Source organism: Trachurus japonicus, chromosome 15 (assembly GCF_045865225.1).
Source record: "Trachurus japonicus isolate A0001 chromosome 15, Traja_1.0".
NCBI lineage: Eukaryota > Metazoa > Chordata > Actinopteri > Carangiformes > Carangidae > Trachurus > Trachurus japonicus.
The window spans coordinates 31626116-32772179 of record NC_140921.1 but is presented as its reverse complement, the minus strand read 5'-3'; the positions used below and the strand labels follow the sequence as shown (position 1 = coordinate 32772179).

At 42.9% G+C, this 1146064-nt stretch overlaps 9 protein-coding genes, 1 long non-coding RNA gene and 3 pseudogenes across 33 annotated transcripts; 8 read left to right on the top strand and 5 right to left on the bottom strand.

The window, feature by feature from the left end:
- Nucleotides 1-95204: 95204 nt before the first annotated feature.
- On the bottom strand, nt 95205-164747 carry LOC146973961 (protein mono-ADP-ribosyltransferase PARP4-like; annotated as a pseudogene). The gene is made up of 23 exons (XR_015037716.1): nt 164734-164747; nt 161506-161689; nt 161043-161184; nt 160496-160641; nt 160276-160393; nt 159352-159356; nt 159012-159098; nt 158742-158906; nt 157410-157547; nt 157118-157307; nt 156297-156367; nt 117448-117645; nt 116248-116347; nt 115829-116003; nt 110428-110516; nt 110223-110318; nt 109898-110065; nt 109745-109810; nt 109521-109622; nt 103937-104039; nt 102780-103446; nt 95453-95616; nt 95205-95227 (listed from the first exon to the last, which is right to left on the bottom strand). The product of XR_015037716.1 is annotated as a protein mono-ADP-ribosyltransferase PARP4-like (transcript).
- A 6485-nt stretch (nt 164748-171232) lies between these two features.
- On the top strand, nt 171233-238296 carry sertad2b (SERTA domain containing 2b). 2 transcript variants are annotated; one of them, XM_085800994.1, is made up of 2 exons: nt 171233-171436; nt 234290-238296. In XM_085800994.1, the coding sequence occupies exon 2, from the start codon at nt 234294-234296 to the stop codon at nt 235563-235565; it is 1272 nt and encodes a 423-aa protein (XP_085657120.1). In that variant the 5' UTR covers nt 171233-171436; nt 234290-234293; the 3' UTR covers nt 235566-238296. The 2 variants fall into 2 exon arrangements, with proteins under 2 accessions (XP_085657120.1, XP_085657119.1); XM_085800993.1 differs by lacking the exon at nt 171233-171436 and adding an exon at nt 216487-216709 and having other exon boundaries at nt 234290-238295.
- Nucleotides 238297-245333: 7037 nt separating this feature from the next.
- On the top strand, nt 245334-270980 carry slc1a4 (solute carrier family 1 member 4). Its single transcript, XM_085800992.1, has 8 exons — nt 245334-246012; nt 255063-255105; nt 258145-258210; nt 267030-267196; nt 267296-267529; nt 268210-268404; nt 268496-268630; nt 270123-270980. Exons 1-8 carry the CDS (start codon nt 245498-245500, stop codon nt 270358-270360), a joined length of 1593 nt encoding a protein of 530 aa, XP_085657118.1. The 5' UTR covers nt 245334-245497; the 3' UTR covers nt 270361-270980.
- Nucleotides 270981-274204: 3224 nt separating this feature from the next.
- On the top strand, nt 274205-595387 carry smap1 (small ArfGAP 1). Of its 6 annotated transcripts, none has more exons than XM_085800988.1 (11): nt 274205-274516; nt 318427-318560; nt 322113-322198; nt 335573-335648; nt 365345-365410; nt 369312-369371; nt 476615-476675; nt 513668-513789; nt 583809-584001; nt 590303-590541; nt 595083-595387. In XM_085800988.1, exons 1-11 carry the CDS (start codon nt 274399-274401, stop codon nt 595227-595229), a joined length of 1302 nt encoding a protein of 433 aa, XP_085657114.1. In that variant the 5' UTR covers nt 274205-274398; the 3' UTR covers nt 595230-595387. The 6 variants fall into 6 exon arrangements, with proteins under 6 accessions (XP_085657114.1, XP_085657111.1, XP_085657112.1 ...); XM_085800985.1 differs by having other exon boundaries at nt 365342-365410; nt 476612-476675; nt 590306-590541; XM_085800986.1 differs by having other exon boundaries at nt 274206-274516; nt 476612-476675.
- On the top strand, nt 489233-491954 carry LOC146973958 (uncharacterized; annotated as a pseudogene). Its single transcript, XR_015037798.1, has 8 exons — nt 489233-489517; nt 489631-489767; nt 489898-489991; nt 490197-490534; nt 490776-490834; nt 491112-491246; nt 491395-491522; nt 491633-491954. The product of XR_015037798.1 is annotated as an uncharacterized LOC146973958 (transcript).
- LOC146973957 (uncharacterized) lies at nt 580261-580887 on the bottom strand. Its single transcript, XR_015037799.1, has 3 exons — nt 580764-580887; nt 580417-580654; nt 580261-580307 (listed from the first exon to the last, which is right to left on the bottom strand). It is a non-coding gene; the product is annotated as an uncharacterized LOC146973957 (long non-coding RNA).
- Nucleotides 595388-601175: 5788 nt separating the features above from the next.
- Nucleotides 601176-710088, bottom strand: b3gat2 (beta-1,3-glucuronyltransferase 2 (glucuronosyltransferase S)). The gene is made up of 4 exons (XM_085800991.1): nt 709097-710088; nt 650108-650252; nt 624015-624163; nt 601176-601604 (listed from the first exon to the last, which is right to left on the bottom strand). Exons 1-4 carry the CDS (start codon nt 709628-709630, stop codon nt 601518-601520), a joined length of 915 nt encoding a protein of 304 aa, XP_085657117.1. The 5' UTR covers nt 709631-710088; the 3' UTR covers nt 601176-601517.
- Nucleotides 607462-608667, top strand: LOC146973955 (uncharacterized; annotated as a pseudogene).
- Nucleotides 652867-665734, bottom strand: LOC146973954 (uncharacterized). Its single transcript, XM_085799098.1, has 10 exons — nt 665458-665734; nt 664930-665172; nt 664475-664806; nt 664257-664341; nt 664036-664170; nt 663777-663934; nt 663559-663667; nt 663068-663311; nt 662706-662862; nt 652867-652947 (listed from the first exon to the last, which is right to left on the bottom strand). The coding sequence occupies exons 1-10, from the start codon at nt 665732-665734 to the stop codon at nt 652867-652869; spliced, it is 1821 nt and encodes a 606-aa protein (XP_085655224.1).
- An 80086-nt stretch (nt 710089-790174) lies between the features above and the next one.
- Nucleotides 790175-803567, top strand: ogfrl1 (opioid growth factor receptor-like 1). The gene is made up of 7 exons (XM_085800983.1): nt 790175-790510; nt 791894-791980; nt 792154-792232; nt 792501-792579; nt 793515-793581; nt 794798-794943; nt 801535-803567. The coding sequence occupies exons 1-7, from the start codon at nt 790325-790327 to the stop codon at nt 802088-802090; spliced, it is 1200 nt and encodes a 399-aa protein (XP_085657109.1). The 5' UTR covers nt 790175-790324; the 3' UTR covers nt 802091-803567.
- A 47290-nt stretch (nt 803568-850857) lies between these two features.
- On the bottom strand, nt 850858-869945 carry asrgl1 (asparaginase and isoaspartyl peptidase 1). 2 transcript variants are annotated; one of them, XM_085800982.1, is made up of 7 exons: nt 869723-869945; nt 867354-867560; nt 865592-865734; nt 862690-862844; nt 854289-854410; nt 852715-852825; nt 850858-852112 (listed from the first exon to the last, which is right to left on the bottom strand). In XM_085800982.1, exons 2-7 carry the CDS (start codon nt 867538-867540, stop codon nt 851898-851900), a joined length of 933 nt encoding a protein of 310 aa, XP_085657108.1. In that variant the 5' UTR covers nt 867541-867560; nt 869723-869945; the 3' UTR covers nt 850858-851897. The 2 variants fall into 2 exon arrangements, with proteins under 2 accessions (XP_085657108.1, XP_085657107.1); XM_085800981.1 differs by having other exon boundaries at nt 867354-867549; nt 869723-869908.
- Nucleotides 869946-872585: 2640 nt separating this feature from the next.
- rims1a (regulating synaptic membrane exocytosis 1a) lies at nt 872586-1037719 on the top strand. 14 transcript variants are annotated; one of them, XM_085800977.1, is made up of 36 exons: nt 872693-873065; nt 877383-877457; nt 925326-925536; nt 929200-929211; nt 961174-961445; nt 969028-969677; nt 981662-981702; nt 982797-982910; nt 983039-983138; nt 984260-984383; nt 985678-985695; nt 987549-987595; nt 991388-991503; nt 991604-991734; nt 1002636-1002807; nt 1004010-1004157; nt 1004515-1004571; nt 1005873-1006035; nt 1006811-1006915; nt 1007366-1007425; nt 1013315-1013392; nt 1014884-1015000; nt 1015341-1015418; nt 1017567-1017650; nt 1019963-1020019; nt 1020316-1020381; nt 1022843-1022952; nt 1024367-1024485; nt 1025317-1025477; nt 1026141-1026355; nt 1027509-1027541; nt 1031769-1031931; nt 1033225-1033337; nt 1033495-1033596; nt 1033792-1033931; nt 1035183-1037719. In XM_085800977.1, the coding sequence occupies exons 1-36, from the start codon at nt 872905-872907 to the stop codon at nt 1035399-1035401; spliced, it is 4632 nt and encodes a 1543-aa protein (XP_085657103.1). In that variant the 5' UTR covers nt 872693-872904; the 3' UTR covers nt 1035402-1037719. The 14 variants fall into 14 exon arrangements, with proteins under 14 accessions (XP_085657096.1, XP_085657103.1, XP_085657104.1 ...); XM_085800978.1 differs by lacking the exon at nt 1004515-1004571 and having other exon boundaries at nt 1005870-1006035; XM_085800979.1 differs by lacking the exon at nt 1019963-1020019 and having other exon boundaries at nt 1005870-1006035.
- Nucleotides 1037720-1051800: 14081 nt separating this feature from the next.
- Nucleotides 1051801-1102202, top strand: bcl11aa (BCL11 transcription factor A a). 2 transcript variants are annotated; one of them, XM_085800965.1, is made up of 3 exons: nt 1051801-1052089; nt 1056103-1056564; nt 1098312-1102202. In XM_085800965.1, the coding sequence occupies exons 1-3, from the start codon at nt 1052035-1052037 to the stop codon at nt 1100570-1100572; spliced, it is 2778 nt and encodes a 925-aa protein (XP_085657091.1). In that variant the 5' UTR covers nt 1051801-1052034; the 3' UTR covers nt 1100573-1102202. The 2 variants fall into 2 exon arrangements, with proteins under 2 accessions (XP_085657091.1, XP_085657090.1); XM_085800964.1 differs by having other exon boundaries at nt 1056100-1056564.
- Nucleotides 1102203-1146064: the final 43862 nt, after the last annotated feature.

The window sequence follows — 1146064 nt, the reverse complement described above, 5'->3', positions numbered from 1 at the left end:
GCTGGCCCTTTGAGGAGTATCTCGGGAAGGCAAGGTCGTAGAGAGATGAGACACACATCAGCGTGTTCAGCGTGGTCCAAATAGGGCAGATGGATCACGCTTCTAGGTCTGCAGGACTCCCGCTGCGCAGCTACAAACCAAATGCCTATCCCAGTCAGAGTCTATGCGATCGGTGAAAAGTGAAAATTTGACTAAGTGCTTTTGGCAAAAGCGTCCCCCAGAACATGTTTAGGAGCACATTTCAGGCCATTTGGAGTCGATTGGTACCCATATTGAAGCACCTTATTTTTTGTCCCATATGTACAATTGGCACTTTGACATTTTCAGCAACATGCTGAGCTGGCCCTTTGAGGAGTATCTCGGGAAGGCAAGGTCGTAGAGAGATGAGACACACATCAGCGTGTTCAGCGTGGTCCAAATAGGGCAGATGGATCACGCTTCTAGGTCTGCAGGACTCCCGCTGCGCAGCTACAAACCAAATGCCTATCCCAGTCAGAGTCTATGCGATCGGTGAAAAGTGAAAATTTGACTAAGTGCTTTTGGCAAAAGCGTCCCCCAGAACATGTTTAGGAGCACATTTCAGGCCATTTGGAGTCGATTGGTACCCATATTGAAGCACCTTATTTTTTGTCCCATATGTACAAGTGGAGTTGGCACTTTGACATTTTCAGCAACATGCTGAGCTGGCCCTTTGAGGAGTATCTCGGGAAGGCAAGGTCGTAGAGAGATGAGACACACATCAGCGTGTTCAGCGTGGTCCAAATAGGGCAGATGGATCACGCTTCTAGGTCTGCAGGACTCCCGCTGCGCAGCTACAAACCAAATGCCTATCCCAGTCAGAGTCTATGCGATCGGTGAAAAGTGAAAATTTGACTAAGTGCTTTTGGCAAAAGCGTCCCCCAGAACATGTTTAGGAGCACATTTCAGGCCATTTGGAGTCGATTGGTACCCATATTGAAGCACCTTATTTTTTGTCCCATATGTACAAGTGGAGTTGGCACTTTGACATTTTCAGCAACATGCTGAGCTGGCCCTTTGAGGAGTATCTCGGGAAGGCAAGGTCGTAGAGAGATGAGACACACATCAGCGTGTTCAGCGTGGTCCAAATAGGGCAGATGGATCACGCTTCTAGGTCTGCAGGACTCCCGCTGCGCAGCTACAAACCAAATGCCTATCCCAGTCAGAGTCTATGCGATCGGTGAAAAGTGAAAATTTGACTAAGTGCTTTTGGCAAAAGCGTCCCCAGAACATGATTAGGAGCACATTTCAGGCCATTTGGAGTCGATTGGTACCCATATTGAAGCACCTTATTTTTTGTCCCATATGTACAAGTGGAGTTGGCACTTTGACATTTTCAGCAACATGCTGAGCTGGCCCTTTGAGGAGTATCTCGGGAAGGCAAGGTCGTAGAGAGATGAGACACACATCAGCGTGTTCAGCGTGGTCCAAATAGGGCAGATGGATCACGCTTCTAGGTCTGCAGGACTCCCGCTGCGCAGCTACAAACCAAATGCCTATCCCAGTCAGAGTCTATGCGATCGGTGAAAAGTGAAAATTTGACTAAGTGCTTTTGGCAAAAGCGTCCCCCAGAACATGTTTAGGAGCACATTTCAGGCCATTTGGAGTCGATTGGTACCCATATTGAAGCACCTTATTTTTTGTCCCATATGTACAAGTGGAGTTGGCACTTTGACATTTTCAGCAACATGCTGAGCTGGCCCTTTGAGGAGTATCTCGGGAAGGCAAGGTCGTAGAGAGATGAGACACACATCAGCGTGTTCAGCGTGGTCCAAATAGGGCAGATGGATCACGCTTCTAGGTCTGCAGGACTCCCGCTGCGCAGCTACAAACCAAATGCCTATCCCAGTCAGAGTCTATGCGATCGGTGAAAAGTGAAAATTTGACTAAGTGCTTTTGGCAAAAGCGTCCCCCAGAACATGTTTAGGAGCACATTTCAGGCCATTTGGAGTCGATTGGTACCCATATTGAAGCACCTTATTTTTTGTCCCATATGTACAAGTGGCACTTTGACATTTTCAGCAACATGCTGAGCTGGCCCTTTGAGGAGTATCTCGGGAAGGCAAGGTCGTAGAGAGATGAGACACACATCAGCGTGTTCAGCGTGGTCCAAATAGGGCAGATGGATCACGCTTCTAGGTCTGCAGGACTCCCGCTGCGCAGCTACAAACCAAATGCCTATCCCAGTCAGAGTCTATGCGATCGGTGAAAAGTGAAAATTTGACTAAGTGCTTTTGGCAAAAGCGTCCCCCAGAACATGTTTAGGAGCACATTTCAGGCCATTTGGAGTCGATTGGTACCCATATTGAAGCACCTTATTTTTTGTCCCATATGTACAAGTGGAGTGGCACTTTGACATTTTCAGCAACATGCTGAGCTGGCCCTTTGAGGAGTATCTCGGGAAGGCAAGGTCGTAGAGAGATGAGACACACATCAGCGTGTTCAGCGTGGTCCAAATAGGGCAGATGGATCACGCTTCTAGGTCTGCAGGACTCCCGCTGCGCAGCTACAAACCAAATGCCTATCCCAGTCAGAGTCTATGCGATCGGTGAAAAGTGAAAATTTGACTAAGTGCTTTTGGCAAAAGCGTCCCCCAGAACATGTTTAGGAGCACATTTCAGGCCATTTGGAGTCGATTGGTACCCATATTGAAGCACCTTATTTTTTGTCCCATATGTACAAGTGGAGTTGGCACTTTGACATTTTCAGCAACATGCTGAGCTGGCCCTTTGAGGAGTATCTCGGGAAGGCAAGGTCGTAGAGAGATGAGACACACATCAGCGTGTTCAGCGTGGTCCAAATAGGGCAGATGGATCACGCTTCTAGGTCTGCAGGACTCCCGCTGCGCAGCTACAAACCAAATGCCTATCCCAGTCAGAGTCTATGCGATCGGTGAAAAGTGAAAATTTGACTAAGTGCTTTTGGCAAAAGCGTCCCCCAGAACATGTTTAGGAGCACATTTCAGGCCATTTGGAGTCGATTGGTACCCATATTGAAGCACCTTATTTTTTGTCCCATATGTACAAGTGGAGTTGGCACTTTGACATTTTCAGCAACATGCTGAGCTGGCCCTTTGAGGAGTATCTCGGGAAGGCAAGGTCGTAGAGAGATGAGACACACATCAGCGTGTTCAGCGTGGTCCAAATAGGGCAGATGGATCACGCTTCTAGGTCTGCAGGACTCCCGCTGCGCAGCTACAAACCAAATGCCTATCCCAGTCAGAGTCTATGCGATCGGTGAAAAGTGAAAATTTGACTAAGTGCTTTTGGCAAAAGCGTCCCCCAGAACATGTTTAGGAGCACATTTCAGGCCATTTGGAGTCGATTGGTACCCATATTGAAGCACCTTATTTTTTGTCCCATATGTACAAGTGAGTTGGCACTTTGACATTTTCAGCAACATGCTGAGCTGGCCCTTTGAGGAGTATCTCGGGAAGGCAAGGTCGTAGAGAGATGAGACACACATCAGCGTGTTCAGCGTGGTCCAAATAGGGCAGATGGATCACGCTTCTAGGTCTGCAGGACTCCCGCTGCGCAGCTACAAACCAAATGCCTATCCCAGTCAGAGTCTATGCGATCGGTGAAAAGTGAAAATTTGACTAAGTGCTTTTGGCAAAAGCGTCCCCCAGAACATGTTTAGGAGCACATTTCAGGCCATTTGGAGTCGATTGGTACCCATATTGAAGCACCTTATTTTTTGTCCCATATGTACAAGTGGAGTTGGCACTTTGACATTTTCAGCAACATGCTGAGCTGGCCCTTTGAGGAGTATCTCGGGAAGGCAAGGTCGTAGAGAGATGAGACACACATCAGCGTGTTCAGCGTGGTCCAAATAGGGCAGATGGATCACGCTTCTAGGTCTGCAGGACTCCCGCTGCGCAGCTACAAACCAAATGCCTATCCCAGTCAGAGTCTATGCGATCGGTGAAAAGTGAAAATTTGACTAAGTGCTTTTGGCAAAAGCGTCCCCCAGAACATGTTTAGGAGCACATTTCAGGCCATTTGGAGTCGATTGGTACCCATATTGAAGCACCTTATTTTTTGTCCCATATGTACAAGTGGAGTTGGCACTTTGACATTTTCAGCAACATGCTGAGCTGGCCCTTTGAGGAGTATCTCGGGAAGGCAAGGTCGTAGAGAGATGAGACACACATCAGCGTGTTCAGCGTGGTCCAAATAGGGCAGATGGATCACGCTTCTAGGTCTGCAGGACTCCCGCTGCGCAGCTACAAACCAAATGCCTATCCCAGTCAGAGTCTATGCGATCGGTGAAAAGTGAAAATTTGACTAAGTGCTTTTGGCAAAAGCGTCCCCCAGAACATGTTTAGGAGCACATTTCAGGCCATTTGGAGTCGATTGGTACCCATATTGAAGCACCTTATTTTTTATCCCATATGTACAAGTAGCACTTTGACATTTTCAGCAACATGCTGAGCTGGCCCTTTGAGGAGTATCTCGGGAAGGCAAGGTCGTAGAGAGATGAGACACACATCAGCGTGTTCAGCGTGGTCCAAATAGGGCAGATGGATCACGCTTCTAGGTCTGCAGGACTCCCGCTGCGCAGCTACAAACCAAATGCCTATCCCAGTCAGAGTCTATGCGATCGGTGAAAAGTGAAAATTTGACTAAGTGCTTTTGGCAAAAGCGTCCCCCAGAACATGTTTAGGAGCACATTTCAGGCCATTTGGAGTCGATTGGTACCCATATTGAAGCACCTTATTTTTTGTCCCATATGTACAAGTGGCACTTTGACATTTTCAGCAACATGCTGAGCTGGCCCTTTGAGGAGTATCTCGGGAAGGCAAGGTCGTAGAGAGATGAGACACACATCAGCGTGTTCAGCGTGGTCCAAATAGGGCAGATGGATCACGCTTCTAGGTCTGCAGGACTCCCGCTGCGCAGCTACAAACCAAATGCCTATCCCAGTCAGAGTCTATGCGATCGGTGAAAAGTGAAAATTTGACTAAGTGCTTTTGGCAAAAGCGTCCCCCAGAACATGTTTAGGAGCACATTTCAGGCCATTTGGAGTCGATTGGTACCCATATTGAAGCACCTTATTTTTTGTCCCATATGTACAAGTGGAGTTGGCACTTTGACATTTTCAGCAACATGCTGAGCTGGCCCTTTGAGGAGTATCTCGGGAAGGCAAGGTCGTAGAGAGATGAGACACACATCAGCGTGTTCAGCGTGGTCCAAATAGGGCAGATGGATCACGCTTCTAGGTCTGCAGGACTCCCGCTGCGCAGCTACAAACCAAATGCCTATCCCAGTCAGAGTCTATGCGATCGGTGAAAAGTGAAAATTTGACTAAGTGCTTTTGGCAAAAGCGTCCCCCAGAACATGTTTAGGAGCACATTTCAGGCCATTTGGAGTCGATTGGTACCCATATTGAAGCACCTTATTTTTTGTCCCATATGTACAAGTGGCACTTTGACATTTTCAGCAACATGCTGAGCTGGCCCTTTGAGGAGTATCTCGGGAAGGCAAGGTCGTAGAGAGATGAGACACACATCAGCGTGTTCAGCGTGGTCCAAATAGGGCAGATGGATCACGCTTCTAGGTCTGCAGGACTCCCGCTGCGCAGCTACAAACCAAATGCCTATCCCAGTCAGAGTCTATGCGATCGGTGAAAAGTGAAAATTTGACTAAGTGCTTTTGGCAAAAGCGTCCCCCAGAACATGTTTAGGAGCACATTTCAGGCCATTTGGAGTCGATTGGTACCCATATTGAAGCACCTTATTTTTTGTCCCATATGTACAAGTGGAGTTGGCACTTTGACATTTTCAGCAACATGCTGAGCTGGCCCTTTGAGGAGTATCTCGGGAAGGCAAGGTCGTAGAGAGATGAGACACACATCAGCGTGTTCAGCGTGGTCCAAATAGGGCAGATGGATCACGCTTCTAGGTCTGCAGGACTCCCGCTGCGCAGCTACAAACCAAATGCCTATCCCAGTCAGAGTCTATGCGATCGGTGAAAAGTGAAAATTTGACTAAGTGCTTTTGGCAAAAGCGTCCCCCAGAACATGTTTAGGAGCACATTTCAGGCCATTTGGAGTCGATTGGTACCCATATTGAAGCACCTTATTTTTTGTCCCATATGTACAAGTGGAGTTGGCACTTTGACATTTTCAGCAACATGCTGAGCTGGCCCTTTGAGGAGTATCTCGGGAAGGCAAGGTCGTAGAGAGATGAGACACACATCAGCGTGTTCAGCGTGGTCCAAATAGGGCAGATGGATCACGCTTCTAGGTCTGCAGGACTCCCGCTGCGCAGCTACAAACCAAATGCCTATCCCAGTCAGAGTCTATGCGATCGGTGAAAAGTGAAAATTTGACTAAGTGCTTTTGGCAAAAGCGTCCCCCAGAACATGTTTAGGAGCACATTTCAGGCCATTTGGAGTCGATTGGTACCCATATTGAAGCACCTTATTTTTTGTCCCATATGTACAAGTGGAGTTGGCACTTTGACATTTTCAGCAACATGCTGAGCTGGCCCTTTGAGGAGTATCTCGGGAAGGCAAGGTCGTAGAGAGATGAGACACACATCAGCGTGTTCAGCGTGGTCCAAATAGGGCAGATGGATCACGCTTCTAGGTCTGCAGGACTCCCGCTGCGCAGCTACAAACCAAATGCCTATCCCAGTCAGAGTCTATGCGATCGGTGAAAAGTGAAAATTTGACTAAGTGCTTTTGGCAAAAGCGTCCCCCAGAACATGTTTAGGAGCACATTTCAGGCCATTTGGAGTCGATTGGTACCCATATTGAAGCACCTTATTTTTTGTCCCATATGTACAAGTGGAGTTGGCACTTTGACATTTTCAGCAACATGCTGAGCTGGCCCTTTGAGGAGTATCTCGGGAAGGCAAGGTCGTAGAGAGATGAGACACACATCAGCGTGTTCAGCGTGGTCCAAATAGGGCAGATGGATCACGCTTCTAGGTCTGCAGGACTCCCGCTGCGCAGCTACAAACCAAATGCCTATCCCAGTCAGAGTCTATGCGATCGGTGAAAAGTGAAAATTTGACTAAGTGCTTTTGGCAAAAGCGTCCCCCAGAACATGTTTAGGAGCACATTTCAGGCCATTTGGAGTCGATTGGTACCCATATTGAAGCACCTTATTTTTTGTCCCATATGTACAAGTGGCACTTTGACATTTTCAGCAACATGCTGAGCTGGCCCTTTGAGGAGTATCTCGGGAAGGCAAGGTCGTAGAGAGATGAGACACACATCAGCGTGTTCAGCGTGGTCCAAATAGGGCAGATGGATCACGCTTCTAGGTCTGCAGGACTCCCGCTGCGCAGCTACAAACCAAATGCCTATCCCAGTCAGAGTCTATGCGATCGGTGAAAAGTGAAAATTTGACTAAGTGCTTTTGGCAAAAGCGTCCCCCAGAACATGTTTAGGAGCACATTTCAGGCCATTTGGAGTCGATTGGTACCCATATTGAAGCACCTTATTTTTTGTCCCATATGTACAAGTGGAGTTGGCACTTTGACATTTTCAGCAACATGCTGAGCTGGCCCTTTGAGGAGTATCTCGGGAAGGCAAGGTCGTAGAGAGATGAGACACACATCAGCGTGTTCAGCGTGGTCCAAATAGGGCAGATGGATCACGCTTCTAGGTCTGCAGGACTCCGCTGCGCAGCTACAAACCAAATGCCTATCCCAGTCAGAGTCTATGCGATCGGTGAAAAGTGAAAATTTGACTAAGTGCTTTTGGCAAAAGCGTCCCCCAGAACATGTTTAGGAGCACATTTCAGGCCATTTGGAGTCGATTGGTACCCATATTGAAGCACCTTATTTTTTGTCCCATATGTACTTTGACATTTTCAGCAACATGCTGAGCTGGCCCTTTGAGGAGTATCTCGGGAAGGCAAGGTCGTAGAGAGATGAGACACACATCAGCGTGTTCAGCGTGGTCCAAATAGGGCAGATGGATCACGCTTCTAGGTCTGCAGGACTCCCGCTGCGCAGCTACAAACCAAATGCCTATCCCAGTCAGAGTCTATGCGATCGGTGAAAAGTGAAAATTTGACTAAGTGCTTTTGGCAAAAGCGTCCCCCAGAACATGTTTAGGAGCACATTTCAGGCCATTTGGAGTCGATTGGTACCCATATTGAAGCACCTTATTTTTTGTCCCATATGTACAAGTGGCACTTTGACATTTTCAGCAACATGCTGAGCTGGCCCTTTGAGGAGTATCTCGGGAAGGCAAGGTCGTAGAGAGATGAGACACACATCAGCGTGTTCAGCGTGGTCCAAATAGGGCAGATGGATCACGCTTCTAGGTCTGCAGGACTCCCGCTGCGCAGCTACAAACCAAATGCCTATCCCAGTCAGAGTCTATGCGATCGGTGAAAAGTGAAAATTTGACTAAGTGCTTTTGGCAAAAGCGTCCCCCAGAACATGTTTAGGAGCACATTTCAGGCCATTTGGAGTCGATTGGTACCCATATTGAAGCACCTTATTTTTTGTCCCATATGTACAAGTGGAGTTGGCACTTTGACATTTTCAGCAACATGCTGAGCTGGCCCTTTGAGGAGTATCTCGGGAAGGCAAGGTCGTAGAGAGATGAGACACACATCAGCGTGTTCAGCGTGGTCCAAATAGGGCAGATGGATCACGCTTCTAGGTCTGCAGGACTCCCGCTGCGCAGCTACAAACCAAATGCCTATCCCAGTCAGAGTCTATGCGATCGGTGAAAAGTGAAAATTTGACTAAGTGCTTTTGGCAAAAGCGTCCCCCAGAACATGTTTAGGAGCACATTTCAGGCCATTTGGAGTCGATTGGTACCCATATTGAAGCACCTTATTTTTTGTCCCATATGTACAAGTGGAGTTGGCACTTTGACATTTTCAGCAACATGCTGAGCTGGCCCTTTGAGGAGTATCTCGGGAAGGCAAGGTCGTAGAGAGATGAGACACACATCAGCGTGTTCAGCGTGGTCCAAATAGGGCAGATGGATCACGCTTCTAGGTCTGCAGGACTCCCGCTGCGCAGCTACAAACCAAATGCCTATCCCAGTCAGAGTCTATGCGATCGGTGAAAAGTGAAAATTTGACTAAGTGCTTTTGGCAAAAGCGTCCCCCAGAACATGTTTAGGAGCACATTTCAGGCCATTTGGAGTCGATTGGTACCCATATTGAAGCACCTTATTTTTTGTCCCATATGTACAAGTGGAGTTGGCACTTTGACATTTTCAGCAACATGCTGAGCTGGCCCTTTGAGGAGTATCTCGGGAAGGCAAGGTCGTAGAGAGATGAGACACACATCAGCGTGTTCAGCGTGGTCCAAATAGGGCAGATGGATCACGCTTCTAGGTCTGCAGGACTCCCGCTGCGCAGCTACAAACCAAATGCCTATCCCAGTCAGAGTCTATGCGATCGGTGAAAAGTGAAAATTTGACTAAGTGCTTTTGGCAAAAGCGTCCCCCAGAACATGTTTAGGAGCACATTTCAGGCCATTTGGAGTCGATTGGTACCCATATTGAAGCACCTTATTTTTTGTCCCATATGTACAAGTGGAGTTGGCACTTTGACATTTTCAGCAACATGCTGAGCTGGCCCTTTGAGGAGTATCTCGGGAAGGCAAGGTCGTAGAGAGATGAGACACACATCAGCGTGTTCAGCGTGGTCCAAATAGGGCAGATGGATCACGCTTCTAGGTCTGCAGGACTCCCGCTGCGCAGCTACAAACCAAATGCCTATCCCAGTCAGAGTCTATGCGATCGGTGAAAAGTGAAAATTTGACTAAGTGCTTTTGGCAAAAGCGTCCCCCAGAACATGTTTAGGAGCACATTTCAGGCCATTTGGAGTCGATTGGTACCCATATTGAAGCACCTTATTTTTTGTCCCATATGTACAAGTGGGACTTTGACATTTTCAGCAACATGCTGAGCTGGCCCTTTGAGGAGTATCTCGGGAAGGCAAGGTCGTAGAGAGATGAGACACACATCAGCGTGTTCAGCGTGGTCCAAATAGGTCAGATGGATCACTCGTCTAGGTCTGCAGGACTCCCGCTGCGCAGCTACAAACCAAATGCCTATCCCAGTCAGAGTCTATGCGATCGGTGAAAAGTGAAAATTTGACTAAGTGCTTTTGGCAAAAGCGTCCCCCAGAACATGTTTAGGAGCACATTTCAGGCCATTTGGAGTCGATTGGTACCCATATTGAAGCACCTTATTTTTTGTCCCATATGTACAAGTGGCACTTTGACATTTTCAGCAACATGCTGAGCTGGCCCTTTGAGGAGTATCTCGGGAAGGCAAGGTCGTAGAGAGATGAGACACACATCAGCGTGTTCAGCGTGGTCCAAATAGGGCAGATGGATCACGCTTCTAGGTCTGCAGGACTCCCGCTGCGCAGCTACAAACCAAATGCCTATCCCAGTCAGAGTCTATGCGATCGGTGAAAAGTGAAAATTTGACTAAGTGCTTTTGGCAAAAGCGTCCCCCAGAACATGTTTAGGAGCACATTTCAGGCCATTTGGAGTCGATTGGTACCCATATTGAAGCACCTTATTTTTTGTCCCATATGTACAAGTGGAGTTGGCACTTTGACATTTTCAGCAACATGCTGAGCTGGCCCTTTGAGGAGTATCTCGGGAAGGCAAGGTCGTAGAGAGATGAGACACACATCAGCGTGTTCAGCGTGGTCCAAATAGGGCAGATGGATCACGCTTCTAGGTCTGCAGGACTCCCGCTGCGCAGCTACAAACCAAATGCCTATCCCAGTCAGAGTCTATGCGATCGGTGAAAAGTGAAAATTTGACTAAGTGCTTTTGGCAAAAGCGTCCCCCAGAACATGTTTAGGAGCACATTTCAGGCCATTTGGAGTCGATTGGTACCCATATTGAAGCACCTTATTTTTTGTCCCATATGTACAAGTGGAGTTGGCACTTTGACATTTTCAGCAACATGCTGAGCTGGCCCTTTGAGGAGTATCTCGGGAAGGCAAGGTCGTAGAGAGATGAGACACACATCAGCGTGTTCAGCGTGGTCCAAATAGGGCAGATGGATCACGCTTCTAGGTCTGCAGGACTCCCGCTGCGCAGCTACAAACCAAATGCCTATCCCAGTCAGAGTCTATGCGATCGGTGAAAAGTGAAAATTTGACTAAGTGCTTTTGGCAAAAGCGTCCCCCAGAACATGTTTAGGAGCACATTTCAGGCCATTTGGAGTCGATTGGTACCCATATTGAAGCACCTTATTTTTTGTCCCATATGTACAAGTGGAGTTGGCACTTTGACATTTTCAGCAACATGCTGAGCTGGCCCTTTGAGGAGTATCTCGGGAAGGCAAGGTCGTAGAGAGATGAGACACACATCAGCGTGTTCAGCGTGGTCCAAATAGGGCAGATGGATCACGCGTCTAGGTCTGCAGGACTCCCGCTGCGCAGCTACAAACCAAATGCCTATCCCAGTCAGAGTCTATGCGATCGGTGAAAAGTGAAAATTTGACTAAGTGCTTTTGGCAAAAGCGTCCCCCAGAACATGTTTAGGAGCACATTTCAGGCCATTTGGAGTCGATTGGTACCCATATTGAAGCACCTTATTTTTTGTCCCATATGTACAAGTGGAGTTGGCACTTTGACATTTTCAGCAACATGCTGAGCTGGCCCTTTGAGGAGTATCTCGGGAAGGCAAGGTCGTAGAGAGATGAGACACACATCAGCGTGTTCAGCGTGGTCCAAATAGGGCAGATGGATCACTCGTCTAGGTCTGCAGGACTCCCGGTGCGCAGCTACAAACCAAATGCCTATCCCAGTCAGAGTCTATGCGATCGGTGAAAAGTGAAAATTTGACTAAGTGCTTTTGGCAAAAGCGTCCCCCAGAACATGTTTAGGAGCACATTTCAGGCCATTTGGAGTCGATTGGTACCCATATTGAAGCACCTTATTTTTTGTCCCATATGTACAAGTGGAGTTGGCACTTTGACATTTTCAGCAACATGCTGAGCTGGCCCTTTGAGGAGTATCTCGGGAAGGCAAGGTCGTAGAGAGATGAGACACACATCAGCGTGTTCAGCGTGGTCCAAATAGGGCAGATGGATCACGCTTCTAGGTCTGCAGGACTCCCGCTGCGCAGCTACAAACCAAATGCCTATCCCAGTCAGAGTCTATGCGATCGGTGAAAAGTGAAAATTTGACTAAGTGCTTTTGGCAAAAGCGTCCCCCAGAACATGTTTAGGAGCACATTTCAGGCCATTTGGAGTCGATTGGTACCCATATTGAAGCACCTTATTTTTTGTCCCATATGTACAAGTGGAGTTGGCACTTTGACATTTTCAGCAACATGCTGAGCTGGCCCTTTGAGGAGTATCTCGGGAAGGCAAGGTCGTAGAGAGATGAGACACACATCAGCGTGTTCAGCGTGGTCCAAATAGGGCAGATGGATCACGCTTCTAGGTCTGCAGGACTCCCGCTGCGCAGCTACAAACCAAATGCCTATCCCAGTCAGAGTCTATGCGATCGGTGAAAAGTGAAAATTTGACTAAGTGCTTTTGGCAAAAGCGTCCCCCAGAACATGTTTAGGAGCACATTTCAGGCCATTTGGAGTCGATTGGTACCCATATTGAAGCACCTTATTTTTTGTCCCATATGTACAAGTGGCACTTTGACATTTTCAGCAACATGCTGAGCTGGCCCTTTGAGGAGTATCTCGGGAAGGCAAGGTCGTAGAGAGATGAGACACACATCAGCGTGTTCAGCGTGGTCCAAATAGGGCAGATGGATCACGCTTCTAGGTCTGCAGGACTCCCGCTGCGCAGCTACAAACCAAATGCCTATCCCAGTCAGAGTCTATGCGATCGGTGAAAAGTGAAAATTTGACTAAGTGCTTTTGGCAAAAGCGTCCCCCAGAACATGTTTAGGAGCACATTTCAGGCCATTTGGAGTCGATTGGTACCCATATTGAAGCACCTTATTTTTTGTCCCATATGTACAAGTGGAGTTGGCACTTTGACATTTTCAGCAACATGCTGAGCTGGCCCTTTGAGGAGTATCTCGGGAAGGCAAGGTCGTAGAGAGATGAGACACACATCAGCGTGTTCAGCGTGGTCCAAATAGGTCAGATGGATCACGCTTCTAGGTCTGCAGGACTCCCGCTGCGCAGCTACAGACCAAATGCCTATCCCAGTCAGAGTCTATGCGATCGGTGAAAAGTGAAAATTTGACTAAGTGCTTTTGGCAAAAGCGTCCCCCAGAACATGTTTAGGAGCACATTTCAGGCCATTTGGAGTCGATTGGTACCCATATTGAAGCACCTTATTTTTTGTCCCATATGTACAAGTGGCACTTTGACATTTTCAGCAACATGCTGAGCTGGCCCTTTGAGGAGTATCTCGGGAAGGCAAGGTCGTAGAGAGATGAGACACACATCAGCGTGTTCAGCGTGGTCCAAATAGGGCAGATGGATCACTCTTCTAGGTCTGCAGGACTCCCGTTGCGCAGCTACAGACCAAATGCCTATCCCAGTCAGAGTCTATGCGATCGGTGAAAAGTGAAAATTTGACTAAGTGCTTTTGGCAAAAGCGTCCCCCAGAACATGTTTAGGAGCACATTTCAGGCCATTTGGAGTCGATTGGTACCCATATTGAAGCACCTTATTTTTTGTCCCATATGTACAAGTGGAGTTGGCACTTTGACATTTTCAGCAACATGCTGAGCTGGCCCTTTGAGGAGTATCTCGGGAAGGCAAGGTCGTAGAGAGATGAGACACACATCAGCGTGTTCAGCGTGGTCCAAATAGGTCAGATGGATCACGCTTCTAGGTCTGCAGGACTCCCGCTGCGCAGCTACAGACCAAATGCCTATCCCAGTCAGAGTCTATGCGATCGGTGAAAAGTGAAAATTTGACTAAGTGCTTTTGGCAAAAGCGTCCCCCAGAACATGTTTAGGAGCACATTTCAGGCCATTTGGAGTCGATTGGTACCCATATTGAAGCACCTTATTTTTTGTCCCATATGTACAAGTGGTACTTTGACATTTTCAGCAACATGCTGAGCTGGCCCTTTGAGGAGTATCTCGGGAAGGCAAGGTCGTAGAGAGATGAGACACACATCAGCGTGTTCAGCGTGGTCCAAATAGGGCAGATGGATCACTCGTCTAGGTCTGCAGGACTCCCGCTGCGCAGCTACAGACCAAATGCCTATCCCAGTCAGAGTCTATGCGATCGGTGAAAAGTGAAAATTTGACTAAGTGCTTTTGGCAAAAGCGTCCCCCAGAACATGTTTAGGAGCACATTTCAGGCCATTTGGAGTCGATTGGTACCCATATTGAAGCACCTTATTTTTTGTCCCATATGTACAAGTGGAGTTGGCACTTTGACATTTTCAGCAACATGCTGAGCTGGCCCTTTGAGGAGTATCTCGGGAAGGCAAGGTCGTAGAGAGATGAGACACACATCAGCGTGTTCAGCGTGGTCCAAATAGGTCAGATGGATCACTCTTCTAGGTCTGCAGGACTCCCGCTGCGCAGCTACAGACCAAATGCCTATCCCAGTCAGAGTCTATGCGATCGGTGAAAAGTGAAAATTTGACTAAGTGCTTTTGGCAAAAGCGTCCCCCAGAACATGTTTAGGAGCACATTTCAGGCCATTTGGAGTCGATTGGTACCCATATTGAAGCACCTTATTTTTTGTCCCATATGTACAAGTGGAGTTGGCACTTTGACATTTTCAGCAACATGCTGAGCTGGCCCTTTGAGGAGTATCTCGGGAAGGCAAGGTCGTAGAGAGATGAGACACACATCAGCGTGTTCAGCGTGGTCCAAATAGGGCAGATGGATCACTCTTCTAGGTCTGCAGGACTCCCGCTGCGCAGCTACAAACCAAATGCCTATCCCAGTCAGAGTCTATGCGATCGGTGAAAAGTGAAAATTTGACTAAGTGCTTTTGGCAAAAGCGTCCCCCAGAACATGTTTAGGAGCACATTTCAGGCCATTTGGAGTCGATTGGTACCCATATTGAAGCACCTTATTTTTTGTCCCATATGTACAAGTGGAGTTGGCACTTTGACATTTTCAGCAACATGCTGAGCTGGCCCTTTGAGGAGTATCTCGGGAAGGCAAGGTCGTAGAGAGATGAGACACACATCAGCGTGTTCAGCGTGGTCCAAATAGGTCAGATGGATCACTCGTCTAGGTCTGCAGGACTCCCGTTGCGCAGCTACAGACCAAATGCCTATCCCAGTCAGAGTCTATGCGATCGGTGAAAAGTGAAAATTTGACTAAGTGCTTTTGGCAAAAGCGTCCCCCAGAACATGTTTAGGAGCACATTTCAGGCCATTTGGAGTCGATTGGTACCCATATTGAAGCACCTTATTTTTTGTCCCATATGTACAAGTGGAGTTGGCACTTTGACATTTTCAGCAACATGCTGAGCTGGCCCTTTGAGGAGTATCTCGGGAAGGCAAGGTCGTAGAGAGATGAGACACACATCAGCGTGTTCAGCGTGGTCCAAATAGGTCAGATGGATCACTCGTCTAGGTCTGCAAGACTCCCATTGCGCAGCTACAGACCAAATGCCTATCCCAGTCAGAGTCTATGCGATCGGTGAAAAGTGAAAATTTGACTAAGTGCTTTTGGCAAAAGCGTCCCCCAGAACATGTTTAGGAGCACATTTCAGGCCATTTGGAGTCGATTGGTACCCATATTGAAGCACCTTATTTTTTGTCCCATATGTACAAGTGGCACTTTGACATTTTCAGCAACATGCTGAGCTGGCCCTTTGAGGAGTATCTCGGGAAGGCAAGGTCGTAGAGAGATGAGACACACATCAGCGTGTTCAGCGTGGTCCAAATAGGTCAGATGGATCACTCGTCTAGGTCTGCAGGACTCCCGTTGCGCAGCTACAGACCAAATGCCTATCCCAGTCAGAGTCTATGCGATCGGTGAAAAGTGAAAATTTGACTAAGTGCTTTTGGCAAAAGCGTCCCCCAGAACATGTTTAGGAGCACATTTCAGGCCATTTGGAGTCGATTGGTACCCATATTGAAGCACCTTATTTTTTGTCCCATATGTACAAGTGGAGTTGGCACTTTGACATTTTCAGCAACATGCTGAGCTGGCCCTTTGAGGAGTATCTCGGGAAGGCAAGGTCGTAGAGAGATGAGACACACATCAGCGTGTTCAGCGTGGTCCAAATAGGTCAGATGGATCACTCGTCTAGGTCTGCAAGACTCCCGCTGCGCAGTTACAGACCAAATGCCTATCCCAGTCAGAGTCTTTGCGATCGGTGAAATGTGAAAATTTGACTAAGTGCTTTTGGCAAAAGCGTCCCCCAGAACATGTTTAGGAGCACATTTCAGGCCATTTGGAGTCGATTGGTACCCATATTGAAGCACCTTATTTTTTGTCCCATATGTACAAGTGGAGTTGGCACTTTGACATTTTCAGCAACATGCTGAGCTGGCCCTTTGAGGAGTATCTCGGGAAGGCAAGGTCGTAGAGAGATGAGACACACATCAGCGTGTTCAGCGTGGTCCAAATAGGGCAGATGGATCACGCTTCTAGGTCTGCAGGACTCCCGTTGCGCAGCTACAAACCAAATGCCTATCCCAGTCAGAGTCTATGCGATCGGTGAAAAGTGAAAATTTGACTAAGTGCTTTTGGCAAAAGCGTCCCCCAGAACATGTTTAGGAGCACATTTCAGGCCATTTGGAGTCGATTGGTACCCATATTGAAGCACCTTATTTTTTGTCCCATATGTACAAGTGGAGTTGGCACTTTGACATTTTCAGCAACATGCTGAGCTGGCCCTTTGAGGAGTATCTCGGGAAGGCAAGGTCGTAGAGAGATGAGACACACATCAGCGTGTTCAGCGTGGTCCAAATAGGGCAGATGGATCACGCTTCTAGGTCTGCAGGACTCCTGCTGCGCAGCTACAAACCAAATGCCTATCCCAGTCAGAGTCTATGCGATCGGTGAAAAGTGAAAATTTGACTAAGTGCTTTTGGCAAAAGCGTCCCCCAGAACATGTTTAGGAGCACATTTCAGGCCATTTGGAGTCGATTGGTACCCATATTGAAGCACCTTATTTTTTGTCCCATATGTACAAGTGGCACTTTGACATTTTCAGCAACATGCTGAGCTGGCCCTTTGAGGAGTATCTCGGGAAGGCAAGGTCGTAGAGAGATGAGACACACATCAGCGTGTTCAGCGTGGTCCAAATAGGGCAGATGGATCACGCTTCTAGGTCTGCAGGACTCCCGCTGCGCAGCTACAAACCAAATGCCTATCCCAGTCAGAGTCTATGCGATCGGTGAAAAGTGAAAATTTGACTAAGTGCTTTTGGCAAAAGCGTCCCCCAGAACATGTTTAGGAGCACATTTCAGGCCATTTGGAGTCGATTGGTACCCATATTGAAGCACCTTATTTTTTGTCCCATATGTACAAGTTGGCACTTTGACATTTTCAGCAACATGCTGAGCTGGCCCTTTGAGGAGTATCTCGGGAAGGCAAGGTCGTAGAGAGATGAGACACACATCAGCGTGTTCAGCGTGGTCCAAATAGGTCAGATGGATCACTCGTCTAGGTCTGCAAGACTCCCGTTGCGCAGCTACAGACCAAATGCCTATCCCAGTCAGAGTCTATGCGATCGGTGAAAAGTGAAAATTTGACTAAGTGCTTTTGGCAAAAGCGTCCCCCAGAACATGTTTAGGAGCACATTTCAGGCCATTTGGAGTCGATTGGTACCCATATTGAAGCACCTTATTTTTTGTCCCATATGTACAAGTGGAGTTGGCACTTTGACATTTTCAGCAACATGCTGAGCTGGCCCTTTGAGGAGTATCTCGGGAAGGCAAGGTCGTAGAGAGATGAGACACACATCAGCGTGTTCAGCATGGTCCAAATATGTCAGATGGATCACTCGTCTAGGTCTGCAAGACTCCCGCTGCGCAGCTACAAACCAAATGCCTATCCCAGTCAGAGTCTATGCGATCGGTGAAAAGTGAAAATTTGACTAAGTGCTTTTGGCAAAAGCGTCCCCCAGAACATGTTTAGGAGCACATTTCAGGCCATTTGGAGTCGATTGGTACCCATATTGAAGCACCTTATTTTTTGTCCCATATGTACAAGTGGAGTTGGCACTTTGACATTTTCAGCAACATGCTGAGCTGGCCCTTTGAGGAGTATCTCGGGAAGGCAAGGTCGTAGAGAGATGAGACACACATCAGCGTGTTCAGCGTGGTCCAAATAGGTCAGATGGATCACTCGTCTAGGTCTGCAAGACTCCCATTGCGCAGCTACAGACCAAATGCCTATCCCAGTCAGAGTCTATGCGATCGGTGAAAAGTGAAAATTTGACTAAGTGCTTTTGGCAAAAGCGTCCCCCAGAACATGTTTAGGAGCACATTTCAGGCCATTTGGAGTCGATTGGTACCCATATTGAAGCACCTTATTTTTTGTCCCATATGTACAAGTGGCACTTTGACATTTTCAGCAACATGCTGAGCTGGCCCTTTGAGGAGTATCTCGGGAAGGCAAGGTCGTAGAGAGATGAGACACACATCAGCGTGTTCAGCGTGGTCCAAATAGGTCAGATGGATCACTCGTCTAGGTCTGCAGGACTCCCGCTGCGCAGCTACAAACCAAATGCCTATCCCAGTCAGAGTCTATGCGATCGGTGAAAAGTGAAAATTTGACTAAGTGCTTTTGGCAAAAGCGTCCCCCAGAACATGTTTAGGAGCACATTTCAGGCCATTTGGAGTCGATTGGTACCCATATTGAAGCACCTTATTTTTTGTCCCATATGTACAAGTGGAGTTGGCACTTTGACATTTTCAGCAACATGCTGAGCTGGCCCTTTGAGGAGTATCTCGGGAAGGCAAGGTCGTAGAGAGATGAGACACACATCAGCGTGTTCAGCGTGGTCCAAATAGGTCAGATGGATCACTCGTCTAGGTCTGCAAGACTCCCGTTGCGCAGCTACAGACCAAATGCCTATCCCAGTCAGAGTCTATGCGATCCTATCCCAGTCAGAGTCTATGCGATCGGTGAAAAGTGAAAATTTGACTAAGTGCTTTTGGCAAAAGCGTCCCCCAGAACATGTTTAGGAGCACATTTCAGGCCATTTGGAGTCGATTGGTACCCATATTGAAGCACCTTATTTTTTGTCCCATATGTACAAGTGGAGTTGGCACTTTGACATTTTCAGCAACATGCTGAGCTGGCCCTTTGAGGAGTATCTCGGGAAGGCAAGGTCGTAGAGAGATGAGACACACATCAGCGTGTTCAACGTGGTCCAAATAGGTCAGATGGATCACTCATCTAGGTCTGCAAGACTCCCGTTGCGCAGCTACAGACCAAATGCCTATCCCAGTCAGAGTCTATGCGATCGGTGAAAAGTGAAAATTTGACTAAGTGCTTTTGGCAAAAGCGTCCCCCAGAACATGTTTAGGAGCACATTTCAGGCCATTTGGAGTCGATTGGTACCCATATTGAAGCACCTTATTTTTTGTCCCATATGTACAAGTGGAGTTGGCACTTTGACATTTTCAGCAACATGCTGAGCTGGCCCTTTGAGGAGTATCTCGGGAAGGCAAGGTCGTAGAGAGATGAGACACACATCAGCGTGTTCAGCGTGGTCCAAATAGGGCAGATGGATCACGCTTCTAGGTCTGCAGGACTCCCGCTGCGCAGCTACAAACCAAATGCCTATCCCAGTCAGAGTCTATGCGATCGGTGAAAAGTGAAAATTTGACTAAGTGCTTTTGGCAAAAGCGTCCCCCAGAACATGTTTAGGAGCACATTTCAGGCCATTTGGAGTCGATTGGTACCCATATTGAAGCACCTTATTTTTTGTCCCATATGTACAAGTGGAGTTGGCACTTTGACATTTTCAGCAACATGCTGAGCTGGCCCTTTGAGGAGTATCTCGGGAAGGCAAGGTCGTAGAGAGATGAGACACACATCAGCGTGTTCAGCGTGGTCCAAATAGGTCAGATGGATCACTCGTCTAGGTCTGCAGGACTCCCGTTGCGCAGCTACAGACCAAATGCCTATCCCAGTCAGAGTCTATGCGATCGGTGAAAAGTGAAAATTTGACTAAGTGCTTTTGGCAAAAGCGTCCCCCAGAACATGTTTAGGAGCACATTTCAGGCCATTTGGAGTCGATTGGTACCCATATTGAAGCACCTTATTTTTTGTCCCATATGTACAAGTGGAGTTGGCACTTTGACATTTTCAGCAACATGCTGAGCTGGCCCTTTGAGGAGTATCTCGGGAAGGCAAGGTCGTAGAGAGATGAGACACACATCAGCGTGTTCAGCGTGGTCCAAATAGGTCAGATGGATCACTCGTCTAGGTCTGCAGGACTCCCGCTGCGCAGCTACAAACCAAATGCCTATCCCAGTCAGAGTCTATGCGATCGGTGAAAAGTGAAAATTTGACTAAGTGCTTTTGGCAAAAGCGTCCCCCAGAACATGTTTAGGAGCACATTTCAGGCCATTTGGAGTCGATTGGTACCCATATTGAAGCACCTTATTTTTTGTCCCATATGTACAAGTGGCACTTTGACATTTTCAGCAACATGCTGAGCTGGCCCTTTGAGGAGTATCTCGGGAAGGCAAGGTCGTAGAGAGATGAGACACACATCAGCGTGTTCAGCGTGGTCCAAATAGGTCAGATGGATCACTCGTCTAGGTCTGCAAGACTCCCGTTGCGCAGCTACAGACCAAATGCCTATCCCAGTCAGAGTCTATGCGATCGGTGAAAAGTGAAAATTTGACTAAGTGCTTTTGGCAAAAGCGTCCCCCAGAACATGTTTAGGAGCACATTTCAGGCCATTTGGAGTCGATTGGTACCCATATTGAAGCACCTTATTTTTTGTCCCATATGTACAAGTGGAGTTGGCACTTTGACATTTTCAGCAACATGCTGAGCTGGCCCTTTGAGGAGTATCTCGGGAAGGCAAGGTCGTAGAGAGATGAGACACACATCAGCGTGTTCAGCGTGGTCCAAATAGGGCAGATGGATCACGCTTCTAGGTCTGCAGGACTCCCGCTGCGCAGCTACAAACCAAATGCCTATCCCAGTCAGAGTCTATGCGATCGGTGAAAAGTGAAAATTTGACTAAGTGCTTTTGGCAAAAGCGTCCCCCAGAACATGTTTAGGAGCACATTTCAGGCCATTTGGAGTCGATTGGTACCCATATTGAAGCACCTTATTTTTTGTCCCATATGTACAAGTGGAGTTGGCACTTTGACATTTTCAGCAACATGCTGAGCTGGCCCTTTGAGGAGTATCTCGGGAAGGCAAGGTCGTAGAGAGATGAGACACACATCAGCGTGTTCAGCGTGGTCCAAATAGGGCAGATGGATCACGCTTCTAGGTCTGCAGGACTCCCGCTGCGCAGCTACAAACCAAATGCCTATCCCAGTCAGAGTCTATGCGATCGGTGAAAAGTGAAAATTTGACTAAGTGCTTTTGGCAAAAGCGTCCCCCAGAACATGTTTAGGAGCACATTTCAGGCCATTTGGAGTCGATTGGTACCCATATTGAAGCACCTTATTTTTTGTCCCATATGTACAAGTGGCACTTTGACATTTTCAGCAACATGCTGAGCTGGCCCTTTGAGGAGTATCTCGGGAAGGCAAGGTCGTAGAGAGATGAGACACACATCAGCGTGTTCAGCGTGGTCCAAATAGGTCAGATGGATCACTCGTCTAGGTCTGCAGGACTCCCGTTGCGCAGCTACAGACCAAATGCCTATCCCAGTCAGAGTCTATGCGATCGGTGAAAAGTGAAAATTTGACTAAGTGCTTTTGGCAAAAGCGTCCCCCAGAACATGTTTAGGAGCACATTTCAGGCCATTTGGAGTCGATTGGTACCCATATTGAAGCACCTTATTTTTTGTCCCATATGTACAAGTGGAGTTGGCACTTTGACATTTTCAGCAACATGCTGAGCTGGCCCTTTGAGGAGTATCTCGGGAAGGCAAGGTCGTAGAGAGATGAGACACACATCAGCGTGTTCAGCATGGTCCAAATATGTCAGATGGATCACTCGTCTAGGTCTGCAAGACTCCCGTTGCGCAGCTACAGACCAAATGCCTATCCCAGTCAGAGTCTATGCGATCGGTGAAAAGTGAAAATTTGACTAAGTGCTTTTGGCAAAAGCGTCCCCCAGAACATGTTTAGGAGCACATTTCAGGCCATTTGGAGTCGATTGGTACCCATATTGAAGCACCTTATTTTTTGTCCCATATGTACAAGTGGAGTTGGCACTTTGACATTTTCAGCAACATGCTGAGCTGGCCCTTTGAGGAGTATCTCGGGAAGGCAAGGTCGTAGAGAGATGAGACACACATCAGCGTGTTCAGCGTGGTCCAAATAGGGCAGATGGATCACGCTTCTAGGTCTGCAGGACTCCCGCTGCGCAGCTACAAACCAAATGCCTATCCCAGTCAGAGTCTATGCGATCGGTGAAAAGTGAAAATTTGACTAAGTGCTTTTGGCAAAAGCGTCCCCCAGAACATGTTTAGGAGCACATTTCAGGCCATTTGGAGTCGATTGGTACCCATATTGAAGCACCTTATTTTTTGTCCCATATGTACAAGTGGAGTTGGCACTTTGACATTTTCAGCAACATGCTGAGCTGGCCCTTTGAGGAGTATCTCGGGAAGGCAAGGTCGTAGAGAGATGAGACACACATCAGCGTGTTCAGCGTGGTCCAAATAGGGCAGATGGATCACGCTTCTAGGTCTGCAGGACTCCCGCTGCGCAGCTACAAACCAAATGCCTATCCCAGTCAGAGTCTATGCGATCGGTGAAAAGTGAAAATTTGACTAAGTGCTTTTGGCAAAAGCGTCCCCCAGAACATGTTTAGGAGCACATTTCAGGCCATTTGGAGTCGATTGGTACCCATATTGAAGCACCTTATTTTTTGTCCCATATGTACAAGTGGAGTTGGCACTTTGACATTTTCAGCAACATGCTGAGCTGGCCCTTTGAGGAGTATCTCGGGAAGGCAAGGTCGTAGAGAGATGAGACACACATCAGCGTGTTCAGCGTGGTCCAAATAGGGCAGATGGATCACGCTTCTAGGTCTGCAGGACTCCCGCTGCGCAGCTACAAACCAAATGCCTATCCCAGTCAGAGTCTATGCGATCGGTGAAAAGTGAAAATTTGACTAAGTGCTTTTGGCAAAAGCGTCCCCCAGAACATGATTAGGAGCACATTTCAGGCCATTTGGAGTCGATTGGTACCCATATTGAAGCACCTTATTTTTTGTCCCGTATGTACACTTTGACATTTTCAGCAACATGCTGAGCTGGCCCTTTGAGGAGTATCTCGGGAAGGCAAGGTCGTAGAGAGATGAGACACACATCAGCGTGTTCAGCGTGGTCCAAATAGGGCAGATGGATCACGCTTCTAGGTCTGCAGGACTCCCGCTGCGCAGCTACAAACCAAATGCCTATCCCAGTCAGAGTCTATGCGATCGGTGAAAAGTGAAAATTTGACTAAGTGCTTTTGGCAAAAGCGTCCCCCAGAACATGTTTAGGAGCACATTTCAGGCCATTTGGAGTCGATTGGTACCCATATTGAAGCACCTTATTTTTTGTCCCATATGTACAAGTGGAGTTGGCACTTTGACATTTTCAGCAACATGCTGAGCTGGCCCTTTGAGGAGTATCTCGGGAAGGCAAGGTCGTAGAGAGATGAGACACACATCAGCGTGTTCAGCGTGGTCCAAATAGGTCAGATGGATCACTCGTCTAGGTCTGCAGGACTCCCGTTGCGCAGCTACAGACCAAATGCCTATCCCAGTCAGAGTCTATGCGATCGGTGAAAAGTGAAAATTTGACTAAGTGCTTTTGGCAAAAGCGTCCCCCAGAACATGTTTAGGAGCACATTTCAGGCCATTTGGAGTCGATTGGTACCCATATTGAAGCACCTTATTTTTTGTCCCATATGTACAAGTGGAGTTGGCACTTTGACATTTTCAGCAACATGCTGAGCTGGCCCTTTGAGGAGTATCTCGGGAAGGCAAGGTCGTAGAGAGATGAGACACACATCAGCGTGTTCAGCGTGGTCCAAATAGGTCAGATGGATCACTCGTCTAGGTCTGCAGGACTCCCGCTGCGCAGCTACAGACCAAATGCCTATCCCAGTCAGAGTCTATGCGATCGGTGAAAAGTGAAAATTTGACTAAGTGCTTTTGGCAAAAGCGTCCCCCAGAACATGTTTAGGAGCACATTTCAGGCCATTTGGAGTCGATTGGTACCCATATTGAAGCACCTTATTTTTTGTCCCATATGTACAAGTGGAGTTGGCACTTTGACATTTTCAGCAACATGCTGAGCTGGCCCTTTGAGGAGTATCTCGGGAAGGCAAGGTCGTAGAGAGATGAGACACACATCAGCGTGTTCAGCGTGGTCCAAATAGGTCAGATGGATCACTCGTCTAGGTCTGCAAGACTCCCGTTGCGCAGCTACAGACCAAATGCCTATCCCAGTCAGAGTCTATGCGATCGGTGAAAAGTGAAAATTTGACTAAGTGCTTTTGGCAAAAGCGTCCCCCAGAACATGTTTAGGAGCACATTTCAGGCCATTTGGAGTCGATTGGTACCCATATTGAAGCACCTTATTTTTTGTCCCATATGTACAAGTGGAGTTGGCACTTTGACATTTTCAGCAACATGCTGAGCTGGCCCTTTGAGGAGTATCTCGGGAAGGCAAGGTCGTAGAGAGATGAGACACACATCAGCGTGTTCAGCGTGGTCCAAATAGGTCAGATGGATCACTCGTCTAGGTCTGCAGGACTCCCGTTGCGCAGCTACAGACCAAATGCCTATCCCAGTCAGAGTCTATGCGATCGGTGAAAAGTGAAAATTTGACTAAGTGCTTTTGGCAAAAGCGTCCCCCAGAACATGTTTAGGAGCACATTTCAGGCCATTTGGAGTCGATTGGTACCCATATTGAAGCACCTTATTTTTTGTCCCATATGTACAAGTGGAGTTGGCACTTTGACATTTTCAGCAACATGCTGAGCTGGCCCTTTGAGGAGTATCTCGGGAAGGCAAGGTCGTAGAGAGATGAGACACACATCAGCGTGTTCAGCGTGGTCCAAATAGGTCAGATGGATCACTCGTCTAGGTCTGCAAGACTCCCGTTGCGCAGCTACAGACCAAATGCCTATCCCAGTCAGAGTCTATGCGATCGGTGAAAAGTGAAAATTTGACTAAGTGCTTTTGGCAAAAGCGTCCCCCAGAACATGTTTAGGAGCACATTTCAGGCCATTTGGAGTCGATTGGTACCCATATTGAAGCACCTTATTTTTTGTCCCATATGTACAAGTGGCACTTTGACATTTTCAGCAACATGCTGAGCTGGCCCTTTGAAGAGTATCTCGGGAAGGCAAGGTCGTAGAGAGATGAGACACACATCAGCGTGTTCAGCGTGGTCCAAATAGGTCAGATGGATCACTCGTCTAGGTCTGCAGGACTCCCCTTGCACAGCTACAGACCAAATGCCTATCCCAGTCAGAGTATATGCGATCGGTGAAAAGTGAAAATTTGACTAAGTGCTTTTGGCAAAAGCGTCCCCCAGAACATGTTTAGGAGCACATTTCAGGCCATTTGGAGTCGATTGGTACCCATATTGAAGCACCTTATTTTTTGTCCCATATGTACAAGTGGAGTTGGCACTTTGACATTTTCAGCAACATGCTGAGCTGGCCCTTTGAGGAGTATCTCGGGAAGGCAAGGTCGTAGAGAGATGAGACACACATCAGCGTGTTCAGCGTGGTCCAAATAGGTCAGATGGATCACTCGTCTAGGTCTGCAGGACTCCCATTGCGCAGCTACAGACCAAATGCCTATCCCAGTCAGAGTCTATGCGATCGGTGAAAAGTGAAAATTTGACTACGTGCTTTTGGCAAAACCGTCCCCCAGAACATGTTTAGGAGCACATTTCAGGCCATTTGGAGTCGATTGGTACCCATATTGAAGCACCTTATTTTTTGTCCCGTATGTACACTTTGACATTTTCAGCAACATGCTGAGCTGGCCCTTTGAGGAGTATCTCGGAAGGCAAGGTCGTAGAGAGATGAGACACACATCAGCGTGTTCAGCGTGTTCCAAATAGGTCAGATGGATCACTCGTCTAGGTCTGCAGGACTCCCGTTGCGCAGCTACAGACCAAATGCCTATCCCAGTCAGAGTATATGCGATCGGTGAAAAGTGAAAATTTGACTAAGTGCTTTTGGCAAAAGCGTCCCCCAGAACATGTTTAGGAGCACATTTCAGGCCATTTGGAGTCGATTGGTACCCATATTGAAGCACCTTATTTTTTGTCCCATATGTACAAGTGGAGTTGGCACTTTGACATTTTCAGCAACATGCTGAGCTGGCCCTTTGAGGAGTATCTCGGGAAGGCAACGTCGTAGAGAGATGAGACACACATCAGCGTGTTCAGCGTGGTCCAAATAGGTCAGATGGATCACTCGCCTAGGTCTGCAAGACTCCCACTGCGCAGCTACAGACCAAATGCCTATCCCAGTCAGAGTCTATGCGATCGGTGAAAAGTGACCAAATGCCTATCCCAGTCACAGTCTATGCGATCGGTGAAAAGTGAAAATTTGACTAAGTGCTTTTGGCAAAAGCGTCCCCCAGAACATGTTTAGGAGCACATTTCAGGCCATTTGGAGTCGATTGGTACCCATATTGAAGCACCTTATTTTTTGTCCCATATGTACAAGTGGAGTTGGCACTTTGACATTTTCAGCAACATGCTGAGCTGGCCCTTTGAGGAGTATCTCGGGAAGGCAAGGTCGTAGAGAGATGAGACACACATCAGCGTGTTCAGCGTGGTCCAAATAGGTCAGATGGATCACTCGTTTAGGTCTGCAAGACACCCGTTGCGCAACTACAGACCAAATGCCTATCCCAGTCAGAGTCTATGCGATCGGTGAAAAGTGAAAATTTGACTACGTGCTTTTGGCAAAAGCGTCCCCCAGAACATGTTTAGGAGCACATTTCAGGCCATTTGGAGTCGATTGGTACCCATATTGAAGCACCTTATTTTTTGTCCCATATGTACAAGTGGAGTTGGCACTTTGACATTTTCAGCAACATGCTGAGCTGGCCCTTTGAGGAGTATCTCGGGAAGGCAAGGTCGTAGAGAGATGAGACACACATCAGCGTGTTCAGCGTGGTCCAAATAGGTCAGATGGATCACTCGTCTAGGTCTGCAGGACTCCCGTTGCGCAGCTACAGACCAAATGCCTATCCCAGTCAGAGTCTATGCGATCGGTGAAAAGTGAAAATTTGACTAAGTGCTTTTGGCAAAAGCGTCCCCCAGAACATGTTTAGGAGCACATTTCAGGCCATTTGGAGTCGATTGGTACCCATATTGAAGCACCTTATTTTTTGTCCCATATGTACAAGTGGAGTTGGCACTTTGACATTTTCAGCAACATGCTGAGCTGGCCCTTTGAGGAGTATCTCGGGAAGGCAAGGTCGTAGAGAGATGAGACACACATCAGCGTGTTCAGCGTGGTCCAAATAGGTCAGATGGATCATTCGTCTAGGTCTGCAGGACTCCCATTGCGCAGCTACAGACCAAATGCCTATCCCAGTCAGAGTCTATGCGATCGGTGAAAAGTGAAAATTTGACTACGTGCTTTTGGCAAAACCGTCCCCCAGAACATGTTTAGGAGCACATTTCAGGCCATTTGGAGTCGATTGGTACCCATATTGAAGCACCTTATTTTTTGTCCCATATGTACAAGCACTTTGACATTTTCAGCAACATGCTGAGCTGGCCCTTTGAGGAGTATCTCGGGAAGGCAAGGTCGTAGAGAGATGAGACACACATCAGCGTGTTCAGCGTGTTCCAAATAGGTCAGATGGATCACTCGTCTAGGTCTGCAGGACTCCCGTTGCGCAGCTACAGACCAAATGCCTATCCCAGTCAGAGTATATGCGATCGGTGAAAAGTGAAAATTTGACTAAGTGCTTTTGGCAAAAGCGTCCCCCAGAACATGTTTAGGAGCACATTTCAGGCCATTTGGAGTCGATTGGTACCCATACTGAAGCACCTTATTTTTTGTCCCATATGTACAAGTGGAGTTGGCACTTTGACATTTTCTGCAACATGCTGAGCTGGCCCTTTGAGGAGTATCTCGGGAAGGCAACGTCGTAGAGAGATGAGACACACATCAGCGTGTTCAGCGTGGTCCAAATAGGTCAGATGGATCACTCGCCTAGGTCTGCAAGACTCCCACTGCGCAGCTACAGACCAAATGCCTATCCCAGTCAGAGTCTATGCGATCGGTGAAAAGTGACCAAATGCCTATCCCAGTCAGAGTCTATGCGATCGGTGAAAAGTGAAAATTTGACTAAGTTCTTTTGGCAAAAGCGTCCCCCAGAACATGTTTAGGAGCACATTTCAGGCCATTTGGAGTCGATTGGTACCCATATTGAAGCACCTTATTTTTTGTCCCAAATGTACAAGTGGAGTTGGCACTTTGACATTTTCAGCAACATGCTGAGCTGGCCCTTTGAGGAGTATCTCGGGAAGGCAAGGTCGTAGAGAGATGAGACACACATCAGCGTGTTCAGCGTGGTCCAAATAGGTCAGATGGATCACTCGTTTAGGTCTGCAAGACACCCGTTGCGCAACTACAGACCAAATGCCTATCCCAGTCAGAGTCTATGCGATCGGTGAAAAGTGACCAAATGCCTATCCCAGTCAGAGTCTATGCGATCGGTGAAAAGTGAAAATTTGAGTAAGTGCTTTTGGCAAAAGCGTCCCCCAGAACATGTTTAGGAGCACATTTCAGGCCATTTGGAGTCGATTGGTACCCATATTGAAGCGCCTTATTTTTTGTCCCATATGTACAAGTGGAGTTGGCACTTTGACATTTTCAGCAACATGCTGAGCTGGCCCTTTGAGGAGTATCTCGGGAAGTCAAGGTCGTAGAGAGATGAGACACACATCAGCGTGTTCAGCGTGGTCCAAATAGGTCAGATGGATCACTCGTCTAGGTCTGCAGGACTCCCGTTGCGCAGCTACAGACCAAATGCCTATCCCAGTCAGAGTCTATGCGATCGGTGAAAAGTGAAAATTTGACTAAGTGCTTTTGGCAAAAGCGTCCCCCAGAACATGTTTAGGAGCACATTTCAGGCCATTTGGAGTCGATTGGTACCCATATTGAAGCACCTTATTTTTTGTCCCATATGTACAAGCACTTTGACATTTTCAGCAACATGCTGAGCTGGCCCGTTGAAGAGTATCTCGGGAAGGCAAGGTCGTAGAGAGATGAGACACACATCAGCGTGTTCAGCGTGGTCCAAATAGGTCAGATGGATCACTCGTCTAGGTCTGCAGGACTCCCGTTGCACAGCTACAGACCAAATGCCTATCCCAGTCAGAGTATATGCGATCGGTGAAAAGTGAAAATTTGACTAAGTGCTTTTGGCAAAAGCGTCCCCCAGAACATGTTTAGGAGCACATTTCAGGCCATTTGGAGTCGATTGGTACCCATATTGAAGCACCTTATTTTTTGTCCCATATGTACAAGTGGAGTTGGCACTTTGACATTTTCAGCAACATGCTGAGCTGGCCCTTTGAGGAGTATCTCGGGAAGGCAAGGTCGTAGAGAGATGAGACACACATCAGCGTGTTCAGCGTGGTCCAAATAGGTCAGATGGATCACTCGTCTAGGTCTGCAAGACTCCCGTTGCGCAGCTACAGACCAAATGCCTATCCCAGTCAGAGTCTATGCGATCGGTGAAAAGTGACCAAATGCCTATCCCAGTCAGAGTCTATGCGATCGGTGAAAAGTGAAAATTTGACTAAGTGCTTTTGGCAAAAGCGTCCCCCAGAACATGTTTAGGAGCACATTTCAGGCCATTTGGAGTCGATTGGTACCCATATTGAAGCACCTTATTTTTTGTCCCATATGTACAAGTGGAGTTGGCACTTTGACATTTTCAGCAACATGCTGAGCTGGCCCTTTGAGGAGTATCTCGGGAAGTCAAGGTCGTAGACAGATGAGACACACATCAGCGTGTTCAGCGTGGTCCAAATAGGTCAGGTGGATCACTCGTATAGGTGTGCAGGACTCCCGTTGCGCAGCTACAGACCAAATGCCTATCCCAGTCAGAGTCTATGCGATCGGTGAAAAGTGAAAATTTGACTAAGTGCTTTTGGCAAAAGCGTCCCCCAGAACATGTTTACGAGCACATTTCAGGCCATTTGGAGTCGATTGGTACCCATATTGAAGCACCTTATTTTTTGTCCCATATGTACAAGTGGAGTTGGCACTTTAACATTTTCAGCAACATGCTGAGCTGGCCCTTTGAGGAGTATCTCGGGAAGGCAAGGTCGTAGAGAGATGAGACACACATCAGCGTGTTCAGCGTGGTCCAAATAGGTCAGATGGATCACTCGTCTAGGTCTGCAGGACTCCCGTTGCGCAGCTACAGACCAAATGCCTATCCCAGTCAGAGTCTATGCGATCGGTGAAAAGTGAAAATTTGACTAAGTGCTTTTGGCAAAAGCGTCCCCCAGAACATGTTTAGGAGCACATTTCAGGCCATTTAGAGTCGATTGGTACCCATATTGAAGCACCTTATTTTTTGTCCCATATGTACAAGTGGAGTTGGCACTTTGACATTTTCAGCAACATGCTGAGCTGGCCCTTTGAGGAGTATCTCAGGAAGGCAAGGTCGTAGAGAGATGAGACACACATCAGCGTGTTCAGCGTGGTCCAAATAGGTCAGATGGATCACTCGTCTAGGTCTGCAAGACACCCGTTGCGCAACTACAGACCAAATGCCTATCCCAGTCAGAGTCTATGCGATCGGTGAAAAGTGAAAATTTGACTAAGTGCTTTTGGCAAAAGCGTCCCCCAGAACATGTTTACGAGCACATTTCAGGCCATTTGGAGTCGATTGGTACCCATATTGAAGCACCTTATTTTTTGTCCCATATGTACAAGTGGAGTTGGCACTTTGACATTTTCAGCAACATGCTGAGCTGGCCCTTTGAGGAGTATCTCGGGAAGGCAAGGTCGTAGAGAGATGAGACACACATTAGCATGTTCAGCGTGGTCCAAATAGGTCAGATGGATCACTCGTCTAGGTCTGCAAGACTCCCGTTGTGCAGCTACAGACCAAACCAGACCAGTCAGAGTCTATGCGATCGGTGAAAAGTGAAAATTTGACTAAGTGCTTTTGGCAAAAGTGTCCCCCAGAACATGTTTAGGAGCACATTTCAGGCCATTTGGAGTCGATTGGTACCCATATTGAAGCACCTTATTTTTTGTCCCATATGTACAAGTGGAGTTGGCACTTTGACATTTTCAGCAACATGCTGAGCTGGCCCTTTGAGGAGTATCTCGGGAAGGCAAGGTCGTAGAGAGATGAGACACACATCAGCGTGTTCAGCGTGGTCCAAATAGGTCAGATGGATCACTCGTCTAGGTCTGCAGGACTCCCGTTGCGCAGCTACAGACCAAATGCCTATCCCAGTCAGAGTCTATGCGATCGGTGAAAAGTGAAAATTTGACTAAGTGCTTTTGGCAAAAGCGTCCCCCAGAAAATGTTTAGGAGCACATTTCAGGCCATTTGGAGTCGATTGGTACCCATATTGAAGCACCTTATTTTTTGTCCCATATGTACAAGCACTTTGACATTTTCAGCAACATGCTGAGCTGGCCATTTGAAGAGTATCTCGGGAAGGCAAGGTCGTAGAGAGATGAGACACACATTAGCGTGTTCAGCGTGGTCCAAATAGGTCAGATGGATCACTCGTCTAGGTCTGCAGGACTCCCGCTGCGCAGCTACAAACCAAATGCCTATCCCAGTCAGAGTCTATGCGATCGGTGAAAAGTGAAAATTTGACTAAGTGCTTTTGGCAAAAGCGTCCCCCAGAACATGTTTAGGAGCACATTTCAGGCCATTTGGAGTCGATTGGTACCCATATTGAAGCACCTTATTTTTTGTCCCATATGTACAAGTGGAGTTGGCACTTTGACATTTTCAGCAACATGCTGAGCTGGCCCTTTGAGGAGTATCTCGGGAAGGCAAGGTCGTAGAGAGATGAGACACACATCAGCGTGTTCAGCGTGGTCCAAATAGGTCAGATGGATCACTCGTCTAGGTCTGCAGGACTCCCGTTGTGCAGCTACAGACCAAATGCCTATCCCAGTCAGAGTCTATGCGATCGGTGAAAAGTGAAAATTTGACTACGTGCTTTTGGCAAAAGCGTCCCCCAGAACATGTTTAGGAGCACATTTCAGGCCATTTGGAGTCAATTGGTACCCATATTGAAGCACCTTATTTTTTGTCCCATATGTACAAGTGGAGTTGGCACTTTGACATTTTCAGCAACATGCTGAGCTGGCCCTTTGAGGAGTATCTCGGGAAGGCAAGGTCGTAGAGAGATGAGACACACATCAGCGTGTTCAGTGTGGTCCAAATAGGGCAGATGGATCACGCTTCTAGGTCTGCAGGACTCCCGTTGCTCAGCTACAGACCAAATGCCTATCCCAGTCAGAGTCTATGACATTTTCAGCAACATGCTGAGCTGGCCCTTTGAGGAGTATCTCGGGAAGGCAAGGTCGTAGAGAGATGAGACACACATCAGCGTGTTCAGCGTGGTCCAAATAGGTCAGATGGATCACTCGTCTAGGTCTGCAAGACTCCCGTTGCGCAGCTACAGACCAAATGCCTATCCCAGTCAGAGTCTATGCGATCGGTGAAAAGTGAAAATTTGACTAAGTGCTTTTGGCAAAAGCGTCCCCCAGAACATGTTTAGGAGCACATTTCAGGCCATTTGGAGTCGATTGGTACCCATATTGAAGCACCTTATTTTTTGTCCCATATGTACAAGCACTTTGACATTTTCAGCAACATGCTGAGCTGGCCCTTTGAAGAGTATCTCGGGAAGGCAAGGTCGTAGAGAGATGAGACACACATTAGCATGTTCAGCATGGTCCAAATAGGTCAGATAGATCACTCGTCTAGGTCTGCAAGACTCCCGTTGTGCAGCTACAGACCAAATGCCTATCCCAGTCAGAGTCTATGCGATCGGTGAAAAGTGAAAATTTGACTAAGTGCTTTTGGCAAAAGCGTCCCCCAGAACATGTTTAGGAGCACATTTCAGGCCATTTGGAGTCGATTGGTACCCATATTGAAGCACCTTATTTTTTGTCCCATATGTACAAGTGGAGTTGGTGTAGCGGTTTTGGTACTCATCCTTGCGTTGTGTAGTTTTAACATACGAGTCAGACCTTCACCGTTGGCAACCTCGCCGTTTATTGTGCACACATGGACTGACCTGGCAGAGAAATCCACATTTATAGTCAGTCCAGCTCTTCTTTTCTCACACACACACACATGCAAGGCAGGGAAATAGCATCGTCCGACTGCCTAAACATTCTCAAAACTAACATAAAATAACACAAAGCGTACCTGGCAGAGAAATCCACATTTATAGTCAGTCCAGCTCTTCTTCTCTCACACACACACACATACACGGCTGAAAAATGTAAAACGAAAGGAAAGTGCAGGTTAGCTACCACGTGTAACCCTAGCCATGTTGTAAACAGAAATAAAAGAAAAACACTGTCAACTTTATATGGAAAAGGACGTGCTTGACCGTTTGGAAGCTATATGCTTAAGAAATACAACTTAAACCACCCCTTAGCATTGAAATTAAAGTAATTAACATGAAACAATAGCGGAGCTCGTAGCTTGTGCACCTACCAGGGAAATAGCATCGTCCGACTACGGCTACCCCCCGGGGTGCACGACCCTAATCCGGAGGGGCGATGCATTTAATTACCATAGGAAAAACAAGTTTTTGTGTTGTGTGGTGAGTTTTTATGGCAAGTGGAATCAAATGATCTTTTAACTCCGTTACATTCCCCCCTACTGATCTCCACTTGCCCATATAACCAAACCAAAAGAAAAAAAAATATGAGACTGGACCGCATATTCCCATAAGTACAAACATACCAGGTACAAATAACATCATATCAAGAGGAGGTAATGGATAAAAAAAAATGTTCAAAGTGTAAAGTGCCGCTAATATCACAGATACCAAATACTCCAGTCAAGAGACTATTCTTGAAGAATTAGAATGAGGAAGGGTAGCAAAGCCTTCCGACACCCATAGGAATAACATGCCCATATACATGTTAAATTACTTAGAAATCATGTCAGTAAAGCAGCACACAAATTTACCACCCGAACACACCCATCTAGTAGTCACACACAGGTGTCAAACCATCACAAAAAAATATAAGAACCAAACCCTCCTCAAAATTGAAGGAACTCATAGGCCATATTTTAGCCAATAATCACCTACACATATGTAAGGCCATAACAAGAAATAAAACTAGCGGCCAGCAACAACTTTCTGGTGCATGTTCTGAATAAGTCTGACGACTGGCCTAACAACTCTTCCATATCTTGTTCGCATTCGCTGCAAACTATCACAGGAATGGTTTTGTCCTCAGTGGCGTATCCAGGATATTTTTACTGGGGTGGCCAAGATGGGACACAAAGCTAGTGTGGGGTGGCCATGGCATAACAAAACTATTGTGATATACGCAGCCGACCGCGGTTCAAATCTTGGCTGGAGGTTCTTTACTGCATGTCACATTACCTCTCTCTCGCCCATGATTTCCTGTCTCATAATCTCATTTCTGATTTGTTGATCTGTTACTAATCATTATATACTGTCATTTTAGTCCCAGTGTTGACCTTTGTGGCCCTACTATGGTTGTTTTGTTTTGTTTTGTCCCAATGTAGTTACAATAACTGTGGTTTGTCCTTGTTTGTACTATTGTTTTTGTCTTTTGGTTTGCTTGTTTTGTTTGTTTATTTGTCTGTTTGTTTTTCTATATTGTTGAGAACATGTTTGTCTGTTGAATCTATGTTTGTCTATATGTTTGGACCCCCTCGAAAACGAGATGATACATCTCAAGGGGTTTTATCCAAATAAACAAATTTCAAATGTCAAGAAGAAAGGTTTACTGGTAAAAAAAAAAAAAAAAAAAAAAAAAACTTTTAAAAAACAGTATTTTTTTCACAGTTCTTGGTACTCTCTGGTTGTTTTAACATGTCGGTTTTTAATCAGTAATTGTTCAGGATAGGGTACAGCTTTTCTAAGAGCCTTGTAGTGGATAAAAGTCCTCACCTCTTCACAATTTGTATCAGGGTAGCAAAATTCACCTGCTCTTAACTCATCCTATAGAATAACATTCATCAGTCATTAGCTCATTATCTGTATTACCTGTATTGTTACCTGTGTGTTCTTTACTAATTGAAGCCCTATCTAGTGATTAAATAAACACAGCAATCTAGGCAACAGAAGAAACCCAAAAACTCAAATTAAAGCTTAATATTTAAAGATAGGCCTCATTAAAAAGTGTAGGCCTATCTGTAAGCAAAAGATAAACTATGCTTGTAAGAAAAAACTGAAATTGCTCTTAACATGCTTGGTTTATGTTATTATTTATCTTACATCTAAATTTGTTGGAGATACTGGAATTTGATTTTTTGGTTTGTTTTTTGCCAGCACACGTGTGTTTTTGTTTAATCACAAGATGCTGCCTAAATTAGTAAAGCAAACGTAGGTAACAATACAGGTGACACAGATGGTGGCCAGATGGCTAGGGATGAGCAAGTAGCTACACCATTGTCTCTTCAACCATATAAAAATTATCTGTATGCAGCCTATGGAGTGGGTGGGACTTTAACCTGTAATTGTAAGCCTAAAACTGGAAGAAGTTGCTATTATTATTATTATTAGAAAACTATAGTATTTACAGAAAAGCATCAGCACTGAGCTTCAGATTTTTGATCACAAGTAAACAATTTACAGAACAAGTTTCTTAGAAACACAGAACATGGATATTCTTAAGTGCATCTAGGGCTGAACGATTTTGGGAAAAGATCTAATTGCAATTGTTCGGGCAGATATTACAATTCTGATTTGATTCACGATTTTCTTAAAATCAAGCTTCAGTGCAATATTCATTATGTATAGCTAGTAAATGTACAAACATGACAGAAAATTACAGCATGACATTAAAACATTAAATGCCATGCTCTAATGCAAGAATGAAAACTAAAGTTAAGTAGTGGGGGCCAGAGATGTTCACAAGTCTTTTTTTTTTTTTTCTTTTTTTACCAAATCCAAGTCAAGTCTCAATTCTCTAAAAAATAAAAATCTCCTGTCTCCTCTGGTTGTAATGACGCTTCTATCATCTGCTGCTTTCCGGTCTACTAAGAATAGGTAGGCTACTGCACAGCTATATAGTCTAGTCCTATTTCACAGCAAACATATTAACAGGAGGGCTTAGCCTAGGCTACAGTAGCCTGATGTGTGTCAGTTATGCAGCAGCTCGTCCCCGACCCCGTGACGGAAGGTCTGACCACAAACGGACGTTAACTTGTGCCTCACTGGTGCAGTGTTGCCAACTTGGCGACTTTCCAACCCCTCTTGGTGACTTTTTTTGTCAAAAGCGACTAGCGACAAATCTAGCGACTTTTCCCCGTGATATTACAAACGTTTCTGGACCTGAAATCACGTTATCACAGCTGTTTTCAACGAGCAGCGGCGCTGCCGCGGGCACTCACAGGTATTCAGCCTACACACAGTAGTGTCACGGAGCTGCCTCCGCTGCATTCAGAGACGCACTGCTCCACGCCACAGACATGAAGAGCGCCGCTGGCCGCCCCCCCCCCCCCCCCACTGAGATAATGACGTCATTTAGCGACTTTTAGCGACTTTTACGACAGCCAATAGCGACTTTGCTTACTGAGGAGTTGGCAACACTGCACTGGTGTCGCTGGTTCACAGTCACCTGTCTGTCACTCACCTGCAGCTGACTGCGCAGTCAGAGGATCTGCTGTTCCTCTCTCTTTAGCCTGGTGTTTGACTGCACTCTGTATAAAGTGTGTTCATTTCAACACTGTACAATTAGCGCGATATAGCGCATTTACCGTTTATTAGCGGTCAAGCGCGACCTATGCGCCCGTATGTGTGTGTGTGTGTGTGTGTGTGTGTGTGTGACAGAGAGAGAGGGAGAGGGAGAGAGAGAGAGCGGAGCGAGGCACAGCTACAGTGACTGTGTGTAGAGGAGTGTGTGACAGCGTTCCTCTTGTTTCTTGTGTTGACGAACTTAACCAACAACTACCTATCAAATTTGGGGTGGCCACAGGGGTGGCCAATGAGTTTTCAGGGGTGGCCAGTGCCACCCCAGGCCACCCCCCAGAATCGCCATTGTTTGTCCTGCCTCTGATGCAGTAACAGACCTAGCATCAGGAGGCAGCAAGTCAACTGAGAGAGAGACAGAAGGTTGAGAGTCAGGTAAGTCAACAGAACAGTCAGCATTAACAGCAGAACCACAAGGGTCAGACTGGTTCAGTTTGTCAGAAATGCTCTTGTCTGAACTGTCAAGCCTGTTCTTATTGCAACTGTCAGGGTCAACTTGATCAGGTGCGTCAAATCCGGTCTTGTCATGTCCATCCACATCAGCCATAGAGGTCGACTGATCTCCGGTGGAGGCTGGGAGCTGAGAGATCCAATAGACAGTCCTGTCCTCAGGTCCACATCCAGGAAGAACAGTCGAACCATCATGTTCTACACCCACCACAGACTCATCCTCAGCCTCATCAGTCAGGTCACTGACAAAAGAGCCACCATCTTCCGGATCAGCAGGAACAGGTAAAAAGTTTACAGGCATGATGAGGTTCCTGTGGACCACTTTCTCCTGGTTTGTCGCACAGTTCCTGAGTCTGAAGGTGTGAGTGTTATTCTGTTTCTCCACAACAGAGTACAGATGACTCTCCCAGCGATCAGCCAGCTTCCTCCGACCTCGTTCTCCTTTGTTAGCCAACAAGACTCTGTCCCCGACCTCCACAGGTGCACCCCTGACCTTGCGGTTGTACAGCTCAGTCTGCTTCTCTTGTTGTTTTGTGGTTGAAATCTGAGCAATCCTGATAGCCTCTGCCAAGTCACGGCGGAGACACTGCACATAGACATCATAATCCACCACTCGCTCATCCATGAGCACAGACTGAAACAACATGTCTACCGACAATCTGGGAACTCTGCCGAACATGAGTAGAAAAGGGTCAAAACCTGTGGTTTCATGGACTGTTGCATTGTAGGAGAAGGTGAGTGAACGCAGGAGCTGGGGCCATTTCTGTTTGGCTCTGGGTGGAAGAGCTCTGATCATGTTCCCAAGGGTGCGATTGAACTTTTCGACTGCCCCATTGCCCATGGGATGGTAAGGTGTTGTATGAGACTTCTCAACGCCAGCGACTTGGAGCATCTCTGCAATCAGGCTGCTTTCGAAGTTCGCACCTTGGTCTGAGTGCACTCGTTCTGGGAAGCCATAAACCCAGAAGAAGTTGTTCCAGAGTTGATGAGCGACAGCCTTGGCGGACTGGTTGGGACAGAGATAGGCCTGAGCCAGTTTAGTAAAATGGTCAGTCACAACGAGCACGTCGAGAGATCTGTTGGATGAGTCTTCAGCTGACCAAAAGTCAATGCAGACCAACTCAAGAGGTCTGGATGTCTTAACACTCTCGAGTGGCGCCCTGGCCTCAGGTTCAGGAGACTTACTGACCAAACAACGCCGACAGTGCTGCACATAATCCTTGACATCCTTCTCCATCCCGATCCAGTAAAACCGCTGTCTAGCCAAGTAGAGCGTCCTCTTCTGTCCCTGATGACCAGCCTCATCGTGGATACCTTTCAGGACCTTATCTTTCAGTTGTGTGGGTACGACATACTTGTACGTCTTTCTCTTCGTCACAACATCTTTCAACGTGCGATACAGAACACCTGCCTTGATGGAAAGTTGTTCCCAGTGCCGGAGAAGCCGCAAGGCTTCAGCTGGCTCACGGGGACGTTCTCGTCTCGATGGACGTCTCTGCCGTTTCACAAAGTGGAGAACTCGAACCAAGCATGGATCAGCACGTTGCAACGATGTCAGTTTGTCAATGGGCAAAGGGCGGAAATCAGACAGGTCGGAAGGCAGAAGTGACTGAGTGAGTTGCGGCAAACAGAATGCATGAGGGGGCAAGCAATCATTCTCCAGAGAGTGTTCAAGAACAGCTGACACAGCTTTTGAGGAGATAGGAAGGTGTTGGGGCACTGCCACTGCACTGTTGGAGGCCACAGTCAAGGGACGATGTTGCAGGCGGCTGAGAGGATCACAGGACCAGCGAAAAGCATCCTGCACACAGTCAGGTTCCAAGGCATTTGCTGCCTCCAAAAGTGCACCATAGAGGACTGTAGTGAGGCGATGGAGAACACTGGGGTGCACAAAAGGCTCACGACTGAGGGCGTCCGCCACCACATTCTTAGGACCAGGAATGTATCTGATGTCAAAGTCGTATGGGGCCAGTTTCGACACCCACCTCTGCTCACAGGCGTCCAGCTTTGGTTTACTGAGAATGTAAGTGAGCGGGTTACGGTCCATACAGTGAATTTGTGACCTCTCAGCCAATGGCTGAACTTGTCGCACACAGCCCACTTAAGTGCGAGGAATTCCAGCCTGTGTGCTGGGTAGCGAGACTGGGCATAATTCAGCGACTTGCTGGCAAACGCAATGGGCCTCGCAACATCATCACCATCAGCCAGCTGAGAAAGCACTGCCCCGAGACCATTGGAGGAGGCATCAACCGACAGGAGGAAAGGCTTACTGAAATCGGGGTGAGCGAGAGTGACATTGTTCAACAAAGCCTGCTTTAGCTTACTGAAAGCCTCACTGCATGCAGGAGTCCAATCAGCCGAAGAGAGGGTCCGAGATGTAAGCTGGACCTGCTTACCTCTGGTACGTCGCACCCTCTTTCCACCAGATGTCAGCGCGAACAAGGGCTTGCTAATACCAGAGTACCCCTCAAAAAACTGCTGATAAAACCCAACCATCCCAAGAAAGGATCTTATCTTGGTGGGGGATGGGACGTCAGTGCCCTCCACCATTAAGTCATTCTCCTGCAACTCCACAATAGCTCTGACCTTCTCGGGATCAGTTGAAATGCCTTCCTTCGTCACAATATGCCCCAGAAACTTCACCGAAGGTCTCATGAAGTGAAACTTTTTGGGAGCTAGTTTCTGGTTGTGCGCCTTTAACCTCTCGAACACCATCTCCAACCTCTGTAATGCCAGCTGTTCATTGGGGGCGAACACAAGAATATCATCAAGATAACACAAGAGGCACAAAAAGTTTTGATCACCGAAGATAGCCATCATCATCCTCATGAACGTGGCCGGGCTGTTGCAAAGTCCCTGCGGGAGCCTGTTGTACTCATACAGCCCAAAAGGAGAGGTGAACGCGGTGAACTTCTTATCCTCCTCATGTACTTCCACATTATAATACCCAGAGGTCAGATCCATGGTTGAAAAGAACGCATTCCCCCCCAGGGCAGCCAAGGCATCAGCCTGGTGAGGCAAGGCATGTGCGTCACGGACAGTGCGTGCGTTCAGCCACCGAAAATCAGTGCAGAGACGCAGGTCGCCGTTCTTTTTCCAGACAAGAACAAGAGGTGATGCGTACTTGCTTGCAGACTTCCTTATGATGTCACGCTCCTCCATCTCATTTAAAGCCACCCTCAGCTTCTCATAGTGTGATGGGGACAGTCGGCGATAGGGGAGTCTGAAGGGCTTGCTGTCACTCAGTCGGATGCGGTGAACAAAGTCTTTGGCTTTACCACAGTCCAACCTGTGGCGAGAGAAGATGGACTCATACTTAGCCAGCAGGTCAACAAGCTTCGCTTTCCAGAAGGGGGACAGGTGAGTTGCGTCACTGTCAATGTCCTGCAGTCCAAGGTCAGAGAGCATAGGGTTAAGTGTCGGTCTGGCTGTACAGTCTGAGTCAACAGTCAAGCTCTTCTCACTGGCTGTGTCAGGTTTGTCAGCTGTCTTTGTCACAGTACATTTCACTTCATCCGGCGAGTCAGTTACATAAAAGTAGTCAGTGTCAAAGTCTTCCAGTGCCACACAGGGCGACACGTCAGCAATCTTGCAGTTGCGTCTCAAAGTCACTGGTCTGGGGGAGGGGTTAATGACTCTCACTGGAACACATCCGTCGCCCCACAGTGGTGTCACAACACGGCCCACCATCACTGAACGCGGCACAGTACTTGACACACTTGGCTCCACAACCACCGTGCTGCCAGCTGAGAGACATAGATGGGCAGGTAGGCGACCCCAGACTAAGTGTTCTGTCAAGGGCTCCAGGGTCACTGCATGCTTAAGTTTAACAGTACCAACCTTAGCAGGACACTCATCACCTCTCCATAGGTGCGTTTACATGGACACAAATATTCGGAATAAAGGGCTGATCCGAATAAAAATGTGTCATGTAAACACGTCAATTGGAAGATTCTGATCGGATTCGGCTCAATCCGAAAGAAATTCTGTTCGGATCGAGAGGGGTGGTTTATACCGATCGTTATTCCGAACGAGGTCCATGTAAACACTTATTCCGATCATTACATCCTTTCCCACTAGCGCGACACGGCTGTCTACACAGTTCTACTCGGTTCTTATTTATTTAGCCTATTCATTTTTGCTTTTACACACTCCAGTGTGACGTCCGGCAGGAATCAAACCCGCTAAGTTTAAAAACACTCTGGCAGCAGCGCATACGGATCTACTGAGACTTGTTATTCTGTCACCTGAGGTAACGAGGTGGACGAGTGAGTTTGGAGCTGATGAGAGGAGAGAAAAAAGAGAGCGAGTAGTAGCCTACCGACCCGATATCGCCGTGTATCTCGCTTTCAGAGTAATCCCGCTTCTTTCCCCGCTCTCTCTCCGTTGTCTTCACCGTCTTCCACTGACGTAACTCCCCAAATGTCCAGAGCACATGGCTAATTAATATGCACGTGCTGTTTTGCATCGACCATATGGTTGTGTTTGGGTGTGTAGAGGGCGGGATATGGCGTGTTCACATCCGCACTTTTCATGGGTCCGGTGAGATTTATCAATGGCAGGAACAGTAGTAGTTGCTGAGTCTGCTTAATAACGATATAGGAGTACAGCAACAGCTCTTAAAATCTGGCGCAGGTCCATTTTGAGTAGGCTACTGAATGGGATAAATTGAGCCACTTCCGCGTTTATTGGTTTGTTTACAGTAGGTACAGGAAGTACAACTCTTCTTCTGCTGTTGTTTTAGGGAAAAAGACAGCTCTGCGCATGTCAAAATGCTGCTATTCTGAATAAAGCTCGGTGCATGTGTACGCACGTCATGATCGGATTATTTGATTTTGCGCCCATGTAAACAGTGGATTCGGATTTTCCGATCCCTCAAATTTTTAATCTGATTAAGAAAATTTGCGCATGTAAACACAGCTCATGTCTCCACAGTGGTCAACAGCTGCAGCAGGCTCCCTTCCTCCACAGGGACTTGACCAGAAAGAGACGTTCTCTCCCCGAAGTCTCCAGAGTGCTTCAGCGCTCGAATGAGGTGTTCCATGACATTGCTGCCAAGAATGAGATCATCACTTTGGCCCTCCACGATGAGCGTTGGAACCGAGAAGCAACAGCCAAACACCCTCATCTGCAACTCACACACACCGACAGGGTTTGTTCTCGAACCTCCACATCCAACAAGGACAACTGAAGTGGGAGAGACAGAGTCAGGGGAAACAACATTGTTCTGCTTCAGGAGGGGGAGCACACTAGAGCTCAAGGAACAGGCCATAGAGCCGCTGTCAAGCATAGCTCTAAGTTTTACAGTATCTTGGATCAGCACATCAGTGTGAAACAGGTTATCAGTTGCAGACAGTCTTTGTGTATTTTGAATAATCACAGTGGAGTTATCACCTGCTAAGGAGCAGAACTGTGAGTATACTGACTCAAGATCAACATCATCAAAATCTTGTGGGGACACGTCATTTGGCCCTACACTACTCCCCTGCTCATGTGGGCCAGCTAGTTTCCCTGCTGGTTGGAACCACCAGACTGAGCAGCAGGTAAGTCAGAAGGAGGAGCGCTATGACAGGTCACAGCCTGATGTCCAGTAGCGTAACAGCGAAAACAAAGCCGCTCTCTCCTGCAATGAGACACAGTGTCATGGTCATCACCCCCACAAACAGAACATGGGCCCCGAGACCTGCTGCGGCCACCAGCACCTGACCTTGGTGACCTGGAATGACGGGAAGCCTCTTGCTGCAGTAACCGCTCAAGGAGAGTGATAACATGGTCAAGCGACTGCCCTTCAGACTGTGGCGTTCTGCCGGCTGTGACTAGTTGAGGGGCAGGGGCCCCCCCTGCAGACTGGGCGTGGCACTGCAAAACGTTTGCAGCCTGGTTGGATTGCAGGCTTCCGGTTGGGGTTGAAGACTGACGCTGCTGGAGGCGCCTCTTTCGGTGGTGTTCATCCAGCCTCACCTGAACATCAGTAGCCGTCCACTCTTCCAGCGGCTTGCAGCTGAAGACTAGAGACAGCTCAGTATCTGGACAGTGAGTGATAAACATGACTGTGACTTCACGGGAAGGATTGTCGAGAGTCTTTCCCTGTCTCTTTAGTCCATCTACAGCAGTGTCAATGGCTTTGTTAAGCCGGATCCAATAGTCAACAGCTGTCTCTGTGGGTCGTGGCTTTGTGTCATAAAAGTCAGCAAGGGGCATAAAGGAGGTCACAGAGTCACCAAAGTGCTGCTTAAGGCGGGCTTACACTGTACGATTTTGCCACGATTTTCTCGTCCCAGACGAGTCGCAGCCTAATTTGCATAATCTTAGAGGGATCGCGGGGTCGTGAGCATAATCGGGACGTATGGTTAGTGAGGCTCTGCGTCACGTCCCGACGTCCTAAAGACGAGTCGCCGACCTCCCGATTATTTTCTGACATGCCAGAAAATTTCTCGTCGTGACGGACAATGTATGGGGTCCTACGTCACGATTCTGCACATACGACAAGTTTTTACCATGACAGATTGTTTTAGCACAGAGCACAGAGCCTTTATGAACCTGAATGTGATGCTGAACCTCGTCAGATGGAGTTAGAACGGGCAGACAGAGAGAGGAGGGACAGGGGAGTGACAAGCTGAAGTTGGACCACAGCTGTGACAGACAGGGTGACCGGGTGATGATCAGTAATGCAGCGCAGTCCGTGATGGAAGATCAGCCCGACAAATGTACACACACTATCAATCAGCAATTGAGGACGATTTTTTTTTCTTGCCGTTACAGTATAAAATAGCGAGCCTACACCAGCAGCCATGTCCACTGTGCTCTGGCTCCTGATCAGCTGAATTTTTAAACAAAGTGCAGGCGAGAGAGAGAACTAGCGAGGCTCCTCTGACAGCTGCAGGTGAGCTGCAGGTGAGCTGCACGTCAGCTGGCTGGAGAGCGCCGCTCTCTCTCTCTCTGCAACACCGGGCTTGGAGGTGATGCGCGCTGTCTGGTGATGCGCGCTGTCTGGAGGTGAGGTGATGCGCGCTGTCTGTGTGTGTGTTTGTCGGTCTGATCTTCCACATGGACTCTGCTATATAGGAACCAATATCAGGAACCAATGTCAATTTGAGGTTTACAATCGAGCAATTATAGAGCAGCACAAATCTCAGCGGCATCGCAGGGTAATCGTGGTGGAGCGCAATCGTAGAACGACGTGCAATTAGTGGGGGTCTGAGACTGATCTGAGACATAGGACTGAAGAGGGAAGCTCGTGCAGTTTGAGATGTGAACAGACGAATAGTCGTGCAGTGTAAGCCCGCCTTTAAGTATGTCAAATACTGGTTGAGGGCCTGACTTTAAGTCTAAAGAGGGTTGACTGCGAAGCCCAATGGTCACTACATCACGTGCCCTCCCCCTTAGCTTGCCCAAAACCTCATCCACCTGGTAACATAGCTCAATGCCCCTCCTACTCAGGTAAAGCCTCATAGCTTCCTCCCACTCAGAGACTGACATCCTATCAGTGTTATCACCCCGGAAAGGATGTGGTTCATAACTGTCATGTGTGATTGTCAAGTTAACTTTAGAAAGATCTGCTGTGGTTGACTGAGTCATGTTAGCATCAGTAGCTGGAATGGACTTAAGACATGAAACAATGTTCTCACCTATACTGGTCCCTATCTGTTTCACCAGGTCACTGAGAACGTGGACATCTTGACCAGAAAGTGCAGACTCCCCATCCACCCCAACATCTGCAGTGGCACATGCACTATCCCTCCCAGGGCGACTGTGAGGAGTAGATGTAACATGTCTGCCTTCACTAAACCTATCCAGTGTAGGAAACTGACTGAACCACTGTCTAGAACCCCTACCAACACTTGACACGTTATGTTGAGCCATTGTCTTTGAAAAAATGAAATAAAATCTCTTGCCCTTTTGCGGCTTTAAGTTACTAACTTATTACTCTTCTCTTTTTTTTTCTTTTTCTTTTTTTGTCCTGTTGACAGTTATCTCAAATAGAGAAAAAAATATATACCTTGGGGGATTTATGCATCAAATGGACCACAAATATGATGAAAGAGTAGAAAAAGAAAGAAAGAAAAAATATATCCCCACTAATACACATTAAAACACATGTTCACTACTGGAATCCACAAAAAAAAAACTTCTCTCTCTTTTTTTTTTTGACACAGACAGGCCACTTTTAAACAGAAAAAAAAAAAAAAAACACAGTCCAAACCCGGGTTCTTTGCTGCAACCGGACTCACGATACCCAGGGCATGAATAAAGCACAGGTGAAGCAGTCGCGTGCAGAGCCACAGGTCCCACGTCGAGCTCGCAGCGTCACCATGGAGACGAGCAGACCCCGGCAGCAGTGTAGTTCACGAACGGGTCACGGCACCATTGTAGCGGTTTTGGTACTCATCCTTGCGTTGTGTAGTTTTAACATACGAGTCAGACCTTCACCGTTGGCAACCTCGCCGTTTATTGTGCACACATGGACTGACCTGGCAGAGAAATCCACATTTATAGTCAGTCCAGCTCTTCTTTTCTCATACACACACACACATGCACGGCAGGGAAATAGCATCACCCGACTGCCTAAACATTCTCAAAACTAACATAAAATAACACAAAGCGTACCTGGCAGAGAAATCCACATTTATAGTCAGTCCAGCTCTTCTTCTCTCACACACACACACATACACGGCTGAAAAATGTAAAACGAAAGGAAAGTGCAGGTTAGCTACCACGTGTAACCCTAGCCATGTTGTAAACAGAAATAAAAGAAAAACACTGTCAACTTTATATGGAAAAGGACGTGCTTGACCGTTTGGAAGCTATATGCTTAAGAAATACAACTTAAACCACCCCTTAGCATTGAAATTAAAGTAATTAACATGAAACAATAGCGGAGCTCGTAGCTTGTGCACCTACCAGGGAAATAGCATCGTCCGACTACGGCTACCCCCCGGGGTGCACGACCCTAATCCGGAGGGGCGATGCATTTAATTACCATAGGAAAAACAAGTTTTTGTGTTGCAAGTGGAATCAAATTATCTTTTAACTCCGTTACATTGGCACTTTGACATTTTCAGCAACATGCTGAGCTGGCCCTTTGAGGAGTATCTCGGGAAGGCAAGGTCGTAGAGAGATGAGACACACGTCAGCGTGTTCAGCGTGGTCCAAATAGGTCAGATGGATCACTCGTCTAGGTCTGCAAGACTCCCGTTGCGCAGCTACAAACCAAATGCCTATCCCAGTCATAGTATATGCGATCGGTGAAAAGTGAAGATTTGACTAAGTGCTTTTGGCAAAAGCGTCCCCCAGAACATGTTTAGGAGCACATTTCAGGCCATTTGGAGTCGATTGGTACCCATATTGAAGCACCTTATTTTTTGTCCCATATGTACAAGTGGAGTTGGCACTTTGACATTTTCAGCAACATGCTGAGCTGGCCTTTTGAGGAGTATCTCGGGAAGGCAAGGTCATAGAGAGAGACACCCCAGAACATGTTTAGGAGCACATTTCAGGCCATTTGGAGTCAAATATCAGAAACTGTTGAAGATATCAATAAGCTGAGTCATAGAGGAACAATTAAAAATGTTGTCTACAGCTTAGAATTTGAATGAAGTCTTTAGCAGAAAGTATGGTGTGGTGAAGCTTTAGTGGCTGAAAGAAGTAAGAAGATTTGAAGAGTTTGAAGACTGTTCCAATGCATTCTCTATGGGGAAAAAAAAATCAGAAAAAGTTAAATATTTGAAAAAGTATAAAAAGTATGAAAAATTTGAATACATCCGATAAGTCCAGATAAAGCTGCACGTTTTGATATATGAATTGTTGAAATAGCACAAAGTATGAAGGACTAGAAGAAGACCGTAAAAAGGCGGAAGAAAATGGCCGAACAGAAGAACAATAGTGTGAATGCTTTCAGCACTACTAATCATACCCATTTATATGCAAGGCAAGGCAAGGCATCTTTATTTATATAGCGCATTTCATACCAAGGCAAGTCAATGTGCTTTACATGAAGACAAAACATTAAAAAAATATACATAAGACAGAATAAAAACAAACAAAGCACTAAAAACAGAGTTAAAAGCAAGAGCAAATAAAAGTAAAATAAAAGAAAATAGATAAAGTTTTAAGTTCTCAGCTATAAGCACGTGAAAAGAGAAATGTTTTTAACCTGGATTTAAAAGTGCTTACAGTTGGGGCTGATTTCAGTTCTGCTGGTAGTTTGTTCCACTTGTGTGCAGCATAACAGCTAAATGCTGCTTCACCATGTCTGGTTTGAACTCTGAGCTCCACTATTTGACCTGAGTCAGTAGATCTCAGAGCTCTGCTGGGTTTATACTCTACTAACATGTCATTCATGTATTCTGGACCTAAACCATTCAGTGATTTGTAAACCAGTACCAGAACTTTAAAATCTATTCTGTAGCTGACTGGGAGCCAATGTAAGGTCTTAAGAACTGGGGTGATGTGATCTGATCTCTTTGTTCTGGTTAAAACTCGAGCTGCAGCGTTCTGAATGAGCTGCAGCTGTTTGATACTTTTTTGGGGGAGACCAGTCAGAAGATCGTTACAGTAGTCAAGTCTACTGGAGATAAAAGCATGAATCAGCTTCTCCTGATCAGTTTGGGACATACAGTAAAACCCTTAATTCTGGATATGTTCTTAAATTGATAAAAGGCTGATTTGGTGACTGATTTGATATGGCTGTTGAAGGTCAGATCTGAGTCTATCAGCACGCCAAGGTTTCGGACTTGGTCTTTAGTTTCTAAAGACAGTGACTCAAGGTGTTTACTGACAGCAACCCTCTTCTCTTTATTTCCAAAAACAATGACCTCAGTTGGACTGCAGTCAAGATATATCTGTGTCATCTGCATAACTATGATAGTTGACATTAGAGTTCTGTAGAATTTGACCCAAAGGCAGCATATACAGGTTAAACAGAAGGGGTCCAAGGACTGACCCCTGAGGAACTCCACATGTCATAGCCACTCGATCGGATTGATAAATGGTCACAAAATAACTCCTGTCTAAGTAGGACCTGAACCATTTTAGGACTGTCCCGCTGAGTCCTGCCCAGGTTTCCAAACCTGTCCAGCAGTATACTGTGATCCACAGTGTCAAACGCAGCACTGAGATCCAACAGGACCAGAACTGACACCTTGCCTGAGTCAGTGTTCAACCTTATGTCATTTAACACTCTAATAAGAGCTGTTTCTGTACTGTGGTGAGGTCGGAAGCCTGATTGAAATTTGTCAAAGAGTCCACTGGAGTTCAAGAAGTTGCTGATTTGATTAAAAACCACTTTCTCAACGATCTTGGCTATAAAGGGAAGATTTGAGATGGGTCTGTAATTGGTTAAAATGGTAGTATCCAATGTTCTCTTTTTTAAGAGTGGCTTGATGGCAGCTACTTTCAGGGGTTTAGGAAACGTGCCTGATTGAAGTGAGCAATTTATTATTTGCTGCAGATCTGTTTGGACAGAGCTTATAATAGTTTTTAAAAAGTCAGAAGGCATTGTGTCAAGACAACATGTCGATGTTTTAAGATGCTGAACTGTTTCTTCTAAGGTTTTTTGGTCAACTGTATTAAACTCTGACATTACAGTTGATTTATTCCTAGGTGATTTTTAGGGATTGCATCATTGTATTATTTTGCTGATTTGTGTTGATATTTAGCATTATAGATTTGATTTTTTCATTGAAAAAGTAAGCAAATTCATTGCATTTTTCTGTGTGTGACAGTGGTGGTCCTGTCACTATGCCTCCAATTGATCATGTGCCCTGGCTACTTGGCCAAGGGGATGTCCCTTTGGGTGACTGGCAAGCGCGCGTGACTCTTACCCGGGAGGTGTGGGTTCAATCCCTGCCCGGGCTCTCTTCACCTAGCCACATGTGGAAAGGAGTTCTGAAGCTATCTCTTTTGGGGGGGTTGTAAGCTTATCAACCATAGCAAACAGAGCACGAGTGTTGTTGATGTTCTTATTAATCATTTCAGTAAAGTGTTGCTGTCTAGCCTTGAATAACCCATGATTAAAATTACAAAGACTTTGTTTGTAGAGGTCATGGTGGATTTGAAGTTTCGTTTTTCTCCATTTATGCTCAGCTTTCCTGCATTCTGTTTTCAGAGCCTTTACCATCAAAGTGTTCCTCCATGGTGTTCTCTGTCTGGTCAAGGTCATCTTAGTTTTAATGGGTGCAATGGTGTCAATGGCATTTGAGATTTTGCAATTGAAATTATCCAGGAGTTCATTAACTGTCTCTGCACTTACAGTTGGTGACATGACTATAGTCTCCATAAACTTAACACTGGTATTCTCATTTATGAACCTTTTCCTAACAGATACAGAGGGTAACTGCATGTTCGGAGTTATCTGTAAGTCAAAGAACACACAGAAATGATCAGAAAGAGCCAAGTCCTTGATATCAACAGATGTAATGTCAACACCTCTACAGATAACCAGATCCAGAGTGTGGCCTCGGGTGTGTGTGGGCCCTTTCACATGTTGGGAGAGGCCAAAAGTGTCAAGAAGAGAGCAAAGTTCTTTGGCATTTGTGTCCATGTTATTGTCTATGTGAATGTTAAAATCCCCTGTTATGATAAAAAAGTTGTAGTCAGTGCAGATAACTGACAGCAGTTCGGCAAACTCATCAAAGAATTTTCCTGGGTATCTTGGTGGTCTGTAAATAATTAGGAAGAGAACTTTTGGATCCCCCTTTACTAAAAAACAGAGATATTCAAAAGAGCTAAAATCACCAAATATAGTTTCCTTGCACTGAAATACAGATTTGAAAATGGCAGCAACTCCCCCGCCTTTCTTACCACTTATTCATAAAACTGAAATTTGTTGGTGCAGCCTCATTGAGAACGGTAGCACAGCTACATTCAGTCAGCCATGTTTCACTAAGAGGTAAGAAGTCTAGATTATAGGTCATAATGGTGTCATTTACTAACAAGGATTTGTTGGCTAGTAATCTGATATTAAGTAGAGCTAACCTTGTGGAGATAACAGGAGACACTGGTGAGTTTCGAGGTTGACAAGCTGTGATATCGTCACTATATCAACAATAAGGAAGCTGGTTTCTTCTCTTATACCACTTTTATTATCAGCACAGGCACATACAACTAGTCATGGTGGAGGGCAGCTTCACACAGGCAGTCAGGTACAACAACACCGGGACACACCCAACCTGGCTCTGGGGGGTAGTGATATCTGAAAGCTCACTTTACAACATCCCTCCCTTCTTAAATTTAAACTATTCCTTAGTTCACATTCACAACAATAATCACAAAAATCTGGTTCAAACAAAACCCAAAACAACAGTTGTGAAATTTTCAATCACTCTGATACAACCTTGAACATTCATGTATAAACATACCTGTCTTTTCCACAAAATACACCGCTGTTAATCCTTTCCTCCCCCTTTTTTTTTTTTTTTTTTTTTTTTAATCCACTCACTGAACAAAGTCCTTCATGTACGCTGGTGGTTTCCTGATCCTGTGAGAACGGAACAATTTTTTGGAGTACCAGCAGGCGTACTGCTCACTTGCTCCTGCTCCGTTGTAGGCAAGACTCTGTCTCCTTCTTGCCCAGGACCTGTATCTTGTCCTATCATTTTTTTCAGTGGTGTGGGTGTCCCACACTCCTCCACTGGCACCGGCTCTGGACTCAGAACTGACAGCTCCGACTCCTGTCTGCTGAACAGTTGATCCACGTGTCGTCTGACCAGCTTTCCATCTCCTAGCAACACTGTGTAGGAAACTGGTCCTGTAGTCTCATGTATCAGCCCTGGTACCCATTTTGGTCCATATCCATAGTTCTTTGTGTAGATGGACTAGGGATGGGTATTGATAAGAATTTAGCGATTCCAATTCCATTATCGATATTGCTTATCGATTCAATTCCTTAACGATTCTCTTATCGATTCTCATTGGGTGAGGGAATAAAAGAGAAATGGGTTTGTTTGCATTAATGCAGTGGTTCCCAACCTTTTTTGGCTCATGACCCCTTTTGACATCACAAATTTCTGGTGACCCTCATTCAAGATGAGCAAGCTCAGATATTTGTATATGCTGCATTTTATTTGATCTTGATTTATATTCAAGAAAGTGAATGTATGAAGAATATAGTTGTTTAAGATTGTGAAAAATATATTTTTTTTTTAATCAATTACTAGACATTTAAGGCGATCCCATTTGAATTCCAGGCGACCCCACATGGGGTCCCAACCCCAAGGTTGAAAACACTGCATTAATGGCTCTAACATTAAAAAAGTAGACAGGACCGACCTGCCTGGACAGGTTAACACTAGACCACTGTGGCTGTGGGGCAGCTGTGCTCACATGAGGAATTTAACAATGTTTCCATTACATGGTTTTTATGCATCTGTATTCTTCTCACTAGTTATTGTTTTCATAACGTTAGTTTTTATGCGGAGTGAGCGAGCGAAAGAGAGAGAGCGCGCGAGAGAAAAGACACAGGGCGCACCGTTTCACGTGGCTACGAGCAAAACCTGAAAGGAAGTGGTTAGAATGAAGAGAGAAAAACACAAAGAGTAGACATGTAGCCTGTTCAGGAGACGTTGACCTGTCCTCACGGCGTGAGAGAGGGAGGACCGGAGGGTGTCTCACAGGTTTAGTGATGAGGAAACGTCACTGTCAGCAGCTCCGCTCCACGCAGACATGCCACTAACTTTATTTTGTGAGAACAAACGGTGACATGTGGATATAAACACTAAGCACCCTCATTTATAATGAAGATTGATTTTAACATAACGTCATTAATCAATTAATGCGCGGGTTTCTGAACCAAACGGAATCGATAAGGGAATCGTTAAAGCAGACACGCACACGATTCCAAGAATTGATCCAAGTTGGAACCGGTTCCGAAGAGGAACCGGTTTTTGATTCCCATCCCTAAGATGGACTCTCCTGCCACAAAGTTGCGTTCTCTAGCATGTTTGTCGTGATATGCTTTCTGACTTGTTTGTTTTGCTTCCACCTTTTTTTTTAAGATCTGGGTGTATGAGATCAAGTGTACATCTCAATTTTCTACCCATTAACAACTCAGCGGGTGACAGTCCAGTTGTTGACTGTGGAGTGATACGATAGCTAAACAGTGCCCTATTTAACTTTGTCTCCACTGTATCACCACTACTCTTTTTCATGAGCTCTTTGAAAGTTTGTACCGCTCGTTCAGCTAACCCGTTAGATGATGGGTGATACGGTGCTGATCAGTGGCGGACTGGGACAGAAAATAGGCCCTGGCATTTTTGACAGAGAGAGGCCCCACATTATATATATATATATATATATATAAATAATAACAGCAATATGAATGGAAAGCATAAGGAACATCCAGATCTGGACGTTTCTTATGCTTTCCATTCATGGTATTTAAAAATCAGCTGTCAGAGAGAGAGAGCAGCAGCCTCGTTTGGTGATAAGAAAAACAGGTTCTTTAGTGTAGGAACATGAGGAGAAAAAACCTGCAGGTTTTCTGTACCATTATAAGACTGCGCCATCCCCCCTCCCCCTCTCATCTCCCTCCCCAGGCTGAATGAACAGGCGATTGGGGAAAAAACAATTGCTAGTTGAAGCAGTAAAAGCGTTAAAAGCATTTCGCGTAACGCGTTAACTTTGACAGAGTGATCATAATGATGGGGAAAGAAAATTCATTATCCAAACTCAGAGGGTTATGGAGGGATTCGATCCCACACAGGAGCAAGATCGTTAATTACAAGGCAAGGGGCTCTACTAGTTGAGCTATACGTTTCACTCCAACACTGAGGAGTGAGCTTGCACATCTATGTGCCTGCATGCGCGTTGTTGCCACCTATTGGTCTGGACATGGAACAACAGTAGATGATAAGCAAGAGAAAAAAAACAAAAACTGTGACGGCTGCGCAGCGGCCGGCGGCCGTCCTGCCGCACCGGCCGTTCTGGTATTGTCCGGAACGTCCAGATGGCCAGTCCGCCCCTGGTGCTGATGTGACATGTGTTACTCCATTTCGTGTCATGAACTCTCTGGTTTGTTCACTGACAAAACACTGTGCATTATCTGAGACAATCATCTCTGGAATACCATGTGTGCTAAAACTGTTCCTAAGACAGTTTATTGTGGTTGCTGACGTAGATGAAGTTACTGGGTAGACATCTAACCATTTTGATTGAGCATCCACAATTACTAAGAACATTTTCCCCATGAAAGGCCCCGCATAGTCTATGTGTAGCCTTCTCCATGGCTTTTAAGGCTACACATAGACTATGCGGGGCCTTTCATGGGGAAAATGTTCTTAGTAATTGTGGATGCTCAATCAAAATGGTTAGATGTCTACCCAGTAACTTCATCTACGTCAGCAACCACAATAAACTGTCTTAGGAACAGTTTTAGCACACATGGTATTCCAGAGATGATTGTCTCAGATAATGCACAGTGTTTTGTCAGTGAACAAACCAGAGGACACTTACTTTCTGTGTTCCTGACATGTGTGGCATGTCTTTACCTTTTTCTCAATGTCCATGTCCATATTGGGCCACCACATGTAGCCTCTGGCCAGTCCTTTCATGCGGCTCATGCCTGGGTGTGACTGATGTAATTGCTCCATCAGAGGAGATTGTCCTTTCTCCGGGATCACGATGCGAGCTCCCCACAACACACAGCCATCCTGTACACTGAGCTCATGTTGTCTCTGTCTATAAGGCATATAGTTACTGTCCACATTATCAGGCCATCCTCTGAGAACATACTCACGGACTCTTGAGAGGATAGGATCCTTAGTTGTCCAGTGCCGTAGCTGTTCTGATGTTGTCAGAGGGCTCTGTTCTCGGTCCAGCATCAGTACATGTTCCTCTGGTTCTGTCTCCTTGGGTTTCTCTGGCAGAGGGAGTCGACTGAGAGCATCAGCATACTCATATGCTCTCAACAGCACAGCCCATCGCATTATTCTTTGCGACGCCATCTGTGGGACAGCTTTCATCTCGTTAAATAAACTTATCAATGGCTTATGATCTGTACAAATCACAAACTTTCTACCATACAGATACTTATGAAAATATTGCACTCCAAAAATGACAGCTAATCCCTCTTTATCAATTTGGGAATAGTTCTTCTCAGCAGCGGTGAGTGTGCGTGAGGCAAACCCTATAGGTTTCTCATCACCATCTGTCATACGGTGAGCTAGTACCGCTCCAACTCCATATGGAGAGGCATCACAGGAAAGTATCAGTTCTTTCTTCTCATCATAATGCACTAACACACTGCTTGATTGTAAGAGCTCTTTTGACTCTTTGAAAGCTTTTTCTTGTTCTTGCCCCCATACCCATGTTTCATCTTTTCTGAGTAACTTATGCATAGATGCTAGTACAGTAGACAAGTTAGGCAGAAACTTATTATAAAAGTTCAACAGTCCCAAATAACCTTTAAGCTCAGTCACTGGTGTAGGTGCGAGAGCCTCCTGCACTGCTTTCACCTTGGCTGGCAGTGGGTGCAACCCTGTCTTGTCCACTTTGTGTCCCAAAAATGTCACTTCAGTCTCCATGAACTGACACTTACTCCTTTTTAAGCGTTTTGGAGTCGTTGCAGCACTTGCTCCAATGTCTGCAGATGATCTTTGTCATTCTTTCCGGTCAGAATGATGTCATCAAGGTATACGGCCACATTCTCGATTCCTTGTAGCACACCCTCCATCGTGCGCTGGAATATAGCTGGGCTGGAGCTCACACCAAAGGGTAGTCTTGTGTATGTGAAAAGTCCCTTGTGTGTATTCACTGTGACGTATCTTCTTGAATCTTCATCTAATACTATCTGTTGATACGCATGGCTCATGTCTAACTTGGTGTATTTCTCCCCCCCAGTAAGACAAGCTATCATATCCTCCATTCTAGGAATGGGGTACTGCTCAATTGGTGACACTTTGTTCACTGTTAGCTTATAGTCCCCACAAATCCTGACTCTGGAGTCTGGTTTTAGAACTGGTACTATGGGCGCTGCCCAGTCTAAGAATTTCACTGGTTCAATGATTTTCTCCTCTAAGAGCCTCTCTAGTTCTTGCTCTACTTTCTTTTTCATCGCAAAAGGAACAGACCTTGGCTTGTAGAAGCAGGGCTTCGCATCACTAGCTACATGTATCTTTGCTGCAAAGCCTTTCAACGTCCCTAGCTCATCTTTAAATACTGTGTCATGTCTCAAAAGTACTTCTTGTAATGGTTCTTCTCGGTCTTCTACCTTATGTACAGTTTTCCAATCCATCTTGAGAGCTTTCATCCACCCTCGCCCCAGTAAACTGGTCCCTGAACCTTTGACGACCACTACTGCTAACATCTTAGCACTGCCTTCATGTTCCACTTTGACCTTTGCTGATCCTAACACTGGTACTACATGACCACCATATGTTTTCAGTTTTATCTTGCACTGGAGCAACCTTGGTTTTTTAACACTACGGAATAACCTGTAAAATGCCTTCTCTGACATTATTGTATAGCCACAGCCTGTGTCTACTTCATAGGTTACATCCTGTCCATTTACTTTCAACACTTGTCTTATTGGTTCTTCTCTGGGAATGACTATTTCTTCCTGCATGTTGTGTATGGTAATACTGTTATCTTTTATGTTCTACATAGTGAAAACTTCCTCCTGATCACTATCCTGCCCTTCCTCCTGCATGAAATTAGCTCTTTTGTTAAATTTTCCTGTCACTCCTTGTGCCTGCGTAGTCTTCCCTTTCCCCATGTCCTTCATTCTGCAAGCCCTTTTTATGTGTCCCACTTTCCCGCAGTTATGACACTTTTCTTTGGCAAACCTGCAGTCCATTGCCAAGTGGTTGTCTCCCTTGCATCTGTAGCATGTCCTCACGTCCTGCTGCGTCCTGGCGCGGACATCGTTCACCTTGTGCACCGACCCCGACGCTCGGTTCCATTTTGCCTGCTCTCTGGCTCCCTGCAAATCCACAATGTCTCTGTTCGCCGCCTCCATTGCCTGCGCAAACTTCAATGCCTTGTCAAAGGTTAACTTGTCCTCCGACAGCAGCTTCCGCTGTATGCCGTCATCATTTATGCCGCAAACGAGCCGGTCCCTCAACATCACCGTCAGTGTATCTCCGAAATTACAGTCCTGCGTGAGCTTTCTCAGCTCCGCCACATAGTCACTAACACTTTCCTCTGGCTTCCTGTTCCTTGTATTAAATTTCCACCTCTGCATTATCTCGCTGGTCTTCGGGTGAAAATGATTTTTTAACAACTTTACCAGATCCTCGTAGGAGCGGTCTCCTGGTTTATCCGGGCTTAGCAGGTTCCTCATCAGGGCATAGGCCGCTCAGTAGCACAGCTCTTGGCCGTTCTGCCTCCGTTATATCATTTACGACAAAAAAGTGGTCCAAAACCTCACAGTACTCTTCCCACGTCTGCGAATTGCTGTCAAACGGCGCCACTGCGCCCACCATTGCCTCCATTGTTCCTCACTAGCTCTTCTTAGCTAGCAAAACACGACAGGACCATCAACGACTTTGCTTACTTGCTAGGCAACAGACCGGTGCTTGACTTCTCGGTGCTTTTATCCTTGTCGCCATATGTGATATCGTCACTATATCAACAATAAGGAAGCTGGTTTCTTCTCTTGAACCGATTTTATTATCAGCACAGGCACATACAACTAGTCATGGCGGAGGGCAGCTTCACACAGGCAGTCAGGTACAACAACACCGGGACACACCCTACCACCGCCCCCTACTGGCTCTGGGGGGTAGTGATATCTGAAAGCTCATTTTACAACACAAGCTATACTCACTAGATCGGTAGATTTAATTGAACCCTTTTTATTTCTCACCAGTTTGATCACTTTTCTGTTTCCCGTCACCACAGGGATTTTTATAAAATAAAATCAAGGCATTAGTCATAGGCCTACTAGTCTAGTACGAAGAGGGGGGTATCATGCACCCCCCGGAAATATACTTCTAACCAGTGTTTCTAGATTGGAAAAAATGTGTAGAAAATGATGAGCTATGTTAAAAAGTTGTCAGAATGTCCCACGTATCATTTTTATGCAAATTAGTGCCGCCATTATCGAAAAAACCTAATTTCACTATATCTCAGCCAATACTGCAGATATCTGAACAAATAAGGTGTCTAGACCCATGTTTTGGGGGTCAGAGATCACAATAAAACTATTCATAAAGTGATCACATGTCGGTGGCATGCTAGTAAGCAAACCTAACCCTTTTACCAATTACAAGACGCCAATATTGGAGATACCAAATAAGGTGTCTAGACAGAGGTTGTTGTGTGTTTAACCAAGGTTTATTTGGATCAAACATCATAATAGAACTCTTCTTGATGTGACCACTCTTCTCTTTCCCATGCCAGATAAACAGTCAAGTACATGGTTCTCCACTATGCATCACTCATCATCGTTTTCACTGAAATCTTCAAAGTTAAACTCATCATCTCCTTCCTCTTTCTCCTCCTCTTCCTGTTCATGCTCTCAAGTGTCATGGGGATCAACCAGTGAAGTTGGTAGGATAGGACCAAAGGACCACACCGGTTTCAACACTCCTTCATCAGTCTTCATCCATCCCTGCCCCTCATCATAGGGTTTTGGTTTTTCCAGAATAGGTTCATCAGCTCGCTTGGCGACACGGTAGTTCACACGTCAGGCATGTGGCTTCAGAGCAGAGTGGCATGGAGGAAGGCGAACCAGGTCAACCTTAGACTTGCAAGTGAGTTTCTTGTCCTCCCCCACCATGTTGCGTAGCAACTTGGCACGGACAACATCCACTGAAGACTCACAACTCTGTCCAGACATCAGACAGGTGAATTGCTCCAACTGCCTCAGCATCTCAGGCTTGACACTCTAGCAGTCACTGAGTTGTCTGAATACGTGAAATTGGGGATTATTCTTCAAGGGCCCCACCTTCCTTCTCCCTTTGATGGGACTGGTACAGTCTTCTCCACTGAACACATAGAACCCAAGAAGAGTGGTGCGGTGATCTTCTCCCAGGGATTCTGCAATACTACTACTGCCTGGCTTCCGGTGTATCTGTCCCCACTGATGTTGAGATGGACGTGTTACAGTACGAGCAGAAGCTGTGGGCAAGGCTGCTAAAGCTGACTTCATCAGACCCCTACAGTGTGAAGATCCAGGAAGCTTCTCAACATCTCTGAGCTTGCAGAATCCCTGGGAGAAGACCACCACACCACTCTTCTTGGGTTCTATGTGTTCATATCAGTGGAGAAGACTGTACCACTGCCAAGTATATATTTTTGGCTTTTTCATGCCTTTATTTGACAGTACAGTTGAGAGAGACAGGAAATAGGGAGGCAGAGAGGGGGGGGATGACACGCAGGAAAGGGCCGTCCGATGTGGGATTCAAACCAGGGCCGCCTGCACGAGGACTATAGCCTCAATATATGGGGCGCCTGCTTAACCCACTGCGCCACTCGACGCCCCGGAAGGTGGGGCCCTTGAAGAAGAATCCCCAATTTCACGTATTCAGACAACTCAGTGACTGCTAGAGTGTCAAGCCTGAGATGCTGAGGCAGTTGGAGCAATTCACCTGTCTGATGTCTGGACAGAGTTGTGAGTCTTCAGTGGATGTTGTCCGTGCCAAGTTGCTACGCAACATGGTGGGGGAGGACAAGAAACTCACTTACAAGTCTAAGGTTGACCTGGTTCGCCTTCCTCCATGCCACTCTGTTCTGAAGCCACATGCCTGACGTGTGAACTACCGCGTCGCCTTGTACAAGCCAGCTGATGAACCTATTCTGGAAAAACCAAAACCCTATGATGAGGGGCAGGGATGGATGAAGACTGATGAAGGAGTGTTGAAACCGGTGTGGTCCTTTGGTCCTATCCTACCAACTTCACTGGTTGATCCCCATGACACTTGAGAGCATGAACAGGAAGAGGAGGAGAAAGAGGAAGGAGATGATGAGTTTAACTTTGAAGATTTCAGTGAAAACGATGATGAGTGATGCATAGTGGAGAACCATTTACTTGACTGTTTATCTGGCATGGGAAAGAGAAGAGTGGTCACATCAAGAAGAGTTCTATTGTGATGTTTGATCCAAATAAACCTTGGTTAAACACACAACAACCTCTGTCTAGACACCTTATTTGGTATCTCCAATATTGGCGTCTTGTAATTGGTAAAAGGGTTAGGTTTGCTTACAAGCATGCCACCGACATGTGATCACTTTATGAATAGTTTTATTGTGATCTCTGACCCCCAAAACATGGGTCTAGACACCTTATTTGTTCAGATATCTGCAATATTGGCTGAGATATAGTGAAATTAGGTTTTTTCGATAATGGCGGCACTAATTTGCATAAAAATGATACATGGGACATTCTGACAACTTTTTAACATAGCTCATCATTTTCTACACATTTTTTCCAATCTAGAAACACTGGTTAGAAGTATATTTCCGGGGGGTGCATGATACCCCCCTCTTCGTACTAGACTATACCCCTTTTAATTTCTCTTATCACATGCAGCTAATTTAAAGTGACATTACATTTTCCAGCACAACTCAAACTTGGTCTGTGTTGGAAAAATAAAGAGAGTTAATGAGAAAAAAAAGAAAGAAATTGGGTAACACTTTACAATAACCATAGTTTATAAATGGTAAATAGACCATTTATAAAAGGTAAACAGATAGTTTACTCATGTTTAACCATCATTTATAAACAGCATATAGACCAATTATAAATGGTAAATAGACCATTTATAAAAAATAAACAGATAGTTTATTAATATTTAACCATAATTTATAATTGGCAAACAGATAGTTTATTTATGTAAGTTAATAGTTAATTTACCATTAACAAGCAATTAAATTATGATTAATAATGTTTATTAATTATTAAGGGACTATTTATTAAATGTTTATATAGAGTTTAAATATTGGTTGTAAAACATGTATAAAGATTAAAATGTGTGTCAGTAGCACTTTGTAAATGGTTAATAATTGGTTTATAAACCATCTATAAACATTACTTAGATGGTTATTGTAAAGTTGCAACATATGTTCGTAATACTTTGTAAATGATTAATAATAAATGATTAATAATTGGTTTATAAACCATCTATAAACATTACTTAGATGGTTATTGTAAAGTTGCAACATATGTTCGTAATACTTTGTAAATGATTAATAATTGGTTTATAAACCATCTATAAACATTACTTAGATGGTTATTGTAAAGTTGCAACATATGTTCGTAATACTTTGTAAATGATTAATAATTGGTTTATAAACCACCTATAAACATTACTTAGATGGTTATTGTAAAGTTGCAACTGATGTTTGTAATACTTTATAAATGCTTAATAATTGATTTTTAAACCATCTACAAGCATTAATTAGATGGTTATTGTAAAGTTGCGACTGATGTTTATAATGATTAGTAAGATGTTTGTAAACCATCAAGTAACATTCATTTGTTCACCAAAATTGCAGTTGATTTTTATGATAAACTTTATACACATTTATGAACAAACCTTGAAGTCAATGTTGTTTTGCAGCACTACACTACAAAAAAACTGTGTGGGAGAAAGAGAGAGAAAACAGATTATCAATAAAACCTTTATTACAAAACTGCAGTAGCCACCACATTATTTTAAAAATATTTAGTGGCATGATAAAAGGTACAACACCCGGAGCAAAATGCGGTAATGAACTTTTCATCTAAAACTCTAACTGAGTCATGCATTAAGGCACTCAGTAAGGGCCTATCATTTGCTCCTACTACGTCCACTAATGACTTTCAGACTTTCATAGACTTTCAGAAGTTCTTCCGATCATTAAGACTCAGAGAACTCTTTCACTATCCTCATTCGGCATCTCCGGAGAAAATTGTTGTGAATGAGGCTGAAATTATGAATGAACCGGGGGCTCCTCCCACCACTGCTTCGAACATGGGAAGACCTATCACTCCGTTCAGAAAAAAGTCGACATATATTCCTCCTAGATACAGAAACGCATCCCTGGATACTTATTGTCGATTGGTTGAGCATGATGTACAATCTGCCCTTAAGAATAAGAAAGAGTACAAGGTGTTTAATAACATGTCACGCTCTGAAAGAGAGGCTCTAGTGTCACTTCGCGATGATGCCTCGTTAGTAGTCCGCCCGGCAGATAAAGGCGGTGCGATTATTATTCAGAACCTGACAGATGTTGACATGGAGATTAGGAAACAATTAAGTGATGATACTTTTTATAAAAAACTACATTCTGATCCCACTGGTCAATTTAAAACTCTTGTACAAATTGTGTTTTTGGTTTGATAATGGTGAATTGAGTAAAAACGACTTTGAATTTATGACGAATGACCATCCTGTGACTCCAGTCATATATACTCTGCCTAAGGTGCACAAGTCACAGATCACGCCTCTCCCTGGTAGACCTATAGTCAGCAGTAGAGGATCATTAACTAACAATGTGTCTTGTTTTGTTGATCACCATTTAAAACCATTTGTTTCCTCCCTCAGGTCGTATATCAGAGATACTAATGATTTCATCGGTAAATTGAAATCTATTGATTTACCTGCTACAGATTCTCTCCTTGTCACGCTTGATGTTACAAGTCTCTACACCAACATCCCTCATAAAGGAGGTATTGAGGCTGTCAATTTTTTTCTAAGTCAGCGGGCACCTACCATTAAACCCAGTGCTGCGTGTATCAGTGATCTGACTGAGTTGGTACTAACCACAAATTATTTTTTGTTTAAAAATGAATATTATTTACAGATTAATGGTACAGCGATGGGCAGTAACATGGCCCCTAACTACGCAAATCTATATATGGGTTATTTTGAAAACGAGTTCATTTTGAACTCGGACAATAACCCATATTATTATAATATTTTCATGTACCAACGATATATTGATGACCTGTTCATAATTTGGACAGGCACTTCTGAATCTTTACAACTGTTTCATCAGTATATAAATTCCATTAGCCAGCATCTGAAATTTAGTATTGACTTTGATCCTACACGAATTCATTTTTTGGATGTCCAAATTACAAAAGATGGCAATTTGTTAAACACAGATCTATATCGTAAGCCCACTGATAGGAATACTTTTCTCAGAGGTGATAGCTTCCACCCTACGCACCTTGTTAAAAGCCTACCCATCAGCCAATTCCATCGTGCAAGGAGAATCTGCAGCACTGAAGATGCTTACAAAAATCAAGTCTCTGTCTTGTCTAATAGATTTCTTGAGAGAGGTTACAAGAAAGAGTGGGTGGACACTGCTGTCGAACGTTTTAGCTCAACCACACAAGAAGAATGTCTTGTTTCTAAAACGAAAATTAACAAAGGTGATTCTGTTTTTTGTGTTACCAGATATTCTCCCATGGGGTTTGAATTGAAAAAAATTATTCGAAAGCATTGGCATGTAATTGAGACAGACCCAAAACTTAAGACGGTCTTCAAGGACCCCCCCACTGTGGTTTTCAAGCGCCCACCTATCCTCAGGGATCAACTTGTGAGGTCTTATACACCATTAAGTAAACATACATTCTTAAATGATATCCCTGAAGGAAATTATAAGTGTGGCAAGTGTGCTCAATGTGGGTACACTAATAAATGTAAAACTTATACACATCCCCACACGGGTAAACAAATAAAAATCCGGGGGGTTATAACATGCAACACGCCATTTATTGTTTATTTAATCAAATGTCCCTGCGGGTTATCATATGTGGGGAAATCCAACAGACCCCTACGTACCCGCATTAGTGAGCATAGAAGTAATATCAGATGTGGGGATGAGCGTAACCCAGTGGCAGCTCATTTCAAAAAAGCTGGCCACAATATTAGCTCTCTTCGTTATGTGGGCATCGAACGAGTGGAGAAACCACCCAGAGGTGGCAACCACGAGCGCTTGCTTCTGCAACGAGAGGCTTATCACATCTATATTAAATACTCTGTCGCCTAATGGCTTAAACGAAGAGTTTGACATTAAACCATTCCTTTGAAGGGTTTTGATAGCTATTCTCTGGTAACATTTCGATTGCTGTAACTGTTCTTCTATAATGTCGAAATAGTTTTTTATAAAATATATATTTTTCTATATCTTTCTACATATTTTTTCTATTGATCTTCTCTCTATTAGCGTACATATATTTTATATCTCTTGTTACTGATTGCCTCGTGTTTAGTATCTGATAACATTGTGGTTATGTGTAGACTATATGTGGGTCTCATCTCATTATGTGTTTTGTAATTGCACAGATTTTTGATGTACACAATACATGATATGTCTTTTGATGTTTTAATTGTTTCAGGCCTGATATTTTGAACAGTGACCTGTATGGATTGTCATGTAAACATGTGTTGATGTAACTACTTTGATTATACTGGGAGGGCAACAGGTGATACTAATTACTGGCATCCTCCCCCTATTTATGTGCCCCACCCCCCTACACATCAGATGACCTGATGAAGACCCAAGTGGTCGAAACGTTGTCTTTATAATAAATTCTTGGGAGCTCGATTATAGCAGTTGTGCGGACATCGTTTGTTTTTTCTTCTTGTTAGTTTTTGTCCTGCACCTGCCTGCACTGTCTTGGATGTGCGTGCACTGTCCTTCCATGATAAAAGGTACAACCTGGACTTCAGATGCCGCCGCCCCCCCCCCCGTCAGGTTGGGCTGAGAAAGGATGTTAGCAGTTAGCTGGAGGCTGCGTTTCATCTGCTGTCAGTGAAACAGCTTTGGTCACATTAAAGGGATAGTTCACCCAAAATTGAAATTTCACTCATTATCTACTCACCCTCATGTCGACTAAGGGCTGGGAGAAGTTTCAGAGTCCTCCGTGGCTTCTCTGAGTTACAGGGGGAGTTATAGACCCCCTGTAACTGAGGGGACTGTAGGGGGAGTTACAGACCCCCTGTAACTCAGAGAAGCCACGGAGGACTCTGAAACTTCTCCCAGCCCTTAGTCAACATGAGGGTGAGTAGATAATGAGTGAAATTTCAATTTTGGGTGAACTATCCCTTTAAGTTGAGTGGAATCTTTTCTTCCAGTTTTTTTGCTTTCATTAACACACTCTGTAACTGTAACGTGTCTGCTCTCACACACCAACTATAACTGTTACTGCATACGATGCAGACATGTAAACGCTTCAGCTTCAATGGCCATTTCAATTGCTTTGGTTTCTATTTTTCAACTAGGATAAGTTTACAGCTAAAACAAAACAACAAACAAACAAGCTGTTTACCCAGGCCCACTGAAGCCTGGTGTTTCTCAGTGCAAGTGTTACTCATAAAACAACAGGACTGAAAAAAACAAACAGGAAAAACAGTTTAAAAGACACACTAGAAGTGATTATAACATGTGTAACTTCCAAATCATGGGAGCCAACTGCTCAACCAATTACTTCTTCGCCCTCTTGTTGTATGGTATGAGCTTACCCACTGCTTTATTTTTGGCTATTTTTGCCCTGACTTCTGCGTCATTTTTAATCATGTATTCACATTTGCTGACAAAGTCTGCAATTTTATCTCTTTTACAGAATCCTGCCAGTAGTTTGTCAAACGTATCTGGGCAAGCTATGGCAAGCTCCGGGATTGCTGCTTTACATCTCACTGTCAGCTCCGTTACACCAGCGAATGTACATGCTTCGCCCAATGTTTTTCCACTGTTGTATGCCCTCAACACCCTCTTGTATCTGGCAATGATCTCCGTGGGACGACAGGCTGCAAAAGTAAGATAAGAGTGAATTAATAAGGATTAACTGGTCAATCAACAAATCACAAGGTAGTGCACAAATACTGTCTGGAACATCTCAATTTATGTATTCGTATGCATATCTAGCTGCTATGCTTGCTACAGCAGTAATCTAATTCAGTACTAAAACATATTAGTTCAATACCCCAAGAATTGGAACATCTTGTTCCAAATATCAAAACATGGTTACTCAAGATAATCCACAAACCTCATGAACAGTCTCATTGAAAACTAGTATGACTGTCATCTTTGGTAGATGTAGGGATGCACCGAATATATTCAGCCGAATATTGAAAAAAAAAAAAAAAAGAAGCCACATTTGGCCTTCCGTGGAATGAGTGAAAAGCAAGGGCAAATATTAGCGGCATGTTTTAATGACACAATCAAATAATGTGAAGTGACGCAGTGACCTGGCGGCAAATGTCGGCAGTGTGGCTTCAGGAAACTTTCTTCAGCCCACGACTGAGTTCTGCAAGTTTACGTATGTCCAACTGTATTTCTCGGTCTCTGTGTGCGCCTGTAGGTCAATGCGCTAGGACACAGAAACATGCACAAGGTACTTGTGTGCCTGTGAGCCACTGTCTTTCACACACAAAACTCAAAAGCCGTAGTGGCGCACATTTGATGCACATCTTTTTTCATATACGGCATAGACAGCTCAGGCTCAGTGAACCCTGAGCTAGGGATTTGACTTGAGTTTGTTGAGCCTGCTCCTTGAAACAAACTCCAGAACAGACTTGTCCTGTGATGGTCAGCCTCCTTTCATATTTAAGATGAAAATCACAGGGCATGTCTGATGATACAAGTCAGCATGATATGTATAAGATGATAAACCTTTCATTTTATATCATACAAAACACCAAAGATGTGTATAAATAAAAATGATGTGCTTACAAGTAAAATAAAATATAAACAAATAAATTATAAGACGTGCAACAAATGCGCACTGCTAATTTTAACCGCATTCAGTATTCGGCCAAGTGTTTAATTTTATTCAACTTTGGCCACAAATTTTCATTTCGGTGCATCCCTAGAAAATAGTGACTGTGGATAATCTTCAATTACCAGGGGTCTCATTTATAACCGTTGCGTACGCACAAAATGGGGCTGAAAGTGGCGTACGTGACTTTCCACGCCAAGGTTGTGATCTATAAAAAACAAACTTGACGGGAGAATGTGCGCAGCCCTAAGCAAACTCTGAGCCATGCGTACGCATGGTTTGGAGGAAAAGGGGAATTGGCGACACAGACGGTGTGGTGGTGAACTGAAGTCAGACTCAGGAAATGATGAGTGAGAAGAACGATTATGTTTTCATTATCGGCCGTCACACATTTAATTTCAACCCGTATGCGTTAGATCCATGTTGCCACGGTGATTTAATTCAACAGCGCCCTTATTTTGCATCGGACTGGTGTTTCAGAAACATCTTCTTAGAATCTAACTTAAAATTCAAAATCAAAATTCCTTCTCTATATTTAATCACCACCATCTCTCCGTCATATTGTCCACTCCCAGAGCGCAGGAGGAGGAGAGGACGCCGTGGCTGCATGGGATAAATACATGTAAATAACTCTACTATGTTCCTATAATACTGTGAACATATGATCGAGAGTCAATTAAATCTCAAACCCTGGGAAAAAAATCCAGTAATCGTTTGCACAATTGACCTTTCGCAAAACCCCGCCCCCGAACGGTCATTGTCCAATCAGACATCATAGCAACCGTTACTATGTAAACAAGGTCCGTCAAGCTTCGGACCTCCGACAAGCAAAGTGTATTGTCGGACAGTAGTTACCCGAAGAGTTTGGCTGGGGGAGTCGTGTTCTTTCCCTTCCCAAAGCTGAAAACACAGCAGGAGAGGTGCCTACAATGGGTCAAACCATGTGGAAGCCCCCCCCACCCCGCAGCCGGACCCTTCTCCCCCTCCCAGCTAAATGTCATGAAAATAAACAAGCATACAGCCTACATCTGCTCCAAGGTAAGCTAGCAGGACTAGGGCTGTATCCCAAATCACTCACTACCACAGTGTTTCCTCTAGGATTTTTTTTAGGGGGGGGGGTCGGACCTTACAGCTTTCACTTTCACCAAGCACTGCTGCAGCATGTACGCTTCTCTCTCTCTCTCTCTAGCTCTGTGTGTGTAAATGTCAATAACAAACAGCACTATGAGGAGATGAATGAACGGAAGACATGCAGCGGTGTATTTGCGACAATTTAAAAAAATAGAAGGAGCTGTACGTATGAGGAAACACTGTAGCCTACTATAGTGTACTTCCATAGATTAAATCCTCTCGGTGGGGAGAAAAAAAGAAAAGAAGAAGCTCTGGTCTCGGTCCGCGACACAAACACCACGTCCTGTTACCCGTATTCTCTTGCAGATGCGCCACATGATGCAATTTATGAATCGATAAAAGCCGTATTTTGATCATCATTATGTTTACATTGTGACCACGCAATTTTGTAGTGGTGTCAGAATGTTTAGTGATTATTAATATTCATAAATATAGCGCTCATATGCCTCTGAGACTCTGATGCCTCAAGACGCTCAATATAAAAACACTGTTGACACTCGGGCAGCATCGAGAAGCTTGTCGGGCTAGCAACGGTAACTAAGGGGGGCGGGGCTTTTGCGAAAGGTCAATTGTTACATTCTGTTTTCTTGTTATCAAGAGAAGTGTCATGTTTGATCATTCCTCAGAATGTAACTGATTCCGCTAATGATTCAAAGTTTTATCGATCAGTCTAATTACTGTAAATAATACAGCGGTGAGCCCCGTGCGTAATTCTGAACCACGGCACCGCTGGAGAATAAGGAGGGAGAGGGAGACCATGATGACTGGTTAATAACTCGTTTCAGATTAGAACTGTTGTCATTGTTGTAACTATGTGCCGAACCGGGTCCAGCATGTGAGAGGGCAGCGCACCAAAACAACACCGCGTGCGCTCTGAGCCGCTGACGCCGTTAACAGCTGCAGCAACACGTCACGTCGCCACTTTCACACCTGCAGCTGATTCACAACACCGACAGAACAACAGCACGTCAGGCTCATTGACATGCAGATCACATTCATGTGGTGGTTTGCATTGAGCATCTAGGGTTAAAACAGGGCGTGTGCAGGGCGGAACGTGAAGCGGATTCAGCTGCGCACACTTGTAGGAACTCTCTGATTTATAAAGGGAAGTTTGCTTGCAAGTGTGCGTACACTGGGTTTTATAAGCCTGAATATTTACTGGCGCACGCAAAACTTGGCTTTTGGGCGTACGTACCCTTTTAGTAACGATCCCACGCACAGTTTTATAAATGAGACCCCTGGTCATGATTTCTGTAAGGAAACATTGCCTTCGAGTTTTTCCAATGTATATTTTCACACTTTGAGCACCACAAACCCAATCCCATTCAACTCCAATGTATTGGGGTGATAGTAGACATCTCTACAGCTGATGTCTCTAAGAGACTATCTTGATGGATTAATATCACTCTGGGGAAGAGGAAAATATGTTGCTGTTTTTTTCTTTTGTATTTTTTGTGAACTTCTCCTTTACATGATAGGTCGTGGTAGATGAGTACTGTACAACCACTTTGGTAATGAATTTCAAACCACAACTTACATCCCTAAGCATGAATGTTTCAGATTTCTAAGCTAACATCAATAAAACTTTTTAAAATATGAACCGTCCCTGTGACTCACCTCTTCTGCCAAGTGATGGCTTTCCTTTTGCCACTTTCTTCATCTTCTTCTTCTTCTTCTTCTTCTTCTTCTTCTTCTTTCCCTTTTCGATGTGGCTCTTTTTTTTGTCCCTTTTCTTTTTGTACCGTTTTCTTCTTTTCCTCTCATCCTCTGAAGAGGAGGAGGAGGACGAGGAAGAGGAAGAGGAGTAGCTGGAGTCGGCAGATGAAGAGGAGGAGGTGGCGGATGAGGGGTGTGCAGATGATGATAACTCTGTCACTACATTGCCCTGGGCTAAAAAGAGAAAATTGTGTTGTGTAAATAATAATAATAATAATAATAATAACCAAGGATGCACATGGGTGGTGCACATGTGTGGACAAAATAAACACCAGACAACACGTGAAAAAGCTAATTTGTGTACTCATATTTTTGGGACATAGTTAGTCCACTTTACTGAAATAATGTCATCACTACCGTTTACAAGCTGTCTGTGAACACAGCATTCAGAGCTGTTCCCCTCCAAAGCAGCGTTAGTCAAGCGAGGCAGACAATCAGTTGAAAGAGTGGCCCGTGTTAACAGAATGAAACATTGAAATCAAACTAATAAAATTTTAAATACCCCATTGTTTCACAGGAGTTACTTTCTAAATCACAAATTAACACATGCACACCTCCACACAACCTGCAGGAACACACCACACTGCTGAGTCTGTTAATTCACTTGAAACTGTCCACTGTAGTCTGCCTATTCTGGATGCACGAGCGCCCACACGTGGGTTTGTGTGTGCGTGCGGCTTTGTTTTTCGAGGTAAATGCAAAGCTGGTATCGTGCTGAAAAGAGACTGCTTGCCGAAAAACTGCCCCCGACGGAAATGCACATCAGTGGCTTTGCATGAATTTACCTCGAAAACAACTCTGAACCTCTGAACCTACTGCTATGATGGCAATGGGTGAATTTTCCAAAATGTTTAACTATCTGGGCGGTGTTTAGGTCAGTTGGTAGAGCCCCCGCCCCATGTGTTGAGGCTATAGTGCAGGCGGCCCCGGTTCAAATCCCGCCCCGAGCGGCCTTATCCTGCGTGTCTACTAATTAGGGTTGTTCAGTATACCGGTACTAGAGTGTTACCGGGATACTGACGCATTTAAAACGGTACTATACTGCGCTAAGATGGGACCGGTTCATTTTGCGCCGCCGGCAGCGGTGACGTCGCCACGTGAAGTCGCCGCATTGTAATTTGAGCCGAGACGAGCGAGTGAGTGAGCCACAAACGAAGCAAGGTGCTTTTTTTTTTTATTACCGTTACAGCGCCACCTGTCCATGTGCCTGTGTTTATGTGTGTCTGTGTGTGTGCGCCAGTGCGCGCGAGAGAGACGGCCGCCACAGACTCGTTAATTAATGCAAACACTGCTGGTTGAAAAGTTTCGTTTTTACCGCGGATCACCACTGGCTGCATTCTCTCTCTCTCTCTCTGTGTGAGTGAGTGAACACAGCGAAGCAGCGCAACGCGGAGATGAATTAACGGAACGATATTGCGTTAATGGGGGGGGGGGCAGAATCAATTTGGTCTACGTATGGGAAACAATAGGTGTGTGTTTGAGTAACATGAACGTTTGTGTTTCATTCCATAAACTACTGATAACAATTTCTCCCAAACATTACAACTGGTCAAAATAACAAAAAAAGATGCAGTGTTTTCAGACCTCATCATGCAAAGAAAACAAGTTGATATTCATTTTTAAACAGACCACTAATGTTTTAATTTAGGTAGAGTTCAGATTAATATAGATGGAAATTTAATCCTGCAGCAGCAGTAGCTAACTGTTTAGATTTACTGATTACTGATGCATATGTTATAGTTCTAAGATTTTCTATTAAAATAAAGCCAATAATGACATTTGTGTTCTCTTTTTATGTGGAAAAGTACCGAAAAGTATCGAAAAACATGTTGGTACCGATACCGGTACCAAAATGTTGGTATCGTGACAACACTCCTACTAATCTAGTATCCTTATTTCATTTACCGTAATTTCCGGACTATAAGCCGCTACTTTTTTCATACGCTTTGGACCCTGCGGCCTATAAAACGATGCGGCTAATTTATAGATTTTTACTGGCTAACGGCCTCCGGGGGCGCTCTAGCAGGAAGCGCTAGTGAGACAGACATGTGGGGAAAGATGATGCGCCGAGGAAGACACTAGTTTTGAGTTTGGTGCACTGAGTGTTTTATTTTCTAACCAGGCATGTTACTGCCGTGTTGGTGCCGTACTGCCGAGAACGATGGCTCTCTGTCTTCACCTGGCGTCTCACAGCTGAAAACCAAACTTGCAACATCAGTGTAACTCGGTCGCCTCCCCGGTGTCCCAGCTCTCGTCTCTGCTGCACCGCAACCTACAGTCTATGCCGCGACACAAACACGCTCCGTAATCTCTTGTTCATGACAGTTGACTACACAAACACACACGTCATAACATCGTTATGTAACGTTATCCGCTCCATTTATTGATGAGAGGAGCGTAACCGAAACAGAGGAAAAGCGAGCGGACTTGCATAGTTCCACACATCTTCCGTGTACTGTCTTTTTGTGTAAATATCTCATGTTACAACATGAAAAACCTGCGTCTTATATTCAGGTGCGGTCTATATATGTACAAAATCTTTTCTTTTAAAATTTAGCTGGTGCGGCTTATATTCAGGTGCGCTCAATAGTCCGGAATTTACGGTATGTGCTTCACTGCAGGTGAGGCAGTGTTCATACGTTAGGAAAAACAAAACTGATTCTGATATTTGGATTGGGTATGGAGAGAAAATATTTTTGAGGAGAAAGAAACACACTTACCTGCAAGTTTTTGTCTAAGGGAGGCCATCTCCTTGCTCAATTTCTGTACTTTGAGTCTCAGCAGATGTTCTCTTTTCTTATACTTCTTTATCATGACTGCTGCTGTTGGACTCATGACTGAAAATGAGAGAAATAATGTTGAGTGCATCTAAAATCATGTTAGAAATGTTAAGTACATGCCATAATTAAGTAGAATATTAGAACATAATGGGACATAGTCTGCACATGATTGCGACTAGGGGTAATGATACTGTATAAAATGTAGTTTCTATGACGACGCTTAAGTTAGCTTCTGATTCGCCAGCCTCCGATTTAGCACTTAAGGGTAAAATTAACGTAACGTGCAGTGCGACTGTTGTTTATTTATTTATTTAAAAGGGACAATACACATTAATGAACATTCGTACGTGTGCACAAATGTAAATGCATCAGAGTTAGCAACTTGCTAATTTGCATCCGTAGTCCCTTGGCAGGTAACACACAAACAGACAGAAATGCACAAGAATTATACAGTGGTTCACAATCGTATACACATTCATACCTAGACATAAAGTGCATGTGATCTGTAAAGTGCCTGGTATAAAGTGCCAGTTTCTAAAGTGCAAGTGCAAGTTTAAATAGGTAAAGTGCAAGTCTAAATGGATGGATCCAGAATGTGGTGGCCCGCACCCACGGCCTGGGGTGGACCAAGACATTGGAGACAGTAGTAGGACACAGTAGCAGCAGTTATATAAGTACCATTCACACACATACTTACAGAGATAAATTGCAAAATAGAAAAATAAGACAAATGCAGTGCATGCATACGTACGTATATAGGCATGCACTGCACAACAACAAGAAAACCAGACGAATGACCACACAAAAAAACAAGGCAAGTGCAGTGCATGCATACAGAATAGAACAGATTGACCAAAAGTTGTGCGTCTGAGAGGTACCTCTTGTTGTTGTTGTTGTTGTTGTTGTTGTTGTACACTGATTTGTCTGTTTTTGTGACACTTTTTGATGTAAAAACATTTTAGACATTTTTGGTAAGACATTAACTTTGCCTGACACCCGCTATTGTATTTGTGAAAGGTTTATTTTGTTTGTGAAAATGCTGAAGGGAAGATTTCACCGTTTTTTTTTTTTGTTTGATTATCTACAGACCTCATTAGACCAGGTCCAGATCAAAAACCACTGTACCTAGACTTCTCAAAACACAGTTTCTGATCTGTGAAACCTTTATTCTATTTGTGAAGTCTAGGCATAGTGGTTTTGATCAGGACCTGGTCTAATGTGATCTATATGCTGAGAAAACAGTGAAATGTGCCTTTATTGCATTTTCACAAACAGAATATAGGTTTCACAGATCAGAAACTGTGTTATAATGAATGTTTAGCCTCTTTAGGATAACATAGGCCAGATTTGAGAAGTCTAGGTACAGTGGTTTTTGATCTGGACCGGATCTAATGTGGTCTATATGATGAGAAAACGGTGAAATCTGCATTAGCATTTTCACAAATAGTAATAAACTAATACGGGAAGCAACTGCAACAAATAAACCTTCAGACTCTACCTTTAACAAGGAACAGTGTGAACCGGACTTTGAAACAGAGTATCATTTTTCTCCTTTTTGGACTTTTACAGTGAAACAAATAGCCTACCGCTGCTAACGTTAGCAGCTAATAAGCTAACGTTAGTTAAGCTAAACAGGTCAACATTAGGTCAACATTAGCTAACTTACCGTCAGTCTGAGATTTGTCTCTCTTGTCAGCATCAAGGGTGTCGCTAGAAATATAAAAATCATCCTGGTCATCTTCGATAGCATTACTGCCATCACTACTGCCGACCATGCTGCCGACGTCCGCCATGATGCATTGGTCAGGTGCGGTTGGCGGTGTTTTTTCTGTCGACGGTGGCGACGGTGGCAGTGTCGCCAAATTGTCGTCTTTTAAGACTTTTCTAGACCTTGTGAAAGGTCTTTTGCTCATGCTGAAATAAAACCTTACAGAAAAAAAACAGTCGAGTAAGTTGAATGCACAATGTTGGTCAGGAGGCTGTAACGTTAGTTGGCAAGAGAGGGGTCTGAATCGGCCTGAATCTGCATGAAGAATATGCTGCGTTCAAGTACAACTCGGAGGTCGTAAATTCCGGCTTCCGAGTAGGAAAAATAAAATAACAGCCGGTATGCTTTCTTAACCCCCAGTTTGTCGTATGATGTAATTTTACCATGGCAGCCCACATTGTAAACTGTGAAAAAAATGTAAATTTGATGTGTTTTTATGAATTTTATTGACCTCAACCTCTGACTTTGTTACTCGAATGCACCCAGGTCTAAGATGACGTATTTCCCACGTCCGACCATACTGAACGCAGCACTTTGCCTATGACCTGCGACCCATGGATGTATTGCTGCGACCTCATAACCCGTTACGCAAATACCGCCATTTTTGACATCCCGCAATACATTGTGGGTATGCACCGATGCACTCTGGGATTGAAAGCGTCCAAACAACACCGCAGCACTGTGCTCCGCGGCTCTGACAGACGGGCCATGGCCGCAATGGACACAGAAGTTAACTTTAGTAATATGACGGTTAGTCATAAATGTAAATGGAATCAAAATAAAACTAGTGAAACTAGTAAATCAACTTGGAGCACGAGCGTTTATAAGAACCAGGCGCATATTTGCAACAGGCTACTTATTTTTGCAATGACCAGCACCAGACCATTATGCACAGAACAAGGAGGTCACTGCAGGAACACTGGAATAAAACTACTTCCCCCGACATATCTTTATTGACATCAGACAATAAATACGACAGCTTGTCTGTGTTACCACGACACAGGAGCTGATCAGAGTAGGGGTGTCAACGTTTACAATTTGTTTTGTGTCTAACAAAGGCTTTTTATTTATTATTAATTTCAAACTATTCTTATGCTCAGCACAGAAAATCTATAATATAATCTCTGTTGTTGTTACTGTTCAAAAGAGTCAGAATAGAAGGAAGGGTCGGATCGAGAGCAGCATTCATTTACAAGTTTAATCTGCACCAATAGCCTACACCTTTTCTGAATAAATGTACGGCCACAGCTTCCAGCTCTTCCCTTGGCTCAGTCATCGGACCGGGCACGACCGGACAGGTTCGGATCGAAAACATTTACTACCAGGGTTTTTTCTGAATTATAAATATTGAGGCCTCTGTCTGCGTTTGTACGGAGGGAGAGATCAGCTGATCCGCTGCTGTTTACTTTCTCTCTGAGCGTCTCCGCCTACAGATGTTCAGCTGAGGGAATACGCTGCTCACCTGTTGAGCTGAGCGTCAGCAGCAAGTTGATAACCAGCTTCGTACCGTGTTAACTCGGACCGGGGCTTGAGGTTTTGTTAAGATGGAATATGAACACAAAGCCGAGTCTCCTTCGCAGTACAGGCCGGAGGAGTCGGTGTTGTTGTTGTTTTTTTCCCCCCTCGGCCTTTATTCTGAAGGGACAGCTGGAAAGAGACCGGTAGGCTACGCGCAGATAGAGGGGGGAATTGACACGCAGTTCAGGCAACATTATCACCCCTAAAAATATATATTGGTGAGAAATGATCGAGGAGGAGGGGGGGAAAAGACGTGTAAACGACTATTGATTTTTCTAAACGGTTATGATTTGTTATCCGTGTACCTGTTTACACGTGTAGATGTTGACACTCCTAGATCAGAGCTTCTATTAGTCCAGCACAATCTGTCACGTCTCTGTGTGTCTGTGTCGCAAGCGGGAGGAGCCGCTGTTGACAGGTGAGGACGCTATAACACATAGCCTATTACTATTTGGTCATATACAAGGGATGTGAACTAAAATATGTACACGGGTTCGTCATATTACAGCGGCTACGGCCGTAATTACGAACCACAGGTTACAGCTGTCATGTGTCGGGAGGGGGGGCGGCAACCGTACCGTGTACACGTTTAAAACGGAAAGCATTGCACAGTTTACACCTGTACATATTTTAGTACATGTTCACATCCCTTAATAGAATAATATTGTGTTACAGCGTCCTCACCTGTCAGTCAGCGGCTCCTCCCGACACACACAAAAACGGGAGCGTGACAGGTTGTGCTGGACTAATAAGGACTGTGTCGTGGTAACACAGACAAGCTGTCGTATTTATTGTCTGATGTCAATAAAGATATGTCGGGGTTAAAGTAGTTTTATTCCAGTGTTCCTGCAGTGACCTCCTTGTTCTGTGCATAATGGTCTGGTGCTGGTCATTGCAAAAATAAGTAGCCTGTTGCAAATATGCGCCTGGTTCTTATAAACGCTCGTGCTCCAAGTTGATTTACTAGTTTCACTAGTTTTATTTTGATTCCGTTTACATTTATGACTAACCGTCATATTACTAAAGTTAACTTCTGTGTCCATTGCGGCCATGGCCCGTCTGTCAGAGCCGCGGAGCACGGTGCTGCGGTGTTGTTTGGACGCTTTCAATCCCAGAGTGCATCGGTGCATACCCACAATGCATTGCGGGATGTCCAAGATGGCGGTATTTGCGAAACGGGTTATGGCACACATTTGGCGCAAACAGGAAGTCTGAATAGCTCAAGCCAAAGATACAAGTCTTTGCCATAGACTGTAAAAAATAAGCTTGGATGAAAAAATGCCCGGTTTAGCCACTGAACTAAGGGAGTTAATTGAAGGTTCTAGATCTAAAAGAAAACACATCTTGAAACTTATACAATGGCTACAAAAAAGAAAGCTTCTCAAAAAGAAGATGAAATGCAACATTTGCCAACACAAAATGAAGATGAAGAACTGCAGACGTGGAGATTTCTGTAACTGGTAACGTAAAGTTACCCAATGAATTTGCTTTATCTGCACCAGATTGCATCACAATATTAATTAATTAGTTTATTTATTTATTTATTCTTTATGTATTCACTGCCTTATCTATATTATTAGTACTAATATTTGTTTATCTATTCAACAATTCTATGAATTCAATCTATTTACCCAATCTATGTTGAATTTAAAAAATCTGCACCAGATTGCATAGCAGTATTATTTATTTATTTATTTATTTATTATTCATGCATTCACTGCCATATCTATATTATTATGATGACTACTCTTTGTCTGTCTGTCTGTCTGTCTGTCTGTCTGTCTGTCTGTCTGTCTGTCTGTCTGTCTGTCTGTCTGTCTGTCTGTCTATCTAATCCTTCAAAAATGTTCATTTTTAGATTGGTGTCACATTGAAACAAATATTTGGAAAGGTCTTAAACAGAGATCACAGCAATTATGGTTTATCTTTGAATTTCAATGTATCACTCACAACTAGCTGTGTTCTCCATAGGGTTTGTGAACAGAGGACCAACCACAAAGGCATTGTCACAAAATCAGTCCGGCACAAGTCTATCTTCAGCAAATCCAAGATGAGCCTTTTCAGCTGGATGCGGTTCTTGTATAGGTATGGAAATAATACTAACATTTGGATGTTTTAAACATTGCATAGATAATAATAATCTAATCTAATAATAATCTATATCAATAGAAACAATCACATTGCCTGTTATTTAGATTTCCTATGTGCTATTACACCAAAGCCAGAGGTGGGTCACGGTATATAGTCGCATATGCTATCATCATAAGCAGTCTGTTCAAACTAGAGAACCATCCCAGAGGGTTTTCGTGGAGATCCGCTCTGAGATGTACAGGAAAGATGTGCTTTTACTTTTTGATTTATTTTTCAAGTATTTTATTTTGATCACGTGACAAACACGTCAGCTAGCCTAATCCTCCAGTCAGCGCCCCTGACCAAAGGCACTGGCTCATAATCTGGAGTTGGTCCCCAGGCGCCGCACCGTGGCTGCCCACTGCTCCTCAGGGATGGGTTAAATGCAGAGAAAGAATTTCACTGTACTAGCTGTATATGTGACAAATAAAGTACCTTTACCTTTACCTACATGATAAAAGTATGACATGACAAAACAGAATAAAACAAAAACATACCCAAAAAAAGACACATGGGTGGTATCAGTGTAGTCATCACAAGGCTGGGAGAAAGAGCATCCAGAAGTCTAAGAATCAACAACTGGGTACTTAGGCCATATGCTCAATTAGGAATGGCCTCTACATTTTTTTGGAAATTTGTGTGTGTGACGTCTATTACAACAAATTAGATCCATCTTAACAATGGAGAGCATCTCGTTCAGCCATCTTTTGAAACAGTGAGGTGATGGGGATTTAACAATATAATCTTTTTAGCTACAACCATGCCCACCTTTAACACCTGTTTTTGGTGAGAGGGAAGGGCCCTTGTCTCATCAGAGCAGCCAAATGTCACAAGGCTACAATCAGGCTGAATGCTGCTTCCCAGTTGCCTCGAGAACCATTTAAATATGCTTTCCCAAAAGGTAGTTATAACTGGGCATTGCCAAAATATATGTGACAAAGATCCCTCTGCAGTATTACATATGTCACCCACGGGAGAGATGGAAGTATCAATCAGTTTGATTTTGGAGTAGTGCAACCTATGTAGTAATCAAAGCAGAAGTAAGCGATCCGGTCGTTTCGGCTAATGCTGCGTTCCAGGCAGGCTTTTGAAACCGTAAATTACAGCTTCAAGTCACAGCTTACGACTTTGTGGCGTTCCAGGCAACCCACTCGTGTTTTTCCGACCTGTTTTACCTGTGAAAGTCACTATAACGGCCACTCGTAACTTCCGACCCGTGAACTCGTACCAGATCAAACTGGTACGACTTCACAGGTCGGAAAAACACGAGTATACGGGCTGCCTTGAACGCACCATAACAGTCCTCGTCCCGACGTCACCACATTCACGCGCATCCCTTGGCTGCACACACAGCCCTGCATGCCGTTCTCTCTCCTCATTGGATAAAACTTGTAGGATACGAGAAAGTTTTCTCCTCGGCTCAGAGCAGAGCAGAGTGACTGACAGACCCGTGTTTCGGTCCAAACACTCTATAGAAGTGATTGCTGTCGGAAGATAACTATTTAAGACTTATTAACACAAATATTCCGCTTACTTCTGCTTTAAAATTGTTTCAGTCTATATCTAGAATTAATAGAACACCTCTGAATACCAGATAGACCCTTTTCCACAGCTCTTTAGCCCAAGCATCTCTAAACCGGCCAGTGTACACTGACGCCCCTTCGGCAGAGACAAAGCGAGAAGTGTTTAGAATTTACATTTACATAGATCATGAAACAGGTTTAGTTGTGAAGTCTGGAAGTCTGAGATGTATTCACGTATGAAGTGTCTCATTTGGAGGTAACGGAAAAAATGTGACTCAGGCAGATGAAATTTAGGAAAGATGTGCTTGACACTCATAAGGTCAGACCACCACACCGCAGCCTTTCAGGCCCATGCAACAAAGTGATCACAAAGAGAAGCTTTAATAATATTTTGCACTTCATGCACACCGTGTTCTAAGTCTTGAATATACTGAGTGAACAAAAATTTTAATGCAAATATAAACTGACCGAATCTGACCGCACCAATATGGGTGGGTGCCACCAAACCTGAAAATACACTGGGGGAAACACTGTATTTGTATAGCACCTTTCATATAGGTTACTGCAGTTCAAAGTGCTTCACAGTCATAGATGACTGACAAGTTGATAATAATAGAATTTGAGACCAATGTGAGAAAATAAAATCTGTGAAAATGTAATAAAAAGTTAAATTTAAAAGCTATAACAGCAGTAATAGTAGTAAATTATGTAGGTTTTACGTTTATGTTTTAAGATTTCAACTCTTCCAGTTGTTCCGCAGGCAGACTGTTCCAGTGGCAGAGTAGACCTAAAATGTTGCCTCAGATGTTTTAGTCCTGCACTTTGAAAAAGTTAGCAGACTTCTGCCAGAGGACCGAATGGGCTATAAGCATATTACACACACAATGGCTATAAAAAGTATTCACCCCTATGGATGTTTTAACCTTTATTGATTTTATAAATCAGTCATGGGCAACATAATTTGTTTAGTAATTTTGGTTTGCATTTTCATTTTATGTATTTTTAAGGTTTGCACAAGGCCTGCGATTGAGACAAATCGACATGATGACAGATGACATTGCTGGAAGTTCAAGAACACTGTCAAAGATGGCGAAAAAGCTACGAAATGTCTGTGTTGAGGCAATGGAGAGAAGGAAGAGAAGAAAAGGACAGAGACTGGGAGGGCAGAAAGAGTTTGTGGTTATCGATGAAAGCCATTTCAGACACAAAAGGAAGGTAAGTGGAAAGAGCCATACGCCTAAAATTTCTGTGGGAATTTCTGCCACAAACCCAGGGCCTTTCAGTTCCATTGTATTGGAATGAAGGCAGACATAACAGATATCTCCAAAAAAAAAAAAAAAACGGCAAATCACACCAAAACAATCTGGGTGGAGAGGTAGCACTCCAGGCAAGAGGAAAAATATATTTCACTTTAATTTTGGGTGACACAGATGTACAGTCATTAGTAGTATGAGTAGGGAAAGATGTGTCATGAGAAAATATTTGCACTACGAGGATTTGCTGATACAATGGTGAGGTGAATCCATACTTACAGGGTTATAATAATTTTCTAACCCTCATTTAAGTAAATTAAATTAGTCTTATTTTAGGTTTTAATGGTAAAATTATTACCATATATTAGTATCACATTATCATGTGAATATACCATTTCTAATATGTGTTCTATTTGAATATTTTGACAGTATGGACGTGGAAGAATGGTTGGTGGGTGGACACGGAAAAAATGGGTGTTTGGAATGCTGGGTGTGAAGCACAGAGGACAGAAGACAATGCCTGTTCTCCGCTTGGTGGAAAGACGGACCAGACAAGAGCTGATTCCACTGGTTGTGCACCATGTTCGGAGGGGATCCACAATACTAACTGATGAGTGGCGGGCCTACCGTCGGGCTCTGCCTGAATTTGGATACAAGCATTATACAGTCAACCACAGTGTTGAGTATGTCAATGCTGATACAGGCTGCCACACTCAACACATTGAGAGGGCCTGGAGGAGCTACAAGGAGACCATTGGGAGACTACGGGGGAATCGAACCGAGGATCTACTAAGAGATCACCTGATTATGATTGAGTGGAATGAATGGCTGGGTAAAAAACACTATAATGGTCCACTGGGACGGCTGCTTCATGATATTGCAAAGCAATACAAATAGACAAATAAATGATGCCAAGAGGGTAACACATGACATTCCGATGGTGTTCATGAATATTATATCATCAATTCAAATTTAATCATCAAATTTAAAATTCAGTTGTCATTGTTGTGTTGTAATCCCACCATTTTTACCTACCACCATGCTTATCTGTTGTACAGTGTTTCATGTTATTGACTCTGTTCATAAATGTGTTCAATACGATGATCAGACCCTATTCTTTTGCAAAAAATAATCACTCTGTTATAGATCACCATTAAAAAAAGTCAAATAAATGTCACTTGATGATTTACAGTACAAACAGCGTATTAATCATTGAATTAATTATGAACATAAGTCGCCACTTTACAATAACCATCTAAGTAATGTTTATAGGTGGTTTATGAACCAATTATTAATCATTTACAAAGTATTACAAACATATGTTGCAACTTTACAATAACCATCTAAGTAATGTTTATAGATGGTTTATAAACCAATTATTAACCATTTACAAAGTGCTACTGACACACATTTTAATCTTTATACAATGTTTTACAACCAATATTTAAACTCTATATAAACATTTAATAAATAGTCCCTTAATAATTAATAAACATTATTAATCATAATTTATTTGGTTGTTAATGGTAAATTAACTATTAACTTACATAAATAAACTACCTATTTGCCAATTATAAATGATGGTTAAATATTAATAAATGGTCTATTTACCATTATGATTGGTCTATATGCTGTTTATAAATGATGATTAAACATTAGTAAACTACCTGTTTACCTTTTATAAATGGTCTATTAACCATTTATAAATGGTCTATTTACCATTTATAATTGGTCTATAAGCTGTTTATAAATGATGGTTAAACATTTGTAAACTATCTATTAACCATTTATAAATGGTCTATTTACCATTTATAATTGGTCTATAAGCTGTTTATAAATGATGGTTAAACATTTGTAAACTATCTATTAACCATTTATAAATGGTCTATTAACCATTTATGAATGGTCTATTTACCATTTATAAACTATGGTTATTGTAAAGTGTTACCAGAAATTGTTTAGTTTGACACCTGAGTGATATCCAGAGACTGGTCAAGTGTTCAGCTTAGAAACAGGGGGAGATGCTATAACCTCATTGTATACAACCTGTTGTGTACAAAGGACAAAAATTATTTAAGTATAAAATAATACCAAAATAAAAAGGGAAATTGATGTAAAATACATTAATTTTGGTTAAAAAAAATAATAATAAAAAAAAGCTTTATCTGTGCATTTCAACTATAGAGCTATTTATTCATTTCTACCTTCCTGTTTTCATGTCTTAATTTGTATATTAAGATATCTTTATTTGTCCCACAGTGGGGAAATTTACATTTGTGCAGCAGCAGCAGCAACAAATAGCAACAGGATAAAAGAGAAAAAACTGAATAAAACAAGAGGAATATAAACATCACACAACAATAATTTATAGAAAGAATGAAAAAAAAGTGCAGTAGCCTATGTGCAATAGTCCAAGTTTGGGGGGGGGTTACCGAGAGCGGTGCCTGTTGTGCAGTCTCACAGCTGCAGGGAGGAAGGACCTGTGATACCGCTCCTTCACACACTTGGGGTGAAGGAGTCTATCGCTATGGGAGCTTTCAAGTGCAGTCAAGGTGTCTTTCAGGGGGTGGGAGTCGTTGTTCCTGAGGGAAGACAGCTTGGCCATCATTCTCCTCTCTCCCACCTCCACCGGGTCGAGGGGGCATCCCAAGACAGAGCTGGCCTTCTTAATAAGTTTGTCCAGTCTCTTCCTGTCTGCCACTGAAATGCTGCTGCCCCAGCTGACCACACAGTAAAAAATGACTGAAGCCGCCACAGTATCAAAAAAGGTTTTCAGGAGTGCCCCCTGCACCCCAAAAGACCCCAGTCTCCTAAGCAGATAGAGTCTGCTTTGGCCCTTTTTGTAAAGTGCATTTGTGTTGTTTGTCCAGTCCAGTTTATTGTTCAGGTGAACACCCAGGTACTTTCATATAGTAATTTATATATAATTTCATATAGTACATATGCTAGAGTGAATAAATAACTGTAGATGCACAGAAATGTCAACTTTTTTTAATGATTTATTTTGCATTTATTTAGGGATTTAATAATGTAATTTTTTTGGATTTGGATTTGTGTCATTCTCTCGTCTTTAGTTTTCTTACTTTCACAGTGAAACATCTCTGCAGTTACAGGATGGCAAGAGGCCGGTGTTTAGAGCTGAGTTGAATCTCATGAGGCCACTTTGTGCCAATTAAATCAAAGTAAAATAGAAAGACATCAAATCAGTGAGCGGCACATCGATCCAGCACCGTCCACACAGCTGCAGGAAACAGATGTTTCACATGATGGTAAAGAGAGAGATATAAGGGTGCTTTACAAACATTTAAAGATTTTAATTGTGTTCACAATCTCAAATGCGCACCACACACCAGAGGCGGTCCTGGCTAGTTTTATGCCCTGGGCGAAACCATCCCTTGGTGCCCCCCCCCCCCCCCCCAAAAAAAAAACAAACAAAAACCCACCAACGAACAAACACAAGAATATATTATAATCACTGTTGGGGGGGTTCTTTTAAATGTATTCCCCTACAGATTACTGATTACATGTCCCAAAATCTGCAATATGTAATGCATTTCGATTACTCAAGTAAAGTAATGTATTCTGAATACTTCCGGATTTCTTTTAGCGTATTTCAAAATCACCTGCCTGAGCGCCTTTAACACTGAATTTGATCTCACACATGATCTTATAGGCTACCGTGGTTCCTTTAAATTAAATCATCAATAAATGTGTTTGAATTTGTCAAACCACAGTTTAATTTGTTATTGATCATCCAGCCATATTTAAATGATTTTTTAAAATAACCAATCACATAAAATTATATATTAAAACTGAGCAGCTTGACTACAGCCTCTGAACCTCTAAAAAAAATACACAATAAAATAGGTTTTGTTTGTGAGTGTAGGGCCAGCAACATGATGATATTTTGAATATAAAGTAATGACAGGAACCACTGTTCCATCTGTAGGCTAAACTAAAAACCTACCTAAACTCACTTCTCTGCTGAAGTTGGTGTGGTTTTGGAAACAGCGTGACGTTGCTGTTAAACCAGCTCATTATAAACATCATGACAGGCTATTAAAACCGTGATCCTGTTGCAGTTCATTCATGTTGTTTACCAGAGACCGCACATTGAAGAGGGAGAGGAGGAATACTGCTGGGCATCCCATAGCAATATTACCAAAATGAAGCCAACTTCAGGGCGAGGAGTTTAGCGCTTAACCCTCCTTTCTTTCCCAGCATGACAGCCCTCTGGGCCGGCGGAGCATCTAAGGTGAGACCTCAGCAGTCGCAAGTTGATCCCCCCGCCCCCTTGCCTCTCCTGACACACACACAACCTGTAGTAGCTACATGACTCTCAGCAGCAAGTTGACGTGACATAAGCCGTTTTCCCACTAAAATTAGCGTGTCGACGCGGGTTTTTTAAACGCGAGTCGACCTGCTAACAATCGGCATTTGGCCCCTTTCCCATTGACCAAAATGAGCCGAGTCTGATCCCCTGCTGAGGGATCAGACAGAGCATAAACCAGTCGCCCCGCTCTCATCCGCGGTGCAAGAGACACACACAGTCATGCCACAGCCGCCTGCCGCGGAGTGTGACGTCCGTCCGCCGAGGCAGACGAGGCAGACTGGCTGACCTGCGGAGCACCAGGACCGCGGAGGACAGCGAGTCTGCCGCGGCTGTCATGACGGACGTTCGCAGTGCAACACGTCAGTTAAACAGACTGTCGCTTCTTTTCTATTTTTCAATCGTTTTTGGTCAGTGTTGTTTGATCTTTTGATCCCAGTCTGGAATGAGAGCAGAGCGGAGCAGAGCTTTGTTTTGGTACGTGATATGAGACGCGACTAGCGCGATGACGTGACGTCACGTAACGTTCAGTGTCATCACGTAAATTAGCGGGTTGACGCGGGTCTGGAGTTCCCACTGCAAGCCGAACATGTAAGCCTTTTACATACGTAAATAGACTTACAGAAAAAAAAACATAGTTGCAAGCAAGTACCATGTGAAAGTTTAAGTCAGGTATCACACCTGACATTGGGTCAGGAAGGGTCCCCAAATTCTCTCAAATCTGTTCTGTTCATTGGGTTTGTGCAGGCGCAGTCTTTCCATTTGAATAACCGATAACATCTCGCTGAGCCAGTGAGCGAAGGTGGGAGGAGTGGTAGACTTCCAAGTTAAGAGAATAAGTTTCTTGGCCACCACCATCCCTAGGTGCAGAGCGACCTGAGTGTCATGCAGAAGATCAGAAGTCTCAGCCAAGCATCCAAGGATGGCCAGCTCATGGTTAGGCTGAATGGCTCTAGAGTAGGCTTTTGACAAATGTTCAAATATAGCCGACCAAAAATTGTGCAACTTAGGACAGAACCAGAAAAGATGCGCTAGTGAGCCCTCAGCAATATTACACTTATCACATACAGGGGACACAGATGGAAAAATACGATTTAGCTTTGTTTTGGAATAATGCAACTAAGCACTGATTCTTACAGTCAATCATAAAAACACTGTGTCGCACTCTGCTGATCATTAAAAAACAAACAACACTTTTCAGGCATTTCTCTTACTTTTTTCCCCCCAGATAAGCCAATTCCTTTCTGGGTCCTCACAAGATCATCCACTGTACAGTAGAGGTCTTCGGAAAAAAACGACAACCCGAAAACCCGAGGTTCCGACCCGACCCGGCTCGGGTTTGGGTCCACTCACAAGAAGTGACGCCGGGGCCGGGTCGGAACCGGTGGAGTTTGCCTCGGGTCTCGGGGCTCTTATTGTGAAAGGCCGGGTCCTACAGTACCCGAGAGGACCCGGCGATTGGCTGTCACAGCTGTCAATCACCCCCGCCCTCCCCCGTCCGTCCAATGCGAGGCTGCGAGCTGCCTGTGTGACTTATGTCACGTGATCAAAACAACTACGCGACTCTGATGATGACGTCAAAGGTGACAGTTCAAGCAGAAGTTAGAGCCGAGGTCAGGACTCGGGGCAGTTAAAAAGTTTGTTTATTAACGTAACGTTATGGTTAATGGTTCAAAATAGTTAAACAATCGAGTTGCCGTAGCGTGTTGTTACCACGGTATGCTCCGCAAAGCACATGGAAACTCCAAAATGATAACGTTAATTAAACAAGAGGGACTGGTGGATTGGCATTAGCAATGGCTAAGAAGAAGGATTACAGTACATGACCATCTAAACAAGAAAATGACGACGTGGATTTATTTCTGTTTACATCACGTTATGGCCAGGGGTGGGGGCTGGCAGCGGCCGCAGCCGGGACCCAGGTAGAAGAAGACTACGTTTAGGTAAGAAACAGAAAGTAGTAGGCTAGCTAATAAAAACAAGTCTTATTTAACGCTAGACAACTTGTATTAAATCATAAAGCAACTCGGGCATTTCGGGTCCACGGGTTTTTAAGGGTTCGGCTCGGGTTCATATCATATTTACAATAATAGCTCGGGGCCAGTCGGGTCCGGGTTCAATTTTCACGGGTCCATTTCGGCTCGGAACTCATATTTACAATAATAGCTCGGGGCCAGTCGGCTCCGGGTCCAATTTTCACGGGTCCATTTGGGTTCGGGTCCGTCAAATTGGACCTGTGAAGACCTCTACTGTACAGGCATCAGGATATTATGTTACTGTGATTATGTGTATTTACTTCTAACATGCAGTAAAAGGGAGAAACGCAGCAGTGTCAGTGAGGCAAGTAAAGCTCATTTGTACAGCACTTTTAAAGCAAAAACTGTACCAGTACATACATTCAAAGGTTTCTCATAGAAACCAGGCATCACATTAAAATCAGAGTTCTTAGAGATTTTGACAAACTGCTGTTTTGAATTATGAAATATTCAGCTTTGTATACTGTGGTCACTGTTGTATTATAAAACATTTTCTCTTGAACAATTTGCTCATGAGTGGAAAACAGACTTTTGGCAGCTGATATGATGTATATCTGATTGTAAATCAGGCCTATTTTTTAGGCCTTTTCTCGAAAATTGCATATCCATAATAAAATGAGTATATCTCTGCAACCACAAGGTATATTTGAATACTTTTGGTGTCATAGTAAAGGGAAAAAAATGAGGAATTGCTGAGATGTGTAAATTTCAGTATATCTGTTACTGGTAAAGAGTAAATGAAGATGACACACAGAAAAAAATTAATAAAAATTAATATTCGCCTAAAAAAAAATCATATTTTTGATGAGTGCCCTTTAGAATAATGCTGATGAAGCTCAAACTCTCTATAAAATCATTGTACAACATGTGAACATTGTCTCTGCAGTGGTTGATTCTGATTAATTGAAGCAGGACAAAATTATTGAGATTTTACTACAAAATATCCAGGCGAACTTTCCAAAATGTCCATTTTTGGCACAGCTTGGAACCACCTGCTACTATAAACTATTGTTTAATCTTTATTTTCACACAATTTGGATAAACTAACTGAAAATAAATCTACTGGAACCGATTGGAAATAACTAACATGCTGTATTCATTGTCTCTGCGCCCTGTGCAGCTCAGAGCAGCTTGTTTGGGTGGGTTTGGCTTTCAGCCTCTATCTCTGCAGCGCAGTGGTCGATTCGAGTGAGTGGCGGCTCATTTTAACCAATAGAGAGAGAGGAATGACGCTAGACCCAGGTCGATGTGATTGGCCGCACTGGCAGCCATGTGACAGCCATGAACCAGTCAGATCAGCAGATCCACGTGCAGGCCAACGTGGGGTTGTATACGCGCGCACCAGGCTTCCGTGTAGGGAAGAGCCGTCTGGCTTCGGCCCGGCTGATTCAGATGTAAACACTAGGCAGAGTTCAACTGGAAATATTGTGGATTTACCCATAACACAACCTTTTCACGGCAAAACAGCAAAGGTAAGAGCAAATGTACGACCATGTTTTGGCCACGCAGTGTCTGTTTTTGCTCGACTTTGCTGGTTGTTGTCGGGATCATCCCTATGTTCCCCGGGTCCTATGTTCCCCGGGTCCTATGTTCCCCGCTTTGTATGGAACCGGGGAACATAGGACCCTTCTTTTATAAAAAGGTCCTATGTTCCCCGCTGTTCACCCAAAAGGTCCTATGTTCCCCGCCTTGTATGGAACCGGGGAACATAGGACCCTTTTTTTAAAAAAAGGTCCTATGTTCCCCACTGTTCACCCAAAGACCCGGGAAACATAGGACCCTTTTTTAAATAAAGGGTCCTATGTTCCCCACCGTTGCCGGTTGACGGACGCGGAGAATCTCTCTCTCTCTCTCTCTCTCTCTCTCTCTCTCTCTCTCTCTCTCTCTCTCATACTTTTTACTGGACTCAATCGACCAAGGAAAAGTGGTATAATCTGATATTTTAGATCGGAGTTTTCAAAAAAGCGTCAAATCTTCCAGCCCTCTCCCTCACGTATTTTACGGTTACACCCCGCCTTTCCGAAGCCCCGCCTTTCCGACAATAGACTTCCATTCATCGTAATAGCGGGGTTTTCTATTTTTTCTAAAGACCCCGCTACTCCGAAAAGGCCAGTGGGGGAAACCCCCCCACTCCGAACGGACAGACGGACCTAATCAGAAAGGAACCAGAGGCTGTGCAGTGCGCAGTGCGCAGTGATCCTTTTTTCCTTTTTGGGGTCAAACGGATCATGTGCATAATTAACTGCAAAACAAGCAAATACTTCATACTGTATTAATGACTTATAATGTTCATTATGCTTCTAGCCTGTCTAGCCTCTACCTGGTCTTTTTACTAAACTTAACCAACTCCTTTCTTCATTGCCTAAATCCAACCAAAGCATCTCCCTCAGTCAGCTGTCAGCACGAGCGGTGGCTGCAGCAGCCTCGCGCCCCTGTGAGCTCAAGCCGGCTTCAGCCGCGCTCGAGCGGAGGAGGGGGGGAGAAAAAGAAAAAAAGTGTATTTCTATTACTGTGTGGGAGATCTCCAACAACGGAGTCTGGGAGAAAGCAAGTGGGACAGATCTGCCCAGTCTCTGAGCAGCGCACGTTTCACAGACAAGCCACAAAGCAGAATGTAAACAACGTCACGCGGTTCAGCACCTTGGACAGCTGCAGGGGGGAGGAGGGGGTGTCGGAGTAGCGGTGTTTCGAAGTGGGGGTATTTCGGAACAGCGGGGTGTCGAAGTGGAGGTGTGTCGGAATGGAGAGCTGTCCCCGTATTTTACGCGGGCGGCAATGCACCATTCTCGGGGAGCGCTTTGGGAGGGTCCCCTCTCTGGGTCTCCGGGCCTGGAGCTTCTGGGACTGGTTCTGGTTTTACAGCTTCTGATGATAATATTTCAACTCCAGTCAAGTACCACTGCACTATGACACCCACACGAACCACCCCCCCCCCCCACACACACACACACACGCGCACAAATGCACGCGCATCATCGCAGTGCAAACTTTGGACTAAGAACATGAGGAAAAAAATGGATCAGCTGGTGTGTGTGTGTGTGTGTGTGTGTGTGTGTGGCGTGTGCAGACGAACCTGACAAATATTTAGGCTACAGATGGACAAGCAACAAATAAATTAATCATAATTTAATTTATTTTATTTTGAAAATCGACCGGATTCTCTCGCCTCGGTGCCCGACCTCCTGTCTGGTACGATCTGGTCTATCCAGCTTGACAAACGGCGCTCTCACTCTGTGACTTTTCCTAAAATGATGTTGGGCAGCAAATACAATAAATATAATTCACACACACAAAAAAAATCGTTCATGTTTTATAATTTTTACACATAGGCCTACCATGCACGTTTACACATAGCCTCTATCGTGTAGAAATGCACGTTCATTCATTAGACCACCAGAGAAATCACCGATTTGCGTCGACATAACAGTATGTCCAGTAGGCTACATGATATCTAAAGAAAGACGAAATTCGTTTTATAAAGCCAGTACCTGCATGGTGCAAACTAGTGGGAATATCAAACAAAGAAAACTATGGATGCTTCCGTAAAAAAAAAAAAAAAAAGGTGCTGCGCTCTCCTCCCTACTCACCTGCAGCTCACTGAGAGTTGCCAGGGTGCGCTCTGTTTCTCTCAGTGGGAAAACTAAGAAGATTACATAGGTCTAGGCCTATAAAAAGAGTTCAACATGGAAGATCTAATTAGTCAAAACACTCAACATAAATTATAGGCTGCATATTTATAATTATTTGAAACATTTCTCTCTTTTTTCAATTTACTCAGGCCACTAGGGGTGCTGCATCACTCCCAGCACCCCTACTTCCTGTGGCCATGGTTTATTACCAATGAGTAGATGATGGCTACGTTAATCACTGGAGATCGAGGGGGTAAAGTGTTGGTTTTTGAAAACTTTAGGTACCACAGGCACCGCACCAACCTCGAAAATATCAGATGGAGATGTTGGAGATTAAACTGCAGGGCAGTATTGAGGACGAACATCTTCGATGTGGATGAGGACGATCCTCATATCATTGTGCAGGACGTTGGAGAGCACGTGCATCCCCCTGACCGACAAATGTTGCACAATGCACGTTTCCGGCAAGTGCTTACAGCAGAGGTACAGAGAGAACCCACGGTCCCAATCCGAAGGGTCTACAACGCCCAAAGAGTAGACCTGCAGCGGCGTCAGAGGCGGCAACGTCGACTCCAGGGTGGAGGTGACATCGCACCACCTCAGGGCTTCCTCTCAGTGAGGTCTGTCATGTCCAGAGCCCGTACAGCCGTGATGCCTCCCATCCCAGCTACAATTGAGGAGGTCAGAATTGAAGGGCCATGGGGGGAAACATGGGGCAGGGACCAATTTCTCTGCCACAAAGATGACGACTGGGGCATTGCAGTCTTTGCCACAGACGACAACTTGAAGAAGCTGCGACACTGTAGAACTGTATACATGGACGCGACATTCAAGTCCTGCCCACGCCCCTACAACCAGGTTTTCACGGTACTAGGGGACGTGCATGGCTTTGTCGTCCCTCTGGTACATGTCCTCATGAGCCAGCGCACGATTGGACACTACCGCCAAGTGTTCAACTGTGTTAAGAGAGCAACCAGGAGAATTACGCACCACCACTGGAGACCTCGCAAAGTCATCTGCGACTTTGAACAGGCACTGATAACTGCGCTGGAAACAGAGTTTCCGAGGTCTCGAGTGTGTGGATGCTATTTCCATTTTAACCAGGCCCTGTGGAAGAGGGTACAGGGACTTGGACTGGCTCCTGCATTTCGCGGTAACAATCGTTTGACAGCAGTCATCCGTAAAGTGATGGCACTGGGCCACCTGCCACTGGCCCTGGTCCAAAACAACTTCGATCTGCTGGTTCATCAACGTAACACCAGGCGCGCCCAGCGGGACCACCCAGAGCTGCAGGACTTCTTGCAATATGTCCGCAACACCTACGTCCACCCTGGAGCAGCCTTCCCCCCTGCAATGTGGAATGTGTTTGAGAGAAACATGGAACAAAGGACCAACAACCATGTTGAATGTAAGTGATTAAGACTGATTTTCTGATTAATTGATTTGATTGGATTTATTTAGGCTATTTATTTATTTTAATTTATTCGTATAAAACAGTATGAAAAAAACAACAGGATCGAACGCGGCTCATTCAATCTCAAAGCACTTTTATAATAAACTATATCTAATAATCAGATGAACAGTTTAATTTTTGTGCGTCATCTCGGCCTAAACACCTAAAAAAAAAAAAAAAGCTAGGCCTATGTATTTTCATGTTTATAAAGCCACAATCAGCATAATCAATACCCTTTAACATTTTTTAAACAAGTTGTTTTTTGTTTTTAGCTTATCATCGCACTCTGAACGATGCCGTTCAAGTGCGCCACCCATCGCTATGGATGTTTCTTCGCCACCTGAAAGACCAGCAGCAGCTTGCTGAGGAGAAGCTGGAGATGGCAGACCGGGGTGATGCTCCTCCAACAAGGAGACGCAAGTGGAGGGAGTTGGAGGCCCGTCTCCAGAGGCTCAGAGGGCAGTACATTGCAGGTCACAGAGATCTGGAATCATATTGGAAGGCTGTCAGCCGCAGCATTTTCCATTAGGCAGTTAAGCCACCCTTTTCTTTTTTGGTGATAAACGGACGTTTTCCCATTCTTTTTTTAATCACTTTTTTAAAAAACTTTTTTGAAAAAAAGGAAAAAAACTTGAAGGAGAGTTTTCCGTTTTGGATGCTGATTTTTCCATTAGGCAGCTTTGCCCCTCTTTCATTTTTTTGGTGAGGACGTTTTCCCCCTCTTTTTTCTTTTTTGAAAAAACAAAACAAAAAAACTTTTAAGTGGAGTTTGCAGTTTTTGATGCAGAAAATTTCATTAGGCATTTTAGCCCCTCCTTCATTTTTGGTGAGGACGTTTTTCCCCTCTTTCTTTTTGGAAAAAAAAACTTTTAAGTGGAGTTTCCAGTTTTTGACTCGTATTTTATTGTTATTGTTATAATAAATATTTATGGTCCTTTACAAGTTCACTATTAAATTATTGTTTTTGAAAGAAAGTGTACCAAGTGATTATTCAATAGATGACATGTCCTCAACACTTTTTGTCAAACAATTTTGTCACCAACAAATTAACACTGTTTAAGCCTAAGAGCTACTTTTGAAGTAACCAAGTCAGATCTACAAACATTATGATTTAAGTTTATTTATATTCGACATGGTGTGTTTGTGCGTCTGGCACGCCTGACGCACAGAGGAATTTTGACAACTCCATGCTGTTTATTTTATTTTTTTTTGTTAATTTTCGTTTCTTTTGAATTTTGTGTGTATTATGGAGCTGTTTGTACGGATCCCCAGATATGACATGCAAAAAATAAGAAAAAAGTTGTGGCCACGAAATATTAATTAGTTCCCACAAAATAGTAATTTGTGGCCACGAAATAGGTATAACGTGCGCACGAAATAATAAAGCATAGGCTACTATTCTTGGACAGCTGGACAAGAAAATCGAGTGCACCTTCTCAAACAGGAACAGTCGCTGAACTACGAAGCCTGGCATTGCAGGGACTTATTATCAGTGAGAGGCATTCTCCGTGCTGCGCATCGGCCCCTCAGTCTGTGGGTAGCTCGTGTGTGCGTAGCCTGTGAATGTGTGTATTAATCCCTCTCTGGTCAGCATCTCTGTTAAAATGAATAAACACAAATCGCCGCAGAGCGCGAGCCTGGCACAGAAGTGCGCGCTCTGGCGCAACTGGCACAATCGGCACAGAAATGAAATTGGCTCCGCTCCGCAGTAGCGTCCCAACCGACGTAACTACAACATAACACAAACTTATCTTACAGCTCTCACTTCTTCTGCTCCTCCCCACTCACACACCTACAGGCACACACAGACAGACAGGACTCTGTCTTCCTCACCCTCAACCCAGCCCATTATAAAATGCGTTATATTATTATTTTATTATTATATTTTTCTACTTGTGGAGAAGACAGTGTTGAGTTCTCTTTCTGCCTTATGGACAGTGCCATGGATGTATTTGCCACAGAGTGAACTACTGATATCTTTTGTCTAGTGCTGAACTGTGACCAAGCGCGCTGTCCGCTGTCTCGGTGCTGAAATGAATGACAGCGCGTCACTGAGAGAGAGAGAGAGACGGAGATCGCGGCGGATGCATCTTTATCAACAGGATGCGCTGCGCTCTGACTCTTTCTTTTCTTTCTTCCTACCAGCTCTCCTGTTCGTCTACACATTTGTTTTTCAGTTTATGACTCCTGCCCTCCCTGCAGATTAACAGCTGATTTGAGAACCTAATGCATATGATTTACTATTGCACATTTCCTTTTGCTGCTATAATAAACATTTTCTCAGGATTTATTGTGATACAAATATGATGGAAACTGGTAACAAACGTGCAGTTAAATGACAGAAAGAAGTGGCAGGAAAGAAGTTTTGCTCAAGACAAAGTTTCTTCATCTTAAAGAATGAAAATGTCAATTTGTTAGGCTTTCAAATCACCAAATGACTTGCTTGGAATAATTTCGTTTGTTGTAATGGTTGTGAGCATAGACAACGGACGTCTTGGCTGAGCCAAATGTCATTTTACGTGTAGGTGGAGCTGAACAGGCAGACGCACAGAGGCATGCGTAAAACACATTTTAACTACTTCGTGCTGTTGCTTTTTTTGTTTGTTTGTTTGTTTTTTCTTTACCTTTCGTTTCCTTTGGATCTTTGTGCATATTATAAAGCTGTCCTGGTCCCTGTTTGTAAGCCTTTTTTATCCGGAGGAAATTCCCCAAAGTTGCAACAACTTGTAGTGATCCACTGGGTTTTGCCTATAGTCTGTTGGAGCTATGGGCTCGTTGATTTGCAGCTTTGCTCCCCAGGTTTTTTTCATGATCAATTATCCTTGGCGTTTGCGCACGGGGATGTGCGGACCTGTAATGAATGAATGAATGAATGTTTTGTTTGTTTTTTTGCCGTAAGTTGTGTGCGTAATGCGCACAGGTGCATTAATGGGACCGTGGCAGTCGGCGTTTGGACGGCTGGTGTGGGGGCGATTCCAAAGCATCATCGTGGATTATTTATGGTGTGTTGTTACCCTGTAAAGGCCCGTCTGGACGCAGCACGGCCGGGTCCGTCTGCAGCCAAGCGGGACGAGGGAGAGGATTGGCGGTCACCTCGGCGTCTCTCGTGTGGACAGACCAACAAACTCTCCCTCACTCGCCCTCACCACGCGCCAACACACACACACACACACACACACCTGCACACGGGGGGGAGACTTTGTGTTTATTTATTAAGCTTCCACTGACTGTATCACATCTGTACGCATGTCTTAAAACGTGCGTGTGTGTCAACCGGCAACAGCGGGGAACATATGACCCTTATTTAAAAAGAAGGTCCTATGTTCCCCGCTGTTGCCGGGGAACATAGGACCTTCTTTTTAAATAAGGGTCCTATGTTCCCCGGTTCCATACAAACCGGGGAACATAGGAGCTTTTTTGGAAAAAACGGGGAACATAGGACCTTTTTTAAAACAAAAGGTCCTATGTTCCCCGATCGGGGAACATAGGACCCGGGGAACATAGAACCCGGGGAACATAGGTACGCTCCCTTGTTGTCTTCTCCCTCTGCCGTGCTGCTGCTAGCTGCTGTGTTAGCCGCTGTTGTTCAGGGACGCTCCGATGTGTAGGTTCAGATGAGCGGTCGCTGATGTGTTTTGCATAATGTACAGTTGTATACGAGCCAGAAATGTGGCGACTGGGTCCACACAGAGGTGCTTTATGAAGTTTGATGTCTAGTTGTTTGTTTGAGTAGTGTTTGGGCTGTGTTTGGGTCATATAAACATGGTTTTTACACGTTGTAGCCCAGCTTCTGCTGTTTAATTTGACATATAATATGACCATATTCTTTCATAATCAGTGCACTGGGGGCTCTGTTATTGTTATGCATGTCTTCAAGTCCCCCATATGGGAGACTCTGGATTTAAGATAAGATAAGGTAAGATATGATATGACATGATACAATAATTCTTGTAAACACACAGACAGAGGAAGTTCGAAGCGCTCTGGCTAAGGCACAGAGAAGACACATGCATATCTACGTATAAATGATCTATCTATCCATCCATCCATCCATCCATCCATCCATCCATCCATCCATCCATCCATCCATCTATCCATCTATCTATCTGCAGGTCCAGACCCCTGAGAGGAGAGAAGGGGGGCAGGCTTTCGTAGCCCAGCAGCTGCCGGGTGCCGGACTCCCAGCTGAAACGGAACTCCAGCCGGGTGCAGACACACGGGTACTCCCTGTCAGCCCAGCACACCCACTGCACCGCCTTCTGCACCTGCTCCCACCGCTCAGGCCTGAGACAAAAACCAAAAGATGCAGCTGCTTAGAGCCAGGTGACATGTTGGTAAGATACTTAAAAATATGTTTACAATGTATAATTATAAGTAGGGCTGCAACTAACAGTTATTTTCATTATCGATTAATCTGTCTATTATTTAAACGATTAATTGATTAGTTGTTTGGTCCATTAAGTGTTCAAAAATGTTTAAATTGTCAATCAGTTTTTCTCAAACCACAAGATGACGTCCTCAAATGTCTTGTTTTGCCCACAAACCAAAGACATACTCAGTTTATTGTCATAAAGGAACAAAGAAACCAGAAAGATTCACATTTAAGAAGCTGAATCACAGAATTTGGACTTTTTTCTTCAAAAACTACTCAAACTGATTATTCAATTATCAAAATAGTTGGTGATTAATTTAATAATCGATTATTGTTCAATTCATCGATTAACTGTTGTGGCTCTAATTATAAGTATAATGTACATAAAGGTGAATATTTTAGCATTGTTGTGTCCAGTGTTGGGAGTAATGCGTTACAAAAGTAACGCAATTACAGTAATGTATTACTATTTGCTGTAACGCATTACAAATAAAATTTCGGTAATATTTTACCAGTTACAATCTAAGTAACGCGCATTACAACGCATTTTCATAAAAACGTGTGAAAACTTATCAGTCGCGGCCACGGGGACTGTGTCCGCGTCTGATCAGGAGGTTGTACCTCCTGAAAAGGAGGTGATAATCAGCGCAGCAGTAGCAGAGTACATAGGCTAATAGAAAGTTTCTCACGTTTACAAAAAGAACACATAAAACAAAAGGAAAGCATAATTCATATCTACCAGACAGGTCGACTTTGAGCCGCTAACACGAGTGAGTTAGTTAATGCCGTGGTAAAAGTTCTTTCATCTCTGCTTCTCCTGGCGTCTGGGTCACTCCAGCTGCTGTAGCAGTGTGTTTGAAGCGCCGTTACGCAGCCGTGCAGCGCCCACGGTGCGATCCTAACCTCCCTCTCCAGTACCTGGCTGCTCAGCTCCGGGTCCGGGACCAAGACCTCACCTCTACTTTCACCCCTTCTTTGTTCCCCTCTCGCCCGGGCTTTTAAATCAGAGTGTGGCCCAAGCTCTCCGCCATAGCGCTGTGCCGTGGCGCGCACCTCCGGTCCGATGATTGACAGCTGGTATCGACACATTTACTTTCTCTCAGATATTCTCCCAAGGTTCTTTTTCACCGTGCTTAGATCAACAATATGTTTATTTGCTCCTTTGTATTAATTCATTGGATCAAATTTCATTCTGCGTTTGCGGTCATGCAGCTCTCTGCTCTCCTTCTCTCTCTCTCCACGAAGGACATGATTACAATGCGTAAAACTGTCATTTCAATCCTGCGGTTTGCATGTGCTGTTATTTAGGCAGTTACTCTTAGTAGATTACCCGCAAAACGTAGTTTTCGTAGCTGCAGAGGCCTACACATTATGCTACATCACCCTCCACTGAATGTATTATCAGCTGCAATGAACTAAACTTTACAGCAGTGTTACAATACAGAAATACAAAAGCACAAGGGGGGGATAAACACTACTTCGTCACATAAAGTTGCCATTTTGTCCATCTTAGAGCATACAGCTCTGTTTTGATTCAAGACTGTAGGTCAGTTGTTCCATTGATCGAATTTCTTCTACAGTTACCACGTTTACATGATGTTTTTAAAGCAGAATTAATTAATTCCGAATTAAATAGTTCGGAATTAAAATATTTTCCTTCGAGTTTACATGGACATAATAATTACGAATTAGGGTTTACATGGAAAACACGTTAAATCGCCATTATTTAATTCCGCTCAACGTCTGGAGGTCGCGTTCTGATTGGACAGGGGGTACACGTGTTTACGTATTTACGTCTACCGGAAGAAAACAAACTCCATTCCCAGTGTGTGAAGCTGGTGTGAAGTGAACAGAACTGCAGCTGCGAGCCGCTCCGCTGCTCCTAAACTTAACAACAACTTAGAAGCAGAAAGTTTCTCCTCTTAACTGCCAGGATGGCCTTCCCTGGGTGTGTGAGCCTGGCCGCCCCCGCTGCCGCTACTGCTACGGCGGGGAAGGCGAAGCTCACTGATCGCCTTCCCCGCCTGGCTGCCCCCAGCGGCGGCGGCGCCGGGGCTCACACACCCTCACTGCCCGGATCGCCTTCCCCGGTCGCCTTCCCCGGTGTGTGAGCCACCGGCGGCCGGGCACCGGGGTCTGTGAAGCGGGTTCATGAAGCCTGGTTGTCCCGACATGATTCACTCACAACACTGCGGCTGTAACGTTATGTTGTGTGTGTTGTAGCCTACTTTTCACGGTTAAATTATCACCGCGACACACACATAGAGCGGCGAGTCAGTTAATACGCATGCGCAGAACGACCGGAATTATTTTTAAAAAGAATAAACGTTTACATGATAGAGGAATTAATTAATTCTGCTTTAAAATAGGAATAAACCACCCACTTAATTCGGAATTAAGTTTAATTCCGAATTAAATTTTCACTCGGAATTAAGTGTTTACATTATCTTTTTAATTCGGAATTAAAGCTCTCATGTAAACGGGGCAAGTGTCCAGCCAGTGGCTCAGTCCAGGTGGGTCAGTTCTCAGCCAACTCCTTGTAATGGCTTTCTTAGCTGCGAGTAATAGGATCTTGAACAAGTACTTGTCTTCTTTACCTATTACATCTTCTGGTATCAGTCCTAGATATACATACCGAGGATCATTAGGAATATTATATCCAAATATTTCACCCATGGCTCTTAAAACCCCCTCCCAAAATGACTGTATTTTCAAACATGACCAAAATATATGAGAATGGTTGGCATTCAGTTGCCCACAATTTCTCCAACAATATTGTTGTTGACCTAATTGTTTATTTTTGATTTTTGGTGTAATAAAAAAACGTGTTAAATTTTTCCAACCAAACTCCCTCCATGTTTTAGAGCTTGTAGATGTATGTTGGGTCTTAAACATGGACTGCCAATCATTCTCAGACAACTCAATATTGAATTCCTTTTCCCATTTCACTTTTATATACACTGTATTCCTTCCCTGTTGCTTCAATAAACCTCTGTACAGTTTAGAGACAATTCTTGAGGGAGTTTTCTTAAATGCACCCATCAACACCTCAATCACATCATTCCCTTCCCGTGAGATTTCATTCTTAATTTCTGTCTCATAAAAGTGTCTTAATTGAAGATATCTGTATAAATCTCCATTTTCCAGATCAAACTCATTTTTAAGTTGTCCGAATGATTTGAAATGTTGCTTATCTACCAGTGTACAAGTAGCTGTTATTCCTTTGTCTCTCCACTTTTCAAAGGTCTTGTCTAATATTCCTGGTCTGAACCTGGAGGTGTGAGAAGGCCAAATCAACAGCTCACAGTCTCTTGTTAACTTATACTTTTTTACCACATCATACCATATTTCAAATGTTTCTCTCATGATCGAGTTTTCACCCTTAGGATCCATGTGCTCTTTTCCACTTAACCTTGATTGTGGAGAGGCCTGACCCAGATTCATCTCAATATCCTTCCATCTGGCTTGATAACTCGGAGAGCACCAATATACTATGTATCTTAACTGTGCGGCATAGTAGTATTCTCTAAAGTTTGGCAAAGCCAATCCTCCATTTTCTTTATCTAGCTGAAGGGTCTTGAGTCTTATCCTAGGCCTGGCTCCCGCCCGGACGAACCTGGATATTAGCTTGTCCCATGCTGAGAATTGTGAATCTGGTACTCTAATTGGGAGCGATAAAAACAGATATAACAACCTCGGCAAGAGATTCATCTTGACTACCTCAATTCTTGAGCTGAAGTCCATTACTAAAGTTGTCCACTTTGCCATATCTTTTTGAATTTTATCGTTTATTAGTTTGTAGTTTGTTTCGTAAATTCTGTTGAAATCTTGGGTTATTATCACTCCTAGATATTTTATCGACTTAGCATTCCAATTTAATTTATATCTCTTCCTGATTTCTTTATTTGGCTTGTAGTTAAAGGTTAAAACCTGAGTTTTAGACATATTCAATTTGTAGGCTGACATTAATCCATATTCTTCCATTATTTTTACTAATTTAATAAACGTTGTATCTGACCCATCTTGTGTTCATCACTTGCAATTGTGATTCCTGTCAGCACGTCCTCTTGTCTAATAATTTGAGCTAGTGGCTCTATGAAAATCATGAAGAGGGCAGGGCTAGCACAACAACCTTGTCGCGTCCCTCTGTACAGTTTAAAGGTGTCTGACAGGTGACCATTGATTTTAACTCTGGCTGATGGGTTAGTATACAATGCCTTTATGCATTTAATGAATTTATTGTTGAAACCCATCCTCTCTAGTACTCTATACAAAAAATCCCAGCTGACCCTGTCAAACACTTTTTCAGCGTCTAAGCTGATCGATTACCATGGTCTATAATATGAAGGGTGCGCCTGATGTTATCCTGTGTTTGGCGTCCTTTTACAAAGCCTGTCTGGTCTTCGTGTATCAGGTCAGGCAGAAAATGCTCTAATCGTTTAGTGATAATGGACGTGAACAGTTCTAATCTACATTTAGTATCGAAATTGGGCGATATGACTCGCAGTATTCTTTATTTTTCCCCTCTTTGGGAATAACAGATATCAGCATCCCAGTATCACAGCATCCCTTCAAGATGGTGGGGCTATAGCCTTCTCGAGTGTCCAATTAAATGACTCCAATAGTACCAGGGCAAGGACTTCTTTGAATTTTTTGTACCACTCATTTGGATAACCGTCGCTCCCAGGGCTCTTATTAGTCGCCAGTCTACCTATGGCTTTATCAATTCGTCTTTTGTAATAGGGGAGGTCAAATATTTATTTTGCTCTGAGCCTATAGAAGGGAGGTCCAGTGAAATCAGGAATTGTTTTATTTTCTCTTTGTCAACCATCTCAGGCTGTGAGTATAAAGTCTCATAGTAGTTTTTAAAGATTCTTTGAATTTCTTCTGGATCATATTTTAATGAATTTGATAAAGGGTCCCTGATTTTATGAATTGAATTTGTTATTTGTTGCTTTCAAAGATGCCTCGCTAATATTCATGTTGCCCTTGGGCCCGACTCATAGAAGGTTTGCTTTGTGAATCTCAGTTTATTTTCAATTTCATCATTCATTAAGATTTCTATTTGTTTCCTTATATCTTTAATCTGATTCCCAATTGTATCTTTATTATCATTTTTGGGTCGTTGTTTTTCTAATTTTTCCAATTCCTTCTCTAATTGATCGTATTTTAATCTCCGAATTTTCCTTAAACCAACACTAAGGAACTTTTCAACCTTCATATAATATTTTCAGAACTTTTGTGATGGTACATCGACTTACAACAGGTTGAATGACGCCTCTGTCATGGCCTGAGGGGGTCTGTATCGCCTTCACTGGCACTAAGCAGCTTTGAGGAGCATGGTAGGACACCGGCTCTCACTTAAGTTTCACTTTCACTTTCGCAAGTCATGACGAGGAGGGAGCAGGCAATGCGGCACCTTTCCGTCGGTTTGTGCATGTATGTTTAGTGAGAAATGATCCGTTGGAAACAGAAACTTAGTTTGGACGTCTTCTGTTAACTTCCATGCACCGGGAGATCAGGATGTTTACGGCGCTATGCGCTGGTACTCATAGGAAATGGAGGCTTCCTTCAGGCAAAACACTACCACTTTGGGCCACTGGCAACGCCAAACTCAACCAAAATGAAAGTTCTTTAGTACTGCTTTAAATGGGCTGTTCTTGATATTAGCTTCCCTCTCATAACTGCTTTGACCGTATCCCAAATAATAGTTGGGTCGACCTGGTCATCTCTATTGTCATTTATACATTCACCAATTTCCTTTTTAATTTCTTCCACCATGAGTTTATTGTTTAAAATTCCAATATTCAGCCTCCATAGTGTGTTCCTTGGCCTGCTGTTTAGATGTATATTTAGATAAACAATGCTGTGATCAGATATATCCGCTGTTCCGATTATACACTCATGAACCCTATATCTATCTATAATATTCATCAGAAAAAAGTCCAACCTAGAGTGAACTTTGTGTGTAGCTGAGTAGTGGGTGAATTCCCTGTCCCTTGTATGGGCACTTCTCCACACATCAAATAAGCCTGCTTCTTTTATCAGAATATTTAGGTCTTTTGATTTTAGGGATCCATGTCTGCTCGTGCTTGTTGTGTGAGGGAATACTTGTCTGCTCGGGAGATTGGAATACAATTTTGTATTTTGTATTTTGTAATTTTGTACAATTTTGAACCACCTAGGGTGGTTCAAAATTGTATTCCAATCTCCCGAGCAGACAAGTATTCCCTCACTCTCAGATACAATCAGTTCAAATAATCTTTTGAAAAAAGATCTGTCACTCTCCGGAGGAGCATAGACATTCACAAATGTGACCAGGACATTATCTGTCCTGCCCTTGATTATTATATATCTACCTTCATCATCTCTTTTCTCTTTAATCAAATCAAAGTTTAATGAATTGGATATCATTATCGCAACCCCTCTTTTTCTACTATTTTTACATGAATTATAATAAGTATTGGAATAACCAAACTTTTTTAGTTTCTCATGTTCTGGTTTCGACATGTGTGTCTCTTGTAAATATATTATTTGGGACTTATCTTTCCTCATTTTCACTAGCACCCTACTCCTCTTGACCGGGTTACTCGAGCCGTTGACATTCAGAGAAGCTATTTTCAGATTATGTGACATTGTTACTCAAACACAAAAAAAAGTAAATGGCTTTGTAATAGTGTTTTCCCCCAAATAAGACAGTAAAACAAGAACAAAGATAGAACAAGGTCAACTGAACATAGTAAAGAACTGACCTCCAAACTGGGAGGAGATAACTCCTCACTGAGACCCCGTTGGTGGGTCGAGGGTAGATCCTATGACTAAGATAGGGCCCTATGCATAGGGTGGCTAGGCCATTTAAAAACACTAACCCTGCCATCCCAAAGTCCAACGTAAATGAAAGTTAAATTGTCTCTCCCAGACATTTATTGAAAATGAGCCAAGAGCCTGATATTAGTCCAATTCAATTCTTGTCTTTCAGTCTCGTAGTGGCAGTAATCTTACCAGCCTGTGATGAACTCTGAAGTTTGAACCGCGCTCTCCGGGTGACGTCCTCTGCCTCGCGGTGTCCCGTTACCTTCTGCCACGACCCCAGCAGCTCTCCTCCTCGGCTGGCGTCGCGTCTTCCACCATGATTCCACGTCTCCGCAGCTCCACTCCCGCGTCCTCCGCGCTGTTATAAAGTCGGGCTCCCGTCTCCCAGTGGATGCGCATGTTTACATATGGTGTTTGGAAGCGCACTCCTTTCACTTTCAGAGCCTTTTTGATCCTGTTGTATTCTTTACGTTTCTTGACCACCTCTGCACTGTAGTCATGATCAAAGTAGAGGGTCTTGTTATTCAGCTGGATCCTTTCATTCTTAGTTTTTTTCCATGCCTCTTTTAGAACCCATTCCTTGGTTGAGAACTCCTGGAAATTGATTATGAATGCTCTCGGAGGTTTGTCTGGAGCGGGTCTGTGTGCGCCGGTTCTGTGAGTGCGTTGTATGTTTAACTCCATGGCGCCCGGAATCGGTAGCTTGCTCTGGATGAGCGCCTCGACAAATTCTGGCACTGAGTCTTCTCCCTCCTCTCCTTCTGCTACTCCAAAGATGCGGATGTTATTGCGTCTGGAGCGTGACTCTAGGTCGTTTAATTTGTGTTGCAGGGCTTTTTGCTGCTTCAAACAGGAGCTCAGGGCCTCGATTGTTTCAGCCGCCCATCTCTCGACTGTCTCCACCCTGGACTCCGCTTCTTCCACCCGGTCTGATGGTTGAGGTTCTGAGGTTGCGTACTTCTGCCCCGAGCATATCCAGTTTACTGTTGATTTCTTGTCCAAGATGAGTGATTTCTTGTCGCAGAGTGTTGTTATCGCCTTTCAGATCCGTTTTGAGATCGATAATCGCCTTAATTATGTCTGCGGGCGCCATAGCGGCCTGGTCCACTTTGCCGCCGCCGCCACTGTCTCTGGCTGTCGTCGTGTTTTTCTGTTTTATAGGCTCTCTTTCGTCGGCTTTTTGGCTTCTAAGTGATCTTCCCCAATCCATCTAACTTTTTTATCAACCAAAACTTAGTTTTACGTTAGTTAGGGAGTAAATTGCGGATTGTCTGGAAGAGCGATCTCACCGTCCGTCTGGCTACTCCATGTGCTAACCCGGAAGTCCAACCTTCAATACTTTTAATTACTTTTAAGTGATTGTTGTGAATGATCTGAGGCAGAGATCTGTTATCTGAAACCGGTTCTGACTGTTCTCACCTAGAGAGTTAATGCCCTTGTTGTCCAGATAATAGTTGGCGAAGGCGTGGGTGTAGAAATGAATGGCTTCACCCAGTTCAGTGGTGTACTCCCAGTAGCCATCCTGCAACACAGACAAATAACACACTCTGTCATTTTGCATACAAAGTGGTGAGAAAACGTCACTGAAACAAAAATGGATTAAAGCAGGTACAGATCTAATCTACTGCAGAACCCGAAGAATACGTTCACATGATATATGGGTCAGCGACAAATACGGCTTGGCAAAATGAGCCATTCAGAAATAAATTAAAATAGTGTTTTAAAGTAACTGATCTGCTAAAATGTTGTTTTCTGTTCATGTTGTTTTTATGTCATTTGAACCATTTTTTAACAAAAGAACGATAAATATTAAAGGGATAGTTCACCCAAAATTCAAATTTCACTCATTATCTACTCACCCTCATGTCGACTAAGGGCTGGGAGAATTTTCAGAGTCATCCGTGCCTTCTCGGAGTTACGGGGGGGTCCGCGCAGCAGTATTTGTCCATATAATGGTTTTGATTGGTGCTCACTTTTCTTCGTCCAAAAAGACACACCAAAAAACATCCAAATACCTCCACAGTGCTTGTCTGTAATGTCCCTCTTGTATTGAAGCCCCAACATGAGAAATTGTTCCAAAAAAATTAAATAAGTCTATATTTTAAGCTTGTTTGTAGCAGAAGCTCCCAGTGTCTCAGTTCACTGCTCTTCCTGTGTCAGTGCAAATCTTGTGTGATTTGCACTGACCGGCGGAACAATTTCTCATGTTGGGGGACATTACAGACGAGCAGTATGGAGGTATTTGGATGTTTTTTGGTGTGTCTTTTTGGACGAAGAAAAGTGAGCACCATTCACAACCATTATATGGACAAATACTGCTGCGCGGACCCCCCCGTAACTCAGAGAAGGCACGGAGGACTCTGAAATTTTAATTTTGGGTGAACTATCCCTTTAAATATTTTACCCACCTACAGTGGATCTAAGTGAACTTTCTTCTGAAAATATTAAAGGGACAGCGAGGAGTTTTGGAAAGCGAAGTGTTTTCACACTACATTTCCCATGAGCCTCCGCACGCACGGTGAAATTCTTAGACCGGCGCAAGACGGACAAAAGCGAAAGCATTTGCCAAGAATGTTTTCATTGATCAAGAATGAAAGTCGGATTATAACCAAATACAAACTCCTCATTGTCCCTTTAAGATAATTAAATAAAAATAGATTTTTTTTGCTGTATTTTGAAACATTTTTATAATGTAACAAATTATGTAAAATTTGTCAAGAAACATAGTGTTGCATTGCAAATGTGAATGACATTTATCCCACATTTGAGTCCAGATTCTTTTTCCTGTCTATGAGAAGAAGAAAAAAATGCCGTTTACACCACTTGACACTGGGTTGTGTTAGTCCCGATTCTTTGTATTGGAAGCCCAAGAACAAACCAGAGAAGTCTTTCGTACAAAAGTAGTAACGTTTACTCAGGTGACAGATAAAGTACATCAGCGCTGGACTCGTAGTGACAGAGCTCTCGCAGGATCTCCGCCAGGAGTGAGCCTGACAGAGCTCTCACGAGATCTCCATCAGGAGCGAGCCCTGATTTCAGGAAATGGTTCATATTTATCTTCATGGGCTGGGCCTGCCCTGTACAGAGGTTGGGTCTCACATGACAGAATATAATTGGCCAGTTACCGGTGATGTGGACAGGCCACTGTCCACGCATGTTCTCAGAATGTGATAAGCAACATGTGTGTGTGTTGTTGTTCAGGCATGTATCTAATGCAACAAACCTAACTGACAAACTAAGAGAACTCAGCAGTTACATTATGTCCTTGTTTATCAGGCTAGAGTCACACTATCTGGCTTCATGTTCACACACATCAGGTTATGTGCGTTCAAGTACTAAAATAGAATACATGATATCTCAAAACATACATCACGTCATTCAAGTATAAAAACAGAGTCCATAACGTCCCAGAACATATCCAATTGTAACAGTTGCATCATATCATTGACCCTGACTCACTTTGTGCCAAATCCACAGACCAAGTGTCAATCAGCTGATCTCATTTTTACAGAAATCTAAATTCAAAATTACTGACTTTATCCACTATTCTGTTAGTCTGACTTCAGACTGTGTTGATGTGAAGGGCACAAGGTGTGATTAAAAAAAAAAAATTAAGTAAATAATTCTGCTAAAACTGATGCAAAGTAAATGCAGGAAAAAATACATCACCGAGTCTGGTGTTAGTGTTAAGTAGTGTAGTGGACTAGTGAACTATACAGTACGTATCAACAAATACACAGATCATCAGATCTGATAAATCTTAGTCAAGGTTTCATGTATTCCATGTGTGTGTGAGCGAGGCATCAGAAGACGAGCCGGTAAAACGATTCAATGTCTCACTTGATGCTGCATCTGGAAGATCTTTGTCCATTTGAGTTTCAGTGCTTCTCTGCCGACGGTTGCAACTGCTGGCTTCATCCTGAGACACACACACACACACATACACACACACACACACACACACACACACACACACACACACACAGTGAATACAGACAGCAGTGTGACATCATCCAGAAATCTGACCACACACTAATGCTGAGTCTTCCTTCATATAATTGTATAAACAATAACAGCTTCTAGACTTACGCAAAGAACAATCCAGGCTCTTCAGATTCTTTGTCTGCAGATTTACACCAGGTGCTGTCTGCCCAAAGACCTTGCGTTTGTATCTGCCCAGCACCTTTATATATGGCTCTTCTTTTCCGGATCTGAGGTTGAGGCCAACGATGTTCCCGCAATGAAAGGTAAAGGGCAATAGATTTTCTCGATAATTCTTGATGAACATCATCAGCATCATCAGATGCAAAATAGGCTGAGGTTTTTTCCCGTCTTTCTCCGTAGAGTGATCCGGCCGGAGCTCCGTCGATCATCAATTCCACTGAATCTGAGATACTCTTTTGCATGTCCTCCGTTCTCGCCGGCACAGATGATTCTACTCTTCTGTCACTTCTGTCAGCATCACAAACAATGCTGGATGGAGGACTACTACTAGAAGCTGAAATCACAGAATCTACTATTTCTCTGTATGAGACATCCCTAGTGCGTCGCGTCTCGAAAGTCGTCCAGCAGCACTAGAAAATCCCTCCAGGGTTGGAGGAGGTGCTGCAGGAGAACTGCCCATGAGTCCATGAGAACTATTTTCCTTGTCCTCCATCCTCCATTCAGACACAAATGATTTCACTCTTCTGTCACTCTGTCAGCATCACAAACATCGCTGGATGGAGGACTTTCTACAATGTCTCTGTATGAGACATCCTTAGCGCGTTTGCGTCTCGAAAGTCCTCTATTAGCAGCACCAGACCAAGGAAATCCCTCCAGGGTTGGAGGAGGTGCTGCAGGAGAACTGCCCATGAGTGTAGGTACAGGTGGTAAAGATGAGGGACAAAAGCCCATGAGTGGAAGTTCTTCAGGAGAAAACTTCATGGTTGGAGGTGGAGATGGTGCAGGACACAAGCCCATTTGTGGAAGTGTTGCACTAGACAAGCTCACGATTGGAGCGGCTGCAGGAGAATGACCAACATGTTGCCTGGACAGTTCCGAAAAAAATGATGAAGAAAGTGATGTTCGGCTCTCGGCTGCCATGACATTGGCTTCAAGATCATGGGCTGGGGAGGTCACACATATAAACTTGGTTTTGAGGTAGGGACTGATGATGCTAGAGTAAGACCCCATGGGTGGAGGTGGAGGAGCAGGTTTGCTCAAAGCTTGGCTGTGCGTGGCTATGGAGTCTAGTTGTGGACCCCTGGTCTTGTACCGAGGACGTGGCATGTCATCAAAGTAAGATGAGTCATCTACTGTTCCAGCGGGGTCATCCCTATGTTCCCACAGCCCTATGTTCCCTCAGCCCTATGTTCCCTCATTTCTAACTTTTGTTGTCACTGAAAATTAGGCCCTATTCCCACAGCCCTTTGGCCCCACCATTGGTTGGGTTTAGGCAATGAAGAAAGGAGTTGGTTAAGTTTAGTAAAAAGACCAGGTAGAGGCTAGACAGGCCAGATAGACAGAGTCCAGATAGGTAGAGAGAGTCCAGAGGGAACATAGGGCTGAGGAAACATAGGGCTGAGGGAACATAGGGCTGAGGGAACATAGGCACGCTCCCGTTCCAGCAACTATGATATCTCCGCTGGGTGGAGGTGGAGGTGGAGGTTGAGGGAAGGCAGAGACGAAAAGTTGTGAGGAAGAGCCTGGAGGAGGAGGAGGAGGAGGAGCAGCAGGAGCTGTTGACAAAGGAAAGCTACAAGAAGGTCTCCAAAAGTATGCACCTCGGTGGTATCACACTGAAAACAGAGAAAAATGCAGAGTTAGAAAAGTGACTTTGCTGTTTCTCTGTGAATACGCCACACACTGGCCCTCATTTATCAAACTTGCGTACACCAAAAAAATGGGTGTACACCAAATTCACCGCAAGGATCGCCATTTATCAATCTGAGCGTGAGCGTACACGCCAGCTCTGACCAGGTGTACGCACATTTGAAACCAGCGTAGAACATGCAGGAACGAGTGCTGCTGTGTCAAAATGATTATTAAACCATGGTCTAATAACGCAGCGATGTGGACCACATGTTGTTGTTGTTTATATTGATAAAAAGATAAAAAGTAGCAAAAAAAAAAAAGAAACGATAAAACCAAGTCTGTGTTGAAAATTTAACTCGACTTTTATTTTGAGCAACTGAGATGAATTAAAAACCACGATGTGACAGATGCTCGTTAATCAGCTGTGTAAACAGAAACAGTCAATGACAGACAGACCTGTTATTGTTAGATCACACACACAAACTTCCAACATCTCCTGCACCAGAGCATGACCGGACGGCTCCTCAGTCTCTTTTTCTGCCCGACACCGGAGCCTCGGTTGGGGGGGGGGGGCTCCGCTACCTGTCCAGGTGCAGCTGAGCTCCGCGGTGGAGTTTTTTTTTTTTTTTTCGTCACCGGGACCTGTCAGCGGGAGATCGGGCCGGTGTTTCACATCCCTCCATCAGCCGAACCATGCCAGTGGTGCTGATGGTTATAAAGTCACGTTCGCAAATATGCCTATATGATTTCTCCTCAATCACTTGTGTTTAGTAAACTGCAGGAGCATTTCATGAGATCGCTGGCTTTCCTGACGTGGTCGGTGACACGTGCGTCTGCAGCCTCCATCCGCTTATCAATCACAAAAACTATCAATCTATCAATGTCCAGATATTTAATGTTGCCGCCCTCTCCCTGTTCAACGCGGTAATGTCAGTAAAGTCCCTCTTCTTGGCCGTCTTCCATGTCTCCATGTCGTAAAAGGGGCAGGGCGACGCCTCTAAAGCAGGAATATATCGGGGCGTGACATTTAAATGACGCTCGTTTTCAGCCGCCGGATTTATCAACACCACATTTGTTCTACGCCGAAATCAGCAGCGTACACACTTTTAGTAAATCACACGTGACACTTGGCGTACACTGATATTTACACCAGAATCTACACCAGATCCTGCGCAAGTTTGATAAATGAGGGCCATTGTGTCTGTACCAGCAAAAAATCGTCTTCTGCTGCCTCGTAGGGGACGAAGTCTTCTGTCTTCCCCTTGAGCTTGGAGATGTCTGTGAAACCGTACTCAGATGGTTCCGAGTCCTGAAACAAGGTGGAAACAGTGAATATTATCAATATCTTGTCTGGGGATGACGAGCACAGGGAAGCTCAGAGGTTCAGCAGCAAGTCAGAGCAGTTAGTAGTCACTGCATGAAGGGACTTACCAAACGTTCTGGAGACCCTGAGTGATCATACAGATCGTCTGAGCCATAATCATAATAGTAACCCATCTACAACAGAGAAAAATGCAGAGTTAGAAAATCCCAACAAATTACTTTGCTGTTTCTCTGTGAATACACCACACACTGTGCCTGTACTATCTTAACATCATCGAACATGCTGTCTGATATGTTGTTGTCTTCTTCCTCCGATTCTTCCTCTGATTCTTCCTCCGAGGTCCAGCCCACGTAGGGGAGGAAGTCGACGTCTTCCTCTGCGATCAGCTTGGGGATGTCAGTGAAACCGTCCTCCAGTTGCTCCGAGTCCTGAAAAAAGGTGGAAGGGTTTGGTTCGGTTGGAAGCTGCACAACGTGATGTGATGAAACTTGAGAGTGACAGGGGTGAAGGTGGCCGTGACGGACAGCTGCCAGAGGTGAATACAGGGAGTCGAATGTGGAAAAAAAAGCCGGCGACTTCACAAACCCGTTCCTCGATGGCGACGAAGCTGGTGAACTGAGACAGGATGGAGAACTCTTTGCTCAGGTCGATGATGAAGGACTTCAGCTCCGCCTTCTTCCCCTGGAAAAACCAAAATCCACGTCAGCAGGTGGAGCTCAAACTGGACGACTACACTGAGGTGGGCTGTTTTAAACCTCAGACACACACATACACACACACACACACACACCTCGTGTTCGGCCTCATCGGTATCCAGGTTCCCGTCCTCATAATCCTTGATGAGGGCCCGAGCTGTGAGCTTGTGAAGAAACTGAAAACACACATATTAATCATCACTTCATCATCATCTTTATGGTCACGACAAAACCATCAACAAGTTGTGATGCGACAAAGTTTCACCTCTTTTTTTGGGGGGGGGGTTTGATTGATGGGAAGAAACTGTTGTTCAGTGTTACGTGTCATTTAGAGACGCTTTCTCTGATTACTCTATTAATCTGATTAACTATTAATCTTATTACTTTTTCAAGTAATGGAGGAATTAAACACATTATCATTTCTAAAATGGTAACTAGATCACTTCCCCGTTGCAGTCGCTGCGAACGCCTACATTCTTGCAAGTAATAGTGATATTCAGGCAATGCGGCACCTTCCTGCCGGGTTGTGTACGTGTGTTTACTGTAAATTATTCAACATAACGTTTTATTTATCTGTTTCAAGGAAACAGAAATGTAGTTTGGACCCATCTTTTGTTAATTTCCAATCCAACTGCATGCGACCGGAAGATCAGGGTGTTTACAACTATATGCGCAGGTGCTCATGGGAAATGGGGTCTTCCTTCAGGTAAAACACCACCAGTGTTTCCCCCAGAAAATTTGTTAGTTAAGGTGGTGTCTGACCTGTCGACGGGGGGGGGGGAGGGGTTGCGAGCGGATCTGTCGACGGGGGGGGGGGGGTGGAGCGGATCGATCGTCGGGGGCCATGCCATATTAAGTTTCGCTTTCAACACGCGCTGCTGTTATGCATGCGCGCTTCTCTGTGGTGTGTACGTGTGTGAGAGGATGCGGCCGGGGGGGGGGCGAATATCGCTACTTTTTTTTTTTTTAAAGACGTTAGTTTAGGCGGCAGCTCTTTGTTGTTAAGGCGGCCGCCTTAACAGGAAAGCGCTGCGGGAAACCCTGCACTACCGCTTTGGTCCACAGGCACCGCCAAACTCAACCAAAAATGTAACGCAAGGTAAATATCCTGCATAGTTAGTGTGAATGCTGAAAGCATGTGAAGTGTCAGCATTCACACTATTGTTCTTCTGTTCGGCCATTTTCTTCCGCCTTTTTACGGTCTTCTTCTAGTCCTTCATACTTTGTGCTATTTCAACAATTCATATATCAAAACGTGCAGCTTTTTCTGGACTTTATCGGATGCATTCAAATTTTTCATACTTTTTATACTTTTTCAAATATTTAACTTTTTCTGATTTTTTTTTTCCCCATAGAGAATGCATTGGAACAGTCTTCAAACTCTTCAAATCTTCTTACTTCTTTCAGCCACTAAAGCTTCACCATACTTTCTGCTAGAGACTTCATTCAAATTCTAAGCTGTAGACAAACTTTTTAAGTGTTCCTCTATGACTCAGCTTAATGATATCACCAACAGTTTCTGATATTTGGCAGTTTTAAAATCATTAAGTTTTTTGACAAAATCCAGCTTTATAATGGGTGTGTGTTGCGTCTAACGAGCAGAGCTGAGTGGTGACATTGTCAGCCAGAGTGGAGAGAGGCAAAAAAACATTCAAGAGTTTTTCTGGCTAAACTGTCAGCACGGCCACAAATTAAACTCTAGACACATTATTTTCTCCAGTTTTGTAGCCACACTTGTCTTCTGGCTAAAATTCTGGTCAAAAATGCAAAGAGACTTAGATAATAATTTAAAATATTTTTTAAATGCAGCCAGGGAGCTCTCTGCCCTCATTCAGCCCAATGCATTTTTTTCACAGCAGCAGGAGAAGGAGCTCAACTTTGTAACTTGCTGTTAATTCACCAAAAAATAGTCACAGGTCACAAAAAAGTCCTCTTCTTACTTGGTGTGGCTAATTTCTGCACTTTCCTTACCTTTTTTTTTTAAGCAGAAGCCAGTGATCCTCTTAGTAAGGTTTTCTTTGCCCCTCACGAACTGTCTCTGTCTGTAGCCTAGTGGTTAGCTCGCTGGGCTGAAGACCTGAAGGTTGCTGGTTCAAATCTTGCCTCAACAACAATTATAGTGAATTATTTTCCCAGTCGTCCTCTGTTGACTTCTGATAACTTGCTTCATGTTGAAACTGCTGCTCTCAGCCTGAAATTCACAGAAATTTTAATTCTAAGTCATTCAAGCTTGACTCTCAAGCTTTCTTGGTGTTGACACAGTGTGTTTCCAACAGGTGCAGCTTTGGGATCGTTAACTTCAGAGTGAGACAGAGTGCAGCTCATCAACAGACAACAGTCTTTGTAACTGTGTGTACACTGTGGCCTAGAGGCAAAGTCAAAGTCTACTTACCATGAGATTGTGGGTTCGATTCCTACCTTGGTCAACCATTTGTATGGTGATCACTGCTTGCACTATTTGCTAATTCTGCAACAGCGTTCAGCTGCTTTTAGCATTCACACGCATTTCCATCAGGAAATGCTACTTTATCTAGTTTCTTTTTTCTGTGCTCCTCTGATCAGAGTGCCGTCTCTAGCAACAGTCTGTTATACTTGTCATTATACAGAAATAACAGACTGTAGAACGCAGCAATGGACCAATCAGAGAACAGCATTCAATGGTACCGTGTAATAAATAACGTTATCCACCGCTCCATTTATTGATTTTTTGCAGGCTTTGTTGTAAAGAAATGCACATGGCTGGGAGGAGGCAGGGCCGCCCCTGCCTACACACAGAACATGCACAGTGCGTAGGGCCCCGCGATCTAATAGGGGCCCCGTTTTGCACAAAGGATGCGCATGCACAGCCGCAGGGCACGCTGGGCGCGCTACTAGATCAGCTGTCAGCGCAAGGCAGGAGAAGAGAGAGAAGAAGAGACCTTTTTTATTTTGTAATCTGACACCGCACGCGCCGTCACTGCATTGATTGACAGCAATCGATCTGACCAATCACTGGTCAGATGCGCATGTGCTGCAGGCACTTGTCAAGTAGCTGCAGGTGAAGATGTGATCACGGCTTCAAAAAGAACCTACGAGTCAGGCGCGAGCAAGAGGGGAAAAAAAAAGCAAAACAAGAGGAAACTCGTGCTTCTCTCGAAGGTGGGTATTTGTTGAAGTTAGTGCTGGGCCGTATTAACGGCGCCGTTACCGCCGTTAATGTCCGTTAACGCTGCTAATGGTGTTAACGCACTTGGTTTTATCTAATACTATTGATAATATGTTCTGTATTTTTAGATTAGATTGGACTGGTGTTGAAAATTAGCACTTGTGCTAAACACACTCAAGCAAAGCATCTGGTCTGTCCACTGGAACAGTCTTAATGTATTTGTGATGGCGTTACATAACATAACATAACGCCAGCACTAGTAAAAATGTAAAACTTTGTGGCATAAGCAAGCACTAAACCTCCATGCTCAGCATAGCTGCTGCTGCTACTCAAGAGGTAGGAGGAGAGATGCTAGCCTCCAGTCCATTTAGCTAGAGTGATGTGGACTAAGGTCTGGAGATGAAAGTCATTTTTCAGCGGCCCTTACCAAACAAAGGTGTTAACAAGACATTTAATAAATATGTCTTGTTAACACCTTTGTCTGCATATGCATTCACTTCTGTTAAAAGGCAGTGGTAAATTTATCAGTTGTTGGTCGTATTTTCGGCTAAAGTTTATAATCTATTTTATCACCACACAAGGATTTGGCTAATGTTATTTTAATGGATGTAAAATGTCGGCATCTGTTGGTGAATTTAATCTACGACAGGCAGCTTTGGAGGAGATATTAGAGATAAATAATGATAGAAATGAGTGTATTTGATACTTTGGTTGACAGAAGGAACTACATTTGAATGTAGCTATATTTTGAAATAGGCTATCAGTGTGTTTGGTACTGAATTAGTATGTTTTATTAGGATTGTAGTTATAGCCTATATAATAATAATAATGATGATAATAATAACTAGAAAATTTCCTCTCGGGAAATTTTGAATGGGCCACGGGGCTACTGCCGGTTTTGCCATCTCTGTCAACATGGGAATCAAACCCACGATCTTAAGGTCCAGGCAGAGCTGATCAGACAGACACATGATCATCTTTCTATAAGCACTGATATGGAGGAGCTGTAACCACATTAGGTTAACTGTGTGTGTGTGTGTGTGTGTGTGTGTGTGTATAATCACATGAAGTTACCTGTGTGTGTTAGAGTGTGGGAGAGGAGTGCGCGCTTCCGCGCGCATTTGTATGTTACCTGTGTGTTTTGATGTGTGTGTGTGTCTGTAACTGTAATCACATGAAGCTGGCTCTAGAGTCTGTGTGTGTGTGTGTGTGTGTGTGTGACTATGAGCTGCATCCTGTGTCAGTCTGATTTAGCTGTGTCTGTGTTTATAAACATTTAAACGAGCGCCAGGTGGATTGTTTATGAAGTTAACGAGCTCTGGCCTGAGAATCACAGAGATTACCACGGCGATAGGGGCCCCCGCAGGCTGAGACAGACAGAAACGTGGAGAAAAAGAGCGATTTTCTGCCTCTGCACCGGTCTCACATTTAGGCTTACTGTGACAAAACGGTAACTCCTATCAGAACAAAACACAGATCACGTTGCTCCAAGGACTTCCTGAAAAATTTGGTACGATTTGGTGTTTCTACAGTAAATATTTTGGAGAGGATGGCAATTTTAAAACATCAGTTCTGCTTCTCTCAGAAAATATTTGTATTGGAGTCAATGAGGAGCAGAGACAGACGTGGCCGCACTCAGAGGCTTATTCTGTAAATTCTGTAAGTCTCTCTGATATTTTGAGCACATGACATGAGAGATAACAAGTTTGTCTTACAAATTCTGAAAAAATTATGTGTGTAGAGTGTAAATTGTGGCCGGGCTCAGTGTGGAAAGAGAAAAAATCTGGAGTTTTTCTGGCATCTCTCCCACTCTAACCGATGATGTCACGCACTCTGACACGAACATTCCGTGCAATACACAACCATTATAATCTCATAATTTCTCAAAAAATGATCATGGTCATTGAACAGGGATTGATCAAAAACTATATGACCTATCAAAACGTGGAGTAATACACCAATACACAAGACTTGTGTCTACTGTTTAAAGTTTAAATGGAGTCTCTAGGTGAAAGTATGCCTGAGCAGTAGACGTTTGTTAAACTCCAATGATTGGTCTTTTTCGCTCTTTTTTTCCCGCCCGTCCCATTGACTTCAATGCAAAATTTTGCCCTGCCCGCTCAGGTTTCCCAGGAGGGTGGCCTGTGTGAAACAATCATCACGCATGAAGGAAACACACAAAAATCTGCTGGTTTTTAAACATGATGACTTTGCTGCATGTCATACTTATAATAATTGGCTATAGAAAAAGAACTACAGACATCACACTGAGGTCTGGGAAACTGTAACAGGAAGTTTGAACTTGTTTCTAATATTAGATGTAGAGACAGTCCCGTGTATACAGCGCGTACCTGGCTGGGTGCGGTGCGGCACGAAGCCGTAAACCAGAATGTGACAGTCGTTGAACAGAGCGTGGAGCTGCTTGGGTGCCTGAACCGGAGTGGGTGCTGCTGGGTTGAACTGCTGCCACTTCACCCACACTGAACTGCAGCCAGGAGATGCAATACGCTTCACCTGACATGCCACCTGTGGCCATAACAGATCAATCAACAGTGGTCATTTCATTACGTGTGTGGATAATGGTCACACCTCATGGCTCATTGCATTAGAAATTCATCCAGGTTAGAAAGAAGCCTGTGGGGAAAATCAGTTTTGAGTGGATAATCACACGAGTGAGGACACCGTTTTATTCCTGCTGCTTCACACAGTAATTAAAAGCAAAAACATAAAATCAGATCACACTGTTTGATCATCTGTCATCCCATCTCACCTTCTCTGCCCAGTTGTGTTTGGTTTTTGTGTCGAAGAACTCGTAGGCTCCGCCTCCTGCCTGTGCCAGAGCTCTGAGCATGTGCCGATTGGCTGTCGGGCTGAGAGATAGAAACACAAACGTCAAGACACAACTAGGGATGCCACGATTACTTATTTTCACAATTAATCGTGGTATTAAACACCACAATTAATTAACTGCAGAGATTCCTAAATACCCTCACTTCCTAAAAAAATTATGACGGAATATCAGCAGATGTGCGCCAAAATAAGGGGCTGTGTCCACCAGATGCGTTTTCAGCGCTGACAGAGCTCTCAGCGCTGCTTTCCCAGCGCTTAGCGCTCTCTCTCTCCCTCGTCAGAATGCCGCTGTTGCTAGGTTACAAAACGAGTCCTCTGACACTTCAGTGTTCCTTGTGCCTTGTTTAATGTAAACACTACAACGAGTGTCAGAAATACACAACAGCATTAGCGGCAGCTTTTGACATGGACCCTGAGGTCGGCCTACCTTCAATACAAGTGTGGGTCATGATATAAACCGAGCCACGTCTCCGGTTGTGTTGCTGTCGGTAACGTATGTCCCGCCCCTTCTTGATTCTGATTGGTCAGTGTGGGGAAAAGTGACATTGACGAGCGCAGCGCTGTTCTAAAAGTTGAACAGATTTCAACTCGAAGCGCTCTGAGCGCCGCGACAAAAACAAGCAAGCGCCGAGGGCGTTTTACTGCCGAGGGCACTGAGCGCTGTGAGCGCCCAACTCAATAGGGTTTGAATGGAAAGTAGACGCCCAGAGCGCTAAAAACGCGTCTGGTGGACACAGAATCTAAAAGTAAATGCTCAGATACTGGTCCATTTAACTAACGTAACATTGAATTGGTAGGAATTTAAATGTTAACGTGTCATTTCTATTTTAAAAAAACAACAAAACAAAAAACGACCAAAATGGGGGGCATTAATAATTAGTCATATATTTGAAAGATTTTGTGTAAACAATTAGTAATGTAATTGACTATATTTGATTTCACATTCATATTGTTGTGAAATTAATTAATGCATAATAATCATGTGATCACCGTGATTATTTCTCTGACAATAATTGTACCAAGAAAATGTATAATCGTGACATGCCTAGACACAACTTTCTAAAGCCTGTATCTTTATATCATATCCCCCCCCCCCCATGATCCCTGACACCAGCCAGACCTGAAGCCACAGGTGAAGAGGCGACTGTGCTGAGCGTTGTCTCTGAGCAGCCGTAGGGTGAGCTCAGCGTTCAGGATGTGGCCGTCCGACAGCAGCAGCAGGTTCCTGGTGCCGCAGGACGGAGGCAGGAGGCTGAGGGCCCGCAGGGGCCCGCAGGGGCCGCCACAGCTCAGTGCTGCCTCCTACTGGAGAGGGACGCTGAGAGGAGCAGAGGACAGTCTGACAAACTACATTTCACACTGCCACTATTGCCGACTTACATGTACATTACTAGGAGTTGTGTGTTTGTGTTTAAAGGGATAGCTCAACATTTTGACAAATTGGTCCATTGCCATAACCCCTATAGTTTTAGCAGTAGGTTTGTTACCTTTATTTGTCGGTGCAAGCTGTTTTCGGAACGGTGGAGCAGAGCCGGGAGCTGCTCAGAGCTACGCTACGGAGGCTGATGGGATTTCTTGGTTTCCTCTAAAACAACTCTGTCTGGTAACGTTCTGTTATTATCTCATAGTGTGGTGAATGTGCAGGTCACAACTTGTCCACCAGAGCGTTGTGGAGTTGTTGGATTGTGTATTTGATGAGTTTGATGAGGGAAACCAAGAAATCCCATGAGCCTCGGTAGCGTAGCTCCGAGCAGCTTGCGGCTCTGCTCTGCCATTCTAAAAATAGCTTGCACTGATAATAATAACTAGAGAATGCATTTCCTGAAGGAAATACGGGTGAATGCTGAAAGCTGGAAGCTGAATGAGCTGAATAAATAGTTGAAACTATGTTGAATTAAGAAACTGCTGAAGAAATCTTGAAGAGATGTAACAATATATGAAGAGTATGAAATGGTTTGAAATTACTTGAATTGTTGAAGATCAGTATGAAGAAATTGAAAGTCTGAAGTCTACTCAGATTTACTTAAAACTGACAGTTTGAAAACATTTTTGAACCATTACTAATGTAGATTAAACAATATCTGAAGAGTAAAAGTAGAAGATGAAAGATGGAGGATGTATGAAATGGGTGGTAATTACTTGAATTAGTGAAGAATAGTATGAATGAATTGAAAGGTTAAAGTGCACTCAGATTTATTAAAAACAGTTTGAAATTTTTTTTGAAACATTACTAATATAGATGAAACAATATCTGAAGAGTAAAAGTAGTAGATGAAAGCTGGAGGATTTATGAAATGGGTGGTAATTACTTGAATTGGTAAAAAATAGTGTGAATGAATTGAAAAGCCTTAGTCTACTCAAATAAGTTTAAAACTGACGGCTTGAAAACATTGTTGAACCATTACTAATATAGATGAAACAATATGTGAAGAGTAAAAGTAGCCTATAATAATATAGAAGTTGTTACAATCCTTTAACAAGAGGATAAAATATGAAGAGTATGAAATGGTTGGAAATTACTTGAATTGTTGAATTGTTGAAGATTAGTATGAAGAAATTGAAAGGTTAAAGTGCATTCAGATTTATTCAAAACAGTTTGAAAACATTTTTGAACCATTACTAATATAGATTAAACAATATCTGAAGTGTAAAAATAGAATAATATAGAAGTAGTTACAATCCGTTAAAGGGGGGAATAACTAAAAATAACTACAACATATCTGAAGGGTAAAAGTTAAATGTTAAAAAAAAGTTTGAGGAAAATGTAGAAATCCTGCATATTTACAGTTTAACAGTTGAATGGTTGAAATCTGAAATAGGTAAGAAAATATTAAAAAAGTAAAACTTATAAGAAGGGTGAGCAATTTGTATGAAGTGTTTGGAAAATTGCTTGAATCTTTGAAGATCTTCTCAAATAAATAAATATATTATTAACAGCTTGAAAGCATTTGTTGAACAAATATGTATAAAGATGAAGCAATACCTGAAGTGTATAACTTGTGAGCAGGAGGCTGAATGATATGGAATGGATACAAATGCCAGAAATGTTTAGACAAGTGTAAAAAAAAAAGTGTGAAGATATAATTTATAAATGAAAAATGTGAAAGTCCTTAAATGGTTGAGAAATGGTCTGAATTGTTGGAATTAATGAGAAAAAGTTCAAGTCCTTCAAAGTAAAGGGTTAAAGAGATGGAAAAGCCGAAAGTCGGGACATGAAGAAGCTCCAAATCCTGAAATCTCCATTACGAGAATAAACTGAAATGTATGTAAGAGAAATAAATTATTAGAGATGTTTAAAAATTCCCCTCAAAGATATGAACTCATTTAGAGGCTGATTATGAGCTGTAAGCCAGTGTGTCTGTGTGTGTGTGTGTGTGTGTGTGTGTGTGTGTGTGTGTGTGTGTGTGTGTGTGTGTGTGTGTGTGTGTGTGTGTGTGTGTGTGTGTGTGTGTGTGTGTGTGTGTGTGTGTCTTTCTCTGTGTCTGCACCACACAGAGCAGAGCAGTGAGATTTGAGCTCCGTGCAGCTCCCGAACAACAGCCTCTGAAAAGAGAACCGTACCTCTTATCAGAATGTGGTCATGACTATCGGGGCAAGGAGACCTTCCTGAGCGAGCCAATGTGCATTAAATGTTTGTAGGGCAAAAACTTTTCTCACAGTCGCAGGAAAGATAAGGAGGTCATTTCTGCTTTTCTCAGAAAATCTGCTCCTACTTTTCAATGGGAGTCAATGAGAGGAAGAGAGGGAACTGGCTGCACTTAGAGGCTCAGAGTTTAAATTCTGTTAGTCTCTCTGCGTTTTCGAGCACACTGTGAAACACAGGACAAGTTTGTCTACCAAAGTGGGGGAAAATTATGTGTCTAGAGTGAAATTTGTGGCCGTGGTGACAGGTTAGAGAGCAAAGTGTCAGAGGATTTTTTGAACCTCTGTCACTCTAGCTGATGTCATCACCACTCTAGCTCTGAACATTCCGTGCCATTGACTCCCATGTTAAATTTGAATTTTGTCAAAAAATGATCATGAACAGTTGAAGTGTACTGATCAATAACGGTAGAAGATATGAAAAAGTTGAATATACCGTGAATACTTGAAAGTTTTGTGAACGTTTTAAAAGTGGAATGAAGTCTGTAGGTGAAAGTATGTTGAAGCAGTTGAAGTTCAAAGAAGGAGAAGATTTGATGAGTTTGAAGACCGTTTCAATGTATTCCTATGGGAAAAAAATTTCAATAAATTTTGAATATTTTGAAAAGTATGAATGATATGAAAAAGTTGAATACAAGCCGGAATCTCCTGAAGAAGCCGCACGTTTTGATATATGAATTGTTTGAATAGTAGAAAGTATGAAGAAGTAGTTAAGGGCCAAAAAAGGGAAGATAGAATAATAATAATATTAATAAAGATTTGAATAACAATAGTGTGAATGCTTTCAGCATTCACCCTAATAATAATAAAGATTTGAATAACAATAGTGTGAATGCTTTCAGCATTCACCCTAATAAAGATTTGAATAACAATAGTGTGAATGCTTTCAGCATTCACCCTAATTATAGCTGCTGCGCAGCAATGGGTCGGGTCCGGGCTACTTTTGGGCAAATTTAGGCAATTCTGAGCAACAAACAGGAGTATAGGAAGACAAGACAGTTGACCTTATAATGTTCAATTTGCATCAGTTGAGGATTGAACCCACAACCTCGGGAACCAAAGACCGTTGTCTATCGCACTGAGCTAATTGACAAGTGGCAGATCAACAGTGGCTTCACAAATTGAGTAAGCCATTCACTGTCGTGTAGGCAGATTTGAAACCACAGTAAAAAGAAAAATCAGTTTTTGAGGTAAAATAATGATATGTATTTGTCAAACATCTACTATGAGTCTAAGATGTTAGGAGCCTTCGCACATGGTCCAGTCCAAGCTATTTGGATTTTTAAATTTAGAGATTTGCTGTGATGCCAACATTTTGATCTGTCGTCATCATCATCATTATCATCACCCTTGCTGGGTCTCGAACCCACAGCCTCTGACACCAAGAACCAGCTCCGAATTCGCTGAGCTAATTGGCTGGTAGTGAGACCTGCTGTGTAGCTTCATTTATCCACTCAGGTGAGTCAGTGCCCGGGCAGCTGTTGTCAAGGCAGATTTCAAAAAGTCAGAAATTCTATTATCTAAACAAAAATCTGTTAATACATTAATTGCATTTAGACAGCAAAACAGCTTGAGGACGTCTGACATTTTGATCTGTCATCATCATCATCACCCATGCTGGGTCTCGAACTCACAATCTCTGACACCAAGAACCAGCTCCTAACTGGCTGAGCTAATTGGCTGGTAGCGAGACCTGCTGTGTAGCTTCATTTATCCACTCAGGTGAGTCAGTGCCCGGGCAGCTGTTGTGATGAAATGGTCAAAATTTCAGAAATTCAGTCATCTAAACAAAAATCTGATATTACATAAATTGCATCTTGACAGCATGGAAATGTTGGTGATTTGTTTTTAACCCTCTAGGCGCCAGAGTTTATTTAGGAAAATATTAAGTTTGGATTTCAGGATTTCACAAGGCTGTAGCTTTTAAATGGTCAGGGATAAATCTATGGTGTAAATGAGAAAAATATTCATAATGACCTAAAGTTTGTGATAGGAGTAAATGTACTCATCTAATTTGCATATTGTGACGTCACCGGGTGGCAGCCCCATTGGATTAGTGACTTCCAGTAAAACTGAATTTGGAACATATTTACACAGGAAAAAAAATTATATTGACATCTAATCCTCAAAGTAAAGGAACAGGGGTGTGATTGGAGCACATTTACAGTCCCCCCCCCTCCGCCTCCCTCCCTCCCAGCCCCGCCGAGCCGTGTCGCGGTAGTACCGCGGACGAGCAGCGGCACCGGCGGGACTCCTCAGCCGCTTCGGCCGCCGTATGACAGACTTCCCCCCGGCTGGGGGAGGGAGGGGGGTCTCCCGGTCGTCGGCGGCGCCGGGGCTCCCCACCCTCCTCCCCCCCGGCCGGGAGTCTGTCATACAGCGGCTGAAACGAGCGAGGAGCCCCGCCGGCACCGCCACTCGTCCGCGGTACTACCGCGACACGGCTCGGCGGGGCTGGGAGGGAGGGAGGGAGGCGGAGGGGGGTTGACGAGTGTGTGTGTGTGTGTGTGTGTGTGTGTGTGTGTGTGTGTGTGGTGTGTGGGGGGGCGCACGGTGTTTCTCAAGACCTGAAGATCACTTCCTGGTCGCTCCGAGCTGCGTGAGCTGCGTGAGCTCCGCGAGAAAAAGCAGAGCGCCTGGGCACCAATCAAACTTTTTTTCCTCAGATATTTTGTAGAAAAACACACCCACAAATGACGTCAGGATTGAAGCTGAACGTGTTCGCCATCTAGTGGTACCAAGCAGTAACAATATAGGGCAGTAGATTTAAAGATATGGGCTGTTTTATCCAAGCATGCTGCCTGTCGCAATAATGCGACTTTGGCGCCTAGAGGGTTAATGATAAGTGTTTTGCTTCATAAGAGAAATAGAGAATAAAGAGAATAGAGAATGAATGAAAGAGACAGAGGGGTAGTAAGAAAGAAGGAAAGAAATTGGGGTGGATAAATGAAAGAGAGATATACAGAGACCGGTAGAAAGAAAGAAAGAAAGAAAGAAAGAAAGAAAGAAAGAAATGGGGTAGAAACAAAGAAAGCGAAAAGGAGTTGAAAGAAAGACAGAAAGAAAGAAACAAAGAAGTAAAAAGAAATGGGGTAGAAGAAAGAAAAGAGAGCTCCCTGGCTGCATTTAAAAAATATTTTAAATTATTAGCAAAGTCTCTTTGCATTTTTGACCAGAATTTTAGCCAGAAGACAAGTGTGGCTACAAAACTGGAGAAAATAATTTGTCTAGAGTTTAATTTGTGGCCGTGCTGACAGTTTAGCCAGAAAAACTCTAGAATGTTTTTTTGCCTCTCCCCACTCTGGCACCACTCTAGCTCTGCTCGTTAGACGCAACACACACACATTATAAAGCTGAAAAAAATCTGAAAAAGTTAAATATTTGAAAAAGTATAAATAGTTAAAAAGAGAAAAGTAATGCCGATAAAGTTCAAAAGAAGCTGCACGTTTTGATATATGAATTGTTGAAATAGCACAAAGTATGAAGGACTAGAAGAAGACCGTAAAAAGGCAGAAGAAATTGGCCGAACAGAAGAACAAAGCATTTCCAAGAATGGAAATGGTGTGACTGCTGAAAGCAGCTGAACGCTGTTGCAGAATTAGCAAATAGTGCAAGCAGTGATCACCATACAAATGTTTGACCAAGGTCGGAATCGAACCCACAACCTCATGGTCAGTAGACTTCCACTCTGCCTCTAGGCCACAGTGCACACACAGTTGCAAAGACTGTTGTCTGTTAATGAGCTGCACTCTGTCTCACTCTGAAGTTAACGAACCCAAAGCTGCACCTGTTGGAAACACTGTCAACATCAAGAAAGCTTGAGAGTCAAGCTTGAATGACTTAGAATGAAATTTCTGTGAATTTCAGGCTGAGAGCAGCAGTTTCAACATGAAGCAAGTTATCAGAAGTCAACAGAGGACGACTGGGAAAATAATTCACTATAATTGTTATTGAGGCAAGATTTGAACCAGTAACCTTCAGGTCTCCAGCTCAGCAAGCTAACCACTAGGCTACAGGCAGAGACAGCATGTGAGGGGCAAAGAAAACCTTTAATAAGAGGATCACTGGCTCCTGCTTAAAAAAAAAGGTAAGGAAAGTGCAGAAATTAGCCACACCAAGAAAGAAGAGGACTTTTTTGTGACCTGTGACTATTTTTTGGTGAATTAAAGCAGATATCAGTTGAATGTTTTTGTTAATATAAGTCCTAAATAGTCCTATTTTCCGTCAGCAATCACTTACATGAAGTATTTCAGCCTAAACACGAGTCTCTCCGTCACTCTGCTCTGCTGTAACCCGAGGAGAAAATTTTCCTTGTGGGATACAAGTGTTATCCAATGAGGGGAGAGAACGGCATGAAGGGCTGTGTGTGCAGCCAAGGGATGCGCGTGAATGTGGTGACGTAGCACGAGGACCAATTGATGCCTGACAAGGGCGGGGGCTGCTAACTCATGGTGCGTTCAAGGAAACTCGTACTTTGTGTTTTTCCTTCCTGTGAAGTCATACCAGTTCGATCTGGTACGAGTTCACGGGTCGGAAGTTACGAGTGGCCGTTATAGGGAACTTTCACAGACAACAGGACGGTAAAAACACGAGCTACGGGTTACCTGGAACGCTACCAAGTCGTAGTTGTGACTTGAAGCTGTAACTTACGGTTTCAAAAGCCTGCCTTGAACACAGCATTAGCCGAAACGGCCGTGCCGCTGTTATCTGCTTTAAAATGATTTAAAAAGCACTTAACAGCAAGTTACAAACTGTGGCACTAGCAATTAATGCGTCTCTTAACGACCACCTGTAACCAATTGAGGGTGATGGAGGGGAGCAGAATTCATAACAAGAGTGCTCAACCTGGATTTGAACCGGTGACCTTGGGGTTGGCAAGCAGCCACCCTAACCACTACACTAGAGTTAGGGAGAAGAGAGGTTGAGACTTTGAAGTTATCAGAAGTCAACAGAGGACGACTGGGAAAATAATTCACTATAATTGTTGTTGAGTCAAGATTTGAACCAGCAACCTAACCACTAGGCTACAGACAGAGACAGTATGTGAGGGGCAAAGAAAACCTTTGATAAGAGGATCACTGGCTTCTGCTTAAAAAGAACTTTTTCAAATATTTAACTTTTTCTGATTTTTTTCAGCTTTATAATGTGTGTGTATTGCGTCTAACGAGCAGAGCTAGAGTGTAGAGAGGCAAAAAAACATTCTAGAGTTTTTTCTGGCTAAACTGTCAGCACGGCCACAAATTAAACTCTAGACAAATTATTTTCTCCAGTTTTGTAGCGACACTTGTCTTCTGGCTAAAATTCTGGTCAAAAATGCAAAGAGACTTAGATAATAATTTAAAATATTTTTTAAATGCAGCCAGGGAGCTCTCTGCTCTCATTCAGCTCAATGCATTTTTTTCACATCAGCAGGAGAAGGAGCTCAACTTTGTAACTTGCTGTTAAGTGCTTTTTAATTCATTTTAATTCACCAAAAAATAGTCACAGGTCACAAAAAAGTCCTCTTCTTACTTGGTGTGGCTAATTTATATTAATTTCTTTTTGTTTTAAGCATCATTGAAAAATCTCACATTCATCAAAGTCTCAACCTCTCTTCTTGACAACTCCACTGTAGTGTAGGGGTTAGGGTGGCTGCTTGCCAACCCTAAGGTCACTGGTTCGAATCCAAGGGAAGAACTCTTGTTATGTTATGTTGAATTCTGCTCTCCTCCCCCGCCTTCAATTGGTTACAGGTGTTTGTTATCTCCTTGATTACTCGTACCAGTTTGCAGCACATCATCACATTACAATGAATGACAACAGTCTTGAAAGCAGTGTGCTCTCTGTAGCCGAGTGGCAGAGTAAAGGCTTAGTGATCATATGGTCATGGGTTCGATTCCTGCCTCAGTCATTTCACATCATTGCTTGACTTTTGATTCCAATTATTCAGCTGTCATTGGACAGTCTTTGATTCCTCATAGTATAAAGCTCATTGTAACTCAGGTTCTCTGTGGCCATATGGTTAGTGTGTTAGGTGTTGTGCTATTTCAACAATTCATATATCAAAACGTGCAGCTTTTTTTGAACTTTATCGGCGTTACTTTTCTCTTTTTAACTATTTATACTTTTTAAAATATTAAACTTTTTCTGCAAATTAAACTCTAGACAAATTATTTTCTCCAGTTTTGTAGCCACACTTGTCTTCTGGCTAAAATTCTGGTCAAAAATGCAAAGAGACTTAGATAATAATTTTAAATATTTTTTAAATGCAGCCAGGGAGCTCTCTGCACATCATCACATTACAATGGCAACATGCTTATGTCTGTGCTCTCTGTGGTGAAGTGGCAGAGTAAAGGTTTAGTGATCATGAGGTTGTGGGTTCGATTACTGGTTCAAATCTTGCCTCATCAACAATTATAGTGAATTATTTTCCCAGTCGTCCTCTGTTGACTTCTGATAACTTGCTTCATGTTGAAACTGCTGCTCAGCCCGAAATTCACAGAAATTTTCATTCTAAGTCTTACTTGGTGTGGCTAATTTCAGCACTTTCCTTACCTTTTTTTAAGCAGGAGCCAGTGATCCTCTTATTAAAGGTTTTCTTTGCCACTCACATACTGTCTCTGCCTGTAGCCTAGTGGTTAGCTTGCTGAGCTGGAGACCTGAAGGTTACTGGTTCAAATCTTGCCTCAATAACAATTATTCACAGAAATTTTCATTCTAAGTCATTCAAGCTTGACTCTCAAGCTTTCTTGATGTCAGAGTGAGACAGAGTGCAGCTCATCAACAGACAACAGTCTCTGCAACTGTGTGTACACTGTGGCCTAGAGGCAGAGTGGAAGTCTATTGACCATGAGGTTGTGGGTTCGAGTCCGACCTTGGTCAAACATTTGTATGGTGATCACTGCTTGCACTATTTGCTAATTCTGCAACAGCGTTCAGCTGCTGTCAGCAGTCACACCATTTCCATTCTTGGAAATGCTTTTTCTAGTTAGTGTGACTGCTGAAGCAGTCACACTATTGTTCTTCTGTTTGGCCATTTTCTTCCGCCTTTTTACGGTCTTCTTCTAGTCCTTCATACTTTGTGCTATTTCAACAATTCATATATCAAAACGTGCAGCTTCTTTTGAACTTTATCGGCATTACTTTTCTCTTTTTAACTATTTATACTTTTTCAAATATTTAACTTTTTCTGATTTTTTTCAGCTTTATAATGTGTGTGTATTGCGTCTAACGAGCAGAGCTAGAGTGTAGAGAGGCAAAAAAACATTCTAGAGTTTTTCTGGCTAAACTGTCAGCACGGCCACAAATTAAACTCTAGACAAATTATTTTCTCCAGTTTTGTAGCCACACTTGTCTTCTGGCTAAAATTCTGGTCAAAAATGCAAAGAGACTTAGATAATAATTTAAAATATTTTTTAAATGCAGCCAGGGAGCTCTCTGCTCTCATTCAGCTCAATGCATTTTTTTCACATCAGCAGGAGAAGGAGCTCAACTTTGTAACTTGCTGTTAAGTGCTTTTTAATTCATTTTAATTCACCAAAAAATAGTCACAGGTCACAAAAAAGTCCTCTTCTTACTTGGTGTGGCTAATTTATATTAATTTCTTTTTGTTTTAAGCATCATTGAAAAATCTCACATTCATCAAAGTCTCAACCTCTCTTCTTGACAACTCCACTGTAGTGTAGGGGGTAGGGTAACTGCTTGCCAGCCCTAAGGTCACTGGTTCGAATCCAAGGGAAGAACTCTTGTTATGTTATGTTGAATTCTGCTCTCCTCCCCCGCCTTCAATTGGTTACAGGTGTTTGTTATCTCCTTGATTACTCGTACCAGTTTGCAGCACATCATCACATTACAATGAATGACAACAGTCTTGAAAGCAGTGTGCTCTCTGTAGCCGAGTGGCAGAGTAAAGGCTTAGTGATCATATGGTTACGGGTTCGATTCCTGCCTCAGTCATTTCACATCATTGCTTGACTTTTGATTCCAATTATTCAGCTGTCATTGGACAGTCTTTGATTCCTCATAGTATAAAGCTCATTGTAACTCAGGTTCTCTGTGGCCATATGGTTAGTGTGTTAGGTGTTGTGCTATTTCAACAATTCATATATCAAAACGTGCAGCTTTTTTTGAACTTTATCGGCGTTACTTTTCTCTTTTTAACTACTTATACTTTTTAAAATATTTAACTTTTTCTGCAAATTAAACTCTAGACAAATTATTTTCTCCAGTTTTGTAGCCACACTTGTCTTCTGGCTAAAATTCTGGTCAAAAATGCAAAGAGACTTAGATAATAATTTTAAATATTTTTTAAATGCAGCCAGGGAGCTCTCTGCACATCATCACATTACAATGGCAACATGCTTATGTCTGTGCTCTCTGTGGTGAAGTGTCAGAGTAAAGGTTTAGTGATCATGAGGTTGTGGGTTCGATTACTGGTTCAAATCTTGCCTCAACAACAATTATAGTGAATTATTTTCCCAGTCGTCCTCTTTCCTTACCTTTTTTTAAGCAGGTGCCAGTGATCCTCTTATTAAAGGTTTTCTTTGCCACTCACATACTGTCTCTGCCTGTAGCCTAGTGGTTAGCTTGCTGAGCTGGAGACCTGAAGGTTACTGGTTCAAATCTTGCCTCAATAACAATTATAGTGAATTATTTTCCCAGTCGTCCTCTGTTGACTTCTGATAACTTGCTTCATGTTGAAACTGCTGCTCTCAGCCTGAAATTCACAGAGGCAGAGTGGAAGTCTATTGACCATGAGGTTGTGGGTTCGAGTCCGACCTTGGTCAAACATTTGTATGGTGATCACTGCTTGCACTATTTGCTAATTCTGCAACAGCGTTCAGCTGCTGTCAGCAGTCACACCATTTCCATTCTTGGAAATGCCTTTTCTAGTTAGTGTGAATGCTGGAAGCATTCACACTATTGTTATTCGGTTCGGCCATTTTCTGCCTTTCTTCGTCATGTAACTAGTCCTTCATACTTTGTGCTATTTCAACAATTCAAATATCAAAATGTTCAGCCTTTTCGGGACAGGTGTGCTATGTCTTTTCTCTTTTCAACTATTCATACTTTTTGCAATATTCAACTATTTCTGATTTTTTTTTCCCCATAGAGAATGCATTGGAACAGTCTTGAAACTCTTCAAATCTTCTTACTTCTTTCAGCCTTTAAAGCGTCCACATACTTTCAGCTAGAGACTTCATTCAAATTCTGAGCTGTAGACAAACTTCTAATGTATTCATCCTGTATTTACAACTTTTTCATAGCTTGTACCGTTTTTGAGATAAATTCTTTAAAAGCACATGAGGATTTCTGACAAATTTCACACTTTTCAATGAGTGTGTATGGGGTTGGGTCAGAGTGAGTGACATCATCGTTAGAGTGAGAGGGATCGAAAAAACATTCAGGATTTTTTCTGGATAAATTGCCAGCACGGCCACAAATTAAACTCTAGACACATGATTTCCTCACCGGTTTGTAGCCACACTTGTTGTGTCTCATTTAATGTGCTCAAAACAGCAGACAGACTTACAGAATTGTCTCTATGAGCCTAATTGTGCAGCTAGACCCGCTCCAGTGGCTCATCCACTTCAATATAAAAGTAGGAGCTGATTTTTTTAGAAAAGCAGAAATGCCCCCCTTTTCTACCTTGCGACCCTGAGAAAAGTTTTTGCCCTACAAACATTTAATGCACATCAATGTGCTCAGGAAGGTCTGCTTGCCCAGATGGTCAGGACAGCACATTCTGATAAGAGTTACGGTTCTCTTTTTCTGGGCTGTTTTGGGAAGCTGCACAGAGCTCAAATCTCTCTGCTCTGCTCTGCTCTGTGTGCAGTTGGTCCAGCTGTAGCGGCCAGCTCGTTATCAAAGTCTATTAATAGAACTGTGCAGGTGCAGCCTGGCCGCTCGTTAAGATGTTTTTAAACACAGCCCCACACACACACATGATAAACCAGACTGACAGAGGATGTCCACGCACAAACACAGGCATCACACTCACACAGACAGACACACACAGACACTCACACACAGTCACACACACACACATACACAAACAAACAAACACACAAACACAACACTGTTCCACACAGTAAAATGTAAGCATGGTAGTCGCCATGGTAACTTCTGAGGGCAGGCTGCCACACAGGTGTAATCAATCAGATCATTAGGGAGAGAGGAGTTCTGTGGCGCTTATCAACAGTTTTACTTTCTGCACATGTACACGCAGACAGAGAGACCGTCAGACTCACACATCAGGACACACACACAGGTTTTCAGCTCAAATTCATCAGCCTCTCAATTATTTTATACTTTTGATGTCAACATCTCCAACAATTTATATTTTTCTCATGAATTTAAGTTCAGACGTTTAGTCTTTCCAACTCTATTAATAGTAGTACAATTACAGGTGGAGCCAGGACATAGGATGCAGCTTTTAACATGTGTCCTATCTATCTATCTATCTATCTATCTATCTATCTATCTATCTATCTATCTATCTATCTATCTATCTATCTATCTATCTATCTATCTATCTATCTATCTATCTATCTATCTATCCATCCATCTATCTATCTATCTATCTATCTATCTATCTATCTATCCCCCTCCCTATTTTTAACCCCTCTGTCTCCTTTTTTTCTTTCTTTCTTTCTTCTACTCCTTCATTTGTATTTTACGTAACTTTTTCTATCCTTCCCTCTCTATCCATCCATCCATCCATCCATCTACCTCTTTCTATCTATCAACCCCCTCTCTTTCTTTCTTTCTTTCTTTCTTTCTTTCTTTCTTTCTTTCTTTCTGTCCTTTTCTTTTTTCTCTCTTGTTTCAATCTTTCTTTCTTTCTTTCTTTCTTTCTTTCTTTCTTTCTTTCTTTCTTTCTTTCTTTCTTTCTTTCTTTCTTTCTTTCTTTCTTTCAACAATTTCTTCAGCTCATTCAGCATTGCTGGAAGCATTCACACCATTTCCATTCTTGGAAATGTTTTTTCTAGTTATTTTTCCACTTCCGGCCAACTTTCGATTCGCTACTAGTCCTGCAACTCGAAGAAATTATATATCAAAACGTGCGGCTTGATCGGGATCGGTGTGCTATTACTTTTCTCAACAGTGTACGAATTATTCGCGACGTAAGTCGCGAAATACTGCGCAAAATTTTTGCATGTAAGTCAATGGGACGGGCGGAAAAAAAAGACCGAAAAAGACCAATCATCGGAGTTTAACAAACGTCTACTGCTCAGGCATACTTTCACCTAGAGACTCCATTTAAACTTTAAACAGTAGACACAAGTCTTGTGTATTGTCGTATTACTCCACGTTTTGATAGGTCATATAGTTTTTGATCAATCCCTGATCAATGACCATGATCATTTTTGGAGAAATTATGAGATTATAATGGGTGTGTATTGCATGGAATGTTCGTGTCAGAGCACGTGACATCATCGGTTAGAGTGGGAGAGAGTGAAGAAACATTCTGTATTTTTTCTGGATAAACTGTCAGCATGGCCACAATTTACACTCTACAGACATAATTTTTTCAGAATTTGTAAGACAAACTTGTTATCTCTCATGTCATGTGCTCAAAATATCAGAGAGACTTACAGAACTTACAGAATCAGCCTCTGAGTGCGGCCACGTCTGTCTCTGCTCCTCATTGACTCCAATACAAATATTTTCTGAGAGGAGCAGAACGGCCTGATGTTTTAAAACTGCCAGCGTCGCCAAAATATTTACTGTAGAAACACCAAATCGTACCGAAATTTTCAGTAAGTCCTTAGAGCAACGTTGATCTGTGTTTTGTTCTGATAGGAGTTACCGTTTTGTCATGCTAAGCCTAATTGTGAGGCCGGTTTAGAGGCAGAAAATGGCTGTTTTTCTCCACGTTTCTGTCTGTCTCAGCCTGCGGGGGCCCCTATCGCCGTGGTAACCTCTTTGATCCTCAGGCCAGAGCTCGTTAACTTCATAAACAATCCACCTGGCGCTCGTTTAAATGTTTATAAACACAGACACAGCTAAATCAGACTGACACAGGATGCAGCTACTAACTAACTATGTGTCAAGTCAGTCACACACACACACAGACTCTAGAGCCAGCTTCATGTGATTACAGTCACACACACACACACACACACACACACACACACACACACACACACACACACACACACAGACTCTAGAGCCAGCTTCATGTGATTACAGTCACACACACACACAGACTCTAGAGCCAGCTTCATGTGATTACAGTCACACACACACACACACACACACACCTTCATGTGATTAAAACACAGTTAACGTGCAACAGAATTTAAACTTAAACCATGATTTAATCTGGTTTTAAAGTTAAACCTTGTTGGTGTCACACACACACACACACAAACACACACGCACACACACACACACACACACACACACACACACACACACACACACACACACACACACACACACACACACACACACACACAGGTAACCTAATGTGGTTACAGCTCCTCCATATCAGTGCTTATAGAAAGATGATCATGTGTCTGTCTGATCAGCTCTGTCTTGACCTTAAGATCGTGGGTTTGATTCCCATGTTGACAGAGATGGCACAACCCGCAGTAGCTCCCGTGGCCCATTCAAAATTTCCCGAGAGGAAATTTTCTAGTTATTATTATTATTCTGAGTCTTCTTCCCTTTTTCTGTGTTTAACTACTTCTTCATACTTTGTTTCAACAATTTCAACAATTCATATATCAAAACGTGCAGCTTATTCAGGACATTTATGCTATTATTTTTCTCTTTCATACTATTTATACTTTTTAAAATATTTAACTTTTTGTGCAATTTTTCTCTCATAGGAAATACATTGAAACAGTCTTCAAACTCTTCAAATCTTCTGCTTCATTCAGCCTCTAATAGCTTCAGCATACTTTCAGCTACAGACTTCATTCAACTTTTAAACTGTTCACAAACCTTTCAACTATTCAGCTATATCTCAGCTTATTGATATCTTCAACAGTTTCAGATATATGTATAGTTTTAAAATCATTAAAATTTCTGAAAATTCAGATTTAACATGAAAGTCAATGGGACGGAATGTTCGGACGTTGGCAGTTGGCAGAGTGACAGAGGGTCTAAAAATCCTCTCACATTTTTCTCTCAGTACGGCCACAGATTACACTCTACACACATAATTTCGGCCACGTTTGTAGACAAGCTCATCCTTGATCTCTTCATGTGCTCAAAAAACCAGAGAGACGAACACAATTTAAACTGGGAGCCTCCGAGTGCAGCCAGTTCCCTCTCTCCTCTCATTGACTCCCATTCAAAAGTAGGCGCTGATTTTCTAAACGTCCCAAAGTTTCCAACCTGCGACACAATCAACAATTTTTACTCTAGAAACACCAAAGTGACACGGACGCGTTCAGCAAGGTCTTATGGTTCGGAAAATGTAAACCTTTTGCTCGTACTAAGTACAGATTTGTCGTACATTAGATCTGTTTGAGGGTGTCACAGAGCAGTTAAAGCCTATGGTTAAAGCTGCCACAATGCCTTAAAGCCACCAGCCAACAGTTACATGGTAACCTCAACATGGCAACCTCACCATGGTAACCTCACCATGGCAACGTCACCATGGCAACGCACACACATTCTCTCTGTCTGACTGTCTGTCGGTCATACACACACACACACACAAATGGACACACACTAACTACCACACACACACACACACACACACACATCCAACACACACACACACACACACACACACACACACACACACACCCAACAAACATACAACCACTTACCAAACACATACACAATTTACACAATTACACACAAACAGACACACATGCACACACAACAAACACACACACAAATGGACACACACTAACCATACACAAACAGACACACACGTCCAACACACACACATTTCATACAGTTGTCAGGTCAGAACTTTATGTATATCTTCCTCACTCACACACACACACACACACACACACACACACACACACACACACACACACACACTTTTCCTACAGTTGTCTGACTGTTTTGTGTACCTCTCTATCTTCCTGTTGTAGTTAATGGACTCGTTGCTGTTAATTTTGTTTGTTGTTAAGTCCTTAGAGCAATGTGATCTGTGTTTTGTTCTGATAGGAGTTACCGTTTTCTCACCCTAAGCCTAAATGTGAGACCGGTGCAGAGGCAGAAAATGGCTCTTTTTCTCCACGTTTCTGTCTGTCTCAGCCTGCGGGGGCCCCTATCGCCGTGGTAACCTCTTTGATCTTCAGGCCAGAGCTCGTTAACTTTATAAACAATCCACCTGGCGCTCGTTTAAATGTTTATAAACACAGACACAGCTAAATCAGACTGACACAGGATGCAGCTACTAACTAACTATGTGTCAAGTCAGTCACACACACACACACACAGACTCTAGAGCCAGCTTCATGTGATTACAGTCACATGTTTCGTTGATCCAGCACCCATCCCAATTGGGCCTACGATGTGCGTGTCTTTCTCTCTTTTATTAGCCAGTATTTTTGACACTGCACTCGACTTTTGACTCCCCCCACCGAGGACCATTTGACCACCTTGTCAACTGCTGACTCTCTCTACCCCACCATGACTTCAGGTGGTACACGAACATTTGAATTTTCCGAGGAGGATTATTCACGGATCTTACTCCATGAATCCCTGTTTTCCATCACGGCCCTGCTGAAAAATCCGGTAGAATACCATTAGAAAAAACCATTAGGAACCATTAGGTTCCTAATGGTCTAATGGGAATTGGAACCTCCATTAGGAACCATTAGGAAAACCATTAGGAACCATTAGGATATAAAACCATTAGGAACCATTAGGATATAAAACCATTAGGAAATAAACCATTAGGAACCATTAGGATATAAAACCATTAGAAACCTACTGGTCCCATTAGAATGTAATACCATTAGAAAGCTACTGGTTCCATTAGGAGCTAAAACCATTAGAAAACTGGTCCCATTAGGATCTAAAACTATTAGAAAAATGTTGAGAAACCTACTCCTGCAACAGAAATTATAGCAGAGTCCTAACACTGGGCACCAGAGACATGTCTATACATATGTGTAATTGTGTATGTATTCGGATATTTTCCCCTCCGAATTGGGAACAGGACATATGGGGCGTGACAACTCGTTGCAGTTTGTGATTTTAATTACATCTTTTCAGAACATGAACCATCAAACCATCATGAAGCAAGTAAAAACCTTAAAACATATTGAACATAAACAGACAAACATGGGAGAGAGACAGGGACACGGGAAGTGGGGTGTAGACAGCAGGACCCCCACTAAAAAAACCACCCAGCATCCCTGGAGGGAGATGAAGTCAAGGGTCTGCAGGGATAGCAGTTTACTCCAAGTGCTGAGAGTCTTTTGGTTTTCCCTGGAGAGGAAAAGAAAAAGACAAAAATATTCATATTTTAGTCAAAGTCTGACTTTCAAGAAAAAGGAATTTCAAGAACATTTCAAGACTTAAAGGGATAGTTCACCCAAAATTCAAATTTCACTCATTATCTACTCACCCTCAAGTCAACTAAGAGCTGTGAGAATTTTCAGAGTCCTCCGTTCCTTCTCTGAGTTACGGGGGGTCCGTGCAGCAGTATTTGTCCATATAATGGTTGTCAATGGACACTAACTTTCTTCGTCCAAAAAGACACACCAAAAAACATCCAAATACCTCCATAGTGCTCGTCTGTAATGTCCCTCTTGTACTGAAGCCCCAACATGAGAAATTGTTCCGAAAAAAATTAAATAAGTCTATATTTTAAGCTTGTTCGTAGCGGAAGCTCCCTGTGTCTCGGTTCACTGCTCTTCCTGTGTCAGTGCCAATCTCGCGTGATTTGCACTGGAAAAATTTCTCATGTTGGGGCATCAATACAAGAGGGACATTACATACGAGCAGTATGGAGGTATTTGGATGTTTTTTGGTGTGTCTTTTTGGACAAAGAAAGTTGGTGTCCATTGACAACCATTATATGGACAAATACTGCTGCGCGGACCCCCCCGTAACTCAGAGAAGGAACGGAGGACTCTGAAAATTCTCACAGCTCTTAGTTGACATGAGGGTGAGTAGATAATGAGTGAAATTTGAATTTTGGGTGAACTATCCCTTTAAAGAGGGAGATTTTGCTCCAGTACAAAGCGAGGGACTGCAGGTCCAAATCTTGTTGAATATAATTCAAGCTGCAAAACTGAGTTATGTTGTATTTTTATGTGCCATGACAAATAAACATTCTAGTCTCAGGGGTGCAAACTCATCAGGGGTAAAAAAGGTGAGAAGATACCGACCCCCTGGGGGGGTCCGGGGGTATGCTCCCCCGGGAATAAAAAAACAAAACAAAACAACTTTAAAGGTGAATTTACAGTCAATTTTAGCATGAGACTAGGGTCCAGATTTACTCAGGTTAGCACAGCTTTTGCTCCTGTTAAACCTGCACAATCTGTCTCTCTGTGTTTGGTTTTGAAACATGTGAAGGGGGAAACATTTATTTATTGATGTAATGTGTTTTCTGTACGTAGGCTATGCTCCGAGGCAGCGCTGCTCTTTCTGTCCAATAACACACACAAAGCTTAAAAATGCCATAGGCTACATAAAACATATTAAGCGGCAATATGTATTTAAAAGATGTTCAAGTAAACGGTTTGGTTCACGGTTTTGTGGTCATGGTTTTCGGTTCGGTTTGGTATACTTTGATCGTTGGGAAAATCAATCATGTCTTGTATATTCAGGTTAAAACTGAAAGAATGAGGCAGTCTGACATCTGATACATCATTGTGACAGTCTGAGGTTAAAAGTAAGATTCTGGTGGCACGAGAGGAGACATTGATAGTTCCAACATGTTTTAATTTATTGGGCAAAGAAAGTTATCTAACAAATGCTAAGAACAATTAGATATTCACTGAAATATATAACCTAAATTTATTAATTGTGGTTCTTACAAAAATGATATCTTATAAAATATAAAAGCTAAAAGGTCTCTTAAAGCTCTGCCCTTAGTGCACACAAAATAATATAACTTTAGCCTACTACTTTTACAACCACATTATTTACCAGCAACATGAAGTGAAACAGAGGCAGAGGTGTCCTGCCACAGTCAGTCAACCTCCTCCTCCTGCTGCTGCTGCTCCTGCTGCACAGGTCACGCTGCAGTGCTAATAAATGCTAAACACGCTAATCGCTAATTGGTCGCGATTCTTCTTCTTGTTTACCCATAGCAGCCATGCTACAGGGCAGATTCAATCTTAGCACAGGCATGTTTTGATGTAGCATGTGCGACATATAAGTCGCGTTAGTTTGTATGAAACGTGAAGCTTCAGGTGTATATTGCTGGGCAGAAGAGCAGCGCTGCCACCACTTGTTTTCATCCAGATAAGGTGCACGCGCCTTAAAGAGACAGGGGCATTGCTTCGCCTCGCCGCGAATTTCGCCGAAAGGTGACAAGTTTGCACCCCTGTAGTCTGCATCCCATCTATCACTTTAAGATACGTTTTCACTTACCATAGTTGGTGTCCTTAGTGTCTGGGTGCATCTTCTAGCACTGGCTATGCTGGACCTTCACGTGAGCCTCAATGGAGGATGGGTCCTCGCCACGAACGCTTGATGCCTTATGAGAGTTTTGAGAGAGAGAGGGGGGGTGTGTTTAGAAATACACATCTGACTTGTCTGATGTGCACCACTGACTTTGGACATGTTTCTCTGGCTGGTTCTTGCAGGTTCTAACTTTTGAATTTAAAGCTTCCTTAAAAACATATCAACATAACTCAGGAAAGCTCTGAAAGCATCATACACACGCTCACCTTGATGTGACTGGCTCCTTGAGATTGTTGATGAATTAACTGAATTTGATCTGCTATTTTCAATGATCCTTGAAATGGGCACCATGGTGTCTGGGAGGCCTCACTCAACTGTTACACCATCCACATCATTATCTGAAAAAAGTAAACAGAGGGAAATGAAATAGCTGCACACTTGACAAGGAAAGCAGTCAAGATAAACTCAGATAATTTAACTTAACTAGGGAGATATTTCTAGCTTGTCCCTAACCCAAAGCATGTCTTAGCTGTGATAAATAAGATTCAGTAACATTCAGTGTTTCCTCCATCATATAGATCAACAGTTTGAGAACCTACAGCCCATGTCAAAAATAATAACACAGTTCAACATTGGACGATCTAACTGTTAGACTAACCTCCAGCTGATACAGAGCACACTCATCTGGCGCTGATCAGCCGTTGCAGCGCAGGTGTGTTTTATAACAGCAAAAAAATAAAAATAAATTAAAAAGTCGATGTTTTTACCTCATCGGTTAAGGAGCGTTGGTAATTGGTCATAAAAAAAGGTGCATCTAACTTCACTCTCTCTCTCTCACACACACACACACACTCCACAAAGCTGTCTCGCGCGCTGCTGCTATAACCGTTAACAGATAACGGACTTTTTTTTTTTTTTTTTTTAAATAGAGCCCTTAACGTTAGCCCATTTTACATTAACGTTAGCTGACCATGGCTAGACTTTTAGCACGAATTGACATACTGAGAGCAGGAAAAACTTAAAAAAAGGCGAGCTACATACACTGCCTCACTTTCTAACAAAGTTATATTGGGTAACGTTAATATTAGCAACGTTAGCGAGCAAGCTACAGGCCCGTTTTGTGTTGCCAGGCATGCTAATGTTAATGCTAATGCTAACGCTAACGTTTTGTCAACGGACATGACATTCCGTTTAAATTTAAGTTTAGCACCGGTACCTCTGAATCTCTGGGCTTCCTCTCCGGTCACCACGCCTGTATCACGCATCCTTTTTCATAGTTCTTCCATCAAAAGGACAGGGAGCTGTTGCTCTGGTTCCTTCTCCTCCAGCCGTTGTCGAAGTGCGAAAATCACCGGAGATCGTTGGGTTTTCAACTGCCTAATCCAACAGCCAATCACAGTGACGCTGCATGTTCGATGCACCAATCAAAAGTCGAGCTGGCTGAAGTTCCCCAGCAACAGGCTAGCAACAGGCAGAGAGCAACTCCCCTCCCTCTCCCCTAACTATAAATTCACATTTATCTGCGTTTTGCCTGTCAGGTCGCAGATAGTTGAATTTACTCATATTTGACCATGTGTGTGTTGATTTTAATTTTCGTATAGTCAGTATTGAATCAAAATTACAAAATTGACTGGATAATTGTATCAACTTTGCTTCATATTTGCTCAGAAAAATATTTTATGTAAGTTAAAATCTAACTTGAATAAATAAAGATAGCAGTAAACCTTCAGATTTAAGAGTAAAATAAATCAATAATTTAATTTTATTGTATTGTGTGTATGTTTGTCACCTCCATTAGGTTGTGTTCTTTTCCCTCCTCTTGGATGGATAAGTCATGACATCTGTGTTCCTCCATAACAGAGACCACTACACCCTGTAGTGACCACTAGACCACTGTATAGTGACCATTAGACTGGTATAGAAACACCTGTAGGAACCATTAGACTCCTGTTGGAAACCATTAGACTCCTGTAGGAACCATTAGACTCCTGTAGGAAACCATTAGACTCCGTAGGAACCACTAGTAGGGACCAGTAGGAGATAATAGAATCCCATTAGAAAAACAAACCGAACCATTAGGAAAACATAAGTAACCATTACAAACCATTAGAAACCATCAGGAACCATTAGAAACCCATAGAATATTCCTAATGGTTTCTCAGATTTTTTTCAGCAGGGGGACTCCAACATTGTTGATAGAACATCCACCATCACACTTAAGAAACTGATGGAAAAGGAGACACGTCTCCACCTACATGCGGTAACCCTCAGTGATTATCTTCGGGGCAAAAGAATCCCCAGAGGACTCAGAATGAACAAAGTTCCCATGCTGGGTAAGGACAATGAAAGTTTCTGTGATAAGTGGTGTGATATTCTCAACAAGTGCTCCCTTGATTTAATGGCCCTCACCATTCAAGAGGTATCTGCACAACTATCCACAATACGGGAGGAGATTGCCACACAAAAACGACTTCTTACAGAACAGATCCGTGATAAGAATGATATTTCCCACATGCTGACCGAATGTGAAAATTACCAGAAGGACATTGAAAAAGATGTTACAGCTTTCAAGAAAAGGAAATTCGAGAGGGATTTGGAGGACTACCAGCGGGGCGCTGTTTACCCGTGGCGACTACCCTCCGACCAATCAGAGAACACCTCAGGAGGTAAAAGGTCACACAAACACGGAAATGACAAACGGAGATGGCAGAACAAACATGGACACGCGCCACAGACACGCAGCCATTCTTACTTTGACTCGGACACCAACGCTTCCCAGTCCGACAGCACTTTTAGCACCGACAGTTTTTTAGAAGACGGCTCCCGAAACCGCGCCCGCGGTCACAGCCGCGGCAGAAAAAATGCCGACGAGGGAAGAAGTCGCCCTCCACACGGCGAGCCTTACCGGACACGCTACTGGAGGAGGAACAACATGAGCTGAACGTCATCAACCTCTCCAGTAAGCATATCTCACCTGTTTGCATGTCCGCTCTTAAAAAAGGCTTATCTTTTGTCCCCACTACCCATTGTGATGAATTTAACACGATTATTGACATGAAGAAATTCTTCCGTAGTCTACGGCTCAGAGAGTTTTTTAGAGGCCACACGCCCCCCTCTAATACTGTCCTTGACTCTCAACCCCCATCACAGCAAAATGAGGGACTTGACGACATGGAGCCAACGGAGCACGCGCCCGGACCTGCCACCATCTCTAATGCATCTACTGTTCCACACACTCCCGCCCCCATGACATCTTCCAACACCATGAGGAGAGCAACCACCACCAGATTCAGAGGTAAATCCACCTTCCTCCCTCCAAAACACAGAAATGCCTCTTTGGACACATACTGCCGCTTGGTAGAAAGGGACATTCGCAACATTCTACACAATAAAAAGGAGTATAAAGTGGCTGACAACCTCACTAAGGAACAACGTACAGAACTAAAAAACCTTAAAGATGACAACTCTATTGTCATTCAAAATGCGGACAAAGGAGGAGCTATTGTTATTTTGAACCGTAATGCATATGACAATGAAGCCAGGAGACAACTTTCCAATTCCCTGTTCTACAGAAAATTGGACCAGAATCCTACGCTGATGTTTCAGAACCATATTTCAGAAAAACTTAACACCCTATGCACACAAGGCGATATTACTAAGTCTGAACTGGAGTTTATGGCAGTTAAATTCCCCATTATGCCAGTGTTCTACATCCTACCAAAAATCCACAAACAGTTTGTTGATATACCTCCTGGCAGACCTATCATCTCGGCTATTGGTTCACTCACGGAAAAAATATCTGCCTTTGTGGACTTTCATCTACAACCCCTTGTCACTGCCCTACCCTCATACACTAGGGATTCCATTGACTTTATTAAAACCATTAAAAACCTCAATCACATTGAGGAATCTCACATACTAGTTACTATGGACATTGAATCCCTGTACACAAATGTTCCCTTTGAGGGTGGTCTACAGGCTACTGAATTTTATCTCAACAAAAGAAACGAACACCATCCAAGCACCACATGCATACTTGAACTCATTAAAGAAGTACTTACCTCCAACTCCTTTCTTTTTGGTGATGAATTCTTTCTCCAGATCTCGGGTGTTGCAATGGGCTCCAGGATGTCTCCAAGTTTTGCATCATTATATGTCGGCTACTTTGAACAACACGCCATCTTCAACGAGGACAACCCCTACCTCCAACACATCTCCTTTTGGAAAAGGTATCTTGACGACGTCTTTTTTCTGTGGACAGGCCCAGAGACCCTCCTTCTCGAGTTTCACGAACTGATTAACTCTAAGAACAGTCATCTAAAATTCACCATGTCTTTAGACTATAACGAAATGAACTTCCTTGACATCATGATAAAAAAAGAAAACAACTGTCTTAAGACTGACCTGTATCGTAAACCTACGGACAGAAACTCATTACTACATGGTGAATCCTACCACCCCACACCTTTGAAGAAAAATCTTCCTATTTCTCAGTATAATCGCATCAGAAGAATCTGCAGCTCAGACGAAGACTTCAGGTTCCGCAGCAAAGAGCTAGAACAACGTTTTAAATCTAGGGGTTATAAAGACTCCTGGATCCAGACTGCTGCGGCTCGTTTTTCTAATGTGTCACAGGATGAATGCCTTTCTACCACAAGAGAAAAAGACAATACACCCAGGGTTGTTTGTGCCATCAAGTATTCACCTGTAACCAACAGCATTGAAAAGACTATTAAAAAACATTGGCACATTATTGAGACTGACCCCATTTTAAAAGAGTGTCTCCCCAACCCCCCTCGTGTGGTACACAAAAGACCTCCTAACTTACGAAATAAACTGGTGAGAGCTGACCTCCCTCCCCTTTCAGCCCCCCCACATTTTCTCAGTATCTCTCCAGGTTATTATCCCTGCGGTTGCTGTCAACAATGCAACTTTTCCCAGAAAACCAAACATTTTTACCATCCTCGATCTGGTAAAAAATTTGACATTAAGGGTGTTATCTCGTGTCACACCTCTAATGTTATCTATATGCTTAAGTGCCCATGTGGCCTAGCATATATAGGCAAAACCACCCGACCTCTGAAGACACGAATATCTGAGCATCGGAGCAACATTAGAAATCACGTTGCCACAAACCCAGTTGCTGTTCATTTTGCAGAGGCTAAACACAACATATCCACCTTAAGATATGTGGGTATTGAGACAATCAAAAAACCGCATAGAGGGGGGGATATCAACACTCTTTTACTTAAGCAAGAACTGTATTGGATTCATACTCTGGACACTTTAGCTCCCAGGGGGCTCAACGAAGATTTTGATATTAGACCCTGCCTGTAACTCTCTGGCTGTTATGGTTATCTCTTATTGTCTGACTGACTGTAGGTATCAACATATAGATTATCCTGTTCTCTGTTATTGACTATGGTCATCATTGTGGGTTTTCTTTTACTACCAGTATTTGTAAATGTATTTATAGTATGTAATATTGATATACCTACTCTTTTTCTACTGGTATGTGTGTTGATATATATGTGTATGTATATTTTTCTGATAACCGGTATATCCACCTGTGGTGGTCATTTGTGTGTCTTTCAAATTTATAGACAGAGGCGCCTCTTTATTGTAGTTAGGTTGCTGTGTCCCTACTACGTAATATTTCGACTCTGCCTATCTATTTATTTTCTACAAAATTATGAACCTTTCTGTACTCTATAGATTCATTACAAAAAAATGTTTCTCTTTGTACTTCATGAACATGTATTGTTGCCTATATTATATATATTTTTTTTTTTCTTTTGTTTTGGATAGTCTATAGAGGTCACAAACCCCCCCTCTTTTCTCAAAATGGTTTACCCCAATTGGGTTGATTGTTCACCTGGCGGGGTCGTTTTGTATGTGTGTATATATATAAGCAGTTTCCTGTCTGTACCAGTATACAGCAGTTTGAAAAAGAGCATTGTTTTGCTCGAAACGTCACGCTATTAAATTTTTCTGAAGGGAGCTCATGGTGTGCGGATTTTTTCCTCTTTTTACAGTCACACACACACACACACACACACACACACACACACACACACACACATACACACACACACACACACACACACACACACACACACACACACAGGTAACCTAATGTGGTTACAGCTCCTCCATATCAGTGCTTATAGAAAGATGATCATGTGTCTGTCTGATCAGCTCTGTCTTGACCTTAAGATCGTGGGTTTGATTCCCATGTTGACAGAGATGGCAAAATCGGCAATAGCCCCGCGGCCCATTCAAAATTTCCCGAGAGGAAATTTTCTAGTTTAAATTATTATCTAAGTCTCTTTGCATTTTTGACCAGAATTTTAGCCAGAAGACAAGTGTGGCTACAAAACTGGAGAAAATAATTTGTCTAGAGTTTAATTTGCAGAAAAAGTTAAATATTTTAAAAAGTATAAATAGTTAAAAAGAGAAAAGTAATGCCGATAAAGTTCAAAAAAAGCTTTTGATATATGAATTGTTGAAATAGCACAACACCTAACACACTAACCATATGGCCACAGAGAACCTGAGTTACAATGAGCTTTATACTATGAGGAATCAAAGACTGTCCAATCAAAAGTCAAGCAATGATGTGAAATGACTGAGGCAGGAATCAAACCCATGACCATATGATCACTAAGCCTTTACTCTGCCGCTCGGCTACAGAGAGCACACTGCTTTCAAGACTGTTGTCATTCATTGTAATGTGATGATATGCTGCAAACTGGTACGAGTAATCAAGGAGATAACAAACACCTGTAACCAATTGAAGGCGGGGGAGGAGAGCAGAATTCAACATAACATAACAAGAGATCTTCCCGTGGATTCAAACCAGTGACCTTAGGGTTGGCAAGCAGCCACCCTACCACCTACACTACAGTGGAGTTGTGGAGAAGAGAGGTTGAGACTTTGATGAATGTGAGATTTTTCAATGATGCTTAAAATAAAAAGAAATGAGTATAAATTAGCCACACCAAGTAAGAAGAGGACTTTTTTGTGACCTGTGACTATTTTTTGGTGAATTAAAATGAATTAAAAAGCACTTAACAGCAAGTTACAAAGTTGAGCTCCTTCTCCTGCTGCTATGAAAAAAATGCATTGGGCTGAATGAGAGCAGAGAGCTCCCTGGCTGCATTTAAAAAATATTTTAAATTATTATCTAAGTCTCTTTGCATTTTTGACCAGGATTTTAGCCAGAAGACAAGTGTGGCTACAAAACTGGAGAAAATAATTTGTCTAGAGTTTAATTTGTGGCCGTGCTGACAGTTTAGCCAGAAAAACTCTAGAATGTTTTTTTGCCTCTCTCCACTCTAGCACCACTCTAGCTCTGCTCGTTAGACGCAATACACACACATTATAAAGCTGAAAAAAATCAGAAAAAGTTAAATATTTGAAAAAGTATAAATAGTTAAAAAGAGAAAAGTAATGCCGATAAAGTTCAAAAAAAGCTGCACGTTTTGATATATGAATTATTGAAATAGCACAAAGTATGAAGGACTAGAAGAAGACCGTAAAAAGGCGGAAGAAAATGGCCAAATAGAAGAACACTAATAAAAACTAGAAAAAACATTTCCAAGGATGGAAATGGTGTGAATGCTGAAAGCAATGCTGAATGAGCTGAAGAAAGAAAGAAAGAAAGAAAGAAAGAAAGAAAGAAAGAAAGAAAAAAAGAAAAGGACAGAAGGAAAGAAAGAAAATGGGAAGGGTAGATGGAGAAAGAAAGAAAGAAAGAAAGAAAGAAAGAAAGAAAGAAAGAAAAAGACAGAGAGAAGAGTATATAGAGAAAGAAAAAGGTAAGAAAAACAGAATAATAGAAGATAAAGAGAAAAGAAATTGGGGTGGATAAATGAAAGAGAGAGATATACAGAGAGCTGTACAAAGAAAGAAAGAAAGAAAGAAATGGGGTAGAACAAAGAAAGAGAAAAGGAATAGAAAGAAAGAAAGAAAGAAAGAACAAAAGGACAGAAAGAAAGAAAAAGACACAGAGAGAAGAGTAGATAGAGAAAGAAAAAGGTAAGAAAAAAGAATAATAGAAGATAAAGAGAAATGAAATTGGGGTGGATAAATGAAAGAGAGACATATACAGAGAGCGGTACAAAGAAAGAAAGATAGAAAGAAAGAAAGAAAGAAATGGGGTAGAAACAAAGAAAGAGAAAAGGAGTAGAAAGAAAGACAGAAAGAAAGAAACAAATGAGTAAAAAGAAATGGGGTAAAAGAAAGAAAGAAAGAAAGAAAGAAAGAAAGAAGAAAAAGAGAGAAGGGGATGATAGATAGAAAGAGGTAGATGGATGGATGGATGGATGGATGGATGGATGGATGGATGGATAGAGAGGGAAATATAGAAAGAAGTTATGTAAAATACAAATGAAGGAGTAAAAGAAAGAAAGAAAGAAAAAGAGAAAAAAGAGGGTTTGAAAAAAGAGATAGATAGATAGATAGATAGATAGATAGATAGATAGATAGATAGATAGATAGATAGATAGATAGATAGATAGATAGATAGATAGATAGATAGATAGATAGATAGATAGATAGATAGATAGGACACATGTTAAAAGCTGCATCCTATGTCCAAGGCTCCACCTGTAATTACACTACTATTTATAGAGGTGGAAAGGTTAAATGTCTGAACTGAAATTCATGAGAAAAAAATTAATTGTTGGAGATGTGTGCTCTAACACAAGAAAAATGCCACAGGAACTTATGAAAAGCACGAAAAACATGATTTTCATGGGAGCGGGTCTTTAAAGTTGCTGACACACTAACAAAACTGCTCAGGTGGGATTTGAACCAGTGACCTTGTGGTTGGAGGGCAGGAACCTTATCCACTGGGCTATTCCAACACTAATAGTGAAGTAGAGGTTTGATGAATATGAGATTTTTCAATGATGCTTTAAAAAAAAAGAAATGAGCCACAACAAGTAAGTAGAGGACTTTTTTGTGAAAATAGTGCAAGCAGTGATCACCATACAAATGGTTGACCAAGGCAGGAATCGAACCCACAATCTCATGGTCACTAGACTTTGACTTTGCCTCTAGGCCACAGTGTACACACAGTTGTAAAGACTGTTGTCTTACTCTGCCACTTCGCCGCAGAGAGCACAGACATAAGCATGTTGCCATTGTAATGTGATGATGTGCTGCAAACGGTGGCAGAAGCAATTAATGCGTCTCTTAACGAACACCTGTAACCAATTGAGGGTGGGGGAGGGGAGCAGAATTCAACATCACATAACAAGTTTGCTCAGCCTGGATTCGAACTAGTGACCTTGGGGTTGGCAAGCGGCCACCTTACCAACTGGACTACAGACAGAGTTGTGGAGAAGAGAGGTTGAGACTTTGATGAATGTGAGATTTTTCAATGATGCTTAAAATAAAAAGAAATGAGTATAAATTAGCCACAACAAGTAAGTAGAGGACTTTTTTGTGACCTGTGACTATTTTTTGGTGAATTAAAATGAATTAAAAAGCACTTAACAGCAAGTTACAAAGTTGAGCTCCTTCTCCTGCTGCTGTGGAAAAAAATGCATTGGGCTGAATGAGAGCAGAGAGCTCCCTGGCTGCATTTAAAAAATATTTTAAATTATTATCTAAGTCTCTTTGCATTTTTGACCAGAATTTTAGCCAGAAGACAAGTGTGGCTACAAAACTGGAGAAAATAATTTGTCTAGAGTTTAATTTGTGGTCGTGCTGACAGTTTAGCCAGAAAAACTCTAGAATGTTTTTTTGCCTCTCTCCACTCTAGCACCACTCTAGCTCTGCTCGTTAGACGCAACACACACACATTATAAAGCTGAAAAAAATCAGAAAAAGTTAAATATTTGAAAAAGTATAAATAGTTAAAAAGAGAAAAGTAATGCCGATAAAGTTCAAAAAAAGCTGCACGTTTTGATATATGAATTGTTGAAATAGCACAAAGTATGAAGGACTAGAAGAAGACCGTAAAAAAGCGGAAGAAAATGGCCGAACAGAAGAACAATAGTGTGACTAACTAGAAAAAACATTTCCAAGAATGGAAATGGTGTGAATGCTGAAAGCAGCTGAACGCTGTTGCAGAATTTGCAAATAGTGCAAGCAGTGACTGATCACCATACAAATGTTTGACCGAGGTAGGAATCGAACCCATAACCTCATGGTCAGTAGACTTTCACTGTGCCTCTAGGCCACAGTGTACACACAGTTGCAAAGACTGTTGTCTGTTGATGAGCTGCACTCTGTCTCACTCTGAAGTTAACAAGCCCAAAGCTGTAGTTCCAGTGCAAATCAATCTTAGTGCAGTGGTATAAACAAGAAACATGTTAACACAAACCAAGATTGAAAGAGGGAAAGAGAGTAGGTGGGGGCGCATATGCATTATCAAGTTTGATCATGTGACCAGACCAAGTGGTTTTGGTTAAAGTTCAAAGTGGCTGACACACTAACAGGACTGCTCAGGTGGGATTTGAACCTGTGATGTTGAGGTTGGATGGCAGGAACCTTATCCACTAGGCCATTCCAACACTCCCAATGAACTAGAGGTTGAGACTTTGATGAATGTGAGATTTTTCAATGATGCTTAAAAAAGCATCATAAATGAGCAATTAGAAGTTTGTCTACAAATCAGAATTTGAATGAAGTCTCTAGCAGAAAGTATGACATGAATGAGGCAGGAATCGAACCCATGACCTCATGATCAATAAACCTTCAATCTGCCACTTCACCACAGAGAGCACAGACATAAGCATGTTGCCATTGTAATGTGATGATGTGCTGCAAACGGTGGCAGAAGCAATTAATGCATCTCTTAACGAACACCTGTAACCAATTGAGGGTGGGGGAGGGGAGCAGAATTCAACATCACATAACAAGATTGCTCAGCCTGGATTCGAACTAGTGAACTTGGGGTTGGCAAGCGGCCACCTTACCAACTGGACTACAGACAGAGTTGTGGAAAAGTTACAAAGTTGAGCTCCTTCTCCTGCTACTGTGGAAAAAATGCATTGGGCTGAATGAGAGCAGAGAGCTCCCTGGCTGCATTTAAAAAATATTTTAAATTATTATCTAAGTCTCTTTGCATTTTTTTTTTTTTTAGTATATTTTTCGGCTTTTTGCCTTTTTTTATTTGATAGTGATGACAGTAGAGATAGACAGGAAATGGGGAGGCAGAGAGAGGGGGAATGACACGCAGGAAAGGTCTGCCCGACGCGGGATTCGAACCGGGGACGCCTGCGGCGAGGACTGTAGCCTCTACATGGGGCGGCCGCTCTACCCACTGCGCCACGCACCGCCCCAGTCTCTTTGCATTTTTGACCAGAATTTTAGCCAGAAGACAAGTGTGGCTACAAAACTGGAGAAAATAATTTGTCTAGAGTTTAATTTGCAGAAAAAGTTAAATATTTTAAAAAGTATAAATAGTTAAAAAGAGAAAAGTAATGCCGATAAAGTTCAAAAAAAGCTGCACGTTTTGATATATGAATTGTTGAAATAGCACAACACCTAACACACTAACCATATGGCCACAGAGAACCTGAGTTACAATGAGCTTTATACTATGAGGAATCAAAGACTGTCCAATGACAGCTGAATAATTAGTGTGACTGCTGAAGCAGTCACACTATTGTTCTTCTGTTTGGCCATTTTCTTCCGCCTTTTTACGGTCTTCTTCTAGTCCTTCATACTTTGTGCTATTTCAACAATTCATATATCAAAACGTGCAGCTTTTTTTGAACTTTATCGGCATTACTTTTCTCTTTTTAACTATTTATACTTTTTCAAATATTTAACTTTTTCTGATTTTTTTCAGCTTTATAATGGGTGTGTATTGCGTCTAACGAGCAGAGCTAGAGTGGTGTCAGAGTGGAGAGAGGCAAAAAAACATTCTAGAGTTTTTCTGGCTAAACTGTCAGCACGGCCACAAATTAAACTCTAGACAAATTATTTTCTCCAGTTTTGTAGCCACACTTGTCTTCTGGCTAAAATTCTGGTCAAAAATGCAAAGAGACTTAGATAATAATTTAAAATATTTTTTAAATGCAGCCAGGGAGCTCTCTGCTCTCATTCAGCCGAATGCATTTTTTTCACATCAGCAGGAGAAGGAGCTCAACTTTGTAACTTGCTGTTAAGTGATTTTTAATTCATTTTAATTCACCAAAAAATAGTCACAGGTCACAAAAAGTCCTCTTCTTACTTGGTGTGGCTAATCTATACTAATTTCTCTTTATTTTAAGCATCATTGAAAAATCTCACATTCATCAAAGTCTCAACCTCTCTTCTTCACAACTCCACTGTAGTGTAGGGGTTAGGGTGGCTGCTTGCCAACCCTAAGGTTACTGGTTCGAATCCAAGGGAAGAACTCTTGTTATGTTATGTTGAATTCTGCTCTCCTCCCCCGCCTTCAATTGGTTACAGGTGTTTGTTATCTCCTTGATTACTCATACCAGTTTGCAGCACATCATCACATTACAATGAATGACAACAGTGTTGAAAGCAGTGTGCTCTCTGTAGCCGAGTGGCAGAGTAAAGGTTTAGTGATCATATGGTCATGGGTTCAATTCCTGCCTCAGTCATTTCACATCATTGCTTGACTTTTGATTCCAATTATTCAGCTGTCATTGGACAGTCTTTGATTCCTCATAGTATAAAGCTCATTGTAACTCAGGTTCTCTGTGGCCATATGGTTAGTGTGTTAGGTGTTGTGCTATTTCAACAATTCATATATCAAAACGTGCAGCTTTTTTTGAACTTTATCGGCATTACTTTTCTCTTTTTAACTATTTATACTTTTTAAAATATTTAACTTTTTCTGCAAATTAAACTCTAGACAAATTATTTTCTCCAGTTTTGTAGCCACACTTGTCTTCTGGCTAAAATTCTGGTCAAAAATGCAAAGAGACTTAGATAATAATTTAAAATATTTTTTAAATGCAGCCAGGGAGCTCTTTGCTCTCATTCAGCCCAATGCTGAGAGTTCTCCACAACTCTGTCTGTAGTCCAGTTGGTAAGGTGGCCGCTTGCCAACCCCAAGGTCACTAGTTCGAATCCAGGCTGAGCAATCTTGTTATGTGATGTTGAATTCTGCTCCCCTCCCCCACCCTCAATTGGTTACAGGTGTTCGTTAAGAGACGCATTAATTGCTTCTGCCACCGTTTGCAGCACATCATCACATTACAATGGCAACATGCTTATGTCTGTGCTCTCTGTGGCGAAGTGGCAGAGTAAAGGTTTATTGATCATGAGGTCATGGGTTCGATTCCTTACTTTTTTTTTTAAGCAGAAGCCAGTGATCCTCTTATCAAAGGTTTTCTTTACCCCTCACATACTGTCTCTGTCTGTAGCCTAGTGGTTAGCTTGCTGGTCTGGAGACCTGAAGGTTGCTGGTTCAAATCTTGCCTCAACAACAATTATAGTGAATTATTTTCCCAGTTGTCCTCTGTTGACTTCTGATAACTTGCTTCATGTTGAAACTGCTGCTCTCAGCCTGAAATTCACAGAAATTTTCATTCTAAGTCATTCAAGCTTGACTCTCAAGCTTTCTTGATGTTGACAGTGTGCAGATCATTAACTCATTGAGTGCCGCGCTCCTTTCCAAAGTTTTAGTCAAGTGTACCGGCAAATTAGACCATATTTGACTTTTTATTTTAGAGCCATAGTGTATTCTATATTATTGCCACCAACACATACTGTGGCTCATTTGAAAGGTTTAACTTTATCCTTCAAATGGCCACAAACCGTTTGTTTCTACGTGCCTCCGTTCCTGAGAAAAGTCAAGCTAAACATGGCTGGGTTTCACCAAAATCCCTCCTTTTTTTCTAGAAAAGGAGATAGAGCGTCTTTTATGAAAGCTGCTCTGTTTGTGCCTGTCGCTCTTCTCACACTCGCATTTCTGGATCAAAGGGCTCGTATAAGATAAATATACACAACAATTGTTGTTCTATTCACAAAACCACCATCGGGGGCGGGGGGGGCGCCACTAAACAACAATAACACAGACGCACCGTGCCGTGTCACAGCCTCTCGCCGCGGAACGTGAGGCTCTGCCGGCCACAGCGGCTCGCGAACACCGGTCCCGCCGGTGGTCGCGGTCCGTCTGTGGTACGGGTCGGTGGTGCCGGTCTGCTTTGGTCCAGAGACCATCAGATTTTACCGCGGGAGGACTTTGGGGAGGACACGGTGTTGCTCCAGATGAAGACCGGGCGGGACAGTGGGCTGAGAGCTTCCTGGTTCAGCTCCCAGCTGCTGCAGCCTCGCGGGTGAGAGCAGAGCAGCAGCGGCGCAGCTGCGCTGCATCTGCATGCAGAACTCCGTTTGCAGAAGCTGAGTTATGATAAAAACTTCCAGATCATGAGCTGTCATGTGACTTTGATCGTCATCTATTTCAGTTCTCCTCGTCGTAGAGTCCCCAAATTTACATATAATGTGTATTAAAGTGTCTATTTTCATAATTTAAAAAAAAAGCAAAAAACGAAAAATTTCGTTTTTGGCACTCAACGCATGGGAACGAAAAACGAGAAATTACGTGGTTGGCACTCAATGAGTTAACAGACAACAGTCTCTGCAACTGTGTGTTCACTGTGGCCTAGAGGCAGAGTGGAAGTCTAATGACCATGAGGTTGTGGGTTCGATTCCAACCTTGGTCAAACATTTGTATGGTGATCACTGCTTGCACTATTTGCTAATTCTGCAACAGCGTTCAGTTGCTATCAGCAGTCACACCATTTCCATTCTTGGAAATGCTTTTTCTAGTTGGAATCAAAAGTCAAGCAATGATGTGAAATGTCTGAGGCAGGAATCGAACCCATGACCATATGATCACTAAGCCTTGTACTCTGCCACTCGGCTACAGAGAGCACACTGCTTTCAAGACTGTTGTCATTCATTGTAATGTGATGATGTGCTGCAAACTGGTATGAGTAATCAAGGAGATAACAAACACCTGTAACCAATTGAAGGCGGGGGAGGAGAGCAGAATTCAACTTAACATAACAAGAGTTCTTCCCTTGGATTCAAACCAGTGACCTTAGGGTTGGCAAGCGGCCACCCTACCCCCTACACTACAGTGGAGTTGTGGAGAAGAGAGGTTGAGACTTTGATGAATGTGAGATTTTTCAATGATGCTTAAAAAAAAAAGAAATGAGTATAAATTAGCCACACCAAGTAAGTAGAGGACTTTTTTGTGACCTGTGACTATTTTTTGGTGAATTAAAATGAATTAAAAATCACTTAACAGCAAGTTACAAAGTTGAGCTCCTTCTCCTGCTGCTATGACAAAAATGCATTGGGCTGAATGAGAGCAGAGAGCTCCCTGGCTGCATTTAAAAAATATTTTAAGTTATTATCTAAGTCTCTTTGCATTTTTGACCAGAATTTTAGCCAGAAGACAAGTGTGGCTACAAAACTGGAGAAAATAATTTGTCTAGAGTTTAATTTGTGGCCGTGCTGACAGTTTAGCCAGAAAAACTCCAGAATGTTTTTTTGCCTCTCTCCACTCTGACACCACTCTAGCTCTGCTCGTTAGACGCAATACACACCCATTATAAAGCTGAAAAAAATCAGAAAAAGTTAAATATTTGAAAAAGTATAAATAGTTAAAAAGAGAAAAGTAATGCCGATAAAGTTCAAAAAAAGCTGCACGTTTTGATATATGAATTGTTGAAATAGCACAAAGTATGACTAGAAAACTAACTAGAAAAAGCATTTCCAAGAATGGAAATGGTGTGACTGCTGAAAGCAGCTGAACGCTGTTGCAGAATTAGCAAATAGTGCTAGCAGTGATCACCATACAAATGTTTGACCAAAGTCGGAATCGAACCCACAACCTCATGGTCAGTAGACTTTCACTCTGCCTCTAGGCCACAGTGCACACACAGTTGCAGAGACTGTTGTCTGTTAATGATCTGCACTCTGTCTCACTCTGAAGTTAACGAGCCCAAGGCTGCACCTGTTGGAAACACTGTCAACATCAAGAAAGCTTGAGAGTCAAGCTTGAATGACTTAGAATGAAAATTTCTGTGAATTTCAGGCTGAGAGCAGCAGTTTCAACATGAAGCAAGTTATCAGAAAGTCAACAGAGGACGACTGGGAAAATAATTCACTATAATTGTTGTTGAGGCAAGATTTGAACCTGCAACCTTCAGGTCTCCACACCAGCAAGCTAACCACTAGGCTACAGACAGAGACAGTATGTGAGGGGTAAAGAAAACCTTTGATAAGAGGATCACTGGCTTCTGCTTAAAAAAAAAAGTAAGGAATCGAACCCATGACCTCATGATCAATAAACCTTTACTCTGCCACTTCGCCACAGAGAGCACAGACATAAGCATGTTGCCATTGTAATGTGATGATGTGCTGCAAACGGTGGCAGAAGCAATTAATGCGTCTCTTAACGAACACCTGTAACCAATTGAGGGTGGGGGAGGGGAGCAGAATTCAACATCACATAACAAGATTGCTCAGCCTGGATTCGAACTAGTGACCTTGGGGTTGGCAAGCGGCCACCTTACCAACTGGACTACAGACAGAGTTGTGGAGAACTCTCAGCATTGGGCTGAATGAGAGCAGAGAGCTCCCTGGCTGCATTTAAAAAATATTTTAAATTATTATCTAAGTCTCTTTGCATTTTTGACCAGAATTTTAGCCAGAAGACAAGTGTGGCTACAAAACTGGAGAAAATAATTTGTCTAGAGTTTAATTTGTGGCCGTGCTGACAGTTTAGCCAGAAAAACTCTAGAATGTTTTTTTTGCCTCTCTCCACTCTAGCACCACTCTAGCTCTGCTCGTTAGACGCAATACACACACATTATAAAGCTGAAAAAAATCAGAAAAAGTTAAATATTTTAAAAAGTATAAATAGTTAAAAAGAGAAAAGTAATGCCGATAAAGTCCAGAAAAAGCTGCACGTTTTGATATATGAATTGTTGAAATAGCACAAAGTATGAAGGACTAGAAGAAGACCGCAAAAAGGCGGAAGAAAATGGCCGAACAGAAGAACAATAGTGTGACTGCTTCAGCAGTCACACTAATAAAAATAAAAAAAGAGAATAAAGAAAATGGCCGAACAGAATAACAATAGTGTGAATGCTGGAAGCATTCACACTAATAAAAGAGAATAAAGATTTGAACTAGAAAAAGCATTTCCAAGAATGGAAATGGTGTGACTGCTGACAGCAACTGAACGCTGTTGCAGAATTAGCAAATAGTGCAAGCTGTGATCACCATACAAATGTTTGACCAAGGTCAGAATCGAACCCACATCCTCATGGTCATTAGACTCCCACTCTGCCTCTAGGCCACAGTGCACACACAGTTGCAGAGACTGTTGTCTGTTAATGATCTGCACACTGTCAACATCAAGAAAGCTTGAGAGTCAAGCTTGAATGACTTAGAATGAAAATGTCTGTGAATTTCAGGCTGAGCACTAACCATATGGCCACAGAGAACCTGAGTTACAATGAGCTTTATACTATGAGGAATCAAAGACTGTCCAATGACAGCTGAATAATTGGAATCAAAAGTCAAGCAATGAAGTGAAAAGACTGAGGCAGGAATCGAACCCATGACCATATGATCACTAAACCTTTACTCTGCCACTCGGCTACAGAGAGCACACTGCTTTCAAAACTGTTGTCATTCATTGTAATGTGATGATGTGCTGCAAACTGGTATGAGTAATCAAGGAGATAACAAACACCTGTAACCAATTGAAGGCGGGGGAGGAGAGCAGAATTCAACATAACATAACAAGAGTTCTTCCCTTGGATTCGAACCAGTGACCTTAGGGTTGGCAAGCAGTTACCCTAACCCCTACACTACAGTGGAGTTGTGAAGAAGAGAGGTTGAGACTTTGATGAATGTGAGATTTTTTGTGAAAAAGTTAAATATTTGAAAAAGTATAAATAGTTAAAAAGAGAAAAGTAATGCCGATAAAGTTCAAAAAAAGCTGCACGTTTTGATATATGAATTGTTGAAATAGCACAAAGTATGAAGGACTAGAAGAAGACCGTAAAAAGGCGGAAGAAAATGGCCAAACAGAAGAACAATAGTGTGACTGCTTCAGCAGTCACACTAATAACAATAGTGTGAATGCTTCCAGCATTCACACTAATAAAAGAGAATAATGATTTGAATAACAATAGTGTGAATGCTTCCAGCATTCACACTAATAACTAGGAAAAAATCCACACAATAACAGCTGCAGCTATTTCATAGCTGTTGGGACCAGTGCCCGGTGCGATTGCCCGCGGCCCTAATTCCTAGGAATACAATAGTGTCCTGGCAGCTGCGCTGCCCGGACCCTAATAAAGATTTGAATCACAATAGTGTGAATGCTTTCAGCATTCACCCTAATAATAATAATAAGTTTATTTGAAAACAGGGACAGTGCACATTAATCACATCACTGTAAATGCGCCAGAATTAGCCAAGAAGCTATTTTTCATCTGTAGTCCCCAGACGGATGTTAAAAAGTCACCCTAAAAACAGAATATGAATATGATTAAAATTACAAAGTTAGCCAAGGCAATCTACAAACATGCACAGATAATTAAAGCTAACAAACCTACTGCTATGACTATAGAGGTATATAGGTTCCTAAAGTGAAGTAATAAGTGAATTCCATTGAACGTTTGAAGAAATGTCCTTGAAGAGTTCCATCAGCCATCGGGTTTAAATGAATGTGACGGACATACAGACAAAATAAAAACATAACCCCCTCACGTAAGCGCTCAGAACAGCGCGCAACAGCACCAACCACACGATGAAATAATCTGCTGGTCATTAACTCACCTTGATGAATTTCTCTGCAGCCTGACGAGACTCACTGAGCGGCTGTGCTGTCAGAAAGGCCTCCGTGTGATCTGAGTGGGAAACACAGAGGAAAATGATGGAAAACATGTCAACTTCACACAGCGAACAGTTTTTGTTGCTCCCGCTTAAGAAGAGAGTGTTCAGTTCCTTTATTCACTCACTGTGTCGGGCACTTGTTCTCTGTAAAAGTAATTTAATTTCTCATATCTGTTCATCTTTTTAATTTCATTCGGTCAAATGAATACCATTGACTGTCACCTCCAACGTTAGCTTCCACTTTAATAGAGAGAGCTGTAGTCGTATCTTGTCTTTTGTCTCTTTTAAAGCAGTACTAAAGAACTTTCAGTTTTGGTTGAGTTTGGCGGTGCCTGTGGACCAAAGCGGTAGTGTTTTGCCTGAAGAAAGACTCCATTTCCCATGAACACTAGCGTGAAGCCCTGTAAATATCCTGCATTAAAATTAACAGAAGACATCAAAACTAAGTTTCTGTTTCCAGTGGATCATTTCAAAGTGAAAACACAAACATAATCCATTGCTAAAGTGCCGTTTTGCCTGTTCCCTCCTTGTTGTCACTCGCAAAAGTGAAAGTGAAACTTAAGTGAGAGCAGGGTTCCTACCATGCTCCTCAAAGCTGCTTAGTGCCAGAGAAAGAGATACAGACCCCCTCAGACCACGACAGAGGTGTCATTCAACTTGTTGTAAGTCGATGTATCATCACAAAAGTTATGAAAATATTTTATGAAGGTTGAAAAGTTCCTTAGTGTTGGTTTAAGTTTTATCACAATGTGCATAGGACCGACCTGTGCCAAATGAAACAACGTTGACTTTGAGGCTTTGGCCGAGGGCTCTGAGGACCTGGAGGGCGACTCCCTGGGCCATGTGCAGAGACTCTCCCCTCATGGACTCAGACGTGTCCAGCAAGAGGACGACTTCATCGTCCGCAGAGCCGGAGTTGACGTCAAAGTCTGGGTAGAAAACCAACATGCAGGCCTAGAGGAGAGAGGAGTGGATTCAAATCTAAAAAGAACAAGATGTGACTGTGTGTGATAGAGAGAGGAGGAAGAGGTCTGACAAACCGACAGGCCGACTGACCTGGCTGTCCTTGTCAGGGTGTTTCTCCACCCACATCCTGGGCAGGTGGACGTCAGACAGAGTGATTGACAGCTGGAAACCTTCTGCACCCATGACCTCTCCCTGCAGTACACTCACTACTGCCTTGCAGTCTGTGTTCTATGGGACCACAAACACAGAGGGAGAGAGACTGAGAAAAGAAAAAACAACCTGATCTTACAACACAGAAAAACACATATTATTGAAGAAGGTTGTACAAAGTGTCTTTATATGAAAACGGCAGTATTTCCTTTATTTATTTTGAATGTTAATATTTTCATTTCATTTTTGTTTTATTTCCAAATTGCGAAACAAGAAACCAACCATAGTGAAACTAATATTAAATCTTGTAGACTTTAATGTGAGAGACAGAGGAAATATCTGACATCCATGTAAGAAAGTGCATCATCATCATCATCATCATCATCATCATCATCATCATCATCATCATCATCATCATCATCATCATCATCATCATCACGTTACCTTCATCTTGACTTTGAGTGATGCACTGCAGTTTGGTGATTTTATAGGGCATCTCAATCGACATCATCATTGAACTAGCAGTGTGGAGCCACTCATGTACTATGACATAAAAGCTAACGTCCACATATTTCCTTTATACTACCACATTAAATCAGTGACGCAGGAATCACATCAACCCAAAAATCAGTATATAACTGCTCAAAAACAAAATAGACTGTTGATGCCAAGGAAAGGACCGACCCTATATAGATTGATATCTCAGGTTTTATTTAAGCTTTAAATGCAAATATCAAAATTTTAAATAAATAAATAAACGGCATGTACATCAAAGAAGAATAGCAGCTTATTGCCTAAAAAAAATTACATTCTTAAGTGTGACACTGTGTAAAAAAATAACGAGTACAACAATCTGATGCTTGGAGACAGGCGCTGTGTCTTAATTTGAATACTTCCATGAGCACACTGCCATGTAGTATACTACTTACTTCTGTTGTGCACAAATTTTGATGGTAGTCTAGTCTTGTATCAGATCGAATACTGTTGTTGTGCCCCTACCGGAACTAATGATCGCAACGGTTGCCAATGTTTTCTTTTTTTGTGTACCGCTATTCTCGCTCGTCAACACATCTACAGGCTTCTTCTTTTTTGCTTGTGCACCACCTGTTTAATGCGAGGTAGAGATTACGCCACGGGGTACTTACAGTACACTGCATTTTGATATACTTATCAACTGAGACGCACTCACACTTAAAATACTTGGTTTAAGTATGGAAGTATTCAAATTGAGCCACAGCAAGGGTTCTGTCTGTGGGTCCAGCTTCTCCTCACCTGTGTGGTCTGGTTGAGCGCTGCACTCTCCTGCCACGGGGCCACGCTGCCAGGCAGGGAGAAGAGAATCCCCCCGTCCCTGACCACCAGCTCAGACACGTAGGTCACTTTGATGAGGACGGTGGCGCCGGGCGGCAGGTTGCCCACGCTGATGGTGAACACGTCCTGCAAGCCAGCACGAAAGAAAAAAAAAAAGAATGAAAAATGCATTAAAAGGGCCGTTAATATTTAGAGCTTGAATCAGCATGGTGTTGTGTTCAGGTGACTTACAGGAGCATCCTGGTCCATGAGGTACGTTCCATGACCTTGCTCTATAGCTCGCCTGTACTCCTTATGAGCCGTCTCCTTCTCCTTCACCTGAGAACCACAGAGACACACACATAGAAACACAGACACAGGGTTAAACTGGTTTTCATGATTCCCCTTCATGCTGCTTACATCCTTTGTGATGCAACAGTGGGTGAATTTAATGCATGGTATTATATAGGCCTACAGAATATGAGTGTGATGACACTGTTTGACTTGACTTGTTTTCAGTTTAGTTTATTTCGGTCTTTGGTTTGACACAGCACCTCATTGTGTAATAGAAATTACAACTCCACATAAATACAGCAGCTAGACAAGGCCCGGAGAAGATGACAAAACGAAAATAAGCAAATCAAAAAAAACAAATTGCGATTGCAAGAAAAACAAATAAGCAGATATTTAAGTGAACATATTAACCATGCAGTTCCTGAGTTCTGCTTTAATAGGTACCCTGCAACACTGAATAGAATAGAAAAAAATATTTGAGCATACGTTTACTGAAGAAATTGCGCATGAAAAATCAATCAATTAAACAGAAAGTAAATTTAACCCTCTCTTTCCTTCTCTCCTTAATCATTGCATTTTAGGCGACCTTTTGCGATGTATTCTTGGCACATGTTCATATCACGATGATGATGAAAATACGATTAATCCGTCAGTCATAGTATATTACAATGACGGATTGAAAAAGTACTAATATTCTATAGATGCACACAGAACAAACTTTAAACAACACAGCCTCACTCAGTAAATCTGCTCCACATGCAGCTGAACACACAGACTGACATCATTATTTGTTAGTTGTCAGTCAAACCAGTCATGCTGTCGTGTTTGTTTATGTCGGCGACGTGCGGAGACGTTAGCAGCTTCTCTGATGACGGCAAGGAAATAAACTAGACTTTTCAGACAAAAAGAAAACAAGTTGCCATGGTTACAGAGGGTCCCATGATTTTGTCTGTTTGTTTACATTTTTGGAGAAGTGTACTGAATTATCTATTTTAAGTTCCTGTTTGTTTTGCATCTCTGAGGAACTGTGACTTCTTTTTTCTCTGATTCATCATATTTATGACTCTGATAATTGAGGAAGATCAGTTTAGCCATTGAGATAATACAGATGCAAACTGCACTGAACTTTTTCACGTTCCTTTTTTATCAGCAAATGAATAATGATGAAGACATTAGACAATACAGAAATACCTCAACTGGAGATTTAAAAAAGGTGAGTTACCTTTCCCATTGATGAAAGCCTCAAATCCACACACGGCTGCAGAGTCATCCAGAGGGAAGACACACTTTGCCTCGATGGGCACAGAGCTTGTGTTGGTGTATTTCTGGAAAATGATGACCTGCAGGTTGAAAGAGAAGACAAACTCTGGTTAGGTTTTATATCCATCCCTCAGTTCACAGGGCTGTTATCAAAATGAATGAAGAAATGAAGAAAACCCAACCTGTGAGAGCAGATCCATCAGTTTACACTTCACATGGACGGCCTGCAGGGGGAGCTGCTGGCCTGAGCTGTCCAACAGTCCCGCCGTCACGTCCTCCAGAGGGTTTTTAACCTTTTCATCCCCCTCATCCAAATCCAGGCTGGCTGCTGGGTCACGACAACACGGGACATGAGAAAAAATATCAGACTGCAGTTACATGAACACAATGGCAGTAAATTTAAATACATGTAAAACCAAGTATTTAATGAAATGAATATGGAAATAAAACCAGGGTCTGGTTTACTGAAGTGGTTCTCACTGCCAAAACAAAACATCAGCACTGCAAGACTCAAAACAAGAAGAATTTTGTCTCTATTGCTTCCTCAACACTCTCACAGTTACTAGTTCTGCTCAGTGGATTTAGTATTGCAGTATTTACAGTTAAGCCGAGTACAATGGAGAACTGTATATTCAGTTATTTGGTAAAAAAGGAAAGATTTAATCTCAATCATAAAAACTGTGACATCTTCATGTTTCAGAAAAGCCTCAGGAGCAGTTGGGCACTCACCCAGATCAGAGGGAGGTGGACACGGCTCGGCGGAGGTGTTGATGGTCGGACTGAAATCCCTCAGCTTGTCTCCCTCCATGCTGAACCCAACCACGTACTTCAGTTTGACTTGGTCAGGACTGTACACCACATACTCATCATCCTGGAGCACAGGCAGAACCACACGTCACACACACAAGTCCACACAGTAACAGACAGTATAGATGTGTTCAGGCTGAAGGAGGTTAAGTCAAATGTGACATTCACGGTGCGACCACAATCTGACCATGACCCTTTGCTGCCAGAGGAAATTTACAAACAAGACAATTTTCACAAATATTAGCTTTAATGAACTGGAACTCAGCAAATTAAAAAAGCTTGTCACAGCTAATCTGTGTCTCATATTAGGGACGAAATCAGATTTGGGACAGCTCAGAGGTCTATCCATTAATCTATTTATCACACACACACACACAAACTCTACCTCAAACTCAGAGTGAGTGTTAGGGCGGCGGCCGACTCCGTGCACACTGTGGTGTCCCTCAGGGGCTTCGGTTAGCGTGAAGTCTCTTTGGTGGACGTCCTTGCAGCTTCCCAACGCCACGTCGCACACCAACAGCAGCCGAGAGCCGTCGGTCACGCTGCACCTGGAGTATTTCAGACTGCTGCTGTCGAGGGGGAGGGCATGGAGGATGAGAGAGGGGCTTTTTGTAAAAGATGTTCCATGTTTATTTAGCAAGTTTTGCTCTTACTTTGATCAAGTGGATAAATTAAGAACAAGTTTTTGTTAGGTTCTTATGTCGGTGTAGCATTGTGTTGTCTGCTAAAACAGCACTAACCAAACGCATCGGTGAAGTAGATTCCACTGCCCAGATTACCGATGTCTGTTCTCTCAATCCCATGATGCTCCACTCCAACACGAGGCAACAACAGACCACTGACGTGAGAGTAAAAGTCAGGGTTAGAAAATAAATGTTCAAGAAATATAAGTTTTTAAGGTCCTCTGTCCTCTGTGAGGCTTTGATACTTTCACAGTATTAACCAGAGTCCCCCATTTGGGGGACTTGAAGACATGCATAACAATAACAGAGCCCCCACTGCACTGATTATGAAAGAATATGGTCATATTATATGTCAAATTAAACAGCAGAAGCTGGGCTTACAACGTGTAAAAAACCATGTTTATATGACCCAAACACAGCCCAAACACTACTCAAACAAACAACTAGACATCAAACTTCATGAAGCACCTCTGTGTGGACCCAGTCGCCACATTTCTGGCTCGTATACTACTGTACATTATGCAAAACACATCAGCGACCTCTCATCTGAACGTAAACATTGGGGCGTTCCCCAACAACCGCGGCTAACACAGCAGCTAGCTGCAGCACGGCAGAGGGAGAAGCCAACAACGAGCAAAGTCGAGCAAAACCAGACGCTGCGTGGCCAAAACATGGTCGTACATTTCCTCTTACCTTTGCTGTTTTGCCGTGAAAAGGTTGTGTTATGGGTAAATCCACAATATTTCCAGTTGAACTCTGCCTAGTGTTTACATCTGAATCAGCCTGACCGCAATCCGACGGGCTTTAGGACCCGGCGGGGAAGCCTGCACGGAGCGCACACAACCCCACGTTGGCCTGCACGAGGATCTGCTGATCTGATTGGTTCATGGCTGGCACATGGCTGCCAGTGCGGCCAATCACATCGACGTGGGTCTAGCGTCATTCTATGCTCTCTAATTAGAGTGCCTATCATGGATGTATTATAGTCTAGTAGGAAGGAAGGGGTCCCAATGTCCCCGAGACAAACATTTTTGAAACATGGTTTCTACTTAAGATTTTTGCTTGTTGCCCTGGACAACTAATGTCCCATGGGTGTTTTTTGGCGGCCATTTTGAATTTATGTCCGCACGAATGGCGAAAACGCCAATTTTCATAACTCCTAAACCAGACATCATGCAAAGACAAATGAACACACTTTTTCTGATAATTTTAACACCAGGAATCAAATGAAAAGGTCACCGAGATGATAAAACCACTCCTTATCAGAGAAAAATGAACTCCAAATAGTATTTTTGTATAAATTACTCAAAAAAAGTTCGGAAATGTTTTTTCAGTCCATAATTTCTCCCTTTTAATAACTCTGGTTGGTGTTGTCTTTTAGACCGATAGAAAGCCGGATTAGTCACGTTCCCAACGAGGTACAACTTGTAAGGATTGTGCATTCATGGAAAGCGCAACAAAGCTAAACGTGTGGGAGCGACCAATTTAGAATTCTGAGAATTTCACACCAATAAAACGCCATTTTTCATAACTCCTAAACCAGACATCACACAAAGACGAATGAACACACTATTTCTGAATATTTTGACACCAGAAATCAAATGAAAAGGTCACTGAGACGGTAGAACCACTCTTTATCAGAGAAAAATGAACTCTTGTGTATTATTTTAGTACTCAAAAAAAGTTCGGAAATGGGTTGGGAAATGTTTTTTCAGTCCATAATTTCTCCCTTTTAATAACTCCGGTTGGTGCTGTCTTTTAGACCGATGGAAAGCCTGATTACTCACCTTTCCAACGAGGTACAACTTGTAAGGGTTGTGCATTCATGGAATGGGCGACAAAACTATACGTGTTGGAGCGACCAATGGAATTCTTAGAATTTCAATACGCCAATTTTCATAACTCCTAAACCAGACATGATACAAAGACAAATGAACACACTTTTTCTGATAATATTGACACCAGGAATCAAATGGAAAGGTCACCGAGATGGTAAAACCACTCTTTGTCAGAGAAAAATAAACTCTAAGTAATATTATAGCAAATAATAGCTACTACCTAATTGACAGCTAAAACAGGTTCAGGGTTCCTATACACAAGTATGGAAAGTATGAAAATATATGGAATTTGATTATATACATTCCCAGGTCTGGAAAAGTATGGAAAATGGAAACTATTATATTTATCTTAATACATATCTTGGTCTTATCTAAAGTTGGGTTAATCTGTCAAAAAATACGTCATGAAGAGGAAAAAAAAAACATATATAAGTCGCACCGGTCTATAAGCCGCATTTATTTTTCAAACATTTAATTAACAGTTGGGTCTCATATAACTGCCAGGGCTTTGTGTACACAAACAAATAAAGGCCAGCACCAAATAGCCTACTACAGGCCAGGTCAAAAAAAGAAAGAAAAACAACTCTGTCACCTGGAACAAACTGGTGAGGATATGATCAGAAACTCTTTGTGGACTGTCTGTGAAGATTGACGGGAGTGAAGCCGACCTCTCCTCTGCTTCAGAGAGGGACAGCCTTGCACTGTCGGACCTGGGTCTCTGCTCCGTGTAGGAGCCCGGTCAGGACTGGAGCAGAGACCAAAGACGGACCGCAGAACACGCTGTGAAATACTCTGAATTGACTTGAATGGGAGTGAAGCGCTACAGTGCAACGGAGACAGAGACCCAGGTCCGACAGCGCAGCGAGGATAACAGCACATGAGGAAGATGAAGATGAGCTACTGAATGAGTAAGAATTTAGAAATAAAAGCCTCCCTGCCCTCTTGTGGTCATAGATGACATAGTGTATATTTTTTGATGTATAGGCCTAAGTTGTTTCTAAATATAGGTCGCATGGCCAGCCAAACTACTAAAAAAAGCGCAATTTACAGTCTGGAAAATATGGTAGCTAGCTACTATCTCCTGGAAATTACTTGGTGACATCCATTTTGGCAGGGAGGGAGGCAGGTGAGCAAAGTCCACTCTTGACTTGCAGTAATTGTTCTCCTCATTGCCCAGAAAGAGTTTGAAGTTGGCTTCATCTGGTCTAGTATCTGCAGGCAGATTTCTCCAAATGTGTGAGGTAGAGTTGTGAGAGCATGAAAGAGGGCATTCCCATCTTGGATGAAGATGACATCCTTGGGGTAGGGTACTACTTCATCAGTGTTTTCATGTAAGAGGAAGGCAACATGCTGGCTTTGTTGGTCTTGGCAAAGAACCCTTTTCCAATGACTCCTACCAACAAGACTCCATCAAGGGACAGGAAAGGCTGGTGTATGGCTTCTCGGAGAAGTTTATAGTGCAGGGTACAGCTACAAAGAAGCCCCAGGACTTCGAACTCTTTCTGGGCAATGAGGAGAACAAGAAGCAGCTCTGCCAGTTGATGCTCAAGGTCTGGGGGAGTAAGGGGGCAGCATCTTGGCTGATGAAGTGTGAAACAGCTACTCTCATCATGGAGGGAAGAGCTCATCAGCTAATATCATCAGGAGGAGAAGTAAGTTCATTGGTCCATACCTAGGATAGGTCACCTTTTTCTGCCAAGCTATCGTATCATGTATTTTGTGCTATTTCAGGTTGTGGTCACTGAGATCCATGCTCCCCGCTCTAACCAGGAGGAGCCTGCCAGCCGGGTGGTCCTCTACCCACGTCATGCTATCAAGCTGGGTGTATTGGCCGCTTGATTTCATTTTATTTTCTGAGGTCCTTATGGGAGGAGATAAAGGGGACGGTGGGCACAGCCAGAGAGTGAAGCGCAGGTGATATAGATTGAGTACTGATTTTTGTCTTTGTTCAGAATCAGCAGGAGCGTCACGCCACATCTTTTGATCGTGAGTTAACATTTTTGAGATTTAAGTCTGCAATAGTGAGGACCCCAGACACTGACATCTTTGTCATCCTCCTTCACCACGCTCACACCATCAGCTTCACTGTCTTCATTGACATTGGTACGGACAAGCACCATCAGCTGATCAACGTGACAGAACAATTTACAAGTCACATAGTAAACTATCACAACTATCACAATTAGTCTGGAGCTTTTCAATTAAAGCTGAAGTAAGTGGAATGTTTGTGTTAATATAAGTCTTCAATAGTTATATCTTCCGACGGCAATCACTTATACAGAGTGTTTGGTCCGAAACACGGGTCTGTCAGTCACTCTGCTCTGCTGTAAGCCGAGGAGAAAACTTCTTGTATACTTCCTTGTATCCTACAACCTTTATCCAATGAGGAGAGAGAACGGCATGAAGGGCTGTGTGTGCAGCCAAGGGATGCGCGTGAGTGTGGTGACGTAGGGACGAGGACCAATAGATCCATGACGAGGGCGGGGGCTGCTAACTCCATTGGCTGACAAGAAGTTAGCCAAAACGACCAGATCGCTTACTTCTCCTTTAAGGTAAAAATGTAGCATAGCCATGGGAGAAATCCTGTTTAGCTCCTCTTTAAGGGCAGAGGCAAGGTGGCCCCACTCAAAAAGCTCCAAAAGAACCCCAAATTCCAAAGGGCCTTCAGGTTGGTGGATTATTGTTTTATATTTTTGAATTTGGTATGGTATTTGGTACACTTAAAAAGGGAAAACCTATTATCCCAACAATCTTTTTACAGTCAGCTGGGTGATAAGTCGAAGGTCAAACCAGAAGTGCAGGAGCAGCTGGAGGGCTTCACATGTCTGATGTATGGCCAATCACATCTAACATCTGTGAACCTGGCCAGGACGAAGATCCGAAAGAAAATAGTGGGCAAATTGGACAGATTGATGATGAGATGGACAAAGATAATGGCCATACTTTCCATACTTTTTATTTTTATGTGAGTAATTAGATGTGTATGATGTAAATAAGTTATGCAATTAATCGATTGTTTTCATTATTCTGAATTTGTATACAATTATGTCACCAAATAATTTCCAGGAGATTGTAGAAAGGTACAGTAGCGCCGCATACTAAATAATTAACCCAAATAACTAAGACCAAACCCAGATAAGCATTAAGAGATAAATATATTTCCATATAATAGTTTCCATTTTCCATACTTTTCCAGACCTGGGAATGTATATAATCAAATTCCATATATTTTCATACTTTCCATACTTGTGTATAGGAACCCTGTGTAACGAACAGGCTTGGAGACTCAAGTGCAGAGATCAAACACACACTTTATTACAGGACGAGCAGAGGTCATTCACAAATAGGCAGTCCACGGGGCGAAAGTACAAGCAAGGGCTAGACAAAGGCAGAGTCAAAAACTGTCCAAAAGGTCCAAAAACCACAGGCAAAAGTATCAAACAGGGCAAGGCAAGAGCAGGGTCAAAAATACTGGCAAGAGGTCAAACACGAGTATACATACACTTGAAGAACGTGCGAGAGCTGGGAACCGAGGAACCTTGACAATCTGGCAAGGTAGGTATGGAACACTAGGTGTATAAGTACTGAGTGGATGATTAGTGATGGCAAACAGGTGTGGCTGAAAACTGGCGGGAAACTTGACAGGAAGTGGGAGTGAAACAAGGATGAAACAGAGCTCAACAAAATAAAACAGGAAGTGAATAAAGTCCAGAACACATCTATACTCAGTGAGCATGACACCCTGAACCTGTTTTAGCTGTCAATTAGGTAGTAGCTATTATTTGCTATAATATTACTTAGAGTTTATTTTTCTCTGACAAAGAGTGGTTTTACCATCTCGGTGACCTTTCCATTTGATTCCTGGTGTCAATATTATCAGAAAAAGTGTGTTCATTTGTCTTTGTATCATGTCTGGTTTAGGAGTTATGAAAATTGGCGTATTGAAATTCTAAGAATTCCATTGGTCGCTCCAACACGTATAGTTTTGTCGCCCATTCCATGAATGCACAACCCTTACAAGTTGTACCTCGTTGGAAAGGTGAGTAATCCGGCTTTCTATCGGTCTAAAAGACAGCACCAACCGGAGTTATTAAAAGGGAGAAATTATGGACTGAAAAAACATTTCCCAACCCATTTCCGAACTTTTTTTGAGTACTAAAATAATACACGAGAGTTCATTTTTCTCTGATAAAGAGTGGTTCTACCGTCTCAGTGACCTTTTCATTTGATTTCTGGTGTCAAAATATTCAGAAATAGTGTGTTCATTCGTCTTTGTGTGATGTCTGGTTTAGGAGTTATGAAAAATGGCGTTTTATTGGTGTGAAATTCTCAGAATTCTAAATTGGTCGCTCCCACACGTTTAGCTTTGTTGCGCTTTCCATGAATGCACAATCCTTACAAGTTGTACCTCGTTGGGAACGTGACTAATCCGGCTTTCTATCGGTCTAAAAGACAACACCAACCAGAGTTATTAAAAGGGAGAAATTATGGACTGAAAAAACATTTCCGAACTTTTTTTGAGTAATTTATACAAAAATACTATTTGGAGTTCATTTTTCTCTGATAAAGAGTGGTTTTATCATCTTGGTGACCTTTTCATTTGATTCCTGGTGTTAAAATTATCAGAAAAAGTGTGTTCATTTGTCTTTGCATGATGTCTGGTTTAGGAGTTATGAAAATTGGCGTTTTCGCCATTCGTGCGGACATAAATTCAAAATGGCCGCCAAAAAACACCCATGGGACATTAGTTGTCCCGGGCAACAAGCAAAAATCTTAAGTAGACACCTTGAGGGTCCTAAAAAACCATGTTTCAAAAATGTTTGTCTCGGGGACATTGGGACCCCTGCTTCCTACTAGACTATTATGGTGCCTATCCACCTTATTCCTAGCCCCCATGATGCTTTGCGGGAATTATGGGCGCAGCTTCCAGTGCGAACCGGAAGTAGCGTTTGTTTACGTGCTAACAGTACGCGCTAATCCACTTTCTGCGAGCGTTAGAGACATAAAACACCACCTTTTACAACTCAAACGAGACAATATCATAATACCGCTGCCTACTAATATTGTGAGGTGTGAGGACGACTTAAAAAAGTGGCCAAAGATAAAAAGATAATGTACAGTAGCATATTTAGCTACTTGTTAGCTTGGTTGCTTCAGTTGTTGAGGCAACGAGCTATCTGCTAGCTCTGGAAAGTTGCGTCATATAAGTTGAGTCCACTGCGCAGGGAACTAGAGGGCGATCGGAACGCACCCAGTCTCTCTGATCACTTGCATCGGGGCACCTTGGGCATCAGTGCACAACGCGAAAGGGCCCTGACCAAGCGTCAGTTTATGACGCGTCGGGAGTGTTGCTCCCTGACACTTCAGTCGAGCATAATCGCAGTCTGTGTGTTACAAGATCGTGTTTTATCATATCGCAGTATAATAATATATATACTGTATATAATTGCAAACTATAGGCTACTGCAAAAACATTAATCATTTAGCCCTATGTGCAAGTGACATGTAACTTTGTTTGAATGTTTTCAGTTTTTCTTTTTTTCATGTGCCCCCCCCCCCCCCCCCCCCCCAAACTCTCTGGTGCCCCCCAAGGGAGGCGCACCTCACACTTTGAAAACCCCTGCTGTAAGGTGACCTTGGGTGTCATGAAAGGCAACTCTAAATTAAATGTATTATTATTATTATTATTATTTATTTATTTTTTGGCTTTTTGCCTTTTTTTATTTGATAGACAGTCAGAGATAGACAGGAAAGGGGGAGGCAGAGAGAGGGGGAATGACATGCAGGAAAGGTCTCGAACCGGGGACGCCTGCGTTGAGGACTGTAGCCTCCACATGGGGCGGCCGCTTTAACCACTGCGCCACGCACCGCCCCAATTATTATTTATTTTTTAATTTTTTTAACAATGTTGGATGAATTTTACATTATACCACCTCATCAGGGAAGATAATCATGAAAACAAAACACAGCTGTGCCACACGATCAAACAGTGAATGCTGATGTAAAGTCCTCTGTAAAACGACTGCCGCAGTAGGTCTAGGGCTCATTTGTGAGACAGTTGTGACCCAGCTTCTGACTGTCAGCAGAGACTCCAGTCTGCAAACCTGAGCGTTACACTGAATGCTTTCAGCTTCACTGGTGTCTCACACCTGCTCCTGTGTGCCTTTTCTGTCTCTTTCTGTAAATCATATCATCAAAATGACAATTAAACAGATGTCAGCATCCACCTCCGGTGTGGAGGAGGGTACTGATGGAGGGTCTGCTGGCTCTCACCCATACAGATGATACAGATGTCACTATATCATGTTGAATAGGGTGTTTTTTTATTAATTTATTTAACAGCATTTTTCACGACTAAAATGTATATAATATAACATTTTATTTATTTATTTATACTAATGTATTTTGTTGTCCTTCATATAGTATATATAATACATAATTCCGACTACGTTACCACCAGCAACTGTTCTGCAGTGGCCTAGTGTGAACCATTGACGTTGACATAGACTCAGTCCACATTCTTATGTCCAATGATTCGAATAAGTAGAACAAGTTGAGCATTAAAACGCTGCTCCATAGCACCACCAGTGGTCTTTACCAGACCTGCTGGCCCTCACCAACACCGGTTTCATCTGGACCTGCAGAGGGACAGTGACATGTTGTTGTGTGTCTCTGTGGAAAAACATGTTTGTTTTGTGTTTATTTACATCATGCCATGTTAGATGAGTGAATGGTGTGTGAGGTTTTTGTGAAATGACAAAACAACTAATTTGTTTCCTGTTCTTACTATGTAGGCTATTTACTTATCTTTTCATATACCGTAGTAGTAATATGTTAATTAATGTAGGCCTATATGAAACATGTCTACCAGGTCTAACGTGTCTAGGTCTACCCACGACACACACACACACACACACACACACACACACACACACACACACACACACACACACACACACACACACACACACACACACACACACACACACACACACACAGGTACTGTGGAGGGTTGCGTGACTGCTCGCCGCTGTGCCCGTTTCCGCACGAGCCCCATTGGCCGTCACCGCGGTGTGGGCGGGACACGACGCTGTGACTCAGCTCTGAGTCACCGCACGACATGTCTGTCACACACACAGGCTGCTGCTGCCTTCAGGGACCGTCCGGATTTTATTTGCACTTCTTACAATAAACCCCGTGTCACATTTAACGTTCCTACCAGGAGGGAAATAGGCTAAGTTACAGAGACATCGACGTCATATGCAATGCATAGGGGCTCCATCAAGGGTGACCTGTAGAACCATGTTTACATATTTGTAGCTGTGCGCATAGCTGTTTAAGAAGTGTAAAATAGGCTAAGTGTTTAAATGGCAGCTGAATTGGCTCTAGCTCAAAGCTAGTACAAAGTGCAGCCTCGCTTCTTATCATGTTTAGCATCTAAAATCTGAACTGAATCTGGTTTGCAGGCAGGCTACGCGGTGTTGCCCACCTGTGAGCAGAGCGGCGGGTCTTCATATGCACCATTTAACTCGTGACACGTGAACGCAGCACCAGACAGGCTGATCTTTCAGGACTTCGCATTGGCCGCGATCTGTGACATTGGATACGCTGTGGACCGAGTCTGGACGTGGTCTGTCAGTTGTCGTTTTTTTGGGGGGGTTTTGGTTTTTTTGGTGAAACATTAATTTCACATCCCAACAACTACAGTGAGTTTCCACCACAGCGACACACCGAGAGCTGTTTCCTCCACATCTGTTCTACTTTAGCACCGTGCTGGACGGATCTGCCATAGAGGGTGAGTGTCTTAACTGCGTCTCCAACTCTTGCTGGTGTTGCTTCTGCCGGTAAATTGTGTTTCTCTGTCTGTGCGCGCGCCGTGTATTTCCTCCTCTTGTAAATGCACCTGAAACATTTTCAAAAAAGTATCTCCTGCTGTAATAAACACGGGACATGTACGTGTCCAATGAATGAACGAGTAGTCTCCTGCCTGTCCACATCAGTCAACGCTTTAACCGGAGGGACAACAGCGCGGTGTTGAATTCCCGTTACGCACCGCGCGTGACAGTGTCGCTCCAAACTCCACTGGAAGAATTGATGTTTAAAGGATCTTACTGTTTTATTTAAAACCATTAGCCTACACAACAGAAAAACTTAAGGTAATGTTTTGGGATGAGTTCAAGTTGCTCTTCAAATCGTCACACACATCACTCACGATAGCCTATGATATACTGGGAAATAGGTGGTCTAAATGTGCCCCCCTGCGTTGCCCGCTCTAAAGGGAGTAGGAGAGAGGGAATCAAGTCTAAATGTTGAAATGACAACATGTTGCACTCAACATATTTGAGACAGCCTATCTTTAATTATCCACAGAGAAGAACTGGATCATTGATGTGGAGTCCAGGTTGAGGAGGTCTTGGTCTTAGAGAGACCTGAGCCCTCAGGTGGAGGATGGACTGGCTGTGGTCTTCTCCTCCAGCCACTGTTGTTGTTGTTGTTGTTGTTGTTGTTGTTGTTGTTGTTGTTGTTGTTGCTGTTGCTGTTGCTGTTGCTGCTGCCAGCATTATATAACCAAGTTGTCTTTAAACTGCTCACACACCATCACTGACTGACAGACATATCCTGATCTGCTGCGGTGCTCCGGTGCAGCACAGCACTCCCTGTCTCTCTCCTCTTCTCTCTGGCTCTCTCTCTCTTTCTCTGTGTGGATGTGTGCATACAGTTTCATCAAGTTCAAACTGAAGAGGTTGTGTGATTCTTACTTTGATAAATAGTATATTTTATAGAACTATCATCCCCCTCCATTTGGAGTTCATCAGATTTCCACCCCTGTCTGTTTATTTGTCAGTCAGATCATGCTACGGCACAGATTTGCACTGAGCTCGATATAGGGATGGGGTGAGGGGGGATGAGGGGGACAGATCAGGATCATTTACTATTAATTAGATGTTCCTCTCTGAGGTCTGGTGTATGTTGTTTGACACTGGTCTCAGTGGAGATTCTCTCAGTATTGTTATTGTACAGGTATGTATTGTTATGCTGTTAGAAATTTTCTGTAGGGGGTTTGTCACAAGTGTTAATTAGATATTTTTTTAAATGACTAATTAATCATTATAGACATCCAATGTGTTTGTTGTTCTCAGGCATGGGTTGACAGAAACCAAACACTTTAACACCAGCACTGAGTAATTTTAGATACTTAACCTGAATATTACTTTTTAATTATGATTAAACTACATTTTGGGTGGATATTTTTTATTGTCTCCCCACTCCACACTTATTTGACAGATATTTTACTTAGGCTACAACAGACTAAAACTACAAAAAGATTAAACCAGAGGTTCCCAACCTTTCTATCAAGAGAGTCCGTCTCTCTTGTCTTTTTTCAAATGCGATTGAGTTCTTGGTGATAGATTTAATCTTATTTTCAAAGGACAACCCCAGACAATATGAAATGTCTTAAATTCAAATCATAAACTCATATTTCCCCACCTTTGACCAACTATAGCTTTATAAAGTGTAACGCCATTGTTGTAATTTCATCAACTTTATACAAAATGTATATCAACAACTTGAAGTGACAACAACAAGCGTTTTAATGATAATTTCATTCATCTATCTATCCCTCCATTTTGACTGCTTATCCACTTTAGAATTATTAATTAATTCGGAATCAATGTTATATACTGTAGGGTTGGCCATGGCTGAGGTGGTAGAGCTGGTCATTTGCTGATCTCTGGTCTGATCTCTGGCTCACACTCAACCAGTGGTGATGGGTGCAAAGGGCATCACGACTGGCACAGTGCATCTTGTGTAAAACATCTTCCCCTAACTGAAATAAATAAACGTAAACAATAAAGTAGCCAGAGTGAGCTCCACTATTTTTCTCCACACGTGCTTTTTATAAAGGGGACCTATTATGCTCCTTTTTCCACAAACTAAAATAGTTCCTGGGTGTCTTAAAGACATGTCTGTGACGTGCTATGGTCAAAATACCCCAAAGATCAAACATCACAGCTCTGTTCATCCTCTCAAAAGCAGGGCTGTGCAAAACGGTCTGTTTCAGTGGCCCCTCCCTTTAAATGCAAATGAACCACTCTCTCAGCATTGCGTTACCATGACGATGTCTACTACTAGTACCTATACTGATTTGGCCAAAATGCAGTATCCAAACAAAAGCTAAATCTGCAGTAGGCAAATTGCCAGTATCTCCAGTATGCATCTGACCAGTCTACATTGTGTAATGAAATGCGCCCATGACCTAGTCTCACCCTAACCAAAGATGGTATAGAGTAGTCTTTGCCATGTAGGCTACTGTAACCATGTAACATGTAATATAACTTAATAAAATAAATTAAAAATATATGCAGACTGGTCAGTTCATTGTAAAACAGTTATTTATTGATGTAAATGTGGTGATTTGTGCACATAGACTACAGAGCTCCGCAGCACTGCGCCTCTCCTCCTCCTTCTCACAGCTTCACTTTTCATTCAAACTAATCCAACTGCCACAGTTGTAAGATTTCATCAATGAGACCAACATTTATCTCCTAAATAGAATAACCACACGGTGGTAAACGTCTAAAAAACCTGCGCGTATGTTTATTAGAGACCTTTTTCTCCACCGCGATGAGCACGGACGTCTGCCCGGCCAAGGAGGGCTGCAGACGGGCTCTGCCTGTGTGAGGAGCCGCTGCAGCTCCCGTGCTCCGGCGTTAGGTCGGTCCAGCGTTCCGGCGGTAGGCTACGTCTCTGCTCCTACGGGTAGAGATTCACTTATATGAAACGTCAGCGTAAACTTCTAAATATAACTTAGTAAAGTGACGCTACAGCGCTACAACATGCAGGGAAAAAGCAGGAAGTAGTCCGCTCCGCTCTCCTGTGACCCCAGCCACAACAGAGCAGCATGGGAGGAGGCGGGGCCGGCTGGAGCAGATACCTCGGCATGACCATGTAGGGGAGTCCGGCACGCCATGACGTCAACACAACCTCATGTCAAAAAAAGTCAGTGCATCCAAGTGTAACACGGTGTTAGGCCTGGGACGATAATACATTTTGCTGGACGATATATTGTCCCACAAATTACTGACGATAAACGATATTATTGACACATTTTTTTGAGAACAAATTAACCACTAATATAATAATAATATTTAATAATAATGCAAGTAGACCCTTTTAAATGCGATAAACTTTTATTTCTCATGAGTATTTTTTTTAACCATTGTAATTGGAACGGCAAGAACTTATATAGCTACTATCCTAAATAAATAAAATAAACAAAAAATAATAAACAGTGCAGTGCAGCTCTTCTGTCCAATAACGTTATACAACTGAAGCTCCACTTTTCATTCAAACAAACTAATGTGACTTCCACAGATGTAAGATTTCATCAATGAGACCAGCATTTATCTCCTAAAAAGTATTAAACCAGCCGGCGGTAAACCTCTAAAAACCTGCTGATAAGTTTTCTTAGTCGTTTTCTCCCCCAATGACGGAGGTTGACCGGCTCGTGAGCTGCTGCAGACGGCTGCAGACTGTGGGAAGCCCCGCTCCTCCTGCTCGCTGCTACCACATTAGCTCCAAAAACGTCGGAGAAAATCTCCCAACAGGCGATATGTGGATGAACTGACCACAGACTGGGGATCTAAACTGTGACTTTCTCGCATGAAAAAATATTAAAACTTTAAAAAGTGACGTGTTAACAGCGCGGCAGCAAGAATTACGGTAAAATAGCTTTTAGCTGCTTAGCTTTACAGCTAGCGCTGCCGGTTGCTGTGAAGTGCATTCTGGGAAACAAAGATCTAGGGATGTCCCGATCCGATATTGATATCGGATTTATGTCCGATATCAGCCAAAAAAACGAATATCGGATTATATCGGACTGCATCTAAAATCTCCGATATAAACGCTCCGATAAAAGCAGTCCATTATTCCGCTCCAGCACTTCTGTCCCATATGAATAGGTGACTCTCGTTCACACTCCAACACAGTAGGTGGCGCCGTGGCGCTAATGCACCTTAAAGTCCCACTCCCGCGACCCTTTTCGGCCATTTTAAAACCAGCTCATTAGCCATGCACATTAGCAATGTACCTCTGGGGGGTGGGCGGAGACTGCGCTGCTCTGCACCCGCCCAGCCACCTCCTCGCACCCCACCCCCCCGCTTGCTGACAGCTGGACATTGTACAATTACAGATTCAGCGCGTGTAGCGTAAAACTCCACACTGGGATTCGATCCCAGACTGGAACATAGTCCTTGCTCATGGTGCAAGCTGCTCTACCAGGTGAGCTATACCTATTATACCTAGACAGCTACACCGAGCTGTGAAGGCTTTCACCTCTGAGCCAGATGCAGAGCGGGGCGGGAGCTTGTAGCACTAGTGCCCTCCCCTGGAGCTGTGACACCCTCAACTCCAGTCTTCCTGAAACTGCCAGTTCGCGTCTGCCATTGGTTCACAGCAGTTTGAAGGCAGAAAAACTCTGAAATGCAATTTTGCACTTCCTTCTCTGCTGATAAGTGCTCTAACACAAGAAAAATGCCACAGGAACATGTGAAAAGCTCAGAAAACACGATTTTCACGGGAGTGGGTCTTTAAAGTTGGTGCGCCGCCCGCCAGAGAAGAAGAGCGGCCGGCTCCAGCATGCAGAGATCACATGATCACAACAACAACAGCGTGTGTGCGACACACACACACACACACACACAGACACGGGTGCATGGACAGGTCGCGCTTGCCCGCTAATAAACGGTAAATGCGCTATATTGCTCTAAATGTACAGTTCACATTAACCACCGACGGGGTCGGTGGTCAGATTCTTCTGGAGGAAGACCAGCTGGTCTACATGTTGTGCCGTGTTAACAGCGCTAAAGCCAGAATTAAATTAACGATGCTAATTTCTGTTAGCCCGTCTATGGCGTTTTACATTATACGTTAGCATTAAGCTAGCGGGCTTTATGCTTAGTTGTGACACTGGCTGTGTGTTTTGAACGTTGTTTCAAACTATGTGGGTTTGATTAAACATCTTTGATGCTTAAATATTGCTGCTTAATATATTGCTTTACTCCTCTTTTTATTTTATGTATGCCATTTTTACTGTAGGGCAGGCTAATCTTCAATTTGGAGTGACAAATAAAACCTTGAAGCAAGAAGATTTTGCCTTTTGTTTGACATTGATATACATACAGTAATTCAATAACAGTTGTAAATAAGGTTTATTTTTTAATATTTTACAGTTCAAAAGTAATCTCACTACTGTCTGTCCCATAGAAGAACATGACAGCGGCAGCCTGTCAGTCAGCAACAGGAGGACTCTCCTTTGTATTAGAATTTGAAAAATATAAATAATCGTTTTTTTTCACCACCCCTATATCGGATCAATATCGGTATCGGGCCGATATTGAAGGCTGCAATATCGGTATCGTATCGGAAGTGAAAAAGTGGTATCGGGACATCCCTACAAAGATCCTGGATGACTGAAAAGAGGGTTCACTCCTTTCATTCTGCAAAACAAACGGCCCAGGTGCTGAGACCGATACACAGAGTGAAGCCTCTTGTCATCCAGTGTTGTTTTCGTTAACGATGACGATGACGAAATATTTTCGTTGACGCCCCTTTTTTTCATGACGATAACGAGACGGTGACGAGATAAACATGGCTCTCTGATGACGAAAACATGACGAGACGTGTGTGAGTTTTCGTTGACGAGACGAGAACGGACGTAAATGTTGTGGATTGTCATTACTGTCTCTAAGCTTCACATGATTTAGCAACGGCTCCGTCAAAAGTAGAACAACGCTGCTGAAACGAGCCGCGGTGCGCCGCCGCCCGGTGCTTGTGATCAGAGCAGCAGGTAGTGATCAGCTGCTCCGGTGACCGCGGTGCAGCCGCTCTGCGGCGCTGACGGGTGGATGGTCAGACGTTTACAATGCACGACATTTCTGCTTATTGTGCGTATAACCTGTCAATTAAAAATCAACAAGTATCTGCAACACTGCTGCATCTCATCCTTGTGTGGTCACACCACCACCTGACATGCAGCGCACATTCTGCTCAACACACCTGCCGTCACTCGACCAGAAGATATATGGACGTATTTTAAATATAATCCAGCAGAAAAAAAACTGAATGCACCAGGCTACTGTTACCACTTTATCTGTGTGTAGGCTAATGTATAATCCTTAGACCATAAACCATTGGGTGGAAACATTATGTGTAAAACCATTCCTTATTGAATTAATTTGTTAAAAGACTTTTAAAAAAATTTTTTTTTTTTTTACTAAAACTGACTAAAACTAGACGAAAACCTTGTTGAGTTTTCGTCGACTAAAACTAGACTAAAACTATCACATATAGAAATGACTAAAATTGACTAAAACTACTAAGTATTTTCGTCAAAAAGACTAAGACTAAATCTAAAATGCCTGCCAAAAACAACACTGTTGTCATCCAGCCTGGTTGGAGGGGGAGACCAGGAAAACAAATACGTGCGCATGCACATGGCGATTTATCGAGGCCGGAAAAACTATCGAGTTGATTTTCATTTATTGTGCGATTAATTGATTTATTGATTATCGTCCCAGGCCTACACGGTGTGCAGAGAAATCCCAATCATCTAGCAGGGTTTACCTCCAAATGCATTAACCTCATGATATGGCATTTCCACGGCCTCTAGAACCATTATCCAACATTTTAAACATATATAAAAGTCTGAAAAGTTGGAAAAGCATAATAGGTTCCCTTTAACACATCAACTTGAGTAGCCGTTTGAATGTGTTTACTTGTATAAGACTATGTTGACACCTTTACTCAAGTGTGTCTGAATACTTCCTCATAACAGCTGTAGTGATAGGCCGACAGTAGGATTTTCACTCTTAATGTGAATATTTTCACAGCATCTGTATAACATCTGTGTGTATTTTCTGTATGAGTGCTGCATCGCTCAGTCACTCTGTCTGGTGCATGTCGTCCTGGCCCAGCTCGGCCTGGCCTGGCCTGCATGAATTGGCTGCCATCAAATGGCCATGGGGGCTGCCGGAACTTTGTCAACTGGATTACACAAGCACCCAGGCTTCTAATTTAGCAGCTAATCCAGATTAAGGTGCCATGGTTCGTCTGTGTTCCCAGCCCGGGGCTCAGACGCTGCGGCCCGTCTGGCAGACAGAATCAGCAGCTGTATGGCGGCATCCACTGTCTCATATGAACACTGAGGTGGTTAGTCAGGACCCGAAAATAAGGTCAGGTTCCTTACGATGCGTCTGAAATCTAGATAAAAAAAACTCTTGCTGTGAAGACAGTCAAAGTGATCAGAAGAAACTATTACCTGCCTTTCATCCTCCATAGAATGCTATTCAGAACACGGACATATTGATACTTTATGTCTTTATAAACATCACATTTGAAAATTTTTGCACATGGGAAATTTTGCACATGGAATCTTGTTATTTGCACATCGGAAACATGTGGTTTTGGCCCAATTTTATGTGTTACCATGTAGAGTAAAACATGTTACCACATGTGGAAAATGGATTCACATGTGATTCACATAAAATTGGGCCAAGACCACATGTTTCCCATGTGCAAATAACATGCTTCCCATGTGCAACATTTTTCACATGTGAAAAATCACATGTGAAGTTCATGTGGTTTTTCTGTAAGGGATTATTCACTATATTCACTATTATGGACGTCAGCCATGATGATACGAGCTCAATGATCAAACGTAAACTCTCTTTGGTCTGCAACTGGCTATCTGAAAGAGAGCCACACAGATAATCCAAGAGGCGAAGCAGGTGGTGCTTAAAGTCAAGTGGGTAAGTTTGTTCTGACACGACCAAGCGGGCTGAACTCCAGATACTTCACGTCTAAAAAAAAAACACTCCACAAATGATTGCAGGTCAAAATCTGAATGATACACCTTAAAAAAAATATATCCGAGCCTGAGTGTGAAGGTTTGTGTATATGTATCATCCACCAAAATGTCAGGCTCTGCTGCAGCTGCATGTTTGCTTACTCATTCATTTTATCTTGTATCCACTGTATTGTTGAAACAGATGAAATGTTATGTCATCCTCTGCGGTGGAAATCTCTGTATGATACAGGTGGAGGTTACCAGTCCTACAGTAGCACCCTGCGTACTGTATTTCTCCCTAACTGGTTGGTGGCTCATTTTTTTTTCTGACCTTCTTCTTTTTTTTTTTTTTAAAGTATATTTTTTGGCCTTTTTGTCTTTTTCATTGGATAGCACACAGTGAGATAGACAGGAGAGGGGGAGGCAGAGAGAGGGGGAATGACATGCAGGAAAGGTCTGCCCAACGCGGGATTCGAACCGGGGACGCCCCAACGTTCTTCTTTTAATGCAGTTGGCATTCAGTATGGAGAATGTGACAGAGAGACTGAAAGAGAGGGAGAGAGAAAGAGACAGAGAGAGAGAGAGAGAGAGAGAGCATTCTGTGAACTATAAATAGACAGTGGAAGAGTGGTTGTGATGATAACATCACCACACAATAATCCCTCAGCAGGACTGGCACCACTCCACTGCTCTACACCAACCCTAACAGTGAACAGGTAGCCCCCCCCCCCCCCCCACACACACACACACACACATAATCAGGGTTATCTGTGGAACCCGAGCCTCTGACCCTCTGCTCGGTGTCTCTGTGTGTCGATGCTGCATTAAGCTTGTTAATGTGGACCTGTGGGCACGGGGGCACACGTCTCACTCTGGCCCCCGACGGTCGATGTTCAGAGTAATCCTTTTCATTTTTAGCAGTGTGCACGGCCTAACTGGTCGGTCAGACAGCAGGCGTAGGTGCCGCCATGATCCTGCGGCAGTGTGGGCTCTGGCTGCCATTTGTTGAATGTCATGCCGGACCCCTCACTGTGGCTCCCATCAGCCATTACTCAACAACCAAACAGATGCTGCTAGGAGTTCCGAGTGCAATCGAACTCAGCATAAATACAATCACCAGAAGTAAAAACCTAATTTCTGCAATTACCACAGACTCATGGCGTCCGCACCCACCACCGTTAAACTTTCAGCTTGTAACCTAGTTTTAATTGAGCTCTGATCTTCTTTACAAAGGCCTTTCGTCTTACGGAGTACAAAGTAGATAAGAAGTTCAAAGTTTGTGCGAACACAACAAGGTTGTAAAGGTGGACTGGTTTTTGTGTTTGCTGTGATGTGATGGTTGCCCCTGACAACCTCTGTGGTGTTGTTTAGCCATTTGTTAGCAACCACGTTGTCTTAGATAAACCTTGAGCTAATGTTAACACCGATCTGATCTCAGTCACATAACAAAAAATCTGCTGTAATCGCACTGCCGCCGGCGCAAATCGCGCAAGATTTGGACGGACCAGGAAGAGGAGCTTCCGCTACAAACAAGCTTGAAATATAGACTTATTTAATTTTTTTCGGAACAATTTCTCATGTTGGGGCTTCAATACAAGGCGGACATTACAGACGAGCTGTGTGGAGGTATTTGGATGGTTTTTGGTGTGTCTTTTTGGACGAAGAAAAGTTGTGTCCGTTCGCAACCGTCATATGGACATGCAGTGCTGCACGGAGCCCCGCTGTAACTCAGAGAAGGCACGGAGGACTCTGAAACTTCTCCCAGCCCTTAGTCGACATGAGGGTGAGTAGATAATGAGTGAAATTTGAATTTTGGGTGAACTATGCCTTCAAGTTATGATGCTGCTTTGTCTTGGAAGTACAAACCAGTTAGTTTCACTAACATTCAGCTGCACCTTACATTACAGTGTAAGGATATACATACACAATACACCTAAATTGAAAATAGATAAATAAATGTGTTGTTCAGTCAGAACACAGGAATCCTTGTTGGAGCAGCTGCTTTGCTTCCATAAGTAGATTTCTTTTGCCATTAGTGATTAATGAAGTCATAAATCAGCATCGGACATGAGAGGTTTTTTATGACACTAAATATACAGTTCATGTTGTTTAGATTTACAGGAGCATTTGTGTCTCATCAGCAATGTTTAAAAGGAGTGGAAGTGAGAAGAGGAAACGTGCTGATTTAGTGTTTCTCATCAATCCACCATCACAGTAATGTTATGAGTGTGTGTGTGTGTGTGTGTGTGTGTGTGTGTGTGTGGTACCAAAATGTTTTTCGATACTTTTCGATACTTTTGGTATACCGAACAACCCTAGTGGCAGCTCTATATTCTCAGTGCCTTTACTTTGAGCAGAGTGTTCACCGTGGCTCCACCCCTTCAGGCGCTGACCTCCTTTTCATTATTCACACAAGCACCACCTTTTCTTGCTTCTATCTTTCTTAGTCTCTCTCACATTATGATTTTTGTTTTTGCAAGACATTGTCACACTCAAGGCTGATGTGTGCTTTAAATCTGTAGAATATGAATATGTAAAACCGTTATGTCGGTTATAAGTGCTTTTACAACATGAGATCTTGTAACTAGCTGCAGTTAATGATAATTAGTGGTTAGGAATCATAATAATGGAGGAACTGAAGTAAATATAAAGAAATTATGTTGCACTTTGGCACAATTCCTTAATTCAAGTTCATACCTGACCTTGAAAATAGTCCTTTAACAAAGAACTTTCAACTAGTTTTACTGGTAGGCTATGTTCAAACAAATATAAGTTTTTTTTGGTTATAATACACTTTGAAAATGTGGTTTACAAAACACACGCTTGTTAGTTTAAATTCTTTAGATGTTTTGTGTGTCTTCTTCATAATTTAAATGATTTTTAGGTCGGTTTGTTAAGCAAAAAGCAACTGTGTTTCAATTGGTGCTTTAAAGATGAAAATATTGTCAAACTGCATCCAAAGCAACATTACAGCTTTCAGGAAAGGCCTGATTATATGAATCATTACAAGATTACACTGTTTATTTCCATACCTACACTATCTGCATCACAGTGCACTTAGTATCCAATGATGAAAGAGGATTTATTGTGCAGTATTCACACATCCTGACGAGACAACACTAAACAAGCATAGACACATACATGTAGAACACGCACGCACGCACGCACACACACACACACACACACACACACACACACACACACACACACACACACACACATACATATTGACAATGTATATCGGATGTCAGAGGAGCAGCGTTTGCAAAGCAGGACCAGCCAGTATTAATAATGGATAAAGCTGCTCTCAAAGAGGGGATAGACAGACTGATATACAGACTGATATACAGACTGATATACAGACTGATAGATAGATAGATAGATAGATAGATAGATAGATAGATAGATAGATAGATAGATAGATAGATAGATAGATAGATAGATAGATAGATAGATAGATGTTAAAAGCTGCGTCGACAGACTTTCCTCTGTGTCTTCCTCAGTGCTGCCATGTCATACTTCCTAATAGAGCTTTCTCCATGGCAACTGAGCAAACTTCATCTGCCCTAGAAGATGATGAAATGCAGCTGAAAGGTCTGGAAAAAGCCAATTGACCGTGAGTTTTTGTCAAACTGCTGTTTCCAATGTCAGCGCTGAGCTTTCACGCTCAATCACATTTAAATTAAAGTATCAGTCAAACCAAGTGTTAATGGTTCTGCCTCATTCAGGCCAATCTATGAATCTCTGAAGAAGAGTTCCATGTGTCGATTATCTCAAATTTGAACACTAAATGAGCTGTTAAGTTGGGAAATTTCGCAGTTCCTGTTGGGAAGATGACATACCCTTACTCTACACTAAAAGGGATAGTTCAACATTTTGGCAAATTGGCCCATTGTCATAATCCCAATAGTCTTAGGAGCAGGTTCGTTACCTTTAATTGTCAGTGCAAGCTATTTTTAGAACGGCGGAGCAGAGCCGCAAGCTGCTCAGAGCTACGCTACAGAGACTAATGGGATTTATTTGTTTCCCTTATCAAACTCATCAGATACACAATCCAACAACTCCAAAACGCTCTCATGGACAAGTTGTGACCTGCACATTCACCACGCTATGAGATAACGGAATGTTACGAGACAGAGTTGTTTTCAAGGTAAATTCATGCAAAACCGCTGATGCGCGTTCCCGTTGGGGGCAGTTTTTTGGCAAGCAGTCTCTGCATTTACCTTGAAACCAAGAAATTATATTAGCCTTCGTAGCGTAGCTCTGAGCAGCTCACAGCTCTGCTCCGCCGTTCTAAAAATAGCTTGCACGACAATTAAAGGTAACGAACCTACTCCTAAGACTGGGATCATGGCAATGGGCCAATATGCCGAAATGTTGAACTATCCCTTTAAACTAACACACACATGCCCACACACTTCCTCTCTCTCTCTCTCTCTCTCTCTCTCTCTCTCTCTCTGAGAACAGTTATTCCCTTGCCCCTAATCCTCCTAACTAAAAGCCTAACTCTGAGCTTAACCATGAAGCAAAGTCTTAACCAAGTCAAAACTCAAAGGCAGCTGAAATAAAAGGACTGGCCAACATTTCCGCTCTCTGTAAGGTAACTGGTCCTCATGAAGATGAAGGTACAGGTACACACACATGATGCATTCCCTTTCCCCTATACCCCAACATTATACCCTCCACCCTATAACCATGTCTTAACCTCTAAAAAGGCCAACTGCTACTGTGAGCCCATAATGTCCCCACCACCATAGCAACACACACACACACAGATGTTGAGTCTCTGCAATCTTATCATGTTACCTCCCTCGGCTCAGTGACTCATTGCTCCACTACCTGTACAGTAGTCCATGTTACATCATGTACTCTGTTGGAATACCCCCTCTCACGCACTTTTCTCTCCCACTCTGCAAGTGTGACACTGAGAATATGCTGCTCAGAGCCCAACATTATAGTGCAGCCATGCAGACCGAGAGAGCAGTTAAACATTAAAACATTTTTCTCTTCTATTCAGCTCAAGTTTTATTTGTATTGCACCAAATCTTTGCATAGATTATCTCAAGGCGCCGTACAGCACGAATTCAACACCTCTCAGTGTTAAAGAGAAACCCAACGGCTCCCACAAGCAAGGAGGATTAAAACTCCCTTTTAACAGAAAGACCTGCCTTAAACAGAAACACACAATTTCACTCTGTGTATAAACACCAGGGTGTTTCCTGCACTCCGATCAACATGTCACATGTTGCATGTTATTAAAGTAAAGGGGGGAAAAATGGCTGAAACGAGGTTCTTGCCTGAGGTGTCAGGTGTTATGTCGGAGCTCTGTGTTTGGCAGTTGGCTCCTGAAATCTGACTTTAGCATGTTGAAGCAGTGACTTTTGATCTCATCTCTTGAACGCACCTTACCTAGTCAAAGGAAGCTGAGTGTGAAGAAATCAATAAGTAATTATCATAAAAAGCTGTGTCAGGTTTCAACCATCCATCTGATCACTTGTCTGACTTCGAGGAACAAAATTTAAGCTGTTCAACAGAGCAGCTGCACCGGAGCCTGTGGGATCATCTCTTCTCGGACGCATGAGGGGAGTGTGTCTGAGCTACATGCTTCTGTCACTGTGCTGACCGTGTTACTCTGTTTGTATGTTAGAGTTAAAGCTTTGACCTGATGATGATGCTAAATGAAATCAGATGACCCCCCCCCTCCTGTTTGATGTGTCACTTTACTGTCATGTTGCCTTTAAAAAATCCCCTCAACAGAAACTCTGTCTGTCTGTCTCCCATATGATGGATGGGTGGACATTAATCTGAGTCCTCTTCAGCTTCGACCGTACGCCCACAATAATCAGCAGTTTTGCGTCCTCCATGGTCTTTCTGGCGGCGAACGAGTATCACTACATTTTAATTTTTTTAAGACGTTAGTTTAGTTTAGGCGGCAGCTCTTTGTTGTTAAGGCGGCCGCCTTAACAGGAAAGTGCTGCGGGAAACCCTGAGGTTTGCGCATACGCATTATGGACCATCCTGGGATTTCTAACGGGGGACTGCCTGTAGCTGGTTACCATAGCGACAGACGAGCGCGCTCAGGCAAGTTGCGGTCGGCTCTAGCTTTCACCGTTCTCAGGTCAGTTCAGATTACGTGCTTTACTGCACATGCGCAGACATGTGGAAACTGTGCTTGCGTTGTTTACCTACTTCAACAACTGTATTTTACGGTTAGCAGTTAGCAGCGTGTTAGCTCAGTGAACGAAGGCAAAGCTAAAACAGGTAAACAACAAATGAAACATTTCTCATGTAGACTGGCACAGTAGTCAACATGGTGAACTGTGGAGCAGCTATTAAAGGCCTCCTCTGGGTCAGGGTTTGAGTTAGAGATATACAGGCTGAAGATGAGCAGCACAGTGTGTTTGAGTGTGTGTGTGTGTGTGTGTTGCAGAGGGGGTGGTTCACATGGGAGTAGGCGTGTGTGTGTGCGGAAGTGTGTGTGTGTAAAGGTGTGCACTCACCGGTGACACAGGTGAGAGAGAGAGAGTCAGGGTTGGGAGTAGCCGTAATTTTTGTTGACCGCTACTCACTCATTCATTCATCACCCTTTTTATCTGTTTAATCCGCTAGTCTCATTTTGCCATTCATCCATCTTTGCTGCGCTGTGATAGCTCTGTGCTGTTTGTTTACAATAAATGCACCAAAAGCATATTTGGATCTCAGCCTATCTGTTATCATAACCTCCTATAGCGCGTCACAAATCTGCAAACCTGAGGACCCAACCTTATACTCTGAGCGGCTAAAAGGTTAGTGTTGGAAGCCGCAACAAGTTAGCTCTCATAAACCCTGATCCGTCTCACTGCTCTTACAAGTTCTGATTTTAGCCTGGTCTGTTAAGACTTAAGAATTATATTTAATGGTTAACTGTAAATATGTAAAGTGAATTAATTAAACATTTTGGTGCAGTTTTTCACAGTTACCATATGAGTGTTTTCAATGCAGTAAAGCTGAAGATGTCCAGGCTGAGGGCAGCAAGATGCATATGGAGTTATTTTTGTCTCATTAATATCTGTAAACGCACAGAAGGTGATCTACAAATGTTCCTTGGTTTGCACACGTGTTTTGCTATCCACAAAGGGTGATCTACAAATGTTCCTTGGTTTGCACATGTGTTTTGCTCTCCACAAATACAAATTTCTAATTTGTAACTTGTATTTTGGTTTTTACAAATAAATGTGTATTTGTAAATATATTGTATATTTGTAAATGTATAATTTTCCATTTGTAAAAACAAAAAAGCCATTTGTAAAACCGAAAATTCTGTTTGTGAAGTGTGACTCTGCATTTGTGGATCACCAATCACACACACGCATCTCTCTCCGCAATGACGTATTTCTGAGACAATCCTGCCGAGATCCACACAGATCCACAAACTCACAGCTGCTGATTCACAAGGGCCGCTCTCCTCACCAGGAGGGGCAGTGTTGGCGAGTAGCTGAATGAAAACTAACGAAGAAGACTGCTATTGGTTTATCTCGAGAAATTATTTTAATTCCCACTGTTAATGCGTCACTTTATTAAGTTTTAATGTTTTTTCATGCGATAAAGTAACTGTTTAGACCCCCAATATGCGGTTAGTTTATCCAAATGACGCCTCTTTGGAAGTTTGCTCCGCCGTTCGCGGAGCAGTGAAGCTCCACCTGTGGAGCAGCTAAGCTAACTAGGCTACCACCGGACGAGCGGTCTATCACAGAGGCTTTCCCCCGAGAAGATGCCGCAGCTTAGCCGGCCAAACACCACAGCAGTCCGGCTATAGCCTCTGTGATAGACCGCTCGCCCGGTGGTAGCAGCTAACTAGGCTAACGGCGGAGCAAACTTCCAAACAGGCGTCATTTGTATAAAAATAACCACATATTGGGGATCTAAACAGTCTAACATCTAAACATCTAATCAGATCTAAACAGCAGCCGGGCTGCTGCGGTGGGCTGGCTAACCAGCTTCATCATTCCGGGGGAAAAAACCAGCCGGGGGAGACCTGGATGACAGCGGAGGTTAGCCGGCCGACCACCACAGCAGCCCGGCGGTAGCCTCTGTGATAGACCCAGCCCCCCTGTAATCCTCTCAGCAGGCACGCCGATTTTTCCCAGTGGCCACCCGTGGTACTGCAACAAAAAATCCCATGCGGCCCAGAAAGGATTTTTCCCATAGACCGCAATAGTAAAAGAGAAGCCTGTAAAACTGTTCACAGGACACCTCCAGCTGTAACCTCCGTTAATTACTAATCTTTGTATTCTATATTTTTAAGTCATGGACTTTTTATCCGTCAAAATGTTTTCTAACGGCCAGAAAAGCCACAGAAAAGTCTCATTTCTGGCCGTGACGTCACGGCTGTGTCCGTGCACCAGCAGTGCGCGGTCGTGTGTGTCTCGGGACCGAGGATGCCTGAAACTAATGAGACTCTGTCCGGTGCTAAAATCACTCAGAAAAGTGGAAAACGCGGCTCAAAGGTGAGTTTTTGTTTGGTCACATCGAGTTAATTTAACTTTATGATAGTTAATGTGGTTACACCCCGCCTTTCCGAAGCCCCGCCTTTCCGACAATAGACTTCCATTCATCGTAATAGCGGGGTTTTCTATTTTTTCTAAAGACCCCGCTACTCCGAAAAGGCTATTGGGGGAAACCCCCAGCGCGCAGTGCGCATTGATCCTTTTTTCCTTTTTGGGGTCAAACGGATCATGTGCATAATTAACTGCAAAACAAGCAAATACTTCATATTAATGACATATAACGTTCATTATGCTTCTAGCCTGTCTAGCCTCTACCTGGTCTTTTTTACTAAACTTAACCAACTCCTTTCTTCATTGCCTAAGCCCAACCAAAGCATCTCCCTCAGTCAGCTGTCAGTGCGAGCGGCGGCTGCAGCAGCCTCGCGCCCGTGTGAGCTCAAGCCGGCTTCAGCCGTGCTCGAGCGGAGCAGGGGGGGAGAAAAAGAAAAAAAGTGTATTTCTATTACTGTGTGGGAGATCTCCAACAACGGAGTCGGGGAGAAAGCAAGTGGGACAGATCTGCCCAGTCCCTGAGCAGCGCACGTTTCACAGACAAGCCACAAAGCAGAATGTAAACAACGTCACGCGGTTCAGCACCTTGGACAGCTGTGGGGGGGAGGAGGGGGTGTCGGAGTAGCGGTGTTTCGAAGTGGGGCTATTTCGGAACAGCGGGGTGTCGAAGTGGAGGGGTGTCGGAATGGAGAGCTGTCCCCAGTTAATGTCTGTTATTAGTCTCTCAACTCGTATTCTTAAACGTAACGTTTTAATTGATGAGATCGCCTCGTAATGACTGCTTTTACTGACGTGAAACCCGGACTGTTTTACATTACTGCTCCTGTAAAACTCATATTTTTCAGTCATTTTAGCTTGATAAGTCATTTATGCTGTATGTGTGTGTGTGTGTGTGTCAACAGTGTCTCATCGCGGCTGATGTTCAACACCTGTTGCTTCGTTCACAACGTCAACGTTAATTTATTTTACGGCTTAATTAATGCCACGGTGGTAAAATGTAAACCGAGACTTGTCCAGACTCCTCCATCAGTGTGTGTCGTGGTGTCCTGACGGTGCAGCGGCTCCCCGTCTTCACCGGGGCCGGAGGAAGAACCATGGACGTCCTCCTCCTCCTCCTCCTCCTCCTCCTCCTCACCGTCAGTGTGTGTTTGTTCAGTGTCAGTATGCTAAATGATCACTTAAACTCATCATATTATTAAATTGTTCGGAAAAAAACAAACATGCTTGTGACTTTTTTCTTCTTCTACCAAATCCAACATCTGCAACTGTGTCTGAGGCATTCGTGTTTAATTCAAATGTCTGGTTCTGTAACAGCTGTATTTAGTGGACACTGATATTCTGTGTGTTGTGGAAATATTGTAAGGTTAAACTGTTGAATTACAAAGAGTCTCATCCACCTGAAGGCTTAATGATGATGATGATGAAACTATGAACACAGCCAGTACAGACAATTATTAAAAGGAAGATGCATTTGCCAAAGAGCTCTAATTTTCTTTAATCACAGCTGTGGTTGATAAAAACAAAACACGTGTGACTAAGCTTATACCTCCACCAACGTCCTGTACAACTGGTAAACTGTGCAGCAAGTTAAATATACTATTCAATATAAAAAAGGTAAGAGTAAAGCCTCATTACATTATTTGAGGTGTTCTGTGGTCATCTCTGTCATGTTTAACAAAAATACAGTTAATTATGATTTATTTTCCATTGTGATTTAAGCTTACAGGTTCGGACTATAACTCGTTTTCAGTGTAACATGTATATTAATTAACTGTCAAAACGATTTAACGATCATATAAACGACCGTAGTAAACCTACGATCGGTCGTCTTACTTTTTAAATCATTATCTTTGTTTTAAAGTCCGTGTGAGTCCTGTGAAAGTCTTATTACTCATTCCTTAAATCCACAATAACACATACATGAACGCGCAGCGCCAAAACTAGAACGGCGGTTGCTCGTTCTCATTGCCCCAGGGCATGATGGGAGACCGCAAAGCATTATGGGGGGTGACTCAACTGCGCATGCTCTATGGGCCGCATAACGCGGAAGTAAACCCGGAAGTCAGAAACTTTTTCGGCGTATGCGCCAGGCGAGCAACTTCCATTGAAATGAACGGCGGCCATTTTCCGGTCCGGTATCCAGTTAATATAATACATCCATGGATAGACCGCTCGTCCGGTGGTAGCCTAGTTAGCTTAGCTGCTCCACAGATGGAGCTTCACTGCTCCGCGAACGGCGGAGCAAACTTCCAAAGAGGCGTCATTTGGATAAACTAACCGCATATTGGGGGTCTTAACAGTTACTTTATCGCATGAAAAAACATTAAAACTTAATAAAGTGACGCATTAACAGTGGGAATTAAAATAATTTCTCGAGATAAACCAATAGCAGTCTTCTTCGTTAGTTTTCATTCAGCTACTCGCCAACACTGCCCCTCCTGGTGAGGAGAGCAGCCCTTTGTGAATCAGCAGCTGTGAGTTTGTGGATTCTGTGTGGATCTCGGCAGGATTGTCTCAGAAATACGTCATTGCGGAAAGAGATGCGTGTGTGTGATTGGTGATCCACAAATGCAGAGTCACACTTCACAGACAGAATTTTCGGTTTTACAAATGGCTTTTTTGTTTTTACAAATGGAAAATTATACATTTACAAATATACAATATATTTACAAATACACATTTATTTGTAAAAACCAAAATACAAGTTACAAATTAGAAATTTGTATTTGTGGATAGCAAAACACGTGTGCAAACCAAGGAACATTTGTAGATCACCCTTTGTGGATAGCAAAACACGTGTGCAAACCAAGGAACATTTGTAGATCACCTTCTGTGCGTTTACAGATATTAATGAGACAAAAATAACTCCACAGATGCAGGAGAGAGACTCTGAGCTTAGGAGGAAAGACAGGCAGCACACAATCATGAAATTCTGTCTTTTAGTGTGGATACTAGTTTATTTTATTATTATTATTATTATTAAACAACTTAATCACACATTGAATTAGTGATTTCTGGTTGTGTGGTGGCGGTCTTCGGCTCTGCTTGCCTATCTGTGAAAGTCACCGCACGCCACTGAGTTTTACAGATTTTGAAAATAACAGAGTGATGGACTCCATAATTTGTATTGAGTTTAAGTGAAGAAAAGTTTCAGCAGTATATTAAATTTAAACGCTTATTGTGCCCCCCCCCCCCCCACACACAGGAGGGAGGGGCACATATCCTTGGAGTTGAGTAAATCTGGCATGGGGTTGCAACATTTCTGTGAAGTTTTTTTCACTGATTATGCATGGGAAGTAGGGCTGCCACAAACGATTATTTTGATAGTCGACTAGTCACCGACTATTTTTTTCGATTAGTCGACTAATTGGATCATACGTAAATTGAATGTAAAACATACAGCTTATCGCACCAGCATACAGCTGCTCTTATATACCATCATTAGCTTTCAGCTTTTAGTGTTTCAGGTATGCTAACTGAAAATAAAGACAATTAAGATGATAGTTCATTAAACTACACCGGTGCCGCTTGATGACGGACAAGAGAGGTAGAGAGAGAAAAGAGAGAGGACACCTGTACTAACTCACCTTGAGTGAGTGAGTGCACGTGTGTGTGTGGTGGGCGGCTGCGGCGGCGGGTGCGTGTGTGGAAGGTGCCGCAGCAGTTTTGAGAGAAAAACAAAGTAAAAAAAACAAACAAAAAAACTCGACGTTGTTTAAATTAGTTGTCGACGATTTTAATAGTCGACGTAGTCGTGACTAATCGACTAATCGTGGCAGCCCTAATGGGAAGTAGGACTTCCTAGGAAGAAGAAAGAAGAAAGAAGAACACTGGGAAAAACAATAGGGTCCTGGCAGCTAATGCTGCCCGGCAGTCTGTTGTTTTTTTTCTGTATTACCTGTATTATGGAAAACATGATATCTGACAGATTTAAACTTTATTGCCTCCCTCTAGTCCTGTAATCTGGGCCCTTGATGGCTACACACAACCAGGTGTCAAAACAAAATCAAAATGAAAAGTTTTTAATCTTTTCTATAGACATGTATTGTAATTACTGTAACTGTACAGTATCTATGGTGCTATTGTATTGAGTCAGTAACTGAACTGCTCATATCCACTGGGTTAGGGCGTACATTCATCTAGCACTTCCCATCACTTCTTGCTCATGTCTTCTTTTTATGTTGCTCATTCAGTCACAATTTACACAGGTGTAGGTTACAGTAATATGTGTGTACTGAAAGTGTTGAGATATTGAAAGTGTGTTGCAGGCCTAACTAGCAGATGCTGAAAGTGTATATTAGTATAGGGTGTACACACACTGTACATAAAGGTCTGCGCTCAGGACAGTGTGTATGATCACCAGCCTGTGCAGCACTAAGCACAGCGCAGTGTGCTGTCACTCGTACAGAATTGCATTAGGGGCTGACATTGAAAAATCCAGCCATGGCAAACGCCGAATGAGTGACTGGGACTGTTAATGGGCCAGCCCCGATATTGGGATATTTGGCTTCAGTCAGTGTATGATTATGGCCTAATGATTTTATACTTTGTTGTACAGTGCTGTGTCAGCTTGGCGGCCTTTCAAGTGGCTGATATCTGTGTCTGTGGTGCAGAGTAGCATTTGAGGAGATTACTGTTTTGGTCTGTGACTGAACGATGATGATGTGTAGCACCATAATTTGGGCTTGGTGTGGAAGTATGTGCCCGGGGTGGCCAGCTCACAATGCTGGTCACATATAGTGCACACTACAGCTGGAACAGGTGGATTTCTGCATGTGGCTTGACTGTGCTGCATGTGTTGCATTGCTCCCTCATGAGCGCGCAAGCGGATCGATCGTCCGTGGGGGGGGGTTCGGCGCGCCGTATTAAGTTCTGCTTTCACCACGCGCGCTGCTGTTATGCATGCACGCTTCTCTGTGGTGTGTATGTGTGTGAGATGATGCGGAGATGAATGAAGGTGTTCGTCCGACGGCGGGGTGGGGAGTGGGGGGGGGGGGGGGGGGCGAATATCGCTACTTTTTTATTTTTTACGTTAGTTTAGGCGGCAGCTCTTTGTTGTTAAGGCGGCCGCCTTAACAGGAAAGCGCTGCGGGAAACCCTGGAACTCGCAGATTTGGCTCTGGACACTGCTCTAAAAGACATATAAACAGTATATGATAAAATGTGTGTGTGTGTGTGTGTGTGTGTGTGTGTGTGTGTCTGGATAGCTGAGGCCAACTCTCATGGCTCTTGGCTGGCTCACTGTATGGCAGATTTATCTGTTCAATAATTAACCAGAATTACTGCCTTGTGGTTGTCTGCCTGCGCCAACCAGTCAAGTTACACTTTACATCCATGTCCGCACAGAATAAAAGCAGTGAGGACTTAGTGTATTTTTTTCATAATTAGCATATAAGTTCTTTGATTAAAATAAAAATGTGTTGCGTAAAGTCACTGTGACCTTGACCTTTGCCGTTTGGCTAGCAAAATCGAATCAGTTCATCCTTGGTCATCTAGTTGAGCTTTGAACTGAGCCAAGCTAGACCACTGTGTACTATCCTGAGCTCAGGTGGACTGGACTGGTCCTGACCGGTCCAGGAAGACCCATGCTTAGTAGTTTGTTTGGAGTGGATGGGACCTGATGAATCTGGACCGGATTCAGTCCGGATCATTCATTCCCCCAATTTTCCATCCTATTTGCTGTTATGTTCCCAAAAGCCTGCAGCGACTGCTCTCATTCTCAGGTTTTCCACATTGTGTTGTTTCCAGAAAAATCTCACTCCATTTCACTTCATATTTGTTTGTTCGACTGGTTTGGGAAAGTTTGAAAAAGCTTGGAAGCAAAGCGTTTTTCTTACAGGTTTGGTTTGGCTCTCAATCACCGTGCCGAAGGAGAAAGTTAAACTAAATATTTAGTAGTCTGCTTTGTTTTTTCCCCTGCAGTTACTGCCCTGCTTTCCCTCTGATTTTATAAAGAGGAATTTTATTTTGTTGCACAATGGCTGCTCTATTTCACTCTATGCTGAAGCTCAGCAGTAAAATCACACTGACAAACTAGAAAAAGAAGCATTTCCAGCAGGAAATGCGTGTGAATGCTGAAAGCAGCTTAACGCTATTGCTGAATGAGCTGAAGAAATTGTTGAAACATTGCTGAGTTAGCTGAAGAAACTGCTGAGGAAATGTTGAAAAAGGCTAAAGCTAAAACATAAAACTTGAAGGCTGAGAGATGAATGTCTTTCTATGGGTGGAAGAAAGAGGCAAGAAAGAAAGAACAAAGTAAAAAGAGAAAAGGGGTAGGAAAAAGAAAGAAAGAAGATAAAGAGAGAAAAAGAGGCAGAGAGAGAGGTATGATAGATAGAAAGAGGTAGATAGAAAGAGATAGAGAGGGGTAGACAGAAAGCAAAGAATGAAAGAAAGAAGTAGAAAGACAGATAAAGGGGGTAGAAAGAAAGAAAGAGGGGTAGGAAGAAAGAAAGAAGACAGAGAAAGGGGGTAGAAGAAAGAAAGAAGAAAAAGAGACAGAGGGAGAGGGGGTGACAGATAGAAAGAGGTAGATAGATAGAGATAGAGTGGGGCAGAAAAAAAGAAAGTAAAAGTAAAAAGACAAAGAAACAGGGTAGATAGAAAGAAAGAAAGAAAGAAAGAAAGAAAGGCAGACAGAGGGGGATGGCGGATAGAAAGAGATGATAGATAGATAGATAGATAGATAGATAGATAGATAGATAGATAGATAGATAGATAGATAGATAGATAGATAGATAGATAGATAGATAGATAGATAGATAGATAGATAGATAGATAGATAGATAGATAGATAGACTTGACACATGTTAAACACATGTCATTCCGATATGTCCAGCATTCACACTAAAAATGGCGGAACAGAAGAACAAATGGCGGAGAGGAAGAACAATAGTTTTTCATTATTTTTTCATTAGTGTGAATGCTTAAAACAGGACCTAAAAACAACTGAATATGAATCAATGAGTATTGATCCATGTATAATAAAACTATCTCATTATGCTTTTGTTCACATGTGAGTATTGCAGAAATATACGGTACTTATGTTACATTTCTTGGCTGACAGTTGCTGTCTTGTTGTTTGTGATTACAGAGGAGTGATGATGGTGAGTGGTCATTGAGATAAGAGTTTTTCTGTCAAACTGCTGGTTGTGCTCATTTAAAAACAGCTTTCTGAGCTCTCAGCCACATCTCACACTCCTCATTCAGCAGTCAGAATTGAATGGCCTTGATCTTTGTCCCGCCCGTCCACTGACTCCTCCTGGTTGGTGACCTTTGACCCCCCCCCCGCCCCCCTCCTCCCAGCTGAGGCTGTGGCAGGTTTTTGGTCTGGTGTTCACAGACAGCTGATGCTGCCTGTTTCCATTCATTCGGTCTCTTGTCCAGGGTCCTTGCTGTTTCACAGATGTGGTGTTCCCCCCTCACAGCTGTCGCATCTGATGTTGCACACCTCTCAGACGAGGGGGGGTGGGGGGTGGGACGTGTGTGTCGGGTGAAGATGAGGAAATGTCATTATGTTGACTGGTTTGCGGTCAGTGCTGCCTACGACTGATGTGACGACTTGAACTAGATGTTCAGACAGTAGAGCCTCATTAAGTCCCACTGAGATACTCAGACTGTGGCTGCTGTTCTGTTAGTTAGCAGTGACTATCATCTCATTGTTATTGACCAAATTTGGATCCTGGTCACACACACACACAGCCCTGAGAGGTTGAGACGGAATTTCCATAATGCACATGCACATAAAATTTTGCATACTCTCAATTTATAATGAGACTAGGCTTGGGCGGTATTACGGTAATACCGTATACTGCAGGTGTTTAAAAAATAGCAACGGTATCAGTTTCAATACCGTCATGAAAAAATGCAATGCACTTATATAAGAGATAAGGATTAAATATTAAATAAAAGTCTTTTTTTTTTTTTTTTAAAGGGACAACGAGGAGTTTTGGAAAAGCGAAGCATTTTCACACTACATTTATGAGCCTCCGCGCGCACCGTGAAATTCTTTAACCGGCGCAAGACAGACTCATGTTTTCATTCATCAAGAATTAAAGTCAGAGGTTCAAAGAGGTTCAGATACCGTCGTAGTTCCGACCATAAACGGCGATTCGGCGGCGTTATTCTCATGACTCGCCACGAAACCGAAAGTAAAGAAACGCTGGTCGGCTCGACCAGCATTTCCACCACCACTAATAATAACAAAATAACGATAGAGACAAAACGATATATTTATCGAAAATGGGCCCATTAACAAGTGGTAACGTAGATTCATCCACATTAATATGAGACTTTTTTATAACCAAATAGAAACTCCTCGTTGTCCCTTTAAGTATATTTTTTGGCTTTTTTGCCTTTGATAGTACTAGTGAGATGGACAGGAAAGGGGGAAGCAGAGAGAGGGGGAATGACATGCAGGAAATGTCTGCCCGACGCGGGATTCGAACTGGGGACGCCTGCGTTGAGTAATATAGCCTCTACATGGGGCGGCCGCTTTAACCACCGCGCCACGCACCGCCCCAAATAAAAGTCATTTAATGTCTAAAATTGATTATTATGTCCAGTAGCACTTATGTGTGGTTGTATTTTCAGTTAGTTTTATATATTTTAGCCTAATTTTAGCCTACGTTTGTTAGGTTTGTGACATATGAACAGTGTTGGGCGTGTTACTTTTGAAAAGTAATTCGTTATAGTTACTGTACTGGTTACTTTCCCCAAAAAGGGAAACCAGGAAAAGTATACAACTATTGCATAACTTTTTTTTTGAAATATAAAAATGGACTCCCCCCACCCCCAACCATGACCCTAACCTACTGTTTATCTGGAACCTACCAACTCACTCAGTATTCCTCCACACAGGCAGGCTCCACCATGCAGCGTCCCGAGTAACGGACATTTTATTGTCAGTAGAATGGGGCAAACAGTAACTTTTTTGAGTAGCGCCATTAGTAACGTCGTTATTCCCATATGATACGAAACACTAGCTAAATCTATTTTTACTAAATTGCTGCTGGCTTACTGCAGTTTTTGACGTTGACTGATTATTTTGCTCGTGGTTTGTTTTGTATCATATAAAACACACAAAAAACTTGTGACATAAAGAGCATTGTGAGTTCAGCCTCTATTGGTTGATCTACATTGTGCGATTGGCTCAGCCCCCAGATCCACAGGGGGGCTGAAGGCTCTGGATTCACCAAGTAGCAATTAGTGTTTGATAAGTTAATTAACAGCACATTTGTTTGTTAATACTTCATGCATCACTAAAGCACATTATAAACTTAAATGAAAGAGCTTGAAGGCAACATTCTACAGAGTGGCCTTGACTTAAAATCCAGTTTAAGGCCTGTTATTATTTCAGCTTGGATGTGCTTAAGTTGTACATGTTAGGAAATAAATCTGTGCTTACGCAGAATGGAGGAAGGGAAGGGTGGGGGTTAGGATTGGAGGGGATACATCAACTTTTAGTGTTCATCCAGTCCAGCTCATTTAACAATTATGTGTGACTGTGATTTCTGCTCATTTTGTCTGAGGTGCTTTACTGCAGCACGATTCAAACCAGAGGAAGCAGATAGAGGGACAGTAAACAGCCACAGTAGTCAGAGGACTTCATCACAAAATAACTCCAGGAATGCACCAGCTATCACACACACACACACACACACACACTGATGATATATAAGAGGGGGATCTCAGGAGGGGCGGGGAGTGCAGTTTAAATGCACATTCGACCATGTAGGTTTCTTGAGCTGTGATTTTCTGCCGGCCTCTTAAACTTAAGATAACAATCGAGTTGTGTTTCATTTTTTATGCATGTATGTGAATGAGTGTTTATGAGCAGCACAGAACAAACGCTGCCTTTACTCTGCGCTTTGTGTCCACTTCCCTGTTTTGGACCAACACATGTTTTTCTGTTTTCCCCCCTAAATATGTTTTTTTGTGTGTGTGTGTGTGTGTGGAGAGCAGAGGGTGTGAACAAAGGACTGGGTGTCTACAGTGGGTGCTGGGGAGGGGATGATGGGTGATGGGTGGGGGACTGGAGGAAGGGATGATGGGTGGGAGTCTGCAGGGGACTGCTGGCTGGCTGGCTGGCTGTGTTTATGAATGTGAGGTTGGGGAGGGTACGGGTGTGTGCCTCTGTGTGTGTGTGTGTGTGTGTGTGTGTGTGCGTGTGCGTGTGCGTGCCTGTGTGTGTGTGGGTATTCATCTGCATATGGGTATGCATGTGTATAAAAACATGCATGTAATCTGCTGGTGAACCTGACTGTATGTGTGTGTGCGCGTGCGCTGCCTGCCTGTTTGTAGGCTTGTGTGTGTGTGTGTGTGTTCTTTTGTTTTGCTCTGGGTTGCTGGGTGATGGGACCAGCTGGGAGGGCTGAAGCCATTCACTTCCCTTCTGCTACCCTGAAGGCAGCCAGCAGGGAGGGAGGAAGGGAGAGAGCGAAAGAATGAAAAAAAAGAGAGAAGAGGAGAAAAGCGAGGAGTGTGTGTGGAGGGGGTGGTTTTTATCTCTTGTGGCAAAGAGATAGAGTCGGAGTGATCGCAATCAGGCAAAACAGACAGAAACTGACAGTGCAAGCAGAGAGGTGAGGAAGTTTTGAACGCAGCTCCGAGTGAATGAAGGGATTCATGAAGGAAAATGAAGGGGGGAGGCTGGGGGAGGGAAAGTGTGTCAGGCTGAATCGTGATAGAGCAGCGGCGCTGACTCAGCCGGTCTGGTCTGGCGTAGGAGGGCAGCAGCAGGGGACGGAGTAATAGATTACCATGCATGAACTATAATCAGATTACTGTTCTCAATTTGCATATAAATGACTAATAGCAGTGAATGGGTAGAAACTGATAAACACGTTCTCTTGAAAACACAAAACAGGATTAGACTGAACAGGCTGCGGCTGAAGGATGCTGAGTAAAGCATGGATATGTCCCCACAGTGACACAGTGAGCGCAACAACGCAGGTGGAGAAACCGTTCCTGCTTTTAGATGGAACCTAACTGTGCAATTAACGTGAGACCCTGTAAGCCCCCCACCCCCTCTTCCCCAACACCTGACTCACAGGGGGGAAGTTGCACCTTCAGTCCACCTTGTTGTTCTCTATGAAAGACTGTATATGAAGCAGGGGTGGGTAGGGGTGGGTGGTCTGCGTAAAAGGTAGAGCCAACATGGCGGAACAGAAGCAGGGCGCTGTAGTTTCACACGTCACATCTCCGACATGCTAACAGCATTCATGAGTGGAAAAAGAATGGACGTAGCGTCCGTGACGTCACCCATTGGTTTTGGGGAGTCGTTTTTGTGACTCAAATATGGCGGCCTGAACAGCGCCATGTTGGATTGGCCGGCCGAGAACCCGCCCTCAACGTTTCCGCGCCCTAATTGGCCAGAGTTTTAACCTAATAACAGTAAAACGGTAGAGTTAAAAAAAAATTCACCCCCCTCAGAGTGTGTGCGGGGGTAGAAACTATCGATTGAGACGAAAAAACGTTCTGACACCAGGCTTTTAACATGTTTATTGAGGATGTAAAGTCGGCGATTTTAACATGGGGGTCTATGGAGAATGCTCCCTTCTGACACCAGCCCCCAGAGGAATCCGAGGGGATTGCAGTTTTTTGAACGCGGAAGTGAGCTTCACTTCTCAGACCGACAACTGCCCCCTTGACTGTCACGTGACAACGTAGCCGTCACGTGACGACGTAAAGATGGCGGACACGGTAGATTTAGGTGATTTAGATGATAGAGAGAGTATGAATGAATGTATTACTATTGAATATTTATTGAATGGACAATTATTTGAACTTTAGTAAACGTTCCGGTACATTTTGACGACGTAACTTGCCATCGTATTTCTTCGGGGGTTTTTTTTTTCGTAGGATAGGTCCGGGAAAGTCCCGCCTTTCCCCCCTTCTGATTGGCTAGTAAACTACAATACGAACAAACTGAACGGCGAAGCGGTTTGCATTTTTGCCTGTGGTGTGGTGAATCCAAGTTCGATCCCCGCTGGTTTCACATTCCGAAAAAATTTTGTTTTTAAATTTATATTCCAGGTTTCCTACTTATCTGGCCTGTCTACACTCTACCTGATCTTTTTACTAAACTTAACCAACTCCTTTCTTCATTGCCTAAACCTAACCAATGGCACAATTACACTTCTCAATCAAACTCAAAATGTAAACTTGGAATATAAATTAAAAAAAATAATTTTTCGGAATGTGAAGCCAGCGGGGATCGAACTTTGAGTTTGTGGGTGTGGCAAGTGGAGGGATAAGGTCACGTGACAGCACCTGGCCGTCTGGCCCTCTGGCCGTGTCCTACAGGCTGCAGCCAGAGCGATAGATATAACAGAGTGGCGACAGCTTTTGATGTCGCCGCCAGCGCGGTCACGTGGTTCATGTAGCTCCCAATAGTTCCAAACGAGGCTGCCGCTGTCATGTTCTTCTATGGGACAGACAGCACTGAGCTTGCTGTTGGACGGTAAATATTAAAAAATAAACCGTACAAAGGTATATTTACAACTGTTACTGAATTACTGTATGTACATCAATGTCAGTTTTCAAACAAAAGACAAAATCTTCTTGCTTCAAGGTTTTATTTGTCACTCCAAATTGAAGATTAGCCTGCCCTACAGTAAAAATGGCATAAGAAGAGCAGTGAAGCAATATATTAAGCGGGAATATATATATTTAAAGCAGAAGTAAGTGATATATTTGTGTTAATATAAGTCTTAAATAGTTATATCTTCCGACAGCAATCACTTACATAGAGTGTTTGGACCGAAACACGGGTCTCCCGGTCCCTCTGCTCTGCTCTGAGCCGAGGAGAAAACATTAATCGTATCCTACAGTTTTTATCCAATGAGGAGAGAGAACGGCATGCAGGGCTGTGTGTGCAGCCAAGGGACGCTGTGAATGTGGCGACGTAGGGACGAGGACTGTTATGGTGCGTTCAAGGAAACTCGTATTTTTCCGACCGTGAAGTCGTACCAGTTCGATCTGGTACGAGTTCACCGGTCGGAAGTTACGAGTGGCCGTTATAGTGACTTTCACCGGTAAAACAGGTCGGAAAAACACGAGTGGGTTGCCTGGAACGCTACAAAGTCGTAAGTTGTGACTTGAAGCTGTAATTTACGATTTCAAAAGCCTGCCTGGAACGCAGCATTAGCGAAAACGACCGGACCACTTACTTCTGCTTTAAGCATCAAAGATGTTCAATCAAACCCACACAGTTTGAAACAACGTTCAAAACACACACAGCCAGTATCACAACTAAACATAAAGCCTGCTAGCTTAATGCTAACGTATAATGCAAAACCTCATAGACGGGCAGTAAAGCTGCCAAAACCTGGCTTTAACGCTGTCAACACGTCACAGTTTTAATATTTTTTTCATACAAGAAAGTCACCGTTGTTAGGAACTTGCACCGATGTTTGTTCTGGGAGAAGTGCAGAGTCTGTGTGAGCCCCGACCGGGGACCAGGGGCAGCGGCTGTCACAGCAGCAGCAGCCCGGTCTGCTGAGCTGATCTGCCGGGACAGACCGTCCGTCCTCCCGTCGGAGAAAACGAGCCAAGTAACGTATCCGCATGCTTTTAGAGGTTTACTGCTGGCTGGTTAAATTATTTTTAGGAGATTAATGTTGGTCTCATTGATGAAATTTAACAACTGTGGCAGTGGCATTAGTTTGTTTGAATGAAAAGTGAACAGGGCTGCTTCTGGGCTACGGACTGAAATCACCACAGATACGTAAATAAATAAATGTTTTTCAATGAACCGATCAGTCTTATAATTTTTATTTTAAGTCAACATGGTTACTGTACTTGGGAAAGATTATTACCACTTTATGACTTAAAATTGGTCGGTATTTCATCAACGTAGCTCAGTAGTTTCTTGCTGTGCAGCCATAGAAACAGACGTGGTCCAGCGCCACGGGAGGAATGTTTGGAACTATTGAGGGCTCCATAACCCGGAAGTCGGCCCGCCATTTTTTACAACAGAGTCCTGTGGGAGTGTCGCCACTCTGTTATATCTATCGCTCTGGCTGCAGCGAGACATTATAGTTCACACCCGCGAAATCACACAAAGGAGAAAAAAAAGTGATAAACACACATCGACACTTCTGCTAGCGCTAACGAGCTACTAACAAGCGACTCTAACAGCACTAGTAGCTTGGACACTACTAGGAGAGGACGCCAGAGCCGTCACTCTACAGATATAATACATCCATGATCTACAGCCGATCCGCCGGCTCGTTAGCTCGTTAACGGCTCGTTAGCGCCGGCCGCACTACGATTCCCATTCAGGCAGCTGTTAGCAGCTGTTAGCCGCAGCAGAGCAGCTAGAGTGCCTAGCAACTGTTAGCGGCAGGCAGCAGCTGGTGCTGATTGGTCGGGGAGCTGGTGGACGGTGACGAAAGCTGCCTCCAAACCATCATCTGCCTCCATCTTAGCCAATAGAAAAATTCGATTGTAATAGCCGTGTTTCAACCCATAGAGGGCAGTCACTCTACATTTTTACTACAAAATACACCAAATTGAAACATTTTGACTAAAATGTCAAAAGTTGGACCAGAATCAACCGACAACACTATTTCATACCCAAATATATTTGCTCAGCGAACACAATAGAGGTGAATGGTCAGTCACCCTCATCAATCTCATCAAATACACAATCCAACAACTCCAAAATGCTCTCGTGGAGAAGTTGTGACCTGCACATTCACCACGATATGAAATAATAATATAACATTACAAGACAGAGTTGTTTTTGAGGCAAATGCATAGCCGGAACAACATTCCAGACACAGCTGCTGGGCGGAGTGTTTTCAAAAACAAAAGTAGTTCTGAGTATTTGCTTCATGTGTTGCAATGTTACATAATTATACATGATCATTTCATAATGTGGTGAATGTGCAAGTCACAACTTCTCCACGAGTGTTTTGGAGTTGTTGGATTGTGTATTTGATGAGTTTGATGAAGGACAGGGGACCTGTACCATTCATCTCCATTGTGTTCACTGAGCAGCTCGCATCTCTGCCCTGTGGATCTAAAAACAACATGCACTGATAATTAAAGGTATAACCTACTCCTATGACTACAGGGATTATGGCAGTAGGTAAATTTGCCAAAATGTTGAACTATCCCTTTAAGTGCATTTTCAGTGTGAACATTCAAACACAGTGACGTCTTTGTTTAGTGGACATGGACGATGGTGTGGACGGCTGCTGAACCTCTATCTATCCGACTATTTTCTTGTCCCTCATTTTCTTCTTTTTCTGCTTCGTGAAATGAAGCTGCTAGAGTCCAGAGGAGAAAAAAATGGAGAGAAGAAAGATGGATAACCAGCTAAACCATTGTTGCTGGCTGCTAGTCTCTAAAGCCGCTTCCTTGTGCCATGACTTGTGAGTTGGGCCGGTTTCTCTGGAAGATTAATGACCTTCCTGTTTTCAGCTACAGTGTCTCTGCACAGTTTTCACTGCAGCTCAGTTCAAGTTGAAGTGCACTTTAAGAAACACTGCAGAATCCAGAATCCATTGTCTTTCCTTTCCTTTCTTTTAAGCACTGGTATTACTCTGTTTACTGCTTTGACTGGCACCAACCAGCACATTACATTAGTATTACTTCCCCTACCTACAACTACAGCTCTCATTCACACTTAATGTAACCTGTGCAAAACGAAAGCATCAAATTGTAGGAGGTGAATTCTCTGTCTACAGTCTGTGTGTGTGTGTGTGTGTGTGTGTGTGTGTGTGTGTGTGTGTGTGTGTGTGTGTGTGTGTGTGTGTGTGTGTGTGTGTGTGTGTGTGTGTGTGTGTGTTGACACTCAGTGGACACACATCTGTATTCCCTCCACTGCTATTGGCTCACTATTGGTGAGTTGTCCCAGTGGAATGTGTCACACTCACCAGTTTGCCATGGATGGGCACACACACACACACATTAAAGGGTTACAGTAAACCTTTTCACATAGCCCTGAGCTGAAAGCCATTAAAACTCACAACAGAGGCCTGTGCTGTATCTGAGATGGTTATTACAGTGTATGGTTATGTCTTCACTGTCTCAACTGATTTACACAACATCCCATACTCAACTTTCAAACTTTTAATTTACTTCAAATCAAATAATTTGCCATCTAATGTGATTTAGATTGCTTGTTTTCCTCATTGTGTAGTTGGATCAGCGGCGTGCCGGCAGAGTTGGTGAACAACATTCAAAGAACAACTCATTTCAGAAGTTATGACACAGGGGAAAATAGAGAAAAGGACACAAATGAAAGAGACAGAGAGAAAGAGAGAGAGGGAGAGAACAACAACTTCTTTCCTGTAAGTCACCTGACACTGGAGGCGTCACACAGCCATGAGTAAACACACCTCCCTCCCTCCCTCCCGCTCTCTCTCTGTGTTTCTGTCTGGGTCGCTCGCCCATGTTCTTAGTCAAGGCCCTCTTCTTGCAAGATGAAAAGTTTAGTTTGGAACGGCCCTAACTATTTTCTATTTTTAGACCTATCTCCTTCAATTCTTCAGTGTGTGCACAGAGTCTGGGGAAATAAAGACTCCCTCAGAGTTTTTACATAATTGTTTTTTTTTCACAGATAAGGCAGGTGTTATTTTTCATATTTCATCAAATCCAAGCAGTGGCGAACCGTGGACCCAAACCCTGGGCCTTCAATAGGACCATGTAGCAATAAAAAATTAAACATAGCAATAGAAATAATAGCCAGAGCCTTGTCACATGGATGGTCAGCATATTACATGTTTCTTTGCCCTAACTGGCTTCACATCACACATGGTGATTCTGGAAAAACAGTCATTCAAAGCTGGCTATCATGAATCACTTATTTAAAAAAAAAAAAAAAAATGAAACAAGCAAATCACACATTCACTTATTTGTTTAGCTGGAATGAAAGTAAAATGTCAATCATGAGCTGTTCAACAACTAAATATATATTTTTGATAATGTTTTTTGTTTGTTTTGTTTGTTTGAGCTTAGACACAGTTGAATTTCACTGTAGATTTAATATTTCTGCCAAAAGTGGCTATAAAACAAACACCTCCTGAGGTGAAATGGGAAAAAGGCAGAAGCTCTTTGTAAATGCTCAGCCATTTTTCACTGGCCTTAATGGCTATCAAACTACCGTATGCAAATTGTAGGTTTACAGTACAAATTCAGTTCTCTGCTGCTGCTGCTGCTGCTGCTGCTGCTGCTGCTGCTGCTGTGGCGCTGGGTCTGTGGGGCTTCAGGGCTTCATCAGCCAAACTGACCCAGCTTAAAGTCAGGCGTTTAATCAGCACCATTTAAACTTTTAAAGGGATAGTTCACCCTAGAATGATATTTCGCTCATTATCTACTCACCCTCATGTTGACTAAGGGCTGGAAGAAGTTTCAGATTCCTCCGTGGCTTCTCTGAGTTACAGGGGGTCTCGGCATAGCAGTGCATGTCCATATAACGGTTGCAAAGGGACACCGGAGCTCTTCGTAAAAAAACACACACAAAAAAACATCCAAATACCTCCATGATGCTCGTATGTAATGTCCGTCTTGTGCTGAAGCCCCAAATTGCGTAATTGTCCCGAAAAAAATTAAATAAGTCTATATTTTAAGCTTGTTTGTAGCGGAAGCTTCTCGAAGCTCCTCTTCCTGGTCCGTCCAAATCTCGCGTGATTTGCGCCGGCGTCAGCATGCGTCTTGTGCGGTTACTGCGAATCACGCGAGATTTGGACGGACCAGGAAGAGGAGCTTCGAGAAGCTTCCGCTACAAACAAGCTTAAAATATAGACTTATTTAATTTTTTTCGGGACAATTACGCAATTTGGGGCTTCAGCACAAGACGGACATTACATACGAGCATCATGGAGGTATTTGGATGTTTTTTTGTGTGTGTTTTTTTACGAAGAGCTCCGGTGTCCCTTTGCAACCGTTATATGGACATGCACTGCTATGCCGAGACCCCCTGTAACTCAGAGAAGCCACGGAGGAATCTGAAACTTCTTCCAGCCCTTAGTCAACATGAGGGTGAGTAGATAATGAGCGAAATATCATTCTAGGGTGAACTATCCCTTTAATATATAAATGTGCGCTCCGCGGCCACAGACTGTAGGCTCCGCTCTTTCCTTCGGTCAGTCGGAGTTCTCAACGGGCTGGAGCGAACAACATGACCGGGTGTGGCTGCAGTCAGGCCGAGTGGCGGTGCTCGTACCGCGGCGAGTCGGAGCTTCACCACCGCTCAGTCAGTCAGTCTCAGTCAGGGGTCCGTTTCACAAAGCAGGTTTAGTGAGTTTCAGGTTTAGACTCAGAGTTTGTTGAACCTGCTTTGTGAAACGGATGAAGCAGTTAAACTGGAAACTGCTCAAACGGGCGATCGTGGGCTATGAGGTAGGAATAAAAGATAGGAGTAAAAATAGACCCACCTTCTAACGGAGACTGGCTTTTATTTGAGAATTCACGGTAACTATTCTCTTGATCAGTGTAGTGAAAGCCATTCTCAGGATGTCGGTGGGGGGGGGGGGGGACTCCATTGTTGTTGTTGTTGTTGTTGTCACCGTGGCAAAGTGTTGTGTGTTTACGGGGGAAGGGAGGGGCGGGGGGAACGGGGGTGACACATCCAGCAGGAGGACAAACTATCCTGCGTTTAAATAACATGTCGAAAATATCTGCTTGACAACTCATGGAGCTGGAAGCAGCCCTAAATAAGCAACTACACTTTAACAACAAGCCCAAAAACCCGCAACCCACGACCACCAATATTTATAAGCGACTTCACAGAAAAACAAGCCCCAAGTCACGTATGTAAGCGGACTTGGCAACTCGCTCCCTCAGTATTTTGGCGGCTATGTTGTTCTGCTGGGTATTCGCGAATACCCGGAAGCTGTCGTGATATGGTCCCGCCCACAACACAGTGGAATATGATTGGCTAAGACACCTGTCAATCTCAAATTCATGCCCACATTGACTTGCATTACACGGGCCTTCGGTCACAGCCACCGAAGGTCCTGCAGGGGGAGTCGATGATTTACTGCCCAGATACCGTTGGAAGAAAAATTGTGATTGGTCCATTTCCCGTTTCATTATATTACAGTACAGTAACCCATTGTTTCCCAAGAAATATTAGTCCAACTTTATAACAATGATCTAGAAAATATTACTTGTGTGTTACTCACTGAATACAATTATTGGGAAAATAAATAAATAAATATATAGTAGTACAAAAATTCTTTCAATATTTTTTTCTTAGGCCTTCACTGAATACCTTGAAGGCCCAGAGGGTTCCCCTCTGAATCCAAGGATGTGTTTGCTCGCTTCTCTGTAGTTTCTTCCATATTCAATTCAGTGGCACAAATCTACTGGTTATAATAAGGTGTGATACAATAATGGCAGACTTCTATCTTTTTAATTAGACTTATTTGAATTTGGAGTGCTGCTTTGTTTATTCTCTTAAAATATCTCTCTCCAGCTGCCATAGTGAGCCTGGAACCAGTTGAGCATCGCATCGTGGAGAACATCTCTAAAAACACTGCGTCCAAGTATCTGATGGGGGGAAAACAAATAGTGCATAAATCAAACTGCTGCTGATGTGAGCAGGTGTCTACATTCACAGCAACTGCAGCAACTAGTCATGAATGTATATCATGCTGCATCATGGGGAAACCATCCTCTGTGTGTGTGTGTGTGTGTGTGTGTGTGTGTGTGTGTGTGTGTGTGTGTGTGTGTGTGTGTGTGTGTGTGTGTGTGTGTGTGGCTGAGGCAGGAGGCCGAGAAGGGGAAGGATGATAAAGAGACAAAGAGAGAAAAGGAGGAGGTAGAGACAAAGAGAGAGGGAGAGAGAATGGGAAAGAAAGCAGATGGGTGTTTTTGGTGAAGAGCTTTCCCCTCCCTCCCTCCCTCCCTCACTCCCTCCCTCACTCCCTCACTCTTTCTCTCCATGTTAGGCTGGCGTGCCACACCCATGTCTAATAGTATTATTAATATTCTCTGGTCCTCTTCACACACCCTTCCCAAATCTACCAGTTTCTCTCTCCTCTTTCAGCCAAATTTGTTTTGATTTAGTTTTTATGTCCACACTGCATTAAATGGTTGATATGTGTTAGATATATTAGAAAGGTAAAAGCTCCATGCCAACTACTACTCTCTACTTATTTAAAGGTTTATGTTTCCAAATACTTCAAAACTTAAAACTAATCCAGATTCATGTTGTCAGTCTCTGAACTGTGATCATAAAACTGAGTTGAATCAACAGCGACCTGACAAAGAACATTTATAAGTTTAGCCATTGTACTGATTGTCACATCTTCATAATTTTTCATTGTACTGTCATCAGCGTTTTCTTGTGTTATGGCAAAGAGCCCATCATTTTGTTATGACTGTTCATCATGGATTTGGGTACTTGGTTGATTTAGTGTTGGAAGTTCAGTTTCGGAGACCAATTTAAAAAAAACAGTCCAATTTGAATGAGAAAGGGCCAACATATCCTGACTTTTTTTCTTTTCTTTTCTTTTTTAAAGCATTTTTCCATTTTTCCTTCTTTTTACACTTCATGTTGTCGTGCCAAGTTCCTAGTACTTGCCCACAAATGTTGATCCGTAGAAACCCTAAAAAGTGGTATATAATACCATGCAGTGAAAAAGAGCCACAAGACTCCAGTAGTGTCAAACTAAAACAAACAAGTAATCCATCCATCCATCCATTGTCCGCCGCATTATCCGAGTCCGGGTCGCGGGGGCAGCAGTCGGAGCAGGGAACCCCAGACTTCCCTCTCCCCTGACACTTCCTCCAGCTCTTCCGGGGGGACCCCAAGGCGTTCCCAGGCCAGCCGAGTGACGTAGTCACTCCAGCGTGTCCTGGGTCTTCCTCGGGGCCTCCTCCCGGTGGGACATGCCCGGAACACCTCACGAGGGAGGCGTCCAGGGGGCATCCTATACAGTTGCCCGAGCCACCTCAGCTGGCTCCTCTCGATGTGGAGGAGCAGCGGCTCTACTCCGAGCTCCTCCCGGGTGACAGAGCTCCTCACCCTATCTCTAAGGGAGCGCCCCGCCACCCTGCGGAGGAAACTCATTTCGGCCGCTTGTATCCGGGATCCAGTTCTTTCGGTCATGACCCAGAGTTCATGACCATAGGTGAGGGTGGGAACGTAGATCGACCGGTAAATCGAGAGCTTTGCCTTTCGGCTCAGCTCCTTTTTCACCACGACGGACCGATACAATGACCGCATTACTGCGGCCGCCGCACCGATCCGCCTGTCGATCTCGCGCTCCGTTCTCCCCTCACTCGTGAACAAGACCCCAAGATACTTAAACTCCTCCACCTGAGGCAGGAACTCTCCCCCGACCTGGAGGGTGCAAGCCACCTTTTTCTGGTCGAGAACCATGGCCTCGGACTTAGAGGTGCTGATTCTCATCCCAGCTGCTTCACACTCGGCTGCAAACCGCCCCAGTGCATGCTGAAGGTCCTGGCTCGAGGGAGCCAACAAGACCACATCATCCGCAAAAAGCAGAGATGAAATCAAGTGGCTCCCGAACCGTACCCCCTCCGGCACTTGGCTGCGCCTAGAAATTCTGTCCATAAAAATAATGAACAGAACCGGTGACAAAGGGCAGCCCTGCCGGAGTCCAACACGCACCGGGAACAGGTCTGACTTACTGCCGGCAATGCGAACCAAGCTCCTGCTCCGGTCATACAGGGACCGTACAGCCCTCAGCAGAGGGCCACCGACCCCATACTCTCGGAGCACCTCCCACAGGATGCCACGTGGGACACGGTCGAAAGCCTTCTCCAAGTCCACAAAACACATGTGGACTGGTTGGGCAAACTCCCATGCGCCCTCGAGCACCCTGCGGAGGGTGTAGAGCTGGTCCAGCGTTCCACGGCCAGGGCGAAAACCGCATTGTTCCTCCTGAATCCGAGGTTCGACTATCGGCCGAATTCTCCTCGGCCGATAGTCGACAAACACCGATCCGCCTGACTAAGGATAATAGAGAATTGGTTCTGTTTGTGTTGCCTCAGCTGTTTGATATTGAACATGAGGAGTTGGTGTTTTTGTGGAGTAACTGGGCTCACTTCTACTGGAGAGTTTGCTCGTAGGAAGGTCACAACAAGGCTACTGCTCAGTCCACTCTATTTGTAATATTTTCATTTTAAAGGGATAGTTCAACATTTTGGCAAACTGGCCCATTGCCATAATCCCTGTAGCAGGGTTTCCCAACCTTTTCCAACTCAGGGCCCACTTGAAAATCTAAAAAATGTTCGCGGCCCACCTTCATCGCAATAAACAATACATAGACCAAATGATGTGTTTTCAGAGCACTTTTTTAAAATTTATTTAATGATAAAGATTGAGGACTGAAGTGAAAGCAGGGGGCATGTAGGAAGCTCCACAGTCACTACGGTAACACAGTTGATGCTGCCAGGTGGAGGAGCATCCTGACTAAATCCTGAATAACAGAGGAGGCTTCAGTTTGGGAGGATGACATGAGTTCACTTTCATGTTCACTGAGAGTGAGACAGTTCACAAGTCCACAGTTTGGTTTGATTTACATTGTTGTAGTTTTCCCTATTTTAACTCTTCAGAAATACCATTCTGTTCATTTAAAGAATATTCATATTTTATTTTTATTTTATTCGTATATTTTTATTTTATTTTTTCATTATAAAGATGTTAATACCTCTGTTGAATGTTAGACTGCATTAGTTAGGACTACCTGCAGTGAGAGGAATAGGCAACTGTACATCTACTACATCTGTTATTTTGGTAAAATAGGATCTCCTTCTATGGATCTTGATGAATATTTGGCTTTTTTTCTTAAGTTGTATTGCTCTCACTTACTGTACAGTTCACGACACATCAGCTCAGGTGATCTGCAGGTTATTGTTTCACTTCACTGCTCCCACGCTCATGTGTGTGTGTGTGTGTGTGTGTCTGTGTACAGCGCTGACACACACAGACACACACACACACTGTAGGCCTATACAGGAGCCTTAGCGCATGTTCTTCACGCCGTCGAGCAGTCAACATATGAGACGTGTTACCGCAGAATAAACAACACGAGCAGCTCCGTGTTTTCTCCTCTTTCTTAGCGGAGTGACATCACGTTGCTCTGGCTCCACTCTGCTCCTCACAGCAGCAGACATGAAGCTGCTGGAGCCTCCTCTGTCTCCTCACTGACCTGCTGCTGTACTGGACACTCAACCCTCCGCCTCCAACACTAATCAAAGTACTTGCTGGGTCGGTATGACGCTTCAAACACATGATGACCCGACACAGGCGAACGGACCCGGCCGGACTCGTCTCATGAACCGCTTCACACGTCACTTCAGCTGCCACTTCTGGATGCTCCACTTCTACTCATTTCCTCCCTCTTTTCCAACTTTCACTGTTTCCTTCTTCTCTTTAGCTTTAGCTGCTGCAGCTCAAACAAACTCTAGGTTGCTACACACTCGCGACAGGCGGCGGTGTGTCAGACGGCAGACTGACAGGCAGCTGTCGCGTTAATTTCTGCCGTGTGATATCAAGGAAACACGTCCATAGCTGATAGCCTAATCATAATCGGAGGAGAATTGGAGGTTGTTTTATCGCCCAGGCCTATTTATAATATATTTAACATCTTTTAAAAAGATTTCCACAAAAATCATACTATTTTGAAAATGATTTGACGGCCCACTTGCAATACTGTCGCGGCCCACAGGTTGGGGATGACTGCCCTATAGTTTTAGGAGTAGGTATTGTCAGTGCAAGCTACATGTATGCCATGAGCTGCGAACTGCTCAGAGCTACGCTACGGAGGCTCATGGGATTTCTTGGTTTCCCTCATCAAACTCATCAAATACGCAATCCAACAACTCCAAAACGCTCTCGTGGACAAGTTTGACCTGCACATTCACCACGCTATGAGATAATAACAGAACGTTACCAGACTGAGTTGTTTTCGAGGCAAATGCAGAGACTGCTTGCTGAAAAACTGCCCCTGACGGGAATGCACATCAGTGCTTTTGCATGAATTTACCTCAAAAACAACTCTGTCTTGTAACGTTCCGTTATTATCTCATAGCGTGGTGAATGCATCAGATAGGAGATAAATGATCTCAATGACTGTTGTTGTTATTGTTGTGTAATGATGTCACATTGTATTGCATGTGTATCTGTTTATGTAGATGCCACTGCAATGTTAACACAACCTGGGGACTGCTGCTGTTTAGACAGCTGATTAAACAGCACAGTTGTAGGATGTAGTTGGTGATACAGCATCGATAACAGTGTAACGGAGGGTTCTGGTGCACTCACTCACCCATAAAGGACAAGCAAAACCTGATTGTTAAGTGGTCATTGACCTCTTGGCACAACGGTTTGCATCGTCACCCACCGTGCGGGAGACCAGGGTTCGAACCCCACCTGGGGCAGAAGGCCAGATGACATCGGCTACAACAGCAGCTGATACTCTACAAGTTCGAGTAGTGATGTCATAGTATTTTGGGTTGTGGTCAGTACTGCAGTAGACTGATAGGAATGACTTCATTCAAACTACAACTACAAGATGTGTGTTACTTCATTTATCAAGTAAGTCATAGAATCAATAACTTGCTATTACTAGTGTGTGGTGATTCCTTAATTACAGAGGCAGACTACGGAGGCTTGATAGAGGATAATGAACACACTGTTCACATAAACACAACTACAAAACTGATGAGCAACGCACAGACACATGCATATGACTCACACCAGTTGTGTGTGTGTCACATTTTTTGTGCTCATGTGACTGGTGAATTTATAGAACCACAATGATATGAAAATGTACCGTGTGTTGTCACGGGGAGTATAAATGGAACATGACGGTCGGCAAACTAATTCTGGTGACAATCCTAAACCTGCGACTTACACCCAGAGGTGCAACACAGTGACGGATGGGTGGGTGGGTGGGCGGGTGGATGGGTGAGTGGGGGCATGTAGCTTCATGTACTGGGCGATGAGTTGGACCATGAACTCACCATGAGTCAGGTTTACACTGGGAGTTACACACATGCACAATTTGTGTGATACATGCACAGAGAAATGTAGAGAGAGAGGACGTAACGGCAACAGAATGAAGCTTTTTTGCTTTAGTAGTGTTATGTGTTGTGTTTAGGTGCAGTCACATGTTATTGAACATGGCGGGAAAGAGCCATTTCTCTCGTCATTATGATTTAAATGCACAAACATTCAACCTTTTGCATTGTGGTTTTGCAGATCTGTCGCACAGATGGCAATCCAGCCGCAGAAATTAAATAAAAAAACAGTGAAAAATTAAAGTAGATGGACAGAATGAAAGAAAAGATAGAGAGAAAGAGTGAAAATGGAGATAAAGCAAAGGCAAAAGGAAAGAGAGATGAAGAACAGACAGACTTTACACACAGAGAAATAAAAGAAGCGCGAGGGAGAAATAAATAAAGATAGATGGAGGGAGGGAGGGAGGGAGGGAGGGATGTTGTGGGTGCAGCTCTCCAGTTGGTGTTGCTATGGCCCTGCCCTCCCTGCTCACTGAGCCATTTCCTGTTTTTGACCTGAAATCTTTATTTAGAGCCATCCCTCCTCGCTGCTCGGCATTCATGAGTCAACTCAAAGTCCAGAGAGATGAACGCAGGACTAAAATCAGACCTCCATTCAACTACAGAGGCTACGTATACACGCACCGAGCTAACCCGCCTGCTAGCCGTCGTCCAGCTGAGCTCTCATCCCTGACCAAGTTGTTTGCATGATACTGATATATTGAAAACCTGTGTACCCGTCTGCTATTGTTTGACCAGCAGTTCCCACAAGCTCCACAGCTCCACCGGCTGACTCATGCATGTCTACCGTCCAGTAATGGGAGATGTGTCTAAACCCTCAGCCAGCGATGACTGAAGTCCAGGTCACACCTGTGTTTTAAATGGCAAAATGAACGGAATCACTGTAAAATAAACGTCCGAGCATCACATTTCTCTGTGTTTGGACAGGGCTGTCACAGTGGAGAGCTCCAGTGCACTGTGACGGCCTAAATGCAGATTCCCTCCCTGACAAAAGGAGGAAGCGAACGTCTCTGTGCTGCTCTGTAAACACTGGACTCCAATAGAGGGAAATATTTGTGACAACAGGTTGATCAAAGCCCGTCTGGGAAAAGCAGGGACACTTGCATTGTGTCTGTGAGTGTATCAGTGCACAAGTGGGTGAGTGTGCAGCACATACCTGTCAAGTTTTGGATTTGAAAATAAGGGAAATTTTCCGGCACCTGCCGCGAATAGTGCTGCCACCCCAACCAAGCTCCAGTATCCCTTACATTTAAGACAAGAAAGCTAAAATCACTGGCTTTATGCACAGCTGCACTACTTCCTGATCTTCAGCCAGCTCCTTTGTTTCCTGTCTGCCATTATTGGACAAACTGATTAATCCAGGTGTGCCTGACCTCAATAGTCACAACAACAATAATGTGTTGTTGTTGTTGTTTTTTTATTTCTAACACATAAATGAGGCATTCTGGTGTACTCTGAGGAGAAACAGTTTTAGCAGATTCAGTACTGACTGAAGTTCCTATCATTGTAACTGCAAGAATGGTTGAAGTGTATGAAACTGAACTCAGAACTGGTTTAGTGTGGAGCTGTGGCTGGAGAGCAAAAACAAAACTCATTTTCTTTTGGCCCGGACCGGCCGGTGACAATCCTGTCCTCTGCTTCACCATGAAGCTATTTCAGGCCACACTGTCTTCTTCCACAACTTCTGCCCTATTCTCATCTGTATTTTGATAGCTGGAGCTACTGTCAGATATCTACAGAAGGCCCACACATGCTTTAGCTTCATACTGCTGAATAATTGGAGCAGACATGTCCTGAGATTTTCAGCCTTATATGATTATAGAATTACCCTGTCTTTTACAGCAGGTACACAGACACAGTCAGAGACACACCTGTTACTCTGCTGTCCCTCTCTGTTGCTCTCTGGACTGGGTTCTTTTGGGTTAAGTGAGCATGGACGACACAACTCGACCGGTGTGGACCATAGACTGTAAAAAGAAAGAAGGTGTGGACGCGCTGGTTCGAGCCGCGCGTGTTCGCGCGGAAAATATGAGTCTTTTTTGTTTTGTTTTTTTTCAACAACCGCGGGTCGACCCGTTACAGGCTTGATGAGCAGGACCTCAGTCAGTGCCGCGGTGATGTAGGCTTTGGGCTGTGTGCTCGCACATAATGACGACGAGCACGCTCATCGTCGCTAACCAAGATAGGATTAATAAAGAGTTGGCCACTCCGAGGTAAAAACCAAAACCCAAATGAAATAGCAGCTTACACTCCGGGGTGCCGCTGGGGACTGGCCCGGGGTATTATTATTTTTTAATAACGCGGGTTAAAATACGGGAGATTTACGGGAAAATACTAATACGGGAGGACGGCGGGAAAGAGGGGTAAAATACGGGACTTTCCCGGCCAAAACGGGATACTTGACAGGTATGGTGCAGCATGGGGCACGGGGGGCACAAACGGTCCAAGATGCCCATTTTCTTGCCCCAGGATGCTCCGCTGGGGTTTTTGTCTGCATGTAGCAGACTCTGCTGGGTTTTGTTTGAGTTTACCGGACATCACCCTGCTATCTGCTGCTGGGCAGGATCACTAACCAGCCAAACGGCACCATCAGCCCACCACTGTGTCCACTCACTACTGTGGTGACTATGGGTGATTTCAGTTCTCTTTCACCAATCAAAAACAAACAGAAAAAGGAATTATTACAAAAGTGCACTGAGGGACATGTATCCTATCTAAGGCTCCACAGAGTGTGAACGTGGCTTCAACAGCTATTACAGTGTTTGTTAACGTGTAATTAACTAATCTTAGGGTCCTACAGAGAGAGAGAGAGAGAGAGAGAGGGAGAGAGAGAGAGAGATTTTGTGTGTGTGCGTGTGTGTGTGTGTGTGTGTGTGTGTGTGTGTGTGTGTGTGTGTGTGTGGGCGGAGCAAAGTTGACGACGCCACTTCTCGGGGCAGCTGCTCGGTTTCAGCTTCTCCTGCTACGTTCACGTGCTCCTCGTAAATTTAAAGGCCACAACAAAATGGATCCTGTCACGACAGTAATTATGACGTTATACGTGATTAACGACCTCTGAAGTGTAATTCATGTTTTGGACAAATTCATTGCGAAAAAAAACAACCTTTGCGCGTCTTAACCTATTGCAGGTTAATTGTTATTCGGTGGTTGTTTCCTTTTTTTAAAAATTATTTCCAAGCGATAGGGGAACAGCTCTCTGCACAGATGACTGTACCATCTCGACGGTTTTATCAGCGGCTGCATCTAAAACTAAAAGCCTGAACAAATAAAAGATTCGTTCGCCAACATTACCCTGGATGATACACAAAGGTTACGTCAGGCGTGCCACGTGCACACGATGTTTTTATATATAAAATCTGCGACGCTTCTAGCTCAGAACCCCTCTGTGTGCAGCCTACCTCCGTGTCACATGTGTCTCTGTCATTAACTGATATCTTGGGATATCTGTGCGTCAGCTGACACCGAGCGCACGTGCGGTCTCTCCCGGGGAGCTGCGGTGTCCGGCGGTCCGTGAAGGCAGCAGCGCCCCTGTGAGCGGAGGCAGTTTTCTCCTCCTATCAGCGCCATTGTGTCTCAGAGTCTCCGAGAGCTCGGACGGCCAGTGTTTGTGAGGCTGACAGGACCGTTAAATACCCCCATGTTTCTCTCTCAAAGTCCGGCGGACCTGGATGTGGTAAGAGCCCACTTCTGTCTTTGATTTTAGAGGGGAAAGTGAGACTCTCCGGGGGGAGTTGGTGGTGGGGGGGGGGGTAGACGAGGACGGGGCAGTGTAACCTATTTGTAATGAATAATAGACTCGGTGGAGGCTGGTGGTGCTGGAGCGGTGTCGCTGCTGTGGCGGCGGCGGTGCTAGTAGTGGGTCTGCTTGGAAAAGTTTTCGTGTTAAACGTGAAATATTTGCCGATAGTCGTCCATTGATCCTGTATCTGTGCTGTGTCCAAAGGGATTGGTGTGTTCACAGCCGAGGCAGCGCTCCCACTGTGGGTTATCACACCGAGAAAAGTCCGTCTGATAAACTTTTTATCACGAAAAATACACCGAGTACTTTGAATAAAAAGTCAGCGTCAGCGACGTCTGTTGAATTAATAACTGCATTAATCCAAGTTTTGAGAGTAAAAACGCGAATTATGGGAACTGAAGTGCTACAAATGAACTGAGAAAAGTCATTGCATTTGTAGCCTTTTTGAGGCCAGTTTCCAACGACATGTGTAAACAGCAGCACACAGATAACACGGTCTACATATTTACATGGATGCCGTCTGCAAACACACTAACTGTATGCAGTGTGTGGCTGGCTGTGTAAACTAGATGGTGGAGATGGTCGGTCACTACACCTTTGACCTGTCGTGTGTGTGTGTGTGTGTGTGTGTGTGTGTGTGTGTGTGTGTGTGTGTGTGTGTGTGCGCACCCATTGTGGTGAGTTCAGGGGCCTCTGGTTTCGTAACACGCACCACAACACAGCAGCCCTGCCGTAGCCTACCTCCGCTCCGCTGTGTGGCCCCTGTGCTGTGCTGTGACCCCCCCCACCTGCATGTAGGGGCCACCTTCAGTCTGGACCTTCACCTACACGGATGTAGACCGGGTTCAGACCACAGATCATACAGGCAGAGGTGATGCAGAGTTACACAACTACCTGTACAGTGGATGAGCAGATAAGCAGAGTGGGGAGGAGGGCTGGAGGGGTGTGGGGTGGGGGCTCAGTCAGTAGCCTACCCACACAGCAGGTGGGGTCCAGACTCTCCAGAGTAAAACAAAAATGTTGATTTTAAAGGGATAGTTCACCCAAAATTCAAATTTCACTCATTATCTACTCACCCTCATGTCAACTAAGAGCTGTGAGAATTTTCAGAGTCCTCCGTTCCTTCTCTGAGTTACGGGGGGGTCTGCGCAGCAGTATTTGTCCATATAATGGTTGTGAATGGACACCAGAGCTCTTCGTCCAAAAAGACACACCAAAAAACATCCAAATACCTCCATACTGCTCGTCTGTAATGTCCCTCTTGTATTGAAGCCCCGACATGAGAAATTGTTCCGCCGGTCAGTGCAAATCACGTGAGATTTGCACTTACACAGGCAGAGCAGTGAACTGAGACACTGGGAGCTTCCGCTACAAACAAGCTTAAAATATAGACTTATTTAATTTTTTTCGGAACAATTTCTCATGTCGGGGCTTCAATACAAGAGGGACATTACAGACGAGCAGTATGGAGGTATTTGGATGTTTTTTGGTGTGTCTTTTTGGACGAAGAGCTCTGGTGTCCATTCACAACCATTATATGGACAAATACTGCTGCGCAGACCCCCCCGTAACTCAGAGAAGGAACGGAGGACTCTGAAAATTCTCCCAGCTCTTAGTTGACATGAGGGTGAGTAGATAATGAGTGAAATTTGAATTTTGGGTGAACTATCCCTTTAAATATCCTGGATTCATCAAGTGGAACATTTTCTTCAAGAGACGTGACAGCGGCTGTATTTTTAGCTCCCGCTCGTCACTAACCAAGACAACTTGAATAGTAAAACACCGGGCGGTCCCTGGTTTTGTTTTAAAGCCCAGTACACACCCCCCCCTCCACATCCCCCAATATGTCCCCTAGTGTGCAGCTGTGGTGTTCACACTCGATACATCAGCACCGAGCTGTAAGGACATTTTTGGAGGCTTTTGGAGACATTTATAACAAACATCAGCTTTGGAGGCTCAGTATGAAAATGGGCTGGACACCATGAGAGAGGTGACAGCTGCAGGCTCTTATTGGAGGTCCTACCACTACAAGTCTACTACTGATGCACTGACTGCTTGGCTCCTACACACTGCATACCTTCAGTGGCTGTAGTGTGTGTACCTGTAAGTAATATTAGTAATGAAGCTCCCGGTGCAGCAGTGTGTGGCTCCAAGTGCAGTAATAAGGCTTGTCCTGCCACGATAAGGATTATACTTAAAGGGATAGTTCACCCAAAATTCAAATTTCACTCATTATCTACTCACCCTCATGTGGACTAAGGGCTGGGAGAAGTTTCAGAGTCCTCCGTGGCTTCTCTGAGTTACAGCGGGGCTCCGTGCAGCACTGCATGTCCATATGACGGTTGCAAACGGAGCTCACTTTTCTTCGTCCAAAAAGACACACCAAAAACCATCCAAATACCTCGATAGTGCTCATCTGTAATGTCCCTCTTGTATTGAAGCCCCAAACATGAGAAATTATTCTGAAAAAAATTAAATAAGTCTGTATTTTAAGCTTGCTTGTAGAGGAAGCTCCCAGCACTACTCTTCCTGGTCCGTCCAAATCTTGCGCGATTTGCACTGACGCCGGTGAAAATCTCGTGAGTGAGACCCGTTCGCAACCGTCATATGGACATGCAGTGCTGCACGGAGCCCCGCTGTAACTCAGAGAAGGCACGGAGGACTCTGAAACTTCTCACAGCTCTTAGTCGACATGAGGGTGAGTAGATAATGAGTGAAATTTGAATTTTGGGTGAACTATCCCTTTAAGTAATAAAGGTGCTGCCTGCAGTAAGAATGATGACACTTGCAGCTCTGGAGCCAGTGCCGCTCGTGACAAGACCGGCAACTGTTGGTAATAAGGCCGAGGCTGCCGTGGTGGTGAGGTGCACGCTGCAGTAATAAGGCGAATGCTGCAGGAGTGAGGTGGATGCGAGCGTGCAGCCGTATTGGCAGCGTGGATCTGTGTAGTCTTCTGAGGTCTGAGCATCGAGCTGGGCCGCTCTCCCCCCCAGAAGAGGCTTGGTGGGAAAGAGTGGAGCGCTCAGCTGCATGTGGACGCGTCTGCTGACCTAAATCTGCTATCTTCTTCTGCCTTTTATTTATAGATTTAAGTGTGTGTGTGTGTGTGAGAGAGAGAGAGAGAGAGAGAGAGAGAGAGAGAGAGAGAGAGAGAGAGAGAGAGAGAGAGAGGAGAGAGAGAGAGAGAGAGAGAGAGAGAGAGAGAGAGAGAGAGAGAGAGAGAGAGAGAGAGAGAGAGAGAGAGAGAGAGAGAGAGAGAGAGAGAGAGAGAGAGAGAGAGAGAGAGAGAGAGAGAGAGAGAGAGAGAGAGAGAGAGAGAGAGAGAGAGAGAGAGAGAGAGAGAGAGAGAGAGAGAGAGAGAGAGAGAGAGAGAGAGAGAGAGAGAGAGAGAGAGAGAGATCACTGATTACCAGAAATTTCAGGTACACACACAAACACACACACTATGCTTGTGTGTCATTGTGAGTTACATGATTGTGTAACAGTGAGACATGATGTGAAGATTTCGGAAAGCAGTGGACTGTCCCTTTAACTCATTGAGTGCCAACCACGTAATTTCTCGTTTTTCGTTCCCATGCGTTGAGTGCCAAAAACGAAATTTTTCGTTTTTTGCTTTTTTTTTTAATTATGAAAATAGACACTTTAATACACATTATATGTAAATTTGGGGACTCTACGACGAGGAGAACTGAAATAGATGACGATCAAAGTCACATGACAGCTCATGATCTGGAAGTTTTTATCATAACTCAGCTTCTGCAAACGGAGGTCTGCATGTGGATGCAGCGCAGCTGCTCCGCTGCTGCTCCGCTGCTGCTCCGCTCTCACCCGCGAGGCTGCAGCAGCTGGGAGCTGAACCAGGAAGCTCTCAGCCCACTGTCCCGCCCGGTCTTCATCTGGAGCAACACCGTGTCCTCCCCAAAGTCCTCCCGCGGTAAAATCTTATGGTCTCTGGACCAAAGCAGACCGGCACCACCGACCCGTACCACAGACGGACCGCGACCACCGGCGGGACCGGTGTTCGCGAGCCGCTGTGGCCGGCAGAGCCTCACGTTCCGCGGCGAGAGGCTGTGACACGGCACGGTGCGTCTGTGTTATTGCTGTTTAGTGGCGCCCCCCCCGCCCCCGATGGTGGTTTTGTGAATAGAACAACAATTGTTGTGTATATTTATCTTATACGAGCCCTTTGATCCAGAAATGCGAGTGTCTGAAGAGCGACAGACACAAACAGCGCACCTTTCATAAAAGACGCTCTATCTCCTTTTCTAGAAAAAAAGGAGGGATTTTGGTGAAACCCAGCCATGTTTAGCTTGACTTTTCTCAGGAACGGAGGCACGTAGAAACAAACGGTTTGTGGCCATTTGAAGGATAAAGTTAAACCTTTCAAATGAGCTACAGTATGTGTTGGTGGCAATAATATAGAATACACTATGGCTCTAAAATAAAAAGTCAAATATGGTCTAATTTGCCGGTACACTTGACTAAAACTTTGGAAAGGAGCGCGGCACTCAATGAGTTAAGTATCATAGCACCTTAAAACAAAAGCATGATAAGGCACTGAAAACACCTGTCAGGATTTCTGATAAGACTCAGTCTTGTAGCCTATTGGCTGTGCTGTATGGTTACAGACTCATCTGTAGCTCAAGAACAACCTTGTTATAAATCCTAACTCAGTGAATTGATAACTTGTGGTCACTTCTGTTGCTATATTTTGAGGTGCTGCTGATTTTCTAAATTCCAATACACTAAATATTATTAAAGGGATAGTTCAACATTTTGGCAAATTGTCCCATTGCCATAATCCCTATAGTTTTAGGAGTAGAATCGTTACCTTTAATTGTTGATGCAAGCTATTTTTAGAACAGCGGAGAAGAGCCGCGAGCTGCTCAGAGCTACACTACGGAGGCTCATGGGATTTCTTGGTTTCCCTCATCAAACTCATCAAATACGCAATCCAACAACTCCAAAACGCTCTCGTGGACAAGTTGTGACCTGCACATTCACCACCCTATGAGATAATAACGGAATGTTACAAGTTGTTTTCAATGTAAATTCATGCAAAACCGCTGAATGTGACGCTGAGTTTTTTTGGCAAGCAGTCTCTGCATTTACCTTGAAAACAACTCTGTCTGGTAACGTTCTGTTATTATCTCATAGCGTGGTGAATGTGCAGGTCACAACTTGTCCACCAGAGCGTTGTGGAGTTGTTGGATTGTGTATTTGATGAATTTGATGAGGGAAACCAAGAAATCCCATGAGCCTCCGTAGCGTAGCTCTGAGCAGTTTGCGGCTCTGCTCCGCCGTTCTAAAAATAGCTAGCACCACCAATTAAAGATAATGAACCTACTGCTAAAACTATAGGGATTATGGCAATGGGCCAATTTGCCAAAATGTGGAACTATCCCTTTAAGCAGAGAGCTACATTTTTAGTCTGAAGTGGCTAAAGCTGCCCTGGGCCCGGCTGCCCTCGCCACTGTCTCTTTATTAACAGGAATATTACATGTTGCGCAGTAGGAACTGAGGCGTTTTGTAACCATGACTGTCATTATGTAAGGGATCGTAGTGAATTCCCTGTCTGATACTCAACTGACCTTTGTCATGTGAGCGTTTATGATCACTACGAGGAAAAACAGACAGACACACACACACACAAACTTGTGGTATGCACTGCACATGTTTGGACTTTTCTCTGCTGACTGTCCTCCCTTGTTGGTCTGTAGAGAAACATTGAATATTTATTAATGTTTTTCAGTTTGCAGGATACAGTAGCTCACCTCTTGGGTATTGACAGCTTGTGTAATTAACACTTAGGCCTAACACCTCGTTATATTACTCATATTCACCATTGTGTTATAATAGTAGAACTTGGCAGCAAAGTTAGATGTGAGGCCACTTAAAAAATCAACAACAACAAAAAAACACATGAACTGACTTTTAAATATTGGATTGCCCTTTATCCACATTCCACCTTTTAACCCACCCTGATTTGCTTAATTGCTAGTGTCTTGAAGACTTAAACAGTGTCTCATCCATGTTTTCAGACTTCTGAGTCCCACAGCTGTAGCGGTCGGGGGAAGACACACATCCTGTATTTTCCCAGTTGATGATATTTCCCTGTTTATTACAGTCTGAAGCAAAAGCACGGGTTGATCGTGATTGGTTGGGGAAAAACCCGCTGGCGAGGTGTTGATGGTTCTCCTCACGACCAAGTTGGATTTTTAGCGTGTGCGAGCGATCAACAATGTGGTGAAACGGTAAATGAAACGGTGAGTGGACGGGGAGGGGGGGGGGGCGGCAGCAGTGACAGCAGCAGTAGAAACAGTAGAAGCAGCTATCGTCATGGTGTAACTGTATCTCAAGTTGTGTGTGTGTGTGTGTGGAAGCGTTGTTACTATTGAGTGTAGTGGATCTGGTCAGGCGAGCGCAACAACTCAGTCCTTCCTCTGGGTTTTGTCTGGAATGTGTTTACTAGTTCCTTGTGTGTGTGTGTGTGTGTGTGTGTGCGTGTGCGTGTGCGTGTGCGTGTGCGTGTGCGTGTGCGTGTGCGCGTGCGCGTGCGCGTGCGCGTGTGCGTGTGCGTGTGCGTGTGCGTGTGCGTGTGTGTGTGTGTGTGTGTGTGTGAGAAGCACACACACAGTAGTGAGTTTGACAATGTCGTCCTCATGTGCAGGGCGGGATGCTTCACAGACAGTAGGGAGCCGTTGGAAACAGTCATGACCGTGGTGGAGTCTGCCATCCAGCCACCGGGGGAAACTGATTCTGAGATGAATACATTGCCGACCGAGTGTTCCGGCCGTCTACCTGCAGCAGCAGCAGCAGCAGCAGGAGCGGCGGCGGCGCAGTGTGTGTAGTGTATGTCCATACTTTGTACATCCAGAGAACCTGAAATAGCTCGATGTGGAGGTGAGGGGGAGGGGTGGATGTGCAGCTCAGGCATGGAAACCAGCGTATCCGGTTACAGGATCATAATATCACTGCAGAGTCCATCCTCTAGTGCAGCACTATCACACAACACACACTCACTACAGCCAGCTCATGGAATAATATGCTCAGCCCACATGTCTGATGTGTGTGTTTGCAGGCACAGTTGGCAAGCTAATGCACACTGTACGCAGACCTGACCAGACCTCCACATGTGGAAAATGTGCATGTTGTTGTGTTTCACAGCAGCAGGTGGAGATAAATGAAATGTTAAAAGCTCCTCTTTATTCTCCTTTTGTCTGTTCTTACTATTATTATTTTATTTTTAAGCCCCCCCTCCCCATGAGGCCACCATCAATTTTTCATGCAGGCTTATCTAAACACAGCTTTAGCCACAAGTTGGCCTCGATTTCTGAGGTTAAATATCAGATCTTGATGCTGTTTGATTGTGTTGCGTCCTCATCAATCGTACCTGAAGGGCCGAGCCGTGTGGAGGCCTGCTTGTGTGAAGACATTTAGGAGTAAAATTAACAGAATTGTATTTATTTATTTAAATAGGCCAGTGTGTGGCTGTTCTTTCATTTGGTTCAGATCAGGAGATTTGGTGATATTTTAGGCTGAAGGCAGAACCAGAGAAATGTTTATTTTGAGAAGTGTTCCTACCTGACGTTGTTCTCTCAGATCAGATCGTGCTGCTGGAAACAACCATTCATCTATTGATTCTGTGTTTTGTTTGTTGACTGCTGCTCATTTCTGAAGCTGGTTTCTTCTTGGAAGAAAAAAAGGATGATCCACAAAGAATGAAACACATTTCACGAGATGTCTTATTCATTACACATTGATACAATAATAGGTGGATGTTGGACTTTTTATTCAAGTAAATTTTTCACAGTTGGCCTCTGATGGATGCAATGGAGATTGCATCACCCATCCGTATGCACTGCGCTCTTATTTTGAAATTGATCACACTGTGGGACTTTTGGAAGCGTTAACAGATGCTGTTAGCAGCCCTTACAGACACTGTTTTTTTGTTGCACGCGCTGAACGCTCTTCATGTTTTCAGGGGTGCAAACTTGTCACCTTTCGGCGAAATTCGCCGTTTTGGATCCCAAATTGGTCATTTGTGTGATTCGTGTAAATCCGCAATAAAAAAAAATTTAAGAGGGGGGGGGGGGTGTCCGGCGAGGCGAGGCGAAGCAATGCACCTGTCTCTTTAAGGGCGCATGCACCTTATCTGGATGACAACGAGTGGTGGCAGCGGTCCTCTTCTGTCCAGCAACACACACCTGAAGCTTCACTTTTAATGCAGACTAACTAACACGACTTTTTGAGCATGGCGAGTGAAAGAGTCGGAGCAAGAAGATGCGCCAGCAGCATTGTGTAGGTGCTGTATGGGACCGTGTGTGTGTGATGATCGCGATCGCGGCCAATTAGCGATTAGCGCGTTTAGCATAATTAGCTCCAGTGTCTCCTTCTTCTCTGGAGGGTCTGGCAGCGAGACTAGCTCCAGTGCGACCTGTTCAGCAGCAGGAGGAGGAGGTTGACTGACTGTGGCAGGACACCTCTGCCTCTGTTTCACTTTATGTTGCTGGTAAATAATGTGGTTGTAAAAGTGGTAGGCTAAAGTTACATTATTTTGTATGCACTAATTAAAGGGGCAGAGCTTTAAGAGACATTTTAGCTTTTATATTTTATAAGATATATTTTTTGTAAGAACCACAATTAATAAATATAGGTTATATATTTCAGTGAATATCTAATTGTTCTTAGCATTTGTTAGATAACTTTCTTTGCCCAATAAATTAAAACATGTTGGAACTATCAATGTCTCCTCTCTTGCCGCCAGATCACCTACTTTTAACCTCAGACTGTCACAATGATGTATCAGATGTCAGACTGCCTCATTCTTTCAGTTTTAACCTGAATATACAAGACATGATTGATTTTCCCAACGATCAAAGTATACGAAACCGAACCGAAAAGCATGACCACAAAACCGTGAACCGAACCGTTTGCTTGAACATCTTTTAAATACATATTGCCGCTTAATATGTTTTACGTAGCCTATGGCATTTTTAAGCTTCATGTGTATTATTGGACAGAAAGAGCAGCGCTGCCTAGGAGCATAGCCTACGTACAGAAAACACATTTACATCAATAAATAAATGTTTCACAATGAACCAATCAGTCTGTATTAAATTTTATTTAGTTTGAAGGCAAGGTTTGTAAGGTTCATCTGATGGACATCAAGGGACAGATTCTCTAAGTTTTGCACAGCTTTTACTCATGCTAAACCTGCATAGGCTAAAGACCCCCTTCACATGTTTCAAAACCAAACACAGAGAGACAGATTGTGCAGGTTTAACAGGAGCAAAAGCTGTGCAAACCTGAGTAAATCTGGACCCTAGTCTCATGCTAAAATTGACTGTAAATTCACCTTTAAAGTTGGTTTTTTTTTTAAAAATTCCCCGGGGGAGCATGCCCCTGGACCCCCCTAGGGGGTCGGTATCTTGTCACCTTTTTTACCCCTGATGAGTTTGCACCCCTGTGTTTTGCAACTTAACGTTGAAATTTAAAGGCTTTGGCCACTGACAAAAAAACAAACAGCTATTGTGGACTTGAGGCTAAAAATGCCAGAAGTGGTACTGACCTTCAAGCCTGAAGGTTGGTGGGTTTCTAGTTGAAGCTGCTTGTTTTCAGCCTCAAGAAGCTTTTTTCCTACATGCAGCTCATGGAAAAACCTTTTGGAAGGGGCTAGTTTAAAGATACTAGTTTGCGAGACAATTAACAGTGGCACATGAAGTCACAGTGACCTTGAATGAAGACTGTGGCTCCATTTTGGAGATCGGTGCTCCTCGGCTGCTGCCGCGCTCAGCTCCTCACTTATCTGCCGTTCTTTTCTTTGACTTTTTTCCTCCTCTCCTGGTGTGTTTGTACGGAGACACGGCTCGCGGGGTGTAGGACGGCTCAGGGTCTGTGAACTTTGACAGTCAGTGGAAGGAGGAGGGGGAGGTGTCGCACAAAGACCGCGGGGAGGATGAAAAAAGAAAGATGGAAAAGTGTGAGTGAAGAAGAGAGGAGGTGGAGGAGAAGGAAAGGGAAGAGGAGGATAATGAAGTGGAATGTGAGGGGTGGGGCACCTCTGGTATGTTAGCCCTGCACTCTGTGTGTGTGAGTCTGAACACCCTGCCATGAGTCAGTGAGTCAGACATGCGCAGCTGCTTCAGCTCTCAATCACACACCCGCAAACTGCTTTGAAACTAACTCTGTTGCTCTCTCTTTGATTCTCTTTGATTCGCCATTTTCCTCGAAGCGCCACAAGCAGCTGCAGAGAAACCTACAAACTCATGCACTTCCGATTTGAATGCATCCATGCATACATGTTCAGATTTGTTTTAACAATCAACAGAACAAAAGTTGAGAAGAAACTCTTCACTGATGTTGTGTTTGTCTTGTTGCCGACATTTCTGCTCTGCACAGTCACCTGTCACTCAAACTAGGTGGCAAATCCTGACATCTCTTCTTTGGTTGTGAAAAAAAAAGATCATTAATGAGTGTGACCAATATCGGGACATGCTAATTAAGACACATTCATTTCCTGCACACCCTCTTCTCATGTCATTAGATAGATAGCAAAGATTCACATCAGCTGTGTTAACTCTGTCTGTCTGATTTCCTGCCAGGAGACTCAAACAGAAAGTGGTGTTGAAGCAGACGCCTCCATAAACTGCTTACATTAAAGCTATAAGAAGCTTTTTCTGCATGCAAATGTCCAAAATAATGACCAGACCTATCATGTTGATTTTGTCCCAAATGTTTCCATCAGTCCTCAGATGCATCAAAATTGGATTCTTTTTTTAAAGGGATAGTTCACCCAAAATTGAAATTTCACTCATTATAGTCCTCCGTGGCTTCTCTGAGTTACAGGGAGTCTCGGCGTAGCAGTGCATGTCCATATAACAGTTGCAAATGGATACCAATTGTCTTCGTAACAAAAAGACACACCAAAAAACATCCAAATACCTCCACGCTGCTCGTATGTAATGTCCGTCTTGTATTGAAGCCCCGAAATGCGAAATTGTTCCGGAAAAAATTAAATAAGTCTATATTTCAAGCTTGTTTGTAGCGGAAGCTCCTCTTCCTGGTTCGTCCAATCCTGGTCCGTCTAAGAATCGCCACAGAATCAAGACCAGCTCTGTCACTCACACACACACACAGATAGAGAGCGAGAGAGAGAGAGAGACAAGAGAACATGCATGCCAGTTAGGGCTGCAGCTATCGAATATTTTAGTAATCGAGTACTCTACTGAAAATTACATCGATTAATCGAGTAATCGGATAAAACGTATTTTTGCTTGGTTAAAGAGCAATTATGAATACACAAGAGAAAATAACATATTTCACTCAATAATGAATGACCAATTGGTTTCCTTTTGTAGAATCAACTGTTTTTATTTCTTAAATTCACAAGCAAGTATTTTCTGGTCTTGAAACATTACTAAAGAGGCGACTGCTGCTAACATAAATAAGAATAAATAAAACACAAATAAAAATAAATTAAATTAAATTACTTTCAAGATATCAAAAATAAATAAAATTAAATTACTTTCAAGATATCAAAAATGTTTTCAGTGGAGATGCTGCAACATGGAAGACGTGCTGCTGTGGTATGCAAGGGCCGTGTTACAACTAGAGTGCCTATAGAGAGACATTTTCTGTCTTTTTGTCGCCTTTTTCTCCCTCAGTCAAACACCCACGTCCGCCCCCCCGTTAAGGTTTCTACCTAATCAACGGTCTCACCGCAACAGATGGTTCACGTCATGATAACTTAAGTATTTTGGCCATTCAAACTTCCACAGTCCATAGTCCTTTTCTTTGTTTGATATTTCAAGAGACTTTGGTTAAGTAGCCTAACCATGGATAGCTCCTAGGCAGGATTGTTCTGCTGTGTTGTCGCCACTCGCCACCGTCCCCCCGTCATCGCGGCCATCGCCTCGCCGCCGCCGCCGCCCCCCTCCCCATCTCCGCCGTCATCCGCGGCGAACGGCCGCGCGGGGGGGGGGGGCGTGCACGGTTACGTTCATAGGTTACGTTACGGCGCACGTTGTGCCACATTGAAAGTCCGTGCGGCCGCTTGAACTACAATTAAATTAACGATTCCTCGAGGCAGAAAAAAATCCTCGGACCATTTTTTGTAATCGAGGTACTCGAATTACTCGAGGAATCGTTTCAGCCCTAATGCCAGTGTTGCACGGTAAAAACGAAACTGCAAAATGCAAAAAAAAAATGCAAGTACCGGTCCCATCTAAGCGCAGTATAATACCGTTTTAAATGCCTCAGTACCCCGTACCAATTTAGTACCGGTATACTGAACAACCCTAATATGCAGCGTGACGATTTTATCGCAAGTACTGTATATTCTATTGGTTGTTGTCTACTAACTAGCTTGTCAAAAGGAAGCAGCGTGTACTTTTCAACCAATAAGAAGTGCTTGGGGGCGGGACACGGCCGGGAAATATCGTTCAGATGGAGACAGCGAGCAAGTTTTTCAGGGGCAAATGTAGAGACTGCTTGCTGAAAAACTTTTCTCAACAGGCGTGCATCAGCGGTTTTGCATGAATGTACCTCTAAAACAACTCTGTCTGGTAACGTTCTGTTATTACCTCATAGCGTGGTGAATGTGCAGCTCACAACTTGTCCACCAGAGCGTTGTGGAGTTGTTGGATTGTGTATTTGATGAGTTTGATGAGGGAAACCAAGAAATTCCATTAGCCTCCGTAGTGTAGCCCTGAGCAGCTCGCGGCTCTGCCGCTCTAAAAATAGCTTTCACCGACAAATAAAGGTAATTAACCTACTCCTAAAACTATAGGGATTATGGCAATGGGCCAATTTGCCAAAATGTTGAACTATTCCTTTAATAGTCACCTCAAATCAACATCTGGTTGGTAACCACTGTCATGGATGGTGGCAGCTCTGATCAGCTGACACAGCACAGTGTCCATGGACAGTCAGGTTTTTCTACACAACAGTAAAGTGTGAACATGGAGCTACAGCTCCGAGTGCAGCCAGTGACCCGGCAGAGCTGCAGCAGCAGTCGGAGCCCCGGTCCGACCCGGCAGAGCTACAGCAGCAGCCGGAGCCCCGGTCCGACCCGGCACAGCTGCAGCAGCAGCCGGATCCCCGGTCCGACCCGGCAGAGCTGCAGCAGCAGCCAGACCCCGGTCTGTAGCCCACAGAGGAGGTGGGCTTGAGTCCGCTGCTCAATAGCAGCTCGGCGGTGGTTTCAGCGGAGGGAGGAGAGAAGGTGGCTCATCGCCCTCCCACCTCCTCCAGACCAATCTCTCACCTACTTCCTCCTCACACTTCTCCTCCCCCTCATCATCATCATCTTCCTCCTCTTCCTTCCTGCCCCCCAGCAGACTCCCCTCCCTCCTCCCCCTCCCCCCTCCTCCCTCCCTCCCATTCTTTGTCATCTCTTTGGGTGAATTCCCAGCTGACTCTGTTTGTCATGGCAACCAACCAGTCGTGGTGACTGGGCCTGCAGCTCACACTTCCTGTGTGTGTGTGTGTGTGTGTGTGAGGAGACACATGCGCAGTGAGATTGTGTGTGTGTGTAGACAGCGACTGGCTGCATGAGCCTGTCAGCCTGGATTAGAGTCAAACACACTGCAGCAATGCCTTCTTTCTTTCCTCCTTCCTTCCATCCTTCCTTTCCCTGTGCAGAACCTACAGTATAATGCCACCTTCAGATGGTTTGATTCGATGCAGAGATCTATTAAACCACTGGAACATGCATGTTTAAGGAATCTGCTGTCGCTCTCTCTCTCTCTCTCTCTTTTCTCTCCTACTGTATGTCTCTCACCCCCACCCTGCCCCACCCCCTCACTGTGTAACTCAATGTGCTATTCTAATATGGCAGGAGAAGGGAGGGGTGGAGGGGGGCTGGGCTTTAAATCTGGCCTATGATCCTGTGGTACAGCAGGGAACGCTGCTATTACATAACTGTGTGTGTGTGCATGTGTGTGCCGAGCTACAGTATGTAGCAGCGAGGCTCCTGCTGCAGCTGCTCCTGGTTTCACTGTATGTTTTTTTTTTTTAAATCCCCTGTTGCAGTAAGCTTGTTGCGTTTAAGCAGCTTCTTGAATCACCACGGTTAAGCTGCCGCGTTTCACTCTGAAAACTTCACTGGCGATTGTGCATCGTCTCCGTGTGTCACCGAGGTGAGGTGTGACAGTCGACTTCCGCTGAGATCCTGTTCTGCGGCTGCTGAATGCTATCAACCCACTAAAACCCCAGCAGGTGTCAGGGATCAAAGATTCAGATTTCACCAACGTGGAAAATTGTATTTATAGTTAATTATTGAGGAAGATTGATAGAAACTTTAATCATCAGTTTCTCATCACTCCACATCGCTTTATGGCATTTTTATACACCATTTAACACTTATGGCCTAAAGGGGGCTGTCCCCAGTGGGTTCCTACTTGAACACATTACGTGTGAGGTTGCCAAGTGGCTGAGTGGGTCAAACCAAGACTCAATCACTCATGCTGGATGAGCGGCGGGTCATCTTATGTCTCTGACGATTAACTACTTTTAGTTCTCTCTTACTTTTTTCATTAAGGGTTACTATAGATCTGTCTCAATTCAGTAGCTGCAGCCTTCGGAGGACCCAGCCTACGTGGTCTCCCGAGGCAACGGCTTTGGAGGCTCCTCCGAAGGCTCCGTCAACTGTCGGTAAATGATGGTCTTTCCTGATTGTGTCCAAATGTAAACAACGTCCTAACGACCCTATTGTATTCCTAGGAATTCTTCTTCTTCTTCTTTCTTCTTATCACGATCACGATTAACGCAACCATCATTTGAAAAATTTATCTCTGACCAAATAAGACTTTTTTCTCCTGACTTCTCCTAACCCTAACCCTACAATAAACGCCTCATGGAGTTGAACCAACAAATATTGAATATAGACAATTAGTTGGCCCATAACTCTACACCTGAACTTTTTAAGGAACGGTTATTGCTACAGACAGAATTTGACAACCTTTCTATAAGACAGACGGAACGGATGATGTTAAAAACAAGACAAACATATTATGAACATGGTGAGAGAGCAGGGAAGTTATTATGTCATCAACTTAAAGCAGAAGTAAGCGGAATGTTTGTGTTAATATAAGTCTTAAATAGTTCTATCTTCCGACAGCAGTCACTTATATAGAGTGTTTGGTCTGAAACACGGGTCTGTCAGTCACTCTGCTCTGCTGTAAGCCGAGGAGAAAACTTTCCTTGTATCCTACAACCTTTATCCAATGAGGAGAGAGAAGGGCATAAAGGGGCGGTCTGTCTAAAACCAGTGTTGCTACTGACTTTCTTTTTCCTTTTTTACCCGCGGTCGGGTTGAGAAATGCTCGCGAGTCCGGCTGTGTTGGGTCCGAGATTCAACACGCCGGTCTGGTTTTGCAGTTATTACAGGCAGTACGCCCGTTTATCACCAATAAACACAGTAGATGAGGGGGGTAAGTGACTGAGCTCAGGCCGTATAAGACGTGGGGTGGGGGGTCAGCTGTTTGGAGCGGTGCGGTGTCTGACTGCAGCGGAGACTACCATGGATCTGCTCTGTGACACAGTGCTTTGGGACGGGACCGGGACTCATCCGCTAATCGCTAATAACCCGAAAACAGCAGTGACACGTGCTTTCACGCAGAGTCTCTAAACCAGAAAGGTCTGTAACAACAATACAACGGAAAAAGTCGTTTTTGAAAAAAAAGAAAAAGAGCCGTGTAACCATAACAAGAAAAAAAAAAACTGACAGCGAGTGTGTGTCACGCTTCCTATATCTGGCCCTTCAAATTAAAAGCAGGTCTGTGAACAGCTTCTGGACAAAGGTTTTCTAAGCTATATCTTACATGCGAGGTGTTACAGTAGATCCTGACCCAGTAATCGCCATCTTTGGGACAACACACTCAGAAGAACACTTTACTTCCTTACAGATGAATGCCATAGCGTTTCTAACGCTGATGGCACGGAGATTGATTGTTATGCAGTGGAAGTCGGTAAGACCTCCGTCATTCAAACACTGGGTTAAGGAGGTCTTCTCTATGATTCCACTGGAGAAGCTGAGATATAGTTGTAACGGTAGCAAAGACAGATTTATTCAAACCTGGACTCCCTTTATAGAGTTTATTGAAAACATATCTTTCACTTAACATCGCTCAGGCGTGCCAGCCTTTGTACATCTAGAATGACCAGCTGGATCTGTGTAGTGGATTAGAATGTTCCCGTCATGTCATTTATACAGGATTGTATGTGATATATGTGTTTGTACATGTATAATATGTGTGCACGTGTATTTGCGTGAATATGAGCGTGTCCATGTATTTATAATGTGTGCACATGTAGGAACATATGAATGTTTTAAAAAAAAAAAAAATGTTATACTGTATATGCGAGTTTACATCAATATGAAGATATATACATTGTACATCTTTTCCTTTTTTTATGTATTATATGTTTATTTATTCATTTATATATACATTTTCTTTTTTGGCCTTGTGGGGAGTGGGTGGGCGGGGTTGATGTTTTGTTTTGTGTTTTGAAAAAAGTCTATAAATAAAGTGCTAAAAAAAAAAACCGTCGGTTTTATATCCAATCGGTGACCGGCCGGTCACACTGACCCGCATGCACGGTGCGTAGCTGCTCAACGCGCCCAGAGCAAAATAGCAGCTAAGCTAAAAACTAGCAGAAGACTCAGGAAGAAACCATGTGGCTGATTTGGACTTATTTCACTGTGTGCCAGGACGACCCAAAACACGCTCTTTGTAATGCTTGCAAGTCAAAAGTGGAGGATCAGTGTTTGCTCCAGGATTTTTTTAAAGAGCGGCGGTGAGGGTGGTCGGATTGACACATAACACCGGATCGTCTGACGAGGCACGCGCGCGGGGGGGGTCGGACCGTATAACGCCGAGGCCACAAGCGCTGAGAAGCGGGGGCATTTTCCAAATCCTCCGTAGCCGGCTCGCGCCCTGCAGCGATTGTTTCGGCGTCTGGTCTATTTTGTGCACGAGCTGCGAGTGATCGCATCAATCTTGGCAGGAAGTCACACAAAGAAACACGAGAGAATCCGGTCAATTTTCAAAATAAAACAATTTTCAAAATAAAACACAGCGATTGAAAAATACGTGAGGCCAATGTGTGTACGTTTGTAGCCTATTTGTGTTTATTAATCTAAACAGAGCACAAGAGATGAACACACACACAAACAACACACACAGAGCTGAGGGGCAGAAGTGCTTGTCGACTATTATAATTATTTCTTAGATAGAAAATCAGTATCGGAAAAACCGGTTTTGGCAGGTCAGACCTCCTTTAAAACCGGGAATCGGTATCGGCCAAGGATTTTGCAATCGGTGCATCTCTATATATAAACACTGTAGTTGACAAACATCCTAAAGGAAATCAAGAAAAATACCAATCCCAACTTTGGTTACACAAACAGACATCTTGAATATCTTACTTTAAGCTCTGGGGAACTGAAAAACAAATCAGTTGACACTCTGGCGATGAATTAACTTGTTTCTTTCTGTCCCCCCCCCCCAGATATATGTTCGGTAAAGGTGCGAAGCGGAAGCTGGACGAGGATGAAGAGGGGCTGGAAGGCAAAACGCTGGAGGCGTCGGTGGCGGGAGGGGGAATAAGCCTGGGCCCCGAGGGCCTGTCCAAAGTCTCCTACACCCTGCAGCGCCAGACCATCTTCAACATCTCCCTGATGAAGCTGTACAGCCAGCGGCCGCTCGGCGAGCCCAGCCTGGAGCGCCGCGTCCTCATCAACAACATGCTGCGGCGCATCCAGGACGAGCTCAAGCAGGAGGGCTCGGCGCGGCCACTGCTCCTGCCGCCGTCGCCGCCGCCTGACGACCCCATGGACGAGGGCTTCCGAGAGGCGCCGCCCTCCTTCGGCGTGTTGTCGGCGACGGCGCAGCTGATGCCAGCCATCGCACCTCCGCCTTCGCCCCACCCGATGGTGCCTCCCAACAGCCAGGCATCCCCGGCCTGCCCCGGCCGCGGCGGGGAGGCCTGCCTCGCCCCCCTGGAAGCCTGCCTCACCCCGGCCTCTCTACTGGAGGAGGATGGCGGAGATTCCACCTTCTGCGCTTCGTCCCCGCCCACTCCTCCTCTGTCACCTCCCCCGGCGCAGTCTCCCGCGTTACCCTCGGCACTTCTGGGTCAGGCGCCCCCCAGGGCACCCCACAGGGTGCCCGCGCCCGCCTCGTCCGCCGACGGTTTCCCCTCCGCTCTGAGTGACATGGAGTTGGGTCCTCCCACAGCCATAACAAGGACAGTAGCAGCTAATACTATGACCGTGACTACCTCCCCAGCTCCCACGCCGCTCCCCCGGCCCCCCCAGTTAGCGTCCCTCTCCCCGACACCTCCCGGCCCACCCAGAGACTGCAGGACCATGGGTGCTAAGACAGAGGCAGCTGGCGTCTTGCCAGCAGAACCTCGCTGCGGCGAGCTCCGGCCGATGGACACCCTGCCCACACTGCTCCCTGGCGGCCTCGTAGACATTTCCTCCTCCCCTCCCTCCTCCGCCTCGCCCTCCGGGTTTCTCTCAGACTTGGCGCTCGACGACGTCCTGTTCGCCGACATCGACACGTCCATGTATGACTTTGACCCCTGCACGACGACGGGGGCCGTGGGTGTGACGGCGGGCAGCGGCCTTGCCAAACTGTCGCCTGTGGTGACGACGGACGACCTCCTGAAATCTCTGGCGTCACCGTACAGCAGCTCCGCCCCCCAGGTTTCAGCCAATCAGCCTTTCAAAATAGATCTGACAGAACTGGACCACATCATGGAGGTGTTGGTGGGCTCGTAACCCCCCACACACACACCTCGGAAACACACAGACAGTTTAGGGCGGAGAACAGACTGGAATGAATATTTGGGATCGGTTTGGGGGGTTTTATTGGTTGTTGTTTTTATGTTATTTGAAAAAAACTTTCTTCAGAGGTCGGTAATTGTAAACATCGATTGTGATGTCAATTAGTACTACTATGACAACTACTACTACTACACAACACTGTGCATGCACTGTGCTCGCCTTTCCAAATATGGAAATGAAGTAACTGGGAAACAAAGACACAAATACGTTTGTATTTCTATACTTGTGAGCACCTCCACTGACTCAATTCATTCCCTAACCCTAATTCAAACCCAATCCTAGTTCTAATCTTTAACCTGAACCTAAGCCTTAACCCTGAGGAGGAACTGTACATAGAGAAACTGGCGGACCGGCAAATTGTCCTCATTCTGGAGGATTTTGCAATCAGTATGTCCTTGTGAGGACTTCTACTCACAGGTAAAGAAATACAAATGATGAACACATATAAACATAACACGGCACACACACACACACATACAACACACACAACAGAATTCATGGCTTTTAGCAGATGAGTGCCTTTCAAAATGACCACTTATTCAATTCCTGTTTTTTACAGTATTTGTTTTTTTGTTTTGTTTTTCTAGTTCTTTTCACTTCAACAGCCTAGAGAGGTCACTCCTCAATGTCGTTTAATTTATTGTATTAAAACTATAATTAAGTAAGGTAATTTCTCATGATCAAATAATAATTATTTAATCTTTATCTTATTATGTTTTATTTGTTAAGCAAGCATAAAAAGGTTTATGAGAAATGCATTGTTTTACCAGTGTGCTACATCACCTGTTAGCTCGGCTTTATGATTATGCTTGGGGAATTAGCTCTAAAACACATCACCTGGTTGTCTGTTCGACTCTTTGGTAGAAGGTGATGTCTGCTCTATGAATTCAGTTCGGGCCTTTTTTTTCCTTTCCCTTCCTGGTCGGCCCGGCACGGCACATGTAACTGTGCTGGATGCTATTTGAGCTTGATCATATGGGCTAGTTATCATGCTTCATTTACAGCAGAATTCAAATGAGCTGCTCCCACAGGAAAGCTAGATGTGTTTACATTGGAAGCGGCAGCAGTGCCAGCACCAACCCCATTCACCTCCCAGTCAGACACAGACGACCTGAGAAGTCTATCCTAATACGCAGGCTTTAGGCTCCGAATACATTAAATCGGGACTCAAAACAATAACAGCTATCACTGAGCTGTAGGGGCAGGTCCGTTTGACTCCATAAGATTTATAAGAATCACACTAAGATAATTGAACATTTTAGTGGAAATGCCTTATTTCATATACGGCAACTAGCAACGTGAATGACACACAAATGACAGCAACGCATACAGTATTACACGCACCCTGTATTTGCAGAGTATGTTGACTTGTGTTTAGAACAGGAGCCCTACATGCCAAATCTCAGAGCCCTGCTCACGTCAGTACACTGTGCTGTACAATTTGAAGTTAATCCTAAAAGCTCACGTATGATAACAGGAATGCTAGATCTGTCTCATAAAAAACAATTTGAACTAGAGTAGGATGCCCAGACCATGATACTGCAAAGCACTACCCCCTACCCCCTGCACAGGCCCACTATGCATGATTTTTGATACAAAAAGATGTGATGGCTAAGTGTATTGTCTAGGATAAGGGTCTCATGAGGAATCCTAGGGTCTGCATGTTTGATATCCCAGCTGTCCACGCTCACACTGTTTAAATAGAGTAGGAATTCATCAGTTTATAAGTCAAATGCTGTGTCTCCAAGTTGAGCCTTTCATGTGCTATCTATGTACTGTGTGCCATCTGTCGAAGATGAAAGTTCTCACCCCACAAGTGTCCCTCGTGAATTTGGCTGTGATGCTCCACCTGAAAAGGAAGAAGAAGGAACTGAAAACCGCTGTATTACAGTCACCTCATTAGACTGTTGACCTTCATTAGGATGAACCAATCTCCAGCCTCACAACAAGCTTTTGCAAAGAAAATCATTTTTCTGTGTCGCATATTTTAGCCATCATTTGCACTGTTCTGAACTGGACCATGTAAGCACCACGACAGCTGTACTCTGACAGTCAGAGAAGGGCCTTCAGTGGACACGAGTGGGTTTTAAATTTTTTTTTTTACAATTCACAGACGGCATCGTTTCTGTTGTTTAAAATTAGCCGCAGCATCACAACACAGTACAGGTTTAAGCTTCTTTCAAGTGCAGAGATGAGGCTTATTTTTCAACAGTTGATACTATGAAAGAAAGAGATGTAAAATGCCTTTTGTTTGCTGCAACATCTGGAACAACAGTTTGTTTGCAAATGTCAGACTCATCACTTGCCTCAACAGGCTTAAACGTTAAAGGAAAGATCTACCCTTGGATACTGCTACTGTTGCTTCACCTTGTCTTACACCTTGATGCTAGCTTCAGTGTTCTTGTCTTGAGACAAGTTTTGCTAATGTTGGATTCTTGAATTCTTTGAATATCAGCACAAAATTGTTTGATATTTAAAGCTGCATTCATGGCTTTTTTTGGCACTTGGGTGACACAAATGATGTATTACCACCCTGTGACACTGTCAAGTCAAACCACAGCTCCAGAAAAGATTAAAGAACCTAGAGGAAAATGATATTAGTAATAGCTGATAGCTAAAAATGCTTGTTAACTGCTAGCCTCTCTATGGACAGCTGTGCTAAGAGAAACTAACGGCCTGGTCGCACTGCACGCAGAACCGAAGTGCAGCGCCCTGGAGCGGAGGCAGTTTCAGATAGGCGCACATGTTAACCGGTCTGCCTGGTCGCACATCTCGCGTTGTGGAGCGCAGTGAGCGTGGCTGCAGCGCTTCAGTTCTCACGCGAGCGCCGTCTGTCAAGCTGGATAGACCATATCGTACCAAGCAGGAAGTCAGGCACAGAAAAGGCGAGAGAATCCGGTCAATTTTCAAAATAAAATAATTAAATGATGATTAATTAAGTTGTTATATACATATTTGACCGTTGCGTCTGCACATGAGACACACACGTTTAAAATGACGTGTGTGTGGAAAACCGAGTGAATACGAGTATGGACAACTGCAGTCGATGTCTGACCAGCGCAGAGAGAGGAGAAGTACGCTCCCAGTACGACCATCCAAGCGCCCGAGAAGGCGCGCGCTCAGCTTCCGCGGGCAGTGCATCCAGGGTGTAAATCGTTCCACAGACTAAAGAGGAACTGAAAGTTTGGTGACTATAGTCATCACGACAAACAACACGTTAACCATGGCGCCTAAAATTTGACATGTAACAATGTATTGATGAGTGCAGCTTTAATGATCACTTCAACCTTTTCTGTCACCAAACTATGTTTTTTATCTTCATGCATATCGTCTACATTCGTCTGGCTATTCACAGCAATATGTATTTAAAAAAAAAAGAAAAAACTCCACAAAAAGACACCACAATGAGTTGGAGATCCAAGCCCCTGCACCAGTAGCTGTTGGAGAAACGTTAGGGTGGACTTTTCCTTGACTGGTAGTGAGGTAACAAGCAAACCCAGAATGCATTTTACCTCAGCTAGTATGTAAACAAACAGCATCGCAACAGAATTCAAAGCAGAGTGTGAGCCGAGCAGATAGCAGCACCAACTAATACTGTTTGTAGACTGTGTCTTGTTTCTTTCACTATGTTTGAATTTTGGAGTGCTTGTTTTTTTTTGTCAATGAAGTTATTTATTCATATTGTTTTTTTCTTCTCCGTGTAAATATATTTATTTTGGATGTGAAATGAACTTTTGGATTGTAAATGCGTGTACAGAATGTGTGGTAGGAATGTACTTCAGATAGGAATGTATCTGAGTGTGGAATAATGGGTGGAAGCCATTTTTTATATACATAGGTAGTTATATTATCTTTTTTGTTTGTTTGTTGCTATGTTATTGATTTTTTTTGTGGGTCAGCGGCCACGTTTTTACATCTTTTGTAATCTTTTGTTCATCATTTTCCATTTGAAGGCGAACAGTTCATGCAGCAATACTCAAAAACCTGTCTCCAACCCTCAGATGTCAAGACTCCAAAGCCTGTCATAGACGCTTCAATGCCAAAAGTAATGTACATAGTATGAACAACATTCAAGCTCCTGAGACTTTTTGATCAGTGTTTGTTACCGAATCTGTTTTAGCGCTGTCTGAGCGAGCAACAGTCGGCCAGGAGAGGCTGACTGACTGCAGTCAAGGCTGATTCCCTCTACGAAGGCTGTATTTTACACAGACCTAAGAGCTGTGCCTTTTTCTATGCAATAGAACACAGAGAGAGAAATTATCAGCTGATCACTGTATTGGGATCTAAATGTGGACTGTAGATAAAATATGTATATGTATATATGAGTGTATATATACACATATATATATACTCATAAATGCATATATGAGATAAATGGACAGCTGTCTATGAATTTGAAACAGTCTTACTTTTGTAGTTTTATATATATATATAAATATATATATATATATATACAATAAACTGTAAAAAGAGCAAAAGTCTGTTGTGTTAATGTCTCACTTTCTAATACTGTTTATAGTCTTCTTTCTTGATCTGCACATACATGAACATGACGTTCATATTTCTGTAATGAGCTGTGGTTAGAGCAGTTTGAGCGGAAATTTTGTTTGACAAAATCATCTTCACTCAATGCACACTAACTAGCTTTTAACCACCTCCTCATCTTTTATCAAGTGAACACAGTTCCATACTTACCATATCAAAGCTCTTACTACACTGAGACCATGATGCACTGGTAAAGCCAGAGTGAAAGCAACAAGGTAAAGGGGACAAGTCACAGAGTTGGTCCAATCCTGCAGTGTATGTATGGTGGATCATGAAGTTACATCTAGAGGTTGAAGGTTCACTCATTACTTTGAAAGCAACTGGGCAAAAAGTGTCTTGACACAACACACACTGGTTTTTCTGAAGCTTTCAGCCACATCCTGTGGCCGTGCTTAGTGGTTGGTGTTTCAGGTTTCATTGTCATGGTTTAGTTTGTTATCATTTAACCTGCAGTGAAATCAGTGTCATATAATAATAGGTGGTTGTAAACAGTGCCCATAGAATGAGCTGAGGAAAACCAAAGGATGTCTGAAAGCTTCAGAGAGAGACGAAGAAAAAGTGATTCTTGTGTTGAGAATGATATAAAAGTGGCACCTAAGTGTACAAGTTCAATTGGACAATTTTCAGTTTCTATTATGTAACCAATTACATCTTGTACATCTCTCAGTAACATGGATGTAGATTCAATCAAGCTGTTAGGACATCAAAGAATTGGCTACTGGTGTTAATTTGGCCACAAAATGTATAATTGTTAACTGACTATGTGCCGTCTGATTTGAATGTTGACATACTGACCCCTCAAGTGATGGCACAATCACCACACAACACACTAATTACCCAACATCCTTCAGTGAGAAAACATCAATTTAGATGAATGGCATGAATGTATTATCTATAATTCTGAAATTAATCCCTGTAATTCAGAAATTAAAAAAAAAAAAAGTGCCACAGTTCATTTACATATGAAAACCTGATGGATGACAGACAACATGCCTGAGTTTATTTTGGCCACCAAACTGTAAAATCTAAATCTACAGAGGTCAATATAATGTAGGCCTATAAGCTAAATCATCAGCCTCCCTCCGCCCCCCATCAAAAAAAACAAAAAAATAGAAACACAAAAACTGCACTTGTGTACATTCATTTCCAAACATCCATGAGACAACTCCCCTTCTGAATGTCTGATTGTTCTCAGAACAAACTGATTTGCATGGGAAACACATGAAATAATCTGATTCGGTTCAAGGCTCCATGGTTATTTTAAGACAGATAAGTGACTCCTTCAAAAGGGCATTTTTGTAATACAGTAGGCTCTTTTAGAGGGAAATATCTCCAGGCTGAGGGATGTAATGGTATGTTCATTCCATAGCTGCCAAACTAATGACACTTCAATATTGTAGTGTGTGGAGCACCAAAACTGTCAACGTGCAGTATCAGATAGTTAAAAAAAACTGTTGATATACAAAATGAAATGTCACTTTGACTTCCTTTAAATCCAATACTTCCCTTTCATCACTTAATCAAAACTGATTGGATATTCACTTTTCCATTTATCTCTTACTAGTTTTATCTCTTGCCGTAAAAAAAGAGCAAGATGATGGCAATTAAAAGTTGGTAGCTAGGAACAAATAGGCAGATACGCTTGGTAATAGTTTGCTATCTCATTAAAGTAAAACCATAAAGCTTAATATTCATTACAATTACAGTAATACTTATGCGTTAAGTTTTCCCTTACACTCATCTGATATTCTTTCCTGTCTATTGTCCATTTTAGGCCTCCACAGTTTACAACTTTGAGTCATGTTTAACTCCCCACATGGTTTAGCTTCGTTGGTTCATCCTGAGAAGAGTTAAGTCGTACGTGGGATTTGATCTAAATTCTTCAGTCAAATAGTCCAAGTTCACGCTTTAGTGTAAAAAACACCCCTCACATCAGGATGGATGGAAGTGACTGAACCAGAATTGCTCTTTTTTGAAATCTTGGTACCAGCTTCATTCGCTGGCAGTTCTTTTATTATAGATTTCAGCCTATATCATCTGTTCTTTCTGTATTTCCTCTCTTCCAGTTGACAGCAGCACAGGGCCAACATTTGCCACTGTTAAACAGCCATGACTCCTGATCTGCAGGCCGGGGGTTATTTCCAGCATTCGAGCCACACAGCTGTGAGGGGCAGGGGAACAGTCTGTCTCTATTGGTGGAGGGAGGGAAAAGTTTAGCTCAACTTAGCAACGGCAGAGCTAAGGTCACTGAGGACAACACAGATGACAGTCAGGAACAGAGGCAACAGACAGAAGGCTGCCTCTCACTCTGTCTGTTGTCTAGGTACTGTGTGCTTCACATTTTTTTGTATTAACATACCTAAAACTTAATATTGCAGTTCATTACTCACTAATGTTTTTTTGTTTGTTTTTTTACACTGAAATCTTAGAAAGTGGCTGAGACTAAAGGTTGTTTGTAAAATAATGTAGGCTATTACAATCAATAAGTAATACTGTTGGGTGAATAATTAAAATTGAGTGACTTATGAGCATGCTCCAAAGAAAGCACTCCTATAATAGCCTATTCCGTGACTAACAATGGGCTTTTAACATAGAAGATCACCCAGCGTGACCCAGAATGCAACTTACATTTAAGATTTTGACTCATCAACTTTTATTGCCCTTTGTCACTTTTGGGATTCCATAGAGACACACTTCATTTATTATATTGAATTGTTAGTGCCACAGCTGGCAATGAAACAGCTGTAGAGGTCAGTGCTTCTTATCATTCATCCTCCTACTCCTACAGTTTTGAGAAGATCCATGGCAAATTATCCAAATGTGTGACTCAATCGGGATCAGTATGTTATTACTTTTCTTGACAAAATACAAATTTCTGGCAAGTCTCATTTGTTAAAGCAGAAGTAAGCGATCTGGTTGTTTTGGCTAACTTCCTGTCAGCCGATGGAGTTAGCAGTCCCCGACCTCGTCCCTACGTCACCATATTCACGCACATCCCTTGGCTGCACACACAGAGAGGACCACCCCTTTAGAGTGACATCATCAACTAGAGTGGAATAAATGGTCTGAAATTCACTTTACAAACTGCTTCAGGCTGCAAATTATACTCTGCACACATGATTTTTTACACAGTTGAAGACAAACGTATCATCTTTCACACCATGTGTTCAAAAAAGCAAAGAGACTTTGAGAATTTGAACTATGAGCCTCTGAGTGAGGCCAGTCACAACCCATTAACTCTTGCGCTGATTTCCCGAATAAAAGCAGAAGTGCCTGTATATATTTGTATCAACAGTTCTCGCGGCATAAGGCATAAAGCATAAGGCATAATGGAATAATGGCCTAAGTGCAAAAGGCATACGGCATGAATGATGGAGAAGACAAAATAAATGCCAGTAAGAACAAAACCGTGTGTGTGTCGTGACGAGAGCTACAAAGACATTAAAATCATTCAAATATCACATCTTATAATAACAATAGCCTAATAAAAATCTTAAATGTAAATGGTTAGGCTCTAGCCTAACCATTTACACACATTCGTACACCCAATAGACACATCGGAGGGCAAGTGTGGGTTCAGTGTCTTGCCCAAGGACACTTCAACATGTTGCCAGGAGGAGCCTGGAAACGAACCACCAACCTTCCAGTTAGTGGACAACCCACTCTACCGCCTGAGCCACAGCTGCCACAGAGGTGTCAATGTGCGGCCCTCGGGCCAAAACCGGCCGCCAGAGGGTTCAAACACCGGATGAATTTACCAGATATAAAAAATTACTTATGAGACAGAAGAGGCATTATGTTGTAAAAATTGCATGTATTTTTCTCAAAAAAGTTCAGGTTGGTCATAATATGTTTTATAAAAGGATCAGAAGGAAGTTCATTAATGTAAACATCTTAATAATGCGCTTCTTTGCACTAAAATCAAGAGAAAAGTTTAGAGTTCTTTTTTTTTTTGGCTTTTTGCCTTTTATTTGATAGACAGTCAGAGATAGACAGGAAAGGGGGAGGCAGAGAGAGGGGGAATGACATGCAGGAAAGGTCCGCCCGACGCGGGACTCGAACCGGGGACGCCTGCGTTGAGGACTGTAGCCTCCACATGGGGCAGCCGCTTTAACCACTGCGCCACGCACCGCCCCGAGAGTTCTTATTATTTATAGGATATTATGCTATTATTTTACCAGTCCGGCCCACTTGAGAACAAATTGCACTTTATGTGGCCCCTGAAGTTTGACACCTCTGGGCAGTGTCTTTCATACATAAAGCTGCTTAACACTAAGGTAAATCATAGATCAATAAAAGGTGAATCAAAGAAAGTAAGTAAAATGTAGCCTATTACTGACACCCATTTTCTACTCTTGTCTACAACTTCAGCCCTAAACAATAACTTTATTATGGTGCCATCTCGTGGCCAAATTCTAGAGGTGCAACATGAGTGGTTGTGGCTCATCTATTGCCCGGGGTGTGCACAGTCAGTAACAGTTCAAATATGAGCTTCCTGCTTTGTTTAAATGACCACGATGACACGAACCATGCCCACCTGTCTGTCACTGCTGTTTTTAACACGTCAAAACCAATGAGGCTATAATAGAAAGACGGTGAGAAGGAGGAGCGAGCAGCAGTGGCTCCCCCCTGGGCGGGACAGAGCGCTGGCCATGGTGCTGACATCCCTCCGCCTGTAGGTACTTGTTTGAGATCCTGTCAGATGGAGAATTTAGAGGATACACAAAGTGATAAATAAGATTTTTTTTATTGCTCCAAGACCCAGGCACTGATGAATATGAAGTTATGGATGTTATCAGCTGAAAATAAGAAAATAATTTGTCATTTGTCTCAAGGTGCAATTTCTTTTAAAACTATGAACATAATGTAGGACGGTGATGCTTCTATAACGCACAGAGAGTATATGGGGCACATGATGACAGAGAGGGAACTCTCGTCCTTCTTATTCTTCTGGTGACTTAGATGATGCAGAAAGGATGGAGAGAAAAAAATAAAATAGGATGACGTTAGGGAACCTTTTTTGTTCCGGTCTTTTAACGATCTGCTTTTTATTCAGCAGGGTGATATGTGCCACATTCCCAGAGAACCTGGCAATCTCTCCTGCTCTTGCATCATTTTGCTCAGAGTATAAAGTGCTGCCATTTGTGCGCATGTTCCACAGCGCTTTTTGTGTCGTCGCTCCCTTTCCATTGGCTCTCCGTGCGCTCTGCGTTCAGACCTCACACCGGACCAGCCTTCACGCAGCAGCAGAGTGCGTGCGCCTAACGTGTGACTGTGTGTGCATCTAACCCACGCTGCCACCCAAGAGAGGGAAAGAAAAGATGGACAAAAAGAGTGAGATCAACGGGCACGCCATGCCCAGCTCGGCCTCCACCGACAGGATCCTGGAGAAAGCCGCGCAGAAGAGCTTCTTGGAGAAGCTGATGGAGTTTCTGAGGAAGAACCTCCTGGTGATCATGACGGTGTCCGGGGTGCTGGTGGGCGTAGGGCTGGGCATGATGGTCCGCAACATGAACCTGACCAAAGCACAGATGACCTACTTCGCCTTCCCGGGGGAAATGCTGCTTCGGATGCTGAAGATGATCATCCTGCCCCTGGTGGTCTGCAGCCTGGTCTCCGGCGCCGCCAGCCTGGACACGCGCTCCCTGGGCAAGCTGGGGGGCATCGCGGTCGCATACTTTCTGGTGACCACACTGATCGCCTCTGGGATCGGGGTGGCCCTGGCTTTCATCATCAAACCGGGAGTGGGCGCGGGGGGTCTCAACACCAACAACCTGGGACTGGAGAGTGTCAGCAGCAACAAGGAGACCGCGGACTCCTTTCTGGATCTGGCCAGGTACCGAGGCAACACTCAACCCACCTGTAACAGGCTCAAACACCTAACACTGATATGTGGTCAATAAGAAGCAGGGCGACACATCACCACCACACGTCATCTTGCTTCAGGCGCATCGGTGACTCTGGTTACACACAAGAGTGAGCGGGTCGACTCGTGGAGAGACACGACGCTTGCGCGCACAAGCACACACACAAAGATATTGGCGGGCGTAGTACACTCAGCACATGGTGTTACACTGTGATAGTATTTAAAGAAACAGTTTTTTTGTGACCACCATGCCACACACATATCAATGATGAGCAAATTAAACTCTATCAGTGTCGTTTATTAGGACATAGTCAGTTTTTTCTGGGTGTAATCAGTGATATTATACATAATATAGGCTACATTAGTCTCCCCTTTAGTTTGCAGAGAGTTAAGTAGCAGTGGAAAACGATTCCTATCTTATAACTCAGTAAAACGCTGACCATGAGAGTGTTGTGTAACTCAAACTGCCTTGATTAGCAAGTCAATTTGAGGCTCCACAAACTGCACATGTCCACGTTCCCATCAAGAGATTAAGTGCACTGCACACAGGCTCTGCTGCATTCACACAGTTATATTCTGTTGCAGGAATGATCACTCCATCATTACAGACTCCTGCACAGCATACTTTAGATATACCAGCAGGATCCGTTATACCTCGGATTTAACATGAAGTAAACTTCTCCCTTTGTGTAAGATGCATCTTTAACCAAAGGTGGGAAGTAGCCAACTACAATTGCTTAAGTATTTTAAACAAATACAGCTCATAAAAAAGGAAGATTAAGATTGTGCAAATGTGCAGCTAAAGTAAATCTGCTATATGAAAGCTGAATAGACAATAAAGCTCTGCCTGAAGGTAGCCAGAGGAACAGACCTCCATGACCCATTACAGTTTTGTGTTTGATGCTGAAGCAAAGTAGCTCCGACTCAACTCACTGCAACAGCCAGATGTTGCAAATTTGTCAATGCGTCATAAATCAAATGTACTTTGCTATTAAAAGGAAACACTGATACTTGCTGATACTTGGGGTACTAAAGTAAATACAAAAGTATTTCAACAAACACCAAAGTATCTAAAAAGTCTGTGCTTTTACATACAGCTGCTTAGAGCAGCTTTGTCATGCTTTTCTTCTTCTTGGGCTATCAGAAGAAAAGAGAAGCGAAGTGGTGGATTTTGTAGATGCGCATGAAGAGTTAGTGAAGTGTTTTTCTAGACACTTGGCAGTGAAAATAGTTTGAGTAAAGGTAAAAGCCACCTCAGCCTGTTGATAGCTGAATGCCTGCTGGCCCAGTGACCCATACAGGAGGACTCCTAAGAATAAGTTCCCACAGTGTGTGTAGGGGGGAGGGTCTGACAGCTGTTGAAAGAGTGGAGTGTATTTTGAGGAAGGGATAAGGGAATAAACCCCAGCAGCACAGTGCAGTCCAGACTGGACCCTGTCTGCTGCTGTTAGCCTTTCAGTCTTATCACGATAGCAGGTGGACAGTCTGCTTTTATTTCTCACAGTCACACCGAGTAGAGTCACTCTCTATTTTTGTACTGGGAGAGACCAGCTGCTTAAAACAGGAGGAAGGATTAGACCAGTACAGGACTGAAAACCCAATACTGTCTCTTCCTTTTTAGTCCTCTGTTGCTACTTTTGGACTGAGGCCATGGAGTTTAGGGTAGATAGTCTATTGATCATCATTAAATTATCAATAATGACTTTAAAGTGTTAAACTTTGGCAGATGTGACATTCAGATCAAAAATATTCTTACAATCAGTTGCTCCTTCGCTGTGTGAGGGGTTGGTAGTCGAACCTCGATGGTTTCTTTTTCCACTCATCTGGATCTGAATCCCAGGTGTAACACATTCAAGAGTGTTGTGGTTTCTTTCTTGTGTTTGTCCTGTTTTATTGTGAAATTCCCTGTGTCCTATCTTCCTGTGCTCACCCTCCTGTGACTCATGTGTCACCTGTATGTGATTGCTCCACCTGTGTCTCGTTTCCTTGTGTATTTCTACCTCAGTGTTTTCCCATTGCCCTTGGTTAGTTCATCTTTCTCAGTGTTGCCTGTGTGTTCCTGCCAGCGTGTTTGTTCTGTCCTCATAAGTCAATACATCTTTTCTTCGTTGTTTAACATGTTTCCTGAGTCTGAATTTTAGGTCTTTCTAAAAGCCCCCAGTGATAGTTCAACATTTTGGCAAATTGGCCCATTGCCATAATCCCTATAGTCATAGGAGTAGGCTCGTTACCTTTAATTGTCGGTGCAAGCTATTTTAAGGCCCCGTTTATACGTACCCAGTTATTTTTAAAAACAGAGACATTAACCATGGTTTGCACCGTCCATTTAGACGCAAACGGAGAATTCGCCCCTGAAAACAATGCTTTTTAAAAACTCCGGCCAGAGTGGAGATTTTGGAAAACTCAGTTTGCACGTTTGCATGTAAACAGAGAAAAACAGAGATTTGGGTAGCCGACGTCAGACCCTGGCGTCTAACCGTAACCAAAGACGGTAGAGTAGTTATATTTGCCATGTACATATAACAAAAAAAAAAACTAAATAAATAATAATAATAATAAAATTTAATGCAGACTGATGTGTTCATTGTAAAACATTTATTTATTTTTGTAAATGTAGTGATTTCTGTACATACAGAGCCCTGAGGCTGCGCTGCTCTTCTGTCCAATAACGTTATCATGAAGCTTCACTTTTCATTCAAACAAACTGCTACTGCCACAATTGTTAGATTTCATCAATGAGACCAACATTTTTCTCCTAAAAATAGTTTAACCAGCCGGTGGTAAACCTCTAAAAACCTGCGGGTAAGTTAATTAGCGATCGTTTTGTCCCCGGGAGGACGACAGAGGCTGGCCGACCGAGCAGCTTTGCAGAGCGGCCACTGTCTCTGTGACGTCCCAGTCATTGCTCCACAGGTGGAGCTTCACTTCTCCGAAAAAAAAGCTTCACCTCTCCGAGAAGCTTCGGAGCAAACTTCTAAACAGCCGTCATTTGGATAAACTGGCCGTATATTTGGCATCTAAACAGTTACTTTCTCGCATGAAAAAATATTAAAACTTGGGCAAGTGACGTTGTTGTTGTTGCTGTTGCTGTTGCTATCAGGTTGCTATGCGGGATCATGTGCGGGATTCTGATTGGCTAACGTGGGCTTGAGCTTCTCGGTTTGGCATGGTTTGGCATGCTCTTGACGGCATTAGTGTAAACGAAAACTTTTCTGAAAACGGACTGGTGTGCACGCAGTTTGTTTTGTAAACGGAGAGGGTGAAATGCCCGTTTATGAAAATAGCCGGGCACGTGCAAACGTAGCCTAAGAACGGCGGAGCAGAGCCGCGAGCTGCTCAGAGCTACATTACGGAGGTTCATGGGATTTCTTGGTTTCCCTCATCAAACTAATCAAATACACAATCCAACAACTCCACAACGCTCTGGTGGACAAGTTGTGACCTGCACATTCACCACGCTATGAGATAATAACAGAACGTTACCAGACAGAGTTGTTTTAGAGGCAAATGCAGAGACTGCTTGTCGAAAAACTGCCCCTGACGGGACACGCATTGCGGTTTTGCATGAATTTACCTTTTTTGGAGTTGTTGGATTGTGTATTTGATGAGGGAAACCAAGAAATCCCATTAGCCTCCGTAGCGTAGTTCTGAGCAGCTTGCTGCTCTGCTCCGCCGTTCTAAAACTAGCTTGCACTGACAATTAAAGGCAATGAGCCAATTTGCCAAATGTTGAACTATCCTAGTCCACTAACTGGTCCAGGCTGAACTATCTAAACTTTTAAATGAAGCTAGATTAGATGATGTGTTCTGCTGGTTTTGCCAACCCCTTAAAGGTTCATGAGGCAAGAAATGCACATGCGTTTTAAGTTTTTTACTGCTAATGGGCGATGAAGCGTTAAAAACCAAAAAGAATGAGCCCACTCGCGTATCTCTCTGTTGCCTTGAACAGGCTGTGTGCTGCATAATGCGCTGCAATTCTGGGTCCGAATTTCCCGCACTGTCTGCGGATGTCACGTCAAATGACGCTGCATGCGCGTCCTCGACAGCTTCGGCTTTCCAGCGCTTGCGACCAGCGGTCGGCGAATGTCTTGCAGCCTGAACAGTCATGTGAGCAGCGAGTAGAGAAATAACGTCACTTTCTTACATTTTTATATTTTTTCATGCGAGAAAGTGACAGTTTAGATCTGTTGTCAGTTTATCCAAATAACGTCTGTAAGTAGGTTTGCTCCGACATTTTTCGGAGGAGTGCAGAGCCACACACACACAGCAGCAGCAGCGGCTCGTCACAGAGGCTGCAGCCGGGGAGCTGAGCTCATCGGCCGGGCAACCTCTGTTCTCCTCCCTCGGAAGAAAACGAGCCGAGTAACTTCCCCACAGGTTTTTAGAGGTTTTCTGCCGGCTGGTTGAATTGTTTTTAGGAGATAAATGCTGGTCTCATTGATGAAATCTAACAGTGGCACTGTGGCAGTCGCATTAGTTCATTTGAATGAAAAGTGAAGCTTCAGGTGTGTGTGAGCAGCGCAGCCTTGGGGCTCTGTACGTACAAAAATCACCATATTTAGGCTACTTCAATAAATAAATAAATAGTTTTACAATGAGCTGATTGATTCATCCGTGGTCAGTTTATCCAAACAACGCCTGTAAGGAAATTCTCCGACGTGTTGGGAGGAGTGCAGAGCAGCCGAACGGCACCAGCGGCTCACAGAGACGGCGGCTGCTGACCTGATGCCTGGGTGGTCAACCTCCCGGTGTCGCGGTAAATTGAGCACTGTACAATGAGCGCGGCATGGCGCATTTACTGTTTATTGACAGCCAAGCGCGACGCGTGTGTGTGTGTGTGCGTGCGTGCGTGTGTGTGTCGTGAGAGAGACAGCAGGTAGAGGGGCTGACTGGCAGAGATGAGAGTGAAAGCTTTTCTTTTTTTCTGTGAGAGACTGCTGCGGCGGACCCAAACGAAACTGTGGCGGCTGTTTAATGGAAAACACTGGTATAGTAACGTTATGCCGTTTCCAATTCAGCCACAGTGTCACTGTCACAGCATCAGCTGCACTGCTGTGGAGAGTTGATGCGCGCTCCCGCACCAGCTTGGCTGATGGCTGCAGTAACCCTGACGGCCGCTACGGCCGTTGTATCGCTAATGAGTTTTATTCCTTGATCTTGCCTCAAGCTCCTTTAAGGAAGCTGAAACTAGGTGGTTGGTTGGTTTGCCATGATGGTTTATGTACCAGGATATAAACATGTTTGGTGTAGGAGGTTGCTTGGTTGCATCACCTTTTGATGTCAAAGTTGAATTCACATTACTCTGATCAACCTCCAAATTAAACAACACAATTTACACCACAAATAAGCATGTTCTGACTTGATGTCTATCAACAGAACAACATCACTGCTCTGCAAATTTGTCTTACAAGACGCTGATTTAAGTTCAGAGATCGAGACTGTTGAACCAAGGGCAGACAGATGATGCAGAGGAAAACAGATTTTCATGAAGGGCAAAGATAGCCTAAGTTGACTCATTGTGAAGAGAGTTGCTGGAGAGAGTTACAGGTTTCTATCTGGCAGAAACTGAGCTTCACTTTCTTAAAACTGCTCCTGAGAATTTAAACAGACATAATTATTTATCCAGAGTGCAAACCTACACATTTTGCGTAAAAAGAGATATTGTGATGTTCAATTATGTATTTCCCATCATTGACCCTTTTTAAAGTACTAATAAGTATGAGAGTTAAGCCTGTGCATATTCTCACCAGTCCCTGGTCCCTGGACTGGACCAGTCCCCACCTGGTCAGATGCTACATGAACTGATGAAGCCTCTTGGATGAGAGGTGAAACGTCTTCCCAGACAAATAACCAAGTCCAGTTGCTTTCGATTTAAACCCCTTTGAGAAAGTATGAGAGTTAAATCAAAACTTGAGTCATGCTTGAGCTCACTTTAAAACAAAAAATATGAGAAAAGAGAGGGAAGCACCAGCTGTTATATCACATGTATCTATTTCTGCATTGGGTGAATCATTACTATAGTTTGCTGTTGTGCAATAAACTGACCCACAACATAAAAAAGCCAAAAGTCAGTAAAAGCAATGGACCCTTCCAGACCATTAGCTTAGTAAACCTGATTTCTAAATTCTGGAAATCAAGTTGTTATGTAACAGAGATTTAAAAATCAGACAAAAGAAAGGAGGCAGTGGGGCTCTTGGGAGCCTCTGTGGATAAAGCATGCCAGTTCTCAGCTCTGGTTTCCCTGGGTTAATCCAGATTCTCACCTCGGTCATGTGATGGCAGGAAACCTGACCACCCTGACGGAGAGGAGAAGGGTAGAAGAAACACTTTGTGGCAGCAAGAATTTCACCAAACAACCACATTTCTTAGCAGCATTAAGACAGACAAGAGATGACACCATGGCTACCTGCCAATGTGGCCAGTGGAGCTAATGTATTTAACAGCTGAAGCAGCACTTGGCTCTGGACTCATGGCAGAGTTGATGGGGGTCAAGGGGTTATTGGCTGAATTGCTTGGCTGGGGTCTGGCCATGGGAATAAATGTGAGCAAAGTCTGTATTCCTTTGCACAATACAGTGTGACCCCAGAGGATGAAGTTACAACAAACACACACCGATACATGGAACAGGCCTACAGGCTTCCAGTAATCCCTGTGTGCTTTACTTACAGTGGTGAAAATAAACTCAGCATGGTACCTACACACACTGTCGAGGAAAAGGTTTTTGAATGGGTTTATGATAATATATATAAGCTGAATATTATCATGGTGTAACTCTCAAAATGGCCATTAAGTCAATTTAACACTGATCCCTCTTAAAGGTCCAGTGTGTAATATTTGTCAAGGTTTATTGGCAAAATCTGAATATACTACCAATGAATATATTTGTATAATTGTGTAATTGCTATAAAATAAAATCTGTTTGGTTTTCATAGCCTTATAATTCTTCTTTTATATATACATATATCACAGGTCTTGCTAAAGCTGCGTTCAAACCGGACCTTTTGTTTTTCGAACGAGCGACGAGTTTACATGTTAAGTCAATGCAAACCAGCGATTGAGCGTTTAATCGCCCAGGCGAAAAAACGCTGGGGCTCGGAGCGTCAGCGAGCAAGCGACGGAGCGTTTTTTCTCTCTGTCGCTCGAGATGAGAAATCCCAACTCTCCTGCCGTCAGTCGCTTGTCGCTGATTGGCTGCCGTAATCCCGGTGGTGCCGGTGTAAACAGAGACACATGGCAGTGGGCATGACATCATCAAAGCGAAAATGCGGGTCTGTGGCTCTGTGCCAAATTGACGAGCGAATGCAGCTGAGCGATGGAGCGGTTTTTTCGGAGCGATACGAGTGACAGCGACAAAAATATATGGTCCGGTGTGAACGCACCTTTGGAAAAGCCAGCCAACCAGAGAGCGCGTTTCAAGAGTTTCACGTTCATAGATAAATAATAGAATCGGAATGCTCGATGTCACTGTTTTCCCCTCATTTTACACACTGGACCTTTAACTTCAAAATGTTAAGTTTAGTCCCAAAACATTGTCAGTGTTGGTAGTACTATGGGCAGTGAACCTCTCATGCATAAGAAGTTAAAAACAGCACATCACCACCTCATATTCAGTTTGATTTTGCCTGTTTTTTATTATAAATTGTATTTCAGGTCAAAATAATGTTGTGAAGTGTATAATGGAAATTATATATATATATATATATATATATATATATATATAAAAATATATATATATAAGTCTATTCTATTTATTTCGTATCCCATTTTACTTATGTATTTTTTGTAATGTGAAGAGAGGCAATGCCAAGTAAGAATTTTTTAACATCTGTTTACAGTATATGACAACAAACATCTTGAATCTTGAATATGTTATGCAGAATAATCTAAGGATTCCAGTGCAAACTGGTCTGATTCATCAATCTCCTGGTGGCTTTGATGCATATTAATATTCACTCTACAACCTAAACCATAAGTTACTTAACCATGAATCATACAGTTACCTGTTTTTCCTCAGTCGATGTGAGGGTCTAAGGGCAGAGGATGTTGTTGTGATGCCATGTAAAGCCCTTTGAGACAAACTGTTTGTAAAAATGGGCTATACAAATAAAATTGCCTTGCCTTGTCTTGCCTGTGTGAGGGGAGGATGACTTGCCAGAATCCACTTAGCTGTCAATGTGGAACTGGTTTACACATAATCAAATAGTGGTAATGCATTAAACCTACTCTTCATTTCCATGAAGCAGTTACTCCTCATTACATGTCGTTTTAAGAAGGAACTTGTTTTTGTATAGGAAATAATTAATCAGGGCACGTAGCCTACAGACTAAACTGTTTTTGTTTACGCCTGGTGACTGAGATTCTGTCACGTTCAAAGTGCACATTGGGAAATCAGCACTTTATTTACTGTTTTGTACAAATGACTTACACTGACAAACAGCAAGCAAACTGCTGCAAAATAAAGGGTTGGGTTTCCAAGTATACAGTTTTTTTGATTGTATGACACCACAGACAGCAGGGACGCCCCCATACAGTACCAACAGCTCATACGTGAATTTAATCTTTTTGTTTAATTTCTTGGAGGTTTTCTGAAAAAAAGATGTCTCACTGTGACAATGAAAGAAAAGTGAAGTGTAAATGAACACAGGGAAACCCCCAGGAATATAATCCTGGTAAAGACTTTGCTGATTTGCTTTAATAGAAGATGAAGCAGACGGGAGATCAGGGCCTGAGCTGCTGCACTGTCAGGGGAATTTAGGCAGCAGTGAACTTTATGGAGGACCCTGGGAAAAGAGCCAAAGTGCAGAGTTGTGTGATGACAAACAAATCCTGTGAACAATTTACTGTTCAGATGGGTTCACCACATGTTTTCAAAGACTACAGAAAGACCTCTGGTACTCAGCTGTTGTTTTACCCCAATTTTGAATATGACCAGCATCTGTGGTGGATATGACATCAATCAGAGCAACATGTCTTTAGAAGAACTCTGTGGATCTGATCTGTTTCACTCTTTCTCTTCGCAGGAATCTGTTCCCTGCAAACCTGGTGGCTGCTGCCTTCCGCTCAGTGAGTGCCAGCTCCTCACTTCTGTCCAGATCCCATCACTGCTATCTGTTGTTTTTTTTTCTCCACCACCTGTGTCTGTCTGCCGTGTGTTGTTCATCAGAATTTATTTCACCGACGGGGTGGACGCTGCTCCGTGTTCGTTTTCTGGCCGGAGCCCTGAGAGCCTTTTAATGAGGAAATGTTCAGAATAGAGACCGGCTGCACTCCGCTGCTCGCCCCAATGCCTCTCTTCCTTGTCCCTCACCAGCCGTTACCATGGCGAGACCATTCCATTCCAGCGAGCCTAGCAACCCACCTCGCCTGGCTGCTTTTTGAACATGGCCCGCTCCCCTTCCTAGAATTATGAAGGCCTGTTAAGGCTAAAATAAGGAACCAGGAAAGTTCAATATTTGGGGATGTGCGGACACAAAATGGCTATGCACACACACACACACACAAAGATAATATGCACTTACTTCCACTCACAAGACACACACACACTTGTGTCAGAGTAAATGCAGTTTCAAAGTGCACTCAGTTCAATGAGTTCAATATCCACCCCCTCCATGTAGCCTTTACAGTGGTAGAGCCCCTGTGGAAATTGTCCAAGTGTGGATTAAACTAAGAAAGCAAAAGAAAAGGGGAGACTTACACATAATGACAAGCAGCTAGATGTTCAAACAAATGTCTACAGGCTGTTTTAAAGTCCAAACAGGTCTGTGTAGATGTGTCATATATTGATCCTATCGGCTGTTTAAGGAAAAGCAGAGAGGGAGGGAGGGACACAGCGTTGCTGCAGTGCTCCTTGTCTACTTAAAAGCTGAGACCATCTGAAGATCTGGCCCCAGCTCCCTGCACATGCTGATTTGCAGGAGCAATGGAAAGACATTGTTAATAAGTGGGTTTTCCACCAGTTTCAGCCCAAACGTTGAAAAACCACTCTCTAAAATCTTTGTGCATCTAGTAAGATTCACTCTGTATGCTCTACAAAATGTTCTCAAACGGCAAAGGCAAAAGCTTAGCACAAAACCTGGAAGCAGCACATCAAATGAATATGAGCTGTTCTATAAAGCTCAGTGAGCAGTTCATTGTACAGACTGTAACAACTCTGTCTGGTAACGTTCTGTTATTATCTCATAGCGTCGTGAATGTGCAGGTCACAACTTGTCCACCAGAGCGTTTTGGAGTTGTTGTATTGTGTATTTGATGAGTTTGATGAAGGAAACAGAGCCTCCGTAGTGTAGCTCTGAGCAGCTCACGGCTCTGTTCCACCATTCTAAAAAGAGCTTGCAAAGACAATTAAAGGTACCAAATCTACTCGTAAAGCTATAGGGATTATGGCAATGAGCCAATTTGCCTATTACTACCTTTAAAACAAAGAAGTGCTCACCATCAAGACAAAGTTACACCATGTTACCTTCCTCTCCAAGTGCACTGCATCCACCACATCTCATCTTATATTTGATTCTGTGACCTGATCCGAAACTTCACCTATATGACCTTGCTCCACATTTTATTGTTGTTTTATCTTTACCAAATATTCCTACAGTATTTGAGGGTCACAGTTTTAATAAGTGCTGCAGAACAAAGAGAGATGAGGGCTCCTGTCTGAAGGACGTCATGTTGACACAATTATTCTCCTTATCTTGTTGTCACTCTCACTGTCTGGTAGGCTACTTAAACTCTGAAGCAGCGAGACACTTCGGCTTTTTACCATCCTCAGTATACAGTCATGACATCATCATCTGATCTGACTGGTAATTTACTCAGTAATAATAATAGCAATAAATATGTCATCTATGTGACATTATTAACCAGGGATGTGATTGGCCAAGGACAAAAAAGCAGGAAATTATACGGACCCATAGCGCGACATGGCAACAGTGCAGCCATTACACACAATGACATAATTTTGACACTTTATATGAAAAGTATATACGCAAACAGAAAACAATTAATTTAAAGAGAAAGCCTCAAAATCAGCATGTCAAACAATAGGTGCAGATATTATTACAGTGTGTGTGTGTGTGTGTGTGTGTCGTGAACATCACACACACAACATTATCGGTGAGGCCGGACTTTTTTCGGGGGGCCAGGACCAGACAGAGAATTAACGCTCGTCGTAAATGTAAACACACTAACGTCAGTGCGTCACGCCGCTCCAACAAACACTACCGCAGCAAAAAAAGAGAAAAAAAACTCCAGCGGCTACGTCTTTGTGTTACGTTACTGCTCCGTGGTCGGGTCAATATCAACACCTATGGCTGTGTGGGTTTAATGGTGGGTAATGTCCTACCCCCCCTCCAAAAAAAAAGCGGATTTGCATGATTTACGAGGGTTGCATTTTCATGTCTGTTAACTCCTCCCACTGCCTCAAAATGAAAACAAAAGGATCAATCTGTCTCATAAATTGAAGATCAGAATCTTATTAAATATGAAATACTATGAGAGTGTTTTCATATTTTATGACATAATTATAAGATAAAAAAGAGAAGATGATAGCCTACCTGAAGGTCTTGATATTTTCTCTTAGATGAATGCATTGTGCTTCTGTGGTTTCCTGCTTCATGCTAAGCTAACAGGCTACTAGCTCCAGCTCTGTACTAAATCTGATCTTCTCATTTCACTCAGGGTCAAACTCATTAAACCTCGTCCATGTGCGCATGTGTCCCAGTTCTGAGTTTTCTTGATCATCTGTGGTAAATTGCATTGACCCCAGAGAAACCGTTTTTTTTAATCACCTGGAGTCCATTGTTGTCACGTTCATGAGCAGATCTTGGAGTCCTGGAGTCCAGCCAGCATGGACACTCATGGACTCAATGACTGATCTGAATCCATTACATTGTATTAACAGGCACAAACGGATAACTGAGACACACTCTTCTTTACATCCAGTCCGAATTAACAGTCTCTTGAACTTCCTCTGTTGCAAAATGAACACGGATGCAGAACAAAAACTCATTCACTTGAATGTTGACATTGTAGCAACACATTTCAGTACTGGGATGCACTAAACATACAAAATGAACTAAAACAAGTTTTCGCCCCTCTTTGTTTTAGTATGCCACCGACTACAAGATGGTCGCTGTGGGGAACAACACCAACGGGACCACCCTCTATCAGAAGGTAGGCTACGACCACCAACATCCATCGAGTATAGTCCACATGTCACAACAACAACTAGATAAAACACCTCTGAGAGGAGAGCTGCTCCTCAGTGTCCACATAAGTCAAACAGTCATCGCTGCCAGAATAAAGACAGGTGGTCGCTCAATAACTGTTTGCTCTCTGTGTCTGTATGTGAGTCACCCATGGGTGCAAATGTAACGGATGTGCACTCACTCCACCCATAAAGGACATGCTAACCAACTCACCAAGCGGTTGACAACCGCTTGGCGAAGCGGTTAACATCGTCGCCTGCTGGCACAATTCAGTCGGATCACGAAATAAAACTTTGACTCCCTTTCATTTACATGGAGACTTTTTCCAAGTTGAGGTCCCATTCTGATCATTTAAAGGGATAGTTCACCCAAAATTCAAATTTCACTCATTATCTACTCACCCTCATGTCAACTAAGAGCTGAGAGAATTTTCAGAGTCCTCCGTTCCTTCTCTGAGTTACGGGGGGGGTCCGCGCGGCAGTATTTGTCCATATGGTTGTCAATGTTTTTTGGTGTGTCTTTTTGGACGAACTAAGTTGGTATCCATTGACAACCATTATATGGACAAATACTGCTGCGCGGACCCCCCCGTAACTCAGAGAAGGGACGGAGGACTCTGAAAATTCTCACAGCTCTTAGTCGACATGAGAGTGAGTAGATAATGAGTGAAATTTGAATTTTGGGTGAACTATCCCTTTAATGACATTCAATCATGTCATTTAATATAAGCCTATATAGATTTTAGATATAGAATAATTGATCATCAAAAAAAATCATTGCTAAACTAGAGAGGCATTGAAGGTCAGATGGAGGGGAAATAAGTACAAACATGTAAAGAGCAAACAGCATCAGCTGTTGATCTTAGGCCCCATCCACATGAATACGCGGCTTCACTGAATCTGATCTTTTTCTTAATCGTTTTGAAAAAAATCTCCATAAACACGGCATCGTTTCCAGAAATATCTGCGTCCACACGGCTCCAGTGAAAATGACCCAAAACACTGTAGTACATACTCCAGTCCTGTGTGGAGCGGGTGTGGCGCTGTAGCGCTGCCACACATAAACACTTAAGGCAGAGAAGAAGACGGGAAGTCCCCGCTGTAATTCAATAGAAGAAGAAGTCCCCCGTTGTATTCAAACTCAAACATGGGATTAAATGTTGACAGGGAGTCGTGTCAGAGTAAATAGTGACGATCAGTGATGGTTAAACAGACGCGACGGGGGTCGGCCGCTGTTGTTGTTACGTTACGTCCATAGACTGTCAGTGTGTAGCTGCTGTAGCGGTGTGTGTGTGTGTCTCAGGTTACAGGTAGAGCGGTGGGGGGCATGACATCATCGTTTCAGAAAAAATCCGTATTGGCCGTCCAGGCGAAAACGCTGGGGCAAATTTTCCCACTCTGGGATCCGTTTTCAAAAAATACCGTTTTCATCCCCCGAAAACGCCGTATCCGTGTGGACTGAGGCCGATCCTATAAAGTACTTATCCAGATTCGAAAAAAACGGTTTCGTGTGGATGGGGCCTTAAGGGCCTTTCACACCGAGCGCGGTATGCGCTGCGCCCACCGCGAGGTACAGTGCAGACAGGCGCAGAGCGCAGACAGGCGCTGTTTCCATAGAAACCGACCAAATCACTTGAAACTTGGCCTGTGGACTCATGGTGAAGCCCTTATCCATCACCCCGAGACCCAACTCTGTGGGAGCATGGGAAAGCCAAGTGGCCCCCCGGGGCCCCCCGGGGCCCCTAGAGCAACGGGACCAAAATATTCTGATAGAGGACTCTCTGATATACAACATATTTATATTTCATGATGATAACATTGAGAAAAAGCAGGAATGGCTGGATTCACTTTGATGTTTGACCCCTGTGACCTTTGACACTTACCAATTGGCTTTATGCACAGCTCCCCTACTACCTGATCGTACACCAGCTCCTTTAGCTAAAAATTCAGCCTGATAGGCCAAAGCATCTGGAAGCTATTAAAGAATTGCTGTTTAAACATTTCACCTTTAAAGCAGATATCATCGGCACAGCCGTTTCGGCTAATGCTGTGTTCAAGGCAGGCTTTTGAAACCGTAAGTTACAGCTTCAAGTCACAACTACGACTTGGTAGCGTTCCAGGTAACCCGTAGCTCGTGTTTTTACCGTCCTGTTGTCTGTGAAAGTTCCCTATAACGGCCACTCGTAACTTCCGACCCGTGAACTCGTACCAGATCGAACTGGTATGACTTCACAGGAAGGAAAAACACAAAGTACGAGTTTCCTTGAACGCACCATGAGTTAGCAGCCCCCGCCCTTGTCAGGCATCAATTGGTCCTCGTGCTACGTCACCACATTCACGCACATCCCTTGGCTGCACACACAGCCCTTCATGCCGTTCTCTCCCCTCATTGGATAACACTTGTATCCCACAAGGAAAATTTTCTCCTCGGGTTACAGCAGAGCAGAGTGACGGAGAGACTCGTGTTTAGGCTGAAATACTTCATGTAAGTGATTGCTGACGGAAAATAGGACTATTTAGGACTTATATTAACAAAAACATTCCACTGATATCTGCTTTAATAAGAGGTCAGAGAAAGCAGCATTGCTTTTTGGCTATTTGTGACCCTTCTGAATGTCACAGAGCTCTGAATCTTTGCACACACAATCTACTAGACATTCTGGACCACATTTTAAAATCTCAGCTTCCCGCATCAAAGTCTTGGTGTTTTATTCAAGGAAACGGGGTCAAAAAAATCTCCATAAACACGGCATCGTTTCCAGAAATATCTGCGTCCACACGGCTCCAGTGAAAATGACCCAAAACACTGTAGTACATACTCCAGTCCTGTGTGGAGCGGGTGTGGCGCTGTAGCGCTGCCACACATAAACACTTAAGGCAGAGAAGAAGACGGGAAGTCCCCGCTGTAATTCAATAGAAGAAGAAGTCCCCCGTTGTATTCAAACTCAAACATGGGATTAAATGTTGACAGGGAGTCGTGTCAGAGTAAATAGTGACGATCAGTGATGGTTAAACAGACGCGACGGGGGTCGGCCGCTGTTGTTGTTACGTTACGTCCATAGACTGTCAGTGTGTAGCTGCTGTAGCGGTGTGTGTGTGTGTCTCAGGTTACAGGTAGAACCTAGTGCTCTGAACAAAATCAAATCAAAATCTCAGCTTCCCGCATCAAAGTCTTAGTGATTTATTCAAGGAAACAGGGTCAAAAAGGTTAAATTTAACACTAATCAGTTACCTCTGACCCTTGAATTCATAATAATGTTTTTCAGATAAAAAATAAAATTTCACTCATTGAATTAAAAATTACAATAAATGTGATGTGATGTGGACCAGAAAGATGCTGGTGAAAATTATGAAAAGAAAGAAAAAAAGAAAGAAGTCAAGCCAACTTTTATGCACTTTATTGTTGAATTTTAACAATATAGCACCGTTTTTTTATTCAATGTTGAAAACAAAAAAGATGTTAAGACCTTTTAGTTACTAAGAAAATAATATAAGCTCAATTTGTTTTATTTTTTCATTTGCTGGTAACAGCAAGCTCAACCAATTAGACACCTCGCTGATAAATATGAGGATTATGGGTAATGTAGTGCTTCTCCGTGATATGACATTGGAAACAAAACGTGTTTTCTTAAAATAAAGTTGATATTACACAGGGCTTTTGGACTCAGCAGAAGCACATAATATTGTTACACAGTCTTCCTTGGATGGTTACAGCGTTATGGCTAATAATCAGATCTTTCTTCAGAATATTGATTAAACAGAGCAGCTTTTTGAACGCGGAAGTGGTCTTCACCTGTAGAATCCACAATCCCCCCCCCCCCCCCCCCCCGGTCTGATGTAGCTTCCGACCTAATTTATTTATTGATTGATTGATTATTCTGCACCAAACACCATGATCACTAAATAAATAAATAGATAACCGAAAGGACGTCCTTGCCGTAAACTACGTCAGACACAGCAGCATCAGGTTCAATAAAGCTTTAAGGAAAAGTAAAAAAAATTAAAAAAAAGAGTTTTCCTCTGCTCACAGCGTCTGTCAGTGCCGCACGCCGGGTCGGCTGGATCACTTGCTCTGAGCGTCACATATCGCCGCGAAGGGGATTGCATTGGAATCAACTGAAAGCCGAGCGCGTCAAAACCTGACGAAAAACGGGCACCTAATGAGTCAAGCATGTGACGATGAGGGACAGTGACTGTTCGTCAGGCTGTTGACGCACTGGGGGTGAGAACGTGTTGGTCAATCATGTCATCCTCCCAGGATTTTTAAAGATTTATCCAACAACAACAGTCTTGGGTTAAGGGCTGAGGCAGGTCCATCCACTATTACCTATTCTGCTTAACCATGAGGGGTCATGGGGGGCTGGAGCCAATCTAACACAGTGTGAGGGTGGGGGAAGGGTTCACATGTAGGAACAATGCTCACACTCACATTCACAGCTACAGGTATGGGCAATTTAGAGTCACCAGTCAACCTAATGCACATGACTGTGGGAAGAAGCTGGAGAACCTGAGAACATGGAAACACCAGTGAAAAACCTGAACATCAAGAATATAGAAAGATAACTGGAAAGCAAGAGAGGACCGAGGGAGGAGAAGAGAAGGAGAAACCAGGGAAACTCAACAACCACATCAACAGAAATCTAAACATAGCATCTGTCCAACAAGGTTTTGGATGATAGTCCTCCATATACACTTATTATTGAGACATGTTAAGTTCGTACTTCATACAGTTATGTAATTAGTTTGAAACATGCTCACACATTTTGTTTAAAGGTATGTCAGCAATTATAGACGAATCAAGCTTTCTATAGACAATGACTTTATGAAAACAGGGATGAACTTTGCTCTACATTAATTTATCATTCCTCATTGCGAGGGCTTGGAGCCAGAGGGGCGAAAGTGGCATTTTGGGCGGATATGAGTTCTATATATCAAAACAAAGATCTCGATGAGCTCTATCCAATTATGCCAATCTGTGATCAAACTGTATTGAATAAAGCAACAAAACAATAAAGACCTAACACAAAAGTGTGAGTAATGTTTGGAGCCCTGAAAAAAACATGTAAATACTGTACATGTAGGACCCACATGTTTGTTCAGAGCCAGAAGGGTGTAAGTTGGTGCCCTTAAACAGCATTCAAAATGGCTGAGAAAACTTGTCTGAGGCACAAAAGATTTTGATGAATATTATGAAACAAACTGATGAATCCTATATTGAAGAAGTTGAAGATGAGTCAGAGTTGTTTTTTAATGTATGTCCTCACAAGAGTGATGACAGTAGGACAAGAATCATGCCTTGAGATCCTTTACTGGGGTCATCCCTATGTTCCCCGGGTCCTATGTAGCTGTTTTGTGTATGACTGGGGAACAGAACCCTTTTTTAGAAAAAAGGGTCCTATGTTCCCCTCTTTTCCCCAATAGGACCAGGGCAACATGCCATTTTTGGTCCCATACCTGCAGTGGAGTTGTGACTTTGCAGATTTTTGCCTATTTTTGAGTAAGAAGTTGAGTTGTGACTTTGAGTGGGAAGTGTAATTGTCCCATTGGCTGGGTTTAGGCAATGAAGAAAGGAGTTGGTTAAGTTTAATACAGTAAAAAGACCAGGTAGAGGCTAGACAGGCCAGATACATAGAGAGAGTCCAGATAAGCAGAGAGAGTCCATCGACCGGCAACAGGAATGGAAATGTTTGGTGCCAAAAAGGCGTATCTGACGTTTTTGCCATATTCTTTGATTTTAAAATGTTTTAGAACATGTTAATATGTGTGTTACATGTGTTAATATGCCATATGTTTATTACATACTCATTCATCTTAGTATGTCTGTAGTTGCAATGTTGTGGTTTAAGGGTTAATGAAGACAGTTGATTGAAGTGTGGTTAAAATTTTGTTTTGTCTCTCCTGTTAAGTTTGTCAAAAGCCACTCACGCCCCTCTGGCTCCAGGCCCTCGATCGGTAGCTGGTTTATAACCTGGGTTAAAAGGGTTTGACACTTGTCTACAGTTCACCTACAAGTTCACACTGACATTCAGATCAGTGTATACAGTCTGTCAAACTCTCCTCTGTTTTTTGTGTCATGAACTCTCAGTCGGTCACATGTCATCCTGACCCTGTGATGAAGATGATGTGTTGATCTGAACAGGAAACAAACACAGGCTGGCACAGGGTCGCGTGTTGATTCCCCAGATCACCGGTGTCCTCATTATAGAGTGATGACTATGTTAGTTTGTCAGGAGAGACAGAGGTAGAGAAAGAGATGGATGTCACCGTTGTAGACTTTAGGCTACAGCAGCCTGTTTTAAATATTCTCTGCCGCCCTGCATTCAAATCATACTACTAGAACTACTAAAGAACCACTTAAGAACAGATACTGTGAAACATCAGCAGAGATGGCAAAAGTACCCAGATTCTTTACTTGAGTAGTAGTAAAAGTACCTGTGTAAAAAAACGACTTAAGTAAAAGTGAAAGTACTGATCCAAATATCTACTCAAGTAAAAGTAAAAAGTACAGGCTTTGAAATTTACTCAAAAGTATTATTAAAAGTAAAAAGTATTTCTATTACACGATTCACTGCAAAACAAATAACCACATGATAATTTATCTTGAATCCATTTCATCAATGTTATTGTTTGAACAAACATTGTTCACATAGCCTAAGTTTACCTGCCGGACACAAGATGTATCCTAATCTACTTCACTATGGTCAGTTGTAGGCATTTGTATTGTACACTTCAGGTTTACACATCACACTTATGAACATTACATTTTGGACCAGGATTGGCTCGTATACCAATTAATCAACTTTTTTAATATCACATCAGGCAACAATTGTTTCTCACTGTACAGGTGGTGTGAATGGCACACCTAGGGACTACATATGAAAATAACTACGCTTCATTAGGCTATCTGGTAAAAAGAAATACCCCCCCCCCCCCCCCCCCGTGCGCTCAGTGGATTGAGACACTTTAGGAGGGTTATTATTTATGGTCCTCTTCCACTAGCGCGACTCGGCTCTATTCGTTTTTTTTTTTTTTGGCTTTTCCACTAGTACTCAAGCGCGACGTCCAAGACGAGAATCAAACCTGCTAATTCTAAAAACCCAGCGGCAGCAGCGGCCACTGATCTGTACTGAGACTGTTGTTGTTCTGTCACCTGAGTTCACTGACTGCTGTGTGAGTGAGTTTGGAGCTGATGAGAGGAGAGAAAAAAGAGAGCGAGACGACCCGGCGGCGTGATATGACGACCCCGACCCCCCTGAGGAGGAACTATGAAGACTCAGCTCAAGTTGAGCTGTAATTTTATTTTGCCGTAAATGTATTTTGCCGCGGAAACCCTGATGTGTATATTCAAAAAAGTAACGAGCCTTTTGGGGTAAGGAGTAGAAAGTACCGATATTTGCGTTAAAAATTTATTGAGTAAAAGTAAAAAGTTGTCAGAAAAATAAATACTTCTAAAAGTACAAAGTACCTGACAATTCTACTTAAGTACAGTAACAAAGTATTTGTACTTCGTTACTTGCCATCACTGAACATCAGTTAAATGTATTTAGATCAGCCACTGATCTAATTTTCTAAATTTCGAGGAAACAGTAATAATCTTCTAAATCCTCATACTTTCCCCCAGTGACCATAGTTTGTACCGACTGACCCAATATAAGGGAGCAGTTGGGGGATCTGGTTCTGGCTTTAGTCCATGGTATTTGTCTGTCATGGGTCATGGTGGACAGTCCCCTGAGTGCCAGGGGATGAAGCTGGTGGAGCTGTGGGAGAGCTCAGGACAATGGCAGAGGATTGAGCTCTGGATTTGTCCTTGTCCTTACTCATTACCCATCATCCAGTTCACTGAATCCTTCAACTACTCCCAGACCTGTGCACCCACACATGCACACTCTGTAGCAAGAGGTGTCATATAAACTACTACATATTATATTATATATATTAGCACTAGGGCTACTGTTTAACGAGTTCACATCTCCTTAATGAAAGGATGAGGTCCAGGTCCAAGCTGTTGAGAAAACCAGACTACCACTCGTCAATACACGTGCTTATCCGTGCGGGTGGTGGAACAACTCATGTTTTAGTTCATCAGTCCACTGCTCTGGTTATTTCACAACTAGTAGCGGGAAGTTTGCATGAAGGCCTGTGCAAACTTGAACAATCTGCAGAACTGTTGGCTGGATAGTGCAGATGTGCATTAGTCTTAGATGATGTTGTAATGGTTTTGGTCATACTGTAGTTTCCCATCTCCTCTCAGGCTTCTAGGCCTCTGTCTGTCTGACAAGTCAGTGAACCAACCAGATAAAAGGAGGTTCCGAGGGTCTTTTCTGATTAGCTGAATGGGTTATCAAAAATAGAGCAGATTTCAGGTAAAACTCTTTTTCCCAAGGCTGGATGGTGGGTCCAGGTGGATAGGACTAAGTTTGGTGACTGTTTTGTTGTGACATCACAAAGTAGCAGGAAGTCCTGATGGTTCATTTTAAGGCTCAGTCTCTGAATACAGGTTGTGTACATTTCACTTTGGACTGATGCTTTGATAATTTTACAGTATTAATACAGAACCTAGACCTACTTCATGACCAAAGAACATGAATGTCTACATTTATCAGGTATGGGACCTTTAATTTGCAGATCCTTTAAGAACAAATTACAATCCGATGAGCTAATGCTTAACATATAAACACTCCCAGCTTGGATGATAAACATGCTGCTTAACATTAGTGCATTCACACTCTTTTTCACTAACTGTCTGCCTAGTCTCATGCAGTGTGCCTCTGCTCTGTGTGTTTAGGTTCCTGTTGGTACAGAAACAGATGGCATGAACATCCTGGGTCTGGTTTTATTTGCCATGGTGTTCGGTGTGGCGCTGAGAAAGCTGGGGGACGAGGGAGAGGAACTCATCCGCTTCTTTAATGCTTTCAATGAGGCCACCATGGTGCTGGTGTCCTGGATCATGTGGTGGGTACAGTGTTGACAGTACATCAGGTGATACGGTGTGGTAATACTCAAGAATTGTAAATGTTCATATAACAATATGCATTTTGTGGTGTCCCTCAGGTATATCCCCTTCGGCATCATGTTCCTGGTGGGCAGTAAGATTGTGGAGATGGAGGACGTGGTTCTTCTGGTCACTAGTCTGGGAAAATACATCTTTGCTTCAATCCTGGGCCACATTATCCACGGTGGCATCGTCCTGCCTCTCATCTACTTCGGCTTCACGCGCAAGAACCCCTTCAGTTTCCTCTCAGGCCTCATCACGCCCTTCACCACCGCCTTCGCCACCTGCTCCAGGTACATAGTCACATCACAGGAAACTGTACCATTGGTACAGTAAGTAGCATTGCACCAAAAAATGAGTAAAGCTTTAACTTTGGATTTACTCTTGAACACATTCAAGTTCTAATATGTCTATTGTGTCTATTAGTGGCCTCAGTGACTTTTGTTGTAGCATCTCTGTTAAGACAAATTTAACAATTTGAGCACTAGTCTGATGTTTGTTTAATATGTGTGATTTACTGAATAATGCTCTGAAAGGCTCTAGTGGGGATTTGTCGATTTTGTTTTGTTTTGTTTTAAGATTTCAAGACTCTGAGTACAAGGTAATGAGTTAAAATAAAGTATGGTCACAATTAGAAACATTTCAACATACATTTCTGTGAATTAATTTGATTTTATTTTACTAGATTTTAATGATGCTGTCATCATATTTCATCAATATTTACTGTACACATGTTCTGAAATACAAACAACTTGCATTTATAGTCTCTACCCTGTAATTCAGGTACTGTAGATAGTGTTCTGAAGTTCTGCTTTGAAACTATTGTTGAATATTGGCCCCAGCCGACTATTAATCTAATGCTGATTTAAGCATTAATTTTAAATGAATGTCACATATTGTTGACGAAGAGGCAATACATTCATTTAGTTTTACACTGTATCTTCATACATTGTCTCTCTCTATCACTCATCAGTTCGGCGACTCTTCCCTCTATGATCAAGTGTGTTGAGGAGAATAATGGTGTAGACAAACGCATCAGCCGCTTCATCCTTCCCATCGGAGCCACAGTCAACATGGATGGGGCGGCCATTTTCCAGTGCATCGCTGCAGTCTTCATCGCTCAGCTCAACAACGCAGAGCTGAACGCCGGACAGATCTTCACCATCCTGTGAGTCCTGGGGATGATAAAAAACTTTCCTTCCCTTTTCTGTTGCTTCTTACATCACTGGAATACGTGTTTTATTTATTATCATCTCCAGGGTGACAGCCACAGCCTCCAGTGTCGGCGCAGCAGGCATCCCAGCCGGCGGCATCATCACCATCGCCATCATCCTGGAGGCCATCGGCCTGCCAACCAATGACCTGTCCCTCATGCTGGCTGTCGACTGGATTGTGTGAGTAAAGCCTGTGAACCCAGTGACTCTCATATTAGAAAACACTCAAAGCTACACCTGATCACGTACACAAGGCTAGATCTGGGTTTCCTAAGAGAGAGGTCAACAAGCAGGGAGTAAAAAAAAACTGTTTAAAAGCAGTCTGCTGTAATTTCCCCCAAGCTCAGCTGTTTTGTAGTGACAAAGCAAATATACGTAACGTAGGGTGAAACAGGAACATGCTGAAAGACATGCTCTTCATAACAAAGGTTACAGGCTGGCTGCACAAAGGTCTGGCTCTTCTCCTGCATGAGGATCTTCTGAGTTTTGAAGATAAGACCAGAGCTTTGTGCAACAGGAGTTACAATATATCAGTTTCACTGTCATTCCAAGTATTCACGGGTGATAAACAGGAGTCTGTGCAGGAAATAGTGCACATTTTACTTGAAGACTGTCATTGTAATTGATGTGGAGGTGAAATGATAGGGACGTGAATGTGAGTACTGATGAGCAAATAAAGATGTACTGTCATGGAAGCCATGTCCTCAGGCCAACGGTTCAGTCGACAGGTGCCAGAACTCTTTACAGTACCTGGTATCTGGGTTATTATGGTTATTTTTGAAGACCACAGAGGTTTTCTTCTTAGGTGTACATATGGTTTCATTAAAGGAACTATTGTTTTCTATCACAACCTACTGTTATACCTGTTTTTAATACTTTAATCACTTTTGAAACCAGTAAATCAGTGTGAGTCCATTCCCATAACCCCCCCCCCCCCGTTAAAAGGTCCAACCTTCCGGTAGCAGCAGCTTAAAGCTTCAGTTGGTAACAATTATTCAGTCATATTTGCTGGAACTGTCACTATATTCTGATGGTCAGACATTAAATGAGTAATTTAGGACAAAATCCAACTCCTCTGGCTCCACCTACAGCCTGTAATCGTATTTGCCAAAATCCACCGCGACCGACGATTCTCCACCAGTCAGGTAGAGGGAGCAGGAGGAGCAGCCAATCGCCGCTCCTACACGTCGTGCTATGGATACGGTACATCTTCTGTGGGTGCGTTTATGGCTACTTTGTGTGTGTCTGTGTGTGTGTGGGGCGCTTGGCAGAGGTTCATAAAGGGACCTGACGGAGTATTGTCTTGAAATTTCCGACCAAGTCGCGGAGTTTACTTTCACTTTCGTCAACTTACCAACTGGAGCTTTAAAGCCTGATACCAAAACAGTTTTGGTATCTGTAGCACATTTTGTCCTTCATGACAAATGTAAGAGAGGTACATTTTTACATAACTCACTTCTTCAAATGTGAATAAGGCTGAAAGTTGTGTTGTGTGATTCAGTGGCTTGGAGACAAAATCAAGTTTCCTCTGACAGTAAAGTGTACCTCGACTTATATATTTAATGTGAAAGATGATCACTTTTAGGACCAACACCAATTTTGACAATGTCATTTCATTTGACATGTTTTGCCGGTCTGACCGTTGCTGTCTGACTATTCACTCTGTGCGCAGTGATCGTACAACCACTGTGGTGAATGTAGAGGGTGATGCTCTGGGTGCCGGGATCCTCCACCACATCAACCAGCAGGAGATGAAGAAAGAGAAGGAGCAGCAGGAGGACGGGGAGCTGGTGGAGGTCCAGGTGGAGGCAGTGGCCAACGTCCAGGCGGAAGAGGAGACCTCGCCACTAGTCATGCACCCGACCAAAGCCTTAGCAGCAACGCCAGAAGCTATTGAGTCTGTCCTGTGAACTCAGCTAGACTTTTTTCCTTGCCATGTGACCTTTTGACCTTTTGACATTTGCTGCTGATGGGACCCCATTCTCACTCAGTGTGTGCTCAGAAAAAAAACCAAGGTCACTTATGGTGTCAGTTGTGAGGAAAACAAAGTGCCATAGTAACAGTCTGTCTAGAGCATTGATGCTCCACAGTGCACTCGCTGCTGTTATATTCAAATTAAGTCACTTGGGCTCATGTCTCAACCATTGGGTTTCCATCTGATTTCAGTGCAGATGGGGAAAAAATGGATTGGAATTAAAATAAAAAAAAATTGCGATTAACAGTGATGGAAACACACTGTGTAAAATTTCCTTAAAACATTCCCATAAATGTCATAGTTTGTTTGTGTCATGAACTGTTCGAGATTCCCACAGCCATAAGTTTGTGTGTTAGAACATTATCAAGTGTTTTTTTTTATTCAAGACAGCAAATACAACAACCAACATTAGCTATGGAACTATTTGCCAAAATCTGTCAACACTAACAAGCAATGGTCAAGTGCTTGTGAGTGTATGCCATGTCATTACATGTTTAGGAAACCTGTTCAGTCACTTCAACTCAGCTGATGGAAACAAAATCCTTTTTTTTTTTGGCTTTTTGCCTTTATTTGATAGTACCCAGTAGAGATAGACAGGAAATGGGGAGGCAGAGAGAGGGGGAATGACATGCAGGAAAGGGCTGCCCGACGCGGGATTCGAACCAGGGCCACCTGCGGCGAGGACTGTAGCCTCTACATGGGGTGGCCGCTCTACCCACTGCCACGCACCGCCCCCCAAATCCTGTTTTTTTAAATTAGTCAGAATAAAATATAGACTTTTGCTCCTAGGTTTAATAGTTGTCACAAGCCCACAGGACGTGCCCTGGCTTGTGTTTGCTGATCGTCAGCAGACAATGTCAATTATTAACCCTTCAAATAAAGGCTAAAGAATTTGGCCTATTTGTTGGACAAGTGTCACGTAACCTGTTGATCCAGTGTCCCTAATCCCTACTGACCCAGATGGTCCAATATGGTAAAGAATTTTTTTTTTTTTAAAACCACTGGGCCATTTGAAATAGCACATTTAACATGGATTCATTGCCATTGTGCTCTAATGCTGTTTATCCCTGAGTAAACAGAGTGTCGGGTTATTTACATACCTGTGGTAGCCTGTAACTCTCTCATGGAAAAAATTTCCTATCAGGTGTTTTCAAGCTAACCTGATACTTGAGATAGCTGGAAATTGTAACAAACTAAAAAGACACTAGATTTATTTATGATGAAAAAACAGCTCCCAGACAAAGCCCCAGTAGAAATTATCCTAATTTGTTCAGCCCTTTTGAGACAGCATGAATTCAACCTGCCATTCTTGCCCAAACATGGCTGCCAGAGGATGCCTTATTAGATACTGTAAAGATGAATCAAACATTAATTTGCCAGTACTGTAAACACTTAATGATTGACATCATGAAAACACTCCAGTGTTCCATTCATTCAAGAACACGTGTTTGATTCATGTAGTTCAGGATGGTTTGGTTTAAGAGATCCAGCAGATCCATGATAAATTCCCCCAAAACTCTAAGCTTCATCAAACAAACACCAGACCACACCAAATAAAGAGTTCACATCGTACTATCATTAGTTTGTGAGTCCATCTTTTTATTTCAGAGGGTTTCTTTTCTCAGTGGGGTCTCAAAGAGCTGCACCATATCCATATTTATATATCATTAATATGTTGTATTAAGTGCATCATATGCTATGTCAGTAACCAAGAATCTTACACCCAAAACCTCAAAATTATTGGCCAAGTATCAGGGCAGAAATTAGCACAGTGGCTGATGACACTTGGTTACTGCCATTATCACAGTGTAGATACAGTAGCCTACTGCTCCAAATAAGTGATTGGATCTTTCCTAAATGTAGGGACATACATCCTGCCATAGTTGATGTCCATACAATGTGGGAAATGGTTTGACATGAAATAAGCTGTGCCAAATTTCTAATGGTCTAGCAGTGAGTCTCCTTTCAGGATACTGGACTTGACTGACAGGATGAGCCTGTGCTGTCCTCTAGTGGTGATGGGTATTATTGTGAGTGAAAGTTCACAAGCAAAAATGTGAGGGCTTTTGAACCTCAGAGCTTTTGTGTCCATCTGAAGTGGTCATTAATTTTCAGCGGGCCCTGCTGAATGGCGATATTTCCTATTTATTTGATCTATTATTTAACATTAATAGGGACTGACTAGTGATGCGACTGCTCCTTTGCTCAGTCTTATGATGTTATAGTGTATTTTAAAATGAGGACCACTAAGAGGTGAAGGATCTTTATGTATGTGAAATGAGTTTCATTCATGTTGCTGTCACATTATGTCTGAGATGCTGGTTATGACGTAGTGGAGCTGCTTTAGTTTTGGATCATAGTGTGTATGTTCAAACTGTTTGCTTTAAAGATAAAAGTATGAACTAGTATGTCCGAAAATTTCTTACTCAACAGTACCATTTCAGATTTCAGATGACTTTTCTAAGCTACCGACTGCTCTATTAACCTCAAGCTGAGTTTTATGACTAGGTTTTGTTGGTACAATCACATGGAATTGCATGCAATGTGGTACATACCTTATATGAATATGTATACATATATTTGATATTAATTTATTGTAATTGTTTTAACTTTTGTATTATTTGTACTTTCTCCTTTTAACACTTTCTCTCAGTGTCAGAATTTATATTATGATAAACTTTTTTAATGAATTATTGTGAATAGCGCTCCTGATAACCACTTTAATTTCTATTGTGTTGTTTTTGTTTAAAAATACCTGCTACCTTGCCTGTGCCATGTCAGTGTCTAACACTTTACAGCCGTCTCTTTGCTGTTGGTCCTGCTGTCTGTCTACATTAAAAGTGATACAGTAAAGATTTTCATGCAACCAAAAAGAGAATTCTACTGTGTCCAACCCTTATTGCCAGCTCATAATGTTATTCAGCACTTCACATGGGGGACATTAACCAAAACTCTGACTGTATGCAGCTGAATTAAAAAAGGACAGTGTCATCTAATTGATTATCCTGCTGTGTGAGGGTGCACTGCCCTTTAAGGCTTTTGAAGAACCAGTTCACATGAATAAGTGATGGGGTAGTAATATTTTCATATAGCCTACATAACACCCCTAAACATCAATGTGGAATTGATAAGGTTGCTAATATTGACAGAACAAACAAGTTATGTAGGCTATACAATGTACAGTATACAAGTTAAGTATATAAATCCATTATCATGATCATAAAAGCTACATGTAGCCTACGTACATTACTGTAGCCTACATAGGAACATCCTCAGCCAGCAGCGGTAGTTCAATACTACTGCAAAAATGCTACACTAACACTACACATTTGATGACTTGAACAGCAGGTGTCAGCAGGAGGAAGCAATAACAAGGATGTAGCCTACATGTAGCTCTGTGGTGAGAATCCTCCATCACACAGTCTGCCTGGGTCTGAGTAACCTTCAGCACTCCAGGCTTTGTGTAAGCAACCTCCAGCACTGCTGTCTGCACTGGTGTCAAACAAAGCTTTTTTTTTTTTATTACCTCAAGTGACTTCTAGAAGTGAAAAACACTGAGACACTCAGAGTCCAGGGAATTCTTGAAACAAGATGGTGCGTTTGCATTGAGTTTTATTTTGACAATAATATTTAGTACAATTCTAAGTCTTAGTTGTCTGTTGCTATAACTGTTAGGCTACTTAGTAAAACCGGCACCACTGTCCCTGTTTCGCTACCCATTGGGATTAGGCTACTTCAGTTAGATTCAGGGTCGGATTCATGCGCAATTGTAAAATTCCGACGGTCTTGAAGGCAGCAGGGATGATGCTGCCTTGGATCCATATTACCCTGCTAGCAGGTTGCAAGCTAACTGAACACAGGCGGTGCTGTGCGGCTACATGGGGATGTCCCACCCTTTTTAAGACAAGCTGAGGACTCCGTGGTTATTATCGGCTCTACTTAAAAACAGGATTAATTCTCAAACTTTGGCGAGATGACGACGCGGTCAGAGAGAGAAAAAGCCCAGAAACTGAATGAGCAGCATCAGGCCATTCTGTCTAAACTGCTGAGAGAAGAAGACAACAAGTACTGTGCTGACTGTGAGGCAAAAGGTAAACCTGCTTCCATCTGCTGTGCACCTCTGTGTCACACATGATAATGCGAAAAAAGGAAAGATGTGGGAACTTCGTAGCTAACGGCTTTGCTAAAGCTAGCAACCTTATTCAGATGGGAGACACATATAGTATGTTTAGCTGTGCTTGCATCCCTCTCAGCCTTGTTGCCTAGCGACAGATTCTGTAATTCCGGATTAAAGTATTATTTTTATTTCGTTGACTTGTTTTCTGTGATAGACACAATTATTGTTTGTTCAGTCAGAATTAACACAAAATTAATAATATTGAGCGACATTTGTGTAAGTAAGTTAGCAACAAGATATTAGCTATTTCCGTTAAATCCTTTCAAAGTAAAATCCTCAGTGAGTTGTTGCTCTACAGCCAAAAGAAAAAAGTGAAGCATTAAATATTTAGAAATTATCTTAATTTTAATATTAATAATGGAAACTATTATAATGATTATGGTTTATATACATATATTTATTGAAAATTATAGTGAGCTGTTTATTTATTTATTTAGGCTACACTTTACTAACTTAATTAGTAGGCTAGTTTACCTAATAGGCTACGTTTGATGTAATAACGCTATGAAAAGCTAGGAAAAAAAAAGATTATTTTATGTCTAGATTATAATTGGAAATTGATGATAGCTCTCTGTATCACCTTGTGTAGATGTGCTTCGAAGGTTGCCCCTGAAAGTCATTCTTGGTGCTTTTCTTTTGAAACCAAACGGCTTCTTTTCCCGGTATTGCGTGGTTGAATTGGAGCTGTCTTGACTCAGGTTTGCCCGAAGGTATCGGTGTCATGTCCTTGACTGGATTATTTATGAGTGGAAAACGTGCGTATCCCGTGGAGGCAACAGTAAATTAAAGGTGGACATTGTTCCCCGACTGTTTGAAAAACACAGCAGCATCATGCAGCCCGGCGTGGCCTGGCTGCAGCTGCAGCCAACACCTTGGGCTGTGGGCTACACCTCACTCTCGATGCCCTCGTGCAGAGCAGCCGCCCCCCGAGCTCCATTCAAAAAAATTGAAAGTTTAACATACACTCACACAGATCTTAAATTACATTTAGACTACATAGGTTTCATAACACGTTAGGAGTCCTCAATTCTTTAGACATAGAGTGAATCAAACAACCCTGTGTTACAACAAACTGTAACTTTATGGCTTTTTGCTAATATCAGAATAGAGTTATATCAACTTGAATATGATTATTTTTTATGTTAACATGTTTTCAACAGTTGATCAAGGAAATAACCAGAGCATCCTGGTGAGGCCATAAACGTCTTATCCGAAATGCAAGTGCAGGAGCCTGAAATTCCCAGTCTTTTGAATGGACTTTGAACGGCTCATCGGGGCTACCTATGACTGAGATTAAATTCCTTTTGCGTCAACACCATGCAGATGCTGCCAGTTGACAAGTGACAAGTGTAATCTGTAGTAGCCTATTATTTTAAAGCTGCTATGGGTATCTGGGAATGCCTCAAATGGAAATTTCGTTGTATGATATACAATAACAATAAAAGCATCTTAATCTTAATCTTAATCTACCACACCTCCCTCAGTCAGTGAATGTGTTTGATTGTGATTTACCAGCCTGCTGCTGATGCTGCTCCTTTTTTCTACTGAAGCAAAAAAATAAAAAATAAAAAATTCAGCTGCAGCTTGATATAAATCCAAATAACATTTCATGATCCTTGTGTTGTGTTTGCCAGCATGCAGCCACACAATGGAAGGTGTAAAACTAAACCTAGACTACAGAGGTGTGTTTGTAGGACAGAGGACCTAAGGTTTACTTTCTGTACTGAGACATGTACAGTAGACAAGCCTTTGAATAATAGTACATTTACTTGCTTATTTATGAGCCACCAGTTGCGTCACAGTCTTTTTCAGCAGACTGTGTTTGCTCAGATTTCAGAAACTGCATCCTCTGGAGGATGCATTTGAAGACAGAATATGTTGCTTGGGTGCAACCAAAGCCGTCCCATTTTGAAGGCTTCTTCAAATGCAGCTGAAAAATTGTTAGATCCTGTTAGATCCTGTTCACAGCGCACTCTATTCCACGTCCCTCACAAGATGCAGCCCCTAAACTGGGGTATAGAGATATTCGAGAAATTGTTGGCTCTTTGGGGCCTCTCAATCAAAAAATAACAGATATGGAGACAATAAAATTATTCTAATTTACCATCATTGGATTAGTTTAGTCTCTGTTGGAAAATCAAAAGGACACAGTGATTATAAAAACACCAAACTAATTTTCACATTCACAGTTGGTGTTTCATCGATGTTGGACAGAGGACAGAGAGGTCAGGGAGGAGGCTGGGAGCTGAGATTGCTGCTCACTTTTGATATGATTGTTTCTCTGAGAACTCATGAGCCGGAGGGTTTTTTACTGGCAGCTGAATTATCCGAGGTGTCCTCTCCATAACAAACGGATCAGGGGATTAAAACTGCTAAAGCAATTTCCCTTTAAAAAATCAAAGATTTGCAAATGCTCTTCAGGGGACACAGACGGGACCGGGAGCTGAGCTGTCTAATATCAACTTTTCCCTGATAACTAAAATTCTTTCTTCTGGATCAAACATGTAGTTAAAAACCACCAAGGTGTAAAAGCTGCATGGGACCAACTACGTAATTTTACGTTTTTTGTTCCCATGCGTTGAGTGCCAATAACGTAATTTTAAGTTTTTTGCTTTTTTTTTTAAATTATGAAAATAAACACTTTAACACACCTTATGTGTAAATTTGGGGACTGTACGACGAGCAGAACTGAAATAGATGACGATTAAAAACTCACGACAGCTCAAATCTGGAAGTTTTCATCATAACTCGGCTTTTGCAAACAGAGTTCTGCATGTGGATGTAGCGCAGCTGCTCCGCTCTCACCCGCGAGGCTCCAGCAGCTCGGAGCCGAAACAGGAAGCTCTCAGCCGACAGTCCCACCCGGTCTTCATCTGGAGCAACACCGTGTCCTCCCCAAGGTCCTCCCGCGGTAAAATGTGATGGTCTCTGGACCAAAGCAGGCCGCCGGCACCACCGACCCGTACCACAGCAGGACCGCGACCACCGGTGGGGCCAGTGTTCCCGACCTGCTGTGGCCGAGAGACCATCACATTCCGCGGCGAGAGGCTGTGCCACGGCACAGTGCGTCTGTGTTATTGTTGTTTAGTGGCGCCCCCCCGCCCCCCATGGTGGTTTTGTGAATAGAACAATTGTTGTATATATTTAGGGTCCGGGCTAGCCTGACAAGCCAGACTATATCATTAAAATGTATAGTCTGGAAACGACCGGTAGACCTCGGCTCAATCCAGGGGGCGTGATGAAGGCTGTCTTTCAAACTGCCTCTACATGCAATAGGGTAGCGCTACGACCAATCAGAGCAAAGAGCAGGATGACGTTAGCCTGACAAGCCAATTAAAATGTATGCTGCCATCGTGTTAAGCCCGCCCAACGACTCTCTAAACAGATAGAGCGCTGTGATTGGTGAACACAATCGGTGTTCGAGACTCAAAAAGTTCCTATGGCTCGTTTCTAGACCCACCTACGGAGCAAATATTTTTGCTGCCGCTAGGGTGCGTCTAGATTTCTAGCCATTTTAACCCCATTTTGGCAGGAAACTGGCCAGCTCCGAAGCATTCACTGTAAGCGCCGAAGCCGTCTGAGTTCACATGATCTCACTTTAATTCCAACACATTGGACTTAATATAAAAAAAACTAAATGGATTAAATATTACCGACCCTTATAATGCCCCTGGGGTGCTTTTCAAAAATATTTTCGCAGAACAGGACGTCCTAGACCTGCAGTATCCGGACACAGCTACCTGATCAACTACTCTACAAGCATACACAAGCCGGCTTTATGCTCTTTGTGCTCCACAAAATGACACAAGCAGGAAAGACGGTGACAAAAAGAAAAGAAAGAGGCAAACACATATAAGCTGTGAGTCTCCTTCGCCTCCAGCCTTTCCAAGCTGACCCAGAGCCGGTCGCAGCTCACCGCCGCATCCGCCGCGGGCTGATCAGCACCGGGGAGAGCTCCCGGCCGGCACCCCGATAGCACCCCGGACAGCTACTAGCTAACGTTAGCCATGCTACACTTAGTAAGGGCAACATATGGAAATCTGGGAACTAAATCCTTACCAAGAAATTTCTTCACAATTGTCTTTAGGAACGTGTGTAATATCATGTCTTAAAATGTTGAAATTCAACTCCTGTGGGAAACCCCCTAAAAAACTACTCAAAGTTGGGGTACCCGTAACTGGATTTGTGAACATTCCGTAATGTTAAATTTGGCCTTAAGTAACTTGTGAGCAGGCGCGCAGGAAGACGTTTTCGCCAGGGGGTGCGGGTGCGGCGGCGGGGGGGGGGGGGGATTCTGTACCTGCCCCCCCCCCGCCGCCGCCGCCGCCGCACTGTAACACCGCACCTGACAACGTCTCCTCCCAGACAGCAGGCTGCCGTTCTCAAACAGACTCTGGTCTTTAGTGGACCGGTTCTGGCTCCAAATACCTGACCAGGTCCGACCAGTGTTGAAGCCTAGACCCTGGACCCCATGCGGTCGGACTGACGAGCATTTGTTTTTTATTAATTCTGCGCCGGACCACGGCAAAAAAAAGAAAAGAAAAAAGAAGCCCGTAGTTGTGTTCAGACGTGACAGGTGGGGCACGACAAGCTGGTGATCAGCTGTGGTCACTGAATTGTTAGACTACATTCACTACAGTAGCAGGTCATTTCAATTTGCGCATCTGTGTTTTTTCCTTTTTATTTTTATTTTTTATAACATATGCGCATCGAGAGTGAGTGAGTGAGTGAGCGCCAGAGAAACAGCGGGTGCGCACCAGATGATTTCCAACCGGCAAAAACTGAAATGAGACGGTTAAAGAGAGGAAAAACACAGAATATTAGGCTCAAATGTCCAAGAGACTTTGTCCCGTCGTTAAGACGTGAGGGAGGGAGGAAACTGTCACTGCAGCTGCACATCTGTCAGCAGCTCCAAACACACGTTACAAACTTTATTTTGAAGGGACAGATTAGATGTTGATTTTGTTAACAGTGACTTTGTTGCACCCAAACATATCGGGTGCTGTCTTATCCGGTACAATCGACCTCCTCTCTCCCCACCACCAGCCCCCCTCAAGAGACCCCTCTCGCCCCCCTCCCCACGGTGCAGCTTGAAAACTCCTCTTTCTCCAAAGGGGGAGATGACAGATAGAGTCTGAGAATCTGTAGCCTAATCAAAGCTATATTGTTGCGAGTTGGCTCCGGCAGAAGCTCCGCGCCGTGCACACTGCTTCGGCTGCCTATAGTTTATCAACGTTTTTTCATCATTCTTCATTAGGATAATGTTAAGTTAATTTTGTGGTGGGGACACAATTGTTAATAAAAAGTGGTTCATCTCAAGTATGGCTTACTACAATGTTGTGGAACAGAAACAGCAACCACAAATATTTATAATCTAGCATTTTATTGTCATCGCAATTTTTCAACTTTCGCCACCAGGGGGTGCTGCAGCCCCTGCCGCACCCCCACTTCCGGCGCCCCTGCTTGTGAGGGGTCAAACTAGGGGTTTTTCATGATTCTGAGTTGATCGCAAACATTAGTTTTACGCCCAAAACACTCCTCGGTGGAGAAAAAAACAGCCACACCCACTTTTCCTGTTCATCGGAACCCCCATCACCACCAATAGAATGTATTACAGAGAAGCCATTCCTTATCATTGCAGAGGCTGTGTTACATAATACTACTAAATACTCAATATAATATAACTTTTATTCCACCCTTTTTTTTATAGGACATTATACACACCCTCCAGGATTTTATGATGTCACGATTTCAACTATTAATGCAAATTCAATCATGAATTCTTTGGCCTTGCCACTGCAACTTTTCAGCAAATTTGCTATCATAGACCGCTGTGGCTAGCTGTTTTCAGCTGTGGCCACAGTTAAGTTAAGTATTTCCATTACGTTTTTTTTGCACGTCTGTGTTTTTATTACTAGTTATTGTTTTCATATAACATTAAGTTTTATGCGGATCGGGAGCGAGAGAGAAGGAAAGACATCAGGTGCACACCAGATTTCACATACCAGTAAAAACGGAAACATACACATAGCGCGCGCGCACGCGCACACACACACACACACACACACACACACTTCTTACTATTGGGTACATGCAGCTACATTAAAAGGTTGCTTTCTTCTTCTTTTTAATCATTGCCATGGTAAATCGGCCTAAGTATTGTTTAGTGGTAGTTGTAGTTGGTTAGCATTAAAAGTGAAGAATTTTGGAGTTAGCTAGTGCTAGACATGTTGAAGCCATTTACAACCTTCGATCATTGACAGACATACTACTTTTTACACCTGATATGTGTTATCTACATCTTTTTTTAAGAACTTGAAATATGTCATGTCATTGCGTTGATAACATGCATAAGAAACTTAAAAATTGTGGTAACACTTTATTTGATCTCTATAATGCATTATTATCATACTTATGAGTTATAATGCAGTTATAGCACTGTATAACTATAGTTATAAACACTCATAAATGATCATACTGCTTTATAACAATAATCATAACACACTATAAAGCATTTTATCATGACTAATAAGGTCAGGTATTATAATATGTTATAATTTTTAGTAACTCGCTGACAATGCCCACATTTATAATGCATTATAAATATAGTTATAATGTGTTACAATTGGCTTATAGTCGTGTATAACTATCATAATAAACACTCATAAATGATCATAAGGCTTTATAACAATAAGCATAACACATTATAGAGCATTATAACTCTATTATAATACTTGACCTTAAGCCATTATAAAATGCTCTATAATGTGTTATGCTAAATGTTATAAAGCCTTATGATCATTTATGAGTATTTATAATGATGGTTATACACGTTTATAAGAAAATTATAACACATTATAACTATATTTATAATGTATTATCGATGTGGGCATTGTCAGTGAGTTACTAACAATTATAACGTATTATAATACCTGATCTTATAAGTCACAATAAAATGCTTTATAGTGTGTTACGATTATTGTTATAAAGTATTATGATCATTTATGAATGTTTATAATTATAGTACAATGCTATAACCAAATTATAACTCATTAGTATGGTTATAATGCATTATAGAGATAGGAGTCAAAGTCTTACCAAAATGGTTAATAGTTGGCTAACAGTAAATAATATGGTTAGTTAGCCAACTCCTATGTGCGACTGACGACCATCTGACCATTTTATTTTCCTAAATGCTAGCTGACTGCTCCATTAGCTATCAAACTAGGATAACATGGTGTAGGCCTATTGTCTTCATGAGGATTTTTGCAGTTAGGTTTAGGCGGTGATCTACTATACTCAATAGAATACATTAGAGATACAGTAAGCTATTCCTGCATGACAGAGGTTTTCTTTAATGTCACAAAAAACTTCTACTATTACTACTGAATACTTAATATAACTTATATTCTACCTTTTTGCATTGTTGGACATTAATCTAGCACACACGTCAATCTCATGTCAAAAACCTGGGGGAGATCTGTCCTGCGATACACTTTTATATGGCCTTTAAGAAAAATATTATGTTAATAATGACCCACCAATATAGCATTCACATTACTCACATTACAAATCCCATAATACACTACAACAGCTACCGTACAGTCATGACCAAGCAATAGGACCAAGCTGGAATGAACAAGTTTGTGACACACTGCAACATCTTTTTCCATTCTTCAAAAACGACCTCTTAGAGCCTGGATGCTGGATGGAGATTGATGCTCAGTGTGTGTGCAGATTAACATGATCATGTTTGCAATCAATGTAGCACCACTGTGTATTTTTTGTGCTTTTCCTATCTTCATTTCGAACAAACTTGTTTCAGTTGTTGCTGGTATGTGAAATCTGGTGCATGTCCACTGTCTTTTCTCTCTCGCTGCTTGCTACCGATCTGCATAATAAATAACATTTATAATAACTTTTTTAATAAATTTAGCGACACCACAAAATCGTGGAGGGTCTGTATAAATAGAAAAAAGGGTAGAATAAAAATTATATTATATTGAGTATTTAGTAGTATTATGTAAGACAACCTCTGCAATGATAAGGAATGGCTTCTCTGTAATGCATTCTATTGGTGGTAGTGGGGGTTCCAATGAACAAGAAAAGTGGGTGTGGCTGTTTTTTTCTCCACCAAGGAGTGTTTTGGGCGTAAAACTAATGTTTGCGATCAACTCAGAATCATGAAAAACCCCTAGTTTGACCCCTCACAAGTTAGGCTACTTAAGGCCAAATTTAACATTACGGAATGTTCAAAAATCCAGTTACGGGTACCCCAACTTTGAGTAGTTTTTTAGGGGGTTTCCCACGGGAGTTGAATTTCAACATTTTAAGACATGATATTACACACGTTCCTAAATACAATTGTGAAGAAATTTCTTGGTAAGGATTTAGTTCCCAGATTGGTCAAATGTCTGCTAAAATGCCCTTACTAACTGCATTAACTGGGATGATACGACACTTACCCTTCTAGTGAGGATACAGCAGGTTTTTGCTGGTAGATTCCACAGCTGGACGTTCATCACAAAGCCAGACTGCGTCCATGTGTAACCCTCCAGGCTTTTGTATGCTTTTAGAGCAGGGCGATGGAAAGTTGATCAGGTAGCCTAACTTAGCTGTGTCCGCATACTGCAGGTCTGGGACGGCCGCCGGCGGCCGGAGATACTTTTGAAAAGCACCCCGGGGGCATTATAAGGGTCGGTAATATTTAATCTATTTAGTTTTTATATATATTAAAGCAGAAGTAAGTGGTCCGGTCGTTTTCGCTAATGCTGCGTTCCAGGCTTTTGAAATCGTAAATTACAGCTTCAAGTCACAACTTACGACTTTGTAGCGTTCCAGGCAACCCACTCGTATTTTTCCGACCTGTTTTACCGGTGAAAGTCACTATAACGGCCACTCGTAACTTCTGACCCGTGAACTCGTACCAGATCGAACTGGTACGACTTCACGGTCGGAAAAATACGAGTTTCCTTGAACGCACCATAACAGTCCTCGTCCCTACGTCGCCACATTCACGGCGTCCCTTGGCTGCACACACAGCCCTGCATGCCGTTCTCTCTCCTCATTGGATAAAAACTGTAGGATACGATAAATGTTTTCTCCTCGACTCAGAGCAGAGCAGAGTGACTGACAGACCCGTGTTTCAGACCAAACACTCTATGTAAGTGATTGCTGTGGGAAGACATAACTATTTAAGACTTATATTAACACAAATATATCACTTACTTCTGCTTTAAGTCCAATGTGTTGGAATTAAAGTGAGATCATGTGAACAGACGGCTTAAAATCTTCCATTTTACTGCCAAAATGTTATGCAGCTGTTCTCCTGGTCCACCGATCCACGTCTGCCCTCCTCCTGCACTATCTACATGTACAGTCACATTGTTTACGTTACGTTGTGTGTTTTAATTAATCCTGTAACACACAGTGTGACCGCGGTACCGACAGAGTGACAGGCAGGCTCATTGTCAGTGTGCAGAGGGATGAAATGACAGCTGTTACTCCCCACAGTGACTCCCGACACTTAAACCTAGTTGCTTCTATACTGAAAAACCCTGACATGTCAAGCTTTAGGGTGTGTTTGAGGACTAATTTATCCGTCTAACCATCATAACTATGACACCTGAAGCGGTAAACACAGCTGATCGATCGAAAAAAATTAAGCTGGAGTGAATTTTTTCTGTCACTGAAAACGGCTGGTTCTTGAACGTAACTCGGTCAAAGTAAGATGTATCCTCAATATGTTTTGCAGTTCTGTTAGGTCATACTACATGCTGACAAAGTTAGACATGTAAGACTTGTATGGGCTCGGAGAAAATCGCTTTGTTACTCTCGTTCCGCACCCGGCTCTCCCCTGTATCTACTCTACGAAAATCTTCAGATTCCTGCCAAAATGGCGTCGCTGTCAGTTTCGGGGCTGCGTGACGTCAGCTCCCGGAGCTCTATTCCTAGGAATTATTTCTTCTTCTTCTTCTTCTTCTTCTTCTTCTTCTTCTTCTTCTTCTTCTTCTTCTTCTTCTTCTTCTTCTTCTTCTTCTTCTTCTTCTTCTTCTTCTTCTTCTTCTTCTTCTTCTTCTTCTTCTTCTTCTTCTTCTTCTTCTTCTTCTCATTCTTCTTCTTCTTGTCTTCCTATTCTCCTGTTTCTTCTTCTTCTTCTTCTTCTTCCAATGAAGTCATACTTCCCATGGGTGAAAACTCACCAAACTTCACAGAAACATCCAAACCCATGCCAGATTCACTCAACTCCAAGGACATGTGCCCCCCCTCCTAGGGGGGGCACAATAAGTGTTTAAATTTAAAAACTTAAAAAATTCCTACCAAACCAACGGTAGATGCTAAAGTTTTGAAACTTCACCACGATGTAGCCTCAATACTGCTGAAACTTTTGTCCACTTAAACTTATTACAAATTATGAAGTCCATCACTCTGTTTTTTTCAATAACTGTAAAACTTTTAAAATGTATCTCCTCCCACAATTTTTGCTCAATTGACACCAAACTTGCTACAGAGCATCTCCAGACTGTCCTCCACAAAACTTGTTTCTCGGATTTTTGATTAAGCAAAAATTGAGCCTACAGTGCATGAAAACGTTTGACTGTAAACAGTACTGTAAACATATACCATCAAATTCTTGCTAAATACATTTTCAATCTTCCTGAAAAAAAAGAGAATATTCTGGAGTCATGGTTGATGAAGTTTGGCAAATATCAGAATTTTATCTCAAAAACTGAATTTTTGAGAACATTTTGAATTCTGCTCTCATGGGAGCAACTGCAGTCAATGTGAGACTGGAATTTTTAAACATCAGATTTTCTCTTATGAAGCAAAACACTTATCATTAAAAACAAATCACCAACATTTCCATGCTGTCAAGATGCAATTTATGTATTATCAGATTTTTGTTTAGATAACTGAATTTCTGACATTTTGACCATTTCATCACAACAGCTGCCCGGGCACTGACTCACCTGAGTGGATAAATGAAGCTACACAGCAGGTCTCACTACCAGCTAATTAGCTCAGCGAGTTAGGAGCTGGTTCTTGGTGTCAGAGATTGTGAGTTCGAGACCCAGCAAGGGTGATGATGATGATGATGACAGATCAAAATGTCAGATGTCCTCAACATGAAATACAAGACAATTGTACTGATGGTGGCATCACAGCAAGCCTCTAAATTAAAAAAAAAAAAAAATAGCTTGGACTGGACCATGTGCGAAGGCTCCTAACATCTTAGACTCATAGTAGATGTTTGACAAATACATATCAGAATTTTACCTCAAAAACAGATTTTTCTTTTTACTGTGGTTTCAAATCTGCCTGCATGACAGTGAATGGTTTACTCAATTTGTGAAGCCACTGTTAAACTGCCACTTGTCAATTAGCTCAGACAACGGTCTTTGGTTCCACGGGTTGTGGGTTCAATCCTCAACTGGTGCAAGTCTTGTCTTCCTATTCTCCTGTTTGTTGCTCAGAATTTGCCTAAATTTGCCAAAATTAGCCCGGACCCGACCCATTGCTGCGCAGCAGCTATAATTATCTTAGCCTTTTGATCCAGAAATGCGAGTGTCAGAAGAGCGACAGGTACAAACAGAGCACCTTTCATAAAAGACGCTCTATCTCCTTTTCTAGAAAAAAAGCAGGGATTTTGGTGAAACCCAGCCATGTTTAGCTTGAGTTTTCTCAGGAACGGAGGCACGTAGAAACAAACGGTTTGTGGCCATTTGAAGCAGAAAGTTTCACCTTTGAGCCACAGTATGTGTTGGTGGCAATAATATAGAATACGCTGTGGCTCTACAAAAATGGTCTAAATTGCCGGTACACTTGTCTAAAACTTTGGAAAGGAGCACAGCACTCAATGAGTTAAGAGGCAAAAAAGTGCCAAATAACTGAACTTCTAGCAGAAAACACACATCCACACAGCAGATGTGATGTCAATGACAACATATTCTGTAACCTCATGACATCTAAATGATTAAAATGGCATGTTTCTGGAGGATTGAGTAAGTAAGGACCATAAGTAATGTAATACACAGCTCAAAAAACATAACAAGTCAAAAGTACTTTTTTTTCCGATAGGAAAGAAGAACATCATCAGTGCACGAGCAGCACAATGATACCACACATCCCTACATACCACATGTAAGCACAAGTACTCACAACAATGGTTAAAAGGACACACATACACGTAAAAAATTGTTAAAAACAGGTTAATTGAAAATGTTATGGTAGGAGTTGAAGTGGGGATGAAACTGGATGGTGCCCTCTTTGTCCGGAGTGGGAGTGATCTGTATCTGCATGCTGATGGTAGAAGTCTAGTTTTCATTATTAGACATTTTATTTTCCATTTATTTTATTTATTCATTTATTTGATTAGGACAATGTGCATTAATCAATATATCAGTGAGAAGCATCAATATAAATATGCTGGAGTAAGCACAGTTGCTAAATTTCATCCGTTGTCCTGTTTCAATGTGAAAAGGCCATATACCATAACTCTTAAGTCCAATTCAAATTAGATCTATTTTTTTTCTATGACAGAAAGACATGGCTACTCTGTTAATAGCTTATCCTTTGTCCAAAAAGGAGAAATTCACATGTCAAAATGTATTATAACCACACGTTAGTCCAAAACACACACACAGACACCAGGGGTCTCATTTATAAAACAGTGCGTGGGATCGTTACTAAAAGGGTACGTACGCCCAAAAGCCAAGTTTTGCGTGCGCCAGTAAATATTCAAACTTATAAAACCCTGCGTACGCACACTTGCAAGCAAATTTCCCTTTATAAATCACAGAGTTCCTACAAGTGTGCGCAGCTGAATCCGCTTCACGTTCCGCCCTGTACACGCCCTGTTTTAACCCTAGATGGTCAGTGCAAACCACCACATGAATGTGATCTGCATGTAAATGAGCCTGACGTCCTGTTGTTCTGTCTGTGTTGTGAATTAGCTGCAGGTGTGAAAGTGGCGACGTTACGTGTTGCTGCAGCTATTAACGGCGTCAGCGGCTCAGAGCGCACGCGGTGTTGTTTTGGTGCGCTGCCTCAAATGCTGGACCCGGTTCGGCACATTTACAACAATGACAACAGTTTTAATCTGAAACGAGTTATTAACCATTCATCATGGTCTCCCTCCTTTCTCCTCCAGCGGTACCGTGGTGCAGAATTACGCACGGGGCTCACGCTGTATTATTTACAGTAATTAGACTGATCGATAAAACTTTGAATAATTAGCAGAATCAGTTACATTCTGAGGAATGATCAAACATGACACTTCTCTTGATAACAAGAAAACAGAATGTATTGTGCGAACGATTACTGGATTTTTTTTTTCCAGGCTTTGAGATTTAATTGACTCTCGATCATATGTTCACACAGTATCATAGGAACATAGTTATTTACACCATGTAGTTATCCCATGCAGCCGCGGCGTCCTCTCCTCCTCCTGCGCTCTGGGAGCGGACAATATGACGGAGAGATGGTGGTGATTAAATATAGAGAAGGAATTTTGATTTTGAATTTTAAGTTAGATTCTAAGAAGATGTTTCTGAAACACCAGTCCGATGCAAAATAAGGGCGCTGTTGAATTAAATCACCGTGGGAACATGGATCTAATGCATACGGGTTGAAATTAAATGTGTGACGGCCGATAATAAAAACATACGGAAGCCGAGAACGGCCAGGTCCGTATACATTTTTTTTATTACCGTTTTCTCGTGATAACGACTTATTATTTCGTTATCTCGAGATAACAAAGTCCGTTTTCTCGTGATAACGAATTAATTTATTTCGTTATCTCGAGATAACAAAGACCGTTTTCTCGTGATAACGAAATAATCATAGAATGTGTTGTTGACATGGTTGCCATGGTTGCCAGCAACAGGAGGCTACTGTTCAGCTCGAGCATGGGGCAGTTAACTTTTCTACTCTAGCCTACTCACTGGTGTGATTATTGTCCACACCAGCTGTCAACAATAACTTACCAGTAAGTTACACTTAACGTTAGTTTGTATAACGTCACTGTGCTGGGTTTATTTAAGGGGCTACCGGCCGGTGGTCCCATCTATCCTGTTTCAGCTAAGCTAACGTTAGCTACTGGCTGCTGCTGTCAGAAATCACAACCTTATCTCGAACCATCAGACACCTGTTGCCTGCGACCACTGACATGTAGGCTAATGTTAATTTGGCAAGACAGCAGTGTTCATGAGCTTTATCTGAGCAGCAACTAGCTAACATTACCTTAGCTGAAGCTGCCATAACGTAGTCTACTCTCATGTGTTTATGCTAACCTGTAGCCCCTTAAATAAACCCAGCTCAGTAAACAAACTAACGTTAAGTGTAACTTACCGGTACTTCATTGTTGACAGCTCCTCAGAGCAGACTAACGTTAGTGGCAGCTCTTGAAGGCTGAAATCAGGATGATGTGATCACATGAATCAGCTCACGGATTTGAGTTCTACACATGGTTCTGGGCAATTATTCCACGAAAACATCTCTTCTGTTACGTTAGATCTGTAGATGTGTAGTGTTTCCAACAGACTCGCTTTAGTAGCCTCCTGCTACGAACATACAGCGGCTAACCAGCTGCTACCATGGATGTATTATATAAACCGTCTTTGATTATATTAACCCCGTAAACAGAAGCGATTGCACCGGGGAAACATGTTGCTAGGCAACCATGTCAACGACACATTCTATGATTATTTCGTTATCACGAGAAAACGGTCTTTGTTATCTCGAGATAACGAAATAAATTAATTTGTTATCACGAGAAAACGGACTTTGTTATCTCGAGATAACGAAATAATAAGTCGTTATCACGAGAAAACGATAATAAAAAAAATATTATGGACGTGGCCGTTCTCGGCTTCCGTAAAAACATAATCGTTCTTCTCAATCATCATTTCCTGAGTCTGACTTCAGTTCACCACCACACCGTCTGTGTCGCCAATTCCCCTTTTCCTCCAAACCATGCGTACGCATGGCTCAGAGTTTACTTAGGGCTGCGCACATTCTCCCGTCAAGTTAGTTTTTTATAGATCACAACCTTGGCGTGAAAAGTCACGTACGCCACTTTCAGCCCCGTTCTGTGCGTACGCAACGGTTATAAATGAGACCCCAGATGTATGTAAGATGTGTGTAAGATGTGCTACACTAATACAACAGCTCAGATCAGAGAAGACTACAGTGTAAGCAGGCTCAGCTTTACTCCTAACAAACTATGTCAATACAGGACAGGGTTTCCCCCAGAAAACTTGTTAAGCCCGGTGGTAGGGTGGCACCGGCGGCCCATCCGCGGCCCATCGTCGGGCCACCGGTGCCCAAGCATGTTTTTTTGTGACAGGGGCCTGACCCTGACCATTGACTGATGGCAGGGCCCTGTAGGTAACAGATTCATTAATGGAGCAGTAGCATTTATAAGGTGTGATTCCATAAAGCCTTATGATCAATGTTAAAAGTTGACTGGAAATTGGAAAATATTATCATAAACATCTGTTATTATAAGACATTTATGTAACATATTAAACACAAGCTATAGCAGAGTCTTACAGAAAGGCACTCTTGAAATGCTGTTCAATAACCACAAAAATAAATAAATAATAATAATTATAATTATAAAATAATATTTATATAAATAGCATCAACTGTTTGCATTAAAAACTAAAAAGAACAACTGCCTGGTGTCTCCTTTAGCTTTATTTCTCAGATTAGAGAATTAGAGAGACATAGACTGTAAAAGATTTGGAGTCACGTAATGACGTACCACGCTCTTTTTCCAGTCAGTCGTCATGGAAACGTGACACTCGCGGATTTACTCTTTGGACCTTTTTACAGTCTATGGTTTGGACCAGAGAAAACAAACGTGTGTGATCGCGAACTTTACGAGCTGAAAAATGAAACAATGGATCATTTTCACATCAGTCAAAGCCCCGCGGTTCACAGGAGTCCGGAGCTCTGACGCTGCAGGGGATATCTATGGCAGGGGACGACGTGCTAACAGCTAACAGCTAACAGCTACCAGCTAACAGCTGCAGGGGAACTGCCCATTGGTCCGACCTCCCATTGGTTCGACCTCCCGTTACTCCGACAAAATACCCACTGGTCCGACCTCCCATTGGTTCGACCTCCCATTGGTTCGACCTCCCGTTACTCCGACAAAATCAACCACAAGTCGGACCAATAGGAGGTCGAACCAATGGGTGGTCCCGTTAGTTCGAACTGTCATCGCTACTTTGTGACAAGCTCTTCCATTGATAGGAGCATGCAGCTTTCTCTCTCTCTCTACGCACATCACACACATACACGCGCGGCCCAGAATATCACCATATTCAGTCAGAGAGCCAGATCATGTCAGATCGCGCACAACCATCATAAATGCTGATCAAGATGTGTAAACTGATAATCAAAGCCCCCCCTCTCAGAGCACAGGGTAAAAGAAATACACTTTTTTTTCTCTCCCCCCCTCCGCTCGAGCACGGCTGAACCTGGCCGGCTTGAGCTCACTTCACGGGCGCGAGCCTGCTGCAGCCGCCGCTGCTGCTGACAGCAGACTGAGAGAGAGAGAGAAAAAAAAAAGTAAATTTCGCTTTGGTTAGGTTCAGGCAATGAAGAAAGGAGTTGGTTAAGTTTAGTAAAAAGACCAGGTAGAGGCTAGACAGGCTGGAAGCATAATGAGCCTTATATGTTATTAATATGAAGTGCTTGTTTTGCAGTTAATTATGCACATGATCCGTTTGATCCCAGAAAGGAAAAAAGGATCAATGCGCAGCCTCTGTTTCCTTTCTGATTGCGTCCGTCTGTCTGTTCGGAGTGGGAGAGAGAGACAGAGAACCCAATCCACCTGTCTGTAATGTAAGTTTGATTTGATATGAGTGTCAAGGTTTAATTACGGACACTAATGAGCGCGCAGCAGTGCGTAAAAGTCGTGCGTAATGACAGCTCCTCGTTGGTGAAACACAATAAACTGCACCTCTTCTTCCACGTGTGTCTTATTGACAGGTGGAGCCTATATGAATAATTATATAAATGCATAGTGAACGGTAAAAATGGAGAGTTTGACTAATAACTAGTCCAGTTCGAACTAATGAGGACCTCCCATTAGTTCGAACTCTCATTACTCCGATTGTCGGACCAATGGGAGTTCGAACCAATGGGAGGTCGGACTAATGGGAGGTCGGACTAATGGGAGGTCGGACCAGTGCCATGGACCCCAGCTGCAGCAGCTGACTGCCTCTTGGAGCCGGTGGCTCGGCTCACGTTAACGTGGACTCGGTGCGTTCCTCTCGGTCAGCTGGTGAAGCAGCGGGCTGATCATAGATGCGGTCTGAGGAGCATGATGTCCGTGACGTGTCCCATTATGCGCGACGAAGTTGTGACGTTATCAGGTGATGAAAAAGACACCTGATCACGTGTTTATGGAGTATACAAACTGATTAAAAAAAATTAATAAACGATGCTTAGCCTGGCGGGGGGGCAAGTAAGGCCTGGCGGCCCGCCAGGCTTATAATCAGTGGCGGCTGGTGGTCAAATTAGTTGGGTGGGCTAATAAATAAATTATACCCATTAAATGGTTAACACAGCAGTAGCTCAAAGTTAGGGTTATCCCATCTCACGAAAGTAGGCCTATAGCAACTAACTAGGCCTACACACTGCATTAAGTAGAAGGGTCTAGTCCAAAAAAAAAAACAGTCTCTCTCTCTCTCTCACCCACCCACACACACACACACACACACACACAGTCTCTCTCTCTCTCACACACACACACACACACACACACACACACACACACACACACACACACACAGTCTCTCTCTCTCTCTCTCTCTCTCACACACACACACACACACAGTCTCTCTCTCTCTCTCTCTCTCTCTCTCTCTCTCTCTCACGCACGCACACACACGCACGCACGCACACACACCCGACGATATTGCTCAGTTAAAAAAAAAAAAAAAGAAGACGATATATGCAGCTCATATCGACGGCCTTTCTGGTCTGTTATCGCCATGTCATTTAAGTCTGGTGCTCCAAGTGAGTTTAGAAACTAGATTCTCCACTTCGTTCATGTTAGCAAAGATAGGCTAATTTATAGCAGTAAAGTAATGCTACCTGTGATGCTAGCGCCTAGCGCCGCTGTTTCTGTCTTCTCCCTCCCACAACAACACAACTTTTCCTCCGGTTCCTGTCATTGGTCTGAAAACAGCGGTGTTGGGCTAAATGAAATTAGCCCCAATGACAAGTGAATCAAGGGGGCGGGACATGGCACCTGTCAATCACTGACCCTGCGTTAGCCCGCTGCTAATTGGTCAGAACCGCTCGGCCTGTGGGCTGAATGAAATTAGCCCAAACAGTCGGTCAATGGCGAGGGCGGGACATGGCACCTGTCAATCATCCACAGTCGGAAAATGAATGAGAGCAGACTCGGTGAGCTCGGGCTGATTAAAATTAGCCCATTTAGAGATATCCTGTGTTTTTCTTGAAACTATTTAATATTGTTGCCAGTTCCGATTTTACTGAGACTTAGAACAATCTTTTGTATGTTATTTAGAGAATATTTTTTCCTCATCTTTTGTTGTGTAATGCAGGGAGGGCTTAGCCCCACTAGCCCATTGATACCAGCCGTCACTGCTTATAATACACTGGGGGAAACCCTGCAGGATTCAATCAGTGTTATTGATCGGCAGCACAGAATCACGACAAGAGACTCCGTACGCCTCTTTTTAATTTTCTGGGAGTTTATAAGCTACGTGACACCTTTTCCATCTAAAGCCATCGGTCAAACCGAAACTTTCGTGACACGTCGTCAAACACAAAGCGTTGACGATGTTCATCTAACAGCCATAAACACACGGTAACAGTGTGAGCCTCAACACCGGTGTTTATCCATGCTGTTTCACCCACAGCCTGACTCTGATCACATCACTGGAGCTCACAGCTGTGATTTGTGCACTTTTAGGTGAAAAACATGTCAAGCCCATCTTAAGCCGATGTGTGCGTGTGTGTTTGTGGATGTGCACATGTCAACTGATGATGCTGGGGAGCCCATAGGGTCCAGGTGTGGCCTGTGGAGCAAAGGCTGCAGTGTGTGAGTCTGCAGTTAAACCCTGAAACCTGCAAGTGGAGGACTGTGACATTACTATTAGATCTTGTTCAAAGTTCATTAGAAGAAGATGGTGATCAGAGGTGAATGTGTGATGTTATTGGACAAAGAATTAGATTTAAAACCATGTTAGACAGCAATTTATTGGTGCTGGATATTAGCTCAAGGTTAGTGCAGACTGCAGAGTCACTGTTAGTCTTGAGGCAATGAGACAGTAAGATAATACGAGCCTTTATTAGCTTAGCCTGGCAGCGTGTGTGTGAGAGAGATAATACACGGAAATTTGCTCTTGGCGTTTTTAATTATTTTAACTATTTGTTTTTATTTCATGGATTACAGCACTCTTTGTCGATTCTAATTTGTTTCTTGTTTTATGTCTTGTTTTGATTGTTCGAATTGTGATGGATGTTTCGACTCTCGACTGTGAAACTAGTTTACCCTTGGGTATCAATAAAGTAACCTGAACCTGGACCTGACCGTCATAATATTGTACAAATAGTAGTGGTGCACTCTGTAACTGTAGGAGGGCCTTGAGAGAGAGAGAGAGAAATATACCATATTGATTATATATCATTAAGATGTTATTATTCATTATTATTATTCAGTTTACAACATGTTCACAACACAGAAAGCTCTGTGTGGTCAGTGGTTTAACACACCATCTCCTCTCTGATCTGCTCAGTGTTAGTTCCCATTGTTTTAACTACCGGTACACACACAGTGACATTGAAACCTCGCTGCTGGTGTAATGGGGGAGGATCGCCGGATCGCCTGACGGAGGGGAACTGTATGAGTTTCGCTTGTATCGCGCACTGCTGCTGGCATGCACCCCCCCGCCACGTCTCCCTCTCTAAGCGGGGGCGGTTACATAGTGCAGTTTCAACCAACGCGACCCGGCTCAGGCTGCAGCGGCAGCACCATTCATCCTATTAACCATTTTTCTACCATTGCAATGAGTCTGGAAACATTATTTTAAGGCCGATAAACTCCGCAATGTTGCTTTAAATCTGTACAGAAAAGAAAAATGAATTTGATTCCACTCTGGGTCATAAAATTAGCGTAATAACTCATCTATCAGACGGTGTAGGCCAAACTTTGTGCAAAATTCTATTTTCGAGTAAATCCAGGATGAGAGTGGGGTATTTTTTTTTGCATTGGATAATTGCAGGCCCATGAATTATACGTCACGCTGCTCACGATTCATCAGCCACTGATATAGGATCCGTCATCCGTCAATCAAACACACACACACACACTGAGCTCGGTCTCTCCCCAGACATTGAATATCCCGCCCGCTCGATAACGACCAATCAAATTCGTTTTCCTTACTCAGGTAAACTCGTGGAAACTGAATCTCAATATTTTGGTCCAAAAACAAAAAAGAAAGAAAAATTGCAATTAGATTAATTTCCCAAATTGTTCATCCCTAGCACAAGACCACTACAGTGCTGGCTCTGCATGGGTCCATGTGGAAGTATAAACCAGGCTTAAGACTAGACCACCATGGAATAGGGCCTGAACACAGAGCTTGGATAAGAAGTTGTTTTTCTGTTCTTCCCGTCCTGCTGACACTGTGAGAAAGCACACTAATAACATGCTGCCATGCCTAAAACTTCAGTTTATTTACAGAGCCTCTAGTTGTGAAGCTGCTGCTGCTCCTCACATGGCTGAGGAGGTGGATGTCTTGAGCTTGTTCAGGATTTTTAATCTCCTCACTTCCCTGTTTATCTATATTATTTTTCCGTCGTTCATTATTTAATGTGTCAACTAATGAACCGGTTGAATGGAGCGTTTGAATTGGCCACGGTTCAACAACACAATCCCATTCTTTTGCAAAACCATGGCTTTCCTTTGTTGCTGGTGATTAGACTGACATGGCACACCATTAAAGGTTTTTGTCAATATGAGTTTTATAATGGAAGTGATGGTTTGATAATGAAAGCCTTGTAAACAAACCTTCACGGCTGCCTGCCTGGAGGAGAGTGGCTGTATCTGCTGTTGAGCTTTGTTAAATGCCAGGTACTTTGCTCTGCTAGCGTGTGGTGTTAATGTGCAGAATGTTATAGTTAGTTACTTACTTACTTTATTGTTGCCAGGGGATCATTCTTTTTCTTTTCTTGGGGATGCTTGTCACATGAGCTAATTCACAGCATTTGCACCTTGTCCTGCTTCTCCCACTGTCCAAAGACATCCTGTAAATCTAACGGTGCGTTCACACCAAACGCGATGGACGCGATGTCGCTTGACACATTTGTCACAATTTTCACCATCGCTTCATTGCGCTATGATGCAACCCACCTCCCGCTATTTTCTTTCTCTCGTCAACCATGGCTGAGAAATATTAATAACTATATAAATATTCACAAGGAGGAAGCTGGACCTGTACATTTTTCAACTTCAAGCGATGGAGGCGATGGCCGCAATGGACGCTTCATCGCGTCGCTCGTATCGCCCGAAACGCATCGCCCGAAGCACCATCGCGTGTCATTGCGTCAATTACACTGACTTTGAATGGAAACTTGTGGCGTTCATCACGTTTGGTGTGAATGCACCGTAATGTCAGTGTGTGAGGTTGTGTATCTCTATATGTCAGCCCAGTGAGAGACTGGCGACCTGTCTTCAAAATAAAATAATTAAATGACGTTTAATTAAGTTGTTGCTTGTCCGTCTATAAATATTTGTCAGTTGCGTCTGCACACGAGACACACACACACACGTTTAAAATGACATGTATGTGTGGCTAACCGAGTGAATACGAGTATGGACGACTGCAGTCGATGTCTGACGGGCGTGGAGAGAGGAGGATAAGTACGCTCTCAGTGCGACCACCTAAGCGCCCGAGAAGGCGCGCGCAGTGTGTGCGCTCAGCTGCCGGGGGCAGTGCGTCCAGGGTGTAAGGTCCATTTTCATTTAAACAGATAATCCCAGCGAACATGTCTGGTAACCTGTCTGGAGGGCTGTAGCTGATATCCGTCTGTAATCTGTAATTTTCAGGCTCCCTAGGTTGAAATCCATGTGGTCCGCGGATAAACCGCGGATAAACCGCGGGTCGGGCGGATGGCATGACAAAAAGATATATTTTAATTAGATTCGGGCGGGTGGCGGTTGAACCAATTAGGAAAAATATATACGTAGTCCATATTAGATATACAACAACGGGCGGATGGCGGGCGGGTGTGGTTTTGAAAAAACGTTGGTTCGGGTGGATGGCGGGTGGATGACAACTTTTGTGATGCGGTTGCGGATGAAATAATTGCCTATCCGCGCATCTCTAATGTGGTTTTACGAGTTGTTCCCCCAGTTGTCTTCCAGTGATGTAACTAGTTTTTGAATTTGCATAACCTCACCCCTACCTGGGACCAGTAGAAGGGGTGGGCGGGGCAAGCAGTGGTTAATTTGCATTTAAAGGGACAGGCACTGCCCGTTGCCCAGGGCTGTTTAGAGAGGATGAAAAGAGCTGCGATGTTTGATCCTTGAGGGATTTTGACCAAAGCATGTCACAGACATGCAGGGTTCGACATAACCCATTGCCCGCTGGCCCGGGGCCAGTAAAAGTACATGCAGGGCAAGTTGATTGATTATACTAAGTTGAAACACTACAATCACTGTAATCAGTGATTGGCCGTTCACCAGCCCGTACGACAACATGCATCGTGATTCGCTAGAATGCACGTGGGAAAATCAAAATGCTTCATGTGATCAGCTGTTTATGTTTTAAGATTCATAGAGCGCCTGTTTAGTTTTGGTCTCACTATTCTGTTAAATGTAGCTAAACAATTGAACGTGAACAGGGTTTTTCCTGCATACAGAATTTGGTTGCGGCGGCCACCACTAAATTTCTCACTGGCACCAGCTTTCTTTCCCTCGGGCATTTTGTGCATATATTTTGAAAGGACACCTGGAGAGAGTGTGGGAGGGGGAGAGGGAGAGAGGGGACACGCAGCGAAGCGGCCGTCGCTGCAGCGTGCTCGCTCTACCAAGTGAGACATGAGACACTCACAGCTCAGCGCATCTAACCGGAGATCCACCGAGTGTTTCAGTGACGGTGAGCGGCCTGACGCTGCTTCATACCACCACTGCTACCAAGACGGAGCAGACGCACAGTCAGCTGTTACCGTCACCGTAGCGACGAGCTAACGTGTCCTTTGTAGTTCATCATCTCCGCTCCTTCACCCTCACGTTTTCACTACAGCTGTTGTCAATAAACACGCATGGAGATGACACTGTAACCCATCACGTCAAACGGGCCTTGAGTTGAGTTGAGATAGAATTATCTCTGGCCCGCATGATAATTATGACTGAAGGCATGTCTGCACGTGTTGGCAAGCCCCCATAAGTTGACGACTTAAGGAGCTAAAAAAAATGAAATAAAATAAAAAAATTAAACAATCATATTAACCAGTCAAAGTTCTTGATATTGGTTAATGGTTAATCATGTGCATCCCTAATTAGAAATGACTATGGAGCGGAGTCCCCGGTTCGAGTCCCGCGTCGGGCAGACCTTTCCTGCATGTCATTCCCCCTCTATCTGCCTCCCCCTTTCCTGTCTGTCACACTCAAGGGGGCAGTTGTCGGTCTGAGAAGTGAAGCTCACTTCCGCGTTCAAAAAACTGCAATCCCCTCGGATTCCTCTGGGGGCTGGTGTCAGAAGGGAGCATTCCCCATAGACCCCCATGTTAAAATCGCCGACTTTACATCCTCAGTAAACATGTTAAAAGCCTGGTGTCAGAACGTTTTTTCGTCTCAATCGATAGTTTCTACCCCCGCACACACTCTGAGGGGGGTGAATTTTTTTTAAACTCTAACGTTTTACTGTTTTAAGGTTAAAACTCTGGCCAATTAGGGTGCGGAAACGTTGAATGACAGGTCCGAGCAGCTCCGTGGACAGCTGCTTCGAGGCCAGTGGGCGGGTTCTCGGCCGGCCAATCCAACATGGCGCTGTTCAGGCCGCCATATTTGAGTCACAAAAACGACTCCCCAAAACCAATGGGTGACGTCACGGACACTACGTCCATTCTTTTTACAGTCTATGGTCACACTATGTGCTATCAAATAAAGGCAAAAAAGCCAAAAAATATACTTAAAAAAAAAATGAAATGACTATGGAAAGGTGCAGATGGAGCCATTAGAAATGAATACAACTGATTATTAATCTAATGATTAATGTTGTTATATGCAATAACTTACAGGGTTTATTAGTTTTAGGTTCAATGTGTGCAAAAAGGTCATTTCAATAAGTTCTCAATAAACAACCAGTTCGGCCCTCAATTTGTACCAATTTTTAAATTGTGGCCCACGGTGTGTTTGAGTGTGGCACCCCTGCGTAACCAAACTACAGCTGTTGGTGTCCCACCTCTTAGCTTACCATCACCACCACATCATTTTTATCCAGGAAAATAACATTTTAATAATTTAACCAATTTCAATAAATAAACGTTTGTTTTTTTGTTTTGTTTTTTCCCCCAAAAATTGTTTTTTTCATTTTTTGGTGGCCAGCCCAGTGAAAATACACAAGGGGCCAGTAAAACTCAAATCTACTGGCCAGTAAGAAAAAAATCTTATGTTGGACACTGACATGTCTTTAACTCTTTCGCGACCACACTAATTGCTCATCACATCCGCTCCGGACCGCATGTTTTCGTTTACCTTTTTTCTCACGTCGAAGTGAACTCTGTACATCACCTAGAAACAAACGGTTTTCACGTGGTTGAAGAGTGACTTTCCGACGTGCTCCTCGAAAAAATGGCGAGTTTTTCCGCCGTTTCGTTCATGAGTAGGAAGGAGAAGAAGAGAGCTCGGTTTCTCCAAAAACGGAGCTCCCGCTCTAGTTTCAGAGAAGTCAAGTGGCAATCGGCTCATTTTACCGGTACTCTGCAGTGTGGCATGTCTCCCAAATCATTTGGCATGGAGTGCAGCGGTGCGGGTCTCTGGCTGCAGCTTAGCAGCTCCGTGACACTCCTGTGTGACTGGCCGGCGATGAGTGCTTCGGGGCAGGGGGCGGCACCCGCTGCACGGCGCCCACTCCGCTGCACGGTGAAAACAGCAGAGATAACGAGCTTTCAGATCCAAACTAGAAACGTTTGTAACAGCACCGGAAAAAGTCACTAGATTTGTCGCTAGTCGCTTTCGACAAAAAAAAGTTGCCAAGAGGGTTTGGAAAGTCGCCAGATTTAGTGAGAAAGTCGCTGTGTAGCCAACAGCCGTACAGCACGCTGTCCCCAGAGCAGCATTCAAGGAGACTGATTACTCAAACAAAACCAAGATTACACAGTTTATAAAAAACATTATGTTTTGATTGTAGTTTAAAACAGTTATTACATATAATTTGTTGAAAGGGGGCAGAATATGTATCCTTTGATGGAAAAATCAAACTTGGGCTTAAGATCTGTTTGTAATTTATCCGTCTGACATCAAAGCTACAACAGTTAGAAAAAGCTCTTACTGTTCCTGAGTCATTATGTAGTGAGTTCAAGTCAAGCATGGAGCTGATTTATTAACATCTAGTGTGACTCAGCTCTTTTGCTCCAACATTGGCTCATCCAGTATTTTTTTCTGTTTCCTGTGTGTCTGTCTGGTCCCTGCTGATTCTCACTGCACACTATAAATGTTCAGAGCAGTTGATCAAGTTTTAAACCTGATTTTTCTTTTTTCTTTTTTCCTGTACCGTGTTAAAAATCAGATCCACCGCCTTGTCCCTTGTCTCCATCAGCCAGTGACACTGCACCCTGCAGCCTGAGGCGTCTTCACTTATGTTAGTCATAAAGCAGCAGCATCCAGCCGTGCCCTGTTAGTCAGATCCACTGTGTCACAGCTATTTTTATACAAAGGAGACATGGATTGTGTGAAAAGCCTGAAAAATCCAGAGTATGAAGGTGTTTATGTGGTATTTTTTGTGCTGAGTCGTGTATTGTCAAGTTAGAAGGAGTTAATGGCTGGTTAGTGAGGGAATCACAATCATGGCCACTGTCAAATTCAAGTCAAAGTCAAGTCAGTTTTAAGATAAAACTAGAGATGCACCGATTGCAAAATTCTTGGCCGATACCGATTTCCTGTTTTAAAGCAGAACTATGCAGGAATTGGGCTGTAATTATTGTGGCTCAGAGTCACTGTGATGGTTGAGTGACCTGTTATGAAGTGAATGGGGTCTAGGCCAATGCGCTCACCCCCCCCACTGGCTGAAAACCGCACTTGCAAGATCAGTCGTCCGTCTCGGTGTTACAAATCTCGTCAATGGATAGAAGTATCGCGAGAAACTGCCTTACGGCAGTACGAGATAAGAACGCATGACGTCATGCATGTCACGAATCGTGATTGGTTTGAGTTCGGAAAGTCGGAGGAAACCATGGAAACATGAAATGTTTACTGATGAAGTTCAGCTTGTGGCTAACGGGGAGCTAATGCTAACACAGATACACACACCATGGGTCTTTTATAAGATAATGTAATACATCATGACACACACACACACACCTTCGCGTTTTGGAACCTTTATTCCTGTGTGTGTATGTCTGTGTCTTTGTGCCTGTGTGTGGCTGTATTAGCGTTAGCTCCGTGTTAGCGTTAGCTCCGTGTTAGCATAGCGTTAGCTCGGTGTTAGCAGGGCTTAGCAAACAGCAGTAAACACAAGCACGTGTAGGGGGGGTGGAGGAGGTGGCGGCGGCGAGGTTTTACGACAGTGACATGTGCCTCCCAGAACTGTGGGGGAGCTCCGGAGAGGGAAAAAAAGAGAAACCAACGAAGGAGCGAGCTATTTCCGGCCGACTTGCAAAGTTCTGCTTTAAAGGAGGTGTCAAAAAACCGGAGTTCCCCTTTAAGAAAACACATGCAAATTGCTCCGGCGCTGCAAAATTCAGAAAACATCAAACACAACACAAGTGTTTCCAGGGGACACTAAAAAGTAATGAACCAGGGTGAGACTTTGCTTTGAGTGGTTTGAGCTGTGACGCTTTTATCAAATACCAACAAATAATGAAGAAAATATGTTGCTGAACAAAAGCTGAATGCTTCACAATGCTATTTTGTGACATTTTACAAGCCAAGTGATTAATTTAGAGGACAAATGATTGAAAAATTCACTGGAAAGAGTTGATGCCGAGGTCTATATTTGCTTTCCTGGACAAGTATTATGAATTTATTATGTTTTTTGGTCTAGACATAAGGATTTTTTGTCAGTTGAGAATATTTTCCATTGTTTCGCTGCACTGATGAATGCAGCACTGAGCTCCTGTAAATGGACGGCGAGTCTGGATGAGGCTATCTCAGGGATGCTGTGCTCTGCAAACCCATCAGAGGAAGTGTATTAACTGTTATTCATTTTTTTTTTCAAACAAGCATTAAGTGGGTGGCTGATTGACCACTCGGGGCACAGGGCTCCGGTTGGATTGCTGGGTTTGTTTTGGGGTTTTGCGGCGTTGCCCTCTGTGCTGCAGGCTGCAGTCGGTGTGTGTCTGGGCGTGGCTGCCCTGCTATGACCACTGCAGTGTGGTGACTCACCTTAGTCTCTCAGCTGGAATCTCACCCTCACTCACTGCCCTACATTTGGTGTGTGTGTGTGTGTGTAAGAGTGTGGAGGATGGAGTCATTATTGATTGCTATTTCCATTTTCCTGTCCTCCCTGGCATCTCAGTCCATCCACTACTTAGAGCGGAGACTATAATTTGGTTTGGTTTTAACAGTCCTTTCGCCAGTGTGGTGCACACCCCATACACACACACACACATGCTGGGAGGCTGGCAGTGTGTCAGTGTTATGATTTGTGGCAGGGGGGCTCTGAGCTGGCACAGCAGATCTTGGCAAACGCCTGCAGGGCACTCAGCACTTTGACAACCTGTCCTTGGTACCTCTCTGCTGTCACACACATAAAACACTGGCACGGCCCCCCCCACACACACACATAACACACACACTCATTTGGACTCAAATGATTTTGGACCCACAACCTTCAATTGTGCAGGTTTTAAAGGTGAGAAGGACGGGTGAGTCTGCAGAGGAGAGAGGTATCAGTGTGCATACAGTGTTTTATTTAATGAACCTGTCATTTATCCTTTAAATTTAACTCTACTTCTTCTTCAGAATGCATGATATTATTTTAATCATAAATTATTAATAATCATAAATCTGAATATTTTATCTACAGGTGCATTTATTCTGCTATTAGTGTAGATTTTTAATTGTGAAGACTGTTCAGGAATCAGGACTATTTTCAGCAGTGGATTGATACATATGTGGTTTTCCAGCTGCAGGATAGCGTCAGTCAAAATAAACTACAATGTGTTAGTTAATGGCTTTAAAGGTGCTCAGCACAGTGGTGTGTTTTTAATAGCTCTTTGAATATGCCACCACAGACACCGCTGTCAGTAGTTCATCACTGATTTGGGTCTGTTGCTGGACCTTGAGTGAAAGAAGAAAAGCATCCTCTAGACGTACATGTCTCTGAGTCTGGCTCTCTCTCCACAGCTCCCCTCCTTCACCAGCAGATGGAGGTCTCGCTTCACTTTCCTGTCGGCCGTCCCGTGACATTAAAATTCAGTTAAGAAGCGTCTAAATCTGGTGGCTTTTCTGAAGCTCTTGAATCATTAAGAAAACAGAAAAAAACTACTTGTGGATACTTCCACTCTCCTTGTTTATATCCTTCTGCCTGTTTCCACATTTATTACCTTAATAATGCGTTTTACGTCGGGTTTATCCGTCATGATTTATGCACTGTCTGAGCCGTAATTTTCCGGTATTTGTTTAAGAGCAGACAATGAGAGCAGATGATGAGTTTTTATTAGGTTTCCTTCTTGTTATAATAAAGAAGGAGTGCTGCATGGAGAGGGAAGCATCTCTCTGTGTGGAGGCAGTCTATCCACTCCTCATTACTGCTGACAGAGTCACACTAATGGAGCAGCAGGGAGCAACACAGCGCTTCTTTATTTCCCTCTCAGTATCTGCCCGTCACTCTCATCCTCCGCTCCTCTCCGGCCTGTGCTGATAGAGTTTGGCAGCCTTCGATAATTTTGCGAGAGGACATTTTATTAATTAGGGAAATTGAGGTTGTAAACCTGTTTTTTTTAACAGTGTTTTTTCTTCTTCTTTCTTTTTAAAGATGAATTCCAGCACTGGGATGGTTCATTTTCTTGGCCTGCGGCACTGTTCAGCCCTCATAACATTACCTGTAGTTTCTTGTTCCTACAGGTAAAATGGGGGGAAACATAATTTAAAGAACAGCCAAACATAATTTAAAGAACTTTTATAAATATTACAGAGCCGAGCTCTCAAGGTGTTTTACAAGAAGACATTAAGACAAAGTAGAAGTGTCTGGAATAAAAAGGTATAACACCTTTAGAGCAATTACGCTCAAAGTGAAAAGATGATTCAAATTAAAAAAAGGTAGAACAGTAGCTATGACAGGAGCCCAGATGGATTTCTGGGTGCTGTGGTTCAGAACAGATAAAGGCTGCAGTGTTATTAGTCCCGGAGGATTTGTATGAGTCAAGTCCACCAAGCCTCCCCTCGCTCAGCCTTAAAGCTTGGCTCTCTGTGTCTCTGCTCTGTCCCCGAAGAAAGAAACCGGCTCTGGTTTCTCACCGCTGACTTTTGTTCTCTCTAATAAATATTGAGTGAGTATGGAGTGAGCTCACAAGGATCACATCAGCACATTCAGATGTTCCTTATTTATTTCCCCTCACTTATTTGTTGCTTCCGGAGCGTTTCCGCACAAAGTCCAAACAGCCGTCGGCGTGTGTTGTGCAGGATTAAACGCCTGATCGCAAATTGCTCTCTTTTGAAAAGGGTGAGACACCTCGGCTGACGTCTACGGTCACACACACGCCACACACCCTACCATGCTGCCACCATCACATACTTTTACAGACACACACACACACGCACACACACGCACACACACGCACACACACACACACACACACACACACACACACACACACACACACACACACACACACACACACACACACACACACACACACACACATACATCCGTCGTCATCCTGACTGTCCTCAGGTTGACAGTTGGGGCTTTAATTTCATGCTCGGCTAGCTGCCCCCCCCCTCCTCCCAGTTGGAAAGTTCCGCTGTCACTCATCAAGGCTCCAGGGTGTGTGTCTGTGTGTGTCTCAACTGAGATGACTGTGTTTATTTGTGTCGCTTTGTATGTTTTGTCTGCATATGTTAATATGTATGCATATTTATTATTAAACTGGGTGTGCATGTGTGTGATATCATCTGCATGGGTATTTGTGTGTGTGAATTAGTGTGTTTGGATATTGGCCTGTGTGGCATGTGTGTCTTTTCTGTTCAGGCATGCCTCTGTGTGTGTGTGTGTGTGCCCTTCTTCACGGCACTCTGCAGGCTGTGCTGAATTCACCTGCATTAAAGTGCCTGAGATAGTGTGTGTGTGTGTGTGTGTGTGTGTGTGTGTGTGTGAGAGAGAAGAGCTCATTTGTGTCTAATCAGGTCAGCAGTCTACAAATTAGCACTGGTGTGTTTGTATTCTGTGTGTGTGTGTGTGTGTGTGTGAGAGAGAAAGAGAGAGAGAGAGGGTCTGTGTGTGTGTGTGTAGAGACTGCAGGGCTCATGTCTGCCGAGAGAACTCAATTCAGCTGTCTATTTTTGTCTTCAATACAGAGCAAGTATAAAGATGAACTAGAAAATTTCCTCTGGGGAAATTTTGAAAGGCACAGGGCTACTGCCGGTTTTGTCATCTCTGTCAACATGGGAATCAAACCCACGATCTTAAGGTCAAGACAGAGCTGATCAGACAGACACATGATCATCTTTCTATAAGCACTGATATGGAGGAGCTGTAACCACATTAGGTTAACTGTGTGTGTGTGTGTGTGTGTATAATCACATGAAGTTACCTGTGTGTGTTAGAGTGTGGGAGAGGAGTGCACACTTCCGCGCACATTTGTATGTTACCTGTGTGTTTTGATGTGTGTGTGTGTCTGTAACTGTAATCACATGAAGCTGGCTCTAGAGTCTGTGTGTGTGTGTGTGTGTGTGTGTGTGTGTGTATGACTGACTTGACACATGTTATGAGCTGCATCCTGTGTCAGTCTGATTTAGTTGTGTGTCTGTGTTTATAAACATTTAAACGAGCGCCAAGTGGATTGTTTATGAAGTTAACGAGTTCTGGCCTGAGAATCACAGAGGTTACCACGGCGATAGGGGCGCCCCAGGCTGAGACAGACAGAAACGTGGAGAAAAAGAGCTATTTTCTGCCTCTGCACCGGTCTCACATTTAGGCTTACTGTGACAAAACGGTAACTCCTATCAGAACAAAACACAGATCATGTTGCTCTAAGGACTTCCTGAAAAATTTGGTACGATTTGGTGTTTCTACAGTAAATATTTTGGAGACGCTGGCAGTTTTAAAACATCAGTCCGTTCTGCTTCTCTCAGAAAATATTTGTATTGGAGTCAATGAGGAGCAGAGACAGACGTGGCCGCACTCAGAGGCTTATTCTGTAAATTCTGTAAGTCCAGAAAATCACACGATTCAGATACAGTTTACAGCTAATCTCTATCATAAACGGTTCAGAAGCTGTTTAATGTTTTGTAAAACACTCGTCTTTAGAGGGTTAAAACAGCATAATAGATTAATGCCCATAACCTTTGATCTGAGAGGGCTATCTCAGTTATTCAAGCAGTTATGAATGGCTGAAAACTTCTAGTTTATGGAAATATCAAAAAAATGAAAATGTCAAAATCCCACCATGTAAAGGGTTTTCCCAGGCCACCACACATATTCTGCCCCTTTTCTACAAATTAAAATAGTTCCCAGGTATCTTAAAGACATGTCTGTGACATGCTTTGGTCAAAATCCCCCAAGGATCAAACATCACAGCTCTTTTCATCCTCTCAAAACAGCCCTGTTCAGAACGGCTGCTTTCAGTGCCTGTCCCTTTAAATGCAAATGAACCGCTGCTTGCCCCGCCCCTTGGTACCAGGTAGAGGTGGTGTTATGCAAAATTGAAACATCACTGGAAGACAACTGAGGGAACAGGTCCTAAAACCATGTGGACTTTAGCCTAGGGAGCCTGCACATTACAGAATTTTTTTTGGTCAATTCTCACATTTTGGGGGCCAGAAGGCAAGACAAACACCCAAATAAATGTTGTGATATGAAGTGATATTTCCATAATATGTCTTCTTTAAAGTTATTCTATGGTTTGAATTTGGACCAGTGGCAAAGTCAACGAGACTCCCAGCAGGAACATTCCCCTCCTCTGTGGTTTTCTCTTAATTAACATGAACTTTGTGAAATCTGGCTGCTGCCATAACATTTGACTAATGAGGTTACAAAGTGACCCACTGTGGGCTGCTGGTCATCCGCCACCGACACTTCTATACACCTGTGTCTGTGGGCTGCTCATCATCACAGAGAGGAATGTGATTGGCTGCTTCAGACAGCGCTACATAGTTCAGCATGCAGCACGAATGCAAAGTCCAAATGTTTACATCTGCCTACAACAGACTCCTGTATATTTAGGGCGTAAATTGTTTGAGTCATTTACTTCTCTTAATGCAGTCATACCCTGCTTAACTGCTCAGTTGATTTTCTGTAATAGAAATACTTAAAGCAGAAGTAAGCGGAATGTTTGTGTTAATATGAGTCTTAAATAGTTCTATCTTCCGACGGCAATCACTTATATAGAGTGTTTGGTCTGAAACACGGGTCTGTCAGTCACTCTGCTCTGCTGTAAGCCGAGGAGAAAACTTTCCTTGTATCCTACAACCTTTATCCAATGAGGAGAGAGAATATCATTAAATTCAGCCTGTCAAATTTCTATCATATAAGACCATTTCTTACCTCCAAGACGGCTAAAGTCTATATGCATGCCATGATATTCTCACACATAAATTATTGTTTTACAACATGGATACACCAAACAGAAAGTATATTGAAACCAATCAAGTCTCTCTTCATTTTCATTATTAAGGTAAGGGTAAGTAAGGTAAGTAATGTTTTAAAAAAGTTTAACATTCTTGACTTAGACAGTTATCAGATTTTCATGGATGTTTGCCCTATTTTCAAAGTTTTAAACGCAGCCCCCCACCACTGAATAAATTCATTCAGAAAAATATATTATATAATGAAGGACGAAGAACCAGAGCCTTAACAAGAGGTGATTGTAATGTACTGAGGTGTAGAACAAAATTTTGTCAAATGGTTAGTTCTGTAAGAGGAACACAGTCCTGGAACAAGTTACCATCACACATCAGAAACTGCGACAACTACTTACTCAACTACTTAAATCTCAAACATTGGTTAAAAACAAAGTAGACATGTACTCATATACTGTAGCTTAAATACTGTTTAATCTGATGTCTGTTCCCGGGGCATATGGTATATTGTTCTTTAACTGTGGGTTAAAATTGTCTGTTCTTATTTTGTTTGTCTGCGTCTGTTTTGCCTTGATATTGTCTGTCTGTGCTCTGTCTTGTAATTGTCCATTGTATGACTTGTCATCACAAGGTTTTAAAGTCTTCTGTGTTTATGTCTTTTAGAAATTTAGCAGTTGTGCTAAGTCCGGCACATTTACACTGATGCTTAAAGCGGAACTATGCAGGATTTGGGCTGTAATTATTGTGGCTCAGAGTCACTGTGATGGTTGAGTGACCTGTTATGAAGTGAATGGGGTCTAGGCCAATGCGCTCACCCCCCCCACTGGCTGAAAACCGAACTTGCAAGATCAGTCGTCCGTCTCGGTGTTACAAATCTCGTCAATGGATAGAAGTATCGCGAGAAACTGCCTTACGGCAGTACGAGATAAGAACGCACATGACGTCATGCATGTCACGAATCGTGATTGGTTTGAGTTCGGAAAGTCGGAGGAAACCATGGAAACATGAAATGTTTACTGATGAAGTTCAGCTTGTGGCTAACGGGGAGCTAATGCTAACACAGATACACACACCATGGGTCTTTATAAGATAATGTAATACATCATGACACACACACACACACCTTCGCGTTTTGGAACCTTTATTCCTGTGTGTGTATGTCTGTGTCTTTGTGTCTTTGTGCCTGTGTGTGGCTGTATTAGCGTTAGCTCCGTGTTAGCGTTAGCTCCGTGTTAGCATAGCGTTAGCGTTAGCTCGGTGTTAGCAGGGCTTAGCAAACAGCAGTAAACACAAGCACGTGTAGGGGGGGTGGAGGAGGTGGCGGCGGCGAGTTTTTTTTTTTTTTACGACAGTGACATGTGCCTCCCAGAACTGTGGGGGAGCTCCGGAGAGGGAAAAAAAGAGAAACCAACGAAGGAGCGAGCTATTTCCGGCCGACTTGCATTGTTCTGCTTTAATGCGTCAGTGCTGATGAATGTGCACTGTCCCAATTCACTAAATAAAGAAATGAAATGAAATGAGAACGGCATAAAGGGGTGGTCCTCTCTGTGTGTGCAGCCAAGGGATGCGCGTGAATGTGGTGATGTAGGGAAGAGGGCGGGGACTGCTAACTCCATCAGCTGACAGGAAGTTAGCCAAAACCACCGGATCGCTTACTTCTGCTTTAATACTCTGTAGTAGAGATGCGCGGTTTGCGGACACATCCGCGGAGTCTGCGGATAAACGGCGGGTCAGGCGGGTGATGACCCGAAAAAAAATATTTTAATTAGATTCGGGCGGGTGGCGGTTGAACCAATTAGGAAAAATATATACATAGTACATACGAAAAACGAGCAGCACTCTTTGAAACAGTCAAATTTTCATCAGGCACTGCAGTAATTGCCCACTGGTGTCTGTGCATGAGAGATGGCAACACCTTATTCATTTTGTGAGGAACGCACTCTCTGAGGGCATTGGCAACAACAGTCAACACTTTCTTCATGGAAATGACAATACAGTGGAAACCGCTTAGTGATCACGGATATAGTAGGCTAATCAACCGCTTATATGGATCAAAAGGCTTGGGACGGAATCATTTCTATACAAATGCTGTTTAAATAATTCGTTATAGTGATCAAGAAATCCGCTTACATTGTTCAGTTTTGGTCATTTTATGGATGAAAACATGTGCAAAAACAATTTCAAAACTATGTGCAGCCTATTTATTTTATTTTTGGCGGTGTCCCTTTGACGTGCACTGCTGCAGCAGCCTGCACATGTCGCTGCGCTGTGTTGTTGTGCTGTGTGTTGTTGTGTTGTGTTGTTGTGCTGTGTGTTGTTGTGCTGTGTGCGTCACCTGGCTTGCTGAGCCACATGACTGTCTTATCACTTATCACTGGCTGTTGTGTTGTCTGTCAAAACATGGATGAATGAAACCTATCGACTTTATATCGACCGCGGACGTCAGGAATACATTTTGGGCTTTTGGCTCGTTCCGTTCATCTCCGCATAGTGCTCTGTTCCCGTAGAGAGAGAGAGAGAGAGAGACTGCATGACAGCAGCGCACGGCAGAAGTGAAACTCATACGGCCCGACCCCCCTCATCCATATTAGACAGGGCTGGACTGGGACAAAAATTCAGCCCGGGCATTTTCTGTCCAGACCGGCCCACTACATTATCAGCGGACATAGCGTAGAAGTCCACAATTCTTGCGGCGTCTTCTCTAACGCATACTACAAAGGAGAGTCATATTCTTTGATAGCAGTTAACAAATAAAGCACATGAACTCAAGGACTAAAATTGATCAATCAATAAATCTTTATTCATTAGTGTCAAATCACAACAGAAATTATGTCATGACTAGAGGTGGGCGCTACCTCTACCAATTGGGGGGAGAGAGAGAGAGAGACAGGGAGATAAGGACAAACAGGGACAATAATAACAAAATATCCTGACAAATAATCTAAATAGAAACATTTTACAGACAGTAGCAGCATTAAAGCTGGAACTTGACTCAGTCATTATGAAACCATAGAGAATTGGGGGAAAAAAAGTCTAAGAATTACAGGTCTGAATAGATATGCATTCTCATATGTGTATGTGCACAAGTATGTATTGCCCTACTTCCTCGTCCGCAGCCAGCCAGCTCCACTCTCACCAAATTTGTGACCTGCAAGAAACAGCAAACAGAACTTGTACTCAGTATTTGTGTACTGACAAGTATATGTAGCCAAGTAGCCTTTTTGTGACGTGGTGACACCTAGTGAACAAAGGGGAGCATACGTCAGTCCGACTGCCCACAAGTCCGACGGCTCATTTCTCCGACTACCCATTCTACAGTGTTGAGGTTAGGTTTAGGGTAAGGTTAAGGGTTAGGGCTACTTAAGTCGGAGAAGTGGGAGGTCGGACTGATGACGCAAAAATAAAGAAATGTATGGTCGGAGTCGGAGAAATGGGTGGTCGGAGAAATGGGTAGTCGGACAGACGTCATGCGCCCGTGAACAAATTTATCTGTCATGAAGGATGACTTAAAAGTCTCAAAAGAGGCCTAAGGCCTACTCCATTCCTGTTAATTGAACTTAAAAGATATGCAGATGTTTGAATTTAAAATCACCATCTCTAATGCTTCAACAAGGATATACCGGTAATCATAATCAAACCTTTTTTTCTTTCTTTTTTTAAATCTGAGACAAAACAAGTTGCATAAACTCACAAAGTCAAGATGAAGGTCTCAGATATGATGGATGACTCACAGCCCTTCAACTAATGGGCTAATATGTTGTCACATGTTAGAAAAATAACTGCTTCAATCCCTGAGGAGCTACGTTAGCATTAGCGGCAACTGCATTCACCAGTATGCAGTTAGTTATCACATTCAATGTAAAAACGTTTTTTGCTTTGTTTTGAACATGTCTCAAAAGTGTAGCCTAGCCAGCCCCAGGCTAATGTTACTTGCCTCCACTCGCTCATCATCGTCGGGTCCTCCTCGCTCGTCTCCCGGCGTAGCAACACCTGTGGCTGCTGGGGGGTGGCGGTGATCCCCATCACCATGTGTCAGGACAAATGATCAAGAGGGAGGGGCGGGCCAACGAGAGCTAAGAGATTTCATTTTTTTTTTTTTTTAATTATGACAGTACTGGGCCGGCCCAAATATGTGCATCGGCCCACCGGGCATTGCCCGGTATGCCAGATGGCCAGTTCAGCCCTGATATTAGATATTGGCCTACAACAACGGGCGGATGGCGAGCGGGTGTGGTTTTGTGGATGACAACTTTTGTGATGCGGTTGCGGATGAAATCGTTGCCTATCCGCGCATCTCTACTAGGCTTGGGCGGTATTACGGTAATACCGTATACTGCAGGTGTTTAAAAATAGCAATGGTATCAATTTCAATACCGTCATGAAAAAATGCAATGCACTTATATAGGAGATAAGGATTAAATATTAAATAAAAGTAATTTAATGTCTAAAATTGATTATATGTCCAGTAGCACTTATGTGTGGTTGAATTTTCAGTTAGTTTAATATGTTTTAGCCTACTTTTACCTGCCCGCCGGGACCGGACCTGCCGTGTCTTGTAAAAAAAAAAAAAAAACTGACAGCGAGTGCTGTCATGACTTCCTGTATCTGGCCCTTCAAAATAAAAGCCCTATAGCCTTTCATATACATTTCGGTCGTATTGATTTTGACTTAATTTTGACAAGACACGGCTCCAAATGTTTTTTTTATTTTTCCTGCGACCAATCGACCAATGAGATTTTGGTCTGCTAATGTTTAGCTCTAGTATTCAGTTTCTGAATGGTGAAGACACAAGCCAATGTTTGGTAATGACACTTACGTCATCATTTTTAATTAGTCAAGGTAATACCGTATACCGTGGTAAAATGTGGAGGAAGTTTGACGGTATCAAAATTTGGATACAGCCCAAGCCTAATCTCTACTCTGTAGAGAAGGAGAGTTCTTTATCAAAACACACTTTGAAAATACTTTCTGTATGGATGCTCCACAGCTTCAACACATTCTGTTTATCTATATAAGATCTTATTGTAGATGAGGCCTCATCTGAGATGACTTGTGCGTTTGTTTTGGAGAACTTTTTTTTTTTTAAAAGAGGTTATCTGAGAGCAAACCAAAGTGAGGTCCAATCTACACTGATAGATATCCAGCAGATAGAGTCCAGCTTATAATGGCTGAGCTCCTTGATTTAGGCTTAACACTCAGTCATCCCTGCCTTAATGCTCCTTTAGGCCGTCTAGCGCATTAGTGCCACCGCATTAACACACTGATGCTCTTACCCGAGACCGACAAGCCCATTGGACTGCATGCATTCCTGCTGCTGCTGTCCAACTGGCCCCGGCCTCACCACCACCACCATCACGCAGCCTGGATCCATAAAGGTTGATCACATTCAGTGTTCAAAGTCTCTTGTAGACATGGAATTGACTGATAGTAAGCTTGGTGCTCTGGGGAGAGATGGAGCCAGAGATGGCGCTGAGGGACTGCAGCCGCCAGCACATTAAAATGATTTGACTGTCATTTCTGTGCCTTCTCCTATTTATCCCGTGGGGGGGGGGGCCTCATAGCTTATATATTTTTACAGATGTTAGTTTAGACGGCAGCTCTTTGTTGCTAAGGCGGCCGCCTTAACAGGAAAGCGCTGCGGGAAACCCTGATAGATTTCTATGGGAATCTGAACTCAGAGAAATAAGATATGTTCAGGAGATTTCAGAAGTATGCATGCAGGTATTAATATTCTGGCTTTCAATAAGTTTAATGGCCTTTCTGCGACTCTGACAAAGCACTTGTCACCCTGTCTTTCAGTGTCTAAAAACCCCCCTTTCAATAGCAGAACTGGGCGGTGCTGAATCTGACAGTCTTTGTCATTTTCCAACAGAAAGTCTGACAATCACGCCTACATCGTGCAGTGATTGGCTGTGTTTACAGAGGTGTGAACTCCTCTCAGAAGCTGTCAGGTTTTTATTCTTTATAAAACTACTGTACTTTACATTGTGTGTTCAACCACACAGCAACACTGATTCTTTAGTTAATGTTGTTATTCTAGATGACTTCTTGTATGACACTTGTCATTGTAATGATAATGATGGTGGATTCATCTTGTGATGAATTCTCCCATATTTTTGAATCTTTGACAGAAACACAAAAGCAGCATCTGTATTCAACTCTTCGCTGCTCAGATCAAAACTGTCAGATTTGATCATCTGTAGCTTGACAGGAAATTAAAGATCCCATATGGTATGAAGTAAGGTTTTCATATATTATTTGATTATAGATCAGGTCTAGGTTCTATATTATTTCTGTGAAAGTATCAAAGCCTCAGTCCACAGAGAAATGCACACAGCCTGTGTTCAGAAACTGAGCCTTAAAACCAGCCGTCAGGTCTTCTATAACTTAATGATGTCACAACTCCAAGCTATTACTCACTCTGTAAAGGTGACTGAGACCGCATTTCAAGTATATTTTTTGGGGCTTTTTCGATTTAATTGACAGGACAGTTGAGAGAGAGAGACAGGAAATGGGAGGCAGAGAGGGGGGAATGACATGCAGGATAGGGCCGCTCGACGCAGTGAGGCCTGCATTGAGGCCTATAGCCTCAACACATGGGGAGGGGGCTCTACCAATGGAGCTAGACACAGCCCCGAGACTGCATTCAGTAAAGGACGAGCATTTTGTAATTCCACTGTCTTTAACCTGTTGTCGCTCCAACGGCCCGCCCACGGGCCCCCGGGGGGGTTTTAAACAGGGAGGTGTCATAGAGGATGTCACCAGTCACTTGAAATAGTCATGCCACATATCGTTGGAAAGCTAAAACTCTTGTGATTAAAGATATGCCGACCATTCCTAAATATAATCATCACAGCAACACTCGAATCAGACTATAAACATGCTAACAAAGTTCGTAAAAAGCCGATATAACTCACGATTTGTGTCAGGGCAGGCTCAGGATCACAGGGTTTCCCCACAAACTTGGTGTCGTTACATTCAGAAAAGTCCAGTAAATCCAATCCAGTAAAGTATTTAGTCCAAAACACACGGTTGTACCGGTAGATAGCGTCATCCCGCTGCTGCATCTTATGAAATTACGCATTGTATATCCAGTAAATCCGTTTATTTCTCCTCATAAGTCCGGCGTTTACATGAAAACAATGTTTATTTCACTTCACAAAATGGCGCTGCACTCTGACCTTTCGATTGACAGCTCACTCGACCAATCACAAGCTCCCTGTCCCCGGCTGCCGCCTGCAATAGCGAATGAGTGGCCGGTCTGATGAGGAACATCCCCTCCGACAGCGCTGAATGGCTTCAGCCAATAGGAACCGATCCCGATGGCAACTGATGCATTGAATAGCCAATGAAATATCGAAAAAAACGATGTGCTGCATTCACGGTCCCTGGGAAAAGGCAGCACTGCAATTTTCATGCGTAACAATGCAAATACTGCACTTTGGCGCATGTATTGTTTCTCAATGGCAATTTTAGGAAGACGCCTAGATATACACTTAGAAAAACATGTGTAAAATACTAATTTTTAGCAGGATTGTTATCAAATTTGAACTGGGGCCAGGTAAGGCTTCATGCTGTGGTCCCATTGTGTTTTCCAGCTAAAATTCTCAGCTACACTCATCTTCAGGCATCTGATTGCAACAAAAAAATTCAGGCGAGAATAAAAACATTCTAATTCAGTGTGTTCCAACTTAGATTACTCAATGATAATAGCACTTATAGTGATTATTTCAGTTTGGGGAAAAACTTCAGAGTGTTACCTTTCAAAAGAGACCAAGCCCATCCATATTCTCCAAACAGTTCAAGAACAGCATTCAATTTACTTTGGGTACGCCTTGGATAGGCGAATATTACAGAATTTATAGGAGTGAAAAGACTGAATCTAACACACTCAAGGCCCTACATTAACTCATTGAGTGCCAGCCCTTTTATAAAATGGTCAGTGCCATGTGCCAGCGTTTTGGGGCATTTGGAGTAATATTTCAAGACCCAGAGAATATTTTGTACTATGACTCTGAAAACACTTGTTCCATTCTTGATATATCTTAAGTTGGATAGGGCCTGGTTGCACCAAAAAGACCACTTTTTTTCTAGAAAGCTGAGAAAAATACATTTTTGTGAAAGAGAGTCTCTCAAGAAAAACTGTGATTTATCCGTTTTAATTTTGGCTTCAAAAACATGTAAGACATCTGAAAATTTAATTTCACATGTTTTTTCATTGACCCCCCCCCCAAAAAAAAAACAAAGAACAAAAACAACTAAAATACAACAAGTACGAGCAGTTGCTGCCCCCTCAGCCTCTCCTAACCCCCTCCCCTCTCCTCCTTCTCCTCCTCCTGCTGCATCCCCTTGTCTCTGAAGTAGGAGGGAGACGTCATGGCGTCTTCAGCCTCTTTGCTGGATGCGGCCGCGGCAGCGACGCACCGCGCTGATCTCTCGGTTCGTCGTCACGTCGGTTTACAGCAGCTGGTGAAACTGACTCCACGATCCGCTTTTGCTTCGGCATTTTGGTGCTGATCATCTAGATCAGTTTACCTTTCCTGCCTCCTCTCATCACTTCATGCTGGAGCTATGCTAATAGCATCCGTAGCTAAGCTTTCCTCCAGCTCTACCTTACACTTGTTCCAGGCTCTGCCCGTCGTTTTTCTCTAGAAATAGAAACTTTTTCCAACTTTTTTATCTCCGTACCGATCGCGCTCGTCTTCTCCTTCTTCTTCACTTCTTTCTCTGATCTACAGTCTTCTTCGTTCTACACATCCCAGAAGCCCCAAAATTACGCAGTGTGCGCGAGAGCGTCCCCATTTACCAGCTGCAGAAAAGTGCATTTGACGTCCATGGACGTCATTGGCACTCAATGAGTTAACAGTCCAAAGCTGATGGTGATGATAAAACTCACAAAGGAAATGTATCTGCTCATATGTGACAACGTTGAAATTTTAATAGGAAATGCCAAGACCAATGTGACATAGGTCATGTGTGGGCATCTCCATGTTTATACTGGGGTATTACTGTAATGTAGAGGTGTGTGTGTGTTACTGTGTGTGATGAAGACCCATCCAGAGTCAACTCAGTTCAACACCTGTGGGAGATTTTTGACTGATTTGTTGGACGGTGCTCTCCACCGCCATCATCAACACACCAAATGTAGATGGTGGTGTGGTGCTAATGTGGTATGGGTGCTTGATATAATGTCAAGAAGCACTGAAGCTGCTCTATCTGCACATTTTCTCATGGAATGACTGACACCTGTGTCGGTGCATGCTGGTGCTTTTTTATAGAGGAAATATTTTCTAAACCACAAGAACTATAATGAAATGATGACGAAGCAAACAAGACACCGCTCCTTTGAAAAATCCCATTAAGATGTACCGAAGGGATTTGAGATATTAGCTCCTGAGCAATTTTGATAAGAATGTCTTCAGGATAGCTTAAAGTGTGTACGTCCTGCAATACTAAACTCCAGGTTTTCAACTGAGACTGTTCCACTCAAGTGAAGGTTTTGAATGTTTGTGGATTTTATCTTTTTTGTATATTAACTTCTCGAGTTTCGCTTCAGCTCTGATTGTTGTACTGTACCTGCACTTTCTACAACCCTCTCGTCAGTCCACAGTTTGAGATATCTGAGTTCTGGGTTTCTGTGGATGGGACCCTTTATTCATCTGTACAGCTGTGGAGGATACCACTGATGGGTTCTGTTTGTTCTTAATAGGCTTGGGCGGTATTACGGTAATACCGTATACTGCAGGTGTTTAAAAATAGCAACGGTATCAATTTCAATACCGTCATGAAAAAATGCAATGCACTTATATAGGAGATAAGGATTAAATATTAAATAAAAGTAATTTAATGTCTAAAATTGATTATATGTCCAGTAGCACTTATGTGTGGTTGAATTTTCAGTTAGTTTAATATGTTTTAGCCTACTTTTACCTAACCCCCCCCCCTCCCGTCGGACACGTTCTGTCATAGTCACTCTCACTCACACACACATCACAGATCGCTCTGCACACAGTTTATGAACTTGATTAGTTTCAACAAGTCGGTCGGGTTTTACCGTTATGCCCGTTTATCACCAATAAACACAGTAGATGAGGGTGAGTGACTGAGCTGCGGCGGGTGGGGTGTGGTGGGGGGGCAGCGGCGTGGAGCGGTGCGGGACTCTGACTGCAGCAGGGACTATCATGTCTCTGCTCCGTGACTGATCGCAGGTGAGCGCTGTGGGACGGGTCCGCTAATCGTTGAAAACAGCAGTGATACGTCTCCAAACCAGAAACGTCTGGAACAACATCGGAAAAAGTCGCTCTTGACAAGAAAAAAAAAAATAGGGACCGGACCTGCCGTGTCTTGTAAAAAAAAAAAAAAACTGACAGCGAGTGTCATGACTTCCTGTATCTGGCCCTTCAAAATAAAAGCCCTATAGCCTTTCATATACAGTTCGGTCATATTGATTTTGACTTCATTTTGACAAGACACGGCTCCAAATGTTTTTTTTTTTTTTTTCCTGCGACCAATGAGATTTTGGTCTGCTAATGTTTAGCCCTAGTATTCAGTTTCTTAATGGTGAAGACACAAGCCAATGTTTGGTAATGACACTTACGTCATCATTTTTAATTAGTCAAGGTAATACCGTATACTGTGGTAAAATGTGGAGGAAGTTTGACGGTATCAAAATTTGGATACCGCCCAAGCCTAGTTCTTAACAAAGTCATTCTTAGACATTTACCTACAAACAAAGTAGTATTTTAAACCAGTCCTTGGCGATGGCAGTGCTGAGTGGAGAGGATTAAAGAGAACTGAATGTGTATTGTTTCAGTTGGCCAGTTAGACTGAGACTCTATAATGCAGAGGATTCTCTCTCTGTCTCTCTGCAGGACCCCGATGGGCATCATGGAACCTCGGGGTGTTCATGTGTATCCGCTGTGCCGGCATCCACCGCAACCTGGGAGTCCACATCTCCAGAGTCAAATCTGTCAACCTGGACCAGTGGACATCTGAGCAGATCCAGGTACACACACACACACACACACACACACACACACACACACACACACACACACACACACACACACACACACACACACACACACACACACACACCCATAGAGTCACCCCCGCCCATAGAGATGAGCCACAGGTCTGCGCTGTGTCACTACTTCACAACACTGTTGCTCAGTTTTCATTTGTGACAATCTGATCATGTTGTAATTTACTGTAGATGTGTGACTTAGTTCCCACCAAGTTGAGCACTATAAGAAAATGGAATAAGACAGTTCCTCCGCTCCTTTGTTCCCACTGTGATTATTTCACACAGGACTTACTTTTTACATTTGATATCGGAACACCTTGAACAATCTGGAAAGAAAGGACAACAAATAATTTGTAAATAAATTATATCCCTAAAAAGTCCAATATAGTTTAATCACATCACATCCTTTGTTTTCTGTCAGAAAGACACAGAATCCAGACACACACAGCTTGAATCAGACTGTCCAGTGATAACATGTGTCAATGAGGTGGAGTGGGTCGCATATTAATCTGTGGTTTGATTCCCTGCTCCTTTAGCCCACATTTTGAAGTGTCCTTGCCCAAGATAATAAGAATTGCTGCTGATGTGTCATTGGTGTGTGAGTGTGCATGTCTGGTAGAACAGCACTGTGTGTGTGAGGAAAAGCACCTGAATGAATGACTTGTAATGCAGTCCATTTACAATTTTATTAACAGTAATTTCTCAGTTATTTACATTTACAAATGATATTAAAAAAGCCTTAATTCCTTAGAACTTATGGTTTTGACCAGTTATTTTAAAATTCAGATGTTATCCTCAGGTTTTCACTGACTCTACATCCAGGATTAAATGAGAACAAGAGCAGCTGGCAGCTAATGTAAGCATGACTTTACATTGGACAGATTTATATCATTATTTAATCATTTACATCATCTTAAGCACGACAGGACCCCCTAGTGAGGAGCAATCTGAAAATATGTTCATCCCAGGAAATCAGCGGCAGTGACAGAATTTCTAAAAATGGGTTGTTTTGGTTTCATACTGTTTTCAAAAGATTCAAAGACTTAAAGCAGAAGTAAGTGGTCCGGTCGTTTTCGCTAATGCTGCGTTCCAGGCAGGCTTTTGAAATCGTAAATTACAGCTTCAAGTCACAACTTACGACTTTGTAGCGTTCCAGGCAACCCACTCGTGTTTTTCCGACCTGTTTTACCGGTGAAAGTCACTATAACGGCCACTCGTAACTTCCGACCGGTGAACTCGTACCAGATCGAACTGGTAAGACTTCACGGTCGGAAAAATACGAGTTTCCTTGAACGCACCATAACAGTCCTCGTCCCTACGTCACCACATTCACGGCGTCCCTTGGCTGCACACACAGCCCTGCATGCCGTTCTCTCTCCTCATTGGATAAAAACTGTAGGATACGATAAATGTTTTCTCCTCGACTCAGAGCAGAGCAGAGTGACTGACAGACCCGTGTTTCAGACCAAACACTCTATGTAAGTGATTGCTGTCGGAAGATATAACTATTTAAGACTTATATTAACACAAATATATCACTTACTTCTGCTTTAATTTGTCATCCTGCCCAATGTTACATGGAAGGACACAATTCTGTTTCTCAGATCCTAGGAGGCAATAAAAAGATACAGTAGTAAAAACTAAGATTAAATACTAGCATCAACAAGATAGAAGTACAATGTAAGTGCAGTGCCTGTGCAAATATGGTGTTGATTGCACAACCCCATTCACAGCGAGGTAAAACCAGGTAAAACCAGATGAAGACAGACTTGAGCATTGCTCATTGAACATTCATTACCCACTATTGTTGTCACGATACCAACATTTTGGTACCGGTATCGGTACCAACATGTTTTTTGATACTTTTTGGTACTTTTCCAAATAAAAAGAGAACACAAAAAATGTAATTATTGGCTTTATTTTAATAGAAAATCTTAGAACTATAACATATGCATCAGTAAATCAGTAAACAATCACTGCTGCTGCAGGATTAAATTTCCATCTATATTAATCTGAACTCTTCCTAAATTAAAACATTAGTGGTCTGTTTAAAAATGAATATCAACTTGTTTTCTTTGCATTATTTGAGGTCTGAAAACACTGCATCTTTTTTTTTCTTATTTTGACCAGTTGTAATTTTGGGGAGAAATTGTTATCAGTAGTTTATAGAATGAAACACAAACGTTCATTTTACTCAAACACACACCTATTGTTTCCCATACGTAGACCAATGTGTCAAGACCAAGCCACACATTGATTCTGCCCCCCCCCCCCTCCATTAATGCAATATCGTTCTGTTAATTAATCTCCGCGTAGCGCTCCTTCGCTGTGTTCACACACAACACACACAGAGAGAGAGAGAGAGAGAGAGAGAGAGAGAATGCATGCCAGTGGTGGTGCGTGGTAAAAACGAAACTCATCAACCAGCAGTGTTTGCATTAATTAACGAGTCTGTGGCGGCCCGTCTCTCGCGCGTGCTAGCACACACACACACACACACACACACACACAGACACACACACAAACACAGGCACATGGACAGGTGTATCAGTCCCATCTAAGCGCAGTATAATACCATTTAAATGCCTCAGTACCCCGTACCAATCTAGTACCGGTATACGGAACAACCCTATTACCCACAGTCCTGACATTAATGTTAATAAACTACTGTACGTGTCTCCAGCACCGTAACACACTGACAACATCACAGGCAAATAAAACTCACATCTTGTTACATCATGGAAACAATCGAGCTTCAAAAGGTTAAATAAAGCAGCAGCATATGTAAGGACACACACACACACACACACACACACACACACACACACACACACACACACACACACACACACACACACACACACACACACACACACACACACACACACACACCTTCACAGAGGATTTATGACAAACATGCACAGGGGTTATAGATAACTGCAATAAGTGTGTGTATAGGTATGTTATGGGTAATAAGCGTGGCACATTGATTAAATTACACACAAAACATCTGGAGTTATGTGTGTGCGTGTCAAAATCACCTGAGCATGCCAGTGATTTATTTAATCACCCTGTTGTATCCACTTGTTTACTGTGTGTGTGTGTGTGTGTGTGTGTGATGAAGGCATGTGTGTTTCTTTGAGGCAGTGCCTATCCATCAGCTGAGTGTGAGTAGAAAGGGTCTCACTCTGAATGTTAATCACTGTTTTCAATGACTAATTAATTCTGGATGGCTGATTATTCCGACTCCGTCTCCTCTACTTCTCCTATCATCACCCCATTTATCACCCTCCTCTTAATTTAGCCTTGACACATGTGGCCAGTGTGTCTTTCACTCCTGTGTGTTTGTGCGTGAGTGCGTGTGCGTGGAAAAAGGGAGTCGGCGGGGTTGAACCGAGTTGAATGCCAATGTGATGTATGAAAGAGCTCGCTGTGTGTGACATGTTCTTAAAGGCCTTTTAGCAATTACCTTGCTAGTATTAACACCGCACTCCCTTTGCTTTCTTTCCCGCTCCACTTCTCTCCTCACAGAGCATGGTGGACATGGGCAACAGCCGGGCCAAGAAGCTGTACGAAGCCCACCTACCGGAGAACTTCAGACGGCCGCAGACAGACCAGTATCCTCCTCTGTGGCCCTGCATTCATTCAACCCCCGCCGCCACTTTCAGAAAAAACCAGAGCCAATACTTCCATGAGTACACTGTCATGTAGTATACTTTGTACACTATGTACTTCTGTAGTGTGCGGATTTCAAAAGTTAGTGTTTCAAATCGAATGCTGTTGTTGTGCACTTACTGGGAACTAGCGCCTGTTCAATTAATTGGTTTTACATCGTAATTGTGATTATTTAGTTAGGATGATGTTAAAAACATGAAATCGTAAAATTCATTTTTTACTCTAACTAGGGTAATTACGGTACAGTCCCGTTCATGTATCTGGGCTGTGCTAGGTTAGTGACTTCCGCCTCCTTGTTGGCATTTGCTAAGGCTAGCGAGGATTTTGTTGTCAAAAACACCTATGGCCCTTTTCCACTACACAGTTACAGCTCTGCTCTGGTCTTTTTCCATTACAGCTGAGTTCTTCAGCGGGGGCGTCATATCACAGCGGCTATGGCCGCGTCGTGTCGCTCTCTTTTTTTCGATCCTCACTCGTCTGCACCTCGATTACGGACCAGAGCCTGGTTTTCCACACAGCAGTCATTTAACTCAGGTGACAGAATAACAACAGGCTCTGAGCAGCTCCGAACGGCTTACAGTGGGAACGTAAGACCTAGGTCAACATGGCACAGCGCTGGCAAGACAGCGAGATGAGAGAGCAACTCATGATCCGTGGTGAAGAGGAGGGGAAAGTGTATGTAGTGTATAGACTATATGTAGAGTTAGATGCTGCTGTATAAAAACGTGATGGCAGCCAGTTGGAGGTCAGACGTGGGTTTTTTTGGCCAGTGGGAAAGAAGCTCTATGCCGATTGTAAGGGGGTTGACACGCGTTGAAAAGATCTGCGTCGGGGTGTCGTGTGGTGCAGTGGGTAGAGCAGGCGCCCCGCATCCAGAGGCTACAGTCCTTGCTGCAGTCGGCCCCAGTTCGAATCCTGCATCTGTTGGCCCTTTACTGCATGTCATTCCCCCTCTCTTTGACTCCCCATTTCATGTCTCTCTCAAATATACTATCAAATAAAGGCAAAAAGTTAAGAGCAAGTTAACAACAAAAACAAACAAAAAAACCCCTGCGTCAAGCTGCTAACTTCAGTGGGAAAATGGCATTTGTCACATTACGTGTCAGGAAACATTGGCATAAAACGTCTCTGTCATCCCGCACTTGCATGTAAACGGCTGTTACCACACTACACGTGCATAATAACTGCCTGTCATCGCACATTTGTATAAAACCCTCTGCAGCCAAACATGTTAGTGTTTTACATAAAAGGTCCTCTCATCACCATATATGTCACCCTATATACACATACTAAAAGCTGCCTATGGCCTCCTATTGTCACCATAAATTTGCATAAAATCTTCTTATGTCGCCACAGTTCCATCACATACAAATTGGTGTCAAATGAGAGGAAAAAAATGGATGTAAAGTTTCTCCTTTCATCTGTTTCCTTTCATCTGTCAGCCACATTAGAGAGGTGTTTCGATTCACTGTGAGCCTCTGGAGCACTTTCATAACCTCAGCTGGAGGAATAAACAGCACTCTCCTCAAAGAGTTTCCCTCATTTCTGTAGAGAGATGTCCTGAGCCTGATGGGGTTTTAATGGATTGGTATCAGCCAAAATGATCCTTATCAAATTACAATCATTTATTTATTGTGGTCTGCTGCGCTGTGTATCTCGGCCCGCTAATGTGTCAGCGTTGTTCTCCGCCATCAATCAACGACCTGGTGGAGAACAGGGCTGGAATTTGCTCCATACACGACAGAGAAGTTTGTCACAGTGAGAAGTGAGCGAGTGATTTCTGACACTAAAGCTGGAAACATACACCCGCTGTGTCTCAAATCACATACTTCAATCAGCACACTCACATGTAGTACACTGGGGACACTGTACACTGAACACTCCCACTGTATTGTGATCATATACATGACAATGACAAAATGTGACCAACCTTTTGGCCTCCATATTTTAGTTTTCAAATTTGGCCCATGGCGTCAGTCCTCAGCTGAAGTAAGTAAGTATTTTTTTTTTTATCACTTTAATTTTTATTGAGAAATTTTCCTTTACAAAGGTGCAACAACTCAAACAATACAATACAAAAACAAATAAAAACACATGGGAGTCACTTTCAAAGCAGTCTGTCCATATTCAATTTTCTTTTACTCAATCAAGTTTTTTTGTTTTGTCGTTGTTCAGTCATAAATATTGTCCATCTCATCCACTTCTCTTTGAACTGAGCTTCCTGTAGCCTTACGCGGTGTATCATTTTTTCCATTGTGTAGATTTCCTCTACCAGGTGAGTCCAGTGTCAGTCCTGTGTAGGGATGTCTTCCCTTCCCCATTTCTTCGTGATAGCTTTCTTAGCTGCTGTTAGTAATATTTTTACCAGGTATCTGTCCTTCGTTCTTATTTGTTCTCACAAATACAGTACTGTACCAGACATTGGAATCTTGGGCCGGTTGCACCACCTCTCACTAAGTGTTTACTAACCTTAGTAAATGTGTAAGTGTTTACTAAATCAAGATTTAGTCATTACTAAATTAAAATGGGTTGCACCAGTTTTACTAGGAATCACGTAGAGCTAGTAATTACTAAGTGTTTACTATATATTTACACCTACCCTAGGGGTGTAACTGTTTACTAGTTATTTTGTCGACACAGGATCAAAACCAACTGAAAAAAAACAACAACAACGACTAGTTTATAACGGCTCGTTTAGAGAGGTTTGCTTTACAAAACAGAGAACCTGCCGTTAGGAAAAGGGTTTTGAGAGACAGAGTCCACAATTTAGATGTATCCACACCACTTTCCGGAGAACAACGCTGGGTGTCGCCATGACACTCCATTCATTACATTTTAGATTAACGTTAGCTGGGCTAACCGTAAGCGGGTGCACCAGATGATTGCCAACCGACAAAAACTGAGACGGTTAAAGAGAAGAAAAACACAGAATATACAATATATGTCCAAGAGACTTTGTCCCGAGGAAGGATCGGATGGGCCCAGGTTTAGTGATGAGGAAACTGTCACTGCAGCTGCACATCTGTCAGCAGCTGCTCCAAACAGACACGTCACAAACTTTAATTTGAAGGGACAGATTTGATGCTGATTTTGTTATAACAGTGACTTTGTTGCACCCAAACATTAAGCATATAGAAACAGACCCGGCTTGAGACCGGCTTTTATTTGCTCAAACCTGGAGACAGACCCGACCCAGTGCAACCGGCATCTCGAGTCGCCTTTTTTTTTGAGAATTTACAGTAGCCTAGGCTACATATGACGGTCTGGGAGACGCTGTGCGCTACTGTAGGGGGGATGAGAAGGCTCACGGTTCAAATGATGTAGACTTGATCTAAAGTAGGCTCTGTCTGACCAGAGGGGGGGACAACCCGTATCCCCACCGGGGATAATAATAAATGACCAGAGGGGGGGACATCGAAAACAGAGGGGGGGGAAATCCCCACCATCCCCCCCGGCAAATCACACCCTGCCTACACCGGTGGCTAACGCTAACGCCAGGAGTACACTGGGAACGGCCGCGAAGCGATACGTAAGCGGGGCGGAGCGGAGTTTTTTAACTGCTACACCAGGCACGGACGCGACGCGACACGGCTTCACTGTTTGTTGTTGCAGCTGTCAGCTTCACCTTGTCAATCCTGCAGTAAATGAGTGCACTTTATGCATCTCAACACATTTTCACATCCCTCCTGTTAAAATGGATTGACAGTACCTTTTTCACAGGTAATTTGCTGACTATGTAGGGTTTGCAAGTGCAGACTATATTAAATGGTATCAATTAACTGTTTAACTACACGATCATGGATCCACAATGTAAAAAAACAAACCCCATAATGTTGCACTGCTACTGGCTTTGCCTCTGGTACATGAGACATTTATTTTAATCACTTTTAAACGTAGTATATTCGTTTTATACACAGTTCTCTGTAGTTTTCTACCTGTTGGAGGGCCGCGTAGCCACGCGACGAGGAAATAAAATAGACTCGGCGCGAAAAAGAATTGAAACGCCGCGCGACGGCCGCTGGAGTGCGCGTCGCTCACATGGCCGGTGGAGGAGCTTCCATTGACTGAATGGGCGCGAGCTGCTGCGGGTGTCGCGCGACGTACGTTTCGCGTCGCGGCCGTTCCCAGTGTATTTCAGCCGTTACGCTACCAGTTAGCCGCTCACTAGATTGCTACTACGGGGTGAAACGGAAGTTGAAAACCGACTTCCGTTGTGGTGTGACGAAAATAAAGTGGTGGATATGATGACTTTGATATTTACTGTCGGTACCGTTTAAATACGCGACCACATAATGCAGATCACGGACATGCTAACGTTAGCTGCGGCAATTTAGCATGGGTCCGAACGGGGCTCTACCTCCGTTGTTACGCTGCGATACTTCACTACGGGGTCGATGCAGAATGTGGTTGGGGACACAATTCAAGTCTACAACGGTAGGTGTGTCGGGTGGCGCCGGCCGCCAGTGTGAGCACCTCAACGAGTAGGCCTACGTGCAGCTGCCCGTGCAGGCAGAAATACCACAACATTGCCGGCTTCCCGGATGTGGCGGCATGTGTCGCACACTTCAAAATAAAAGCGCCCAGCTGTTCCTGTGTACATTCTGCTCCGCACGCTGATTGGGTAGCCAAGTTGTTGTCGTCACTTAATGCGACTAATAACCTGCTAGTAACCACTTCCACATTTACTAGATACGGGATTGCATACACTGGTCTGGTGCAACTGAAATTAGTAAACAACTAGTTGCAAACTAGCTAGTAATTACTAAGGGTTTAGTAGTGGTTTAGTAGCCTAATTACTAAATCCTGAATTTAGTAAAGAGATACGCCAAACTGGTGCAACCCCACCCTTATATCCAAGTATTTTCAACAATGCATCGTGTAACATTTTCCAAAACCGTCTGATTTTATCACATTTCCAGAAAATGTGCAAGTGATCCACATTAATTATTCCACAGACTCTCCAACAAGGTATATTTTTGTTCAATTGTTTACTCTTGACTTTGGGTGAAATAAAAAAACGTATCAGATTTTTCCAGGAGAACTCCCTCCAGATCCGTGAATTAGTGGACGTGTGGTGTATTTTCCATATGTTAGCCACTCTTCATCTGTGATTTTTATCTTAAATTCTGATTCCCATTTTTATTTAATGTATTTAGTTGAGTGATTATTTGATATAAATTTTTTATATAACCCGGATACATTTCTAACTTTGTTTTCTTTGTATGTATTGATTATGAGTTGGACACCATTCACTTCTCCAGAGGGGTCCATCCTGATCTCTTTCAGAAAGTAGGCTAATCTCTAAGTTGTAGGTACCTATAGAATTCATGTTTATCCAAATCATATTTTTCTTTTATATTTTGGAAACTCTCCAGCTGTCCATTCTTCACTAGCACACACCATGCTGTGATTCCCTTGGTTGTCCACCGCTTAAACCCTTTATTGTATCTAGCTGGTTTGAATTTGCTATCATACGCTACCTACTTTCTGAATCTTATATTTTTTTATTATGCTGAACCATAATTTTAGTGTGAACATCGTAATTGGGTTTACTTGGTTTTTAATCACCTTGTATGTGTCTTCATCTCCTATAATACTCTATACTGGGTATTCACCAAGCTGTGTTTCTTTTCCACTGTGCAGTGTAATCTGCTTTGCACCATCCAACAATATATCTCAGCTGGACTGCATGAAAGTATGCTTTTAATTTAGGAAGTCCCATCCCGCCTTCTTTTTTTGGCAGCTGGAGAGTCTCCAATCTTCTATATATTCTAGGTCTTTTTCCACCCCAAACAAACCTTGAAATGATTCTATTCCAGCTCATAAACTGAGACTGTGGGACCTCTACTGGTAGGGATTGGAACAGGTACAAAAGCCTTGGTAAAACATTCATCCTGATTATCTTAATTGGTGAGCTGAGATCTATTGTTAGTGTGGACCATCTTTCAATATCTTTTTGTATTTCCTGATTTATCTTGCCATAGTTTGATTTATATAGTTTAGATAGTCCTTTTGTGATTGTGACCCCCAAATATTCAATTCCCTTAAGTTTCCAATTAAGATTCAATAATTCTGGGATCTCTTACTGTATGGCGGACTAAAATTAAGCGCTAATATCTGTGTCTTTGGGCGTTCGAGGTAGGCTTGGGCGGTATCCAAATTTTGATACCGTCAAACTTCCTCCACATTTTACCACGGTATACAGTATTACCTTAACTAATTAAAAATGATGACGTAAGTGTCATTACCAAACATTGGCTTGTGTCTTCACCATTCAGAAACTGAATACTAGGGCTAAACATTAGCAGACCAAAATCTCATTGGTCGATTGGTCGCAGGAAAAAAAAAAAAACATTTGGAGCCGTGTCTTGTCAAAATTAAGTCAAAATCAATATGACCGAACTGTATATGAAAGGCTATAGGGCTTTTATTTTGAAGGGCCAGATACAGGAAGTCATGACACGCACTCGCTGTCAGTTTTTTTTTTTTTTTTTTTTTACAAGACACGGCAGGTCCGGTCCCTATTTTTTTTTTTCTTGTCAAGAGCGACTTTTTCCGATGTTGTTCCAGACGTTTCTGGTTTGGAGACGTATCACTGCTGTTTTCAACGATTAGCGGACCCGTCCCACAGCGCTCACCTGCGATCAGTCACGGAGCAGAGACATGATAGTCCCTGCTGCAGTCAGAGTCCCGCACCGCTCCACGCTGCTGCCCCCCCACCACACCCCACCCGCCGCAGCTCAGTCACTCACCCTCATCTACTGTGTTTATTGGTGATAAACGGGCATAACGGTAAAACCTGACCGACTTGTTGAAACTAATCAAGTTCATAAACTGTGTGCAGAGCGATCTGTGATGTGTGTGTGAGTGAGAGTGACTATGACGGAAAGTGTCCGACGGGGGAGGGGGGGGGGTCAGGTAAAAGTAGGCTAAAACATATTAAACTAACTGAAAATTCAACCACACATAAGTGCTACTGGACATATAATCAATTTTAGACATTAAATTACTTTTATTTAATATTTAATCCTTATCTCCTATATAAGTGCATTGCATTTTTTCATGACGGTATTGAAATTGATACCGTTGCTATTTTTAAACACCTGCAGTATACGGTATTACCGTAATACCGCCCAAGCCTAGTTCGAGGTAGGTTATGACGTCATCTGCAAAAAGTCCTATTTTTTGTTCTACGCCATTCACCACCACCCCTTTGATCTCTTGTTCCTGTCTAATAGCCTGCGCAAGTGGCTCTATAAAAAGGGCAAATAGAGTGGGTGATAGACAGCATCCTTGCCTTGTTGATCTCTGGAATCTGATTTTGTCTGTCAGGCTCCCTTTGACTTTAATTCTTGCAGTTGGTTGTTGATAGAGTGTCTTTATGCACTGTATTGATTTATTGCTAAATCCAAATCTCTCTAGTACTTTATATAGAAATTTCCAATTGACACAATCGAAAGCTTTCTCTGCGTCAATACTTACTAATACAGTGCTCTTTTTGCTTGCTCCACTACATGTAGTGTTCTTCTAATGTTGTCATGCGTCTGACGTCCTCTTATAAATCCTGTTTGATCTTCCTCTATCATTTCTGATATAAAGGAGTTAAGTCGTTTAGAGATTATTGTTGTATATATTTTATAGTCAACATTTAATATTGAGATTGGTCTATAACTTGCACAGTGTTCTTTGTGTTGGGGATTAGCATAGGAGTTTGGTGATTGACAATAATTATTAAGTATTAATAATCAATAAGCAGGTCAACTAATTATTTGTATGTGTGTTTTTTTATGGACCTTGAGTCTAATAATAAAGTATCTATCTATCTATCTATCTATCTATCTATCTATCTATCTATCTATCTATCTATCTATCTATCTATCTATCTATCTATCTATCTATCTATCTATCTATCTATCTATCTATCTATCTATCTATCTATCTATCTATTAATTATTGAGTTTAATAGATAAACTAATACATTTGGGATTGTTGATTGAAAACAGTAGTAAAACTACTTATTGACTAATAATTACTAGTAAAAAGAATAGTTGGATTATTAATTAAATTAAATTAATTAATAACAACTGCATGCGTGTGTGAGTTAGTAGACAGGAAAAAGGAGAAAGAGGAGAGGGAGAACAACGGCTAAAAGGGGCGATTGGTAATACTAGTCAGGGATGAACCCACTCTCGTATCCAATACCACAGTGAGAATAAAAGAACTGACGCTCAGATATCTTCACTGGTCTTCTGATGCGGATACGGAGAATTACATTCAGCACGTGACTAACAACCTAGTTAATATAACTAGTAAACATCGATCGGCCACACTAGTTAGTACTAAAAGAAAAATGAATAACGGGGATCAAATTAATTTTTCTTTTAGTCATTTGTAGGTAACTGTTGATAGAGATCTGGTGTGATTGTTGTTGTCTCTCATTCAGATAGAGTTTGGACATTGCAACTCCAGGTGGGACTGTCCGTCTGATACTTTTCACTCAATAAAGAAAAACCAGTAATCGGTCATCTCAGGCTACAAAAGTGCAGGATCTTTACTGGTCCAGATTTGAAATCTTAATGGTTCATCTAATTTTACTGAAAACTTATTATAGGCCTACAGACTGGTCTAAATTAGACATAAAGTTACATTCATTGAACTTTTGTGTTGATCTGCTTTTTATAAATTATTATGAGCAGGTGCCCCCTTTCTTGAGCATCTGCCCTCTAAAATGTCAGTGCACTGCCCTAGATCACAGATTATGATTCCTTACCCCCACACACACTGGAATTAAAAGTGGATCATTTATCACAGGTCTCTGATCTTCTGAACATTCTGGTGTTTAAGTGGCTTTTTTGACCCACAGAGCTCAGTAACAAACTCTTGCAAGATCTCACGCCACATGAATTTAAAACCCAAGTTTCTGTGCTAAATAACACTTTTACTGTTTTTAACATTGAACTCTTTTTGGAGTGTTGTAGACTGACCTTGCCCTGGGTTGATCAGAAAAACAAGTAGCAAGGCATAAATTAATGTTATTCCTGGTTTGTTTTATGTTGTATACTGTTGTTAAAGGAAGTGTACTCAATTTCTTACTGTTGGTGCTTCTTTTATTGAACTGCAGTTGACAGTTGACAGTTTGAACAGCAAATGAGAACATGTGAACTGAGACAAAGCAACAGAGTCACTAAACACTGATGCAAACGAACCTGTGAACAAGTAATTCAGAAATTCCATTCCATTCCACTTTTTTTAGGTAGCTTTAGCTAACTGAAGTAGATTTCTCCCTGTGGTTTCCTTGCTGTAGTGACAGTAAATCTCCTCCAGTGGGAATTAATTGGCAGCTTTGGGAAGGTTTGCTCTCAAAGTACACTCACTGGAACTGCTGATCTCTTCACAACAGATTTATAGTAAAATTCATTAGTTTTTATATCATGGTGGAGACTGAGCAATGTCAACACTGATGACTGTTTGATATTAAGCTGGCATTGAGAGTCAGTGCACTGAAAGTTAAAAGTTTGTAAATTCACGTAACTGCTTCAACAGGAAAATAAAAATGCAACAAAAAATCATCTAGTCTGTCTCTATTGTCTAGTCCAACCCAGCCAGGAGTCCTGCGATGGGCCTTTTTCTTACAGCATCAAATCTAACTCACTCATCGTCAAACTTTAGCTTCCTCTGCACAACCAAGACCTTCCGATGCCAAATGAGAAGTGACAGGCTCGCTGTTAAGTGTCACTTTGCACTTTTAACCAGGACACCTCCAGCAGCGTCTGTGTATACAGTGCTGTAACAGCGTATTGCAGTTTGCCCTTTTCTAAGATACAAGACAAGACAGCTGTGTGGTTAACACAGCAGCATATGTTCATATTTCCACCAGCAGACTGAAATAAATAATCTCCCAGTTTGAAATACTGCTCTAATACCGTATCTTGTATCTGGCAGGCCCATTTGTGCGGGTGGTCATCATTCTTCACTCTTTTGAAGTCCATTAGTCGTTCTGACAGCAGTGCCGCTGGCTGAAAACAGCAGATAACAGACTCAGGATTAGAAGAGCTACCGCCTGTGTGTGTGTGTGTGTGTGTGTGTGTGTGTGTGTGTGTGTGTGTGTGTGTGTGTGTGTGTGTGTGTGTGTGTGTGTGTGTGTGTGTGTGTGTGTGTGTGTGTGTGTGTGTGTGTGTGTGTGTGTGTGTGTGTGTGTGTGTGTGTGTGTGTGTGTGTGTGTGGTTAGATCATGATTTCGACCCGGCTATTTACTGTGCTCTTGTATGTAAATGACAAAATGGGGTTTGATTCCCCAGCGGTATTTGCTGTTTTGTTTTCATCTTCTGTGTCTGAGTGTGTGTGTATTGAAGATTTTATGTTCATACACACATACACGCATTTTACACCATTGTGGGCTTGTTCATGTTGATTTGTTTAGTGAGGTTTCACTGTCATTCTTGTACAAGTTTGATGTTTTTTAATGGTCATTACGATGGGTACAAAATCTAAATCATATATTATAAATATAAAATAAGCTTTATTACTTAAACATGCTAGTAGCACTACAGGATTTGATTAAACAAGCCATATGAAAACCTATATAAGGTATAACTACACTTCTTTACATGTCCACATCTACATGTCCAGGTTAAATAATATGTTGTCAGTGCATTCATTATTTAATTATCATCAAAACTTTGAGAATTAAACTGGAAGCTCTTTCTTTTTAGATGGCAGAAAAACGAAGCCAGCACTGAAGTGCAAAGAACTGGCCACTTGAGTCTGGCTCCAAAAGTGATTCAACCCCTAAAGACTGTTAAAATGACCAACTTAACTACAGAAATAAACATGTCACAGAGACCACGCCCAGACAGTCTATGGTTGTTATGGACTTCAGTGTCACTGTTATGTTTCTTGCTGTCATTTATAGTTTTTTTGTTTTTTTTGATAATGAGTAGCTACCTCAACTGCTGGTCATTGGATTAACTGGTCAGGTGTAAAAGTTTAATTTATGACCTCACAAAGAGTCGTCCTCTCCTGCTTATTGTTCTGTATATCCCATAAAGCAGTGCTATATCTCAAACTGTCAACTGTAATGAAATAATAATTAGTCAGAAGCAGTTTTTCCACAGCTCAGAGTTGAGAAACGTTCAAAGCCAGACTATCCTGTGATGTGGTGTCTTGGTTATTAGCTGTGGTTATGAGTGTGACAGTCATCATGTGTAATGAATCAAAAGGAACTATAGTTGTAGTTGCAGCAGAATCAGCATGCAGGATTATCTCCATAACCCAATATGGACAACATGTAGGATAGAATTACTACTCCTTAATTAAAGTCTTTTAAACTCTGCAGGCAGTGTTGTTACTGTACCTAGTTGATTTGCCTTTAAATTGAGATTTATTTTTAAATCTTTACATACAGGAATGTTATGGAATTTGATGATATCTGTATTGTCTTTTCACACCATCATGGTGGAAGAGTTCTTATCTCCTGTGAAATGAGCCACCTCAGCTTTCTGTGTCAATGCAACAATAAAGCAGCAGGACCAAGAATAACATCCTGTCTGCTCAGCAACACAGGTGCTGTGCTGTAAATAGCAACAATAAAGCACATGCTTGCTCAAATATGTAACAATACAGTATATTTATATAGTTCAGGTCTTCCTGTTGATAATCAGAATGATCTGGCGCAGTTATATAAGAAGATCAACATGGAGTCAGAGCTGGAGCGGGTGTTGTAGTGCTCACGTTTATCCACTACAGCTCTGAGTATCTCAGTGCACCATCCAATGTGTTGTGGTGTTTCTAGTGAACAGTAATAAATGAGTGTAGCGTTTGAGATGCAGCTCCAGCAAGGTCCCCCACCCTCGCCCCCACCCTTGCCTTCCTGGCCTATCTCGTAGCCCGACTTGTGCGGGTGGTCATCATTTTTCAATCTTCTGAAGTCTATTACTCGATCTGACAGAAGTGCTGCTGCTGAAATAGGGAGATAAGAGAGTTGGGATTAGTGCTGATGTAGTGCTTGGGTGTGAGGGCGGTCTGTCTGTGTGTGTGTGTGTATGTGTGTGAGTGAGTTCATGGGAGTGCGGTTGTGTGTCTTGGGTGCCTATTGTATTTTGACAATGGGAGTTATCGTCATTCTGAACTGTAACCCAACTGACACTGACAAGTTGTGGATTTACTGCCAGCACGTCACTGATCCATCGCTTTGACAGAACAACATTAGTAAAATCATTGGTGCAATAAAGCAGAGAGAAACAATCCATGTCTTTTATCAAGGATTCACTCTGACAGTGACATTTTGTGACAAATGGAAAATCAAATTTTGATGAAAACTCCCCAGAAACACAGGAAATACTATAAATATTATGAACAGCGTGGTCATCAGGGATAATCCACAATGCGTCTTCTTCCAATTAGTTTTAACTCATGACTCCTCTCATGATTTTCCACGTGTAGAAACCAACCAGCTCAGACGGGTACTGGCAGAGCTCAGCTTAAAGACCGCTCCATTTATTGATTTTTCGCCGGCTTTGTTGTCAACAGATGCACATGGACGAGAGCAGCGAGCGGACCTGCATAGTTCCCCTTTAATCATTGTGCTGTTAGGACACCACAAAAGATCATAGACTGAAACACTCATGAATTTCAAAGTACAGTGGCATGCAAAAGTTTGGGCACCCCTGGTCAAAATTTCTGTTAAAGGGATAGTTCAACATTTTGGCAAATTGGCCCATTGCCATAATCCCTATAGTTTTAGGGGTAGGTTTGTTACCTTTAATTGTCGGTGCAAGCTATTTTAAGAACGGCAGAGCAGAGCCATGAGCTGCTCAGAGCTACGCTAGGGAGGCTCATGGAATTTCTTGGTTTCCCTCATCAAACTCATCGAATACACAATCCAACAACTCCACAACGCTCTGGTGGACCTGCACATTCACCACGCTATGAGATAATAATGGAACATTACGATGGAGTTGTTTTAGAGGTACAGTAAATTCATGCAAAACCGCTGATGCGCGTGTCCCATGGGGGCAGGTTTTCAGCAAGCCGTCTCTGCATTTGCCTTGAAAACAACTCTGTCTCATAACGTTCCATTATTATCTCATAGCGTGGAGAATTCATTCATATCATTTTTTGTAACTATTGTTACAATAGTTATTATATTGTATATATTGTGGTCTGTATTGGAGCATCAGATTCAAATTCCCATAAAATGAGGAAAACAAAGGTTGATGACTAACTTTTCTTCTTCTGTTCCTCAGCATTAGTGTTGTGCATAATGGATACTTGGATAATGTTTGTGCAGTATTACAGTACTTAACCCTGACCCTCAGAGCAGTGGAGGTCTTCATCCGTGACAAGTATGAGAGGAAAAAGTACTTTGACAAGGAGGCTGCAGCTGCAGTTCCAGTGAGTATCTTTCAACTCAACAGTTTTTGTCTTTGTTCTGTTTTTGCTTGTTGCAGATGTTTGTTTCGAAGCTGTTTGATAGACAGAAACCAGCTTCATATTGATGATTAAACATGAAAGATTTTCTATCACTTTTGGTAAGAAACAGAACGTCGTGACTCCTCTGTGTGGGTGCACGGCTCATCCTAAGACATCATGTCTGTCACTCATCAAGCCTGCAAGGTTTGTATGTTTTTACAGCTGTTGACCTTTTCTGCACTTGATGACACTGGTAATGGTTGCTAAGCTCAGATGTGTGGAGAAGCAGTGAAATCTCTCTGATGTCAGCCCAAACAACAGCCTCTCATTGGATCTGATACAAAAGTGCTGTTGCAACCAGTTGGAGAATAACCGTTTAAAACACTGTTATCCTGTGATACAGGTCTTTATCTGTAAGTATAGATGTCTGTGTGTGTCTGTGTGTGTCCCTGTCAAGACTGAACCTTCGTTTGTGTGGATGATGCGAGAGAAAGAATGTGATTGTGTAGGTGTGTGTGTGAGTGGGTGTACATTTCCGTTTCTTGTTTCCAGAGAGATTATCTCTGTGAGGTGTGTGTTTTTTGTGTGTTACAGTGAGTGGGTTGCTTCTATACTGTGTATGCGCTATTCAGAGCAGTGTGAATGCGCAGCAAAATATGTGTGATGCGGTCTGTGTGTGTGTGTAGGTATAACCTGCTGTGCTCCCCACAGATATTGACCACGACACAGCAATTGGACACAGCGAGCAAAAGTTTGATCACAAGTCTGATGGTAAAGTCATTGTAACTAGTTTTGTCGACCAGACAGAGGAAAACTTTGACGGTGTCTCACATCTACAAAGACAGCATGTCATAAAGCAGAGTTTTTAGTCTCACACTGAGATTTTGTAAAGGCTGAGGATCTGTTTTCAAGCCTAGATTCCTTTGAGATTATTACCCATGATGCTTCTTGTGGATATTTACTAGAAATAAAACAGCCATTTCTACTGTTTTGCTCTTTGTAGTTCTACATCATTGTCATCAATCTTGTTTTTCTTGTCTTTTTTGTTTTTATTTGTTGTTTTTCTTGATCGTTTACGCACACATATTTACAAGAAGCAAAGAAAGAATGCTAATTTCTTTGCTTCTTGTATGTATGTATGTATGTATGTATGTATATATATAAATACACTGTATAGTATATACATACATACATACATACAAATACTAAGAAGCAAAGAAATATATATACTATATATATACTATATATACACACACGTATATATATATATATATATATACAATACTATACACAGACTATGGCATGCCGTTCAGGAAATTAATATTTGAATATATTGAATGAAAATCTGAATATATTGAGTGAACCTTTGAATATATTGAATGAAACTCTGAATATATGGAATGAAATTCTGAATATATTGAGTGAAACTCTGAATATATTGAATGAACCTTGAATATGGAATGAACTCTGAATATATTGAATGAAACTCTGAATATATTGAGTGAAACTCCGAATATATTGAATGAAACTCTGAATATATTGAATGAAACTCTGAATATATGGAATGAAACACTGAATATATTGAGTGAAACTCTGAATATATGGAATAAACTCTGAATATATTGAATGAAACTCTGAATATATTGAGTGAAACTCTGAATATATTGAATGAAACTCTGAATATATTGAATGAAACTTGACTGACGTCATCAAGGCATTAGCCTAGGCTACATAAACTGACACCCACTATTGAATTGAAAGTTTTATTTTATTTGTGAAATTGCTAAAGCAAAGATTTCACCATAGGCTATTTGTGTGTCTAGGTAGCAGTGAGAGAAAGGACACACAGTCTGGTTGATGCACCGGGGAAAACTGCAGCCTCTGGTACTGCAGCTTCACCCCACTCGGCTCCAGCTATGCTCGGCCACAGCCGGTGTTGTGCCGAAAAGAGACTGCCTGTGGGGGCAGTTGTTTTTCGGCAGGCAGCCTCTTTTCGGCACAACACCTGCAGCCTTTGGCAGTCCCGACGTTCCAGCGCCTCATCCCGACTATTTACTTTTCTCCGCTGCTCAGTGTGTATTCAAAATATTCAGAATCAGAGCTGGACTCGTATCTGCTACTCGTATAGGCTAATGTGACAACGTGGTTTGGTGACGGCCCCTCCTCTCGTAAATAATGTCCCTCTCGGGCTCAACTGTGCAGCCCCTGACAGCAGCAGCGGCAGCAGCAACAGTTGTCAGGACTGCAAAAAAAGGAATTACAGTCCGAGTAAAAACGCCGAGACCCGACCATCGCCCGCAACCGGAGCCTCAAGGCGCTGCTACGAGATTCCGAGCTGGCTACTGTCACTCACTTATTGCAGCAGCATACCGTAGCCTACACATCTTACACTTTAACAAACAAGATCACGGAAGTGCCTTGATGACGTCAGTCAAGTTTCATTCCATATATTCAAGATTCAATCAATATATTCAGAGTTTCATTCAATATATTCAGACTTCATTCCATATATTCAAGGTTCAATCAATATATTCAGAGTTTCACTCAATATATATTCAGAGTTTCATTCCATATATTCAAAGGTTCACTCAATATATTCAGAGTTTCACTCAATATATTCAGAGTTTCATTCAATATATTCAGATTTCATTGCATATATCCAGAGTTTCATTCCATATATTCAATGGTTCACTCAATATATTCAGAGTTTCACTCAATATATTCAGAGTTCATTCCATATATATTCAGAGAGTTTCATTCAATATATTCAAATATTAATTTCCTGAACGGCATGCCATAACAGACACACACACATACATATACGTTTACAGTATATATGTATACTTGATAATATATTATATTTATTAATTTGTCACTGGTATGGTACAAATAAGTATTACAATAAGCATTACACACAATCAATGATTTAGTTGACTGCAACATGATGTACGGTGTGAAAGGTTGACAGACAACAGACATTCAGAAGAAAGACCCAATAGTCAGCTTCAGTGTGTGAGGAGGATTCACACTAAGTCAGCTCTGGCTAAGCAAAAAAAAAAAAAGTTTCAGCAAAACGAAAACACTCTGAAACACGACACTACACCACGTTACATTAATGCAAGATGTCTTGTTCACAGCAGTCCTCCTCTGGTTCATCTTCATTTCATCTCTCTGTCTCTCGCTCTCCACCCTCTCTCTCTTCTCTAGCGCCTCTCCACTCTCTTCTTCTTTTCAGTTTCTCATTTTGTCTGTTTATTATTCCCTGTTGCCTGCTGCTTCTCCCTCTGTTTTCTCTGGCTTTCTCTGAAGCGTTGCCAGCAGTCAGACTGATCTAGGATCTGTTTCTGCCACCCACACGGACGGCTTGGCTTTTATATGCAAATTAATTATTAAAAACAACTCATTATCAGTTTAAGCAGTTTCGTGCAGATGGAGAAAGAAGAGGAGGGGTGGGCTCAAGTAACCCTGAGCTATAGTTTGCGTGTGTGGTGAGTGTGTGCTGGAATGAGGGAGGGGATTTGTTGGTTTGATCTGCTCAGCACTTATAGAAACTGAGCAATTTGTGTCTCTGGATGCATCTCCACTGTAGTTACATCATCATACTGTACAGCATTTGTTTACCAGTGTGTTTTGATGATATTGACAGTTGATCTGTGTTAATACTGTTACATGCCGGATGCAGTATGATGCAGTATCCCTTGTAGAGATGATTACCGCGCTCTAGTTGTTCAAGAAAAACACATTTCACCTGAATTAATGCTAATGAGACATTTTGACTGACTTCCACATGTTTCACCATCCTGGGTGGTAGTGGGCTGCGGAAGGAGCTGAGTCCACATTTAGTTGTGAACTACAGAGTGTGGTTGTATTTGACACATTCTTTTTACACTCACTGAAGTCAGCATGACTTCCTTTTTTATCAAAGAATAAGAAGTGATAATGCATTGCGCTTATGTTACCACAGATCTTATTATTCTAGAAACTAATTGGCAGCTGCTTGAACAAATTTGAGATGAGAAGATGCTGTTAAAACCACAGTCTGCAGTCTCCTCACAAGTCCTCGGACTTATGTGTGACTTAACTCGCTAAAAGCACAATTTTGTTCGACTGTTGTAACTTTTTGTTTATTTTTACCAAATTTATTGAATTTCCTTAATCCTGCATTTAATCTTTTTGGTGATTACTTAGGTCCAACACATCATGCAGTAAACACAACACTGATTTACTTTATATACCTGATGATGATGATGATGATGATGATGATGAAATTCTTTATTCAGTCACATCACACAATAGCTACAAACATTATCGACAAAATAGTGACTGAAAAGGCACAGGCAGAAGCATGATGCTTATATTAATGCCTGTCCTACAAACCAAATGAAGCTACCCAGCATTCTTACAATACGAAAAAACAAACAAACTTACAATAAGAAAAAAACTAACAAACGAACAAGCAAATGAACGAACAAACAAAACTGAACCAGAAAGAAAAAAACGGAACCAATAAGGTTAACAGTATTTAAATATATTGTAGTAGATACATTTTTAAATAGCAGAGAAAAATAACAAACAAAACAAAACAAACAAACAAAAAAAGAGTAAAGCTACCCAACATTGTTACAATATGAAAACAAACAAACAAACATAAAAGCAAAACTCATTTTAATTCAGGGGTCATGAGCACAATTTGATCTTAATTGGGCCAGACTGATAAAATAAGAGCATTATAACTTTTAAATAACCAGAACTACACTAAACTTTTAAGGTGTTTACAGTTGATTAATTATCCTTTTACAAAACATTAGGGACAACTTGAAAAATATGTACAATTTCAACAAATTTATGCCGCTTCTATATACTGTAGTTTTCATTGGCAAATTCATCCTGCATGTTTGACACTCCGATACTGTATATACGTACAGTACGTATTAGCTCTTAAAACAATGTACACCCCTGTACTGTTTGTTTGTATGTCTCCACACTATATTGCACTAATAAAAAACAAACAAACAAACAAAAAAACAATGTGTTATTAGATCTCATTCTTGTAATGCAGTGATTTCATTTGAAACTTAAAGGGACAACGAGGAGTTTCTATTTGGTTATAAAAAAGTCTCAAGTTAATGTGGATGAATCTATGCTACCCACACTTGTTAATGGGCCCATTTCCGATAAATATATCGTTTTGTCTCTATCGTTATTTTGTTATTATTAGTGGTGGCGGAAATGCTGGGCGAGCCGACTAGCTTTCTTTACTTTCGGTTTCGTGGCGAGTCATGAGAATAACACCGCCAAATCGCTGTTTATGGTCGGAACTACGACGGTATGTGATCGTCTTCCAACCTCTGACTTTAATTATTGATGAATGAAAACATGAGTCTGTCTTGCGCCGGTCAAAGAATTTCACGGTGCACGGAGGCTCATAAATGTAGTGTGAAAACACTTAGCTTTTCCAAAACTCCTCGTTGTCCCTTTAATTTGTAGTTTCACTTATTTTCTATGGCTTTGTTTAAAAAAAACACAGATCAGTCATAGCATTAAAACCAGTCACCTGCTTTAAAGTTATAACTGATCAGCTGAATTATATTAGGTCTATTGTTCTACTATTCAACTGCTAGTGTTAATAAAAATTACAGCTGTAAAACATCTCCATCATTGGGTGCAATAGTTCACTCACACGGCTGAAATGAGTTAGCCACCACAAAGTACTGATTGAGGCTGTAGACCAAAGACAGGGTGTTTAGGAACCTTTCATCTGTAAGACGTGTGTTACATCCTAATTGGAGAGAGATTGACGTTTGAATAAAGTACAGCTTTGTTGTCAGTCCTCAGACTCAAGTGGTTCTGATATGGAGACGAGGAGTCCTCTTCTCATGGTGTTTGAACACTTCAATTTCAACTCAGTTCTGCAAGATGTTTGTTATCAGGCATTCACCAAGCCGGACTGATGAAGACGTGGACAGCAAGTTCTGTAGTGCATAGAACTTAGTGCCTTTAGCGTTGTGTAATTATTTGTTTCATTTGTATTAGTGTGTGAGACCAATAAGGAGAAAAGTAGAGGGAGCAGTGTCTTGTAACGGGCAGCTTGCAGTACAGTACTGTACTTCGCTCACAGTGAGTACGTGAGTGCATCCACTCCATTTTCATTGCCCATGCAGCATGAGCTCATTGTTCTGCCATCAGTGAATTAGTAGGAGTGTGGGACTGTGTGTGTACATGGACCAGAGATTATTTCAATGTTACAGGAATCAACAAGACATCAGAGTGGATCTTGTGACTCCTCTGTGATGAGCCCAGTGATTGGCCTAAAAATGTCACAAGAGAGCAGCACGGTCGCCCCGGAGGGAGGCTGCTGATTTTTACAGCCTTATTTTGCAGCGTTAGTCACAGGGATGTCCTGTCTGCTGTTGTGTGTGCTGCTGCAGCCAGCTGTGGCGTAGCCTACCTAACTTCTGCCATCCACTGACATATTGTATCCTGACGCCAGTGGAGTGCAGCAGAGCTACAGGGAGCAATCGGCTATAAGGTCACTTTTATTTCTATGTCAATTTTAATGACATCGGAGGATTAATAATTAAGTTAGAGCACACGAGGGGCCTAGTGACTTGTTTTATTTTATTTTAATGATTTTCCATGGATTTCATGAAATGATGCAGCATTGTGCTCATATTTAATGAGTATTACATCTCCCTCTTTCTCTTGACTGTCAGATTTTCACCCCTCCTCCCACCCAAACAGCCATGAACACTTTGGCCCGCAGACGTCGTGTGCACATGATACATCACATTGTAGAACATATTAACATTATATCTACTTTAACATCAACATGCACTGTAAACATTGCCATCGTGAGGACATTAGTATGCTGCAATTAGCACTTACCACAAAGCACTGCCTGCCAGTCTTGTTTGTAATTACAGGCTTGTAATTGGTTCAGCTGTAAGAAAGACCAGACTACAGATTTACTTTGTGTCCCCTAGCAAATAGAGGAGATTCTGATGAGATTCATAGATCTGGCTATAATGTTTGCTGTCACAAATGTTGCTGTGACTGGGTCATTAGTGCCAAGTTCAGCAGGAGAAGGCCGTCTCTATAACACTGGATGACTTTTATGAGCTCAATATTTAAATAATAATATATATATTTTTTTGTACGTGGTTAAATTTGTGGTTGTAACGTTATTGTAAGATTTTTCCATTGCATATTTTTTTCTTACCAAGTGTAGACTAATTAATGCGGTGTACGTGCAGTCACATGTAATTTTTTCAAATTTGAAATGCCTATATAGCCGACGTGACTGCACAGCTGTTAATCAGACAGTGTTGTGATGAGAGAAAATAGCAACAGTTTCTTTGTCTTGAATGGAGATTTCTCCATCCCTCCCACTCTCATTGGTGTCATGGTGTGTGTTGGTCTGGCAGATAAACAATCATTTCAGTAATTAGCAATGTTCAGACAGACAGTGCCTCCATCAATGTCAACCCTGTATTTGGGTCATTTTCCCTACTAATGTATTTAATTATTATTTTATTGCCATTGTTGTGTATTATAAGGAGTAGTATTGAATTTGATTTGCTCTGCATAGAATAACATCAACATCCCTCACATGTAACTGACAGACACAGTCATAAGCAGCAGTGGCGTAGCTGACTGGTTCATGCAGATGGGGCGAGACCGTGTAGTGGGCCTATTAGGAATGCACGATACAAATGTAGTCTAATACACAGGGCTCCAGACCAACGCTGTCCCGTGGGTATAAAAATGTATATTTGGAACGATTAATCACAGGAACGCAGTCGGGAGGAAGAGAGTCCCCCCCCCCCCACTGTAAATGCGCACATGACAGACTGTAACTATAGCTTAACTACAGTGCTCAACTTCTTGCCGAGACTCATACACAGACTATCAGCTGCCTACAGGAGACTGACAATAGACCCGTGAAATCAATCAGAACATTTTCACAGCTGCTCTTCAGTCCGTCTCCGGACACGGAGCAGAAACCCAAGTCCGACAGTGCAATGCTGTCCCCTCCCCTCAGTCTTCACAGTCAGCAAATCAGCTCATCACGCAAGAAAGTCACAACAAACAGGTTTTGCACAGTGGTTTGCACAGATAAGTCTTAAAATGTGTGCAACACCTTCTCATCACAATCCACGCCATCTTTATCAGCTGTTATTAAAATCCAACTCATCAATAACAGGATCGCGATATTGAACCACCGCTCACATTACACAACAAACCGTTAACAATTAGGCTAATCCACACTCAAACCAAAGCAACAATAATGTTAACTGTACTCAACAAGCTGTTATTACAAGGTTTACAACAGATATGACAGACAACCTGGGCTGTGCGTGTGTAAAGAAGAGAGGGAGGGAGGGAGAGAGAGAGAGAGAGAAAAGTAGGTAAAACCAGCTAACTGTTAGCTACCGTAGCTCAGGCGTCGGTCTCCCGTCAGGTAAAAGCTGCCGTTTATTCCTCAAATGAAGTTAAAAAAAAGTTGTTGAGCCTCTCCTCCGGTACAGTTATCCATCACTGCTGTTGAATTAGCCGCTAAACTGCTGGACGCTAAAACCGAGGGGGCGTCTGTGTGTTTACAATTCACGAAAGCAACGTGAACGTACGTGCCGCTCACATAGTAGAGTTACGCAATGAGGCAACGTAGCGTCAACCACACACACACACCATACAGTGGTTTCTGACCGGAGGTAAACTCAGTTGAGTCGCGTTTATTAGAGAAAATCACTAAATGCTGACACATTTAAACCTGTGGTAAAGTTATCTGAAATTAAAAAAATAATTAAACCTTAGATTAACTAAATAATTTAATTAATCCTGACAGTAGGTGAGGCACTGCCTCACCTGCCTCCCCTGACTGAACGTCCGTGAGACCCAGCTATTAATTGAATAATGCCTATTATTTGAGGAAATACGCTATTCGTGTCTCAGTCGTGAAGCTGAGCTCCTATGAGTCTCTCTCTGTGTGAGGACGTGCACAGAGCGAAATGATAGTGTCTGTCAATTAAATGAGCATAAACAGCCCAACCCAACGCGCTGGTTCGAGCCGGGTTCCGTAATGACTCGGTCAGGCCAGGGCCGGGCTGGCATCTGGCTTATTCTCCTTTTTTTTCTTTTTTTTGCCGGGCTCGGCCCAATAATCAGTGTATCGGTCCGTGTCGGGTCCGCACTTCAACGACCGCGGGTAGGCCCGTTACAACTCTAGCTTGATGAGCAGGGCGAGTGCTTTGCGGTGCTGTATGAGCCTGCACAGTGCACACAAACAGAAACAGCGCGCGGAGGAAAAGAGCGAAGAAGAGGGGGGCTGCAAGGGGTACTGCGACGGGTTCAATTGACAGTAGCAAAGCAAACAGATTTGCTGTGGTTCTAGCAATCGGTCCTCAAGAACCCCCTTGTCAGTGGGCCTATGGTGAACCTGGGCCTGGGGCGCCCGCCCCACCCGCCCCCTACCTGGCTACGCTACAGATAAGCAGATACCTGTTCAATAAATAGTCTTTGTGTTTGTTGTGTGGAGGTGCAGCAGCTGATTGTACTGGAACAGAGCACACAGGCACACACAACACGTCACTTAGTACAGTTTCATTACACAGAAGCCTGCTTCCTTCTCCTGCTTTTCAAATTGAACTTTTGGCCCCGATTCCTTTTTTCTCGTGCAACACTATAGGAAACAGCATGGAGAGAGAGAGGGCTGCAGACCATAATAAGCTGTTCCCACACGCCTCCCTCATGCTGATTGTTTTTCTGCTGAGTGTTTAGTGAATGCTCTGATTATTTGTTGTTGGAGTCGAGACACCGTCTGCACAGCTGATTGCACATACGCTCTTACACCCGGTGCCTTTTCTGGTGCAACCAGAACCCCTGGTTCAAGGATCTGGACTGGGGTAGAGGGGGTAGGGGGGGGCTCACAGGTCAACCTGCTCCTCTGCCTGATGCTCCCATTATTAAACCTAAATAAAATGCGATCAGACTGCGCGCTGGCAATTTCACAGAGCGACGCTACGACTATCGCCGGAGATGATCACCATCCCGATTCCCGAACCTGTCGCACAGCCAAAGATACTCAAAGATACCCCATGAGAGGCTGCTCCAATCATATGGAATCCTGAAATTACACTTCCTGTCTCCTAAATGAGCATGGCCAACTGTCACTCCACCTCGTTCTGTGAACGTGTGTGTGGATTTATAAAAGTTGTAGGTAGATGAAAGTGAGATATTTATATTTTCTTATGATAACATTAAATATTTTCACAGCTAACAGTCATATTTAGCAAGCGTTTGACGTTACCTAGGAGATCTGTGCCAAATCTGGCGAGAGTGTGTTGATGAGACAGAGACAGGTCGTGAACAAAGATCATTTTCTCCTGATGTGTCCGTCTGAAAATGTTCAGAAGAGATGTGGCTTGTGAAAAATGAGACCAAAGTTTACTTCAGTGACTGTAGGGCGAAAGAATCGACCATAATCTGTGTTCACGTTCAATTTTCCCATTGGGGTCAATACACTCAAGGCTGCTGCTAGTCTCCTAAAAAGGCGTGGCCGTGCAGAAGCCCACGTGACATGTCCACAGGAAGCTGACTGGTCGTGGGGGGTCTAGTTCCAGCATCAGGCTGCAGAGGAGGGAGTACACTTGTCAGAATTGGCAGATGGCATCGCAAACAGGTTGCTTTAAATCACTGAGCAGTCGATCTTTCTTCTTAACAGAAATTGTTTGTTTACATCAGCAGTTAAAAAGTGTTTAGCTTGTCGATCGTCAATCTGATCGCTAATTGTCACGGGGGGGGGTCTGAGAGGATGTGCGTGCGGGCCCGGCGGTGCCACAGAACACAGCTCAAGGTCACTGAGTTGATTGTGAGTTAATCGTCTTTGAGATACACAGCGGGGTTGTGTAACGGTCCAAACCATCCAACGCCGTCTTCCCCCTCAGCCGCCATAACTCCTGTTTTATTAGTCTCTGTATGACTGTTCCACTTGACTTCAGTGAGTGTCCTCTGTAGGAGGACAAATGAAGCTGTTACAGGTCCACCCCAGAGGACACATTTCACTGAAGATGTTAACCATCCTTCTCTCTCAGTATCTGCGCTCGCCACGGCAGACGTTTAGACGCCGCTATCTCCAAGTCCTAATATCTATTCAACCTCTGTTCATCCTCTCTTAACCGGCTCGTGCTACTCCTTCTTGTTATCTATCCTCTCTTTATCATGCTGCCCCCCCACCCCCACCCCTACCCCACCGTCTCTGTGTTCCTCCTTACCCTCCAGCCTCTTTTCTCTTTATCTTCATGATCAGCCCATCTGTCCCTGTTTAGTGCTGTGTCGACATCTCCGGCAGCATCAAAGTCGGAAGAGGAGGAAGTTTTCAGAGTGGAAGAAAAACCTTCAAGACATCAACAGAAAAAGTAGGGGAGGGGGGGCTCTGAATTCACATCTCAGCTACACTCCTTCTCCACCACCACCACAGGCAACAAGAGCAAGCAGCCGTTTGATGCCTTAACAGTTGAGGAGGGAGGGAGAAGGATGGAAATGGAGAAAGATGAAAAATGGAGAAAACATTCTTCTGTTCTGCCTTCAGAAAGACACAGTCAGTGTTAGTTTCCCCCCGAGGTGGTTTTAGAGAGCAGAGGAGGAGGAGGAGAGGGAGGAGGTGGGCTGATGTTAGTGATGTCATCTCTCAGTGAATGTATTTCTCTCTGTCTGGCTCCAACAGTTTGATGCTGATGAGGATGGGGGGGGCTTGGGCTCAGTGGAATCAACGCAGTGTGTGGATTCCCTCCTCGAACAAATACAAAGCACTATCCTGAAATCTTTTAAATCTCTGTTGTGTTTACCTATTAGAAGTCTTCTTCTTATTATTAGGGCCACGGGCCATCGCACCGGGCACTGGTCCCAACAGCTATGAAATAGCCCGGAAGCCCGGGCACTACTGTTATTGTGTGGATTTTTTCCTAGTTAGGGCCACGGGCAATCGCACCGGGCACTGGTCCCAACAGCTATGAAATAGCTGCAGGGACCATCCACACAATATGCCCGGGCACTACTGTTATTGTGTGGATTTTTTCTTATTATTCGCCCCCTTCCGGACTATTTTCGATTCGCTAGTTGCAGGCCAAATTATATATCAAAACGTGCGTCTTGATCGGGATCGGTGTGCTATTACGACGTAAGTCGCGAAAAACTGCGCAAAATTTTGCATTGAAGTCAATGGGACGGGCGGAAAAAAAGAGCGAAAAAGACCAATCATTGGAGTTTAACAAATGTCTACTGCTCAGGCATACTTTCACCTAGAGACTCCATTTAAACTTTAAACAGTAGACACAAGTCTTGTGTATTGTCGTATTACTCCACGTTTTGATAGGTCATATAGTTTTTGATCAATCCCTGATCAATGACCATGATCATTTTTGGAGAAATTATGAGATTATAATGGTTGTGTATTGCACGGAATGTTCGTGTCAGAGTGCGTGACATCATCGGTTAGAGTGGGAGAGATGCCAGAAAAACTCCAGATTTTTTCTCTTTCCACACTCGGCCCGGCCACAATTTACACTCTACACACATAATTTTTTCAGAATTTGTAAGACAAACTTGTTATCTCTCATATCATGTGCTCAAAATATCAGAGAGACTTACAGAATTTACAGAATAAGCCTCTGAGTGCGGCCACGTCTGTCTCTGCTCCTCATTGACTCCAATACAAATATTTTCTGAGAGAAGCAGAACGGACTGATGTTTTAAAACTGCCAGCGCCTCCAAAATATTTACTGTAGAAACACCAAATCGTACCACATTTTTCAGGAAGTCCTTAGAGCAACGTGATCTGTGTTTTGTTCTGATAGGAGTTACCGTTTTGTCACAGTAAGCCTAAATGTGAGACCGGTGCAGAGGCAGAAAATCGCTCTTTTTCTCCACGTTTCTGTCTGTCTCAGCCTGGGGGGGCCCCTATCGCCGTGGTAACCTCTGTGATTCTCAGGCCAGAGCTCGTTAACTTCATAAACAATCCACCTGGTGCTCGTTTAAATGTTTATAAACACAGACACAGCTGAATCAGACTGACACAGGATGCAGCTGTGTCAAGTCAGTCACACACACACACACACACACACACACACACACACACACACACACACACACACACACACACACACACACACACACACACACACAGACTCTAGAGCCAGCTTCATGTGATTACAGTTACAGACACACACACACATCAAAACACACAGGTAACATACAAATGCGCGCGGAAGCGTGCACTCCTCTCCCACACTCTTACACACACAGGTAACTTCATGTGATTATACACACACACACACACACACACACACACACACACACACACACACACACACACACACACACACACACACACACACACACACACACACACACACACACAGTTAACCTAATGTGGTTACAGCTCCTCCATATCAGTGCTTATAGAAAGATGATCATGTGTCTGTCTGATCAGCTCTGTCTTGACCTTAAGATCGTGGGTTTGATTCCCATGTTGACAGAGATGGCAAAACCAGCAGTAGCCCCGTGGGCCTTTCAAAATTTCCCCAGAGGAAATTTTCTAGTTATTATTATTATCTGCTTTTGCTGACACATTTCTCAGTCTGCATGGTACTGTTGTAACCTGATGGTCAGCAGATTGTGTGTTGTACTGCAGGGACGACAACAGAGTGTTGGCATCACCCTGGTCCCATGGCTAAAGTTGTGTTCAGCAGGATCATCTTGACAAAGTACTCAGCTTTTTACTCCAACACATGCAAAGCAGCAGTTTGACTTTTATTTGTTTAATGTTGGAGCAATATGGTGGTTACTCTTAACAGGAGGTAAAGGCTAAAGCGTTTGCTCTGACTGAGTTTTTTCATTGTAGAGCTTCCAGCCAAATTAATTTGCACAAAATTAAAATATATTTTCTGTGCGGGGTGCTGGTGCTGTGTCACCTCCACAGAGTCTTGTAAAATGAATCATTCACATCTTGTCGAAAAGAAAATGGGACAAAACAGGTTTTCACTATTAGTTTGTCGCTTAATTGAGGGGGCAGCAGCACCACAAGAACGGCAGTTCAATTTATTAATTTGCAAAAATCATTTATTGGTTCTGATTCATTAATTCTTGAAAAAAAAATCTGGAATCACTGAGCCTCTTTGAACAGTGTTGTGAAGCAGACACATACAGTACATTCTGTCTCTGTCAAAGATTGAACTATCAGTTCAGTTTGCCTGGGGAAATAATGCATTTCAATACAATCAATCCAATCCAACATAATATTGTGAAATCTGATAAATGTATCATTCATATATATTGTAATTGTTTTTTCATTACTGTATTTAATGTTTTAGATCACAGGTCTTCAACGTTTTTCAGGCCAAGGACCCCCAAACTGATGGAGAGATGAAGCAGGGGCCCCCTACTTTAAATACTATATATAAAATTGTGTATTATATTAAACTAGGCCTAGTAGCCTACTATGTATAAACATACCCCGGATTCCATACTGAGCTATTCAATTAATACACAGGTTCGTATATTCATGCCAGCCATTTATAAACAGACCTTGTTAACTAATATCAATGCCAATATCAACAATGTCTTTCAGTTGAATGATAATTATGCATACAAGCTATTCAACTTGATGTTTTTATTCTAAGTATAAATGTGGAAACAAAAAACAAAAACAAAATTGTATAATCAACCAAAGGTTTCATGACCCCCCTGCAGCACGTCAGCGGACCCTCTAGGGGTCACAGACCCCCCGTTGAAGACCTCTGTTTTAGATATAAGAGATTTTTTTTATGCACCCTGTAGTGCAGCCTATAATTGCATTGTATAGGTGTACACTGACAATAAAATCGATTTTATCTAATTTAAACTAGAGACGTTCTACATGTTTAAATTAAACTAAACTAAACTAAATTAAACTAAACTAAACTAAATTAAACTAAACTGCAACCGTAAACACAAGTATAATGGGGAGGTGTTTGACTCAGTTGGTAGAGCAGCCGTCTCATGCGTTGAGGCTATAGTCCTCACTGCATCGAGTGGCCCAGAATGGTTAGATTCCGGCGCTGTGCCTAGCGCTGTGTGAATGTGTGTGTGAAAGGGTGAATGTGACCTACAGTGTAAAGCTATTTAAGTGCAAGTCCATTTACCGTTTACCATATAATTTAGACTATCAAAGAGCAGGCTATACAGTACAGATCAAATATGAGATATCGGATACAGTGGTAAATATTGTGAAATTTGATATCACTGATTATCGGCCTCAGTCTAATGTTTAGTGGCGAGTACAGTGAGAGATATTGTGCAGCAGATGGTGTGTGGTCTGTGAGCCAGTGTGTCACCATTGGCTCAAGTCTGTCAACTTCAGTGTGCGGACCGAACACAGAGACTGTACGTGTGAAACATGTCTGCAGCAAATGTAATGAACCAAAGCAGCTGTCCACTTTTACTGTCTCTGTCTGCTGCATATAAAAGCAATTAAATCTCTGTCACTGTGTGTGTAAATCGTTAGTTAGCCAGTGTTGGACTTTTTCATTAGCAGTCAAACTTAAGCCATTTAACACCCTGAACATGCTCTTTTATAATTTGTCGTCACATTGTTCTGCAAGGAAGCGTACATTTTCTCAGTGACTTAATGGCTTTTACTATTTTGGGCTCTCATCGGTCTGTTAGACTGGAGAGGCAGGAAGTGAAGACAAGGCGCAGCTCTTGTGGGAGGCAGATTGAGAAAGCCAACAAAACCAGCCAGATGGCGAAGAATAAACAGGAAAGAGATAAAGACAAGGCCAAGGTGGTGTCGCAACTGTTTCGTTAAATCTGTTAAGTGACATGTCTAATTACAGGCGGGAAAGATTTGAGAAGTTCTGTGGTGAAGCAGCTGATGGCGGCCGTGTCAGAGCGGATTGGTTCGGATGTTGAAGACAGATTGGAAATGGCAGTAATTAATGTAAAAAGTGTGTGCTTATTTTTGCGCTGTCTCCTTTCATGATAGATTTTATGTGCACAAAGCTGAAGAAAGCACAAACCACCGTGAAAAAGGATACTTGGCTTGAACTCTCTCTTGAGTCTCCTCAACATGAATGCGCTAATTTGCCGTGGATGTAAAATGTGTTATTAAGAATATTTGATTATTTTCTCCTCTCTGCAGCTCCCTCTTGTCTCTGTCCATTCCTCTCCACCTCTTTGTTTCTCAGTCCATCTGGTAGTGTGATAATCTCTGTCTGTGGAGGAATGCATGGAGCTTGCTGCTTTACATCTCAAACGAGGGAAAGAATGGCTGCCCCTGCACTTCAGCATTCATGCTTTTAAAGCTGCAGTGATTGATATTTTTTATATCGATTGATCGGACATACAGTATGTAGCGCTGATCTTTGAGGTTCTCACAGATTTATCAAAATTTAGCCTGGAAAGTATAACAAAAAAGTTGGTGATCACTCAGAATGAGATCTAGGAAAGACAAGAAGAAACAACAAGGGAAGTCAGATCAGCGAGGGTTGATTATTGTGGAACATCAATAAGCTCAGTTCTGTCTGCCAAGTGGTTAAAATGTTATGGGTCACTGATGTAGTGACTGGTGCTTCTGATGAACAAACAATCACTTGTCCGTTTGTTCATGGAAAGAGAGCAACAGGCAGACGAGGAGGGGCTAAGTAATCATTGCACTGTGCACAGAGTGATCTTTTATGTCATTATGAGGAGGTTGAAGTTTTCTGGTTCATTATGAAACTGTTGCTGGAAAAACAGGTAATTAGAGGGATCGCTGCACATCATTGAACACACTGCTTGAGAGGGATCTCATCAAACAACAAAAGAAGAACAACATTTCATGGTTATAAGGGAAATTCTGGGGTGTAACTATTTCTTGACAAAGTCTACCCCAGACAATACAAGACTGCAAAATGGCGCAGTGTGTGGCTGTTGTTTGTTTCACTGTTTATTTCACACCAGACCACAGCAATAGTCTACTTGCCAACAATGAGTACCCGGAAATGTTGAGTACCCCAAAGTTTTATGTTAGAAATATATAGTATGGGTCCCCAGTATTCAGAAACTGCCGGATGCTAACTTATATATATTGGACAATTAGCATAATTTACACAATTAGCATAATTTACACAATTAGCATAAATTAGCATAATTGCCTATATGGGCAATATTTCAACAAAATTGACTTGGCTGATCTGGGCAATATTGGAGTGGTTTTAGGGGTTATTGATGATGCTGAATCCATTTCTGACATTTTCAAAATTCAAAATGGCTGTCTAAACCGGAAGTGACCGGTTTGAAATCCATCAAAATCGGCCCACTGGCGGTTAAAATCTGGTCACTTCCGGTTTAGACAGCCATTTTGAATTTTTAAAATGTCAGAAATGGATTCAGCATCATCAATAACCCCTAAAACCACTCCAATATTGCCCAGATCAGCCAAGTCAATTTTGTTGAAATATTGCCCATATAGGCAAGTATGCTAATTTATGCTAATTATGTATTTTATGCTAATTGCCCAATATATATAAGTTAGCATCCGGCAGTTTCTGAATACTGGGGACCCATACTATATATTTCTAACATAAAACTTTGGGGTACTCAACATTTCCGGGTTCACAATGGGGCCCTATGGGCTGGCAAGTAGACTACAACCAAACAGAACAAACTACAGACACCAACATACCAATACAACAACAGCACAGTTAGAAAACAACAACACCTGGTGTGAAAAGGGGATGGACGAAGTATAGCTTTTAAATTTCCATCCCCCACATAAAGACACCATCGAGACATACATTACAAAAAAAAAACCAACAAAAAAAAAACAAGCGAGCAAACAAACAAACAAAAAGCATTGAAGTAGGAGCATTGCGAGCTCCCTCAACAGTCCTACATTTGTCCTATATTATTTATGTATTTATTTAATCAATTTAATTTAATTTAATTTAACCACCACCGTCTTCCCTACTGTACACATCAAACATCTGCTGTTTAAACTTTCTTTTAAACTCCCTCAGGCTTTTACTATTTCTAATGTTTTCAGCCAAACTATTCCACATAATTACTCCACAAACTGAGACACACATAGATTTAAGGGTTGTTCTTGTGAGCTGCTGTGCCAGTTTATGTTTACCCCGGAGGTCATATCTCTTGGCACTTTCCCTTTCACAGAAAGTTTAGTTTAGTTGAATCAGGTCCAGGAATTTCAATACTGCTGCCCTCAAGAACAAGTCATTTGTATGATCATTGTACTTTACATTACAAACATTACGAATAGCTCTTTTCTGTAGAATAATCAATGGGTGCAAATTAGTGTTGTATGTATTGCCCCAGACCTCCACACAGTAGTTCAGATAAGGAAAAACAAAAGCATAATATAGTGAAAGTAAAGACTTATGATTTAGTATATACTTAACTCTTCGGATGACACCCACACTCCTTGCAACTTTAGTACAAACATGTTTTATCTGAGGTTTCCAGCACATTTTTTCATGAATGATCACTCCAAGAAATGTTGTTTCTTCTACTTTTTCAATTATTACATTATCAATTTTAATTTTAACTGGGACATCAGTGTTGTGTTTACCAAATAACATAATCTTTGTTTTTTTCAAATTTAGAAATAGTTTGTTCAAAGTGAACCAATTTTTCAGCTTGTTAATTTCATGTGTTGTCGTTTCCAAGAGTTGCTGTAAGTTTTCACCGGAGCAAATAATGTTGGTGTCATCAGCAAAGAGTATCCATTTCATCACATTTGATATCAAACAAATATCATTAATGTACAGTATAAATAAGATGGGGCCTAATACCGACCCTTGAGGAACACCACAAATGATATCTCTACAGGTTGAAACATGATTATCTATTTGGACAAATTGCTGTCTCTCATTCAGATAGCTTCTCAGCCATCCTAGAGCAATACCCCTTATACCATAACGCTCTAGCTTATTTAACAAAATTGTATGATCTATCGTATCGAATGCCTTTTTAAGATCGATAAAGATACCGACTACAAATTTCCTTTTATCAATACAGTTTGTTATTTCTTCAACCAAGTCTATCAACGCCAGAGCAGTTGATCTCTTTTTCCTAAATCCATATTGGCAGTCTGAAAATAAATTATATTTCTCAATAAATACATTCAACCTATTAGCAAAAAGCTTTTCTATAATTTTTGAAAACTGTGAAAGGAGTGAAATGGGCCTGTAGTTTGTAAAAAGATGTTTGTCACCTGTTTTGAATAATGGGATTACCTTAGCAGTTTTCATTTTACTTGGGAAAACTCCTGTTTGGAAGGACAAATTACAAATATATGTGAATGGTTTAATCATTCCAGCCATGACCTTTTTGATTATTGCCATATCAAAATCATTAAAATCTGTGGATGTCTTATTATGACAATTATTTAGTATGCCAATTATTTCATTTTCATCTGTTGGTTTGAGAAACATTGTATGTGGATTGTTGTAGGCTGACAGATGTTAAAGCAAGTAATGTACTGTACAGTTCACTCACATTTGTACATGTAACATGGACAGAATCTCGTTCTTGAGAATTGAGTTTGTTGGGGTTATACCAACTATAAGTTAAGTTATTAAGATTTATTAAGTAAGTTATTAAGATGCCTCACAAAGGGGGCACCATTTATGTTGTGCTCTAACACAACTTATAAGAAAAGGTGTTAAGAATATTTAGATGCCTCACAACGGAAGCACCATTTATGTTGGGGTTATACCAACTTATAAGAAAAGCGTTATTAAGAGGGTTATTGGCTATCAAATTAGTAAAATATCAATACCAAAATATTAATAATTACTACAAAAATTATTAATGGGATTTAATTTTATTAAATCCACCTCGGGGCACCAGACAGCCAATGTACCAAAGTCAGTCTCATAAGGGTGTGCTAACTATTAATATAGAACCTTGTTTAATGATTAAGTTAATAATTATTAACAAAATAACATTATCAATAGCTGCAAAGTTGAAGGATTTAGAAGTTCTACTGCGTAGAGGTTGGCATACTCACTATTGTACAACATTAACAGACAAGTAAAGTTTCAAGGAAGTTTATTGGACACATCTAGAAAATGGAATAACAAAACATGAAACTAAGGCAAGCTACATCCACTATGTACACGTGTGTGTGTGTGTGTGTGTGTGTGTGTGTGTGTGTGTGTGTTGGTGAGAGTGTATGGCTATGTGTCGGTGACCATGTGTCTGTGAGGTGTGAAGTGCGATCTCAGACAATGGGAAAGATGGAGGATGGTTGCTCTGTCCTGAGACAAAGGTAATTACAACCAAATGGCCTCCAAGATGGCCTCTAAGACCAACTACATGTGATGTGGGGGAGGTGAACAAAGGTGTGTCCTTTGTTCAACGCTCAAGTTGCATGTTAAACATAGGTTCACTAAATATGAGACTATAGCTGACAACAACAAAGCAACAACAACAAAGCTCAAGTATTTTAACTGATTTCAATCAATACATACATTGGCATGGTTGAAGTACTCTATGCTTAGTCAAGGTGCAAGGTAATCCTAACTAGGCCCAGTTACGTTACCAAGTCACATGAAGGTGAGAAGATCCGGTGCTGGTGGGGATTCCTTCGGTTGCAGGGTTGCCGGTCCTGTTGCGGTTTGTCAAGTCCAGTGATTGTGTCTTTGTCCAGTGAACTACAGCCGTCCTGGCTGAGTAGTTTGAGTTCCGTTGAGGAGAGTCCTTCTCCTTGCAGAGTTGGTTGCTTTGTTTTGTGTTGTGGCTCCGTTGACTCAACTAGCAGAGCTTGCGTCGTGTTAGCTGGTTCCTTTTCTTTAATCCGTTGGTAGGCACTCGCGGCGCTACCAGTGGAGGCGTCTGCCTTGTGCAGGCCTCATGGAGATTGGAGAGCTGTAGCAGTAGCTCCAGGTGAGGAGCTGAGAGGAGCGGCAGCTCCTTCTGAAGAGCGGGCAAGAGAAGAGACGACGAAGAGAAAGAGGAGAAGCGAACTTCTCCTTTTTATATGGCCTGTGACCTCACAGGTCCTGGGGCCATACCTGACCAATGGGGGGTCAGTAGTGGAGGTTCCACACCTAGGTGTGAAAAGGTGAAGGACGCTGGGAGGCTGAGTTCAATGGTTTTCCTTTGTCTGGGAGACAAAGAAGCCATGCAGTCTTGTTCACCATTTTGACTGGGCTGAGTCCCAACATCCCCCCTTTGGTCTCAGGATCCCACGTGATGTGTGATCCTGTGAGCACCATAGTCCATTCAAAATGTCTGGGCAGTTCACAAACCAACTGGGCATTTGGTTTCTATCTATCTTGACTAAGCATAGACAGACTACAGAACAAAATCCACTTACATACAGAATGAAACATAACACACAACAAATAACATCTTCTAGTTATTCATCAGTGTAAATGATGGAATGTGGGTGTTAGTGATGCTATGGTGAGAAAGGTGAATGACATGTCATGATAGGTGTAAATACAATGTCATTAATAAGATACTGCAGAGGAGTCGATCCAAGATTACTTGCAGAAATCACAGTGATGGCTGAATCAAATCAGAATTTGCTGCTGTTGCTAACAAAACCATGCTGAGCTCTAACTGTAAGAAAATCAAGGAATCCTGCACTAGTACTTGTTTGACTGTCTGTGGTGTGAGGAGGAAGCTCTGGAGCTTTTGTGTCTTTGGTGTTTCCTCACACCTGGCTCAGGGCTGTAACGCTCCTGGTAGCTGGAGACAGAGAGGCATTCAGAAGAACTGTCACTATCTGAAAGGTGCTGACCATGTTTTACACTGTGGTCAGAGATGATGGGGCTATCATCTGATTGCTCATAGTTTTGGGCCACAATTTGAGCATAAGGCTTCCTACAGCTTCTACCGTGTGAATGCCTATCTCTATGCAGCTGGTGGACATGGCGGTTGCGCTCAGTGTCTGGACGTGGCCGACTGTCACCCCCCTTTGGCGTGTTGCGAGGGAGACGTCTTGAGCTTGCAGGTCTGTGTGACACATGGGTGTTTGAGCTGCTGGGCTCAGTTGTTTTCCCCTGTGTCTTGAAAGAGACTAGAGTTTCCCAGGTCACATATGTCATCTTCCGAACTTCATGCATTGAGAGCTCACCCTTCCTTGTCATGAGTGCAACCTGCATGTATATTGAGGGGTGAAGATTTTTCACAAACATAGACTTAAAAAGGGGGCTTTCCTCCATGCCTGGTGCATTCTTTCCTTGAAAATATGCATGTCTGAAACGGTTGTAAAAGTTTCTGGGGTGCTCAAGACGGGAGTGTTTAATTTGAGAAGCTGCAACTATTCCTGAGACCTCATCAACAGGGGAAGAAAACTCATCTAACAGTGCTTGACAAAGATCATGGTAGTTGTCTCTGACTCTGGGAGGAAGTGACTGCATGAACTTGTGAACAGCTTTTGAGCTGGTTTTCCACACAAGTTTGACTTTCTCCCTGTGGGTAGCGCTTGGTAAGTCAACTAGGCTGTTGTCTAGTTCACTGAGGTAATCATCAATGTTATGATTACCATTGTCAGGATCAAAGAATTGTAAGTCCTTAGCTAGGAACTCAATCACTTCAAGGCGGGGATACTGGGTGGTCCTGTCAGATGAAGGCGAGACTAAGCTATCCTGGACATCTACCGCCTGTGCTCTGGGTCTTACAGGTGGGAAGACAGGGGCTGAACACCTGTCATCCCTCTCCTGGTGTTGCAGGGAAGAGGATGAACAGTCCTGAGATGCTCTAGTCCCCCCTTTGGAGGGCTGAGCACGGGTGAAAGCATAGTTAACTGGCTGAAAACGAGGTGCAGTATATACACTAGATGATACGCTTCATGTCTCCTCACTATCTACGTGAGAAAGATGGGAAGCCAGGTGGCTGTTACCTCTGCGCCTTAGTGGAGGTTGGGGAGCTGACTTAGTTCCCAAGGACTTCAGGTCAGGTGGGAAATGTCCCCATCTGCATGGGGAAGGAGTTAACCTTTCTCCATGGGAGGAGTGTGAATCAGAGTAACCTGAATCACTTCGTCTGAAAGACTGTGGAGAGTCAGAGCGTTCTGACCTAAGTTTAAACCACTCCTCCTTCTGTGAGCAGAGATCTAACTCTGCTGAGTGCAAGCTTTCTAGGTAACGTAAGGCTTTGTGATTTGCTGTCTTCACTTCTTGAAGTAGACTAGCATTTTGCACTCTTAGGGACTCTACCTCTTGTTCCAGAGTTGCTTTGGTCTGAGCTGAAAGACTGGCCTGTCTGTGGCAGATCAGAAGCATGCATCGTAACAACAGGCCCTTGGCTGCTCTCTGAGCATCCCATCTGTCATTAAGTAGCAAGTCCAATTCTTTCCTACACTCACTGAGATTCAACTTGTTGATGAGTTCAGAGTAGCCGGGGTTTAGGCTCTGAGCCAGGGCAGACATGAACTGCTCTACAGAGGGGTTCTCCATTGTTACTCTGGGAGGTGAGATTAAGTAAAATCTAAGAAACCTTTAAAACAAAGCAATTTGGTTTGCAGTGGTGTTGCGTGGCAGACACCTTGTAGTGTAGCTTTAGCTATGCGCTACTCAAGTGGTTTCTTACAGTAACTCAAGCGGGGAGTGACAGCAAGGTACAAAACTTCACAGGGCTGGCAGCACACTGTGGCTCTATCTTCAAGCTCTATTCTTAATCAGGTTGAAATGCATGGCAGTGACAACCGGTACAAGCTCTCTAGGTTACACAGGGCCGGCGGCACGCTGTGTCTTAAAGTTAAGGGTAAGGGGAGCACTTAGCTTAACAACCAATTTTGACAGAACAAAGTAACATTGAATACGTGGTATTCAAATGCGGGACAGGAATTCTTAAAGTTCCTACAGAGAAGACTCAACTGGAAAGACTGGCAACAGTCGCAAATTCTTAATGCAGCACAATGGTCTTAATTCTCAAAAGAGTTTTAGCAAAACTCAGGAATAAATCAAAATTCAGCACAATTCACTTTCTGCATGTAAAGTCAGATGTCTACTCGTGTAGCAGACTCGCTCTGTTGAATGTGAACTTTTGGTTAGTTCAGTTTTGGATTTCACTTTCAGTAATGTCCAAAACTTTGCTCACAATTAATATTGTACAAATGTGAATACATGCCAACAGTACACAGCCTCGGACGGGGCACCATTTATGTTGTGCTCTAGCACAACTTATGGGATAATTTATTAAGAATTATTATGATGCCTCACGACGGAAGCACCATTTATGTTGGGGTTATACCAACTATAAGTTAAGTTATTAAGATTTATTAAGTAAGTTATTAAGATGCCTCACAAAGGGGGCACCATTTATGTTGTGCTCTAACACAACTTATAAGAAAAGGTGTTAAGAATATTTAGATGCCTCACAACGGAAGCACCATTTATGTTGGGGTTATACCAACTTATAAGAAAAGTGTTATTAAGAGGGTTATTGGCTATCAAATTAGTAAAATATCAATACCAAAATATTAATAATTACTACAAAAATTATTAATGGGATTTAATTTTATTAAATCCACCTCGGGGCACCAGACAGCCAATGTACCAAAGTCAGTCTCATAAGGGTGTGCTAACTATTAATATAGAACCTTGTTTAATGATTAAGTTAATAATTATTAACAAAATAACATTATCAATAGCTGCAAAGTTGAAGGATTTAGAAGTTCTACTGCGTAGAGGTTGGCATACTCACTATTGTACAACATTAACAGACAAGTAAAGTTTCAAGGAAGTTTATTGGACACATCTAGAAAATGGAATAACAAAACATGAAACTAAGGCAAGCTACATCCACTATGTACACGTGTGTGTGTGTGTGTGTGTGTGTGTGTGTGTGTGTGTGTGTGTGTGTGTTGGTGAGAGTGTATGGCTATGTGTCGGGGACCATGTGTCTGTGAGGTGTGAAGTGCGATCTCAGACAATGGGAAAGATGGAGGATGGTTGCTCTGTCCTGAGACAAAGGTAATTACAACCAAATGGCCTCCAAGATGGCCTCTAAGACCAACTACATGTGATGTGGGGGAGGTGAACAAAGGTGTGTCCTTTGTTCAACGCTCAAGTTGCATGTTAAACATAGGTTCACTAAATATGAGACTATAGCTGACAACAACAAAGCAACAACAACAAAGCTCAAGTATTTTAACTGATTTCAATCAATACATACATTGGCATGGTTGAAGTACTCTATGCTTAGTCAAGGTGCAAGGTAATCCTAACTAGGCCCAGTTACGTTACCAAGTCACATGAAGGTGAGAAGATCCGGTGCTGGTGGGGATTCCTGCGGTTGCAGGGTTGCCGGTCCTGTTGCGGTTTGTCAAGTCCAGTGATTGTGTCTTTGTCCAGTGAACTACAGCCGTCCTGGCTGAGTAGTTTGAGTTCCGTTGAGGAGAGTCCTTCTCCTTGCAGAGTTGGTTGCTTTGTTTTGTGTTGTGGCTCCGTTGACTCAACTAGCAGAGCTTGCGTCGTGTTAGCTGGTTCCTTTTCTTTAATCCGTTGGTAGGCACTCGCGGCGCTACCAGTGGAGGCGTCTGCCTTGTGCAGGCCTCATGGAGATTGGAGAGCTGTAGCAGTAGCTCCAGGTGAGGAGCTGAGAGGAGCGGCAGCTCCTTCTGAAGAGCGGGCAAGAGAAGAGACGACGAAGAGAGAGAGGAGAAGCAAACTTCTCCTTTTTATATGGCCTGTGACCTCACAGGTCCTGGGGCCATACCTGACCAATGGGGGGTCAGTAGTGGAGGTTCCACACCTAGGTGTGAAAAGGTGAAGGACGCTGGGAGGCTGTGTTCAATGGTTTTCCTTTGTCTGGGAGACAAATGGCGCATTTCCACTAGCACGGCTCGGCTCGGTACGGCTCGGCTCGGCGCGCTATTTGCGTGTTTCCACTTATCACCTCAGCCCTGGTTCCAAGCGAGCCGAAGCGTTACTAAAACGTGACGTCAGCCGACTGCCTTCCACTGATTGGCCGATGAGTGTCGTCACTGGAAGCGACGACCGACAACAGAAATGTTCCTGCTGAAGCCTGTTATTACCAGAGAATTTCTAATATTGGGACTGGCTCTGTTATTACGTGACTTTATTAAGTTTTAATATTTTTTCATGCGAGAAAGTAACTGTTTAGATCCCCGGCTGTTTAGAAGTTTGCCCCGATGTTTTTCGGAGAAGTGAAGCTCCAGGTCCGAGCAGCGACCGCGACACCACAGAGGCAGCAGCCCGGCTCCTGACGTGCTCCGCCGGCCAGCCTACCACCGTCACCCCGAGGAGAACAGACCGCTAATTAACTTCCCCGATGGCTTTTTAGAGGTTTACCACCGGCTGGTTAAACTCTTAAATGGTCTCACTGATGAAATCTAACAAGTGGCTGTAGCAGCAGTTTGTTTGTGGTTAGAAAGAAGATCAGCACTGCCTTGGGGTCAGCCTACGCACAGAAAACACCACATTACATCAATAAATAAATGTTTTACAATGAACCAGGCCGATCTCAGAGCTGGCAAGACTCTCCGGTAAGGCATATTGAACGGTTAAATGCCGTTAACGGGACGAGAGCAGTCAAAACGGCGGTTTAAAGCTAGCTACAGCGAGGGTAGGTTCACTTCCTGTTTACAAAGTAAAAGCACCAATTCTATCGTAATGGCTTTCCTTATGATAAAAGGCAATGGGTATTTTATTTTGTGAAAGTAACCGGAAGTGCGTTGCTCACTACGGCTAGCTTTAGTAACACCGACTTCGTTGAAACAAAATTGTAAACAGCTGGTATTTTGTCAGTTTTTCAACACGTTGGGGATCTAAACGACTACTTTCTCACCTGAAAATGATTCAAATGTTGCTAAAGTTATATATTTACAGAGTTTAGAGCGTTGCTCGGCGCCGTGTAAATGACGTCACGGCGGCACTAGTGATACTCAGTTGTAATGGAAACACAACCAAACCGAGCCGTGCCGTGCCGTGCCGAGCCGTATCGAGCCGAGCCGTGCTAGTGGAAATGCGCCAAAAGAAGCCATGCAGTCTTGTTCACCATTTTGACTGGGCTGAGTCCCAACAAGTTCATTACGAGAACACATTAATTACTGAGCTTCAGAAGTTTTATAAACTAAGTGAAATGGATCACAGCTCTGTTGTTAAAGGGAACATATGGAAATATCAATTTTTGAAGGCTCTTTAACATGTATTTGGGTGTTTGTCTTGCCTTCTAGACCCCAAAATGCAAGAATTGACAAAGAAATCTGTAATTTGCAGGCTCCCTAGACACCTCAGGGTTTCCGCTACATGTAATTGATCGTGGCGCACCGCCACGGCAAAATAAAAGCCGCCACACCTTCAGAATGATGATTTTTTTTTATTTAAATTTTTTAATGTTAAAACAATGTTAAGCAGGGTTTCCACAACCAGTTACCAATAGGTAGCTACTTTGCAGCCCTTTCCACTACACAGTTACAACTTTCGACTCATGCTTTTCAATCATAGCTGAGTTCTTTATTTCCTCCTCATTAAAAACGAAACTTATCAACCAGCGCATCCAGTGTTATACCATTAATTAACGACTCTGTGGCGGCCGGGGGACAAGCGCTTCGCACCTCAGCTCTGTGTGTGTTCATCTGTCGCGCTCTGTTTCGATTATTAAATAGGCTACAAACGTACACACATTGGCCTCACGTGTTTGTCATTCGCGGTGTTTTATTTTGAAAATCGACCGGATTCTCTCGTGTTTCTTTGTGTGACTTCCTGCCAAGATTGACACGGTGGCTCGAGGCTCGTGGCTCGTGCACAAAATAGACCAAACGCCGAAATGATCGCTGCATGCCGCGGAGGATTGGACGCCGAAATGCCCCCGCATCTCCGTGCAGCCCCCCCCCCCCAGGTCGGACAATCTGGTCCCGCACGCATGCACCCCCACCCCCCGGTTGATCAGACCACCCTCGCCGCCACTCTTTAAAAAAATCCTGGAGGAAACACTGCACCTATAGGAACTATTTTAATTTGTGGAAAAGGGGCATAATATGTCTCCTTTAACTCACAGATGAAATGATTTCAGATCTTCTCATCTCACTTCCAAATGTCACACTGCTCCTTTAAATCTTTCAGTTTGCCAGATAAAAACAAAATGCCAATGTTGCTCTGTATCTTGATGTGTAAATTGATCTTTTTTTGTGTGTGTTTTGCTAACACGTTCATCGTTATAACTTTGCAAAGTGAATGGAGGTCAATGTCTCCAAGTTAAAAAACAAAAAACAAACAAACAATGGAGCTTTGAAGTGCTCTGAAACATGGTTTTAAATTTTAAAGTGGTTATAATCAATACTTGACTCTCACTGTTCTAAAAACTCACAACCTGCACAGCACCAGCAGAAGATATTAAACATACCCTCAGGAGGTGGTGGAGACCAAACATGGAGCTCAAAACAACAGAGAATACTGGATTTAAATAGTTGCTTTATATCCTGGCTGTGTAAAGAAGTAACTGTAGCCCGACATCATAAAGGTACATGTCAGTGTTGTCTCCCACCTATACTTCTGCTAGACTTCAGTGGTCAACAGTGGGTTAAAGCTTCCTCTGTGGCATTAAATATTTATTCATATTTGTTCAAAATTTATGTTTGGAGGGAAACACTTGCTAACACTTGACACGACCAACAGTGGCCAAAAATACTACAAGTATCACACTTTGTTAAATCCTGAGTGATACCCATCCATTTGTGACATTTATACCTTTTTCTGTTCAGGGAAGCCAATGAGAAAATGGAGCTGTTTACTCTGACTCTTGTATCTAATACTGTAAGTCTTTTCTTTTACTGAAGCTGGCATACTAACCAGTCTGCCCTGAAGATGTAGAACTGCCCTGAGGAGGAAAGTTAAATAGGGGAAGATAGATTTTAAGGCCTTGAAAGGATGATTACAAAAACAAGTTTCACATATTATCCACACAAAAAGACGCGATGACAAGAAAACAAAATGTGTGGATGTGTAAAAAGACTACAACTAAAGCTGAGTCCACAGTGTCCAGTTGAGTTTTGCGGTACCTCAAGTGGACTCTTGCTGAAACTCTGAATTGGCTGTGTCCTCCAGCTGTGCAGCTCTTCATGAGACCGCTGGGAGGATAACAGAAATACCCCGCATTTATCTTTTTTCTTTTCCTGTTACCTTTTTCACATTTGTCAACTTGTTCCATGGCTGCTGTTGCCCTGCTTGATCCTCGTTTCCTTCTCTACAGAACACTTTGATGAGCTCAGAAGGAATAAAAAAAAAAAAAAGCGGGTTGTGAAAGCAGCCAGTGTTGCCAGTAAGTCTGCAGAGTTCAGTTCAGACCTGCGCTCAGTCAGCCTCTCAGGTCAGTGGCGGGTTAATGGAGGTCAACCCTGCACTCCATAACCGCGCCGTGTTTGTTGCTCTGTGAGTCCCTGTTTTGACACCGTTGATTCTGTGCAGCTGTGAGGCTGAATATAACCTTGGCTCGCTGCATCTATTGAAGCAAAGTGTACTCCGCTGTAGTGGAGAAAAATCTCCTTCATTCCCTCTAATTAACTCAGCTCTCTCTCTGCTCTACTTCACTCTTGTTCTCCCTGCATTGCTCCTTCTCTCTCCGCAGTCTGTTCTCTTGGTTCTTCCTGTCTGCCCTCCCCCTTCCTCTTCCTCTTCCTCTGTTGTCTGCGTCTAACCCTCTGTCTGAAATTCTCTGTCTTCCAGCAGAAGTCTTCTGAAGCTGCTCCTCCCTCCACCTCACCGTCCTCCCAGGCTGACAGGAGCAGACAGGAGGTACAGCTCTCCCTTCTCTACACTCTGGTGTCGTGTTGTGGTTGTGTTCTGCTGCCGTGTTGTCTTGTAGAGTGGTTGTGGTGTTGTCATCATGTCCTGTGTCACTGTTTTGTTGGCCCAAGTAGACACCGCAACAATGGACGATACTCAGTTAGTTGCAGACTGTTTGAGTGGCAGCTAGCTACTCCAGGGCTGCCACTAATGGCTGTATTAGCATTAATCAATCCATCAACTCTTATAGATTGCTTGATTAAACTGAATGATTAATTTTCCTCAAGAAGATCATTTGCAAACACTCACATGGTCAGTCAGTGTAAAACAACCCACATTCAGGCCTAAAAATTTTCTGTTTACATTTGTACAGTGTAAATTCATTATGAGCATAGAAAATAATTCTCACACCGCTTAAAGGGATAGTTCAACATTTTGGCAAATTGGCCCAATGCCACAATCCCTATAGTCTTAGGAGTAGGTTTGTTACCTTTAATTGTCGGTGCAAGCTATTTTTAGAACGGCGGAGCAGAGCTGCGAGCTGCACTCTACGGAGGCTCATGGGATTTCTTGGTTTCCCTCATCAAACTCATCAAATACACAATCCAACAACTCCACAACGCTCTGGTGGACAAGTTGTGACCTGCACATTCACCACGCTATGAGATAATAACACAACGTTACCAGACAGAGTTGTTTTAGAGGGAAATGCAGAGACTGCTTGCCAGAACCAGAACTTATTAGTTTTTATTGCACTCAACAGTAAAACTAAAGTGATATTTGCCATCAACTCTTCAGTTATCCTCACTTTACATCAGCACAATTTCAGCATTGATGTTGTCGATTATGGTGACTAATCATGAGAACTCTAGTGTTGCCTGAATAATGTCAGAAAATCTCTTTTCTTTCAGCGCCAGAGTTCTAATATTATGTTCTAACACTGTAGAGATCTCTTTCTGTCACTCAGACCTTGTACGAGGTTTTATTCAAACATCGTGTAAAAGACGTCACGCTCGGATCAACTATGTAAAGCTCAAACAACGTCCAAGGAGGCAAGAGATCAGAGAATTATGTTTGTTTTTCCTAATTAATTCCTACGTGTTATCTTCCAGTAGTTCAACAAAGTTTTATCAAATCTGATTCTAGCTTTGGATCGCGCTATTAAATCCTTGTTAAAAGCCACAGAGACTTTGTTGAGTTTAATTGGGTTTAGGTCTTAAAAAGTTAGAAATGACTCAAGATTCATCATCAGTTGGTGCTGGATGAGAGGACAGAGACTCCACAGTTTTATCAGCTGCCTGATTTATGTTCACAACCAGCTCCAGCACGAAGCGAAAGAGCAGAAGAATTGATCAAATGCATTGTCACACATTAAGTTGATTAGCTTTAAAATATTGATTCATTCAGCGACGGGAAGAATCAACAGGATCGTTACCTTGAGCTGCAGTGAATGATCATTTTAAACTTTTGCATGCAACATGTCCATGTATGCACACAACTTTCTGCTAACAAACTCAATACAACATACAGTGGCATGCAAAAGTTTGGGCATGCCTGGTTAAAATGTCTGTTAATGTGAACAGGTAAGCAGAAGATGAAATGATCTCCAAAAGACCTACAAATGACACATTCCCTTTACATTTTAAACAGTATATATTTTTTTATTTTCATGTTGTACATTTTCAAATAAGAGAAAAGGAAAAAGGATTGCAGCAAAGGTTTGGCCACCCTGTATATTTAGTACCTAGTAAACTATCAGAGTGTGTAATAGTAAATATCTTGTCTGATACCTTGGTCAAAGTTCTCTGAGAGCTCAAGTCTCCTGGGTTTCACATTCTTTTGCAGGCTGCTGCTTCGGTTTCCTTTTACTGTAGCAAACCAAAATAATACACTAAAATATTGCAAAAACAATGTTTCATGTTTAACTTTATGTATTTTGGAGATCATTTTATCTTCCACTTGCTGAACTGTTCACATTAACAGAAATTTTGACCAGGGGTGCCCAAACTTGGCATGTCACTGTATTGCATTTTATAGTAAAAATGACAGTTGTGCAGCGCTACACATCAGGGATGATTCAGTTTTCCCTAAGCACTTCTCCTTGACTTCCCACTGAAAGGATAAGTCATATGGATAATGAATGAAATTAATTATTATTATTAATATTATTATTTTGAATATCTGACTGTGCTTACACTAGGCTTTTTTAAATACAAACTTTATTCATAACAGATGGACATACTTGTAAATGCACTGAGGTGTTAAAAAAGATAACATGAATGCAATATACAGAGGAATTTGAGCTATTTAAATCATAATTTAATATAAATAATGAAGCTTTTAGTGCTGGGGGTTCTACATTTGTGTGGATCTGTTGTGAAACTACGGTGACACATTGCTCTTGATGTTGCTGCAGCAAGGAATTGTGGGCTTAATCTGCTGTCCTTTCTTATATGATGGTCCACTGTATCCTATGCTGAAGGAGATGAGCTAGGAAGCAGTGAAGCTCCTTTATCATTTAGCTGAGCGATACTTCCAGGTCATTTCACTTAGTTAAGAAGATGTCTGGGCTGGAGCCTGTGTCCGAAATGTTGTTGTTTTGCTCTATCGTGAGCAGTAAACTTGAGCTTTTATTTATGATATAAGGTTGGCTAAAAGAGGGAGGGGGTCCATGTGATCACTGCCCCTCATGTTAACTGTTTAATTAAGTGAGAAACAAAAGCCCAATGATATGTGGAGGGAGATCCCAGCTGTAATTTGCAGTGTTTTATTAGCGATGATCAGATGGGAGTATAATAGCCTGGGATCAGATGGGAGTATAATGCAGCTGGAGAAAATTGCCCAGTGCTAGCCTCATTAGCTCACAGAGTCACAGAGTTGGTGCCAGAGCCAGAGCCAGAGCCAGAGCCTCACAGATAATATACTCTCAGTCATTTAGTTCAAGACCAGAACAGAACAGGAACCAGGATCTGCTGCTGCAGAACCTGTTGAAACTATATATATGCAAAAAACAGTGGCAGAAGAATCATTTTAGTTAAATCTGATTTGCATGGCTCTAAATATTGATGTTATTCACTATTCCTTTCTGTTTGTTATGTTCTCAAGACTGAAAAAACCCTGAACATTTAATGAAGCAAACAGACTGTTGTTGTTACAATAATGGCTCTGCTGGAGGCTTCACTCGCTAAGCTGAAGCTTTTCTCTTTGGTTTCCTGACAGTCATTAACTGAAGCATGTTGGTGGCTGGCATCAGCACTGACTCATTTACATATAACAAAGCAAGACAGAACCATTAACCTGAAAACACTACAACAACTCTCTGCACGCTAATAATGTCTGCACATTAAATCTGAGTGCATTAAAATCACATTAAGGAGTGAAAGATCTAATTGTTTTCAACCTGCTATGAGGTATAGCAAATCTTAATCATTAGGGCCTCATGTCACCTCCTATAGAATATTATAATGATTGTCAAATGGTGATTTAATGAAGAAAAGTTCCTTCTTTCAGCATTCTTAATTAGCTTTATATTGCTAATTATAGCATCACAGGGCAGGGACATGTCCGGTATGAATATGATATGCTCTTTGTTGCAGAAATGATTTATGCATCTATATGTGCTGTTATACTGCACTTCATTAAATAATGCAGATTCTATTCAGATTCAGTCAAAGTATGCATGAAGATTGATTATTATTGTTAATGTTACACTCGCCTCTAGTGATTTAAAAGGATGCCTTGTAAGCTCTGTAATTCCAAGAGTAGAAAATTGAGCTTGATCAGTGAATACATGTGCTGGAACATGCACAGGACGTGTAGAGGCACAGTGGCCCGACTGCACATGATCTGACATGAATGAATAATACCTGCTGTATTAACTGTAGCAGATCTCTTCTTCTCTTCTCCACAGAAGGAGCGGGAGAAGAAGAAAGAGAAGGGCGTTGATAAAGAGAGACTCAACAACACAAAGGTACAAACACTGCACGCTTGATAGAGTTCATGTAACCTGGACAAATACAGCCATAAGTGATGACGTGAATCACACTGATTTTTTTTTTTATCATAACAGTGTTTCATATCAAGGTCTGGTATTTCTAAAAGCAGAGGTACCGTATTTCCTCTAATAGAGGCCGAGGCCTTTATTTACTTTAGCTGCCCAGGGGAACCGGCCTGTATTGGAGACCGGCTTATATTTGAGAGAGGCTATTATTTCTTCCTCTGTTTCATGCTGGTGCTCAAATTTGACAGTTACCGTGCTCAGTTTTCATTCTGCCTACAATTAATTATATTTTTTTTACACATTACTGTAGCAGGTACCGCAACAGCAGCGATGCTGCTAAAGCTCTCTTCGGTCGAGTTGTCAGTGACTGTTTCCTTGAAGCGTGGGTTCATGTGGCACTTCAGATCTAGCTACTGCCATCTGCTGGCACTTGTGGGTTACTGCATCCGTGTTTGGCCGCCTGAGACCAGTGCATCCACAGTGACTGAAATTCAGGTTTTTTCTGTTTGTTTGTTTTTTTCCCATTGACCCGGCCTGTATTTGGGGCCGGCCTTTATTTGTTCGTGTAAACCACGCCCCCGGCCATTATAACAGACCCGGCTATTAAATAGATACCGGCTACTATTAGAGGAAATACGGTATTTAAATGAAATTCACGTGGTGCAATTAAACAGAATTTCCTCGAGCAAATCAATTTTCCATTCTTCTCCTTCAAAATTAACTCTGAACACATCCTCACTACTGAACAGCGTTAACACCTCTTTTTCTCTTTCTTTCCCTCTACTACTCCATTTACTCCTTCTTCTCTAAATGTTAGAAAATCTCTGGCAGGGAAAAAAGAAACACTCAAAATGATATAATTGTCAGTAATTTGTAGGTTAAAGGTTCAGGTCCATCAGAGGACAACGTCTGGGTTAGAGTTCTCAACGGGCCTGAAAATTACAACCCGAACCGACCCGACCCACAGGGTATTAAGCCCGGACCCGACACAGCAGCATTAATTATTTGCCCGAACCCAGCCTGGCCCGAAACCCCCCCCCCCCCAAAAAACGGCGTGCTTGACGCAGCACTCGTCTTCTGCCTCACGTCATCTGGCCCCTCCGGTACCGGGACTTAACGTACTGCTGTAGGCGACACTTGCCCTTTGATCAGCGGGCGCTGTTGATTACATTTTTGCTGCGGGAACGGTGCCTTTGTGGAGATTTATCCACCAACCAGTGCGCGTGCTGTTGACGCACAGCTGCAGCTGTGGAGTAGGCACATGCCTATTGTCTGCATTTTCCGGCAGTAATGTTTCAGTGGTTTTGCCCACAGCAGCACAGGATGCAGAGTGGGAGATTTGTCTGAGACTCACACATGAACAAACAACAATTTACGTGTTTTATGAGAGAAAAAAAGGAAGCCCGAGGTCCGACCCGAACTGACTAACTGTCTGTCGGCAGTGTTGGGCACATTACTTTAAAAATGTAATTAGTTATAGTTATAAACTACATACTAATGAGTATTGATGCGTTATAAATGAATAATTCAGTATTTGTCAATGCTTAACTAATGATTTATAGTGTGTACTTATCATAAAGTGTTACCAAAATAACTGAGTTAGTAAATTAGTCACTACATTATAAAAGTAACTAATTACCAGGTAAAGTAACTATTGCGTTACTTTTTTATAAAATGCTCACATATTTGGACTTGGCCCCGAACCCCCGTTTATCTGGAACTAACCCACTCACTCAGTATCGTCCACACACCGCTGATCCAAACAGCTGATAGGCGGAGTGATACAGCTTGTCGTCGAGCCTGTCTGTGCGGAGGAATACCGAGTGAGTTGGTTACGTAGTTCCAGATAAACGGCTTTTTTCCGACTAGCTGATGATTGAAAGAAATGTGCATATAACGTTTACTTACTTTACTGTATTATTTTGTGATGGGACTTCTTCAGTCAAGTAATGGCGCATTTTAATTTAAAGGGACTACGAGGAGTTTTGGAAAGCCAAGTGTTTTCACACTACATTTCTCATGAGCCTCCGCGCATGGTGAAATTCTTGGACCGGCGCAAGACGGACAAAAGCAAAAACATTTGCCAACAATGTTTTCAAATCGAGAATTAAAGTCAGAGGTTCGAAGACGATCAGATACCGTCGTAGTTCCGACCATAAACAGCGATTCAGCTGTGTTATTCCCATGACCTTCAGCGAAACCGAAACTAGGAAATGCTGGGTGAGCCGACCACTAAATACCGTACTGACCCGAATATAAGACGACCCCCTTTTTCAAGACCTGTCTTTGGAAAAAATACCTTTTTCAGACAAAATCAAAGAAAAAAATAGTCTTTTTAAAATCATGTTTTCAGTATCTGTGAAATAACGTTCTTGTTGATTGTAGCGCCCACTGATCTCTTATGTGTGGGTGTGTGTCCATCTCTCTTGCACTCTGTTTACACAAAAACGCACACGCATCAGTTGCAGTGTTTTATTTTGAAAATTGTTTTCATTTTGAAAGTTGACCAGATTCTCTCGTGTTTCTTTGTTTGACCTGCCCGGCTTGACGCGATTGCTGCAGGACGTCTGGTGTGAACGACACAATCGGTTAACATGGGCCCCGAAAAACTGGCTCAGCTTCTCGGCGCTTTGCAGCTATTCGGCACTTCCGCATCCGGTGTGTCCCTGTCCCCAGCGACAACGCGGCCGTAGCCGCTGTGATACGACGACCCCGCCCCTGAAGGAACTGTGAAGGAGTCAGCTGTGATTAAAAGGACCTAAACCGAGTGGAGTTGAGCCGAGCTGTCACTGATCGTCCTCTCAGATGCGGCTGCATCTCTCCAAAAGCCCTGACTTGCTTGGGCAGACGTTGTTTGGTGTCACTCGCTGATTTGCATATATAAATATCTAGACCCCGAATATAAGACGACCTGTCTTTTTCAGACTTTTTTTGACGGAAAAAATATCGTCTTATATTCGGGTCAATACGGTAATAATGATTACAAAATGACGATAAAGACAAGACGATATTTTTATCGAAAATGGACACCTTAACAAGTGTAGGAATGTAAAATTAATCCACATTACTCTTTTATAACCAAATACAAACTCCTCGATTGTCCCTTTAAGTTGATTTATAACACCGTTATTCCCATCACAGTCTGTCAGTGAGTGACAAGTTGGTTCACCTAAGAATCAATGACATGTAAATGTTTTTTTGCTGTGAGTTTAATTGCCTTTTGTTGTAATAAATGCATCTTCAGAGCTAGATTTTAAAAGTGGGTTTATGTTTTCAGATTTTTGCAAAATTCAGAATGAGATGCAGTAGATCTTTGTAATGATTTAACACAAGGGAAAGAGATGCCAGTCTCAACCATCTCTGCGTGTAGAATGCAAATCGAAATTCAAATTCAGTAGCTGCTCGTGTGTTTGTCTTTGAGAAGCTCCGCGTTCACCATGAAGACCGTCCTACCAGTGCCCCCGCAGTGACAAGCAGGGGAAATCACGGAGGCCGAGGCCGAGAGAGTGCAGCCCGGCGACACTGATTGTGCTTCATGTGTACACCAGTGTGTTGGTAGCAAAGGTAGCGAAGGGCCTGAGAAGTGCTGCCTTCTTTATGTGTGTGTCAGCGCACCGTCGCGAATGCATGATGTGCGACAACAGAGGGGGCGAGTCGCTCCACCTCTGTGTGCAGGAGCTCAGTCCTCGGGGGGAGAGGACGGTGGTGGTGGTGGTGGGGGGGGCTCCTCATAAACATTCATGCTGCTCATAGATGCTTTAGTTTTGCTCTGTGCCTCAGGGTGGAGAATTTCTCACTCACACACTGATGTGTGAACAAAGAATCATAAAAAAACAACCACAGCATCCACAGCTCTGAGAGTGGCTCTAAAACCGAAGTTTCTGACACGTCTGAGATGATTTCTGTCGAGCAGCCTCCTCCTTGTCTTTGAGAAAGAAAAGAACATTACATCACCGGGTGTAGTAAGTGAAGCTCTTGCTGCTGGCAGAATTAGCCAAATTTAGCTTTTGTTAAATGTTCATTGCTCCAGAAAAAGATGTCCTAACATCATGAAAGACGACTTGCGTAACATTCACATTCAGAACTTAGCAGATACATGAGATGACTTCTTTTAGCCGACACACACCTTTACAAGTAAATGACATAATTCAGGCTTCATCTGCGCTAACTGAGGTCTGGAGCAGAGGTCATTGTTGTGGGTGTGTAATGGAGCTCATGTGCATATGTGCCAGGACTGTGGTATATAAGGCATATCCTCAGTGTGTGTGTGTGTGTGTGTGTGTGAGAGAGAGAGAGAGAGAGAGTGAGAAACGGGGAAGTACAGGACTGAATATGTGTGTTTCTGGGTCATGGTTGGTAAATTCAGAGTATTTCCATGGCCTGTGAAGCAGTGAGGGAATACTGTGGCTTCCAGTGATGTGGATACTGCTGTGTGTGTGTGTGTGTGTGTGTGTGTGTGTGTGTGTGTGTGTGTGTGTGTGTGTGTGTGTGTGTGTGTGTGTGTGTGTGTGTGTGTGTGTGTGTGTTCAGATGCTCTACATGAGCAGAAATGTAGGCTATGGGCAGCTGTATCCACCGAGAGCTGAGAGTAAAATGTAACCACATGGGTCTGTTCTCCACTATTAACATTTAGATACATTTTTTATCACAATTATTTTTCATTAACAAACACCAAAACCTAAAAGCAGATTATTTTTTATATGTTCTTATATTGTGATTATCTTTTTTGATTAGCAATTGATCTTCTCAGCTCTGATTTGTTGCTATAACATCAGGAAATGACATCAATTAAAATAGGACTGGAGGAACTGGCTATTGTGTGGATTTTTTCCTAGTTATTAGTGTGAATGCTGAAAGCATGCTGAAAGCATTCACACTATTGTTATTCAAATCTTTATTCTCTTTTTTATTGTTGCTCAGTTCGGCCATTTTGTTTCAACTTATTAGTGTGAATGCTGAAAGCATAATTTCAGCTAGAGACTTCATTCAAATTCTAAGGGTGTATTCACACCTTGGGCCTCATTTATCATCATGGATACACCTTTTTTTACACCATTTTTCCCCCGTTTTGTGCGTACGCACTTTTCTCCGCCAAATTTGGGATCTATCAAGCCAAAACCTGACGGGGAAAAGTGCAGACATTTACACCCATTTTGAGGCTGGCGTACCGTGATTTACGCCTTTTTTGAGGAACAGGAGGAATTGGCGACACCGTTGCTGAGTCAGAGAACTGCAGTGTGCGCGCGGATAATATTTAAAAGACAATCAAAGCCGTTAAGGAAACATTCCGAAATAAGTCAGTCATGTGCGATTTTCATATTATGATTTTATATATATATATATATATAAATACGATCATGTAACTTAATCGAAGTTAATATACATATACATATATATATATATGTATATATCAAGGGGGCAGTTGTCGGTCTGAGAAGTGAAGCTCACTTCCGCGTTCAAAAAGCTGCAATCCCCTCGGCTGTCGCTGGGGGCTGGCTCCAGAAGGGAGCAACTCCAATTGAGCCCCATGTTAAAATAGCCGATTTTACAGCTTTAAAAAACATATTTACAGCCTGGTACATTTCATTTTTTTGGTCTCAACCGATAGTTTCTACCCCCGCACACACTCTGAGGGGGGTGAATTTTTTTTAAAACTCTACCGTTTTACTGTTATTAGGTTTAAAGTTCTGGCCAATTAGGGCGCAGAACCGTTGAGTGACAGGTCCGGCGACCGCTGCTACGAGGCCAGTGGGCGGGCTCTCGGCCGGCCAACGGCCGCACCGCTCCAAATATGGCAAGTAGAATCCAACATGGCGCAGCTCAAACCCCCGTAGTAGCGGCACAAAACAGACTCTCCCAAACCAATGGGTGACGTCACGGACGCTACGTCCATTCTTTTTACAGTCTATGGTATATATGTATATGTATACACATATATACACATATATATATATATATATAATATAAATACGATCATGTAACTTAATCGAAGTTAATATACATATATATATATATATATATATATTACCAAAAGTATTCGCTCACCTGCCTTTACTCATTCTATGAACTGAAGTGCCATCCCATTCCTAACTCATAGAATTCAATATGATGTCGGTCCACCTTTTGCAGCTATTACAGCTTCAACTCTTCTGGGAAGACTGTCCACAAGGTTGAGGAGAGTGTTTATAGGAATTTTTGACCATTCTTCCAAAAGCGCATTGGTGAGGTCACACACTGATGTTGGTCGAGAAGGCCTGGCTCTCAGTCTCCGCTCTAATTCATCCCAAAGGTGTTCTATCGGGTTCAGGTCAGGACTCTGTGCAGGCCAGTCAAGTTCATCCACACCAGACTCTGTCATCCACGTCTTTATGGACCTTGCTTTGTGCACTGGTGCACAGTCATGTTGGAAGAGGAAGGGGCCCGCTCCAAACTGTTCCCACAAGGTTGGGAGCATGGAATTGTCCAAAATGTTTTGGTATCCTGAAGCATTCAAAGTTCCTTTCACTGGAACTAAGGGGCCAAGCCCAGCTCCTGAAAAACAACCCCGTACCATAATTCCTCCTCCACCAAATTTCACAGTCGGCCAAGTGATTAGGACACCTGATTCTGATCATTTGAATGGGTGAGCGAATACTTTTGGTAATATAGTGTAGCTTTATTTTACAGACTCCAAGTCCATTAATTGACATAAACAAAGAAACATATGTGGCAAGGTTAAGAGGGCCCGGGCGGGGATTGAACCCACACCTCCCGGGTAAGAGTCATGCGCGCTTGCCAGTCACCCAAAGGGACATCCCTTTGGCCAAGTAGCCAGGGCACATGATCAATTGGAGGCATAGTGACAGGAACCTCAACTGTCACATCTCTCCCCCTCTTTTCACAAGCACGTCCTCGTGCTTCCGCGCAGGCTGCCACACATTAGGAATCCATGGACCCACCCCTAGTGCTACATGGATCCTGCCAACAACGCCAGAATGTGGCAAGGTGAAGAGGGCCCGGGCGGGGATGTCCCTTTGGGTGACTGGCAAGCGCGCGTGACTATTACCCGGGAGGTGTGGGTTCAATCCCCGCCCGGGCCCTCTTCACCTTGCCACACATAGACAAACAATATAGACAGCACACAGTCTGTCCACACACAAGCTAAAAACGGTACAGTAAATATATAAAACGCACCATCAAACCAAATAATTGCAGATGAAATTGCTATCAAGATATGATCAAGCACACCTGTGTGAGGTAGCTAAATATGATCAAGCACACCTGTGCGGCAAGCATATAAATACCGCGCCGGTGCGCCTGTGCGCCTGTGCGTAATGGCACAACATGGATCCAGCTATTCTGGGTGTTTTGGACGTCCTCGCACGTGCCATGCGGAGGGAGCGGGGGTTCCGGGACCACCACAATCTGCTGGCCCATGATGATGACTGGCTGATCAGCCGATTTAGACTCCCTAGAGCCGTGCTCTTGGAGCTATGTGCTGAACTGGGTCCAGCATTGGAAAGGAGCACCCGCCGCACACACGCAATACCAGTACCAATACAGGTAGGTCCATGGACCACATAGCCTACATAGTTGTTGAATACTTAGTAACGTTGAATAATGAAACCTGTTTGCATTTTGAAATTCTGAAGTGACACATGATTTGGCACAGGTATTAACCACACTGGGTTTCCTGGCAACCGGGACATACCAGCGGGAACTAGCCGACAGGTGTGGATGATAACATTAACATTAACTTGTTCACCCTTGTGGCTGAAGCCCCTGCCGGGAATGATCTAATCCTGCAACATCTCTTCGTTATAGATCCGGGATATCACAGCCGTCACTGAGCGCCATAATGCCTGCAGTCTGGGATGGCATAATCAGGATGAATGATCAGTAGATTCGGTTCCCTTACACTGTGGAGGAGCAGGCCAATACAAAAAGGCGATTTGCAGCAATGTCCGGTTTCCCCAATGTAATCGGAGCCATTGATTGCACTCACATTATGATTAGGGCACCATCTGTGAATGAATTTGTTTATGTGAATCGCAAACATGTGCATACGATCAACACCCAAATCATATGTGACGCCGACATGCTCATAACAAATGTAGTGGCACGGTGGCCTGGCTCTACACATGATTCATTCATCCTGACGCACAGCAGTGTGGGGGCGAGACTGGAGGCAGGCGCTGCGCGTGACGGCTGGCTTCTTGGTGAGCGCATACACACACTCATTCATTGAAAGCTGCTGCTTATAATCAACAATTTAAGGCTGATACTCACCCCATCTTTGTGACTTACAGGTGACAGTGGCTACTTCTTGAAGGAGTGGCTGCTAGTTCCCATCCTGGACCCACAGGGTGGCCAGGAAACCCAGTATAATGAGACCCATGCCCGTGCGCGCAGCGTGGTTGAGCGCGCAATTGGGCTACTGAAAGGCCGGTGGCGCTGTTTGGATGCGTTGGGTGGCAGGCTACTGTATCAGCCCAAGAAAATCTGACGCGTCATCTGGGCCTGTGCAATCCTGCACAACATAGCCTTGAGGCGTGGGGTTGCGCTGCCGCCGGGCCTCCCTCCTCCCCAGCACATCGATCCCGACCCACAGCCCCCTCCCCGTCATGAGGGTTACCAACGGGGACTGAGGGCACGTGATGCTGTGCTGCACCGACTGCAGCCATCGTGTCCCTCTGAGCCTGCAGAGTGTCCCTCTGCGCTTCCAGCACCGTGTCCGTTAGGACCCCCAACCGGTTTCCCCCTGCCCTGCTGGGTTCGGATGCACGGCTGGGGCCTGGTGCGCTGGTGCCGGGGAGCGAGCTGGGGCCTGGTGCGCTGGTGCCGGGGAGCGAGCTGGGAATGACTGTGCGGACCAACTCCCCCTCCTCGCTGTCATCCACCTCCGAGTCTGAGGAAATATGTTAAAATCCACATCATTTTCTTATTGGAATTAATTTTCTTTCACTGGACAGCCATAGTGGCGGATGAATGATTAAAACTGTGATTTACCGGGTTCATTTGTAGTCTGGGTCTCCCTCATGGTCATGTCCGAGTCCCCCTCCTCGGCCGGCACAACACCCTCCACCGACTCGGTGCCAATGACGTCCCCGATCATGACATCCACCGGGGTGAGGTCGGGGGTTGCTGGTCCCCCACCAGTGGCCGCCACACTTTGGCGGTGGGCGAACAGTCTTTTCTTTGCTTCTCTCTGTAACAATGGTAGTGACAGTGTTGACATTATTGCATTACAGATTATGCTGTATTAATATGCCATATTGCAGATTAAAACCCACTTTCAAATCGGCCCACTTCTTGCGGATTTCCGTCTCCGTCCTCGCCGTGACACTTGCCTCGTTCACCGCTCTCGTTACCTCCTGCCACTCTTTTGTCTTCCTCTTGTTGGTGAGGCCGGGGCTGTGGCTGATTAGATGATATTGTTGCCGGACGAGAAATTGTTTGGTCCAACATGTGTTCATCTGTTGTGATTTTCTATGTGTTCTGAGTTACATGTTATTGTTCCTAAATACACGACAAGACGAAGTGATCATACAGAGGTAGTTCAAATACCTGCCGAAGAGGACTTTTTTCCTCGCCTGCACCTCACCAACAAAGACATGGACCTCACTCTCCGTGAAATTTCGCTTCTTCGCACGTTTGTCTGCCATGGTTCGTCTTCCACTGACGTCACTCCACAAATCCACAGAGCGCACATGGCTAATTTATATTGCAGGGTGCTGATTTGCATTGACCATATATGGTGGGCCTGGGCGTTTAGAGGGCGGGGTTGGAGGCGCAGTCACATCCGCAAGTTACTTGGGTTCGGTGTGATTTATCAATGGAACATTGCGGACACCTGTGCGTACGCACAGTTTGATTGATCTGAAAATGGTGTAGATATTTCGGGTGTACGCCATTTTCGGCTTTTCGCCGTACGCAAAAAAATAGTAGCAGTTTTACACCCTCTTTGATAAATGAGGCCCCTGCAGTGTTAGTGCGCACTAAATTTGGTGCGCACTAAATTTGGTCCAGTTTGGGTCAGTGTGAAAGCACATCGCACTCTAATGCGCACCAAAACTAGTGCGGCCTGAGGAGGTGGTCTCGGTTCGGCTCCAGCCGAACTCTGGTGCGCACTAGTTAATGTGTGAAAGCAACCGCACTCTGGTGCGAGCCAACTGCCAGGCGAACTCAACAAGTTTGAGCTAAAAGGGCTCCCGTAGTCACCGACAATGGGTTAAAGCAGCGGGGGGACCGCCCGGTTCTCCGGTGCTGTGGAGCTCTGTCCCCACAAACGAAGCAGCAGCAGCGGGGCAGCCGGTCAGTGCGTGTCCGCTGAGTCCGCTCAGACACCGGACAGGTCGGCGGGTCCGTCCCTCGGGTCCGCGGAGCAGCTGGTTACCGTGGTTACCGAGCAGCAGAGGTCCGCCCGTGTTTAATGTTTAACCGGGAACTAACGGGACCGAGCTGGGTGAACGCAACCGGAAACCAGCCGGAAGTACCAAACAGAGTTATACATGCAAACAATATAGAAATAAATGACCAGAGCTACTAACAACCGGCACTACTTGAGTCTCCATCATGAACGTTTTATCAATCAGCGCTTCCAGATTCCAACCGGTAGTTATGGAGACATGACGCTCTCCAAGTTTGGTCCCGAGTGACAAAAAGCAGGTGTGAACGCAACCGCACTAACTGAAAAATGAAACAATGTATCATTTTAACATTTGGTGCGCACCAGGGTGCGCACTAAACAGGTGTGAATACACCCTAAGCTGTAGACAAACTTTTTAAGTGTTCCTCTATGACTCAGCTTATTGATATCTTCAACAGTTTCTGATATTTGGCAGTTTTAAATTCATTACGTTTTTTGACAAAATCCAGCTTTATAATGGGTGTGTGTTGCGTCTAACGAGCAGAGCTAGAGTGGTGACATCGTCAGCCAGAGTGGAGAGAGGCAAAAAAACATTCTAGAATTTTTCTGGCTAAACTGTCAGCACGGCCACAAATTAAACTCTAGACACATTATTTTCTCCACAGTTTGTAGCCACACTTGTCGTGTCTCATATGATGTGCTCAAAACAGCAGACAGACTTACAGAATTGTCTCAGTGATCCTCTTTGTGCAGCTAGACCCGCTCCAGTGGCTCATTGACTTCAATAGAAAAGTAGGAGCTGATTTTTTGAGAAAAGGAGAAAGGACCCCCTTTTCTAACTAGCCAGGTTGAGAAAACTATTTGTCCTACAAACATTTAATGCACATCAGAATGCTCAGGAAGGTCTCCTTGCCCAGATAGTCTCTACCACATCCTGATAAGAGGTACGGTTCTCTGTTTTTTGGCTGTCATTAGGAGAGCTGGGCCGAGCTCAAATCTGACTGTTCCGGGGTCTCATTTATAACCGTTGCGTACGCACAAAACGGGGCTGAAAGTGGCGTACGTGACTTTTCACGCCAAGGTTGTGATCTATAAAAAACAAACTTGACGGGAGAATGTGCGCAGCTCTAAGCAAACTCTGACCCATGCGTACGCATGGTTTGGAGGAAAAGGGGAATTGGCGACACAGACGGTGTGGTGGTGAACTGAAGTCAGACTCAGGAAATGATGATTGAGAAGAACGATTATGTTTTTATTATCGGCCGTCACACATTTAATTTCAACCCGTATGCGTTAGATCCATGTTGCCACGGTGATTTAATTCAACAGCGCCCTTATTTTGCATCGGACTGGTGTTTCAGAAACATCTTCTTAGAATCTAACTTAAAATTCAAAATCAAAATTCCTTCTCTATATTTAATCACCACCATCTCTCCGTCATATTGTCCACTCCCAGAGCGCAGGAGGAGAGGACGGCGCTGCTGCATGGGATAAATACATGGTGTAAATAACTATGTTCCTATGATACTGAGTGTGAACATATGATCGAGAGTCAATTAAATCTCAAACCCTCGAAAAAAAATCCAGTAATCGTTCGCACAATTGTTACATTCTGTTTTCTTGTTATCAAGAGAAGTGTCATGTTTGATCATTCCTCAGAATGTAACTGATTCCGCTAATTATTCAAAGTTTTATCGATCAGTCTAATTACTGTAAATAATACAGCGGTGAGCCACGTGCGTAATTCTGCACCACGGCACCGCTGGAGGAGAAAGGAGGGAGAGGGAGACGAATACTTAATAACTCGTTTCAGATTAGAACTGTTGTCATTGTTGTAACTATGTGCCGAACCGGGTCCAGCATGTGAGAGGGCAGCGCACCAAAACAACACCGCGTGCGCTCTGTGCTGCTGACGCCGTTAACAGCTGCAGCAACACGTCACGTTTCACACCTGCAGCTGATTCACAACAGCGACAGAACAAGAGCACGTCAGGCTCATTGACATGCAGATCGCATTCATGTGGTGGTTTGCATTGACCATCTACGGTTAAAACAGGGCGTGTACAGGGCGGAACGTGAAGCGGATTCAGCTGTGCACACTTGTAGGAACTCTGTGATTTATAAAGGGAAGTTTGCTTGCAAGTGTGCGTACGCAGGGTTTTATAAGTCTGAATATTTACTGCCGCACGCAAAACTTGGCTTTTGGGCGTACGTACACTTTTGGTAACGATCCCACGCACAGTTTTATAAATGAGACCCCTGCTCCTGCTCTGTTGTGCAGGTGGCCATCAAGTCTGTCACACACACAGACACACGTGCGCACACACACACACACACACAACACTTTGCCACCCAGTAAAAGGTTAGCAGTTAGTCACCATGGCGACCTCTGAGTGCAGGCTGCCACACAGGTGTATTCAATCAGATCATTAGCACATGGAGGGGTTTTGTGGTGAGCAACTATTGTACTTTCCAAGTCCAATGTGTCTAGAGGCTAGAGGAGGACAGAAGCCCTCCGTCCTCCTCTAGCCCCCCCCCCTTCCTGCTCCCTGCTCTTCACACAGACTACTCTGTCTCCTCCGCCTGCAGGCGGCGCTGTTGAGCTGTTTCAAGTGGATTTAGTGGATTTTCTTCCATAAAAGAGCTTAAAAAATATATTATAAATGATTTGGTAAAGGTTTATTTCAACCAGTTACTCTTTCTTAAAAATATGTTGATCTTCCTCTGGAAAAATAGAGGACCAACCTCCTCTGCCTCATACATGCATCAGCCCCTCAATGATTATAGTAGCCTGACGAGCCAGACTATATCATTAGCAAATATATTTGCTGCCGCTAGGGTGCGTCTAGATTTCTAGGCTATGATTTTAGACTTTTGAGGGCAATTTGTAAACATCTCCAACTATTTATCTTTTTCTCATAAATTTCAGTTTGTTCGCCTAATGGAGATGTCAGGATTTTGAGCTTCTCCATGACCTAACTTTTGCCTTTCCACCTCTATAAATAGTAAAATTACAGTTTGGAACCTGGTGTTTGTTAAGATGTTTATAAAAACACCCCCCCCAAAAAAACACACACACACAGCTAAATCAGACTGACAAAGGACGCATCTTTTAACATGTGCCAAGTCTATCTATCTATCTATCTATCTATCTATCTATCTATCTATCTATCTATCTATCTATCTATCTATCTATCTATCCATCCATCCATCCATCCATCCATCCATCCATCCATCCATCCATCCATCCATCCATCCATCCATCCATCCATCCATCCATCCATCCATCCATCCATCCATCCATCCATCCATCCATCCATCCATCCATCATCCCCCTCTGTCTCTTTCTCTGTCTTTTTTCTTTTTATTTCTTTCCTTCTTTGCTTTCTGTCTACCACTCTCTATCTCTTTCTATCTATCATACCCCTCTCTCTGCATCTTTTTCTCTCTTTATCTTCTTTCTTTCTTTCCTCTACCCCTTTTCTCTGTCTTTTTACTTCTTTCTTTCTTGCCTCTTCCTTCCACCCATAGAAAGATATTCATCTCTCAGCCTTCAAGTTTTATGTTTTAGCTTTAGCCTTTTTCAACATTCCCTCAGCAGTTTCTTCATCTAACTCAGCATTGTTTCAACAATTTCTTCAGCTCGTTCAGCAATAGCGTTCAGCTGCTTTCAGCATTCACACTATTGTTCTTCCACTCCGCCATTTTCTTTATACTTATTAGTGTGAATGCTGGAAGCATTCACACTATTGTTCTTCTGTTCGGCCATTTTCTTTATACTTTTGACACTTAACTAGTCCTTCATACTTTGTGCTATTTCAACAATTCTCACATCAAAATGTTCAGCCTTTTCGAGACAAGTGTGCTATGTCTTTTCTCTTTTCAACTATTCATACTTTTTTCAATATTCAACTATTTCTGATTTTTTTTCCCCCATAGAGAATGCATTGGAACAGTCTTGAAACTCTTCAAATCTTCTTACTTCTTTCAGCCTTTAAAGCGTCCACATACTTTCAGCTAGAGACTTCATTCAAATTCTGAGCTGTAGACAAACTTCTAATGTATTCATCCTGTATGTACAACTTTTTCATAGCTTGTACCGTTTTTGAGATAAATCCTTTAAAAGCACATGAGGATTTCTGACAAATTTCACCCTTTTCAATGAGTGTGTATGGGGTTGGGTCAGAGTGGGTGACGTCATCGTTAGAGTGAGAGGGATCAAAAAAACATTAAGGATTTTTTCTGGATAAATTGCCAGCACGGCCACAAATTAAACTCTAGACACATGATTTCCTCACCGGTTTGTAGCCACACTTGTCGTGTGACAGACTTACAGAATTGTCTCAGTGAGCCTAATTGTGCAGCTAGACCCGCTCCAGTGGCTCATCCACTTCAATATAAAAGTAGGAGCTGATTTTTTTAGAAACACAGAAATGCCCCCCTTTTCTACCTTGCGACCCTGAGAAAAGTTTTTGCCCTACAAACATTTAATGCACATCAATGTGCTCAGGAAGGTCTCCTTGCCCAGATGATCAGGACCACATTCTGATAAGAGGTACGGTTCTCTTTTTATGGGCTGTTTTCGGAAGCTGCTCCGAGCTCAAATCTCTCTGCTCTGCTCTGCTCTGTGTGCAGTTGGTCCAGCTGTAGCGGCCAGCTCGTTATCAAAGTCTATAAATAGAACAGTGCAGGTGCAGCCTGGCCGCTCGTTAAGATGTTTTTAAACACAGCCCCACACAGACACATGATAAACCAGACTGACAGAGGATGTCCACGCACAAACACAGGCATCACACTCACACAGACAGACACACACAGACACTCACACACAGTCACACATGCACACATACACAAACAGACAAACAGACACAACACACCACTGTTCCACACCGTAAAATGTAAGCAGTTAGTCGCCATGGTAACTTCTGAGGGCAGGCTGCCACGCAGGTCTAATCAATCAGATCATTAGGGAGGGAGGAGTTCTGTGGCGCTTATCAACAGTTTTACTTTCTGCACATGTACACGCAGACAGAGAGACCGCCAGACTCACACACCCAGACACACACACACACAGGTTTTCAGCTCACATTCATCAGCCTCTCAATGATTTTATACTTTTGATGTAAACATCTCCAGCAATTTATATTTTTCTCATGAATTTAAGTTCAGACGTTTAACCTTTCCACCTCTATAAATAGTAGTACAATTACAGGTGGATCCTAGGACATAGGATGCAGCTTTTAACGTGTGTCCTATCTATCTATCTATCTATCTATCTATCTATCTATCTATCTATCTATCTATCTATCTATCTATCTATCTATCTATCTATCTATCTATCTATCTATCTATCTATCTATCTATCTATCTATCTATCTATCTATCTATCTCTTTTTTCAAACCCTTTGTCTCTTTTTTCTCTCTTTCTTTTACTCCTTTATTTGTATTTTACAAAACTTCTTTCTATATTTCCCTCTCTATCCATCCATCTACCTCTTTCTATCTATCATCCCCCTCTCTCTTTTTCTTCTTTCTTTCTTTCTTTCTTTCTTTCTTTCTTTCTTTCTTTCTTTCTTCTACCCCATTTCTTTTAACTTCTTTGTTTGTTTGTTTGTTTGTTTCTGTCTTTCTTTCTACTCATTTTCTCTTTCTTTGTTTCTACCCCATTTCTTTCTTTCTTTCTTTCTTTCTTTCTTTCTTTCTTTCTTTGTAGCGCTCTCTGTATATCTCTCTCTTTCATTTATCCACCGCAATTTATTTCCTTCTTTCTTACTACCCCCCTATCTACCCTTCTCTCTGTGTCTTTTTCTTTCTTTCTTTCTTTCTTTCTTTCTTTCTTTCTTTCTTTCTTTCTTTCTTTCTTTCTTTCTTTCTTTCTTTCTTTCGCTCATTCAGCATTGTTTCAACAATTTCTTCAGCTCATTCAGCATTGCTTTCAGCATTCACACCATTTCCATTCTTGGAAATGTTTTTTCTAGTTATTCTTACAACTTCCGCCTTTTTTGACACTTAACTAGTCCTTCATACTTTGTGCTATTTCAACAATTCTCACATCAAAATGTTCAGCCTTTTCGGGACAGGTGTGCTATGACTTTTCTCTTTTCAACTATTCATACTTTTTGCAATATTTAACTATTTCTGATTTTTTTTTTGGCCCATAGAGAATGCATTGGAACAGTCTTGAAACTCTTCAAATCTTCTTACTTCTTTCAGCCTTTAAAGCATCCACATACTTTCAGCTAGAGACTTCATTCAAATTCTAAGCTGTAGACAAACTTTTTAAGTATTCCTCTATGACTCAGATTATTGATATCTTCAACAGTTTCTGATATTTGGCAGTTTTAAAATCATTAAGTTTTTTGACAAAATCCAGCTTTATAATGGGTGTGTGTTGCGTCTAACGAGCAGAGCTAGAGTGGTGACATCGTCAGCCAGAGTGGAGAGAGGCAAAAACACATTCTAGAATTTTTCTGGCTAAACTGTCAGCACGGCCACAAATTAAACTCTAGACACATGATTTTCTCCACAGTTTGTAGCCACACTTGTCGTGTCTCATATGATGTGCTCAAAACAGCAGACAGACTTACAGAATTGTCTCAGTGAGCCTCTTTGTGCAGCTAGACCCGCTCCAGTGGCTCATTGACTTCAATAGAAAAGTAGGAGCAGATTTTTTGAGAAAAGGAGACTTAAACTAGTCCTTCATACTTCGTGCTATTTCAACAATTCATATATCAAAACGTGCAGCTTTTTCTGGACATTATCGGAATGACTTTTCTCTTTTTAACTATTTATACTTTTTAACTCATTGAGTGCCGCGCTCCTTTCCAAAGTTTTAGTCAAGTGTACCGGCAAATTAGACCATATTTGACTTTTTATTTTAGAGCCATAGTGTATTCTATATTATTGCCACCAACACATACTGTGGCTCATTTGAAAGGTTTAACTTTATCCTTCAAATGGCCACAAACCGTTTGTTTCTACGTGCCTCCGTTCCTGAGAAAAGTCAAGCTAAACATGGCTGGGTTTCACCAAAATCCCTCCTTTTTTTCTAGAAAAGGAGATAGAGCGTCTTTTATGAAAGGTGCGCTGTTTGTGCCTGTCGCTCTTCTCACACTCGCATTTCTGGATCAAAGGGCTCGTATAAGATAAATATACACAACAATTGTTGTTCTATTCACAAAACCACCATCGGGGGCGGGGGGGGCGCCACTAAACAACAATAACACAGACGCACCGTGCCGTGTCACAGCCTCTCGCCGCGGAACGTGAGGCTCTGCCGGCCACAGCGGCTCGCGAACACCGGTCCCGCCGGTGGTCGCGGTCCTTCTGTGGTACGGGTCGGTGGTGCCGGTCTGCTTTGACCCAGAGACCATCAGATTTTACCGCGGGAGGACTTTGGGGAGGACACGGTGTTGCTCCAGATGAAGACCGGGCGGGACAGTGGGCTGAGAGCTTCCTGGTTCAGCTCCCAGCTGCTGCAGCCTCGCGGGTGAGAGCAGAGCAGCAGCGGAGCAGCTGCTGCATCCACATGCAGAACTCCGTTTGCAGAAGCTGAGTTATGATAAAAACTTCCAGATCATGAGCTGTCATGTGACTTTGATCGTCATCTATTTCAGTTCTCCTCGTCGTAGAGTCCCCAAATTTACATATAATGTGTATTAAAGTGTCTATTTTCATAATTAAAAAAAAAAGCAAAAAACGAAAAATTTCGTTTTTGGCACTCAACGCATGGGAACGAAAAACGAGAAATTACGTGGTTGGCACTCAATGAGTTAAAATATTTAACTTTTTTTTAACTTTTTAACTTTTTCTGCTAATTTTTTTGACAAAATCCAACTTTATAATGGTTGTCTATTGCGTCTAACGAGCAGGGCTTAGAGTGAGTGACATCATCGTTAGAGTGAGAAGGATCGAAAAAACATTCAGGATTTTTTCTGGATAAACTGCCAGCACGGCCACAAATTAAACTCTAGACACATGATTTCCTCACTGTTTGTAGCCACACTTGTCGTGTCTCATATGATGTGCTCAAAACAGCAGACAGACTTACTGAATTTTATTACGGAGCCTCTTTGTGCAGCTAGACCCGCTCCAGTGGCTCATTGACTTCAATATAAAAGTAGGAGCTGATTTTTGGAGAAAAGCAGAAATGACCCCCTTTTCTAACCTGCGATTCTGAGAAAAGTTTTTGCCCTACAAACATTTAATGCACATCAATGTGCTCAGGAAGGTCTCCTTGCCCAGAAAATCATGACCACATTCTGATAAGAGGTATGGTTCTCTTTTTATGGGCTGTTCTCGGGAGCTGCACCGAGCTCAAATCTCTCTGCTCTGCTCTGCGTGCAGTGGCCAGCTGTAGTGGCCAGCTCGTTATCAACGTCTATAAATAGAACAAGTGCAGGTGCAGCCTGGCCGCTCGTTAATATGTTTTTAAACACAGCCCCACACAGACACATGATAAACCAGACTGACAGAGGATGTCCACGCACAAACACAGGCATGCACACTCACACAGACAGACACACACAGTCACACATGCACACATACACAAACAGACAAACACAAACAGACAAACACACAAACACAACACTGTGCCACACAGTAAAATGTAAGCAGTTAGTTAAGTCGCCATGGTAACTTCTGAGGGCAGGCTGCCACACAGGTGTAATCAATCAGATCATTAGGGAGGGAGGAGTTCTGTGGCGCTTATCAACTATTTTACTTTCTGCACATGTACACGCTGTCTGCGAGAGACTGTCAGACTCACACACCCAGACACACACACACAGGTTTTCAGCTCACATTCATCAGCCTCTCAATGATCTATCTATCTATCTATCTATCTATCTATCTATCTATCTATCCATTTATCCATCTATCTATCTATCCATCCATCTATCCATTTATCCATCTATCCATCCATCATCCATCCATCCATCCATCCATCCATCCATCCATCCATCCATCCATCCATCCATCCATCCATCCATCCATCCATCCATCTATTGTGGTATATTGAAGTGTTGATGAAAAGAAGGGATCACCGCTGACACGTCTTCACTTGTGTTCAAAAAGGAGTTAATTAACAAGAAGAAGAACAGTGTACAAAAATGCCGAATCCTAGAGCATCTCTGTTGCCAATGTGAGATCTCTCTCTTTATGGCTCAAACCCATAGCTTTATGCTTTCTAACTCCAAAACTCCACCTTCTCCAAACATAAAGATATGGCTTTCCATATTAGGCAATAATTGTTTGTCATTAACATGAGCATTCCACGTTTCCTGTAAATCTAATCAATTCTATTTCTGTTTAACATACACAGTTCATGTTCCACATTCATGAACATGAGGCAGGATCTAACCTATGTAATTTTACGACTTTGCATCATCTTCCAGATGAGGCTAATCAACTTAGTTAAGACTCTCACAGGAAACATGTGATTAACAGAACACACATTTTCCCAAGATACATTTCACAAGGGTGACTCTTCTCTGTCCCATCTATCACTGTTACTAAACACCTTATGGAACATCTTTATATATCTGTAATACATGGTGATGATATAAGATATTAGAGCAGAAAGTTCAGGTGGATAATCCACTACATATTTCCCCCCTTCGAGGCTCGTAGAGTCTCGACACATAAAAGATAACATACACTTTAATGATTATCATAATGAGACTAACAGATACTCAACAAAACAATAATTAGCAATATAACAATTTGTGGAGTGTGAGAGCGAAAACCTGTCAGGCAGCCAATCTTTCTTAAAATTTCCATCAAACAATCAAGACAGGAAATTCTCTCACGGCCCCTCTGCCTTAGGCGAACACATTTTAGTACTCCAAACCAATCAAAAAGAAGAAATTCTTTAAACTTATATGAAATAACACAAGTAGATACATATGAAGACCTCAGAAAAATAAAATCAAACAATATCCAATTTCAGGCTGGTCAACCCATTGGATCCTCCATTGGACCTATCCCTGCCTGACATTACTCTCCCTAAACGTCAAAAAGAAAAGAAAACATCTGAGGTTTCAATATATCCACATACTAGCAAAGACATACAATAGCAAATACACATCATCATAAATGACATCAACTTTAATATCGAAAATACATTCAATAAAAGCACATTAATTTAGATTACATTGTACAATTGATACAAACCAGTATCTTTGCAACAACAAATACACTTCAAACATTATTACATTAACACACTCGTATATTAGTGTCAAAACATTATCTCATTTGCCATTATTCAATATGGATACGTCTCCATCAGGTCTCCTCTCGCTTCCCTCTCATCTTCATCCACCTCAGTTTCACGCAATAACATCTGATTCTGATTTCCAGGCAACACCACACCAGCCCATCTCAATATCATGGCCTTCGCAAAGGTCAATAATAACACTGGTCATATTATCTGAGCTGTCAGGAATCAAAGTGTAACAAGCATCTCCAGTAAGATTCAGAGCCATGCATAGGCCTCCCTGTTTAGCCAAAATATAATCAAGTGCCATGTCATGCTTCAATAATGTCAGTCTGTGACTTTTTTGTGTGTTTGTCAAAGTTGTAAATCCTATCACAGTTTGATCTGCAAAACTCTGCAGGGTGTAGGTAATATTATCAAGGTGATCTGCTAAAAATGTCACCCCGTACCATGGAAACAAACCTATACCCCACTTTTCTGCCAAACTTACTCTGAAGTGATAGGCCTCCAATTTGTGAAATTGTGCCAATTCTCTTTTCACCCGATGGCTAGGACTAGCCGTTGATTGAACCTCTTCAGATGCCTGTCCTTTATGTATAGAAAAAACTTCGTATGGGAGTTTCAGGGTTGCCATATAACAGCATCCTGTCCACCCATGTGGCAGAAATATATATGCTTTATCACCACAGACCCACCAAAGATCTTTAAAATTTCCTATGGTCACATTTCCTGGTAAAGTCTGATTCTTTACAGTCAAAGTTCTATCAATTTCAGAGTCTGGATCATGAAAGGTCACTTTATATGAGTCATCAACAGTTCTGTGATTGTGTATACCAAACTGCATCATATAGCTATCGCAATCTGATATCCCCATAAACATCCCTGGTCCATTATAAGTATCATTCGAGCAAAAGCAGTTTTTAGCCTTAATGGGGGTCACTACCATTTTTTCTGTTTAGTATGTTTATTTCGGTCTCATAAAAACAAATACAGTAGACAAATATAAAGGTATAAATACAAAACAAAATAAATCAGAACAAAAAACACAACAAGCAAATCAATTTACTTTGACCGAAAAGGTGTAGGCTGAAGCATCAGCTTATTTTGCCTACCCTTCTTAAATTAACATTTTTCGTTCACTCAATTTAAAACTTTTTAACTATCACATCAGGAACTGCTGCTGTTATCCTTTCCTTCTGATCAAGTAAATTCATATACGATAGATTCTTCAACCAGGAACATTCACCTTTGGGCGCAAAAAGGTGCATCAACAAAGTCATAAACACATCCCTCGATGATTCCTGTTGATATAATAACCAAGATAATGCATAGAACTGACAATTAGAAGGCAATGGCTCGGGTATTGTCTCTAAAATTGAAGGCCATGTACCCGGCAGTGGAATTCTCACTATACATGGACCCTCAATTCTCTTAACTGATCTTACAGAATGAGTCAGTTGTTGAAACCACAAATTTCTACTTGCCCATGGGTCTGGAATTTGCAATATTTTAGCATCAAATCCATATGCCCTCCACTGGGCTTCCCTCTTTCGTAGTGCCCGATGCTCTTCTAATGTTGCTTCAGAATTTACTAACTCCTCCTCCTGAATGGCTCCAAACAGATCTTCATCATTCTCTTCCACAATTTGTTCTCTAATTTCAGTATTTTCCTGACTACTACCCATATCAGCCTCTATATTTAACACAGGTTTCTGTGTAACATTTTCCTCCTGCTTGGACTTCAAAGTTGTCACATCTGGTTCATGTGTTGTTACTACAGATTTTCTGGATGTTGAAAATTCTGTCACTATATCAGTAGCCACAATTATCGTTGTAGTTGTTATCTCATTTTTAAGATTCTCAACAGTAATAGAAGCAGATGCTGTAGTCATCTCCTCCTTTGGAGTTGTAACCAACCCAGATACTTTTGTCGATGTATCAACGTTTTTAGTGGTTATCTCCAAACCTAAAGTGGCATGTCTTGTCTGTGTACCATTTCCCTTTGCAGTAGTCGTTACAATGGACAATTTCTGATCTCCTTTTGCCACTGTTGAGGCTTCAATGGGCTTCGAGCCTATTATAACAAGAGTTACTTTGTGAGTTACATTGCCCTCTATCCAACGCTCCTGGAGTGGAACAAATTCAAATTTTGGCTCCAGATAAGTGCAAGTATATTCTCCTTGATCTTCCCATGTGGCATCACGTAAAAATAGTGAACAATCTCCCTTAATTCTCAACCACCACCTGTCATTACTCTGGACATACTTCCTTTTACCTAAGGGTGCAGCATCTACTTTAGGACGTTTAAGCACTATATCCTCATCACGATTATTTTTCCATTTCACTGAATCTTTATCACCATAACTATCCTTTCGACACCAACATGGAAGCTGGATCGACCCTCCTAAAGGTACTTCAACCCTAATCGTCATACCTTTTTGGTCTGACTTTTCTCCTGACTGGCCTCGGACTTCTTTGTAACTGTGCTTTCAGATTGTCCTGACGCTGTATCAGAGCTCTCTGCAATCTCTGGTGTTTCACATTGCGCTGGCCCTGTTGCTTCTGGAACATGTTGGAAGTCAATGTCTTCAAATCTTTTCTCTCCCTTATTGACTGGAAAATCACCTGCAATGTCATCATTAAGATCATGACCAACGGGGCCGGCTCTACGCAGGGGCAAGAGGGGGCAGTGCCCCCCCAAATAAATGTCTTGCCCCCTCAAATCCAAATTTTAGAAGTTGAGAAAGCACATTTTAATATACTCAAAAAATGTGTATAATAGCCTACCAAAGATCCCTCTATCTAGACATGCCGGTAGTCCGACACTTTTTGATACCGCTATTCCGACAAGTCGTCTTTTTTTTTCTTTTCTTTTTTTTTTTTTTTTTACAGCTGCAATACCCAGGCGCGTCTCTCTCTCTCTTGATGAGGGAGTGATGTTCTTAATCTCAACAACTAAACTATCAAGTCACAAACAAAACTGACACACATGATAAACAAACAGCAGTTTGTTTGTCAAGTTAACCTGTCAACTCAGCACCACGGACAGCGCCGCGGATGAGCCACGAGCAGAGCGTCTGGGCTCTGGGCTTAGGGCCTGGGGCCTCATTTATCAAAACTGTAAGTAAGCAGTGTAAAACTGCTGCTACTAAATTTTTTGCTAAGGCCTACGGAGAAAAGACACCCAACATATTTACACCTTTTTCAGATCTATCAAACTGTGCGTGCACAACTCTCCGCAATTTCACTTTGATAAATCAAACTGGATCCAAGAATGGTGCACACTTGAACACACCTCATATTCCGCCCCCGGAACGTCTAGACACAACCATATATGGTCAGCACGTGCATATTAATTAGCCATGTGCGCTCTGTGGAGCGACAACAAAGTGACAACGAAGACAACGGGCAGAGGGCGGGGGAAAGAAAGCGAGATAGCTACACGGCATCTCTACCGTCCTTCACAGTTCCTCCTCAGGGCCGCGTTGTCTCATTCTTTATTCTCTCGTCAGCTCCAAACACACGTGCAGCTCGATAACTCAGGTGACAGAATAATAACAGTCTCAGTAGCTGCAGATCAGTGTGCGCTGCTGTCTGTGTGTTTTTAAACTTGGAGGGTTTGTTTTTTTCTTCTCTAATAGGTCTATGTATTTGTGTATGAGAAACAGTGTCTCAGATGAAAAAAAAAATTCAGGACACGTCTGACTATAACGTAGCCTAATCAATCAATGTCGGAAAAGCGGAATGTTTGAAAAATAGTAAAGTGCCGCTACTCCGACAATGAAAAAAAAAAATGTCGAAATAGTGGGACGCTTGAAAAATAATGTTAATGCCGCTATTCCAACAATTAGAAGTCAATGTCGAAATAGCGGCATGTTGGAATAGCAGCATGTAACCTACAAGTTGACAAAATTATCTGCAGTAGCACAAAAATCCGCCGAAAAAGGTTCCTTTTTCTTTTTTTTTAGTATTCATAAGACTACCTTTCAGTTTTGTAAATCTTGACCATAGTAGACCCCCCTCCTCCTCTCAGAGTACACCAGAATGCTTCACTCACATTTTAAAATCACAAAAATTTTCCTACAGGGGTTTAGCTACTCACCTTTTTTACCCCCACTGGGTTTGCAATGCATCTTCAGGTATATGCACAACCCCCCCCCCCATATAATGTGGCTCTTTGCATTACGACAGTAACAAATTTGGGCTCTAAGACCCTGGTTGGCCCCCCGGCCCCTAGTTGGACAGGTCTGAAGGTAGAGGTCTGACAAAGTGCAATCCACTTCTCCAGGTTGGGGTTGGACACATAGTCAACAACCCAATTCAATGAAGTTACTATAAGCACAGAGAAAAAAAAAGTGCTGGAGCATGATGTGTTCACATGATGCCCCCTTCACATTTCTGACTGCCCCCTCATATATGCCTGCCTAGAACCGGCCCTGATGACCAAGATCATCAATCTCGTCTATAGGAGCCACACACGTTTATTTGTCTGTCTTTGGGGTTTTCGTCAGGTCTCCACGGGTGGCAGTAGAGAGTTTTCTTTATCAGCATGGGGCAGGAAGCCAGGTGACGCATGGGGTGGAGGATCATGCGGTTTTTACCGCTCGCCACGCTCACTCCTTTGTTTTCCAGCCACAGCACTTTATTAGTTTCTTTTGCATTAATTCAGTAATATTTTGTTGTAACCTTTTTGTTTATTAAATGGGAACCTCACCCAACCTGGACCAGCGCATTGGACAGTGTTTATTGAGCGCGTCAAAAACAGTCTCCCACTCCCATGCAGAGTGACTACAGGAGGGCAGGATAGTCGCTATACAAGTAAAAACCCGATCTCATCTGGAGACCTGGAGCTTCCTGGACAACATCTTGGCACTCGGCAATTCCATCATCGCCATCCTGAAAGGAGGGAAAAGTTTGTGGGCACCGACTAACACCTGGAGGTCCGGTTAGTACACTCACCTGCACAGATGCTTATCGCTCGTCTGGAACAGCATTGCGCTGATACGGCAGGCGGCCGTTTTGATGTTGATGTTTCTCATGCAAGACGTTATTCATTGTGAGGACTTGTGCATTCATGAAAACTGGAGGAAAAGAGATAATCGTTCAACTCGTTGTGTGACTGTGATTGTGTCGTAAGGACGAAGGTGCGCAGGCTGTGCGCATGCAGGACTCCAGCATAGCGCAGCACTCTGTTGAAGCGTCTTCTCTTCAAAGTGTCAATACGCTCTCGTTGGAAATGAATGAAATGAAATGTGTTAACACTGAAACCAAATCAACTGTGAGAAGTGATGTGTCTGAGAAAAGAACAAGGAAACCTACCTTTAAAGGAATCATGTTTGTTATTGAACAGCTTCATAAGGAAAGGAAAGACCATTTTGCACAAGCAAGCAAATTAAAGACAAAAATCGAAACTCTTTTGGTGTCTAAGGAAAATGTCTCTGCTGTTCAATATAATCTAAAAAGGTTCAAACAACTATGTCAAAAGGCTTCTGAGTTTCATAACACATTGCTCACTCAGTTTTCTCTCCCAGAAGAGGACAAGAGAAAGCAGGAAACATGGTTTCAGTCCAAAAGGTCTAACAATGATGTATTTATTGAAGAAATATCAACATGGTTGAAAGAGAATGGAGTCTCACATGATGATGGTGATGAAAATGATGATGCTGATGAAAATGATGATGATAAAAATGAAAATGATGATGCTGATAAAAATGATGAGGATGATGCTGATCAAAATGATAAAGGTGATGTTGACAAAGATGATGTTGATAAAAATGCAAAGTCTGAGTGTCACGATGATATTAATCCAGAGGACAGTGTGTCTAATGTGCCAAGTAAAAGGTCAAGCAGGAGAAGTCATTCTAGAACAACCACGTCTAGTACTTCATCTGCACGCTTAAAGGCAAAGGCTGAGAAAGCAGCTTTAATGGAGAAAGCTGTTGCTCTGCAAAGGAGACATGAACTTGAGGCACAAGAGGAGAAACTCAGACAGCAAAGTGACGAACTGAGGAAAATGAAAGAGCAGCTGGACATTGATGCACAAATAGCTGCTGCTGCTGCAAGACTCTCTGTGTTGGAAGGAAGTGATGTTGGAGGAAAGTCCAGTTCAAATGGAATGAACTCATATGTGACCAAAGGACTTAAAGAGCAAAAACTGGAATTCAACCCAAATGCAAATGAGTTTGTGCCAAAAGGAAAAATTCTGCCTTTGGATCAAAGCCTAACAGCGCCACCTGTCTCATCTAAGCAAGATGTGCGACCAAAGGTAAAAGTGCAAACACAACCACAGGACCAAATCCAACATGGCACCTCAATAGGAATAGATAACACACTCAAGTCACAGTTTCAACCAAACACTGAAAGGTTCCATACAACCACAGTAAAGCACCAATCTCAAAATGTTCTCACAACCTCTACTGCTGCATCCCTCAGGTCAGCAGCTGAACAGGAACAACATCTGCACAGGTTTCAAGGTGGACATTCACCAGTGCAAAATACAGCTGAGCACGATGTCATTTGTGGAATCATGCAAAAGCAAAATGAAATCACCACAATGCTTGTACAACAACAAATGTCAGCTACTCTCCCACAAAGAGAAATAACAATTTTTGCTGGTGATCCATTGCAATGCACTTCGTTTATGAGGACTTTTGAACATTGTGTTGAAGAGAGGACCAGCAGTTATCAAGACTGTCTGTATTTTCTAGAGCAGTACACCAGGGGGCAGCCCAGAGATCTGGTGAGGAGTTGTTTTCATATGACCCCACAACAAGGTTATCAAAGAGCAAAAGGCCTTTTGAAAGAACACTTCGGCAACGAATACCAGATAGCAACAGCCTACATGGACAAAATGTTTGCATGGCCTGTTGTTAAGGCAGAAGATGTTCAGGCACTGAATGAATTTGCTCTGTTCCTCAGAGGATGCTGCAATGCTATGACTGAGATACAGTACATGGAGGAGTTGAATATTCCATCAAACATGAGGAATGTCATCATGAAGTGGCCATACAAACTACGGGAAAGGTGGAGATCTACGGCCTGTAAGATTCAAGAACGACGAGGATACAGGGCCACATTTCCTGATATGGTGAACTTTTTGGAGAATCAAGTTAAGATCTTGTCTCATCCACTCTTTGGTGAGATTTCAGATCCACACCCAAACACATTAACACAGCCTGTTGATAGGAGCAAGCTGCTAACCAGGAGCAACATCAAGGGAAGCAGCTTTGCAACAACCATTGCAGCTACCAACCACACTGCACCTTCTAAACCCACAGTGTACAACGTGCAAAGTCAACCCATAACATGTAACGAGCTGTCATCAGAAGTCTGTCTTTATTGTGAAGAGCCCCATTCATTATCCCAGTGTTCAGAGCTGAAGAAAATTCCTCAAAGGGAGAGAATTGAATTTCTCAAAGGTAAAGGAATTTGTTTTGGTTGTTTAAAGGTTGGCCACATGAGTAAGGAATGCAGAAGTCGTCTGTCATGTGATGAATGCAATCTAAAGCATCCAACTATTCTGCATGACCAGGATAAAGACAAAGGCAGCAAACCTCAAGAAACATCAGTGAGTAGTGCACTTGTCTCCCTGCAAGCAGGTGGTTGTACTGGGGCCGGAGACCAAGACTGTACTCTTTCCATCATTCCTGTACAGTTGAAGTCTGTGAAAGGAGATATGGTGCTGGAGACCTATGCCTTCTTAGACCCTGGAAGTACAGCAACCTTTTGTACCATCAGTTGCATGAGGAAGTTGAATCTACAGGGCACAAAGACTCACATTATGCTGCGCACCATGGGCCAAGAAAAGGTGGTTGAAAGTCAAATTCTAACAGGACTGGAGGTGTCAAGGCTGGACAGCAATCAATTTGTGGAGCTTCCAGAAACATTCACACAAGAAACAATTCCTGTATCAAAGAACAACATTCCAACTCAGCAAGATATTGAAAGATGGGAACACCTGAAAGAGATTAGGATCCCAGAACTGGATGCTGATGTTGAACTCTTGATTGGGACTAATGCACCAAACTCATGGAGCCATGGGAAATAATCAACAGCAAAGGTGATGGACCTTACGCCGTGAAGACCCTATTGGGGTGGGTCATCAACGGACCTTTGAGGGGCAACAATGGTCGTCAGAGAAGCTGCTCGACCATATATGCCAATAGGATATCCATCGTCACACTGGAGGAGCTGTTGGTATCTCAGGATAACCAGGACTTCATGGAGGAAAGGCAGGAGATGTCAAGGAAGGATCTGAGATTTATGGAGATCTTGGAGAAGTCCACACGCAGACAAGAAGGTCATTATCGTGTGGACTTGCCCTTTAAAGTGGATGACATCACCATGCCAAACAACAGGTGCATAGTTGAACAACGCATTCAAAGTTTCGAGAGGAGTTGTGAAAGGAAAAAGATCTATCAGGATGCAGCAGTGGTTCCTCAAGACCAGCTGGAATGTAAAAACTGTGCTTTGAGGACTGTAATGGACAATAAGGATGACTTCAAAGTGGAGGTGACTGACACCATATACAAGAGTATTTACATGGATGATTGTTTGAAATCCCTGCCCACAGAAGAGGATGCACTGTCATTGGTTGTTGATCTTGCTGACATATGTGCAAAGGGAGGATTTCAGTTGGTAAAATGGACCAGCAACAGTCAAAAGGTGAGGTCATCTACTCCAGAGGTCAAGCAGTCCAAAACAACCAGGCAGCTGCACTTGGAACAAGACAACTTGCCGGTGGAGACGGTGCTTGGATCGAGTTGGTGTGCTGAGAGTGACGCTTTAACATTCAAGCCTGCAGTGGAAAAGAGACCACATACCAGGAGAGGTATTCTTTCAATTGTCAGTTCCTTCTATGACCTATTAGGATTTGTGCCACCACTCACCTTGTTGCCAAAAATGATGTTGCAAGAAATGTATCGGAAAAGCATGTCGTGGGATGATCCTGTACCGCCCACATTCTCACAGCGATGGACAGAATGGCTGATGGACCTGGAGAAAGTGGTGGAGTTAAAGGTGGATCGCTGCATCAAGCCAAAAGACTTACCTGGACAAGAAAGGACTTGTACGTGCAGTACAGTTGAAGACAAAGACAGGGCATTTGGAGCGGCCCATATCCAAGCTCTTCTTGCTTCAAGAAGCAGTGTAAAGGTCATGACCCAACGTTGAGTCACACGTGTTGGAGGATCTTGACTCAGAAGAAAGAAGACAGAAGACAGAAGATTAGATTAGTTTGTGACTCCTTATTTGTTTGATTAATTGTTCTATCATCACAATTAGGGGCCGGTGTATAGGAGCCACACACGTTTATTTGTCTGTCTTTGGGGTTTTCGTCAGGTCTCCACGGGTGGCAGTAGAGAGTTTTCTTTATCAGCACGGGGCAGGAAGCCAGGTGACGCATGGGGTGGAGGATCATGCGGTTTTTACCGCTCGCCACGCTCACTCCTTTGTTTTCCAGCCACAGCACTTTATTAGTTTCTTTTGCATTAATTCAGTAATATTTTGTTGTAACCTTTTTGTTTATTAAATGGGAACCTCACCCAACCTGGACCAGCGCATTGGACAGTGTTTATTGAGCGCGTCAAAAACAGTCTCCCACTCCCATGCAGAGTGACTACAGGAGGGCAGGATAGTCGCTATATCGTCCACATCCTGAACCATCCTCTCCGGCTCTTCTGAGCCTTCAACATCTTGATTCTGTGAGGATGGCGCTTCTTCGATTGGTGCTTTAACACAGTGAGACAAATGATACCAGGTCGGAGACCCTTTAACCTGGACCGCAGTTCCCGTACTGCGAATAACTTCAAATGGTCCTTCACGGCGTTCGTTATACCACTTTCTCCTTAACACCTTTACAAACACCTTATCCCCAGGTTGCACCGTGCTCCTTTTTTGCTCATCAAGTCTCTCCTGCACCTCCTCTTGTCTCTGCCTGTCGGAAACATACATGGATATTCTTTTATGGAGAGTAGCCATATATGTTACATATGCTCGCATTTCATCTTCTAAAAGACCCAAACTTGGACCCTTTCCAGTCGCATGCAAGCAAGGTGTTGGCATCTGTCTACCTGTAACCAACTCATGAGGCGTCATATGCAAATCACGCAATTCACTGGAGCGGCATACCATTAATGCTAATGGAAGTGCTGCTACCCAATTTAGACCCGTGTGTTGACAAATTTTGACAATACGATTTTTCAAAATACCATTCATTTTTTCACAAATTCCTTGACTCTGTGGGTGGTAAACTGCTCCAAGGCGCTGTTTTATTCCTAACTTTTGCAAAATTAGCTTTACAGTTCTATCCACAAACTCCTTACCATTATCTGAAGATATTCGATCAGGAAGTCCCCACCTGCTTATGACCTCTCTGCACAGAAACTTGGCAACTGATTGAGCATCCTTTCGCTTAGTTGGACAAGCTTCTGGCCATCTGGAAAATCTGTCCACAACTACTAGCATATACATTTTACCTCCTACTGGTTTTATCATGTCAACAAAATCCATTACCAGCTCTCGCATTGGACCCCTTGGCGTTGGAATGTAACCTGGTGGAACTGTAACACCTCTTCGAACATTGTTTTTCAGACAAATAGTGCATCTGCCTATAACATGATCAATTTGTTCTAATATATATGGTGCCCAAAATCCATACTCTTTAATGATCTTTCTCCTAACCTCCCCCCTTGCAACATGGGCCAACCCATGTGCCTCCTGGATCATTAATCCCAACAGGTCTGGAGGTGCCACTATCAACCCTTCAAGATTTCTCCAAAGACCAGTGGAATCCTGAGTGGCACCTTGGTCTATCCATAACTGTTTATCTAATGCAGAAACTGCTTCCTGCATCAAAATCACATCATTAAGTGTTATTTTGTCTTCCAAATCTACTTCATGTGTGACCAAAAGAACTTTACCCAATTTGTCTGCTCCTGTTACTGCTTTAGCAGCTTCATCAGCAGCTTTATTACCTTGAGTGACTCTTGACATGTCCTGTTTGTGTGCTGCACATTTTGCTATTGCTATTTCTTTTGGTTTCATCATAGCATGCAAAAGTTTCATAATCTGAGTGTGATGTTGGGTTGGGGAACCATCAGTTTTCTTAAAACCTCGATTTTTCCACACTGATCCAAACAAATGACACACATTATGAGCATAGGCAGAGTCAGTGTAAATTGTCACACGTTTACCTTCTGCCAACAAACATGCTTCGGTTAATCCTACAAGTTCAGCAAGCTGTGCTGATGCAGGTTGTGGTACCACTTCAGCTTTTTCAATCACAAACCCTGTTCCCTGGGCTCTTACCACTACATAACCAGCACTCAATTTATCTCCCACACGGTAACAAGATCCATCAGTCCAATATTCTAAGTCTGCCTCACGCAGTGGGAGGGCTTGCAGGTCTGACCTCAGCCTTGAGTATCTTTCTGCTTCCTGAACACAATCATGCGGTTCACCATCTTCTGCAGTTGGCAGATTTTCAGCTGGATTCACTGTAACACATCTCACTAATGTAACATCTTCCTGCTCTAATAGCCTATGATAATCTCTAAGTCTAGGCATCGTCAATGTATGTTTACCATAGTTCAAAAGATTTCTCAAACTATGATGAGTGAGAATCGTCACTGGATATCCCATTGTTACAGAGGATGCTTTATCATACATCAAAGAAACTCCTACCATTGCTCTATAACATAATGGTAATCCCAATTCTACTTCTGAATAGGCAGTAGAATAATAGGAAATTGGTTGCGGATTTTTTCCCTGTTCCTGTTGGTTGGCAAAGAACTGCACATGCATATTTACCTCCAACTGAGGTAGACACATACAACAGAAAATTTTTAGAATAATCTGGAAGTGCCAATGCTGGAGCTTCCTGTAACCTCTGCTTAACTGTTTCAAAAGCCAAAAGGCCATCCTGTGTCCAAGAAAGATTACAGTGTAATTGAACACTTCCAGTATCTTTAATCATAGCCCTCAAAGGCCCTGTTAAACTGGCATAATCTTCTATCCATGCAGAAGAATATCCAGCAATTCCCAGAAATGTCATAATTTCTCTTACTGTTCTGGGTTTAGGAGCCTTTCGAATGGCTTCCAAATGACTGTCAGAAATGCTTCTGTGTCCCTGTGTTATTGTTTGACCCAAATAAACCACCTTCTCCTGACAATACTGCAATTTTTTCTGAGACACCTTATGGCCATTTTCTGCCAAAATCTGTAGTAGTTTAATTGAATCTTCATGGCATGTTTCTTTATCAGGTGAACAAATGATAATATCGTCCACATATTGTACCACTGTACTTTTTAATTTTTGGTCTAGTCCTACAAGATACTTCAATACTTTATTGAAGATGTGAGGACTATGTTTAAATCCTTGTGGCAATCTTTTATACTCATAGGACTGTCCCTTGTATGTAAACCCAAATAATCCTTGGCTTTCTATGGCAAGTGGAACACTAAAAAATGCACCACATAAATCCAACACTGTGAAATGTGTAGCGGTTGAAGGAATTTGTGTCAACAAAGTGTGCGGATCCGGCACTTCTGCTGGAAAATCAGCGACCACTTCATTTACAAATCTCAAATCATGTACCAGGCGATAAGAATTATCTGGCTTTTTCACAGGTAGCAATGGTGTATTACTTTGAGGATTTTGTGTTATCTTCAAAACATCTGCTTTCAAAAGTCCCTCAATTTGCGGTTCAATTCCTTCAACTGCTTCTTCTTTCAGTGGATACTGATTCTTCCAGGGGGGTCTAGTCCCCGGTCTAAGTTCCACTTTCACAGGTTGAGCTGATTTCACAAGACCAATATCAGTGCTATATCGAGACCACGAACATTCAGGTACTTGCTGCAACATTTCCTCTTTCATAACATCTGTGTCCAGTTTAACACTGCAAATTGCTTCATGTGTCATTCGAACAGTTTGTGGTCGCCCATGACCTTGAGCAGAAATCATAATTTTGAGAAAGCGCTGATTTTCACTCCTCCAAATAGAGAGATTCTCTTTTGTTGGCACAAAAACAGCTTTCCCTGCCTCAGCCATCATTTCTCCTATATGTTTCTGTTCATAGTCTTCAGACACCACTAAAGTTACATGGGGTACACTTTTCTTGATGTCATATTCTTTACTCACATAGTCATTCATATCAATCATCATAGCTGCTCCTTGTGGGCCCAAAATAATACAACATGAAGTGAGTTCAACTTGCTTTGGTTGATGATTCAACCAATTTTCAAAATCTGACTGAGAAGCATCTTTAAAATACTTCAATGTACAATGCAGTGGATACTCTGGAAGCTTCGCATCAGGCATGTTTGCTGCAATGAACTTCTCCCACAATTTAACAGGCTCCAAAAATCCTGCACTGAGATCTCCAATCCAAAATACTGAAGAAGCTTCAACATCTGTTTTAATCAACAATTGACGAGCATTATCACTTGGCATTTCCACCAGACAGCCGTCTGGAGTACATTTTATTATACAATTCAATCTACACAAAGCATCTCTTCCCAAAAGTGCAATCGGTGTATGTTCTGATACCAGTATAGGTATTGTAGTTTTTTGATTTTTATAGCAGAGCTCAATTGGTTTTGTAAGAGGTACCAGCTGTTTGACTCCCTCAAACCCGATTGTCCGTATCAATTGACCAGACATAGGGAGATGTATAGCATCTTCAGGCCGAATGCAGGTAAAAGCTGCTCCTTTAATTGTCACAGTTGATGAATGACAGATGAATAAATTTACCAACTTCAAAAATCAAAAGAGAGTTCCACAGGTAAAAATTCACAACGCCAGGTCCACACGCAAAGCTCTTCAACTACAGAATCAATAATCTTTACCCAGCAATAACCAAACCAAATCCCAAGCCAACAACAAAATTTCACACAAACCAGTATCTCAATAATGAAATGATCAGTCCGTTGCCAAGCTTTCTTCTAATTAACTACAACATATGCATGATGCATGTACTATAGATGTGTGTACTAAATGTAAATGAAAGTACTATTATCAATCAGGCTAAATATGCACCGACAATGTCAAATATAAATGTATGCACAGAGGTATAAATGCAGGTATATTTGTCAGAAAGAGTTTGTGGATAAAATCGCACTGGCCTTTATCACTGGATCCAGATGCAAGCGCTGTTTTCCGCAAGCCTCAGTCCCTGTGATGCAAACCAGCTGTCCTCTCGCCTCCAGTCACACCTCTTAAGCTCTGGTCTCCTCCTTTAACTCTCGCACCATAAAGGGAAGACAGACAAATAGTTCAATGCCTCATCAGTGTAAACACTTAAATTTTTTTTACTCTCATTTTCATTATCCTATTAAAGCAGAAGTAAGTGGTCCGGTCGTTTTCGCTAATGCTGCGTTCCAGGCAGGCTTTTGAAATCGTAAATTACAGCTTCAAGTCACAACTTACGACTTTGTAGCGTTCCAGGCAACCCACTCGTGTTTTTCCGACCTGTTTTACCGGTGAAAGTCACTATAACGGCCACTCGTAACTTCCGACAGGTGAACTCGTACCAGATCGAACTGGTACGAGTTCACGGTCGGAAAAATACGAGTTTCCTTGAACGCACCATAACAGTCCTCGTCCCTACATCGCCACATTCACGGCGTTCCTTGGCTGCACACACAGCCCTGCATGCCGTTCTCTCTCCTCATTGGATAAAAACTGTAGGATACGATAAATGTTTTCTCCTCGGCTCAGAGCAGAGCAGAGTGACTGACAGACCCGTGTTTCAGACCAAACACTCTATGTAAGTGATTGCTGTCGGAAGATATAACTATTTAAGACTTATATTAACACAAATATATCACTTACTTCTGCTTTAATCAAACTTTTAACCTTTTATCAAAGTATTATTATTATTATTATTATTATTATGATTTACAAAAAGTTCATCATTGTTAACACTTTAAAAAATATATACATATTATAACTAAATTAAACTTTTTTATTCTTATAACTTATTCAACATAATCGATTACATTAGCCATATATACAACAAAAAGCAACAAACACAAAACATAACACACAATAAACACAAAACATTAACGTGATCACCTCCTATTATTTATTATTTTCCCTCCATCAAATGTTTACCCACCTTTTAATCCTTACGTTCACCCCCCTTTCCCTCTATTAAATGTTTCACCACCCTTTTAATCATTACGTTGTATACCCCCCTTTCCAACTTTCCCTCTGTTTTACCTCTTTTTATTCAAAAAATCCCACTATCAAATGTTTCACCCCCATTTTAACCATTACACTCATACCCCCCTTTTTGCGTTGCTAGTAACGCAAACAAAACCAAAGACCAAAAACCAAAAAACAAAAACCAAAGACCAAAGACCCCAGACCCCCCTAATTTAGAAAAATTTTGAACGATAATCAGCTTCTAATCATCAAAGCAACAATCACCCATACAAATTCTTTAACGGTGTGACCCAACAGCAGACAGACAGCAGCTCCCACGAGCAAACCAGCGCACACTTTTGTGAAAAACTCACCCTTTGTAGAAGCCGGCTGTTGCGGGAGTCGGCCCAGTGGAGCTGCCAGCCAACGCTGAGAGGCCACAAACACGCCCAAGTTCGTGACGCCAAAATTGTGGTATATTGAAGTATTGATGAAAAGAAGGGATCACCGCTGACACGTCTTCACTTGTGTTCAAAAAGGAGTTTATTAACAAGAAGAAGAACAGTGTACAAAAATGCCGAATCCTAGAGCATCTCTGTTGCCAATGTGAGATCTCTCTCCTTATGGCTCAAACCCATAGCTTTATGCTTTCTAACTCCAAAACTCCACCTTCTCCAAACATAAAGATATGGCTTTCCATATTAGGCAATAATTGTTTGTCATTAACATGAGCATTCCACGTTTCCTGTAAATCTAATCAATTCTATTTCTGTTTAACATACACAGTTCATGTTCCACATTCATGAACATGAGGCAGGATCTAACCTATGTAATTTTACGACTTTGCATCATCTTCCAGATGAGGCTAATCAACTTAGTTAAGACTCTCACAGGAAACATGTGATTAACAGAACACACATTTTCCCAAGATACATTTCACAAGGGTGACTCTTCTCTGTCCCATCTATCACTGTTACTAAACACCTTATGGAACATCTATATATCTGTAATACATGGTGATGATATAAGATATTAGAGCAGAAAGTTCAGGTGGATAATACACTACACTACACTATCTATCTATCTATCTATCTATCTATCTATCTATCTATCTATCTATCTATCTATCTATCTATCTATCTATCTATCTATCTATCTATCTATCTATCTATCTATCTATCTATCTATCTCTTTTTTCAAACCCTCTGTCTCTTTTTCTCTCTTTTTCTTCTTTCTTTCTTTCTTTCTTTCTTCTACTCCTTCACTTGTATTTTACGTAACATCTTTCTATCTTTCCCTCTCTATCCATCCATCCATCCATCCATCTACCTCTTTCTATCTATCATCCCCCTCTCTCTTTTTCTTCTTTCTTTCTTTCTTTCTTTCTTTCTTTCTTTCTTTCTTTCTTTCTTTCTTTCTTTCTTTCTTTCTTTCTTTCTTTCTTTCTTCTACCCCATTTCTGTCTTTCTTCTACCCCATTTCTGTCTTTGTACTTCTTTGTTTCTTTCTTTATTTCTTTCTTTCTACTCCTTTTCTTTCTTTCTTTCTTTCTTTCTTTCTTTCTTTCTTTCTTTCTTTCTTTCTTTCTTTCTTTCTTTCTTTCTTTCTTTCTTTCTACCGCTCTCTCTTTCCATGTATCCACCCCAATTTCTTTCTTACTACCCCTCTGTCTTTTTCATTCATTCTCTATTCTCTTTTTCTTCTATCTATCTATCTGTCTTTCTTTCTGTTTTTCTTACTTTTTTCTTTCTCTATCTACCCTTCCCGTTTTCTTTCTTTCCTTCTGTCCTTTTCTTTTTTCTCTCTTGTTTCAGTCTTTCTTTCTTTCTTTCTTTCTTTCTCCATCTACCCTTCCCGTTTTCTTTCTTTCCTTCTGTCCTTTCTTTCTTTCTTTCTTTCTTTCTTTCTTTCTTTCTTTCTTTCTTTCTTTCTTTCTTTCTTTCTTTCTTTCAACAATGTCTTCAGCTCATTCAGCATTGTTCCAACAATTTCTTCAGCTCATTCAGCATTGCTTTCAGCATTCACACCATTTCCATTCTTGGAAATGCTTTTTCTAGTTGTTTTTCCACTTCCGGCCGACTTTCGGTTCGCTACTAGTCCTGCAACTCGAAGAGTATATCAAAACGTGCGTCTTGATCGGGATCGGTGTGCTATTACTTTTCTCAACAGAAAAACTGTGCAAAATTTTGCATTGAAGTCAATGGGACGGGCGAAAAAAAAAGAGCGAAAAAGACCAATCATTGGAGTTTAACAAACGTCTACTGCTCAGGCATACTTTCACCTAGAGACTTCATTTAAACTTTAAACAGTAGACACAAGTCTTGTGTATTGTCGTATTACTCCACGTTTTGATAGGTCATATAGTTTTTGATCAATCCCTGATCAATGACCATGATCATTTTTGGAGAAATTATGAGATTATAATGGTTGTGTATTGCACGGAATGTTCGTGTCAGAGTGCGTGACATCATCGGTTAGAGTGGGAGAGAGTGAAAAAACATTCTGTATATTTTCTGGATAAACTGTCAGCACGGCCACAATTTACACTCTACACACATGATTTTTTCAGAATTTGTAAGACAAACTTGTTATCTCTCATATCATGTGCTCAAAATCTCAGAGAGACTTACAGAATTTAGAGAATAAGCCTCTGAGTGCGGCCACGTCTGTCTCTGCTCCTCATTGACTCCAATACAAATATTTTCTGAGAGAAGCAGAACGGACCGATGTTTTAAAACTGCCAGCGTCTCCAAAATATTTACTGTAGAAACACCAGACACACAAACTCTAGAGCCAGCTTCATGTGATTACAGTTACAGACACACACACACAGCAAAACACACAGGTAACATACAAATGCGCGCGGAAGCGCGCACTCCTCTCCCACACTCTAACACACACACACACACACACACACACACACACACACACACACACACACACACACACACACACACACACACACACACACACACACACACACACACACACAAACAAACAAACAAACAAACAAACAAACAAACAAACAAACAAACAAACAAACAAACACACACACACACACTGCCTGATGGATGTGTTGTGTGTTGGTTCTGCTCCTGGTCATGTGACCATCACTGCTCCCTCAAAGCTCCTACTCATCTAAACTCACATTTATTACAATTTGGTAACATATCATTTCTGAATCAAACTGCAGGAGGCGGAGTTGAACTCCTAGCTAAAGCAGGGCTGCGTTCCAAAAGCGTGTTGAGTCGCCCTCGCTCACTTGCCCTCAGCACTTGCCCTCGGGGCTGGGCCGTAAAGTATACCCCCGCAGCCCCCGCGAGGCGGGGGGGCCCCGCATGCCGTGGGGGCCCCGCCCCCGCCCGTTAAGCCGGGTTTCCACCGAATCAACGGTCTTTTTTTTTTTTTTTTTACACCGCAACATATGGTTCACGTCATGATACCTTCTGTATTTTGGCCATTCAAGCTTCCACAGTCCATAGTTCTCTTCTTTTTTTGATATTTCAAGAGACTTTTTGGTTAAGTTACCATGGATAGCTCCTAGGCAGGATTGTTCTGCTCTGTTGTCAACCCCCCCCCCACCCCCCCCCACGCCGCTGCCGCCGCCGCCGCCATCGCCGCCGTCATCCGCGGCGGACGGCCGCGGGGGGGCCCCGCACGGTTACGTTACGGCGCTGCCTCGGGGGAATCCCCACCGCCATCATAAGGGCTGTTCCATTTCTCTAAACAGCTGAAGTGAACTTGGTGAGATCGACCCTTGAGGGCTGAGTGATCAAGTCAACATCAATGGTCACTCCAGAGCTGTATATCACCCACAATGCATTGCAGTGGTGCACGAAAAATACGTCCATGCGGTGGCGATAATGAACCTCAAGCACCAGTTGTGTGTTTACCACCAAAGAAGAAAATAAATGAAAGGGGTCAGTAAATATTCAATTCAATAAACTAGTTTAGCAGTGACATGTCAGAACAAACAATTTACAAGTGGTAGGCTAGTAGAGATATATAATAGGCAAACTCATTTGTCACAAAAAAAACGTGTCTAAAAAGCCTTTTTAATCTGACATTTCATATTCATATAGTTGCTGTGCCTGTGTTGATGTGTAGTTTAATAAGGAATTTTAATCAGGATTGGTCTGATGATGAAGCAGAGCTCATCATCAGTGACAGACAGAGAGAAAGAGTAGTATATATTGATATTATAGAATATTGAATTTTCACCGTAAACCGGCCAACCCCCCCTTAAGAGGCAGTATAGCGCTACACCTAAGACATGTGGTCGACCAGTGATTGTCCCAGCTGTTAGTGAACGAGGGCAGGTGCGTTCCGTTTACCTCTTCTACTCCTCCCCCGCCCACTTTCCCTCCGCTCTCCAAGTGGCCTCCGTGTGATGTCATAGCAAGGGCTGAGGGCAAGTGAACGAGGGAAACTCAACCTGTTTTTGGAACGCAGCCCAGGTGTGGACTGGATATTAAAAGAGTCCAGGTCAGAGTCAGATGCTGTGACTCAGGATGAAGATAAATAACCAGCAGATGAAAACTTTTTCTTCTGCTGCTGAGGTTGTTTATAATCACCAGGTATGGCCAAGTCATAAGTTCGTGCTTATTTATAACAGTTAGTATTTTAGAGGAAGACTGCCTGGCTGTGATTCTCAGTTTCTCATTGTTTTTACTGCGCACACATTTTGTTTGAGTCTGACTGAGGGAGAACATGGACTCCCTGGATTAGCTGTTGTGTCTAACGTCATTAGGAACTCCTTGTGTGGGAAACTTCCTGGCTAACCTTATTAGTCGCCTGCTTATTTGCAGTGATAACAAAGACTTGTTGCATATTATTTCACACAAAACATGATTCCACTGCAACAAAAAAGAGAAGAGATGTTCACAGAGACTCTGATTGGTGGGACTGGGTTTGTAATTGCTGCTTATTGAACAGAGAACTAACAGCTACCGGTCTCCAGCACAGCAGCAGTGGCGATCATAGGTGCAAATTCACTTATAATGGGGACACAGCTGGGATCTCTTATCTGTGAACAGATCTGTCTGTTGCTCCAAGTCTGTTCACTCTCTGCAGCAGTGAAGTTTCTCAATGTCAGCGACTGCAGGAGGGGAACATGGTATTTTGACATTTTGTCATTCACACAATGGCAACATCATGAAAGATCAGATCAGAGGTGAGAGTTTTTTTTTTTTTTTGGACACTAATTGCATGCACAATATTCACACACCTAACTCTCTGCATTTCATACACACCACAAAATTACATGTGAGCAACGGCCAGTTTGTAGGAATATAATGTCCCATTATTGCCATCCCATAATGATGGAACAGTGATTTTATTTAAGCTTGTGAATTTAAACATTGTCACAGTCAGTAGCACTTTGCACTTTGCTGTGGCGACTGTGTTTCTTTCTGTCTGGATTTGATCTTTCAGTTCTTCATGTTGCTGCAGAATTATGGTCTGCTCCTCGTTAGTGAAACACGCCGCTCTGCTGCTGCAGCTGATGTCAGACTTGTCCATGTCTGTGATTGGTCAGATGATCACCACCGTCGTGTGACCGCTTAGCGCCATCGCGATTGTCCAGTTAAGTGAAGCCAGGTAACTGAAAGAAACCCTGAGTCTGTTGAACCTGCTTCGTATCAGATCAGATCAGACAGCATAGCATAACACAACAGTCTGAGATCGAGAGCAGCAAAATGAACAGTAGAAAGTTCTACAATGCAGGATTTGTTGTACATTCTTTGTTAGACATTTTAGCAGCATAGAATAGAATAGAAAGAACTTCATCCCTAATTGTCCAGTATCTCATCATAAAAACAGAACACAACAACCACACTTCCACTCATCCACAATAGTATGAATAAACATAAACCACAGACAACACAAAGACATTACGGTATGTAAAATAAGTGCAAAAATACATCTTCAATTAAAATTAAAATCAGAATTAAAATTTCCCACCCCGCAATCTATTGACCTATGGCTAAGCCCCGCCCCCTCCACTCACTGGGACAAACAGTCAACATTCGGTGACAGTTGCTATGCAGCTGTCACAGTAGGAGACATTTCACAGGAGGCAGTTGATGAACTTTGGAGACAGAAAGATTAAATATCATCTTGAAGTCACCAAAACTTAACTTACCTTTCTGCTATGGCTGTCGGTTGCCGCGAAACGCCAATAGCGACGGGCTAATTTCTGTTAGCCTGTTTATGGAGTTTTACATTATACGTTAGCATTAAGCTAGCGGACTTTATGCTTAGTTGTGCTACTGGCTAACATCTAAAAATCTCTGACAATATGTTGCCTCAAATACGTTGTTGACTTAAATTAGAACAGATGTAGACATCCTTGTTAATTTTATCCACGTTTAGTTGGTGTTGCAGGTCTACGGCATAACTTTATCCAGAGCAGACACTTCTCTCGGTTGAGATGTGGCTTGGCAAAAGGTAAAAAAAAATCCACCCTGTGGCCCAGCCTCTCGGAATACCTAGTGTCGGAGTTGCATGTACCCCATGCACACCGTTTGACCATTTTAAACTTAAAATGTCAAGAAAAAACATATAAAAACTAATGAAAACTGACTAACTGCAATGCATTTCAATGGACGTGGAAGCAGAGAGTCCGAGTGTATGGGCTAGCTATGCGCACTGTGATTGGCTCATCGCGTTTGGGGGCGTGGTTTAGCCATAGGTCAATTCCCATTGTGGCAGGGGTGACGTGTATGTGTGTGTGTGGGTGAGGGTGTATGTGTGACTGAATTCAGGAGGTGATAAACAGTCTTATTGCCATGGGGACGAAGGATCTCCTGAACTGCATGACCCTTCCAGATGTTTTTTTGGGCACCACCACAGATAATTATAGACCTGGTGATGAATTACGCTGATGTTTCCTCTGGTGCCCACTGATGTTCACGTTCACAGAGACAGACACACACACAGAGAGCCAGTTGACAGACTGTGTATAGCCGTGATTTCGTGACACTGCAGCAGTGACAATAATTCTGCAGCGGCGGTTGCTGCTGCCTGGTTGTGGTTGACGGTCACTCAGCGGCCAAACGCTGCACTTCTCACTCCAGTCTGGCTCCAGCAGTTTGTGCTTTTTAGTGACACAGTCTGACTCAACTGTCATTAAGTTAACCACACATGCTGATGCCCCCCCCCCCCCCCCCAAGTTGAATTATGGTGCTTTATATGACCCCATGACCTTTGTAGAATCGTGTCTGACCTGCAGATAAGTTACGCATTGATGTATTTGAGCTTGCAGGGCATGATGCTGCTTGCAGGAATGGATGACTCTTTGTGTGTGTGTGTGTGTGTGTGTGTGTGTGTGTGTGTGTGTGTGTGTGTGCGCGCTGGCAGAGATATGTGGTATTGTTCATCTCCGTTTCTGCCTCCTTATCAGCTGCTCCTGCTGTTGATGAGCCCCAGTGTCAAGGAGATATTTGAGGACATTTCGTGTGTGTGTGTGTGTGTGTGTGTGTGTGAGAGAGAGAGACTTGTTAGTCTAAGTATAAGTGTGCTGACGTGCTGAAAGCTGTTTAATCTCCAGTGTAGCAGGAAACATGCTGACAGCCATGTTCTCCTGTCTCTTTCTCCTCACTCTCTCACTCACCTGCTCCTTATCTCTCTCTCTCTCACCTTCTTCCACCCCGTGCCTCTCCCTCTCAAACAAAGACACACTGTGCCGTCATTACACAACACTACCATGTAACAGCACCTTTCATTTTCCCATCAAGATAATATACCGTACATTACAGTAGAGCAGGGGTTCCCAACTTGAAAATCTAAAAAATGTTCACGGCCCACCTTCATCCCTACATCGACCAAATGATGCGTTCTCAGAGCATTTTTTTTTTAAATTGAATGATAAAGATTGAGGACTGAAGTGAAAGCAGGGGGCATGTAGGAAGCTCCACAGTCACTACGGTAACACAGCTGATGCTGCCAGGTGGAGGAGCATCCTGACTAAATCCTGAATAACAGAGAAGGCTTCAGTTTGGGAGGATGACATGAGTTCACTTTCATGTTCACTGAGAGTGAGACAGTTCACAAGTCCACAGTTTGGTTTGATTTACATTGTTGTAGGTGTCCCTTTTTTAACTTTTTTAACAAATGCAAATTATCTTAAAGCTATAATCTGGTACAGTGCATCAAATTGCAACATTTATGTTTGAACTGTACACTGTCCCTTTTTAAATAAATTAAATTGAAAATGAACTAGTCTCCAGAAACACCATTCTATTCATTTCATTTTAAAGAATATTAATATTTCATTTTTATTTTAATCATATTTTTTATTTTTTTATTATAATATTTTCATGCCTCTCTGTTCAGTGTTAGACTGCGGACTAGGCTACCTGAGAGGGATTAGGCAGATGTAGCCTACATCAACATCTGTCATCATGATAAAATCGGATTTCCTTCTATGGTTCTTGATGAATATTTAGCTTTTTTACTCTTAAAGTTTTAGTACTCTGGCTCTGACTCACAGTTCACGTCAGCTCAGGTGATCTGCAGGTTGTTGTTTCACTTCACTGCTCCCACGCTCCTGTGTGTATGTGTGTGTGTCTGTGTGTGTCAGCGCTGTACACAGACACACAGAATAAACAACACGAGCAGCTCCGTGTTTTCTCCTCTTTCTGAGCGGAGTGACATCACGTTGCTCTGGCTCCACTCTGCTCCTCACAGCAGCAGACATGAAGCTGCTGGAGCCTCCTCTGTCTCCTCACTGACCTGCTGCTCTACTGGACACTCAACCCTCCGCCTCCGACACTAATCAAAGTACTTGCTGGGTCTCCGGTGCGGTATCTGCCGTTCATTCCGACATACCGCCACTCCGACGTTGACGTCTAGTTGTCGTAATGGCAGCACTTCCATTGATTGAAAAGGTCCCACCACTCCGACAATTTCTGTTTCCACTGTCGGAATGGCGGTACTTTCCTATTTTTCAAACGTTCAGCCATTCCGACATGAGGTCATTAAAGCAGAAGTAAGCGATCCGGTGGTTTTGGCTAACTTCCTGTCAGCCGATGAAGTTAGCAGTCCCCGCCCTCGTCATGGATCTATTGGTCCTCGTCCCTACGTCACCACATTCAGGCGCATCAATTGGCTGCACACACAGCCCTTCATGCCGTTCTCTCTCCTCATTGGATAAAGGTTGTAGGATACAAGGAAAGTTTTCTCCTCGGCTTACAGCAGAGCAGAGTGACTGACGCCACCAGCACAAATCCACTCACCAACCCAGACCGTAAGTAGAGGCGATGTATCGGTAGTAGGGGTGGGCGATATGGCAAAAATATCATATCACGATTTAAAAAAAAAAAAAAAAAGATCTCGATTATATCACGATCTTAAATCGAAAATTGAAAAACAGACAATTTAGGTCAAAGAGCCTTTCTGAACAGATTTTAATGCACTCTCTGCACAGCTCCACTACTTCCTGAATTTAAGGCAGCTCCTTCATTCCCTGTTTTACATTATTGGACAATCTGATTAATCCAGGCGTGTCTGAATAGTCACAATGGTCAGACACACCTGGATTAATCAGTTTGTCCAATAATGTAAGACAGGAAATAAAGGAGCAGCATTAAATTCAGGAAGTATAGTGGAGCTGTGCAAGAGCCCATTTAAATAGTTGCAGTTTTGCCAACATGTGCAAGTAAAATGAACAAAAGGTAGCTTTTATTTAGGAGGGGGGTTAGGGGGGTCGTTAGTCGGACTATTTGGGGAGGGTTTAGCGCGATATAGCGCATTTACCGTTTATTAGCGGCCAAGAGCGACCTATCCATGCGTCCGTGTCAGGTCCGTGTGTGCCTGTGTGTGTGTGTACGTACGTGCGGTGAGCCCGCACGCGAGAGAGACGGCAGGTGGAGGGGCTGACTGGCGGAGATGACAGATAGTGAAACGCTGTTTAAAAAAAAAAAAAAGCGACCAACTCCTGCTTTGGCCTTCAGCCAGGGTTCTCCATGCGGCTACCGCTACACACACAAACAAGGAGGCGGGTAAGAAAGCGCGTCACTGCCCGTAATTCGCTATGATTGGTCGTTCAGGTTGACGACGTAATACGTCTGGTGCGTCGGTGCATCAGCATAGAACTGCAATTTATAGAATGTGCCAAAGACGATCCTACGATCTCTGCACTTTGGCAGATCGTCTACACGCTCTAATCACTTCACGATCTAATATCGTCATATTGTAACTGTTGAGAGTGGTTTAAGTGTATGAATGCATGTAACTGTATTTGTCCATGGGGAGGCGCTGTTGCGCTGGATGTGGTCATGTGTCGCGTGGCCTGAAGGGAAAAATACTGCAGCCTTTTCTCTCTCTCCTGTACCTGGCTCTCACGGAGAGCAACATGTTTTTGGGCACCGAAATAAAGTATGCCGGTTGGCTGAAGAGACACCGTTCTTCTATAGAATTATTATTCCGCTTTAGAACACAGCTCTCTTGAATACTCGATTCTGATTGGTCAATCACCAATATTCTGCGGTGTTTATTTCTCGATAGACCACCGCTGAGCGGACCGTTGCTAGGGACTCCATAGCAACGGCCGACTCTGCATGTCCGGTCACGGCCGCTGTTTTCCTGAGCCTCCTCCCGTTCGTGCATTTGAAGCCTTTGATAATCAATCAGTGGATCGATGGATTACCATACACGTTACGATGTATTTTGTGTAGTCGTACCTGTCATAAACAAGAGATTATGGGGTGCGTTTGTGTCGCGGAGCTACAGAGAGGAGAGGAGCTGTGACACGGTCAGAAGTTCTGATGCAAGTTTACTTTTCAGCCACGATGTGGAAATAAGGAGCCTCCACTCTCCCTGTAACAGGTTACAAGTCGTTTATCTAACATCACAATTAGTCCGAAGCTATTTAATGACGGTAAAAATGAAACATAAAGTAAATATCCTGCATACTTTCTCTTTTCTGTGCTGCGCTGGTCAGAGCGGCGTCCCGAGCAACGGTCTAATTTTACATGAATAAAATCTCTTTTATCATTATTTTGTGTTACATTATTGAATGATTTAGTTGTAGGCCGTGTTCTAAGCGGGATAATGTATAGTTGGTCGGTTGTTATGGAGAAATAAATCCCTTCAGGTTGTATGAAACCATACAACCTGTCGGGGTTTATTTCTCCATAACAACCTCCGAACTATACATTATCCCTTACGTAGTAGGCAGTGAAGCCTAACAGTTAACAGGTTATGGGCCCAGCAACCGAGAATAATTCTAAAGTTTGACGGACACATGCGGCGAAAGCTAGCAAGGTGGCGCTAGCATACAGAAGTGTAAAAGAGCTAGCTTAGCATCGAGTACCGGGAAGCTAAAGCTAGGCTAAAAACAAGTAAGAGCTACAAACACAAAAAGCCATGGCGACAGGAAGCAAGACCAAATGGCCCAAGTTCGACGGGAGAGCAGAGGAGTACGAGCTCTGGGAAGAAAGGATGCTGTGCTGCATGCACGGAGCGGGGCTGAAGCAGACAATCCTCACAGAGCCAGCTGGACCGCTAACGGCGGAAGAAAAGGCTAAAGACGACAAGCTAAACGCGGACGCCTATTGTGCATTGGCGCCGCTACTTGACAATACAAGCTTGGGACTGATATTCAGAGACACAAAGGACAATGGCAGAGAAAGTCTCAAAGTGTTAAGAGAACACTACATCGGAAAAGGTAGGCCCCGGATTGTCTCCCTGTACATAACCATGACTGCGTTGAAGAAGGCTGAAAGCGAGACTGTAACCGAATACATTATCCGAGCTGAGCAAATCTTCACAACGCTTAGGAGTGCGGGTGAAGCACCGAGTGAGGGACTGATGATGGCAATGGTGATGAGGGGGTTACCGGAGAAGTACAAGCCGTTTACGCTGTTGGTGACACATGGCTCGGCGGACATGAGGCTGGCAGAGTTCAAGACAAAGCTGCGAAATTTCGAGGCTTCAGAAGATTCAGACCCTGTCGTGGAAGAGCCGGGAGAGAGGGTGCTCAGGGCTCAAGCAGCGCCACGGAAAAGGACCGGGCCAGCGGAGATGGTGTGTTGGCGTTGCGGAGAAAAGGGCCACAGAAGGGATGACTGTACAGAGAAGGTTTGGTGCAGTTTCTGCAAAAGCAGGGGGCACACAGACAAGGTGTGTAACAAGAAGGAACGTGAACGTAACACCCGGTGTGCGTGTGTCCATGATGGCGGGGGCGGCGACGGCGGTGGACGTAGAGCAGGTCGTGGACCAGATGGCGCCACGGGAGAGGACTACACCTTCCGCACGCAAACAGGAGATGCCAGCCTCTCAGAGCAACCGCAGGAACGGAGAAAGGGACTGATCGTGGACACGGGCGCGACGTCCCATATCATCAATGACCGGAGCAAGTTTAAGAACTTCGACAGCACCTTCAAGCCAGAGAGACACTGCATGGAGCTAGCAGACGGGAAGCGTACAGCCGGAGTGGCGCAAGGCAAGGGGGACGCACAGGTATGTCTCATAGACAGTGAGGGGCGGCGGTGTGCAGTGACTTTAAAGAACGCTCTCTACATCCCCTCATACCCCCAAGAACTCTTTTCAGTGAAGTCTGCTACCACTCACGGTGCAAAAGTGTTCTTTGATGAAGGTAAAGATGTCATAGTGATGCCAGATGGCACTAGGTTTGATATTTATGTATGTAATAGGATGTACTACTTACAAACCGAGTGTGATGTAGGTGATGTGTGCCATGTTAGCTATGATATCCAGACCTGGCACAAAGTAATGGGTCACTGCAATTACGATGATATCTTGAAGCTACAGAATGTAACAGAAGGCATGCACATTAAAGGTGCAAAGCGTAAGCCTGATAAAGAATGTGTAGTATGCATAGAGGGAAAGTTCACTCAAACGAGGAACAGAGATCCTACTGATAAGGTAAAGACACCACTCGAGTTGGTGAACACAGATCTAGCTGGCCCAGTAAGCAATCCGTCCATAGACGGTTACAAGTACATGCAGTCTTTCACAGATGTGTACACAGGGACAGTGTCCACTTACTTCCTGAAAGCGAAAAGCGATACAATCCAGGCCACTGAGAAGTATCTGGCAGACGTAGCGCCCTACGGCACTGTGAAATGTATAAGATCAGACAATGGGACTGAATTCACTAACAGAGAATTTCAGACACTACTGAGAAAGAACAAAATCAGGCACGAGACTTCCTGTCCTTACTCCCCGCACCAGAACGGGATAGCTGAAAGGGAAGGGCGTACTCTATTCGAGATGGCAAGGTGTATGCTTATTGACAGTGACCTACCTAAAAGTCTTTGGCACTATGCCGTCCAGGAAGCAGCCTATACCAGGAACCGGTGTTTTAACAAGCACACTGGCACTACCCCATATACTGCAATGACAGGTAAAAAGCGTGATCTAGCCAGGATGCATAAATTCGGGTCAGTGTGCTATGCTTACCAACAAGACAGAGGAAAGCTGGATTCTAGGGGCGAGAGAGGACTTTTTGTAGGACATGATAAGGGCAGTCCCGCCTACCTAGTCTACTACCCTAGCAGAGGAAAAGTGCAGAAGCACAGACTAGTAAAGTTTGTTACCAAGACAACTTGTGAAAATGAGACTCAGACACTGGAGCTGGGACTGGACCCCAATGTAGGTTGTGACGAGAGAATAGAGACCCCACAGCCTAGTGTACTGAGTACAGATGTACAGACTGACGGTCCACAGTCAGCACCGCAGGATGATGGTGAGAAGCACGCTAGGGCGACGCCACATGCCTCAGACAGTGGGAGATATCCCAGCAGAGAGCGTAAACGCCCGGGGTACCTGAGAGATTATGTGTCAGAAAAGACTGATGACGAGGATAGTACACTCACTAGTGTAGATTATTGCTATCGAGCAGTCTGTGGCGTACCCCTGACCTTTAAAGAGGCCATGACATCAACTGAGTCAGAAAAGTGGAAGAAAGCGATGGACGAGGAGATGAAGTCCCTAGAAGACAACCAGACCTTTACCCTGACTAAATTGCCAGAGGGCAGAGAAACAGTGGGAGGAAAATGGGTGTACACGATTAAAGGTGTAAGCATGTGGACATTAAGTATCACTTTATTAGGTCCATCATAAGGGAAGATAAGATGTCACTTGCTTACTGTCCCACAGACAACATGGTGGCGGATGTCATGACAAAACCAGCCTCCAGAGTTAAGCTGAGGAAATTTGCTGGAGTCATGTTTGGTGTGTAAAATGTTGACACTTGACTTTGTCATGTTTTTGTTTTGTTTTGCTTTGTTTATTTGAATTATGTAAATTCTGTACAGTATCCATGTCATTCATAAGTGGGAGTGTTGAGAGTGGTTTAAGTGTATGAATGCATGTAACTGTATTTGTCCATGGGGAGGCGCTGTTGCGCTGGATGTGGTCATGTGTCGCGTGGCCTGAAGGGAAAAATACTGCAGCTTTTTCTCTCTCTCCTGTACCTGGCTCTCACGGAGAGCAACATGTTTTTGGGCACTGAAATAAAGTATGCCGGTTGGCTGAAGAGACACCGTTCTTCTATAGAATTATTATTCCAATGTAGTAGGCAGTGAAGCCTAACAGTTAACAGTAACGATCAGAGCAGGAGGACCAACAAAGCAGAGGCACAGACGAACGAGTGGCAAAAGGGGAGGTCAGTTTATTCCAGGGTCAAAACCAGTAGATCAGTCAATTCACAGGCAGAGGTATCACAATCGTTAGGCTGAACTCGTAGTCAAACAATACTGGGTCGAAAGCTAATAAAGTCTAGGAATCACGAGGAGAAAAGGCTGGAAACGCTCACTGAAACAGACGAGACAATCTGGCACAGAGGGGTGGGAGAGCACAGCTTAAAGCAGAACTATGCAGGATTTCGGCTGTAATTATTGTGGCTCAGAGACACTGTGATGGTTGAGTGACCTATTATGAGGTGAATGGGGTCTAGGCCAATGCGCTCACCCCCCCCACTGGCTGAAAACCGCACTTGCAAGATCAGTCGTCCGTCTCGGTGTTACAAATCTCGTCAATGGATAGAAACTTCGCGAGAAACTGCCTTACGGCAGTACGAGATAGGAACGCAGATTTTGAAACTAATCAAGTTCATAAACTGTGTGCAGAGCGATCTGGCTGTGTGATGTGTGTGTGTGTGAGAGTGACTATGGCGGAACGTGTCCGACGGGGGAGCGGAGGGGGGGGGGGGGGGGGGTGTAAAAGTAGGCTAAAACATATTAAACTAACTGAAAATTCAACCACACATAAGTGCTACTGGACATATAATAAATTTTAGACATTAAAGCAGATATCAGTGGAATGTTTTTGTTAATATAAGTCCTAAATAGTCCTATTTTCCGTCAGCAATCACTTACATGAAGTATTTCAGCCTAAACACGAGTCTCTCCGTCACTCTGCTCTGCTGTAACCCGAGGAGAAAATTTTCCTTGTGGGATACAAGTGTTATCCAATGAGGGGAGAGAACGGCATGAAGGGCTGTGTGTGCAGCCAAGGGATGCGCGTGAATGTGGTGACGTAGCACGAGGACCAATTGATGCCTGACAAGGGCGGGGGCTGCTAACTCATGGTGCGTTCAAGGAAACTCGTACTTTGTGTTTTTCCTTCCTGTGAAGTCATACCAGTTCGATCTGGTACGAGTTCACGGGTCGGAAGTTACGAGTGGCCGTTATAGGGAACTTTCACAGACAACAGGACGGTAAAAACACGAGCTACGGGTTACCTGGAACGCTACCAAGTCGTAGTTGTGACTTGAAGCTGTAACTTACGGTTTCAAAAGCCTGCCTTGAACACAGCATTAGCCGAAACGGCCGTGCCACTGATATCTGCTTTAAATTACTTTTATTTACATGGTTACCTCAGCTACCAGAGCGAAGGTTCTAAACCGACCGTTTAGAGCAGGGCTGTGAAACTGGTGCGTAGAAAACATGAAAAAAAAATAAAAGTGGTTCTGCCACAGCAGCACAAGATGCAGAGTGGGATATAATTGCCTGAGACTCACACGTAAACAAACAACAATTTACACCATAAATGTGTTTTATGAGAGAGAAAAAAGGGAGCCCGAAGTCCGACCCGACCCGAGTCACTTTCATATTTTTTCGACCCGAACCCAGCCCGAACCCACGGGTTCTGTCGGGTTTGTCGGGCTGGCCCGGCCCGTTGAGAACTCTAGTCGGAATGGCAGCATGTAACCCTCCAGTGCGAGGCTTCAAACACATGACGACCCGACACAGGCGAACGGACCGGGCTGGACTCGTCTCATGAACCGCTCCACAAGTTCACCGTCACTTCAGCTGCCTCTTCTGGTTGCTGTGGTGGCCCTGAAGTGCAAAACACAACGGCAAAAGAGAAAACACAACGGCAAAAGAGAAAACACAACGGCAAAAGAGAAAACACAACACAAAAAGAGAAAACACAACACAAAAAGAGAAAACACAACGGCAAAAGAGAAAACACAACGGCAAAAGAGAAAACACAACACAAAAAGAGAAAACACAACACAAAAAGAGAAAACACAACGGCAAAAGAGAAAACACAACGGCAAAAGAGAAAACACAACACAAAAAGAGAAAACACAACGGCAAAAGAGAAAACACAACACAAAAAGAGAAAACACAACACAAAAAGAGAAAACACAACGGCAAAAGAGAAAACACAACACAAAAAGAGAAAACACAACAGCAAAAGAGAAAACACAACACAAAAAGAGAAAACACAACGGCAAATCAGAAAACAACCACAAATTACTAAACAACAGCAAATCAGAAAACAGAAAAGCAAAAGAGAAAACACAACACAGAAAGAGAAAACACAACGACATTAACCAAACCGGAAAAGGTAGGTACCCTCGGGCTGGTTTAGGCAAAGACGGTTGGTTTAGGCGTGTGAAGGGAGTGGTTAAGGTTAGGGTAAGATGCAGGGATAGGCTTAGCCTTGCAGAGGCAGCCAATCAGAGGCAGAGTAAGGCGGGTCTTGGCGTGGCCATAGTAGGAAAAAAAGTATCGCAAGCGGGACTAGCACAGAGGCCGCTATGTATTGCCCAAAATGTTTGGCTTTTGTGTTTTCTGATTTGCCGTTGTTTAGTAATTTGTTGTTGTGTTTTCTGATTTGCCGTTGTGTTTTCTGATTTGCCGTTGTGTTTTCTCTTTTTGTGTTGTGTTTTCTCTTTTGCCGTTGTGTTTTCTCTTTTTGTGTTGTGTTTTCTCTTTTTGTGTTGTGTTTTCTCTTTTTGCGTTGTGTTTTCTCTTTTTGCGTTGTGTTTTCTCTTTTGCCGTTGTGTTTTCTCTTTTTGCGTTGTGTTTTCTCTTTTTGCGTTGTGTTTTCTCTTTTGCCGTTGTGTTTTCTCTTTTTGTGTTGTGTTTTCTCTTTTTGTGTTGTGTTTTCTCTTTTTGCGTTGTGTTTTCTCTTTTTGTGTTGTGTTTTCTCTTTTGCCGTTGTGTTTTCTCTTTTTGCGTTGTGTTTTCTCTTTTTGTGTTGTGTTTTCTCTTTTGCCGTTGTGTTTTCTCTTTTTGTGTTGTGTTTTCTCTTTTGCCGTTGTTGTCTGATTTGCCGTTGTGTTTTGCACTTCAGGGCCACCGTAGGTTGCTCCACTTCTACTCATTTCCTCCCTCTTTTCCAACTTTCACTGTTTCCTTCTTCTCTTTCTTCTCTTAACGAAAAGAACTCATCCCAAAGATGAAAGCTGAAAGAGCCAAGGGGAACATTGCTTACATCCGCCATGACAGACTCATTGTCCACCCTCCCTCGCAAAGAAATGCTAAAGGCGAACTGTTAACAAAAACCATGGGTTAAGAATTGCAGGTATCCATACTGACATACGTAGATTCACACAAATAGAAGACATGTGAACCCATTCAGCACAACATGGTGTTACTGTCAACGTTGCCAAAGAAAGGGCTCAGAATTGCCCATGTAAACATATGTAGTTTAAGAAATAAAGTCCAGGATATTGATAACCTGTTAACATCAGAAAAAATTAATATCCTTGCCATTTCTGAAACTCATTTAGATAATACCTTTGATGATGCTACAGTAGAAATACAGGAATATAGTATATACAGAAAAGATAGAGATAACAAAGGAGGAGGCGTTGCAACCTACATTCAGAATCACATCCCTGTTAATGTCAGAGAAGATTTAATGTCACATGATGTTGAAATGCTTTGGCTACAGGTCCACTTGCCACATTTAAAACCTATCCTGTTAGGATGCTGTTACAGGCCACCAAGCTCTGACAGTCAGTATCTGAACAATTTGTGTGAAATGTTTGAACGTGCATGCGATGAAAATAGAGAAATATATATCCTGGGAGACCTGAACATAAATTTTTTGGCAACAAACTGTCATTTAAAACACAAAATTCTCAATGTAACCAGAGCCTGTAATCTTACTCAAGTTATTGATCAGCCGACAAGGGTGCACACTAACAAATCAGGAACTCAGGTCTCATCTACATGCATTGATCATATTTATACTAATTATGTAGAACTCTGCTCCAAGGCTGTAACTGTACCCATCAGCTTCAGTGATCACAATTTGATAGCCATATCAAGGAGAGCTAAAGTCCCAAAAGCAGGGCCAAAAATTGTTTTTAAACAATCATATAAGACTTTCTGACCAGACCAATATGTAGCTGATGTCAGAAACATTAATTGTTCTGAGGTCAATAAACAAACAGATATAAATATGGCACTTAATGTTTTCAAAGAACTACTGGTTCCAGTGATGGACAAGCATGCACCTATCAGGAAGCTGACTGTGAGAGCTTTCAAGGCCCCTTGGGTCGACGATGAATTAAAAGCATTTATGAACCAAAGAGATAATGCAAAAGATGTGGCAGCTAGGTCTGGCTGTATATCTGATTGGCAAAATTATCGTGAACAAAGGAATTATGTAACTAAACTCAATAAAAAGAAGAAAAAAGAGTATTATAGATCTAGGATCGATGATATAAAATATGATGGAAAGAAGCTCTGGAACACTTTAAATAACATCATGGGAAGGAAGAACAATTCCACTCCATCATTCATTGAAGCTGAAGGGCATTTTATAACTAAACCGATAGATATAGCCAATTATTTCAATAAGTACTTTATAGAAAAAGTCTGTAATCTGACTAAGGTAATGCCAACAGCTTGCAGTAAACCATCATATACATGTATACAAGATATAATAATGAAAAATAAGAACTGCACTTTTGAATTTTGTAAGGTGACATTAGAAGAAGTGCAGAAATTATTACTAACCATACAGGCAGAGAAGCCACCTGGTATTGACAATTTAGATGGTAAGCTATTAAAACTTGCAGCGGAGTATATTGCCACTCCAATATGCCACATCTTTAATCTCAGTCTTCAGAATAATGTGTTTCCACAATCCTGGAAAGAGGCCAAGGTAATTCCCCTACCCAAGAACACTCGTGTTGCCTTTACTGGCTCTAACACTCGCCCAATCAGCTTGTTACCTGTTATAAGCAAACTTTTGGAAAAAATTGTATTCAAACAAATGCAATTGTATTTTTCAAGGAACAACATAACATGTATTTACCAGCATGCTTACAGGGAAGGGCATTCAACAGGTACAGCACTCTCACAAATGACTAATGATTGGTTAAATGAAATCGACCAACAGAAAATGGTTGGGGCAGTTCTACTGGATTTCAGTGCCGCCTTTGATGTCATTGACCATAGTCTGTTGTTGGCAAAACTAAAGTGCTATGGCTTTACTCAGCAATCCTTAGAATGGATGGAGAGCTATTTGACCAATAGGACGCAGAGGGTCTTCTTTAACTCTTTGACTGCCAGCCATTCTCACAGCAGCTTCCTCCAGCTTGCCAGGCATTTTCCAGCTTTTTGACTGATTTCCGTAGACCCACCATAATATTATGTACTGTTACTACATACACATTCAACCCATCAAAGGAAAGAAGAGGGTCTCTAGTTTCCAGCAAAAAAACCTGTTTGTTTCTATCTTGTTCCAGTCTTGTGAAATTGACGGTTGAATATAGGTTAGTTTAGCCCAAAATGCCATTTTGGCACCAAAATCTTGAGAAAAAGAGGTTTTTGTGTCGGCTGTCATTTTCAGGTGAACCAGTACAATTGGCTCCTTTATATTTTGCTTTAGTGACGCCTCAACATCTGTACAGTTGTTCTCTTGTAAACAACAACTAAATCAACACTGACAAATGACTTTTGATGACAAAAGACAAAATATTTAGCTACTGACACACACTACTGCAGCCTTTTTTCTTTCTTTTCTTTGAGTTACAACTTTTTCTTTCCTTTTTTTTAGTGTGTGTGCGTACGTGACGTGTGCGTGTGCATACGTGTGTGCATACGTGTGTGTGTGTGTGTGTGTGTGTGTGTGTGTGTGTGTGTGTGTGTGTGTGTGTGTGTGCGTGCGTGTGTGTCTGTGTGTGTGTGTGTGTGTGCGCGTGCGCGCGCGGATCAGTTCGACAGGTTTTTGTAGCCGAAACACGGCGCTTTAGATCAGATCCAGCTTCCTCTGGTCAGCAGGCAGCGGTCTCACTCACTCTCTCTGTCTCACACACATCTACACACACACAGCCGACAGCTCTGGCTGACGCCCCCTGAACTCACAGCCACAGACATGTGCGCTCACAACAGAGTACAGACACTCCCACCACGTTTACCTCTCGTCACGTTCGCCGGCGCCGTCCGTTCCTCATCCACACTACTGTAGATCGCGGGGTTTTCAAGCTGCTATCCGAGTGATTTCTCGCAAAATCTGGCGACTTTCCAAACGCTCTTGACGACTAACGACGAGCGATCGACGGGGTTGTTGTTACTAACGTTTGTGCTTTGTATCACGGAGCTGCACAGAGCTTCGACGAGCTGCCGAGCCGCCATGAGCCCCGCCGCCGCCCCCTAAGCTCTCACCGGCGGCCAGAGTGTCACGGAGCGGCGCCGCTGCAGTCAGACACCCGCACCGCTCCGTGAGGGGGGGGGATACGCTATATCTTTTACATCTCTCAATCCAAATGTGTTTTTCTGCACTTTATTTTGATGATACAAGTCTGATCTTCACAGAGGAGTAGGGCAAGACATTCAGCATGGCGTTGCCATTAAAAAAACGCTAAGACGAGTTATCTCGTCTTTGGCAGACTACGCTTGGATTCGCTAAGACGAGATAACTCGTCTTTGGCAGTGAAAGAGTTAATGGTAGCTTATCAGACACAGGACATCTATCAAGTGGAATTCCGCAGGGCTCATCACTCGGGCCTCTGCTCTTCTCCATATTCACAAATGATCTTCCACTTGCATGTATTAAGGCCAGAATGGTAATGTATGCAGACGACTCCACACTCTATATGTCAGCTTCTACAGTGGAGGAAATTGCTTTGGTCCTCAACAAAGAGCTGCAAAGTATATTTGATTGGATTACTGCTAACAAACTCGTTCTTAATATTCCTAAAACCAAGAGCATCTTATTTGGGTCAAAACACACTTTGGCCTCCAGTCCCCAGATGGATCTAATCCTCAATAATATGGCTGTTGGGCAAGTACAGGAGACTAAACTCCTTGGGGTAACCCTAGACTGCAATTTGTCATGGTCAAAACACACAGATATACTAGCACAAAAGATGGGGAGAAACATTTCCATAGTTAAGAGATGCTGTCATTTCTTAACAACAAAGTTGAAAAAATTAGTCTTGCAAACACTGGTACTGTCACAACTGGATTACTGTGCGATGGTGTGGTCGGGAACATCGAAAACTAATTTAGGGAAGCTACAACGGGCTCAAAACAGAGCAGCTCGCGTTGCCCTTGACTGTACCTTAAGATCCAACATTAATGACATGCATGTCCTAGCCTGATGCATCAGCCGCTTATTTCATTACATTTCATATAGCGTCTGAACACGAGCCATAGGGATTCGTTTGCTTCCGGGAGGCGGTTGCTTACATTTGCTTCAACTAATCACTGCTGCTTGGTGGTCACGTGTGCTATACACCGGTTAAGCTCATAGGTTAATCTTGAGCGCTTGAGTTCAACGTCATCGCCTTCACTTACCCGTCTGTTCGCTGATTGGTCCGTCCGCTCTGGCGGACGGAGCAAACCGAAATGCATTGCTAGTGTCCTGACTACATGTTTGAGGCAAATGAAATTTGCCGGAACCAGTAGGCGGCGCTAGCCTGGCTATGCATGTCCAACTTGACTGGCTGAAAGTAGATGCAAGGTTAAAATCATCTCTAATCTCCTTTGTGAGAGACATTTATTATTTTAAAATCCCTGATTGTCTATATGAACAACTTACACTCAGTGCTGATACACACTCATATCCCACCAGACATGCAATTAGTGGTAAATACTGTGTTCCAAAAGCAAAAACCAACTTCAAACAACAAACAGTGCTCTACAGAGCCATTGTTGAATGGAATTCTCTTCCGGGTCACATCTCTAAAACCCAGAGCAAGGTCAGTTTCAAAAAACAGGTGAAGAAACACCTAATGACAGCTCACTAAAGGTTGTAATGTACCCATAAATGATCTATTTCCTGTGTGTGTCGCTGTATTTGAGTGTGTGTTTTGACACTGTATGTGTGATGATTCCTCACAAAATCACATGTGTCCCTATATCTTATATCTTATATCTGATATCTGATTAGATGTTTAGATTATTGACTATATGCTGTTGATTTTATATACTGTATGTTGTCTATGTAAATCTTTTGTTATGTTTGGATTGTGTATTTCTGAATTGTATTTTTATTTTTATCTTATTATTTTTATTGTTACACTGATTGGACCCCAGGAAGAATAGTTGATGTTAACTACATCAGCTAATGGGGATCCAAATAAAATCAAATCAAATCTTTAGCTTTAGCTGCTGCAGCTCAAACAAACTCTAGGCTGCTACACACTCACGACAGGCGGCGGTGTGTCAGACGGCAGACTGACAGGCAGCTGTCGCGTTAAATTCTGCCGTGTGATATCAAGGAAACATGTCCATAGCCGATAGTCTAATCATAATCGCGGTCCCGATTGGAGATCGTTTTATCGCCCAGGCCTATATATAATACATATAATATCTTTTAAAAAATATTTCCACAAAAATCATACTATTTTGAAAATGATTTGGCGGCCCACTTGCAATACTGTCGTGGCCCACAGGTTGGGAATGACTGCAGTAGAGGATGGAGAGGATACTCCTTCTATCTCCTTTTCTCCCCCTCTCTCTCTTACACACACTCACTCACACATACATACATGAGCGGTGGATGGAGCAGACCAAGGTTTAACCAGCAGATATATTTAATTTCCTCTCACTTCACTTCACCTCATTTCACTTCACTTTGGCTTTTCTTTCCTCATATTAAAACCCAAACACAGAACAGAGTGTAAAATACTGTGGATCCAGCATACTGAACTAATTTTACAGATGAAAGTCTGAGAAGGAGGCTACAATCAATATGGATTTTTTTCTTCTTTTTTTTCCAAGGCTGATTCTGAAATTGTTGGATTGTAGCTGCAGGGAGACAAAAATCAATCAACATTTTAACTATTTCTGTAATGGAGCAAAATAAATTCTTTCTTTCTCTGAAGTTTAATCCACAGCAGGGTGAATAAGCTTTCATATTATACAGGTGACAATCCGCTGAAATCTAGGATCTTGCTAACAGAGATGATAAAACCTGATGAAATTGGAATCTGTTCCATGAACAGGGCTTCCTGGGCACAGACATCCCTGTGCTGATCAGTCTTATTTACTAAAAAATATAATTGATAGATTAATAGATATTGTTGTTTATGAAATCATATTTTGAAGTTTAAAGTTATTTCAAGTTACACTTCATTCTTCTCTTCTCTTGTACTTTAAAATATGTTCATGTCCTTTGAGACAGTCAGCCTAGTTCATGTTTCCTTTGTCACTAATTGAACCTGTGTGACTGTGATACGAGTTAATTGCCAGAATGAAACAATAAAATCCAGAAATTATGCAGTTTTAATAGGAGTTTAGTTGGATTTTGTTTATTGATAAATTCCTGTTTTGATTACTGTTTAATTTTAGTTGTGGTAAATTGAATTGAATTAACTTTATTGATCCCCTGAGGAGGGAAATTTGTTTGTCCCAGCACCACATGTGTTTGGATAATTAGTGAAGTTTTGAAAAGTTATGTAACCACTGTTTCTACAGTCACAAGTTTACAGACATTAGTTCAACACAGCTGACAATGCAATCACATGTCAGACTGACTCACTTCATGAATAGTTAAACACAATATTACAAGCAAACTTTCATCTCGAGCAACATTGTCCCTACAGCGCAAGTTGTTCCAAGGTTAAAAGGCTGATTTTTCTAATGTTTCTTTGCATCACAAATGAAGACCTGGTGAATAATAACTGTTTAGTTTTTCATTTGCACTTGTTGACATCAGCAAAAGAAACGATTTCATTCGCTGTGCTGCTCACAGGCTGCAGTAGCTACTGGCCGCTTTTAATCTGGAACGTTTTCTTGGATGTTATTCAATGCATGTGTTGGCATTGTGAATCAATTCATACACCTTAAATGTCAATATGAAAACTTTGACCATTCCATTTGTTTTGAATGACTCTCTTGCTTAATATAAAATCTGGAGTGATGATTGGATAAATTAATTTCAACAACATTAGTAGATTTTGTGTGTATTAATGCCAATCAAAACAGTTTGAGATGCTAATGACCCAGCCCTGTATCCTCTCCCCTCTCTTCCTTCCTTCTTCACCTGAACCTTCGGCTTCAGCACTTAGACAGAATACATGTCAACAGCATTTTTCTTTACTCCAGTCTCCACAGGAGTATTAAAAATATTAAAATCCAAAAGAAACTTCTCCTTAGCTCAAAAAATGACTACTTACCATCTCTAATTGGTTGTTCTATCCTCAGCTCCTCCATGGTCACACATCTCCTCTCTCCTCCCAACTAATTAGTTTAATAGACTCACCTGAAAATGCTAATATGATTCAACCATTGAGATCTATGTAAACCTGTATTACAGGATGTAGTAAATTATCATGTCATGGTTATTAAAGCAGATGTAAGCGATCCGGTCGTTTTGGCTAACTTCGTTAGTTAGCAGCCCCTGCCCTCGTCATGGATCTATTGGTCCTCGTCCCTACGTCACCACATTCACGCGCATCCCTTGGCTGCACACACAGCCCTTCATGCCGTTCTCTCTCCTCATTGGGTAAAGCTTGTAGGATACAAGGAAGTATACAAGACGTTTTCTCCTCGGCTTACAGCAGAGCAGAGTGACTGACAGACCCGTGTTTAGGACCAAACACTCTATGTAAGTGATTGCTGTCAGAAGATATAACTATTTAAGACTTATATTAACACAAATATTCCGCTTACTTCTGCTTTAAGCATAGATTGTCACATAGCTGTTCTAAGATGCCATGTGTATGAATTAGTGAGTTTATCTGTGTATAGAAACAGTAATGGATGGAAATGGAGGCAGACAAATAAACTCAGAAACAACAGTGGACACACACTGTCTGCAAGCTGCCGCAACATAATTAGTTAGACATTTGTAGCATTTTTATTATTAGTAGCATCATTAGTAGATTTTAGTGGTAGTGCTCATAATCTTGCAGTGTGCCAGTACTGAGTGAATCTAGGAGAGGAACTGATTATGCAAACTGCAAATATTATGTTCCCCCACTTGTACAAAAAAAGGGGTTGAGCATCATCCTGGTGCACTCAGAACCACACTGCTGAATATCAGGAAACTGAGTCTAGCCAGACCATGCTCACTGCAGGATGTCATGTGCACCCTGAGAGACAGACACACACAGAGACGGCCAGTAGACACTAGACAGCTGGTGTAAGTGTAACTTCATGACAAAGCAGCAGTGGTAATAATTCTGCAGAGGTGATGTGAATGCTGAATGATTTACCCAGCCAGGTGTTTGGTGAAAAGATGGTGAGAGGTTGAACTCACTACGAGTTTACAAACTGCTCTTCAGAAACCTGCTGGTGATTTCACAGAGGCTACGTTTATGATGCTCACACACCTTTTTAAAAATTCAGTCACCTTTCTGTTCTGTCTGCAACCCTCTGAGTGTTACGTTCTGAGGATCATGTATGTTAACTTGTTTGGCAGACAATTTTATCCTAAGTGGAAGACATCACTTCAGTGAAGCAGGAGACCTTGGTTTAAGTACTGAACACTACATCTACTGAACAACATTCACACCCATTTCACACCTTTGTGGTGGAGAGAAAGGAGGCCGGGACTCAAGGACCAGACACCCTTAAATCCTCTTTTTGTATTTGTTACACAACTATTTCTGGCACTTTTATGAACACCCAGTATTACATTATGACATTGTGTCTGCTCCCTGTCTGAGATGTTTGTCTTTTCACTCCACCAGGCCGATTGAATCAGGAAGAAACACTTTTGATTTCCAGACTTCTTTGGAACAGCATGTTGTGCAACATAACTCTATAACTCTTTATATTACCTGGACCTGTCACGCGCTCTAGACAGACCTGAAGTGTGTGATATTATAGCTGTTGCAGTGTCGTCTAATATCTGGATCTATAGAGCCACAGATTCAGTAGCCAACATAATGTTTGCAGAAAAGTACAGCAGAACAGCCGATAAACAGAAGATATAAGATTACTAAAACCACACAGTAGCTAGTTTACATGTGCATTTTTTCAACAATCAGATTTTAATCATTTTGATCAGAAATTCCATCTTCATTGTTTACATGGACATGAAATAAAGTGATCCGATTAAAACGTGTGTGGACATGCATCAAGCAGTTAATCAGAATAAATTCACTGTGACATGTGCAGTGAAGTTTTGCCGGTCAAATGTATTGAAAACAGTAGAAGAAGCTTTTCCTCCTTAAAAAAACGTTGTCAAACTGCTCCCTTGCTCGCCCCTCTCCCCGTTCTCACCTTCTCTTTTGTACGTGAGAAGCGTTTACAATGTAAACAGTTAATCTGATCAAAGTAGTCAGAGGTCGCCAGCTCGTCAATCTTTAAGTCTTTCCCTGTTGCTCTCAATAAATTCAGAAACACATTATGCCCAATATGCACACATTACAGTTCTTTCTGAAATACTAGTGATAAATGTTGTAACTTGCATGAAGCTTCACTTGATAAACATAACAGTTAGTAGTGGTAGTTTGAATGATCTGCTCACTGCAAGTGGGTTTTTTTCTTTGTTGTTTACTATCAACAAATAATTTCCTCACAGAGATGGGAAATGGGCCACATGCCTTTATTTTCTGTAATGCACTGAAATTAGGTTATTAAGAAAAAGATGTGAAATTATTAACAAGATAGGGATGGCCTTTACAGCACTTCTGACATCAGTTTGAAAGCTGGACCAAAGTGTTTGATGTAATTCAATTAGGCAAGATAGGATGCCTCAAATTATTAAAGGAGACATATTCTGCCCCTTTTCCACGAATTAAAATAGTTCCCAGGTATCTTAAAGACATGTCTGTGACATGCTTTGGTCAAAATCCCCCAAGGATCAAACATCACAGCTCTTTTCATCCTCTCTAAACAGCCCTGTTCACAACGGCTGGTTTCAGTCCCCATTTAAGTATCTTTTCTCTCTCAATCCCTTACCTCAACCAAGGCTGAGGTAAGGGATCTTGGGCTTAGAAGGTTGGTGACCAATGGTTTATGTCGATCTTGATCCGGAAATTTTACGGGCATAAACCACCCATCTTGATCTGGAAGATATTTATTTCTCAATGAGCCCGTTAAAATTAAAATTTTCCAATCAACATGTTTACGTGACGCACATTATTTCTGTCCATGTAAACATGGCTAGTGTCTACCCATTCACACATTTCACTAAGAGTTGCTGCAGACCAGCACAGTTTGACACATCAGCATGTTGCAGACGTTTTTATCTAATCTAATCAGGCCATACTTGCTGAAGCATGTTGATTTTGTAATTGATGCTGTCTTCTTCACTTCCTTAATCAAGAGCAGTAAAGTGTAGTTTTTTCCCCCTAAGCCGCCATAGCACAGGTGTTGAAGCAGATGTTAGGCAGTGATGTCCCTTCACGGCACGTCAGTCCGGCATGATAGTGATTGAAAACTCGCACACTGCGCCGCACCTCAGCATCATCAGTCCCCGAACAGTAGTATCACCGGTACATTAATCTTAACTGTGCTCGGTGGTGTGATCCGTGTCAGGGCTACTTTTATTGACACAGTAGGACATTAGCCTCCCCCAGATAAGGTACAGCAGCAATGAATAGGAGTCAAAGGTCTAGAGATATTTTAGGTACGGAGGTGAGATATGAACTAATCAATAATTCAGATGGTGAGATATTGGCAAGGATCCTGTGCTTGCTGTTTACATGAGCTGTCTGAATGTTTAGAGCAGGATGTGTAATGTGTGTAACTGCCTGAATGTCACATGCTGTGTTTTATTCTTGGGAATAGGTGGTCAGTGTAGCTGCAGATCGGACTCTACTCAAAATTAAAGCTGTTGGTTGCCGATCTGATGACAGAGGTGGAGTGAGTTCATGTAGTAGTTCATGCCTCAAGTCAGCACTGACGTCTTCAGTATTAAACCACGGGCTGGACAACCGCAACCCCAAGAGTTTCAAATTAAATTGAGCCCAGCGATGTTTGCCAAAGTCTTAGTTCAAGGTCAGAAACTCCAGAGTGGTGTGGATGCCAGGGGTAAATGTAGCGAAAGCGATGCATTGTGGGTTGAGTCTAAACATAATCATATAAAAACAAATGCAAACCACTGTCAGAGAACATTTTGCAGGTACAGCCTAGATGAATATTTTGTGACTTTTAAGATGCATCTATTATTGTTCCTTTCAACATCTAATTGCTGTAATTAAGCAATATATCATGACAGGCCGTGGTATATGCTCATTACCACGGCTAAGGGCCGCTCTTTGGCCCGACGCGAAGTGGAGGGATGAAAACCCCCTTAGAGTGGTATAATGAGCATATACCACGGACTGGAGTGATATATTGCTTTTATAAAACGGTTACTAATCGTGACAATATGAAAGAGGAATACACAATCAATTTCATGTAGTTTTATTCAACCAGAAATACATATTATCCAATAAAATAGCCTCACTGTGAAAAAAATAGTCCTACCTCTCCGGACGTTAGCTCCAAATTAGCTCTGCATCTCGTCTTTTCCTCGTCTTTTTTTTCAGGTGAAAGTCACTGCTCAGTCCCCTCTACCATTGTTAACCCTCCCCGGAGGCGAAAGTTCACCTTAAACATGTGAATTCAAGTCAATTTTTTAACATTGTAAAAACACCGACTGTCTTTTGCTACGGACTGCAACAGTCCGTTGTCATGGATACATGACTTCCATTCATACCAGTGTAGCGCTTTCTAAAGCCGCGTTTCCACTACATGGTACCGGCTCGACTCGACTCAACTCGGCTCTGGTACCAGGTAGGCTACTATTCTAGAGAGCGTTTCCATTACAGGATAGTACCGCCTTTAGAGTAGCTGGTTGTCATAGCGACCGGCGGCACTTAACAAAATAAAATGAAACTATAAACAGGATTTTCCCTGTGGTTATGCCACATTTTTACCTTAATTAAAAAGTTCCGGAGTAATTTGACAGTTAACTACATGACTTGTGGCCTGTTAGGAGTGAGAGTGGAGGCTGTCTGTCTTCACCTGGCCTCTCACGGCTGAAAACCAACCTTCCAACATCCGTTACCTGGCCGCAGCCCCCCGGTGTCCCAGCTCTCCTTTCCTCTCTGCTGCACCGCCACACAAACCAGCTCCGTAACTGTAAGCCTTTGTTTTGGGCAGTTAAGACCACACATATACACATCGTAACATCCTATGTGTTATATAAAGTTAAAGCAGATATCAGTGGAATGTTTTTGTTAATATAAGTCCTAAATAGTCCTATTTTCCGTCAGCAATCACTTACATGAAGTATTTCAGCCTAAACACGAGTCTCTCCGTCACTCTGCTCTGCTGTAACCCGAGGAGAAAATTTTCCTTGTGGGATACAAGTGTTATCCAATGAGGAGAGAGAACGGCATGAAGGGCTGTGTGTGCAGCCAAGGGATGCGCGTGAATGTGGTGACGTAGCACGAGGACCAATTGATGCCTGACAAGGGCGGGGGCTGCTAACTCATGGTGCGTTCAAGGAAACTCGTACTTTGTGTTTTTCCTTCCTGTGAAGTCATACCAGTACGAGTTCACGGGTCGGAAGTTACGAGTGGCCGTTATAGGGAACTTTCACAGACAACAGGACGGTAAAAACACGAGCTACGGGTTACCTGGAACGCTACCAAGTCGTAGTTGTGACTTGAAGCTGTAACTTACGGTTTCAAAAGCCTGCCTTGAACACAGCATTAGCCGAAACGGCCGTGCCGATGATATCTGCTTTAAGTAACAGTGGAAAAGCGACCAGACTTGCATAGTTTGTTCATTTTAAAACATTTATTTATTGAAATGTGGTGATATCTGATGACCCGCGGCCGCTGGTGACCACTCTCTGACCACTCTCTGACCAATCAGCGGTCCGCAATGTTTACACGTCACATTTTAGTAGCACTTCACCTGTTTTGGAACCGCGGCCGAGCAGGTACTAAAAAAATAGTACCGGGTACCAGATTCCAGGTACTTTTACATAATGGAAACGCAAAAAGGCCGAGTCGTGTTGAGCTGGTACCATGTAGTGGAAACGCGGCTTAAGTATCCAGTCTTTAAGATACAGCACTAAGGGTTCTTTGACTTTGTTATGTCTCATGCTATTAACTATAAGGTTGCTTTAATTGTTATGACCTGTAACTCAGCTTACCTGACAAACTCCTCAGATACAATGAGTATTTTTATGCTTTGCACCTCTGATTTTAAACCACTTTTTAAAAGGTTTTAAACACTATTTATTACCTTTTAATCACTATTTATTAACTTGACACAAGAGGAATAATGAATTAAAATAAATGAATTATTTACCGTATTTCCTCTAATAGTAGCCGGTATCTATTTAATAGCCGGGTCTGTTATAATGGCCGGGGGCGTGGTTTACACGAACAAATAAAGGCCGGCCCCAAATACAGGCCGGGTCAATGGGAAAAAAACAAACAAACAGAAAAAACCTGAATTTCAGTCACTGTGGATGCACTGGTCTCAGGCGGCCAAACACGGATGCAGTAACCCACAAGTGCCAGCAGATGGCAGTAGCTAGATCTGAAGTGCCACATGAACCCACGCTTCAAGGAAACAGTCACTGACAACTCGACCGAAGAGAGCTTTAGCAGCATGGCGTGTCACTACCCGATTTGCGACGCTACCCGATCTGTGACAAAACTGGTCACTTGTGCTCCAGCGTTTATTAGCCTAATCCTGTCCAGCTGATCGCTGCTGTTGCGGTACCTGCTACAGTAATGTGTAAAAAAATATAATTAATTGTAGGCAGAATGAAAACTGAGCACGGTAACTGTCAAATTTGAGCACCAGCATGAAACAGAGGAAGAAATAATAGCCTCTCTCAAATATAAGCCGGTCTCCAATACAGGCCGGTTCCCCTGGGCAGCTAAAGTAAATAAAGGCCTCGGCCTCTATTAGAGGAAATACGGTATTCACACAATCAATATACTTACTGGAGGGTTCAGCACAACCGTCTCCCAGCAAAGAAAGATGACTCGTCTTGGCTCGGTGTACTGTTGGACCGTTACAGTAAAGGCGCATCCGACACGGGTCCGCTCAGGATCCGCTGTTTGACGGTAGAATAACGGCTCTGCCTGGAGGCGGAGCTGATCCTCTAGGCGGCGCCCAATGTGACAGTCACGCGGGTTTGGTGACTTGAAGGCGGATCCACTTAGGAGTCCCCTGCTGTGTGGGCACTGACTTTCCTTGCTCAGCCATATTAAATGAACTGGTAATACCACATTAGCCAGCTGTGTTCATAGACAAAACCTCATATCAGAGGTGATAACTGACTTAAAATTACTAATACAGAGTAATAGATTATATAGAACACAAACAAAACAATCCTTCGGTACTCATTGTGGAGGCGATACAAAGATTTCAATTTAGAGAATGTCATGACCTCAAAATAATCAGACTACAATAATCTCTCTATATATTTTAATTATTAAAACTTTAATTATTAAAACTAGTAAATGGTTTCTAATAGATAAAAGGTTTTTTTTTATTAGTTACTGGCTTTAAAGGAATAGTAGCATTTTTTTAAAGTGGGGTTGTATGATCTACAAATAGCCCCTAAGTACTTTAATTGCAGTAGCAGACTCTCTACACTCCTCCCGTTAGCAACGCCAGCCCATAGCCCTGCCCAGAGATTTACAACATACATTGTTGTGAATGGACCCAAAGAAATGGCCTATTTTCGTGGCCTAAAAGAGGTTTTACCTGAAAAAAATACACAGTTCCATTGTTCACTATAATACAATTTTTTCCAGCCCCTCAAAGTTCAGGAAAAACGCAGTTTTTATTTGGAGCTAACCAACTGCTAATCGGCGGGCGCTAACCCTGGGCTGGAGGGATACGTGAGTTGGTTAGGTCCAAATAAAAACTGTGTTTTTCCTGCACTTTGAAGGGCTGGAAAAAATTGTTTACTTTCGCATGCAAAAAATATAAAAACCGAATAAAGTGAAGAATAACAGCGCTACAGCTGGTACATGCTTTGCCTGCACACGTAACGGGTCAGCCACCACCGGAAGTAAACAAAACGGCATTAATTGTTTTAATTGTTGTGTGCTGCTGGGACAAACAAATTTCCCTCCTTCGGGATTAATAAAGTTAATTGAATTGAATTGAATTGAATTGAAGTGAATTAATTGTGTTAATTGTTTTTAACACGTTAAATGTTTAAAACTAATCTCCAAAATTAACGCGTTAACTTTGACAGCACTAGTAACAACTCATTGTAAGGTACGAGAAAGCTTTCATTTGTATGCGGGTGTGATTCGACTTCAGTGAAATACATATTTATGAAAAAAATTGATTTTTGCTAATAAAAAGCCAAATAAGTTACATACTGGGGCTTTAAAAAACACAAACTCATGTTCAGTCACTACTGTCCCATCAAACCAATGGTATCCCTGTCTCTACAACTCTGGACACAATGGAGGCAATGTCTTAGACATCGGCCTCGCCTTCTGATTAAGTCCTAATCAGTCACGACTACCAGACAGTGATAAATGCAACATGTAGTAACCATGGGAAACAACATCAAATCATTTATCACCTGGAATAAAATTACATAGAGGAATGTGAGACGAGGAGTGCATGACACAGTTTAATTTCTTGTAATCAAGGTAAACATTTGGAATAATAAGCCCAAATAAACACACACATACATACAGACACAGGACTTTTTCTAACTCTCCACGTGCTGTCATAATAAACACTAAACTCTCTTTGTATTTCAAATAAACTAAAGTCAAGAATCACTTTGCTGTTACATGGATTTAAGATCAGAAAGTTATACCTACAGTATACACATTGGGCTGAAAGAGACAAGAGAATGTAAAGGACATAGTGGACACCATGCTCGAGCACACAGTGCTTTTTAGGCAAGAAGTGACTCCCATTATCTCTCCGGTCGGTTCCATTCCTTCCTCACCTCCATTCATCTTCATCTCTCCTTCATTTGTCCCTCCCTCTGTCTCTCTGCTCCTCTCCTCTTTCCAGCTCTCTGTGTCTGTTGCTCCATAAACTAAATCACTGTCGTCCCATTAGACTGCGGCGTATGTTGTCTTTTTCTTTCAGCCCATGAATAAATTATCAAAGAGAACAAGAGGCTGCTTTTCCTTCATGGAAAACACTGGTGCTCGCCTTTGTTGGAGATAGAAATGAAGGAGCTTGTGTGTGTGTGTGTGTGTGTGTGTGTGCGTGCGCGCGCATGTGCGTTTGTGCGTGTCTTTGTTCATTCAGTGCAGGGATTTGGGGAGTGTGTTATCGCTAGGTGCTCCGTACATCTGGACTGAGTTGGGCTCTCAGAGGTTCCCCAGATTGGATGTCACACACACACTCTCTCTCTCTCTCTCTCTCTCTCTCTCACACACACACACAATCACACACACACAATCACACACACACACACACACACTCAGCAGCAGCAGGTAAAGCATATCTGTGGTCGATTGGAGTTAGTTTGACTGGATGGTGTGAAGGGCAGCCAAAGGAGCAGCACTCTGTGACTAATAATGTCACACGTACACACGCTTGCACACACACACACACACACACACACACACACACACACACACACACACACACACACACACACACACACACACACACACACACACATACCACACACGTTGAAAGTGCTGCTCTCTGAGGTCTGGCAGTCAAAGGATCGATAGTGTAGCCACAAGGAGGCTAATCAATAAGCTGGATTTGCACTGCTGGAGGAAGAGAATCAGGTCTGTTTCCCAAGAAAACACACACGCACAAGGCACACACAACCATCAACACACACACACACACACACACACACGCACACACACACACATCCGCCCTCCCCCACTTTAAATTTACAGATGAGATAATACACAAACCAGTACACTCCCAAGTACACACACATACACACAACCACACAAGCACGTCTCCCCCCGCTGTGATGCTGCAAAGCCTATATGCCACTGAGGCTGTTCCATCCCAGCTTACCTCTCCACACAGACTGAGCCATGTCTGCTGAGCTGCTTGGCATTTGCAGAGCTCAGGGATTTGCAAAATATATCATGCAACAGATTTATTGTCAATCACAGATTTACGTTGAGGCCCTGCTGAAGGAGATGGTGCGTAACCTATTTATTTTGACAGTGATCAGTAAATACTGCAGAGGCCGAAGAGTTTATCATCCTGCACATGCTCCGTGTAGCTGTTTTATTATGTGTCAGTAATCAATTTAATCAATATTTCAGTAGCTTGATAATCATCATAATTGATGTGTATCCGTCACATCAGTGTTGTATTCAGCTGGGAGCAGGGACTGCAGAACCAGACTGCAATTGGAAAGTTTTTTATGTCTATGTAAAGATGCAGAGTATTAGTTAGTGGTAAATAAAAATGTTTGGATTACTACAGAAATTAAGATCTGTGACCAACTAAAGTTTGATTCAGTTGGTTTTGTTCAGAAAATCTTAACATATGAGCTCATCTTTTTGAAGTGGTGACAGTTCATAAGAGCATGTGTACTGTAAGAGTCAAGATTCAAGATGCCTTTATTATCATTGTATTAGTGAAACAATACAACGGAATTTTGTTTTCCAACAATCCATAGCAGCATATCTCAATAAATAAGAGTGATGGCTTGTTGTGAAATGCATTAAACATGACCTTATAATAACATACGTATAATATAACATTTAAAATAACATTAAAGAGGAACTATGCAGGATTTTTTAGCTGAACAATGCTACATTTTTACCTTAATAAAACAGCTTTGGAGTAATTGTGATGGTTTAATAAATGACTTGTAACTTGTTACGAGGGAGAATGGAGGCTCTCTCAACAAATGCATATGGCAGGGAGGAGGGTTAGCAAAACAGCGGAAAAGCGACCAGACTTGTATAGTTCCCCTTTAAAGCAGTCAGGATAAATAAATAAATAGTCCTTATCTTAAAAAGATAAAAAGCATTGTAAGTAAACTGATGTATTTAATGTTGAATGTTAATGTAGAATAAAACATGACATTTTCTTGAGCTTGTGTTAAACCACAAACACATATTAACTACATCATACATGGGCATTTTACGGCCCGCGGGCCACACCCGGCCCGCATGCCGTCTCAATCCGGCCCGCGAGCCGAAGTGCGAGCCGAACTGTTATTATGACCCGATTGCTTTTATTACGTTGATGCGCACTAATCAGCTGTTTGAAACAGTGACAGCCCTGTTAGATCAGGAGCCTGCACATCGCAGATAGAAAGTAACAACGTAACCTCCTCCAGGTAGAAGACAGTGATGAACGGCTGCTCAGTCTCTTTCTCTGTCTGACACCAGAGCTCCGACGGAGGAGAGAGATGAGCCGCTCTGGTGCAGCTTTTCTCCACAGCGGAGTTTCTGACCACCGGGACCGGGCCGGTGTTTCACAACCCTCCGTCAGCCGAATCATAATTGCTGACGGTTACAAAGCCCCATCACGGCAACTAATTATTAGCAAACTGTGATTAAAAGAGCATTTTATGAGATCGCTGGGTTTTCTGACGTGATCGACCATATGACTGATTGTAGCCACGTGCGTCTGAAGCCTCCATCCACCAATGGCTACGCTTGTAATCAAATCAGTCTTTTTTTCATGTTGGTGCTGTTAGGCAGCAGCAAAGGAGTATTGTGTTTCTTCGTAAATAAAACGTTATCTACACAAATAGAACCGTCTCACTGAATCAGAACTGAAAAGGATCTGAGTGCTTAATTATAATATTCAGGTGTCTGTGAACATTATTAATTGGTGCAGTCATTTATGGTCAGTAAGTTTTGTTAAAACAATCTGCCTTGAGTCCATATTTATATCATAATACAGCATGTTTCTTCAGTGATCTGTGATGGATATAAGTTGAAAATGCGATTATGTGGATTGTGGGCTGTCAGCCTATTGTAATGCAATCATTTCCACCCAATATATGTAGTTATATAGGCTAATATATAATTATATATAATTCAGCAATAAATATTTGATGTTTCAATTTGATTTCGAATCGTGTGGCCCTTCACTCACTTTATCGGAGTCAGTGTGGCCCTCTGGAAAAAATAATTGCCCACCCCTGAACTACATGATGAGTTAAAGCACTGAAAAATGACCAGAGGGGTTTTAGCAGAGCATTGTGATGTCACACTGAGGTTGACCTTTGACCACTTGAATATAAAATGCCGTCACTTAGAGCTATTTTTCATTTCTGTTATAATCAGCATGTGAATTGGGTAGGGTCACTTTCATCTTAACCTTTGACCTTTGACTACCAAAAAGTCTAATCAGTCCAGACGGCCTGAGAACACGGCTCCAGCTCTGACTGTCACCGATGCCGAGGCAACAGGAAGGACTAAGATGCTCACTACTAGGCCCTATATGGCTTTTAGGAGTCATTGCTGCAGCACTCTATATTCAGCACCGCCTCAACCTCCACCTACTCTTGTACACACACACACGCACACACATACAATCACACTCTTATTCACAGCTGTTAAAACACCGGATATCTCACCAACAAATATAACTCCCTACACATAGTCCGTCACAGGCTGCAGTCCTGCTCCTTCCTCTCTGTCTGTCTCTCTCTTCACTGTATGACTTTATCAGCTCTCTGCTAACTTCCTCCGTTGGACACGGACACGCCCACGTGACATCACACAGGTTGGCGTCTGTTGTCAGAGCCACCAGCGTGGTGAAGTCTGGACACCGTTATGTAAAACACCGTAAATCCAATTACTTTATGCAAATGGGTGGAGATGAATTTCATAGCAGCAACATGAGGTCCAGCCCTGTTTTCTTGTGCTGTTGGAGCAGGACATGAGAGGACGTGTGGGAGGAGACGAGCAAAAAAACGCTGCCTGACTAAACTACACAACTCATGGACACACACACACACACACACACAAACAAACACACATTTACTCGAGGTGAAAAAAACCTGAAGGAAACTTCTCTGTGTTCCCGGTAGATCGTTAGCTCGCTGTTCCATGTTAGCTCCAACATGCCAATCTGTTCCATGTTAGCTCCAACATGCTAATCGGTTCCATGTTAGCTCCAACATGCTAATCCAGCACGTGCTACTCCCAAATCCAGCTGTGTGTGAGACATCTGTGTGAGTCTGTGTGCACATCAAATCCAGTTTGTCGTGTGCTCCTCAAGACCAGCTGGCTACAGTGGATTGTGGAGTGTGTTTTCTGACTTGAAGCATCTGCTTTGTGTGTGTGTGTTCCCCTAAATCCAACAAACAAATTCTAACCTGAAGCAGACTGCCACTTTCTAAAAAACAACCCACAGCTCTGAAAGCTTTGCTGTTTAGTGACAAATAAGATTCACTTCACAAAATACCTGAAAATACACGCTTTAAATTGGTGTGTGTGACTGCGCGTGTGTGTGTTTTGATTTGATTAGGTATTCTTTCTCTGAACAGTGGCGTCACGCTTCAGCCATCAGACCAAACTGTGACCTTCCTCAAACACTCAGGAGTGTGTGCATATTATGTGTACTCAGGGGTGGAAAGTAACGAGTTACATTTACTCAAGTTACTGTAATTAAGTAGCTTTTTTGTGTACTTGTACTTTTTTGAGTAATTTTTAAAATCAGTACTTTTACTTTTACTTGAGTACATATTGTTGGAAGAAATTTACTTAGTTACATTTTAAATAGCTTCCGTTACAAAGTAAAAAATATATGAACTTGCACTGCGTCTGTGTGGGTTGTCATGTAGCTACGCCGCTGCCGCCTCTCTCTCTCTCTCTCTCTCTCTCTCTCTCCCTTCACAGACGCACACAGCAGCAGCAGGTACACACCGCTCCCCCCTCACCACTACGTGAGTTTGTGCATACCGTAACAGGGCTCGTCGCTATGTTGTCGTCTTAATATTAGCCATTAGCCACAGCTAGCGGTTAAAAGCTGACGTTACTGTAATGATTAAAGACAACGTTATCAGGCATGTCCATCTATTCGGCTACGTTTACAGTGACCAAACGTCCTCTTTTGCCCGGACATGTCCACTTCTCACGTCCTGTCCCGGGCGTCCGGGCTTTTTTTTTTAATGAACTCATGAACATGTCCGGCTGTGTTCGGTAACAGGACCGCTGACCCTGCCAGATTAAATGACTAGACACACCAGGGCTGAAGGCCGGACCGGCGGTCCGTTGAGTTTAATGTAGGAGCCCAGTCAGATCCATGGCCATGCTCAGAGGAACAGACAAGCAGCCCACTGCTTCAGAGCAGTTACAGTAAAGAGGGAAGTAAATGTGTGTGTGTGTGTGTGTGTGTGTGTGTGAGAGAGAGAGAGAGAACCTACAGTAAAATACCCCCCCCCCCCCCCTTCCTTGAGAGCAGACAGTAAAGACAGTAAAAAAAAGCAGGTGTGTGTGAGTGAAAGAGGGAGAGAGAGATTTTTCTTTTCTTTTTTTATCCGTATTGAAAATGGTATTGAGTATCGAATATTTTCCTTAATATCGATATTGAGTTGAAAATTTTAGTATCATGATCATGATCGTGACAACCTTAGGCCAGTAACTGCAACTGTCCATCTGATTGGCTCTGGACAACTGCAGTGTCAGAAGATCAGAATCAAGTTGGTGCCACAGGAGCTAAAAGATGATGGAGACCAGTGTATCGATGGAGAAGGGACAAATTTGAAACATTAGTTAGAGCAATTTAGCAGGATACTCTGACCATCTGTGAAAAAATTTATTACCACTAGCTTTCTTTACCATTGTGTTCCTGTAGGTGTCTAGTAACAGCTCTCAATTTATTTATTTCCAAATCCATTGGGAAAATTCTGGAGAGTCAATCAAAGTTAAGGTGCCCAGAGGGCTCGGGTGAAAAAAAAGAAAAAAAATGAAAATTCTAATTTAAGCTTGTGAGATGTCTAACTAGGGGTTTTAAGGGGTGCTGAGTTCATTTCAATCATTAGTTTTGAGTAAAAATGTTTCCCTGACCATATATTATTGGTATATTTGAGTTATAGTGTATGGCAAAGGGTATAGTAAAAGTCATTGTTGAACAGATTCTAGCCTATTCTAAATCTAAAGATTCCATTCTAAAAATAAATAAATAAATAAAATGAAAATAAAAAAGAAGAAAGAAATACAAAATACTTCAGAAGAGTACACTAGTTAGAAAAAAAAAACACAAATAGTGGGAACATACCGCACACTAGACTGGGTTATGAGGATCTTTAGTTTATTTCAGAGCAACGCGTTACGCTTGTGGCTTCTTCAGGCTCATGCTGAGACCAGGAAGTCAGGGGATTTTTAAAGGAAATGGTACTCAATCAATTTACATAAGTAATTGAACAAGGTGAAAACATATTTAACAATCAAACATCAATGGCTGGGGAGTACCATAGAAATGGATAAAACATATATTTAAGTGCATTCAGCAGCTTTACAGCAAATTTGAGTACAGGTGTACCTTCAGTGATTCACTTACAGAAAGGCAGTGTCTATACACAACAATACAACAATACAACACAAACAGGTCATATACAAATAGGCAATGTCATCCATCATAACATCAAAAATATATACATACCGAGGATGAACACAGGTGTTAATAGTGAGGATAATATCACTCAAGTAGAGCAACAATAGGCAGATCATCTTTTCGTCATTTTCAGTCAGACCAGACCAGTCATACTTCAGAAGAGTGATGACACCAACTGTGCACATGCATGATACCCAGTACATGAGTGTGGTTTCTATGGTCATGATGCCCTCTGGAAGGATTGAGATTCATCATGGCAAATATTTTTGGAGAACAAACACGATTTTAAGGTATGATAGTTACCTTTTGACATAATAATAGTTTTTCCTTCTGCTAGCACACGCTTTTATCTAGTAAATTAAGAAATGCATTAATATTCTCTTGTTTATTGCTTAAAAAGAACAACCATTCACCTAGCTAATGTTAGATAAGTATCTAGTTAGCAAGCATGAGAGTCATTAGCAAATGTTGATAATGTCCATAGGAGCTAGTTTATGTTGTAATGTAGTGATGAGCTAGAGCTAATTTATGTAGTAATTCAGTTTCAATAGGTACACAACTGTCTTGATCGAGTCCATGGTCCATCATATTGGGGAAAAAATATATAACCAGTGTGATCAATTGAGTTGTGGCAACCTTCTCTACTATAGTAACCTTAGTCTAGTTGTATGGACCACCACAGTCTGTTTTGACAAAAACCATGACACTTGTCTACTTTAGCAGGTACAACATGTGCATGATTAAATTATCTGACTTTGAGTAATTTAATCATGCACATATGTGTCTACCTATTATCCAGACATGGCTCAGGAATTGTATCATGTCACCTTTTACATGCAAAAATCATATTTTTGTGAAAAAAACATGCTTTCCACAGCATCATGGGGTCCTCTCCTTCATGGCCATGGGGAAATGGAAGGGGCTTGAAAACATAATGGTCAGATGACCAAAAATGTGTTCCTCTTGTTTATTGCTTAAAAAGAACAACCATTCACCTAGCTAATGTTAGATAACTATCTAGTTAGCAAGCATGAGAGTCATTAGCAAATGTTGATAATGTCCATAGGAGCTAGTTTATGTTGTAATGTAGTGATGAGCTAGAGCTAATTTATGTAGTAATTCAGTTTCAATAGGTACACAACTGTCTTGATCGAGTCCATGGTCCATCATATTGGGGAAAAAATATTGAGTTGAGTTGTGGCAACCTTCTCTACTATAGTAACCTTAGTCTAGTTGTATGGACCACCACAGTCTGTTTTGACAAAAACCATGACACTTGTCTATTTTAGCAGGTACAACATGGATTTTATGGCTTGAGGTGCTTCATTTGTGATGGTCCTGGGACTGAGATTCAAAAGCTCTCAAAAGTCACCTCAAAAGGCCATCCTCAGATTTTAGCTTATTCTGAGGGTGTGGATGATGCAGCATTAATCAGAAGACTGCAAGAGGACTCTTTGTCTCGGTGCTGTGTCCAACAAACTGTTTTTTAGTCGGTCTTGGTAGAAATTATCAGGTGCATGATACAACTCCTGAGCCATGTCTGGATAATAGGTAGACACATATGTGCATGATTAAATTACTCAAAGTCAGATAATTTAATCATGCACATGTTGTACCTGCTAAAATAGACAAGTGTCATGGTTTTTGTCAAAACAGACTGTGGTGGTCCATACAACTAGACTAAGGTTACTATAGTAGAGAAGGTTGCCACAACTCAATTGATCACACTGGTTATATATTTTTTCCCCAATATGATGGACCATGGACTCGATCAAGACAGTTGTGTACCTATTGAAACTGAATTACTACATAAATTAGCTCTAGCTCATCACTACATTACAACATAAACTAGCTCCTATGGACATTATCAACATTTGCTAATGACTCTCATGCTTGCTAACTAGATAGTTATCTAACATTAGCTAGGTGAATGGTTGTTCTTTTTAAGCAATAAACAAGAGAATATTAATGCATTTCTTAATTTACTAGATAAAAGCGTGTGCTAGCAGAAGGAAAAACTATTATTATGTCAAAAGGTAACTATCATACCTTAAAATCGTGTTTGTTCTCCAAAAATATTTGCCATGATGAATCTCAATCCTTCCAGAGGGCATCATGACCATAGAAACCACACTCATGTACTGGGTATCATGCATGTGCACAGTTGGTGTCATCACTCTTCTGAAGTATGACTGGTCTGGTCTGACTGAAAATGACGAAAAGATGATCTGCCTATTGTTGCTCTACTTGAGTGATATTATCCTCACTATTAACACCTGTGTTCATCCTCGGTATGTATATATTTTTGATGTTATGATGGATGACATTGCCTATTCGTATATGACCTGTTTGTGTTGTATTGTTGTATTGTTGTGTATAGACACTGCCTTTCTGTAAGTGAATCACTGAAGGTACACCTGTAGCCTACTCAAATTTGCTGTAAAGCTGCTGAATGCACTTAAATATATGTTTTATCCATTTCTATGGTACTCCCCAGCCATTGATGTTTGATTGTTAAATATGTTTTCACCTTGTTCAATTACTTATGTAAATTGATTGAGTACCATTTCCTTTAAAAATCCCCTGACTTCCTGGTCTCAGCATGAGCCTGAAGAAGCCACAAGCGTTAACGCGTTGCTCTGAAATAAACTAAAGATCCTCATAACCCAGTCTAGTGTGCGGTATGTTCCCACTATTTGTGTTTTTTTTTTCTAACTAGTGTACTCTTCTGAAGTATTTTGTATTTCTTTCTTCTTTTTTATTTTCATTTTATTTATTTATTTATTTTTAGAATGGAATCTTTAGATTTAGAATAGGCTAGAATCTGTTCAACAATGACTTTTACTATACCCTTTGCCATACACTATAACTCAAATATACCAATAATATATGGTCAGGGAAACATTTTTACTCAAAACTAATGGTTGAAATGAACTCAGCACCCCTTAAAACCCCTAGTTAGACATCTCACAAGCTTAAATTAGAATTTTCATTTTTTTTCTTTTTTTTCACCCGAGCCCTCTGGGCACCTTAACTTTGATTGACTCTCCAGAATTTTCCCAATGGATTTGGAAATAAATAAATTGAGAGCTGTTACTAGACACCTACAGGAACACAATGGTAAAGAAAGCTAGTGGTAATAAATTTTTTCACAGATGGTCAGAGTATCCTGCTAAATTGCTCTAACTACATAGAGACATGCACGGAGAATGTTAGGCCAATCTCTGGCCATTATAGCGCCCCGCCAAAAAAAAAAGTAACTAAGTAACTTTTACTCTGAGTAAATTTTAAATGAACTACTTTTTACTTTTACTTGAGTAGATTTTTACACCAGTACTTTTACTTTTACTTGAGTAAAATTTCATCAAGGTAACAGTACTTTTACTTGAGTAGATTTTTTTGGTACTCTTTCCACCCCTGATGTGTACAATGTGTGTGTTTACCAGTGTGTGAGAGTTTTTGTTGTTTGTGTACTTTTGCATGCATTACTTGAATTTGTGTTGATACCTTTATATGTATGAGAGTGTCTTTTTACCTGTTTGTGTTTGTCTTGATGTTTCTCTCTCTCTCTCTCTCTCTCTCTCTCTCTCTCTCTCTCTCTCTCTCTCTCTCGTGTGTGTTTGTGAGTGTGTTCATGTGCGTGTGTGTGTGTGTTTATGTGTGTTAAAATGCAATGGGTTCTCCATGACTGTCATATGAATGTAACTGGGTGGAAGAGATGCTGGTGTTTGGCAGCTTAAGATCTCCTCTCTGTGACAAAACCTTTTAAATTGTGAGTATGTTGTGTGTGTGTGTGTGTGTGTGTGTGTGTGTGTGTGTGTGTGCGCGTGCGTGCATGTGTGTGTCACTGCCACCAGCGGAGTGACAGATCGTGTTGAATGGTGCAGAACTGCAGCAGCCTAGCACACTTAACAGCCTCTGACTTACTGCAGCACCACACACACACACACACACACACACACACACACACACACACACACACACACACACACACACACACACACACACACACACACACACACACACACACACATATACACACACACACATACACACAGTGACTTTGTTGTGTGAGATGCTGCTGACTTTATGATATGGATGTCTCAGTCTGTATTGATAATGCATTTTCAACACACTTCTACTCTCCACGCACACACACAGTTTTGGCACTTGGACACACAATACACAGCCACACACACAGGCACACACACTTGGCCTCCTGCCCACTGTCTCCTTCTTTTCCTCACTGTGTCTTGTTATCTTTCTCCTCTTGTCATCTCCTCAGCTCATCCTTTGTTTCTCATCTTCCATTTCGCTCTTCATCATCAGTCATCATGTCGTCTTTGTCCTCTCTCCCTGTCCTTCCCCTCGTCATCTTCCTCTCCTCTCATTTATGTCGTCTTCTTGTTGTTCTGTCCTCCTCCTCCTCTTCCTCTCCTCCTTCCCCGCTTTCTCTCCTCTTCATCTCTCCTTCCAACATCTCTTGCTCCACATTAAACAACCTCAAATCCTCCTAATTGCACCTTTCTGTTTTCTACCTCCTCTGACCCCCCATCCCCATTCCTCCCCTCCATCCATGTTGAACTCTCTGCCTCTCCCTCTCGGTCTCTCTCCTCCCTCCACTCTAGCTTCCTGTCTTTGGCATCATTGACTCATCATCCAGTGGCAGTTTTATTATTCTCTTTTATAGTGTTAATAAGGCAGCTGTCATCCACAGCAAGACAATCTACTCCCCGCTGCGCTTCTCCAACTTCCACTATAGCACTGCTGCTCCTAGTACCACTGTCAGCACTGCAGCCACCACACCTGTCAGACAAAGGAAAGATCAAGTCTTAAATGACAGTTGATGTTAGAACCCCCCCCCCCCCCTTGGTTGAGTGTCTTTTTTTTAACATCCTCATTTGAACAAGGTTATACTTTTAATTTGAAACTTGTGCAGGAAACGCTGCCACGGTGACAGCAGCGTAAATGGCAAAGAAGCAACTTTCAAGTGATATTAATGTTGGTGCTGCTGTCAGAATGAAGAATGTAGTTTGTTTCACCACTGCTCATTTCAGAAAGGTCACCTCCAGGAAACAACATGGTGGCAACAACAGCCTGAAACAATTATGAGAATCCCAAATTGAACTAGAAACCCAACATCAGAGCTGTAAGAAAGGCAAACTACAACACCTGCTTGTATAATAAGTTGGCAGGTTTTGGTTCACGCGTATCTCTGGCTTAAATTGTGCCAACTGAGTGTTGGGCTTGAACCCTCTTTGAAACTCTCACAGTGACTACCAGGACAGAGCCCGGTGAGCCTCTGAGCCTCTTTGCTGGCAAACAGTTAAAAAAAAAAAGATCCACAAAATGAAGTCCCAACAGAAAAGTCCCGGGCTGTATTTCAGTCCCAGGCCGATCACGGTTCTCCCCATCCACCGAATCCCCGACTCACGTTCACTTTTGTTTTACCTTGGTTTCTGTCTTTTCCTCCTGTCTCTTCACTGTCTTTGCCTCCTCGGGACAGTTCCTCTTGTTTTTCCACTGACAGCCAGTCAGTACCTGGGGAAAGATACTAAGGAAAACAAAAGCACCATTTTCTGTTTCGGATGCACAGTGGCAGACACACCTCAGTCTTGTGTCCCGTGGCAGGAAAAGCTGCACAGTGAAAGAGAAGCTTTTAGGGAACCGGTCTGATGCAGATGGTGTCATTATTCTGTAGCCATCAGAGTGGGCAATCAACATTTACTTCATAATGAGGAGCCAAAAAAGTAAGTTTATCACAGTACTGTATATCTCCATCTCTGTCTAGGAATGACTTTGATCTTCTTGTGTCTGTCCACTGACCGCCAGTCAGTGATCTCTGACCTCCTCCCAGTCGATGCTGTGAGCAGTTTTGGTTGTAGCTCAGCAAAAGCCAATAAATGGACTTTCAGCTATGTCAGTAAATCCATCTGCTTCTGCTTTCAGCCGCTGTCAGTGAAACTTAGGCTAGTGCTTCCTGTGTGGAGATTTTAGTTTTCAGTATCGGTCTTTCTTTTTTCATGTCATTGTTTCTTTTCATGAACTTGTTGCGTTTTTACTTCTTTGTGTGAAATTCTATTATTACACGTCTCCATTTCACATTAAAGGTCTTTAGGACGCTCACAGTTGTAATGCCTCCTTGTCCTGGTTGGCTTTTAATATGAAGGGGACAAACAAACAAGTGGATCAAAGAAAATTTAAAAAAAATCAAACTTTCTGACTGAGGGTTTTAATGTGAAACATCTCTGTGTTTGCAAGTGCTTAGTTTTCATTTCATTAACACTTCCTGTCATGGTCTGTATTTCCATAGATATATATAAGAAGACTAGATGACTCACCCATCGCTGCTGCCCAATGACAAAGCGTAGCCAGTACGGCGGCCATCTTGGGACGGGCAACTCTCTACCTCAGAGCATTAAGGGACTGTTCGTTATTTATCATCAGTGCCACCGGAGGGATTCACGGGACTTCTTTTTTTTTTTTACATGACCCCCCTGTCGGACTCAGTAAATTTTAACATGACCCTGCATAAAGCCTTATCAAAAGATACATGACCCCCCCCCCCCCCAGCCATCGACACGTGACATCGCATCACGCGCGTGACATACATTATTTCATTTTGACAACCATGTGTGCAAACCTTCTCATCAATCCATGCCATTTATCAGCTGTTATTAAAAGTTTTAAGGGTTAGCAGGTCTTTTATTAAAAGACCTGCTAACCCGCGAGTAAAGTCCTCATTTAGTTCTTGGCGAAGCGGTTAGCATCGTCGCCTGTGGTGCGGAAGACCCAGGTTCGAAACCCACTCAGGGCAGACCAGAGCAATATAAAATAACGTTGTGATTTGGGGGCCGTTGCTTTCATTGTCATCAGTGCTTGCAGCTTTGAAATGTCCCGTTTTTGTTTTGTTTTTTGCGGGCATTGCAGTGTCCTCCAGACAAAATGTTGAATGACCCCCCCTCGCTGACCTTTTTTTTTTAGTGGACCCACCCCTCAACAAAGAATTTTATGACATGACCCCACCCACCCCCCCAACTTTTTTTTTGATTCAGGAGTTGCCCTGAATCCCTCTCAGTGGCTTCACTGCTCGATCTGTCTGTCAGTTTGAACGGAGGACTCACGTGTGGAGAGGAGGGAGGCTGGTGAGACGTGAACTTCCAACCTTGTGTGTAATAAAAGTTAAAAAAGCGGTTAAATGTACTGGTATCACACTGCTTCTACGGCAGCTATGGAGTAGAGATCCGGGGCTGGACCGGGGGAGAACTGAGCTGCCGCTCGCCGAGAGGGTGCTGCTGAAAGCAGCAAGCACTGAGAGCCGGCCCGGGCTGCTTGTTGCTGCTGGTGAAGCAGGTCCATACGTGGAGCTGATTTATGGGCCCTTAAATTGGAAGTGGTTTTTTTGCGGTCGACAGAATGTTATCACCAACGCAGTGTGCATTTTACCGTTATGTTCTCGTCCTTTTTGCTGGCGAATTGAAACACACACACACGTAACTTAGGTCAGCAGGGCACAGACGCATCACAGCGCTGCACCTCGGCTGACACATCCGCAGATTCCACAGTAGTCTACTGTCTGACAAAAAGCAGGCTGCAGTCGGGATTTTCCTTTCCTTATCCGGCGAAAAGTAACGGATTACTTTAAAAAAAAAAAAACTAAGTTACTGATTGCTCAACGCACGAAACTAACGCGTTACGAAGTAACACTGCAGGCCTGTTCCTCTCCGTTTCGGAGTTAAATATCAGATTTGAGTGGTAGATAAAACTACAAGAATATAATGTTTAACCATTGCTCCTGCTGCTGCAGTAGACTGCTACCTCTACCTCTGTATAGACTTCCTTGTCAGCTGCACTGTCTGCAGCTGTCTGTCTCACGCCTCTTTCAATCACCCTCATGTTTATTCTCATTCTCCTTTTCGTCCTCTGCTTCCTGTCCCTCTTGTGTTTGTCCTCTGTATTTCTCCCTCCCCCGCTCTTCCACTCTTAAACTCTCCCCACGAACCAATTTGCAGCCCTCATCTCCTGCTTGTCTCCTTCCACACTATTTGTTTTCCCTCTCTCTCTTTTATAGTGTTGTTGGCTCTTTGTTTGTTCCACCACCTCGCTCTGCCTCTTCTCTGAGGATAAGACGCTCGTTTCATCTGCCTCTTGTGTGAGTGTGTGTGTGTGTGTGTGTGTGTGTGTGTGTGTGTGTGTGTGTGTGTGTGAAGGAGGACTGTTCAATGCTGTCTTGTAGAAGCCTGTTGAGTACAATCTCAGTGGGTGGCCAGCCTCTTTGTAGAGACTTGGAGCTGCAGGTGTTTGTTTATATAGATTTGTGTAAGTTCGGTGGGTTACAGGTAGTGTTGCACCGATACCGATACTAGTATTGGTAGGGGGCCCGATACGGCACTAAAATGCTGGCATCGGTATCGACGAGTAAAACAAATGAAGCACCGATGCCATTTACTGATATGAACGCTGCGCCTTGTGTCTTCTCTCGCCCGACACTCACTGCTGTGTGATCACACGTGTTCAGTGCATGCCAAGCCAAGTAAGGATGTAAACAATTCAATCAACTGCAGTTAATCAATCCTTTTCAAGGAGTTTTTTGTGAAATGTAAACAAGCAAAGCCGACATAAAGTAGCAGGATCTCTGTTTAAATGTGTGCGCACCGCACTGAGCAGCGCACTGAGCACAAGAGAGGAGGTGAGAAGAGACAACAACACTGTTGTTACCTGCTGTATACTGGCCTCAGCCTGTACCATCGCTAACACCATAGGCGGCCTTACCTATGTTTCAACCGTTTCAATTGAAACGGGCCCCCCTGCTGCCAGCCACCAAGTAAAAGACAGTACAATAATTCATAGGTTTCACCTTATCATACACACACACACACAGGCCTACATCCACCACACAACAAACAGCTCTGTCCACCGTGCGGTTACACACTCGACCCCTGATCCGCTCTACAACCACTGATGCGCGTGTCATGCCACACCGCGACTGTAGCCTAGGCTACTAGTCGCTCCTAATTAATAATACGGCAGGAAATATCAATAACAACGTAGGCTATTACCTTTGAAAACGGCCCGCAAACTATCAATAGACCCTCGTTTTCCTTCTCCCAGTATTATTCCTTTTCTCTTAGTGTTTGTTTTTCCTGCTTTCCTCCTGACGTGCGCCCAGTTGCGTAACCTGATGATTGACGTCTGTCAATCACTTTCCTCCTCTTTCCTTTTTTTCCTCGGGTTAAAATGCCTCCAAACAGGCGATCTATGAGTACGTCCTAACTTAACAGAGAAATAAAACACAGCGAGAGCACAACTAAAATGTGATATTATTGGCAGCTTATTTACAGATTGTAATAATGGAGGAGACAGCTGTCTGTCTGCTGCTCCAACACCGCAGCACCGACAGGATCAGCGCCTGTAGACGTCTGTCTGTCCGCATGTCCTGAAATAACGCGGAGCACTTTGCTCTCATTACTTTTGTTGCCAATTTAAATTCAGAATATTGTTAAAGCCTGTAGTTTGTCTGAAAATGTACATAATGATTTTGCTTTTTGATGAAAACCAACTTCAGTCCTCGTTTTTTCTGCGAAGTCCTGGTTTCTTGCCCTGATAGTGATTGTAACACTTAATGTGTTGTGCGTACCTGTGATGCATGGATAGTGCGTTTACTGCGTCCTTTCAGGGTTTAAAGCATCAGCGACACATGGGCACATAGCTGGCAAATAATTTTATGTTTAACAGGGTAGGGCCTCATATGAAATATTGAAACGGGCCCCCAGATGTCTAAGGCCGCCACTGGCTAACACACAGAGACCAGTGTGTAACGAGTCAAAAAGCCGCCGTCACTGAGCTGCCAAACCGACGCGGATCCGGTGTGTTTATCAAAGCTTGTTCGCCGTGCTCAGACACCGGTCGATTTGAGCTGCGTTCAGGCTGCAGTGACGGCGGCTTTTTCACTCGTTACACACTGGTCTGTGGCCAGTATACAGCAGGTAACAGTGTTGTCTCTTTTCACCTCCTCTCTCCGTGTGCGGTGCGCACACATGTAAATAGAGATCCCGCTACGTTATGTCGGCGCGGTCGCTACCGGAGCTTAATTTAAAAAATAAATTAAAAAGCGCTCGTTGCGGTGCAGCTGAGAGCAGCGGAGTGTCCTCTGCTGCAGCTGATCAGCTGACATGTGGTCAAGACGAAGCTACAGAGTAGACCTGTCACTGTCACAGGTGTCTCTCATCTCATCTCATTATTATAGGACTTCAACCTCAGCGCTCTGTCTTCAGACCTGTCCCTGAACATCACACATGGACAGCATGGAGTTGCCTGTGTGATTGGTTACTGAGTTTATTAATGTTTACATCAGGCTGCGTTCAATCAATCAGTTTATGCTACTGTGATTTATGTATATACAGTAATCATCATAATGTGTAGTGGCAGGAAAGACCATTTCATATATCAAATCTATTGTGTTGGTCAAGTCAGAGGAAAAATGTTTGGGGTGTGTTTACTGTTCCTAAATGTAAAAATGGGTTACATTGGACCCTCAACATTATTTAAAGGTTAAATAACGTGGTACTTAAACATTTTTACCAGGTAGGCAATAAAAAAGTTCTACTGGATTATAGTATTAGAAGAAAAAAAGCTCTTATATATTTTTTTTTCCAAACTGTGTGGTATCGGAACGGTATCGGTATCGGCCGATACTGCACAGCCGGGAATCGGAATCGGTATCGGGGGCCAAAAAATGGTATCGGTGCAACACTAGTTACAGGTGGAGCTGGTGACGCACTGCTTCCCATACAGAATTCCAATGATGTTGGTTTTTGAAGGCCCAAACCTGCAACTCTGCAGGGAAGCCAGTGTTTCCACTAGGATTTATGAAGTTTTTGCTTTTCCACTAGCACTCGTCCGACAAGAATCAAACCAACTAAGTTTAAAAACACAACAGCAACGCCCACTTATCTGTACTGAAACTGTTGTTATTCCTTCACATGAGCAGAAGTAAGTGATCCGGTGGTTTTGGCTAACTTCCTGTCAGCCGATGGAGTTAGCAGTCCCCGCCATCGTCCCTACGTCACCACATTCACGCGCATCCCTTGGCTGCACACACAGAGAGGACCGCCCCTTTATGCCGTTCTCTCTCCTCATTGGATAAAGGTTGTAGGATACAAGGAAAGTTTTCTCCTCGGCTTACAGCAGAGCAGAGTGACTGACTGACCCATGTTTCAGACCAAACACTCTATGTAAGTGATTGCTGTCGGAAGATAGAACTATTTAAGACTTATATTAACATAAACATTCCGCTTACTTCTGCTTTAACAAGGTGTGGACGAGTGAGTGAATGTAGAGGAAACACTGGAAGCTGTTGAGCCGACTGTAGAGAGTGACATGGAGTGGGGCTGTTCTGGTGTTCAGTGAAAATTATTTAAGACTTGAAGACAATAATTCAACAAATTTAAGACATTTTAAGACCTAAAATTTAGATTTTCACATTTTAGACTTTTTAAGACCCCGCGGATACCCTGTTATTTCATATAAAAGTTTAAGTGCATTCATATTTTATGATGCTGTGTATTATATATTATATATTTAAGACCATCTTAGAATTTTCTAATAAATGTAATACTTTTTAAGGCCTTAATTTTAGATACATGTATTTAAGACTTTTTAAGGATCCGCGGATACCCTGAGAAGTTGTGTGCTCGCAGCAGGACAGATAATCAGATGGATAATCGGTAAAGTTAATAATTTCACTTAATGTGGCCATGAATAAATTAATTTCGATGTTTCGCCTGTTATTAAACGCAAATCTTGAATAGGTCTCCGCTGTTTTCACATTTAAAAAGGTCTTTGTACAGAGACAATATGAGATTTGCTTGTAGCCACAGCACTTAAAAAACCCACTGTAACCTATTTTCATAGGCACACCAGCCTTGCTTTCAATAAAACACACACTCGCATTCCATAATTGCAATCAGTGAAATATATGAAAACAATAAAATACAATTTAAAAATGAGTGGAAAAAAATCCAAATTCTTCGACATATTTAAACTTAAAAAAAGAAAGAAAAAGTAATAGCAATAGTTACTTTCCCTGGTAACTAGTTACTATTATAGTGAAGTAGTGGAGTTACTAACTCAGTTACTTTTTGGGAGAAGTAATTAGTAACTATAACTTATTACTTTTTAAAAGTAACGTTCCAAACACTGATGTGAAGCAATGAGTGTGGTATGGATGTGTGTGTGAATGTGTCTTCCACTGTAAAGCACTTTGAGTGGTCACTATAATGGAAAAGTGCCTTTTTAAGTGCACTCCACCTACCATGCACCTTGAGATGTGGTGATCGAGAGGCGGATCGTGTGCAACAAAGTAGAAGACAATGTAATAGACTGTGGGCAGAGCGAGGTCAGTAATTCTGTTAAATCCCAATTAACAGTAGTTGTCATCAAATGTTTTTGAGAATATTGAATGGAAGAAAATCTGTAAAGAGACAAAAACTTGTCTGTTATTTGTTGCGGTCGGATTTTGTGACTAAAATTTGGAACAGGGCCTCATTCACGAACCGTTCTTAAGAACAAATTTGTTCTTAAGTCCTACTTACGAAGTTTTTACGAAGATTGTGGCATTCATGAATGTTTTCTTATCCAGAATTTGTTCTTAACTAAGAACAAAATCTACGAACAGTCAGGAGTATACTTACGCACTTTTAAGTGCTGAGACTTCTGCAAAAATAACCGATTATAGCGTTTTCTTTTGTTCTGCAGTTGTATGATATTATATGATTTGGATAAGAATTATTTTCTTATCTTTTATGATGTTTTTAATAATCATATATATTAATAATAATAATTGACGAATCATTTCAGTCTCTTAAAAACATTATAGACACTTAATTCATATCATTTTTCCCCCCCTTTTCTTTGCAGGGGGGGGGGGGGGGCATACAGCTGCCGATATGATTTTTTTTTTCCTAATTGCGGGCTGCAACAGTGCACTTACTGTAAGTGTTCACACTACACACAACTGTTTTTTTTTTCATATGTGATAATATGATGATATTTATGGTGGCACATGTGAGAGTGTGGTCTCTCTGATAACAACCGAAGAGCTGCATCCACGGCTGACGCTACTAAATATAAATATAAAATATAAACTAAATATAAGCCTTTTGTTTGTTTCTTTGTTTCATTCCTGCCACAGTAGCACCACTTCACTACTTAAGTTCTTTTTACGTTTGGAGTCTGGTGCTCCCTCCCAGATTTTCATTTGCGCATTTCAACTTTCTTTCTCACTTCACCTTCTCTGCTCAGTGCCTGTGGGTGCTGTGTGCACACGGCCCTGCAGTCTCATGCCCTTTTACGGGCATTGATGGGGCTGTTACCTATGCTAATCATATGTTAATTAGACTCACCTGGCACACGCCCTCAACTTACGAGGAGATGGCATTCATCAAGTAGGAACACAGCTGCGAACAATTCTGAGGCTTACGAACGCGTTGATGAATCTGACGTAGGGTTTTCTTAGTTTTCTCTAAGAAGATATTGGTGAATGAGGCCCAGTGTGAGTAAATTTTTCATCTACTCGCACATGTGCGACCAGTAAATTTGCTGTTTTTTTTTTTTAATGACCACCGTGATTGGCTAATGTGTGAAAAAAAAAGTGTGTTTCTCTTCTCTACATCTTGGAGGAGACATCTTTCCACAGCTTTTCTCAACAGACAAAGAGGCCAACAAGGGCTGGCCTACAGGCGGGGGGGGGGGGGTCTGTTTCACAATAAAATGTGAATTTAAAACATTATAGTTTCTTCATTTATCTAAGTATTTATCAGTAATACAGTGAAAATTAGAGGAAATGTGAAAATTGACTTGGCAAGTCGATTTCGGTGTGCGCCCCTAAATTTTCTGCTTGCGCTCCTACAATTTTAAGTTAGGGGTCACTGTGCTCCTAGTAAAAAAAGTTAGTCTGGAGCCCTGCCTACTTACACTGCAGCTTATTTTTGAGAACCTGTAAAAATTTTGTTATATACAAGCCCTATGACGTCCACTGACTTTTTCAGAATTAAGAAAACATGAATATCTTCACATTCGAATAACAAACATGCAATCATGAAAAACCGAGGGATACTAAAGTGCTCAACAAAGAGAGCAATGCATTGACACAATGAAAATAATGTGCTCAGCTAAATAACAAAGAACATAATGTAGTCTAACAAATCAAATAAATCCATGAGGTCAGTCATGATCTTATTCATGATGCGAAGCCTGTGAAGCTAGTTCAGGCTAGAGCACTGGAAAAGAGAGTAACGACACGCATTGGTCCAATGGAAGCACCTCCTGATGGCGGAATATTGGTATTGCAAAAGCGCCCAAGAACTGACATCTCTGCATTGTTGGTGAATGAGCAAGTGTGGTATTTTCAATAATTTAAGGACATTTATAGATCACCCATGCTAATAGCATCATTGAGGATCCTTTACAGATAAATATTAACACATAGGCGAGTAAAAAAAAAAAAAAAAAAAAAATAGTTGTCTACATCTATGGCATAGCGTTGCCTCAGGCAACGAACCACATAACTGGACCTCACACTGTCCCTTTAACCTTTTTTTGGGGGGAAATGTTTTAAAATATCTCCAGACATGTCAATGTCCAATTATAAGTGGTTTTGAAGTGCATGTGACCTTGTCTCTGAGGGGGGGGCAGCCCTTTCAGGAAGCAGACCCGCAGCGTGCACATTGCCAAAAATTGGTCAGTTGAATATCACTTTTTAACATGTTTAAATTAGCAGTAACTTAAAATAAAAAATATATGCATGTGTATGAACATGTAAAGGAGTATTTTTGATCATTTTAACACTTATTTTGGCATTATTTATATTCTAAAACTGTTTTTTTATTCGTTGCCTCAGGGCAACACCGTGCAGTTAGGGCACTTTTGTTCAGGCAATATCATTATACAGTGTTGATATGTTCTTAGTTGTAAATAATGACCATAATCATGTTTTTGACTTTACTTTTATCTATTAACTATACAGGAGATGGATACAAGAATATTTTATGGGCCGGTGTGTTTTATACACACACAGAGTTGTACACACACACACACACAATACAGAGGTACACACACAACAGAGGTACACACTGACACACAACAAAGGTACACACACAACAGAGGTACACACTGACACACTACAGAGGTACACACACAACAAAGGTACACACACAACAGAGGTACACACTGACACACTACAGAGGTACACACTGACACACTACAGAGGTACACACACAACAGAGGTACACACTGACACACTACAGATGTGCACACACAAGAGAGGTACACACTGACACACTACAGAGGTACACACTGACACACTACAGATGTGCACACTGACACACTACAGATGTGCACACTGACACACTACAGATGTGCACACACAAGAGAGGTACACACTGACACACTACAGATGTGCACACTGACACACTACAGATGTGCACACACAAGAGAGGTACACACTGACACACAAGAGAGGTACACACTGACACACTACAGAGGTGCACACACAACAGAGGTACACACTAACACACAACAGAGGTACACACCGACACTACAGATGTGCACACACAAGAGAGGTACACGCTGACACACTACAGATGTGCACACACAACAGAGGTACACACTGACACACAAGAGAGGTACACACTGACACACTACAGAGGTGCACACACAACAGAGGTACATACTGACACACAAGAGAGGTACACACTGACACACTACAGAGGTGCACACACAACAGAGGTACACACTGACACACTACAGAGGTGCACACACAACAGAGGTACACACTGACGCACAACAGAGGTGCACACACAACAGAGGTACACACTGACTACTACAGGGGTACATACACAAACACTACATATGCACACACACTACAGAAGTACACACACAGACACACACTACAGAGGTACACACACTATGCCGGTACAATCGTTTCATATTACGTGCGCACCTATCAACTGGACGTGTCACACCCGCGTGCTTTGACACCTGTGCAGCAGACAGCGCCTGACGTGTAATGTAGTTTCCTCATTGACTTATAATGTCTCCCCGCTCACGCGCACGTTCACGCGTGACGACTGCTGCACGCCTGTAATCACACTACGCGTAGTGACCACGTGTAACATTCATGCGTTTTTCAGCGAACGCACGCATTAACGCTCGCGTGAAGCTGATTGAACATTTTTGTCAGGCGTTCACGCGTACGCGGAAACGACGTGCGCAAACTGTGTCACGCTGACAAGAAGCTGCGTTCGTATGAAGCAGATTGTGCACGTCTGTCTTTCACTGTTTGACTAATGTTGTTACGCGTTCACACGTGCGTGCGGTCGCAGAATCTATTGCTGCGCAGCCGGAAGTTGATCTGCCCGGTGCGCACCACTACGCGTAACGTGACGCGTAGTGTACTTGTTCTGTGTTCTATTTTCATCCAGTAGATGGTGCAGTCGATCCAATACGAGATACAGATATATAGGCTGTTGCATGACATGATTTATTTGTTCAATGAAGACAGAGAGAATAATCCGTGTCCCAGCTGGCCACAGCGGCAGGCCGGAGCCACTCTCTCCACACCTTGCGTCTGAGCCGCTGTGGACCGTGGTCCAGATGCCATCCCCGGGTCAAGCTGCTGCTCCGTCCCGCTGACCAGGCAGCTCACAGCGGCAGTGGCGGCTGCGGCGACGTCGCTCCCCGGTCCGGGACGGAGCGATCCGCTGTAGGAAGAGGCCGCTGCGAGCTGCCTGCTCCGCGGGGCGGATCAGCAGTGTGACCCAGGGACCTCTGGTGCAGGGATGGCATATGGACCACGGAGCTCCGGCCCGGGGGGGGGGGGGAGGGGAGCGAACGCAAGCGGGGGGTGTGGAGAGAGTTGCTCCGGGACCTGGCCGCTGTGGAGCGAAGTTTCCAAATATCATAATAACAAAACAATAGACTTAATTTTCCACGTTATTCTGTTTTTGTTTTAAAACAGAATAACAGAAAAACAAAGTTGTTATTTTGGTTTTGAAACGGAAAAACGAGGAAACCAAAATCAAATTACGGTCAAATTTTGATTGTCTTTTTGTTTTTGATCTTAAACAACACATTAACGCCGATGACAGACCGGAAATGTCTGAACTCCAAATAAAAGCCCAGTGACTCGTGTTATAGCCACAGACTGTAGATGAATGGCCTATAAAATCTTTTTTTTCCTTATAACTGTTGTGTTTTGAGCACATGGATACATTTTCACAGCTGTGTTTATTTTTTCACACAAGCTGATCATTAACTCATCTTCCTCATGTACTGTTCTCCTCGCTGCGCTGGGTCTCTGTCTCCTGCGCTGTAGCACTTTGCTTTGCTTCCATTCAGTCAGATCATTTTCACAGCGGACTTCTTTGCAGCCTGATCCACCTGTTTGTGTACCTCTGTATAGGCTCCACCGTGCCATGAGACAAACATGCAAGAAGTAGCGCAGTTTATTGTGTTTCACCGGCGAGGAGCTGTCATTACGCGCGACCATTACGCACGGCGATTCCCCTCATCTAAGCTGCCAATTAGAGTGCCCTGTGCCGGGAAGGGGGCCTGATGAAATCCCGGACTGTAGCCGAGGTCTGGGACTGGATCTCATGTGACTGAAACAAGTAGAAAAGAACCATAAAGGGGCCGCTGCCACCTGCCAAATGCCCGGGGTTGGAGACCTCAGGGTCGGGTTGAGTCTCTGAGAAGAGCTGGTCTATCACGCAGCCCCATGCAGCATTATTCCACAAGGTGGCGAACGTTACTGCAGCAGATCATAATATAGCTATATTCCTCAAATAACAAAACAATCAGTCAGTATTCAATTAATAGCCTGGGGCCTCATTTATCATTGTGGATACACCTTTTTTTACACCATTGTAAGTGCGGATATTTACACCCATTTTGACCCTGGCGTACCGTGATTTACGCCTTTTCTGAGGAACAGGAGGAATTGGCGACACCGTTGCTGAGTCAGAGAACTGCAGTGTGAGAGGGAGAGAGGAGCGGAGTACATTTAGAAGAGCACAGAGGATTTTTTTGAAGTAATTGTGGTAGTGGTGGACCGCTGATGCTGGCAATCCAACCCGCTCTATAATAACACTAGGCTTTATGTTAATTGATAAACAGAGCGGATTGTGGATTTTGCTTTTTTGATTAGGCTATGTGTGACGTCCGACAAGGATCAAACCATCCAAGTTTAAAAACACATCGGCAGCAGCGCACACTGATCTGCAGCCTAGACTGTTATTATTCTGTCACCTGAGTTAACGAGGTGCACGTGTGTTTGGAGCTGACGAGAGGAGAGAATAAAGAGTGAGACAACACGGCCCTGAGGAGGAACTGTGAATGGGAAATGACCCAAACCGAGTCCAGTAGAGCTGTAACTGTGTAGTGGAAAGGCATGCAAAGTAATGGTAACTATCGTCCTGCTTCCTACATTGTTTTAACATCTAGGTAAAAAGAAAAAAGAAAAAAAAAAAAAAAGATTTTCTGGGATAAAGGGGCAGATTACATAAGATTCTTCTTCTTTCTGCTCCCTTTTGTTGAGATTTGGGAGGTTTTGGTTTTTATTGTAGCTTATTAAAATGCAAGATCATTTTTCTGACTGAGTTATTGCCCGTGTATCTGCTTTCGGAGAAGCGGAGAAGTTTCGCTTCTTTCCCCCGTTCTCCGTCCGTTGTCTCCGTTGTCACTTTGTTGTCACAAAAGTTGCTGCGCCACAGAGAGCACATGGCTAATTAAATATGCACGTGCTGACCATATGTGACCCGCTCTGGCGAAATGAGTCGGAAGTCGCAACGTTCTATTTTTAGATAATCAGCTGATAACGTGGAAAATCAATAAAAACTCAAAAAAATTTTTTTTTGCTAATTTCAAAGAAATGACATTCAAAAACAATCTCCCAAAGTTTCATAGTCCAGATAATTGAGGAAAGGCACGTAAATGACTGTTGAAGTTGACTTACAACTTTTAACCCTCTAGAGAGGAGCACAACATTAGGCTAAATAACTTCTGAACCTGATAGGGACGAGCTGTAAACTGCATCTGAATCGTCAGATTCTCCGCTTTCCGAGGGTCCTTGAATGGTGCATTTATGACAACAAGGGTAGCCACGTGAAATCACAGTAGTACGGGGCCAGATGCTCAGCTGAGCGGTAGCAGCGATGCTAAACCGAGCGTTAGCATCGATGCTAAACCGAACGTAGCATGCTAACGCTTGCAGATGTTTTACTAGGCTAAACATGAAATATCTTCTGAACCGTTTATGATACAGACGAGCTGTAAACAGCATCTGAATAGACACATTCTGCTTTCCGAGGGTCATTGAACGGTGCCTGTACAAGGCACGTGTAATCACATGGTAAGGAACAGACGCCAGATTCACGGAAGGCTTTAAACCAGAGACGTTCTAAATTTTTTGAACGCATTTTTCTCAGGTTTTCAATCGAAAGCAGTGAGTGGAAGACCGTAATTAAAATCGCCATATCTTAAAAACTATCCAATGTATGACTTTGACTAGGGTATCATTTTAAAGCTTATTTTCTCCTCTTTCCATTGATACCAAAATCTCAATTTTGAAATTTGGGTCACTGCGACTCATTTTGCTGGATCAGGTCACATATATAGTTGTATATAGGCGTTCCGGGGGCGGAGTAAGAGGTGTGTTCACGTGTGCACCATTCTTGGGTCTGGTGTGATTTATTGCGGAGAGTTGTGCGTACGCACAGTTTGATTGATCTGAAAAAGGTGTAAATATTTCGGGTGTACGCCATTTTCGTCTTTTCGCCGTACGCAAATATTTAGTAGCAGTTTTACACCCTCTTTGATAAATGAGGCCCCTGGTCTCATATAATGGCGTTCAAGCCATATATATATATATATATATAAATTAAATTAAAAACTATCTGCAGCCGCCTTGGACAAACTGAGGAGGAAATGTTCAGAAGCTCTTTGTGGACTGTCTGTGAAGACTGACTGGAGTGAAGCTGACCTCATCACGCTGTGAAAATGCTCTGATTGACCTGGGAGCGAAGCGCTGCAGCGTGCGCAACGGCCAGACCGAGGCACGTGAGGAAGATGAACTAATGATCTTGGCCGCTAATGTGTAAAAATAAACACAGTTGTGAAAATGTATCCGTATGCTCAAAACACAACATTTACAAAGAAAAAAAAGATTTCATAGGCTATTTATATAGGCTACAGTACAGTGGCTATAACTCAATTCACTGGGCTTTTATTTTGAAGTTCAGACACTTCCAGCCTGAAACATACACGGACCCAGCTGGAGATGTGCGTTAGGTTTGTGCACCTGAATAGCTGCACAGAGGCTGCAACACTGTCCCGGCCGAGTTTTTTTTTACACTTTATTAATAATTATATAGATACTGTAACAAAACTGTCGAGCCATCAGGAAGGTTGAAATTGAAATATCAATGCAGAATCAGTGTCAACCATGGAGCATAAAAAGACATGACATCACTGAGCCTCCTCCTGTCTTTCATGGGTCTTTTCCTTTCTCCTTTTCCTTCTCCTTCTGCTTCTTCTTCTCCTTCTTCATTTCGTCCGGCAGGCAAAGTCTGGCTCACTGCTGCCTCCCCTGGTTGACTAAAATGAAAAGGCCAACTACATTACACGTTCATGTTACGTGAGTGGTGCGCACGGTGCAGATCAACTTCCTGCTGCGCAGCAACAACATCTGCGACCGCACGTACGTGTGAACGCGTAACATAAACAGTGACTGACAGACGTGCACACGCTGCTTCATACGTACGCAGCTTTATCTTATTTTATTATGGATATGTTGTCAGGGACCTCCAAGCTCCCAAAAAATGGGGTGAAATATTTTTTTCCCAAAAAAATAAAAAGTCATGCCATAGAGGGTTTGTTTCAATCTACATTTTGTAATAAACAAATTATAAGTTTAATTTGATATGACCAAGACACCTAAAAACAAAAACACTTCCGTTTTCATCAATTTACCAGCAAGTGGGCAAGACACATACATTGGAGTGAATGAATTTTCTGGGCGCTTTTGCAATACCCATATCCTGCCACTCGGGGCGCAAAACCCTTACCACGGGAGTCAATGGTGGCGTCGTTACTCTCTTTTCCAGTGCTCTAGTTCAGGCAGACAACTCAGGCCACACCCATCCTGACCAGCTGATCAGTCACATGCTCCCCTCGCCCAAATAGAGCGGGTTATTTAAATCCCCCAGTTTACCTGCTCATCCCTGGCTATGCTGCTGCTGCTACTCTGCTGCTGCCCATGAGGTTTTGCAAACCCACCACCTCCCCAGCATCCACCTGTGGGCTCTGTCTCTTGATCCCCTGTGGGGGTCGGCTTCATTCCCTGTAATGTCTGGCAAAGCAGATCATTCAGGGAATGAATATGAGTCAGAGCCCGACGCCAAACCTGCTGCAGCCATGCTCAAGAAAATGCTATCCATGCTGTGCTTCAGCTTGCTATGTTTACGCTCAATGAATGACTTCTTCTCATTCCAGAGTTGTCTGATTGAAATTCTATTGAAGATATTTTTGTGTTGTGATCTGATATTAGACATAGAAGCAGTGGAGCAGACTGTGACTGTCTGCAGTGTATGTGCCAAAGCACTGAGTGCACAGTCATCCTCAGTAACAAATCTAAACCTCCAGTAGGAAACTTTTTTCTGCTGACCCAGTCTGCAGCAAATGGGCTTATAGGTCAGAAATATCTCTTGGAGCAAATCCATTTAATGCCTGGTGAAAATGATGTGCTGAAGCAATTGCGAGACAATAAAGGAGAGAAGTGAAGTGAGGGAAAGTGTTTTTTTTTTTTCCACTAAGTGCTGAATGCAATAATCAAGGTGAGGTGAAATGAAAGCTTAAAACCCTACCAGCTGCAGAAAAAAATGACTTCAGGCATATTTCACAAGAGGTAAAACACGACTTATCTAACATGGTTTAACATTCAATCCATATGCCCAAAACGGTTACACCCCGCCTTTCCGAAGCCCCGCCTTTCCGACAATAGACTTCCATTCATCGTAATAGCGGGGTTTTCTATTTTTTCTAAAGACCCCGCTATTCCGAAAAGGCTATTGGGGGAAACCCCCAGTGCGCATTGATCCTTTTTTCCTTTTTGGGGTCAAACGGATCATGTGCATAGTTAACTGCAAAACAAGCAAATAGCCTACTTCATATTAATGACATATAATGTTCATTATGCTTCTAGCCTGTCTAGCCTCTACCTGGTCTTTTTACTAAACTTAACCAACTCCTTTCTTCATTGCCTAAGCCCAACCAAAGCATCTCCCTCAGTCAGCTGTCAGCACGAGTGGCGGCTGCAGCAGCCTCGCTGGAGCGGAGCAGGGGGGGAGAAAAAAAGTGTATTTCTATTACTGTGTGGGAGATCTCTAACAACGGAGTTGGAGAGAAAGCAAGTGGGACAGATCTGCCCAGTCCCTGAGCAGCGCACGTTTCACAGACAAGCCACAGCACAGAATGTAAGCAACGTCACGCAGTTCAGCACCTTGGACAGCTGTTTGTTATGAGCTACTTGACTTTAGCCTGGGTTTACCCATGCTGCCTTGCGCGCAATTTTATTCACTCTGCAAGTCAGCCTGGAAACCATGGACCCAATTTTTCCCTCAACGAGGGAGCCAATCACAGAGCGGGGGAGGGGGCAGCAAGACGATGACGAAACACTGAACAACTTTGTTGATAGCTTGTCAATCCAACATGGAGGCAGACGCTTTACCTTTCGATGCAGTGTTAGAAAGTGTTTTAAGAGCAAATACATACGTCATTGGGTATGATTGATACAATTGGCTAAGCTATGTACAGACACATTTGATAGACATTCATGAAGCCCAATAAACAGCTCTGGGCTTTTGTAAACCACGCCTCAAATACTAAAAAATGAACGCGGTTCCCAGACCGAATCTCAATCTACATGTACATTGAGATGAAGTCTGACTAACTTGACTTATTAATTGCTCAAAATCCAAGCACTGTGCCAGTATGGTATTACTGTAATGGACTTTACTTTCTGAAAGCTGCTGATATTGTTTTGAGATTGAAGTCTGTCTTTCAGAGCTATACCTTAAACCTTAAGTTTGAGACTGAGCTCGGGGAAATTCCTGTCTGTAGGGCTGCCACGATTAGTCGACTAGTCACGACTACGTCGACTATTAAAATCGTCGACAACTAATTTAATAGTCGATGCGTCGTTGTTGTTGTTTTTTTTAATTTTGTTTTTCTCTCAAAACTGCTGCCGCACCTTCCACACACGCACCCGCCGCCGCAGCCGCCCACCACACACACACATGCACTCACTCACTCAGTACACATAGGTGTTCTCTCTCTTTTCTCTCTCTACCGGTCTTGTCCCTCATCAAGCGGCACCGGTGTAGCCCCCCCGCCGCCGCCGCCGCTCCTCTCCCTCCCTCTCTCTCTCTCTCTCTCTCTGTGTCATTTTAAATGAGAAGCGCTACTAGGAGCGGTACCGCCGCTCCACCGTTTTAAATCACGGACTGAAAAACAGCCGTTCGTCATTTAAAAATAAAATCGCAGACTTTGAGATCGGTGTTGGAGAATACTAGAACATTACCGCGTCCGGTCACAGCGTCCTGGTCACGTAATGAGCGCTCATCTTAACGAGGAAGTCTTCTCTCCCGGCGTAAAACTACGTCAATATTTTCCGGTAGCTTCTCATCACAGTCCGCACCTTGCAGAGTTTGAGCTGCACCTCAGTTTCACTTGTTTTCATTTGACAGTTTCACACAGAACTTTCTGGTGGAGTCTTTCCATGTTTCTCCCTCTGTGACAGTAAAAAGGGAACATTTAATTTTCTTCAGACAAGACGATTGTCTTATAAACTATTCGATTTTTTTTTAACAGAACGACTATTATTTACACTGAGCAAGTTATATTTGAATGATAAGCCTACCAAAACTTTATTATTGTGAATAATTCCTTAGTTTCAGGTGTCTACCTCATTTTATTTAAATGTAGCTATGTTTAATGCCAGAGACAAATGAAGGAAAGAAAAACCTAAAAAACCTTTAAGTATTTATTTTGGTGTTGTTTAGGCCAGTGCCTTATCCTTATTTTACTCAGCTGTTTGCACTTTATGCTACAGTTAAAGCTGCGTATTTCATTAAATGTTTAATGAACTATCATCTTAATTGTCTTTATTTTTAGTTAGCATATACCTTAAACACTTCAAGCTGAAAGCTAATGATGGTATATAAGAGCAGCTGCATGCTGGTGCGATAATCTGTATGTTTTGCATTCAATTTACGTATGATCCGATTAGTCGACTAATCGAAAAAAATAGTCGGTGACTAGTCGACTATCAAAATAATCGTTTGTGGCAGCCCTACCTGTCTGTGTAAGCTTCCCTTTGAGCTTCACAATCAAACCCATATTATGTGCTCATTATTCTATTGTTTTTCATCTGCCTTGGCTGTAGCTTTCTATTTTCTCTCCTTTACATTGTTTGACCTGTTGCTCAGGTGGTAAAAAGGTAATAAGTAACAGTAAAGGTCTGCAGAAGTAAATGTCATGCCACAGTCTGCATGTTCGGTGCTGCCGCATCCCTTTACGTCAGCTCCAAGTCAACGCCTCGTATAAATCTAATACAGGAGTATAAATGCTGAAATGCCAGATACACAAGCTGCTGCCTGCTTTCAAACTACTGCTTATCGTTTCATCAAGCACTTTTTATAACAGCATCATCTCATGCTCTGATGTAATTAGGATGCCACAGGTACCCAAGGGATCTCAGGTCCAGTAGCATGTACTCAATGAATATTTATATACAGTATTACCATTTCTGGCAGCTCGCTCTCTGTCATGATTAATTCTTTTCCTCACGAGTCCCCTGCTGTCTCTATCTTGGCATAAATTAAAACAAATATGTCAAAAATAATTTAAAATCATTCTTGTGACATCATTTGTTGAATACTTGTCACTTCGGAGTCATTTCAGAGTCTGTTTGGACGGACTAGAGAACTTCACAATCTTGTAGGTCTTTTGTAATGACTGTATTGCTCCATGTGCTCTGACTTTCATTGTTGACCTTGGGATTATGCCCTTTGAGCTGAAGGCTCTTAATGTGAAACGTCTGTGCAGGAAGTGTTCTCTCAACGGGACAAAACTTTCCAGCCCACCTCCGAACCTTTTCATCAGCATCTGACTGTTTACTTGTTGAATATTTTTTAAGTTGCCTCAGACTGTGAGCCATCCTCATCTACAGATTTTACACAAAATAGAAGCTTTTTTTTTCTTTTTCTCAAAGAAAAGTCAATAAAGTACAATTGGTCTGTGTTTCCATCAAGTGATGTTATGTGAATAAACCTGGGCTTTCTCCTCCAGCAGCAGTCTCCCTCTCTTAGCTTTTAGCACATGATTCAGCAGGTGCTGACTTGAAAGCATTTTTATTTCATTTTTGCAAAATATTGCTCTGGCCAACACCTCATGCAAGCATATTTTTTTCTTTTGAGACTTTTTTTTTTTTTTTAAATTCCTCAAAGTTTCAAATTACATCTTTATTTTAATGGAAACACACCTAATGATGTGACCTGGTAAGTAGACCCTGAGCTTATTTAGTAGCACTGCTTTTCATCACTAATTAAATCCAATCACTCTAACACTATATTTTTTTCTGTTTTTTTAAGCTTGATGTTAACAAACTGAAAAGATCCTGCCCAAATGTTTCACATTAAAAGCATTTCAGTAGCACAAAGAGCATGATTGCTTCCTCCCCTGATAGGCTGTTAATATGAAACACTTGGTAAATGTGTTGAGTTTTATTGACAGAAAAAAAGAAAGAAAAAAGTAGCTGCTGATGGAATTAATGTCGACGCCATTACGCTCGCTGAATAACTGTGAGGGAGTAAATGGAACTATAAAGCTTATAGGGTGGAAGGAGATAGAAGAGGCTCAACGGTACATCACTGTCACTCATCAGCAGAAAGTGTTGAGTAGATCAGGGAGGAACTTTACCCCTGCGCAGACAGGCAGCGGAGCAGCCATCAGCTGATGGCTTTGTCCACCGCACGTTTGACAGGAAGCTGATGTGACAGCCGTCTTCTGAGGGCTTTGGTTTGCTCTGTGGTTTCTTCGCCCGAGCCAACGTCGCCGTCATCACCAAAGACTTTCTTCACCTGGCGGGGTTGGTTATTGATTGCTGGCCTCCTTTCCAATTCCTCTTCCTTTCTCTTCAAACAGACCCTGACACCCAATCACAGTCTGTCGCTGGCCATCTGTCAGCGGCATCACTAAGTGTCCTCCTTGATAACTAATTGCAAGGGATGTCCATATCCAGTTTGTGGGCTGGAAAAACCCAACTTGTCTGTCAGTGTTTTCGGGGACACATTTTTGCCAGCGTGTCCGTTAAAATCCTGCTGAACACAGAGCTAGGGATTTAAGCTTTTTATGCACAGTGACATTTAGGTTTTTCTTATTTCTTTCTTCTGTGTCTCGCAGCAGCTGTGTGGGTTGCAGCATGGAGAGGCTATGTAATCTTAATTTTGTAACTGTAAATGGTGTGAAATGTCTGAAATCAAGTGGACAGGCATATCATACTTTTCCTCTTGTAGCTGCTTCCTTGGAAATGACCCTAATGGAGTTAATGGGCTTTTCTAAGGAAAACCCCATGTTAAACTTTGAGAGATTTGAGTAAGTCTGATAATGTTACAGATACTTTCTAGTTTAAGTTTAGTTTAGTTTAGATACATTTTGATTCATTTATTTACTCATATTACTTATCATATTTGTAATGTTCAGTGCTGGCACATGACTGACTCACAGTAGATACAGGTTCTCTGTCAGTAAGCTTATCATTGTTCTGTACACAGCGCCAGAACATTCAGGTCAGGGACATTTCAGCTTTTTTGAATTGAGGTTGTATGAGCTACAAATGCCCTTAAGTACACTATAATATAGCAGTAGCTGTAGCTGAACAGCGGAGTGATGCAGCGCATTGTGGAGCCTGTCTGTGTGGAGGAGTACCAGAGTGGGTGAGTTAAGGCAGACTTACACTGTACGATTTTGCCACAATTTCGAGAGTCGCTGCATAATTTGCATAATCGTAGAGGGATCGCGGAGTCGTGAGCATTTATCGGGACGTATGGTTAGTGAGGCTCTGCGTCATGTCCCGACGTCCTAAAGGCGATTCGCCGACAAATTTCTGACATGCCAGAAAATTTTTGGTCATGACGGACAATGTATGGGGTCCTACGTCACGATTCTGCACATACGACAAGTTTTGTGTTAGCACAGAGCACAGAGCCTTTATCAGTGGCGTCATTTGGGTATGGCGGTGTATGGCACTCGCCATACCTTGACTTTGGTAGAAAATGTTCGGAGTACTGGCACTTATAGATTTTAACCTCTGGCGTACCCGGACTTTTTACGGCGTACCAGGACGGCGTACTGTGTCCTGTTGTAATTCTCTCTGACCGATTCGCGATAGTGTTGCCTCTTTCTCACTGAACACCATGCTGTCGCTCCTGCTCCTCTCTGCTCCTTTCTGCTCCTCTCTCTCTGTCTCACTGAGGGGCGGGGCTGCCTCGCGCCGTGCGCTGTGTCTGTGAGAGCGCGTGTACGAGTGCACGCCGCTGCATCATAGATGTATCTCTCTCATATGACTGTGTAACTCCATGTGCTGCAGACGTGAATGTGGAGCGACTAAAACCTTTGTGAGTTATAAAGCCATCAACATGACTTCCCAGTGGTGCCTGCTAACAACTATTAGTCATATTTCAGTGCTTGTTTGGCTAACACTAGCTACTTAGAGCACAGTAATATGAAAGCTCTTATTTGAGAAACACTGTGAAGCTGCTGCAGTCATCTCAATATCCTTTATTTAACCAGGCAAAAAACTCATTGAGATTTAAAAACCTCTTTTCCAAGAGTGACCTGGCCAATCTTGTTAAGAACAGGCTAATGACAGCTGTCTGTGAGTGTGGAGGCTGTTTATCTTGTCACAAATCACAAAAACTTTTAATTGAGACAAACAAGTCCCAAGCAAGCCCCTGTCTAATGTAGTGAATCACAGCAGCAACAGGAGGAATCACTCATTCAACTTAGTTGTTGTGAAAATTTTAATTTGTTCCCAGATTAAATTTACTCTGATTTTGCTGTTAAATTTTGCTGTTCTTACTGTAGAAACATGTACTGTAGATTAGCAGTGAATAAACTCATGTTGGCAATAATTTGTTGACACAAAAGGATACAGACACCTTTTACAGAGTGGATAAACTTCAAATAGCCTATTCATTTGTCTTCAGAGATTATTTACAAATGGATTTTAACAAGAAAATACTTGTAAATACTTCCCACGCGTCCTCGAAAACCTGGAAAATGGTTATCCAGTCATGGAAAACACATGAAAATTGAGAAAAAGTGTCAAAGGTCCTGGAAAAGCTTGAGTTGTCCTGGGAAATTATTTATCACACTGTTACATCAGCTACCAGAGCTCTGTTTGACTTTTTCAGACCCCACTAATGATTTATTTTCAAAAGATAAATAAGTTTTATTGTGAACCCTTGTGTGGGGTATTGTGAGTATCATCCAATCCATAGTATTGATAGTGATAATTCAGAAAGCTTCGTGATTTTGCTCTGAAATCACACCAGATTGCTGCATTTCAATTTACAATGCGCACAAATTTTCGGCCGGGGGGTTCAACCCAGCTCTCGTCTCTGCACCGCAACCCAAACGTGCTCCGTAACCCATATGATGGTTAAGACTACACAAACACACACGCCGTAACATCGTATATGTTATGTAACGTTATCCACCGCTTCATTTAATGATTTTTCGCCGGCTTCGTCAACGGATGCACATGGGCGAGAGGAGTGTAACAGCGGAAAAGCGAGCGGACTTGCATAGTTCCCCTTTAATAGATATAGGCAATATTCCCAGTACTGTCAATATAAGGCTTAAAGGACATTTTAGATATTTTTGAAGTTCTTCACATAAGATATGATGCCTCTCTAACCATAACCCTGACCTGCACACGGACCAACAGCAACAACTGCAGTGAAAGCTGATTTCATTAAACTGTTGGTTTGATGTGTACTTGTTCCCTATTTTAAGTTGTCCAGCTTTTTTATGCAATGTAGGTAGTGTTGTCCCTGGCCTCATCTTACCTTATAATAATAATTATTCCAATTAATTCCACACAGTGAAGTTACATATTTTACTTGAGGAAAGAAATATAAACCCCAGTACTGGACACTAAGGATAGCTGCTTTGAATGAGCAGATAGAGTTGAAGCACCATGTTGCTGAAAAAATTGGATTATGCAATTTTCTTTCTTGTCATGGTGAGGGGGTGACAGTAGTGCTACAGAACCATCCCTCTAGTTGATATTTATGGAGGGTAATCTGACAAAATGGGGAACCAGAATCTGTTACAATTGCATTAAAATACATTTTGCTGATCAGATAGCAAGCAAATTTAGTTTGACCAAACAAAAAATGCCGGGGTAAATACACCCAGCCGTGGCTGTGGTTGATATTAAAACCTCTCTTTTTGTTTGTTTGTTTCAATCTCTTTTTCTCTGCTTTCCCTGTGATTCTTTAATTCTGTGGTGCTGCACAGCTGCACTTCCCTGTTGGTCAGTTTGAATGCACGGCACAAAACAACCCTGAGCTGCTGTACACAAACCATCGCTGCTGCTGCTGCTGCTGCTGCTGCTGCTGCTGCTGCTGCTGTTCAGGCTTTTGCTGCAGTGCCAACACACATCAATTTAGAGCCAATGCATTCTTGATTAGGCGTGGACACGGTAATTGTTTTCATTGCTTTGGATTGGAACGACATTGAATCTAATGTGGTCCATCGATCTTTTGTTGGGGGGAAATTGGGTTTGTTACCAGCGTTGTAGATCTCTCATGGCCCACGTGTTAACCTTTTATACTCTCTCTCCCTCGCCACATTTTTCTCTCAAATCTCTATCTACCCCCACCCTCCCTCCTTCATTCTCCCGACTCATTCTCACACCCTTTGGCTTTTAATCTCTCCTTGTTTCTCTTCTTGTCTGTCTTTCATTCTGTTTTTTTCTCCTTCCTTTTCTTCCCGCACCACCTATTTTTTCCCCATCCTATTCTCCTCCTGTGCATTCAATTAAAAAACTCAATTAGCGTGATTGCTTATCATAAACTTTATTAACAGGGTAGTGCATACACACTGAAAAGCAGCCAGAGCAAATATTTGCTGTTTTTATTCTCTATATAAATTAAACGATTAAGTGATTATCCATATTGTCATTCACCGGCTTCCTGCCTGTTTGGCTAATTGATTTAACTTTAGAAAAGAATTTAAAGCGACTCTGTATATTCATTTACGTTGCTGTTAGTTTGCTTTGCTATAGAGTTTAAGTGTTTCTGCTGCCTGTCATTTCCAGGACTCCAGAAACTTTATCTCTGTTTCAGAGCTGTCTTTCTATTTTGTGTTGTAAATGAATGGAGCTGATTTCCTGCCAGTGACTAATTGTGGCACAGCGCCACAGGAGGAGCGTTGTGAAAGCTTCTTCCTGTAGCTCCTGTGCCCATTCATCCATTTATTAGCTATACTGCTTATCTATGCAGGGTCACAGGGGGCTGGAGCCAATCTCAGCTCTAACTCCTGTATCATTTACAAAAAGTCATCAAGATAAATGATATCTAGATTGGATGATTAGAGGGAGAGGAGGGGAAAAAGAAGGAATGGGGCCCTACCAGGAGACACTGGGTGGTCAGGCAGGGGCCCCCTTGCTGGCCCCTCTGGTGTTCTGGTGTGGCCTGTGGTCATTATAACTGTAATCATGATTATGATTGTTGTATATTATTGAATTTTATATTATTATTATTATTATTATTAATATAGGTGATTATTGTATTAGTGATTGTTATTTTGATGCTGTCAGTGGACATGGTGCATATAAATATAAATGTGAAGAAGATACAATGTTTTCCTTATTACAGTGCTCGTCATATGATAATTATTATTGTATATGATGGCTTCTCACTGGTACAGCCTACCACACACACACACACACACACACACACACACACACACACACACACACACACTGCAAACAACATAATCAACATAATTCAATCTTGCCTGTGTCTGTTCTGTTTTTTGCTAAAGAGATGTGGTTGTAGTTGTGTTAGGCCAGTGACTCTCTAATACACTTTTCTTTTAATAAAGGTCAGTATTGGATTGTAACATCAACATTGTAATAGGCTGGTCTAATCCTTATTCAAAGACTCTATAATAATGTGAACTTTATTACACACAAAAGCCACTCAGGGCAAATCATTTCTTCTCTTTGTCTTTGTGCTTTCTCAGCAGCCAGAGTGCAGAGCCAGTCCCAAGAAAAGCACAGAGCCGGCTGTGGACCTGCTGGGCCTGGGTAAGACATAACCCACCCTGTAGCAACCAACAATACAATAACCCTCGGTCAATACAAGAACTTCTCAACCTGTACTCAGGTGTCTGCTTTGTGTCTGATAGAGTGGCAGGATATACTGTGTCACAAGAGTAGACAAACTCAATGTATTTAGATAGATAGTTGGGTCTTTAGACATGGGATTATGTGGAGGAAGTATATATAGTATAGTACAGCACTGACTGGTAGCACTGACAGTGGCAGAACTTCTGGATTTGATGTAACACACTGCACTCTGTGGGTGAGTTTGTACGTATGAGTGCAGCAGTCAAATGCAACACAAATTGTAACACACTGTTAAAACATTTAATATCTTCATGGAATCACTCCCATTAAACATTTGAGGTACTGGTATGTTGGGACTCAGCCCAGTCAAAATGGAGGACAAGGCCGCATGGCTTCTTTGTCTCTTAGACAAAGTAAAACCATTGAACTCAATCCTTCACCTCTTCGCACCTAGGTGTGAAACCTCCACTACTGACCCCCCATTGGTCAGGTATGGCCCCAGGACCTGTGAGGTCACAGGCCATATAAAAAGGAGAAGTTCGCTTCTTCTCTCTCTCTCTTCGTCTCTTCTCTTGCCTGCTCTTCAGAAGGAGTTGCCGCTCCTCTCAGCTCCTCACCTGGAGTTACTGCTACAACTCTCCAACCTCCGTGAGGCCTGCACAAGGCAGACGCCTACACTGGAGCAACCCTTGGCAGCGACGCGAGTGCCTACCAACGGATTAAAGAACAAGAACCAACTAGCACGACACAAGGTCTGCTAGTTGAGTCATCGAGGAAGGAGCCACAACGCCAAGCAGAACAACCAACCAACTCTGCAAGGAGAAGGACTCTCCTCAACGGAACTCAAACTACACAGCCAGGACGGCTGTAGTTCACTGGACAGAGACACAATCACTGGACTTGACTGCCACAACAGGACAGGCAAAACCTGCAACCGCAGGAATCCTCACCAGCACCGGGATCTTCTCACCTTCATGTGACTTGGTAACGTAACTGGGCCTAGTTAGCTTACCTTGCACCTTGACTAAGCATAGAGTACTTCAACCATGCCAATGTATGTATTGACTGAAATCAGTTTAAATACTTGAGCTTTGTTGTTGTTGTTGTTGTTGTTGTTGTTGTTGTTGTTGTTGTTGTTGTCGGTTAGAGCCTAATCTTCACTTAACCTGTATGTTTAGTTTGTGACCTGAGTGTTGAACAAAGGGACACCTTTGTTCACCTCCCCCACATCACATGTGGTTGGCCTTAGAGGCCATCTTGGAGGCCATTTGGTTGTAACTCGCTTTGTCTCAGGACAAAGCAACCACCCTCCATCTTTTCCATTGTCTGAGGTCACACTTCACACCTCACAGACACATGGTCACCCATCATAGTCATACACTCTCACAAACACGCACACACACATGTACATAGTGTATGTAGCTTGTCTTAGTTTCATGTTTTGTTATTCCATTTTCTAGATGTGTCCAATAAACTTCCTTGAAACTTTACTCATCTGTTAATGTTGTACAATAGTGAGTATGCCAACCTCTACGCAGTAGAACTTCTAAATCCTTCAACTTTGCAGCGATTGATAATGTTATTTTGTTTATAATTATTAACTTAATCATTAAACAAGGTTCTATATTAATAGTTAGCACACCCTTATGAGACTGATTTTGGTACATTGGCTGTCTGGTGCCCTGAGGTGGATTTAATAAAATTAAATCCCATTAATAATTTTTATAGTAATTATTGATATTTTGGTATTGATATTTTACTAATTTGATAGCCAATACCCCTCTTAATAATAATTCTTAATACACCTTACTTATAGTTGGGCTAAACCCCAACATAAATGGTGCCCCCTTTGTAATAGTTCTTAATAACACTTTTCTTATAAGTTGTGCTAGAGCACAACATAATGGTGCCCCGTGTGAGGCATCATAATAATTCTTAATAAATTACTTATAGTTGGGATAACCCCAACATAATGGTGCCCCGTCCGAGGCTGTGTACTGTTGGCATTTATTCACATTTGTACAATATTAATTGTGAGCAAAATTTGGACATTACTGAAAGTGTAATCCAAAACTGAACTAACCCAAATGTTGCCTAAAACAGAGTCTGCTACATGAGTAGACCTCTGACTTTACATGCAGAAAGTGAATTGTGCTGAATTGGCCTATTTCACGAGATTCGGAAGTGACGTCACACAGGGTAAATCTACATCCGGTCCGGTCAGCTGCTGCTAGAGCGACTGACAGAGTGGATGTAGCTACGAGCATCTGCCTACTAGCCCCCGGTCGCTGCCTGCTAGCCCCCGCTCGCTGCCTGCTAGCCCCCGGTCGCTGCCTACTAGCCCCCGGTCGCTGCTCCCTCTGCATTTCTCCCAAAACAAGCACATTTCCTAACAGGCAATATCTGGATAAACTGACAACAGGCTGCGGATTTAACGGCCATGTTCTCACATTAAAGAATATTAAAACGTTTAGCAGCTTTACTGCTACTGCTGCTGAACGGCGATAGCGATGCTAATTTGTTAGCCCGTCGTTAGCATTAAGCTAGCGGACGTTATGCTCAGTTAGCATTAAGCTAGCGGACTTTATGCTTAGTAGTGGTACTGGCTGTATGTGGCTTGAAGGTTGTTTCAAATAATGTGGGTTTGAGTGAACATCTTTGATGATTAAATACATATTGCCGCTTAATATGTTTTATGTATGGCATTATTACAGTAGGCTAATGATTAGCTGCTAATCTTCCATTTGGACAGTGACAACATTGAAGCAAGGAGGTTTTGTTGGACGGTTGTAAACCAGTGTACGGTTTAGTTTTAATATTTTGCCGTTCAAAAGCAAGCTAAACAAAGTCTTTTCCATCATCTCTTCGTATAGCCTACCCTGCTAGAAAAACCAGCATGGAAATGCTGCTGGTCTATGCTGTTTGTTTTTTTTAGCAGTAGCCAAAACCCACTTCTTTCTCAGGTCTTTCTTTCGGAAACTCATGGAAATGCAAGTACGGCTGTTTTTGTCTAGAATTTGTACACTGAGGTACGCACATGGATGTATTATATTACGCAGCAGAAGCTTTTATTTTTGGATTCAGCCATTGCGCTTCCGCGACCGGAATTAGTTTTACCCTGTAACGGAAACCGGAAGTACCTAAACCCGGAAGTCGTGAAATAGGCCTATTTTGATTTATTCCGGAGTTTTGCTAAAACTCCATGAGAATTAAGCCCATTGTGCTGCATCAAGAATGTGCGACTGTTGCTAGTCTTTCCAGTTCTCTGTAGGAACTTTAAGAATTCCTGTCCCGTATTTGAATACCACGTATTTAATGCTACTTTGTTTGAACTTTCAAAATTGGTTGTTTAGCTAAGTGCTCCCCTTACCCTTAACTTGAAGACGCAGCGTGCCGCCGGCCCTGTGTAACCTAGAGAGCTTGTACCGGTTGTCTCTGCCATGCATTTCAACCTGATTAAGAATAGAGCTTGAAGATAGAGCCACAGTGTGCTGCCAGCCCTGTGAAGTTTTGTACCTTGCTGTCACTCCCAGCTTGAGTTACTGTAAGAAACCACTAGAGTAGTGCATAGCCAAAGCTACACTACAAGGTGTCTGCCAAGCAACACCACTGCAAACAATTTGCTTTGCTTTATAGGTTTCTCATATTTGCTTAATCTCACCTCCCAGAGTAACAATGGAGAACCCCTCTGTAGAGCAGTTCATGTCTTCCCTGGCTCAGAGCCTAAACCCCGGCTACTCTGAACTCATCAACAAGTTGAATCTCAGTGAGTGTAGGAAAGAATTGGACTTGCTACTTAATGACAGGTGTGATGCTCAGACAGCATCCAAGGGCCCATTGTTACGATGCATGCTTCTGATCCTCCACAGACAGACCAGTCTTTCAGCTCAGACCCAAGCAGCTCTGGAACAAGAGGTAGAGTCCCTAAGAGTGCAAAATGCTAGTCTACTTCAAGAAGTGAAGACAGCAAACCAGAAAGCTTTACGTTACCTAGAAAATTTGGACTCAACAGAGTTAGATCTCTGCTCACAGAAGGAGGAGTTGTTTAAACTTAGGTCAGAACGCTCTGACTCTCCACAGTCTTTCAGACAAAGTGATTCCGGTTACTCTGACTCACACTCCTCCCTTGGAGAAAGGTTAACTCCTTCTCCATGCAGATGGGAACATTCCCCACCTGACCTTAAGTCCTTGGGAACTAAGTCAGCTCCCCAACCTCCACTAAGGTGTCGAGGTAACAGCCACCTGACTTCCCATCTTCCTGATGTAGATAGTGAGGAGACATGTAGTGTAGTATCTAGCGTGTATAGTGCATCTTGTTCTCCTCAGCCAGTTAATCAGGCTTTCATCTGTGCTCATCCCTCCAGAGGGGGGACTAGAACATCTCAGAGCTGTCCACCCTCTTCCCTGCAGCACCAGGAGAGTGATGACAGGTGTTCAGTCCCTGTCTTCCCACCTGTAAGACCCAGAGCACAGACGGTAGATGTCCAGGATAGCTTAGTCTCGCCTTCATCCGACAGGACCACCCAGTGCCCCTGCCTTGAAGTGCTTGAGTTCATAGCTAAAGACGTTGAGCCGTTTGATCCCGACAATGGTGATCAGAACATCAATGATTACTTCAGTGAACTAGACAACAGCCTAGTTGACTTACCAAGCGCGACCCACAGGGAGAAAGTCAAACTTGTGTGGAAAACCAGCTCAAAAGCTGTTCACAAGTTTATATAGTCACTTCCTCCCAGAGTCAGAGACAACTACCATGATCTTTGTCAGGCACTATTAGAGGAATTCTCTTCTCCTGCTGATGAGATCTCAGGAATAGTTGCAGCTTCTCAAATTAAACACTCCCGTCTTGAGCATCCCAGAAACTTTTTCAGACGTTTCAGATATGCGTATTTTCAGGGAAAGAGCGCCCCAGGCATGGAGGAAAGCTCCACTTTCAGGTCCCTGTTTGTGAAAAACCTTCACCCCTCTATACGCACTCACGTCACACTCATGACACATACTGGTAAGCCCACCACGCAGGAAGTAAGGAAGATGACACAGGTTGCCTGGGAAACTCTCGTCTCTTCCAAAACACAGGGGCAAACAACTGAGCCCAGCAGCTCAAGCACCCATGTGTCACGTGACAGACCTGCAAGCTCAAGACCTCACCCTCGCAACACGCCAAAGGGGGGTAACAGACGGCCACGTCCAGACACTGAGTGCAACCGCCGTGTCCACCAGCTGCATAGAGATAGGCATTCACACAGTAGAAGCTGTAGGAAGCCTTATGATGAAATTGTGGCCCAAAACTATGCCCAATCAGATGACAGCATCTCTGACCACAGTGAAGAACATGGTCAGCACCTTTCAGATAGTGACAGTGCTTCTGAATGCCTCTCTGTCTCCAGCTACCAGGAGCGTTACAGCCCTGAGCCACATGTGAGGAAACACCAAAGACACAAAAGCTCCAGAGCTTCCTCCTCACACCACAGACAGTCAAACAAGTACTAGTACAGGATTCCTTGATTTTCTTACAGTTAGAGCTCAGCATGGTTTTGTTGGCAACAACAGCAAATTCTGATTTGATTCAGCCATCACTGTGATTTCTGCAAGTAATCTTGGATCGACTCCTCTGCAGTATCTTATTAATGGCTTTGTATTTACTGTTAGACACCTATAATGACATGTCATTCCAGGTGCCACCCCCTTTCTCACCATAGCATCACTTACACTTATGAATAACTAGAAGATGTTATTTGTTGTGTGTTATGTTTCATTCTGTATGTAAGTGGATTTTGTTCTGTAGTCTGTCTATGCTTAGTCAAGATAGATAGAAACCAAATGCCCAGTTGGTTTGTGAACTGCCCAGACATTTTGAATGGACTATGGACTATGGTGCTCACAGGATCACACATCACGTGGGATCCTGAGACCAAAGGGGGGATGTTGGGACTCAGCCCAGTCAAAATGGAGGACAAGGCCGCATGGCTTCTTTGTCTCTCAGACAAAGGAAAACCATTGAACTCAATCCTTCACCTCTTCGCACCTAGGTGTGAAACCTCCACTACTGACCCCCCATTGGTCAGGTATGGCCACAGGACCTGTGAGGTCACAGGCAATATAAAAAGGAGAAGTTCGCTTCTTCTCTCTCTCTCTTCGTCTCTTCTCTTGCCCGCTCTTCAGAAGGAGTTGCCGCTCCTCTCAGCTCCTCACCTGGAGTTACTGCTACAACTCTCCAACCTCCGTGAGGCCTGCACAAGGCAGACGCCTACACTGGAGCAACCCTTGGCAGCGACGCGAATGCCTACCAACGGATTAAAGAACAAGAACCAACTAGCACTACACAAGGTCTGATAGTTGAGTCAACGAGGAAGGAGCCACAACGCCAAGCAGAACAACCAACCAACTCTGCAAGGAGAAGGACTCTCCTCAACGGAACTCAAACTACACAGCCAGGACGGCTGTAGTTCACTGGACAGAGACACAATCACTGGACTTGACTGCCACAACAGGACTTGGTAACGTAACTGGGCCTAGTTAGCTTACCTTGCACCTTGACTAAGCATAGAGTACTTCAACCATGCCAATGTATGTATTGATTGAAATCAGTTTAAATACTTGAGCTTTGTTGTTCAGGGATGCAAACAGCGCGCCGAAAAGCGAAACTCACTTTTTTCATGACCAATTAGATGACTTGTGTGAATCGTTCAGATCCGAAGAGTTTTTGTTTTTGGGAGGGAGGGGGGGGGGGGTTCAGCTGGGGTCAGTAAAATGTTTTTCTAACAGGCTGACAGTGACAATCAGGTGAAACTGAGGCAAACTCATTCATGGTTGTCTCTGATTATACTGGTAACAGCCGACCTCCGATGTAGACGCGCGACATGCGCACTCATTAAAGCGGCGCGTAGTGCATCGGCGACGGTGTTTTTCCCCCCGTGCATGTCTGTGGAGCTGTGCGCCGCGGACATGCACGGTTCCCTACGTTGCTGTGTCAGGCAGGTGTTTTCCACGGAGCTCTGCCCCGTTTCAGAGGTGAAGGAAGCCCTGAGTGGAAAGACGTCACCTCAGCGATGTAGAATGTGTTCAATTAAAGTGAAACTAACACATTATATATATGTCCATTACACACTGAATGAAACATCCCATGTCTTTATTTATTCAGTTTATTTTAATAGTAATAATTATGACTAACATTCAGTGAAGACCTAAAAATCAGTATGTCAAATGGAAATATTGCAAAGGATTTTTTTTTTTTTAAGCATTTTTAATATAGAAATGTTGGCCTTCTGAAAACTATGTCCATCTATATGCACTCAATACTTGGTTGGGGTTGAACTACTGGAAATTGACTTTTCCGTGATATTGTAATGTACTTATTTGTTAATGGTGAGCACCCCCCCCCTCCTCTCTTTTTTGGTCCTGACCCGTTTGCATCCCTGGTTGTTGTTGTTGTTGTTGTTGTCGGTTAGAGCCTAATCTTCACTGCTGTATGTTTAGTTTGTGACCTGAGTGTTGAACAAAGGGACACCTTTGTTCACCTCCCCCACATCACATGTGGTTGGCCTTAGAGGCCATCTTGGAGGCCATTTGGTTGTAACTCGCTTTGTCTCAGGACAAAGCAACCGCCCTCCATCTTTTCCATTGTCTGAGGTCACACTTCACACCTCACAGACACATAGTCACCCATCATAGTCATACACTCTCACAAACACGCACACACACACACACACACACACACACACACACACACACACACACACACACACACACACACCCTTATGAGACTGATTTTGGTACATTGGCAGTCTGGTGCCCCGAGGTGGATTCAATAAAATTAAATCCCATTAATAATTTTTATAGTAATTATTGATATTTTGGTATTGATATTTTACTAATTTGATAGCCAATAACCCTCTTAATAATAATTCTTAATACACCTTTCTTATAAGTTGTGCTAGAGCACAACATAATGGTGCCCCGTGTGAGGCATCATAATAATTCTTAATAAATTACTTATAGTTGGGATAACCCCAACAGGTAGAAAATAGGGAAGTGAACCTTAACTTTAGCGAGTGGTGGATCTCCTTCTGGCAGCAGTAACACTAAGCTCTTTTAGTACTGCTGATTAGACAACAACACAATGATCTACAGAACGTATTCATTTCATACAAGCTCTGAAGATGCCTGGTGTGAGTCTTCAGATCATTCCATAACATAACTACTGGGTAAAGCTCTGGGCTCTGCATGGACCGCTCCAACATCTGGATTTTCTCTGTTTGAATGTGTAAGAGAATTACTTAGATTTGACTGTGTTTGAATGGAAATGTAATCTCTTTGAGTTGCCTTTGAAACTGCAGCTTAAAGCCCCAGTATGTAACTTATTTGGCTTTTTATTAGCAAAAATCAAATATGTCTTTCATAAATACGTATTTCACTTAAGTCGAATCACACCCGCATAAAAATGAAGCTTTCTCGTACATTAGAATGAGTTGTTACAAGTCGTTACAAATATACAAGGGAAGAGGGGCGCACCGAACCGAGGCGGCCATGTTGCATCGCCATTTTTTACGTTGAGTGGCAGCGTGACCGTAGGTAACCACGGAAACCTGTTAAAACTGTCACTACTGTGTAGTGTGAGGAAGGACGGAGGCACTGGTGTTGCATTCAAGTGCAGTCAGGCAGACGGCCGTCGGCAAACCAACCGGATGTCTTTTTACTCCACCAGAGAAAGACGATAAAACAATACCACATCACCATGACAACATATTGTCACGCCTGTATTGTTTTGCCTCATGCTGGCGGACCACTTGTTTACATAGACGCTTGTTTATCCTGTTACATGCAGCGTCTGTTGTCTGTCTGACGTCTGCCCAACTTCACGTGAATGCAAGATCAAGATACGTTCAGATATGCAACCGCACCGCTAGATGGGGGGAATTCCTACATACTGGGGCTTTAATGCAATGCAATTCAGATCATTTCATTGAAAGGCCTGGTTCTCATCAACAGATGTGTCTAATTTGAGGGAATTATTACACGGGAATCAAACCCACGATCTTAAGGTCAAGACAGAGCTGATCAGACACATCTCTCTCATCTTTCTATAAGCACTGATATGGAGGAGCTGTAATCACATTAGGTTACCTGTGTGTGTGTGTGTGTGTGTGTGTGTGTGTGTGTGTGTGTGTGTGTGTTTGTGTGCAGGGCTGTAAACTAACTTTTTGGCTCACCTGCCAAGGGGACCGGTAGATGAAAAGATCTACCGGCCAAGTACATTTTTTACCGGCCAAATAATAAGTTGCCTCTTTTCGCTACATATACGTACATCAGTTTCAGCACTTTTCATTGAGATAACAGTATTTTATAGCAATACATGCTTAGAAAAGAAGCCAAAGCCAAATAAATTGTAATCTTATTGAATAATCAAAACATTCCAAATTGGGAAACCTTAACATTGCAAAACTAACAAACGAAACACTCCTTCTATTCTGTATTCTGTATTCTGTTACTCAGAGATGTTCACAAGTCTTTTTTTCAGTCAAGTCTCAAGTCTCTAAAAAATAAAAGTCTCCTGTCTCTTCTGGTTGTAATGACCCTTCTATCATCTGCTGCTATCCAGTCTACTAAGAATACTGCACAGCTAAATCTAAGAAATTCAAAGCATTTACTGTATTATTATCACTCCTTTATTAGCATACAGTACCTATTGATTAGTTGTTTATTATCACTTTAAATAGGCTATTGCAATGCAATGAAGAAAACACACAATGAAAGCTTTCCTTTAAAGAAAAACTGTATTCTGAGTCAAGAAAGAATCAAGGCTGCTCTGCCTCTCTGCATGTTTCTGAGAGAAGAACTGCTGTTATTTTATTTTTTTTAATTAGCTCAGTCAACTCATGGGGGCGTGTCGACATAAGCAGACTTCCATACGGGCCTTCAGTCATATTTCGCAGCAAAAAAAACAAAAACAACTTATCCTACAGTAGCCGTATGTGCCAGACCAGTTATGCAGCAGTCCCCGTGAAGGAGGGCCAGACAACAAACGTTGTGCCCGGGGCCGGCTCTACGCGGGGCAAGAGGGGGCAGTGCCCCCTCAAATAAATGTCTTGCCCCCTCAAATCCAAATTTTAGAAGTTGAGAAAGCACATTTTAATATAGGCCTACTCAAAAAATGTGTATATTACCAAAGAGAAAGAAGTTCAGTTGGGGGTCCGCCCGCTATTCAGACATCCCTCTATCTAGACATGCCGGTAGTCCGACACTTTTTGATACAGCTATTCCTTTTTTTTTTTTTCCCTTTCTTTCTTTTTTTTTTTTTTTTTTTTTTACAGCTGCGATACCCAGGCGCGTCTCTCTCTCTCTTTTCTTTTAAGCAAGCCTATCACTGGTTTGATGAGGGAGTGATGTTCTTAATCTCAACAACTAAACTATCAAGTCACAAACAAAACTGACGCACATGATAAACAAACAGAACTATGCTGCAGTTTGTTTGTCAAGTTAACCTGTCACCTTCAGCACCATGGACAGCGCCGCGGATGAGCCGCGGAGAAGCGGCTGGGCTAGGGCCTGGGGCCTCATTTATCAAAACTGTAAGTAAGCAGTGTAAAACTGCTGCTACTAAATGTTTTGCTTAGGCCTACGGCGAAAAGACACCCAAAATATTTAGCTACACAGTAAATTTGCCAGTGTAAAAAATGCAGTGTCAAAGTATTTTAATTCTTACGTAGTTATTCCAACAATGGACAGAGTAAAATTGAACAAAAAAACGTCCAGTGTTGGTGAAAATAATCGGAGTTGACTGTGGTTTTACTCTGTCAGTGTCATTGACTCTCTCAGAGTTAAATCAACACCCAGTGTTAAAAAGAAAATACTCTGAAAAGCTCCGCCCATCAACTTCCCCGGTCAAACTGAGAACGTGGACTCCAGGTGGACTCTGGCATCGCCATCTTCGTTGCATCGATACTGTGGTAAGTTTTTCTAAGTTAGATAAACTATTGCCGTTGTTGTTTTTTGTATAAGAATAAAGGGACGTAGTCATTTACCACATTAGTCAATGTTGGTACTACTACGTGTCTTCAAATACCGCATTTCAAATGGCTAACGTGATATCGGGTCGGTGGTTAGCTTAAATGTACCAGCCACATGGCTGACCACGCAACACCAAACTGAACAAAAACGACACGAGGTAACCTTAATGTCAGCGAGGACGGGCTGTTGTGGTGTGTTAAGTGTCATACTTGCACATTTTTTTCAGTAAAATGACGACAAAAATTCGTCGACGCAGTCGTATTTATTATTTATATTTGAGCCGAGCAAATCGCTTTAGCGTCACGTCACAATTTGGTTGAGCATACAGGGACATGTCACGGACATGCGGACATGCTCATTGGACCCGCTGTTTCACCGGCAGACTGAGAGGAATGCACCAATTCGATCCTAGTTAACGTGAACCGAGCCGCGGCTCCAAGAGGCTCAGTCAGCTGCTGTTAGCTGTTAGCCGTTAGCCTTTAGCTGTTAGCCAGAGCAGCAGCGCTACGAGGCTGGTTTAAGCTGCTTTCGCACGGTGCGCAGCACTCGGTTCGTGTTCAGACACATGTGTTTTCACTCTAGTCCAAAAAGTAGATGAGTTACACGTTTTTCTGGGGGGAAACTATTTTAAAACAGTTAGGCTATGTTATCCATCTTTCAGGGGTTTTAATTTGCTCTGAGAATATCAGGTTTAGCCTACTTAATATGCATATTTTCATTTCTTTTTTTCTTTCAGAATGTACTGTAGTGCACTGGTGGTAAGTAATAAGTTGATGTAGGCTACTTGATATAAAATTGAATTGTGTTTGTGATTTTTAAAGCTGAAATAGGCAATTTTTCAGGTTGTCATGGCTTGTACTGGTGTTGTGTATCATAATGTAAGATTTCAGTTTGCTGTCTTTGCAGATACCATCATGTTGATCAAAACAGAATCTACAATACACAGAAATATGTCAAGATAAAAGAGCCAAGCTTTGAGGAATTCTTAAATTCTGGTAAGATGTACCCAGTATGACACTGTCAGTTGCACACCGTTGGTAAAACTAAAGGAACTAAGCATGTTGGTGTGTTCATTGTTTTTTTTTGTTGTTGTTTTTTTTAATTGAAAATAATCATTGTCTTAACCTTTTGGCAAGCTACCCTATGGGCATGTTAAGGGGTCAGCAATTAAGATCTGAGTTTTGTGGTTGGTGGTAAGTTGTTAAGTTGTACACCATTGAAAGATGCCTGCATCAGTGCCTGTTTGCACCTCAGACCATGCTACTAATGCATCAATGTGTTTTTGGAGAATGGCCTTGGTTAATCTTGAGCATTTTGTATCGATTGAAATCTTGTTTTGTTTTTTTGGTCATAGCTTTCTTGAAGTTCTCAGTTCCGCCAGTCAATGAAGGTGTCAAGGTTTTTGATGAAACAGGAACTGAGGTGGACGCAGAGGTCTTCACTGACATAGCGCAGCAAGCCCAACACTGGCATACTAACCATCAAGTTTTGTTGACGGTATAGTTGCTCACTATAATCCATGGAATGTAATGATGAACTCAACTTTTTTTATTGTTACAAAATAAAACAAATTGGTATTATTCTGTCCTGTCTCTTTCTCCTGAACTACAGATTTCAAGGAAACTTTGTCCAGCAGTTCCCATGATGCAAATTCCAGTGCACTGTCTGCTTGTAGCAGTGATGACACAGTCATCCTCGAAATCATGTCCTGCAACTCAGATGACACAATCGTACTGGAGGCGAGTGAAAGTCCATCCAGAAAGCGACAGAGGGCAGATGAAGAGGCCAAACGTGTAAGTTGGTGTAGGAAATCTTTTTTGCAATTCTTTACTCTGGAGTTTACCATGTTTTGTTAGATTTTTAAGTGTATGTATTGTCAGTTGTGAAAAGCTTGTCCACTTCACAGGTGGTTGAATTGGCGCTAACAAGGAGACCTGGGGGTGACCGTATCATCAAAGAGTACCACCGCACTAAAAGTCTGACCGACTCCTCACGCCGACAAATGGTCAACATACTTGTGGCTGATATGACAGAAGCACATGGGTAATTTGGTTGTCTCTATGAACTTTTTTTCTGTGTTTGTGCTGAAAACATTTATTATGTTCTTGTTATTGGCTTTGTTTGAAATCATTGGAAGTATGTCATTTAACAGTATTGAGTTTACTCTTGTCAGGACGGCCCCGCCACGGAATGTGAGAGAGATGTACGCTCGAGGCATAGTTGAGCTCTTCCCGTACTTGATGGATCCCTACTCTAAAAATGGATATGTAAGCATTTTAAAGGGTTTGCAGACTGAGAGCAAATTATTGTGGCATGTGCTAATAAAATAGTTTAGAGAACTGATTTTAAAAATGAAAATGTTGCATTTATATTTCCACACCAATGATCCAGTTTTACATTTAATAAATATAACTCCTTAATTTCAACTATCTTGCTGCTGTCTGAACTAATAAACTTTTTGTATTTTCGAAGGAACATTTCTATGATGGTGAAAGTGGCAGTGGCTATCTGGCATGGCGGCTTAAAACTGTACAAAGAAGAAGTGCTTCATCAGAGAGCAGAGGATCATCACGTCAGCTGAGTGGAGGGCCAGTAGCCAGAAGAGCGGCTTCCTTTAGTCCTGAGATGACCTTAAATGAAGAGCAATGCAAGGAGGCCGTGGCCTTAATGAGATACTGTACTGACGAGGCTACTATCAAGCAGAAGATGAAAAATGACGTTTCAACATCGTCGCAGTAATGGTCCTCGATGAAGAGAAATCCTCAGATGTCCTGACTGAATTTCCCCGCTTCAAAGATGTCAAAGGCCTGGTAATTGAATTTTTTTGCATTAAAACATGCAATTGTCCTTTCAGTGTGAATTACTGTTAACAGCAACATTTATCTCTCAATCTCTTGAATTGAATAAATATACTTTCAAACTGTTTGCACATCCATACATTTAGGTGTATACATACATACTGTATCTGCTCAACTGCTAAATATAAAACGTAATATTTTTCCAGTCAGTCCCAATTAAAAAAGCTTTTGGTATTTCATCTTTCTGTTGCAGATTGAGCAAGACTTCATCCTGCAGTTTGGAGAAGGTGTAGCTGCAAGATTTATGGAAAGGTTAGTCACAACAGTAGTGGTTTCAGCTGAGGGTTTATGAGGAGGTCTTCCAAATGGCCATTGTTTTCATTCTGTGTCACATCTACACTTACCTTACAGTGGGAAATTCTGGGATTTGGCATTGCCATGTTAATATGCCAATGGAAATATGGTTCCTTGATATTTGTGGCACTCAGTTTTTATTATTCTAGTAAATTAACATTGATCTTCTCTGTTTCTCACTATCTATGGGTGTTTGAATTTCTTGATCATAAAATAACTTTTTTTCTCTATCTAGGTGGCCAACAAACATTCAAGCAAAAGGTGATTGATCAGTGTAAGGCTCTCCCTTCTACAAGTGACCTTGAAGAGCTTATCCATTGTGCTGAAGCTACACCGGATGAAGAGGAAATTGATGACACTCTTGCCCTTGGTAGTGTGTGTTTTTTTTTGGGGGGGGGTTAGGGGGTTGATTTCTTTTCCTGTTTTATTCCCTCATCTTTTTGTTACAGCTGTAATTCAAAATAATGGTGTTTTTTAAATTATAACACAGTACATTTTGCTGTTCTTTCTAAATACAGGCTGGGACAGCGATCTGGCATCCATTATCCTCCTCCTCCACCTGATACCTCCTTCAGCCCAAGGCCGGAGAAGACCAGGCAAGGTGTCTGCAGCTCAAGCTGAGAAACAGCTTGTCGTGTTCAAGAAGGTTTGTGTTATTGCTTATGAAGATTATCTTTACAGATGGCAATAAGAGAACGGGACAGTTTTTAATCTGTGATTTTCAACTTTTAATTTTGACATCTTCTTTATCCTCAGAGTGGAACCAGTCTTCAAGAACATGTTAGATGCAATCAAATGCACCACTCAACCGTATCTTCTTGCTGTTGGAATGAAGAGGAGCACTATCCATGAGTTCTTCATTATTCTGGACAAGCAGGTCATACCGTGCAAGTCAACCAGTACCCTAGGAGCTTTTGACGACTCTTTAAAGCACACTTTGTATTTGGTACCATGTACAACCAGATGCTCCACAACATGTACACCTTCATACAGACAACCATTTACAACATAGATGTTGGTCAAGTCCAGGAGAGCCCACGTGTTGCTGAGGTTAGGGCCAGGCTGCTGCACTAGGTAATAGATGGGTGGGCAACATATTTGTCACTTTTCACTAAAAGCTCTTGTATCTGTATTTGATTGATTTTCCCATCTCACTCAGTCTTAATCGATATCATGGGCCTGATTTGTTTTTGTTTGCCACTCACATTTTGTGGGAACCAATGATCTTGTGAGGCATCTGCGGTTGATTCATGGTTTATGTCCAGGTAAATCACTTCGCCATAAATGTGCACAGAGAGGATGTTGTCATGTTCTTAGTACCTTTTCAGGGTTTCAGGAAACATTTAAACTCTAAACATGCTGAGAACATTGAGAGTGAAGCTGAAACTGATAACATTGTAGACAGTTATGATGCTGCAGATGATACTCGGTCACAACATTTTGAAGGAGCGGCCAGTAGCTCAAATGTCCTGCCAGCACCCAACATCAGTACTCGTGATATGTGTGCATCTGCTATTGCGCAGCTTCAAGTTGCTGGTGTAAGGCCAGTCCACTTTAAACAATTTTGTATCATCCATGGAAGAAGTCATAATGGAGGTACAGAGTCAAACTAAAGATGCAGCTTTGAAATGTTTATCTTCTCAGGATACAGATGTGAAAGCTAAAATTGAACAAACTTTTAAAACACTTGAAAACCCTCTTACTGCATTGAACACTGAATCAAAACGTAATGCATAATTTTGAACAAAAATGGAAAACTGTTTTGAGCCTGTTGAAAAAGTACTTGGTGTCAGATTTGAAAATAGAAGAAACAGAAGCACCGGAACTTATGATCAAGTAGTTGTAACTGACAAATTTGCCTATGTTCCAATTCTAGAAACATTACAATCTATTCTCAGAAATCCAAACCTCAGTGATATGTTTATGTCAAGCCACACTCCCAAGGACGGTGTGTATTTTGACATAAATGATGGGTTGTATGTGAAGAGACATCCTCTTTTTTCTCAAAAAAAGAATGCATTGCAAATTCAGTTATTTTTTGATGAGTTCGAGACTGCTAATCCATTAGGCTCCAAAAAGGGTATACATAAATTGGGGGGGATATATTTTACACTGAGAAATTTTCCGCCAAAGTTAAATTCATGTTTAATCAACATACATTTGTGTGCACTTTTTCATGCCCAGGACATTAAAACCTATGGTTTTGACACCATCCTTGAGCCAATCATAAATGACTTGAAAGTGCTTGAAACTGATGGGATCAAAGTTCCCTTGTTCAAAGATGCAGTTCATGGCAGTATTGTGCAGGTTACCGGCGATAATCTTGGTAAACATGGATGTTTGGGTTTGTGCAATCGTTCAGTGCCCGAAATTGCTGTCGTTTTTGTATTCATTGAGAAGAGTGAATTTCAAACTGTGTTCTGTGAAGATGACCAAAACGTGATATTACGGACTAAAGACATGCTTGCCGAACATTGTCATACTGCACAAACAAATCCACAGCTACCTCATGTATTTGGTGTGAAGCGTTCATGTTTGTTAAACACTCTGCAGTATTTCAACACAGCTGATAATTTTTCCGTAGACATCATGCATGACATTTTAGAGGGTGTTGCACAGTTAGAAGTGAAACTCGTATTGGAGTATTTACAGGAAAACTTCTTAACTGCTAAAGAACTGGCCAGTAGAATAGAGTCATTCAACTATGGGTACACTGAGAGGAGAAATCGCCCCCCTGCAGTCAAGTTACTTGATGGAAGCAATGATTTGGGCCTGAACGCCATTCAGTCCTGGTGTTTACTGCGAAACATGCCGTTGATATTTGGTGATCTAGTGCAGAGAGACAATGAGTATTGGCATCTGTTAATGTTGTTGCTGCAGATAGTAAATATTGTGTTTTCCTCCCATCCTAACAACTGGTATGACCATCTTTCTGAAGCACATCATCAATTGACCATCATCAGCTTTTTAAACGCCTGTTTCCTACTAGAAATCTCTTGCCTAAGCATCATTTCATGACGCATTATCCTCGATGTATAAGAAATATAGGACCACTCCTGCACATGTGGTGTATGCGTTACGAGGCAAAGCATAACTTTTTCAAAACTCAACTCAAAAGTTTCAAAAATATCACAAAGACGTTGGCCAGAAAACACCAGAAATACATGGCCTTGCATTGGGAATCTTTCAGCCTGAGCAGAGTAACTATTGGTCCAGGGAAGATGTTACAGATTACAGATTTGCAAGAAGGTCCTGAAATTGCTGCCAAACTAAATGTAGACACATGTGACAATGTTCTTTTGGTGAAATGGGTAAAGCACTATGGTTCTGAATATCGCCCTGGTTTAGTAGTGTGTCTTGAGATTAATGAGGAGTTACCAGTATTTTGTAAGATCAGCACTATTGTAGTGAAAGATGAGCAAGTTGTACTTATTGGCTCCGGTGTGGAACTATTTGTTTTGACGAACATTTCCATGCATTTAAGGTTTTGTACAAGCCATCCCAGGCACCTAAGGTGTTCAGTGTTCAAGAATTGCTCTATTTTAAACCAATGGATGTTCAAATGGCATATGGTTCAACAGATGTTTCCCTGTTTGTAGTACCATATTGCCATATGATGCAGCCTTAACCAGAGTTTCTGGTTTTGACTTTGTATTCCCTCTCACTGAAATCATTGACTCGTCATTGTTTCCTGAGGGTGGATTGTTTTATTAAAGCAAAAGTTATTTATTGTTATTCAACCTTAGATACATTTCTGTCACCATACTGATAGATTACAACCAAGATCTCTGCCAGTCACAATGAAGGTTTTTGTAAAGGAGAGTTTTGCAGACCTCCATTTGTCTGTATTTGTTGTGAAAAACATCTGTACACATACACTATATCTCATTCAGTGACCTATTTGGAAAATTTTGGTTGACTTGGTTGATTGTTTCCAGTGATGGCAAAGTCTGCTCATGTTTGAACACTGCTAAAATGATTCAGTGTGTAGCGTTATAAATGCACTTTAAAGACATTTTTCACGGCTGTGAGAAATGTCAATACAGTATTATGAAGTTTAACATGAGATTTTCTCCAGCGTTCAACTGAAAATAAGTTTTTTATAATGGAGGACTGATAAGATTTTGAGATTTTACATGTTATTATATTTACATTTAAATGCCAATATTTCATGTTTACTTGGAATAAAAATATGTATTAAGGTATGGATTTGTGTGTGTGTGTGTCCCCCCCCCCCCGCAAAGATTAAGCTGTGTCGTATCACTGGGAGAGAGTAGATTATATGTAACACTGGTAGGAGTTGGTTAAAAATCAACACTCTTTGGAGTAATTTCATAATCAACATAGTGTAAAGTAGGTTTAACACTGGAAAAGTTATTTCGTAACACTTAACTCTTTAGTGTTAAATGTGAATAACACTATGGGTGTTACTTCTTACATAGTGTGAAACTTGATTAACACTTCTCAGTGTAGTGTAGTGTAAAACATTAACTCTTACCAGAGTAAAATTGACTCTGGAAATTTAACTCTGTGTTCAGTGTACATTTAACACTCTGTAGATAGGGACCATATGTTCACTGAGGTAGTGTTAAAATTAACTCTTTAAGTGTTATATTGACACTGGCGATTTTACTGTGTACACCTTTTTCAGATCTATCAAACTGTGCGTGCACAACTCTCTGCAATTTCACTTTGATAAATCAAACTGGATCGAAGAATGGTGCGCAGTTGCGCACGTGAACACACCTCCGTCCCCGGAACGCCTAGACACAACCATATATGGTCAGCACGTGCATATTAATTAGCCATGTGCGCTCTGTGGAGCGACAACAAAGTGACAACGAAGACAACGGGCTGAGGGCGGGGGAAAGAAAGTGAGATAGCTACACGGCATCGGGCAATAAATCAGTCAGAAAAATGATCTTGCATTTTAACAAAGCTACAATAAAAACAAAAACCTCCCAAATCTCAACAAAAGGGAGCAGAAAGAAGAATAATCTTATGTAATTTGCCCCATTTTCCATTACAGCTGAGTCCTTCACAGTTCCTCCTCAGGGCCGCGTTGTCTCACTCTTTATTCTCTCGTCAGCTCCAAACACACGTGCACCTCGTTAACTCAGGTGACAGAGTAATAACAGTCTCAGTAGCTGCAGATCAGGGGCGCTGCTGCCAGTGTGTTTTTACGTAAACTTGGAGGGTTTGTTTTTTCTTCTCTAATAGGCCAATGTATTTGTGTATGAGAAACAGTGTCTCAGATGAAAAAAAAAAAAATCAGAAGGACACGTTTGACTATAACGTAGCCTAATCAATCAATGTCGGAAAAGCGGAATGTTTGACAAGTAGTAAAGTGCCTTTACTCCGACAATGAAAAAAAAAAAATGTCGGAATAGTGGGACGCTTGAAAAATAATGTTAATGCCGCTATTCCGACAATTAGAAGTCAATGTCGAAATAGCGGCATGTTGGAATAGCAGCATGTAACCTACAAGTTGACAAAATTATCTGCAGTAGCACAAAAATCCGCCGAAAAAGGGACAGTGTTCTTTTCTAAAATGTTCTGTTCCGTTTTCTTTTTTTTTAGTATTCATAAGACTACCTTTCAGTTTTGTAAATCTTGACCATAGTAGACACCCCCCCCCCCCCTCTCCACTTCCCAGAGTATATGCTTCACTCACATTTTAAAATCACAAAAATTTTCTGGGGGGGGAGACCCCAGACCCCCCTACAGGGGTTTAGCTACTCACCTTTTTCATCCCCTCTGGGTTTGCAATGCATCTTCAGGTATATGCACCCCCCCCCATGATGCATGATGTGTTTTCACATGATGCCCCCTTCACATTTCTGACTGCCCCCTCATATATGCCTGCCTAGAACCGGCCCTGGTTGTGCCTCACCTGTACGGACGGTGCGGCTATAGGCTGTTAAAATAAAAAAATAAAAAAGTCACCTGTCACTCACCCGCAGCTGACTGAGCTGTCAGAGGAGCTCTGCTGTCCCTCTGTGTGTGTGTGTGTGACTGACTTGACACATGTTATGAGCTGCATCCTGTGTCAGTCTGATTTAGTTGTGTGTCTGTGTTTATAAACATTTAAACGAGCGCCAGGTGGATTGTTTATGAAGTTAACGAGCTCCGGCCTGAGAATCACAGAGGTTACCACGGCGATAGGGGCCCCCCAGGCTGAGGCAGACAGAAACGTGGAGAAAAAGAGTGATTTTCTGCCTCTGCACCGGTCTCGCAAAAGGCACGGTGACAAAACGGTAACTCCTATCAGAACAAAACACAGATCAACGGTGCTCTAAGGACTTCTTGAAAAATTTGGTACGATTTGGTGTTTCAACAGTAAATATTTTGGAGACGCTGGCAGTTTTAAAACATCGGTCCGTTCTGCTTCTCTCAGAAAATCTTTGTATTGGAGTCAATGAGGAGCAGAGACAGACGTGGCCACACTTAGAGACTGATTCTGTAAATTCTGTAAGTCTCTCTGATATTTTGAGCACATGGTGAGAGACAGAACAAGTTTGTCTACAATTTTCTGAAAAAAATATGTGTGTAGAGTGTAAATTGTGGCTGGGCCGAGTGTGGAAAGAGAAAATATCTGGAGTTTTTCTGGGCTTTCTCCCACTCTAACTGATGATGTCACCCACTGTGACACGAACATTCTGTGCAATACACAACCATTATAATCTCATAATTTCTCCAAAAATGATCATGGTCATTGATCAGGGATTGATCAAAAACTATTTGACCTATCAAAACGTGGAGTAATACGCCAATACACAAGACTTGTGCCTACTGTATAAATGAAGTCTGTAGGTGAAAGTATGCCTGAGCAGTAGACGTTGTAGATGCCCGTCCCATTGACTTCAATGCAAAAGTCAATGGGACTTTTGCATTGCTGTAACAATGCTGCAGGGACCAGTGCCCGGTGTGATGGCCCGTGGCCCTAATAATCTAGCAACACAAAACAGATTAACAAACTCACAATTGATGGTTAAATGTCCATGTCATGTGGATATGGTGTGTCAGTTGACCTTTTGTAGTTAAAAAAAAATACCCAGAATGCATTGTACCAGTCCAGTCCAACTTAAGATGGTCAAGAACTAAACTGCTTTGTGCAGATCCAACCGTGGCTTAAGGTCTTTACACACCAAGTCCATTTTTTATTTTCTGTTCCAAACTTTGGAAAGGGAGACAGAAGTCGTCAAGCAGTGAGGATGACTGTGTGGTCCTCTCAATTATGGAAAAAAGAAGAGAGAAAAATATTGGTGTCCATCCAATCCTGAGAGGACTTTAAGAGCGAGGTGATCTGCTTGTAAATGATCACTTCAACATTTTATTTTAGGATGTCAGTGGTCCTGTTTGATAGATTATTAGCTCTACTGGAGCCACACGTTAAAAACAAGATGAACAATTTCCGTGATCCTGAACAGCAGCTGGCAGTATGTCCATGACACACACACACACAAACACAGGCAGCTCAGCTGGGATCTAACAGCCTCGGAGCACTGATGTCAGTGGTCAGACAGAAAGGCTTTTTACTATGCGAAAAACGCAGAAAATGGAACCTGTTCTGAAAACTTTAATGATGGACGAAAGTTTCGGAGTCAGTATATAAACATTATTGATGCAACATGATGGAGAATTAATTTATTTTTAAATGTGCAGCAATTTTGGGGCGAAAAAAAACTCCCAACAAAAAACGGACTTGGTGTGAAAATCTGACCCCAGGTCTGATGAGGCCAGCCCCTCCTGACAGTTTTTTCACTTCAGTTGAGTTTCCTTTGGTCCTTGTTGATATTCAGAGTTAATACACCCAGAAATAAAGCAGCTCTCTTTACCTAACATGACATGAATCCACGACTCAGTCAGTGTATAGTCAGAGAAAACAGGAACAAAGAGAGACAAAATAGAAAAAAAACTAAGAAGATTCAAGATTCAAGATTCATTTATTTGCCATTTTATGTTTAAACATAATTGGAACGTTCTGTGGTGATGTGTGTGTGTTCATTTCTTTTCACATAAATAAATACGTACAGGACAGGACAGTGAAAACATAACAAATGCAATGGACAGTTTAAATTATAAAGTGCAGGTGCAGTTTGTGTTCATTGAAATTTAGTTATTGCTTAGGGGGAGGGGGGTGAGGAAAAGGGGGGCCAGAGCTGTTAACAAGCCTGGCAGCCGACGGGAAGAAGCTTTGTCTGTGTCGGGACTTTACAGCCTTCAATAGACGCAGCCTTCTTCCCGACGGCAGCGGAATGAAGAGGCCGTGGCCAGGGTGGGAGGGGTCGGCCATGATCTTCCTTGCCCTTCTTAGGGCCCTTGTGTCATGCAGGGACTTGAGGGAGGGCAGGGGACAGCCAATCGCCCTCTCCGCTGAATGAATGACCCGCTGCAGCTTGGTGAGGTCCCTGGCAGCTGCAGCAGAAAACCAGGTGATGATGGAGTGGGTGAGGGTGGACTCTATGATGGCGGTGTAAAACTGGACCATCATACTCCTTGGCAGCCTGAATTTTTTCAACTGCCTAAGGAAGAACATCCTCATCTGGGCCTTCTTCAGGAGGGCCTCGCTGTTAAGGCCCCACTTCAGATCCCGGCTGACAGTCATGCCCAGGAAGCAGCATGACTCGACGGGGGCCACCACGACGTCTCCCAGTGTGATGGGAGGGAGTGGGACTGCGTTCCTCCTAAAATCCACCACCATCTCCACTGTCTTCTGAGCATTGAGCTCCAGGTTGTTGCAGCTGCACCAGCTCCGCATCCGCTCGATCTCACTCCTGTAGGCAGACTCGTCCCCCCCGGTGATGAGACCGATCAGGGTGGTGTCGTCTGCAAACTTCAGGAGCTTGACCGACGGGTGGAGGGAGGTGCAGCTGTTGGTGTACAGGGAGAAGAGTGGGGGGGACAGGACGCAGCCCTGTGGGGAGCCTGTGCTGATGGTTCTGGAGCTGGATGTACACTTCCCCAGCTTCACCCGCTGGGACCTGTTGGTCAGAAAGTCCGTTATCCACCTACAGGTGGGGGTCGGCACCTGCTGGAGCTCCAGGATGGATGGGAGGATAGTGTTGAAGGCCGAGCTGAAGTCCACGAACAAGATCCTGGCATAGTTGCCTGCAGTGTCCAGATGTTCCAGTACGTAGTGCAGAGCCATGTTCACCGTGTCCTCCGTGGATCTGTTGGCTCTGTAGGCAAACTGCAGGGGGTCCAGCGCAGGATCTGTTATGGACTTCAGGTTGGCCAGGACAAGGCACTCCAGGTCCTTCATGGGAACAGAGGTCAGAGCGACGGGTCTGCAGTCATTGGGGCCTGTGACCTTGGCCTTCTTAGGGATGGGTATGATGGTTGATGCCTTGAAGCATGCTGGAACCTGACACAGTGCCAGTGAGGTGTTGAAGATGTAGGTGTACACTGGGGCTAGCTGGTCAGGGCAGTGCTTCAGGACAGAGGGGGAGACGGACCGGCCGCCGGCCGCCTTCCAGGGATTCTGCCTCTGAAACAGACGACTCAACTGCTCTACAGTGACAGAGAGGGGGGGGTGAGAGGGGAGGAGAATGCGGGGGGGTAGGAGAGGCGGAGGGAGGGGCTGGTGGTGGGGGAGGGGGAGAGGAGGGAGGGGCCATAGTCCTGCAGGGGCGCAGGGATGAAGGTGGAAGTGGCTCGGGGGGGTTAGGGAGGAGGACCAGGGGTGGTACCTTCTCGAACCTGCAGTAGAACTCGTTGAGCTCGTTGGCGAAGGAGAGGCTGTCGGGCAGTTGTGGGGGCTTTGGTTTGTAGCTGGTAATTTTCTTGAGGCCTTTCCATACGGAGGAGGGGTTACCCTCAGAGAGCTGCTGTTGTAGTTTCTCTGAGAAGCGATGTTTCGCCTCCTTCACCTCTTTGGCGAACCGGTACTTGGCCTCCTTAAACGGGTCAGCATCCCCACTTCTCCTAGACGTCTCCTTCTCCGACCTCAGTTGCCTAAGACGGGCTGAGAACCAGGGCTTGTTGTTATTCTAGATCTTTTTGGAACGGGGGGGGACACACACCTCCTCGCAGAAACTGACAAATGATGAGACGGTGTCAGTGTAGTCATCAAAGTCGTTTCCCGCTCCAGGTCCAGCCCAGGAAAAGTTCTGGTCACATCCTGCCCTCTCCAGCATGGCTTGAAGTCGCTCGCATGCCTCGCTGGACCACATCCTGTAGCGCCTTACTACTGGTTTGGAGAGTTTCAATCTCTGCCTGTAGCAGGGGATCAGATGGATGAGGTCGTGGTCACTGTTGCCCAGCGCGGCACGGGGGACAGCGTGGTAGGCCTGCCGGATTGTGCAGTAGCAGTGGTCGAGAGTGTTTGTTCCCCGGGTGGGGCATGTGATTTGCTGCCTGAACTTGGGGAGCGCCCGGCTAAGATTAGCCTTGTTAAAATCACCCAAAACTACAGCAAAACTGTCCGGGTGCTGGCGTTCCACACTCATCAGCTGTTCAGCCAGTGTGTCTACCGCTGCTGTGACGTCAGCATCGGGAGGGATGTAAACACAGGCGAGAATGAATGAATGGAACTCACGGGGGGAGTAGAATGGCTTACAGAGGATGAATATGGATTCCAGTGCAGTAGAGCAGTGCTGATGTATCACTCTTACATCTGAACTCCAGCGGTCGTTCACAAGAAACAGCAGCCCACCTCCACGTGATTTGTTCACGGCCGCAAAGTCTCTGTCCGCACGGAACACGGAAAAGCCGTCCAGCTCCACCGCTCCGTCCGGGGTAGATGGCGACAGGTGGGTCTCCACGAACGCAAACACAGCCGTGGAGCGAAAGTCACTATTCCTCGCCACGAGGCACCGGAGTTCATCCATTTTATTACAAATACTGTTCACGTTTGAGAGGAATATACCCGGTAAAGGAGGACGCATTCCCCTTCGACGTAGGCGAACCAGCGAGCCAGCCCTCATTCCCCGCTGCCTTCTCGTCCACTTCACCGCACGGGAGAAAAACGCAGTTCCCTTAACCAGTACATCCAATAAGTCCGTGGAACGGGTGAGTAGTTCAGGATACATGTCCGGTGGGGTCATACCCTTAAAGTACAGCAGCTCTTCTTTTGTGTAAGAAGTCAAACAGGACACAGAGACGCTACAGAAAACGACACACAGCAACACCATAGCAGCCATGGATGGCGCCATCTTGGAGGCATCAACAATCATCTGAAGGCTTCAGACACTTTCTCCAAACCACACTTGTGCTATTAGTTAAAATAGATTTTGTTTATGTGTAATTGCAACTGCGATGATGGTCTGTCCATATTCTTTGACAAATTTCTACATAAACCCAGGTAAATTCAAAGGGCTCACTTGACAACATTCCTGGAGTGACATTATAATAATTGCAGGTTAAGTAATGTCTGACATTATCAGGGGAAATGTTTAATGCTGTCAGGCTTTATTTGAGTCCAGACATTTCCTGATATTCTCATGACTTATTATATCATTTGGCGGTTAATGTATGATTAGTGTCTTCAAGCTGCCATGTCGAACGTATCTGTGAGCAGACTGCAGTTAAATCCACCCGTGTTCTGGAATATGTAATTATGTTAATGTGTTCTCCAAACAGGGAAAATAAAGTTATTCCTTCCTTTGGGGAAATTGGTGCTTTAGTATCAGTTAATTTCCTAATAAAACACATCAGTGGGTCCACATTTTACACCCTGTATTAAATCTGCTTGAAACAGTAGTCAACCTGTTATATAACCTGAATAAGCAAATCCAGTGATTTAGACACTTAACAATTAACTAACTTTAATCCTGTGAGTGACTTAATGACAGACCATAATCAAACTAACGTGTCATTTTGAAGTCCTTTCTGTCAACTGGATGGCTCACTCTGTTACACCACTGTGTTGTGATTTAACACAACTATGAGCAGAATTTATTATGATGCCTCACAACGGGGCACCATTTATGTTATGCTCTGGCACAACAATGGGTAAATTATTAAGAAAAGTTATTATGATTTCTCACAACTATAAGATGAATATTGAGATGCCTCACACGAGCTGCTCCAATTGTGTTATGATTTAATAAAACACAAATAATCAGATGGCTCACGCGGAAGCACCAAAATATAGAGAATTCTAAGAGGGTTATTGGCTATCAAATTAGTAAAATATTAATACCAAAATATTAATAAGTACTATAGAAAAATTGATGGGATTTAATTTGATTAAATCCACCTCGGGGCACCAGACAGCCAATGTACCAAAGTCAGTCTCATAGGGGTGTGCTAACTATTAATATGGAACCTTGTTTAATGATTGAGTTAATAATTATAAACAAAATAACATTATCAATAGCTGCAAAGTTGAAGGATTTAGAAGTTCTACTGCGTAGAGGTTGGTATACTCACTATTGTACAACATAACAGACGAGCAAAGTTTCAAGGAAGTTTATTGGACACATCTAGAAAATGGAATAACAAAACATGAAACTAAGGCAAGCTACATACACTATGTACACGTGTGTGTGTGTGTGTGTGTGTGTGTGTGTGTATGTGTACGTGTTGATGAAAGTGTATGACTGTGTGTGTGACCATGTGTCGGTGTGTGAAGTGGAAAAGATGGAGGATGTTGCTTTGTCCTGAGACAAAGCGAATTACAACCAACTGGTCTCCAAGATGGCTTCTAATGCCAACCACATGTGATGTGGGGGAGGTGAACAAAGGTGTCCCTTTGTTCAACACTCAAGTTGCAAATTAAACACACAGGTTAACTGAATATTAGGCTATAGACAACAACAACAAAGCTCAAGTATTTAAACTGATTTCAATCAATACATACATTGGCAAGGTTGAGGTATTCTATGCTAGGCCCTTTTACGTTAACTTACCAAGTCACATGAAGGTGAGAAGAATCCGGTGCTGGTGGAAGTCCTGCGGTTGCAGGTTTGCTGGTCCTGTTGCAGCAGTCAAGTCCAGTGATTGTGTCCTTATCCGATGAACTACAGCCGTCCTGGCTGTGTAGTTTCTGTTCCGTTGAGGAGAGTCATTGGTTCTCCTTGTAGAGTTGGTTGTTTGCTCTGCTTTGCGTTGTGGCTCCGTTCCTTGCTGACTCAACTAGCAGAGCTTGTGTCGTGCTAATTGGTTTTTGTTCTTGAATCCATTGGTAGGTGCTCGCGTCGCTACCAAGGTTTGTTCCAGCGGAGGTCTCTGCCTTGTGCAGGCCTCATGGAGGTTGGAGAGCTGTAGCAGGAGCTCCAGGTGAGGAGCTCAGAGGAGCAGCAGCTCCTGCTGAGGTGAAGAAGAGAAGCAGAAGAGAGGAAGAGAAGGGCACTTCTCCTTTTTATATGGCCTGTGACCTTAGTGGTCTTGGGCCATACAGGTATGGGGGGTCCGGAGTGAAGACTTGGCTTTCCTTTGTCTGGGAGACAAAAGAAGCCATGCGGTCGTGTCCTCCATTTTGACTGGGCTGAGTCCCAACAACTGTACAATCACTACAGTTCCTGTAAACAAATCCACCAGTTACACATTCACAGAATTTCATTCTGACAGAGCATCTGCCAGAGTTTTTATCATCAGATGGACAAAATGATCCATCTTGTAGGAAGATCAAATCACATGTTCTTTATCTGCTACATGTGTGCATCTTTATTAAAGGACACAATAGTTGGAAAAAATTGTACGCACCGAGGATGTGACATTCAACAAAGGTCACAAGCTGGATTCAAACCTGTGACATTTTCAGCTGGTGGTATGTGTCTTGGCCTGCTAACCGCCGCAACGTGGTGCTGCTCCCTGCTCGTTGACCTTAATCCCGAACAGCGAAAACCCTGCAGAGAAAGGCTGCGGCGGCTCCGGGTTTCACAGCAAAATTCTAACATGCAGTCACCCTGTTTTTCCCCAGCATAAGGCTGTATTGTATTGTATTGTATTTTATTAGCTATGGTGACCAAAGAAAGCGCTGGTGGACATAACATTGATCAAAAATTTCCCCCAACTGTAGAGTGAAGAGTGAGTGTGGACACCCTGCTATAAATAACCAATGCTACGCACCTTGCAGCCATGTCGAGTGGATGAGATTTCACACATAATCAATAAGTCAAATACGTGGCAGTGCGCCTTCAGCGTTCACCCCCACCCCCCCCTCCCCTTCCACCAGCCGTCCCCTCCAGCTCTAGTTACCTCCCTCTGTTGCTGTCACTCCCTCTCTTTTTGTTTCACACTCCGCTAGAAAAAAACTAATTGTGAAGTCACATGAATTCGGTCTCCATACTCTTTCACCCCCCAAAAAATCAAGTTTATTTTAGCTTTTTATGAAATATTAAATATGGTAACAGAGGATGCTCTTGAAAACACATTTTTTGTTTATTCATTCCAGGCTCAGTTGGATGATTTTCATGATAAATGATGACGGTCCCTCCTGCCAAAAATAGATCTGCTCAGCTACTGAATCAATTTTCAAAAAACTTGCCCCCCCTTCTCACTCTGAGCTCGGTCCTCTGCTGTAATCGCTCTGTTATGCTGAATTGACTTCTTCCATGTCATCTCCTTAAGCGTTATTCTAGCAACAGTGTTCGCAGTCGGTCTTGGCAGCAGATGAGATCACAACAATAACATTTCTCAACAATAACACAGGGAGAGAGGAGGAGCTTCTCCACTCCAAAGGAGAAAGAAAGTGAGAAAGACTTACCTGCTTTTTTTTTTTTTTTTTTTTTTTTTTTTTTAAGTGCTTCACCCACAGCTCTGGATAGTCTGCCTCTCCCCTCTGTGATAGTGATCCAAACTGTGCTGGAAAATGAGCTGGGGATGTGGAAAGGCCCAATGGGACCTGGAGGAGATTAATGTTTCTTCTATCAACTTGAATTGTCTCATTCACTGTCAGGTTATCCACAGACTCCACTGTTCAAAACCACACATCTCAGAGTCTGGCAGATGCAACGAACAGCAGAGAGGCAATTCATTTTAGAACCTCTGATATGCACTGAACCTGATTCTGTCTTAATATGCTACAGATCCAGCTGTGTCTGTGTCAGTCTGTGCTCGGTGAATTGACCAGCATCCTTCACCTTGACAGAACAAGGTTGTCTCTGAAGAATAGTCACAATTCAATAAGACCCAACTGCTCCTCGTCTGTTACCTAAGAAACAACCCAGAGTGGCCTCTCCTCATGTAATCAACATTATTACTTTTCACCTTTTGTTCTTATTATTTGCCACTGCAACCTTTACTGTCATATATTACTCACCGAGCAAGGAGAGAGGGGTGCAAAGTGCGTTGAGAGGTAATTTTTTTGTGTGTGTGTGCGTTTACGCTGAATCCTCTCTGTTCCATTATGTTGTTTGCTTTTCTTTAATGAAAATGTAGACTGCATTTCCACATCTTGAAACCCTTCTTTGATAAAACATACTCTACAAAAGCAAGAAAAGAAAAGGAAAAGAAACAAAATGACTAAGTGGGCTAAATTTTGGGGGATTTCCTGTGTTTTGGCTCTGTCTGCACCAAGTCTGGGATTTCTAATCTTAAAATTGAGCTTTCTGAAATGTCCAGAGGAGATAAATCCTGAAACAGACGCTGCACTGCAGTATGGCCAAAACACAGTGACACTGGCCTAGTCTGTGTGGCTGAGAAGTTATGAAATAGGGATGTCATGATGGAGTTTTCTTTTTTTTTTTATAGCCCCAATCCATAAATCCAGTCTGATATTTACCAAAATGACATATGGGTGTCCATCCATCCATCAATTGGCCATCCCTCTTATCTGTGCAGAGTTGTGGGGTGATAGAAGATGGTATAAGCTAAACTGTAAAAAATAATTACACAGTATACACAAGATAAGTATGACTGAATATGAATATGAAGTAAGTATAAAGTATAAATCTGGCATCTGACTAGTTTCGGTTCATGTTATGTCTTATGACTGTTTGATTAAACATTAAGACATTTCACAGTCTTGGTCCTACCATAACACACACACAATATGTGTTGGTGCAAAACTCATTTTTGTCATTAGGGTTTAACAAATGTGCATTGCTGCATTTCTCAGCACATTAATGTCACCAACAGTTGATCAGTGATAAATAGACTAAACTTTATATCACCACAGGGAGTACAGTCACCCATACACACACACACACACACACACACACACACACACACACACACACACACACACTGGATATCTTTAAGCTTTATCTTTATTATTTTCATCAGTTGCCATAATTATCATAAACTATTGATGAGTGACTGTTGCTGTTGACCTGTCCCACAGTAAACACCCATTTTGCTGTCTGACAACAGAAGCCAGACTTCTGTAAGAACGAGGCTTTAAAGTCAGGTTTCAGTTGCATTAAAACATGACCAGTCTCTGCAGAGACAGAAGCAGACTGCTCCTGTCCCACTTCCTACCAGATGTTGGCAGAGAAGCGGTGGGTTGTTTTGTGACTGAAAAAGGCAGCTGGCCAAAACAGACAGCAGCTCAGGAGACTCAGAAAGTTGCAACAGGTGATCCACTGCTAGTCACTGTGCTGGCACTTAAGTCTGCAGCTAAAGCCTAATTTCCACTGTCAGTACAGTACGGCACAGTACGGAAACGGTTCGGCTCGGATATGGTCAGCTTTGCATTTCCATTGTATAAAGGACCTTCAGGGGTAGGCGGAGTGTGTGTCGAAGCGTCACTACGTCGACTCACGTAGCGACACTGGCTCGCGGTCCGGTTAAATCATGGATCTATACATCCATGGGTTGAACCCATTCTCTGCCATTTTTATGGCAACTAGCTGTTGTGCTTTTTTTTTTATTGTAAAACATTTATTTATTAATGTAAATGTGGTGATTTCTACACATACAGACAGCGCAGAGTCAGCGCTGCTCCTCTGACCAGCACACACCTGAAGCTTGACTTTTCATTTACACAAACTAATCAATGAGACCATAAATTAATCTGCTTGCTTTCTCCACCGGCGTGACGACATAAGCTGACCGGTCAATCCCCTCAGCCGGCCGCTGCTGCCTCTGAGAGGAGCCGAGCAGCGAGCTCCCGGTGGCTGCTCCCAGGTAGCTCTGCACTTCTCCCAAAACCTCGGAGCAAACTTCCAAACAGACATCAGTTGGATAAACTGACCACAGGACTCTAAACTGTGACTTAATCGCATGAAAAAACATTTTTAAAAAATTAATAAAGTGACGTTTTAACAACGCTACAGCAGACTTTTTCTGTGTTGTTGTGCTTCAGATATCCGTCACGCTGCACGATGACGCCATATGCTCGACCAATCACCAGCTCGCAGTGCTTTGGCTCCTCCCCAAGGGAACCGGTCCTGTGTGCTAGGTACCCCAACCAGAAGGGTTACAAAAATGGTAACGGGTACCATGGGACCAGTACGGTTCCATAGTAACGGTACCATGGGACCCGTGGGCGCATGACGTCTGTCCGACCACCCATTTCTCCGACTCCGACCATACATTTCTTTATTTTTGCGTCATCAGTCCGACCTCCCACTTCTCCGACTTAAGTAGCCCTAACCCTTAACCTTACCCTAAACCTAACCTCAACACTGTAGAATGGGTAGTCGGAGAAATGAGCCGTCGGACTTGTGGGCAGTCGGACTGACGTATGCTCCCCGGGACCCGTACGGTTCCATGGTAATGGGTACCATGGGACCAGTATGGTTCCATGGTAACGGGTACCATGGTAACCAGTACGGTTCCATGGTTGTGGAAACGCTGAAATAAGCGTACCGTTCCGTACCGACCCGTACCGTACCGTACCGCATAGTGGAAACAGGGCTTGAGAGTCCTCAGTCCTCAGTTTATCCAAGTCGACCCCCCAGTGGTTATTCTAACTCCTCGCCTGGTACATAGCTGGCTGCCATTGGAGAGTGAAAGCCTCGTATGAATGCAGGAATGAAAGGGAGAACAATTTGAGCCTTATTTGTTTCGGTGAGGTCTTCAGACATTACAGAAATAACCTGAAAAGATTTTTTTAAAGGTTTTTTTTTTTTCTTAAAGGTACTACAAGGAGTTTCAGAAAGCAATGTGTTTTCACACTACATTTCCCATGAGCCTCCGCACGCACGGTGAAATTCTTCTCTTTTATAACCAGAAGCGAACTCCTCGATACTCCTTCAAAGGTTTACTTTTGGGTATAAAAGAGTCTCATATTAATGTGGATGAATCTACATTACCCACACTCGTTAATGGGTCCATTTTCGATAAATATATCTTTTTGTCTTTATAATTATTTTGATATTATATTATTATATTTAGTGGTCGACTCGCCCAGCATTTCCTAGTTTGGTTCCCGGACGCTGCCTGGTGGGTCATGGGAATAACGCCGCCGGATCGCTAGCATCGTTTATGGTCAGAACTACAGTACAACGGTATCTGATCGTCTTCCAACCTCCGACTATCGTTCTTGATTAATGAAAACATTCTTGGAAAATACTTTTGCTTTCGTCCATCTTGGGCCGGTCCAAGAATTTCACTGTGCGCGCGGAGGCTCATGGGAAATTCTGCTTTCCAAAAGTCCTTGTAGTCACTTTAAGTATTTTTGGGGGCTTTTTGCCTTTAATTGACAGGACAGTAGAGATAGACAGGAGTTGGGGGATTTGAACCGGGGCTGACTGCAGTGAGCCCCTCTAGCCTCAGTTGAGCTATACAACACCCCCCGAAAATGTTTTTGACCTATAAATGACATTTTAAAATGCTTGGGAAACACACACCGGTTTTATGGCAGTGTGGGGACCCACCCACCACATATGGCTCCTAGTCCAAAGGCCCTAGACCCAAAGCCCAGCTACTTCCCCTATGAGGCATTAAAACTAGGTAGGCCAAGTTCTCTTTGTGTCTTTTACTTTTGTTGTGATGTGATGAAATACAGCATGCACTGCTTGAGATAAAATAAATGCAGTGAACCTCCTTGGGGGTCCAGGGCTGCGGGGCTGCTACCAGCCTTTGCCATTATCCAGTTTTGTGTTAATAAACTTAAAAGCGATCCTCCGTATCAATCTGTTGATTGATGTTTGTTTGCACAGAAGTTCCACCACTGGTTACATAATCATTCGACGCTCCAAAATAGTGGGAACTTCAGGCTGTTTTTCTGCAGCACAGGCTCCATTTGCAAATCCATGAATAATGTTTTGACTCGCATCAAAACACCAGCGTCAGACTATAACCTAATATATCTTCCGTTCGGCATTTCATATCGCTGCACATTGGAGGACTCAGCGAGAGGCCGTGTCTCATGTTCTTTATCTCCTGTAAACAAACATGTTCTACCTGTAGCAGGTAATTTTGTGTTCAATTTCCTCATTTCCCTCTGTATAATGACTCCTTCTACCAGGAAACTAATGACTGTGGTCACCAACTGGGCTCATGTCCCCTTTTTTCTGCACTCCTAGAATCACAAGCAGGGGAGCGGGCTAGCTTCATTTCATGCCCTAGTTGTGATTTGTAATTTGGGGAGTAAAAAAAAAAGTGGGTTAGATTAACATTTCTTTTGGTTTATGGTTGGAAGAACACTTCAAAGACTAAAACCAACCAATGAAACTCTGTATTTGACTGGATGGAAAACACGTGAAACAGCTTTTTGACCACAGAACGACATAATCACTGAAGATTTTTCACATGCGTTTGTGTTATAAACTGTTTTCTTGTCTGTAACAACATCTGTTGCACGTCTGTCCGTCGGGTGAGAAGTTTCTCTGATTTTTCTCTGTTAAAAGGGTTTTCTATGGAGTTTTTCCTCAGTGGATGTGAGGGTCTAAGGACAGAGGATGTTGTTACGATGCCATGTAAAGCCCTTTGAGACAAACTGTTTGTAAAAACGGGCTATACAAATAAAATTGCCTTGCCTTGCCTAAATGTTTTGGTTATTGCATTAGAATGAATCTTCTTGGGCTTTGATGAGACATTTCGGCTCTTGTTGTGGTGGCCAAGTTTCCAATGTGACAGACTCTTCTGCTGAATGATGTCTCTGTATTCACTGGAGCTACTGAGAAGACATATATAGTGTGTTTGTGTGTGTGTGTGTGTGTACGGAGGGGGTTCGGGGTGATTATAAAATGCACCCCCAAGGCTGAACCATTGGTCTGTTTCCTTGGTGAAGTTGAAAGTGCTCTCAAGAAGGCTCCATCCCATAATAAAAGCTGGTGGGCACATTGCCTGCCGTGGCAGTGATGATGATGAGAATGATGGGCCTCTCTTCTCCCTGTGGCTCATTACCATGGCAATGGGTGAATGAGTTTTTTTTGTGAGAGGGAGGAGGAGTAGAGTTGAAGGGGGGGTATGGGAGTAATTAATGCACATCTTATCTTATCTGTCTCTGTTGTAGTTTAGCATGAACACCTGTCTTGCCCGCCTTTAATTAATAATCAGAATAATAGCAGCTTTTATTCCTAAAGCACTTTTTACAGCAACTCACAACTGAATTTAACCTTCAAAATAAAAGCCAACTCTGACATGAAGGTATCACAAAATGTGCAGAGGGAAGGAAAATCAATAGTTTAAATTAGAATGGACGACACCACAGCCTGAGTAATTCTTTGAAAATGAGTTTTAATAAGTGCTTCAAAAGAATGTGGAGTCTTTCTGGCCTCCTCACAGTAAATGGTTTTCCTCGTTCCCTGCTGTCGAGCAAAAGGAGGTCCGTCTTGTTCACACTTTAAAAGGACTAAATTATGGATGTTTCATCACCGTGGTTATATAAATGACCTCTGCTGTTCACTTGCTCGCTCTCTCTCTCTCTCACTCACTCACTCACTCACTCACTCACTCACTCACTCACTCACTCACTCACTCACTCACTCACTCACTCACTCACTCACTCACTCACTCACTGACTCACTCACTCACTCACTCACTCACTCACTCACTCACTCACTCACTCACTCACTCACTCACTCACTCACTCACTCACTCACTCACTCACACACACACACAGTTCACTCTTTTTCCTTTCACACACTTCTTCTTCTCCGTCTCTCTCTCTCCATGTACTGAGTGGGGTCCTACTTCAGTATCCTGGGGAGGGGTCTCTGATTGGACACATCAGTGTTTAGAATACAACTCTTAAATCAACATCAGAGTTTTGTAAATACCCATTTTCTATTTAAAAATATTTTAGAGTAATGGTGAGAATGAAGTAACACCCCTTCATTGTGTGTTGTGATCAAATCCATCCAGATCTTGAGGTTCCCGGTCAGGATGCACACACATGTTGGTGCCACCGTTTTGCGTGCACCGCGTTCAGGTGAAAGTCACCTTCCATTTAAGAGCTATATTTTCTGCTGCTCTGACAGAGTCATTTGTGCGGCCTGAACCTGTGGATAAATGCAAGAAGTCCAAACATGGAGCTGACCCTGGTCTGGTCCATGAGCACATCTCCTCAGTGCTTAATGGATTTGATGACTATACATAATGATACTTGTCTGTTTTCATGAGTGACTGGCTACAGAGGGCATGATAAAGTTAGCATGTGTTTAACAAATGTTGCTGTCACTCGATGCCTTATCACTGATGAGCATATCACAGCAATGCTATTATTTGCTAATGGATGTATTGGCTCTCATGTACAGTACGAGCATCTTAAAGGAGACATATTCTGCCCCTTTTCCACAGATTAAAATAGTTCCCAGGTGTCTTAAAGACATGTCTGTGACATGCTTTGGTCAAAATCCCCCAAGGATCAAACATCACAGCTCTTTTCATCCTCTCTAAACAGCCCTCTTCAGAACGGCTGGTTTCAGTGTCTGTCCCTTTAAATGCAAATTAACCACTGCTTGCCCTGCCCCTTCTACTGGTACCAGGTAGGGGTGGTATTATGCAAATTAGAAAACTAGTTACATTATTGTCAGACAACTGAGGGAACAGCTCATAAAACCACATGGATTTCAACCTAAGGAGCCTGGACATTACAGATTTTTTGTCAATTCTCACATTTTGGGGCCAGAAGGCAAAACAAACACCCAAATGTATGTTAAAGAGCCTTCAGAAAGTGATATTTCCATAATATGTCCCCTTCCCCCTTGTGGTCAGTGGCCACATTCTCTGGGCTTCTTCACACCTGGACACCAGCGATGAGAACTCAAAGGAGGCCTGAGATGAAGACAGACGAAGCACTTGTTTTCACCCGAGATAACTCTGGTGATGAAATGGTGTGATGAAAAACCCTTTGGATATCAATTTAGCTAATGTGCTTTTAAATGCAACAAAGAGCAGTGGAAGCAGAATCCTTCCATCTGTCTATTAGCTGCACCACTTAACCAGTGCAGGGTCACAGGGGGCTGGAGCCCATCCCAGCTGACATAGGTTCACCCTGCTCTGTTGTGGAAACAGTAAATTGAATGAATCCTCAATGACATATATGAACACAAACAATACCACACATTTCTATTATGTGTTCTTTATAATTGTATTTTGTTTGAGAGTTTTGCTCTTTTACCCTGTAGCTCTCTCTCTCTCTGTTAATCTTGATAGCCCACGCCCTAACATTCACCTGTTCACCGCTTGTCTTTGTCGGGGTTAGAGCCGGTGTACAACGTTCATAACAGAGTAATAATCACATGAAAAGCTCCATATAAGCTGCTCTTGAACCTTTAGATGTTGGTTTGACTTGATCCTGTTTTCACAAATGGGACTTTATCTCAGGGCAGAAAACCATCTGAGACAGGAGCATGAAGAAAACTTTCATCTTCTTTACTGGCATGTCTTTGATTGTCTTGATGTCTGTCCTCAGTTTTTTGTAGACGCACATACTCTCTCTTTAAATCAGATCAAACTATATTTGAGTTTATATGTTGAAAAGGAAATTCATCTGTGCCTGTCCCACAGATGCTCCAGAAGGAGGAGGGAAGAGCCCGCGCGGCGCTGCGCCAATCAGCGATGAGTTGGACATCTTTGGACCAATGGTCTCCAACCCTCTCCCCTCAGCCAACAACACACAGCAGGCTCAGGTAACACACACACACAAACATGCGCACACACACAGCCTTTCATCATCTGCTTATCACTGCAGGCAGGTGGCAACACGGGGAGTCTGCACAGAGTCCCATGATGCAAGCACACATACACGTGCACAGACGCACACACACGGACTCAAACATATTTACACGGGGGGGGGGGGCAGCAGAGGAATATATACAGCATACAACAAACCTGAACACACTCCTGGTCAATGTCACAAAAATGTTAAGTACTCACTTGCTTTATCCAAAACCCTTTGGACCAATTAAACCATGATGATATTGACGAACCAGCTTCATTAATGAGATTGAGTCCTTTTATTCTTTTAATATGTTGGATGTCCAGATTTATTTTGATGACAGATTACTGTAGGCCCTCCTGGATTATACTGAAGTCTGTGAAGAGATGTTACATCATCCCACACAGATCTTTCTTTTCAGCTCTTCAGTGTTCTTTGCTGGAGGGCGTTTGTTTTCTTTACCTTCCACTTTAAACTCCCACAAATGTCTTATGTTGGATTTGAGTCTTTGACATACTTGTCCAGGTCATGGTTTTCACTTTTTTTTTTTTTTTTTTTGCTGCGGCACAAATCCTTCTGTTATTTTTTTTTTGTGTGGTGTGTTCAGGGTCTTTCTGCCAAGCTTTGACTGGGAAGTCTTCTTCTCATTCAGCGTTTGGGTAAACAAACTCACATTTACGGTGCCATCTACATGTCATCTCCTTTACACACATCAGGACACTCCCACCTACAGCTGTCGCAGTAACCCACAATGTGGAAATATTGCGCTATAGACAAGCCAACCTCGGTGGATTAGAAACTCCATGTTCTTATTGCCATGTGACTCCTTCACACTGATTGGTCACTGAAACATCAGCTTCCACAGATAAGTCAGACGTCTGTGTTAGAAGCATTTAACCTACCTATTTGTTTTTCAGCGCAAGGTTGTGAATTCTATCTGGTGTTTCTGAAGGAGTAGCCTCTGCATCTTGTTGCATTGTTCTGTATCCCTGTATGTAGCAGTTCATTCTGAGTAGCATGGTTTCTTCCCCATGCTGGAGTTGTGTGGCATTAGAAACATTTGAGGAAGCCGTAGTGTTAACATTTCCTTTTGCATCCTCGCTCATATCATCATCATCAAGTTTAACTGGAAATAACTGGGGTCATGTGTTTTGTTGCAGTGATGATCTTAGAGAACTCTTATTTTCAATCTAATTCATTTAACCTGTTTATTTCAAATAAGATTTTAAATAAGATCAAGTTCAACTTTGCAGTTAATTACAATTATTCCAATGATGCTGCACTTAAGTGCCAGACCTCCATTTGTGAAACAGCTGAGTGTGAGACCTGGGGGGGGGTGAAAGTCCTTCAGTCAGACAGTGGTGGTGGTGAGCAGCCAGGTTCAGCTGGGGTTAATGAACAGGCATCAGCACTTTAAAATACAGCACTAATGAGGCTGCGTCCGCACGCGTACACAGTCTCTATATGAGCAAGGTTTGCAAAAACGACAATTAGTATTGTTTCTTTGATTCTTCAATAAATGATTCTGCATATGCATAAACCTGAAGATGCACACTGCTTGCAAGCTCTGAAGTGGTCAAAAAGGTGAGTCAGAGTCACCAAACCCCTGTAGAGGGGTCTGGGGGCATTCCCCCCAGAAAAAAATTTGTGATTTTAACACATAAATGAAGCATTCTGGTGTCCTCTGAGAAGAACATTCTGGTGTACTCTGGTGTTCTGGTGTACTCTCTGTTTCAGATAGAAAAAAACATTGAGTACGCCTACTGACTAGGGTTCCCCTATCATTGTAAGGCAACAAGGCAAGAATGGCTGGAGTGTATGAAACTGAAACTGAACTCAGAACTGGTCTGGTGGGGAGCAAAAACAAATCTCATATTAATCTAGGGGTCTGGACCAGACATTCAAGGGCCCGTTTCCTCTGCTATTTGTCCGTGCAGCGGTGCACCGCGGACATGCACGGTAAAAAAAAAAAAAAAAAAAACCAAACCGAATGCGCGCCGCCACGTCCGCTCGGACCGCGGCCACTCAGAACGACAGGTCCGCTCGTGCCGACCATGGTGCCGACGTCAACAGCGGCAGGAGACCTTTTACAGTCTATGCAGGAGACCCAACGCTACTACGTACCGGTATCTACCTCCAGCGAGTGACAGTCACGTCACCGGGCTCATACGTGCAGGCAGGCCAGGGTTGCCAGATATTGCGAAAAATATCCCCCACAATCTTCCTTTTTTCCTTCACTGATTAGCGGGAGAAATTACAGACCGGGAGCCGACCCCCACCCTCCCCTCCTGTGCTCGCGCCACCCCCCCGCGTCCCCCCACCTCCCCGTTGAGAACCACTAGGTTAATACAACGGTCGTGGCTAGTTTTATTGGTTGAGAGCAGCAGCATTAGTAAACCACAACAAAAACACGTGTAGCCTTTTTTTCTCCCCTCATTTTTTTCCAATTGACGGAAATCCGTTGTGGCGACGGAGAACTTTAACCCCTGTGTATGTTCTGTCAACCCAATAATTACTATTGAATCGGCCTAATACAATCTCCTTGGCTTGGACCCTAGTTTTTGCATGTGCAGATCATACCAGTATCTAAACTATGAAAGTTCTGACTGGACTGGAGTGACTTTGGTCACTGGTTTCCCTCCCTCACCAGGCTTTATTTTATTTTATGGAAATGCAAAGTCAACTATAACTATTAAACCATGTTTGAATGTCATTATATTTGACAACTGTTCAGTAATGTCAGGAAAACCTCTTTTTGAGTGTCAGGAAATTGGTCGTCACTTGTATTTAAAGCCAGCTAAGTTAAGTGCAGTCTGTGTTACCTGACTTTACCCTGACTGTTCCCACAATAGGACACTGTTATCAACAAATTTTCAAAACAAGATAACACATGTCAATTTATGATTATATGTAATTCAGAGTTGAAGACGGAGATGGGCGGATGGAGTGGAGTTCATTCAGTGTCTACAATCATAGTGGATGTCCGTCATTTTCTGGGTAGACAAAACTCAGCAGGGAGGATAAAAATGGAGGAAATCAAAAAAACAAAACAAGATTCTTTGACAGTTTTCACTGCATTTTTCAGGTACTTGTTTTTCCTTCCTTCTTCTTTTTTCATCCTCTGACTAGTCTCAGGGGGAGTAAGGCTGGCTGAATAAAACATTTCTGAGAAACAGCGTTGAGTTTGAAATGCTGCTGTAGTCCTTCAAGCTCGGCCTTTGACCTCTGGCTCGCCTGAAAATGAGGACGCACACATTGACGCACACAAATGTAAATATATACCTGTTTCTCACAGACACACACACTCAGGATGGAGCCATGGAAATCCTCACTTGTAGTCTAGGAATCAATAAACATACAAACAGGTGACCTGACATGTACATTGTGCACTATAAGAGCAGCACACACACATACAATCCACAGTGACCCATGAGACCCAGGAAAAAAAAGTTTTTTGATTTTGATTTTTTTTTTACATAAATTAACTCTTTGACTGCCAGCCATTCTCACAGCAGCTTCCTCCAGCTTGCCAGGCATTTTCCAGCTTTTTGACTGATTTCCGTAGACCCACCATATATTATGTACTGTTACTACATACACATTCAACCCATCAAAGGAAAGATGAGGGTCTCTACTTTCCAGCTGTTTGTTTCTATCTTGTTCCAGTCTTGTGAAATTGGCGGTTGAATGGTTAGTTTAGCCCAAAATGCCATTTTGTCACCAAAATCTTGAGAAAAAGAGGTTTTTGTGTCGGCTGTCATTTTCAGGTGAACCAGTACAATTGGCTCCTTTATATTTTGCTTTATTTTGCCTCAACATCTGTACAGTTGTTCTCTTGTAAACAACAACTAAATCAACACTGACAAATGACTTTTGATGACAAAAGACAAAATATTTAGCTACTGACACACACTACTGCAGCCTTTTTTCTTTCTTTTCTTTGAGTTACAACTTTTTCTTTCCTTTTTTTTAGTGTGTGTGCGTACGTGACGTGTGCGTGTGCATACGTGTGCATGTGTGTGTGCGTGCGTGTGTGTCTGTGTGTGTGCGCGTGCGCGGATCAGTTCGACAGGTTTTTGTAGCCGAAACACGGCACTTTAGATCAGATCAGCTTCCTCTGGTCAGCAGGCAGCGGTCTCACTCACGCTCTTTGTCTCACACACACATCTACACACACACAGCCTACAGCTCTGGCTGACGTGCCCCCTGAACCCACAGCCACAGACATGTACGCTCACAACAGACACTCCCACCACCTTTAGCTCTCCTCTCGTCACGTTCGCCGGCGCTGTCCGCTCCTCATCCACACTAGATCGCGGGATTTTCAAGCTGCTATCTGAGTGATTTCTCGCAAAATCTGGCGACTTTCCAAACGCTCTTGACGACTAACGGCGAGCGATCAACGGGGTTGTTGTTACTAACGTTTGTGCTTTGTATCACGGAGCTGCACGGAGCTTCAACGAGCTGCCGAGCCGCCATGAGCCCCGCCGCCGCCCCCTAAGCTCTCACCGGCGGCCAGAGTGTCACGGAGCGGTGCCGCTGCAGTCAGACACCCGCTCCGCTCCACGAGGGGGGAAAAACACGCTATATTTTTCATGTCTCTCAATCCAAATGTGTTTTTCTGCACTTTATTTTGATGATACAAGTCTGATCTTCACAGAGGAGTAGGGCAAGACATTCAACATGGCGTTGCCATTAAAAAAACGCTAAGACGAGTTATCTCGTCTTTGGTAGACTACGCTTGGATTCGCTAAGACAAGATAACTCGTCTTTGGCAGTGAAAGAGTTAAGTGTTGGGATGGTAAAGAACAAATTGCAAAGAAAAAAATCTGAAATTTTAATTTTATAACCTGTGCACTGTAGTGTACAACTGGACTATATTGTTCTCAAATGTGTAATATTTTGATGCTTATAATGTACATGGAAAGACTAGAATTATCATGTAAAATACAGTAATATATTATAAAAACTAATGTCAATTATAGGGTTTTCATTCTTTTTCATCAACTACACTATTTATTTTTGTGATTTCATCATTCGAGATGGTATTTCATTGACCATACAGACGTTTTCGAGCAAAAGACAAACAAGCTGCATCTTATGCTCCTATGATTAATGCCTCAACAAAAGGCTTGTTGTCCAGCCATGAACAGTTTTCATTGGTTGATCATTATTTAGAGTCAAGAACAAAATCAAGGTATCTGTTTTCTGGAGTATATTTCCATGGGTATTCATTTTGCACTGATTTAAAACCTCAAAACCCTATGTTTTGGTTTTGGCCTTTAGAAACCAATGGTGCACCATGTCAGCTCTGTGTCTTGATCTCCCTCATCTGGCTCTTCCTCATCTGAACTTTTACACTCTCCTACAGGGTCATAATCTTACCATGGACTCTTATCCTCTGATAAATCAATTTCTGAATCCCCCTCAACTATTTAAGAATATAAGAATTTACTCGGCCTCTGTCAATGAGCTGTTCCCAAAGAAATATGACGGAAACACAAGTACAGAGTCCCGATGTCCACTACAGTGTACATTAGTAAAATTAGCTTTTTTTCATATGAAAAGTAAACAATTCAGTTCTGAAAATTTACTTCAGTGTTGCTGAGATGTTTATTTATAATAAACAATCAACATATAGGACTCAAAAGACTTAAAATTGTAAATATCATGCTCACTTGTACTCTTTCCCATAAAATCTGCTTGTTGCGGTGTCGGCCATTTTTAAAAGAGATGCACAGGAAGTTTGGAAGGTCACACCCCCCCACACAAGATATCATTGGAAAGGGCCAGTTGTCCTTTGTAGTGAACAACAGGACTTAACTAGAAACCCGCTACTGCGGGTTGTGCCATCTCTGTCAACATGGGAATCAAGCCCACGATCTTAAGGTCAAGACAGAGCTGATCAGACAGACACATGATCATCTTTCTATAAGCACTGATATGGAGGAGCTGTAACCACATTTGGTTAACTGTGTGTGTGTGTGTAATCACATGAAGCTGGCTCTAGAGTCTGTGTGTGTGTGTGTGTGACTGACTTGACACATAGTTAGTTAGTAGCTGCATCCTGTGTCAGTCTGATTTAGCTGTGTCTGTGTTTATAAACATTTAAACGAGCGCCAGGTGGATTGTTTATGAAGTTAACGAGCTCTGGCCTGAGGATCAAAGAGGTTACCACGGCGATAGGGCCCCCCGCAGGCTGAGACAGACAGAAACGTGGAGAAAAAGAGCCATTTTCTGCCTCTGCACCGGCCTCACATTTAGGCTTAGGGTGAGAAAACGGTAACTCCTATCAGAACAAAACACAGATCAACGTTGCTCTAAGCACTTACTGAAAATTTCGGTACGATTTGGTGTTTCTACAGTAAATATTTTGGCGACGCTGGCAGTTTTAAAACATCAGGCCGTTCTGCTTCTCTCAGAAAATATTTGTATTGGACTCAATGAGGAGCAGAGACAGACGTGGCCGCACTTAGAGGCTCAGAGTTTAAATTCTGTAAGTCTCTCTGATATTTTGAGCAGATTAAGAGATCAAGGATGAGCTCGTCTACAACCGTGGCCGAAATTATGTGTCTAGAGTGTAAATTGTGGCCGTTTGGAGTTTGGATAGAGAAAAAATCTGGAGTTTTTCTGGCATCTCTCCCACTCTAACCGATGATGTCACGCACTCTGACATGAACATTCCGTGCAATACACACCCATTATAATCTCATAATTTCTCCAAAAATGATCATGGTCATTGATCATGGATTGATCAAAAACCATATGACCTATCAAAACGTGGAGTAATACGCCAATACACAAGACTTGTGTCTACTAGGGGTGTAACGGTACACAAAAGTCACGGTTCGGTACGTACCTCGGTTCAGGGGTCACGGTTCGGTACGGTTTCGGTACAACAGACACTAATTGAATGTAAAACTAAAATCTGTCTTGTGTTATAAAAGTTAAAAGAAAAAAGAATACAAAATAAAACAAGTGCATTAGGAGTGTTATAATGCCATTCATTAATTCTAGAGGAAAAAAAACGTGCACTTGACAACTGGCAACTATTATTCGAATTATTAAATTATTATTATTAAAAAAAATATTATTAAAAAAACAAAACAATAAACTGACATCAATGTTGGTTTACACAGTTAAATTAGACTAGCAGTTACTTTGGTGATGTTTCTGGTCCTGCCTGTGTTCATAAAACATATTAGGCAGCTACACGCACATCCCCCAAAAAACTGAAGACTAGGTGCTGGATCACCAAGAAAGACACAGGTAAGGAAAAAAGGAGACCGCACACTAGTTAAAAGCTCCCGTGACAGTTTAATGTCACTCACACGTTTCGGGCGTCAGCCCTTCATCAGACAAAATGTGTCTGATTATATATAGTGTGCGGTCTCCTTTTCTCCTCACCTGTCTGTGTTCATGTCAAGAGGCTTAAAAGCTGCGGGATAAGTTGTTGCATACAACTAGTCTTTTTCCTTGCACCAGTGATTGACATATCGGGTTGAACATGCGCTACGTGTTTGATGCGTTTCTAGCGACTCACCGCGCATCCGTGAAACATCGCCGACGGACTTTGTCCGGTGGACCAGTCGCGAGCATGGATGTGGTCGCGAGCCGCCGCCGCCGCCGCCGTTTGTTTCATTGAGAAGCCACAGTGACATGAATGAAGCAGACAGCTCTCCTCCTCTAACTTCACTCTCTCATCACTTCTCTTCTTCGTCTGTTATGGCGGTTGTGACAGCTTCGAGGCTCATTACCGCCACCTGGATTGGAGTGAGGACTCGACTTTTTTTTTTTTTTTTTTTTTAATATTCATTCAGACGTATTCGTCGTGTGACTGTGTGCACCGAACCGTGACCCCCGTACCGTGACGGCACGGGACGAATACATATACCGTTACACCCCTAGTGTCTACTGTTTAAAGTTTAAATGGAGTCTCTAGGTGAAAGTATGCCTGAGCAGTAGACGTTTGTTAAACTCCAATGATTGGTCTTTTCTTTCCGCCCGTCCCATTGACTTACGTCGCGAAAAATTCGTAAACTGTTGAGAAAAGTAATAGCCCACCGATCCCGATCAAGCCGCACGTTGTGACAGTATGTGAGTGGCAAAGAAAACCTTTAATAAGAGGATCACTGGCTCCTGCTTAAAAAAAGAAGGTAAGGAAAGTGCAGAAATTAGCCACACCAAGTAAGACTTAGAATGAAAATTTCTGTGAATTTCAGGCTGAGAGCAGCAGTTTCAACATGAAGCAAGTTATCAGAAGTCAACAGAGGACGACTGGGAAAATAATTCACTATAATTGTTGATGAGGCAAGATTTGGACCAGTAATCGAACCCACAACCTCATGATCACTAAAACTTTACTCTGCCACTTCGCCACAGAGAGCACAGACATAAGCATGTTGCCATTGTAATTCGATGATGTGCAGAGAGCTCCCTGGCTGCATTTAAAAAATATTTTAAATTATTATCTAAGTCTCTTTGCATTTTTGACCAGAATTTTAGCCAGAAGACAAGTGTGGCTACAAAACTGGAGAAAATAATTTGTCTAGAGTTTAATTTGCAGAAAAAGTTAAATATTTTAAAAAGTATAAATAGTTAAAAAGAGAAAAGTAATGCCGATAAAGTTCAAAAAAAGCTGCACGTTTTGATATATGAATTGTTGAAATAGCACAACACCTAACACACTAACCATATGGCCACAGAGAACCTGAGTTACAATGAGCTTTATACTATGAGGAATCAAAGACTGTCCAATGACAGCTGAATAATTGGAATCAAAAGTCAAGCAATGATGTGAAATGACTGAGGCAGGAATCGAACCCATGACCATATGATCACTAAGCCTTTACTCTGCCACTCGGCTACAGAGAGCACACTGCTTACAAGACTGTTGTCATTCATTGTAATGTGATGATGTGCTGCAAACTGGTACGAGTAATCAAGGAGATAACAAACACCTGTAACCAATTGAAGGCGGGGGAGGAGAGCAGAATTCAACATAACATAACAAGAGTTCTTCCCTTGGATTCGAACCAGTGACCTTGGGGTTGACAAGCGGCCACCCTAACCCCTACACTACAGTGGAGTTGTGGAGAAGAGAGGTTGAGACTTTGATGAATGTGAGATTTTTCAATGATGCTTCAAATAAAGAGAAATTAGTATAAATTAGCCACACCAAGTAAGAAGAGGACTTTTTTGTGACCTGTGACTATTTTTTGGTGAATTAAAATGAATTAAAAAGCACTTAACGGCAAGTTACAAAGTTGAGCTCCTTCTCCTGCTGTTGTGAAAAAAATGCATTGGGCTGAATGAGAGCAGAGAGCTCCCTGGCTGCATTTAAAAAATATTTTAAATTATTATCTAAGTCTCTTTGCATTTTTGACCAGAATTTTAGCCAGAAGACAAGTGTGGCTACAAAACTGGAGAAAATAATTTGTCTAGAGTTTAATTTGTGGCCATGCTGACAGTTTAGCCAGAAAAACTCTAGAATATTTTTTTGCCTCTATCCACTCTGGCACCACTCTAGCTCTGCTCGTTAGACGCAATACACACACATTATAAAGCTGAAAAAAATCAGAAAAAGTTAAATATTTTAAAAAGTATAAATAGTTAAAAAGAGAAAAGTAATGCCGATAAAGTTCAAAAAAAGCTGCACGTTTTGATATATGAATTGTTGAAATAGCACAAAGTATGAAGGACTAGAAGAAGACCGTAAAAAGGCGGAAGAAAATGGCCAAACAGAAGAACAATAGTGTGACTGCTTCCAGCAGTCACACTAACTAGAAAAAGCATTTCCAAAAATGGAAATGGTGTGAATGCTGAAAGCCATTGCTGAACCATGCTGAATTAGCAGAATAAATTGACAAAGAAATGTGGAATGGCATACAAGAAACATGTCCAAGGAGGGAATTGAACCCACAACCTTCAGTACATCAGCCCACTGACCTAACCACTTCACCATAGTTAGATTCAATGAGAGAAGAGTAAAAGAAATCCATGTATAAGAGGTCACTGACTTCTGAAGAGAGGTTGAGACTTTGATGAATGTGAGATTTTTCAATGATGCTTAAAAGAAAGAAAGAAAAGAGTATAAATGAGCCATTAGAAGTTTGTCTACAGATGAGAATTTGAATGAAGTCTCTATCAAAAAGTACCACATGAATGAGGCAGGAATCGAACCCATGGCCTCATGATCAATAAACCTTTACTCTGCCATTTTACCACAGAGAGCACACACCTAAACATGTTGTCATTGATTGTGATGATGTGCTGCAAACTGTGGCGCTTAACGAACACCTGTAACCAATTGAAGGTGGGGGAGGGGAGCAGAATTCAACATAACGTAACAAGAGTGCCACTCTTGGATTTGAACCAGTGACCTTGAGGTTGGCAAGCAGCCACCTTACCCATTGGACTACAGACAGAGATGTGGAGAAGGGAGGTTGAGACTTTGATGAATGTGATATTTTTCAATGATACTTAAAAAGAAAAAGAAATGAGCCACAACAAGTAAGTAGAGGACCTTTTTTGTGACTTGTGACTATTTTTTGATGAAATCAAACAAAGTATAATGCCCATTCCAGCGAATTAAAAAGTTGAGCTCCTGCTACTCTGCTGTGAAATAAATTGCATTGGGCTGAATGGCAGAGAGAGAGGAGGAGGGAGAAGAAGAGGGGGAGGAGGGAGAAGAGGAGGAGGGAGGAAGGAAGGAGAAGAAGAGGAGGGAGAGGAGGAGGAGGGAGGAAGGAAGGAGAAGAAGAGGAGGAGGAGGGAGAGGAGGAGAACGAGGGAGGAAGGGGGAGAAGAGGAGGAAGAGGGAGGAAGGAGGGAGAAGAAGAGGAGAGAGGAGGGAGAAGAAGAGGAGGGAGAGGGAGAGAAAGAAGGCGGAAGGAGGGAGAAGAAGAGGAGAAGGAGGAAGAGGAGGAGGAAGAGGGAGAGAAAGAAGGCAGAAGGATGGAGAAGAAGAGGAGGGAGAGGAGGAGGGAGGAAGGAGGGAGAAAAAGAGGAGGAGGAGGAAAGTGAACTTGGTGGAGACATGAAATGATGTGGTAATGGTTTAATTCAACCAGTTACTCTTTCTAAAAAATATGTTGATGTTCTTCTGGCCTCTAAAAAATAGAGGAGGACCAACCTCCTCTGACTCTATGGACCAGCACATAGCCAGAACAATACAAGTACAATAGTTGATCACCACAAAACCCCTCCATGTGCTAATGATCTGATTGAATACACCTGTGTGGCAGCCTGCACCATGTGTGTGTGTGTGTGTGTGTGTGTGTGTGTGTGTGTGTGTGTGTGTGTGTGTGACTTGATGGCCACCTGCACAACAGAGCAGGAGCAGAACAGTCAGTTTTGAGCTCGGCGCAGCTCTCCTAATGACAGCCAAAAAACAGAGAACCGTACCTCTTATCAGAATGTGGTAGAGACCATCTGGGCAAGGAGGCCTTCCTGAGCATTCTGATGTGCATTAAGTGTTTGTAGGACAAAAACTTTTCTTGCCGTCGCAAGGTAGAAAAGGGGAGCATTTCTGTTTTTCTAAAAAAATCAGCTCCTACTTTTATATTGAAGTGGATGAGCCACTGGAGCGGATCTAGCTGCACAATTAGGCTCATAGAGACAATTCTGTAAGTCTGTCTGCTGTTTTGAGCACATTAAATGAGAGACGACAAGTGTGGCTACAAACCGGTGAGGAAATCATGTGTCTAGAGTTTAATTTGTGGCCGTGCTGGCAATTTATCCAGAAAAAATCCTGAATGTTTTTTCGATCCCTCTCACTCTAACGATGATGTCACTCACTCTGACCCAACCCCATACACACTCATTGAAAAGTGTGAAATTTGTCAGAAATCCTCATGTGCTTTTAAAGGATTTATCTCAAAAACGGTACAAGCTATGAAAAAGTTGTAAATACAGGATGAATACATTAGAAGTTTGTCTACAGCTCAGAATTTGAATGAAGTCTCTAGCTGAAAGTATGTGGACGCTTTAAAGGCTGAAAGAAGTAAGAAGATTTGAAGAGTTTCAAGACTGTTCCAATGCATTCTCTATGGGGAAAAAAAAATCAGAAATAGTTGAATATTACAAAAAGTATGAATAATTGAAAAGAGAAAAGACATAGCACACCTGTCCCGAAAAGGCTGAACATTTTGATATTTGAATTGTTGAAATAGCACAAAGTATGAAGGACTAGTTACATGACGAAGAAAGGCAGAAAATGGCCGAACCGAATAACAATAGTGTGAATGCTTCCAGCATTCACACTAACTAGATAAAGTAACATTTCCTGATGGAAATGTGTGTGAATGCTGAAAGCAGCTGAACGCTGTTGCAGAATTGCAAGCAGTGATCACCATTCAAACGGTTGACCAAGGTAGGTATCGAACCCACAACCTCATGGTAAGCAGACTTTCACTCTGCCTCTAGGCCACAGTGTACACACAGTTGCAGAGACTGTTGTCTGTTGATGAGCTGCACTCTGTCTCACTCTGAAGTTAACGAGCACAAAGCTGTAGTTCCTGTGCAAATCAATCTTAGTGCAGTGGTATAAACAAGAAACATGTTAACACAAACCAAGATTGAAAGAGGTAAAGAGAATAGGTGGGGGCGCATATGCATTATGTTGATGCATGTTTGATCATGTGACCAGACCAAGTGGTATTGGTTAAAGTTCAAAGTGGCTGACACACTAACAAGACTGCTCAGGTGGGATTTGAACCTGTGACCTTGTGGTCGGATGGCAGGAACCTTATCCACTAGGCCATTCCAACACTTCCGATGAAATAGAGGTTGAGACTTTGATGAATGTGAGATTTTTCAATGATGCTTAAAGTCCGACTCCCGCGACCCTTTTCGGCCATTTTAAAACCAGCTCATTAGCCATGCACATTAGCAATTCACCTCTGGGGGATGGGCGGAGACTGCGCTGTTTTGCACCCGCCCAGCCACCTCCTCGCACCCAACCCCCCGGTTGCTGACAGCTGGACATTGTACAATTACAGATACAGCGCATTTAGTGTAAAACTCCACACTGGGATTCGATCCCAGACCGGAACATAGGCCTTGGTTACAGTGCAAGCTGCTCTACCAGGTGAGCTATACCTGTTGTACCTTGACAGCTACACCGAGCTGCCAAGCCTTTCACCTCTCACCCAGATGCAGAGCGGGGCGGGAGCTTGTAGCACTAGTGCCCTCCCCTGGAGCTGTGACACGTCAGCTCCAGTCTCCCTGAAACTGCCAGTTTGCGTCTGCCATTGGTTCACAGCAATTTGAAGGCAGAAAAACTCAGAAATGCAGTTTTGCACTTCCTTTTCTGCTGATATGTGCTCTAACACAAGAAAAATGCCACAGGAACATGTGAAAAGCACGAAAAACATGATTTTCATGGGAGCAGGTTTTTAAAGTTCAATGTGGCTGACACACTAACAAGACTGCTCAGGTGGGATTTGAACCAGTGACCTTTGGTTGGATGGCAGGAACCTTATCCACTGGGCTATTCCAACACTCATGGAGAAGTTGAGGTTGAGACTTTCATGAATGTGAGATTTTTCAATGATGCTTTAAAAAAAGAGAAATGAGCCACAACAAGTAAGTAGAGGACTTTTTTGTGAAAATAGTGCAAGCAGTGATCAGCATACAAATGGTTGACCAAGGTAGGAATCGAACCCACAATCTCATGGTCACTAGACTTTGACTTTGCCTCTAGGCCACTGTGTACACGCAGTTGTAAAGACTGTTGTCTGTTAATGAGCTGCACTCTGTCTCACTCTGAAGTTAACGAGCCCAAAGCTGCACCTGTTGGATACACACTGTGTCAACACCAAGAAAGCTTGAGAGTCAAGCTTGAATGACTTACAATTAAAATTTCTGTGAATTTCAGGCTGAGAGCAGCAGTTTCAACATGAAGCAAGTTATCAGAAGTCAAAATAATTCACTATAATTGTTGTTGAGGCAAGATTTGAACCAGCAACCTTCAGGTCTCCAGACGCAACACACACCCATTATAAAGCTGAAAAAAATCAGAAAAAGTTAAATATTTTAAAAAGTATAAATAGTTAAAAAGAGAAAAGTAATGCCGATAAAGTTCAAAAAAAGCTGCACGTTTTGATATATGAATTGTTGAAATAGCACAAAGTATGAAGGACTAGCATTCACACTAATAACTAGAAAATTTCCTCTCGGGAAATTTTGAATGGGCCACGGGAGCTACTGCGGGTTGTGCCATCTCTGTCAACATGGGAATCAAACCCACGATCTTAAGGCGAGACACCCCAGGTGAATAGGGTAAAAAATTTAACTAACAGCTATTGCCATGAAACTTTCTATGTTTATTACTTACATTGAGACAATTATTTTTTGTATTACAAGTTTTCTTAAATATTATGCTTAAATATGGAAATGAGACATTATCTAATGAAATATGCGTGAATTTGTGTACATTTCCAGACCCGAAATCTGAAGATTGGATAAAGCCACTTTCAAAATTCTTGTTTTATTTTGTTGACATATTAAAGTCAAAAATTTTTACAGAGGGGATTTTGGATATCTCTTTTTATCACTCTGTAAATGAGAAAATACTGTCACCAGCCCTAAAAAATCAAATTTCGCCCTGTTTTTAGGTATAAATTGTTGTATAAATCAGGCTGTGAATGATATATCAACAATCCCCTCTGTAAAAACCTTCATAATATAGGCAGGAATACAACTGGAAGGTTTGGTGTCTGTAAGTACTGCTGAACTGGAGATTTCGGGTCCAGAGTATAAGAAAAAGCTCATTTTGAGAAAACGGCCTTTAATAGTCCATGAGCCAAGACCCCAAAATTGGCCTCCCGCAATCGAACGGGTGGGCAATTTCTAATTTGTTTTTTTGACTTGGTAGACATCTCTAGTGAACAGTTTGGCATGATAACCATTGCAAACAGGTAGCTTAGTGGTGGTTATCATGTGTTGAATAGGTGGACCGGTAGAGTGGAAACTTGAAAACTGTGTATAGTGCTTGTTCGGTATTATGCTGTTTGTTGACCACTCAGTGCCTAAATCACTTCAAGGATGTTTTTCCCTTTTATCAAGACCCTACTGTAATAATAATAGACTCACCTCAGAAATATGTGAATGAAAATGTGATAAAAATTAGAACATAGGCCTACACATGAAATAGCCAACGTTTTTAGAGTGTTTTACTTTTCATGCAATAACAAGAACAAACAAATATTTTTTTACACAATTAAAATCAACTAAAGAGCTTGCTCCTTCTGTCACAAATAATGTGGAGCATACTGCCAGTACAGTATTTCAAGTGTCCCTCTGTCAATGACCTACGCCTGGCCAACAGCCTGAACGAGTTCTACTGCCGCTTTGAAAGACAATGGGACAGACCTGATATCCCCCACACCTCCAACCACCAGCCATCGATCAGCAACAGCTCCTCCAAACCTGGATCACCTACACAGCCCCACACCCAAGTGCCACCCTCCCCCACACCTCTCACACCTCTCTCCATCGTAGAAATCAAATCAAATCAAAGAAGGAGAGGTGAGGAGACTGTTTAAACGGCTGAACCCGTGCAAAGCTGCAGGCCCAAACTCTAGCCGTTTTCCTACTAACATCAGCGGGTCGACGCAGGTTTTTTAAATGCGGGTCGACCCGCTAACAATCGGCATTTGGCTTCTTTCCCATTGACCAAAATGAGCCGGGTCTGTCTGTCTAACCCCCGCATAAAACAGTCGCCCCGCTTTCATTCGCAGTGCGAGAAACACCGTGTCATGCCCCAGCCGCCCGCCACGGAGGACAGCGAGTCTGCCGCGGCCGCCTTATGATGGACGTCCGCGGCACAACATGTCAGTTAAACAGACTGTCGCTTCTTTTTTTTCAATCTTTTTTGGTCAGTGTTCTTTGATCTTTAAATCCCAGTCTTGAATGCAAGCAGAGCTTTGTTTTGGTAGCCTACGTGAGACGCGACTGGTACGATGATGTGGCATCACGTAACGCCCAATGTCATCACATAAATTAGCGGGTTGAGCCGGGTCTGGTGTTCCCACTGCAAGCCGATCAGAGTCGAGCCGATTGAAGGCGATTTTAACCCGCGTCGCTTGCCGAGTCATTTGACGCGGGTCGACGGGGGGGCATACATCAGTCCGATTGAAAAGTCCGACAGCTCATTTCTCCGACTACCCATTCTACAGTGTTAAGGTTAGGTTTAGGGTAAGGTTGAGAGTTAGGGCTACTTAAGTCGGAGAAATGGGAGGTCGGACTAATGGACTCAAAAATAAAGAAATGTATGGTCGGAGAAATGGGTAGTCAGACAGACGTGCCGGGTTGACGCGGGTCGGTGCGTTTATGGGTTTAAAAGGGTTTTTTGGCCAGTGGGAAAGGGGTATAAGTCTCCCCCTCCACCCTGAAGCACTGAGCCAATCAGCTGTCTCCGGTGTTCACACACATTTTTAACACCTCACTGGAGAACTGTCATGTGCCAGCTTGCTTCAAGGCCTCAGCCATTGTTCCAGTTCCCAAAAAGACAAGGATCACTGGCCTTAATGACTACAGACCTGTTGCTCTGACTTCTGTGGTCATGAAGACTTTTGAGTGCCTCGTCTTGTCCCACCTTAAGGACATTACAGTTCACCTACAGAGCCAACAGATCTGTAGATGATGCTGTAAACATGGCCCTCCACTAGCACCTGGACTGGATCCTACGCCAGGATACTGTTTGTGGACTTCAGCTCTGCCTTCAATACGATCATCCCAGCTCTGCTCCGTGACAAGCTCTCCCAGCTTAATGTGCCTGACTCCATGTGCAGGTGGATTACGGACTTCCTGACTGACAGACGGTAGTTCGTGAGGCTGGGGAAGCATGTCTCTGACACCCAGACCATCAGCACTGGATCCCCCCAAGGTTGCGTCCTTTCTCCTCTGCTGTTCTCCCTGTACACCATCAGCTGCACATCTGGACACCAGTCTGTCAAGCTCCTGAAATTTGCTGACACCACCCTCATCTGCCTCATCTCTGATGGGGACGTGTCGGCCTACAGCAGCGAGACGGACCCTCTGGTGTCATGGTGCAACATGAACAACCTGGAGCTGAACGCTCTGAAGACAGTGGAGATGATAGTGGACTTCAGAAAGGACCAAGCTGCCCTACCCCCTGTCATCCTCTGTGACTCTACAGTGACCCTGGTTGAGTCCTTCTTCTTCCTGGGCACCACCATCTCCCAGGAGCTCCAATGGGAGCAGAACATCAGCTCCCTCACCAAGAAGCCTCAGCAGAGGATAGGCTATACTTCCTGCTGCAGCTGAAGAAGTTTCACCTCCCTGTGAAGATGCTGGTGAACTTCTACACTGCCACCACTGAATCCATCCTCACATCCTCCATGTCAGTCTGGTGTGCTGCAGCTACAGCCAGAGACAAGGCCAAACTGCAGCGTGTCATTCACTCTGCCCAGAGGGTGATCGGCTGCAGCCTCCCATCTCTTCAAGAGCTGTACATCTCCAGGACCAGAGCCAGAATAGCTGCTGACCCCTCTTACCCTGGACACAAACTCTTCAAGCCCCTCCCCTCTGGCAAAAGGCTCCGGTCCATCCGGACCAGGACCTCACGCCACAAGAACAGTTTCTTCCTCTCTGCAGTCAGCCTAATGAACAATGCCCCAGTTCCCCCTAAATAACCCTAAACCTATGGATGTAATATGCTATAATGTTAATGTCATCTTTACTCACTACATCTTAGCCTTCTTAACCTTGGATGTATATATAAACCATTAAAAATGTTCCCTGTATAATGTGATTTCACAAAAGTCCTCTGCTACTTCCTGCCAACAGCAGTATTAAAGCCGATTTTCCCCCTCGCTCCCTCATGCACCCAGTGGAATTAGCGCCAACTAGTGGTGCAAACAAATATTATCTGCAGGGCCTTTCTGCAACTGCAAAGGCGCTCTAAATCATCAGTAGTGGCACACAAATTATGAAATGTGCAACATCGGAGAATGGCCATAATTGGTGTATATGGCATTTTTATGGTCAAAATAGTGAATGCATGATAAATATTGTTAAGCTACTCTTGTGCGAAGGTTATCATACCAATTAATAATCTGGACATATATAGGAATAATAAAATAGCAACAAGAATTTGCCCACCCTTTCGATTGCGATTGGTGGTCTGGCTCATGGACTACAGGTACAGATGGCTTCCCAGGAGAATTTTATAAATGTTTTGCAGAAGAGATAACACCAGTATTATGTAAAGTCTTTAACTATGCTCTGTCAACAGGAAACCCCCCAGACACTTGGTCAGAAGCCATAATTTCCGTGCTACATAAGGAAGGCAAAGATCCAACTTCATGTGAGGGATATAGACCTGTCAGTTTGCTTTGTAACAATGTCAAAATATTAACAAACATACTAGCACAGAGAATGCAACAACATATAACTAAATTAATCAAACCTGATCAAACAGGGTTTATCCCGGGAAGACAAGGGGCTAACAATATCAGGAGAACATTAAATCTTATATCATGTTTGAAAAACAACCCCCAACCAACCATGTTGCTTAGCCTAGACGCACAAAAGGCGTTTGACCGCGTGAAGTGGAACTTCTTGTATCAAACATTGGAGGTTTTTGGGTTTCATTCAAAGTTTATTGACTGGGTTAAAATTGTTTATAAAAACCCAAATCCCGGATCAGAGTAAATGGCTGTTGCTCAGACTTTTTCCACCTAAAAAGAGGAGTCAGGCAAGGAGATTGCTTGAGTCCACTGCTGTTTGCTGCAAGTATTGAACCGTTAGCAGAGTCAATAAGACAAAATAATAACATTAAAGGAATAAAAGATGAAGGGGGCATAGAACACAAAACATCGATATTTGCGGACGATTTATTAACATATGTAAGTGAGCCCTCCACGTCTATACCAGCCCTATTAGACAACCTGAAAGAATACGGTGAAATATCAGGGTACTCGACGAATGAAGCCAAATCAATGGCTATGATGCTCTCAGGAAGGTTTCCAGAGGAACTTAAAGAAAAGGTCCACTTTAAATGGACAGAAAAGGGGTTTAGATACCTGGGAATAATCATTACTCCTGATACAGCACAATTATTTGAGGCTAATTATGGGAAATTGATAACGGCGATAAAGGATGATTTGGCTAGATGGGAAGTGTTGCCCTTGACTCTGGTAGGAAGAGTGGAAACTGTGCGGATGAATATATTACCAAGAGTGTTGTTCTTATTCCAATCATTGCCTATTGGGATCTCGGGAGCCTTTCTAAAAAAATTTGACAAAATCATATCGAAATTTATTTGGCAGAATAAGAAAGCAAGAATTAAATACAAGACGCTTCTCAGCAAAAAAGAGAAGGGAGGGTTAAATTTACCTAACTTAAAGCAGAAGTAAGTGATATATTTGTGTTAATATAAGTCTTCCGACAGCAATCACTTACATAGAGTGTTTGGTCTGAAACACGGGTCTCTCAGTCCCTCTGCTCTGCTCTGAGCCGAAGAGAAAACATTTATCGTATCCTACAGTTTTTATCCAATGAGGAGAGAGAACGGCATGCAGGGCTGTGTGTGCAGCCAAGGAACGCCGTGAATGTGGCGACGTAGGGACGAGGACTGTTATGGTGCGTTCAAGGAAACTCGTATTTTTCCGACCGTGAAGTGGTACCAGTTCAATCTGGTACGAGTTCACGGGTCAGAAGTTACGAGTGGCCGTTATAGTGACTTTCACCGGTAAAACAGGTCCCGAGTGGGTTGCCTGAAACGCTACAAAGTCGTAAGTTGTGACTTGAAGCTGTAATTTACGATTTCAAAAGCCTGCCTGGAACGCAGCATTACTGAAAACGACCGGACCACTTACTTCTGCTTTAAGAAATTACTATTGGGCAGCACAACTCAGAGCCTTAATTATGTCGATCACTAATAGTCCAGTAATTTTAGGCCAAAAAAGGGGTCAACGTTAAACAAATTGCAACAGAAGCAAACTCAACTGATTTTGTATCCTCAGCATGTCCTGAGTAAGGGAAAAAAAGCCCTGAAGAATCCCATTAGGGGAAAGTTTCGAAAAACACCCAAACATATCCCATTTATACGCATATAAAAAAAAATTTCACGTGTATAGGGTAAACATTTTAACCTTTAGATATCTCCATGAAAATTACTGAGTTTATTACTTACATTAAGACAAACAAAAAATGTATTACAAGTTTTTTGAAATTCTTTGTTAACATGAGCAAATTTGCATACATTTGCATAAATTCCACCGTTTTGACGGCACATGTATATATGAAGTTGCTGTGGTGGTACCGGCATGAAAACTGGAATGACTTGACTACATCGGTCAACCGACAAGTTGACCACTTTAAATTTCAAGATGACTGCAATTTTTCAAGACAGCCACATCCTTAGTAGAGCAGGTATGACATGAGCCAACAGTGCATAATCCAATTACGTATGGCTAATTTGCATACATACAGCACCTCTACACATTGAGTAGAGCAGATGAAAATGTCTTGTTCAATCTTGTTAACATATAATATGTTAACAAGATTGAACAAGACGTTTTTAACTGTAATATGATAATACAGTTAAAAAACTTAAGGAATGGAACCAATTTAGGCCCATGAGCATTAATAGAGACGGAGCATGTCATACCTGCTCTACTAAGGATGTGGCTGTCTTGAAAAATTGCAGTCATCTTGAAATTTAAAGTGGTCAACTTGTCGGTTGACCGATGTAGTCAATACATTCCAGTTTTCATGCCGGTACCACCACAGCAACTTCATATATACAGGTGCCGTCAAAACGGTGGAATTTATGCAAATGTATGCAAATTTGCTCATGTTAACAAAGAATTTCAAAAAACTTGTAATACATTTTTTGTCTGTCTTAATGCAAGTAATCAACTCAGTCATTTTCATGGAGGTATCTAAAGGTTAAAAATTTTACCCTATTCACGTGAAAAAATGTTTTTATATGCGTATAAATGGGATATGTTAGGGTGTTTTTCAAAACTTTCCCCTAATGGGATTCTTCTGGGCTTTTTTTCCCTCACTCAGGACATGCTAAGGATACAGAATCAGATGAGTTTGCTTCTGTTGCAATTTGTTTAACCTTTTCTCATAAAATGACTGGACTATAAAGAGAAAGATTCAGTGTGGGTGGAGATGCAACAAAATGCATGTCAACATGTTTCTTTAGAATCTCTCCCATTTCAGAACGAAAAGGCTCGGAGGAAACTCAGAATGGGTAACGAGTGGATCAGGGGAACATTGAAAATATGGGCAGCAGTAAGAAAGAAGCTGAAGTTGTCAAATTCGGTAAGCAGGGCTACTAAGATAGCAAAGAACCCAGACTTTATACCATCTACGATGGATTCAGGATTTAACATATGGGCGAACAAGGGGCTAATATATATTGATCAAATGTTTCAGGGACAAACATTGAAATCATTCACACAATTACAAAAAGAATTTAACTTACCAGCTAATGATTTTTACAAATTCTTGCAGCTAAGAGATTATCTACAAAAACACCAGGAATGGGAGAAAATTTGCAAGAAGTAGAAGAAGTGTTGTGGTCATTTTCAGAGGACAAATCAAAAACAGGGGTTATATCAAAAATGTATAAAGCTCTACAACATGAATCGAATGATAACAATTTTGATATAAAAGAAAAATGGGAGCTGGAAGCTAACATCATAATATCAGAAGAAGAGTGGGAGGAAACATTTATAGAAGGACACAAATTAACTAACAGCCCAACATGGAGGGAATTCGACTGGAAAGTGAAAATGCGCTACTTTAACACTCCGTTTATTACATCAAAATATAGCAATACAACTGATAAATGCTAGCCTGGCTCTCGCCAGACCCTTGTAGTTCCGCAAAGCTCCACCAGAGGCGCTACGCTCAGCTTCACACAAGGGTCTGGACTCGAGGCCTATGCAAACTTCTTCCCCGGAGCAAAAAATAATGAACCAATCAGGATCGCCGGGCGGGACTTTCTGAGGTGTGACGTAGCGCTGAAGCGACTGTTTGAGTCAAACAACAATGGCGGCTCGCAGTGAGGAGTCGTGCGTTGGCATTGATTCTGCTATTTGAACTGTTTTGTCGAATCTATCGAATATTAATTCTTTGAAAGATGAACAGAGAACGGTTTTGAAGGCATTTATTGGTGGCAAGGATGCCTAACGGACAAGTGGTTTATCCAATCACATACAAGATTTTTTTACAAGGCCCCGCCTTCTGAAATGAATCGCCTATGGAGCAGTCCCAGACCCTTGTGTGGAGCTCAGCGTAGCTTTGCGGAACTACAAGGGTCTGGCGAGAGCCAGGCTAGATAAATGCTGGAGGGAGTGTGGAGCTGTGGGGGATTACACCCATATATTTTGGGATTGCCCCAAAATACAAGACTTCTGGGAAAATATTCAGAAGGAAATTAAACAGATTATGGGTATTAATTTCCCTATGGAACCATCATTGTATATTTTGGGTATAATTCCTGATACTATGACAGACAAGAGATCTAAATATTTGCTAAGAGTCCTGCTGCTGGTAGCAAAAAAGACCATAACAGCTTCTTGGTTGAAACCACTGCCCCCAAGCATAACACAATGGAGAGACAGGGTAAAAAATGTATTTGTCATGGAGAAAATCACAGCGAGACTACAGTTGAAAACAGTCATGTTTGATAAAAAATGGACATTATTAAAAAAAGCGATGCCAAACCTCTAATCACCTCCAATTTTATTTTATTTTTTATTTTTTTTCTCTCTCATTGGAGCGTTGTTTTTCACACTTGTAAAGTATTTGTACCTTGTATTGTTGTTTTTCTCACATGAAAAGTACTTGTAATATGTACAGTTGTTGTTTTATTTTGTAAAGTACACGTACTCTGTACTATTGTTTTCTAAAAGTATACGTATCTGTAATGTTGTTTTTCCAGATGGTAAAGCTCACGTAATCGGTACGCTTGTCTTTCTTACCTGTAAAGTACACACAATCTGCAGTGTTTTTTTGTTTGTTTTTTTAAAACTTGTGATGTACTCCTACTAAGGTAACATGCCAATCAAGGCAGAATAGAGGGGAGAAATGGACTATGGAAATATGACGTACAAGTACAAGAATACGGACTGATAAATATTCAACATGAAAAAAAAGAAAAGACTTTCAGTTTCAAGAATCTCAAGCAAGTGTAACTTTATACAATATACATCTCCTTGGTGTTTGTTAAATTTATGTATGTTTGTTTGTATGTGTCAAATAAAAGAGTAAGTTAAAAAAAAAAAAAAACCCAACTCATCAGGACGCGATGACCACCACTCACATTAAACAAACCGTTAACAATTAATCCACACTCAAACCGAAGCAACAATAGTGTTAACTGTACTCAACAAGCTGTTATTACAAGGTTTACAACAGATATGACAGACAACCTGGGCTGTGTGTGTGTGTGTATAAGAAAGGGAGGGAGGGAAAGAGAGAAAGTAGGTAAAAGCTGCTAACTGTTAGCTACCGTAGCTCAGGCGTCGGTCTCCCGTCAGGTAAAAGCTGCCGTTTATTCCTCAAATGAAGCTCATGAAGTTGTAGCCTACAGTTATCCATCACTGCTGTTGAATTAGCTGCTAAACTGCTGGAAGCTAAAACCGAGGGGGCGTCTGTTTGTTTACAATTCACGAAAGCAACGTGAATGTACGTGCCACTTACACTCAGTAGAGTGAGGCAGCGTAGCCTCTGCCTCCCTTGGCGTACATGTCTCCCAAGCTGTTTAATGACGGTAAAAATGAAACAGAAAGTAAATATCCTGCATAGTTTTTCTTTTCTGTGCTGCGCTGATCAGAGCGGCGTCCCTAGCAAAGGTGTATTTTACTTAGCAACGATCTGTTAAACAGGAATAACAGACTGTTAAATGCAAAATCAAGATGTAAATAAATATAAGAAATATCAATAAATTATCGGAATACGACATTCAATAGAGCCATGTAATAAAAAAAAGGTTTATCCACTATTTTTGTGGGATTTTTGTGAGATTCTCAATACCCAAGATGGCGCTGTGACCGGCTGCGACCGCTGTGTGACGTCACGTGATATCTATCTATAGGCAGATTGTCATTAATTCCAAAAAGAACACAGGTGGCCAATAACACATTAAAAGTCATTTAACACTCTTTTTGGACATCACACATCATGTCACAGGAGATCCCAACAATGGTCAAGTGAAACCAGTAGGCTACCTTTGTAAACACACCCACAGGTACTCTGGTGACCACTCCCACAGAGGTTAAATACCTGGGTCTTACTCCACTGTCTTTGTCTAGCTAGTGCGGACTAGTGAGACTTGTTCCGTACGAACTGATGAAGCCCCTTGGATAAGAGGCGAAACGTCTTCCCATACAAATACAAGTCCAGTTGCCTACGATTCAATTTGCCCAGAAAAGAACGATCACCTGGATGAATGAGAATATCCATAGACATCACACATCATAGTCCTTCGAGCCGGAGCGAATGCCCATGCTGGAAAATGGACCCATGACCTGTTCAGCAACATGATGGGAGAAGAGCAAGGAGAAAGGCCACAGTGGGAGAGAATGCCTCCAAGATATCTACAGACTTAACTTTATGGCAGGCCTCCCCAACAACCACAGGCCAGAGCAGCACCTGTATCACAGCCTCCTGAATCTGTCCTACTGAGGCTGGAAGTGGCACAACTAAGAGGTATGGTTCCAGACTTGATGGACAAAGTTTAGCAGTATGAGCAGGGTTACTCGGAGGGAGATACAGAAGAGGAATGTAATAGAGCCCCAACAGGCACCATATGCATCTAACGACCCCTAATGCCCCCCCAATGTGAGAAAGCCCAGTCTGAACCTAACCTATCTGAATCAGCACCTGTACCTGCTCCGAACCCCAGAAAGGTTTCCCAGTCTGCCCAGCCATTTGCTTATCACTCAAGCAATGTTTTTCCATATCAGTTCCATTACAGTACATGCCCCCTCAGCCTGCACAGAAACCTCAAGCTCTAGGTTCTGTGTCTCTGCCAGTTCCCATGCCCCACCCCTTACTGGAGCTTTCCTCCCTGCTCATCTGAGCTTCTCTTTACCTGTGGCTCCTGTGCAGCAAACTATGGGTTCCAGGTTTTCCACATGAGTGGAGTGCAGTCAGAGTGAGATCATTGGTGGGAATGTTACAATCACTATGATCAAGAGAATGCATTGTCTCAAAACTGAAAACGGAGCATTCTGTGTATTTGTGATCTCCCAAGTTAATTGGGCCTCATTCACCAATATCTTCTTAAGAACCTTCTTAGATTCTTTCTTAAGTTGTTCTTAACTCTTTCGCGACCATTGACGAGTAAACTCGTCACAGCCTGCCGAACGTTCACGACCATTGACGAGTAAACTCGTCAAAACCGTTTTTTTTTTACAGATTACGATAATAGACACTCTGAGGTACCCTGTGTGTGAATATGGTAGTCCTCTGACATGTAAAACTGTTTTAAACTAAAATCAAAACATAATGTTTTTTATAAACAGTATGATCTTGGTTTTGTTTGAGTAATCGGTCTCCTTGAATGCTGCTCTGGGGACAGCGTGCAGCGCTGTGCGGCTGTCGGCTACAGTGTTGCGACTTTCTCGCTGAATCTGGCGACTTTCCAAAACCTCTTTTGACAAAAGCGACTTTTTCCGGTGCTGTTATAAACGTTTCTGGTTTGGAGACTCGGATCTGAAAGCCCGTTATCACAGCTGTTTTCACGGTGCAGCGGAGCAGGCGCTGTGCAGCGGGTGCTGTGACCGGCCGCCCCCGCCCCAGAGCACCCGCCGGCCAGTCACACAGGAGTGTCACGGAGCTGCTCCGCTGCGGCCAAAGACCCACACCGCTGCTCTCCAAGCTGCCACACCCCCCAGATTTGCCTACAAATATATTTATTTAGCCGTAGAAATGATTTGGGAGACATGCCACACTGCAGATTACCGGTAAAATGAGCCGATTGCCACTTGACACAAAAGTGCGTTTTTCTCTGAAACTAGAGCTGGAGCTCCGTTTTTGGAGAAACCCAGCTCTCTTCTTCTCCTTCGTACTCACGAACGAAACGGCGGAAAACTCGCCGTTTTTTCGAGGAGCACGTTGGAAAGTCACTCTTCAACCACGTGAAAACCGTTTGTTTCTAGGTGATGTACAGAGTTCGGTTCGACGTGAGATAAAGGTAAACAAATAGCCAAAAACATGTGGTCCCGAGCTGATGTGCTGAGGAATTAGTGTGGTCGCGAAAGAGTTAAGAGGTTCCTTAAGATAACCCTACGTCAGATTCATCAACGCGTTCGTAAGCCTCAGAATTGTTCGCAGCTGTGTTCTTATGCCACCTCTTCGTAAGTTGAGGGCGTGTGCCAGGTGAGTCTAATTAACATATGATTAGCATAGGTAACCGCCCCATCAATGCCCATAAAAGGGCATGAGACTTCAGGGCCGTGTGCACACAGAACCCACAGGCACTGAGCAGAGAAGGTGAAGTGAGAAAGAAAGTTGAAATGTTCAAATGAAAATCTGGGAGGGAGCACCAGACTCCAAACGTAAAAAGAACTTAAAGCAGAAGTAAGTGGTCCGGTCGTTTTCGCTAATGCTGCGTTCCAGGCAGGCTTTTGAAATCGTAAATTACAGCTTCAAGTCACAACTTACGACTTTGTAGCATTCCAGGCAACCCACTCGTGTTTTTCCGACCTGTTTTACCGGTGAAAGTCACTATAACGGCCACTCGTAACTTCCGACCGGTGAACTCGTACCAGATCGAACTGGTACGACTTCACGGTCGGAAAAATACGAGTTTCCTTGAACGCACCATAACAGTCCTCGTCCCTACGTCGCCACATTCACGGCGTTCCTTGGCTGCACACACAGCTCTGCATGCCGTTCTCTCTCCTCATTGGATAAAAACTGTAGGATACGATAAATGTTTTCTCTTCGGCTCAGAGCAGAGCAGAGGGACTGAGAGACCCGTGTTTCAGTCCAAACACTCTATGTAAGTGATTGCTGTCGGAAGATATAACTATTTAAGACTTATATTAACACAAATATATCACTTACTTCTGCTTTAAGTAGTGAAGTGGCGCTACTGCGGCAGGAAGTAAACAAAGAAACAAACAAAAGGCTTATATTTAGTTTATATTATATTCATATTTAGGCTATATTTAGTAGCGTCAGCAGTGGATGCAGCTCTTTGGGTTGTTATCAGAGAGACCACACCCTCTCGTGTGCCATCATAAATATCATCATATTATCACATATGAAAAAAAAACAGTTGTCTGTAGTGTGAACACTTACAGTAAGTACACTGTCGCAGCCCGCAATTAGGAAAAAAATAATCACATCGGCAGCTGTATGTTGCGCACAACAACAAACACTACATTTACTAACCCCTCCCTCCCTTCCCACCCCCCCAAAAAAACTGATATGAATTACCCTACTGTAAGTGTCTATAATGTTTTTTAAGAGACTGCAATGATTTGTCAATTATTATTATTAATATATATGATCATAAAAGATAAGAAAATAATTATTATTCAAATCATATAATATACAACTGCAGAACAAAAGAAAACGCCATAATCGGTTATTTTTACAGAAGTCTCAGCACTTAAAAGTGCATAAGTATACTCCTGACTGTTCGTAGATTTTGTTCTTAGTTAAGAACAAATTCTGGATAAGAAAACATTCATGAATGCCACAATCTTCGTAAAAACTTCGTAAGTAGGACTTAAGAACAAATTTGTTCTAAAGAACGGTTCGTGAATGAGGCCCATTGTTCTTTGCATTCTTGGTATTGAGAAAGGCCCAACGTTGTTAAAGTGAGACTCTCTAACAAGGACAAAACCTTTGATACCTATGCCATCTGAGATGATGGATCTGAGTGCACATGTTGTTACCTACAGCAGAATATCTGGGCTTGGAGGGAGAGCCTGAGCAACTTGAGCTTCGTACAGTGAGGCAACAGACCGAGAAACCTTAGATTATCTGCTGCCTCAAGCCCTGAGAAAAAAATACTTAAAGACCCCCTAAAGAGGCATTTTAAAATTTGTAAAAATGCTCTGCTATGACTATTCTTTGATTAAAATTGCTTACCTACACAAAGTTGTTTAAAATAACTCTCCAAGACACTAAAAACACGTCCATTATTTCTCCCTCATTGAAAAATTCATCTTCTATTCATATGCATGACTGCCTGGTCAGGGTTGCTAGCAGGGCCGGATCAGTACCCCCAGGGGCCCCTGGGCACTGTCAGCCCAGAGCCCCCTCCCCCCCCCCCCACCAACATCCATACCTTTAAGGAGGCCACATTTACACCGGGGCAACTCGAGCCACCACCAGACACGCTGACCACACACACACACACACACACACACACACACACACACACACACACACACACACACAGACAGACAGACACAGACACACAAAGACACACACACACACACACGCAGATACACAGTGTGCTACAGCCGACTTCAATTATGTGAGCATGTCAAATTACACACCTATTGGTTCAAAGCTGAATGACTGGTCCAGCTGAGGACAGAGCAAATCTCTGTCCAGTTCAGTAAACCAAATATTACCATCTTACTCAAAAATACAAGTGACAATGATAAAATGAATTAATTAATCAAAAATCACAAACCATCCCACATCAAAGCTTCCAGAGCTTATCACACACCTTGCACAGACAATAACAAATGACCCAGATCAGCCCCTCACCCACACTTCACACTGCTGCCATCAAGATGCACATACTGTAGAGGACTCTATAGACCCCTCTTCCTATGTGTGTGATATTTATGATTTTGGTGATGTACATGGTGTGTATATTGTGTATTGTGTGATCTAGCCAACCAAATACACTAATAACATAGTTATTACCTTCAGAATTTCTTCTTTCTTGACTTTTTCATTGCAAACTCTGAGATCAAGTCCTCAAAGTCCAGCTCCCTCACCAGGTCCGACTCAATGGCCATCAAGGACAGTGATGTCAGCCTCTTCTGACCCATGGTTGTCCTCAGTTCATTTGTTATTTGTTTCAGTTTTGAAAATGTCCTCTCACCTTCACAGTTGGATACAGGAAGAGTGAGAAAGAGCCTGAGTGCCACAAAAACATTGGGGAATGTTGTCTGGAGTCCATTCTTCAGCACAACCTGCAACAAGTTTGCAGGAGTCTTATCTTGCTCAGTGCTGACAAAAGACCTGAACTGGATCAGCTCATCAGCTAAGGCAGTATCCAAGTCACCTGGATATGAAGATGAGAGAGCAGTGGCCCTTTTGCGAAGATCAATGTCATCACAGACCATGTCAAACAGGACACCAAAGCGGCCATTTATGTCCCTGTATGCATCAAGGCGTCTGTTCAGTCCTGACAGCAAATTGTCAATGATCACATTGAATGTCTCAACTTGGAACTTTTTGCTCCCAGTGAGAACAACTTCATTGTTTCCTGTTTCATTATCAAAGACTCTTCTCTTACTTGTGCGGTGGGTCTCTGACTGGTAGGTCTGTGTCACACCTGTGACAGCCCGGGCAGATGTCTCAAAGTCAGTAAATTGCCCTCTTAGCGATGCAATGTAGGTGTGCAATGATTCCAAAAGGCACACAGCAGTCTTTAAGTCCATATCCCTCCGTTGCAAACCGTTGCTTGTAAGCTTGAATCTGTGCAGCACAGTGTCCCAAAACACGGCCATGAGCACAGTCTCCAGCTTCCCAAGCTTGTTACACAGTGCAGCAGCCTCACGCCTTGTGTCCTGTCGCTCTTCATTGTCGGAGGCTAACATCTGTAAAGCCCCTCTTATTTCAGCATAATTTTCGCGAAGAGCTCTCGTGGAATCTCCGCGGCAGCTCCATCTTGTGCTGGAGAGTGATTTCAGTGTCAGTGTGATGTTACCTGTGAAGACCTTATTCCATCTGTGGGTGGAAGCAGAGCAAAAGGCATACAGTGCTTGAAGTAAGTCAAAAAAATGGCTTGCTTCCCGGCAGCAATTTTCCACACAATTCACACCAACCAAGTTCAAAGAATGTGCCGCGCATGGAATGTAGTGAATCAGTGGGTTGTTTTTCTTGAGTTGAGCTTGCAGCCCATTATATTTCCCTGACATGTTTGATGCATTGTCGTATGCTTGTCCACGACAGTTGGAGAGATCCAGTCCCAAATCGCTGACCATCTTGATCACGCAGTCAGCCAGACTTGATCCAGTGTGACTGTGAATGGGTTCAAATCCAATAAAGCGCTCAGCTACTTTTCCTGTCTCACTCACAAATCTGAACACAAAAGTCAGCTGATCCACGTGTGACATGTCAGGCGTAGAGTCCACTATCACAGAGAAATATTTTGCTCTTTGGAGCTCTGTAGCAATGGCTTGCTTTGTTTTTTCACCCATCAGGCCGATGAATTCCTCACAGATAGTTGAAGATAAATACGAAGTGCTGCCACGACCTTTCTGACCGTACTTCTGAAAATGATCCATTAAAAACGGATCAAATTGTGCAAGCAGCTCGAGAATTCCCAGGTAATTACCATTGTGTGGGGATCCCAAATGTTCATTATCTCCCCGGAAAGGGAGCCCCCTTTCACTGAGAAACTTAATGACAGCAACTACACGCTTTAATACATCCTTCCAGTACTGACCTTCTGCTGCGATCTGTCTCCCAAGAGAAGCATCCACAGTGCCCAGATGTTTACTCCGACAGGTAAGTGATAGCATACATTTTCTGTGCTCACCACTCATTTCATGCTCCGTTATTCTCTCTGGGTGTTTCCAGTCGCTAAACCCGACAATAAATGCGCCGTGGTGTGATGAGAAAACTTTACATGCAAAGCAAAAGATTTCCCCGGTGGACGGTGAATAAATGATCCATTCTCGTGGTACACATTCACCATTGTGGAGGTGTCGGGTCAGAGCATCGTTGGTCAGAGACCGTGCGTTTCCGTTCTTCTCCTCCCTGCGGGAAGCGGGATACTTTGCCGCCCGATGCTGAAAGGCTGCAAGTCCTTTGCACAGAATTTCCTCCCGGGCGCTCTCTGCTATGGACCCCCATAGCGCAGGGTCTTCGGGGATGATGGCACTTGCCGCTGCCGCGGAGCCAGAGCTGGCACCTTGCTCTCCCTCCTCTGTTTGCTGTGGCTGTGCTGCCGTGTCTCTGTCTACTTCGTCGGAGCTAACGTTAGCTACCGTTAGCTGAGGCTCACTGTTGTCGGTCGATGCTTCAAAGCTAACGTCTTCTTCCTCTTCATTCCGAGCTTTTTTGAAAAAGCTGCTTATTAGCAGTACCTTTTTTTTGGCTGCCGCTTCTTTTTCCTCCTTTTCCTTTTTTTTCTTTCGCTTGGCGGCCCCACTCGGCTTATTGCTGCTCTCCATTTTCTGTTAACGCTGGTTTTTTATTTTTTTATTTTCCCTGCTACTCGAACATGCAACATATATCTGATCACGGATCGGTTACAAATACACACTGTGTAATTCGTTAGTTGAAAAACTGATCTCGGATCAGTTATGTTGATCGGTCCCGCCCCGATTTATTTTTAGCCAATCAGCAGTGCATTGTGATCGGCTGCCAATCACTACCTGTGAAATCATCAAAATGACATGTAGAACAGACAATCATGAGACCTCGTTTATTGTAAACAACTTTTATTTTTATTCTGATTGGATAGTAGGTGAAGGTGGGCAGGAGCACCGAGTGCTGTGTTCAGGGGCTGTAGGAGAAGTGCCAGCCGCCTTGGCTTGCGTTTAAATTGAGTCATGAGGAAAAAAAAAAAAAAAACCCAATCGCAAAGGGCCCCTATTGGCTCAAGGGCCCCTGGGCAACTGCCCAGGTTGCCCGTATGGTAGATCCGGGCTTGGTTGCTAGGTAACGGTGGTGCGCGTCAGGGGCAAGGGAGACAGAAAGGTGATTTCAAAACACAAAGCTCACGTCAGGTTTCACGTGCAAGCTTGTGTTTCCTCTGGCGAGTGAATGTAAATTTGAATGTAAACCGAAATGTGAATAAAGTTTATAACAAAGAAAAAGAAAAAAAAAAGAGACCACACTGGGACCCGAACAGAGGTCTCCCGTTTACAAGGCGACGACGATGCCGCTCAGCCACCGCAACTAACTTCTTACTCATGCATCTAGCTTACACACAATGCATCTAGCTCTATATGTAGAGTGTCACTGTCATGGTGAACTACTACAGCAGACAACGGCTGCAGAGAGCCGCTGCTGCTGTGAATATAGAGTTTTTTAGGTGCTCGCATCCAGGGGCCATGCCCAGAGTCTCTGAGTTGCTCGGTAACAGGCTGGTATCACCGTCCTTCACCGCTCCTCACCCGAACACGAAGCAACGTCGCCGTCATCGCTGTTTAACGTACGTTACTCCCGCTTTGTACCCTGTTCATATTTTATGTAATGAGATGGGGGGAAAATCAATGGGATTGGTTGCTACAGTTTTGTGACGCACGAAAACGGACTCCAATTTGAAAAATTGAATCCAGTTTTTTCAGAGTCTGGTATTGAATCGTATTGAAACTGCATTTTCAAGTCTAAAATGCTCAGTTATGGCGTGGATTAGCAATTTTGCTCCTGAAATGCCTTGTAACAGAGCCCACACACTAAATTGACATGTTAATCATTTAAAAAAAGTGTATTTTTGGTTTAGGGGGTCTTTAATTGACATGACTTTGACATCCACCACCTTTTGTTCAAATTTTGTTGATCTGCGTCCACCATTGTTCAGTTACCAAAATAAAGGACTGATCCAGTGTTTTAATGTGCACACCACATGGTTGTTCTGTGAGCCGGCACCACCACCACCCCCAGCATAGTTTTTTCATTGTCAATAATGGTATCTATCTATCTGTCTGTCTGTCTGTCTGTCTGTCTGTCTGTCTGTCCAATTTGCCTCCATTTTGCCTCTACACCAATTGAATAAGGTATTGGGAAGAAATCAAGTCTGGGTTTTCTTGGCTGCTGTGCTCCCTGCTAATGCCGTTCATGATGGCTCATGAAGGGCAGGGATGTGCTCTTCCTGCCTCAGGCTTTCCACGCAAGCGCGTGGAAGAGCAGGGGGTCCCAGAACAGTACCATACCGCCAAATAAAACTAAACTAAATAAATATTATTTTGACATAGTGGTCCTGACAGAAATATAATTTGTCAAAAGTATCCTTAATTAGAAAATACATTGCAATGATTTAGACCTGACAATCGGCTAATTGAAGCTTATATACACGTATATTAGATAAATTACTTGAAACACTACTTACTGTAAGGGTTTATTACAAGTCTCTGTGGCTGGCCAATAGTTCACACCCAAAGGAGAGGATATGATGAAAGAAAGATGATTTCCAGGGAAGTGTTACAATTGGACATGTTCTGGGACGTTATGGACTCTGTTTTTATACTTGAATGACGTGATGTACGTTTTGAGATATCATGTATTCTATTTTAGTACTTGAACGCACATAACCTGATGTGTGTGAACATGAAGCCAGATAGTGTGACTCTAGCCTGATAAACAAGGACATAATGTAACTGCTGAGTTCTCTTAGTCTGTCAGTTAGGTCTGTTGCATTAGATACACGGCTGAACAACAACACACACACATGTTGCTTATCACATTCTGAGAACATGCGTGGACAGTGGCCTGTCCACATCACCGGTAACTGGCCAATTATATTCTGTCGTGTGAGACCCAACCTCTGTACAGGGCAGGCCCAGCCCAAGAAGATAAATATGAACCATTTCCTGAAATCACTCTGAGTCCAGCGCTGATGTACTTTATCTGTGACCTGAGTAAACTCTACTACTTTTGTACGAAAGACTTCTCTGGTTTGTTCTTGGGCTTCCAATACAAAGAATCGGGACTAACAGAAGGCACTTTTTTCGTTTTTGAACAGCAACAGTCTATTACTTTAAGAGGTGATAAATACTATAAAGCTGCCAGTCAGCAAGGTCTATCATATCAAACCTTAATCTAGGGGTGTATAGGAATAAAAAAATCACAACTAGAATTTGCCCTCCCAGGTGATACCGATATGTGAAATTTTAGGTCTTGGCCCAAGGACTACATGTTTGTTCCCTCAATACTTCATCAGAGTCAAAGAAAACATTTATATTAGGCTAAATATCATAGGATCTTTTTTTTAAAGATATTTTATTTTCAGCTCCATAATTCGGAGAGGATTTTTACTTAACGAAATGAATCGAAACAATGCATAAAGTAATAATAATGTATAATGTATCCGCTTTTAGAACTTTACAAAACAATTCTGTGAACTGAGGGAAGCAGACCGTGGTTTTCAATCATACACTCTGACCCCGCTTGCTGCAACTTTAGAAAATATAATCAAGGGGAAAAAAGGCTTACAAACATGGACCAAAATGACTCAATAATACACACAAAAATCCAAAAGAAACGAAAATTAACTAAAAAATTAACTAAACAGCATTAAGTGGTCAAAATCTGTGTTTTACGCATGCCTCTGTGCATCTGGCCCACGTGTCTAGGAGCTCTGAATAAAAGCTTTATGTTCGCTCCCCTTAGTACATGTGAAATTTATTACATGAAACACGACAAAATTTCTTCTCTTTTTCCCATCGGCTTTCCTGTCTATGTACATTTTTGTCCTCTGGCTTATGACACGTATGAACTGAAAAGTGTGAGGAGAGCTACTGTAGGAACCAGTTTTTCTGTTCAAAGCTGGCAAGCTGAACAGCTGTGTGAAGTTCTGTGGGGGGCAGGGTGAGTGAAGTATCCACAAACACACCTATTGGTCAGAGATAAATGGAGGTGCTAATGTGTCTATTAAGCTGGTCCTACAGACCGCTGCATATAAACCCCACTGTAGCGATTTTCACACCCAGCCTCGCTTTGAATAAAACACACACTCGCATTCTATAGCCTAATTGCAATCAGTGAAATATATGAAAACAATATAAAACACAATTTAAATATTGTTGTTGCTCTAGTTTTTTGTTTGGATAAGCTTCATATTTAAAAGCGCAATGTTCAGCTGTCAGAAATTAAAAGCAGCCTCCTCTTGTCATATTTGCAGCAACACTGTTGCTTCAGGCTGCGATCAGGCTTTTTTGTATCACTCGTACTCTCCATTAAAACAATCTGCTGCTCTTGGCTGAAATCAGCCCGTTGTCACTCCATTTAGTGAGGAAGTAGAATAATATGACGCCAAACGCCTCCTTTGATGTGAACGCGCACAGAGCATGAAGCTGAGAGTTGGACTTAACAAACCAAGTTGATAACCAGCTTCGTAGTACCGTGTTAACTCGGACCGGGGCTTGAGGTTTTGTTAAGCCGGAACACAAAGCCTGGCCATGTTGAGCCTCCCTCACAGTAGGCTACAGGCCGGCCGGCTGACGCTGTCACCTGGCTCATTATCACTGGACAGTGGCGGACTGGCACCAAGAAGAAGCCCTGGCATTTCTGACAGAGGCCACACATTACACAAACACACACACACACACACACACACACACACACACACACATATATATATACGCACATATAGGCTATATCAGTGATCATAATGGTGATGAGAAGAGAAAATGCATTGTTCACTAAAACTGCACACTGGGATTCGATCCCAGACTGAAATAAAATTCTTGCTAACAGTGAGAGCTGCTCTACTAATGGAGCATTTCCACTAGCACGGCTTGGCTCGGCACGGCTCGGCTCGGTTTGGTTGTGTTTCCATTACAACTGAGTATCACTAGTGCCGCCGTGGCGTCATTTACACGGCGCCGAGCAACGCTCTAAACTCTGTAAATATATAACTTTAGCAACATTTGAAACATTTTCAGGAGAGAAAGTAGTCGTTTAGATCCCCAACGTGTTGAAAATCGGACAAAATACCAGCTGTTTTCAATTTTGTTTCAACGAAGTCGGCGTTACTAAAGCTAGCCGTAGTGAGCAACGCACTTCTGGTTATTTTCACAAAATAAAATACCCGTTGCCTTTTATCATAAGGAAAGCCATTACGATAGAATTGCTGCTTTTACTTTGTAAACAGGAAGTGAACCTACCCTCGCTGTAGCTAGCTTTAAACCGCCGTTTTGACTGCTCTCGTCCCGTTAACGGCATTTAACCGTTCAATATGCCTTACCGGAGAGTCTTGCCAGCTCTGAGATCGGCCTGGTTCATTGTAAAACATTTATTTATTGATGTAAATGTGTTTTCTGTGCGTACAGACCCCAAGGCAGTGCTGCTCTTCTGTCTAACCACAAACAAACTTCTGCTACAGCCACAATTGTTAGATTTCATCAATGAGACCAACATTTATCCCCTAAAAAGAGTTTAATCAGCCGGTGGTAAACCTCTAAAAGCCATCGGGTAAGTTAATTAGCAGTCGTTTTCTCCCCGGGGTGACGACCGTAGGCTGGCCGGCGGAGCACGTCAGGAGCCGGGCTGCTGCCTCTATGATGTCGCGGTCGCTGCTCGGACCTGGAGCTTCACTTCTCCAAAAAACATCGGGGCAAACTTCTAAACAGCCGTCGTTTGGATAAACTAACCGCACATTGGGGATCTAAACAGTTACTTTCTCGCATGAAAAAATATTAAAACTTAATAAAGTCACATAATAACAGGCTTCAGCAGGAACATTTCTGTTGTCGGTCGTCGCACGGTTATGACGCTTCCAGTGATGACACTCATCGGCCAATCAGTGGAAGGCAGTCGGCTGACGTCACGTTTTAGTAACGCTTCGGCTCGCTTGGAACCAGGGCTGAGGTGATACCAAAAGTGTACCTGGTTGCAGGTACTGCGTGCTAGTGGAAACACGCAAATAGCGTGCCGAGCCGAGCCGAGCCGAAGCGCGCTAGTGGAAACGCGCCATTAGTGAGCTATACCTTACTTGCATTACAAATGTTGTTGTGTCTTGAGTGTTTCAGAGTCGGCCGGCTGTAAACCAGCTGACCCCGACTGACTTTTGTTTTTGTTTTTTTGCGGTCACATCAGCATGGCTGCATCTTCACATGGCTGCCTCGGTCGCGGCTGTTGTGGCATTAGCCCATATTGCCCTATGGCCAGTCCATCCCTGTCACTGGCTGTTTGTGTTTTCCGTCAAAACATGGATGAATGAAACCTATCCACTTTCTATCGGCCGCGTCTTGTAGCCTATTTCTATCGAGGGAAAGTTATTTCAGGATATCCTATGTCTTATCGCCCAGCCCGAAAGTGACAGGCTATTGCCCGTTCATTCATGAGAAATCATCCAGCTACACTCTCAATCAAACAAGGTGGGGAATGAGAAATCTGTGGCACTACTGTAGTTGGCTCATTTTAAAAACACACCGGCAGCCCGGTCCGTAATCGCGGTGCAGACGGGTGTGTTTGGAGCTGACGAGAGGATCGAAAAAAGAGAGTGAGACGTCTAGCTGCCGTCGTTACATTTTTCTCATTGAAAAACTATACTGTTATTAGGGCCACGGGCAATCGCACCGGGCACTGGTCCCAACACTTATGAAATAGCTGCAGGGATTCGCTACTAGTGCAGGACAAATTATATATCAAAACGTGCGTCCTGATCGGGATCGGTGTGCTATTACTTTTCTAAACAGTGTACAAATTTTTCGCGACGTAAGTCGCGAAAAACTGCGCAAAATTTTGCATTGAAGTTAATGGGACGGGTGGGAAAAAAAGAGCGAAAAAGACCAATCATTGGAGTTTAACAAACGTCTACTGCTCAGGCATACTTTCACCTAGAGACTCCATTTAAACTTTAAACAGTAGACACAAGTCTTGTGTATTGTCGTATTACTCCATGTTTTGATAGGTCATATAGTTTTTGATCAATCCCTGATCAATGACCATGATCATTTTTGGAGAAATTATGAGATTATAATGGGTGTGTATTGCACGGAATGTTCGTGTCAGAGTGCGTGACATCATCGGTTAGAGTGGGAGAGATGCCAGAAAAACTCCAGATTTTTTCTCTTTCCAAACTCCAAACGGCCACAATTTACACTCTACACACATAATTTCCGCCACGTTTGTAGACGAGCTCATCCTCGATCTCATCATCTTCTCAAAATATCAGAGAGACTTACAGAATTTAAACTCGGAGCCTCTAAGTGCGGCCACGTCTGTCTCTGCTCCTCATTGACTCCAATACAAATATTTTCTGAGAGAAGCAGAACGGCCTGATGTTTTAAAACTGCCAGCGTTGCCAAAATATTTACTGTAGAAACACCAAATCGTACCAAAATTCTCAGTAAGTCCTTAGAGCAACGTTGATCTGTGTTTTGTTCTGATAGGAGTTACCGTTTTGTCATGCTAAGCCTAAATGTGAGACCGGTGCAGAGGCAGAAAATGGCTCTTTTTCTCCACGTTTCTGTCTGTCTCAGCCTGCGGGGGCCCCTATCGCCGTGGTAACCTCTTTGATCCTCAGGCCAGAGCTCGTTAACTTCATAAACAATCCACCTGGCGCTCGTTTAAATGTTTATAAACAGAGACACAGCTAAATCAGACTGACACAGGATGCAGCTACTAACTAACTATGTGTCAAGTCAGTCACACACACACACACACACACACACACACACAGACTCTAGAGCTATGGAGGTTATTTTCTATCATAAATCAAGAGCATATTATGTTGATTTGAGAGCATTACTTTTTGATTTGACGTTCAGAAAACTCTGCTCTCATATTCAAATTTACTCTGCTCGCGCTCAAACTATGTGCTCGATGTTTAAACCTGTGCTCTCGGATTCAAAGTTGCCCTGCTCGTGCTCAAACTTTGCTTTCGCATTCAAGTTTGCCCTGCTCGTGCTCAAACTGTGTGCTCGCACTTGGTCACAGCTGCCTGCGCAGAAGTAAGTGGTCCGGTCGTTTTCGCTAATGCTGCGTTCCAGGCAGGCTTTTGAAATCGTAAATTACAGCTTCAAGTCACAACTTACGACTTTGTAGCGTTCCAGGCAACCCACTTGTGTTTCTCCGACCTGTTTTACCGGTGAAAGTCACTATAACGGCCACTCGTAACTTCTGACCCGTGAACTCGTACCAGATCGAACTGGTACCACTTCACGGTCGGAAAAATACGAATTTCCTTGAACGCACCATAACAGTCCTCGTCCCTACGTCGCCACATTCACGGCGTTCCTTGGCTGCACACACAGCCCTGCATGCCGTTCTCTCTCCTCATTGGATAAAAACTGTAGGATACGATAAATGTTTTCTCTTCGGCTCAGAGCAGAGCAGAGTGACTGAGAGACCCGTGTTTCAGTCCAAACACTCTATGTAAGTGATTGCTGTCGGAAGATATAACTATTTAAGACTTATATTAACACAAATATATCACTTACTTCTGCTTTAACCAAGACCAACATGCAAATTATCGATTAATTCATTAATCGATATTTGATACAGATTTAAATGGTCTTTCCTGCCAATACACTATGATGATTACTGTAGTATTTAACTAGGCTACATAAATCACAGTAGCATAAACTGATTTGTTGAACGGACCAGGTGATGGGCTGACTGGTCCTGTCTAACTTCTGTGTACTGGGTGCCATTGTGCAGGGTGTTAAGGCAGCCTTCCTCCACTGCAGTCCCTATGGTCCTGGACCCTCTGGCTGGTGAGGTGGGCTGCTTTCAGCTGGGGGGGACTCTATCAGCTGCTCCCACGAGAGGCATTTGATGCATTTGACAAAAATAGTGAAAATATACGCACATCCCTTGCTTGGGGTGCTGGGCCAAATGGACAGTAGAAAATAGAAAAAACAGCCCGCACAACCTCGTTTTTGCTCCAGAATATTTTACTGACACAACGTTTCGGGCTCTCAGCCCTTCATCAGGTCATCATCATAAATGCATTTGACACCAACAAGGTTTAACTTTAAAACCAGATTAAATCATGGTTAAAGTTTAAATTCTGTTGCACGTTAACTGTGTTTTAATCACATGAAGGTGTGTGTGTGTGTGACTGTAATCACATGAAGCTGGCTCTATATGGAGGTTATTTTCTATCATAAATCAAGAGCATATTATGTTGATTTGAGAGCATTACTTTTTGATTTGACGTTCAGAAAACTCTGCTCTCATATTCAAATTTACTCTGCTCGCGCTCAAACTATGTGCTCGATGTTTAAACCTGTGCTCTCGGATTCAAAGTTGCCCTGCTCGTGCTCAAACTTTGCTTTCGCATTCAAGTTTGCCCTGCTCGTGCTCAAACTGTGTGCTCGCACTTGGTCACAGCTGCCTGCGCAGAGTGTTTCCTCTTGCGCGGAGGAAAGTCCTGCTCTCGGATCTCTGCTCTGCTCACGGAGTTTCTGTCAACTGTCAACCAATAGAAGACCGGCTACTGTTGACCAATCAGATCATCCCTACTTCTATGCTTCTTTGTGGGTGCGTTCACTGTAATTCAAGGAGCGTCACATACGGGCGGGCACTCTTTCTACCGGGTTTATCTATTTCCGCCCCACAGGCTGTTAAATGTGGCGGTTTTAACAACTTTTGGAATAAAATATCAGTTAATTAATACACAAGCGCCCGTGCTTTTCATTACAATAGGTAGCTATATAAACATAAACTAGCAGTAGTAGCGGATGGGTGCCTTATGTATGTTTTTTTTTTTTTATCCACGTTCATCGGTATATATGTTTTATAGTCTAAATGCCAAGAGTCACTTGTAAGTGCTGTGATGGAACAGTGGTTAAGGCAGATGACAGTAGCTCTTTTTGTTGATCATGGGACCGCTGGTTCGAATCCCGGCCCTGCCGGCACCCTCATGTTATGCTATTTGATTTTTATGATTTTTTTTTTTCATTGAAACGCTTAACAAGAGATGGTGGGTATGCCAAATATGCCATGATGATAATAGTAATAATCAGTGCTTTCCCAAGAAGAAAGAGACTGAGTGAGCGGGGAGACAGTCACCATGGCCGACCGAAGTACTCAAGTAAGTTTATTGTTTCATGTTGCCAGATACCTACTATATTGTACCTCTTTCATCTTTTTACAGTCTATGCTTCCATATCGTTTCAATATAGGCTACAATTTGTAGTGTCAGGGAAGCTAATGCTAAGCCTAATGTGGCCATGCATAAATCAGCCTCGCTTTCAAAACACACACTTGCGTTGCACTGATCCAAAGTAGTGCGCCCCCTGGCTTTGACCCCCGGGTGTCACGCACCAAAATTATTATCATCATGGCATATTTTTTTAATTTTCATTTCATCATGTTTTTAATCACGCATGGTAACCCACCATCTCTTGTTAAGCGTTTCAATGAAAAAAAAAAATCATAAAAATCAAATAGCATAACATGAGGGTGCCGGCAGGGCCGGGATTCGAACCAGCGGTCCCATGATCAACAAAAAGAGCTACTGTCATCTGCCTTAACCACTGTACCATCACAGCACTTACAAGTGACTCTTGGCATTTAGACTATAAAACATATATACCGATGAACGTGGATAAAAAAAAAAAAACATACATAAGGCACCCATCCGCTACTACTGCTAGTTTATGTTTATATAGCTACCTATTGTAATGAAAAGCACGGGCGCTTGTGTATTAATTAACTGATATTTTATTCCAAAAGTTGTTAAAACCGCCACATTTAACAGCCTGTGGGGCGGAAATAGATAAACCCGGTAGAAAGAGTGCCCGCCCGTATGTGACGCTCCTTGAATTACAGTGAACGCACCCACAAAGAAGCATAGAAGTAGGGATGATCTGATTGGTCAACAGTAGCCGGTCTTCTATTGGTTGACAGTTGACAGAAACTCCGTGAGCAGAGCAGAGATCCGAGAGCAGGACTTTCCTCCGCGCAAGAGGAAACACTCTGCGCAGGCAGCTGTGACCAAGTGCGAGCACACAGTTTGAGCACGAGCAGGGCAAACTTGAATGCGAAAGCAAAGTTTGAGCACGAGCAGGGCAACTTTGAATCCGAGAGCACAGGTTTAAACATCGAGCACATAGTTTGAGCGCGAGCAGAGTAAATTTGAATATGAGAGCAGAGTTTTCTGAACGTCAAATCAAAAAGTAATGCTCTCAAATCAACATAATATGCTCTTGATTTATGATAGAAAATAACCTCCATATAGAGCCAGCTTCATGTGATTACAGTCACACACACACACACCTTCATGTGATTAAAACACAGTTAACGTGCAACAGAATTTAAACTTTAACCATGATTTAATCTGGTTTTAAAGTTAAACCTTGTTGGTGTCAAATGCATTTATGATGATGACCTGATGAAGGGCTGAGAGCCCGAAACGTTGTGTCAGTAAAATATTCTGGAGCAAAAACGAGGTTGTGCGGGCTGTTTTTTCTATTTTCTACTGTCCATTTGGCCCAGCACCCCAAGCAAGGGATGTGCGTATATTTTCACTATTTTTGTCAAATGCATCAAATGCCTCTCGTGGGAGCAGCTGATAGAGTCCCCCCCAGCTGAAAGCAGCCCACCTCACCAGCCAGAGGGTCCAGGACCATAGGGACTGCAGTGGAGGAAGGCTGCCTTAACACCCTGCACAATGGCACCCAGTACACAGAAGTTAGACAGGACCAGTCAGCCCATCACCTGGTCCGTTCAACAAATCAGTTTATGCTACTGTGATTTATGTAGCCTAGTTAAATACTACAGTAATCATCATAGTGTATTGGCAGGAAAGACCATTTAAATCTGTATCAAATATCGATTAATGAATTAATCGATAATTTGCATGTTGGTCTTGGTTAAAGCAGAAGTAAGTGATATATTTGTGTTAATATAAGTCTTAAATAGTTATATCTTCCGACAGCAATCACTTACATAGAGTGTTTGGACTGAAACACGGGTCTCTCAGTCACTCTGCTCTGCTCTGAGCCGAAGAGAAAACATTTATCGTATCCTACAGTTTTTATCCAATGAGGAGAGAGAACGGCATGCAGGGCTGTGTGTGCAGCCAAGGAACGCCGTGAATGTGGCGACGTAGGGACGAGGACTGTTATGGTGCGTTCAAGGAAATTCGTATTTTTCCGACCGTGAAGTGGTACCAGTTCGATCTGGTACGAGTTCACGGGTCAGAAGTTACGAGTGGCCGTTATAGTGACTTTCACCGGTAAAACAGGTCGGAGAAACACAAGTGGGTTGCCTGGAACGCTACAAAGTCGTAAGTTGTGACTTGAAGCTGTAATTTACGATTTCAAAAGCCTGCCTGGAACGCAGCATTAGCGAAAACGACCGGACCACTTACTTCTGCTTTAAGTACCACCTTGAAAAAAAAAACAATGTTTTGTTGCTTAAGCTATTCAGTCATTCAATGGTATACTAAAATCCATGTGAAAAAAATGCTTCTCACTGTTCTCAGGTCAAATATTTATATGCGATTAAAATGCAATTAATTGCGATTAATTAATTACAAAGCCTCTAATTAATTAGATTAATTGTTTTAATTGAGTCCTGGCCCTATTACACAAGATAAACACACACACACACACACACACACAGTTAACCTAATGTGGTTACAGCTCCTCCATATCAGTGCTTATAGAAAGATGATCATGTGTCTGTCTGATCAGCTCTGTCTTGACCTTAAGATCGTGGGTTTGATTCCCATGTTTCAAAATTTCCCGAGAGGAAATTTTCTAGTCATTATACTGTATTGCATTCCCCATTCGTGTTCACTGCTCCATGCTGCTGTCTTATGGAGGCGTCTTCCTGCTCACAGATGCCACCTGGCGGTTGTTTGGACACATTGCAGCTTCTGGTGAAAACACAATTACTCCTCCACAAAAAATCTGCGTGACTCTCCCGTGACTCACGTGAGAATCTCGCGTGAAACCGTCCAAATGAAACTAGCCAATACCTTTCCATTAGGCTACTGCTTCAGAAAAATAAAAAAGAGAGGAGAGATTGAAATCCTTCATTCATGACTAATAGCTGAAAATTCCCCAGTGAATATCCTGTCCTCATATTCGGGCGACAATGGCAGATCGCTCTCCTAAAGCGATGTATGGTGATTACAGGGACTTCTAATGATAAAGATTTTGTTCACAGATTTGTCGCACACATTACTTTTAACAACACCAAAGAAGTCACCATTCTTCTGTCTTATTTAACTATCAGTGGCAACCTCCGGTTTATAAATAAAAGTTTATTTATATTTATTTATATGACTCACAGCTCATCAGCTGTTGCTGTGTATGCAGATTTGGGCTTGTTCATCCACTTCAGGCAGTTTTATCAGAGACAATAAGGGTTGACCAAAATGTTCTAATTATTTATTTCACTAGGAAGCCGTGTCGGGGTTCAATCCATCCTGTTGGGGTTTATTTCTCTATAACAGTAGGCCTACTTTGTTGAAGTCTCTTTGGCAGCAGCTACACCCTCACTCGTCTTCGCTAGATATCTACAAGCTAACGTACCTCCTCTCAAGCTCCATCCCACAGGATGGGAGGACATGGCCACCTGCCACCTTCAGGTCTCTCCACAGATATCCTTTGGCTTTGGCTGGGCCTCTCAAGGACACCCAGAGACTTGTCCCCAAGCCACTGCAGCATTTTCTTGGCTTTGTGCTTCAGGTCATTGTCACACTCTAAGGTGAATTGAATGTCTCACTGCAGAGACAGTTGGCCAAGGTTTTGTTTCTGCATTCATCCTTCCCTCAAGCGCATCCCTCTCTTCTCTCTCTCTCTGTCTCTCTCTCTCCATAGGGATGGAATCAGCCAGGTGATGAGCAGTTTCAGGTGTTTGTTGTTCTCTCTCAGGGCTTTTTTTTTTTTTTTTCTTGGCTCAGACCACAACAGACCATCAGACCAAACCAGAGAAGTTTTCCCCCATGGTCTCACAGTCTCACATTTGCCAAACTCCAAGGACTGTCACATGCTTTTCACCTAAAGTGGCTTCTATCTAGCTCTTCTATCAAACTTCTCCCACTTCAATTATTGAAGCCTCTGTGCTCCCGGGAACACTCAAAGCTTTATACTCCTGGCCTGATGCATGCCTCAACAGAGTTTTACCATATCACTGAAGTTTTCATGGATTTCCTAGGACTTCATGGCTTGGTTCTTATCTTGCCGTGCAGAATGCATTGTAGGACTGTTTGTCTATTGTCCATTCCATGTCCATGTCCATTCATGGAGTGTAGATTAATGAGTCAAAATGGCATTTTTCCATTTAAATTGATTTTGAAATATAATTAAGTCTGCCCAAAGAGAAGGGGTCTGAATACCTATAGTAAACATCTGAACCCTTTTAATCATCATGTTTGTTTGAGTCTAGATATGCAGTGTTTGCATTGTGAAACTAAAGGTTTGTAACTTACGTAACTTCTAAGAACAACAACGTTCCTATATGGCAGAATAGGGATGGTGATTTTTTTTACGTTTCTTTCTTTTTGAGGTGCATAAAGTGAAAGTACAAGCTGCTTAGTGGCAAACACACTGTGATTATAGCCCTCCAGATACATTAACAAGCCAGCTGGAGACAGAGTTTGCAGGCATCTCAGGGAGTTCTTGTTGATTGGCTAGCTAAGCTAGAGCTGATGGAATCTAGCTGTGACAGTTCCCATTATGTCCAGGAAAATTGATGATCATGGTGAGATGGTGATAAGATTCTTGTGCGTGCTCCTGTTCGAAACCCAGGATGCCATTGTTTTCAAGAAATGACCATGAATGAGTGGCAGATAGAGCCCTTATCATTAGAAACTGCTTACATGATTGATTGGAGAGTGTGGCAGGCACGGCGACAGCAACAATGGTTTCTGTACTTGCTAATTTTACAATTTGCAGATGGAAATAGAATAGTTTTCCCCATTAACTGGAAAGTGGACATTTGATTGCAGCCCCTGTTAGTCCAATTTTTAACTGAAAGACACAGGTAGTAGCATCACCCAAATCAATGCTGTGAGAATGGCTGCTCCCATTGTTGGAGTTCATCCATAAACTTTTTTTTCCCTGTTGAAATGGCTACAGAGGCTTTATTAACTCAACAAGTCAAAGCTCTGTTTAGGTCTAACCAAAGAACAGAGTGTCATACCATTGAGTGACAAGATGTATCATCATCAGTTTGTTTTACACAATAGATACAAGTTATTCATATTGTAGTATAGTTTTGGCTCTGTCATAGTCTGCCCTTTCTCTGTCTCCACTTTTTCTTTCTCTCCGTGATTTTCTGCTGTTATTTCTGTCTGTATGTCTTCTCTCTCCCGTCTCCTTTCATTTTCTTCCCACTCTCTCTGCTGTACCTCACCATTCATTCTCTCACAAGAATATATTTTCCTTGAATCCGAACATACAGCAGCACTCCTGCTCTTCTTCTCCTCGTCCTTCATATGTCCTCCTCCTCCTCCTCCTCCTCCTCCTCCTCCTCCTCCTCCTCTTTTACATTCCTTGCTTCTTCACTTCAATGTTCTGTCTTCTATCTGTTCTCACCTGGGGTCTCATTAATCGGTGTTAGGTATGTACGGACATAGGGGTAAATTAGACATACTGCACACAAGCGCTCCTGAGTACGGATGTCTAATTTATGATTTTGAATTTATGCTTAAATATGCATACATCTAATTGCTGCCAAGACCTTGCTGCTGCATGGTTGAATAAATACAGACGCAATGCTTTCTTTAAAGATCAGTTTAAAAAAGCAAATTATGAACTAAAATATATTTTGCACGTAAACTAGCTGTTTTCTCACTCATTAGTCACAACAACCAATATCACATATTTTTTGCACTGAAATGAAATGTTTACCAATCGTTAACATTATACAGAATTTATTTTAAGCATTAAAAGCAAAAGGCACTATGTGTGTGTAAAATAGTGCTGCAGATATGTGATTTCTCTAATCTGGATTTCTGGCATCACCATTTCCTAACACTGCACCAAGAGACAGGACTTCTACCTACCTGCATAATGCATTCTGTTCTTTCAAGTGTAATTTCAGAGGCTCAACAATGTAAATGGTTCCTACAGCGCTGCACAGCAGGTTGTAATTAAAACAAAATCTCTACACTGTTGCCAACTTCTTTTACTGCAAGTGCAGCATTGTAATAATGGTAGTAAAACAAAAAGTAGTTTACTTCATATGTAGCTGCTACTCTGGTAAATAATGTATTAGCATTTTTACAGCTATGAAGTACTGCCTTGCTATAGACTGATATTCAACTTTAGCATCATTACAACATTATATGAATTGTGTATATATATATATATATATATATATATATATATATACAGTATATATATATATGTGTGTGTGTGTGTGTGTTGTTTTTCTTTAGCTTTGAGCGCCGTCTGCTTTTCTTTCAGGATGCATAAAGCCTCACTAATGGCAGTCACTAATAGAACAGGCCAGATTATATTTAGCCTGAGAGGTTGAACCAAGGGCAAAAAAATCCAGAAAATATAAAATAAAAAGTCCCCGCACTCATTACTGCTGCACATTATCATGCTGTCGAATGAAGCTGGGACTGATCACAGACAGAGTTTCTGAATATTAAGTCAATTCTGTGGACAATTCATCTTTAATTCTACAGAAAAAAGTGATGTTTAGGATTTTTACTAGTAATGGAGTATTTGGGTCATACTTAAAAGCTTGTGTGGGGATTGGTTGGAGCTGATTGGAGGAGTCACCAGCTGTTTTCCCTATTGGTTCAGCACCAGTTCCTGTCAGTTCACAGCTGTGTTCGATGAAACAAAGAGTCTGTGTGTCTTTAGAATTTTTGGTGTTGGGTTTTAGAATAAGAGGAGGCAGGTTACTTTGTTTTATTTCATTTTTAGTTTTGCTTTTTTTTTTATTTGAGCTTGGCAACTCATTAAGCAAGCCTACTCTTTACTTTATATTATGTTGTTGAGTTAATAAGCCCTGATACCTGTAGTTACCCCCTGACATCTATTTACCTTTGTTTACTTATTTACCCCCTCACCACCTAATGAATTTCTATTACTATTACCAGCTGGTTTAATGTTGCCTCCCTCTTCCCCAAACAGTGAGCTGCCTTGTAACAAGGTATCAATACACCACCAATGTTCAGGGAGGGTCTTTATTATACTCTTTGTTTGTTTGTCTGTAACCATATCTGACAAACTAAAGGGATAGTTCACCCAAAATTGAAATTCCACTCATTATCTACTCACCCTCATGTGGACTAAGGGCTGGGAGAAGTTTCAGAGTCCTCCGTGGCTTCTCTGAGTTACAGGGGGTCTCGGCGTAGCAGTGCATGTCCATATAACGGTTACAAATGGATACCACTTTTCTTCGTAACAAAAAGACACACCAAAAAACATCCAAATACCTCCATGCTGCTAATGTCCGTCTTGTATTGAAGCCCCGAAATGCAAAATTGTCCCGAAAAAAATAGTTCAAGCTTGTTTTGTAGCGGAAGCTTCTCGAAGCTTCTCGAAGCTCCTCTTTCCGGTTCGTCAAATTTGGACGAACTGGGAAGAGGAGCTTCGCTACAAACAAGCTTGAAATATAGATTTATTTAATTTTTCCGTGACAATTTCGCATCTTGGGGCTTCAATACAAGACGGACATTACATAAGAGCAGCATGGAGGTATTTGGATGTTTTTTGGTGTGTCTTTTTGTTACGAAGACAGTTGGTATCCATTTGCAACCGTTATATGGACATGCACTGCTACGCCGAGACCCCCTGTAACTCAGAGAAGCCACGGAGGACTCTGAAACTTCTCCCAGCCCTTATAGTATTAGTCCACATGAGGGGGAGTAGATAATGAGTGAAATTTCAATTTTCGGTGAACTATCCCCTAAAGGTCTGTCCATGATCCTCCTTCCTGCTTCCTCACCAGATTTACGTGACCTTGTAACAATTTGTAATCAGGCTGGACTCAGTTCTCTGCAGATGCGGATTCATGCTCCCAGGATGAGACTCCTTGAACCCACCTGTTGCGCCACTGTTCCAGCATTAGCATTTTCCATTTTCAGAAAACAAAAGTACATAGTTTTACAAGTGAATACACAGCCGACCAGTCTTAGACACACACACATACACACAAATACGGAGGTCTGAATTTGGAATTCAGCAGGCGGATATTGCTTTACAGCTGTGATTAGCTGGGTGCATGAAGAAAGAGGAAGCCGGCAGCCTGCTGATTCGTGCAGCTATTACTCGGCATCGGGGAGCACTTGCCTATCTGCAAATACGTCAATTATAAAAATGCGATTACAGCCTTGTAGGAGGGGGAGGATTTGTGTTATCCCCAGCTTTCCCCTTCTCTCTCTCTCTCTTTCTCTATGTCTCTCTCTCTCTTTCTCTTTCTCTCTCTCTCACATACACACACACTTTGTTTCTGTCCTCTGTCTCTCATTCACCCCACCCTGAGCGAGGAAAATGTAATTTCCAAATGGGTTTTAAGCAAGAAAACCCAAAAGAATGTAAAAGTGTATCATAATCAACATATAACCTATAGCTGTAGGGAGGTGAAGATGGAGGCAACCAAGGAGGAGAAAAGAGGGAAGATACAAAGTGGAGAGCAAATGTATGGAAAGAGGGACGGGCGGATGGAGAGCAGGTTTGGAGAGGAATAAACAAGGTGGAGGGTGAAGCCAGGGACACAGGACGTGGAGCATGAAGCCCCGACACACACACACACACACACACACCAAACCCCCACCCTAACAGAATGAGTGTGACGATGCAGACTCACCAGGAGCCACTGACTTGAATCATCAGCTACAATCCATTCTGTTTTTTTCTGTCCTGAAGCTGCTGGGTTCACACAGGTTCCTCAGGTATGTGTAAGCACCCACCTGTCAGGATGTGAGTGTGTGACACGTTACTCCCAAGTGGTGTATCAAACGCATTCACAAGGGTGGAGTTGCACTTCCTGTGCCATTTAACATTTGAGTGTGTCTCTGCATGATATGATTGGCAATGAACAAACCGGTATTGAAGTGTGCATATACACTTATTTTAGCAATTAACTGAACACCGGTGTGCTGTGCTCATGTAAAGCAAACTGTAGTTTGAGTAATACAAAATTGAAAATGTATATTTTCAATCTTTTTTGAAACTTGCTGAACAGATGTGTGGTAAAGAACGCTAATTATTTTTATGCTTGCTTGTAATTACACTCACAGAGCTACGGCCGTGCCTGCTGTGTGCACATGTTCATGTCACGATGATGAAACGCGATAATGAAAACACGGTTCATCAGTCAGCACCTGTTTGTGAGGTGTATATATTCTACAATATGGGAAGATGTTCATGTATTTTTCTGGATATAGAAAAGAATAGAATAGAATATCATTTGTTGTCATTGTCACATGTACAACAAAATCAAAACCAGACAGTGAAGCCTTCAAGGTAAATAAAAAAAAAAAAACTTGAGTATAAAAAAGTAGCTAGAATAAATAATGTTAATAATAAATAAAACAAAACAAAACAAACTGCAGTGAGGTCACTGTTTGTTTTGTGAGGACGACTTCCACGCCTCTGGAAAGGAAGTGTAAACACAGTACGAAAGGGGTTTACAAGTCCACCGGTGGGCACGCCCTCGACTGCACATCTGTATCACTGCAGCTGGATAGATAAGTAGCAGAATCAGCTAACCAGCAGGCTGTGAATATGATACACATGGCTCTGCAGTGATCCGCTAACAGACATATGTAGGGATGATGTGCATGTGCAGTGAACTGGTTGTGGCGAGTGGGCTTTGTTGTGACAGCTGGTTTTAAGGGTCACCTCCTGAATACAGGTTGTGCGCATTTCTTTGCAGACTAAAGGTTTGATACTTTTACTGTATTAATATAGAACCTGTTTCGTAATTAAAAGAGATGTGAACATCTATATTGATAGTATATGGGACCTTTAGTAACACATATGCAATCAAAGCACCATATGTGTAGTCAGAGCAGTAACCGCGTACACAGCTTCATTTGCTACAGCCAAACAGAGCGAACACAGCTGTGTTCACTGGAGGAATGAGCAATAAATGCATCTCTGCTTTCTGTAGTATCAGCAGAGCACTTCCCTAAACTGACACAGTGTTAGATCTGGACTGGGCCAACACAGTAGCTGCTCATGTGGATGGGATGCAGAATATGAAATGAGGGAAAACAAAAGTTTTCCAAACAAAAATGTACCACTGTCAATGTTCAGGGTCTCCGTAAAAGACACATTATAATCGTCACAAATAAAAGCAATTAAGCTGTTATTAATGTGAAAAGTACCTGATTAATGAGTGAGTGAATAAGCTTCAGTTTATGTTCATCCAGTCCCAGGCTCAGATCAGGAGCTGACTACATAATACGTTGCTGTCCTAGTGCAGCAGGTGCTGAATACAGACAGATGGCATCAATGAAACCAACAGTTTCGTAGTAAATTTGGCCTCGGCCATGTCCTCGAACTTTTAGACTTCTTGACGATAGATCTCAGTGAGGGTGAATGGCTCCATTGCCACTGGTTTATCTCACTTCTCTGCAGTCTTCCTAAGGGGAAGGAGAAACATGTCCTTTGGTTGAAGTGAGTGGCATTTCTCCAATCAATGCTTCTAAAGCTAAAGACAGGATTATTGGCTTTAGAGAGTCCGCCTAGTCCTGCACTAAACCCACCTACTTTATAGTAAGGACCATGAGATACAATTTTTGTTGTATTTGTTCTTAAATTGCAGACATTGTAATATTTAATAGTTACTCTGGCAATTACACCATATTATTGTGCTGATGTCCATCAGCCTTGTCATATTCTATAGAGTATTGCATTCAGGTGTTACAGATACAGATACATGCTCACTGAACAGTTTCAGTAGTTATAAAACAACTAATAGATGCCGAATGAATCTTTGGTCCTGTAGCTGTAATTGTCCCTATTATAGGACTTAAGAGACTTGCATAACATCTTTCTTTCCCCCCATTGCTCATTCATAATGATATTAGAGGAGCATTAATAAAGCAGTTAGGGACCAAAATTGTTCTCCTGGGTGCTCAAAAATTATTTCTGTGCCCAAAATTGCAGCAATTTTAAAGTTCTAAATTGGGCAGTGCCATCAAAGCAGGAGAGAGTTTTTCTTTTTCTTTTTCATCCAAAGCAGGACCAGTAAATATGGAGTCAGCACAGTCCAAATGCATGCTCCTTATAAACCATGCTAAAAGGTGTGGCTAGCTGATGCCCAGTGCATGTACAGATGGCAGAACTGAAAAGAGTGACCAAGAAGAAGCTTCAAAGTGATGGAACAGCACAACACAACTTCCAGAAAGGACTTTCACCATAAAGCCAGAGCAGAAACATGATGCAGATTGTGGTTCAGATCACAGATAATGACCCCCCCCCCATTTTCTTTTATCAGATGCTATATTTGCCAGATCACCCACCCTCTAAGTGTGGGTACGTTTGATTAATTCAATCAACCACTTAGAGATGTCCAATCATGTTTAATCAGTTTTTTTTGTTTGGACAAAGCACAAAAGCAGTTAACACATCATTTATGATTTTTCTATCAATGCTCAGCTCCAATTTGATCTCCACCAGCTGTTTGGCTATTTGGCCATTCAGTTCGTCACCAACTTTATCTGTCTGACATTTGGTGTAGCTCAGATAGTGTGGTGTGGAGCACAGCTGCTCTGGCTGGCAACAAGACTAAACCAAAAGAGTAAAGTTGTGTGACTTAAAATTAAAGCAGTGAGATCAAAGAGAGAGAGAGAGGAATGCAGTTTGTTGAGGGAGGTGGAGAGGGATGAGGTAATAACTTTAACCAGCGATTGATTTCTTCCTTCTTGTTCTTCTTTTCATTTTTTTCCTTTCTGTCGTGTTCGTCTTTGGCACGCTCTCTCTCAAATTTAGACTTCCAAGCTTTGTTTTTGTTTTCAGCAAATTAGCACAAATCCTTCGGCACACACACACACACACATGCACGCACAGGCGCACACGCATATACACAGCCCAGTGAGGTTTTAAAGCCACAGATGGTCTATCAGAGGGGAGTGTATGAGTATTTCATGCAGTGATGGAAAACCGTAGGGAGACTTTGTTGAAGAGGCTCTCTGTTACACAATGTGCTGCTAGGAGCCCAGCAACACACCACACACTATGTGGTGTGTGTGTGTGTATGTGTGTGTGGTTGGGAGATTAATGTCAGCTTTACTGTGAAAGTGCAAGAAACACGTAGATGCACATGTAAGTTATACAGTGCTTGGACGTCTCCTCCCTAATAAGTATAGTTACAGTGAAATGTCAGCGAAGTTTACATTGTGTGCCACCTGCTTAGCTTTGGCAAGACAACTCTTGGCTCGCTTTCTCCGTTCTTTCAGTGCAACTGGAGCTAAAGCTGCTGTAGTGTCTGGCAATCACAGATGGAGGAAGAAGTGAGAGGCTGAAGGAGAATGGTTTGTCTTCAGCGACTGGGAGCCAAAAGAAGAGGCAGGATGATGTACAGGCTGCTGACTGAGCCACACACACTCATACCACAACAGTTCATCTGGATCAGCTGGCCTTGTTATATCCACTTATCAGGTTGCACTTCAACTGCCCATTTACAGCATTATGTAATATTAGCTCAGGTGGTAGGTGGGCAGGTCAGCCATTAGTTGAAGTGTTGGTGGCCTTGTCCTTGAGCAACATCCTGTGATGCAGTATTAACGATCTAACGATCAATACTAGACTGGCTGTCTATGGGGATTCATCAAATCAATGGTTTTCAGACATTTACAGTCACACAGCCCCACTTGGAACATTACATTATATTAGATTTACTCATTTGTTTTGCTTTTTGTAAAGTTCTGCAGTTTTTCGCAAGCATGAATTAAATAAAATCAATCAATCGATCAAAAAATTTATTTACATCATTTATTTGTTTATTTTTACTTTTACAATTGAGGAACATCAGTAAAGTTTTAGTGCAGCAGGAGACGTTAGTGAATTCTGCACCTGTTCAATAATTGCAAGGAGATCAAGTAAAGGAGTCTACTGGAAATGTGACACTAGTTAGGCCTGTTAGGGTAGAAGGAGGAGACATTTTAGTTTATACTTGAATTTGACATGGAAAAATCACGTGTGAATCACGTGAAGTTCATGTGGTTAGCAGCTCTGTGAGGCTGCACCCAGGCGCCGTAGAGCTTTGAGCCAGACTTCATGCTAGAATCAGCATATTAACATGCTCAATATCATGGCAAGGCAAGGCAAGGCAATTTTATTTGTATAGCGCGTTTTTACAAACAGTTTGTCTCAAAGGGCTTTACATGGCATCGTAACAACATCCTCTGTCCTTAGACCCTCACATCGACTGAGGAAAAACTCCATGGAAAACCCTTTTAACAGGGAAAAATCGGAGAAACCTCAGGGTGAGCAACAGAGGGATCCCTCATCCAGGACGGACAGACGTGCAATAGATGTTGCCTTCTAAATAACTACTCTAAATTTTGTGCACCTCAAACAACTTTACTGTGAACCACGGTGTGATCAGTATACAGTACTACACAGCCCCATGATTCATTTAGCCTACCAAACATGTGACAAACTATCATATTTATTTATTGATGTGTATGTCGTCTGAAATTAATGAATAAAATCTTCTCAATCCTGCTGTCTGTGGTTTTTTTAAGGAACTACTAATGTAAAGATGAAGATGAAGAAATGAAAAACCACTCATTATGTGTCACTTTAGGTCATAAAGGTTAACTACTGGACATGTTATTGAGTAATGATTCTGTACTGATGAAGTAACTAGTTCAAGCAGAAGTAAGTGATATATTTGTGTTAATATAAGTCTTAAATAGTTATATCTTCCGACAGCAATCACTTACATAGAGTGTTTGGTCTGAAACACGGGTCTGTCAGTCACTCTGCTCTGCTCTGAGCCGAGGAGAAAACATTTATTGTATCCTACAGTTTTTATCCAATGAGGAGAGAGAACGGCATGCAGGGCTGTGTGTGCAGCCAAGGGACGCCGTGAATGTGGCGACGTAGGGACGAGGACTGTTATGGTGCGTTCAAGGAAACTCGTATTTTTCCGTCCGTGAAGTCGTACCAGTTCGATCTGGTACGAGTTCACCGGTCGGAAGTTACGAGCGGCCGTTATAGTGACTTTCACCGGTAAAACAGGTCGGAAAAACACGAGTGGGTTACCTGGAACGCTACAAAGTCGTAAGTTGTGACTTGAAGCTGTAATTTACGATTTCAAAAGCCTGGCTGGAGCGCAGCATTAGCGAAAACGACCGGACCACTTACTTCTGCTTTCACTAATCATCAAGTTTTGATTAACTTTCTATGAAATTTGATCATGAGTTAATGAAGAACTGATCATTAATAGTTCCTCATTAGTTCCTCATTAACTACTCCTCTGAAATTTGATCAGGGGTTCCTGAAGAACTGACCATTAACTAATAGTTAGTTAATCATTAGTTCCTCAGTAACTACTCTAATTTTGTGTATCTCAGTTCCCTAACTAACTACTCATTAGTTCCTCAGTAACTACTCCTCTGAAATTTGATCAGGGGTTCCTGAAGAACTGACCATTAACTAATAGTTAATTAATCAGTAGTTCCTCAGTAACTACTGTAATTTTGTGTAGCTTAGTTCCTCAGTAACTACTGTAATTTTGTGTACCTCAATTCCTCACTAACTACTCATTAGTTCCTCATTAGTTCTTCATTAGTTACTCATTAACTACTCTAATTTTGTGTACCTTATTGTAAAGTGTTACCAGATGTGGTTACAGACAAGAAAACAGTTTATAGTTTATGTCACAGAATGTGCGAAATATGGAAATGGTCATCATCTTGATTAGCATGTTAGCATGCTAACAGTTTCCAATCAACACTAAACATGAAGAGCACTAATGAGAATGACTTTAGTTTTTGTAGGTATTTACTCAAACAAATTAGATTCTGACCTAATGATGATACTTGATGTAAAGTCAGAGGGTCACTAAACTGTAGGATCCTTTTTTCCTCTTTATTTATCCATTTATTGAATTAGTTGCCTATTATTATTATTATTATTATTATTATTATTAGGGCCACGGGCGAAGCCCGGGCACTACTGTTATTGTGTGGATTTTTTCTTATTATTCTCCTGCATCTTCCGGACGCTTTTTCGGTTCGGGATCGGTGTGCTATTGCTTTTCTCAACAGTTTACGAATTTTTCGCGACATAAGTCGCGAAAAACTGTGCAAAATTTTGCATTGAAGTCAATGGGACGGGCGGAAAAAAGAGCGAAAAAGACCAATCATTGGAGTTTAACAAACGTCTACTGCTCAGGCATACTTTCACCTAGAGACTTCATTTAAACTTTAAACAGTAGACACAAGTCTTGTGTATTGTCGTATTACTCCACGTTTTGATAGGTCATATAGTTTTTGATCAATCCATGATCAATGACCATGATCATTTTTGGAGAAATTATGAGATTATAATGGTTGTGTATTGCACGGAATGTTCGTGTCAGAGCGCGTGACATCATCGGTTAGAGTGGGAGAGATGCCAGAAAAACTCCAGATTTTTTCTCTTTCCACCCTCGGCCCGGCCACAATTTACACTCTACTAGGGCTGTTTTTGACTAAGGATTTTCATAGTCGAATCTGATTCGTCAGATTTTGCCATAGTCGACTGATCGTCAAACCTTTTTTTTTTTTTTTTTTTTTTTTTAGATAGCAGCAAATTTGCGACTTTTTCCCGTTTCAAACAAAAGAGCTAAAACACCCCAAAAATATGGTAGGTGTAAAACAAATACCTTTATTTATTTTCCACACTTTGGATGATTTTTAGTAGCCATTGTGAGCCAGGGTATGCGTTTATGTTACGTTGCCCTGGACAACGCTCCTTTTGCTCGGACCGTGAGTCATCCCTCATCCCTCAACGTGATGAAGGATAGCGGTGGTCGTGGACACAGAGAAACCGGGTAAAACATGTAGTATCAAAACAAACGGAGGTCAGAAGGACTCGACAATCCGTACATTACGTTAATCAATCCTGTAACACACACAGTGTGACCGCGGCACCGGCAGAGAGACAGACAGGCTGCAGAGGGACGAGATTACAGCTGTGTTCATGACAACTCGGAAGTCGGAAAAAAAACAAGTTCCTCTTCTGAAAAACTCTGACATGTCAAACTTTAGGATGTGTTAGGGACTAATTCATCTGTCTAACCCATAGACTGTAAAAAGAATGGACGTAGCACCCGTGACGTCACCCATTAGTTTGGGGGAGTCTGTTTTGTGCCGCTACTACGGGGGTTTGAACCGCGCCATGTTGGATTTGACTTGCCATATTTGGAGCGGTGCGGCCGTTGGCCGGCCGAGAGCCCGCCCACTGGCCTCGTAGTAGTGGTCTCCGGACACTCAACGGTTCTGCGCCCTAATTGGCCAGAACTTTAAACCTAATAATAGTAAAACGGTAGAGTTTAAAAAAAATTCACCCCCCTCAGAGTGTGTGCGGGGGTAGAAACTATCGGTTGAGACCAAAAAAATAAAATGTACCAGGCTGTAAATATGTTTTTTTAAGCTGTAAAATCGGCTATTTTAACATGGGGCTCAATTGGAGTTGCTCCCTTCTGGAGCCAGCCCCCAGCGACAGCCGAGGGGATTGCAGTTTTTTGAACGCGGAAGTGAGCTTCACTTCTCAGACCGACAACTGCCCCCTTGGTCTAACCATCAGAACTATTGACACTTGAAACGGTAAACACAGCTGATCCATCGAAAAAAAAAAAATCACAGCTGGAGTTAATTTATTTTCCGTGATTGAAAGCAGGTTCTTGAATGTAACTCGGTCAAAGTCAGATGTATCCTCACAATGTTTTGCTGTTCTGTCAGGTCATGCATGATAAATGTTGACAAAGTTAGACTGTCAGACTTCCTTGATTTTAAACTTTGGCGGCTCTGCCTCTCGTCTTTTTGCCACTCCGTGAGTGTTCTGCAGTGACTTCTGAGTACCGTGACTTTGACGGTCCTACTGCTCACCTCCGCTCATTTGAAAAAAAAAAAAAAAAAACCTCCGCTCATTTGATTGTGCAACTGCAGTGGGTGATTTATTAATACGTAGTAAGAAGCTAAGACTACCGTTTAAACGCACACATAATTTTGAACTCTTTATTAACAGAAAGTAGGCAGGTTTTGTATCAAAATAGGCTTTTTATAACGAAAAAAGACATTATATGTAACAATTTATGCTCAGCAGCCGTGGGCACCCCCCATATAGTCAGAATGGTATGGTCTTGGTTAGATTCGACTACGAGGTTCATAGTCGAATCAGACCCCTCCGAATCGAATCGTCGAATAGTCGACTTTTGGAGGTCAGCCCTACACTCTACACACATAATTTTTTCAGAATTTGTAAGACAAACTTGTTATCGCTCATATCATGTGCTCAAAATATCAGAGAGACTTACAGAATTTACAGAATAAGCCTCTGAGTGCGGCCATGTCTGTCTCTGCTCCTCATTGACTCCAATACAAATATTTTCTGAGAGAAGCAGAACGGACCGATGTTTTAAAACTGCCAGCGTCGCCAAAATATTTACTGTAGAAACACCAAATCGTACCAAATTTTTCTAAATGTGAGATCGGTGCAGAGGCAGAAAATGGCTCTTTTTCTCCACGTTTCTGTCTGTCTCAGCCTGGGGGGGCCCCTATCGCTGTGGTAACCACCTCAAGTTGCCGTGGTAACGTCTGATTCTCAGGCCAGAGCTCGTTAACTTCATAAACAATCCACGTGACCTGGCGCTCGTTTAAATGTTTATAAACACAGACACAGCTAATTCAGACTGACACAGGATGCAGCTCATAACAAGTCAGTCACACACACACACACACACACACACACACACACACACACACACACAGACTCTAGAACAGGGGTGGGCAATTATTTTTTCCAGAGGGCCACACTGACCCCGATAAAGTGAGTGAAGGGCCACACGATTCGAAATCAAATTGAAACATCAAATATTTATTGCTGAATTATATATAATTATGTATTAGCCTATATAACTACATATATTTAGTGGAAATGATTGCATTACAATAGGCTGACAGCCCACAATCCATGTAATCGCATTTTCAACTTATATCCATCACAGATCACTGAAGAAACATGCTCTATTAGTATGATATAAATATGGACTCATGGCAGATTGTTTTATCAAAACTTACTGACCATAAATGACTGCACCAATTAATAATGTTCACAGACACCTGAATATTATAATTAAGCACTCAGATCCTTTTCAGTTCTGATTCAGTGAGACTGTTCTATTTGTAGATAACCTTTTATTTATGAAGAAACACAATACTCATTTGCTGCTGCCTAACAGCACCAACATGAAAAACAAAGACTGATTTGATTACAAGCCTAGCCATTGGTGGATGGAGGCTTCAGACGCACGTGGCTACAATCAGTCATATGGTCGATCACGTCAGAAAACCCAGCGATCTCATAAAATACTCTTTTAATCACAGTTTGCTAAACCTTAGTGTTTGGGAAATAATAATTAGGTGCCGTGATGGGGCTTTGTAACCGTCAGCAGTTATGATTCGGCTGACGGAGGGTCCCGCGGTCTAGGCTACCGCTGACAGGGTCGCGGTGGTCAGAAACTCCGCTGTGGAGAAAAAACCTGCACCAGAGCGGCTGCTCTCTCTCCTCCATAGGAGCTCCGGTGTCAGACAGAGAAAGAGCAGCCGTCTGGTCTTCTACCTGGAGGAGGTTACTTTCTGTCTGCGATGTGCAGGCTCCTGTTCTAACAGGGTTGTCACTGTTTCAAACAGCTGATTAGTGCGCATCAACGTAATAAAAGCGGGTCATAATAGCAGTTTGGCTCGCACTTAGGCTCACGGGCCGGATTGAGACGGCATGCGGGCCGGGTCTGGCCCTTGGGCTGTAAAATGCCCATGTATGCTCTAGAACCAGCTTCATGTGATTACAGTTACAGACACACACACACATCACAACACACAGGTAACATACAAATGCGCGCGGAAGCGCGCACTCCTCTCCCACACTCTAACACACACAGGTAACTTCATGTGATTATACACACACACACACACACACACACACACACACACACACACACACACACACACACAGTTAACTTAATGTGGTTACAGCTCCTCCATATCAGTGCTTATAGAAAGATGATCATGTGTCTGTCTGGTCAGCTCTGTCTTGACCTTAAGATCGTGGGTTTGATTCCCATGTTGACAGAGATGGCAAAACCAGCAGTAGCCCCGTGGGCCTTTCAAAATTTCCCCAGAGGAAATTTTCTAGGTATTAGGGCCACGGGCAATCGCACTGGGCACTGGTCCCAACAGCTATGAAATAGCTGCAGGGACCAGTGCCCGGGCGAAGCTTTTTCGGTCCGCAACTAGTCGAGTTGCAGGACAAATTATATATCAAAACGTGCGGTTCGATCGGGATCGGTGTGCTATTACTTTTCTCAACAGTGTACGAATTTTTCGCGACTTACGTCGTGTCAGAGCGCGTGACATCATCGGTTAGAGTGGGAGAGATGCCAGAAAAACTCCAGATTTTTTATCTTTCCAAACTCCAAACGTCCACAATTTACACTCTACACACATAATTTCCGCCACGTTTGTAGACGAGCTCATCCTCGATCTCATCATCTGCTCAAAATATCAGAGAGACTTACAGAATTTAAACTCTGAGCCTCTGAGTGCGGCCACGTATGTCCCTGCTCCTCATTGACTCCAATACAAATATTTTCTGAGAGAAGCAGAACGGCCTGATGTTTTAAAACTGCCATCCTCACCAAAATATTTACTGTAGAAACACCAAATCGTGCCGAAATTTTCAGGAAGTCCTTAGAGCAACGTGTTCTGTGTTTTGTTCTGATAAGAGTTACCGTTTTGTCACGCGAAGCCTAAATGTGAGACAGGTGCAGAGGCAGAAAATCGCTCTTTTTCTCCACGTTTCTGTCTGTCTCAGCCTGCGGGGGCCTCTATCGCCGTGGTAACCTCTGTGATTCTCAGGCCAGAGCTTGTTAACTTCATAAACAATCCACCTGGCGCTCGTTTAAATGTTTATAAACACAGACACAGCTACATCAGACTGACACATGATGCAGCTACTAAATAACTATGTGTCAAGTCAGTCACACACACACACACAGACTCTAGAGCCAGCTTCATGTGATTACAGTTACACACACACACACACACACACACACACACACACACAGTTAACCTAATGTGGTTACAGCTCCTCCATATCAGTGCTTATAGAAAGATGATCATGTGTCTGTCTGATCAGCTCTGTCTTGACCTTAAGATCGTGGGTTTGATTCCCATGTTGACAGAGATGGCACAACCCGCAGTAGCTCCCGTGGCCCATTCAAAATTTCCCGAGAGGAAATTTTCTAGTTATTATTATTATTATTATTATTATTATTATTATTATTATTATTATTATTATTATTATTATTATTATCATCATTACTGGTACTGTCATTGATGTTGTTGTTGTTATTGTTTTGCATACATCTTAATAGGTATGTACGTCCTGCTCTACTTGGGGGGGCAGGGATGGAGCAGATACAGTTCTCTTACAATGAACCCTGCTTTGCTGGACACTGAATAATTGCATAACTGTCTCTATAAATTTGAAAATGACCAATAAATATTTGATCACAAAAAAAAACAAAAAAACAGGATCACTGGACTTATCACAATTCATTCATAAGTCTGGACCAACTTTAATGGCGATCCATCCGTGGAATTAAGGGAAAAGGACACATCCCAAATGTCTTGGCAGTCTCCAAAAGTAGTTGACATATTTCCAATCAGCACAGCCTGTCTGCTGGCATAATGAAGGATCGTTCTAGTTTATGACACACAAAGTCCAATTGTTGTTTTGTTGTTTGTTATCTAAACTGATATAAATGAAGCCACAATAGAACAACAGAAATGCTGTAATAAACCTGATGTATGCCCATCCTAGAATACAAGGTAACAGATAAGCAAAAGGTGACTCACTTAATCACGCAGTTTCAATCTTGTACAAATATAATGATGCTCATCTGTCATCTTCTGGTTGTGCTGCATCTAGAGATTCAGCCTCTTGCCTATTTATCACTGCGTCCTATAGAAAAGACCTGATGATCTCATCATACCAACAACATCAACACAAAGCAGACAGCTTCACTACAGTTTGTACCTCTAGGCTGAATCTCAAAATCTAAACCTATATTTCTTTACTACTTCAGCAGCTATATGTTGGGACAGTGGTATTGTAGAGACCATTTCTGTCAAAAATAAATCAGAAATTAATTAATAATGACAAGAAATCTGACATTCCAGTTACCTGTCAGCTCCGTCGTCAACCGCCATGTTCATGCAACGCGGGCAAGTAGTTTGCAACGTATATCTTCCGGCGTGATGGTCTTATCACACAGTTCTGAGCCGGTGAACTGTGTATGAGTCACACCCATGCTTTCTCCCAATGTGTCTGGAAGCAGGAAGCTGAATGACTGGGGCGATTACGGCAGTTTGAGGGATTTGAAGTCTGTTAAATGTATTTTTCAACTTTTTTCGCAAATGGGCTTATAGCAGCAAATAGGCTTAGCTGCTTGATTGAGTCATGTTATAGAGCTGGCTGACATCAGACGGATCAGGTGAGGACAGTTGGTTGCCTCTTCTCACCTTCCATTCACTCCTCTGTTCAGGAGCAGGTATCATGCTAATGTGCTGCAGCTATTAATACGGAGCTCCATCCTGCCTCTGTCAACACTCCACTCACCTTAACTGGCTTCACTTGAGAGAAAACGGTCCGTGTGTGTGTGTGTGTGTGTGTGTGTGTGTGAGAGTGTGTGTTTGAGTGTGTGAGTGCGTGTGTGTCTTGGCATGAATACCCATCCAGCTTTGCCTTTCTCCTCAGCTGTGTTTATTCCTTCATCCGCCTCCTTTCCTTTCCTCTCAACTTGTCCTTGTCCTATCTTTTTCTTTTCCCCTCTTCCTCTCCTCCCTGCTCACTCTCTCTCTTCTGTCTCATCACTCTATTATTCCTTTCTGTTTTCCTACTTCCTCTTCCTTCCCCACCTTCCTTTCTCCTCTTCTTTTTCCAGCATCCATCCATCCTTTCCCCCTTTTTTTTCTATTTACTGTACTGTAACCTTTCCCTGTCTTGCTCTCTGTGCCCCCTCTATCCCTCTCTATCATTCATCTTCTCCTTTCCTCCACCCTTCCTCTGTTCCTTCCTTCACCCTCCCCCTCTCCTCCTTCTTCTCCAGTCAAAGGAAGTCAGCAGAGAGAGACAGAGGGGAGCAGCACTGCCTGCTAAGCAGTTGCACACAACACGCTCACAAGGCTTTGTATGTGTGTGTGTGTTTGTGTGTATGAGCCTGTACACTTGAGAATTAAGTTCGTTTTTGTGTGTGTGTCTAAGAGAATGTATAATTTGTGTGTATACAAGTGTGGATGTACTGTAGTGTACTTGTGACATTGAAGTTAGAGTGTTTATTCACTCGTGTGTGTGTGTGTGTGTGTTGCAGGAGCTACTGTTTTATCACAGTGTCTCTCCTTATCTTATTCATGAAGTCCAGCTGACTGTCGCCTCCCCTTCTCCCACTCTCTCTCTCTCTCACACACACACACACACACACACACACCTGTATAGAGCTCTTAACCAGGTGTTATTATTTTATTTTTTGTCAGCTCGATCCATTAGACATAATGAATGCCTGCATGAAAGGTTTAAAAAAAGAAAAAGAAAATGTGTATATGACCAAGACAGTGTGTGTGAGTGTGTGTTCTGCCTGCAACAGTTCATGTCTACCTCTCGTCGCAGCGGCCTAATTAATTTCATCTGTCTCACTAAATGCATCTCCTCCATTCTTTTCTGCCCTTTTCCTGTCTTGTTATTGAACTCCAGCTCTTCTTTCCTTTATTTTCATCTCGTCGTTTCCCTCCTTCTCTCCTGTTCCCGTGTTGTGTCTCATCTCTTCTCTCACTAATTCATACAGTATGAATGAGTGAATATAGTCTCTAATCACATTTATTGCACATATAAACTAGAGATCGATATGATGTAAATGTGTGTTTAGATTTGTAATCTTTAAACATTTACTAATTCTTTGTTTTACAGCTTTCTTATAGGTTTTATGTCCTTGTGATCAGATAATTTTTGAGAATGTTTTGTGAAGGAAAAAAAACAGGTTTGCGTAATAATCTTGCTTCTTTTTTCTCAGTCATTAGTCTGAGTTCTGCTTTGTTGTTCTTTTAATCACTGTTAAATTACGTCGAAACTGTTGGAACTCGACATTTTCTGCTGATTAAAAACCTACCTGGAGGACGAGGCAGTGTTTAATCTGCAAGAAGTGTTTCACTGACAGAGGCCTCACACAGTCAAAGAACAGCAGAGTAAATGATTGGAATGACCTGATTAGTGGGAACAATTTTTGTTGAGAAAGAGACACTTAAAGCAGCACTGTGTTGAATTTAACATTACTGCTCTACTGATGGAATCTTTGCTGTTGAAATGTACATTATTATCTACCACCTACATCAACAAATATATATATATATATATATATATATATATATATATATATATATATATATATATATATATATATATATATATATATATATATATAAAGTTGGAATAATTTTGTTTTCAGACACATTCCTTTTTTATTCTTATATTCAGTAATCACCTTTGACCAGGTGCAGTGATTACATACTGAGTACCAGTTACCAGTTTTGAGAAGATCTACACTTTATCTATATTGAATAAATCACATCCCTTACATAAAAAAACACATGATCTTCACTTGTGATTTTTCACATCTGAAAAATTTTGCATATGGGAAACATGTGGTTTTGTCCCAGTTTTATGGGGTCCATGGCACTGGTCCGACCTCCCATTAGTCCGACCTCCCATTAGTTCGACCTCCCATTGGTTCGAACTCCCATTGGTCCGACAATCGGAGTAATGAGAGTTCGAACTAATGGGAGGTTCTCATTAGTTCGAACTGGACTAGTTATTAGTCCAACTCTCCATTCTTACCGTTCACTATGCATTTATATCATTATTCATATAGGCTCCACCTGTCAATAAGACACAAGTGGAAGAAGAGGTGCAGTTTATTGTGTTTCACCAACAAGGAGCTGTCATTACGCACGACTTTTACGCACTGCTGCGCGCTCATTAGTGTCCGTAATTAAACCTTGACACTCATATCAAATCAAACTTACATTACAGACAGGTGGATTGAGTTCTCTCTCTCTCTCTCCCACTCCGAACAGACAGACGGACGCAATCAGAAAGGAAACGGAGGCTGCGCATTGATCCTTTTTTCCTTTCTGGGATCAAACGGATCATGTGCAAAACAAGCACTTCATATTAATAACACATAACGCTCATTATGCTTCCAGCCTGTCTAGCCTCTACCTGCTGTTTTTACTAAACTTAACCAACTCCTTTCTTCATTGCCTGAACCTAACCAAAGCGAAATTTACTTTTTTTTTCTCTCTCTCTCTCATTCTGCTGTCAGCAGCAGCGGCGGCTGCAGCAGGCTCGCGCCCGTGAAGTGAGCTCAAGCCGGCCAGGTTCAGCCGTGCTCGAGCGGAGGGGGGGAGAGAAAAAAAAGTGTATTTCTTTTACTCTGTACTCTGGGGGGGGGGGGCTTTGATTATCAGTTTACACATCTTGATCAGCATTTATGATGGTTGTGCGCGATCTGACATGATCTGGCTCTCTGACTGAATATGGTGATATTCTGGGCCGCGCGTGTATGTGTGTGATGTGCGTAAAGAGAGAGAGAGAGAGAAAGCTGCATGCTCCTATCAATGGAAGAGCTTGTCACAAAGTAGCGATGACAGTTCGAACTAACGGGACCACCCATTGGTTCGACCTCCTATTGGTCCGACTTGTGGTTGATTTTGTCGGAGTAACGGGAGGTCGAACCAATGGGAGGTCGGACCAGTGGGTATTTTGTCGGAGTAATGGGAGGTCGAACCAATGGGAGGTCGGACCAATGGGCAGTTCCCGTTTTATGTGAATCACATGAATCATGTTTTCACAATCATTTTATGAGAAGAGGTAAAAAATATGTTTTATTCCAACTTTATGGGCAACAGTGTACGTCCCTATGTAGCGAGGTCTAATCTGCGTTGTGTCTGGCTCAAGGTAGGACAGGACCACCACATGGATTCAGGCACATTTATTTCTCCTGCCTGCATGAAAACAGCAAAGCACAGTGGTTTTCTGAAATGGTTTCTTCACAAGGTTACTGCGCCTTCTCCCATTGAATCCAGAGAACAAGGGGCGAGAACACATAAATAACATGCATTTAGTTAGAAAAATAAAATTATGTATATATATATATATATATATATATATCAGTGGCGGCTGGTGACTGAAAAAATTGGGGAGGACAGGAGGAAAACCAGTCCACGGTGTCATGTTATTTTAGTCAACTACCTATCTCTACTTTCTTATATTCGATTTAATTTGAGTAATAAAACAATGACGTACAAGACTTCTTTAAAAAAACATTTTATTAAATGATAAAAGTCTGTTGACATCAGGACCATGAGTGGAGGTGAGTGACTTTGACATCAGGACCATGAGAGGAGCAGAGATCCTGTTGACAACATCAGAGGTGCAGAGTGAGCAGAAATCAAACTTTGTCAGTTTCATAGTAATTGGAAAAAACACTGAGGAAAAAAATAATTGAACTATTAAGTACTCACCTTTTCTTTAGAATTTGTAAAGCCACAAGGCAGAGTGACTTTGACATCAGGACCATGAGAGGAGCAGTGACTTTGACATCAGGACCATGAGAGCAGGTGAGTGACTTTGACATCAGGACCATGAGAGCAGGTGAGTGACTTTGACATCAGGACCATGAGAGCAGGTGAGTGACTTTGACATCAGGACCATGAGAGGAGCAGTGACTTTGACATCAGGACCATGAGAGGAGCAGAGATCCTGTTGACAACATCAGAGGTGCAGAGTGAGCAGAAATCAAACTTTGTCAGTTTCATAGTAATTGGAAAAAACACTGAGGAAAAAAATAATTGAACTATTAAGTACTCACCTTTTCTTTAGAATTTGTAAAGCCACAAGGCAGAGTGACTTTGACATCAGGACCATGAGAGGAGCAGTGACTTTGACATCAGGACCATGAGAGGAGCAGTGACTTTGACATCAGGACCATGAGAGCAGGTGAGTGACTTTGACATCAGGACCATGAGAGCAGGTGAGTGACTTTGACATCAGGACCATGAGAGCAGGTGAGTGACTTTGACATCAGGACCATGAGAGGAGCAGTGACTTTGACATCAGGACCATGAGAGGAGCAGTGACTTTGACATCAGGACCATGAGAGCAGGTGAGTGACTTTGACATCAGGACCATAATTAGTGGGGCTCGGACCGTCGGACAGTCACCGGCATGCCAGCCATCTGCTCTACCCACTACGCTACCGCAGCAGTTTACAAAGACTGCAGGACAGCACAGCACATCACACAACACTCATTAGTACACTCGCCCAAGACAAAGTGCGTTGCTGTTCCGTATTATGTCCCGCTGTTGTGCCGCTAAATATCTTCTCCTTCCGCGCCTCGACCCCAGGTTACCGTTGTGACAGTCAACGCGAATGCAGCTGTCAGAGTAACTACACGACAGCAGCATATCACAACAAAACAACTTCGTTGCTGCTCCGTATTGTGTCCCGGTCGTGCCGCTAACATTATGTCCTCCAACCGATTCCAATATCGCTGAAAACTCCATATTTCTTGTCCGAGCATAGCTGGTAGTGAAAGCTGTAAAATACATAGCGGTATTTCCTGTTTACAGCTGTATAAATGTGAGAATGAAATTTGGGAACTGTTATTGGACCAACCTGCTGTCAATCTTGTGTTCTGATTGCTGATTGGTACAGAAGAGCCTCCTCCGTCATGACGTCATTTTACGTGTCTTAGCCAATCACAGGTCAGGATGAAGACATCCTAAATGCATTGAGTCAATGGAAGAAGATCCCGCCCCGAGGCCAGTTAGGGAAGTAAAAATCTTGCCACCTCCGTAGAGCCCCCACCTTCCTGCTCCCTGCTCCTCACACAGCCTGCTCTGTCTCCTGAGCCTGCTGGCGGCGCAGTTGAGCCGTTTTAAGTGGATTTTCTTCCAAAAAACAAACTTTTTTTATGATAAAATACATATATAATATTTTATAAATTATACTGAGATTTGGTGATGATTTATTTCAACCAGTTACTCTTTCTTAAATAAAAAATAAATTTTCCTTTTGCCTCTCAAAAATAGAGGAGGACCAACCTCCTCTGCCTCAATGGACCAGCCTCCTCTGATATATATATATATATATATATATATATAAGTCTGAATAAAACAATATCCATCACATTCCCACAACTCGCATTGGGGGGACAAAACAAAACACAGTGCAACCTCACATAGCTGCATGAAAACAGCAAAGGTGGTTTTCTGAAATGGTTTCTCCACAAGGTTACTGTGCCTGTTTGACCACCAGATATACTATTTTCAGTATGTGAACATAGTAGCCATCACTAGCCATGCAACACGGAGCACTAAGCACTTGATGCAACCACGCTATCATTTTCCCGACCATAAACATCCCCAAATGCATACAAATTACATTTTACAACACACAATACTTTTAAAGACATTTTTTATAAGATACAGCAACACAAAAATCATATTGCTCCGATTATTATAACAACATTAACCGAGCAAAGAGCTACGTACCTTCTCCCATTGAATCCAGAGAACAGGGGGCCGTTGCTATTCCGGCAACAGGTCATCTCAGTGCAATGGGAGAATCCATTAAACTAATTTCTCTTTTAACACATACCAGCCACCCACAACCACAACCCATGGGTTCAGTGCGATTCAAAATAAAGAAAATAATTAAGTTTTACAATTTTAAAGCAGAAGTAAGTGGTCCGGTCGTTTTCGCTAATGCTGCGTTCCAGGCAGGCTTTTGAAATCGTAAATTACAGCTTCAAGTCACAACTTACGACTTTGTAGCGTTTCAGGCAACCCACTCGTGTTTTTCCGACCTGTTTTACCGGTGAAAGTCACTATAACGGCCACTCGTAACTTCCGACCGGTGAACTCGTACCAGATCGAACTGGTACCACTTCACGGTCGGAAAAATACGAGTTTCCTTGAACGCACCATAACAGTCCTCGTCGCTACGTCACCACATTCACGGCGTTCTTTGGCTGCACACACAGCCCTGCATGCCGTTCTCTCTCCTCATTGGATAAAAACTGTAGGATACGATAAATGTTTTCTCTTCGGCTCAGAGCAGAGCAGAGGGACTGAGAGACCCGTGTTTCAGTCCAAACACTCTATGTAAGTGATTGCTGTCGGAAGATATAACTATTTAAGACTTATATTAACACAAATATATCACTTACTTCTGCTTTAACAACATAATAGCTCCAATAAAATAAATATAAAGATGCGGAAGTTACCCACCCTTTCTGAAGTGAACTTTACTGCCTTTCAAAATAAAAGTTCTTGGAGCAGGTATTGATTCCTATCAAAATAAAACTGATCGTCATAATCTAGGGTAACAACATCTCCATGCTACACCTACATCAACAGTGATGTTTCCATATTTGTGGACTGTAACTTTCTTGACTCTTGAAAATGTACATCATTTTATACCATAAATGAAATATACATATACATAATATACATCTACAAAATGTACAGTATGCTTATGCTGAATGTCTTCCCTGTCTTGGAAAGTGGCCTCAGACTTTTGGACTCTGTGTATGATACTCATCTTACATTATTGTATGGCAGATATTAATTTTATTTCATTTAAGTGTTTTTTTTATATATTTCATTATTGGAAATCCAGTGTTTGCACATTTGCATGGAGAAAATTAAAATATGGAGTGGTTCAGGAAGTAGAGAGACTTAGGTTTAAAATATTTTTGATAATTTATGGTCAATGTTTTGTCCTGGGTCCAAAAAATAAGGAAAGGAGCAGGTTGAGATGTGAGTCGTTTCTACAGCCTGACAAAATGGTTTGGAGGAAATCATTCATGTTTGATGATGTTTCTCCTCCTCCCGTCTGTCTCCATCCCAGTCTAGTTCCAGTACAGCCCCTGTGCAGGCGGACCCCTCCACCTCCTCCTCTGCCTCCTCCTCCACCTCCACCACCACTACCACCAAGGCGGAGGAGAAGAAGCTTTTATCTAAGGACTCCATCCTGTCTCTGTATGCCAGCAGCTCAGTGGGCAGTCAGCCGCAGAGCCAGCAACAGCCTGCTGCAGGACAAGGTAACACACACACACACACACACACACACACACACACACACAGCATGCAACATTTTTATTAACCCCTTGTTGTCCAGGTGAAGTCAGCTGAGCTTGACTGTTAATTTGAGCTCTGCAAATTCACTCCTTTATTTTGGCGAGTTTGCCCCTAAAAGTGATATAATTCAAACATGTTTGCAAAAAATCAACACATTCTGGACACAAACTCTATCTGCAAAAGCTTATCGGCCTATTGTTGAAAATGTAATATTTGAATTTCAGCTTTTCTGGCCTGTGACTCCTCAACCAACACTGTCACAGTTCACAGCCACACAGCGTATTAGAAACATCTTCCTAAACAATGTGCCAGACTCTCAGCCTCTCATCTCCTCCATATGGCAACAAAAAATGTCCATCTTCATGTTCGCGTTGCCTCATTTTACTATAGTGCAAGATCCACCGTCTGTACTGTATGTTACTACCCTGTATGAATACCACACAGCTCGAGACAACAGACAGACAGTTCTGACATTAGCCGGTGAACATGGTTTAATTTAGTCAGAGCTAAAAGAACAGTAGGTATTGAACTTACTTTTGTTGAGTTCCCAGAAAACAAAGCTGTTAATTAATGGTAATTTCTGTTTCTGCGTGGTGTGTCAATTAGCAGCTTCTGTTAGACTGCGTTTACACGTGCCCGGCTATTTTCATAAACGGACATTTCCCCCTCTCCGTTTATAAAAAACACTGCGTGCACACCAGTCCGTTTTCAGAAAACGTTTCGTTTACACTAACCCGTGTATGTATCAGAATCCCGCACATGATCCCGCATAGCAACCTGATAGTAACAGCAACAACAACAACAACGTCACTTGCCCTCCTTGTGTGTAAAGTTTTAATATTTTTTCATGCGAGAAAGTAACTGTTTAGAAGCCAAATATACGGCCAGTTTATCCAAATGACGGCTGTTTAGAAGTTTGCTCCAATGTTTCTCGGAGAGGTGAAGCTTTTTTTTTTTTTTTCCGGAGAAGTGAAGCTCCACCTGTGGAGCAACGACCGGGACATCACAGAGACAGTGTCCGCTCTGCAATGCTGCTCGGTCGGCCAGCCTCTGTCGTCCTCCCGTTGGACAAAACTATCGCTAATTAACTTACCCGCAGGTTTTTAGAGGTTTACCACCGGCTGGTTAAATTATTTTTAGGAGATAAATGTTGGTCTCATTGATGAAATCTAACAATTGTGGCAGTAGCAGTTTGTTTGAATGAAAAGTGAAGCTTCATGTGTGTTAACTGTTACTGGACAGAAGAGCAGCCCAGCCTCGGGACTCTGTACAGAAATCACCCCATTTAACGTTACATCAATAAATAAATGTTTTACAATGAACACATCAGTCTGCATTAAATTGTATCATTATTATTATTTATTTATTTTATTAAGTTATGTAATATGGTTACGGTTAGACGTCAGAGTCTGACGTCGGCTACCCAAATCTCCGTTTTTCTCTGTTTACATGCAAACGTGAAAATGGAGTTTTCCAAAATCTCCACCCTGGCCGGAGTTTTTAAAAAGCATCGTTTTCAGGGGCGTTTTCTCCGTTTGCGTGTAAACGGAGGGTGCAAACGATGGTTAATGTCTCCGTTTTTAAAAATAACCGGGTACGTATAAACGGGGCCTTAAGGCAGCACCGCCGCATATAGAAACAGTAGGGGAGACACAGGTGTTGAATTTGCCTTGGGTGATGCAAATGGAAGCAAAGCTGAGTCTTCATGAGTTGACAATGTTTGAAATAGAGAAAGTATTAGCTGCTAGCCTAAAGCTTTGTGTCTCCATTTCATAAATGTACAGAGATATGAGGAAATATCAGTGAAACAGGAGGAAACCAGCGAGAACAAGTGGAATCGTGGGTGTGTTTTTGAGGCTGAGATGTCAAATAAGGACTCGGTGTGTGCACACGCTATCGGCGTGTATGTTGCTTGCTACAGTTATGGTCTGTAGAGTCAGTCTCCTCATGAGGCAGTTTTCAGCTTCATAATAAGAATTTATTTGATTACTGTAATAAACCCACTGTTCAGGCGACAGTTATAGCTGCTGGATAATTAGGTCTGACACACCCACACCCAGACACACCCAGAATGGAAATGTGGAACACTGGGAACAGTCACAAGTTGCATAATGTTAAACTTTTGATTTGAGGTTGATTAATATGAATAAATGACCATTTTATGTGATTAGGTACCCAGAAGTTCACAATCACATTGTAGGCTGCATAGAAGCTATACAGTATGTTTTTCTTCTTCAGCTCAGATTGTATCTTTTTTGTCCATGTAAAAAAAAGTTGTATATTACAGTTAGCCAATAAATGCTAGTTTCTGCGGTGAAGAGCTTCAGCAGCTCCTGTTTATTTAAACCTGAGCTGACAGGCTGAACACCTCCGTGTGTTGTCCATAAACAGTTGTATATAAACAGGCACTATACACATACAGTGTCTTCTAAACATGGAAAAATATGCAGCATACAGTGTAAGAACAAGCGTGGCACATTCAGACGTAGGTCTTTGTACACACAGAGACACACACCTACACTTTTTCACACACACACACACACACACACACACACACACACACACACACACACACACACACATAGAAGAGAGGAAAGATGCATCATAAAAATGGAGCAGAGCGAAGCAGATGAAAGGTCAACGTCCAGGCTGCGTTTACTGGAGTCCCACTGCAGCTGTAAAAATAGACAAGTGTCTGCAGATTCACACTCATCTCACAGTTATTATGAGTAAAGACTGAAGTGCCAAGACTGTTTGTGTGTGTGTGTGTGTGTGTGTGTGTGTGTGAGCATGTGGGCGGTTGTTCATACATTCACATACTGCACATCAACCTGAGCATGTATGGAGTGTGTGGGAAAGCATTAGTGTTACATGTTTTGCTGAATGGTGGGTAGTAGGCTAGGCAGCAGATTTATGTAGCAGGCACATGTGCATATTGATTAGGCTATATTGCTGCATGACAACACTGATGTGTATGGACGGAGGATTAGGAGTGGAAATCAGGATGAAGAGCTTTCTGCTGCTTTATTGTCCTCTCTCAATCCAAATAAATGCTGATGGAGATCAAAGCCAAAAGAACCTTAACCAGGCTAATGCCCCAAATCACTCAGATCCACCGTGTGTGTTTGTGTGTGTGTGTCAGTGCATGGCTGTGGCTCTTAGTGGAGCAAATAACAAAATTGTCAGAATGTCAGAAACACAGATGAACTTCAGCCCACGAATTGGTTCCAGTCCTGGATTTTAAAACTTTGAGACATGGCAGGATGTGCTAATAGAGGTTTCAGTGTATTTCCATATGAGCAGGTATTGTCCAACATTTTAACATGCAGTGAGCGTAGCTGCTAATATCAGAGGTTGTTTTGGTCTGTTTTAAGGCAGTTCTCTGCTTGTGGCTCCACTCGGTAAAGATACTAAAAATCCCTGTTTTACATTTTCCACTTATCATTTTCCCACAGTGGTGTGATGCAGCAGAGTGATATGTTTTCATGAAAATGTGACATTCTGAACCCTTCCACTTATCTTATATGGCAGTAGGAAGAGTTGCTGCTTTTTAGCGTTTTTCCATGCAGGCTTCAGATATGCTTCTTCTTTTATGTTTGCATTTTCATGTTTTTGTGCCTCTACACGGCCAGGACCAGGAGCATTCATTTTTCATTCTGTCCATCCATCCATCCATCTGTCCAATTCTGTAAATTTATCTCTGAAATTCATTTGGACTGAAAGATGAACTGATCCGATTTCGGTGCTGAAAGGTCGAAGGCCTAGTTGACAGAGACACACGCAACTCACAAATCCACACACAAAATATGACAGTTGAACTCAGATGTATGTAAGTGACATTTTATATTCAACAGGTCAAAGGTCAACTTTACGTCATGCATTTACATCAGTCTCAATTTCCTTTGAAAAAAGTAAGCTAGGGTTTGCCTTCAAATGTAATATCTGTGTGTGTGTGTGACGATCCATTAGCTCAGTCGTCACAATGTTTTATTAAAACAACAGTCTCTTTTCCCATCTTCATGTGAGCCACTGTATCAAGTTGTCTTCCACTCAGCAGCAGGACACGGTGGCCTTTCACATAAACCCCTCTATGAGTCTGTCACCTGCAGCTTGCTGCTTGTTGTCTTCCCTCTTCGCAATATTTATCACTGGTTTGCTGACAAAAATCACCAAGAACGCCCGTGCTGGGGCGTCCTGATGGCCAAGTGGTTGGGGCACAGACCATATGGGCATAATGAGCCCTGAGCAGCAGGTCTCTGGTTTGACTCCCAGCCTGCTGGACTCTTTACTCCATGTCTCTTCCCAACTGTCTCTCCTGTATTTCCTTTCTCTGTCCATAGACAGTTCATTTGTGAATGCAACGTGGCTGTCTCACAATAAAAGCCACCACATTTTTGGTCAGCTGAATGCTTTTACTGTGAAATAACAGCAGTATTAAGCATCGGCATGAACAACACAGCAGTGTTAAAATAAAAAGGAGAAAAGAGAAAATGAAATTTGAATCTCCCAGGAACAGTGGACTGATGAAGGTTTTTCACAAAAGGAGACATAAAGTAATGAGATTTAAAACAATTCTGTGGAAGGATGAAACTATGTAGATTTTATATATTTTAGTTTTTGCCAGGGGCGGCGCCAGAGAAATTTGATTGCAGGTGCTATGGGTGTGCTCCAACATTGACTGGGGGTGCTCTTTGTATTGCATAGCGGGGAGAGGTGGAGGAGTTGTCCATGGTTACTTAACCATTACTGACCGTTACTTAACTTTTTTAAATTATGTATTACTAACACATCTTATGTGTGAATTTGGGAACTCTACGATGAACAGAACTGAAATAGATGACGATCAAAAACTCATGACAACACACGATCTGAAGGTTTTTATCATCATTACTCGGCTTTTGATGGTTTCCACATTGGATCTAATCATCCCATATCTTTACATCTACTGCATTATGTTATTACTGCTTGGTACCACTAGCGAACACGCTCGAATCCTGACGTCATTTGTGTGTGTGTTTTTGTGCAAAATATCTGAGAAAAAAGAGTCTGACTGGAGCACAGCTGCTCTGTTTGTGTACACTTTTGTCTTTTCGTTTATGACACACGCAGTCCCCTGCAGAGTGGCATCTGACTTGAGAATTAATGCATGGTTACTATTGCGCATGTCCTTTTGCTTCTACAATAGACATTTGCTTAGGATTGATTGTGACAAATAGGTAAAAACAAACGTGTGACAAACTTAGGCAGGGAAGTGAAGTATTGCTTGGTGGCAGAGGGAGAGAGACTGTGAGAGCGGCATGAGCAGAGCAGAGCTAGGCTAAACGACACAAACGGGAAAGGCGGTGGCAAAAAGAAAAGAAAGAGGCAAACACAAAAGCCGTGAGCCTCCTTCGCCTCCAGCCTTTCCAAGCTGACCAGAGCCGGTCACGGCGCGTCGTTGTGGAGGAAATGCATCCGCCGTGTAGCGTTCAGCACCGGGGAGAGCTCCCCCCCAGACCGCTACTAGTCATGCTACGCTGCCCATTCACTGTGATGATATGGCACTTACCCTTCCAGTGAGGATACAGCAGTGTTTTGCTGGTAGATTCCACAGCTGGACGTTCATCACAAAGCCAGACTGCGGGCTTTTGTATGCTTTTAGAGTAGGGCGATGGAAAGTTGATCAGGTAGCGTTAGCTGTGTCCGGATACTGCAGGTCTGGGACGTCCTGCTGTTCGAGATACTTTTGAAAAGCACCCCGGGGGCATTAAGGCTAGGTAATATTTGATCTATATAGTTTTTTGATATAAAGTCCAATGTCGTTGGAATTAAAGTGAGATGCGAACTCAGACGGCTTGAAATCCTCGGCGCTGGCCATTTTGTCCACTAACGTAAAAATACATGACACTGGACACCTCACCTTTGACTTCGCATTAATATCAAATACATTAACATAATTAATTTAATTTAGGACATTTTCGGACAGAAATTGGATACAAAGCGCATGAGATAAAATGTCATAAAAAAAAAAATTACATACATATTATATATTTTAATTTTTTATTGGATTTCATGGGGGTGCTATGCCACCACTAGGGTGTGCTATAGCCCCGGCAAGCCCCTCGTTGGCGCCGCGTATGGTTTTTGCTGCAGTTTTGTTAGAAAATTGGATTAAAAGAAGTTTGTTTGCTAACTTGTTTCCTCAGATGAGTTGTCCCTTGTGTTTATAATGCCTGTAGTTAATATAATAACCTGTACAAACCAAACTCTCTGTTCTACCTCCAGCAGGTATGTACATGGGCCAGCCTCAGATGCAGTTCACACCACAGGGCTTCACCCCCGGAATGGCTGGAGCTGCCCCACCTGCCAACATGATGGGTGGGGGACCCATGATGTCTGGGATGGCTCTTCCCAATGGGGGCTACATTGGCATGCAGCAGCAGGGCGTGATGCCAGCCAATCAAGGACAGAACATGTACAACATGCAGCAGGGACAGCAGCAAGGACAGTGGAACATGAACCAGGTAACACAAAGATACAGTAACTATATATACACATTTGTGTCAGAAACACACCCAGTGAAATGATGATTCATTCATTTTATGGTGATGATAAACTCATTTAAACATTCAAGTCACTGTGGCTCAACTTCCGTTTCTCTGCTCATTAATCTTCCAGGAAGCAAACTTTACTGTGTTTCTAATAACCTAAATAATAAGGTCATAAATACTGTGACTTATTCCTCTGTGCACTTTTTCTCTTTCCTGTGAAACAGCTCCATTATCCAGGTCCTAAAAGTTAATATATGGTCTTACACAATGTTCCCCTTTGTGCTTCTGTGCAAAGCCCAGTGCAGTAGTGTCCTCTCTCCTCCAGCCACTCTACCAGCCCAGGAGGAGCAGCTTTAAACAACCATTCAGTCTTTTTTTAGACACAGGGTTATTGTATAACAGTATCATGTATTTTTCTCTCCTGAAATCCCGTCAAGTTACTTTTGTCCCTTGTGTCATGAAATAATAAGCAAGAATATTCATCCCCATTTGATGGAGTCATTGAAAAGCTTGCAACCGGGTGGGGGCAGAAACTCGGACTTACTTTGCTAACATTCTTTTTCCTGAGATTTTATTTGACACCATTAGTACCATCACTTAAATGCAATTTCTTGCCAGTTTCTCTGTTAGTGATTACAATAATTTCTTCTTTGTTGGTAATAGCTCTCAGGTCCAGTGTAGCCTTTATCTCCTACTTCTCTGGACTTTTTTCAGCTTTTAAGATTTGATGAATGAAGCCGTCTTCTATTCTCTAGAAGTTAGACTAGCTTCCTTATGTTTGCTAATGACCGGCCCCACTTTATTAGCTATTGTTAATTCCTCATTGTCTACATGGTATTGTAGTCTTGTATTGTCTCATTGTCTACATGGTATTGTGCTACTATCCAGACCCCTAACCTAATTAGAGATTTTGTGTCTGTGGTATCCCACAGGGCTCTGTTTTGGGTCTCCTTTTATTCTCTTTATATTTGCGGCCTCTGCGATTGCAAACAGCTTTCACAGTGCATTTCATTTATCTACAGATGATATACAAGTTTGCCTTTCAGCTAGTCAGACCTAAGCTCCTAAACTATATTCACACTATTTGAATAAAATGACAAAATATTTCTTTCAGCTAATTAGGCTGATTAGGCAGAGGTTGTGATTCTCCAGAAAGGGCTTCCTCGCAGTCTCGCAAAGTATTGGATTTCTTCCCTCTGCCAACCACCCTATAGCATTCATAACATAGAGGTTAAATTTGATCAGGCTTGTTTGTTTGACACCAACATCAAGCAGCTGACCAGGTCTTGTTTTTTTCTTGTTTATTAGGATTGAGATCCTTATACATTTCTTTATCTGTACTGATTATTCCGATGCAGATTTATCATGGCTGGCATGATCCTGGCCCCTCTTTGTGCAGTCATTTCAGACTCCCACTGCAAGACTACTCTCTAGGTCAGACAGATGGTCTCCTATTACCCTTACACTCACATCCCTTCACTGGCTCCTTGTTACATAAAGGACCCAGTTTAAAATACTCATTCTTTCACACAGCACTGTGTGGTCAAGCTCCTGCTCCTGTGGCTGATCTACGTCACCGCTGTCTTCTTAAGTCTAATAATTTAATTTTACTGTCTGTACCACACACGTCCTTAAAGCCCGTAGTGCCTGAACTGTGGATCTGTCTGCACCTTAAGGTTGGCTGATTCTCTGGATAAGGCAGCTAAAGATACTTCTGTTTCTGACAGCCATGTAGGTAATCTCTTAGTACCAGCTCTATATCTAATTTATTTATTGCATATTTCATTGTTTTTTGGGCCTTTTTTTTAAAGCCCCAGTATGTAGGAATTACCCCCATCTTGCGGTGCGGTTGCATATCTGAACGTGTGACGGTCTAAGGACAGAGGATGTTGTTGTGATGCCATGTAAAGCCCTTTGAGACAAACTGTTTGTAAAAACAGGCTATACAAATTAAAATTGCCTTGCCTTGCCATTCTTGATGTTGCGTTCAGGTGAAGTCGGACGTCAGACAGACAACAGACGCTGCATGTAACAGGATAAACAAGCGTCTATGCAGCGCCGTCGTATAGGGGGGAAAGGTGATGACAATTATAAGGGCCCACAGCCCGCTGGGGCCCACATATACAGCCCCCAGTATCCTCTATGACAAAATTATTATGCATACACTGAACTAATATATACAACTAATATATGCATACACATAATGAATCCGAATTAAAACAAAGCCACAAGTCATACAATATTTTAATTTTAATCATTTCAATAACCCCCCTGACCCCTTCTTAAAAAATGGTTTGGTCCACACAGCAGTTCGTTCTTCCTCCTCGGAAAAAAGTGAGCGCGAGCGAACTCCAGCAGGGTTAGGATGGCCCCCAAAAAGCATAAGTCTGGACACCAGAAAAGAGTTGAGAAGGAGGCCAAGAGTAGGGACAGCAGAGCAGGGGCCCAGGATATCAAAAACTTTTTTACTAAGAATGGTGAGAGTAAAACTACTGATGGTGGCTGAATCAATTTGCCTACTTGTTCATTCAATGTCTGTAACATTAGCTTTGACGGGGCGCAGGCTGGAGCCTCGCTGTCACCTGGCCGCGCTACACTCTGGACAAGTCGCCTGTTCATAAAAAAAAAAAAAAAAGTCGGCAGTTCATTGTAGAGCGACGGTTCCTAGAGTAGCTATAACTAAACGTTACTAATTTGGAGGCTACTACAGTGTGTGTGTTTGTTTCACACTGTCACTGGCACTGACAGTGCTCCAGTATGCGCCCACTCAGAGGTTGCATTGAATTGTATTATGACGCATTCAAGTTCCACTCAGTAATTATGAGTATCTGACGAAGGTCAGTTACGTTATCAAAATGTGTTCAATGTGGTCTTGTAAAATGTGTTATGGTGGGACATTTGAATAGCCTAAATACAAAAAAGTTAAATGTTCAAAGATTTGTTGTTGTTGTTTGTTTTCATAGCAATATAAAATAAAATACACCATAATAGCTGACAACAACAAAGTAAAAAATTATGAATGGTTTAAAAATGGTTTAAATATATATCTATCTATATATCTATCTATCTATATATATATATATATATTTGAGTTAAATGCTACATATTTACCTGTAGACTTCTTGAGCCAGGACACTTTGTTTTTTTGCATATCAGTGCTTGATTGTTAAATACAAAAAAATTGGGTGTATTACACCAGACACCATCAAGAACACTGAAAAACAAGAAAATCGAAGGTGGCAATGAATACGGTAGAGGGGCCCACACCGATATTCTTTCAGGGGGCCCAGAATTCCTAGCAACTGCCCTGCGTCTATGTAAACAAGTGGTCCGCCAGCACGAGGCAAAACAATACAGGCGTGACAATATGTTGTCATGGTGATGTGGTATTGTTTTACCGTCTTTCTCTGGTGGAGTAAAATGACATCCGGTTGGTTTGCCGACGGCCGTCTGCCTGACTGCACCTGAATGCAACACCAGTGCCTCCGTCCTTCCTCACACTACACAGTGGTGACAGTTTTAACAGGCCAAGCCGACAGCTCCGCTGAGTTTCCGTGGTTACCTACGGTCACGCTGCCACTCAACGTAAAAAATGGCGATGCAACATGGCCGCCTCGGTTCGGTGCGCCCCCCCTTGTATATTTGTAACAACTTGTAACAACTCATTCTAAGCTACGAGAAAGCTTTCATTTGTATGCGGGTGTGATTCGACTTTAGTGAAATACGTATTTATGAAAGACATTTGATTTTTGCTAATAAAAAGCCAAATAAGTTACAAACTGGGGCTTTAAGTAGACCTGTAAATAAATAATAAATACATTTTACGTTCTTATCTCTTTACTTACATATACTGGATGAAATCTGGGAGCCTTGTCAACATCTCAGTGAGCTTCCTCTTCATATGGCTGTTACCTGCTGTTCAATCACACACAGCATATATCCAGCTTGGGAGGTTAATGAGAGCTCATAAATTACCACTGACACACACGCGCAGAGACCGACACACGCACATATGACACCACCTTTGAATAGTCGAGGTGGGAGGTGGACGACAAGATGTGTGCGTGCACATTGTGCAGCAAGATGCAATGGAATGAATGGATGTATGTATGAGCACTTGGCTGCACGTACTGTATGTCCAGGCTGGGCCGGCACACATGCATAACTACGCACACACACACACACACACACACACACACAGCTCTCAGATGACCAGATAAGTGAGCAGCGCTGCACCAAGGCACATTCATAATAGATAAGACAGAATGGAAGGAAGAGGGCGAGCGGGAATGGCAGGGAGCGAAGAGTTGGGGGGTGAATAGTGAAGTGGGGGTGGGGGACAGGGAGCAGGGGATGTGTGAAGCCTTTAAGAGCAGAAATGAAGGTAAAAAGCAAAAGATGGATGTATGGGTGTGGAGTTTAACGACGGCCCACCTCAGCCCACCACTCTGACCTCTGGGAGGAAGGAATATGTGGCTAACTCTTCCTCTCTCTCCCTTTCCTTTCTCTCTCAGATGAGCCAGCAGATGTCAGGCATGAACATGAGCGGTGCGGGGCCAACACCAGCCACTTTCAACCAGGCGGGGGCCCCTGCAGCCGGCTGGCCCGCGGCCCCCCCAGCAGCCTCTGGCCAGACCCTCAGCACCCAGCTGTGGAAGTGAGCAGGATGAGTGAGGGAAAAGGAGGGGCAAGTCTGCCTCCAACCCACCCATCTCCTTACAGCTAAAAAAAAAAAAACGCACAGCGGAGGCAGGTTGACTGTCCTAACCTTTCCTCCCAAACCTACACACCTTCATCGTTACGTCAAAAAAAAAAACAAGACATCACAGTTGGTGAAGTGGAAAAAAAAAGAAAGACTGGCAGCTGTTGTGTCCTTATTCAATTTCCCTCTTCTTTTTTGATTTCCTTTTGTTGTTCATGTCTGAAGAGGCAAAAACAGCATAACAAAAAAAGAAAGCTGCTGGACCAATTACTAAGTCCTATTATAGTAATATTATGATATCATTACCAAAATGGATAGTTTGTGAATAGTCTCTCAGTACGTACAGTAGATATGGCTATCTCGTGGTTGGTTTATGCCCCTCCTCTCTGCTGTGTAAATTGTAATCCCTCCCTCCCTCCCTCCCCCTCCCTCTCTCTGTAGGGCGAGCAGAGCCTTGTAGCAGATAATCGTCTGAGCAGTACTGTATCTATGTGAATATAATGTGAAACCCTCACTTTCTCAGAGCCATAGGAGAGAGAGGTTGATGCTTTGACTCTCAACAACTTATTCGGGTGAAGTCATCTGGAGATGAGCTTCTCCCTTTACTTAACAGTTTCCTGTGAAGTTTAGCATCACTGAATAGCATTGGGTTTGACTGACATGGGTTTATTGCTGCTTATACAGTAGATGTTATTATGCACTGATTCACTGAGTCATTCTCACAAAATCTGACCATTTTCCGCAGAAAGAGGATCACGTCAAACAGTGTCTCATTACAACCACTTCTGTTTTTTCCCCCCCAGAGCAGCTACAGCATCACTGATCAGCTCTGCAATAAAGGTCATATACACCAGTGGTTCCTAACCTCAGGACAGGATCACAAGATCATTAAAAAGAAAATATGATAAAAAGATTTCCAACTTTTTATTCTGTTTATCTCTGAATCTTTACTTCTTAATTGTGAAATATATGCAAGCATTTCATCGAGACACTGAAACTATCCAGCTTCAACTGTCCTCAGGGATGCACGACTCTTTGAGCTTCTCCCAACTAAAAGATGATGATATTTCCATAATATGTCCCCTTTAAAATCTTTTTTTTTTCTCCAACATGCAAAAAGACTACGATGTTTTAACAACCATAGGTAGCCTACAGTAGCTGTAGGGCTCGCATTGTTAAGGCTATCCTTAACAATAAATGTTAACCTCCTCAGCTAAGGACGGTCAGCACCACATTCTCCAACTGAAGGAATGGGGAATCTCTTTATTCACTTTCCTGCTCAGAGTTAGAGGATTGATAGAGCTCTTATGTCTGTCTGTTTGTTTCAAATTGAATTTGAGCTCACTCTGGGTCATAAAATTAGTGTAATAACTCATCTATCAGACGATGTAGGCCAAACTTTGTGCAAAATTCTATTTTTGAGTAAATCTGGGATGAAAGTGTGTATTTTTTTCCCCGCATTGGATAATGCAGGCGCACGGATTATACGTCAGCCTGTACACGATTCACCAGCCACTGATATTGGATCCGTAATCCGTCATTCAAACGTCTGAGACACGCACACACACACGGAGCTCAGGCTTGCCCCCAGCTTTGAATATCCTTACTCGGGTAAACTCGTGTTGCAGCTCGTGACAACTCGGCGCGACAAACAGGACAAACGGTCATTTCTGTACACCTTTAAGTATTGAATTAGAGCCTATACGTGATTAGCTTAGCCTAGCTTAGTGCAGAGGCTGGGAGCAAGTAAAAACAGTGAGCAGTTTAAAGGTGTTCAGAAATGTCCGTTTGTCCTGTTTGTCGCGCCTCCTTCTACGAGTTTCCACGAGTTGCCGCACAAGTTTACCCGAGTAAGGAAAATGAATTTGATTGGTCGTTATCGAGCGGGCGGGATATTCAATGTTTGGGGCGAGACCGAGCTCCGTGTGTGTGTGTGTCTCAGACGTTTGATTGACGGATCACAGATCCAATATCAGTGGCTGATGAATCATGAGCAACGTGACGCATAATTCGTGTGTGTCTGCATTATCCAATGCGAAAAAAAACAACCCGAAAATAGAATTTTGCACAAAGTTTGGGCTACATCGTCTGATAGATGAGTTATTATAATTTTATGACCCAGAGTGGAATCAAATTCTTTTTTTTTTTACACAGTAATCAATCTCAGCTTGATATTAGCTTAATGTCACCCAGTATCTCTTGGCTACCTAGCATTAGCTGTTCAGCCAGATCCAGTCCTGAATCCAGCACAGTCACGTTCACCACAGGCCACTGAAGCCCTGGAAACTGCAGTATTCACACACAGTGTAGTTGTAGCTAAAAACAGTGGGAGCAGCCAGCTCTGTTTTGACTGACAAGAGTATGTTGATGTGATCACTCAAGTTTTAAAGGGATAGTTCACCCTAGAATGATATTTCGCTCATTATCTACTCACCCTCATGTTGACTAAGGGCTGGAAGAATTTTCAGAGTCCACCGTCCCTTCTCTGAGTTACAGGGGGTCTTGGCGTAGCAGTGCATTTCAATGCAACGGTTGCAAAGGGACACCAGAGCTCTTCGTAAAAAAACACACACAAAAAAACATCCAAATACCTCCATGATGCTCGTATGTAATGTCCGTCTTGTGCTGAAGCCCCAAATTGCGTAATTGTCCCGAAAAAAATTAAATAAGTCTATATTTTAAGCTTGTTTGTAGCGGAAGCTTCTCGAAGCTCCTCTTCCTGGTCCGTCCAAATCTCGCGTGATTCGCAGTAACCGCACTGACGCCGGCGCAAATCACGCGAGATTTGGACGGAACAGGAAGAGGAGCTTCGAGAAGCTTCCGCTACAAACAAGCTTAAAATATAGACTTATTTAATTTTTTTCGGGACAATTACGCAATTTGGGGCTTCGGCACAAGACGGACATTACATACGAGCATCATGGAGGTATTTGGATGTTTTTTTGTGTGTGTTTTTTTACGAAGAGCTCTGGTGTCCCTGAAATGCACTGCTATGCCAAGACCCCCTGTAACTCAGAGAAGGGACGGTGGACTCTGAAAATTCTTCCAGCCCTTAGTCAACATGAGGGTGAGTAGATAATGAGCGAAATATCATTCTAGGGTGAACTATCCCTTTAACATTTTAAACTTATACTCCACAAGCAAATACCCCAAATGAACAAGATTCCTTAAAAGGGTCAAGGACTAATAGAGGTTGGGAACCACTGATGTGTACATAAAAGCAGTTAATGTGACAACACTTTATGGCCAGTTACCCAGCTTTCTTAAAGTGCTTGAAAATAACCCAAAATCCAAATGTCAAGGATTCTCTTTAAGTCTCAGTAATTACTTGAGTGGCCCCTTGGTCCCCTGGATGTCTTTGGTAACCTCAATGTGATGTTTTGAAGTGTTTAAATACCAAACGAGCTTCGTTCAGTGGAAACTGGGCTCTGACCCAGTTAAGACAGTTCCTTGTTGAAATGAGCCGTTTCCCACCCTGTGCTCCCTGAGGCAAATTAAAGCACTGCTGGCATCACAGCAGTTTGTCTTTTCTGCACTTTAAATAGCAGAGCAGGTACTGTACTGTACACTCTCACTGTGTTGTGGTGTCGCCTCTCAGATCATTGTTGGGGAACAGCAGAGATAAGTGAACTGTCTTTTCTTTTCCAACTGCAGGGTAGGAAATCCATCTAACTTTTGATTTTGATTTTTTTAAACTCTTTTTTTCAAAAACTGAACTAGATTGACACCCCAGATGTTTCTCCCTCTATATATGAAGCTATACCCGTATGTTCTGCCATCCGCCATCTTTATTGTGGTGTTTTGTTGTTTGCAGTACAAGAGAAGCACAGTAAGTCATAAGCAAATAAACCTGGATGACCAATCAGAGGGCTAGACTGGCAGGAAGAGGACAATTAGGAGGACCAGGACTGGACAGTGCTGGAGAGGGGGGACCTGTGGAAACCCTGGAATGGGTCCAGTCATCACTGTCCAGTCCTTGTTTATCGGGATTTAGAAGAGAAACGAACAGAACAAACACACACATATGCACACAGAGCTACGATCACACTGCCGAGAGCTGATGCAGAGATTCATGTCCGTTTACACAGGGTCCCTCTGCCATGCAATAACTGTAGCACTCTGTTACACATGTGGTTAGTGTGAACGACACGTTAACATAATTCAATAAATCTAAAGTCCTCCAGGTTTATTTCCAACATGTTTACATTTTCTGGTGCCTAATACACAGGAAAAAAAGTGGTTTCCGTGCATTAAATACTAAATAGAAATATTTTTTTCTGTGTTCATCTTTATCCAATGACTCTAAACTGTAAAAGTTCTGTTTTATCTTTAGGAAATTTTGTTTGCTCCTTTTTTTTCTGTTCCAAGTTTTACAGGAGGGTCATTTGGAATAAAGGCTGTTGAATCCTGGATTTAATCCTGTTTTTATTACTGTGTGTTTAACATCAAAACACCAACACACGTTCAGACGCTTCTAAACTTCAGTGTTAACGCAATAACTGCCGTTTGAATCCACAGGAGAAAATGGGTCTTCACACATTTGAGCTGGGAAACCATCTGACTTGTTGTTTATATCCCATCTCCTCCATTCATTCCTTGTTATTCCTCCACTGGCAGGTGCGTTTTCTTGTTAGGCAGGTTTTCTTTGTTGTCTGCCCACAGACGCTACATTATTGATGGCAGTTTGTCAGAAGAGATGTTGCGTGTTGCTTCACATGTGCCATATCTGAACCTGATCACATACTTCTCATACATACAGGATCGGAGCACGGCAAAGGGCGCTTCAGTTCATTACATATGATCAGTACAGAGTGATTTAAAGCAGAATTACACAGCATTTAGGCATCAATAGGTCATTACCACATAAACTTTGAGAAATTATTATCATTAATGTCAACATAAAAATCCAGTGCTGGAGAATGATGCTGTTTCTGTCGGTGTCTGAGTAGCTGTTTACAGGTACAGGTACACACCACCTTGAAGACATGAAGAAGGTGCCGTTCCTCCAGAACAAATGGAGATAAACTTTTGGCAGGTGATAAAAGGGGGAAAAGCCGATGTAAAAAAAATTCAGTTTCAACATTTTAATCTGCTCGACGAAAGAGGTGTGGAGAGAATGTAGTCTGGTTTGAAACAGACGATAATACTTGTGGAAATACACTTTTACTTTCCTACTTCTGAGGGTGAGATGTGAAAAACTGTGATAATTTTGTTCACATCAGAGATACAGCTGGAGTCAGGACATGGTTTGTTTGGAGTAGGTGCTGCTCGCATGGCTCTCTCTGAAATAAATACAACTACACCAACTCCACAGCTCAGTCTGCATCTAGTTTGTGAATTAAATGTAAAAAAAAAAAAAATAGAATTTGTGATTTTACTGGGGAGTTACACGTAGGTTACATGGTGCATGGACTTACTCACTAAGATCGTCTCTAGAGGTGGAGAGCAACGCTAATGGTAGAAGTTTGTATGCTAACCAACTAGCTCCTGTATTCGCTTAGCTATCGAGCTAGCACCTGTGTTAGCTTATCTTTTCAATTTCCAATTGAAACTCACTGTACGCTCCAACCTGCCCTGCTCACATGACCTTTTATAACCTTTTGTATTTTAAAATCAAACAACGACAGTCTAGGAGGAGCTTTACAGTGGTCCTATTGGCTTCCAGTCTTTTGGCTGAGCTAATTACTACAAACCTAAAATGCATGAAATCAACACCAATCTTTTCATGTCACTCCCAGGAAGAAAATAAAAATGCATATTTTCCAAAAAGTTAAAAACTTCCTTTCACTTTGACAAACACCAGAATCACAATACCATTGTCATCAGATATATGCTGGACCACAAGCCTCGTTTATGGTAATTATATCACAGCAACACAGTTAATTTGACAATGATGCGTCAGTGATTAAAAATGACATTAATGGTTCAAAATGATTTGCATGGCTTTTTTTCTTTTTACATTTCTATTTGAAACCTCTTTTTTTACATTAGCAAGCCATGGATGGAGAAAATGAACAGTCCAAGTCAATTCAGTTTGTGTTGTAACATATTCTGTGCCATCCAGCTCTCATAAAGCACGTTTGACAGACAACTTCGCATCTTGAATCATGCAGCTCCTCAGAGTCTGTTTGTGTGTCGTGAACAGATTGTATGAATCCGATAAGGAAAGAAGGCAGGATGCTGTCTCTAAACCCGGCCAGCCACCAGCAGCTTCTGCTTTAGGATCCCCCCGCTCAGCGTTGTCCTCTCACACCTCAATGACCACAGTGTCCTTTCGATGTTTAGGCTCATTTGCGAGGTGTGGCTTCTCTGTGCGGGTGTGCCAAACCAGCACCTGAAAAAAAGAGAGGAAGACGAATGAGAAAATGTGCTGACGGTGGAAGTTACATACTGAGAGAGAATGAACCAGGCCCGTTGTGCTTGGATAAATACAGCACAGAACCTTACTGATACACAGTAAGTGATACACAGACTTCAGGTTGGGACTTTTTTTGGCTGAAAGCTGCTGATACCTGCTACTTTGCAGCCAAGTTTTTGTTAGTGCAGAAAAATGTCTTCAGGAAATCACTGACACTGATACTGGTTAAAGGATTAGTAATTATATTTAATTATAACCTGGGTCTAATTTTTCAAGGTTTCTCTTCAGTAATGATGAGATGAGTGTAGTTAAGGTTGAACATTTCCGTGTTATGTTTCTGAGCTCTCATCTTTTTGTGTGAATCTAATCACACAGTCTCACACTCCTACTGGTTACATGTCAAAAGATGTAGCCAGCAGCTGGCTGCCAGCTGCACCTGGTTTGTTTGTTTGGTCTCATGTGAAACTGGGCCCAAAATGGCCCTTTATACTGGCACATTTTCCAATGACAACTACATGTACTGGGCTTCTCACTGCAGGAACCTGACAAGTGTCAGAGATTCATCTTTCTGGTGGCAGTCAGCCACCCGGCTCCACCCTGTGGTTTGCTTCTGTTTTGTCTGTCTTTACATGAATCTTCTTTTCAGTGATGTAATATAAACATTTTTTTTTGTTTTTATCTCTCCTGTGGTCTTCTCTCCTCTGGCCAGCCTTGAGCAGGGTTGTGACAGTTATAAACCTACTTAAACCTCCCACAAATACACCATCAAGTGCACTGCTGTTGTCCCAGACCCCCTCTGTGGGCGCTTGATTATGTGTGCTGTAGCTAGCGTCTATCGATTTCCTGCACGGAGGCTTCTTTACCAGCCCCCCCCCCCAGTGTCTAGGATCACCATGGAATGGAGTAATTTGCCAGCAAAGACAAGACACACTACCGATCAGACAACATGCTTGTAAACAGGATATTCTTCAAGAGCACTGCAGATGTTTTATAAAGAGGGAGAGCATTTGAGAGGCCTGAAGATATACATGGTATGCGGTGTCCAACTCCTGACAGTCTACCTGTTCAATGACCAGTTATTAATGATATTTTGTGAGCTCTCTCTTTTCTAAATGAAGTTTTTCATCATCTCTGTCCAATCTGTCCTTTTCACTCTCTCGCAGTAAGTCTGATCATGTGTTTGTTGCCTCAGCGGAGTCCTGGTCACCTGTAAGGCTCTTCACAGAAACAGAGCATTTGACCCCAAACAGACATGCGAAATGAATGAGTGATTTTCAAAATTAAAGCTATAGTGCGTAACTTCTGTCGCCCCCTAAAGGATTTCTGCATTATTACAACGATACGGCCGGCACCTATGGCCCGGTGTAAGCCTCCCCTCCCCACCGCTACCCCTGTAGCTGCATGGTACTGCGCACATCACAACCATAGACTGTGATCACAACACACCACATGCTGCTGGTCACGGACCATGGTTCACAGACTATAACACTCACGACTCACCGCACACTGCTCGTCACAGCACACAGACTCAGTTACTAAGTTACACACAGCAACACCGGCTACACACCTTGTAACTTACTGCTCGTTAGGCTAACCATGTGGCTAACACCAGACTGCTGCATTCATAGCCGTGTTGCTTCAAGCAGCGGAGCGCTCTCCTCCCTCCTCGTTGTCGCTCCAAGACAATAAATACAAAAAGAACAAATACTGAAAAATACGGCGAGGCGTTAGAGGAGCCGAACGGCTTCATCAGCGTTGTATCATCTCCTCTTGTAGTGGCTTGGGTGAAACGGATATTCACAGACACGTAGAAGTTACGCACTATAGCTTTAATCGATCAGATCCAACAGCCAATGACCTGATCTCATTAAACCAGATTATCAGACCCAACTCAAACATATGTGCGATTGTGAACATGTCTAAATAGAAAGACAGCAGCAGCATGAAGCTTCACTTTGATCAAAAAGCAGAAGCGTATCACTTCATCTACACTTCACAAATCACAGTTTTTCCTCCTGTGATGGTAATGACATGTGACAAACCTCAACGAGTCTGATAGGATCCATCTGGGTATCACGCATACAGATGTGATACTCACCACAACACAGCTGGACGCTACAGTTTAGATGCAGCCAAATCTGCGCTCTGGATCAAATCCAGCCCAATTAATATAATCGGACACAAGGGTGATGCTACAAACTATGAGGGGGACCTCCATGTCATTAAAGGTGACAAACACTGACTTTGTGATGTAAAGGTTTCACTCCTTGATCCTGAGCTCTAGCCATCTGCTGTATTCTTTGAAACAGAGATTGTATTGTTGAGTTTGATGCTCACCACTGTGTCAGGAGGGACTCCTCTCACCAGAAACAGTCTGACACCTCCTGAAACGGATCAAATCAAAAGCAGCATGCGATTCACTGCAGCTGTTTGTCTTGTGTTTGCAGTCAATTTCACAGCAATATAGTGGTAAAAAAACACTTCAGTGGATGCAAAGATTGATATTTTCCTTGAGAGAGGGATGGATTTCATTCCTCAGAGATTCAAGTGAGGTTATTTGGAGTGAGAATGTTTTTTTTTAGCCCATAGCTAATGAGCCTATAATTCAGGTGTGTGACATTTTCGTGTCCAAAGAGACACACGCACGCACGCACGCACGCACACACACACACACACACACACACACACACACACACACACACACACACAGTCTCTTGCACACAGACTCACAGAGGCATGATTTATTGCTGGCTGGGAACGCTGCCGTTGTTTCTGAGCTTCTTCAGGTGGAACATGTCACTTCCTGCACACTGTGCTGCTAATTGGCCCACTTTGCATATCTAACAAGGCTAATGTAGCAGCCACTAAAGCATCACTCCAGAGCTGTGGGGAAAAAGGTACCATGTGTGCGTGCGTGAGCGTGTGCACACAAATTATTCAGACAGCGTGCCCTCCCTGTTCCACCGGACTCACACATCTCTCTCCACTTTTCTCTCTATTTTCCTCACTCATCACAACCACGTTTTCTTTTATGGCTTTGCACTTGATTTTACCTCTCAGTCCCCGCTCCTGCTCTTTCTCTTTCTCTCTCCCTCTCTCTTCCTCCCTCAGGCGACTTGGAGTTAAAAAGCTTTACCACGTTAAAGCTTTTTTTTTCTTATTCTTAATAGCATGAGGGGAGGGCTGCCTTATTTCCCCCAATCAGGAGAAGAAATTTGTAGAGACGCAGTGGAAGGACGATTAGGTAGCAACAGCTTACAGTATTACATGGTGTACTCAGGTCCTGTGTTCACTGCTTTGGTTATGATTTCTGTCAGTATGTCAGAAATCATAAACATATACTTATATAATATATATATATATATATATATATATATATATATAATATAGATATGATATGACCTGGTGATATGTTGTTTGATGTTTGGGTAGAGGGACACTCCAGACCTCTGCTCAGGCCAGTGTCAATCAACACAATCTAGACTTAAAAGAAAAAACTCAAAATCATAGTTAAAGCAGAAGTAAGCGATCCGGTGGTTTCGGCTAACTTCCTGTCTGTCACAACACAGTGATGGTTTTTTTGTGTTTGTCTTGTGACTTCCTGTTTTATTTTGAAATCTAACTGCCCATCTCGTTTCAGGTCACTTGCCCTTCCCTTGTGTGTCACCAGTCTGCCTGCCTTGATTTCTAATTGTCTCCACCTGTTCCCCATTACCTGTGTGCCTATATTGGTTCTGTGTCTCCCTTTGTCTTGTGCCAGAGTGTTTCGTCCTTCGTTCCCCCCAGCCCATAGTCCAGTCCATAGTTCCTTGTCCAATTGCCTTTTTGCCTCATCGTGAGTGTTTTTTGTTTCCCTCCTTTGGAGTGGTTTTTTGTTGTTAAAATAAAACTGGCTTCTGCCTTTTGCCACTCTGCACCTGAGTCCTCCTTCCAGCCCAGACCTGACAGTACACTCTGGCCAATATGGACTCAGCAGAGGCGGATCAGGTGGTGGCAGCTATTCGCGCTCAGGAAGCCCGTATCTCTCGTCAGGAGGCGTTTCAGACAGCCGTGGCTTCTCACCTAGGACAACTCTCGGCTCGCTTCCAGAACCTGCTGGACAACTTCGCCCAGGTACCAGCTAACCCCACAGTCCTTGCCCCCACGACTGTGCCCGCAGTAGGGTCAGGCATAAAGTTAGCTGCTCCAGAACGTTTCTCTGGAGAGATTGGGCAATGCAAACCATTCATTGTAGATTGCTCTATGCATTTTGAACACTTGCCCCATGCATTCCCTACTGACAGGTCAAAGATAGCTTTTATGATATCCCACTTGTCAGGCAGAGCCCGGGCCTGGGCCACAGAAGAGTGGTCCCGGGGTTCATCAGTGTGCAGCTCCCTCACAGAATTTCAAGAATCCCTATGGATGATTTTTGACCTGGTGTCAAAAGCACGTGAGCTGAGTGGCCTGAAGCAGGGCAACCGATCCGTCTGTGACTACGCCATCCACTTCCGCACCTTAGCAGCAAAGAGTGGGTGGAACTCCACATCCCTGTACGATGTGTTCCTCAAGGGCCTGTCGTTCCCCATTCAAGAACTCCTGGTGCCACTGGATCTGCCCCAGGACCTGGATTCTCTCATTGCTCTCGCTATCCGGACAGATAACCGGGTTCGAGAGCTCAAGTCGGTAAGCAGCAGGGTGGCGACTCCAGAGAGACCCCCACGCTCCCAAGCACCTGACCGGCCAGATCGCCGCCGTTCACCGCCGGGGGAAGGCCATTTCCCCTCAACAGAAGAGGAACCCATGCAGCTGAGAAGGGCTCGGCTGACACAGGAGGAGCGATGGCGCTGACACAGGAGGAGCGACGGCGCCGACTACAGGAGGGCTGCTGCTTTTACTGCGGAGAGTCAGGTCACCTCATCGCCATGTGCCCCGCCAGGAGACCGTCTATGGTGAGCCAATTCCCATCCTTGGGCTCCACTTCACGAAGACTCACTACTATCAAGGTAATGCACCACGCCACCACCACACGCCTGGAAGCACTCATAGACTCGGGGGCAGACGAGAGCATGATGGACTGGTTCCACCATTCCCAAGGGACGTCTGTACTCAGTCTCAGGGCCAGAGAGGGAGACCATGAGGGAGTACATTGAGACTTCTCTGAAAGCAGGACTCATCCGCCTGTCTTCATCCCCAGCTGGGGCAGGTTTCTTTTTTGTTGGTAAAAAAGATGGTTCTCTTAGACCTTGCATTGATTACAGTCCCCTCAATGACATAACTATTAAAAATCGTTATCATCTTCCTCTGATGAGTTCTGTTTTTGACCAACTCCAGCAGGCCACGGTTTTCACCAAGCTAGATCTACAAAATGCTTATCATTTAGTCAGAATAAGAGAGGGTGACAAATGGAAGACGGGGTTTAATACACCAAGTGGACATTACGAGTATTTGGTCATGCCTTTTGGACTGACGAATGCACCAGCTGTGTTTCAGGCCATGATTAATGATGTGCTAAGGGACTTCCTAGACCAGTTTGTTTATGTTTACATTTACGACATCCTCATCTACTCCCCCGACCTAGACACACATATGGAACATGTGACCAAAGTATTGACCAGACTCCTAGAGAACCAACTCTATGTGAAGGCAGAAAAGAGTGTATTTCATGCTGACACTGTCTCTTTCCTGGGCTTCATTGTAGCCCCTGGAAGAGTACAGATGGATCCAGCTAAAGTGAGCACTGTAGCTGAGTGGCCAACACCAAGCAACCGCAAGAAGGTTCAACAGTTCCTCGGGTTCGCCAACTTTTACAGGCGATTTATCAGAGGCTTCAGCGCTATAGGTGCCCTGCTCCATGCTCTTACCTCTCCTCAGGTGCAGTTTCACTGGTCACCAGAGGTGGAGGCGGCCTTCCAGGTCCTCAAGCGTCGAACATCCCTGTTCTGGACTGATCACAAAAACTTAGAATACATCAGGAAAGCTAAGAGACTGAACTCTCGACAGGCAAGATGGGCACTGTTTTTTAACAGATTTTCTTTCATGCTGTCTTACAGGCCAGGGTCCCGTAACGTCAAGCCTGACGCCCCCGAACCTGTTGCCAAGGAACCTGAACCCATCCTGCCACTGACCTGTGTGGTTGGAGTGGTATCCTGGCAAATAGAAAATGAGGTAAAGCAAGCTAATGGTGAGGCTCCTCCGCCTAGTGGGTGCCCAGAGAAGTGATTATTTGTCCCTGTAGAGTTGTGCCCACAGGTGATTCATTGGGCCCACACCTCGCTGCTTTCCTGCCATCCTGGAGTTCGGAGGACGGTGTTTGTCCTCTCCCAGAGGTTCTGGTGGCCTTCTATGGAACCGGAGGTCCGGGAGTACATCGGGGCTTGTACAGTCTGCGCCAGGAACAAGACGTCCTCTGGGTCACGTATGGGACTGCTGCAACCGCTCCCCATTCCTTCCAGGCTGTGGGCCGAAATCTCCATGGACTTCGTCACGGGGCTCCCGGTCTCTTGAGGTAACACCGCTGTTCTCACAGTGGTGGACAGATTCTCCAAGATGGTTAGATTCATTGCTCTGCCTAAATTGCCTTCAGCCAAAGAAACTGCTGGGATCATGATTAACCACATTTTCAAGGTCCATGGTTTCCCTAAGGACATTGCCTCGGACCGGGGGCCCCAGCTTGTGTCACGGTTCTGGAGGGAATTCTGCAGACTCATTGGGGCCAAGGCCAGCCTGACGTCTGGATATCACCCGGAGGCCAACGGCCAGACCGAACGCCTCAACCAGCAACTGGAAACCGGCCTCCGGTGTTTGGTGTCCCAGAATCCCTCTGCTTGGAGCAAGCACTTGGTCTGGGTTGAATACGCCCACAACTCACTGCCCACCTCTGCTACAAGATTCTCTCCTTTTAAATGTGTTTTTGGTTATCAACCACCTGTTTTTAGAGACAATGAGCCCGAAGTGTCCGTGCCATCCGCCTATGCCATGATTCGCCGCTGTCGCCGCATCTGGGCAGCCGCTCGGCAGGTGCTGATTCGCCAAGGGGATCGGGTCAAGGAAGCAGCGGATCGCAGCCAGGTCAGAGGGTGTGGCTCTCAGCTAAGGACCTCCATCTTAAGGTTCCCTCCAGGAAGCTGGCGCCACGGTTCGTGGGTCCGTTTCCTATCACCAAGGTCATAGGTCCAGCTGCTGTGCGTCTTCGCCTGCCCCGGTCTCTTCGTGTTCACCCGACCTTCCATGTTAGCCGGGTCAAGCCGGCCAAGGAGAGTCCATTGGTCCCACCTGTCCCACCCCCGCCCCCACCTGAACTGGTGGATGGTGGTCCCATCTACAAGGTAAAGCGGCTGCTGGCTGTGCGCGCCAGGGGCCGGGGTAGGCAATATTTGGTGGACTGGGTGGGCTATCGTCCTGAAGAGAGCCAATGGATCCCATCGCGGTTCATTGTGGACCCCACTCTCATAGAGGACTTCCACAGGGATCGTCCTGACCGGCCTGGGCCGTCAGGTGTCGGCCCTAGAGGGGGGGGGGGGGCCTGTCACAACACAGTGATGGTGTTTTTGTGTTTGTCTTGTGACTTCCTGTTTTATTTTGAAATCTAACTGCCCTCTCGTTTCAGGTCACTTGCCCTTCCCTTGTGTGTCACCAGTCTGCCTGCCTTGATTTCTAATTGTCTCCACCTGTTCCCCATTACCTGTGTGTCTATATAGGTTCTGTGTCTCCCTTTGTCTTGTGCCAGAGTGTTTCGTCCTTCGTTCACCCCAGCCCATAGTCCAGTCCATAGTTCCTTGTCCAATTGCCTTTTTGCCTCATCGTGAGTGTTTTTTGTTTCCCTCCTTTGGAGTGGTTTTTTGTTGTTAAAGGGGACCTATTATGCTTTTCCAGCTTTTCAGACTTTTATATATGTTTAAAATGTTGGATAATGGTTCTAGAGGCCGTGGAAGTGTCATATCATGAGGTTAATGCATTTGAAGGTAAACCCTGCTAGATGATTGGGATTTCTACTGACTTTTTTTTTTTACTCGGTTGCACTGACTTTTTTTTGACATGAGGTCGCGTTGACGTCATGGCGTGCCGGACTACCCTACATGGTCATGCCGAGGTATCTGCTCCAGCCGACCCCGCCTCCTCCCATGCTGCTCTGTTGTGGCTGGTGTCACAGCGGAGAGCGGAGCGGACTACTTCCTGCTTTTTCCCTGCATGTTGTAGCGCTGTAGCGTCACTTTACCGAGTTTTATTTAGAAGTTTACGCCAACGTTTCATACAAGTGAAGCTCTACCTGTGGGGGCAGAGCCCGTCTGCAGGCCTCCTTGGCCGGGCAGGCATCCGTGATCATCGCGGTAGAGAAAACGGTCGCTAATAAACATACCCGCAGGTTTTTTAGACGTTTACCACCGTGTGGTTAGTCTTTTTAGGAGATAAATGTTGGTCTCATTGATGAAATCTTACAATTGTGGCAGTTGGATTAGTTTGAATGAAAAGTGAAGCTGAGAAGGAGGAGGAGAGGAGGCGCAGTGCTGCGAAGCTCTGTAGTCTATGTGCACAAATCACCACATTTACATCAATAAATAACTGTTTTACAATGAACTGACCAGTCTGCATATATTTTTAATTTATTTTATTAGGTTATATTACATGTTACATGGTTACAGTAGCCTACATGGCAAAGACTACTCTATATCTTTGGTTAGGATGAGATAGGTCATGGTCGCATTTCATTACACAATGTAGACTGGTCAGATGCATACTGGAGATACTGACAATTTGCCTACTGCAGATTTAGCTTTTGTTTGCATACTACATTTTGGCCAAATCAGTATAGGTACTAGTAGTAGACATCGTCATGGTAACGCAATGCTGAGGGAGTGGTTCATTTGCATTTAAAGGGAGGGGCCACTGAAACGGACCGTTTTGCACAGCCCTGTTTTTGAGAGTGCTGTGATTTTTGATCTTTGGGGTATTTTGACCGAAGCACGTCACAGACATGTCTTTAAGACACCCAGGAACTATTTTAGTTTGTGCAAAAAGGAGCATAATAGGTCCCCTTTAAAGGGATAGTTCACCCTAGAATGATATTTCGCTCATTATCTACTCACCCTCATGTTGACTAAGGGCTGGAAGAAGTTTCAGATTCCTCCGTGGCTTTTCTGAGTTACAGGGGGTCTCGGCATAGCAGTGCATGTCCATATAACGGTTGCAAAGGGACACCGGAGCTCTTCGTAAAAAAACACACACAAAAAAACATCCAAATACCTCCATGATGCTCGTATGTAATGTCCGTCTTGTGCTGAAGCCCCAAATTGCGTAATTGTCCCGAAAAAAATTAAATAAGTCTATATTTTAAGCTTGTTTGTAGCGGAAGCTTCTCGAAGCTCCTCTTCCTGGTCCGTCCAAATCTCGCGTGATTCGCAGTAACCGCACTGACGCCGGTGCAAATCACGCGAGATTTGGACGGACCAGGAAGAGGAGCTTCGAGAAGCTTCCGCTACAAACAAGCTTAAAATATAGACTTATTTAATTTTTTTCGGGACAATTACGCAATTTGGGGCTTCAGCACAAGACGGACATTACATACGAGCATCATGGAGGTATTTGGATGTTTTTTTGTGTGTGTTTTTTTACGAAGAGCTCCGGTGTCCCTTTGCAACCGTTATATGGACATGCACTGCTACGCCAAGACCCCCTGTAACTCAGAGAAGGGACGGTGGACTCTGAAACTTCTTCCAGCCCTTAGTCAACATGAGGGTGAGTAGATAATGAGTGAAATATCATTCTAGGGTGAACTATCCCTTTAAAATAAAACTGGCTTCTGCCTTTTGCCACTCTGCACCTGAGTCCTCCTTCCAGCCCAGACCTGACACTGTCAGCCGATGGAGTTAGCAGTCCCCGCCCTCGTCCCTACGTCATCACATTCACGCGCATCCCTTGGCTGCACACACAGAGAGGACCGCCCCTTTATGCCATTCTCTCTCCTCATTGGATAAAGGTTGTAGGATACAAGGAAAGTTTTCTCCTCGGCTTACAGCAGAGCAGAGTGACTGACAGACCCGTGTTTCAGACCAAACACTCTATATAAGTGATTGCCGTCGGAAGATAGAACTATTTAAGACTTATATTAACACAAACATTCCGCTTACTTATGCTTTAATGAGCTGCATCCAAAATTGAATGGGATGTTCTCCATACCTCCACCAAGTCAGGTATAAAGCGGTTCAGCACATTTCTGTAGGCGAACAGACTTGTGGAACCGTAGTCTGGTGGTGATAGCCCTTCACTGAACAGAGAAACTGTGCACATAACTACAGTAAATGCAGTAAGTCATCTGACAGTGACGGATGTTTACAGCAGACAATTTTGGATTAAAATGATCAGTCTTCAGTCAGATTTTCTCACACATATGTTTTGCTAACCAGATCAATCTGATCTGATCATCTGACTGTTTGTGTTTGTGTTTTTTTTTTAACCCTTTTGCATCATTTGGGACATTTTTGTCCTAGAAAGACATCAGTGTAAGTCTTTTTATAAAAGCAACACTGAAGGGTTAGGAGATGTCAAAGATAACTTGTTGAGAATAGTCTTAACATTTCCAGTTTAAACAGTACAGCATTGTTTATATAACCTGCAATTGTCATTTCACTTCAACTTTATTTCATGAAACAGAGACAACTGCTGATTTTATAGTACACAAAATTGAGACCCACTCAAACAAATAACAGTGACACTGCTAAGCTCCGAAAAGCAGCTAAAAGCTGTTTTAATTTCCGCTGTAGAGCTGTTAATATGTCACTTTATGTTTAATATTTTTTCAGAGAGAATCTAACCGTGTAGATCCCCAGTTTGTGGTTAGTTTATCCAAATAACACCTGTTTGCTCCAACGTTGTGGGAGCGGTCGACCGGGAGCAGCAGCAGCTCGTCACAGAGGCAGCTGCTGCCGGTGACACCAGTCTGTTAACGTGGCGGTCAGCCTGTGTCGCCGTCCTCATCCCGCGGGGAGAAAACCAGCCCAGTAACTTACCCGCAGGTTTTTAGAGGCTTACCGCCGGCTGGTTTAATTCATTTTAGGAGATTAATGTTGGTCTCATTGATGAAACCTAACAACTGTGGAAGCCGCATTCGAATCAAAAGTGAAACTTACTGGACAGAGGAGCAGCGCAGCCTCGGGGCTCTGTACAGAAATCACCACGTTACGTTCAATAAATTAATGTTTTACAATGGACCGAGTGGTCTACCTGTAATGCACAGCTCTGCGACCTGCTTTGCACAAGGTGCATACAACCTTGTCGAGGTCTCCATTGGGAAGCTTCTTGAAAAAAAAAATGCCCTGAAGCAAGCCGGGCTTCACAGCAGCAGCCATGTCAGCTGACGGATGTGATTCACACGTGTTCAGACTTGTTCACGCCCCGGCCCCCACAGCGTAATTCGGCCAGGTCAGAGCCTTCTGGACCAGGTATACATCCACGCTAAAATATCAAAGTGAAATTCATAGCTTGCTCACTATGTTGACCCAGCTCCCAGACACAACTTTGAGAATAGATTAACGGCGATAATTTTCTTATCGCGCGATAAGAGTCTAGCGTTAACGCAGCACGTTAACGGCCAGCACTAATATATATATATATATATATATATATATATATATACAGAGATAACTATTGTGAAAAGTATTGCACATGGCGGGAAGGATAACAATGTCTGATAGTACTGAAAATCAGCACAAGCTTAGTGGTTAAGAATGAACTTTCAATCTCAAGCCCCAAGCTATAAGAAACCAGAATGATCCTTAATGGCACAGAAAATACTTCAAATGCATCAAATTGGAGATGCACTCAAGGTGCACAGAGGCTCAGATCACTCCAACCAGACCAAACAAGTATAATGAATACTGGTCAGAAATGCATTTGGCCACATTAAATAAACTAAAAATTAAGTTCTGTAGAAACCTGAGAGCCGATGCCAATGAAATAGACAGCGATATAATCTCTATAGAGTCTGTGTCCCTCTCCTTTCCTTAGTGTCATTCAGTCTGTCTCCTCCACCTCCAATCAATCCAACTACTGTACTACCTATCCCCTTTTCTCTACATGGGCTTTTACTCCCCCTCTTCTTTCCTACTCTTTCCTTTCTCCTTTTCCTCCTGTGCTATCATCTGTCTCCATCTGTTCCTGCGCCCCCCTCCTCCTTTCCTGCCCTGTCACTGCTGTCTGTTGCCATTACTCTCCTGCTCTAACTACATTACAGCTCCTGTCAGTCGTCTCCAGATACTGACCAGGCCATCAGATGAGCGTTTCTGGCCTCTATTGTCAAGGTCGGGATTCAGGTGATGTGATCTGATCCTAGATAGCTTCCTCAAAATGGATAGAGCCTAGAGTTAGGGTGTGTCACAGCTGCTGGAGGGGCCATCGATACCAAATCATTTCAATACCAACTGTTGAGAGCAGGCTGAGGCAGCTGAGGTTATTATTAAAGCTTAGGACAGGTTGAAATGTATCAAACTAAGCTGCTCTGTCAGGATTTAGTCACACTCATCAACAAAACTAGGAGCTGCACCATAATTGATGATGTCACTTTAATTCAGATACCTACCACTCTGTCTTTAAATGATGACAGTGTGATTATATATTTACAGTAGTTATGGTCAAAGATAACTTGTGAGTATAATGACAATGATATTTCATTCTCATCTGATCTATTTGACGTTTCTTATGATACGAGTCTGGTTCCAATTTCCAGTTCGCCCCGAGCATCTAACTTCTCTGCTCAAATCGGTTCCCGGTGAGTTGTTCACTTAATGAAATGTCAACTCAGTTACGCTGAGGAAATCAAAGGGTTTTTTTTCTCCTGGAGTTAAGTTTGGATTTGAAGAAATGTCTGATCGATTCCCTGCAAGTAATAGCAGAAGGGATGATAGGTTACAGTAAGATGAGACAATAAAAGATTGAGTCTCATTTGTTTGTTCAGCAAGTTTAAAAAACTACCTGCAGGAGATTCAGAACTAACACTTTAAAAACTCTAAAACCGTATCTTTATGTTACTGCAGATTTGTATCTGCAGTAACATAAAGATATAACAGAGGGAAACATTCTCTATATTGTTACGGAGAATGTTTCCCTCTGTTATACTGAGTGAATTAGCATATTATTCACAAACTGTCAGACTATTCTTTTTCATAATAAACTGTGTACTGCTAATCAGTGGCGGCCTTAGGCATCTGGGGGCCCGTTTCAATATTTCATATGAGGCCCTACCCTGTTAAACATAAAATGATTTGCCAGCTACAGTATGTGCCCATGTGTCGCTGATGCTTTAAACCCTGAAAGGACGCAGTAAACGCACTATCCATGCATCCCAGGTACGCACAACACATTAAGTGTTAAAATCACTATCAGGGCAAGAAACCAGGACTTCGCAGAAAAAACGAGGACTGAAGTTGGTTTTCATCAAAAAGCAAAATCATTATGTAGCTACATTTTCAGACATGAACAGGAATCTTAACACAGTCAAAGGCTTAAGGCTTTAACAATATTCTGAATTTAAATTGGCAACAAAAGTAATGAGAGCAAAGTGCTCCGCGTTATTTCAGCACCACGACCACGGACAAGGAAAGGACGAGACATGCGGACAGACAGACGTCTACAGGTGCTGATCCTGTCGGTGCTGCGGTGCTGGAGCAGCAGACAGACAGCTGTCTCCTACATTATTAAAATCTGTAAATAAGCTGCCAATAATATCACATTTTAGTTGTGCTCTCGCTGTGTTTTATTTCTCTGTTAAGTTAGGACGTACTCATAAATCGTCTGTTTGGAGGCATTTTAACCCGAGGAAAAAAAGAAAAGAGGAGGAAAGTGATTGACAGACGTCAATCATCAGGTTACGCAACTGGGCGCACGTCAGGAGGAAAGCAGGAAAAACAAAAGGACATTAGAAACGCTAAGAGAAAAGGAATAATACTGGGAGAAGGAAAACAAGGGTCTATTGATAGTTTGCGGGCCGTTTTCAAAGGTAAGCCTACGTTGTTATTGATATTTCCTGCCGTGTTATTAATCAGGAGCGATTAGTAGGCTACTGTTGCGGTGTGGCATGATACGCGCATCAGTGGTTGTAGAGCGGATCAGGGGTCGAGTGTGTGACCGCACGGTGGACAGAGCTGTTTGTGTGTGTGGTGGATGTAGGCCTGTGTGTGCGTGTGTATGTTAAGGTAAAACCTAGGTGATGAATTATTGTACTGTCTTTTACTTGGTGGCTGGCAGCCGGGGGGCCCCCCTGGTGGCTGGGGCCCGTTTCAATTGAAATGGTTGAAACATAGGTAAGGCCGCCTATGCTGCTAATAAACAAATGTCGCCGACTTGTTTGCAGAAATGAAAAAAACTCAAAAACAATAAACTCACATTCATCTGTATTAATGAGCATAAATTGTAGCAGTGTGAGAGATTGTTAGAATCATTTAAGACATTTCATTTCTTAAATAAATTTGACTCGAGGTAAATTACTATGATAATATCAAACAGGAATATGTATTATTATTGTATCACTAAACTCAATGTTTGACAAACATATAGTTTTCAAAACAGCACTGAAGCTTGATTAATTCCTCATAGACCTTCCTCCAGTCTCACTACAGTGTACAAGGTGTTGTGTTTCTCTATGTCATTAGATTATTCTATTCAGGTCAATTTATAGTATTGATATTATTTCATAGTCTCATGGTATTTTCAATGTATACTGCACTACATTCAATGTATCTATTATCATTTGGGCGTTGTAAAAACTAATCAATATAATGTCATTTGTCTTTTTGCAGCAAACCATCATCTGTGATGATGACATCAGTGTATTGTGTTACTGTTTACGGTGTCAATGACATCTGATCAGTGTAACAGTAACAGTGTGAGAGGTGACTTCATGTGTGCTTTATGAGTGATGATGTCACAACCTGCTGCTTTTGTAACGTGACGTGATAAATGCTGAGATCACATCCTCTTGTCTGTGCAGCGCCGGGCGATGACTGATGATGTCATAGCCTGCTAATGGCCTGTATTAATATCAGCGGCAGGGCACCTCCATTAGTGTAATGGGGCTGATAATGATGATGATAGTTACAACACAGAGCTGTCTGCAGCAGCAGCAGCAGCAGCTGTAAAAGATGATCCAGCAGCTCCCGGGTCTTTATCCTATTCCCTGCAGGAAACACTTAACTACAACCCACCAGGGACTTACAGTGCAGCACTGTGACCTGTACACATACGGTGAACCAGTAAATTTAGATTTTACATCTGTTGCTCTCCACAGAGGCTTTAAATACAGTTTGCAGTGTATTGGAATGATAGAAGCATCTAGCTAGCACAATAAATGATTCAGTTTACTCAGTCTACTGACCTAAATATTTATCAGCTAATCTAAAAGCCAAAGTTCTGCTGCTGAACCCTTGGTGCTGCCATGTCTGCCCACTCTTAAAATATCCATTATCTACAAATTACCAATTCACTGACTTAACTCGTGCATCTGTGATGGTGATCTGGATAAACACTAATCAAGTGTTAGTAAAATACACATTTAAGCAAATATTACAGAGTACACCTCTGATAACATGAATGATTTAATTTCTCCACGTCCACACTGACACTATGAGGAAAGAGCAGGGTTTATTCATTGGGTTTACCTCCTAATAAGTAAGTCACAAGCCTATTGAAGACCCTGATCAATATCAAGTTCTTAAAGGGATACTTCACCCAAAATCGATAATTCACCAATTTTCTACTCACCGTCATGCCAAGGAAGGGTTTGGAGAACTTTCAGAGTCATCAAAACGCTTTAGGAGTTCCAGGGGGGGTCCGACTGGTAGCGGGTTTTCATATAATAGCGGTGGATAGAGTTCACTTTGGAATCGCCGAAAACACACACTATGAAACATCCAGATACCTCCATACTGCTCGTCTGTACTGACCCAAGTGTTCTGAAGCCACAGCATGAAAAAGTTTTTGTTTTATTTTGATCTCTGTTTTTAGTCTTGTTGTACAGTAGTAGTTGCTCCCAGTGGCTCTGTTGATGTTTGTGCACATGAGATTTGCTGTGAGATGTTCTTCCGTGTTTATATCCATGGTTTACCAAGAAGAACGAACAGAAGAACTCCCGAGTAGCCTGCCCTACACCTGGCCATTTCTAGAAGCAGAGACGGAAAGAAGAACTTCATAGTTCCTCCAGAGGCTTCAGAAGTGGATGGCATATCTCGCAGCAAATCTTGCGCATGCCGGGCTTCAGGACATTTCATAGTGTGTGTTTTGGACAATTCAAAAGTGAGCACTATCTGCCGCCATTATATGAAAACCCGTTTCTTAGCCAGACCGGATGGAATATGGCCAATAATCTTCGATTGAAGTGGACCGCCCACTGACAGTAAAATGACTATGAGACAGCGGCCATTGGTGATTGGTTAGTAGTAGTAGGAAATAATCCCGAAACAGGAAATGATTAATAGACTCGCACTAGATAATGACATGAAATGAAAATTCTGTCAAATTATCGGGCCATGGCAGAAAAACATCTCCATCACCAAAATCACCTAAAACTGCAGCTGAAAATCACAATGAACAAAAAAGAAAAAAGCCTGCTAATAAATTCCACTTGCAGACGGGGCTCTTGTTTGGGGTGGTGACTCTGTTAGCTCATGCATTTCTTGAAAGGTAAAAACGTAATAGAATCCATTTCTCACCAAAAGTCCTTTAAGGCGGCTTCATGATGGCTGTCAGGAGGATGAGTGGCTTCATAAAACCAAGTGCCAACAGGGACTGTGGTAATTTGAGATGAGCTGCATCGATCTAAGCTGTCTAAGAACACAACTAGAATTGATAGCGCTATAACGTAATTTCTATCCAATTCAAGCTGTGTGTGTCTAAGTTTAGACCATGCCACCAGCTTAAAGGATGACTCATGCTGTCGATAGTGGGGAGAGATGCCCCATGTTGAGCTACTGCTGTGATAGTGGCCATTATTATGACGGCAGTTTAATATCTGGCCCAGACGCACACAAACACACAAATGCTAGATTAAGATTGATAAATCAGATTTTTATTAAACTCTAGTCTGCGTAGTTCACCTCTGAATATGCAGGTCAGTGCAGTGTGATGATGGATTTATTATCTGACCGATCACTCCTGCCCTACTCTGTCAAACTGTGGGATTTTATGGAGAATACAAACCTCAACTTTGTCTCATCTTTGACCCTTAAAGAACAAGTGTAAGGGAAAGAGGACAAAAATATCTGTATTCATATTTATACTTCTGTCAGGACCACTATGTCAAAATAATATTTATTTACTTGCACAGTTTAATTTGGCGGTATGGTACTGTTCTGGGACCCCCTGCTCTTCCACGCGCTTGCGTGGAAAGCCTGAGGCAGGAAGAGCACCTCCCTGCCCTTCACGAGCCATCATGAACGGCATAAGCAGGGAGCGCAGCAGCAAAGAAAACCCAGACAGAGCAGAGCAACCAACAAGATACAATGACAGGAGGAGCTGGGGCGGAGGTGGGTTGCAAAAAGCCGGCAGAGGAAGCAGCAGCAGCAAGGGAGGTGACGTCGGACTAGAGCAGTTTAAATAGCGCGCTCTGAATGCAATTCCCCAATAGGAAGCAGCCACGGGGAGTCAGCTGAGCCATCAGCTGATCTGCACAGGTGAAGACAGTTACGCTGTGCTGATTAGAGCTTGACGTCATGGCCTGCCAGAACTAACGCTACGCTTAATTTCTGTCAGGACCACTATGTCAAAATAATATTTATTTACTTGCACAGTTTAATTTGGCGGTATGGTACTGTTCTGGAACCCCCTGCTCTTCCACACGCTTGCGTGGAAAGCCTGAGGCAGGAAGAGCACCTCCCTGCCCTTCACGAGCCATCATGAACGGCATAAGCAGGGAGCGCAGCAGCAAAGAAAACCCCCCAAAACAACCACACCGGCAAATCCTGGAACCTCTGCTAAGAGATGCCAGGAGGCTATGTAGGATGGAATTAAATTTTTCCTATAAAATTTAATAGGGAATAAGCCACACGCTACCTCTTAACAATAACAATAATAATTATTAATAATAGTAATAATAATAATTATAACAACAACAACAATAATATTAAATCAATTATTTACAATGAGAGGCTCATGGCTTTTGTGCATCTAGAAAGGCTCTATTGACGGGCGCAGTAAGGCAAGGCAAGGCAATTTTATTTGTATGGCCCGTTTTTACAAACAGTTTGTCTCAAAGGGCTTTACATGGCATCGTAACAACATCCTCTGTCCTTAGACCCTCACATCGACTGAGGAAAAACTCCATGGAAAACCCTTTTAACAGGGAAAAATCGGAGAAACCTCAGGGTGAGCAACAGAGGAGGGATCCCTCACCCAGGACGGACAGACGTGCAATAGATGTTGTTACAGACAAGAAAACAGGGAGCAAAGAAAACCCCCCAAAACGACCACGCCGGCAAATTCCTGACCCTCTAGCAACAAGAGATGTCAGGAGGCTATTTAAGTTGGAAATAAATGTAGCCCATTTAAAAGGAAATAGACAAAGAACCCCCCAAACCCGCAAAAGGAGCTGCGTCAGTGAATAATTCAATGCCAAATATGATTCTGTATGATCGCTATGGAGGTTGAAACCCAGCGCAAATTAAGAATAAAGCAAACCGTTCCTTGTGTGACGCTCCGACCACGTGGCAGCATTGCTGGCAAACAGAAACTCCACAGCCCCGGAATCAGCCGTCGTCGATCAATGGAACACCTGTGTGTGACGCCGCCCCCGCCTGCCAGGAGAGAGCCCCGATGGAGAGAAGGAGCCCCCCTCCCCCGTCGTCGCAGATGGCGTCCTCCGTTCCAGAGCCTCACTGAAACCCCACGACACATCACCGCGCCAGCCGCCGCGGGTCCGCATCGTGGACGGGGGCGACGACATCGGGAGCAGCAGGGCGAGCACGAACACGAGCGGCGATCCTTCCCTCATGTGGGAGCCCGTCTTGCAAAAAAGCCGGCAGAGGAAGCAGCAGCAGCAAGGGAGGTGACGTCGGACTAGAGCAGTTTAAATAGCGCGCTCTGAATGCAATTCCCCAATAGGAAGCAGCCACGGGGAGTCAGCTGAGCCATCAGCTGATCTGCACAGGTGAAGACAGTTACGCTGTGCTGATTAGAGCTTGATGTCATGGCCTGCCAGAACTAACGCTACGCTTAATTTAGGCTTAAATAAAAGATTGCATAATTTTTTGTGAAAATAATTTTCTTTTAGCATCTTCTTCTCATGTGTTCAGCTGCTTATAATTATGATGACGATATTTCCAACCCTGTGAGGTCTGCACTAACACAGAGCTGTTAATGGCTCCAGGTCAAAACACTCCACTCTGCGTGTTGTTCTTCATGGTAAAAAGTCAAACTAAATGCAAATTATGGGTTAGTACATTTTAGAAAAAGTCACCTCATCAACCCACTATTCATGGGTTGCAGTGACGTCACGTCGAAGGGACCGCCACCATATTTGTGTCCGATTTGACAGGTCTTCTCATATGACAGCATGCAAACCGCAGGATGGAAATGACAGTTTCTTGACAAAATGACAGGGTTTCATACATCCTGTCTGGGTTTATATCTCTATAACAACAGACTAACTCTATATTATCCCACTTATTACACAGTTTATGAGTGAATTAATTAATTTGAGATGTAATGTTGATCAAAGTCCGAAGTCTGGTCACTTCTCCGCTGTTTGCTCCTCACCCTCCTCCCAGTCGACTCGTGTGCAGTTGTTTTCAACGAGCTTTTGATAATCAATCAGTAGATTGATGAATTATCATGTAAATGTCCTGTCTGTCATAAAAGATTACGGTTACGGGACACGTTTGTGTCACAGACTCGCGGTGGCACAGACACAGCTGGTCACAGGTCTCTCCCTCACTCTCCCTCTAACAAGCTACAAGTCATTTTTCTAACATTACAATTAGTCTGAAGCTGGTAAAAATGAAACACAAGGTAAAAATCCTTGATAGTTCTTCTGCCCTGCTCCGCTGATCAGAGCGGCGTCCCTAGCAACGGCCCGTTTTACTTAGCAACGGTCTGTTATACAGAAATAAAAGACCCTAAATGCAGAATCGGTGAGTAATTAATAAGAAAGTAATCAAAATGCAGAATTCAATATATCCATGTTATTAAAAAAAAAAGTGAATCCCCTCTTTTTGTGAGACTTGTCACAGCCCATGCTGCCACTGATAGACTGTCTGCAGTCAACTATTTATTCCGCCTATACACTGATTCGGCGACGTCACCGGAAATCGAACGGCCGCCATTACTGCGGTGACAACTCACAGTCAGGCAGCTGTTGGCTCTGTGCGCGAAGCGGGCATTTGAATGCAAGTGGACCTTTTCTCTTCCCTTTCTCTTCTGCGAACATGTCCAGGAAGGCTGGGAGGACATGTGCCGTCCTCGACTGCTCTAATATCAGCAAAACACAGCCCCTTACTTCAGGAGGAGTGTCCGTGTTTAGACCGTAACGTTACGTACAGCGTGTCAGCAGCAGCAGCAGCAGCAGCAGCCGCCAGCGATGCAGTCACAGCTGACCTGTACAACCTGGCTACCCTCCCTTCTCACCGTTACCTTCACATCGTGTGGACAGTCTGTGAATGTCTCACTGATCCCTTCAATATGATGTGATCATGGTCGTCTAAAAGCCGGTGTAAAATATGTCCGACCCATCCGGAGCTCAGGTAATTTTGACCATAAATCAGAGACCTGTAATTGACGTTTTTTCTGATCATCGGAGGCCAGCTGGTCAATAAAATATTCTTGAATATCTAAAACAAAGCAAAAGTTGTTGTTGTTTTTATAATCTTATTCATGTAGCCTGTCCACATGATTAAATATCCCGCTGCTGGCTTGCTAACGTCAGCACGCATAACGTACCGGTATGTTATATCGTTTATGATACAGTTTCTTATCTCCCTGTTACTCTAATCTTTCCTGCTAATCGCTCAAACAAATGATTAATTACTAAATGAATATTGGTATTCATGTAAGATACCTTAATCAGTTACTGGGGGGCACTAAACATCACAAATGCAGCCTATTTATGATGCTGTCATAGAGAATCAGTTTACTATGACTGACACATGTCACCGCAGCAATGGCGCCGCCGCGAGATGGCGGCATACACAAAACGTTCTCCGAATTCGTGTATATGAATGATGGAATAAAACTGCAGTCCGGGGTTTCTTTGGCGACTGCTATCACAGTCAACAACACAATATAATCCTGGCATCTTTCAAATAACGTCAATTTTCGGTCTCTTGCTGATTTCCTCCTACTACTCCACTTGTTCTGGTAACGTGACATGCTGTGATCTGTGCCCAGATTGCCCTGATTCGGACACAAATATGGCGGCGCAGAAACACAGTGACGTCATGTGAATCTAATGAATACACTTCAGCTGTATCCTCAGATAGATAGATAGATAGATAGACAGACAGACAGACCATTCATTTCCACTGGACATGTGATAGTCAGTGTAAACAGGAAGCAGATTGTCTCGGTTGCTCTGTTGTTCCTCATTCATTGTAATTTGGGCAACGAACCAACTACAAAGTAGAATTCAAATACAGGATTTCATAAAATGCACAACAGCTGCTAGCAATGACAACAAAGGCAGCAAGCATCTTATAATTCATTATCCATGTTGCTTTCACACTGGTAGTCGAAGATGATAAGACAAATCAGTGAGCGACTGTGGGTGTCATGTCATCATTTCCTGACACCTCAGTTTCTACCAATCTAGACTGAAACACCACCTCAGAGGTTTCAGACTCAAACGCGTCCACCAGGGTCTCCAAAAGTCTTCATTTTGAAAACACTGTATTGTGGATACACTGTCAGTGGCTATGATGTTTGTGTGGGTATGAAGTGACTTTTTGAGCTTGTGAAGGAGGCATGGTCAATCTGAAATGAAGAGTTTTAAGTTGCTGCAGCTTGTGTGTGGGAAGAGGTTATAATAAGTGGTTTCAGGTTAATGGACAGAAAATGGAACCATTACTCATTGCACAATATTAATATCATTATTTATTATTGTTATTATTATTTTAATAAAACTTGTGCCTGCACTGTTGTAGGTGAAAATGAAGTCTCTGTGCTGTGTAGAAAAAGAAGGAAAGCTAATGATTAATATGCAAGGCTCTCTTGCTGATGATATTTGCTTTACATTAAAGGATGTGAACATTATTTTGTTTATCTGTTTATCTCTGAATGTTTTGTTGAATAGTCTGCCATATAAAACAGTAAATGTCCTTGACTTGAGCATTAAGCTGTAAGCAGCGAACAAGGTCCTTGACTGGCATAACTAGCTACATTGTCAGAAGGATTTTCATTTGGTTGCTACGGTGACAGCAGCACATGGTTACTGACCCGGGTGCAGTTGTTGGCCTTGGGCTCCAACTCGTTGACCTTGGTGATCTGCTTGAGGAAGTCGGACTCCTGCATCCCGGGCTGGGACCCACGCCGCTTGAAGAGCGCCCGCGGGTTCCCCAGGATCACCTGGAGGTTCACGGCAAAACCTGAGGGAGAGACGGAGACGAGGAAGAAGAAGAAGGGGTGAGAAGGTTAGCCAGCATGAATTAAAAGCCCATTATGGGTCTATTATAATCCCAGCAGAAAATGATAGAGTACATTAGTGTATCTAATGACTGTGATATGGCTGATATGAAATTCATTTACCACAGGCGCCTGCCATTCTCCTGTGATAATTGTATAGATAATGAGAAGGAGAGCATGAGAAACACAGGGGGAAGGCAAAATGTTCATGACTGCAGTGTGTAGTAGCAAACGTGAGGATTAATGGTTGGTTGGCGACAAAAATGTAATCAAATCTGATTAGAAAAAATTGTAGATAAATATTTGCAAACTACACACAGACACAAAGATGTTCCATAATGGCTGCAGTTAATGACTTGAAACATCTACATGTTTATTCCATGTACACTGAACAAAACACACTTTGCTCATCTATTTACCAAGACAGGTGTGTAGGAGCAGGAGGAGTGGATCTAGAATTTAGCCTTTATCAATGTTTGGTGATCAGGCTGTTTATAACAGTTTTAATAAGGGAGAGTCAACTTAAATAAGATACTAGAAATGATAATAAGGAGACATCAAATCACTTTGCAGTCAGTCGTTCATTATATAGAAGAGAATTAGTAAATTAATAATTATAAAAGATGCTTCAGGCACGTCGGTGACTTCATAATTATTCATACTTTCTCAGATGTTACAGGTTAAACATGTAAATTAGCCTGGAGGAATGAAAACACATTATATACTCTAAAGACCACATTACAGTAATGTATTGAGATTACTATAAAACATCACACACAAATACATTTCCACCACATCAGGCAGAAGAACATTAGGGCTAAGCAGTGATCAAATATGGGCTGTCTCTACCATATCATAGAAACAAGAATCTATCCATCATACAATAGAAGTAAGTCCTTGGCATATAGAAAAGTCATAAATATACTCCAGCCCTCTGCAATACACTGAATAATAATACAATATCTAAACATTATGCAGCATCAATGTTTCATTTAAAAATCAGGTCGCATGATGAAAGGAGCCTGAAGGTATATACATATTCATATTCACAAACATATCCAACCCTGTCTGGAGCTGGATAAAGATAGATTGATGTTATAAGATTGTTACATTTAAAAAAGAAACTGTTTACATAAAATATATAGAAACTATTCAGTGTCAGGAATCACAGAGACAAGATGTTGATCATCACTCCCCCAGGAGCCAGTGTTTGGAAAGAATAGATCCAGTAAACATCACGTTGTTTGTCAGTCAAATGTGTAAGGTGACCACAGAAACCTATTTGATATCAATGTCAACTATGCAAATTAAATACCTTAGTCAAGTCATGATTGTGTTCTTTCAAAATAAGACTCTTTCTTAGGTACAACTGTTCCATAACCACGCTGTGTAATCAGCATCTTGGGTAGACCACACCCGTCAGGTGGGTAGATCAGATCAAAACACATCTGTGGATAAAATCTAAAATAAATAAGCCATCTGTGAGCATGTTGAAAATATAGTTTGAGCTGAGTTCATTCCTTTTCTTCAGATGCAAATCAAAGGCAGCAATCTGAACACGACCCCTCCTCCACTGTACTCGACCTTGTGCCCGTCACCATGTGTGTGTATAGTACGTCATTCACACATCTGATGTGTTTTGCGACCCCGAGGCAGAGGTCTGGACGTGACACACCGTGAGTCTCTTTTACATCATCCTGCCTCCGTCTCTGTGCTGTCTCTGACAGAACAACATGGTTAGAGCTCCTAAATATGAAGTGTTACTGAATGGTCACTCTGTGTGATGACCAGGCTCTGGTCTTTGCACGCTGCAGTTTGAGTGTGATTGGTGTGATTGTTACTGCCACATTAAGTCATTTTGCATTTTTATCGACTGTTGCTCTTGAAATTCACGACAGTGTGGATGTGCGACTTATTTTGAAAACACGTAAAACCAACAATTGTCAGACCTCCTTTGAAAACTGACAGAGTTGTTCTGACTCCCTCTCAGCTGAATGTGACTGACCTGTGCACTCCATCATTTTCCAGTTAGTTTTCTAGTATTTTTCCTGATGCTACCCGCAGTGTGTTTATCACTAGATAGTTCAGAGTTAAGAGAGTTGCAGAGCCGCTCTAATATTTATTTATGATGATGTGTTAACTCATTGAGTGCCATTGACGTATATATACGTCAATCAAAATCCAACGCTTGAGTGCCATTGACGTATATATACGTCAAATGCAGTTTTCTGCGGCTGGTAAATGGGGACGCTGTTGCGCACACTGTGAGTAATTTTGGGGCTTCTGGGATGTGTAGAACGAAGAAGACTGTAGATCAGAGCAAGAAGTGAAGAGGAAGGAGAAGACGAGTGCGATCGGTACAGAGATAAAAAGTTGGGAAAAGTTTCTATTTCTAGAGGAAAACGACGGGCAGAGCCTGGAACAAGTGTAACGTGGAGCTGGAGGAAAGCTTAGCCACGGATGCTATTAGCATAGCTCCAGCATGAAGTGATCAGAGGAGGCAGGAAAGGTCAACTGATCTAGATGATCAGCACCGAAATGCCGAAGCGAAAGCGGATCGCGGAGTCAGTTTCACCAGTTGCTGTCTAACCGACGTGATGACGAACCGAGAGATCAGCGCGGTGAGTCGCGGCCGCGTCCAGCACAGAGGCTGAAGACGCCACGACCTCTCCCTCCCTACTTCAGAGACGAGGGGAAGCAGCAGGAGGAGAAGGAGGGGAGGGGAGGGGAGGGGAGAGGGTGAGGGGGCAGCAACTGCAGGAGAAGGAGGAGAGCAGGCATCACTCTGCAGAGTAAGACTCCTACTTGTTGTGTTTTAGTTTTTTTTTTTTTTTTGTACAATGAAAAAACATGTGAAATGAAACTTTCAGATGTCTTAGGCTACATGTTTTTGAAGCCAAAATTAAAACGGATAAGTCACTGTTTTTCTTGAGAGACTCTCTTTCACAAAAATGCATTTTTCTCAGCTTTCTAGAAAAAAAGTGGTCTTTTTGGTGCAACCAGGCTCTATTCAACTTAAGATAAATTAAGAATGGAACAAGGTACAAACAAATGGTTTTTCCCTAGTTAAATAGAGAGTCTCCTCTTTCCTTTGAGCTATTTTGTGTTTTCAGAGTCATAATACAAAATATTCTCTTGGTCTTAAAATATTACTCAAAATGCCCCAAAACGCTGGCACATGGCACTGACCATTTTATAAAAGGTCTGGCACTCAAATAGTTAAGGGGCTACCAACACCACAGCTGTGTCAGCACTGGAGGATGGTCTGTGTGCACCCATTACCATTCTCCTACAGGGAGAAAAACACTGTTGTTTGCAATTCTTTAAACCAATTGAAGTCGTCTTGGCTGACCCTGGGTCCGGCAACAGTGCCCCTGCAAAATAGTGTTAGGGACAGAATTTGTTTTTGTGAGATATTTGCATGTGGTGAGCACACTGTCATTAAAAACACTGATTCCCTGCAAAGAAAACAACCACATGTAGTCAGTTTTTGATTGCATGATCCAGATCTTATTCAAAATGTACAATTTTCTATTTATTTTCCAGTTGCTCGCTCCTTGGACGTTTTCCCTCAGTGGAAGGGAATCTGAAAGCAGCAACAAGCCGAGGAAGTCCTGCTGCTGTAAGAGGAGCACAGTGGTAAACGTACACTGATCAGCCACCACAACACAACTGCTGCCTGGTGTGCAGTGTTGTGGCTGGTTGTGGTGTGTGTGTGTGTGTGTGTGTGTGTGTGTGTGTGTGTGTGTGTGTGTGTGTGTGTGTGTGTGTGTGTGTGTGTGTGTGTGTGTGTGTACAAGTACTATATATTTGCAAGAACCCCAACACTGTAACCAGTCTTAGTGCTGTGGCTGATCAGTGTATAACCACAGACTAAGACTACACCATAGCTGATGTGCACCTCTTTAAAAATGTGAAGCTATAGCTGCTGCATTGATGCTATGGAGACATGGAGATCACACATGTGGCACTGTGTACTCACAGGTCCCCTGTGTGTGAGTATGAATTACAAACCAAGTTAAGTTGTTAGCATGCTAATATTTTTTCATTAGGATAATATTAACATGTTAGCAGGGAAGGTTTTGCACAGTGGCTGTCTTACTTTAGTAGTGTGTTGATAATGAAAGTCAATCACAAGTTAGAGCCGAGGTTGATAGAAATTCATCCAAAGCATCAGCCAGGCCAGAAAATCTGACCTTTGAGTCGATGATGGCACCAGATGAAAATTCAACTCATCACAAATTCATTGCAATTATCCGCATCATGTTTTATAGCAATCCACGCAATACTTTAACCAATATTTCAGTAGTATTTCAAAGTAGTGTAGTGACTGACCAAGTGTCTGGAGGAGGAGGTGTGCATATCCCACACATCAACATCTTTAAACTCTAATGAAAGTCCTTAACTGAGCATTTCTCTTTCTGGTCATAAATGTTCAATGGACCTTCTCAAGATAGTGTAAGGTATGTTTGATTTATTATCCTCTGTTTACCCTTCAGACTTCACACTGGGCTGGAAAGAGATCCCATCAGCACCTTCTCCCCTTCACTCTGCCTGCTGAGTAACTCTCTCAACCGTCCTGCTGAGTCAGGAGACAGGAAGAGGAACGCAGGAGGAGACCTACATCCACATGAATATTAGTGCAAGTTAATTACCTGGGAGACAAGATGTGTAAAGCATGTGAAGTAGAATTAATGCAGATAATGGGAAAATGGGAAATGAAGTTTTGTTTTGTTTGATTCAGTCAATCTAACAAATTAAATATTAAAATAATGAAATTAGATATTTAAGAAAACACTGGATTAAGGCTGTTATCATGGTGTAACTGTAGAGTGGCTGTAGTGCTCTGTGTTACTCTCAAACCAGTTGCTTGGCTGGGATGGGTTCAGGTTTCTCCAGCTAACGTATGACAACAAGCCACGGTCGAAGTTTGCTCCTCTCCCACTCACTGTGTGTTTTACTACAGCATTGCTCATATGTGTGCTGTCAGACAATGGAACAAGAATGAAACAGTGACTGAATCACAGTCTGGCCACACTACGGGCTCTATTTTCCTAGACTAGGTGCAGGCGTGGCGGATGAGCCCTGCGCTTCGCCTTCGCTTCGCCAACGAGGCGTGTCCACGAGCAGTTTGCAATTTTCCTTCGAAGCGCAGCGGGGCGCATCCCGCCTACTTCCCTCCCACCGGCGCAAATGGCATAGAGGGAGGAGAGAAGGCGTGGAGTGGGTTTGACACAGCCGAGTCAGATCTTCACCAATCAAATGAGCTCCTCTCCTCGCCTTTAAATCCGCCGCGCGCGAGGCGCACGTTTGATTTCACCGTGGAAAAGGGAGGCAATTGACTTGGTGCGCACATGTCACCAAGACCTCACAGGCAGGTTTCCACAGTTCCAGGCACATTTAAATGGAATTAATAATCACAATAACCCCTATTTATTGTAACTATCTGAATCAGCACATACACGTTTATCTATATCGATTGTCCCGTCACACTGATGACAGATCAAAGGCTGTCGGCATGCGTAATGGAAACTCAACCTGACTGAATTAACACAGATGAAAGATGAGGATGGATTACTGCTGTTTTGACACTACACACTGTGCCGTTGCGATGATCTGCTATATTTATTTATTTACTTATTGATTTATTGAGCCGCATCGTCACGCGACCATAACAAATAAAACTGAAAACAAATAAACTATCATCTCTCACAGCAAGTGAGACGGGAGGAAACTGATGTTCTGGTCCGGTCCAAGCTGGCAGTGTCCGGTCACGCGAACAGACCTCACGGGCTGATGATGCAAAAGTAGTCTGGGAGGGAGGAGGTTATGATGTTATCCAGGTTTGCTCTGACATATTGAGAGCTGTTGCCCAGTAAAAAAAACAAAAAAAACAAAACACACACACACACACACACACCTTTTCCATTAATAAAGACACTCATATTTAGTAACCTATATTTAAACCCGTGTGCACAGATCACAACATAAACAAACAGCTGTGCGTAAAGGAGGCATCACAGAGCGTCTCTCTTTTTCTTTTTTCTTTAGAAATTACCTGAGATGAGAGATATGAATATCTGCTCACTATCTGATGCTGAGGCTGATTATGGTTTGCTGTGAGAGATGATAGTTTATTTGTTTTCAGTTTTATTTGTTATGGTCGCGTGACGATGCGGCCGCTGCCCTCTAATAAATCAATAAGTAAATAAATAAATATAGGGGATGATCGCAACGGCACAGTGTGTAGTGTCAACACCTGCTCTTGGGACATCCACGGCTGCTTTTTTGTCTCAGTCCCTCCCTGGTTTCATCTGTGTTAATTCAGTCAGGCTGAGTTTCCATTACGCATGCCGACAGCCTTTGATCTGTCATCAGTGTGACGGGACAATCGATATAGATATAGGTGTATGTGCTGATTCAAATAGTTACAATAAATAGGGGTTATTGTGATTATTAATTGCATTTAAATGTGCCCGGAACTGTGGAAACCTGCCTGTGAGGTCTTGGTGACGTGGGTGAACTGCGCGCTGGGCAGTCAAAATACCAGTCCGCTGGCTGCACTTTGCCTTGCGCTGAGAGTAGACCAGGTTGGAGCTGACGAGCTTTCGGCGCACTCTCCGCGCGGTCTATCGGCAACAAATTGTCACTGCGCCAAGGTGAATCTGTCGACACCTCCCTCTGCTGCGCGACCACTCCCATCTCGGCGCACAGCAGTCTGCCAATTTACCGAATCCGCTGCGCACGTTGTTGCACTGGAGGAAAATGCCACTGCGCCAGCTGCGCCAGGGCTCGCCTCGCTGCGCCCCCCTGAGTTGCGCCAGGAAAATAGGGCCCGTAGGCAGGCAGTCAATTCAAGCTGCTGCTCCTGGTTTTAGAAGTGAAAATAAATTAAAATATAAATATTGATTTCTATAATGAGACTTGTATAACTGTATAACATGTCAGAAGTGAATAGAATGAGTGGGATATACAGTAGTAGTGTTTCTACACAGGGAAAGATCAATCTCATGGGGATACACCAGCAACTCTTCCACAGAAAATAGCTAATGTTCTTATTTCTTTTGGTTGATAGCTTAAAATGAGTGAATAAAGACGTTGGCAGGACCAAATCATTTTGAAAGGGCAGCAAGCAGTGTGGAAGCTCCAACACTCAGTCAGTCAGTGACATTTGTGTTTATAGGCTAGGCCCTTCCTTCCTGCTTAGGCAGGAATATTATTATTCATAGCTAATACATTGTCATCATGAGCTTTGTTGCTGTTAGTTTGCCAAGTGAGGGGGCAGGGCCAAGTTATAGGTGATTAGCCTAGCTTAGCATAAAGACAGAAAGCCTGGGGAAACAGCCAGTAAGGCTCTGAGTCAAACATCCACCTACAAACACCTCAAAAGCACATTTACAATTATTCTGTATCTTGTTTGGTCTGATCCACACACACAACCACCGATGAACAAACCAGAATTTGTAGTTTTAGGTGTTAACCAGTACCTGGTGGAATTCTGTTGTTGAAGAGAAATGGATAAAGCAGGTTACCTACATTACTCTGAAGATAAAAACTGTGAGTTTTATATTATTGTCTAAACAAATGAGAGCAAACTTGTCAGGCCAGCTGTTTCCAGTCTGTTCATTGAAGCTAATAGCCTCCAGGGTCCAGCAATGTACTTACTGTGCAGATATGAGATTGGTTTCGATTTTCATCTCACTCAGAAAACTAGTGTAGATGTATAATTTCCTGAACGTCAAACGATTCCTTTAAACCTGGAAATTAAGTGGGAGCACTTGCATTTTAAATATTGAAGTCTCAGATCTATGCTTTTACCTTACACAAGCATAATGAAAGTTGATCCAAAAAAAAAAAAAAACCCCAATGACTTAGCGTTTTTATCTCAATTACATTTCCAGTGTCTACAAATTAATGTATATAAAACCTGAAATGAGCAGCTAGGAACAACCAATTGAAATATCTAAACCCTGTGGTGCAATTTTAAAGTGTATGTAATTTGTAGCAAATGAGCAAAAACATTTGTACAGTCTTTAAATGGCCAATCAAAACAGTTAAAATGAAAGTAGAGGAGTAGGTGTAGTTGGGATTTAAGCAGAACAGCATTTTCTCTGGGGGATGCTGAAGTTTCTAGTTTTCAGCATGACAGGAGGATATTTTCAGAAGCTGCTGTGATCCTCCATGCTCAAGGTCTCGCCATAATTACTGAATATTTATTTATGCAAATTGTTAGTGGGTGGCACGCCTTGGCAATCAGTGCATTAGTGTGGGAATTCACCCCTAGTAATTCACTATTCTTGCCTCTCCTCTCCTCTCCTCTCACCCCCCTCCCTGCCTCAACAGCATTTTCTAGGCTGCAGCTCTGCAGACAGCAGTCCTCTGAGTAATGTGAGTGTCAGCGTAGGTCACACACACACACACACACACACACACACACACACACACACACACACACACACACACACACACACACATACACATACACATACACACACACACACACACACACACACACACACAGAGGAGCTGAAGATATGCACATGGGTTTGGCTTATCACTCTTCTATAGGTTTAACTTTGCTGGATTTCAGGCTAGGACAACTGTCACAAGCACAATGTGCACTTCCATCCTGCATAAGCTTTAATCCACACAGACACAAGGGTGAGACTGAGAGACATTTGGAGGACTTGTTCAGAACTAATGTTTATAGATTGTGCTTTAATATATATATTGAAATTTGAAAATTTCCCATGGCATTTTAGGGCAAAAATATAGCCTCCGCTCAAAAGGCCATAAGAAAGCTTTTTACCAGTTATACTGTGTCTACACAAACCTGCACAGTCTCTTCTATTATACCTATACAGTGGCCAGGTTAGACTGCTATCAGGTGCATTACTGCACTATGTGTGATACTGCAGGCTAATCACTGAGATAAATGCAGCTCAGGTGGAGCACACAGATATGAGAGCAATTACAAGATAGACATCTTCCGCCCTGCAGCCGGCCTCTGTGATATGGAGAGCACAGCTCCTCTCAGCCACGTTAGCCCAAGAGGCTACTGTCCCAACTGTGCCTTAACTTTGTCCCACTTTATCCCTGACCCGCTCCAGCTGACCTATATGACTGTATGTGTGTGTAGCATGCTACATTACCCACTGTGGAGAAACACGAGTAGGTCAAAACCTAGTATACGTCTGGATTGCCTGTGGTCAAACCTGGTTTTATAACTGCAAAGTCATCTGACAAAATCAGCAAACACGTACAGACAAAAGATGGAGTTGCACTGTTGAGAGAAAGCTGCAAAAGACAGACTGTCTTTCTTATTTTGTCTGTCACACTGCTCACAGTCTGTGTCTGGGATCCACAACAGTTTAACTTCCATTGTCTTCCAACACCGGAACAACAACAGACTTTTCATAGAGGCGACTAACTCCATCTGTTTGATATGTAGAGTTGGTCACAGCAACATTTTACTACAAAGCCTTGTTGTTTAAAGTTACTGCATTGCATATTAATAAAAACTCAACACTTCCTGTGAATGTTCCCAATTAAAAGCCTTTGAATGTTTCAGTAGGAAGAAACCATTTGTTTCTTAATGGGACTTTTGGTAACACTTTCTATGAAGACCACCTCTATAGTGCATCATGAGCGCATTCATAGTGCATTATAATGCTCATCATAATCAGTCATAATGCACTATGACTACACTCATAAACACACATAAAGCTTTATGATGCACTATATCAACAGTTATAAATCTAGTTTATAATGATTTATAAATCCAAGGGCCTTATGAGTGCTCTTGACTGGTTATAAACTACAGACTGACTGATGGGGTTTATAATACATTATACCCGTCTATACACACACCTAACAATCAACTGTTATAAGGACTCATAGGATGCTATAATATTCCATGAAGGACGAGTTGTTTCAGACCGGAAGTCTACGTCCGGTTTGCGTAAAAGGAGCGGGAGGTTCTCTCGTTTCCATTTCCCTGTGTTTACAACTTGTCCGACGATGCTAACGACCGGAGGAGCTGATATCTCGATTCGGTGAGTAAATTTATTTTTCTGAATATGTTTTAATCATATTTAATTTGTTGTATATTCCAGAATAGCACTGATTGCTCTTCTGCGTGTTCTCCTGTGTGTTTTGACCAAGGGGGCAGTTGTCGGTCTGAGAAGTGAAGCTCACTTCCGCGTTCAAAAAACTGCAATCCCCTCGGATTCCTCTGGGGGCTGGTGTCAGAAGGGAGCATTCCCCATAGACCCCCATGTTAAAATCGCCGACTTTACATCCTCAGTAAACATGTTAAAAGCCTGGTGTCAGGATGTTTTTTCGTCTCAATCGATAGTTTCTACCCCCGCACACACTCTGAGGGGGGTGAATTTTTTTTTAACTCTACAGTTTTACTGTTATTAGGTTAAAACTCTGGCCAATCAGGGCGCGGAAACGTTGAGTGACAGGTCCGGAGCGGTCCGGAGACAGGCTGCTTCGAGGCCAGTGGGCGGGTTCTCGGCCGGCCAATCCAACATGGCGCTGCTCAGGCCGCCATATTTGAGTCACAAAAACGACTCCCCAAAACCAATGGGTGACGTCACGGACGCTACGTCCATTCTTTTTACAGTCTATGGTTTTGACCGAAGAACATGAGACTTGTCAACGTGAATAACTGATTCACTACACGGCTAGCTAGCCGTTAGCTTCATATTAGCTTCGTGTTAGCTCCATGTTAGCCATGCTGACCGTAGCTCTGGTCTCAGGCTTGCACCGGACCGGGATAAACGGTTTAGCATCTAATGACCAGAGCGTCATGTTAGCAGAACAATCAACCGGTAGGATCGGTCTATATATAATATACTGCAAACTCCCCATGTTTATCCATCAACTTGTTATGTTGCTGGTATCATACTGTATTGATGCACAATATATAGGTGGGGGTTTGTCATTTACTGCTGACAGTCATGCGCCTCTCCATTCATGTTTAAACTTAAGTTTTTGTGTTTTACTGTAATTCTAAGGAGCCACACTGAAAACGGAGTGACCGGTGCCAACAGAAGAAGGACATCATGGAGCTGTGATGATGATGAAACCAGGAAACCATCTCCTGCCCAGCCTCCTCTGATGAGAGATTAGACCAACTGTTTGTTTATTATTCCATATTCACATTTGACCTCCAACTTTTTAGGTTGAACATAAAATGGCAGTTAAGTTTTTTATGCAGTTACTTTCATATTCCAATTAATACATGACTTAGACCATGATTGTTATCGTTGAAAAAGGTGATAATAAAAAAAGTTACTGTGAATAAATTGTTGTATTTCTTTAAAGATTTACCATAATCTCATGATCAATGTATAGAGTGCAAAAGCTTTGATATTCATCTCTGGATGATTTATTGTCATTTCAAGGAAGTTGAAACCCGGCTTTAATGTCATATTCCTAAGCAGACAAATCTTAATGTAATTATACTTTGGTATCTGACATAATGACTTAGGATGCATCATAGATTCTTTTAAATGCATGCACATGTGTTACACTTTACTTAACACCAACAATGAAACATTATGGTGAGGTATGCTGCATTATAGATGCATCCATATAAACTTCACTTTACTTAAAGCATACATTGATAACTTATGATCCTTCATGGAATATTATAGCATCCTATGAGTCCTTATAACAGTTGATTGTTAGGTGTGTGTATAGACGGGTATAATGTATTATAAACCCCATCAGTCAGTCTGTAGTTTATAACCAGTCAAGAGCACTCATAAAGCCCTTGGATTTATAAATCATTATAAACTAGATTTATAACTGTATGCACTTACACTCTATGTAAGTGATTGCTGTCGGAAGATAGAACTATTTAAGACTTATATTAACACAAACATTCCGCTTACTTCTGCTTTAATTACATGTTCTTTGTGATTACATGTGACGTCAAGTCCAGAAATACTTGATTGCAGCAGGAAAGAGAATAACTGTAGCAAAGGACTAGTAAACATATTGTTTAGTCTTACTGACCAGTCATCACATTCATCCCTTCACTACCATCAAATCTCGGTTTTATGTTGATACTGTAAAAGTATCCAAGCCTCAGTCCACAGAGAAATGAACACAGCCTGTATTCAGAAACTGAGCCATTAAAATCAGCCATCAGGAATTCTGTAACGTTATGTCACAAAAAACAACCACCACCCTCAACTATAAAATGTTTTTATTCACTCACTAAGAAAACAAAGAACGAGACTGGTCTTTTCTTGAAACCACAAATGTTTCTTCTTACAGATCAGCATTTCAGATAAAACCCAGTAAAGTGACTTACACATGTGTGAAGTCCACCTTTCATACAGTGATGACGGACAAAAATAGTTTTAAAACACTAATGAAGCCGCAGTCTGACGCCGGGTCCACACCGGACGCGGAAGCGCCGCGAATAGCCACGGAACGGAGACCGCTTCCTTTCGGCACCTTTGTTAACCGATGGTATAGTTCAGACCGGATGCGAAGCGCTGCGATTCCTCGCGCCCTGCAGCGATCGTTTCGGCGTCAAAACACACAAACAAACGGAAAGAGCCAGAGAGAGAGGCAGAGACGAGTTGCTGTCAAGTGAAGTACGACGTGAAATTAATCTTGGAAGTGGAGGGAGTTGTTTGACCCACAGCACACGGCGTTATAATTATATGAGGTTATTTACTTATCCATGATGTAAAAAAAACAGCTCTGAATGTGAGTAAACAACAGCTGAGAAGCAGAGGCACTTGCGACCGCCGCGGAGAAATCGGCGTCTGGTGTGAACTGGAGGGACGCGGCTCGCGCGCGATTTCCGCAGCCGCTCCGCTTTACGGCGCTTCCGCGTCCGGTGTGAACCTGGCGTGACGCTGTTCCAGTTTTTATATCTACTGTTACTTCATAAATTGTTGCACTATTTCTTAAAATGTGACACTGTGATGACTGTGATGTCGAGCATTTCAAAATGAACATGTGTGAAAACACAGTTCACCAATGCAGAAAATTCTAGTAGAGCTGAACATACTTAAAGCAGAAGTAAGTGGTCCGGTCGTTTTCGCTAATGCTGCGTTCCAGGCAGGCTTTTGAAATCGTAAATTACAGCTTCAAGTCACAACTTACGACTTTGTAGCGTTTCAGGCAACCCACTCGTGTTTTTTCCGACCTGTTTTACCGGTGAAAGTCACTATAACGGCCACTCGTAACTTCCGACCGGTGAACTCGTACCAGATCGAACTGGTACCACTTCACGGTCGGAAAAATACGAGTTTCCTTGAACGCACCATAACAGTCCTCGTCGCTACGTCACCACATTCACGGCGTTCCTTGGCTGCACACACAGCCCTGCATGCCGTTCTCTCTCCTCATTGGATAAAAACTGTAGGATACGATAAATGTTTTCTCTTCGGCTCAGAGCAGAGCAGAGTGACTGACAGACCCGTGTTTCAGACCAAACACTCTATGTAAGTGATTGCTGTCGGAAGATATAACTATTTAAGACTTATATTAACACAAATATATCACTTACTTCTGCTTTAAGAAATCAGTTACAACACGAGTGCCAAAAAGTTTGAGAGTAGGACGTGACTCACAGGATTGATAAACCTCTGCATTCTTACATCTACAGCGCAGAGTGCCAAGTGGTGTGTATTATTTAGGTGTCAGGGTAAACACAGTGGACAGGCATGCGTAATGGTGGCACGCTCTCAAATCGGAGGCAGCACATTCATCAACATGTGTCCTGCTGCCTTTAGATGCTGCAGGGATCTAATGAACCAAAGGAGAGGATTTTCATGAAGTGTAAAGCAGCAGTGGACAACAGATCCTGTCAGGAGTTTAATGACACTCCTGCTTAATCCACATTAAACATTAACACTTCCTCTTTGCCTTCAAACAGCAAAATGGTATTATTCTTTTTCCTTTTTCTTTTGATTCTTTTTTAACTTGTGACTTTTTCTCTATTACACTTGTAAGACGGATTGACTCCACTATATTTCTAAGATGTACTCTGACTTTGAAGTGTGGAATGAATTTTCCTTTAAATTTGAAAATGCAATAGACCATACACTCTGTTCATCACAGGAGGCAAGCAATAACAGCTGATTCCTCCATTGTCACTGTCAATGTTTGAGCCCAAAAGTGTCCTAAAAATGCTGCAGTAGATAAAGATGAGGACTCCATGTTTGAAACTAGATTTCTTTTATGTGTTTGTACCATGTGTGGCTCCATCACCAACTACAAACTGACTTTTAGATAAGAGCGGCAGGTCTAACTCCAGATAAACTTTGAACACACTGTAAGTAGTTTCTCTTTTTATGTTGTGTTTGATCAGTGATTTATCACCATTTTGATTGTGTATAATTTTCTACAGTCTTTTGATTCTGCAGATTCAGTCGGTCAGTGGTTGTTCAGAGGTTTCCTCTGTCTGTCTAGATTCTGTAAATGACTGTGGAACAACACAACAATATGTTTACAGAAAGTGTACCTTTAAATACAGAAATCTAAATCTAAAAACTCATTAACTGAATCAGTCACAGTGGACTGCCCCTCTCTGACATAAAAAGCCTGAGACCATTAGACCAATGTACAGTACAACAGTGTGGGGTTGTTGCCTCCTCTTTTTACCCTCAGCTCCACTCTCTCTTGTGTTTCACGTAACTAGATAATGGCAGTTGCAAAATTGCGTTTTATCATAGCTCGGTATAGTTGCAAATGAATCGTTGGGCCCTACTGAAGTATTTCTTAAAGCAAGTATAATCCTGTCATATCAAGACTATTCAATTGTGAGTGTCAGTATTATTTTAGCTTTAAAGGAAACATATTCTGCCCCTTTTCCACAAAGGCTTCACCGAATCCGATCTTTTTCTTAATCGTTTTGAAAAAAATCTCAGTAAACATGGCTTCGTTTTCAGAAATATCTGCGTCCACACGGATCACCTGAAAACGACCCAAAACGCTGTAGTACCTACTGCAGGCGTGTGTGGAGCGGGTGGAGCGTGTGTGGCGCTGCAGCGCTGCCACACATAAACACTTAAGACAGCTGAAGAAGACGGGAAGTCCCTGCTGTAATTCAATAGAAGAAGTTCCCCGCTGTATTCAAACTCAAACATGGGAAATGTTGACAGGGCGTCGTGTCAGAGTAAATATTACGATCAGTGATGATTAAACAGGCGCAATTCAGCTGCAGCGTCTGAGCGACGCGACGTTAGTCGGCCGTTGTTGTTGTTACGTCCATAGACTGTCAGTGTGCAGCTGCTGCAGCGGTGTGTGTGTGTGTCTCAGGTTACAGGTAGAGCGGCGGGGGGCATGACCTCATCGTTTCAGAAAAAATCCATATTGGCCGTCCAGACGAAAACTCTGGGGTGGCGTTTTCAAATTTTCCCACTCTGGGACCCGTTTTCAAAAAATACCGTTTTCACCCCCTGAAAACGCCGTATTCGTGTGGACGCGAGGCCAATCTGATAAAGTATTTATCCGGATTCGAAAAAAACGGATTCGTGTGGACGGTAGTGATGCGCGGGCTGACCCGTAGCCCGCGGGTCCCGCGGTCAACCCGCGGGGCGGGGCGGTGCGGGTCAAGAAATGTTTACTTTATTTGCGGTGCGGGTCGGGGCGGGTCATTAAAAAAACTGATGATGAAGTCCAGAGTGTGTTATCAGGGCCGCGCTGATGTTGATGGGAAAGCCGGCGGAGGTGTGAGGGAACCGGATGAGACGGCGGCTGGGCGCATCAGCAGAGCGGGGTTGGTTTCACTGAGAGCGGGGACTGGGGAGGATGAGAGGCGGTGGCCGCCGCGGCTGCTGCACGCTGCACTGTGACTCTCCCACTCCTCATGAGCTCCACACAGTCCACACTGACAAGCTACCGGCAACACAGCACCTCTGTCTGCCCTTTCAAAGTTAAAGAGGCCGCTGTCTGACGTTTAATAGCGGCGGGGCGGGTCGGGGCGGGTTGTGAAAATAGATGCGGTGGTGGACATTTTGGGGCCAGAAGGCAAAACAAACACCAAAACATATGTTAAAGAGCCTTCAGAAAGTGACATTTCCATATGTTCTCTTACTGTAAGTAGAAATTTGACAGAACCACATATTGGAGTAATATTTGACCAGGAATGCCTGTGCTCTGACTCAGTATCATGGAGCTGATGATACGAGGTTCTTTTTTGACATCAAGGACAAAAATTAGACCACAGACCCTCAACTGGTAAAATCTGTGCTTTTAGTAGTTTAATCACAGAAAGTGCTTGAACCCCATGACCAAAACACTCACACATCAATGTGTTACTTATGGATGGAAATATAGTCAAAATAAATGATTCTCCTCCAGTGTTGTTTTCGTTAACGATGACGATGAAGAAATATTTTTGTTGACGCACCTTTTTTTCATGACGATAACGAGACGGTGACGAGATAAACATGGCTCTCTGATGACGAAAACATGACGAGGCGTGTGTGAGTTTTCGTTGACGAGACGAGAACAGACGAAAATGTTAGTGGTAGGGCTGTGATCGCCTCTAAATTCCATATTATGGATTGTCATTACTCTAAGCTTCACATGATTTAGCAACGGCTCCGTCAACAACAGAACAACGCTGCTGAAACGAGCCGCGGTGCGCCCGGTGCTTGTGATTAGAGCGGCAGAGAGCAGCAGGCAGTGATCAGCTGCTCCGGTGACCGCGGTGCAGCGGCTCCGCGGCGCTGACGGGTGGTCAGACGTTCAAAATGCACGACATTTCTGCTTATTGTGCGTATAACCTGTCAATTAAAAATCAACAAGTATCTGCAACGCTGCTGCATCCCATCCATGTGTGGTCACCAGAGGTGGCAAGTAACGAAGTACAAATACTTCGTTACTGTACTTAAGTAGAATTTTCAGGTATCTGTACTTTACTTGAGTATTTATTTTTCTGACGACTTTTTACTTTTACTCCCTACATGTATACGCAAAAATATGTACTTTCTACTCTTTACATTGTAAAAATAGGCTCGTTACTTTTTTTTTTTGACACGACGTAAAAGCACCGGTAAAAGACGTGACGAACTAGAGAGGGAAAGAGGGAGGGAGGAGGAGGGAGGGAGGGAGGGGGGCGGTAGACAGAGAACCGAGTTACCAACTTGTACTGTAGCAGCAACATGGAGGCAGCAGCATGGAGGAAGGAAGTTATGGTGGTCAGACTATCTGACGGGGGGGGGTTTGAACACCGCACAATCAGCGCAATACAGCGCATTTACCGTTTACAAGCGGCAAAGCGCAACCTGTCCATGTGCCCGTGTCTGTGTGTACGTGCGCGCGCGTGTGTGTGCGCGTACGTGTACGTGCGCACCGCACGCGAGAGAGACGGCAGGTGGACTGACTGGCAGAGATGAGAGGTGATGAAACGCTGTTTAAAAATTATTATTATTATTATTTTGTGAGTGTCTGTGGCGGCCCACACGTTGGGAAACACTGTCTCTGGTCAGTTCAATCTTGATTATTCTGGCTGAACTTTTTTTGTTTAACAAAACTATGAAATTATGTAGGTTTCATTAACGGCAAAAATTCATTTTTACTTTTTACTTTTACTTTGAAAGTACATTTCAGAGCCTGTACTTTCTTACTTTTACTTGAGTAAAGGAGTTTAATCAGTACTTCTACTTTTACCAGAGTATTTTTTTTACACATGTCTGTACTTCTACTTAAGTACAGAATATGAGTACTTTTGCCACCTCTGGTGGTCACGCCCACCACCTGGCATGCAGCGCACATTCTGCTCAACACACCTGCCGTCACTCGACCAGAAGCTATATGGACGCATTTTAAATATAATCCAGCAGAAAAAAAACTGAATGCACCAGGCTACTGTTACCACTATCTGTGTGTAGGGTAATGCATAATCCTTAGACCATAAGCCATTGGGTGGAAACATTATGTGTAAAACCATTCCTTTATTAAATTAATTTGTTAAAAGAGTTTTCGTCGACTAAAACTATCACATATAGAAATGACTAAAATTGACTAAAACTAATAAGTATTTTCGTCAAAAAGACTAAGACTAAGACTAAATCTAAAATGCCTGCCAAAAACAACACTGTTCTCCTCTTTGCTGGAGCCCACTTTGAGAGCCAGTATATAATAGGATATATCCATATGACTGTTTATTGTTGATTCTCTATCTGCAGTCACCAGTCCTGATCTCTGCATCCTCCCTGCTACATGCCCATCTGATGTTGTACATCTGCCTGGGGGGGAGGGTTGTGAGCTCAAGGACAATCTGTGTCAACCTTGCTAGAAATGAGCTCCAGATCATCACATCAGCACAGCCAAGCCGCCAAATTAAAAGCATATCAACGGCTGAATCTGAATGTGATCTGCAATGATCAACATCTCGCTGTTAAATTCATATTTTCCACGCAAATATATCACTTTTTATTCAGCTGCTTCTGCTTAGCAGGGCTCTCACCACAATACTCCAGTGCAGGAGGAAGGCTCTCAGCTTTGTCTTTAACCACTCCCTGCCTCCCTCTCTGCTCTCATCTCACCATCTCAGCAGCCGGCTGTAAACACTTGGGTTGCTGGAGGTTAAACACTTTTGTGTCCCCATCTCAGAGAACACTCCCCAGGCACAAGTACCACTTCAACAACCATACAACCATCTTAGTGAAGGTATGTCTGCAAGTGCATGCACCTTGTGTTTTTGTGTTTGCTGTGTGTGTGCATACATTTGGTTTCCCCCATATTGTGCTTTTTTGGAAAGTTGCATGTGTGCGTCCCTGTCCTGACACATGCACTGTGTCCTCTCAACATCAATTCAAGTGGCAGCAGATGTGTTGCTTTGCGTGCATTCATGTGTGTGTGCAAATGTTGATAATTACAGATACACACACAGGTGAATAGTACTCCACGCCATCATTGTCCAGGCTCCTTTGTGTCGGGCTAAATGAGACAGAGCAGTAGATGGGGGGCTTTAGTGCTCAACTAACAATACAGCGCTGTATAACACAATACTATTAGGACACGCACTAGCACTCACTCTGCAGCTCTGCAGACACCCTATTGTAAATCCTATGAATAATAATTTAAGAGTGAATAAAGTTTGGGGCATTACTTGGTGCAGCCATTGTTGTTCTTCAAGAGTATAAAGCAAAAAAAAAAAAAAGAAGCAAAAAAAAAAGTGCTTCATCAAACAGCCATGGCTGTAAATCTTAGAGTTGTGAATTGACAGTGTAATTATACAGAGCAGTGTAAAAGTAGGCTGATAATTACTGTGTGTGTGTGTGTGTGTGTGTGTGTGTGTGAGTGAGATTAGGTGGAACAGGATTCAGAGTGAGGGGGGGGGGGGTGTTGTTGGCCGTGGTGGAGCAGGAGAAAGGTGGAGGAGAGAGACAGTGAAGCTCACTCTTGTAATTGTGGTTTAATTAACACTAATCCCAAGGGCAGACCTGTGTGTGTGTGTGTGTGTGTGTGTGTGTGTGTGTGCTCTGCGGCAGTGCCCTTTGCTGTGTCACCATGTGTCTGAAATGATCTAAGCAGGCAGACCTCTGATAAGCTAACACTTGTACATTTAATAACATTTACTGACAAGAGCCTCCTGCAGATTCCAACATCAGTATGTGTGTGTATGTGTGTGTGTGTGTGTGTGTGTGTGTGTGTGTGTGTGTGTGTGTGTGTGGGTTGATGTATATGTAGTGAGTGAGTGGTGACTGGTGACTACTAAGTGGTCAGTGTGATAAGTTATTTTCTCTCAGGTCAGACGGAAGTTTAGTTTTACTCAGGAGAGATGAAGATGTAATTAGATTGGAAATAGATGGGAAAGGTGCGTGAAGCTCTTGTGTGTCTTGTGTCTTGTGTGTCTTTGCGTATTTTATTGTGAATATCTGTGACTACTATGTCTCTTTTATCTTGTATGAGGCCAAAGATGAATTTCCACGGCAGTGGACAATAAAGACTTTCAATTCAATTCAATTGACAGAGAGTCTTTATTCTCCATGAGAAGGAGAAGAACTACCCGGTGAACCTGGATGTGCTGTTTTCATCTAAAAGCTCATTAGCTCAATTCTTAGGAGAGTAGGAGAGGACAGGTTCTCCAATTGAATTTTAAGAAAGTCAGCAAAAGAAAGTTAGTTTGTGTCCCCATTAACCAAGTGATGCAATCAATGGAGACAACAAACCAAATGACAAAAACAGGTCATTTGTCACTTGTGTCCACGGCAGCCCATTAGAGCTTGGCCTGATGCAGTGCTGCGGTCACTGGAGGGACACTTGCTTGTTTGTCAGTGTCTCCTAAAGGCGGGCTTACACTGCACGATTTTGTCGTCCCAGACGAGTCGCAGCCTAATTTGCATAATCTTAGAGGGATCGCGGGGTCGTGAGCATAATCGGGACGTATGGTTAGTGAGGCTCTGCGTCACGTCCCGACGTCCTAAAGACGAGTCGCCGACCTCCCGATTAATTTCTGACATGCCAGAAAATTTCTCGTCGTGACGGACAATGTATGGGGTCCTACGTCACGATTCTGCACATACGACAAGTTTTTACCATGACAGATTGTTTTAGCACAGAGCACAGAGCCTTTATGAACCTGAGTGTGATGCTGAACCTCGTCAGATGGAGTTAAAATGGGCAGACAGAGAGAGGAGGGACAGGGAAGTGAGAAGCTGAAGTTAGACCACAGCTGTGACAGACAGGGTGACCGGGTGATGATCAGTAATGCAGCGCAGTCCGTGGTGGAAGATCAGCCCGACAAATACACACACACGTAGGCTACTATCAGACAATCAGCGATTGAGGACGATTATTTTTTTTCTTGCCGTTACAGTATAAAATAGCGAGCCTACACCAGCCACGTCCACTGTGCTCTGATCAGCTCAGCTGACCTGATCAGCTGAACTTTTAAAGTGCAGGCCAGAGATTGAACTAGCGAGGCTCCTCTGACAGCTGCAGGTGAGCCGCAGGTGAACTACACGTCAGCTGGCTGGAGAGAGTAGTCTCTCTCTCTCTCTCTCTCTCTCTCTCTCTCTCTCTCTCTCTCTCCAACACCGGCCTTGGAGGTGATGCGCGCTGTCTGTCTGTGTGTTTGTCGGTCTGATCTTCCACCATGGACTCTGCTATAGGAACCAACATCAGGAACCAATGTCAATTTGATGTTTACAATCGAGCAATTATAGAGCAGCACAAATCTCAGCGGCATCGCAGGGTAATCGTGGTGGGGAGCAATCGTAGAACGACGTGCATTTAGTGGGGGTCTGAGACCGATCTGAGACGTAGGACTGAAGAGGGACGCTCGTGCAGTTTGAGATGTGAACAGACGAATAGTCGTGCAGTGTAAGCCCGCCTTAAAATACACAAGCCCGTTCCTTCTGATCTGCCACAGAGATCTACATATACAGAGTTTATTTGATTCAAATGCAAGTAGATTTAAGCTTCTTGTTTTCTTGAACCTGTTTTCCAGGTTCTTCTTTCTGTCTCAGTCTGGACTTCACTGGAGCCAGAAGTTGATTAGCTTAACTTAAATCCATCCATATAAAGCAGAAGTGCAAAAGCTAAAGGTTAGGGTTTTAAGAATTCTGGAAATATTTTTTGATGAACAACTGTTAATTAATATGATCAGTGCTTCTACTGGTTTCAACCTAGCTCATGCCCCTGCTTCTGGGATGGAAGCTGAGATGTGCTAACTCTGTCCTGTCCTGACCTCAGCTTCATAGTCTACAAACATGAAAGTGGAACTACTGAAAAAGAAGTGAACGAGTGTTGAACTGTTTCTTTTAAGATTTGGTTAAGTTGAGGCAAGAAGCCAGAGTCAGCTGCAACCAGCAGTCCACACTGTCAGAGTCGGACACTGTGTGGGCCAAACCATCAACTATAGCAGCAGTCTAGCAACTTCACTGTACTGCTCTATTCTGCTTGGATGGATATCAAGCATTTCCATGACAACAGGACGTGTCTTGACACAAAAAAACATACCTGCTACCTCTTCTGCTGAGGACCATCTCAGAGAATCTGTATTTCTGACACAGTAGCCTCTAGATCTAAATGCTGCTTCTCAGCCTCTATTCAGAGAGGCTATTACTGGTTTCTCTAAGTGTTAGCGATATTAGTGTTATTAGATCACGTGTTGAACTTAAGCTTCAGAGAGAAGCACGAGAGAGGAGAAGTACTGTAAATCTACACTGAGATGGTTTTTCATTCTTAAACCTTCAGAGCAACAGATAAAATGCAGGAAATGTAACTAACATGTTTAGGGATTTAGTAAATGTTGGTTTCATTTTGTCAATTTTGGATTTGGACAGATGTTCCAGTCACACACTATCCACATGAACATGAAAAACGAACATGAAAAACGTAAGCCGTTTTTTTCTTCCAGTGGAATTGTATGTTTACATTTCCATGGTTTCAGTAGTCGCATTAAATGCATGGATCTTTTTCTTTTTTTTCATTAAAAATCTGTAAAACTCATGGATGATCATACCAGCTTTTAACAATGGATATCACACAAATGGACATCCATTGTTAAAAGCCAGTATACCGTAGATCCATGCGTTTACCCCAACTATGACGACTACTGAAACCATGGAAATGTAAACATACAAATCCACCAGAAGAGCAAAACTGCCTTCCGTTTTTGACGTTCAGAAACTTGTGGATAGCATAACCATTTGGGCTTCCAGAGATTTTAAGGTAGATAAACTAACAGGTGATGTACAATGAGCTGAAACTGGAGACTCAGACCTTCTGGTTATTTTAGAAACAAAAGAAAATATAAAGAGAAATTGTCAGAGGAGGTTCATACCATTGATAAAAAAAAAAGTGTCTAAGCCACTTGATATAGATAAAGTCACTTGTATATGTTGTACTATGAAGTGTTATATAACACTCCAGACTGCTGAGGTTCCTGGTGCCTCAGACTTTGATTTTCACTCCACTGGGTTCCTGTTCTCTTTCCATCCCGTCTGTCGCTTCTCAGAGCCCTTTTTTTATTCAACGAGACTCTGCAATCCCGCTCTGTGATTTATCTTAGGAATAAACAATTGTACAAAGTAGCACAGAAGCTCCTGTGTGGAGGAGTAACAGTCAGAACATTAAATTGGAAAAAATCTGATCTCATTTTATGGCAAATTAATCCATGAAAAAGCAGAAGCTCAATAGGAAAGCTGTCTGATCTCTGCAGGTGGAGTCACAATACAAAGAGCTCTGCTTATGGTTTTCTGTTTGTTCTCTACTCTGATGAACATCTGCAGCAACAACAGTCTGGCTTACTTTGATTGTTCTGTAATCAATGAAGGATTTAAAAATCACCGAATGTTTCCACAGCACCCATAGAACCCACAGAAACACAAAGTAATCATTCGTAGCAGTATGCATTACTAACAGTACTGATAGTAATAGTAATAGTGTATTAACTCTGCTGTGTTAGATGAAAAACAGACACAAAGAGAGCAGTGCAATGAAAAAAAAACATGCACACAAATATTATATTCTATTCTATTACCAATAATCTATTAGGTCCTGCGAAACACCCACATCAACAACCTTTTATTATAGACCAGCAATCACAGAGCAGCAAAGGCATTTGTAGCATGAACATGCTGAATATAACTGAACAGCTGCTGCTAGCAAAGACAACAAGCTCAGCAACACTCGTAATTTGTCATGTTGCATCCACCACCAGTAGTCACGGCTGATAATCGATCAAGATGCAGTGTGGATGTCTGTGTTGTTGTTTCCAAAAGGATAGTGCAGCAGCATTTCAAGAAGTCTCAAAACTCCATAAACAACTCAGTCTCGTCTTGTTGTTCTGTTGTCTTATATTATTTAAAGGTTAAATAGATTGATAGATAGAAGATAGAAGCTTTATTGTTATTGTAAAAGAAAATACAACGAAATTGCCAGTGGCCTCGGCGTCAACAAATGCAAACAAATATACACAAAACAACATAAAAAAGCTTATTGTAAAGCTGATTTAGGATCCATTAGCAAGCTGGTCACCAAGACTTCCAATGAAATGGTAGCGCCACATTTCCCAACAGTCTTTCATCATACCTTCACAGATTTCATCCAGATCAGGGTAAAGACTAGCCTGGGTTTACCCATGCTGCCTTGCGCGCGATTTTATTCGCTCTGCAAGTCAGCCTGGAAACCATGGACCCAATTTTTCCCTCAACGAGGGAGCCAATCACAGAGCGGGGGAGGGGGCAGCAAGACGACGAGGAAACACTGAAGCAACTTTGTTGATAGCTTGTCGATCCAACATGGAGGCAGACGCTTTACCTTTCGATGCAGTGTTAGAAAGTGTTTTAAGTAGTTTAGACTTTATTTTGAAAAAAGAGCAACGTTTAGTGTTTTTTTCCTCATCAGATTTCTGTTGCTCTACATACGTCATCGGCAGGGTTTAAAATTAGCACCCGCCACTCGCCAAATGCGGGTAAAAATATGATTTGGCGAGTAAAATTATTAGGCCACTCGCCATTGGCCGGCAGCTGGAATATGCCAACTTCACTATATAATTGTCATCATAAATGCTGAACAGTGAAACGAACACAGTTTACAGCTACAGGAGATCTACTGACTGTGTTTCGAATGCCGGAGTTGTCCCTTGTTATCCTCCGTGATTCAACATTTAAGAAAATGTATCAAGTTTTCTGCTGCTGTAACGTTCGCGTTCAGTCGGTCATTCAGAGGAGGCGGTCAGAAGCGAGCGACGTTAGTTTGTGTTAACGTGTTTATGTGGCGACACATCACGATGATGAGGGGTAGGGTTACTAGGGTTACCACATGTCACCGACAATATGGAATCATCCCGTATTTGCAGATTAAATAACCCTGTCCTGTTTTGCATCAATACGGGACCGGGTTTGTCTCGTATTTCCGAGTTCACTTGAATGCAGCATCACCCCACTCGCAATTCTGTGAAGAGGTGCCGACTCTGCCCGTGATCAGGTGAAACCAGTGAAACTCTGTGTTTTGATCACAGACGAGAGTGGGAGAGATTCAAACACAGGGCTCTACAGTGTTGGGGCCGTAAAGTATAGGCCTACCCCCGCAGCCCCCGCCCGTAAAGCCTTTCCACCGAATCAACGGTCTTTTTTTTTTTTTTTTTTTACCGCAACATATGATTCACGTCATGATAACTTCTGTAGGCTATTCAAACTTCCACAGTCCATAGTTCTCTTTGTTTGATATTTCAAAAGAAAGTTGCATCCTTCTATAGGCTACTGTAGGATGAACAGTAGGCAATCTACATTAAAAAAAAACAAAAAACAAAAACACTTATTCAAGTCTGAATTAAATGTAGGCTAAGTTTCAAAACTCACATCATTATATCTTCCTCTGAAAGCCTATTTATGTAATGTCTGTTGTCATTCCATCAGCTAATCTAAACCTATTTTTTTTTATATATGTATTGCAACAATTTAGTTTAGGAGGCAGGTGTGTAGGCCTATTGTTAAGGCAGCTGCCTAACTATAATGCAATGGGGAAAACACTGTTGATTTTAATGACTTTGTGTTGTGAGCAGTTCAGTGGCCGGTGAAAACATATATTGGCCGGTAAAATTTTTGACCTACCTGCCATTGGCAGGTAAGTCAAAAAGTTAATTTTATACCCTGGTCATCGGGTATGATTGATACGATTGGCTAAGCTACGTAAAGATGCATTTGATAGACATTCATAGAGCCCATTAAACAGCTCTGGGCTTTTGTAAACCACGCCTCAAATACGAAAAAAATGAACGGGTGGTTCCCAGACCGAATCTCAATCTACATTGACATGAGGTCTGGTGTTAGCCAGACTAGGCAAAGATATTAAACTGAGACAAATGATGTGTAAACTGAATCTTTTGGTGGTGGACACACACAGGGTGGTGCATCCTCTGGGAGCATCCGTCAGAAGATAAAGGAAACCTGTGAACAGCCTCTTACCTGCCATGTCGGTGGCGAAGGGTCTGTCCGGTCTCCAGCCGGTGTACCATCCCACAACTTTACCTCCCGACACCAGCGGGCGCTCGTAGGCTCTGCCACCCACAAACCCCACAGGCCACACTGACACACCTCGAGTGCTGCGCATCTGCAAAGAGAAGGACAGGGAGAAGAAAAACATTCAGACACAGCTTACACAACAGCGACCAAGAGGTGCTGATGGAGGCACATGTGCGTCCGCACTCTGACATCTGAGAAAGATGAGTGTCGTCATTGTTGGTGTAAAGGTCCGGCAGTGGGGGATTTGTGAGTTTCCTGCGTGATGAACTGAAACATGACAAAAGCAATTTGACAGTTGTGTTATTTAAAAACAGCAGGAGTCAGAGCTGCTCTCCCGTCGCCCTCTTTGTGTGTCAGTGCAGTAATGACGGCAATCTGAGGCCACGCTGCTCGCTGGCTGAGCCACATTGGCTTCTCCTGTCAGGGGCAACGGCAGGACAACCAGACCCAGGACTCAGGAGAGGTGGAAGTCAGAGATTCAGCCACCAGGCTCGTGACACTGACGTTTAGCTGACTGAGTTTTCTGTCATTTTGCATGAGCGATTAGAAGATCTCTAATTTCACCTGAAACCTCTAATTTCACTTGAAATGTGGGCGAGAGCTGCGTGCAGAGACTCAGTCGGCTGAACTGAACACAGCACTATAAGTGAAACTGTGTGGTGCGGTGCAGCCTTCCATTTTCACAGTGAATGAATTTGCACATAGCTAGAAGCAGTGCAATGGGAAATAAGGCAGAGAGAGTGAGATAAAAGACAGGAAGAGGGAGAGAGAGAGAGAGAGAGAGAGAATGGACAGCTGAGTTTTTGTGTTGCAGTATGAGACATCTGTATCTTGGCAGCGCATGTGTGTGTGTGTGTGTGTGTGTGTGTGTGTGTGTGTGTGTGTGTGTGTGTGTGTGTGTGTGTGTGTGGATGCACATGTGTGTGAATCTATTTTCCAACGCTGGCCACCCTGAAGCCCATTCACTCAGACGCTGCTCCTCATCGCTCACCCAAACAGCCTCCAGCCGCTCGCTCATGACAAAACAACAGAACAAAACCAAATCAGTAAGCAGCACTGCATTACTGCGCCCAGACATCATACTGAGTTCTAGCTTTTAAAGCCACGGGACGCCAAGTGTACATATATATATATAGCACGACATATGAAGAGGATTTACAGCTCTGTTGCAAATGTCCTTGCCACCATGGAGGAATGTGGAAGGCCTGCTTCAGTGCTTAACGATACATATCTGGTAGAAAAAGATAAATAAAATAAGAATTTTTGACAAGTTTTTCCAACTTGATTGACAAAAGCGATGACAGCCCAGTGAGAGTGGTATGTTCGGTCCACTCAGGTGTGGGAAACGTTAAAGGGGACCTATTATGCTTTTCCAGCTTTTCAGACTTTTATATGTGTTTAAAATGTTGGATAATGGTTCTAAAGGCCGTGGAAGTGTCATATCCTGAGGTTAATGCATTTGGAGGTAAACCCTGCTAGATAATTGGGATTTCTCTGCACACCTGTTACACTCGGTTGCGCTGAGTTTTTTTTTACATGAGCTCGCGTCTATGTCATGGCGTGCCGGACTCCCCTACATGGTCATGCCGAGGTCTCTGCTCCAGCCCATAGACCGGCCCCGCCTCCTCCCATGCTGCTCTGTTGTGCCTGGTGTCACAGCGGAGAGCGGAGCGGACTACTTCCTGCTTCTTCCCTGCATGTTTTAGCGCTGTAGCGTCACTTTAGCCTACTAAGTTTTATTTAGAAGTTTACGCCGACGTTTCATGTAAGTGAAGCTGTACCTGTGTGAGAAGCGACGTACCGCCGGGGCGACGTTGTTCGCCGGACCGACGTAACGCTGGACCGCCGAGCTCCGGAGCTCTGGAGCTGCAGCGGCTCCTCACACAGGCAGAGCCCGTCTGCAGGCCTCCTTGGCCGGGCAGGCGTCCGTGCTCATCGCGGTAGAGAAAACCCTCGCTAATAAACATACCCGCAGGTCTTTTAGACGTTTACCACCGTGTGGTTATTCTATTTAGCAGAATGTTGGTCTCATTGATGAAATCTTGTGGCAGTTGAATTAGTTTGAATGAAAAGTGAAGCTGTGAGAAGGAGGAGGAGAGGAGCAGTGCTGCTGTAGTCTATGTGCACAAATCACCACATTTACATCAATAAATAACTGTTTTATTATGAACTGACCAGTCTGCATATATTTTTAATTTATTTTATATATTTATTTTTGCATTTTTATATTACATGTTACATGGTTACAGTAGCCTACATGGCAAAGACTACTCTATACCATCTTTGGTTAGGGTGAGACTAGGTCATGGGTGCATTTCATTACACAATGTAGACTGGTCAGATGCAGACTGGAGATCTGGCAATTTGCCTACTGCAGATTTAGCTTTTGTTTGCATACTACATTTTGGCCAAATCAGTATAGGTACTAGTAGTAGACATCGTCATGGTAACGCAATGCTGAGGGAGTGGTTCATTTGCATTTAAAGGGAGGGGCCACTGAAACAGACCGTTTTGCAGAGCCCTGTTTTTGAGAATGCTGTGATGTTTGATCTTTGGGGTATTTTGACCGAAGCACGTCACAGACATGTCTTTAAGACACCCAGGAACTATTTTAGTTTGTGCAAAAAGGAGCATAATAGGTCCCCTTTAATGTTGATGTATTAATGATGGAGGGAACTGTCAATCTGCCATTGACAGTTTAATTAAACGATGTCCGCCTCCAGCAAAACGCGCGTCGAGCCTTGTCTGCACTCAATAACACAAGCAGAGTTGTACAGAGAGGGCTGCAAGGAGAGCAAATGTAAAACACAGCAGGAATTAACACAGCAAATTACAACCAACTGCAGAACTAGCCTGTAGCAGATACGCTGCAAATGAACAAGACGCCGACCGGACTGTAATGGGTCGTTCAGACCAAAAGCGTCAAAAGACGCTCTTGACGCTTTTCCGCGACGCTGGTGGTCTGAACACCCAATAATTCGGTTTTTTCAAGTGTCATGTAAACGTACTGAGTGAAATGATCTGATCTTAAAAAATCTTCAGTAGCAGTTGGGTCATTCAGAGAGGAAAATAAACATATTTATTTACTTCTGTTTATTCAGCTTAAGTCACACTTTTAGAGACCTAAATAAGGTTTAAACATGAAGGTCTGGCCAAAGATATTCCAACATGGCTGCCAAAGGGACTTGGTTGGAGGTTGAAGAGATCTTCATCAACAAGAAGGAGAAGCTCTACAACAGATGATCTGGCCTCCACAGAGACCTGATCTCAGAGGAGCTGTGACACTGGCTTTTTAAAATGTATTTCTGAACTGGCTGTTTGACTTCCAACGACATTCATGTCAAACTGAAGCTGATTTTCACAGAACCTGCGTTAATAAAATGAAAATGACACATAATGCCTTCGGAGCTTGTGACAGGTTTGCAAAGGGCAAGTGACAAAATGTGCCTCTGAATTTGTGCTCTGTGTCCTTTCTGAGAGTGAGATGACAGGAACAATATCAATCTCACATCTTTGTATTAATATGGAGCCGGAGCAGTGTTGCATCAGATATTCATAAATCCATCACAAAGATTGAATATTAAGTCCTTCCCAGATGACTTGCTGGTCTCAAGCTAGTGATTTAGTAAATCAGGTTGCACCATTAGAACTCCAGGAACATTCCCGCTTAAAAAAGGAGTTTAGTAAGTTAAAGGAACCATCATTAGACATAAACAGTGACAGTTTTAGAAATATTGACACACCAAGGGAATAGTTCAACATTTTGGGAACATCAAAACATCAAATTCTCTCTGAATCAAACAAAAAATCATGTGGTCAAAACCAATTACATGGCTTAGACAGACACCACAAAAACACAATGGCCAGTCAAACCTGGAGCTATTTGTTTCCACAAGTTTTGCAAAACCCAAGTTGAAGCACAGTGTCAGTTCTGCCCACTTTTTTTTTCTTTTTCTTTTTTTGGGGGGCATTGAGAGAGACAGGAAATGGGGAGGCAGAGAGAGGAGGAATGACATGCAGTAAAGGGCCACCATGATGTGGGATTCGAACAGGGGACCTTTGCATATGGGGGGCGCCTGCTCAACCCACTGTTCCACACAGCACCCCAGTTCCACTCACTTTAAAGGTACGTTGGCAACACTGCAGGCAGTAAACACCCCATAATAGAAACTGTTCATTCATTGCATTTTACAAGATGAATGGCCTATGGGAATAGTCCTGTTTAGTCACATGGTATTTGATCGTCCAATAGAAAAAAGATGAATGCTCACTCACTTACTGATAAAAACAAAAAGAAGACAAAAAGAAGAATTGGCACAAAAAGGGCTCCCACACCATCCCACCATCCCAACAAATAATCAGTACACTGGACTTTTGCTCTCTGTCAATTGGACCACACCAGACTTTGCTCTCTGTCAATTGGACCATCTTGTGACTTTGTGACTTTTGTGACATGCCTGGCAATAAGAAGAGACTGTTGTTCGCTCATGACGGAAAAAAATTTTGGACACATGTGCAGACACACACGTAATCCTTATGCTCTATCTAGAGCTGGACTTCAATTTCTTCAACTCTACATACTGCCTAATGCTGCAACACATTGGGCCCTAGTTTGCTGGCGCAGCGCAGGTGGCGCAAGGTAGCGCAGCCGGTCTAATGCAAGTTTCGACCAGCGCAGCCTAGCGCAAGGTCAGATTGGAAGATTGGCAGATCGCGCTGCGCTGAGATAGGCGTGGCCGCGCAGCAGGGGGAGGCGTCACAGATTCAGCTTGGTGCAGTGGAAGTTTTGTGCGAAAATGTCCCGCCGAGGTTGCGCTGAAAGCTCGCCACCTCCAACCAGGTCTAATCTCAGCGCAGGGCGAAGCGCAGCAGGTGCAGTGGAAGTTTGGCTGACTGACCTGCAGTGCACACACGTCACCAAGACCTCACAGGCAGATCTCCACAGTTCCAGACACATTTCAATGCAATAAATATCCACAATAACCACTATTTAATGCAACTAACGGAATCAACACGTGAATTTATATCTATATAGATTGTCCCGTCACATCTGACGTCAGATCAAAGCAGAGATCAAAGGCTGTGGCACACGTAATGGAAACTCCACCTGAATTAACACAGCAGGGACGAACTGGCACTGAAAAGCAGCTGTGGATGTCCCAAAAGCAGGACTGTGAGGGTGGATGACTGCATGTCGCTGCCATACCACTCTGCCCTTGTGATGATCCCCTTTATTTATTTATTTATTTACTTATTAATTCATAAGCGCGTGCGACCGCATCACGCAGCCGTAATGAAAAACAAAACACAAATCATTATCTCTCTTAGTCCACCACAACAGCCTCGGTATTAGATAGTCAGTATATAGCCTACTACAGTATACTCAGCATCTCTATCACAGAAAAAAAAGAGAAAAAAAGAGACGGACAGAGAGAGAGAGAGAGGAGGACAGAGAGAGAGAGAGAGAGAGACGCTGATTTACGCTGATTTCATGGTGTTTGTTCATGTTGTGATTAGTGTAGCCTACACCTCTCATCTTATACACAGGGTTTGAATAAATGTGAGTTTCTTTATTAGTTTATTAGTTGTTGTATCTTACTGTGCGTTCAGACCGAAAGCGTCGAGAGCGTCGCGGTGGCCGGAAGTCATTCATTTTCAATGAGAACCAGCGTCGAGGAGCGTTGAAGAGCGTCAAAGGCGTTGGCGTCGCGTTTTGGCGGCGAGAGCGTCAGGAGAAAGTTGAAATCTCCTGAACTTTATGCTAATGAGCGATGATGCGGAGCAGCGGCAACCAATCAGAGTGTAGATGTCCCCCACTCAACCAACCACAACCGACGTCAACTTCTTTGACGCGCGTCAAAAACGCCAGGGTGTTCAGACCACCAGCGTCGCGGAAAAGCGTCAAGAGTGTCAAGAGCCTCTTTTGACGCTTTTGGTCTGAACGACCCATTACACTGAGCACCGGTTCTCAGTGTATCAGATCAATCCTGGTTAAGTATATTAGTAAACTCATTATTGGTCACTCTGAGCTCGGACCTCCGGACCAAAACAGCTGTTTCCTCCTGGGAGAGGTTCGGCCTCTGGCGTCGCTGTTTCCTCCGTCCATGTCAAAGTATAAAATGACAAACTTGCAGCGCGCGTCACCCGCCGCGCAGTTAAAGGTGAGGAGAGGAGCTCCTTTGATTGGTGAAGATCTGACTCGGCTGTGTCAAACCCACTCCACGCCTTTCTCTCCTCCTCCTGTCTCCCTCCCGCCCTGTCTCCTCCCTCTTCACCGTTTGCGCCGGTGGGAGGGACGAGGGGAGGGGCTGCGCTGGTCTAAGTCTGACTGCGCGGCCCACCAATCTTGCGAAATGGACCTGGGCCACACCCCGTTGGCGTGGCGAAGGTGCGCTGCACTTAGACTTCGCTCGGTCCAGGAAACTAGGGCCCATAATGTCAAAATGTCAAATGTTGGAAAAAAAAAAAAAAAAAAAGTGAGAAATGTCATGTCAAAAAAAAAAAAAAAAAATGTTATGTCAAATTGTTAAATTTTGAAAATACTGGAAGAATGTTATGTCAAAAATGTAACATGCAGAAAAAATGAATATGTGAGTATTGGGGGCGGGACTAGATAAGCTTTTGCTTCTCCCGCTTTCCCTTTCGGTCATGTGTATTGTATTATTGGATTAAGATGATGTGTGATGATGATGACTAATTGACATGCCCGAAATGAACCAAATAAATAAATAAATAAATAAAAAATAAATAAAATAATAATCTAAAGCTGTTTAAGTAACATTTTTATCACATGTGTTTAAAGGGATAGTTCAACATTTTAGCAAATTGGCCCATTGCCATAATCCCTATAGCAGTAGGTTCGTTACCTTTAATTGTCGGTGCAAGCTATTTTTAGAACGGCGGAGCAGAGCCGTGAGCTGCTCAGAGCTACACTACGGAGGCTCGTGGGATTTCTTGGTTTCCCTCATCAAACTCATCAAATACACAATCCAACAACTCCACAACACTCTGGTGGACAAGTTGTGACCTTGCACATTCACCACGCTATAACATAGTAACAGAACGTTACCAGAGTTGTTTTAAGCTGCGTTCACACCGGACCTTTTGTTTTTCGAACGAGCGACGAGTTTACATGTTAAGTCAATGCAAACGAGCGGTGGAGCGTTTAATCGCCCAGGCGAAAAAACACTGGGGCTTGGAGCGACGGAGCGTCGGAGCGTTTTTTCGCTCAAGTCGCTCCCGTCGCTCGAGATGAGAAATCCCAACTCTCCGGCCGTCAGTCGCTCGTCGCTCAGCGCTGATTGGCTGCCGTAATCCCGGTGGTGCCGGTGTAAACAGAGGCACATGGCAGTGGGCATGACGTCACCAAAGCGAAAATGCGAGTCTGTGGCTCTGTGCCAAATTGACGAGCGTCTGCACCTGAGCGACGGAGCGTTTTTTTCGGAGCGATACGAGCGACAGCGACAAAAATAAAAGGTCCGGTGTGAACGCACCTTTAGAGGGAAATTCATGCAAAACCGCTGATGCTCGTTCCAGTTTTTCGGCATGCAGTCTCTGCTTTTTGCAAAAACAATCCATCTGCTCAACACTTTTGTTAATTCCTCTAGAAATATTGTCATGAATGCTTTTTAATTCAGACACACTCACATGACTCCACCTTCCACCCCTAACCTATCCTAACACTATGAGACAGGTGTTCATCTTTTCCTCTCACTATGTCAGAAAATAAAAGTTTCCCAAAATGTTAGTGATTCCGTTATCTGCTTGTTGCTTGTGCGAACGAACTCCTTCCTCTACAGATAAGACACATCACATTGTACCTGTGCACCAGAGCACGGAGGAGGTCCAGCCGAGGTTAAAGCTGGAAACGGGCTGAATTCCTGTTGTGTTACAGCAATGAGATAAAAAACAGGAAATTGACTTTTATTTATACCAAACTGTCAGAGATGATAACTGTAACTTATTCATATCTCGTTTAAATTAAGATGCCATGCAGTTAAGAGAATGAAGGGAGGTGGATAACATTAACATTTAGATAGTGTCTGACCTCACATCCACCCCAAGAAGAACAGTGAGCATCTTCCTACCTTCCTCCACCTCTTTCTTCCTTTTCATTTCATCTCTCTCAGCCCACACCCTTCCACCTCTCTCTCCTGCCCGAGTCCCACAACGACGCCAGGTGCTTTGAAGCCCTTTCTCAGTTAATACCACGGCCCCTCCAGTTTGCCTGTGTGATGCTAAAACCCTTCCCCCTCGTTCCTCTTTTGCAGCTGTCTGCCATTCTCTCTCGGGTCATTTTTCAAAGACCCCGGCTCCTCTGCTTTGTAAAAACACAAATGAAAAGGAAAGGAGGGAGAGAGGAAGAAAGAGAGGCTGCCTCTGTGTGTTGGTCGTTCCCAGATCATTCCTAGAGTACGATCGTTATTTGGGCTTATTGGTTAAGTCCTAGTTTGACTGCTAATGATCTGCAGGATTGAATACTGCACCTCAGAGCTCAGTGCAATTTGACACATTTTTAGAAGAGTGTTAGAATAAAAAGTAGAAAACCATCTATGGATATGCAAACATATTCAGAACCTCTGGCTGGACTTACAGGGGGCCCAACCTTTATTTCTTTGAAGACCAACATTTGAATTTGCCTTTGGAATAGCCTATTTTTTTTTTCTGCTCAGTCTGCTTTTAGAAACTGAATTCAAACCACGAAATGTTGAATTTCTCGCATTAATGCACCAGTTAAAACAATCTGTCTTTGCTGTCTTTAGCAGTTGAATGTTCTGAGTTCACAGAGGTTTTCGCACATTAAATGGGAGAAGGCTAATTTTTTACACAGTCAAAGTGCATTATCATTGTTTGTTACAAGCATCTTGCAGTTTTCTGAAATAACATCCAAGTGAAAAATCTTTAGTCAGTGAAGAAAATGCATGATTTCTTGTTTATATCCCAGAGGATGTTTGGCTTTCCTCGATGAAACTGTTGCCTCATCTCAATAAGGAAACCTCCATAAAACTCAAATTTCTCTGGATGTTTTTATCTTACACCACCTAACACATTCTTGTGAATCTTTAGAGTAAATCATGTCATATATATAAGAAATGCCAGTTTCAAGGTTAGAAAAAATATTTGCGAACATCTGACATCCATAATCAGAATCAATTAACTCTATTACACTGTTTGGTTGTAATGTTGGGATTACTGCTTGTGCCTAATGAAACATGACTAAACGTTCTCAACCTGCCATTAAAGGATAATTACAATTTTTTACAATCTGGACCTTATTTCTAGCATAAAATACGATCATTTACTCACCCAGATAACTTTGGTGTCATTACAAGTCGTTCCGACGAAATTAGATCCATATAATGTGAGAACACGGGGTACGCATTGCAGCCTCTAAATAACACATTATCTGCAGAGAAACTCGTTCATACACCAATATTTTGTTAGGAGCCGCGCCGGAGATGACATCATCCAGATCAGAGGTTAGTAGGTCAACCTACAGACCCCGGATGTTGATAACATGCCACCACAGGCTCGGAGGGGAACAGCACTAACGTATCATAACAAAATATTGGTGATATTAACAAGTTTCACGGCAGATAATGTGTAATTTAGAGGCTGCATTGCGCTGCCCCATGTTCTTGCATTATATGGATATACGCGGCTCTCGGCTGGATCTAATTTCGTCGGAACGACTTGTAATGACACCAAAGTTATCTGGGTGAGTAAATGATCGTATTTTATGCTAGAAATGAGGTCCAGATTGTAAAAAATGGAAATTATCCTTTAACATTGCAATGGTCGTCACATTATCCACCAAATATATTTCAATGACAAATGTGATCAACATTCAGATGCTTTCATTCTTGGATGGGGTCTGTTGCACATTTGTTCATTGTACATTTTCTGTTAGTGCTCTATGTTGATATCAGACGCCCAGTGTGAGTCAACCAAGCTCAGTGCTGGACCAGTCAGAGAGCTGTGGTTAATGATGATGAGATGGTGTAATGACTCACCGCCTCTCAAAACTCCTGAGTGTCATTTAACAACTAATTGAAGCTGCTCTGACCGGCTACACAAGAAGCTGCTAATCTAACACATTTGATAGATATGACCTAAAGCTGATGACTGACAAATTAGCAAATTGCTTATTCACACATCTAGCATATTCCTAGTGACTTGTGTGTTCAATATTTCCTGAAGCTAACTCAATCTCCTGGCCCTGAAAAAATGAAGCCAAGACATGAAACTGCAATTCTTCTAAGGGCCACTTGAGACTGGCTGCACAAGTGAGTCAATCACACATTTAAATAAGGCTTTACGTTATAAATAACTGAGGGACTATGACTTTGAGTGACAGCTGGGTAAGAGACAAACCAGAATGCACCAAATCTTTTTTTTTGTCAGGCACTCAGCTTCAATAGTGCTCTTCAGAAATCTATGGGTGACATCACAGTATCTATTTATAGTATGTACAGTAGATTTACAATGAGCCAAATGACGCTAAAGCTTTCTTTGGATCTGAAGAGAACACCCTTTACATTATATAATAAAAATAAAAATACATTGTTTTTGTTAAGCGCTTTTACAGGTGCTCAAAGACACTTTGAATGGACAAAACTATAAAATAGATCAAAGTCCAAACAAATCAAATAATTGAAAGTCCAAAACAGCATTAAGTACTGAAGGTTGGGAGGTATGTATATATAATCAACTGATCTATACAAAATTTGATTATATTTGTGTTGCAGTTAAAAAACAAAAAAAACAAATGAGGATTTCCAGTCATTTTTGCTTTTCATTGACACAAACAGCATCTGCTGGTTTGAACACATTATTTTCACATAGCTGCTTTTACTCATCAGAAATCAGAAGCAGAGACCAGTGACAGTTCAGTGTTGTGCACATTCAACCAGTTAGATGCAGTGTGAGTGGAGATATCTGATGGAAGATGTCAATAATCCATTCTGCAGCCTGATTAAAATGACATCTGCCTCAAACAAATGTGTGTTGTGCTTTTCCAGATTGCATTAAATGGGTGAGATAACAACTGTGGGCTGGCAGCACAAGGCTACGTCTTTATACTGTAGCTTTCATTTATCCATTATAACTGGATTGTGTCCAGGCTATGCAGTTATCTGTGTATAATGTGAGTGTGTCTATCTAGGGTGTCATTAGACTCAAAATCAATCTCAGAAGCATCCAGATCTTCCCATTATAGGATGTAAGGATGAAAATCGCATTAAAATGACAAGTTAAGTTTGCCTCAGCTTGCAGAACGAGGGTTTGACAGACAGTAATGATCAGGAGGTGTTTGAGTTCAGCATCAGTTTCATCAGGCAAAACTTTTAACAACATGATGTTATGGGATGATAAAAAAAAAAAAAGTTCCATTAAAGCAATACTTACCGATCTGGCATTTCACTCAGCACAGCACAAACATTTGAAAATCAACAGCTCCACCTCCCTCACAAGTCCCACCCACCTCTCCCTCCTGCCGCATCTCCAAGAGCCCCCTCCCTAGCTCCCTGCTGCATGCGTTGGCATGGCAACGGTAAACAGAACAGGAACGCGAGGGAAACGGGAACAACACAAACAAACACAACACCGGAGTTTTAAACCGTATAAACGGACTCAGTGATGATGACTGATGAGTTTTATAATAAACTGTTGTTAGCCTACTGCTACTGGAGACGCAGGGGAAGTGATTGTTACAGATTACAGTTCTCAACGAGCCGGGCTGGCAGCCGGACCAGCGCCACCTGATGCGCTGGTTCAGGGCCAAAATAAATCCAGACCGAGCCGAGTCGAGCCGCGCCGGTCCGGAGTTCCACCGGGTCCGGACCGCTGAGAACTCACAGAGCTAACAGTAGCCTAGCCCCCTAGCCGTTAGCCAGGGCTGCCAAGTTTCAGAAAATGACAAGAGTGAGACTTTAGTGCCATGATGCATTCGGCCGCGGTGGAAAAAAAAATTGGCCTTTTTTTTACATCGATTTGGCCCGTTTTAACAACAATCAAGACTGATGTCCTCACCTCCATGCCAGCTGCTCTCCCTGCACTGTGGCCTCCTAATGCTAATCTTAATTGACCAGAAATTAGAAATGAAAATCGTAACACAAATTTTGACAAAAATAGATTTATTTGTCAATATTTCATTGTTCCATTTTGATGTTTTTTGTTGTAAACATTGGTCGCTGACTTTGATGATTTTATGATGGAGGCAGGGGGCTCCCACTTAAAACAGTTGGGCTCAAGGCCCGCCATCTTTACCGTCATAATGGATGACAGAGTTCCTTCAAGGGCCAAGCTGTTGCGGGTCTTAGTCTTGTTTAAATTGACGAGAGAGAATACCCTCTCTGCGTCTGCATTGGAGTGTGGGAGGACCAAGACCAACTTGGCAATTTGTGACAGCTTCACAAACCTGCCCATACCGGTCACCTTTGAAAAATGTACATAGGAAACCTAATTACTCTCAAGTATTTTTGTGTAGTATTGAGTTGATTATGCCAATGGGGTATTCCCATGAGTACAGAATAATTCTTACCTTGTTCTTCAGTGTTGCCATGCTCCCCCAAAAGCCCTCACAGTCAAACATGGCTGGGTCTTCGGGCATGGCAATTTCCATGGACTGGTAGTCCAGGAACTCCTCGCAGAGCTGGTCACGCTCCTCAGGGCCACCGTATTGGAGCAGTTCAGGAAACCTAAAAAAAACACAATGTGCACTGACCTGGTAAAGTATTGTAACTGAAACAGGGGTTGTTTTTCAGATGTGGTCATCAAACAAGAAAATGTGACCACAACCTGGTCTTAAGCCTGCTCAACTTGTAAAGCATATTGAGATACTGTAACTTGTGTTGGGCTTTGGCACAATGGATAAAATGTACTTTACTTGATACCGCCACTAACCTGTCGACAAAGTAGAAGGCATCTTCCACGGCACATTCTGCATTCTGCTGGACATCCAGAAACATTGCATGTTTCAACAGAGGCTCTTTAATGGGGAGTTTCTTGATTGCATACTCCACAGCCCTTTCCAGAAACGCCACTGCTGCCTGCTGGAACCTCTGCACTTGTTGCGGTGTAATGTCTCCTGCTTCAAGCAGCCGATTGAGTGTGGCTCGAGTAGTAAAGCCAATCACCAACTTTTCTCCTACAAGAGACACAAATCAACAACTTCAGATGTACTTAATTCTGTATGTACCAACATGTCAGTATGGGACGGGAATAAGACTGTGTTGAGTCACTTCAGAACCACAATAGTTAGCTTGAAAGCAACCTTTTAAATATCTTCATCATATCAGTGATTGATTAAACACTTTATCAGACAGAAATGCAAACGTGTGTTTGGATAGTGCATGTGCATATTCTGATGTAAAACTTGGACAATTACTAATTACCTGGCAGTTGGTTGGATGGCTCCTTAAAGTTTATTTCATGCAGTTCCTGGTGCTGTAATGCTGTGGGCTTCAGAAACTTTGAGAGCAACTTGCGGATGAAACTTCTCATCTAAAAATTTCAGAAAGATTTACAAATTTTAATTTATTTCGTGATAATAAAAAAGGAACAAAGATAGAACATCATACTAGCAAACTGTATTCCAGCCTTCCCAATTTACCTCATCATGTAGAAGGAAGATGGACGACTTCTCCCTCTGAAGGAGGAGGTTGAAGGTGGAGAAGACTGGAAATGTTGCTTGATAGAAGAGCAGGTACACCTCTGTGATTGGGTCAGAGAATGCCCCCACAAGCCTCCTGAACCTTGGCTGTTTGTCATCTGTGGGAAAAAGAGAGCAAAAAATGGTTGTGCATAGTACATTTACTTTTCAGTCTGTTCTAATAACCATGCATTTGGATCATTGAAAATGTGATACCTACTTAATGACTTCAGGTAGCTGGCCAGTGGCTTATACTGCTGCAGGATACGAGTCAAACACTTCTCCAGGCTCAACCATCGAACGGAGACATGCATGAGCATTTCCATATATTCACTTCCATGGAGCTCACAGAATTCTATGACAAGGATAGAACATCTTAATGCCAATTTGATCAAGCCCTTCTGGATTTAATTTGTACTTCATGGGACTGCACATACATACCTGTCAGGTAACCTTTACGATTGGTGCTTCCTTTAAACCAAAGTCCAACATCCACAGCGAGATCCTCTGGATCAAATCCACACACCTGCAATACATGATTATTTATAGTCACAATACATTGTTGTCATTGGTTCATGACACCGCACAGCATAACAACCTGTTTGACTTGATATAGGCTACGGATACGGTAGGTCTTAAGCACACATGATTCAACTCACCTCCAAAAAGGCTTGACCAGCCTGTTTGGCTGTGTTGTGGATGATGTGACAAGGACACCCATGGATGTAAATGCTGGCATGTTCTTGATGAATTCTGGATGCGATGGAGTTCCTTGCTCCTGTATTGACTGGAGCATTATCAACAGACAGGCTGACACAGTTTCTCCATGGTATGGCATTTTTCTGCAAGACCTCATCCATCTTCTTATAGATAACTTCAGCCGTGCCGCAGTTTGGCCCAGTGGTGGGGCACATATCCAGGAACCTGTGGACAACTTTGCTGAGGTCACTGTCATACAACCGCACAGTGAGTGGGTTCATCTTCTCACGTCCTGTAACAATAGGTAGTACATATCATTTATGTGAGATTAAAGATAGACAGACGACATTGTGTGTGTCTTTCCAATTAATATCTTCTAAAAATGTGTGCTGGAAAGTGTGGAAAATTTAATGACCTGTATCATTTGATCCGTCTGTGATCAACGTGAAAGGATTGGTCCTCATCTTCATGACCAGTTCCTTTCTAAAGTGAGGAGCCACTGCTTCATTTATTATGCAGGACATTTTTGTGCGAGCAGACATGAAGTTCTGTGCAGTAGGGGAATCTTTGAAGCATTCTTTTAGCAATGGGCTGAAGTGATCAGCTACTGCAAATGGCACATGGTGTTCCACCATTGACACTGCTACCTTTACCTCAGCTCTCCTTGTCTGCAACAGAAAGGTGGTAATTAAAAAGCAAATCATGCACAAAAAAACATTGCTAAAACATTGAGTGTCATTTGATTGAATGAATGTCTTAGCAGCAGACTCAATGTCCAAAGAAAACGCTATTACATACAAAAAAATAAATAAATAATAAGAACAGTTAAAATGCACATTAGATTAGACAAGGTATTTGTTTCATTTACTATGTATTTATGCTGATAACCTGCAAGTGCAATCTGAATAGCATAGTACCTTGACTTCCTGAGCTGTCATGCCACCAACAGTGGCTGGGCCATAATATGGTGCAATGCTGGCTGTTGACTGTACTGCCTGTTCTTTGGTACGATGCGCTTTGCTTTTTATATGCCTTGTGACATCTGCCTTTCCTTGATGGGCACAGCTGTTCTCGTGTCTGCATATAGCGCACCAAAAGTAGGAGGTGGTTGTGCCTACAGTGATGAAGGGCCATTCTGCTGTCCACTCCCTTTTAAAAGTGCACCTGTAGATGGCTGCTCCACTCTTGGCTTTCTGTTTCTTCCCTGTGTGTACTCCCATCTCCACTGTTTTCTCTGCTGGCTCTTCTTCCTCTGTTTCTGTGTTCTCAATCTCCTCTACATCTTCATCCTCAATGTCCTCTCTCTCTTCATCCTCAATCTCCTCTCTCTCTTCATCCTCAATCTCCTCTCTCTCTTCATCCTCAATCTCCTCTCTCTCTCTCTCTTGTGATCTCTCTCCTTGACCTTCTGCCTCTTCTGTACTCTCATTGTCAGGGGGTGCATAAGGGGGGGGTGTCACTGGCACTGCCCAGAACGACAGCAGATCTCTCTGCTGCCTCTTCCTCTTACTACCTAGCATCTTTCAAAAGATAGACATGTTACTGTTTGAATACTGTTTTACATTGAGACTAACCAATGTCTCTGAGTCTGGCCAAGATAGAATATAGCCTATACCGTAAAACTTCAAATATATTTTGGCAACCAGAAAACAATGTTTGATCCGGCAATAATTTGGGATGGGCGTTTATAAAAAAAAAATATTTTGCTACCCGCGGCGGTCAACTGGCGACAATTTGGGACTTTGTGACGCTTATTTGAAGTTTTACGGTAAGAGAAGAGGCAAATAAATGTTACACAGCCGGTGCCTCTTCAAGAAATACAGAACAAAACAGTACATTAACTAGGAAACTCAAGGAGAAAGAGCGAATATCAACAGTGAACAAAATTGAGTTTACCTACCGTCCGTCTTCCAGCAAGCAGGAGGAGTCGGGTTTGAATTTCGGCGCGGTGCGGTGCGGTCACGGTGGTGTGTGTGAAAATCGTTAGAGATGCTAAGATCCGCCCCGTTGCGTCTGATTGGCTTATATCGCATGGTGTCTTTTCCGTGGTTGGTTAGATGGATTGGTTATCTCGGGCAGTCAATCAAGAGTCTCGAACTACGGCAAGCCGCAAGGACCAAAGTTTATTATCATTATTGAATGGGGAAACAAGCGTGAGAAATGCCAAGTGTGGCGTGTGGTGTGAGAATGGGTCAAATTGCGTGACTGTCACACTCAAAGCGTGAGACTTGGCAGCCCTGCGTTAGCACTGGATGCTTTATAGACACATGTGACTTCCTGTGTTTACTCGGGGCTGCTCACTATCAACGTTACAATATCAGACATGAAACTCCACGACCAGCTGCGGCTGCAGTTACTGGTCTTTTAAAAAACTATTTATATCCAAAAACCTTCTTTCTTGTGTGTTGTGACTCTAGTCTCCTCTGCTCATGTCCTGCTACTGCTCTGTCAATAAGCGTTCTTCCTGGTCGGGAGGGGGGAGAGGAGGAGAGGGGTGCACAAAGTGATTACATATTAAGTAGGTTCGGTCGCTTGTCAAATCTTATTAATCGGACCGAATAATATTATTGGTCAGACTTTTCTCAGAATTATATGAGAATGAAAAAATGATGAGTTTTTAACCCTGTTGGGTTTCTCTTACATTTTAATGTATCATCAGATCATTAATAGCATTTTCACTTAAGCCTGCCACACACATAAAGATAATCGGGCTGATTTTGCCCCGATTTTCCCCCTTCCGACCACGGACAGACACCGCCCGATTATCTTAAGGTCTTAAGATTATCTTATAAGATTCTCTTGTAGTGTGTGGTGTGTTAAGAGTCAAAATTCCCCCGACAATCGGCTCGGAAAACGTTCGGCGCCGATAATCGTAAGTATTAAACATGTTCAATATTTACGATTATCGGGGCCGACTTCGGTGGCCGTTTCAATCAAAAGTCATCTTGTGTGTGGAGAGCCGGTGTTGTGCGGAGAAGTGCCTGCTTGCCGAGCTCTGCTCACCGAGCTCTGCTCACCAAGCTCTGCATGTTGCTCACGGCAACAAGCCACTTCTCCGCACAGCACCAGCAACCTCACAGAGCCACGGTGCAGCCCTGCCCCTGGCATTACATGAGGTTCACACACACATTCACGCATACACGGGAGATTTCCTGAAGCCGATAGCAAAGACAGTAGCGATCATAGCCGGCAACAGCCAGCAATACAGCAGCCATGTTTAAACGATCATGTGACCGCCGCTCACAGCCCGTCATGTGACAGCGCACGGCTCCCTATTGGACAGCCGCTTGACTGCTCGGCGTCCGGAGCCACAGACACACAGACACACACAGAAGGATCGTTGTAAAGGCTGAAGTGTCCCGCTTTCATTAAAAAAAAATTTACGTCGCTCTCATTGTCCATTCCGGAAATAGACCCGAAAGAGTAGCTACAACAACACCCCTGGTATCGCTGCTGATGCCGGATTGTTTTCTGACCAGAGGGTCAAGATTCTGAAAAATCTTAATGTGTGTGGTGAGCTGTGTTTGGAATATCGCAGCACACCACACACAATACGATCAAAACTGTTCAATCACAGATTTTTTATCTTCATGTGTGGGGTCTCTCACAGATAATAAATCGGTTGAGATTTATAAAATCTTTATGTGTGTGGCAGGCTTTAGACAAAGAAATGTGCAAAAGTTCCAGAAAGGTAAGTATTGCTTTAAACCAGCTCCATCACAAACAGATTTAGTTCCTGTTGGAGGAAGTCGGTGACTACAGATGTTGCATGGTTTTCAAAGTTGCTGTGTGCTGTCTTATCAACAACAGCTCAATGTCAAAATGTTTGCTGGGAGCCAAACAAAGCTGTGGGGTGACAGTGTTTCAACCAAGGGGGCAGTTGTCGGTCTGAGAAGTGAAGCTCACTTCCGCATTCAAAAAGCTGCAATCCCCTCGGCTGTCGCTGGGGGCTGGCTCCAGAAGGGAGCAACTCCAATTGAGCCCCATGTTAAAATAGCCGATTTTACAGCTTAAAAAAACATATTTACAGCCTGGTACATTTTATTTTTTTGGTCTCAACCGATAGTTTCTACCCCCACACACACTCTGAGGGGGGTGAATTTTTTTTAAACTCTACCGTTTTACTATTATTAGGTTTAAAGTTCTGGCCAATCAGGGCGCGGAAACGTAGAGTGACAGGTCCGGGGACCGCTGCTTCGAGGCCAGTGGGCGGGCCCTCGGGCGGCCAACGGCCGCACCTCGCCAAATATGGCAAGTAGAATCCAACATGGTGCGGTTCAAACCCCCGTAGTAGCGGCACAAAACAGACTCCCCCAAACCAATGGGTGACGTCACGGACGCTACGTCCATTCTTTTTACAGTTTATGGTTTCAACAGATGGTGCATTATTCTCCTCAGTGGTGACTGCTTTAACACATGCTGATTTTCATGCCACCATCTGCAGATTACTGCTGGCACCAGAGAAAGTTTGCAGGACAAACTTCTAGTCACACCTTTGTTTATACAGGGAAGGCTGCCTGAGCATATAGTACATGCTGTTGTACAGCACCGCCTCGTTTGCAGCTACAGTGAAAAATAAATCAAATAATGTGACACAGAGACACAGAGAGAATAGTAAGCAGAGCAAAGGCTCGGATAGAGCCGACACATACTGGTCTCACAGGTTAGTTAGTTAGCTGATAAAAATAGTCTGGTCTTAATCAGGTCTGGTCTGGGCTTTAACAAGCATCGTCAGCCCTTCTACGGGTCTACATAAATTCATATTACACAAAGTTCCAACAAAGGATAGATGGCTTTTTATAAAAAATAAATAAATAAGCACAGTGATAATTGTTGTAATTATCTCCAGTAATGAACCAAAGACTGAATGGTAACAGTGGAGGCAGCAGCGTGTCTATAAATGTCATCCAGACATTACAGACTGAAAAATGCTTTAATAATAAAAATGGTAAAAACTCTCATAGAAAACAGACTACAGTTTCTGTAGCTGATTTGATATTTAAATTGTCTCCCAGAGCCAGATGCCAGGGTATTTCTTATTCAGTGACCCTGTCACAAGTGTCACAGTAAAAGCACTGTATGTAGCTAAGTATTACCATAACATATGTTCCTCCATCTCCAGGATGACATGAAGTTGATCTTATTTACATTTTAATACGCAGGTAACTAACTTCTGAGAAGTCTAGAAGTCTCTTAATTAAAAGAATAACAAAAGACAGCATCATGAAGCAGTGTTGGATCATGGGAGTTTTCTACATCACCATTAACGTAGGGTCCTCCTGGTTCAGTTATTCAGGAGATTTTTTTTTAACCAGGAGTCAAATTATCCACAGAGGTTTTCTGCTCTCCACAACAAACAGAGCAGGTGATTATAAAGAGCAAAAACTATGAATAAAGCAGTTCCACATCTAAAGTCAGCGCACTGTGAAACAGGACATGAGGGAGTGGCTGGGAGCTGAGCTTGCTGCTGCTGCCTTTGTTTTGATTGCTTCTATAATAACTTATGGGTCAGCTGAGTTATCCAGTTGTTGTCCTCTCCATAACAAACAGACCAAAGGATTAAAACCAGTAGAAACTTCCATAAAGCAGTTTCACTTTAATGATCAGCGATTCACCGACGCTCTTCATCAGACAGACGTGTCCAGCAGCTGGAGCTGAGCTGTCCAACATTCTGTTTTTTTTTTTTTTTTCTGAGAACCAAAGGTCCAGATGTCTGATGACTAAAATCCTTCATATCTGGCCTAAAGCTGGATAAAATCTCATTTTGTCACACAAACACAACACTGATGGAGGCACACACTGGGTCTCATTCATGAAACGTGAGTAAATCTGTGTGTAGATTTGCACATAAAAGCTCACTCTACTAAAACTCTACTCCGGATTCATGAACGGTGCGTGAAACTCAGTTTTGATCGTAAACACGTGTGTAACTTCATGAATGCCAACCCATCGTAACCTAACAACACGCCCCTGGTGATCAGCAATTAGCATAGATCTCCATACATGAATAGCCATATAAGGAGATCCTGACCACCATATTAGGAGGTAGGTGCATCCTGCTCACCTGCGGCCATGACGCAAACGAGGAAAGAGGGAGCGAGAGAAAAAAAGAGAGATCACGGATCGAAGTCATTTTGGGTGAAGTGGAGTCCAGAAAAAATATTTAATTCTCTTCTGTTAGTAGTGGTGTGACTGGGACAGGTCAAAGGCTGGAGGGAAGAAACAGATTTAGTGAATTAAGTAGGCCTATCCTTGGTTTATTAAAGAACCGTTTAAGAAGTAAAGCCAGAATAGTTGGGGGTCATCCCTATGTTCCCACAGCCCTATGTTCCCACAGCCCTATGTTCCCTCAGCCCTATGTTCCCTCATTTCTAACTTTTGTTGTCACTGAAAATTAGGCCCTATTCCCACAGCCCTTTGGTCCCACCATTGGTTGGGTTTAGGCAATGAAGAAAGGAGTTGGTTAAGTTTAGTAAAAAGACCAGGTAGAGGCTAGACAGGCCAGATAGACAGAGTCCAGATAGGTAGAGAGAGTCCAGAGGGAACATAGGGCTGAGGGAACATAGGGCTGAGGGAACATAGGCACGCTCCCAATAGTTGGATATGAAACATAAAAATAAAAAAAATACACACAACTACAGAGCTACGGCAGCGACGGGAGGAGGAGGCTCTTCACAGCCTCAGCAGAGGAGCATGGTTGTATCAACACATGAAGTTATATAGGCAGGTTATATTGTTACAGAAGCACCAGCCGTCTGTCACAGCTCCATCCAAACCGGTGCCGACTGCGCTGCTGCGCAGGGTGAAGTGTGCGCCCACCGAGCGTATACTGTAGCAACACAAAAAAGTTTTTTCCGGTTTTATATCAGATTATTATCATCATTAGATGGAGCCTTGACGTGTTTGTGCGTGTCCGATCCCTAAAACGTCTCTCTCTCCAAATATTTCTAATTGTTTGTCATGTTCAAATTACGTGTTTCAAAGGCGTCGGCGTATTTTGAACATGAGAGAGAGTAATATGGATTAAAATTGTAATTTTCAACAGTGACAAGCATTATTTATTTGCATTCCTACATTTACACAAGCGCTACACACAGTCCGGAGCAGGTGTAGATTTTGTGAGTAGCTATGAAAAAATCAGCACTACTAAAAGATTGATGAATGCGGAAATCCACGTAAATTTGCGCTGCTCAGGGTTTACACACAAATCCGTGCTGCTCACGTTTCATGAATGAGACCCACTGTCATTAACAGCAGATCCAATGAGACACACTGTTGCCACGGTTAAACTCACAGACTTAAAGAAGCATTTACAAGATTAGAAATGAAATGTTCCAAAGAGATATAGTGGTTAGACATTTTAATGTTTAAAAGTTAACATTAAAACATCAACACCAATCTGAAATTAATAACTGTGAATTTTATTAGTAAAAGATAGTTTTAACTCACTGTGGCGTATACAATAGCCCCAGCCACACACTACAAAATATTATCATGTAATTTGACATTGTGACATGTGCATGAAGTTCTCTATAAAATGTTGTTAATAAAGGAGAGATTAGAAAATGTCCCACTTTTCCTGACTCTCACCTCTCCTTCACCTGCTTCCCATCCAAATCACAGCGGTTCAGTTAGATACTGTTAAACTGCACCCTCTTCATACTGCACCATCTGCACCCTCATCATTTCTAAAGGTTGTAGAACAGTCTCTGTGTGGTCAGGGTTAGTCACATAGACTTGTGAAAAGGTCATGGTTTGAGTAACCATGACTTTGTGTGTTGTTCTTTATAATAATAATCACTGGGAGAAGATACAGTTGGCTAATGACTACAACAGTTAAATCTACATGGTGCACTGAGTTGACAGTGTCCCCCACTTTTCAGTCACTTTGGATAGAAGCATCTGATGAATAAGTAAATGTAAATATAGAAAGATAGATATTTCCTTCAGGTTGGGCGATCTTGTTGTCTTGGTTACCAAATGGAAGAGGCTGTGACCCGGTCATGGATAAAAGAAGCAACAATGATTATCACTTTCACATTGGACATTGACAGCAGTCTCCTGTTTGTTCTGTCAACTCATCCACAGCGACCAGTGTGTCCTCCTGTAATTCATGATGTACATGAAGCAGGAGACACTTGAACTATCAGGGGTCGTTGTAAACATAAAACTGTCAATGGGTAAAATTTACTCATGTCCCTGGTTACTGCATTGACAATACACAATACACGAAAGCTGCTGTTCTGTTTAGAGAAACTGCTGGGACACGACACATTCATGCTGTTCATTTGTTGTTATTACACTACAAACATACTGTATCTTAAAGAGATATTGGGATTGGGGAAGCAAATTATCGATTAATTAATTAATCGATAGTTGATAGACCTTATCGATCGATGATCGATTAACTGATAAGCGACGATTTTCCTAAGAACCTAAAGCTGAACATTTCTTATACAGGACTCTACGCTAGTATTTGTTAGTTTGTTAGCACAGCACAATGAAAAATGTTTATGTAACACGTTATTTAACCTTTAAATAATGTTGAGGGTCCAGTGTGACCCATTTTTACATTTAGGAACAGTAAAAACACCCTAAACATTTTTCCCCTAACTTTAAGTTGAACTTGTTCCTGACCAACACTATAATAACAATATTTGATACATACAGATTAAATGGTCTTTGCTGCCACTACACTATGATGATTACTGTATTTAACTACTTAAATTAGCATAAACTGATTGAACTCAGCCTGATGTAAACATTAATAAAACTTAGTAACCAATCACACAGGCAGCTCCATGTTGTCTCTGTGTGATGTTCAGGGACAGGTCAGGACAGTCTGAGGACAGACAGCTCTGAGGTTGAAGTCTGCACCGTGGACAGTGACAGGTCTGTAGCTACGTCTTGACCACATGTCAGCTGTTCAGCTGCAGCAGAGGAAACGAAGGTTACGATATTGTAACCCTAGTTATATTAACACAGGCGGAGCCCTCTACTGGACTCTATGGGTATATCTCTCCTCCAATCGCGTACGCGCGATGGCCCACTGAAATTTGCATGTACGTAGCCGGCCAGTATGGCGTGCCTACCTTTCCCGCCCTTAGCGGGCTATATAAGCAGATGCACCGCCAGCTGCCCTCATTCCACCAAACTTCAGCGTAAGGCGAAAGAGCGGCAGGGCCCTAAGTAGAGGGCTCCGCCTGTGTTAATATAACTAGGGTTACAATATCGTAACCTTCGTTATATCTCACACAGGCTTCGCCCTCTACTGGACTCTATGGGTACAGTAGGCGAAGCCCCGATTTATGTACTCCCTGCCGCGGGAGAGGCTCCGCCCACTGACCACACCAGCTACCGGTTAGGTACCAAGACCCAGTCACCACTTTATTAATCTTAACCACCGTATGGAGTGATAACGGGTCCAACTTCATCCCAGTTAGCAGCACCTGACTAGGCTGGGTGAAGTTGTGGTCTAACCTCGCAGGGGTCTCAACCCTAGACCTCCTGCGCACCTCATTGACAGTGTCCTAGCAGAGCACAGTCCAATGCAGGTGCATGACACCCTGTGGGGATCAAGTATTAAAAAACACTTGACACATCCTTCCTCTCACATGTCCTGTGACCCTACAGTGAGCACAGACCTGGAGAAGGAGCCTGATACATCCAAGAGATAGAACCTTATGAACGGGCAGGGTGAAGACCACGATGCCGCCGTACATATGTCCTCAACACTCGCACCACTGAACAGGGCCGTAGACGTCGCCACACTTCTTGTGGAGTGCGCCCGGACCACAGTGGGCGGTTCTCGACCCGCTTGACTGTAGGCTGAGAGGATGCATTCACACATCCACCTCGCCAAGCGTTTCTTGGACAGGGCTCTGCCAGCCATCCCGTCACCATAACACACAACCAACTGGTCGGTGTTCCTGACAGTGGCTGTTCGGTCGACATAGTATGTCAACGCACGCACAGGGCATAGGAGATGCAGTTTCGCCTCCCTCGAATCCTCATGAGGGGGAGGGTGAAAAGCCTCCAACTGGATGATTCTGGACCGAAATGAGCTCCTTATGTTCTTAGGAAGAAAGGAGGGGTTCGGTTTAAGGATGGCACCACTGCGGTCCCCACGAAGGAGTAAACAACTCGGGTGGACTGACAGGGCACACAATTCGCTCACTCTCTTGGCTGACGTCAGAGCAAGAAGCAACGCTGTCTTGAATGACAACACCTTTAAGGAGGAGCGTTCCAAAGGCTCATAGGGGTCCCTTGTGAGGGCCTCGAGTACCAGTGGTAATTCCCACTGTGGTACAGAAGTGCGTGCCACTGGTCGTAGCCTTCTGACCCCCTGCAGGAACCGTTTTACCAGAGGGTGGGCGAAGACTGGACCTCCGCCCAACCCTTCATGGCATGATGAGATGGCTGCAGCGTAAACCTTAACAGTCGCGTGAGACAGCCCTCTATCAACCAAAAGCTTTAGAAAGGAAAGAGTGTCTCCCACTGAGCATGTCAGTGGGTCCACTTCCCTCTCTTCGCACCAATGCTGGAAACCTAACCACTTAGCCCTGTAACAGGCAATGGTGGATCCAGCCCTAGCCGCTTGGATGGTTTTCACCACCTGCGCAGTCAGCCCAGTCCGCATTAACCTGTCCCTTTCAGGGCCCAGGCTTGAAGTGACTGGCCCAGGATCGGCAGTGCCTGTATCGCGCCTGCCTCCTGTGACAGCGCCCCCCGGATTTTGGGAATGGGCCATGGTGGGGCCGCCATCATTGTGGTCAGCTCTGCGTACCACGGAGCCGACCGCCGGTCGGGAGCCACCAGAATGACCCTCAGCCACTCCACTCTCACTCTCTCCAGTAGCTGGGGGATGAGACGGAGGGGGGGGGGGGGCATAAAGTAGCCCTCTTGGCCATGGAGCGTGTGCAAACGCGTCCACCCCCAAGGGTGGATGGTCTTGCGGGCTCAGGGAGAACCAATGGGGGCAGTGGGTGTTCGACCTGTTGGCAAACAGGTCCACCGTTGCCCTCCCAAATCATGTCCAGATCTGCTGTACCACTTCTGGTTGCAGTCTCCACTCGTCTTCCAGGGGGCCGCCCCTTGACATGAGGTCGGCCCCCCTGTTCTCGATTCCTGGAACGTGGAGGGCTCTCAGAGATTGTAGGTGCTCTGAAGCCCATGACCACAGGTTCTCCGCCATCGCTAACAGGGCAGCGGAATGTACACCGCCCTGTCTGTTGATGTAAGCGACTGTGATGCGATTGTCGGTCCTCACCAACACGTGTCTCCCCCTTAACAGGTGACTGAAGTGTTGGAGAACCAGGAACACTGCCTGTAACTCGAGGAGGTTGATGTGGCGGTCCTCCCCCGGAGGCCACACACCACCTATCGCCCTCCCCAGGCAGGTGCCTCCCCGCCCCATCAGGGAGTCGTCCGTGAACACCGACGTGTACGAGGTCACTCGTCCTAGTGGTGTCCCGGTCAACAAATGTCGTGGGGACCCCCAGTACTGCAGGTTGCCCCGCACTGTTGGGGGGACCGTCAGCAGCCGAAACTTCTGCCTCTTGAGGTCTAAGCGTAGGCTGGCGAACCATCTCTGCAGGCGACGCATGTGCAGCAGTCCTAGTGGAACCACCGGGTGAGCTGCTGCCATGTGCCCCAGTGCTTGCATGACGGTCAAGGCTGTGACACGTGGACCCTGTTGCAGCTTGAGAACCTCCTGCTGTAGGGCTGTCCGTCTGGACTCCGACAGAGTGGCTCTCAGGCTGACAGAGTCGAGCACAATCCCCAAGTATTCGGCCCGCTGGTTTGGTTGGGGGTTGCTCTTCTTCCAGTTGATGACAAAACCCAACTTGGTCAGGTGAAGTATCAACTGAACTGTGTGAAAAATGGCCCATTGTTTGGACCTGGCCATCACGATGAGGTCGTCCAGATAAAAGAAGACCCTCATCCCCTGGCTGCGCAGCGGTTGTAGCGCTGCGTCCACACATTTGCTGAACGTACTAGGGGCCAGGGAATAGCCAAATGGCAGCCTGTTGTATTCGTAGGCTGTTCCCTGGAATGCAAAACGCAGGAACTTCCTGTGTTTTGGTGCCACCTCGACGTGAAAATAAGCGTCCTTCAAGTCGATGGTTGAGAACCGATCACCTGGTTGGACGAGTTCCAGCAGCCTCCTTGTGGTTAGCATGCGGAACGTTTTGCGACCGATACGTGTGTTCAGGGCACGGAGGTCCAGGATGGGTCTGTAGCCCCCTGTCTTTTTGGGAACCAAAAAGTATGGGGAGTAAAAACCTCGTTCCTTGTCGTGAAGAGGGACAATTGACACGGCCTGTTTTGATAGCAGGTCCTGAATTTCCCCCTCGAGGAACTCTATCTCTTGTTGAGAGGATAAATTCATCTCTTGTATGCCCCTGAACGCTGGGGGGAGCCCGCAGAACTGGAGAGAATATCCTAGTCTGAGGGTCCTGTCCAGCCAGTCTGTCAGTACGCAGCTGCTCTGCCATGCTTCGTAAAAACACGTGAGAGGACGCGCAGACAGCTGTGGAGCAGCTTCTAGAAAGCTGTGGTACACAATTTCGGCCCTCTCCGCCGCCAAACCCGCCATTAACGGGAGTTTGGCCCATGGGGGGCCCTCTGTGAAAGGGCTGAGTCGTCCCTGAACGCACCACGCCCGTTGTCCGAGCTCGCGGGGCTGTCCGTGAACGCATCTCTGTTGTCCGAGCCGGCGTGGTGTCACCTGAACGCACCACCGCCGCCCGGCACCTCGCCGTCATGACGTCCCTGCTGCTGTTAGATCCGCCCGTGGAAATAACAGCCACAGGACCAGAGCGGTCAGACACGTTGGCCGCTCCACTGCTGTTTACCGGGGAGACAGTTCGTGTTAGCCCGGCCGCTTCACTGGAGCGGCGTGGGTTAAACGAGCGTGAGGCAGCCGTCTCATTGTCCGGAAACACAGCCCTGCCGTGCTGCTGCGAACGATGCTTGCCACCGCTGTAGCCGTTAGCTCGGCGGTGACAACCATCGCTCCACTGCTGTTTACCGGGGAGACAGTTCGTGTTAGCCCGGCCGCTTCACTGGAGCGGCGCGGGTTAGACGAGCATGAGGCAGCCGTCTCGTTGTCCGGAAACACAGCCCTGCCGTGCTGCTGTGAACGATGCATGTCACCGCTGTAGCCGTTAGCTCGGCGGTGACAATCATCGCTCGTCAGCCGGTCAACACGCTGAGCCGGACGCACCGTGGAAGTGACACGGTGTCGGCTAGCAGCGCGCGGGGCTAACTGTGTGGTCGCTACAACCAGTGGGGAGCGATGTTTTCTTGTGCAGCCTCGCCGGTTGTAGCGCTCATATAGAGGGACAACGGTAGCTTTTACCCGGTTGACAACAGTGCTCCGCTCTACCGCGTCTCCCACAACGGGGACGGTAGAGGGTGTGTTGTGTGAGTGTGCTTGTGAAACCGTGACCGGGGGGCCTTGCTTGCCGGGCCCGCTTCGGGGATGTGACGGTGTAACACAAGCCACCGGCAGCCTGACCGACGGTGTAGCGGTGGCTACACCGGTCGGGGCTGCGCGGCAAGCGGGGAGCATGGTGGAGGTGGGAGGGGGAATTTTTGCTCTGTTAGTGAAGTAACATGTTTTAATAAAAACATTTTTCACATCCACAGAACAGTGAACACAAGCAGAACATACAGAACCATATGAACAATGAGGGAGGGCGGCGAGGCAGCCTGCCGGCATCGTCCCTCCCGTTAACTGTCACTTTGGTCGCTGTGTGCCCCAGGACAGCTTCGGCCTGGGTGTGCTGCGAGCCGCCGCGGGACGGGACGCGCTGGGGTCCCGTGCGGGGCGTTGCTGCGGCGGGCCCGCTGGGGCCGGCTGTGGGTCAGCTGGGGGATCCGCCGCGGAGAAGCCTCTTCACTGGCGGCGATCCCTCCGCCTCGCCGTAGCGTAGCGGCGGGGCAGCTTGACCTCTCCCTTCTGCTTGGCGGCGACAGCGAGCGGTAGATGACGGCTCAGCTGCGCCTTTTCCTCCTCCAGCCTCTTTAGCCGCTGCGTCACCGTAGTGAGGAGCCAAAGAGACCGGTGCAGCCAGAAGATCCTCTCGGTCCCTTCTGGGGAGGGCGGTGAGACCTAGCCAGACGTGGCGAGAGCCGACGCCCGACAGTGACATCACTCGTCCGGCAGCAGTAGCAACTCCCTGTCCTGTTCATCTGACCGATGGTCCGGCCGAGATACTCCATAGTGTCAGGGGAAGGGGGGCGTCGCGCGGGAGTGAAGCCGTCGCTGCTACGCCCAGCACACCGAGGCTGTTTGCTGCTGCTGCTAGTTGCGCGCCCAGCTGGAATATCTTGTCAAAATATTCCAGCGTGCCCTTATCCTGCAGCAGCGGTGGTAGTGGCTTTCTGTGTCCTGACCAGCCGGCTGAGTGCGGGATAATGAGCGCAGCCAGAGCGTCTTCGAGCGGGGGCACACCGGGGAACACAGTCTCCGTCTCGCCCTGCACACGCGGAGGCGGCTCACCGGCTTCGGGGGCAGTGGGGGGGGGGGCAGGGGAAGCCCGACACACTCCGCTGCAGTCGTCATGACTTACGGGAAGTTGAGCTTGATAGAAGCGGCGCCAAACACCGTCGAGCCGTCGGAGAGGGAGAGTTCATCCTCCTCGTCTCGTAGCGGCGGCGTGTCTGCAGCAGAGGCTGAGGCGGGTCTGGGCGGCGAAGCTTCATCAGGCGGCGTGGAGGTGGTGTACGCTGGAACGGCGTCCTCCTCCTGCTGTCGCTGCTCCAGCCCGGCGGTGGCGCGCTTCCTCCCGAGACGCTCGAAGCAAAGAAGATGTAGGTCTGCCGGGGCGATGATGCCGTTAGGGCAGGCCGGCAGAGGCGTTGTTCCTGAAGCGGCGACTCCATCCTTGGAGCTAGTGTGACAGTGGGCACTCGCCGACGCTGAAGTAAAAAGGAATGAGGGCAGCTGGCGGTGCATCTGCTTATATAGCCCGCTAAGGGCGGGAAAGGTAGGCACGCCATACTGGCCGGCTACGTACATGCAAATTTCAGTGGGCCATCGCGCGTACGCGATTGGAGGAGAGATATACCCATAGAGTCCAGTAGAGGGCGAAGCCTGTGTGAGATATAACTCCGCTGTGCACCGCGACCAGCGCTTTTTTTTTTTTTAATCTAAAAGCTCCAGTAGCGACCGGCTAAACTACAGGAGGATACTGTAAACCAGCGCGGGTCCAGTGTGTTTATCAAAGCTTGGTCGCCGTGCTGAGGCACCGGGTCGGTTTGAGTTGCGGTCAGGCTGCATTAAAACTCCTCAGGCAGCTCAGTGTCGGCGGCTTCTTAACTCGTTACTCACTGGTTTCTGTTTGTTAGTGATGGTAGGAGGCCAGTAGGCTATAGCTACAACTAGGTTATTGTCTTTTTTCATCTCCTCTCTCCCTTGTATCGTCAGTGCGCTGCGCACACGTTTACACAGAGATCTGCTACATTATGTCAGCTTTGCTTGTTTACATTTCACAGAAAAACTGCCCTTGAAAAGGGCCTATTGCCATAATCCCTAGGTCCATTACCTTTTTATTCATTATTGGTACGTGTTGTTTTGAGATCCACAGCTGCTCACCGAACACAATGGAGGTACAGGACAGGTCCCCTGTCCCTCATCAAACTCATCAAATACACGATCCAACAACTCCAAAACGCACATTCACCATGCTATGAAATAATAATGTAACATTACAAGACAGAGTTGTTTTCAAGGCAAATGCATAGCCAGGACTACAGACACGGCTGCTGGGTGGAGTGATTTCAAAAGTACAAGTTGTTCTGAGTATTTGCTTCATGTGTGGTAATGCTACATAATTACACATGATTATTTCGTAGTGTGGTGAATGTACAGGCCACAACTTCTCCATAAGAGCATTTTGTGAATTACTGGATTGTATATTTGATGAGTTTGAGACTGTACCGTTCACCTCCGTTCGCTGAGCAGCTCATGTCTCTGCCCCGCTGATCTCAAAACAACATGCACCGATTATTAAAGGTAATGAACCTACTCCTATGACTATAGGGATTATGACAGTAGGCAAATTTGCCAAAATGTTGAACTATCCCTTTAAAGCCATTAAAGTCAATGTATATGCTGAGGCAGAGGCACATTTTGAGTCCTGGTATTGGGCTGAGTTTTGATTGGCCATCATCCTGGGTTCAGACCTGGCAACCCTGTCCACCTGTCTTGGTGTTAAATGCTTGTTTTGACTATTATATTAAACAACAGGCGGTGGTATGCTACATACCACAATATAGCTCTCGTGCTCAATATGAGAGGAAAGCTTGCTGCACCAGCTGTTTATCTTCATGAGGGAACTTCTAATATTTGCATAATAATAGTGTAAACTGGATGAAAACTTGACTCCTGAAAAGCAGCAGACGATGATTTGTATTTAGCCTGAAGTCATTTTCATATGAGAGCAGCCACTATGCAAGATGTTGTGAAGAGATTTAAAAAAAAAAAAAAAAAAAAAAAAAGTCATGTATTTCATGATGATTGGTGCTGAATGACAAAAGAACGTCCACGCCTTGTTGTGCCTTAAGTACAACATCAGAAGTGACTGACTGAAAAGAGCTGTTCTCCCTCTGTGATCAAGCAAATTGCCGGCGGCAGCGAAATGTCAGTTGAAAGCCGATCACAGACGGCTCGGAATTAATAGTAAACAGCTATCAGGTTTCATATTTACCGAATATGCCTTCCAGAATCAGTGAATACGTTCTGTAGGATCCTGATCAAACTGCTGTGACTGCAGCTTTGCATTCAATCCTTTAATGGCTTGATGTTGACCAGTGGTTTGGTTTCACTGCTTCTTCTCTTCACTGCCAGTTCAGAAGGAAACCAGAAGCTCCTCTTTTCACATCTCATTCTTTTAACCGCCAACAAATCCAGTTACAAACACTTCCTTCTATTTAAAAAAGGGTTATGCCCCACCTTCAATTTTTATTGTTGCAGATATTGAGCCTTTAGTCTGAGAAAAGAAATTGTATAGTGTTGAAGTCCTATTTAGGTTTACAGAATCTGAACAAGAGAGACTCAAACGCTCAGCAGCACTGCAACAATTTTGAGAAAGTCTGGAGTCGAAAAAAAAAATCAATACAACCTCGAATGTAATCCTCTGCACAGAGAGTACGCTATTTTGGGAAATGTGCGTGCATGCATTTGTGTGTGTGTGTGTGCTCATTTTACACTGGAACCTGAGAAAAATTTGCAAAACTCACACTTTACAGCACATGTCTCACACACAGGCACACAGCTCTATGAATCAATATACTGTATTCCTCACATCAGACACCAATGAGCTGATAGAGTTAGAAGAAAAGAAAAGGTTTAGACGCACAAACAAAGACAGACAACCCCTATGAAAACCTTCGATTTAGTTTTTTGTGATTATTTGTGGAAGTATTGTTTCTGGAGGAACAGTAATATGAGCTTGCAGCTGATCTAAAGTCTTATACTTACTGTGTCAGTGCAGAGCAGAAAGGAGGTATCAAAGGAGATCTGTGTGCTTCGTGCTATTACACAGTAATCCAGTCTCTTTCTCAGAACACAAACAAGTCTCTCAGAAAGTCCACAAACAACTGAGCTCGCCCTTATGATCAAGTCTGTCATCATGAACAAACTCTACAGCTTCCCCCGCAGGGAGCGAATTGAGGAAGGAAAATAGTAAATGTGGCTGAGAGAGCACACAGTGGGATTCTGTGGAGATTGAGTATTTTTTCTGGGTGAAAGCTGCCACAGCACCAGAAGAATACACCTCTCCTCAGGGTGTAAAGACTCAACAACACTGTGGGTGCACACATGTTGTTCTACTGATGCACCAGCACATTGAAATCACCCTTTGGTTTGTTTACAGATTACATGTTAATGCCCAGTATTATGCATTAAGCTTTCAGTTGATTAAACAATGCTAAGCTGCACATCAGCCCTGTCTTTCACCACATTCATGTGCTCTATAACATAGAGCGGAAGTAAAAACTGACACTTGGAACTTTATATATTATATAAAGTTGCATGTGTCAGTTTTACTTATATACCCCAATATCACAAATCTACAGAGCCATGAGGCCCTGAAATTAATAAATAAATAAATGCAACAATAAAATAAATACTACAACTGTCGTATCTTACCTAAAGTAAGTACAACTCCCAAAACCCCTTAAATGTGGCAAAGTAAATGGAGAAACCACAGAGCAGCAGAGGGGAGATCTTTTTTTCTGTGAGATAGAAATAACAATCACAATACAGAGAAACACTATATGGATGTAAAGTATATACCAGGTGCCACTGAGACAAAAACTAAACACAAGACACATGGAACACAATAACATGTCTGTATCACTGTCTCCCGGTGTCCTCCCAAACACAAACATATACCTCTATATCTCCTGACAGTTTATTCTCAAACAACCATCAGCAGTCATGCATCAACTCGAGTTTCTTATCCTACTATTTTCACTGGGGTTTCTGGAGTCTTTTCCAAATCTGATTCGTCGAACTGTCCTTACCGCACAAACTTGTCATAAATCGTACGTTCTGACACTTTTCTATGTGTTAGAGTCTGTTCTGATCACTGGCATAAACAAGGCCTTGAAACTTCTGTAAAAGCCTCCCCTGCTCGGCTCCACTCTCAGGAGAGATGAGATGGAGAGGATAGAAGACAGAGAGCGATGCCTCTGCTGTGATAACACTTGGTAGCTGCTGCCACCATCCAGGAGCCACAGACCAGAGCAGTCTGGACTGTCTTGTCTGCAGGTCTGTGAGTAGCTAAGTGATATGAGCATATAAGCTGGTCAAATCCATATGGGCTGCTGAATGCAGTTCATTTCACTTCCAGTTGAGATATGTTCTTCTTGGGAGGGGGATACTCTGTTGGGGTTTAAAACTATTGGATCTACCTTTACCCAATCTCTAGAGCTTGGTCGTGACATACGTCATGCGCCGTACCCAGCTGGAACACAATAAAGCTGCTGCATGCTGAAAACAACGATCATCCCCCATTGCAATAAGCAGAGCAAAGTGAGTGTGTGCTAGATGTCCATCAACCGAAGCGGCATGGAATCGAATGGCTTTGCAAACATCTATCTCCACTGCCATTACTGAACTACAACTTCAAACTTGGTGCATTACCTCAACATCATTGTTCTCAGCCACCCCCAATGTTCCCAAGAAAAAACACAAATGCATTTCAAGTTCTGAAGAGAAATCCACATGAGCAGGCGGAGTCAGGCTAACCTTCTGGACCATCTGCAAGGGTTTCACTGTGCATGATGGGAGGTCCACCAGAAGGGCTTTGCAGTAGTCCAGGACCAAGGACTGACTTATGTTAACAGTTAACTCCAAATGAATCCTGACCAACGCATGGCAATCGTTTAAAGAGGAACTAAGCAGGGTTTCTCCCGTGGCTCTGCTACATTTTTACCTTTTAAAAAGCTCCAGAGTAATTGTGATAGTTATCTACATGACTTGTGACTTGTTACAGTGAGAATGGAGGCTCTCTGTCTTCACCTGGCGTCTCACAGCTGAAAACCTTACAACATCAGTGTAGTAGCCTACCTGGCCGCCGCCCCGGTGTCCCAGCTCTCCTCTGCACACCACAACACAAACGCGCTCCGTAACCCGTAATCTTTTGTTTATGACGGTTAAAACTACACAAGTACACGCGTCGCAACATCGTATGTTATGTAACGTTATCCACCGCTCCATTTATTGATTTTTCGCCGGCTTCGTTGTCAACAGATGCACATGGACGAGAGCAGCGTAACCAAAACAGCGGAAAAGCGAGCAGACTTGTATAGTTCCCCTTTAAGTCTATCAATTTTTTTTCCTCAATGTCAGTGAACAGATTTTCTATAAAATATATCTGGTCTGGACCAAACAAACCTAATTCTGCTTGACGTACTCAGTTGGATAAATATATCCTGACTTGTGGACAGCCCCTGACAGGCTTCCTAACTTCTATCAGACTCCATTGGGGGCCCTTAAGGCTCTTTGCAATATCCACCTCCGGGGTCAGAGACCTGAGTGTCATGATCAGCTGTCCTTAGAAAAATCTGACTCTCCTTGATTTTGTATGCCACCCAGCTCTTGGTACAGGCCATGTCTATCTTAGTGACCTCTCAGGTGAACTAGCACAGCAAAACACTTGCAGATAAGAAGAAGGGCACATCACTCCAGTGCTCATTGACCTCCAGTGGCTAATCATGTCTGCCCAAATCTAAATCAAGTCACTAATGCTTGCCTGCAGAGAGACTTCTGGGTCCGCCTCCATCTAAGGACCCAGTGGTCAGGCTACGCTCCGTCTCACCACTTCTCTCTCTTGCTGCTTCAGCTGCCACAGCAGCACTGGAAATATGCTAAACAGATTTACTGTATATTTAAATCACACTGGTTCAGCATTCTGGTACAATCTCTGCTCCAAACTGTATTTTTTTTGTGCCTCCTCAAGATGTGACCTTTTGAATTTGAAAATATTTTTTCATGTGTCTTGAGGGTGCAAACATTCAAACATCAGACTTGCAGGGTTAACATTCATTCGAAGCAGCTATTTACAGCTGATTTTTTTAGGAAACAACAAAACACTAGGCTTTGATTTAGAGTGTTCGCAAAGAGGAGAGGGCTGATCACATCACTGTGTTTGACAGAGAGAGAAAGAGAGAGAGAGATGTCAGGGCAGGAGGGTAACGTATCAGATGTGCTTCCAACACACTTCTATTTTATCCTCTTCAGAAGCATGTTAATACATATTCATTGCACTGACAGAGCCCGAATTCAGCTAACAACTAAACTGTCATACTTGATCCCTCTTAAGGGTCAGCTGTAGACCTTTGCATGACCTTTTGGATGGGACCGCCCTTGGGCCGGGATGGTCTGGACCCTCTGTCTCGGTGCACACTGTTCTCCACTGCGGCTCCCCGATGGTGACATAAGCTACAAAATGCCATCGGCATGTGTGTATAACCTCCCACACTGTTTACATGAATCTCTTGAATACTCGTCTTTTTCGAGATCTTCTCCTCCTGTCCTGACACCTACGGCACGTTAACATGCTTAACTTGTGCATACTGTGCATTTCTTCACCTGATCTCGTCACACTTATTGAACACATGTAGTACCTTGTGTTAAATCTAAGTGTAAGCTGCTTATGACAAAAGCATCAGTCAGAAATGTAAAAGCTTTTGTATTTGAGTCTAAAATCAAGTCTGCAACACATTTTACTTGTTACTGTAAAGGAGAGCTATGCAAGTCCGGTCACTTTTTCACTGTTTTGGTCGCTTTTTTTCCTATATTTTGCATATTTTCACTATCGTAGAAATCCAAAGCTAACCCTCCTCCCTCCCCCCTTCCATATGCATTTGTTTTCAATGAAGGCTGCAAGAAGGCAATCCATGGAGCGATGTCTACGAGGTGGGTATGTTAACAAGTGCTTGTGTCATGCTGCTGCCCCATTCTCCCCATAACAAGTCATTTAACCAACCATTAAAAAACTTGCATAGTTCCCCTTTAAATTCAGGAATGACCTGTTGACAACACTTGGGCTTTTACGCTCCACAGTCTCAGTGTTTCTCTGAGGTGACCGTAAAAGCTTTTGTTCTGCACTGTGCGTCAGTTTAGGTTGTATAGCTGGGAGCCGCCGGCAGGACCTGTCACACATTAAGAGAGCTCTTGTCTCATTATCAATATGGATATCTTCACCAGAGGGTAGACAGTGCAGTGAGATAACAAATCATTCATCTTGGCCGCACATGCAAAATAATTTCAGATGCAGCTGGGTGCATGACAACCTGTAAGTCCTGACAAATTACAGCAGCAGTAGCTCAGTCAGTAAACGCAGGCTATTTACAAGTAAACAAAAGAAAAGCGGGGGGTGAAAAATACAGTGCTGAGAGGAATCACATTTCATTTGACTCGCAGCCAGGACACTCTGTCTGGGTGCACTGCAGCTCAGTCGGGTAATCAACTCTGACTCCCTTCCCTGCAAACAAATAGGTGAAAAGTGAATTGTGTGCACACACAAAGACTCTGAATGATGAAGTATATGAAATCCATTATGGATGTTCTCGTTTCCTGCCTCCTGCCCCGGAGAAAGAGCCATCATTGTGTTGTTTGAGCACTGGGACGAGTATTCGGGTGGCTGGGCCGGGTGTGATTTTAATCAAGCGTATTTTTATCTGCGTGTTATTAATATGCATGGCAGAGGCAATTGGAGAGAGGGAGAGAAGAAATTAGCGGGGAGAAAATGAATGAATCAAATTAGAGGGGCTGTGGATGGGCTATGAAACTGTGATTCAATGGTGCATGATATGTGTGCAGGTTGAATGGTTTATGGGTTTATGAGGGAAAAAAAACATTAAAGAGATGAAGGTGCATGCATATTGCATGTGTGTGTGTGTGTGTTGTTTGGCTCTGTGTGTGTATGAAATGGTGTGATATCTGTGAAAATATCTGCAAACCTTCTTTCCAGCAAGGGAACGATCTAAAACTAGATATGTGTGTGTGTTAAGTGTTTTTATCTTTTTGCATTTTGTGTATAATACAATTTCATACACAAACTCAACATCATACAATTTGCTTTCTTACTGAAAACCTCCTGATTTTGTGTGAGGCTCACAGTAAACTGACAAAACCTGACATCTCCATACACATGGTGCAACTGCATCTTGGCCAACAGCAGCCTGGTGCTGCACACAGCGACCGGATGCAGCTTCCTGAAGTCTTGCCAAGTGAGGAACCATTGTCTCTGAGCAGAACCTCTGGCAGCTCACACTAGAACTGTACATGATGCATCAAAGTGCTGGCTGGATGGATGAAAAGACCAGAGTCAAGAAACAGTTGTTACACAGGACAGGAGGTTCATTGTATACAGCTTTCCTGCTGTTGATAGGAGATATTGAAAGTGTTTGTATAAAATCCCAACACAATAGAACAGCACCATAAACTGCAAAATGATGAAACAATTTTCAGACAGTTTCACAACTGACTGAACAACATACAGTAGTCATTCATTATATTTGTCAGTTAGATAATCACTTAGTGGCAGATCTATGTGTTCACCTGCTGAAGTGTGAGTGTTTAAGTGGTTTCATGCATGAGTTCATTAAAACAGAAGCAACTTACAAACTATAGTTCTTAGACAGAGGTTGGTTAAATATTTACACCCACTAACTACCAGGCCAACACATTCACTGTTTAACAAGATCTAAATCTTTAAAATGAAATGACTAGATAGCTTTGTTAACTCTCTGAAATGTGTAATTGACGTAATTAAAACAAAGTCATAACAACATATGTCAAAGAGAAACAGCATCATCTGAGCCTCTGGAATTGCAAATTTAGGAAGTTGTGCTGGCTTGTCATTCTGTAGTATTTTCAAAATCTGATTGATTTTGTTTCAAGTGTGGTTTCTTACACATTTTTAAATGGTTTCCTGGCAAAGATTTCCTGAATTCCAATGTGGTTTCCTGAATTCCAATTCCAACCTGATTTAGTGAATCACTGGACTGAAACCAGTATTCATGAGGAGCTGCTGCGACCCACAGCTCCAGCCCCACAACAGCAGACATATTGTTCCTGTCACTGCAAAAAAGGAAAAAAAAGAAAAGAAAAACTATAATTTTCGAGGCATGTTTTAATTTTGCACACACCCTGTGGACAAAGGGATAATAACCAGTGAGCAGTGTGTTGAAATAATAGAGAATATTTGCCAACTAAATGTAGATAAGAAACTGTTATGACAGCCACATCGCTGCATGACTACTTCTTAAAAAAAATATCATCATCATCATCTGCCCACAAATATTAATGGATTTTTTTTTTTTTTTTCAGATTTGAACATTTTTAAGACATTACAGCCTGAGAAAACACACGTCCTTTCCAAACCTGTCACAAGACCTGGAGACAGAATATGCCCATTTCATTTTAATAAAACAGCTTCTATTTAACATAAATGTCTCCCAGAGAGCAGAGGGTGTGCAGTCAAGCTGCCAGTTCAAGAGAAAAAACAGCAGAGCACTAAGCAGAGAGCTGGTGTATAACATCTCTTTTACATTTACATTGGCCCTTAAAAGCCTTCAACCTTTCCACCACCTCCTCTCTCCTCTCTTCCGTCCTCCACCGACCCAGCACCCACATTTTCTCCCAGCAAAAGTTTGTCTCCTTCCCGCTTCGCTTCACTGACATTACAACCCCCTCCCCTCTCTCGTGTCTCCCACTACACTATGTAATTATGATAATTGCTCATAGGGGTTTGAGGAAATTGAATTGCTTATTTCGCTCTGGTTCCTTTATCCCACCAGTTTCTCTTTGTGCAACCCCCCCTTCGCCTACCATTCTCTGGAGGCATGGAGCCCTGCTGCTTGGACATTTGATGAAATACATCCTTCATGTTTGCATATGTATGTGTGTGTGTGTGTGTGTGTGTGTGTCTGTCTATGGACCTTTTTTTTTCTAAAAATAGAATGTCAGTTGGCCGATTCCCCGGCACCAGCTGACTCCCCGATTGGATGTACAGAGAGAAATATTAACACTATGGCAGCATAATTAAAAAGTCAATTTCATTTCAAACACGAATTATCAAGGAAGTGAAAAATTGAGCACATTCTTGAAGTTTCAGTTTCAGAATGGAAAAGATGGTATTGCATTTCAGTGCAGCAGTGAGTTTCCTGTGAAGGCAGGCAGCCCACCACATCAGAACTAATAGATTGACACAAGAGCTGGTATGGCACCATATGAGAGGTGTGCCTGAGTCACACGCAGCACAGAGCATTTGCCACAGTACCTGCTCTCTAAAATAGTCACTGTGACTGCTGTGGTGCTCTGCTCTCAGGGCCGGGGGGAGTTCAATTATTCAAAAAAAAAAAAAAAAAAAAAAGGTCTGACGAAACTCTGGCCCGGTTGACAGGCTGCTGCAGCTGAATCAAACAGCTCTGCCATGCTGCCGTCAGCTGAAAACCCCCTCAATCCCCAGAGTCAGCTTTTCAGGAATGAAGAGGAGTGGGGGAAGGCGCTGCTTAATTTTATTGATTGCCGTTATGCAACTAACTCTGAACAGGCTCCTTCGGTGAGAAACAGATCCAACAGACAGAGTCAGAGTCCCACTGATGGACTTATTGGTCAATACTCTTAGATCAACCATCAGCTGAGAGGAGCTTCAAGTGGAAGTTCACACGATAACTCTGCTGTTTTACTATTTACGTCTTACTTTTCCAGCCGGGGCCGTGATTTCTATTGGTTATGAATGGGCCTCATTCACGAACCGTTCTTAAGAACAAATTTGTTCTTAAGTCCTACTTACGAAGTTTTTACGAAGATTGTGGCATTCATGAATGTTTTCTTATCCAGAATTTGTTCTTAACTAAGAACAAAATCTACGAACAGTCAGGAGTATACTTACGCACTTTTAAGTGCTGAGACTTCTGCAAAAATAACCAATTATAGCGTTTTCTTTTGTTCTGCAATTGTATGATATTATGATTTGAATAAGGATTATTTTCTTATCTTTTATGATGTTTTTAATAATCATATATATTATCAGTTTTTTTTTTCTCTTTTTATTTATTTATTTATTTATTTTATTTTTTTTGGGGGGGGGGGTAGTAAATGTGTTGTTTGTTGTTGTGCGCAACATACAGCTGCCGATATGATTTTTTTTCCTAATTGCGGGCTGCAATAGTGCACCTACTGCAAGTGTTCACACTACACACAACTGTTTTTTTTTTTCATGATAATATGATATTTATGATGGCACACGTGAGAGTGTGGTCTCTCTGATAACAACCCGAAGAGCTGCATCCACTGCTGACGCTACTAAATATAGCCTAAATATAAATACAAAAATATAAACTAAATATAAGCCTTTTGTTTGTTTCTTTGTTTCATTCTTGTCACAGTAGCGCCACTTCACTACTTAAGTTCTTTTTACGTTTGGAGTCTGGTGCTCCCTCCCAGATTTTCATTTGAGCATTTCAACTTTCTTTCTCACTTCACCTTCTCTGCTCAGTGCCTGTGGGTTCTGTGTGCACACGGCCCTGCAGTCTCATGCCCTTTTACGGGCATTGGGGTGGTTACCTATGCTAATCCTATGTTAATTAGACTCACCTGGCACATGCCCTCAACTTACGAGGAGATGGCGGCATAAGAACACAGCTGCGAACAATTCTGAGGCTTACGAACGCGTTGATGAATCTGACGTAGGGTTTTCTTAAGGAACCTCTTAAGAACAACTTAAGAAAGAATCTAAGAAGGTTCTTAAGAAGATATTGGTGTACTCCTCAATGTAGCTGCTGAGTGTGGTCAGGTAATCAGATAACATGTCAGTCAATTCACCACATTGCTTCACTACCGACATCTCTGTCAGTGCACAATTACAGACAAACCCAAACTTCAATATTAAAGCTCCATAATTTTCATTTCTCCTGTGTTTTATTTGAAGTGTTGATCCATTAGAAGATATAATTATGATATTAAGAAAAAAACATCTCCTCTCTCAGACTTCTCTTCAGCTCCATAACAACAGGCTGGAGGAGGCTCTTTAAGACAATATCATGTTACTAAATACATACAGACTAAATATATGACTTGTTAAACTCAGCTCTTCTTTCCACTTGGCAGGCTGTTTCCTTTCAGTCTGTTATGTCATCATGCTGTTTAAATGATGTTTATCACAGAGTCTTTGACTGAGAATCAGGACAAACAGGACGGAGCCAGGTGCACGCTTCATTGTCCGCTCATTCAGGCTCGAGAAGCTAAATTAAAATGACCTCCAATAAACAATAAAGAATTAAAACAGGTTGAAAAAGATTTCATTATGAGTCCGTTCCAAACAAACATGTTCCCACAATGCTTCATTTACGGTCTTAAGTGACTTCTGTTGTGTGATGTTTGTCTTTTGGAGGTTTGATATTTCTCTTGACAATATTGCGATTGTAAATCTGGGAGTTAATTTCAAACCTCTCCTATCATCCAAATTCTCATATTTCTTTTCCCATCTGACATTTAGTGATGTGGACCAGATCTCATCAACACTATTGGCAATGATGAGAATAAGGTGCAAGAGAGAGCGCATGCGTGACGTTCATGCATGACGTTCCTGACTAGCCGTCAGATCTACTCCGAAAACAACCCTTTTTAAACAAGTTTAACTATCCTTTAAAGTTAAACTCCTCGCCGCATGTTGTTTTTAAAGTCTATCTTTTATCGGCTGACTAACCACTGCCAAAAGAAGAAGCAATATCAGCGATTGCCCGTCTGACAGCGTGGGAAAACATCTACCAGCTGTTCCTGGCTTAATTTACTGGATACCAAGTCACTTCACCGGGCCCAGTGCTGGGCCCACGTCGGTAAGATTCCTGAAACCCGCTCTTCTCTGCTTAAGTCAAGAAAACGCCGTGGACTCCCGTTGTGGAGTCCTCGTGTGTAAGTTTTAATCTATGTCTTTCATAATGCAGAGCGCTAGTAGCACAGCTAGCTGCTAACTTTAGCCTGACTGCTAAGGAAATACACCCTGCACACAACACACCTTTGCTGCCGGAGCCCGTTTCTCTGTTTCCACAGCGACAGTCTGTTGCCCCCACCATGGGACCACTCACCTCACCATCGGGTTGTGATCGCTGCCACCAGCTGAGCCAAACCATCCTCGGCAACCACCGCACCATCGCTGACCTGGAGGGACGCATCTCCGATCTCTACCAACTCCGGGATGAGGAACAGTTCATGGAGTCGCTGGTCACCGTGGGAGCCGCCGCCGCCGCCGCCGCTACTGAAGCCGAGCTCGACACCACCATCCCGGTCGCCGCCCTCCCAGCCACCGCTCAGCTGGCTGCTCCTGTCCCAACGGCGGCTCCCTCCTCCGTCCCAGCCGAAGCCGAGCCTCCCCCGGGAGACACGGAAGCCCGCTGGGTGGAGGAGGGCGCGAAGCCGAAGGAACACAGATCGAAAGCTCTCACCTGCTTTACTCCCAATCCCAACTTCCGCAGCTCCACTCCTCGTCACAGTCCGTGGATCACAGTCACGAACAAAAATAGGGAGAAAATGTCCTCCCCGCGCTCGCCTGCTCCCCAGGATATTCCGCTCACAAACCGGTATAGTCCGCTGGAAGAGCAGGCCGATTATCCACCGTCTCCCCCTCCATTGATGCAGCAGCGAGTTTCACCACTGCCACTGCTCAAACCACAACGCCATCCAAAACCACAGAGGCCGCCTCGACAGTCACAAAATCCGCCAGTCACCGCCGGAGCTGACCATCGCCGGCCGGAGCGTGCGGCAACGGTCCGCCGCAAGTCCAGACGGCCGTCTTACCGCGCGGCTACTCGCGGCGGGCCTGAACCGTCACCCGAGGGGGATTCTGATGAGGAAGTTGCCAAAAGCCTCCCGGTTCTTCTTGTCGGCTCCTCTATGGTTCGCGATGTGCATATTAGCAACTGCAATACTTCCTGTCATCCAGGTGCCTCCACTAATTACATCGATGACGTCATACCCGCGCTGCTGCGTAAACGCTCCCATGTCCGCACTGTTGTGGCTCATCTGGGAGGAATAAATGACTTAAAGCTGCAACAATCGTCAAAGCTCAGGGCAGACAGCAGACGACTCATTGACAATATTCTACACTCAAATAAACAGTGCGTTATCTCAGGACCCCTCCCCCCCCCCCTCTTTTGGCGACATGAAGTTCAGCAGACTCATGCAGTTATATCTCACACAGGCTTCGCCCTCTACTGGACTCTATGGGTATATCTCTCCTCCAATCGCGTACGCGCGATGGCCCACTGAAATTTGCATGTACGTAGCCGGCCAGTATGGCGTGCCTACCTTTCCCGCCCTTAGCGGGTTATATAAGCAGATGCACCGCCAGCTGCCCTCATTCCTTTTTACTTCAGCGTCGGCGAGTGCCCACTGTCACACTAGCTCCAAGGATGGAGTCGCCGCTTCAGGAACAACGCCTCTGCCGGCATCATCGCCCCGGCAGACCTACATCTTCTTTGCTTCGAGCGTCTCGGGAGGAAGCGCGCCACCGCCGGGCTGGAGCAGCGACGGCAGGAGGAGGACGCCGCTCCAGCGTACACCACCTCCACGCCGCCTGATGAAGCTTCGCCGCCCAGACCCGCCTCAGCCTCTGCTGCAGACTCGCCGCCACTACGAGACGAGGAGGATGAACTCTCCCTCTCCGACGGCTCGACGGTGTTTGGCGCCGCTTCTATCAAGCTCAACTTCCCGTAAGTCATGACGACTGCAGCGGAGTGTGTCGGGCTTCCCCTGCCCCCCCCCCACTGCCCCCGAAGCCGGTGAGCCGCCTCCGCGTGTGCAGGGCGAGACGGAGACTGTGTTCCCCGGTGAGCCCCCGCTCGAAGACGCTCTGGCTGCGTTCATTATCCCACACTCAGCCGGCTGGTCAGGACACAGAAAGCCACTACCACCGCTGCTGCAGGATAAGGACACGCTGGAATATTTTGACAAGATATTCCAGCTGGGCGCGCAGCAGCAGCAGCTAACAACCTCGGTGTGCTGGGCGTAGCAGCGGCGGCTTCACTCCCGCGCGACGCCCCCCCTTCCCCTGACACTATGGAGTATCTCGGCCGGACCATCGGTCAGATGAACAGGACAGGGAGTTGCTACTGCTGCCGGACGAGTGATGTCACTGTCGGTCGTCGGCTCTCGCCACGTCTGGCTAGGTCTCACCGCCCTCCCCAGAAGGGACCGAGAGGATCTTCTGGCTGCACCGGTCTCTTTGGCTCCTCACTACGGTGACGCAGCGGCTAAAGAGGCTGGAGAAGGAAAAGGCGCAGCTGAGCCGTCATCTACCGCTCGCTGTCGCCGCCAAGCAGAAGGGAGAGGTCAAGCTGCCCCGCCGCAACGCTATGGCGAGGCGGAGGGATCGCCGCCAGCGAAGAGGCTTCTCCGCGGCGGATCCCCCAGCTGACCCACAGCCGGCCCCAGCGGGCCCGCCGCAGCAACGCCCCGCACGGGACCCCAGCGCGTCCCGTCCCGTGGCGGCTCGCAGCACACCCAGGATGAAGCTGTCCTGGGGCACACAGCGACCAAAGTGGCAGTTAACGGGAGGGACGACACTGGCAGACTGCCTCGCCGCCCTCCCTCATTGTTCATATGGTTCTGTATGTTCTGCTTGTGTTCACTGTTCTGTGGATGTGAAAAATGTTTTTATTAAAACATGTTACTCCACTAACAGAGCAAAAATTCCCCCTCCCACCTCCACCATGCTCCCCGCTTGCCGCGCAGCCCCGGCCGGTGTAGTCACCGCTACACCGTCGGTCAGGCTGCCGGTGGCTTGTGTTACACCGTCACATCCCCGCAGCGGGCCCGGCAAGCAAGGCCCCCCGGTCACGGTTTCACAAGCACACTCACACAACACACCCTCTACCGTCCCCGTTGTGGGAGACGCGGTAGAGCGGAGCACCGTTGTCAACCGGGTAAAAGCTACCGTTGTCCCTCTATATGAGCGCTACAACCGGCGAGGCTGCACAAGAAAACATCGCTCCCCACTGGTTGTAGCGACCACACAGTTAGCCCCGCGCGCTGCTAGCCGACACCGTGTCACTTCCACGGTGCGTCCGGCTCAGCGCGTTGACCGGCTGACGAGCGATGATTGTCACTGCCGAGCTAACGGCTACAGCGGTGACAAGCATCGTTCACAGCAGCACGGCAGGGCTGTGTTTCCGGACAACGAGACGGCTGCCTCATGCTCGTCTTACCCGCGCCGCTCCAGTGAAGCGGCCGGGCTAACACGAACTGTCTCCCCGGTAAACAGCAGTGGAGCGATGGTTGTCACCGCCGAGCTAACGGCTACAGCGGTGACAAGCATCGTTCACAGCAGCACGGCAGGGCTGTGTTTCCGGACAATGAGACGGCTGCCTCACGCTCGTTTAACCCGCGCCGCTCCAGTGAAGCGGCCGGGCTAACACGAGCTGTCTCCCCGGTAAACAGCAGTGGAGCGGCCAACGTGTCTGACCGCTCTGGTCCTGTGGCTGTTATTCCCACGGGCGGATCTAACAGCGGCAGGAACGTCATGACGGTGAGGTGCCGGGCGGCGGTGGTGCGTTCAGGTGACACCACGCCGGCTCGGACAACAGAGATACGTTCACGGACGGCCCCGCGAGCTCGGACAACGGGCCTGGTGCGTTCAGGGACGACTCAGCCCTTTCACAGAGGGCCCCCCATGGGCCAAACTCCCGTTTATGGCGGGTTTGGCGGCGGAGAGGGCCGAAATTGTGTACCACAGCTTTCTAGAAGCTGCTCCACAGCTGTCTGCGCGTCCTCTCACGTGTTTTTATGAAGCATGGCAGAGCAGCTGCGTACTGACAGACTGGCTGGACAGGACCCTCAGACTAGGATATTCTCTCCAGTTCTGCGGGCTCCCCCCAGCGTTCAGGGGCATACAAGAGATGAATCTATCCTCTCAACAAGAGATAGAGTTCCTCGAGGGGGAAATTCAGGACCTGCTATCAAAACAGGCCGTGTCAATTGTCCCTCTTCACGACAAGGAACGAGGTTTTTACTCCCCATACTTTTTGGTTCCCAAAAAGACAGGGGGCTACAGACCCATCCTGGACCTCCGTGCCCTGAACACACGTATCGGTCGCAAAACGTTCCGCATGCTAACCACAAGGAGGCTGCTGGTACTCGTCCAACCAGGCGATCGGTTCTCAACCATCGACTTGAAGGACGCTTATTTTCACGTCGAGGTGGCACCAAAACACAGGAAGTTCCTGCGTTTTGCATTCCAGGGAACAGCGAATACAACAGGCTGCCATTTGGCTATTCCCTGGCCCCTAGTACGTTCAGCAAATGTGTGGACGCAGCGCTACATCCGCTGCGCAGCCAGGGGATGAGGGTCTTCTTTTATCTGGACGACCTCATCGTGATGGCCAGGTCCAAACAATGGGCCATTTTTCACACAGTTCAGTTGATACTTCACCTGACCAAGTTGGGTTTTGCCATCAACTGGAAGAAGAGCAACCCCCAACCAAACCAGCGGGCCGAATACTTGGGGATTGTGCTCGACTCTGTCAGCCTGAGAGCCACTCTGTCGGAGTCCAGACGGACAGCCCTACAGCAGGAGGTTCTCAAGCTGCAACAGGGTCCACGTGTCACAGCCTTGACCGTCATGCAAGCACTGGGGCACATGGCAGCAGCTCACCCGGTGGTTCCACTAGGACTGCTGCACATGCGTCGCCTGCAGAGAGGGTTCGCCAGCCTACGCTTAGACCTCAAGAGGCAGAAGTTTCGGCTGCTGACGGTCCCCCCAACAGTGCGGGGCAACCTGCAGTACTGGGGGTCCCCACGACATTTGTTGACCGGGACACCACTAGGACGAGTGACCTCGTACACGTCGGTGTTCACGGACGCCTCCCTGATGGGACGGGGAGGCACCTGCCTGGGGAGGGCGATAGGTGGTGTGTGGCCTCCGGGGGAGGACCGCCACATCAACCTCCTCGAGTTACAGGCAGTGTTCCTGGTTCTCCAACACTTCAGTCACCTGTTAAGGGGGAGACACGTGTTGGTGAGGACCGACAATCGCACCACAGTCGCTTACATCAACAGACAGGGCGGTGTACATTCCGCTGCCCTGTTAGCGATGGCGGAGAACCTGTGGTCATGGGCTTCAGAGCACCTACAATCTCTGAGAGCCCTCCACGTTCCAGGAATCGAGAACAGGGGGGCCGACCTCATGTCAAGGGGCGGCCCCCTGGAAGACGAGTGGAGACTGCAACCAGAAGTGGTACAGCAGATCTGGACACGATTCGGGAGGGCAACGGTGGACCTGTTTGCCAACAGGTCGAACACCCACTGCCCCCATTGGTTCTCCCTGAGCCCGCAAGACCATCCACCCTTGGGGGTGGACGCGTTTGCACACGCTCCATGGCCAAGAGGGCTACTTTATGCCCCCCCCCTCCGTCTCATCCCCCAGCTACTGGAGAGAGTGAGAGTGGAGCGGCTGAGGGTCATTCTGGTGGCTCCCGACCGGCGGTCGGCTCCGTGGTACGCAGAGCTGACCACAATGATGGCGGCCCCACCATGGCCCATTCCCAAAATCCGGGGGGCGCTGTCACAGGAGGCAGGCGCGATACAGGCGCTGCCGATCCTGGGCCAGTCACTTCAAGCCTGGGCCCTGAAAGGGACAGGTTAATGCGGACTGGGCTGACTGCGCAGGTGGTGAAAACCATCCAAGCGGCTAGGGCTGGATCCACCATTGCCTGTTACAGGGCTAAGTGGTTAGGTTTCCAGCATTGGTGCGAAGAGAGGGAAGTGGACCCACTGACATGCTCAGTGGGAGACACTCTTTCCTTTCTACAGCTTTTGGTTGATAGAGGGCTGTCTCACGCGACTGTTAAGGTTTACGCTGCAGCCATCTCATCATGCCATGAAGGGTTGGGCGGAGGTCCAGTCTTCGCCCACCCTCTGGTAAAACGGTTCCTGCAGGGGGTCAGAAGGCTACGACCAGTGGCACGCACTTCTGTACCACAGTGGGAATTACCACTGGTACTCGAGGCCCTCACAAGGGACCCCTATGAGCCTTTGGAACGCTCCTCCTTAAAGGTGTTGTCGTTCAAGACAGCGTTGCTTCTTGCTCTGACGTCAGCCAAGAGAGTGAACGAATTGTGTGCCCTGTCAGTCCACCCGAGTTGTTTACTCCTTCGCGGGGACCGCAGTGGTGCCATCCTTAAACCGAACCCCTCCTTTCTTCCTAAGAACATAAGGAGCTCATTTCGGTCCAGAATCATCCAGTTGGAGGCTTTTCACCCTCCCCCTCATTAGGATTCGAGGGAGGCGAAACTGCATCTCCTATGCCCTGTGCGTGCGTTGACATACTATGTCGACCGAACAGCCACTGTCAGGAACACCGACCAGTTGGTTGTGTGTTATGGTGACGGGATGGCTGGCAGAGCCCTGTCCAAGAAACGCTTGGCGAGGTGGATGTGTGAATGCATCCTCTCAGCCTACAGTCAAGCGGGTCGAGAACCGCCCACTGTGGTCCGGGCGCACTCCACAAGAAGTGTGGCGACGTCTACGGCCCTGTTCAGTGGTGCGAGTGTTGAGGACGTATGTACGGCGGCATCGTGGTCTTCACCCTGCCCGTTCATAAGGTTCTATCTCTTGGATGTATCAGGCTCCTTCTCCAGGTCTGTGCTCACTGTAGGGTCACAGGACATGTGAGAGGAAGGATGTGTCAAGTGTTTTTTAATACTTGATCCCCACAGGGTGTCATGCACCTGCATTGGACTGTGCTCTGCTAGGACACTGTCAATGAGGTGCGCAGGAGGTCTAGGGTTGAGACCCCTGCGAGGTTAGACCACAACTTCACCCAGCCTAGTCAGGTGCTGCTAACTGGGATGAAGTTGGACCCGTTATCACTCCATACGGTGGTTAAGATTAATAAAGTGGTGACTGGGTCTTGGTACCTAACCGGTAGCTGGTGTGGTCAGTGGGCGGAGCCTCTCCCGCGGCAGGGAGTACATAAATCGGGGCTTCGCCTACTGTACCCATAGAGTCCAGTAGAGGGCGAAGCCTGTGTGAGATATAACGAAGGTTACGATATTGTAACCCTAGTTATATTAACACAGGCGGAGCCCTCTACTTAGGGCCCTGCCGCTCTTTCGCCTTACGCTGAAGTTTGGTGGAATGAGGGCAGCTGGCGGTGCATCTGCTTATATAGCCTGCTAAGGGCGGGAAAGGTAGGCACGCCATACTGGCCGGCTACGTACATGCAAATTTCAGTGGGCCATCGCGCGTACGCGATTGGAGGAGAGATATACCCATAGAGTCCAGTAGAGGGCTCCGCCTGTGTTAATATAACTAGGGTTACAATATCGTAACCTTCGTTTCATGTCTGGCTTAAGGGTCACTGCAGCAGTGCTGGTATCCCTTACGCAGACAACTTCACCACCTTTCTGCACAGACCTGACCTCTTCAAACGAGATGGCCTTCATCTGAACTACGCAGGCTCTCGCCTACTGGCTCTGAACATCAACCTTGCTCTGCAATCCTGCAAGACTTTCTCCATCTGACTGTCCCCACTCTCCAAACTTAATTCCGCCCCTTCCAATCCTGATGTCACTCAATGTTTCACCAATGCACCCCGAGTCCTCACTCCATCACAAAGCATTAGCAGTGGCATCGGTGATGATGATGATAGTGTTAATGATGATAGTAATGGTAATAATAACAATAAAAATAACAAAGATGGTGAGTGTGATGATGTTTATAAAATAAGACTACTATCATTATATGTTAATGATAGTAATAAAATACTGCCTTATATTGCAAACGATCCTGACATGTCTGGCTCCCCCTCATGGCCTGATGGCCCCACTGCGCCCCATCCTCCCACTTCTATCCCTGTCCATATTAATAACACTGCTCGTCTTCCGCGCCATACCAACAGACCTAGAGGGGTCTCAAAGGACCATCTATTAGCTATTTCTGCCATCTCCTCTACTCATCCCTCCTCTCTCAAAATGTTTTCCTCTGATCATATGCATATTCATATTGGTTTCATTAACATCAGATCAATCAATAACAAGGCTCTTCTTATCAATGACATGATTGTTGACCATGGAATGGATATATTAGGCTTATGTGAAACCTGGCTAAAACCAAATGAGGTTCTTCCTCTAGTTGAAGCTACCCCACCCAATTATTCTCATTCACATATTGCCAGATCAGTGAAAGCAGGTGGGGGTGTCGGCATGATCTTCAATGCAAGTCTAGGTCTTGTACACAACCATAGACATAAGCTGTCATCCTGCGAGATTCTCTCTATGCACCCCTCTGCTACAATTGGTCCTGGTTCCTTCTACTCAGTCATGCTATATCGCCCACCAGGACCTTATTCTTCTTTTCTGGATGAGTTCTCTGATTTTCTCTCTGACCTTGTGACCCATATGGATAACATCATCATTTTTGGCGACTTTAATATACGTGTTAACCATAAAACTGATCCACTGACCAAAGCCTTTACTTCTTTAATAGATACTTTTGGCTTTGTTCAGCTGGTCCATGAACAAACGCACTCTAATGGTAACACACTGGACCTTGTACTCACACGTGGTATTAGCGTCTCCGACCTGTCAGTTCTGTCATATCCTTCAGTACTTTCGGATCACTGCCTTATTAAATTCAGAGTTGACCTGTTTCATCAGCGATCAAATCATACTGACACCTTTAGTAGCCGCCGAATTGATGATTCCACCATTGACAAGCTTGCTGCTCTGCTCCCCGTCTCTCTTGCCTCTCTGCCAGAACAATCTGCTTCTCTTGATGACCTCACAAATGATTTTAATTCAATCCTCAGTACCACGCTTGACTCTGTTGTGCCCCTCCGCATAAAAACGCGTCGCTCCAGAAAACCTTCTCCCTGGTTCAATGATACCACTCGTGCACAAAAACGCATTTGTAGAAAACTGGAACGCAAATGGCGCTCATCCAAACTTGAGGTCTTCCGATTAGCTTGGAGTGACAGTCTTCAGGACTACAAACGCATGCTCTCCGCTGCCAGAACATCTTATCTGTCATCTCTTATTAACAATAACAAAAATAATCCGAAATTTTTATTCAACACTGTTGCAAGCCTCACTCGCCAACCACCTCCAGAAAATAGCTCTTCATTTACTGCTGACGATTTCCTTCACTTCTTTAATGGCAAAATCTCCTGTATTAGAGATGAAATTGGCAGCCATCTACTCAGGAAGGGTCCAGAGCCCTCTTCTAGCCCAGTAAGAATCCTAGATGAGACTCTGACACTCTGGAACTTTGAGTCAATTTCTCTAGATGTGTTTTCTAGGATAGTGCTTTCATCTAAACCAACAACCTGTTTATATGACCCACTACCTACAAAATTAATTAAAGTACTTCTTCCTATCCTAGGCACCCCCATACTCAACATTATAAACAGGTCCCTGTCATCTGGCATTGTCCCTAACACTCTCAAAGCTGCTGTGATCAAACCACTACTCAAAAAACCTTCCCTAGACCCTGAAGTTTTGAATAATTTTAGACCAATCTCACACCTACCTTTCATCTCCAAAGTTCTTGAAAGGATAGTTTCAAGTCAACTAATTGATCACCTTTCACGCAACAGCCTCTGTGACCCTTTTCAATCAGGTTTTAGATCACTTCACAGTACTGAGACTGCTCTCACTAAAGTAACCAATGACCTTCTCCTTGCATCAGACTCCAATTCTTCTTCCCTCCTCATTCTCCTGGATCTAAGCGCAGCGTTCGACACTGTTGATCATATCATTTTATTAGACCGTTTATCCAACTACGTAGGCATCCACGGTACTGCACTCTCCTGGTTAAAATCATATCTGAGCGACAGAAGGCATTGTGTCTCATATAACAACACCACATCCGAATCCTCCTCAGTGCAGTTTGGTGTTCCACAAGGTTCTGTCTTGGGTCCCTTGCTTTTTGGCATTTACTTACTCCCCCTTGGTGAAGTATTTCGTAGATTTGGCATTAGCTACCACTGTTATGCAGATGACACGCAGATTTACATACCAATTACACCCGACGATCACTCCCATCTTGCAAATCTTGAATCCTGCCTAGCTGCTGTCACTGACTGGATGTCACAAAACTTCTTACGTTTGAATGCAAGCAAAACTGAAATATTAGTCGTAGGCCCGACCAACCATCTACCACTCCTCACCGACCTTAGGCTAAACATTGATGGCTGTACTATCACTCCACACCATACAGTTAAAAACCTCGGCGTGACCTTTGATTCCACCTTGTCTTTTGACAGACACATCAGGGAAATCACCCAGACAGCATTTTTTCATCTCCGTAACATTACAAAGATCCGTCCTCTCCTAAGTACCTCAGACGCAGAGATTTTGGTTCATGCTTTTGTTTCATCCAGATTAGACTACTGTAATATTCTCTTTTCCGGCCTACCACACCGTAGCACACACAAATTACAACTTGTCCAAAATACAGCTGCCAGAATACTCACCAAAACTAGGAAATTTGATCATATAACCCCAGCTCTAATCTCACTCCATTGGCTCCCAATCAAATCCAGATCAGATTTCAAATTACTCCTACTGGCCTACAAATCCCTACATGGACTTGCACCTCCATACCTGTCACACCTACTCATCCCATACACTCCCACACGTGCCCTCCGCTCACAGAATGGTAACTACCTAATGGTCCCCAAAGTCAACAAAAAATCAGCAGGCGGAAGAGCATTTTCCCACCGTGCCCCACTCCTCTGGAACAGGCTCCCGCAATCAGTTAGAGATGCAGATTCCATAACCATTTTCAAATCCAGACTAAAGACCCATCTATTTTCTCAAACATACGGTATAGCCTGATAGCACGTTTTATTTCTGTTCTGTTGTTTGTCTTTGCTTCATTTTTGTTCTTTGTTTCGTGTCACTATCGTCACTGTTTCTGTTGTTGTTGTTGTTGTTGTTGTTGTTGTTGTTGTTGTTGTTGTTGTTGTTGTTGTTGTTGTTGTTGTTGTTGTTGCTGTTGCTGTTGTTGTTGTTGCTGTTCTGTCATGTTGGCCTAATTGTCATCTCTAATTCTCTCCTCTGTGTGTGTTGTCCTGTAAAGTGTTCTGAGACCATGTTTTGGTGATTTTACACTTTAAATAAAGGTGAATTGAATTGAATTGAATTCAAGTTGTTACAAAGTGAATAAGAGCTGAAGTGAGAATAAATTGAAGCAGGAAAGGATGCAGAATATATATATTTATTTATTTTATATTTATATATATTTTGTTTGTTTGTTTGTTTGTTTGTTTTGTTTGATTGTTTTTTGTTACCATACCGCCAAAATAAAACACAATCTTCATCCTTGGTTTCCCAACAGGGACTCATTCACTTTGGCTTATGGAGTTTCTAACTCTGTGTGTAAATTGAGTTTTACAGTCCAGCGAAGGTTTAAATGTTGTTTACCAAGCTTGTCTCTACAAGAACACATCTCTGGAAAATAAAAAGAGCAGCCCAACCTTTTTTAGGGATATTTCTGAATGTCTATAGATTCATTTAAAGGTGACCTTGTGCGATGGAGGTCCAGCAGCAGGAAAACAGTGTGTGTTAAGGGCCAATCACAGGAGGGCTGCATGGCGGGGGGATATTAAATCAGCACTCTTGCTGACACTATTGACTGCGAGGAGGCAACTGAGCCGTAACGTGTCGTGTGCACAATAAACCATGCCAAACGGAGATCTGACTGCCGCACGGAAACACGGAATCCTCCTCTTAATTCTCCTCTCCTTGCTAAACGCCTTTCCACCTGATTTCTCGCTCCAGCTCTGCTGCCAGAGTGTAAAGGAGTTGGGGGGGCAGGAAGGCTTGTTAAACATTTGCTTATGTACCAATGTTTTTTTCATAAGGGGAGGAAGTAGAGGGTGGGGGGTTTGTAACACATTTTTGCTCATTACTCAGCGGTAGTTTGTAGCCCACTCTCTCTCAAAACAGCCCGGGCAGTTCTCGTGTAATCAACAACCCAGAGTCAAGAGTGGCGCTGATTTTCTGTTCCGGCAGCCGTTCCTCTTTTGTTAATTGGACAACTGCAGGTCAGACGTGCTTTTGCTTTTTGCTCCACAGTAGCTGACAGAAGGACAAAATTAGTCAAACTCAAAATATTGAAAGAAAGATTCTTCTTTTCAAACTAGTATTTACAGCCCAAAAGCTACTAGTTATGAGCCTTACCTGTGCCCATGTATAAATATATATTACATAGTTCTACTGTAGCACTGGAAGGAACTGAAGGTGCACACATCTCCAAGTTATAATTATCTCTACTCAGCATTATATTTATTTCCAAATATGTTTTTTTAAAGGGACAACAAGGAGTTTTGGAAAGCAAAGTGTTTTCACACTACATTTCCCATGAGCCTCTGTGCGCACGGTGAAATTCTTGGACCGGCGCAAGACGGAGACGATCAGATAGCTACCGCCGTAGCTCAGACCATAAACGGCGATTCAGCAGCGTTATTCTCATGACCCGCCGGGCAGCGTCCGGGAGCCGACCACTAGATAATAATAACTACATAACTATAACGACAAAACAATATATTTATCGAAAATTGACCCATTAACAAGTGTGGGTAACGTAGATTCATCCACATTAAGATGAGACTTCTTTTTATAACCAAATACAAACTCCTCGTTGTCCCTTTAATGGACATTGCTCTTTCTGAGCCTTTCTAGAAAGATGCAGGTTTGTTCCCATGACGCAACAACAGCAACACAGCCACCAGAGGAACACAGCACTACAGAGAGCTCTTGACGTTCATCCATTTCATCACACATCCAGGTTTGTCCACACAGGAGCAGTCCAGCCACTTTTCTTCACAGGCATCATAATGAAACTAACACCCATTTATTTCAATCAGTGCAGCCGTCCACAAGAGCAGAGTGACTCACGTTGTGTTCATTGAACAGGACGTGTAGCTGTGTTTTCTTCTTTTTTTTTCAAGCATGAGTACATTTTCTATTTGTGTGTAAATGCAGCACTTGTGTGTTGGGCTCTGCAATGCTGTAGATCAAATATCCAGATTCTTTTGTGTCAATATGAATTGTATAATCATTGATTGGTGCCCTAAAACTGTCCATTATCATTGGAATATAAAACTATAGAGCAGAGGGAGGTAGAATAAGACAAGGTTGATGGGACTTTGTAGTCATGAAGGTTGACTATGGGCACTACAGGGACCCATACGCCTTGCTGTGTGCATATGGTAGTGTTGTGACTCTATCCTTCAAAGCCTATTTTTCCCAAACCATTGCATCTCATTGAAATGTCCCAGTGGATCCCTGCGGGAGACATTATCAGAAGGGGTCGGGGTAAAATAATGTTTTAGCTGCTTGAATGTTACCTCGATCGTTTTTTTTTTCTCCCTGAAATGATATAAGGCTTTCTAATATGAAGCTGCCACCCACCATAAGTACAGTAACTGCCATCAGTCTAAAGCCTGCAGACAGCTTCTGCAGGTTATTTCTGCCATATGACAGCCTATTATCTCTCTATGACAGGCCATTACCTGCACAGAGGAGCTGGGTAATGAAAAAGGCAGGAGGACAGAGAGAAGGCAGTGTGCTATCAACAAATCAAACAGATGCTCTTTACACTGAGCCGCCGTAATTGAACACTGACACTGTGAGCAGACTCAGCTCCACTGTGCTGGGTTCACTACAGTCAGTTTTTTTTTTTTTTTAATCCAGGTGTTGTTTTTCAGGGATGTGACAGAGGGAATAACAGGCTAAATTTCAGCCCTGCAAGCTAAGGTGAAAAATTTGCTCCTGCATATTGATCGGCTGGACAAACGTTCTGTCATTTTAAACCAGATTTAGTGGTAAGTGGATTTTCAGCCCAGCATGATGGACCTCTGTCCCTCTCATAAATACGATTATGTCATTTTTAAGAAACTGCTTCACATGAGCATCAACCCAGACTCCTGTCCTGTCCTCAACTAAGCCCTGTAGACCTAAAAAGCCTTTAATTGATTTGTATTGAACATTGTGTCTGCAGTGTTTGTTTGTTGAATCTTAAATGTTCTTTGTTTTTCCATATACTTGCACATTATAAATATCTGTACTGTATCCTATTTACATAGAAATATATATTTTATTTCATTATTTATATTTTTCACATTTCTATCGTAAATAATTAATTGCAAAATCTCTCTCTCTCTGTCTCTCTCTCAATCACCAATCACGTTGTTGCTCTCAACCTTCCCCTGTTCTCTGTTGTCTGTTCACTTCGGTAACTTGTCCCTCACTTCATCCAGTCTTCACATCCTGCACCAGGTCCAGCTCATCAGAGTCCACATCACATCCAGATCTCCTGCAGCGTCATCACCACCACCCTCAGCAGCATCTCCACCTTCACTACACTTTGCAAAGCCTCACTCCCAAATGTCAGGACATCACGTTGGGCTCAAATCAAAGACTTTCACTTTTCGTCTCATGTTTTACACATGGCAATGACAGTTTATTTGCTGACTCAGAACGAAGATTCTCCAGAACTGATCTTGGTCCACATTCACCCAGCACTGAGCCTCAACCCAAGCAGCTTCATCAAACAAACATGTGTCCGTTATCTGGGCTTATTCAGTGATGAAGTATAAAGAACAAAGAAACATAGGTGCCAAAGTGAAATTTAAAATAATGGTGATATAGATTTCAATCATATTGCAGCCTCATACATCTCTGCTGATGAACCAGATTTAGACCTGTCGTATAAAACAGCCAGCACCCCGAGAATCCAGATCTGTGCATCACACATCCTTAATATAAATGTACCTTTGGTTTAGCTCACTGTTTGCAGAGCAGATTTTATATGGATGTTGAGATTGAATAGACAACGCCTTCACAAATCAACATGTTTCAATACAAGGAAGCAGCATTTATTCAGCAAATAAAACGCCCAAGAAAGAACAGAACACGGTTCAAATGTTCTCACTTTCAAATGCCTAAAGATCAACACTGTTTTTACCACTAGATCATTTACACTGAAGTTGAGGTATACCATCACACAAAGTATATCCCTTCAGTTTAAGATCTATTATTTCAACTCTTGATATCAGAATGTTGTGCAGTCTGATCTGGGGCCAGAAATCTGTGAAGGGCAGTAATCAAAAGCAGCAATCAGTAATCAGAGAAGCATTCTCTCAGCATGTTTGTGCATTCAGAATGAGAGGATTGTTTTGTTGCTGCTGACACCGCTAGTTGTTTGTCTGTCATCATTATCTGGATGACTAGAACACAGTGTAGCATTAAGTTAAATGACTGCTGATCGTTTATAGCGATCTGGACGGAGACACCCATACATGTGCAGGCAACAACGTAAACAAACTCGCTATCAGTTTGCTGGCACGCTGACTCGACACTGACACATCATCCAGCCTGGTGCTGCCCAACTCAGATCTGCAGACACTGAGTCAATATGTTTTTATCAGTATTTATATACCAGAAGATTTACAGTGTCTCATATTAGTGCAGTGGTTCCCAACCTTTTTTGGCTTGTGACCCCATTTTGACATCACAAATTTCTGGCGACCCCCACAATCTCATGATCATTGTGTCAAGATGCTCCAGCTCAGATATTGTTATCTGCTGCATTTTATTTGATTTTATATTCGAGAAAGTGAAAGTATAGAATACAGTTGTTTAAGATCGTGTGTAGTGTATATACTGTATATAATATATTTTTATCAGTATTTTTTTTTCAATCAATTACTAAATATTTCGGGTGACCCCATTTGAATTCCAGGCGACCCCACGTGGGGTCCTGACCCCAAGGTTAAAACACTGAATTACACTAATATACAGATAAGAGCAAGAAATTAAGATCACAAAACTGGAAAGCACTAAATAAAGATAATTTCATTGAAGCATAGACACACACACACAAACACACACTGCTGCTTATGAATTCTGTGTTGGCTCGTGGATCAGTAGAGAATTGGACAGCAGCACCACCGTCCATCTCTATCTTCTCTCTCTCTGTCAGTCAGTCCTCCTTCCCTCTTCCTTTTCAGCTTTTTTGTCTCTCACTCTTTTACCCTTCACTCAACTCCCACTCCCTGTCTCTGTAAGTCTGCTTTGATACCGAGTGTCCATGTGGTTTTCGCCAGATGCTCGACTACAATAAACTGGTTTAGCAACGGCCTTCCAGGTGAGATAAGTGCCTCTAAAAAAACAAGGTCTGGAGTCTCCCCCGGAGAGTTTTATTTTAGCTGGGCTCCAGTGGGATCCCATCAAAATGAAGAATGTGTGAATTTCAATGTTTGAATGCCTCTGAAATGATCCCATTGGGGGAATAGCCAACAATGATTTTGGTCTGTGCTGCATAATGGTCAGAGCAGTAACAGCACAATCAGACAAGGGGGGAATTGATCCTTAAACCTCACAGAGCTGATGCCGTGAACAGCAGCCACATGCTAGAACCACCACATGACATCAGTGTCTCAATCTGAGAGACAAATCCTATGAATCAGGGTTTGGAGGGATGTTTCTGAGATTTATCAGCTTGTTGGAGCTTAACTCACTCACCCCACTGGAAAAGTATCTAATCATTCAGAAAGCTATGTTTTCATTTTACACACAAAAACAGGACCAGCAAAGTAAATATGATGCAGCACTGGCGCATTAAACAACTGAGCAGACTGTTGGGTTGTGTGAGGTAGACCAGGCAAAGCTGCAGGACAAAACCAACATTCATTCCATCAGGAGTGTGTGGACATTAACACTTCTGAGTTAAACTTCTCAGTTACTTAAAGTAAATGTAATGTTATATTTACATGATGAAGCTGAGAAATGTGATGCTGCTGCTTCTGCTGAAGTAAATGTTTCTCCATCATGTCTGTGAGGATAAAAGCAGCTTCATGCTTCATGTGTTTCCACTTTATGGTTTTCAAACTACCAACCTCTAAATCATAGATGCCTATAAAATAATCATTTGGTCTATTTTAGGTCAAACTTGTGCATTTTAACTGAGAAAAGTTAAAGTCCACAGTGTAAATGCTTTGCTCCGGCGCAGCCGCGCACTGACACAGGGCACAGACAGAGACGTCGGTTACCTCGGAGAACAGCTCCAGGCTGTACGTGTTGTCATCGTCCGCGAAAAAAACCACGCCTGCGTCCCGCCTGCTCCGGTGCTGCCGGAGCCACGCGAGCGCCACATTCCTCTGTTCGGTGGCGCGTGGCATCCCGGCGCGCTTGAACCTGCGGGGAGTGAACACATGCAGGTGCGTGTACGGCACCCCGCACCGGGCCAGGAAGCGCGCCACCAGGTCCGTGCGCGTGGTAGAGTCCTCCACTACGATCCAGTGGAAGCGGGGCACCTGGCGGAAGGCGTGGGCCAGCCGGGTCAGCTCCGCTTTCTGCACCGGACGGGTGTAGGTCGGAGTGATGGCGTAGATCACCGGCAGGGAAGACTGGTTCTGGCTGATGCCGGGTCCCGGCGCGCCGGTCCGGGCTCCCCGCTGCGTCCTGCCGGTCCGACCGGCCACCGGAGTCCGGATCGTCCGTTTGCTGTCGATATCGATCATGATGATGACAATGAGGACCCAGGGCAGCAGGATGAAGAAGCGACTGAAAAACACCGATTTCATGGCGAGGCTGAAGTTACCGCGCGCCCTCTCTTCCACTCACTCCATCACACGCAGAAAATACACCGACCGACCGCAACTCCAAGACCCCGCTTCTTTAAATCCTGTGCTTTTAATCTTCACCAGCAGACAAGAAAAACAGCATCTCAAGTCAATTTCAAACTATGGAGCTGCAGCGCTGAACCTTCCGCTGCGTCCCCCGTCCCAACGGGACCGCTTCCCCCGTAGTCCCCCACCTCCTCCTCTCCTCTCTTCTCTCGGATGGGACTTGAGTGTTTCTTCGTCGTTTCTGTCCTCCTCCGGCTCACTCTCTCTCTCTCCAGTCCCGTTACATTCACATGCCCAGCCGTTATTTAGTGCGTGTTTTTCGGAGGACAAACCGAGCCGGAGCTGTCCTCCGTGCAGCGATGTGCGCCGCCCCGCCGAGGAGCATCACTTGGCGAGGACGGAGCGCTGCTCGGAGTCTGAGGATAATAAGGCAGGAGGGGAGGAGCAGGTGCAGAGAGGAGGGGAGACTGGGTAGAGAGAGGAGAACCTGGGGAGGGAGAGAGTGTAACAGAGAGAGAGAGGAGGGGGAGAGGGAGAGAGAGAGGCCTTGTTATGTTGTGCATCAGTGTCCGCTGAGAATAAACCCAGCTAATAAAGAGACATAGACACACAGAGAGGGAGAGAGCTGCTTATGATGCCTGTGTTGTTTGTCAAGAATCAATTATGAAATGAAAAAAAAATTGGAGGAGTTGACATGAGACCCAACAGCCATGAACGGGCCCCTCAGTGTGAATTATACAATGACAATCAAGCTGCTCTATATGTCACCACCGCAGGGAACCCTGTCCCCTCTGGTGATACCACTAGAAAAGATCTCATTTCACTTACAGACCGCTGCAAACCTGCATTTCATTCTCACCACCATCACCTTTCTTTAGTGTATAAGGACAAATAAACAACCCATGCAGCACATACCTCATGTTTTAAAAGTGCCATGATAAATGGACTGGGTGTCTCTGGGTGACTGATTAGCTCCACGGCTCACAGGTTGAGAAGAGATTTATTTTCACATTTATAGATGAAATCAATCTATTTCCTAAAGATTGAGTGGCTCACGTCTGTGTTTCTTCAACTATAGGTCCAGTCCACCTACTGTATAGGACACAGAGGAAGTTCAACAGCCTGGGATTATGTTCAAATGTTTAATCCCAGGATCAGACAACACAAAATATCAACCACCCAGACCCAACAGATGAAGGGTGAGAGAGGCAACAAACATCACATCTGAATTGTGCTGTCACCTCTCTTCCCCTATACTGTTAAAGGAATAGTTCACCAAAAAATGAAATCCAGTCATTAGTGACTCACCCTCATGCTGAAGTAGTTTTTTATTCCTCAAAGTGCATCTGGAGACCCGGGAGGCCAGTTTGTAGTCCAACGAAATCCTTGTATGAGAGTCAATAGCCGACAAAAAGATCCATAAAACTACACAACAACATTGTAATATTCCATCATACTGCTCATCGGCTGCAATCCAAGTGTCCTAAATGTCCTAAATGACGTAGCTTCGAGTAAACTCTGGACTATATCCCTTCAGGCAAGGCAAGGCAATTGTATTTGTATAGCCCGTTTTTACAAACAGTCTGTCTCAAAGGGCTTTACTTGTCACCGCAACAACATCCTCTGTCCTTAGACCCTCACATCGACTGAGGAAAAACTCCATGGAAAACCCTTTTAACAGGGAAAAACCGGAGAAACCTCAGGGTGAGCAACAGAGGAGGGATCCCTCACCCAGAACGGACAGACACTTGGTTGAACACTTGGGGCCCTATTTTGCTGGCGCAACTCAGGGGGGCGCAGCGAAGCGAGCCCTGACGCAGCTGGCGCAGTGGCATTTTCCTCCAGTGCAACAAGGTGCGCAGCGGATTCGGTAAATTGGCAGACTGCTGTGCGCTGAGATGGGAGTGGTCGCGCAGCAGGGGGAGGTGTCGACAGATTCGCCGTGGCGCAGTGACAATTTGTTGCCGATAGACCGCGCGGAGAGTGCGCCGAAAGCTCGCCAGCTCCAACCTGGTCTAATGTCAGCGCAAGGCGAAGCGCAGCCAGCGCAGTGGCAATTTGACTGCCCAGCGCGCAGTGCAGACACGTCACCAAGACCTCACAGGCAGATTTCCACACTTCCAGGCACATTTAAATGCAATTAACAATAATAATAATAATAATAATAATCATCACAATAACCCCTATTTATTGTATCTGAATCAGCACATACACCTATATCTATAGATTGTCCCGTCACTGATGGCAGATCAAAGGCTTGCGTAATGGAAACTCAGCCTGACTGAATTAACACAGATGAAACCAGGGAGGGACTGAGACAGCCGTGGATGTCCCAAGAGCAGGTGTTGACACTACACACTGTGAGGTTAGATAGATAGATAGACCTGGATAACATCATAACCTCCCTCCCAGACTACTTTTGCATCATCAGCCCGTGAGGTCTGTTCGCGCGACCGGACACTGCCAGCTTGGACCGGACCAGAACATCAGTTTCCTCCCGTCTCACTTGCTCTGACAGATTGAGAGCTGTTGCCCAGTAAAAAAACAAAACAAAACAAAACACACACACCCCTTTTCCATTAATAAAGACACTCATATTTAGTAACCTATATTTAAACACGTGTGCACAGATCACAACATAAACACAGCTGTGCGTAACGGAAGCATCGCAGAGCGTCTCTCTTTTTCTTTTTTCTTTAGAATTTACCTGAGATGGATATGTTAATATCTGCTCACTATGATGCCAGGCTGATTGTGGTTTGCTGTGAGAGATGATAGTTTATTTGTTTTCAGTTTTATTTGTTATGGTCGCGTGACGATGCGGCTCAATAAATCAATAAGTAAATACATAAATATAGCAGATAATCGTGTAGTGTCAACACAGCAGTAATCCATCCTCATCTTTCATCTGTGCAGCCTTTGATCTGTCATCAGTGTGACGGGACAATCGATATAGATGTGCTGAATGTCTATGCTGTTATCTGTAGGTGCTGATTCAAATCTTCTCTTCCACGGTGAAATCAAACGTCCGCCTTGCGCGCGCGGCGGATTTAAAGGCGAGGAGAGGAGCTCATTTGATTGGTGAAGATCTGACTCGGCTGTGTCAAACCCACTCCACGCCTTCTCTCCTCCCTCTATGCCATTTGCGCCGGTGGGAGGGAAGTAGGCGGGATGCACTCCGCTGCGTCTCGAAGGAAAATCACAATCTGCTCCTGACCACTCCCCGTTGGCGAAGCGAAGGCGAGGCGCAGGCCTGATCCGCTCCGCCTGCACCTAGTTCACGAAAATAGAGCCCTTGGTTGCAGTGGATGAGCAGTGTGGAGGAATATTAAATGGTTTTTGTGTAATTTTATGGATCTTTTTGTGTCAGGCGCTATTGACTCTCATATAAGGATTTCGTTGGACTATGAACCCCCCTCCTGGGCCTCCAGATGCACTTTGAGGAATAAAATAAAAATAATATATAAAATAAAATAATGACTGAATTTCATTTTTTGGTGAAATTTTCCTTTAACACAGAGACACCAACACACTGCACTTAATGAAATTAGACAAAACACAAAGAAAGAAAACATCCACAACACACACACACACACACACACACACACACACACACACACACACACACACCATAAATGTAACACAACCAATCACACAAATGCACACAATGTAACAGAAGTGTTTTCACAGGACACTAAAAAGGTGATGAGCCGTGTTGGGACATATCCCAGACAGGATTTAAGAAGCACATTTGTGTATTTCTGTTGTCAGATTGGTGATGGTTTTTTTTCAAAAAGTTGTTTGTGTTTTGTGTAATCTTCTTATAAGGTGTGGCGTGATGAGTTGTCTGGGCCACCGTACATCTGACAACTTAGTTTGGCTCACAGGAGCACAGAGTGTTCTTGGGTGCACAGCAGTAGACACAGCCATGAAATGATGTTGTTGGTGCAGAGAGGTGGAACGGCGCTTCCTCTCTGATCAGCTATACGGACGACAGGCTCTGACATCTTGTCTTCATCACACAGTGGCCATCTTGGCAGACAGAAACACACTGTCCTTGAGGATACACAGTCCCCCACCACCCTGGCCGTCCAAGGTCGTATCCAAGCACAGCTGACTTCTCAGGTGGGGTTCATCAAAGCAGAATTGGATCAAACAGGGGTCACTGGTCTATCGCAGAAACCAGTTAAGGGTCCTTGAAACAGATAAGTGCGCTTTACTGGTGTGCTCTACTTGAGCCGAGAAGCTAATCAATGATGGTTAATTATGCACACAACACGGATCACGAGATGTGTCGAGAGGAAAGGGAAGAGAAATCACTGATCCATGCTAATAGAGTTGGTTCACACCAAACTAACAGCATGCAAACAAGCTCATAATTTCACAGGATGAAAGAACCTTTGATTGTTTGGATTAGGTAGCAGCCTGGGAAAGCTGATGCGTAACAGAAGGGGGGGGCTGTTTAACACTTTGAGTGTTGTTGGGTTTTACGTCGTCCTCAAATGAAATGAGTATCACATGTTTCATCAGCTTCATGCTGGGTGATGTGGGGGAAAACCAAGTAATGGGTTTAGGAGGCGATGAATTACTTTTAAGAGACTGACGTGATGATAGCAAATCTTTATTTCAATATTAAATTACAAAGCTTTATCAACCTTGATTGCACATTCTCCCTTTTGTTCACACACAATGAGCAATGTTAAAGTAATAATGAAGCTTTAGCAGAAATGTCACTTAAAGTGAGGTCGTTTTGACTAAGATCACTTTGGATATTTTTAGTAAGAAGAAGGATTTCTTTCATTTTCCTCCATGTAGAACAGCCCGGTAGCAACATTGGGCTCGTGAAACAGTACTGTCAACTATCATTGGATCACTAACTAGGCGGATGTGTTAACATATGTTTAAAAAGTAAGTGTAATTTGTTAATTTATTCTATTGATCTGCTTTGGTATGGAGAACAGTTTAAGTGTTCTGATATGGTGCCAAAGTATATGACACAATACAATATGATACTATATAGTATACTATAGCATTTATCAAAATTAAAATTACTAAATGCTTTACTTATGAATAAATGTCATGTAGCAATATAAGACGTGAAGAGATCTCAGCTCCTTATTAAGTAAGGTTGTAAGGCTGATGCACAACTTTGAAGAGAATCTTATTTATCTGAAGGAGCGTCTTCTAAATAATTTTAAATTATCTTGTTTATTACCGGTGTTGAAACAACTGTTTCCTGATGTAGCAGATCAAAGAGTGAAAGTTTCTGCCATGTGATGTACAAGTTTGATCTAAAACTCCTTGAATCACATGCACTGCTCCTTTAAATCCTGCTGTCAAACTTTCATTACAACTTTTTCGCCTGATCCATCAGTCTTTGTGAGAATCTCGCTGTCACACCCTTCAATCACCTGTCAAACTGCTTCTCCTCTCACCTGTCTGCGGCTTATTATCCATGTTTTATTCATAGCTGGTGAGCGTGCCTGGATCTGTGTGTACATATGTAAATGACAGACGAAGTGAAAAGGCCAAAAATAGCAGTGTTTACATACACACTGCTGTAAGTTTCTGCTGCAGATACAGTATGTTCCAGTCGCCCCGGCGATGTAAAGCATCGGCTGCTGAACAGCAGCTCTGAACAAATTGCCTCAGCATGTCGTTAATTCTCACAGCCAAGGAATGCCTTTCTAATTTAAATGATAATTTACAATTACAAAGCTTTGTCAGATGATACAGGCAAATTTGTCAATGGCAGCTCTGCTCCAGAGACAGAGTTAAATCTCATTGGGCAGAAAAAAGACATGAGCCCAAAGGATAAAAGAGCCAGCTGATTTAATGAAGACACGCTGTCTTCTAGTAACTTAAGCAATGAAATGAAGCCTCATCATTCTCAGTTTTCTTTTAGCTAATTAAGCCATCTAGCTGAGACATGGTAATTCACAAGCTAGTTGGCTATCCAAAATCAGAGTGTGTGTGTGTGTGTGTGTGTGTGTTAGCCAGTGAATGAAAAAAGTTCATAATGATGCAATCTTGTTTTGTTTTTCTTTTATTTGTTTTTCTGTTTTTGTTTTTTCACAACTTAAAGGAGAATCCCGGTGATTTTTGACCCCTAAATCATTGTCAAATATCTATGGTACATGACTGGAATCCTTATGACACATCACTGAACTGTACGGTTATACTGAGTATAAACAGTATAAACTTTGTGTTTTTGCATGTAGCCACTCACCTCAGACAGCCGAACTCTGAAACATCCTGAAAAGACATTACTATCCAATCGCAGAGCGCCTGCTCTGCCCGCCACAGAAACAAACACTTTTTCCTTGTTGTGATGATTTCTTTACAAAAATAAACGGTCAGAGATATTTTGGATATTACCACTGCACTGCTCCACCGTTTATTTTTGTAAAGAAATCATCACAACAAGGAAAAAGTGTTTGTTTTTGTGGCGGGGAGAAGGCGCTCAGTGATCGGATAGTAATGTCTTTCCAGGATGTTTCAGAGTTCGGCTGTCTGAGGTGAGTGACTACTGTACATGCAAAAACACATAGTTTATACTGTTTATACCGGTTTATACTGCACAGTTTATGAGTTCAGTGGTGTGTCATAAGGATTCCAGTCATGTAACATAGATATTTGATTGTTTTTTGAGTGTTTGTTGTGGTTGAGAGAATTGCCCTCATACTTTAGCGTTGTGGCTATCGCTAGCGCCGTCTAGCCATGCTGTAACTCCGGTTTGCCTGCATCAATTTTAGTCGCGTTTTTACTCCCCCCAACCATCAGGACAACGATTTAGGGGTCAAAAATGACTGGAATTCTCCTTTAACACATCATAACACTTAGTAAACAGCAGTCTGTCCAATCTCCTATAATGTTCAGATACATACTCTGCATATGAAGATAATAGTTTTTATATTTACTTTAAACCCTTATATAGCCTTTACAGTGTCACCACTTGGATTTAACAAAACTAATAGGTGAGAGCTTCCCATTGGATAATTACTGCATGGATGATTATGTTTCAGCTGGCAACAACGTATTTAACCTTAACCAATTCTGAAACAACCATGTTGGAAGACACATCCTGTTGTTAAGGAAAATATGTTAATCTGTTTCAGAAGGGTCAAATTATTGGCATAAAGCAAATAAAACATCTAGGGAGATTGCTGAAACAAAAATTGGGTTAAGAACTGTCCAACACATTATTAAAAACTGGAAGGAGAGTGGGGAACCGTGATCTTCAAGAAGAAATGTGGTCCAGTGTGACCACAGAGTCCAGACCTGAACCACATTGAGAATCTTTGAAAAATAAATGCAACTCTGGATGGAAATAAATGTTGTGACATTGCAGAAGCTAATTGAGACGATGCTACAGTGAATGTGTGCCATTAACAAAACTACAGGGGGTCCAACAAAATATTAGAGTGTGTGACTTTTATTTTAGATGGGCAGTGTATATTGTGTGTGTGTGTGTGTGTGTGTGTGTGTGTGTGTGTGTGTGTGTGTGTGTGTGTCTCAGGGCTTTACAGTCTGTACCGTGTGCATGCAACATGCTCCATCCTTAGACTCTAACACTGGACTTATTGATTTATGCAGTTTAAACTTGCTGTAAATACTGGGTTCATCTGCAGTTTGTGTCTGTCAGAGGTGTAGAGGTTTAGATCATACAGTGTTTGTTTCTCTGTGTCTGTCTCCAGAGCAGCTCTGAGATGAAATGTGTGTAATGCTAAAACTCTAATCTGCTCAACATTACCCTGTCACTGTGTCAGTGTGAGAGGACAACATGCAGTTCAAAACATACATTACATGTTCAGGTAATCCCATGCCCTCTGAACACACACACACACACAAATGAAGGTCCAACATCCTGCTTTGTGGGTATTAAACGCATGGCCAGTAAACATGCTGGTCCCATTAAAGTCAACCTGGATGATGTGTCTTCCAACAGAATTAGCTCTGACACAGACTTGAGTCAGCTGCCTGTCACCAGAGAGAGGTTTGACTTTGTGATGCAGCTGATTTGATCCTGAAGGCTGGGCTACTACGTGACATCATGTCAGATGTCAGCAGCCTGTGTGATTGAGGGCAGCCGGGGACACACGGTGCAGTGACACACGCTGATGCACATGGCTGAGGCCTCATCTGCACATGGCGGAGCAGAGGGACATGGAGCCAGGTCTGCAGAGGAGAGTCCACACCGCAGCTCTCAGCCTATCAGCCTCTGACACACTGAGAGACTGTACGGCCACCACCTCATCCCTCAGCCTGACTCTATGTCAGCTACAGTGTGACTGTCACTGTAAGGGCTGTCATTTGAAGACAACATTTTAACCCATTTGCAAATGTAGTATACAGTATAAAAGCACATATGTAAAATGAAATATATTTGAAACCAATGTAAGTAATTCAAAATAAATTAATCTTAAAGGTACATTGTGTAGGAATTACTCCCATCTAGAGGTGCAGTTGTAGGTCGCAAAAAACTCAGTCGTATTTTTATATATTCAAATATTTTTTATTGAATTTTTCAATTAAACAATTCAGCAATTCAGCAATACAACAATTCAACAATTATTACATACATGTATGACCACACATCCACTAAACAACAAAATAATCAAAGACAAAAAACAACAACAAAAAAACAACAATACAGCACACAGCACAACACAGAACATTTATCATTAAAGTAATCAATAAATGGCTGCCACACATTGTAGAATTTCTGAGTACAGCCTTGAGAGGAATACCTCAATTTCTCCAGCTTCAAATGTGAGAGTACTTCCCCAAGCCAGCGTTTATGTGTTGGAGCATTAGGGCTTTTCCAATTAACAAGAATTAATTTCCTGGCAAGAAGTGTGACAAAAGCAACCATACATTCTTGATTTGCTGAGAGTGTGATCCCTTCCGGTAAGGCACCAAATATCGCCATAATTGGGTTGGGGCTGATCCTTTTCTTACAAACATAGGAGATGCCATCAGGGGCGGACTGGCCAGGTCCGTGTACCTTTTGTTTGATATTCCGTTTTAATAAAAAAACGGGAAAACGGAAATACCGTGGTTTTTTCCTTTTTTACTTTTCAAACAAAAACCAATAAATGAAAAAACAGAGTCGTTTTTCCGTTTTTGGTTTTCTGAATCAAAAACGAAAAACGAGAAAACCACAGTCAAATAACGGCCCGAATTTGGTTTTTGTAAATTCATTTGTTCGTTTTTCGTTTCATGTTCATCAATATAACGGCGGGCAGAACGGAAGCGGAAGTGAAACGTAATAACTCCAAAATAAAAGCGTGCTTATTTTCATACAGACTACGTTCTCTTTATACACTCATTTTTACAGTTTATGCTCGACACGTATAGCCTACATTTATTTCAGTGAACTAAGAACTAAAGTATAGATGCCATGTACTAGTGTTTTGTGTGTGTGTGTGTGTGTGTGTGTGTGTGGGGGGGGGGGGCTGTCAGCGGTCAGCTGTTCTTCACCTGTGACCTGCTATGTTTAGCTTATCGACATTCCTCTGGAGCTCAGTTTTTATTGTTGAAGCGCGTCCGGCCCTATTAGCCATCAATTGTTCCATCCATAGTCGCCCTAACAAGTAGGTTATTTTTAGCTGAGTGTGAATGCATATTGTGGGAAAGTTTTACCCTGCGAACGTCACAGAGGTCCCCATCACACACAAAATAAAAGTAGCGTGCTGCTTACTTTCATACAGCCAAACGTTCACTTTATAGCCTACACCAACGTTAATTTAAGCAATAGGGAGTGCTGTTGTACTGTATATCAGCACGGCTGTGATTCACTGCCGTCAAATGAGCCGTCGTTCGTCTTCGCGGAGTCAAGCCAGCCGCACAGACATTTTAACTGCGCCCGTATCAGAGAACGGCGAATGCTCCGAGTCCACCGGCAAAGCTAGCGCTAGTTTAGAACCAAGCGAGATGACTTCCGGTTTTCAAAATAACACGAGGATAATACGAAGGCAATCGAGGTGTGTGTGTGTGTGTGTGTGTGTGTGTGTGTGTGTGTGTGTTTACACCTAAATGCATTTTAAACAGGAAAAAGGCCTTATACTCCAGTTTTACTGTACAGTAACATAACTTTGGTCCATAAGTTCGGTCAATACTTGGTACAGATGACTTCAGGACGACCCTGGCTACTTCCTCAGTCATGATCAAACATTTTTCTGTATCATTTTGGAGAAATTAAACCTCAAAGTTGCATCTTTAGCTTCTTTTAAACAGGAAAAAGGCCTTATACGCCATATTGACTGTACAGTAACATCACTGTGGTGCATAAGTTCGGACAATGGTTGGTACAGTTGACTTCAGGTCAGGACCACCCTGACTACTCCCTCACTCAATACCAAACGTTTTTTAATGTATCATTTTAGAGAAATTAAAGGTTGAATATGTATAATATTTATTAAAAGCTATATCTTTTCAAAAATATTACATCCAGGGGGCGTTTAGAGGGGTAGGCTACAGAATGAAAGTAATGTTTTTCCATAAAAAAAATTTTTTTTGTCTGAATTATTATTTTTAATTTTTTTGACGGGCTCGACAACTGACTTTCTGTCAACGTTCTGTTTACATTCTTACCTGCCTGTAGCCGACACGTGGCTCAGTTCTCCGCTGCTTTCCTGCCTCCTCCCCGTCGGATGCGTTTGTTTACAACCAAGCCTTCAATCGGTGGATCAATGGATTGTCATATAGGCTACTTCTTAGGATGGGTGTATTTGTGTAGTCTTATCTGTCATAAACACGTTTATCGTTGCGGACTTTCGGTGCCACGGAGCTCCTTTTTTTTTTTTCCAATTTGACGAGAGCGGAGGCTCAGAGCAGCAGCGTGTGGAAGGCAGAGAGCTCCCTGTAACAAGCTACAAGTCATTTATTATGCTGTTAATGACGGTAAAAATGAAACATAAGGTAATATCCTGCTTAGTCCTCCTCAAATTTGTAAAAAAAAAAAAAAAAATAGTTTTGCACTGAAAAGCCTAATGTTCCATCTTTACTGTACAGTAATATCACTTTGGCCTAAAGTTCTGACAATGGTTAGTGTTGACCTCGGGAATATCCTGACTACTCACCCATGCAGTTTCAAGTATTTGGACTGTATAATTTTTGAGAAATTAATCCATTAATTTTGCTCAATATTCACGCACATGTTTTGACAAAAGTTGATAAAGTTGTTTCCAGGATCATCCTTACCCACTGATCCACTATTAAGCATTTTTCCTGCATCATTTTAGAGAAATTCAGCTATACAGTTCCATTTTTACATAGAAAGAGGCCTTATGCTCGGTATTTATTCTCATGTAGAGGCTTAATTTCTCTAAAATGACAGAGCTTTTCCAGTGCAAAACAAACAAAGGAAAGACAACTTCTAGGCTTAATTTCTCCAAAATGATACATTAAAAATGTTTGAAAATGACGGAGGGTGTAGCCAGCATACTCCTGAAGTCAACTGTACAAACCATTGTCAGAACTTATGGGCCATAGTGATGTTACAGTACAGTAAATGTGGCGTATTAGGCCTTTTTCCTGTTTAAAAAAAGCTAGAAATGCAACTTTGAGGCTTAATTTCTCCAAAATGATACCATAAAAATGTTTGATATTGAGTGAGGGAGTAGTCAGGGTGGTCCTGAAGTCAACTGTACCAACCTTTGTCTGTACTTATGGACCAAAGTGTTGTTATTGTACAGTAAATATGGAGTATTAGACCTTTTTGTCATGTTTAAAAAAAAGCAAAAAAATGCAACTTTGAGGCTTAATTTCTCCAAAAATTATACAGTAAAAATGTAAAAAAGGAAGTAGTCAGGGTGCTTCTTAAGTCAACTGTACCAACCATTGCCTGAACTTATGGACCAGATAAGTGATGTTATTGTGCAGTAAATATAGAGTATAAGGCATTTTTTCTTTTAAAAAAAAAGCAAAAAATGCAACTTTGCGGCTTAATCTTTCCAAAATTATACAGTAAAAATGTTTGACATTGAGTGAGGGAGTAGCCAGGGTGGTCCTGAAGTCAACTGTACCAACCATTGCCTAAACGTATGGACCAAAGTTATGTTATAGTACAGTAGCCTAAATAAAGAGTATAAGGCATTTTTTTCCTGTTAAAAAAAAAATCAAAAATGCAACTTTGAGGCTTAATTTCTCCAAAATGATACAGTAAAAATGTTTGATAATGACTGAGGAAGTAGCCAGGGTGGTCCTGAAGTCAACTGTACCAAGTATTGACCGAACTTATGGACCATATTGATGTTAATGTACAGTAAAAATGGCGTATAAGGCCCTTTTCCTGTTAAAAAAATAAATAAAAAATGCAACTTTGAGGCTTAATTTCTCCAAAATGATACAGTAAAAATGTTTGATAATGACTGAGGAAGTAGCCAGGGTGGTCCTGAAGTCATCTGTACCAAGTATTGACCGAACTTATGGACCAAAGTGATGTTACTGTACAGTAAAACTGGAGTATAAGGCCTTTTTCCTGTTTAAAATGCATTTAGGTGTAAACACACACACACACACACACACACACACACACCTCGATTGCCTTCGTATTATCCTCGTCTTATTTTGAAAACCGGAAGTCATCTCGCTTGGTTCTAAACTAGCGCTAGCTTTGCCGGTGGACTCGGAGCATTCGCCGTTCTCTGATACGGGCGCAGTTAAAATGTCTGTGCGGCTGGCTTGACTCCGCGAAGACGAACGACGGCTCATTTGACCGCAGTGAATCACAGCCGTGCTGATATACAGTACAACAGCACTCCCTATTGCTTAAATTAACGTTGGTGTAGGCTATAAAGTGAACGTTTGGCTGTATGAAAGTAAGCAGCACGCTACTTTTATTTTGTGTGTGATGGGGACCTCTGTGACGTTCGCAGGGTAAAACTTTCCCACAATATGCATTCACACTCAGCTAAAAATAATAACCTAAGCTACTTGTTAGGGCGACTATGGATGGAACAATTAATGGCTAATAGGGCCGGACGCGCTTCAACAATAAAAACTGAGCTCCAGAGGAATGTCGATAAGCTAAACATAGCAGGTCACAGGTGAAGAACAGCTGACCGCTGACAGCCCCCCCCCCCCCCCACACACACACACACACACACACACAAAACACTAGTACATGGCATCTATACTTTAGTTCTTAGTTCACTGAAATAAATGTAGGCTATACGTGTCGAGCATAAACTGTAAAAATGAGTGTAAAAGAGAACGTAGTCTGTATGAAAATAAGCACGCTTTTATTTTGGAGTTATTACGTTTCACTTCCGCTTCCGTTCTGCCCGCCGTTATATTGATGAACATGAAACGAAAAACGAACAAATGAATTTACAAAAACCAAATTCGGGCCGTTATTTGACTGTGGTTTTCTCGTTTTTCGTTTTTGATTCAGAAAACCAAAAACGGAAAAACGACTCTGTTTTTTCATTTATTGGTTTTTGTTTGAAAAGTAAAAAAGGAAAAAACCACGGTATTTCCGTTTTCCCGTTTTTTTATTAAAACGGAATATCAAACTGACAAAAGGTACACGGACCCTGGCCATCTGGACGTTCGGGAGAATACCAGAACGGCCGGTGCGGCGCTGCGCAGCCGTCACAGTTTTTTTTTTTCTCTTGCTTATCTACTGTTGTTCCATGTCCAGACCAATAGGTGGCAACAACGCGCCTGCAGGCACATAGATGCGCAAGCTCACTCCTCACTCAGCCGTTGACAGAGAGTGAGTGTATCGTGTAGCTCCAGAGTGCTTTATGTAGCTCAACTGGTAGAGCACCTTGCCTTGTGTACAAGACTCTTGCTCCTGTGTGGGATCGAATCCCTCCATAACCCTCTGAGTTTGAACAATGCATTTTCTTTCCTCATCATTATGATCACTCTGTCAAAGTTAACGCGTTAACGCAAAACGCTTTTACCTCTTCGACTAGCAATTGTTTTTGTTTGTTTTTTCCCCCAATCGCCTGTTCATTCAGCCTGGGGAGGGAGATGAGAGAGGGAGGGGGGTGGCGCAGTCTTATTTATAATGTTACAGAAAACCTGCATGTTTTGTCTCCTCATGTTCCTAAAGAACCTGTTCTTCATATCACCAAACGAGGCTGCTCTCCCTCTGTCAGCTGATTTTTAAATACCATGAATGGAAAGCATAAGAAACGTCCAGATCTGGATGTTCCTTATGCTTTCCATTCATATTGCTGTTATTTCAAGCTATATATATATATATATATATATATATATATATATATATTAGGGGTGTCACGATTTCAATTTTTTATCGAAATCGATCGAAATTACGTCACGATTTCGAGCATCGAAGTCAAAGAGAGGATCGACGATCTTATAGATTTTAACCTCTGGCGTACCGGGACTTTTTACGGCGTACCAGGACGGCGTACTGTGTCCTGTTGTAATTCTCTCTGACCGATTCGCGATAGTGTTGCCTCTTTCTCACTGAACACCATGCTGTCGCTCCTGCTCCTCTCTGCTCCTTTCTCTCTGTCTCAGTTGCCAGGTGGGAAATGTAGGATTATCGTACCAGAGGCATAAAATTATCGTATTTTGAGGGAAATTATCGTACACCTTTTATAACCAAAATAACAAGCATATTGATGCACTATAGTCAAATATGCTGATGCACTATAGTCACTCTAGTGTATAATAGCGTCCTATGGGCACTCATGGCTTTGTAACGTGAGTACAACGTCAGTACCCCCAGTAACCCACCCCCCCAAGTGGGGTTGTCCGTTTTTGTTTTGTTTTTACAGTCGTCACGCAGTGAGGATGATTGTGTGGTCCTCTAACTTGTCGGGAAATAAAATGAGAAAAATAAATTGTTTGGTCATCCAATCCTCAAGAGCAAATAGACCTAATTATGATCACAGTTTATTTTAGTGGTGGTAGATTTTTAGCTCTCCTGAAGCCACACATTAAAAAGACGACAACCAATTTGATCCTTAACAGCGGCTGGCAGGCACGCGTGCATGGACGAACGAAATTTCAGAGTCATGATCAACATGACATGATGTCGAATAAACGTGCGGCGGTTTCGGACAAAAAAACAACAACTCAGTGTGCAAGGGCCTTACTGTCTCCTTCGGGGACTCTCATTTTCCCTGCATTCTTCTGTTTTGAATTTCGCTCGCTTGATTTCTAGACCCGACCTCAACGTCTCATGGGGCGGGCGCAGCTGACCATTCAGCCAATCATGCTCGTTTTTCTGAGACAAACGCATGAACGTCACTCGTGATTGGCTGGAAACTTGTCACATGGGAACAGATGCCTTCAGGGTTCACAAAAAAAATCCGGCAGATAGTTGCGGCAGGCTGATTACAACCACACATTCACGAAATGGTCAAATTATCGTACATTTGGCCCTTTTTGGGATTATTGATCGTACATCGTACAGAGGGCCAAATTATCGTACAAATACGATAATTATCGTACACCTGGCAACACTGCTGAGGGGCGGGACTGCCCCGCGCCGCGCGCTGTGTCTGTGAGAGCGCGTGTACGAGTGCACGCCGCTGCATCATAGATGTATCTCTCTCATATGACTGTATAACTCCATGTGCTGCAGACGTGAATGTGGAGCGACTGAAACCTTGGTGAGTTATAAAGCCATCAACATGACTTCCCAGTGGTGCCTGCTAACAACTATTAGTCATATTTCAGTGCTTGTTTGGCTAACACTAGCTACTTAGAGCACAGTAATATGAAAGCTCTTATTTGAGAAACACTGTGAAGCTGCTGCAGTCATCTCAATATCCTTTATTTAACCAGGCAAAAAACTCATTGAGATTTAAAAACCTCTTTTCCAAGAGTGACCTGGCCAATCTTGTTAAGAACAGGCTAATGACAGCTGTCTGTGAGTGTGGAGGCTGTTTATCTTGTCACAAATCACAAAAACTTTTAATTGAGACAAACAAGTCCCAAGCAAGCCCCTGTCTAATGTAGTGAATCACAGCAGCAACAGGAGGAATCACTCATTCAACTTAGTTGTTGTGAAAATTTTAATTTGTTCCCAGATTAAATTTACTCTGATTTTGCTGTTAAATTTTGCTGTTCTTACTGTAGAAACGTGTACTGTAGATTAGCAGTGAATAAACTCATGTTGGCAATAATTTGTTGACACAAAAGGATACAGACACCTTTTACAGAGTCGATAAACTTCAAATAGCCTATTCATTTGTCTTCAGAGATTATTTACAAATGGATTTTAACAAGAAAATACTTGTAAATACTTCCCACGCGTCCTCGAAAACCTGGAAAATGGTTATCCAGTCATGGAAAACACATGAAAATTGTGAAAAAGTGTCAAAGGTCCTGGAAAAGCTTGAGTTGTCCTGGGAAATTATTTATCACACTGTTACATCAGCTACCAGAGCTCTGTTTGACTTTTTCAGACCCCACTAATGATTTATTTTCAAAAGATAAATAAGTTTTATTGTGAACCCTTGTGTGGGGTATTGTGGGTATCATCCAATCCATAGTATTGATAGTGATAATTCAGAAAGCTTCGTGATTTTGCTCTGAAATCACACCAGATTGCTGCATTTCAATTTACAATGCGCACAAATTTTCGGGCCCCCCGTGAAGGGGTGGTCCTTGCCATACCTTGTCTAAAACTGAAATGACGCCACTGGTCTGCAGCAACCCAAACAAATGCACATGTTGACCGGCTCTATTCCAGCCACGTGATTGGTTCGGCACGGCGCAACTCTCAATATCATTGGCTATTTGCCAAAACATGGATGAATGAAACCTATCGACCACGTCTCATATTTCTATCGAAGAAAAGTTATTTCACAATTTATAGCGTTTTATCACCCAGCCCTGGTGGGCTACTGTCCCTCCTATCTGGGAAACAGGAGGGAGACGCAGCTCTAACTACACAGCACCGACCAGCACTGAGAGCCGCATGTTGCAGAGACGTTATAAGATTTTAAAAAAAGAAAAAAACCCGCAAATAATAGGCCGACGAAAAGGTGCAACTTGCCACTTTTTGTCGATGTATTATTTGCGGGGGCTTTCGGGGGATCTGGTGACGGTGGAGGATCCGGGACTGATTGACTGTGGGCCACCACCAGTCTGATCAGGTCCTCATCAGGTCCATGGCAGCACAGCAGCTGCAGCTCTGCCCCGCTGTCACATGAGACTCTCGTGTATCAGCGCAATACATTACATTAAGCCGACATCAGGAGAATAATGAGACACAACGGTAAATTAATGAAAATAAAATTATGATAATGTACAGATATAAATATATTTGTTTCAAAACCTTGGGGGCAATTTTGGCCCCTGGATCATGATTTTTGGGGGCATGTTACCTTTATATTGTAAAGAAATTATTTAAATGTGACCATTAGTGCCTAATGTGATACATTATGGAAATTGCATCACTTATCTGTATCCCATCTTTTGAAATAAGATTTACTGTACAAAATTTGATGAATAAAACCAATAATCGTAGACTAGACTAGTCTGAAAATAGCATAGGCGTCTGTGCTGTAAGAAAAAGAAAAAAAATCGAGAATCGAATCGAATCGTGACCCTAAAATCGAAAATCAAATCGAATCGAGGATTTGGAGAATCGTGACACCCCTAATATATATATATATATATATATATATATATAGATAGATAGCCAGAAGGAGTTCAACGCTGGGCACAAGCAAAACATGTGGCCAAGGGTAGCCTCCCCCTGGCGACATCTTTCACATATTGGATCTACATTGGCATATAGCTTAGCCAGTCTGCTCCGGGAAAAGTGAAGTCTATGAAATATCTTAAACTGAATTAGACCATGTCTGATACAGATAGATGATGCATTCACTCGACTTATTGCCAGTTGCCAGGTCACATCCGGTATCTGCAGATTAAGATCCTCCTCCCATTTGGTCTTTATATGGTTAAGGGAAGGAGCAGCTACATTTTGGATTGTGTCATACACAAATGAAACAAAGCCTTTTGTTTGTGGATCCCTGCTAACACAATCATGGATCCAATCTTCCACTATGGCTACTAAGGAAGGTGAAAAACATGTCTTAGTGTAATTTCGAATCTGCAGATATCTGAAGAAATAGGTGTTTGGAATGCCAAAACGTACCTTTAGATAGTCAAATGAAATAAAATGGCCATCTTTAAAGAAATCCTTTAAACATATGAGACCTCTACTTCTCCACAACTTAAATGCTGGATCTATGAGAGAGGGAGGAAAAAAGGGGTTGGCAATGATGGGACTTAATAGAAGTGGTTTCTTATGTCCAAAATGTACTCTGAATTGTGACCAGATTCGGAGGGAGTTCCCTATTCTTGGATTATTTGTGTGATAGCGCTTGCTAATCAGCATCGCAGCACACGCCAAGGCAGTAGAGTTCTCAACGGGCCTGAAAATTACAACCCGAACAGACCCGACCCGTGAGTTAGTAAAATCCAGAGTCCCCCATTTGGGGGACTTGAAGACATGCATAACAATAACAGAGCCCCCAGTGCACTGATTATGAAAGAATATGGTCATATTATATGTCAAATTAAACAGCAGAAGCTGGGCTACAACGTGTAAAAACCATGTTTATATGACCCAAACACAGCCCAAACACTACTCAAACAAACAACTAGACATCAAACTTCATAAAGCACCTCTGTGTGGACCCAGTCGCATTTCTGGCTCGTATACTACTGTACATTATGCAAAACACATCAGCGACCTCTCATCTGAACGTGAACATCGGGGCCAACAACCAGCAAAGTCGAGCAAAAACAGACACTGCGTGGCCAAAACATGGTCGTACATTTGCTCTTACCTTTGCTGTTTTGCCGTGAAAAGGTTGTGTTATGGGTAAATCCACAATATTTTCAGTTGAACTCTGCCTAGTGTTTACATCTGAATCAGCCGGGCCGAAATACGACGGCTCTAGGACCCTGTACGGAAGCCTGCACGGAGCCTGACGGAGCGCACACAACCCCACGTTGGCCTGCACGTGGATCTGCTGATCTGATTGGTTCATGGCTGTCACATGGCTGCCAGTGCGGCCAATCACATCGACTTGGGTCTAGCGTCATTCCTCTCTCTCTATTGGTTAAAATGAGCCGCCACTCACTCGAATCGACCACTCCGCTGCAGAGATAGAGGCTGAAAGCCAAACCCCCCCCAAATAAGCTGCAGCAGAGTGCAGCAGGACGCAGAGACACTGAATCCACTATGTTAGTTATTTCCAATCGGTTCCAGTAGATTTATTTTCAGTTAGTTTATCCAAATTGTGTGAAAATAAAGATTAAACAATAGTTTATAGTAGCAGGTGGTTCCAAGCTGTGCCAAAAATGGACATTTTGGAAAGTTCGCCTGGATATTTTGTAGTAAAATCTCAATCATTTTGTCCTGCTTCAATTAATCAGAATCAACCACTGCAGAGACAATGTTCACATGTTGTACAATGATTTTATAGAGAGTTTGAGCTTCATCAGCATTATTCTAAAGGGCACTCATCAAAAATAAGATTTTTTTTTTAGGCGAATATTAATTTTATTAATTTTTTTCTGTGTGTCATCTTCATTTACTCTTCACCAGTAACAGATATACTGAAATTTACACATTTCAGCAATTCCTCATTTTTTTCCCTTTACTATGACACCAAAAGTATTCAAATAGACCTTGTGGTTGCAGAGATATACTCATTTTATTATGGATATGCAATTTTCGAGAAAAGGCCTAAAAAATAGGCCCGGACCCGACGGAGCCCGACACGCCAGCATTAATTATCTGTCCGAACCCGGCCCGGCCCGAAAAAAAAAAAAAGTTTAGGTTTCTTTGCAGCAGGACGTGCCGCTGCCGGTGACGCAGCACTCGTCTTCTGCCTCACGTCATCTGGCCCCTCCGGTACCGGGCGGGACTTAACGTAGCCTACTACTGTAGGCAGCGGGCGCAATTGATTAAATTTCCGCCGCGGGAACGGTGCGCCTTTGTGGAGATTTATCCACCAACCAGTGCGCGTGCTGTTGACGCACAGCTGCAGCTGCAGGAGTAGGTACATGCCTATCGCCGGCATTTTCAGGCAGTGATGTTTCAGTGGTTCTGCCCACAGCAGCACAAGATGCAGAGTGGGATATAATTGCCTGAGACTCACACATAAACAAACAACAATTTACACCATAAATGTGTTTTATGAGAGAGAAAAAAGGAAGCCCGAGGTCCGACCCGACCCGAGTCACTTTCATATTTTTTCGACCCGAACCCGGCCCGAACCCACGGGTTCCGTCGGGTTTGTCGGGCTGGCCCGGCCCGTTGAGAACTCTACAAGGCAGCCAGTGAGGTGGGGGAGCTAGAGTGTTGTTCCATAAGTAACCATACTGGTGCCTCATGTTCAGGGATGTTAGATGTCCAATATGAAAGGGCATGAAGGTTAGCTGCCCAGTAATAGTGCATTAGGTTTGGTAATGCTAAACCCCCATTTTCCTTGGGCCTCTCTAGAAAAGTTTGCCTAATTCGTGACACAGTTCTGTTCCATATAAAGGTGGATATGTATTTATTAATTTCAGTAAAGAATGCTTTAGGAATAAATGTGGGGATCGTCTGAAAAATAAATAAGAATCGTGGCATTATAGCCATTTTTATGGAGTTAATTCTTCCTGCCAACGATAATGGAAGGGACGACCATCTTGTCAAGTCTTGTTTAGTTCTGTCCAGTTCCACTTTAAAGTTATTTTTAAAAAGATCCTTGAATCTCTCAGTAACATGTACACCTAAGTATTTAAAGGAGTCGTACGTAATCTTAAAGGGGAACATGTCAAGAGGCCTCTGCTTTGCAGCCACACTTATAGGAAAAAATAAGGCTCTAAGTTTATTTTGTAACCAGAAATTACTCCAAATTTATTGATAAGGTCTAATGCCACAGGTATAGATGTATCTGGGTGTGAAAGGTACAAAAGGAGATCATCACAGTATAATGAGAGTTTATGGTTGAGACCGCATCGGTCTATGCCCAATAAGCTAGTATTTTCCCTCAAGGAGACAGCCAGAGGCTCAACAGCGATATTGAACAATAGGGGCGACAGGGGACACCCTTGTCTTGTACCCCTGAAAATTGGAAAATAGTCTGATATAAGGTTATTTGTACGTACAGAAGCCTGTGGATTAGAATACAAAAGATTTACCCAGCTACAAAATTTCTGTCCAAACCCAAACTTTCTAAGAGCTGCAAATAAATAATTGTACTCCACCCTGTCAAAGGCTTTGTGTGCATCTAATAATATTAGTACCTCTTGCGTGCGACTGTTGTTTGGCGTATATAGTATGTTAAAGAGGCGACGTAAATTGCCAGCTAGTTGCCTGCCAGTCATAAAGCCTGTCTGATCTCTATGGATTATATTGTGTATGGTTGGTTCAAGTCTCGCTGCAAGGGTCTTTGTTAAGATTTTATAATCAGAGCAGAGTAAGCTAATTGGTCGGTAGCGGATCTTTACCCTTTTTGAGAAGAACAGATATAGTTGCCTGCGTCATCATTAAGGGTAGAGTTTTCCTTTGGAAGGCTTCTTCGTATACTTCGCATAGAAGTGGCACCAGTTTGACAGAAAAGGCTTTATAAAATTCGATAGGGTAGTCGTCAGGGCCGGGCGACTTCCCGGATTTAGCTGTAATAACTCCCGCAGCATCTCGGCGATGAACTGAGCAGGCTGTTTTCCGCTCTCCCGACCCTCTCTCACTCCGACCACTCGATTGTTGCATCGCCGCAACCTTGCTTCCAAATCCTCGGCTCTATCTTTCAGCGTTATGATCTCCTTCTTCATCCAAGTCACCTCCTGCACCAACGCGGTAGTTGTGTCGCTGGCTGCCGTCTCCAGGTGGGTCACACGTCCCTCCAGCGCTGCACAGCGGGCCTCGGCTAGCTCGTTAGCCTTCTTAAACTCACTCTGCAGGACCTCAATTTGAGTACGTAGTTCCATACTCTGTGTCTCTGCCTTCTGGTCGATCTTGGCCATTAGTTCGTTTTTTAGATCGCGTATGGCTTGTATGACGTTAACCGTAATTTGGTCAGAGGAAGGCTTAGCGGTACTCTGGGTCGAGGTGGCCTGGGAGCTATCATTAGCTTGCTTAGCCGCACCACCGCGTGTGTCAGGCATGTCGGCGTTTTGACTCGTTGAACTCGGTTTAGATAGTTATATCTGTTACCTGGAGACTTTGACAGTCATGAGAGCCGTGAAAATGCGGTTATGAAGTCGAGCAAAAGCCTTACAGGTGTCTGGTATCAAGCTCTGTCACCTCGTGTCCTCCCTACATGGCGTCGCACCGGAAGTCCTCAGTTGTATGTGCTCAGTCGTATGCTGCATTCACGTGAAATGGGTTAGATGGCAGACGGACAACAGCCGCTGCAGGTAACGGCTTAAACAAGCCTCTATGTAAACAAGTGGTCCGTTAGCACGAGGAAAAACAATACACGTGACAATATGTTGTCATGGCGATGTTGTATTGTTGACCTGACCCACGTTTTCCCGGCTTTCTCTGGACATCTGTGACTAAAATGACATTTGGTTTGTTACCGACGTCCTCACAGTCCTCACTGCGTTACCACGGTGACTTTTCACAGACGCCACCTCGACCTGAGCCGACAGCTCCGGTGTCTCCGCTGAGTTTCCGTGGTTTCCTACCGTCACGCTGCCACTGAACGTAAAAACAAATTTGTTTTACTGTATATCAAATAAGTTTCATATACAAATACATGCGTCTTTCGTTTTCTTGTAAATATATACGTCGAACACATATGTTTGCAAAATGTTCTACCATATAAAAAATCATGATGCAGATATTTGTTAATATATATAGAAATGATTCAGTGGGTATTTCATTTATGTTGTACACTTAAATTGTCAGAAATCTTGAGGATGATAATGATTTGATAAGAATATAACTTAAAGTAAAAAATAAAAAAAAGGCTGGTCTAAAAATCATCAAATTCAGTGGCACATATGGCACAATATAGATATACGCACATACATACTGTACAGTACATACCAATATGACTTAATACTGCAGGCTGAAGCATCCAGACAAAGACATGGAGAGAATGTGTCAATGCCAAGTGCCAGTGGAATAGAACAAAAAACAATGCCAGATAAGAAGTGAGCGCTCACATGTGTTCATATGTGCAGTGTGTGTGTGTGTGTGTGTGTGTGTGTGTGTGTGTGTGTGTGTGTGTGTGTGTGTGTGTGTGTGTGTGTGTGTGTGTGTGTCCTACGAAGGAAGCAGAACTACTATATAACCCTCAGGGCACCTCACTGTCATCCCTTCACACAGAGCTGAGACTGATGATGGAAGATGAAAAGGACAAAGGAGCGAGCGAAAGTATTGCCGGCAGGGAAACCGAAGAAGAAGCAGGAACGAATGAATGAAAACAAGCAAGAGGGAAAGAGAGAAGAAAGAACAAATGAATGAAAAAATAAAGACAGAGCAGAAAGGGGGAGGAGGAAAAGGAGGGCAGGGGTGAAGACTGATGTTTACTGGTGCAGAGACATCCTGCGGTGTCTGGTCTCAGACACAGAAATGCCACCACCAACTAACTGGAGCACACTGGCCTCCACACGCATAAATCACTGGCTGGAAATGCAATTATATGATAATTCACAGCACAATTCAATTCAGCGGGGGGGGGATCAAATCCCATTCAAAAATGGCAATAAGATCACAACACATTTGTCAACACCGTTAGCATAGAAATAAGTTTCTGTCCAGCTCTCCTGCAGATCGGAGGGCGACTTGATCCATTCTGCACCGGTATGAAAAGTCATTCACAGGCATCGCTTGACATTTGATGGCATCAGCACTAAAAAAAAAAGTCCAGAGTATAAAACTCTATTAGATGTTAAATTGGTCGTTCTCATCACTCCTGGCATTCTTTTAAACAGGGGAGAAAACAATTGACCTATTTAAAATGTACTTGATTAAATTCTTAGTCCCACACATGGCCAGAATAATGGTTTGATTCAGAATCACCTCCAAGTGTCTTCTATTTATAAAAGTGCTAATAACTCACTCTGATCTATTGTGTCTTTGCATTTAATGTTCCCACATGTGCTCAAGGAAACATGATTTGTGTTATTGCATTTAATGAAATATTGGAACTATAATATTGCACCCTGTTGTACAGTTCAAACATGTTTTTATTGGCACCATTCACAGATTTGAGAGAAGCTACAGAAAAACTGGGCAGTGAGCTGGACACATTTTGTAGGGGAATCTAACATAAGTGATTAGAAACATTGGCAAAATTGAAGTATGGATGATTATAGAGAAATTAACAAGAATTATTATTGGTACTGAACACCACAAATGTATTTTGTGGTGAACAAAACTTAGAACAAACAATGGAGAAATGTCAAATGTCAGCCATTTTTCATGCTCTGTTGCTTAATGAGTTTTCTGTTTTTTCTTTGTGACAAACGTGACAACTGAAATCCTGTCTCAGATAAATGTGCACTTGAAACTATACAGGATTGTTTTGGACTCAAAGGATAAATAAATGAGGATAAAGAAACTGAGGAGACTGTCTGGTTGACGTGGGTTTCACTGTGCTGCTCATTTTCCCATGCTGCAAACATCTGCACAGGCACCCAGCCCTCTATATACTCTAAATGTTTTTAATATGTATGTTTTACATTGAATGACGAGGGAAGTAGAAACCTATTTACATTCTAGTGTAATTCAATACTACAGCTCTGTAATAAATCTTTCCTCTGTGAGAGTATAAGTCCAGTTTGTGTTGACACTGTCACTGTTAATTCAACACTGTGGTCATTTACGAGGCCTTAATTTATGTGGCTGAATTGTTCCTACACTAGTCTGTGGTGTGATAACTGTAATAACGACCACAGAGTTTAATCAGATCCTCTCAAACACAATGGACTCTCCAGATATCACTCAGGTTTTATTACATTCTTCTGCAGGGGTTTCTTCTTCTTCTTCTTCTTCTTCTTCTTCTTCTTCTTCTTCTTCTTCTTCTTCTTCTTCTTCTTCTTCTTCTTCTTCTTCTTTTTGGACATTGTGAAAGACACAAAAATAGAAAATCCACTTTCTGGTTGAAGACTGTTCAAATGTCAGCCACATGACTTGCACCTTCTCTATCCACCTGTAACACTCCCCATGTATTGTCTGGTGTTTTTCACATTCGAGCTGCAGCTATTTAATTTCAGTCATCGCCAGCCTTGTTGATGCCACAGCTAAATCCAAATCCAATTCTCATATGTCCTGTATAACAAAGAGGGCACCAACTGCAGCCTATAATGTGTGCATTTGTAATCTGTGTCTTTTTGTGTGTGTGGCAGTCAATGAGGCCATGTGAAGAAAACACCACCCACCATCATCAATGTTAGGAGGTATAGGTGCAAGGTGCTACACCTCTCTCTCTATATATACTGTATATATATATATATATATATATACAGTATCTGTCCCTCATCCCCTTCTTCCAGCACTGCACAATTGTAGGTTTTTCACACACAGGCACAGGCCGGCCACCAATCGCAATCAAAAGGATGGGCAAATTCTTGTTTAACAATATTTATTATGCATTCACTATTTTGACCATAAAAATGCCAATAGCGGCCATTTTCTGATGTTGCATGCACATTTTGATAATTTGTGTGCCACTACTAATGATTTAGATCACCTTTGCAGTTGCAGAAAGGCCCTGCAGATAATATTTGTTTGCACCACTAGTTGGTGCCAATTCCTCTGGGTGAATGATTTACGCACATAGAGAAGCAAGGGAGGAAATCTGCTTTAAAGGAGACATATTCTGGCCCCGTTCCACAAATTAAAATAGTCCCCAGGTGTCTTAAAGACATGTCTGTGACATGCTTTGGTCAAAATCCCCCAAGGATCAAACATCACAGCTCTTTTCATCCTCTCTAAACAGCCCTGTTCACAACGGCTGGTTTCAGTGCCTGTCCCTTTAAATGCAAATGAACCACTGCTTGCCCCGCCCCTTCTACTGGTACCAGGCAGAGCGATAGATATAACAGAGTGGCGACACTCCCATAGGACTCCGTTGTAAAAAATGGCGGGCCGACTTCCGGGTTATGGAGCCCTCAATAGTTCCAAACATTCCTCCCGCGGCGCTGGACCACGTCTGTTTCTATGGCTGCACAGCAAGAAACTACTGAGCTACGTTGACGAAATACCGACCAATTTTAAGTTATAAAGTGGTAATAATCTTTCCCAAGTACAGTAACCATGTTGACTTAACAAAATAAAAATTATTAGACTGATCGGTTCATTGAAAAACATTTATTTATTTACGTAACTGTGGTGATTTCAGTCCGTAGCCCAGAAGCAGCCCTGCTCACTTTTCATTCAAACAAACTAATGCCACTGCCACAGTTGTTAAATTTCATCAATGAGACCAACATTAATCTCTTCAAAATAATTTAACAAGCCAGCGGTAAACCTCTAAAAGCATGCGGATACGTTACTTGGCTCGTTTTCTCCGACGGGAGGACGGACGGTCGGCCCGGCAGATCGGCTCAGTAGAGCGGCTGCTGCTGCTGTGACAGCCGCCTCCCCTGGTCCCCGGTCGGGGCTCACACAGACTCTGCACTTCTCCCAGAACAAACATCGGTGCAAGTTCCTAACAAACGTTATGAACTGACCACAGACTCCGGATTAAACGGTGACTTTCTTGCATGAACAAAATATTAAAACTGTGACGTGTTGACAGCGCTAAAGCCAGGTTTTGGCAGCTTTACTGCTGTGGCTCGGTTGCCGCAAAATGGCGATATCGATGCTAATTTCTGTTAGCCCCTCTATGAGGTTTTGCATTATACGTTAGCATTAAGCTAGCGGGCTTTATATTTAGTTGTGATACTGGCTGTGTGTGTTTTGAACGTTGTTTCAAACTGTGTGGGTTTGATTGAACATCTTTTATGCTTAAATATATATATTCCCGCTTAATATATTGCTTTACTCCTCTTCTTATGCCATTTTTACTGTAGGGCAGGCTAATCTTCACTTTAGAGTGACAAATAAAACCTTGAAGCGAGAAGATTTTGCCTTTTGTTTGAAAACTGACATTGATGTACATACAGTAATTCAGTAACAGTTGTAAATATACCTTTGTACGGTTTATTTTTTAATATTTACCGTCCAAAAGCAAGCTCAGTGCTGTCTGTCCCATAGCAGAACATGACAGCGGCAGCCTCGTTTGGAACTATTGGGAGCTACATGAACCACGTGACCGCGCTGGCGGCGACATCAAAGGCTGTCGCCACTCTGTTATATCTATCGCTCTGGTACCAGGTAGGGGTGATATTATGCAAATTCAAAAATGTCCCCTTTAATACTAGTAGGAAGTAGCAGACAACTGAGGAGCAGAGGACTGCTAGTTTACAGTTGGACATGATAACCATGTCCAACTGGAAACTAGAGATGTCTAGCAAGTCAAAAAATCTAACTAGAAATTGCCCAAACGTTCAATTGCAGTAGGCCAATTTGGAAGGTCTTGGCTCATGCTTTTGCAAAAAAAAGAGCAAAAAAACCAAATGGCGGTGGAAAAGACACAGTAACACAGAAGTCCCCAAGGACTGCCAACAAAAAGAAAGCTACATATAAAAGAGGGAAAAAAAAGTTCTATTTAAATTACAGGTTCATTGCAACAGGTGATTCACAGGCCCCACTCACTCACTCACCCATAACGGACGTGCAAACCTGACTGCACAACGGTTTGCATCGTTGTCCGCCGTGCGGGGGACCAGGGTTCAAACCCTGGGGCAGTCCATACCAAAACACTATGCAGAGGCTACAATGGTGCCGTGATCTGGATGTCCTGGGTGGAGTAAGTTCAGTGGGAGTGAATGTAACAGAGGCAATCACTCACCCATAAAGAACATGCAAAACCTGACTGCTAAGCGGTGACTGACCTCTTGGCACAACGGTTTGCATCATCCAGGGTTGGAACCCCACCTGGGACAGTCCGTACTGAAACACAACACAGAGGGCCAGATGACATCGGCTACACCTGCTGTGTGTAATATGTGGCGACCGGCTGTCCATCATCACTTCACAGACAACTTCAAATGTCCCCATCCTGAGGCTGCCACAGACAACTATCTTTGTGAAGCCGGGCAGCAAAATGAGCTAACGGAGCAGAGTGGACTGTCCCCCATCACCCCCAGATGGGACCGTCTTACAGGGAAACGAGCTTAGGGTTCCCACTGACTCAACATAATGCTGAGTCGTAAAAAGCATGCATTAGTTGAATACATAGTAAAAACGTAATGGGAAAAGATGTGATTGTTAGTAGTTGATAGTGTTTATATTTGCTGTGTAATGTGAACACAGCAACTCTTCCCCCTCCCTGGGTCTCCATGGTGCCAAAACGCTCTATAGAAATGTTGTACAATAGATCAACTATTTACACTTCTCTTTACACTTGATATAAAATAGCTTCAGTACGACAAACTAAACTGTGCAACAACTTGAAGGCCTTTGTGGAGCACTGAGTCCGACATGTGTGTATGATGGATCACACTGAGACCACAGAGACACACAAACACTGAGTTGCTGCCAGTCTGTCAGTGTGACACAGACTCAGACCAACTGTGTGTTCAGACAACATGTCATCTTAGCAGAGTCATTTGAATTCAGGATAAGGTGCAGCACACACAAACACTGTATATTGACGCAATAAATATGTTTTCTGCCACTAAACACAGAAGCTGCACTGAACATCTCACCCTCCTCAGCAGTCTGTTGACCTGCCATTGGGGTTACAGCACACCAGCTGCTTCTGAACCAAAGTGTATTTTGTGTCTGTTGTAGTCATTATGTATCCCTGTGGTCGTTGTGAGTCTCTTTAAAGTTGTTTTCTGTCTCTTTGCGGTCATTTTGTGTCTCTCTGGGCCAGTGTTTAGTGGGTCTGTTCAGTAATCCATCCATGCTAAACGCTGCCGTTCACTGCTCGGCAGCCTGAGACCAGAGGTTTAAAAAAACCCCACTAATGGTGCTTTCACCACAAGCTCAAGCAGGAAGACAAGTGTCAGTCAGCCGTATCTCATCATCACTCTGAGGCTCTGTCTCCTCCATTATGCAAAGATTTCATCACGAGGGCCTTTTGTGCCGGTCTGCTCTTGATTACAGTGATATGTGTATAGTATGCACGCTTCTCCGCACTGAAGCCTTTTGATTCTGTGCATCTCGTCATCATAGGTGACACTCAGCACTGCATCTTATATGAGAGGGAGGGACGGTCCTTCTTGGCAAACAGGAGGGAGCTGCATTGTGTGTTGTTTATTTATAAGGCGGCTGCAAACCTGCCCAGTTACCTCTGCTCTCTGATCACATTTAAATACAGCACTTAGGTACAGGACTATCTAACCTGAGCTGCAGAACACTGTGCTGTGTATAAATGGAGAGAGACCCGAAGAAATATCAAGTTACATTATCTGATTTCACTGGAACATTTTAAAAGGCTCTAATTTGTATTCATCAATTTCAAATGGACATGCTTATCCTAAGAAATAGTTTACAGTCTATAGGGATTATCTGTATGTGTGTGTCTGTGAATTTGTGTGTCAACTGTATTTTTGTACGTTAGCCTAATTTAAAAAAAAAAAAAAAAAAAGAGATCTCAGTCCCAGTTTAAATAAAGGATTTAATGATATTACTAATAACGACAATGACAAATGAGAATCTTATCTTATCTGACCCAGCAGCCTATACTGTAGATTTCAATCTGCAGTCACGGAGCAGTCGGTGACCAGCAGCACATTCACCTTAACCAGTGACTGGACCTCCTCCATCAGCTCTCCTGTGTGTGGTAGCAGCCTCAGCTCCTGCTGCTCTGTCTCTGCCCTTTGTGTTTGCCTTTGATAACCACCGCCATCGATAATAGTAATTGTCTGCTAGCTGAGCAGCTGAGAGAGAGAGAGAGAGAGAGAGAGAGAGAGAGATATCAACAAAAATATTTATACTTGTTGGGACTCAGCCCAGTCAAAATGGAGGACAAGACCGCATGGCTTCTTTTGTCTCCCAGACAAAGGAAAGCCATTGAACTCAGCCTCCCAGCATCCTTCACCTCTTTCACACCTAGGTGTGAAATCTTCACTCCTGACCCCATTGGTCAGTGTATGACCCAGGACCTCCGAGGTCACAGGCCATATAGAAAGGAGAAGTGCCCTTCTCTTCCCTCTCTTCCTCTTCTCTTCTCTTCTGCCTCTCCTGCTCTTCTCAGTGATGGCACAGGACAAATACATACTGTATACAGCTACACCCCTACTCGCAAGAATGGCACACAGTGAAATAACATATACTATGTCGCCCAGCATTTCCGCCACTAATTAAAATAACAAAATAACAATAGAGACAAAACGATATATTTATCGAAAATGGAGCCATTAACAAGTGTGGGTAGCGTAGATTCATCCATATTAATATGAGACTTTTTTTATAACCAAATAGAAACTCCTCGTTGTCCCTTTAAAGAGCCTCCAGAAAGTGATATTTCCATAATATGTCCCCTTTAAACCATTTCGAATTTAATCAACACTTTTGAGACTGTCATTTTGTACTACTGTATGTTGGAAATAAATCTGTCTAAATATATCTGTCATATCAACAGTTGTTGTGGATGTGCCCTCTCTGATGGCATCAGATTCTGAATCCTGAGTTGTTGCTCTCTCTTCCTGCTCATCTCGTATTCTCATGCAAAGTTTCTGCATTTATTCTCATTTGTTTCTAATTGATTCTTTAAACAGACTGTGACTGGTGGAGTCGCTTTGTGTTAAACAGAGACACAATCAACGTTTCCTGGAGCAGCAGAGCTTTGCTTAGTGGGAACACTAAACTATTACTATTGTTGATGAAAAAGAGGGGGGAAAATGTCATTGTTGGAATGTAGTTCTTTAAACTCAAACTAGGACAGTTCCTAACGGTGAAATTCAATTATGTCATAAAGCTGAACGAGCTCAAAGAAAGAAAGGAGGCCAGTTTCCCTGTTCGTTTTTTTTTTTTTTTTCTCTCAACAGACTGAATCACTGCGCATTTGACCTTTATACACCAACAACACATATTCATGCATTTGACATAGATGAGTTTCTGGTTACTATAATATCTCTGACCAATTGGTTGAAAGCTGAACAATATTAGATTGTGAGAGAGGCCACAAAGGGTAAAATTACCTCCTCTGTAGAAACCTGGCAGTGCACTGAATTTATTCTCCGCTCCTACAATCAAATCTCCAAAGAATAAGTGTGTTTTTGTGCCTCCATCCAGTCAGGCTGACTGGATGAAAATGCAATAAAGATTTTCTCTCAGTGTCTTCCCAGTTTCTCTCTCTTTGTCTCTTTTTCTCCTCCTCCTTTGTGCCTTTTTTTGGCTCGATCTTCCTCACCCCCACTCCCATCTCGCTCTCCCTCTCTTTTCTTATTTCATTTGGTATTAATCTCTCTTTCTCGTTCTCGCTCTCACAGAGCGCTGAAGCAATCTAAGCTGATTTGTTTGAGAAAACAGTGCAGTTTGGGGAGACAGCGCAGTGCCCAGGTTTGGAAAACAGGAACACACGGCAGTCAGTTAAGATCCAGCCTGACTCTCTCCGCTGGTGGCTGTGAGGACATCGGTATGTGACCCACGCCGACTCAACGTCTGTCAGGAACCTCATACTTCTGCATATGAAAGTGGCTAAATCTCACCCCGCCTCCATCTGTATCTCACACACACACACACCACTCATCTAGACACCCCATACTTACCTCTGAGAATATATTTTCTGCTGGCTCTGCGCCTGGGTTTTTCTTTGTGTACGACACAGTACTGGGAGGAAACAAATGCTGTACCTCACGCTGTCTGTGCTGTGACATTGATGGCTGTAGCTCTGCCAGCGCGTTGTCAAGCCAGGACAGGAAAGTCTCTCGAGCGTGCCCAGCAACCAAACACACTGCTGTTTGACTAACCTTGAATTACTGGCAAATGTCTACGTCCCATTAGCATAACAGAGGAGACCTTCTCTTTAGAACCACCGAGTCAATGTATACTTTGTGCGCTGTGCGCGTACGTTGTGTTAATCACATGTAGGAGTTTGGCAGAGTGGGTGAGTGAGTGTTAAGTGCTCAAAGTTGCACAGGACTGTTTTAAATGTTCATTTTTAGTCGGCACAAAATCTGTTCCAGATTCAGTGCATTTCGCTCAAGGACAAATTGGCTGTGCTTTTTGGATGTGAGACAAGAAAACAGTGTGAGTGTGTGTGTGTGTGTGGAGGGGGGGGGTGTCTGTGTGTATCAATTGTTATGAATAATAGAAGTGATACTTCTAACAATAACTGTACGCACTATTACTTGATCCAAAAAAAGAAATTAAATACCCTATTAATTAAATTTTTCAAGAATCTTGGAAGAAAACAAACAAAACACAGCAGACACAAAGCTGGGTTGACCAGTCACTGTGTTGGAGAAAGGCAAAGTTTGTGTTTTGCAATTCCAGGCAGTGAGGTCCCATCACTTCCAAGTCAATACCAAGTAGATTTGTGATATGAGCCATAAACAAGACAGAATTACACAGCGGAATACTTAACATGGATCATTTACAGAAATGGTGAAGGCTTTAATATTTCTGTAGTCACCATCAAACCCTTTACTCTCCTGCTTGTGCTGCTGTCACTGACTCAAAGTTTATCTCATGTCTGGGAGATTAGGTTTATTCACTGTTGACTGTTTTTCAACAATAATGTAATTTGGTTTTAGGAGATGATAACCAGTATTCTCGGGTCAGAAGGTTGAAGTCTCAGTTGAGTCATGAATTAATGGCGTTAAAGCCAAAAAACAAGTTCCATTTCTTTTTGGATTTTGTCGAGCCAAGTCTCAAGTCCTCATGATTTGGATCTTAAAGTGGAACTATGCAAGTCCACTCGCTTTTCCGCTGTTTTGCTAATGCTCCTCCTCTCGTCCATGTGCATTTGTTTACAACGAAGCCGGCGAAAAATCAATAAATGGAGCAGTGGATAACGTTACATAACATATATGATGTTATGACATGTATATTTGTGTAGTTTTAACCGTCATGAACAAAAGATTATGAGTTACGGAGTGCGTTTGTGTCACGGTGCTGCAGAGAGGAGAGCTGGGACACCGGGGCGGAGGCCAAGTAACTACAATGATGTTACATGGTTGGTTTTCAGCTAAGAGACGCAGGTGAAGGCAGAGAGCCTCCGTTCTCACTGTAACAAGTCACTAGTCATGTCATCACAATTAGTCCTGAGCTTTTTAATTAAGGTTAAAAATCCTGCTTAGTTCCTGTTTAATTCAAATCCAAATGCTACACTTTGACTGTGCCATAGAGAAGACACATAACACTCGGGTCAATTGACCTATGGCTAAGCCACGCCCCCAAACACGATGAGCCAATCACAGTGCGCATAGCTAGCCCATACACTCGGACATTCTCTGCTTCCACGTCCATTGAAATGCATTGCAGTTAGTCAGTTTTCATTCGTTTTTATATGTTTTTTCTTGACATTTTAAGTTTAAAATGGTCAAACGGTGTGCATGAGGTACATGCAACTCCGACACTAGGTGTCCCAAGAGGCTGGGTGACGGGGTGGATTTTTTTTACCTTTTCCCAAGCCACATGTCAACCGAGAGAAGTGTCTGCTCTGGATAAAGTTATGCAGTAGACCACAACACCAACTAAACGTGGATAAAATGAACAAGGATGTCTACATCTGTTCTAAGTTAAGTCAACAACGTATTTGAGGCAACATATTGTCAGAGATGTTTAGATGTTAGCCAGTATCACAACTAGGGGGCGGGGCTTAGCCATAGGTCAATTAGAGGTGCCAGAAAATAGTCATTTGGACAAAGAGAAGAGAGACAGCCTGTTTATCAAGAGGAAAGCAGCAACTAACAAGACATAAGATTACAACTTGGATGATAATGATGAACAACCATAATAATGCTTTAAAGAAGCCATTATTGTGTTGACTAATGTTATTAGAAACCGTAAACGATTCTTGTGTTAAAGTCAGTATTTTCTCCTGATCTGATCCATCACCACCACCTCCACATAAAAATTACTACAGCCACTAGAGGGCTCACTTGAGTGTATATATATTATATTATTGGGTAATTGTGTTTCTTTACATCTTTCAGTCAGATGTTCCCCCCTGAAATGGACTTGGCCAACAAAGGAGACTGGAATAGATGTTGGTTGAGAAGTGAAATTCCCTGTGACATTCATCTGATTCCCCTTTTTAATTTTCTATCCCTGGAAAAGTCGGTGCACATCACTGTGTCTTAACCTGTAGTCCCATACATCATCTTCAGTGTCTAGCAGAGCACTGAGAGCTTCCATCCATCTTCACTGTGACACCTGGTGCTCCGTCTGCTCAGAGGCTTCATCTTATCAGATTCATACTTTAATTCAAATACGACACCAAAGGTTTTTTTTTTTTTTTTTACTTTTGAAAAAATAAAACATTGAGAAACGCCTCAAGCACCAAACGGGCTATCTTCTATTTCAGTTAGATGATTGGCATAGGGAAACTGAAAAGTAATTAATGGGTTTCAACACTGTGCTACTTATTAAAATTAAATACTGCTGCTCCTTTTCACTGTCATTTGAGGATGTTAGTTTATTATTTTTAAACCAGCACCATTCTCCTTTTTTATTCTTGGGTGTATGTGGAAGAAAAATGACTTTTCTTGTACAAAAAAAAAGTAATTTACATGTGATGGAATTTCCTCAATCAATTATTGAGTTGATGTATTGATTTAGCAACATTTAAGACTCGTGTTCATTTAGCAACAGTTCATTTTCCAGCCATTGTGAATAAATGATTTATCACAGGCAGCGATCACGCCTCTAGCCTTTAGTGTATGTAAACAGGTCAGTGTAGACAGCGGTCTCATCTGTTATTCTGACACTAAGGGCCGGATTTACTAAGATCCCAGATAGCGGGCGCTATATTGTTTGCTCCCGCTATAATATTGCGTGTTTGGTTAGTGCACGCAAAACAGGTGATCTACTAAGAGTAACCCGCTAAATGAAAACACGTGCAAACCGCAATATGTAAATCAGGGTTTTGCGCGTCGTAATCGTTTCCGCCATGGAGAGAGTGGACAGAGAGCTGGATGGACGAAGGGAGAGAATGACATTTGATCCGATGCATACAGTGACAGCACGTGTGTTCATCTCTCTCGCGCTCTGTTTAGATAAATAAACAAAAATCGCTACAGGGCCCAACTCGTCATATACTGACGAACAGGCAGGAGTTGCAGCGACAATCACACACCTGTAATATATGTGTGTGCCGCCCATGATCGAGTGGATTAATAGAGAGCTCAGGTGGGACACACGGATCTAAACACTCTGACCACAGACCAGAGGGATTAAAGACGGGTGAAGGCAGTGGTGATGTGTCTCAGTCCGGGACCGGGACTGAGAGACGGAGCTGAGCAGCCAGGTGAGAGGAGAGGAGCGCACTGCAGGACAGACGTGCCCCATGCGTAACGGCGCATGAAAGACTTTTAACACGGCTGAAAAACTGTTACAAAATTACCCAGACGTGAGGAAATGCAGAGATGTAAGATCACGGGGCTCTGACAGGTATCAAATCAATAAACGCATAAGTTTTGGCGAAGTTGTATCAGTTAGTACATGGTTTTCAGACGTGGTAAATAAAGACGCAAAAACAGCCACCGCAATCTCTTCCTGGTTTGGTAAATCACATTGCACGCGCTAAATAAATCTATTTGCATCTACTCCTCCCAGTATTTTGCATGTTCTGGCTGAAACGCCCATATTTACATATTCATCAAGGCAAACACGCTAAATGGGGGGAGCATACGTCAGTCCGACTGCCCACAAGTCCGACGGCTCATTTCTCCGACTACCCATTCTACAGTGTTGAGGTTAGGTTTAGGGTAAGGTTAAGGGTTAGGGCTACTTAAGTCGGAGAAGTGGGAGGTCGGACTGATGACGCAAAAATAAAGAAATGTATGGTCGGAGTCGGAGAAATGGGTGGTCGGAGAAATGGGTAGTCGGACAGACGTCATGCGCCCGCTAAATGGATGGCACGTGCTTTTCTGCCCGTGTGAGGGACGCAATCCTCGGTGCGTCCGGTTAGTAGATCAGGTTCCACATGTGTTTGCGCGTGCAATCACGTTTGCACACGTTTTAATACACGCAAACCTTTAGTAAATCCGGCCCTAAGTCATTAGCCATGAGCCAGGCTGTCGGCCTGAGAGATTAGCTGCTAGCACGCTGCTACTTAAAAAGCTCCAGGGGAACTGAAAATGGAGGTGAAATTCGACAAAATGTGTTTGGGTGCGTCACCGAACAGTTAGGAGTGCAGTTTTTCGACAGATTTTGTAGCCGTTATTTATTAGGAGGAACACAGTTTTTCTGCAGTGCCTCACACACACCGCTGACTTCGGATCAGCTTCATGTCCTAATTACAGAAGCACTGTGATATTTTTTATGAGCTGTAATCTGCACTGATTGCTGGTTGTTAATCCTAAATGACTTGAAATGCTGCGCACACTACACTCATTTGTGTTGATTTCTGCATTGTGATAATGGTCCAGGTGTTTTTCAACAGGGCTTCATGTTTCCTTAAAAATCCAAGAAACATGAATCTAGTGTTTGTAAGTTATTTAACTTGTATATACACTGCATATACAGTATATACACACAGGTTGAGCCTGTAAAATCAAAACTGCTTAAAGCTTAAATGTTTAGTTGGAAGTTATGACAATATTATTATTATTGTGACATTATTTCTGTAGAACCTGCAAGTGAAAACTTTCATATTCCACATTTCAGCCATTCTTCGAAGGTCCCATATTATATGTCATTATCCTCTTTGATTAAAAAGCTGGTCTACATTTCATATGGTATATATACCATATGATATACCATACCATATATAAGTGCAGTGAACGTATTAAAAAAGCCTCAGTCCTCAGAGGAATGCACACAGCCTATATTCAAAAACTGAACCGTCAAGACTTCTGTAACTTTGTGATGTCATAACAAAGAAGTTCTTCTTTTTTTGTTCTTAAAAACCATTTATGGAAATGAACTTCCCACCTCTGCCAGGATCTGCCTGGATGTTTAGGAAAATGAGTCTCTGAATCTGAACCAAAAAGTGTTCTTCCTAGGCACACACTCACTCCTTCCAACCTAGTGGGAAATTTAAAAAAAAAAAAAAAAAAAAGGTAAATATTGATTTTCTGCTTTTACATTTATGCTTAGTCTGACAAGAATTCCTTAGAGTGCTGCAGATGCCTGATGACTTGGCAAATCTCATCCACCTTTCTAACATCTTTGCTTATAAATTGTGCTCTCAAAGTATGGAGCCCCCACAGTTAACACACTGTGAAAGCAGAAGTAAGCGATCTGGTCGTTTTGGCTAACTTCCTGTCAGCAGATGGAGTTAGCAGCCCCCGCCCTCGTCCCTACGTCACCACATTCACGCGCATCCCTTGGCTGCACACACAGAGAGGACCGCCCCTTTATGCCGTTCTCTCTCCTCATTGGATAAAGGTTGTAGGATACAAGGAAAGTTTTCTCCTCGGCTTACAGCAGAGCAGAGTGACTGACAGACCCGTTTTTCAGACCAAACACTATATAAGTGATTGCTGTCGGAAGATAGAACTATTTAAGACTAACGCCTGATTTCCACCGAGGCCGTCAGCGCCGCGGAACGTCAGCGTCGCGGTCACCGCTGCCGATAGCTGCCACTCTAATCAATATTAATATGTCCACCGGAAGCGCCGCGACACGTCTCAGCAGCGTCCCAGCCGCGGCTCTCCGCGCCGCAGCGCTATCAATCCGTAGGTTACATGCTGCTATTCAGACATGCCGCTATTTCGACATTGACTTCTAATTGTCGGAATAGCGGCATTAACATTATTTTTTAAGCGTCCCACTATTCCGACATTTTTTTTTTTCATTGTCGGAGTAGCGGCACTTTACTATTTTTCAAACATTCCGCTTTTCCGACATTGATTGATTACGTTATAGTCAGAGTGTCATTCTGATTTATTTTTATTTTTTCATCTGAGACACTGTTTCTCATACACAAATACATAGGCCTATTAGAGAAGAAAAAACAAACCCTCCAAGTTTAAAAACACACCAGCAGCAGCACACACTGATCTGCAGAGCTGAGACTGTTATTATTCTGTCACCTGAGTTTATCCTGCTGCTTTACATTGTTTTAACATAGGTAAAAGAAGAAAAAAAAGATTGTCTGGAATAAAGGGGCAGATTACATAAGATTATTCTTTTTTCTGCTCCCTTTTGTTGAGATTTGGGAGGTTTTTGCCTGATTTATTGCCCGATGCCATGTATCTCGCTTTCTTTCCCCCTCCCTCCGCCCGTTGTCTTCGTTGTCACTTTGTTGTCGCTCCACAGAGCACATGGCTAATTAATATGCACGTGCTGACCATATGGTTGTGTAGGCATTCCGGGACGGAGGTGTGTTCACGTGCGCAACTGCGCACCATTCTTGGATCCAGTTATCAAAGTTGAGGTGCAGAGTTGTGCACGCACAGTTTGATAGATCTGAAAAAGGTGTAAATATTTTGGGCTGTCTTTTCACCGTAGGCCTAAGCAAAACATTTAGTAGCAGCAGTTTTACACTGCTTACTTACAGTTTTCATAAATGAGGCCCCAGGCCATAAGCCCAGAGCCCAGACGCTCACAGCTGCAGCTTCTCCTCGGCTCATCCGCGGCGCTGTCCGTGGTGCTGAAGGTCACAGGTTAACTTGACAAACAAACTGCAGCATAGTTCTGTTTGTTTATCATATGTGTCAGTTTTGTTTGCTTGATAGTTGAGTTGTTGAGATTAAGAACATCACTCATCAAACCAGTGATAGACATGCTGAAAAGAAAAGAGAGAGAGAGACGCGCCTGGGTATCGCAGCTGTAAAAAAAAAAAAAAAAAAAAAAAAAAAGACGTGTCGGAATAGCGGTATCAAAAAGTGTCGGACTACCGGTATGTCTAGATAGAGGGATGTCGTAATAGCGGGATGTCTAAATAGTGACATGTCGGAATAGTGGGATGTCTGAATAGCGGGCGGACCCCCAATCCGTAGCACTTCTATTTTTGACGCTCCCGTTGCTAAATCGCGTCAAGCTCAACAGAGCCGATCGCACCAGACAGGAAGTCAGACACTGTATCAAAGTAAAACACTTCCGCTCCCTTTCAAAATAAAACACAACATGCACGTCATCTAACTTCACAACAACATTACGTCGGAGAATAAAAGTCAGCTGTGTTGGACTAGGTGCAGAAGCGGTCGTCATGGAAAACTGTACTGCGAAGGAGGCTCAACATGGCCAGGCTTTGTGTTCATCTTCCAGCTCAACAAAACCTCAAGTCGGTTTGTTAAGTCCGGCTCTCATCTTTATGGTCTGTGCGTGTTCATATCAAAGGGGGCATTTGGCGTCATATGATTCAACTTCTGCACGAAATTGATCCACAACGGGCTGATTTCAGCCAAGAGGAGTGCAATTGTTTTAATGGAGAGAGTATGAGCGATATATATATTTAAAAAAAGCATGATCGCAGTCTGAAGCAACAGTGTTGCTGCAAATACGACGAGAGGAGGCTGCTTTTAATTTTTCTGACAGCTCTTGCGCTATTATATGAAGCTTTATCCATTTAAACTAAATAAACTAGAGCAACATCAACTCTCATTTTAAATTGTGTTTTATATTGTTATATATTCCACTGATCGCAATTATAACGCGAGTGTGTGTTTTATTGGAAGCGAGGCTGAATAGTCTACAGTGGGTTTTTTTTAGGTGCTGCACTACAAGCAAATCTCATATTGCCTCTGTACAAAGACAACAAAGACCTTTTTAAATGTGAAAACAGCGGAGACTTATTCAAGATTTGCGTTTGGGCAACACTGATATATAGCAGGCAAAACACTGGAATTAATTTATTCATGGCCACATTAAGTGAAGTTATTAACTTTACTGATTATCCATCTGATTGTCTGTCCTGCTGCGAGCGGACAACTTCTTTCAGTGGTGACCATATACTGTATGGGGTCCGCCCGCTATTCAGACATCCCGCTATTCCGACATGTCACTATTTAGACATCCCGCTATTACGACATCCCTCTATCTAGACATGCCGGTAGTCCGACACTTTTTGATGCCGCTATTCCGACACGTCTTTTTTTTTTTTTTTTTTTTTTTTTTACAGCTGCGATACCCAGTCGCGTCTCTCTCTCTCTTTTCTTTTCAGCATGTCTATCACTGGTTTGATGAGGGAGTGATGTTCTTAATCTCAACAACTCAACTATCAAGCAAACAAAACTGACACATATGATAAACAAACAGAACTATGCTGCAGTTTGTTTGTCAAGTTAACCTGTGACCTTCAGCACCACGGACAGCGCCGCGGATGAGCCGCGGAGCTGCAGCTGTGAGCGTCTGGGCTCTGGGCTTATGGCCTGGGGCCTCATTTATCAAAACTGTAAGTAAGCAGTGTAAAACTGCTGCTACTAAATGTTTTGCTTAGGCCTACGGTGAAAAGACATCCCAAAATATTTACACCTTTTTCAGATCTATCAAACTGTGCGTGCACAACTCTGCACCTCAACTTTGATAACTGGATCCAAGAATGGTGCGCAGTTGCGCACGTGAACACACCTCCGTCCCGGAATGCCTACACAACCATATGGTCAGCACGTGCATATTAATTAGCCATGTGCGCTCTGTGGAGCGACAACAAAGTGACAACGAAGACAACGGGCGGAGGGGGGGAGAGAAAGCTAGATACATGGCATCGGGCAATAAATCAGGCAAAAACCTCCCAAATCTCAACAAAAGGGAGCAGAAAAAAGAATAATCTTATGTAATCTGCCCCTTTATTCCAGACAATCTTTTTTTTCTTCTTTTACCTATGTTAAAACAATGTAAAGCAGCAGGATAAACTCAGGTGACAGAATAATAACAGTCTCTGCAGATCAGTGTGCGCTGCTGCCGTGTGTTTTTAAACTTGGAGGGTTTGTTTTTTCTTCTCTAATAGGCCTATGTATTTGTGTATGAGAAACAGTGTCTCAGATGAAAAAATAAAAATAAATCAGAAGGACACGTCTGACTATAATGTAATCAATCAATGTCGGAAAAGCGGAATGTTTGAAAAATAGTAAAGTGCCGCTACTCCGACAATGAAAAAAAAAAATGTCGGAATAGTGGGACGCTTAAAAAATAATGTTAATGCCGCTATTCCGACAATTAGAAGTCAATGTCGAAATAGCGGCATGTCTGAATAGCAGCATGTAACCATACTGTATAAAGGTGGTGACTGACTGTAGGCTATATAAAATAATATATATATATAGCCTAATATATAATGAGCTCCTGACGCTCAGCTCAACGGGTGAGGAGGCGGAGACAACTCGGCGGAGACGCTCAGAGAGAAAGTCAACAGCAGCGATCAGCTGATCTCTCCCTCCGTACAAACGCTCCGTTCTGATCCAGCTCCACTGGACTTTCAAAGTAAAGGTGCCGCCAGCTGTAAATAAATTAAAATAGTGAAACATCAAAAGCTGTCGCCACTTTGTTAATATCAACCGCTCTACACTGTATCAAGAGCAACGATCTCGCGTACGTTCCGTATTCTCGCGTGAATACGGCTGGCTCGCAAGGCAGCGCTTCGCTGCCGTAACACGTCCGGTGGGGATTGACGCCGGGCAGAGGACGGAGCAAAACCGCGACGCTGACGTTCCGCGGCGCTGACGGCCCCGGTGGAAATCAGGCGTTAGGCTATATTAACTCAAACATTCTGCTTACTTCTGCTTTAAATGGCTGCTGTGAGAAAAACCATGTTAGGGCAGCAAAAAGGGCAAAATAATGCTGTATCAACTGGTAAGTAAACACAAATACAGACTTTTATTTATTCAGTTTGGAAGGAAAAACTAACCACAAGGACAGTTTTTGGTATAATTCACCATCAAAGTGGAGAGATATGGCTCTACTTTCGTGAACTAGGTGCAGGCGGAGGGGATCAGGCCTGCGCCTCGCCTTCGCTTCGCCAACGGGGAGTGGTCAGGAGCAGATTGCGATTTTCCTTCGAGACGCAGCGGAGCGCATCCCGCCTACTTCCCTCCCACCGGCGCAAATGGCATAGAGGGAGGAGAGAAGGCGTGGAGTGGGTTTGACACAGCCGAGTCAGATCTTCACCAATCAAATGAGCTCCTCTCCTCGCCTTTAAATCCGCCGCGCACGCAAGGCGGACGTTTGATTTCACCGTGGAAGAGAAGATTTGAATCAGCACCTACAGATTACAGCATAGACATTCAGCACATCTATATCGATTGTCCCGTCACACTGATGAAAGATCAAAGGCTGCACAGATGAAAGATGAGGATGGATTACTGCTGTGTTGACACTACACGATTATCTGCTATATTTATGTATTTACTTATTGATTTATTGAGCCGCATCGTCACGCGACCATAACAAATAAAACTGAAAACAAATAAACTATCATCTCTCACAGCAAACCACAATCAGCCTGGCATCATAGTGAGCAGATATTAACATCTCCCCTCTCAGGTAAATTCTAAAGAAAAAAGAAAAAGAGAGACGCTCCGTGATGCATCCGTTACGCACAGCTGTTTGTTTATGTGTGATCTGTGCACACGTGTTTAAATATAGGTTACTAAATATGAGTGTCTTTATTAATGGAAAAGGGGTGTGTGTGTTTTGTTTTTTGTTTTTTTTTCACTGGGCAACAGCTCTCAATCTGTCAGAGCAAGTGAGACGGGAGGAAACTGATGTTCTGGTCCGGTCCAAGCTGGTAGTGTCCGGTCGCGCGAACAGACCTCACGGGCTGATGATGCAAAAGTAGTCTGGGAGGGAGGAGGGAGGAGGAGGGAGCAGGTCTATCTATCTATCTAACCTATATTTAAACACGTGTGCACAGATCACAGCATAAACAAACAGCTGTGCGTAACAGAGGCATTTCAGTTTTATTTGTTATGGTCGCGTGACGATGCGGCGCTGGCCCCTAATAAATCAATAAGTAAATAAATAAATAAATAGCTGATAATCTGCAACGGCACAGTGTGTAGTGTCAACACCTGCTCTTGGGACATCCACGGCTGTCTCAGTCCCTCCCTGGTTTCATCTGTGTTAATTCAGTCAGGCTGAGTTTCCATTACGCAAGCCTTTGGTCTGCCATCAGTGTGACGGGACAATCTATATAGATATAGGTGTATGTGCTGATTCAGATACAATAAATAGGGGTTATTGTGATGATTATTATTATTATTATTATTGTTAATTGCATTTAAATGGGCCTGGAAGTGTGGAAATCTGCCTGTGAGGTCTTGGTGACGTGGGCGCACTGCGCGCTGGGCAGTCAAATTGCCACTGCGCTGGCTGCGCTTCGCCTTGCGCTGAGAGTAGACCAGGTTGGAGCTGGCGAGCTTTCGGCGCACTCTCCGCGCGGTCTATCGGCAACAAATTGTCACTGCGCCACGGCGAATCTGTCGACACCTCCCCCTGCTGCGCGACCACTCCCATCTCAGCGCACAGCAGTCTGCCAATTTACCGAATCCGCTGCGCACCTTGTTGCACTGGAGGAAAATACCACTTCGCCAGCTGCGTCAGGGCTCGCTTCGCTGCGCCACCCTGAGTTGCGCCAGGAAAATAGGGCCCATAATGTTAACTGAAGCAACATCAGCTGGTTTATTCAGAGTTATCATGAAGCACTTTGGTTCTAAATATGTTCTCAGAGAAAGATGTACAAATCTGTGATGATCATAGAGACACAAAGTCTTTATCTGCAGTCAACACTAGGATCCCACGAAGGCCAACCAAAGCAAACCCAAGTGCCCGTAGACGCTGGTGCAGAATCAGAATTCAGAAATACAACATAGTTAAATCTATATAACCTATGTCGCTTCCTCTCCAATTAAAGCCTTTCACATTAAAACTTAAGAGGTTCAAAGGTTGACTTACATTTAACCGAGTCTGTGGCAAGTTTATAGATAAATCTATATCTCATCATCATCATGTATATTTAGACAGGTTAAGTGTAATGCTTTTGAATATATTTTATAGAACTTATTCAGACCTTTGTCATAATATCTTCTTTTATTTCTTAAGTAACAAACACTTTGAGAATCTGAAATCATCACCTACAGTGCACTGCGTTTATACTCGTCCCTGAGACATTCTCAAGGGACCTTTGATTTGATTCCTGTGGTTTACTGTTACCTCATACTCTACAGCTTCATTCTCTCTTTTAATTAAAGGGACCAGAAACAAGATTTTCTTTGCCTCACAGATACCTGTGTCCCAATCCCATATTATGTGCAGATCATAAAGCTGGATGAGGGAATAACACGGGTCATGAGGTTTGATGTAAAAGGGACCAGCACATGTCTTACAAGAAGCATCGTTTTTCAAGCAACAGAGGCTTACATGTGTTTGGCTTGTGAACGAGTGGGCGGATGAGGACGGTAACTAGCAGGGCAGCAGAAGAGCTGCTGTCCACCCAGAGTGGGAGGTTGATTTATTTGAAACACTATGCACAGATACAGGCTGTGGAGTCTGGAGAGAGAGAGTTATGTGCCGTTTAATCTTTTTCATCCAGAACTAATACGATCTTCAAAATACCTGTCCAAAACACTCCACCATACAAGACATGATGAGCTCTATATGTTGGGTCTGCAATATCATGAAATGAATGAGGCAGTTAGGGCAGTGCCACAGCCCATCCACTTGAAGTTGCTAACTTTCTCTATCACGGTGATGTGACAGCCTCCGTCCCTGTGTGAACTTTGTGGGAGGGGGCTGGACACAGCAGTCCATCGCTCCGATTAAGCCTTGGTGTCCTCTCTGGGTGAATCCCAGAGGTTTGATCTATGTCAGAGAGATAAACAGCAGCACCGACTGCAGTCAAGAGGGCACTCATTAGCTATTAAATTCCTGTGATAGGCCCAGACATTATACGTTTGGTCTCTGACGTCAATGCAAAGATAACCCTGCTGCACCTTTTAGTTTGAGTCACTTGAAAACATTTAAGGATATAATTCAGTCCCCACGTTGTCACAAGAACAGTAGGTTACATTCATCTATTGGCTGTTTATTTATTATTCAATTACTCCAGCGCAGTATCCAGCACATATCTACCCTCCATATCTAGTTCAATAAGCCTCACTTAATCCACATCCAGCTTCTGTCTCTAAAATGCTACTCTATAAACATGTATGATTTTCTTTTCATCATATTTAATTCTCTGAAAACGTCTTTTAGATTTTCACAAGATCAGTGGACAGAGCTGATGTGTAATTTGCAGCTTTTAGAGGAAGCAGTATTCTGTTAAACTTCAAAATCCCTCCAAAGGGATTTATTCATGATTAATGCTCACTTTTAATATTAATAGAGTGGGTTATGGAGCAAACACTGCAGATTATACTGACAGAGTTCTCTGTGGGTTTCCCATGAAGACAAACAGGAGACTGTTCATGGAAATATGCAGCTAGATGACACAATAATTATCAGTAGTGAGCCATAGCTGTGAGTTTGCGCAACATTCAGATTGCCAACTCGTTCTCTCACACACTCTCACACGTGCCAAGCAGAATACATACAGTAGGAGCTGTTGTAAACTTATACACCAACATATGGTCAAAGGTTACAGACATGGTGCTGGTGGACTGGACTCCTCACACAGGTTGTTGTTTTCAACCTCCTGACCTAATGTGTACCTGAAACCTGAAAAAAGAAGCTCAGTTTTATGTTTTTTAGATACAGTAGGGCGTGGCCATCTTGTATTATCCCTCCACTGGTAGACAGTAGAGTGACAGACGGAGACAATAAAAGACAGATAGTAGAGCATCGAGATGTGAAGGATAGAGACAGTGGACGATGGAGACCATGAAAGAAAAAGACATAAAAAAAAGTGAGAAATAGATATAAAGAGAGAGAGAGAGAGCAAGAGACGGAGACTGAGGGGACACAGGATCTGATCGTTACCACCCCAGTTTTTCAGTTTTCTGCCTACATTCTCCACTGACCAGCCCACATATTCATACTGTGATAAAACGCATCAGTCTACCTCAGAAGAGAAGCTGAAACCCACCAGGAAAATAGTTCAGAAAGTTATAAACACAACTGCTTTCATCGCCATGTCAAAGAAATGTACAAGCAGTCTGGTGTAAACATCAGCACTGGCTGTAGCCTAATAAACTACATCAAGAGAGATGGGACACATCTGTCTGAGCAAACATCAGCAGCCCACCCATCTGGACAAATACAGCATCCTCCAAGCTTAAGCCTAAAAGTAGGCTACGTGATTCTTTTAATAAGATAAAGAATGGAAAATGACTGTCAAAAATTAAAATGAGTCACAACTATTTCACCTATAATCACAGTCCCCACCACGCATCTGATTCCTCAGCAGCAGGCAGCAAACTTCCAACATCCCAAGGAAACATTTCTTACTAGTGTTGTGTAGTTCACGAGTGATTCGTTCGAAGGAACGAATTATTTAAGTGAACGTACTGTACTGACTAGAATCACTTCCTGACCTGATTCGTTCCTTTCTCAGTTCAGTAGTTGAGCTCAGCAGCGAGCGTGCAGGCCGACAGTGGAACTGCTGTGTGGTCTGTGAATCACTGAATGACCTGCAAATCTGGTGGCGGAGACTCTCGTTGCGAGGGAACGGTGCATGTTCAGTGATGCGTTCACTGACAGTCGGGGCTGAGAGCTCCAGTTCACTCTCTGTGCGCGTCGTTCACTGACAGTCGGGGCTGAGGGCTCACTGTACTGGGGACTGAGCTCCAGTTCACTCTCTGTGCGCGTCGTTCACTGCATACTGGGGGCTGAGGCCGCCCATTCACTCCGTGTTGTTCGCGAACGTACTGACACGGTGATTCACATTCGCGCTGCCACTCACTCACGAACCTACTGCGCACACAGAGAACTGCTGCTGAGGACGTGATTCAGGTTCGCGCTGCCACTCACTCACTCACTCATTACCTGCGAACCTACTGCACACACAGAGAACTGCTGCTGAGGACGTGATTCAGGTTCGCGCTGCCACTCACTCACTCATGATTCGCAAACCTACTGCAGACACAGAGAACTGCCGCTGGGGAAGCTGTTACTCAGTCACTCACTGGTGATTCGCGAACCTGCACCAGAGAGCTGCAGACGTGATTCAGGTTCACGTACTGTGCTGAATGTGGCGCTGTGTCACTCACTGCCTGGTGTACTGCATGCACAGAGCTGTGTAGCGTCATGTTAAGTGAATGCACTGTGCACAGAGGACTCGCGTTCACTGTGTAGTAATATAAAAAAAACAACTATTAAATATTAAAAAAAAAAAAAGGAAAGGGGACGTTGAGAGGGGACAGATATTCGCGGGAGATTTTTTTTTTTTTTCACCGTCCCTTACGGGGGGGGGGGGTGACTGTAACGTCTGACGGGGGGAGGGGGGGTGGGGGGGAGTGATTCGGTGAACGAATCTTTTGAACGACTCATTTTAAGGAACTGATTCTAGTGATTCAGTACAGTCAAAAGAACTGCCGATCCCATCACTATTTCTTACCTTGAGTCCTGGTTTCCCAAACAGTCAGCCAGCAGCAGTCAGGCCAGCCAGCAGGTAGGACCCCCGAGGTTAGATGATCCATCGGTGTTCAACCCATTTCCATCACGTTCCTCGCTGTTAGTGTTTCTTCCACTTGCATTGCATGCTAAGGAGTTTTTAGCATGCAAAGCTTTGGCTTCACATGTCATAGCCTTCACGCGTGCACCAAAAAATATAGCCCATGTATAGTTATATCAATCGGGAACCAACCTATGGGGAAAATAATTCGTTTTTGAACAAAAATTAATTGGACGGATATATCATTCCCAAAACTGCCGACAGCCTCTCCAGGAAACGCTGCACACTTGGTACTGTGTTTCTGATTGGCCGGTGTCCGCTCTAGCTACTTGATTGTTATTCTCCCTGATCTGTTTCACCTGTATCACCGCTGCTCAGTTCGGATGCTGCGTCGGCTCCAAAGCACACACAGCCCGGGACAACACGAGCCATTTTGACCCTATCAGGTGCTGAGATGCTTAAAGGTACAGTATGTAAGAAATCTACAGCAACTGGCTGTAAAATCGTCCTAATATGTCACAGAGACTCAGGAATAATGTTCATATAACATACTGAACTCACCAACAACAATCCTACAGCCAAGATATTCGCATAAAAAATATTTTTTGAGTATTTTTTTTTTTTAGCATCCGTGACATCACCCATTGGTTTTGGGGAGTTGTTTTTGTGACTCCAATATGGCGGCCTGAACAGCACCATGTTGGATTTACCGGCCGAGAACCCGCCCACTGGCATCGAAGCAGCGGTCTCCGGATCTGTCACTCAACGTTTCCTCGCCCTAATTGGTCAGAGTTTTAACCTAATAACAGTAAAACGGTAGAGTTAAAAAAAAATTCACCCCCCTCAGAGTGTGTGCGGGGGTAGAATCGGTTGAGACCAAAAAACGTGATGACACCAAGCTTTGATCATGTTTATTGAGGATGTAAAGTCGGCGATTTTAACATGGGGGTCTATGGAGAATGCTGCTTTCTGACACCAGCCCCCAGAGGAAGCCGAGGGGATTGCAGTTTTTTGAACGCGGAAGTGAGCTTCACTTCTCAGACCAACAACTGCCCCCATGGTCGCCACCCAGCGCTTTCTCCCAAGACTCCGGGTTGCCAGTTAGCTTCCACTGAGCTGCAACTGTAACCAGTCTAGTTTGTCTGTGCATGTGGAGGTGTCTACGGTGGAGGAAGAATGGCACGGCCACACAGGACTTGCTCTCACGGCTCTCTGGCTCCTTTTTCTTTTATTCTGGTACAAAGACAACACAGCGACAGAGATGTCATCAAAGTGCAACTGCGAGCATTCACGTCTCCAGCACAGAAGTTTTTCACTTTTTTTCCTTTTATAAAAAAAAGGTTAAAAAAAATGTTTGAAATGTTTTTGTTTTTTTTCTCTACATTTCAATGCAAAGCAAATACAACATGTGATCGTATAGTGGAAACACATAACAGTTGTTAGAGCTATTTTCTTTAAACAATACATAAAACCAACACTCAATGGAGCCCACCTGGTACAAAGACAACACAGCGACAGAGATGTCATCAAAGTGCAACTGCGAGCGTTCACGTCTGTGTAACACAGGACAGGTAAGTTATTATTTACATCAACCATGGAAATTATCATGACGGGACGAGCCGGCTAATTGTTAGCTCATATTAGCTTGATATGCCGTCAGAAACACTTTCTCATAAAGTTACTATTTCTGCACAGAATCGTCTGCAACTTTCCACATACATGCTATGAAGTGCTTACAGTCAGAATACATGTCACCGATAGTTTCAACAACACCCAAGAAACATTAAATATGAAAATATCACTAGCACGGTTCCAGGGTGCCATTCCGAAGGGCCGCCACTCCGAACGTTTACTTTAATTTGTCGGAATGCCGACCCTTAATTATTTATGGGAAAAGGGTGCCATTACGAACCTGAAAGAAAGGGTGCCATTCCGAACCTGAAAAAATCTTGAATGGTTTACGGCACGGAGTATACAAGCCTAATTGCGGTGGTAGCGTAGTGGTCAGAGCGTCTGCTTTTGACGCGGTGGATCAGGGTTCGACTCTCGGGGGAGATACATATTAACTGAGATTTTATTGGCCTCTACCTAACCTTTTTACTAAACTTAACCAACTCCTTTCTACATTGCCTAAACCTAACCAAAGCACAGAGCAAGGACATTTATTTTCAGCAGGAGTGCCGCGGCTGCATCAGACCATGGATGTAATGCATCAGACTCGCACCTGGGTGAAACTTTGGAGGGGGAGGGGGAGGGGCCGGTCGGGCGCTGTCCCCGCGGCGCGTCGTGTCAAGCCGGGCAGGAAGTCAAACCACGAGAGAATCCGGTCAATTTTCAAAATAAAACACATTCGGAACGGCGGCCCCTCGGGAAGTTCGAAATGACGGACCTTCGGGAATTTTCGGACTGGCAGACCGTCGGAATGGCGGTCCTTCGGAATGGCGGTCGCCCCCCCACTAGCACCGTGGCTGCCGTGGACTCACCTTAGCACAGAAGTTTTTCACTTTGCGGAGGGATGTACGGTGCGCCGAAAGGAACACTAAGCCTGCAGTTACACTATTAACCCAGCAGGTGGCTCCAAAACTATACACATAATGAGCACATCAATTTTGTAGAAATTCATAACGAAGGTTATTTCTAACCCTGTTACACAACTACGGCTGGGAGATAAAACGAGATCGTGAAAAAAAAAGATTGTGTTCTATTATCGGTTATTATGGTCATATTTCCTTGATATCACACGGTAGAAATAAGCCTCTTGTCGCTCTGCCACTTACAGTAATACACAGCTTATTGTTGTGAGCTACAGTATAGCCTAGTAGTTAGTTTGAAATGAAATGGAGCCGATGGTAAGTGATTGTGAACGTGTGGAGCGGTTCATGAGATGAGTCCGGCCCGGTCAGGTCGCCTGTCTCCGGTGGAGGAGAAACGGAGCGGCTCGCGTCGTTTATTCTGCGGTAAGACGTCTCATATGTTGGCTCATCTACGGCGTGAAGAACACGCACTAAGGCTCCTGTAGATGCGGGGTTACAGTGTGTGTGTGTGCGTGCGTGTGTCTGTGTCTGTGTGTGTCAGCGCTGCACACACAGCGCCGGAGCGGTAATGTAACGATAATTGCAGATCACCTGAGTGACGTGAACTCCCCTCGTAGGCTAGTTACTGTGAGTCAGAGCAATAACACAGTGAGGTTGTTGATGAATATTTAGCTTTTTACTCTGCTTTGAGACTGACTGTGAGTGAGCAGAGCGGAGGTTAGCGCGTCGCTGTCTGGCAACCTGGAGTCTGAGGGGTAGGGGGGGACAACGCGCTGCTGTGTTTTGAATTTGTCTGCAACAACAATTTTGGCCACATTCTTACATATTGTACCTTTAGCCTATTGTCTTCACAGGCCAACGGAACCAACCAGCCCGATACGTAAACGGTGACGTCCCTCCAAACTGGCAACTCACCCCATGTCACATTGCTAGCTACAGGTAGAAATTACAAAAATAAACTTCAAAACTTTTAACAACACGTGACGTTTATTTTTCACCCAATGTGTATGTTTTGACAGAAGGCTAGCATTGCCAAAACATGCACATTTTTAATTCAATTTGAATGTTAAAATAAACTCTGACTTATGAGTCAATTATATGAATTACTCACATTACATAACATTTTGAACATTTTCATAATTTAATTTTGGCTTCTATCCCTTCAAATCCTGAGGGGAAACCCTGCATTCATTTCATGACACAAAACAGTTTCCCATTATTAATCTGCATTCATAAGCTACTACTTCTTGAGAAAATTAAAAGATCAATATTGTGACTGACGTATCATTTTAATGTGGTGTATTTGTCTGAGTGGTCACTAGATGACAGTATTAGAGCACAGATGACAACCTGAATTTGGTAGAGTAGACAGGAGGAGAAACTGTTTTCTCATTCAACTTGAATTTGTTAGAGAGGAAATGTGACTGGATGAGAACACACATGTTGAACATCCTCTGGAATGGGACCGGTGATTTGGAAAGATGGCCCAAACACTACATTGGAATCTGGTGTGAATGCCGCATTTTCTGGCGTGTTCAGATGCACATAACATATTATCACAGAGGTTGAGAATTGTTGATTTAAAGCAGAAGTAAGCGGAATGTTTGTATTAATATAAGTCTTAAATAGTTCTATCTTCCGACAGCAATCACTTATATAGAGTGTTTGGTCTGAAACACGGGTCTGTCAGTCACTCTGCTTTGCTGTAAGCCGAGGAGAAATCTTTCCTTGTATCCTACAACCTTGATCCAATGAGGAGAGAGAACGGCATAAAGGGGCGGTCCTCTCTGTGTGTGCAGCCAAGGGATGCGCGTGAATGTGGTGAAGTAGGGACGAGGGCGGGGACTGCTAACTCCATCGGCTGACAAGAAGTTAGCCAAAACCACCGGATCGCTTACTTCTGCTTTAAGCTGATTAGAGTTCTATGTTTATAGTCTGTCAGAACACTACCACAGCTGCTAGATGTGGGCTAACAACAAAACCTCCTAACTGTTGCTCCACAGATGACCTCCTGGCTTGTTTTTTTTACAGGACGCACTTTTGATTGGCGGGTGACTAGTCCCTGAGGAATACAAAGGCGCGTTTCCACTGCAGGAACTTGGGGGTAATTTTACGGGGCCAGCCCCGTTGGTGTGTGTCTCCACTGCAGGAACCTCCCCCACAGGGCCGCTTACAGGAACCTTTACGGGGCCGAACGGAGTTCCTGCCTGGGGGTAGGTACTCGGATCAGCCCTGAAGAAGTCCCGGTGGGGCTTGAGATCTACTCTGTGCTGATTGGTCAGACTCAAAGCAGGATCATGTGACGCTAAGAGAAAGCCCCAAAATAAGATGCATTTTTACAACCCAACGTTACTAAAAACGGAAAAACGGACGGAAAAAAGAGAGAATAACTCAGTAAAAGACGAGAGTAGCAGTAGGCTAGCCCTAGTAAAAACGAAAAAGAAAAAACAAGTGGTAAATAGGCGATCGCGGGATTACATGATGATCGAGACGGCATTTTTTTAAGAAAGTGTCTATACTGACAGAAAAAAACAACTGTTATGATTGGATGTTATTACATGTTTGACCGCTAGGCGGCAGTACTGGTTAGTAGTCAGCTTACCGTACCATATAACTGAGTAGAGCAAGACTGCATGAAGCCACATGTATGTTGTTGAGAACGTGAGACATTAAACTAAGTTACTTGCTATCAACACGGCCTCATCCTTGGAACACGAACATGACATGGTACCAGGAGTAAACTCGAATGGGCGACATGGATTTAAAACCGCCGGAAAGTTTGAAACTAATGGGGAATGTCGACGAGAACTGGCGCACCTTCAAACAGCGGTTTCACCTGTATGTGTCGGCTATGGGACTCGAGGCTAAGCCGGAGGCAAGAAAGGTAGCGCTGCTGCTAACAATAGCAGGGCCACAGGCCATAGAAGTATTTAACACGTTCGTGTTTGACAGTCCTGAAGATAATGAAAAGTTGGATGTAGTGCTTAGCAAGTTTGATACTCACTGTTCTCCGAAGAAGAACGAGACGTACGAGAGGTACGTGTTTCAGTCTCGTACACAGCGGCAGCATGAGCCTTTTGATAGCTTCCTGACGGACTTGCGGCTAAAGGCGCAGTCCTGCAACTTCGCAATGCTGACGGACTCCATGATCCGGGACCAGATCGTCTACGGCGTGGAGGATAAAAAGGTCAGAGAGAGGCTACTACGGGAGATGGAGCTGACGCTGGCAGGAGCCATTAAGATCTGCCAGGCCAGTGAGCTGTCCCAAAGGCACGTGAGGACGTTCAGCGAGATGTCTGCAGTCGCCTCGGCGCAGAGCGACAGCGCGACAGCGCGACAGCGGTTGGAGCAGTGTCGTATCAGCGGAGACGGCGCACACAGACCCGGCCTGCACAGCAGGAGGACGGGATGATAAACTGCAAGCGCTGCGGCTCACAGCACAAGCCTAGACAGCAGCATTTGGTAAGCAATGCTCCACTTGCCAAGGCAAGAATCATTTTGCTAAACAATGCTTCTCCAAACGGAAAGAGTGGAAAAAAGAAAAAACTGTAAACTTAATAGACGAGCCTGATCTCAGTGACTTCTTTGTTGGAATGGTGAATTGTGAAAGTGAACAAATAAATAAACCAGACAATGTAAATGATGTCACTACAGAAGATAAGTGGATAGCTCCTCTAATGATAAATGGGACTGTAGTCACCATGAGATTGGACACTGGTGCGAAAGCAAATCTCATAAGCATGTGTGATGTGAAGGCAATGAAAAATAAGCCACAAATAAAAAGAAAAGAATCTGGACTGAAAGACTACAATGGGCGGCCAATCAAATGTTTGGGCACATGCAGGTGTCTGACACAAAGTCAAGACAAATAGCGGAGGCCACAGCAAAGGATGCTGAGCTACAGCATGTCATGAAGAACATGGATGAGGGATGGCCAGCTGGTTCATGTCCACAATTTTACCATGTCAGAGGTGAGCTTAGTACTGTGGACGGTCTGCTGTTGAAAAAGGGCAGGATTGTTATTCCACGGGCTTTGAGAATGGACATGTTGCACAGGATACATGAAGGCCATCTCGGCATCGAAAAGTGCAAAAGGAGGGTGAGAGACACGGTTTTCTGGCCCGGACTGAACAAAGACATTGAAACACTTATAAGTGAATGTGAAACATGCCAGAAACACAGGAACAAGCAGAGCAAAGAGCCTATGGTGGTAGCTGAGGTGCCAACAGCACCATGGCACAAAGTAGGAATGGACTTGTTTCATCTCAGAGGTAAAGACTATTTAGTGGTAATGGATTACTACTCAAACTTCCCTGAGATGGCGCTACTAACAAACTCAACATCAACTTGTGTCATAACACATGCTAAATCTATCTTCGCCAGGCATGGCATCCCACACACCGTGGTGAGCGACAATGGCCCCTGCTTCAGCAGCAAAGAATGGCAGAAGTTTGCAGAGCAATATGATTTCAAGCATGTGACGTCAAGTCCACACTATGCACAGTCAAACAGGCAAGCTGAAAAAGGAGTTCACATTCTCAAGCAACTCCTAAAGAAAGCAGCTGACAGTGACTCGGATCCGTATCTGGCTTTATTGAGCTACAGAGCATCACCTCTTCAGTGCGGCCTGTCACCAGTTGAACTGCTGATGAAGAGGAAGCTACGAACAACTTTGCCGAGTCATCAAAATGACAAATTAAAGCAAAAGAATCACTCAAAGCTTGAACATAAGCTACGACAACAGAAAATGATGCAAAAGTCATTCTATGACAGAACAACCAAGCATCTCCCTCCACTGACTACCAACAACACAGTCAGGATTGAGGATGCTGATGGATGGAGTACAAAAGCAACTGTCCTGCAAGAAGTTGCTCCAGGATCGTACACAGTGAAAACTGATGATGGACAAATCCTCAGACGCAATCGTCGCAGTCTATTAAAGACTCCTCAAGGGACTGTTGGTGAGCTCAGTGTAACCTGTGGTGAATCTCAGGTAATTCCCACACCTGCTATGGACTGTAACACTGGCTCTCACACACCTACTCCAAGCGAACCTGAGTTAAGAAGGTCCACAAGAGAAATCAGAAAGCCTGATAGACTGAACTTATAAACAAAGAAAATTCAATATGCATGTTAAAGATGTTGAACAAAATGTATATTGATTGATGTTGTGAATGTGTTCTAAATGGTCTAGTGTTGGCTTAGATATGAGTTATGCAATCTGATATAAACTGTTTATACTGCTTATGTGTTGCAGAGTTATGCTGAATGTGAAATGGTTAAAATAACTGACACAGCTTGACACAGCACATGTGATGATTCATGTTAATGCATTTTACCTTAGAAAAGGGGGGATGTTATGATTGGATGTTATTACATGTTTGACCGCTAGGCGGCAGTACTGGTTAGTAGTCAGCTTACCGTACCATATAACTGAGTAGAGCAAGACTGCATGAAGCCACATGTATGTTGTTGAGAACGTGAGACATTAAACTAAGTTACTTGCTATCAACACGGCCTCATCCTTGGAACACGAACATGACAACAACAACAACAAAAAAACGCTGCACAACGACCACGCAATGATCGAAACTGTTGCACGTCGCCATAAGACCCCGGTGAGTCCTGTCTGCAGTGGAGACAGCCACTGAGAGGGCCGAGTTCCTACCCCCTCCTTTTACCAGGAACTCCTGCAGTGGAAACGCGGCTCAAGAGAGAGAGAAACACCTTGGGCATGAACTCCTGACACCTCAGAGATGACCAGTTTGCTCTGTTTCTCATCTCAGTAAGATGTGCTTCAACTTGACAGGAGAGAAACTGTCTTCCCTTGAATCTATTCCCCACTTTGCCATCTTTTCACTCTCCCACACTTAATTTTAGTGTCACAGAGAGACTGCTTGTTACTCCTTATCCACACTATTATCTCACATGGGCCACACTATAGCAGGACTCAGTAAATAGGAGAAACACCTTTACAATGAAACACCAAGAACCACACACTCCTGGCTGTGACAATGGGAGTTACTTCTCTTGAAACTGGAGCAGGTTCACTTCCTATGGAAAGCTGTTTTAGTCATAATGAAATAAATTAATAAATGCATAAATAAACAAATAGATATAGCCATGAAATGAGTTAATTGAATTAAATAAATAGGATGAACGCCTCATTTATTTATTTCCAGATACTTTAATTTCCTAATGTCACATTTATTTATTTCCAGATACTTTTATTTCATAACGTCACATTAATTTATTTCCAGATACTTTTATTTAATAACGTCACATTTATTTCACTGCTTTTTTATTTCATGCTGCAATATTCAAATGAGGAGGCGGGGTTATCTGGACCCTTTCAGAGTAAAACATCACACGACAGCCTATAGAGTGCCGAAGCAGAAGCAGCCCCATGGGTCTTCAATTCGAAAAAAGTCTCCATACAAATGAATGGGAGTCCAAGATTTATTTCGTGATCCGTTTGAATTGTGCATGACAAAAAAATATGTCCTCTACCTGTTTAAACGTTTCATGCCGAGAAATCAGCAGTTTATCGTAAAACGGCAACAGAAGAATGTATTTTGTGTGACGACGCTCTGCGGACTACAAATCTGGTGTCCCACAAAAAATACGTTACCAACTGACACGGGAAAGAGCGGCATTTGGTGTGTGACGTCACCTACCCGCTCTCCCACTGACAGGTCCCGGTGACACGCACACACACATACACACACAGACAAAATACTGCTGCGACAGGTATCACACCGGAGCGGTTCGTCTCCCTCTTCGATGGGCTCTGGTGTCCGGCAGACAAAGAAACTGTTTCTGTTTACACAGCTGATGCAGCTGATCTGTGACATAAACTGTAAACTGTTTTCTTGTCTGTAACAACATCTATTGCACGTCTGTCCGTCCTGGGTGAGGGATCCCTCCTCTGTTGCTCATGTAGCACCCTGTTATGTTGTAGCCAGTAGGTGGCAGTATGAGTGTGTTAGTAGCAGAATACTGCCAGGTTAGGGAAAAGAGGAAGTGTATTTTGTGTGTGGCATTCTGGGAAAGAGAAAGAAAAAGAGAGGGCGCGACATGTTGATATGTGTTTTTGCCAGTTCCGCCGTGAAAATAAAAGTAACGTTTCCCACACCACGTCGTTGTGTTGTAGTGGTGTAACACTCACCCTGAGGTTTCTCCGATTTTTCCCTGTTAAAAGGGTTTTCCATGGAGTTTTTCCTCAGTGGATGTGAGGGTCTAAGGGCAGAGGATGTTGTTACAATGCCATGTAAAGCCCTTTGAGACAAACTGTTTGTAAAAACGGGCTATACAAATAAAATTGCCTTGCCTTGCCTGATTAATGAGCATCCCCTCAGTAGCTCAAAATAAAAGTCAAGTGAAGTTTTCAACGCGGACTTGATGGTTGTATCGTATTAAGTTATTTATTTTACCAGTAAAAAACAACAGTATTAGCTCCGCTGCATTAGTAGCATAGTGCGAAATACGGGGGGGTTTGGGGGGGTCGGACCCCCCCGATTAACCCCTTGAGACCCCCTGAAAGACTCAAAAGCAAAATCTGAGGGGGGTCTCAATCTTGTCAAAAAATAAATAATATAATATAATATAATAATTTTATTGTGGTCAATTAAATGTGTTTAAGATCACCATGTCCAGTATTCATAATTCAAAACATTTATTCGTTTAACATTAAGCTGAACCGTGTCACCTGCGCATTATGCAAATTAGCCATGTGCGCCAGCCCAGGCAAGAGTCGAGCCCACTCGCTATCAGAACAGAGGATCCCGTTCCTCTCCCACCCTCTGCTGAAGAAAGTGAAGTTGAGGCCGAATGCTCTGAAGACGTACTGTAGCCGCAGCCCCTGCTGCTAGCACTGGTGATTGGCCGCTTTTTTTTTTTCTTTTTTTTTTACACCTAAGCAGGTGGGGTAATGGAAATACCGCAACCCTTGGCTTGACATTAAGGCAGGAAAATAACGGGGACAGCTCTCCATTCCGACACCCCGCTGTTCCGAAATACCCCCACTTCGAAACACCGCTGTTCCGACACAGTCCCCCCGCAGCTGTCCAATGTCGGTGCTGAACCGCGTGATGTTGTTTACATTGGGAGCGTGCCTATGTTCCCTCAGCCCTATGTTCCCTCAGCCCTATGTTCCCTCTGGACTCTCTCTACCTATCTGGACTCTGTCTATCTGGCCTGTCTAGCCTCTACCTGGTCTTTTTACTAAACTTAACCAACTCCTTTCTTCATTGCCTAAACCCAACCAATGGTGGGACCAAAGGGCTGTGGGAATAGGGCCTAATTTTCAGTGACAACAAAAGTTAGAAATGAGGGAACATAGGGCTGAGGGAACATAGGGCCTAATTTTCAGTGACGACAAAAGTTAGAAATGAGGGAACATAGGGCTGAGGGAACATAGGGCTGTGGGAACATAGGGATGACCCCGTTTACATTCTGCTTTGTGGCTTGTCTGTGAAACGTGCGCTGTTCAGGGACTGGGCAGATCTGTCCCACTTGCTTTCTCCCCGACTCCGTTGTTGGAGATCTCCCACACAGTAAAAGGAATACACTTTTTTTCTCCCCCCCTGCGCCGCTCGAGCGCGGCTGAACCCGGCTTGAGCTCACAGGGGCGCGAGGCTGCTGCAGCCGCCGCTCGTGCTGACAGCTGACTGAGGGAGATGCTTTGGTTGGGCTTAGGCAATGAAGAAAGGAGTTGGTTAAGTTTAGTAAAAAGACCAGGTAGAGGCTAGACAGGCCAGAAGCATAATGAACATTATGTCATTAATATGAAGTATTTGCTTGTTTTGCAGTTAATTATGCACATGATCCGTTTGACCCCAAAAAGGAAAAAAGGATCAATGCGCACTGCGCACTGGGGGTTTCCCCCAATAGCCTTTTCGGAGTAGCGGGGTCTTTAGAAAAAATAGAAAACCCCGCTATTACGATGAATGGAAGTCTATAGGCTAGAGGTGTAATAGGTGACAAAATATATCCCCTCTAGGGGGGTCTGGGGGCACCCCCCCAGGAAAAAATTGTGATTTTAACATGTATTTGAAGCATTCTGGTGTACTCTGAGAAGAAATAAAGGGAAAACACAACATTTGCTTCAGATAAGAGGGAAAAAAGCAGATCTGTGGTTCCTATCATTGTATGGCTGGAGTGTATGAAACTGGTCTAGTGGGGAGCTGTGGCTTTTGGCCTGGACCAGCCTATTGAGCCTATTAATATATGAAAGGACAGAACAGACATGTCCTGTGATTTTCAGTCTTATATTACAGCCTGATGATACAAGTCAGGTCCTGAAATGTGTGTCTCTCTTCTGTAATAAACATTCTACATACCCATTCGGAGTTTGCAGGTATGGCACACGTGCATGCATGCGCAGTTGCGCACACACGTACACACACACACACACACACACACACACACACACACACACACACACACACACCTGTTGCTGCGCTGTCTCTCTCTCCTCTGCTCTCTGGACTGAGCTGCCTGGCTGTACTTTTGTGCTACCCAGTCTGCATCTTGATTTTATAGTTTTCAACGGACTGGCCCAACCAGCCCGACCGCAGGCGTCAGTTCGAGCCGCATTCAGTCCGAAAACATAACTCAGTCAGGTCAGGTTGTGTCTCGGGCTTCGCTCTCTCCCTCTTTTTTTTGGCCATCGAATTCGGACCAAGTCGGGTCCAGGCTTCAGCACCGTGCCGCTGTTGGTGGTGGTGGTGGTGGTGGTGGTGGTGGTGGTGGTGGTGGTGGGGGGGGGGGGGTCGCGGATCGACAACTCCCCGTCCTACTGTGCTGTGATCACAGGCTTGAGCAGCCGTCCAATCGACACGCGGATAAGCATCGCACACACCAATCAGAGAGCCTATTGATGAGTGCCAAAGCTTGCTTTATAATTTTTTTTTTTTTTTTCCAAATCGCTTGATTTTGGCGTGAGAATTGTTTGAGTGGCGTGAGAGCGTGAGACAGGACCTAAAAGCGTGTGACACACGCCAGATGCGTGAGAGTTGGCAACCCTGATTACTTTCTGCATTGTAATGCACAACTTTGCCTCTCCTTTTTAGGCTATAGGCTAATTTTCTTGGCTTATTGTAATGTTATAGTCCTACTTTATAAAAAGAAGAAAAAAAACGGTATTGCGCAACAATCGCGAGTTAGGGACCCCCCCGAATATTGATGGGTATTTCGCACACTGATTAGTAGGCTATGGTTTAATAATCATTCAGACACGGCGGCACCTTCCTGCTGTTCTACGCTGGTTATACGTACACCCGGTAACGACTTAAATATTTTCATTGCAGTTCATTATATTTTCTTTGGGAGGTGGGTGCAGGTTGTATGCTGCTAGCCTGCTCCACAATATTCCTGCCTCCACTCTGTGTTGGAGACATACTGCCGTCTTCTCTTTACCCAGTTAGTGTGGCAGGGACATAATGCTAGACATAGCTAGCTGGTTAGCTACGCAGCACATAACATTAGCCATCAAACGACATGACCTCATAGGCAGAGAGACGATGTGTAACAACAACAAAAACTAGAAAAAACTAAATATGTTTAAAACACTATTCTCCTCCCCCAAGTTATTGATCAAGTTGCTGAGTAGCGGTCAACAATTCACAACAACAGCACTTCCGCACACTAGATCCAGTGCAAATTTACTCTGAAAGGGTCCAGATAACCCCGCCCCCTCATTTGAATATTGCAGCATGAAATAAAAGAGGGGCGCCGGAAGTGGGGGTGCAGCAGGGGCTGCAGCACCCCCTGGTGGCGAAAGTTGAAAAATTGCGATGACAATAAAATGATAGATTATAAATATTTGTGGTTGCTGTTTCTGTTCCACAACATTGTAGTAAGCCATACTTGAGATGAACCACTTTTTGTTAACAATTGTGTCCCCACCACAAAATTAACTTAACATTATCCTAATGAAGAATGACGAAAAAACGTTGATAAACTATAGGCAGCCGAAGCAGTGTGCACGGCGCGGAGCTTCTGCCGGAGCCAACTCGCAACAATATAGCTTTGATTAGGCTACAGTAGTTCTCAGACTCTATCTGTCATCTCCCCCTTTGGAGAAAGAGGAGTTTTCAAGCTGCACCGTGGGGAGGGGGGCGAGAGGGGTCTCTTGAGGGGGGCTGGTGGGGAGGGAGGAGGTCGATTGTACCGGATAAGACAGCACCCGATATGTTTGGGTGCAACAAAGTCACTGTTAACAAAATCAACATCTAATCTAATCTGTCCCTTCAAAATAAAGTTTGTAACGTGTGTTTGGAGCAGCTGCTGACAGATGTGCAGCTGACAGTGACAGTTTCCTCACCTGGGTCCTCCCTCCCTCACGTCTTAACGACGGGACAAAGTCTCTTGGACATTTAAGCCTATTCTGTGTTTTTCCTCTCTTTAACCGTCTCATTTCAGTTTTTGCCGGTTGGAAATCATCTGGTGCACACCCGCTGTTTCTCTGGCGCTTGCTCACTCACTCACTCACTCACTCTCGATGCGCATATGTTAGGCTATAAAAAATAAAAATAAAAAGGAAAAAACACAGATGCGCAAATTGAAATTACCTACTGTAGTGCATGTAGTCTAACAATTCAGTGACCACAGCTGATCACCAGGTGCCCCACCAGTCGAGAGGGACCCAACTGCAGTCAATATGGCGGACACGGGCGGCGCCATACATCCAATCCATACCGGAAGTCCCAAGCGGAAGTTTGTTCTTCGTGCAGTCTGGTTCACACTCCAGGACAGAAGGTGGCGGTAATGCACCAAAAGTGTAGAAGAAGGAAGAAGTCCATAAAATCCACCATCTTTGGTGTAGACAGAGCGGTTCAACGAACGGTAAGAAAAATAGTTTTTTAATTATCATTCCACGAGTGTGGTATTATCTTTAGGATGTAATTCGTGCTTTTTACAAATGCGATGCGTGGAATAACTGAGTGACACATCTCGTGAAGGTTGTTTTTTCTTGTCCGAGCTATTAGCTTAGCTTAGCTTAGCTTAGCTCATACAACGGTTAATTTGTTTACTTTGTGTTTTTGTTTTTAATAGATCTTTGAGGTCCTTCGAGTCATTGAGGAGGTCACGGGCGTGGGGGAACAGATTAAAAAAAGGGGATATCCACCTCCTCGATTTTGTCTTTGATGTTATGCTCCCAGAGGTAAGAATGTCAATCGAGCTTGCATGGGAATTGTGAGGAAATTATTGGGTGTTCAATTTTATTCCTTTGGAAAGCATAAAAACAAAGAGAACACTCTTTACAGCATCATAAGGTTACTGTATGATTGGATCATGTTACTATTTTTCAGATTTTGATCAGAATCCTCGTGGAGGAAGGCCTCACCAGGCTGAAGGCTGAGGTTGTGTTGGCCAGTGGGAGCCTGTTTTAAGCCCCACCACCACCAGATACTGTGCCCCCAACAAAGCAGGATGGCCTGGCGACCCGTTTGTTCTGTTTGTTTGTTCTGTTTTGTAATAAAGGCATTGTTTACAAAAAATAACTCAAGTCAAGTTATTATTGCCAGTATGAAAGTGCAATATTGTGTTTTGTTTGATTCCAGAAAGATTAACAGAGGACTGAAAATGGGAAAATTTAATTATTGCATTCATTTGATAGCTAAACCTGATGATGAATACAATTGTAGACCCAGGAAATGCCTGCTCTGTTGCAGGAACACATGTCCAGGGCCATCATGTTGTCCATGATGCTCCTACTCATCCCTGAAGATCCCTGAAGGGTTAAAATATGATCAGCAGGATTGAAGTCCCTACTCCCCAGCAGACTGCAGCATAAAAGAACACACTTGCTATCACAGACTGATTGTACTACAGATGTCAAGAAATCTGAGCCTCCTTAAGACAGCACAGTTCCCCAAACTGGCCTTTATCTCCTCGGTCACATCTTACCTGACAGGAAGGATCATGATCAGTGCATAATGTCTGGTACCACCAATTATTTGTGTCTTCTATTTTTCTACCTCCCCAATAATTAAAATATTAATGTCAAAGTATGACTGTGTGGTGTGCATGTTGCAACTACTGACTAATCTGAAAGTGGTCAATTAATTTGATATTGTAAATTCTCATTTTATTAATCCTAGGTTTATTTAATGAGAATTCAGTCTATTCAATATTTATATTATTCAGTCCTATTGGGAGCTAGAGAGAGTGTGCGTGAGTGAACCCCACCACACAACCATATTTTTATGTTAACGTTGAACGTTAGAAGTTATAGAAGAAGTTATTAATCCATGAAAAGTTAACATTATATTTAGTGATTAGTGGACTTCTAACTTCTGAGTTTTACAGTAGCCTATAAACTTGGAAAGTTAATTACCTAGTCAATTATACCGTTACGATAAACATGTAACTGCAAAAATAATCCATAATTATGTGTAAACGTACGTGCTTTTATTGTTGTAGCTCGCCTCGGAGCAGTGTTTAACTAACTTACGCTTGAGACTTCCTGTATGGATTGAAACGTACGTGCTTTTATTGTTGTAGCTCGCCTCGGAGCGGTGTTTAACTAACTTCCGCTTGAGACTTCCGGTATGGATTGGATGTATGGCGCCGCTCGTGTCGGCCATATTGACTGCAGCAAGGTACTCTTGCACCAGTCACGTCTGAACACAACTACGGGCTTCTTTTTTTTTTTTTGCCGTGGTCCGGCGCAGAATTAATAAAAACAAATAATGCTCGTCAGTCCGACCGCATGGGGTCCAGGGTCTAGGCTTCAACACTGGTCGGACCTGGTCGTATTTGGAGCCAGAACCGGTCCACTAAAGACCAGAGTCTGTTTGAGAACGGCAGCCTACTGTCTGGGAGGCGTTGTCATGCGGTGTTACGGTGCGCCCCCCCCCGCACCTGCACCCCCACCCCCACCCCCTGGCGAAAACGTCTTCCTGCGCGCCTAGCAGTGAATAAATGTGACGTTATGAAATAAAAGTCCCCAGAAATAAATAAATGTGATGTTATGAAATAAAAGTCCCCAGAAATAAATAAATGTGATGTTATGAAATAAAAGTATCTGGAAATAAATAAATGAGGCGTTAGAAAATAAAAGTCTCCTGAAAAAATAAAAATGTTGATTTTAAAATAAAAATATATGTATTTATATTTCATTTCCATACACTTCATGGTGAACACAAAAGAAATAATAAAAACTTGCATGTCCTCTCTTCTGAACATTTCCTCTGCTCATCATGTGTGTAGCTCCCTGACCACCTGCAGTTTGCAGGCCAGTCCACACTGTGGTGTCTTTGTTTTGGTTTTGAGATGCTGCTCTCTGACTCTTCATTATCCTCACTGCTGTGTTTCTCTCCTACCGGCTTCAGACACTATGTGATTAGAGTTGTTCTTTTACTGCCTATCCTCATCACATGAGACTTTATGAGTCAAACTAATAATGCCACCGCACCAGAGAGCAGTTGAAGCCATATTGGTGACAGCCTCCGTCATCAAACAATATTATGAGTGTGCTGGAGGGGAAGTTATTGTATATTAGCAGTGATGGAAAAATTCTCCATTATTTGACAGCTTTATTTAAAGAAGATAGTGTGAGGACACTGTACTGATAGCCTATACTGTGCTGGGTTCCTTTTTGCCCTGAAGAAGAAGTTGACCTCCCTCATTGTCACTAATTCCCACACTGGGTAAAGATGCTACTTTGTGCACTAACACATTGCTTTATACTTATAGGAAAAATGCATATTGACTGCATTATTATCTAATTATTTGGTGAGACAATAAAAACTAGCAATTAAAGCACACACACACACACACTATCATGCTCTATACGTACTGCTGGTCATTACTGTTGATCGGTGGTTTTCCAGCATCAGCATAGGTAACTAACATGCTCTTAATGGTAGTGACACACCCCGATTTACTCCCTGGAGACACATAACAGCTTTTAACACACATGCTTTATAATGCTGTCCACACACACACATAGCTGCACACACACACACACACACACACAAACTGCGGCAGGGAATATTGAGCTGCCCATTTCACTTAGAGTCTTTTCTCAGCACGGTGCCTGTGTGCTGGCAGCTACAGCTACAGACCGCTGTATATGTCTGGGACTGTGTATCTCTATACATTATCAACCTCTCCCTCCTCCGCCTCCTGTGCTTATCTGCTGTAGGCATAAGAATGAACACACACACACAGTGAGGAAGGGCAGGCAATGAGACAACCTGTCAGTATTATATTGAGAACACTGCTCCCTGGTGGTGAATACTTTGTAAATGCAGCAGAATAACAGAAGCTATGTAGAAATGAAATAGCTGAATCACAAACCTCCATGCCTTTCTGCATCTAATCTAATCTGTCAATCAACTTTTTATGTTTTTGACTAAACTTTTATAAAACATTTTATTATTATTATTATTATTATTATTATTATTATTATTATTATTAGGTGCTTAAGTTACAGGACAAGTGTTCTGTGTGTGCAGAATGAATGAGATTGCGCTGAGGTCGAGCTGGAATGATTTAATGAAGCATGAAAAAGAAACAAGAGTGAAAACAAGAATAAACAACGAGAGAGAAAGAATAATAATAATAATAATAATAATAATAATAATTCTTCCCCTTCCCTTTCAAAAACATTATTTTCAGATTTTCAGATCAGATGGTACAATATCATCTCCTGCTCTCTGTCAAAGACATTAACATACATTTATTTGATGTAGCCTACTGTATATTTCCCATGTGAAGCGTCCAAAGACCAAATGTAGCTTTAAATGTGACTTTATTAAATGTCATATAGTCGAGAAACAGACAGTAACTTTGTAGCCAATACAATGACATTAACAATGTGAAAGTATGAATTCCTGAGGCAACATTAAAGTTGCAGTAATCATCATTCTTGTTTGGCTGTTTGTTTTTCTGTTTGTTTGGTGTATTATGGCTTTATAATACTCATATGGCTTCACTTGCCTTGTTAGCAAATAGTTTCCTATTAATACATCCAGATCCAGCAGACGCTGAGCAACATTAGCATTCACTTGGAGGATGTTGAATTGATTGTTCAATATTCACTATCTTTGCTTGCAAACAACATCAGAGTCTTCACCTGCTGGTCACTAACAAACTAACAGTTACAACTCTCGACTCCAGAGTTGTGCAATAGTTTTTTGTCAGTTTAAGTCTGTGACTCCTGCCACATTACACTTATAAAAACCTTGATTAGTGCAGCTTTCATTAATGGACATGTGCTGAGAAAAGAAATATAAAGAATTAAAAGAAACAAACCAGTGAAGCAAAATGCAGATCAGCAGCATTAGGACAAACAGTATACAGAATAAATGGAATGAAACTAAATAAAAGCTGCTAATAAATAAACTTGAGAGTGCAGTCATGACTGAACAAAAGAAGAGTTTAAACATTATGCAGGATTAATCAGTGTTGTTATGATTCGGGCTAATTGCCATTTATTAGCTTTTTGAGAGCCTCCTTTTTGGTGCCTTGAATGGCTGCCTCTCTGCTCTTCCTCCTCCTCCTTTAGCTACGAGAGCAGAACAGAATTACAACATTGTCTGTGATATATGTGTTTGTACAACTCGTACAAAGAGAATTACTGTTCTCACAGAATACATCCTCTTATTGTGCTTCCTTTCAACTCATGCTCAAATGTATTCCTCATTTTGCATGCAGCTCTGTGGTGTCATTACTTTCAACTACAGCGTATTTATAACGTGTCAGCATTTCCCAGCTAGTTATGCTGCATTAGCTGGAAAATGACAGGTCAATAATTTGGTTTATTAATCAATTATTTAAGTATTTTTCATGTGGAGAGGCTAATTATTGTGTAGTCCACCTCCTTTGATCACTTCAGATTTGACACTCTTGTTCATGTCATATTATTGTTAACTGAATGTATTATTCCATCTAAGTCCATTTAACATCTGCAGTAAACTGAAAATATAGGCGTTAGGAATCTGTACTATGTGTAGTCAGAAAAATTGGGATTTGTCGACTATTTTCCCTGATCAATTAATCACATGTTGATGAAAATGCAGCCCTGCTATAGTACTCCTGTGTGTTTAAACGATGTAGCCACGTAAATACTCTCACTGTTGAGGCTGTGGTTCAGCACAGGAAGAAGGTGAGATTGAATGTAACAAAGCCCTTACTGACAGAGAACTGACACGATAGTGAAGCAATAAAGATGAAGTGTAAATAAGCCACAGTGTGTAGCATGTCCCTGAATCTTCAGGTGAGAATAGGTTCATCTTTGTTTCTGCAGTTGTTTGTGTGGACGTTTCTAACTTGCTGTTGTAACGATTTAAGAGTTCTCTGTATCTGTGTCATTACGGTGTGATTGTAACTGTGTTTTGATTCTGGGGGTTTCCATCATTGACAGGTTGTTGAGACTATGTTGTCATGTGGTGATTGGGAAGTTCAACATACAGTGCATGACATCACAAATAGATACGGTACAATAATTTCTATAGAAACATAAACTTAAAGCAGAAGTAAGCGATCCGGTGGTTTTGGCTAACTTCTTGTCAGCAGATGGAGTTAGCAGTCCCCACCCTCGTCCCTACGTCACCACATTCACGTGCATCCCTTGGCTGCACACACAGAGAGGACCGCCCCTTTATGCCGTTCTCTCTCCTCATTGGATAAAGGTTGTAGGATACAAGGAAAGTTTTCTCCTCGGCTTACAGCAGAGCAGAGTGACTGACAGACCCGTGTTTCAGACCAAACACTTTAAGTGATTGCTGTCGGAAGATAGAACTATTTAAGACTTATATTAAAGTAACATTGCAGAGTTTTTCGGCCTTAAAATAATGTTTCCAGACTCATTGCAGTGATAGAAAAATGGTTAATAGGATGAATGGTGCTGCCGCCGCAGCCTGAGCGGGGTCGCGTCGGCTGAAACCGCACTATGTAACTTCCCTGCACGGGTACGAAACACCGCCCCCCCCTCCTCCCCCCTCCCCTCTGCGTCGGAGAGAGATGTGGTGGGTAAAAGCGAAACTTACGGTTCTCCTCCGGTCGTCCTCGCCGCCGCCGCCGCCCCCCCGCCACCCCCCCGACCACCCGCCACACAGTTTCCTTGCAAACGTGGGAAATACTGTCGTTTATTAATGGGAATAGACGCTGGATGCGCTGGCTGATAAGTTTCGTTTTGGTTTTTCCCCCCAGACGATAGCGCTTCTCAACCAGATGGTGGGAGCACTGCGCTGAAACTCCGCAATGTTGCTTTAACACAAACATTCCGCTTACTTCTGCTTTAAACTCTACAAATTAAAGATTGATATCACATTACCAACAGGGTCATTCAAAATACCACGAAAAGCACTACCATCTCATTTCTCATTATCGCTGACATGACATTTGTGTGTAATATTAGACTCTCGATTGCCACATTTTGCAGTTTCACTTTGCACTGTAAGTAAGTAAGTTCATATGACTGGAAGCACAATGACTCTTCTCTGACCTCTGTAACAAACTTTTCAACTAGTTTCATCCACTACACTGCAGGGCTGGATGGCCGTAAGGGTCAGAGTCACATCAATGTCGCAGGTGTCACTCACGCTGGCAAGAACCAGAGCTTTTCCCCTCTGTTCACAGTGTAAAGGAGACCGAGCTGCAGGCTTCACCACAACTAGAATACTACCCATGGTTAGATTCCTGGCTGTTTTCCAGATGGACACTGATGTCTGCAGTCAAGTTTTTTGTAAAAGTCTGTAAAGAACTGTCTTTGAAAGGGAAGACTAAAACTGAAAACTTCAAACCTGTAATGACACTAGGCTGATGCAGAATATTTTCTCAGGGGGAAATGAACTTCATACATCACATGATCTGCAGTATAAAATCGCAGCAACAGCAATATTAAAAAACAGATACATTAATTAATAACTTCCACATGTCTTTTGAGTCACAAAAAAGATAAATGAGATTCAGTCGCTTCATATTTAAATATGTGCATGTTTTTCCTGTAGTCCTCACCACAGCGACCCTGGTTTGATCTCTCTCTCTACAGCTGTCCCATCAATTAAATGCCTAACAGCCCAAATTATACTTTGAAAAAAGAAAATCTGGATGTGAAGAGAAACGAGACACTACAAAATGCAGTTTTTTCATGCACTGATCAATTTTGAGATTTTGGGCTATTTTTTCCCTTAACATGTATTCTTCCAGAAAAGTCAAAAGAAAATCCACATTAAGGTGGTTATTTTACTTTATTTATTTTACTTCATTTTTTCTCTTTCATCAGTAGATTTCTTCTAATTTCACCAAAGGTTAGCATGTTACTGTTTCGTACTGTTGCCTGTTGTCTGACCCATGTCATGTCAGGTGTAAAGCTCTCTCTCTCAACAGTGATGTAGGCTCCAAAAATGGTCATTTCCACCCCAGTCAAGATACTATTGTGGATGTTAAAGGGATAGTTCAACATTTTGGCAAATTGGCCCATTGCCATAATCGCTATAGTCATAGCAGTAGGTTCGTTACCTTTATTTGTCGGTGTAAGCTATTTTTAGAACGGCGGAGCGAAGCAGCAGGCTGCTCAGAGCTACACTACGGAGGCTAAAGGAATTTCTTGGTTTCCCTCATCAAACTCATCAAATACACAACCGAACAACTCCAAAACGCTCTGGTGGACAAGTTGTGAGCTGCACATTCACCACGCTATGAGATAATAACACAACGTTACGAAACGGAGCCGTTTTCGAGGTAAACACAGGGTAAATATAGAGTCTGCTTGCTGAAAAACTGTCCCTGAACGCAACGCGCATCAGCGGTTTTGCATGAATTTACCTCTTAAACGGCTCCGTCTCGTAACGTTCCGTTATCATCTCATAGCGTGGTGAATGTGCAGCTCACAACTTGTCCACGACAGCGTTTTGGAGTTGTTGGATTGTGTATTTGATGAGTTTGATGAGGGAAACCAAGAAATTCCCTTAGCCTCCATAGTGTAGCTCTGAGCAGCCTGCTGCTTCGCTCCGCCGTTCTAAAAATAGCTTGTACCGACAATTAACGGTAACGAACCTACTGCTATGACTATAGCTATTATGGCAATGGGCCAATTTGCCAAAATGTTGAACTATCCCTTTAACTCTAACTCTCAGACTGTATAATATCCTCACATATGCAGCAAGGAAGAACATCTTTTTGTCTTGGATAAGTGACAAAACCCCCACTAAATCAAACTGGCATAAGATAATTATGGAATGTTTTCCCCTGTTTGCTTTCCCGTCAGAAGGACAGTTTATGAACATTTGGACTCCGTATCTTCACTTTTCCAACTCTACAGTGGCTTCAGTGCTTTCGAGTGTTGTCCTTGGCTAGCCTTTGGCTCTTTTCCTGCGTATTACTACAACCTGGCCATTTGAAACTTCTAGAATTGTGATCTGGGGTGAATTTTTATTTTTTATTTACTTTATTTCATTTAGTTAACAATTTTATCTATCTAGTCCTTTTTTCACAGAGAAGGCCTTTTCATTGCACTGGTCAGGTGCATGTGAGATAGATTCCGTGTATCATTCGATCATTCGTTTTTCAAAATAAAACCAAAAATAAGAAAACGAAAAAACAACTCTTTTTCTCAGTATTCGTTTCCAAAACTAAAATGAAAAACGGATAACGACTCGTTTTTTCAGTTTTCGATTTATGCTCAAATGAATAATGGAAAAAACGGATAACGAGCGTTTCTCGTTTCATGTTTCATGCAATTTTGATCTGAAGTGCAATGAGCCGGAAATGACCGTGATCCGGAAGTGACAGTCTCTGCCTTTACTGCTAGAGCCCGCAAAGTAAAGGATAATTCGGAACCTGAAGGGGTTTATTTCTCCATAACAACCGACCAACATTATCCTGCTTATTACACGGTTTACGAGTGAAATTAATTTGAAACATATGTTGATCAAAATACATGTCAGCCCGAGTCAAAACGTAACCTGTACTGACGTAATTGACTTTCATGGAGACCACCTTCCTGTGTGATACAGTGGCTCACAGAGGTAGACAGATAGTTTCTGATGCATGGGCTTTTGCTGAAGCGGGATCGAGTCCGGCTCCACGCGAATATGTGAAGATTATTTTTTCTTCACTTTATTTTTTTTCATGTGGCTGGTACGTACTAGTGCTCACTCACAGCAGCATATTCGCGATAAATAAACCCGGACAGGTTGTATGGAATTTTGATAATCAATCAGTGGATCGATTGATTGATACAGTGTTACAATGTGTGTAGTGGTATCTGTCATAAACAAGAGATTTACTGTTTACGGGGTGCGTTTGTGTCGCGGACTCGCGGTGCCACCGGGACGAGAGGAGAGCTGACACCGGGTCAGAGCTTTTTATACAGTCTATGGATCAGAGGCTCTGATCAGCAGGTTTGGTTTCCAGCCACGACGTGGAAGCAGCCTCCACTCTTAGTCCAGTAATTTTAGGCCAAAAAAGGGGTCAACGTTAAACAAATTGCAACAGAAGCAAACTCAACTGATTTTGTATCCTCAACATGTCCTAAGTGAGGGAAAAAAAGCCCCGAAGAATCCCATTAGGGGAAAGTTTAGAAAAACACCCAAACATATCCCATTTATACACATATAAAAAAAAATTTCACGTGTATAGGGTAAAATTTTTAACCTTTAGATATCTCCATGAAAATTACTGAGTTGATTACTTACATTAAGACAAACAAAAAATGTATTACAAGTTTTTTGAAATTCTTTGTTAACATGAGCAAATTTGCATAAATGTGTATAAATTTGCATAAATTCCACCGTTTTGACGGCACATGTATGTATAAAGGTGCTGTGGTGGTACCAGCATGAAAAGTGGAATGAGTTGACTCCATCGGTCAACCGACAAGTTGACCACTTTAAATTTCAAGATGACTGCAATTTTTCAAGACAGCCACATCCTTAGTAGAGCAGGTATGACATGAGCCAACAGTGCATAATCCAATTACGTATGGCTAATTTGCATACATACAACACCTGATCTAAACATTGAGTAGAGCAGGTGAAAATGTCTTGTTCAATCTTGTTAACATATTACAGTTAAAAAATGTCTTGTTCAATCTTGTTAACATATTATATGATATTACAGTTAAAAAAGGAATGGAACCAATTTAGGCCCATGAGCATTAATAGAGACGGAGCATGTCACACCTGCTCTACTAAGGATGTGGCTGTCTTGAAAAATTACAGTCATCTTGAAATTTAAAGTGGTCAACTTGTCGGTTGACCGATGGAGTCAACTCATTCCAGTTTTCATGCTGGTACCACCACAGCAACTTCATATATACATGTGCCGTCAAAACGGTGGAATTTATGCAAATTTATACACATTTATGCAAATTTGCTCATGTTAACAAAGAATTTCAAAAAACTTGTAATACATTTTTTGTTTGTCTTAATGTAAGTAATCAACTCAGTAATTTTCATGGAGATATCTAAAGGTTAAAAATTTTACCCTATTCACGTGAAAAAAATGTTTTATATGCGTATAAATGGGATATGTTTGGGTGTTTTTCTAAACTTTCCCCTAATGGGATTCTTCGGGGCTTTTTTTCCCTCACTTAGGACATGCTGAGGATACAAAATCAGTTGAGTTTGCTTCTGTTGCAATTTCTTTAACCTTTTCTCATAAAATGACTGGACTATCTGCTTGTAACAAGTTACAAGTCATTTCATCACACATCTAAAATCACAATTAGTCCGAAGCTGTTTAATGACGGTAAAAGGTAAATATCCTGCATAGTTTCTCTTTTCCTAGCTGCGCTGATCAGAGCAGCGTCCCTAGCAGCGGTCTGTTATACTTGACGACGGTCGCAGCGATGGACCAATCAGAGAGCAGCATCTGGCCGGTGTTATGGCCCAACTGGTTTCTGATTTAACTGGTTACCGTACGGAACAGCTGCAGCTGTTTTGCGCTTCCGTCACAACACAACATATTACAGTAACAGCGAGTTTCAAGCCACAGTTCACATACTGCAGCGAATATGCTGCTGTGAGTGAGCACTACGTACCAGCCACATGAAAAAAAATAAAGTGAAGAAAAAATAATCTTCACATATTCGCGTGGAGCCGGACTCGATCCTGCTTCAGCAAAAGTCCATGCACCAGAAACTACCTGTCTACCTCTGTGAGCCACTCAATCACACAGGTGTCAGTGGTCTCCATGAATATAGTCAATTACGTCAGTACAGGTTACGTTTTGACTCTTGCTGACATGTATTTTGATCAACATATGTTTCAAATTAATTTCACTCGTAAACCGTGTAATAAGCAGGATAATGTATAGTTGGTCGGTTGTTATGGAGAAATAAACCCCTTCAGGTTCCGAACTATACATTATCCTTTACTTTGCGGGCTCTAGCAGTAAAGGCAGAGACTGTCACTTCCGGATCACGGTCATTTCCGGCTCATTGCACTTCAGATCAAAATTGCATGAAACATGAAACGAGAAACGCTCGTTATCCGTTTTTTTCCATTATTCATTTGAGCATAAAATCGAAAACTGAAAAAACGAGTCGTTATCCGTTTTTCATTTTAGTTTTGGAAACGAATACTGAGAAAAAGAGTTGTTTTTTCGTTTTCTTATTTTTGGTTTTATTTTGAAAAACGAATGAACGAATGATACACGGATTGAGATAGGCTGTCTATGTTGTGCTACTGAGCGTTGTTGTTGTTGTTGTTGTCGTATCATTGTTGTTATGTTAAAGCAGAAGTAAGTGATATATTTGTGTTAATATAAGTCTTAAATAGTTATATCTTCCGACAGCAATCACTTACATAGAGTGTTTGGTCTGAAACACGGGTCTGTCAGTCACTCTGCTCTGCTCTGAGCCGAAGAGAAAACATGTATCGTATCCTACAGTTTTTATCCAATGAGGCGAGAGAACGGCATGCCGGGCTGTGTGTGCAGCCAAGGAACGCCGTGAATGTGGCGACGTAGGGACGAGGACTGTTATGGTGCGTTCAAGGAAACTCGTATTTTTCCGACCATGAAGTGGTACCAGTTCGATCTGGTACGAGTTCACAGGTCGGAAGTTACGAGTGGCCGTTAAAGTGACTTTCACCGGTAAAACAGGTCGGAAAAACACGAGTGGGTTGCCTGAAACGCTACAAAGTCGTAAGTTGTGACTTGAAGCTGTAATTTACGATTTCAAAAGCCTGCCTGGAACGCAGCATTAGCGAAAACGACCGGACCACTTACTTCTGCTTTAATATATAAAAAGCTCAATAAACATATTTGAGAGAAAAAAAAAGGTAATTTCCTCCGTATCCGCAAACAATCGTAAAAGTATGACTTACATTAACAATCTACAAGGCTTTAAAGGCCGTTTTCTCAGAAAGAAATTTTCCTCAGACTCTGAGCCAGAAATCTCCACTTCAGCAGCACTTCCAGACACCAAACCTTCCAGTTTTATTCCTGTCTATATTCTGAAGGTTTTTACAGAGGGGTTTGTTGATATATCATTCAGAGCCTGATTTATACAACATTTTATTCCTAAAAACATGGCAAAATTAATTATTTTTATTTTCTCATTTACAGAATGATAAAAAGAGATATCCAAAATCTCCTCTGTAAAAACTAAAGACTCTAATATGTCTACAAAATAAAACAAGAATTTTGAAAGGGGCTTTATCAATTTTTCAGATTTCGGTTCTGGAAATGTATGCAAATTAGTGCAGATTTCATTAGACCCTAGGCAAATTCAATACAGGACTGTTTAGGCTGTAAAAATGTCCTCCTATAAGACGTTTTTTCGAGTAAACTCAGCAGTGTGGAGGAATACTAAATGGTTTTTGCGTAGTTTTATTGACCTTCTTGTGTCGGGCACTATTGAATCTCATATAAGGATTTTGTTCGAATTTCATTTATTGGTGAACTATTCCTTTAAGTGAGTGAAACCTTAAATATTTTGGGGTGACATGTTTATTAAATGCAAACACTCTGTAGTTACTGTACCAAGGATTCACTGTTCACCCACAGACTTGCTACGGCAGACTGTGAATGGACCACTCAGCACTTGTAATAAAAGATGAAGGATCCTCATGACTGAGGAAAAGCGTCATTAAAGATGTCATGAAACCTTGATGTGGGATGAACAGAACAAACCCACACTGTGAGCCGAAATATTAAACCACTCAATTGCTCAACTCTCTTTAGTATTGGAATGGAAAGTCCCAGTTTGGAATGATAAAGACAGACAAATAAACTGTGAGGTTTTCCAAACAAGATAATACAAGAAGTAACCCACCAGGGATTGTAGTGACAGTGTCACAAGGACAGGCGTGAGGCGTGAAACCCAAAAAGGCCGTAGTGGGAAATACCCTTAATTCTCTCATAACTGCTATTTGATTAGAGCAAACTGTGGGTCCAAGTTCATCCACTGAATTCATTGTAGCCTAGAATTTGTGAAACTGCACAAACAGGAAAAAACTACCTTCACTTCATGGTTCCCTTTGTTCACGACATGACGTGTGTGCGTGTGTGTGTGTGTGTGTGTATGAGGTGAAATCAAAGCCAAAACAACCGGAAAGACGCGCAGCGACGTGTGTGTGCACGCATGGTTACTTTGTTACGCGTGCGTGCGTTATTACGCGCAGGTTGTATTTCACGTGTGACAAAAGCTGCGTACGTATGAAGCAGCGTGTGCACGTCTGTCAGTCACTGTTTGACAAATTATGTTACGCGTTCACACGTACGTGCGGTCGCAGATGTTGTTGCTGCGCAGCAGGAAGTTGATCTGACTTCCGGCTGCGCAGCAATAGATTCTGCGACCGCACGCACGTGTGAACGCGTAACAACATTTAGTCAAACAGTGACAGACAGACGTGCACAATCTGCTTCATACGAACACAGCTTCTTGTCACAGTTTGCGCACGTCGTTTTGAGCGCCTGACAAAAATGTTCAATCAGCTTCACGCGAGCGTTAATGCGTGCGTTCACTAAAAAACGCATGAATGTTACACGTGGTCACTACGCGTAGTGTGATTACAGGCGTGCAGCAGCCATCACGCGTGAACGGGGGCCATTATAAGTCAATGAGGAAACTACGGCTGTATTCGAAACCGCATACTATACTGCTAGTACGTACTGATTTGGCCAAAATGTAGTATGTAGTATGCAGTATGCGAACAAAAGCAAAATCTGCAGTATGTGAAAAGTTCCCGGATGTCGTACTGATTCGGAAAATATCTCCAGTATGCATCTGACCAGTCTACATCGCCTACTGTATCCCACAATGCAATGCTCCCCTGACGTCTAACCGTAACCAGAGCGTAACCAAAGACGGTAGTGTAGCCGTGTACCGTCTATAGTTTAATAAAATAAAACTTAATGCAGACTGATCGGTTCATTGTAAAATATTTATTTATTTTTTGTAAATGTGGTGATTTCTGTACGTAACGTTAGGCTCCAGAGCCCCGAGGCAGCGCTGCTTACACACGGGCGCATGACGTCTGTCCGACTACCCATTTCTCCGACCACCCATTTCTCCGACTCCGACCATACATTTCTTTATTTTTGCGTCCATCAGTCCGACCTCCCACTTCTCCGACTTAAGTAGCCCTAACCCTTAACCTTACCCTAAACCTAACCTCAACACTGTAGAATGGGTAGTCGGAGAAATGAGCCGTCGGACTTGTGGGCAGTCGGACTGACGTATGCTCCCCCTTACACACAAGAAGCTTCACTTTACATTCAAACAAACTAATGCTACTGCCACAATTGAGATTTCATCAATGAGACCGACATTTATCTCCTTAAAATAATTTAACCAGCCGGTGGTAAACCTTTAAAAACCTACGGGTAAGTTAATTAGCGACCGTTTTCTCCTCCGGAATGACGTCGTAGTGCTGGCCGGCCGAGCACGTCAGGAGCCGGGCTGCTGCCTCTGTGATGTCCCGGTCGCTGCGGAGCTTCACTTCTCCGAAAAACATCGGAGCAAACTTTTAAACAGCCGTCATTTGGATAAACTGGCCGTATATTTGGGGTCTTAACAGTTACTTTCTCGCATGAAAAAATATTAAAACTTAATAAAGTTACATAATTACAGCGCTAGAGCAAGAAATAAAACAGCTTTTAGCCTGTTTACAGCTACTGCTACCGGTTGCCGTGAAATGCATTCTGGGAAACTCGTATACTGCATACTGCGATGATAACGGCGTCGGTCTGCTCAAGTAGCATACTGAATCCATAGACTGTAAAAAGAATGGACGTAGCACCCGTGACGTCACCCATTGGTTTGGGGGAGTCTGTTTTGTGCCGCTACTACAGGGGTTTGAGCTGCGCCATGTTGGCTTCTACTTGCCATATTTGGAGCGGTGCGGCCGTTGGCCGGCCGAGGGCCCGCCCACTGGCCTCGTAGCAGCGGTCTCCAGACCTGTCACTCAACGTTTCCGCGCCCTAATTGGCCAGAACTTTAAACCTAATAATAGTAAAACGGTAGAGTTTTAAAAAAATTCACCCCCCTCAGAGTGTGTGCGGGGGTAGAAACTATCAGTTGAGACCAAAAAAATGAAATGTACCAGGCTGTAAATATGTTTTTTTAAGCTGTAAAATCGGCTATTTTAACATGGGGCTCGATTGGAGTTGCTCCCTTCTGGAGCCAGCCCCCAGTGACAGCCGAGGGGATTGCAGTTTTTTGAACGCGGAAGTGAGCTTCACTTCTCAGACCGACAACTGCCCCCTTGACTGAATCCCACATTCAGTATGCAGTATACAGTACATATAACGCAGTATGTAGTAGGCAGTACGGTAGTATGCGGTTTCGAAAACAGCCTACATTACGTCAGGCGCTGTCTGCTGCACAGGCATCAAAGCACGCGGGTGTGACACGTCCAGTTGATAGGTGCGCACGTAATATGAGACGATTGTACCGGCATAGTGTGTGTGTGTGTGTGTGTGTGTGTGTGTGTGTGTGTGTGTGTGTGTGTGTGTGTGTGTGTGTGTGTGTGTGTGTGTAGTGGTACCGTAACCTACTCCTGTCCCTGTGTCACGTGACACAGTTCTGGTCCTGATGCTGCTGTTACCGGGACCCTGTATGAGAGGTGATTGGTGCCACACAGCAGCAGGTTGAGTGAGGGGAGATGTCAGCAACACAACTGGACTAGTCTGACATACCACTGGTCACACACTGTGTCAGGGCCTCCAGTGGATCAGACAGCACGATACAACACACCTTATGTAAACTGGTGTAATAAATGCACAAAAAATAAGATCAGGTTTTGGTTAATGTAAATAAATTTAAAATTTGGGTTGCAACTTCTGAGCAAAGCCTTTTTATATGAGTTTGTCTGCTATGAAAAACACCCACACTTGTCTAGTAAAAAATTATAATATTGCAAAAAACTATGTTGAACAGATTTCCCACAGGGGGCCACAGTAACATGACCCCTAGGGCAGTGGTTCTCAACTGGTGGGTCGCGGAACCGTTCTGGATGGGTAGCAGACAGCTGGTCAAAAAAAGTAAATCATATTTAATGCACATCTGATGTTGGAAATGTCTTTTATTTTGAAAAATAACTTATTTTGAAAGGCACACAAGACACGTAAACACATGCAGTTGTAATGGTCCTCCTCAGTTTCTTATTATTTGCTCCATTTGCTCTGAATGCAAATATATCAGTTTCTTATTAATGTGGCCTGAATGCAGTGAAAATACCTTGTTTTGTGGGTCTTTATTTTGTGCAATTTGATATTTATTCACTATTGTGAATATTCTCTGAATGCAGAGATGCAAAATTAGTTTTTAAAGGCTTTAAAAAAAATTCTTGGTTTGAATTCTATAAAAGTGGGTCGCGACTTAAGGTTCCAGGGTGCCATTCCGAAGGGCCGCCACTCCGAACGTTTACTTTAATTTGTCGGAATGCCGACCCTTAATTATTTATGGGAAAAGGGTGCCATTACGAACCTGAAAGAAAGGGTGCCATTCCGAACCTGAAAAAATCTTGAATGGTTTACGGCACGGAGTAAATAAGCCTAATTGCGGTGGTAGCGTAGTGGTCAGAGCATCTGCACTTGACGTGGTGGATTAGGGTTCGACTCCCGGGGGAGATACATATTAACTGAGATTTTATTGGCCTCTACCTAACCTTTTTACTAAACTTAACCAACTCCTTTCTACATTGCCTAAACCTAACCAAAGCACAGAGCAAGGACATTTATTTTCAGCAGGAGTGCCGCGGCTGCATCAGACCATGGATGTAATGCATCAGACTCGCACCTGGGTGAAACTTTGGAGGCGGAGGGGGAGGGGGAGGGGCCGGTCGGGCGCTGTCCCCGCGGCGCGTCGTGTCAAGCCGGGCAGGAAGTCAAACCACGAGAGAATCCGGTCAATTTTCAAAATAAAACACATTCGGAACGGCGGCCCCTCGGGAAGTTCGAAATGACGGACCTTCGGGAATTTTCGGACTGGCAGACCGTCGGAATGGCGGTCCTTCGGAATGGCGGTCGCCCCCCGCGACTTAATGACCATGGGAAAATGGTGGTCCCAGAGTGAGACTAGTTGAGAACCCCTGCCCTGGGGTATTGTGCTGAATACTGTTAAAAAACAAACAAACAAAAAAAACAGAATAATTATGTATATATAATATATTATATTATATATTATATTTGACTGAGTTCAGACCAAGAACTAATGGTTGTGAGTCCAGCCGCATTGGGTCCGAGATTTAACACGTGTGAGTCGGACTGGGTCGCATTTTAAGAGAGAGAGAGAGAGAACTCTAGCACAAATCAAACTGCTCAAATGGGCCATCATGGGCTTTGAGAGCTTTTATATTTACAAGAACTTGCAGAAAATAGGAATAGACTCGGCTTCAAATTGAGATTTTTTTTTTTTTTTTGAGAATGGTATGTTTCTTATTTCTTGAATTACTACATACTGTATAGGCTACAATTTTCAAATTCATTCATTTGCAGCTATCCACAAGTTTCCGAACGTCATCTATGGTCAAAACTGGCTTCCGGTTTGCCGGTTTGGTGGAATTTTACGTTTACGTTTCCATGGTTTTCAGGCGTTGTCATAGTTGCGGTAAACGCATGGATCTATTAACGCTGGCTTTTAACACAGATGTCAATTTGTGTGACACTGTTAAAAGCTGCTGTGATGATCCATGCGTTTACAGATTTTCATTGGGGGGAAAAAAAAAAATCCATGCATTTACCGCGGCTACTGAAACCATGGAAACGTAAACATAACATTCCAAAACCGGCAAAACAGGCTACGTTTTTGACGTTCGGAAAAAGGTGGATACTCAGATCAAAATACACTGTTGTGTCTTTAATTCCTCCTCCTGCCTCTCCGTGGCACTGATCAGCCCTCATACAGAAACAGGCATCATCGCTGCTGATGTGGAAATCCCCCTCTCCTGCCATTTAAAAGCTCCGCTCTGAGGGCAGTGTGAGCCCAACGCGCTGCGAACTGAAAAAACCCAGGCTGTGAGCTGAATTATGTAATATTTCAGCGTGAAGAAGAGGATCATAAAGAAGAGCAGCTGTTGCATGTTTTTTAAATGGGAAATCTGTTGGGCAGCTGGCGTTTCAAGGAGCCGAGCACCGTTGAGGAATGCGACTCGACGTGGGGATCGGACTCGGAGGGCGACGAGCCGGCGGCTGAAGATGACAGCGGCATCTCCGACTCCGTCAGTCCGGCGGAGAGCGACCGAGCCGCCGCAGAGCCAGGAGACACATCCCCGCAGGTATGATGGTGGTGTGTGTGTGTGTGTGTGTGTGTGTGTGTGTGTGTGTGTGTGTGTGTGTGTGTGTGTGTGTGTGTGTGTGTGTGTGTGTGTGTGTGTGTGTGTGTGTGTGGTGACACAGGGGAAACATGGAGGTGAAACGGGGGGAGGGGGGGGCACGGTGCGGTAACATGTGCCACCGGCAGCGCACAATATTGACAAGGCCAGGACGCAGAAAGGGCAACCGAGCATCCCTCAGATACACACCGTCTGCACGGGGAGCGCGCGCGCACACACACACACACACACACACAGCCTGCACCAGATTTCATTCAAAAACACATCAATTTAATGTCACCTCGGTCAAAGACATGGACAGCATGACAACTTTCCTGAGATCCACTTCTCATCAGCAGCACTCAGAGGCAGCAATATGAATTTACACATAGTTCTGTATGGTGGATGAAATACTAGCTGTACAATAGTTGTTCTATGGTGAGATGAAAATACACTTTCGAACATGGCATGCCAGTCTACATACAGAACACCTCAGTTTGTTAGTAATTGCTATTGGTAATTGCTTCTCCATATGAGGTTATTATGTCTTCCTGCTGCTTTATGGAGCAGATCAAATATTCCAATGATTATGATCCCTGCGGCCTGAATCATCACAACGGTTGATGTTCGACTACTTCACACTGTGTCAAAATCTTAAAAGCAGCAGGTTGTAATAGGAGCATCAGGAGAACGAGCCAGTTTCATTTGAATATACGAATCATGACATCGGTTCAGTGACTCTCTGTGATAGATGATTTAGAATTGGTTCAATGAAACTTATTACAATTTTACCATCATTGCAGCCTGAATTCACTTTGTTTCTTACAATCTTACATGGCTGTAAAATGATTACAATTCTTCACACAGTATGTAGCTTTTAGTTGTGTGCGATTATTAAAATGAAACCCTTTTGTCATGTCTAGTACAGAGTATTTATAAATCTAGTCTGCCTTCACAGGATTAGGCCTAGAATAACACTGCAAGCCCTCCTGACCAGTGGAAGTTAGCATGACCCAGATTTTTATTAGAGAATCAATTCTAGTTTCTAGCATCCTTTTGTCGTGATTGCACGGCAGCGCCGATGTGAATTGTCCTCCTTTGCTGGAGAGAAATGGATGATGACAGGCGTCGACCTCAAAAGCGAAGTCTGTGCTTTTAATTCGGCTGAGTGGCAGACGAGCGAAACGCCGCATCTGTTCAAACACAAGTTGTTTTATTCCAGATCACGCTATATGCATCAAGTCTTTTTTTAACTCCTGTCTTTTTGTTCCCCCGCTCTTTCCTCATTTTTAACTTTATTTATTTATTTATTTATTTAATTTCTGTCTTTCTTGCTTCCTCTCTCAGCTGACTGACTCCCCAGAGTCTGTTCCAAAGATGAAGAGGAGTTTCTATGCTGCGAGGGACCTCTACAAATACCGTCACAGCTACCCGGTACATGCACTCACACACACTAATTTAGAAACCCACGATTATGCCATCATGGTGCCATTGATACCCAAGAGTGTGGAACCACAATGCACACAACTGCTTTGTGAAACTCTCACACACACGCAGTGAAGACACCCTGTGTGATCTGTTTGATCTTTGTGTGCGCTTGTGTGCAGAACTACAAAAGGCCTCGGCAACCCAACGAGTACCGCAACCTGCGCTTCTACCTGAACAAGATCCCTCTGGTACCTGATGGTGAGCTGCACACACACACACACACACACACACACACACACACACACACACACGTAGCTCCTGCATGCAGATGCCCTGCCTCTGTGGAGAGGAGAGATGTTGGCTTTGGGCTTTTAGTCTTGTTTGGCTAAAGGTCATGTTTGACTTGGAAAAACACACCAGTAAATGAGTGGACTTATCCAGTGTTTTAACATGTTCTCTCTCTCCAAACACACACACACACACAATAAAACATGTGTGACGGCTAATTATCTCTGTCTCTCCTCAGGTATCTACATTGAGGAGATTCTGTCTAAGTGGAGAGGCGACTATGACAAACTGGAGCACAATCACACCTACATTCAGTGGTGAGACACTGCAGCCTCTGTCTGTCTTCAGCTGCCATGTGGTTGCATCAAGTCCTTGCAGTTGACTGGATCATTTATTGCGTGGTAGAAGCCGTAGTAACCAACACATCAAAGCTGCTTATTTCTTTTCTTTTCTTTTTTTTCGACCTACATGTCGAACAAAAGTAAAAAAAAATAATAATAAAGTGAGGGTTTCATCAGCAGTACTTCCTGTTCCATGTCAAGTGTGGGATGTTTTAGTAGAATGGATCTGAATGTGATTGGCTGCGTCGCCCTGTCCCCTTTAGTTACAGTTATGGTTTTACTAATTCAGCTGACATTAGCCTCTCTAGTAGTTGAATATGTAAGGTTTCTAGCTGACTGGTTTGAAAGGGGAACCGTCTTAGGTTTGTGCTATAAAATACTTAACTCTGTAAAGAGCAAGACAGAGATGCTAACATCCAGAACCAGCCTCCACACTGTTATTGTGCTGGTCACGGTCAAGGCCTTTTTATCATGTAACCATAAGATAACTCGCTCCTTAGCTCTGGCAGGTTGAGACTTGAGGTCACAGCAGCTGGTTAGCCTGCGTGCTAACATTTGCAGCTTATGTCATAGCCGTCTCGTCCAGTAATTACATTTTAGCTGTTTTAGCTGATTTTAGGGAAACTAAACAAACCTGTCAAACTCCTTATGTTATACTTTATATAACGTATCTGTGCACAACTTCTGTATGTGGAGAAATCCACACATTCATGGCGAGTCAATTGTTACTCAAGGTCATAAACCTGTGGACATTTATAAGGAAGCATCAATAGTAATAATCTTCTTTATCTTGTGTTGAACTTTTCTTTTCAACTTAACTAATAATCTGCATAATTTAGCTGGCAAAAATGCCCCAGTGTGATTCTTTATTATTAATTCTTAATTATTTATCTTGTATTCTTTGACTCCAGGCTGTTCCCATTAAGAGAACAAGGGCTCAACTTCTACGCACATGAACTGACTCAGGACGAGATCAAAGTAAGATACACAAGTAAACATAAATACATTTAGGCTCCACATACAGTCTCAGTATTACTGTATCAGCTGCCTGTCTCATTTGTTCACACTTCCTCATTGAATCAGTGTTGAGCACGGCTTCAAAAGAGCCTACAGTGGATCCTTATTGTATTTTGACTGATGCTTTATTGTTAATATGTGCATATTTATCTGAGCACATAGTGGTTTGAGGGAAACGGATGGTATGTCATTGTTTTGATTTATTGATTGATATCTTTATTTTGCTCATGCATGCAAATGACAATATAAAAAATATAAAAAATAATAATTATTAAAGTGAACAGCAAGAAATGAAAACTAAACAAAACAAACAGTAACCTGCATCTGCAAATTCATAAGCAACTCAGTTTACATGAGCAAAAGGAGTAGGAAGAAGTATAAACTATCTAATCCTATCCCTGTCATTCATACCTGTGTGTTTAACTGTGTTCAGAACATCCAATTCTCACCTACTGTCAATTGGCCATTTTGTAGCAACATTTTTGATTTATCCACCATAGTGACAGTATTTCAGGAGAAGAGATTGTCTGAACAACATGCTCACAAGCTAATGTGATTTTTTATTATAGATTTTTTATTAGTTCAGCATGCCTAGTGAGCACAAGGCCGGTAAAAAAAACACCTTGGTTTTCATTTTGGCTAAAAGGGCAGGAGGTGTGTGTGTGTGTGAGGAACACCAGGTGACATTATATTGACCTCATGCCAGCAATATTACACACACCACCCCCACTGTTTACCCGGGTTGAATCTGAATCTGAACATGACAGTGGCATGAAACAATATACATTTATATTCTAGTCATTTGTGTAGCTGCATGTAGGGATCCAACCGTCCAATAACCTGGAATCTCTATGTAGAGAGACGGAGCTGCTGCAGCAGCGGCAATGCAGCAGATACAGCTGGTGCAAACACACACACACACACACACACACACACACACACGATGCATGTCTTGCAGGATACCATGTGTGATGAAACCATTCTGGCATTTGTTCACGCCATGGATATTTTTTTTATAAATCTTTTCATTCTTATCATGTCTGCTGAGTTGCAAACACTATGCAATGGATGAATGAAAGTGAACATGTGGACAGCGTCTGAACACAGCATTGGTGTCTGATGTACTGTGTTTATATAGAAATATATTAATAAATGTATCTGTACCGAATCCTGTCAGGAATTCCAAAGCACTCGTGAAGCGAAGCGGAGGTTCCTGGCGGCCTACTCCCTCATGTTGGACTTCTACGGCATCAAACTGCTGGATAAGAGCGGAAATGTTGCTCGAGCTTCCAACTGGCAGGAGCGCTTCCAGCACCTTAATGAGTAAGCATACACACACACACACACACACACACACACATTGTGCAGCAGCTTAGGAGCGTAGAACTTGTGTCAACTTATCGCTCACTTGCCAAACACTGCTTATTTGTCCTTTAGCAAGGCAATTATTCCAAATCCCATGCAACTCAATTGTTCCTGTATCAGCAGCCAAATGTGAAACAGCATGTCTTAAAGCAGAAGTAAGTGATCCGGTCGTTTTGGCTAATGCTGCGTTCCAGGCAGGCTTTTTCACTATAACGGCCACTCGTAACTTCCGACCCGTGAACTCGTACCAGATCGAATTGGTACGACACAGGTCGGATAAACACGAGTTACGAGTTGCCTTGAACGCACCATAATCTCTTGTCAGCCGATGGAGTTAGCAGCCCCCGCCCTCGTCATGGATCTATTGGTCCTCGTCCCTACGTCACCACATTCAGGCGCATCCCTTGGCTGCACACACAGCCCTTCATGCCGTTCTCTCTCCTCATTGGATAAAACTTGTAGGATACGAGAAAAGTTTTCTCCTCGGCTCAGAGGAGAGCAGAATGACTGAGAGACCCGTGTTTCGGTCCAAACACTCTATGTAAGTGATTGCTGTCGGAAGATATAACTATTTAAGACTTATATTAACACAAAAATATCGCTTACTTCTGCTTTAAGTCAACAAACAGATGGTTAAGTGGTAATTTAAAGGGGTATTTTTTTTCTTTCACATCCTATTTTAGTGGTTTCATGGCCTGAGAGAAGTCATTGTGTTGCCTTAGAGAACCACCTGATGGTTACATGTTGGGGAGTGGAGTGTGTGGCTGTTAGCAGACCACCTCAAGTCACAAGCCTCCTCTAAACCTTGGCTTCTTCTTCTAATTGCTGCCATTATCCCAGCACCTGAAAAACAACAAATAGTCCGCCATAAAACAGCTGCTCCATACTGTTATTCTTCTCCCCTGCCTTTAAAGGGATAGTTCAACATTTTGGCAAATTGGCCCATTGCCATAATCGCTATAGTCATAGCAGTAGGTTCGTTACCTTTAATTGTCGGTGCAAGCTATTTTTAGAACAGCGGAGCAGAGCCGTGAGCTGCTCAGGGCTATTCTATGGAGGCTAAGGGAATTTCTTGGTTTCCCTCATCAAACTCATCAAATACACAATCCAACAACTCCAAAACGCTGTTGTGTTGTGAGCTGTACATCACCACGCTATGAGATAATAACGGAACGTTACGAGACGGAGCTGTTTTAGAGGTAAATTCATGCAAAACAGCTGATGCGCGTTGCGTTCAGGGACAGTTTTTCAGCAAGCAGACTCTGTATTTACCCTGTATTTACCTTGAAAATGGCTCCATTTCATAACGTTCCATTATTATCTCATACTGCTATGACTATAGTGATTATGGCAATGGGCCAATTTGCCAAAATGTTGAACTATCCCTTTAATATCCCATCAAATATTTGCAAAGACTTTGGCATCTGGTTGACTGTGGACTCAGGGTTTCTCTCAGGCCAAACTACTACCAGAAGCGAACCAGTCTTAATTATTGAGGCTCTGCAGTCCTTTGCTGGATAAAGTTTATTAGTTTAGTTCTGAGGTGCGACTCTGATGTGAACAGTTACCATGGTTACGGGAGCCATTCTCGTCCCTTGTGAGGCTAAAAGAGAAGAAAAGGTGCTGTTTACCTGTTCATACCCAACTGTAATTATCACTTCTTACTTCAGAAAGTAGTATTTATTAGGGCCCGAGCGGCGACTGCAAGTCGCCCAGCGAAAGCCCTATTGAAATCGTGCTATTTATTTTTATTATTCCCACGATTCTTAAATCCCCAATTTCGCCCCTTTCCCAAACTGGAAAAGTTGTCTACTTTTGCATGTCCCTCCGGCCGGATCCGAAATGCGATATTTTTGGGTGGTCGCACATGGTCGACGCGAAATGGCGAAATAGCGCCCCCTACAAACTTTCAATTAGCCCTGGCCTATGGGGTTAGTTTGTCGTAAGCTAACGAAATTTGGTACACACATTTATCATACCCAGACGCACAAAAAAGTCTCTTAACGTACTTATCTTGTGCTCTGCAGGTGTGTAGGTCATAGGGCGTGGCTGCTATGGCTCAATGTACTTTGGCGACTGTTTCGATGCTCGCCATGTACATACAAATGGCTCTCACGCCCACATACTTTATCGTAGCTACTTCAAACTTGCTGGACATGACGATGGCTCCGCCCTGAACGTCCCGATATATTAACTTCCCACTTTACTCATAGCGCCCCCCGGTGGTAACAGGAAGTGACCAGTTTTTACATTAACGTGTACTGATTTCACATAGTTGACCCCATCAACTTCATTCCACTTCTAAAACATGCAGAACTAGTTGGTGAAGCTACATTATGAACGCTGTGAAGCTACGAGTAATGGCGACCGCGTGGCGTCATGGCGACTAATGATCCCTCGCCAACAAAATACGTTTGGCTTTTTGATGGCTTTAATTAACTCGTATCATCATGAAATTTGATACACAGGTCCAGGGTGGAGACCTCTTCCATCTGATAGGGGTGTTGCTCATGTCGCCCCCTAGTGGAAACAGGAAGTCCAATTTTTTGCATTGACATTGTCCGATTTCCTCGAAACTTCACATGTGTGATGAGGGACTGACCCTGAACACACCTGCACACATCCCATTACTGCCCCCTGCTGGATGAACCATTAACTGCTCATAACTACCTCATGCTTTGTCCCATTCACTCCAAACTTCACATGAGTGATGAGGGGCCGCCCCTGAACGCGCCCACCCATAACTGCTTAGCGCCACCTGGTGGATGAACGAAACATTGCAGCCCCGACATGCCTCAGGCCCCGCGGTGGCATGGGTGAGCGAGGGCCCGCCAACGCCGCTTGCGGCTTTAATTATTATCTTTAATTGCATTAAAATGGCAATCATTGCAGACATGTAAAATTAACTGCTATTTCACATTATTTGACCAGTAGCAGTTACACCCTCCATGCCCTATCTGAACAGGTGAGCCACCTGTTTAACGCCCGATCACAGTTGAAATCTTGAACTGAAGGGCCTTTAATGGCCAAAAACATGGCCAACATTTTAACAGATGGCTCCTCCAATCAGATTTTATTCTTTTCATTGCATTCACATGCTGCAGTGGACAGTGGACAATTTAGCTTCAGTATTAATTCAGTATCTAAAAAAATATATATTAGAAAAGACCAATTTAAAAAATAATTTTTAATATGAAAATGTTCATGTCCATCCATATGCTCTCAATACTTGGTTGGGGCCATTTGACTTGAACTACTGGAAATAGCCTAGACCTTTCCATGTTACTCTAGTTTGAGTTGCCCCTGTAAAACTCAAGGATGTGGGACATTGAAACAACAGTGTGAAAAACAGTAAAAATGTTCACACTTTGCAAATTCATGCTGAGGGCAGGATTGGACCCACTGCCGGGCCGGTTTTGGCCCACGGGCCGCATGTTTGACACCCCTGGTTGAAGCACCGACCGTCTCCACGTGTGTTTATTGACAACAGGATTATAACCTAAAAAGGACACGTTAGCTCGTCGGTATGGTAACTACCGGTAAACGGTAACAGGTGACTGTTGCTGCGTGCGTCTGCCCCGAGTCTGAAACAGCGGCGGCGTTAATGAAGCAGCGTCAGGCCGCTCACCGTCAGTGAAATCGCCGATTAAATACGGCGAGCCGCGAGCGACGTACAGCCTGTCTCACCTAGAGCACATCCGCTGCAGCGACCCAGTTTGATCCCACCTGACAGTCGCTTTGCTCCGCGTCAATCCGGTCAATCCCCCATCTCACTCTCTCTCCCCCTCCCCCGTCTCTCCTTTCAAAATAAATGCATAAAAAGTCGGAAAATAAAAAATAATAAAATCTGAGTCGGTGCTTGCCCGACCGGGCAAGTCCGCGCAGGTTCTACCTGCCCGCCGGTAATTTTTACTTGGCCCGGGCAATCGGGCAACCGTTATTGTCGAACCCTGACAGGTGAACTTAATTTATACCATCATCATTATTATTGGTAGGCTAATGGTACCACCATCATTACGTCCACATTCACAGTCTGTGATGATGTCACATCATCACAGACTGTGAATCACTCATCTTAGTGCACTGTAAAGTTGGATTAAAATATATTATATTATTATAATATTATACATAATCATTTTTTTTTTACCTCTTCTCATGAAATTATTGTGGCAATGTGATTTATTCTTGATAGATAACGTGTATATCTTCACAAAGCTGGTAACTGGGACTCAGTTTGTAAACACTGAACCTGATCAAAGGTGATTATTGATGTGTATAGGAATAAAAAGAGGAATTTGTTTGAAAACACAATTATTCCAACTTTATGGGCAACTGTAGCCTAGAAATCTAGACGCACCCTAGCGGCAGCAAATCTATTTGCTCCGTAGGTGGGTCTAGAAACGAGCCATAGGAACTTTTTGCGTCTCGAACACCGATTGTGTTCACCAATCACAGCGCTGTCTCTGTTTAGAGAGTGGTTGGGCGGGCTTAACGCCATGACGACATACATTTTAATTGGCTTGTCAGGCTAATGTCATCCTGCTCTTTGCTCTGATTGGTTGTAGCGCTACCCTATTGCGTGCCGAGGCTGTTTGAAAGACAGCCTTCATCCCGCCCCCCGGTCGTTGCCAGACTAGACATTTTAATGATATAGTCTGGCTTGTCAGGCTAGGGCAACTGTGTATAAATGACACAACTTAAAAAAAAAAATTGAAGAAGAGATATCTTTGGCTGATGGAGGAAACTGTTAAATCAGTTTGCCCTTAAAGGTAGGCTACATTGTGTAAGAATTCCTCCCATCGGGCGGTGTTTAGCTCAGTTGGTAGAGCACCCGCCCCATGTGTTGAGGCTGTAGTCCTCGCTGCAGGCGGCCCCGGTTCGAGTCCCGCGTCGGACGGCCCTATCCTGCGTGTCATTCCCCCGCTCTCTGCCTCCCATTTCCTGTCACACTCTCAACTGTCCTATCTAATAAAGGCATGAAAAGCCAAAAAATATACTTTAAAAAAAAAAAAGAATTCCTCCCATCTAGCGGTGCGGTTGTAGATCGCTAGCAACTTAGTCGTATTTTTCATGCTGCATTCACGTGAAATCGGTTAGATGGCAGACGGACAACAGCTGCTGCAGGTAACGGCTTAAACAAGCCTCTATGTAAACAAGTGGTCCGTCAGCACCAGGCAAAACAATACATGTGACAATATGTTGTCATGGCGATGTGGTATTGTTTACCCGACCCACGTTTTACCAGCTTTCTCTGGACTTCTGTGACTAAAATAACATCTGGTTTGTTACCGACGGCCGTTTTTCCGACTGCATCTGAATGCTGCGGTGCAGTCCTCACAGTCCTCACTGCGTTACCGCGGTGACTTTTCACAGACGCCACCTCGACCTGAGCCGACAGCTCCGGTGTCTCCACTGAGTTTCCGTGGTTTCCTACCGTCACGCTGCCACTGAACGTAAAAACATGGCGACACCACATGGCAGCTACCCATAGATATATATACTGACTAGATGCCGCGTTCCTAGGCAACTCTATTGAGTGGAATACGTCAACGCGGCCGCCATCTTGGTCCGGGGGAAGCCCTGTCTAGTCAACAGAGGCAGACGTCTATCAACCATTAAAATCGCCATAACTCACTGAATATTCAACCGATTTTCAAGCCGTTTGGTTTATTATAAATGTCAGACATATATTTATGATACAACAACAACAAAAATTTGAAAAATTTTTATAATTTTTTTTTTTTATGTATTAAACATACACTTAGATACTCAGACACACAACTACATGCATAAATACACTGAAATTTGTTCTACAAAGGTCTGACCAGGTCTGACTGCTGGTCAGACGTTTATTATGTCTATGGTCAGAACCCCGGACCAAGATGGCGGCGCTATTGACGTACGCTGAGAAGTAGAACGTGGCATCTAGTCAGTATATATATCTATGGCAGCTACCAACCGAGCTTACCCGCTCCATGTAGATATGAATGATATGAACGGCTTATTCAGAGCAGAAAGGAACACTTCAGTTTGTTGATGGGGGGAATTACTGATGAATGAAAAACAGACTTTTGAACGAAATAATTGATTTTCGTGAATAGATAACAGGAGAAGTTACACAATGTCCCTTTAAAGAGACAAGAAATGGGGAGGCAAAGAGAGGGGGAATGGCATGCAGCAAAGGGCCACCTGATTCTGGATTTGAACCAGGGATGATGCATCAAGGACTGTAGCCTCTGCATATGGGGCACCTTCTCAACCCACTGAGCTATATGGTGCCCCATTTGCCTGATTTTTATTAAACCATTAAAACAGAGAGAGAGAGCAGTGAGCGGCCTCATAGAGATGTAAAACACTTAAAACCACAAATATATCATCTTATGGATAAACACTTAAAATGAAACACAGGAAACATGTAAAATATGGTACCTTATAGAGTTTATCATCATTAGTAGTGGCAGTTTTGAAATAAAATTTCATCAAAACATATTTTTGCCATAGTATTTGTCCTCCTTGTTGAACCTGTTTCTCCCGTGTTGTCCTTTCAAGGTCCCAGCACAACTACCTGCGGATCACTCGCATCCTGAAGTCCCTGGGGGAACTTGGATACGAGGCGTTCAAGGCCCCGCTGGTTCGCCTCTTCCTGGAGGAGTCTCTGTGCCACAACACGCTTCCAAACATGCAGCACAGTGTCCTGGAGTACTACGTCTACACCATCCGCCTCCCGGCCACCCGCAGACGCCTGCTTCGCTACGCCTGCCAGCACTACAGGCCCGCCCACGCCTTCCTCTGGGGGCCACCACCTAAAAGACGAGGAGGAGGAGGAGGAGGAGGAGGAGGAGGCAGCGTGGGGGCTGGGAGCAGTGGAATCAGAGCACCTGCTCCAACACCAGAGCAACAGAGGAGGGAGGAGGACATCACCATCCCTACAAGAAACCAGTTTATTGTATCTTCCCATGATGCCATGATGTGCCAGGATCTGGCTGGAGGAGGACTGAAGGGCTGCACGGTGCTCGGGTCTAACATGGCCGGACTAGAGGGAGCGCTGATGTTGGTAGGAGCTAGAGGAGGGAGGAGCGAGTACAACAAAGTCGTTCCTTTGTAAGGAGGAGGAGGTTTAGGTCTGATCGTTATCAGGTTTTAAAACAGACAAACAAAAAACTGTTTTTAAAATTTACCAATTTAATTGTAACGTACAAAGAAGAACTTCATTGTTAGCAGACCCCGTAGGACTCTGGACCCCAGGGTCAATAGTTATAGCTTGGAATCTAATAAATGTGTCAGTAGAATCAATTCAGGTTAAGGGCTTAATATAATGATAGTATTCACTGCAGATTATTCAATTTTAACTGTATTAGATATTATGACATGAGACTGGGGTGTTGAGGGGGGGTGGGAGGTCACATCCTGAGTCAAGTTAAACAATCTCACCTTGGACCAAATCCCAAAACCATCTGAAGCAGGACCAGAGCCAGTAAAGACAGAAGACTGCCTTACTGAACCTTGTGTTTGGGTTCAGTGGCAGGCGTGAAGCGTGGTCGAACCAAAGCTCACCTGCTGATTGGCCTGTCGGTCAGCGATGGTTTGGAGAAACAGTCCTGCCTACTCATCTAACACTGTAGCTGGAGTTCCACTGAGCAGCAAGCTCACTTTGTACAGACGCTGTAAAGTGAAGATTATAATGTGAAGAGCGAGATCAGGGAGTCTTTTCCTCTCTTTTTTTCCTTTTTTTCTATTTCTGTGGTGTGATATTATGGGCAGGAGTGGGTGGGGTTTGTCATAGCAATACATGGAACCGAATTTTTTAAGACTGACTTGAAATCCTCGTAATAAGATTAAAAATAGCAGGCACAACTACAATATTTATCTGCTTTTGGCAATTTTGCTGTGGGTTAAAGGTAGCAGAATACACAACTGTACAGAATTATAGAGCAAAAAAAATGCAACTTTGACTTTATATCTATAAGAAACAGTTAAGAATAGAGTGGCTTTTTAGTGACATCAAAACCACAGAGGTCTTCTTAAAAAGTGTTGAAGTGCACGTGACAACTAGCAGGAGCGCCTCGCTGAAACAGACACACTCCTGCCATGACACAATGCAGTTAAACAGCAGCACAAACTGCACCTGAGTGTAATAATAGTATGTCAAAGAAAAGTCAGATGTTTGCTTGTTTCAGGGAAAGGGAACAGTGTCATTTCTGTTTCACCATGTAGGATATATTAATAATGCAGAAATGGCCTACATTAAACTTTCAGATATTTAAGTAGCCAATAAGTTAGAGTTAAATGATAGCGCATATTGATCATGGTACTTTTACTGTAGTTAAAGATGTGATCACGCTATTTAAACAATCTTTTTAATAGGTAAAAACTAATAATCTGATAGTCATAATCTGAAGTCATTTAACGGAGCCTAATTAGAAAACACGTCTGCATCTGCTGAACATGTGACTTAGCAGTTTGTTAGTTTCTTCCACTCTGCATTAACAATGCAAACAAGCCTGGTTTATGCCAACAGGTCATGCAATAGATCAGAGTGTGTTTTATTTAACATGACCTGTTGAAGGTCTATTGACTGTAAAACAGCAGATATATAATTTCTTACAAAGTTAGAGAATACGCTATGTAAAGTTTCCAGTTGACAGGTGACAGCACTGCCATGGTTTGAGCACTAAGCTGCTGACATTCATGGGACAATAATTCCATCACCAGTAGCAGAACTCCTCTAACAGCTGCCGCGTGGTGTGTTGTGTCACCTAAAGGTCTTCTATACTTAACTGAACGCAGTGACTGGATGTGGACTGTGAATGAAGTTAATATGTCAGAGTGGTAAACGTGTCATGTGTTGCACTTTTTTGACAATCTGTGTCTTCCGGTTCGAAAAAGCGCTGTAGGTTTTCTTTCTCCAAATTGTAGGATCAATATAATCTATGGAAGGTCAGGAACTTGCTGATTGTTCTCGTTTAATCGAATCTTGCAAGTGATGTTTAAAATTGAACCATGTTGTGTAGTTTTCTACCAGACTACATGTACAGTGATAGGTGGTGGTAATTGTGTCGACTTTGTCCTCTGAATACAACAGGTAAAACGCTTGTAGGGCTAAGTTTGTATAAGTGCCACTGCTGTTACTTTTGTTAGATATTCAGTATCTTTAAATTTGTATATTTACATAAAAAATAACCCCACAAAAATGTGCAGGAACCATTAGCATGTAAACTTATTCAACCTTCCACTGACTTTTCTTCCTTTCTTTCTTTCTTTCTTTCTTTCTTATTTTTCTTTTTTTCTTAATTAAGCCATCGTATCACGCTCGTCATCAGAATCAGAATCATCTTGCTTGTATTTGTGTTTGTGCAATAGATAGATAGATATCTGTGAAACTAAAAGCCATGTGAGGTGTAACAGCTGTGGTGCGTACGATCGGGACTTTGAACGCTTCTTCCTGACTTACAGAGCTGTTCTTCCTGTTTTCTCTGTTATCTGACAAGGCCTCTACACCGCTTCCCAGCCAAGTGTATCTGAGATAATTGTAAAAAAAAAAAAAAAAAAAACTTTTCAGGTGAATTATGTGGTCACATGGGCTCAAGTATCTGAATTTTTTGTATATTGTACATGTACATACGTGCGTGTGAAAGTGTGTGTGTGTGTGTGTGTGTGCGCGTGTATCAGATATTCTTAAGTGCCTCTTTTGTATTTTTTATGTTTATCTGTATGTTGTTATGAGTGTCTTTCCCAGCTTATTTCCTGTACATCCTGTTTTTTGTACAGCATTTTTATATTTACATTATTGTTTTCATTATAGTCATACACAGTACAGTATGAGTAGTATTATTGTACAGTAACAGCAGGAATAAATCCCATAGGAACTGATATAGAGGAGAGGTTAATAATATATAATACTTGAAACTGTTTGTATCTGGCTTATTGATTAAAATGTGATTGTTCCATAGATGACTATTCACTATGCTTGCTGAACACACCTGTGTTTTGTCAACGTTCTTCAGCATTAATGGGCGACATCATTTAAATTAACTCAATAAAACATGGGGTGTGAATTAAGACATTTGTCATGTGGACAGAATGTAAAGAAAGTGAACACTGTATTACATGTAGATTTAAGTCAACGAGTAGGACTCTCATTGTTCAAGCCACCACTGTTGAATAAATCAATGGTAGTAGATTAAACACACAAAGGGATTTTCACTTTCAAACACTTAACATGAGTGAGAACAACTACTAAACCTCTGAAACAACAGAGACTGAAGCTCTAACCAGACAGAAACTGGAGGTTTAACCTGATGCCACATGGAACAACATGCAAAGAAAAAAAGGCAAATATCGGCTCAATGGATAGTTGAATATCCAAGATACAGTAGACTACGTGATTTGTTGCTCTAGGGATTTGGAAAAGGTGGTCGAATACATTCATTTCAGTCAATGAAATTAACCAGAAAATCAACAGCTATGACCACACACACAAACACACACACACACAGTGACTGTAGATTGTACATTTAATCAGCAGTTCACAATATGAAATGCAAGAATATTGTGTGACGGCGATACAGTCACAGTCTCTACAACTGATCCAACCTTTCCCAAAGGTGGGGTTCATTTGTCAATGAATTACCATAAATTTGCTTGACATACTATTTGGCATGAATAAATATTGCTATATTAAAAGAAAATCTCTTCAATCCCATGCAAGACACTACAGCTTGCAACAGAGCTGAAGGTCATGAAACATACAGAATCAAACTAAACTGACTTCCTCCAGTGCACACAGAGGTTGGTCAGTCTTGACAGTCAGAAAGGAGCATTTACTTGACCCTCAAGTCCCAGTCCTGTGACAAACAGCCTTGATGTTGGACTGCCACTACTAGGCCGTAAGGTGAACCTGAAAAAGTCTCACAGAAAATGATTTCCGCTCCGACATCCGGGGACTACACGATCTTTACTTCACTAGTTCCTTCCTAATACATCCATGGTTCCTTCTGAGCGTGATGAGATTTTGGTCTGCGGTGGAGGCACGGCTGTCACGTGATCGCGCTACACCAATAAAATACCCGCCTTTAGTAAACACAATGGCAATATGGCGGCCGCCATGGTTTCATCCAGCAGTAGCTGTGATGTGGAAAAGAGACCGAAAAGTCATCAAAAGTGAGCAGAAATGATCTTAAACAGTGCTATACTTAGTCATGTCCGCGAAGATTGATGAGACAAATAGGCAATAGCAAAAGACAACAAAGCTGTCCAGGTAATATGTTGTCGTCTTAAGACGCATAGAATGGACATACAGGTAATTATGTTCATTTACTGACGTCTTAAGATGTTGCCTGGGTTACTGAGAGGCCTTTCTTATGCCAGTATGTTTTGATGTTATGTGCTGTCATTAAAGTAGGCTAAATATAAACCGATTAAGCCGACCCTCGATCATTCTGTAAAGCACTTTGGGTATCGTTCAGGTATAGTAAAGGCGCTACATACTGTAAATACACGTCTGTCCGTCCTGGGTGAGGGATCCCTGCTCTGTTGCTCACCCTGAGGTTTCTCCTGTTCTCCTGTTTCCTCAGTTGATGTGAGGGACAGAGGATGTTGTCATGATGCTGTGTAAAGACCTTTGAGACAAACTCTATGTAAAAATGGGCTATACAAATAAAACTGCCTTGCCTTCATCTGAAAACTGACGTAATGTAATTAATGTAAATAATAATAATAAACAACCGTATGCCGGTGTTTCTACTTGCAAGTTCATTAACACTTAAACCACTTGTGAAATAATCTTTTCTAACAGCCAGAGCAAATGTTATTATAGAGGTCTTTGTTGATATGCTATCCTCCTGACAAGGATTTCTTCTGGAAAGCGTTTCAGATCAAGTGAAGGCAGCACCGGTAGGCTGAAAAGTTTTATCAAAGGGCTATTACACTTTTTCATGGTGAAAGTTTAAATGATGTCTTCTTTTAATCATGACTGAAGTCATATACAATTTTAATAATTGTACTTAAACCTAGCCTCGTGACAATAAAATAATTAGTTCATTCAATCAATCATTCTAATTCTAATAAATAAAGGTTTAGGGTTATAATAAATTATTTAGCCTATAATTATTGATTATGATTAATTAATAAGTAATTCTAATAAATCTTGCAAATTTTCACGTTTTCTATGGACAATAGACTGTTTAGATTACAATATCTCTCTTTTTGAAGACTTTCTGGTGTGTTTTTCTCTATCACTGCTGCTGTGCTGTAGCTGTTGGTGTAGCGTGATCACGTGACGGCTGTGCCTCCACCGCGAACTCAAAATCTCATTATGCTCAGAAGGACTCTTGCGGGGTTATGACATGGATCTTACAGCCTTTACATATCTCTTCTTTTGAGGGTTTGTGAGGGGGAACTTAAGGCCAGAAACTTAGACCAGTAAGGTAAATACCAATGTGATTTAATGAGCATGAGCGTTGAACGACTGTCAATTGACCTTTGATATTGAAGCTGGCTGAAATAGGTCCAGTTTTTCTTTACTGTGATTTTATTGATTTAATGAATCATTTGATACATTTTCTTTTCTCTTTCATATTTCACATGTTGCAAAAACAAAGAACAGTCACCAGTGCCATGTTCTGAGCCTCCAGTGAACAAGCTCATAATGAACATCATGATGTAGCTGTGGAGCCATCAGCTTGGCTGCAACACATCAGGATCCATAACTGGAGCATCATTTCATCTCTCATTGTGATCGCAGTAGTTACGGGTTCTGTTTGGAAGCCTGTAATTACTAATGAATGTTATTTGCATAAATCATTGTTAGTTTATCCTATCATCATCTGTTCTTATTACAAAATTATACAGTTATTTGCCGTGGTGTCCAGATAAATTATTCTATTGGTAACGGTGTAAAAACCCATTAGTGCAATATAGGATTAAATTACACTGTGACAAGCAGATTACAGTAATAAGAGCATGACAGCAGATATTTTACCTGTGAAAGCATTCACAAAATGACACGCTGCCTGCAACATTTGTCAGTAAGCTTGACAACCTTTATTTACAGTAAAAGCATAATGTAGCCTGAGTGTATTCTTAATAATTAATTGTGTACACGGCCAGCCCTGAAGCTTCTTACAGTCAGGCATGGGATGTCTGTGCCTTCTAGAGCCAAGACAAGCAAGAAATACACCAATACAAAGAGCACATCTGTTACAGCACATCTGCCAGCTGAATAATAGGATTTAAGTTCTCAGTGAAGAAAGCCAGAGAAGCACATGGACTCACACATTATGTGAATAGCAAACTGACTGAAGACTCTCTGAAACAATTGCCTCCTCCATAGAGAAGTTGGGAAATAATAAGTGGGCTATGATTAGAAAGCTTGCTGCCATCCAGAGAGGGTTTACTGTAAGCAGGAAGATGTGACGGCCAGAGTCTTCAAAGAGCGCCAGCTCTGTTGTAGAGCGACTCATCTCACTCCTCCTGAACCTTTCTTCTTCTTTTCCCATCAGTGACGCTGTCGGTCCCTCTGCTCGTCTTCAACGCCTCTGATGAGCACTGATGAGAAAAGTGACATCACATGTTTCTGGATGTCTCCACAAGAACAGGTGTGATGTTCACGCAATGAACATATTGACCATGGACATTTTAGATTTATTCTGTCTCATGCATAGATAGATAGATAGATAGACAGACAGACAGACAGACAGACAGACAGACAGACAGACAGACAGACAGACAGACAGACAGACAGACAGACAGACAGACAGACAGACAGACAGACAGACAGACAGACAGACAGACAGACAGACAGATAGATAGATAGATAGATAGATAGATAGATAGATAGATAGATAGATAGATAGATGATATCTTAATCTTTTCATCTAACCTTCGGAAAACCTAAAATTATGGATGAAACTCATCTTGAGCTCGTTTATTGAAACCACCAACTGATGAGAAATCTTGAACATTATAAGAGAGTGATTGGTGCTCAGCATGGTGCCGCTTTTTGCCATAGTTTGAAGTTTTATCGAGTGATCATGTGTTTCTTCACCATGCAGTTCACTTTTAAAATTTGACATGAATGTTAATGTAGATCTTACATTTTCACAAATGTCTGATATTATCTGCTGCTGCTGTGAGACCACACTGACATATCACATCAGTACAGAGCGACCTGAATAATCAAGTAAACGTTGGACAATAGAATAACACTTGAAAATAGCAGAGACACCTATTGTATCCTATCCTATCCTATCTTTTTCTAATTACATGTGAAAAGTGGTTAAAGTTCTTAACAGAGCAAAACAGTAAAGGTGTTGGACAATTTAATAACACTTGAAAATAGCAGAGGCACCTATCCTATCCTTTTCTTATTACATGTGAAAAGTGGTTCAAGTTCATTACAGAGTGAAACTGCCAAGTCAAGTGATACTTTATACTTATTTTTCTGTGCAGTCCTATTTATTCATACTTTTGCATTTAAAGGGACAGGCCAGCCGTTCTGCACAGGGCTGTGTATGAAAAGAGCTGTAATGTTTGATCCTTGGGGGATTTTGACCGAAGCATGTCACAGACATGTCTTTAAGAAACCTGGGAACTATTTTAATTTGTAGGAAGGGGGCATAATATATCTCCTTTAAGTCAAAAAGGTCAACATAATAAAATACATCGCTGGTTAAACATATAGAGGCCTAGTTTCCCTCAAACACTGTAGTTGAGTCCTAATGGCTGTCTGTATCTGTCTGTTCATTTTAGAGACATGGAAGCTTGTGTTTATGCAGAATGCATTTGAGCATTCCTTCCCACATTATGTTCTCCCCCGACATCCTGTTCCAGGCAATAAATTATGCAAGAAATATACCAGCAAAATGCTGTGTGTGTGTGTGTGTGTGTGTGTGTGTGTGTGTGTGTGTGTGTGTGTGTGTGTGTGTGTGTGTGTGTGTGTGTGTGTGTGTGTGTGTGTGTGTGTGTGTCACTTAAAAACACTGTGCGTGTCATACATCTTTAAATTCCCCAGGAGTCAGAGTGCAGCCTGGATCCTGTTGGACTGGAGACTCCAACCAAGCTATGAATCAGCACTGCTAACTTCAACTTATTAGTGTGAATGCTGGAAGCATTCACACTATTGTTATTCGGTTCGGCCATTTTCTGCCTTTCTTTGTCATGTAACTAGTCCTTCATACTTTGTGCTATTTCAACAATTCAAATATCAAAATGTTCAGCCTTTTCGGGACAGGTGTGCTATGTCTTTTCTCTTTTCAACTATTCATACTTTTTGCAATATTCAACTATTTCTGATTTTTTTTTCCCCATAGAGAATGCATTGGAACAGTCTTGAAACTCTTCAAATCTTCTTACTTCTTTCAGCCTTTAAAGCGTCCACATACTTTCAGCTAGAGACTTCATTCAAATTCTGAGCTGTAGACAAACTTCTAATGTATTCATCCTGTATTTACAACTTTTTCATAGCTTGCACCGTTTTTGAGATAAATCCTTTAAAAGCACATGAGGATTTCTGACAAATTTCACACTTTTCAATGAGTGTGTATGGGGTTGGGTCAGAGTGAGTGACATCATCGTTAGAGTGAGAGGGATCGAAAAAACATTCAGGATTTTTTCTGGATAAATTGCCAGCACGGCCACAAATTAAACTCTAGACACATGATTTCCTCACCGGTTTGTAGCCACACTTGTTGTGTCTCATTTAATGTGCTCAAAACAGCAGACAGACTTACAGAATTGTCTCAGTGAGCCTAATTGTGCAGCTAGACCCACTCCAGTGGCTCATCCACTTCAATATAAAAGTAGGAGCTGATTTTTTTAGAAAAGCAGAAATGCCCCCCTTTTCTACCTTGCGACCCTGAGAAAAGTTTTTGCCCTACAAACATTTAATGCACATCAATGTGCTCAGGAAGGTCTGCTTGCCCAGATGGTCAGGAGGACCACATTCTAATAAGAGGTACGGTTCTCTTTTTCTGGGCTGTTTTGGGAAGCTGCTCAGAGCACAAATCTCTCTGCTCTGCTCTGCTCTGTGTGCAGTTGGTCCAGCTGTTGGGGCCAGCTCGTTATCAAAGTCTATAAATAGAACAGGTCAGGTGCAGCCTGGCCGCTCGTTAAGATGTTTTTAAACACAGCCCCACACACACACATGATAAACCAGACTGACAGAGGATGTCCACGCACAAACACAGGCATCACACTCACACAGACAGACACACACAGACGCTCACACACAGTCACACACACACACACACATACACAAACAGACAAACACACAAACACAACACTGTTCCACACAGTAAAATGTAAGCATGGTAGTCGTCATGGCAACTTCTGAGGGCAGGCTGCCAATCAATCAGATCATTAGGGAGAGAGGAGTTTTGTGGCGCTTAACAGTTTTACTTTCTGCACATGTACACGCAGACAGAGAGACCGTCAGACTCACACACACACACACACACACAGGTTTTCAGCTCAAATTCATCAGGCTCTCAATTATTTTATACTTTTGATGTAAACATCTCCAACAATTTATATTTTTCTCATGAATTTAAGTTCAGACGTTTAGTCTTTCCAATTCTATTAATAGTAGTACAATTACAGGTGGAGCCTAGGACATAGGATGCAGCTTTTAAAATGTGTCCTATCTATCTATCTATCTATCTATCTATCTATCTATCTATCTATCTATCTATCTATCTATCTATCTATCTATCTATCTATCTATCTATCTATCTATCTATCTATCTATCTATCTATCTATCTATACCCCTCCCTATTTTTTAACCCCTCTGTCTCCTTTCTTTCTTTCTTTCTTTCTTTCTTTCTTTCTTTCTTTCTTTCTTTCTTTCTTTCTTTCTTTCTTCTACTCCTTCATTTGTATTTTACGTAACTTTTTATATCCTTCCCTCTCTATCCATCCATCCATCCATCCATCTACCTCTTTCTATCTATCATCCCCCTCTCTCTTTTTCTTCTTTCTTTCTTTCTTTCTTTCTTTCTTTCTTTCTTTCACTCCATTTCTGTCTTTTTACTTCTTTGTTTGTTTGATTGTTTCTTTCTTTCTTTCTATTCCTTTTCTCTTCCTTTGTTTTTACTCCATTTCTTTCTTTCTTTCTTTCTTTCTTTCTTTCTTTCTTTCTTTCTTTCACTCCATTTCTGTCTTTTTACTTCTTTGTTTGTTTGATTCTTTCTTTCTTTCTTTCTACTCCTTTTCTCTTCCTTTGTTTTTACTCCATTTCTTTCTTTCTTTCTTTCTTTCTTTCTTTCTTTCTTTCTTTCACTCCATTTCTGTCTTTTTACTTCTTTGTTTGTTTGATTGTTTCTTTCTTTCTATTCCTTTTCTCTTCCTTTGTTTTTACTCCATTTCTTTCTTTCTTTCTTTCTTTCTTTCTTTCTTTCTTTCTTTCTTTCTTTCTTTCTTTCACTCCATTTCTGTCTTTTTACTTCTTTGTTTGATTCTTTCTTTCTTTCTTTCTTTCTTCTCCTTTTCTCTTCCTTTGTTTTTACTCCATTTCTTTCTTTCTTTCTTTCTTTCTTTCTTTCTTTCTTTCACTCCATTTCTGTCTTTTTACTTCTTTGTTTGTTTGATTCTTTCTTTCTTTCTTTCTTTCTTTCTTTCTTTCTTTCTTTCTTTCTTTCTTTCTGTCCTTTTCTTTTTTCTCTCTTGTTTCAATCTTTCTTTCTTTCTTTCTTTCAACAATTTCTTCAGCTCATTCAGCATTGCTTCCAGCATTCACACCATTTCCATTCTTGTTAGCAATCAATATGCTGGTGTTTAGCAGATGTTATATGTATCTTCTTGCACGTTATCGGCTCAGCACCTTCCCAAAGTTTTGGCACGGACGTGCGTGTGGTTTTTCCTTTTTTAAATAATTGACCTGATAATAGATGAAGGGATGGCATATGTGACTCTGGTTCATCTCAAAAGGGACATGTCAGAACTTAATGTGACGGCAGTCCAACCAATAGTTGTCAAGGCATTTTAGTCTGATCCACAAACAGAGTGCTACAGGAATGAGTCCCAATACCTGGAAATCAGTCAGCATGTTAGCACTTCCTGTTCCCTCACACTGAATGGCTCGGTGAGATTAGATGTGTTTTTTGATTAGATGCCTGAAATAAGGTCTGTGGTTAAAACAAGTTCAAGACATTTTCACCCTGCAATGTAAAATTCATCAGCTAATACTCCAGTCCTAGTTTCTTTAAGCTTTTATGTCTGTACAGAGGTTGTCAGGGGCGATAAACATCATCACAGTGAGCATGACTGATCCACTCACCAGTCCGCTTCTACCACCACGTTGTGTTTAAAGGGATAGTTCAATATTTTGGTAGATTGGCCCATTGCCATAATCCCTATGTTTTAGGAGTAGGTTCTTTAAAAACAACTCTGTCTGGTAACGTTCTGTTATTATCTCATAGCGTGGTTGTCCACCAGAGTGTTTTGCAGTTGTTGGATTGTGTATTTGATGAGGGAAACCAAGAAATCCCATGAGCCTCCGTAGCGTAGCTCTGAGCAGTTCATGGCTCTGCTCCGCCGTTCTAAAAATAGTGTAGGAGGAAAAATAAGATCCAAAACAGGGCCAGTTGCAATCAAGGATCCTTTTATTCCAACATGTGATAAGTACAAAATAATGGTATCGAATATGCTCAAAAGTTATAAAAGTTGTTCATCAAAGTTATAAGAAAAATCCCCTCAAAGTATCAGAATAGCTCCACAAGACGATCAGAATAGACTGAGCTTTGGTGCAGTAGAGTTTACGCCGCTTTATGAAAAATGGACATAAACCCGAGCCTGTTCCGGACCAGACTAAGTTGTTATCTCTTTGTCTTCGCTTTTTATTTACGATCCTCCCTTCTATTCAAATGACGGTTGACGATGATGGTTCGACTACGATCTGCCCCGCTGATTTGTTCAACTAAAATTATACGACATCGCACGATGCTAATCCCCGCCTTCATGAACGTGTCTTACTATGGCACGTGATGGGGTTCATCCCAAATTCAGCTTCATTGGCGCCACACAGTCTTGCTGACGGGCGTTATCTACGTTACCCGGCCTTGACTCCCTCTGTAGGCACCTAGACACCAAACTTACGATGCACTCCCACGCATGCGTACACCCTGACCACTCCTCCCTTGCTTCCTCAGCACTCTCTTGGTTTCCTCATGCTCACCCCTCCCTTCTCTGTGTCTCTCTGCTGTATCAGAGCTCAGTGCTTTTCCTTTTTTTACCCAACATTCCCCCCTGCGAGACTTGCAAAGTCTCATCAAATCAAAAGTGACATATAATGCATGATAACAGCAGATGATAAAGACAAGACAATCAGTAAGTAAAGAGTTTCAGTAGGTCAAAACAATATTTTTGCAATATTAACCATAGTGTGTTTACCAGAATCAGTTAAAAGCAGACTAAAAAATACTAAAAACAACATGTATGATGTGAGTCAGACAGCAGTTAGTTGCGACTCATAATACAGTAGTGGTGGCATTAAAATATTAAAAAACCATAAATAAATATTCAACTATGTATTTAATGTATTTAACCACTATAAGTTTCACTATTTCACTATTAATAGATAAACATACGTCTTCCGCAGATGTAGTTGTTGGCAAATTGGTTACATGGTACAGCAGTAGATCAAAATAATTAGTAGGTTCTTGTCTATATGAGAATATGTCTTATTAGTAATTCTACCATAGTAACAAGTCATTAAGATACTTATGTATTTGCCTTGTCTGAGTATGACAACAGGTATATCAACAGTAAATCAGAGGGAACAGGTGTAATGTCCATCAGCATCAAAGCTCTTCTTCATGGTGTTTTCCTTCATGGCTCTGCCTTCCTGTCACAACTCGTGATTCTCGTGAGCCAATCTTTTCTTGTCCCTTAGCTGATGTAGTTTCTTCATGTGTTGACCATTCTCTGTCATCAGACAGTTGTTTTTTAGTTCTTAGTTCTTAGTGCCTTCATATTGTGGCTTAGCAGTGGCGAGTGTTGACCAGTCTTTCTGCATGCTGCGTTACAGCTTCTGTAGTAGTTGCATTCATCTCAGGATACACAACTGTCATGGTGTAGTCGGTTGCATCTCCACTTGGATCATACGTGATGGTGCTGATATATGTAGTAGTGATTCCCAGGTAGGTGTCGGCTGCATCATGGGCGTCCCTTATACTGCGATGGAAGATATGGACTCATCAGCTGTCCCATGTACAACGATCGTGGTTGAGGTTGCATTGCCACGTCTAGACCTTAGGCTGGCTCGGCTATGTATGTTCCATAGTGAGGAATCCCCCCTGGCCTTGATGGCACCATGAGATGGTTCGCTGGCCTTTCCAGGTATTGCCTGCACTGGTCTTGTCTCGTAGTGGTCTGTCATGGTGTAACTGTCAGTAAGGCAAACAGAAATATCATTAATACACAGAAAAACATATATAAGTAAAATATATCTTCTCCTAAGTCAACCTAGCTGAACTTAGGGGCCTACACTTTAATATCATATCCAAATCAAAGCGACCATATGACATTAGGGCCTTAAGTTGGTGTTTGAAAGCTGTCATATGTTATGGAACCATGTTACTGTCTCCATTAGTTGGTCTCTCTGCGAGGTGGTATCACTGGCTCCTTCCAACTAAGGAGCTGCTGCACCTTTTTCTGCAGCCATATATTGTCCTCGAAGGATCATCTGCTCTACAGCAATGGTTAGGAGGAATAAAAACTCTTACCGTCGACTTACAATGCAGTTGATGTTACCAAGATGACCTTCAGTTGTCCTTCACGTCTGGGTTGATTCTCCTTCCTTTATAAAAACCTCAACATACATCCAGTTGCCTGGCTGTAGTCTTTGGTTTGACTCTGTGATAAGTACTTTTACCTGTTTAAATAAAACTTTGTGGATTCTAGTATTAGTGCCAAAGGCAAAGCATCTTATCAAATTCAGATTGTGTTTACTGTCAACTATTATTCTATACAGTTTGGATTTCACTATTGACTGAACTGATGGTGTTTGGCATACCAAACCTCGGAACCACTTCTGTACACCAGAACTTTGTTACTGACTTACAGTATGACCTGGTGCTTTTTTTTTGATACTGCTTCTACTCATCTACAAAAATTACATTTCAATCATGTCAACAAAATCTACCATAAGATGATAAAAATGGATCATCAGATGATGGTATCTGCGCATGGGTGCCGAAAAAGCTTTTCACGTATTATATTTAGTGCAAACTTCTACATTCTTGTAGTCTTCTATCCACTGTTTCCACCAAAAATGGGGACAACCAGTAAGTGTCTGATTGCTTCCCCCCTGGCGCAATGGTCCTGACCATGCGACATCCTAAACGTACACATAAGTAAAAACAGTGGAAGAACAAAATGACCTGCTTGATTTCGCCGCAAACTCTTGTCTGGTCATCAGTATTTTCATAATAGTACACCTTTTGATCTACACGATCTTTTCTGTGGTAAATTACTATCCTGTGCTTGGATGAGGGAAAAGATAGTTGTTGGGGGTTCACTGCCTGCAATGTGTGATTTTGCTATAAATCATCACATGTATGCATGCATAACATCATATGTCACCTGTACACAGTCATGAGGAGTTCCGTCTACTAGTGTGACCATCCTGGCTGCTGGATTTACTGTACTGCACCACTGGATGATCACTGCATGGAGCTGAACGTTTAACTCCATAACCTTTTTTGTAAAATAAGTCCTGGGCTAGTTAACAATGCACATGTACAGTAAAGTATCACCAATTTATGTATAAGGCTGCCAAGCCTTGGTTACAAGGTGGCAGTCTGATTTCAATGTTGTCTAGTTTTATGCTGCAGTATGTAAATGGTTACTTATCTGTTTTAACAAAGTTGTTTCAGTCATATCATTCATATGTAGCTTTGTGATATAATCTTTGAACTGCTGCTCTAATAAGAGCATGCACGGGTGACGTTTTTCATCATTGTCACACTAATCCATGAACGACTGTATCCTGCCATTCCCAGAGATGAAAGTACTTCTACAATGTGGTTTTGATTACCTTGTGTCCTCCTTTAGCTAAAGCATTTAACACATTTACAAAGTATTTTTATATTGTTCTTTAGTGGTAGCCTGACAAGCCAGACTATATCATTAACATGTCTAGTCTGGCAACGACCGGTAGACCTCGGCTCAATCCAGGGGGCGGGATAAAGGCTGTCTTTCAAACTGCCTCTGCACGCGATAGGGTAGCGCTCGACCAATCAGAGCAAAGAGCAGGATGACGTTAGCCTAACAAGCCAATTAAAATGTATGTCGTCATCGCGTTAAGCCCGCCCAACAACTCTCTAAACAGATAGAGCGTGGTGAACACAAACGGTGTTCGAGACTCAAAAAGCTCCTATGGCTTGTCTCTAGACCCACCTATATTTGCTGCCGCTAGGGTGCCTCCAGACCTCCAGGCTACTTTAGTGGGGCTGCAAACCAAGAAATCATCTACATATTGCTATCTAAATCTAAGTGTTGTAGGTCTTGGGTCAGTACTTTGTTAAACAAAGATGGACTTTCTACATACCCTTGTGGCAGTCTGGTATATGTATACTGCTGCCCTTTGTAGGTAAATGCAAAAATGTTTTGAAAATCTGGGTGAATAGGAACACTAAAAAATGCAGAACACAAATCATCTACTGCAAACCATTTATTGTAGGTTAGTGCTGTACGATTAATCTAATCGCAATCGCAAAATTTTCCACCATAATCGCAATCGCACATTTTTATCAAATTGTGCAGCACTACTGTAGGTGGTAGGCTATATGTAAGAATAAGGTGTAAGGATCTGGGACGATGGGAGTTTTAGATCCTACAACAGAGCTGACAGCTTGTAAATCATGTACTAGTCTATAATCATTAACCCGTATGTATGTTTTACATACAGTCTTTGTTTTTTACCAACACTCCAGCTTTTAACAGCCGTGCAAATGTTGGCTTAATACCTTCAATGGCATGTTGCTTCAGTGGATATTGTCTTTGGTTTGGATGGTGAGCTCCAGGCTTTATCTTGATGCATGTTGGTAGACTTCACCTTTTTTTTTTTTTTCCATCTGTTTTGTGTTGATTTTGACTTTCGTGTAGACTTAAAAATTTCTCAGTTGCTGGTCCAATAAAATTTTCTTTGTCATTTCCTCTTCATTTTTCTTCTAGGGATATTATGCTCAAGTAGTCTCTGGAAATTTCTTGATCTTGAATTGTCACTGACAGTGGTCTCATCTTGTGATTGAGTGGAGAGTGGTGACACGGTAGTCACCCTCCTGGTTCCTCAATTGCTAATTTGTAGTGTCTGTCTGTCAGCCTCTGCGTCGATGTCCTGGTTGTTGACATCGCCAACACAGTTCATCATTAGATGTGCCGTCATAATCTCCCTCGTAAGACTGAATTTGTTGATATAATCTCTTTTGGTATCTCGTCAGGGCTCCTCTTTGCGCTAGTCTCCATCTTCCTGGAGGATTCATTCTGATGTCCTCCACTTGTTGTTGTGTAATGCATATATATAAATGGTGCACTTATTGGTCTTGACAATAGAGAGTTGGTGACTTGTGTGGTGGCTTGGGTTGCAGGTGGTTGTGTTTCTGTTACTACTGACTGTGGTGGGCTTGGTTGGGTCACTGTCACTACTGGACCTTATGTTTCTTCTTTATCCTTCTTCTGCTTGGTGAGTTCACCAAGCTGCTGCTGGGCTAGTTTGTTTACTAGCTGTTCATTCTTTTCTTCTGCCATTTGATTTCTAATCACATGCATTAATAGGGATTCCATATTCCCTAGTATCATCTTCACACCTGCTATACCTTCTTCTAGCTTCCTGATCCACTTGTGTGCTCCTTCAGTGAGGTCTGGCAGTCTGCCAGCCAGGCCAATCATATCCATAAAGGACAATGATTCACGCTTGGTTTGTCCACTGGCTCTCGTTGATGGACACACTGAAGTTGCTACTTCTTCATCCTCCTGTTGGTCGTTTGGAGTCCGGAAGTCCAAATCTCATGGACCCAATCTTTTCCATTTTGCATCTGCAATGGTTCGCTCTTCATTTGCCTTGCATTCATCTCCTTTGCTCCCACCTCTTCTCCATTCCTCAATAACTTTCATAATACTTTCTTAAGTTCTTCTTCCTCTTCATCCAGCTGCTGTATCTTCCTGTTTACATCAGTTTGTGACATCATGGCCCTCTTCCTCTGCTCTACCAGCTGCTTAGGCTGTATTCTTGTCTCAGTTTTTTTGGGAGTGATCTTTGGTTTAGGTGAGAGGGTTCTTGAGGTGCTGTTGATCATTGGCTCTTCGGGGTCATATGTGGCGGTGATGAGTTTATTGTCCACATGGGAGTCGTCAGAACTCTTTCTTCTTTTGCTTCCACAACCCCTGCCTGTGTTTCAACTCCATCAGGGAAATTTTTTCTCATCGGTGATATCAACAGGCGTGGACACAGGGTTCGTTGTTGCCGTAGCCCTTCTTGTCCAAACCACTGCAGCACTTCTCTCTCTTTTGTTTGCTTGTATTCTCTGTTGTCATTGGAGTCTTTTGCTGCGCAATGTTTGATGTCGACTGCCACTTCATCACATTTTTCAATGAAGGTTCCAGCTGTAGGCCACTATGCCTCTCTAGACGTTCTCCTATGCCTTTTTACCATACATTTTTGAACTTGCATCTCATGTTTTTTGGTGCTGTCTCTGTATTCCCTCCATTGGGATCAACATCCCATAGTCTTTTTCCTCAGTTCTGCTCCTATGCTTAACTATCTTCGCTGTGTCTCTATTTGCTTTGGTTTGTTGAGTGTGTTTCTTAGTTCGATTTGCGCCTTGTATATCCACTACTATTGCCACTTACTGTGGTTTTAACTTTAGATGGCCTAAATTGTATCTTTTATTTTGATTATTTATTATTGTTAGTTATAATAGTTTATTTATCAGTAATATTTTTCTTCCTTCTTATTTCATATTATTGTGATAACAGTGGCATGTGTTTTTTATTTATTTTTTTTTATATCGGATTTAAATGTTTAACTTTAAGTTTTGCTCTCTCTCTCTCTCTCTGTCCAACTTGTGTGTGTCGTTATCAGTTCCCCAATTAGCTCTCCTAGGGATGGCTTCTCTGTGTCTCTCTGCTGTATCAGAGCTCAGTGCTTTTCCTTTTTTTACCCAACAATAGCTTGCACCGACAAATTAAAGGTAACGAACCTACTCCTAAAACTATAGGGATTATGGCAATGGGCCAATTTGCCAAAATGTTGAACTATCCCTTTAATCATGTGTCTACAGCAGCAGTGATGTTGATAGAAACCATTAGCTTGCTGCTTCTGCTGATTGTATTCAAAGGCTTCAGAAATAATATCAAGTGTTAAAAACATTTTTCAAGACTAATTCAAAAGCCATTGTAAAACTCATTGGCTTTATTCCCAGGGCTCCCAAAATTATGCTAATAATAGCGTAGAGATGTCCCTTATATTATCCCACTTATGTAAAAATGGAGAGATCACATTAATCAAAGTGTTGAAAAATGAATTAGAATAAATTATGTCAATCATTTGATTTTGAGTTCTTTGAAAAACTGCCAGCTCTATATAAATATAATATAATATAATTATCATTGAATATTATGTTCCCAGTCTTATCAACCTGATCCTATGTGTCAGAAATTCCTCTTCAGTTGAATATATGCTTGTGCTGTTTACCATTATTTGTGTCATATGTATGCGTATGTGTGTGTGTGTCTCCAGTTTGGCACTTTCTCTGCATTGTTGCCCAACAACAGATGGTGTCTCCATGTGCTTCCTGTCCTCTCATCTTCCATTTCCTCCCAGCATGTCATGCAGCACGCCGCTGAGGCTTTAAAAAGATATTTCACAATATTCTCCTCTCTCATCCTTGAGGGGGGAGATTGTGAAAGTTATTCAGTCACCGCTGGAAACTGGTAATCAACCTACACTCACTTATTTTTACAACAGTAAGTCCAAGGGCCATATCTGTAACAGTACAGCGCACCAAAGCACTGCTTTTTTTTGTTTTCATGCCTTCGACAGGAGCTGATTTTTTTCCTCTGCTCTTGTCCGTGTGCAGATATCAGCTGTGAGGCTGACAGCTGAAGGATGCTTGGTGCAGCATCTTCAGGCAGATTGCACTGAACAACTGGGGAGAAATGAAAATCATAAAAGTGAAATGAGAATCTTCTGTCTGCTCTTCCCTTCATCTATCAACCAATTCCCCTCAGTGCTGTTTTTCTTAAGTGTTACTTTTCAACTAAATTCACTTTCAGCTACTCAACATCTCTGGTACCTTTTGAAATTTGAAAACTATGTGTGTTTATTTGGTCAGTTCATAGCTGAAGTGTGTCTGCATCACTAGGACTCATTCTGGGATGTTTCATTGTTGTTCATTGTCGGTTCCAGTAAATCTTTGTTGCGTCAGTACATCCACTCTCAGTGTGCTCAACTTGTGCTGTATTTACATACACACTAATATTCCTGTAAACCTGTGATGAAGATTAATGAGATGTAGACCTGAGCTGTGACTGAAATCACACCCTGTAGTGTTCACTCATCCCCTGCTCCCAGTCTAACAGACACTCACTACTTTACTCAGCAGTGAGCACTCAAGTGATTAATCATCATTTTTACACCAGCATGGACAGGTGGAGAGTCACACAGCTGTAATTTTCTCCAACTATAAAATGCAATACATGTTTTGAATATCCATGGGAAATAGTGTGTTTTTTTTTTTAGTCTTTGGATTTGCGCCTGTGAATATTCCCATTTGTCCAGCCCAGGTCAAAGAAATTTAAGTCAAAAGCAACTGGTTTTTGACTTAAATTCTTTTTTGGATTTGCCTTTAACCCGTTAAAATGTTAACTTAAGTCTTTGCTGTTTCCACACTGTGATTTTCCAACACAAACAGGTTGTGTATGAACATCAAAATCAACTGGCTGTTTTGTTTTTTTTTCGGATGTGTCGTCACATCGCTGCAGCTCAGCCATGAAGGACAGTGGTGGTTTTCCACCCAGCTGAGCTGCTGTTTGTGTAACTGAGCAGGGAAATAAAATCAAATAAATAAGTGTTATTTCAGTGCGCAGTGGTTTATTTTTGATATAGCCTACTGTGACCAACCAGCACCTGAGTCTTACTTTGGCTGTTTGGGGGGAATTTTATTAATGTTATAAACAGCTTTTTCTACCAAAACCTAATGCTATTTCAATTAAAGTCTGGGGACTATTTTAATTTGTGGAAAGGGGGCATAGTGTGGCCCAATTCCAATCCGACCCCTCATGGACTTACTGACTTAGAGGCGCGTTCACGGGAAGTCCGTGAGTGTGTGAGTTCTGTTCCGTCCTCTCCTCATTGGATAAAGGTTGTAGGATACAAGGAAAGTTTTCTCCTTGGCTTACAGCAGAGCAGAGTGACTGACAGACCCGTGTTTCAGACCAAACACTCTATATAAGTGATTGCTGTCGGAAGATAGAACTATTTAAGACTTATATTAACACAAACATTCCGCTTACTTCTGCTTTAAATAGGGGAGACTGGGGACAGTTGCAACACTTTTTACATTTTTCTCAGTTACTCAGAGACTATTTGGACTAGGCTCACCAAACTTTTATAGATTAAACATACATTTGTCAGCTAATTTGTCATACCATTTAAAGATGGTTACATATGACACATCAATCACAATATTCATTTGAATGGAAGAATCCAGACGTTGCAACTGACCCCAAACGTGGGGACAGTTGCAACACGGATCAGGGACGGTTGCAACATATTAAACATACATTAAATTTCACTAATTAACTTTTGATTTTTGTCTCAATAACCAAAGTATTCCTAAAATATTCATTGTCTTACAATAATACTATAGTATTATTTAGTTATTTAGTAATATTTATCAGAGAACAGTTGGAGTTTTGTTTTGCGTAGAACATAGGCCTTGAGTCAATGTGCAGAGGTTAACAGTGGTAATAAAACTCAAAGCTCAGTGTGAGACAAGAAGAATGGAACTATTTGCAATACAAGAAACTTTTATAAACATGTACCCTACTTTTGGATGATTTATTCACTGTATGACATCAAATAAATTTACTTTTCTCTAATTTTCAAAGGAAAATATATGTGGCTACGTCTGTCCCATAGAATAAGATTCTACAAATTGCATATTTCATTATAGGAAGTTATCTGGAGAATTATTTTGAAATCTTAGTCTCTCGTGGTTTAATATAATTGGCTGTTCTGTTCATCATGAGGGAAAAAAATAGATACATTGTGCCTATTTTAAGCTAAAAATGTTTCATTTTATACATTTGCATTTGCATAGTGCTTCCATATTCAAATGGCAGTTGTTGCAACCGTCCCCACCCTGTCAGTCATGACAAAACATCATGTACTAGCTAGACACAATGACACTGACACATGCTAACCATGTCATTTGATAGTCAACAAAACAGTGATTCAAACTAGGTAGGTTTGGATTAATTCATACAAAAGGTCAGGACAGTACGACAAAAATACAGCTCATGAAAAAAGCTACTTTCATACCCTTAAAACAACTTTGTCTCAGTACAAGCAGGAGCAGATGCTGAATATGTCTTTTCTATTATTGGTGGGTAGAGGGTCTAACTGTGAATGTGCAGCGTGAATGTCATTACTCTAGCATGTTTCTGATTGGAGAAATAAGGCTTGTTGCAACCGTCCCTTGTTGCAACTGTCCCCAGTCTCCCCTATTGAGAGTGAGGAGTCACGTGCCGATTTGGTCTAATCTGGGCGGGGTTTGAGCTTTTTACAGTCCGGTCGGCCATGATGGAAGGAGACGCTATCGGTCGTCATCAGAACAGCACAGAGACGGACTAAATTCTAGCTCTTTTTTGCGCCAACAGATCAACAAATTACAAGAAAGAATAAGGAGAAAGTAAATCACTGGAGCAGTTTTTAACACAGCAGTGATTTCCAGGCATTGTAAAACAGTAAATTACGGAGTAGACGATTTTGTTTTGCCCATAGACTAGTAAGGCTTTTGCCACCGGAATCCTTCCATCATGGCGGAGAAGGGGGGCGGGGCTCTGAGCTGTGACGACAACTCCTCACTCTCGATATGAGGAAAGGAGATACGGGGTGGGGCAATTTAGCACAGGTGAGACACATGGGGTAATCAGAGGAGGCAGGGACATCAAAATAAGACAGGAAATACAGGGACAGGGAACAGGAGACGGACCATGACAAAGTACTTAAAAAAACAAAACAAAAAGTGACCTGTGACCTTTCTGCTGCTGGAGAAACACCTGTTTTTCATCATGGAAGCTTAAAGCAGAAGTAAGTGATATTTTTGTGTTAATATAAGTCTTAAATAGTTATATCTTCCGACAGCAATCACTACATAGAGTGTTTGGACCGAAACACAGGTCTCTTAGTCACTCTGCTCTGCTCTGAGCCGAGGAGAAAACTTTTCTCGTATCCTACAATTTTTATCCAATGAGGAGAGAGAACGGCATGGAGGGCTGTGTGTGCAGCGCGTGAAAGTGGTGACGTAGGGACGAGGACTGTTATGGTGCGTTCAAGGCAACCCGTAACTCGTGTTTTTCCGACCTGTGAAGTCGTACCAGTTCGATCTGGTACGAGTTCACGGGTCGGAAGTTACGAGTGGCCGTTATAGTGACTTTCACAGGTAAAACAGGTCGGAAAAACACGAGTGGGTTGCCTGGAACGCTACAAAGTCGTAAGTTGTGACTTGAAGCTGTAATTTACGGTTTCAAAAGCCTGCCTGGAACGCAGCATTAGCCAAAACGACCGGATCGCTTACTTCTGCTTTAACTTTGATTTTCATAAATCTTTACAACAAGTCTGAGTTCACTGCATTTAAAGAGGAACTAAGCAGGATTTCTCCCGTGGCTCTGCTACATTTTTAGCTTCATTAAAAAGCTCCAGAGTAATTGTGATGGTTAACTACATGACTAGTGACTTGTTACAGTGAGAACGGAGGCTCTCTGTCTTCCCAGCTGTGTCCCAGCTCTCGTCTCTGCACCGCAACACAAACGCACTCCGTAACCCGTATGACTGTTAAGACTACACAAACACACACGTCGTAACATCGTATATGTTATGTAACGTTATCCACCGCTCCAATTATTGATTTTTCGCCGGTTTCGTTGTCAACAGATGCACATGGACAAGAGCAGCGTAACCAAACAGCGGAAAAGTGAGCGGACTTGCATTGTTCCCCTTAACAATTGACCCACTGTTCTTGTAGCTATATTGCAGTTACAGTACAACTGTGAACCTCAGGTCATAAACGACTGCCACATCTGCATGCATCTTGTGAGCACAATTGCTCCATAGGGAGCTTAATAATCATTTCAGTCAACTCAGCATAACAGTAAAAATATACACGTGCCATTGTGTAATCTGCAATGTATCCTGACTCCACTGGCTTGTTGACAGTGTTGTGTTTCAGTCTTGATGACAGCTGAAACTAGAGCGAGTGTTAGTTTCGGGGGTTTTCCCTGTTTACGTCTTGTGGTAGAAACTTGACGCAAGGCAGAAAGTCTACTTCTGCTTTCTGAGCTGCAGAAACAAAACAGGAACTTCATTTTCATAACTCCTTACTACCCCAGAGATCAAAGAGCGAAATGTCTCTCATCTCTCTGTTTTCATACACACTTGCTGTTTCATATCAAGACACGCAAAGACCTGAGTGTTTATAGGTCACACTGTACTTACATTCAGCTTTGATTCAGATCAACACAACACCATTTTCAAGGTTGGTATCTGCACCTGTGTACCAGTGATGTAATCCTCCAGGAGGCGTTACCATGACACCATGGCTCCATCTTGTGGTGAGAGAATGGACATGAATCTTTCTTGCAAGCTTTTACATAACATGACTATTGCGTTTTTACATTTGTAAACATACAAAAAAAATCTTTTCTTTTTTTGTCCTTTCATTCTGTATTTTTCCACTCAAAACATTACATTTAAATTAAATGGTGTAATTACCCTGTTTATTGTGTAGGCTACTGTGTATAATAAACCTGCTGATTGGTTGCACCTTTGACACTGTATGCAAGAATCGAGTGAGCACATTAAATTACGGAGAAGTAGAACACAAAATGAGTATAAAAAAATACAGAGAGCATACAATATGAAACTACAGTATAAATACTACATGCATGCATAATTAAAAAAAGGACCTCTTTTATTAATCGCAAACTATGTTCTTTAATACAGGAAGTTTGGTTTGAACTCTTACAGTCTTTCTCAGCAGCTGGAGTTTGCTCATTTGTACAGGATTAGATATTTTAAAGGGTCAGTTTAGAGTTGTTAGAATGGGGGTGGGGAGGTGGGGGCACATTTTGGAAATGTTTTATTGTGTGTGTTAAAACCCTGGTTTTTATCAAACACTGACATTGTTTTTTTGTAGTAGGCTAATAAATGAATGTGAGATAAAAAAAATTAAATGACAGATCCTTAGAAAAGTATTTGGAGGAACCACTCACATAGTCAATGTGGACATGACTCATTTACAGAAAAAAGGAGATAAAATGTGCATATAATGCAAAGTATTTAGAAATGTGTTTTTTTCATCTCAAAGCTTCATGACAACCGCCACACCCTCCCTGCCAATGTATTTATTATAGATTGTATATATTTATTCTAAGAATAGCAGACTTGGAAGCACATGACGACACCCACTGTTTGTGCTTCCTCTGTACGTATTTCCTCCTATATTGCCACTAAACCATAGGAGCCTCTCACAGACACACACACACACACACACACACATCAGAGAATAATGACACAGAGGAACACAAATATTCATGTTTTCTCTTTATTGTATTTGTTTAGGTTTCTGAATGAAACACGTCAGAGCACTTTCATGTCAGTTTTTTTCTTCTTCTAAGGAACAAGGTTACATATCTGGACAGGCCAGAATACACTCAAACATTGAGCAATCATTTACGATTTCTGATGTTATATTATATAAGATGAGTTTATATTCCATCATTCTCGTCTCACTTCCTCAATTCTTTCCCTTTTGTTTTTTACCACAACTCTGTCACATACCCTGAATTGTGTTTGTGTGTGTCCCACCCCCAGTGGGACAGCCATGACCGAGGTCGCTGGGTCAGGGACTCCAGCCAATCAGAGATGTGCCGCTCCCTGTTTCCTGTCCCGAATGGCAAGCATTCCCCAGCAATCCACCCGAGGATGTCAGAGGAATTGCTCAAATCCTTTAGTTGAGACTTCAATAATTCTTTATTTACACAGGCCGCCACTCACTTACACCACATTGCATTCAGCACTGATGATGACCCAATGTCAGTGAAGATCAAGACACAAATTTTACAAATGCAAAAAAGAGAGGATACAGAAAGCAGCTGTTGACCTGTGGTTATATGCTCTGAGTTGGTGTGTGGTTTCTCTAAGACTCCAAAACATCAAATATAGCTGCACTGGGTTTCGAACATTTAATGTATATAAAGAATAAAGACAACGTACACAGTAAAAGTCATTATTCAGTTTCACTTCGAAGCATGCACAAATATCATGTCACAATCTTGTTTAAAACCATAAGCTGCTGATGACTACATTAGTGTAATACTCCAACATTTATCAACAAGAAAAATCAGGAGACCCACATTTAAATTGGATTTACTTGACTTACAGTAAGTTTAGTGACTAAGTCAGTGAAACTGTAGCTGATCCATACATTACCCTTGTGTTTTGTTTGGAGGATAAGTCACAAACCAATGAATCATGAACTGAGTGATTTGTATTATGCTCAAAAAGTACAATATGTGAACTCTGCACTGAAATGTGAATGGACAGCAAACTCAACTCACCCACACTGCTGCGTTCCTGAGCCGGACAGTGCAAACAGTCCCACTCCCGGCCACCAGGGGCCGACGCCGAGAGTGTAGGATGTTTACACTGCCTGAAACTCAGAGGTCACAGGGAGAGTTTATACCATAATACTGCATTAGGTCAGCAGATCTTCATGTTAAAATCTAAGTACACTTTTTAGGCCTGAGAGTGATTAACAAAGAGAAACTGGAGCTGGTGATGGTGACTGTCCCTTACTGGAAAGTTAAGAACTCAAAATGAAAATGTGAAGTCAACAGCTGTGAATGCAAACATTAAAAAACTAAAAAACTACAGTTTGACATCTCTCGATTCTGCACAAAGTGTATTTTAGTCAGTCCAACCACACAAAAGAAAAATATGATACACTTCCTGTCCACAAGTAGCTAGGCTACCCAACCTCTCTGGCCTTTTACCCAGAACAGGACCACTAATCGTGACTGTGAGTTCTGACCAGTGGAGATTTCCCCTTGTTTACAGGTCTAAAGAGGTCGAGTTACTCAGTAATAAAGAGATTCAATTATTCAGTAATGAAATAATCAAGTTATTCAACCATTCACATGAGAAAAAGCATCATCTTTAATCAATATAATACACCTTCTACCACACAAATACCAACACATCTGTCCCCCTTGTTTAAGTGACTTCACCCTTCAAAAAGATATAATTGGGAGCATTTAAACATTATAAAAAATGTTTATAGGCCTACTTATATTAATTAATACATCTATTACAAGTATTACAACATTTACAAGTCAATACCTGTATTTATGTTCTGGGTTTTCCTTTTTAAACACACTGATATTAGGTTGAGTGACATCTAAATGCTTCAGCAGAAACCAATGCACTGCTGCATTTTCTACAAGCTGCTCACTTTGACTGCATCTTTCCATGTCGAGAAGCTTTTGTGAACCAAACTATTTCCTGAGGTTTCAGGCACCAAGGAAGAAACGCTGAGACTGTTTAGACAGAAACTGCAAAAAAGCACAGCGTGTTTTCATTCATGGTATGATGAATGTGGGGGTGGGGGAGTAATATTAGAATGCTTCCTTCCTTCCTTCCTTCCTTCCCTGTCTGTGGTCCTGCAGTGTATGTTACACCCACTTCCCCTCAACTCTGACTGATGAGGAGGGCAGAGGCAAGATTAAGACCCAACTATTCAGGGATAGCTATTTTTCCCAATCTCTTCGTCTTCTTCGTTGTTTTTCCCTGTCTTTCCCCCCTTCTTCCCATCCTGTTCCTCTTTCCCTTCATCCACCTCCTTCCTCTCCTTTTCCTCTCCCATGTCCTTGTGTCTCAGGGGAGATGAAGCCGCTCCCATCCACTGGGAACCAAACAGTCTGAATGGAGACAACTATCACCGCCAGACAGTTTCTCTCTGGGCTCACATTCTTGGTACATATTTACTTTTACTACGACTGAGTCATTGTTTTTGATTAGATATAGTTTTACTCACAAACAGCTGCGCAACAAAGTATGGTGTTACAATCAAAGCAGATCATTATCAACACTGTCCAAGTACCACAAGTCCAGAGCAGAGTCATGACAACTAAAATCAATAGTTGGTCTATATCAAATTGAATTGAAAGAATAAAAAAAGGCTTGACATTATCTTGAGAAACACTATGGGACAGGAGCATGTGATATTTCCTTCTCCTTCAGCACCATCACTATGACAAACCTCCCATGTGATTGCTTTCAGTCTTACTGTGGTTGTTATTAGTGCACATGGTATATACAGTAGGAGAGCAGAGAGGCCACAGCCAATAGGAAAAGCCGGTTGATGATGAAGTTAGTCCAGAGAAATGTCCCTTCACTCTCACTCTCTGAGATCTGTTGAAGAGGAAGTCCAGCACCCAGACACAAAACGCTCAACCAGCTTCAGCACTAACTGCTGAGCCTGCGTGGTATAATAATAGCTGATGAATCCATGGACAGTCGGACTTGTTTTTCCTCATTAATAAACGTCATAACCTGTTAAGTCAAAGCTACAAGCCTGTATAGTCGTGCAGATTCTAAGGATAGGCATTGCTCTCTGCTGACAGTATGACATTTATAATATATAATTCAAAATAGGACCTACAGGTAGCAGCGTTATCACAGCTATGGTTGTTCTAGCTTTACAGTGTTTGAAAGTATTCACAAGGACAAACACAGTCACTTTATCTTAAAGGGATAGTTCAACCTTTTGGCAAATTGGCCCATTGCCATAATCCCTATAGTTATAGCAGTAGTTTTGTTACCTTTAATTGTCGGTGCAAGCTATTCTAAGAACGGCGGAGCAGAGCCGTGAGCTGCTCAGAGCTACGCTACAGAGACTAATGGGATTTCTTGGTTTACCTCATCAATATCATCAAATACACAATATCGAAAAACAACTCTGTCTGGTAATGTTCTGTTATTATCTCATAGTGTGGTGAATGTGCAGGTCACAACTTGTCCACCAGAGCGTTGTGGAGTTGTTGGATTGTGTATTTGATGAGTTTGATGAGGGAAACCAAGAAATCCCATGAGCCTCTGTAGCGTAGCTCTGAGCAGCTCGCAGCTCCGCCGCTCTAAAAATAGCTTGCACCGACAATTAAAGGTAACAAACCTACTGCTATGACTATGGGGATTATGGCAATGGGCCAATTTGCCAAAATGTTGAACTATCCCTTTAACAATCAGGCTGGAGTCTCCAAAGTTATCATGACTCATTTGAACTGAGCATGAAAGAAAAAACGTCTTGTATTGAAACACATAAAGCTCACCTCATGCTTTTATATCTAACCATGATTTTGTACATTGTGTAATCAACAGTCATGATACTTACGGTTGTGTGTCCATGGTGACAGTGTGCAGTGAAGCGCAGTGATGGTACTAGCAGTTGGCTGCTGCAAACATCCGACTGAAAGCCCCAAAACCTAACACCAGCTTCCAGTCAAGGATGTTTACAGTAGCCCTGACTGCCAACCGGCCAGGAGGGAGACAGTACCTGTGACCCCCCCCCCCCCCCCACCACCACACACACACACACACACACACACACACTCAAAGAAGTGCAAATCATGCACTGAAGTGACATGATTCAACCTGTTCTACCTTGACGAAACCTCATTAAGTGGTTTTTCTTTCAACCACAATCCCAAAATGGGAGTCCACACAACCACAGAAACAACAGAAAGACAAAATGAACACACACATTTTAAGATTTACACAAGAAGGCAAAATTAAAAACAAGACGAACTGTTGAAAAAATGTGGCTGCTGTCCCACAGCCAGCTGGTGACTTTCCTCTGCAGCTCCTACAGCCTGTCTCTGTCACTTCCACTCTTCCTGCTGTCTATTCTTACTCTGCTTGAGAGGAACAATCCATCATCACAGAAAAGTACAGGAGGAATGTAAAACTACACAAGTGCTGTCCTTTAAAACTCTGAAGCACTGTGCTGCTGAGTCGTTTAGCGTAAGACTCCACATCTGTCACTTCAGCATTTTTTTCCCTCTTCTTTATTTTGGAGGAGCCTTTCTACCTCTCAAGATGTCTGATGCACACAGAGTCTGTTTAATTAAGTTTTGTACAGCTGCATGAAACCAGATGAAAACATTCACAGCTACATTAACTCTTCCCCTGAATAAACTTAATAAATCAGCTTTGTTCTAATCTGGACATTTCCAGTAGCACCTTTATCTTTCTTTTTTCGTGAGATAAAGGAATCATCTCTGTAATTTTACTTTGTTTTGTACATTTTTTAAAATCAGATTAATGGTTATCAGTTTAAATGGACCATTTGTAAAAAAAATAAAATAAAATAAAATAAATAAAAAACTAACAAAAGGAATACAACTTTAATGTTAGTTATGCCAAAATTTATAAACAGCTCCTTTAAGGTCCTTTAAAAAACAAAAAAAAAAGCTTTTGACATACATTACAGTATATGACATGCAACTGCAAGCTCTCTGAAAACCATCTGATGATCGCTGACAACACACACCACTGCAGTGTTCAATCTGTGTCTATTAACCCAGAGCAGAGCAGCAGCCAACAGAGTTAATGCTTTCCACTATGTTTTCTTTCCCTTTGTTGTCCAGTAAGCATCCATCACCATGTGACATTCCACCACCTTAACTCCCAACTCACACTCACACTCACACTCACACTCACACACACACACAAACACACACATATTTACCATGTAAACACAACTCAGCTTTTCTGTTTAGCCATCATACATACTCCCAAAGCTCAGCACACACACACACACAAATCTAATTACTTCCTCACACGCAAATGAATGTGCAAGACTCCCACCGTGCCCTCTGTGACCCTGCCCCCCCCTTCAACCCAAACGCTCACTTCCTGTGTCTTCCTTTGTCTCTGCATTTTTCATTCACTTTTCCTCACATACAAATACATGTATGGAGGCAGACACACACACACACACACACACACACACACATAAATTGCAGTGCCTATCTTTGTTTATAACACTCTCACCTTTGTTGGATGTTGCATGTGTCCCTCAACCAGTCTTGATGTCTTATTCAGGGTGTGTGTGTGTGTGTGTGTGCGTGCACGTATGTGTGTAACTAAGAGCGTAAATGTAAGAATTTGCAGCCCTTTGTTAGCATTGGCATGAACGTGCCTTTGTGTGTGTAAGGGAGAGAGAGAGAGAGTGTGTGGGACGGAGTTGGAGAGCAAGAGAGCAAGAGAGCATGTAATCACATGTGTGTCCTGTGCTCAGATAAAGACAGGAATGTAATTTCTCCCCATTCCCTCCCTCTCCTTCACTGACAAAGAACTGAAGTGTCAAACTACTGGAAAGCACGGCCACGCTTTTTCACCAACATGTACGGGAAACTGAACTGAACGTGAAACACAAAGCCGCTCGGAGCGCCTGACATTTGCTGCTACACAGGATCGGATGTGACTGCGCTATTTTAGCTGAGGGCCTTTGTAGCAGCTGAGAGAGGAAGTCAGAGGTAAAAGGTGAGAGCGTGTTGTGCGTTCTGCTCAGGGTAAAATATAGCATGCCAGATTTCTAGAGCCATTAATCCGACATTGTTTGAAGAGTCACGTCTACAGGTCTGAATCTCCCACTCAAGACGCATGCTCATACAAATCCTTTTGCGTCTTTGTAAGAAACTCATGTTTGACCAATGAATCTGTGTTTGTTTAATGTGACTGAGGCCAAGGACCTAACAATGGTTTAGCGCTGTTTTGTAACGTACCTAGTCAAGCATATCTAGGTATGTAGTATAGGTCAGGTACATACTGTAATTGCTAGTTTGTGTTTGTTTCCAGACTAAAACTAATCAAACACAGGAGGTCAGACCTGTAAATAAGCTTGTTTCAGGTTTCTGTCAGTCATGGGCAGTGATGGGAATAACAGCGTTATTAAATAAATCACCTTACTAACGGCTCTACTTTTTCCAGTAGTGAGTAATCAAAGTTACTGTTTCCCCCGTTGTAATGCCGTTACTGTTACTGACAATAAAATGTGCTGTTACTTTACTCAAGAAGCCCCTTCAAAAAATAATACTGCCATGCATTACAGTACATACACATTTGTTTCAGTCCATCAACTAGTCGGAGAAAATACGTTTATCTGGTCCGCTCCGTGACGGGCGTCGCGAAGCCTGCCTGATAAACAACCGGTTAGGGTTAGGAGGGTGAGTTCAAGTAATGTGACATATTTGAGCATTTTATAAAAAAGTAACGCAATAGTTACTTTTCCTGGTAATTAGTTACTCTTATAATGTTACTAACTCAGCTACTTTTTTGGGAAAGTGATGAGTAACCAATTACATTTTAAAGGAGAACTATAGATAGATTTTATTTGTCATTCAGAAAACATACACCTTGCAGTGAATCGATGAACAAAATTTCATTTCTATGGCTATGACACTGATAAAAACAGAGAATAATAAATTAGAATAAGAGCTATATAATATATATATAAATATACATAAATACATAAAAGAAAGACAGGAAATATTGCACACCAGAATGGTCTCGGACGCTTTTCTTCTGTTTTGCTAACCCTCCTCTCGTCCATGTGCATTTGTCTACAACGAAGCCGGCGAGAAATCAATAAATAGAGCCGTAAATAACGTTATATATCATATACAATGTTACCCTGTGTATATTTGTATAGTCTTAGAGATTACCGGTCACAGGGCGCGTTTGTGTCACGGTGCCGCTGAGACGAGAGCTGGGGCACCGGTGTGGTGGTGCTCATCTTGCAAAGTTGTTTTTCAACCAAGAGACGCGAGGTGAAAGGCAGAGAGCCTCCCCTCTCCCTCCTTTAAAGTTCAAGTAATTTACTTAATGATCACAATTACTCCAAAGTTGTTTAATTAAGGTAAAAATGTAGCATACAGTAGTTAAAGCAGAAGTAAGCGATCCGGTCGTTTTGGCTAATGCTGCGTTCCAGGCAGGCTTTTGAAACCGTAAATTACAGCTTCTAGTCACAACTTACGACTTTGTAGCATTCCAGGCAACCCACTCGTGTTTTTCCGACCTGTTTTACCTGTGAAAGTGCACTACAACGGCCACTCGTAACTTCCGACCCGTGAACTCGTACCAGATCGAACTGGTATGACTTCACAGGCTGCCTTGAACGCACCATAACAGTCCTCGTCCCTACGTCACCACATTCACGCGCATCCCTTGGCTGCACACACAGCCCTGCATGCCGTTCTCTCTCCTCATTGGATAAAAACTGTAGGATACGAGAAAAGTTTTCTCCTCGGCTCAGAGCAGAGCAGAGTGACTGACAGACCCGTGTTTCGGTCCAAACACTCTATGTAAGTGATTGCTGTCGGAAGATATAACTATTTAAAACTTATATTAACACAAATATATTGCTTACTTCTGCTTTAAGCTAAAAATCCTGGATAGTTACTCTTTAAAAGTAACATGCTTCATTGAAACTGGTCACGCTCTCATTGCCTCACCTTGACTTGTGTAAACGCTCTGCTCTTTTCTTTTTTGAAAGCATTTTTGAATTCAAAGCCAAATGAGAATCTATCGCTGACTCACCTGAAAAGTGAGCTTTTTTGGAAAACACTCACGCAGTCCTCACATTTAGGGATGGGGGTCCAGTATAGCACGGCAACGGCGCCCCAACAAAGTTAACAGGCCGAATCACAGAGTTCGAGAAAACTAATTAAAATTACAAATCTTTGCAATGGCTGTTAAGTAATCCTCAGGAAGCCCTGAGAGCTCTTGACTCCTGGTCCCGTTTTGTCAGAAAGCTCTTAACTGCTGGCAGTCTATTGTAAATAAGCCTAATGGATAGTTGGACAATGTGGAGCAGAGATAAAGCTTCAGGAATGCTAATTATCCAACTGTACATGTTGTTTAGCTCCAATTACAGCACTGTGTTTATGCATCTTCACTATGTCTCAATTACTGTCCATGTCTACGCATTTTGTGGAGAATAACAAGATGCTCATGTCATGTACAAGTATGCAGTGTGTGTGTATGTGTGGTGTGTACTTATGGCTACTATTCCCTCTCTCTCTCTTTCTCTCTCTCTCTGTTTCCCTCTCTCACTCAGGTCACTTGGGGAACAAAGCAAACTTTATCAGAACATTGCAATCCTGCATTCCCCAGATTCTTAGCACTTGGCAACCGGCTGACACACAGAGCGAAGGAGAGAGAGAGAGAGAGAGAGAGAGAGAGAGAGACAAGGAGGGAGACAGAAGAAAGAGGAAGGCAGGAGAAATAAAAGCAGGTGTACACACTAACCTCTAGTCTTTCCTCACAGCGTCTGCTCCAGGTTTGAATATAATCTAGACTGTTGCCTAACAGACTGCAATCTAACGAAAGAAGGTTTTATATTGAGAAAACATCCTGTTGTGATTACCGTTTGCAAATTGATAATATCTGGAAACATGTGAGGACATTTTATTTTGAAAGTACTTTATATTCATTCTGTTCTCCAGTGTAAACTGAGAACTCAGACGCCAACGTCTTATTTAATGGGACTTAGCTTATCTGTAGAAGTACATATCGCGTGGTGCATGACCGGGGGCCACTTTCTCAGTTTGGCTTTGACGCAACACACAACAGCAGCTCCTGTTTCGATAAAATCTTAACTTTTGACATCGCTCGCTGCTGAATGAAGGTGGCATTTGAGTTTGGACAAAAGAAGGGGTTTGGATAACAGCTGAAAAACTGTTAAACAAAAATTAAATTTGCCCAGTGACTGTTTTTTTTTATTGTCTTGGAAAACTGGTAACAAAATGACAAGTGCCAAAATCTTACATTTTATGTGAACATTTCTGAGCTGGACAATGACACAGAGGTTTCATTCAGGCTTTTTATGAAGATGCTGTGCATTTGTGTTGTGTTCTCTCCACAAACACAGGCCTTGTGGCTGTTACACAGTGGGAAATGCACTTTTTTGCTTTATTTTCCTTTAGATGTGATCTCATTTAATATGTGATCTGTGCATCTGGAGTTGGGAGATGGTTGGCTTAGCATAAAGACTCCAAACGGGGGTAAACAGCCCGCCCGGCTCTGTCCACAGATCATGTATCTTGTTTGTTTAATCCATACATAGGGAGATCTGTGCGCTAACTATTTCCTGATGAACAACAGTTTATGCACCCAGGGTTTCCGGCTGTAGAAAAAGTTGCAGCAGAGTTGTAACTCGCCGTAGAGCCACAAAATGTAGACTATCCATTTCTGTTCGAATCCAGATTAGACACAAGAGACACAACATGCTTGTTAGTGAAGTTTAAAGCCAGGCTAGCTGCTTCCTGCCGAGATGAGCTGATGCACAGACATGATATTGATATCAATCTTCACCATCTCAACTCTGGGAATAAAGGCAGGAAGTTTCTTTTTTTTCCCCAGAAGAGCCCTTTAAAATCTATTGGACTTATTCCCTTCAAGGTTAATAAGTGCACTGCAGCAATGTCACTGGTGCAGGGAGGGTGGACGTTGTGTGTACAGTAAATATGCCGAGGTGACAGCCCATTCAATGGTGATATATTGATGTTTAAAACAAGCTGCAGAGGAAACCTTTAAAGTACGGCAAGCGCCGTGTCTGTGTGTTCTTTCATCCACTCAAGAGGCACTTCTTCTACATCACAAATACACCAACACAATGAGAGAGTGCGTGTGCCAGGTTAAACACTATTAAAGGTACACTACATCAAGGGACCGGCCACTTCAGATGACCTCGAGCTGCGCTGGGTGCCAAAGTCGCCCTTTGAAGTTCTGCAGCTTTCCTGGAGTTTCATCACCTCAGACCTCCAAGTACATGTCTCCATGTACTTGGAGGTCTCCATGCATGTACAGCTTCCTGACTTTGCTGATTACTTGCGTGTTCTCCCTCTCTCTCTATCTCTCTCTTCTTAAAGAGACCCAGAGGAGTCTGCTTTTGGTTCTAAAAGAGTCTCATCTTAATGTGGATGAATCTACCTTACCACTTGTTAATGGCTCCATTTTCGATAAATATTCGTTTTGTCTTTATAGTTATTTAGTTATTATTATTTAGTGGTCGACTCGCCCAGCATTTCCTAGTTTCGGTTTCGCGGACGCTGCCCGGCGGGTCATGGGAATAACGCCACCGAATCACCGTTTATGGTCGGAACTACGACAGTATCTGATCGTCTTTTAACCTCCGACTTTCATTCTTGATGAATGAAAACATTGTTGGCAAATGTTTTCGCTTTTGTCCGTCTTGCGCCGGTCCAAGAATTTCACCGTGCGCGGAGGCTGATGGGAAATGTAGTGTGAAAACACTTTGCTTTCTAAAACTCCTTGTAGTGCCTTTAAACATTGTGCTTATTTTAGGAACTTTTTCGGAGAAATGATACACACACTATGTAAATGCACTATTAAATGGCCTTTTTGGACCAAATTCCAAAGGACTAAATTAGGAAGGAAATGTGCACTAAATCAGAAAGTTATGACACAGTATCTAATAGGGGTGGGAGAAAAAATCGATTCACATAAATATCGCAATATCCTTTTTGACGATTTTTAAATCGATTTTTTTGTTTTGTTTTTGAATTTTTTGAAATATTGTGCAATGTGCATTTGTTAGCCTTTTTTACATACAGAGAGTACAGGTTTTGAAAAGGGTTTAAGTTCACTTTATAATGGAGTATGTTAAAGCAGAAGTAAACGATATTTTTGTGTTAATATAAGTCTTAAATAGTTATATCTTCCGACAGCAATTACTTACATAGAGTGTTTGGACCGAAACACGGGTCTCTCAGTCACTCTGCTCTGCTCTGAGTCGAGGAGAAAACTTTTCTCGTATCCTACATACAAGTTTTATCCAATGAGGAGAGAGAACGGCATGGAGGGCTGTGTGTGCAGCCAAGGGATGCGCCTGAATGTGGTGACGTAGGGACGAGGACGGGGGCTGCCAACTCCATCGGCTGACAAGACGTTATGGTGCGTTCAAGGCAACCCGTAACTCGTGTTTTTCTGACCTGTGAAGTCGTACCAGTTTGATCTGGTACGAGTTCACAGATCGGAAGTTACGAGTGGCCGTTATAGTGACTTTCACAGGTAAAACAGGTCGGAAAAACACGAGTGGGTTGCCTGGAACGCTACAAAGTCGTAAGTTGTGACTTGAAGCTGTAATTTACGGTTTCAAAAGCCTGCCTGGAACGCAGCATTAGCCAAAACGACTGGATCGCTTACTTCTGCTTTAATTTATAGGCTCCTACAGTAATTGTGTGTGAATTGGCAATATCGTAGAATCGCAATTTAAATCGAATCGCCATCCAAAAAATCGTATAAGAATCGAATCGGGAGAAAAGCATATCGTCCCAGCCCTAGTATCTAACGTACTTAGACCGAGCAAATTGACTGAAAATTTCAATAGATTTAACAATGAGTAAATGAGTACATCTCATCAGCAACAGGGAGCCGATCAACATCCAGAATGGCTTAGACCAAGATCTAATTATGCAATTGGCATCCATCTAAATTTAATGACAATGAATAAACTACAGTTCATTTCAAAAGGTTTAAGAAAGGGGGCAGCGTTTATTTTGGTAGAGCAGCCGTCGCATGTTGAGGCTCCAGTCCTCACCGCAGGGTCCCGGTTCGAATCCGCATCGGGAAGCCCTTTTCTGCATGTCCTTCCCCCTCTCTGCCTCCCCATTTCCTGTCTCTCTCTCCACTGTGCTATCGATTAAAAAAGGCAATAAATAGCCAAAAAATATATAGGCTACTTTTAAAAAAGAAGAAAAAAAAAGGTTTAAGAAAGATCAGCCCTATTATTCCTGGTAAAACATTTCTCCAGAGTCCATCGTCTACACCCTGACAGATTTACACTGCACCACCTCCATAATGTTTACACACAGTGCCGTCTGTGGACGTCTCCTGACTGGAGTGTAATTGGTGACTCAGTACGTGGAGCAGTGGAGGTGTAGATGAACCTCCACTCTGCTAGTTACTGCTCAACCCAGCAGATTGTAGATTTACAGTTCCCAGCAGTGGCTCTGAGGACTTTCCACTTCTACGCTGGAGTGCCTCCAACAGCTGAAGCATCTCACACAAAAAACACAGTGTTAAAGTGACACGTCTGGAACGCTGCTCAGACAGAGTCGGCACCTTCCCTCCAACAGTCCTTTTCTGAGATCGATGTGCCAGTCATATTAAACACATAGAATATGTGCCTAGGGCTGCATTATTAGATTACAATTTAGCTTCTAATCTTCATTCACAACGCTTGCCATGACCTTCACATTAATGTGTCAGTGTGTGTGTGAGTTGTCCTACAAGTTTCCACTCTTTATCTGATCGCACCAAACCCGCCCTTTCTTCAACGCCCTCCCTTCCTCCTTGGTGCAGCTCTCCCTCTCTAACAGGCTGACCTTGTGTATCAGTCACTGTCAGCAGTTTAATGGACCAGCGGATATTCTGATCGGGGTCCTGAATACTAACAGAGCCGCTGGCCTGTGAAACCAGAATTCTGATTATTAACACTTTGGACTCTTAAAGGACAAGAAACGTTGGGTTAATGTTCCTCGACACCCTCGGGTGCGGAGCGCTGGGGGCTCACAGGAAACTGTTGTACAATGCTGTTGGAAAAAGTTGATCATAAACCCCCTGGTCCCACTCAGTGAACACCTAACACTTTCTAACACTTCGACATTTGTGTAGGTTTTGAATTTTGTTACACCTGCTGTACACGTGCTCAGGTATTTTAAATCGGCACAGTGATAACTGTCAGTGGGAGATAAGCAGGTTGATACCACCCTCATGTCTGTGCGTTAAGAACAGAGCTGAGGGGATTAGCCTTGCTAGCTTAGCTAAAGGCTCGAGGAAGGGCCTTCAAAATGTTTACCTTTGAGGAATTTACCATGGGTATAGTGTATCAATTAGTGACTTCCAAAGGTGTTTGACAGCATAGAGAGATTTTGAAACTTTGGGGTAAGCAACGTTTCCCCAACTTCAGGTCTTTAAAGGTCCAGTGTGTAAAAAAGATGGGGGGGCTCACTCGCTTGCTTGCACTCACCCCTCCCGTCAGCAAAGTGATGGTGGCCTCAGAGGACAAAAAAACTTGTTGTTGGTGTAGGTACCAAATGTGTCCGGGCTGCCAGATTTGTCCGGGCCAGCGACTGGCAATGACATGGCACATCGTGATTGGTCGTGGTGGCGTAATGCGTTACTTGGATGCTACCGCGGATGTTGGCGAAGTTAGTCACTTGCCCCATAGTAAATATTGGACTCATTTGTCAAAAGCCACATCTCTTCTGAACAGTTAAACACAAAAATGGCAATTTTCAGACGGACAATTCAGGAGAAAATGAACTTTGTTCAAGACCTGTCTCTGGCTCAACAACACACTCTCGCCAGATTTGGCTCAGATCTCCTAGGCAACATCAAACAAACGTTCGTGAACGCCCCCGCTAATTACAGTATTTTAATCATTTTCGTCACTGTTAGTTGTGTAAATGTTTAATGTTATCATTAGAAAATATAAATAGCTCACTTTCGTCTACCTACAACTTTTATAAATCTTCACGACCAATCACGATGTGCCACGTCATCGCTAGTCACGGCCCCGGACAAATCTGGCAGCCCGGACACATTTGGTACCTACACCGGGACGACTGGGAGTATTTCAGGAGCATATAGCAATGAGATGATATCTAAGCCGTTTTATGATATGTCTGCTGTTTCCTCCTCCTTCTTCTTCCCTTCTGCCTTCTTCTTCGTTGGCTATGAACGCGAGACGTGCTCTCTGACTGGCTGGATTTTCCCTTCAGGCTGCCGTACAAACATGGCGGCGCAGGATGGAGACACTCTCTAAAGCAAGACCCTTGTTATATGTATATATAAAAGAAAAATTATAAGGCTACGAAAACCAAACAAATGTTATTTTATAGCGATTATACACTTATACATATATATTTATGGGTAGTAGGCTATATTCAGATTTTGCCAAATGAAACAACTAGTAGCCTACAATTAGGCTAATCTCTGGGCTTTGTTACATCATCATTATTGATAACTGTGTGCTAAAAGGAACCAGATAATTGACTCTGTGAACTGAACCAACAGAGATAGACTATGTGATTCAGACCATATCGCAGTCTGACGACCAGTTCCCCTTCGTCATGTTTCTTTATAAGGGCATTGTTTTCGGGTCTTTTTTCACAGTGTTTATTCATCACATTTCTACAGAATGAACTATTCAATTAAAAGAGAATTTGCCCTCTTCCGTTTTTTTCCACTCCTGTCATGAGTTCAGCTTGAGATCCCCGCCCTATAATGTTTTGTGGGATGGGCTGAGAATTCAGGAAGTGGCTCCTGTTGTCTCCATAGCAACCCTGGGGTCAGCTGCGCTAGGCCGGAGACCCCTCCTCAAACACAAAGAGCCCAGAGGCCTAGATCAACACAAACAACCTGACGTACATGCAAACACACACACGCACATACACACTCAGGCAAGATCACAAGGACAGAAACTGCATTCAACTCAACCCTAACCCTAACTTCCTGTGTAATCTCTATGACAACAACATATTTTCAGTATGAAAGCCACTGTAAATCACTGCTGCATTAGACTACAGTACATTGGAACTGATGGAGGAGTCGGCGACATCAAGGCTCTGGTGGAGTTCTCAGCTCACTGATCTCATGGTCACAGCCAGAGCAGATCACTGGTTCTGTTGCTACTGTACATGTTAACACTCAACACTGAGTTGGACAGAGTGTGGATGGATTCACATATTCATCAAATCATATATGATCCAGTATGTGGCTATTGCAAGCAGATTTCTAGACCAGCCTGAAACATAATAAACTAAATAGACTTTCTACATCAGTGCCACAGAGCATGGATTTAGTTTTCCTTTTTTCACGGGGACCATCATCCTAATGTCCTGGAAAAAAAAAATCTGGTGTCCTTTGCTTAGAATTTCTTAGATTTCACGTAAGAGCTCTGTGCTGGAATAATTGTTAGACACTTTTGTCACTGTGAATGCTTTTCCTCGCTCTGCCTGGGAACCAAACCAACCATCATCTCAAGGGAGGAAAGAGACGGATGAATAGTCAGGGCTGAGAGGGTCATGATTATACACAACCCACCACAGATTACTCATTACCTCCTTAAAACGTACGCTTGGAAATTGTCTAGCCGGTGATCTAATGACAAATGATGACACGATTGAACCCTAACCTCTGGTTGAAGATTGGCACAAGACAAACAACTAACAAATTTTTTTTTTAAAAAGAAAAAGAAAAAAACAAGCATTCTTGTAAGGCAAGGTCCCACACACTGGTTCAAATCTACTTAATATTTCAAATAGTTAATATATGATCCTTTAAAGGACTATAACCTTTGGTGCATCAACTTTAAATGGGTTACCCACCTCTAAATCCCCTTATTATATTCTAAACACACATTCTATTAATGTGTGACCTGATTACTTGACATTATTTCTGGAGCAGCCTACTTGAACTGTAAAAAGACTGTACAATTCACAACTGAGAAATTCTAAAAACTACTCTACTGTTCTCTCAAAGTGGGTGTAATTTGACTACTTCTGAAATCAATTCTCATCCTATCATTTTCAGCAGGAAAAAAAATATTACTAATAAATATTCATGTAGCCTAATGAAATGTGGCCTACTAGGCTACAGCTCACTTACAGATCGAGATTAAAGTAATCTTCAAGGCTTTTTTTTTATATTCATCATCTACCCACAGATGTGCACTGTGGAACATTTTTCTCTAAATAAGAAAGCTTCAGTTTCTACTTAACATTCAGTTTCACATCTGACAGACACCACAGCTGATTCACACAGTGAGTGAAATGCAGTTCTCGCGTTAAACTTGATAGAGAAATCAATCAAATTAGCACTTTTTGCATGCAACCTTATAGCCTAATCTATATTAGGCTAGCCTACTATATTAGGATAATTTTAGTCAATGAAACCTCTTCCTGTCTCTCATTGGTCAAATGTGTTAAATAAACAGACATTGATCGATGTCCCATCTCTGCCGATGTCCCATCTCTGCCGAATTTAAGAGTGTCTGTTGCAATGCCGCAAAAAACCCCAAGAGTATTTTACAGTGTATAGAAGTATGATGAAAGCTACGCTGAAGCAAACTCTACTATTTTCTGGCAGGAGTTTGGCGTGAGCCCGGACAAGAGACAACGGATCATTCCGAAGGTAAGTGAACTCACCATGACCACTTCCCTGTGGACAGCAGCTGGAGACAACGGAGCAGCTCTGACTGCGGCTCTTTACATTTCAGGGTCACTTTTTCTGTTCTTTTCTTTCTTTCTTTCTTTCTTTCTTTCTTTCTTTCTTTCTTTCCTTTTTTTTAACAGTCACCATTCCTGGCAAACAGTGAGATAAATGTAGAGAGGGCGGAGCGGGACTCCGTCCTCCGTCGATGCCTGTCACTTGTCCTCAGCGACTCTGCCGGAGCAGGGATGAACTTGGTGATGTGAAAGCCGGTCTGAACCAGGTCTGAACTTGAGGACAGCGCCGGTCTCGGAGCCTCCCGGTCTGCATGGCCCCCCTGAAGCCGCTTTCTGCTGTCCCCGGTCCCGCGCTCTTCTGTCAACTCTGGAGGTTTTTGTAGGAAGAAAACTGGACTGAGTCCGGCCCCCTTCAGCTGACAGACCGCTGCCAAGTTAGCGCAGAGCCCGCAGCTATGGCAACAAGCCGTTTCCGGTCACTCCTTTCAAAGTAAAAGGTCGAATTAGTTACAATTGTGTACAAAACAAGTGTATCCGGACATCAGCATGTTTATGCATGTCCAATATTTCCATATTCTGTGACACCGTTCTTTGAATAAAATATACAGCCTCAACTTTACAATTAAATTGGTCACAATCCTTTAGTCAAGGATGTAATGAATCTACTTCCGGTATTATGTCGTCTTATTATGTTTAACTTGATAGAGCAGAGACAGTCCATTACCCAGGAAGCTGTAGGACAGCGGGGGCAAATCTCACCTGGTAGGCTACACACACACACACACACACACACACACACACACACACACACACACACACACACACACACACACAGCTTACACATGCCGACTGGGCCTCCTCATAGGTTGATCCTTTTTTTTTTACCCTGATGTAAACTTACATCATGCATATCTATCTTACACAAGCTCTTCAGTGTAGCCATTCACAGATATATTTTGTAACCTACGGGCATCTGAAAGAGAGCTGCCTAACGGTGAGGGAAAGGATGGCTGGGCCTGGGCCTACATGTACCTTCACCTTGCAGAGGCCGCATCGACCTCCACCGTGCTGACTGTTGGGAGGTCAACTGTATGCTGATGTCCTTTTCATTCCGCATGGATCAGCTGAGAATGTTTCGTGTCTCCTTTTATGTGCAGGCGTTCTCAGCTATGCAGTGTTGGCCACATTTCATCCCCTAAACATATTAAAAACCTAATGATGAACCACTTACACTATTTTATTTTACCCTAAATTTAAGCGCCCTCAAAATATTTGCTAAAATGTTAAGGCCTCATTTAAATCTGTATCTGATATTTTCCTTGTGCAAGTATACAGAGCAGAGGCACTGAAACATAGAATCATGTAGTATCAGTGTATAGTGAACTGAAGACAGATTTACATTCTACGTCTACAAACAAATTACACATGTTGATGTTTGAAGGCAGCCAAGAAAGTACAAAGTCCACTGGAGTCTAAGTTGAATCTGGATTTTGCATAGAAATATATATTTTTAATTGTTACTTCTGCTCTTCTTGCTCAAGGTCTATAAAAATACCTGTGTCTTGAGGTAGGCCTGCAATGGTCCTGCAGCTCTGGCTTCACTCTGCCAGGGATTCATTTGACTTTGTGTATACTGTACTGCCTTTACACATACTCACAAAAGAGAAAGGAAAAGCAATCCATTCTTCAGAGAGAGTAAATGGAATGTGTCTTTAAAGCTTTGAAAGTTGATTCCTCCACCCACTGAGACGTCTATGGAGAGTTTTCATACCTCTTAATGTTTTAGAACTGAAATGACAAAAAATGTCTTAAAGTGTCATAACATTTTTACTACTGTACTATGTGGAGTATGGAGTTACAACCATTGTATTATTAGGTTGTGCTTTCAAGGTAGTGACCTGAGGCAACACCATGTAACCAAGGCAATAGAAGAGTTATTCACATATTTTACATAGCCTAAGGATACATCATTTTCAGTCAGGTCAATCCATCATATTCTTATGAGCTAATACTGTATGTTTATTATGTAACTAGGAGAAGATTAATGAGTATGAACAATAATTCCTCAGAAGTCTATTGGAAGAAACGTAAAAATAAAAAGTGCGTAAATAGATTTAGTACCTCTGTGGAGGTTTCTTACAGGTTTAAAGCAAAACACAAATGTATAAAAAGCAAAGAAAAGCAAACAAGTTGCTAATAACACTTGACATCCAGGTTAATAGTTTTGTACTAGACCAGACCACCCAGTCTGTCAGAGGAGTCATTAAGCTGTGTAACACTGTAGTTACATAACAACCTGCTGTAGAGGTGATTTTCTGCAAATACCAAAGCCATATGTTGTACTGAATTGAATTAGTCCAGAATAAACTGTTGCATCTAATATAAGCTAACAAAAGCCATGTTGGCTGATGTGACACTTACTGTCGCCCACTCTCAGCCTTCATGGTTGGGATGCTTTTGTGTGAGCACTGTGTGCTGCCTGGGTAACCCTGGGCAAGCCTAAACCCTAACCCTAAACTGGCCCCTTGAAGAAGAGAGAGCCAACTCAAATGTCCTCACTGCACACACCAACTCCTAACTCTCACAAACCAAAAACTCCTCTCAGGGATACCGCATATTGTAAGGACACACAGGATCGTCTCATGCTTTCAACCTGAAATTGTAGGACACATTTCTGTCGTTTGCGTTTCCACTACCCTCATCGTTGCTTTGTTTAGGGTACAAACCAGGGAGGGGGGGAAATGTGCTGGTATCAGGATCTGGAGGCATATAAGTGTTTATATTCAAAGCATTCCAACGACAGGGGGATAAGGTAAGAGAGTTGACACCCAAAGCAGAGGGGGGTGTGCACCATCTACAGAGGATATCCATCTCAAATTTTTCAATTAGTGTACAGGCGGATCACACAGGCTCAGAACAAACCAGGAAATCATTTCTCACACAGTGCTCCACATTTCCTTTTAGTAAAGACATGAAGCTATGAGGGACTTGTTACAGATATCAATTGCCCTCTATGGTAGCCAGTAACTTTGAAGAGATCTTAAAGGGATAGTTCAACATTTTGGCAAATTGGCCCATTGCCATAATCTCTATAGATTTAGGAGTAGGTTTGTTACCTTTTCAATTCAATTCAATTTTAATTTATTTAAAAAGCACAGTATACAGTTCAAACATAAATGTTGCTATTTGATGCACTGTACCAGATTATAGCTTTAAGCTAATTTGCATTTGCTTTGTCGGTGCAAGCTAATTTTAGAACGGCGGAGCAGAGCTGCGAGCTGCTCAGAGCTACGCTACGGAGGCTAATGGGATTTCTTGGTTTCCCTCATCAAACTCATCAAATACACAATCCAACAACTCCACATCGCTCTGGTTGACAAGTTATGACCTGCATATTCACCACGCTGTGAGATAATAACAGAACGTTACCAGACAGAGTTGTTTTAGAGGTAAATGCAGAGACTGCTTGATGAAAGTCTTCCCTCGACGGGAACGTGCATCAGCGGTTTTGCATGAATGGACTTCTCTTCCTCATCTTCACCTTCCCCTGCAGACCTCAATGGTGTGTTGGGTGGAGATGTAACAAGGGAAAACAGTGAAAAGAGTTTTGGACTGAGAACATACCTGTATAGGCTGTTTGAGCCTAGAGTGAAGGTGCTAGCAGGGCAAAGATGGCAGTCAGCACAACCATGGACACAGTGTTAGCACAATTAGCTCCTTATAGCATGGAGATTGTTATAGTGACTGGCTGGACTTCTATTTTTAATCATTTTTAATTGGATGCAAAATCGGGAACACCCTCGAGCACAGCACAGGATGAGTCATTGAACATCTGAAATTGTCTCACAGGAAGAGAAAACATACAGATATTGATGTAAAATACTTAGATATAACCTTTTGACATTGTAAATATCAACGGATAAATTAACAGTTAAACAGTGATACGTGATTAAATCTGGGAAAACACATTTTTTATTTCATGTATTATGCCTGTTTTGTTGCCTCTGTTCTTTTTGCAATGCTAGTGCCTCCAGGGATGGAATCAGTCAGTAAAACAGTCTGTCAGTCAATTTTAACTCAAACCCAGGGTCTAGACTTCTCAACATTTGAAGGAAGGAACACAACACCCCGTCCAAAAGAACAGGCCTTTTTTTTAATACAGCTGCAACAGTAAAATGTTGATCTGCTGATACATCAGTACAATTTAATAAAGTGAGGTCATTTTAAACCACACACTGATCTGCTCGCACCACCCTCACTGGCAGTATAAGCATGATATTTCTACATGACGTGATCATTCCCGCCCTCTAAGTCAGTCCAATACCACCCTCTGTGAAACAGAGTCGTTTGTTACCTTTAATTGCAGGCTATTTTTAGCGGCAGAGCTGCAAGCTGCTCAGAGCTATGCTATATAGAGACTCATGGAATTTCTTGGTTTCCATCATCAAACTCATCAACAATCCAACAACTCCAAAACGCTCTGGTGGACAAGTTGTGACCTGCACATTCACCACGCTATGAGGCAATAATGGAACGTCACGAGACACAGTTGTTTTCAAAATTCCATTAGCCTCCATAGCATAGCTCTGAGCAGCTGGCGGCTCTGCTCCACCGTTCTAAAAATTGCTTGCAATGACAATCAAAGGTAACAAACCTATCTAGACTATAGGGATAATGGCAATGGGCAAATTTGCCAAAATGTTGAACTATCCCTTTAATGCCGATGTTAGCTTATTCGAGTACCATCTCCATTCAGGAAGAATATGGTCAACAGTTAATGAGAGAATTAAAATATGTCAACAAAGTCATGGAACATCTCTATTTCCCCTTTTCATTGTTCCAGTACATACAGTCATAGAAAGTGTAAGTATTCTTCCACACACAGGTTTCATGGGTAAATGAGTAAATTGACAAGAGTGGCAGTGCTTGCACTTCTAAGTAAATGTGTGTTGTGTATACATGAAAATGCGAACATGGCAGAGGAGAGACAAAGGAGGGGGAGGAGAGGGTCAGATTTCACTGATCTGTTAGAAGAGGCACAGGAAGCACAGATTTCTATTGATGAGTCTGAGAAGTGGACGCTGCATGTTCAGTTGTTTCATCTGCCTCCAGAGTGTTTTCTGGATTTCCCAGGTAGATTCAAACACTGAAACTGATGACATTTCCATTTGAATTGTCTCAGTTCACCTCTCTCTATACTCACCAGCTGATCATCTGCTTTCGGAAATTAAATTTCCACGATCCAGATACATGTTCCGTCTTTAGACAAGGTGATCAGGGGGTTTCACAATGCTGACAGACTACAGTACAGTTATGTTCTAGCAATAGTTCAAAACTCTCAGTGGTGTCGACTGAATCTTCCTCAATGGTGCACATCCTGTATGGTTTGTGTGTGTGTGTGTGTGTGTGTGTGTGTGTGTGTGTGTGTGTTATCTTTCCCATATGGAAAGATAGAGTCTGGTCCCTGTCTTCTATAAAAATACAGCATCAGCACTAGCAGCCACAGTAACCGTCATATCTCCTCCGATGTCTGAATGTCACACTGCTCCCACCCCCATTGACAACACAACCACCACTCCTTATAATATAATAGTATTATTAACATATGTAGAATCTCCATGCATTGCCAGCATCCTGTGACACTAACCATACAGTATGAAACCACTGAACGCTCTGGAGTTATTAATGTATATTTTATTTTTTATTATCTATATTTCCATTCACTGTATCTGATGATCAAAAGTAAGGAGTCCAAGTATTGCACTACATACCAATAGTAAACAGTGTGCACTGTATCTTAAAGGGATAGTTCACCCAAAATGGAAATTGCACTCATTATCTACTCACCCTCATGTGGACTAAGGGCTGGGAGAAGTTTCAGAGACCTCCGTGGCTTCTTTGAGTTACAGGGGGTCTCGGCGTAGCAGTGCATGTCCATATAATGGTTGCAAATGGATACCAACTGTCTTCGTAACAAAAGGACACACCAAAAAACATCCAAATACCTCCATGCTGCCCGTATGTAATGTCCGTCTTGTATTGAAGCCCCGAAATGCGAAATTGTCCCGAAAAAAGTCTGTATTTCAACCTTGTTTTGTAGCGGAAGCTTCTCGAAGCTCCTCTTCCCGGTTCGTCAAATTTGAAACGAACTGCGAAGAGGACAGACCCTGGTTCGTCCAAATTTGACGGACCAGGAAGAGGAGCTTCCGCTACAAACAAGCTTGAAAAACAGACTTTTTTCGGGACAATTTCGCATTTCGGGGCTTCAATACAAGACGGACATTACATACGAGCAGCATAGAGGTATTTGGATGTTTTTTGGTGTGTCTTTTTGTTACGAAGACAGTTGGTATCCATTTGCAACCGTTATATGGACATGCACTGCTACGCCGAGACCCCCTGTAACTCAGAGAAGCCACGGAGGACTCTGAAACTTCTCACAGCCCTTAGTCCACATGAGGAAGAGTAGATAATGAGTGAAATTTCCATTTTGGGTGAACTATCCCTTTAAACAGAATTATATTTTTACATCAGAGAATGTGTGAAATGAAAACTTTCTCATCCATCTTTAGCTGATATAATCTTAAAGTTTAACGGTCGCTGACTCGCTGTCTGATGTAACAATAGAAAATACAGTAGACAGTCCTTTTATAGTACTTTGACACAGTTCAGGTCAAGTTTACATGTACAGTAGGCTACTGTCTTGGCTGACAGCTCATTGAACATGTACAAGGCTGTGAGTGCTGTCAAAACACAGTAGACTCTCACTGTCATCTCCTGCTTCTCCAGCTGAGCATGTGAGCCCAACATACAGGAGCTGGATTTCTACTTTGAAGTCTGAAAAAAAGAAATCGACATCCTAATTTAGCCAAATTTGCATTCTTAACATCATCACAATATGGCAGGTATCATTCACACAGAGAGAACAAGCCTGAGACAAGTACATAATTCACTTGAAACCTGAAGTCTCTTGCCAGTAGCCCTGCTGTAGGCTTCTCTTCCAAGGACAAAATCTAAATAGAGTAGGAAAGAATTCCCTAGCTAGCTCAGCATCAAAAGTATCTGCATTCAGCAAAGATGAGGACGATCACATCCTATCTGGACACAAGGTTCACGAGTGTAAAATAACAGATTCAGTTGTGTTTCTTTCACCTATTGTAAAGTGTGACTTCAGATATGAAACCAGTGAAAATGTGAAGTTCATGCAGCGTCTGTTTCATTGTTGATTTCTACTGCATCAGCACCATCTAGTGGACATAGCACACACAGTCAGAGCCTCACACATGAGTGCACATCCACACAAAGACTTTGTGGGTAAATGAAGCACGAAACACACAATGTTCAAGGATTAAAGGAGTTTATTGCCATAATTGGTGTTTTTCTAAAACAAAGCTTCAGCATTAACAATCATTATCTGATCAGCAGCACTTCACTGACACTGGCTCAGGTTTAAACTGTGTACTTTAACTCTCTAACAACACTACTACTGCAGAAACATCACATGGCTCCTCTGTCACAACACAGAGGATCAGATTGTCGTTCTCTGTGAAATACAAAGCTTATATGTGTTTCATTGCACAAATTAAAAATAATAATAAAAAAAGGTTATAAAAATGTTTGATGAGTTAAGTTTGATGTGCTGTTTAATACTATTTCACAGTAATGTGTGTGTGTGTGTGTGTGTGTTTTTTAGAAAGACATAAATTCAGTTAAAATACGACAAGCTGAGTGATATACAATGCTGATTTTCTTTTCTTTCTCTGCATGCCATGGAACGTGGGAGGAGGCCAGCGAACATGTAAGACCAGGGAGAACATGCAAAGTCTGCCTGGGAATCAAACCCAGAACCTTCTTGCTGAAAGGTGATAGTGCGAACCACTGTCTCGCCATGCCACTCTTTCATGTTTTCGAAAAATAACATGCAAAATCTCTTTCCAATTATTAAATTTGAAAAAATATATATTTCAAGACAAAAATGTGAATTTCACTTTCTAACTTTAGATTAGTCAAATGATGGTTTGCATCCATTGTCAAGCAGGTTGTTGGATTATGGTGGGACATCCTGCTGCAGGTGTTTAACTTCAGCTGGAGGTCTCTTCAGTTTCATCAGCAAGGATCAAATTAAATCATGCTGTGGATAATTTGATAGGACCCAATCAGTAGAGCCCTTCTTCACCAAGTTCTAGCTCCAATCAGTAAAAATTATCAGTGTTCTCACCTCTCTTCCCTCATGTATCCTATCTTCAGATTGTATTTGTAATCAATAATACTATCAGAGCAACTTAAACTGGATCCCTCCTAATGTCTTTTGATGTTATTTTCTTTAGTTTTAATTGGTATTAATGTCCTCAGTTTCCTTCGGTCTCGTGTGTATCCTCCGTCAGTGTGGGGCATCGATCCTCTGTGTGAAGTGTTCCCCGGCATATAGGCCATAGTGCAGGGTGTCTTTCTGGACTGCAGCCCAGGACATCTGGCGGCTGGAGAAGCGGGCTGCCCAGCGGCCCTGAGGGTCCACCGTCACCACCCCACCCAGCCCATCCACTCTAGACTTCATGTAGGCCAAGCCCAAGTCACTGGCTTCCTCTGCTGAGTGACCTGAGAACACAAGATGAAATGTCCATCAAGATGTCAGACACTCAGTCAGTGCTCTCTTAAAGGGATAGTTCAACATTTTGGCAAATTGGCCCCAGAGTTGTTTTTCGAGGCAAATGCAGAGACTGCTTGCCGAAAAACTGCCCCCGACGGGAACGCGCATCAGCAGTTTTGCATGAATTTACCTCAAAAACAACTCTGTCTGGTAACGTTCTGTTATTATCTCATAGCGTGGTGAATGTGAAGGTCACAACTTGTCCACCAGAGCGTTTTGGAGTTGTTGGATTGTGTATTTGATGAGTTTGATGAGGGAAACCAAGAAATTCCATAAGCCTCTGAGCAGCTCACGGCTCTGCTCCACCATTCTAAAAATTGCTTGCACCAACAATTAAAGGTACTCCTAAAACTATAGGGATTATAGCAATAGGCAAATTTGTCAAAATGTTGAACTATCCCTTTAAGTCCGCTGTTCTGTAGAACAGCAGTAGACTGAATTAGTGAAAATCCCAGTGGCTGCTACCAAGTCTGGTAGTTGATGCTGAGTTTTTTTTACTGGGACTCTGCATGTTGTAGATACAGACTTGGAACAGATGTGTGTGCATTACCTTGCTCCATGTGGAACAGGATGAGTCTCGCCAGTGTAACTTTCATGATGGCCTCTCCGTGGCCTGTAGTTGATACTGCTCCAACGTTGTTGTCAGCATAACCCCCGCCCCCTAACACACAAAACATCAATACAATCCCACACCCACACAAGCAATTAAAACACTCAGTGGCTACAGAAAAACAATTAAAAAAAACAAAAAAAAAAACCTCTGCAGAGCTGAGTGGAGCTGCAGAGCCTGGAAATTATTCTCACAACTCTCCACAAGTGACAACATTCCCATTCCACACTGGACCCATAGTTAATACAAAGATACTGATTAGTTAGTGCAGCTTTAAGAACTTGCAGCAGCATTTTACTTATGAATACAAATATAATCTGTTACTCTCTGGTTCTTGTTTGCAGGATTCAAGATTCACTAGTGCGGGGATGCGATTACATCCATGTAACTAGATGGTAGAGTAATGCTTTGTGTTAATATTCTCTTGACACACAATAAGCATTGACAGAATTAAACAAACATTTTTTTTTTTAAATCCCAACCACCACTACCACCCCTAGTGGGTGACCTTTTTTTCCCCCCTTTCTCATTAATTTTTTACTTACCTTCCTTTTTTTTTCATTTTAAGAAAAATGACAAATAATCAGGTGTCAGTAACATACAAACCCTCAACATCACAAACATACAGTAAGAGAGGACAGAAAACAAAACAAACAAACAAACAAACAAACACGGACACTTTATTGCACAGATAACAGTTTTATTTCAATGACAGGAAAATAAAAATAAATTTCAATATTAGATCATCTCTAGGCAACTTATGCCTTTAATGAACAGTTTTGGGGAAGACAAATTGACATTATTCTCCGACAAAAAAGTATCTAAAGAGATTCTGTTTAGAAGAGAGGCTGTAAATAAAGATGCAGTTTTGAAGCTCATAACTGTTCAATCAGCAGCGCCTTAGCAGTGTCCAACTACTCCACATAACTCCTAATCCAAAAATGGGCAAAGAGAAGAGCACATGGAGCTACAACTAACGAGCATGTCAGGCTGTAAACAAGGTTTTGCTGTGAAGATGGACATGTCAACATGACAGTCTTATCAGTCATTACTCCTAGTAACAGATTAGACAAAATCCACTCACTGCTGTTCACTAGACCTGATAGAACTACTAAGACCATTTAGACCCTGTTGAACCAAGACATACTGATCCTCTCAAATTACACGTTGTGCTTCTGGCTATGTTCCTCAGTCACATTAGATTATTAGTATAAACCAGTCGGTGCTGAGGCCCTGACATAATTATGAACTGGTCAGTGTTATACTGCAAGTGTTGAACATTGCAATTTGTGCCAAGACAGTTTGTTGTGAGAAAACTCAGTCAATTATCAACTAAGTGACCTTTGTTTACTGACTAACCACACACATTCCTCCTGGTCACAGGCCAACATACTGGAGGAACTACAAGTCAATCTTTAAGGGACTTTCAACTTTTTGGTTGGAGAGGAATTGGTCGTCCCCAAAAGCTTTCATGAAAAGGTATAAAATGTCCAGCTGTGTGTGTGAAGACTGACCTATGCAGGGGGTGTCTCCCACCCGTCCCTCCATTTTGTTCAGCATTCCTCCGGTGGAGGTCGCACAGGCGATGTTTCCTTCACTGTCGACCGCCACAGCTCCGACTGTGCCCATCTTCCCCCTACACAACAAAACAGCAGAATGAGGTTTGAATTAGAAAAACTGTTTTACACAGAAACCTTGTTATTAAGGTGTATGAAAGACGAGCAAGAAATCTCTGGGGGTCCCAGGTCCTCTCTGAAACAGATCTAAAAAAAAGTTTGTATTTTGCTCTTTTTTTTTTTTTTTTTTTTTTTTGTTCATGGTATGTTTATTGAAGGTTTTTTTCTTATTTTTTACACATACATAAATAAAAGATAGAAGATCGGACAATGAGGGATCCATTATCCATTTACAAGAATGACGACAGCACATACATACAAAAAAGAGGAAGAGAAAAAAAAAAAAAAAAGAAATAAGAAAAATAATAATAAAAAAAAAAAAAGAAATAATAATAATAATAAAATAAATAGATGAATAAAAGGAGGGGATTCAGGGGGGGTCTCACATATCTACATCAAAGCACATGTACCGGGGCAGTTACATGACAAAGTTCACAGTCACAGGTAACAAAATAGATGTACAGTAAACTTATACGGTATCTGGAGGTTGTAAAACAAGGCTCTCTACATGCAAAAGAAATGGCTGCCAGATTTCATTAAATTTAGATACAGAACCTCTCTTTAAGTGTCGAATCTTTTCGAGTTTTGAAAACATTAATATATCTCTAATCCACAATGAATGTGATGGCGGGTGTTGTGATTTCCAGTGTCTCAAAATTAGACGCCTAGCAATCAAACAGAGAAAAGCAGCAAAATCAGATTGGGGTTTTGATAACTTAGTGGAATATGATAAAACACCAAATAGGGCCATGAGTGGACATGGCTCCAAAGTTTTTTGAAATACATCAGAGAGAGTAGAGAATATAGAAACCCAGAATGTATGCAAGGATGAACATGTCCAAAACATATGAATAAGAGTACCACAATGTTGTCGACATTTATCACACAGTGGGTCAATGTTACAATAGATACGGGATAGTCTGGACTTAGTCCAATATACACGATGTAGAAGCTTGCATTGAATAACCCCATGTCTGGCACACACAGAAGATGAATGGACACGTAAGAGGATAGATTCCCATAAGTCTGACAAATCTACATTCAGATCCTGGGACCAAATAGTTACAAGTGTTTGGTCAGATGGAGAGCAAAGAGAGAGAACTGCATCATAGAGAGTAGATATTAATCCCTTCATTGCCGTGGGAGCCTTAAGAATTGTATCGATAGGTGTATCTGCTGGAGTATGTGGAAAATCTTGATACCTCTTTCTGTAAAAGTCTCTTACTTGAAGGTATCTAAATAGATGAGAATTCGGAAGATGAAATCTCTCAGCTAATTGCTGAAATGAAGCAAAGACACCTTCAACAAACAAGTTCCTCACTGTACGTATGCCATTCTGAAACCACAAATCAAAGGCTTTGTCTTGCATTGAAGGGGGGAATATAGGGTTTTTACAAATTGGCATGCATAGTGGTGGTATCTGAACTCCAATATTTTTACAAAACTGTCTCCATATACGCAGAGTAGAGTTTACAAGTATATTGCTGCCAGATTCGAGCCTACCAGACACAGGGAAGGAAGCAATAAGTGCAGAGAGAGAGGCTGGAGCGCAGGATGAGGACTCCATCAGACACCAAGCAGGGGAATCATCATCTGCCCGCATCCAGTGCAGGATTGGTTGCATGTTGGCAGCCCAGTAGTAGTATAAAAAGTTGGGTAGTGCCATGCCGCCATCTTTTTTTGGTTTCTGTAGGACATTTTTACGCAGTCGGGGAACCTTTTTGTCCCATATAAACTCCAAAATGGCCGTGTCTAATTTGTGAAAAAATGACTTTGGAATAAATAAAGGAATACACTGGAAAAAATAAAGAAATTTGGGAAGTACTTTCATCTTAACTGAATTGATTCTACCCGCTAAAGAAAGAGGCAATGACGACCAACGGTGAAGATCATCTTTGACACGTGTGAATAAAGTTTCAAAATTAGATTTAAAAAGTTTGTCAAATTTATCTGCAACTGCTACCCCTAGGTAGGTAAAACCTTTCTTTGACACTTTAAAGGGAAGTGTTGCAAGTAGATTTAGATTTGTGGCTGCAGCTTTATTGACAGGAAAAACCTCACTTTTGTCAAAGTTAAGTTTGTAACCAGAAATCTTTCCGAAACATTCTAAAGTTTTTAGTATATGTGGAACAGACTCAGATGGCTTGGAAATGAATAAAAGAAGATCATCTGCGTAGATACCTTCTGAACATTTCCATATCTAGTAATTCCTTTAAACCCTGGAAGACTACGTAGAGCAATGGCCAACGGTTCAATAGCTGCAGCGAAGAGAAGAGGAGAAAGAGGACATCCCTGTCTGGTCCCTCTATGAAGAGGGAAGTAGGCAGAAATGTCATTGTTAGTGCGAACTGAGGATAAGGGTGATGAATAGAGAAGCCGTGTCCAAGATAAAAAGCCTTGGCCAAATCCGAATTTAGAGAGGGTGGTGAAAAGGAATTCCCATTCGACTCTATCAAAAGCTTTCTCGGCGTCCAGGGAGACTACTACCTCTGGACACCGAGATACCTTATTATCATATATTATGTTGAAAAGACGCCTGACATTGAAAAAAGAATGCCGGTTTTTAATAAACCCAGTTTGGTCAGAATGTATGACTGATGGAAGGACAGACTCTAACCTATGTGCAAGAACTTTGGCAAGCACCTTAACATCAGCATTTAACAGTGAAATAGGGCGGTAGGATGAGCATTGGAGTGGGTCCTTATTTTTTTTTAATATTAAAGAAATAGAGGCTTGCCGGAGAGAAGGGGGGAGAATACCAGATATTAGAGACTCATTGAACATATTTAGCAACAGAGGCGCAATTTTTGTAGAGAATTTCTTAAAAAACTCTATGGGAAGGCCATCAGGACCTGGGCTTTTCCCAGACTGCATAGAACTGATAGCCTTAATGAGCTCATCTGCAGTGAGCGCTTTATCCAGATTTTCCTTTTGGTTTGTAGAAATTTGGGGCATATTAATTTGATTAAAAAAAGAATCAAAAGTTTGTGGGTCATTGTTCTGTTCAGATCTATACAATAAACTAAAAAAATCTCTAAAGTGGCTATTAATCTCCTGGGGATCCGTAGTCACGCCAGATGATGTGGCTAATTTGGAAATAAGGTTGTTTGTGCTCACTTGTCTTAACTGGTAAGCCAATAATTTAGAGGGTCTTTCCCCAGATTCATATATTGTGTGTCTTAGCTGTAATAGCTTAGATTCAGCTTGCTCTGTTGCCAATGTGTCAAATTCAGATTTGAGAATAAGTAGCTTTTTGTATAAATCTGAAGAAGGGGGAGAAGCGTAATCATCCTCCAACTTTGTTATTGATGTGAGTAATTGAGACTGGCGTTCCCTACGTTGCTTACCCTGAGATCCAGAAAAGGCTATAATTTGGCCCCTAATGTAAGCCTTGAAAGTCTCCCAAATCAAAGAAGCAGATACCCCTGGGGTAACATTGGTGCTTACAAAAAGGTCTATTTCAGATGATATATAATTGATAAATGCTTCATCTGAGAGTAGTAATGGGTTGAAACGCCATGGACAGCGAGAATTTGGCTTATCTGGGAAGGAGAGCTCAAGAGTCACAGGGGCATGGTCAGAGATAACGATAGCATTGTAGGAAACTGCACGTACTTGGGGAAGTAATTTGTCATCTAACAGGAAAAAATCTATACGTGAAAAGGTGTGATGAACTGGGGAAAAGAAAGAAAATTTTTTACTTTGGGGATATAAGAATCTCCATGGGTCGGAAACGCCATATTCTTCCATAAAAGACTTAATTACATTGGACGAATTTGAACTACGTGCAGGCTTTGTGGAAGATCGATCAAGAGCTGGGTCTAAGCAGCAGTTGAAATCCCCACCTAGTATAAGGTAATGGGATTCAAGGTCAGGAATTGCTGAAAACAATTTTCGAAAAAAGCCGTGATCATCCCAGTTGGGCCCATATATATTAGCAAGAACTAGTGGTGTGTTATATAATTTACCCGAAATGAAAATATAACGCCCATTTGGGTCCGCTACAGTGTGAGATACTTTAAATGGAATGGCCTTATGAATTAATATGGCCGTTCCTCGAGATTTACATGTAAAGGTGGAGTGATACAACTGTCCAACCCAACTCCTTCTTAATTTGTTGTGCTCAGAAGGTCTCAAATGCGTTTCTTGCAGAAAAGCTACCATTGTGTTTAAGCTACGCAAGTGATTTAGGACTTTGTTAATTTTGACGGACGAATTTAACCCCTTGACATTCCAGCTCACAAAAGAGAGTGACCCTGCTCTGCTCATACTGCTACTTGGCCTATTCATGAACTAGGGATTGAGATAAGGTACTGCGTAAGAACCCTGAAGACATAAGCTCTGCAGATAGGTAGATAGATGGAGACCATAGGGGAGAGGGAGGGGAGAAGAAAAAAGGAGAAAACAAAACAAAACAAAACAAAAAAAAACACAAAACAACAGCTCCAAAAAAAAAACGAGCTGTATTCAAAAGCACCAGTGTACCTTCCAGAAACTCCTCGAAAAGAAGCATTTTTCCAGTTGCTTCAAACAGGACCATGTGATATTAATGATAAACGTAACTACACAAGAACACTTGAAATTGAAAATGTCATTCAAACTATACATTTGAGCAAAGGTGCAGTAAAAGGCTGCACAACAGAATAGAATGAAATACAGAAGGGAATCGGGGGAGAGCAGATTAATGAGAACATATTGCCAACATCCCCTCTTCCCTTACACTTCTCTTAATACAGATTAATTTATAAAATTGACTTGAAATTGAAAAAACAAAAAACACAACAGAGTAGTATACAGTAGAAATGTTGCATAACAGAGGCCAAAACCCTCCAATATTCTCCCTTTTCACTCATGACTTAATAGTAAGTCTACCGCCAGTATTCAAAATAAGGGCTAAGAAATAGAGTGGCCATAGAGTGGTGTAATGTTACCTACGGAGGAGAGTCCGCATCCACACAGTTTACCGGTGACGCACCGTTGCCGGGGGCGGCAGATTCATCTGGAGAAGATGCAGAGTGATGTTGAACGAAACGTTCAGCTGTAGACGGATCCTCAAAGCGGTGCCGCTCCCCGTTTAGCAGGGTTATCCTCAGATGGCCGGGTTGAAAATATCCGTAGTCTTTAAATGCGCCGTTACCGCGCAGGAGCCGCTTGACTCCCGCGAAGGCTTCACGCTTTTTCATCTGGGCGACCGTGAGGTCTGGGAAGATGTGAACTCTTTTCCCCTCATGTTGCAGAGCGTCACCGAGTGCCCTGGCTTTCTGAATGATAGCGACCCTGTCTCGGTAGTAGTGCAGCCGGATGATTATGGGCCGTGGAACCTCTCCGGTTTTCGGTTTGGGACGCAGCGATCTGTGTGCCCGGTCAATCACTGGCAGAGAGTCCAGGTGCAGAGTCTCATGTAGCCACTTAGCCATGGAAGTAGCAGCCTGACTCCCCTCCATGTCCTCTCTCAGGCCGATTATTCTCACATTATTCCGTCTGGACCTGCTTTCCAGATCTTCACACTTAGCTTTCAGAGAAGACACTTCCTGGCTCAGGTCGTTAACAGTCGACTGCAAATCTCTGACAGAATCCCCGCAGAAAGTGGCGGTGTTTTCGAGGTCGTCAAGCCGAGTCGCGTGGGAGTCCGCTGTAGCACGGAGGGCGTTAGCAGAGGAAGCTAGCTCAGCTCGTACCGATGATATTTCGCTTCTTAGGGATCCCGCCACCGAGTCGATTTTCCCGAATAGGTCGTCCTTCAATAGGTTCAGCTGGTCGGTAAAAGTTGCTACGCTCAGTGGGGTGTCCATCTTGACTAGATGCTGATCGAGTGTAGGTTGGTCGCCATCAAGGCCTCCTTTGGCTCGGGTGTTAGGCATGGTTGCAGACGTCGGATATACACAGTGTAGGGAGAATAAGCGGGTAGCCTAAGTTAAATATAAACACTAATTAACTACTCTAACAAAATTTATGAGGTGTTCGTTGTAAAATATCAATCTAGTCTCACATGTCCGCGGAGCTATCTTCACTCACGTCTGAACAGCTCCATGACCGGAACCGGAACGTATTTTGCTCTTTTGCTGAGAGCACAGCTGTAAACATCTGGGACTCACAGCGGAGACAATGAATTCCAATGATGACCCCCAAGACCACAGTAAAAACCTGTCAAAACATTTATACATGCCTCTCAAAATACTCTCTCTTGTTTTTTTTTAAAAACCAGACAGCAATGCTTCAACGGGAACTGTTCAGTGACTGGTCAGCGATTTCTCTTTTCCATCTCCTTAAAATGATGCAGGAGAGACTAAGAAGGTGTAAACACATTTCTACCAGCATCATGCTTCTCTGTCACCACTGAGAGAGGCTACAAGGACGTGACTTAGGGGAGCGAGGAGCTGCCTTAGCCAAATGGAAAGCATCCATCCATCCATTAGCTTTACCAACTTATCCTGAGGGAGGGTAGGAGGCTAGGAGGCTGGAGCAGATCCCAGCTGACACTGGGCAGGAGGAGGGGTTCACCCTAGACAGGGCTGATTCAGACTCGCAGCAAACCTGCATGTTTAATGTTTGGACTGTGGGAGGAATCCAGGTACCAGGAAAGCACCTTATGAGTATTTGGAACTCTCTGATCATCAGTGTTGGGAGGAACGCATTACAAAAGTAACGCTATTCCAGTAATGTATTACTATTTGCTGTAACACAGTGATATAACGCATTACTAATACAATTTCAGTAATATTTTACCCGTTACAATCTAAGTAATGCATGTTACTACGCATTTTCATAAAAATGTGTGCAAACGTATCAGTTGCGGGGACTATGACTGTGTCTGAATTGAATAGCCTACGTTTGAAAAGGAGGTTAATCAGCCCAGCATTACAGACAGTAGCAGAGTACATGATAGAAAGTTTCTCACATTTACAAAATGAACACAAAATGAAAGGAAAACATAATTCCTACCATCTACCATACAGGTCATTTTGGAGCTGCTGGCTGATTTGAAGCCACTCACACAAATGAGTTAGTTAAAGTTGTGGCAAAAGTTCTTTCTAGGGCTGTCAGAGTTAACGCATTAATCGCGATGAGATTAATTAAAAAAATTAACGCGATTAAATTTTTTAATCGCGGTTAATCGCGGCCCATTTTGTCCTCTGTCTGCTGGACTGGAGGACTGGAGTGTGGGACCTCCAGTCCAGTAGGTGGCGGTAAGCCACCTTCAAGTTGTTTGCTACACAAATATACACAGTCTAACATATATCCACAGCTCCATCCATTGATTTTTTGATGGCTTTGTTGTCAACAAATGCACATGGCCAGGCAGAGACGTAGCAAAGTAAAGGGCAATTTCCACTGGATGCAATTCGTTTCAATTCTGTGTGAGTTTCATGCATCATGTGTTATGATTAGGTAGGCCTACTAGGTCTGGTCTAAAAGTTGTTTGTCTAGAGATTATAACACTTTGGAGTGTTGAAAGTCCAAAGCGCCATATATAATATTTTTAATAGAGATTAATCGCGAGTTAACTATGGAAAAAATGCGATTAATCGCGATTTAAAAAATTAATCGTTTGACAGCCCTAGTTCTTTCATCTCTGCATTTCCTCCCAACTGGGTCACTCCAGCTGCTGTAACAGTGTGTTTTATGTGTCTCCCTCGGTGTGCTCCTCTCCTCCCTCTACCTGACTGCTCAGCTCAGCTCGGCACCTGGGACTGAGACCTCACCTCTACATTCAGCCCGTCTCTGATCCCCTCTGGCCCGGGCTTTTAAATCAGAGTGTGGCCTGAGCCCTCCGGTCCAATGAATGAGTCACGTTTCTTCTTTACTGTAGATCAACAAGATGTTTATCAATTTTGCTTCTTTCTATTCATTTAGCGAATTAAAATTTAATTCTGCGTTTGTGGCCATCTAACTCTTCTTCTACACTCTCCATGGCGGATGCGATGACAACGCGCTTAACTGTCATCTGCTGTCATTTAGGCAGTTACTCTACATCACCTGCCACTGAACGTATAATCAGCCGCAATGAATGCATTTTAGAATGTCTAGTCATATTTCTTAAGTAATTTTGGTGAAAGTAACTAATAATATGCAATGTATTATATTTTGGATGTAACTTGCCCTGCTAATCATAGACTATGCATAAACACCAGAGAACTGGATTATGGAGCAGGAGTGTCTAACGGACAGTGTATTTTCTTAGGGTAGGCTTCATTATTGAAACCGATGCTAATAAGCATGAAATAAATCCATGTCTCACATTTGGGACTCCACAGGGTTGGCATCTGGGGCCAAGTTCTTTTTCCAGCGCATACGAGAGTACTCAGTGATGAGGGACTCCATTGGGACCGTAGGGACACCCATGGCTGAGGCAAACTGATTGGCACCCTCTGCAGTCAGACAGGCATGACTGGTCTGAAACAGAGATCGAAGAGATCACACCTATGACACAGCGAATCTATAAACTCTTACAAGTCTTAAAAGAACAGTATGTAAGAAATCAAAAGCAAATAGTCATAAAATCCTCCTAATATGTCAGGAATAATGTTGTTGATATAACATAATGATCTCACCGACAACAATAGTACAGCCAGAATTTTTTTTGCAGGACCGCAAATCATGTTTATGTTTTGAATTTACGTATTGGCATGTGTCGCCACCCAGCGCTCTCTTCCAATCACAGTGTCTGTGGCGTTTCAGACTCCGGGTTTCCAGTTAAGCTTCCACTGAGCTGTAGCTACGGCTGGGAGATAAAACGAGATCGCAAAAAAAAAGAAGATTGTTTTCTATTATTGGTTATTATGATCATATTTCCTTGATATCACACGGTAGAAATAAGCGGCTTGTCGCTCTGCCGTTTGATACATAGCTTGCTGTAGTGAGCATATAGCCTAGTTAGTTTGAGCTGCTGCTAACGCTAAAGGGAAGAATTACAAAGTGAAAGTTAGAAAGAGGGAGGAAACGTGGCGAAATGGAGCCGATGGTAATTGAAGTGATGGTGAACATGTGGAGCGGTTCATGAGATGAGTCCGGCCCGGTCAGGTCGCCTGTCTCCGGTCGTCAAGTTTTATGATCCGACGTCAGAAAGTGGAGGAGAAACGGAGCGGCTCGTGACGTTTATTCTGCGGTAAGACGTCTCATATGTTGGCTCATCTACGGCGTTAAGAACACGCACTAATGGCACTTTTCCACTAGCGTGGTGCGGCACGGCAGGTCCCGCTTTTTTAGCTTTTCCCACTAGCCCTAGTACCTGGTACCAGGTACTACTTTTAGTACCTCCTCGGCCCTGGTTCCAAGCGAGCCGAAGCGATACTAAAACATGACGTCAGCCAACTGCCTTCCACTGATTGGACAGAGTGTCGTCACTGGAAGAGTGCGAGCGCTACGTCCGACTAGAGCACTGGAAAAGAGAGTAACGACACGCATTGGTTCAATGGAAGCGCCTCCTGATGGTGAAATATGGGTATTGCAAAAGCGCCCAAGAACTGACATCTCTGCATTGTTGGTGAATGAGCAAGTGTGGTATTTTCAATAATTTAAGGACATTTATAGCCTGACAAGCCAGACTATATCATTAACATGTCTAGTCTGGCAACGACCGGTAGACCTCGGCTCAATCCAGGGGGCGGGATGAAGGCTGTCTTTCAAACTGCCTCTGCACGCAATAGGGTAGCGCTACGACCAATCAGAGCAAAGAGCAGGGTGACGTTAGCCTGACAAGCCAATTAAAATGTATGTCGTCATCGCATTAAGCCCGCCCAACGACTCTCTAAACAGATAGAGCGCTGTGATTGGTGAACACAATCGGTGTTCGAGACTCAAAAAGTTCCTATGGCTCGTTTCTAGACCGACATACGGAGCAAATAGATTTGCTGCCGCTAGGGTGCGTCTAGATTTCTAGGCTAGGTCATTTATAGATCACCCACGTTAATAGCATCATTGAGGATCCTTTACAGATAAACATTAACACATAGGCGAGTAAAAAAAAAACACAAAAAAAAAAACAGTTGTCTACATTAATGTTTCAATCTACATTTTGTAATCTGATATGACCAAGACACCTAAAAACAAAAACACGGCCGTTTTCATCAATTTACAAGCAAGTGGGCAACACACATACATTGGAGTGAATGGGTTTTCTGGGCGCTTTTGCAATACCCATATCCTGCCACTTGGGGCGCAAAACTCTTACCACGGGAGTCAATGGTGGTGTCGTTACTCTCTCTTCCAGTGCTCTACGTCCGACATGACAATCAACCCGGAAATTTCAAAAACAGAGCGGCAACAGCGCCAGCTGATCTGTATCGAGACTGTTGTTGTTCCTTCACCTGAGTTAAATGTTGCTGTGTGTAAACCCACACTGTGGTCCGTAATCGAGGTGCAGGCGAGTGAGTTTGGAGCTGATGAAAGGATCGAAAAAAGAGAGATGGACAATGCAGCCTCGGAATCGCCCCGCTACAACCCCGCCCCCCCTGAGGAGGTACTAGAAGAACTCAGCTGTAGTGGAAAAGCACCTTTACGAGCCGTGCCGTGACTGTGTACTGTGTTGGAAAAGCGCCATAAGGCTCCTGTAGATGCTGGGTTACACTGTGTGTGTGTGTGTCAGCACTGCGTCGACACACAGCGTCGGAGCGGTGAAATGTAACAATAACTTGCAGATGATCACCTGAGTGACGTGAACTCCGCTCGTAGTTACTGTGAGTCAGAGCAATAACACAGTGAGGTTGTTGATGAATAATCAGCTTTTTACTCTGCTTTGAGACTTTGAGACTGACTGTGAGTGAGCAGAGCGGAGGTTAGCACGCCGCTGTCTGGCAACCTGGAGTCTGGTGGGTAGGGGAGGGGGGACAACGTGCTGCTGTGTTTTGAATTTGACTGCAGCAACAATTTTGGCCTGTTCGCGTGTTTCGAGGTCAATGTGCAAACTATAGACTATGCTTCCTCCTTTATTTGTTCAAGATAAATGATGATGACGATGCATTATTTTTCTTTCTTGGGACAATACAGTATGTCTCATGTTTACTCTGAAACATGCAAACACTGTTGGTATTGGTAAAGTTGTGAAACCCACCCTATCGCTTTTGTTACAATCTTTAAATGTTGCAGCTACAGAGTCTAAGTGTGTACCTTTGTCTTCATACTGTCCACACACACAAACACACCTTGTCCATGACCAGTCTTGCTAGCTGAACAGGGTTAGCTATGTTGCGTACAGCAGACACTGCACCACTTCCCAGTGTTTTTCCGTCCATCACGATGGCATCCATCTCCACCTCTCCTTTAACATTCAGCACGGATCCACACCCTGAAAAAAAAAAAGACAGAATATAACTTGAGTTCTTGACTCTGGAAACAAAAAGAAAAATCTGTTTATAGAAGTGCCATTTGGTCAAAGTGGTTCTTTTAAGATGTGATTTACACTTTTCACAGCAACCTGTGAACCGGTTTTGACAAAAGCCTGGCCCAGCTAGTTAACCCTTTAAGGGACTATTTCTATTCATTAATGGCGCTCTTTTATGTCCCGTTTTGGAGGCTGTGAGCTTCTACTTCTTTCCAAGCACGTAAACAAACTTTTACAACAAATCTCATTAGTTTAACTTTGCCCGACAGCCAGAGTATTGTTTGTTACACTAAACGTCAAAAGCAAGAGCTTTTTCATATTTTGTAACTGACTTTTATAATTTCTTGATGAGAATTTCTTTAACTTTTAAAAATATGTCCACAGATCATTTAGCCTTCTAAGTAAATGACCTCAATGTACTGCATATGAATGTTCATGGTGGTGGTCGGAGGGGCCGTTTGGCTTCTGCCCCAGGGCAGCTGTGGCTACAGACGTAGCTTACCACCACCGGTGTGAATGTGGTATGAATGAATAATGGTTACTGTACGCGCTTTGGGAAAAGCGCTATATAAATGTAATCCATTATTATAAGCTACAAGTACAACAAACTGTGTCTGTTTTTTAAATTTAATTTAATAAAAGCCGTAATTATGTTCTGTGTTAGGATTTGCTTTTGTTTGTTTTCCCGTTCATCCTCTCTGCTTGTTTGTCAGATTTGTTTTCCTTCCCTGTGGTCCCAGGCTGGGCGGGGCCGACACACTTCTGGCTCCTGCTTCCACCTTCACTCACCTGCAGCTCATTCAAGGCAGTCAACGCCATAGATACAGTATATATAAGAAGACTAGATGACTCACCCACCGCTGCTGCCCAATGACAAAGCGTAGCCAGTACGGCGGCCATCGCGGGACGGGCAACTCTCTCCCTCAGAGCATTAAGCCTATGGTGCATGTTCTGCTATAATGAACATAACTTGCTCAGTTTTTGTCCGATTTCAAAACGGTTTGATTTTTCACAGAGTTATGAATCGTTTTTTTAATGAAGATGACTGGATCACCATCTACTGCACTGTAACTGCAGCCAGAGTCAGAGCAATTTGCCCGTTCAAATATGGCCGACTGTGAGCTACGCATGCGTGTAGTCCGATCTACCCCCTTGGTCAACGCTCCCACCTGCACAGCTCATCCACTCCCCGCCAGCTCGTGGTTGACCATCCCGTGGTAACACCTTGGTTCACTATTGCCTCCTGCTCCGCCCAGCCTTGTGTTCCAGCTCCACATCTCCCTGTCAGCCTGTGTCATTAAAATCTTTTACCTGCTATCTGCCTCTGTGTGTGCATTATGGGTCCAGCTTTCTGCCTTTGTGTAACACACTGTGATTCATTCATTGACCCAACCAAATCAAATCAAATCAAATCAAACCAAAAACACATTAAACAAGACTGATGTTTACCAGGTCAAAATTATAACACATTTTCCTTGTGGTCATGTGCACCCTAAACCAAACAGAAATATACCATATACGTAAGATTGCCCCTGTGTATAGATAAAGTAAGGTAATAACATACACTTGTGTTTTCACATTACCTGCATTGAAGGAAGGATTATTCTCCAACTGGGACACAGCCTCTACCACCGCATCCATGCTGCTGCCCCCTCCCTGGAGGATGGCATACCCTGCTCGGACTGCTGAGCACACCCCTGAAGTGGATTTTTCTGACCGCTCTTTTGGGATATGCCCTGCCCCCCCATGGACCACCACCACTGGAAACATGTCAATCACCTGAGAAGGAACTGAGGAGAAATACAATGTAAAAACTCATTTTGAATTTGAAGACTTTCAAAAACATTTTTTTAGCACCGTGCATTCCTGCTCCATCCTTCATTATGCTTAGGCCTATAGCTGACTTGACTGGTGACCAGGTGCAGGTGGGAACAACGGGTGGAGATGATGAGGCTGATGAGGAGGTGCCCACACGGAAAGAACCTATATATAATAGGTTCATGAGGATATATGTGCATATATGAAACCTATATGCAGTTTATCTGTGCATATATGGTGCATATATACGCATATATGCAAGATATACATACACAGTATATATATAGCATATACGTATACTGTATATGAAAACGGCCAACTTTATGTATGTCACATATAGTCAAACCTATATTAAACCTATAGGTTCGAATTCCCTCCGGATCACCCCCTGCAATTTGATTGGCCACCCTGTGTGACCCCCCCCAATGGTCATTGACTTGTGGCAATGTCAATCACTGTGTAAAGCTCTTCTGCTATGTTCACTGTACAGAGCTACAAGTACTAACTTCTGACTAAGGCTCTTAATCAACTTAGTACAGCAAACATTCCAGTGTTCTGTCTAGTAAATAAAGAAAATTGTGTAAGATTGTTATTGTTCTCAATTTCGCCATTTGAGTATTTCTTGTTCCGGTTATTCTGCATACATTGACTGACTGTTACACAAAACACTGAGATGTTTATTGTACAGAGTTGAGCTCTAACAACTGGCTAAGAGTATAAGATATTTCTGTCCACTGTGAGAATTTTTTATGTCACTTATTCTGCTTACGCTGGGTTCACACCGGACGCCGAAGTGGAGCGGCTGCAGAAATCGCGCGCGAGCCACGGCCCTCCTGTTCACCGGACGCCTATTTCTCCGCGCCGGTCGACAAGTGCTTCCGCCCCTCAGCTGTGTGTGTGTGTGTAGGTGTGTGAGTGTGTTCATCTCTTGCGCTCTGTTTAGATTAATAAACACAAACGTACACACTTTGAACTCTGGTATTTGTCAATCTCGGTATTTTATTTTGAAAATTACTTTTATTTAGAAAATTGACCGGATTCTCTCGTGTTTCTTTGTGTGAGTTCCTGCCAAGATTGACGCGATCGCTCACGGCTCGCACACAAAATAGACCAGATGCCGAAATGATCGCTGCACGGTGCGAGCCGGCCACGGAGGATCGCGGCGCTTCGCGTCTGGTCTAAACTACACTATCGACGGTTAACAAGGGCGCCGAAAGGAGGCGGGCTCCGTTCCGAGGCTATTCGCGGCGCTTCGACGTCCGGTGTGAACCGGGCGTTAGACTTCTTACAAGATAGAGTTGATTATTGATTGACTAATTTTAATATTGACAAGTGGAAAATGAAAACAGCATAGGCATCTTCCTTACAATGTCAAAGATTCAATGTGGCCAATAAAAGCAAGATGAAGACATACTGTAAACAGTGTGTAACTGTAGAATATAAATATTCAAGACAGTGATCAGTGGCAGCCTTCATTCTTGTTACTTTTGGATGCCTCCCTCAAATTCACCGTTGTTACCCCCCTGTGCCCTCCACCAGAAAATACTCTAGATCCGCCCCTGCTCCGGATCTAGCGGCGACTTCTGTACCATCCAATGCTGGCTGTTAGTTCATGCTCTGCTCAATCTCTAACACTCGTCTCACAACTACCGAAATCAAACCATCAACAAATGAACACGTTTAGCCTACTGCAGCCTAACATCCGGTCGGACGCTACAGTAGCCTATCTAAACATTTGACCTTTAAAATAATGCGTTTCGCTTCACTTGTAGCAAACACCTAATGGTTTAAAAACATTTGTTCATGTGAAGTGGAGAATCTAAACAGAACGTACCGAGGCGCCCACAGGTTGGTGGGCTAACTCTTGATAAAACCTGAGACGACGTCGTGTTTATTATCTACAAAACCGTTCACTTGTCAGAGTTCTTACTGCACCACCATACTGAATCTGAACATTGACCTATTTACAAGCAGCCCAGCCGCACGCGCAGACTACATGAGGCTACTCGCTTTATTTAATTGTGTTATAAAGACATCGAGAGCATAAACCAGCAGGTCAGTAAAATTGGAGATGCACAAATTCTACCAGTTGTACAGTGAATCAAGCGAGGGGGATATGAGGTGCATGTCTTACCAAAATATCACCGAGGAGACATGAGGGTCTGCAAGGCAATAGCCTACTTCCGGACTTGGACACTGTCAAAATAAATGGAGCCAAACAGCTCATAATTCGTCTCCTTCATACAATGTCTGAAGATAAGATATTATAAACCCCGTTCTAAACGCAAGAACGCGTTTAATACGCGCGTGACGACGCCTGGTGACGACGGCGCTGGAGAACGTCTGGTGACAAAAAAAAAAAAAAACGTCTGGTGACGTTTTGTCACAGGTCCGCCCTGTGCGAATATAATTGACGTGGGAATAGCCAATCAGAGGACGAGGCTGCTTGATTATGACAAGGAAAAAATAGCCAAAATAAAATCATAATCACAATTATTTTTAATCAATATTGAAGTCACATTTATCTAACACATGTTCTAAAGAGCATTGAGTCTGCGTTACAGCTATTCCCATGATAGTAGGCTACACAAAAGGATTACTGTAAAGATAGCATGGGATACGCTTATATGTTGAAATAAAATTTATTATAGGATCCCTTTAATTAACTACCAGGGCTATAAACGGCTTAGCCTACTTGAAGTGAGACATAATGTATGTAAAGTTTCCTAAGGAATTGGGGTAAATAGTTAGTTAGATAACTTTATCTCCAGCTGAGTTGGAGTTATAAACAAATCAAACACATCTATTTATTTTCTGGTATGGATGGTATGACATGATGATGATCCCATTATAAACTTTCAATATTCTCTGATATGGACTTTTTAAAATTCATACAACATGTCTGTTGTTGTTGATATGGACCGCTTGTTGTGTCTGGCTCAGGTGGTAGAGCGGGTCGTCCACTAACCGGAAGGTCAACGGTTCGATTCCCGGCTCCCCCTGTCTGCATGTCGAAGTGTCCTTGGGCAAGACACTGAACCCACACCTGCCTTGTGTGAATGTGTGTGAATGATTATCTGTCTGCGAAGCCTGTCTGCGAACAGTGCTGTGTGAATGTGTGTGAAAGGGTGAATGCGACCATTACAGTGTAAAGCGCTTTGAGTGGTCCGAGTGACTAGAAAAGCGCTATATAAGTGCAAGTCCATTTACCATTTAATAATAATACTGTTAACATTCATACACACAAATCAAAACCCCTGACAAACAGCAAAAACTAGCAAACTAAACAAAAAGAAAAAGAGAAAAAAAACACACAACAACAAAACATACAGTATAGAGAGGGAGGATACAGTTCATGCTCTGTATGGATTTCATTGTCAAAAAGGTTCAAAAATGATCCTGTACAAGGCTAGATTAAAATAAAAAACAAAAACAAGACCCAAAACATAAAATGTCTCATCTGCTTTAGTCACTCAAAACAATATTTGTGAGCGTTTCTGTTATTCACTCCATACATACAGTAGGAGGTTTATACATTGAATTTGTTTATGACTCAACAAATGATTTTGTCTTATACAGTAGAGTATGTTTGTGATTTATAGTTTGCCACTGCCTATTCAAATGTTGCACATGCTGTAAATGACATCCTACTGTAGCCATACATGTTCATGCATCATGGATGTGTGTAAACATGTGGCTGCCTACAAATTGTGTGTGTGTGTGTGTGTGTGTGTGAGAGAGAGAGAGAGAGTGTGCTGGGAACTGTTGGAAGGATGGCTAAAGGACAGGAGGAAGCAATGGAGGGAGAGAGAGGGAGGAAGGACAAAAACGGGGGATGAGCGTCATTCTAACACGCAATGATTGGTGGGAGGGAGGAGAGTGTAGGCTACACTCTTACTGTAAAGGGTTTCTTGCAATACTAGAAAATGCTCTTTTAGATTTATTTTCTTAATCATCATTTTTTGGTTCTCTTTAATTCAGTTTTCTTTGTCTTAACACTTTCTACTGATGTAGCTCCACTGCTTTTTAAAGAAAATGTAATGTTACTCCTGCCACACTGCAATAATTGTTGGAGTTGATTCTTTCTGTCTTTTGCTTAGGTCACAAAACACTATGGAGGGAAATACATTAATTCATTAATTCATTCAATATGATACAATTCATTATTCCAATTCAAAACAATGAAGCCTTTGTTAATATAGCCTAGTTAATAGCTCATTGCAATTCATAAATGATTATGTAGGCTTCCTCCCAATGAGATCTAGCTTGATATTATGAGATAAATCAATGGCCTTTAATAGACCTCGAGTATATTAAGGGATTTTAATGGTTCATATATTTTTTTAGAAGGAAACGTATTCTAATTTAAAAGCCATCCCTTAACTTGCACCACCCTTTTCACTAATATGAGCAATTTGTTTTTAATTTAGGCTGTTAAAGTAGCCTAAATTAATTTGTTTGTAGCCTACCACTGAAACCTTTGAAACCTTGATCTAAACATCCCTGTCATTTGGCTCTGGTCCTACACGACCCACAATGCATCCCTTGAGAAAACCCATTATTTCCTGTGTGTGCTATAGGCTGGCGTGAGCGCGCATCTTAACGGTGAGTGGAGCCCCCCATTCTCAAATGAGGACTGCGCGCTCCCGCCGCAAGAGAAGTGAGCGCGCTTGAGGGGCTGCGGTCCCATTGACGGTTCCGTCTCCCTGACAGCAGCATCAGCATCAGCGGCGGCGCTGGAGAAAACAAGAAGTCGCCGCCTCGCCCTGCAGCCACACGGAGCAGCTGACCGGGACAGAGCGGAGACCTGAGCGGAGACCTGATCCGCCTTCAGGGACCTTCTGTCTGCCCGGCCTCAGGAACAAAAAGAAAAAAAAAAGAAAAAAGGAAGCGAGATCCCCCTCCCGCGTAACGGCAACCCGACCGACCGCCGGTGATATGGGCTCCCCGTAAACCGGAGGTGGTGGAGGGGAGAGGTGGGCGGGCGGGCGGTGGGAGGGGGGTGGGGGGAGAAGACAGCGGAGCAGCGAGAGGGACAAGCAGAGGCTGAAAACGGCAACCGGGACCACCATCACCGCTACTTCCAGCACAGCTAGCACCGACACCGCCGCCCTGGCTGCCCCCCCCCGCCGCCATGGGAACTCAGCATCAGTCGCTCCAACCGCCGCTTTGTTGTCCGTGGGCCATGTCGTGATCCGTGGGCTCCGCCAGCGGGTTTTCTATCCGTGATCCCGACCGAGGCGAGGAGGAGGAGGAGGAGGAGGAAGAGGAGGGAGGGAGGAAGGGAAGGTGGTGGTGGTGGTGGTGGTGGGGAAGATGTTCGCCTCGGTGGGCCCTCGGGGCGGCCCGCGCCCACCCGTCGCCCAGGCCATCCCGGAGCCGGACCTGAGCCATCTGACGGAGGACGAGAGGAAGATCATCATGGCTGTGCTGGCTCGGCAGCGGGAGGAGGAGGCGAAGGAGGAGGCCATGTTAAAGTAAGAGAGAGAGAAGTGAAAGATAGTGAGTGAGAGAGTGAGTGAGTGAGTGAGTGAGTGTGTGTATGTGTGTGTATGTGTGTGTGTGTGTGTGTGTTAGGGAGAGAGAGAAATAGAGGGAGAGAGGCTGGGCCTGGACTATTTCCGTCCAGAAGACCATCCACCTCCTATGGACGACATGTCTCAGCATCAGGACCGCTCAGCTCCACTGTACCTGAACTATGCATGTATGTGTGTGTGTGTGTGTGTGTGTGTGTGTACCATATCCTGCAGGTCCCTCCACACAACTCATTCACTCTCTCATTCACTCACTTGCACATGCAGGAGCCACCAGCTTAGACTGCATGGGTTCACGTCCGGTTTTGCAGATTTCCTCACTGCTCCCAGGAGAGACTCAGGAGAGTGTGTGGTTAGGGTTAACTTTTACTCAGGAAGAAGGAAGAAGAGAATCATGGGAGGGCAAAGGTGTGTCACCGTATACCACCACGTTATCCAGCAGCTCTGCATGAAAAACATCAACTAAATTTTCTCATCTTGCACCCCTTTCTTCCTCATAATATCGTCACAGCTGTTCACACCGATGCCTCAGTCGAGTGCAGAAGAGTGTGTGTGGACTTGTACCTGAGATATTTCATTGATAGATGCAGCAGGAAATAGCAGAGGGCTCATTGAAGCCACGGCATCGAGACTAGTAAAAGTAAAACCCTCCCTGTTGGCTTTTATCTGTGCAGCATCCATCTCAACAGCTGCTGTTCTCAGCTCAGGGGTGCGGTTGAGCCTTTTCCCAGCCTTATGCACTGTATGTAGGCCAGTGCTCTTGCAACAGACATCACACAGGCTGTTATAGAACCAGTAGGCCTATAACAGGGGGAGGAAAAGGTGCCTGTGTAGTGTCATTTTCAATCAGGAGTGACCCCTTCACTGTGTGCATCCCATCCACCTCCTCTTCCTCCTCCTCCACATATACATGCATGGAGAAAAGTCTCCTCCAGATTCGTTTGTCACTGCGATCACTGCAGGAATCAACCCACATCCACCCCCTTTCCTCCAGGACCAGAAAATGTATGAAGTGGAAACGATGCCTTTTTTTTTTTTTTTCTTCTGCCCGGGTCTGCATGGAGCTGCGTGCATACATTGGCAGCTAGAAAAAGATAGAGAGCGACCCACCTAAGCGAGGCACTCCTCAAGCTTTACGTCCCTGTTCTATTTTAAGCCCTCTTTGCGGACTGATAGCCCAGCACTGGAATGGGAAGATCGATTCATTGCATCTAAAGAAGGAAATGTCCAATATATAACTGGGGCTCTAAGTGGCTATGCATCATTTTCAGTATAGCGTATTAGGAGCACAGCAGATTCAGTCATGTCATACTGTAGCGGCTGCAAATAAAGCAGGCTGTCAGCACATACATGTCTTAACCTATATTGGCTTCAGCACCGTTTCTCCTCTCATCACCGTTTCAACAGGGAAGCTCTCTCTCTCTATCTATCTCTCTCTATCTCTGTCTTTACAATTGCAATCCTGCACAGAAAAGCTGCACAGGTTGACTAATGCATGCACGGTGAGTGTACTAGCAGTAGGGTCGTGTGGGTTGTAATGCAGAGAGGTAGAAAATACACTCCTCTTCTGAGCCGTTTAATACTCACCATCAGTGTTCTTGCTATTAAAGTGTATAGGATCCGTATGCAGACCTATCTGTAGCTATATAGCCATAGCTGCAATGATTCAATAAATAAAGTAGATAAACAATAACAACCTCTCAGAAATATGTGATAATGAACCTCTACCTCAGTCCTGTGCACCATCTTTAAAAGCTTTAAATCCCACTTACATAACATAAATGTAAAACTAAAGTATAGGAACATATTACAGTGTAGTCCCACTCTGCATAACCAGTATAACCAAGTGCCAGTGAGCAGTATGAACCTTGCCTTGCTGGCCAAAGAAGTAACATGTATCTCTGCTAATACCCAAAGCATGTGCATGTAAACAAATTATTATTAGTTTATCCAGCATAATACTCTACTTCATGTACATGTTCATGAAATGCACAGCAGCCGTACTCTCTGAGAGTAGTTTGACCATGTGTATGCTCACATGTGTCACTTGTTTTAATTTCACTGAGACCTGGAGTATGTCACTGCCTTCACCTTAATAAAGACAGGAAACGCATAACACACACACACACACACACGCACACACACTTCCGCTGTAAAAGATGAAAAATGATCCGTAGTGGATGTTTGAACAGTGTGTGTGAGTGTGTGCAGCAATTGTTTTTCAGAGGAGATTTCTTTGCGAGGTGTTGTGAGAATTTAAGTGTTTATTTTAGCTGAGCCGATTCTATGTATGATGATTTCTAGAAAACGGCGAGACATCAGTATGTGAGAAAGCTCCGCAGTGTGACAGTTTTCTTAGAGCTGTGAAATGTCTCGGAAAACGTCAGACTTCTTCTCACATTCTAGAGCGGAATCTCTAAGATAGGGAAAAACAATGTGACCTTAAAGGACCACGAGGGGCCAAACTAATGTGCTGTATTTTTTGAGTAGAAATTAAAGTTTTTCCACTCAGTAACATGACACTAGCAAACACTACAAATTGAATCATCATCCCGTCTATGAAAGTGCACATGTTTTTGTTTAAACACCATGATCATTATAAACTAACACTAACTAGCACCATAACTGCAACAGCATGTGATAACAATGTAACACTGTAAAAAAACAATGCTCACATGATGTTCACTTAAAGTTTAGTTAAGTATTGTAAGTCTGCAGTGTTCACGTTCATATCCACACCCTGTACTGTAGAAGTGAATGGAAAGAGGTCTAAAACATGACGACACACATCTGAAAGTTATGCGCAAAAATGGAAGATCAGTCCAGGTTTTTAGTGGCGGTAGTGGCTCAGCGTCTTTGAGGAACAAAGAGTTATCGCCATTTATAATGTGCCAAAAGTGTCTTGATAATGAGAGGGGTATCCACAGTATTGACGATAAAAAGATGTGTTCTGTTTTAGACAGCGTGGGTGTTGGCGGGGATTTCTCTCTTCAGAGTTTCCCTCTGTGATCAGACTGATCAGAGCCCGCTGTTCATGTTTATGGATGAGATGGGTTTTGAATCACACTGCGAATGTGACATATTGAAAGCATGCCATTGTTGTCTGAGGCCTGTCATCGGTGCCAAAAGGTATCCTGAGCGTCTAAATGAGCAGTCTTTATCAGTTTGGTTTGTATTTAAAGCAGTCATTTTTTCTTTTGTTTAGTGTAGTGGGTGCAATATTGTTTGAAACAAAATAGCTGCATTCAGACTCAAACAGTCAAGCTTCACTCTGAATACTGGAGTGAATAACCTCAAATCATGAGGTAAATAAGACAAATATCCAGATATGAAAGCTATTATATAGGTACTGGCATGAAATCTGAGCATCACATAATGAAGCCAGGGTAAACCCCAGGCTGGATCCTGATGATCCTGACTCACAGAAGAAGAGCTGAAGCCGAAGTGTTGTAGAAGTTAGGCAAGGCAAGGCAAGGCATCTTTATTTATATAGCACATTTCATACCAAGGCAACTCAATGTGCTTTACATAAAGACACAACATTTAAAAAGAGAAGCATAAAACAGCATTAAACAAACATTTTTTTTTAAATGAAGAGTAAACATTAAACAGAGTTAAAAGCAGGAGCAAAAAAGAATAAAAAAGTAGAATAAAAGAAAATAGATAAAGTTTAAAGTTCTTAAAAAGAGCTCAGCTATAAGCACTTGAAAAGAGAAATGTTTTTAACCTGGATTTAAAAGTTAAAAGTTACGGGAATGACATCAGACCTTTTAAGACTCCTTCGTCCATTATGTTTCACAGGACGACGGGTGAAGTTGTTCCACAAAGACTCTTTAACTTGATGTTTGTTGTTAGCTAGCTGTTCATTGTAAAACGGGGATGTTGTTAAACTATATAAATGATGATGTTCACTGGGCCTCTGGCCTGATGACTCCCTCTCTGTGCTCTGGAGGTGGGAGACAACAGGATCAAATGTCTTCTTGTAAACAGTCACACTGTGTTTGGTGTGTGGGACTGATCCCTGACCTGCCGGTCACAGAACAGGACTACTCCCTTTGTGTTGTGAGTGTATGTATGTTTGCCGTTGTATGAATGTATTCATGGAACTGCTATTCATGGAATGTACTGTTTTTTATTTTTTTGGTTTGTTGTTGCTGTTATATTGTATTCGAAAAATAGAAAAAAATGATATATATATTAAAAAAACTATATAAATGAGCCAAATGCATATATATATAATGGTCTACCTTTGTGTCTCAGGGAAGAGAAGCCTATACAAGCAAGAACGGTGAACCTGGTCGGACAGAAGAAACCTCCGCAGCAAAACGACGTCCGGTGAGTGGCCACTTAAAAACCCTCCCGAAAAAAACTAGTGGAGAGTTAGTTGCTAATATTTGCTCTTGCGTCACTTTTACTGTCACTTCTCCCTAGTGGCCCATAACAACCTCACAGAGCTGGCAGTCTGTTGTTTTGCCTCACATTCATGTATTGCTGCAAAGTCTATTTTACACCTTGGATGAGTCACCGGTATAAAAGACGAACTCGTGCACTGGTTACTATGTTTTGCAAGTGTGACTCAAGCCGTCATTATACCATTTGTATGATACTCTAAGTGGGATGGCAGCAGACAGACGCCTCATTTAGAGTTCCAGATTTATATTTAGGAAGTTTGGTGTCACCGAGCCTCACTCTTCTTTACTTCCGGACTGACTTTGAATCCTGTTTAACACACTCTCTCTCTCTCTCTCTCTCTCTCTCTCTCTCTCTTCAATTGAAAGCGCTTTACTATATTAGCATGACCGTTAAAATACAGTGTTGCCAAAGCAAATAACAGCAATACAGACAAGAACCAAGAAATAAGGCTGCTCCCCTCAACAACAAAAATATACGTAGTATACAGACACACACACATTCCATTTTCTGTGTCATCTATCAGAGTACATCAGGGTACAGCTTCTGCTGTGAAGATGGACATGATCGGTCTGATAAGTCCAGTCCAGATCCTGTTGAGTCATTAGGGACTAGCTGATGTTGTGGTCCTGTTGGCTTAGGCTGGATTCAGACGCTCAGTGTGTCTCACAGTTCACTCTCCTGCCAAGCTGCTTGTCTGGAGGAATGACTGTGTGTGTGTGTGTGTCTGACATGTTTCACGTAAGCTTCATGATTATACCAGGATGCTCACGAGCCCTGGAAAAATACATGAACTATCTGTAATTCAAGTTTGCGTTATACTGTATACTGTAAGTCAAACATGTGTATCTGTCATTTGAGCCTGTTGTATTTTTGATGTAGGCCTATGTTAAAGGGATACTACACCCAAAATCGACAATTCACCAATTTTCTACTCACCGTCATGCCAAGGGAGGGTTTGGAGAACTTTTGGAGTCATCAAAACGCTTTAGGAGTTCCAGGGGGGGGTCCGGCTGGTAGCGGGTTTTCATATAATAGCGGTGGATAGAGTTCACTTTTGAATCGTCCAAAACTATGAAACATCAAGATACCTCCATACTGCTCGTCTGTACTGACCCAAGTGTCCTGAAGCCGCCACATGAAAAAGTTCGGAAAAAATGTATTTGATCTCTGTTTTTATCCTTGTTGTAGCAGCAGCTCCCAGTGGCTCTGTTGATGTTTGTGTGCATGCGCGAGATTTGCTGTGAGATGTTCGTTCGTCGTTGTAAACCAATGGATGTATGATGTAAACACGGAAGAACATCTCGCAGCAAATCTCGCCGGGAGCTACTATGATTCAAAAGTGAACACTATCCGCTGCCATTATATGAAAACCCGTTGCCAGCCCGACCCCCCCTGGAACTCCTAAAGCGTTTTGATGACTCCAAAAGTTCTCCAAACCCTTCCTTGGCATGGCGGTGAGTAGAAAATTGGTGAATTATTGATTTTGGGTGAAGTATCCCTTTAAGTTATTTAGCAGTTTATTGAAAGTTCCAGATGATGCACAGTGATACATTAGCAAATGCTGCTTGTGGTGACTCTCAGGGCTTGGTAGCAAACTATTGTGACAGCGCTAACCAGATGATGCTAGACAAGGACATGCTTGTTGCTGTCAGACACACACAATGCTTTCCAATACAGATTATTGGAGAGAAGAAGCTATTTGTGCCCACTCCTTGCTTGTGGACAAGCACATACAGTGAAAGGGTCATATAAATGTGAATAGTGCTAATAAACAGTGGGCTAGTAGCTTCCCTTAGCTCGCCCTTCGCTAACAGGTCACCATGGTCATCACAGCTTGCCACAAAGTTCACTAAAGCTTTACTTCACACAAAAAGTTAAGTTGTGAGAGTAAGTCTTCATTCTGGACAGTGTTTTGTTTTTGTCTATGAAGATTGACAAACTGATTCAGACGAAGAACACCTTAAAACTGAGCTAAATATTTATTTTCCCACCTTTTATTCCGCTATTTAATTTTCAGGCCAGTGTTGGTGCAGGGATTGTGCTGGTCACTGTGGGTTGTGAAACTATATGACCTCATATTATGAAAGCTGAAATGATTAGTAGATTGATAGTGGCTGAGGAGATGGAGCAGGTGGTCCACTTCTTGGATGGTCAGTGGTTCGATTCCCATCTCCTTAAGTAGGCATTCTTGATGTCCTTGGGCGAAATACAAGGGGGCAGTTGTCGGTCTGAGAAGTGAAGCTCACTTCCGCGTTCAAAAAACTGCAATCCCCTCGGCTGTCGCTGGGGGCTGGCTCCAGAAGGGAGCAACTCCAATTGAGCCCCATGTTAAAATAGCCGATTTTACAGCTTAAAAAAACATATTTACAGCCTGGTACATTTTATTTTTTTGGTCTCAACCGATAGTTTCTACCCCCGCACACACTCTGAGGGGGGTGAATTTTTTTTAAAACTCTACCGTTTTACTATTATTAGGTTTAAAGTTCTGGCCAATTAGGGCGCAGAACCGTTGAGTGACAGGTCCGGACCGGAGACCGCTGCTTCGAGGCCAGTGGGCGGGCTCTCGGCCGGCCAACGGCCGCACCGCTCCAAATATGGCAAGTAGAATCCAACATGGCGCGGTTCAAACCCCCGTAGTAGCGGCACAAAACAGACTCACCAAAACCAATGGGTGACGTCACGGACGCTACGTCCATTCTTTTTACAGTCTATGGCGAAATACTGAACTAACCTGCCCCTGATGTATCATTACTGTGTGTGTGTGTGTGTGTGTGTGTGTGTGTGTGTGTCTAAAACCCTTTATGAAGCAAAACAGTGTGGGAACGGGTGAATCTGGTTTCCATTGGAGAGCACTATGATCAATAGTGCTATATAGCTTAGGGTATGTACAGTCCATTTACCAATAATTGATTAGTTGATGGACAGAAAAGTAATTTGCTATTTGGGGAAATCTGATTTCAGCCTCTATGGGTATGTCATACTGCATTTATCAATGAAGTAAAAATATCTTCTGTTTGGATGAGGTTGTAATCAGCTCCATGAAGCTGAGAGAGGAACTTTTTTTGTTTTGACAATGAAAATAATTGCCGGTTGCAGCCCTTCGTATTCATTCTTTTTTTGATCAGGCGGTGTTCAGGGACAAGCTGTTGGGATTTGTTTTTACAGTTGGACAGGCTCCATTTGAATCATTAGTTACATTAAAAGGGGATTGGTTAAAAGTCAGCGGGACTGTGTGTACAGTCTTTAGTGGAGAGGTCCCAGCAGCAGCAGCACTGCAGTAAGAGCCAGAGGTTAGTGTGTGGTGCTTTGACTGTGAGGACGAGGCAGTGTGAATGGACGGGTTTAAGTTGAAGTATTTATTACTATAGATCACAATAAGATATCACTGTCATGATGTCATCAAAGAGATCTCATGTTCCTGCTTTGACTGACACTGAGGTTCCTTTCGTTAAAAAAAAAAAAAAAAGGTTTTTAAACTTGTGAATTTACTACACTTTCAGCTCTTTATGTCTATATTCCCATAAAACCTGCCAGTCATGCAGCACTTCTATCCCTTCTTCACTAACATCGTACCCATAATGCAGGTGGTTAGAGGTTAGCGTTCACTCAAGTGATGCCTCCCATTTCCAATTAGCAGGGATTGGTAGCTTGATGGGTTGGTCAGGAGCGCTTCTTTATAAAGGCTCAGCTCAGCTGCCGTCCTTTCTTCACTGTGTGTGTGTAAAGTCTAGTTATTTGATTAGCGCTTGTTAATATAGACTCGAATCGCCAACATTACTTGAAACAGACTCTGTCGTTTCCACTCTTTGATGTCATACGAGCATCTCGGTCCCGCTGGCTTATTTGCACGTTGAAATTGTGAATTTTCCGTGCATTTCTGTCGACTCCTCTCGCCCGGAATGTCTTTTTCTCTGCCACACAATGATCAAAGCGTAAGACTTGTTTATGTTCTATCTGCGCTGCCTATATGTGTGTGTTGGAGTGTGTGTAAATTGGATCAGAGAGCGAGGTGGGATTACAGAGTAAGTCAGCTGGAGCACATCTGATTCCCAGAGGAATCCCACAGTATTGGCCCCATTTATAACATACAATCTGTGTGTTTCCAGTCAGTATTCCCCACATTATTCACGAGACATTACAGTCAGCGTTGCCACGGAAGTGGGGCAGAGGTATCTGGAAAAAAAAGCAAAGGCCTGTGTCGGCAGGGGCCTGTGGCTTCAGGTACGATTCAACCATCACAACCCAATGTGTGTTACCATCAGGCAGTGTTTATATGTCTGAACATGGAATAACGACGCTTTAAATAAACAACCTTATGAGCGGCGCTACTTTTTCCAGTAACGAATAATCAAAAAAGTGACTGTTTCCCCCGTTATAACGCCGTTACAGTTACTGACAATACATTGGGGCGTTAGTTGACTCAAGAAGCATTTTATAAAAAAGTAACGCAATAGTTACTTTTCCTGGTAATTAGTTACTCTTATAATGTAGTAAATAACTCAGTTACTTTTTGTGGAAAGTAATGAATAACTATATCTAATTACTTTTTAAAAGTAATGTGACCAACACTGGCCTTAGCACAGTCCCCCAGTATTATCTGTCATTCTCCCTCTATAAGTGCATTAGTACAATTATCCTATTCACTTTTTGTTATTTACAAGCTTTGGTGCTTTTATTTTGTTGATAACTTAATAAGCTGGACAATAAGCTGAGTGATTTTTTGGTTTTCAATCGGCTCAGCCGAAAGTAGCCAGGAGATAATTTGAATGTACTGTATAATACTCACACGTGGGCTGAAATAACAGCCTTTCAGCACAGAACTAATAGTTTTGTGCCAGTCTGATTTGTTAGTGTCAGTAATGCTAATAGCTGGATCAGGGATCATGTTGTTTTTACTTAAATATTGATGAAATGTTGCAAGCTAAGCTACTCAGAAATGGCCAAATTCGTTTACCAGTTTAATGTCTTTCTACTTTTTAAATTAATTTAAAAACTGAGGTTATGCCAAGCTATCAGTGATGAATGTAGCTGTCAATCAAACAGAGAAACAGTCAGCTACTTGTTCAATAAAAGAGCTTTGTTCCTACAAAGCCTTTTGATTCAGAAAGAAAAAAAGAAAGAAAGAAAGAAAACAGCCTTTTTAGGACCATGATACTGAAAATGTACTATTACTATTTGTAGTGAGTGATGCTACTGTCCCACACATATGTAGCTGAGGGAATCCCTCAATGGCAGACATCAGCTTATCATTGTGTATCGAGGCGTTATGTTTATTTACAGGATGAATATACAGCGTTTGTAGGGAATGAAGTGGGTGGGGAAACCTGGCTGCTGATGGTCAGCTGCTGCCAAACGTTCGTCAGGGACAAAACAGACTCCTGGCGAGCGGCTGATTGAGCTGCTGACTGTCTGAACACGCTGGGATGTGAAAATGTTTTAGACTTGACCACACTGTACTTGAGAGTTCATCTCTTGGGGCTTTTGAACTTTTAATAAGCACAGGACTTGTGGAAGTTTCTCAGACTGTAAGGGAGCACGTAGTTAATCCTTTCGGCTGTAGTTAATCACCATATGCAAGACTTTCAAATGATAATATCGCAGATTCCTTGTGTTATGAAATGTATTTTAAATTAGCATATTTTTTTAACTTTTATTTTGTATTTAGGTCTGTTAAAGCCATTCTGGCTGGAAGGTGTAAATATAATTCACTTAAAGCAGAAGTAAGCGATATATTTTTGTGTTAATATAAGTCTTAAATAGTTATATCTTCCGACAGCAATCACTACATAGAGTGTTTGGACCGAAACACGGGTCTCTTAGTCACTCTGCTCTGCTCTGAGCCGAGGAGAAAACTTTTCTCGTATCCTACAATTTTTATCCAATGAGGAGAGAGAACGGCATGAAGGGCTGTGTGTGCAGCCAAGGGATGCGCGTGAATGTGGTGACGTAGGGACGAGGACTGTTATGGTGCGTTCAAGGCAACCCGTAACTCGTGTTTTTCCGACCTGTGAAGTCATACCAGTTCGATCTGGTACGAGTTCACGGGTCGGAAGTTACGAGTGGCCGTTATAGTGACTTTCACAGGTAAAACAGGTCGGAAAAACACGAGTGGGTTGCCTGGAACGCTACAAAGTCGTAAGTTGTGACTTGAAGCTGTAATTTACGGTTTCAAAAGCCTGCCTGGAACGCAGCATTAGCCAAAACGACCGGATCGCTTACTTCTGCTTTAAACACACAATAATAATAATAACACAAATAATTCTATGAAACAAAAAATCGCAAATGTCGTCAGCACATATCAAAATGCATAATCTTTTGACATATATGGACATGTCACTCCACCACAGGTCTTTGCAGACAGCGACATGCTTCTGTGCTGCAGCGTAAGATGTTTACACCTTACATCAGTGAATGTGATTGGCCAGGTGTCCCCTGATAGCGGGGTACCATGGCGACGGCCCAGCAGCCCCGTAGTAACCTCAGTGTGCCCTGAGATTGGCGAGGAGTCATTTCCTTCACTTCCTTTAGGGATTGGCTGTTATCCTGGTCTTCCCATGAGTCTCTGCTCCAGCGGGGACAGAGGAGGGACTCGACACACTCTCACTACATTTCATGTGTTTGAGAGAGTTTCATCCTCACTGGATGAGACACTGGCTTGTTTATGATTGGATGTACCCAATAGAGTATAGTCAGTCATTTTATAACTTGATCTAGTGTGACCCACACATGGATTATCACCTTGTCAGTTCAACATGTCTATTTAAACACTCTAAATAGGTTTATTGGAGCTTGTTTTGTGAAACATAAACATTCGGTTGATCGTCAGGATTTAATCAAACCCTCAGATGAAATAGAATTAGGCTGTACACTGAGTCTTCAGTGCTAAAGTGTTCATATCTGAGCTCCACTCAGATCCTGGCTGCGTCCGACTGCTCCCCTGATCTGTCTCTAAGAGCACTCTGTCTTTTGTGTTCTTTGTAGTCTTGCCGCAATGAATCTCACACCTTTTGGGCAGCCTTTCCTTGAATGCACTTGTGGTGTTGCACTTGGTTGCAGACATGAAAGGTGATGCAACTCGGTTCTGTGGAGAATGAAAAGGGACGGCTGGAGAGAGAAGTTCAAACCCCCTGCCTGCCTTTAAGACCTTCACACACCTGGACGGCCACTGTGGGACGGTGGTGTGGTTGTGGGCTCGTCTGTCTTCAAACGCCAGGATTCCTGTGTAGTGATGGATTATTAGTAGGGATGCACATGGTTAAGAACTTTGACCGATTAATACTATCGTTTTTTGTTTTTTTTATTAGTTTAATATGTCGTCAACTCATGGGGGCGTGTCGACACGTGCAGACTTCCATGTGCCTTCAGTCATATTTCATAGCAAAAAAAAAAAACACAGGAGGACTGACAGTATGTGCAGCAGCCCACCTGAAGGAAGATCAGACAGTAAATGTACCTACACGGACATCGATGTACATCACCTGTAACAACCGCGCTGAAAAAAAGAGGACGTCGCTGCTCTCCAGCCTGTTCACCTGCAGCAGAGGAGCTCTGCTGTTCCTTCAGCCTGGTGCTTGGCTGCACTTTGTCTATAAAAATAGTTCTACATTGGATGATCTAACCTCCATATGAGCGCGATCAGCTGCGACAGTTGAATAGAGCCTGGTTGCACCAAAAAGACCACTTTTTTTCTAGAAAGCTGAGAAAAATGCATTTTTGTGAAAGAGAGTCTCTCAAGAAAAACAGTGATTTATCTGTTTTAATTTTGGCTTCAAAAACATAAGACATCTGAAAATTTCATTTCACATGTTTTTTCATTGTACAAAAAAAACCAAAAAAAGTAGGAGTCCTACTCTGCAGAGTGATGCCTGCTCTCCTCCTGCAGTTGCTGCCCCCTCACCCTCTCCTAACCCCCCCCATTGAGTCTTGTTGTCTGACATGTTTGGCTTGTCCAGTGTGAATACTTAAATATTGCCCTGTACAATGTTTTCATAACCTAAAGCAACAGCGAACAATGTCCAGACAATATGATCCAAGTTATAATAAATTGAAATGGTCTCAATACATTGCAGTGGTTCTGAACCAACCTAGAGGTGTCTCAAGATAATATGGAGTTGGCTGCATTGTTGTGGACAAGACTGAAACATTTCACTGCCTGTACCGGCGATATCATTTACCATAGAGCTGATTTATGAGAGTCAAGTATCTGGTGCTTTTGTGCCACAGTTTCCTGCTTAACCAAGCTGGCTCTCACATGTAGAGACTCTTAAAAACAATTCCAACTTAAAGGGGAACTATGCAAGTCTGGGCTGCTTTTCCACTGTTTTGCTAACCCTCCTCCCGGCCATGTGCATTTGTTTTTAACAAAGCCGACAAGAAAACAATCAATGGAGCAGTAGTTAATGTCATTTACGATTTGTGTAGTCTTATCTGTCATAAACAACAGATTACGGGTTACGGGGGCGCGTTTTTGCTGCAGTGCCGCCGAAATGAGAGTTGGAACACTGCAAGAGAGAGCCTCCATTCTCCCTGTAACAAGTTACAAGTCATTTATTTAACCATCACAATTACTCTGAAGCTGTTTGATTAATGTAAAAATGTAGCATATAGTTAAGGTTAAAATCTGCATAGTTCCTCTTTAAAAACAAGGTGTCTCATGATGCACCTGAAAGTCCAACAGTGGCCCCGCCAAATGAGCCGCAGCCCCCTACACGTTTTGAAAGTGCCGGCCTAATTTTCTGCATTATGAAGCCAAAAATAACGTGTGAGTGTCCAGTAACTGTATATGACAATGAACGACACAAAAGATTCCCAAAGGAGAAGCCAAAATATCTTCACTGCCCCCTGGGAGCGGCAGTAAGCATTGCAAACCCTTGTTAGCTCTTGAAAACGGGGCAAACTAACATGTACACCTCCAATTATTATCACCATTATTCCCAAAGATGGTTTCTGTTATTTTAGCTGGGTTTTTATTATGTGGATGTTTATTAAAGAGATTGTTTTCCTGGTTAGTTTGGTTTAAATTAGTTATTTGATGCTGTATAAGACGGGTTGAGTGGGCGAATGGGCCGGACCTACGTACATATCACAGCTGCAGAAGTGGAGACATGCCGTCCATCTTTATGTCCAGTCATTGATTCATAATGTGTTATTTGTTTATGATGTGCAGTTTGGTCATCGACTCATCCCTTCACTTTCCTGTTGATTTCACTGTCTGTGTGATTCCTAAGAGAAAAAAGGAATTAGAGGCCGGATGATTGATTCACAACCATGAACACAAAGAAGACAAAAGAAAATTATAGCTGCTGCGCAGTGATGGGTTGGGTCCGGGCTAATTTTGGCAAATTTAGGCAAATTCTGAGCAACAAACAGGAAGACAAGACAGTTGACCTTACAATGTTCAATTTGCACCAGTTGAGGCTCGAGTGGCAGTTCAACAGTGGCTTCACAAATTGAGTAAGCCATTCACTGTCGCGCAGGCAGATTTGAAACCACTGTAAAAAAAAATTTAAAAATCAGTTTTTGAGGTAAAATTCTGATATGTCATCTACCATGACTCTAAAAATGTTGTACATTTGTTTCACAAAGGAATTTTGATGTAGTATCATTATCTCACTTGCTGGGTCTTGAACCCACGCCCTCAGACATCAAGAACCAGCTCCTAACTCACTGAGCCAACTGTCTGGAAGTGAGACATCTTGGAGTCCTTGGAGTTGAGTAAATCTGGCATGGGGTCTGACGGTTTGGTGAGCTTTCGCCCATGGGAAGTATGATTTCCTTGGAAGAAGAAAGAAGTCATAAGTCACAAAAAAGTCCTCTACTTACTTGTTGTGGCTCATTTCTACTCTTTTCTTTTTTTTAAGCATCATTGAAAAATCTCACATTCATCAAAGTCTCAACCTCTCTTTGCCACAACTCTACTGTAGTGTAGTGGGGGGCGGTGCGTGGCGCAGTGGGTAGAGCGGCCGCCCCATGTAGAGGCTACAGTCCTCGCCGCAGGCGTCCCCGGTTCGAGTCCCGCGTCGGGCAGGCCTTTCCTGCGTGTCGTTCCCCCTCTCTCTGCCTCCCCATTTCCTGTCTATCTCTACTGTCATCACTATCAAATAAAGGCAAAAAGCTGAAAAATATACTGTAGTGTAGTGGGTAAGGTGGCCGCTTGTCAACCCCAAGGTCACTGGATGGAATCCAAGCTTAGCACTCTTGTTATGTTATGTTGAATTCTGCTCCCCTCCCACACCCTCAATTGGTTACAGGTGTTCGTTAAGATACTCATTAATTGCTTGTGCCACAGTTTGCAGCACATTACAATCAATGACAACATGCTTATGTGTGTGCTCTCTGTGGTGAAGCGGCAGATTAAAGGTTTATTGATCTTGAGGTCATGGGTTCGATTCCTGCCTCATTCATGTTGTACTTTCTGCTAGAGACTTCATTCAAATTCTGATCTGTAGACAAACTTCTAATGGCTCATTTATACTCTTTTTTTTTTTTTTTTAAGCATCATTGAAAAATCTCACATTCATCAAAGTCTCAACCTCTCTTCAGAAGCTGCATTGGACAGTGTTTGATTTATCACGGTATAAAATTCTGCATGTTTTATCTCCCTCTGTGGTTGAGAGGTTAGTTTGCTAGGTTGCCAATCATGAGGTCCAGGGTTGTGGACATGTTTCTTGTTTATACTACTGCTCTAAGATTTAAATGCACTGGAGCAGCAGAGAAAAGCAAAGCTCTTGAATGATTTGTATCCATCATTTCTTGTCCTGCGCTGCCCACTATTGGACGTCACTGGCAGAATTAACCTCCCCTCCCCCGCCTTCATTTGGTTACAGGTGTTTGTTATCTCCTTGATTACTCGTACCAGTTTGCAGCACATCATCACATTACAATGAATGACAACAGTCTTGAAAGCAGTGTGCTCTCTGTAGCCGAGTGGCAGAGCAAAGGTTTAGTGATCATGAGGTCATGGGTCCGATTCCTACCTCAGTCATTTCACATCATTGCTTGACTTTTGATTCCAATTATTCAGCTGTCATTGGACAGTCTTTGATTCCTCATAGTATAAAGCTCAGTGTAACTCAGGTCCTCTGTGGCCATATGGTTAGTGTGTTAGGTTACCACTCATGGAGTTGTGGGTTCAATTCCTTCCTTGGACATGTTTCTTGTATGCCATTCCGCATGTCTTTGTCATTTTATTCTGCTAATTCAGCATGGTTCAGCAATGGCTTTCAGCATTCACACGCATTTTCCGTTAGGAAATGCTGTTTCTAGTTTAGCCATACTCATTCCAACTGTCCCGCTGCACAACGCCCACTTGCTGAGCTGTGGGGCTTAGAGTAATTATCTGTCAAAATATTTAGACACCAAAAAGCATTAAAACACTTTCTGGCATACAGTGCACCTACCGGAGTACGTGACAAAGGGGGGGCTTATGACTGGAAAAGGTTAAAGAGATACTTCACCCAAAATTGATAATTCACCAATTCATCAAGGTCATCGAGTCATCAAAACGCTTTTGGAGTTCCTTTTGAATCTTCCAAAACACACACTATGAAACATCCAGATACCTCCATACGGCTCGTCTGTACTGACACAAGTGTCCTGAAGACGCCACATGAAAAAGTTGTTCTTCCGTGTTTACATCATACATAGTTTACAACGCTGAACGAACATCTCACAGCAAATCTCGTGAACACTAGTGAACACTATCAGCCGCCATTATATGAAAATCTGTTGCCAGCCGGACCCCCCCTGGAACTCCTATAGTGTTTTGATGACTCTGAAAGTTCTCCAAACCCTTCCTTGGCATGACGGTGAGTAGGAAATTGGTGAATTATCGATTTTGGGTGTAGTATCCCTTTAAGGACCATTGGTGTAATGGATGTGACACACAGTGGGACCCCTCACCCAGCAGAAAGTGTGAGTGATGAAAGTCAAAGCTGAATCAATGGACAACACCTCTCAGAGTTGGATAGTTATATCTCACCTCCTGTCTTCTTTTAAAGCTCCAGCATTTTACACTTTTTCCAGTGTTTTATTTGAAAAGTTGATCCATAACAGATATATAGTTTTACATCTCCTCTGAGGCTGTGGGCAGCTCCTCTGATTTCCTGGCTGTTTTCTGAATGATTGAATAAAACTTCAAGTCCTGCAAAGGGGCGGGGCTTGGCTGAGAGCTGAGACTGAGAGCCAAGCCCTGCTTTATATTCAAGTAATACATAGATATCTACCCTACTGCATGGGACTTTAATGATAAAGACAGTTTTTTTTTCTTTTTGGGCGCTGTAATGTCCACAGCAGATCTAGGAGAGCTGTGGCCTATGACAGTGTTGTGTTCATGTAGCGCCCCCTGATGGAGAATAGTTAATCCAGGACGTGGCGAATAGAGGTTACCGTACGTGAACCGGAAGTGTTGGTTGTATACAAATACTAGCAGTAAAGAGCACAGTCGTACATGCAAAAGCAAAGTGTCCTTCATTCTTTATTATAAGATGCAGAGACATTACAGGCGCCTTTGTTTGTATACCAAACAAATGTGACCTTGTTTTCTCCACTGATGAGCACTGTTTGGGCGTCTGCAGTATTGGACAAACATGCCAGAGGGAGGCAATCATTCAAAAACATTGAACCGCTTCTTGACATGTCTCCAATTGAAATCGCAAATAGTGCATTAGGACAGATCTGAAAAAAAAAACCAAGCGCTCCTCTTCAGCTACATGTGAACGAGACGACATCCGTCTGGACAGACGAGTGTCTGACACATGTTAAACAACCATCGTTTCAGTATGTCAGGATTTAAATGACGTGAATCAGCATCTTCAATTAGGGCTGTTCGATTTTGCCCAAAAAAAAAATCTTGATTTTCTTCTCTCAAAAATTGATTTCCGATTACGATTGCAATTTTTTTGTTAAATGATTAACTATTTTGTGTGCTGTTTGCGTCTTTTTAAATGGACATAGAGTCTAATTTAAAAAAAACTCTATCTGTCTATCTATCTATCTATCTATCTATCTATCTATCTATCTATCTATCTATCTATCTATCTATCTATCTATCTATCTATCATCCATCTATCCATCCATCCATCCATCCATCATCCATCCATCCATCCATCCATCCATCCATCCATCCATCCATCCATCCATCCATCCATCCATCCATCCATCCATCCATCTAAAAACGTCAACTGACTGCCTTCCACTGATTGGCCAGAGCGTTGTCACCGGAAGTGTTGCAAGCGTGAGTCTGACCATACGTCCGTCACGAGAATCAATACCGCTAATTTTAAAAACTCACAGACAAACTGTTGTTATTCTGTCGCCTGAGTTAAATGTCTGCTGTGTGGAAAACCACGCTGGTCTGTAATCGACACGACACGGCCGTAGCCGCTGTTATATGACGACCCCGCCCCCGCTGAAGATCTCAGCTGTAGAAGACCTAATCCTTGTCATATCACAGCCGTAACACAGCGGTAGCCGCTGTGATATGACGGCCGAGCCGAGCCGAACCGAACCGAACCGAGCTGTAACTGTGTAGTGGAAAAGGGCCGTTGGTCCAAATAATCGCGATTAGGATTTTAAATCGATTAATGGAACAGCCCTATCTTTAATGCAAAGACTCTTTGCACCTGTTATGTGTGTTTTTTTAAATTCTTTTTTTAAAGGACCACATCCCTTCACTTCCACCTTCAGACTGTATATATGTGTGGGTACACAGCAGTGTGTGAATATGCACAACGTGTGGAGGAGTGTTTGTGCATGTGTATGCATGCTGCGTGTCTGCGTGTATACATGCTGTGTATATGTGTGTTTGTGCGGCCCGGCTGTGTATGGCGTTGCCAGGCCATATGGAGCGCTGTCTGGGGAGCACACTACCCACTTAGCTCTGCTGTTGGCTCTGGTGCTCTCTCCATCTGTCCCTCCTCTCCCTCTCTCTCTCATCCCACCCTTAATCCTATCCTCTCTCTCTCTTTTATCCTTTTTTTCTTTATCTTTCAGTCATTTAGTCTTTATTTCCTGGAACTTGGTGTCTTTGTTCCTTTCCTTTCCTGAATGTGATCCAAAAATAGTCCCTAGGTGTTTGTCTTGTCTTGTCTGTTAGTGTGTGCACTTAAGTAATACAGTGTAAGTGTCTCTTCAAGCACTCTTCTTCTCACACTTTATTTCTATTTTCTACTAAATGCTGTCATCCCACAGCTAGTGCGCTCTTGAGCTGAGAATGTTGATGAGGTGCAGATCTTGTGAACGCCCCCCTATGGGCCATAGACTGTTGCCAGTCCACGTATCCATAGTCCATGTTGGGATTCCGGATCCAATAATCAATGAAATGACTGCTGAGGGTAGGGGAGGAGGGGGGGGTGGGGACGCACCAGGTGTCCACAGGTCCTGGATAAGTCCTGGAAAAGTTATTCAATTCTACTGAACTGAATGGACTTTTGATTGCATTACCAGAACATAATAACATTATTATAAATATTACACTTCATCTGAGAGAGAGTTTGTAAGGCAACATACATGCAGTAGCACATTGTGTGCTCATTAACATTTACCTGGGGTGCACTGGGATCAATTATAAGGGGATTAGAAGCACTGAGCCTGTGGTGATGGTGAGCCTCCTACGGTATACTGTACAGCAGATAGAAAGACTGTAGAGCAGGGGTGTCAAATGTGCGGCCCGCGGGTCAAAACTGGCCCAGCAGAGGGTCCAATCCGACCCTCAGGATGAATTTCCCAAGTGTGAAAATTACATAGAAGACAGAAGAGGCATAAAATTGCACATATTATATATTTTTTAGCAAGACATTTTAGGTTGTTCATAATATGTTTTGTAAAAGGATAGCTCATTAACTGTAAACATTTTAACGTACAAAAACAAAGGGAAAATTTCAAAGTTCTTTTTATTTATAGGTTGTGGTACTATTATTTTACTGGTCCGGCCCACTTGAGATCATTTTGCGCTGTATGTGGCCCCTGAACTAAAATGAGTTCAACACCCCTGCTGTAGAGGAAAACAGGGCTCTGTGGTCAGTGCATAATGTATGAATGAGACCAACAGAACTTTACTGTTACTGTAGCTCTGTTCCATTTACTAACAAATGGTAAATGGTAAATGGACTTGCACTTATATAGCGCTTTGCTACTGTCTCGGACCACTCAAAGTGCTTTACACTGTAGGTCACATTCACCCTTTCACACACACATTCATACAGCGCTAGGCACAGCGCGGGAATCTAACCATTCACACACGTTCACAATCGCACGCATCGGGGGGCAAGTGTGGGTTCAGTGTCTTGCCCAAGGACACTTCGACATGTTGCCAGGAGGAGCCGGGAATCGAACCACCGACCCGCTCTACCTCCTGAGCCACAGCCGCCCACACTTACATGACACTTACAAACAGTGAACTGCTGCTTTGCAAATGACCAAATCTAATTGTGTTTCTAGTGTATTCAGACTGAGTGCAAAATAAATGAATGAATGAATGAATGAATAAATAAATAAATAATAATATCTCGAGTCAGTCCAGAAAAAAAAAGCATTGTGATGTATTTTTAGCTTTTATTAATCAATAGACCAGTGAGAAAAGGAGATGGGGAGTGATGTGCAGTAAAGAGTCTGGCCATCAGGAATCAAACAATAGAGTTCAGGCCCTGACTTCTTGCCTGTGGGCTACTGTTTTTGTATTTAGTTTTTTGTGTTCGTATGGATGGAAATGTCATGATATTCAGTGTTATAGAATATCAGCGGAAGCGTACGTCAATGTGCTAATCAACTACTTTTTTAAATGATTAATTCAAACTACAGTTTGAATGTGGGACAACTTTAAATATTTGATCGGTTCAGATGACCTGTGGCTTTGGACACTGTTTTACATGGAACTTTTATTCTAATCTCTGGTAATGCAGATAGAGAACACAGGGACTCTGTAGTCAAAGGATGTTTGCAGGCACTGTGCAGTATGGGCCTCAGTTGATATCAGGTCTACAAGGGGGCTGGCTTGATATTTGAAATACATGTAAAACATGAAAGCTTTGAATTCTAATTTGCTCAACTTGCTTTTATTTTTTAAAGTAAGAGGATAAAATCAGGTGACGACCCCTGACCATGTGACTACGAACCAAACCACTGTAAACATGGACCATGGATTAAATCACGATTGGGAACCAGACATTCTGTGTGGTTTAATTTGCCCTTTGGCTGAATGAGGTTGATAGATATGATTATTGATTTGTGCAGATGATTGTAACAGAGAAGTCAACAACCAGTCACTGTATTGTTTTAGTATATGCACATCAATGGGGGGGGGTGTGTTTTTGTCCACACACTCTTCTGTCAGCTGCTCCTGGCTTCATGTTGCATGTTTCTACTGGAGACGGAGCACCGGTGCTTTTAGCTACAGTATGACAATCATAATAGATTATGTTGAGAGTCTTTTATTGATAGAAGATAAACATCATTTCAAAAGAATATGGAAAACACAAGTGAGTGTTAGAAACAAAGAAGGAGTTAGAAGCAGAGAAACACCAAGGATGAGGAGCGAGTGGGTGGAGAGGCCATCAGGGAAGAATACTGAGAGGAAGAGGATGGGGGGAGAAGAGTAGAGGATGAAATGAGGAGGAAGGAGGAAAGTACAGGGAGAAATCTGGTTTGATGATTGAAGAAGCTTCACACACACCCAGCTGTCACTATACTATCAGTTTTGGTGTGAGTCATCTTTCTCCTCTGTTGGAATTTCCCAAAACCGTAATCTTTTTTATTATTATTTTACAACCAAATCTTCCAATCCCACATCTGTAAGTGATGATCCAGAGGTTTCCTTCTCTCCATCACAAACAGACCCATCATCTAGCCCGTGTGTTAACGGCACAAATGCTGAATAAAGCAGCTTCACTTTAAAAAAACAGTGATTCACTGATGGTGTTCAGTGACACAGGACGTCACAGAGCAGCTGGGAGCTGAGCTGTCCAACATTTGCTCGGCTTTTTCCTCTGATAATTTAAGATCCAGACGTCTGATGACTAAAATCCTTGATGCAGTTAAAATAAGAACACTGAGCGTTACCATGCTTAAAATAGTATATTTCTCTAGATTAAATTTGGATAATGTAACAACACAAGTCAGAAAAAAATGCATTACATAGGCTAAGTCATTTTATACACTTTAATGTTAGTGTAAGGAAAGCAAAAAGCATTAATTATATTATAAATATCTTTTATATTATTTTCTGCCCAAAAATGTCTGAATTTGTAGTTTTTCACAGTCTGTCCTGCTCCTGAGGCCAGACCTCTTTTCACTGCTTTAGTTTGTGCGTTGGCATGTGACAAATAAAACTGCTGCTTAGTAGCACCATCACTTACACAGTGATGTAAAATATGATAATGTAATTACATAATATTAAAGATTAACAACTGAAAAATTAAAAAAAAAAATGCAATATTATTATAGCGTTACCCTGTTCAGTGTACAACATAAATAGATCAATAAAATTCAGATAAAATATATAAATACATCTTTGTTGTTCACATCACCTCAAAACTGGAAGTGAGCAAGAGGGAGGGTGTTTTAAGAAAAGGATGGAAGGAGGTGATGGAGGGAGGGAGGGAGAGAGAAGAGAAGAGAAGTGAGAGCGAGCACCAGAGCGGCTCAGCATGGAGAGTTCTCTGACGGAAGTGAGCGAGGGGAAGAGCTGGAGGAGGAACAACTGAGCTTGGCACACACAGAGAAATCTAGAGAGTGAGAGATTCTCCATGTCCCTGCTGCCATATGGTGAGCAGCCAGGCCACAGCACATATATGCTCTGATGGAGGGAGCCCAATGTATTTTAGACAAACATCACAACAGATCATGTTTACTCATCATCATTTAATAGTGGTCAATATCATTTTGGCTAAATTAATAAATATATTTTACATACATTAAAATCCATATGTTCCTCTTCTCCTGTGTTTTACATGAAGTGTTGATCCTTAAAGCTGAAGTAAGCAGAATGTTTGTGTTAATATAAGTCTTAAATAGTTCTATCTTCCGACAGCAATCACTTCTATAGAGTGTTTGGTCTGAAACACGGGTCTGTCAGTCACTCTGCTCTGATGTAAGCCGAGGAGAAAACTTTCCTTGTATCCTCCAACCTTTATCCAATGAGGAGAGAGAACGGCATAAAGAGGCGGTCCTCTGTGTGTGTGCAGCCAAGGGATGCGCGTGAATGTGGTGACGTAGGAACGAGGGCGGGGACTGCTAACTCCATCGGCTGGCAGGAAGTTAGCCAAAACCACCGGATCGCTTACTTCTGCTTTAAAGGGACAACGAGGAGTTTTGGAAAGCAAAGTGTTCTCATACTACATTTACCATGAGCCTCTGCGCGCGCGGTGAAATTCTTGGACAGCGCAAGACAGACGTCGTTTTCATTCATCAAGAATTAAAGTCAGAGGTTCGAAGACGATCAGATACCGTCGTAGTTCCGACCATAAACGGAGGCGTTATTCTCATGACTCGCTGGGCAGCGTCAGCGAAACCGAAAGTAAGGAAACACTGGTTGGCTCGCCCAGCGTTTCCACCACTACTAATAATAATAACAAAATAACGATAGAGACAAAACAATATATTTATAGAAAATGGACCCATTAACAAGTGTGGGTAACGTAGATTCATCCATATTAATATGAGACTTATTTATTGGCGCGGAATTTTTCGTTCTGCCGATGGAGAAACTCCTCGTTGTCCCTTTAAAGCCCCAGTATGTAACTTATTTGGCTTTTTTTTTTGGCAAAAATCAAATATTGCTTTCATAAATATGTATTTCACTGAAGTGGAATCACACCCTGAAAGCTTTCTCGTACCTTGGAATGAGTTGTTACAAGTTGTTACAAATATACAAGGGGGGGCGCACCGAACCGAGGCAGCCATGTTGCATCGCCATTTTTTACGTTGAGTGGCAGTGTGACCGTAGGTAACCACGGAAACTCAGCGGAGCTGTCGGCTTGGCCCGTTAAAACTGTCACCACTGTGTAGTGTGAGGAAGGACGGAGGCACTGGTGTTGCATTCAGGTGCAGTCAGGCAGACGGCTGTCGGCAAACCAACGGGATGTCATTTTACTCCTTGAGAGAAAGACGGTAAAACAATACCACATCACCATGACAACATATTGTCACGCCTGTATTGTTTTGCCTCGTGCTGGTGGACCACTTGTTTACATAGACGCTTGTTTATCCTGTTACATGCAGCGTCTGTTGTCTGTCTGATGTCTGCCCCATTTCATGTGAATGCAACATCAAGAATACTGTAACAGCCTGACCTGTTATCATTGAGTTAAATTGTTGTTCTCTGTTTTCCTACGTTCATGAAGGCGACATTTAGTTAGTGGCTGAGAAGCCTGTCACTCATTGCAGTTCCCATGACAATGGTTGTTGAGACTGGGAGGGGCGGGAACTGGGGAGAGACCCGGGAAGTCTTGTATGTGTGTTGGACGGAGCCTGAGGTTCGGAGAAGTAACAAGAGCTAAAAGTGAGTCCAGGCAGTTTACGTTTGTTGTTTTGGCGTTGGCTACGGCCCACAGTAGCCTGTGTTTGTACCTGAATAAACGTGATAAACCAGCACGGAAGAGGTCTGTCGTCTGGACGTTACAATACGTTCAGATATGCAACCGCACCGCTAGATGGGGGGAATTCCTTCATACTGGGGCTTTAAGAAAATTACTTAAAGAGATAGTAGCATTTTTTAAAAAGAAACGGCCTATTTTAACGGCCTAAAAGAGGTTTTACCTGAAAAAAATACACAGTTCCATTGTTCGCTATAATCCAGTCCCTCAAAGTGCTTTGAAGGGCTGGAAAAAATGATATTACAGCGAACAATGGAACTGTGTATTTTTTTTTCAGGTAAAACCTCTTTTAGGCCGTGAAAATAGGCTGTTTCTTTGGGTCTGTTCACAACACTGTATGTTGTAAATCTCTGGGCAGGGCTATGGGCTGGCGTTGCTAACGGGAGGAGTGCAGAGAGTCTTCTACTGCAATTAAAGTAGTTAGGGGCTATTTGTAGTAGAGGCTGACACAGGAGTGTTTTTTCAATCCCGTCCCGTCCTGCTCCCGCAAAAAAATTCCCGTCCCGGTCCCGTGACAAAGTCAAAAAAAAATCCTGTCCCGTTCAAATCCCGAATAAATCACTCCCGAACCCGTCCTTTTCCCGTTTTTTTCTATTAACACAGTCGTGTTGTGTTGACAGACACAGATCCCCCCCCCCTCTCAGCGCTCAGGCTGAATGACAGACAAGACGGTAGATGTGTTGACGTCACATCTACCGTCTTGTTTTGTTATTTCAATTAGCAATAATGAACGCCCTCCTCTTCCTTTCTCTCTCCCTCTCTCTCTTTTTCTTTCTGTATTTTTTGCTTGTCTGCATCAGCTGTTTAATGCGAGGTGGAGATTACGCCGCTGCCGCATCAGCTGACTCCTCTGAGTCAGTCTGACTGGCGGAAAACGTTTCCCTACCGGTATGTTGATTTACACACGTTATACACCGCTACGTAGCCACGACAGTGATCACCGAGGGTGTGAAGTGTGCATCAGTCCACACACTTAAAACTTTTGGACCGTTTTGAGCGCACCATCCGTAGCACTGCCTGGCTTGTGCTTCTTTGAATGTCGCACTTTGACTCCCGGTCCCGTTCACTCCCGTTTACATTTTTTCCTGTCACGTCCCGATCATGTGATTCAAAATAAATTGACTCCCGTCCCGCGGGAATCCCGAGAAAATGTCAGCCTCTAATTTGTAGATCATACAACCCCACTTTAAAAAAAAATGCTACTATCCCTTTAAGAAGCAAAAACTCATGTAGTTTCACATCTCCTTTCACAGGCTTCTTTAGGTATAGGTCAAGTAACAACAGATAAGTCTCTCTCCTGATTGGCAGACTGTTTTCTGAGTGATCAAATTAAAACATAGAAAACACAGGAAACAAAATCCTAGGGTTGGATTGTGGGACCATATGGGCAGGGCTTGGTGACTACTTTGTTGTGACATCACAAAGTTACAGGAGGACCTGATGGCTGGTTTTAAGGCTCAGTTTCTGAACACAGGCTGTGTGCATTTGTCTGTGGACTGAGGCTTTGATACTGTCGCAGTATTACTTTACAACTTAGAGCTGCTTTATAATCACATACATCTACCTTTATATAATATGGGACCTTTAATTTCAGAAAATGTATCTTAGAATTACACCACTGAAGTCACTTTATGAACCAAAATGGTAGAGGCCTTGGCTTGAAGCAACACCTGAAGAAGAGTACAAGTTAAAGTTTAGCTTTCTGTGCATTTTACAGTATGAGGTTGTTATTGACTGTAACTGGCTCTGGTACATGTTCATCCTCAGCTTAGCAGAGAAACACTGTCTGAAAAAGAAAGAAAGATTGCAACTTAGATAGTTACTGTGGTGGTGTGGTGTGGTGCCAACCTGGGCTGCTGAAGCCTCGTATAGAAGTTTTGTTGCACAGACTGAGGAACAAACACAATGTATAGTTTCCAGTTTCATCATCTCCAGATTTCTATCTGCCTATAAATAAATTATTTTCTGCAAATAATAAGGTGTTAAGGTGAGTGTAGGAGGATCTGCTTTACATGAAGACACACACAAACTCGCACTCTTGCACTTGCACGCACACACACACACACACACACACACACACACACACACACACACACACACACACACACACACCGGAAACCCATTTCTAATTCTGGCATGCATTTTACTTTCCATTCAATTTCACAAATAGCATGAGGAGGAGGAAACTTTTTAATACTCGTCTATTACAGATACTGAATGAGCTCCAATCAATCTTGTAGATGACTCCCGTGCAGAGTGTGTGCACGGGTGTGTGTGTGGACTAGATTAAAGACAGCAGGGAGGGAAAGTTGTGGGGAGGTGCAGAGGATGCTGAGAGAGAGAGAGAGGTTTAAGAAACAGTTGGACAGAATGAAAACTTTGACTTTGTTGAAGTCAAAGTTTTTGAAGTTGAAGTTGGAGTGAAGTTTTCCACTTGAACGTCTCACAGCAGTGCTGAGTAACAAGGGACTGGAGTTACTTTAAAAATAAGTGTTGGAGTGCAAACGGGAATGAGACAGAGAGAGTTGGAGCTCTTAATTTCTAAATGGCTGCGAGGTGATTTTCTCTGACACTGACTCATTGTTATTTGATTCATGTCTGCCCGCTTTTTGAATATCGATCCAGGAAGCGGAGGAGTGACTCATACTGGGCCATAGAGGCCTGAGTCACTACAGGAAGCGCCTGCGCTGGCACCCAATCCCAACCTGATGCCACCCTGCTTTATGAAAGCCCCGGAGTGGAGAGGGCAGTGCCAACGTTTGGCTTCGCAGCAGTAATGACGCTCAAGGACTGAAGGACTCAGCTATTTTATCTGCCTTATTTTTGGACACATACAGTATGTCAAGCGGGGGGAGGGCTTTCACTTTTTTTTTTGGACTTGTTTAACTGAAACTTTGAGCTCTTTGATTGAGAATCCTGGCTGCTGCTTCCCAAAAACCATTTTTAGGGAAGCAATTGAGGGAACTGAGCGGAAGCTGTGTCTGCAGAAATAACTGGGAGTTCATTAGCAAGAGTGGGAATGAAGGAACACGCAGTGATAACTTTGGTTATCTTTATCAAATCTGTCATTTCAGAGAATCACTGAAATGAAAATGTGGACATTTTACTTGGAGCCAGAATATCTGCAGATCTTGAATATAAAGTAAAAACACTGAATGAAGAGGTTTCACATCGCAGATACCTCTTTAAATTTGATGGCTGATAGGTTGCATATTTAAAACATCCATTTTAAAATAAGTAGGGACGGGCGAGTACTTATACCAGGTATCGGGATGGGACAGATACCAGCTTTAGCGGTATCGAACATCCCTAAAAATAAGCCTTAGATAACTGCAGCTTTATTTTTTTCAGCTGATACAGGTGCAGATTCTCCAGATGAGTCTGAGCTGAAACAAAGTAACACAAACTCACCAGCACTCAGCACTGCAGGGGCAGATTGTGTTCCAGTTGACCTGGTGGTTACTTAAATGCATGGAGCTCAGGAAGCCCACTTCTTGCCCCGGGGCCTAATAGCACACTGAGCCTTTCAGAGCAGAGTATATGGAATTAAGACGCAGTAAACTACAAGGTCTGTGCTCATGGAAATAAAGGAACAATGTCATTCAACATGTGCAGCGATGAGATGAGAGTCACCATGTGTTTTTAATCATTCCTGGACAACAGTTTAGCCCTGACACAGAGGAAGAAGACACACAAGCAGGCTTTGGATTTGTTAAAAGAAAAAATCTGATCTTTGAGCATCTTGGTGCATTAATGTGAGGTCAGGTGAGACAAACAGGCTGAGTAAAGCACACACACAGTTATATTGCACTGAGCCCATCTCATGAGCAGGTAAAAAGGTCAGTGACCTACATAAAAACCAGGTTTAAACCTCCATCACACTGATCATAAAGGAAGAATTTATGAAAGTTCAATTCTTCGTGGGTAGAATGCCAACAAGGGGAATTCCTGCTTTAGGTGTGTGTGTGTGTGTGTGTGTGTGTGTGTGTGTGTGTGTGGCTGTTTGTCCTTGCCAGATAAACCTCCATGTGTTGTCCAGCTTGTCCGGAGCGACGGTGCATCGTAGCATCTGTTCCACTGCTGTACAGTCAGTGGTGGAGCTCCTCCACCTTCATGACCTTCTACTGGCCCACCTGCTCCGCTCACCACGTCTTTGTGTCTCTGTGTATTTCCAGTCTGAGGTCTCCTGCTCCTCTGTGCTGTAGAATTCCACAGTTGTCTGAAAAGGATTAAAAACCCAACACCACGGGTTTTTGATAGATCATTATGATGATCTTTTCTTCATGTATGGGATTACGTCATTGTGTTGTGATGATGTCCTTGCGTTGACACATTGAGGGGGTGTTGTTATTTTCTTTTACTTATTGTGTGTGGTGGCAGGAGTTTGAATGCAAAGGAACTAGTAGCTCTCATTTTTTGTTGACCATCACCTTCACCTCACATTTACCGCTATTATCATCATTATTATTCACTGAGACCTAGTAATATTATTTTTCCTTTTTACTACTTGTCTTTTTGATTTTTTGATTTTGTTACAATGCACACATTAAAGCAGATATCAGTGGAATGTTTTTGTTAATATAAGTCCTAAATAGTCCTATTTTCCGTCAGCAATCACTTACATGAAGTATTTCAGCCTAAACACGAGTCTCTCCGTCACTCTGCTCTGCTGTAACCCGAGGAGAAAATTTTCCTTGTGGGATACAAGTGTTATCCAATGAGGGGAGAGAACGGCATGAAGGGCTGTGTGTGCAGCCAAGGGATGCGCGTGAATGTGGTGACGTAGCACGAGGACCAATTGATGCCTGACAAGGGCGGGGGCTGCTAACTCATGGTGCGTTCAAGGAAACTCGTACTTTGTGTTTTTCCTTCCTGTGAAGTCATACCAGATCGAACTGGTATGACTTCACAGGTCGGAAGTTACGAGTGGCCGTTATAGGGAACTTTCACAGACAACAGGACGGTAAAAACACGAGCTACGGGTTACCTGGAACGCTACCAAGTCGTAGTTGTGACTTGAAGCTGTAACTTACGGTTTCAAAAGCCTGCCTTGAACACAGCATTAGCCGAAACGGCCGTGCCGATGATATCTGCTTTAAGCTGATCATGGACCCTTAGGATTTTTTGGACAGAAGATGAGCTTTAACATTACTTTAGCTTCACATGGTATTTTTTGGGGAAATTAAATTCATATTAAACTACTAACAAATGTTCTGATATGTTTAGTTAGAACCAGTGGATTGTATTGTTTTTGGTTTTTATTTTAATTTCATTGACAGAACTGAAAAACACCAGACTTATTCTTTTAACTTTACTTGTTCCATTAAGAGACAATATGATGCTGAGGCCTTGACTCTGATACTGATTCTTAACAAGACCTTTTTGGTACAAGTCTTATTTAATTTGATTTCATTTAATTTCAATGTATTCCAGTCAGCGCCTTCGTATAGGGGGGAAAGGTGATGACAATTATAAGGGGGCCCACACACAGCCCCCAGTATCCTCTATGAAAAAATTATTATGCATACACTGAACTAATATATACAACTAATATATGCATACACATAATGAATCCGAATTAAAACAAAGCCACAAGTCATACAATATTTTAATTTTAAAGTATATTTTTTTGGCTTTTCATGCCTTTATTCGATAGGACAGCTGAGAGTGTGACAGGAAATGGGAGGCAGAGATGGGGGGAATGACATGCAGGATAGGGCCGTCCGACGCGGGACTCGAACCGGGGCCGCCTGCAGCGAGGACTACAGCCTCAACACACGGGGCGGGCGCTCCACCAATTGAGCCAAACACCGCCCCCAATATTTTAATTTTAATCATTTCAATAACCCCCCTGACCCCTTCTTAAAAAATGGTTTGGTCCACACAGCGGTTCGTTCTTCCTCCTCGGAAAAAAGTGGAGCGAACTCCAGCAGGGTTAGGATGGCCCCCAAAAAGCATAAGTCTAGACACCAGAAAAGAGTTGAGAAGGAGGCCAGGAGTAGGACCAGCAGAGCAGGGGCCCAGGATATCAAAAACTTTTTTACTAAGAATGGTGAGAGTAAAACTACCGAGGGTGGCTGAATCAATTAGCCTACTTGTTCATTCAATGTCTGTAACATTAGCTTTGACGGGGCGCAGGCTGGAGCCTCGCTGTCACCTGGCCGCGCTACACTCTGGATAAGTCTCCAGTTCATTAAAAAAAAAAAAAAAAAGTCAGCAGTTCATTGTAGAGCGACGGTTCCTAGAGTAGCTATAACTAAACGTTACTAATTTGGAGGCTACTACAGTGTGTGTGACTGTTTCACACTGTCACTGGCACTGACAGTGCTTCAGTATGCGACCACTCAGAGGTTGCATTGAATTGTATTATGACGCATTCAAGTTCCACTCAGTAATTATGAGTAGGCTATCTGACGAAGGTCAGTTACGTTATCATAATGTGTTCAATGTGGTCTTGTAAAATGTGTTATGGTGGGACATTTGAATAGCCTAAATACAAAAAAGTTAAATGTTCAAAGATTTGTTGTTGTTGTTTGTTTTCATAGCAATATAAAATAAAATACACCATAATAGCTGACAACAACAAAGTAAAAAAAAAAAAGAAAAAGACTATTTAGAATAGGCTACAGTTTACACTGACTTTTGAATGATTTAAAAATGGTTTAAATTAGGGCTGTCAAACGATTAATTTTTCTAATCGCGATTAATCGCATTTTTTCCATAGTTAACTCGCGATTAATCTCTATTAAAAATATTATATATGGCGCTTTGGACTTTCAACACTCCAAAGTGTTATAATCTCTAGACAAACAACTTTTAGACCAGACCTAGCAGGCCTACCTAATCATAACACATGATGCATGAAACTCACACAGAATTGAAACGAATTGTATCCAGTGGAAATTGCCCATTACTTTGCTAGCCTCTGCCTGGCCATGTGCATTTGTTGACAAGAGAAGCCGTCAAAAAATCAATACATGCCATGTGCATTTGTTGACAACCGATGCCGTCAAAAAAATCAATACATGGCCATGTGCATTTGTTTACAACAAAGCCGTCAAAAAATCAATGGATGGAGCTGTGGATATATGTTAGACTGTGTATATTTGTGTAGCAACCAACTTGAAGGTGGCTTACCGCCACCTACTGGACTGGAGGTCCCACACTCCAGTCCTGCAGTCCAGCAGACAGAGGACAAAATGGGCCGCGATTAACCACGATTAAAAAATTTAATCACGTTAATTTTTTAAATTAACAGCCCTAGTTAAAATATATATAGGCTATATATATATGAGTTAAATGCTACATATTTACCTGTAGACTTCTTGAGCCAGGACACTTTGTTTTTTTGCATATCAGTGCTTGATTGTTAAATACAATAAAATACCCACTACCTATTTGTTGAGGGGTTAATTGAAAATGTATTTGCAATCAGAGGTGTAATAGTACGGAAGCCGAGAACGGCCACGTCCATAATATTTTTTTTATTACCGTTATCTCGTGATAACGACTTATTATTTCGTTATCTCGAGATAACAAAGTCCGTTTTCTCGTGATAATGAATTAATTTATTTCGTTATCTCGAGATAACAAAGACCGTTTTCTCGTGATAACGAAATCAAGGGGGCAGTTGTCGGTCTGAGAAGTGAAGCTCACTTCCGGGTTCAAAAAGCTGCAATCCCCTCGGCTGTCGCTGGGGGCTGGCTCCAGAAGGGAGCAACTCCAATTGAGCCCCATGTTAAAATAGCCGATTTTACAGCTTTAAAAAACATATTTACAGCCTGGTACATTTCATTTTTTTGGTCTCAACCGATAGTTTCTACCCCCGCACACACTCTGAGGGGGGTGAATTTTTTTTAAACTCTACCGTTTTACTGTTATTAGGTTTAAAGTTCTGGCCAATTAGGGCGCAGAACCGTTGAGTGACAGGTCCGGAGACCGCTGCTTCGAGGCCAGTGGGCGGGCTCTCGGCCGGCCAACGGCCGCACCGCTCCAAATATGGCAAGTAGAATCCAACATGGCGCGGCTCAAACCCCCGTAGTAGCGGCACAAAACAGACTCCCCCAAACCAATGGGTGACGTCACGGACGCTACGTCCATTCTTTATACAGTCTATGAACGAAATAATCATAGAATATGTCGTTGACATGGTTGCTTAGCAACATGTTTCCCCGGTGCAATCGCTTCTGCTTACGGGGAAGTAGCAGCTGGTTAGCCGCTGTATGTTCGTAGCAGGAGGCTACTAAAGCGAGTCTGTTGGAAACACTACACATCTACAGATCTAACGTAACAGAAGAGATGTTTTTCGTGGGATAATTGCCCAGAACCATGTGTAGAACTCAAATCACTGAGCTGATTAATGTGATCACATCATCCTGATTTCAGCCTTCAAGAGCTGCCACTAACATTAGTCTGCTCTGAGGAGCTGTCAACAATGAAGTAGCCTACCGGTAAGTTACACTTAACATTAGTTTGTTTACTGAGCTGGGTTTATTTAAGGGGCTACAGGTTAGCATAAACACATGAGAGTTGACTACGTTATGGCAGCTTCAGCTAAGGTAATGTTAGCTAGTTGCTGCTCAGATAAAGCTCATGAACACTGCTGTCTTGCCAAATTAACATTAGCCTACATGTCAGTGGTCGCAGGCAACAGGTGTCTGATGGTTCGAGATAAGGTTGTGATTTCTGACAGCAGCAGCCAGTAGCTAACGTTAGCTTAGCTGAAACAGGATAGATGGGACCACCAGCCGGTAGCCCCTTAAATAAACCCAGCACAGTGACGTTATACAAACTAACGTTAAGTGTAACTTACTGGTAAGTTATTGTTGACAGCTGGTGTGGACAATAATCACACCAGTGAGTAGAGTAGACTGAAGCAGAGCGATAGATAGATGTTATATCTATCGCTCTGGACTGAAGTTAACTGCCCCATGCTCGAGCTGAACAGTAGCCTCCTGTTGCTAGGCAACCATGTCAACGACACATTCTATGATTATTTCGTTATCACGAGAAAACGGTCTTTGTTATCTCGAGATAACGAAATAAATTAATTCGTTATCACGAGAAAACGGACTTTGTTATCTCGAGATAACGAAATAATAAGTCGTTATCACGAGATAACGGTAATAAAAAAAATGTATACGGACCTGGCCGTTCTCGGCTTCCGTATAATAGAATAGACAACTTATAATACATAATTTACATAATAATACTGTGACTTGTTCAGTCGTTAATCGTAAAAAAGGAAACAAATTGGGTGTATTACACCAGACACCATCAAGAACACTGAAAAACAAGAAAATCGAAGGTGGCAATGAATACGGTAGAGGGGCCCACACCGATATTCTTTCAGGGGGCCCAGAATTCCTAGCAACTGCCCTGATTCCAGTCTAGGGCTGACCTCCAAAAGTCGACTATTCGACGATTCGGAGGGGTCTGATTCGACTATGAACCTCGTAGTCGAATCTAGAGTGCCTATAGAGAGAGAGTGGCGACAACGGAAGTTCAAAATGCTGGCCGATCACGTGGTCCATGTAGCCTCAGAAAGTTCCCGGAAGTGCTTGGCGGGCAATTGAAAGCAATAGAAAAACCCAGATAATTGCTAAATAACGGTCAATAAATGCTTTGTTTTGCGGTATTTATATGCTTGTGTTAATTACTAACTCTGTTAAGTTTACTAAACCCGTACAGTCATCGACAGCAATAAAATCGTAGCAAGACACTCACAAGTCTGGACTCATAACTGCTGCATAATGATGACAACCATGTTCAAATAGGAAATCCATGCAAATGCTAAAATTTGATTTGAATTCACTGGAAATACACGTAATTCTATCACTATTTGTTAACTATTCTTCTTACTTATTAGGCTATGCTTGTGTTGCTTTGAACTCTGTTCTTTACTAAACCCATACAGTTGTTGACAGCAATAAAACTGTAGTATTTCCTCCTTTTTTTTTTTTTTACTTTCAGACTTGGTTGAGGCAGAGTAACAAGTGACTATGATTTGACAATTGACTACACAACAGCATTATGATGATAACTCTAATAGAAAATCCATGGCAAACAAATTAAAGTTTAATTCTAATTCATTGCAAATATATGGAATTCTATCACTATTTGTTAACTGTATACTTATCCCAAACTTACTGTACTCATTGATGCATCATAAAACAGAGTCATGTTTTGCCCAGTGCACTTAATATCACAATAAAACAGATCTACAGAAGTCAAACAGATCAGCATGTCAAGCTGTTTGCGTCCTTGCTTTCCGCTGTGTTGTCCTTGAATATAGTCTTCACCATGCTGTGCTGCATGGGGATGCTCCAGTCACTTGGAGAAAGGCCTGCACATGTATGGCTTCCCCAAACACAGGGACAGGAGAAAAGCATGGCTGGCTAAAGTCAGAAGGAGCAATTTAAACACCTAGATTTCAACAACAAAAAAATATGTGAGGTAATCATATTCAAACAATTTGCTCTTTCACACACTTTCAAATACCACGCCACTGGGAAGTTTAATATTTTTTTAATTAACAGAGCAGAACAGGAAAAACAATGCAAGAAGAATCACAGAATCACAGCTCCTAAAACAGTAGCAACGACAAGAGAGGGCAGAATCTATTGAGCTACATGTAATAAATGTCACCACCGACATGGGTAGCCCTAAGCAGGCCATGTGGAAATCCTTTGGGGTCGAATAAAACATAGGTGACACATCCAGCAACACCAGGCAGGCATTTCTTCTTCATGGCTGTTGTCCCACATCTGGTGAAACAGTTAGATACATGAGAGACATGTTACATCCTTGTCATCATCACTCCTGAGCTATAAGATCTTTGGTCCTTACTCTTCAGTTCTCCTGATGTACAGCATCAATGTCTATGATTATTGATTAACTATATATTGCTCTGGCCCATACATTCTTCATTTATAAAAAATATATATATATATATATTTCTAGTTATAGCTGACATAGTCAAATCTAGTTGCTGTTTATTATGGGAGTCATAGTGGATGCTGCTGTGCTGGGGTGCATCCATTAAAATACTTGAAGGCAAAATATGAGCAACAATTGTTGAGATAATGCAGTCCAACACACAACGATCTCAACAAATAACATAAAGTACAATGAACACTACTTTTCTGATGTCAACAAAAACTGAACATGTATAAAATTTATGAAAGCAGAATTTATGGCACAGCTGGTATACTGCACTGCATGATGTTGCACAGGTGTATCAAATAATATGACCATTAGTTTATATAATGTTTAGTATGATTACTTGAGAACATGCCATGGCAAGATGTGTATTATAATCAGTCAGTGGTTTAAAAAATAAATTAGCAAATCAGAACATTTTCCATGTTTGAGACAGCAGTCCAGAATGTCCTCATATCATAAACTTCACCCATCTTTCCGCAGCCTCAATGATATTAATTTTATGTTTAACTGCAATCACACTCCCTATACATTAACCTCGCTACTAGTCTGACAATTGACAGCGTTGGATTAAGTTATATTTAGAGAACAGAATTACATTTAGCAGCCTGTTGCATGTGTTGCTATCGTTAGCCAGAGTGCTAGCCTAAACTTTTATCTGTTAATATTCTCTAAATATTCAAATCTAGACGGGCCTATAGAGAGAGAGTGGCGCCACCTCCGTTCACTGCAATGGTTCAGTTTTTTCACAGCAATGGCGGCGCATGGAGCCCCTCAAAAGTTCCCGGAAGTTAGCTAACCGCCGCTCAATGTATTCCAATGGAGCAGCTGGTCGGAGCAGCACTTGTTCAAGGTAAAATGTTTAAAAAATGGCATTTTCATATCAGTAGTGCATCTGAATTAAATCGACATGAGTAATTAAGTATGTTGGCGGATTATCCCCGTCTAGATTTGAATATTTAGAGAATAATAACAGATAAAAGTTTAGGCTAGCACTCTGGCTAACGATAGCAACACATGCAACAGGCTGCTAAATGTAATTCTGTTCTCTAAATATAACTTAATCCAACGCTGTCAATTGTCAAACTAGTAGCGAGGTTAATGTATAGAGAGTGTGATTGCAGTTAAACATAAAATTAATATCATTGAGGCTGCGGAAAGATGGGTGAAGTTTATGATATGAGGACATTCTGGACTGCTGTCTCAAACATGGGAAAATGTTCTGATTTGCTAATTTATTTTTTAAACCACTGACTGATTAAAATACACATCTAGCCATGGCATGTTCTCAAGTAATCATACTAAACATTATATAAACTATTGGTCATATTATTTGATACACCTGTGCAACATCATGCAGTGCAGTATACCAGCTGTGCCATAAATTCTGCTTTCATAAATTTTATACATGTTCAGTTTTTGTTGACATCAGAAAAGTAGTGTTCATTGTACTTTATGTTATTTGTTGAGATCATTGTGTGTTGGACTGCATTATCTCAACAATTGTTGCTCATATTTTGCCTTCAAGTATTTTAATGGAGAGGAACACTGTTGAATGTAATGCACCCCAGCACAGCAGCATCCACTATGACTCCCGTAATAAACAGCAACTAGAGTGATCACCTTTTTGACTATGTCAGCTATAACTAGAATTTTTATTTTATTTTTTATAAATGAAGAATGTATGGGCCAGAGCAATAAATTGTTAATCAATAATCATAGACATTGATGCTGTACATCAGGAGAACTGACGAGTAAGGACCAATGATCTTATAGCTCAGGAGTGATGATGACAAGGATGTAACATGTCTCTTATGTGTTAACTGTTTCACCAGATGTGGGACAACAGCCATGAAGAAGAAATGCCTGTCTGGTGTTTCTGGATGTGTCACCTATGTTTTATTCGACCCCAAAGGATTTCCACATGGCCTGCTTAGGGCTACCCATGTCAGTGGTGACATTTATTACATGTAGCCCAATGGATTCTGCCCTCTCTTGTCGTTGCTACTGTTTTAGGAGCTGTGATTCTGTGATTCTTCTTGCATTGTTTTTCCTGTTCTGCTCTGTTAATTAAAAAAGTATTAAACTTCCCAGTGGCGTGGTATTTGAAAGTGTGTGAAAGAGCAAATTGTTTGAATATGATTACCTTGCATATTTTTTCATTGTTGAAATCTAGGTGTTTAAATTGCTCCTTCTGACTTTAGCCAGCCATGCTTTTCTCCTGTCCCTGTGTTTGGGGAAGCCATACATGTGCAGGCCTTTCTCCAAGTGACTGGAGCATCCCCATGCAGCACAGCATACCATGGTGAAGACTATATTCAAGGACAACACAGCGGAAAGGACGCAAACAGCTTGACATGCTGATGCTGATCTGTTTGACTTCTGTAGATACTGTTTTTAAGGAATTTATTGTGATATTAAGTGCACTGGGCAAAACATGACTCTGTGTTTTATTATGCATCACTGAGTACAGTAAGTATGGGATAAGTATACAGTTAACAAATAGTGATAAAATTCCATATATTTGCAATGAATTAAAATTAAACTTTAATTTATTTGCCATGGATTTTCTATTAGAGTTATCATCATAATGCTGTTGTGTAGTCAATTGTCAAATCATAGTCACTTGTTACTCTGCCTCAACCAAGTCTGAAAGTAAAAAAAAAAGAGGAAATATTACAGTTTTATTGCTATCAACAACTGTACGGGTTTAGTAAAGTTAACAGAGTTCAAAGCAACACAAGCATAGCCTAATAAGAAGAATAGTTAACAAATAGTGATAGAATTACGTGTATTTACAATGAATTCAAATCAAATTTTAGCATTTGCATGGATTTCCTATTTGAACACGGTTGTCATCATTATGCAGTTGTGAGTCCAGACATGTGAGTGACCTGTCAGTTTGCCTCATTCAAGTCTGAAAGTTTGATAAAAACAGAGAAAATGCTACGATTTTATTGCTGTCGATGACTGTACAGGTTTAGTAAACTTAACAGAGTTAAAAGTAATTAACACAAGCATATAAATACCGCAAAACAAAGCATTTATTGACTGTTATTTAGCAATTATCAGGGTTTTCCTATTGCTTTCAATTGCCCGCCAAGCACTTCCGGGAACTTTCTGAGGCTACATGGACCACGTGATCGGCCAGCATTTTGAACTTCCGTTGTCGCCACTCTCTCTCTCTAGGCACTCTAGTCTAATCTAACCAAGACCGTACCATTCTGACTATATGGGGGTGCCCACGGCTGCTGAGCATAAATTGTTACATAGAATGTCTTTTTTCGTTATAAAAAGCCTATTTTGATACAAAATTTGCCTACTTTCTGTTAATAAAGAGTTCAAAATGATGTGTGCGTTTAAACGGTAGTCTTAGCTTCTTACTACGTATTAATAAATCACCCACTGCAGTTGCACAATCAAATGAGCAGAGGTTTTTTGTTTTTTTTTCAAATGAGCGGAGGTGAGCAGTAGGACCGTCAAAGTCACGGTATTCAGAAGTCACTGCAGAACACTCACTGAGTGGCAAAAAGACGAGAGGCAGAGCCGCCAAAGTTTAAAATCAAGGAAGTCTGACAGTCTAACTTTGTCAGCATTTATCATGCATGACCTAACAGAACAGCAAAACATTGTGAGGATACATCTGACTTTGACCGAGTTACATTCAAGAACCAGCTTTCAATCACGGAAAATAAATTACTGTAACTCCAGCTGTGATTTTTTTTTCGATGGATCAGCTGTGTTTACCGTTTCAAGTGTCAATAGTTCTGATGGTTAGACAGATGAATTAGTCCCTAACACATCCTAAAGTTTGACATGTCAGAGTTTTTCAGAAGAGGAACTTGTTTTTTTTCCGACTTCCGAGTTGTAATGTAATAAGTAATAATAAGTGTCGGGAGTCACAGCTGTAATCTAGTCCCTCTGCAGCCTGTCTGTCTCTCTGCCGGTGCCGCGGTGTGTGTGTTACAGGATTGATTAACGTAATGTACGGATTGTCGAGTCCTTCTGACCTCCGTTTGTTTTGATACTACATGTTTTACCCGGTTTCTCTGTGTCCACGACCACCGCTATCCAGGGCCGCCCCTGCCTACACGCAGATCACGCACAGTGCGTAGGGCCCCGCGATCCAATAGGGGCCCCGTTTTGCACAAAGGATGCGCATATGCACAGCCGTGGTGAGCGCAAGGGGGCAGTTGTCGGTCTGAGAAGTGAAGCTCACTTCCGCGTTCAAAAAACTGCAATCCCCTCGGCTGCCACTGGGGGCTGGCTCCAGAAGGGAGCAACTCCAATCGAGCCCCATGTTAAAATAGCCGATTTAACAGCTTAAAAAAACATATTTACAGCCTGGTACATTTTATTTTTTTGGTCTCAACCGATAGTTTCTACCCCCGCACACACTCTGAGGGGGGTGAATTTTTTTAAAACTCTACCGTTTTACTATTATTAGGTTTAAAGTTCTGGCCAATTAGGGCGCAGAACCGTTGAGTGACAGGTCCGGAGACCGCTGCTACGAGGCCAGTGGGCGGGCTCTCGGCCGGCTAACGGCCGCACCGCTCCAAATATGGCAAGTAGAATCCAACATGGCGCGGTTCAAACCCCCATAGTAGCGGCACAAAACAGACTCCCCCAAACCAATGGGTGACGTCACGGGTGCTACGTCCATTCTTTTTAAAGTCTATGGGTGCGCACTACTAGATCAGCTGTCAGCGCGAGGCAGGAGAAGAGGGAGAAGAGACCTTTTCTTTTTTTGTAATCTGACACCGAATGCGCCGTCACGCGTAGATCTGACCAATCACTGGTCAGATGCATGCGCTGCAGGCACTTGTCAAGCAGCTGCAGGTGAAGACGTGATCATGGCTTCGAAAAGAACCTACGACTCAGGCACGAGCAAGAGGGGAAAAAAGCAAAACAAGAGTAAACTTGTGCTTCTCTCGAAGGTGGGCATTTGTTGAAGTTAGTGCTGCTGGGCCGTATTAACGGCGCCGTTAATGCCAGCCTCCTCTGTTGAAAGCCAGTGGTAAATTTATCAGTTGTTGGTTGTATTTTCGGCTAAACTTTATAATCTAGGTTATCTCCACACAAGGATCTGTTGGTGAATTTAATCTGACAGGCAGCTTTGGAGGAGATATTAGAGATAAATATTGATAGAAATGAGTGTATTTGATACTTTGGTTGACAGAAGGAACTAAATTTGAATGTAGCTACATTTTGAAATATCAGTCTCTTTGGTGCTGAATTAGTATGTTTTATTAGGATTGTAGTTGTAGCCTATATAATAATAATAATGATGATAATAATGACAATAATAGTAATAATAGATAGCAATAGCAATAGTTTTTAAAATTAATATTAGTATAAGTATAGAACTGCTAAACTGCCAGTATTAGTGGTTGTAGTTTGCATTATAATCGATTATTACACGGCTCTATTGAATGCTGCTCTCTGATTGGTCCAGCGCTGCGTTCTGCGGTCTGTTATTTCTGTATAACGGGCCGTCGTCATGTATAACAGACCGTTGCTAGGGACGCCGCTCTGATCAGCGCAGCACAGAAAAGAGAAACTATGCAGGATATTTACCTTGTTTCATTTTTACCGTCATTAAACAGCTTCGGACTAATAGTGATGTTAGATAAATGACTTGTAACTTGTTACAAGGAGACACACATCGCTGCTGGAAACCAAACCTGCTGATCAGAGCCTCTGACCCGGTGTCACAGCTCTCCTCTCGTCTCGGTGGCACCGTGGCTCCGCGACACAAACGCACCCCGTAAACAGTAAAGTTAATCTCTTGTTTATGACAGATACGACTACACACAATACACACATCGTAACACGTGTATGGTAATCCATCGATCCACTGATTGATTATCAAAGGCTTCAAATGCACGACCGGGAGGAGGCTCGGCAAAACAGCGGAAGTGACCGGTCTTGCAGATTCGCTAAATGCAATTTTAAATCGATGAAAGTCGTATTTTGATCAACATTATGTTTCAAATTAATTATTTCACTCGTAAATCGTGTAATAAGCGGGATAATGTACAGTTGGTCGGTTGTTATGGAGAAATAAACCCCTTCATGTTGAATGAAACCCCTCTGCTTCGCGTCAGGGTTCCATACAACCTGTCAGGGTTTATTTCTCCATAACAACCTCCGAACTATACATTATCCCTTACTTATAGGAGGGCCCGACAAAAATTTTTCGCTTAGGACCCCATTTTGGTCAGGGACGGCCCTGCAACTATCCTTCATCACGTTGAGGGATGTTTGATTTGCCACTCACAGTCCGAGCAAAAGGAGTGTTGTCCAGGGCAACGTGACATAAACGCATAGCTGGCTCACAATGGCTACTAAAAATCATCCAAAGTGTGGGAAATAAATAAAGGTATTTGTTTTACACCTACCATATTTTTGGGGTGTTTTAGCTCTTTTGTTTGAAACGGGAAAAAGTCGCAAATTTGCTGCTATCTAAAAAAAAAAATTAAAAAAAAAAGGTTTGACGATCAGTCGACTACGGCAAAATCTGACGAATCAGATTCGACTATGAAAATCCTTAGTCGAAAACAGCCCTATTCCAGTCATGGTTTATATACTGTACTTCACATGATAGCACATACATGATGTACACATAATCAAATGAAAAGGAGCAAGATGAAGAAAAACGTATGGTACCTGCCCTAACCCTAACCCTTCTATAGTTATAATTGCATTGGCTTAGTATCAACACCAATATTATACACTATTTCAAAAAAATTAAAGATGATGAAAAATATAATACAACAAGAAAACAAAAAAACAAAAAAGTAGCAATGGACACAGCTCATCTATCTATCTTTTCTTTTTTCTTTTTTCTTTTTTAAACATCTTCTTAAACTGAGTTATACTGCCATAGTTTTACACCTGCAACCGAAATACACATTTGTTTTAAAGGTCACCTGAACATGTCTGCTGTGTGTTCGGACCATGGCAACACACTCATTCAGTCCACCTTAAACATCAGTCCCCTTTAAACATCAGTCCACCTCAAACATCAGTCCACCTTAAACATCAGTCCCCCTTAAACATCAGTCCACCTCAAACATCAGTCCACCTCAAACATCAGTCCACCTCAAACATCAGTCCACCTTAAACATCAGTCCACCTTAGACACCAGTCATCCTTAACTTTACCCTTGCAAATGTATGTTTAAAATCAAGCTGTAATCTGTTATCCTCTTCCTCCAGCTTGAACATGTTCAAGCTGTTAAATCCATTCATCCAAAAAAAACGTGTTTTATTTTTTAATCTAGGTTTGTTTACGCACTCCAGTGTGATTGGGTGAATAAACAGCCAATCGTCAGGTCTTGGTCCACCCCATGCTAAACACTGCTGAGATGTACTCATTTGAAATCTAAAGTTTAGTATATCCAGACCTCAACACTGACACACGATACAACTCGTGTTAACAAAACATTCAATTGCTAATTCACCATTGGTTGTATGTTTTAAGACTCCACACCAGAGTGAATCACAAGATTGCATTTAGTTTGCTATTCACAAGTTTCTCTCCACTGCAAACAGTGAAGTACCTAAAGGTCTATACTGTAAAAGGTCATCTATAAAATCAACACTATTCACATTATTCACATTAATGGGTCAGGTTAACTAACTCAGAAAATAAGTGAAAGAATAACTAATTCATTACTTTAATTACTGCGAGGAAAACATAATGGCTCCATCTCAGTAGCAGACTGAATGATGGGCTGTTCTCTTTGCATTATGTATCCTGTGTACATAATCTCCAGTGTCATTTACATTCTCATGAACAGAGCTCAGGTTTCTCCGTGTGTAGAGTCAGAGAGCAGAGCCACTTTATATGAATGCTGCTTCCTGCTGTGGGGTCGTGGACCATTTGTTTAAAATATGTATATATGCATCCACACACACACACACACACACACACACACACACACTCACACACACACACACACAGGCGCGGAGTGAGGGTTTACATTCATGAGTAAAGGCTTTGAATGTTTTGATGGCAAAGTGGTGGAAGTGTGTTTTTATCGCGCTCTTGCAGTGGAAAGTGAAGCTTTTATTCTCACTTTGGTTTAACCTTATGTCTCACACATTTGAACATTTGAATATGGATATTTTGCAGCGTTTTCTTAATGAGCTCGCTATCTGTTTCCCACTCTACGTTTCTCTCTGATCTCGTTCGCTGTCTTTCTGCCTTGTGCCTCCTTCCTGTCTTGTTCTCATAATGATCCCCCCCCCACCCTCTCCACATGTTTCCTGACAATGATATTTGATGTGATAAAGATTTTATTTCCTCACCTGCGAGAGAGAGAGAAGATGATGACTTGTTGTTGTTGTTGTTGTTGACTGATTGGTGGGGACGTACCTTGATATATTTTCCCGCTGCTGTTCTCATTGTTTACTTCTCCAGTATGTCCTACTTTGCTGGATTCCTTACAAAACACACACACAAAACCCAATACAAACAAGGGTGACGCACAACTTTTGTGTTACGCCGTCTGCTGCCTGCGTGGTTGACTTAGGACAGGAGAAAGGACATCAAATGACACGCATCTGCAGTCATTGGTACTTATACTCAGTGTTACAAACGATAACTATTTTCACTAGAGAGAAACTAAAGCTGCTTCTGCATGTACTGACTTACTGTCTTATTGGATTGTAAAGTGTCTTGAAAGGTGCTGATTTTAATATATGAAGAACTTTGGGCCACATGTTTGTATGAAAAGTGCTACATAAAAAAATTTGAATCTAGTTGTTATGATCCTGCACAATAATTTGCACATTAGTGACATCACAACGGAAGTAGAAAAAGAAGACTCATCAACTTATTATTTTTCAGGATGCTTCAATATGCATCTGAATCTACCTTTACTTTTACAAGCTTTGATACAGGCTGCTGTCCAGTTATCATCACACAGTCTTGAATATTATGTATACTGTGATAGTATACTCTATAGTATACAGAGTCTGTTCTTTGTTTTATCCACTGACATGAGATGCATTGATGGGTTATCATAGGTCCATAAGGATTAAAGGGATAGTTCACCCAAAATTCACCCAAAAGCTCCCAGTGTCTCGGTTCACTGCTCTTCTGTGTCCGTGCAAATCTCGCGTGATTTGCACTGACCGGCGGAACAATTTCTCATGTCGGGGCTTCAATACAAGAGGGACATTACAGACGAGCAGTATGGAGGTATTTGGATGTTTTTTGGTGTGTCTTTTTGGACAAAGAAAGTTGGTATCCATTGACAACCATTATATGGACAAATACTGCTGCGCGGACCCCCCCGTAACTCAGAGAAGGCACGGAGGATTTGAATTTTGGGTGAACTATCCCTTTAAGGTGTTAGCATGCTGCTATGTGGTTTCCAAGACTTAAAACACCAGGACACTGCACACTGGTTTATATTATCACAGTTCTGGACACTTGTGAGGTTAAAGGTGATATTCTGGCGTAAAATTAACCCAAGCCCATAATGCTCAGAAGCTGGATGCCAGCCGCCAATCAAATTCAACAGAAGAAGAAGAGTGGGTGACTTCTGTTTTCATCTCTTTTCATTAGAAACAAGCCATTTGTGGCTATGAGTGGCTTTTTTGATTGTGGTTGGCTCTTGGCTCCATAGACAGTAGCCTTTTGCTATCAGGGTGTTTGTGCTGAAGTCGCGACAACTAGAGAAGTTTGCGGTTGGCAAACTTGATCTCTGGAGGAGGTGTTCTACTCGGCCACACAGTGCGCCAGACCATGGGTTCAACTTATGCCCGAATATCCCTTTAACAGTCACGTAGCACAGTGTAAAGGCTAGATGCTACAAGCAGCTGCCATGCCTGGTTAACGCACCTAATGCACCACTTGTGATCGCTGGATGCAGTGTGTGTGGCCTGACGAAGTTGCTTTAAAAGGCAGAAGAGCCACAGAAGGAACAGGAACCAAATCAGGAAGAGGCAGCGGACTCGATGAACCCAATAAGACAATGACAACAAGGACGGAGGGAATGCACTCAGCCCCTCTGTGCATTTAATACTGAGTCGTTAACATCCAGCCGACATGGATTTATTAAGCCTAATACCAATAGAAGCTATTTTGGATTAAAGCCACCTATCATCAACAATAATGCCTCTGAAATAACACACAGGACACCGATAACCACGGCCTAATAAAAACTAAACGCAGCTCCCCGCTTTCAAATCCAAAAATCGCCAGATTCAATTCAGCTTCAGAGGCTTCCCATGGACAACCAATGTAGTATTGATCAAGCCCACAATAAACATATAATCAATCACCCTGGCTCCATATATCAAGCTCACACTCCAACTCTATTAGGCTGTGGAGCAGAGCCAGGGGTTTGGGACCAACACAGCCAGAGCCGTGGATCAGGAAGTAAATCCTGCCGTGCTGCAGCAGCAGGTGACCTCTCTGTGACCTTTGGCTATTGCTCTCAGGAAGAGTGTGTGTTTGTGTGCATTTAATGTCATCAACAGTGGATTTGTATGTGTGTGTGTGTGTGTGCTATTTTGCAAAATGTGTGTATGTTAGCACATTTTTGTGTGTGTAGGGATTACAAGAGAGGAGATAGGGTGAGGTGTGTGTGTGTGTGTGTGTGTGTGTGTGTGTGTGTGTGTGTGTGTGTGTGTGTGTGTGTGTGTGTGTGTGCATGTGCAGGTGTTAACATTTCCAGGGGCAGGTTGTGTTTCACCCACTGGGTCCTTGGAGGGTTTTCTTCAGCGTGTATTTGCAGGAACAGTTTGTCTTGTTACACTCAGAGGAGCGATGTCGCCTCTATCAGATGACTGGATCTTGGACTTCCTTTCACTCTGGCCTACACTGCTGGGATTTGTAGTTTTGAGGGGCTGAGCTGATGGGGGAGGAAGCTGTACCGCTGACTCCCAGTCTGTAAGTACTGTACTGCAGCCACAGCAAATTATATTCAGCGCTATAAATATCACAGCAGGTTAAACGCTCTGTACTTTTTTTTTTTTTTTTTGAGCAGATTGAATGACGGAGTGCGGCTGAATGTGAGAATGTCAGAGCACAGTTCATCTGACTGTGAGGAAAAGTGGTTTATTTGATGTTTAGTGTTTGTCATGTAGCGTTTCTTTGGTTTATGTATTTGTTATTTAGCTTCTCTTATTGTTTCCTACTCAAATACTTAACTTTACTGAGCTTTATGATGGAAATTTTTTTTGCCATATTTCACATGGTGTATTTGTTCTGTTAACTTTGTGACAGATATATTTCCATGTGCCAATCTCCTCTCCTCTCCTCTCCTCTCCTCCTCTCCTCCTCCTCTGTACACTAACCGTATACACTAGCACAAAATGATTGAAAAAAGTAGAGTGAAGGAGGTGTGGCCAGCAGATACTGTACACATTTTAGAGCCAAGAGTTGCTGCTTTCTCCCAAGATGGCAGGAAGTTTAATCTCATTTATGGGAGGATTTCTGGACAGCCTGTCTTCTCTGTGTCGACCTGTTTCAGGCTCAGTCTGTACACCATCACTGTTTTCCTCATCTCAGCTATGCTGAGATAGTTAGTGCTGCTTCATTTTGATGGCAGGTAACTTGGTTGGTTAGGTTTTTTGTTCCACTTTGCCGTGATGATTAGTAAAGAGGCCTGATAGTGGATGGTGTTACTGTAATTCATGTAGCTGACTCCTTTACCTATGTTCCTTTTGGATTTTTGGAGTCTAAGGCAGTGATATCATGCGAGTGAGGGTTACTTTTTCTTTACGTAATACGTAATAATAATAACCACATTTAGTCTCTTTTTACTGTAATGGATGAACAGCAAACATTTCAATTTGCACACATAATTTCTTATTTATTTATTTAGATTTATACAGATGAGAAAGACATGAAGCTGGGGGGGAGTGAGGGGATAACATGTAGCTAAAGGACCAAGCCCAAATCAAATGTGTGCTACAAGTTGATCCACCTGGACACATTATATCCTCCATATGTATTATGCTTTTCTACCCCACACACTCACACACAGATTATACATTAAAGGCAATTTAGAATTCAATATCTCGGCCATACTACAGTATCTGGTCTGGAGGTACTAAACCACCAACCTCCTGCAGGAGCCTCATAAAGACAACCACAGTGATCTGAACTTGTTCCCTTGATCTGAGGATGGAGGGAAGGGTGGAGAAGGGAGGGCTCTGTGATTTGAACTGATCTTCCTCCTCAAATGAAAGTGAGGATAACTACCCTGACCACACAAGATAAGAAACCCATGTGTCTCCTCTCCTCCTGTGATTCTCAGCCCATCACCTCATCTCCCTCTTTGGTCTGTTTCCCCTCTGTTTGCTCTCTCCTCAATCTTCACAGTGTGAAATCCAGTTAATCAACATACTGTAACGCCTTAGATAAAACCAATACTCTTCCCCTTTATTTCTCATATCGATCCCAAGAGTTTTTATGTCGACAAAGCGGCTTGAAACAACAGCAGACACAACAGAGCTGATTGCACCAAGAAACAGCGCAGGGAACAGTGTTATCGACTGGACGTAATGCAACGATGGTCTCCTTAACTTTATGGTTTCACTTCACTTCTCCTCCCTTTACTTTATTTATTAATCATTTTCCAATAAAAAATAATTGGACCAAAAGAATAGAAGGGAGTTGTGGTTTTGTCTAAGAGATGACCTCATGCAGGAGGAGACATCATTCATTTCAGTTTATCTTTACATTCTTAGACATAGAAATGGAGTTGGTGGCCAGTCGGTCCTTGTTGGGTCCAGAATGTCTCAACAATGATTAGATGGATGACTGTGACATTTTGTACAAAGTTCATGGTTGGTAGAGCATGAATCCCTATGATGTTGGTGATCACTTCACTTTATGACAGCCAACTTTCTAAGAAAGATGTTGCAGAAGATCCCAAGAGGATGAACTACAATAACTTTCCTGCATCCTGCAGAGTTCTCCTGTTGTCACCGGCTTTATGATTGTTCCACCACTGTGGTCCAGAGTGACCCATAGGGCTCTACTTTGGTAGACTGGCGCAGGTGCAGCGGATAAGGCCTGCGCTCCGCGTTCGCTTCGCCAACGGGGAGTGGTCAGGAGCAGTTTGCAATTTTCCTTCGAAACGCAGCGGAGCGCATCCCGCCTACTTCCCTCCCACCGGCGCAAATGGCATAGAGGGAGGAGAGAAGGCATGGAGTGGGTTTGACACAGCCGAGTCAGATCTTCACCAATCAAATGAGCTCCTCTCCTCGCCTTTAAATCCGCCGCGCGCGCGAGGCAGACGTTTGATTTCACCGTGGAAGAGAAGATTTGAATCAGCACCTACAGATTACAGCATAGACATTCAGCACATCTATATCGATTGTCCCGTCACACTGATGACAGATCAAAGGCTGCACAGATGAAAGATGAGGATGGATTACTGCTGTGTTGACACTACACGATTATCTGCTATATTTATGTATTTACTTATTGATTTATTGAGCCGCATCGTCACGCGACCATAGCAAATAAAACTGAAAACAAATAAACTATCATCTCTCACAGCAAACCACAATCAGCCTGGCATCATAGTGAGCAGATATTAACATCTCCATCTCAGGTAAATTCTAAAGAAAAAAGAAAAAGAGAGACGCTCCGCGATGCTTCCGTTACGCACAGCTGTTTGTTTATGTTGTGATCTGTGCACACGTGTTTAAATATAGGTTACTAAATATGAGTGTCTTTATTAATGGAAAAGGGGTGTGTGTGTTTTGTTTTTTGTTTTTTTTACTGGGCAACAGCTCTCAATCTGTCAGAGCAAGTGAGACGGGAGGAAACTGATGTTCTGGTCCGGTCCAAGCTCGCAGTGTCCGGTCGCGCGAACAGACCACACGGGCTGATGATGCAAAAGTAGTCTGGGAGGGAGGAGGTTATGATGTTATCCTGCAGGTTTGCTCTGACAGATTGAGAGCTGTTGCCCAGTAAAAAAAAACAAAAAAAAAAACACACACACCCCTTTTCCATTAATAAAGACACTCATATTTAGTAACCTATATTTAAACACGTGTGCACAGATCACAACATAAACAAACGCATCACGGAGCGTCTCTCTTTTTCTTTTTTCTTTAGAATTTACCTGAGAGGGGAGATGTGAATATCTGCTCACTATGATGCCGAGGCTGATTGTGGTTTGCTGTGAGAGATGATAGTTTATTTGTTTTCAGTTTTATTTGTTATGGTCGCGTAACGATGCGGCGCTGGCCCCTAATAAATCAATAAGTAAATAGATAAATAAATAGCTGATCATCTGCAACGGCACAGTGTGTAGTGTCAACACCTGCTCTTGGGACATCCACGGCTGTCTCAGTCCCTCCCTGGTTTCATCTGTGTTAATTCAGTCAGGCTGAGTTTCCATTACGCAAGCCTTTGATCTGCCATCAGTGTGACGGGACAATCTATATAGATATAGGTGTATGTGCTGATTCAGATACAATAAATAGGGGTTATTGTGATGATTATTATTATTATTATTATTATTAATTGCATTTAAATGTGCCTGGAAGTGTGGAAATCTGCCTGTGAGGTCTTGGTGACGTGGGCGCACTGCGTGCTGGGCAGTCAAATTGCCACTGCGCTGGCTGCGCTTCGCCTTGCGCTGAGAGTAGACCAGGTTGGAGCTGGCGAGCTTTCAGCGCACTCTCCGCGCGGTCTATCTGCAACAAATTGTCACTGCGCCACGGCGAATCTGTCGACACCTCCCCCTGCTGCGCGACCACTCCCATCTCAGCGCACAGCAGTCTACCAATTTACCAAATCCGCTGCGCACCTTGTTGCACTGGAGGAAAATGCCACTGCGCCAGCTGCGTCAGGGCTCGCCTCGCTGCGCCCCCCTGAGTTGCGCCAGCAAAATAGGGCCTAATATCTCACCAATATGAACAGACATTCATAGAGCAGGCTCCAGACTTGGGGGCATTTTGCCCCTAGAATTTGAAACAGTGCAAGTAAGATTTTCATCTACTTGCGCATTTGCAACCACACTGGTGAAACATGGAAGGGGCGACTCAAAGGGCCCTAGTTTCTTAGACCAGGTGAAGTCTAACATCAGCGCAGCTTCGCCACGCCAACGGGGTGTGGCCCAGGTCCATTTCGCAAGATTGGTGGGCCGCGCAGTCAGACTTAGACCAGCGGAATCCCTCCCCTTGTCCCTCCCACCGGCGCAAACGGCAAAGGGGGAGGAGAGAGGGCGGGAGGGAGACAGGGGGAGGAGAAGTGGGATTAACACAGCCGATTCGGATCTTCACCAATCAAAGGAGCTCCTCTCCTCACCTTTAACTGCGCGGCGGGTGATGCGCGCTGCAAGTTTGTCATTTTATACTTTGACATGGACGGAGGAGACAGCGACGCCAGAGGCCGAACCTCTCCCAGGAGGAAACAGCTGTTTTGGTCCGGAGGTCCGAGCTCAGAGTGACCAATAATGAGTTTACTAATATACTTAATCAGGTTTGATCTGATACACTGAGAACCCCTGCCCAATGTAAGAAACAACAACTAATAAACTAATAAAGAAACTCACATTTATTCAAACCCTGTGTAAGCAAGATGAGAGGTGTAGGCTACACTAATCACAACACAAACAAACACCATGAAATCAGCGTAAAGGACGCGCTCTCTCTCTCTCTCTCTCTCTCTCCCTCTCTCTCTCTCTCTCTCTCTCTCTGTCCGTCTCTTTTTTTCTCTTTTTTTTCTGTGATAGAGATGCTGAGTATACTGTAGTAGGCTATATACTGACTATCTGATACCGAGGCTGTTGTGGTGGGCTAAGAGAGATGAAGATTTGTGTTTTGTTTTTCATTACGGCTGCGCGATGTGGTCGCTCGGCTAATGAATTAATAAGTAAATAAATAAATAAAGCGATCATCACAAGGGCAGAGTGGTATCTCAACACGGCAGCGACATGCAGTCATCCACCCTCAGTCCTGCTTGGGACATCCACAGCTGCTTTTCAGTGCCAGTTCGTCCCTGCTGTGTTAATTCAGGTGGAGTTTCCTTTACGCAGCCTTTGATCTCTGCTTTGATCTGACGTCAGATGTGACGGGACAATCTATATAGATATAAATTCACGTGTTGATTCCGTTAGTTGCATTAAATAGTGGTTATTGTGGATATTTATTGCATTGAAATGTGTCTGGAACTGTGGAGATCTGCCTGTGAGGTCTTGGTGACGTGTGTGCACTGCAGGTCAGTCAGCCAAACTTCCACTGCACCTGCTGCGCTCCGCCCTGCGCTGAGAGTAGACCTGGTTGGAGGTGGCGAGCTTTCAGCGCAACCTCGGCGGGACATTTTCGCACAAAACTTCCACTGCACCAAGCTGAATCTGTGACGCCTCCCCCTGCTGCGCGGCCACGCCTATCTCAGCGCAGCGCGATCTGCCAATCTTCCAATCTGACCTTGCGCTAGGCTGCGCTGGTCGAAACTTGCATTAGACCAGCTGCGTTACCTTGCGCCACCTGCGCTGCGCCAGCAAACTAGGGCCCAAAGACTCTGGAATCTGTCATTACAGGTGACAGCTTGTGTGAGGATCACACGCTATGAAATAATAATGTAACATTACCAGACAGAGTTGTTTTCGAGGCAAATGCATAACTACTTTCCAGAAATGGCTCCTGGGTGGAGTGATTTCAAAAGCACAAGTAGTTCTGAGTATTTGCTTCATGTGTGTTTAATGTTACATAATTACAGTATACATGATTATCTCATAGCGTGGTGAATGTGCAGATCACAACTTCTCCACAAGAGCGTTTTGGAGTTGTTGGATTGTGTATTTGATGGGTTTGATGAAGGACAGGGGACCTGTACCGTTCACCTCCATTGTTGCTCACGGCTCTGCCCCGCAGATTTCAAAACAACATGCACCGATAATTAAAGGTAATGAACCTAGTCCTATGATTATAGGGATTATGGCATTAGGAGAATTTGCCAACATGTTGAACTATCCCTTTAAGTTGAGTCGAGACTGTTTTAAATTGGTTTGTCTTGCTTCATAGTTGTCATGCTGCACTAAAAACACACAGAAAGTGACAAGAAATTGATGAAATTCATGAGTGAACAAGTGAGAGCTGGAGAGAGAACTGTAAACCACACTTCTGTTCTCACCTCTACACTGTTTGGTGCTTGCCAGTTTGCTGATTTCAGAAAACAAAAAAAATGTTTAGAAAGTTTGGGAATTTCCACTCTGCATGTTTTTAACCAACTTTCCCAAAGTCCTCATGTTTGGACCCTGTTTGATTCTTTCCAGAGGTATCCAGCAGCAGTTGTCCAGCTACAGGGAGACGGTGATCCGGCAGGCCTCGGCGGCGGCGGGTTCTGGCGTTCACCGGGACGACGCACCAACCTGCGGCATCTGCCACAAGACCAAGTTTGCAGACGGCTGTGGGAACCTGTGCTCGTACTGCCAGACCAAGTTCTGCGCCCGCTGTGGGGGTCGGGTATCTCTACGATCCAACACGGTAAGACAACTCTCTGACCTGGCTGCTCTCTCTCATTCATGTTCACACTGTGGAAAATCACTGTGGAAAATAAAGGCCATATTTTCTTATCATTCAGAAACAACATACAGTGCTTTACTAACAGCATCATACACATTAATATTTCTGAAATGACTGCCTCTGAAAGTCTCATGTGAACATTATAACCTTCATGAAGATTTATTATAGAGCTGACATAACAGTTAAGGCTTTGTAACAAAATTACTAGAAAATGAGAAAGGCTTTTAACATAAATAATATGTTTTTGTAAATTTGCATGACAGAAAAAAAAATCCAGGAAAAGCTGTATCCATCATGACAATAAGTGGCTTTTTTAAAAAAATCTATGAATAATCATATTTAATCAATAAAATAATGACTATATTGTAAAAAAAACAACAACAACAAGTGAATCCAAAAATGTACCAAAAAAAAAAAAAAAATGTGTTGGTTGGTGGCACTAACGTCCCCAATAAACACAACTTGTTACATTAGTAACCAGAGCTGAATTGATCAAAGTCTGACCAATCAGGTTTTACATTCAGGTTCGTCCCTGAATCGTCCCACCTCATTAAAGGGATAGTTCAACATTTTGGCAAATTGGCCCATTGCCATAATTGCTATAGTCATAGCAGTAGGTTCGTTACCTTTAATTGTAGGTGTAAGCTATTTTTAGTACAGCGGAGCGCAGCAGCAGGCTGCTCAGAGCTACGCTATGGAGGCTAAGGGAATTTCTTGGTTTTCCTCATTAAACTCATCAAATACAAAATCCCAAAACTCCACAGCGCTTTTGTAGACAAGTTGTGAGCTGCACAACCACCACGCTATGAGATAATGACGGAACGATACGAAACGGAGCCGTTTTCGAGGTAAATTCATACAAAACCGCTGATGCGCGTTGCGTTCAGGGACAGTTTTTCAGCAAGCAGTCTCCGTATTTACCCTGTATTTACCTCGAAAACGGCTCCGTTTCGTATCGTTCCGTCATTATCTCATAGCGTGGTGGTTGTGCAGGTCACAACTTGTCTACAAAAGCGCTGTGGAGTTTTGGGATGTTGAATTTGATGAGTTTAATGAGGGAAACCAAGAAATTCCCTTAGCCTCCACAGCGTAGCTCTGAGCAGCCAGCTGCTGCGCTCCGCCGTACTGAAAATAGCTTACACCTACAATTAAAGGTAATGAACCTACTGCTATGACTATAGCGATTATGGCAATGGGCCAATTTGCCAAAATGTTGAACTATCCCTTTAACATACAGACACATCATTTATAGAGATGAATTAATACATGGATGTAGAATTACTGAAATAAATGCAGGATTATGATAGTACAATAGACTGCAATGTAATAAACCTAACATTTTCTGTCCCTATAGTAATTTTGGTTTTATTGGATAAACACTGGAATATTTTCTATCAGCATGAATTAATTTAAACAAATTTTAAGAGTTGTTTCAAGCAGTGTGAACTGACAGTTGAAATCTCTGTGCACACACAAATTAATTGTTCTTAATGGAAATGATTGACATTGAGTTGTGTTTCCCTCAGCCTTATACCCGTTTACAATGAACATGTTTGTAGGGGCAGATAGTGTTCATTCCTATGGATCAGTCAGAGCTGCAACAAACACACATGCCCTTATAGCATGCAGCTGCAGCTGTACAGGACTGTAGTGTGTGTGTGATCAGGCCTCAGGTGTGTAGGTGTGTTTACGTGTCTATATAGTAAGCTGTGGATGTGTACACTGTATATTAGATATCATGTGTGTTAGTGTGTGTTAATGCGTCCAACCATGTGTGTGAATGTGATCTATGCCCGACTGTGTATGTGTGTATGTGTGTGTATGTGTGTGTGTGTGTGTGTGTGTGTGACCCAGGCAGGAGCTGGTAAAGGTTAATTGGGCATTAGACTGAGCTGTGGACTGAGGGGGGGTCTGGGTCTCCCAGGGGTCCGGAGGTGGCCTATACACACGCAGTAGGGTGTAGGTGTGTGTGTGTGTGTGTGTGTGTGTTTGTGTTTGTGTGTATTGGGAGGTGAGTCGTCCTGCCCCCCCCCCCCCTTGTGCTCCCCTACATCACCGGTGTGGCATTTAATGACCTCACAAACGCAACAGCACATACACACACACAAAAGTACATCCTAATTAGTGAGCGGCTGACATGGGGGGAGTTCAGCTGAGGCTCCGGTGTTCTGTGTGCTGTGTTAATGTGGGCAGCACCTGCAGTCAGTGGGAGAAGGTTGAAAGGTGAATACGTGTGTGCAAATGTGCACACAGGAAAAACATTTTGGTATGAAACTTTAATTATTGATTAATGGTACCATGTATCTTTGATTATTAGAATATTGGAAATATTCTCATATAGTCTTTAAATGAAGCGGAAGAAAATGGATGGATGGATGGAAAAGTGGCAGCAATGGTTGTGGTGAAAGAAATGAATGTGTGTATTTACTTCCTCTCTTGGATCTTAAATGAAGAGGTTGATGATAGTTTTTTACAGTGTTGTGTGATGATGGAGTGATGAGCTGACAAACTATTTCTGTCTAGCTCTATAGTTTTGTTTAGCCTCCGTTTGAGTCTGAATTGTTAAAGGGATAGTTCAAAATGTTGGCAAATTGGCCCATTGCCATAACCCCTACAGTATAGTCATAGCAGTAGGTTTGTTACCTTTAATTGTCGGTGCAAGCTATTTTAAGAATAGCAGAGCACCGCAAGCTGCTCAGAGCTACGCTACGGAGGCTAATGGGATTTCTTGGTTTCCCTCATCAAACTCATCAAATACACAATCCAACAACTCCACAACGCTCTGGTGGACAAGTTGTGACCTGCACCTTCACCACACTATGAGACAATAACGGAACGTTAACACGTTGTTGGATTGTGTATTTGATGAGTTTGATGAGGGAAACCAAGAAATCCCATTAGCCTCCTTAGCGTAGCTCTGAGCAGCTCGCGGTTCTGCTCTACTGTTCTTAAAATAGCTTGCACCAACAATTAAAGGTGACAAACATACTCCTAAAACTATAGGGATTATGGCAATGGGCCAATTTACCAAAATGTTGAACTATCCCTTTAAACAAAACATGTGTTAATCAGCTTTAATGACTGAGGTTAGCATTTTCAATTTTACAGACTGTTATGTGTTTACTCTCACATCTGTGTTTGAAAAGACTAGTCACCACCCAGTTTGAAGTCTGTAAAACACAACATGAGCGCACCATCCATCTTTTCATTCAACTCTCTATACACAGTATAGCTTTAGTTTTGAAGACAAAGCATTTGTCAATGTGATTTACATTCTGTCTTCTTTCACCATGTTAACATTGCTCTTTGTTAACCATGCATCATTAGTAAGTCATACACTCACTTCCATTTCATTTTGTTCCTTAAATACACAGACCTGTTGAAGCATTTCACCTTGAATCTGGCAATCTTCAAAATTGTACCTTTTTTTTCTTTTCTGTTCATAACCTGCAATGTTATTCTGAAATATACACATATATACGACGTCTTCATACAATATATGTGTATTGCAGTGTTTGTTATTGGTCGGGCTGTGGGATCATTGCCATGCTTTCAGATATCATCTTTGCTCAAATTCTCTCTGTCTCTCTTTTCATTATACATGGATGGCTGACTGGGCTGCAGCAGGACAAAGTGGTGAGTGCTGTGCTTCCTTTTTCTTTTCTGAACCACATAATTCTGCCTGCAACCTTTAAGACAATCCAGCTTAATGGGTTCAGACAGTACGTATGTATGGTTGTATGTGTGAATGTACCTGAACCATATACCATGTGTGTATCAGCCTGTCTGTCTGCCCATGTGTCTGTTACTGTCATATAGGTCTCATATTGTATAAAGGGAGAGGCAGCTGTTGTTACAAGTTTATAAAAGTCTGCAGCAAATGAAGCTGTAGTCTACACACAGTAGGTTGTGCAGTGTGCTTGCTTAAAACAAACAATGGTGGATGGGGAAGTTTAAAATGTAGCTTTCCTCAAATCTTGTTGAACAGGTGTGTGATGATTGTTTTTTTACTCAGAAAGGTTTTAATTACACTCAGAGAGCTATGACTGTAATCGTAGCTGCGCTGTCCACTGTGACTGACACAAAACCAACCGAAACCACGGCAGCAGAAAAACACATGTTTTTTGTAGGTTCATTTGGCTCAAGCTCTGCACCTTGAAACCCCTGTGTGACTGCTTGGTGTATGTAGATTAAATATTGTTTCATAAGATGACATACGGGTCAGAACTGGGTCTATGTTCTATATTAACAGTGAAAGTTTGAAAATTCTTAGTCCACAGAGAAATACACACAGGCTGTATTCAGAAACTGAGCCTTAAACCCATCTGCCAGGACTTCTGTAACTTTGTGATGTCACAACAAAGCTGTCATTGCTGTGATCCCAGTAGCCCTGCCCACCTGGAACCACAATTCATTCAAGCAGGATTTGGTATTTCATATTATATATTTTACCTGAAATCTGCTCTATTTTTTATGGGGTTGCTCAGAAAATATTTAGCCAATCACCAGGGAGGCTCAGAGGCTCATCTCGCCTGATTGGCTGTCTGAACTGTTGTTTCCAGAGCTCCAGAGAGAAGAGTGAGAGAGGAGATTTACAAATTGAAATTACACAGACATGAACTTCGGTTCTTAAAACCACAAATATATCTTCTTGTGGATAAACACTTCAAATAAAACACATATGCTGCTGATGGGTACAAATGATCAACCTCACATGACCTCCAATCATTAAGGGGGTGCAAAAACTAAATATTCTCACAGCTAGATTAAAACAATCTGTGCTGATATTTCTGTAGCTTCATACAGGAAACAAGCAGGACCTGAGAGGGAGAGTGTGTAGACAGACCACAACAGTTTTAGATCTAGCAAGTGAAAACCTACCATGTGGGAAGAGGTGGCGACAAGCCTATGAGAACATGGAGAAAATGTAAACCTTATACACACAAACCCAGATTTAGGAGCAAGCTCAAGATACTTGATGTTTCTTTTGGTTCTTAGGTTGCCTGTAACATCTGGCCAGGGACAACAGATGAAAACTAGCCTTACTGGCTAACTCTGGCTCACTTGCAGTTTTTCTGTTGATCAGTGTTGCACTGTCCCTCACAAATAAACCAATAAATTAAATTAAATCAACATAGAACACAGAGTGGTGAAGCAAAAAAAAATGCCTGAAAAAAAATTCTGCCTTTTTTTTTTTAACACTGATCAATATCTGTGCGTTTCTGAAACATTTGTCACAGACACAGCTTTCTCTCACTGACTAAGCTAAGTCCCATAATATATAGCCAACCTAAAATACAAATGAAAACATAATGTGTCCACTCAAATCACTGCATATGATCATAGTAACTGTAGCCAGGCTGTAAAGTGTGTATGTGCAGGTGTAATTGCGCCAACAGAGAATGATCAGAAACTTCAACTCCAGTTTACAAGTCCTGGTCGCTCTAAACTCAGATGAGATTTTCTGAAAACAAGATATGGTTTTTATATTGAGGCATGTTTATACGATGTAATGAACTCTGTTTTGGCTCTAGGATGCAGCTAACAAAACACACCTGACATAACAACAGATGGACAGTGAGCTACTTGGTTGTAAATTGGACAAAGACTGTTACAGCTCTGTCTGTATAACTTTATCGAAATATTTCCAGTGATTAAGAGAGAGAGTGAGAGTGAGAGTGAGAGGGAGAGGTTTGCCTTCGAGTGGAAACAGTGAGAGTGTATCATTCACAGAAGACTGTCTCAACCAGAGGTGGTGAAATGAAATGTGTGAGAACTTTTACATCATAACAAATAGCAAATATATTCTCTTGATTTCTCAATTACTCAGATCTGAACCAATAACACTGAAGCTTAATGATACCATGGTCTTTAACAGTTTTGCTCTGTTCCTATTAACATCTGCCATCATCTGCAAACATGAAATTGTTTGTTGAAAAATCTTTTTTTACCTGACAGCAAACTGTAACAGTCAATGTCCCTGTCACTCACAGACATTTTAATGAAGGCAAGGCAAGGCAAGGCAAGTGGATCCGGTGGAGAGAGTGTGAGACACCAAGGCCAAACTACAAAGTACAACAGAAATGAACACACATAAGACACACATATTGTACTATAAAACACTTAAAGGTCACAGGTAAACTCAGGTAAATTTCCATGTCTCGTCTTGGTTCTATATTGATACTGTTAAAGTATCAAAGGCTCAGTCCACAGAGAAATACACACAGACTGTATTTAGAAACTGAGCTTTAAAACCATCTGTCAGGACTTCTGTAACTTTGTGATGTCACAACAAAGCAAGATTTAAAAATATATATTCTTATGGATCAACACTTCAAATAAAACACAAAGAAGTGTAGAATATGGGACATTCAAGAAAGTGAAACTATAATTTATTTTTTAATTCAATAATTTGTCCTTGCTCCCGCTGCAGCCACAATAAGCATCTCTGAGAGACGCACAGATGGAGTGGTGTTTGCCTTGGGTTTGTGTACTTGCCTGTGCCACTGCTGTGAAGGAGGCTTCCTCATCATCATGTTCCCTGGTTAAACAAAAGTTAAGCACAATCATCTGACATGATGGTGATGCAGAAGCATCCCTGGTGGACATGGATTTAACACCTTCCTCTGCTTGTGGTTGTGTCAGGTTTAGAACCTTACTTGGCCTTGGCTGCCTTCCCTCAGGGCAGCTGCCAAACAGCCACTTTGATGATACTTGGCTGGGCTTGAACGCCATGGCCCGTCCAAGAGTGCTTTGGTGTGCTGTACATAGCCGTCTCACTCCCTTGCTGAAGCTTGCTACAACAATCACTGGCTCTAAAGAAGAAAGTTTGGCAGAATGGAGCCCTTATGTAGCACTGACTGTATAGCTGGACAGCAGACCGAGCTTGAATTACTGTTTGACATGGATTCATTTAATTACTTGGGGATTGATTAATCTTGCCTGGCACAGTGGTCCAAAAGTGCAAAGTTACTCCACTCCACTCAAACTAAACACTCAAAGTTAAGTGAAAGTGTTGGCAAAGCTAATTCTGGCCTTCAATGATATGTAGTCTATCAGTGTATTGTATTCTCTACTGCACTTTCTCCTCTGAGGTCACGACCTGCTCATATGTCACACACAGGTAAACTGGAGTTTATCTTCACTTTTATTTCACCTTCAAGAAGTTGGACTTAGATGTTAGACACTTTTCATGCATTAATTGTTAGAGAGCTTTACATATACAGAGACATGAAAGACATACTGTACCACCCCCTAAGCCCCCAACCCCTCCCACCCATCCGTCATCCCATAGGGCTTTGTGACAGGGAGCTAGGGTTGTGCCGATTGGCGATCCAATCGTCTATCGGCGATTGGAAGGACGATCGGCGATGTTTTGTTTTCTTGCCGATTTTACACACACACATACTCGCTACTTTTTTATTGATCTAATGCGCAATCTGTTTGTTTTGTTTTAATGAAGCCGCTTGGCTTGCTGCTTCCAACTATACTCTGTCAAATGACAGTGTTTCACCAATCAAATGCAGCCACTGGCGACGTCCAATCAGACGGAGCCAGGTAGTCATATGACCGCACACAACATCTCTGTGGTAAACAGGGTGGCCACTCCGCCTCAAATTTGAGGAAACACGTTTAGCTGGTGTTGTGGCTGTGACTAGGCTTCTTTTTACAGTCTATGCTAGGCTGCCGACGCCAGCCCTGTATGTCACAGCCCGACGACGTGTTCACTGATATGCCACAAATAAATTACGTCCGCCATGAATAGATTTTTCGGCTTCATTGATCATAGCGCTCTTTCTCCGTTATTAGCCCTCACACACACACACACACACACACACACACAGAGAAGCGCGCATGCATGACAGCACGGCACGGTAAAAGCGATACTCATACGTCGAACGAACACGTGGAACGGCCGCCGCCGCCAACCCCCCCCCCCCCCCGGACCCCGGCGATAGATAGGTCTATCTGCGATCTCCAGGGAGGGCGATTGGGACGATCTGAGAATGTCAAAATCGCCCAACACTACAGGGAGCTGTTAAAACTAGAGCAAATTGAGGAAACGCTATCATGACTTGGTAATGAGGAAACACAGGAGACCCTCAGATGACCCCTGGACATTTTTGTCCACCTGGCATTCTATCCTACCCCCCCACGGTCAAAGGAAAGGTCACTGGGGGCTGATTTTTGGCAAGGAGGTGTATTTTTGGGTCACCTCTGAATGTCCCAAAATTCAGAATGATAGTCCAATTTTTGGGCTCGTAATGAAAAATAAACACGTTAATGATCCTTCGTCGGACGGAAATGTCCACCTCCGCCTATGGGATTTTCAATGTATTTTTGAAAAAAATATTTAACTAACAGGTATCACCATGTAACGTTCCAATTTTATTACTCACATTTAGACAAAAAATTTTTGTATTACAAGTTTTCTGAAATTTTATGTTTAAATATGTAAATGAGGCAATATCTAATGAAATATGCACTGATTTATTTACATTTACATTTACATTTACAGAACTGAAATATTTTCAAAATTCTTTTTTTATTTTGTTGACATATTTGTGTCTAAAGTTTTCCCCGAAGGAATTTTGGATATCTCTTTTTATCACTCTGTAAATAAGAAAATACTGTCAATACCGTACAAAAAATCATATTTCGCCATATGCGTATGAATAAAATGTTGTATGAATGATATATCAACAATCCACTTAGAAAAAAAACCTTCAGAATATAATACAGACTGGAATAAAGAATAAAAAAATTTAAAAAAATTTTTTCTAAAAATAAATGAAAATAGAGAACTCATGTGTTGTTGCTGCAACAACAACAGGCCGGGAAGGGGTTAAAAAATTTTGTAACCCATGTCAAAAGTGATTTTTATGATAGGTCAAGATCCAGCCTTATATGTATCACAAAATTTTTTGGAGTAACTGATGTCTAAATGTCTCTTACTACAAGTTGAAAATTGTGTCAAGGGGTAAAAATTGAAAAAGGCTGAAGGGGCACCTGAGGGTTAAAAACAAATAAAAACAAAAATGAAAGCTAAGGAATAAAAGATAATCCGTAAAATTGAGTAAAATAAATACAATTATAAAAGGTATAATAAATCTGACAATAAATGAGAGCATAAATATGTCCATAAATAAATACAGGTAGTAAAATGGCATACGTTAAACTAATAAAATAAAATAGTGAATTCATTTCTGAATGCAAGCCCCTCACATGAAAATCTGGCAGCAGATAGTTTGCCTGGTCTTTGGTGAATTGTAGTGATTGCTGTAATGTTTTTGCACTAGGCTTACTTGACAACTTGTCTATAAGTGTAGGTAGCACTGTGTGTCTTTATACACTGCAGACAGTGTTTAACACAGGGAGAAATTCATTCACCGTCACCACCCAGTGTTTAAAAAATGCTGATATTTTGTGCCCGACTCTCAGATGTTGGGGGCTGATTTTAGAGGGATTGATAACACTTTTTGGAAAGCTGCTATGCACTTAACCTAACGAGTTGTCAGCCTGTCTCTCCTCTGCTCTACAGTACACGGTGTGTGTGTGTGTGTGTGTGTGTGTGGGGAAGGGCTAAGACACACACAGAGCGAAACAGGAAGCATAGGAGATAACCAAAAAGGCACTGGAATTAAATTAAACAAATGTATATTAGGTATATAATATATTTAAAATAATAATATAAATATGACACCATGCAAGTTAAAGCAGAAGTAAGCGGAATGTTTGTGTTAATATAAGTCTTAAATAGTTCTATCTTCCGACAGCAATCACTTGTATAGAGTGTTTGGTCTGAAACACGGGTCTGTCAGTCACTCTGCTCTGCTGTAAGCCGAGGAGAAAACTTTCCTTGTATCCTACAACCTTTATCCAATGAGGAGACAGAACGGCATAAAGGCGCGGTCCTCTCTGTGTGTGCAGCCAAGGGATGCGCGTGAATGTGGTGACGTAGGGACGAGGACCAATAGATCCATGACGAGGGCGGGGACTGCTAACTCCATCGGCTGACAAGAAGTTAGCCAAATCGCTTACTTCTGCTTTAAATTTTCATACTAACCAGTAAATTTGTCACATTTTATTTAACATGGGTGAAATGTGGAGGGAGTGACTGAAATAATCTTGAATCTGTCATCATAGGTGAAGGCTAATGAATGTGAGGGTCATGAATGAAAGGAAATGTGAATATTTGCTTTGCAAGTCAAATTACAGTGTACGCTGCTAAATTTTCTGCAGTGCGCCTTAATTTTTTTCAATTTTAGGGCCACTGTGTTCTAGGGCTGTCAACGAATATTCTAAATTCGAATATATATTCGAATATTTAAAAAAAACCAAGATTCGAATGTGAAAATTAATATTCGAATATTAAATAAACAGTGGGAAAAAAAACTGAGTGGGGAAAAAAAAGAAAAAAAAAAGACCTAAATAAAACAGCGGGCGCACTGTATGATGGCCGGGCTCATCGCTCATTATTTATAATAGCCGACTGCACAACTGAAAATATTGTAGCGACCCCGCAGTAATGTTGTTGTTATGATGTTTAAGTTCTGTGATTTCTGACTGACTGTGAATGTGTACGGGCAGGTATGGTGGTTGGATGAGAAACGGGGCTGGGGTGAGTGTGAGGAAGTCCTGTGTGTGTGTGTGTGTGTGTGTGTGTGTGTAGGTGAGTGAGTGAGGAGGAGCAGAGGAAGAAGTGAGAGGTGTTTGTGTTGTAGTTACGTCGGGTCGGACGCTACAATATCAATAACAACATGTGCTTAACATCGACGTCGGACGTGAAATAGCCGCGGAGCGAAGCCAGTTTCCTTTCGGTCCCGTTAACCGATTGTGTCAGATGCGCCGGAGCGCGTACCTCGCCAGGCTCGCGCGGCGATTTGTGTTTATTCATCTGAACAGAGCGCGCGAGGGATTAATACACACATTCACATAGGCTACGCACACAGGAGCTACCCACAGACACACAGCTGAGTGGCCAAGGCGCCCCTCCCACCCCCCAGTGGGTGCTCAACCTGGTCAGGGTGCTCGTGCACCGGAGCGCCCACGGAATCGGCGCCGCTTCAATCACTGAATGAAGCCTGTCTGTACGGACAAGAGTCGGGACCTTTAATTGCTCACACAAGTTAGGGGGGGCGGGCGGGGGAGCCGTGAGCCAGTTCATTTTGTAATGTCCTGGGCATTGTCAAAGATGTTAAAATTAAAAAAAAAAAAAAGAAAAAAAAAACCTATACAAGTAGTACTAGTTTGTCCTCCTGTTGGCATAATGCGCAAATAGATATTCGAATATATTCGAATTATGTGTTATTTTTAGAACGAATGTTCATCATTCAGTCATTTTGGAGCAATTTTGACAGCCCTACTGTGTTCCTAGTGGATGGCCCTGATCAAGGCTATGAGCCGAAACGCGTTGGTCAAATAAAGTTGTCTTCTTTTGTTCCAAGGGTGAATTCCTATTACTATTTTTCGTAATATTTATATCCCTAATAACAAAGAAAGTACTATTTTGTAGCTCGCTTTCTTTGCAGCTTTCTGCGCCTTCTTTGTTTGGTGAAAATACGCAACAAAAATTTGTCGGAGAATCTCAATATTGAGGATTATACAGCCCTTAAACCCATCCCTCACCTTAACATTCTGAGAATCGGTACAGCACTGGCACTTCGCGGGAGTGGTGCATTTTTGAGATTGAGGATTAAGATAGGAATTGGAATTCACCCCAAGTGTTGCTGGAGCCTTTTGTTCTTTTCAAGTATCCTGGATTCTCCTTGCACCTTGTTAACTGGTGAAGTTGTACCAGATACCTCTACTCCACTGTGCTACTAGTAAAAAGTGAGTTAGTCTGGAGCCCTGCCTCCATAAAAAGTCTCTGCTACAACAGTATGACAGATCTGACAGATCTGATCACCTTAGTGTAGTTTTACATCTCCTCTCTCAGGCCTCTCTGTGCAGCTCTGGTGACCACAGGGTGGTGTCAGCCAATCAGAAGAGAGGAGGCTCTGAGCCTCTCCTCTGATGGCTGACTGCAGAATGAAATGCAGGTGAGAAACAATCTCCTGTATAGTTGGATGGGGTGGGGGGCGGGTCTACAGTACCTGTGTCTTCCAATGTCATCTTTACAGCAGTTGAACTAAACTTTCTATTGTCTTTATTGCATCTTGGATACATTTGCACCATCTGGCTCTTCCTGTTCTGATCTAGCTGTGGCTCATTGTTGTAGTTTTCCAAGAACTTAGCACCCTTGAAAACATCCTACACACAGCACTCTTCAAGGTGATGCTCACACACTGGATTTAAATATAAAAGATTCAACAAACACCAGTAGTGGAAACTATATGCTGTACTGTATTCTCATCATAATCTTGTGTGTCTGGTGTGTTCTTTGTGATCTTAATGGATTGTGATGAGTGCGCCGCCATGCTTTTCAAAGAACATTTGTGAAAGTAGATGGTTAGAGATTGATAAATAAAGTTTTATTAGGCTTAGCGATACACAGTGTGTGGTGCTGGTGTGTTGTGCTAATGATATTCAGGGCTCATTATCTGCAGTGATGGCTGAGCTCTAGTGGAGAGATGAGTGTGTGTTGTACCGACGCCAAGTGTTTCTCACAGAAAGGACATTTTTGAAGTCTTGATTCCTGCTCTCATGGGAGACTAAAGGAGAGTGTTGTGTGTTTCTCTCTCTCTCACACACACACACACATGCTCACGCTCGCTAACACCTCTCTTCTCTCTAATTGTAAAGTCCAGGGCTGTATTTCAGTGTCTTTTATGTGGCTGTAACTCAGACTGCTCGGCACTGGTAGATTGCTGTTTTTAGACCAATTCTGATGCAGAATTACTGGCATGGCTGCCTCTACCGGTGTTTTCAGCCCACTGATGCTGTTAACCACAGATATAATGTTGGTTTTATAAATATACTCTGTTCTAGAGCAGAGCATTTTCCTGTAGAGGATGACGAGAGAGGATTCTGGTCAGGGCTTATTGTAGAGGAGGGAGAGGTTTAGTTCATCATAAACTTTGAACTAATTATAATTTTCATGATCAATTTCAATGAATGATTTCTGTGTAGTAAAATAACATATTTCATTTTTATTAGGATCGGGTATAGCCACTTATTTCCGACAAAATCGACACAATTCCAATGCACAAGGTCTTGATTCAGTTTGATTCCCAATTTGATCAGATATTTCAGTGTCATCAATTTTGTGTGGATATGAAGGATATTCTACAATGACTAAATTATTACTATTAAGTATTCATAATATGAATGTTTACATTAGGAATGGACCTCAATATCTATTATGATATATATGTTTTGACCTTGATAAGCAGTTTTTATTCAAATTGTATTGTTGCTTTTATAATCATGAAAATAAACATAAACATAAACTAGTTACTGTAAGGCTTAATATATGAGTAGGATTAAAGGGTAGGCAGGTACAAGCTCAATAGATCCAGCCTACTCCTTTTCGCCATATGCCATAATTATGGACTCATAAGTTTGATTGAATAGTCTGGAAGGAATTGATTAATGATGATTGTTTGACTGATTGTTGATTTTTCACTATATGTGTATATGACCGAAAAAAAATAGCCTACTACTACCACTAAAGCAGTTAACTTCATCCACTTTCAATTTAACATGACCAACAGTTGTGACGCACATCTCAGTGTAGTTTAACAGCTCGGCTTCTCTCTCGCTTTGGTAACGACAAGTTTGGGAGTCAGTCAGGAGAGGCGAGGCTGTGAGCCCTCAAAACCAAATCCTGGACCTGTAGGCTGGACTCTGGGTTGAGGTACGAAGCAGAACTCAGGCCAGTAACTTTGGCTTTTGTTTTGTTGAGACTTTACAAAGTTACAGAAGTCCTGATGTATTGCGTACAGACTGGATTTTGTCAGAGAATTGCACACACTGATACTTTCACTGTCTAGACCTGCCAGCTAGTTTATAATAAGAAAAAAAGCATGGTACTCTCACTTCATATAATATAGGACCTTTAGTGTACTTACAGTTTTTCTCAGTCGCTTTGGTGCTTTTCTCAGATCAGAATTAAAATTCTCATCAAACTCCACAACAATTAGTCGTGTGTGCACATCATGGTAGCAACTTCTCATTCCTCTGAACAAATTGCAAATGCTTTTGGACATGTATCAGTTACTTTTATACAATTCTCTGCTGTTTTATAACATTATCATTTGCTTATGTCATGTCAGTCAAAATAAACTATACTTATGAATGCTGAATAGTCGTTCCCTATAAAACTAATAGTCCTCATTTCATTGCTTGAGTCATTACATACAAAATTGTTGAACTAGTTATCAAAATCTGTCAAACAAATTTTACAGTTTTTCTCAATCGCTTTGGTGCTTTTCTCACATCACTCTTAACATTTGCACAACAGTTAGTGCATTTCTCAGAACAATTATTGCAAACTGCAAAACCTAGTGGATGACCTGCAAAAGCGCGTCACTTGCTCAAAATGGATTGTCCATCCCTCAAAAGCAAGTACTCATGTCAATGAAACTGTCAGTGTCGTCAAAATGAGAAGTCCTGACACCATCGTTTATGAACAAGATAGTCAAATGGCTTTGTCATGTTTTCATTAGGACACTTTATTCTCTAAGTGTTTTCCAATGCAAAAAAGTGATGATACTACCTGAAAATGCTCAAGACAGCACTATACACTACTTGTACAGCCATGTGAAAACTACAGTAAAGTTACACATTATTGTATTTAGTGGAGATTCTGAATATGTATGTTTCACATTTCTACTGCATATGCTCTTGTGCAAAGGAAAAATACACTACAGTCATCTACAACAAACATAAGAAACACTCTTTGGGTACAACTTTACGTAAACAATGTTGCAGTACATATACAGTAGTAACTGAACCTATAGAGGACTGTAAATCATCCCTGCACATCCAGACGTTCCAGTCACATTTTCATCTACATCACTCTGTCAATTGTAGCGATTGAAACAGATTCAATATTCCCAAAGATACAGTAATGTCATCCTTACATTGTATCTCTTTCAACCTTATGCCATTGTTTGTAATGGGCTCAGTCTCTTCCACCTCTGTGAGGTTGTCTTGTAATCCTATGTGATGCAGAGTAACATTACAGTAATGTACAGTACATGTACTGCATCAACCATTATTACTGTAGTGTACAATACTGTAAAAGTGCTTCCTACTTGTAAAATGCTGTAGTACAGTACCGTACTGTAAAGATGGGAAATCTTTACTGTGGTTGCTGTAATACATTACAACACAGTAAATCTGTTCTCTAGTGAAGCTGTAAGTCTAAATGTAAATGTAAAAAAGTTATTGTCCCACTGTATCTTACAGTAATGCCTGACACAATGACAGCAGTGCAGATTGTTTAGTGCTGAATTACTGTCCAATACCACACATACCTGTTGTTCCTTACTGTAAATGTTTGAATAATTGAATTCACAGTGCTTCTCCCAACATTTAAAATTAGTTTGACAGATTTTGAAAACTAGTTCAACAATTTTGTATGTATTCAAAAGTATAGTTCATTTTGACTGACATGACATAAACAAATGATAATGTTGTAAAACAGCAGAGAATTGTATGAGAGCAATTGATACATGTCCAAAAGCATTTGCAATTTGTTCAGAGGAAGGAGAAACTGCTACTATGATGTGGACAAATGACTATCAGGGATCCCCAATAGGCGGCCCGCGGGCCACATCCGGCCCGCGAGAGCAAAACATCTGGCCCGCGACGATTCACTGACACTAGCTGCGTTTCCATTACAGATTTTCGCAAAATAAAAGCGATATTTCTGAAACTTCGAAAAAGTGCAATTGCTATTTGCGGGTGTTTCCATTGAAAGGTATTTTGCGAATGAGCCGTAATGCGTCTTGCGTTTCTATGGTGACGGCACAGCAATCTCAGCTGCCGACAGCTGTTGCTGTTATTGTTTTTAACAAAGACAAAAACAGCGCTTGATTGCTGAAAGGCAAAGCCAGTGTGGCGCTGCAGCGGCCACAAATAAGGACGCACTCACACGGGCCAGCTGTACCGTGCTGAAGCCCGAATGCCCCCTCCCCTGTCCCCCGCTGGCCCGCACTCACACCACCTCCAACCCAAGCTGCTCAAGCATGGTTGCCTCCGTTGATATAGAGGGATTATTTGTTTACCAACACGGCGGATGTGCGCTTTAACTTGACTGCAGAAAGAACGGAGCCTTTTAAACACCAGCGGGGATGAGGCGCTGACAACAATATAGGTGGTTGTGTCCACACACCCGTACTGGTTTATGTGACTTAAGGTGACATTTCGGCGCAGGAGGGAGTGGGAGCGTGGATGCGAGCCAATCTCCTTCAACCATGCACGGAAAAGGGGAACGATAGGAAAGGTTTTTCTAATTTATTGAGAAACAATGCCCAGGTCAGCAATGCATGACAATAAACATGTGGTTCATTTGTCCCCTCAAGTTACATAAACCAACACAGCGTGGACACACACAACTCCGGTGACGCCGGTGACGTGTAGTAAAGCGAAAAAAGTGTTTCCATTACACTTTTGCGATACACGTTTGTATCGATACGTCTCAAAAACCACCTCATGAGAGCGCAAAAACTTTTTTGCGATATTTGAGAGTTTTTTCGAAATGTAGGTGTTTCCATTACCAGTTTTTAATTTCGATATTTAGGTTTTGCGCATTTCAAGGGGTAATGGAAACACACCTACTGACGCACCTCTTTATGTTCTGAAGGCTGCATGACAGAGCAGGTGATTTAGCCAGATCCAGCCACTAGGGGCGCTATCGCGCTCTATTAGGCAGAGTGCTGCTGCTTATGAGAGAGAGAAGAAGAGACGGTGAGAAGTGTGGCCGTTAATATAATACATCCATGAGTGTGGCCCAGAAGTTGTTTGCTACTTTGTATCGGTTGACCTGCCGTTTGTGGTTCAGTGTGCGTCCAGAGAAACAACCACACACACACAACCACACCTTCAACACACACCACCATAAAAGGATCGACTATCTCCTGCTTCCTTCTTCATTAAAGTCTTGGGGGAACTTTATAGACTGCGTTCTAACAGACGCAAACCTCGCCATTACAAGTCAGAGAAACCAGGCTGCACTCATTAAGCCTTCATCACAGTATGAAACAAAGTGAACAACAGATAAGGTCTGCACTGCTCTACTGTATTTCGATCTCACCCTGCTCTGTACGTCGACCTACACTTGTGTAAAGAGTGAACGAAGTGAAGACGTACCGCGCGATGGAAACATGTAAACATGGAAACAATGTATTTATTATTATTTTCCCCCCCCATGGCGCATGGTGCGGTGATCCGCCGGTCCTCTGAGTGAAGTATCCAAGTAGCCTAAGTCAGGTAGGCTGATTAATAACATGACCTGCACCAAAAGGTAGGAAAGTGACTGGACTGATGAGTTTTGGTTTATTTTACCGGACCATGATGATGCTGAGAGAAAGAAAAGTGACACCTGACGCTCTCTCTCTCTCTCTCTCTCTCTCTCTTTGTTTACGTGTGCCTGACTCACACAGTCTCTCAGGTGGCTCTTCCTGAGGTGAAGGGTTGTACAGATGCTGACAGATGTAGGCTATTTGTGGGCATTTTGCAGATGGGTTTAAAAATCTGCACAAATGGTATTGATGTTATGCATATGTCAAATATGTAGAAAGGTTGCTACTTTCTTGCTGTGTGTCTCTATCTCTATTTATTTTTGCCATTGTGAATATCAGAATATATTCCACATACAACTACTGCTCCCTTCTTATCTTCCTTTATGTTACACTTCTATTTGGGAGCTCTAAAATAAAATGCTAGGATGCTTTTATTTTATCTAAACCGCAGCAGTGGCTGTTTTTCAAGAGTGCAATTTTTCTTGTTTGACCCTTTGAGACTCCCATGCCTAAATTATTACTTCTAGAATGTACTATGCTCTTCTTCAATTTTATCAACAATGATAATAGTGATAGCATTAACATTATCTGTACAAAAATCAACTTTTACTGGCACGATGGGGGGAAAAAAAACCTGGACGTTTTGGCCCTCGGTTTGGCACACTTCACATACACATACCCTCGCCGAAAACTAATTGGGGAACCCTGGACTACATGTTGTGGAGGTTGAACTAATAGTTATGAGAACTTTTCATTCTGATCTGAGAACAGCACCAAAGCGATTGAGAAAAACTGTAAATGTTGGGAGAATCAATGTAAATTCAATTATTCACACATTTCGTAGTGTGAATAGGTATGTATAGTATTGGACAGTAATTCAGCGCTAAACAATCCGCACTGCACTACTGTCATTGTTAGGCATTACAGTAAGCTGACAGTGGGACAAGATTTGTGCAGTGGTGATTGCAAACAATGCCACAAGGTTGAAAGAGACACAAAGTGAGGATGACAATATCTCTGAGAATATTGAATCTGTTTCAATCCCTACAATTGACAGAGTACAATACAGTACTCTATGTTCAAGTACAAGTAGTGTACAGTGTTGTCCTGAGAATTGCAGGTAGTGTCACCACAATGTGTCACCAGTGTCACTTTTTTTGCATTGGAAGATACTTACAGAATAACCTGTCATAATGAAGACATGACAAAGCTATTTGACTATCTTGTTCATAAACAATGGTGTCAGACTTCTCATTTTGATGACATTGACAGTTTCATTGACATGCTTTTGAGGGATGAACTATCCATTTTGAGCAAGTGACACACTTTTGCAGGTTATCCACTAGGTTTTGCAGTTTGTACTGATTGTTTTGAGAAATGCACTAACTGTTGTGCAAATGTAAATAGTGATGTGAGAAATGCACCAAAGCGACTGAGAAAAATTGTAATTGCCTGTTCTGTATACTCACCAATCATATACAACCATGTTATACTGTCAGTCATGGAGTACAATCAAAATAGGTGGGGTCCACTTTTGTTGAGAGTTTTACCTGTAGACATGTGATCTTGGGGACTCAGTATGTTCACAGATCATCGAAGCTGTGTTCATATATCTTTCCTCCACACTCATGTCATAGTTGTGTATGTGAGAGTTTTCCCTGTGGGAGGTGTTAATGAGACACGTCTGTGTCATGTTTGTGTAGATTTGCGTCACAGATCCATAGACCTACACTCATTTACTTTTCTGTGGGTCAACATGGCTGACAGAGTTAGCACCTTGAGAGGAATGAACTATCAAATGAAGGCAAAAAATATCTCAGGAATAATCTTACTACGTGCCTGATACTTTTGCAAATGTATGTATCGATCCGAGCCTACAAGGAATTATGGCTTTGTGCCGCTTTGTGTTGGGCGCAGCGCTGTAGAAAAGTCTGAGCGATGTGTCATCTGCCGTTAACGCCACAGCGCCTCATGATTACTATTGATCGCCAGTCTCGCTAGCTGCGTCCCTCTCCACGTCCGTCTCTCATTGACTGGTCTTAAGGGGGCCATCTCTCTCCTGGTTGTTGCTGCACAATCCGTTATGAAAGCAAGCACGCGCACATACACACACTAACTGCCTTCATGTACAGCTCTGTCACACTCACAAACAAGCAGGGCACATTCACATACAGTACTCCTGCATGTACATACATTGTACAATGTATGTACTTTGTGGTACGACATGAATTTAGTGAGTGAGTGTTCAGCCTGGTTGTAGCCTATAAGTGTACAGAAATTTGGTAGTTGGCACCATCAATCAATCATCAATAGCACTGCAAAAAATAGAAAACAATACATGTACAGATAGATAGATAGATAGATAGATAGATAGATAGATAGATAGATAGATAGATAGATAGATAGATAGATAGATAGATAGATAGATAGATAGATACTTTATTAATCCCGAAGGAAATTCATCTGTCAGCTGCTCCTTCTGAAAAACAATAAACTAAAAAGAAGGGAAGAGAAAAAACAAAACAAACAACAAAAAACACATAAGTAACAGAAGAATGCAAGACAGTTGTAGCACTTAGAATATAAAAAAATTATAAATGATATAAAATAGTCCTTAGAATGGCTGAGGCAGTTTAACAATTACATTAAATGCATACACACATACTCCTTCATATAAGCTGCAGTTTAAGTCGACCAACATGATGACAGACCCATGCTGTGAAAATATTAACGAAGTCTGTGTTTTGACAGACTGAACAGTGGTGACAGGAGCCTGCTAATGCTGTAAGAACATTCAGAACATAGACAGAACATAAAAAGCCTCAGAGTGTCAGCACCTTGGCAGCGTCTGACTGCATCTACCAGTTGGGGCGCGGGTGAATGCTATGGTTTATGCTAAGCAATGGTCACCCAGCTGCACTCAAAGTGGCTACACCCTTTGTTTAGCATTCAGTTGAACCTATAGAAAGCATATATTAATCAAAATGTCTGACCGCATTGAAACAATATTAAACCCATTGTGAACACACAAATGGTTTATTAGAAAAGTCAGGGCTGTTGAAGCTCAAAGTAAGACGTTCTCACTCCCAGTTTTTGACCCCTAAATCGTTGTCCTGATGGTCACCCAGTGTTGGGGGGAGCAAAAAACATGACTAAAATTGATGCAGGCAAGTAAACTATGGGGGGAATTTTTTCAACCACAACAAACACTCAAAAAACAATCAAATATCAATGGTACATGACTCAAATCCTTATGACACACCACTGAACTCATATAGTGTACAGTATAAACAGTATAAACTTTGTGTTTTTGCATGTAGTCACTCACCTCAAAATAAACGGTGGAGCAGTGCAGTGGTAATGTCCAAAATATCTCCGACCGTTTATTTTTGTAAAAAAATCATCACAACATGGAAAAAGTGTTTGTTTTTGTGGCGGGGAGAGCAGGCGCTCTGTGATCGGATAGTAATGTCTTTTCAGGATGTTTCAGAGCTACAGTAGGCTATCTTATAAGCTCAATTTGTTTTATTTGTTTTATTTGCTGGTAACAGCAGACATGTCGCTGATAAATATGAGGATTATGGGTAATGTAGTGCTTCTCCGTGATATGACATTGGAAACAAAACGTGTTTTCTTAAAATAAAGTTGATATTACACGGGGCTTTTAGACTCAGCAGAAGCACATAATATTGATACACAGTCTTCCTTGGATGGTTACAGCGTTATGGCTAATAATCAGATCTTTCTTCAGAATATCGATTAATCTAAACTGCAGCTTTTTGAACGCGTAAGTGGTCTTCACTTCACAACTCCCCCTTGGTCTGACGTAGCTTCTGACAAGGACGTCATTTATTTATTGATTGATTGATTATTCTGCACCAACACCATGATCAGGCTGTTGACACACTGGGAGTGAGAACGTGTTGCTCAAAGAGTTGGCTGAATTCTGGACGCTGATGGTTGTGCACAGGGCAAAAAAAGTGGATATGTACCTGCAAATCTGCAGAAGTTATATCAGTCACACAGGACGACAATCACAGAAGGAAATGTAATTTCAAGCACTAAATTGCAAAAACTAAGTGAAAACAAACGTGTTTTTCTGTGGTGGGTGTTAAAATATGGAATTCCTTAAAAGTCAAAGAAAAAAGCGGTACAAATATTTTTCAGTTTAAGAGGATGTATACAAGCAGAAAGTAGTATTGAAATTAACATGTAATGAAAAAGAACAGTTAGGGATTTTTGATCTTTTTTTTGTTTTAAGAAAGGAGCAGGTATTATAAGTTATCTTCATCATGCTCCAAAGTATATGGATGAAAAAAAAAAGGTAGACTGTTAGCGTGTCTATATAGGAGTAGTTTCAGCAGCAGTCATACACAAGTCTGATATAGCAGATATGCTTTTATTTTAGTTAATACACAGTCTGAGCATCAGCTCACGCCTTAATGTATTTTTCACTCCAAGTTCATTGTCTTACATTGTCCGTCTGTCACATGGTGCGTCTGTAGCCATTGTAGTGTAGGTTAAGCTCCATAAATGTCCCACACTTCCCATAATGCACCTTTACATTGTGCTTATACTAAATCCCAACGCACCCATTTTTTTCAGTCACAGAATGAGTTTTTTTAAGTATATTCTTTGGGCTTTTCATGCCTTCATTAGATACATCATTCATTAGTACATAATAATGATCAATAATCATCACTGAGCAAATCTCCTCTTAAAAAAGAGGATGCTCACTTACATACATACATACCCCCCCCCCCCTCTCTCTCACTCACTCACAATCACACACACACATACTTAAGGTTGTCCCTCGCTCACACTGGACCCTCACGTTAGCAGCTGATGTTTGCTAACTAGAGACATGCAGTGGTAAAAAGGGGAATTGCAGCCATGATAACCATGATTCCCCTCCACTACACTACTACCACTCAAAAGACACCATAGAGAGAGAGAGAGTATGTGTGTGTGTGTGTGTGTGTGTGTGTGTGTGTGTGTGTGCTTGTGTGTGTTTCTGTTGATGATATTGTTTAAATATCTTGTTTCGTTGGCACACACTCCCCATGATCTGTCCTCCCATTGACCTGATGATGATGATGATGCATGTGTGTGTGGGGATGGGAAATTTGTGTAACATCTGTCCTCAGAACAAGAAATTAATTATCATAATATCAAGTTTTTAATACACCCACATGTGTGCACCCCATAAAGTACATAAAGTATAGTGCTCTGTGTGTTACAAATACAGTACACCTGGGTTCCTGCAAGTGCACTTATTTGTGTATGCGCCTCCTGTGTGTGTCTGTGCATATATGTGTACTGTACATGGATGTGTGCTCGCTAAGTGTGTGAGTGTGTATTCAGCTGTGTGTGCGGGGCTGTGCTGATGTAGTGCCTCATTAGCTGCTGTGGACACAAATCTCCTTTGTGGCAGTGCTTCATCCTTAACACGGGATTTATAGACGCCCTCAGCTTCGGCGCTTGCCTCGCGTGCCGTCGGTGCCATACGTCAAGCTGTCATTGGCTGATGCTACTTCCTGGCCCCGCAACTCCTCCCACCCCCGCCCTCGCTGTCCTGGGGTGAATGTAGGATGTGTCTCAACTGCTAGATGACAGGTGTTTCATGTATGTTTGTACAGCTTGGCCTGCTCTGTGGTTGGCAGGGTTATGCTATATGGAGAAATGAAATCCTTTTTGGTAGATAAGGTGGTAAATGCTGATCCATGGTGCTGACTGCTTATTTCACCTTAGAAAACAAAAAAACACAAATGTTAACAAGGTGATTAAAGAGGAACTACAGAACATGAAGCAACAACGAATCTGAGAGCTACAATATAAAATCAGCAGAAGACTGTGCAACATGGGATGTTTTTGTCTGATAATATCACTTTTACTTAAAATAAATACAAATGAATGAATTAGAAATCGAATGCATCCTTTCTAGTCATTAAAATAAAACACAGAAATCAAGACACACACACACAAAAAATGTAATTACATAGGCTAAAACATATGGCAACCAATAATAATAAAGAAAATAACAATAATAAAAACATTATTAATTACTGTGGTTTACTGCATGGAAATTGCAGTAATGTAAACTAAACGCTGAAAACAGTTAATAAACGCTTTAATCTGTATTTTAGATATTGTACATAAAGATTTGGAGTGTTGAATTATTGTGTTTTAGATGATACTTCTCCTGAAATGCATTACAGACCTCTTCCTCTGTTTAAAGGGTTAGTTCACCCAAATTACCTTGAAATCACACTGGTGGATACACACATACAGTTTTTCTCTTTAAAACACGTCTCCAGGAATCTGTCTCAACCCCAGTACAGTGGAAGTAAAATTGTGAACGTAAGCACCGGTGAACAACAGTGCGTAATGGGAATTGAACCTCTCTCGGCCTCACACTGCGTTCACACCATTTCACAGTGTGTAGATACATAAGTGGCCCATACTCTCTCCAGGAAACAAACATACACAAACGCCAAGATTTCACCACTGGATTATTCATTGTTACACACACTGTAACACACGCACACACACAAGCGGCCAAACACACCATATACACATGAGCAATGATGCACATATACAGATACAGACGTGTGCTCCTCGACAGACACAGACGCACATATACACACACAGATGGACACACGCAGATGCAGTAGGACGCAAAACAAACACACAGGGGTTTGGTGTCCTAGTTTCCATCTGTGGAGAAGCTATTCTCTCTTTCTGGCTCACTCCTTCACTCACAAACTCATCTCAGGGGGGGTCTTACTGTGGTCATGTGACACTGCTGCTGTTGTTGCAGTTTGTGTGTGTGTATATGGATAAGAGCAGGCGTTTGCATCACCGCTCATTTGATTGTATACAGACTGTTGTATGTACAATATCCATGCTGTGTGTATGTATTTAGTGTGTGTCAGCTGGCTGTCAGGCTGCTCTCTGCCTGCCTATACCTCCTCTTCTGCGCCTGTTTCACCATCAGAGTGTGATCTAATAGGCTACAGGGATTACTATGGGATTAAGTGAGTCTCTTATAAAATAACAGCTCACCGCGCCATATCTCCACAACACCGGCCGTTTGTTCTGTGGTACCAACAAACTCGAACAACATCTCGCAAAGGTGAAACACAATAACTGCTCCAACAAGGAGTGACAAGGAAACTGACCAGTGAGAAAATCAGGTGTTCAGACCAGTAAATTCTCTCACCAGATTGACTTTTCAGCACATCTATACTAATTGTTGTCTTTACCAGAAGTGATTATTAATATCTGATTTAATCAGAAGACAAACCTTTCACAACTACATCCAGAACAATAAAAGTTTGGTCTTTGATTTGTGTGGAAAAAACCCTTTTGGCATAATGGCGACTTTCTCTTTCAACAATTAAGTCACATTAAAATGTAAATACTTAAGTTAATAATAGTTAGGACAAGAGACTAACTAGTAGCCTATCCTACCAAAAGAAAAAAAGAGATTAAAATAGCCTGCAAAACAGAAAACAACCTACAGCGGAGTGACCTCACCATTTTTTTTTTTTTTTGAGCGATAGATCACCGACACGTTACGCAGCGGCTGAGACCAGACGGACCAGACGCACGTGAGACGTTGCGTCGTTTTCACTGGATAGAAAAAAATCTTTAGCTGGACAGAATGTCGCTCAGACGAAGCGGAGGGTCGTTTATTCTGCTGGATAAAATGTGCGAGGCTCCCACCTGGGATGAGTGCTACGCTGTCCGCGCCACCGACCTGCTTTTTACACAGGACACCGACCATAACAAAGACACCGACGAACCCGCGTCCAAGCTGCAGCCGGAAGTGGAGCAGTAAGTGTGGTCGCGTGTTACCCATGGTTTTACCGCGTGTTACCGTTAGCTGTGGGCTAGTCACAAGGTTTAAATGACTGACATTACCAGTTACTTCACTGAGCAATTAAAATCATAGCGTGTTGCCTGTAGCACTGTGTCATATTTGACCAACAATATTATTTTTTCATGAGCCTTATCAACCCTCTGCTTCAGTTTAATGACAGCATGTCTCTCCATGGAGAAGCATTGAACTGGTTCACTTCAACATTAGCTGGTTAGCTAGATGTGATGCTGTGGGGAAATCGTAATGTGGGGAAATGAGCAGAGTGCAGCAGTTCTAGCTGTTCTGTAGGCTAATGTTATTTAGCCAACCAATGTTAACATAGGCCTATGTCCTTGGGTAATGCTAACAGCATACAAAACTTATTTGAAATAACATTAAAAACTCAATGCATTGAATATTTACTGATATGGGGTAAAGCCAGGGCATCACAGACTTGTAATGCTGGGGTTGAAATGACAGATTTCAAGGAGCATTATGGCAAATAGCAGCAGTAATAGCATGAAATAAGCTGAAATATGCAAAAGATAGGTCGGGGGGAGCCATAACTAAATTTACAAAGAAAATAGCCAACAGTGTAGTGTTCGTGGGGCAAATGCAGAATTTGTCTTTGTTATGACACAAGCCGGCTCAGCGCCTGCTGTGTTCGATTGCACTCGGAACTCGGAAAGATCCGACCTCCGAATCGGAAAAATGCAATAGTAAATTGTAATGTAGCAGTGTTAGGCTGCTTACAGTCACTGAATCGCTCGGTAGGACACTTTCTCTCCACATCTCTGTGTCTTTCTTCAGCTGTCCTCTCAGCGTTATTAACGTGGTAACGCAAAAATGATTTTAACGGCATTAACGCGAGCCACTCCGTAGACGCGCCGTCTTATAATGTTACAGAAAACCTGCATGTTTTTTCTCATGTCCTACACTAGAGAACTTGTTCTTCTTATCACCAAACGAGGCTCCTCCTCTCTGACAGCTGGTTTTTACCATAAACTGCATGACATGTATGGAGGAGAGACGCCCACTTGTTTATATCTGATATGCTCCACCACTGGCTCCATCTAGTGGCCGCGGATTTGCGTTAATGCTCCTTTCAGAATACCATCATATAGCCTAATATAGTGCAACACAGAAGTTGACTCTTTTAACAAGATACGGTGCCCTAGCCTGCCCCACAGTAAAAAATGGCACATAAAATAAAAAGAGGAGTAAAGCAATATATTTAGCGGCAATATATATTTAAGCATCAAAGATGTTCAATCAAACCCACACAGTTTGAAACCATGTTCAAAACACACACAGCTACTGTCACAACTAAGCATATAAAGTCCGCTAGCTTAATGCTAACGTATAATGTAAAACCTCATAGACGGGCTAACAGAAATTGGCATTGCTTGTTTGAATGACAAGTGAGCAGGGCTGCCTCTGGGCTACGTACTGAAATCACCACATTTACGTAAATAAATAAATGTTTTGCAATGAACCGATCAGTCTAATAAATTTTATTTTGTTAAGTCGACATGGTTACTGTACATGGCAAAGATTATTACCGCTTTATGACTGTTATACTGTTTCACACTCACCTTTCTTTTCTCCCGACTGTGGCTGACGAGAGGCCACAGACCGTCGGCGTCGGGGCGCGTCGGGGCTCGTCGGGGCGGTGTGTTCCTGGCTTAAGACAAACTATAGAGATAAAGGTTGATGCCTGATTCACACACTTACAGGTTAATGACAGGTGTGTACTTTCACACGTAGTGGGAAACCTGCACTCATTTCAAAACCCTCATTAGGCCAGATCTCCAAAAAAAATGTCAATACAATAAGATGGTACCTGCTCACTGATATCACATCTGCCTTGACCTTTAATTGGACATGTAGATATTCATCTGAGGTGAATTAAAACACTGACATTGAATAGATAAACAGTCACAAGCAGGTATTCATTAAGTAACATATTAGAAATCAATATGTAGTTTAAAGTGCTCACTTTACTTTATTTTCTTTATAGTTTGAGTGGCATAAGCACAAGGTGTTTGTTTTGTCTCATTGTTATAAATAGGGTGAACAGAACAATCAGTCAGTATAATGCAATACAATGAAACACCACCATAAACCATGACATGCCTTTTTAACAGGTTCAACAAAAACTGAACATTAGAGCCTGTAACGCCGCATTATGTAATAATGCCGCATTATGTAATAATGTAATAAATCTTCACGTCATTGTGTAATAACGCAGCATTTTGTAATAATCTGCCACATTTTGTAATAAAAATCTTGAACGCAATATGTAATAAACTTTGCCGCATTTTGTAATAAGTTGTTACATTTTGCATCACTTATTACATATTGCGGGTGTTGCACATTTTTATGAAGAAAATGTAATAATTTGGTGCATTATGTAATAAACCACCAAAATGGATGTCTTAAAGCAGATAACAGCGGCACGGCCGTTTCGGCTAATGCTGTGTTCAAGGCAGGCTTTTGAAACCGTAAGTTACAGCTTCAAGTCACAACTACGACTTGGTAGCGTTCCAGGTAACCCGTAGCTCGTGTTTTTACCGTCCTGTTGTCTGTGAAAGTTCCCTATAACGGCCACTCGTAACTTCCGACCCGTGAACTCGTACCAGATCGAACTGGTATGACTTCACAGGAAGGAAAAACACAAAGTACGAGTTTCCTTGAACGCACCATGAGTTAGCAGCCCCCGCCCTTGTCAGGCATCAATTGGTCCTCGTGCTACGTCACCACATTCACGCGCATCCCTTGGCTGCACACACAGCCCTTCATGCCGTTCTCTCCCCTCATTGGATAACACTTAACATAACACACTCTCCTCGGGTTACAGCAGAGCAGAGTGACGGAGAGACTCGTGTTTAGGCTGAAATACTTCATGTAAGTGATTGCTGACGGAAAATAGGACTATTTAGGACTTATATTAACAAAAACATTCCACTGATATCTGCTTTAATTAGAAAAAAAAAACATTAGGACCATCAGAACAACACTGACTTTAAGCATACCAGCATGCATGAATCATGAATTAATTTCTAAAACCAGTAGGACGGTCAAATCTAAATCAAATATAAGTGTATTCATTATAATAGGCTACCGCTTTCAGGGCAGGGCATCAAACGTATACATAGGCGCCGATTCAGTGGGTGCTCGAGCACCCACTGACCAGGTTGAGCACCCTGGGGGGCACGCCACCAGATGCGCATTTCTCCGTGCCGCTCGGCAAGCGCCTCGGCCCCTCAGATGTGTGTGTGTGTGGGTATGTGTATCATGTGTAGCCCGTATGTGTGTAGCCTGTGTGAATGTGTGTGTTAATCTCGCTCGCGCTCTGTTAGGATGAATAAACAAATCGCTGCAGAGCACGAGCCTGGCACAGAGGTGCGCGCTCTGGCGCATCTGGCACAATCTGTTAAAGGAAACTGGCTCCGCTCCGCGGCTATTTCGCGTCCGACGTCTATGTTAAGCACATGTTTTTATTGATATTGTAGCGTCCGACCCAACGTAACTATACAACAACATAACACAAACTTTATCAGACAGCTCTCACTTCTTCCTCTGCACCACCTCACTCACTCACTCACCTACAACACACGCACACAGGACCCTCACACTCACCTTTCAGTTGTGCAGTATTATTAATAATGAACGATGAGTCCCCCCCCCCCCCCACTCCCCCTCCGCACACCTGGAGCCCTGGTACAATGTACGCTCTCCCTCACGTATTTTACCCGGGCGGCGATGCACCATTCTTGGGGAGCGCTCTGGGAGGGTCCCCTCTCTGGTTCTCCGGGCCTGGAGCTTCTGGGACTTGTTCTCGTTTTACAGCTGCTGCTTGCAGATGATGATAATATTTCAGTAATTTAAATGGATCAGCTCGGGAAATTTTGATAAAATGTTAAATCTGGTGAAAATCAGAGGCAAAATCACTTCCAGCATCATCAGCCCGATGAAATCCCACAGCTCGATCCCCCCAGCTCGCCCCTGCCGCTGCTGGAGCAGAGCTGGACCCGGCCTGGAGCTCCAGTCGGACCGTGGTCCATGTCATCCCTCCACAGATGAACATGACCCGGGCGTATTATTGTCGGTGGGCAAGGGGGGAGGGAGAGACGCGGAGCGGTTACCATCCGTGTGGGACCCGCTGTCGGAGGAGACCGCTCTGCTCAGTGGGCGGAGGAGCAGCGTGACCCGGGAGACTCTGGTGACAAGAGCCGTCGCCGAATTATTATTGTTAATGTTTTTTCTAATTAAGACATCCATTTTGGTGGTTTATTACATAATGCACCAAATTATTACATTTTCTTCATAAAAATGTGCAACACCCGCAATATGTAATAAGTGATGCAAAATGTAACAACTTATTACAAAATGCGGCAAAGTTTATTACATATTGCGTTCAAGATTTTTATTACAAAATGTGGCTGATTATTACAAAATGCGGCGTTATTACACAATGACGTGAAGATTTATTACATTATTACATAATGCGGCATTATTACATAATGCGGCGTTACAGAGCCTTAATGAAAGCAGAGTTTATCATAATTAATTATTATCATATCAGGTTATATCAGGTGTGTACACTAACTTTATGAGACTTTTTTGAAATTGCTAGAACAATTAAAGATGTCGGCAGGGATGCAGAAGTGGGCAGACTTTTGATGTAGTACTGTACATATTGAGAACTCCTTTTACTCTCCTCCACTGCCTGATACAATGTGATGTGAGCAACATGACTTAAATCTGGCTCTGTGTGTGTGTGTGCACAGTTTTAGTCTGGAGGAGAAGGAACCTGTGGATCAAAAGGATGAAGAATGGTGGTGTTCTGCTCCTTCTTCCCCTTTGGCTCGGCTTCCAGCTTCCAATGCGTTGCTCCCGTCCCCTACCGCCTCTCACTCGCCGCATTACAGAGCTCCGAGGTCCAGGACCAGGTCTTTCACTCAACCTCAGTGGAGAGCTGAGAGAGCTGCTGTGTCGCCCCAACGTAGAGCTCAAGGCTCTGATAGATCAAGAGCACCTGATTTCATAGAGCACAGGTCTGGCTGCTGCTCCTGCTGCTGCTGCTATTACAGTCAAAGGAGATGCAGACCAAGATACACGGGAGCTAGATACATGGAAAGGCGGTACATGGCAGGGAGGTACATGTCAAGGGGATACATGGCAAGGAGGTACTGGGAGAGAAGATACTACTTACCTAGAGCACCACAATTTGAGCACATTCCTGTGGCTATCCAGCATAGCAGTGATAACCAGGCTGACTGGGGGATGTGGTGCCGCTACTGCAGGGCCAACGGGAGGCACCGCAGGACGTCTTGGATGTGCCGGAGCTGCGAGGTGCCCCTGTGTCTGGTGCCTTACAGAAACTGCTACGATAGATGGCACAGGCTGAGATGCTGAGCTCAGAGAGCGGAAGTGGCCTTTCAGGAGGGAAAGGCAGTTGAGTTCATTCTCCCATGATGGGATGAGTTTCTGTGTCAGTTGCAGCTAAAGTTCTCCTTAAAGCCTATCAAGTTTATTTTTCACTTTCAGATGCATAGTTAACATCCACAAAGCTGGATACTGTAATGCAGAATATTAATTTGGTGTGAAAATATATTTTTCCCTTTTATTGAAGAGACCCTTCAACGTTTCATGGTTATATTTTGTGGTGCGTGACTTGTTTGCACCCCGCATTTTTCACTTGTATTTTTCATTTTTTCCATTGTTCTGTACATTTTTACAAACTGTCATGTTTCTGTAAAAGTTCATTCCTAAATAAATTGTAAGTGAAAGATTTGTATGTGGTTGCTTTATTAACATTTTACACTTGAGTCTCTAGTTAAGGACAACTGGACACATTCTCATAGTCCATGTGACATCAAATTACTGCACTGCTACAAAATACTGCTCTGGTACTTTATATTTTAGCTTTTGTTGTTTAGCATGCAGTAAGTCACGATGAAAATTTAGCTCATCGTCGAATGCAGCGGCTAATTTGACTTGACGCAGGTGTCCACAACATTAACAATGTCTCTGTTCCACTATGCCGATCAAGTCGTAAGTGTGACAGTGAGACAGCAGCAACAACACCAAGACAAGACAAAGAACACAATTAACACATTCTTCAATGATCTTCAAGTGTCACAATCTATTTGAATATTGGGAACTTTGGGAACTTGATGTTTGTGATGGCAATTGTCACATTTTAAAGGGGAACCGTGCAAGTCTGGTCTCTTTTCATTTGTTTTAGCAATTTTGTTTTGCTAACCCTCCTCCTGGCCATGTGCATTTGTTTACAATGAAGCTGGCAAGAAAAATATAACCAATAGAGCGGGACATAATGTTACGACGTGTATATGTGTGTAGTCTTATCTGTCATAAACAGGAGATTACGGTTACGGGGTGCGTTTGTATTGTGGTGCACAGAGACAATAGTTAGGACACCGGGTCGGAGGCTCTGATCTTGCAAAGTCGTTTTTCAGCCAAGAGATGCTAGGTGGAAGGCAGAGAGCCTCCATTCTCTCTAACAAGTTATATGTTATTCATTAAACCATCACAATTACTCTGAAGCTGTTTAAGGTAAAAATGTAGCATAGTTAAGCCAAAAATCCTGCATAGTTCCCTCTTTAATGTACTAAGCAATGAATCAACTATCAAATAAAAAAATATATAATGTAATGATCAGTAAAGAAATCTATTATAGTTTCATCTCAAGTTATGTTCTGGCACCTTCTCTTTTGTCTTGGAGATTTCTAATAAAATCATAGTGTTTTTAACAGTTTTCCACAAGTGTTAAGATTTGATAAGAGTATTTTTTGATTATCTTATCATTTTATACAGGACACTCCTTAAAGATGCCCTAATATTTGACTACGTAACAGCAGCCAGACGTCACCGCCTGTCTGTTAACGTATGTACGAGTGGACCAGCTCTGCAGTGTGGATCTGGCAGCCGTCCGCCTTGTTGGTCTGGCTGCAGAAAATCACAGATTGGTGGATGTTCTCACCAAGGCTATAATGTCCCACATGAGGCACTGTGTGCTGCTTTCTTTGCTGTGTGTGTGTGTGTGTGTGTGTGTGTGTGTGTGTGTGTGTGTGTGTGTGTGTGTGTGTGTGTGTGTGCGTGTGTGTGTGTGTGTGTTGTTTGAGCACACACTTTCCCTCTCTCCCTGGTGGTGCTGGGGTGTTTGGCAGGATAAATATAGCTGCGTTGGTGTAAAGCTGTTTTCTCTTCGGCTTTTGTAGCTTTAATCAGAAGCAATCTGGAGGAGGGATAAATGGAAGGGAAGGGTGGGGGGGGTATATGAGGAAGAGAGAGATGGCCGATGCCAGAGTGTTTTATTTTAGCCCTCTTTAAAGAGTCATTGGGGAGTGTTCAGGAGTAATGAGAACCCTGGTGGCTGGAGGAGAGGAACCCTCACTCTCCTCCATCCTCTCTGTTTTCTGTTTCCTGCCTCCTGCCTTCTCCTTCCTCCATCATCCCCTCTCTTCCTCATCCTGACTCTCATCACACAACACAGGACTATGACTACGGCTGCGTTCACGCTGCTGCGGACATTCATGCTCCGGTCTGTCTCCATATCTATTCTCGGATGTGAGCCACGTCCCTTATCGATATGAACTGACAGCGGTGTTGATGAAGGAAAAAACAAAACAATGGAGGCGGTGTAGCTTAGTGACAGTGTCACTGACCACATGAAATAACCCCAAGACAGAAAAAAAAAAAAATGAACCATTGGCAAACTATCTTACCAACAGAAATACATTTTATCAGCTGTGTCTACACAGTCCTGCTCAGCCAGTATTGTTTGTGAAGGTGTCATGGAGAAGAAGGCATACTTGAGTAGATTGTGAGATGTGTTAGCTAAAAAGCTAAAAAGAAAAAGCAAATAAGTCAACCTTGAATGAAAGGTACTGGTACAGTAGGTCAACAGATGATCTTACTTCAGAAAATGTTTAATCTAAGACAAAGCCATTACAATCTCAGAGGGGCATGTACATTTAGAAAGTTAAAAACCAGAACCAACACCAAATTACAATGCACTACGGTAACAGCTGTTAATTTATGGAACAAATTGGAGAATGACTTAAAAACATGCAATACCATAATCTTATTTAAAAAAGTACTTAAAAACAGGATGATTAATTTATATAAGTTAGAGTAATGAGTGGTAACACGTGCTATGCTGCTGCTATTTTTGTTCTGTTTTCTGTATGTTTGATTGTCTTTTTCTTTTCTTTTTTTCCCCTCTTTTTTTTGAGGAGGAAGGAAGTAGGGGAGGAAGAAGGGAAAGGAGAGGAGGAAGGAAGGGAAAGGAAAGGAAAGGAAGAAGAAAGGGAAATCAAATCAAGCAGCTTCTTTCTTTTCACTGTTTTGTGATTGCTTATTTATTTTATTAATAAATAACAAATTGTACATTTTATTTATTTATTTATTTTTTAATTAACCAGAGTTGTAATAGGGTAGGCGTAATAAGCTATGCTTCAGCCTATGCCTTTTCGGTCCAAATTTTCTTTTTCTGTTTACTTATTCAGATTGATGTTATTTTTCTTTATTTACTTTTTTCTTCCTGGTTTGTTACTTTTCTTTTAATGACATGTATTGACCGAAATAAACTAAACTAAACTAAAACTAACTTTGTCATAATGCAGCCTCTATGAGCCTGGTGTGTAGAGTTCTCCCCTAGCAGCAGCAACAAGAAGTATGATAAGCAAAAGAGTGAATGAATGAATGAATGAATTTATGAATATTTATTTTTGTGGCACATTTACTGACAAATCAAAAACTAGACAGTCCTTCCTGTTGGTATAACCTGCCACACAAGTGCGACACATAAATAAACAATTTAAGATGGCTTTCATCTGTAGCTCTTCGTCTCATTGCCCAGGCCTTTTCAAGAAACAAAGAAAATGTAAATATTTTCAACTGAAAAAGATGTTTTAGCTTCTCAGCATCAGATGGTGGAGTTACCGTCAGCTCACAGGACAAGAGACCTGTCTGCAGGTTCGCTGGGTCAAGCTGGTCAGCAGCAACTGAATCTACAAATCAAAAACACTTCAAATAAATAATATCACTATCCAAACGGATACTAAGCTGGAGTCAGTCGCATGTTTTGAATGTTGAAGTTTATAAAGAAGTGGTTTGGCACAGGTGGTGGAGTGGTGCTGAAAGCAGAATCTCATCCTGGCAGGTTAAATAAGCTTTTAACCTTTTGTTTCGATGTGTGTGTCTCCACACGAGGAAAGGACAAGGGACACGGTTACACCGGGATAGATTATCTAACACCTTGCACACTTCAATACACCATACCATACACTGGTTTATACCCAGTCCTGCCCATTTGTTTTTGCTCTTTTCTTTATGTATGTTCTAAGTACTCATTGTGTAACTTTAAGTAGACCTGTATTGCACTGCTCAGGATGATGGCTTGCTTTCAGAGTTAAATATTATGAAAAGTACTGTATTCATACCCAAATGTCTATGGTATTTAGACAGGTATCATGTAAATTAAGAAAAGTGTGCAGGTGAGGGAAAAAGGAACTTGTGTGTGACTTTTAAGGAGTCACATACAGTAGTAAAATTGGTCAGTCAAATGTAGGCCTACTATCATCTCATAGCTGTGTGATTCATGTGACTCTGCATCTTTTTGATGACAAAAAAAATGTGAAGAGTGTCATGTGAGAGGAGAAAATCTGAGAGCAGACACTCCGTCGTAGCGTTTGTGAACGCAGCCAATGTATAGTCGCTGTGCATACTATATGTGTGACGGGACGAACAAAATGACAGAGGACGAGAGGTATTACTTTGGCAGTGAACTGGATATCCTTTTATTATTCATTTGGCTTTGCCTTCTTCATTCGGAGGCCAGAAAAGCAGCCCACGGTAGAAGCCAAGCTGCTCCCTGGTATAACTGCTGTGATGTTGATCTTAAAAGCTTCCATAAAGGCTTTTTTTTTTTTTTTTTTTCTGGACGACTCATTGGCAGCAGTGCGGCTCTTTAGGAAGTGCATTGTTCCATTTCCTGTTTGACAGTCACTAATAGTGAAGCTGGGCCTCAGATTAGTGGCAGGCAAAGTAGTTGGCTGAGATGGTTTTCAGTGCCTGCAGTAATGAATAGTTTCTTCCCTTTTAGACACATTATTGTGGTAGGGTGTATGTCAGCTGCATTACTGTAAACTCCTCCATAAGCTTATGTGAACGTATCACACAATATCTGATCTGATTATACTGAAATGTTACGATGGTATGCTTTTGATGAAGCAGACTTTTTCACCATCTAGACTGTGAATGTGATCCGTACCTGTTCTCCTTCTCTCCCAGGTGATCTGGGTGTGTAATAACTGCCGGAAGCAGCAGGAGATCCTCACCAAGCCGGGGGAGTGGTTCACCGCTCCATCTGGAAAGCCCTCTGGCCTGGGATCAGCCATCAGCGAGCCGTCTGTGTGCCAAACGCCTGGGGATAAGAAGCTCCGATCTCGCTCCCAAGCGCCCCCGGGCTCCACCATCGCAGTCCAAGACCCCAACCGACCCAGTGCACCAGGGACCACGGCTGGAACCGATGCACGGTCACGTAGCGAACCACCACGAGACACGTGAGATGAAGCAGAGTTTCACACAAACTACAGGCAGCCTAGATTAGAAATATGAGGGAAACCAAGAAATCCTATTAGCCTCCGTAGCGTAGCTCGCGGCTCTGCTCCGCCGCTCTAAAAATAGCTTGCACTGACAATTAAAGGTAATGAACCTACTGCTATGACTATAGGGATTATGGCAATGGGCCAAATTGCCAAAATGTTGAGCTATCCCTTTAAGGGGAAACATAGTTCCTCCTCTGCAGCCAAACTCCAATGTCACCCATAATTTGAGTTATGTTTTCATCAGTGGCTGGCAGCATTTTCCTTCCATACATACACGTTATTTACGGATTAAAAATAATATCATGATCAAACTGTAAGAATACCACAAAAACAGGTGAGTTGTAATGCAGGTAAGTGGACATGAGATGAGTTCAGATGTTTGCATCAATCAAAGTAGGACTACCAAGTGTGCACTGGTCGTGCTACAGATGTGGGAGGGAAAATGAGATTTGGTGGCAGGATTGATTAACCATGCAAAATGAACAGAGAAAAGTAGAAGCCAGTGTGTGTGTGTTTATGTGTGTGTGCTGTGCGCAGTCTGTGACGGAGCCGCTCCATCACAGCCGCTTAATGTTCAGCTGTCCACAAGCATGGAGAAGATCTTCAGCTACTACCTTTCTTATTTGCTTGTTTACTGTATGAGGAGTTTTGCTGGATATTCATTCATGCAGTTGATATAAATGGGAGCAGAGGATATTAAAACATTAAGGACAGAGTGCTGCTCTGATCAACACTGTTTATAACCTCTGTTGCTGCAGTCTCTGGGGCTCTGGGGTTGACTCAGGGTCGGCACTTCTAACTGGTACATGATAATGATAATACAGACTGATAATAAGAAACTGCATGTGACCACACTGCAAAAACTCAAGATCTTACCAAGAATATTTGTCTTATTTCTAGTCAAAACAAATCTCATTATACTTACAATAAGACTCATCACATCAAAAGTATCTTGTTTTTAGACACTTTTTACTTCTTTCAAGCATATTTTCACTGGAAACATGTAGAAAAATCTGATAGTGGAGCAAGTTTTTCTTTCTTATTACAAACACAGAAAACTTGCTTTCACTGGCAGATTTTTCTACTTATTTCAAGTGAAAATTTGTTTGAAACAAGTGAAAATGATCTAAAAACAAATAATTTTTTAGGCGATGAGTCTTATTTTAAGTGGAAAGCGATTAGTTTTGACTAGAAACTAGAAAAAGCATTTCCAAGAATGGAAATGGTGTGAATGCTGAAAGCAGCTGAACGCTGTTGCAGAATTAGCAAACAGTGCAAACCATACAAATGTTTGACCGAGGTAGGAATCGAACCCACAACCTCATGGTCAGTAGACTTCCACTCTGCCTCAAAGCCACAGTATACACACAGTTACAGAGACTGTTGTCTGTTGATGAGCTGCACTCTGTCTCACTCTGAAGTTAATGAGCCCAAAGCTGCACCTGTTGGAAACACACTGTGTCAACACCAAGAAAGCTTGAGAGTCAAGCTTGAATGACTTACAATGAAAATTTCTGTGAATTTCAGGCTGAGAGCAGCAGTTTCAACATGAAGCAAGTTATCAGAAGTCAACAGAGGACAACTGGGAAAATAATTCACTATAATTGTTGTTGAGGCAAGATTTGAACCAGGAATCGAACCCACAACCTCATGATCACTAAACCTTTACTCTGCCGCTTTGTCACAGAGAGCACAGACATAAGCATGTTGCCATTGTAATGTGATGATGTGCTGCAAACGGTGGCAGTAGCAATTAATGCGTCTCTTAACGAACACCTGTAACCAATTGAGGGTGGGGGAGGGGAGCAGAATTCAACATAACATAACAAGAGTGCTCCCCTTGGATTCGAACCAGCAGCCACCTTAACCACTACACTACAATGGAGTTGTAGAGAAGAGAGGCTGAGACTTTCATGAATGTGAGATTTTTCAATGATGCTTAAAAAAACAAGAAAAGAGTATAAATGAGCCACAACAAGTAAGTAGAGGACTTTTTTGTGACGTGTGACTATTTTTTGATGAAATCAAACAAAGTATAATGCCCATTCCAGCGAATTAAAAAGTTGAGCTCCTGCTACTCTGCTGTGAAGAAAATTGCATTGGGCTGAATGGCAGAGAGAGAGCACCCAGGCTGCATTTAAAAAATATTTTAAATTATTCTCTGAGTCTCTGTGCATTTTTGAGGGCATTGTGAGAAAGAAGACAAGCGTGGCTATAAACTGTTTCCAAAATCATGAGTGTAGAGTGTCATTTGTAGCTTTGCTGGCAGTTTCAGAAGAAAAGTTCCAGTCGCTTTTTTGGATCTCCTGCACTCTACGATGACGTCACCCACTCTGACCCAACCCCATACACACTCATTGAAAAGTGTGAAATTTGTCAGAAATCCTCATGTGCTTTTAAAGGATTTATCTCAAAAACGGTACAAGCTATGAAAAAGTTGTACATACAGGATGAATACATTAGAAGTTTGTCTACAGCTCAGAATTTGAATGAAGTCTCTAGCTGAAAGTATGTGGACGCTTTAAAGGCTGAAAGAAGTAAGAAGATTTGAAGAGTTTCAAGACTGTTCCAATGCATTCTCTATGGGGAAAAAAAAATCAGAAATAGTTGAATATTGCAAAAAGTATGAATAGTTGAAAAGAGAAAAGTCATAGCACACCTGACCTGTCCCGAAAAGGCTGAACATTTTGATGTGAGAATTGTTGAAATAGCACAAAGTATGAAGGACTAGTTAAGTCAAAAGTATAAAGAAAATGGCCGAACAGAAGAACAATAGTGTGAATAGACAAATATTCTTGGAACGGTTTTGAGTTTTTGCAGTGCACTCTATCTTTGACCACCGCTTTACTAGTTAGCTGGACTTGCAGGTGGCTGTGAGGTGAAACTGAGCAGCAGGGGCCGATGTATGGAGTCTTCCTCCACCTCCTCATCTGCATCTGATAGAAAAGCAGAGTGTTGCTGTGAATGGCGATGTGCATTCTATAAATGTTCAGTATTTGTTCCAGTTCCATACTAAATAATAATTCTAGACAGGTTTTGTGTCTGTTGTGTATTCACATTGCACAAGTAACACTAGGTGACCTCAGAAAGTCGGTATTCACACTAAAATCTGCTTGATTTTTCTGTGTGTTTCTCTTCACACTGTTTTCCCATAAGGCTTTGCAGAGAGGAAATTAATGATCTGTTTATAGTTGCAAAAATAAAATTAGGGTTGCCCCAAAGTTAGAGGACAGAGTGTTGTCATCCACAGTGTATTAGTTGGTCAGGCTCGTGCCTCATGTCCACAGCTTTTTCTTTTCTTTTTTTAAAATTGTTATTATTTTTTGTAAACTGAATGTTATTACTTAAGCAAGAAAAGAAGGAATCTATCATTCACGGCCATATTCTTGTGAATGACTGAACCATGTTTTAATGTAGGCTATTTACTTAGATGTGAAATTAGATGACCAGGCAGAAAGTCAACATTGGTCAACACGGTTCAGTTCATCATCTCTTGTGTCTCCAAACTCTGAGCAAAAAGAAAAAGACTGATGTGATGTCAGAAGTTCCACAATTCAACAACTTAAGTTTGGCTCATTAATAATTTTTCGGATAATACATGTGATTTTTCACTGCATTAGAGAAGTAAAACATTTATATATACATAGAGGTATAGACAGAAGAATGAGATGTGCATTCAGTTTAATCATGTCAATTAAAGCAAACAGAATGGACATGACTACAGCTTTGTGTGTCGAAGCAAAAAGTCTGAATAGTTTTCTGCATTTTGATCAACAGGCCCCGGTCTTCCTGCTCCTCTCCCCCAGACACAGGACCCTGTCCTGGGTCACCCAGCGCGAGGAGTCTCCGTGTAGCTCGGCTGTGCTCGGCGCTAGCCTACTAATGGCGGCGGCGCCAGTCCCGGTGCCGCCGCTGTGCACCGGCTGTCGGTAATGAGGCGATGCCAGTTACCGTCGTCGCCGTCCCCGGCAACGGGACCGCGGCGACCGCTGGTACGGGTAGCGCCGCCATTAGCAGCCATTAGCACAGCCTCATGCTACAGGGAGACTCCTCGCGCTGGGTGACCCAGGACAGGGTGCTGTGCCTAGGGAAGAGGAACAGGAAGACCGGGGCCTGGAGCTCCGCGGCGCCGCAGTGCAGAGAGACCCGGTCAGGCTGCGGCTGGGAGCAGTGTGTCGGGGAGAGGAGGAAGACCAGTAGCTCAGCAGGGCCGCGGTGTGCAGGGTGCAGAGCACACCGGTCAGGCTGCGGCTGGAGTGTGTGTCGGGGAGAGGATCAGGGAGACTCGACGCGGCACCGGTACTATAGTCGAGTCATTTTATGAGAAAAGGTTAAACAAATTGCAACAGAAGCAAACTCAACTGATTTTGTATCCTCAGTCCTGAGTGAGGGAAAAAAAACCCCGAAGAATCCCATTAGGGGAAAGTTTCGAAAAACACCCTAACATATCCCATTTATACGCATATAAAAAATTTTTTTCACGTGAATAGGGTAAAAATTTTTACCTTTAGATATCTCCATGAAAATTACTGAGTTGATTACTTACATTAAGACAAACAAAAAATGTATTACAAGTTTTTTGAAATTCTTTGTTAACATGAGCAAATTTGCATAAATTTGCATAAATTCCACCGTTTTGACGGCACATGTATGAAGTTGCTGTGGTGGTATCGGCTTGAAAACTGGAATGAGTTGACTCCATCGGTCAACCGACAAGTTGACCACTTTAAATTTCAAGATGACTGCAATTTTTCAAGACAGCCACATCCTTAGTAGAGCAGACATGCTCCGTCTCTATTAATGCTCATGGGTAGCCTAAATTGGTTCCATTCCTTTTTTAACTGTAATATCACATTACAGTTAAAAAATGTCCTGTTCAATCTTGTTAACATATTATATGTTAACAAGATTGAACAAGACATTTTCACCTACTCTACTCAATGTTTAGATCAGGTGTTGTATGTATGCAAATTAGCCATACGTAATTGAATTATGCACTGTTGGCTCATGTCATACCTGCTCTACTAAGGATGTGGCTGTCTTGAAAAATTGCAGTCATCTTGAAATTTAAAGTGGTCAACTTGTCGGTTGACCGATGGAGTCAACTCATTCCAGTTTTCATGCCGGTACCACCACAGCAACTTCATATATACATGTGCCGTCAAAACGGTGGAATTTATGCAAATTTATACACATTTATGCAAATCTGCTCATGTTAACAAAGAATTTCAAAAAACTTGTAATACATTTTTTGTTTGTCTTAATGTAAGTAATCAACTCAGTAATTTTCATGGAGATATCTAAAGGTTAAAAATTTGCACGTGAAAAATTTTTTTTATATGCGTATAAATGGAATATGTTTGGGTGTTTTTCGAAACTTTCCCCTAATGGGATTCTTCGGGGCTTTTTTTCCCTCACTCAGGACATGCTGAGGGTACAAAATCAGTTGAGTTTGCTTCTGTTGCAATATGTTTAACGTTGACCCCTTTTTTGGCCTAAAATTACTGGACTACTAGTAATACGGGCAGCAACACATTCTGTGCTTCTGTACTGAGCTTCTCTGAATCCTAGTGGGCTTTCAGCGGCAGACCGACCGGGGTGGGGGGCAGCAGGCGCTGAATTGGTGGGTTCATGTGTCTGTGGCTGAGCAGCTCAGAGCGGTTACAACTACTTATAGTTTCTAAGCGGAAGGGGGTAGGGACGAGGCGGGTCGAGGAGGAGCAGGCGAGACGAGGGGATTGGATGGAGGGTACGAGCCAGTGGGAGCCGGACGGGGCGCGCGGAGCCCATTGGTCAATTTCTATGCAGGCTTACGGCTGATAGACTGAATGGATTTTTTTGGTTCTTTTTGCTATTTATATTGTGTATATCGGACCACAGGACCATAATCGCTGTATAAATGATGTTAATAATAATTACCAATGCTCCAAATCGTAGACCATAGCTTTAAAGGACCTTTAAAGGAATAGTATATGATTTAATTTTGTAGACACGTCAAATCAAACAAGCAAAAGTTCCTAGAAATACTTGAAGAGACTTGACAGTCAGGACAGTCTATCAGAGCATCTGAGTTACAAAGAACAGGAACAGGTCACTCACCAGCCTCTTGACCTCCAACTTCTCTGTTTACCTGACCTGAGGATATTCTGCTCACGTAAGAACTACAATTAACAATAAACTACAATCAACATTTTGGCAAATTCGCCCATTGCCATAACCCATATAGTCATAGGAGTATGTTAATTACCTTGTTTGTCGATGCATGCTGTGTTGAGAGAGAGACGCAGAGACACGGCACACGGAAATTTCGGTTTGACTGAAAGTTCTGTGTGCCGCGTCGCTGTGCCTCTCTCTCAACACAGCATGCATCGACAAAAAAAGGTAATCTACGCACTCATTATTATGCCAAAATGTTGAACTATCCCTTTAAAGAAGAGAGATAATATAACACTGCTCAAGAAAAAGTGTTTTTTTAGTCCATAACTTTAAACAACAACCAGATCCTACAGATCCCATAATGCAACGCAATGGTGTCTTTTGCTATCGTTTGCTATCCCTGAAAATGTTTGAATTTCTCAGATTTTTTAGACGCAAATCAGTCTCTGAAGCTGAGACACGATGGCAGTGACATCATCACCGTTATTACACATAAGAAAACTCCCTCAGAGCTGCAGACGACATTATTATACAACTGACTGGGAATAACAGTGACCAGTAAAGTTGTTTTGATGTGTGTCGGTTTTAACATCTCTCAGCCGACAGAGAGGACAGAGCTGGTGTGAAATATGTTAATATTTGTTCTGGTGAGTATTATCTCCCGCGTTCATCATTTGCTGCTTGTACACAGTGGTGGAGTGTGGCTCTTTAAAAAGCCGTGTGTTGTTGCTTCCTGTGCCACACTGACTCTAATGGAAGAACACAGTCGGTTCCAAAACACTGGACACTAGAATGTGTTTTCACCGGCGACTTTTTATTAGTGGACATTAATGTTAACAGTGAAATGGTAAGAGAGGCAAAATCATAGCAGTGTTGTTAGTGGCCTAGTTAATAGGGAAGCAGTAGCTAAAAGCAGTCAAATACAGCGGGGTCTCTCACATAATCGATCACTCAGCTACACCAGCTAAATTATTTAACTCCCATCTGTCTGTCTACCACTAAAGTATTTGTTTGAATGGTCCTTGTTTTCTCAAGATCTTTTTTTATTTTTTACATTTTATTATTTAAATTGATGCCACAAGTGAGATAAGAGGAAGAAAGAGCTGAACATTGTGATATGATGATTGTAGATGTCCATGTGTAGTGTGATTAAAGATCAAGTCTAAGGTCTATGTATATTAATACTGTGAAAGTATCAAAGCCTCAGTCAACAGAGAAATGCACACAGCCTGTATTCAGAAACTGAGCATTAAAGGGAGGTATAGATTCCCTATGGCTAGGTTAATATCTCATTGGTGCTTGAAACACAAAACCTTGTTTTTCAACAATTCTCATGCTTTCGTTTCATTCCTTCTATGTCTCAACATTGATTGTCCTCCAGGAGAAATGGACGGGGAGGCGGAGCTGGGCGGGGAGAGCGGCGGCAGGGCCAGTCCAGGCTGCAGACCCAGGTCTCCATGGACCGGGACCTCCGGGGGGAGTCCAGGGAGCGCAGGGAAAGCCGGCGACTGACAAAGGGACGCTCTCTGGAGCACGACCCTGTGGGAGGAGTACGGCGGACAGAGGAGGGGGGCTACCGCCACATGGACCACAACGGTGCTGCCCCCTGTCCACCAGGGCTGGTCCCTCCTGGAGGCCGGGGACACCCTGTGGCCATGCAGGGCGTGGGAGGGGAGCAGAGGACGGTGGGTGGGGTTGGTGGGCCGCATGAGCACACCCTGGCTCAGCAAGTCCCTCCCCCTGAACTCAGAGAGCCTCCTGGTTCGGGACCCGGAACGGCCCCCGGCCAGGGACCCGGAGTGAGGCGGACCAAACGGGAGAAGGCGGAGAGCATGCTGCGCAACGATTCGCTAAGCTCTGACCAATCGGAATCTCTGCGTCCACCACCACCGAGGCCCTACAAGTCGAAACGAGGGCTGGGGGCCGGAGGGAAGAGACAGACCAGCGTCAGCAGCTCGGAGGAGGAGGGGGGGACCACGCCCGAGTACAGCAGCTGTGAGGACGCCGAGATCGAAAGTGTCAGCGAGAAAGGTCAGAGACAGGGTCAATCATCCCTTCCGTCTCCGGTTAAAGCTGTTGATCATTTTTTCTCACATCCGTTTATTGATTCATCTCATGATGTATCTTACCACTGCCCCATGATAATTAGTGATAGTGTTTGGGCCAAAAAGGTACTTTACTACATGTTTGTAGGGCTGCAACTAACAATTATTTTCATTATCAATTAATCAGTCGATTATGTAAACCATTAATCAATTAGTTGTTTGGTCAATAAAATGTTAAAAAACGTTGAAAAATATAAATCAGTGTTTCCCAAACCACAAGATGAAATGTCTTGTTTTGTCCACAAACCAAAGAGAGACTCAGTTTATTGTCCTTAAGGAACAAAGAAACCAGAAATATTCACATTTAAGAAGCTGAAATCAGAGAATTTTGACTTTTTTTCTTAGAAAACTACTCCCGATTATCCGATTATCAAAATAGTAGACGATTAATTTAATAATCGATTATTGTTTGATTAATTGTTGCAGCTCTACATGTTTGCACTAAAATATTTTAATAACTTATATCTCTCATGTTCATATGACATAACATAGATATTTATATTTGATATTTATAGGACCATCATCATCCAACAACTCAACACTGGGGCATTTGTAAGATGTTTCTAGTTTCCCTCTGCATGGTGCAGGTTACTGATCAGTCTGTAGTAATGTCATCTTAGGCCATACATGTACATCATACACTCTAGAGCTCATTGGTGACCTGACGTCTCTTGTATAGCAATTAATAAGCAAAGGAAAAAACTATTCAGTTTATTCAGTTATTGTGCTCATTCATTAAGCTGGATGCCAAATTCATACTAATTACTGACTGTAAACTGGATGTTGTATATGCACTGGATGCTGAACTTGCAGTTAGTTTGCAAAAAATCCACATACCACATACATACATTATGCAGAGATTTCTTAAGTTGATTTCTTCAGATTCAGTTCAGTTTCACTAAGAGAAAGCTAAATGTTTTTTTTTCCCTGAACTACATACTTTCAGCTGTACAAATACTTGATTTTACACTTTTTACAGAGCGCTTACTTTCTTTCTGCAATGGATTGTGGGACATTAGGGTCCAGCAAAGCACACCCATTAATCAAGCAGCTTTTAGTCTGCATACTGACTGTTTGAGTTCACTTATGTTTTGACTTCTGCAGCGTGAATACACAACAGACACAAAAACTGAACTGTGATTCATATTAGTATGGAAGTGGGACAGATGTACATTTATAGAGCGGACATAGCAACACTCTTCTGTCACATCAGACACAGAGGAGGGAGATGACCTGTAGAGAGATCTGCCTGCTTCATGTGAAGCATCCTGCGTGTGGCTGATGCCTCATCAGTTTCAGCAGTAGCAATAGTTTCTTATTGGTCTGTTATTTTATAACTATAGTAATGCCTCGGACTGAGAGAAATGAATGAAACTGTTACAGTAGTAGTCAGCAAACAAAGAATCAAACGACTGCAGGAGCTGTTACCTGAGTTTTACAGTAACATGGATAATGGCTCAAACAGTGACCCCTGGGGGTCATTATATGTTAATTGTTGGATTGATTTAATTTTTGATTTAATTTTATTACAATCCCAAAGGCAGTAGTGACTGTAAATCACCCTGATTAGATTGGAAGGATGAGCTATAATCAGAAACACACCTCACTGATATAGAATTTACAAACGTACAAATGAGCACGATCATTTAAGGAAATAGTGTTAGAATACTATACACTTGTGCTTTTTAATGTGTTTAATTATTGCTCTGTGTGTGTGGTATGAGACATTGGATTTTCAGTGTGAGTGTGTGTGTGTGTGTGTGTGTGTGTGTGTGTGTGTGTGTGTGTGTGTTTGAACACGCCCACTTGAACACACTCTATCATGGGACGTGAATGTAAGAAGAGGAGAGAGCTCTTAAGTCTCGGTGGGCCGTGTTCATTCACACTTTGTGAATGTGGAGACACGTCTGTGCTCTCACTCTGTGTTCAGTGATCAGAACAGGTAAGGCTGCTCTCACACAACAAAATACTGCATGCTCTTCTCTCTAGATACACTGTTGGGTATTTGTCATGTGCACCTCCTCTCCAACTTGTGTACATGTAGCCGGCAGTGTGACTGTCAACATGAGCAGCTATATCAGTGTACATATTAACGAGCGTGTGTGAGCCCGTGTGCGCATCTGAATGTTTTGACTTTGTGTCATATTGTATTGTTTTCAGCTTGACCCCGAGGGGGACAATCTCACTCTGTGCGTACGTGTGCGTGTGTGTGTTAGTGAGTCTGTGATGGGGCAGTTTGACCCCAGCTGATCCCAGTGTTGACCTTGTGTGGCCTCACATAGCCGGCTATGTCCCCGAGCCAGCCAACACACTGCTGTTTACACTCTAACCTTGTCATGTCCAAGCTGGGTTAAGTCACTTTACTATTAACAGTTCCAAGGCACTCGGGCTCACTGCCATGTATTCAAGGAATATTCTGCTGTTGTTATTTCTGGAGTTGGTAGCAGATAATAACCACAGGTTATCTGTAATGCTACACATCAAGAAAAGTTGTAATCACAGGCCCCATAAAGCTGGGAGATGTCACTGAAGAGATGTGATCTCTGGATTTATTATAATATTGTGATACAGTTTAAATATGAGTGGACGCTTTTCCCTTTGTCTCCTGAAAACCTAGCAAAGACCTGCATTGTAAAAGTTACTAAAATGTATTTTTGTCATTGATGGAAAAGGCTCTTTAGTCAGGGACAAGGTCAGTTTGAAACCAAAGACATGTGTTTTCAGTAATTATAGTTTGAGGTTTATTACAAATGTGCTGATTTCAGGCTGTAAATGACACTGAAATCAGTTGCTGTTGAATCTTGAGACACTGTAACTTTGTCAGCTTTAGAATGAGACTGTCAATTGGACCAGACAGCAATAACTCAATAAACAAAAAGGAAACAATGTGAAATGTGTTTAAACACATTCTAAAATGTGCAGAGCAGACCAATTTAAACCAAATGCTGAAATGCAGAAATATATGACATATGGTTATGTCCTAGAGTGACATTGCCTCACATGTGATCATAGTTTGTCACATAGTTACTGTATATCCCCTGGATGCTATTTAATTTTACAGCATACCTACATAATGACATTTGTGTGCATATATTAAAAATATGAATATGCTGACTATATGATAACACAACCGTACAGTATATATTGACAATATATTTTAAATGTATGTATGTGTTTATTGAAACTTTGAAAAATATGAAATGCTTATATTCGTCTTCCTTATCAATTTAAATCTAAGTTTCTGACATGTCTATTTTTCCATCCTGGGAAGTGTCAGACTTTTGGAACCCACTTTGTATAATATCAACAAAGACCCTAGGATACCTATGATAGAGCATAGGCTTTTGGACGGAAATATTTTTACAATGTAATATATATTTTTAAATATAATATTAAAGCGTCTGTTAGTGCCTTAGAAAAGCATTGTATAAATCTTGTGAATTATTGTACCATACAGTACGTTTACAATATAAGCACACAAACATACATTTGTATGGTCTAGATATACAGTAGCTACATACTGTAGTGTGTATAAGTGGAAATATATTTCATTTGTCCATGGGAGTAACTGAAAATGTTATAATAAACTGAAGTAAATTCTAATGAAATGAATTAGCTAAGATGAAGATACTGTATATGAATTTGTGAAAATAGTTGCAATAGTTAATTGTCCAGTGACATAAGTCTCTCCCTGTCCCTGTCTCTTTTATTACCATTACATGACAGTTCACATTGTTTTACAGTTAGTGCCTGACAATATTGACAGTATGTTAACACAATCCAGTTCATATTACATTATGGTCTCACTGTCGCTGGACATTGACACTGATAAAGTGTGACATGTTGGATGTGCAAGAGGCTGCATGCAGCACCAGCCTGGACCCAGACCAGACACTGTGACATCAATCAAGTGGTGGTTTAGTATGAGAGTGTCCCGTGGAGTCAGGTTTAAACACACCATTGTGGCAGAGAAGCACTGCTTCCTTTTTTAGCTTGAGACCGAGGCCAGGTCAGCACTAAGATGTGGCTGACGCGTCCAGGCATGTAAATCATTGTGCGATCATAGCAGGAAAACACACACACACACACACACACACACACACACACACACACACACACACAAACTCTCACTCAAAAATGCACTCAGTCACAGTACAGTAGATCCTATTATGATCTGTATAAGTATCGTCCTACACACAAACACACTACAGACCAGACTCCTTTGGTAGGATGGAATAAGTTTAAAAATAACTTGTATACATATTATACAATACAATTCTTGAACAAGGAACAGCCAATGGGAAACATACACTTTTTCCTTTGACTCCCAAATTAAAAAGTTTTTTTTTTTTATCATATAAACCGAGAAATGACCCTTAATTAGATTTACCATGCTGTAATTGTTAGTATGTAATGGTATTGTAGTGGTATTTTATCATACAGGCCTAAAGGGCCAAAAGGCTCATCTCCCTGACCTGCAGAACTGAAAGATTTAAGAGATCATTTGTTCCTGCTGCAATCGTTTTATATAACACTTGTTAAAATGTTTTTTGTGTTCATCTTTTTTGTCATTGTTGTGTGAGCTACTGGACTAACTTGAATTTCCCTGCTAGGGATGAATAAAGTATTCTCTATCTATCTATCTATCTATCTATCTATCTATCTATCTATCTATCTATCTATCTATCTATCTATCTATCTATCTATCTATCTATCTATCTATCTATCTATCTATCTATCTATCTATCTATCTATCTAAATAAAAACTGAGAACTCCTGTCTAGACAATAACTGTTGGTTTTGCTGGTTAAAACAACAACAGTCTCCAGCAGATTTAAAGTGCTTTTACCAGTGTTCTAACTTAAATATGAACTCAGTGAGAAGGCTAATGCAATCTCAATCTGGTAATGCATTCAGCTAACTTGTTTTTAAACCAGGATTGTGCAGAATAGTATGCGTATTACATCAACCTTAGACAAAGAAGAATACAACTCTTTTTTTTTAGCAGTGATGAATCAGCTAAACCAGAATTTTTAAAAAAATGTCAGAACAGACATTTAACTGTACAAGAGAAATGGCTTTTAGGGTGAATATAACCCAACATGGCTGTCACCCAATGTAAACATTCTCAAATCCATGAAAAAACCAGGCTAAAACAAGCTTTAATGCTGATAGGTGCAAGCTGAAGATCTAAGCCTATTCCTTGAAATGTTGGTTCTTGTGGACTATTTGGACAATTTACCACTGAAGCTGTTGAGTGTCCTCAGTTTGAGGGCAGAAGCTTTTGTTCAGCCTGGCAGAGGAGGTCTTGATACTCCACTATCTCCGGGCCAGATGGGTGGTGTATTGGCTCTGGCTGTGGTGGGTGGAGTTCTTTGCAATGGTGAGGGCTTCATGGGTGCATTGTGTAGAGGGGAAAAGCAGTGATGAAGGTGAACCTCTTCACTGTGCTCACTGTAATATCACAGACATTGTAGTTCCCATACCAGACAGTGATGCAGGGAGTCAGACTGCTGTTAATGGTTGGTTCATGGAAGATGGATGGGGGGAAGCTCGCCCCCTTCATTTGACAACCAAAGGCTGCTCCTGTGCTGTGAGGTCCAGGATCTGCACTCTGAGGAGAACTGCTGCTGCTTCACTGTCAGTGATTTGTAGTCAGCATACATTAAAGCATAAGTAAGCGGAATATTTGTGCTAATATAAGTCTTAAATAGTTATATCTTCCGACGGCAATTACTTAGAGTGTTTGGTCTGAAACACGGGTCTGTCAGTCACTCTGCTCTGCTGTAAGCCGAGGAGAAAACTTTCCTTGTATCCTACAACCTTTATCCAATGAGGAGAGAGAACGGCATAAAGGGGTGGTCCTCTCTGTGTGTGCAGCCAAGGGATGCGCGTGAATGTGGTGACGTAGGGACGAGGGCGGGGACTGCTAACTCCATCGGCTGACAGGAAGTTAGCCAAAACCACCAGATCGCTTACTTCTGCTTTAACTCTGCTGAACACCTTCTTGGTAGTGCATCCACCTCAACTCTGTAAATTATTGTTGATGGGACACTGAGGTGTGAGCAAACTTAATCCAGCAAATTTAGAGCTGAAGCAGATGCTCAGCAGCACGAACAGGAGTGGGCTGAGAATACAGCCCCGAGGAACTCCGGTGATGCTACAGTTGTCACTGTTGATCTTGACTGACTATGGACAAGCTCAGGACCCCGTTGTAGAGGGAAGCATTTATACTTAGCTAGCGGGGGTTGAGTGTTGTGCAATGTTCTTCACGCAATAGCAATAGCAATAGCAATAGCAATAGCATCCTGACTTCCTGTTGCTTCTTGTCTTGTTTCTTTGGGACTACCCGGTTGAAGCACCTCTTGATAGGTGTGAGTGCTATGGGGCAGTAAACGAGGGAGACTTCACCAGGATGATGGTGGTTGACTTGAAGCATGTGTTCTTGCCCTTCCACAAGTGTTACATGTCTCTGTTGTCAGCGAAGTGGCTGCTATTTCTCCGTACATAATTCCCTTTTGTTTCTGACGCCACGTTACAGATTATGTTTTGCTGCTTTGAGGGTTGCATCCTCCTCACATCTGAATGCAACATCTTGGAGACTCAGCATCGTCCAAACCTCCGCTGTCAGACATGGCTTGTGGTTTACCCATGAGATGATAGTTTAGTGACTGTGACATTTTCTATCAATGTCTCTGTGTAGTCCTCCAGGTCAATGCAGTCCTCAAAGAAAAAGCTGCCTCTTTGAACATGTTCCAGTCGGTGCTTTTGTCCCTGAGTCCCGCAGGGCTGACAGACCCTTCTGGCCATACCTTAATCTGTTTCTGGATTGGTCAGAAAACTTTCAGAAGTGGTCTGTATGCTGGGGTTAGCATGACAGATACAGTATGTGGTGGTGTGTGGGGATATTTTGTTTGCATTTTTTGTGTTTGCTTAAACAAGATCAAGCATATATTTTTCCTTTTGGCAAAGTTACCTATTTTACATAACTAGATATATTTCAGTGTTACCAACATTGGTAAAAAAATCTGGTGTGAGAAAAGTTCATTGTGAATCATTCGTGATTTTGAATTGAGCTGAATTTGTACTCTAGATTATTTTCCACAATTTCATGACTCAGTCGAAACATACACAGATCAGTCCGATTGGTTTAACGGTACTTGCTTGCAAGAGCACTCTCTAAGTCGCCCATCTAAGATGTATAAAGTCTAGCTTTATGTGCAGCTGGAGCTGTGATTATGATCTAGGCTGGACCATGAGGGATGAAGTTCCACCGATGGTCAGCAGTGTTAAATTTTGCCCAGTGGCTGTTCCTTGTTCAAAAACATTTGACACAAACATGTACAACAGCGGGCGGCACGGTGGTGCAGTGGTTAGCACTGTTGCCTCACAGCAAGAGGGTTCTGGGTTCGAACCCGCCGGCTGGCTGGGGCCCTTCTGTGTGGAGTTTGCATGTTCTCCCCGTGCGTGCGTGGGTTCTCTCCGGGTACTCCGGCTTCCTCCCACAGTCCAAAGACATGCAGGTTAGGTTAATTGGTGACTCTAAATTGCCCATAGGTGTGAATGAGAGTGTGAATGGCTGTCTGTCTATATGTGTTAGCCCTGCGATAGACTGGCGACCTGTCCAGGGTGTACCCCGCCTCTCGCCCGAAGTCAGCTGAGATAGGCTCCAGCTCACCCGTGACCCTAGTGCAGGATAAGCGGTATAGAAAATGAATGAATGAATGTACAACAGCCTGTACAACTAAGAGGCTACTGCTTCTCCATGGTAACAAAAGGGATGCTTCTCGTAATGGTAGAACATTGTTAGAACTTTTTAGCAGAGTAATTTCTTTGGACATTTGCTAAAGTTATGTGGCTGTTGCTTTTGTAGACAGATGATCGGTAATTGGTTTTGAAAGATTAGAGGGAACAGAATGTAGGCCTACCATACTCTTTACAAGATGATGGACAGTTGTTGTTGAGAGGAGGAGTTTAAAGTAAACAGTCAATGATACCAGTGGCGGCTGGTGCTAAAATAAATTGGGGGGGCGTCAGATAAATAAGATAAATAAAGAGCATTGCTGACTTCACATCCAGCCAACTGTGTTTGGCATGACACAGACGGGAGAAGCGTCCACGGTCACTTGCCTGCTGCTGGATTTTTAAGTCAGGTTGCTCTGGTCCGAGCTCCTTTACCCTTTTTTTTTTTTCACTCCAGCGAACGCCTAGTGAAAGGATTATTTCGTAAAGAAACAACAGATTTTTCTTTTGCTGCTGCCGCCATTGTCTCCTGTCTTGTTGTTGTTGTTGTCTGTCTGCTCCGTGTGCACGCGAGTGCGTCTGTCGCTGTTTGAGTGACAGGCACGGCTCCACTGCCAGGGGAGTGATTTTGATTGACAGGTAGCCTATCATGAATCAATCCGATTGGATGAAAAATAACCCAAACGCGCTGATTGGCCGCAAATCTTTGAGGAACCAATTAGAGACCACTAGAGGCTGGAATCGGGCCGGGTACCCGCCCTGGTCGGGCAGCCCGCCTGGGTAACGGGCCGGGCCGAGTTTTGAATGAATTAATTCGGGCTCGGGTCGGGTCGGGCTGCACGGTGCGGACTGTGATGAGAAGCTACTGGAAAATATTGACGTTGTGTTACGCCGGGAGAGGAGACTCCTCCTCATGAGTGCTCATTAGGCACACTTCATGAAACGGTACCGTTACAATATTCTCAGGTATCGAGTGTCGACGGGCGGTACCTTCCCCACTACTGCTTCTCATTTCAAATAATGGAGAGGGACAGAGAGAGAAAAGAGAGTCTCTCTCTCTCTCTCTCTCTCTCTCTCTCTCTCTCTCTCTCTCTCTCTCTCTCTCTCTCTCTCTCTCTCTCTCACGCTGTCATTCATTCATGTTTCAGCACTGAGACAGCGGACAGCGCGCTTCGTCATATTCAGCACTACTAAGACAAAATATCAACAGTTCACTCTTCACCAATAAATCCTACACTAGACACAATTTGCTGTTGGCTATATATATCATTATATTTGCTTTCTGTTTAAAAGGTAGCCTACAAACGTAAGCAAGTATTCACCCATCTTGTAACCGGGTAGTTACAGTATGTCTCCAGTCTGATGTCAAGCGCACAGCTGATGTGCTTCCATTCCCACAGACACGCGGATTCAGTGTGGACAGAGGGCAAAGGAAAAGCAGGAAAAGCTGCACTGCCGCTGTTTGTCGTCACTGAAAATAACGTGAATTTTGCATAATAATATTTTGGGTATCGGGCCGGGTTTTTAATTAATTAATTTGGGCTCGGGTCGGGTCGGGTCTGAAAGTCTTGGGCTCGGGCCGGGCACGGGCTTAATTTCCAGGCCCGATCCACCCTCTAGAGACCACCATGAAGTCACATGGAAGCCAAAAGTTTAAGAGCCTACATACACACTCATTAGGCCGGCGCCCCTCGCAATTGAAATGTATGAAACAACCCAGAATAAACCCAATATGGAATGGAAAGGCTTAAGTAAAACCCATTGTATGAGTGAACACTGAACAGATATGGTAATTAATTTTTATTATGTTATTTATGTTTACTGTGTTAACACTTTTTTTCTGAAATTTTGATGGCGGCGGCGCCCTAGCGCCCCCTATTGACCGGCTGCCGGTATGTTACATGGATCCAAATGAATTCCCATTTTTGATGTGCTTGTCAGGAGCAAGAAGATTCCAAGGATTGGAGGGGAATTTCTCAGAAATGACACACTATTCATTCTTATAGTTAAAAACTTCTCAAAACTACATCAGTGTGAGTTTTCTGAATGTTCTAGCAGCCAGTCAGTAACAGGTGACACCACATGGTGTCCTGGCACAGCGGTGGCTTTGACAGCGTTCTTCCTGGTATGTGTAGCACAAAAAAAACGCACACGCTCACCCTTGTGGCCCACCCACTACACAGGATTATGTTCACGCTTGAGTTATGAAACTGAGAGCTCGGTTGTCTGTCGTCAGAGCGTTTGCTTTAAGATTACATAATGTCACTATAAGTTGTCACAACTCATTAACCTCATTGCCTCCTGGCTCCTAGGAACGCTTGGCTCTGTTTTACTCTGTGTCATAACAGTGTCGTTGGAGTCCCGTACACATCCCAACGCCCCCACCCCCACCCCCCCCACCCCCCCCCGGCCCTTTTGTACAGAGGAGGCTGTGTTTTTGGACTGACGCAGGAGATGGATTGATATGCATTGATAACATTTGTCTGATTGATGTCTGATTGTCTAATATATCCTGCAGCAGACAGTTGATACTGAGAGAAATCAATGTGTTTTCATACATGCACCTTTATCATTACAAAACACCTGACAATAAAACTCTGCCCTCTATCAAATAATATGATCTTATTCATTAATATTTAGCAAAACACTTCCCACTCAAAATACACACACAAGCTTTTCTCCAAAGCTGTCGAGTGTATCGTGCTGTTGTCACTGAGATGGATCCATAGCACTCATGTACTATTTAATTTAAAGAGCTTTAGCAGGTTCCATCCACTGATGACGGCTGAATGTCTGAAAGCTGTGGAAAATGTTAGTTACTGGCAGGGCTGAACAATATCAAAGAAAATCACATTACACTTATTTTGACAAATAGTGTGATTGTTGTGATTTTTATCATCTCATTTCCACTTAAGAAAAATATCACAATGATAATGATGTGATTTTTGCTGTGGTCATGTTCCTTTATATCTAGTTGAATGGGTCAGAGATTCTCTGGAGCACCACAGTGCTTCATTTATTGAACGTGTGACTCATTTTAAAAGTGCAGGTTCTGTTGTTTGGATATTACACTCAGTCATATTGCGATTTTATTAATATTTTGCTCAATTATTCAGACCTATAAGTGGACAGTGAGTTTGGATTGTTATATAAAAACAATTTCCAAAATCAATAAATACTTTTTATGCTGAATTAGTGACATGTATTATTCAGCAATTTAGATAAATAATTTAGAGAGGCATAACAATTCTAGATTCCTATTTACCTGCTATAGTGTGTTAGCAGAGGTTTGATGCAAACATAAGCGTAATTGTAATAACAAAACTAAGATTTAAAAGCTTTTCATCAAATGTTTAGATATCTCAAATTATTGAAAAAATTAGAATTGATCAAATGTTGAAATAAAAAAGCTTTTAAATGAAGACATAATATGTAAATATTATTTTAATGACAGATTTAATTAATTTTATGCTATAACACAGGATGTTTTAATAATGACTGTTTCTACAGTTTGATTATTATTTATACATAATCAAATTCTGTCAATATGAGCATAAATAAATACACAATCATAGACGGGGAAAAAGAAATAAAGATAAATAATAATTTTGTGTTGATTTTCTGCATCTCTATTAGACGTGGTTAACTATCAGCATGAGGTCATCACACATCATCATTTACAGCTTTTTATTTGGCCTTACATCACTGTGAAGCCCTGGAGTGATTCCACAACATCTAATCTGTAAAATATCTGGGAGGGATTTCGAGCATTTCTAAAGGCTTAACTGTCCTTTGGTATCATCGCTGCCTCGGCGGACTACTTTGAGCCCGAGTGCTGCCGCTGCGGTGATAAATTTCTAATTCTAGCCCAGGCCTGAATATTCAATACAGTAAACTTAACCCTCTTCACTGTAAACAAATACCTTCTGAAGAGCCCCCACATTTGGCTGAGCTGTATATAGGAGGACTCAGGCTGGTATGTGCTGTGTATACAGTTTCTGCTGTATGCATTGGTGTGGGAGTGTGTGTGTGTGTGTGTGTGTGTGTGTGTGTGTGTGTGTGTGTGTGTGTGTGTGTGTGTGTGTGTGTGTGTGTCTGTGGACAAAGAGGATGTGAAGGAAGTTTTTTTTTGACATGGTGTCTGAGTTGGTGTCTCTTCTCTTGCAGGTGACTGGGAGTGTTATCCTCATGACCCCACTGTGTGGCATGTAAGTCACTCTTTCGTCTTTTTCTTGCTTTGTTTTAGTTTTTCTTTTTTTTTTCAAATGAAAGAAAAGGAAATAGTTGTCATGCTTGTAAAGTACATTGCTAGATGCTGTACCTCTTAATTCTGTTTTTAAAAAAATATTTATTTTATTACAAAGAATCAATTAATGTAAAATAATGTATGACATCTCACATGCCAGACACTTTTCCTCAGGAAAAAACCCGTCCAGACCCTGGGTGTTTATACCAGCAGGCTTTTACAAAATTAATGTTAAGTGGCTGTTGTGTTAAATCAATCTGTGAGCAAACTTCAGCTAATTTATTCCTCTGAAAATGCTGCAGACCATTGCAGCTTTTAGTGCTGTGTGATCCAGCTGTTCCCAGATGAAGGTAGCAAAACCTTAACGTGTTTATAGTTATGCAAATTGTTTGAACCTTGAATCCTGTGTGATCATATTTTAATGACCCACAAACTTGAATTTGTGTTCACAGTGAAGACTTCGTAGTCGTAGAAATTAGAGTTGTATTCACAAGACTTTGCAGTCACAGCTTTTAGATTCATACTCACATAAAAACAACAATCCTAACCCAAACAATTTCTCAGACTCATGTGTATGACAGCAGAATTTTGTGTACAACTTTTTTATCGACATACAAATGTTTATCATTACGAATACGAATGGTTAGAATCATGGACACATCTTTTTGGAAGTGGTCTTACTCCATATGCCGCATACAGACCATAATACTGTACATCCGTGATAGTTTGGACCAGAGAAAAAAAACAAAAAAACGTGTGTAAACGTGAAACGTATGAGCTGAAAAATGAAACAATGTGTCATTTTTGCACCGGTATGTGTGGAAACAGCCTAAGAGTGAATGAATGAGAACAACAGTTCTCTTGTTGAACTACTTGAAGGATAAAAGCAAAGACGGTTTATAAATATATGTGTATTCTGTACAAGTTCAAGAACCATTCTTATGCATTTTCTGAGTTGTTCACCTTTATTTTAGGCACCAAAAATTTGGGCTGGTAAAAAAGTTAAGTTAACTTCAGGCTGCCTGTATGTCTTCTGAGTGTCTTGTTGTGTTGCAGCATCCTGTAACCTGGCAGCCATCCAAAGAAGGAGACCATCAAATTGGACGAATCACACTCAGCAAGAGGAGCGCTGCAATGCCTAAAGAAGCTGGGGCTCTGCTGGGGTTAAAGGTCAGAGCAGGGCCTGAAGAACACAGTCAACAACCAGTACTTATGTCTACCAGTGATATGATGGACATGACACTAATCTCTCTCTCTCTCTCTCTCTCTCTCTCTCTCTCTCTCTCTGTCTTCCTTAGGTGGTGGGAGGCAGAGTAACAGAGTCAGGGAGATTAGGTGCCTTCATCACTAAAGTCAAGAAGGGCAGTCTGGCTGACGTGGTGGGACATCTTAGAGCAGGTAAACCGTCACGTCACAGCAGCCACGCTGTTTACAGCCCCTCAGAAAGCTTTAGGCATTTAGATAAGATGCCTTTCACAGTGTGTCAGAGGGTGTGGTGTCCTAAAGGTTGCCATAGTGCAAGCTATTTTTAGAACGGCGGAGCAGAGCCGCGAGCTACTCAGAGCTACGCTATGGAGGCTAATGGGATTTCTTGGTTTCCCTCATCAAACTCATCAAATACACAATCCAACAACTCCAAAACGCTCTGGTGGACAAGTTGTGACCTGCACATTCACCACGTTATGAGATAGTAATGGAATGTTACAAGACGGATGCAGAGACTGCATGCCGAAAAATTGCCCCAGACGGGAATGTGCATCAGCGGTTTTGCATGAATTTACCTCGAAAACAACTCTGTCTCGTAACGTTGCGTTATTATCTCGTAGCGTGGTGAATGTGCAGGTCACAACATGTCCATGAGAGTGTTTTGGAGTTGTTGGATTGTGTATTTGATGAGTTTGATGAGGGAAACCAAGAAATCCCATTAGCCTCCGTAGTGTAGCTCTGAGCAGCTCACGGCTCTGCTCTGCCGTTCTAGCTTGCACTGACAAATAAAATTAACAAACCTGCTCCTAAAACTATAGGGATTATGGCAATGGGCCAATTTGCCAAATCTTGAACTATCTCTTTAACAAACTACATACACAATAATAAGTTGATCCTTCTACCCAAGGCTTTATCTGTCCCAGTCCTCTGTTTAGAGCTCTATTGTTTATAAAACCATGATTGAGCCACACTGTTGCACTGTGACATACAGTATTACCTTCATTACCATGAACACACACTTAGTTTATTTTTAGTATTTTCAGTCCAGCATGCACAAGCTCACCAAAGACCCTACCCTCAGAGGACTGTTTGAATAGCATTTAATAAAACTACAATGTCCAGAAGTTTATATTTGAATGTGAAGGGAAGTCAAAAGTCAAAGAAATCAATGAAGAAATTAATCAATTATTAGTTTTATTCTCACAAAATATTATATAATAAGAAATATAGGATTACCCCTGGCCATGTGCTTTGATTTATCTTTTTAAAACCTGATTTTCTGACTCATGGCCAACCGTCCTGTCCGCTTTCAGGAGACGAGGTGTTGCAATGGAACGGGAAGCTGTTACCAGGGGCGACCATGAAGGAGGTTTACAACATCATCCTGGAGTCTCAAGCTGAGCCTCAAGTGGAGCTGGTGGTATCCAGGCCTATTGGGTAAGTCAGGAATAAAACAGATCCCGTACACTATTGGTGCCCCCTTTTTTTTTGCTGTTATTGGTGGTAATGTAAACCTTTAGTTTTATGAATCAGTCACCAACCTGCATGCTGCACTGAAGTTAACCTTTGCTGAAGCAGGCAGTGCTGACTGGGGGTCTGAGTCAGAGTTGGCTGACCTCAGGTAAGCCAGAAGACAGGGACGTGTATTTGTATTCTGACCGTGTGACTGCATTCAAAATATTCCAGACACCCAGCCATTACCTGCTGTTGGGGGCTGCCAGCTTTTGGAACAGGAGCTTTCCATTAAGTCTCACACGTCTCCTTTTAAAAAAGCACTCACGTTTAATTGTAGGATGGTGTAAGGTGAGTTATTATTGACCTAATAAAATCAGCTGTTAAAGACAGGAAGTGGCTGCAGCAGATATTTTGGGCTGATGCCAAGATGGTGGTGAACACATTAGTCACTGCAGTTACTGTAGTTTGACTGTGTCAGTTTGAAACTATCTTTCATTCATCCTTTACAATTTTACTGTAAAGAAAACATTGCTATTAATATTGATGATGGAGAACTGCCATGGATGTGGTTTTCACCAGATTATTAATTTCCAGACAGCATACAGACATTCAGTTGTTGTAATTGTGTACAAATATTTAAAACATTGTTCATTCATTATTTCACAGTGCCTTTATGTATTTATTTAGTAAATAGAAATAAAAGGGGATTTTAAAGGAAATTTAAGAACATATTCATTTATCATGAAAATCTTAATTATCTCTTTTCCTGTAAACACATTTTCACATTTTTGCATGTTCAGCTCACCAGCTGTGCACTGACTAATTTTTGCTAGTATTGAAATGTATCAAATGAAAATATGCTAATTTGAGTTTGTCTCAATCTCCCATAAATTACATACCGGTAATTCAGTACAGGGAATGTGAAAAGACATTTTTCTGTTCTCTGTTTACAGACCTGGAAAATGATTAATTGCAGTTAAATGTCATTTTACACATCTTTTGAGGGATCAAATGGAAAATTCTAATTGACATACAGTACATTGATCAGATCACAGCAAAAATTATTTTAAATTCGGTGTATGATCAGATAATCCCACATAAATGATGTTATTGCTGAAGATACTTCAAGTCTCTGTCATGGAGCACCAAATGTGCTTCAGTGTTATAGACATGCAGTAATGACTTTAAGGTATTGCAGCTTTTCTTAGGATTGAATCTCATTTGCTCTTTGATGAAAAAGTTGAATGTATTAATTTCTCTCCAAACACTCACGAAGGGTGTGTAGAAAATATCAGTAAGTAATCTGCCCATTTTATTAGGAACCCTTAATCCTCTCACACATATGGAAACAGTTTTGGTTTTCCTGGTGCCATATTGCATCTTGAAATAAAACTGAAGTTTATTAATCAAGATGCCAATTGATGCAAATATTGGCTTTTTGAAAAGCTAATGAAATTTCTCTTAATTCATCTCCAACTAAATTAAATTGACTTGAACGGATGCAAAATGGCCAGTAGGAAATATCCATCAATGTAGCATTACTTTTTGCAAGCTTCTTAAGCAGTGGCTGGGATCCCTCTCTTTTACCCCAGGAAAAGTTTGAGGATCCCAAAGTAAAATCAAATCAAAATGCTCCTTTCTGCTCTAATCTTAATCCCTTGGTTTGGAAGTTGGGACATTGGGATTCATAAAGCAAGCGGAATTTATTTTATTTTACTTACATCTTTTCATTATTTATTTTTATTTTGGAATGGGCTCCAAGGCAGCCGAGGGTCCATGAAACACTTATCAGTTTAATGTTTGAACCTCAAATCAGAAGCTAAAATACCAACAGTTTAAATAGTTCAACATTTTAGAGAGTGAAATTATAAATTGGATGTCAATCACATGTTTTCATGTTAAGAACAGAGCTGGAGTTGGGATGCAATTAGCCTGTCTACCTCTATGATGTATGCTAATGAATGCTAAGCTAGGCTAACCACATCCTGACACCAGCTTTGTACTCGAGACATTTAAAGCAGAAGTAAGTGGTCCGGTCGTTTTCGCTAATGCTGCGTTCCAGGCAGGCTTTTGAAATCGTAAATTACAGCTTCAAGTCACAACTTACAACTTTGTAGCGTTTCAGGCAACCCACTCGTGTTTTTCCGACCTGTTTTACCGGTGAAAGTCACTATAACGGCCACTCGTAACTTCCGACCGGTGAACTCGTACCAGATCGAACTGGTACCACTTCACGGTCGGAAAAATACGAGTTTCCTTGAACGCACCATAACAGTCCTCGTCGCTACGTCACCACATTCACGGCGTTCCTTGGCTGCACACACAGCCCTGCATGCCGTTCTCTCTCCTCATTGGATAAAAACTGTAGGATACGATAAATGTTTTCTCTTCGGCTCAGAGCAGAGCAGAGGGACTGAGAGACCCGTGTTTCAGTCCAAACACTCTATGTAAGTGATTGCTGTCGGAAGATATAACTATTTAAGACTTATATTAACACAAATATATCACTTACTTCTGCTTTAACTCATAAATAAAGTGAATGATTGTAAAATGTTGAACTATTGCTTGTGTCATAGTGAATTTCAAACAATCTACATCCTGTTCATGTGTAACCAATCAAACACTCTGCAGATCTCTGTGGTGGGGTCACTAAGTTAAAACACTGAACCTTCCCACTTTTTAAAAATTTTGAATTTCTATAAACAAAACGCACTGATAAGCGTTACATAGATTACCATGCTTTCTTGATAGTACATGAAGCTGGTACAATGGATTCTGGGTGTTTCTCATGGGTGTGGACAGACCTGAGCTACTGTGTGGGCAGAAACCTACTGTATTGGTTCTCCTCCATTCTCCTCTCAGATGATGATTGGCCAGACTAAAACAGCTGTCAGAGTGTGGGAAACACTGCAGTCATGAGAAGAGCTTGGCTCTATTCACATCTGCCCTTTTGCTTCTTTTTAATCACATAACATCAGTTCTGAGTCTCAGACAACTATTATTTACGATGCTACGTTCCTCCGGCGAACTGCTCCTACATTAATATGCATGTGTGCCTGTGCATCAAGAACACTACTAACTTGATTAAATCCAGTGTGATGTTGGAAAGAGAATGACTGACATTTGTCTCTGCTGCTTCTTTTTCAGTGATATCCCAAGAATCCCCGACACGTCCCACCCTCCATTAGAATCTAGTAGGTATCTCCCGTGGCATGCCGAGGCATCTCTGTATATGTATGTCCATTTGCAGTTCTTTCTGGCTGATTATCTGTATTACAGTTAATGGGGTAGTTTAGGTCAGGGGTTCTCAACTACCGGACTGGGGACCAGTACCGGGCCGCAGAGAGAGAATGAAAAAATATATAATTGTTTGTTTTGTCTAATTTACACTTCCTGTTGTTTAATTTTGGGAAATTTTGAGTGTGTTTGAGTGTGGCGACGGGCTCTCCACCACTTCATCAGTTTGCTGAAAACTTAAAGGGAAAGTTCAACATTTAGGCAAATTGGCCCATTGCCATAATCTATCCTATAGTCTTAGGAGTAGGTTTGTTACCTTTAATTGTTGGTGCAAGCTATTTTTAGATCAGCGGAGCAGAGCTGCAAGCTGCTCAGAGCTACGCTACGGAGGCTAATGGGATTTCTTGGTTTCCCTCATCAAACTCATCAAATACACAATCCAACAACTCCAAAACTTGTACAAGTTGTGGCCTGCACATTCACCACGCTATGAGATAATAACATATTGTTATGAGACAGAGTTGTTTTCATGCAAAACCGCTGAATCTTTTTTATATTATATGTAGGCTGTAGTGTAAACAGAAGAATGTACGCGACTGTGGGCCACGATAAAATTGTTCGCCATTTGGTAAAAGGTTGGGAACCCCTGGTTTAGGTGACATACTGTGGGATTGTGTGAGGTGTTTTCCTGTTGTCATTGTATCACCTGTCACAGGAGCTGAGTGGTGTGCTGCTGTGGATGCCCAGTATGAACTTTTTGCTTATTTGCTTCTTTTCTTAGAGTTACACTACCAGTCAAATGTTTGGACACACCTTCTCATTCAATGTTTTTCTTTATTTTTTATCACTTTCTCTTTCTAACCCTAACCCGATTCATACTGGAGACATCAAAACTGTGAAGGAGCACATATGGAGTTATGTTGCAAACACAAAAGTGTTAATCAAAACCAAAGTGTTATCTGTCACCTGACCTAAACCCAACTGAGATGCTGAAGGCAAAACAGCCAATTAAGAGCTCAGCACCTCTGGCAACTCCTTCAAGACTGTTGGAAAACCATTCCAGGTGACGACCTCTTGAAGCTGATGACAGAATATGGCTACTTCAAAGAATCTAAAATTAATTGTTTAAAGGGATAGTTCAACATTTTGGCAAATTGGCCCATTGCCATAATCCCTATAGTCATAGCAGCAGATTTGTTACCTTTGATTGTCGGTGCAAGCTATTTTTAGAATGGCGGAGCAGAACCACAAGCTGCTCAGAGCTACACTATGGAGGCTCATGGGATTTCTTGGTTTCCCTCATCAAACTCATCAATAATAAGTTGTGACCTGCACATTCACCACACTATGAGATAATAAAAGAACGTTACGAGACAGCTGCAGAGACTGCTTGCTGAAAAACTGCCCCCAACAGGAATGCACATCAGCGGTTTTGCATGAATTTACCTCAAAAACTTGAAAAAAAACTTGAAAAACTGCTATGACTATAGGGATAATGGCAATGGGCCAATTTTCAAAAATGTTGAGCTATCCCTGTAACATTTTTTTGTTTACTACATAATTGCACGTGTTCCTTCATAGTTTTGATGAATTCAATATGAATCTACAATGTAGAAAGTAATGAAAATGAAGAAAAAACACTGTCCAAACTTTTGACTGGTAGTGTAGATGAATACCAGTCTCACAGCTGTATGGAAAGGATAGAAATGAAATAAGAAGCACTAGCCTTCACATAGAGAGAAATAGCCAGCCTTTTTTAGGTGTATTTACTTTTACATGTTTTTTGTTTTTTGTTTTATTTATATCAGAGACCATGTACAAAATACATTAACCTGCGAAAGAGATGCCTGTACCAGATTTTGCTCATAGCTACTTTCCATCTGCAGTCCCTGGGTAGGTGAGGGAGGGAGGTGTAGTTAAATGCAGAGCAAAACCCAACATAGTAACTACTACAAATGTGGTTTACATGGCCTCAGTATTTCTAAACAAGAGCCCATTGGACTCAAAGTAGGACAGAAGCTTGGTAATTTGTCATCCTGACAGGTTAGCTATGGAACAGTCTTAGGGCCCTAGTTTCCTAGACCAGGTGAAGTCTAACATCAGCGCAGCTTCGCCACGCCAACGGGGTGTGGCCCAGGTCCATTTCGCAAGATTGGTGGGCCGCGCAGTCAGACTTAGACCAGCGCAGCCCCTCCCCTCGTCCCTCCCACCGGCGCAAACGGCCAAGAGGGAGGAGACAGGGCGGGAGGGAGACAGGAGGAGGAGAGAAAGGCGTGGAGTGGGTTTGACACAGCCGAGTCAGATCTTCACCAATCAAAGGAGCTCCTCTCCTCACCTTTAACTGCGCGGCGGGTGATGCGCGCTGCAAGTTTGTCATTTTATACTTTGACATGGACGGAGGAAACAGCGACGCCAGAGGCCGAACCTCTCCCAGGAGGAAACAGCTGTTTTGGTCCGGAGGTCCGAGCTCAGAGTGACCAATAATGAGTTTACTAATATACTTAACCAGGATTGATCTGATACACTGAGAACCCCTACCCAATCTAAGAAACAACAACTAATAAACTAATAAAGAAACTCACATTTATTCAAACCCTGTGTAACCAAGATGAGAGGTGTAGGCTACACTAATCACAACATAAACAAAGACCATGTGGATGAAATCAGCGTAAAGGACGCGCGCTCTCTCTCTCCCTCTCTCTCTCTCTCTCTCTCTGTCCGTCTCTTTTTTTTTCTGTGATAGAGATGCTGAGTATACTGTAGTAGGCTATATACTGACTATCTGATACCGAGGCTGTTGTGGTGGACTAAGAGAGATGATGATTTGTGTTTTGTTTTTCATTAAGGCTGCGTGATGCGGTCGCACGCGCTACTGAATTAATAAATAAATTAAGTAAATAAATAAATACAGCGATCATCACAAGGGCAGAGTGGTATCTCAACACGGCAGCGACATGCAGTCATCCACCCTCAGTCCTGCTTGGGACATCCACAGCTGCTTTTCAGTGCCAGTTCGTCCCTGCTGTGTTAATTCAGGTGGAGTTTCCTTTACGCACCGACAGCCTTTGATCTCTGCTTTGATCTGACGTCAGATGTGACGGGACAATCTATATAGATATAAATTCACGTGTTGATTCCGTTAGTTGCATTAAATAGTGGTTATTGTGGATATTTATTGCATGGAAATGTGTCTGGAACTGTGGAGATCTGCCTGTGAGGTCTTGGTGACGTGTGTGCACTGCAGGTCAGTCAGCCAAACTTGCACTGCACCTGCTGTGCTCCGCCCTGCGCTGAGATTAGACCTGGTTGGAGGTGGCGAGCTTTCAGCGCAACCTCAGCGGGACATTTTTGCACAAAACTTGCACTGCACCAAGCTGAATCTGTGACGCCTCCCCCTGCTGCGCGGCCACGCCTATCTCAGCGCAGCGCGATCTGCCAATCTTCCAATCTGACTTTGCGCTAGGCTGCGCTGGTCGAAACTTGCATTAGACCGGCTGCGCTACCTTGCGCCACCTGCGCTGCGCCACCAAACTAGGGCCCACAGTGTTCTCTATGCTGGATATTGTAATGTAAATATGAACACAGTCTTCATTCTTAGAGTTGGACTTGATTACCTTTCCACTCTTCTTCCTCTGACTCCTGACGACACATTTTGTCTCTGTTCTTGTGACTTTTTGTCCCCTCTGTGTGACACCCGACATTCTTCTCCCGGGGTTTAAAAAACTCTATGTCTTTGTTTGTCTTCATAGCAGGTTCCAGTTCTTTTGAGTCACAGAAGATGGAGAGACCGTCCTTAAATGTCCTATCTCCCTCCAGTCCCGGGATGCTCCAAGACGCTCCGCAGTTAATGCCAGGGCAGCTCTCTGTGAGTCCTTGTGATCTGACTGTGGTATGCTGTTCATGTGTTGGTTTGTTTTTGTTGTTGTTTAGCATCAGAATCGTATGTATATGTGTCTCCGGTTCAGGTGAAGCTGTGTTACGACAAAGTGGGTCACCAGCTGATAGTCAACGTGCTGCAGGCTGTGGAGCTTCCGCTGCGGCCTGACGGGCGACCCCGGAGCCCCTACGTCAAAATGTACTTCCTCCCCGACCGCAGGTACTCCAACCAGCGCTGCACAGGAAGCCCTGTAGACAATTCCGGGCTATCTTTTGGCAAATTTAGGCAAATTCTGAGCAACAAACAGGAGAATAGAAAGACAGGACAGTTGACCATATAATGTTCATTTTGCACCAGTTGAGGATTGAATCCACAACTTCTAGAACCAAAGACCATTGTCTATGGCACTGAGCTAATTGGCAAGTGGCAGAGCTACGGTGGCTTCACAAATTGAGTAAGCCATTCACTGTCGTGCAGGCAGATTTGAAACCACTCAGTACGTTTACATGACACTTGAAAAAAACGAATTATTGCCTTAATCCGACTATAACTGGACAACTGAAGTGCATGTAAACACCTTAGTCCGACTGAAATCGGAGTTGAGAACTCCGATTAAGACACCCAGATAATGCGATTGGAATTCGATTTTCTCCGTCATGTATACACCTTTGTCGGAGTATAACTGGACAATGCATGTGCGCATGCTCCACAACAGTAGAGACGGCACCAAGTGGAGTAGAGAAGCCGCCCAAACCCGGCAAAGTAAAGAAAAAAACCCAACATCAGCGCCGATTCAATGCATTTCACACAGCGCAACCAGCAAGAGTGTTTTATTTAAAAAAAGAGAGAGAGAGAGAGAAAGGAAGCCCGCCCCGTATCCTATTCTCAGCGCGCATCCGGCCCAGACTGGCGCGTCTGGTCGGGTACTGCAGTTGAGAATTTATTATTAAGCTTATAAATTGTTTATATTCAGTTTTTTACGAGGTGACAGAAAAGTCAACAGGACAGGGGGCGTATTAACCCGCTGAAGCAACGGGTGACGCCGCATGCGGGGGCGGACCCCGTCAGTTATTCGGTTTTTCCAGTTGCATGTATATTGAGACAAGGACAGAAGTCCGACTTGACGCCAAAATCGAATTTTGAGCATAGCTCGATTAAGCTCTGCATGTAAACGTACTGACTGTAAAAAGAAAAGTCAGTTTTTGAGGTAAGATTCTATTCTATTCTGTACATTTGTTTCACACAGACCATCTGGTATTTTGATGTGTTATCATCAAATCCCTCCTTGGGTCTTGAACCCACATCCTCCAACACCAAGAACCAGCTCCTAACTCACTGAGCTAATTGTCTGGTAGCTAGACCTGCTGTGTAGCCTCATTTATCGACTCAGGTAGTCAATGCCCAGGCAGCTGTTGTCATGGCAGATTTAAAAAATGGTCAAAATCTCAGAAATTCTGTTAACTAAACAAAAATCTGATAATACATGAATTCTATCTCGATAGCATGGGAATGTTGGTGAATTGTTTTAATGATGAGTGTTTTTCTTCATAAGAGAAAATCTGATGTTTAAAAATGCCACTCTTAGATTGACTGCAGTTGTTCCCATGAGAGCAGAATTCAAAATGTTCTAGAAAATTCAGTTTTTGAGATAAAATTCTGATATTTGCCAAACTTCATCAACCATGACTCCAAAATATTCTCAATTTTTTCAGGAAGATTGAAAATGTATTTAGCAGGATTTGGATGGTATATGTTTACAGTAGTGTTTACAGTCAAATGTTTTCATGAACTGTAGACTAAATTTTTTTCTGAGAAACAAGTTTTGTGGAGGACAGTCTGAAGATGCTCTCTAGCAAGTTTGGTGACAACTGAGCAAAAATTGTGGGAAGAGATACATTTTAAAAGTTTTACAGTTATTGAAAAAAACAGAGTGATGGACTTTATGATTTGTAATGAGTTTAAGTGGACAAAAGTTTCAGCAGTATCTGGGCTACATTGTGGTGAAGTTTTAAAACTGTAGCATCTACCGTTGGTTTGGTAGTAATTTTTAATGTCTTTAATGTTTTAATGTTTAATGGCATGTCCTTGGAGTTGAGTAAATCTGGCATGGGACTGGACCTTTGTTCAAAGTTTGGTGATTTTTCAGCCATGGGAAGTATGACTTCCTCGGAAGAAGAAGAAGAAGAAAGAAGAAGAAGAATTCCTAGGAATACAATAGGGTCCTGGCTGCTAATTAGAGCCCAGCCTCTTCCAGCCTCTTCCAGCTCACGGCCCACTGGAGGCTGAATCATGTTCTCAGAGCACTTTTTGTTTTAATCATAATCAAACACTCAGGACTGCAGCGTAAGCAGGGGGAGGTTTTTCTTTTGCTGTTTGATCAGTTGTCATTTCAACATCTCATCTGTCTCTTCACTCTCTTTGCTTTTAATCCTGCTTGTTGCTAACAGCTGTCAGACTGATACTGTACATGTAGCAGACAAGTATGTGACTGTCACAGCCTGGCTCTTACAGCCATGACAAAGAGGGAGAGATTAAAATGCGGGGGGTGAGCATTTTAATCTCCAAAAATATAGCATTTAAGTTGAGTAAGATCCATACTGACCTTGAGGGTAGGTATATAATAATCACTGGTCTTTTCCAGAATCAAAAACTTACACTGGTGAATATTTATGCACCCAATATATTTCAGGCTAATTTTTTATCGGCCCTTTATCCAGTGATTTCCTGCTACATGGAAGGACCGCTTATCATTGCAGGAGATTTCAATTGTGTGCCAAATGCATTGTTAGATAGGTCGAATGGTCCTCTTCCATCTGATAGACGAAATTCAGCTGCAATGCATGAGTTCCAGACGCAGCTATCAATCAGTGATATTTGGCGCATGGTAAATTCAGATAATCAAGAATATACCTTTTTCTCTAACCCACATAGCTCCTATTCTAGAATAGACAGCATCCTCATGTCCTCCAACCTTACTCAAAATATAATTAATTCTCAAATTCATAGTATTCTTGTGAGTGATCATGCAGCTGTTTCTGTTTCTTTTGTTCCACCATCTAATCTTTATAGATCCAAGCAGTGGCGATTAAATACTTCTCTTCTTAAGAGTACAGATTTTGTTTCATATATTAGAAACAAAATCTCTGAATTTTTTGAGATAAATTTGAATTCAGTATCAACTGTGTCCACTGTATGGGAAGCCTTTAAGGCTACATGCAGAGGATGGATCATCAGTTATGCAACTGCTGAGAAACGTAAAAAAAATTGAGAAAAAGTTACATTTAAATGTTAAACTAAGGAAACTGGACGAACAGCATATGGCTGACCTTTCAAATTTAGATCTTAGAAAATCTCTCACTGCTACTAGGGCAGACCTACAGAGGATTTTACATGAGGAAACAGCCTATGCTTTATTTAGAACACGAAGATTGTATTTTGAGTCAGGTGACAAGGCAGGGAGGATGTTGGCAAACAGAATAAAACAGATAGAGAATAGGCAGTTCATTCCAGCAGTTAGGGATGAACAAGGTAGACTACAGTGTGAGGTTAAGTCAATCTCCCAAATTTTTAAACAGTATTATTCTAAATTATATGGAACAGAGGGTGGGGCCAATAAAAAAAAGATGGATGCCTTTTTTGAGCACTTTGAGCTCCCTTCTGTGGAGAGGGAGGATAAACTTAAGTTAGACACCTCCTTGACAAGGTCAGAGATTGAGTTTGCGATTGGGAAGATGGCTTGTGGGAAATCTCCAGGGGAGGATGGTTTTGGTGCAGAATTTTATAAATGTTTCAAAAATCAGTTGTCCCCCATATTACTTTTACTTTATGAAGAAATCATTGAACGTGAGACCATGCCTCCCTCCATGTGTAAAGCTGTCATATCCCTATTGCCTAAAGCTGGAAAAGACCCCACTTTAGCAGGAAATTATAGGCCATTAAGTCTTCTTAATAGTGACTACAAGATATTGGCAAAGACACTTGCCCTTCGTTTAGAAGGTGTAGTCCCTTCTATAATACATGTAGACCAAGCTGGTTTTATTCCGGGCCGCCTAGCTGCTAACAATATGCGCAGGCTTTTTCATGTTTTGCTGGGCGCTGATTCTCTTAATGAGCCTGCAATAGCTGCATCACTTGATGCAGAGAAGGCCTTTGACAGAATTGAATGGCCTTATCTTTTTTATTCTTTTGAAAAGTTTGGTTTTGGTCCGAGGTTTATCAGTTGGGTTAAGGCCCTTTATTGTAATCCAATCTCAGCTGTCAAAATTAATGGCCTTATTTCTGATTTTTTCCCCCTGCAACGTGGAGTGAGGCAGGGGGGATGTCCGGTCAGCCCTCTTCTTTTTGTCATTTCCCTGGAACCCCTGGCCTGTGCAATTCGCGCTTGTTCAGACATACATGGTGTTAATTTATTTGATTATGATTATAAACTGGGCTTGTACGCTGATGATATTTTACTGACATTGTGCAGACCAAGGTCTTCCTTACCTGCTGTTTTAAACTTGGTTAATACTTTTGGTGGTTTTTCAGGGTACAAAATAAATTGGAAAAAAAGTGAGGTGATACCTCTTAATTCTAACACATTCAAGTCTGATCTTGGGGATGTACCGTTTTTGTGGCAGTTAAAAGGAATGAAATATTTAGGAATTACTATCAAAGCCCCAGTTACAGAGATATTTAGTTTGAATGGCCCATCTGTCCTGCGTACAGTAAAAGATGACCTTGAGAGATGGTCCAGCTTACCACTTTCTTTATGGGGCAGGGCTGAACTTTTGAAAATGAATGTTTTGCCTAGACTTACATATATAATCTCTTATATCCCTCTTAAATTCCCTGATTCTTGGTTTAAAGAAATACGTCACCTTTTCATTAAGTTTTTATGGTGTGACAATAAACCCAGAATCTCATATCAAAAGCTATGCATCCCCAGATCTAAAGGTGGACTAGGTGTTCCAGATTTATTTAATTACTATATCTCATTTAATGCAAGGTATCCACTTTCATGGGCATGTAAGGATATTTATCAGGCAGGCAGCTGGGAACAGCTCGAGGAATCTTTAATAGCTCAATATAAAGATAGATCCTTAGCTTCCTTATGGTACCACCCCAAACCTCCTATTGCTTTGGATAATTGTATTATCAATTTCTCATGCTCCATTGTTAGAATTTTACACAAAAGGTTTAATATTAATAATGGACTATGTTTCCCCTCGTGTCCTATTTGGAATAATCCTGCTCTTATGTCTGGAAGAGGCACGCTCAGTAGTAAACAATTGATGACAAGTGGCATTTATACAATTGGTCAGATTTATGACGGTAAGATTATACCTTATGAATTGATGAAGGAAAGATTTGTCCTATCAGATATGTTCTTTTTGACATATGCTCAGTTATCTTCTATTTTGAAAAAAAAGCACATTGAGGGGACAGAGCCTGCCTCTTGCCAAGAACAGGATGACGTTTTCGCGAGAGCTACTCGATCGAGACGTTCTGTCTCCTGTATTTACAAATTTCTGTCATCTGATTGTTATAAGTTGTATATCCCCACTCAAGTGGCATGGGAGGGTGACCTTAAATTATCTCTGTCAATTGCACAGTGGTCCTTTATTTGGAATTCCGGCATACATTTGTCTAAATGTGTAAGATACAAGATGATTCAGTATAAAATCTTATGCAGAGCCTATATGACTCCTGTCAGACTAGCAAAGATGTCGGAAAATGTTAATGATTTGTGCTGGCATAATTGTGGCCTTCGTGGCTCATTATTACATCTCTTATGGGAATGTCCAGCGGTCCAAACCCTATGGTCGGAGATGTATGCAATTATGACAGAGATCCTTGATGTCACCTTCACCCTGTCTCCCATGGTATGCATTCTGGGCTGTAAGCCTGACAATATAACCTGCCCCATTATCAATCGTCTATGGGCGCTGGGCTGCCTCACAGTCAAAAGGTTGATCCTTTGTAATTGGAAGGAGCGAAAGCCGGCCTGCTTTTCTAAGGAAGTATGGCTGGAGGAATACTTAGATCTCCTCAACATGGAAAGAGCAGCCGGTTTCCTGAAAGATTTTGATAGGGGTCTTGGGAGACAATGGGATGTTATTAGGAGATATGTGAATTAGATTTGGTCCTTCCAGTATCGTATTTTCGTTGAGTTTTTGTGTTTCCCCGGACATTGTTTTGGAGTATCATGTACCACCCCCCCCATTTTATTTTGTGTGTGATTTTGTCCTGTCTATGTACCCGGCGTGTGTTTGGATTATGTTCTGTCTTGTCTCTATAAACTGGATAAATTTTGAATTAAAAAAAAAAAAAAAAAAGACAAAGAGGGAGAGACCACCGTGGCAACAATTAACAAATGTTTATTTAATAATAAATAATAAGATACTGCAACAAAGGACCGGAGCATGGGGTGTGAGTGTCAGTAAATAGGTATGTAGAGCATGTTGTGTGAGTGTGAGACGTATGTGTGTGTGGGGTGTTGTAAGGTGCATAACACAAAGGAGCAACAAAGTAAACTAAGGGCACTGCATCGCCGTCACCGGTACCTGCAGGAGAGGGGAGAAGGAGAGAGAGTGAGAGCACAATCAGCAGGCCTGGCTTTATAACTTGGTGACACCGGGCCCAGGTGTCACCAGCAGGCCCTAATCAGGAGGGCGTGACCAGAGGTATGGCACCAGCCCACCACTGGGGACGTCACAGTGACCATGATGTGGTCCTAAGATACAAGATGATACAAGAAAAAAGACATTTTATTTGTTTTTAAAGAGCATTTCATTTTAAAAATATAAACATAATGTATTTATATTTTCCTTTTATATATATTTCATTTTTTAAAACCTATTTTATCCTAATTTTATTTCAATTATATTTTTTCACCTAAATTGTGGTATTAAAGGGATAGTTCACCCAAAATTCAAATTGCACTCATTATCTACTCACCCTCATGTGGACTAAGGGCTGGGAGAAGTTTCAGAGTCCTCCATCCCTTCTCTGAGTTACAGGGGGTCTCGGCGTAGCAGTGCATGTCCATATAACAGTTGCAAATGGATACCAACTGTCTTCGTAACAAAAAGACACACCAAAAAATAGGGGTGGGAGAAAAAATCGATTCACATATATATTGCGATATCTTTTTTGACGATTTTTAAATCGATTTATTTTTTTGAATTTTTGAATTTTGAATTAAAAAAAAAAAAAAAATTATATTGTGCAATGTGCATTTCTTAGCCTTTTTTACATACAGAGAGTACAGGTTTTGAAAAGGGTTTAAGTTCACTTTATAATGGAGTATGTTAATTTATAGGCTCCTACAGTATTTGTGTGCAGATAAATGTTAAAAATGCAGACTAAAAATCGAGAGAATCGGCTATATCGTAGAATCGCAATTTAAATCGAATCGCCATCCAAAAAATCGTAAAAGAATCGAATCGGGAGAAAAGCATATCGTCCCAGCCCTACCAAAAAACATCCAAATACCTCCATAGTGCTCGTATGTAATTTCCGTCTTGTATTGAAGCCCTGAAATGCGAAATTGTTCTGAAAAAAATTAAAAAATTAAATGAGTCTATATTTCAAGCTTGTTTGTAGCAGAAGCTCCTCTTCCTGGTCCATCCAAATCTTGCGCGATTTGCGCCAGCGTCAGTGCGACGCCAGGTACTACACTAATGTTGTAAGGTTGGTTTTCAGCCGTGAGACGCCAGGTGAAGACAGAGAGCCTCCATTCTCACTCCTAACAAGTCACAAGTCATAAGTCATGTGGTTAACTATCACAATTACTGCAAAGCTTTTTAATTAAGGTAAAAAAAAATTGTTAGCATAGCCACGGGAAAAATCCTGCTTAGTTCCTCTTTAAGATCAAGAAAAAGCTAATCAGACAGACACATAATCATCTTTCTCTGAGCACTGACATTAAGGAGCTGTCAACCTGTTTGTGTGCATTTGTGTGTGTGTGTGTGTGTGTGTGTGTGTGACTGTAAGTGTGTGTGTGTGTGTGTGAGTTAGTGTGTGTGGTTGTGTTTCACAGAGACTTCATATAAATGTATGGGAGAAAGGGGTCAGATAGTGATTAACTACAGCGATATCAGAGGTTTCCCTTATTAATGAACTGACCTCAGCTGTGGCTCTGGCCTGAGGCTCAGAGGTTGCCACGGCAATTTGAGGGGGTTGCCAGGACGATAGACAAACCCCAGGCTGAGGCAGACAGAATTAGACTTTTTCAAACATATATTGTATTGCTACAGCACTTTCATTCCACTTTACAGTCCATTTCAACTTTTAATTAATCACTGTTCAATAAACATGATCATTTTTTGTAGAAATTCTGGGATTATAATGGTGTGTACACAGAATGTTCAGGCTAGAGTGGGTGATGTCGTGGACAAAGTCCAGCTCCTATCCAGGAGTCTGGATCCAGAACCCAGAGGTCAGGCCCACCAGATCCAGCACCAGCGCTGGTTCCTTCCTTCCCAGAGAGGCCACGTTCCACGTTCCCAGAGCCGGTGTCTCTGCCACCCAGGTCAGGGTGGCCGTGGCCCATTGACCAGCAGTTCCTTCTGGGTAGTGGTCTTCCTGAACTACTAGGAGCCTAATGTCTGGTTACAGACTGGTGCCCTGGACTTCCTCCACGCAGGCTGAACTCGCTTGGGGTCTTCTTGAACCATTCTTTGTCTGGCCCCTTCCCCGGAGAGGCACATTTTTAGTTTTTTTAAAAGGATTTTTTTTTTATATAAAATGTTTTTTTTGTTTGTTTGTTTTTTTTTAATAGAATCTCTCTCTCTCTCTATATATATATATATATATATGTATATACATATATATATATATATACATAATATTTGGGGGTAATCGGATGATAATGGGTGGAGGGTGGGGGTTAGAAAGTGGGAGGGGGTTCTTACGCCATTCTCCCTCTTTCTCTTCCTCCTCTCTCTCCTCCCTTTTTTTCTTTCTTTTCTTCTGCTCCTTCATCTCCTCTTTGAGCCTCTTTTCTTCCTTCTTCCTTATCTTTGCTTTCTCTCTATCAGTTTTGGAGGCCAGTTCCTGAAGCCCATTGTTTTCCATGGTCAGGCGCTGCATGTCTTCCTCCATCCTTCTGGTCTGTAACAACCACTGTCTCTCCTTGTTGAGCCAGCTCTCCTCCAAGTCGATTCTCTTTTTGTGCAGCTCCTCTTTCTCTTTCCTCTCCTGTGCGAGTCTTTCCAGCAGGGCGTTGACTTTGGCCTCACAGTCATGCCTCATGTTGCTGGAGCTTGATCTTCATTTCCTGGAGTTCCAGCGTGCACTCCGGGTTCTTTTGTACCAGTGTCATGTTTTTCCTTTTTATAACTGCTGATCTGTGCACACAAGTGCACGCAGAGGTCTGCAGTTATTTCATAGCTGTAGAGGTCAGTGCCTCGGTACATTTGCCCCATGGCACTAAGAACAATAGACTGCTTTTACACAGACTTTTAAATGTCAGTATGGTGAGACAGGTTCGCTTCTTAAGCAATGATTTACTTACTAAATAACAGTGAACAACATGAAGAGAAATCAAAAAGCTGCAAACAATAAAATACACATCTAGTTAAAGGGATAGTTCACCCTAGAATGATATTTCGCTCATTATCTACTCACCCTCATGTTGACTAAGGGCTGGAAGAAGTTTCAGAGTCCTCCGTCCCTTCTCTGAGTTACAGGGGGTCTTGGTGTAGCAGTGCATGTCCATATAACGGTTGTAAAGGGACACCAGAGCTCTTCGTAAAAAAACACACACAAAAAAACATCCAAATACCTCCATGATGCTCGTATGTAATGTCCGTCTTGTGCTGAAGCCCCAAATTGCGTAATTGTCCCGAAAAAAATTAAATAAGTCTATATTTTAAGCTTGTTTGTAGCGGAAGCTTCTCAAAGCTCCTCTTCCTGGTCCGTCCAAATCTCGCGTGATTCGCAGTAACCGCACTGACGCCGGCGCAAATCACGCGAGATTTGGACGGACCAGGAAGAGGAGCTTTGAGAAGCTTCCGCTACAAACAAGCTTAAAATATAGACTCATTTAATTTTTTTCGGGACAATTACACAATTTGGGGCTTCAGCACAAGACGGACATTACATACGAGCAGCATGGAGGTATTTGGATGTTTTTTTGTGTGTGTTTTTTTACGAAGAGCTCTGGTGTCCCTTTACAACCGTTATATGGACATGCACTGCTACACCAAGACCCCCTGTAACTCAGAGAAGGGACGGAGGACTCTGAAACTTCTTCCAGCCCTTAGTCAACATGAGGGTGAGTAGATAATGAGCGAAATATCATTCTAGGGTGAACTATCCCTTTAAAAGGATAGTTCAGCATTTTGGCCCATTGCCATAATCCCTATAGTTTTAGGAGTAGGTTTGTTACCTTTAATTGTCGGTGCAAGCAATTTTAAAACGGCGGAGCAGAGCCACAAGCTGCTCAGAGTTACGCCACAAAAGCCAGTGGTGGGATTTCTTGGTTTCCCTCATCAAACTCATCAAATACACAATCCAACAACTCCAAAACGCTCTGGTGGACAAGTTGTGACCTGCACATTCACCACGCTATGAGATAATAACGGAATGTTACGAGACTGAGTTGTTTTGGAGGCAAATGCATTGTCAGAACTACATTCCAAAAAACTGCCGCTCGAAAACAACTCTTAACGTTGTGTTATTATCTCATAGCATGGTGAATGTGCAGGTCACAACTTGTCCACCAGAGCGTTGTGGAGTTGTTGGATTGTGTATTTGATGAGCTTGATGAGGTAAACCAAGAAATCCCATTAGCCTCCTTAGCGTAGCTCTGAGCAGCTCACGGCTCTGCTCCGCCGTTCTAAAAACAGCTTGCACCGACAATTAAAGGTAATGAACCTACTCCTAAAACTATAGGGATTATGGCAATGGGCCAATTTACCAAAATGTTGAACTATCCCTTTAACAATTACACAAATGATGAAAAGAAACCTGCATGTCACTACATGGAGCACATTTAGATGACTGAAGGACGGACAGATCTGTGATTCTAGAAATGTTTGATTCTGTGGTTTATACACAGGATAAACAATATAAATCAGTCCAGTGAAAAGGGACTTGACCTGTCTGAGTGTGTGGTGTGTTGTTTTACACAGCGACAAGAGCAAACGAAGGACAAAAGCTGTGAAGAGGACCTGCGAGCCCAAGTGGAACCAGACCTTCGTCTACACTCACGTCCATCGCAGGGATTTCCGCAACCACATGCTGGAGCTGACCGTGTGGGACCAGCCCAGGTCACCGGAGGAAGACAGCATCTTTATGGGAGAGGTAACACACACACACACACACACACACTGAACATTCCTGTACTCTCTTTTGTAGCACATATTTGTGTACTAGTACCTGTGCCACCTCATGGTGATGGTTGGTCTGTATCACAGTTGTTACCTACACAGGACTTCAGTATAAATTAGTGTCTCTGCTGTAATGTAACACAACACAATGCAAACCAGAAACACAAAAATAGGGGATAGGGATTGGGGAGATACACAACATACTAAGTGTGAAGCCTATACTTGATCTTAATTTACACTAATATTTATTATTGATGGCCACTCGCAACCAAAATACAAGCTGAGGGGGGTCCACTCTTTAACAATTATGTTTGACATAATTGATGTTTTAAGTTCACTTATTTTATCCTAACTTCATTCCATGTAACACAGTTATGTGCAGATATCCAAAAGGCATAAAGTTACAGATGACATATTCCCTTCCCATATTCCCTGTAAATAGTAAATATCTTGTCTGATACCTTGGTCAAAGTTATCTGAGAGCTCAAGTCTCCTGGGTTTCCCATTATTTTGCAGGCTGCTGCTTTGTTTCCCTTTTTCACTCTAAAACTGTAGAAAACAAAAATAATACACTGATATTGTTAAAATATTGCAAAAGCGTGTTTTAACATTTTAACGTGTCCTAACTTTATGCCTTTTGGAGATCATTTCATCATTACCAGAAATTTTGACCAGGGGTGCCCAAACTTTTACATGCCACTATATGTTTGTTCTAGCCAGACTACATCACTAACATGTCTAGTCTGGAAATGACCGGTCGACCTCGGCTCAATCCAGGGGGCGGGATGAAGGCTGTCTTTCAAACTGCCTCTGCACGCAATAGGATAGCGCTACGACCAATCAGAGCAAAGAGCAGGATGACGTTAGCCTGACAAGCCAATTAAAATGTATGTCGTCATCGCGTTAAGCCCGCCCAACGACTCTCTAAACAGAGCGCTGTGATTGGTGAACACAAATGGTGTTCGAGACTCAAAAAGTTCCTATGGCTCGTTTCTAGACCCACCTACGGAGCAAATATATTGGCTGCCGCTAGGGTGCAGCTAGATTTCTAGGCTATGTAAAGTGAGCATCTGTTTACCAAATAAAATGCATTATTATTAATAATAATAATCCTGGGTAGGGCCTCAGTAGCACAACATTTATATTCATCTACTCTGTGGATTATGCCCTGAACAGATCCTGATAGAGCTGGAGACGGCCTTACTGGACGACAAGCCTCACTGGTATCCACTCCAAACCCACGATGTCTCATCCATACCGCTGCCCCGGCCCTCCCCGTTCCTGCCCCGACGACAGACCGACCCTCCTGGCAAGAAACTGCAGCGTGAGTCTGAGATTACGTGTATGCAGCATGTGCATGAATCCGTTTGTCAGTATATTCCTATATATATATATATATATATATATATATATTCTATTTCCTGATCCTCTGTGTGTGTGTGTGTGAGTGTGCGTGCATGCTTGCATCAACATGTAAGAGAGAAAAAGACTGTGTGGTTTACGTATTATCAGTGAAATCTAACATGTATGAAGATGCAGATGTTTTCATCAGCCTTCTCTAACCCTGCCCTTTGTACCTGGATGTGTGCATGCGTATATGTGTGTGTGTGGTGTGTGGTATACGCATCTGTGTCTGTGTGTGTCTGTGTGTGTGTGTGTGTGTGTGTCTATGGCTGTTTAGGTTCTCAGCGTGTAACAGAGCCTGAGTTTGATGAGGGTACAGCAGTAGTGTCTAAAGGTGGGTGGGGACCGTTTCCAAGTGTTACAATGCAGTCTCTCCCAGAGCCGTGTTTTAATTTGTGGTGCTGTTCTGGTGCTCGCCCGGCTGGAACACGTGTCTCTGCATTAATTAACAGCAACATCAGCAGAAAAAATGAAATACTGATATTGTGTTGATGACACATATATGATAATATCTTGTAATAATAATTGTACTTTTGTATATTTTTGTACAATTATGTGTGACACTCATGAGCTAATTCAAAAAAAAGGGACAAAACACAACTTGACATAATTATTGATGTTGTTTTCCAGTAGTCAGCAAAGATGATTATACGAAGATGAGACATTCATTTTGATAAATCACAAAGTCTCTCTTGAATCAATGCAGACAGGTCACCACATTCATTCATTCTTTATTTCAGACCCAGGGGGATCCATATCACAATAATAATAAAAAAAAAACACTGTAAAAAAACAAAACAAAAATTAAAAATACAGCAGAATAGAAATAAGAGAGAAAAATACAAGTAAGAAAAAAAGCAAAGCCTTCCACAATGTTCAATGTCTAACATACAGATATGTTCGGGAAACACTGTCAACTTTGTAGACAACATGTTGAAATAGTAGAAAGATAGAAATCATGCAGTCTCCATGCTTCTGTCTCAGATGAGTCTCATCTAAAATAAAGTTGAATTTCCAAAATAAGACATGCCATGTTGATACTGTTGTTTGTGTGTATCTGTGTACTGTAAAAGTCTGAGTCTTTGTCTCCGTACGTGAGGGTTGGACTGGTCTGGGGTTTGGATGAGAGTCAAGTTAAAAAGAGATAAAAGGAGGGATGTAAAAATATATCACTCTCACCAAGTTTTTGTTTTACTTAACATGCACGGCAGGAATACATGAAAAAGCTCACTAGCACTTTGTGAAGTGAAGCTATTGGCCCACACTGAGTTCGGGAAATGAAACCAGTAACCTTGGAATCACAACAAAACCCAGACACAGTCTCTCAGATCTCTTCAAGGCTGATCAGCCTCTTTATTTATATTTTTATCTTCAGAGATTAGTTCTGCCACAAACCAAAAAAAACACACTTCCTCCTCAGCTATTTAGCTTTTTGTGCTCTGATGATAAAAATAATTCACTCTCTTATACTATCACGTGGAGAGCCACGGTTTGACAAATGCATAAGTATCTCCTCTTTTATTTGTCATGATTAAACGCATTGATTCAGTTTTTCCACATAATGTTAACATCTCTCTGCACTCATTCACATGTATTTGTAATGTGTGTATGTGCATGGCCTCTTCCACCGAGCAGCAGATGGGCGAGGCAGGGAGAGGCAACGGGAGTCCTCGTCCACTCTGGAGGTGCCAGACCAGCAGAGGACGCCTGCCCATCACGTACGATCCCGCTCCGTCTCCCCGCACCGCGAAGAGCAAGGCCGCATCCGTTCCAGGCCACCCAATGTCCCCGCCCAGAGGTGAGACCTGGCTGGAGATAATAGGACATGAGACATAATGTGACACTCCTAATCTTTAGAGTGTGAACCATACACTTCCTTTAATTGTCGGTGCAAGCTATTTTTAGAATGGTGGAGCAGAGCCGTGAGCTGCTCAGAGCTACGCTACGGAGACTCATGGGATTTCTTGGTTTCCCTCATCAAACTCATCAAATACACAATCCAACAACTACAAAACGCTCTGGTGGACAAGTTGTAACCTGCACATTCACCACGCTATGAGATAATAACGGAACGTTACCACGTTGTTGGACTGTGTATTTGATGAGTTTGATGAAGGAAACCAAGAAATCCTATTAGCCACCAAAGTTTGACCCTTCATCATCATATGAACTCAAATATGGGTTCATTTGTGCTCACTTCTCTGACGCCACAATGAGTAAGGACTGAGAGCATTGACTGTGGTGTGTGGCACCGCCTGAGATCTGATGATGATTCCTAATATCAGCCTGAAAACACAGGGCTACTTGGAAGAGGTAAAAGCAACACAGTAGACAGAGAGTTTGTTGGAAGGAAGCAAACAGTCCATCTACTAATGAAATGTCTGTCTGATGCAGAACACACCGTCCTGCCAGCGCTGCTTTTACTGGCTCTGCTTTTACTGGCCCAGCCAAATGAGTCCCGCCAAGAGTCTGCTAAAACACCACCTGACCACAAAACCTGACAGAAGTTTCTTTCTTTCTTTCTTTCTTTCTTTCTTTCTTTCTTTCTTTCTTTCTTTCTTTCTTTCTTGCAGGAGTTTGGATGATGAGCTTCCTCACAGTCGTCGTTCTCGTTCTCCAACCCGTTACTACGACGCTGCCAGAGGCCGCCACCAGGAGGAGGAGTACCTGGACGACAGGTGTGTGTCTGATGCCGTCTGTCTGTTCAGAGTTGTTTCATTGTTGGTCAGAAAACTTTGTCTCTTTGTATTTTCCGTATGTTACAGTTAAGTATGAATGGCTGTCATGGGCAAACCAAACTTTATTTTATCAAGCAGTTTAAATTATTGTCTTTCATTTACCATTTACTTTTTTGTCTTTAATTTTCTGTCTTCTTCACAAAAAATTCTTTGGGCTTCGAATCAAGTTTGGTGCAGTAGCTTTTCATTGATGGTGAAAATGTTTAGACGTGAACATGAAATGATTGGTTGCAAAAATCTGGCATTTTGTGTGTGTGTGTGTGTGTGTGTGTGTGTATAGCAATCAGCAACAACCTCTCTTTCCTATTCACTCTCTTCTTCCTCTGCTCTTCTGGTTTTTTGACTGTTGTTAATTTCCTCATGTGTCATCCATCCCCATGGTAACGACAGTGAGATCATCATGATCCACCAGTCAATGCGAGGCAAAAGTGCTGAGTGCCTCCACACCAGGTAAAACCAGCCAACCATGACGTTTGTTTACATTTTGGTTCTGGATTTGGGATCTGGATCAGTTCTGTGTGTAGTGTTCACATTAACATGATTGTTGAAATTCAGTCATTGAAATTATTATTTACAATGAGATTTTTTATTGTATGTTTTAGTATAATTATGCAGTGTAACCTATCTTGCTTTTCTTTTTGTGTGATAAACCTGTAAAAGATGATCAGGAGAACATCATTTCAGTTGTTTAAATGTTGTGCGTTTGTTGGGGGTTTGATGATTAAATGATCACACATTTCGTCCTCCTCTAAGGAATAAGACAAACCAGGGCTATGAACACACTCAGACTTATTAGAGGGACAGATTTATTGTTGCTTTGTTGGTTTTGGCTGAGGTCTAAAAACTCAATTAGCTCCAGCTATATAATTGCAGGTAAAATGAAGTGGGCCGTCTCCTCTCTGATGGATGCAGCTGTCAGCTGTTCTACTGCCTCAGGTCCACTAGAGGGCAGCACAGGACCACACTTGTGCTGTGATGCTTCTGAGCAGATTTCTACACAACAGCCAGGCCAACGGTGGCTGGTTACTGTAGGATGCTGCTCGTCCACTTCCTGTGTCACAGAGACGTACCCAGGGGGCAAAGCAAAAAAACAGACACGGAGCGTTGTAAAAGGTTTGACAGCATGAATAATATCTAGGACCTTCAAGGATTAAAACCTGGGTGGACAACCCGGTCAACTAGCTGCTGGAAAGCTACAGGGGCCAAAACCTCTTTCTTGGGTAATTTTGCTGGCAAAATTATGTAAATGCAAATATTTAGGTACTACAATGGCATAAATAGTCATACAACTATAAAATTTGGCAGAGAGTATCTTGACACATAGGGGAAGGCAGGAAAAAAAGATTCTGGGGTTTGTTGCAACTCAATTTTAAGATATCACCCTCAACATCCCAAAAAAGACAAAAAAAAGTACTGTTCGCCTGACAAATTCTAATGAAAATTATTATTTTTCAGCACTTTATGGAGAATATCTATGCTTAACATGTATATTGAAAACTTCCTTAACCCTTTGATGCACAACATGGGTCTAAATAGACCCGAGTGAGTTTTTTTGTGCTATATCTTTGCGAAAAATTTATTTCATCATATAGAATTCCAGGTATTCCTCAATTAACTTGTTTTTGATCATAATACATCCTTATTTTATTTTTTACTTTTTCACTTTTTAAAAAAAAACACATTTTGTATCACTACCCCTCTAATGCGCAACATGGGTCTAAAATGACCCACATTCATTTCCAATGTGATTTCATGCTGAGTGATAGTTTCTTTGCTGTAACTTTTGAAATCTATCTATTTTATGATTGAATGTTCCAAGTATTATTTAATATCTTGTTTTTTATTAGTGGGGTCATTATTTCCATTTTTCATTTCTAACTTGTGAACAAAAATGAACAAATATGTCTCAGTGAGTGGACCGGTTGAAAAAACAAGTATAGCAAGAATACTTTAATTTTAGCATTCCCTCACTATCTATACCAACAACAGACCATTGTTTCCTTGATTACAATAATGACTAGTCATTACTTGTCCTTTTCTCCCATTAATAGCTCTGTTGACATATTCTACTGGTCAACAGCTAGCCATAGTTTATTCTATCTGAGTAGGCTATTTCAATGTTATATCTTTGAAATCACTGCACAGTATTGACCATTTTCTTCAGTAAATATTCTTTTTTAAGCACATATAATCATATTTACTTGTTTTACAATTATTCCAATTTACCTAAAGAAACATTTGATGACTCATTAAAGATAACTGTGCATAATTGATAAGGTTTTAGTTACCTTGAATAAGTAGCTACATTACTTGTCATAAAGGGAAATACCTTAATATTAGCAAGTTAGCTAACTGTTAACATGATGACATGTTCTAGCTGGTGACAACAATAGAATAATATTCTATTGTAGACACCAGCTAGAACATGTCAACAGCTACCTAGCTAGCTAGCTGGTGACATGTTCTACTGTAGTTAACTAATACAGTAGAATGTAGAAATGTCAACTGCTAGCTAGCTAACTGGTCCACTCTCTGAGACTTTTTGTCTATTTGTTCATAAAATAAGAAAGTAAAAATGGAAATAACACCCTGTACTCATTAAAAACAAGATATTCAAATGATACTTGGAGGATTCAATCATAAAATATATTGATTTTAAAAGATACCACAAAGAAACACTCACCCAGCATGAATTCACATGGAAAATGAATGCGGGTCATTTTAGACCCATGTTGCGCATTAGAGGGGGTGTGCATATGTTGTGCATCAAAGGGTTAATTCATAAGCTTCCATTTGAGTCCAAGATAGCCTTTCTACTAGCTACTGGAAAGCTACAGGCTGTCTCCAAACAATGCAACACCTATTGTGAAAAACTACATATTAACTGGCATGATCAGAAACCATTCTATTTCTGGTCTCTCCAAAGTGAACAGATAGATAGAGAAGACCGTTGGCCACAGCAAGTGGGGCTTTTGAGATAGAAAGGCTATCTTGGACTCAAATGGAAGCTTATGAATTAAGGAAGTTTTCAATATACATGTTAGGCATTAGAGATGCGCGGTTTGCGGACACAACCGCGGAGTCCGCGGATAAACCGCGGGTCGGGCGGGTGACATGACGAAAAAATATATTTTAATTAGATTCGGGCGGGTGGCGGTTGAACCAATTAGGAAAAATATATAGTTAAATATTGTTACCCACATACGAAAAACGAGCAGCACTCTTTGAAACAGTCAAATTTTCATCAGGCACTGCAGTAATTGCCCACTGGTGTCTGTGCATGAGAGATGGCAACACCTTATTCATTTTGTGAGGAACGCACTCCTGATCTGAGGACATTGGCAACAGTCAACACTTTCTTCAAAATGACAATACAGTGGAAACAGCTTATAGTGATCACGGATAGGCTATAGTAGCCTAATCAAACGCTTATATCAAAAGGCTTGGGACGGAATCATTTCTATACAAATGCTGTTTAAATAATTCGTTATAGTGATGAAGAAACCAGCTTATAGTGTTCAGTTTTGGTCATTTTATGGATGAAAGCATGCACAAAAACAATTTCAAAACTACGTGCATCATATTCATTTTATTTTCGGCTGTGTCCCTTTGACGTGCACTGCTGCAACAGCCTGTACATGTTGCTGCGCTGTGTTGTTGTGCTGTGTGCGTCACCTGGCTGCTGAGCCACATGGCTGTCGGTCCGGCGCAACTCATTATCACTGGCTGTTTGTGTTGTCTGTCAAAACGTGGATGAATGAAACCTATCCACTTTATATCGACCGCGGACGTCAGGAATAGATTTTCGGCTTTTGGCTCGTTCCGTTCATCTCCGCATAGCGCTCTGTTCCCGTTATAGAGAGAGAGAGAGAGTAGAGATGCGCGGATAGGCAATTATTTCATCCGCAACCGCATCACAAAAGTCGTCATCCACCCGCCATCCACCCGAACCAACGTTTTTTCAAAACCACACCCGCCCGCCATCCGCCCGTTGTTGTAGGCCAATATCTAATATGGATGAGGGGGTTGGGCCGTATAAGTTTCACTTCTACCGCGCGCTGCTGTCATGCAGAGCGCGCCTCTCTCTCTCTCTCTCTCTCTCTATAACGGGAACAGAGCGCTATGCGGAGATGAACGGAACGAGCCAAAAGCCGAAAATCTATTCCTGACGTCCGCGGTCGATATAAAGTGGATAGGTTTCATTCATCCACGTTTTGACAGACAACACAAACAGCCAGTGATAATGAGTTGCGCCGGACCGACAGCCATGTGGCTCAGCAGCCAGGTGACGCACACAGCACAACAACACAGCGCAGCAACATGTACAGGCTGTTGCAGCAGTGCACGTCAAAGGGACACAGCCGAAAATAAAATGAATATGATGCACGTAGTTTTGAAATTGTTTTTGTGCATGCTTTCATCCATAAAATGACCAAAACTGAACACTATAAGCTGGTTTCTTCATCACTATAACGAATTATTTAAACAGCATTTGTATAGAAATGATTCCGTCCCAAGCCTTTTGATATAAGCGTTTGATTAGGCTACTATAGCCTATCCGTGATCACTATAAGCTGTTTCCACTGTATTGTCATTTTGAAGAAAGTGTTGACTGTTGCCAATGTCCTCAGATCAGGAGTGCGTTCCTCACAAAATGAATAAGGTGTTGCCATCTCTCATGCACAGACACCAGTGGGCAATTACTGCAGTGCCTGATGAAAATTTGACTGTTTCAAAGAGTGCTGCTCGTTTTTCGTATGTGGGTAACAATATTTAACTATATATTTTTCCTAATTGGTTCAACCGCCACCCGCCCGAATCTAATTAAAATATATTTTTTCGTCATGTCACCCGCCCGACCCGCGGTTTATCCGCGGACTCCGCGGTTGTGTCCGCAAACCGCGCATCTCTAAGAGAGAGAGAGAGAGGCGCGCTCTGCATGACAGCAGCGCGCGGTAGAAGTGAAACTTATACGGCCCAACCCCCTCATCCATATTAGATATTGGCCTACAACAACGGGCGGATGGCGGGCGGGTGTGGTTTTGAAAAAACGTTGGTTCGGGTGGATGGCGGGTGGATGACGACTTTTGTGATGCGGTTGCGGATGAAATAATTGCCTATCCGCGCATCTCTATTAGGCATAGATATTCTCCATAAAGTGCTGAAAATTTGTCAGGCGAACAGTAATTTTTTTTTGTCTTTTTTGGGATGTTGAGGGTGATATCTTAAAATTGAGTTGCAATAAACCCCAGAATCTTTTTTTCATGCCTCCCCCTATGTGTCAAGATACTCTCTGCCAATTTTTATAGTTGTATGACTATTTATCCCATTGTAGTACCTAAATATTTGCATTTACATCATTTCGCCAGCAAAATTACCCAAGAAAGAGGTTTTGGCCCCTGTAGCTTTCCAGCAGCTAGTTGACCAAGTTGTCCACCCAGGTTTTAATCCTTGAAGTTCCTAGATATCATTTCTGGTGTCAAACCTTTTACAACGCTCCGTGTCTGTTTTCCAAAAAACTGGGATTTTGCCCCCTGGGTAACGGTCTTTAATTTCTACTGGACCAGTGATAATCTGCCAAGCTCATCACTGCCACAGTTTGATTTAAATGAATGATAGGTCTTGCCTCTGCACTCTGTTCCCACATCCTGAAACAGCGCCACATATCAACAATTCAACACACTCAACATTCGTTTATCACATGTACTGCAGTCACCTTCACTTGGGTCTGAGGTTGCTGTTGAAGCACACAGCCGGAGAGGTAAATCCTACTCTCGAAAGTCTGTATGTGTCATTTTCAAGGCAGAGAGATAATATTGTCTTTACGCAACTACACCTCTCTAATAGAAACATGAGCTGGATACACCCTCTGTTTGGACTGTATACACACACACACACACACACACACACACACACACGGATGTGTTTGAAGGAGGACAGTGTTTTTACTGTAAGTGTCAGTTGAGATGAGAAGCAGCTTTTGATGCTTGTATATCTGTTGTAGCTACTCACACTGCAAAGCCACAGACGCTTAGCCAGTGATTTTTTGCAAGACGTGCTCTCTAACAGGAAAACTGCTTTACTTTGAAAGTATGATGATAGACTTCAATCCACCTGATGGTCCAAACTAAATACAATCTTACCATACAGTATCTTCAATTAGCTAAATGACATATAACTGTAAATATAAAATCACTGGTTAAGTGGGGTTTTCTTTGTTCTTTTGCTCTGTGGAACTTTTTCTGTTGTCCACATGCTCCCACACACCTGTTTTTCTTCTCCTCTCCCTGTTCCTCCTATTTTCCCTACTTGTGTTTGCTACATGCATGCTAACATCAGGAGATCTACTAGACACAGTAACACACTGCCACCTAAGATGCCACTTTTGTTCAACGGCATCCACAAACACACAACCAGGTAAGTTCACAGATTAGAGATCAGGGTACAGTACTTCAGAGGTGAGATAACCTCATTCAAAGTCCCATTGAAATATAATTATTATAATTATGCTACTATAGACAATTACAGCCTTGGTATTGAGGCTTTTTTCACCAATATCATACAGGCCCATGTCTACAAAACACAGAGCTGTGCTTTATGAAGTCACACAAAACTGACTGATGGACAGCAATTTTGTTTGAGTTTGTGATCAGTTTTTTCTACAGTGCAATATTTAGCCTCTGACACTGTTAGTGACACTTAAAGGGATAGTTCAACATTTTGGCAAATTGGCCCATTGCCATAATCCCTACCTTTAATTGTCGGTGCAAGCTATTTTTTGAAAGGCTACGGAGGCTAATAGGATTTCTTGGTTTCCCTCATCAAACTCATCAAATACACAATCCAAAAACGTGGTAACGTTCCGTTATTATCTCATAGCGTGGTGAATGTGCAGGTCACAACTTGTCCACCAGAGCGTTTTGGAGTTGTTGGATTTTGTATTTGATGAGTTTTATGAGGGAAACCAAGAAATTCCATGAGCCTCCATAGCATAGCCCTGAGCAGCTCACGGCTCTGCTCCGCCGTTCTAAAAATAGCTTGCACCGACAATTAAAGGTAACGAACCTACTGCTAAAACTATAGGGATTATGCCAATGGTCCAATTTGTCAAAATGTTGAAGTATCCCTTTATAATCATTTTAATCTCATTACATTTTTTTTAACCATGACCACTTAATGATCTGCATGATACCAATACTCCAACAGATTCCTCCAGAGTTGTTTTAGATATAAAAGATATACTGTAAAACAAACAGGACTTTGACTTCTGTAGCTCCTCCCTCCTCCTGGCTGCATCACCTGTGTGTCTTTGTCCAGAAGACAGCAGTGCAGCAGTGCACATTTTTGATATGACAACTTGTGTAAATGATGCTTGACAGAAAAGTTCAAATGGACTATTTTCACACCTCTACTCACCTGGCCAGTATGAAGTAGGTGTGGCTATCAGATTATCCAATGTTAGGCCTTTTTCAGTGTACTGCCTTTATTTATTTATTTATTATAATCCAAAGTTTGAAATTCCATTACGAAATGAGTAGAATACCTGATTAGAATACATATAATTCCATATCCTATCATACATTCACAATAGCATCTGTATAGTACAGTATATTCAGTGCACTTTGTACAAGCACTTTTCATTTGTTTCAGACATTTAACCAATAGAGAAGCAATTAATCAATTTTGTAGTTAAATCTTGTTAATATTACACTACACAGGATATAAGATGTACATAATAGTATAGATGGAGTCACACGGCCGTGCAGAGACCAGTGGGCGTCTCTTCCTGTGAGTATGTTCCACAGCAGCAGGCGCTTCACAGATGAGTTTCTCAGCTTTTCTCTCCTTTGTTTCCTTTCATTTGCAAATGCATGCCGCTGTTGAAAAACCCTTTCGTCTCGTGACTAGCTCCACGCTGCCTGCATGTCGAAAGACGAGCTCTGTCACGGGATCGCAAGTAGTCATGGCAACGCGCCATTCCATCACACACCGTGTTGTGATGTTCACAGATGAGGTGACAGTTAGGTAAGCACACGCACACACGGATTATCACTGTTAGCGATTAAACCAGCGAGAGTAAAGCTCCCAGGTTGCAGAGAGCACACTTTTGCCATGGCAGTCTATCATACTTCATCTCCATGACGACCATAACAACACATAGACTACCCCCCACCCATTCTTACACCAGTCAGTCAGTCATGATTTTGGGAATCTAACCGGACTTTCTTTTTTAAAATGTTTTTTTTTTTTCTGTTTGTCCATTGTTTTTCTCTTTGTGTTTGTTTCTGTCCTCTCCTCCTGTCTCCTCTTTCTCTTCTCCTCCTCTTCCTCCATTGGATGGCATTTTGTGCTGTGGTGCCTCTAGTGATCTGCAGCCTTCTCTGGACAGGGTTAGGAGTGCTAGCGCCAACTGTCTGACTCCAGACAATCATGAGACTGAAAGGTACCAGCCTCTGACCCCAGCATCCTCTAGTCCTCCTGCAGCTTCTTGCTCTCAACCTTCCCTGGTCTTTGTAGTTTTCTTTCCCCCCTCCTACACAGGCTGATGATTCTAAACCCTCCCCTCCCCCTCACCCCCTCCCCTGCTCTACACCACTCTTCTAGTCTGCTGTTCCACCCAGCAGTTCCTGTGCTTTGCCACTTTTCCACTCAGGTTGTGTGTGAAGGTGCAGCGATTTGTAACAATATATTAAGGATTTAGTGACATATTCACCATGAAACTAGAATTACAGTTCTTACTATACATCTTGGTGAAACATTTTCATGTCAATAATACAGACTTTACTGTATTACTTGTATTAACCACATGGGAGCAGTGTAGCTGCAGATAATCTGCCATTAGATTGTTTGAACCCAATATAATGGTGCTGCTGTCTATTTGTATCATAATGTACAGTAATAGTCAGTTTCCACAACACTCTTGAAAGTCTTATTCACATGTGCATCAGATCAGAAACTCTTTTTTTGAAAGAAACAAAAAAAAAAAATCCTGTACATTGAAATTGATTTAGTGAATTTTACCTGGAGTTTTACACCAACAGAAGTAATTACTGGTGATCAACAATTCTGCTTCATACAATTCTCTGTTAAGTTGATCAGGTCACCAAATCAGCTGTTGGCAGTGTAGTTTCAGTGTGGTTTGATGGCCAGGACTAGGATTAAAGTAATTACTGTTATATTTCTTGTCCAAAATCACATTATCACATGAAAAATTGATGCCAGCAAGACACCATGACACCTTTATTGACCCTTTTATTGAACATTTAGAAGTTGTGAATGTGATTGACCACCTGGTAACAGAATGGGTGCACCTCTTGTTGCTGTTCCTCAGCGCTCTCCTTTAGTCAACGTCCTTTATCTTAACTCGCTTAACTTCACAGCAGCCAGTCCTCAGCACAAAAAAGTATTAAACCAATAATTTGTCTGCTTTTACTTCTTAGTAACACCAGTGTAACGGTTTACAGTCTCACCAAAATATGCACTTTTAGACTGCGATATGAGATTAACATTCTTGGTCAACCATTACCCACAATGTAATTAAAATATCTTGAAGGATAGGTTTGGATTCTTTGAATGCAATACTTACATGACATACAGTGGCAAGAAGAAGTGAGCTCATTGGAATGACCTGCATTTTTATTTTTATTTTATTTTATTTTTTAAAAGGTCAAATTTTCATCTCAAACAATCTATTTTAACTAATAACTTACAAATGATTGCATTGTTCTTGTCTTGGTATTGACATCATTCAGAAATACACAGTGTAGGTGAAGCTCCTGCCTAATGCTATCAATTTAAAGTAACTGGCGGGAATTGTCAAACCTGGTGTCTAATCAAGGAAATCAGATTTGAGGTGTGGGTTAGAGCTACTTTTGCTCATAAATAAACCGAGTCCCGGTCAGAACCCAGACCTTAATCAAACAGAGATGCAGTGGAATAACCTACAGAGAGATTAAATTACAGTAGGTTACTGCTGACAAAGGAGATTTTACCAATGTTTTTAAGAGTTACTTATTTCCTGCCAGCAGTAAAGTTCAATGGGTCAGTTTTTCCTACATTTTGATGAGGATCAGATTATGACCAATTCTGGCAGAAAAGTAATTCCAAAGATTTCACTGACTTGTTCTTGCCACTGTATGCTGAAGGACTTGTGGTTCGGTCTGTACTCACCATGGAATGACTTGGTCCGTTTGGTGGGTATCTCCATCCTGGACTGTAGGTTTACTGTTGCTGTCACTGTTAGAAAATAAAATAATAAATGGATTTTATGCTTAAAAAATTATAACTGTATCTAACTATATATTATAACCTAACCAGTATTTTCCCTGAGGGATTCATGGACACCAAAACAGATTTAAAAGCAAATTGAACATTGGACTTAAAATGAAAATGTATATTTATAAGGGTCGTCTGGAAGTAGACAACTGTAAGTTTTACACTTTGGTCCACTGCCTGAAGTGGTCAAAAAGAGGCTTTGGCAACTTTTCACTGTGCATGCCTGATAATACAGTAGAATAGCATGGCTTTCTGGTTTTGTAATGGCTTACTGATTTGGTCATATGGGTGATATATTCTGTATGTGTACACATAGAAAATCTTTCTCACATTCCCTGCCCCGGAGACGTCCGGCAAGCCCCAGGATTCTAATTCAACATGCTTCCCCTGAAGATGACAGGTATCCTTTCGTGGAACCCCAACCGTTTCCTCCTAGAGCTTGACTTGTGCCTTCAAATCCGACGCCATTACACGAAAACCTAAAGGTTTTTTTTTGTAGAACTATGAGAGGAGAGAGATTTTTTTTTTCTTTAAGCCAGTGTGTCACCAATTCACAAAGACTATTTCTCTACAATGTAGAGAAACAGATCCTCTGAAAATTTGACTGACGTCCCCTGGTTCAGTTGGGTCTTATTGGGTTCAGGCAGATGTCAAGCTCTACTTTGTATTTGCAGCTAACAATAATCTTTTTACAGACTTCTGATATCTTTGTGAGTAGCTGGTAGTGAGCTTGCAACCTAATCTTCTCCAGCTTTCTTTTCTGATAAATTGTAGTGTGTGACTTTATCTTGTATCATATGAAACAAGTATTTAACTTAAGTTCACCAAACAGAGTGGCTGTGGCTTGTTTTTAACATTTCAAGTACCTTTAAAGAAAAAAGTTGAACATTTTTGGGATATATGCTTAAACATCCGTTATGTCAATTACTTAAATGCACTTATTTAGAACTTAGTTAGAAAAACCTGTGTCAGCAACTATCCTTTACTCTCAAAAGGGTCATTCCTATGTTCCCACAGCCTTATGTTCACACATTTCTAACTTTTGTAGTCACTGAAAATTAGGCCCTATGTTCCCACAGCCCTTTGGTCCCACCATTGGTTGGGTTTAGGCAATGAAGAAAAGAGTTGGTTAAGTTTAGTAAAAAGACCCGGTAGAGACTAGACAGGTGCTAGATAGAGTCCAGATAGGTAGAGAGAGTCCAGTGGGAACATAGGGCCTAATTTTGAGAAAAATCTTAGAACTGTGGGAACATAGGGCTGTGGGAACATAAGGCTGTGGGAACATAGGCATGGACCCTCTCAAATACAATGCTTCTGTTTACATTAGATGAAAAACCTAACAATTCAATTCACTCTTGCCTGTAAAATCCATTGTAGGAGGGTTTGATTGATTTTGCTTTAACTGACCCAGACTAAAGCCACCACTCCACACTCATGCCTCCAGGGAACTGGCTAACCGTTAGCTTTACCCACACTGATCATTTTTGGCATAAATGGCTAAAGTTGAGTAAAGGTGAAGTTATAATGTTCAAATATTAATGTTTGAACAGATTCAAACACAAGCTAAAATGGTCTAAATGGTCTAAAATGGTCTAAATGGTCTCTAAATAGACCCTAAGGTTCATGTACAGACTGAGCACTGGCTGTTGCACCAAGACACTTTGTAATGTTGGATTTATGTTGTGAGGAGTTAGGAGGTAGTTTGTGTTTTTCTTTAAATGTGAGGGTAACATTTATGCTTTCTGTAAATGTATGTTTTTTGTATTTTGTATTATTTATGTGAAACTGTGGACGTCATGGGACGCAAGACAAATTTCAGAAGTGATCTGATAATTAAAGTATAATCTTAATCTTAATCTAAAAGCTGGCTTGGTTCTGAAGGTATGGATTCACAAATGCAAGGCTATGCTAATATCTCCTGTTTTTTTCCTTCATTTTCAATTATAAATTAATTTATAAATAGAGTTGTTAGTGTATTTCCCAAAAATGTTCATCTTGCTTATTACTACTATTAAAAGTTTCTTGAAAACAAGTGCAGATATTTCCATTGTTAAAAACATAAATACAAGATAGAATCATTTGTGACACTTTTGGCAGTTTAGCTCCATATTGTAAAGTGTGTTTTGATAAATGAGCTGGACACAGTGAGAGTGAATGTAATACACAATGTAGAACCTGTCATAACAAACTTTCCCGGGATACAGACATGTTCTACTTTGTTTCATAATTTGTCACTCGCATTGTGTGACTGGTTGTTTGTGTGGCTTTCAGTGTGTGGTTGGTGTTTTTCTGGAACGCAGCCTGATGTGAAGACTTTCAGGCTTTGGTTGTGGTCGGTGCTGTAGTTTTGTCCTGCTGCTTCTCTTCCTCCTTCCTTCCTGGCTTTTTCAGTGGCCAGTTTGTGTTCTTTCTTGTGAACTCATGGTAGTTTCTCTTGGTTATGGTGTTGATCTCCTGCCTTCACTTTGCTTCCTGCTGTCTTTCCAAGTTTACTTGCTTACAGGGAATTTGCATCCGCAGCTTCTGTGTGCTCACCTTCTCCTCTCAGTCTTTGACAAGTCCCTGCTCAAGGCTTAGTGCTGAGCAGTGACTAAGAATTTCAAATCATAAGTGTGACCATGTGTGTGTGTGTGTGCATTTGTGTCTGTGTGTGTGTGTGTGTGTGTGGTGATGCACGTATCATCTTTGTCATCCTCATGTCCGTGAATGGAGAATATGGATGCTCCTTCCCACCCAAGAGACTTTAATTCACCTCAGTACAAAGACGAGGTACACACACACACTTACGTGCACCCACACACAGGCACACTTACAGATAAAGCATGATTATATGACAGCCCTTATTCATATCACCGTCACACCATGCATCACGGCATGCCTCCTATTCCCTGTTTTCCACATCATAAACTTATAAGGCCACTGACAGCCCCCCGACACAGTCAGATTCCTCTAAATCTAAATGATTTATCCTCCGTCATGCTCTCCTCCATTCTCTCATCCATACATCCATCTTTTTTTTTCTTTCTGTTCTGTATTACTCACCTCGTGCATCCACCATTCTCCAGAAAGCCTCGGACCCTGGAAACACCTGAGTGTCAGACTCTTGGCAGGAGGCTCTCTGGGAGTGGCAGGTAAGGCATGTACTGTAGGATCAGCGCATGGCGAATGGTGCAGTGTGGGCTCGCTGACAGGAAGAGTGTGAAATTACACAACTTGACAATTAATGTTTGAATTATCCATCACTTGAAGGTTGCTAGTTTGAAAGAAGCCCTCTCCTTTTTGAGTTAATGTCAGATTAATGGAGGTTTTCTGGCTCGAGACACACAATAAGCCATGATCCATGTTTGATTTTAAAGTAAATTATAATTGTTATTAAGTAACAGTCTGTCTAGATTTGCAATAGGTTTATGAACATTTGGTTCAAATTGCGGTCATCAGTTTGATGACATATTTCCTTTTAGATCAAACTTTTATTGGATCTTACCTCAGTCTCCATTAATGCACATTAATTTGTGTGGAGGTTTTGCTGACTGTGACTCATCAGCAGAAGTTGCTTCCCTCTCTGAAGCAGGCATCCACTGACCTGCAGTCACATTACAGTGCATTAGTTTTTATAAAAAAAAACCAACATGGATATCAAGTGCACATCCCAGTGTGTTTTTTTAAGTGCTTCAAAGTGTGCCTTTAAAAGCATCAATAAAATTTACATCATGTTTCAACCTTTTCTCCTTAAAAATGTGTTATTATACAATGGTTGTGCCAAATATGTTAACATATACATATTTTGAGGAGAAATGGTTGGATGTTCAGATAATGGTCCTTAAATCGCTCTTTTAATGTAGATCAAACCATTTTATTTTCTTTACACTTTGTGAGCTTTAAAGGTTCTACATTATATAAAAGCAGCTGTTCATGCCTTTTTAATTGAACAGCTCTAGGTTCTTTATTAATACTGTGAAAGTATCAAAGACTCAATCCAAGGAGAAATGCACACAGCCTGTACTCAAAAACTGAGCCTTAACACCAGCTGTCATGACTTCTGTAACTTTGAGATGTCACAGGTCAGTGTCTCTTTTCTTATTGGCTCCCAGACTGTTGTTACTACAGGCCCAGAGAAAAGCCTGAGAGAGGAGATGTAAAATAACCTAGAATAGCTATTGGGTCCTCTTATGGATCAACACTTCATATTGAACACAGGAAAGTATAGAATATGACGCCTTTAATGTGTGTTTTGTGGTTCATTTTACACTTTTTAAAAAATCCTTTATTATTATTATTTTAAACAGTTTTTTCTTCTTTCTGTTGCTTTCCCCCCTCAACCATTTTTCTTCAACCTCATCCTTCTACTCTCCCTTGTTTTTGCACGCTGCTGCTCACACATTGTGTTGCTTTGGCTTTGGGTTTGTATGAAACCTCATGTGCATTTGTGTGTGTATGTACCAGAATCAAACCTACCTCTATACTGAGGGGCTCTAGAGGAAAGAAGGCCCCACATCAGGCCCTGGGTAAGGGTTCCCCTTAGAATGTGAGAGGCAGATCCCCCTACCATTTCCTGTAGATGCGGCTCTTTCACTCCCACACACTCTTGTCAGTGTGAGTGTGTTTGTGACGTGTGTGTGTGCCACAACGTAGCCCCCGACGCTGCAGCTCCACTGTGTTTGTGTGCGTACTGTGCAGTGTGTAATGTATGTGGTGTGGGTGTTTGTCAGTGTAATATTGTAATTTCTTTGTGGATGTGTGAGTGTTTTTAAGATTTTCTGGGTTAAATTCCTGTTTTGCATATTCTGGTATGTCACAGCCATCCTTCAGAATATGGCCATTTACTACATTACTACATTTGTTACATACATAGACATTTTGAATGGAAATTGCACAACTGCTCATGTAATTATAAAAAAAGATACACCATATTCATACTCAGCAGAATAATGAAAATGCACAGACACAATAGTTTTCTGCTTGTATGGAGAATGCTACTTGAAAACAGAAATGAAACAGTACTCTCACAGGGTCACTCACAGTGAAATAGAAAAGAGGGTTTTTATGTTCCCAGGTGTTTTGTGAGGATGGATCAGAATGAATGAGTGTCTGCAGAGCTGGTTGGAGCGCAGCCTCTCTCTGTCCTCTCTCTAAACCTTTATTTGCTGCTCTTTTTTTGGCAACAGAGTCCCTGACTTTCAAACCCCGAACAAGCTTTTCTTTGCCGTACGTAAATTGTCGCCTCTGATTTTCCACCAAAATATCGTTGCTGTTCCTACAGCCACATCCTGTCTATTAATTTCCTCTGCAGCTTTATCTTTGATGTCACTTATCCTAAATCACGATATGAAACAACACTGGGTTCTACTCTTTGTGTGTGAATTTCAAAATTGTGTGAAATCTGACCAGCGAGAGCCCGGTGCAACAGTAACTCATCGTGGACCACAAACATATTGACTTTCATTTTCTCTCCTTTTTTTATTCCTGTTCTTTTCTTTCTTGTTTTTTTTTTTTTGGTTCATTCTTCTTCCCGCTCTTTTCTACAACCTTCTCACCCTCTCTCCTTCCCACTGGTTGTGTTCTTCTGTCTGCTTTCATGTTGTTCTGTGTTAGGGGCCCCTTTCAAAGTGGTGCGTCTCTTTCCTCCTCTGTGACGTCCTCCTCAGCCCGCAGAGCCAGGCAGCTCCCACAGCTTCCCCCCAAGAGCAGCACTGTAGAACAAGGTACTGTATGTGTTGATGGAGGTGTAATTACCAAACATGAATATCCACCATGACGAGGCAGTAGGAAATATTTGCTACATCCTGAACTCTCAGGTTAGAGGCAAAGATACATGATGATTGATTGTTCTAAAACAGTGTTTCCCTGTCTCTGCTTAGTACAACTTACTGTTCTGCTGTTTTAGAGCAGTGAAGAAGAATTGCATTTTAGGGAAAGTGCTGTTTTATCCAGATATGAAAAGGTTATTATTTTGTTAAAGGGATACTTCACCCAAAATCGATAATTCACCAATTTTCTATTCACTATCATACCAAGGAAGGGTTTGGAGAACTTTTGGAGTCATCAAAACGCTTTTGGAGTTCCGGGGGGGGGGGGGTTCCGGCTTTTTTTAATCATCCAAAACACACGCTATGAAACATCCAAATAGTGAGATTTGCTGCGAGATGTTTGTTTGTTGTTGTAAACCATTGGATGATGTAAACATGGAAGAACATCTCGCAGCAAATCCTGTACACCTTGTGCAGCCACTGGGAGCTCCTACTACAACAAGGTCAAAAATAGAGATAAAATTAATTTTTTACAAACAACTTTTTCATTTGGCGGCTTCAGGACATTTGCGTCAGTACAGACGAGCAGTATGGAGGTATTTGGATGTTTCATAGTGTGTGTTTTGGATAATTCAAAAGTGAACTCTATCCATCGCCATTATATGAAAATCCGTTGCCAGCCGGACCCCCCCGGAATTCCAAAAGCGCTTTGATGACTCTGAAAGAAAATTGGTGAATTATCGATTTTGGGTGAAGTATCCCTTTAATATATTAGACGGTATCATATCATTGACTTCTAGTATCAGTAGCATAGGAACATCAGATGAAATGTTGATGTGGCCTGTGTTCTGTGTCTAGGCTGGTGTGGGGCCATTTAGTGCAGTCTTTGGTTTCTCTTCATTTTCATCATGTCTTCAGACTGAACACATCTGAATTGTTGTATTTTATACAACTTCCTCAGGGGGAGTCTAAAGCCTGAACAAGAGTTTGTTGACCTTGTTCTTTGGCAGGTGTGGATGTGTGAGGGATTAGATCCAGCCTTAGGTAAACTCCTCGTTGTCCCTTTAAGGCCTGTGTGATAATTCACTATTATTCATTCATCGCCTTTGAGCAGAACTGTTCTGTGATCATAATCTTCTCATGTTATCTTTCTACACATTTCTGTCATCTATTGAACAAACTCAGGAACTAAAGGAGCGAATAGTTTAGTTGTGAAAAACCGTTGTACGTCACTTTGAAAGAAAACTGAAGACCTACCTTTTTAGTCTTGCTTTATATTTAATTTATTTACTTGTGAATTTATTGACACAGCTTAGGCTTTTTCAGTCATCCGTCCTTTTATTATGTATGTGTGTGTTTGTGTTGGTAGCCCTGGTAGCAGAGCAGTGTGTCCGTCAGCTCCAGATGAGGGTTCAGTCCAACCGGATGTCAGCTGCCTCCACCTCCAGCCAACAGGAGCTGGACCGGTCCCTCAAGAACAAACGGGAGGTGTGTCAGTGTTTTCACCGCTCCACTTTAAAACAAACTCATCAGGAAAGTAAAGAGCTGCATCCAGAAACAATGAGCATCAATCCTACCGAAGTGCGTCACAGAGAACAGCATGCACCGTGTAAAGAAGTAATAAATAATGTTATAATAATGGTGAAGACCACTCAGTGAAATGAAGGGGTTCAAACTGGCCAGTCGCTCAAGAATGCACCTAACACTGTGACTGTAGAAGTGTATATAATCCACACAGGCCAGATCGTCACAATCATTTTCATATATGTTAATACTTTTTACAAAATCTAAATAGTTGATGAAAGCTCAACAGACAGGGTTTGCCTTTTGTAAGCTTTGGACGACCTTTCACAGTGTTGTAAAGTTTAAACTAAAAGTCAACTAAGAAAATATTTTAAGGTGAAAATGTGAATGAAACAAGACTGTGATTGGATGAAACGTGTAAAACAAATTTTAAAATGGGTTCATTTCAATAAAATATATAAAGATTTACTAAATTTCAAACTTAAATCAGCCTTATTGAATTGTTTTTCAGCGTGATTAATCTCCACTTTGATCATCAACTACTCTGAGGTTAAGAAAAGTGAAACCAAAACAATCTGCTGAGAGAAGCTAAAATGCTAATGTTAGTAATGATTTTCTCTCTTTGTTTACCACATTAAAGTCACTGTCACATGAAATGTCATCTATTTTCTATGTTAATATTAGTGTGTAGTTCAGCTTTAAATATTCTGGATATGATATCAACAATGTTTTGATCATAAATTGACGTGTGTGTGTGTGTGTGTGTGTGTGTGTGTGTGTGTGTGTTTCCTGTAGGTCTATAAGGATCAGAGGAGGAGCAGTGAAAATGTTTCCCATAAGTCCTCAGACAGTGATGTCAGTGACGTGTCAGCCATCTCTCGAACCAGCAGTGCCTCTCGCATCAGTAGCACCAGCTACATGTCCATCCAGTCAGAGAGACCCCGAGGACGCTTCAGGTACACACAAACACACACACACACTTACACACATACAAAGTTAATGCTCATGTTTTCAGCTCAGTAAAGGTACTTTGAAGTGAGCTTAAAGGGATAGTTCAACATTTTGGCAAATTGGCCCATTGCCATAATCCCTATAGTATATATATACCTTTAATTGTCGGTGCAAGCTGTTTTTAGAATGGCGGAACAGAGCCGCAAGCTGCTCAGAGCTACGCTACGGAGGCTCATGGGATTTCTTGGTTTCCCTCATCAAACTCATCAAATACACAATCCAACAACTCCACAACGTTCTGGTAGACAAGTTGTGACCTGCACATTCACCACGCTATGAGATAATAACGAAACGTTAAGAGAATACCACTTACCTCGGAAACAACTCTGTCTGGTAATGTTATCTCATTAGCGTGGTGAATGTGCGGTTTGTATTTGATGAGTTTCATGAGGGAAACCAAGAATCCCATTAGCCTCCATAGCGTAGCTCTGAGCAGCTCGCGGCTCTGCTCCGCCATTCTAAAAATAGCTTGCACCGACAATTAAAGGTAACGAACCTACTCCCAAAACTATAGTGATTATGGCAATGGGCCAATTTGCCAAAATGTTTAACTATCCCTTTAATTTTGAATAAAATCATGTGATTGATTCTTATTGGTCAATGATCAGTCGGGCCATGCGTGCAACGGGCCGCCAGATGATGAAGAGTACCAGCGTGAGCGGTGAGATCTACGGCATGGAGCACGCCGATGGCAGCCAATCAGACACGGCGCTGGGGAGCCTGGGGAGCGGGATCAAGAAGCGGCGCTCGAGCCTCAGCCAACGTGTTGTTGCCATCCTACCAACCAGAATCAGCCGGAGTACCTCGCAGCTCAGCCAGACAGGTCAGAGAGTGCACCGACTGACTGGCGCTCACACAACCACGCACCTAGAAACAAAGAAACATGAGTAGAAACAAGCGAGTAGGCATCCTGGGTAAAGTTCTACCTCTGACTGATCTCTGATCTGTTGTTCTCACTATTCACTGTCAACTATCAAAACATATCAATGGAATGCGTCTTTCTAACACCGTGCATCACAAAAGCAGGTCTCTAAACAGACAACAACCACCACTTATAAACAGTCACACATACAACATGATGATGTAACACAGTACAATGATGAAGAAAAACAGATCACATGAGAATAATGACATGACATTGTAATAAAATATCTTCTTATCTACTCTAAACTACATGAAATAACCGACCAGAGTCTTTCAGTTAAAGTTGAAGAGTCCCTGTCACTATCACTTTAGTTAGTACATAATACTGCTGCCAAAGAGATGCAGTCTCATCCACTCCGCTTGGCAGATGATGTCACCAGGAAAAGATTCATATAAAATGTTTCTCATATTTAGCAAAGCTGAAGCAGCACGTTTTACAGGAAGGGTGATTTAAACTGTGTAGAATATCTTATGAGATTACGTAAAAACCGTTCAAATGGTACATGCTTGTATTGGAAGATCAGACAACAATCATTGGGCATATAGCAGTAGCAGCTAACCCCGGTGTCTTTTTAAAAAGGACCACAGTGTAAATAAATCTTTTAACCCAATAGTGTAGTGCCCTGACCTCAGCTTCAGTACCACAAGGTTGTGAGTTCAAATCCAGAAATGGACCTGTGCTGATATGTTTGCAGTTCATTCACCGTCTTTGACTTCAGCGCACCACTACACTAACTCTATCAGGTAGTGTCTTGTCTCACAGTATACTCAATTGGCCGCATACCTTTTCACAGTAGTCACTGTATCAAATCCACCACTGCAGTTTTAGTGACTTTTGTCATGGTGCATCTACTGAAACCTAGGAAATCACTTCTCCTAACAAGAAATTACTATGGAATTAATGTTGATCAGAACTTCATATCATGTAACCGCTAGGTAACATTAACTAACACTGTGACATTTTCATATAGGTCTATGGGTGTATCCAGTGTTGCTGTTGTTTATGATGTTGTTGTTTATGAGCTTTGTTGTTGTTGTGTGTGTTATTTCAGAGGCGGCGGGTAAGGCGGTGGACAGACAGAAAGGTAAAGCAATAGTTAGACATAGAAAGGGACAGATATAGAGAGACAGAAGGACAGACAGACAGACAGACAGACAGACAGACAGTTGAAAATTGGGCTGTCAGACACTACAGACAGAAAATAAGACTTAAAGCAGAACTATGCAGGATTTGGGCTGTAATTATTGTGGCTCAGAGTCACTGTGATGGTTGAGTGACCTGTTATGAAGTGAATGGGGTCTAGGCCAATGCGCTCACCCCCCCCCACTGGCTGAAAACCGCACTTGCAAGATCAGTCGTCCGTCTCGGTGTTACAAATCTCGTCAATGGATAGAAGTATCGCGAGAAACTGCTTTACGGCAGTACGAGATAAGAACGCATATGACGTCATGCATGTCACGAATCGTGATTGGTTTGAGTTCGGAAAGTCGGAGGAAACCATGGAAACATGAAATGTTTACTGATGAAGTTCAGCTTGTGGCTAACAGGGAGCTAATGCTAACACAAATACACACACCATGGGTCTTTTATAAGATAGCCTAATGTAATACATCATGACACACACACACACACCTTCGCGTTTTGGAACCTTTATTCCTGTGTGTGTATGTCTGTGTCTTTGTGCCTGTGTGTGGCTGTATTAGCGTTAGCGCCGTGTTAGCATTAGCTCCGTGTTAGCATAGCGTTAGCTCGGTGTTAGCATTAGCTCCGTGTTAGCATTAGCGCCGTGTTAGCGTTAGCTCGGTGTTAGCAGGGCTTAGCAAACAGCAGTAAACACAAGCACGTGTAGGGGGGGTGGAGGAGGTGGCGGCGGCGAGTTTTTTTTTTTTTTTTTTACGACAGTGACATGTGGGTCATTCTACGAAACGGGTGCCATTTGTGTCCGCAATGTTTGATGAGATGCACAAAGCAAAAAAAAATTGTCTAATTGTGTTTTCAAAGCTTACAGCTATTAAATCAAGTGTTATCATTAACATGATATATCAGAAAATACTATTCTTTAAACATAAACATACTATTTATAATCATTTTTCATTTGTACATGGTCATTTTCATGTGTCCGTATTGTCCAACATGACATTTGCATGTAAAATTTCACCCAAAAATATTGAATTTTTTCTCAAAACTTTATTATCTTCAGGATTATATGTGTATCCCTGTTTACATCACATATATTTATTCAAAATAATAACATTATTTTTTGTTAAAATGTTATGATTTGTGTGCGTCCCTCAGTTTGACCTACCACCCCGTCACACTAACTTGTTTTGGACCTTACCATACTGTACTTTTGTTTTAAATTACATCACAAAAAGGAAGTGACATCATTTGGGTCTTTGGAGCAGCCAGGACTAAAAACCAGCAAATTCTGCTATTCTTTTATATTGTTTATTTGTTGTTTTTTCATGTTAGATGGGGTTGGTCAAGCATGACCCTACCACCCCGTCACGCAAATTAGACAGGGAAAACCGTTTTTTATTCAGTTTTTTTCAATATTATTAGAAAGAAAATGATATTTCAAATTGAATGCATGTATTTTTGTTCTTGGAACTTGACCATATGGAGAACTGCAATCATTTTGGCATGAAATTTACCACTCTGTCACATACCACCCCGTCACGTTTTAGTGTGACGCGGGTGGTATGTGACGGGGTGGTAATGGGTGGTAGGCATAGTACTGGCATAGTACTGTATATCAAATTAATGAATGTGCAAGTATCCAGATTTTCAAGTCATTGAAGCAAGGTGCAGTTTTCAATGTGTTCAAGTATTTTAAGTGTTTAAAAGTGTTTCCAAGTGATATCTAGAATCAACAAAAGTTTCTCATGTAACATGAAGGCTAAAATACCACAGATCATATAGGTTTTTACCACCCCGTCACAGTACACCACCCCGTCACATCACTTACCACCCCGTCACATAGTCATTTTGTCAAAAAAATTATGGGAAGGGAGTGAAATTCTCCATAAATTAATGTTTATTAATGTTCTTATTTTGTGGACAAATGAAATTAATGTAACTTTTTTTTTTTTAAATCAAGTGAAGTAGTACTTTTTGTACAAACAATGTGATCGATGACATGTTAAATTCAGAATTCAATATCAAACATCTAAAAATGAAAAAATCTGATTAAATAACATACTTTACATAGATGGATTCCTGATTAAGGACATTTAACTGTTTAGAAAACATATTTCTTTTATAATTTATTTCATGCATTTTTACTCAAATGGTGTACACATTGTCCGTGACGGGGTGGTAAATGAATATCTCCCACGTCTTGAAAAAAATGATAATATTAATAAGGATTTTATGCCTGAGGTGGGAAAATATCTTTTTTGGGAGGATTAACATATATTTCATGTTATGGCTTAAAAAAAAAAAAAAAATCTCGCCATGAAATCTTTGAAAATTTGAAGGTTGAAATGGCACCGGTTTCGTAGAATGACCCATGTGCCTACCAGAACTGTGGGGGAGCTCCGGAGAGGGAAAAAAAGAGAAACCAACGAAGGAGCGAGCTATTTCCGGCCGAGCTGCATAGTTCTGCTTTAATTTATCAGCTCATCCTCGTAAGGACTTAAAGCTGCATTTCAGGTGCATAATCATAAACAGTGTATATTAAATATGAGGACAAACATTTACAAGTCTATATACTGTACTTTACATAGCAGCTGTTGGATGTAGCTTTTTATTGTTTTGAGAGACGTTAGAATAAGTTAGTTAATAAACACTTTTACAGGTTTCTAATAGACACAACTGTAGACAGAGCAGACCAAAGTCAGACAGACTGGAAACCACAGAGAGAATGAGAAGAAGGAGAAAGACTAGCTTTGTCAGACAGACGAGGTCCTCAGCATCTCCAGCCCTTCCTGAACCCTGTCACTGGCACTCCACCCTCTCCTATCACCTCCTATCATGTTAATGGGATAGTTCAACATTTTGGCAAATTGCCATAATCCCTATAGTCATAGCAGTAGGTTCGTTACCTTTAATTGTCGGTGCAAGCTATTTTTAGAACAGCGGATCAGAGCCGTGAGCTGCTCAGAGCTACGCTACGGAGGCTCATGGGATTTCTTGGTTTCCCTCATTAAACTCATCAAATACACAATCCAACAACTCCAAAACACACTGGTGGACAAGTTGTGACCTGCACATTCACCACGCTATGAGATAATAACGGAACGTTAAGAGACAAAACCGTTGATGCGCATTCCCATCAAGGGCAGTTTTTCGACAAGCAGTCTCTGCACAACTCTGTCTGGTAACGTTCTGTTATTATCTCATAGCGTGGTGAATGTGCAGGTCACAACTTGTCCACCAGAGCGTTTTGGAGTTGTTGCATTGTGTGTTTGATGAGTTTGATGAGGGAAACCAAGAAAGACCAAGAAATTCCATGAGCCTCTGTAGCATAGCTCTGAGCAGCTTGCGGCTCTGCTCCGCCGTTCTAAAAATAGCTTGCACCGACAATTAAAGGTTATGAAACTACTCCTAAAACTATAGGGATTATGGCAATGGGCCAATTTGCCAAAATGTTGAACTATTCCTTTAAAGGCTGGTTCAGTTCTACTAGAAGCCTTGCTGTGTCAAATTTCAGTGATTGATTATTGATTATTATGGTGGAGCGTGCACAGTGTCTGCACCATTTTGTTTTCAGTAACAAACTAAAAGTGAAAGTGGACAGACTGTTGATGATGACAACAGCAGGCCTTTCACACAGAGCTGAACTGGGCCTTTATGGTTAGATGTACACTGTCGTCTGTCTTCTGCAGTTTTAGATTGCATTTAGATTGACTAGGCCATTTCCTTTTAGCCAGACCTTCCTCCAGTGACCTCACCACCTGAAATGACTAAATAAACACCTAAAACAACACTGATTGTATGCGATCATTTCAACAAAGCTTCACCCTCGCAACCTGAAGATGTGCATGCGTTTGTTTTTTTTCTTTCCTTTATTAAACGTTCAGATTTTTAGAAGATGTTGGTGAGGTCACAATTGGATGTGAATGTGCATGGGAAGACCTGCTCAGCCTATTAGTTATCAGGCTTTAAGTTGTTGCATTGAGTTAATACAATATACTATATGACTGGGAAAGGGGTCAACTCAACCTCCACAAACTGGTAACCTCGTATTAAACCTATTACAGTTTTGGGTAAGTATGATATGAGATGCCTGATAACTGATATCAGTCAGGGTTTAGATGTTACTGTAGAAGGCTGCTGGCTCATGGACTCTTGCTTGTGTCTGCCACAGAGACTTCATCAGGCAAGAAGGGGGGTAAAGGCAGCAGCAGCATCCAGAGGAGCGTGGAGACGGGCATGGCGGTGGAGTATCCACGGGGAGGGTCGGCCATGAACCGACAGGCCAGCAGAGAGTCCACAGATGGCAGCATGAACAGCTACAGCTCTGAGGGGAAGTATGTGCACACTAAGGACAAGACTATATGACCTACTATGTATGAACACAAGATGAGTGTTGCATCGACTGCTTGTCAGGGGTTTTTATGATCACCCCAGCACAAGCTACGTGGTGGAATTCCACGCACAATAAATACTCCTCGTTCAATGGATATATGTGACTATGTTTTAAAGGGATATTTCAAAATTTTTGGCAAATTCACCCATTGCCATAATCCCTATAGTCTAAGGAGTAGGTTCGTTACCTTCAATTGTCGGTGCAAGCTGTTTTTAGAACGGCGGAGCACAGCCGTGAGCTGCTCAGAGCTATGCTACGGAGGCTAATGGGAGTTCTTGGTTTCCCTCATCAAACTCATCAAATACACAATACAACAAAGTTGCGCATTCACCATGCTATGAGATAATAACAGAACGTTATGAGACAGAGGTAAATGCAAAGCCAGTGTTGTGTCGAAAAGAGACGAAAAACTGCCTCCATCGGGAACACGCATCAGTGGCTTTCCATGAATTTGCAACAACTCTGTCTGGTAACATTCCGTTATTATCTCATAGCGTGGTGAATGTGCAGGTCACAACTTGTCCACCAGAGCGTTGTGGAGTTGTTGGATTGTGTATTTGATGAGTTTGATGAGGGAAACCAAGAAATCCCATGAGCCTCCATAGCATAGCTCTGAGCAGCTCACGGCTCTGCTCCACCGATCTAAAAAATAGCTTGCACCGACAATTAAAGGTAACATACCTACTCCTAAAACTATAGGGATTATGGCAATGGGCCAATTTGCCAAAATTTTGAAATATCCCTTTGACATAGTGTTTTTTCCTTTTAACAGGGTGCTACAGCAACCAAGATGTGCATATGATTTGATTTGATTTGATTTGATTTGATTTGATTTGATTTGATTTGATTTGATTTGATTTGATTTGTTTGTTTGATTTGGTTTCTCCAAGGTGGCACACAATTCAAAACCCTACAATAAGTTCTGTTATCAGGCACAGCGCACTCACCTGAAGCAGAGAAATTCACATTAAAAAAAAGCTTTGATCAAAGCTGCAGAACCTGAGATATCCTCATTTATAGTCCTCAAAACAGTACACAGCATCTTCCAAGGTCAGGAATGAAGTCACTTTATTAGTCCCTGAGCCCAAGCCAAGACAAGCCTGATGACATCATCAGGAGTACCCTGATGATGCAGCACTGTTCTGCATTGTGTTGTACAGTGTTATGTCAAGTAACATTATAGTGTGGAAAATGCAGGGACTCATTTGCTTGTGTGTGTGTGTGTGTGTGTCAGTCTGATCTTCTCAGGGATGCGTTTGGGTGCTGACAGTCAGTTCAGTGACTTCCTTGATGGTTTAGGTCCTGGTCAGCTGGTGGGCCGGCAAACATTAGCAACACCTGCCATGGGTGAGTGACAGCTCCATCAGATCTGCTTCTATACATAACATTTCTGTGTTAATAATGCAGGCCATGGAAAAACCCACAAGTATGACGGGCTGTTGTTCTCTGTGAATGTGAAAATAGATGAAAAGCACCTTCTTTTGTATTTGTGTCTATAATACAGGTGACGTCCAGATTGGCTTGATGGATAAGAAAGGCCAGCTGGAAGTGGAGGTGATCAGGGCACGAGGCCTTACCCCCAAACCAGGCTCCAAATCCCTCCCAGGTGAAACTCCCTCACTCAAATCTGATGACAAGTTCAAAGTCAAATTCAGTGTGATGCAACCTGAACATCAAACACAAACACTAACAACAAAGTTTCTCCCCCCTTCCTTTCCTCCCTACTCTTTCTGCCCTGCCCATCTGCCTTTTACCCCCTCTCTGATTTTCCTCAACCCTTACCCCACCCCTCCATCCCCAGCTCCTTACGTCAAGGTGTACCTGCTGGATAATGGAACTTGTAAAGCCAAAAAGAAAACTAAGATTGCACGAAAGACTCTGGAGCCTCTCTACCAGCAGCACCTGCTCTTTGAAGAGAGTCCTCAGGGCAAGGTGCTTCAGGTAAGATCCTGTTTGGGTGTGTCTGTGGTTGTGCTTGAGGGTAAACCTAGTAACACTTTAATGTCAAACAGACCAATCATTGCTCAATTTTATAATGTGATGCCATGAAAACTAAAAATAAACTACTACATGGTTCTTTTATTGTCTAGACTTGGACTTGACTTGCACTTAAATTACCAGTATTAAAGGATAGTTTTTTACTATCTGGACCTTATTTCTAGCATAAAATACGATCATTTACTCACCCAGATAACTTTGGTGTCATTACAAGTCGTTCTGACAAAATTAGATCCATGCGAGAGCTGCGTATATCCATGTAATGCAAGAACACGGGGCAGCGCAATGCAGCCTCTAAATAACACATTATCCGCTGCGAAACTCATTCATTTCACCAATATTTTGTCATAATATGCTAGTGCTATTCCCCTCCGAGCCCATGGTGGCATGTTATCAACATCCGGCGCCTGTAGGTTGACTACTAACCTCTTATCTGGATGATGTCATCTCCGACCGCGGTGCGGCGCGGCTAACTTGCTACCGCTAATGCTACGGTTCGTTTCTGCGTGTTTCTGACTTGTCAGAACAAAATGAGCAGCTGGATGAAGTTCAGCTTCCACAGGCTTCCTCTCCTCAACCTGGACTCACTAAAGCTCCGGCTAGTTGAGATAAAAATGGACCCAAATGCCGAAGCAGAATGATTATTATCAGAATGAGCCGGGCAGCGGTCGGAGATGACATCATCCAGGTCAGAGGTCAGTAGGTCAACCTACAGACCCTGGATGTTGATAACAGCTAACCCCGGACTCAGAGGGGAATAGCACTAGCATATCATAACTAAATATCGGTGAAATGAATGAGTTTTGCGGCGGATAATGTGTTATTTAGAGGCTGCATTGTGTTCTTGCATTATACGGATACGCGGCTCTCGACTGGATCTAATTTCGTCGGAACGACTTGTAATGACACCAAAGTTATCTGGGTGAGTAAATGATCGTATTTTATGCTAGAAATAAGGTCCAGATTGTAAAAAACAGTAATTATCCTTTAAGACTTTAGAGATTTGTCTCTTTGGGGAGAGAAGCCTCAGGCGTGTCCCTTCTACAGTACTTAAGTCGTCTTTGAGTCTGAAGTCTTATTGGTGGTAATTCAAGTTACATTCAAGAAAATCAGTTTTACTGTAACATATGTTTACATCTGAAAAAAAAAAAAAGATTCTCTCCAGCTCACTTGTCTGACCCTTCCCTCCTCTAGGTGATAGTGTGGGGCGACTATGGACGATTGGACCACAAATGTTTCATGGGTGTAGCACAGATCCTACTGGAGGACCTGGACCTCACAAGCACGGTGATTGGCTGGTACAAACTGTTTCCACCGTCCTCTTTGGTGGACCCTACATTAGCTCCACTCACGCGACTGGCATCTCAGACGTCATTGGACAGCTCAGGACCGCCGCCAGGCGTTCGGTCCTAGTGACCGGATGACGACCGCAAAACCCACCCCCCCAATATCCCTTAAATGACGAAATAATGGACCACAGCTACTGGACCACAGCTGAGCAAAGGGGCCAGAACCCCGCCCCCGGAGATCGACACCAAGAAGCCCTCGGTCAACCAATGAAAAGCCAGATGGAGAAACAGGGAATGAGAGAGAGAGAAAGAGAGAGAGGGAGAGACAGAACTAGCCAATCAAAGCTTAGCTGGAGTCTGACAATCACGTCTCACACCTTCCCTCTTCCTCCTCCTTACAACTTTTTTTGTTTTCAGAGCTTTGCTTTCTTTGTTTTCTCCTCTGACCGGCAGCAGTAGAGCTTTGTCCAACATCCTTCACTTCTCTCTACTGTTTCTTCCCTTTCTTTGTTCTTACTTTCTTGTGCAGCCCCTATTAGAGCACTTGATTCAAGTGGAGTCCTCCACCCAGTACCGCCCCAGCCAATCAGAGAAGAGCTTACTGCAAGGTCACAGGGATGAGTAGTCTAAACAGTGCGCAGAAGTTAGTAGCAGACTGACGCAGCTGTACTGTCACATATAGGTTGGCTGTCGTCTCTACCAGTGTTACCATGGTAACAGTGTCACAGATGAGCACGAGGGGCAGTGGATCAGCACAGTTTGGTAACCTCTTTAGGTGAAGGGAGGCGGCACATGTACGTGCACGTCCTTAGCCTTGTTGTGAGATACGAAAGCAAGCACAAGAAGAGCTTGACTCCTTTATTGGGACAAACAAAAAGTTTTGCTCTTTGTGTAAACAAAGAGGAAAGAAAACAGAGGCCAAATTAACAATTTGCTTTTTTTTAATTGTTTTTATTTGGAATCATTTTTTTATGTCTTTGTTTTGCCTAGAGTTCAGAATGGTACCATAAGGTGCAGACTCCCTCTGTGTACGTGTATGTTTGGTTTTCGAGCGACGGTGCGCCAAAGGCCGACGACAAAGGTCAGGTCACATTCGCCCGAACACCTTTCACCCGATCCTCACCCCTTAATCCCATCTCTCCCCCGTTCCCAAACCCTCAAACTCCCCCTGCAGGAGGGAGCAGCATGACTCGGGGATGCCCCGGCCCCGGCCCCAAGCTGCATGCACGTTTCTTTTGTTCCGTTTGTTTCGTTTTTTCGTTTTGTTCTCTATACTTTTTTGTAAAATTGAAGACGAGACAAATTAACGAACAATTCTCAAAAAACAAAAACAGAAAAAAAGACTAGACTATGTGTGTTAGTTCCACATACTTTTAGGCCAGCTTGTATGTTGCATGTTCTTGTACAGTTTGCTCGTACTGAATATGAATACAAACCGAGAAAAGCCAAGCCATCCCCGCCCCCTAACGAGGAGCGGACCAGTGGGGGGAGGGGGTCAACTCCACCCAGGCCACGCCTACCACTCTGGGTCTAAATATCCATATTAGGAAGTCTCCGGAAAAAAAAAGAAAAAGTTCCTTTGTTTCAGTTTTTCTTTGAACCCTTTGAACAACAGTGCTGTTCTGTAGTACTGAGCATACTCGAGCCCCCGGTGTATCTGAGGATGTAGGTGTCTAAACTGTAGTTTACGACAGTCGGGGCTAGAGACAGAGATAGAGAATGTGTGTATAACAGCTAAATGTATATGAAGTATAATTATGAGTTTGACAGAAATGATAAAGATATAGATATATGAATATAAAAAGAGTGTATTTGACTGTACACCTGTCACCGACTCACACACATGCACATCTTGTACATACAAATCAGGATGAGCGGCTTAAACTTAAAGTTATGAACTAACAAAAAGAAAAAATATCGCTGACACACAAAAACATTCCTGGTCTTGTTGAGGGGAGTTTGTGTCCTATTGATGCGCTCGGGCTGCTGAGCGGCACCGAGCCACACGGGGGCGCTATAATAGGCCTTTATTTTTGTCCCAGCTGAAGAAAACTAGCAGAACCAATTAGAGCAAAGTTTACTTTCATCTCCTTGAATCCCCTGCCTACCCCCCCTCCTTTCCCCCCTTTATTATTACCATTGGTTTGGACTGGACTTCTAAAACCAAGGAGAAATCTGGTTTTGCAGACATATTTTGCGGATGTTTCTGTTGAAACCCTTGGCGGTGTGGCCGACTGCCCTTTCCTTTGTCAGTATTACTCCAGGGATACTGATTGTTTACAGCCCATGGCTCCCCACTCCCAAACCACGATTCTAGACAAAAGACGAAGTATTCACTGCAACAGTTCTTGTTTGTATAACAGATGTGGCTCTACTGATGTGTATGTTTTATATTCAAGAGTTCATTTTTATTATTTACAAATAAAAGACTGTGTGGAAGAAGATCATGGCTTTTTCAAACGGAGTGGTCTCAAGTTATTGCGAAGCAGGTGACTCCAGAGCCTCAGTTAACCTGCAGTATGTGACTGGGGCATTTCATCTTCCACTGGTGCTCACGGTAACACATAGAAACCCACCACCATTAAGTATACGAAAAAATAATAATGTGCCATTTTTCAGCTTTTCCTTGGATCCTCATGTGTTATGACTGAAGTTAAAAAAGATGATTCAGTGGAAAGAGATTTGCAGTCATCCCTGCCAATCAAACTTATGAAAACAAAGTTCCATGAGAGTGTGCACGGTCCTCTGCAACCACTCATTCAGGAGGTATGTATTGCTGTTGGATAAAGGTCCTGTATTTTCCTCTTCTCCTGTGTTTTATTTCAAGTGTTGATCCATTGGAACTTTGAAGGAGATTTATGGTCTTTCCTAAATATGAGGTACATGAAGAGGGACAGAACTGAAGCCTTGGTAAAGAAACTATGCAGAGCAGCAGATGAATACAATAAAATTACACAACACAATTCAATGTTGTTTAAAGAACCATTAATCATGTCAGTGTAGTGTTGCATCTCTGTCATGCTTGTCTCTGCTCTAGGAACAGGTCAGTGAGCCAATCAGAAGAGACGGGGACAGAGGGTTAGGCTGACTGTTATCAGAGCGATCTAATAAAAACACTTAACACACAGATTTCAGGTAAACACAGAAAAGAAACAGTTGGATGATGATGAGTTGGGTGGTGCTTGGAGCACAGTGCGGATCATGACTTCATTGTGACATCAGAAAGCTTCAGAAGTCTTGATGGCTGGTTTTAATGCTCTGAATAAAGACTGTTTGCATTTCTCTGTTGACTGAGACCTTCACAGTATCACATACTCTGACTCTGGACATGCTTTATAACCAAAGATGTAGAAATGTGAAACAATATGGGACCTTTTAGAAAATGAAGCCTATATATTATATTATAGATAGGTTATAGGTTATCGAGTAACCAGAAGATCAGTGTTTCAATTCCTGGCTTCTCCGGTCCATGGCCCGAAGTGCCCTTGGGCAAGATACTGAACCCATTTGCCCTAATTTATCACCATGTCATAGGGACCATGAGACAAACAGTGTAAAGTTCTTTAAGTGGTCCCAGAGACTAGAAAAGCGCTATATCACTTTACCATATTAAATTGTATTATATTATATTATATTATATTGTAGCATAGTAGAATAAAGTAAGCAGGAAGTATAATGAGGTTTAGCTATTTAGGTTGAAAACACAATCAGCGACACACCATGTAATACATTGGTTCAAACTGTATGATGAAAAGATGAGACACCTCGGTGAAGATGATGCAGTCGCTCAACATACTGTAAGGCCTATTTAGGTTCAAATAGAAGTTGAACTGTCTTCTACTGCCACCTCCTAATAAGCACACAGCGGATAACTTGTTTTTAGAATACATTTATAAATCATTTCTTTAAAAAAGTGTGTATGCTTCAGACAGACAGCAATTTCAGTAGTGTCCCACCATGATGTGAAGGTAACAGCTCCACATCCATTTTTCACTTTCTATTGATATTGATTGGGGGCAGTGCGTGGCGCAGTGGTTAAGACGGCTGCCCTATGTAGAGGCTATAGTCCTCACCGCAGGCGTCCCCGGTTCGAATCCCGCGTCGGGCAGACCTTTCCTGCATGTCATTCTCCCTCTTTCCTGTCTATCTCTACTGTCATCATTATCAAATAAAGGCAAAAAAGCCAAAAATATACTATTGATATTGATTGATAGCCTATTTTAAAATACAAATTGCAAACACCTATGTATGACCCTGCTGCACACACACACAGCTAACAGGATTCTAAATGTACATGGATGGTAAAATTATTAGAACACATCATTTCATGTATGTCATTGGGGACTCCTTATTGCTTTGAGCACTTGAAACACATTTTATCTAGATTCATTGGTTTAAGTAACTGCAGATGTGTGGTAGCACACACAAACGTGTAGTTTTCCTTCAGCCAAGAGACACATAATTAATTTTGTCAACATGTTGAGAAGTTTATTCATTGCATAATGAGCTCAGAGAGTCAAACTGGTCAGACTTCAGCATTAAAATCTAAACATTCATTCGAAATCTCCAAGCTGGAAATATACTGACACACACACAGTTGAATGCATTTTCTCTGCTATTAGGAGTCAGTTATACACTTGAAAAAGAAAACATGCTGAAAAAACACACACATTTAGTTCACAACCACATAGCCTAAAGAAGAAAGGAATTTAAAATGTTGGACAGTCTTCTTTTGTTTCAAACCTCTCAGTGATGTTTGTTATACTAGATGAGAAAGAAGTGCAGTGTGTGACACTCTTGCACTTTTTCAAAGAACCTTATTGACCTTCAATTACTTTTTGCTGCAAATGGCGGCTCGATAATGTAATGTGCATTGTGCACTTCAACAGTTTCCACAGTGAGATCATCATCTTGTCCTCAACTGGCAGAAGAGAAGTCCTGCTACCAGAGTAGGCCTAGCTGCAGATTCAAAGACTGCAAATTAAGGGAACACAGATAAAAATCAGACAAACACACTATCTCTATATAATAACACATTGTGCAGCAAATTAACACAACACAGCTGAAGTGGTGGAGAGAGAAAGATATAGAGTGAGAGAGGATGATAGAGCTCAAAGCGTTGGTCTCGAACCGGGGCCACTGCCGTCAGGATTACACCTTCATGCCCCACACACCCACCCCCAAACTCCATATCCACATTTTAATACATTTGCACTTGTTTGAACATGTGTGGTGATTTTTATTTTTTATTTTGCAGCGCACGTGTTCTCGTTCTGGACATGTTTTCTGATATTGCAACGTGTTCGACTATTTCCATTTATTTTCCGAAGTTGCTGTGTATTGACCTCTCAGGGCCACCATAGTAGGATATCTTCATTAGCCTACCTGTTTCATTCTTTGGTTAGGCTAATTAAGTCCACATTCCACCTGTGAACATGTAGGCTAACAGCCCGAGACAGACACACAGCTACACAACGGAAAGCTAATATGAGGTAGGCTAAGGACTTTATTAAATATTTATTACCTTGCTTACTTTGAGTAGCTTAGCCGTTTTTTGTTGTTGTTGTTTTTGCAGCCCTGTAGGCCCCTACCTGCTCAGTAGTTCAACTTTTTGTCGTGTTTTTAATAAATGTAGTTTATACTTTTCATTTGTCAGAGTTACTGTTTCAGCTGGAAGGTGTAAGGTATGCTAGTTCAGGGAGATAGGCTACATGGTTGCAGCAGCAGCAACAACAACAACAACAACAACAACAACAACAACAACAACAACAGCACGTCCAATTGTTGAAGGTGGTGAACATGTTCGACTTTGTAAAGTTTTTTTTCAAAAAGTGTAGGCTATGTAAAAAACAAAAACAACATCAAAACTGCAATATCAAAATGTTGTCATAATTTAATGTTAGCTACAACAGTTTTAGCTACAAGTCTGGGTTACAACTAACCCAGGTTAGAGCGGTGATAATAGACTTAACTCTATCTGTAACTAAGTGACTTTAGAGAGCTCCAAGATAAAGACTGAAAACTATCATGCTCCCCTGCAACATTCAGGTAGACTGTGTTTATGACATATTAGGCTACATAATAGTAGGTTATGTAATGAAAAATTAACTTGTACACAAATTGCTATAGAATACAATATAGCCTACTGTAGCTATAACAAGTGACATACTGACAGAAATCCTGAGGTAGCCTTTATCATCCATCAGTGGTTAAAACACCATCATCATCATCATCAGAAACCTGAGGCAGACATTTGAAGCTCTTTAGTGCCATCTTGTGGTGATTGGTTTGAACTGAATTATTTTCTGTGATCATTGTAGGTTTAGTTTTATTTATCAGTATTATTTTATTGCTATATTTGTTTGGTTAGAGATTTAAAAATAATAGATATATTAAATAATAACAAAAAAGTCAAACAAATTAACATTAAGCATTGAGGTTCTGGATAATGCTAAATTGAGAGCTTTGCTCTAACAGTGTAGTAGGCTATGTGCGTTGTATTGTATGTGTCATGTTTTATGAACACATTCATGTTGGTATTAAAAAACAAACAGGAAGCTCAGTCATAAAAGAGCAAAAAACAACACTTTTAATTTTGAACAAAACAGAAACTTTTGGAATGATTCATTCATTGGAAATCTTTTTTTGACATGCATTTTTCAGAAGCGCAGATAAACAACAGAGATCATTGTTAATTTTCAGGCAAATTAGAGAGTGACTGAGATGATTTGCATCTTGTACCAGAATTCATTGTTTATTATTTAATCTATTAGGAATGTTGTACTGATTTAAACCGATACCCGTAGTGGCTTTTTACTAAATATGAAATAAATCAGTGTTGCCCACCTGGGAAATGATGGAGACTCCTCCTCACCAGTCTGGAAATCCTGACATGAAAATAAATTAGATTCCTCTCAGTTCCAGTGGAGATTTAATGTTCCGCAGAGACATTTCAAGATGATCGTTGTCTCCAGTGAACAGTCTTGCGGACACTTTTTTAACAAGAACGTTTTCACATTTAATAACATTGACATGTCAGAACCAAAATTTATTACAGTAACAGAAGAGTAAAGTGTTCATCATTGTCCAACTGTCATTCCAGAACGCTGAGAGATGTTTGTCCTTGGACTGTGTCTGTCTACGCTAATGTCTCACACCCAAACTTTTCAGTATTAGCCTGTATATGAGTGTTTGTGTTAACTGTCATTAATGACTGGTTACATGTTTCCAACATGATCAGAGTTGGTTTGATTTCCTGTCAGTGAAGTGCTCTCACAGCGGCTTTGGAGTGGGCTCCTCTCCTCAATAATGAGCTTATTGTACTTCATGGCTCTTTTTATTGACAAAATCACAATATACAGTGAAGTGTGTCTTGTTGCTGTTGAGTGGCAGAGCTGAAAGTTACATCTTCAACACCACAGAATGCTGCAGACTGACTTTTAGCAAGGACACACACAGTCACTGGAGGTTCAGCATCTTAGCTTTGGCTCACAGCAGATTTTTTTTTAAATAATCTTTGGTTTTAGTCATTGTCCTTAAAACTGTTCAATCTGGCTCCAGTAAACATTTGAGGCCACTTGTGCACATACAGTACACACAACAACACTCAGTCCAGCAGTCCCCCACGCTAGACTCCAAACCGTGCCCATCCTGAGATCTTACATAGTTCTACTTTTTGCTGCAATGATATTACAATCTAAGTCCATTAAACTCTTCATCCTGAAGGTTTCATAGGAAATAAACACAGGAGAAGGACGCTCATATGATTTGTCACAAGTGAAAACAAACAGCAACTATCTCACTCTGAGACCACATCATGAGTCAGGTCACATTACGTAAAGATCACCCTCTATTCTATAGATAGATAGATAGATAGATAGATAGATAGATAGATAGATGAAAACACGAAGCCACCTGAGCCACACACACACACACACACACACACACACCTAGCCTACACTAGTGAAAACAGACTAAGGTAAGAACCTTATTTACAACTGATCCCGTGTCAGTAATCAGCTGATCAGAGTCTTTCGGCTTGGCCTCCAGGATCACATACCCAGCGCGCGCACACAGCCAGGTTTGAGGCGGCAGCTCGAGGCCTGGCTGGTGAAGTCCCCGGCAGGCGGACTGGCGGACTGAAACAGAAGGGTGTCATGTCACAATAGATTTGTTATGTTCCCTCCTCGGTGTTAATGGTTTAGAGCCCCCCTGGTTTGCCGGTGCAGCAGCGCTTCAGAGCCCATTAGAAACTCGCTGCAGTCATTACCGCACTACCCCCCCAACGCCGCTTAATCTAATTAGATAGCCGGGCCCCTGGCTTTTGGAAGGGGAGGTGGGGAGTGGGCTGTGGGACGAGGAGGGGGATTCTTCTATTGATATTCATTAAAAATACATAATTTATCACTAAGCTTCCTGAGGTGCGGCGCGCGCCTTCTACCTTCACAGCGCTGAGAAAAGATTTACTCCATCCAACTTCATCTAGAGCCGCGGAATTATTCCTCTGGATTAATAATCCATATAGACTCAGCTAGGCGGACACTGGCTAATATCACACTGACAGTCTAATAGGACTAATAGACTAATGCAACTACTGACTGACAGACCAACGATATGGCCTAATTGATATCGTCCTTAGTACCAACATTACACGCCAATGATGATAATAATAATAATAATAATAATAATAATAATAATAATAATAATAATTATAATAATAATAATAATAATAATAATACGGCATATCTCTCTTTTTTTTTTTTAATACCTTATACAATTATTGGTAAAATGGTGCTACAGGCTGAGGATTGGGCCTACAATATTTGATAATGAGTTATTTTATTCCCTAATTAAATAGACATCAGAGGTTCCCAAGACATAAAGCATCTCCAATGATCTGTCATCACGACTGAAGGGTTTTAGATTTATTCAGAACCATAAACACCTAAATACCTGAAACATTCTGCCTCCTCAGCATTCACCATAACAGCTGACTTGAGAGTTTAATATGTTCCAGTTAGATCCATTAGTCATTTTTCTATTGTGTTGAACTCAGATTTTCTCCCCATCTTCATCCTCACCATAAACCAACTCTTCCTCCTCTGAGCTGATGCTTAGTTGATTGATTGAAAAGGACATTTTTGATATTTTAAGTGAATTTATTAGATTTTAAATCCAACAATCAAAAACGTCTATCTCCACCCTGGAGCTCGGTGTGATGCTGCGGGCCCTCTGTCGGGGCCACAGCTTTTTTCTTGCACTTTCCTGCGCTCTTACACTGACTGTATTTGGCCACTAGGTGGAGTTGGAGTCCGCGTTTGGAGCAGCGAGGCCGCGACAGTCGCCTGAACCTCAACCAGTGGAGCTGCAAGTTCTGGTGGTGAGGTTTCAAGTATTTCGAGTAGCACAGACCCATTAGGTGAGTTTATCCATTCAATCCAGAGGACAACAGTTTACTCAGGCGTCCTTGTTGGATTCAATCTGCGCTACCGATGTCCCCGCCAGGAAGATAAGAGAAGGTCAGAGAACCTTTGGTGAATTCAGAGGCTGCTTGAAGCGCATAACACACGTTTTTTAAATAATTGAAACCATTTCACTCACTACCACCCACAAGAGTTTTAATGTTATCAGTCATCTGAAAGTTGCTGCTTCTCCTCTCAGCAGGGGTTGAATGTTTCTTAAACGTTTCAAACAAGACAATCTGCTCTCCACAACTACCGTTTAAATCGACACTTTCCGGAATTCAACTGCGCCATTAGTCAAACCTTGAAATCCTATCAAGTGTTGAAGTGAGTGTCAGCATCAGCAGCACACACAGGGCCCCACCAGACCATAACACCACCACAGCCCCGTCTTTATAGGTTCTTATAGCTATAGGCTCCTCTCAGAACATGCTCGGCTGTCCCATGAGAACCATTCCCCTCCCGTCATTCATCTTCATAACAACTCGTTTAGTGAAAAATTAACAACGACTTAACTACTGCGGTCATAAACACGTCCGTGCATTAACCTACAGGCGGATGGATGGGTGGATGGATGTGTCTTGCGTCGTGGTGGTCGTGGAGGGCTGGAGAGGAGGATCTGCACGGTGCCATAAAGACACCGGATCTTTGCTTTAGTCTGCAGTAAAGGGGGCTTGTGGTCTGGGGCCCTCCAATCTGCTCTCAGTTGTTTCTACTGCGGGTTCCAGTACAGCAAAACATTTTTACACTTCTGTCAGTCACTTAAAACGTTAATTAAACGTTAGAAATGACTGTGTCGTCGATCCAGGTCTACCAAGTTCCGGAGCTCTTTACTGAAGAGCTCGGCTGAATTGAAACCCACCCGTCCCGTCGCAGGAGTTGGCATGGGTGATAGAAGTGTGTGTGTGTGTGTGTGTGTGTGTGTGTGTGTGTGTGTGTGTGTGTGTGTGTGTCTGTGTAGGGGGGTGGGTGTGGGGGTCTGATAATTTGCTCTATAGCCGTGTAATCCCGCCTGATTTCATCTAATACCACCGGTCCGACGCATCGACGTGCGCGCACATCCGTCGATGTGATAATAGCACAATGTGAAATCCAGCAGCTCCAGTTATTCTAAAGCTTTTGGGATGGAAGGATCGTGGTGGTGGTGTTAGACTACAGTGCATGTGTGTGTATGAAGGCTACGTGGAATGCAGGGGCACAATCAGAGCCAGAAATTCTTCCGCAAAAAAAAAAGGAGAAAAAAAGAGTCAAGGTCTAGATTTAACTAGGATTTGGGACTAATTTACATATGAAAGAAACACACGAAAACCATACGCATCGAAAAGTGTATTTCTTTTTCAAATGTCTGGTCGAGCGTGGCTCATTTTATTTGTCTGAAATGTCAAAAGAAAATGTTTTTGCAATTTGGCATTTTAAGCACCGAAAATAACAGCGAACAGGTGCAGACCAATTGAGTTTAGAGGCCGAACAATTAACAGTAAATTTATTGGCAACAGTGGGAGCTCGCGGAATCCTTTTGACTCTAATGAAATGAAGTTTGGTTCAGACAGGTTCCGCTCCAGCGGCGCGCAGCGGCCACCGAAAACAATTCAAAACGTCACTGTTATGCGTCTGAATCTCACCTGCTGCGACTTCATTCACATATCACAGCTCCAGATCATTTCTGGAACTCAATTTACTCAGTGGTCATTTAATTCACAGAAACACCGGTGTCAGGCCTCATCCACCGCAGGTTGGAGATATTTTCACTCTGACACTGTGTGTGTGTGTGTGTGTGTGTGTGTGTGTGTGTGTGTGTGTGTGTGTGTGTGTGTGTGTGTGGGTGTGTGACGGTAACACTGAGCGTCTTTACGCACGGGGTTTTGGGGAATTATAGGACAAAAGCAGCTAAAGCAGCGGCTGGATAGGAAGGGGAGGGGGGGGGGGGAATTGAAGTACGCAGAGGAGGGAAAGCGGTGTGTGTGAAGGGGGTGAGGTTGGGGGTCCGGGGATGGAGGGGGGGTTCTGTGTGCGGGCTAGGGGTGTGTGGAGCTGATTTATCTCAGGAGCCCCCCGGTCATTTCCATATATTGAAATGCGCCGCCAGTCACTCAATTTCCCCGGAGCTGTCGTGCGTGCAGGGAAGGCGCGCATGTGACCAGCGCCGCTCTGATTGCCCAGTCCCTCTCCGCTCTTCTCACGCTCCTCACAAAGCCCGACTCCTCTCCGTTTTATGAAGCTTTATCAAAGTACACCACTGTCCGTTCGCTCGGTGCGCACAGGTACGGAGCAGCAGCCTATATGAGCTGCTGAAAGTTTTAGCGTAAAAGTGCTGAGCAGTGGGAATAAAGTTAAAGACGGCAGCGTGTGGCCTACATATGGTTCAGAGACAGCATATCCAGCTGTATTCCACCTGAGCGCGGCCTGTGTGGAGCCCGGATTTATTTCTGACAATTTCTCCTGATCCCTCTGTTTATTATCGTGCTTAAAGAAAAAGATCAAGGGTTGGACTCGATGAGATATATCCACACACACACACACACACACACACACACACACACACACACACACACACACACACACACACACACACACACACACACACACACACACACATGCACACTGGCCCTGCTGGAGCCACGCACGCAGAGTGCTGCTGTACCTCCGCAGCATTAAGCATGCAGCCTGACTGATTTATGATGGAACCGACGACGCGCTGCCATTTACATATAGAGATTCCCCTGCGCGCTCCCCGAGTCCGAGCAGCACTACGGGCTTTGATCAATGTCCTGCCTTGACTGTGTGCGTGTGTGCGTGTGTGTGTGCTGAGGGAGGAGGAGGAGGAGATGGGAGGAAGAGAAAAGGGAAAAACATTCTTTGTTGTTAACAGATGGAGCGATGTGTAGGGAGAGGTCAAGGTTAGTGCTCTCGGATGTGTGTGCGTGAAGGATGTAAATCGAGGGCCCCTTTAAGTGCGGCTACCAGGGGGGTGAGGGCCCTTAAAATCAACCTTCCAAACTTTTATATTCTCTCATATTTTCAGCCGCGTCTCCTAGAAATCACGCTTCGATACAACTTCAAATGTTTGGGGGGTGGGGGGAAAGTGGCACAGAACAACAGGAGGTTAGTCCACAGCTCCGCCTGTCCGTCAACAAAGGCGTGTTGATGAAGGTCAGAAAATGTTGATGTGTGAAGTCAGTGTGAAGTTTCTCTGTATTAAATCGGGTTCTTTATGACGAGAGTCTGAACAGAATCAGCAGAAGCTGAATAACGCCACAGAACATGAGGATGTTGTGCGCATCGGACATTTTGGCATCAAACAGTCCAGGTCTACTCTTCAATATCAGTTTGTTTCTGACTTGCCAGTTGCGTGATTTAACAACACATCTTCCTCTCATACCTGAAAAACGTATTTCATTTAATTAAACGTAATCTATATCGCTATTACCCCTTCCAACGCACCGGGTCCTGTGCGCAAAGGCTTATGGGGAGGGGGGGCGTAAAAGTTTAAAGAGTTTGGTGGCAAAGGATGTTTTTAGCCCGGGTGCACCTCCGAACACTCCGCCCGTGTCAGACAGCCTGTAAAAGGCTTCTAGTGTTACTGGATCAGGTTTCACGGAGCGGTGGCCGCCTGTTGCCGCCCAGGACACCCGATGCCCGGGACAGAAAGACAAAAAATCTCCCATTTATTTTCTCTTAACGATGACTCTTTTCAGCCTTCCTCTCCATGCGCATATTTGACACGTGTTTAATGACAGCAGGATGAGAGAGGGGTCTTTTTCCTGTCTCCACAACTGACACACTTTTCAAGCAGTTTTGTGGAATTAGTTTTGCTCCAGCTGTAAATCTTGAAATCAACTCAGTCACTCCTCTCTACGCGCTCTCAAAAGAGTCTAAATGACACAAATAGCAAATAGAGTTAGAGAGAAACAATCTGGAGTGAACCTCCACATAACGTCCACCATCTGCGCCTTTTGATGCTGAGAGTGAAAAATATAATGTGGCACATTTCTTTAAAGCCGCGCTGAAGCCTCCTTTATTGCACTGATTCTGTTTTAAAACATTTATCCCTCTCTGTCTAATTTCCCTTCAAACACTTTGCTTTTCTCTGCTGCGCGCTGAGGAAATAAACGAGCCAGGCCGATAATAATAAAACTGTAGATCCGGCCCTTTTACAGACTCCGGCTACTTAAAATGATTAGGTGGAATAATCCGCATTATCATTTTCAATCAGCTTTATGATTAAAAATACAAGGAATGAATAAAGTGTGACCCCCTTTACCATCAGGTCCCCGCGTTCAGATTACAGCCTTTTTATTATTGTCATTAAATCAAACACATCTTCTGTGCCAGCTTTAAACCTGCCTGAACTTTGACACGCGGGCACAAACAGGATAACACCCTGTGCAGGATAATCGCCTCGCACGCGCACGCAGTCACATGCGCACCTGAGCCCACTCACTCACTCACTCACTCACACACACACACACACACACACACACACACACACACACACACACACACACACACACACACACACACACACACTGCATTGTACACGGGTCCGTCTAATAAGCCATGCAGCGAGTTGCAACCTGCAAAATATTTCACTCACTGGTCTGGTCATGCATTTTTTCCTCCTTGACGTTGAACCTCCTCCTTCTCCTCCACTCCTCCGGCTCCCTCTCTCTCCCTTCTTCTCTTTCTCTCTCTCCCACTCCCCCCCCCCCCTCCTCCTCCTACTTTTTTTTTCTGTCTAGCCTCCCTTCAACACCCCCCACCACCCCCACCCCCTCGGTATTAAGTGCGCGTCCTCTTCGGTCAGTGTGAGTAGCTGCAGGTCTTCGAAGCACTGCCAGAGTCGCCGCTCCTGCTCCTGCTCCTGCTCCTGCTCCTGCTCCTGCTCCTGCTCCTGCTCCTGCTCCGGGTCCGGGCTTCTGCTGACGGAGCCGCCGCCGCTCCTCCGCCGCAGCTGCCGGTGTCTATTCGGGCGAATCTCTCCGTCTTCTCCTCCTTCATCATCCCTCTCCTTTCCCCTCACTCTGTCCACAGCAGCACCACCAGCACCAGTGCATCTCGTCCTCTCCATCTCGCGCCTCTCTGCCTCCTCACTCGGGTCTGAAAACCCGGATTCGCGTTCGGGCTGCGCTGCGCCTTCGCCGTTTTAAGCCCCGCGTCTTATATTACCAAACCCCCTTTATTACAAGACTATTTACAATCTCTTCCCCCTCCTCCTCCTCCTCCTCCTCCTCCTCTTCTTCTCCTTCTTCTTCTTCCTCCTCCTTCTCCTCCTCTCCACCCCACCCCAGCACCATCAACACACCCTCCCCTCTACTCTACTCTACTCTACTCTACTCTACTCTACTGTTCTGTTGTGTTGTGTTCTGTGTGCAGCTCGAACCTGAGGCACATCTGAAACTTATTACACGGGGCGCTTATGGGCCCGCTCGCACTCCCACGGTCTGCACTTTGGATTTCACGCAGACAGACACACAGACAGACAGAGGGGCTTTGAACCCTATAGTACCCCATATACCCTCCCCCCCCCCCCCCCCTCGCTCCAATACACACTCACTTACACTGTACATCTCAACTATAGTAGCCACACACACTTTCACTCTTCACGGTCGAAATGTCTGGATTGTGATTTATGACTCAGAGCTGGTGTACAGGTCAGGATCAGTCTTGTTCCTTTAAATAACAATAAAAACACAACAGCAGAGGAACATTTCCTCTCAGTGTGGATGAATTCATTGATTCTTTCGATGATTTCCTGCCGTGGTAAACACATCCCTAACCCTTTCTGAAGTTCCCATGAATACAAGTCATTATGCATCACTGTAAGGTTTGGTCTCGCGACCAGACATAATAAAACACAATACATATTTATAAATGTTAGAACATGCTCTTAAAAAATGACAATTCCAGGTGTTGCACATAATAATAAGATTGTCTTTGTTTTACGGGGCCAGGTTTTGATTATTATCTGTAAGCGGATACAGACCTCTGTTTGTGTGTGTGTGTGTGTGTGTGTGTGTGTGTGTGTGTGTGTGTGTGTGTGTGTGTGTGTGTGTGTGTGTGTGAAACCACCCAGGTTATAGCCTGTGTCTATATTTCTGTTGGTTGTTCAACCTGTCCGTCCTGTTCGCTGCAGCCGGAGAGTTCGCTGCGAGCTCCTTGATCATTTAACACGTGCGTCTTCTTTTCCTTCTTCTCTCTCCTCCTCCTATCTCTCTCTCTCTTTAACAACGCAGCCTGTGTAAGCACGCGCTTTAAGGACACAAACATATAAGCTACATTTACTCACACGCGTGTGCGTGCGTCCCGGTGAGCTTGTGCCCGCAGCTTTGCGCGCTTTCTCATACCGCAAAGAAAAGCGGCCACCGCATGCACAGACTTAGTTCACACAGACACACAGACACACAGACACACACAGACACACACACACACACACACACACACACACACACACACACACACACACACACACACACACACACACACACCGGGTTGTATTATATCCGCCCCCCTCCAGTCTCGCTCCTGTCCGCGGCTTCCCTTGCCCTGTTTTGCGTCCACCTCTCTCTCTCTCTCGCTCTCTCAGTCGCTCTCTGCATATTGCTTTCATTAGACATCTCTGCCTCTCTCTCTCTCCCTCACTCGCACACACACACACTCCTCCCTCCCTCCCTCCCTCCCTCCAAGTGCCTCTTGTCCGGCCCCCCTGATCTCTGTGTCCATTGGCTTCCACCGTGTCTATTTCTCATGTCCAGCCCCCCCCCCCCCCCTCTCTCTCTAATGACCGTCCATTGGTGTTGTTACTGCGCGTCCCGTCCGTCCCTCCTCCCACTCCCACTCCCACTCGGGTGCCGCGGCCCTGCCCATGTTTTTGTATGTCGGGTGTCCGTCCATCGCCTGACGTTCAAGTTCGCCCGGAACGTCACGTCCGTGCACTTGAACTTGCACAGCTCAGAGGGGGGGTGGGGGGTTGAGGGGAGGGGTGGTGGGGGGGAGGGGGGGGGGGCTTTTGCCATTTTTTCCATCTCTCTCCCCTTCTCTCTCTCTCTCCATCCACCTCTCTCTCACTCTCTCTCTCTTTTTTCTCAGCTCTCCTTTCTCAAAAAAGCCATGACGGCGATCCCGCGATCCATCTTCGCCTCCGCGCCATCTTTGTATTATTTCTAATTTATTTTTATTTTTTTCCTTGTGGATGTCAAAGGCGTTGGATGAAGATATTTTTTGCCCCACCGGAGTCTCCTCTCTAACCCCGGCTCTCCCCGATGTGATCCGCGCTGAGCGCCGCCGCCGCCAGCCACCATGTCTCGCCGCAAGCAAGGCAAACCCCAGCACTTAAGCAAACGGGATTTTTCGCGTAAGTAGAGATGAAAAAGAAAGAAAAGAAAATGTCATTTCTGGCTCCTTTTCAATTCATTCAGCAAACCGGGGGGAGAGAGAAAAAGCAGCGAAACAGGAGCTTGTGGACACCGGACGCACCGCTCGGACCCGCGGTCAACTGGACTTAATAGCGTGAAGAGAAAGTGCGACACCCTCGTGCGTAAAAGCCGCTCGGATATCCCCCCGAAAAGCCCGAAAGAGAGAGAAAAAGTTTTGTGTGTCGGTGTACACCGGCCACTGCCTCTCTGATTCACGGCCAGAATGTGCATTCACAGGCTGTTACTGCACTCTGTGGCTCCGCTGCCCCCCCGGTCGCTCCGGTCAGTGGGAAGCGCGCAGGGCTCCCGGTAGCAGAGCGCGTATTCTCCGCGGAGGTTTCGTGGAGAAATCACCACCCGGAATATCGCTGTGTGATAGTTCTGCAGGCAGGTCTCATCTGCTCTCTCGTTCTATTTTTGGATTATTTTCAGAAAAAAAAACTTGGAGGTGGATGTTTGGATCGAGGGGGAAAAATCTCGTGCCCGAGTGTTTACAACTGCCTCCCTCTATCAGCAGCTCAGCGGCACAGACAACACAAATCGATTTATTTTACACACTTTTTCCAAAAATCCTAATGCCTCTTATGTAAAGGTAGTTTGTTGGTGATTATTTTCGATAAGATGCTTTCTTCCTGAAACAGCCAGCTGAGTCTGTGCAGCTCAGAGTTAGAGACAAGAAACACAGCAACAGGACAAGCAGCACACCGAGTCCCGTGCTTTATCCTCTGCAGCACAATTTAAACAGAAAAAAACTATATAATTTTAATTCCTTTGGCTTCATGAACATTTAAGGTAAAACAGAATATCAGGTATTAGTCGGTGGGCTGCAGCGGTGTGTGAGGGGGGGAGAGCAGATTCCACCAATGTGGAGTTACAGTAAGACTCCGTCTTTACGCACATTGATCACTCTCAGGTTTTGAGTTTTTGAAAAAGTTAACTGGTTTTATTGAGACGCATAGGTCGAGAAGCAGATGAGTGTGTTGGGGAAACTGCGGGGCGAGTGTCAAAGTAGCGTTACTGCCACACCATGTGCCATACTGTGCGCCACCTCCAGTGTTGGAGCGGCTCTCCAAGTGTCTCCAAAATAGACAAAACAGGAAGATATTCAAGCATGTTTACGCTCCGTTGCTTCACTATGTGTCGATATGTTGACGATAGCTGTCGCCTGTGTTTGATTTGGAGAGAGAGAGAGGGGGAGAGAGTGTGTGTGTGAGTGTGTGTGTATGAGAGAGAGAGCGGCTGGGTGACAGCGCCAGTCACCATGGCCATGGGCCGTCGCTAGGAGGCAGAGCGCGATCAGAAAACCCAGCGCTGAACTTGAACCTGATCAGTTTCACCGCAACCCCTTCCTACACACGGCTACTATTTGGCGTTCTCTTTAGAATAAAGGGAAAGTATACTAGACGCAAGGCACGGAGAAAGGGAGGGGGAGCAGGGGAGGGGGGGGGGGGGGCATCTACAGTTCCTCTTTATCACCACAAACCGACTTTCTCTCCCTCTATCTCCCCCATTTTTTTTGTTCATCACATTCTACTTCCAGGCTGCAATCAGCATATGCAGCTCGTCAGTAATATGCTGCAGAAAGCAGACTCTCCTTTCACCCCTCCGTCAACCCTCAACACCACACACACACACACACACACACACACACACACACACACACACACACACACACACACACACACACATTCCATTTTGCATATAGATTCACATTTGTTTCCAGTGCAGCTCAGACTTCGGCCTGTCGCGCTCAAGAAAAGATCCAACCCGGATTATTTCTTGTCTTTTTTTTTTTTTTTTAAACACCTGTACTTTCATTTTCTCCCTTTCTCACAACTCTTTATTTCTAAGATATTATTTCCATTATTAGTGTTTGCTTTCTAACAACATGAGCTGGACGAATTAAAGCAGTAAAATGTAACAGCTCTCCACCTTCTCCTCAGATGAAATTATATCATCTGCACTTTCTATATTTTTTAAAAAATATGAATTTATTTTACGTTAGTAGTTTAGTCCAACTGCTACGTTTCCCTGCTGTGCTTGTTTCATAGATTCATTACAAAGTGTAACTTTGAGCCTTTAGTTTGCTGAAAGAGGTTTTAATTTAGAGCACATTTATACTTTTGCTCCTGGACATGTGCTTGCTTTGATATGTGAATCTTTTATATCACCTCTCTGCACTGCTCTGTAAATACACTCAAATGACAGAATTTAATGTGCTCTTATTTTAAAAATGTATCTGTGTGCATGAAGAGCTTTGCTGCGCTATATTTCTTTCTTTCTTTCTTTCTTTTTTTTGATAACCATTTTGGGTCTCTCGTCCTCCCACCTCATGCTCCACTAAATCCAAGAAAATGTTTTTCAAACCTCTGCATATCCACTCCGGAGTTCAACTTTAGAAGTGAGGGGCTCATGCAGCTTTCATTAATTTATTTGTTCCTTTTTTTGTTGTTTTTTTAATTGTGAATGTATTGCCCCATGTGTGGCATAGTGCTGACCTGAAGTTAAATCAAAGAGGAGAAGAGGAGGGAGGGAGGGTAATAGTGTGTGTGTGTGTGTGTGTGTGTGTGTGTGTGTGTGTGTGAGATGGTGCAAGCCAGGAATTTATCATGTTATCTCCATGTCCCAGTTCATGCACAGATGTTGCGCAGGATTGCGGTGTTCAAATGATATTTCCTTGAGGGGATGTAGTCCAAATTCAGACCCTGTCTCCCCCCCTCTGCCTTTCTCTCTCCTTCCCCCCCTCTCTCTGTCACACATACACACACACACACATACACACACACACTTGTACATTCCCATACACACTTTGTTACTCATGCATGCACAGGAACCCTATCCCTTTTATCAGACAAAATCTGTACCAATCACCCAGACAGTGAAAATTAAAATCTATTTTTTGATTCTCAGTGGTTTTAAGTTCATTAAAATGTGAAATTGGCTGCTGAGTAAAGAAGGTCAACATGCATTAGGCGGCTAGCACAGAGTCAGACTCTTCACCTTGGACTGGAAGATTTTCTTTAAAAGAGGGACAGTGAATTATGTTCTCCCGTTTCACTTCTCTAATTCGGCGGACCACTCTGTTCACACTCATCTCCCTCCACTGAGCCCCACAAAAGGCTTCTTAAAAAAGTAGTGAGGAGTTAATCCGGCCTCGGAGGGGTGAGGAATCGGGTTGAACGGCTCATTTTGAGGGTGATTTCCCGCTGTACAAGCAGCTGGTATCTAAGAACTGTAAGGCAGGCGCATGTAACAGAGACGGAGGGAAGAGTTTTTCCTCTCCGTGCAGCCTGCCTCTCCCCTCCGTCTCCCCTCCGTCTCCCCGGCACATGCAGCTCAGTGTGTTGGACATGTTTGTGACAGTTTCCCCTGTTGCTGATTACAGGATCCAACCCTGTACAAACAAGGTTAGAGAAGTGAAGCTCCATGTATTTAGTTCCTGGACCATCATTTTCTAACTTCCCCCTGTCATTGGCTGTGAAATTGTTATCTTTGAAAAATCTGATTTGAGATCTGCAGCTATTCAGGATATTATTTCCTCCCATTTGTTCTTATGATGTGTGATCCACATCAGCTTGCATTCTAATCATTTTTTCTGCATTACATGCATTTCTATCATTACAAGGCACGTTGTCTTACCCCCCTTATTGTGTGCACCACATGGCAGGCTTTTATTTAGCCGAGCCTCTTTAACTCTGATCCTGGATGTGACGGGAGCAGAGAGAATCCATGGACTTTCCTCTGTCATCAATTCCCACAAATAGTTGTATCAATCGGTTTAAATTACAAGAGAGAAAAAGGAGAAATATGAACACTTTGTTATTGCTTTTCTGCTGAGTGTCACCTTCTAATTTACTCCGTTCTGCTCACTCTTCCTCTTTCCTCCCACCCTCCCATCTTTTTCTTCTCTCTCTTCCTCTCTGCGTCTTCCCCCCCTCTGCCTCGCCAGCAGCCGAGCCCCTCTCCACGGCCGTGGTCTCGTCGGAGGAGCTGTCGGAGCGCTGCTCGGAGCACTCGGAGGAGAGTGGCAGCTTCAACGGGCAGCACGCGGGCTCGGCCGTGAGCCGGCTGCCCCCCCCCCCTCTGGAGCAGGACCTGCTGACCTGCGGCCAGTGCCAAGCCACCTTCCCCCTGGCTGACATCCTGCTCTTCATCGAGCACAAGAGGAAGAGATGCCACGGGCCGCCGTGCCTGGCGGTGGGCCGGGGGCTGGACAAACCCCCCTCCCCCTCCCCAGGCCTGGCCCTCACGCCGGCCCCAGCCCCCGCCCTGGGCCTGGGCTCCATGGGCTCCCTGGGCTCCCTGCGCCGCCGCCGGCCCGTGGAGGTGGGCGTCCAGGCCACGCTGGCCGACGACGACGACGACCGGCTCTCCTCGCCCCGCGGGATCTGCCCCAAACAGGAGCCCCTCCCAGGTAAACACAACACAACACAACACAACACAACACAACACAACACAACACAACACAACACAACACAACACAACACAACACAACACAACACAACACAACACAACACAGCTCCTGCTGCAGAGCTTTCAACAAAAACAAAAGACACAGCAGCTTTAGTGCAGCACCACACGGCTGGTCAGATCAGTGTGGGGTAAATTCACATTAGAATCTAACACAACAACCGAAACAGACGAAGAGTTGATTGTTTGTCTTGGACACTGTGAAACCTCACTGCTCCACCTAGAAGCTATGGAGGCTCCAGCTTCTACTTTACAAATCAGCACGTTGTGATTTTGCTTGTGCATATTTAAAGTATTATCCTAGAGGGCTGAACAATGGTGTGTGTGTGTGTGTGTCTGTGCTGTCAGGTCTCATTTTTGTTTCATCAGTGCATTGTGTATGTGTCGTGGTACAAAAAGCCAGCGTAGCCCCACATACCTCCAAACCTGATGGGGGGCTGGAGGAGTGGTTTTTTTTTTGTTTTGTTTTTGAAGGGGGGCACTGAAGCCAGTCCTGGTTACAGCAGGAGATGTGATTGGCTGGGTTTGGTAGGGTGGGTGTTGTCAGACAAACAGCAACACAGAGACGTCACAGGTGGGGAGGAAACCCAGGAGAATACGCCTCTGTTCTCTCATTGATGACACAAAAGCACGCACACTGGTTTGATTTAGGACGGCTTCTCTCTCTGTGTTGTCTTTTGTTTGTACCGACTAGTGTGGAAGTGGAGTGTGTGTGTGAGTGTCTCTGTGTGTGTGTGCAGAGAGTGCAGGACAGTGTAACGGATCTTATCATCCCAAGTCTGACCAGCTGTCCTTCCACTGATCCACTGAATTAAATGCAGATATTTTGTGTGAGGGAATGTGTGTGTGTGTGTGTGTGTGTCTGTGTGTGTGTGTGATCTCCCAGTTTGCTCATTTTGCTCATTTCCACAGTGTGACTGAATCCCACAGGCAAAGAGTCTTGTGTGACCTTGACTTTGTGGCACCACTGGTCAGTGTATTAGTGGACTTTTAAGGTGTGCGTGCCAAGGGAGATCATTGGTTGAACTGGTTGTGTTGGTGTATTTGTGTGTGACTTTCAGTCTGGGGAGTAACTGCAGCCTCTTTCTGGGATTGGGTGCGCAGAATGTGTGTGTATGTGTGTGTGTGTGTGTGTGTGTGTCTCTCTCATGTGGCCCCAGCAGATGTGTCCTGCTCTCGGTGTGGTTTCTCTCCTTCCACTGCCACATCTTAGTGACTAAATGCAGCCCAGCTCTCCCATCTCTTTCATTCTTTTCCCTCTCTTGAGTTTACCTTCATACCAGACTTCATAGGGAAAATACACCATTTCACCTCCCGTTTTTATTTCCCCGTCTCCGTTCCCAGTGCAGGAATCAAATGAGAGGCGAGAGGCAAGAGGGAGAAGCCAGTTTTAGTTTTGCTCATAGAGGGAAAGTCGTTTATTTAAAGCGTCTTAACACCACTAATTATTTGTTGCAGTGCCATTCTTTTTTCTTCCTTGTGAATTTTAATTAGCAGTAGTTTTTAGTGGCGGGCTGCCTGTACTAAATTAGCTGTTACAGAGAGAGAGAGAGAGAGAGAGAGAGAGAGGCAGAGGAAGAAGGGGTGAAGATGAAATAGAGCAGCAGAAACACACAAGCAAAATACACTATTTATCACTTCGCCCGTTGAACGCAGCTCAGGAATCCTAAATGTTGTAGTTTGTTTTCCGTTTTGTCATTTCTCTATGTGTGTGTGTGTGTGTGAGGAAATAAGCGCAATAAGCTGAAGGCGTTGCTGACCGTTTCTGGTAACAGATCAGTGTTAGAATTTACTGTCACAGGAAGTTAAGATGAGGAAAATTGCTCTGCAATTAAAGTCGTTTTTGACCTTTGACCTTTGTCTCTAGGATACAAGAGACAGACTCACCTCCTGTATGTCAGCTGGAAGGAGTTAATGCAACATGAGAGTGTGCGTCTGCATCTTTTTTTTTTTCTTCAAACCTTCTTGTGTCTGTGCAGGGACTATATGTTTCAACACACACACACACACACACACACACACACACACACCCACTTGTACACACACACACACACACACACACACACACACACACACACACACTCACAGACACTCACCAGCTAAACTGGGTTATTAGAGCGATTTACATCATAATACAGCGTCTGGCTGCTTGAATAGCGTTGTGTGTGGGAACGTCTTGGTAGGAACAGCTGTACACTCAGACAGGAGCGTTACACATCTTGTCTGATGTTGATGTCAAGCTGAACAGCAGACATACTGAGCATTATTAAATGTTCGCTGTTTTGGAAATTTGAAAAGGAAAAAAAAAAAGAAAAAGATTTTGTCCAACTGCATAAAGAAGTCATGGTTTTATTTATACCCTGTCCTCTTTAATTGTTGATCTCTCAGCCACTGGACACACAACCAGCACAAACAACCACCTCACTGGCTGAATTTTACGCAGCACATTCATCCTGATAGCTGATAATTAAAGCCAGTATTTTCCTCCTCCGACCCCAGCTTTCATCCTAATTGACCCCAAACTGTCACGGTGAAGTAAATATGTGAAAGACAGAGGGAAAAAAAAAGAGAAGAAAAAAAAATTGCTGGAATTTCAGCTGCGATTAAAGCTGTCCAAAATCATTCCTAATGACAAAAAAAGGAGGTGAGGGAAGAGTGCGTGTGTTTCTTATTTGTAAACGCTGGCTTCGGTTGTGTCTCCTTACAGTGTGAGGCGTCAGTTCAGCCAGTACGACGTCAACGACTCATGTGAGTCTACAGAAAAAAAAACATCCTCTCTGATTTATATTTGTAACCTCAGAGACATAAGATATGACACTATTTTATGTTAGTGTCCATGCTTAATCCATAGTGATTTTCATAAGTAAAAATATGATCCCAATGCATCATTTTCAATTTATCCTCCTGTAATTTTGAGGGATTTACTCATATAATTCCAGCAATAATAATAATAATTCAATCGGACTTCCAGGGAATATTCTTCATTTTTCATGTCATGTTCCAGGACGTCAGGGCGTCTTTTTCTTTATTTCTACAAATGCAGCCTGTCTTTTTATTATTATTTTTTTATTTTCTATTTTTTTCTGCAGGCGTCTGTCCGTACGGCTGCTTGTTGTTGAAATGTGTATCAGCGTTTCTGGTCAGAGTGGTAGAGAGCTGCTGTGGCTGCTGAGGCTCGGAGGAGAGCACAAAGCAGCCGACTTGTGCCGGAACGCTGCTATTTACATATCAAACAGCTCCGATCAAGGAGAGCCAGACATTACCTGTGTGTGTGTGTGTGTGTGTGTGTGTGTGTGTGTGTGTGTGTGTGTGTGTGTGTGTGTGTGTGTGTGTGTGTGTGTGTGTGTGTGTGTGTGTGAGTGTGTGTGTGTGTGAGACAGAGAGAGAGAGAGAGAGAGAGAGGACCGTAGAGGCAAAATGCCGATCAGTCATGCAAAAAGGCAGCATACCCGCCCACCCACGCCCCACACACACACACGCACGCACACACACACACACACACACACACAGTTAGTACTCTCTCTCTTGCCCATTTATTCTATTAATCCCTGACTGAGATGAAAATTCTGATTATAATCCCCGAGGCGCCCCTCATTCAGAAACAGCATCACTAATGTATGTCTCAAAAGAGAGGGGCTTGCATGTGTGTGTGTGTGTGTGTGTATGAAATTTAGTGTGTGAATGGCCATGCCCCCCCCCCCCCCTTTAAACCAAATGTGGTTGTGATTTACAAAAATTCTCTGGCTTGAAAATTGAAATGTAGAATGAATTCTCTTGTGGATTATTTCTGGAGTAAATACAATTTCCTTCTGTCCAGTTATTTGCCAGTCAATTTCTCATAATTAGCATCGAGAATTTAATCCTGTCCTCTATGGAAAATCTGCGATAATATGTGTGTTAATGAGCCGGAATTGATACGTGGCCAGTGCAAAGAATTATTCATCCTACTGACCACTGATTTGCGATAAACTCTATTAGCCTATCAATATTAGCTCATTACCAGAGATATTATCGATACTACATGATGATAAATCCAGAAATTTCTTGATGCAATTTCTTTTTTTTTTATCAGCCACACGTTCTGCCCCCAAATGTGTGCTGGGCCCAGCCCGGCTCTCAGACCACTCAGGAGTCATCCTGGCTTCAAGCCCTGTAACATGAGAATTGTTAGTCTATGATCCAGTGATTAGCAATTAGCTTATCATCACCGGTTAATGCCATGCACCTCAATACACATTAGTGCATTTTTAACACCCATTCATTGTCTGGCTCGGTGTCAGATCTCGCTCTCTATCTCGTGTCTATTCTCTCCCTCTTCTTTTTTTTTTTTTCCATTTTCTCTTTTGGCTCATGCGTCTGTCTCTCCCTCTCTCTGTCTCTTTCTCTCTCTCTGTCTCCCCACAACATTCGCAGTCAATGCAAATCTGGGACAGCCAATTGATACTGAGTCAATTACAGTATGTTTGGTATGTGTGTGTTTCATGCTGTAGCACATCCCGATGAGTCTACAAAGAGATTTCTCACGCTGGCTGCCATTACTAAATCTATTGGTGCTCCCTCCTCCCCCGTCACTCCTTCTCTCTCCCTGTCTGTCTTTTCTTTCTTTTTCAGAATTAGATTTTATTTAGTGGACTCAAGTGCAGCGTCAGAATGTAAACATGATGCTTTGCGCAGAAAACACCAGTAGCAGCAGCAGTTTAATAATCTGCTATAAAGACCAAGACGCAAAAAAACCAACAACTCAAAAACAAAAAAAGCCTCAAACCTCAAACCTCCATAAACTGTTTATTGGCAAAACTGTTGATTATTATCTGCAATCCAGATGCAGAAAAAACTTAATCTCTGACACAAATAAAACTGATGGAGAAGAAGCATTTTATGTTACATATCAATAACTTTTTCTTGCTTTTCTCTTGTCTGAGCTGGGAAAGTCCAGAACCAGTGAACCTGTTGATGGAAACATAATACTCACACACACAGACATGCACTTGTATTTTGTTACATAAGATAGTATTCAGTAGATAGTATTATGTCAGCGCTGAACTGAGTCTGGTCTGGTCCTGGTCCTTTATTAAAAGGTCCTTCAGAAATGCAACACCACACTTTGGTGAAACTGGGCACTGAGAGACGGATTAAAACAGGAATTGTGTTATTCAGAGCAGCAGAAGCTGATGTATCCTGACTTTTACTTCAGAGTATGGGGCTGCGCTCCAGAAATACTGGATCCTACGTTTCCCATAATGCAACTATGATTTTTTTCAAAAAAGTGAACTTGTTACAAGGTGTGAATTTCTTCTTGAAGTGAGTGTGTGAGATGAACCTAGAGGTTGCTGAGCAGGGTCAGGAGTGTTGCTCCACATGTGACCTTTGACCTTTCTGTTAGGAAGTGAGAGTTATCACCACGGTGGACCATCAGATAAGACACATTCCACTGTACCAGCAGTGGCAGGTGTATTGAACAGTCGTTGTCATGGTAACAAGAATATGATGGTTGGTGTACCACACCTTCATTGTCATGGTAATGGCCATAAACAGGTTAGGGGTGATTTAAAGGAAGAACTATGCTAGGTGTTGCTACATCATAATAACTACCATCACCTGACAAAAAAACAATCATTGGTTATAATATCTCTCCAATCATTGATCTGGACAACAGCATTTTAACAGCAAGTCGTTTTAGTTGCCTTTTTTTTTTTTTTTTACAGTGCAAATGAGATTCACCATCGAGTAAATAATTCAAAATGGAGTAAAATCTCTTCTACTGCATCCTGGGAGAAACGGTCCGGTGCAGGAAGTGATGCATTTTACATGTTTGGTGGGTTCGGAATAAATAGACGAAGAGCAGGGCATGAGCAACAATCACCACGACAGACAACAACAACATCAAAGACATGACACTGCCCACACACTCTGACTGACAGCTCGTCCCTGGGAAGTGCGGCGTAGACGCACCGCGGCCACGGCGACTAAAGACGTAGACAGATCTCCCAGATCAACGTGGTTCGGCCAAAAAAAAAACCCGTCCTCAAACAATGACAACAGCAGAGAACAACAAGACATTAAAAAGACCCAGTTTGCACTATTTCCAGCGGTGACGGCATGTCAGCGATGTGTATGACGTCAAGACGACTACTGTACGCTCACTGATGGAGGATTGTTTATTGATCTGGCTCTTTGTGTTTATGCGAGTGATTCGACATCCACGCTACATTTACTCCTCGGTGGTGAGAGGGAAAGCTGCTGTTTTTGGCTCACTTGCTGCTCGCAGTGTGTGAGTGTTTATTCCTGTGCACTCACACACAAACACACACACACTGCTCTTGGTGTGCTCAGGGGGTGCACACATGTAACTCAACTCTCTTATTATGTTGAAGGCAGTTGAAGGCCTGTTCATAAAACTGTTTATACACTACAAAGCTTATTTATATAGGCCATTGGATTACAGAGTGGCTCTACACACAAACACACACACATAGACACACACACATAGACACACACACACACACACACACACACACACACACACACACACACACACACACACACACCAGATATGTGTTCATTCAGTCCTTCTCTTTGTATGTACCTGCCACCACACATCCAGCATCCTGACATGTATGTGTGTGTTCATAGCGTGAGTGAGCGTGTGTGTGTGTGTGTGTCTGGCAGTGTGTGTGCAGGACATCCCCTTGGTGAAGTGTGCCAGGCTCTGAGCTGGCAGTGTGTGTGTGTGTGTGGCCGGTGTGTGTGGAAGGGCCTGGCTCCTTGCTCTGGTTTCATGTTTCCCATTTGGCTGCACTACTACTACAACTGTAGCAGAGCAGAGCACACACACACACTCACACTCACTCACACACACGCCACCGTGCTGTGACTGTATGTGTTGATAAGTAGAGCAGGAACAGTGTATGCACAACTTGATGACTACCAGTGGGTCTAAATCTTTCATTCTGGCATTGTGAGAGTGAGTCTGTTTCCTCCTCACTCCCACTTTAAGTCTTTCTCCTCAGCAAATTAAAAGCATGTCTGCTGCCAAATAAAGTAGAATTCATTTTCAAAGCAGGATAACATATGTAATCTCAGGCAACTCACTCAAAAAAAAATTTCCAACATGCAACTCACTGCAAACGCACAAGAGAAGATCACGGTGGACGTGGATGGTATTTAACAGTTGGTTCTTTAAAGGGAGCTTCTCTACCTTCAGACTGACACCAACACTAAACACCTCTAACCACTGTAGTCATGGATCTGCATTAAAAAAGAAATACAACTAGTACTGTGGCAAGTCTCTCTTAGAAAGACAGAACATTGTAGCTGCACATTTTTTCAGATTGAAAAGCGAAGGATTAAACACTCCAGAACAGATCCACAGATGGCAGTCAATAACCATTTACACAACATTAATGGACAAAGATTTCATATTCACACAACTTCTCAAATGTGAGTATTTGCGGTTTTATCTCAATGTCAGTGACTTTGCCGTCTCTGGGCCTCACACTCCTGCTTGGACAGAACAAACAGTTTGACACATTGGGCTGAGAAAGGAAATAATGAGATCAAACAAAACTATTTTAGCAGCCGAGTGGAGTGTCTCTAAAACGCAAAATCTGAATCATGATGATCATCTTCACTGATGAAAGGTGAAATTTCAGATATCTGCATGGTAGCCCTAGAGGAGCGTTTTTAATTGAATCTTGTGTGTGTGTGTGTGTGTGTGTGTGTGTGTGTGTGTGTTGAACATCATGTTAATAATATTATTCCTTCCTTGGTTGTTTTCAGCAGTGCTTCCCAACCTGGGGTCCAGGCACAACTAATGGTTGCAGTAAATGACACTAGAACAAGGGTGACAAATTCATGAAGTCACATAATAATAATTAAGAGAAAAGAAGAGAAGCCAGGTTTCTTTCTTCCTCTAATTCAGCTGTTTGTGGTGTGTGGTTCAGATAAAAGCAGGGACACAATCACTACTACAACCTGTCAAAGTGGGAGGTAAACTGCTCATTTTTGTGTCACAAGCCAAAAAAAGTTGCGCTCCTCTGCTCTGACTGCAACACCCCATCACATTTTTTATTATTACTAGCACCATCCTGACCGTGTTTTCACATCCCATCATGCACTGTGGTGTCTCCACCTAGAGACGCTTCCTAAATGAAACTATATTTTTAAACAAATATATTTTCGGCTAAAATAAGTGTCAGATGAAAAATATCTCTCAACTACTGGCTTTTGTCAGATGTCGAGGAATACGCTATTTCATAATTCTCCAAAAATAAAAAAAAGGCGTATTCATAAACACACACAACATGTAGAAGCCCCCCCCCTCCCCCCCTCACCAGCAGCAGTGACTGACTTTTCCCGATAATTTGCGGAGTCTCATTTGAATTTTAAGCGCTACTTTAATCTTCAAAGCTCAAACAGCTTTATGAATATGCATGCAGTGGGCAGACTTTAGTTCATTACCTAGTTGTAAATTCTAATGACCATTAGGCCCTCACAGTAATTGCCAATTGTTTTGCATTTTTGATTGGCCTATTACCATGTGCATTCGCGGCGCGCATCAGCTACGCTTGTCAGAGCCGGCATGTCAAGGGGTGTGTGTGTGTGTGTTTTCATGCTTGTATGTGTGTGTGTGTGTGTGTGTGTGTGTGTGTGTGTGTTTTCTCATTTGTGCCTAGGGTGAGAGATATATTTGTGTGTGCGTGCGTGCATGCATGTGTGTGTTTTAGACTAATATAAATGAAAGTTGCATTTTTTTAATTGTGTGAAGACTGAGAGCTGAGCCAGAGATTGGACATATTTAATTTACATGATGTCTTGTCTGTTCCCTCATTACACTGCTTGTCTCTCACAAACACACAACACACACACACACAGAATATACCAAATGCAAACCATCTGGCTCTCTCCTGTACGTGTCGGTTTTGACATGGTAAAATGATTTCTCAATGCCCATCTCTCTCTCTCTCTGTCAGCCTATTCATTTTTACTGCCCCCCCACCCCACCCCCCCATACCCACCAACCCCTCCTCGTCTTTTCTCTTTCTCCTTGAACAAACAGATGTCAGATACCTCTCTTTTCCCTCTCCTCATCCCTCCCTAACTCCTAAGGCTGCCATTTTGAAGACAGTGATTCGTCTTCCTAAGTGAGTTTGTCTGTAAACATGGATGAAAACTCCCTAAAAAAAAGAGAGAGACAAAATGAATTCCATTGTTCTGTCCTCAGCAGAAAAGCGCCGCTCTCTCTCGCTCTATCTCTGTGTATATGTGTGTGTGTATCTGTCACGTTACAGTTGTTGAAAGCACACAAGGAAAAATAGGCACCTGTGCATAAACACTCACACACACCTTCCTTTGTGCTGAAAGAGGCTTCTGACACTTTTTGAGAGAGAGAGTCAGAAGAACAAGAAGAGAGTCAATAAAAGAAATTAATTTTCCATCTAATAATGAGGCTGGACAATTAAGAAAGTGAGAACAAAGCAGCAATAACAAACAAGAACAACTGGTGCACAGGCACCAATCTTCATGTTTTCTTCTTCACTTCCCTTTGTTGCTTTTTTCTTTTTTCTCATCTCTTCACCCTCCCTCTCTGCCCCCCAAAGACACACACACACACACACACACACACACACACACACACACACACACACACACACACACACACACACACACACACACACACACACACACACATGCACACACATTTGTCTTCTTCCTCACATCTTCCCAGTTTGTGTACAAACGCTGTGAGGGAGATATGTGAACCTACATAGCGATGAAAAGGAATTCTTAATTGCCCAGAAATGAGCAATGTTACAAATGGCGGTGTAATGGACGCAGCCGAGTGGAAGCAGTGTGTGTGTGTGTGTGTGTTTTGAGGGGTTGTCTCCGGTGGGACTCACAGGGCCTGTTTCCTCAGGTCACACACACACACACACACACACACACCCTACATACCTCTGGCTGCTGTTACTCACTTCAAAGTTGTTAATATTCAACTGGGAAACTGTATCCAGAGCACAGCTAAATTATTAAGCGTATGAACTTTTTAGGCAGTAAGATGAACTGATGGGCCACATCTATGAGATCCTCCTCCTCTGCTCCATGTGTGTGTGTGTGTGTGTGTGTGTGTACATGAACATGCCCTCTCCTTCTGCCCGGTGCTTGGTCTTTGGCCAAGGCCATGCATAATTGATCCTGTGCCCGCTATCATTTTCTTGATGTAATTGCCCCAGTAAGATATGATGAAATCTAATGGATAATTTATCCCTGCAAAATGGATAAAGAACCGATAAAATGTACTCTTTGTGTGTGTGTGTGTGTGTGTGTGTGTGTGTGTGTGTGTGTGTGTGCGTTAAGTAGTACAATAATATCAGAGGTGTGTGTGGTCAGTCTAAGATTACAGCGAGAGGAAATCCTCCAAATTCAGCAAAAATAATGGACACTGTTAGGATGATAAAGGCAAATTAACCACAACTGTCAGGTTTTATTGTTGATATGAATTATTATGATGCAGCTTTATAATATATCATGGCCAGTGCAGAGAGCTACATGAGAATAAATGTGTGGAAGGAAAAAAGAAATAAATGCTTTCCAGGAAAAGTCTTGCATTTAAAGCTGAGGTCTGGAGGTGGCAGCTTCATGTCCGCCGCATCAATGAAGCTCAAATAATCAACTGTGTGTGTGTTTTTTATTTTTTTATCAGTATAAAAAGCTTCAAGAGTGTTTGAAGGTTTGTTGAATTATCCCAACCTGTAGTGGAACCATGCAGTTATATTTAACCAAAGCAAGAAATTGCCCTCAAAATTACACCCCACCCTTTACCCCCCCCCCCCCCCCCTCACCCCCCACACCCCTCCCTCTCTCTGATCGCAAACCATGAAAAAAAAAGCGTTTACTTCAAGAGAAGAAAAAAGACTTCACCTCATCTTGTTAAATAAATATCTGAGTGTGAACGAGACCGTACTTCCTTGAACCCTTGTTCTGCAGCAAATAAGCCAGGAGGGAAGTCTTTTGTGTGTGAGTGTGTTTTTTAAAGCAAAGATGAAAAAAAAGAGAAAAAAGCACCTTCACCTGCTCTTTATGAATTTCTGTCAATTTTTCATTCTTCTTCTACCTGTCTTCTACTTCTCTTTCTTTGCCAATCCCTTCTCTTTTTCCTGCTTTTTTTCCCTCCTTGTGCTGCTGCGGTTTGCCGTTGTGAGACAGATGTGTTTCAACACGCTCTGGACTGGAGTTAACGCTGCTGATCGCTCTCAGTCACACACACACACACACACACACACACACACACACACACACACACACACACACACACACACACACACACACACACACACATATCTCATTTCGTTTATTTGACTTTAACCTGTCTTAAAAGAAATTGCACTTTTCTTTTTTTTTCTTTCTTTTTTCTTTTTTGCTTCAAGCAAGTTCAAGTTCAAAAGGTGTTTCTTAAGACGAACATGTGTGTGTGTTTGTGTTTGTGTCTGTAACACACCGCAGCAGACACACAAACAAAGGGAGACACACACACACACACACACACACACACGCATATGCATATACACTGTTTATCTTTGCAATACAAGGGAAATGCAGGCCCCAATCTGCAGTGCTGAGAGGTGTTGAAAGGAAAGGGGGAGTCGGGTGTGTGTGTGTGTGTGTGGGGGGGGGGCATAGGGGTAGAGCGTCCGTGGGGGATAGGGGATGTGAGAGAGAGAGTGGGTTGAGCGAGGTAGGACAGACTGGGACCTGGTGGTGGTTGTCCATTAACAGATGAACTTGGCAGACATCCAACTGTTTGATGACACGGTGTCATAGGGCTGTGTGTGAGTGTGTGTGTGGATGGGTGGGTGGGGGCTGCACACACACACACACACACACACACACACACACACACACATTACACAGTATCATTGCTTGCTCTGGCTCTGCATATTAATGTACTGTTAGCATTCAGTGGAAGCTCTCATTCCCATTTTTGTCTACCTGCATACACACCCTCTCTCTCTCTTGCTCGCTCCCTCTCCCCCCTCTCTCTCTCTCTCTCTCCTTCTCACACACTCTCACACACAAACACGTAGTTGAACAGGGACCATGCAGTTCAGACTGGTTTGCTGGCATGGAACATGTGCCACGCAGGGTTAAAGAAGGAAAGTAGAAAAATGAAAAGCAGCAACAACAAAAAAAAAAAAGTTCAAACACACACTGAAAAAGAGGAAAAAAAAATTCGCCGAGCCCTGCGCTTCAAGAGGCAGAGAGACTGAACGAGGGAGAACACGGCACATTGGAGAAAGACTGATAGACCAGGAGGAAGTCAAATATACATATTTTTAACCTTTGTGGAACTGTTGCTTGTGTAACTGAGTGCAAGTTGACAGTGCAGGAGCGCATTTATATTTACAGCAACAGCCGGGGTCAGGAGGTGCAGCAGGAAGGAAGGAGGGGAACACATAGTGTAAATTCTCACTGCCAAGCTGCTGCTGCTGCTGCTGCTGCTGCTGTTACAGTAATGCTGCTGCTGCTGCTGCTGCTGCTGCTGCTGCTGCTGCTTTCTATGGAGTTTTTCCTCAGTGGATGTGAGGGTCTAAGGACAGAGGATGTTGCTGTGATGCCATGTAAAGCCCTTTGAGACAAACTGTTTGTAAAAACGGGCTATACAAATGCTGCTGCTGTTAATGCTGCTGCATTTGAGGCGGGAAATGTGTAATGCAGTAACAGAATCTTGATTCATATTTGATCAACACTGCCTAGTTTGATAGTTTGAACGGAGTTTCGGGAGCCGGCTGCATCCGTCAGACGGACCCAATTTGCATAAAGTAGAAGTCGTGATTATGGAAATTCACATACGGCGACTGGACCGTCAACTGGACGTGTCGGATCCATGATGCACTGCGCAGCCGGAGCTCTTGCTCTGCATAGACAATGAATGGGATCCGTCAACTTGGCGTGCATCGCTGGAGTTGGTGTGTCTGCACCTTTAATGCTGCTGCTGCTGCTGCTGCTGTTAATGCTGCTGTTAATGCTGCTGCTGCTGCCCAGCAGGTTCAGTGGGTTTGATGCCTTGCTTAAGGGCAGCTTCGTGTCAGTTGTATCTGGTTGTAGCCTGGCGGGAAAGTGTTTATGAGTTGTGTTGTAGTTGGTAGTTGTAGTTTTTGTAGTTTTTGTTTTTTTGTAGTTTTTGCTCTCATGACATTCTCTTACTGGATTGATGGGAGTGGTGCTGTGCACACTGGTGTTTTTAGGTGTTATGTCTACATTTGTTCACTTTTTTGTGCACTTTTTTTTTTTTTTTTTTAATTGAGAGTTGTTTCTTTAGACTTTCTATTATTTTAGTGTTTAGCGGATACTTTTCTCATTGTACAAACAGTATGGTAGTACTGAACATTTATGATGGGCTTTACCATGATACTGTACATACTCACTGAACTCACTCACCTATAGGCATGATTTTGCTGCCCAGATGATAAAGCATGTGTCTCCTCTCTATCATGTTGTACAAGACACGTTGTGCAGGGTCGAAGGTCACATTTGTTGAGTCTGATGTGTGTGACTGTAAATATATAGGAAATACACCATAAAGTCTACTGGTAAAGCAGAGACATATAGATAACAGGTCATGACTTTGCATGTTATAATGACTGTAATGGTTAACTACTGATGCACAGGCTCCTATAGCCCTCAGTATGGTGCATTGCAAAAATTGTTAGGCAGGATCATCTTATTTGTCTCTTAAAAGAACGATGTTTTGCTGATCTGTCACACATTAACTTCATAAGGAGGAAACTACATCATGTGCGTATTTTGAAATATTTGAATAGTAATTTAATACACTGCAGTTGTAGATTTTAAAGAAGAGTGAAGTCCTCACTAACACTCATAGCTGATGTTTTTGTTAAACCTGACACCTATTAGTAGCTGTGAGAGCTACAGTACAGATGTGTCATGCTGTGGTTGTGCAGACATTTGAAAAGAAGCCTCATATTCCAGAGGAGATCAGGTCTGTGTGTGTCTTTGCATGTATCTGTGCCGGTGTAGCGCAGCCTGTCTGGAACCTCATGGTCAGTTCAGACACTTCAGAGAAAGGTTCATACAGATGCCGTTAGCGTTTTAGTAACCATGCATACGTGTGAGTCCAGACATGCAGTCGTTTTGCTCGACTGTTTTATAGTGTGGATGTCACATGGTTATGTCATTTACCAAGGGTCGGTGGGTGCAGACTGCATGTACTGTATGTGCCACATGATAGGCGGGGGGTGGTATGTGGAGTTTATGTTTGCAGTGTAGGCACTTATAGTACATGCAACATGAACTGTGAACTGGACACCGTGACCTGCACCTAGAAGTTCAGCCTTGAAACACATCCTACATCCTGCACTGTCAGCTTCTGCAGCCATGTTGCACGTGCAACATTTTGATTTAAAAAAATGAATAAACATTCTGCGACCATGAGTATGAGGAGCCTGTGGGCGTCTGTGTGTGCTTAAGTTTGTTGTGTCTGTGTTTGAGTTCACAGACTGACTAGAGAGAGGTGTACAGTAAAACAATAACCATGCAGCTGTGATGCGCCACAGCAAGGTATGATTACAGTTACAGCATCAGCCTTGTTTGATGTTTACATCTCACTATCAAAGTCTTGCAAACACATTTGGTTTGCACATCAACTAATATGCAAATTGACAACACTTTTAGAATGATTTTTAAAGCCAGTCTGATGTTTCTATACAACTAGACTTCAGATATATTTAAGTTTGCTCATGCCAGATTTCTATAGCAGGTGGAATGTCTAGTTAACAAAGTTGTTCTTTCTGTATTCCTTGAATTCCCCCTGTTGTATGATGCATCTATTTTGACTGAGTCTGAGTCACATGTGCCTAATGAAACATCTTATAATTCTTTATGAGCTTGTTGTGTGTGACATCTCTCAGCCTGTTCCATCACTGTTACCAACCCTGTTGCTCAGAAACGACAGTGGAAACTGTCAGATCTTCTTAACTTCTACCTGATCTGTCAACATGATTCAGCTTTAAACACTCAAACCGTCACATGCTGAAGTGTAACCTGTGACATCTCAGCCAGACACTCCTCACATTGGCACCTGCACTGACGCATCGGCTTAATATAAATCACTGTGTGTGTGTGGTGGCAAAGATTCCTGACCACTGCTGCAACTCTATAGGCAGGCCGTTGCACCCATGATTTCAACACAGACACACACAGACACACACAGATACACACACACCCTAAGGTCTGTATGTGGTGTAACTTACTGTTCCTACCTTTGGCTATATCTCCCCCCACCCCCCTGTCCTGCAGGCTGTTTGTGGCAGTATTTGCTGCATTAAAAATGAGAGCTGCTCGGCTCGGAGCTACCACGTCGGCTACCTTCTTTTCTCCCTCGCTCTAATCTTATGTAAACACAGAAATCAGCTCCCAGCTCGCTCTGGCAGATGCAGGCCAGCAGTGATGTCCCAGTGTGATATATCCCTCTAAAGCCCGGAATAAAAAGTTTGGAGGCACAGGGCATTTGGGGGAGCTGGGGGTGGGGTGGGGGGTGCTGTCATCTCTATCTGTATTTATACCTGTGAAGAAAGACAGATTGAAGTAAGTTCATAAGTTGGTTTGAATCCAGGTGGTTTCTTTGCAAGCAAAAAGTCCAAAGCGAAAGCTTTAATTGTTCAGGAGAGATAAATGTTTGCTCTTCATAGGGATTAAAAAAGCCACAACTATATATATTTTTTTTCATGAATGGGGGTGGGGTGGCATCACTACACTTTTAAGTGTCTAGTCTGCCAGAAATCCACAAAAAAAGAAGACAAAAGTACGGGAGGGAGGGAGACAAGCATCCCAAAGAGAGACAAAGATAAAGTGGAATAAAGAGACTGAAAGAAAAAGATATCTACAGCACGCTGAAAGAGGCATGTTGTGATGTGACCCATGTCCAGCTCCGTGTACACATAAAAGCATCTGTCTTCAAAGATATATTTTATGTATGTGTGCGAGTGTGTGTGTGTGTTTATCTGCGTGTCACGGCTGTCTGTGTGTATCTGTGTCTGTGAATGATCTATGGTCTGTGTTTACCGTGCCATATTTCGGCCTGGCCTGCCGTCACCGGTGTATGAATGATAAATTGCGGATGTCCATCGGATTCACCCGAGCACCTGTGGTCCCTCGCTCCCCGGCCGTGTGGCAGGAGAGCAAGGAAAAATAAATAAATAAGCAAAGTGAGAGATAAACAAAAAGGCCTCATAGGACTTCTTTTTTTTATTTGTCTCTAGGGCTTTTTCAGGATGCAAGATGTTACCTCTCTTTAACACCCCCTCCCTTCTTTTGCCTGTTTTTGAAAATGAAACTAACCAGCTATTATTATTATTCACTCAGACTTGAATCAGGCTTTTCCTTTTTGACTCAACATCTTTAAAACCAGTCTTGCTTTTAGGAATATTTGGTGTGTTTATTTGAAGTGTTGATCCATATCTATGTGGTTTCATCTCAGAGCAGTGACTGTTTTGTTGTGACATCACATAGTTACAGAAGTCCTGACACCTGGATTCAAGGCTGAGTTTCTGAATACAGCATTTCTCTGTGGACTAAGCCCTTTTATTCTTCAACAGTATTAATATAGAGCCTACACTTGCTTTATTATCAAAAAAGACATGGACATATGGAACCTGTAATGGCCTTTGGGTAATTAAAAACTGACTGATTAAAAAATGACAATTATTTACACCACCAGGATTATTTTCTCTTCTGAATTGACTAATGAATTGTTTACGCAAGTGACTTTGCTTGACCAGCAGTCCACAAACCTAAAGGCTATGCACTTCACTCATAGAATCCAAACAAAAAGCACTGCTCTCTAGTCCTCTGTCTTCTTGTTAATACACCATGTTAGTCGAGGACAATAAAACTCATCACTTTATAACTGTCTTCATCAATTACTTAGAAAGATTTCCCTTTGAACCTGCAGCTAATAGTTTGACTTGTAAATGTAGAATATCAGACGCAGGTTGAGCTAATCTGATCACATGTAGACACAATCATTTTCATTTTATAATCCACACGATCCTTGTTTAAAATAAACAGGAACAAATGTTAGATGTGGAAGCCAACTAAACAGACATTTAATTAAATATAAATGTCCCTTTAATCAATCAGAGATATTTGGTGGATTCTGGTTTGTCTAGCCCGTTGCCGCTCCACTCAATTATTATTACAAAAAAACTGGTGGAAAATGTGGTTTTGTTGCTTTTTACTGGTGAGGCTGGTTTGGAATGATCGATGAGTGTGACGTGTGTGTGTGTGTGTGTGTGTGTGTGTGTGTGTGTGTGTGTGTGTGTGTGTGTGTGTGACGGCCGTTATTCAAGTTTAGCTGCCAGGAGTGTGTGAGCAGATCAGGACTCAGAGGGTCACACACACTTGACTTCATTTCTAACTCACACTCGGACACAAGACGTTTTTCTGTTACATTGGTGTCTTTTGCAACTCTAACTCTGACCTATTTTTCCCAGTGCATCCCTGCTGAGACCCAAGCCTGTCTGTGTGTGTGTCTGTGTGTGCGCGTGTGGCTTGATGTCTGTTTTGTGGTTTGCAGAAATAAGTTGTCAGCTTTGTTTCTGCCCTTTTAACACATGGCCACTACTCTGTGTGTGTCTGTGTGTGTGTGTGTGCCTGACGTTGCACATGGCTGCGTCCTGTTGACCACTGAGGCCGTCCTTCTCCTTCTCCTCCTCCACCTCTTGCTTTTTGTCCCAGCTTCTCCTTGTTTTGTTTTTTTCCTGTATTCCCTCTACGGTTCTGTCTCTCTCCCTCTTTCACTGTTGTGTGTGTAGTGTGTGTGTGTGTGTGTGTTTTTTTCTTGGCCTGCTTGTCTCAGTAACAGTAAATACCCTTGCCACCTGACACAGATCCACCTTTCTACTTGACCGCGCACACAGAGAAGGGCAGCCGTGTGTGTGTGTGTGTGTGTGTGTGTGTGTGTGTATTCTCCAGTGACCCTCTGCCCTCAGGTTTAAAGGACTGGGTGAACGCGCACACTCACTCACACACACACACTGTCCCCCAAGCAGCCTCCTTCTCTGAGATAAAACACAGGTTTAATCTTTGACACTGTGTCCATACTGGCCTCTTTGCAGGTGAGGAGAGCCTCCTGGGGTGTGTGTGTGTGTGTGTGTGTGTGTGTGTGTGTGTGTGTGTGTGTGTGTGAAGCTGTTAGCTGTGGCCTGACCTAAATGTGGAGGACAATAGCCTGGAGGCTGTGTGTGTTTGTGTGTACAAACTGTACAGTATGTGTTGTCTTCTTTGCTGCCTTTGTATGTTTGCCTGTTCCCATTTTTTTGTTTTTTTTGTTTCCTTTCCCCGTCTTCCTCCACACTGTCAACCTCCGCCTTTTAATTAAAGGTTCTATATTTTCTCTTCTCAGCTGTTTTATGTGTTCATCCATAGGAAGATGTACCTTATGTGCTGTTTTAAGCTGTAGTTTCCCATCTGCCCCTTCGGGCGTCCCTCTGTGGGTCAGGTGAGCAGGGCTTGAGGCAAGGCTGAGAATGGTGACTGCTTTGTTGTGACATCACAACGTTACAGAAGGCCCAGTTTCTGGATATAAGCTGTGTGCATTTCTCTGTGGAATGAGCATTAGATATTTTCACAGTATTAAAAGAGAACCCTGACCTGCTTTATAATCAAAACAGACATGAACATCTACCCCTACAATAGCTGCATATTACTGAAAGCAGTGCAACTGTTAGTATGTAGAACAAAATATAAAAATATTTAGCATTATATAGCGCATATACTGTATGTATATATATATATATGTATATATAGCTTTTTTTTTTTTTTTTTTTTACATTTAATTTATTATTATTTATACTAATTATACAGATATTCTACCATGTTTCACTATCCACAACACTATCACACTATCCACAATTTATTAGGATTATTTTTCATTTCCTTTATGCATTGCATAGTGGGATAATAGTTTCTAGCAACGCCAAAATCAAAAATCAGTCATAAATATCTTAATCCCACGTCATTGTTCACACAGACAGAGCACCGTCCGATACTCTTCAATACACAATAGAATTACACAGAATTACTTTACATAAGCACCAAATAAAGTTGTGCTCGCAGGCTCGCTGGCTCGTGCTCGCCCACTCATTGCCCTCTCTGTCTGTTCTGCTATATCTTTTTATCTCACTGCTTTCCCATAAAACTATCATACTGTTTAAATCACTCTCCCTGCCTATAATGCTCATCATAGCTGGACGGAGTTTGACCTGAGTGCAACTAGAGGTTGAAAGACGACTGATTGACAACACTGCTGCATTGTTCAACCCGCATCACTGTGACAGTCTCAGCCGGATGTCGAGGCGGAATTAAACATGTTTTTTCTTGTAAACCAAATTGTTTTCTTGTTTGGTTTTGTTTTGTTTTGAGATTTAAAAAAAGAAGACAAGCCGCTGTTTTTTTGGGTGGAATGAAAACAGGACTGGACCCGACACAATAGTGGTCAAGAACCTTAACGTTTCTCAGCCTTAAAGTCAATCTGAGATTCTTACACACTATACCCCACACAGGCACTGACTCATTGTGAGATGGAAAATCAGTCCAGCAGGACAAATCTCATAGATGCCTAGAAGTGATATGCTGTGCCCCCGGCTTCAATAAAAACCCAGAATTCCTGTTTCTATTGCAGCGCTCTGTGATGATGGTGATGTTTCAAATGGAGATATTGACCTTTTAGGAATATTTACCATGTAATGCAATTATACCACTAATGGATTTGGCCCACTGATCTTTTTATGCACTGTGTCAGCGGGCCAGTAAAACATTGCTGGCTTTATTACAACACAGACGCACAAACCATGCAGACCAGTTGGGCCCTGTGCTCATTTGCGTGAGTATGTTCAACATCTATAATCCTCCCTCCCCTGTGCAATCACACACAGGCACAAACACACACTCTCTCTCTCTCTCCCTCTCACACTCACACACACACACACACATGCACACCAGACCCCTTGCGATTGTGTGTCTGCCAAGTCCGACGGCAGGCTGCCAGAAAAAAAGGGGGCTGTGACTGGGGTGAATGCTCATCTGCTGGGGTTAGCCAGTTCTAGCCACACACACACACACATACACACACGCATACACACACATAGTGACCCAGCGCCCGTTTAGATTAACAGGGTTAATTAGCTCAACATGGCCCCCCACCCTGGCCACAGCAGAGGGCCGCTGGTCTCAGGCAGGGCTACAGGAGTGCTAGCTGTTTACGGGGGGAATGCTAATGTTTTTAGCCGCTGAGGTCAAACCTGCTAGTGCTAATGAGCTAAATGTAAACTTTCAGGTTCCACAGGTGCAGTGTGGTGTAAATACAGTCACATCTGACCAAATGGCCAGTGTCAATGACCACTTCTATCTGATTAGTAGGCCTAGCTAAAGATCACACAAAGCCAAAAGTATGCTAACCCTAACCCTAACCCTAATTAATATGTAAACACAAATTTGTAGTTTTTCACATTAAACCAGGAAAATAATTCAACTTTTATGATACAGGCCTGGCTACCATGTAGCCTACTACTTGATTCCATGTTTATTACAGCTATGACGTTTTATAGACTATAGGCCTACTGCCAGTACAACTCAGTTGTTTTTCTTATCCCAGCTTTTCTGGATATTTGGTGAGCGCTATCCTCGGCCCAGGAAACTGTCAAAAAAAAGTCTTACCTCAAGGTTCACTTACTTTTTCAAGACCTTTCTTAAGTATCATTAGCACAATCTGCATCAGCAGACCGAGTCTGCATTATGGAAGCTGTCTGAGCTTAATATTGTGGACTAAAAGTCAGAATAATTCAGCCTCTGTTGTTTTGATTTGCTCCAGCCTAATGAAGCCACAGTGCTCCATTAAATTTGAGTTTATCTAAAACATATAAATCAGGCAATATATTGGTCTGTTGTTCCAATCATGGGAGTGAACTGCTTTTTGTTTCTGTGTAATTAAAGAGCAAACCGGAGCTAAGACTTGAACATCTGCTGTGCGCCGAGCTGTGTGTTAAGTTTACAGTTCATGTACTATTTATACCAGTGTGTAGGCTTACATATTATAGCAGCCACTTCTCAATACTCAGCCAGCACATGGCCTCACATCTAAGTCTATATCATTTTTCTGTGATAGCTTACCTTTAAAACGGAACTTTTCTAATCTAAAATGAAAGCTGCTTATTGCTGGATAATCTGAATTTCCCCATTTTCACCAGGGCACTTGAATTCATCAGGCTGCAGTATAAGACACCTGCCAACTATCATCACACATATCGTTCAGTTCCCTTTTTCACACATCTTTTATGTCCACACGTACATCTGGCTGCGGGCCTGACAGAAACAGGTAGTGAAAAAGGTGAATGCCTGTTGAGGCGAAACGTGTCCGTCTGTGATGGGATTGATTTTGGTATGATTTGTGTATGAATGAGTGTACGTGTGTGTCTGTAATCTCTTCTGTGTGCGCGTGAGTCACGGTGGTTTGTGTTCAGCATTCTGGTTGTCTCGTCTAAATATACCAGTGGACCATGAGAAAGATTCTCACTGTTTCTTTCTCTCCGTGGCCACCCGCCTTCTGACACATCTAGCCACTCGGCCGCTGCCTTTCACTTCTGATATTACACCATTTGCAAGAGGAAAAGATTTGAATGGGAGCCATTTTAAGGACCGTTACTGCATTTACAGATCTGTGATGGCCGTCAGGGTTTCTTTCTTCTTCTTTTTTTTTTTTTTTGGTGAGACATGCCACTGCCTTGTTGAGACCTTGAGGTACTTGGAGAGAAGAGAAGAGGAGAGGAAGAAAGGAGGTGGTGGGAGGTTATAGTCAAGCCTGTATCAGCAAGGCAGAGAGCGACAGTTTAAGAAAGAACGACAGAGGAAAAGAAAAGAGAGAGCGATACACAGACACACACTGAGACAAAGACGGAGGGCAGATGGTAAAAAGAGTTGGAGCAATGTGTGAAAAGCAACAGTCAGCCTGTGTCTTCACCGTGAGCCAGTCTGGCCTAAATATGGCATGCTTTTGACACTTTCTCCCCTCACACACACACACACACACACACACACACACACACACACACACACACACACACACACACACACACACACACACACACACACACACACACTCACACACACACACACACACACACACACACACACACACTCCCTCTCCCTGCAAAGAAAAAGAAAATCAGCCACATGAAGTCACTAACACAAGTGTTGGGTTAAATTGGTCTCTGGTTGTTTTTAACAGGCTTTAACATAAAAGCTGTGAGCGCAGTGCTGTAATAACAAGCTCACATCACACACAAGTCTTTGAACAGTAAATTCATATTGAATTCAAGTAAATGGACACAGCTCTCTCTCCCTGACACTCCCTTCACTGTTGTATGAGACTGTAACATGACTGTTACAGCTACAATAATATGTTGTTTAGGGAAAGAAATATTTTATTTTTCATAACATGTTCCGGTTGTGTAATAAAAGCTTAATACAGACTGATGGATTATCAGATGGCTCCGTCAGATGTTGTGACGTCCTGCTGATCATGAGCATCCTCTAATTACTTTGAAGGTATAGCAGCCTTTAATGTGTCTCCTTTAAAATTCATCCATGATTTTAGTTGTTGAACTCGAGTCCAGATGAACATTAGCTGATATTTCCTGTTGGACCCCTTGAACCTGCTGGTAGAATAACGGTGCTGTACACTGCCATCCTGTAGGTTACAATAAATATGTCTAGGTTACATAACAATATGACATTTTACATGGATATAAAATCAATTTTTATTCTATCTATTGATCCTGGTTTCACTTTGTATTTTTATTGCAACAGCAGTTGTTGAGAAAATCAAATAACAGCAAGTTGCACCAAACCTGTAAAACGTCTTTGACACTGCCAGTGGCCATGGGTGTGAGTTTGAATACATTCTGTGAATATAAACTTGTGCTGGAACAGAGTATTAGGTTGCTCTTTACCACTGTGAGAACCAGGGCATTGTGGACGGTGTTGGAAGACAGGGGACAGAACAGTTTTATGGCTACAAGTAATTGATTTATTTCTTAGATATTTATTTTTCCGGAAATATACTCTAAAATCAGACTTTACTGTCTGGTTAGTTAATCCATAGACAGAGCTTCACTATAGTATCATGTTATAGATCACATAACAATACAACATCTTGTAAATGTCACTCTTTCTTTCTTTCTTTCTTTCTTTCTTTCTTTCTTTCTTTCTTTCTTTCTTTCTTTCTTTCTTTCTTTCTTTCTTTCTTTCTTTCTTTCTTTCTTTCGACAGGAGTCAGAGTGGTTAGTTTTTCTCCCTGCACCACTTGAGATAAGCGTATGTTCTTTCAACCCATGTGATCCTGACAGATAGCACTGACTTAATCCCACACACACTCACACATACGTGCATGCCTCCGTCCGCTCCGGCTCTTCCTCCTCCTATAGCCAGACATATATGGAGGTGAGGAGGGGGGGGGGGGAGGGGGCGGTCGGGACACATTTTTTGGCAGCAGTCAGTAGGCAACATACAGTATATACAATACGCGCATACACACACACATATGCAGAGCTATGTTTCAACTTGATTTACAGGGCTTAGCTGCATGGAATGGGGAGCGGGCGGGGGACACGGGGGGAGAGGAGGGGAGATGGGGGAGTATAGTTTACAGGTAGAAAAGAAGAAATATAGCGATTGTATAACTGTTTTAAACAGAAGTAGCACGGTGTTACAGAGTCTGGGATCGTCTGCGCTGTGGTTATAAAATCTTAATTTGTGTATCTGACACACCGCTGCATGTCCCGGACAGAACATCATCAGCATCATAATGGCTCAGATGAAGAAGTTCTAAAATACAGGACATGTTGTCCCTCGTATCTACACAGACAGGTTCACTTTTATGTGTCCAGGTTTGCAGTTGTTCATGTCACACCAGACAGAAACTCATTTTTTAGGATGTTATATTTTCAATATTGCAGGTGGCTCACCTGGTACAGCACATAGCACCATGGATCTATGTTGTATTCCTCCAAACTAAAGCTTGGCTGATGATATTCCAGTGACACAGTGGACAGTGGTGTCAATGTTTTTATTGCATAATCGATAAAGTATTCAATTGACTTTATTGCCAGAGAATTATGTTGGCACTAGGAATTCAGTTGCAGTGTTTTTTGATGTCCATGTTCTGCTACAGAGCAGGCGGATTCAGGATTGGGTTATCATCACTAAAAAACAACATTAACTGTTCAACTGAGGCATCTTGTACATTCTTGTCTCCTGCATGAATGTCAGAAAGAGACCGTTCCACCATCTGATCCTGCACACAGTCAGTCTGCTTGTCCTGCACAGCTTAGATTGTGTTTTAATACCTGTGTGTGAATGAACCAGCTGATGCAGGAAACACTATAAATCTGATTTGCAGACTATTGGGACTCTAGTCATCTCATCAAGCAACTTCAGCTCTAACATTATTTTTTTTCTCCCTGTGTAATCACTCCCAGATTGTGCGGGTCTGAGACCAGCAAACACTGACAGGTTTTCCTAATAGGCTGAATGACCTTCTCAATAGGATGCATTTCTCTAAAGATTGCCTAACAGCTGTGAAGAATATCACAGCCTTGTGGATTATTAAGAGCTAATGGTGAGGAGAAAGATATCCTAAAGATACTGTAGGTGAACTGTGTGTTTGTGTGTGTGTGTGTGTGTCAGACCCTGAGGGTGCCTGAATGTTTCCTCATTCTCATTTGTGTTCTTTCACTTTCCTTTATCACGAGGCCATAGAAAAACTGCTGAGGTGCTGAAAGACTCGCTCCTAATGCTGAATAAGGTTGAGCTGTGTGTGCGCGCGCATGTGTGTGTGTAGGTGTGTTTGCTCATCGATGAGTGATGTTTATGTTTTGTCTTTCTCCCACCCTCCTCATTCTGTTCTGAAGAAGACAGACAGACAAAAAAAAGACTGAAAAGTAAAAAAAAAAAAGAAAGCAAAGGGGGAGGTGGAGGTATAGTAAGGGGATGGAGAGCTGGAAATAAACAGGTATGCCAGGCCTGCCATGTCCTTCTAGGAAAAAGTTGCGTCAGTAAGTATTCTGCTCAAAATCGTGTCTGAACTTGACCCGACGTGAATACCAGCGCTCACCATGAGCAGGAATGGACCCTGTTCATTCAGGGACCAGAGCTATTTTCTACCTGCCTGCATTCAAATCTCAGGCTTTAAGTACTTACAGCAGAGCTTTAAGTGTTAACGGTGTCAGTTTCACCTTAAGTTAGTCGGTGTTGTGCACAAAGAACTCCAAATTTCACATGCCATAAGTTGTTACAGTGATACAAGATGGGGCGATATGAAAAGTTGTATGTAATCCAGGAAAAATAGCCAGCAGATGTTTGAGGTCTGTTTGAAAGCTGTCCATTAAAGAAAGAAAGAGGCAATTCAAGAAAATACGTCCAAATAGACTCATGGTGCCTGTTGTTCACAGGTGTGTGTGTGTGTGTGTGTGTGTGGGGGGGGGGGGATGTAAACTCTGTTTGGATGGGATTTCATCCTCCAGGGAGTTGGTTTGAGTTTCATATTACATGTGCTGGTCAGTGATTTTAATCCCATCCAGAGTGAACATGCTGGATTTCCCCTCTCTACCTTTGTAATATTTGTAGTCCATAACTGGACTCATATTATTTACATTGGATGTTGAGATAAACCTTCACAAATGTGTGCTTGAGTTTTTTTTTTATTCAGCTAGCCAGTCAGAGGAAAGACTCTGAGCCTCTCCTCCGACTGGCTTGCTGTTTTTGTGAGCAATCCGATAAAATATAGCAGATTTCATAGAAACTTCAATTCTGCAAATTTGAATGGGATGTAGGCGGGGCTTGTTGCAAGGGAAGCAGCGGTTGGTGACTGCTTAATATATTAATAATAAATGCTGTAGATATTACAATTAGAAATATGAGCATTAATGAAAAGGTATGACATGTATCAGGGCAAAAAGTGTGTCCAGGGTTAGGGTTAGGGTTCAGATGGGCTGAAATGTCACTAAATGTGAAAAAGACCAGAAAAATGAGAGGAAAGTTAAGTATTTCTGTTACTTGCGCTACACTCTTCACTTTGAGAGAGAGCAACATGTGGACACTCCTCTACCTTTATCTCAGGGGGGATGTATGGTTTCTCAATTATCCTTGTTTGGCTATCCCCTTCCGACCTGTGGCTGTATTTACGCGAATGCCCATTTTATCCATGGCTTTTAATGGCATATAAAAAAAATCACTTCCTCAACAAAAGGCCCTCTCCTAATAGCTTTTCTGAGTTGTTTGGGAGCTGTTTAGGTTTGGTCATTAGTGGACCATGAGTGTGCGTGTGTGGTGTTTTGGAGCAGGCTGACAGGCGCTGCCAGGTCGTCGTAGGGTGGTAAAGGGTTGGTGGAGTGAGGGGTGGGGCATCTAGAGCTGTGCCCATGAGGGTGGGCTTGGTTAGGGTTTTTGGATGGTGTGTGGGGCAGCACTTAGGCCAGTACTGGGCCTGATGGGAATGCCAGGCCCCAACACCACTTTCCAAATCACTAATGGAGCATCTTTAGGTTCACACACACACACACACACACACACACACACACACACACACACACACGGACACACACACACACGGGGACACACACGGACACACACACACACACACACACACACACACACACACAGATGTACTCACACAATTTTGTCACATGCATGATACTCCTCATACCCCTCCAAAAAAACAAAAACAACTGTATAAAATATGGTCCCACCTACCTTCTCTCTCCGTTGCTTTTCACACTTCTCAATTATTTACGGGTCTTTTTGTTGCTGCTGGTGGCCGGCCTCAGGCATATGTCAGTCTATGTGCGCGTGAGTGCCAGTGTAGGCAGCGAATGAATACCACTTCACACACACAAACACAAGTGGTTTCCACATCCATCACACGTCTTTTATCATTGAGAAATGTTGTCTGTGCCATATGCTCACGCAGGCGTTGACCAGTCCACACACAACCTGAGTCAACTCATCACAGCTGCAGAAACAGTGTGGTGACATCTTTAAGATTTTGGGAGCACTGTATATTTTTAAGTTTGTCTCATTTAGTCCTGTAATACTTATAAATGACTAACATATTATAAAGTGTGTTTTTTCCACTAGTTGCCTTAGTGTTGTATACTTAGCTGTAATTATGTAAGATGACCCAGGTCAGTGTGTTAATACAGATACATTTTATTATGTAGATATGAGAGGGAAACCTGATTGAAGAGGTTCTTCTGAATAAATCTAATCCATATTCAACATTTATGATAGTACAAAAAGCATTTTGCAAAGTGTAGGCTGGAGCAGCCATGTTGCTCTCTCATTCTATTGATTTCCTTTTGCTTTTTGTGTCTGTAGAAAATGTGATGCTCAGCTCAGTTAAAGACCAAAAGCAATGGAATGAGAAAGCAGGAAATAAACAGCAAGGATCATAAAATCAATATGGGAAAAAAAAAATTACATAACAAAACTAGTGCCCCAGTGCAACTTCTCTAATTCACATGTTGCTTCCTTTCCCCAATAATTAGTCCAAACAAAGAAAGAAAGAAATGAAGAAGAAGAATTAGTAGCATTAACATTAGCATTAGACTCAACTTCTTCTCCCAGTGTTGACTGTGACATTTTTCTAATGACTCAGCTCTACTTTATGAAACTCTGCAGACCTGGTCAAATCCTAAGTTGCTTGTTAACGAGGGTAAATCTATCTCACACAGAGGATGACTCAACCCTCCCTCTCTCACAATATATGTGACTGGAGGTTTCACATAAACAAAATCATCCCTCCATCATCTGACTCTGGTTCCAGCCAATGCACACCTTGTTTCTCTTGGAGGGCGAAAGATTTCCTTTGGCGACGATCGGGGGGCTTTTCTCTCCGGGAGCCGTCACAGCTGCCTCGCACACTAGACTGAATTTAAAGAGGCAGGTAAACTGCTGCTCGCTTCGTATTAACAGAGCCATATATTTAGCCCTGTCTCTCTGGCTTTTTTCCCCCTCTTCTCCTCTTCCTCTGTTTCTCCATCTCTGTCTTTTCTCTCCTTAGTTTTTTTCCCCCCCTCGGCCTGCAGAAAACGTCTGGAGGATCGATACGGGTTCTCAGGGTGTAGTGACTGCAGCTCTAATGAATCAAGCCTACAGTGTTTGTTAAGCAGACGTGGTTGTGAAGGACTGCTGGAGGGGAGTTTGTCTTCGTGCTTTATCTCAGCGCAGCACTCCCTTTGCTGTCTTTTTTTTTGTCCTCTGTGAGCAGCAGAACAGTGACCAAAAAACTTTGATAGGAAATTTAGAAATGAACCTTCTCACATATTTCACCTCTTTTGCCTTTTGGCAGGGAAACCATTTGTGGATACAAGTAGAGGAGGCATCGAAGAGTGTCCAAGTTTGTCTGTTAAAATGGAAATGACTCAGCCCTGACTGTGTGCAGTTAATTGCATCATCAACCCTGCTTTTACTCTCACCAGTCCATCAGTCAAGTTTGAAAATAATCACTTGATATAATTAATATTATCCTTTATCCTAAAAATTGCCGCTGTTTGTAAGTCAATCCTGGAATCATTTTATGAACTGTTCACTAAAATCAAATGCCTGAACAAAAAAAATCCCCAAATGCACTTGAGACCCACTTGAAGTTGAAGCCTTCCTTGAAAAGAAAGGAAATAAAAAATAATAAAAACGATTTTTTTTTGTATTTTTGTTGCAGCTTAAACTGTATCTCTCCAAGGTTGGACAGTGAGACGGTGGGAGGCTGTTTGTGTTAAAGCAGGATGGCTTGTATTTCCTCTCATTCCTCCTCCTCTTTCACTCTTTCACCACAAGCAAGAGCTATCTAAAGAAAAAAAAAGGCTTTTTATCGCTGATGGCTAATAGTCATAAATTTGTATTAAATATGTCCTCTATCGATTGGCCTTGTCGGATGAATACAATTAAAGAGACGGCGCTGAGTGCTTCCCACCTGGGAGGGAATGATGGAAGGATTAAAAGAGGAGGAGGGGAGGGAGGAAGAATAGAGGGAGGAAAACAATGAAGAGGTGGGAGGGAAGGATGGACGAGTGAAAGAGCTTTTTGGCAGTGGTGTTGCTTCTGTGGTTGAGTTGCAACTTGTCCACATGTTGCTGTAAATGTACATTTTTCCTACGAGCCCCCCCCCCCCACCCCCCTCCTCTTTCCATGTCCATTCTGTTGTGCTGCCAAATAATCAGGAAAGAAAAGAGGCAGTGAAACGTGTGGGAGGTGGAAGGTGTACACGGGAAAAAGAAGGATGAGTGATAGAGAGGAGAAAAGAGGAGACAGAGAGAGAGAGAGGACAGCCACCTGTATGCAATGTTGATGGACAGATGGAGGGATGAAACCAGCTGAACAGAGGAGGGATTAGATGAAAAGAGGAAGCAAAGCACTGAGTGTGTGTGTGTGTGTGTGTGTGTGTGTGTGTGTGTGTGTGGGCCTCCGGCCAGCTGAGGTGTTTGCTCGGCTCAGAGTGATCTCCCACTGTGGTCACCGTAACACACACACGCACGCACGCGTACGCACACACACTGATAACTGAATTGTCCTGCTTGGCAGCTGTTGCAGGTCCCTGCAGATCACTCAATACCAGACTGCCTTTGTGTATATAAGTGTACATGTTGTGTGTGTGTGTGTGTGTGTGTTGTCAGTCACCATCAACCTCTTGCTTATGGCTCTAAAGAAAATCTGCTTCTTCTCAGCATGTGCTCTTGTCTTATAGGGATTGAAGACACAGTGTTGGGCATAGAGAGAATGTGGAAAAATAAACATTTCTACTAAAAATTAAATAATCTTTTCTAATTTTCCGATTTCTCGCACTTGAGACAGATTTTGTCTTTGCTCATATGCTCCTATTAGTTAATGGACAATATTAAGTTGATGTTCTAATCTGATCATTTTTTGTGCCAGAGACATATTCATAATTATGTCTCACACTCAGACCATTGGACGCTCCAAATATCCCACTGATGTTTCCATTGAGCAGTTTAGTATTGGAAAGACAGAGCTGCATCGTATCATCATTAATCATCTCTCTAAATGAGCATGGAGGCTGACAGGGCAGTCGTTCAAATAGGATGCGACCACACAAGTATTACAGTTTGGCAACATGCATTTTTATATGCACTGTTAATGGCTGGTGCTGGCACACATGGTAGTACAACATTGTGCAGAGCTGCAGTGCATCATGGGATGGTTGAGCTCAGAACACAGCCATTGTTTCTGTGGATTAATTCAGTTTATTTTAATCTGTGGATGAAGACGGCAGCAGAGGCGGCAGCTGCTGATGTGAGCGGTGACAGCGACCATGCAGAGAGGTCTGTGTGTCTGTGATTTTAACTCCAACTGGAACACTAACTGACTCTAACATGAGCATAACACAACGATACGACAATGACGACGATACAATGTGAACATTATTCAGTGAGATTCAATCAAAGCGCTCAAAAACACACGTAAAATCTGAATAAGGTCACCAATCTGCAACAGATTAGGAGTTGAAAGAAAGTTGCTGCATTCTGGGTTGAAGTCCACACGCTGAGTCACTGAGCCTCTCTCTCTCTCTCTCTCTCTCTCTCTCTGCTAACATAAGTGCTGTAATTTGGATGCTCTGTAATTTCAGCATGGCGGTTTAGGGTTAAGTGGAGGCTGTCCCTACCATCATGAGTACTGCTCTCCCAAATGGACACACACACACATTCACCCATACACACATGCACACACACTGGATCATTGCTACATTGCGCTTGGATGCTTCTACAAAGGCCAGTCCATTTAATTACATTTATAAACACAGTTTAAGGGCCCGGGCTGTGTCATTAGAACAGACTTTATGAGATACATAAGTGTGTGTGTGTGTGTGTGTGTGTGTGTGTGTGTGTGTGTGTGTGTGTCAGAGAGAGGGGGAGAAAGGGTGTGTGTGTGTGTGTGTGTGTGTGTGTGTATGTGTGTGATTGTGTATATGGCAGAGAGAAAGAAAAGGAAACTTTGTCACATGGTGTTGGATGGACACACATACACACAAACACACAAGTAGATTGCTAGTGAGAGAGTTGCAGATAGCACAGTCTGTAGCGCAGCAGGGATTCCACACACACAGACAGAAGGTATTGATATATCACACACACACACACACACACACACACACACACACACACACACACGCGCGCGCGCCCGCGCACACACACACAGGGACAGACGGTATTGATATTTTTGCTCATCAGCCTTGAGAGTATGGCTGTTTGGCAGGATCACACAAATACACACATTCTCACACACATCCATGTGCACGCACAGCATGTAATCAGACAGGCTCAATAATCCATTGTTGTTTTTGGTAATTCAAATGCGTTCATAGTTCTTTCTTCCATAAAAATACCAGATCATTATTGTCAGGCCTGGAGGCTTCTATTTGCAAAAAGTTGTTTGGAGCTATTTTAAGTTTGAGCTGAAATTTAAAATAGCTGCACAGCTCCAACTGGAATACTCTGATAAACAGTCTGGCACGGAAACAGCGCCTTTTGATTTGAAGTCACAAAAGTAGTTGATAACAAATCATGTGATGGTGATCAATAAGCTAGAAGGAAGGCATGACCCTGACCCCGGTAATTCAGATGATAACAATGACTCTCATCTTTTCTCAAGATGAGACATATCTGACACAGGGCCGGATTTACTAAAGGTTTGCGTGTATTAAAACGTGTGCAAACGTGACTGCACGCGCAAACACATGTGGAACCTGATCTACTAACCGGACGCACCGAGGATTGCGTCCCTCACACGGGCAGAATAGCACGTGCGATCCATTTAGCGTGTTTGCCTTGATGAATATGTAAATATGGGCGTTTCAGCCAGAACGTGCAGAATACTGGGAGGAGTAGATGCAAATAGATTTATTTAGCGCGTGCAATGTGATTTACCAAACCAGGAAGAGATTGCGGTGGCTGTTTTTGCGTCTTTATTCACCACGTCTGAAAACCATGTACTAACTGATACAACTTTGCCAAAACGTAGGCTATGCGTTTATTGATTTGATACCTGTCAGAGCCCCGTGATCTTACATCTCTGCATTTCCTCACGTCTGGGTAATTCTCTAACAGTTTTTCAGCCGTGTTAAAAGTCATTTACGCGCCGTTAAGCACGAGGTACGTCTGTCCTGCAGTGCGCTCCTCTCCTCTCCTCTCCTCTCCTCTCCTCTCCTCTCCTCTCCTCTCCTCTCCAGTACCTGGCTGCTCAGCTCCGTCTCTCAGTCCCGTTCCCGGACTGAGACACGTCACCGCTGCTTTCACCCGTCTTTGATCCCTCTGGTCAGTGGTCAGAGCGTTTAGATCCGTGTGTCCCACCTGAGCTCTCTATTAATCCACTCGATCATGGGCGGCACACACACACACCCACAGGTGTGTGATTGTCGCTGCAGCTGCTGCCTGTTCGTCACTATATGACGAGTTGGGCCCTGTAGCGATTTGTGTTCATTTATCTAAACAGAGCGCGAGAGAGATGAACACACGTGCTGTCACTGTATGCATCGGATCAAATGTCATTCTGTCCCTTCGTCCGTCCAGCTCTCTGTCCACTCTCTCCATGGCGGAAACGATTACGACGCGCAAAACCCTCATTTACATATTGCGGTTTGCACGTGTTTTCATTTAGCGGGTTACTCTTAGTAGATCACCTGTTTTGCGTGCACTAACCAAACTCGCAATATTATAGCGGGCGCAAACAATATAGCGCCCGCTATCTGGGATCTTAGTAAATCCGGCCCACAGAGCGGTAAATGTAGCTGTGACCAGGATGTGAGCAGACATGGAATCATTATAATCACCCACACAGGAAGATCCCAGTAAACATCACATCACTAATGTTACCAAGGCAAGAGAAAACTCCTTTCTAGGTGCATGTAGTAACCCAATATTAGTGAAGAACATTTTGCATCAGTACATTTTGCATCTTAAGTGTTAAAGCAGAAGTAAGCGATCCGGTGGTTTTGGCTAACTTCTTGTCAGCCGATGGAGTTAGCAGTCCCCGCCCTCGTCCCTACGTCACCACATTCACGCGCATCCCTTGGCTGCACACACAGAGAGGACCGCCCCTTTATGCCGTTCTCTCTCCTCATTGGATAAAGGTTGTAGGATACAAGGAAAGTTTTCTCCTCGGCTTACAGCAGAGCAGAGTGACTGACAGACCCGTGTTTCAGACCAAACACTCTATATAAGTGATTGCGGTCGGAAGATAGAACTATTTAAGACTTATATTAACACAAACATTCCGCTTACTTCTGCTTTAAGTATGTTTCATACAAACTAGGATGTAGTGAAGTGAAGTGTTTTACTTGTGTTCCATGTCCACACTTGAAGCCAGGAAGAGGAAGAGGAGCTGGCTGGATGTCCGTACCTACCTGAACCCGTCCCAACTCCACCCAGAAGCCTTGAAAGCATTAATAGTCCTGAAGGTTTCCGTAGTCTTGAGGGGGCCGCAGGCACTGAAATCATTCTCGGTGTTCGTTCAGTTTTTTAAACATAAAGTGATGGAAGTAGTGATGTTAAAAAAAATTTTTTTTAAAAAGAGGAGCTTGAAAGGAAAGTTCAATTCTTGGCTAGCTCCAGAGTCCCCGTGTAAAATAGACCTTTGTTGGATTGTCTGTTTTATAATGTTATGGAAATAATTAAACGCAGCCCCCTGTTGAAAATCAGGTCATAGACGCTGTTAGAAGCATACTGTAGTCACATATTCAGGTTAGCACTTCTCCGTTTTAAAAAGGAGTAGGGTCAGACTCTTTGTGGGACCGAGTCTTTCTCCTCATTCACGTATGAAGGTATTTTCTGTAGTTTGACATCCCCCTTCACAACTTTTTCTCTGCATGTGGATAGGCATTCTCTCATAAGTGCCTGTGTCTGTGGAAGTTTCTTTGATGTAGCCACCGCCTCGCAGCCAGTAACAGCGGCTGATTTCCTTCCAAGCAGAACACTGCCTTTTTGAGCAATTGCAGTCATGTTGTTATTTGACTGCGTCACTCTCGTCAGTGAGCAGACAGGACACCAGCTGCCACTGTTTGCATTCCAATAGCTCGCTGTCCAGTTAGTGAGAAAGCCTGTGCATATAGGAGGAAATGATTGGGGGGGGGGGTGGTGATGGTGCAGAGCCTTATTTCTGGACCACACTGGAACTTTTTGCAGGATTTATCCCAGGTTCCGACGCCTGAACAGCAAAGATACCTCTATGTTCTGATTTCTGTGTGTCCTGGATTTTCTCGACAGCCTTGATTTGGACTTGACCGGCCTGTCTTTTTCGGTTTAACCAACAGGGTTTTGAAACGGTTTCATATATAACCCCAAGGGTCATTGAATTTCCTCTGCTCAAACAAGAACACTCAGTTCCGAAATTAAAATATAAAACAGAGCCGTAATTGGAGCAACACGATTTTCACATGACAACAATGATATGGTTAAGTGCTTTTGGGTGGTAAAAAGAGACTGTTGGAGGAGAAGCAGAAAGCCACAACTCCTGCACTTTAGTGGGAGATGATAGAGAGAGAGGGGGGGAGGAAGGATGGGTTGTGGCAGTTGAGTCAATAATGTCCATGTCCTGCAGAAACCATTTGAAAGTCATTTTCTCTGCTATAGTTTGCTCCCACTCCTGAGGCTGTGTATCGGTTACAGCATAAATGTATGGTAGGAGTCATGAGATATGAGTATCTGACTGTTGATCAGCACCCAGTAATGTACAGCATGTCACTGAAAAGAATATATAGAGAAGAGGAGGGGAAGGGTAAAAGAGACATGAATGGAACTCATTATGACTATTCACGTTATGCCACAGATTGCTCCTTTGTAATTACTGTAAAACATGAACATAATAGAGATCACATGCCATTGATATGACATCCCATCAACTCTGTGTAATTTGGTCAATTTTAAAGGAATATCACAACATGTATACAGCATGGTACTTAAAATAGTTTTGCTCTGTTGCTATAGGTAATTTCCTCCTTAGTGACAACTATAGGGTGATGGATTTTCTCTAGCTCACCTGTGGCTCATGTTTTATTGAGGCTTACAGTTCTGCCTAATAAAGGACACAAACCAGCATGACTTAAAGGCTCCACGCAGGTTCTACTTCTGTGCCCATTTTTGGTGTAAGTTGTGAGTTAGGTGGAGTCAAGATAGCAACAACAGAGCAGCTCCCCGAGTTTCAAACCCAGAAACCTATGGCTGACAACAGCATCCAGCTTTCTTCACAGTCTTTTGTTGCCCATGCAGCTAGAGAAAAACATTGCATTTGTCCTTTACCTAACCTCTTTGCTGTTCATCATTAAAATCACTGACTGCTACCTAAAATTATCCAACTTAACATTGCAATTTTTACAAAATGTAATCTTGTAGGTAAAGGGTAAATGCACAGAAATGGGCATTGAAAGCGTCAAGCACATTTAAATCTGGAACTGGTGAAAGATTTAAATTAACAAACATATTTCACCAGATATTAAAACAAAACTCTGGTGAAGAGCAACAATAATGGAAAGTAGAGTGAAACTCTAGGTATCCCTTAAGGTAAAGCAGGAGGTGATCGGGGTGAGCGCTGATGCCCAAATGTAAATATAAGCAGCCGATCCTGAAAGCCTGAGGCTCAGATAGAAATCCCAAATTGTATTAAGGGACATTGTCTCTCACTCCCAGTATGCGTACCTAATCCTGTTTCAGCGATGTTCCATTACCTCAATTACTATCATCTCACCCAGAGGTGGACTCAGCCAAGGACACTACCAGAGAGGCACCGATGGGTGGAAAGAGAGGAGAGTGGATGGAGAGGGAGCGGTGCAGAGGAGGCAGTCCCATATGGTGCAAAGAAAGCAGGGTGGAAAAGAAAGAACAGGAAATGGGGGATAATAATGTAGAGATGCATAAGACCACTAAAACACTGGTAGGTCTGTCCGAGCGGATAGCCAAGACCTGGCATGGTTCTTTTGTTTCCCAGCTGGTGGTAGAGGGATGTAATGGTGGCAATCCAGCTAATTCACAGGACAGACTGACTGGCTGAGGAACACGCTTTCACAGGCTGCGACATTCTGAGGTGGATTCATGAATTCTAGGATGTAAATGCACTGTTAGATGTATCTGCTGTCATCTTAAATGTGCACAAATGACACTGAGAACAGATGTGACATTTGTTGTCTCTGTATGTGAACAAGTCGCAGGCATGTTCATTAGAAATCAAAACGGCATTGTCTTGATCATTTGTGCAGCCAGCACAGATGTACATACAGATGTTCATGAGTAGCCACCGCAGACATTCATGTCCTTTTGGCAAATGTGATACTTTGTTAGGAGAAGAGCTAAAGCAAAAGAGTGACTTTTTTCTATGTCCGACTCTTCTGATTGGCTGATTGTGATATAACAGATTTCAATTTTAAAAAAAAACAGAAAACAGATAAACCAACTTCTGCAAGGCTGGATGGTGTTTCCAGGTGGGCGGGGCTTGGCTGAGGGCACGGACTGACTTCACAAAGTGACAGAAATCCTGGTGGCTGGTTTTGAAAAAGGACCATGGAGGGAACATAGAATGTAGACCTGCTTTATTATCAGAAAGACATGAAAATCTACCTCATATACTGTGGGACCTTTAATCCATCAAGGCACTGACATTTCCACAATATGTTTCATTGTGACAAATCTAAGGCGCTCATTAACTGAATTCATAATTCAAGCGGAACTTTCACGGTGACCGCAGAGACAGGAAAGTTAGAAAAGAAAAGAATAAATGTTAAACACTTGGCTAAGGGACGGATGTACAGTGTGTCTACAGTAGTTTTTATTTCAGCTTCTTGGACAGCCATTAGTTTGGAGTGTGACACATCCTTTTGAGAGGGGTGGAACGAGCCACACACACTGTCTCTCTCTCTCTCTCTCTCTCTCTCTCTCTCGTACACACACACACACACACAAAGGAGTGGTGAAACATGAGTCAAGCTGCCTTACTGCCTCCCTCCTCCATCTAGCACCACCATAAGTGTCCAGGCAATGCCCTTGGCTTAATAGGACATAATGCCTGTGCTTGGCAGTGTAGCATGGCTGCTGTTGAGTGTTAGGACATTTCTGAAACTGTGTGTGTGTGTGTGTGTGTGTGTGTGTGTGTGTGGTGTTCTCCGGAGTCTCACCAGTGGCTCTATAGCTTTGACATTTACCCCAGGTAAATACCTGAATGCTATCATTCCCCACCCCTCATCTCTCCCTCACCCTCCCCTCTCCTCGCTGCCGTATCCAAATGTAATAGCTGCAGCATGTATTTGTCAACTCTCTCTAAGCTAACTAAGAGGGATTACTTTTCCTATCTCTTTTGTTCCCTTTGTCCGACTCTTATCCATCTTCATCTTCCATTCTCCATTCGGCTTTCTCACTTAATTTTTCTACCTCAGAGTAGTGGAGAGTTTGCCTAATGAAGTGGCTGATGGGAGTATATTACAGAGAGACAGAGTGGAGCGGTCGCCTACTCTAAAATCCATTAACCTTACAGTTTCAATCAGCGTGCAGACAAGTCTGAGCTGCGAGTCAAAAAGGAGCGTATTAGCTTAAGAGTTACACTATTGTGGCCAGTTCTGCTCAATATTTAGCCCACCTTTAGCTGAAAACTCAAATCCTGCTTTTTTCACCCTGCGTTATCATTGTGCTGTCACCATTTTACATTCACACACAATCTCACAAGCCTTACTTTTATCAATTGACAGTATTGTTGTGTGTGAAGCAGCTGTGGCTGAGCGGGTCCAGGCCCTGGGCATGAGCATGAGCAGCCTCAGTGGAACGTCTTACCAGTTCATGCATGTTTTTAGCACATTATTTCCTTGAATCCCGTTGAAGTTGAGAATCAAAACAGGGTGCTTCAGGAACTACTTTGTCAGCTGGATTTAAATTGAATGAAATGGGGAAAAAAATATTCAGGAATTCATAAGACAAAGAGCAGAGAAGCATTAATGAAATGAGCATTATTTCACATATTACAGTACATACATCTTTCATATAATCTTTCTACTTGGCCACAAAATCTATACTGGCGTTTAGATCAGTTTAGAATATCCAGGCTCTGAATTTGGCCGTGGTTAGTTAGTTCATTATTCCAGCTACTACTGCACAAAGGCCCTGACAGGAATCTTTCAGTCCCCTCAAACAGACATTGTACTGGCTTTCAAATGCTGGAGTAACTGCCTCAATTTCCAGCCCATCATTTTACCTCTGTACCTCTGTTGAAATACAGAAGCCTGTGAGAACGACAACGTCCATTGCAAAGGTGTGCAATTTCAGCAAAAATAGAAACATATTTGTATTGTTGTTCACCATGCTTTGATGTTACACCTTCTACACGTAGACTTTTAGGTAAACGTTCGCTTGACTTGTGTTTATGTGTTTGAGAATATAGATATCAGACATTTTATGAACTGAAAATACGACTAGTTCATCTACAGCAAAAAAAAGAAGAGCAGCTCCCTCACAAAGGCATCTGGTCAATAAGGAAACACGCTGGCTTCAAGCTGATAAATGATGGTGGATATAAAATATAGCAAAGGGCACCAAGGAGATACCACCTCCCCTGATTTAGAGTGACGCTGAAACAGTGCATCTGTATCGTCAGTGCTGTCAGTGCTCAGGACTGGAGTGCATCAACCACAGAGAGAGAGAGAGAGGGAGAGGGAGGGGGAGAGAAAAAAAAAAACATGAATAAATAATTAAAGTCTCCCCGGCCCTGATAATGCAAATGATATTCACAGGTTAGATCTGATGCAGGTGGCCACAATTAGTGGTAATTTGTGCCTATTTTAATGATCCATAATTTAGCTGGCTTTCCAAACTGCTGGTCATGTAGGATAAGTGTGTTTGTGTGTACAGTAGGAGAGATGAGGAGAGAGGGAGCGGGAGTGGGGAAAAAAAAGCAGGGAAATGAAGGAAGGGGAAGAATCTCCCACCAAGCAATGAAATGAAGAGACACACACGATCCCCGTCTACATGCGCACACTCAGACTTACACAATGAAAGACATTTGCGTGCCCCATTTATGATGACATACTATTCTTTCACACTTCAGTATCAGCTTTGTGAATAAAAATGCATCTTTTGTCAGTTCAAATTACTGTTTGTGTTTATGTACGTGGTGAACTGAAGCCCCATAGTGTCAGGAAAATTACATCTCTTTTATATAATCACACGTATACTTTTATGTACAGAGACACACACACACACACACACACACACACACACACACATATACACAAATGTTTCACTTTGCAAATTTGTTTTTCTGCATAACCTCTGTGACTCTCTCTATCTGGCTATTAGAGGTAAATTGCAGAGTGTCAATGTATAAAAGCTTCCATGCTAAACCGTGACATTATTTCAGTATCACTGCTAATTTGTCGCAGTCGTTTTGTCAGTAATTAGCAGGTGATATGTCCCAATTTTGTGTATTTTTACAACCCACATTACCTGTTTACATATTAATGGAATGTTTTTATAATTTATTGTTCACAACACGTTACAGAATAGCTTTTTACCCTAAAAAAAAAGAAAAAATCAACTGGGATAATTAACATCAATACTACGACCCCTACAATGACACCTGTTTATTTGCTTTTGCAACAATATTACAGCATGATTCAGTTCGTCATGCACTGCAACTTTTGACATTTTTTGGATGTTGATACAAATATTGTTGTTAATAACTTTGTTTCTAAGCACATTTTTAAAATGATCCTTGCATTAGGATTTATGTAATTTAGGATCTATTTGAAATCTAGTCCATGTATACCAGGATTGTGATTTTGTCGCAATCCTTTTTTTTGGTTGTGATACTTTCCTCACCCTGACCTATTCTGGTACACACACAGAAAATCAGCAAATACAGGATAACAACTGAAATTTGCCCAGACATGCGAGTATGCTAAAAAAAATTAAATACAATAGAATAAAAAGTGTAAAGCAAAAAACTCTCATATTATAATGGAAATCACATGAGGCAAGGCAAGGCATGGGATGTCATTACTTTGAAAAATATATAATTGTATACATAAATAGCTTACTGTATACATTTTTGATAAAGTATGAGAGATAACCTTTGTTAAAAAAAAAAAAAAGTTACATACAATAGATATGGGTCCATATTTGTATGAGATATATGAACCTGGATAAATAAGAGCAACGTTTCTAGCAGCAGGATCAGTGTGAGAGCTGCTGTTTGGATGTGTGTGAAACAGAGGTGATTACTGTATGCATAGTTTAGTTACATAAGTGTGTCATAAAATGTATGAGCTCCTGTTTTCAAGCATATTTTAGTTGAATTGCGTGTTTACGCATTGTGTGTGTTAATGAGTGAGTGTGTATCTCTGTTTGTCCATGTCAGATGCACACACACTGCACTGTGCTTAATAGTGTGAGGCTCTGAATGGCAGCGACGGGGCTTCGTTTGTCATCTAATCTTGTAAACGAGCCGATGGCCGTCCGTTTCGGTTCCCCCTAATGAGATTACACATGCATTCCGGGTCCCACCACAGGTCATCATCGCCGAGGCCATTCAAAGGCAATTATTGTTTTAAATGTCCCTCTCGTCGCTGTCTCAAAGTGACTCTGCATGCTTCGCTAAGGGAAGAAGAAGGGGTTATTTTTCCTCTCTGGTTGGAGCCTAAATGTTTTCACACTCCTACTGTTTTACTTCCCTCAGGCGGCCGCGGTGCTTCTGTTCTGCATATGTGAATGAGAGAATGAGTGTGTGTAGGTGCATTTGTTTGTGGGGTGATAGGCTTGGAATGAGTGTGAACGGCGCATAAGAGGATATGACTTCAGAGTGCAGTGTGCCTGAATAAACTTGCATACATTTGATTTGTATTTATTTGTTGTCAACAGATGAAAGAAATTCTGACAGAGATCTACTGATTGGGTGAAATCATCAGTCTCAACCTGTTCTCAGATATATTAGAAACTCAATTCCTGATGCATCAGATATCGTATATTTTTCATGCATTTATGCTGCTGCTACAGAAATGAGAAGCCGTAATTTGAAGGTCTAAAAGGATTCTTCTCCGCCGCCTCTCCAGAGTGTGTATGTGTGTTTGTCAGCAAGCCTCTTGTTTTGGTAGATCAGTGGGAAGCGGCAGTCCACTGGGACAGCCCTGTTTCTTTGTTCTCCTGCTGACAATGGAGGACTCACAGTCAGTCTAAAGGGAGAAATTATGTCCCAGAGCAGTCTGGGAGAAGAACAAATGCACACACACACACACACACACACACACACTACTTCTCACATGCTACTCATGTGGGGCATGACCTCAATAAGAGCTACCGTTTTATTTGCAAAGCCCTCAACACCATGTGCCGACCACTTCTAAAAGCTGTAAGAGTTAGGCCTGAGGTTCAAATAAAAGACTGGTTCAGCTGAGGTAAACACAGTTGTCCTTCATGGGTTTCATTCTGTACACAGAGCTGTTTATGTGCAATTGTGTGAACAGAAATGCAGCTTTTTGAAATCAGAAATGTTTCAGAATTGACTCTGTACACAGTCATGTATAGCATGAAGTCTATCAGACGGTGAAGGTGACTAACCCTCTCTCTCTGTCTCTTCTGACCACAGGTAAGGAGGAGCCGACCACCTACACCTGCACTACGTGTAAGCAGCCGTACGGCAGCGCCTGGTTCCTGCTGCAGCATGCTCAGAACACTCACGGCTTCCGCATCTACCTAGAGAGTGAGCACGGCAGCCCTCTCACGCCACGCATGGGCGGCCCTTCCTCCCTGGGCGGGGGCGCAGACTGCCCCTCTCAGCCCCCGCTCCACGGCCTCCATCTGCCCCCGGACGCCAGCCCCTTCAACCTCCTCCGCATCCCCGGCTCAGGCTCAGGTGGACGTGACAGCGTCGGAGTGGGGGTCGGGGTCGGGGTCGGGGTGGGCCCTCCCGGTGCCGGCGGCGGGGGCCATCATCAGCGTTTCCCTCCCACGCCGCCCCTCTTCAGCCCCCCTCCCAGGAACCACTTGGACCCCCATCACCTGAGCCCAGAGGAGCTGGCGCTGGCAGCCCACCACCCGAGTGCCTTCGACAGGGTGCTGCGCCTCAATCCTCCTCTGCCCCTGGACCCCCCTCCCACAATGGACTTCTCACGGCGGTTACGGGAGCTGGCGGGCAACACCTCAGGGTCCACTCCCCCGCTCTCCCCCAGCCGGCCCAGCCCCATGCAGCGCCTGCTCCAGCCATTCCAGACAGGAGGAGGAAGCGGAGGAGCAGGAGGCGCAGGAGGCAGCAAACCTCCGTATCTTGCCACCCCACCCCCCCTTTCTGGCCCCATGCAGTCACCGGTCGGCTCTCAGACCACTCCTACTACCCCTCTTCCCTCAGCGGGGGCACCGCCCTCCTCCACCACACCATTGAAATCAAAGTGTTGTGAGTTTTGTGGCAAGGCCTTCAAGTTTCAGAGTAATCTAATAGTGCACCGGCGCAGTCACACAGGCGAAAAGCCGTACAAATGTCACCTGTGTGATCACGCTTGTACGCAGGCGAGCAAACTGAAGCGCCACATGAAGACGCACATGCACAAATCCTCTTCTCCGAACACAGGCAAGTCAGAGGACGGGCTGTCCACAGCCTCGTCCCCAGAGCCCGGCACCAGCGAGCACCTGGGCAGCGCCAGCAACGCCCTCAAGTCGGTGGTGGCGAAGCTGAAGAGCGAGAACAACCGCATGCTGCGCGAAAACGGTGAGGAGGAGGAGGAGGAAGAGGAGGAGGAGGAGGAGGAAGAGGAGGAGGAAGAGGAAGAGGAGGAGGAGGAGGAGGAAGGAGAGGAGGAAGAAGAGCGAAATGCAGACAGGGCGGCCAGAAGGACCAACAACAGTTATCACTTTGGTCTCAACCTGGAAACGCCGCGTCCGCACGAAAACAACGGCGGCATCGGCAGCCGGCTGGGGGGTCTGCCCGACGAGGGCCCCCTCCCTCGCTCGCTGCCCGAGGTGATGCAGGGCATGGGCCTGGCCGCCAGCATGCAGCACTTCAGCGAAGCCCTAAGCGCGCACAAACGGAACGCCATGGCCCAGGAGAACCACCTGCACCACCACCTCAACCGAGACCACCACCACAGTCGCGAGATGTGTGACGGGGACTCGGTGTTGGAGACGGATCGTGTGGAGGAGGGCTCCGTCTCCACAGTGAACGGCCGGGGAGCATCCCCTAATGAAAACGCCTCCGTCGGCCTCTCTAAGAAACTGCTACTGGGAAGCCCCAGTCCGCTCAGCCCTTTCTCCAAACGCATCAAACTGGAAAAGGAATTTGACCTGCCCACTCCCACAATCCCCAACACGGAGAACGTCTACTCCCAGTGGCTGGCCGGCTACGCAGCCTCCCGACAACTCAAGGATCCTTTTCTGAACTTTGGGGATTCCAGACAATCGCCGTTCGCGTCTTCGTCAGAGCACTCGTCAGAGAACGGCAGTCTGCGTTTCTCGACGCCTCCGGGGGAACTGGATGGAGGGATGTCAGGCCGCAGCGGTACGGGCAGCGGGGGCAGCACCCCACACCTCGGTGGTCCCTTGCGGCCCAACTCCAAGGACGGCCGCAGGAGCGACACTTGTGAGTACTGCGGCAAGGTGTTCAAGAACTGCAGTAACCTGACAGTGCATCGGCGCAGCCACACGGGGGAGAGACCGTACAAATGTGAGCTGTGCAATTACGCTTGTGCCCAGAGTTCCAAACTTACGCGCCATATGAAGACCCACGGTCAGGTGGGCAAAGACGTGTACAAGTGTGAAATTTGTCAGATGCCCTTCAGTGTCTACAGCACCTTGGAGAAACACATGAAAAAATGGCACAGTGACCGTCCGTGTAGTACCGAAATAAAGTCAGAGTAGAAGGCCGAACTCTGGGACCTTTCCCCCCACAGCTATGTCCGCCATTAGTCCCCTGTTTATTCCCAGCTCCTTGTAGATTTGCCCCAACCCCAACACTCCACTTTCGCCAGTCTGGTGGAAGCTTAAGACCATGTGCTCTGCACCAGCACACCCCGTTTCCATTACCCATTGAATGCATGATCTGTATCGGGGCAATACTCTTGCATTGACGCAAAACTTCGAGCCTTTCTCTTGTGCAATAATTTACATGTTGTGTACAATTTTTCTTTTTTGAGTTTTTCCTTTTCCATTTTTAAGAATTAGTCAGCATGCATAGTATGTTTTTGCTAATCAAAAAAAAGAAAAAAGAAAAGATCTTGTCCCTGGTTGGTTAATTGTTGAGTAAATGTGTTGCTGTTTTTCCTCTTGTTCTGTTTTTCTTTTTATTCTTCAAAAAGAGAAAAGACAAGAAAGATACATCCATGCTGCATACATTCTGTTACACATATCATGTACAGTTTTGTTTTGTAACATGGAAAGTGAACAGTCTTTACGCTCTCCTTTACAACCCTGGTAATAAATGCACTTATCCTGATCTTTCTAAAAGACACCAAGTTCACACAGGGTTTTAAAAAAAAAAGAAAAAAGAAATCACGCATTAGCTTGATGACTAAACTGTAAGTAATGACAGCCTTCAAATTTCTTTCAAAAAGACAAGGGTGTGCTAGAAATTCAATTTGTACTATCATTTGGTTGAAAAAGAAAGAGTGCCTTTGATATCTCAACACTGCATTGGCCATAATCTTATCTGGTATAAGTTTGGGGTCACACTAGATCAAGCTAAAAGGTTGAAGCCACCCAGGAAAGGTCCTTGCATCAAGCACCTGACTGTTCAACGGACTGTGACGAAGATCAGAGAGTTCTCGTTAATCATCATTTAGCTACCTATTACATGTTCAATAGGCTATCTTTTAAATATGTGGATTTCATGGAAAGCATGGTACAAGCAGTATTGTGTATATCTGAATTATTTGTAGTTTTGTTTTTCGGTAAGGAGGTACTTTTGAGATAAAGGTAATCTGTAATGTACAATCCTGTTCTTGAGGGATACGGCGCATTTGCTGAGAAGTATCATGCATCCGCGTTAGCACAAACCTACGACGCTGCTCCGATACGTCAGTGTGTGGAACAATGCATACAGTAATATATGAGCTCAGAGTGAGGCTAACACAGAAAGCTACACGGAACTGGAAGCTATGTGCATATTACAGGGATCAGAGGCAATCGCTTTCACTCTTTCACTTACATTTCTAGAAAGAATTGCAAAAAAAAAAGAAATATATCTGTACTCCAGGGCTCTTGAAAGGAAAGAAAATTTTAATCAGTATGCATAGGCTAATGCAGGGCACATTTTTTGTTTGCTGTTGCTTTCTAACCCAAAAAGGAGAGTTTTTTTCTCTGTTGAGTTTTATTCAAGCTTGTCACTCAAGCAAGTTCAGATATCTCTCTTTCACTGTCCCACACTGATGCAATGTTGGTACATGGGTTAGGTCTAAAAGCTAGATTGTCATTTATAGGACATGAAGTGCACTGTTTTCAATTTTCCCAGTTTACAAGTTTATGCTGAAGGGGAAATACAAAAAAAAAGAAATGTTGAAATGCTGTCAGATAAAGAGGGTCCCATTGTTAAAAAGCAGTAAAAAATGAGACGCACGCAACTCCAGCCTCATGACCCCTGACCTCTGTACCCTTGCCGTTTCACCTTTGACCATTTTGTCAATTTGTTACCCCTAGAAACCCCAGCGCTTGACCTGGGGCTGGAAATTCACCCGGTCAACAAGGTCTGTAAATGAAAGAGTTTCATATGAGTTATGTAAGTAGCCAGTGTTGATACCGGTTGTCGCTCCCATTGGCCACAGCGCAAACCTAATCCACAGACCTTGACAACCAGATTCCAAAACACAAATCTTGTTGCTTACGCTGCGATAATTTTTCTTTTCTTTTTTAAAGAAAACCTTTTAATTCTAGATATGAAAACAAACATTTTTGGAAATAACACTTCACTATTGTTTAGGGAAAACTGTATTTAAGTTTTGTTGTCGTTTCTCTTTTCCTCAGCGTCTTGGTGGTGTTCAAGACTCCGATCACAGTATATATGAAATGATTAAAAAAAAGACGAAAAAAACAAACAAACGGAAAAAAAAATTATGTGATGGTTTTGTATTTTATTTTGCCTTGGCTCTTCACAGCTCTTCAGGTTGAAATACAATTTGCATTGGGGAAAGGATTAAGATTATATATGAATATATAATAAAGAACTTAAAATATAGGAAAATGCACATTCATGTCGATTCCTATGCTTAAACACATTTATGGTCTACTTTTTCTGTATTTCTAGAACTGTATTTGAATTCAATGTTCACTTAGAATAGGCACTATAGTATTTATATTGAGGCTCGTATTTTTAACTGTTGCTTGTGCTCTCTAAAGGTATTTACCATACCTTTTTTTGGTAGTGGAAAAAAAAAATCCCAGGCTGCCACAGTATATTTTTTTAATTTGGCAGGATAATATAGTGCGAATTATTTGTATGTTTAAAGAAATAAAAGGAAAAAAAAAAAAACATAAAAAAGCAGCTAAAAGTATGTGGCATTGGGAGGTGTTGCGGGCCATCAGATGGCTGCCGCTCTGTTTCCTGTCCACAGAGGTGGTTGTACATATCTTCTTTGGTTTTTGGTTTCGGACCTCCCCCCCCTCCTGCCCCCTCCCCACACTCTGCCCCACCCTCATCCCAAGCCCCCCCCCCACCTGCTGCCATTCTTGTATGCAGTAATGCAAGCTGACGTCAGCCTGTTCTGTTGTGTGCTTCTGTCTCCCTCACCCCTCCCACCTGACTACATTCCAACATCAAGAAGAGAGGAAGAAGAAACAAACAAAAACAACAACAACAACAAAAAAAACTTCATATGCAGTACATGGATTACGGAAAAGCGTCAAAATAAATACATTTAAAAAATAAATTAAATGTTTTGCAGTTTTTTTTTCATTGCCAAATACTAAATGGTGCTTTATATTTAGATTGGGTATACTTTCATATGCAAAGCATATTTAAAAATGACCTGGGGGACGTGGAGAAGCCTGCTTGAGTTGAGACTTTTTTGTAAATGGCAATGCGGAATATTTTGTTATCAGCCTTTTCTATTCCTGTTCCGAGAGCTGTTTGTTGTAACTTGAACTTGAACTTTATCTTTTACTATGGGAGTTACTATTTATTATTACCTACATGCTCTGTTCAAAACAGAGACATGGGATGGATCCTTATTTTTTTGGTTTCTTTTTATTTTATTTTTTATTTTTGGCTATAATATAATTTTTTTTGTTTGTTTGTTTGTTTTTGTTTTTTTTTCTTTTGTAATGATGGCCGATGGTCATTTGATAATCTAGGTCTTTTAATTTCTGATGTACTTGTTTGGGGTCTCTGTTCAGTTGTACTGGGAAAACCACTGTCTGTGTTTTCTGGCAGATGTCTGCATAATCCTGTTCACACACCCATTTTGTCCCTTTATCGAAAAACAATTAATAAAAAAAAATGAAAGTATAACAGCACTTGTCGCTTATCTCCACTGTGTGCGTTATCTCAAGTGTGTGTGCCTGACTGTGTGTGTGTGTGTGTGTGTGTGTGTGTGTGTGTGTGTGTGTGTGTGTGTAATTACACCCTACCCTATCCCCTTGGTATCATTTACCTGTACACTGTCAAGTGCCTTGTCTCTTATTATGTTTTCTATTAACATTATTAATATTATCACTTTTTATGAAAGTGTTTAATTCTCATATTTCACTTCAAATAGAAGTGTTGTCACAAGTCAATATTTAAATACAGAGTTCAGAGTGTGAAGTTCCTCCCTCTCTCCTAAGTGTGTGTGTCATGTGTGTTATGTGTTGACCTGTGTGGAACGTTTTCTTAACATACTTTCTCTAATGAGGCCACACTCTGTTCCTCGAACCCAGTGAACCCAACGCTCCAACCCTCCAACCCTCCAACCCAACCTCGCCCTCGCCTTTGGCCTTGTACTATATGTACTTTATGACTTTCTGTGTGTGTGTGTGTGTGTGTGTGTCTTGCCCAGGAGGCGTGGGAGTGCTGAGCAGGTGCATATGTGAGTCCATGAAAACTTCAAAAACTCCCTGAAGCACCTGTCTGCAGTGTCACTCTACCTGTTGGCCGGGGCAGCTGGTTTTAACACATGCCTGTGTGTGTGTGTGTGTGTGTGTTCGTGTGTTCGTGCATCACACCCATTTTCTCTTGGTTTGCATGCTATCTGCAGAACACGTGTGTAATACGTATGTCCCTCCTCAAAGTACAGTGCAGTATCTGTTGCTGATAACTGTTCCCTATGTGACTTTCACCCTCAGCCACAGACACACACACACACACACACACACACACACACACACACACACACACACACACACACACACACACACACACACAAGCACACACACATATACACTCTCTCCCAGAATGTACTTAAGTAAATATCATTATATCCTTCTGTTTGCTCAGTAGTCACAAAGCCTCATAAAGCTGTCAGGATCAATCAGCACTCTGTGCTCCAACCACCGCGCCTCTGCTCAGCTCTCTCACACACACACACACACACACACACACACACACACACACACACACACACACACACACACACACACACACACACACACACACACACACACACACACACTTAATTCTCCTCAGAGAGCATCAATGGACCTGCTATAGGTCCAGTGTTAAAGATTCATTCATGTGGATGTTGATCATGAGACTAGACTAGATACTCAGTTATTTCACTGACACTTAATTCAATCATTTTACTGTCCAGGTTTGTGTCTTTGAAGTGACCGGAGAGAGTGTGGATGACTTGAAGCAAATGGCAGGAGATTTAAAAAAAATAAAAATAGAATCAGTATCAGAAAATACTTAAAGGATCAGGATGATAAAACTGTGAGGGCCTTTGAGTCCCTCCTTTGCTTCCCTGGGCCTGAGGTCTTATTTGCTAATCCATCCACCCAGAGACAGCACCTGAAAGCAGCACCAAGATCCAAACAGACAAAATGCAGGTGCAACATGAGTTTAAATTCATGCATTTCATGTAAAAAAAAAAGAAGAACAAAACAATAAAAAAACAGCACATACAGTTTTATTACTGCGGCCATCTTAAAGGGGAACTATGCAAGTCTGATCGCTTTTCCACTGTTATGGTAACCCTCCTCCTCCATGTGCATTTGTTTTTCAAGGAAGCAGCAAGAAAGCAATCCATGGAGCGGTGGGTAACGTTATACTGTAATGACTCAAATACACAGTTAGACAACCCCCCTTTTTCAGACCTGTGTTTGGAAAAAAAATACTTTTTTAAGACAAAATCAAATGTTATCGGTGAAATAATTAGTAGATTGCAGCACTCACTGATCTGTACTGAGACTGTTGTTATTCTGACACGAGTTAAATGGAAAACCACGCTGTGGTCCGTAATCGCGGTGCAGAAGAGTGAGTTTGTAGCTGACGAGGCCATCTACACTGAGCAGGAACTATGAAGAACTCAACTGTGATGGAAAAGCACCTAAACCGAATCGAGTTGAGCCGAGCTGTAACTGTGTAGTGGAGAAGCAGCAACGCACACGTTATGCGCACACAGTCGTGATCGTCCTCTCAGATGCGGCTGCGTCCAGGTCAGACGCTGTTTGGTGTCACTTGCCGATTTGCATATAAATATCTAGACCCTGAATGTAAGACAACCTGTCTTTTTCAGACTTTTTTCAATGGGAAAAATACCGTCTTACATTCGGGTCAATACGGTATATCATAAACACTTTACGACATGTATATTTGTGTAGTCTTATCTGTCATAAACAAGCGATTACGGGTTATGGGGCCGGTTTGTGTCGCTGTGCTTTTTTGCCAAGACAAGAGGTGGGACACCGGGTTGGAGCCTCTGATATTGCAATGATGGTTTTCAGCCAAGAGATGCTAGGTGGAAGGCAGAGAGCCCATCACAGTTACTCCAAAGCTGTTTACTCTATAAGGTAAAAATGTAGCATAGTTAAAGGGATAGTATCATTTTTTTAATGTGGGGTTGTATGATCTACAAATAGCCCCTAAGTACTTTAATTGCAGTAGAAGACTCTCTGCCCTCCTCCTGTTAGCAACGCCAGCCCATAATAGCCCTGCCCAGAGATTTACAACATACAGTGTTGTGAACAGACCCAAAGAAACGGCCTATTTTCGCGGCCTAAATAGAGATTTTACCTGAAAAAAATACACAGTTCCATTGTTCGCTATAATAGAATTTTTTCCAGCCCCTCAAAGTGCAGGAAAAACGCTGTTTTTATTTGGACCTAACCAGCTCACGTATCCCTCCGCCCAGGGTTAGCGCCCGCCGATCAGCAGTTGGTTAGGTCCAAATAAAAACTGTGTTTTTCCTGCACTTTGAGGGGCTGGAAAAAATTATATTATAGCGAACAATGGAACTGTGTATTTTTTTTTCAGGTAAAACCTCTTTTAGGCTGCAAAAATAGGCCGTTTCTTTTGGTCTGTTCACAACACTGTATGTTGTAAATCTCTGGGCAGGGCTATGGGCTGGCGTTGCTAACAGGAGGAGTGCAGAGAGTCTTCTACTGCAATTAAAGTACTTAGGGGCTATTTGTAGATCATACAACCCCACTTTAAAAAAAATTATACTATCCCTTTAAGCTAAATATCCTGCATAGTTCCTCTTTAATGTAGCTGTCCACACTGCTGCGCTGTGAGAAGTAATCGTGATGCCTTCCCTGTCGTCACTTCAAGGTAGGAAAAGAAACCTACAGTACAATCAACAGTTTATACATATCTAACTGAACTTTGTGACACAGAGCTGTGAAGGGGAACAGGGTGGAGTCACTCTTTCTTCTGCTGATGTTCATGTGCCCTTGACCAGATGGGCGAACCCCGACTGCTGCAGAGGAGGACAGTGGTTTACTGGGCAACTTGCCGTTGCACTGATTGAATGTAAAGCAGGTTGATTGTGAAAAAAGAGCACAGGACTCTGTCAGCCTCTCCTAATAAAGAGTAAAGGATAGAAAAGGTCACCAGGAACAGGCATAATGTGACTTGAGCCCCCACCATGGTACATGACGCTGCGTGGGGCAGCGACCTTGTGCAGATTCAGGTGTGTTGGACATGGGAGCATGGGAGTAAGACTTTATTTCCCACCTCAGGACCCACAAGTGGCAGCAGTTTCCTTTTTTTTACTCCATGTTAAACAATGCGAGTGGCCACCGGCAGCACTGCCCGGGCAAATAAAACAAATCAGCACCATATTTTTTCACTTCCTCTCTCTCTCTCTGTGTCTCTCTGCCCTCTCCCTCTCTCGCTCTCTCCCTCTCTTTCTATGATAAATTCATTGTGTTATAAACCCATGAAGCATTCAGGCCTTTCTGCTTTACTGGGGGCTCTCCTGTGTTGGTTTATGTGAAAAGCATAATGCATTTGTCACCGTTATAAAATCTATACAACCATGACCTGCAGTCCCCCATAAACTCCCATGGATTTGTCTTTGGCCTGCAGGGTTTTAACAATAAGAGATTCTCCAAAGACTTTAGAAAGCATGTTTCCACACTGCTTTTGTCACTGTATGGCCTTGGCACAACACTGTTCCAATGGAATCTAGATAAAGGAAAAGAATGCATGTGTGTGTGCGCGAGGGTTTGTGTTTTGTCTGCCTTTCTTCTTACCGAGCGTATTTTGGTGTCTGTGTACATATTGTGGCAACGCTAAAGAAGCGCATTTTGTCTAGGGCAGAGGAGTCATTGCTTCTATATATATTGAATGGTTTATTACACGCTGACCACGGTGGTCTATAGGCTGCAAAGTAAATGCCTCTTACTGTAATGGACAATTATTGAACTTTACTTAACGCATACGGTGTAATGGCCACAGTGCCCGTCTTGGATGTAAGAAATTGCAGTCAGAGCCAGTAAAGGAATAATGCATGGACATGACCACAATGCACTTAACCTCTGTGTAGGAGTCACAATTACAGTTTAAGACGCTGACTTAAGAACAGCAGAATGAAACTCTGCGTAATAACTTAAGGTGAGAACAAACTGTATCTCTGACCTGGTATCAATTCATGATGGGTGACACCATTTAACTTGAATAGGTTTTATGTGTTGCACTACTAAAGGATGAAAACACTGGTAAAGATATGAATAAACACACACAAAAGAAAAACAGCCACAACATTCTGCTAAACTTTTTGGAAGCATTCCCTCAAGGATACATCTGAAGTCTCAATTCCCCCCCCCCCCCCATTTTTGTTGTACTCTTTTTGTATATTTGTCGAGTACAATAACCTTGTCACAGTAATTGCTGAGATTTAGTAACATGGTCACACTGCTACAATGAAATGTGGTGAGACAGGAAACACAAGCAGCCAGATTTAGACAGGTTGTAAACAATTCATAGATAGCATGAGGTTAGATACATCAAAACACTGCAAGGAGCATTGTAACATCTTCAAAACAAGAAGAAGTGAATCTCTATGAAGTTATTACAGCCTCAGTCATTTGATCTTTTTGCTGCATCAGTCACCAGGCCAAGAAAAATAAAGTGTCATAATATAATATTGTATGTCATCGGACAACGTTGTGCCTTGACAGATGATGTCGGCAAGAGGTTTGTCCATGGCGGTTCTGTGTATCTGCTGAGGCTGATTTCAATGCTGTCTGATTGGCTGATTAAAGCAGATTAAAGGAAAACACTCCAGAGAAGCCAAATCCTGTATATGGTGGGCAGGGCTAAAGAAGTCCTGACAGCTCATTTTAAAACTCAGTTTATGAGTGTATTTCTCTGTGGACTGAGGTTTGGATACTTCCACAGTATACAGTAGAAACTACTTTCTAATCAAAAAGACATATCTATACAAAATTGCCCTCGGAGGCCACGGGGTAAGAGTTTGATCCTTAGCAGGAAAACTAGATAACAACATACCGGTAGTAAGAATACGTCATAGAGAGATTCGACTGAATGTCAAATTCCGACACCGTTTGTCAGGAGTTGACTTACAAACAAAAGCAGGCCACAGGTATGAAGAACAACTTACATATCTGTCACTAAACAATGGCAGGCTTAGCCATCCTGTTAAAGCACTGACGATGGGGGTTTCACCAAGTCCGGCTAAAAATGCAGGCTTTGTTTTGTTATGAGTGCTGATTTTACCAGAGGATTTTTGCATTTCATAAGCCTGAAAACTGTTTAAATACTGCAGAAGGTTTTTAATCCTTTAGCTACACTCTTGAGTTGCGGTGTATTTTCAGCGGGTGCAGCATGTCACAGTCAGACACTGTGAATGGGATGTCAGGAGGTAAAAGGTCAGAGTCTGTGTCTATTGCTCCATTTTTTTTTCTGACCTTGCTGATGTTATGTCATGGTGAAGCCACATGATCTGTTTAGACTATTCAAAGAACACACTGCAGAACATTAAGAAAGTACCTAATGTGCTATTGTGCCTCAGACTCTCACCACTACCAGGACTTCTGCCATTAAATCAGTTTGGAAAAGTTGTATTAACCACTCGGCTGAGAAACTTTTAAATTCATATCAATGCACCTCTCATACTGATAATAATATTGTCAGTGCTGTTTGAATCAATGTTAAGAATGTTATGTTACGCAGCCTCTGGCCCGGTCGAGCACACTCGCACAAACACAGCTAAGCTGAGGCATAAGAGGTCAGAGTCTATTGATAGGTCTCAGCACTGGAATGCAAAGTGAAGAAAAAAACAAAATCAAATAGCGATGGTGATTCATAGCCGTGTGTTTTCCTCCTGTCTCCCACCCAGCCCCGCTCCATTCACATTCTCAATATGTGTCTTAAAACCAGAATATGCAAGATTTTTTTTGTTTTTTGTGACTGAGAATGTGCAGGGTGAGGAAGCCGGGGGGGGATGGGGGGGCTGTCTGGCCCTATGCAGGGTCATAAGGTCAGAATATAGGCTTAAAGGAAGAAAGAGAGTGCCCTCCCTCCCTTTTCTTCTCCTTTCATTCTTTCACTCTGCTCCGAACTCGGTCTGAAGTTCAAATTCATTGTCAGAGTGAATGTGAATGAATGGGAGAATGAATGGAAGAGGGGGGAGGGGCCGGGGGTGGGCGGGTGAGAGAGGGTCAGGGAGGGAATAGAGCAACATGTATCAAATGTGCATGCCTTGTGTGTGTGTGTGTGTGTGTGTGTGTGGTTGATAGATTAGCATCTTTCACAAATGTGATATTTATTGCAACGGCCTGCTGAGACAGGGGAATTTAATTTTGACACTAATGTGCTAAACAGATTTTACACACACTTTAAAGCCCATATTAGAAGAAGAATTTTATAATAGAATCATAAAACAAATGTCACAAAATAAAATTAATTTCAGCTTCATTTACATGTGCCCCATAAATGATCTAACACCTATAAACATTCTGTCTATTATCTTCTCAATTATAACAATTATCCAGCCGCTGCAGTGTTCTACAACACTGGGTGTCTTATGAGCAGCACTTCAAGCACTGTGTTATTGACTGGTCACTTCATTGGTGAAACAGCGGGTCATTAAATGTCATATACAGCCTTATAAACTGGCGTTTTACACAGTAGATGGATAATTGAGGGGAAAAAAGAGAAAAGCGTTCAGTCATCAAGTAGAGGATGATGTTGAGTGCTGTATCATCCTCTAACCTCACAGAGCAACATGGCAGACGGCTGTACGGGGTCATGAAGGGCCTCGCTCTGACCTCTGACCCCAGAGAGAGGCCTCGCCTGGCCGGCCAATGGAAAATCCCTGAGGCCTGAGCTGGATAAAAGGATGTCCAGGAATGACATGGATTATCAGTGCGCATGTGTGAGGGTATGTGAGTGTGTATGTTTGTGTGCGCGCTTCGTGTGTGTGTGTGTGTGCAATGACATGCCCTGGAGACTCATGCCTGAACTTGTGTAACCAAGTTCAGGACACACACTCATCAACGCACACACACACACACACACACACACATGGGCTATGGAGGTTAATTGCAGCTACACAGATGAGGGGGTTGGGTCACCTTTGCCGGAAAAGTCTGTGTGTGAGAGAGAGATAGAGAAAGAGAAAGAGAAAGAGAGAGAGATGAGCCACTGCATAAACTCAAGATGAACCAATGTTCTCTCACTCACACACACAGACACACACTCACACAAGTAGGTAAGGGTACATTGTGTGTAAGATTGTTATGTCTGGAACCATGTGTACATGTTTCTGTGACCCTCCTGCACACACACACACACACATGCACACACACACACACACACTTCTTACATCCTCTCTTTTAATCTCCAATCTGCTTCCCTCTGTGCTCTTATATGTGTGTGTATGCATATGTGTGTGTGGGTGGGTTTGCGAAAGGTCAAAGGTCAACCTGCAGGTTTGAGGGTTGGGTTTCACATGACTGAACACCTTTGTTGCTCACGGCAAGAGGAAGACTAAAGCTGTGTGTGTGTCTAGGTTGAGGTGGGGGTGTATGTGGTGTGTTGTGTCTAGTTGTCCGTCACGGTGGACACCAACACCACACCAAACCATGCATAATTACACACTGACTTTAGGATTTCTCTCCCAGCTGCAGGGGAGGGAGGGGCGCAAAACCAGCTTCATCCGGTCTGCAGGAGCTGCTTTCACCTGGAAGAGTTATCAGTCTGGTTTAACAAGTTTGACTTTCCCATGATGCTCTGAACGCTAACCAGTTCATGTCACCGTGATTCTTAAAGGTCCTTATTTACACTTCTCCTGTGTTTTATTTTAAGTGTTAATCCTTCAGAAAATATATTTGAACTTTTAAAAAGATAAATATCACCTCAGTGTAGTTTTTAATCTTCTTGAGCTCACACAGCAGGTCAGTATCAGCCAATCAGAAGAGGAGAGCCTCTGAATCTCTTCTGATTGGTTGACTGGTTTCAGAGTGAGCAGATTCCAGGTAAAACACTCAGAGAAACCAGATCCTGTGGTTGATTGGGTCCAGGTGGACAGGGCTGAAAGTGATGACTGCCTTGTTGTGACATCACAAAGTTACACAGGTCCTGACGGTGTACAGGCTGTGTGTATTTCTCTGTGGACTGAGCACCTGTGATGTATATCATATTGAAGTTATAGTTGGTAATTCTGTTCAGAAACATGTTTTGTTATACTGGGTGAAATGGTCTTTCTATCCTGGCAGTAGTGAATATGTATTCAGAAAAAGGAACGGAAATAATCAGACCTCTGTGGCAGCTACAGGACTGACAAAACTCTGACCAATCAATGCTTTTCGCTCTGATTTTCAAAATGTGGCCCATTAGTACAGTTTTGCCTTTTTCCAGGATTGCCAACCCTACCATTAATCACAGTATGCATTCTGTGTAGAAATGGACCTTTAATTAAGTGGGATAACATGGTAAACATTATAACAGCTCAACATCCACATGGTAGCGCTGAAAACTAAAACTAAAAGCAGGTTGGTGTGTCAGCAGCAGGACAAGAGAGGAAGAGGCCGTCTGTCTGCACACTGTGGACCAGCACTGTCTCATCATCACATCAGCATGTTGATGTTAGCATTTACAGTTGTTGTTTTCTCCTTTTCTTTTGCTTATTCCCTGTAATACATTGGTCACTTTTACCCTTTCAGATCTTTTGGGGTCTTCTTTAAAATTATATGGGTGTTAATATAAGTCTTAAATAGTTATATCTTCCGACAGCAATCACTTACATAGAGTGTTTGGACCGAAACACGGGTCTGTCAGTCACTCTGCTCTGCTCTGAGCCGAGGAGAAAACATTTATCGTATCCTACAGTTTTTATCCAATGAGGAGAGAGAACGGCATGCAGGGCTGTGTGTGCAGCCAAGGCACGCCGTGAATGTGGTGACGTAGGGACGAGGACTGTTATGGTGCGTTCAAGGAAACTCGTAACTCGTGTTTTTCCGACCTGTGAAGTCGTACCAGTTCGATCTGGTACGAGTTCACGGGTCGGAAGATACGAGTGGCCGTTATAGTGACTTTCACAGGTAAAACAGGTCGGAAAAACACGAGTGGGTTGCCTGAAACGCTACAAAGTCGTAAGTTGTGACTTGAAGCTGTAATTTACGGTTTCAAAAGCCTACCTGGAACGCAGCATTAGCCAAAACGACCGGATCGCTTACTTCTGCTTTAAGTAGTAACACACCTTTTAAAAACCAAGCCTATTTTTTTAGGCCTTTTCTCGAAAATTGCATATCCATAATAAAATGAGTATATCTCTGCAACCACAAGGTCTATTTGAATACTTTTGGTGTCATAGTAAAGGGAAAAAAATGAGAAATTGCTGAGATGTGTACATTTCAGTATATGTGTTACTGGTGAAGAGTAAATGAAGATGACACACAGAAAAAATTAAAAATCATATTTTTGATGAGTGTCCTTTAGAATAATGCTATCGAACCTCAAACCCTCTATAAAATATTGTACAACACATGAACATTGTCTCTGCAGTGGTTGATTCTGATTAATTGAAGCAGGACAAAATTATTGAGATTTTACTACAAAATATTCAGGCGAACTTTCAAAAATGTCCATTTTTGGCACAGCTTGGAAACACCTGCCACTATAAACCATTGTTTAAGTTGTTTAGTTTCACACAATTTGCATAAACTAACTGAAAAAGAATCCATTGGAAGTTCCGATTGGAACTAACTAACATGTCCATTTCAGGCCCTCTGCGTAAAATCTGCACTGAGAGCAGCTTATTTGGGTGGGTTTGGCTATCAGCCTCTATCTCTGCAGCGGATTGGTTGATTCGAGTGATTGACGGCTCATTCGAACCGTTAGAGCCAATAGAATGAAGCTAGACCCACTTGAGCCAATCAGAATCAGCAGAATCCACGTGCAGGCCAACGTGGCATCACCAGGCTCTTCAGACAAACGGAGCCGGTAGGTGCGTTCGAGATGAACTGCGCCTCGTCTGGAAGGTCGGCGAGAGCAGGCGGCAGCAGCAGCGGGCGGTGACAGAAAGCTGCAGTCAAGTCGGACAGTTTCCAGTCGCCGTCAATACAAATAGGAAGTCACCGAAATATATATTTCTTATGCTGCACTGCAATTGTCCAATACATGACCAATATATTTCTCAGGACATAAGTTTGACTCAGTGTGAATATTTTTTTTAAGCAGTAGGCCTACAACATGAGATTGATATAATCTAGCATTATACAACAACACGTAGTGTTTGCAGTCCTAACTAAGAGCCAATCAGATCATGATCCGGCGCGTTTCCCATCATGCCCTGAGGCTTGCAGTCGGTGGAGAGCAACTGCGGCGCCTGGCTCTAAAAACTGCGGCCGCCTTGATCTCGTGAGGTTATCGTTGCAGGCACGTGCATGACGTCAGAGCAAGTCGGGATCAAGTCGGACACAAATCTAACCGGCATGCATTGTGCGCTGGTCACCGGCGATCGATTCTGCGCACGCCTGGCTCATCTCGAACGCACCTATTGTCTGTTACCTCCGAATTAGTCTGCATTCTGGTTCCTGTCTGTAGCGGATACCGAAATCACCAAATTCACCAAAATAAAAGTGTTTACCAACATAAAACTTATAAAATAAACATTAACTTGTAATACAATAAAAGCAAAATGTTAACTTAATGGCTCGGGGACTTTATTGTAAATTATATTCCTTAAAATAAAGAGTTTTACCGCATTTTATTAGCTTGGTACTTTTATTTTGAAGGAAAGTTCTGTCTCTCTCGCCCTGGATCCGTTTCCTACCAAAACAGCGAGTCAACGGCCCCAGACTACCAACGTGGTGTTGTGTGCGCTCCTAAAGGTTTTTCCCCGGGTCCTAAAGCCCGTCGGGTCGTGGCCAGACCGATTTAGATGTAAACACTAGGCAGAGTTCAACTGGAAATATTGTGGATTTACCCATAAAACAACCTTTTCACGGTAAAACAGCAAAGGTAAGAGGAAATGTACAACCATGTTTTGGCCAAGCAGTGTGTGTGTTTGCTGGACTTTGCTCGTTGTTGGCTTCTCCCGCCTGCCGTGCTTCTGTGTAGCTTCTGTGTTAGCCACTATGTAGCGTTGCAATCTTTGTAGCTCTTTCATATGAGCGTAGCTGATGTGTTTTGCATAATGTACAGTAGTAGACTACGAGTCAGAAATGTGGCGACTGGGTCCACACAGAGGTGCTTCATGAAGTTTGATGTTTAGTTGTTTGTTTGAGTAGTGTTTGGGCTGTGTTTGAGTCATATAAACATGTTTTTTACACGTTGTAGCCCAGCTTCTGCTATTTAATTTGACATATAATATGACTATATTCTTTCATAATTGTGCAGTGGTGACTCTGCGATTGTTCTGCATGAAAGTCCCCCAATTGGGGGACTTTGGTTTTTAGTTAATGTCATTGAATCGAAACCACAGATGTTTCTGTTAGATTTTGTCTCCAGTAGCTAGACACAGGTCGTTGTTGTGGGTATTTTCTGTCTTTAAGTGCTTCCTCTGTCCCTTGAAACAATGAATCCACTGACCGGTGACTGTAGGTAGAGTAAAATACTGTTGAAGGTGTATCTCAGCACTGTGAGTATTTCTCTTTTCAACAAGCTATTTTTGACTTTCAGGTGGAGGGAAGACCTGAGGAGGCTTTTCTCTTTCTGGGTCATAGAAGAGAAACAAAGAAAGAGAGGGAGACAGAGAGAGAGAGAGAGAGAGAGAGAGAGAGAGAGAGAGAGAGAGAGATGCACAGCATAAAACCACTCTGACATTCAGAGTTGGACATCCACCCTGGCTTTGGCATTGAGTGTGTTTGTTTGTGTATTATCAACATATAGGAACTCGTGCTGCTTCCAAGTTACTGCTATATTTCATTCTGGAGGTCATAGAGCTGTGTGACTGTGGTGGTGGTGGAGTTACAGATGTCAGAATAGGCTTTATTTTGTTATGAGCATTTTAATAAAAACTACTATGAAAGCACATTATCTTCCAGAGGATGAGGTAAATCCAGTCTATGAACAAGAAAAGTGATCAAAGTGAATTACTTAAACAGGACTGTGGAATAAAGTTCAACCTCTGGACTAGATGGAGGCAGTCTGCCTAGATTTGCACTATATATCTACCGTATATCCATATATTACTTTTTATATTTTTATATTCCTTTTTGTACATTGATTTAAAAAAAAATCTTTTTAACCTTTAAGGGCATGACATGACAATACAGGAATTCTTCTTTGCTTTCTCCAAAGTTCAACAGAGATTAAAACCATGACACAAATAAAATGAGTTGCCATCAGCCTCCTGCAGAGTCCAGGTTGATTCCGCTGACTTGGTTGTTGTGTGTGTGAGGGAGAGCTCTGCTGATGTTACCCCAGCTGGAACTGTGACAGTACAGTAGGACATGTGTATGTTGCAGGTGAATGGCTGAAGTCTGGTAACATGAATAGTCTGCAGGTTTTGAATGAGCAGCTATAGGCCTGAAGTGTATCTGTGTTTAAAGGGATAGTAGCATTTTTTTTTAAAGTGGGGTTGTATGATCTACAAATAGCCCCTAAGTACTTTAATTGCAGTAGAAGACTCTCTGCACTCCTCCCGTTAGCAACGCCAGCCCATAGCCCTGCCCAGAGATTTACAACATACAGTGTTGTGAACAGACCCAAAGAAACGGCCTATTTTCGCAGCCTAAAAGAGGTTTTACCTGGAAAAAAATACACAGTTCCATTGTTTGCTATAATATATTTTTTTCCAGCCCCTCAAAGTGCAGGAAAATTTATTATTTGGACCTAACCAACTGCTGATCGGTGGGCGCTAACCCTGGGCGGAGGGATACGTGAGTTGGTTAGGTCCAAATAATGTGTTTTTCCTGCACTTTAAAGGACTGGAAAAAATTGTATTATAGCGAACAATGGAACTGTGTATTTTTTTCCAGGTAAAACCTCTTTTAGGCCGTGAAAATAGGCCGTTTCTTTGGGTCAATTCACAACGCCGTATGTTGTAAATCTCTGGGCAGGGCTATGGGCTGGCGTTGCTAACGGGAGGAGTGCAGAGAGACTTCTACTGCAATTAAAGTACTTAGGGGCTATTTGTAGATCATACAACCCCACTTTTAAAAAATGCTACTATCCCTTTAATGTGTGTAATAAAAGTGACTGAGAGTTGTCCTGAATGAGGGGGGGGGGGCATCAAAGCTAATGTTGATACTGATATTTTTACAGAGGGAGAGAAAGAGAGAGAGGTGATAGTGAGAGAAAGGAGGTGGATGAGGTATCGTATCTGTTTCATGCCCTCTGGCTGGTTTAGTTCCACAATCACACACACACACACACACACACACACACACACACACACACACACACACACACACACACACACACACACACACACCATGCCCCTGAGAAGCGGTGGTATGATTGACCTGTTCTACTGGCCCATCTTCACTTTTGTACAAAGACGCACAAACACACCTCTGCTATTCCGACATGCCGCTATTTCGACATTGACTTCTAATTGTCGGAATAGCGGCATTAACATTATTTTTTAAGCGTCCCACTATTCCGACATTTTTTTTTTTTCATTGTCGGAGTAGCGGCACTTTACTATTTTTCAAACATTCCGCTTTTCCGACATTGGTTGATTACGTTATAGTCAGACGTGTCCTTCTGATTTATTTTTATTTTTTCATCTGAGACACTGTTTCTCATACACAAATACATACATAGGCCTATTAGAGAAGAAAAAACAAACCCTCCAAGTTTAAAAACACACTGGCAGCAGCGCACACTGATCTGCAGCTACTGAGACTGTTATTATTCTGTCACCTGAGTTTATCCTGCTGCTTTACATCGTTTTAACATAGGCAAAAGAAGAAAAAAAGATTGTCTGGAATAAAGGGGCAGATTACATAAGATTATTCTTTTTTCTGCTCCCTTTTGTTGAGATTTGGGAGGTTTTTGCCTGATTTATTGCCCGATGCCATGTATCTAGCTTTCTCCCCCCCCCCCCCCCTCCGCCTGTTGTCTTCGTTGTCACTTTGTTGTCGCTCCACAGAGCGCACATGGCTAATTAATATGCACGTGCTGACCATATGGTTGTGTCTAGGCATTCCGGGGACGGAGGTGTGTTCACGTGCGCAACTGCGCACCATTCTTGGATCCAGTTATCAAAGTTGAGGTGCAGAGTTGTGCAAGCACAGTTTGATAGATCTGAAAAAGGTGTAAATATTTTGGGATGTCTTTTCTCCGTAGGCCTAAGCAAAAAATTTAGTAGCAGCAGTTTTACGCTGCTTACTTACAGTTTTCATAAATAAGGCCCCAGGCCCTGAGCCCAGAGCCCAGACGCTCACAGATGCAGCTTCTCCGCGGCTCATCCGCGGCGCTGTCCGTGGTGCTGAAGGTCACAGGTTAACTTGACAAACAAACTGCAGCATAGTTCTGTTTGTTTATTATGTGTGTCAGTTTTGTTTGCGACTTGAAAGTTGAGTTGTTGAGATTAAGAACATTACTCCCTCATCAAACCAGTGATAGACATGCTGAAAAGAAAAGAGAGAGAGAGAGACGCGCCTGGGTATCGCAGCTGTAAAAAAAATAAAAATAAAATAAAAATAAAAAAGACGTGTCGGAATAGCGGTATCAAAAAGTGTCGGACTACCGGCATGTCTAGATAGAGGGATGTCGTAATAGCGGGATGTCTAAATAGTGACATGTCGGAATAGCGGGATGTCTGAATAGCGGGCGGACCCCTTATCAACCACACCCACAGGTGAGCAGAGTGTTGAGTGACACTACAGAGACACACACACACACACACACACACACACTGCTGCATCAAACTAACTTCACCTCATAATCACAGGGTCAGTGTGTTACTGTCATTGTGTGTGTAGAGGCTGTCGTATTCGCCATGAGCTTTTGCATGATTGACGGCTTTAATCTGAAGCCATTATGTTTCTATGGGCGCACATAGCGTCATCACAATATACGTAAGAAGGTATGTGAACACACAGCTAATACACACGGTCGTACAGCTATGAACGTCACAATGCGTTCTCCTGCCCCTTGACAAACTTCACCCATCATACAACTGTAACGTCCACCCTCATCCCTAATGCTGTCACTGCAGTGTCCTGTCTACAAGTCACACAGGTCCTCATAGTGTGGAGTCATACAAGTACATCCAGACACACACACACACACACACACACACACACACACACACACACACACACACACACACACACACACACACACACACACACACAGAGAGGGCTTTCATCTCTTCTTTCCATGCATCCACCCATTCAGCCTATTAAAACACAGTAACAGAGTAATTCTAGATTGATGACGGCTGAGCTGATTGTGTTTATTTTCAGCTGTGACTGTGTATGTATGTGAGTGTACTTCAAATCAGATGAGGTCAGCGCCACTAAACTAAGCACCATTTCACTGTAATAACAGTATAACAGTTTGGCTCATTTTAACATCAGACCTGAGTGCATTGATACGCTCAATTATGACTCCTGCTAAATACATACACGTGTACTTTACGTACTTTATTTCTTCACTGTATTCAGGCTTTTTGTTTGCCGCAGAAGCAAAATGCCAGCTCTCGTTTATTTTTAATATTTTCATTTCATGTCATCCATCTTTACAAAGGCTCTTTAGCTTTGAACAGTGAATTTTGTTTTTCCACATTACAGAAGACGCCTTTATCCACAGGACTACACTCAGAATTCAAAGAGGTCCAATGGTGTCATTATGAGTAATTCCTCTAATAAGAATTTTATTCTCTTTTCTGGTTTCAAGGAAAAATCAGGGCTGTAATGAGCAAATGACTGAGTTTTAGAAAAATGTGAATATTTGAATAAAGCACTTCATTTGACAAAAATGAAAAAAGTCCTGAAAAGTGCAGCAGAGGGATCTTTAACAGGAAGTTCCTGAGCTATCACCAGCCCAGAGAGTGTTGTAGAGAAGCTCAGCCAACGGTTCAGAGAGTGGAGTCTGTACAAACTGCAGATGGATGTATAGTTCAAGATTGTGCTCATAATGGCCCTAAATCAAAGACACAGACACCTCACCCCATCTTAAACACCTATCATCATTTGCCAGTTGTCAGTCAAATGAGTTTGTCCATAAAGATTTCATAACTTTTATACTATGCAATAGGTTTGGCACTTTAATACAAAGGAGCCTGCAAAAATGACTTTCAATATAAAGACCTCTGAATAACAACTGCCTTTGCTTTGCTTTGGAGTTGCCTTTTGTGAAACTGCTGTGTGGTGAAGATTCCAGTTCAAAAAAGCCAAAACGTGGTTGTAATCAGCCTGAAAGTCAAGCACCCAGCACATTTTCCACTGTTAACATGTGTTGATATTTGACAAACAGCAATTTAGAGTTGAAAGTGTTGAGTTGTTTCCCCGCTTAAATAGCTGATCTGAAACAATACAAGATCATAAATCTAGATTGTGTTTATTTTCACACTGATGGCTCCTAACAAAAAAAGTCACAATGGAGTGAAAAACCAGGAAAACATCTTCGGCAAAAAGAGTTTTGTTCCTCCCAAAATTAAAAATGGCTCTCAACCTCCAAATATGCTGATCAGAAAATGTGGGTTCTATACTGTAGCTATTGTGGGAGGGCCCCATAAAGGATTGACAGTATAAGGCACAATTACTGGACTGACACTAGTTGCGTTTTCACCCACCTTTTTTTATTCGCATTTTCAAAAATTGCGAATAAATACTTGAATGGAAACGCCAGAAATTCGAAAAAAGGCAGTAAATGCGCATAAAAGTTTTTACGCTTTTGGGGGGGTGGATTTGTCAGCGTATCGATTAAATGAAAATGCGACTTTTTGTTATGGAAACAGATTATGCGAATTGAGGCAGAGTTTGTGGGTGAAGCTGCTGGACTTCACCCAGCGACGTTCAAACAAATGGAGAGCGACGCCCCGGTCTCCCAGCTCTCGTCTCCGCACACCGCAACATGAACACACTCCGTAACCCGTAACCTTTTCTTTATGACGGTTAAGACTACACAAACACACGCCGTAGCATTGTGTTATGTAACGTTATCCACCGCTCCATTTATTGATTTTTCTCCGGCTTCATTGTAAACAGATGCACATGGGCGAGAGGAGCGAAACCAAAACAGCGGAAAAGCGAGCTGACTTGCACAGTTCCCGACTGCCTTTCTGTGTAAATATCTCATGTTACAACATGAAAACCTGCGGCTTATATTCAAGTGCGGCCTATATGTACAGTATTTTCTTTGAAAATTTAGCTGGTGTGGCTTATACAGGTGCGTCTATAGTCCGGAAAGTACGTAAATTGTCCATGATGTTGAGTGCCAGCTGTCAGCTGAGTGTCAACTGTTGGATACATTCACGCTCTCTTATGACGTGTAATCTCACGGCGCACTCCTCCTAATCGCAAAACACTAATGAATGGAAACGGTCATAAATTCGCATTTGCTTTTTGCGCATTTTCACAAAATCCGCTCTTAAATTTGATACATTTGGATGGAAATCCAGCTACTGTTGAATAGGTTTCATAGTAATGATCCATATGTGGGTTATAAACCCTGAATAAGAACAAACAGTCCGTTTGACCTCCTGCCCTCTGGAAAACAGCTGCAGGACATTTGGACCAGAATCCATGTAGACACTGATTATTACCAGTCACCTCTAACTGCATGGCCTGTAGGGCTCCTGATTGATCATTGATTGATAGATGATAACCCTAACCCATTACCATTTAATCCTGTCTTTGACTGACCGACCTCTACTAATGACTGAGGAAAATTGAGAAACACCAATTCCACTACTGATACAGTACCATGCTTTATCCATTATAACGGCAAGGACTTCTTAGAAAGTGTCAAACATCAGCATTTGTTACAATAAACTGAAAATAGAAGCTAAAAGTCTGCCACACATCCTGGCAACCCAGAGGCTGTTCTTATTAATGGCCTATAACTAAAATCTATCAAGCATTATCTCATGCAGCGTTTGTTTTCCCTCTGCATAACAGAGACTTGTGTTGGAAGTCGTATCTAATCACTCAGTAAAGCAGAAGAAGAATCAGTTCACCAGAACTTGCATACACTTTTTTTATTCTTCACCCATCAAACCGACAGCTGCAGATGATGGATTTTTGAAAGTCTCCCAGATGAATTTTGAAGGATAGAATGGTGAATGCTGGGACCAGGAAAAGTGCATAGGAAGCTGTGTGTGTGTGTGTGTGTGTAGCTGAGGAGTGGTCTCAGTGTCCTGGGGGCTGGGGAGGTTTGAATGTCAGTTTCTCTAATAACGGGAATCAGTGAAAAGGTCAGCCCCAGTCGCCTGACCACAACCAGGGGATGCTGTGTGTATGTGCTTGTGTTTGCAAGAGAATGTGTGTGTTTGAGTGCATTTGACTATGTGTGTTTATGAGTCTCATATTCTTATTTGCGTTCAAGTGTGAAAAGGTGTGCGTGTGTGCGTATGTGTGTGTGTGTGTGTGTGTGTGTGTGTGTGCGGCAGCGAAGGGGGCGTCGGCTGTGCCTGGGGCAAAAATTGATTCTCTGGCGAGGAAGAGGAAATGAGGAGAAAAAGAAAAATGGCAGAAGGTCGCGAGGTGTGAGAAGAGCAGGGAAGAAAGGAAGGATGGAAGGGGAGTGTGAGGCGGAGGGAGGAGAGGGGGAGAAATAGGAGAAAGAGAGGTGAAAAAGAAAGAGGAGAATAGTGGGAGGAGGGTAGAGGAACAAGGAGGTGTATGAGAAAGGGATCCTTTAATTTGACTCACTTGAACTGCAACAGTCTGTCACCCACACCTGGATCTGGTCCTGTCAGACCACTACAGCACCTCAGCCTGACTAGACCAGTCCAGACAGCTGAGACATGATGCTGCAGAGTGGACAGTCTTACTGTAGATCAGGCTTCTTTTAAATCACTTTTATCGACTGGCCTTCAATTTTGTTTTATTATTGTTGTTTGATTGCTTTGTTGAGGATGGGTGATTTAAAATTTTTAAGTTCAATTTTATTTTATTTTATTGTATTTTAATTTTACTTCTCTTGGCTGTTTTATGTTGTTTTCAGGCAATTGTATCTGATATGTTTTTATTTCTGTTGTACAGCACCTTGTCACTCATTAATTATTATTATTATTATTATTATTATTATTATATCTTTATTCCTGCTTTCTTTCATGGCTGCCACAGCAAGCTGATTGTCTTAGCAAATGCATGTAACTAGCTACTGCAACATGAACCTGTAGGAGGTTTGCAGTGATGAAGTTTAGAACCGCAGACCAACAGAATACCAGTAGTCTACTCTGGTTGTATTCTGGTTTGCTCTTCTATCTGGAGGGCTCTGGACAAACCTCATGTTGTCTCTTCAGTTACTGACAGGTTCACAATAAGACAGAACTCAATCGTAGGTACAGTACAGGTATATGAGAGAAATATATGTATCTTAGTTGTATATTAAAGTATATATTAGTTGTATATTGATAATTATTTGATCAATCATTGACCCACACAAAAACTTGATCAAGTCTGCCCACTTCATTTTCCCCCATAAAGGCCATGAAGGTGGTGGTCTGCTCTGTAATGTGAAGGAGACACAAAGGAGTGAAATTGCATTAATATTTGAAAGAATGAAGCCATGTGGTCATTAAGCTGGTCTCCTCTGCTTCCATAGCAATACGTTAAGCCAAGACAAGCGCCATGTATTTTACATGGTGCTGTCAACATGGAAGATGGATCCTGCAGCATAATGATGGCCCTTAGAAGGTAATGTAGGTATGAAGAAAGAAAAGGAAAAAGGACGGAAGGAGGGGATGTGTGTGTGTGTGTGTGTGTGTGTGTGTGTGTGTGTGTCTGTCTCTGTGTGTGTGTGTCTGTCTCTGTGTGTGTGTGCCTCTTCCTCAAGGCTTAAAAGGCCGTCTTAAAGCTATGGTCTACGATTTGGATTGGTATTGGCATTGGTAATTATTATCAACATCGTTTATACAGCGATTATGGTCCTGTGGTCCGATATACACAATATAAATAGCAAAAAGAACCAAGAAAATCCATTCAGTCTATCAGCCGTGGGCCTGCATAGAAATTGACCAATGGGCGCCGAGCGCCCCGTCCGGCTCCCACTTGCTCGTACCCTCCATCCTATCCCCTCGTCTCCCCTGCTCCTCCTCGACCCGCCTCGTCCCCACCCCCTCCGCTTAGAAACTACAAGTAGTTGTAACCGCTCTGAGCTGCTCAGCCACAGACACATGAACCCACCAATTCAGCACCTGCTGCCCCCCACCCCCGGTCGGTCTGCCGAAAAAAAGCCCCACTAGGATTCAGAGAAGAACAGTACAGAAGCACAGAATGTGTTGCTGCCCGTATTACTAGTACCGGTGCCGCGTCGAGTCTCCCTGATCCTCTCCCAGACACACAGCCGCTTCCAGCCGCAGCCTGACTGGGGTGCTCTGCACCCTGCACACCGCGGCCCTGCTGAGCTCCTGGTCTTCCTCCTCTCCCCGACACACAGCTGCTTCCAGCCGCAGCCTGAGCGGTCTCTCTGCACTGCGGCGCCGCGGAGCTCCAGGCCCCGGTCTTCCTGCTCCTCTCCCCGACACACAGCTGCTTCCAGCCGCAGCCTGAGCGGGTCTCTCTGCACTGCGGTGCTGCGGAGCTCCAAGCCCCGGTCTTTCTGCTCCTCTCCCCCAGACACAGCACCCTGTGGCCGGTCACCCAGCGCCAGGAGTCTCCCTGTAGCATGAGGCTGTGCTAATGGTTGCTAATGGCGGCGCTGCTCGTACCAGCGGTCGCCGCGGTCCCGTTGCCGGGGACGGCGACGACGGTACTGGCACATCGCCTCATTACCGGCAGCTGGTGCACAGCGGCGGCATCGGGGCTGGCGCCGCCGCTGTGCACCAGCTGCCGGTAACGAGGCGGTATTAGTGGGCTAGCGCCGAGCACAGCCTCATGCTACAGGGAGACTCCTCGCGCTGGGTGACCCAGGACAGGGTCCTGTGTCTGGGGAAGAGAAGCAGGAAGAGTCGGGGCCTGGAGCTCCGAGGCGCCGTGGTGCAGAGAGACCCAGGCTGCAGCAGCGGTGCTGAGTTTATGTTGAACAGGTAATCTTTGGTTTTATTGTGGAAGTTGTGACTGTGAATATGACATTTTACTCGGCATTCAAAGCCGCATTTGGTTTCTGCAGGCAGCAGGCTTGTTGCTTGCTGCTCTGTGAGGGGAGGGGGGGGAGGCGTGTCGCGAGGAGGCTCCGAGGGGCGGGCCATACGAGCTCAGAGGGGAGGGGCAGGAGTGTGTGAGAGGTGCTTTTTTCAAATTTTTTCTCATCCTCTTTCAAAACGTAGACCATAGCTTTAAGATTGAGGTTCAGGTTAGAACGAGGTGAAAGGTTTAGGTTTGAGATGACTGTGAGGTTTGGGAATGTCAGTGAGTGTCCTCACAATGACAGAAGTACAAGCGTGTGTGCGCGAATGTGTGTGTGTGTGTCAGACAGCAGACTGCAGGCTGTCCCCTGGTCACACAGCCGACCTGATTTGCCTCCTAAAGCCTTGGAGTTAACCTTCTGAGGGAGTGCACACACACACACACACACACACACACACACACACACACACACACAAGTGCATAACAGGCAAAGACGCTGACCTCAAGTCCTCTTTCACCTCGATCCAGGTTTTGGCCCAAATCCCCCTGGTGGCGCTGTCTGAGCCAGTCAGCTGCTTGACCAGTACTGCTGTAGACAAGTGTGTGTGTGTGTGTGTGTGTGTCAATGGAATGGGAGGCTTTGAAGTGACATCCAGTAGATTATCAGTCAGAAAAGTCTCAGAGTTAAACGATTGGGTCGATTTGACCCAAGAGATACAGACCGGAACACAACACACACACACACACACACACACACACACACACACACACACACACACACACACACACACACACACACACACACCTTGATCATTTAGTGCAGCAATGATGTGTTTGTGGGGCCGTGTGTGAGCATGTGATGTGTTAGTATGTATCAACCTGAAGGAAGACAGAACACAGCTAAAGCTCTGAGCTTTTGAGGCGGCGGCAGATGGTGGAACAACAAAGAAAACATAAATCCCTCTGAATCAGGAAGCTTCAGGGTTTATGGGAAATGTAGTCTTTACAACGACTTTTATTTGTCAGAAGTTGAAAAGATGAATTCCCTCCTCTTCTGCTTCAAATACTCAAATGCATTTAATGTATTTTTCTCCTTCCCTCAACGTCCTAGTGTATCCTTGCCCGGGTCTGACAAGGTTGTGTCAGGCGATGTGCTCAGAGGAGCTATTGATTTCCCCTCCAACCTCTCATCCCTCCTGCTTGTTTGCAACATGGCTGCTAGATCACACACACATATACACACACACACACACACACATACAGAGACACACACACCCTAATCACAAAGTGTATTTTCCTTGAGAAAATAATAATAATCTTTTGCCACTCATCAAAAAAGTGGTGTTATGTCTGAATGTCATATGGTCTCAATTTTTCAAGTAGATTTCACACAATGACAGTTTTGATGAATAGGTGAAAGCCAAAAAGAAAAGATTTACACTTAAATGGCATTTGAATAAAAAAAAATCAGCCAATAAACCATGATAGGAAGCTATTTGTTACTTAGCTTGCGGTGACATTTGTGTGAGAATTATGCCTCCTGTTTTTGGAGTAAATATCAATTTAAAATGTGCTCCAGCCAAGCCTCTTTTCTTCATTTCACTAAAAAGAAAAATACTTCAAAAAGGAAAAAAAAAAAAAACTTGTAAAGATGCTCTGGTGTTGCTGCTATACTGTACAGTAATGAAATATTTCAATATTTGAACAGAAGATACAGTGAATGAAAAGCTTCTTGATCTGGACACAATCTGCTGAAGACGGAACCATTTACAAACTCAACACGAGGCCGTTAAAGACTGACTGGTCATCACTGATGTCTAGAGAAGTAGATTATTGTTCCTGTAGAAGGATTACATCACTAAAGAGGAGAGCAGCCATGACAGCTGACTGTGACCTGCTCAGTCTGGAACAGTAGCTGCTCCATGAATATGTCATATATCATGTCTGACACTTACATCTCCTCAATGACATCATATGCCATATTAAGTGCCACTAGGAGTGTCCTTTAGCCAGGTGAAATAAGGTGAGGTCATCATATAGTTCATGATACTCCAACTAAATGGATCTGATTGATCCATTTAGTTAGGATCAATCAGATCCTTTTTTGTTAGGTTATATCTATTACTTGTTCACTTCACACTGTAAGAAAGTTCAAAAGGTTTATTTTTGGGGCTTTTTGCCTGTAATTGACAGGATAATTAAGAACAACAGGAAATGGGGAAGCAGAGAGAGGGGGAATGACATGCAGAAAAGGGCCACCAGATTCAGGATTTGAACCTGAGCTATACAGCAGCCCAGGTTTATTTAATCACTGAAGCATCCAAATACCTGAAACCACCTTTGCATCATGAAATAAATAGGAACAGTAAAATAGATTATAACATACTGTAGTTCCCATGTGAAGAAACATTGTAGGCAAATGCGTCAGTGAACATAATCGGAGGTTTTACTGAGTCGATGTTTTGTCTGGATTGTGAGTTCTGTGAATGACAACATCCAAGGTCAAGACTGCTGAGCCGCAGTCAACTCCAAACCCACTGCAGTGTCTTGGAGATGAGTGAGGCTTCATTTAACTAGACAATGAACAGAAAGCACAAAAAAACAAAACAAAACAAAAAACGCTCGGTGTGTTTCTTGCTGCCGTCCAGATGTGTGAGCAGCAGACTCATCGTGAACTCACTTCACTGACAACATTTTTTCCCCCACGTGTTTCCTTTCAACTCGTTCACTCGAACAGCTGCACCAACAGAGATGTCACGACGGTAGCGTGGCCATTAAGAACCTGACGGCTGTTGTGTATGTGTAACTATGGTCTGGTCTCCTGAGGAAAAGTTACGCCTTAAAAAAGATGATGAAGAAGGAGGCGGGATGATGAGCAGTGGAAGTCCTACTGGACAGCTGAAACTTTTAGCTTTCTTAACATTTCAGACTCCAAGTTGCAAAAGAAAACACAAAATGGCTCGCAATAATGACAGCTACACAACAAAGATATTATATAAATAGGGGCCTTGAACCTTAAGTCTTGGAACAAAAAACTTTCTGTCTCTGTGTTTGACCACTCCCCCAAATTTCACCCTTCTCCATGAAGCTGGCCTGTTTCCATAAGAAAGGGCTCTGCTAATGTGATTGCTGTGGTCATGGGCCTGCGCTGATCTTCTTTTTATGAGGGAAAATGAGGTCTGATTGTTGGGGGTGCGTCTTGTGTTGAGGTCCTACAGCTACACAGACAGACAGACTGGCAGGCAGCAGTGAATGAGTGGCGGTGTGCCAAAGCCAATAAGAGGCAGCGGCGGGAGCCAGGGGGAGGGGAGACACTCATGTATTATTCATAATTATTCGAATAATCCCCAGACAGTGGAGTGTTATGGTCTGTGTGAGTGCTTATGTGTGTGTGTGTGTGTGTGTGTGTGTGTGTGTGTGTGACAGTGATTTAAGGAAAAAATATAAATAAGTAAGTAAAAGATGGATCATCATTTGGACCACTGCCTCTCTGCTTTGGGGCGTTAGCTTTCAGAGCATCCTGTATGAGGAGCTGCAGATACACAGTCTGTTCAGGGCCTATTGGAACAGAGTGGCAGGGGCCCAGGCATCAATTTGAATTATCACCAAACTTTTAAAAGTTTTCATTCACAGCTTTCAGATTTATTTTAGTCTCCACTTAAAGGGATAGTTCAACATTTTGGCAAATTGCCATAGCCATTGCCATAATCCTTATAGTTTTAGGAGTAGGTTGGTTTAATTGTCGGTGCAAGCTATTTTTAGAATGGTGGAGCAGAGCCGTGAGCTGCTCAGAGCTATGCTACGGAGGCTCATGGAATTTCTTGGTTTCCCTCATCAAACTCATCAAGTACACAATCCAACAACTGCAAAACACTCTGGTGGACAAGTGGTGACCTGCACATTCACCACGCTATGAGATAATAACAGAACGTTACCAGACAGAGTTGTTTTGGAGGGAAATACAGAGACTGCTTGATGAAAAACTGCCCCCAACGGGAACGCGCATCAGCAGTTTTGCATGAATTTACCTCTAAAACAACTCTGTCTGGTAACGTTCTGTTATTATCTCATAGTCTGGTGAATGTGCAGGTCACAACTTGTCCACCAGAGTGTTGTGGAGTTGTTGGATTGTGTATTTGATGAGTTTGATGAGGGAAACCAAGAAATCCCATGAGCCTCCGTAGCGTAGCTTTGAGCACCTTGCAGCTCTGCTCCGCCGTTCTCAAAATAGCTTGCACCGACAATTAAAGGTAACAGATCCTTCTCCTAAAACTATAGGGATTATGGCAATGGGCCAATTTGCCAAAAATGTTGAACTATCCCTGTAAAGCAACACCGTGTAGTTTTTCAAACTAATGTTACTAAACTCATTTAAGTGGTCTCTCTCTGCACTTTCCTGCCTTGTTTACAGTCCTGTCCAATAAAGGCAAACTATAACTTAAAAATGTATATCCAATCTCTAGCCAAAAGTGGCTGAAAACCTAAAAGAGAAAAAAAAAGCTCTTGGTTTCAGAGAGCTTGTTTTTCACAGTCCTCCATCCGGCCACTCTGCCATGAAACCCAGACCAGTGGAGTGCTGCAGTGATGGTTGTCTTTCTAGAAGCTTCACCCATCTGTTGCTCATCCAGAGTGACCACCTGGTTATCCGACACTTTTGTCTCTCCCTGACTGCCCAGTTTGTCTGATCAAGATGAATAGGAACCTCCTGACCTGAATTTCACCTAAATTTCAAGTGTCAGAGCAAATATTAAAGTCAGTGTGTGATTTCAGCTTTTCCTTTTTGTAAAATGTATTGATTAAAGGGACAACGAGGAGTTTTGGAAAAACGGAGCGTTTTCACACTACATTTATGAGCCTCCGCGTGCACCGTGAAATTCTTTGACCGGCGCAAGACAGACTCATGTTTTCATTAATCAAGAATTAAAGTCAGAGGTTGGAAGACGATCAGATACCGTCGTAGTTCCGACCATAAACGGCGATTCGGCGGCGTTATTCTCATGACTCGCCACAAAACCGAAAGTAAGGAAATGCTGGTCGGCTCGACCAGCATTTCCACCACCACTAATAATAACAAAATAACCATAGAGACAAAATGATATATTTATCGAAAATGGGCCCATTAACAAGTGTGGGTAGCGTAGATTCATCCACATTAACGTGAGACTTTTTTATAACCAAATAGAAACTCCTCGTTGTCCCTTTAATTTATTAATGTACTGACTATAGATTGATGATGGCAAATAACATAAATATTTAAAACCATTATGAAATAGGCTAAATGAATGACAGCATCATAAAACAGCAGCTATGCTATGCTAATGTGTTAGCATGGAGTACTGGAGCAGCAGCCGTGCAGCGGTGATGGATGACTTTGTAATCGATGCTCTCATCACTTTTCAGAGGTGAACTTGCCCAACAGGCCGACAGTTTGGAAACCCATAATATATTACTTTAATTGTTTCCCTGTTTCTTGTCCGGCTGCAGACAAATGAGGAGCGCTGGGTGAATAGACAGGAAGAGAAAAAGTTGAGCAAGACCAGACCTTGATTCCATTGTTATGCTAAACTGAGGTCAGTTTTTGGATAAGCACAATTCCTTCTCTGACTTCAGAACTGGCCCCTTGTTAACACAGTCAGCCATTATCATAATCAACTAGCACAGCTCTGGCCTCTGGTCTGCAATCAGCTAAATCAAGGACTCTTTACAGGAGGGAGATGGAGCATGCATACATTACAGTGCAGATGTACAGTTTCTATGACGATATGTTTTTAATTTTGTTATATTATTGCCTCTGTTACATGTTGGCTTAGTGAATGTTAATGCAATATGTTGCAGCTCCCTTTACATTCCTACAGTCTATGAAGGCAAGAGATTAGAATTGATTGAGAGGCAGAGGTGTTTATCCTTTTATTAGCTTCATTATGAACCCATCTGTGGCTAATACTGCTCCATCATATATCCTCCTCCTTGCTGTGCATCCTGTCTACCTGTGTGTTAGTGTGTGTATATAAGTGTACACTGTATATGAGTCTCAGTCTGTGTGTGTATGTGTGTGTGTGTGTGTGTGTCTGTACTGAGTACAAGTGACATTTAATTAGTTAAGGGGATCGGGGATCCCAGGATGGCTTTCCCAGACACACACTGACCTTTCAGCCCAGACGGGGCAAAGGGGAGGCGTGTGTGTGTGTGTGTGTGTGTGTGTGTGTGGGCAGGCAAGATGTAGAAAAAAGAGAATGTAACTGAATGTGATTACAATGAATTAATCAGTTTCAGAATATATATATCAAAATAAATAAATAAATAAATAAAAAGGAAAATGTAAACAAATGATTGAAAAAACTTTTGGTTCGTCGTGCAAAATGTTGTGACATCACACCCAGAACAATTTTCTGTCACAGCGGCCAGCTCAGACAGATGATCTCCATAGTTCAAAAACATCACAGAGAAACACAGCTGATAAAGACAAATCAAGACAAATTAAACAAGACAATTTTAAAACGTCCATTTTTTTCTTTATGTAGCCTATCTTCTTTGCTGAGCATGGTTTTGTGACGCTTGCATTACTTATCTTATCTTATAATCCACTTGTACAGAAACGTAACATACATCCTCTCTGTAATATTGGTAATCTTGAAACAAAATGATTCATATAGTATTTCTACGTCATGCTGTTGCAGTGACAGATCATGATTGATTACAGCACTAAACAGCGGCAGCCTCTGATGACCACAATGCAAAGCAGACTAAAGATGAGGAGCGTCATTAGTAAGAGGATGTGGCTGCCTGTAGGTTCACCAAAGCTTACTCAGCATGTCTTCTATGCAGAATGGGCATAACAAAACTAAACTCTTAAACTTACACTTTAACTTAAATCATAGCCCATGATTCTCTTCAGCAGATGGAGTCAGTATAACACACTAGCAATCCTTGTTTATCTTTTTAAAGGTTTCTTGTAATATGAAGATAGATTTCAATGTCTTTCATTATAAGCCAGGTCTAGGTTCTATATCAGTACTGTGAAAGTATCAAAGCCTCAGTCCACAGCTTTAAGACTCAGTTTCCAAATACAGGCTGTCAGAACTTTTGTAACTTTGTGATGTCACCACCACTGCCTATGCACCAAGCTCCGCCCACCTGTACCCACGATTCAACCTGGCAGGAACAGGTTTCACCGAGTTTTCATCTAAATTCTGTTATATCTTTATTTAATCGCTCAGAAAAAACTCCACCAATTAGAAGAGATAAGAAGCCTCCTCTCTTCTGATTGGCTGATTAACCTGCTGTTACTATAGAGCTCCAGAAAGACGCCTGAAAGAAACGATGACTATATCCTCATTTGAACCAACATGGGAAATATGTAACAGGTGTAAACCACAATAGAAAAACAGCATTATATGCTCTGGATCAGTAGATGTGATCATAGTATTTCATAACTGCCTTTAAACATGATATAAAGCCTCAGCAACACTAAAAGATTTTTTCTTATTAGAGGAGCGCTGCATCACTTGGTTTGTAACACTGATGTCATCATGTCACGTCACCTCGTACGAAGCGTTCACCTCAAGGCCAAAAAACAAACAATGCATCACTGTCCGAGTGTGTGAACATTCAGTCGCCAGGTCTGCCTGCTTTTTGCTCCTGTCCCTTGAAATGATATGGGGGAGGGCCAGCTTCCGCCATCTTCCTCCCCCTTTTCCCTCCTCCTCCTCCTCCTCCTCCTCCTCCTCCTCCTCCTCTCTCTCTCTTTCTTTCCTTATGTGAAACGCCTTGAGCATTCATGGTGCTGAACTGTCTCTAATCGATTTGTCTGTGAAGGCAAAGCGTCACACTCAGAGTACCACAATGCAATTCTCTCTCTCTTAGTGACATTGTGCCCCCACCCCAAACACCTAAGGGAGCCCGAGTGACGCTGAGAGACTCTTCTGCCGGGATAAAGAATGGGAAGATACTTCAATTCACCCATGACAACAACAATGCAACACGATTACGGACACTCGTTCTATTCCATTTACCCCAGACAGAGCTGTTTTCACTATCTGTTATTTTAGGCAAACAGTAACATCCACATTTACTCCCCTCTTAAGCCACAGCCTCGTCCTTTGGCTTTGATGTGTGTGTCTGTGGGTGTTAAGGTCAATGAGTAATTACAATACCCCTGTACCGGCTCTTTAGCAAAGTGTTACCTCAACACACTGCTGCTAATCTTTGTTGGTAGCACGCTGAGTTACACAAAGCCAACGCTGACCTGCTGTGTACGGCCTGACCTGGCATCTGTATGCTTCTGTTTGTGACCACCTGCTGTGTGTGTGTGTGTGTGCATGTCTGTGGGTGGGTGGAGGTGTGTGGGAGTTTGTGTGGAAATGTGTTTGTGCGTCTCTGAGCACACACACACACACACACACACACACACACACACACACCTGATGGGCAGTATCTCCTGATTCACACCAAGGTCACGGATGGACAGATGGAACAGACAGACACACACACACAGATATGCACAACACTAGATATTATTGTGTTTATGTATAAATTAAAAATCTGTATCCTCATGTGACACACACTCACATCAGCACAAAGCTTTTTTTTTTTTTTTTTTTTTACACTTTTTCCATTGGGCTCAAATGGATACATGGGGAACTGGCAGAGCAGCTGATCAAAGCCCAACCACAGCTTGGTGGTGCTCACGGCTAAATGGGGATCCTAGAGCCTCTGGAACAAACCCACAGGTCACTGCAATGGTGATGGTCAATGCAACAATTCTCTCCTTAAAATATGAATAGATTTTTGAATCTTTCTTCACTGTCAACTCTGACTACTGCAAACACGTAGCCTACGCCGCGTTTTGCAATACAAAGTCTCGAACCATTAAATTCCACTTAGTAAACTACAAAAGCTGTCTTACCTTGCGAAAGCTCAGTTTGCACACACATCTAACTTCCATTTTCTGTTTGTAAGCAACATTCTGTCTTCGGCATTTTCTTCTCCACAATAGTTCTTTCAAACACAAACAAGAGCCACAGAAAGCTTTAAACAAAATGCCTGCCAGACTAACAGTGCCAGAACCCTTCCATGAATCTTTCTGATGTTGGAATATTTTTGTAAATTAACTGCAACTTCGAGAAAAAAACACAAAGTTTTTCTTTGAGAGCGTAACTTGTTGTGATTCCTTTGAGAGGAGGCTGCACCTCTACTCCATTAGGGAGAGGGTTTGGTGTGTATTTCAACTGAAGAAGACTCAAATATGAATCAAGATTATGTTACTGCGCTACACATTTCCTGCCTAAAATATTATCAAAAACATACTTTAGTCATAGACTGTAAAAAAACATGGACGTAGCATCCGTGACATCACCCATTGGTTTTGGGGAGTCGCTTTTGTGACTCAAATATGGCGACCTGAACAGCGCCATGTTGGATTTACCGGCCGAGAACCCGCCCACTGCAGCCTGTCTCCGGACCGCTCCAGACCTGTCACTCAACGTTTCCTCGCCCTGATTGGCCAGAATTTTAAACCTTTTTTTTTAAATATGTTTTTTATTAATTTTCAACATCATAATAAAACAAGGCAAAAGGGATGACAAGTCTGCTGCATGGCACTGCAATGTACATATTCAACCATACCTCTCACCAATGCACACACACACACACACACTTCACAGCACACCCAAAGGCACACATGCATACACACACCCAGACACCACACCACTCACACTATACATACAGACACACTCACGTAGTTACAAAACAAAACAAAACAAAACAAAACAAAAACAGAAACAAAAAACAAAAAACAAAAAGGGGGGGGCGGGGGGGTTGTACGCTGATGTATTACATTGTAGCATTTGACTTAATATTAATAACAAAAGAAAAACACAGGTTGCAGGACAATATAAACAACTTTACAAAAGCATATTAGAGTAATGCTGCTCTTTTTCCATGAATGTCCGTGCAATGTCCCAGTGTCCTTGAGTGTTCGTGTCATAGTCAAAGAGCAAGTTGGAGGCGCGTTCCATGCTTAACAGGTCCAGATAGTCTCTAATCCATTCCGATAATGCAAAACATGAGGGTTTTGTGTTGCTTCCAATTCATAAGGATAATTCTCTTTGCAGAGAGAAAGCCTAGATTCATAAAGTAGTGTGTAGAGCTTGATTTGACCCAGTGATTGTCCAAGAAGGCATGTGATGGGACAGACAGGTACATGAACCTTAACTCATTGAGTGCCAGACCTTTTATAAAATGGTCAGTGCCAGGTGCCAGCGTTTTGGGGCATTCTGAGTAATATGTCAAGACCCAGAGAGTATTTTGTACTATGACTCTGAAAACACCAAACAGCTCAAAGGAAAGAGGAGACTCTCTATATAACTAGGGAAAAAACCATTTGTTTGTACCTTGTTCCATTCTTGATTTATCTTAAGTTGAATAGAGCCTGGTTGCACCAAAAAGACCACTTTTTTTCTAGAAAGCTGAGAAAAATGCATTTTTGTGAAAGAGAGTCTCTCAAGAAAAACAGTGATTTATCCGTTTTAATTTTGGCTTCAAAAATATGCAAGACATCTGAAAATTTAATTTCACATGTTTTTTTCACCCCCCCCCCAAAAAAAAAAAAAAGACTAAACAAAAAACATAACAACAACAACAACAACAACTAAAATACAACAAGTACGAGCGGTTGCTGCCCCCTCAGCCTCTCCTACGCCCCCCTCCCCCTCCCCCTCCCCTCCCCTCTCCTCTCCTCCTTCTCCTCCTGCTTCATCCCCTCGTCTCTGAAGCAGGGAGGGAGACGTCGTGGCGTCTTCAGCCTCTCTGCTGGACGCGGCCGCGGCAGCGACTCACCGCGCTGATCTCTCGGTTCGTCGTCACGTCGGTTAGACAGCAACTGGTGAAACTGACTCCGCGATCCGCTTTCGCTTCGGCATTTCGGTGCTGATCATCTAGATCAGTTTACCTTTCCTGCCTCCTCTGGTCACTTCATGCTGGAGCTATGCTAATAGCACCGTGGCTAAGCTTTCCTCCAGCTCCACGTTACACTTGTTCCAGGCTCTGCCCGTCGTTTTTCTCTAGAAATAGAAACTTTTTCCGACTTTTTTATCTCTGTAGCGATCGCGCTCGTCTTCTCCTTCCTCTTCACTTCTTGCTCTGATCTACAGTCTTCTTCGTTCTACACATCCCAGAAGCCCCAAAATTACTCACAGTGTGCGCGAGAGCGTCCCCATTTACCAGCCGCAGAAAAGTGCATTTGACGTCTATGGACGTCAATGGCACTCAAGCGTTGGAATTTGATTGACGTCCATAGACGTCAATGGCACTCAATGAGTTAAACATATCTGTTAGCACCTTTGTTATGCCAAGCCAGAATGTTTTGACTGCCGGGCAGTCCCATAGAAGATGTAATAATGATCCATGCCCCCCACAGTTATGCCAGCATTCATCTGACAGATCTTTATTCATTTTGGATATACGAGAGGGTGTCATATAAGCTCTACATAGTATCTTAAATTGTATGATCCTGTACCGAACACACCTGGATGACACAATACCCTTTTTCCATACAGCATTCCACAGCAGAATTTTAAACCTAATAATAGTAAAATGGTAGAGTTAAAAAAAAATTCACCCCCCTCAAGAGTGTGTGCGGGGGTAGACAGTATCGGTTGAGAGCAAAAAACGTTCTGACACCAGGCTTTGATCGTGTTTATTGAGGATGTAAAGTCGGCGATTTTAACATGGGGGTCTATGGAGAATGCTCCCTTCTGACACCAGCCCCCAGAGGAAGCCCAGGGGATTGCAGTTTGTTGAACGCAGAAGTGAGCTTCACTTCTCAGACCGACAACTGCCCCCTTGACTTTAGGCAAGGCAAGGCAATTTTATTTGTATAGCCCGTTTTTACAAACGGTTTTGTGTATTGTTTAGCTGTAAAATGAGATCGTATGTGACCCGGCCGCTATGTTGAAACCGGCAGAGCAAAAAATGAAGCTACACCTATTCGCCGGTGCGTTCAGTGATCCGTTGCGTCGAGATACGTCGTTGCTGGATTTGGTGTGTCTGCACCATAACACTAGTTATGTATATGAAAACCTACTAGCTCTACTACTAGCCTACTAAACCCTACAAGTTACAATCAAGCTAGCAAACAAACAAAAATTGTCCATTTTAAGTAGGCCATTACATATTAAAAGTCTCAGTGTTGTTTGTGTTTTCTATATTTGGAATATGTTTATATATATATAAAAAAATTACCGACTGAGTACATGTAAATTTAAGGTAGCATAATCTTAAGTATTTGTAAAGGTTTGTTATTTCCAGAACCTTTGCTCTTTCTTTAAGGAGTCATTTTTCATGAGATGGTCACATGATCTAGATAATATTTATTTATTTATTTTTGCTTTTACTTACAGATACTGTTAAGTGCAGGTGTTGGGTAGTAGCACACCGGACTGGGTCAGGATCTGCACTCTCTTTTTTAAGGCTTGTTTTAACCTACTTAGGTGCAAGATACATGTGGTGTTTGTACAGTTTTGACCATCAGAGAATCTCACTTGTGAAGAAATGATTTGAGCAAAGAAGGTGAAGTTTATCTACTTTACTGAAACGTGTTAGATTGTATTAATTCAATTAATTGTTAGGCATTTGCTAGCCTGCTGTACAATTAATCTGAGAGACATGTCTGTGTAATGATGACAGGATGAAAACGTGAAAGACAGAAGGGATGGAGAGAGACAGTTTGAGAAACCTGCAACAAAAAAATAAAACAAATACAACTTAACCAAAAAAAACCATGGAATGAAGTGAATTGAAAAGAAAGGAAGAGAAAGAGAAAGGTGGTGGAGTGAATAGGAGAGACAGAGAGTCTTTAATTGCTTAGAGGGAGCATGACAATTGAGAGGAGAGTGGAGGGAGGAAAATCTCCAGCGGTATTGATCAGTCCGGCTCTTCCATTTCAGTTGCCTCCAACCCCCTTCTGCGTCTCCCCCTTCACCCAATTTGCACCCGTAATTTAGATTGTGTGTGTGTTTGTGTTTGTGCGTGCAGCACATATGTGTGTGCGCTGAGGTCATTTTGCACAGTGTTTGTCCTTCACTGTGTGCCTACATCTCTTTTGTATTCATTTACTTGTTAATGTGCTTGTCTATCACGTGTCAATGCAGAGGAACCTCAGCTTTTGCCAGACGCGGTGGACACCGACTGAGTGTGTGTTTGTGTGTGTCGCCCGCGTGTGTTCATGTCATTTCAAAATTTGTCCGAATGACAAGCGTTATTAAAAGTGTGTGCGTGTAATTCAATGTTGGTGTGTATTTTGGGTGCAGGAGAATAGGAAGAGTGCATCTGGTGTGTGTGTGTGTGTGTGTGTGTGTGTGTGTGTGTGTGTGTGTGTGTAGCAGGTGACGGGCGTAGTGGTGGTGGCAGCAGTGGGGGGTATCCTTCCTGATCGATCTCCTCTCTCCTTTTGGACTGACCCCGCACCTCCTCCTGCGCTTCCTCCTGTCTTAATTAGACACTCCTCATCATGTGACCAACACACACACACACACAACTGATACACAAACCCACATACAAAGAAAAGACAAAGAATATGTGTGTGAATGTGATTGGCGAAGAGCAGGCAGAATGTCTGCAGCATGCATGTGCAAACAGAACCAGTCCGTCTTTACGTCCTTACACATGATTATAGAAACTATACACGCACACATAGAGACACACACACATTCGCTGTCTCGGCTGAGGGGGTCACCGTCAAGGCTACGACCTTCCACCCCTGTCTCAGTCCCAGACTGAATCAATTCCTAACCAGACAGCCCCCCCCCCCCACCAACCCTCCTCCTCACCACCCGTCTTTCCCAAAACACAATGACCACAGCCCTGCTGGTTCTGCAAACAATAGCAGAGACGACCAGAACCTTAGAAGACTATGTGCCTGTATGTTTGTGCATGTTAAAGGGATAGTTCACCTAAAATCTCAAATTTCACTCATTATCTACTCACCCTCATGTCAACTAAGAGCTGTGAGAATTTTCAGAGTCCTCCGTTCCTTCTCTGAGTTACGGGGGGGGGGGGGGTCCGCGCAGCAGTATTTGTCCATATAATGGTTGTCAATGGATACCAACTTTCTTTGTCCAAAAAGACACACCAAAAAACATCCAAATACCTCCATACTGCTTGTCTGTAATGTCCCTCTTGTATTGAAGCCCCGACATGAGAAATTGTTCCGAAAAAAAATTAATAAGTCTGTATTTTAAACTTGTTTGTAGCGGAACCTCCCAGTGTCTCAGTTCACTGCTCTTCCTGTGTCAGAGCAAATCACGCGACCGGCGGAACAATTTCTCATGTCGGGGCTTCAATACCAGAGGGACATTACAGACGAGCACTATGGAGGTATTTGGATGTTTTTTGGTGTGTCTTTTTGGACGAAGAAAGTTGGTATCCATTGACAACCATTATATGGACAAATACTGCTGCGCGGACCCCCCCGTAACTCAGAGAAGGCACGGAGGACTCTGAAAATTCTCACAGCTCTTAGTTGACATGAGGGTGAGTAGATAATGAGTGAAATTTGAATTTTGGGTGAACTATCCCTTTAACCTCTTCGGGGCAAGGCCGAAAAAAAAACAAAAAGAGAGCATGTCTGTTAGAGAGACAGTTAAACCAAACACACCAGTACAGCGTACTGTTATTGTACAATATGTCATCTATTAAGTTATCTCCTGACAGGCAGCAGTAATTCAGTTATACTCCACTGGTAGCAGTACGTCAATCACTTTGGTTGAAAGCAGGCTATCTGGACCTGGACTGGCCAGTTTGTGTGAACGTTCATGATTCCCAGAGGATGACCTTCATGTTTTTATGACATCCTGACCTTTTACCTCCCATCACCGTTAGGTCACAGATTCCCCTTGCCAACGCTTCAGCTCCTTACAAGATATTTTGAAAACTGATGGTTGAACTTCTATGAAATTGATTGTACACACAGCACCCTCAAAGGATCATCTATACTGTACATTTGATATTTGTGGTATTCTGGTGACCCGCTGACCCTTTTTCCCCCCCAGTGTGGCATGAAGCAAAATTTTCTACCTTGCCATATACTTTTCTGACACCCACTGATCATATAATGTGAAACATTTGCCAATCAGGTACCTGATGAAGTGCTTTGAGAGGCTTGTTCTCCAGTAGCCACATCAGATTCAACATTTCAGCTGACCGGACCATCACCAGTTTACATCCAGAACCAGCAGATCCACAGAGGATAGAGTGTCAACCCAGAGGGCATCAGCAGCACCAGAAAGACGCTGCACTCTCACAACCATACATTTTGGTTGGAAATTAAAATCCAGCAGACATCAGAAACCAATTTTGGCTATCTGACAGTCCAAATGATGTTGGATTTTGCTTACGACTACACTGTATTTTACAAGATGGAGCTGATATAAGACATTGGATTTTGGAACAAACAGAGCCAAACCAACAAAATATCAATGTCAGCTGTTGTCAGTATTCTGCAACAAAGTGACGTTAGCATCAGATGTTCTGACATTGAAACTCTAAACCCAATGCAGTTGGTAGCCAGCAGAGACAGCTTGTGATCAGTTCTGGTTTCCTGGGACTGATTTTAGGTTCTGATGATCAGTGTCCCTGTGTCCACTGATGCCTCTCTTCGTCTCTGGTATGCAGTTTAATTGTGTATGTGATCATCATCGGTGTCCAAAAGGTGAGGAATCCATGCCCAAAGGACACTGAAAGACAAAACCCACTTCAGCCAAACATGTTCATCCCCACTGGCATCAGCCATGTGACACACTTCCACAAAATACTATTCTGACCTTATTATTTATTCATTTATTTATATATATATTTTTGTTATTGATGAGTAGCCTAAAGGTGTTATATCTGTAATGTGATCCCTTACAATTTTGGACAGAGAGCAATCTTTCTTATTGTTGTGTGTCATCTCATAATGTGAGGAATTGCTATTTAATTTGCTGAGAACATTCAATGCTCCTGGGGGGAATAACCCTTTTGATTTTAATGACACGTGACCTTTTCCCTTTAGTCACATGACTGTTAGCTTAAACCTCTTGTTTTTAGAACAATTAATTGGTCAGCAAGTCATTAACAAGTCGAACAGCCAAACATTTGAATGAGTTGTTTTTCTTCTGACCTATTTTGTGTGGTGTAATGAACATACAGTCTGCAGGGGCCACTGTCAGGGCTTTAGAGTTGTAGCCCAATATTCACGTATCCCATATGACTCTGGTATTTTTAGCCATGCTAGCGACGTGGCTCTGGGGGAAAGCAGTGTTGGTTAGTTGATCCACTGTTTTGTTCCAGCCTGAAATATCTGAATAATTATTGGATGGATTGCTGTGAAATTATGTACAGATATTTGCATATTTCATATTCAAATGCGCTATCAACTCTATCAGGGCTGGACCGTGCAGCAGTGACTGCATGTTTCTTACCATGTACTGCAGTAACTTTGCTTTTAACGTGGTGGTTTTGTGAGCTGAGCACCACAAAGAGTGATTTATTCCAACAGAAAAAAGCCCATTCCATATTGAGCACCTTTCAGCAGCCTCTTTAAAACACTTTGGCCCTGTTAAACCATGCAGCACCTGACTGCCCTGCTCAAACGCCCTGTTTATTTGACTTGCTGTTGAGAGCGCTGCTGTGTGACTGTGTGTGTGCATCTGTGTGTGTGATGGAGTGTATGTGTCAGGATGTGTGCATGAACACCTGCTTGTATTGTGTGTGCTTTGATAAGTTTATGTATGTGCATTCAAGCTTGTGCAGTCACTTGTGCGTGTTTGTGTGTGTGTGTGTGTTCACAGTGGCGTTAGGTCTTGCTTCCTTCCTTCCTCTTCAAGGGAACTGGTCCCTCTACCCACCAACGCTTCTCTTCCCAGGGATGGCAGTTTAATTGTGTGTGTGTGTGTGTGTGTGTGTGTGTGTGTGTTTGGTTTGTGTGTTTGACACTTGGCTGAGCAGGGTGGTCCTAAAGGACCGGTCTATCGGTCTAGTTCCTGTTTCTCAGAAACACACACACACACACCTGGACCATCACACCAGCCAAGTGCCCCAAATATAACCCAAACCATGTGGCACACACTGGCTGACCTACTCTTTCTATCACAGCTGTCCTTCCCGCCATCTTTTCTTCCCTTTCTTCTTCTTCTTTTTTTTCTTTTAATTTGCTTGTCACTTCACCAGAAGTCCTTTTTTTCCCCTCGCCTCTTCTCAGTTACTAAATGATGAAGTTACTTCTCTCTCTCACTCACACACAATAACAAAACAATGAACACACACCCACTCTACCTCTTTTCTTTCCTCTCTCACGCGCACACACACTCTTGTGTTCTTGTGTCCTATTCACACACACTCATGTGTGAATTGGGTTTCTGTAGGAGCACAGGGATGGTTTCAATATTGCATCATTGGGATGCGGCGCGGCTGTGTTTGGGGTCAGAGCGCTATCATGTTGCCAATCAGCAAGTCAGCTCAGAGCCACTCATCAGCTTTTGATTGCATTTAGAATGGCTAATTAAATAAAATACGACATTATGTAAATGTCTGTGTCTCTGCCATATGGCCCCAGGCGTTGCCCCCCCACACCCCACCCCACCTCCGCCCATCATCAGCACACCAGGGGCAACAAAGTACGCAGTATATGTGTGCGTGTAAATGTGTCTGCATTGTGTGTGGTGGTGGGCTGACCAAATAAGGGGCTAAGTCTCCTATAACCTGCTTATTTGGACGGTGTCTTATAAGTTTACCTTTATTTTCTTTTTCATTTCTTTCTGTCAGACTCTTTCATTGGCAGTTAATTTGAAACTAAATATAAGCCCAGTACAATATGTTCAGGGTGGCTAACAAGTCTGGAATACAGGGTTTAGTAAACTGCGGTTTCCTGCCCCCCTTCGCCACTGGTTCATGGCATCACTGAGGGCATCAGAGTGGTTTTAAATGGCAGAAGCATCATTTGCCCCCCTGCCAAGGTGGTCTGCAGTCTGCCTGCCCATTGTCCCCACATCATAGTGGAGGTTTACTTATATTGGGGAACTGACTATTTACTAGTTTTGCTAAACGTTAGCATGAACAACATCACCAGTCTTTAAAGGGATAGTTCACACAATATTGAAATTTCACTCATTATCTACTCACCCTCATGTGGACTAAGGGCTGGGAGAAGTTTCAGAGTCCTCCGTGCCTTCTCTGAGTTACAGGGGGTCTCGGCGTAGCAGTGCATGTCCATATAATGGTTGCGAATGGGCCTCACTTTTCTTCGTCCTAAAAGACACACCAAAAAAACATCCAAATACCTCCATAGTGCTCGTCTTTAATGTCCCTCTTGTATTGAAGCCCCGACATGAGAAATTGTTCCGAAAAAAATTAAATACGTCTATATTTCAAGCTTGTTTGTAGCAGAAGCTCCCAGTGTCTCAGTTCACTGCTTTGGCTGTGTCAATGCAAATCTCGTGCGATTTGCATTGACACCCAGTTCACGGCTCCGCAAATCACGCAAGATTCCGGCAGAGCAACACTGGGAGCTACAAACAAGCTTAAAACATATACTTATTTAATTTTTTTCAGAACAATTTCTCATGTTGGGGCTTCAATACAAGAGGGACATTACAGACGAGCACTATGGAGGTATTTGGATGTTTTTTGGTTTGACTTTTTGGACAAAGAAAAGTGAGGCCCATTCGCAACCGTCATATGGACATGCAGTGCTGCACGGAGCCCCGCTGTAACTCAGAGAAGCCACGGAGGACTCTGAAACTTCTCCCAGCCCTTAGTCCACATGAGGGGGAGTAGATAATGAGTGACATTTGAATTTTGGGTGAACTATCCCTTTAAGAAACGTTACAAGTTAACTTCCTTCTTTCTCTCACCAAAGCGCTGTCTCTACAGTAGAGCAATCGTTTTGTTTTGCTTCTTTTTCTATCACTCTTTTCTTCCATTGAACTTGCTAACTAGCTAGCCCCGGACAGTTAGCATATCTTGTCCCTCTCTGATGCAGCGTCACAGTAGGCTGCTCTGAAGAAATTACACTCTTTAGTGGGATTATATATTATATTGTAGTGTTGTAGTAAATCTCGAGACCACATTTTCAAGGTCTTGGTCTTGTCTCGGTCTTGGTCGAGCTGGACTCTTTTGTCAAGACCAGTTAGACCACAGCTGCAGTGACATCTCTCTTTTTTTTAAACTGCAAATGTCTCACTGTCACTCGCCCACTTTGGTTCATGTAATGTAATTCAAGAATTTTTGAGATTTTAGAGACTTGGTTCTGTGTTCTTCTGTTCAATCCAGACTTTGTTTCAAAGTATGTTTTAGGTTTTACATGAAATTATATTTTCTTTTTAGCTGAAGAATAGTCTTGAAAATGGTCTCGCATTGGTTTGGTCTCGGTCTTGCGCTTGGCCCCTTCAAAGTTTTCTTCTTGTCTTGGTCTTGGTATGCTCTGGACTCAGTCTTGGGTTAGGTGGTCTTGGCTACAACACTATTGTAGCCTATTGTAAACACAGTGATGGCTGAATGGCTGAGGCTCTTTGCAAGATTGTTAGAGCCGCTGTTACTGTAATGGTGGCTACATAGCTAAAAACTTTCATATTACTTCTTTATATCTCACATTGTCTGATCACTTTTTCCTCCCAGTGGGTGTTGGTTCCATATGAAGAAAATCTACCAAATGATTGCACATCATTATGTTTATTTTAACGCAGAACTGGATACAGATGGAGAATCATAATTGCTAATGGATGTCTTTTAATACCATATTGAAATGATTGCGCAGCCTTGGTAAATGTATGCAGACTATGGCCTGAAGTGTTAGCAGGAAAACTCTTTTAAGCACTTATTGCTTTACAGAGTCCTCAAACATGACTGTAAGTGAGATATGGGCCTGACTCATTCCTGGAGCTGTGGCTAGCAGAGGTGAAGTGCAGTTGACCTTTTCACTCACCATCTATGCGGCTTTACCTTCCTGTTTATGTGTACTTAAGGTGATCATTTCCGTGATAGTTTGCAGGTTTTCTACCACTGAATTTTGCCTGTGTATGTATGTGCGTGCAAGTGTATGTGTGTGTGTGTGTGTGTGTGTCCGGGGGGTTGCTGCCTGTCCCAGTGATAAGGCATATGGAGCAGGCCCAGTGTTACCAGGCCAGTCACACACACAGATAAGAGCAGATAGCATTCACTGGAAGAACTGCTGCAGGCTTGACACAGCACTATACACACCACACGCCACACAATAGTGCGTGTGTGTGTGTTTTATAGCAGTCACATTTGTGTGTGTTTGTGTGAACATATATAGGCTTATAAACGACATACATCTGTACTAGTGTCTGG

Excerpts from the sequence above, each read along its gene's own strand:
- sertad2b (XM_085800994.1), top strand. The coding sequence starts at position 234,294 with ATGTTCGGTAAAGGTGCGAAGCGGAAGCTGGACGAGGATGAAGAGGGG.
- slc1a4 (XM_085800992.1), top strand. The coding sequence starts at position 245,498 with ATGGACAAAAAGAGTGAGATCAACGGGCACGCCATGCCCAGCTCGGCC. Across the intron at positions 267,197-267,295 it reads CTGGTGTCCTGGATCATGTG|GTATATCCCCTTCGGCATCA; the intron begins GTGGGTACAGTG and ends GGTGTCCCTCAG. Across the intron at positions 268,631-270,122 it reads CTGGCTGTCGACTGGATTGT|TGATCGTACAACCACTGTGG; the intron begins GTGAGTAAAGCC and ends CTCTGTGCGCAG.
- smap1 (XM_085800984.1), top strand. The coding sequence starts at position 274,399 with ATGACGACGCGGTCAGAGAGAGAAAAAGCCCAGAAACTGAATGAGCAG. Across the intron at positions 274,517-318,426 it reads TGCTGACTGTGAGGCAAAAG|GACCCCGATGGGCATCATGG; the intron begins GTAAACCTGCTT and ends GTCTCTCTGCAG. Across the intron at positions 335,649-365,341 it reads AGGCTGCAGCTGCAGTTCCA|CAGAAGTCTTCTGAAGCTGC; the intron begins GTGAGTATCTTT and ends TCTGTCTTCCAG.
- LOC146973954 (XM_085799098.1), bottom strand. The coding sequence starts at position 665,734 with ATGGGAGTACACACAGGGAAGAAACAGAAAGCCAAGAGTGGAGCAGCC. Across the intron at positions 664,342-664,474 it reads CTGGTCAAGCCTTTTTGGAG|GTGTGTGGATTTGATCCAGA; the intron begins GTGAGTTGAATC and ends CATGTATTGCAG. Across the intron at positions 663,312-663,558 it reads GCCATCCAACCAACTGCCAG|GAGAAAAGTTGGTGATTGGC; the intron begins GTAATTAGTAAT and ends TGTCTCTTGTAG.
- b3gat2 (XM_085800991.1), bottom strand. The coding sequence starts at position 709,630 with ATGAAATCGGTGTTTTTCAGTCGCTTCTTCATCCTGCTGCCCTGGGTC. Across the intron at positions 650,253-709,096 it reads GCCTGGAGCTGTTCTCCGAG|ATGCGCAGCACTCGAGGTGT; the intron begins GTAACCGACGTC and ends TTCTCTTTGCAG. Across the intron at positions 601,605-624,014 it reads AGGCCAACAACTGCACCCGG|GTGCTGGTTTGGCACACCCG; the intron begins GTCAGTAACCAT and ends TCTTTTTTTCAG.
- ogfrl1 (XM_085800983.1), top strand. The coding sequence starts at position 790,325 with ATGGGAAATCTGTTGGGCAGCTGGCGTTTCAAGGAGCCGAGCACCGTT. Across the intron at positions 791,981-792,153 it reads AATACCGTCACAGCTACCCG|AACTACAAAAGGCCTCGGCA; the intron begins GTACATGCACTC and ends GCTTGTGTGCAG. Across the intron at positions 794,944-801,534 it reads CGCTTCCAGCACCTTAATGA|GTCCCAGCACAACTACCTGC; the intron begins GTAAGCATACAC and ends TGTCCTTTCAAG.
- asrgl1 (XM_085800981.1), bottom strand. The coding sequence starts at position 869,815 with ATGAGCTGTTTGGCTCCATTTATTTTGACAGTGTCCAAGTCCGGAAGT. Across the intron at positions 862,845-865,591 it reads CAAGACTGGTCATGGACAAG|ACCAGTCATGCCTGTCTGAC; the intron begins GTGTGTTTGTGT and ends TCTCTGTTTCAG. Across the intron at positions 854,411-862,689 it reads AACCCTGTGGAGTCCCAAAT|GGGGAAGATGGGCACAGTCG; the intron begins GTGAGACATGGA and ends TTTGTTGTGTAG.
- rims1a (XM_085800977.1), top strand. The coding sequence starts at position 872,905 with ATGTTCGCCTCGGTGGGCCCTCGGGGCGGCCCGCGCCCACCCGTCGCC. Across the intron at positions 1,013,393-1,014,883 it reads ATCCACAAACACACAACCAG|CTCCACGCTGCCTGCATGTC; the intron begins GTAAGTTCACAG and ends TCTCGTGACTAG. Across the intron at positions 1,017,651-1,019,962 it reads GCTTCCCCTGAAGATGACAG|AATATGGATGCTCCTTCCCA; the intron begins GTATCCTTTCGT and ends CCGTGAATGGAG.
- bcl11aa (XM_085800964.1), top strand. The coding sequence starts at position 1,052,035 with ATGTCTCGCCGCAAGCAAGGCAAACCCCAGCACTTAAGCAAACGGGAT. Across the intron at positions 1,052,090-1,056,099 it reads AAGCAAACGGGATTTTTCGC|CAGCCGAGCCCCTCTCCACG; the intron begins GTAAGTAGAGAT and ends CTGCCTCGCCAG. Across the intron at positions 1,056,565-1,098,311 it reads CAAACAGGAGCCCCTCCCAG|GTAAGGAGGAGCCGACCACC; the intron begins GTAAACACAACA and ends TTCTGACCACAG.